Here is a 1057530-nt window from a genome sequence, read left to right as displayed (position 1 = left end):
TGCCAAGAGACTTTGACTGTGTTCTAGATAAAACACACGGCAATGAAAGTAACAGCGCTTTTCACGACGCTTGAGGCTTGAGGGCTAGAGATTACATATATGTATGTGCCTCTTGGCAGCCTTTGAATATGACTTGAATCTGATTCGGGCATTGTGGTGAATCAACCGATTCCGCAACATACCTACATATGAGCCGAGACTTATTGATGGCATAGGGGCTCATCTAACCGCCCGATAGTGTAAATTCCCCTTATGCATATACTGGTTGCCTCGATTTCAGGCTTCTTCTTCTTCTTCTTCTTCTTCCTCTTCTCCTCCTCCTCCATAAGTTGTTCGATCGAGCCGCTATCGACGTGGGCCGCCGACAGCAGGGGAAAGGCTAATTATAACATATGTCGCTCTCTATCCTCATCTTCCCTTGAAACATTCTCGAATATGTTCCCTAGTAGGTGTATGTTCCTTTTCACGGGGCAAACCATGCCCGAGTAACTATCGCACCACGAATCTGCCCCTTAGCACACCGTACGAGTTGCGAGACATATCTTTCTTGGGGCTCGGCTGGGTTTGGAAATCAGGATATCTCCTCTAATGGATGGATACGAATACGAGGGTGGTGGCGATATTATACCTGCTTAGCCCATGCCAGGAGTAATGAACCCTCCGTCATTTCCCAAAGGGGGGGGGGGACGGGGGGGGGCTCTTTTCAAATTTACACACGCACCTCGCCTCCAGATACTTCATAAACATCTGTTATTAGGTTTTATAGACAACTTTCCCATCAATCAGTCAGTCGTTCATGGCGAAGGGCAATGAAACAAATTGCGCCGTAACAAACGAGGAGCGAAGCGGTTGCTTAGGGCCGATGATAGACAGTCACACAGTTACCATCCTGATAGGAGTAGATGGCCATGATACATACAGTCGGCATGTCGTGAAAGTCATACAGCAGCTGGGTTTGATTGTTATCACTACAGTACAGACTGATCCCCTCCTTCCCGCGCTCATCCTTAGGATCTGTTTCTTGATGTCACAGTATCCCTCTTCTTCAGCTAACCTGCCGGAGAGCTAGAATGGGTTAAGCAAGGGAGCCCGTAGTAGCATCAGGAATAATCAAAGGGGTGGGGGTTGAGCCTTCTTTCTCTAAGTGCTTGGGCACAAAAGTAGAGGAACGCTGGAACTCGCCATGCGAGGACAAGCAGGAAGGAGGCTACCCCGTTCATTGCAGTCGTGCTGGGCCGTTTACCGTCTGAGCCTGGGAGGGCCGGTGAAAGGGGTAATGGGGCAATGGTAGTTTTTAACCAAGTTAGCCCAACTCTGGAGGAGCAGGGACGGAACCAGTCGCCGACTCATGGTCCAAAGGCTGTGCATTCTGGTAGGCGTTAATCGCAGTTATTATTGGGCCATAGGGACAGGCTCATATGAAAATATGATACCGTCAGTTTCTATTTCGGTGCTTGGACGCAGTTTTGAACACAGTTTTGATTGGCTAGCAGCTGGGTGAGTTGAAGTTGACGCGCCCTCCCCCTATTGACACCTGATTTAATTACCTTATCCCACTGCTAGACTTGCGTGCTTGGGCAGGCAACTATTTAGGCAGTCAGTTGGGACATAACAATCAGTTGAGACCCATCTGGTTGATTGATTTGTAAGACAATGGCTCCCGCACCATGTGGCCAGGTCTTAGGGTATGGGAAGTTCGCTGGCGAACTCGAGGTCATCACTTCCATTCGCGTTCAGGCCAGGGAGACGACAAACTTGAGCTGCCACACTTTCCATCCCTATCTATTGTTTCTCTCGATAATTTGACGTTCTTCTCCAGATTGGGGTTTTGGGGCACGGGTAGGGGCGGAGTGGTCAGGGGGTTGCTCCTTGACTGTTGCCACTGATGGAATGCGATCTTGTACACGCATCTTTTCGAATTTAATACCTTGTGCGAGTTAGGTAGTGACCCAGCCAGAGAGTGTGGGTTTCAACACTTGGATGCCATTTATATGTAGTCCATCAACACCTTCCGGCCCCCCAACTGGGTTGGCGAACAGAGATCTCAGAAGTAGACTCTCATTACTAGTGACACTTACTTATATGATGGGAGCGTTATTGATGTAAGTAGGTGCTATTGCTATCTGAAATGATACCATATTTTATAACCAGATGTGCGAGTCTAACACCAGAGTCTGAAGCAGGTGATGAGGAGAGGCGAGGGTAGGGGTATCATTGTCCCATCCCGAGAACACCCGCGAGCCTACCGGACGAAAGAACACACCGTCATACTGAATATTCTTTGCGAACAAACGAAGTGGTAGATTTAGATGCCTAGGAGAGACCACCTCTCATTCTGGTGTCTTCTCTCCCCTTTTTGACGGCTTAGATTGGGAAGCCCCTCAGAGACTTCCCATATATTTGACTGTGATTGCCTCTTCCCCCCGTTTTCTTCTCCGTGAACGCCTAACAATCCTCTACAGGCAAGGAAAATTTCTTTCGTCTAACCCGCTTACTCGATATCATGTAATCTGATAAAGACAGCTCGTTCAGTTTGACGCGGACCTTTCTAGGGGAAGAATATGTGGGCACACCCGGTCTCGGGCGCGGAGAACGGCTGCCACATCACACAGGCGCTCGCATCGGCAAGGCCTATAGTAGTGTACTGGCATTATCTTCGTGTATACTCGAGTTACCGAGTAACTCGCCTACTTAATATGCACGGGTTTCGTCATAGATACTACCTCGAACCGTGGTAATTACTCATTGCAATTACTGGCGAAATATGCGGATGAGAGGAGTTATAAGTATTGAAGGCATGTATCATAGGAGCCCACCAGTTGCCAGTAAGCTACAAGAAATGAATGATAATACCCATCTGATCCGGTCTCGGCTGGTTGGTCAGATACTGTTGTGTTTGCCTTCTTTCGGCTTTCGAACCCCTCTCCGGATTCCTTGCTGGATGGTGAGTCCCTATTCGACTCACGTTGAGAGAACATGATCGTACTACCCACCCCAGCTCACAACATGTACTATCAATCGACGCATAAAGAATATGCAACTATGCACATTTCGCCATCTCAGAGTACATGAGCTCAGAGGGACCAGGCAAGCTGACAAGAAAGGCCCACGCCTTTCACACACCGGTTAAATCTAACTACTCTGAACTCGTCCTATCCTCATCTCGGGAGAGAGAAAATCAAGGCGAGCGATCAGCAAGAATAATTTGGCTCTGGCTAAATATCGACCACGATGTATCCGGAGCAGGCAGGGGCCGCCAGTGTTTCCCAAGTATAGTACTTTCGGCGACAGCCGACTTGGCTAAGTAGTCAGCTTCGCGATGGCATTCCTAATTTCCCATCTTCACAAGACAGCAATCCCATTCCTCGTGTCCGCCCGTCTACTGCCTAGCTAGGCCGTCCGTCCACCTTCCCACACAGTCCACAACTGCGGCTCCGTACGGGTCTTTTCTCCAAGCGAGGTCAGTCACGTAGCGGCCGAGCCCGTCCCTTCAGTTCTGTCTGATATATAATACAGCAAGCACGTGGGATCTGTCCTCATCTTACTCGACAATAGCCAGCCCGTCCCACAGCGGCGGACGGGCCTTTTAGTGGTGTGATATCTCCTCTAGAGCCGTTTATTCCTAGGAAGCCCCCTCCAACGGGCGAGGCTCCGTGCGGGTGTTTATCATGCAATGTGCCATGTAGTGGCCGTGTCGAGATCCGAAATCTGTCTGAGATATATTACTGCCAATATGGAAACGGTGGGAACATTCGGGATAAAAGACCCCTTCCCATCTTAAACGTAGGTATGTAGCGCTAATAGCCAACTACTTCCCGCCTTTCGTGTGGCGGCACGGGCTAGAAGCTTTCTTGGCTGTTCTATATATCCTCATAGCCTCACCGCTACGGTCCGGTCGTTCGGAGACCCCTTTCATCACGCGGCTATATCGGTGTTCCAGATGTACGGGCACCAAACACCGGGCTAAAAACCCCAACTAGGAGAGCCGGGCTCAACACATCATGTGGGGGAGAGACCTTTTGCTAGAAAGGAGACCAAGATCGTAGCGCGGACCCAAACCCATGAAATGGGTTATTTCGTAAAGCTCAAAGAATAAGCTAATGGTTAGATTTGCCATGTACTCCGTAGCTAGGGGTCCTTACTGTGTTAGTACCACTGCATCAGGAATGGCTGCAAAGATCTTCCACTTATAGTTATCCCAGTTTGGACAATCCCAATGAACGGAGCAGTAGGAGGACCCAGAGATAATTATGGCGCCCTATGGATTATTGCGCAAGAGCTCTACGGAGTCTGCTAATAGATTAGTACGAGTCAACATCCAAGGCGGGATCTACACAACTCGGAGGATCCTCCGCCCACCATGCGGTCAGCTACATATTTGACCAGCAATTTAAACTCATCGCAATGTCGGGCTTTATCACCGGACCGGGGAGAATGGGGGGCTACACGAGCTGAAGACGAGAGGAAATGTCGCCTGAAGAAGAACACGTGCAGCAGCAGCAGCAGCCGCCCTTAGCTAATATCCGAAGACTTTCCCAAAGGAGCAAGTGGTACATATAAGAAAAAAGGGCGTATCGTCGTCCTGGACCAATCAGGCAATCCGGGGTTGAAAGGCCGGGATAATTAGAACCTGAGTGTAACCCCCTTACCGAGTATGGGAGCTTCACCGCGACCCCCAAGAGCCCCCAATTTGCAGCAGCGTTCGCTAATGAACCCCCCTTAGCGCCAGCGCCCATCATTTTATTTCTCTTTCTACCTGTACATATTTTATCTTTGTTTCGAACTTTTTGACGGCGATGGTGGCGCTACCGAAAGGATTTTGGGTAACAGGCGAACGGCCCCATTGGAGATGAGAGTGTCACAGTAAGGCACATGCGCCATGTCCGTCCTAGCCCTCGTGTCTTGGGGTCCCCCGGCTAGGAACTGGCGGGACATGGTACGATTGCGTGACCCTGGGTGGATGCCATCAAAACGTGTAGCTGCTTAGCAAGTACATGCCTGTCGTTATTTAAGCTGTCGACATTGTCATCGGCGGCTCGCGCTACATGGATGGCATGGCATGCATACACGGTCCCAAGATGCAGCAGTAGTACAGTCAAGTACTTCAACCATGTCGCACTGTGCTGTGACCCTGCAACGATAACGCGGACCCCATTACTCTCCCGTCACTCTGGGAAAAGTCGGTGGGTTGCGGTTTCAATTAAAATCTTCGTTAGCAATCTTTCAATAACCCCCCAGCCTGGCCGCAATTGCAATCAATGTAAGCGAAGTAGGTACTGTAGGTTAGGTAGCAGTCTATGCACTGCAGCGTTCAAGATCTTCAGGAACAGCATGACGCTTTGCATTGATGTGACGGGTCTGACTGACCCAAGGGAAAGGTTCTCTTTGGTGGAGGGATGTGTCAGACTGAGAGCTACAGTACTGTAACTGTAACTCGAAACTGGCCCGGGACGCAGGTTACCTATGTAATCGCAACCTGTTTGACATTGGAAGGCTAGAAGACTTCTAGGGAGAAATGTCTGGCGGATACGAACAGAGCTGGTCCTTGTCTGAAGCACCTACCTCCTGCCTACATACTTACCTACCAGACTCTACGGTTGAGGTACCTGTTGTGACGGCTGGTTTCAGGACGAGGTACAATCAATTGGGTCAATTGATCCAAATGGATATCTCGGGTTGATGAGGGGCTTGGGGCAAACCTCCTGGACCGTGTCGCGTTTCGACGCCATTTGGTCTGAACATTGTTTCGAAAGAACATCGGCCACATATCTTCCCCCATCTCGGCTATATATGATCAGCGCCTATATGCCATGGTAGGGGCTTCATCGGTGATAAGCTTAACCGAAGGCCTTTTGGATTTGTATTTTACAGCTGGTCTTGGTCGTTGTTTGACTAACACATACTCGACGTAATGGCTGACACTTGGCCGACGGCCTCCTGGGAACAATTGCTGATTGATTGAATGATGCAAAAGCCGTTACAACTTTCCCCTTTCCCTTCGCCATGATGTACATGTACGTGTGTGGCTGGCTCGGTCGATGAGTAAGTGAAGCTGTCTTGTAGCGGATTGATGAGGGCACAACGTCAGGCCTCTCCAGTTGGACGGTATCCTCCTTCCCCTTCTTGCCGGGCTATGTTCGTTGTATATAAATTGTTATACGCCACTACGCATGCCCATGTTTGTCGTTCATGCGTTGGGTCAACTTCCTTCATGCGAGCCCCGGACCTTGAGAGCCCAGGCCGGCCGAGTCCGTGAGGTAACGTGGGGGGGCCCCTCGAGCGTACATACCACAGTGGCACAGTCTGCCCTCTGCGCCCAGGTCCCACAACCTTAATAGACGTAGGAAACTTTGAATGCACAGACTGGACTGTCAACGTGAAGTAACCAAGTAACAGGCACAAGTCACAAGTAGTAAGAGTGACGACGTTCAACGGGAATGATGTCCGCCGGTGAAAGCAGCAGTAGGTTAGTAGTAGCTACAAGGCCCAGCTCCGATGCAAGCTGTGAGGCCCGCGGCTCCGGCAATCTGCATATACATTCTGCATCAGGAAAACTGCCGCCGCCGGGGGCCAACGAAAGGCCTCTCTGCAGACCGGCCTGACCATACAGCATGGACCCAACCGACACAAGGCATATCTATCCAGCTTGTCTTCATAGTGAGGCCGCCGCAGTCTCATCTTCAGGCTCTTTCTGCCTGTCATCATCACCAGCAAGCATCGGGCATCACGCGTCGGGGCTATAGCCGAGAGAATTAGGAAAAAAGAAATACCATGTCGTGCCACGCCGGCGCCACCTCCTCTCCTTCTTCTTCTCCCTCCCCTCCTTGCCTCCCCTCTTCCCCCACCACCATCAACCCTGGAGAGAAAAGAAGCTTGGTCGTTGGACCTCCGGTGGGAGTGGGTATAGGTATACCACCTGCGTTCAAAGGAACGGCAGAACAAACCATCAAAGAAGCAAGTATCGCAACGGTTTCTCGACAATTGGTGGATATTTGGGCCTGCACACCTGCACGCAGGGGAGGCAAAGAAAAAGTAAATTGGACGGAGCTTTTAAGAAGGAGCCGTTCTATAGGTTGTTTTCTCACCCCCCTCGCCGTTTGCTAAGACAGGGAGGTATGGGGCAGTTCTCCAATGGAGAAACATTTCCCTGGTTGCCAGTCGTTGAAAAGGGATGAATGGGCCTCGTGTGTGTGTGTGCCTGTAGTCGATGCCGCCACGTTTCTTCTCGTGGCCCGCAGCTCTGCTTGCTACGACTGGCCAGCAGTGAAAGAGGGCTTTGTGATGGAGGTGCCGTCTCTCCGAAGTTTTGCATGTGGGAGCGAGTTTTCGGAGTCCAAGTATACTAGTAGTTACATCCATGTATTCACAGAAGTCGTCCTACAGATGTCCGAGTCAGTTGAGGTTTGCGGACAGGTTTTTGCTATTACGCCATCTATGTCATTGTCGCGATTATAAAAATAGCTACGTCAGGGTATCGGGGCAGACAGATATAAGTATAGACAGAACCTGTTTGAGACATATAGACTCTAATATAATAAGTATAGTTATGACTCGGTGGATGCGAAGTTAGGTAAGCATGCCTTCTCCATGCGGTGGATTATCCTTCCCGTTCGACTGGACTATTTTTATGTAAGAAGCGCTAAGCGGACAAGAACGCAAAAAAAAAAGAAAAGCAAGCTTCCCATGGCGGTGACGAGAGATCCTGTTCCTTGTCCATGCACCACATGCACCATTTGCCTGCCGCTGCAAGCAAGCTCCCAAAGCAACCAGCATAACGTGCCCGCGTTACCGTTGCCGCATGTATGCGCGTTGACGCATCACCGTCCGCACCAAGCACCGGCAAAAAGAAGCACACCCAGGCCAGTAGCTTCACCTGCTACAACGGCCGATTGAGAGACGGTGCCGATCATACCATACCCACGTAGACTTGCGAAAATGAGAAAGAGAGAAATGATGATACTTGCGGTCATAGCATGCAAGCATGATGCGCTATGGTTTGGTTGAAGATGCGATTTTAGCCAACACCTCAGGTTTTCCAAAACTTCCAATGTTCCCGCGAGCCGCCCGCCAGTCTGGTTCACAGGCGGGCGGCCAGGCGACCAGTGGGGTCTTGGATTGGGGCCTCTGGGGAACACACGTTCGGCTTCGTCTGGGCGCGAAACCCGGAGATATGTGTAGACGATCGCTGAAACGCGGGCGTTCGTGAGCCGAAACGTGAACGAACAAGAGAACGCGCCCATCCCATCCGGATGATGAGAACCACAAAGTTGAGCAAGATTATTAGAAAGAGGTAGCGAAAACAACCTACTATGTACCGTAGGGGAAAAACACGCTCGCAATACGCGGCTACAGTATATTGTTGTTGTTCCCCATTCCCCCTCTAATAAATCCCAAGATCAACATATTTTAATCTAACCAATGGAGTAGTAGGTCATCTGGTGCTTGAGATCTTCGACGTACTAAATTGGTGTTATCCATCGTCAATTGCTGACCCACAGATTAAACAATAACAGATCTGGGCAGTCTGGCGAATCAAGAACGCCTTGCAATGAACTATACAGTACGGTTTCAAGCTGTGGTAATAGGTCAGGCAAAGTCACTCAAATTGGTACAAGCGCAAGTGGGGAATATGATATGAAAGTTGTGGAAGAGTCTTCTTTGCTCATTCTTGAGACTACCACTGACTCTACTAGTAATGTAGGCTGTAGGCTGTAGGCTGTAGGCTACTCGCTGCTTGTTCCAGCGCTTTTTGGTTCCTCCTGATCTTATGTCATGCCCTCATTGCCTTTCACACACGTCAACTCTGTCCGTGGTGATTATCCCCCATCCATGGTACATTGCCCCAGAAATCATTTAGGTATCATCAAGTTGCCCTCCCATAAGTAATCCATATAAATCAAACACGAATCACAATAGACAGCGGACAGATCCCCAGATCATGTCCGATGATGTGGTATCGCTAAAACGCCATGCCGTTGAGGCCCCAAGTAACGCCCGCTCTGATGCCACCGTGAGAAGAAGTCTCACAAATCCACACTTAATAACGAAGAAAGACTTTTTTCTTTTCTTTTTCTTATAACCGTAGACTCTTTCGCTTGTTCAGGTGTAATGAACCGAGCAGGGCTTTCTTAGCGGCAGCGGGGCTCAACGGTGACATGGGCTGCGAATTGCCTGATGGCGCAATCTTCTTCCATGCAGTGGAATACCGGCGGGGCGATGTGTTCTGGGGCGACACAATGGCTTCCGACTTGTCAGACACGCTTTGGCGCTCCGGTGACACGTTGGTGTTCAAGCCCAGTGTCGACGACGTTCGCAGGGAAAAGAAACTCTCCCTCGAGCTAGTAGCCTTGCTGTTCGTCTCATGGAGCATGGGCCGGCTGCGCCTGCGGTGCAAGCCAAGGGATTGCTGCACCCGATTGAACATCGCGGTGGGCGTCCTCGGTGTTCGCGGGGCGTTGGTCTCTGAAGTGTCCTTGCGCTCGAGAGAGTAGTCTTTGCTCGCGAAGGGGTCGATGCTGAGAAAAGACAGCGTCCGACGGCTTGCCGAATCTGTCGAGTACAGGCTGCTCCGCCGGGTAAAGGTTGTCGAGCCGGACCTGCTTCGCGGGCCCAGTCCACTGAGTAGAAGCTGCTGTTCCTGGAAGTAGTGAAGGGTGTAGGGCGTCGAGCCGACTCGTCAAAGCGGTCGGCGACCGGGCTTGTTTGCGGCCTGCTGCTTGTATCTGATGCCGGAGATCCTGCCCTCTTGGGACCTGTCAAGTTCACTATGCACGGCTTCCCAGAGAAGACGACCGACACCACGCGTGCCGTGTCTTCGCGGCTTGTCCGCCCCAACAGGAGATACTTGCGATGCCTCGCTCGAGGAGTCGTAGTCGTAGTCTGAAAAATCACCAGCAGAGGAAGATGCGTCCTCCTCGGAAGAAAGGTATACGTCGTGAGGCGTGTTTATCAGAGTCTGGTTGGGGTCGGCTGTGTTGATCTTAAAGTCGCTAAGAAGAAGCCTCGAGGCTCGCCGGGAGCTCTTCCGGGGGAGTTGTGGTATGTTCGCGTCCATAGCCTTCTTCTGCACCATCTTGACGGTTGCTTGTTCGATTAGAGAAGTCTCGTCCATCTCGACGTAGTCGTCCAGTATGGGCTCGTCGTACGCCGATGACTTGGCTGAATAGGTACTGCAGGTTCGTTCTGTCGAGGCAGATTTCTCAATGTTACAAAGAGAAGTGTCATAAGGCATCTCTTTTCCTCGGAGTGTATGAGGTCTCTCGGCCAGAGACATGGCTGAGGGCCGCTGTGGTGTAAGTAGTAGTGTTGGAAGGTGGTGGTGGGTCTTTGTTCAGATTGAGGAATGCTCGCCCTGTGAGACCTGATTCAATGTTTGTGAGTGTTTGCAAAATAGGCAATTTCCATACACGAGACGGGTATGTAGAAATGGGTTTGGGGATAAAGGGAGGCCTGGTGGTCTTTAAGAGAGAGTCCTTCATTCATTAGAACGACAAGAGGAATCGAGGTGGGTGGAGGGCCATACATGTATATCTATGGATGGCCGTGGGACGTACCAACACCAAGGGAACGGTATAAGTCGCCCTGGTCGAGCTAAGTCAGTGGCCAGGGGGCCTGTCAAGAGTCAACCCCTGAACCTTGGCAAGACGGTTACAGGGTGAGTGACGCTGCAGAGCAAAAAGTGGGAGAGGTCACTCTTGCACGGAGTACACGGCCAGGGTGGGAAGGTACCCTCTTTTCGGAGTCTGCTTAATCAGGTGTACGAACGCCTTGGCTTGAGTTGGTGACTTGGGGGGCTGTTTCAAATTGAGCATGAGAATTGCCAAAGTACGCTACGCGACCAGCAGCTAGGCAAGATAGGTACTTGTGGCAGCGCGCTGGGCGTTGAGAGTCAAGTTAAGTCGCAGTCACTCACTCACTTGCTTGCGTCTTGGAAAAAAGCGAGCAAATGATGGATGAGAGACAAGATGTTTCGAGAGAGAAAGCGAGGCGGGAAGAGAGATTGGAATGCATCGACTAATAACTGAACAGGCCATTTCGGCAGTATTGGGCATTGACTGCCATTCGAGCTTGTTGAGAGTACGTTTTCCTATTAGCGATGCTCTGTTTGCTCTCTCTAGTCATTATCTTGCAGCGAGCTTGCGAAGGGATGGGAACTTTCCTGATTTCTCTAGACTTCGCCGCCACTACCTCAAGGGACCACGCTTGCGCTGGCGCTTTGCCTCATCCATCCTGCTCACTCTTTTGTTCGCAGCCAGGCACACTTGCTAAAAGGCTAGTACAGGTACATTCCTCTGGCGAGGGACCAGTGGGGTTTAGTGCTAGCTGTCTCTACCAGCTTAGCGCTGTCTGCCCTTGACGATTCACCCGACCACGGGCCTCGCAGGTGGCCTAGAGGATGCGACCAGGGGTGTCGAGGATGCCCACTTGGCACCCCCCTGTCGACACTCCTGAACAAAGGGTTGCGAGATTCAACTAGGGTCTTGATTGGATCATCTGCCTTTTGCATGCTAGGCTTGGCATCATCGCGTAGCCTTTCGGAGTAAAAACGTTTACTCTACCCATATTACTACAACGCATGAGGATCTACTGTAATAACTCAACAACGTAACGGTAACAGGGCGAACGCCAACGATAGTGCTGATGCCGATACCCCTAGATGATCCAAGCAAGGAGATGATGTCTTTCCAACTGGATCTCGGGCTGCGCCCTCTCCCTCCTGAATCCTCTCGTATGGAGAAATTCATACAGCCGCACCGCAACGAACACTGCTGGATATCTTTATTGTGGTGCCTATCACCAATTTTTCCTTCTTCTTCGACTCACTAGCATACTCAAATCGTACTATGTTTAGACAGGAGTCCCCGCCTCTCTCCCTCTAGCTGCCAAGGTTCGAAGACAGCCGGACCGGGTTTGGCAGTGGAAGCGGGATCCGTATGTGGAAAAGGAAGCAAGCGAGCTCACCTTGGGACCATCGTGAAGTGGACAACGACTATTAATGCTGTCTTACTATCCGTACTACTGCACGCTTTACTGCTGCCTGCATCTCAGCAGCTGCTGTGTTGTTTAAGCGCATGTCTTCGACGGGACCATTCGTGTATTGGTATGGTGTATGAATCGTCGGCAACACTGGCTCGACCTGTCTCACCAGAAAGGGGATCTCGGAGCTATGCTCCTGTCACGGAAGTGGTCGTGGGATATGCTGGACTGGGGGGTCATGACACCCCACGTATCAATTCACAGGTATCAGTTCGCAGGTTCCGGACCAAATCCTCAGCGATCCATCATCTTCTTTGAGATGCTCTAGAACGCACCCGAGCATTGGCCTTTGATGCCCGCTCGTACGCGCAAACGAAAACGCAATTATGGTTCTGACCGCTGAATTCCCCTTTGACGTACATATCGGACGAGAGCGAGTGCTTTTTTAATGGAGCAAAGCGCAGAAGAAAAGGGGAGAAAGGAAAAAAAAGATCGTGGTGTTGTACGCAGGGTGGGGCTTCGAATTCATTCGGTAAGTCGGCCTGAAGATCGACGTGGTGTGGTTTGGTACTGCGGTGGTAGGAGAGGAGAGGAGGGATGCGAGCCTGGGATCCATCGGTCACGGTTAATAAAGTTGCGACAGAGTCTCCCAGGCGACCACCCTCGAATTACCGCGTAACAAAATTGACGGGATGGACGAATCCAGCATCCAGCGGCATCATATGATAGTCTTCGACGTCCTTTACAGCTACAGCTAGAGGACGCATATTTAACTTACTGACAGCCAGCCAGCCACCGCCCACAGACACGTCTAATCGCCATGTCAAATATGTTCGTGCCCAGTAGCTTATTCTTGTTAGGGCGGAGGTGACAAGTTCTGACAACGCTCGAGTCGTCCAAGCCCAGCACACACCAACAGCGCCTAACCAGGAGTCGAAAGACGTGCAAAGTGGAAGCCAATCAAGACTCGTGTTGGGTATATGGTGGCAGGCGAGAGACACAGAGCCTGTCCACTTAGACTCCAGCTTCGTTACCACCTTTTCGACTAGACCACAACCTCCCCACACCCTCTTTCGGACATGCCAATGCATAGCGTCAGAAGCTGTCGACGAATGATGGCCGGAGTTGAAGATCTGAACTCTGTCTCGTTCGACAGATGTCAGACCGACTACTGCGATGTGCGATGGATGTGGATGAATGTACGAATACTTCCTTATTTCCCTTTACATACCCCTCTAACCCACGTGCAAGCAGCTTTGATACAATGCCAACTGTGCCGCTCCCCTTTTTTGCTGTTCTAATCAGAAGGGATCGTCCTTCGTTACCGCTGACGACTGGCTGGCTTCGCTGCTTATTTCCACCGTTCGAGCGTGGCTCCTCTTTCGCTCGCTCTTCATCTCCTCGTGACATGAGGGGGAGGGGGGGATCGCGTCGAACCATTAAGTGTCCGATGGGCTCCGAACCTGATTGCGTGCATGGTGAGGCCGGCATTGGTTGGCTGGTCTCTGTTCCTCTGGATGATGACAGCTTGTCGTTGTGGGCGTTGTGGGCTGGAGATCTACGACGGCGGGCAATACCCAACCACCCTCCCCTGCATCTGCCCTGCTTTTCTTTCGTCCGAACTTCGAACTTTTTGACGTCGCCCGGCAAGTGCCATAGCGGTATGTACTGTAACTTTAAAGTATCATCGTCGTGGGATGCACAATTCATGTACAGTACATGCCATGGAGCTAACTTGCTGGTACTACCGGATCGTAAGTATTGTCATCGTCGGGAACCTTTGGCGCTCTGATCCGGGCGCGCATACTCGTGCCTCCGAACTCCTCTGGTGAATATTTCTAATATGTCCATACCCCCCCCCCCATGTGCAACTCCTCTCGCATTCTTATCTCTTTACCCCCCAAAACCGGGACCCGACCATATTTTCCGTTGCGGCAGAATTTGAGGCGCGTAACCTTAGGCATGTTTTGCTCCATCTGCAACAGCTTGTGCATACATTGAAAGCAGCTAGTCAACTCAATCGACAACCCGTTCCGCCCTGCCTCTCTTCTTCTTCTCACCGAGAAAGAGAGAGAGAGGGAGGTGCGCTATCAGACGAGGTTGGGCAAGACGTTGCTGTATTCATCATACACACGAACATGATATTGCCACTTCCAACTATTACTTCCTTGTGTTAGGGGAGCCATCCCAGCATGCATACACTACACTGTCCTTCTTACGACATCGCGCAGCAGCATCATGGTGGGCGCTGAAATCATATCACAAAACCGGCACGCATACAGTAGTTGCTAGAGAGGGTGTGTTGTTGGGTTTTCCCAGATTTGCTCTCGATTTATCCCAGTGGCGTCATCAGGGTTGCAGTTTGGTAGTAACCTAGTTCCTGGCCTGCATCCATTTGGATCCTGTCGCTGGACAGTATTCTGCCCAATGTGATGCTTGCTTGGCGGTGCGATTTACATCATCTATGCGCTATGCTACTTGGGGATTAGTGTATATCCTACCGATGTTACCAGTTTACGTCTGTCATTTCTAAATATACGCGCTCAGTCGCTGTCGTTTACCCACTTGGCAGGATGTAACGAACATCATAAGCAGGCTTAGTAAACTTATGATGCCACATACCAGCAATTGCCTGTCCTGTAGGATGCAAGACCAGACCCCCATTGCAGAATCCCATTCCAGCTTTGGGCCCTGCTGACCAGCACCAGGACAGCGCATCCTGATTCCTGATATCGGGTACGGGCTGGATCTTCACGATGAGGGGAAGATCTTAGCCGTCCTTCGAAGTTCGGAGAAAGAAGAACGTCAAACCGGTGTCTGAAGTCATCGGAATCCGAAAATCGCCGCCATGCAGTCATGTCGATCTCTCCGGGGTTGGACCTCTGCTCGGCTTTCTTTTTCCTGCAGGTGGCCTCCTTTGGTTTATCCTCGACAACACACACACACACACACACATCCATCAGCAATCTTCAACACCTTTCCTGCGTGCAAAGTAGCACAATACAGTACGTTGACTAGGTACCCGCATCGGAGTATACTTTCCGTGTCGCGCTGTCACTTGAAAGAAGAAGCAAGCGTGAGTAAAACGGTCGGGGCAGCCTGTAACACCCGCACCGAGGACACGGACAACTCGGATGTGGTGGGGGGTTGTGGTTTCCACAGGTTTGATCGACCGGAAACCAGCGAAACAAGAAACACGCAGACACGGTTCTCGCTTCGCCCCCTTGCCCCCTTGGCCGAACCGGGCCTGGATGCGCTGTTACGTGGGTATATCGACGATGGCATCTCCTCTGAAACTCCCTCCGCAATAAATACGTCCACGAACGCAAAGAGCAACCACGATATGAGATCCTGACCACCACATGGCTATTGTGGTCCGCGGAGTTTAACATTGCGGTTAATTACTCAATGTTTCTCCGTCTGTTTGTTTCTCTATTGTGTCCGTCACTGACCATCTCGGGTTACCTCATTCAAGTCTCGTACCCTGGTTCAAACGCAGTTGGGTTCCCGCAATGCGCTTTCAAGCCTCACCGTTCGGGAGGATGATCTGTAATCTATTAAATCTTTGTGGTGACTCGTAATCCCGGTTTTAGGCTACCGCTCGAAAGCCAATGTTGGAACCTGCACAGTGTCTATTCCAAAGTCACTCGTGTCTTGCTCACGCCCACAATACATACCTACACATACAGACAGGCCGGTGGCAGGCATAAGTATGTTCTGGCTCAGCTGACGCTCCAGCCAGGACGAGGCTGAAGCTGGATGTTATGGTCGACCACATGATGGGATTAAGCGCGGCTCAGCAGCAACAACAAGCGCGGGCGGCTGGGGCTGGGGCTGATCCCACGAACAACATTATTATTACTGTAATTACTCGGTGTCAGCCAACACTGATTATGAGGCGAATGAAGATGGGTCGAGTCATGTCATCATCACCATCGACAAAAGAGGAATCAATTGGTAAATGTTTATTTACATCAGCAGCCAGTTGTAAGAACGGTGAAGCAACGAAGAGCCGATTGTGGCAGTGTGCGATCATCATCCCTTTGATCGGAAGGGTCTCCGGCTGTCCAAGAATAGAAATAACAAGATACCCCAGGGCCCGGGGTCCTAACATTGAACCTAGCCCCCTTCAAGTCAATGAACCCACTGCGGTTCACCACCTCCCGACCCAACCCAACGATGAATTGCATGGGAAGGATGCGATGTACGTAACTAACAAACAACCTTATCATGACATGGTTGTGGCATGTCTGCTACCCCACATTATCACCACCACCATATGAATCCTACCGGCATGATCTACGGCGCAGGTCCCTACATACTTACTGCTACATATCTTCCGCATGCATGATGTGAACACGGTGGCAGCTGGTTGTGCTTGTTGCCTCACCTGAGGTGTAATGCTGCTGCTGACGACGACGACCATCACCTTGCATCGGACTCGCGACCGGCCGAGACGCAGCTGTTGGTTGGAAGGATCTCATGGATGCTGGGGGTGGCTGAGTTTCCACATACATACATACATACATACATACATACATACATACGCATATATGTACGCACGTCCAAGTATGTAGGTAGGGTAGGCACGTAGCCGTCCTCGGTAACTGACAGCTGTCGTTTGGTGATTGATGGGCAGGTCGCATACTGCATACGGAAACCGACAGCCATCATCACGACGACATTTGCTTCCTCATGACATCAAATCCAGAAGAAGGATTCTCTCTCTAGTACGGCGTAGCAGTTAGTCGCCGATCATGTAGTGGTTACCTACAACCTGGCTTACTATGTCTATCACTGGGTTTTTCTTCCGCCCCTCTATTTATGTAAACTAAGGTAGATTAAGTCGGTTGACCAAGTAGCAACTGGCCAGTACTTTGCTATTTTGCCATACGAGTATTCATTTTATTGGCGTGCTGTGGTGGTCCCCAAATGCATGTTCTTTGCTCCCACGGGACATCCTTCGGGGCCAGGTAGTCGCAACGCTCGGCAGATCCACGAAAGGAACGGCCGTCCATCGGGCGGCGCGACTACAATAACCTACCTAGCATCTCGACATGGGGTCGCGTAAATGGCAGACTGTGTACTCGACTGTGAAGAGTACGAGAGCTACAAGGATTGGTAAACTCCCGGAAGGATCAAATGGATCGATATAGTCTCTTCTTGTCAAAATAGGTGATGGGTCCCCTCTCCACCCGTCACCGCCCATGCACACCACCACTGACATGCCACTAGAAGTTTACGAAACAATACCCAGAGAAGTTTTGTTGAGTCGGTGACAGTGACGGTGATGGTCGCTGGTGGGGGGTCCAGAAGAATCCTACGGGGAAGCCCATATTACGTTCTTGTCTCTATCTCAGACACGCCGAGGGGCGGAAGGTGGGGGGGGGCGGGGGGGGGGGGTCCGAACTCTCTTTCTTTCCTTCTTTCCAATTATAGAACCCCCAATTCCACTAATACTGACATGTCTCAAAACATGCTGAACCGAGAAGGACTGACTCGGATCGGGAGAGGGCAAGGCAGATAACGATGGCGAACAAGCGAGTCAGTAATCAAGGGCACGCCAGATACCTACACACGCCTGACCAGGCTACCTACGCGGACTGGTGACACCTCATGGTGGTGTTGCGCATGTAAGTGGAGGGGGCCATTTCGCTTTCTTTAATATGATGCTTCGTAATAAGTGACGCTACCTTGACGAATGGGTGGTAAGCAGGCAAGGCAGGAACTCAGATTATCCTTGTTGGTACTAACTAAATGGCCAGTTGCGAGTTGCAATGACCGCTTAACAGCGATGTAATCAAGCCTCGATCATGTGTTCTCAAGGTACCGGTGTTTATTTACTGTATGGACAAGTGTTGAGTGAAATCGTAGTATCAATTCTCAGGTATCGTAAAAACAGACATCTCGGGGATGCTGTAGGAAAGTAAGAATGTACATATTACAAACAGTGCCTGGCCACCAACCGGCTATGCAGATACAAAGCGTCACGACCGCTTCCCACCCCAAAAGAAAACATAGGCTATCCATTCGCCTTGTCTATGCAACAGAATCCTCTCTCCCTGATCATTGACTCCTCGCCCCTTGTACACGAAAGGCCCAAAACCATGCCACAGAAATCCATCCTGGCGCCATGCTCCTGAAGATGCAAATCCAACCATGCGTCCGCAGCCCTGGGTAAAAAGGGCTGTAACTTCCGCTCGTACAGACAAAGGAAACAAAATTAAAAGAACAACGAGAAAGTGTCTAGGAGTCAACCCGTAGAGCAATAGCAAAAAAAGAAAAACGAAAATCCCAAACTGTGCCAACTCCATGCTCTAACTCATTCCCTGGGTATCTTCAATTCAACTTCTCTCTCCCTCCTTTTCCACACATATCACACACATGCCTCCCGCCGTCGCTCGATCGACACGTGCTTCTAGGTGATGACAACCTCCTGCGTCACCAGCCCATAAATCCAGGCGGCCTCGGTCACACTGGCGCACTGGAAGCACCACTTGTTGACCTGGCCGATATTCGTGCCGCCCTTGTCCGCGACTGTGGCCTCCCCCCCTCTTGTTGGTGATTTCTTCCCACACGTTCAATAGAATTCCTCGGCTGCCTAGCCGGCTGAAGCACCTGCTGCCTAGGACCACATCGAGGAGCACGGTGGGTGTTTCATCCTTGGACGATTTCTTCGGGATAGTCGTGACAATGACGCGCTTCTCGAGTCCCTGATATTTCTTGAGATTCTGTCGGGTCCCCTGGTCGGGTCGGGTGACCTCGAGTGTACAGTTTCCATTGTCTTCCCATTTGCTTGCCGACACCATAAGGTGCAAGCGGATTTTGAGGTTATTAGTTGTAAGACTCAGTTTTGTGTTGCCGCTCTGAGCGGCGCTGATGGATGGTGAGCGAGGCGGCGTGCCTGATCCCAATGATGATGTGTACAGGCTTGGATCGGCACTAAGGCGATTGTTGTGCTTGTCGATAGATGACATGCCGATGTCGAAAGACGTGTTGCCAGCGCCCATAAGTCTTTTGAGGAACGATGACGCAGACACGCTTGAATGTAGAGAGGCGCTGCCCCCTGATTGGGATGGGGCGCGGGTCGATACGCGGTAGCTGTTCTTACGACCAAACCAGCTGCGGCGTTTGGATGATCCATCATCACCATCAGCGGCGGTAACTGCTTGGTTCTGTCCAAAGGCTCTGACACGTGCTTCTTCCTCCAGGGCTTTGTACTTAGCATTGTCCATTCGGGCCTTGTGCACGGACATGTAGAGTGCCTCGCAGTCGTTGTAAGAGGCGGTACGGAAACGGAAGAACGTTGACTCGACCTTCATCACCTTCGAGTAGAGCCTGGCATAGCTGAGGACCGGAGACCTTATCTCCAGGTCGACAACTGTGCTGTTCCGCAGCATGACCATAGGGGTAAGGTCGAGCGCAATAAGGGACGCTCTTCCTCCCGTGGCACGGTGTCCCTCCGTATGGGGTACGCTTCAATAAGACCAGGCGTCGTGATGATCGAGCAGATGTCAGGCCACAAATCCTTCCAACATCCCCTCCTATTGTCCCAGTACGATATTGAAGCCGCCGATTGATAGACGTATGTTGGCGTCTTGCCCCCCAGCTGGGTTAACCCGGCTTGAGAAGCCGAAGCAAACGGCGTGAGGCTTGGTAGATTGTCCGAGTCACTTGGTGTCTCGTCTCGTGGCTCGTCATTTGGTTCGTCTCGTGGTTCATCTAGTGGCTCATATTGTGGTCTAATGCTGATGGCGGGAGCCGTGTCCGGCATGTCAGCAGCCTCCAATTCGTCATCGGAAGATTCGCAATCAGTTGAATCTTCGTCCTCCTCGTCATCTTCAGATTCTGACGCAGAAGTTGACCCCTGTGAGGAGATATCAGAGGGGTGGTATTCATGCTTAAGCGGGGACGAACCCCGCCGCTTGACTTTGTTCGATGCAGGCTCAGGGGGAGGAAGTGCCGGTATCTTTTGCGATAGAGGTGTCCGATGAGCTGGCGGAGGTGGCGGGCATTCCTCACGATGAGAGGACCTACTCGAAGCTGGCCTTTCTGTGACGAGATTTTCGGGCCGCATATCCTCGCGCAGAGGATGGGATCGGTCCTCATGTGATTTGGGTGACGAGGATGGTGAACGGCGAGATCTAGAGTATGACTCTTGAGTTGGTGTTTTCTCCAGGGATGGGCTGCGTGGAGATGGAGAGGTGGGAGTCGTTGGTGCACTGCCTGTCCTTGCGTGATAGCGTGGCGGTGTTGTAGTCTCTACATCTGGGCTCGAATCGGACCTGAGTGGTGCTTGCATCGATGATACCCTTCGTTGCTTCGTCTCACCAACTGGTGCGTCCTCTTTGGTGGCTTGCGGTACCAGAATGAGTGACTGGTTATCGGCTGCTTCTGCTTTAAACACTGCAGGCGGTACTGGGTTCGTGCCGAGGATATCCAGCCAATCTTCCACTTGCTCGTCGTTATCTGTTGTAAGTGTGATGACTTGGTACCATGCATCTCTGCTGCCTCTGATCATGACAACAAGTTCACCTGCGGCGTCACCCTTGCGCGCAGAGTAGTTCCCACCTGTTACCGGTGCAAAAAGCAGCCAAGTACGGCCCCGGCTGCCAGTCTCCCTAATCAAGAGATCGCCAGGATCTGATTTGAATAGCTGGTTGTCTCTAGAGATGAGCTCGACCTGGCAGCCAAGTCGTTGCCCGTTGGTATGGCGAAGATCCAAGGAAAATGAATCTTTGGCATATACTTGCCTAAAGCGATCAATCCGGACACTGTCCAGAGCCTCTAGCGTTCTCAGATCGCGCACGCGGGTCACGTCGGTGTTGATGGCATCTTCATCCACAATCCTGGCACTCTCTTCTTTGTGCCTCCGGCGTACCTTCCCCTCCAGCTTCTCCCAGAGCTTCTCGTGCTCCTGATATCTTTCGGTTCCAGTCGTTTGTCGGTAGCCCTGGGTGGCATTAGCAACATTCCTCTCTGTCAAACAACAGACATCATTCAATTTACCTTGATGAACTTCGAGATGTACTTAACGCGAATAAGGGGCTTCTTGAGCAGATGCGCTACGTCCACACGCTCTCCGTCCTCATTAAGGACATCCCCTTGCTCATTACGAGGCAGCGCGTTGATGAGTGAGTCTTCGTCGTCAGGGGAGCGGGGTGCAAGATTCACGATCAAGTCCTTGAAACCAAGTCGCCATGCATCGAGATACTGGTCATAGATCGAGTAGACAGAGTCGAGCCATTGGGGAAGGCGGTGCGCGTCATGCATTGGGCACCTCTTGTGGCTGTTCTTGAGCTTTTCCAGGGCAATGCCCATTTGGACGACGGACTTAGCGCTGCTATCCACTTTCTCCTTGCCGGAAGAAGAAGATGCAAACGAGTCTGTATGCGAATAGTCATTGCCTTGTGCCACTTGTGTCAGAAGGACAGGGATCACTCCATCTACTAGAGTCTTCAGTTCTCGTAGATAGAGATCTTCGTCACGAGCAAATTCTTGTAGCAGCGCATCGACAGTCGCGGAATTGGGATGACTAGTCGGCCGACGCACACTACGTCTCGACTTCAAGCTGCTTCTCCTTCCGGGCCTGGGTTTTTCATCCGGCAGTGACAGGACAGAAACGAGGTCGGAGTGTTTCGTGAGGCGCCGCTTAAGGCCTGACCTGTTGCTCCTATGACGAGAGAGGCTTGACTCGTTTCCTCTTGTAAAAGTAGTGTTTGTTTGAGTTACTGTCGAATCAGACAGCGTGGAGGATAGATCGGATTCAAATGTGCCTCCAGACTCTCCTGATAGAATAGTCGATAGTTCATGAACGCCTTTGGTGGGCGGCCAACGTTTCGGGTGCGTAGCAGGTGGTGCCGACCTGGTTGAATCTGTCAAGTACGACGAGGATGTGAGGTACGAGGACTCATCATCGAGGTATGACAGGTTTGTGCGGGAGCCAGACGACTTGCGCTGGTGCTCACGGTGGTGCTCACTTTCATCGTCATATTGATGATCATCAATCTCGATCTCCTCTGAACAGCTCAGGTAGGTTGTGGGTATCGGCTTAGGCGCAGCCGACTCGCCACGGAATGCCTCCTTGAAAAGGTCTTTGAAGCCTTTCCTGGAAGCGGGCCTGATGGGAGACGAAGGACTCCTAGTAGCTCGGCTTCGCCTGAGCCCGCTATATGAGGGCACTGACGTTGACGCATCCACGGAAGCTGTCTCTTCCGATAAGATTGTCTCCTCAGTGGCAGTAGTTGCAGTTTCTCTTGTGAGTGTGGTGTTTGTATCATCGGCAGCGCTGGATGTTAGCCCTGTGAGTTCCGATTCCGTTTCGACTACTGATTTGTCCACTGATTTGCGTTTAGATTCCGAAGTCGAACGCCTCGTTTTGTTCTCATTGGTGTGCTCCTTTTCGATAGAGTTTCGTTTAGTCTCGGGAACTGAGCTTGGCGCGGTATCTGACGCATTAGCTTCGACAAACGGGTCAACGGTCTTGTTGAGCCATGATTCGATGCTTCGTGGTTGGTTGGCAGCCGGCTTTGGGGGCGGGTCAACCTTCTCTGTGATAATCTTCTTGCCCTGGGTAAGAGCTTGCTTGAGGACGTTAGTAGCGCCCTTGAAGCTGGTGTTTCTCTTCGCCTTAGGTCTCCTTGGCTTCGCGCTCTGCGCGCTCCTGGCAAGTTCAGTTCACTGAATGCAGAATAGCCCACAGGGATCTCTGCTAGTTTTGACGGGAGGCTGGATGGTATATCCGAGTCTACGCCCGAATCCTCGGATCCGCTTGACCAGGACTCCTCGTCCGAGTATTCTTCTGTCACGGTGGTGCCGGTATCTGCGTGGCTTCTGGCTGCTGATTTGCCAGACAGCTTAGTGGACTTTTTGTCGCTGCTGCGCCGCGTCGGAGTATTTGGAACTTCGGACTCGGCATCCTCGATAACCTCAATTCTTTCAGAAGAAGGCTCTCGGCGGGAGCTGGTTGTGCGTATGCTAGGTCCCCGTGACCTATGGCTTGAAGGAGCGCGAACTGTACTGGCACCTTCGGATGTTCCTCTCTCTCTGGAATATGCCCTGATGCCGTCGTCCGGAAGTTTGAGTCTCTGGGGCCGTATCCTAATTCCATCATCCACGCTTGTCTTTTCCTTCACTGGATCCTCGCTTGACTTTTTCTTGGCTGGAGTCACCCGTATTCCGTCGTCGTGTACAGATTTGGACCTGCGCGATTTTCTGTGTTCGACGACAACCTCCGAGTCCTCGGTTCTCTCGCTGTCTCTGTCACCGCCAGATGCCCCACACGTCACAGACCTCACCCTTATACCATCGTCGCCGCTACCCACGGATCGCGAGACACTGTACCGCTTGACCCGCGGCTCGTCCGGGATCTCAACCTTCTCAGCCCAGGCCTTTATCTTGTTTTTGACGGCAGGGTTGGGAGTCGACCGAGCTAAGAAGTCCTTGGGTAGTGGGAACCCTTTGCCCAGGTCCGGTTTTGGTTTTGGTGACGCTTTTCGCGGGGGACTCTTCTTCTTCGTGTTCTTCATCCAGTTGGTATCACTGACAACTCGCTTCTTAGGCGGGCAGCCGACGCTGGAAGTGGCATGGTTCTCCTTTTCCGTCTCATCGCCATCGTGGCTATGTTCCACAACCACCACCGGAGGTCTCGAGGCAGACCTCCTCTTTTCGCCTTTCTTTATTCTCACGCGGTCCTCCTCCGTCACGCTTTGGTCATCAATGTGAAGGGCAATATCACTGGGTTCGCTTGGGGCAGCCAGGGGATCGGCGCCGTCCATAGCTGCGGCGTTCTTCTTCTGCCATAGCTTTACCCGGTCATGCACACCACCAGGAGCTTGTACTTTGCGCACCACTTCTGCGCGCATCTCCTGCTTGACCTGCTCCAGGGTCATGCGACGCTGCCGAGCCGCTTCTCTGTCCGCAGCAACTCGTGCTGGTGATGGCCGGCCCAGAAGGAAGTCGCTTAGCAGGGTTGGTGGTTGTTTCGTAGTGGCAGACCTCGGACGAGCTCCTCCAGCTGGCGCACCCTGGGGGGTGTTGCCAGCGCTGCCGCCGGGCGCCGACCCCTTGCGACGGTGCGAGGCAACATTGGGAGTTGTCGGTGTTTTCGGGTCTGCCGGCTTGTCTTGATCTTTGTCATCGTCGGGCATGATTGTCTACTGTAGTGGCTGTTAGTCGCACATTCCTGAAGTTCTGTCGGAAGTGCGTAACAAGGTGGGCTGGTTTTGCCGATCTGCATGTGGCCGTTGCGTCGGTCCATCAAGTTGGGCATTTAGTGGAAGGAGTTCCATTTCTGCCTGGCCCAAGCAGCACGGCAAACGCGAGTTCAATCGGTGAGATCGGTGCAGAACTGACCTTCTGCAGTACTACCTATGTAGCATACTGTCATTTGGAGCGGTTAACGCAGTGCTGACATGCGCAGTAAGCTGGGTTTGTTGTTCGTCGATTATCGAGATCAGGGGTGACCGAGCTGCCCGGAGCTTGTACATTGGGTAGAAGGAACCGAGATCGCAGTCCCCAGATCGGAATGTAACGATGAGAAGAAGGAAGAATTGGGATTGAGCAATCGGCCACTCCAAGCTGCAGCCTCATGTGTTGTTAGCCGACGAGTTTCACTTGGTGGTGTTGGTAGTCTGCAGCAAGGTCCTCACTCGTCAGCCCTCTTCTCTGTTGGTCTTGGTCCTTTGGCGGGATGGTGGTTTTCGTCAGAACTGGGCGGTGGTTGTCCTCGATACCAAAAACATAAACATTCAATTCAAGGTGGGTCATCCATAGCTTGCTGTCCTGGTTGTCGCAAGCTCGAGGGAGCTGCAGCGGGGCTTAAAAAGAGCCACCAGGGATTGCCGGGCAAATCAGCAGGCCACTGCTCAGTGCTCACCAGTGCTCACCAGATGACCCCCCTGTCAGCACCCTGCATCCTTGTTTAGCAAGTGCACCGGACACGCCTGGGCCTTGCTTAAAACCCGGCCTAATGGGAAAGAACCAATGTAAACACTGGCACGATGTGTGTACGATTGATTGCTTATTTACCTAGGCTCACATGTTGCGTTGCACTACCGTAAATGGATGGATGGTAAATAAAGGCTTTCCAGATGTCGATTCATCCTGATGGGAAATGTAAATGTCTGATGGACAATTATTCCTCCCGTTGTTTATAATATACCTCCTCCACTACCAGGTATTGCTGACACGGAGGGCCAGCTGATGCACCATCGGATTCGTGTCCATGGCTTGCATGACCAGCTTACCTCCGACAATGTGGCTTCTATTGTTGTTGATTTTTACAATGTCTCGGTTGCGGCTGCAGCCACACAAAACAGGAAATGAAAGCCTTCTTCGACTTCCGGCGCATCGGATCATGGAAGACTGAAGGCATTGAACATGCCCGGCAGTAGGGCTATTTTCTGTCCAATTCCTGGGCGCGATGTTACCCAGGGTATCCTTCAATATTTCCTCTGGCCTTGATTCGTGTTGTGATATCCGCCGGGGTCTTAACGTTAAGACATGGCTGACATCATTAACACCCACTATTAAGACAACAAAGGAGCAAGGGTTCAATCATTAGCTGGATTAATACCCTTGTTATACCCCCAAGCCATCACCACGCAAGCAAAGCAAAGGGGTCAAATCCCTGCCAAGTCAAGATGCCTATGGCCAATCATCCTTTTCCCTCAAGATTCTAACTTCGAAGGGTTATTTATGCAACTATATAGTCGCCTCGTCTAATTGAGACCTTGAACTCTAGGAGGTTTGAATTGTAAGTTTTCCATTATTATGACTTGCTACGGAGGCAGTAGCGTATTGATTTGGGGGTGATCTGGGTCAAAGGAAAGACGACCAGGTGAAAAGGAGACCAAACGGTTGATTCTTCCAATTACACATCTAACAAGTCAGTAGCATACATACCTACATGTATGTAATCAATTCCGAGTCTCTTAGGTGAGGTTGAACGCAGCCGCAGCTCAAGCAATGGGAAGTCGTTCTACCTGGGCCCATCCACGATAAAGGGATGAAATGGGATATCTGTTCACAGCTGGACCGAGGTTGTGTTTGCTAGTTGTGCAACAACAACACGCCTGTGTGGTGAGACTCAGTGCGTGTAGCAGACCTTCGGGATCTGACGCTGGAAAACAGATTGCAAGTCTACGCTACGGGTGTAGTACACGGCAAGAGTTAAGCCAAAGTATTTGCTGTAGTTCAAAGAGGCGAGAAAACGACGTGCTTCGGTATGTGTGTTGCAGTTAAGCTTGTTTACTGCCCGATGTTTACTTGCTTGCTTTGGTGAGTTAAGGAAGTAAAGAGGTAACATAGGCAAGGTAAAAGAGAATTATTCACATGAGCCTCTTCTGCTCTGATTTGATGCAGGTCCTCTGTTGACGACCCAACCAACTACCAGCCTGGGCAACTTTTGACCCGCGGAGCACCTCCAGCACTCAAAACACCAAATTTCTTCCCAAGACAAGTCGCCGGTACAGACTGAGCTGCAGAAACCATCATCGGGTGCATGACTGGGCGACTTCTCTTCCTCCTCGCCATGCGGTGATTGCAATTCGCCATTCCCCTTTCTTGTCAATCCTTCTTGGTCGTTATTGATCCATTGTTCTTCTTTTGCCGCCTGTAAAACACGCTCGTTCGCATTCACTTCGCCTCATCACCATGGCAGAGTTCACATTCCTCTCCTCGACACTTTCCGCGGACTTTGGCTTCACGGCTCCGCCGGCTCGTGACACCAACAAGGTCCCGACCTCGCCTCAGCCGGAGCCCCAGTATCATACCCCTATTGCTAAGGATTTCTCTTTCTCTCTTCCCAACATCTGGCGATCCAATAACAATGTCTTGAGATGGGCTTTTGAAATTCCCGAGGTCACTCGTGAGGACCCCATCAAGGAGTCTGATGCTTCCAGAGAGAAGCGTTGTTTAGTACGTACATGAGCCCATTCTATTTGATAAGAGTCATCGGATCACGACTTCCTCACGTAAACGTGACAACATACAGCTTAAATCATCAGACGAATTCTCCATCATTTTCCCTACGTTCTTTCTGTCAAAAGCTAACCTTAGGACAAACAAAAGGCATCCAACTACTCTCAAGCTGGTCACGACGGAGGTCAGCATCGAAACAAAAGAGCCAAGCACCAGCAATCTATCCCCAACCACCAACAACCTGTTAAGCAGCGCCGTCGCGATCGCCTCCTCCAGTCCGCCCGCAACATCGGCGGCAGCATATTGGACGGTATCAACTGCAGCATGGATCCTTTCCGTGATCTCAGCAGCGAGCTGGATGGCTCGACCATCCAGGGTAGCGCAACGCCTCCTGGCACTCCTGTCCACTTCGTGCCCAGCCGCCCTCACCTTCGATTCGTCTTTGTAGGCGATCAGATGTGTGGCAAGTCGAGCATGCTCCAGTAAGTATTATCTTTATTTTTCTCTACTTCTAATTTTTTTTTTCTTTATCTTTTTTCTCCCCCTGGTATCAAGTCATGATTTTCCAGCTAACTGGTACGCCTCCAGCCGCTTCTGTCGTGGCGTCTTCAACGAGACCTGGAGTCCCACAAAGTACGAGATGTATCAGCAGCCCGTCGTGATGGACGACCAGGTCATCGACCTCGAACTCTGGGATACATCGGGCAAGCTCGAGTTACACCAACTCTCCCGCCTCTCCTACCTATCCTGGGATGCCGTCTTCATCTGCTTCAGCGTCAACAACGACAAGAAGTTCACCCATGCCCAAGGCAGAGTAAGTGACCCGCACCAAACCACGCCAGATATTTCCCCAACATTGACTAACTCAACGGCAAATATGGAACAGTGGATGATGGAGGTTCGCAAGTACTGTCGCGGTGCTCCCGTCTTCCTGGTGGGTCTGAAGAAAGACACCCGCGTCGGCTCGGGCCTGTGGGCCCCTCTTTTCCCGGCCTTTGACACCCGCATCGGAGCAACTGAGGTAAGCGTCGTTGTTGTCGTCCCGCGAATCATTGCTACACTACAACAAGATCGAATACTAATGAATACCACTCTAGGGTGCCATGGCTGCCACCGGCATGGGCGCTGTCAAGTACTTGGAATGCTCGGCCAAGACTGGTGACGGCGTCAACCGCGTCTTCGAGGAGAGTCTCCGTCATCTGCAGGCCACCCGCCACGATCTCGGCAATCCGGAGCCCAGCAGAGGGTCTGGCCTGCGACAGCTTCTGTGTTTCCAGTAAGGAAACTTGAGCAATTCTATTTTTGGCATGGGAAAAGGCAACCGACACATATGGCCCCTCTATTCGGGAGGAGTTGATATTTCTTTGACGCGGTGGGGGGCTTTGCCGAGTCGTTGCGGTTTTTTTTCTCTCCCTTTTTCTTCGGTCAGGTTCACTTGTTCTGGGTTGTGTGTATTCTTCTATTCTTTGCGCTGCATTTCTTCACCGCAGCAGCGAGGAAACAACCCCGGAAATTCTCGGGATGCGCAGCCAGAATCTGTACAAAATTGGGGATCATCTAGATGATCGGTTGGACGGCAGCAAAAGTCTGGAATTTTCTTGCCAAATGGGCAATCAATAATCCATTGCATGCGCCGTCCTTACTAAGTACCCAATGAATAAACAACGTTACAACAAAGTTCTCTGTATCATGTCTTCCATTGGTATCCTCTCTTGATTTATCAGCACAAATCACTGTCATGCCATTTTGTATTTGTAATGGCTGTTGGGTATGAGCTATCATGACAGTAACCTCCCAACCCCAACAGACTGAAAGTGGCTAGGTTTCACGATTGAGAACATCATCTCTTTCAGCTATGGCGAAACAGACCGATATCCATCTCTACACTGCGCAGACGCCGAATGGCCTCAAGATCTCGATTCTGCTTGAGGAACTTGGCTTGACGTATCAGGTGTGTACGAATCTAGTCGTTGACAGCCAGATTGATCCATGCTTACCGTTACGGGGAAGACTACCAGCATCGATATCACCAAGAACACCCAGAAGGTATGTGTCTGACCCTGACTCCAGGTTCCCAACCCAACAATATTCGTTACATCACATAGACTCGACAGTAACAAACCACCCACGCTAATACGAGTAACATAGGAACCGTGGTTCCTCGAGATCAATCCCAATGGACGGATCCCTGCTTTGACGGACACACTCGAGAATGGGCAGACCATCAGACTGTTCGAGAGCGGGTCGATCATGCAGTATCTGGTGGACCGATATGACAAAGACCACAGGGTATCATACCCATATGGTTCGCGAGAACACTGGGAAGTCAACAATTGGGTATGCTCTAGCCACTGTTGCCCAAGCTTACGGTCCTGGCCATACTAACTGTATCAATCAACAGCTATTTTGGCAAATGGGAGGTCTTGGCCCCATGCAAGGGTAAGTGGGAGCCGCCCTCTCGAGTATATACTATCGAAATCAGCTAATGATCGTCTGCGTGCAGCCAACTTGCACACTTCTACAGTAAATGCTTACTCCAGATCTGTCATATGGGAACGAGCTTCCACGTTAACCAAATGGCTAGAATACGCACCTGAGAGGATCCAGTACAGCATCGATCGGTACAGGAACGAGACCTGTCGTCTCTTCAGTGTGATGGATACGCAACTGCAGAAGTCGCCTTCTGGCTATCTGGTCGGAGACCGATGTACCGTTGCTGACATCTCCATCTGGGGATGGGTGGCCGCTGCAGGTGAGTTTCACATATAGCTCGTCACTAAACCCTTCTTGAAGTCCTGTTTATTTGAGTATGGAAAGAAATCTGAGTACGGAGCCTGACTGATTTGTAATCTACTGAAGCCTTAACTGGGGCCGATGTTACGGAGTTCCCTGCTCTCCAAGAGTGGCGGGATAAGTTACTGGCTCGGCCGGGCGTAGAAAAGGGCCGCCATGTGCCCAGTCCTCACAAAGCTTTGGAGTTTGAGAAGCTATCGGATAAGAAGTAGAAGAAGGCGTTTGAGGCCAACAAACAATGGGTACAAGCATCGATGAAGGAGGATTCGAAGTAGGTAGTGTTTCCGTACAGATAATACCAGGTATTCATCTCTTCGTGGATTGTAGGAGCCCTATTGGCACAGCTGTCAGCAGCAGCTCAAAGCTTGAGCTCGGGGCAGATGATAATTGATAAAGAGTGCTGCTAGAAGTGAAGCTAGCGGCCATCGCCAATCAAACCGCCCGAATCATTGGTTCTCCATTGTCCGATCTGGCATGGGCTGTGCCAAGCCAAACAAGGGGGAAGGAAAGGGAAAGCGAACGCGCCTTGGATTTTCGTCATGGGCCGGTCGCTTTTGGACGTTCCCGTTTCCGTTTCCTACTCGCAACCACCATTGTTCGCATTCTTGCCCCTTCAACACCCCGATTCCACCTGTTTCATCGCCTTTTACTTTTTTGCTCTCTCTTCTACCCATTCCTTGTCGCGACTCAAGTCATACATACCTACCTACCTCAAAACACATTCACACCCACGCACAGCCCATCACTCTGCGCGCAACTGCCAGTCGCGCATACCGTCACAATGGCAGACTACAACACCTACAAGGTCCCCGAGCTTAAGAAGCTGCTGCAAGAGAAGTCGCTTCCCGTCGCCGGAAACAAGGCCGACCTGGTCGCCCGTTTACAGAAACACGACGAAGAGAACGCGCCCGCCAAGCCTGGTCAGTAATCATCTTCCTCCCCTATGCGCCGCCAACAAAACCATCTCTGGCCCGGTTACCACCCATCAGCCTCAACTAACAGTAACTAGCCGCCGCCGCGCCTGCCGCCACGACCACGTCAACCGCTGAGGACGAGATTGATTGGGACGATGACGAGCCTGCGCCTGCTGCGCCTGCAGCAGCTGCAGTAAAGGCACCTGAGGCTGAACCCAGCAAATCCGCACCTGCCAATGTGTCAGCACCTGCAGCAGAGGAGCCTGCGCCCGCCGCGGAAGAAAAGAAGGAGGAAGCAGCAGCAGCAGCAGTACCAGTTGAGGACAACGCGACTGGAGAAGCAGCACCTGAAGCAGAGGAAAAGAAGGAGGAAGAGCCCAAGCCCGATTTCTCAGCCAACCTTCCCGCGTCGGCGGCCGATGAGGAGGTTAAGAAGCGCGCCGAACGCGCCAAGCGTTTCGGTATCATCGAGGAGACAGCGGAGGAAGAGAAGAAGAGACTGGAGCGCGCAAAGCGGTTCGGCGCCGCTGACACCACGGCCGTCGTCAAGGGTCTGGACGAGGCTCTGCCCGAGCGCCGGCCCAAGCGCCTTCGCGATGAAGGCGCCGAGGCTGGACGTGGACCCAAGAGATCGAACAACGACTCTCGGCGCGGTGGTGGCGGTGGTGGCCGAGGTGGTGATCGTGGCCGTGGCGGACGTCGTGGTGATCGCCGAGGTGGCAACGATCGTGATCGCAAGCCCAACGGCGGTGGCGTGTCCAAGCCGAATCGTGTCCTCGATAACCCCGAGGAGAAGAGGAAGGCAGAGGAAAGGGCCAAGAGATTCGCCAGCAACAACTAGGTGCTCTCACGACGCCTGGAATTCGTGTGCGATTGCGAAACACTCTGGGCTATGCTCTTGAGTGGTTGCGAGAGGCGATGGACGCGACCATTTGTAATATTATGAGACCATGATGGTCAAGAAGCGGATGAATGTGCCATCCGTGGGATTTCAAGGAATATCCACGCGGATAGGAGGCCGTGTCATTTCTCGAGCGTCAACAGAATCAGGAATCGAAAAGTAGTTCCGCTAGAAATGTATATCATATTTTTTCGTAAAGCAAGCATACGCGATAATAAGCACAAGAAGAGCAAGAGCCTTACCTACCTTCATGGCTGTGATGCTCACCCATCGGCGCATTTGCAATCATCTCTTCCCCTGTGACCAACGATCTACTACTGCCTTCGTACCGTTTGATGCCAAACATGGACATACACGGGACGATAACACTATACAAGTGATACTGTTGATATAGTCTTACATACGCTTAGTAGAACATTCCGTTAACACCACGCACAATGCTGACCATAACAAGCAAGGTTATAGGCCTTATAGGTTCCCTCGGCCCCTAAGCCTAATTGACGAAAAGAAAGATCATGATGTTAACAGAATACCTTAGGTACTTTACTGTCTTGCAGACCATGCGCTCACCCGTTTTTCTCTTCTCGGCCGCCTTCATCTCAGAACCCCGCTGCGGATGCATATATCACAATAACTTTACGTACGATGGCTTGGGAGCGCAAACCTTGGCCTCTTGCGGTCAGTTCCAGCAACGCTTGCTTGGATAACTGGCGCAAACCCCCGCCCTCTGCTGTGGCCAAGTTTGTAGGTATAGACTTGCAGATGGTGAGCGAGAGGGATTCGTAATCCAAGAAGACGGTGCATAGGAAGAAGATCTGGGAATCAATATTTGCATGTGTATCTACTAGCTAGAACACGCTGTAACTTAAATCGTTTCCTCAAGAGTACGACACATTTAACTGCATTGACAGGCGAACCTAGGAGCAACCACGTTTAGTGTCTTCGGAGCTCACCAGCACATACTTTCATCTGCTCGCTTCTTCCGGCGTGGTTGCCTTGGTTAAACAGGAAGTTTGATGTATTTATATGTCTGTAAGTCCACGGCGTACACTATGGGTTAGAGAGCCCGGGTCCCGTATCATTCATGGGGAGCGAGTGACAAGTACCAGTACTTACCTGCCGCTTGCCAGACTCGTATCTTCGAGAGTAAGAAGTCTTGAAACGACTCAAGGGCAGTAAGAGGGGTCCTTTCTATCTTGCAGCGAACCTGAGTGAGGTTCGGCTCGGCAGGCGTGTGTGGTAGTATACATCGATATTGCTATGACATGGGGAAATGGTCGGGAGAGAAACGACAATGAGAGGCTAGACAGAGTCACGCGCGACATACAGGGGCCCCGAATCTTTGCAATTCTGCCCCCCTTCTCCAGCTTTGGGCGTGTTTGCTTTCTTCGGTTCTGCGCGGAAGGCGAAAACCACCGTTTGCTAGTTCTAGAAATGCCGTGTGCGACTCTTGATAGGAGCTCCAGACACCGCAGAGCTATGGCACGACCGAGACAAAACAGGGATGCCCAACTTGACATATGACAAGCATGCACAGGGTCGGCTGTCAGAATGTCTTGGATGACAACAGTTGAAACATACAGCATGCTCAGCTGTCAGCGTTCCGTATTCCCCGTCGTGTATACTTAACATACAGTGGAACGAAGAAAAGAGAAGACGCGTTGATTCAAGGCGTGTGTGGCTTATTCTAGACCTGACAGATCTAGAGCCACTCCCTCAAGTTGTGGGCCGACTAAAATAGGTCGTCAGCCTATCCCTGTATAGCTCTCTATCGTCGCCTCCTTGCTTTATGTAAACGCCCCCTCTCTATAAATTAGTAGGTAGCCACACCCATTGCTACCACGCGGAGCCGTTGCCGCTTGTTGCGCAATGGGTTGTATGCAGCCCACCTTACCTCGTGGCATTTCTGATGTGCTCCCCAGCCGGGACATCCTGACTTCGGAAAGCAGCCCGGGTATCCAAGAAGCCAGATCGTTGAGTAACCTAATCAGGACGTGGTAAACCAATCAAATGTCATATGAGGCATGGCTTGTCCATTTCCCTTTTTCAAGTGCCCCGTTCGAGATATGTTTCATTTCCTATCGGCAAGCTTACAAACATCTCAGGTTTGCCTAGTAAGGTCTGCGTTTGCCCTGGAAGCAAGCTCTGAATAATCGGGACCACCTGGCAATCCTCTCTTAATGGGGGAAGAGTATTCAATATAGCCACAATGGCCAAGGGCTCCTTGTCGTCATCGATAGACCCTTGCGGGCTCCGTTAGCTTTCTTGATGGAATGTGTCGCGCACATACTGAACAAGTAATAAGCTGGGAGGGGCAGCGATGAGAAGAAAACGTGGCGAGGTCGAGTTGTACTGAGATTCTCCAGTATCTGCTTTATTATTAATGTCAAGTTCTGATGATGATGAAATGCACTGCACAGTTTTAGCTGATCAGTATTTTAAATGGTAAGAAAAGGGGCGAGACTGCGTCCTGTTGAGCTCTCTCCTCTCCAGTGTCTGCTACTTCTTATTCCATGTCGACTTACGTGGAATGAGCAAACATGGCCATATCTGAGCAACTGAGTGGTTAACAGGAAGAACATCACAGCCAAGGTAAGAATGAGGTCTTAGGAAATAGGAAATTGCCGAGTCCCTATCTCACATCTAGACCTGGCCAGGCTCTATTAAAGCTCACGTCGTCATCGGAACTTCGAAGGATCCTGGCAGTCGCATATACTGTACCAGTCAGAGCTCTCTCTTCGCCAGGAGAGTTCACGGTGGCTTGGGGGCATCATGTGACTGTGTCACTCCGATCAACGAAAGGATTAAATAAACGACTTATAAAAAATTTCCATTCGCGTTCGATTCGGTGACGCATGCGGGAGAGGCTTTCTGGGCTGCTTACATCCGAAGACTGTACGACCAGTGATTGACCATTATCGAGGGTTCCTCGAAGAATCAATAGACCAAGCACATAACGTGACTTCGAGTGAGCCTGTTATTGTTGTTGTTTTGGCAGACCTGCAGCATACGGCTTGCACGTGCTCAAACCCGTATCATGGCTGCAAGCCAGTAGCTGCAATGGATTCCATCATTCGGCAAAATATAAGGGAGAGCCTTCATCGTGCCAGCTTCCCAAACCGGAAAGCCGCGCTAACAGGGTATAACCGTTGGCTAGAGCAGACCATGAAGCATCGGCAATATTGATAGCAAGCCGCAGGTAACGGATTGTGCTCGGAACGAGTGAAGAAAGGTGGACAATGTGGGCTAAAGGCTGGTCATTAGAATTAAGATGTAGTCGGTGGCAGCTAATAAACGGCACAGCGGATGAGGGTCCCAGGAATCTGGCAGGCTATTCGCTAACTCATCGGCCAGTGACAAGCACTAGATTCGGCTCGGCGCCGTCAGTCGCCCTATCATGCACTACTTTGCTAAAGGTTAGCAGGTCGGAGGATTTTGAGAGTAGCCTGTAAAGACGGTCAATGATTCAATGAACATGGATGAAAGCCTTTGCAATCGGTAGTTGGCCACGCGCAACCAGCGGTTGCCGCGAAAAAGAAATGAGAAGATATATTATCCGTAGACGCGACAACGGCCCGTGTCCATGGCTCCCCGTGGGGTGAAAGCCAGTGAGAACAAATCAAAAGCAATGTGTGTTGGTTAGCAAGCTCTCGTTTGATCCTTGTTCAGCTGATATAGCTGAAGTGGGATGTTTGTTAGCAAGGCGACCCGGATGTCTCAGACTGTCTAAGACATGCATGCAGTAGACCAATGCTTGGCAGTCTGGAAAGAATATGACGGTAACGCAAGCGAGCTCGCGTGTTGGGTATCAACCTTCGTCTACGGGAGATACGATACTCCTCGCCCGTCATAGATAGGATCACTTGACCTGCGATGGGATTTTATCAGGAAAACAAGACACCGTATGAGACGTAGAGAGGCCTGTAGCTGGCTGTATAGTAGCCTACTACCTAGCCTTCTTGGAGGACCTCCGGGCCTGGACTTACTCGTAGCAACACCACATGTTATGTTATTTTATTTCAACGATGGCTCATCAGGTCGCTTATTCTGAACATTGCCGCGTGAGTGTGCCTCGATCCGCGCGTCAATCCCACACTGCTCTCGAGACTGCTGAAATTTGCCATCAAGTCTTGAACCACACATCTGCCAGGAAGACATGTTACGTTGGATAGTGAGCGAAAAGAGGTGTGGTGGGCTGTGCCGTCCGAACCAGTCCCTTGGGAATAGTGATAGCGAACCCTGAGATACGGTTGGGCGCCGGCGAAAGCACGATCTGCATTGGCGAGAAGCTGCGATAGATGGACTTTGTTGCCTGTCGAACGCAACTGGATCAGACTGGATCACGTTACTTGGATACTCCTTCGGGGATCAGAGGGATCCTTGGCTAGTGCGAGAATGGCAAGGCCCAATCAGATCTTGGAGAACCCTGCTCACCTGAAAGTGGTCCTCGGCATGCCTGCTCGCGGCTAAACAAGCGACAGCAATTGGGAGACAGGGGTCTCCGGGCGGTCCACGGATCACCAGATCCCTGTAAACTGACGAGAGGGCCACCTGCTAACATCAGTCCGTCCAAATTCCAGACTTCTGTCATAGTCCTCGGACACTGTGAATCGACGAGGTCTGCTGCAAAATTTCATGCACAGCTTGCGTGTATATCGACGATTGTGAGGCCTCAATAGTGACGAGATTCAACGAGAGCGTGCCACGTCAGTGAGAAACAGACAACCCGGAGAGCTAAGCCACGGCCGACCCACTGCCGCGCCGTAGGCCTTGCCGGTTCGCCCAAGATACGGTGTCGCTGTGGCAGTGCTGGGGTCCCTCATCGGGGCGGCACTCGCCACAACGATGCTAACCTACTGCATACTAGCAGGAGACGTTGCATTGCAGGCGACACACGCGAGATGCTAGGCACCTCGGCACTAGGCTTGCACGCATGTGGAAAATGACGGTAGTGCAGGGCAAAATCGGACGCCGTTGTGGAAGCCATCGCCCTTGACAGCTCACTAACCCTTGCCACTATTATGCGCAACTCAGCTTACGCTTACTGCGTTCGCCTAAATCGAGAAGGAAAAGATTTGGTTCTGATTCTGGACAGGTACGACAAGAATAGGACGTGGAACTTTGATGTCGATGTTGGTTAGATCCATAGGGAGGGTATGTCTATCGACCCAGGCCATTTCGGTGACCGATGTATGATGTATTGCGGTCGTCCTGAAGCCCAGCCAGGTGAGCTACCTACTAATGACTTAACCTACAAGGTAAGTGCATACTGTAGGTTATTCTGGGAAACTTGATCTATGATATGTTGAGTGGGAGTTTCGACAACGATAATGGCGGGTCGTTGTTGGCTTGATAGGCCCGTTGAAAGAGCATGGGTACGTCAGTCTCAACGAAACGGATGCGCAAACTGGCTTGCTTCGACGATAGGTGCAAGGGAGCAAGAGCGAAGGAATCGGTGGGCTTGGGGACGAATATGAATCGTCGTCCTGGAATTGCCCGCGGATAAGGAGAGACATGCCATGCAGAGATCAAACCGTAGCCCCTCCGCCCCTCCTTCCACCATGCTAAACAATAGTGACTGTCGCGAAGACGGCTTGACAGACAGATTCTCGAGCTCATGATTGGTCGGAAATTGAAGCAACCGATCCAATCACAAAAATCGAAACTAAATAGCCGGAGTGTAATATCCCAAGTAAGGACTCTCGCAATCAGTTCCCCTGTCGAGCGTATCTACAGACGATGGTACGAGCATTCGTGTATGACTCTCCTTAGGAAGTACAGAAGCGCATGTGTCTCTTCCTTCTGGAGATTCTGCTGGGAAGTCAGAGGCATGATCGCGGTTTGTTGTACAGAGCCTTATAGTAAGTTTGTATTATTAAAAATCCACACGATGCTGGCGCGAGCAAATTGTTCCATGAGCGCCAGCGCTTGCGAAATACCTCCTCTCTCAGGGCAAGTCTGCAGCTTGCAGGGGTTGCCGGGAAAGAGTGGCCCGAATCTTGAGATGGACTACTCAGAGAAGTCCAAAGTGAGACCTGCAGTAAGACATGCAGTAATGTAAGACCTGCAGAGAACGACAGCCCCGCGCAATTCTGATTTGTGCAAATTCGGTGCGCGAAAGTGACTGACCGATGCCTATGTCGTTGGACGACGTGATCTTACATTCTGTAATACCGAACACGTGAGACGGACGAATGCCCGCTCCTGGCAAATCTGTCTCGGGGGTTTCTGCTGATCTTGCTACCGAGGATCCTTCGACAACGATTGGCCGCATTGTCCAAACGGAGCGGTTTCGCAGGCCGACGCCGCGTAACAGAGTCTTTCTGATCTGTACTTCTGTACTACTACCCCTTTGCACGATCTCGTCTTCCACCCTAGAAGTAAGGATCAAGTGCCCTTTGTTGCGATTGAAAGTATATACTTTTGACACGTAACATAGTGCACTTAGTAGTAATGGTAAGATGGGCCAGGCCGCATCCCGTGTTTACCGGTCTGCTACGGTACTTAGCACAGGACTCCACTGATCTAGATGCGTATCATTGATGTACGTGCTAGGTTATGTTGAGCTGTCCAAGGCTGTGGCGGGGGGTTGACAGTGGCAGGAACAGAACAACCCATGGCAGGCTCCCTCCCGAAGGCGAAGACTGCAAACTGGGTAGCAATTGCACTGACGTTGATGCCAACGCATTCTGAGTATGTCGAGAGACCCAATATTGAGTAAACACTTCCAAGTCTCTTTGACACTATGTACACATGGTAGATAACGATGGAACTACACAGAAAAATAGGTAGTGAGTGCATGTGAGATTGATGATGTGCCAGCCGTCTAGGAGCCGTCGAGTGCAAGCGCGCAGTGTACGTAATTGCCCCGTTGGTACCCGCCCCCGCCTACTCCTACTCAGCGACTGCCCTCGTCTGCTCGTATCGAACTCTGAAAACTCTTGTCAACTCCTCTCAGAATCTGGTCCTCATATGATGGATGATGCGATTTTTCGATTGCAACCACCAGTTGCGCTATAAAAAATCTTTCCGTTATTTGGCTGTGATATTAGCAGGGTACTTCGGAAACTATAGTCTGCCAGTCCGCACCGAAGTCTCCTCTCTTTGTCTCTCAGGCCCGCCCCAAGCGGGAATAGTGTCGGCAGAGATGGCGGGGCTTCTCAGCGAATCCAGTCTACCAGAACGCTGCTCAGCCCTCTCATAGGATGTCTGGATATGCACGATCGAACCCAAGGCACTTTGACTCGCAGGCTCGCAAATCATTTCAAACTGATACCCCATGCGCAACAGCCTACCGTTGGGTCGTTGCTGGGCTCGTTTAGGAACATGCTTCCCAAGGTTCCTCGCTCCTCTCCTTATGGCTGCAAGCTCCTGAAAGTCAATGGGTCGCTAGTCGTCCACCATTGATCAGCACTCACCATATTCGCATATACGGCCTCACGTTTGTGGACAGCAAAGCTCCTAGCTCCTAGCTACCCCTTCGTGGACCGACCTCTAGTGACTCAGCGACTTTGACTGGGTTATGGGCTCTTGTAGTATAGAGTCTCCGCAGTGTCTGTGCAGGCCGCCGCCAACCAGACCGCGTTTTCGGCCAGTCCAGCTTTCTACACAGACGCCTGACCCGGCGATGTGATCCAGACGGCCGCTTCTTGGCCGTTGGCAGGGATCTAAACGCCACACCTGTCCAAAATTCATCCATGCTCTGCTGCGATCTCCATGTCACCCTTGGGGTGGAACAATACAGTGTATCTAAGTAGATACCTTGTCCACCCCTCAGGATGCAGGGCTAAAGAGTGGCCTTCCCTTCGGTTCCTAGGTATCTACCTATGTATATGCCATCACTCTTTCTCTCATTTTCTTACCGTCTTGAGGTTGTGTTACTTTCCAAGCTCCTTCACCTTGTCCTCATCTTGCTCTATTCAAATACGCCTCTCTTTTGTCGAGTCGATCCTGCCCGGACTGGCTTCATGAGTCGATTATTTGTATAGAGCGTCAACCCTTCAGAGCCGGCTCTCGAATGTTACACACCTGAGCCGCTCTACCAGTGTGCTGAAATTGGCCGTCATCCACCTCATCACATAGACGCCGACAACTCCCCACCACCACCAAGGGTATAATACGCACTAGTCAGATTTGGATCTCCAGCACACCTTTGGCACTCCTGTCCACCCACCACCACGACCTTGCTAGTTATTCCGGATACTGTTCCCCAGATCAACCCACCCAACCAACTCCCCTGCCGCCATTTCTGCTTCGGGTAGTTCTGGACTTCTCGTCACATTTTCCTTCTTCTTGTTCAGTTTGTATACTTGTCTGTGACATTTCTTTTCATATACCCAAACCAACGTTTTGTTTCGTCTTTCTTTCCCTACGAACGGGCACCCTGGAACATAGATATTGGTCAGGTATCCCCCAAGATCGAGTCGAAGCAGGATCCCCAGACTACCCCTTGACTGCTGTCGAGACCCGGGCTGTAATACAGGGAGGACTGGATAGGGTCATCATCATCCAGCCGGTACATAAGATTGCAAAGTGTGTCGTGGTATACTCCCGGGTAGTCCTTGGCATTGGTCACAAAGTCACGACTTCCACTGGGTACTCGGAAGGGCCCAGCAGCAGGCTACTACGCACAACTACACTGGAAGATGGTGCATTGAGTTGTTGATACTATGATATTTGGCCTGAACCTCGCTACTACAAGTCAAGGGTCATCATGGCAACAGCTAGGGCGCGCTCGAGCTCAAGGGGTAGAGGCAGTGACGATATGCGATCGAAAAGGATGGGAGGTGTCATGGAAACGAGCCGAGAGGATTTTTCCCCAGCCCTAACACGAAATGCTCGCAAGGAAGCAAGCAACGTTGCTTTGGCGTACACACCGAGCGTCCAGCCAAAGACACCGAGCCGGATACCTCAAACATCTTCTAGCCGGAAACCTGCGACGTCCACGAGAAGGCCACCACTGACGCACGAATCCCAAGCTTGGAGCAGCAGATCTAACAGCAGCAGCATACCTTCCACAACATACGTTTCCAACGGGCCAGCATCTTCTGAAGATCACAACAATGAGTCTCAGCAGCCGCGGAGAACACTCCGTCGAAAGCAATCAAGCGTATCGCGGGGCAGACCTAGTCGACCCGACAACCCCAGAAGTGACTCAGGAAGGACCAGTTCATCGTCTTCCATTCCGAGGTTACCTGATTCATCGGCCTCCCATGCGCTTCATCTGGATCGCGGTGTCGCGGCGAGTCCTGCTGGTATGGATGTCGTACAAGCAACTGAGCTACCCAAAGCCGTCGCACAGGACACAGCAGTCTATCCTGAGTTAGACAGGTATCGGGGCATAAAGATTCCCGTGGATGGGCCTGCGGGTGACATTCTATTCAGACTCGCAACGCATGATCTGCCACCGCCTACGCCCCTTTTCTCGGGTACCAGTAGCCACAGCCAATTGAGTTCGTTTAGCGGCAGTCCGTCGACACGATTCTCCGAGTCACCCGGCGCAGGTCCATACAGTCGGGACACGACACCGACATCAATGTCCTCAGCTTCACCAGGGCTCGTGGCACCATATCGCAATGTCACTCCAAGACTGAGACATGCAAGTCCAGCCGAGACAAGACCCCCGGTCTCCCACAGAAGAGCCGGTAGTGTATCAGTTGATAAAACTGCAACTAGTACCGAAGCTCCGGGACTTGCACCAGTTCGGGAAACTTCCTTGACCTCGTCCTCGTCTAACTCGACAGTACGCGGCGCCGATGACAAAGAGGACAACTTGAGGAGGCTGCTTCCTCCCGCTCCTCCTAACCCGCCGCCCAGAAAAGCTTCGCAAAAGCTTAGGAAAGCACTGGAACCCGTGGTATCGCCATCCAGACCGAGTCAGGACAGAAAGCGGCCCGTTATGAGGTCCCCCTCACCAGCGAAGAGTCCCTTCGCTCCACGTGAAGGCCAGAAAAAGCTGGTCGCGTCACCGCCGCCACGGGGTCCACCACCAGCCAGACCAAGTCGAGAGGGAACCCCTGATCTCGCTGCGCAATTTGGTGGACCACTTCCCGTAATTCAAAGCAACCTTTCCGCAACGAACGTCAACGAAAGACGGCAAAGCGCTCAACTGCCCCCAAGTTCTTTGCCTCGGTCTGCTACTCCTTCTGACCGTCTAGGTGGTGCCAAGGCCTCAGTCAGTCGCGAGCCAACGCCAGCACCGCGCTCCGCATCCTCTACTGGATTTCTTCCTACTACGACGGATAACACGAAGGCTTCCAGAACACCTAGTCCTGGCGTTTCAGCATTCAGAAGCCGATTCGGGTTGTTCGGGAGGCGAACAAAGACCGATACGAGCGTCCCCCAAATAGATAAGAAAGACAAGCTTTCCCGAAAAGGCCCTGCAGCTGGTACAGGCCATGAAGGCTACGGCAGAATCGGCACTATGAGAAGACGTAGCAGCAATATGGGGAACCCTCCCCGAGGATTCGGTGGCGGTGTGTCATCTTCGGAAAGCCTGGCTAGCGCCCAGTCCACGGATCCCTTCCTGCTTGAGCGCATGAACCCAGTGGTTATTGCTGGAGGCGAGATCATCGAGAACCGAAACACGAGTTCGGATTTGAGCCGCACGGAGAGCAACCAAAGCCAGCTGTTGCAACGACCAAGCCTCGATTCTCGCAATCCTTCTTCCGCATCCCTGTCGTCCAGAGATGAACCAAGGAACACTCTCTGGCCGTCTGCGTTCCCCCGTCGCTCAGTTCAATCCCGCCGTCCATCGGATAGTAGTGATTCGGAAGCTTTGGCAATGAAATCAACCCTTGCTTATCGACGCTCGGTACAGCGGCTGCGCTCCTCGCCTGACCAAGAGCCTCTGCGATTGCCGAAGCCCATAGTGACCCGGAGTGCTGCACCTCCTTCACTTGGCAGCATCGACACGACAATTTTCACGGATGATTCGCTCGCGGAGCCGCAACCAGAGCCAGTTCGTGGACGTGTGGGAGCCCCAACAGGACCCAAGAAGTTGACGAAGCGCGTCAAGTCCCCGCGCAAATGGAATTTGTTCAGCAGATCCCAGGATAAGACCAGCACGAGTGAGAAGAAGCAGAAGAAAGACGAGGCTGCCAAAGTTTCTGCAACAGTCAAACCTGTTCAAAGCAAACCAGTGCCATTCTATGCCATAATGGACTCATCGGAACAGGAGGATACTAGCCCACAAGACATGACTGCAATCCTCAGAGAAGCAGAGGTACTGCCCCCTCCGCCATCAATGGTACAAAGAAACGAACGGAGGCCATCTACCAGTAGCCAGGTAGCCGAAAGTCTGCCCAGACGTAGAGCCAATTCTCGCGGGCCGCCGGTGCAAGAGAAGACCAGGGCTGTCGTGGAGCCAGAGCAAGTAAAGCCTCTTGCCAAGCCAGTTGTCTCTGCACGAAGACCATCGGAAACAACCACAGCCCGACCAAGTCGGTTGCCGCAAGTTGGTCGCATACCGAAGGTAGTCAACACCCGACCGGAGCAGACGTCCCCGAAGAGTTTCTCCCGTCCGTTTCACAGGGTCAGTTTGCAGCATCCTCCATTTGGGGCTGATGTTGTAGACCAGGACTCGGTTGCCAAAGGACCCAGCCCACCAAGACCAGCAACACCTGAGCTCCTGCCTGATGGATCGACCACAGCCACGGCTGAGAGCGGATCTCCTAACCATCAACCGCCCGCTCAGGCGTCGGAGTTCCTGGAATTCCCGCCTCGCAAGGATTCAGACTTCGCCACGGACACAACCTCTAGCGGCTCCGGCATCCTTGCTTATGCCTACCAGAATACGGTAGCCCCAGAGCCAAGGGAGTCCCTTGCCGAGGATGAGATTTGGGATGAGTACAACGACCTATTGGGGGATGTCCCACCATCTGCCATATCTTCTCGAGGTATCCCATTTCATCTGGAGACCTACGAATCGAAACTGGCGAAGAGGATGACCAAGCCTCTGGAATCACCTACCATCAATGTGCAAGGACCCAGTCAACAAGAGAAGCCCGCCCGAGACTCCGTCGATACTGTCAAGGCGGCGACAAATTCGAGCCATTACAGCGCCGACATGACAGCGAGACTGAATGCAGCGTTCCGATTCCCATCAGATCCTCCAGCTACACCATTTTCAGTCTCTGAATTTGTATCGGGTTATGGTGATAGAAAAAACAGTGTGGAGTCGAGCCAGCCTGCAGCAAATACACCAGAGCGCACCAGTATCTCGTCAGAGAAAGCCGACTTGGCGCGAGCGGTTCGAATGTCAGATAGCAGTTGCTCAAGCGAAGAAACCCCCCTTTTCTCAGGTCAACCTCCGTGTTGGATCCATGACTGTTAGCAAATGGCTCAGTTTCGGCCATGTCCTTTTCAGTCCTGCCCGCGAGGAGCTTATCCCTGAGGTAGGATCACTCAAGCGCCACTCCATCCTGGTGCTTGATGGGCTAGGCAATGATGATTGGTCTTTCTATGCAGCTGAGACGTACCCCGCAGCCACGTTTTTCAACCTCTCTCCCAGAGCACCTATCTCTCCTGAGAATCGGTCACCCACGTCGTTCCCTTGTCTCCGCCAAACCATCACCAGATCCAGTATCTCTCCTACAAGGACAAACTCCCCTTTGGCCCCGACAGTTTCACCACGGTAGTGTTCCGCTTTCCGTCGGCAGCTCCCGAGTCTCACTACCGGAATATCATCTCCGAGGCGCGGCGAGTTCTGAAGCCCGGCGGCTACATCGAATTGTCCATTCTTGATGTCGATATGGTGAACATGGGAAATCGCACCAGACGCGCGGTCAGACGCTTGAAGGAGAGGGTTAACATGCAACATCCGGACTACAACCTGAGCAGCTCAGCTGATCTTATCTTGCGTCTGCTGGCCAAGAAGGGCTTCGGCGAAGCCAAGACCTGCCGTGTCGGCGTGCCAGTCGCCAGCGCCGTCTCCTCCAATATCGCGCCGCCTGCCGAAGGCGGCGGCAAGCGTACGAAGAAGAAGGATGAGCGTAGCCTGGCGGAGATGATGAACGACGAGACGGAGATGGGCGACGAGAACATCACCAAGATGGTGGCCAAGGTCGGGCGATGGTGGTACAACCGGCTCTACGAGTCGGCGGCGCCGTCGAAAAACAGCATCTGGAACGACAAGGCCTTGCTCGCGGAATGCGAGGATTGGGGAACGAGCTTGAAGCTGATGGTCTGCCACGCGAGGATCCCCGAGACGCGAACCCGCGTCTCCAGCATATAATTGTCTTGGCCATTCCACCTATCTACAAAATCTACACCTGGGTTTTACTTGGATGATTCGGATCGATCGTCATTCATTTTTCTTGTTAACACCCCCGAAAGAGAAGCTGCGAAAGGATTTCGCTCTTTGGTTTTATGCATCACCTCTTGTACAAAACAGCCCCCCTATCCTCCCCACCAGGGGCGGCTAACTTATCCCCTTTGGATTTCTTTTCTATGGCATAGCATTGCGCAGGAACCTTACACAAGTGGGCATTTTACAACCAAGATTTTACCAGGGCGCGAGCCCGCATTGGATCATACATCATCATCACACCATACCACCCCTTTTTAGATGGGCAGGTACCGAAAAGATTACAACAGCAATAACAAGCTTCCCAAGAAGCGAAGAGGGGGGACTCAGAGTCCCATCTGGAACAGACCAGGATCCTCGCATGGATCTAGAGAACAAAAGCATCACGGGCTTTACTTGCGATCTTTTGGCTTTCCATCGATCGAGTCCAGCCCTCCTTCACCGGGCGAACAGACATCAACCCACAAACAAACATTTCGATTCAGCACATGCATACTGTTTTTCTACTTTTCTTTTGGCGGTTTCACTGGTTGGCAACGCTCTATTATTAATGGGTATATACACATACGGGAAGATATACCGGCGGGAACGGGCCTTCCGGACCTCGACTTGGTTTTCGCCTTTCTTCTTCGGAAGGAAAAGAGAGGGCAATACTTACTTGTCGATGTCTTTCCTAGGGATCGGTACTTTTGGGAGGCTCGGGGATTTTAATTTTATTGAGGAGAGGCGTGTGGAGGGCTCTGGAAGCGATGGATTAGTTGGGGAGAGAAAGAGAAAAAGAGAAAAAGAGAGAAAGAGAGAAAGAGAGCGTGCTGGATACTAGAGGAGAGGGGAAGGAGAAAAGTGTCTTTCTTCAACCAACCAACCAAACATTCGCTGGACGGACACTTTTATGATGGAATCAATGACTTGCTATGAGGCACGATTGACTTTTTGACGGTCTTTGGAAGAGGGGGTGGTCCTGCTCGGGCGGGACTCTCCCTACTTACTATACTACTACCATTCTGCGAGCGCATTTGCGTTATTAGAGATACCCCCAGTCTTTCCCGCATGATAATGGAAATACTCACATCGCAAGGAATCTGTTTGCTCATACGTTGTTCCGTGACTTGTTTAGTGGAGTCCGTCTCGTACTTCGCTAATGAGGTGGAGAGAGAAAGCATCCAACCAGGGCTGCTGCGTATGAACATAAAATTCGCCCTACACTGAATGCAAACATGCGATTGTTGGGGTTATTTGTTTTGGAATTTATTCTCATTGTGTAGATACGATTTGGAGTTGGCCCGTATCCTAAGCCTCCCTTTCCCCAATCCGTTGCCGAGAACGCCGCCGAGTATGCTATGCTAATTGTATGCTGTGTGTCCAGAACGCCTGAATGTACGTGATGATATGTATGTACATCACCGAACCAAGTCCTATATGCAGAAGGGTATGCCAACCCCCAAAGCCCTCCCAGTAAGGCTCTCTCATCAACTATGATGATTATAGCCGAGAATGATATATGTGCAAGTACTACAACACTCTGCCTGATCCGACTAGTCTTTGGGTTTCCCTCGTAACTTTTCGCCGTTCTCATTGTCTCCGTATCAAGGCATACTGCCGGAAGCTCCAGGCCCCCGAGAGTTGACAATAATAATCGAACGCGTATCCTCTATATTGGTGGGTATCATAGTATTTCCGCTCGCTCGTATCTGTCTGTCCCTTCAAGACTATTTTTTGATGCATTGAAATATCAAGTTATGGCCGTGCTTTTACCACATGTCGCGATGACTTGACGTCTCAATGCGCCTCGATCATCTCGTTTCAGTTCAGTTCAAGTCCGTCGTCGGAACATGATCTCGGCCTTCTGATTCGGGCTCTTGCTCATCATGAACATCATGGGCTCGGGCCGGCCTTCGCCGTCCTTGAGCTTGATGTCGTAGTTGAGGACAAAATTGGCCAGGATGAGCTTGATCTCGTTGCCGGCGAGGAAGCGGCCCGGACAGGCGTGCTTGCCGAGCCCGAAGTCGAGGTTCGACTGCGTGATGCTGGTGTACTGCCACCGGTTGGCCGCGTCGGCCGACCGCTGCCGCAGCTTCCAGAAGCGGAGCCCGTCGAAGACCTCGGGCTCGGGGAAGTAGCGCTCGTCGCGGCTGATGCCGCAGAGCGGCGCCAGCAGGTTCGTGCCCGCCGGCAGGTGGGTGCCGTCCGAGAGGTCGATGGGCTTGACCACCTTGCGGATGAAGGTCGTGACGTTGCCGGCCAGGCGCTGCGACTCTTTCATGAAGCTGTCGAGCTTCTGCAGCTTCGCCAGGCTGTCCTTCTTGTCCCAGCCGCCGTCCTGCACGAGGACCTGGTGCGCCTCCTCGCGCAGGATCTCCTGGTACTCGGGGTGCGCGGCGAGGTCGTAGAAGCAATCCGTCACGGCGTTGCTGGTCGTGTGGATGGACGCGGCGCTGAGGGCGAGCTGCACTTGCACCTGAGCGCGGTAGTCTCGCTTCTGGTCTTCCGGGAGCGAGTCGATCAGCCACTGGGTGAAGTCATCCGGTTGACTGCATCCCGGGTCCAGCTCCTCGTTCTGTAGCCTTTCCTCGATGATAGGCTTCAGCATCGCCTCTCCCCTGGCGAGATCCCGCGAACTTTGGCCTAATTCCGAGACAAGATACCTGGCAACGGGCCGCATCCACGTGGGGAAGAATTGTAGTTTCACCACGGCGATGAACACGTGGATGGCGTAAGTAACGCTCGTCTCCATCCACTCCTCCGTGCGACTGAGCTCCGAACCAACGAAGATGCTGCCGCTGAGCCTTGCAATCACCCTCAGCATAAAAGGCTGTAATTTCATCGGCGTCCAGTCTGCGAACCTTGTAAGTATTACATGCAGAGTTGATGTTGTTTTTAAGGTATGTAAGTAAGTACCTTTGCATTCCGGGAATTCCTGTCCAACGATGAAGTCGAGTTCCGATTTTTGGCGAGGAATGAACCGGGTAAGCTTCTGGCTTAATTTTGTCTTCATCAAGAACAGGAATGTGTTCGTATGATCGCCTGGGCCGAAGTTGGTGTAGTCGAGGAGCATGGCCTGGAATAGTTAGTAACGTGATGGCGATATTTTGGCTGCTCGTTTGTACCTCTTTAATGGCCTCCTGAGCGCTCAGGTGATCCTCAGGAAGTCCCTTCAGTTCGCTGATCAGAGAAACTGGGATCAGGGTCCTCAATCCTTCCGTAGCCTTGATGTTGTAGATGCGATCCCGAAACTGTCGCTTGTTAACATGATGAGAGCCTAGTGAAGCGAATTCCGATTCGCACCTTGCCATAGCTGTCCCGGACCAAAGTGTCTGCACTGAACATCCATTTCATTCGCGAAGCCTTGTAGAACGGTGCCGATACAGCTCGTTGCGTCTTCGGGCGCAAGAGATATGCAACTACTAGCGCCACCAGAAGAGCGAAGTAGTAGCTAAGATGACTGCCCTCCGACTCCGGTGACTGAAGCAGGGCTTCCGGGCCAGTGCCGTTATTGGACATACGCATCTCCTCCATGATTTGCGGCGATGGTCGTAGTGACTGCATTTTGAACGAGAAGTAGGAAGTCGAGCTTAGGAAATAGATATAAATCCAGGAGGTCCAGGATTCAGTCGCCATGAGGCCCGTGCCGGTAATATATAGCAGACAGCAGCAGCAGTAAGTTGTTGACACCGCTAAGCTGTCACTAGGTCACCCAGCTGCTAGCCTGGGGATGTCGATCCGAGAATGAGGAAGCGCACCGCGATACGCGCCGCTCTAATTTCGAATCTAGTTGCCGTATGCCATCTGACGTTTGTCGAACTTTACCCAACGCGGTGGTTCTTGGGTCGCTCCAGCTGAATAAGTTGATTGGGCGATTAGGACAAGCTTGTGGCTGATCTGTGGATGCGACTCTGTCGGGCACTCCACACGGCAAGAAGGCCTTCCGGATCTAGAGGCTTTTCGGGAAATGATTGGTTGTAATAGTCGTAGGTAGTGGTATATGCAGTCGAGTCGGCAAGGCAATAGAGGGAGAGGGAAGAAGAATCGAAAATAACCTAAAAAGACAGTAGTCGGAAACATCCCTCATATGAATGGGCGATGCCCCGTCGATCTTGTTTGAAGACATCGCTGCTTGGGCGTGTCCAAAGCAACACTGCTCGGATTGCACCCGGATTCCAAGGCCGACGTGTGAGCCTGGCAGCTGGATGGATCTTGGAGGAGCCGGAACCCCGTACCCATAGCTTTTGCCCATAGCTTCGGTTTCTGCTGTTGCCGTTGCGGTGTAGGTCTGAAACACGGGCCAGCCAGGGATGCTAAGACCCGGGATGCCTGTTCTCCGAAATCCTAGCTCCTACAGATACATGGCTTCATGGCCCTGGAGCGCATCACACTTCCTCCAATCGCCTAAAACAATTGGCAGGGTCTGCCGCCTGTCACTAACAAGAAAGATCCAGCGACGGCAATGCGAGTTTCCATGCGCTAGTGGACGGCTGGAGGCAGAAAACCCAAGAAGATCGCTGAGCTGGACACCAACACGGCCCGGAGCTGTGGACAGGCCGGCGCTTCACCATTCGACCTTAATAATACCTAAGTTCAGCTGCCATTTGTTGCGTTCTACAGTACTATGGCAATCAGCGAATGCGATGGTGCATCGGCTGGTCAGCTTTCGTGACCTGTATGACCCGTCCACTTTCTTTGCCGGGTCCATAGGTCTGTTGTTGTTTCGTTCGGCAGAGGCTCCTGCGCCAGAAGCTCGTCTTGAATCTCTTGGCATGTCTCTGGACAGGGTTCAGCAGAGATCGTCGCCCAGAATAGTTGCATCGTGAGTTACCGCAACTCACCCATGCTTGGAGCGTCAAGGGCCTGTTCAGTGTCACCCCGATGCTTTTTGCCGTTGTTTTTCCAAGTTGGGTATTCAAGCCCGTAACCCCGTGAGCACGTTCTTGTTGCATGCCACGTCCCACGGCTAGACCGGAATAAGCATTGCAAGCTTTCGAGGCCAAGCTTTGGAAGCTGGAAGCCAAGCTTACGAAGACCCGTGACAGTTCCTCTATTTTGGGCCGAGCAACTTTTGCCGCGCTTGTCTCAGGCTCTCCTCAATTGAAGATGCTTCGACTTGCCTCTTTTCCTCCTTCCCTCTGTCTCGGTAGCATAGCCCAGCACAGCACTCAGCTACACCAAGAAAGGAAACCCTTTCATGGTGGAGTCGAACTGATCTCGGGAGGGAAAACAGTCGGTTTCGTCATGTTCCTCTGTTGTTTCCAGTCACCGTGCTGGGACTTGGGAAGCTCGGCCCCTGCGCAGACGCGAAACCATTGGTCGCAAATCGAGATTCTATGTTGCCATTAAAGTGCCGAATATTATCCAGCCCCATCCAACGGATTTTTCGGCCAGAACAAGCCTCGGGAACCGAATTGGAAAGAAGTCTGGGTTTTACATAGGCCGCGTGGTTCAGGATGAAGTGGCGGGTGTTTCAATTGACGCTACGGAACCGAGATATCGGTAATTCGATCTGAACGTGAGACCGTGACAATATCGAGGAGCATGAGCACTTGACGATCGATGTCGATGTGTCTTCCTTGCTTTGCTTGATATCTTCCCAAGGTCCAGCTCCCTAATGGGGTGTGTGGCTGGTAGGCCCTAATAAATGGATTGCTCTGCTAAGCAGAAGCTTCCGAACTCAGCTCGTCATTGCTTAAGGGTATCGTAGGAGAAAAGGCTGGACCTAATCAACGCTCAAACTAACCATAGATCAACTATACACTGGAATAAACGCTGGACTAGCTATTGGAAATCTGAAGCGTTGAAAGGTCCTTCAATGTTGATTTCGATTTAGACGTGTATTGGACGGTCGAAGAGGCGTTATTCCGTACATCAACGTTGGCAGAATCCTGAAATGCTGTTCGATGGTTTAGTTAAACCAGCCTAGCCCGCTACGGTAGATCTATGAGAAAGAGAATATCTTCAGATCAATGGCGATAGTATTCTCCGATTTTCGAAGTCATCAACGACTCTCAATGGTATGATCTTAAGGTTTGCGCGAAGATGCCGTCAAAGGTTTGGAATGCGACGTCCAGCCCGGCCGAGTCCATTGGCAGTCTTCCCAGAGATGGTAACCAAATATAATAGTGGCCTTGCTTTCCTGTTAGGAGCCTCCACATGGCAGGAATTCGTTGAGGCTAGGTGTTAGCAACTAGACATAACATGATCGGTGATGCGAAATGTCATCGCAGTTCAAGCCATGCCGAAGCATGATGGTGTACATATATTGAGGTGTAAGCACGTCAGATGATTGACAGCTGCGATAGAGGCCCTGTCGTTTCGTCGCATGCCGGAGCGCAACTTCTAGGGTAGCAAATTTTGCGCATGTACTTGCTCCATATAGGATCCAAACAACGGGACTATTCTTGTTGTTGTATTATTTAACGTCGGGAGAGAAATCTGCAGGGCAGATGCCTCTAGCCTCCCAGGGGGCATATGGACATGTCGAGCTAGATATCAACTCGACAACTTCGTGCCACCGGGGACTCACTGGAAGGACAACAACGGGCCTATGGGCAGCAGGCAATTTTTCAGAAACGGCAGTATAGGGGGAAGCCCTTTAGACACTGCAGCGCTGTTCGACGTGGGTATTCGACGTGGCCTCCAACGCCTCCTGCTATCCAAAAGCCCGATGTTGTTTCCGAGCCTGCATGAACTTTTGTCGTTGGCTCTGTGCTTACAGCGCCGCTGGGTACTTCCGATAGATTTGGGTGAAGTCCTTGGCCAAGTGGTGCTTTCCTTGAAGCTTTTATCCCAGCATGGTCCACAGCCAGGACGTGTTGTAATGTGACGGATCACTTGGGAGGCCTGAGAGGACCGCCCAATATCACTAGACATTTATGCAGCATGAAAATCGCTTGTCCGAGGCTTTCTGTATTTTTGCCGACGACATGTGGACACGCGTGGTCTGTTCACCGCTTGAAGCTTGTGTGAGGAGATAGAGACAGCTGATGAGGGAATTCGGTGCGCAGGATGCTGTACGACCACAAACCTGCCGACCCGATCAATGGCCGGCAGTGCGTAGTGCGAGTTGGCTCTTGTTATCAACCATTCGGCGGTGTGTCGAATGCATGATAGCACTGGACTGATTAGTATGCCTGACAACTGATCAGCAAGGGGGTAGTTGACTGCGAACGTCAGTTCGATAAACCCCTGAGTTAATTCTTTCGGGTGACTGCCGCGGAATCAGGCCGGGTCCGGGGAGCTGGGAGCATCAAACCGAACAGGGATATTTTCTCTCAGCTGGCTGAACCACTGGGCGAGTCGAGATATCCGTATGATTATACATAAGAAGACGGGCAGCGGCAATCCCGCTGGTTCAGCAAAAATAGGAACATTTTCCTGCTATCAGCGCGTGGAGCTGAGTTATCTTTGCAACAAGGACATAGCCAAGGCACTTACTTTGATTATCTCCTGTCATGCTGCAAGGACAGCGTGTCGGCGCGTCCAAGACACACCAAGAGCGAAACATCCCATAAGACATGTCTTGTGGAATCAAGAAAGCTAGACAAATCCACATTAGAGTTATCAGATCCGCGAAGACAGGGTCCGACCCCAGTCAATCATCAGCAAGTGGCTGCGTTTGTGGTTTGGTGTGACCAAAGTTAATGTGATGGGCAGCAAAAGGTGTGGGGGCGGCCGGTCTCGGAGATTGATTCCCATCTTATCAATCTAATCAGATGCGCAGTATCGAGACCCTCATGGTCAATGCCCACCTACCGTACAGTACACACTTACTGTACGAGAGTCAAGAAAAGGGGCAATCTGCTTCGTACGAGGGAGGTTGTCATGATTTCTGGTTTCAGCTTGATCAAGAGTTTGTCAATAAACCATCAATTAGAAACCCAGCCACCAGAAGATCAGGTGTGTTACGAAGAATAGAAAAATAAAAGATCGGTGGCCGGCTGGGCGGAAAGCATCCCTAGTCAGATCTTGGGCTATCTCGTGATTACGGGGTGCATCGTTAGCAGTTGCCAAGCTTGGCGGTCGGGGGCATCCTATCTTTTGGGGCCTTGCGGATTTCCGATTGAGAGAATATCACAGGGTATTTCTTCCGTGGGTGAAGGGATCGTGCTTCTAGAAGCCCAACAGAATGAGAGAATGGTGCCATGTCGTGTAATCTTGTGAATGCAATAATTGGATTCCTCTTCAGAGCGATTGGGTTGATTCCGATATCGTCCGATGTTTGGCGCGAAGAACACTGTCAACTTTCGAGAATGTTGCCCTAATCAGGCAACCCATGGTTAGCAGCGCCGACGGCGGCCTTCGGGGACATTGGCGGATTTGGGTAGCCGGTGGCAAGAGCCCGTGCAGGGCAATTCATACATACCTACATAGGGCAGTTATTAACCCCAGAGGTTGTCTCCGCTTGTTTGTCCAGCAAATGGATTACTTTGGCAATCTCGGCATCCGACTGTGCTCACTTTTGCACACTATTGAGGGACCATTCAACACACAGTATGCCGACCCAAGAGCCGAGGACCCTAACCGAAGAATACCAGGCGCGATTGACTGTTTGCTGTGACGCTATGGACGACTTTGTGCAACCTAACCATCCGCAGGAAAGAAATTAATCGGTTCGGTTCGGCTCGGGGAGTGCTGGACAGTATGTAATGTAAGTCGCAGCAGCGTAATACCGACTCTGGTAGATGATATGCGCTTGGTTGGGGCATGTGGAATGTTTGACCAGGTGCAAACACTGAGGCTCCGAGGCCGCCTGTTTGTTGTCCATTCGCGAAAAGTTGCGGGTGTCATGGGATTGGGCATGTTTCGTCGTGAATCAGCCTCCGGGAAGCGAGGGTCATGCTTGCCAGTGCACTGTACAATATCCCTCTACAGTACACGCTATAGGCTCTTGTTGCACATAGTAGATCTGATAACCTGATAACGTTGGTAATGTTCAGGTTGTACCCAGTAAGAAAAAGTAAAGGAGTAATAGCGGGGGTTAGAAATTTCCAGGCCTGTTCAGCCAGCCCCGGTCCAGTACCCGGTCTGTCATCATTGTTCAGCAAAAGCCCACCATTATTATCTGATCGGTCCCGCCATTTCGTGTGCTCAAAGGTCACTCACTCCTCCCGTCTTGCATCACAAATCAACAACACAAATCGACTCGTCCACCTGTTCCGGTATTGAGTATCCCCTCGTCATTCAAGTCAAACCGACCTCAACTTGCACCGTCGACTGCCTAGGCAATCATCAGTCGAGGCCCTCCCATTACAAAGAAACCAACTACTGAAACAACCAACACAACCCCATTGTTCGCATTGAGCTAACTACCAACTGCAGCCGAGAGCGGTCGGTTTGGTTGGTGCTTGCCCGTGAGGGTAAATCTTCAATTTTATAATCTGAATTCCTACCCACCTGCATTCAATTCTCACCCTCGAATACATCCTGGTGGGAAAGCAAAACAAGGGAGCGAAGGATAAGATTAAAAGGCTTTGGCAACTCGGCGACCTTTTGCACTTACCTCATCCAAGCTAAGCCATTGCTTTTCGTGGCATCCGACTCCTTGAATTTGTTCGGTCAATTATCCAAATTCTATCAACACCGAACCTCACAGCCACATAGAATCAAGAAGAGATGGCAGCCCCTATGGACCGGTTGCTGGTTAGCAACGCGCAAGACAGCATTCCATGCGAGCCTCGTGTGCCGTCCATTGCCCCCTCACTCACATACTCAGAGGATTCTGCATCCGAGGATCAAGAGGAGCCTGTACCACAGCCAGAACCCCCACGTCGGCGGCGGGCTTCCACAAGGCTCATTGCCCAGAGCGCAGCGGACATCCAGCGAATCACCGGCGAGACGACTACTGAGCTGATCAGCCGTTGCTGCGGTGGCGGCTGCTGCATGAAATTGAACAAGAAGAAGGACGACGGTCTCGAGTACGAAGACATCACACTCCCAGACAACGATGCCTTTCGGTCCCTAAGCCTGAAGATCGGCGATATACCCAAAGTATTGTCCAACGTTGCCGAGTTACCAGAACAGACGGCGTTTTTGCAACGGATGCGACGGACTTCTACCACCCCTTCACCTACCGATTCAGCCATCTCGCTAGGAAGTGAGGTTAGCAGTGTTGCGCGCCAAGTTACCCAGAAGCTTAGTCTCGACGACCTTGACACTTCAATTCAACCTCCGTCTTTTGTTCAACCCCACCCACCCTACCACGTCTTTCCCGCCAAGATTCACAGCACCCGAGAGCTGACAAGGCCTGGTGCTGAGAAGCGGACCTATCACTTCGACCTCGATATAACCGACTATCCTGATGAGGGCGGTCTGGAGTTCAAGGTTGGAGGTGCAATTGGCGTCTCTGCTCCCAATGATACCGAGATGGTAGAGGAGGTCCTCGACATTTTGTCAATCCCCCGCTTCCTGAGAGACCACCCGGTCCTGCTAAAGACTACCAAGGGACGATGGCCTACCGTTTGGGGTGACGATCAGGCTCGTGAGCTGGTCACTACTCGCCGAGACCTACTCACTTGGTGCTCCGATATCCAGTCGTACGCACCTACCAAGTCTTTGCTGCGAGTATTGGCCGAGTATGCAGATGACCCCAACGAGAAGAAGGTGCTGATGTTCCTCTGTTCTGGTGAAGGTCAGGGTGCCTTCTGCGACCTCCGCACTGGGCCTCATATTTCCGTGTCCCAAATTCTTCATGCATTCCCGTCGGCCAAGCCCCCGCTGGACTCATTGGTGTCCGTGCTTCAACCTTTGATGCCACGTTTTTACTCGCTGTCTAACGATCCCCACGAGAACTTCGAGATCCGTGACGGCAAGCAGCACCGCCTTATCGAGATTGCAGTAACAGTCCACGAAACGACCGACTGGAAAAAGGGCTGCCGCACTGGCGTGGGCTCAGGGTTTTTCGAGCGCCAGTCGCGGAAATTCACCGCACTGCAGCAAAGTGGTGAAGCTGCGCCGCAGCTCTATATCCCCATGTTCAAGGGGCTCATGGCGAATCCCCTAGCCAAGCAATTCATATCGGATGGTCCCATGCTCCTCATAGGAGCCGGCGTCGGCATCGCCCCTTTCCGTGGCTTTGTGCAACGGCGACTGAAGAATGCCAGCTGTGCAAACAAAGTATGGGTCCTTCAAGGTATCCGCGACTCTCTGGTGGATGAAATTTACAGTGGTGAATGGGGCGTCCACGAGAGTGATGTCAAGCGCATTGTAGAGAGCCGTAGTGGCGAGGGACGATACGTCCAGGAGGAGGTCCTTAACCAGGCCGACCTTGTCTGGTATGTTATCAACTCAGTCGACGGGCGCTGTTTCGTTTGCGGAAGCTCCAAAGGTATGGGCGAGGGGGTCGAAGAGGCTCTGGTCCAGGTGACCATGCAGAAAGGGAACCTGGAGAAGGAGGAAGCCCAGCGCTTCTGGGACCTCAAGAAGGAGGCCGGCCAGTACATTGCCGAAACGTGGTAGTCGGAACGGCGCTGCTGATCTCATCTTATCAAGGCCATGGCAGAAGGATGGATACGCAATGGCGCACCTCAGGAGACTGGTGATCTTGGTGATTTAAATAGTAGACATGCACAGCGTTTGCGCAAGCTGGGACGACATTCTGGGAATTTCGAGGCGCTTGGTCCGGGGGCATATTACGGCATTGCATCGAGTGGGTTAAAAAGACGACACGACCTTGCTCTCAGGCTGGCGAATTGATTACACCATCTGTATATAATAGACATGCTATAGTGTATATATAGCAATTCATGGCATTTAAAAAGAAATAATTTGATGGAAGAAAGCGCCTTTGGGGAACGATGAATGAATGTGATGTACGGAGGAGTAATGTATATACCTACTGTATGTAGTATTTGGAATCGGAGGTTGGTCGGGGCTCTATTGAAACTCGGCACTTCCACCCTGACTCGGCCTCGGCCTCGGCTCCGACCTTCTGTGTGTCAGCCTGGCGGATTTGATCCAACTTAGGCCACCACCATAATTACTACAAGGCATGCCTCTCGGGCTCGGAATGGGGATAAGATAGGCTGACAGTCTTTATTGTAGGGGGCTTTTATCTCGGCCGAGCACAGCCAGTTGACTTGCAGATTACACGATCCACCCCAACCACCCAAATCGTCCATACTGCACGTAAGACGGCTCTTAGATCTGAATAAAAATATGCATAGATAATGCTGCGGGTGCGGTGAAAACGCGAGGGCGCTTCAGTCTATACGGCCAACCTTGAATACGATGCGTTGTGTTGAGGGGCAGACGTAACTGCACGCAGTGTATTAGGCTTATGTATGATGGAAGGCCGACATCAAAACATCATCACCTGCAGCAACAGCCGCCCCCGCCTTACACAGTACAGGTAGGATAGGATATACTTGGCATATCTTGAATACATAGCACTCAGCTGTTCCTTTCACGGCAAGCAAGACGGTCCTTTCAGATTTCGCATTTGCGAGACTCCCTCTTTGAAACTTCTTTTTAAATCAACCAAACGACCTTGGCAGTCATTTTATGCGGCAATGCCACAGAGCAAGTGCGCTGTTGCATGTTGCACCGCAGGTGATGTTGCTTTGGGATGGCACACTAGGTCCAACGAAGGTTAACTCCCGCTTGGCGGCTACGATTGGTACCCCGGATCAGCAGTCAGTCAGTCAGTCAGTCGGAGCTGTCTGGCCTGTCTGTCCCGTCCGCGCTGGAGCTGCCAGGGATCCAGGGATCTCTCCAAGAAGTTTCCACATGCTGCATTGTCGAAAGCAATTCTTGTTCGCCCACGCGGCATTCTCCTATTTCCACCACCAAACTACCTTACAATACAAACGATACCAAGTTTATAATTGCTTAACCCTTTTTATTTTGAACGACACCCGACTGGCCCAGGCATTCGAGCTCGACTTCCTTCTAAGTACCCTGCTCCTGGGTTGAAGATGCTGCATAGGACGCCAAATCGGACGACAACTCCGCATTCCGTCACCACGCTCTCGCTAGCTGCCCTGCCCGCAAGGTGCTGATCCCGGATCGCTTTGCGATAGCTCAACGCCCTTGGTCGGTGACTTGATCTCATCGGCCACGCGCTTCCAAGCTACGAAGTAGCCATGACGCGCCGAATAGTGAGTAGCGATGTCCTTTTCTTTCCCCTCTTTAACTGCGACCATTGAAGTTCAAGGCAAAAAAAAAAGTCCCATTACACGACGCTGACCACGAGACCTCATCGCATTAGGTTCGTACCATCAGCCAGCTCTCGGCCGCTGCGCTCTTCACCTTCCTCGTCGTCTTCTTCATCGACCGCAACTTCCGCGTCCTCCCCAATGCGATCCACGAATACATGCCCCAGCACCACCCGGGGCTGGTGGTCACCGACGTCACCATCACCACCTGCTCGTCGGTCAACCTGTTCTCCTCGTGCAAGCTCGACAAGGACCTGTGGCACCGCATCGAGAAGGACCTCTATCTGGGCAAAGGGTGGGTCACGAGCGCCTACGTCCACATCCGGCGCAAGAAGGAGGAGGAGCTGGTGCCCGGCGACCAGGTCGTCATGGACGTGACGGTCGGCCGCCTCGACCCCTCGGGCAGCGCCAAGGGCCAGGCCGACGTGAAGTGGGAGAAGCGGCCGGCCGGCCTGTGGATCCAGAGGTCGTCCAAGGCGCACGCGAGCGACTCTAAGAAAGCCGTCACGGCCGTGGACGTCCTCTTTGGCGACGATGCCGTCGATGCGCGAGAGGGATGGGATATTACGGGCTTGCCCTTGCTGTTAGATTCGGATGCGTCGATTCCGGCGGCGCACATCACCGTGCGAAGGGGCAAACATATCGAGCCGGCGCGACCGCAGCCGCGAGTTAAAGACAGCGGCAGGTTCAAGATCATGCAACTGGCGGACCTGCACCTCAGTACTGGTACTGGCGCATGTCGCGATCCCGTGCCCGACGAGTACAACGGAGGGAAGTGCATGGCAGATCCGAGGACCATGGATTTTGTCATCAAGTTGCTGGACGAGGAGAAGCCCGACCTGGTTGTCTTGAGTGGGGACCAAGTCAATGGAGACACAGCCCCGGATGCGACATCGGTATGACTGCAATACAATCCTCCGTATGAGCTGCTGCTAACTCTCAATAGGCGATTTTCAAGTATGCCCAACCCCTAATCAAACGCAAGATCCCTTACGTCTCTATTTTCGGCAATCACGACGATGAAGGAGCTCTGAATCGAAGAGGCCAGATGGCACTAGTAGAGTCCCTACCATACTCCCTATCCCGGGCAGGACCGGATGATATTGATGGCATAGGGAACTATTATGTCGAAGTCCTTGCTCGGGGAGGCTCGAAGCACTCGGCATTGACCCTGTGGCTTTTGGACTCGCACTCATATTCGCCAGACGAGCGGCAGTGGCAAGGCTATGATTGGATCAAGAAGAACCAGATCGATTGGTTTAAACAGACATCTTCAAGCTTGAAGAAGAAGCATAAGGAGTACAGCGGAATCCATATGAACGCCGCCTTTATCCACATTCCCCTACCGGAGTACCGGGATGTGGAAGCTTACCGGCTTGGCGAGTGGAGGGAAGGCGTGACGGCACCCGTGTACAACTCAGGGTTCCGCGACGCCCTGGTTGAGCAAGGTGTCGTCATGGTGAGCTGCGGGCAGTAAGTATATCCCTTTTCCCGTAACAGGAATCATAATGAAATGGGCGAAAGTCTGTATTATGGGTAGCTGACACAATAATCCAGTGACCACGCAAACGACTATTGTACCCTGTCGGCGGATGAGAACCTCAACCCCAAGTTGTGGATGTGCTACGGCGGCGGTACTGGGTTTGGGGGATACGGTGGCTACGACAACTACATCCGCCGTGTGCGCTTCTTCGACTTTGACATGAACGAAGGGAGCATCGTGACGTATAAACGATTGGAGTATAACGAGACCGAGAAACAAGTCGACCGGCAGGTGATCTTCCAAGGGGGGAACCTGATGGCGCCTAGCACGGAATGGGCAGACACACCTCCAGCATCAAGTTAATATATTTGAGCTCGACTACAGACACGCCATTGGGATATTCGCCGCTCACATGATACTAATACCCAACTTTTATTGGATAACTTCTAGGCTTCAACTGGAGATGCTTTCAAGGAGGACTTTACTATGGGAGGGGGCCAAGGGATTGCTTAAGTGCATCAGCAGAAGTAAAGGGCCTCCTCATACCATGCAGATTAAGGAGTGTCTGCGTGTTTACGATAGCTTCAAAGCTATACACACACAACCGGGGGAAATATCAGAAGAGCCGTCTATTCGGGCTGCACGAATTAAGTGTCAGAGGTAGCATTGCATTGCTCCAGGAGTATCAGCACACGGCACGCGTTCACTGCGTATTAAAATTAACAGCAATTGTGTACATGATGAGAATTAAGCAAGCAAAAAAGGGGGTCTCTGCAACCACCTCTTGGTTGATTGATTATCCAATACCCTCGAATTTCTGAGATTACAGGCTTAAGAACTTAAGTCATAAGTGAACACAGCCAATACTCAAGTTTACCACGTCACGTCCAAATCCGCAGATGCAGCCATTGGTAGTATTGCAAAGCATAACAATGTCGTCCTGCCTCCTCGGCTCCGTTCTACCTAAGACACAACTTTTACTCTCATAAATTGCAGGTTCAGACTGGCTACCTATACTACACGCCTAGGTAATAACACCTACAGTACTAGGTTAGGCGGCTTTCTGTCGCCTTCTTACGTATTGCTCGGCACGCGATGGGAAATGCATACAAAAGGTTGGAGACGGGGGGCATCGTCATCAAGCCGTCACACGAGCTGACTGCCTGTCATGCATTGCTTTTTGGGAACGAACGCAGCGTACCTCATGCAACTAACCTTTTAGAGCCAATCGAACAAACAAGGGCCAGCTTTAAGTTGACGTCCAGTCTCACTTGCCCAAGTCACCTTACACTACCGTGTCTACCTACCTGGCTAGATACTTCAACAGATTTGAAGACGCTCGATGTGTTACGAGTCCGGAGGATACGACACGAGAAGAGAATCTCACATCACGGTAAATACTTGATTTTGTCTTCAGATTCGGATTGATCTAATTGCGGCATCAGATCGAGGGAGTCGTGATTTGTCTATTTCTAGAGGCAACCACCACTCCTCAAGGCCTGTCTGCGCTTAAATTGATCTCTATACGATATATCTTCTTCTAAAACACAGACATCATCATGTCATATCATAAGTTTGAATCGCTATGAACTCCAATATTTTTATAATCCCATGCAATCATCACTTTCCGTCACACAGTCAGATGTGCCCGAAAAACGTTTAAGCACCGAAGACCTTGACGCGCTCCTCGACGGGGATCTGGTCCTTGGGGCCGGCCTCGCCGGTCTTGCCGCCGAAGACGAGCTGGGCGTTGAGCTTCCAGTCCGAGGGGATCTTCCACTCGGCCGCGACCTTCTCGTTGATGAGGGGGTTGTAGTGCTGCAGGTTGGCGCCGACGGCGCCCTCGGCCTCGAGCGCGGTCCAGATGACAAACTGGAGCATCGCGTCCGACTGCGTCGCCCAGCCGGGGAACTTGTCGGCGTACATGGGGTAGTCGGCCTGCTGCTTCTGGACCGTCTTCTCATCCTCGAAGAAGAGGACCTGTTGTTGGGAAGGAATACGTGTTAATAAAGAACAGCCAATTGTTTACAGGAGGGGTGAGCGATGGTGGCATGTAGCGTGGTAGACAGGGGTAACCCAAGATGGAGGGGTAGCATGTAGTGGGGTTTTGCTTGGACCCCCCCTTCCAAACTCCCAAGGCGGGGGAGAGGGGGGTGGGAAAGGCAAGACAGGAGAAGAGAGGAGGGAGATAGAAAAACGTACAGTACCGGCAGCGCCCTTGAACATGTTCATCTTGTCGGCGGTGGCCTGGAAGGCATCGGCGGGGACGATGGCCTTGAGGATCTCGGTGGCGATGTCCCAGAGCTTCTCGTGGTCGGCGCCGAAGAGGACGACGACGCGGTTGGACTGGGCGTTGAAGGAGGACGGGGTGTGCAGGACGGCCTCCTTGACGATCTCGGCGACGCACTCCTTACTGACGGGCAGGTCCTTGGACAGGGGGTAGTAGGTGCGGCGGTTCTTGATCAGGTCCAGGACCGAGTTGGCGCTGATGGGGGTGGCAGACATGTTGGCGGTTTGCGAGGTGTAGAGGACTTGCTGTTGGTATTGCGGTTGGGCTTTTACGGCGAAGGGATGGTGTCCGAGGATGAGACCGGGAAGTACGAGAGAAGATGATGGGGGAAATAGGCGAGCTGCAGTGGATCGGACAAGGGAAGAAGTGACAGCGAGGAGTTGGGGGCGCATCGCGAAGGTATTTATTTTACACGGATAGACTGGACGGCGGAGACGATTCTAGACTACTGGAACGACACGAGCAACAAGCCAGGTAGTGGATAAAGCGAGCTGGTGGTAATGCAGCTGGGGGTGGACAACGACACTGATAGCTTGAACTGGAGGTATGTTTAGGAAGTATGCACGGGGGCTGACACTATGGCACTACTACAGCAACGATTACGGGCCGCGTAAGTATGGCAATGCGAGCGATAGAAGAGGATGGAACGGGAATATAATTGAGGGTTCCTGAATCGCTGGGGGTCTATAGGCTCCACTCGGAGGATTTCAGGCGTCCCGCAATTCGGCTTGCTTACTTTTGGATTATGCAAGCAAGCTGGACGGATTAGCAGCATGACGGTTCTATAGTCTAAAGCTACTGGTGTGTAAGCCATGAGGCCATATCGGTTTATCGGAGCAACCGGATTTACACGTACACAGCAACCTATGTCATGTCCTTTCGGACCACGCTGTCTTCAAGTGTGGTTCTGTTTATGAGGCCATAGCCTATATTACGCTTACCATAATTCCACATGTCCAGAAGGCATGCCCTACTACTATTCGGTTAACTTACCGCTGCAGCACCCGCGTGCAGATTAGGAGATGGACGGTTTGGGTCATGCAGCTTGATTAATAAGTGCTTCCATAATCCCGTTAATGCGATTTGTAAATGCGACAACTGGCCGGCACCCCCACATCCTCTCTCGGAATGAGGGGTCAGTTGTCGGGTCCGAGCTTGCTTGCTTGCTTAAGCTTGCCTGTTGATTTGAGCTGATCTACGATAAACGTCCAGTTCGTTCGTTATGCTGCGTTGTCCGTCTCAACGGGACCAATGCAGCCATAAGTTCGTCTGGCTGAAACGTCCTTGGATACGAGCGATGCGACTTATCCAGTAGCAAAGACCTACGCCCTTGACATTGGATATTGCGGATATCAATAATATACATGCGTTGGCCATTTCTCTCTCAAAAGCTGACACCCCGCGATTGCCCATCCAGAAAATCCAGGGTCTTGCCAGTGCTACGCACGCATGCTTATGTAGGCACAGTCGTGCCGGATTTAGGACCGATCCAACCCCTTCTTCAAAGCTGTCTGACTGTTCGTTCCCACACCCAATCCTGCGGTGAAGTAAGTAGTAGGGGGCTAACATATGTAGCTTGCAGCAGTCATCAATCCAGCTAAAGAAGAGGTGAAGAATGCTGAAGGAACAACACTAGAAGCATTTTGGAATCACTCTGGGCGTTTACGTGCTTCCGGTGTTGCTTTTAGTAAGCCAATGAACCAAGGACGCTGAGCCGAAATCATTTTTGACACATTACGGAATCGAATGGACGGTGGCCTTGAGGGCCCAGTATAGTGCCAGCAAACACCATCTGCGCCGTGGCTTATCCAGAGCTACCATTGCTCAATTCGAGCTGACCCTTAAGAGGCTGCCGGGGAGCCTATTGAGGGCTGTTCTACTGATATAGGTGTACAGTAGTGAGAGCTACAGCTGGACGGCCGCGCTCACGCGTGTCCGTGGGAGGGGGCTTCTCAGAGGTGATCTTGACAATGCAACCCATATACTACATAAATCTCAAGGCCACAAGGGTGATGGCTAGCCTGGCCCGGACTGGTGATCACCTAAGTAGCTATGTTGGCAAGATATTACCCCTGTAGGGCGACGACCTGTTGACTTTCCAAGACTCATACGCATGATGTATAGGCTTTGGTCAAACCGAAGCTCGACGTACTACCCGTAAACACCTGAAGTTGGACTAAAGATTGGCAATTATGCTGCGAGTACATCTAATCGGCAACTATCAAATACGCCAAGCTGCATGACCCCTCTTCTCTCGCTGTATAAACATAGTCCAATTAAGTCGGCTCGCCTGGTAGCGAAATACCGCCATTTCCTATCATATCAGTCCGACCCCGAAAGCCTGTGTGTAGGGTACTGAGGATTGCCCTCCATCTCATCTTGTTTACTGAGTAGTTCCTCAGCCGCCATCCACAACGCTCTACCACGCCAGGTCTGGGGCATGTAGTCTGAGCCCTCGCGGAATTCCAACAGGTCTAGATCCATTATAGGCTCATCAGCCGAAGGAGAGCTCATCGCACCGTCCTCCGCAGGCCTCGTGCCCTGCGCCATACTTCTTCGAAGCCTCTCGTTGAAAGTCTCCTGGCCCTCTGTATGTGTGGTTCCATCCGATTCGCTTCTTAACATGGCTAGCGGAGTGGTCTGTCTCGTGAGCTTCCTGCTACCCAGAGCAGCATCTTCTTGAGTCATGACCTCTTCTTTATCTCTATGATCAGGAGAAGTGACGCCGCCTCTGAGCGCTCGTGCTTTGGCTGCAAACTTCTCGAAGACAGCTATCCTCCTCTCAGCAGCCTCAGCGCGATCACGCCACATCGCACAATCCCGCTTGGCCTCTCGCAGTTTCTCACTCAGTGTACCGACGTCCATGTTGTCTCTTGTTTCGAGCTGGCGTCTAAGTTGTAGGACCTCTTCATTCTTCGACTCCAGCTGTCTCTGCAGGTTGCGTATCTGCGCGTGCAACAGGCCGTTTCCGCTTTTCGGTCGTGGACTCCCCCGGAATTCGGCAGCGGACTACCTTGTGTGATCGCGGCGTCATCTCCAAGTGGCCGAGCACTTAGATGACTACGAGAAGATGCCGCAGAAGGTCGTCGTATGAAGTTCAAGTGCTGGGCCACGGGAGGCTCTTCACGGGGGGGCACCATCGTTCCGAGCGAGGGCGGACGACTCAGTTCTCGGTCTCGAGAAGGAGCTTTGGAAGGCGAAATCTTCGACTCATTCCTTGCAGCAGAAAATACGAAGCCGGTAGGCCTGAGAGAAACTTTAGGGAACGTGGAGGGCGTATCTGGGGTACCCGAGTCCATTGTTGACTGCTTTCTGCGCCCGACGGAGGTACGGTAAACCCTGCCAGAAGCCATGCCAGAACCGCGATTATCATCGTTGTATTTCTTGCTAGGAGTTTGTGGCATGGCATTAGATAGAACAGCGGCGGATTTCGTCGACTTCGTCGGTGACTGCGTCTTGGTGAGTCCAGATGCAAAACTAGCAGAAGTCCTGAGATCACTGCGAGATCTACCAGCCAGTGGGCCGTCTGGTGATTTATCAGAAGCGTTGTCAAACAAAGCTGCCATTGCTTTCACGGCACCTCCAACCGGCCGCGAACTCGATCTCTGGGAGAGTGGACGATTGATCAAATTCGGTGCAGCCTTGATTGGCGAACCAGTATTGCCTTTGGCTGGCGATATTTTTGGTGCTCTCGAACTCGGTTGGGAAGACTTCTCGAACATCAGTTTCTTGTCAGGTGAAAGAATGGCTGGCTTCTTCTGATCTTCCAGCTTCCTGGAGAGAAGTTTTTGTTTCCATCCTGGCGTGGGAGGCTTCTTCCCAACGGTCTCGCTGGATTCGACGCTTCGATGGGGTGATCCTTGGCCAGAGCCGCGAAACAGTCTTTTCTCCCTCAATGCCGCTAAGGGTGATGTAGGACTGTTCCTGACGAGATCCTTCCAACGGGATATAGGGCTCGACTTCGTGGTGGGGGTATCAGTAAGCCGCTCGGCTTTTTGATCAACTTGGCCAGCTGAAGGAGACTTTCTACCCAGGATATGTCGCAAAGACCATGGACTAGACTTATCTGAAGACATGGTCTTGCCCGGGGTTGGCCAGTCACATTCTTCGACGTATGCCCGGGAACTGGCATGTGCTCAGGAGGACTCTTTGCACTCTCTACCACTGACGGATGGAAGCTGGGAAATGTCTCTGCTGGCGAAAACGGTGAAAACTCTTCACTCTCTGACGCTATAGGCTGAAGTGTATAAAGTTCATATGCCGTACGCGTGAGATTTTCGTTGTTCTTGGTCTCTGCCTTTTCCTCATAATGGTGTTGTTCTGATTCGAGCATCTGGCCCTCTGTTGAACTTGATGGGAGATCCGGAAGTTCCTTCTGCACAGATGGAAGACGTTCGTACTTCAGAGGCGTTTTTCCAGCGGAGGGAGCCCGGGATTGAGCTCTCGAGGCGCGGCTCGAGGTGGGTGCCTGCCGGGAATTTGTACTGACCGCTCTCTGGTTTTCAAAAGTTTCATATAGCGTAGCTGGGAAATCGAATTGTTTTTCTCCGTCGAGCTCATTAGGATTCTCATGGAAATATTGACTTTTGGCAGTAGGCTCCGTGCCATTGAGAATCTTTGAATGTTGTAAATTGGAGCCCGGCATGACTGAACCTGAGGCCCATACGCCTGATGCTGAGTCCCTGAGGAAGTCACGAGACAGCATCCTCGATGGTTCATGGCTGCTAGCCAATTCAGCCTTTCCAAAGCCATTTTCGGTTCTGCTTCTGCTTTTATATGATTTAGGGGTGGAAGAGGCAACAGGATCAAAATCCGCGAGGTCGTCGAAATGTTTGTTTGCTATAGGACTTTCCTCGGCGGTGGGCGAGAGTGCATTAAGAGACTGCCACCGCGGCAACCTATGTGATGCAGCAGAACTCGATGTTTGTATGCGCTGTCGTCCGACAGACAATGGATCCATCGAAGCAACTGAATTCATGCGACCTTTCGAGGGCCGACCCCTATTGGGGTCAGTGTCAGTGAGTGAGGGTAACTGGGCAACTTACTCGATGATGGCGTAGGGCTGGCAGCAATGGACGCATTGGACCTTGATCTCGTTTGGTTAGAAGACTTATGAGCACTCCAATCAGGTGGTCTCCGCATAGAAAATGTTTCGGACGCAGAGGAGTTGAGTAAGTTTCTTCTCGCCCTTGAACCAGAGTACAGGGGATCTGTGTTGGGATGTAGCGCACTCATGCTTCTTATGTGACGCACTACTTCTCTCCAATGGACAATGATCATCTCGGTTATATCATTTGCGACATGTATGCGGTCGATAGTCGGCATGGATGGCATTTGATCCTTTGGGGCTTTGGCACGCTTCTGCTTTCGCGATCTGAGAGGCGAGACGGGCAAAAGCACCAAGCCGGCTGTGGGATCTGCAACTTTCATGCTGTAGGAGTTGATCAAATCCCCGATGAGCAAGGGACCAAATATGATGGCCAGCGCGTTATAACCCATCAGATCAAACGTTGGCAGTGGTTTACCTTTGGCGTCTTCTCTTGGGGCAAGTTCGGCAACGCGACCTACGAGGCCAAGAATACCGAACACGGCACATATCAGTTCCCGTCTGTACCTCGATTTGACCGTTCCAATTGCCAGAGCAATAAGTCTTGCTCGTAACTTGCTCTCTTTTGTTTTCATCGATTCAGGATCTGCTTGTAATTGGCTGTGTATGGCGACCAAGGCATCGAAAAGGCTCAGGGATCCCAAGATACCGCCTGGAAGACCGGACAATAAACGTTTGAATGTAGACGCAACATCATGTACGCTACAGTTGAGGTGTGTAGGCAAATTCGGGCACCTGGTAGTCGTGGCAATCTCTTCGTTTCTTTCGTCTGCACAATAGTAGTCGTAAAGGGCATTGATAATTCGCACCGACCCCGGAATTCGAAAAATGCCTTGGCTACCCGCTGCAGGATGCTTATCAGTATACCTCGGGGAGTAAAGGGGGTCTCGAACATCACAAACCGTGCTGGATGAGATAATGTGCCGTCGCGCGGAAGCAGGTCGGGAGGATCAATGACCCAGGCGCGTAATCAGCAGGCAAATAGAGCGTGCTTTTGCCACAAAGTCGAACCAAGCCGCGCAGGTCTTCATGTCTTAATGCAGCTTTCCTCTGATCGTAGACGAAGTTCAAAGCAATATCACTGATATTTCGGCGGTGCTGGAGACGCTCGGCTGGCTTCGCTGTGTCTGGAATTGCCTGGCCGTTCGAAGTTTGTCGCAAAACTCGAGAGATCCAATTGTTCTTCCTTTCTGGGAGAGACTTGGACGGAGGTTCTTGGTGCTCCTAGCTGAGATTCAGTTGATGTTGGCGACATTTAGGCCTATTGACTTACAGGAACTGGGGGGAAGTCTCCAGGCACGATCGATCGTATGCCATGCTAGTCACAGTTCAGTACAAGTTGCAAAGTGTATATGTAGAATTGGCGACATACCTTCCTGGCTAGCTTGTTGTACTCATCTACATAAAAGGTTCGATCTTCAGCCTCTTCGTCTTCAGAGTTGATATCGAAGTCACCACTTGAAGAGGTCCAGGTTGTACTGGTTCGATAAGCCGCTTGATCCCTATTGAGTAATGTACCGAGATTGCCGGCCGCCTGCGATTCTCCCAACGTATTCTGCGGTCGAGAGAAAGTATCCCGAGAAATCCGTGGGCGTGAAGTTACGGCTTGCTTTGGAAATGAAGACAGCTGTGCCGGGGGCGGTTCTTCGCTGGTCGAGACGGCCTTGCCCTTTCCATTATCCCTCAACGAAGATGGATCCGTATCATGTCTGTGAGACTGCATTTGAGCGTTCTTGAGTTGAGCAGCATGGAGTAGAGGGGGGTTGGTTAGGTCGGCATTGGTGTGCTGGAGGCCAAGAAATAAATAGGTACAAGCAGCATGCAAACAGAGCGCATTTGATTAATCTTGTCTCATGCCAGAGTGGAAGATTCATTAAAGAAACTGTGGTTTTGCTCCTTCCGCTGTAGACCGCATCTTGTCGTTCGTCCCAATTTGCCATTTGTGCCTGCCATGACAAGTAGATGCATCAGTCTGGGGACAATAAAAGCTCATCTGCCACATCTTGCCAGTATTTCTGTAGGTACACACCTATGCACCTAATTAGGCAAGAAACTTGAAAGTTGAAAACATCAAATACCTAGAAGCCCATTGCCTCCCTTAGATCTTGGTGCAGTGTAAAGATATGAAAATGGCAACGTATTACACCACAAAAAGGCATATGAATTTAGTTATTATTGACTGTAAAATTCAAGGGCGATCTTCACATTCTATGCTGCTGGAAGAGACCAAGAGTCAGTCGCCCCTGTCTGAAAGGCGACAATAACATCGCAAAAGAAACAAGAAACATACTGATTTTCTATAAGCCAGCAGATGAATTCCCAACTGAGATCCTGGTATTTCCCTTTCTCATCGGAACACGCCTTACGCCATTGCAATGCCTCCTAGCCCACCCATTTCCCTCTCGATAAAACATGACAATCGTGGTATAGCCCGGATATCGGGTCCTATGTTTGTGGGAAATAATCTCCCTCCTCGCCGTGGAACAAGACGTACTTCAGGATATCAGAAAGGGATAAGATGCCTTTCAGATGCCAATTGTCGTCGATGACCACCAGCCTATGCACCCGAGACTGGCGCACCGTTTGGAAGATGGAGTCGAGTCGATCGTCCTCTTGACATGTGTAGATGCCAGGGAAGTCCTCAGGTCGTTGCGAAAGGGCCTCGCCTACTGTCGATTTGAGCTCCTCGTATGCGCCCCCCTTAATACAAGGGATAACATCGACGGCCTCAAAGACGTTCAACACCACATTGTTCTTGTCAATAACAGGCACAGCAGAGATGTTCCGAACCACCATCGAGTTGATTACGTCAAGTACCGAGTCCGTCATTTTGCACGTTGCGAGGTCCGTGTAGGTTCCCAGGTTGATTTCCCGAATCGTCCTCTTCATCATCGAGGTGTGTTGTTCGGTATTGACCGCAATGAACTTGAGGATGCGGTATTGCGTTATCACGCTCACCACCGTTTCGCGTCCAGTTTCATCATCAACGTCGACCAATGGTATGCGTCTTGCTCGACTCCTCAACATGCGACTGCAAGCCTCGTACAGTGGGCGCGACGGGTGAACCGAGACGGTCTCGAGCGTCTGGACGTTTATCGCTTTCTCGATATCTAAACAATGATCTACATGTTAGCTATTCATGACATCTCTTGCGCCTCGCTGTTTGTGCTCGAATCGTACCTCGGAGGCTACTCAGCCGGAACTTCTCGACATTATCGATCTGTTCCGGGAACTGGTTGTAGTATTGGATCACGTTGATGAAGTCCGTGCTGGTGAGCAGCCCAGCAAAACGCCCGTTATGTGAATCCCAAAGGGGCGCGGATACGATGTCTGGCAATGTCTAGTTAGCAATCAAGTTGCTCCCACACCGACCTTGTCTTTTCCATCTGGCGGGACGGCATACTGTTCTGAATCAGGATGTTCAAACTCTTCCGGATCAGCAGATCATTGTCTAAAACGATCAAGCGGAATGAAAGAGGGAGGACATCATAGCTAGTTCGTATCCGAAGGAAGTCGCGCACGCCTTGCTAGACCACGACAGTCAACGTTAGCATCTGCTGACTTCCAGGGTGTTACAAGACAAAGTAACCTCAAGCCATGGCATCGGCTAGTCAGGGTCTTCAAGGCATCTCTAGCCATGCCGAGAACCGCAACGCAATAGCTAGCAAGGGATACATGTAGAGAGAGAAAGAGATAGATGCGAATGCGAGCTTACCAGGCCCTGCAGCTGTTCCTCATCGATGGGACTCATTGGCGTCGGTTCGAACGTGACTGTCTTTTGGGATTTTGGCCTGAGATAACTGCTGGGCTGGACGACACGGAAGGGAAGCTGGAACTCGTGACCAGCTGAAGGGCGCCGTAAACTTTGACTCGGCATGGCGGGGTCATGCTCTTGCCCATCGGCAGCCGCCTTTGTAGCCGTGACCTCATCCATGGCTGGCTGATACCCGACTCTAGCTCTTTGGGTAGTGCCCGGGAATGGTCGAAAGGGGAGGGTTGTGGCTTGGTAAAACGGGTGAAATGGTGTCGAAAGGGCAGTATGCTTATGATTTGCCTGTCGCTCTTGTTTTAACGTCGGCTAGATTACGATTTGGAAAGTTATTGAGACGGGCGATATGTCGCGAAGTGAGGTCGTTTCTTCCCAACGCCGATCTTGGTGGGCTTGCTTGCGCTTGATTTGATAAGACCTGAACCATTGGAGCGCTGGCGGTTTAGGAGGGGCTTATTTGCTGGGGCCCCTACCAATTTCTATGGACAATTACTTGCTCTCCCCTGCTCCCCCCATGCCGCCGCATACTTCCATCTCATAAATGTTATCCTCGTCTCCGCCCGCATCCGATATTTTTAGACCGCGCATCCATCGCAATGCTTTTTATACGACATGTATATCCATTATGTATACATGTGTCCGCTGTCCCGGTTACTGACGAGACATATTAGCCAGCCAGCTGAGAGCCTCTGAGCCTCCAGGCGACAGTGCGCGAACTATACACCGCCCAGCTCATGGTTTATATTATCCCCTCTCATGACCGCTTCATCACAACAAGATGCTTGTGGAAGTGTATATCGGCAGTGAAAATCCTATCGCGGCTACATGGTGACTTATGTACCGTGGTCGAAGTGAAAGCTTTTCACAAGCTTGGGATCCCTCCTTGAGTGACGGGTTTGGGTTGTGCCGATGTCGATCACTACCAAGTATCGCATATACTGCATTGGCTCGTATCGGCTGGTTGCTGCAAAAACAATGCCGGCGAGAGTAGTGGTCTAGATTGATACTTGACCGTGTTGATCTATCATAGAGAGTTATCATAATGAGTACCAGAACTTCATCATAAAGAAGGCGTATCTACAAGCGGCCGTTGTACCGCTCAGTGGAACACGAGCTGATGGGCATCAATCGCCACGGCGCATGCATCATGGTTTATATATTGTTTGTCTTGCGTCGCCGTCGCACTGCGTGTGTAACGAGTCCTTGGTAGTCAGGGGTTCTATTAGATTACCCGTGCCGCACGCACCTTATTATCATTCTCTGCCTTTTGGTGAGAGAATGGTTGTGGAGACTTCTCGATACTAAGAAGTCCTGTCATCTGATAGGGAAAGTGGTGTGAAGGCGCGTTAGCAGTTGTCAATGAAGGAGGGCACGTAGGTAAGGTAGGCAAAGAGAAAGGGTGCCACCAAATCCCATTGGGAATTAGGTAGACGCTGACGAACTCGGCCACGAGAACATGACCGGGGCGTTCCTTAAATAAGGGAGTAGATAGTCCAGGCGTAGGACCAAGACGATGAGCTTATCCCAAGTATACACAGCCATATACTACTTGGCTCTATCTTCCAGACAGAGCTTGCTTCACATACTAAGAAGATGAGGCTCGGGTTTAGACTGATGTTTGCTGTACCGGATAGCGAATGCTCGTAATTAACCCTGCATGTGCACATGCAGACGTATGTCTCAAGCCGAGCTCGAAATCGGTAGTGTCATTCATGTTGGATATCTGCCTACATTGACTAAGTCTGCGTGCAGATGTTGATAGGCACGCTGTGAACCCTGTCTTCACTATTACCTAAGTTTGATCCAAGATCATTACTACAGTACATAATCTACCTTTGCCAGTCTGGTCGAGCTTTAAGGCTTAAGAACCTATGCTGTATGCAGGAAGGGACCGTTGCACGTTGGGTAGGGTATATCTCGACAGACATATCTCTACTACGTACAAGCGTGGCATGGAACCTTCGCTGCGGATCGCATCTTTTTTGGCTGGGCGAGTTGCGTCACTCGCCCCCAGAACGAAGAGTGCGGTCTGCAATCCGATCTTCGTCGCTTGCTGCAGATGGGTATCGGTTCATGTACGGGTACGGAGTAGAAAAAAAGTCTTTGTTATCCATTTATTCCGCCTGGATCTACAGTACCGTAACCACAGCTACATATGCGCACATAAATCTGCTTATTTGCGCCCAACCTGTTGTCCCATTGATGCTTGGATGATGCTAGCCAATGCCAATCTTAGGAAGATAAGCCATACAACCTTGTAGTTGAAAACACACGATTATCCTCGAGCTTGACCCCCAAAATTACAGCACGTATCCAGAGGGTCCCCAGCTATGCTACATCTTACTTAAAGCAGTAATGACCCACTGAGCCAGCTGTTCCGAGTGCCCACCTACCCACTAACTTCCCTATGCGGCCAGTGTTAGTGGTTGAGTTAGCAACGGGACAAACAGCTGGGCAGCTTCCACCTCGATCTGGAATTGGTCGTGGTCCCCGACTGGTCACTGGCGCCCCCCCATCCCATCCCATCCCAGCACTGACAACGCTGGGAAGGCACGCGCGCTTGTTTGTTTTATCAATACCTTAACCGCCAAAGCAACGACGCCAAATCCTGCGTCCCTTGGTCCCTCATTTATCTCGTCCTCATCAACCACACACACACACACAATTTTGGCCGGAGCTTTGGGAGAGGGCAAAACATCCGTCCACCGCCTATCCAAGCCACCTTCGCACTCTCGCCGAGCGACCACAGGCCCTCAACGTCCCTGCCTGCCGTCCTCAGTGACCGCTTGGGCCTTTAGGCGGGCCCCCCAACAGCGGCCAAAACACAGTCATATCCTTCTGCTTCAACCTCCGAACTTCACAACCGGCACTGCTCATCACGATAGCAACAAAATGGGGGCTGCGTGCAGCACTTGCTGCGGAGGTCGCAGAGGCGATCAGCTTTATGTGAGCTCTTTACCCCATCCCGCCATTCCTTTGCTTCCGTGGGGAGAGGGACCAGGCCTCAGAGCCGTCACCGCATCGTCCATACGGCAGCTCAGCTAACAATGTTCTACTTCCAGGAGCCGCTACTTCAGGAAGCCGAACGTGAGGCAGTTGCAGATCTGCTGCAATATCTCGAGAATGTATGTGCATCGCACACTGATACGATGGTTTCATGTTCATACTAAAGCCTCATCTAGCGCGGCGAGACCGACTTCTTCTCAGGCGAACCTCTCCGAGCCTTGAGCACCCTCGTCTTCTCCGACAACATAGACCTACAGCGCAGCGCCAGCTTAACGTTCGCCGAAATCACGGAGCGAGGTAAACCACGCTGCTATACCCCGAAGTATATCTACTGGAGCTAATCATGTGCTTCAGATGTCCGAGAGGTCGACCGGGATACCCTTGAGCCCATCCTCTTCCTCCTGCAGAGCCCCGATATCGAGGTCCAAAGAGCAGCGAGTGCGGCGCTGGGAAACCTAGCCGTCAATAGTATGTCACAAGTTGGAAGTACCGATGATATGGCGTTATCTGACCACCCTTTACAGCCGAGAATAAGGTCCTGATTGTTCAGCTCGGTGGACTGACTCCTCTCATCCGCCAAATGCTATCTCCAAATGTGGAAGTCCAATGCAATGCTGTTGGTTGCATCACCAACCTCGCTACGCACGAGGACAACAAGGCAAAGATTGCGCGATCGGGTGCGCTGGGCCCTCTCACACGCCTGGCCAAGTCCCGAGACATGAGAGTGCAACGGAATGCGACGGGCGCCCTCTTGAACATGACACATTCTGGTCAGATATCCTCTGCATTCACCGCAATCCCCTGTCTCCCCAGAAGTCCTCGTAGCTAACCTTCAGCAGATGAAAATCGGCAGCAGCTCGTAAGCGCCGGTGCCATACCCGTGCTCGTGCAGCTCCTCTCGTCTCCCGATGTTGATGTCCAGTATTACTGCACAACCGCTCTCAGTAACATCGCGGTTGACTCCAACAACCGCCGCAAACTGGCGCAGTCCGAGACGAAACTTGTTCAGTCTCTTGTGAATTTGATGGACTCGTCATCCCCCAAGGTTCAGTGCCAGGCTGCTTTGGCACTGCGGAATCTGGCGTCGGACGAAAAATACCAACTTGATATTGTCCGGGCCCAAGGGTTAAACCCTCTTCTCCGTCTTTTGCAATCATCTTATCTACCGCTTATCCTATCGGCGGTTGCTTGTATACGAAACATATCGATCCACCCGATGAACGAGTCGCCTATCATAGAGGCGGGCTTCTTGAAACCTTTGGTGGATCTTTTGGGATCGACAGACAACGAGGAGATACAGTGCCATGCTATATCAACGCTTCGCAACCTCGCGGCAAGCTCTGACCGCAACAAGGCCCTCGTTCTGGAAGCCGGAGCGGTTCAAAAATGCAAGCAGCTGGTTTTGGATGTTCCCGTTACTGTGCAATCGGAGATGACGGCGGCGATTGCTGTGCTGGCTCTGTCTGATGACCTCAAGACTCATCTCTTGAATCTGGGGGTATTCGATGTGCTCATTCCATTGACGCATTCGCCAAGTATCGAGGTGCAGGGCAACAGTGCTGCTGCTCTAGGAAATCTGTCATCCAAAGGTACGTCCTCTGCTACTTGTTGATCATTGCAAAGCTAACCCGACTAGTTGGCGACTATTCCATCTTTATCCAGGACTGGGCAGAACCCAACGGCGGTATTCATGGTTACCTGAGTCGATTCCTGGCCAGCGGAGACGCCACGTTCCAACACATTGCCATCTGGACGCTCCTCCAATTACTCGAGTCCGAGGATAAGACCTTGATTGGCCAAATTGGAAAATCCGACGAGATCGTCGACATGATCAAGCAGATTGCCGAGCGACAGATCGAATCGGAGGCCGACGCTATTGACGACGATGACGAAGGCGAGGTTGTCAACCTGGCCCAGCGATGCCTGGAATTATTGGGCCAGAGTATGTCGAAGGCGCATATTGAGGGCTGAAAGCCGACTTGAACGGGCTAGTCATTGATTGGCCCCTTTTACCACCGATTTCCAAGCCTCTTGGGCGCCCTTCTGGGCTTCAGCATCCGCGTGGGCATTGGGTTTTGGCCAGGCGTTTGAGGCGTACATTATATACAGCGGCATTCATCAGGGTCTTCTTGTTGTTGATTCTACCTTGTTTCTATATTCGGGTGCATATCCCCACTGGCCGTCGTTCAGGAAGGGGACGGCGTATTTTTGTGCAATCGGTATGCTATTCGGTACTCGCACCGGGCAGCTCCCAGCTCGGTGAGGTTTCTTTTGTACTACCATTCCGGTGGCATAGTCCTATAAAAAAAACTTGTTTCTTTCAGCAGTGTATGTCAATTCACCCTCGAGATTGGGACCCTGCAGGGTTTTTTTGGAAGCTTCGAGAGCGAGAGCCTTTACGTGTAATTATCTAGTTTGCGCCTGAAGAGATATCCATTTTGCACAGCTCAAATCCGCATGTTGCTATTCTGAAGTGAGAGCCAATACTATAAGATTACTTTCGAACATATAAGTACAGTAGCATGTTACAGAGAACGGGTCTAGGTTCAGGATGACTCTTCTGTTATGCCGTTTTGGATGGGCTCAAACCACTTCCAAGGATTCCAACCGGCCATCTGACCCTTAGCAATAGCTTTGCCTTTGATGAGAGCCAAAGGCACAGGTCCAAAATCACGGGAGTCTCTCGACCACGGCATGTTGTCCCCCACAATATAGCAATGGCCTTTTGGTACCTACCATGGGTGATGTCAGTATGTGTAAGGTATATAACACCGTAAACCACAAGGTAGACCAGCACTACTACTGACCTGGAGCATCCGATCACTGGTGGCGCCGGGGCTGTTCATCAGCACGTAGTCGCCCGGCATGCCGACGACCCGCTTTACGCCGTCCTCGCCGGGCGCGACGGGGATTTGGTAGCTGACGCAGTCGCCGACCCGCACGTCGCGGCCGCGGCGGTGGTGCTTGTTGAAGATGATGACGTCGCCGTCGACCATGAAGGTCGGCAGCATCGAGGGGCCGTATCCCCAGCCGAAGCTGTACAGGTGGTTGAAGAAGTAGTGCGCCAGGGCCAGCGTCTGGCCCGAATGCACGACGATGCGCCAGGGGTGGCCGAGGAAGTAGCTTGCCCAGCGTCCCATGGGGTTCTGTTCTGCTCTGTTCGGTGTGTTTGTTGTTTTTGGGAGGAGGGGGAGGGGGGAGGGGGGATGGATTGATTTGGTATTAGGAACTTATGGTTATTGTTCTTTCTTGGACTTTGGGGAGAATATGAGAAAATTGCATGTATGGAGTTTCGAGAAGTGGTTTGAACATTTGTTGATGCTATCCAAATGATTTCAATTCATCAGGTACGGCCGGTACATTGCGACAAGTATCGTAGCTCCCGGTAGCTAAGCTCCATAATGGCCTCTGATTGGCTGTACAAATGAAATGTCAAAACCAGTGACCCAACCTCGTCGTTCAATTGAAGAGTGCCATTCCCACAGCTTCAACTGCCAGCAAACTACTATTTCAAGCCCACGAAAAGCCTGCCCAATATGCAGCACACCCGGTGCGTCTTTTCGCCCGCGAGGGCTCTGCGAAACGTCTTCCTCTCCCATCTCGACCTCTCAGTCCGACGGAGTATGGCGGTGGCAGCCCCGTCTGCAATCAGCAGGCCGGCGACGGCAGTATTCCTGTACCCGCGTCGTCTCTTCAGCACCAATGGCGGCGTCCGCATGAAGAGATTCGTGAGCGCGCCCAACAGCAACAAGCACAATACTGGCTGGCCCCGGACGCCAATAAAATCCCGCTTCCCGACCGACAACGCCATCCCCTACAAGTGGGTCAAGATCGCCGACGAGGCGGGCTTGCTGTCCGAGCCGCAGCGGACGATGGACGTGCTCAGGGATCTGGACCCCAAGAAGTACACGCTGGCGATGGTGGCACCGCCGCCGGAGCCGAAGGAGGAGGAGGGGGGGAAGGCGAGGAGGCCGACGAAGTCCTGTCGTTCCAGGACATGCCCCTCGCGGAGCCCGAGGCGGCCATCTGCAAGGTCATCGACAAGTTCGCGTACGCCAAGTATGAGGAGGAGAAGGAGAAGGAGGCGAAGCGCAAGAAGAAGGACACCAAGGAGCTCGAGATCAACTGGGCCATCGCGCCGCATGATTTCGGCTTCAAGCTCGGGCAGCTCGAGAAGTTCCTGTCCAAGGGCAAGACGGTCGAGGTCATGCTCTCCAAGAAGCGGGGCGGGCGCGTCGCGACCAAGGAGGAGGCGCAGGAGCTTTTGGAGAAGCTCGAGACGGCGGCGACGGGCGCCGAGGCGACCGTCACCAAGAGGGAGGGCCAGTTCCCCGGCTTGAGGACGATTCATTTCAAGCCGCGTAAGGATGGGTAGGTACTTTGATCGTCCCTCCATCAATTACGGGTCTATACATCCTTCACGGCAAGCATGACGGGAAAACTGCATCGAAAAGGAGGCAGCATTTCGGGTGTTCGATTTGGCGCCAAGACCAGATCTAGATGTGTTCAAAATTCGGTGGGCTCTACAAGGGGCCAGGATGTAGAAATACTGCATCACATATAGAAGAGGCTTGCTGAGAATACATTTCATATTATCTTCACTTGAGTTTGTGTTAAGCAATTTGGGACATTACCTACTTACATATATGCTGCACCAGGCTACTTAACAATGGGGAAAAGCAAAAGACGGCCGGTCACCTTCGAATCTCGCGAGATCGGCTGTCCATTAGCAAGAAGTTAGCTCTCTATATCTTCTACAGCGGCAATGCTGCTGTGAAGCTTGGATTCTCGTCTTCGTTCATGAGTGATTGACATTCCTGGCATGGTTCCCATGTATGATCTCATACCTCATGTTTGTCAACTGCGGTGAGACGTCAATCGACATGTCACTGCAATTCACCAACACCTAATAGCTATTTCCTGGCAATGATCCTACGGTAAGGATTATACACTCAGATAAGCTGTCCAATATTTGTAGCAGAGTTACCTGCTTATCTTTTACTGGTGAGGCATATAAAGGCTTTTGGCTACTTGAGGGAGTTCAATCTGAGTTGTCTTGCGATGAGGGCGGTCCCACGTCTACAGTACCATAAACCCCAGATTTAGGTATCTTAGCGGATCCTGCTCAGGTGGCAGTGAGCTCATAGGGGACCTTGCAGAAGCTTAGTGGCCAATTACAGCAGCAGGCCCAGGTCCGAATCCCTGTGAAGAAAAAAAGTTCCAATAGGTCGATCAATGACACCAACCTCTGATATCTTTTCACTGGACGTACTTAAACACACCCTTTGTAGCCACCCTGTCATTGTGGTCCCTCACCAAAAACTTATTTTGACTTCTGAATAAGATTTTTTTATCTAGTCGCATAGTCCAAGGAGATTTTCGTTCATCTAACTTAAAAAGTTACAGAGATCAATTGATAGCGTGCAGCAATGGCGGCCAATATATCAGAAGAGACCTTGAAGGTCAGCTACGAGCAATTGAGCGATCTCGAGAAGGAGTTTGAGGAGAATGAGGTCGAAATCAGTACGCCATCCCGCCCCGATCAATCTTTTTCTTTCTTTCGCCCTTTGAGCCCTCATATTGACTTTGTGTATAGTCCGCCACCAAGTCGCTCTGAACAAGCCACTGTATGAGAAGCGGGAGAAGATCCTGTCCGAGCTGCCCGGCTTCTGGCCCCTCGTGCTCGAGCAGGCCCCGCCGGACGTGGACCAGTACATCCAGCCCAGCGACTCGGCCGTGCTGCTGTCGTCGCTCAAGAACCTGACCGTCTCGCACTTCGAGATCGACAACGGCGGCAAGGGCGACCCGCGCAGTATCGCCATCCGGCTCGAGTTCAACGAGAACGAGTACTTCGAGGACGCCGTCCTGGAGAAGAAGTTATGGCACCGCCGCGCCAAGAGCGGCTGGACGGGCCTCGTGAGCGAGCCCGTGCCCATCCGGTGGAAGAAGCCCGGCAAGGACCTCACCCAGGGCCTGCTGGACCTCGTCGTCAAGGTCTGGGAGGAGGACAAGAAGCGCGGCCCTGGTGCCGCGCCCATCACCAAGGCCAAGGACTACACGCCCGCGCAGAAGGAGCTCAAGAAGAAGATCGAGACGGTCAGCATGGGCGGCGTCAGCTTCTTCGGCTGGTTCGGATTCCGCGGCTTCCCCATCTCCGAGGAGGAGAGCCGGGCCGCGACGGCGAAAGACCGGGAGAACCGCCGCCTCCGCGCCGAGGGCAAGGCCGTGCCCGATGACGAGGACGACGAGGAAGACGAGGATGAGGACGAGGATGATGACCCCTACGGTCTGGAGATCTTCCCGGATGGCGACGAGCTCGCCATTGCCATCAGCGAGGACCTCTGGCCCAGCGCCATCAAGTACTTCAGTGAGTGCGATTCTAATATGTGCTCGAAATCAAGGGCTACCGGCTAACACAGATTGCGCAGCATCGGCCCAAGAGACGGGCGACATGAGTGACATTGACTTCGAGGATGGCATGGATGAGGACGACGAGGACGAAGAGGAAGAGGAGGAGGAAGCCAAAGGCGGCAAGGAGCCTCCCGCTAAGAAGCGAAAGGCTTAAACCAAAGCCGGGAGGCAACACAACTGCCAATATAGCAGTTCTCCGAACAAAGAAAACTTCACGAAATTGTTATGTCATGATACCCTTCTATCTACTCAGCTAGACCCGCGCCACAGAGCTGGCGGGCTTAGTTGTACTTAATTGACAGTGGCTCAAGCCCTATCTTACATTCTACCTTACCTACCCTACAAGCGATGCACATACCACTTGAATCAACTCAAGCCGCCCAGACGTTGAGCCAAGTGTTGGGTTCATTCGGGAAGTCGGCAGATCGGCAGGGTTCCGTTTGTTAGGTAGCGATGGCAGTTTTCTTGTCTTTGCTCGTCCTCGTTCTCGTCCTCGTCCTCGTCCTTGGGCGTTGATCCTTCGTTGAAATACACGTACAATAGAACAAGCTCTGACACGCTAACGACATGGGGTCAGCTCTCGAACCGGCAACGCCAGCTTCCTGCTAACAGCGCCTCATTCGTGGATCGTGACAGGGGCCGCTGGACGGACCGTTGAAGAACGACGTGCTTGGTTGGACCTTTTGTTTCTTTTTGCCAAGGACAGAGAGGGGAACGATGATGATATACTCCGTACATATGTGTGAATACCAAAAGATGCGCAAGTGATTGACCCCATCCCAAACATCCAATGGCTCGAAATAGCAATGATTTGTTATGGGACTTGGTTCATGAGCTTATCTCATTACTGAAAACACTGGAACTGGTTTTTCTTCCCTCCCACAGATCGTCCATCGGTTCCTGAAGTTCCCTGGGGCTAGTTTGTTTGACAGGTGCTCTAGCGGCAGGGGTTCCGTCTCGATGGGGAGCGGATATCCGCATTGATTGAGACGAAACTCCGCCAAGATCCTACTCGAACCGTTTCAGTCCTGGCCAGCTTACACTCGCACACACACACACCTCTTTCCCAACTGCCTCTCACGTTCGCGGCCTCGGTGCTCGTAACGCCACGCCAAATGATCTTATGTACGCAGGCTTGCGCAATGCGTTTGGCCAGCGTAGCACTCGTGGTGGGAAGTCGTGCAAGGCTTTCCCGGGTCAGGACCCAGGCCACACCCAGTTCTGGCTTGTAACGGGCAGCCAGCAGACCAGGCTATGACCGTGTTTGGTCGATCTCATGGTTGCTTACCTGCATCTGATGTGTCGTGGTGTTGCTCCATGTCCCCGGGAAAGGCACCAGCTTGCTCTCCACGTCTGGTGTTCCAGACCCTGTGTATCGGTATCCAACTCTCCAAGTATTCTCTGTCCTTCGTTTATCCATTGTTTCTTCTTCATCTTTCCTCTTCTCCTCTCTCTCACCTTCACTTGGCGGGCGCTTCTAGATCGAAGCTTTTTTCATTTCGTTTCCTATCTTCTATTCTTGGACCGTCAAGCAACACTACATCGTTGCCCTTCCATTCACTTTTGTTAATTTGACTTGCGTGACACTCCAGGCTGAGTCCTCATTTGAATCGTTTTCGTTCCTGTCGTCTTCGGATCCCACGTGTCCCGGCGACCATAGTTTGTTTTTGTCGATACAACAGGATTGTTTGGGGGTTGTGTGGGAATTGCAAGTCAAGAAAGAGCTTATTTGCCGAGAGCCAACAGCGACAAGACCGCCGCAAGACATGCTGGACGTCTAAATCAACGATACATTTCCTTTCTCTCTTTTTCAGTAACGGCCGGCCCTACACCGGTTGACCCGGACGACTTCTTGCGTCATTCACATCTTCATTCGTTATTGTATATTCCAATCTCAGTATGAGATTATCCCTTCCTGTGGCGGGCACCCTGGGCCTGCTAGCGGGTGTATCACATGCTATTCAAGTAGACTTCAACAGTGATGGTACGTTAAAACAATACTGGCTTGGCCTTGTGTTTATAGGTCGGACGAACTGGGGCTAACTAATCGCGAAAAGGCTCGATCAAGTCGGCAGCCAGTACGATAGCGTTTGGTTTATTAAAGTACTACACTGGAAACAACACCGGCGATGTGCCCGGCAACCTGCCGGACCCCTACTTCTGGTGGGAGGCGGGGGCCATGTTCGGCACCATGGTGGACTACTGGTTCTACACGGGGGACACGACGTACAACGAGGTGACGACACAGGCACTGCTGCACCAGGCCGGCGACGACCGGGACTTCATGCCGACCAACCAGACGAGGACCGAGGGAAACGACGACCAGGGTTTCTGGGCTATGGCCGCCATGTCCGCGGCAGAGAACAAGTACCCCGACCCGCCACCCGACCAACCGCAGTGGCTCGGGCTGGCGCAGGCTGTGTTCAACGAGTACGTCGGACGGTGGGATGAGAAAACGTGTGGTGGTGGGCTGCGGTGGCAGATCTTCACCTTCAACAACGGTTTCAACTACAAGGTAAGCCAGCCCAAGGGTTACGGGATTTTCTGGTCCGGTTATGTACGGAACGGGACACTGACATTTTCCTCGCGAAGAACTCCATCTCCAACGGCTGCTTCTTCAACATCGCCGCAAGACTGGCCCGCTTCACCGGCAACCAGACCTACGCCGACTGGGCGGACAAGATCTACGACTGGATGGAGCAGACGGACCTGATCTCGCCCGAGTTCCAGGTGTTCGACGGCGCCAGCACCGACGACGGCTGCAAGCAGATCGACAAGGCCGAGTGGACGTACAACCTCGGCATCTTCGCGCACGGCGCGGCCGTCATGTACAACCACACGGGCGGCGGCGACAACGCCAACAACAAGTGGAAGCCGCGCGTCCAGGGCTTCCTCGACCACACCGAGAAGTTCCACTTCCTCGACGGCATTATTGTGGAGCGCCCCTGCGAGGAGAACAACCTGTGCGACTTCGACCAGCGCTCCTTCAAGGGCTACCTCGCGCGCTACCTCGCGGGCACCATCCAGATGGCCCCCTTCACCTTCGACCAGGTGGCGCCCTTACTCAAGTCTTCCGCGGCGGCGGCGGCGCAGCAGTGCTCCGGGACGCCCCCCGCGGCCGAGTTCAAGGGCGTCGCCGGCACGGCGTGCGGGTTCCAGTGGGCCAAAAAGGCGGCCTTTGACGGCTCTGTGGGCGTGGGCGAGCAGATGAGCGCGCTGCAGGTGATGCAGTACACGCTGGTCAAGAAGACGACCCGGGCCGCCGTCACGGCCGACACGGGCGGCACCTCCAAGGGCGACCCCAACGCGGGCACGCCCGTCAAGGACAAGGTGTTCACGCTCAAGCCCATCACGACGCAGGACCAGGTCGCCGCGGGTTTCATCACGTCGGCGATGGCGCTCAGCGTGCTGGGGGCTTGCATCTTCGTGGTGAAATAAAAGTCGGGCGGGCGTTCCAGGCGCGGGCCAATGTCCCCCAAAAGATTTCGGGGAGTATATTCTTTCAACAAAGTATATAACTATATATATATATATCATTTACTTGGAGAAGCGGCGGCTGGGTTGATTATCCTGGACACCCCGTGGTAGAGGGCTGGCGTTCCGGGAAAGGGGAGAGGGCGGCTTTTGGGTAATTATTTTACTATGCCCTGCATTTTTGCATTATGGCGTTCTACGTGGAAAAAGCAAAGTGGCTTCGAAAGCTGCACCCACGACCTTTAATGGTAGGAAGTTGAGCAGTACATATTTATTGCTCCCAGAAATAATGAGAAATTGTTACAGACACTCAACAGTTCCTGTGTGATCAAGTACGTGCTATTATCAGGACAATACTTGTACAGATTGAGTTATTGATAACGCTAGCTCGGCCATTCTGTTCATCTGGACAGAACTCAGTTCCTTATGTTCGTTCGTCTCGTCTTCAAGCGCGGTATACGTCAAGTCAAGTCATGTCGTCTGGTGTTCGGACCATATGCATTCAGGGGTAAGCATCAAAACGACGAGAAACAAACTGTATGTCCACCATCGTCATAGTGCCAGTATCCCTCTGGAGCCCAACAGCATATGACAAATAAATGGTGACAATGTGCCCTTTCCTATGATCCATGCATCTTTGCAGGAAAGGAAACCAAAAGCTGGCAATGAAGCAAGTACAAGAAATCATGACTCGCCACGTCAGGACGAGATATCGTTCGGCACATTGATTCATACGCTTTCGACGAAACGACCTCTCAGCAAGTCCGACGCCTCTTGCCTCCATGCGCAAACACAAACCCAGAAAAACTAGGTGGTGTCCGTGTCTTCTTTTGACAACCACCATCGTTATCTTTCTCATATCCGGGGCTCTTGCCCTCTTTCTTCTTGTCCTCGGCCTCCTCCTCATCATCCCAGTCGCCGGGGAAGTCGTCTTCGTCGCTGCTTAAGCTCCTTTCGTCAGTTGCCAGAGGCTCAGCTTCCGGCAAAACACCCCGCTTCAGATTCGTGGCCATGACCGGGACATCGGGCCCCGTCAACGCGGACGACACAGTTCCTGTGCAAGAAGTCGTGTCGCGGTTCGAAGTGCAGGTCGTTATTGATCTCCACTTCGCCCTCGTATTCCGACTCCGACGGTGTCATCACGACGGGGCCAGTAGTATCCGAGTCGTAAACATCATCGTTCTTCAGCTGCCTCTTCGTCCCCTGGCAATACTTTTCCTGGGCAGCAGCATATTGCGGTTGCGGTCGAGGGCATATCTTCTCCTCCTTTACATCGACTGCATCGAAACCATAGTAGTCCGGTAGCGGCGGAGTCCGTCCGTTGTGTCTGGCGGACTCGGGGTCCTCGACGGATAGATAATCCTCTTCTTCCCCCTGGCTCTCGGCGTGGAGATCCTCTTCATCATCATCCAGCGCGGCGATCTCCTGTCGCAGTGCGAGGTCGAAATCGTACGCCGCAGCCAGCTTCTCGGCCTTCTCTTTCTCATTCGCGAAGAAGTGCAGCGATCCCGTGCTTTCTTCATCATCCTCAACTGTCTCCCAATAAGAAGACCCATCATCACTCAACAACCCTTCGTCTCCTCTTCCGGCGGTGGGTACGCTTCCCCCCTTCTTCCCCTTGTCCTTTTCGGCGGCTGCTGTTAATGCCAGTGCCGATAGATAGAGCGTGCGCAGGACCCTGAGCTGCTTGCACTCGTCGCAGACGAGGGTGCCGCGATGCCGGGACGTGATGACGTACTCGAGCCCGCCGACGCAGGAGGCCAGGCGACGGGTGCCGTGGCGGACGGCCCGGCAGTACGTGTTGCGGCCCTTCTTCCTGACGATGGAGTCGCAGTCGTGCTCGAGGCAGATACTGAGGTATACGTACTGTTTACACATGACGGCGAAGTGCGGGCCCAGCTGCGGTGATTGATGGAGCAAATAGGTTGATGGGCAGAGGTTAGATCTGAGTGTTCGGGGTGGTAAACTCGACGAATTTGTTTCCTGTAGGAAGAGAGTAAGTCTGTTATGAGAGAGGTGGTACTGGCAACAACAGATCTGTTGACGGGTGAGCTGCGTTGAATATATACTGTTTGCGCGTGAACGCAAGGCTCCTGAAGACTGTTAGCTGTCCCTGAATATTATGACACTGATATTATCCGTCAGTATGGTTTCGTTCCTCTCTGCCTTATCATCACCGCGTCGATGAGCAAGCGGGAAAACCCCAAGATGGCCAGGCAACCGAGATCTGTTTTGCCTTGGAATTATGGTACAGCTCCCTCTTATAATCGTAACCAACAAACCAGACTCAGTTATCTTCAAAACTGGTGTTCAAGACATGCGTCAACATCAAAGAACGGCTGAAAAAAAAGCTGGAAATGACCAGAAGTTGCAACATCAAGCTGTACAGCTTTCGAGCGTTTGACGGCAACAGTACGCCACCATTTGACGTAGAATGTATCCACCATATGAAGAATCGCCATGTTCGTGACAGAAAGACATCGTTGTTGATGTTATTGTTTGTATATGCAGAAAGAAGGCCACCCCATTCAGTTTCACAATGAGATTGTCTTTGGTGTTGAAAGAGAGGAAGAATCAAATCGAACCGTACGCAGGCTTTGTTTAGTTTTCCCGGCGTGTCTCCTTTTGTAAGGTTGAACCACAATTCGAACAATACGTGATTGTTTCTGTTGGTTCTTCTTCCCCATTCTAGAATTCCCTTCGTTGGGGAGGGGAAAGGGGATGGGGGCTCTCGCTGGACGTTCCGACCACCGTTTTCTGTGACTACCTCGACACGAACCGGAATCAAAGGAGATGCAGAATATGGTGGGAGAAATCGAGAGAAACTGGCAGCCGGCAGAGAATCAAGGAACTCAACCTTTGTGCAGAACCCGAGGGTGCCAGTCCTGCAGCCAAGCCTCTTGAAAGAATAACGACATCCACATGCAAATCATATTATTTCGAGGCAATTTCGTTGTACGGTGTTCGGACTCTATGAGCCGCTGAGAAATAAAAGTCTTTTCTTGGTTCTCGTCGAACTCGTGCTATCGTACCTCCAACCAAAAAACAGGCAATAGCGCCGTAGCGCTCTTGTAGTATCGCGAGAATGTATCTACGCTCCGCTGAGTGAAGGCTCCTTCGTTCCTTACAGACGGCCTTCCGTGAAAATGGAAATAAAAATAAACTATGCATGGTGATTTACGCCCACTAGTCTAAGTTGAGCATGAGGAGACGAATCTCTCAATATGCCTCAAGTACGAATCAAATGGCAATCAGCGGCTCTTCAGCAACCCCTGGCCTGTTAGGGTTGCCTGCTTCTTGCTGTTCGGGCCCTGCTTCATTGCCCCGGCCTTCTTCACTGGCTGGAGCATTGTCCCCGTCTTGGCCGGCCTGTGTCTCCGTTGATGCTTGGTTCTCTTCGGCGGCTCGAGCTGCCTCGGCAGCAGCTGCTTCTGCCGCCTCTTGACGCTGCCGTTCTGCCCTGGCTTCGGCTTCTACGTTGGCGATATGTCGCTCAGCAACTCCTGGTGCGATACTAGCGAGGAAAAGTATACCAGCCCGCTCTAGCCTCCGTACCTGGTTCAAGAACCAGTTGGCGTTTGCTTCCCGTCTTTCTTGTACCAGTCGTTCTGCCGTATCAGCCGGGTCTGGTTCTTGCCCACCGTTAGCGTTCTCGGCTCGGCCATTTCTACGTCTTGCGACTGGGTTGGCGACTGGGTTGCGGCCATGATTATCTGCAAGAGGCATCAAATTCTCAAGATGTCTGCGCATGGGGACCCAGGCTTGCTCGGCAAGAGGATTGAGTAGCCCTGCATTGAATAGGAAAAGTGTTACAGCGATTGTGATGACAGTGAACCACCGGGACCAACTAGATGTTGGTGAGGTGAACCACCAGATGAAAAGAATAAGTCTAAGTATCATCCATATATGTGGCCAGATTTGTCCAAGAGCAATGGCTCGGATTTGAACGTTGGCGTGCGGGTGGCCGACACCATGACCCGGGGGCAGCTGGATTTGGGGAGGATTCGGTAAGCCATGCGGGGGCGGTGCCTGCACTGGAGCATGTCCTTGTGGATGGTGCGGTTGGTGGTGATGTTGCTGCTGTTGTTGGTTCCGAAGCTGGAAGGCTGCATTCTCAGCTGGTGTCGGCGCCCAAATACCTCCCATCGGGGCTCGTTGAGGCGCTTGAGCGAATTGTTGAGGCCCCAGGATGGGAAACTGAACTGGTTGCAATGGCAACTGCTGCGCGAAAGCACGATTGACGAAAGGAATCTGCGGCTGCTGTGGTGTCACATACGTCCCGTGGTTTCCATTAAATAAAAGTGCCCCGGGCCCTTCAGGCGAGGATAGGATGAAAACCTCCGGTGAGTTGGAGGTCCCTTGGGGTTGGGCAGGATTATTTAGCACGCTGAAATTACTACGGCCAGCAGCTCTGGCCGGGTCCGGAGTGCCAGCAGCACTTGCAGATCGTGAAGGAATCAAGGGTGTTGTAACTCCAGGGGCGATCGGCTGAGTATGTGACGAGAGACTGGCCAAGGACGAGGTACTAGCGTTTCTTCGCATGGCATCAGCAATGACCCTGGTCGCCGCCTGGCCAGCATCTGCAGCCCGTTGAGTTTCAGGGCCTGGAACACTGCCGAGTTGAGGCCCATATGGGACCGATCGCGGTTGAGGCGCCCCGGACGGTGGTCTCCAGAGGTTTTGCACGTCAGCCATCGAGAACGGAGAGCCGGTTCTTGGGTTCCTCTGGAGATTCGGATTTGTGATAGACTCGTTCACCGTGATGCGCCACTGCTGCCCATTAGGCCCTACGCCTTCACGTACCACAGTCCGGGTGCCGTCTGGCTGGAGAGGTGAAGCGGTTCGCCCTGGCGTGTGTACTCCACTCGAGCTGCGAGGATTTGCGGCAGCATTATTGACATCCTGAGCACCGTTGAGACCGGCAGCAGCGCGCTCCCTCTGGTTCTGGTTGATGAGCTCCTGGATCCGTTGATTCTCCATATGCGCATTAAGCATATGGGTGTTGTACGTAGTCGCCCATTGCCTCTGCTGCATAGTAGCCATCTGTTGTGGGGTGGGCGGTTGTTGAGGATTGTATGCAAAGGGCATATTTGCTGGCTGAGCAGCCATCATGCCAAAGGGAAGATTTGGCCACGGCGCTGCTGGGCGAACCTGGGGCTGAGCGCCAGGGAAAAACTGATGCGTGTGGTGAACGTGTGCATGTTGCGGCTGTGCCTGAGTGTGAATATGATGTTGTGGTGCTGCTCCAGACTGGTTTGTTGGTTGCGACAGAGTAGGTTGAGCACCAGCGACGGGCGGTGTCGGGTTGTTTGTTGGACGGCCATCAGACAGATCGCGTAGTACCAGATGGATCGCTTGAGGATCTCCAGAACGAAGCTAGAAAGGCGGGTGGCATGTCAGCATTCTGGCTCTTTCTAAACCCGTTGGCCTGTGTACCACAGACAGCCCATTGGACCGAACCTACCGTCTCTTCGCCAAATATCTCGAGCAGAGTCTCGTTGTCTCTTGCTAATAGGCGACCTCTGTGGATGAGGCGCTGGGCCGCATCGGGCGGCTTCGCATCTAGAGCATCCCGTACTCTCTGCTTCAGCTGCTGGATGGTGGTGGATGCCGGCAGCTTGGAGAAAGAAAGTCGCCCGCTAGGAACACCAACAGAAGGTGAGACTACTTGTATAGTGCATGTCGGTGCACCGTCTTCGGAAGCCATGGTGGGTATGATTTCGCCTGGGCAGGAATTCGGTCCTGGCGATTTCTTTGGAGAAAGGATTTATCGAATGCGCTAACCAGAGCTGCTGTGGCAGCCACAACCAGCCTCAAGATCCTATGAATCGAAGGAAAGCATGCCAGGCTGAGGAAGGTGGGAGTTGGATATCGATGAAGACGTCCAAGAAAAGTAGGGTGGTGGTATCTATTGATTAGATTAGATGTGTGTAGCTGTCAGATCTCCTGCCATGGAAATGACAGGCCTGCACGCAAGAAAGGAGTGACGAGAAGTGAGGTTGTGGTGATGTTGCAAGAGCAGTGAATTTATCAGCCAGATGGACTGTCTGTTGGACGTAAGCTGTCATCACCAAATGATCCACGTACGGGGATGGGTCAAACCACAATGCGACTAGGCACTGACCAGCAAACACTTTTTTGGGCTCAGGGCAGGCCGCGGGACGCTGAAAGTTCCACGTTGGCCTTATTATTTTAGCGGGCGTCCAACTACTGTAGCACCCCTGTCAGGCTGAGTTCTAGGCTGAACTCCCACGTGCACCCAGCTGCCAGCACCCACCTTCAGGCTTCAGCGACCTAACTGCCTATGCGACAGTTCTGATGTAATTCTACACTTCTAATTAGCATATGTGTCATGCGGAAGGCATAACCGCGTAAGTTGTGAGTATCTACGAAAACCGACAGTTTGGTACAAAGCCCTGCTTCTATAAAGAATCTGCCTTTTTTGACCGCCCAAATATCTATCGTGTGCTTCTAGAAAAGGCATAGCTTTCTGAGGACCGTCTGGTCTGATGCGTCATGGTCTTGGCTTACCCACAGCTCGGATAGATGCAGTACCCTACTGTAGGTAGATCGCCCGGGGGAAAGCAGACCTTGACTTGACATCATCCCACCCCTGTGCAGCTTTTGAGATAGTTGCCAGTCGCAACCACCACTTGCCTGCTTCCACCAGTTTTTGCGACACCATCGACCCTCATCGGCTGTCTGGATATGAAGCTATCATAGCGATTTTTTTCGGTCCATTGGCGCGCAACAACGGCAAGCCTTTTAGCATCCAAAATGCTACCTCGACCTGGCCCTTGTCCCGGCTCCATGCTTCGACATTTATATTCGGCCGGGCCCAGACGATATACGAGGAATTTCTCAACAGGGCCGCAACCCTCTTTCCGCCACACGTCTCCGAAATACCAGCAAAAGGAAAGCTTCAACTCAAGGCTGGGGTCGGCCCTGAAGAACACCAAGGTGCAATGGTACCCCATACCTGTCGGTCTAGGCATTGGATTCCTTGGACTCGTCCAATTCTATAAATCCCAGGCTCGGGAGAAGGAAAGGCTAGACCAGGAGGCTGAAGAGTTTGGAAAGCGCCCGAAGAAAAGACCTAAAATACGACCGGAAGGACCATGGCAGGTTCAAGTTATGTCCACGCTCCCACTGAAGGCCATATCCAGGCTCTGGGGGCAGTTCAATGAGCTCGTGATTCCATACTATCTGCGTGTCCCTGGCTTCAAGCTGTACGCTTTTGTTTTCGGGGTCAACCTGGACGAGGTTTCGGAACCCGATCTCCATGTGTACCCCAATCTGGCTGCCTTTTTCTACCGAACGTTAAAGCCCGGCGCGCGTCCTCTTGACCCTACTCCGAATGCGCTACTGTCCCCCTCCGACGGCCGCGTCTTGCAGTATGGCCGCATCGAAGGCGGAGATATTGAGCAGGTCAAGGGTGTGACCTACAGTGTTGATGCTTTACTGGGAAAGAACAGTCCTGCTCCAAGTATTGCAAGCGGGGATCAGTCGACGGATCCTAATGATTCGCAGGTCGAAATTGAGCGCGACGAGGAGCTCGTGAAGCAGGATGAGGAGTTTGCCCGTGTCAATGGCATCTCCTACACATTACCAAATCTCCTTTCTGGCCAAAGCAAGAAGGGCAACCCCGGTGTCCAGGACCAATCTACGAAGTCCAGCGAGAGCGCTGTGTCTAAGGTTGGCGCAGAGCTTGCGTTGGGGGAGAAGCCATGGTACGACGTCTTGTCGGCTGACAAGAAGACTGCACTTTATTACACTGTCATCTACCTTGCCCCTGGCGACTACCACCGCTTTCACTCCCCGGCCGACTGGGTTGTAGAACGCCGCCGTCATTTCGCTGGCGAGCTCTATTCGGTCTCGCCCTACCTGCAACGAACTCTGCCTGGGCTTTTCACATTGAACGAGAGAGTTGTGCTGCTGGGTAGATGGCGTTACGGCTTCTTCAGTTACGTGCCAGTCGGAGCGACCAACGTAGGATCCATCAAGATCAACTTTGATCGTGAGCTGAGGACCAACTCACTCACAACAGATACTGCGGCGGATCGTGCTGCAGACGAGGCGAGCGCACGAGGTGAGCCGTACAGCGGTTTTGCTGAAGCGACGTATGCAGCAGCTAGTCCTGTTCTCGGCGGCTATGCTCTGAGGTGCGGCGATGAAATGGGAGGCTTTCAACTCGGGAGCACCGTCGTATTGATATTTGAAGCACCGCACCACGAGGGCAACGAGTCAGCGCACGGATTCCACTGGGCCGTCGAAAAGGGACAGAAAGTGAAGATGGGCCAGGCACTGGGCTACGTCAATGAGCAATCGTAGTCATAGCAAGCGATTTCTGAGCATGTACTGTATGTATGTATGTATTATACAACAAACTACCCTACATATTATTATGTGCACATGTCATATACTATACTCCTTGTCGTTTTGGGGAGTTGCCTGTGCAGTGATAAGGTTTCGCGGGGTGCGACGGGGATTTTTGCCAAGCCCCCTGTCTTTCTCAGCTCAATGCCGCTTCAGGATTGCATATGATTGAGTACCTCTATTTTCCATACATGCAGCCGGTACGCCTACGATGGTTATCTTGATTCTGGCCTGCCCAGATGAAGCGATTCAAAGAAATGTATCAAGTGGAGCCCCTTTACCTCTTTCTCCCTAATGAACAAACAGAATTTTATTCTTTTAACGTAATTATAGGGTGGACTCTGGGGAAGCAGGTCCGGCCCCATCCGCTATCGCTCGCACCGGCAAGCCAGCCGCAGGATTATTAACTCAGCACTCCCGAATCTGGGCCTCGAAACCTACAAGGGATTGACTTTACTTATACGCTCTGCTTTGATGTGATTCTGTTGTATAATTACACTCGTTATTTATATACCATAAGCTTTAGATTTCTTTTTTTGATCCCATCCGGAAAGATGGGCGGATTTACTGCCGTGGTCAAAGGCAACGAGACCTACCCAGAGTCCCGGGTCCTTATCATCATCACGGGAGGCACAATATGCATGCAACCCTCAGAAGGCGGCCTAGTGCCTGTCGATGGCTTCTTGGAGAGTGCCATGGCCCCGCGCCCTTCTTTCAACGACAAATCTGAGAGAGGTAAGTCAATGCAACGACTGCGCTCGCTTTACACATCCTTTTGATCATTTGCCAAATGCTTGATACCTACCCGGCTATCATCGCCATGGTTCAATCCTTATCAACCCCTTTTCCTCCTGCGTCGGAACTTGGCAGAGTCTCCTTTTTCCCAACTAACATGCCCCAACAGTCAAACTCACTGCCATCAAGGACGGCGAGAAGATCCTGCTAGACAGTCTGCGGACGCCGCCTAGCTCCTACTCCAAACACATCCGTTATGGCGCGCTCGAGTTCAACCCGCTGCTGGACTCGTCCAGTATCAGCTCGGACGGCTGGACGCAGATCGCGACCACCATCAAGGCCAACTACCACCTGTTCGACGGCTTCGTCGTGCTGCACGGCACCGACTCGCTGTCATACTCGGCCTCGGCGCTGTCCTTCATGATGCAGGACCTGGGCAAGCCCGTGGTGCTGACGGGCTCGCAGGCGTCCATCTTCGCGCTGCAGTCGGACGCCGTCGACAACCTGCTGGGCTCCCTCATCATCGCCGGCACCTTCGTCATCCCCGAGGTCTGCCTCTTCTTCCACCACACGCTCTTCCGCGGCAACCGCACGACCAAGGCCTCGGCCTCGTCCTTCGACGCCTTCGCGAGTCCCAACTGCGAGCCCCTGGCCCGCGTCACCGGCCTCGGCATCGACGTCAACTGGTCCCTCGTGCGCCGGCCCACCACCATCGCCCCCTTCGGCGTGACCCCCTACCTCGACACGGCCCACGTCGCCTGCGTCCGCATCTTCCCCGGCATCAAGCCCGAGATGATCGACTCGATCCTGCGCGTGCCCGACCTGCGCGGCCTCATCCTCGAGACCTTCGGCATGGGCAACGCCCCCGCCGGCGTCGACGGCTCGCTGACTCGCACCATCGGCTCCGCCGTCGAGCGCGGCATCACCGTCGTCAACGTCTCGCAGTGCACCAACGGCTTCGTCTCGCCCCTGTACGCGCCCGGCTACCAGCTGGGCCAGGCCGGCGTCGTCTTCGGGCACGACCTGACGACCGAGGCCGCCCTGACCAAGCTGTCGTACCTGTTGGCCCTCGAGAAGGGCGGCAAGCTGGCGCCCGCCGAAATCGCGCGCCAGATGTCGCGCTCGCTGCGGGGGGAGCTGACCGAGTTCAAGTCGTCGTCGCTCACGCACCCACCGATCCTGGACCTCGAAGCAGAGAGCGACGCGGCGGCGGCGCTGCTGGGCCGCCTGAGCGGGCCCGAGGCGGCCTTCGCGCTGCTGGGCTACGCGATCGAGCGCGGCGACCTCGCAGGCGTGCGCGAGCTGCTTGAGGGCGACGAGATCGGGCACCAGCTGCTGAAGCGCGCCGACTACGCGGGCAACACGGCGCTGCACCTCGCCGCCGTCGGGCCCGACGTCGAGATCCTCAAGCTGCTGCTGCTGCGCGGCGCCGGCGTGCACGCCCGCAACCGCGCTAACAACACGCCGCTCTTCCTCGCCGTCAAGATGGGCCGCACCGAGTTCGCCGACCTGCTCCGGGAGGCGGGCGGGCTGCTGTGGGAGCAGGAGGAGGCGGGTATCGGGAAGGCTGCGCGGGCTTGAAGAGGAATAAGGACATGGCGTTTCCTTAAGAACAAAGATATGAAGATAATGACTTATTGTTTTTGTTGCCGTTGATATTCTATTATTTAACACCTAGGGAGTGGTAGGGTCTTTTTAATCTCTTGAGGGTATGGGACTTGCTTCCTATCTGTTTATAAGCATCCCATTGCCAGTCATCCCATTGCTGGCTAGGGTAGATGCCTCTGGGGTGTTGTAAACACAAATCATAATTAAATCAGCAAGCAAGTTGTGCACGCCATCATCACAGACTTCGGGTATTTCAAACAGAAAATACACGAACATGGAAACCTGTATTCCGGGCGTTACCTGACTACCACGGTCCTGTCCCATATGATCCCAACCCCCAAACGCACACCGAAATGAGGTCACGCGAACGGATTATGAGATCACTTGCAAAATCACATATGGTATTACTGGTCTTGTTAAGTGGTTTGGTATAAGGGCTGTTATCATCCCCTAGGTGTTTGCCTAAAACAGAAATGTCCCAATCCTTGCGTCCATCACGACCTCGTGGTGTTCTAGGTGATTCAGGAGTCCGCACCATCAACCTGGAATTCCAACGTAGTCCCTGCGCAGTCCGTCCGTCCTACCTCCGCGATGGTTGCCTCTCCATCGGCTGCGGCAGTTCCGAAGGCGTCCTTGACTATGTCGATCCATGCCAACACATCTTCGTTCCCGATCCTGTCCTTGAACGTCAGTATACAATAGGAATGGGGACATCTAGGGGGGAAGGGAGAGATTCGCCAGCTTACAAGGCAAAGCTCGTTTCGTTGTCTGGCCGATCCAAGAACACCACGCAAGACTTGTACTGGAACAGGATCTCCCGCTCACCACCGACGTCATCGGCCCAGCCCGTGGTATCCCAATAACCTGTCTCGTTGCGCAATTGATTCTGCAGCTCGCTGCAGTCTTGGTACCAGGCCATCGACAGTCACCCGTCGTCGTGTACGACTGGGTCTTGGCAGAGGCTGCTGGAGTTCTCCGGATGGTGGAACGTAGCGCAATCCGACCCAAGGGCGCTGCTGTTGCTGGCGAGGATCAGTTGGGCTGCCGAGCGGAGGCCAGGCATGGTGGGTAGCTGGCAGGCGGTGAAGGAGCTGCTGCCGCGACCGCTTCCGTGGCTGAGGTGGAAGTCCGAGTGAGACCAAGCGTGAGCGTCTTTCAACGGTAATACCACTGAGAGGGTGATGACCGTGGCGGCAAAGCCCAGGAATAATAAACAAGCGACGGTCCGGCACAAATAATCCATGTAGTTGGCCATTTTGTGATAGGAGAGTCGGGAAATTGAGATATAATCTAGTTATTGTGATGGACGAGACAAAGTGGCTTGAGAGAGAGAGAGAGAGAGAGAGAGAGAGAGAGAGAGAGAGGGTGGGGGATGTTTGGCAGGGGATTCGATTGAAGTCATAGGTGCTTTTCGCGCTTCCGCCTTCCTTCGATATCCATGGCGTAGCTTCTGCCTGCCCTTTTCCACCAGATGTAAGTTACGACCAGTTATTTGCGCAATATTGGTAACCGAGGCCTAGTAACCGTCGAATCAACGGTTATTCGATATGGGTAACAGTTGATTCAACTGGGCCGTTACAGTCAGTCACGGTTATTCAACGTCTGTTGGAAACAGATTCATCAATAGGAGAGATAAGAAGAAACGGCCTCATGGAAAGGGAGTTCTATGTTCTGTCGTTATCCAGACTGCAATATATTGATGTACTGGTGACGAAGCCATGCTCTTGTCAGGTGGTACGATTATTATCAAACCCGTGACTTAGGATACATACACGTGAGCATGCCCAGGTACTGAGTAATCACGGCCATATGTGTACTCGCCAGGGACGCCTATTCGAAGTTACTATATAACATGATTCATACACTCCAAGGCATGAAGCACCTACACTTGCCATGCGCCAAGTCTGGTAACGATCCGCAGCTTCGCTTCTCTGGGTGCTTTTACATGTCCGTCCGTGTTTGGAGAAGGCACCACACCTCGGCGTCGCACGTACCAGCTTTTGACCCAGGCCCGCGTCCGGCCGCGCCGTTTTGAGGTGGTGTCGGCGGTGCACACTCCGGCACCCCGTCCCGCCGCGGGACCGGTCGCGGTACGTATCGGCGGCGCGTTTATCTCGGTGGGGACTTGGGGAATCATGGAAGACATGGCGTTTCTCTCTTGGTGAAGGAAGGACTAGTTGGTTACAGTACATATGTACGTGTCAGTGGATGTGGTATTTAAGGTCAGATTGGCCATAGTCTCCTTCGGATATAGCAGGCGATCACATGTAGCTAGTACTGTAGGTTAATTAGAGACAGAAACGATCTCGAAAAGGGGCTATCGATCACCGTCCGCTATTCCGCAGATAGCCAGTGATCCTATCGATACATACCAGTAGCCCCATCATCACCGATTGTCCCATTTCTATTCTATGTAGTTATGCCGAAATAGCATGTTCCAGATTGGGTGAAGGCTGATATCTGGGGATTACTTTATTAGTACTGTACACAAAGAAAAAGGAAGGGGGAGTGACTGGTACGGGCGGGTAGACGTAGCAGGAGCGGTCCGAAAACCACCTAATGCAGCAGACACCTGTCTTTCCTCTCTTGACCAGAATCAAACCAGTGGCATGGAAAGAGAATTGGAACCTGAGGTTCGGAAATTTTTCTTTCGGTCCACATCATCAGTGAGTGGTGTGTATCGTAGGTGGCTAATAAGAGCGCCAATCAACAGCAGCACCTACCGTGACGGCAGCTTAGGGGGTAAACGCAACATGGGGGTCCCTGCAAGTATGGCAATATTGGCTGTTCCGGCCAGTACAGAAAGTAAATAGCATCTCAGCAGGAGGAGTGCGGAACCTGGTTCCTCCGGCTTATGGGCTTTTGGGCTTCGGAGACCCGTCTTCATGTATGCCATGTGTCATGACCCCTATCCGCTGGAGGTGGAAATCCATCTCTCGTCCAAGGGTGTTCAGAGACGTGGCACTCCAAGATGCAGGTACAGTCGCTCGAGCCATGGTCGAGTTCCAATAGATCCGTTATCGTCTCTATACACACGCCCCAATGGTTGACCATAACCTATGTGGCAATGGGCCGACTAGGGGGCAGGTGTGGCCTTTGTACTGACTGAATAGAGGATCGGCATCACCCTGCAGCAGAGACTCAGCATGGTTCTTCGTCGTTAGTGCCTGGGGACTTCTCGCGATTTGTTGGATTGCTCCGTCCTCAGGGGCCCCAAGGAGGGGTCTCCTTCAGCTTCTGCAATTTCATTGCATAGAAAGGGCTGTCTCCAGCCTGAACAGTATCTTCTCGGAAATCCCCTAGGGCGAACAAGTAACGAACTCCTTTCTTTTGCCCGAGAAAGGACCTCGATCCCCGGCCTCCCCTATATGGCCTGAATGCATCTTGGGTGTTAATTCCATGTCACATCCAAGTCCGCCCATCGATAATTGTACCATCGGCTGGGTTCTTCTGGCTCGAAGGGGTACGAGGGGCATTGGGTGCAAGGGTCCGATAGAGCCTTCGACACCGTACTATTAGATTGCCCCATCATCAAGTCCTCAAATACCGAGTCAGTTCTAGCTTCAACACTCGGCAGACCCACGAGTGTGCTGGTCGAGAGAGGACCCAGCTACGAGGAGGCCCCATAGCAAGCCACTGATGACTGTTCGACGGTTTCCCTATCCCAGACGACGACGCTTCGAGAAAGTAGGCCGAGCATGGGCGTTTGCGGATAGGAGGAAGCAGAATTTTTGCTACTGTGTGTGTGTGTGTAGGCTCGAAGTGGAAAGAGAGCAAGCAACCCTGCCAACCGTGGACGAAAACGAGGTCCATCAGCTCACTCGCATATTCATTCCCTCGTGTTCCCGCGAGGCCGCCAAGTTCGATGAGCACCCTCGCTCGCCTATTCGGGAACCTCACTCGGGTCGTCGGCGAGCATCGGGTATCTGGAGCCCTCACTGCCTCTCCTCCCCTCCCATAACCGGCTTTGGGGGGCCAATAATGTCCAGGGTAAAGCGGCAATGCCAATACGTCTCACAGCATTTGAACTTCGTGTCCTCGGCGGCACCGCAGTTCCCGCCTCGTGTCGTGCAACTTTCTCTTTTCCCCCTGGTGGTGAATCGTCACTGCCTCGTTCTCAGGTACCCGTCGCGATGCCGCAGCCGCAGCAGCATATACCGGTCGTGCCCTATCGGGGTGGCTATGCTATGCGGCGGCGCACGCGACCACACGCGCCGCCCGCGATACGCTATAGCGAAAACCACTGCCGGGCCAACCGTTTCCCCGTATTTCCTGCATTATCTTCGGTAGGGTTTTCCCCTCTTTTGGTTCGCGGGGGGCCCCCCGGGAGGTGGCTCAGTCGGAATCCGTTCATCGGCGAATAGTAAGCAATGCGGACGCATAGGCCGCTTTCACCGCCCTACCTGGCCCTATGGAGGTGCCGCAAAAAAAATAAAATAAAAATAACTATGTATAGATCGAATCTGGAAGCTGAAGGCCGGCTCTGGCTTCTAACTGGCCGTTGCGTGTGGCCTTGCAATGTGCCCCGACAGGGGCCCATGGTGACGGAGTCAAGCGAATACGAGGTTTTCCGTCCTTGCCAACCCGGACTGATCGTCACCACAAGAGCTAGTTTGACTGGCCATACTCCACGCCCGCTTAGCGGTAAGTATGTATGGCCAAAGAAGAATTAGGTTTTCCGCCCTACAACAAATCGACTTTTTCTTTCTTTGATTCTCACGTGTTTGGGCCGCCGGTGGCTTGCTGCTGTGCTTTCTTCTTTCTCCTGTTTCCCGCATTGTGTCCGCCCCCATGTGGGCAGTTTTCTCCTCCATCTTTCTTTTCTTGGCAGTGGGATTACACAGCGTCTGCACAGCCGTACTCAGTAACGAATACTATCCAACCGTTTGGGGTTACACTCACGTTACCAGAGTGCAACATATTGGACCTGCGTCGAGCCCCGTCCCCGGCCAGCTCTTGATTTGGTAAGGTAGTCCAGACCGCTGACCGCACTCAGCTAGGTGGGCAGGTTGAGATACACACATGGCCTACACGTGGCCGTCCCCGTGCAATGGAGTACAGCAGCAGCAGTAGCACTGTACGTGGTGTCCTGTGTTATGCTGTACACCGAGAGAAGCAAAGAGAGGGGAGAGATCCAAACCTGAGATACACAAGGGAACGCCTGATCCATAGTCTGGAAGCTTCGAGACTTATTCTATGCTTCAAAGCAACCAAGCAAGTCCAGCTACGGCGGCAGCGGTCGTTGCTGCAGAATAGTTGCCACAAACTGTTTTGGGAGCTTGAGTACGATGATGCTGGAAGTTATTATTGTTGAGCATCAGAGATATATTCAATATATGCACTTAGTCTTAGAATATTTCTTCTTATTAAGCCCCCTTGGGTGAAAACCATTGCATTCACTCCCCGGGAGATGGGATCGGTCCCATTTGTTAGTTCGATGTGAAGTACAACGGACTGTCAAGCTAGACTGAGGTTGGCAGCTGGTAGATGTGCATCTGCACATCTTATTCACCTAAGGAAGGTGCTAGGTAACTCTCCTCATCCGAATGAAGAGAAGGAGAAGCCACCTACCAAGATACTAACCCTACATAGTCACCCTGCACGAGAACCCCGGAGGAACGTCAGATTCTTGTTCCTTAGTCCGAAGCCAATCGGACTGTCCGCCTTGCCCTTTATTGGCTCTCCTCGTCTCATCTATCACGCACCACCCCCAACAGTACATATGCTCTGCCGTGAGAGCCGGGGGACGGTGCTGGGAGAAAGAGTCAGGTCTAGCAGGGGGGGCGGGTCGGCGGTTACTAATGGCATACACAAGACAAGAAGTGGATGGGCAATGGGCCGATGAGCCCCCTCTCGAATGATGAGACGATAGATGCGTCCGTTCCGTCTCCATAGTCTCTTACCCTTCCACTATTATCGCCATGTGTCCGGGACTGGAAGGGCTGGGTAGAAGCAGGGGGGCCCCTTCCGAACCATTCAGGCATTGTCCGTCGTCGGCGACTCGGCGACTTGCCAGGGAAGGGGAGAAAGGTGGGTATAGGCACTGCCCTATTACACACGTGCCGCACCATATGGTAGCGACTAGCTGAGGATAGGACTCCGAGGGTACCCCGATGAGTATATCGATGTTAGGTATGCGTCTATCCCCTATAGGTTCTCCAGCAGCCAGACAGCCAGGGGCACGATCCGGCATGGGGTTGTTGTTGTATGTATGTATATGCATACTGGATCCCACTATTCATGGCAGGTCGGCCGCACGCAGACCTACTCTACCTCTACATACTCACCCATCCACCTACCTTTCCTAGTAGTCCCTGACCCCTCCCGGCCCCCGGCCGGGGCTAATGCCCAGGAAGGAAATTTGAAACGAGAGTATTCAGAGGATATCCAGTTCCTCCAGCGTGCTAGCAAGGTGATAAATCTCCAACGCTACTGTTTCAGTGAGCATGAAGCATGAGCGGATTTGAAGAAGATGGAGATCTCAGTCCTCCGAGACGCAAGCGAGAGGGCTCCCGAACAGTCCGGGATGATAGCGTCAGTAGCATGACAAAGTGGGGTAGTAGAAAAAGAAGACGGAGAAGAAGCAAAAGAGCTACGGAGGCCGAGGGGTGTTGTGAGAATGGAGCCCCCAATACCACTCCGTACTGCTGCTTTCTATGCAACTCAACTCAACAAAAAAGTCTCTAGTCTCAGAGCCGAGAGGTTACATGGTGAGGCCGGTGATACCGGCAGAGGAGGAGCCATGTCCATGCCGAGGCTGTCTCTGTCTCTTTCTTCTCGGACCGTTTCCTCCTAATACTCCTACTGCTGCTGCTATTACTCGTGGAGTCTTCAAGGGGGTGGTTATAATGCATAGGAGGCTGAGTAGGTGGTGGGGGATCAACAACAAGTGGTGATATCCATACATCAAGTCCGTGCCTGGCAGCAATAACTTATCTAAGCAGATGAAGGAAACCCCATCTCGATGGGTAGATGTATGTATCATGTCATATGTATGGGCCACAGCAATAAATATGCTGGGGGAAAAGAGGGGAGGTGCCTCCTTTGGGAAATTAACCCAATCGCCGGGAAGCCAAGTAATAAATAGCTGTGCCCCAAAATAGCATCATTAATCTGTCATTGCCAATCCATGGTAATCAAGAAGGAGAGTGAGTGCCGAAGGAAAACTGGAGTGAACGTTGCTGGATCAGAGCCAGAGAGAGGTCATAGTGTTTGTTTCCTTGCCGCCCCCCTGTCTGTCCCTTTTTTTCTGTCTCTTTGCACAGCAGAACCTCATACAAAATCATGTACACCATACCGAGCATCGACAGTATTTCCGACGATACCCAGTCTCTTAGCTCGGACGAGTATAGCACCAGGTGCCAAAGTGGGTAAGGCGAGTGTACTGTAGGTATGTTGTATGTAAGTATGTAGCATCATCGCTCGGCCACCGCAGCCGGGTGCGAAGTCTGTCAATCGTCCGTCGTTTGCTGGTCATGGTGGTCGTGGGTGGTCCTGGCTTTGGCTGGCCCCAGTGTCTCTCTGGCCGTCTCTCCCAGCAGCCCAGAGCCCCATCCTCCTGGGTGTTGCTTGCAGCTGGCACCGTTGCATTGGCAGTGGAGTGCGCCGTGAGCAGCAGTAGCAGCAGCGCAACCTCCCCTCCCCCCCAGTCAGCATCTTATTGCAAATTAGTTAGGAGATTATATTCAATAATACGGAGACCCGGAGCAAAGACAGTGCACACCCATACTCCTCCGTACACGATAAGATTATGATCGTTTTCTTAACCTCCGAGAGGCCGTCTAAGAATAGAATTCCGACGTGATTATTTGCAGCGCAACATTCGCGCGCACGCACGTACATTTTGTTCTTATCTTATCCCCTCTTCGGGATGAAGCGCCTTTTCGGCGGGCTATGTAACCCCCAGCCCCATCTCGTATACGAAGAACTGAGACCCCCCGGCTCAACCCGCTAAGACTTGCTGGTCGCATCATGTACCCGAAAATCCGACAGCGCTGTTGAATAGCGCTCACCTTTCTTTCTCCGTCATACAGCTTGGCGGTTGGTCTTAGGTTACTTGCAAAATGCGGCTGCTGACAGCGCTAGGCATGTACGGCAGTAGATAAAGTACATGTGGACAATAGATGCAAGTTGCGTCATCTCAACAGGCGTTCAAATCATCAATCACATTACCGTAAGTCCATAAGCCCCAAGCATACACTATCATGACATGCATGGTGTGAAGTTGAACAGCGATCATCATTCCATTAAAATTAGTATTAGAGATCCTCTGGGGTAGATGGCAGGACTCCCGACTGGCCATGCCAGCCTTGGCAGCCAACCCTTCCCCCATCGTGTCCTGTTCTGCCTTCATCACAAAGCATCGATACATGCTTCCAAGTCGACCGTAGGCTCTATCTCCACTGATTCCGCCATCCATGATGGAATCCTCGCTCGCATGGAACTTCACCAGCGACTCCTAGAACGCCATAATTCCCAATCCCGGGTCTTGCCAAACCAGCTATTCCATCCTTCCGCTTCCGTGGCAAGAGTCAATCTTGCACCCAAATCCCATTATTTGGAACATCCAATGTTCTGTTCTCTCGTCCAGCCAAAAATCAAAAAATCAAATTCCCGCCCGCAAGTAAAACCAAAAAAAAAACGCCGCCCAATGCATCGATAACCGCCAAAAGGGTTATCGTTTTGTTTTCCCCAATCCGAAATGTTAAAACAGTCGCTATGCAATTTGGTGGTCAGGTGGGTATCGCTGAAATCATGAACTGATTCGGTGTCGCTAAAGGAGTGGATGCGTTTCTATGTTGCTGTATATAGAAATCGTCGTGAAATCGTAAAAGGAGTGTGGCTGTCTATAATGCGGATTCTTGTGAAAGGAGTGTCTATACTTTGGGTATCTCGCGATGTCGTAAGGAACGGCGTAGTTCGAGGTAAGCTAATAATAATGCTTTTAACTGGTGCGAAAAAGGAATGTGGTTGTCGTTGTGTCGATGCAGACATGTCGGTATCGTATGATCCTATCAAAGGAGTGTGTTGTACAATTGCGTCTGTTTTGAATTCGAAGTGGTATTAAATGGTGTAAGGTAAAATTCCATCTGGTCCAGATCACATCTGGCCATAGGGAGCTCGATCTTGTCCTCTACCGCAGAAGGGCGCCGGCGCAGAGGAAGTCGAAGAGCTGTGACGGTGGTGTTGGCGGTAAGGTTCGAACGTTTCTGGTGACAAAAAGCGCGGCGACGGAGCGGACAGTGACAATGGCGTGGTGGATCCCTCGGCGTAGCCATGCATGAGTTCGGGCTGCAGAAATGGCGATGGCGCATAGTTGATCGGCCGCGGGGACGCCATGGGATCCTGAAAAGTAGGCGTCTCCACCGAGGTATAGCTGGAGGCTGCGAAGTTGGAGTTGGAGTTGGTCCTGGAGGCCGGTCAATCACGCTGTCCTCAGCCTTTCACACGGGATGCCGTTGTGGTAATCCAGGACTTCTTAGATCCACACGGTCTGATTTGGAGGCACGAACCCGACGCCAAAGTTGTTGGATCCCGCAATCCCGAGGGGCGGATATCCAGTAAAGCCACCATCATACCCGTACTCTTCCGTGTCGCTGTACACAATGGATCCTTCGCCAAATGTCGACGATGCCGGGCTGTATCCGCCATACGATGGAGACGGGATGTTCAGATACTGCTGGCCGACGAATGGCGAGGAAAGCGTCAGAGGGCTCACAGCGTTGGCGGGCTCCTGCTGTTCGGGTGCCAAGGAGGAGAGGTCCTCCGTGCTCCAGCTGAAAGGAGGGTTGTCGTCGTAAGGGAAGATACGAGGATTGCGAAGGCGGCGAGCCTCCCTGCGATAGATCGTCACTCACATAGAAATTCGGCGGGTCGAACTGCGGGAAAGACGGGGTGCGCGCCGGCTGAACCCAGCCCATGCGATGGCGAAACTCCTTGACCGTATCAATGGGGAACTCCATGAGCGACAGTGGCGTTTGCGAGTTGCCTTCGAGGCTGCCGGAAACGTTGAATGACATGAGGCGTCTGGCAATTTCCTCGACTGGGCCAACCGACAGACTTCCAAAATAGGCTGCACCGATCTCGGGGAAGAGTCGCTCCATCAACATAGCTGCCGTGTAGTAGTGTGCGATGACGACCAGTGCGCTGGGCGAAGTTCCGTTCTGCTTCAGGCACATTAAAGGAAGCCAGAAGAGCCAGTGTCGGAGTGGCTGCAACCGGTCAAACTGCTGGGAAACAGATTGAATGGGGCTGACTTTCCTAGCACCCTTCAAGAAGGACGTGAGTTGCTGAACGAGTTTGGTGTCCTCCTTGTTCTGCTTGAGGTGGGCTTCAACCTTGGCCAGCTGATTGATGGTTCGCTGGAAGGCATCCAGGTCTTCCTTGCGAGGCTGATTCGGCTTGTGATCCGGAGTCGGCGAAGGGGGTGCCGTGGGAAACGTGCTGCTTTCGGCAATGAATTCACCAAACTGAGACTCGTGCTTCCAAGGGTCCATGGCGTCGATCACCTGTGGCGCGTACATTAGAATCAGGCAAGCAGGCTATGTGCAGCATGAGTTGTACTTACCGAAGAGGTTCCTTGCATTAACTGGGTCCAGCTCCGCCTATTGTTTTGTTAGCTAACCAGCCCCTGGACGGGAAGCCGCATTGTATTGCTTACCAATCTGTGGCCTGCCACGACAGAACCAGCGAGGCTGCCAAAACAGCGTCCGATGACTCCCGAGAAAAGGTGCCAATACCCTCGTGTAGTCCCTTGAGGGCGATGCCACGGTGTTCATAGGCCATGTTGCCGACGATTGGGCAATCCGTCAAAAAAGCAATGTGCATGGCCGAGAAAGCAAGCAGGGCGTGCATGACATAGCTGTTGGTCGCACCGATCTTCAGGATACTTTTCTTACGAGTTAGTCTCTGTACCATGCCAAACTGGAGGGTGATGCTCACGTCGGGATGTGGCGAGTCCACAAAGTGAAACCGTTGGCGTCGATGGTGCCCAGCTCGTGGCAGATGGCCGCAACGTGGTAAATCAACCTCAGGTCCTCCATTGAGTAGTACTGGGGCGCAGGCGTTGGGTAGATGTTCAGGCTGGGGAACGGGAAGACGCCGGTTTGCTGCCATAGTTCGATAGCGGCCTCAATCTCTGGGGTCCACATGAGATCAGGCTTGTCGGGAGTAGCGGACCTGTCGTCGGGCACAGGAACATCATTGTACGGGCAGCGGACCTTGTGCTTAGTACAGTTTCGGCTAGAGTAGCTATCAGTATTATGCAACCGACCAGAGCTTGCTGTTGTGTTCAGTAGACTTTACCATTGCGGGAAGTTCTCATCACATCGAATGTGACGGCGCTTGCAGTTCTCGCATCCCTTGCGGGACTTGGTGTGACTGCGGCGTGGGGGACCACCACCAGGGCCAGCCATTGCGAAAGCTGTAAATTATAAGTTGAACGATAGAACTAACCCAGCTGCGTCAGTTATACCCAAAGAAAGAAACCATCAAGCTCGTCGGTTCCTTACATGAATCGAGGCACTGTATAAAGTGCCAAGAGTAGCGAGCGTTTGTTGGTGGAGGGGATCTAGATTTAGATCTTCTCAGACACAGATGGGTTGGGCGAGGTAGTGTACTTCTCCTCTGCTTGGTCGAAGACTGCGCAGCTGCTAGCAATAGCTCACAGACTACTACAATTCATGCGTCCTTTTGGCGAGGAGGAGGGTGTAGACACAGAGTAGGCGTGGAGAGGTTGAGGGGTGATATAGAAATGTCTGATGTCTGTTGAGTATTCCCTTCCAGGTGTTTAAGAGACTGTAAATGTTCTTGAGCTCGAGGCACGAGTCAACGAAGGGCAACTTGAGAGTTCCGGATCGACGGGTGGTTGTCAAGTATATATCTAGTGGGAAAGCGACTGTCGGGCAGAAGCTTCTTCTTGTTGGTGTTCTTGCTGGTGAGTTGAGTTGAGCTGAGGCTGAGATAGATATATGACGATGCGGAAGAGAGTCAGTTATACGTTTTTCGAGGGCGAGTATGACGGGACCAAGTCTCTCCAAACACTAAAAAAAGGAACAAGCGAATGACAGGAGTCAACGAGGACTTCCTAAGTGGTGAGCGAATGTGTGGTTGAAAAAGGTGGTTTTGCAGCTGGAGGCTACGATGATTTTCTTATGAGATGCTATAAAGATGGGGAAAGCGCAGATGGAGAGGGGAGCGCCAGTAGTTAAATAACAGGTGTGTCGATGTTGGGTGGGTGGGTGTGCACTAACAAAACAGCCACTAACCTGGGCTTGTGTCCATCTCCATGCCTAAAGAGGAATTGCATGGGACGCTGGAGCCGGAGGGGGGGGGGGGCGTGTGCAGGTGTGTCTTTTGGAGGTACCCGTACGCTGGACGCCGCCAAGTACTTGCTATACCTGATAGCTCAATATCTCCCTAGCTCCAATCCAACTTGTTTCCTGACTGGGGTCCCGACTTTTAGAGGCCGACATTCGTAGTGGGTAAAAAGGGCCCGGCAGGGATCCTCTTGTGAGCTAGTATCAGGGCTGGCAGCAGCGGAGGTTGGATACATGCCATTCCTCTACTAGGTACAAGTGGTCCATCTTCGATCATTCATGTTTTTCTTCTCTCTGGATCTGGAGGGGTTTTACTGTAAATGGCTGGTCCTTCAGACGGCACTGGGCTCTACGGGCCATAGGTAGACCCTCAGAGTGTGCCAGTATATTGATCTGAACCCAGCATCTGCGGAGAGAGAGAGCGAGCATTGGAGCGCATAGTGGTGCAAGTCCATGAGTGATGGGTGGCCGTGCGAGCGACGGGCTGGCAACTTGATTTGATGGACTTGACTGGTGAACGACTGACTGACTGCATGGGATAACAGTAGGGGTCCATAGGCACAGTGAATGATGCTGGTCTGGTCCCTGGGTTATTGTCTACCAGGGCGGGCTCTTTCTTGTGTAAGAGGTATGTCTCTCATGAGATCAAAATACTACCCAACTTAGTCGTCCGAAATGTTTCGGTAAGGCCCCTGCTATGCTTCGGGCGCGATGCTGCTGAACGCAATAGGCCCTAGATGCAGCTTGGGCAAAGAGCAGGTTGGTGCATACATCATCCAATCTTTTCTGGCTGACGACGGAAAATTCAATTATCGGATCAGGGGATGTGGTGTGTGTGTGTGTGTGTGCTTGAAGAATGGGACGGAGGGGACAGGGCCTTGGGGCTTGTGAGATGGGTTTGGATGGGGTCATGGACGGGGTGGAATCGTTCGGTCCTGTGCTTGTTCGTTGTCACCGTTGCTCCCCTGCGTTCCTTAGACCGTACAGGCCCTGGGAGCAACCCAGCTTAAGCCCTGTTGGGTTTCGGCTAGGGAGTATGAGGCGCAGTCCATCTGATCATGCTCATTGGATGCCAATGGAGCAGAGTCAGTCACCCTACTGGCTTGCGTTCCGTGAGGAGTAGGACGAGCCGTGGAGGACTGTGATTGAATGGCCTCAGGCTCTCGTTGCTGCAGAACTTGAATGGTTTTTTTTCTTTCTCGAGACTGGCCGGCGCGGTCGCGTGCGCTATGTGTCAATTTCCAGCGCGAACAGCACAACGAATTTTTGAGTTCCCCATTTCCAATTCCGTTTTTTGGACGGAACGCTAGCAGCTAGTCTGCCCGAGGCTATGCTATTTTTACTGCCATGCCAGATCGTCATCTTTTGGTTGTGTTAAAATTATTTAAATCCGGGCTCCAGTCCGGACTCGTCGGGATGACTTACCACAACGGTACATTTCGTACTGTCCCCCTTTTGGCCTTTTGGGCCCGTACGAGAATGCGATTGTGGCAGTGAAAGCCCATCTTACGAGCGCCATTCTTAACGACGTCAATATCAAATCATCCTCGGGGCTAGCAGCTGTCGCCAATTGGATGTCCTGGAATGCATCTGGACAACAACCGGCGAAACTGTTCAGGCTGGCAATGCAATGCGTATTCGCCTGCCCTGTACGTTGTATTCTCTCGATGGCTCGCAGGCTTGCTTACAGTAAGTAAGTACATACATGCATGTAGGTAGGTGAACAAGAATGCACTCGCCCCCTCCCAGTAGTCATGGTCCCTAAGCCGACTAGAGTCTTCAGACCGTTTATTGGCCGTCCATCACAAAATGGTGTGGTGACATGCATTAGGTAGACTGAAAGGACATTTTCTTCCATGGTTTTCCTCAGTTGCGCACGAGGTGTCTCTATCGAGTCGGTCTGTCTCGGTTGGTCGCACGGCATCGTCAGGCAATGACACTGTTGACGGGCGGCCTTGGAGGCAATAGCAGTGACTTGTTAATGCATCTCTGAAGGACAGGTTCCAGTAGTAGATGATAAAGTTTTCTGGTTCATGGACGCGTTCTACCGTCGAACTCATGTCGAATATGTACCTGAGTAAGTATGTATTGATGTACGTATGCAGGCATGGCATGGCATGACGCATAACCGGGCCTATTCTCCTGATGAATGAACCCCCAAGTGACAAACTGTTTGTTTACTCTGCTGTCTGGGAACTGGCTTACTTTTCTTCCTGCTAGCACCGGAAGGAGGAGCATCCCAGGTTCTATCCTGCATCCCGGATCATGGAAATCTAGGAACAACAACGGTTGTCAGAATGCAGTTGTGTTCATGCCGTTTTACAGTCCTCACGAAGCGTCGCATTTTGGAGCCATGTACTAATGAGAACCCAATTGTCACAAGGCGGTCGTCTTCTCAATTCTGTGGTCTGGAAAAGTTGTGGTAGGGATCCTGAAGGGTCCTCCGCAGAAAAGATTAACTCTAAAGAAATAGATCGGTTAGATCAATGCCGAGACAATGTGTGGCCAATGTCCCCAACCACAAGAAATCGAGAGTTTCAGGTCGGCAGCCAGGTCGAAGGCTTTGTTCGAGTGGTTGAGTTATAGTTGTAGGCCGCCTCTTGCAAGAATATGTTGTATGACTCTCTTTCCAATAACCATCTTGACTCGGCCGTGTTTTGCCCCATAAGGGCTCTTACCATGTCACTTGGAGCCGGATGGCGCTGAAGATGTCTAACGACTGGACGCCTCAGATCTGGTAATGGTGTACCCAAAAATAATTACACCGACCGCCCTTCAGCATTCGGAAAAGCGCATTCTCAGCAAAGCACAGGTTTCTCGCGTGAGTATTGCTGCGTTGTGTCTACAAACGACGTGGCAGTATGCCTTGCATACAGGTAGAGAGAGAGAGAGAAAAAACGAAAGAGGCTGCAAACTCAATTGGGAGAGCAGTCAGGTAGTGTACATGAGGTAGTTTGGCTGGGATTGGTGGGTGCAGGAACAATTTTGGCTTCGTTTCCGCCTGAACCATCCATGACACCAGGAAAGACTTCACGTACTGTACGCTGTACGGTAGTATTGACTGTGGTACCCCGTGGTTGGGCAAAAGTACCTACACTGCAACAACCTTACCTACTTTCTAGATACATAACATTCAGCACCAGTTGAAGGCCAGCATTGAAGAGGTAATGTCTAGTACAGGGCCAGAAGCCTCATAACCCCCAATCTGATCTTACAAGCAGTTGAAGTCAAGTACATGTAGTTATGTTATGTCATAAGGTTAGTATCCTTCGCACTTGAAATCATCCCGGGCCCGTCAGCCTTCTTTCATGCTACGTCCTCCTCGGGCACCACTGAATATGACATGTAGTAGAGGACAGTGAGGAGGAGTACTCCGTAGACGCTAGGCATATAGCGATGCTCAAGGATGCTAGCATCGCTCCCCATTTCTCAGCTGTTCCAAGGTTTAGCCGGCGAGGCCGGGCTCCAAACGCCAGGAAGGAAGCGGTTAAGCGTTGCTGTTATCGTTGCTTTTCATTCGCCGCGACTCAACTGACTATCCGTTTCCCAATCTGGGGCCATACGCAAAAGGGTGAGGTCGAATAGATTAGTAGTTTCGAACGGCAAGCTGGTTAAGGAGAGCTGCGCATAAATTAGTAATAATATAAAGTTTTCCGGCTGATTAACTATAGCCAGGTAGAGCCGGTTTTGACTTCCAGCAGCTGCTGATGAGGCTTGCCTGTCCGTCAGAGGCTTGGATATGGCTTGGAAATCCTTCTCCGGCTTCTTCTCCGCTCACGTGGAGGGGTGTCGCCGTTGAGGCCGGCCAGCCTCCGTGGTCAGCCCCTTCGCCTTAGTGCCAGATATCGCAGGATGTGCGGCACGAAGTAACAGTCTAATGGGTGAACCCTATTCCATCATTCAACTGAGCCGCCTGACGACTACTACTCGAGCTACATAAGCTAAATACACCAGGTATGTTTACTGTAGTTTCACCTTGGTAGTGACATCAGTATTCCTAGCGAGTGCTACGTGGATCCTAGCCTATCTAGTTGCGGTTGTTCTGCTTTGCGGATGTCGGACGTTTTTTTAACACGGTCGTCTGAACAAGCAGCCTCGAGCAGTATGCGTGCTTGAAACCGCGGTTTCTCGTGTCCCATTCTGGCATTGTGATGTTGCCGGCAACAATGCCATGTTGCGGGTCTTCGGAAACACACCTTTGTTGGATAAAAAAGCCATGGCGATCCTCGTCCGACCCCTGGAAAGATTGACAGGTACAGAAGCTATGATATCCCAGACAAGCCAATGGGTGTCAATCAATATGTTTGGTGTCAGTGTTCGCTGCATCATTAGGCTACGTGCACAGAGCTCTTTCTGTGGTGGAACTTGGCCCGACGACATCCATGAGCAGCATGGATTGTGGTGATGTGAGGTCCACAGCCCGCGGAGCACCTTCTTACAAGGGTAAGGGTACATGGGGTATTCTGTAGAGTACATTTCGAGCTGGCTGTCTACCGAGACAAGATACTGCCTCATTGCCTCATTGCCTCGGCATACAAGCTGAGACTTGTCTGAGGTTTATACTATTACATAATGTAGAGAAAGATGCTTCTAACGGCCCACACCGCAGCGTACTTGGCTCTTTGCTAGTGTCGGAATCCCTCCCGACACGCTTCGGATGATACGGTGGTAGACGCCGCTTGACTCTGTGTAGAAGGGCGAGTAGTTTCAATGAGCTTGTGCTGCTGGCTGCCGACGGCCTCCGCAGAATTGCATACCACGTTGCTTGGGCTATGCGTTTATCCCGAACCGTCTCTTCTTGAGCCAAAGAAAAGAAAAAGCTTCAAGAGACGATCACATGGTCGCTCCGCTTTCAGGTTTTCTCCAGATCGACGAGTCGAATGCTGATTTAATTTTGGATGCGTAGAGCCAGAACCAGTGGCAAGGAGGGAGCAGCAGCAGACGGGTTTGGCAGTGGCATGACATGACTTCACGATACTTTCCAATGTTCCAGAGCCACCTGTCTATCACGCTCACTGAAGAGCAAGCAAGTTTCTTCGGGTCCAGCAGACAAGAGTCGGATGATACCTGCATATTGGTGGTAATACTATGGTTCTTCTCCATGATATAATAGCATATCTTGTTGAGTTCAATAATGCCATCGTTAGGTGGTATGGTCATGTGCTAGGGGACCTGCAAAAGGCAAGCCGGCCTTTTTCTTCACGCGGATCTGGCGGGGGCGAGTAAAATCATCAACTTAAATCGCCTGGAGAGATGCCATCCACCTCGTTTCTATTTTGGAGGTTTTACGTTAACTTGCTGCAACATGGTCCCGTTGTATTGGCGAGTTGTTGCAATCTTCTATGCCAGCACCTAGTGTCCACTCCTCCTCCGTGCTACCGAAACCAGACTCTGCACCGCTCCGTCGTTGTGTTGTAGGGCCCCTCGGCCAAATTCGTTGCTGGCTGGCTGGCTGGCTGGCTGGCTTGGCTGATCACTGGCCCATCGCTTGCTTCCATTTTCTTCCCGCGTGCGCTTTCGCACTGCGGCCTATGACCTGAGCGCATCAACCTTTCGGGTGTCTATGCTTGTATCCACCGGCCGATACAACGTTTCATGAGCTTTTCTACCATGGATTCCAACGAATTCACCAGCGGTCGATCCGTTTAGTCCCTACTATGTACCCACGGAGCTAAGTTACTCATGCTGTCTCTCAGCTCAGCTCAGCTCAGCTTTCATCCATCGTTTCCCTCCATGTACAAACTGGGCAATGCTCGAGAACGTCTGATTGCGATGGCATGCTTGACTCCGCAGCACGCTAGGGTCACACAAAAAAAACCTTTGGGCATGGGGGGGGGGAAATATCCAGGGTCTTTCTACAGCTGGACGATTGATTTTTTGCACTGTCCAACAAGTGAAGGCCCAAACGACGAAAAGTAGAGAAGTCTTTGGCCCCCGACAGAATATCGGACGCGGTCGCGGCTCCGAGCTGGCACTGCTGGCACTCATTGCTTTTCATTGATTAATGTGGGCTTGAACTCTACCAGAAGCTGGAGATTGATTTGCCAGCTAGCCCCTGGCTGGGTGGTGGACGCTTCTGGTGGAGGGTTTCAGTCAATCAGAACTCGGATTCACCTCAAGTTGGACAGACTTGCGAATGTGTCGTGCATTTCTCGATATGTACTGAAGAAGGGGTCCCTAGATGGTGCTGCGTTCCGCGACAATGTGGGACAGATGAGGAGCGGTGAGCACCATTACCTGCAGACAATGTACATGTGTGGCTGCTGCTGTACCCCCGTATGGCTTAAGACAGTGCCTCAGCAGAACGAAGCAGCATGACGGGGGCTTGTTAGTAATATCGGTGCATGCTGTCTGACTCTCTCTCTCTACGGAGTATACAGTCATTATATTGCCATGCGCGGGTTGTAGCACGCACCATCCAAACGCAGCATAGCCTAGCACACACAACATGTGACAACCAAATCGAAGAGAACAGAGGGTGGCACTTATAGGTTAGGATGCAGTTTTGCTTCCTATTTAGGAAACGGTGGGAGCTAAGCCAGTGGGGGGAGTGTTGTGCCGATAAGCGGGACTGGCACCACCAAATGTCGAAGACAGTATTTGGTAATGAATGGACAAAGGGAAAAAATACTAGGGAGAATACTACTGCTATCTACTGTACGTAAAAGAATGACGAGCGAGAAAACCCGACAAAGGGCCTGCCCTACTACTTGGGCTTCTAATACATACTTTGTGCAATGTTGGCAGGTTGGGATCAGGCCCGAAAGGTGCGCAGGTGGAAAAGAAGCAGGCGCTCCATAGAAGGCATCGAAGAGGGTTCTAAACGGCTTAGAAGCATGAAAACTGGCCCCCCTTCACTTTTTATGACGACAGAGATGGGAGATGCAGGGAGCCGATCTACCGGACCAGTTTTCTAGGGCGCCTTTTATGCAGCATGCGAACGACCCCTGCCCTGCCTTAGGTACCTAAGGTTGCTAAATATAGATCGTCTGCTCCATCAACCAGCCAGTAACCCCCGAAAGACGCCAGAAACGGTCAAGGGTTCCCCGGTGCCAAGGAGCGACGACAAAGACAAGTCAGATTGAACGTTGCTACGCCGCTACGTATGTATTTGCAACAAACATGCATGCATCTGCGCGCACATGCAATCGCACTTTTCGCTGTAGTTTGCTTTTTTGCGCGCTGCATTCGAGGTAAGCGGTCAGTCAATCCATGTCTCTCAGCAGAAACCCCCTCGAGATTGTCACTCAACAGCCGATCAAGGAGATCAGGCCGGTGTACTGGCTAAATGGACTCGCATATATTACAAACAATTTCCACCTGGGCACTACGTCAAGATGGAGGCTGGAGAATGCAAATGCGCACCTGAGGTACCTACAGTACCTACAAACCTTGAGGGCACGGTCCCTTCGCTTCAAGTTACCAGCCCTCTTGGAATAGTGTTTCAGCTGCATATTTATCTGTTTAAGCGATGCTGGAGCGGAGGCATACCCTGCGAAACTCAACCCGATTCTCCAAACCCAAGACAAGCTAACCTTTAGGAAACACCCGACGCGGCGGCCACCATGTCATGTCATCCGTCTGAAAATCCGAAGAAATGAATTGTTGGACGGCGCGGCTCACATACTCTTGTGGGCTAGCCCGGCCGGCCAAGCGCCTGACTCCAATGCTTGTTAGATGGCGATAGGCGGTGCGTGTAAGCTGAGTGTGGTATCACAACCGACCGACGGCAGACGGGCCTCTTCTAGCTGGTTGCACGGCAAATTCGGATCTCGTTGGCCGATCTGCTCGGTTTGCTGCTGACCACAAATCTCCGATGATTGCATCAATACGATTCTTCTCCCAAGGCCTGGTGCTACGAAACGTGTCGAGATGGCTTACCGCTCCCAACATCCTGCCCCCAATTACGTCGGCGGTTCGCAAATCCCGCCAGAATGAGGAGCAGCCCCTGTCGAAGGCTCGTGTAACTGCATGAACCAGCTCTTTACCACATCCGCTGCTGAAGGAGCGCCTGGCACCACCCCCTTATCGCGGCATATTGGGGAGGCGGTGCATGTCGAAAATGCAGTTGTCGGTGCAAGCCAGGCACTGTGGCTCACGTTCTCTCGCCGGCCAACTGGCCAATAGCCTTCCAGAGAGCATCCTGGCAACACAGCCGATATGCAATCCCAGGAGTGGTGGATGACGTACGTCTTCACTAGAGCGAACACGGCCTGAACCCTTGCCAAGACTCACAATTATTTGAATCTCCAACGAGCAGGCATTATGGCATATTTTTGCCGCGCCGTTTGATTGGTGTCTACTCCGTACATCAATGCAACTCACTGGAGCAGCCGGGACTGTGTTCGCCAGGGTACTGGCAAAGTATCCGGCCATAAAGTGGAAAGACAAGTAAACGCCCCCTAAACTCACTGCTTACATATTCCTCTTCGGCAGTTGATAGATCCATCTATACACCTTGACACTTTTGCGGCTCGTGTTATGACGCTGATCCTTTCCCGTCCCGTCATCAGCAGGCCCACGAACAGCCCAGATTGAGGGTTCGTGTCTGGCAGGTGCCGCTACATATAGAGATATCATCAAAGCAAAGGGCCAATAGCACGACACTTTTGGGCCCTATGTGCCCAACCCCCCGGTCTAAACTATGCTATTTGCGGCACAGCACAGGGTTGATAGAGAACCAGGTAGCTGTAGACAGGGACGTGGGAGGCCCACTTACTCATCACATATCCCGTGGGCTGTCAAAAGGCGTTGGTATCTGCGTTGGGTAAGGCTGTTCTGGGCAACAGGACGCGGGATCCGCCCCGACGGAACTGCCGAGTCACCCGCGGCAGCGAAAGAGATTTCCGGTTGAGTTCCGAAATAGACTCAGCTACTTATTAGAGGAAACTCCATAGCAGCCCGTCTGGAACATGACCCAGGACATATCTTTTCACACACCGTAGGGTAAGGTAGGCTATTGGGGACGAGGCGGCTAATCCTGGCGATAGAAGCCGGGTATACACCGCGAACAAGGCCCACCCTATTCGAAACTCTAATGACTTGGGACTAATCGACACTAGCACGTACGTGACCATATTTGCAGATTGAAGGGGCCAGAGGTATTTGATTGCAAAAGAGCTCAACAGGCGTCTGTTGAGATGAGGGTCTCCAGTTGAATAATGAGTTTTCGAGAACGAATCCCACCGCCCGACTGTGGAATCGTGAATGAACTCGAGATGGCGCGAGAAGAGTGGCTACTCTATTCCATTCATGCGATCCAGGTTGTCGGGCTCACGCCAGACGGGATCCATTAGGTAAGTCCGCCGTTCTCTGACTGGAAGCTCGCGATCTTCTCCTTAACGCCCCGGCCAGCCCGTACGTACCTTGTGGGTATCTTGGTGTAATGAGCAGTGTAGGAACGACGAAAAGTGATTAAAAAATGTCTCATGAGCGCGACCGTTTCCCGACCTTCTCGGGGTTCTAATAGAATACGGTGACACAGTGGATGGTGATGATTCGGTTCTGCGGGCTATACCCAAAAGCTTTGCCATCAGATTCCTGAGCGGCAGAATCCCCGACATACATACTCCGTAGAGGGACTCGACATAGTGGGGGGTTTATAATCGCAAGGGCAGAGCCTGATAGGTCCGCTTTTCTCTCGAATTCCGCAGGACGACACGTTACACTCGTTTTCGCTCGGCTTTCCATCATCATCACTGTTTTGGGTTTTACTCAGCGCCCAAGAAGCGCATTCACATGACTCCAACCTACTACGAGCTTGCATCTGACGTGCAGCATAGGCGGCGTGGTTTTTCTGACAGGTGAGGTTTTTGGGGGGCATAATTCCCCAGCTCTCACCCACTTGAAACAAGGTAACCTAGTCCCTGATAGCAGGATAAGGCACAAACAAAGCAGGCTTCAGGAATCCTGCAACAAGGGAAGTCAGTCGGGGATCGACGGAGCAAGAAGCCAAGACAAAATAAAAGAATGCCAAGACAGACGAGTAAGTCAGAGGCGGGGGATCATCGCTGTCTGGAGTAGATTTGCATAGTTTATAGCAATCTTGTCGGGTTTCGAAACAGGATTCTGACAGAAACGCAGCAAACATTACTATGCACGCATTATTTACTTATGCAAGGTAGGCCCGGAACAGAGACCGGAGTGCGGTGCGAATGCGAGAGAGAGCATGAGATCGACGATTGAGGACCTAATCGAGTAAGACCAAATCGGTGATGCACTCCGAGGAAAAAGCTGATTGGACAGAACAATAAACATGGACGACGCCCGCGCCTCCTTACCGCATCCCTTACCAGCACAGTAATGACTGACGGAACACAGTAGAGCGATCTAGCTGTCAGCTGACCCGGATAACAAAACCCGGGATTCCATCTCAGGCAGGGGCATCATCGAGCTGTTTCTGGATCGTGCGTGTTAGTGAGAGCGAGCGAGCGAATGGGGGAGCCAGGAGGCTTGTCAGCTGCAATCAGCCTGCCTTACGACATAGAACACATCATCATCCCTTGAAACAGAGTCCCGAGATGGTAACTAATAACCCTTAATAAGTCAACAATAAGTCAGACATGACCAGCCCAGCAATTGCAGATGAGTATGTAACCTGTATAGATCAACATATCGGCCCGAAAACCCTTTGAGGAGGAAGGCAAAGTCCACCACCACACGTAACATCTGGCACTGACAGACTGACTGGCTGACTGGGCTGCCCGCTCTTCTGACTGTGGCTTGGCTCACTGACCCCTGTGTCAGTCAGATCCGACGGAGGTCAAGGAAGGACTGAATACGCGTCTAGATCGGTACCGGCGTCCAAATATCATCGGGGCATTCGGGATTGGCCATTGACGGCGGGCGGTGAGCGACACCCGGCTTTCTCCTATATCTTGTGCAGCATGAAAATATCGGTGATTAGGTACATACAGCCAAGCCGGCCAATAGCTGCCTGCCTGTCTGTTCCGTCGGTCGTAATACCAATCATGCACATTCCTCGTGGCATGGCGATATCATCAGGGCTTCGGTAATCTCTGTATATTGACACCCCCGGATGGCGACCAAGTACAGTCAGTCTACATAGCCTCATGCCGATTCTGCTGTCCCTCGATAACTCGATATCGGCATACCTGCAGGGGCATTTCCATGTCTATTCAATAGTGACGGTGACTTGAATCCTCGCGCATACGCAACGGAGGATGTATAGTGTCAATGCTTAGTCATCTGCATAGAGTGTTAAGAATGGTTTGAATCAGTTGCTGCGACTCCAGGGTATTGAGGAGGAGTACATGGAGAATCGTGCCTGGTGGATAACGGTTTCATTGATATCGACTCCATCTGCTAGTGAAATTTTCTTGCCTGCAGGGGCGAAAGAGGCCTCCAATGAGTTGTTTGTTCGATGAGTATACACTGTCTGGTATTCGAGCTTCACACGGCAGTAAGGGCAGCGAGGTAGTACGGTTCCTATTCCAGGGGCCGGAATAACGAGCATTGTCCGGCATGGGATACAGATATGCCCGGAGTTTAGGGTCTACTGTTGAACCATGCTATCCAGTGTGAACGAACCAGTCGCTTCATCACTTCGCGGTGCCGGAGAGCTAGCTGGCTGGCTGAGAAGGAGAGGGTCACCAGCAGAGGTGAGCTCTCCAGTCGGTCATTTCTGTCCTCTGGCACTGATGGATAGTGAGCCTTGCAAGCACACAATCTTCACAGGTCCTAATAGCTTTCGTACGCCCAAATCACTGCTGTCTGGATAGGTTTACAGCCTAGACTCTTTCCGGAAGACGGGATGGCAACAGAAGCTCGGGTCAATTCTACCTGAAGCCCCCATACGGGCGGAACCCCCATGAAATCTAACGGTTGTTCGTTCCTAAGCATGTTCATTGGCTTCAGATCGTTTAACTTCATCAGGACTATTGGCTTGGCTGGGTATACCCACTGCGCCATGCCGACTTCCATGTATTGGGGAATGCACGAAAAAGGGGCTGAGCCCCCTGGTTCTCGTGTTCCTATCCCGCGGCTATACAGTACGTCTTTCACTCCGTTTTGGCAGAACCTCATACGCCTGCTCTCTCTGGGGCGACTACTCACGGTCGTACGACAGCCGCTTCTTACCAGGGGCTCTTTCTCTTTCCTTCTCGGCCAATAGGAGGCCCAAATCGCCTGGTCGCTACAATAACTACCTGCACCCTGGTAGAGGAGAGTGTTCTTCTTGTCGGTTCTGGCATAGCGCGTGGCACAAGCGGCCGGCCCATTCTATAAATGGAGAGAGAGAGAGAGAGATCTCGTGTTACCAGCAGATTTAATCTATGACTCGGTAACTTTCCTCGCCTTGCCTTGCGCCCCTTCTTCTGGTCACCCGTTTCCGTGGCACGGCCAAGGTCGTAGTCGTTCGGAGGGAGATGATGCAACAGCGGCCGAGAGGGGAAGGAGGAACGGTGCGGTATTATGGAGCGAGGTTGCAACGTGCCTTTGCCGCTTCGGGACAACAGATGTTTCCGGGTTAACCGGCCGACTGCGAGGTAACGAGAGCATACACAACATACCGTGCAGATGGTGCAAGACGAGGAGAAGATCCGTATACTACTGCCCGAGACTGTGTTCTGTGGTATCCGGTCACCCAAGCAGGTGCGCGGCGGCGACTTCCGTTGATCAACCAGCTCAGTGAACCAATTGGCTCAGACGAGACAAGAAGGAGGTCAAAATGGCCGCTCCAATTCGTATGGGCTGTCCGCCCGTTTCTATTTGATTACTTGGAAAATCTTGGGTTTACGGGCAGTCAGTCCTGGGTGCCGCCTATTTCCGCCACCCCTTGCTAGTCGGGCAAGGCCAACGCCATCTGTGATCTGTAGTCACCTGGAGAGTGATCTCATGAGTTCGATTGCTCAAACTTGGCAGCTGATTGATGGATCGTATTTGATGTTATAGCTGTTTGGTATTTGGAAAGGGGATATCATTGCGTTGCCTACGACCAGCCGATCCAGGGGTAAGCAACTATGCCGGGACAAGACAGGATGCTGTTTACGGTACAGAGCGTTTCGGGGAGAGGATTACCGGAGGATTGGGTGAAATATCTCGTGCTTTCCCCTTTCTCTTCGCGTAGGTAGGTCTTCACATACATGGCACGCAATGCGTTATTCCCTTCTTCACTCCGGCTCCCAAGCCCGGTCAGTGTGCTCTTGCTGTATAGAAGGGCACGGTCGAGTTTCCGAGAAGAGAAAGTAACGGAAGATAGCCAGTCTCTTGTAATGCTTTAATATTATCCTAAAAGCAAGAGTATCATCTTCAACCCTGCCTGCCCGCCGCACTCCCTCAAGTCTCATTGCCCCTGTGGCTACTGAGCGACACGTTGTCCTCTAACAAGTCATCAGGCTCTAGATCAGGCACATGCGCAATGGAACCCCCTACTATTCCCACGCGCATCTCGCGCGCGGCGCGATCCATCGTGTCCTGCACGTCGGCCTCTTTGAGCAGCGCCAGGAACCACCACCGCACGCCGTAGTGGATGGTCCAGCGCTTCACCGTCCCGACGTGCGGTGGGTTGGGGTTCGTGTCGCTGCCCGTGTCCGAGGCGAGCGTGGAATCGCGCATCCAGATGCTCAGGCTGTCTGCCACTGCCTCGAAGGCTGACGAGACGCCGTCTAGGCTGCCATTTTGTGCTGCTGTTGTACAAGATCTCGGCAACGCCGACGGATGAGTCCTGCGCTATGGCTGGATATATCATCTTGCTGCTGAAGGCGTGCTCAAATCAATCAATCAAGGGGTTTGTATGACTTCGGCACAGGCTGAGACCAGGAGTCGAGCAATTGCTCTATGACTTGTCCGTTTTCATACCCGAGCGAGTATAGCTTTGCGCAAAAAGACGGCTCGCATTCGAAGGCCGTCGGGTGCGAGTCCTGCCACGCCTCCTTGTCCTGATTGTAGGCTTCAGAAGCCCGCAGGCCCTGAAACAAGACAAATGTGGCGGTGGTGGTCGATGTATTGGCCACATTGAAGGACCTGGAGATGGTCTTCATGGATCCAGTTACCAGATATGTGGCCGTGTTTGTCAGGCCACATATGTCATAACTTGCGTCGTTTTGGATGCCGTCATGGTTGGCTATGCTGAGATCTCTTACGCTAAAAGCCGTATAAGTGTAATTGTCACTCGGATAGAGATAATTGGCGCCAGAGCACATATTATCGACGGAAGACACGTTCTCGTTCCCATTTTCGATATACTCGATAGGTTGCCTTTCAATGTGCTTGGAGATGTCAGCGCACTTACTGCAGATGCCCAAGGAAGTGAAATTGTCAAAAGTTCAGTTGCCGGTCGGGCAGCTGACAGACGCGTTGAGCTTCTGCTTCTCTGTTATGCTTTGGAAGCCGCTGTATACGGCGGCCGTCATGCCAAAGTCGGGTTGAGACCTAGGCCAGTCGGGTACACTGCAAGGCCGCGTCTCCGCGCCAACATCAGGGTAAAACACACCACCACCACCTCCCCCACCATCAAAGTTCAACCGCCCAGAGTCCAGTCTCAGGCATCGGCCAGTCGTGGCCTGAATATAAGAGTGGTCGAAGTCGAGAACGCCATACTGCGTGATGATGGTTTGTAGAAACGGCTCGTAGGCGAGGAGGACGAGAATGATGAGGGCGCCCAAGGCGCTCCAGTGGCTGCAAATTCATGTTACTTACTGGTCATGGGGATATTGTAGTGAACAGAAGGCGGGGGGAAAGAAAGAGAGAGGAAAGTGTTTCACATACCGCATCCAAATAGCCCCAAGTAACCTGAAACTACCCCATGGCCCCTTGCTAGCCTGATCAAAGCGCTCGAAGACGAGCAAGTTGTCCTGGCCCCGACGATACCAATTCCACTTGGCCTGGGCGACGCAAGAGCTGACAGCAAAGGCCAGCGACGTCTTGGAGACGGCGGCCAGGATGGAAACGAGGGTGTTGGGCCCCAGGAAAAAGCCGCCCCAGCTTTCGAGGCTGTTGCCGCTGAGATGGTAAAGGGTGACTGCCGTGGCCACGAACGATAGGATGCTCAGCAGCAGGAGGAAGAGCTCCCATTTCCAGTCAGCCCAGAGGCCGGTGGCCCGCCGCTGCTGTCGAGGGTGATGGTCGATGTCTTCTTCTTTCTGGGTCCATGTCGGGTATTGAGAATACGCGGAGGCTGCGTCAAAGCAGGATGCGGGCGCGGAGGGCTCGCTGACGGTCACGGATAGCACCGTGTCGCCGCCACTCGACGAATGGTGAAGGTGGTGGAGGTGGTGGTAGCTTGGTTCTGCTTGCATTTTGGGATCCGTTGGGGAGGAAAATGAAAGGAGAAGGAGGTCTCGAGGGTCACTCAGTCCGGCAACCGACAAAAGCCACTTGGCTACGTTCTTACACAGCGTCGCACATCGGATCACAGCCCCAGGCAGGGCGTTTTCCCTTTTCTAAATGAAGAATGCACACCTCGGGTGCCCGCAGCCTTGTTCATGATTCTCGTTGTATTTGTCCTCTGATATTAGAGGATGTCGCATAAGTGCATCGCAGCTTGGGAAATATGCTATCTAGGTATCTATCTACTATGGGCGAAGCAGTAATCGCTACTTTTCCACTGCCACGCTCGGTTAGGCATTATCATCGTTTTGCCTGCCCAAATATTTTCGTCCATGTTCGTCATCACTATTTCTTTCCTCATAAGCACCAGCTCCATCAGCTTGGTCTTAACCGACACCTCCCTCCCCCCTTTTATTTCACATGGAATTGCTTGGTATTCCTTCTCCAGTGAGCACCACGATACTCAATACGTCCCATTAAGTGAGCAGTGTAGTGGTGAGCCAACAAAACTGCTGGCTTGAAATGTTATGGCCCACCGCTCCTCTGCAGATAAGTTTCGAGGTCCAAGGAACTCCGATAACGCCCCGGAAGAGCATCTTATGAATAAGTCATTCTCCATCTGAAAAGGGAGCTTTAGCCACCGTCAGAATATGCACGGACGGGCAAAAATCGATTCTGGCGCAAGGCGCGTAAAAGAGCCAACGCGCAATAACAGTCGGTTCGATGTCACAGGCTATGACATGCTGTGGCTGTCAAGGGCAAGCCCACAGACTCAGTAAAATTCCATCGTGACTGAGTGCTACCCTATATGGCAAAGTTGGTCCGGAGAGTCTGCTGATCCTCAGGCTGCATCTGGTTTACGAACGTCTCGAATTGAGGGATTAGTTGACGGTAGAGGCCAATTACCTGATGCTGAGTTAGTATATCTGCAATGGCGATCAAAGTTGGAGATGCTGTACACGTACCTTCTGGAAATCGTCGCTCAGCCCGTTCTTCGTGTCACTTCGTAGCTTGATTTCTCTGTAGCGGGCGATGGATGTGAAGAAGTGGAGCAGAGACTTCTCCATTGCCATCGGATTCTGTTCTACAATGACGCAGAAGCCCCTGAAAGCTGTAGCTTTCTCGTCCGAAGGATCAACCTCGTCCATTGAGGTCAAGAACTCCTCTGCAAAGGATCCAAGCTGGGGTGCCAGTTGCGCGCTGTTACCAAGGCCAAGACGTCCCAAGGCAATCGCGGCGTTCTCGATGACGCTCTTAGGGATACCGGGATTTGTCATGGTCTCAAGGCAGCGTTGAAACAACTCAGGCACGTAAGGCGCCATACCTTCTCTGTGTTGGATAGCAATCTCGCCAGCGGACCAACACGCGTTGTTAACAACGCTGAAGCCACTGTCGATCTCTTCATCCAGAATACTGTCAAGGTCCAGCTGCTTCAGCAATATCGGAAAGATGTTGCCAAGAGAGCTCTGAAGCTCTCCGAACACGTACTTGGCGCAGTCTCCCAGCAGAGCGTAAGCAGACTGTCTAACCTCATCCTGGGGATCTTCCAAGCAGAAGGTCAACAGCTCGAAGAATGGCAACTGTGATTCCTTGACCAGCTGAGCGGACTTCTGCTTGTCAAGGGCTTGGATAATCGCGCTGAGAAGATCAAGACTAGTAACCAAGAAGTCCTTGTCGGGAGCATCCAGAGCTGGGTTATTTGCCAGTTGCATGGAAGCCTCAAGATTCTGGTGGATGATGTTGACGCATCTGCCGAAAATCGGCTGGGCATATGGAGTAAACGAGTCATTCAATGCCATGGCCACATACGACAGGCATTCAAGCAGCGGGAAGAGTTCTCTCGAATCGTCTGCAACTTTCTGCCAACGGTCAATCAGGGCCGGCATAAGTTGGTTGACCAGGTCCGGTTGAGCCAATGCGGGTCCTATCGCCTCAGCCAATGTCTGGACACAGTCGTAGAGGATGTAGATGTTTCTGTCCTTATATTTACCAAAACAGGCCACAAATTGCTGAATGATCGGCAAGCTGTAGGGCTCGAGGCTCTTGCCGGCCTTTTCTTCGAGGTTGGCAAAGGCCGATGCGCCGGCTTCCTGAACCTTTTTGTTCTTGTCCAGCATCTTCATAAGAATACCTTCCATCATGGGCTCGAAGAAAGCCTGCTTCTGACTGGGGTCTGATAGTTGAGCAGCCCAGGCTGAATACCGCCCAAGTGTCCAGCAAGTGATTTGCCGAACAACAGGCTCGGGATCATTAAGCAGCGTGATTAGATACGGTACCAATTCAGGCAGATGCGGTGTGACCACATCAATGCATCCATCAGCTACAGCACCGAGGGCGAGTACAGCAGCTTCTCGGTGGGGCCAATCCTCGTGCTTGAGGTGCTTTGTCAGGTAGGGAAGAATTGATTCAAAAACCGGAGCACGGAAGTCCCGTGCAAAGACATCCAGAGCAGCGGCTGAGCACTTTCGTAGTGTCCATCGTTCATCGGGGTTCACGTCATCGCCGTCGTCGATATCCTCTAGTTCGCCCTCCTCGAGGTCGTCGTCCATGCTCGCAAGCTTCTCGTACGCATTTCCGTTCTGAGCAGCATCCACCGACTCGCCATTTGCCAATCTCGCGGCGTTCTTCTTTGCGAATTGCGGCTTGATATCTTCTGCACGATCTTCTTCATCCTCGTCATCTGATGCACCACCAAGCATTGCGATGTCTTCCGGGCTGTACACCATACACTGCAGCAAGACCGGAATGATCTTGGCGATGTAAGGCGTTAGCGACTGCCACAGATGCTCGTGCTCCCCAACGGCCAACCAGAATTCGGCAGCATCGCAAGCCAGGTCTTCGTCGGTGCTTTGCTGTTGAGTGATGATATAGTCGACCAAACCAGAGAGATGAGGCTGCAGCTTGTCCGGCCGAGTCTCAACCAGCTGAACAAAAGCTCGGCACACTTGCCGGCGGACGTCAGTGTTGTTATCACTGGCGAGGGTGAACAGATGTTGCAGTAGATCGTCGATAGAGTTGAGCATAGCTTGCGACTTCCTCGGGGTAAAGACATTGATGGCAGTCAGCGCCTGGACGCGAACCTTAGGGAGGGAGCTCTTGGTTGCTTGAATCAGTTTCGGCAGAATGAAATTCAGCGGGCGCTGGCCGTTGAGTTCTCGCTCCAGCATCTTGGTATTATCTTCACAGATCTTGGCCATGGTTAACATTGCGCCCTCTTGCGCCTCAGTCGAATACTGGCTGGTCTCGTTTCCAATCATCTCGAGCAACTTAGGTAATAGTTCTGGCCAGCTCAGGAGACCACCGCGGCGTATCAATTCGGTTGCTATATTTCCAGCATAGTTGCGCATTTGCGAGTTTGGATCCTCCAGGATCATGGTGATGCCTCGTTTAATGGGGGTCAAGCTGGAATCAGGGATTTGCTTGAAGCCCAGCTTAACGTTGTTCTTCAGCATGATAGCTGCGGAAGAGCGGATCAAGTGCAGATCCTCGACGGTACATTGAAGGCCAGCCGGGGGTGTTGTACTCGAAAACAGGTAGATAAGATAATTATTGATGTCGGGGGAGGCCTTGGCTTGCGACAGCAACTGATTGGGGGGTCCAAATTAGTATGAGAATATATATACAGCCACAAGCCTTTGCCTCTTGATATGCGATTGCGTCCATGGCTGGCGAGGAGGGGACTCACCAATTCAGCCTGCTTCTGCGCGGCCTTATCGAAACCGCTCAGGGAGTCCTTGAGACATGCTGCAAGCTGGCTCAAGGACTCGGGAGAGGGTTGCCAGTCCGAAGCCATATTGTGTGCGGTGATGGCGGGGGCGGGACGAAGCGGGTAGTTGAAGACGATGCGCTCAGCCCGGGATCAGTACGAAAAGGCAGTTTTGCTTGTAATAAGTAGACCGCAGCCCACCGGGGCGTAGTTGCGACTATTCAGTCGATCGTGGAACAACAACTTTCGAGAGGGAACCTTGAAGACGAGTTGAGAGAGTGTGTGTGAGAAGGAGAGGGGCAGAGATGTCAAGCACTGCTAGCCGCAACCTAAAAAGACATGAGTGAGGGTTCCGTTCCAGGATGAGATGAGATCAATTCGCGTTTCTCCACTAGCAGCAGGTTGGCAGAATTGAGGGACCAAACATTAGGTAGGGTGTTGGTTGTGTGCAAGGCAATGTACCTTATTGTATGTATATGGTCCAGACCGGTTTATGGAAGCCGATGACAGCTCGGCCTTAAAGGCGTTGAAGAATCGTAATTAAGTCGAAAATAAGGGGAATCTGCTGGGTGAAGGGAGTACAGGTTTCCTTCACATTTGGTGAGGTGATGGGGGGGGTGTTGCTGGGTGTACTTTCTTAGCCCAGCTTCAACCGAAGCAACTGGCAACGGCCCTCTTCTTTTTTTTCTGGTTGGACGTTACAGGCGGCCCTCTCACAGTGGGGTGATGGGTTTTTACACGGGAAGTGCCAAAAGTGGACAACAGGAGGCCACACAGAAACCTGAGAGAGAGAGAGAGAAAGCTCATGCAGAGAGGAGAGCAGTACTGTAGAGAGAGGAGGGGAGAGAGAGTAGGTGAAGGAGGAAGGCCCACAGCTGGTGGGATGTGGTGCATGTGGGATCTGATAACCTAGTGGATAAGGGATGGTAGGTTGTTAGATAATCCAGTCAGGCCCTCCATTTCAACTCACAATCGGTTCTCAGCAACCAGTTGACCATTGTCAGTGTGTATGTCCCATGCAAATGTATTGGCTATATTGATCTGAATTGGATCAAGGAAAAAGCTTCTCGCTAGATTTGCCTTGTTTTTCTGATTCTTTGCCCCCTTTCCCACCTTGGAGCTGTCTTATGAATCAATCACACGGCCGGTACAGAGAGGCAAAAGGTTTCTTGTTCCAGGACATCCATCCTCTTTTCATCACACCTGATGGGCTGATGGCAAGCATGTAATGGCACATGACAATCTCATAGCACACGCATACTACTTACGTACACGCACATACACACACACACCTTCCTCCCTCCTTGGTGATGGATGGACTTCACAAGTGGGTAGGTTTGAAATGCTTGGTTCCATGGTAGTGTAAGGTAAGGTACCTTCATACATTATCGTCGGTTCATAATTCCACCGCTAAACCCATCAGGGGGTCGCCATTCCTTTTGTGCACCCCAAGCTTGACAGTTGTTGTGTTGTACTGCTTTTCTGCCGTGTGCACTTGCCCGCGGCTTTGAGGCCCAACCCGATTGATAGAAAGCTCACTCCTATCATCACATCCATCACTTTTCTTTTTCTTTTTCTTGCTCAACCTGCTGTACCGAGATATAAAAATAGGTACAGTTTTTTTTCTCTCCATTTCTTTTGGCTGTTGACATTTATGAAACTTTCATACGTCGGATGGCCTTTCTTTTCTTGGTCGTTCAAATCTTGTGAAGATTACGAAAAGATCAAGTGCTGTCTGTGAAGGAAGGTATTGAGTCAGGTTTTGCATACATGGAAACTCGTGGCAGCCCAATCACTTGGGATCATTACCCTGCAGGGGTTATCGGGTCGCGTCAAGGTATGGTACAGTTAAGTGCAGTGAATCAAACCAGGGGTTTCTGGTGACTAGTAGCAAGTAGTAAGTAGGAGGGTGTCATTCATCCTCGGAATCTGGATCACTCATCGCATCTGCGCGTCCATGTCCCAACCAGCAAACAACAATTGCGCCTCACATCCACGATAAGGAAGTGGTATGATGTAGAATAGACTAACCCATTGGCTTCTGTCTGGGTAATTTAGGCTAAGTAGCTTGCGACAGTGCCGGTGCTGGGGTCTGCTGTTTTGATGGTGATAGTATGTTGCTAGTATAACATCGCACAACAACCCCGGAGCACTGGCTGCAGGCTAATACGTCTGGAAGCCTCGTCTCGGAGGCACTCTTCATGTGTATACACTATGGGACCCGTAGCGACATCGCATGCGCCAACAGTAGAGTTGCTTAAGCCACCCTTTGATGTGTGCTGTGCGACTCGGCCATCTGAATAGGAGAATAGTTTCCCCAATTGTTTCCTCGAAACCAGGCTGCATGACGTTCAACTGATGCAGCTTGCCTTCTGCTGAGCCACCCTCCTACACGTGAGCAAGGTCCCTCATGCGAATACCCGGATCTGCTCGGCAGCCCGGGTTGCGACGTTGATATGCCTTTGGGGGGCGCCCTTATATCGGAGCAATTACCAGCCTCAACCAGAGACCAGCTAGCTGAGTGGGAGCAAATCCCTCGCTTAGGTTGTTGATGTTGGAACCAAACTGACCAGCCTGTGGCAACTTCGTGCTGGAACATGACCCCTTGAAAATGTCACAGAAGTGGATGCTGCTACTTCCATTGACTGTTTAGGCGTTGCTTGTGCCGTTTGGAGCATCGCCAACGCCTGATGTGAGATGGCGGAGCTTGGTGTTGGCAACCTCGAGGACTTTCTTAAAAGCCTCCATCTCCTCCTCGAACGTGCCGCCGAGCCCGGTACTGAAGAGACTGACAGAGTTAGACACATATACATGCATCTGGGTCTTTTTGACCAATATCTTCGCCAGACGAGTAGTGAAGTCGATGGTGGGTTCCTCATAATAGATGGGAGTGGACAGGGGTACATCCGGGTTGAATCTCTGGTGAGGTTGTTAGTTTCATATCACGAGATGCTGATCCTGGGTTGACTGACATCCGGCAGAGCATATACAAAGGATCCCATAGGTGCTGGTGCAGCGGGTTCGTCGACAGCTACCGTGGTGAGGTACATGATGATGACCTTGGGCTTGGTGATCAGTCGCATATGGATTCTCGTGTCCATCGACCGAGGAAGGGGGAAAGATAGTTGCTCATCCATGGCTGCACTCTCAGGTTTGTGAACTCTCGAGTCAGAATATGGTTTTCTGTTATGAGCAGGGCCGGTAAGGGAAGTCAAGAGGTATGTAGTAGGCAGATAGGCAACAAACATAAGTAACATGTAAGTTGAAGTTGAGTATCGATATCAGCATGAGTGGACCGTGCACCCATAGAGGAGAGCGCTATTCCAATTGACCCCTCCATTTTCCCACTGATGCGATCTACCCCACTACCCGTAAGTTATTGGCTAATACGGATACCTTGGTAGAGTACAGTTGACCAGTATCACATCTGTTGTAGTCACCGGGATACCAGCAACCTGTCGATTACATCAATGCCGCTTTGTTGCGAAATATGATGGCCGACGGTCAGACCATCAAAGAGGAGGGAGACGAGACCCAATGGAACGGGGTCGAAGACACCGCCGAGGACCCCGAAGAGCTCCGAGTCATCTTCCAGGCCTTGGACTCATTCTCGTAAGTAACGAACACACTGCTTCGAGTCGTTTATCCGTTACCACCTTGGGACAAGGTTAGTCACCATGTTATATGTGGCTTTATATCTTGGGAGTTGCTTGCCCAATCTTTTGCCGCTGGTTTCTGTTTACGGCATCAAACTTTTTATTTTGTATCAGAGCAACCGACGTATTTGTCAAGACTGTCCACGCTCACTCTTTTGTCTATATATTCCACTTGTCCCCGATTTGTCTCATACTGTATCTTACTCACGAGAAAGACCTACAGCAGCCCTATCTCAGTAACTGACAAATCAATAGCCAGTATGCCAAGACAGCCCACCTTAACTGCACCCACTTGCGGCGAAGGGCTTTTTATGCCATGCCGCAAGCTCAATGGCAGATGTTAGCGAGGCCACCCTTCTCTTATCTGGAGACATTGGATCGCACAGATACCGCCATCGACAGCAATGCAGGCCTGGCCCGTGCCATCGTCCAGTATGGCCTGGCCTCTCTGGGGTGTTACAACCCGACCGCAGGTGACGCAGAGGAGAATCAGATGATGATCCCCAAGGAGTGGGTGGGCGTAGCAAAGTCCAGTAAGTGACGACTAGGGTGACGCCTCTCTGGCCTACTTCATGGCCTGATTGGGGCTGCATCATCCCATGAAGCGGCATGTCGTTTCCCAGGATCCAATATTGGTTAGTCAAGCTGATTTCGTCGTACGCTGACCAAGCTGGGTTATTAGATGACACGGACAAGGCCAGGAGCTCCATCCGTCAGTTTTACCGTGACTGGTCCGCCGAGGGGGCTGCGGAACGAAACGTCTGCAACGACCGTGTATTCCGCGCCCTAGATGCTGAGAAGGTGCGACAACCAGACCGCACAGAGCCCTGGAAAGTTCTTGTCCCTGGTGCTGGCCTGGGGCGCTTAGTCTTCGACCTGTGCCACCAGGGCTACCTTAGCGAAGGCAACGAAATATCGTACCACTCACTCCTCGCTTCATCCTATATACTAAACCACGTGGAACACGCTGGTCAGCACACCATCTACCCATGGATACACACATTTTCCAACCACCGCAATCGCGAGCAGCAGTTCCAGAGCTACAAGATCCCAGACATCCAACCCCAGGAGAGTCTGAGTCGGGCCCAGGGTATTGGCGCGATGCAGATGTGCGCTGCTGACTTTCTGTGTTTGTATGGCGATGATGAACACAAGGACGCTTACGACGCCGTGGCCGCCGTATTTTTCCTGGACACGGCACCGAACTTAATCCGGTATCTCGAGGTGATTCGGCATTGCCTGAAGCCCGGAGGCGTTCTGATAAATGTCGGACCCCTTTTATGGCACTGGGAGAACAACGTCGCTTCCAATAGTGGCTACGACGGAGAGGACGATGACAGCAGTGGTCGAGGGATTGCCGAGCCGGGGAGCTTCGAGTTTACCGCTGACGAGGTCGTGGCTTTGGTGAAGGAGATGGGGTTCACTATTGAGAAATACGAGGACGACATCCGAGCTCCCTACGTGCAGGATGAGCACAGCATGCTCCAGACAGTGTACTCCGCGATCCATTTCGTTGCACGGAAGTTATAACTCAGCCCCCCTTGGAATAATCAGGTAGATTTCTCAGGGGCAATGTACAAACAGCAGCCCACGCATCCCTCTTACTTAATTGGGCGATAAAGCCATTGTAATGGCCAAAGACTACCAAATAGATGAGAATGATGACCTAGCATATACATGGAGCTGGATTCAATTTAGCATTGCTCTATGACGGGGATCAGTTCATTCAACAGATGACTGCCAGTACCCCAACACATTTCATTTAGAGCATGTGTTGAGTGTGCGTGTACGTTATACTTGGGAAGTAAATGATGCCTCCGGTTTCCATTTACTTTCATTTCATATATGGCCGTGCTTATGCTACCTGGAAAGCTGCTTACTTTTGTGACCTAGCACCCGGAGATATATAGAACGAATCCAATCCACGCTACAACTTAGCCGAAGGCTCGTCACCCGCCGCATCCATCAACTGGCCCTTGGCCCACAGCGCGCCCCCATCGATCTCGATGGCCGCCCCGTTGACGTGCGCGCCGGCGCGCGAGCTGAGGTAGACGACGACGCCCGCGATGTCCTCGGGCCGCCCGAGCCGCTTCATCGGGTTGCCCTGCGCGTGCTTCTCGACGCCGCCCGACATCTCGAGCAGGCCGTTGGCCATCTTGGTCGGGAAGAACCCGGGCAGATGCTGTTGACCGTGATGTGCCGCGGCCCCAGCTCGACGGCCAGGTTGCGGCCGAGGTGGATGACCGCGGCCTTGGACGCCGAGTACCCGAACGTGGCCTGCTGGCCCAGCGAGCCGATGCCCAGCCCGGCCACCGACGCCGTGATCAGCACGCGGCTCGGGTCGTCGACGGTCGCGCGCTTCTGCAGCAGCGGCGCGAACAGCCGGATCGTGTTGAAGACGGCCTTGACGTTGAGGTCCATGACCTTGGCGAACGCGGCGTCCGGGTGCGTGTCGAACTTCTCGCCCCACGTCGCGCCGGCGTTGGCGAACAGCACGTCGACGTGTGCCGTGTGCTGCCGCACCTGCGACAGCAGCGACTCGATGCCCGCGATGGTCGCGCTGTCGGCGGGGACGCTGATGGCGCGCGCGCCCGGGGTTAGGTTGGGCAGCTTGTTCAACTGCGCGACGGCCTCGTCGCAGGCTTTGGCTTTGCGGGACGTGATGAAGACTTTGGAGGCGCCGGCTTGGAGGAAGCTGTTATTGTTTGTCTCGTCAGCACCTCACTATACACATACATTCACACACAAAGAGTATCTATTCTCGCGGGGAAGCCTCAATTGAGCGCTAGGAAGAGGGAGGTAGGTGTATTGTATGAATGGAACATACGCCGATGCTGCGTTCAGCCCGAGACCTCTGGATCCTCCCGTTACTACCGCCACCTTATCCTTGAGGGAAAAGAGCGAAGGGAAATCGTGGAGAGCGGTTTCGTCGGCCATATTGGGCGGCTTGAATATCTATATCGGTCGGATCGGAGATGCCGGAATTGATGGTGGAAGCCGCGTCGCAGTATTTTTTGGCAGTGGAAGGCCTCAATTCGAAAGTTTCTAAGTTTCCAGAAATGATCCCTGCTGTCTGAAAAGGCTTACGGTGTTATATAGGAACGCGCCCTCGTTCGGGTATGTTGCTGTTTCGATACAGTAATGCCGTCACCGAGCTTCTTGGACGGAGCTAGTTGCGGGGAGCTGCCGAGGTTGAACAGGGGTCGTTAGAGCTACCCCGGATTTCGATCGGCCAGGGGTAAAGGAAACGTAAGGGAGGCTTGAAGCACTAGCAGTAATACATCGCATCACAATTACTCGCCCAGCTAGGTGCCTAGGAAGGTATACAGGTATATATACTACATAATTATAAACGTAGTTTACGGTCTGGGCCGGCCTCTGATCGATGGCCAGGGGCGACGGTCCAAGTCAAGCCTACCACAGGGTGGTATCAAGCACCCCATTGTATAGACTACGGCCAAGATTTCACAGGATCTTGTCTTTGCTCGCTAGGAGTTCGTATTGGTTGCTTTGTGTTTATTCAATCATTCGGGTTTTCGCTGTTGACGAAAACCGGCTCCTTTCATCATCTCCTCATCAAATGGTCATCTACCTTAAGTACATGCCTTATCTATCAACGCTCAACGCTCAGCGCCCTCCCAAGAAAGAGCACCGTATTCTAATAATCCAATTGGTGACACAACGAAGCCCCAACCTCTAGGGCTAGTTGGAGGCGACCCTGGACAGTTTGCGTTCGCCGGACGATACTTGACGGACATCTTCAAAAAAGCCGCCTGCGCTGGCATTGCGTTTCTTCTTCAGATGCAGCGACACCTTTTTCAGTTGGTTGCGCGCCTTGGCACCGCTTGAATCATTGCCCGGTTCTAATGATGGCGGCCCGGACCCTTCTTCTAACGTCTCGTTTTCGGCATTGGTGCTCTATTCCAAGTGCCGGCTAGGACTCCGCGAGAGGGTCCGCTTCGGAGTATCTCGAAGAAAGCTTTTGCTCGTTGCATCATCGTAGCCTAGAACATGCATGAGATAGTATAGCCTGCAAAGATCATTAGTGCCATTGTAAGGGTATGGGGGGAAGCACGACTTACTTCTCCTCTTTTGCCTCCTTCTCCCGCAAGTCTTCGAAGCGCTGCTGGCAGTTTGCCCAAGTCATCGCGCGATGCTTGGGCGATATCTTCTTGATCGTGTAGTTGAAGCGGCCGGTCACAGGTCGATGATCCGAGACCCGAACCTCGTGCCGCCGATAATCAAGTTGTTGGATCCTGCCGCAGCCTCGATGAAGGAGGCGGTCACACCAAGCTGGAGAGCGTTTCTTCTCGCTGGTGTCGTAGTTGTCGGTGCCTACGTCGTACTTGTAGGTGGGGGCGAACTGGATAGGCATTTCATCAAAGGCGCGGAGTCTGAAGCCCGGGTTGCGACGCCGCGCCACAAGCAGTTGATCTCGGTCTAAGAGCTTGGTCAGGTTGTTGCTCTTAACAGCAGCCACAACCGTGTCTCGAGACATGGTGTCAATACGGTAGTTGAGATCGCCGTTTAGCAGGACGAGCTCGTGGTCGAGGACCATGGTTCCATCTCCACCTCCCATGTAGCTGTCGATACGTACACTTGGGTCGCGCTCGGCGGGAAGAGTTGCGCTATCCACAATGGCCGATATATCCGCGTGTCGAGCATTTGCTTGAGATTGTCCAGCTGCGAGATGGCAGTTGATAAAGCACAGGGATGTGTCTTCGACCATGAAGCGCACAATGATAGCACCTTTGTTTCCGTGTAGTCCTCCCATGCCACGCTTGATGTCAGCGCTCTGGAGATTGGTAATACGATCTCGTATGGTCGATCGCACAAAGATACAAGTAAATAGTCCGACTAGGGTCGAGGTGTGTAGTAGATGATAAAGACAATCCGGGGGCATATAGTCGTCTAAACTCCTAATAAGGAAGTCCCGCCAATCCCTGTATTGATGGCTCATGCGTTCTTGATCCGTGACGGCGTCCTTCTTCTTGGACTTAAACAGCCGCTTTGCGGTGGCCGTCTTGTCCTCGAGGTCGACCAACTCTTGAAATCCAAAGACAAGTATATCTGGAGCATCGCTCGACTCTAGCAGGTTCTTGATGAACGTGGAATCTTTCTCTGAATACCGAAGACTGGTGGGTGTCGAAGCCCCAGCATTCCACGTCATACATAACGTTCTGATGTCTTGGAACTCGCAATACTGTCTGTCGAGCGCTTTCATCTCGGTCTCCAGGAAGTCGTCTTGAAGTAAGCCGTCCCAAACCCTGATCATATTGTCTGCGCCTAAGGATAGAACTTGTAGGCGGTCAAGTCGGTAGAAGCTGGCTTGATCTGCGTGAAGCTTAATTATCGGATTGCCATGACCTAGCCATTCCTTCTTGACCACCCACGGTGTTGTTTCAATGTCATATGCGCAGATCTTGCCTGTGTTGTAGCCCGCCCACAAATGGCTGCCTACCCCAGCAAGGGCATTGATTTTCCACGTGCTGATGCTTAGGACTCCGAGGCACGAGAAGTCCTGCTGTGACCAGATGCTGACTTTTCCATCGCTATGGCCAAAATAGGCCTTGCCGGGCTGGGTTTTGATGGTAGCCCCTGAGCTTACTTCACCAGCACCTTCAGCGACCATCGGCCGCACTAGCACCTGAACCTGGCTCCGGCCATCGAGTGTAGGCGCGAAGACGCGAATCTCTCTGCCAGTAGCATGCCATAGCTCGTCGTCTACGATCATGGAAAACGTGTGTCCTTTCGGCAGTCTATAGGTTTGGTGGGGTGGATTGTGAAGATTCGGCGAGCCGTCACCGTCAGGACCCCAAACGTGCAGTGTGCCGGTTTCATCCAGGGTCCACATCTGATTGAAATACCGGTAGATCCTGATAATCTCGCATCGACCATGTGCGGTTGACTTGGTGCCAACGATTGCCGAAGTTGCTACATCAGCCTCCATGAGCTCGCCGATGTTGTTTCCAATCCATACCCTGGAACCCTCGTTGTCCACATGAAGTCCACATTTGAAGGCTACCGCCGTGGCCTTCACTCCTTCTCCGTGAGCAAAGCTCATCAGCAATTCGCCATCCAAGAGACTCCATACTCGTGTGAGTTGTCCACTAGTACAGACATATTGTCCACATACGTCGAACATCCGAGAGTCGTATTTAGTGTAGACCTCGTGGACGCCCTTCTTAGCAAATGGTGGCCGTCGGTTAACATTTGACGAGTCGGGATACGCCGTAGTGATCTGGGTTGAAGGACCTGTAGGTCCAATATTGTGCGTTTCGGCGGCGGGACGACTTTTGTTAGCAACGGTGTTCATCCTCCGAGGCATCTCGCGGAATTCGGCAGGCGTTCTGTCAGATGTCCGATCCACCGTCATCGACCTCCCATGGCTACGCGTTGGCGGCGGTGCATACTGGGTCCCTGGGTTTGATGACACGCGCTTTCCTTGCGAAGAGGGCGTGGCAACCTCGGGAGTCGTTGTCGTCGGTGGGATACCGATGCGAGGCGGGCGCGGGGACGGTTTCATAGAGCTCGTCGCTGGTATGCGAGGATGCTGTGGGTCCACGATTGTTTGGGGTCGTGTTGGAAGAGCGGGTGGAGGAGGCTCTTTCCCTGGCCCGTTGAATTCTTGGACGGCTCGCTTGGTAACGAGTGAGGGATGGACAGGCGGAGGGTCGAACTGCACCGGCAGCGTGTTGGTCCTGGCAAGTGCGCCTGGCTTAAGACCTGATGGTCGAGCTGGTGGCCTTGTCGGAAGCTCTGGTGGTTGGTCACGCTCTGGGCTGCTTGGCGGGCTGTTAAACGGCGACTTTTCCGCAGCTATATTCGGCAATCCCGCTGATCTCTGTCCGTTCTCCAGGTACAGTGACAACCGGTTACTGGGTTTCTCGGCACGGTTGATCGGTGGAGGAATGGGGGGCGTCGGTTTCGGCTCGCGCTCTTTCCTAAGTTCGACAGAGCGCCGCGGTGGAGGAGGCGATGGGGGTTGGGAGGAAGGAGCCATCCGCGGGGAGAGGCGAGGTTCAATAGCAGGAGTATGAGGTCGGCTAGGGATTTTGAAAGATCGGGGACTAGGAACAGTCGGCGTTGCAGGAGACTTAATAGGGTCCAAGGAAAGCTGGTTATTCCCTTCAACGGCCCCCCCGGGGCTGAACATCCTTCCTTTAGGCGGTGACTGTGGAGGATCTATCAAGACAGAGGGCGGCGGCTTGACCGGCCTGGGGCTCAAGGGAGGGGGAGGCCCCAGGCGTCCAGATTCTGCTTCACCACCTGCCTTCGGTAGTTGTAGGCCTGCAGGCTTCGCTGGTGGTTTATTTTCATCTTGCGCAACGGGCGTGCTCCGGGCTGGCCTGGTGTCGGGCACTGGAGGGGGCTTCGGGGAGGGCGATGGATTTCGAGGTGGAGGAGTCGCGGCGGTGGCGGTAGCTGGAGCGGGAGCGGGAGCTGAAGCTGCAGCGTCCTGGGACTTGTTCATGTTCTCCCACTGCGCCCGTAGCGAGGAAACGGGCTTCAAGGACGAGCCATCAGGCCCGTCGCCGGTCTGTGACTCCATGGCAGCCAGAGTGGGATATAGTGCGTTAGGCCTGTATCGATCCGCGGGGCATCTCGTGCCCACGGTTGTTGGACATCAACCCCCTGCTATGGAGGACCTTCAGTTCATCTGGGCAAGGAAGAACGAGCGGCCACACAAATACAATAAACGAGTGTCGGGTATAAGTGAACACGTCTCGAGAATAAGATGTAATGCAATGCTGCTAATGTTTAGTGGGATTTCACGAGGGGTGTCAGCTCTTTTAGGAGGCTGAGCCAGGAAATAGTAGGCTGTCGTAATAAGACCCAACAAGGCGCGAAGGTAGCGGGGCAGCGGCGTTAGTGGTCTCCTTAAGCAGGCACTTGTATTTCGTATCCGCTCGGTGAGGTGGCCAGGCACGGTTTTGGGTGTTAGGTATTAGTGCTGGCCTTGTTCAGGTATTATTAGCTTAGTCGATTCGCTTCTTTGTTGCCCTGAACAATGTAGTCGTCGCTCGTCGGATGGGTCTTTTGCCATGTGTATTACGCGGCCACCGAGCCCCCAGGAGAGAGGATGGCAAAGTCAATTGAGGGTCACCAGGTAGGGTCTGCTCCGGTACAAATAGGCAAATCATTGGTACTCACATCGGATCTGATTGTTCATGTTTTAATATGTGCACGCAGCCAGCACGCAGCCAGTGTCGAGCCCTGGTCTGTGTTGAATGTTGATCATCATGCCTTAGGCGTGCTTGGCATGCCAAACAAGCTGGGCGCGAGTTGCTTTTCTTCTGGAACTAGGTGCAACGTCAGAACCCCCCGTTGAAAGGCTGTTTTACTTCATGCATTATTATGGCGCATTCCGGCCCTCCCCTCGCATTCTCGCATCTTGGCCAAACCCCCATGATTAATAGCCCGTCATGCTGCACACATGTACATACATACTTCATCGTATTCCCTAACAAAGCAGGCATTAAGAATCCGATCCGCATCAAATTGAAAGTCGTAGAGGTTGTTCTAGCCAAATCAATAAACTCTCAGAATAACTACTTAATGTACATACAAAAGGCAACACCAACAATATCATGGACAGACGGGAAGATCTACGCATGTGTGTAACCCCTTAATGGCTGGAAAACAGGTCTGGTCTACGTGCTACCTACTCCGTACATTGATACAACACACCTACTATTCAGCTGCACTCAAGCATGGCATCTGTTTACACAGCAGCATACTTGCGGAGATTCTTAAATGAAATTCACTTGTCCACCCTTGCGTACAAACAGATGTCCAATCCAGTTGCTAGATGAAGAGCTGATGAGCTGTTATCATTATGCCAATTTCAGCTGGCAGACTGGATTATTATATCACTACGGAGTACATGTACCGAGATATAGGGCTGTGACGCAGCCCACACGAACCACACTACCATTGGAATATCTCTCAATCAGCATGGGATACAGCACGTGGCAAGCGGTATCTTGGCAGTGCCTTGGGTAACTTGACGTGAAGGCTGACTTTCGGGGCAGTCTGTGGTTGGGAATTCAAGGCTCCGTGTCGGCCGCCGGCAGTCATGGGGACTCAAAAAGGGCGGGCCGCTACCTAGCGTTCAGACAGTGGAAGTGCAACGCCGTGCAGCGGCGGCTTTCGGGTGCAGGGGTCCAGTTGACATCGTACGACAATTTGATGTAAGTGCATTCGGATTCTGTACCTTAGGTTGAACTTATTAGTACCTTTTGCCGATTCGACAACAGACCCTAGATTTTTAATCACTTATTATTTCTCATTGACTGCGAGCCCAATTAGCAGTCCTCTGTCGCACCCAATTAAAATAGCATCACCATTCTCACCCTATCCCCGCCTACTTCATCATCATGAATAACGTAAGTCAGCCCTTTGAACAATACCAATACCGTCGGGCAGGTTGGAGCTAACCCACTTACAGGTCCGGTCTTTCTGGTTCGTTGCTCCGTCGCACTTTGAATGCGCCCCTCGTTTCCTTGTTCCAATGTCTTAACTATCTATTCTACAGGCTCGGTTGGGGCTCGCTCTGTGTTGGTAAGAAGTCATGTGAGATTATTGCATTGCGTTACCTTGGCTAATTGATCCGCACAGCCGGAGGAGGTGCTTACTACTTTGCGAAGAGAGACATCAACGCCAACAGAGCTGCCAAGGTTGAGGAGCAGCGCCGGAAGAAGCAGATGATCGAGTCTATGGAGTACTCCCAGAACGTCCCCAAGCACCCGATCTCCTCGTCCACAATGGGCGCCGGCGCGTCGACCTCCCCCCGAACCGATCCGGCCGGCTCTCCCAGCCAAGAAGCCAGCGACGATCCTGCTCCGACGAGGCACGCCCCTACTACAGAAGGCCAGCGGGTTCTGGAGAAGAGCAAATACGAGAGTAGCGTACCCTTCAAGAGTCCAAAGGGCGACAGGTTTTCGTAACGAAGTGTAGGGCGTGAGAGCCGGCGACTTTGAGGGATCTCCTCCCAGTCATTTCTACTCCAGGCTTCCGAAGCCGCCTATTAATGCTCGCCATGTCTAGTGGCAATTGTACTCTACCAATACATGGACTCTTTTCAGTATTACGATTATGACTCTGGGCTTTGGAATCAATAAAACATTCATCTTCAAATTCTCGCAATTGAGTGGGTTGATTCCCCGTATTAAAGGTGGTTTGGGATATCCATTATACGCCATCGTAGCATGGGATTCTTACACTGCGCAAAATATGAGAGTGCTGCATAGGTAATCATGAGAATAACTGCTCTTGTCTGCTCAGAGCACAAAACAACGTCATCAATTTCTTTCGCCATTTTGTCACAGCTCGATACGGGCAGCAAATTATAGTGGGTCACGGTCTGGATTCTTCCGACAATTATTTCAGGGATCTGGCCCGGCAGCTGCCTTCAGCCTGTCGCAACAAGGCTGACTATCTCATCAGATTACTGCTTCATCAATATTGACCTTCATTCTATGTCTGATCACACCAATACGTTAACAAAAACGTGACCGATTGCCAGGCCTGGGATCTCCTCACACTCGCCAAAATGGCGTCGCCCCAACTTGCGATTGCCAAGGTCTCCTTCTCGGCTATCCTCCTTCGCCAGGATCCAATCTCCTGCCCTCGCAGCGAAATTGACGGATTCTTCAGCCTCCTCGACGCGACATTGTCGCGGTGCTCTCCAGTCAATGTCCAGGTTTGAGCAACACAATCTTCACATAATTAGCGTTAGGTGCGACTGCTAAACAGTCGTCACAAATTATAGCAAAGCAAGCAGTGGATGCTGGAGTATGTGGTGCCATCTCCTGCTAGGATCGCCGCCTAGGCAAATATCTTACGGCCTTGTCCAAGTCCTTTTGCTGCAGATGTCGCGGCAAGCAGAGCGGCTCGTGAGACTTCGTCTAGGCGCAAACGACTGCATGTGTTATACGTGTTGAATGATATCATCCATCACGTAACCATACGGCAGCGCCAAGATGATTTCGCTTCCAACCTCGAGCCATTCCTCCCCGGCTTGGTGGAAGCTGCGGCCAGCTATCCAAACAGCCCCAAGCAAATGAAAAAGGTCATGGACATGATCTCTTTATGGAGTGAGAGAGACTATTTCATGCCATCCTTCATCAGCCAATTAGAGACCGTGGCTAAGGAGGCGCCCACTTCACGAGCTTCGACGACGGACACCGGTGGCAGCTCATCTGCCACTACTACGAAGCTAGCTAAGGAGGCACCTTTCATATTACCATCAATGCATGGTGATCCGGGAGCGCCTTGGTACGATCTTCCTGCCGCAAACTGGCTGCCCGTCATTGAACCCAACTCGTCGAGACCGATGAACCCTTCCATGATCAAGCCGCTACAACTAGTACCAGGCCCTGCCGACAAAGCTCTGGCTAAGGCAGTGCAAGACCTTCTTGATAGCGTGGACAAAATCTATGGCAAGGATACCCAATCGGGCGAAGATCACCCGGAGGACATTGATCAGTTAGGGCAAAGGATCGTCGTAGACGAGATTACGAGAGATGTCCTGGACGGCGAGACGTACTACGGCTGGTCGCGCAACTTCTGCGATAAAATGAAGAAACGGCGGAAGCAACCAGCAAACGGCTCGAGTGAAGGCAATCGCGGTCGAAGCTACTCTCGTTCACGGTCCAGGAGCTCGAGTCGGAGTTCCTCAAGGCCAGCGTTCAAGAGGCGGCGCACGTCAGACAGTCCTCGCAGTCGAGACGGGAGCCCCGGTCGCCGCCGAAGCTACAGCCGAGAACGACGCGCTCGTCGTCCGTATAGCGGTTCACGGTCGCCTTCGCCACGCCGCTTTTCGCGATCCCCTTCGCCGCAACGACCTAGCGGCCTGCCCTCTCGGCCTCCTTTCTTTGATGTCCCCAACAACGGTACCCAGGCAGCGCAGATGCCGCATCCACTGCCGCCGCAGCCGAACCCGGCCTTTCCCGGTTTCCTGGCCACTTTCCCCGTGCCCCCTCCTCCACCGCCGAACTGGACCGGTCCGTGGCCTCCGCCCCCACCTCCGCCACCGACCATGGGTGGCGGTGGTCCTCCTCAGACCTGGATGCCGCCGGGTCCTCCGGCTTGGGGAAACTCGGCAGTCCCCTCACCTCCGCCACCCCCGATGGGCCACAACCCTTACCCGAATCAAGGCCAAGGTGGCGGCTTTCAGTATGGCCGCGGCGAAGGAGGTTATAGAGGCGGAAGAGGTGGCTGGAGAGGCGGTCGAGGCAACTGGTGAGGGTTTAGGGCTATACCAGTATCAGGTGCAGGAATGTAGGAATATGATTAATAGGCGGATCGGGTTAATATAACCATCTAGTGTATGCATACGATTTGATTTACCTTATGGAAATTTTGGGGACGGCGGTCCGCCGCTAGAAGATACCACAATTGAACAACGAATGGTTCATAACTCGCGTGTCCTGCAATCCTAATGCATGACGATGTCTACATATCTTGCCCACCTCACAGCATACTTCAAAGTATTCTGTTCTTTTCACAGCTTTGGTTGCAATTTCTGCTTGGGGAAATGCAATTTCTCAATAATTTTACCAGCTGTGCGAAGCTGCTAGGCAGCAAACTGATGTGAGCATGTACGTAAATGATTATATTATATCTCACACATCCCCTATAGACGTGATCGATAGCCTATGTAGACGTCCGACACTGTGACAATGCCGTACAATCCGTGCCTTGACACCACTCCGCGAACGCCTTCTAATCCATATCTAGGTCTTGGTCTTGGTAGTACGGCCCATGTCCGAAACCCAGCCTCAATCTGTCGTCCTCCGTCATAACCGGATCATCCATTTCGTCCTCATCTCCATCTCCATCTCCAACCTCGTCCTCGTCCTCGTCTCCGCTGGCACCACTAAGGTCGGTATCGAGTATGTGTGCCCACGGATCGTCTTCTTCGGGGTGCGGCGTCCCGCCTGCACCGCCGACGCTGGGGGCGGGCGACATAGTCTCCGCATCCTCGTCCGCGACGGGATTGCCGAACTGATCTCTCGTCCGGCGCCTCTTCTCGCCCCTCTCGCTGAAGCCGAGGGCGGTGTAGGGGTCGCGGTACTGGCTCAGGGGGCGGTGCCGGTACCGCATACCCTCGAGCCCGCTGATGTCCTCCATGCCGTACAGCAGCGAATGGATGGTGACGCCCGGGCGGACGCCGAGGGGCAGGACGTCTGGGTACTCGCTGAGCTTCTTAAGCAGGTGCGACGTGTACAGGAAGCCCTTCTTCTTGGGGTTGTCGTCCTCGTAGCCGTAGCGGCCGGCCTGGATTGCGATCATGCGGGCCTTCATGTAGGCCTTGACCTTGTACCAGAACGCCATGGGCCAGAACCCGCCCTCGGTGATGTCGCACTGGTCCAGCACGGGCGCCTTCTCGATCAGCTCGAGGAGGGCCGGGTCCGTGACGTCGCAGATCTGCCAGAACTTGCCGTTCGTGCAGAAGCTCTCGCCATCCCACTTATGGCTGACGGCGATATCCTCTTCGGTTAGGCGAGTCGACTGTCCCTGTTGAATCTTGCTCATCTTGGGTAACTGGTGGAGCTTGAAGGCTAGAGTCTGGTACGGGCGGTACTTGGAATCCTCTCGGGGATCGACACCATATTTGACGACAGCGTCGCGCCAAGGGCCGCCTTTGAATTGATAGCCGACTGTGGCGATAGCGATCTTGAGATGAGTATCAACGGCCAAGGGACCGACTCGGTTAGCCAACGCACGACGAGTCCAGATCGGTCGCTCGTCCATCGCCTTTCTGACCTTGTCTATCAATTCCAGAGGCACCTGCTCAAGGTCCTTATCCATGTTTCTGAGGGGCCCATTGGGTACCGGGTAGGCGTTGTGGGCAATATAGTGCCCATAAGTTTTTCTCTTCCTATTGATGTTGAAAACTATAGGCTTGCCTGTCTCATCTTGTCCCTCTGCCCGTACGAAAGGGTTCTGGTCATAGAAGTAGTTGAAGGGAACAACTTTATCCGTAAAGTGAGGCGGTGGGATAATCTCTTGGCCTGGTTCCAGCTGCAGATCAGGGTTGAGCTTGAATTCCTTCAACTTCGGAACTAGCATGATGTAATTAGTTAATGTCATATCGAAGGGTGGAGGGTAATTTACGCTGTAAAGGTATAAGATGTTCGGCTAAGTTCGACATGAATGGGAAGTCCTCAGTTGCGAACTGGAAGTCGGCTAAGCCGCGGTACCGATGAGTTGTCTTGATTGAGCCCACGGCTTCGACATGATACTTGTCCGCGTTGTCTTGCAGTTTACGGAGTAGTACTTTTGGACTGTCCTGGCGGGATACTGAATGCACTTGCTGTGTTGGACCTTTACCACTGTGGGCGTCTTGTGAATCATCCCCGACGAAGGGCTGATCAGTCCCACGCTTCCTCCTGCGGCCTGTCCGTCTTGGGACAGTGATCTTCAGTAAAACGTTGTTGGTTGCCACACCATGGGATACGATGGGCTTGGATGTGATCGATTCTGGACGAAGCCATAGTGGCAAGATTGCACGATCAGGGTCAGGTCTGGTGACAAGCTGAAATTCTCCGAGTTAGGGAATTCACACAGTGAGAGGACAAGGCGACAAGGGTAGCTGGAGTGAGATCCTCGGCGGATATACTTACCTTATGGAACTTTGGATTTGGCCCGAATGAGTTGATACCTCTGTCCAAGTTCTGTATTATACATGGATGCTCGATTGCGACCACCTTTCTTTGGGACACCTCGTAGACCGGGGCGATGTTATCGGCTTCCGTACGAGCTTGATGCGGAAACAAGTCTTCTAGGCCCAACATGTCTGCGGTTGTGACAAGGCAGAGTGCGTTGTTAAGGAGGTCCCTGGAGAGCAGGCTCGCCTTCAATGTATTGAACCTTGACCATCTGAGAAAGCATTCAAACCTTTAGCTCCACTTCTAAGCAGAAATGGGCTTGTCGATGTTCATCTGTCTGGTACAGGTGCAAAATCCGATAGCGAACTCGAGACGCTGGCAGGTATTCCAAACCTAAGTAGTCGAGCTATAGAGTATTCAAATAGGCAGGCGACAGTTGATCCAGCAGATTGAGATGTACTTTTTCAAGGCTCCCAGCAGTACGATTTCAGTGGGCAAAGCGAAAGATCTTTCTCAATTGAATACAGCTGTACCGATAGCCTTATTGGGATTGCTAGAGGATAAAAAAACCCAAGATTGTCCAGTAAATGTATCAGCGAACGATGGGAAGTCGGTAAAGATGTAGTCGTATTATTCAAATTCCGTTGCGCAGTTGATACTGGAGGCGGGTGACAGATGGGTGGCACACAGGTGGAGGCAGCTGCCAGCAGCTGCACAGCCTCGCCAACATGCTCTTGACGTCTTTTACTCCAGTCCAGATCTGCAGCATGAAGATAAGCTCAGCAAACCTTACATGATCTGGTTGTTATCTAGTGTGTAGTATCCAATCAGTAGGTACGCTATCCTGGCTTGTCCGAATGTCTCCCGTTCAGTAAATGAATGCACTTGCGACGCGCCGACTTCACCAAGCCAACGCAACGTGGGTTTGCACCACCTGAGCTCGGACAAGCACGTACTAACCCCCCTGACCGCCATGTGGTCGGAATCCTGCAAAGCCCGACGAATATGTACCCCAAGGACTAAGATATGTAAGTGACAAGCTGTCATAGTGGCCCCTTCTTTCTAATTCCGCCCTCTACCCAAGCCCATGACGATGGCGCAAAGGATTTATGTAGTAGTAACAAGTGAGGCTCCCAGGGACAAACCAATTACGGAGCAGATCATGGGGGCTAACCAATTAGCTCTCACAAGTAGCCCTACCATCAGCCAAATTGGGCATTTCCTCGCGCAGAGACTCGGGCTTCTCAGCGCTAATGACCGCAAGCGATTACGCCCAAAGACATACCTACTGGCAGACTGTGCACATCAAAGTGAGTAACACAGAGGTCGGTGTAGACGATCGTGGCCTATAGGGATATATTATGCCTGAAGTGCCTTGACCTTAGGCAGACTAGCCGGCCCTCCTGAAGAGAGTCGTAGGTTCGAAGCTGTTCTTGGAATTAAAAAGCTTGGCAGTTTGCACTGATACACGATTTCATAATATTGAAGGATTCGCCTGCCCATATCGCTGTCGAAGCAATATGTATTTGGTTGTTAGAAATCCGGTATTGACAACTCCTGACCCTGAGAGTAGGTATACTGTCGTCCACTCAGAGAAGCTCAGCTGTGCATACATAAGGTAATGTTATCAAATGTGCATACCTTCCTGGCATATCTGCCTTGCTTATGCAAAGTACTATGCGTAGCCATCAAGCCATATGCAAGCAAGCACCAGTGGGAAGTGGTAGTGGGGTGTTAAGCACTCGAAGAGACGGCACATGAGCTGGTGCTTGGGCCACTCGCGACGACTCTCCTGCAAATTGACGAGTTTCTGCATCGTTAGTGGACTTTTGATTTCTCGAGGCACACACATAGCCAGAGCCAAGGGACAGACTACAGTGCTTGGGACAGGGCCATGCCCCGCAAAACATCACGAGTGCCCCAGCAGCCCAGTGTGCCTGCTCCTCCTATTACATCGAACCGGACCTCTCTCTCCAATTGATGCACTCCTTGGATCATGTAACATACCCGCCTTGTCTGCAATGTGTAGCTCTCAATCTGTATGACCTGGACCAATGAGCAAGTAAGCATAATGATTGCTTCCGCTAGGTTGTTGCTGTTTGTGACGGGCGATGGAATCCTGAGGACAATCTGAATATCTTTCGATTCTTCTTCTTTTTGGTGCTACATCAATCAATACCTGATATTGATTGTACCTGCCTCGCTGGATGCATGTGCAGTGTCCTATGACCAAATTGATGCTAGGCAATAACCGAACCGATCAGTGCGGTGCGGTCCCTTCAACCAATGCCCAAGTACATTGATATTCACTTGCGCTCCTCTTCCCGTGCCTGTATTACCAGGTAACCTTAAGTCAAAGCGACCAGCGCAGACCGGGGTCTAGAGATAATGGCTGGTTGCCCAACCTACATTCCTAGCAAGCACCATCCTGTCCAGCCTCGTTTCCCACTGCTTGTAGTTGGAGGAGACGGGCGGACGACGGAGAGTGAGTGAGAGAGAGAAGCCCGCGAGCCCGCACAAGCACGGTGTACCCCTTCCACTTTCCCCTTCCCATCAACATCATCCCGCTTGCCAATCCATCACCCATCCCCTGGATCGCCAACTTGAATGCATTGCCCTTCTCCACACCACTTTCCAAACGTAAACCTCTCATCTCCGCAGGCGACACGTCTTGGTCTCGAAACTTTTTGGTCTATTGGCGTGTCGGTCTCATTGTGATGGTTTATTAGGCCTGATCAATCAATTGATCTTTTTCGCAAACAACCACCATCACCCGTCGACACAAGCCGGCTTGCCTTTTTCCCCATCTAATAATTGGAGCTGAGGTACTGTACCGGCACCACCTGGCGACTGATCCTCGACACTGCCGCATTGAACCCCTTGTGCCCATCCCACCTTTACTACCACCACTACACAACCACTACCTGCTGCTGCGCTGCCTCGACTTCCCATCGTCAACACGTCGGCCAGCTCGCCGCAGATAATTTGTACCAAGACACGAAAAGAGAAGGCGATTTGACGACCAATCGAGACGGGTTTCTGCGATACCAGTAATCGAACTGCTGGGTCCGGGCTATTGTTATTGTGCACGACGCACCTCAGCCCCCGCTTCCATTTTACCTTTACCTATCTTGGCGCCTGTCGGCTTTCGCTGTCGAAGCAGCTTCCTCTCAACCACCAAGAGACGACTAGTTGTTTCCTGGGGCTACGAGCGAGTCCTGACAAAAGGGCCGGAGGCCATATATGGAGGCCAAGATGAAGCGATTCAGCCAAAGAGTGGTGAGTACCCGTCTACACGCTTGTTTACCAGCTTGATTGCATCATCGAATCTTGCACACAAAAAAACCCAGCCACGTCCAAAACCGCGTATGCTAACCTCTTACCGCCTTCACATAGTTGTCTCGAGGAAAAAGCGACAGCAAGTCATCCAAGAAGAATAAGGACTCCAAGGATGGCACTGCTTCGCCCTCGGGCAGTTCTAGGGAAACACAGTCGCCAGTACTGACGCCCACTTCTTCAACCTCGACATTGAATGATATTCGCAACAAACCCCTTCCACCCAACAACACCGCTGCCGAGCACGGCAGCCCAGGGCCCCAATCAGCCGGCCAAGGGAATGGTGGTGATAGATTTAACAGCGGACCTTCTCCTAATGGTGCCGGGACCCCTAGTAGACAAGGCGGGCTGCCACCCACCGTGGTAATTAGCCCAAGCGCAAATGTAAGTCGCGTGTTGATCGTGTTCGAGATCGAATTAGAACTGACATCCATTCGCGATACCAGCATGTCCCCCCCGCCGGGTGCCGCAGAGACGATGCCTCATGATCTGGTCCCTCCAAAGGCCGGACAGAAGTCTCTCATGTTCGATCGCCTTCATCAGACACCGAAGGATGTCCCCGAGGGCTTGCGCACACCGAAGAGACAGCATTCGTCCCGGTTCGATATCTCGCCGCAGCGTGAACTGGAGAAGCTCCCTGGCTTCCATGAAGTGCCGCCGAATCGCCGTCAAGAATTGTTCATGCAGAAGATCGACCAGTGCAATGTCATCTTCGACTTTAACGATGCCAGCGGTGATATGAAGTCCAAGGAAATCAAACGTCTCGCACTACACGAGCTGCTGGACTATGTGGCCAACAACCGCCAGGTCATCACGGAACCTATGTATCCCCGGGTCGTCGAAATGTTTGCTAAGAACCTGTTCCGCCCTATTCCTCCGCCCATGAACCCTCAAGGAGAGGCATTCGATCCGGAGGAAGACGAGCCCGTCCTGGAGGTGGCTTGGCCGCATATCCAGGTTGTATACGAGTTCTTCTTGCGATTTATCGAGAGTCAAGACTTCAACACCAACATTGCCAAAGCCTACATTGACCACAGCTTCGTCCTCCAGCTGCTGGAGCTCTTCGATTCAGAAGACCCGCGCGAGCGCGACTTCCTCAAGACTACACTGCATCGCATATACGGCAAATTCCTGAACCTTCGATCCTTCATTCGACGATCCATCAACAACGTCTTCTTCCAGTTCATCTACGAAACCGAGCGTTTCAACGGGATTGCGGAGCTGCTTGAAATCTTGGGTTCCATCATCAACGGATTTGCCCTCCCCCTGAAGGAGGAGCACAAGCTGTTCCTTACCAGGGTGCTTCTTCCGCTACACAAGGTCAAGAGCCTCAGCATGTACCATCCCCAGCTGGCATACTGCATCGTCCAGTTCCTTGAAAAGGATGCTTCCCTGACGGAAGAAGTTGTCCTTGGCCTGTTGCGATACTGGCCCAAGGTTAACAGCACAAAGGAGGTCATGTTCCTAAATGAAGTAGAAGACATCTTCGAGGTTATGGACCCTGCCGAGTTTGCCAAAGTTCAAGAGCCGTTGTTTCACCAATTGGCCAAGTCAGTCGCCAGCCCTCATTTCCAGGTGGCAGAGCGCGCGCTCTACTTCTGGAACAATGAGTACTTCTGCAATCTTGTCAGCGACAATGTCGAGATCATTTTGCCCATCATGTTCGCTCCGCTATACGAGAACTCGAAAGGTCATTGGAACAGGTAAGAAACCCGTCCGCCTCATTTCTGGCCAGACAACTAATGTGATGGACACAGGACGATTCACGGCATGGTGTATAACGCCATGAAGTTATTTATGGAAATCAACCCTCAGCTCTTCGACGACTGTTCTCATGAATACACCGAGAACCAGAACAATGCTGCAGCAAGGGAGGCAATGCGGGATCGGAAGTGGGCTGCGCTTAAGGATCAAGCCAGTAAGAGGAAGCCCTCCAATGGCGTATCGGAGGTTGACCCGCAAAGTGAGGATAACCAGAAACGACTTGACTCATTGAAGCTCGACGGAGATAAAAGAGATCGACGACCAGCTGGCCATGAGCGGCAGACCTCGGTAGGCTCATCCAGAAGCGGAAGATGATTTGGTGTTTTTGGTCACTTTCTTCTTCACATGCCTTCTACTTTCTTCATGATAGACCTTTCTAAGCGATTATGACACTGGCTGCGGCCTTGGTTCGGCTGGACCTGGAGACACTACACATACAATCATGACAACTTGCATTTCTGAAGCACATTTCCTAGCCGACAGTCGCGTGCTGTGCCATCTTCATGAGTCCAACTGTTAACCACCCTCCTCTCTACACAGGACTCTGCCCCGATGGTCACTAGTACAGGCGACAACCCAGAAGACGCTTCTCCCGACGAAGCCCAAGCTACTGCAATAGCAGCGTAAGCCATTCATAGCGATTGATCGCATCTTTGCTTTTTGCTCTTTGTGCTTTCCGGCTCGACAGGTGTTTCATTTCCCGTACATGATGTCCCTCCAACCCCCACCTTCTCCCCCTTCAACCCTCAAAACATGTGGCATTTTCCCCAATTCAAGCCCTGTGCGGCTTTGGCCGATTTGTCACGCGGACACAGATTACAAAATATTGGGCCTCATGCCTGGTTAGGCGTGAAGTCCATCTTAGACACTTAATGACCAAAAAGCTTCTGGGGAGTCATCCCGCGTTTACTCTGAGTAGCATCACGATGTGCACACTACGTCGAGAGCTGGGAACTTCATTATACACGCCGTCCATACACATATTTGATCGGTGGATTCACGATTGAACACAGCAAAGTAGGGGGGAGGGGGGAGGAAACTGTTTGTTGTGCCGCCGTGTCTGTCGGGCGGTAGGGAGGATAAGGAAATATATGGGGAGGTGGTAGGCGTGAAGGTACTTGGAGGATACTGTGTATGTCTGTCTGTCTTCTCGAAAGAGTCTTCGGGATCATGATGATGATTGATAACTGAGAATTCTGGAGAACGGCGTTTCGACTTGTTTTCCACCGGGTTGGTTGGTAGAGAGGTGTTGACCGGAATCCACTTTCATCCTCTATGATCAAAACTGGCGAACATGATAGCTGTCTTGGCTGCGTATTGCTGTCTCTTGCTTGACTGCGTATTGATGTCTTTTGCTTGACTGTCTCTGATGTCGGTGATCTGTTTTCCTTTGACTCGTGTGGGTGAGTGAGTTCAGAGATGTCTTTCTGATCCGGACTACGTATGAACCTAGCTGCCAACAAACATCTCTGTCACTTAAGTTCGTATTCTACGCTCAGCCAACAGACGTCGACCTTCATGTTGGAGTCGCTGCCCAGAGGTCTGATGTCCCCTTTCCTCTCTTGATCCATATTACGGGTAGTATAGAAGCTTCTCTGAGTCGCAATTGTCACTTACCATCCGACTCTCGGGATCGTTCTTGACAAGATGCTCTAGGGGATGACAAGGGCTTCTTCTACAAAAGGTTTTTCTTACTCTGGTTCCTTTCCACTTTTTATCTTTAATCTATTCAGGGGCGGGCAGAAAGGCCAACCAGCCAGACCATCGGCAAACTATGTCCCTTGCAACAGTCAACCTTCTGGGGAGAGGCATTTATGAGTCCCACTGTGCAACGGAGTTGTCGAAGTTGGTCGGATCCGAGCAATTCTGTGCAAACTTCGAAGTGAAATCTTAAATTTTTTCTGACAGTATAGATACCTCCCCAGCCCGCCCCCCTTTCTCAATTCCTTTCCTTCTTTCCCTTCCTTTCCTTCCTATCCTTCCTTCCTTCATTCTTTCCTTCCTCCGCACACGTCGCCGCAGTCGGGAAGTTGGGATCCCCAGCAGCAACACCAGATCCCCCGTGCCCATAGACTTCCTGCCCCGAACCATCCTCGGACGTTGGGATGGAAGCCAGGACTGCGATCCTCGGACGAGTACTGGGGTATGTGGGTGACGGTAACGCTGCTGGGGCTATCTTCTTTTCCCGGCACCCCCAGCCAAGGTCTGTTCATCCCCTCCCCCATTCTCTTGCGCTAAACTGTCACAGGTATCATAGCTGGGGTAATTATACTAGCTTTCCGTCCTCTCTTTCCCCAAGTCATGGCCGCAAGATCGTGGTCCCTGGCAACCCATACTATGCGACTTCGATCTCACTTACCCTTACTACGGACTTACACGCGTATGCATTTGCACAGCCGATCCTGCTGGCAGTCCTCTGTCATCGCTTGATCGGTTGTGCAAATGCAAATGCGTGTAAGTCCGTGTAGTAAGGGTAAAGGTTTTTGAAGGGACATAGTATGGTCTGGGGTCTAGCATAGCGGCAAGAGCGCCTGTGTGTCCTCTTAGGTCTGCAGTGGTTGTTGTGATCCCCGTCTGGCACCAGCAAGCAACACTCTTCGCAGCATCGCTGCTTCACGGAACCTCGATGCCATGGACCTGGATGACCTGGATCTGGATTGGCCGACTCTGAGGACATTCTTGGACCCTGCCCTACTACCTGTTCCCAATCCCAATCCCAATCCCATTCCCTTCCCTCTTGCCCATACCCTCTCCCCTCCACCACCTCTCAGCACACTTCTTCGAGGTAAGTGGACTTTCTAGGTAAGTACCACGCCCTTCCATCGCCTTCATCTCTTTTGGGTAAGTAACATTCCATCCTCTCCATCTCCTCCACTTCCTCCATCTCCCTCCATGGATTTGTCTCTACCTCCGGGGAATCCGGTACACACCACAACTTTCTCGTTCGCCTTCCGCAGAGCCTTACTTTCGGTTAGCCACCCGAAGGCCGAAGGACACGAGACTAACGTTAGGTACTAGTCCAAGCTCCCATGACTATATAAATTGGTGCAGCCGTCCGCAACGACGCGAAACTAATATATCCTGACTCGTCCAGGCTTTCCCTCGGGACCGTTCGGATTCCTCGTGCCTCCCGAGCCGCTGACGCGGGATTGCAGATGCATCTTGGTCTATAACCATCACCTCCAGCAGCCGGTTATCCCATACCACAGGTCATCCGTTGCTATCCACTTGGAGTACTCAAGGATCCGACCAGGGCCAGGTCGTGCATCTAGGAAGTCCAAAACTTTCTGGCTTGCTTTCACGCAATCTTGGGGGTTTGTTTCTTGGGGAACCCGTTCGGACTTCCAACCGCCCCAGGAAGCTGATCACGGGGGATTGGTGATAGCTTCTCATAGTACAGGTAAGTCTTCAATTGCACCAGCACTTTCGCTCCCTTCAGTGATATGGTTCAGATCTACAGCATATGATTTACAAGTTTACCGCCAGTGTTGTGTTGGGGTTGGCCATCAGCCAATGGAAAGCGTAGCTTGACAAAGCCCAATTCCAGACAACTTCCAACGAGACCAACCTTGAGCAACGCCTGATAGGACCTGTGTATATGCTTGGGGTTAACCAATTGGAAGACCTCTTACTCTCATAGATTTAGCGCATATGCGACTGGGAGTCAGTGAGTTTAGTCGCTGCTCTTGTTCAAGGCTTTAGGTGCCATCCCAGGAACGAAAGGGCCGTCTCGTTCCTCACGGTCCCGTGTTCTTTCCATGATCCATGGTAATATATATCTGTATATGTCCCTCTCTTTTCATGATTCGCCATGCTGCATATCTTAGTGAGTGAGTCTCCTAACTTGGAGGTTCACATGAGGACGGCTATCAACCCTGTGTGGTTACACAAATGGCTCTTTGCGGCCGTTCTTAATCGCCACCTCAGCAAGCTCCTCCTTGGGGGCGGCTGAGTGAATACAGGATTGGCATGGCCACCAGCCGATTATGGGCCTTGCCATGATTTTCATCTCAATATCTTCAATCTGTCAAGACTCGTAATTCTCTGATTTCTCATATTCATCCTCAGTTGCCCGATATCGCTATATGGCCGCTATACCCTTCCAGCAGAATGAAAGCCTCACGAGTCGTCAACATACTGATAAGTCTCGCCTCAGGAGGCTGCAGCCTGGTGAAGGCCCTTTCGGACACCCCCGGACCGGAAGATTTTATTCGGCATCCCTTTGTCACTGTTGCTGTGGTTGGAGACTGTCTATTTCGATGGCGGCGAGCTCGCACAGTCTATCAATGGAGTAATGGACGAGAAACACCCTTCTTATGCGTGTAAGTACTGAAACACTTAGTGTTACTTGAAGATTATACAAACGCCCGCCCATCTTGATCGGATCCATCTGCCTCCAGCTGCTGCTAATTCTCAGCACAAGTAAACACAACGCTCTCCCTCCCCCTCTCCTCTTCGTGGACCAAAGCGAGCGCAACTCTACCATCGATTCCCAAGTCGGCGCCCTGTCAGAACCAGCCTATTACCTGGTTCGATGCTTCGATCTCTTCTTTCTACGAGTGGGGCGGCTCTGCTATCAATACAACAGCGGCCAACAACTTGATCTGGAAGTTCACGACGGACGGTAGCGGAGGCGGCGCATGGAGCGAAGTCATACCCACTAATATCGTGGCGTTCAACAATGCAGCTCGGCCCCACCTTTCCGCTTTCACTATGCAACGTGGCGTAGGCTACGCCTTGGCGGAGTCACCGGAAGAGACACCGAAACCTCGGCAGTCTCCCGCATCGCTATCTCAGGGCGGGTGAGTTTCGATACCGGTAGTCTCAAGTGGGAAAACACGTCGAGCCTGAGGTACGGAAGGTACGGCACCAGCGTGAGTGCGCGAAATGGAATCTGTACCGTTCGGCCCAGATGGATTACTGGTGGTCCTCGGGGTGCCGAGACGCCGGTCGCGTCGTCGTCGGTACCATTGAAATGGTCAGCTGGGATACAGTCAGTTTCGTGGACCCAAGTACGGGCAAGTGGTACTCACAAGCCACGACCGGCCCGCGACCGACGAAGAAGCAGAAATTTTGCAGTGTGGGCTTGCAGGGCCCTAACGGCACCTACGAGATGTAAGAACAGCATCGAAACCTATATCCTGAGCCGAACCTTGGCAATCGATGACGGAGTGAAAGCCAGGCGCGGGGGCTAACCGAGTTGCAGTTTCATATACGGCGGTATGTCAGACCCGGTCAAGACCTTGGACGAAATACATGTCCTCAGTTTGCTGGGCTTTGTCTTCAAGTCGCCTAATTCAAGCACCCCTCAAAATGACCATGCCTGTGCACTCGTGGGATCGCTAAACAAGACGGACAATAAGAAAAGGAAGCGCCAAATGCTCAGTGTCGGTGGCTCCCACGGCGACCTCGGCTGGCCAAAATCTGAACTCGATCCTGACCCCGGAAACAGGGTTTGGGGGTTTTTGACCTGACGGATATGGTTTGGAAGAGTCAGTATGATGCCGATGCTAACCCTTACGACACACCCAAGACGGCCAAAGATTGGTACGCACAGGGCGGTCTTGATACTGTGAGCTGGACAAGCGAGGAGGTCAAGACTATGTTTAGGTCTGGCGCAAATATGGCCGCCAACCCCGGCAACGGCCTATCGGATATACCGGGCAGCGGCGGTGGATCCTCTCCGAATAATCCCAGCGAGGCACCTAACAACACCACAAGCCAAGCCGGCGCCATTGCAGGCGGCACGGTCGGAGGCGTGGCTGCTATCGCATTGACCACGGCACTCGCAGTCCTCCTTCGCCGCCGCCGAGCTCGTCGAGCACAAACTCCCCTGCCGCAACCCGAAGCATGGTCTAAGTCCGAGCTGCCCGCTGGAAGTGCGTTGCAACAGCCACGTAGCGAGCCCATGAACCCACGACGGCACCAAGGAATGCATCCGGCGGAGCTATATAGTAACCACGGTCACTCGGAGCTTGGACCCGCGTCTCAGCAAGAGTTGCCTGGATGATGACAAGTGCAGGCAACTCATGGAGGATGCCTTGCTGAAGAGCACAAAACATCGTCCGAATGTCTGCGTGCAACACGGAATCAAGTCAGCCAAACGTCTTTTTTCCCCCCCTGCTACACCGTATCGCGAGAAGTAGTCAAGGGACCAACAATGTGAGCCAGTAATGTGGTACCTTTGAATGGATATAAACTCGGTCTTCCTCAGACCCCAGAACCCTGAATTCAACGTTGTTGACAGAAAGTGGTGGGGGGGGTATGTCTCACAGGTAAGATATATATACGCTTGTATAGGGATATACGTATCCAGAGCAGCAACGTCGCGGAAATTGCTAGTACCAGGAGAAGACAGTTAGGCTTGACAGGCCATATACTACCGGGTGTTTAACGAGGCAACATATGTCCTGTGAATCGTATTATATTGTTACGAATGATAGAGTGGCAGGTTGTGTGATTATCATAGCTTTTCCTATCCTTTCTTAATATATTACCACTACGCATACTCATAGTTTCGCCATCTCTTTGACTCACCCCCTGGCTTTGCTTTCCCCGACGAGCATGTTCTTCAGTTCTTGGGAGTATCCTGGACATCCTACAGCAGTAGTTCATTGTAAGCCTTGCAAGTCGAATGGGACGGAAGAGGGCTTGAGAAGAAGTGACATTTACCTTCCAGGCTTCCTCGAAGCCGGCGCTCCGGACCCAGCGCGGACCGGGCGCCTCGACGGAGTCTACGATCAGGTGGTTGATCTGATCCCAGAGCTTAGTACCCTTGACCCGGAGCCAATCCCTGTCCTCATAGGGCTCGCTGAGCTTGCGGCCGACGCCGACGGCGCGCCACAGCTTGATGACGTGCCCATCGTCCGAAAGACTGTGCAAACGAGGCAGAAATTCTGGTGTAAGGTAGAGCCCGGTCAGTCAGTCAGAGATCGCTGGTCAACAACCAGTTCCTTACTTATATCCGCCTGGTATTTTTAACTAATAAGGAAGGGAGGAGAACAAAGAGAACAACTTACGACCAGCAGACGACGCCTCGTCTTTGGGCACATAGTTGGCGATTTTCTCTACCGAAAGCTTCGGGCTGCCTCGGGCGACATATTGGACAATGTCCATCCGGATCTTCCACTCGAGCATGCGGACCTTGTGCTCCGTGGCGAGCCAGTCCTGCTTGTTCCAGGTGACGAAGATTGGCGCTGAATTGACGTGATGCCTGACAGGGGCACAGTCAGCAAGCAATCCCGACAAAATGTTCACAAGGGCGAATCCTCTTTAAAACCGAATAGAACTCTGTTTTTGCTTACATCAAGAAGAAGTCGTACTTCGGGTCCTTGCCCGGCCGCACCGCCGCCGCCGACGCCGCGTAGATGGCCGCGTCAAACATCTCGGCCGTCCGCTCCGCGAGCTCGTCGGGCGCGACCCGGACGCGGCCGGTGCACGCGACGGCCTCGTCCCAAGCGCGGGCGAGCACGCCGTCGCGGACCTTGTTGCCATCGCTCATGCGCGGGGAGTTTCTCAGTTTCTCGTTCCCCGCTGCCGTGTCGAGGAGGTCCGCGATGCGCGGCATCGGCGTCCTCATAGTAGATTTTTGGGCCTGCTCCTCGGCGCCGAGGAGGAATCGGCCCATGTCGTCGCGGTGCACGCAGGCTTGGGCCAGGGCCATGGCGACCATGGCGGGCTGGTCCCATTCGATGCCGTACATTAGCTGAATGAGGGGGTGCAGGAACCCTTTCCGCATAGTTAGCTAACTATCGACATATAATAGCCAGGCCAGGAGGATTCATTTTCTCTTACCCTGCATACATCCTAATCAACATGTCCTGGCTCCGCTTGTCCCCCCTTGAACATGTACTCGGTAAGGGTCTTCTGCCACCCGCCCAGCCTCTCGATCTCGTGCTCGAAGAAGACGAGCCAGTCGGCATAGTACTGCTCCTTGCCCAGACGTTGCTTGGCCTTGTCCCAGTCCCGCAGCTCCTCAAAAAGGTTCTTGCGTGGCTCTAGGGCCGGACGCTGGTAGCCCTCATTCTCGACGAAGGCCTTGCGGAGATCCTCGACCGAGGCCCCCGTGCCGTACAAGGCCAGGATATGATGGCTGATACTATTAAGGGTATTAGTACGGATAGTAAGACATTATGCTATGAAGGTATCTATGTTTACTGGTCATGAAACCCATCTTTGTTGAAGAAGACATGGTGGTTGTTCATATCCTTCTGGAGTAGAACAGCGGCCGTTTCGGCGGCCTGATCATTTTGTCGGATACCCCAGAGCCCGGTGTTATCGGGGGTGATATGGATTTTGTAAGCAGTAGCCATGTTGTTAAATGCTCTCCTTTGTGCTGGTGTTTTATAACAGGTTGTGAAGCTGCGTAGCAGTCGTGATGATATTATGATGGGCCTGTTCATTGGATTCTCATCAAGTGTCTCGATCGAAGCATTCAATTCAATTGTACGAGACTGACTACATATATATAAACGAACTGTCATGCATTCACTTGAATGTGACACCATTTCGGTTTACGACGGCGTTGCGACTCTTAACTCCCGATGCCGAACCTATGGGATTGGGGAGATGACAAATGCGAAGTGAGATGGTTCTGTAGCAGGCAGTCGCTGTTTCCCAGTAACGTTCAACGGGTTTGCGGGGTGTTCAGCAGAGCAGTGTAAGGCCTATGTCATCCTTGGCGCCGATGATCACTATCCGCGGGTTAGTGGGCGACGATCTCCAAGATCTCTCCAACTTTGGCCCACGATGACTGGCTGAAAATCAATCTGGATTACCAATTAGGGCTTCTTTATTACCTGATCTTCGACGCCTCATCGCGGCTCTCGGACGCGCGAGCCAGGGTGCCAAGAACGCGAGAATCTGCCCTGCTTATGTGTATCAATGGAAGAGAAGAAAAAAGAGAGTATTTGAAAGGACGAAATTAGGTCGCCAACAACCTCGCAAGCAAGCACGCTGTCTTTTACAGATGACTTGGCATTTTCCAATGTTTGTCCGCTAGGCGATTGACAGCAAGGACACTTGCGTACTCTCCCCCGTTTTGATGAGGGATGATCCCTTACTGCAGCTTCGTAATGATGGGTCTAGCGCGAGCTGAATAAAGTATATTAAAAGAATACCTCTACTCCTCGGGATCGGGAGATCAGACGAGGTATCGAGCCTGCATTATGTTGACAACAAGAGCAAGGCCGACCCCGGTCCCAAGCAATCAAGGTGAATCCATCGCCGGGGGGGCATGAGAAGGGGACCCGGTTTACTTGTCCGCATTCTTTCAAGCCCCAAGACTTGCCATGCAGCCTAGGCCGTGGTGGCTTGTCTAGATCCCAATAGAAGCCGCTCGCACCCACACCCATCGGTCAAGCTTGAGGAATACACACTGTAACAAGGTAGGTCCAGAGGTTCCAGCCGTTCCCAACGATAAAACATGGGGGAGACGGATGTATTTTCCGATTGCTGGCTCGAGTAATTACCTAAACAACGGGTGGTCAAGTACTCTGTAATGTTGAGCCGACTTCACGGAAAGACGGCTGGCACTCTAAACCCTACGTCTCCACCAGGGTGAACACGCATAGCATTCATCGCCCGGGATCGCCAACCATGCACCACGCAGTGGCGTACCTGAGATAAACAAGGAGCCATGCGAGCCATCTGAACCATCCCGCTGGCAGAACCCGCTGGTCCAGGAACCAACAGTTTCTTCGCGTGTATTGGACGTTGTTGGCCAACGAATGAATGATTCAGGCTCATCTATGGAGCGACCAATCGAGGCGCCGGAGAGGAGCCTGCTTCAAGGGTCCAGCAAGGTCCGGTAGGGCCCCAGCAGGCCCAGCTCGTATCAGATGCTGGGTCCCTCTGCCACAAATAGGCGACGCCGCGTACTTGTTAGGATCCACCAGCTAAACGCCACTGCCTCCAATGCACCCCCAATGCACCGTCCCCCTGACATCTGGGCGTAACTGCAATGGGCGATATTCTGTTTCGGCCAGGAGCGACACAGGCAGGCACTCAGCACTCGTTAGGTTAGCATTCGATTCATGGCAGGGCCTTTTTTCTTCCCGCTTCTCTTTTCTGGATTTTCCTTTGACCTGTCATAGACGGACACTTTTCGAATATCGTGTATAGGGCAGTCTTTGTTATTGCAGTCGCTCGCTTGTTCTTTGTTCTCTATACCGGATCTTCTTTCTCCAGTCGCTACTACCTTCTTTTCGTGCCTTCGTTTGACCCACAGTCCGTTGGCGCCGGCATAGCCACTTGCGTTGTGAGGAAAGTCAGAAAGCAAGAGACAAGAGAGGCAAAAGAGAGAAGGAAAAACCTCTCTTGCCTGTTGCCAGCGTTACCAGCGTAACTTACTACTACCTACCTAATCCACTAGACTCGTCGTCATTGAGAAGACTCCCAAATCAGATCCGAACTGTGGCCACTCGCAGACGCGCAAAGGGCCGCTTTCATATAATCCCGGGTCGGGAACGTTGCTGCTCTTCGGAAGCTGGCAAGAGCCACCTCGTTCTGCTCTTCCATTTTGTGTTGACTATACACACTTTCCTTTTCCTCTCGACATATACATACCATGGCGGGCTCATCGGTACCTGGGGTACTACCCCGTAACGGCGCCGAAGACGTGCTTCAGTACCTCCAGGATCCTTTTAATACAGAGGTTCGTCATCTATACCTAGTGACCAAGATTCCCTATACAATTCCCACTGACCCTAGCTACAGTTAAATACCAACGCGTTCTGGTCTTCCTTTGGCTATTCAATAGCCGCAGCTGTTGTTCTTGCATTACTATTTTGTCTTCTACGGCCATACAACAAGGCCGTCTATGCCCCTAGACTGAAGCACTCGAAAGGCGAGAAAGCACCACCGCCACTCCAGCCCGGTGTCTTCGGGTGGGTGAGCCCGGTGCTCAAGACGAGGGACCAAGTGCTCGTGGAGAAGATTGGCCAAGATGCCACCATCTTTCTCCGCTTCATCAAGATGTCTCGCAACATCATGCTCGTTCTGTCCGTTATCGGCTGTGGTGTCTATATTCCTCTCAACATCATCGAGAACGGGAAGGTCCAGGATTCCGGCAGCAATGCCTTCACCAAGTTCTCACCCTACCATCTAGATGGTAAGCCAGTCTGGGTACACGTCGTCGTCTCGTATGTTTTCGACATTGTCATCTGCTTCTTCTTGTGGTCGACTTATAGGGCTGTGACTCGTATCCGCCGCGAGTATTTCGAAAGCCCCGAATACCAGAGCAGTCTCCACGCTCGAACACTCATGGTATGCATCCCTCTGGGCTAGGGTCTTCCCACCATCTCTCACATGCGGTGACCCATCTTGACGCAATTCATAGCCGATGCTAATATAAAACAGGTGGTTGATATCCCTAAACCGTACCGCACTGATGAGGGCGTTGCGAGACTGGTGGATGAAGCCGACACATCAGGGGACCCGACCGGTATCATTGCGCGCAGTATCAAGGGACTCCCGGAACTTATTGAAAAGCACGAAGAGGCGGTTCGGGACTTGGAAGCGGTACTTGCCAAGTACCTGAAGAACCCAGACAAGTTGCCGGCTAAGCGACCCAAGTGCAAGGCGCAGAAGGGCGACGAAGCCTATGCCCCTGGTTCCAAGGTTGATGCCATCGACTACCTCACATCCCGGATCAACAAGCTTTCAACCAAGATATACGAAGCTAGAAAGGCGGTTGGAAACCGCGAAGTACTTCCGTACGGCTTTGCCAGCTTCCCGAACATTGACCAGGCTCATGAGCTGGCATACGCCGCCAGGAAGAAGCACCCTCAAGGATCGACCCTCCGACTTGCTCCTTCGCCAAGCGACTTGATATGGAAGAACCTTCCGCTTGACAAGAAAACTCGAGCCTGGAGAAACTTTATGAACAATGTCTGGGTGGGGGTTTTGACGGCTATATGGACCGTCCCCAACGCCCTCATAGCCGTCTTCCTGGCCGATTTGTCCAAGCTCGGTGCGGTGTGGCCCACCTTCCAGAACCAGCTCGCTGCCAATCCTCGGTTTTGGGGTGCCATGCAAGGTATCCTGGCCCCGGTTGTCACTACATTGTTCTATTTGGTCCTGCCCGTCATCTTCCGCCGCCTCTCGATCTACGCCGGAAACTACTCTAAGACAGAACGAGAACGACATGTCGCTCACAAGCTCTACATCTTTTTCATTTTCAACAACCTCATCGTCTTCTCCCTTTTTCTCCGCTGGATGGAAGTACGGCTTGGCCGTCCTTAGGCAACAGCAGAAAGAGAATACGGATGCCTGGACCGCCATAAAGGAGACCAATCCTGGCAATAACCTCATGGCTGCGTTTTGCGACGTATCACTCTTCTGGCTAAACTATTTGTTGCAGCGTAACCTTGGCGCAGCACTGGACATCTCCCAGCTCACTAAACTGGCCATGGGATGGCTGTCGCGTAAGCTTACGAACCCGACTCCGCGGGAATTGATCGAGCTCACTGCGCCGCCTCCTTTCGACTACGCTTCGTACTACAACAACTTCCTCTTCTATATCACCATTGCGCTGATATTCGCACCTTTCCAACCGCTGGTTCTCCCTGTGACCGCATTTTACTTCAGCATGGACGCATATATGAAGAAGTATCTCCTCATGTTAGTTTGGCCCTGCCTGCCCCTTTCCACTACTATCGCAAACAGTTAGCTAACTTTGTGCCTGCAGGTATGTTTTTGTTACAAAACACGAGTCTGGAGGCGAATTCTGGCGTTTGGTTTTCAACCGAGTCCTCAGTGCGACTCTTCTTGCCAATATTATCGCCGCGATTTTCGTTGTTTCTAGAAAGGATAACTGGATCCAGTTCATCCTTATGGCACCGCTGCTGGTACTCCTGACCGGATTCAAGATCTACTGCATGAAGACATTCGACGACGATCATACCTACTACAGCAAGGGCGAGAAGATGAGGATGAGCGACGATAAAGTCCACGAGAGACACAAGGGCGAGAAAGTGGGCGTGCGTTTCGGCCACCCGGCCCTCTACCGGAAGCTCATGGTCCCCATGGTCCATTCCCGAGCCCAGCACATCCTCAAGGACATCTACCGCGGCCGCCTGGATTCGGGTTTCGACGACGACACCGGTTACGGAGACTCGTATAGGATGCAGAACATGGCCAAGCCCGTGCCTGGCCAGATCAGCGGATCCGCCGCGCCGTTCGAGCTCGTCAGCGACTCCCAGATGGACTTTGAGCACTTCCGCAACCGCGCCGACTTCCGCGACGAAGCGGGCGACAACAGCAGCATTTACAGCAGGTCAGTGGCGGACCCTTCGCGCCCGGGCACTCCCGGGGTACTCCCTTTAACGGATCGCGTTCGGGCTCTCCTGCACCATCATACTTCAAACCACATTCTGGCTACGACACGGACAAAACGGCGGCATCAACACCCGACGGTGAATTGGGTGGTATGACCTACCCCACGGGCTACTTCGCCGCCCCCACGGGCCCGACGCCCGGCCGCAGCCCGCTTGCGCGGTCCGCGTCGGAGGAGGAGCTGATGACGGGCACAGGCCACCCGACGCCTTCAGATGCGCCGCAACTGGGACGTACCACATCTAACAGTCCCCTATTATAGACAGATAGACGGGTCGGGATGAGGCATCAGTCAGTGAGTTTGGTTATTAGCGATAAAAACAGTGAAGGGAAAATTCCATCCCCCCTTGGCCGGTGTTTGTTTGACTGGTGGGGTAGATGGATTCATAAAGCATTGGACTCGGAGTTTGTTGTAATCATATCCCTACTAGACGTTGGGGTATTAAATAGCGAGGTATCACCTTTGGATATAGAGATTACGGGCATGAATGATTTACATATGCCAACTAAACTTCTGTCCACGTTCCATTTTTCCTGCCTACTTTGACGTAATAACAACGACCAAGTCTTAACGGCAACACTGCCAGTTTGCCGCCCCCGGATGCTTTTTATATTGGTTTTATATTAACGATGCTTCCTAACACTAAAGATGAGCCCATTCGCGGCTTCAAAGGCATTGCCTCGAGCGGTCACAGAAGCGTCCCACAGCACGACAGGCACAGGTGTCGAGTCCATACTCATCTGCGGCGCAGGAATAGTCGAGATACCAGGAATAAAATGGGGATGTGCCCCACGGTATATTATGTCGTGCCGGGTGCCGTGCCGTATAGTAGTCCATCTATTCCCAGCCGGCTCGGTCTTATTAAGACACATCCAGTACCTCCAGGGTGGGACGGACAACTCGTGTCGTCCGGGCACCGCGTGCCGTACCGCATGCAGAAGTGCTCGGCTAGCTGAAAAGAAGGAAAAGAAAAGGCCAAGTCTCCCACTTTACCCAATGGCTTTCTCCGCTGCCAACCATCTCGAACCTCGGGCTTCCACAATATGGATATCATGGGTTCAGGTATGGTGGCACTGCGACGACCCAACATTGGTCGCTGAGATTCTAGTCAGTCCGATGAGATCTTGGCAGGGGAGTGGGAGGAGATCGCGGCTAATATACCGACTTCAGCTCGTTCACTGTGCACAAGACGGTTTAAATATAAAAATGCAGGAGGATGTATTAAAAACAATTACTCGATTCTCTATTGCTGCGGGTATCGTTGTTGCCACGAAAATAATAACACATGGGACGTACAATGTCCCCCAAAATCAAACGCTAGACCGACTAGACGCTCAGATCCGACTCAACAAGCTAAGCTCATAAGGGGCAGCAAGTGGCAGTTTCATCATGAGTGTCGTAACGAAAGAGTAGCTCCTTTTCCTTTTCCCTTCCCGAAACAACCGACACTCGCTTGCTCATCATCATCATAACAATGTGCTATACACATACACATGATATCGTCCATTTCCCGTGCACCTTCCCCAAGAGGTTGGATGTTGCCGTTCCAACTACATGGCATCTAGATTCTTCCATATGTCACTGTGGTCCTCGCCTAGATGACCACCGAATGAGGTGAGCATGTGCGACATCGTCGGCGGCGAGCTGGGCATAACACCATCGGTGCTGAGGAACGTGCTAAAGTCGAATCGACCACTGCCCAGTAATTGGCCATTGTCTTCGTGTGACAGGTGGCTCAGATCAAGATTGAACTCGCCATCACCCCCAGACGGGCCCATGAAGTCATTAGCCTCGGACAGCAGCTGGTTGATCGACTTGGTGAAGGGCGAGCTGAAGGGTCCCAGCTCTTCCAGCATGAGATGTGCCGGCACGGTTCCCGGGATCTGCGGCTTGGGGGAGCGGAGTTCTGTGGACCGCGGGGTTCTCGTGGGTGTACGCTGCAGCTGCAGAATGGAGTTTGCCGCCTGGCTGGGCGACTGCATCGTCCTGTGCAGCGACCTCGACGAGCGGATAGACTTCGTCACACTTCTAGTGATTGGTCGATGGCTAGGCGTAGCAGCCGTGGGCGTCTTGAACGGACCCTGGCTGGCCGGCTTGGGCGGTGGCGTGGACGGACGAGCGGGAGTGCCGAAGAGGCCGACCATTTCATCGCTGTGGTCGTCTGTAACGTGTGCATTATTCTCCTTTTCGGCCTCCCCTTCCCGATTCTTGGTCATTCCAGCCTCGGAAGGGGTTTGGATGATGTTAATAGAGACTTCACCCAGAACCTTTTGGTGCCCATCTTTCCTAGGTGATGGGAAGAGGAGACGGCGGGTAGCGCCCATTTCACCATCGTCGACAGCTATGGGGCTACCGGGTGTACCACGGCCCTTAGAATGGTTTGATGCTTGTGAATGACTGATACCCAGGGGCCTTTGATTTTGACGTCTGTTGCGTCACCCCGCTTGGCACACCTTTCTCAGCTATCAGGACAACGGTGTCATCAGCATCCTCAACTGGCCCCAACGGATCTGTTGGAAGGCCAGCGTCAGAGGTCAGGTTCATCTGACCATCGCTCTTGGTACGCGATTTCTTGGACCGACTCCCTTGGCCCCCAGTGGGTCTCTTCTTCCGTACTTGGGACAAGCGATCCTGGTCCTTGTCCCACTTCTCTGCTGGCCTTGGTACTTTCCACTTGGAGAACCATATGCCACATGGGTTGCATAGAAGCACCTCTCTCCAGTGAGCCTTGTTCTCACTAGGAGCCAAGGCCTTCTTGACCATCTCGTAACGGATAGGCCGGCCATCCTCGCCTCTCTCCAGGATGTTGATCGCCGTGACACAGCCAGCTTTCTCCGAGTATTCGTGGTATTCGGGCACCCCTTGATGCTCCTGCTTCCAAATTTTACGCCATGTTGGTGTCTGGACAGCCCCACAATTTGTACAAAAAGGTGGCGTTTGGCCCTTAGCAATCGCATCTTCCAGCTTTTGCTTGATGGCCTGTTTCTTCACGTAGTTCTTATTTGAGCGGGAATCCATGGGTCCAACCATGTCGGTTTGTGGGTGCGGTGGTTCAGACGGAGTGACTGTCTGTGTCGATGATAGCGGAAGTACCGGGTCACTTGCTGGTACGGATGGCATAGGGAGTTCGGGCTCGGCCGACTCCTCCACGCTTGATCTGGGAAATGAGGGTGGTTCCATCGAGCAATCGGCACGCTCGATCTTACAGACCGTCTCGCGCTCTTGAGATCCTTCCATGGCCCTGGGGGTGAGATCCTCCAGCGGCCTAGGAGTGAGATCCAAGCTCATTGTCTCCATAATGTTGTGCTCATCGTTCAAGTCGCCCATCAAGACTCGCTCAAGATCACTCATCTCCTCTTGCGGTGTTGCAATTGTAGGCGAAACAGCATCCTCTGGAGCCAGGGTTGCCTGAGTTGTAGGATGCTGGGTAGGTATAGGTAACTCCGTAGCCACAGGAAGCTCCGTAGCCACAGGAAGCTCCGTAGCCACAGGAAGCTCCGTAGTCTCGATGCTCTCGGGAAGCGGCAAGCTTGATTGCTCCCGTGCCTCTAGCCTCGTAGGGTTTTGAGACTGTCCTATGCTCCCTTCTTGCGACATATTGCCTTGCTCAACCTCACCAGGTACGGGAGTGTGTTCAAAGGACTGGATACGATTTGGTTCCGACATAGGCATAGGCGGCTGCTGCGCACGAAGAGCTTTTTGAGCCTCGGCAGCCTTGCGGTTTGATTGATGAGGGGGATTGTATATCGACGTTTTGGGTAGGAGCTCGGGCGGGCCCGGCGTCTCACTGAACATGACAAGGTTGTCGGACTTGGGAGGCTGCTTCTTCTTGGTTCGGCTTCGCTTCGGCTTCGGTTTCGCTACAATGGGGGCTGGTGGTGCTTCAGTAGCCGGTTTAGTGGTTTGCTCCTCATCCAGACGAGGATCCTCGAACCCACCACTCATGAAACCGGAGTCGAGCTGCGGTACTGGCATCGGAGGTAAAATCGGACTCGACGGCGCAGGACTGGATTGGGCGCTGTATAGACGGGCCCGAGGTACGGGAGGAGACGATCCAATGTCGGCGGGGCTGGGTCCATCGCTATAAGTTTGAGCTGGCGAAGGCGCAAGAGAATCGACTGGGGAACGAGCATCTTGCGACTGGGACATGGATCTATTCAGCTCGGCGAACGATCCTGAGAACGAGCCGGGCTGTTCTTGTGCGTTCATGGACTGTTGTCTCAGGTTGCTCTGAGTTACTGATCTCGATAAAGGAAAGTTCTTGGACCGGTGCTCCGGTACTGGCGTTGGCGCCCTCGGAACTTCTTGCAAGTGTGATCCGTTCGCAGCATCTCCGCCTGCCGCAATAGGGCGGAAATTACGGATCGAGCCTGATGTGCTTGCGGCAACCCGGAGAGAATCGGGAGCTGACCCAAAGGTTGCGCTGTTGCTTCGTTCAACCTGTGTGATCTTGGCTCGCTTTCTAGGACCGGGCCCGTCATCTGCATCGGTGCCGTCTTCATAGCCCGAGGTACTACCTTCGACAGCAGCAGGCTTCTTACGGGGACGACCTCGCGGCCTGCCAGTGGGGGCTTTGGAAGATGCTCTCGAAGAGGGGCGGGATGGATTCTTGCTAACGAGAGTCACCGGCTTCGGCGGACCTGTCGTATCAGGGGGCATTTGGTTCTGAGTCGACGGAGCTGACGGAGGCAGCCCATCCATAATCATAGGATTGGCACGCTGATAGTTTGGTTCAACTGAGCCCGGCCGGCTTCCAGGTCGGCTTCCAGGTTGACTGGCTGCGCTGTGGAAGCTCTGGCCTTGTCCTATGTAGTCATTCCTCGCCTCGTACGACGAGTTGAAAGGTCGAGCTGGAGCCAGGGCGGGCGAAGACGCCATTTGATTATTCGTCGGTTGGTTGAAGTTGTTGTTATGTTGCATGTACGAATTCCACTCGCTATTCTCGGACATGGCCGACGCCGATCGATGGAGGTGTGGCATCTGGTGAGGCATCTGGTTTTGGTTTTGGGCGGGCGCTGGAGTGGGAGCTGGGGCTGGTGGCGGAGCTCTAGTGACGGCAGTGAGCCTGAGCTTGACCTCGAGGGTCTCGCTGATTCCGTTGCCGAAGATTGCCAACATGTTCTTCGTGACACGGCCAGTCACGAGCTGAGCATTGCCTTCCGGGTTATTTTGCATAGCCCGGCTAAGTAGGCCTTGACCGACTAAGGGAGTATCCGGCTCCGAAAAGTCGAAGGCGTAAATGGTGTAGTCCTTTTCATTATCGTCGGCCAGCTCCGGGCTGTAGTGGTAGACGGCCTTGAGGCATGTCTGCAGATCGACCAGGCCAATCCTGGTCCTATCGTCGATGGGTATGGTCTGGATGTGCAGGATGGGAGCCCAACGAGCCAGACAGTTTACTGCGTTGTCCTTATCGAAAGTGTAGTTGACTTTCACTGTAAGATAGTCAGCAATAGCCCCATACTCGATGAGAAAAGGATATTCTCGTACAGCCCATTGCCTTCACTTGCATTCCAGAGTCACTGGATTCGCTGGGCATAGGAGCCCAGCCGGCGTTGTTGACGTTGGCCATCTTATATATATGGAGGGAGACTGGGATGAAGTCGCCCTGGACAGGTTCAAGACGGCTCGTATGATGCCGAAGTCAGAAATTCACCAAAGAATTTCCGAAACGGCGTGTGCGAGGTTGTCAGTATGTTCAATGGGTATTTGGATCCCTCGTGGACATGATCGTGAGTCGTGACGCGTGTTGGTTAAGTGTGTCTTTTCCTTCCTTAGGGGTGGACGTGGGACGTGGCACGCGACATGGGCCAAAAGAGGAACGAAAGGATGGAATTGTGTGGGAAGACCAAGAAATAAAAGAGACAGGACCCGACAAGAGAAGCCTTCTAATTGCGGTGCATCTGCCCTCGGGGACAAATGTCGCAGAACGAGCAACTCTGGCCTCGAAGAAAGGGTGGAAAAGGGCGTACGTGGATTTAATGAATTCGAGAAGCAAAAGAAAGAAGGTGAGGAAGTTCCATCAGAGAAGCTGGTGTGGTTGCTGGGTCGGAGGTACAAAGTGGGCAACGCGAATCTTTAGTGAAGTGCAGGTACCGCGTCGGGGGACTAGACGAGAGACGCACACGAGACGCGTTATTGGGCGATGGAACTGAAGAGCCCGCGTTTTTGGTGACGTCCGGCTTAATTGAAAAAAGACCTGGGGGGCGGTCGATTCAATGACATGCCATTGGCCAAACGGGCTGCTTTAGTGGGTACCGGAGTCGTGCGAGAGCGTCAAGCTGGGGGAGCTGCAAGAACTTGGAAACGCGCTTGCTGCAAAGCAGGGTGGCAGGGTGGCAGCGGTGGGCAGGCAAGCAAGGCCCGAAAAGGCGCTAAACCGTAGCTCAGTGGGGCCGAGTATTTTAGGTAATCATGCAATGGGTGGACGAGGTGGACGAGCACGGCCGGACTTTAGCGCGGATTATGCCTGGGAACTCGGGCGCTCCAGCAAATGCCGATGGCCGTAGCAGCAGTAGCAGACCAATTCTCAAAAGCCAACACACACCATCGAAAAGATGCAATGGTCCGGGTCAGGTTTCAGCTGCCATTTCCGTCTTGATGAGGGGTATCATATAGGCTTAAATACTTTTTCGGAGCCCAGGCATACGCCCCACATAGCCAACGACATGCAGCTGCCATGACTCAAAGCTATCTGCTGCACACATTGAACCCCTTACCCCTGTCTCATCATGTAAGTCTATTCGTTCGCCCGCCTACCTATTCATCTACTGCGACCGTCACACCACCCATCAGACAATTCGCCTTCGAGAATATCAATCCACATTTCGTACATACTACATAGATCCAAGGGTTGCAAGATAGATAGATGCATGACGGTTTCGATGATGAGGTTTGCCCTGATATTTTTTATCTTTTATTTGTAGAATGAGGGAAGAACCAGTATATCACACATTCTCCATATACACGAAGCTATCGTGACATCCATATGGTATTCGACATGTGTACCTAGTCTACAAACATGTAAGCCACTCCCCCGTGGCTTTCTCCGATAGTTTACACGTTGGATTAACCCTTATCGTACAAAAGGATAATGCTTTCTCTACAACTTCATCTATACTTCGCTAGCCACCCATGTGAGAACCCCGTCCTCGTTCTTAGTGGTTTTCCGATCGAGGATCTCCTCGACAATGGTACTGATGCCTTGTCGGCCTCTCTTCCTCTGGACAAACTCCTCCACAATCTGCTTTCGGGTCGCCCTGCCGTCCTTCACGAAAAACTCGACCTCCCTCTCCGACGGGAGAGCCGACGTAGGCGTGGGGGTACTCGCTGTAGCTGTCGCGCTCCACCAGCAGCTGCAGCGTCGGAGGTGCGCCCGGGCCGCCAGTCTGGAAGAAAGGCTCCGAGATGGCACCGTCCGCAGGGCACGTCCTCCAGCGTAGCAGGCTCCCAAGCAGGTGTCCTCCGCGGCTTCTTGAGCTGTGCGGTGACGCCCTCGACGAAGTCGTAGTGTTGCATGAAGCGGGCGGCGATCTGGTGCTCTCGCTCGAAAGTCTCGGCGATGCTCCAGTCACGGCCGACCTGCATCTGCCTGAGGGCCACATGTACCGAAGTCGGTGAGCGCTGATGGAGGGTAGCCAATGTCTTCTCTGCCCACTCCTTGGTGGGGCCCTGTTCCCGCTGCAGGGCTTCCATAATCCCTGGTACAGTCGGCCTGCTGAAGCACCGATCGATAGCCTTGCGGATTTCGCCACCCAGCATGATAGGCTCGCGGTCCAGGGGAGGCAGACCAGTGGCGTACTCCTCAATGGTCATCTCGATAATCTTCAGCCTCATTTCCTTACTGTCGTAGTCCTTGAACCGAAGCTCGGCCAGACGCGATTCGAGGATCGGCAAGCTCGTCGAGTGAAGGTAATGAGTTGCGATTCCGGAGTAGAAGACGTTTGCGCCCGTCAACCTCTCGCTCGTCAAGGCAAGATATGTGCCCACAGAGCCAGACATCCTGGGGAGGAAGAAGGAGGCTCCAACATCGGGGAAGAAACCGATGGTCGTCTCGGGCATAGCAAAAACTGTGTTCTCGGTAGCGACCCGGAAAGGAGCATGGATACTGAGGCCAACACCGCCACCCATAGTGATACCATCCATGAAGGAAATGTAGGGTTTCCGGTAGGTAGCGATGTAGTGGTCGAGCTTGTACTCCAAGCCGAAGTATTCCGCGGACTTCTTCTGGCCTTCAGGCCCTTCCTGGCATAGGTCTGCGAGTGCAGCGACATCGCCGCCTGCACAGAAAGCCCGTCCAGCGCCCTTCATGACTACGACGTTGGCCATGTCTGATCGCTCCCACTCTACCAGTCGAGGAATGATCTTGCGAATCATCGATCCATTGAGAGCGTTGAACTTGTCCGGCCGCTTAAGCTCGACGGTCCGCAGACCGTACAGGTTGTTGAACAAGACATCTTCGGGTTCGTCGCCGGGCAGCTCTTTGATGACCTCGTTCACTTTCGTAGACATCTGAAAACCGGGAAGGTATTAGTGGCTGATCCTGCCGCACCAAAGCCTGGTCTATTGCGCCCGCGTACGTACCTGGGCTCGCGATGCAATGCGAGGGTCGAGGATCTTAGCTTTCAAAGGCATTCTGCATCGGAAGGGTGAGGAAGCCGTCGTAGCTGTTGACCCAGCCCGGCTTATGAGGACCCGGAAAGACATTTATGGAGGAATGGAGAGAACTCAGTGCGCATGGGAATGTGGTATAGTATTGCGCTATCGAGCGATGGTTCGGTGGGAGGGGTGGTCGGCAACCGAGGTAAAAGTCCTGTTCAACTCCGCGAATCGAATCCCATGTCCCGAATTGCCTATCGTTTTGCCTGCATACTCCCTTCGGCCTAAAATCTTCCTTGGAGCTCCAGGATTTGACGGACGGAGGTCGGTCGCGAGTGGGCGTCTTGGAGCCCCACACAAAAACCGATTGAAGCGCTGCTCTCGGTGAGCCACCAATCAAACACTGGAAGCTTCAGCGGCCTAGTCCACTGAGCCCAGTCCCTCACCGAGACTTTTCGAGAATTCGGTACTGTTACTGGCAGCAAGTTTAACATTTCAGCCTTGCGAGTTCCCGATAAAGTCCCACGTCCAGCAACTCCCAAACCACCATTTTATTCAAACACCAGCACCACCACTCAAGATGGCGGACGCTAAGATTCAGTGAGCAATAACAAAAAGTACCAATGCAGTTTGCAAAAAAGCTAATACCATTTCCTCTAGGGACCTCCTCACCAAGCCTCGCAATGAGTTAACGTACGCACACCCACCGCCAACCCAACCCCAACAGCTCCCTCCCACGCTCACACGATGGCTTTGCACGATCGCGCCCATTACTAACCAGCCACGGCATGACGATAGTGAATACGAGATCCAGCAGCTCGAAGAGCACGAGTTCAGCGCGGGCCCCCTCTCGATCCTCCAGACGGCGGTGCGCAGCCACACACAGGTCCTGATCTCGATCCGCAACAACCGCAAGCTGCTGGCGCGCGTCAAGGCTTTTGACCGCCACTGCAACATGGTCCTCGAGAACGTCAAGGAGATGTGGACCGAGACGCCGCGCCTCGCCAACGGCAAGAAGGGGCGCCCCGTCAACAAGGACCGGTTTATTAGCAAGATGTACGTGTCACTCTAAAGGGAAATGGAAGGAAGAAAGAAAAGGACGAGGAGGCCGCGGCGGCTCTTTCTGGGTTGCTATACAGGGGACTACTGTGTCGAAATACGGTTCGAGGGTATTGTAAGACAAATGGCTAACACTATAACTACAGGTTCTTGAGAGGCGACTCTGTTATCTTGGTTCTCCTCAGTTAAGGGGGCTGGCTGAACTATGGACCGAGGGAGAATCGCTCAAGAGGAAGGAGCGCTTATGAATGGGATGAAACAAACTCATTGGCACACTCTGCGCGCCAGGCGTTGGTATGTTGGATTTCCAGCGGGAATAAAAATCACAGTTTGCAAAGAGCTCCCGCCAGCAACCAGGAGTATAAAGTGCATGGAAAATCGTACTTGTCACGGCAGGCAGTGCAGGCAGAAGAAGACTATAAAGCAGAAAGCTGCAGTACAGGAGCCGCCGATACGGCGGTTGATTAAACCCAGAAGACTATGGGGGATGAAGACATTGCTGCTGCTAAGATACCAATAACATCATTTGTGCTCATAATAACCTACACTCTGTCGTTCTCCGAATTTTTAATATGCTTGACACTTTCTTCAGATGACGTCCCACCCGTCTTCCGTAGGCTTCAGTCCAGCCAGACCAAGGAAGAAGCACGCCAGGCCCCAAGCACCAGGATCCGGAACCTCCTCGAATCCACTACCTCCGACGTAGACAGTCCGGCCCAAACTAGCTTTCATACCCTTCGTGCCCAAGGCGGCATCCCTCGAAGCCTCAGCCGCCTTCGTCAGGTCGCCCGTCTTGCCTAGGACCTCTGCAAAGGGGTACAGGGCATCGACGAGTGTGCGATCGCCAGGTTTCGCGGGCGTGTACTTGGACAACACCTCGCAGCTCTGGTTGAGAGCGCCAGTCCAGATCTTAACGTCAGATGCATCTCCAGGGGCGAACGTCTTGAGCGCGTGCACGAGCGCGTTCAGGAAGATGGAGTAGATGGCGCCCGAGGTGCCGTCCATGTCCACCTCTACCACCGAGACGATGTTGGCAAGATCCAGGATGACGTCTCCAGTCAGCTCTGTCTTTTGGAGATGGCTGAGGATTCCTTCGCGAGTTCAAATGTCAACAACTAATATCATTTATGTGTGAGTGGTTGATTTGTAGCTTACCTTCAGCGCCTCTCTTGAGTCCTATCCCGCAATCTCCATCACCCACGACCGTGTCATATCTCGTAACGTCAGGCTCAGCGGCAATCACAGCGTTGAGACCAGAAGTCAAGGTGTCTTTCATGAGCTTCGCATCGAGCTTCAGCCCACTCGGTTTGCTTTCTCCTCCGAGAGAAGTATCATCCTCTCTCGTCGCCTCGTTCTTGGCTTCCCACGTCTCCTTTCGAATGGGGGTTGCCCATCCCGTCGCCTCGCAGGGGTAATCCAGCAGCTGGATCATGCTCGGGCCGCCGATATTCGTGTTCACCACGTTCAGAAGCGAGATGCTGAAGCCTAGGCCGTTCAGGCTGGTCATGTACGTGCCGCTGAGGATGCGGACAGGCCGGATGCCGTACTGCTCGCGGAGCTGCCCGACGACCTCGGCCGTGATGCCGCCGAGTTCCAGCACACTGACACCGCCGAGGTTGTTGACCAGCAGTACGATCTCGTTCGAGTTGACGTTGAGGAAGGCGCGGTCGGCGTCGCCCGGCTCCAGCAGCTGCGACAGCATCGTCTTCACCAGCTCCGGGAGCTGCACCTTGGCCCGGCCCGAACCGGGCTCGTTGTGGATGCCCATGCCGACCTCGACCTCGTCGAAGCCCAGGCTCTCCTTGGACTTAGGGTCCACGGGCGCGCGCCCGGGCACGTGGACGTGCTCGAGACTGGCGCCGACACTGACGAGGTTCGCCGCGGTCAGGCGGGCGACGCTGGCGACCTCCTTGAGGCTGCGTCCCTGGGCCGCGAGCGCGCCCGCGATCTTCTGCACGAGTACGGTGCCCGCGATGCCGCGGCGGCCGACCTTGCCGCCCTTGGCGCGGCCCACGCCGACATCGTCCCCGACGACAACCATGTCGACGTCGATCCCCGCAGCCTTGGCCTTCTCGACGGCCATGCCAAAATTCAGAACGTCGCCGGTGTAGTTCATGACGACGACCAGGGCGCCGCGGCCCGTGTCGACACGGCCCATGATGGCCTTGCGCACCTGCTCGGCGCTGGGGCTCGCGAAGATGGTGCCCGCGACGGCGGCGGACAGCAGGCCGTTGCCGACCATGGCCCCGAACGAGGGCTCGTGGCCCGAGCCGCCGCCGCTGATCAGGGATACCTGGTGCTCATCCTTGTTGCTACTGCTGGTGCCGGTGGGCCGACGGTACAGGATCTTGTTCTCGGCGTCCAGCGCCACGGACGGGTTGGTGTAAGTGACCGCCTGCAGCGCCGCGTTCACCAGCGCCGTGGGATCATTGACGAAGTGCTTGGCCGACATTGTATTGTGGTGATGTTGCGGACCGGTGTTGTGCCTATTGCGGGGGAGGTATGCGGGGGAAGTTGGGGTAAGAGGTAGCTAGCAGCAACAACAGACAAAGTGCATGGAGATGGGAACGAGGAGAAAAAGGCAAGATGGGTGTGTGCCTGGATTGGTCTCCGAAGATAAATGGTCTAGTCGTACACTAGAGTAAAACGCGGCCTTGGAAGCCGAAGCCAAGACATCCTATTGCTCAACAGTTTGTTCGAATGACGTTGCTTCTGCCCCGTCATGGGGGTGGTCATCCCGGGGGTGGGGTGGACGGATTCTTGGGTCGCCCGACCATCGCTCCATCGGCAGACTTATTGTGGGCTACAGTTGCCTCCCCGCCGTATCGACTATTGTTCTCGTGCCTTCGTAAAATGGGTCTTCTCGGAGTGGCGATTGCCTCGCTGGTATTATCGTGACTTCAGCGCCCATATTAACTGCATAATGCCCCCGTACCGTGGAAGAAAAGAAACCGGAAGCTGTCCGAGCATGCCGAGCAATCACGACGGTTCAGAATAGCTGATCTCATCATCATCACATCATACCAATAAACCCCAGTACTTGTCACTGTGTTCACCGAGTCTTGATTGAGTAATTCTACCAGTAGAGTAGTGCTAGGTTTACCCCGTTTTGCGGTCACAAGAAGCCAATAACTGGTGGGCCAGATCGTCAATCTCCACGGCGGACAACCGCTTTGCGGGATCGAGCTGGACCATGCCACCGACCAGTTCCAAGGCTTTGGCATTGACTTCCGAATCATAGCCCTCCTCTATCAAACGTTTCTCAAAAATCGACAGATATGCGTTGTCTCCTTTCTGCACGCCATTCAACGTATCCGCCCGCTCCATTACCGTTCCAAAGGGACATAACATCTCCACCAGAACTACACCCAGAGCAAATATGTCTAGATGAACCCCGCTATTACGCAGGTTGTCCCATTTCGGCGGTCGGTACAGTGCAGTGCCAACGTCTCTGGAGGCACCCAGTGACTCGTGATCTGAAGAGTCGCGATGTGCTTCTTTTGAAAGTGGCGGCATCTCTCCGTGTGCAAGTTGGGTCACTAGACCGAAGTCTCCTATCCGCGGATTCAACCATCTGCCACTTTTCTGGTCTTGTCTCGGGCATGAGCAACACGCAATATCGCAATAGCCTCCTATACATTCGGTTTCCAACGCCGAGAGAAAGATGTTGCCCGGCTTGATATCACGATGCACCATGCCCTTGCTGTGAATATATCGAATGCCGGCGAGCACTGAGAGAAGAATGCGTAGTGAAGGTGCTAGGTGGAAGCAGTGTCTTGGACCTCCATTCCGGCTGAACGATCGCGAAATGTACTGCGCCAATGTCATGGGGTACAGCGACATCTGGATACAAAGGGTAGGAACGTTGGCATCTGGTGCTTGGCGTGGATTGCCGTCGTTCATAGACCGGGACCTGTCGTCTGTGAAGATGTCACTGTCGTTCGTGGCCGATCTAGTCTCGGAAAGGTCGTCGGTAGAATGTACAGACCATTCGGGTCCTGGGTTGTGTTGTACCTGACCATCGCCCAGTGATGGGGTATCTTCGCCGAAAACTATACCACAGTCGGCAGATTGGTCATCATCATATGCGCCACGAGCCTCGCCGTCTAGCGAGTCCAGATCGCTCTCCAATTGTGCCGGGCGGTAGTCTAGTAAAAGGGGTCCATCTCGCCTGTCATGGCCTGACAGTATCTGTCCTTGTGAGTCTGCAAAGTGGGCCAATTAGCTTCTTTCAATAACATGTTGAGCAATGATGGACGTTAATTACTGTCTGGATTCGAGGCCACGGAATATTGCTCAGGCTCGTCAAACCATGCTTGATGGTAGCGAACGACGTTCGGATGATCAAGTCTCGCCAACGCTTGGGCTTCTTTCAGGATATGGTTCAACTTCTCATAGTTCCCATCGCAAAACTTCTTCCAAAGCCTATCAGACAACGCGATCTTCTTCACCGCATATGTGGACTGATCTAGCGGACTGTAGCACCGATAGACCTTGCCGAAGCCTCCCTTTCCGAGGAGAGAGATTTCCTGGAACGAGGAGCTATAGTGGCTTCTGCGGGAAGTTTGATGTGACAGCTGGAGATCGTTAGATGGGTTTGGTAGGATGGAGAGCCCCTCAACCGGCTGAACAGTCAAGTCTCGGAATTGACTGATAAGGCCAGTTGGCACGGCATGGGCTCCAGTCAGGCTGTCTAGACCTGCCATGTACTGGGCGCGGGTATTCCGAGAGCTCTCGGAGGCGGCCGGAGAGGACAGAAGCGAATTTGACGATAACCTCCTAGTTGCCTCATTATATAGTCGCTTTGCTAGTGGCTGTATCTCTGGCGAGTGCCGTGTGTAATTGTGACTGCCAGTGGTGGCAGTAGAATTGTATAATTCAGCAGCCAGAGTTCGGAAATGGTCTTCGAGCAAACTGGCAATGATCAGGTCACGATGCTCGCCCCTGGTAATACCAGCAGCAATATCATGGCCATCTGAGAAATGACTCTCAGTCGCTCCAGAGGAGACACTCAAAACTTCCTCTTCATCAGTGGAGTTCGAAGAGATCGAAGTGTCCTTAACACGCCGGCTTTTCGAGTCCAGGTCAGAATCCATCTCCAATACTTATGGGAAAACTATCCCAGTACCGACGGAAGACAGTGTTCCCGTGAAGGAAGAAAATTCCAAACTACTGGTTGCCAAAGTAGAACTGCAAAGTAGTTCAACCCGATCATCGGCGATTTATGTTGCCGCTGAGCGGGCATAGGCGCATGATAAAAATGGCGGGATTCAGAACTGATATATATGAAGCAACGACAAAGAGCACATCTGTCGCCGGTTAGCTTTGGACTCTCGACTTGGATAGACAGGTGCGAAATTACTGGGTCGACAGGGTCACCTCTGTTGCCTTGTTGTCCAGTGCTATCCACGGATAGTAACTAAGGTACAGGCATCCAGGTGTTAAGCTTGTCCAAAATTATCTCCCAAGTCACAAACTTCCATCTCTTTCTATGGCCAGTCGTATAATGCTCATTTGGTCTACACCGCCAATAGACAGGTCTTTGTTGTGATGATGACCTGGCAGTTTTGAGTGTGATCCTTCCCTGGTTTGTGGGATTTCAATAGACCATGTTCTCAAGTGAAGAAAGACATATCTGATAATACTTCTTTAATGAGTCTAAGAGGCGGTTTACATGGCATCAGCTCGACAAATGGCAATCGCTTGATCACTTGTAGTGCCCTAAAATAGCCATTGGATGGTCTGTGCGGGGCTGACTGCTGGCTGGTGAATTGGGTAACAACAGCTTGCCAGATTCATCGTCTTACATGTAGTCTTTGCATCTGGATACATGTAACTGATCGTATGTAACATTTAACACATTAGTTAATTACACTTATTTCGCTCTCAATGGCCACTCTTCAAGAATCGTGGTTGGTATTGCCAGAATATTGATACTATCACTTCTAGGTTGATCATGTAGAAACCTGACGTAATGAGCAAATTGATGGAGGAAAGGCCCTTCACGGAAGGGCATCTCATCAAGTCTAGACGGCATTGTTACCACTAGCTGTATGCTTTTCAGCCTGAAACTTTTCAACAGTCTCCGGGTCCCCGAGTCTAATAGTCTACCTAAGGTTCACCTTAGGTCTGATATCGCCGTGTCGGTTGCTTCCGTCCGTCCCATCGCACAGCTTTTAGGTAGCGGAAGGTAGGGAGGGGCAGGGGGCTAGGCCGGCAACGTATTTTAGGTACAAACAACCCCACCCCCACCTTAAATTCATTGATCGGAAGATTGAGTCACTGGCTCACGTCAATTGGATATTTCCCATTGTTGGAATAAAATCATCGTGGCTCACTCACTACACTACTTATCGGCGATGACTTGCTCGAATTCTTCCTAGACCAGGCCAGAATAACCAGTAATTACTGCGCTTCCGATCCAACGCACCTGAGTCCGGTATGTCAACCGAACAAAACGGGGCGCCAGCTGAGGCTGCCCCCAAGCCTGGAGAGGCCCCCAAAGAGACTCCCAAGGAGACTCCCAAAGAAGCTGCGACCAACCAAAACGAGAAAGCAAGCAAAGACACCAAAGCGGGCGCAGAGGAAAAGACAGGCAAGGCCGAGTCAAAGTCAACAGATGCGGCAGGCGACAAGAAGTTGACCGGCGCAGAGCTGAAGGCTAAGGCCAAGGCCGAGAAGGCAGCTAGACGAGCTCAGCAGAAGACTTCCAAAGAGGTTGCCAAAGGGGAGGCTGCTGTCTCTTCGTCGCCCGGTCAACTGGGGCCGTCGGCAGGCGAAGTCAAGGCCAAGGGGAAGGGGAAAGATGGCGCATTAGCTGCAGCCGCAGGCGCTGGCAGACCTACTCTGCTCAAGGCACCGCCCTCAGCTGTCGTTACGGAGCAGAAAATCCAGATACCAGAGTGCTTTAGCCACCTTTCCATGGCGCGACGGATTCCAATGACACAGGCCGATAAGGACGTTCATCCATCAGTTTTGATGCTGGGCCAGCAAATGGCAACATTTACGATCGACGAGAGCATTACAAGACTAAAAGCTACTCTGCTGGCTTTTAGAAAGGTACCTAATCTGCCAGAAATTATTGCAATATGTTCGCTTGCTGACATCCTCAGGTGATTGAATCATACATAACACCCCCTGGAAATGTCCTGGCGCGCCATTTCACTCCCCATGTGCTCAATATCCAGATCGAGTACCTGACCGCATGCCGACCCATGTGTTTCTCCATGGGTAATGCAATCCGGTGGCTCAAATTACAAGTCAGTAAGATCGACATGGATGCGAGTGAGGAGCAAGCGAAGAAGGAGCTTTGTCAGGCTATAGATGTCTTCATTGCTGAGCGGATCACGGTTGCCGACGAGTACATCACAGAGCAGGGAGCGAAACACATCAAGGATGGCGATGTTGTCCTCACCTACGGCCGTAATACGCTGGTAGAGAAGGCCATTCTATATGCGCACTCAACCGGCACAAAGTTCTCTGTACTGATTATGGATGACCCCTATGAGCGGCTCGGGCAACAGCTGGCCAAGACCCTGACCGACGAAGGCATCAAGGTCACGTACTCGGGAGACTTTGGTGGGCTGCGCAACCACATGAGACAGGCAACAAAGGTGTTCTTTGCCGCCGAGGCCATGTTCAGCAACGGGGCTATGTACGCAAGGGCCGGAACTTGCGATGTTGCGATGCTGGCTCATGAGCTTGGCAAGAAGGTCATCGCTCTCTGTGAAACGATCAACATCACAGAACGAGTGGCCACAGACTCGTTGACTTACAACGAAATCGACCCCGAGAGATCGTCAGCTGCAGCATTCCGACTGATGTTTGACGCGACGCCAGATAAGTACATCAGCCTGCTAGTCACGGAGCTTGGAAGTGTGCAGGCGAGATCCGCACCAGATCTACTGCGGAAACTAGAAGAATTCAACTAGGAGGCGGCTCTTCTATTTCTACTTCAGGCGCAATCAAGGCATTCGGGAAAAGGACGGCGTGTATCGGGGGCGTTCGAGTTTCATTTACGACCCACGTGTAGACGAGTCGAGGTTTTGCCGACTCGGAAACGACCAATGGAGACTTACGAGAGTGGTTAACGTATTTCGCCGGACTAGACGCACAATTTGCATTCTTAGAGAGGCCTGCATCACACCTATGCTTATGACCTAGACAGACACAGTGGCTAGCGGAGAATCCAGCTGATGACTAGGCGCATGCCATTCTATATAAACAAGTTGTCGTAACCAGCTTCAGTACAGATGTGATCACCCAATTGGGTTGAAACGGAGCTCTCGACACTTTGCACATATAGAACCACCATTATCTCCATTTTAACATCTTCATTTGACTATTTCAGTATATTGATGCCCAGCTGCTTCTACGTAAGTATCGACTCCTGGCAGTCTTCGGATGAAATGCATTTAAGTAGCTCGTATCGGAATTTCAATAGGTTTCAAAAGAGGGTTACCAGACTCCTAAAGTAGCAAGGTATTCCGGTATATAACCTCAGCTGATTCCCAGAATCTCTTCGACGTGCAAAACGACATCTCGAAACCGGGCGCCCAGCAACGGGTCGAATATTCAATCTTTGCCAATGCGAAAACATCCACGTTCATGGGAAAAGATCGTGGATGTCGATATACGCCCGAAGACGTAATTTGGCATGAAGGGGAAGGGAAACATCACCTCAGAAATGAATGGAATATACCCAACTGGTCATTGCCGTCGTGCTCGGTGAAGAGAGCCATATCCTCACACACGTTAGTACCGAAGACCTGCTTGCCGTGGATGGTAATTCCACAATCCCATTGATTGCCACACTCTCTCAAATATATACACAGCGCGCGTATTGTCATCACGGCTCATCGTCGAGCATCGCAAAAACTCCGTCTTCTTTGTGACTCTTTCCTTAGTCTCATGTCTGCCGCTCGACCTCCCGCTGAGCCCGGCGCGCCCGCTTCTCGAGGATGATCTGTTTCCGTTCGTCCAGGATGGCCTTCTGCCGCTCGTTGACGCCCTGCAGCCAGTAGCCGAAGCTGGCGCCCACACCGGCGAAGACGGGGTAGGTCCAGAGCGTGCCCCGGTTGAAGAAGGGTCGCATCTCGAGGCCGAGCGACCAGAACCGGACGGCGACACCTGGGAGAGAGCGAGGCGAGGTTAGCAACCAGCAGGTCATATGCAACACCTGTTGAGGATTGGACACGGAGCTGCAGGTTGTAGCAGGGGAGCATCGTACCGAAGCCGGACCAGAAAAGGACTCCCATTGTGAAGGAGTGGAGATGATATGCAAGGCCTCAATGGGCTGGGGATAGGTTCGTTTCAACTCTAGCTGCTGGTTTCCAAGGCCCTCGAATGGCCTAGCAGCGTCGTGCGATTGTTGTTGCTCGTCTAGACTCAATTGGACGTTGCTGGCGGTCGAGCTCGAATTGAAGCTTTACGGGCGTGATGAGGCTCATCTGCGTTCTATCAATTGGAGGTTGAAGCTGTTGCTTGCTGGCATTTTAGCCGGAGTTCTTCCAGCTACCTAGCTCAGCAGCAACTGAACTGGGGGGTACCTACTGGTAAGTACTGTCCCGCGAATCACTGGCAAGAACCCCACTATCCCCAAGATTAGATAGCAGGTCGCGCCTGGAACTTCTGTAGCGTGTTTTAATCCCTGGGGGTTCATTTCATTGCCAAGCGCCTGTGGAATGGGAATTTCCATCTCCAAGACTGCTGTCAATCAGTTCATCGTCTCATCTCACATCACCCCACGAACACTTTACTTTCTGACTACTATTTTTGAATGTTTCTTCTTGTTGCCTGCTAGGTAGTTGGTTCCCTTGCAACATCTACATGGTGCCAACCAACCACTAAATGTTGACGGCTTTTGGCCTACTTTCGCCATCAATATGGCAGCATCAACAGAGCAGACGCCTGCTGCGGCTACTTTGACTGCACCAGTAGCCGCGCGCAAGTTCAAGGCATCGGATCTACCCTTGACTTCTGCTACGCGATCAGCCATCGAGGGTCTTGCCCATAGCTTCAAGAAGAAGGGTGGCTATGATGCCATTCGCAAACAAGTCTGGGAGCAATTTGAGGCTAGTGTAGGTCTCCCATCATGTCGCTCTGCATTCCGATTACGGTGGCATGGTCTAATTCGTGCAATAAACTGCAGGACTACGAGAAACAAGTCACCAAATCCATTCTCGAGGTGGCCGAGAAAGAAGTCGAACGCAATCCTTCCCAGCTACTTTCGCTCGACCGTCGCAAGGCTGCTGCCCTGATCGATGGTGCCCTTGACCGCTCGGGCGTCTACCAGAAGGCCGAAGACGTGATTGACCAATTAATTGATGCCAAAGCCATCGAGGAACGCATCCGCGATCTGCGCAAGACGGAAATCGGCGATGAAGCTGCGCTCGCGGAACAGCAGCGCGGCGCCAAGACCGACCCGGACTACGCCGAGGAGGCCTCTCAGAAGCTGGCCGAACGTGAGAAACTGAGGCGCGAGCTCAAGGAAAAGGAGGAACAGATCCTGGAAGAGAAGCGCAAGATCGAGCGCGAGGAACGGAAAAAGCGCGAGCGTGAGCAAGAGAAGCTTGAAGCCAAGCGCGTCGAAGAGAGAGAAGCCCGGCGGCGGGAGAGAGAAGAGAAGGAGGCGGAACGCGAGAAGCAACGCCAGAAGGAGCGCGATGAGCGACGAGCTGCACGAGAGAAGGAACGCGAGGAACGTGAAAAAGAGCGTGAGAAGGACCGTGAGGCTAGGAGACTAGAGCGAACTCGAGAGAATGCCGACCGCGACAAAGACCGCGATAAATCCAAGGAGCGCGACCGGGAAAGAGAAAGAACCAAGGACAGGCCAAGGGAGAAATCTAAGGATAGATCTCGCCATCGAGATCGAGACCGAGACCGAGACCGTGATCGCCGAGACCGAAGTCGCAGCCCGCGGCGGCGAAACAGTAGAGAGCGACGCAGAAGGGACTCGTCGCGCACGCCCAGAGACACCAAGGAGCGACGCAGGCCTGAGGAATCCAAGAAGCAACTATCAAAGGAAGAGCTCGAAAGGATTGAGCGAGACGCTCTGGCTGATCTCCTACGTGAGAGTAATGGGAACACCGAGAAAGCTCCCGAGGTTGAAATCGATGAAGCTCTCGCGCCCCCGCCACGCAGGGTCAAGCCGGCGTCCGCTATTCAACCACTTCGTCGGGACTCCCCCAAGACAGCGCTGGAAGGAAAGAAGGTACCGGAGTTGACCACATCTGACTCTAAAGACTCGGTGCATCCCATTAAAGAGACCTCCCAGATTCCAATGGAGCCGAAGGAGGCCAAAGAGGTCAAGACAGAAATCAAGATTGACATTAAGGGGTTCAAGGAACCACTGCCCGCAAAGGATACCAGGAGTCACTCGGATTCTAAAGAGGTTAAGACATCGAAGGATGTGAAGGTGTCTAAGTCAACTGATGACCGCCGCGGCAGTATTGCCACCTCCACCCGTGATAAGGATCATACACGCATTCGTGTTGAGGAGGATGACCGAAGACGCGACCGCCCTAGAGAACGGAGTCGGTCACGCACCAGGCCTGAGAGACGAGATAGGGAAAGAAGTAGATCAAGGGGCCACGCCGACAAGGACCGCAGAGATCGCAGAGAACCCAGTCGTACACGAGAACGCTTTCCCTTCGAGAATAACTACCGTCCGGGTGAGATTAGGAATCGCAGTCGGAACCGGAGCCGTTCTCGCTCTCGCCGCCGCACTGAGCGCGAAAGAGATCCAAGCCGCTCTAAACCCCGCCGGGAAAGAAGTCGTTCCGGGATCGAGCCAAGGTCAAGGGCGCGTAGCCGGTCCCGCGCTCGCGAAGATCGCGACAAGCCGCGGGAGCCCAGCCGTTCCAAGACGCGTACCGAGAGGCGCGAGAGATCTCGGTCGCCGCGTCCTCGCACTGAAAGGAAAGACAGAAGCCGCTCGAGAGTGCGCACGGATCGCCGCGAACGCAGCCGAGACAACAAAGATCGCGAAAGATCCCGGACCCGAACTATAGGTGAGCCACGTCGAGACCGTGAACGTGAAGCCCGTCGCAGCCAATCACGATCTCGTCATGGGGCCTCGAACAAAACATATGAAGTGCAACTTACTGACGCTGAGGCATGGAAAGAAAATGAGATCAAGAGACGCGAACAAGAGGCAAAGGCGTATTTGGCAGCCCAGCGTGAAGCCCGAGAAAAAGGATTACCCGTCCCGGCCTGGATGAGAGACGCAGCACCGGTGACCGCTCACCCGACATCAAACGCAGCCGTGCCCCGGAAGAAATTGATCGCTACCGCCCTGCTGATCGCGAGCGTGACCGAGGCGACAGGGATCGCCCAGTGGACCGCGACCGGCGGGAAAAGGACAGTTACCGCGAACGGGACCGCAGTAGGGAGTCTCGCAGAGACGACCGGCGGGATAGAGACCGGGATAGAGACCGAGACCGAGATGCTCGGCCAGAAAGGCGCCGGAGCAGATCTCGGAGCCGCCGCCGCGACCGCGACAGAAGCAGAGACCAACGTGATCGAGATAGGGGAGATCGCGACGACAAAGACACACGCAGTAGTCGCCGGGACCGGAGCACGGAGTCCCGCAGGAGACCCGGCGGGCGAGGAGTCGCGACCCGGTGCGTGACCGCAGACGCAGTCGAAGCCCGCGTTAGGAGACGCGTCCTTCACCAAAGTATGTCGGTGTCGGTAATTTCTTTCGACCCGTTTTGCGCAGACAGGGACCACAAGTTACGGTTCACGGCGTTGAGCCCCGGCGTCTTCGAATCTAGCGGCGGGCACTCATTGTATCAGTACCCTATATGGGCATGCACTGCCGCTGCGGCTGCTAATGACCTGGCATGGTTGTATCCGCAGCAAATATGCCCAACTAATCGAGCACCCTAATACTCTTCTACGTATGCTTCATACAACAGTATTTCATGCCAGCGGGGTGAGAGGAGATGAGGTCAAATCTTCCAATTGCCCCAGAATGTAGGGAAAGGGTCCCGATCATACCCCAGTACTGCTTTTGCAGCTTCAAAATGCATCTTTTGCGTCAAGCGAAGAACCAATAAAAGATACCCCATTATGAATGAGAGTGGTCGACAGGAAGCCGGAGACAAGCGGACGGACGGTCGGTTCTGGGAGGGCGTTATTTCACTGTGGCTGAACTTTTGCTAGCCAAGTACGCAAGTCCGTTCTGGTTTTAAGGCGCAGAGCCCACCAGTGTATTAATGTTGTTTGTAGAGTTATTTGCTGGCTTCTCCCAGCTGTACTGTAATGTAAAATGATTCATTTGCATTTGCCTTGCCTGTCTGCGTCGGTGTAGAATCCTGACTAGGGACAAGCAATATAGATTGACGTATTATCCAACTGTTCACTATACCGCCACTCTTAGTTTCAATACCAGCTAATCGTGGCGGCATTACAATCAATATCTTATACAATCCTGAGTATGTAGCAATCATGCCAGGAAGCAAGATAACGCTGAACCTGAGAGCTAGAATGATAATTGTATTGTCGTTCGTTATGCATGATGGTTTGTTATGTGACATAGAAAGATCCCCATGGCCTGCATTGCGAGACGCAAACCAAGCGAGCCCGGGCATTACGGGCGTTTCGAACAACGTCCGCCTTCCCAACACGGATTCTGCTTCTCTTCGCTCCTAAAGTCTTGAGAGACCTCTTCGCTCTATTACGCCGGAGAGGTACAGCCCATATGAGGTGGTATCATGAGTAATGAGGTACAAGTTCCGCCCAGTAGACCCCCATTACCTGCCGTCTTGCTCTGTCTCTCCCAACCGAGAGGATGAGGACGACTGTAAATCCAAGTTTCATTGTATGCCCAATCCTTGACTCCGGTCCCATGTTTTGGCGCGAAAAAGGCAAATGCTTTACTTTCAATAACTTCAAAATTCGAAATCCGGACTCCTGGCTATCAAAGTCGTCCCGATGGTTAGCGACTTCGACGTCCACCCATATAGCTTTCGCTGCGGCTCCGATCCCGCCCGGCTCCTTGGCGGAGTGCGTCGCTATAACTGGGAATTGGTGGTTGGTTTGGCCTCAATGTAGCTGCCGAAGCGCCACGACTCCGCGTATTTCTTATAAGGGGTCGTCGGTCACTTTCTGAACTGCTCCTAGGGCTCTCATCCTCCGAATGCTCAGGGCTTGTGTACTCCGGAGGAGGATGTGCTTCCTGTCGAAGACCTAATCCGACTACGTCCACGACGTGATCTCCCGTGGTGCCTTGCGCGCTACTTGGCTCTCCCTGCTCATCTGTCGGCACAAGTTGAGCCAACGAAATATCAGTTGGGCTCCGTTGTGGACCTGGGCTTGTAGGAGGTAGTATTCTATAGTTTCCGCTTCTCGTCCTTGCATGGCCCGGGTCTAACACTGGGCGGCTGCCATACTGCGAATATGTAGGGCCACCAGCAGGTGAACCACTATAGCCGTCCTTACGACCAGACTCCAGGAGAATGCTACCTTGCTCACTGCCGTAGGGTGGTGGCGGAGCTAAGCTGCCTGTCATGGGAGCCAAACCCCATTTCTTGACATTTGCTTCGATAAAAACGAACCCTGCCTGACCAAAGTTCACGTGGACAATGCAAGGGCCGTTGGCACCGACAGCCGGGAAGAAGTTGGGCCCCTTGAGGCCATGTACAACATCCTCGAGCTTCTTGCCATTTCGGGTGAAGAATATAGTGCCGGTACGAGGTCGATACCCGATGCCAATAACATCGCCTTGCACAAACGGTGGACCATACGGTGTCCCGTTGAATGGCTGGTTGTATCGGCGATGTCCCGTGGACGTGTATGCAGCCGAGTACTTATGGAATCCTAAACAAATCAGCGTGACGCCCACTTCAATCACTCATGTTCACTCATACCTGGAAGCCTAAACAAGGGGTATGGCTTCGTCGCCATGCCAATGCTCAGTAAAGTGTTGTCGGGCTTGTCGTAGATCTTGGCCTCCCAGTAGTAGACCTCATTTTGTTTGGGAACGGGTAGGTTGCTCATGACGGTACACTCGGAATCGAAGAACTCGATTTCCGTCCTGGCTTCGACAAAACAGTTGGCAATCTCTAGTTCCGGCTCAAACTCCCACGCTGAAACTCCCTTTTCTTGAATAGCAAGATATTGTGACAATGAAATATCCGTTTGGATCGACTCGGGTGGGTTGCCTTGGATGAATGCTGCATCGGTACGTGTCAGTACTCAGGTGCCATGCGACATGGTAGAACGAGTATCCCCTTACCTTTTGCTCTTAGATATTCCGTCCTTTGCATGTCATCCATCGTCTCCAAGGCCTCGGCCTCCTCCCTCGCGAAAGCTTGCTCATCATCATATTCGCCAGGACGGCCGAAGCGATCTAGAAGGATGCGGCCCCGAAGGGGTATATAAAACAAAGTAAACGATGAGGAATACGAGTGCGATCAGTATGGCCGAGCCAAAGGAGGAAAGGAGTCCTATAATGACGCCGTTCATCATGTCAGGTGGCAACATTGACGATACGGCTAGAATGTAGTGTTGGTCTGTGTCGCCGATTGGGGTTTTGTTATCGACGGGTGTATGAGTAACCCAGAGGGTATGGCGAGGGTCGATGCGGTCACCGTCCGGGGTCACTCATTCGGCTGGCGTTTGGATCGAGGACGAAGAACCTCGATGCTTGGAAGCTGTGTATTCGAAAGTTGTTGGGTATGCTCAGAAGCGAAACGTGGGGGGTGTCGGAAATGAAAGACGAGGCTCGCCTCGATAGTAGCTAATCGAAAAGAAAGGAAAGGAAAAGATGATAGACACGTGTGATGTGGTTTGCGAATTGAATTTGGGTAGTCGGAAAGGCCGGTGAGAGATTGAGAAAAGGCGAGACAGAAACGACGTTGGTTGCTTGGTCCTGTGCTCGCTAGAAAGGCGGGTTTAGGATGCTACCTAGGATGGATGGGGTTGGGATCCTGGGCCGGGTTGCTGGAGTGAACGGGGCTTGAATGAGCAGCAGGTAATATTCGAGGTATTGATCGATCGATCATCACCCTCCAAAATGTCTCTTTCTTTCTTTTCCCGATGGGTTTTGCTTTGCTTTGCTTCCCTCCCAGCGCACGAGGTCCTCTTTCTCTTCTTCTTTTGGTCGCTCGGTGATGTTTGTGTGTGTGTGTCGTGCAGCAGCAACCGCGGAATGTAGGTGGTAGTAACCTTAGAGTAGAGCAACGACAGTGCTCGGTTTTGACACAGAGCCTAGGTTCACCTTGAAACGCACAGGAAGCTGGGATAGCTGGGCTTCCGGGCGCTATGGGCGTATTGTCAAGTAAGTATTCGAAAAGAAAGCGTTCAATTGTTGATGTCCAAAAAAAGAAAAAAGGGAACAAGAACGAATCAACGACCACAGTGGTCGCCGAAACAAATCGATTTATCTAGGTAGGGTTTGAAATATGTACTGCTTGACTTGGTTCCAATACTCCTGGGGATAGAGAAAAGAGGAGAGGAAACAAGGAGTCGGGTGTTAGGCAGGTAGGCCCTTGATGAGAAAGATGACGAATGATGGCTTGACGAGACTGGAGCCAAACTGGAATGGACATGGGAACTTGAAGTTGGGGGTCAGGACAGCAGAAACCCAGGTACTTCTATGTGTCAAGGTTCAGATGACTGGAGGAGTTGGAGCAGTGCATGGCAACTCGGCATGGGATCTGCTGTGCAAGTTTAGTATTACAGGCACAGACACAGGCTCAGCATCGTTTCCTTGCTAGATGCCTACCTACCTCACACCCTTTTTCTTCTGGCTCTCTCTTTGACTTCAACGCCCTGAAGAGCCTCTTCTTGCTGCTGCCTTCAGCTGGGGAGCTGCTGGATCGCAGGCTGGATTTAACAGTAAACCAGTCTCGAAGCAGTGAGATTGATCCACCTCGTGCATTTAGGCCTTGTCTCGTTTCCCCGAAATCGTTACGGCGGGACGTCATGTACTCCTTGTTAGCCTTCTCTACGCAGTTTAGCCTACGATCGCTAACGGGTGGCGGGGACTTTAAAGTATGTGCTGACATGCTGTACAGTGTGTGCCATCGTCCAAGCAGTCCACTTGCCTCCTCTTACTCCTCTCCTCCTCACTCAGCCTTGATATCGCACGACCTGGCGCCAGATCCCTGAGAGCGCCCCTTGATCGACCAATTACCACTGACACAGTCAAGCTAGTAGACGCCCTACCGTCCTTTTTCGCGATGCGCATTGTGATGCTATCTCGAAGCGGAATCCATACATACTGGAGGTTGACTATGAAAACTGTTTCTGCCATCTGCCATATCTATGCCTTATGCTTCGGGCAGTGGCTCTCTGGCATTGGGCGCATAAGCACGTAGATATGTGGTGCCTTATACCGGATGGCGGGCAGACGGGCGTCTTCGCGGATGATCCAACAACCGTCAAAACAGTTCCATTTTTGCGCAAAGATGACCATCACTTGTCACCAAATAAGTTTTGCGTTGGCTGAGCCTCTTTCTCGGAATATGAACATGGTGTCGATCGTGGCCCATGTCGTGGACTCGTGGCCGCTCAGATCCCGCTACACTGCTTACTGCAGTCAAGTACGGAAGGTCCGTCATGCGCGCGTACGCAAAAAGACCAATCTTTCTTTTGTTCTTTTTCGTAACTGTCGCATAGCATACGGAGTACTGGCATAATCTTCGCAGCTCCCTTTCACGCAATTGTTCCAACCATTGCATAGCACAGGGCCAAGGGGGTTTGCTGACTTGTTTCATGAGCCGCAAATCATTTGTTTCATGCCTTTTTATTTCCCGTCGTCGTATTCTTGTTCTTCTGGGTTGCAGGCATCTTTACTTCGTACTGCTAGCTTATGTATTAAACCTAGGGGCTTGGCCATGACGAAGCAACTAAGGATATAAGCCGAAGGTAATCTGTTCTACACCGAACTTCCCGTCGCACTCGCAGTACATATTCGTAATGAAGGAAATTGTCAGCTTGATATCTGCTGTTCAAGTTCCTTTTGGCATCTCAATAAACCTGGATTCCTTTTGCCATCGTAAACGGACCGGTACCTATTTGGTTCGCCGAGCCAGCAATCCCCACTTCCTAGGTAAACATTTGGTCTTGAATCAGTAGACCAGCTATCATGGCGCATCAATAGTGAATACGTTCAGGCACGCATAAGCATAAATGCAAGTCATCTCGCGTGAAAACAAGCAATACTCCACCACCACGACAACGATACCCTGAGCATCATCCGCCATCACCATGGTCCGTAACCACCACCCCCCTTCGCTCCTCCTATCCCGGCGGCTATGATTCTGCTCTACAAGGTGATTGCTAGGAAGGAGTAATGCTAACCCGAAGAAAAAAAACCAGAACAAAGACGGCCACTTCACCCAAGTCCACATGACCCGGGCGCGGGACGCCGACCTGTTCGACGACTTCACGCACGACCAGCTGCCGGCCGACGACATCTACGTGCCGCCGCAGCACCAGCCCATCAACCCCGAGGACGAGGACGACGTGGTGCCCGACCAGCACGCGGCCTTCGGCATCGCCAAGGCCACGCAGAAGCAGCGCGAGCCCGCCTGGCGCGACCTCGGCCTGCACGAGCTCATGAAGAAGGGCCCCAGTGCCGCGCGCGTCGGCCGCGGCGGCGCGACCGTCGGGTCGGGCGGTTTCGGTTCCGGGGCGGCTAGCGCGGGGGGGTGGTGGCGGCCGCGGCCTGCCTCGATGAATAAGTTGGACGCTGCGATACACTATACTACGTCGGGCGTTGTTGGTAGGAGAGGGCCGTGGGTTTGCTTTACATGGTGGCCATGCTAGGAACCAGCAGACCAGCACAGGTGTCCACATAATGATGATCTGGAGGAGGCACGATATGATACCCAAAGGTTTTGTACGAGAAAATGACATTCATACGCAGTGTCCCTGGTGTGGCACCACACCTGTAGACAAATCAAATATTGCATTTCTAGCAACAAGATAATCTCGTTGAACACATGTGTATAGCCTTATGACGACGTGATATACACAATGGCCTTGCCTTTCCGTTCTAAATCGGATGTTCCACGCCAAAACTCCAAAGCATTTATTTGCCAATCCGTAACTCCGAGCAATGAACCGCATCATCTTGAAGACCACCGTATCTCTATTCTTTCCTAGCGAAGAAAAGCCCCTCTAGCCCTTGCCCAGGAAGCTCTCCCGCTCCAAGACCTCAGGCGCGAACTTGACCAAGAACACCGTCCGACCGGGCCACATCTCCTTCCCCTCGCCGCCCTCCTCGCCGCCATCCGCCGCCGCCGGCGCCGCCTGCTGCTTGCCGACGCTGTGGGCCGTGACGCGGGCCGGGAAGGCGGAGCCGTCGCAGACGCCCTCGATGATGCCCGCGACGAAGGCGGCGCAGTTGAGCTGCGACATGTCGCGCGGCACGCTAATGTAGCGGTTCACGAGCGGCTCGTTGTCGATGATCATGTACTCGTCGGGCCGCGCCGGGTCGCTGCTCTTCTCGAGCCCGTCGGCCGCCCGCCCGAACAGGTGCGTCCAGAGCTGCTGCTTGATCAGGTGCAGGAGCGAGATGATGTTCAGGGGCCGCATCTGCGTCCGCGCCGGCTCGCGGTGCAGGAGGAGGTCGAGGAGCTTGAGGCCGATGGGGTGGCCTTGTGTGTTGAGCCTGAGTTGCGGGGGAAAGCAGTTCGTTAGTTTCCAGTGATCGAAATGACGAAGGGAGGGGGGTTATGGGTTCTGTCTTTCGTCCTTCGCCGCGAGGCTGGGGTGGTTTTGTGGATATCTCACATACTCACCTCTTTTCTAGGTCTTGTATACTCTCTATGCGCTTCGAAGCATAGCCCACCATCTCGGAGAAGAGGTAGGCGAAGCTGGCCTGGCTCAGCTCCGAGGTCTTGGATCGGTTCAGTGGCCGGTGGTAGATGGTCTTGCCGTTGGACGGATAGCGCAGGCCAGGCTGCTCTTTGCCCTTCGAGGGCGTCATGTTGGACATGGCGACTGAATTCTGCTGGACGACAGACGATAATCGGAGAACGTCCAGTTAGAGGTTGGCCGTAGAAGAGCTGGGCGTTTTCGTTTGCGGGAGGCTTTCAAGTTGCCATTAGGACCGTTGCATTGAGGTCGCAAGTGTGCTATTGAAGGTGGGCCCAACTTTTTGGTTGCACACCTGCACGCAAAGCTAAGCTGCAAAGTACCTGTACCTGTACCTGGAGATCTTCGCATGGGGGATCGTCAATCCAGTCAACTCATTTCGTATCACTCTCGACGCAACCTCAGTCTATACCGTACCATTCTGGTGCTATGGATAATTTGTAAATTAAAGGTATAAATATTAAGTGTGCACATTAGTTTCGTCTTCTTCATCCGGTGTCGGTTCACGGTAACAATCCACCTGTCTATTCAAAGTTGTGTCTCCTCCTCTGTTTATGCCTAGAGTGGTATGTAGTTTGAAATCAGATGGGATCGATGCCTTTACTTTATTTGGCATCCTTCGCAGCATCCTCAACAACAACAGTCGGGGGCTCATCGACCTTCAACTCCTTCAGCTTCTCTGCGACTGCGACCGCATCGACGCCGTCCTGGGCCGACTCGTCCACAGGTGGTGCAGGGCAACCGACACCTTGAGGGATGCCCCCGGCGATGTAATCCTCAAATTCGCCTATTTGCTTGCCACCAAGCTCCCACTTCTCCTTCCGCTCTGCACGCCTCTCGTCGCACAATTTGTTCAGGGCCGGCCAGTAGGTACTGTGCTCGTACTCGAAATCGGCCTCACCGCCAAACTCCTTCCACAGCTGGTCCTTCGGGACATATTGCGACATATCCTCGTTGTACTTGATCTTCTCCCGGGTGATGGGGTCAATGAAGGGGGTGATGAGTTTGAAGAAACCCCAAACCATGAACGGAACTGTCATCGGGGTTAGTCAAGACTTCACGGGAGTTGTAATTGATCTTTGTTGGGGTACTTACCGTTGATAATCAAAGCCCGGCCGAGCCTCTCAGGGTAGTGGGTCTGTAGGATACTCAGAACCTCACGTCCTTGGCTAATACCCGGTGCTGTGTTGGAACGGTTCTTGCTCGCCTTCATGTTGATCAGAAGGGCAATCTTCTCTTGGCCTGGGGGCATCAGCTCAAGAGAGCGCTCCAGCATGTACACCAAATGCTGGGTCTGTCGCGGCGACACATCGGTGTTCTGGCGGCCAGGGCTCAGGTACTGGCAGGTACGGCCTTGCTTATCCCATCCCAGGATGAGCTGCTTGCCAGTCTCATTTTCCGGCGAGATGTGATCAGCGGTGAGCTCTTCGACACCAAATTCTCTTCGCCAGGTCAACGTCTCCAACAGACGCTTCTCAGCGTCTTTCTCGTTCCATTTTACGGCACGTAGGTAGCGTAGTAGGCAATCTCGGGTCAGCCAGTACTTCTCATCATCGGTGAGAGGCCCGGCCTTGCCCTTGGTGGAAGGCACCTCCGTCCAGGTCTTGACTTGTTCCAAAAGACTGTCATATTTCTTTTGTTGGTCCTCGTTCAGCAATATCCTATCGACAGGCTGGTTCTCCCTCGTAGCATGTTGAAAGGGAACCTTAACAGGTCCTACAGAAGCCTTCTCCGCCATCGCCGATGGGGTTGTTTATGGAGCTCTTGTTACCGGTAGTTTGGTAATGATTGAAACGTTTGCAAGGGACGATGATGCGAAGTTTAACCACTGCTGAGATGGATGAAAACAGAAGCAATAACTGACCGCTGAAAGGATTTGAGGTTAAAGGGAGCTGTTTGGGTGGAAAGGGAAAGGATGAACAGACGGCTTTGGAAACAGTCTACTGTTGGGCCGAGAACAGTTCAACGAGATGGACCCTTGTACAACGAATGACCACCGGTGTAATACCTAGATTTGCGTATTATGTCACACGAGGCACGAGGCTAGGCCATAAAATCAATAAGATAGGGGCCCTAGCAGTCTAGGGGTCCTAGGGGCCCAGAGATTCGGAGTTGGCGGGTGAAGGATGTACTGTACGGAGCTCTCTTCAGGCAGGTCAGCCCACCAGTAGTGCCGACTGCCCATCTTGCCATGTGGCTCGTGGCAAGGTGGGCGGTGGCCGATAAAAGCCTGGGCAGACCCCCACCACTTAACGCGGGCTGCCGAGGGGCCCCAGGACAGAAACGCGTTCCGGGCGCGTCTCCCCGAAGTACCATCGCTCAATACTCAATTGCCATGCACTACCATATCGGTCTTTGGAGATAACACAGGCTGGAAACCGCACAACCACAATCCAAATCGCATAGACATTTTTGAAGATCCGCAAGACTGAAGAATATCAAAGAATAAACCTGGTCAGCCACAAGCAATATGGCCGACGCAGACGTTCAGGAACTGAACGAGCGCTTCGCCGTCGGCGACCAGCAGCTTGAGCCAGACATGCTAGCGGAGCTGCAGTCCATCATGCGCATGCACTCCCTGTCCGTCCAGGACCTGTTCTTCAAGTGGGAGTCGTACTGCATCAAAATGGACATGGACGAAATGAGACTGTCTGTCGTGAACCTCCGGTCCTTGAAGCGGGAAATTCAGGATGCACTGGAGAGGGAGAACCGCGACCGCCAAGCCCATGTGGTCAAAACCGAGAGGAAAACTGGCGCCACACCGCGGACGACCATCAAGAACAATGCTGGAGACTATCTCGGCGGCATGTAAGCGGAATATCGAGTATTCAAGGAAGGGATCGTTGGTGCTGACTATTCGACCAGGCTGGATGGACTTGCCACCCCGTCCGCGACCAAACTTAACAGGAGTTCTGGCCCAAAGAGGAAAACCGAGACACCATCAGCTACCAAAGTGAAAAACGAGTTCCCAAACAGCTCCCCGAATGTTAAGATACCGGCAGGTGTGGACAGGCACCTGGACTCTATGAACTCTATCACGTAAGTACTATTTTTGCCGGTGATCATTCTTCAGGGGACCCCTTATTGATGACATACAGAGCGGTGTCTTTTAATGACCGCCAGAACGCTGGAGAGGTGATTGAAATCCTGAATGACAACTTGCCGGCCCCTGAGACTCCAATTGCGCCGTATCCGAGTCTCGGATCAAGCTTACGGCGGCATCGGACCAGAAAAAGTTGGCTTACAAGCCCCTGGCTATGAAACTATCCGAGGCTTCCGAGATCTTGGACGACCGGATAGACGAGTTTATCGGCCTAGTTAAGGACTACCACAAGCTCGAGGATACGGCTTTCGGAAGCGCGGCGACTCAGAGCACCTCGGAAATCTACGCTGTCGGTAGGATAGCGTCAGACTCCCCCGAAGGGAAACTCAATGCGGCCTCGCTTGTCTTGGAAACCTCCCGCAAAATGGGCGGCGGGCGCCGGATACCCCTGAACCTGAAGAAACTGGCCTCCTACCAGTTCTTCCCCGGGCAAATCGTGGCCCTGAAGGGCATTAACACCTCGGGTACCGACTTTACGGTCAACGAGATTATCGACATCCCTCTCCTCCCCAACGCTGCCTCGATACCCACAGCCATCGAGGGGCACCGGGAGCGCCTCCGCGGCGGACCTGACGTCATGGAATCCGACGACGAGCCGGCTCCGCTGAGCATCATCATGGCCTCGGGGCCCTACACGGCCGAGGACAACCTCGACTTCGAGCCGCTGCACGCGCTCTGCTCGCAGGCGGCCGACACGTACGCCGACGCGCTGATCCTCTGCGGGCCCTTCATCGACGTCGACCACCCGCTCATCGCGGCCGGCGACTTCGACCTGCCCGACGACGCGCCCGTGGACCCGGACCAGGCCACCATGTCCACCGTCTTCAAGTACCTGATCGCGCCCGCCCTGAACCGACTCGTGGCCGCCAACCCGTCCGTCACCGTCCTGCTCGTGCCCTCGGTCCGCGACGTCATCAACAAGCACGTCGCCTGGCCCCAAGACCCCTTCCCGCGCAAGGAGCTCGGCCTGCCCAAGACGTGCCGCGTCATCGGCAACCCCATGACGCTGTCCCTTAACGAGGTCGTCCTCGGCGTCTCGTCCCAGGACGCCCTCTTCGAGCTCCGCCACGAGGAGCTCTACAGCAACGCTGGCCGTATTGGCGGTGGTGGTGGGGCGGATCTGCTGAGCCGGCTCCCGCGCCACCTCATTGAGCAGCGGCACTACTGCCCCGTCTTCCCGCCCGTCGACCGCAGCAAGCTGCCCAAGGTCGGGACCGAGGACGGCCGCCCTGTCGGCGCCGTGCTCGACACGAGTTATTTGCGTCTGGGCGATATCGTCAACGTCCGGCCTGATATGATGATGGTCCCCAGCTCTCTGCCGCCTTTTGCCAGGGTAAGCTCTTCTTTCCTTTTACCCCCTACAGTTTCTTGTGTATAGGACTGTGTCAGCTAATGTGTGTATGTCTCTAGGTCGTTGAAAGTGTCCTCGTCGTCAACCCGGGTTACCTGTCGAAACGCAGGGGCGCCGGTACCTATGCGAGGGTGAGTCTTTACCCGCCTAAGGCGGACGAAGTGGAGGTGGGTGCGGCCGGTATGGTCAGTCATAAGGTCTTCAGTCGGGCGAGGGTGGAGATTACGAGGATATAATGTAAATGCTATACGGATGGTTGTGGGAGCAAGGAAGGAAGTCTTCCTACAGAGTAAATGTCACAGTAAAACGTTTATCCCATGAAGTTGCTTCCTGTAAGGGTTGTACATGTGTGAATTGATACAGCAGCCTCATCTAACCAAGTCTGATGAGAATGATACAAGTTCTCAGGTTCAGCTAATGCCATGCCCATGCCGTATGAACCAAATTATCGCGAGTCCACACGTCTTCTCTTGTCACTCTCATAGCGATCGTCTTCCGGCGGCGATCCCCTTTTCTCCGACTGCTGCTACCACCGCCGTAGTCGTCCCTATCCCTATCCCTTCTACCATCCCTGTCTCTCCGCGGCGACCTGGATCGAGATCGCCGACGTTCACGCCGCCGGTCATCATCGCGATCGCGATCATCCCCCCTTGGCCGGTAACTGTCTTTTCGATCTTTATCCCTATTATTATTGTCTCCCCGCGGCCCTGCCGGCGCACCAGCGGGAGCAGCACTCTTGCGGTCGCCCAGGGGTATAGCATTCGCGCCCCCGGGCCCATTATCGTCACCACGACCGCCGCCGCCCATCCGGTCCCGCTCCCGGTCCGACTTGAAGCGGTCGTCCGTGATGCCGAAGTCGCGGTTCTCGCGCCCGGGGCGGTGGTCGCGGAACTCGCCCCAGCGGCCCGTGTCCTCGGCGCGCAGGTCGCGGTACTTGGAGGCGCCCTTCTTGCCGATCTTGGCCAGGTCGCGAACCTGCAGGCTCTTGGGCAGGAGCGAGCGGTCCGTGTCGTCCTGGAAGCGCGCGCCCATGACGTCGCGGCCCGCGAGCTCGGCCGCGTCGGCGTCGTCCTGGAAGAAGGCGCCGCGGTGGAAGTACTTGCCCATGTAGCCCATCTTGCCCTTGGCGTCCTTCTCGGCCTGCTGCTTCGCCAGGTGGGCCTCGTCCTCGGCGCGCCGCTCCTCATCCGTCAGGTTGCGCCGCCGCTCGATCTCGGCGAGCTCCTTTTCACGTTCCTCGACGGCCTCGCGCTCGCGCTTGATGCGCTTGAGCTCCCGCACCTTCCACGCCGCGTACTCGGCCTCGGGGTCGACGTCGTCGTCCGTGTCGACGTCGTCCTCCTCGTCCATGCTGTCGTCCCACGCGTTCTTGCCCGCCGCCTTGGCCGCGAGGTCCTTGCGGATCTGCTCCTCGATTATGGCGTCCGCCTCGGCCTTCTTGCGCCGCTGCTCCTCCTCGTATTGCTTCTGCTCGTCGTCCTCCTCTTTGCTCTTGGCGGCGGCCTCGGGGCCGTTGCGCTGCGATCGCGGGACGTATTTGGGTCGCATCAGGAGGGCGCGGCGGGGCACCTCATCCTCGCTGCTCTCCTCCTCTTCGGAGGATTCCTCTTTATCCTCGTCGTCATCCCCTTCTTCTTCGCTCTCTTCTTCTGTCACGAACCCTTCCTCGGCGGCGGCGCGTGCTGCCTTCTCAGCCGCTCCCCGCTGGTCTTCGGCGGCCTGTGCCTGTTTCCTCCTCGCTTCGAGGTCGACTTTGCTGAGAGAGCCGCTACTAATGACTTTGCCGGCTCTCTGTTGTTTGGGCGGCGGCGCCGGTGCTGCTGTGGCGGCGGTAGCGGACTCTTCTTCGTTGTCTGAGCCTTCGGACTCGGATGACGACGAGTTTCCTGTGGGTTTTCCGGCACGATGGCGCACGATTGCCGGGCGCTTGGTGAGCTTTGTCGGTGGCATTTCGAGAGACGCGAATATAGATGGAAGTTCCCTGCGCGTGTCGGAAATATGAGAAGGTTGTGTTGTTCGGAACCTCAATTATCAAGAGCAGAGACGGGACAGAATAACCATGCCTTATCGATTTACAGGGATCAATCGATTGATTAGAGGCGCCTGCAGCTCAATGTGGGGAAGCCGGCAGCTACTGAAAGCAGGTACCATATTCTGAAGGAGCTGCTTGGATGTGCGGATAAAAGATTAATAGCACAAACATGCACGAATCATCAGGTAGTTCTCGTGATGGATTAAATTTTAATAAGGATGCGAGGGCATACAATATATATACGTATGCGTCTGTTTCCAAAGCCTCAAAGCAAAGTCGCAAATCTGGACTATTCCGCTACCTGACAGCCTGTCTCCTGAACGCCGCTGCTATGCCTTTCTGAAATCAAATGGCCAACCAAGCATGCTATGAGTTGGGTCGCTGAAGCAACGACATTACAAACGTATCTCCTGTCGTCGACTGGGCAGCCTCTTCTTTATGGCTTGGCTCGACCTCGTCCGACAATTCATGATACACTTCAGCAGCCTCGGTAACAATATTCCCTTCCTCAGCATACGAGGCTTGCTGGTTGGTGAGAACGACACTCGAGTCCACGCAATCGTAGAACAGCATGAATACGCCACCTTGGCCCAGGACTTGCTTTTGAGTGACTTCCCAGACACTGTCATCGCTAAGACGCCACCACTTGTCTCCATCGCCATCAGTTTCTTCGCCAAGCATTGTTTTCTCGTCGTCCGACGATTCCGGTCCCTGGCTTGGCGCATCATCAAGCTTAGCGGGTTGCTGCGAATCTTTACGGTAGCAAACGTAGTGGCCGTTATTGTGGTGACCTTGGTGGGTGATGACAGCCCTCAGCTCGTACTTAGGGCCGGCTATCTTAGATGTTTGCTGATCGCCCGCTACCATCGACTTCGTTGGATCCAAGATCCACTGCTCTTCTTCGGATAGAGCCTTAGCGGACATCTCCTTATCATCCGGGATTGCAATATTGGCAGACTCGTCTTCGCTGCCAGCACTTCCTAGACACCACGGACCCAGGTCAAGCGTACTCGGGAACTGAAGACCAGCGAAGTTCTTAAACATGGTGCCAGTGCGCTCGTCGAACACAGATCGATTGACATGAATGGCCAGGCTTCGAGGCGGTCGAGCAATGGCCGCCTGCTTCGTCTTCGTCGTATGAACTCTATTTTGGTCTTGAATTTTGCACTCGTCCCTCAGGGTTTTCTCGTCAAAGTTGTCATCTTCGAGGGCCAAGTTCGCAGCCTCGAGTCGTGACTTCGGTTCCGCTAGTGCTTTATCAGATAGGCCACTTGCTTGACCTCTCTTTATTAATATATCCAGTAACCGTTGTATTTTGAGGAGACTGCATTTCGCGCATTGGACGCCATCGATTGATTCAAGATGCGTGTACGCGTCTAGACTCTCATATAGGTCGTGTCCGTGAGTGCTTGCTCCGAGGTTAAGAGTGAGGCAGTTGAAGGGGATGAGGGATAGACCTTCGGAATAACCGCACTGGGTGCAAGCGACTCGTTGAGCGACCAAGCCTTCCAATGGATTTTTTGACGCGTTCCCCTCTGATCCTGTCTTGGCCAAGGTCGAGGAAGTCTGGTAGCCGCTGTCATCGCTGTGTTGGCTACTTTCTCCGTCGTCTCTCGTTCCCGTCGGCTCAAGTCCCGCAGGCTTGCAAGAAGCCTTGGTCGTTTTGGAAACTTCCTTGTCGATTTCGTCAAGTAATTTTGAGTAATACTCTTGCGCATCTTGTTGTTGCCACGTGTCGAGCGACTTCAATATTTTAGGAGTCCATAACGTATTGCCGTTGTTCTCGGGATCCCGTAACCGGGTCAGCAGGCTCAGCAGTGTGCTAGCCGACCCTTCGGCTTTGGTGGCCGCATCCTCATTTTCGCTTTCCGGGATAGCCGCTTTCAGATAATCCGGGAAGAACTCCAAGGACGCAAGGCCCTGTACAATGCTATTCTGGAAGCATGAGTTGTCACTGTTTCCCAAGCCTGCTGGCGGATATGTATGGCCCTTCCTGAGAGAGCTATTGGTCAGAGTCATAAGCCCTTTTCTGCCCGCATTCGCCACCGAGTGCATGATTCCTCCCGGCTCGTTCATTCCTAACAGCTTCTGGAGAGTTTCACTCTTGGCCCCATGGCTTGTGGGCCGAGGAGCCTGCGCGGCTCGAGCGTATGACAACATTGGCGGATTTAGCCAGTCGTCGACAGCGTATAGAAGCGAAGCAGGAGTGACAGTGACGATGGCGTCCCAGAGAACCATGCCGGGATGACGTCTCGTGGAGAAGGGCGAGGAAGGATGAAGCGATTGGTAGAATAGGGCGAAGGCGATGATGGCAACTGTCACGATTACAGTGGGCTGCTGTAGACGCTCTAGAATGATGTTTGGTATGGATAGTCGAGTTCGGACGTCATCAAGGCGAGTTGCTGTCTTGGACGGATGCAAGGAGCTCATCTTGAAGTTCGTGGGTGGAAATCGACCCCCAAATATAGTGTATCCTGGGTCTGGTTTCGGAGATGCGTGTCATACGGTCGACGGGTCCGTCAAGAGACTATTAGCCATAGCTTTCGCAGCAGCGCGGGAACATCCCAAGTTGGCTCTGGATTGCCTGGTAGTCGGCGAACATAAGTCAAAATTCGCGCCAGATCAAAGATGGGGAGAGAGGGTTAGTTGGAGTGGAGAGCTTTTGTTTGTTGTTGCTAAAAGTACGGTACATGTAGTAAGTTAGTAAATGCATCGGTTGAAATGCAGGCAGTTCCGGCCTCCGTATCATTTCATCAGCATCCTGCGCGCATTGTCACTTATTGTCTCTAATTTTCAAGGGCACACAATCCTTGTCCAGTCTGTCATGGGTCAAGCCAGTTCAGGGCACTAGAGCAGCTTTGAATGAAGACAATCCGAGATCACCAAAATTCCGAGGTCTGAAATGATGACGCTTCTATTCGACGACCAAAGATCTGATCTTTATTCAAGCTAGGTTACATGATTCAAACAATACATTAAGACACAGAATAGGCGAATAATAGGAACTCGAGAGCCCTGGTTTTACAGATGAAGCTAGATTAATGGCCAATGGTGAATGGTTGACAAGGCCCCCCACAGCTGCATTGTGAGTATTCTAGGTGCCAGTTACACCAGTCTAGCAGGGATTCTTATCGCTACTGTTATCAGTTAATGAGGGGCCAAAAAAGTTCCAACTTCTTTAGGCGGGCAATTCTCCCAAGGCGGTGCAGGGCTGAAATCACTGCAGAATCCCTCCGCGACAACACCAACATTACCAAGTGACGCCACTGAATCAAGAAAAATGGCCAAACCTGGAGTGACAAAGAAGAATAAGGGTTCGTAAATTCCCCTTCTTTGCAATCAAAGATCTGCAAATCTGACTAACAATCTCAGCGCCGTCGAAGCGTTCGCGCGAGGCAAGGAGAGCCACTTCCCCCGGCATCGACACCGATAAATCTCTGAAAAACGTCAAGGCACCCGCCAGCTCGGTTGACCACCGCCCCTCGGTGCTCGCGATACACCACGGCGCAGGCGTGTCCAAAAAGGCCCAGAAGGCCAAGCCGCTGAGCTCCAGGGCCGCAAAGCGCCGGGAGGAGGCTCAGGACCGAGCCATGGCCATTCTGGAGCGCACAGAGAAGAAGGTCGCCACCAGCAAAGGGCGAGCCCGCACGATCCAAACCCGGCGCAAGACCTGGGACGAGATCAACAAGGAGGTTCCCAAAGACAACCCCTTCGCTGGTCTAGAAGACGAGGCCGACGAAGACGACGACGAAGCAGATGCGAAAGTGCCGGAATTGGACGATGCGATGGGCGATGTCGCAGCGGCCGAGGCCAAGACTGTTGCTCTTCCTGCCGACGAGACGAATGACATGGTTGACGATGACGGCATATTATAAAAACGCATGGCTCGTATTTTTCATGTGGCATGTACGGCGTTTAGGAGCAGGGTCAGGTTTGCTCAAATAAGCACAGGTTGTGCATTTCCCAACATAGTAAAAATGTGGTTTTGCCCACGATTGATTCCCAATTACAGACAGCTCAGCTTCACGTCCTAATAAAGGACGCAACGATTTCTGCAGTCCTCCTGGGAGCATTATATACATGCACGTATATGTTGACCACCTACAAAGGAGTATTCAACATATGTACGAATTGAATTGTGTAGGCTGTGATATGGAATTGAAAGTTAGCATGCAGATGGATCACATCCGATGGTAAAGATGCGATCCACTGTAGTTAGGCTCAGCGTACAGGGGTCCCCAGGTTATGGTTTACCGTGGGACTGGATCTACGCGCTGGAACACCACTTGCCAAAAATCTGAGTGCTGAATTGGTTTGGAATACGGAATATGTGACTCCATGCTGAATACACTTTGGAAACTAATATTGAACCATTATAAAAATGCATTACTAATTTTTGCTCTAAAGTTTTCATATTGAATCCGGCTGGTTATGGAGATACTTCTAAATGTTCAAGCCGCAGCTCAGCTGCCACCTAAGTATTATCCGGTCTAGCCTGGTACGGTAGCTCCCAGCTTTATCTATTCTGCCGGTCCTTTCGACGCCACCGTCATCCAGCACGGGCAATCGGGCTTGCACTTCGTTGACTTCGACCATCCCCCCACAACATTCGAGACGACTTTGACGCCCGCATCCCATCAGAAGAGTCACCTGAATACCAAAGCCCCGATCCTCAAAATCAAAAAGTCGTCAAGATGGGGAAAGCAGAGTTTGGCTCGGCCAAGCACCTGAGCAATCAGATGCGGCGCAAGGGCCTGCAGCGCCTGCGGTGGTACTGCCAGGTCTGCGAGAAGCAGTGCTTCGACGACAACGGCTTCAAGATGCACACGCAGAGCGAGTCGCACGTGCGGCAGATGCTGGTGGTGGGCGAGGACTCGAAGAAGTTCATCAACGACTACAGCCGGCAGTTCCAGCGCGACTTCCTGCAGCTGCTGCGGACGAGCCACGGCGAGAAGGCCGTCCAGATCAACCAGTTCTACCAGACCTACATCGCCAACAAGGAGCACGTCCACATGAACGCGACCAAATGGCCCAGCCTGACCGAGTTCGCCAAGCACCTCGGCCGCGAGGGCATCTGCCGCGTCGAGGAGAAGGAGGACGGCAAGGGTATCTTCGTCGCCTGGATCGACGACTCGCCCGAGGCCATGCGCCGCCGCGAGGCCGTCAAGAAGAAGGAGATGCAGGACAAGGGCGACGAGGAGCGCGAGCAGCGCATGATCAAGGAGCAGATCAAGCGCGCGAACAAGGAGGCCGCGGCGAGAGGGGGTGCCGATGCCGAGGCGGCCGCGGCCGATGAGCCCGCCGAGGGCCGGGTCCTGAAACGAGATGAAGGCGAAAAAATCAAGCTATCCTTCGGCGCAAAGCCTGCTGCTGCACCTGCGGAGTCCGCAAAGGAACCCAGTCCGGGGAAGGCTTCAGGCTCCTCAGATGAGGTTTCTAAACCTGCGGAAGCAGAATCGGCAGAGCCAAGCTCCGAAACGAAATCTACACCAGAAATTTCCGCACCAGCCACAACAGCAGCGGCCGCCCCGGTCTCGTTGAAGATGACTGCGAAGCCCCAGCCAAAGAACGTGTTTGCGGCTGCCAAGAAGAATGCCCTATCTGGGGGGTCGAAAAAGGCCTCACCTTTTCTGCAGCCCAAAAAGATGAGCGAAGCCGAGCGTATCATGAAGGAAGAGATGGAGAAGAACAAAAAGCGCTCTAGCTCGGGCTCGGGCTTTGGTGGTTTTGCCTTCAACAAAAAGCAAAGGACTGGCTAAATGATGATGCTCTTTCAGATCCGCACGGGATTCATGTTTGGCGTTTTTTACTGCATTGCGAGGCGTTATCAGGAGTAAGATCACTATTGATGATACCAGGGAAAGATAGATATTTATAGATCAACTTGATGTGGCATTTTCTCTCATGTACCCCGACATGCGACTACTCTATGCATTATTCCCTGGGTATCCTCTATGTTCCTCTACTCCGTCTAATTCCATCTAGATTTAGGTTCTAGGCTCTAGGCTCTTAAACAACCTTCTTCACCGTTAACTCCCCTTTGCACCGTCCGCGAGTTGCAGAAAATCGCCAGACTCCAACTTCTTCTTCCACATGTTACTTTGGTATCTCGCCAAAATCAGTGTCATTCGTAGTGTGGTATCATCGCTGGAGGCATGTTCCTGGACCTCGGCCGGAACCGGCGTGAACGTCCAGCGTCCAAAAGCCCAGTTCAGAATGTATCGGGCGGACGGGTGCGGCGGCGTGGGAGCCGACTCGTCTTCCTGTGAGCCCCGTACCGTGGAGGATGCGGTGAGCACCGATTTGATCCGGTACACTTCTTCCTTAGGTGCCGCCTTGAGCAGCGCCATCAACTTGGCCGAGTCCACCGCCGAGTCCTTGCTGGGCCCCTTGAGCGTGACGGACAGGACCTCGACCTCGGTCTGGTGGTCGTGGGTGTGGTCGGCGTGGCTCTCGCCCTCGGCGTGCGCGTGCGGCTTGACATTGGTGAAGTTCTTGTCGTCCAGCGTCTGGGCGAGGGCGCGGTCGACGCCGAAAATAATGTCAATGGGCACGCGGCCCTTGTCGCTCTTGACCCAGGCGATGTCGACCTCCAGGCCGCCGTGGACGGCGCCGCCGATCTCGTCGGCCAGGTCGCGCACGCGGTCGAAGCGGCGCTCGTCGCAGAGCTCCCACTTGTTGTAGACCATCAGGTCCGTGTAGCGGGCCTGCACCTTCGCCGTGTAGCTCGTGTCCTCGTAGCCCTGCCAGTTCTCGACGTCGATGACGTGGATGACGCCGTCGAGGGCGTAGGCGCCGCCCGTCACGCGCGCGAGCCGGTTCACCTCCATGGCCAGGGTCGCGGGGAAGGCCGAGCCGGACGTCTCGATGATGACGCGGTCGGGCGGCGAGTCGCTGTTGCCGCAGAGCTCCTCCAGGGCCTTGGCCAGGTCGCCCACCAGGTTGCAGCAGATGCAGCCGTTGAGCATCTCCTGCACGCCCGAGATGGCCGACGACGAGGCCAGCTGGCTGTCGATGGCGACGTCACCGAACTCGTTCTTCAGCAGGGCCAGGCGGTACGACGGGTTCGCGGCGCGCAGCTGCGGTACCAGGTTCAGGATCAGCGTGGTCTTGCCCGAGCCCAGGAAGCCGGTGACGATGGTGATGGGGATTGGCGCCATGGTTGCGATGTGGGAGGGTGGATCACAGTCTGTACGATTCAATTCGCCGGGAAAGACGACAGCAAAGCACGGAAGAAGAAAAAGAAGTATCAGTCAGATGATGTCTATCGTAGATGAGGCAGTTAAAAAAGTTAATCAAAATATCTCTAGTTCGGATTCGTGGCAGAAAAGATGTCGCATGTTGGATCGAAATCATGCCACTCCGGTCCCGCCTTGCGCTGGCAACTAAACATTGATGGAGGAGCAACTGGACAGTTGAAAATAGTTTATCTTATCGTCTTACATGCATGCCGCATTACTGTATGCACTAGTGTGGGGTAGTAACCTCCTTAGATGGAATACTCCAGAGTCGAGGCCGCGAGTCAACGGTTCCACCGCCAAGTCCCTTATTTCACCGGCCACCGGCATCCCGCAGATCTCGAGCAACTCGGCTTTACGGCAAGGGATATGACGTAACGCCCTCTATACCAGACGCTTGCTGCCGGCCTTGTGGCTTTTTAGGTTCCCTGTGCATCTATCTTGCCTTGGATTTTCAGCTGCGAGTTCCAGTTATATGCCAGTGGAACGGGCAACATCCTCCACGCCAGGTGCCAGGGGTCGCTGTTGCCCGGCTTGGCCTGCCTTGAATATTGAATTGACCTCATACGCTGGACATGCATACGTATCGTGGTACATCGTGGTACAACAAGCTGAAAACAAGCAAGCAAAAAGCCAAGGTCTAGATTTACTTTATACATATATATATGGTGAACTGTTCCCCGACGTTTCCCCTTTCTCTCCTGTGTCTTACAACGTGTTTTATAATCTTCAACAGGCATCTCCCCGTGTGTTGCACCCAGTAGTCCAGCTTCCTTACCATACTACCCTCCTATCCACCAACCGAAACAGCACATTCAGCCGACTAAACTACCTCGTCTCGGATATCCATCATGTCCTCTCGAACGGCCGATGGCCAAGTCAAAGGCTCATCAGACTACAAGGAAATCCTTGACAAAAAAGCATTTGAGGCTCGGCACCCGAATGCAGGGCAGGACGGGCAGCCCACGCTTCTTGAGAAAGGTAAGAACAGAACGAGCTTAGGAAAAATATTTGCTGAACTGAATGGAAGTGACCGAATACGTCCCAGTCGTGGCCAAGGTCTTGGGGACAGAGAAAAAGGAGGCTGAAGAGAAGTCTCCGGAGCCCGAGCAAACCCCGGGTCCTCCCGAACGACCACACCACGATGTCAACATAGAAGAGTTTGTGCGGGAGCAGCACAGGAGTAAGAAAGGCCCTGATGGGCAGATCATTGATAAATGAAAAGGGGCAGCTGGTTTAGTAGATCTCGAGAGGGCTTGGCTGCCGTAGGCAAATGGAGAGGGTGGCAGGCTGACTGTGTGGGCTTTGGTGTCGATGGGATTTGCATTGGCGTAATGGCGTTTCGGGGGCAACAAGGGGATACCACGACTTATAAATTATACGGCACTCCGAATTCCAAATTTGATACATACCTGAGTATTGCGATGCTCCCCTAGACTTGAGCCGGGCATGACTGGGTGGCAATTGGTTAGCATGTCGGTTTTGCCAACCTATGACCCAGGATTCAAGCTATTGATTGATACCAGTACTAAAACAGTTCTCCCACGACACCAGAGGAACAATAACTGCGATATGATTGGGTGAAATAAACCATGTATAGATTCATATATATCTTCGGTATCTAAATAGTGCTCATTTTGCTGTCTGTCTTTGCGTTGATCCATATTGCATCTGTGTACATAGGTAAACTGCCATGGTTTTCGCGTCTTAAAATGAGATAGCAATGACGTAAGGCGAATTTCTCGAACTCTGCTATACGGCCCCCTAAATTCAAATTATCGCTTTCAACAGATCACCATTTTACCTGTCTTCTTACTTGAACGTGACTGCCGTGGAGTGTTATGGTCTTTTGCCAAACCATTCGATTCATCTTCTATCTGCTGACAGTGATCTATGACCGGCTAGCCAAACAGCAAAGGCATTGCTCCTTGTGCACCAGTATGCGCCCCATGGCTAGGTAACCAAAGTCAACATCACTGCCTTGAAGGCGATATACAACCCTTTCTAGGGATCGCCTCTTCTACCTCATGATTCACCTCAAACACTGACAACTCCTTGGCAACATGCTGCCCCTGAAAGGTAGGCTTACGCGAAAATCGACAGGGTATCTATCATTCATCATCTCAATCGTTATAACTACAGGTAAAGTCTACATACTCCCGTGTTCCCTGGGTATAATTCATAAAGCACGAAAAGAAATCCAAATGACCAGTCTCACGCCTGGAAGCATGAGAACCAGCCCCCGGCAAATGTTCTCAATGTCGACAGCCGGAAACCAACGTGGTATCGTCCATCGCCGGAGATGCCTCGTATGTGCTTGGGGTGAAGAGGGTATTGTGGCCTCTTACACTCTCCACCGATGGTACAATATCTTAGGTGATACCATGCGGGAAACCCAGATCATTTTCGTCTTCCGGAGCTACTTCTTGCGTTGATTGGAACGCTCCGAAGGAGAAGTCGGCATCTGTGAAATATTCACCGCCGGCATCGTTTGAGATACTGCTTTGGAGACTTGGAGAGCCAGGGTTGACGGCAATCTGTGCAAGAGGTACACTCGGTTGTTGCGTCAGATGAGTGCCGAAGTCATCATTGGGGTTTGCCAGGTATTCAGAACCAGATGACCCGCTGTTCTGGAAAAATACCGGCGAGTTAGGCATCCCCGTACTCTGTGTTTCCGATAGTCTCGTTCGATATGTTGAAGTATCGATGTGGCTGTTGCTACCGAATGCTTCATACGCTGGGACGGACATACTACCTTGTGCCGGGTCCACGTTTGACGAAGATGGTCCTGGAGCAGCACCCAACATGGTGTCGTATCTTTCGCCAGCACCAAACACAAATCGTTTGGCTTCATTTTCGATCCACTTGTCGATGTTTGCATCATGGCAGCCTGCATGGGTCATGAGCTGAGCCCTGATTTCGCCAACCTCGTTCACTAGGGTTGCGTATTCCATGCGCAGGTGAGAGTTCTGACTTTCTAGCCCAATCTTTGTTTCTTCCAAATCCTTCGTCCAATCCTTCTTCTTTTCTCGACATTTGCTTGCGGCAACGCGATTTCTTTCTAGCGTCTTGTTCTTCTTTGCCCCCTCCTCCTCCAAGGTGAGTTCTGGTTTTGGCTTTGGTTTCCGGGGTCGTCTTTTTCTGGGCGGTAGGATTGGGCCTGATGGCCGAGGCGGTGGAAACACTGCATCTATCCTCGGTTGTATTGACACGTTCCTGGACCCTTGTCTGTTCTCTGATGTGATGGCTTGAGAGGGTCTGGTGTCGGGAGTTGTCGATGAACCACTGGACAGTCCTGGGGATTCGAGTGTGGGCCCATATGTCGGTGGTAGCTGGAGTTGTCTGCCGTGACCCTGATTTGCGGGAGTCCAGGTATGCATATTCACGCCCGACTGCATGTGCGCATGGGTTGGCCCGGGTGATGAGGAATCAGCCGATGACTGAACGAGACTGGCATGCGGACGTATCGGGACCTTAAACCCCTCCACCGGCGAGAAAGTCGTCGACGGGAAGTACTGGTTGTAGTCATGGGTACTGGCTCCTGGATCATCCAGGTGGTACTCTCCGTCACTGCCATCATTGATGTTGTAGCTGAAGAGATGCGGAGAATCCTCCATCTCTGCGATGGCGCGATGCCTGATAGTCGATGGATACCCCAAGAATGCGAGGTTGTGATCTCAAGCGCTCTTGCAGTTGTCAACAAAGAATATGCCACGCCGGCGTTGGGTGACAGCCTAGTTACTCGGGCGACAGATATTGACGAGCCACTTGACTTGAAAACACAGCTCGTGTTGCGGAACACAACAGAAGACTTTCTTTGATTTCCTACTTCGGACGATTTTACATCCTTGAAAGAGAAGGTGCGTTGGCAGCTCGGTGGGGGAAAGGTGAGGTGTGTAAGACGGTACCGAGAAGCGCACACCTTAGGTAGTGGCCTAACCCTAGCTTGTCCTGCCGATTAAGCAATATGCATCGGGCAGGGAGGTGCGGCGTGAATTTGCTGCAACGGTGCGGCTCCAGACAGTGCAACTTCGCTAAATATCCCGAATCCTTGCGACTCCCAGCTTTTCGCCCTTCAGTCGTTACACTGAGGGCGACCTTGATTCGAACTTTTGTCGAGAGGACTGAGAATCTCGCAGTCCCAGAACGGTACGCGCTTCTGCGGTCTAATCGATACTGATCTCAAGTCGGATTTAGCACTTTCAGTGTAGTCCTAGAGACAACCACGTACAGAAGAACGGAACGGCGTAGAGCGGAAACCAACAGCAACCTGGCGACGGGGGAACGACTAGAAGCAGACTCAAGATGCAGAGTGTGAGAAGCTGCGGGCCGAAACCGTGAATGTTTGCAGAACGAGAGCTGGCACATTTACATTCACAGCCAACTAATCTGATGTGTTGGCAAGGAATAGTTATGGGGATCGAGCGATAAGATGCCTACACATATGAGGACCGGGCATCAGCCACATCGGGGGGCGGTACACATGGGCATGATATATCGGGAATATAGGCCTCCCGTATATGAAGACAGCAAGCCGCTTAAAAGATAACTGGTGAAGTTCGACCGCTAGGGGATTGCAACGTTTATTGGTCCCGATCCGGCCTCCGGCTCTACTTGGACTTCAGCCACTTCCTTGTCTGGGGTTACGCGCAGCAAATCCCGGGAGATGCATTAGGAATGTTTCTACTTGGAAGCCCTAGCAACTTACTCCGGAGAAGATTGCGGACCGCCTGCATTAGCTCTAAGGTACGCCGAAACCGAAATCCATATCGGAGGCGCAGACAACCTGGGAGCCCCCTGGGGCATGCAGATAGATGGTGGTGTCTATGCATGGGTTTGACTTTGGCAATGCCTATCCAGGAGCTTAATTGGGCCCTCACTACGACAGTAACGGGCGTTGACGAAGGAAAAACTGACAGGGGTTCTTCAAGACATGAAAGCAGCCTTTTGCAAGCACCATCAGATTAAGTGGCTATCTTCCTCCTCACTGGCTCAGGAACGACCGCAGTCAGGCCCGGGAGGAGTCTCGGTCTGCCGACTCTTGCAGCAAGGTAAAGTGTGTTGTCTATGTTTATTATCGACCATGCCGAGAAATTGCCATCGCAGTCAACATGATCAAGTAAGTTGACTGGTTGTAACATGATATCGTTGTGTGGAAATCACCATGGCCCAGCCAGTCGTCTGACAGGTTGGGGTGTGTTAGTTTCTTCTGTTTTGGGACTTGGGCCAGCATGTTGATTGGCTGCCCTATAACGTGTCTCTACTTTTTCCCTGGAGATCCGGTGGCAGCACCGCCCTTTCGTTCTGGCTGCTAGCGTTGACTCGGTCTTGAGCGAGATCGACAGTCACGGCGTACCTGATCGGCCATCAATCCTTCTCGATATGTCGTCGAGTTTTCGCCTCCCACTCGTTACATCAGCGAATGAGGGACAGAGTTGCCTTATCCCCCTCATGCACCAACTGTGGCTTTAAAACATGGCTGTGCAGCGACAAGCCACACCTACCTGAAATCCAGGGGTCTCATTCTGCCATTTACGGGGGATCGATATCTCATAGTAGATCAGCGTCAGCTGACACACACAAAGTAGATCAGTGTGTTATCCGATCCCGATGGCATAGGGCCCAGATTTTGAGATTCGCATTCGAACATTCGATGCTCGGACTCCCCTTATGCATGGCGGTGATAGTCTGCCTTGCAAAGCCTCAATGCTTGTGGTGGCGACAACGGTACGGTGTAGCCGCTGTGCCGCTCTCCAACAACCCTTCTTTCCTGTATATCATTGCCGCGAGCTCCGGGATGCTTCCGTGCAGCCGCCGATAGGGGTCTCATGCTTCCTGAGCTCTCGGTCTGGTCCCCAGGCACGGCAAATAACACAGCAGCGCTTTGATGATGCTCTTGGCCACTTGGTGCTGGGCTGGCTTTTTGCCCAGAAACCGCCACAGCTTGTAAGTAGGTATGTAGCATCACCGTACGACCTTTGCTACTTCTTAACCTACCCTTCGACTTCTGAGACTGATTGGTCTCGGCCAAAATCAGGGGCTTCGTAACTGTACTTTTTGTACCTAGTCTTCACACACCATCTCACTCCCGCTGTTGCTATTTGTTATCTTCGTGTCAGAATCGATGCGGACGTCATGGGTTGCCTATCCCGACTGTGATTCGACAATGCCCGCGTATAGGATAATCTTCCACGTATAGGATAATCTTAGCCGGATGATTACGATTCACCATGGAAGTCCGTGAGTTGACGAGATTCGTCGGAATGGCAAATCAGAAATGCAACAAGCCAATTTCGATGGGTTTAATAGATGTCGCGTCCCGCGCTATGAAGCCACCGGCTATTCTCGAAGCTGGGAGAAGTCGAGTGTTTAATGTTATAGAGGCTGCAGCACCTCTAGTTTCTTCTCTGGTAGGTAAGTAGCTATGCTATATCATACGTTGTATCTCAAACATACCAAGAATCCGAGCAACGGATATGAAAGAAGTCCAATCTTGCATATCAAGAACCTGCAAGAACTTCCTCGAAATTCAGGGGCTTGACTGGGAGTACATATTTCGGGATGGTACTTGCCGGTCTTCTGAGCGGTAAATGGCTGTCAGGTGACCCCGCGGACGCGTTTTGCGCGCTAATACCTACGATTCCAATGGGAGGAATTAGGGCGGGCGCCTGAAGACGCACCTCCCCCGTTCTCATTCTCCATCTGATAAACCCCACAATCTACGAACGAAACGAAACAGCCAGCAAAGAGGAACGAGAATTTGTCTACTGGAAACTCAAGTCAAAGTTTTATTGGAGTGAAGATCTATCAAGACTCAGAATTTTGATTCACATCGTCTTCAACATGGAGTCTATCTCAACCCCCCGCATCTCCAGCCAGCTCATCGACTCGTACGTCGGCCAAAACGTCATGGTCGTCGGCAAGGTGCAGCAGCTGCGAGGCGACACGGCCGTCATTGATGCCGAGGGGCAAATCACGGCAAACCTCAACCGCGTAAGTTTTACTGAAGTCATGAATGCTGCCCTGCCCCCTGTACTCATCCTAGCGAGAACACACGCCCCTGCCCACTTGTATAAGGTGCAATTGAGCAAGAGAGTGATCACAATATCTTACGTTGGGCTATACCAAGAACCAGGTATACTAGGAATATCCGGCTGACCGCAGTCTTCTCTTTTAGGATGCGCATCTCGTGAATGGCAACGCTGCGCAGATCATCGGCAAGGTGCTTCCTGACCTGTCCATCAAGGTCATGAGCTCAGTCGACCTGGGAAACAATGTTGGTGAGTAGTACCTGATATATACCCCCGCGATATACTAGTAGTCTAATATATGCTGCACCTCGACAGACTTCAAGGTGGCCCAGGCTGTAGTGGACGCTACGCACCAATACAGAGACCTCTTCGTCTTCGACGCCTCCAAGGGCGGCATGATGATGGGTTGACGAGATACGGCGCGTCCTGTATCTCCGCGTCCTGTCCCTGCTGAGGGCATGGCCATGCGCTCCCCCACCAGGTCCGGACCACCAGCCGCGGGCAGTCCACGACGCGCAGTGTCTTCATCATTGACAAACACCCCATCATCTTCACCACACTACAGACCAGAAACTACCTCAACTACAGCCAGGCCACTCAACTCGGGTGGTCGGGCGTATACTACCAGCAATGCATTTCCAGTAGCATCGACATCATCATCAGCTCGGAGGGGAGGAAACGTGGCCAATAGAGGCACACAGGGTCGGCAGGCCTTGTGCGGGGACGAGTCGTTGAATGCCGTGATAGATGGCATGGGCATGCTATCGGTCACTATGCAGATGGACCACGCTGGGCGTTGGAGGGCCTCGAGGAAGAGCCGTGGCTTTCATGCTAGGTAGATGAGATAGGCAGTAATGATGTAACATGAACAAAATGATTTGATTTACTTTAATGCCCCGCTCTGCGAAGTTGCAATATAGCGTAGAGACTACGATGCATTCGTTCATACCAGTCAGTGGCTTTTCCTGCATGATGTGGCACTAGAGAGTCGGCAACTGGGGTACCGTCTCAAGTGCAAACCACTTCAATGTCTGCAATGGGGGAGGGGAAAACAGTAAACTAGCGCGTAACGGGTAGTAAGTAGTTGAGAGTAGAAGAACTAAAAACATGCATTGGATGCAAAAGAGAAATTTCCGACGCCTGCAGGATTCGAACCTGCGCTCCCGAAGGAAATGCCTAACCTATGTATCTCTATGGACCACATAGCAGGGCATCGCGTTAACCACTCCGCCAAAGCGCCTTGAAGAACCATCCAACTATCAGCATACTAGTATACTCCCCGGTGGAGCGACAATGGTGGGTAATGAAACCACTGTAAGAGTATTGCATAGCACCACCACTCAAAGTATCAACTAATAAGAAAACAACTCTGTAGAGCAATAAGTGTAATATTTACTGATCGGATTTCACGGTTCTACTCTATCTAGCGAGACTTTCTTTCTTACATGGGAGAGGTAAATGCATGCCCTTGACATATCACGGTGATTATGCGCCTGACGCGCGCACTATAGGTCAGACAGGCACTTACTAAAGCATCTTGATTGAACGATCCTAGATGAAATAATAGAATAATTCAAAGAGCGTGTTGATAAAATCTCAAGGCTCGATGTAGTCTGCTCTCTTGAGAGGTAATCGGATAGTTAATTAAAGGGCCCATCTCTCGACAATTTAAACAAATCTAGTGGCTACGACGTATCGTTTATACTACATAGATACCCAGAATGGTAACACAAACAATCTGAACTACCCTCTACTTCTTCTTCTTCTTCTTCACGCTGCTTCATCCAGATCCGACCGAGGTTAATAGCCGAACCGCCTCAATCGATCAAGCCTCGAACCCATTGATCCACCCCTGCGACGCGAACTTCAGCTTCGGCAAATCGTCCTCCATGGGCTGCACGCCCTCGCTCTGCATGCGCGCCGCGACGGCCTCGGCATCGGCCCAGACACGCAAGACGTTACCGCCAGCGATCTTGGCGGCGTCTGCGTCGGAGACGCCGCGGTGCAGCAGCACGGCAATGAGATCCGGGTAGGCAGAGACGTCGGGCAGGCCCTCGGGCGTCGACATGATACCGTCGAAGTCGCTGCCCAGGCCGACGTGGTCGTACCCGATCAACTCGCCGATGTAGGTGATGTGGTTGGCGACCTGGGCCAGGGTCGAGTTGGGCGGGTAGTGCGTCGGGATGCCGTTGGGGTTGCCCTCGTCGATGCAAGAGATGAAGTCGGGGGCGAAGTTGACTTCGGGAGGATGTCAGCATTTATAGTAGTAGTTCTCCCTGCCCGTCTCTATAATTGCACAATGGAATATACGAGATTATGCAAACTTACCCATCACGATTGAGTTGGTCTTCTTCACGAGCTCAAGTACTTCATCGGGCACGTTGCGCGGGTGCGGGCATAGCGCATACGCGGACGAGTGGCTGAACATGACGGGCGCGGCACTGCCCTCCCACTTCTCGGGCCGTCCGCCGAGGACGTCGAGCATGGTGTCCTCGCTCACGTGGCTCAGGTCGACCAGCATGCCGATGCGGTTCATCTCCTTGACCAGGTCGCGGCCGAGGGCCGAGACGCCGCCATGGAAGGGCGGCGCCTTGCCGAAATCTGGGTACTCGCGGACGGCGGCGTCGGCGAAGACGTTGTGGCAGTTGTGCGTCAGGGTGGCGTAGCGGACGCCGAGGGCGTGGAAGCGGCGCAGCGTGGCGACGCTGTTGCCGATCTGGTGCAGGCCCTCGACCCCGAGCGGGCTGATGAGCTTGCCCTGCTTGAAGGCCTCGGCCGCCGAGCGCGACGAGATGTCGGGCAGGCCCGAGAAGTCCCGCGGGTACGCCGCCGTGAGCCGCGTCATCATGTCGATCTGCTGCAGCGTGAACTGCACGATGGGCAGGTAGTTGGCCTCGGAGAAGTCGGTGCCGTTGGCCGGGCACGGCGCGTAGACGGACCAGAAGGCGCCGCCGTTCAGGCCGGCGCGCAGGCGCGGCAAGTCCACGTGCATGGGCAGGCCCGTGGTGCTGAAGGGCTTGGTGAAGTTGGGGCTGTAGATGTGGTTGTCATACATGTAGCGGACCAGTAGGGGGAAGTCATCATGACCGTCTGCGAAAGCTCGGGTTAGTCATCTAGATTCGCTTTCTATCATGATGGTATATATGTTCGATATTCATATTTTCGATCACCGGCCTTCAACTGTGCAAGATGGGGAAAAGGAGAGGCAGCAGCACCTATCAATGGCGTCGAGGTCAGGATCTTGCGGACGCGTTCCTCGACGTTCTTGGGCCGGAGGTGGCCGTAAGCCTTGCAGGCCGGATGGTAGGAGCGAGACACGGGATGCAGCAGAGTCCCGAAGCATATCAGGGCTATGAAGAAAGCTGCCAGGACCCGAGAGTGAGGACGAGGCCGGGTGGGCTTCTCGTCCTCCGGCTCGACATCCTTGCCTGGGAGTTTCTCATACATGAGACGCACTACGCAAGCTCTATCGAGAGCCCCTTGCAAATTGTTTAAGTAGGTACTGATGAAAGAAGGAAAATGGTTGTTGTTGTTGCAGGACAGATGATTTGATACATTTGTAAGCCAAGCTCCGAGGTTGCTTATCACGTAGGTCAACCACGGATAGCTGAGGTAGCTTGTGACGAGCCAGGTCCACCTGGCCCGCCCCGCTAGATCCCGAATGACTAGGCGCTGTAGGTTGCCAGGTCAGTGGTAAGCTTGGATACAGCTTGACTCTACTCCGTACAACTGCTCAGCTGACATGTACTATCTCAGCCGAACGACGAACCTGGGGAATTCTGGGTCGCTCTTAACGGCTACTCGGAATCCATAAACAGCCTTTGGTGTTTGGCGGCTGAATCAAATATGGAGAGGGCCGCGACGTGAACTTGTCATGGTCTAGGAGGACTACTCCGCAGCTTGACTGCTCCGTGGAGGCACCACAGTGATCACCAATTTCCGCCATTCAATCCGCTGCCGGTTATCCAGCTACTCCGTCGGTCGCTTCACGAACATAAACCGTTTACATACTTCATAAGATTACACATGAGCTATTTTTGGGGCCTTATTACTCTACTAGTACTCTGGATCTGAGAGATCTCCAGGCATGCCATGCACTATGCACCTCAGCCAAGTAACAAGCCATCGGATCAGGCACATGAGAGTCAATTACACATATCAATGGACTTCTTCATTGCATCTTCATAATCTGGCTGACATTAAACCATACTCCTATATACATAGGCAGGTACCAGCTCAGCAAAATCCCATATAGATAACCAGGCTACAAGTGCCGTCGTATGCCCCATTTACTGTACTAACTCAGAAAGGGGAGAGTACCTGCCAAGCCCCTGAGTCGGCACCCAAAAAGAATACCGGGGGCCGCCTGTTTCCTACCGAACATTCAACAACCCCAAACCCCTGCCCGCGTCCTGTGTGCTACGACTTACTTTTTCCAATGCCAAACTGCATGAACAGTCTGAAATTTCAATGACATATGATAAAAGTGTTGCTTGGAGTCCTGAAGGATTCGCATCTGAATTCGAGCAATAAACAAACAATTCATATACCGATTCGTGATGCCTGTTTGCAAATACCAGATGAACTGGGGTTGCATTGCATCGGCTCGTTCGTCCATTGCAACCCAGATTCATTGGTGACTGGATCACGGGCCGCCGGTATGCCTACGTCATCTCCACAGCATCTCGTCGTCTACATACTTAATTAGCTGGCTGTCAAGTTATTTAACAAGTTTCAGTGTTTAAATGGCAACGAGTCATCTCTTGGGGGGCTTGAGACGCGCCTACGCGGGATGATGGTTGCTGCTCAGTGCTCAGTGCTCATATGCAGGAGCCGCAGGAAAGTAAAACACAGGGATCTGCCAAGTAAATGAGATGAAACGCCGCCCTCTTCTGGGGAAAACTTTTTGAGTTCAGGGCGCTCGGCGCCTAAGCCAATGGAATCGGGCAAGAGGATGGAAAACCCCCCCTATGGACCACCCAGCAATCCTTCTCTATTAAACCTAAGTGCTAAATAAGGAGACTGGACGATCGATCATGTCTTGTCAGTCGGTCTGTCAGGAGTCGGGACTCAAGGAAGAAGACTGGGCCACAGTCGCAAGGGTTCCCGTTCCGCCTTATCCATCTTCGCCGTGAGTGGCCATGTTGCACTTATGTAGAACGAAAGAGCAGAAGCATCATCAATGAAATGGCTTATCAGCATCCCGCAAGTAAAATTGACTTCTGCTAATCGTTCTTTTCATCTGAATTACATGCATGCGTACGGAGTAGTTCCAGAAGATATGTACATCAAGAAAGAAAAAAAACCTGCCTTACTACAGCGAACAAGGATGCGACTTTGGAGCGTCATCCAATAGAATAGGGCAGCTCAGCCAATCACGCACCCTCCCGTTGGCGAGGTACTGTAGCACAGGCCCTTATGCTCAGCCTGCGTTGACCCTGCGCAACATTTGGCGGCGGCCCCGAGCTACTGCAGCACAGAAGGGGTAGAACAGGGCGTTGGTCGAATTGGGGGAGGGAACCTTGGGAAAATTGGTTGCAGAATGGAGTCCCTGACCGGAGGCAGCGCATAACACAGCCTCGTATTCTCAAGATGGTTTAATTTTGGCTGGCCTTCAAGTGGCTTCTCTCCATAGAAACGGCCTAGGTTTACGGGTATTATATCAAAATACCCCCCCCTGCTATCTACGTTGTCACGCCCTTCAATTTTTTTTTTGGCTTTGTACAGCTTCGTTTCTAGAAGTGTCGGTTGTTGTTGTGTCGGCTAATTTTCGTACCACTCTCTCTCATTCTTGGGCACCACCAGACCTCCAACCTGACGTCGCGTGCCGTGCTGCATTCATTGTGTACCACAGTGACTAGTTCGGCCAAAGTCCTTTTCTTGATTCTTTGTGATTTCCACCTAGCGATCCGTGGCACATTACCATTCCGACTTCATTTGGGTGATGCATCGACACCGCCGAAACATAATATCCCTTTGATCTACCTCGTCGTTGGCCCTTGATTCTTTCGATTGTCGCGACGCGCACAACCCAACGCAACCATGCCGAGTTTCACAGATTCCTTCTGGACGCCAGACTATGCTGCAGGTAAGAGCCGATGCATAACCCGAACCCAACCCTCTCTGACCTTGTTACTTACCACCCTTTCCCAACAGGACTGGGCGTCTTGTTCAGCAAGCTGCAGCAGGGCGTGCAGGAGGATCGCCAAGTCCTGACCATTGCCCGCATGCGAGCCGAAGCCGAAGAAGCCTACGGCCAGCGACTAGGCGACATTGCGCCCGCCGCCGACAAGATTGCCGGCGGTTTCTCCAAAGACGATGGCGCCAGCGTACGGAAAGCCTACGATGGCGTGCGGACCGAGATGGAGGATGCCGCCAAGAACCACAAGAAGATCGCCCAGAGCATCCGGGACCTGGTCGTGAACCCCTTCTCGAGGTGGTGCGACGCGCACGAGCAGCGACTCCAGGACTCCCAAGACGAGCTGCAGTCGCGCTTGAAGGCCCACGACCGCCAGGCCGAAGTGGTGAAGAAGCTGCGCAGCAACTATTTTAACAAATGCCGGTTGGTGGAAGACCTTGAAGAAGAGAACAAGATGGCCTTCCAGGACGCCGAGAACAGCCCCAAGCAGAACATTCCCGAGATCAAGGTCCAAAAGGATGAGGAGAAGGAAGACGAAGACGAGATTTTCGAGATCGGCGACGAGACGTACCAGAAAGAGCAGGTCAAGAAGATCATTGAGCACATGCTCAACACGATCAAAATGGGCGAGACGAAGGTGCCCATCTTGGGGACCTACCAAAACACCTCCGCCGGTTCCGATATCGTCGAGTATCTGCAACGACATATGGATTGCACAAGTGTTAGCTACGCCGAGCGCATCGGTCAGGACCTGATTTCTAATGGATTCTTGCGACTGGTGGGCAACGTCGGTAGCACATTCGCCAACAGCTCTAGGCTCTTCTACCAGTGGCGACCCCAGGCCTTCCAGATTTCTGGTGTTCCGGAGAAGAAGACCCCCGTGTCGCGAACCTTCTCGCTGCCCACATCACAAGATGGCACCGACTCCCCCGTGGTTGGTGCGGTGAGCGAATATCTCCAGGGATGGAACGTTCTCGGTAACCAACACCCTAACGAAAACACCGGCCGAGAAGTTGCGCCGCGAGGCCAAGGAAACCGATGACAAGTACAAGGCCAGTGTGCAGAAGCTGGATGAGATGCGCTGTGATCTCGAGGAGTCCATCTTCGTGCACCTCAAATTCCTCGAGCGATGCGAGTTGGACAGGCTCAAGGCTATCAAGACGGTCGTTCTGGACTTTTCGGGAACGATCGGCAACGTTATTCCCAGTCTCCAGTCAACGGTAGACCGCATGGTACTGTACCAGGAAACAGTGCAGCCGATGGGGGATCTGCGATACCTGCTTGAGAACTACCGCACGGGTAGCTTTGCTCCCAAGGTTGTTACGTACGAGAACTACTACAACAGGGTTGACGAGCAAACCTTCGGTGTCGACCTCGAGGCACGCGCACGGGCGGACAAGAAGCGCGTACCCATCATTGTGACAACCCTCTTGACCTACCTGGATCACCACTACCCGGATCTCGAAGGCGACGAGGCAAGGAGGGGCGTATGGCTGATTGACGTGCCACTGGCTCAGACTCACAAGCTACGGAACAAGATCAACAATGGCAAGCCCTTCACCCCAGAAGACATTGCCGAGTTTGATGTCCCCACGGTTGCCAACGTCTTGAAACTCTATCTGCTCGAGCTGCCTGGTAAGTCATTGTATTGGCGCAAACATTTTCGAACTGTATACTAATTGTTGCCCAGATTCCCTGGTCTCATCTCACGTGTACGAGATTGTGCGAACAATCTACACAACGCCTACGGTAGCAGACACTGCGGACGATGCTCGTGTTGGCGTCCTGCAGCAGACTCTATCGCAACTTCGTCTTACCAACATTGCTACCTTGGATGCTTGCATGAACCATTTCACCCGCCTCATTGATCTGACTTCGGCCGACGACCAATATGTCCAGACACTGGCCGCATCGCTTGCGACATGCATCATCCGGCCTCGCACCCAGTCGTCTTTAACTCTGGAGGAGAAGCACTCTCAGCGACTGGTGCGTGACTTGTTCGCGCACAAGACGGCCATCTTTTCGGCACTGAAGCGCATGTCGTCTCTGTCCCACTCGGGATCGGTCACGGCCAACAACAACCGCCCGCGTGCTATCAGCACGGACGAGAGCAACCGTCGTGCCCACATGGAAGAACGGCAACGCGCTCTGCTAGAGAAGGTCGGCACTACCGGTGACCGTGGCCGCAGCCGGGCCACAAGTCCTGCACCAAGCCCGCGCCACCGACGTGACCGCAGTACTGGAGGCCCCGAAACCCGCTTCCCTATTCAAACCAGCCCGACATCCACCAGTGAGCGACACGGCCGGTCGAGCATGGCCAGCCTGAACGGCACCATCAAGAGAGACAGTCTGGAAGTCCCAGACAGTGCGGGCTCGGCACCTTCCACTGAGCCGAATGGAGACGCGCCATCAGAGGAGGGCAGCCAGGGCAGTCCCGTTGATACCAAGCGCAGCAGCCTGAGCAGCCTCGGCCGCAACAGCGTCCGGTTCGAGCGGGGCCGGAGAGTAACGCCGGTGGAGCCAACCGTCGGCGAAGAGAAACTAGAGAAGCAGCAGGGGGTCACGCTGGTCGACGCGCCTATGGACGATTAGGGATACGACCAAGCCGATTCGCCAGTCGTCGAGGAAGCCCAATATGCCTTCCAATACCCCTAGAAAGGAGGTCCCCGCCGGTGGTGGTGTCATTAAGCGAAAACGAGTCACGTTCCGGGAAGCTGGCCTTTTTTTTAATCATTTTTTTCTCTTAAGAAAAAAAAAAGGCCATGCGCAAACGCACGCACGCACGCCACACACATTATGTCATCACACAATGGATGTGTTATACGTATAATAGCTATTGCTAGTAACGATTAGGAGGAAGGGGGAGGGGGGTTAGTGGTCAAACATGGGGCAACGAGCAATGAAATAAACTGCTCTTTTGTACTGAATAAGACGCTTTTACGAATGAATCAAATGGATACACTTAATTTCCAGTTCTCTCTCACAACTACTTGAATGACAACACTGGCGGCTCGATAGAGATAGTAGATTGTTGCCAGTCAGCCATTCGGTCGCTAACAGCTCTGCCACATCTATCTTTGACTCTGCGGGAGGGGAGAGAATGCCCTTCTCGTCATCGGCTGGTACGTTTTGCCTGTTTGCGCACACCCAGAGGCGGCCATTGCTTTCTCGGGGCTGAAGACGACGCACTAATTACTATCATATCACCACCATGTAATGAGAGCAGCCACGGTGCACGCCCATCCGGAAGAATGATAACACGAAAATTAGTTAGAAAGTGCTACCTGCTCCGCTGCTTGCTGCCTACGTATCCCATATTGATCATGTCACTGTTAGCTAAGCCACTGCAAGACTGGGACTTGGAACGAACAGTTATCCCCCAAGCCCACGATGATGAACTGTACGTAATTTCTGATCCCAAAACCTCAACAACACGAAGATAGATACTCGCAACGGATGCAGACAAAAGCACCAACCCCTTATTAGACTACTGCCTGATGTTGTGAAGATCGCACCCGTCTCTATACGCGGAACTGGGAGATAGATACAAGGAGACTTTCCAACGACCACCACCTCCCGAACGCAGCAGATTCGCCATGGAGTCGAGAGGAGAACCCCACGACTGGATATGTGGAGGGATATAAGCATTTAGGCAAACACCGGTGGGCAATCATTGCTATTCAGTCAGGTCCCTTTTGTGTTATATAATCATCAACTCCAACGCCACACAGCACAGTTCATAGAGATACTTATGTCATCAATCAAAGGGCGAAAAGCTTCTCAACGTAGCATAGCAAGTAGACGCTCATATTAGTGAATCGGGTTGGTAGCAGGTAGACGACGACGACTATATCTTGCCTTGTCTACCCCATATACCACCACCCACCCATCCAGTCTATCGGTATCCCCTTTTTGGGGCATATCATATTCGTACAGTAACAAGCTGAAGAAAAAGGGCTAGAAAAAACAAAGCCGCCTAGACGCCCAACGCCGCCCATTCTTTTGGCCCCTGACGAAAACAGCCCCCTTTCCTCTCGCAAAGGTTGCACGTCTCCTAATAAAATGACAATGAAATAACAACACTCATCTGATACAGCGCGAGGTCCGTCTGCGGTCTCGCACTGACTCGCCCTTCATATAATCCCAGACCACATTTGTTGCGAACCCGTACTTCGCCGGAACCGAGCCAATTACACAAGATCACAGACACTATGGATCAAACCCATCACAAAGGTGTCGTCACCTTAAGCTCTAGTAGGGTTTCCAGCTAAGATAGTCTGGCAGACGTTGGCGGAGGGAGCCATACCACCTAACCATCAGAATCCGTGTCATCATCTGCCAGACCCAGCAAAGTCTTATCCACATCGTCAAGCTCTTCATCGTCGTCATCATCCTTGCCGCCGTCGCCCTCCTCGGCACCACTAGCAAGGCCGAGGAGCTCCTTATCCATATCGTCAAGGTCGTCGGCGTCTTCCATGGTGACGTCGCCGTTAGGCGTGCCATTCGTACGAGACTTTCCTTTCTCGCCAAACTCGGCTCTTTCGCTCCCTTCGGCATACTCCCCATTCATGTCTGGCGTGCCGCCAATAGCCGTGCGGTGCATTCTGAAGGGGCGAACCGCACCGCGGTTGAAGTATTCAGGCGCTTCCCATCGCGAAAGGCGCCGGCCTGCGCGTCGGAAAGCCGAAACGTGGGACACAAACTCCTCACCGAAGTCGTCCGGCTCTGATGTGAGCTGACAAAGACCACCAAAGCCCCGGCCGCGGTACGGTAGGGACTTGTCCATGGCATATCTGAATTCTTCCTCGTCGCTATCCACAAACGGATCCGCCATGGTATCGAGGCGTTTGATTGCGCGAATGATGCCGCCTTCTTGTCGGCGAGCCTTCCGAGCTCTATGGTGGGCCTTCCTAAGGCCTCGATCCAGGATGTACTCGACGCGTTGGTTCCGATTGTGCTCCACAGCAAGCTGATGGGCAGTAGGCGGCCGCGGCTTACGTGGCACTACACCGTCGAGCGCTCCAGATCCGGGCGCGGCGGGAGAGGAAGCTTCGTAAATCTGGTACTTAAGAGATCCTGTTCCTCGCCTGCCGCCACCGGCGCCGGCCAGATGACGAGCGAGTGCCCTGGGGGGCGGAGTCGATCTCGTACTATCGAGGTCGGACTCGTGCTTTGAGGGCCTGATCCGTGGCAGTATTGCGGCAGAAGTCCCTTCGTCGCCGAGAAGTTTGCCTCTGGCTACAGCACGTTTGCTTGGCTGGTGGTCTTGGGCATACTGAGCATCGGCGGCAATGATTTTAGCTCGATGGGCTTGCTTCTCGCGACCAAAGTCGATCTCTGTCTGAGGGTCAATGTTCTCCTGGTCTTCCTCTTCGGGTGTCATGGGGGCCAACTTGGGCACCCCTTGATTTGACAGATCCGAGTCGTACACCACGCCAGCACCAAATGGATTCTCGTCACATCCTTCTTCCGTGAAGTCTGATTCTAGGTAGAACCACATGAGCCACAGAAAAGCGTTGGCACGAGAGTGACTAGTGAAGTTGGTCTTCATAATCAAGTCGTGGAACTCGCCATCGCTCGGGAAGTGCAGTTCGGCGATGTGTGGTGCCGAACTGCAGATGAGGAATATCAAGTTGACCGGGTTTGTTCGCGGGACATCGAGATCCTTGAAGTCATTGAGATGGTGAGGCTCGGGTCTGTCTTCGGCAGCGCCCTTGAGGATGGACTTCAGGCGAGGAGCATCCTGCAGTTGTTTGTATGCAGTGGCGTCCTGATAGGCCTGGAGAGAGGGGATGGCATGGTAGGTGCGAAGCTGGGCTCGCATTTCAGGGAAGACTAGCAGTAGACAGAGGTTAGTGTTAAGATTGCAGGTAATAGAGGGCAAGGGGGGCCACGAGGGCGACGTACAGTTCAAGGTGGTATTCATACGACCAACGTTGACTAACAGACAGACCATAGCCATACTCTTCGCGGCCTCCCGATCACTAAGCAGTTTGTCGCGAAGGACCTTGCTCGTCTTGCTGCTCCTAGCCATTGTGTCGATGTACAAGTCGGCAAAGGTCTGCTTCTCCGTCTGGGTCAGGTCGTAGCTGTTGGTGAAGACCTTGCGCTCGTTGTCGAAGACGGCGCGGAGGAAGTCGTATTGGATGTCTTTGCGCCATAGTGGCTCGCCATCCTCCTTCTTGAGATGTCGAATCTTGCCGATGGTCTGCAAGCCGGCATCGCGAGCATCGCGAGCAGCGCCGGCGGCATTGGACTGGGACTTGCGCGACCTGGCCGTCTTGGAGGGACGAGTCGTGGTGTCGACCATGCTCGAATCTGCTACGTTGGTGTTGTCGTTGTCGTTGTCGTTGTCGCTGTCGTACCGGGGTTTGGAGGAACGGTAGCGACCAGGACTGCTCGCCCGAGACGAGGCGGGGCTTTGGTCGCCATTATCGCTGGCGTCCATGGCGAGTGAATATTGGGTTCAGAATTGTTTGCGTGTCGGTTTGGGTAGTTTGCATTCACTGGAATGTTGCGTTGCCAGCGAATGGAGCTAAACTCAGCTCAGTCGACGGAATGGGACGATGAGATCCAATGCGTGCCGATGGGAGCACCTATCGTGGGATGTGTTGTTGGTCATTGATTTAGTGACGTGACATTGCTGGAAGTGAAGGGGAAATACAAATTTTGAGGGAAAAACAAGAATCAAGGAAAGAAAAGGATCGAGATGGATGGGTGCGAAAATTGCGCCCTCTGCCCAATCCGTTGGTGGGAAGTTTGATGCTTATGTATTCAATAATATTAGTCTCAGGCTGGCTCTGCTCGCCCTCAGCGCATCACGACCGACCAGAACGCGCCAGCCAGCAATTGCATTCTCCCGCCGATTAGAACCTTGGGTAGGTACGCTACCTACAGCGAGTACCCAGCTCCAAGGGAACTTTACTGGATGGAGCTTGAGCCACAGTTTACCTTTGTCCAGCCACATGTGGCTTACACTCTAACCTACGATCTTCCTACGCTTGCATGTATTATTACTCTTGCCTCCTTCAACTGCTCCAATATAGCGACAGCAGAGCACATACCACGTAATACATAATAACTCCTGCATTTATTCATTCCTAAGCAAGACGTCATCATTATCATGGTATGACACCGAATAAGGTTGTTATGCGCTGCCACTGCTTTCCCCCCTTTTTTTGGGCAGTTATCACGAGATGGGTCGCAGAAGTTTGCTGGTGTGATGTCCCACCGGTTCTACTCCATCTCCGCCCCAAAAACTTAAATACAATAAAAACTCTCAAAGTTGACGCGTGATTTCCCTCCCCCCTCCTCCGTGGTCAAACCTTGAGAGCCGCCTTGATGATCGCCACGGCCTCGCTCCCGACCCCGTAGCTGAGCCGATACCCGGAGCCCCCGACACCATAGCAGTGCACCACCTTGAGAGTTCGTCTCCCTCCGGCGGCGGCGGCGGCGGCGGCGTCTTCATCCTCGTCGTCTCGCATCTCCTCGAGCTCAACCCTGGTTCCCCCCTCGCGATAGGGGCGGTAGCCGACCGGGTGGCGGAACACCCGCAGGGCCTCAGGTCCCGCGCCCTCAGGCACCAGCTTGGGGCACATCCGCACCGCCCTCTGCATGATCCCTTGGTCAACCTGCATGTCGGGAGCGGAGGACAGCTGTAGCTTCTTGGTATTGTTCTGCGTTTCTTCGGGCGAGAGCCTTTCGTGTGTGCCACCCAAACCCGTGCCTTTGCCTGGAAACCCGATGTTTGTTAGGATTGCCCAATTTTCTTGCTTTTCCCCCCTGGCATGTGTACTGGTAGTAGTCGTAGAAAGAGGAGAGAGAGACAGAGAGAGAGAGAGAGTTCATCGAGTGAGTCTGTCCTTACCTAGGGGCCGTTCAATAATATACGCCGTCTCGGCGACCTGTGGGTTCATACCCAGTCGTTTGTTGTAAGGCATGAAGTACATGCCATCGCTCTGGTTCTCGACCAGAACGAGTTGGCCGCGGACGGGGAACACGCCCGCGTCTTCCACGCCGCCCAGGTCCCGAGCGCCCAGCCCGGCGCAATTGACCACGAAGTCGGCGGGCTCGGGGCTGCTGCTGCTACCGTCCTCGTCGTCCAGTGGCGGAAGGGCGAAGAAGAAGGCATCGCGGATATGGGTCAATTATGCGCGGTGGAAGCGCGCACCTCTGGCTTCGCACTGGTCCCGCAGGTATGTCAAGTAGGTCGTCGGATCCAGGGCGGCGGTGCGGTATTTAATGCCCCAGTCGGCGAACTCGGGCACCTCGGACCTGTCAAGGTGACGGTACTACATTACAGGTACATAAGAGCCCATGAAAAAAAAAAACCAGACAGAGAAAACATGGCCGCAAGGGGGGAGGGGAAGGAAGCTAACACACATCATGTACGACGTGCTCCCACCAGTCGTGGGCCTTGTCTCTAGGCTTATCTTCCTCACAGTAGAAGGAGGATTTGTCTCGGTGTAGGTTAGCAACAAGGTTCCTCTTAGGCGGCAGCCCTGACCGTAGGTGGTATGCTGTTGTTACCTTAAAGCCATACTCCAGTCTCTGTTGTCGCATCAGCCAGCGCGTACAGTTCGGTCCACGTCTCCAACTCCCATTGTTGTTCTCGAGTATTGATTTTTGATATCCTTGATTGCGTTGTGTTTAGTTTGGTCTACTCTTTGACACACGGGCGACACTAATGACGAAAAGGCTTACGGGACGTAGATGGCCCCGGCCCAGGGGCTAGTATATGTCGGATCCTCGTCGGTTGGCATATGTTAGCCACGACGTGGATCTTGCCGAAGCCGACTCGGAGCAGTTGGAGAGCCGTGGTCAAGCCAATGACACCGGCCCTATACGGACTTAAGTGAGTAGTTGACCTGGAACAACGCCATCTGACGAAAAACAAGGAAAACCCAGAAACGGCCCAGAGAGAAAATTACATACCCTATGATAACAATTTTGGGGTCATTCATAGCGAATTGTCGAACTGTTGTAGTGTACGAGACAGAGAATTGTCATGGAATGATCGCTAAAACTGCGTGGGTGCCTCCGCGTCCTCCAAAGTCATATATGCTTACATGTAGAAGTATATGACCGAAATCGGCAACGACGGATGTGCGGCTAGTATTTATGATAAAAATAAAACAGATGCCTGCTAGTAGAATAGCAATCATTGGTGCGCATGTTCTGTTCACGATTCCGGGCCGGGTATACTGTGGATTGGAGTTCAATATGTGCTTGAACTCGGTAGTTTAGGAACTAATTATATCTCAAATAACTAGGTGGTATAGAATTCAACGAAATCCGATGGCATGCTCTAGTGTACAGGGTGGGGGTATCAAATCTTCTTCAGATCAGTCGTACACGTATTCTTCGCCGCCGCCGCCGCCGCCTCGTCCTCCTCCTCCTTGTCCAGCTTCTCGAGCCGTTGCCGCCTCCACCCGGGGCTCCAGTACCAATTAGCCGCACCGAGCAGCACGTACACGACCGAGAAGGCCGCGAGCGCGAGGAACAGGCAGCCGGGCCCCCACGCCTCGAGCAGCGGCTCGACGAACGAGACGCCCGCCGCGTTGAGGAACCGGCTCAGCAGGTTGCTGATGGCGGTGCTGCTGGCGCCCTGCCCGGGGCACAGGCCCGAAATGAGGGTCTGGTTGGCCGCGACGAGGGCGTTGCTTCTGGCGGCGACAAGGAATTGTAGGGTCAGCGGCACCGCGATCCACCCGGGCCGCGATGTCAGGTGCCAGGGGAGGCGCTCGGGATCCATGGCGAAGCCGTACAGCTCCAGCGATGCCACGAAGACGGCCGTGAGCCAGGGCACGTGGCGGAGGCGCGCGCGCTCGAGCGGGAAGTCGGCCGGCAGGTCCTGGGACGACGGCAGCTCGTAGTCCCGCGGCAGGTCGTGCGCCGCGTTTTAGGCAGCCTGGATTGTTTTGTAGTCTTTTGTCATTAACGAGCCGACCAGAACAGACCTGGTGATAGTTCCAAGTCTTATTGCCTTGAAGACGTGTGTTGTTAGTGTTTTGCTTGCCCGGCTGTTAGATTAGGTGTCAGGGCTTCCGGTTTCACGCACCATTTGGAAGAAAGCAGATTCCAATGAGCGTCTCGTCTAGATGGAATGTCTTCGCGAACATGGGGGTCATAGTGGTAGTAATCATTCCCCATGTCGCGAAAGCCAGGCTGCCGAAGAGCAGGTTGGTCAAGATATCCTTTTCGAGCATTAGTTTCAGGGGCGCCAGCATGGTTCTGCTGGTGATTCTGTTGGGACTCTAAGAAAAGCCGGCTCAGTCGTGCACTCGGGCTCCTTGAACTTGCGTATCCAGGGCTGGTAGACGCCGCTGAGCCGGCAGGACCCGTTGCCGGCGATGGTTCGTAGGGTCTCGGGTAGAAAAAAAGACTACGGCAACCAGGAGGATCGCAGTACCTATGAGCAAGAATACGAAGATGGACCGGAATCCAAACCCCTGTGCTAAAGCGCCACCCATTACGGGGCCAACCGCGATGCTGAAGTTGCGGGCTGACGTTCTTCTGTTAGTATCGCCCTTTCCTAGCATGGGGGTGTGGATGGAGATCGGTATTGCTTACTGGCCAAATAGAAGCTGGTGAAGGCCCCGCGCTCAGAAGGCGGTGATAAGTCTTGAATTACCCACTGCCTGACGTCTGTTTTTAGCAAAGAGATCATTGGAGTGTCTTTTTGCCCCTTTCAACTATAGCTCACTTACCTAGGATCAGCGTGGAGGCGCTGCCGCCAGACTGAACGCCGCGGAAGAGCAGCAGCACAGTGAAATTAGGAGAGTAGCTGAGGGCGATATTGGCGACCAAGAATAAGATCATAGCAATCAGATAGATCGGCCTGCGACCTATTGCGTCCGCAAAGGCACCCCAGAGAACGGAGGTCAGCCCTGGACCAGCAGAAAGGAGGTGACGGTTAGTTCCACCATAGCCACTTCTGGCGGCGGCTGAAGACGTGATATGGTTCCTCGGGCTCTGGCTTCCCTGTGTATCCTCCCTTTTCAACAGTCGGCGCCTCCTTCTCCGAACAAGACAGGTCTCTCTTGCCGTGTCTTGACGGGCTCGCCGGCGGCGTCGACAACCAGCTTGTCTCAGCCGGCTTGTGCTTCCTCTCGTGGAAATCCCTCCACGACCGAATATCAGTCGACCAGGACGAAGCCGGCCTAGCCTGGGTCGACCACCGTTCAGTCACGGGCTCTACATGTGACGACGTGGGTGAATCTAGACCATCATTAAACGGGGAAGAAACGGCCAAGACCCACTGGCGCACGCCGGCCGCGCTCCACAAGCCGTCTCTGAACTGTTGCCATCCCGACCCCGGCGGAGCTGGCGTTCATCTGACGTCACCCCAGGATCGGCGCCAGACATTGTCGGTTTGTGGGCGGTAAAGAAAAAGAGGAGACAAAAGAAAAGAACGTATGGCAGACGTAGGGATACTAAACACATCACCTGCGTGCGTGATAGGTGCCGGACTGGGAAGGACCAACACAGTTGTTCCAAGACGGGCAAGTTAGATGCGACAGCCAAGGTATGCGGTCCGCAGCGGTGATGTAGTAGTCTTCCAAGCCCTTGGCCACAAAGTCCTGGTGAAAGGACCAAAGTAGCTCAGGAAGGCAATGACATGCCATGCTGCGTTGGACTAATATACGTACGTCCACTGTCTGTTCAAATGAGCCCGTCCGAAGCCCCGGGGCCTGGGAAACTCGGGGTGGGGGCCCCCACGCTGATTGCCACAATCACCGGTTCGCAGACATAGGGGTGGCCACTTGACACGACTGTCAGATTTGTTGATTTGGAGAACGTGAAGCGAGGGTGTTGTCTGAGCAAGCGACCGATGATAAGTCGGCGGCGGCAGGCCCAGGGCAACTATATGTTCTCTTGGCTGTGTCCCGGAGTTTCAAGAACACTCTTGGCCCCTCAGATTTGCAACCAGGACTATGCCCAGCCGAAGATAACTCAAAATACCCATTGAAATCATCTCTAACGTCTCATGTTGGGAGGAGAGAAAGGAGGGAGACTCGAGGCCACTTCTTTAAGACGAGTCGTGGATCCGGAATGCATGACTGGGCCATCATCACCAAAAGTCCTCCACCGATTTGATTGCATCCCACCGTCCACGATACTTTCGCAACAGCAATTCGGACATAAACTGGGAATCGATGAGTGACCTCTCTGATGAGTCGACACCTCTACTGTCGGCATACGTGCCTGGGAGGCCGTGACCACCACCACCACTCAGTACCTCCCGAGCAATACTACGACCGTGTACATTACCACCACCAAGACAGTCTCGAACGGGAGTATCCCACTTCCAACCGCGCCCTGTACCACTGCTACCACCACCACCATCGCCACTCCCAGCAGCGGAATAGAAAGGGATACAGAAGACAATGTTGCGGACCTAACACCACTTAAACCACCGTTGGCTCACTCGGCGAACCCAGCCGTGGTTGGAGGAATAACGGGAACAGCTGGTAGGCCTCATCATCCATGGTATTATACTACTGTTGGTCCAGCCAGGCTAACAGTGTTGTTCACCTCTAGCGGGTTTGGTAATCATGGGCATCACTATATTCGTCACATTGCGGCGGAGGAAGCGGAGGACCATTATAGACGATGAGAGCCTTCGCGCTCGTATGTACGAAATACCGGCGTATGAGCAGACGTATCCAATCGGCCCCAGATGAGGGTCGATGCATATAAGCCTTAATCATGTACAAACAAGCGAGACTGCAGTTTTCTGTTGTTACGGTTTAGACAGCGAGAACTGTTTACATATTACTACAATCTAGACACATTTAGACTTCAGTTCTGACTTGTCCTGCTTTTCTCAGCAACAGCTTGACATAATGCTATCTGAGATGCCTCTCCAAACGTGACACTCAACATCGGAGGTCTAGTCGACAAGACAACACATAGACAAAACAGCCTGACTCCCGTTCGAGATAGCACGTGCGGACTTGATTCGCCAGCTCTATCCAGAAGACTGGTATCGCATCCAAGAGCTGCCTCGGTCCTCAACCATCAATCATCTCTTTTCATCGCTAGCATCCGTGCAGCAACCTAGAGCCGGTATCGGTCTAGGTCGTGTCTCTTTTCGAGAACTCGTCCCTTGCGGGGAGACCTCCTGACTTGCGACGTGTCAGAGCCCTCCGGAGTAAAAAAAAAAAAGGTAAAAGCTCAGTCTCTGCCCGTACAGTATCCTCTCGGCCGGGTACTTGGCCAGACAAAGAGTTCGGATGGAGGATATTGGAATTGAATAAGCGAGCTGCCTGTCAAGGTTTTTTTTGGTTCAGAAGTCAGAAACCGGCGAAATTGGAATGCTACTAGAGATCTTAGAAGGCGGATCCCTGATACTGAATCCCCTCCTTTGAAACCCTCGGGAATGAGCTGAATCTAACACCTGTCCTGGTTGGTAAAATGCTTCCTTATGAGATCACCATTTCAGAGCTGGCTGGCACTGCACGAGTTGGGAATGAAGAGTATCGAAGTTGGAAACATGTACACGACCAGCAAGAATACGCCAGTCGCAAACAGGGTCTGACTGGGTACGTCAAGAATTATAGTAGCCTGCCTGGAGAGGAATGGATTTAAAAGGCGGCCGGCCTCAACTGGAGACGATTCAAGAAAGTGTTCAGAGATTTCCAAAACCATCCGTTTTGTAGCAGCAAGCCGGGAACGACTCGCAGCCTAAGTAATACATCGTAGACTGCCAGACGCATGACAGCCGTTGGCAATGTTGGCAACGAGCCCATTTGTCAGGACAGTTGGCAACGAATCCATTTGTCAGGACATCTAGTCGAGTGACGAGGAACTTGAACATTCTTACCTTGATTACCTACCTACCTTGTCCGCAACATCCGTTTGTTGCCATCAGCAGCCCATCTGCATACATCACCAACTTCATGCATCACACGTCACACATATAGGCCACGAGACAGTGGAATTATGAATCAACGTTCTTTTTTTTTATTTGGGAGTTCTCAGTTTATTCATGATGAGCCTTTCCTTTGGACCACCACGACGTAAAAACCGAAAGGGTTGAAGAACGTCTCAGACGGCATCTGCAAAGCCACACTGCCATCCATTTGCCAGTATTGTTGCCTGGGCAGGTTGGACTCTAGCCTGTTCCATATGCTGCTGTATCGAAAGAGCAGGATCCCTAAACTTTGACCTGCCTCATCGTCCCGGGATTCTTCACCAATTGACAAAGAATCCAGGAAAGAGGTCCGAGTCCACATGCCCTGCTCACCGAGACGCCGTTTTGTTGTTGTTCATGAATCCATTATTCTCGACCTTGGTCGAAATTACCATTTCTATCATCATGAGCCCTCTAAAGGTCCCCTCGCCGTGGCGTTGCTCGTATTTTCGAGCCTGCCTAGCAGAGAACCGAGAAATCCACTTTTGTCTATGATATGCCATCGCACAAAATCAACTGCCAAGCAGCAGAGCATAAATCCCTTTCTATGTGAGAATGCCAAGGACGATTTCCATTCTCGTAAAGTCCTCCTCTACGAAGGTGAAAGCAGGTCGCAAATGCGTCGATTGGACCGGGTGTCCAGGATCATCTGCCCTCAGATGTCCCCAGACCGACCCAGTCTCGGTGGTGAAGGCACGTGTTTGACCTTCCAAAGTCTTTCTGATGCAGCTGCTCGCAAGTCGCCCGCTGAGGGGACTTCTATGGGTATCATAAATTGCGTATGCAGCCGTAAAAAGACAAATGCCGTATCATGTGCCAGAGTCCGATGTCATTAGACTCTACCCTGCCAGTCCTCAACGGAGGCTGAATATCAAGTCCGCCGGGAGAAGGATTTATGCCTCGCAAAATTTGGTGAAGAAAATGCCAATGGTGAAGCGTCAACGCAAAACAAATGTAAAACATGAGAAAGTGTATTTGTCGCGGGAAAATTAGGGCGCCCAATCCTGTTGCGACAGAAAACCCCCACTGCAGGATGTTGGGATCTGGAAAGGACGTCAGGTAGGTGGATATTTACCACCAGGAAGCCTGACCGGGGCCGCTGGGGTTGCCGTAGCTGCCGCCGCCATAGCCACCACCTCCGTAGCCACCGCCGCCACCGCCGTAGCCACCACCGGGGGGACCACCGAAGCCGCCGCCACCACTGAAGTTGCCTCCCTGAGGTGGGCCGTTGAAGCCGCCGCCAAAGCCGCCGCCACCGCCACCGCTATTGAATTTGCGGAAATCGCTGTTGGCACCACGGCCACGGCCACCGCCGCCTCCACGTCCACGGCCACGACCGCCGCCTCCGAAGGAGCTCTCACGAGCGATGGTCTCGAGGAAGGCAGGGCACTCCTGGTTGGCCTCCTTCAGAAGGTCAATAAGCTCCCGCACGACACCTCGGTTGCCACGGTTGAAGAAAGCAGTGGAGTGACCAGTGTTACCCGCACGACCAGTACGACCGATTCGGTGAACGTAGTCGTCAATGTCGGTAGGAAGATCGTAGTTGACAACGTGGGTGACATTAGGGATATCGAGACCACGAGCGGCAACAGCAGTGGCAACAAGAATGGGGCATCGCGCATTGCGGAACATCTCCAGGGCCCGCTCACGCTCGCGTTGGGTACGGTCACCGTGGATGGATGTAGCGGGGAAGTTTTGGTTGATGAGGAAATCAGACAGCGAGTCGGCCATACGCTTCGTCTCGACGAAGATCAGGGTCAAACCAGCACCGTGGGTGTGGAGAATGTCGAGGAGAACAGAGCGCTTGTCGATATCTTCGACGTACTCAACCTTCTGGGTAATGTTCTCGGAGGTGGAACCAACACGACCAACAGACAGGAAGATGTAGTCCTTCAAGAAGTCGCGAGCGAGCATCTGGATGTCACGGGGGAAGGTGGCCGAAAACATGAGGGTCTGACGGCCATCGACACCGGGCATATCCTCACCCTCAACGATTCGTCGAATCTGAGGCTCGAAACCCATGTCCAACATGCGATCAGCCTCATCGAGGACCAGGTACTTGATGTTAACAAGCGAGATGCGGCCTCGCTCAATGAGATCGACAAGACGACCAGGGGTAGCGACCAAAAGATCGCATCCGCGCTCGATCTGGCGGAGTTGCGAGCCGATATCTGCACCTCCGTATACGACACAGGGGCGTACCCAAGATCGGTAGGCGAACTTGCGAGATTCCTCGTAGATTTGCGAGACCAACTCACGAGTGGGCGCAAGGATCAAAGATGTGGGGTATGCCTTGCGCTGGCGTCCAAAGCCGCCACCAGCAGCGGGAGCAGTCGAGGGACCGGTCTGGAAGGCCTGCGACAGGATGGGGAAAAGGAAACCACCAGTCTTTCCGGAACCAGTCTGGGCGCAAGCCATCAAGTCTCTACCTCCCATCACAATAGGAATAGAGTACTTCTGGACAGGGGTGGGGACGTTGTAGCGGGCAAGCTTGATGTTTTGGATCAAGTGGTCATCCAGAGGGGGGTTTGTGAACTGGGTGACAGCCTCGGGGACATCGTGGCCAGAAGCCTCGACGGGGATGTCATCATACTTCTCGAAGTTGATACCGGTGTGCTGCTTAGAAGGGTCCTCGGGAGTACCGAAGAGCTCACGCTCAACACGAGGGTTGGCGGGGCCAGCAATGTGCTTTCCGTCGCGCCACTGACCATCACCAGAGCCACGAGCGTAGCCGCCGCCGCCGCCGCCACCGCCGCCACCGCCGCCAGAAGCATTGGGGTTGCCATAGCTGTTACGGTCGAAGCCGCCACCTCCGCGGTTGTTGTAGTTGCCTCGCTGTTGGGGAGGTGCTTGCTGAGGGGGAGGGAAGTCATTGGGACCCGGACCGCCGGGGAGAGGGTTGGCGCCAGCCCAACCAGGAGCAGGGCGGGCATCGAAGCTCTGGTTACTGTCGAGACGAGGAATGTTAGCAAAGGCTCAGTTGGAATAATCTTGAGGGTATCTAGGATTGCCATGTAGTGAGAATATCGATGGATTGTGACTTACCCTGCCCAAGCACTGTTGTTCAGGCCGCCGTTCATAGCGGGACCACCACCACCACCGCCCATCTTACCGCGCATATGAGGTGGGATGTAAGAGCGAGGACCATTCTGTTGCTCGCTGAGGCTCAGGCCGCCCATGTTGATTTGATCAGCCATATTGAATGACGAAGGTACGAATGAAATCGTAGAGATTGATGTCGTTGATTGACAAGTGTTTCTCGTGTCCAGCCGATTACGTTATCTCTGATGGAAAGAACGAGAGGGTGGGATGAAAAACAATGTTGAACTTCTCGACCGGTCGGTGATGAGAAGACAAAAAAGATCGTGAATGGGGATGTGATTGAGGAAAAGCCTGGAGGTCGCTCTTCTCAGTCGGAAAAAATGATTATGTAGGATGTGTGAAAAGCCTGTCTACTTGGGAAGGCTGCCGATAATCACACGTCTATTGATGCAAAGTCTTCAAGCTCCTTCGAAAAGAAAACGAAATCTTTTTCAAAGGAAAGAGAAAACAACGATGACCAAACGCAGGCTGCAAGTTTGTATGTGAGAATCTTCTTCTTCTTCTCTCTCTCGTCCTGGTGGGAAGAGGGAAAAAGGAAAGAAAAAAAAGGTTGATAGAGGGTGGTTGTGGGATGGGAAGAATGGGTCAGGCAGGGGAGGTTTTGGGAGGGTTTAGTTGAATGGAGACTGGCTGGGTGGGTGGCCTGGAAAAAATTTAGTCTGAAGATCCAATGGCGGAAGATGTATGTAGCAGCGTTTGTAAGTACACCACCTAACCTAAGTCTGCATGTATGTACACTTGCCAACGAGAAAAGTCAAGCCCAGAGGATCTCTTTGAAAATTGTTTTATTCCTAGTGCTTTGCTATCTCCGTTGCTGCTTGCCATCCGCTACTATCTGACATATCTGACATACATGACATGACTCCCAGCATGGTTTGTCGTAACCCAGGTGCGAGTAACCTCTCTCAGGGTCTGTACTTGAATAAGGTACCTATTCTACCAAGTACAGGGAGGCGACTGTATTGCGTTGTTGGTCACCCCTCTACATACGAGTCTACCCTCCACCTGGCATCCGTTGAAGTGCACCCTTATGATATCAGGATACTACTGCATACCTGTCGTTCTCCCTTCCTACCTTCATCCCTGGCACTGTTACGCATCTCAACTTCAGGGTTCACACTGTTTCCACATCAGATACTTATTTATTTTGATCCTATTGCGATCTTGAAGAGTGAATCGCCCCCTTTGAAAATCTGACCCGCTTATAGCTGATGTTTGTACAGTTGTTCTTGCCTACAGGCAGGTTGCTCGTTTCTAGTGGAGCACCGCATGTGTACATGCAGTTCAACCATCCAAGGCCATCCTCCCGAAAGTCTGGAGTGCCTAGTTGGGTGGCAGAATGGGCAGAATTTTCTTCTCGAGTCGTTTCTAGTCGGGTGGCAACAATAAGGAACCGATGGCCGTATTGCGTATGTAGATACCTACCAGAGGCTGGCAGTCCGTTTAGGATAGGCAGGCAGGCAGGCTCAACTTTATCAACTTTAAGCACTCTTCCCCAGAGTTTCAGGACGAATTCCACTCTCCAGACGCGCTTCCGCAGAGACCTGAGTAATGCCTGGACTCGGATACCTTAGCTACAACTGACATTTGATATCCAACTGCCCGCCTGTCAATGTAAGTGAATGTCGGCCTCGATTCTCCGGCTATTTACAGTGCGATTAGGTGCGATCCATGCCCTCGTAGGTTGTGTACCTAGGCTTGACTTTTGGCCCTAAAATTGCAGCACTCAGGTGTCAGCCATCAATACTGGAGGTTGACACCCCGGTCTGTTTGCTGGGGGAACCGAATGCTAGTCTCAGCTCAGAGACCCTTGACTCCGTCATCTGTTGACGCACAGCGGGCCCTCTATCGCCACTTCGCCAGCTCACCTCAACCCTTTGAGGGGACTCGGCCACATCCTTTCGGACTCTTCCCCGGGCGGGCACACTTTCGATGGGAAGTGGGAAGTGAACTCTGAATTGCTCTAGAACCACTGCTCGAGTTCCAGGTATGTATGGCATCTGATAAAAACGATGCCCTGTATTTGAGACTACCTCTATCTACTGTACTTACCTACCTTCGTAAATCTGAACTTGCACCTGCTTGTCAGCCAAGGACTACGCGGCTCAGTAGGATCTCCCAACCTTACGCTTACTTCCAGCTGCGCTTCTTCACTACATGGAAGAAGGTGACGTTCTGCAATACCATTATTCACCGCCCTGTGAACCACAAACGAAAGTAAGTAGCCATCCGCATTACTACTATATCGCTTCAGAGACTGCTAGTGAAGCCAACAGGGGGCCATGAGGGTACACCGCTCGCTCTGGCCGGTTTGGACCCCCATGCGGCCATGCCACCAACGGATAAGAGCTGGGCCACCACCACCTTGCCGAGTCAGTTAAGTGTTGGTCTCTTAAGGAAACTGGGCCCCTCTAGATCAAACCCAAATATATGTATCTGAATAGTTAAGCAATGGGATTGATGAGGAACGTCTACTGAAAAAGACCAACTGCAGGCAACTTCACCCAGGTGCCAGGTATGCTTGAGCATGATTGTAGAACGCATGCTTAATGTGGCAATTTTCTCTAGCAAAACAATGACGGATTCTCCGTGCAGCACGTTGATGTATGTCACGCTACTACGCTGCTACTGCGGTATGGAATTCCCATATTCGGATGAGCTCAAGATAGAATACCGGGAAAATTGCACAAAGCATTATATGGTCTGGATTGTTCGGTAAACATCGTGGATTATCAGTCATGAGTGCTTTCGTATACGGGTATGAACCCGCCCTAGTACTTCTAGATAGTGTACACAGTCATATGGCCTTGGCCTCCCCTTGCGCTTTATCATTGCCCGGCATAACACCAAAAGGTCTCCTCTCAGGCACTCTTGACAATCTTGTCATCGTTGAACTCGATGTCCACTATGCCATTCTTCGTAATTGCCTTGACCGTCATTCCCTTGAAGTCGATCGGCATGCGTCTCTTCAGCTCGTCTGTGCACTTCTCTAGCAGCTTGATACCTTCTCCCAGGCTGATATCAGGATGGTGGTGCTTGTCGAGGATGGAGAGGCAGTAGTATTGAGCGTAGCCGTGGGCAGCATAGGGAACGGGGGCTAACGAAGCAAGGTAATCGAGCCAGAACAGCTTGGGCTTGTGGGTGATGGGGTCAACGCCTCCCAACAGAAGGTTGACGTTGTAGGGTTTTCGTGAGCGCAGACTCGATGCCAGCTCGCCTCGGACATAGTGTGCCAGCGCTGTTGGTGACAGCTCAGACTCGTTCCGCATCGAGTACAGCTGGGCATTCGCTTGAATGTATTCCGTGAATTGGACTGGAGATTATCCGGTCAGCAAGATGTAATAACAACCATCCAGAAACTCACGTTCCCAAACCATCGCCAGTGTGGGTACATGTCTGTCTGCATCCGCCGGGAACCATTCACGTACTTGTGTCTCCCGCTTCTCCTGAGAATGCTATCAACGTGGACTTGTTCAGCTGTCTCGTCTTGTCGTCGGCGGCCTTGATGATAGTAGGTCCTCGCATCGTAGCTTTAGAAGCTGCAATCAAGGTGAAGTCCTTGCCCGTAATTCCTAGGAGTACCTCCCTGTGAGATAGATGGCTGGTTAGCTTGCTGTTGCATTGCTGGAACTCAAGACAAGTTCGGGATGGAGAAAAGACCTACATGTTGGGCGGGTGTGCAGGGCTGTTACTGATTAGAAGGAGCCTGTAGTACGAGAAGCCTTGTGTTGGTGATGCTTTGCGGTTGGAAGCTCTCGGGTCTAGGACGTCAACTGGATAGGTAGGTCTTCTAGCTGTCGCAAGGCCGATGATGGATGCAATCACACACAGACGCGCAGTCAAGCTACAGCCTGGTTCCAGTTAGCCAAAGGAAGGCCGGCCCACACTTACCTTGCACCTGTGGTTGCTGCTGCTGGGGTAAACCTGAGCCTTCAATTCAGCCGCAATTGGGTTCCAGACAGGCACGGAGGGTCGGGACTTGAGCCACATAGGCGGGGCACCTGATAAGAAGATAACACGGATCTAGCCATACTAGTATACGCCCCACTTTAACTTTTTTTTGCGATATGGTCTACTGGGTTTGAAGGGCGAACTTTTTGGGAGGCAGCATCTCGGTCCTGCTGCGTACTGCTAGAGAATCAGGGACAACAGCCGCGACAATTCGCCAATATGTCCTCCTTCTTCACGATACCAGGCGCCCAGAAGAAGCGGAAGCGAGCTCCCACTACAGAAAATCCTAAAAAGAGACCCCATGGCTCCTCTGCCAAAGGCCACGGAAAGGTGACGAAACCTGCTGCACCCTCCAAGCGACCAGATCGGGACGACGAGTCGATATCCGGAAGTTCTGACAGCGAAGATGGAGGTTTCGACGAAACTCAAGACGTAGAAGAAGGTTCCGACTCGGAAAACGAAGGGGAGACTGCTGCCGAGAAGAGACTGAGGCTCGCATCTCGCTATCTTGAAAACGTCAAGGAGCAAGTCGAAGTGGGTTTCAACGCCGAAGACGTGGACCGAGAAATTCTCCTCGAACGTAGGCTGCGAGAAGATGTCGCCGAAGCCAAAGGCAAAGTCTACCGTACCATCGCCGGCGAACTGGCCCCCGAGAAGGCTTCCCACACCTTGTTCCGAGGCAACACTCTGGCTACGACCTCGGTTGCAACATGCGCCCCTTTCGCATACACAGTACACAAAGACCGAACTCTTGTCAAGTGGAGGCTACAAGACTTACCCGCCAATCAATATCCACAGACGACCAAGAAGAAGCCGAAGAAGCAGGCGCCCCCACGCAGGCAGCCTGACAAGGTGCTCTCACGACAAGGCGACAGGGCCAAAGCCGCAAAAAACAAAAACTATCAAGGACACACTGGCGAGATATTGTGTGTTGCTGCATCGGAAGACGGCCAGTATGTTGTAACGGGAGGTAGCGATCGTCGTTTGATCATACACGATGCAAAGACGCTCAAGCCGCTTAGAGTATTCACACACCACAGAGACGCCGTGACTGGGCTGGCATTCCGACGTGGAACAAATCAGCTTTATACCGCTTCCAAGGACAGAACAGTAAAAGTTTGGAGCTTAGACGATGGGCCCCCTTTTGCTTATGTTGTAAGTAATTCCCGTTTGGTCAGGCATTGCCCTTGAACCGGAATACTGATGCTTGAGTTCTTAGGAAACGTTATATGGACACGCAGATGAAGTCGTGGACATAGCGGCTTTAGCCCAAGAAAGGTGTGTTACCGTCGGCGCCCGCGACCGTACAGCGCGTTTGTGGAAGGTAGTAGAGGAGTCTCAGCTGGTTTTCCGCGGCGGCGGCAGCGAGAAAAAGACTAAAGGCGATCACATAAATCCCAAGTCGTTGGCCCTTGAGAATACCATGGATCGGGTTGCTATGTTGGACGACGAGCTGTTTGTCACAGGCTCTCAAAACGGCTCGATATCACTGTGGAGCATCAGCAAGAAGAAACCCTTATTCATACTGCCCAATGCCCACGGCTTCGAACCGCCTCTCAAACCTGAAGAGGCATCTGCGGAAAAGATACCCGATCTCAAACAAGTATCTCCCGAACAGCCCAGGTGGATCACCGCTCTTCGTACACTTCCCTATTCCGACGTCATTCTTTCCGGCAGCTGGGATGGTTGCGTTCGACTGTGGCGTTTAAGCGAGGACAAGAGGCACATCGAGCCCGTAGGAGTACTTGGACAGCCTTCTGGAGCCGAATATGAAGAAGGAGAAGTGAAGGTCAATGGCACTCATTCGGATGAGGGCGAGCCCTGGTTTGTAAAGGGTGTGGTGAACGACATCTCTCTGTCGAACGGGGCCACCGCGGCGAAGACGGGTTATGCGTGGTGGCGGCCGTGGGCAAAGAGCACCGCTTAGGTCGGTGGAAGACAGTGCAGGGCGGCAAGAATGGGGCCGTCGTGTTCGAGATTCCGAGGCGGGAAAAGGCTGTGCCTAACGGGGAACGACAGCTCCAACAAAGACGTCGACATGGAGGGTTAGATATGCTTCATACACGATAATAGTGGGAGCATAGCGAGTGTGTATGTGTAAAGTGGATGATACCTTATAGCTCACTCATATCAATGTTTATTGCATAGCCAGTGGACCGAGACTGGCTGGGCTCTTCGCTCAAAAGATTTAATCCGTTTTGTCTCTTGCTGCCCAGAACATGCATGCTCCTTCTCGTACCAAGTGCTGATGAGCAACACTTCGCCGCTTCACAACCCCAGATGTTCTTATTGATGTCCGGGCTAATGATTCGTTAACCGCAAAACCTAGGCATTGCTATGTATTTATCTCCCGCAAATGGCTATCCTGGCAGCGGCAGACATATTACCAACTTGGGAACCAGGAAAGAGGTTCCAAGTCACGTAAGGAGGATACAGGGTTTTCTTACTCTACCAGTACTACATATAGATATCCGGCCCTTAAGACAAGGGAGCGTATAATAAGCCGTAATGTCACAGACATGTGTATTACAGAAATTGTTGGGCATGCTGTCTGCTGTATTGATTCCTTCAGAACGAACTTTTTGAAGACTTGTTGTGTCAGCGGTCTTCGTCTATAAACCCCCTAATGCAACGCTCTTTCTACTACTCTCGGCATCGTATTCGATGCATACAATCTTCTTCTTCCTTCTCCTTTTCTCTCCCCAAGTGAAGCGACACGCAACTCCACATACATTGCAGAATCGAAACTTATCATCCCACGCTACCAGACTGCCTACTGAATGGCACAGTGACTTTGATCATATCTATACCAATACAACAGCACGCAACTTTCTAGAATATGAATTACAAAGATGCCGGCTTAACTTTTGGTGGAAGTAAAAGTAATCATTTACATCTGCATTCTCTCCGCAATCACTTTGTACTCCTTCCTCTGCTTGGGCTTCTGCGTGAGCGCTATCTTCGCCTTGCCCAACGCCCTCGCCAGGTGCGGGAAGATGTGGTTCTCCGAGACCCACGCGAGGACGAAGTAGATCAGGCCGAGGGCGATGAGCGTCGTCTTAAAGGAATAGCTCATCTGGGTCAGCTGCATCAGCCTTCGCAGCCAGTGCGCCGGCTCCAGGACCATGTACGTTATAAGCACGAGTGCGGCGGCTATTGTGGCTACAAAAGGCCCTGTGTAGCAAACGGTCAGGTTAGCAGCTGTGGCAAGGAAGCCCGGTAGGGGTGGGAGGGGAAATGAAGAGGCTTACAGTTTTTATGCATGGGCTGTCGGAAAGGGAATCCGGCGCTCATGACCACGCCGATGAAGGTGTACTCGAAGCAAGACACCAGGAAAAGAGCAGTGTTCTCCGAATCTTGATGTTGGACTTCTCGTGGTGGACACGAGGCGGGATGAACCAGGGTTGCTCTCTCACGAGCAAGAAGGCTGCCGCTTGGATGGAAATACAGATGAGAATTTGTCCCAGCAAAGGCGTCAATACTTTTCGAGACACCAAGTCTGCATTTGGTCTTTTCCGGTAAGGACGGGATATGGACCGGCCCAACCCATGAAGATCGCAATCGGTAAGATAAGTAAGACGTCGATGAATAAGAACTGGAAATCTCCAAGGTTCGACGCTGATGCATAAAGAAAGCTGACAGATGTGAACTGGATGGACGAGTAGAGGCTCATAAACTTGAAGCAGCTAAAACTGGTGACAAGAGCAGCCCTGCCCTCTCGTATCACATCAGGTACACATCGAATGTCAAAGACGCGAGATGTGAAAGGCGCCGCAACCGATGCCTCGGCTTCCGAGAGCGAGATGCCCACATCGGCAGCTTTCAAGGCACCACAATCGTTGGCGCCATCGCCACAGAAGCCGCAGCAATAGCCAATACTTTGTAGTTTCTCGACCAACTCGTGCTTCTCGTCGGGCGACATCCGGGCATAGATTTTGCCTCGAAGGAGCATCTAGAAGGAAGTTAGCAAGGCAATCATAGAGAGGATGAGTTTCACTCACTCTTTGAAGCACGTCCGCTGGTGCAAAGTCGACTATCCATCGGAACGCATCGCCGCTGATTGCCAATGAATAGTTCCTCAGATTCGTGATGTCGTACGGCAACGACACATCCTGCTCGGAGGAAACAGGCAGCGGCAACAGTGTACGATTGTCCAACTTGAGGTTACCATCATCGATGCTCTCCCATTGGATGTCGGCATTCGGGTCTTGGAAGTTTCCCTCCACACAGTGAGGAACGAAGCAGTGTGCAGCTCTGTCTACCAATCCACAGTTCCGCGAGACACTGATGGCTGTTAGAATGTTGTCTCCAGTGACCATGATCGAGCCAATGTTTGACTGCGTCAGCTCCTTGAGCACCGCTGCTGTGGTGGGTTTCAGCTTGTTCTCAAAGATGATGAACCCGACGAATTCCAGATCGCTCTCGACCTGCTCTCGCTTCATCTTCTGGGTTTTAACCCAAGACAATTTCTTCAGATGCTTCGTAGCACAAGCAATGACTCTGTAGCCTTTATGGGTGTAGTGCGAGAGGAGCTCCTCATAGTCCGTTGGAAAGGTATCTGCCCGACATATGTCTTTCATACACTCTGGGGCGCCCTTGACGTAGATGTCTACACTTTGTTGCCCAAATGCGCGAACCAGGACACTTGCTCTTCGTAGATGAGAGACAAACTCGAACGATTTCAAGACGCCGAGCTCGATAGGGGCATTTTGCCCTTGAACAGTACCATAGTCGTCTGTATCGTTGAGCGTGACTGGAGGTGGGCGTGCAACTGATGGAGACAAGCCCCCCTAATCCTCGTCTTCATGATCACCTCCACCATGATGACCTTCCTCAAAGGTCCACTTTGTGAACTCGAACATCTTGAGGTCTAAGGGGTCGCCAACGAGTTCGCCATCGACAGATCGGAGCGAATGACAAGTGGCCATGGTGAAGAGAGCTGCATGGTTTGTATCATATCTGTTCTCGTCGTTGACTCCAAAGTTCGCCGAGGCACGAGCGATTCCGCCTTCGATACCACATCTCCGAACGAGTTGGTCGATCTTGATACGAGCCTCACTCCAAGCACGTCTAAACCTTCTTCTGTAAGGGTGCCTGTCTTGTCGAAACACATGACATCGAGTTTTCCACCGACATTGACTCTCTGCGGGCTTATGCAGAAGATCTGTTTCTTTCGCAGACGGCTGAGGGCAAAGTTCGTGCCAATGGTGAGCGTTGCAGGAAGTGCTGGAGGAACCACAATAGTAATCAGGTCCAGCGCCCGTACGACAATGAGATGCCAAGCAACACCGAGGCGAAGAAAGTTGACAAATGATACGATGAATCCAAGGATCGCAATACACCCCATGACAGCTATGTACCGAAAAGAATCGCGGTAGAACTTGAAGCCAGATGGCTTCGGAAAGAGCATAGAACGAACCAATGAGCCCTTCGTAGTATTGAACCCGGTGCGCACGACCATCGCAAGCGCTACCGCTTGGTCGTCCCTCTCATCCTGAGGCCGGCGTACTCGAACAATTTTAGTTCCACAGAACAAGAAGTGACGGGCAACCTCGGACGAGATCGTCGAGGCTCCAAGCTTCATGTCATGTAGTGTCTCATCAGTAGCCGGTATCTTGGAGACAGGTATGGATTCTCCAGTGAGCATGCTCTCGTTAACAATGCAATCTCCGCTTAATAGCAAACTGTCACTGGGAAACTGTGACAAGCTAGGATCGCTGATTTCGTAAACATCGCCAGGCACCAAATCGGAAGAGGGAACGGTCGTCCCTTTTCTCCATTAGCTTACGACTATACGATGATCTCATGGTACAACTTACAGAATCCGCTTCTTATAACTCGAACATCACATTCGAAACGGGAAATGTCCCTCAACCTTTTCATTGTCTGTTCCGCGTTAGCTTTAGGTTCGAGGAGAGGGCCAGTCCCAGAGATACTAACGGAGCGGGTCTCAATGAGGGTGGTCACAATGCTACCAGCCGACATGAGGAAGATACAAATTGCGTAATAGTAATACTCGTCCAAAGACCACAGGATCAGGCTGGCGATTTGGAAAATGTAGAATGGGTGGAACACCTGGAACACAGTTAGTATACGTGGACAACGTAGAAGTAGAATATGTCCCGAGCAATACTCGGATGTCATATCCTCCCAGCTGGGCAGGAGTATATTCTTACCTCGTCCACCAGTAACTGGAAGATAGATTTCTGCTCGATATCAATGATATTAGCGCCGAATACATTCTCCCGTTCCTCTTTCTCGTCCGTGTCTAGCCCTGCGCGGACAGCCCGCACCCGCTTCCAGTTGGGATCTTCCCAACCGGCGGATACAACAAACTTATCCTTCAGGGGGTGGAAGAAGAATCGCACGTATCGATAGATCAAGACGCGGAGCTCAGGAAGAACGGGATCGGCGTCATCTTCGAGATACTGCGCAAACATTTTATCAGGGGCTCCAAAGACTGTCGACATGGACCGATCGTAAAGTCTTGCAGAGACTGGTAGGACTGACATCTCGCCCCACTGGTTTTCCAAGATAACCCATTCGCACTCCCTCAGCGGACATGACTTCCCTATCAGCTTCACCTGCCATCTCGGAAGCCAGCGCAGTAGCAAGTAAGCCAAGCCGAATGTTGCAAAGCAGAGGAGAATATACACGGCGAAACCCACACGGCTGGTGCGGAAACCAGCAATAACGATCGTCAGATCCTCATTCACCATATAGAGCTTCTGGCTGGCTCGTCCGTAATCGCGACCGCCTCCGCTCGCATCTGTACGTCCACTCTCCGTTCGAAGCAGCCTGGAGTGCACCGAGTTTCTGGAATAGGTAGAAGATCGTCTGCGCATTGCATAATGCTCGTGGTCAAGCGCGGTTTCCAGCAGTCCTTCGGAGCTCTCCTCTTCTTCTTCAGGCCCAAGACCGAAAGGTATATCATCGATATCGATAACGACCGAACCATCATCGTATACATGGGATGCTCTGTCGTCATCGTCAATCTCTACGGCGCCGTCTTCGTCCTCGTCGTAGTAGGCGAAACTCGTTGTCGAATCGGCACGACCTCGTCTATGCGCAAAGGCTGAAATGCTAGAAGGCAAGCTCTCAGCAATGGGCCCGGAGAACAGCTGGGAAGACGCGAATTAGCCACCATGAACATTTATAGTAATCCAGGACGCGTTCTATTCTACATGTAGAAGAGTCGAATTTGGGAATTGGATCTAATGCATCTGAAAGTCGTACCTCATCTTGCGCCATTTCGACATCCTCGAAGACACTTGAGCTGCTTTGGTTGGAGGGCAGCCGGTAAAAGGGCGCGCGCCCACCGGACCACTGCCCACCATTGGGTTCTCTGTCGCGTTCGTCGCTCATTTTCGTAAATGTCAGTTGCCCTCGAAGAAATCACAATGCATTTTGCGGGTGTTCCGCTGGTTGTGGGCGGATTAACCGATGATACTCAGTGACCAAGTGTGCCGACCATGTCAAACCCGAGGCGGCTGCGAAAAATGGCCTAACCTTCTCAACTCACAGACGCACTTGGCGATGACGATGCTGGTGGTACCTGCGTTATGGCTCAATCCAGCAGCAAATGGCCCGGCAATCAATGTACGGTTCGGCTCATACAGAATACCCCAGTCCAGGCCGTCGAAAATAAAATGTCAATAAGCTCCAGCCCCCACAGGGACGGGAGATAAGCACTTTGATATCCACGATAAGCAGAAACGGGTCATCTGTATCAACTTCACGTGGTGCATGGGTCCTCGCCCGTGTAAGTGAGGCATTGTGTGAATCAACTGACTCAACTGCTTTATCCTCCAGTCTCTGGCGAGGACATAATGGCATGTGCGTGGTCGCATAAAGATCCGATGTTGCAGTATGACACATGTGATATAAATAGAGACTTCTGGGGCCGGTTTTCCAGGACGGTAAGGTGGGATATCGAGATGCTACCTATGTTATACCTAAATCGTGGATTCTCCAAGTTCCATGAGGGAGTCAAGCGATCCCAAAGATCCAGATGTGGGAGGACCACGGGGAGTTTTGCACTGCCAACTGCGTCAGTAACAGAAGGTCACCGCTGTTCCGCACGCAAAACGAAGCATGTAGGTGGAGCTGTTATATCATATATGTGCATCTGAATCCCCCCATGTGTGGACATTCGCACATATCACTTGCGAACGGCCTAACGGGATGTCAACGCTTGGGCTGATTGGTCCCGAGAATTGCTGAGACATCCACGGATACTGCTTCTATCCGAGGTTGGTACATCCAAGAGATAATGCACTCTCGCTTTCACCGGTCAAACACTGGACATAAGCGATTCGGAGCAGGCTCCTACAGGACCGGGATGCCTACCTGGGTATAGTGTCGACGGCTACGCGTGCAATTTTTGGCTAACATATCATACTTAGGCAAGCGGCCACACTATCGGTGCCTCTAATGCTCAGTCGAGTTCATGAGTCAACGACTTTGTTTATTTTATATATCATCATGAGTGAGGAAAGTGCGAATTACTGAGATGCTCCAAGAAGACAGCGACATTTGATCCCAATATCAGAATATGCATTCCTTTCGATAATCACATCATGATAGCATATAGGTACTTAACATTACAAAACCATTATTCCACAACCGCAGTTAACGGCAGTCTAGACCGTCGCCTGACGACATGAGAGTACTCACATATTTCACATTGGCGGGTATTGATTGAATGTATGCGCGCGTGCGTATCATGTATGGGAGCAGCCTGCCGTCTGTAGCCGATCAACGTCTATTATTTTAAGGTTGACCTGATGACATAGTTAGGCTTTTAAGGCTTTGTACGTCGCACTCGAAAATAAAACATAGCACTGTCATGCTATCAACAGTAGGTGGTACGCTAGATGCCTTTTGAGCAGCGGGGTTGGTTCTTCAGATATGTGAAGTGAAGTATTCCCTAGAACTGTGGGTGGATAAGAATATTTCTTCTCCTTACTTACATCGTCGTACTTGCCCAAGTCTGGATGGTCAGAAAGAGAAATTTTGCGTTCGGCTACCCACTTCTTCACTGAGTAAGAGGGAATAAATAATAGCTGTAGGTACAAGATACGGATATTGAGAGACTGCAGCGCGGTGCAGTGCAGGAGGGATGACTTGGATTGAGTAGAAGGCACTTTGATTGATTGATTGAATGTTCCATTGTACATGTAGGTCCTGTCCTGTCCGTCCTGTCCGTCCTGTCCTCGCTGCTCGCTCGACTCCTACCACTAAAATCTGGAGTGGGCCATGCCTTCTTGTCTCCCCCACCTTCGCCCCAGTAGAATCTTTCATCAACCATTTGTCCCTCCTCAACCCATTCACCAACTTGGCCACTCATCGGGTCCCCAAAGTCCAACAACATCTCCCAGCAACAAGGGCTTGGTTAGGTCTAGCTCATCGCCCTACTTGTCTACATGCTGTGAACATTCTCAGTCCAGCCCAAGGCCATTCACCTTCACACTAAACTCCACCTGCTCTTGGGACTTTGTTCCGCCCTCCAACTTTTTTTTCCCTTCCCTTTCCCAACTCCCAGATTCGACTCCCTCATATTTGATCCCCATTATCGCCTTTGACCTGACAACTTGAATTTTCTGGGGTGTGTCTAAGACCTCGCATTGAACTCGTGCCTGTCTTGCCTTGTTGTTGATCTGCGACCCCCCCGGTCCGGTCTAAAAAATCAACGTCTACTTAGTTAGCGACTGCTGCATGGTCCTGCAGTTACCGCTACCCAACCCAAATCTTCCCCAACCAAAAATCCCATTTTCGGTCCACGACACTGCAAAATCACAATCACAATGGCCGAGCCCATCAAGAATCGCCGGGATGTGACTGCGCCGTGAGTGCCTCCTCGCCGCCTCTACTCCGCGAAAATAGCAATCGCATTTAAGTTGAAAACTGACCTTAATGGAATCTCAGGACCCCGCAGAACACCCCCGCCAACAATGCACCCATCTCTTCCCACGCTCAACAGCCCGGCGTGGCCAGCATCAAGGAGGGTAAGTCATCTTTTGTTGCTCCATGCAACAAACTTGCCTAGTACAGTAGGATGAGGTCGTTAACAACATGTGTGTTTTGCAGATGACCTCGCTGAGCGTGCAGCTGCCGCATCAATCTTCGCTCAGAACCCCGCTCTCGTCCAGATGATCCAGGGCCGCCTAGGTTCTCTGGTTGGCCGTTCGTCCGGCTATATCGAGTCGCTTCCTGCTCCTGTTCGCCGCCGAGTCGCTGGCTTGAAGGGCATCCAGAAGGAGCACTCCAAATTGGAGGCCGAGTTCCAAGAAGAGGTTCTCCAACTGGAGAAGAAGTACTTCGCCAAGTTCACTCCTCTCTACCAGAAGCGTGCCGATATTGTGAACGGTGGTACTGAGCCTTCTGAGGACGAGATCAGGGCTGGTGAGAAGGACGATGATGAGGAAGCCGAGGCCGATGCTGCCGATAAGCCCAAGGAGGAGGAGAAGCCCGCTGAGACCGCCGAGGCTGCCGAGGCTGCCGAGAACGTCTCTGGTATCCCCGAATTCTGGCTGTCTGCCATGAAGAACCAGATCTCGCTTGCTGAGATGATCACGGACCGTGACGAGGGTGCTCTCAAGCACCTGGTCGACATCCGCATGAAAGTACCTCGACAAGCCCGGTTTCCGCCTTATCTTCGAATTCGCCGAGAACAAGTTCTTCACGAACAAGACCATTACCAAGACCTACTTCTACCAGAATGAGAGTGGTTATGGTGGCGACTTCATTTACGATCACGCCGAGGGTGACAAGATCAACTGGAAGGAGGGTGAGGATCTGACTGTCCGGGTGGAGAGCAAGAAGCAGCGCAACAAGAGTAAGCCGCATCATCTCGGATCGTTCCCTATTTGTCGGTGATACTGAACCTAACAAATCCTCCAGACACCAAGCAAACCCGCATTGTCAAGAAGACGGTTCCTACCGAGTCTTTCTTCAACTTCTTCTCGCCTCCCAAGGCTCCCACCGAAGACGACGACTCCGCCGCCTCGGACATTGAGGAGCGCCTGGAGCTCGACTACCAGCTCGGCGAGGATATCAAGGAGAAGTTGATCCCTCGTGCCATCGACTGGTTCACCGGAGAGGCCTTGGCCTTTGAGGAACTGGACGATTTCGAGGAGAACGACTACGATGAGGAAGATGATGAGGATGATGACGATCTTAGTGATGACCGTGACGAGGATGAGGAGGAGTCTGAGGAAGATGTACGCTGTCCCACAATCCCAGCCCCTTTCGACTTTGGCCACAATGCTAACAAATAACAGGACGATGGCGCGAAGCCCAACAAGGAAGCCGCCGAGTGCAAGCAGAGCTAAACAGGTTGCCTTCAACCGACTCATTATTCCGGCGTTTCGTTGCCGATAAGACAGGCCAGATGGTACATTGTTTGTTGACCAAATTTGCTGTTGACATCTGCAACGAATTTCGGTCCTTGGGCCTTTTGGCCACCACCCTCAATAATGCACATGATGCAATAATCGATTTCATGACGCTGCAGTACCAACCCTCCCAAAAATAGACTGGCATTCCCTCATGTTATAGGGCTGTTTCGGAAATCTCATTATGCGTCCACTGGTAGTTTACAGGTTTTTCTTTGCCACTCTACGAGATTTGGCCAGATAGGCGAATGAGGCTGGCGAATCAAAGTGAAAGTAGGGTGACAGTATAACGCTAATAGAGGAATAACTTCTGATATAGGGTCTCGGTTATGAACATGGAAAGGCATCAGCTTAAGGTCCATCAGGGAAAAGCAGCTGGGGAAGATATGCCAATGAAGCCTTCGGTCACCTGTCTCATGAGAGAGCTGTACATGTATCTAGCGCAGGACCTTCTAATTGTTACTCACGTATCGAAAACAAGAGCCGCCATGATTTCGATTTGCCTGTCGGGGTGAGTAGTCGATGCCTTTATGCCATACGAGTCGACACCGTATTGATTTTGGGTAAGAAGTAAGCGTGGGCCATGCCGTGGTAAGACAATAACCGCCTATTTGAAATAAGTGCTTACGCAGGTCTCTACATTATAACCGAGACTCTAACTCTACATACTATATCGTTCGTTTTCGCTTTCGCACTTATCCTTACCCAGAAAGAGCTCTACTCATCCAGGTCAGTGTCGGGCGAAGAAGGCGACGTTGTCAGGATGAGATGGCTGTTTGGCGGCTTTAGGTTCATTGACTAGGTGAAAATATGAGTGATGATGCAATCCGAAAACCGGAGGCCAACATGGCAAAGCCCCAGGATTGCAGCGTCTCTGGATACTAGCGAACCACTAGAAAGTGCCGCCGCACCAATAAAGAGGGATGGCTCATGTAATATTCAGCGTCAAGTTGCGTGTCCAGGTCTGTTGGCTACCACCTGCAATTCCAGCAATTACTCCTGCAGTTAACCTGTTACCTAAGGTAACCACCCCTAACCAGCATCCTCTGACCAAAAACTTTTCCACTGCCAAGGTCCCGCTTAACTCATCACTCTCCAAAGGCCGGCCGGTGTTAGTCGAACGACACTCCCTTTTTTGCTTGATTCTGGATGAGTCAAATACTACCTCCCTACAGCTTACTTTCTTTATAAACCGGATTTCCCTCGCGATAGAAACCCCGAATTCACTTCCAGCTAATCTAAACCTGAATTCTGTTCCTTCTGTAAACTAAGACGCATAGCCTATTTTCTCGAGAACAATGTCGCAACCGCAGAATATCGCGATCCCCACGCGGGAGGATCGTCATAGTGTTTCGACTTCACCAAACGCAACTTTCCACACCCCGTCGCTTGGCGCTGGCAGCCTCGGCGCCATGCATGGTCATAAGAGCGCTCCTAAGCCGCTTAAGCCTTTCAACACACAGGACATCAAGATCCTCTTGTTGGAGAATGTGAACCAGAGCGGCCGTGATATCCTGACCGGCCAGGGCTACCAGGTTGAGGCCCTGAAGACCTCCCTGCCTGAGGACCAGCTCATCGAGAAGATCAAGTAAGTCAATTCACCCCCCGTCGCTGCCTCCATGGCTACCCCTTGGCTTTTCCTCGCTCTTTGATCCCGGGCTTGAAATGTTCAGCTCTGGGACAAGGCCTTCTACATGGGATGGCCCTCTTATCTCGCCTCGAGCCTGCGTACGAGTGCGTTAGAGTCGTTGCCCTTAATCTATGAATTGCACTTCCACTGGTTATCTGAAATGCTTTCAGGATCCGAAGGGGAGGCAAATAATCATGCTAGGTGCTGCGAGACAAAAGCCCCAGCTTTCACTAAGAGCTAGAAGATGATTTTATCTCATGATTATGTTGGTTCGGGGCAGTAATGCTAATCAGATATCTTCAGGGACGTTCACGTTATTGGTATTCGATCCAAGACAAAGCTGACAGCAAAGGTGCTTGAGCACGCCAAGAACCTCCTTGTTGTCGGCTGCTTTTGCATCGGCACTAACCAGGTGAACCTGGAATACGCAGCAGCTCAAGGTATTGCCGTTTTCAACTCCCCTTTTGCCAACTCCCGCAGTGTGGCCGAGCTAGTCATTGCGGAGATCATCACTCTGGCCCGGCAACTGGGTGACCGGTCATTGGAGATGCACCGTGGCACTTGGAACAAAGTCAGCAACAAGTGCTGGGAAATCCGTGGCAAGACCCTGGGTATCGTCGGTTATGGTCATATCGGCTCTCAGCTGTCGGTGTTGGCCGAGGCCATGGGCATGACTGTCATCTACTTCGACGTTCTGAGCTTGATGGGCCTAGGCACCGCCCGTCAAGTACCTACTCTGGACGACCTCTTGGCCGAGGCCGACTTTGTCACACTCCACGTGCCGGAACTGCCCGAGACAAAGAACATGATGTCGACGAAGCAGTTCGCCAACATGAAGGACGGTGCTTACATGATCAACGCCAGCCGCGGAACCGTTGTTGACATTCCCGCGCTCGTCAATGCCATGCGAAGCGGAAAGATTGCTGGTGCTGCGCTTGACGTCTACCCCAACGAGCCTGCTGCCAACGGTGACTACTTCAACAGCGAGCTCAACTCCTGGGGCGAGGATCTCCGCAGCTTGAACAACATCATCCTTACGCCTCATATTGGTGGCAGCACGGAAGAAGCCCAGAGGGCCATCGGTGTTGAAGGTAAGCAAAATCCACGACTATAAGGATAATTCGGTATGGACTAATGTGATGCAATGTAGTTGGTGATGCTTTGGTCCGGTACATCAACCAGGGTGTTACTATCGGCAGCGTCAACATGCCTGAAGTTACTCTCGTTCTCTGACGCTTGACGAGCCCAACCACGCTCGGGTATGTTTGCTGCAACTTGTTTCAACCATGATTTCACTAACCTCAAGTAGATCATCTACATTCACAAGAACATTCCCGGTGTTCTTCGCAAAGGTAAGACGCATGCCAAGTTGTTCAAGTAACAAAATGCTAATCTATGCCAACCAGTCAACGAGGTTCTTGGAAACCACAACGTCCCGAAGCAGACCAGTGATAGCAGAGGCGATGTGAGTAAACCAATACTGATAAGCAGAGTATTCTCTCTTTATGCTAATCCTCGATAGATTGCGTACCTGCTGGCGGACGTCAGCGACGTGAACACAGACGATATCAAGGATATTACAGAATCCCTGGAAGCCTTGGCATCACGCATCACGGTCCGCGTTCTCTATTAGACAACGAGGCATGGCAGTGACTGTCCTTAAAGCACACACATCTTCCGATCTACTTGGTCGGACCCCTCACTTCGGGATCAAGAACAAAATTCATATATGCCTAATGATTGGAAGAACAGATTTCATTTTGTTTTTCAATGAACAAAATTCATTTCGGGGCTCTACATAAAACGATGGACGTTGAGGTCCGTTTATACTCGCTACGGGGTGATACAGTAGAAGCCGAAGTTCAGATGAACTTGAGGCCCGCTGACCTGGGGCTTTGTAACATTCAACACATTCAGAAGGATACGGTGGTATCTACCAAGATGGCCATGGCTGGTGACCCGACTGGCGGACAGTGGGCAGGTTCAACAGAGAAAACGGAGCGAGTTTCACTGGGGAAAGTAAACAAATGCGTCGATAGATTGCAGCATCAAGATGCATATTCAAGCCAAGCTGGAGCCGTCGTGCTGCGTAAAGCTGCCAGCACCACCCCTGTATGGATCTTCGGAACTGCATTGCAGCACTAATAGGCCACCCCTACGAGGTTTCTCTAGAAGATTACCCTAATGATACTAGTCCGAGTGAATGCTTCACTGCTGGGGGTTGAGCATGTCTCCCAAAGCTGCCGAAAAGGCAATCTGCTGCTGTAACCTGGAGGGAGCTTAACTGGTAGATAGAGACCATGCGTATGGTTCTTATGCTTGCCTGTCCAGGATTCTATAGGGACCGGCCCCGAAAACCGTTGGTGACTAGCGACCCTGAAGATGGACGGCGAGCACGGTGCTGTTGGAATAAAGAGCCACTTTGAAACATGGGCCAAAGCGGGCAGTACGGGTACTCCAGCATGAATCGTGTCTTGTTGAAGACGCTCCACCCACACGCGCACACAAAGACATAATCTTGACAACGGTGGGAATAAACGCCTCCAACTATGTCGAGAATCAGCTCAGGCACCCGTCATTAATGCTAATATCTAGCTTATTGCTCCTACTGAGTGACGCATTGCGATGGAAAGTCCTATGGGTTTTGCAAGTTCATATGCAATACATGAAGTAGATATTGGAAAAAGAAGCTGCCACAGAGCAGTTCTCGATCTTGATCTTGGCACGCTGTTTGACATGCTTGTTCGCAATGACTGACCCCTTCCCACGTTAATGGTAGATTTGTCGGTGTGGCGTGCGTACCTGCTTTTAGGAGGTGGTGTGGCAGGCATTGGATCAATCAATGGGATGCATGCACTTTGTACCCTCTCCGGTACACAGGCTAATCCATCCCATCTTGCCCTGAAGACGGCTAAATACGACCCTGACAGCATCCTGGAGAGTTCGTCTGCTTTAGACCTGGGTGTGGCGACGGCGGCAGTAACACAACATCGGATAATGTGCCATCTCAAAACAGCAACATGACTATCCAAGCCACGGCGCTTCTTTCATGTGTTTAGGCGCTGCTGCTGAGAGCTCTACGGCTACATAGGTCATACATACATACCGCCTGTACGGAGTATTGAACCCTGGGTTTTTATGGCAAGCAACAAGCAACCAAAAAAAGATGGGTTCAAGTTTCTACCCCCGCCCGAGACTTAATTAGTGCTGGTTAGAAAAGGCCACCGTCTCTTTGTTGTGCCCCCCTCCCCAGCCACCAACCTGTCTCTCCCGCCTCGGAAACATGCCTGGCTTCCTTCGACCGCCGTGAAGACGACCAGGCGGTCTAGATATCGTCCTCGGCAAATAAACAAGGTCGCTCCTCCAGCAAGGTATACTACACACGGCATGCCCTTTTTCTCCAGATAACCGTCGTCTATGGCAATTCGACGATGTGGGTTGTTGTGGCCCAGGAAGGACGTCGCCAGTGATGCCGTGGGAGCCATAGCAGGAGTATTATTCACCTGCTAGCACCTCAGCTTCATGCGGGCACACGGTGTATCTGCGTACACATAGGTATAGGTATTGGCGGTGTTTGGTGTGTAGAGACTCCCTGTCCCGGTCAGTCCAACCGGCCGGCCGTCGTTCGTAGGTTACAGTGAGAGAGGTTGAAGCCATCATGATGTCCAGAGCCAGCATGTAATCGATCACTTTTCTTCAAATACATAAGCCATGCTGGAGTTTCCGATTTGATTCAGCGGCCAGCCCATAGGCGAAGCTAACAAATAACATGATAACGTACCAGCCTCATACTTAACAACAACACATATGCAGCATACCACCATACATACGGCCCAACGACAGCCCACATAATTGTAGACCTCCTATTCCAACCAGCCAGTTAGGTATTTCCAAGCTTTCGAGACGGGCTCAGCGACATATGCAGGTACTTAGACTTTTGCCGGTTCGTTGCCACACATCAATGATCGTTTTGGAGCTGGGGATGTATGCGGTGTTGCAGGCCGAGAGCTCTTATTACAGCACAGCACAGCTTAACCTTAGGTGCCTATTATTGTATCGTACATCCCTCCATGTCATGTACACACATGTAGGCTGGCTCGGAAAATGACAGCTAACAACTGCGCCAAAGCGGCACTAGAACCCAATGCAGTGGTACTGGGGGGTCGGTGGGCTTTTAGGGGAGGTCGAGTCAAGATGTTTGAAGCATACAGCACTGAAAAACTCCAACAGTAGCAGCTCTTGTCAGTGTACTGTATAGACAAGTACTCATAGTGTACAGAATCCGACCTAGCTTGAGCAAAGGCAATCCATCCACGGGCGGACCCTTTTTCTCTCCCAAGCAGCAAGCCCCTGTCAGGGATTAAGGATCCCTATCCCATCCCAAGTGATTGCTTGCTCCAGCTGCTCCTTATCCCCAATTTGTGGCATAGCGCTTCCTACCTGCAGTATCTACAATAACTCGCTGTGAACGCCCGCATCGACGCAAGTCTATCTCTCCAACTTTTTTTTCTCAAGAGGGTGAAAAGGAGACAGCAACGCGTATTTGTTGTCGAGGCCTCAACATCACCCACTATTCCCAAAGTCGAGAGCATCCCACAAGGACTCTCTCTACTCTCTCTCTCTCTCTCTCTCTCTCTCTCTCCCCCCCACCCCCACTGCCCTGCTCTCTCTTTGACAGCAGCCGTAGACGCAGCTTCGTTTCACCACAGTACATAGTTTGCGTGTTCTTTCTGGGTGTCTCCAACCCGAATCCCTAATCTCTACCCACGCGAATGTCTTCTACTCTGGCTGTTGCTGCTTAACGACTGGCAACGTCCCCTCGGCCTGCTTTCCTCTCTGAACTGACGCGACACGATTTCACGACGACCTTTCAATATTCCACCCACCGGCTTGCCGACCTTTTTCCGTACCTAATCCAGTCAAATAACCGACACAATTCGCCGGCCTAATGTCGTCTAATTTCGATGTCGGCACACGAGCCTGGCAACCCGATGCCACCGAGGGCTGGGTGGCATCCGAGGTGGCCAGCAAGCAAATTGATGGTGGCAAGGTGACATTGGTGTTCAAGCTTGAAAATGGCGAGGTGCGTACGAGTTCGCAGACACGACCACAGAACGGTCTTCCACGAGGAGACGAGAGAAGAGACTGACCCGCATGTGGCCCGGCAGGAGAAAAAAGTCGAGCTCTCGGTTGAGGGCTTAGAGAGCGGCAATGACCCGTTATTACCGCCATTAATGAATCCTACGATGCTTGAAGCCAGTGATGACCTGACGAACTTGTCCCATCTCAACGAACCTGCTGGTATGCTACCCCTCCGAGGCCGGGCATTCTCCAATATTCCGGCAGAGCGCCAGCTGGGGAACGCTGGCGTGGTGGTTCTCTCGCTGACTTTGGTTTCTCTCCAGTTCTGCAAGCAATTCGGCTCCGATATATACAGAAGGAGATTTATACATACAGTGGTATCGTCCTTATAGCAGCGAACCCCTTCGCAAGGGTAGATTCTCTCTATGTTCCGGGCATGGTGCAGGTCTACGCTGGCAAGCAGAGAGCGACCCAGGCGCCGCATCTGTTTGCCATTGCTGAGGAGGCTTTTGCGTGAATATACCCGCTCAATGCTCTTCTAAGCCCGTCCGGTCGACTGACAAAGTTACAGGGACATGTTACGAGACAAGAAGAACCAGACCATTGTCGTCTCCGGAAAATCCGGAGCCGGAAAGACGGTCAGCGCAAAGTACATTATGCGGTATTTCGCTACCAGGGAATCCCCAGACAACCCAGGGGTAAGGAAGAAGGGTGCCGATTCCATGAGTGAGACGGAGGAAGCAAATTCTGGCGACCAACCCTATTATGGAAGCCTTCGGTAACGCCAAAACGACACGAAACGACAACTCGTCCCGGTTCGGAAAGTACATTGAGATTATGTTCGATGAGAACACAAACATCATCGGAGCCAAGATCCGCGTATACCTGCTCGAGCGCTCAAGATTGGTCTTCCAGCCCCTGAAGGAAAGGAACTACCACATCTTCTACCAACTTCTTGCCGGTGCGAGCGATGCTGAGCGAAAGGAGTTCAGTTTGCTGCCTGTTGATCAGTACGACTACATGAACCAGGGCAATGCCCCTGTAATCGACGGTGTAGATGACAAGGCCGAGTTTGAGGACACCAAAAGGTCTCTAACTACCATTGGAGTCGACGCTGCGCAACAGCAGGGCATCTTCAAGCTCTTGGCCGGTCTGTTGCATCTCGGTAACGTGAAGATCACTGCTTCCCGCAATGACAGTGTCCTGGCACCGAATGAGCCTTCGCTGGAAAAAGCCTGTGGGCTTCTCGGAATTGATGCCACCAACTTCGCCAAATGGATTGTGAAGAAACAGCTCATTACTCGAGGAGAAAAGATCACGTCCAACCTCACCCAACAGCAAGCTATTGTGGTCCGAGACTCCGTCGCCAAGTACATCTACTCGAGTATGTTCGACTGGCTGGTTGAGATCATCAACTACAGTCTGGCTACGGAAGAAGTGATGAATAGAGTGGTCTCCTTCATTGGCGTGCTTGATATCTACGGTTTCGAACATTTCGCAAAGAACTCGTTCGAGCAGTTCTGTATCAACTATGCCAACGAAAAACTCCAGCAGGAGTTCAATGCTCACGTGTTCAAGCTTGAGCAGGAGGAGTACGTCAGGAACAGATCGACTGGACTTTCATCGACTTTGCGGACAACCAGCCTTGTATCGATCTGATCGAGAACAAGATGGGTATCCTGTCGCTCTTGGACGAAGAGTCCCGTCTTCCTATGGGTTCAGACGAACAGTTCGTGACCAAGCTGCACAACAACTTCGCCGGTAGCGGCGAGAAGCACAAGTTCTATAAGAAGCCTCGATTCGGAAAATCATCCTTCACTGTGTGCCACTACGCTGTGGATGTCACATATGAATCCGAAGGCTTTATCGAGAAGAACAGAGATACTGTGCCGGATGAACACATGGAAGTTCTGCGGGCCAGTACCAACAAGTTCTTGGGACTTGTCCTCCAAGCTGCTGCTTCGGTTCGCGAGAAGGACTTGGCAGCGTCGACGTCGGTTGCCAAGCCGGCTGCCGGTAGAAAGATCGGAGTTGCTGTTAACCGCAAGCCAACTCTTGGTGGTATTTTCCGGTCGTCGCTCATCGAGCTTATGAACACCATCAGCAATACCGATGTGCACTACATTCGTTGTATCAAGCCGAACGAGGGCAAGGAGGCCTGGAAATTTGAAGGCCCCATGGTCCTCAGTCAGTTGAGGGCTTGTGGTGTCCTCGAGACCGTCCGCATTAGTTGTGCTGGTTACCCAACTCGTTGGACCTACGAAGAGTTTGCCCTGCGTTACTACATGTTGGTCCCATCTACGCAATGGACTGCCGAGATCCGTGAGATGGCGAACTACATCTTGACCAAGGCCTTTGGTGAGAGCACCAAGGGACAGGACAAGTACCAATTGGGTCTGACCAAGATCTTCTTCCGTGCTGGTATGCTTGCGTTCATGGAGAACCTGCGAACTGAGCGCTTGAACTCTTGTGCCATCATGATTCAGAAGAACTTGAAGGCCAAGTACTACCGAACCAAATACCTCGAGGCGCGTAGCGCCATAATTCGTTTTCAGGCCTTCACCAGAGCCTACATCACACGCCGGAAAGCCCAAGAGCTCCGAACAGTCAAAGCTGCCACGTCAATCCAGCGAGTTTGGCGCGGGCAAAAGCAAAGGAAGAAGTACCTTCGCATCCGCAACAACGTCGTCCTCGCTCAAGCAGCGGCCAAGGGCTACCTTCGACGGAAAGAAATCATGGAAACCCGCGTAGGCAACGCGGTTCTCCTGATCCAGCGAGTCTGGCGACGAAGAATGCAGATGCGCGAGTGGAGGGACTACCGCCGAAAGGTGACCCTGATCCAGAGCAGGTGGCGCGGAAGGATGGCCAGAAAGGAGTACAAGCAGGTCCGCGAGGAGGCTCGCGACTTGAAGCAGATCTCCTACAAGCTGGAAAACAAGGTCGTCGAGCTGACGCAGTCTCTCGGAACCATGAAGAAGGAGAACAAGACGCTCATCAGCCAGGTCGAGAACTACGAGAACCAGATCAAGTCCTGGAAGAACCGTCATACCGCCCTGGAGACCCAAACCAAGGAGCTGCAAGCCGAAGCCAATCAGGCCGGTATTGCCGTCGCCAAGCTGCAAGCCATGGAGGAAGACATGAAGAAGCTGCAGGTAAACTACGACGAGTCCAACTCGAACGTCAAGAGAATGCAAGAGGAAGAGCGCGAGCTGAGGGAGTCTCTGAGGAACACCAACACGGAACTGGACCGGATACGCGAGGAGACGCAGGCTCACGAGAACGAGAAGCAAACGCTCCGACAGCAGCTCAACGATCTCCAAGACCAGCTCGAGCTGGCCAGGCGCGCTGGACCCATCAACGCAGAGCTCGTCAACGGCCACGCCCCTCCTCCCCCGCTAACGGCCTCATCAACTTGGTTTCGTCCAACTCCAAGAAGGCGACGAAGCGACGAAGCGTGGGCGAGGAGCCCCGGGGTATGGATCGGTTCAGTGCCGCCTTCAACCCGCGCCCCGTCTCCATGGCGGTCACTGGCGCTGGCCAGCGACAGTACCAGCCTACTGGTTTCGTCCCTGGTGTCGACAGCATCGAGATGGAACTGGAGAGCCTTCTCGCCGACGAGGATGGTCTGAACGAGGAGGTCACCATTGGCCTGATCCGCAACCTCAAGATCCCCTCTCCCAACAACAACCCTCCGCCTTCGGACAAGGAGGTTCTCTTCCCATCCTATCTCATTAACCTCGTTACTTCGGAGATGTGGAACAACGGCTTTGTCAAGGAGTCTGAGCGCTTCCTGGCCAATGTCATGCAGTCGATTCAGCAGGAAGTGATGCAGCACGACGGTGACGAGGCCATCAACCCTGGTGCCTTCTGGCTGTCCAACGTACACGAGATGCTGTCTTTCGTCTTCCTTGCCGAGGACTGGTACGAGGCTCAGAAGACGGACAACTATGAGTACGACCGCTTGCTCGAGATCGTCAAGCACGACCTGGAAAGCTTGGAGTTCAACATCTACCACACCTGGATGAAGGTGCTGAAGAAGAAGCTCAGCAAGATGATCATTCCTGCCATTATCGAGTCCCAGTCCCTGCCCGGCTTTGTCACGAATGAAAGTAATAGATTCCTCGGCAAGCTGCTGCAGACGAACTCGCAGCCGGCCTACAGCATGGACAACCTGCTCAGCCTGCTGAACAACGTCTACCGAGCCATGAAGGCCTACTACCTCGAGGATACCATCATCCTCCAGACCGTGACCGAGCTTCTGCGCCTGGTTGGTGTCACTGCCTTCAACGATCTCCTGATGCGCCGCAACTTCCTGTCGTGGAAGCGTGGTCTCCAGATCAACTACAACATCACCCGTATTGAGGAGTGGTGCAAGAGCCACGACATGCCCGAGGTACTCTTCAGCTCGAGCACTTGATGGTAAGTCTTACATATCACCAACAACTTATCAGCTTAGCAGCATACTAACAACATGTTACAGCAAGCGACCAAGCTTCTGCAGCTTAAAAAGGCTACGCTGAACGATATCGAGATTATCCAAGACATCTGCTGGATGTGAGTAAAACCATTTGGATTATTCCATCAACCCTGTTACTAATCCCATATGCAGGCTGTCACCCAACCAGATCCAGAAGCTCTTGAACCAGTACTTGGTTGCCGACTACGAGCAGCCTATCAACGGCGAGATCATGAAGGCGGTCGCCTCTCGTGTCACGGAGAAGAGCGATGTTCTCTTGCTGCAGGCTGTTGACATGGATGACTCTGGCCCATACGAGATCGCCGAGCCGCGTGTCATCACGGCACTAGAGACCTACACCCCCTCTTGTAAGTACCCTCGCCGAGAAGCACTGGTATGAATAAAGAGTTGACTAACATGAAAACACTAGGGCTCCAAACCCCGAGACTGAAGCGCCTGGCAGAGATTGTGTCTGCACAGGCCATTGCCCAGCAGGAGAAGCTGGATGAGGAGTACGATGGCGACGGTGCGCTGACTGAGGACGTCGAGGGTGAGGCCGTTGAAGCATAGGGGCCCGGCACTCGAATTCCACGTTTCTCAGTCCCGCCAGCTATCTCATTGCTGCTCCCACAGTGACTTTCTAGTCGTTCGTGGGTCCCTAAACTGTTGCATGCGTATATAAGTATTCATACAACTGGCTGCAATAGGTATGGGTTTTTGGGCAGGCATCCCAGTCCGTCTCTCGCAAGAGGCTGATGATGATGTGTTTACGCAAGCGATGAGACGTCATTGAATGGATATCACGGGAATTGAATTAGACCAGAGACTTGCTCGGATTACAACGGATGGCGTTATGTTGTCGCTTGATTACGCTCTCATGGATGGACAACATAGGTGCGGATTGGAAGAGAAAAGCAAAGACGAGATAGGGTCTATCAAAGTAAAGAAAGAGAAAGAAAGAGACGGAAGGAGGGACGGAGAAGAAGGAGAAGAAAGATATACATGTGTATTCATGAGGACATGTAACATGAGGGAGCGGCGGACGTAGACAGACGACTGTACATGAGATTATTGAGTATTGGAGATGATGAAAGCGAACATCTCCGGATATGATGGCATGAAATTGTGCTTTGTTTGGGACTGCATTTGTGATGTACGGAGTAAAGGGGCGAAAATGCTGCAGCGACTATGGCTTTTGGCTCTGGATCTGGATCTGGAGAGGATTGCGAGGTGCCACGTGACCCCACTTATTCGAGGAAAGTGTACGGAGTTTTTGACATCTTCAAAACTCTTCACTTACAGAGGAGCCTAGAACAAAACTTTAACGCCGATTTACAGTCAACCCACCATCTCTATACTCTTCGACCTTCTGGATTGATAGTTACTGTTACACTTACCACCAACTTGTGCTTGTGACCTTTTCCCCGACAAGCTCAACTTACGTTGCCCAGGGTATCTTGCGCAGGCTCTTCTCTCAAATCAAGTCACCCAATCCAAGTGGGGCACATCGTTTGATCGAGGAAAATAGGAAAGGAGAATAGATATCAGGAAACAAACCAGACAAAAAGCAATGGCTCGAACTCAGCCCAACATCATCGTCACGGGTACGCCCGGTGTCGGCAAGACGACGCATTGCGAAATGCTGGCCGAGCGCACGGGACTGCGCCACGTCTCGATCAACCAGATCGTCAAGGACAAGGAGTGCCACGAGGGCTGGGACGACGAGTTTGGGTGCTGGATCGTGGATGAGGATAAGGTAAGGATAGGGAGGTGGTTTCCTATGATCGACTGCTCTTCTATCTCTATCCAGCTGTTTTTGGCCTTGATGAGTCGCGGGAAGGGGGGAGATAGATGGTGTTTCTTGTCCTCCCTCCTTTCCTTCTCATTTATCAGCCGGGCTTGAGATGACGGGAAGAACACGCAGACAGGTTCGGTTCTGGTATATCAATAACTTGAGCTAACCAACTTTTTGACAGCTACTGGATGCCATGGAGGATGAGGCAAAGGTCGGTGGCAGCATCATAGATTGGCATGCGTGCGATCTGTTCCCCGAGAGCTGGATCGATCTCGTCGTGGTGTTGCGGGTGGATTCGACTACCCTCTATGACCGGCTAGCAGCGCGGTAAGTCGCTTTTTCTCACTTTCATTCCCCCCCCTTTCCTTCTTTCTCCTCCAACAAATGATAGGGAGAGAGAGTGGGAGGGGGCAAGGGAGGAGGACTAGTGTGTGTGCAGATTCCCTAACCTTTTCCTTTTAACTTAGGAAATACCCCGAGGCCAAGCTGCAGGAGAACCTGGACTCGGAGATCATGGAGGTCCTGCTCCAGGAGGCGCGCGACTCGTATGCCGAGCAGATGGTCGTGGAGCTCCAGAGCAACACGTCCGACGACATGGACAGCAACGTGGACAGAATCGAGCAGTGGATCATGCAGTGGAGAAAGGACAACGCCGAGGGTGCGAGTGCTTAAGATGGCGAGGAGTCGTATTATTTGCTCTCCTTCTAGGGCTTGCTCTCATTTTTAGATCTTATTGCATGAGGTTTACGGCGTTACGAAATGATCTGTGGGCATATTTGACAGATGGGGGGTTTACTTGATTTTTCCAAAAGAATTTGATCATGGATCTTCCGTGTCCTTAACTTTTATTTTAATGCGATATTCATATTCTCATTACAATCATTGCTTTTTACTGCTTGTCCTCCTTCATGCCCTCCTCGACCCAGGTTCGCACCTTGTCGAGCGCCCTGAACCGATGCGAAATCTTGTTCTTGGCAGCTGGGTCCATCTCCGCGTACCTATATAGTATGTGACGTTAGTAATAAGTAAAGGAGGAAGAAGAGAGAGGAGGAGGAGAATAGTGGTAGAAACCCCCAGAAGTCCCCCAAAAATACTTACGTCTCGCCCTCATACTCGAAAATGGGATCCCAGCCGAAGTGGCCGGGTCCCCGCGCCGGCACGATCTTGCCCGGCGTCCGGCCCTGGAACAGGAGGGGCTCGTGGTCCGGGCCCTTGGAGAAGGCGAAGGTGCAGACGGCCTCGGCCGATTTGTCCCTCGTACGCCGCGAGCAGGTTGTTGAGCCCTTCGTGGCCGATGCTCTTCATGAACCATTTTCTGTTTTTGTGTCAGCTTGCCTTCCTCTATTTATAACCAACATCTCTGTTCCACGTGCATGTGGAGTAAGTGTGTGTGAGAGGGAGAATGGGAGAGTGGTAAAGAGTAATAAAAAAAACTAACATGTAAACGCCCGGCAGACCCCCCAGCGCATTGAAGCAGAGACAGGTGTCTCGACCAGGACGGGGCCCCCGACCTGGCGCGCGGCGACGCGGCACTTCTCCAGCGTGACGTCCTCGATCTCGCCCTGCAGCTCGGGCAGCTCGACGGCCTGCGAGCGGACGACGATGCCGGCCGGCTCCAGGATGGCCTTGACCTCGCGCAGCTTGTTGGCGTTGCCGGTGATGAAGTTGACTTCGGGGGAGGAAGAAGCAGCGGCCATGATGAGTGAGATGATGGTGGGTTACGAGAAAAAAAAAGGTCGCTTTTTTGAGAATCAAATTTAGATCTAAGAACGTGTATGTAACGGTAGGTGTATTTGGCTTCAGCTATTCTCACTTCCCGATACTCATCAATGCAATATCGAAGATCGATCGGATCGGCTTGCCTATTTGAAAGTTCCGGGCGGCTCCGCAGATCTAGACTCAAATTCTGTTGTGGCTACACTTGACTTGCGCGTCCTTCCTTGCTTGATCCTGGCTGTGGCGCAAGTCTATAGAGGCCTGGGCCAAGGCAAGCTACTGCCCCTGCCCTTGCCTGCACGCCTATGAAGCTGGTGTAACAAACACACGCATGACTCTGGTGAGAAAAATCAATTCGGTTCGGTTCGATTCTCAAACTCGAACGAATGCCAATCACGCTATGCTGCAAATAAGAACCACCCATATATCCATCCCATTCGCATGCCACCTTCCCAAACATGCTGGCCCAGACCAAGGCGAGAGGCATCTATATGTAATAAACTGCGCCTTCTATGTTATGCGGATTTCGTCAAGTCGTCATGTACCATGATTCCAATGGCATGTCTTCTCAGGCCACGTCGAGATCTAATCATCAACAGACCGTGTGCGTGGTGGTGGCCGACGGGAATCAGCCTGGAAAAGATTTGAATCAGCATCATCATGCCTGGTTGAGAGGAAAGATCTTAAGTCGCGGGATGGAGAGAAATTAAAAGAAAAAAGAGCTTACTTCAAGAGTTCGAACTCGTGGTACTTCTTCAAATACTTGTTTCCACGTCGATAAAGCGACAATGATTTGTCCGGCGAGGTTTTGTGGCTCAACGCACGCCCGACCAGTTTCGTGATGCTTTGGGGGTCGCGGAACATGGGGTCGAAGACGAGAAGCTCTACTGATTCGTTGGATCGCTTTTCAAGTCCGACTATAGTCAAAGAGTGGCCTTGTAGATAGCAAAGTTAGCAACGCTTTGTTTGATGAGGCGGCGGAAAGGCCAATATGCCGACTTACCGCGATGCTGAAAGTAGATGGGCGGAAGCGATGTCATTCGAACTTTTCGTGCCGGGTCGAAATCTTTCGACTCGATATAGCCCGATTCAAAATAGGCTTGCACATGCTCGAGCAGTTTTCTTTCTGCGACGATTGGCTGTTGATCTTTGAACCCCTGAGCCTCGACACTGCATGGATATCCAATATTAGTTCGTCTGCATCGTAGCCGCCCCAGCTCTTTTGGTTGAACTTACGCCATATCCAGGCTGAGGAACATAGCTTGCGCCTGGCGGGTTGGTGTTAGCGACTGGTCTGAGTGGACACAGCGAGCAACAAGTACATACCTCTGGTGTTCCGATATACTTGCGCGTGCCCTTTACACCACCCGTCTCGATGCGCCCTTGCGCATTGATGCCGAGATCCCACGCACGCTCTATCCAGTCTTGGATTTTGAAGATACTAGGCAACCTGCCTCGGAAGTGTTCCGCTCCTTGGGGTTTGGTGCCGATGATGTAGGACGATAGCATCTGAATGTTGCGGTAGCCGCAGAACCCACCTAGATCGCCATCAGCTTCTCATTCTTTGATAAAGCATATTACGTGAATACATGGGATTTGGGCAGCTTACCTTCCTTCTTCAGCTTAGAGACATGCTGGACGCAAGGGTGGCAGAGGTATGCGTATTTCGTTAATGGGTTGCTCTCACACAGTTGCTCAAGGACGCCAATCACCCCTACAAAACCGGTCAGCTACCACGAATGAGCCAAGCCTGGCCTGCATGCAGCAGTGTAGGACGAACCTGTCTCAACCACCTCGCCTTCTTTCTTCAGCAGAGTCACCAGCCAGTCCGGCATTTTATCTTCATGAGCGTATCTCCCGAGCTCAGCTTTCTATAAGCAGCTTTGTCAGCTCTGGCGTCATGTCACGCTGTAGGCTTGGCTTAGCCAGCACGACCACCACTTACACCTAACCGTTTCCGCGGTCTCTTCCGCCGCCTCGAACTCCGGACTTCGTCGCTTGTGCCCGGTGGCGGCGGGCATCTGCATGATGTGTTTCCACTGCTGGATGGAGTTGCTCTGCTTGCTACTGCCGTCTCCATGATGATGATGACGTCGCGCAGACGGAACGGCGGCGGCCTCTTGGTCTGGATAAGGAGACTGGTGCCCATCCCGGTTCACGTGCCGGAACGGAGACCCGCTGGCGCTCCGGCTGCTGCTGCTCCCGGCGGCCTCCTCGAGGTTGTGCAGCTCGATGTGGTCATCGTACTCGGCCAGTGTGATGACCTCACCACAGCCCTCGATGGGGCATTCGGCAAACTGCTCTTCCTCCACGCTGTGCTCTATGGAAGGTGACGCATCATCACCATCGCCATCATTATCATGGTGCTTGATGGCTTCTGGATGATGGTCTTGATCCACGGCAAACGGAGACTTGCCTTCCGAGTGTTGTGTCTCCATGTGCTATATTGTATATACCGCGTCAGTATAGGGCCTAGAGGTAACCGATCCATGTGTGTAGCGCAAGAGCTTAGTGATTTCTGTGATGTGTTGTGGCTGACTGACCAGGTATATATCATACTCGACGGCAGTGTGAAACCCACACAGGAACGGGCACTTCAACGAGTCTGCCATGGCGGACGTCTCCTGTCAGGGGATACGAAAGAAAATAAAACACCAGCCCCGGGCGAGTGGGAACGAGGCGCAGGAGGATCGACGCGTCGTCGACTCGTCGCTGCCAGGGCAGACTCTAGCAGAACTCAAAAGTTGGGCAGGTGCGCGGCCCTCCCCTCCGTCCAAGTACAGAGCGTGGAAATCGGCGTGGGGGAGGTTACTATTCAATAAACACAGTAACAGTAATGATGGGGCCAGGCAATGATTCCGCCTCCCTTCCTTCCCCTTTCAATCCGCTTCCAGGATACACACGGGTTACTGTGTAATGTAAATGTAGTTATGCGTGGTTAGGCTAGGGGTGACCGGCGTTAGGTTTAGGTAGCGTTTGGGAAGTACGCAATAGGAAGAGCAAAATCCGAGAATCCGAAAAGCCGGAATCAGGGAAACACCTGCAGGGTCCTCCAAAGTTTCGGGAAGTTTTTAGAGTAGGCAACGGTTCAATAGGTAGCGCGGAGGTGTGGTGCTACTGTTACTGCAGGCAATCATCATCAGCCATCATGGGCAACCCATTTGACATGTTTGTGAGAGACAAAGACGATGAGTACGGGGGGTGAGGCTGACAGATAATAGTCCCATAGTCTGCACCCTGAACGGAGTGTCTGGAATGATGGGGGGCCATTGAATTGCCGTCTTCAGCTTGCATTATTAGTGGCTACTGCCATTAAAAGTCGGGTCTGGACCCCTAAACTAGGGGCAGGGTATTGGGCAAGGGTGGAGTTGGCAATTGCTTGAATCGATCCCCCGGTGATCATGTATTGCACAAAGGAGCCTATAACAAAGACCTATCGGCTTTATTATACCATTGCTACCATGGCGCATTCATCTATGCCTCCTCTAACCTAGAGCGCTACCAACACTTTGTCGCTCTAACCATTGTCAGCCAACTAATCAGTTACGACAGTGCCAGCTATACCGGTGTCATTGCTACTGACCCCCGTCAGCACCAAATTACGCGAAAGCTCGTTCTGGGGTTACTCTACTAGTGTATCCCACATGCGATTGGCAAAATCAAGTCATAATCTTTATTTTCGACCTTGGGAGCTCGTCTAATTCATTGTAATAGTCTCTGTGGAATAACCATAACCCATTTTACGTTCCTTCTTCACTGCTTATACGGCTGTCTTGGCCAGTTTCTCCGTAGCCTCCGCAACCGGGCCCGTGGTCGACGCACCGGCCGGTGCAGGTGCCACCTTGGGCTTTGCGCCCTTGTCCGACTTTCCCTTGGCCTTGGTCGAAGTCGAATCCTTCGGCAGCTCCTTGGTGAAGGGCAGGAACTCGGGGTTGGTAGGAATGTACTTGCGCAGCACCTCGGGTACAACGAGACCCTCGGGTGTTTGGTAGTTCTCAAGAATACAGCAGAGAGCACGCTCCGTGGCCGTCAGGGTTGAGTTGAGGCAGTGCACGTACTTCTTCTTCGTCTCGGTCTGGGTCTTGGTACCGAAGCGCATCTCCAGGGCCCTGGACTGGTAATCGGTGCAGTTGGAGCACGAAACCAGCTCCTTGTACTCGCCCTGGAAGGGGAACCAGGCCTCGAGATCGTACTTCTTGGCGGCAGCATTGTTCAAAGCTCCTGAAACAATGGCAACAACCTGGTAAGGAAGTCCAAGGGATTTGTAGAACTCTTCCGAGGTTGTGAACATCTGATCGAACATCTCCCACGACTTCTCCGGGTCGGTAATGACGAACTGCTCGACCTTCTCAAACTGGTGGACACGGAAGATGCCCAGGCATCTCTTCCGTGGGAGCCAGCCTCTCGTCGGTAGCAGGTAGAGAAACCAGCGTACTTGATGGGCAGCTCCTTGGCCTGCAGCCACTCATCGGCGTGGAAGGCAGAGATGGGCTGCTCTGAAGTTGCAATCAGGTACTTGTCGTTCTGAGCCTCTCCGTCCACGACCTTGTACAGCTCCTCGTCAAACTGCTCCAGCTGGGCGGTCTTGGCCATGTAGTCCTTAAGCATGAACTGGGGCGTCTGCAGAGGGGTGTAGCCCTTCTTCATGAGGAACTCGAGGCCGTAGTTGATGAGGGCCTGGTTCAGGAAGACTCCCCACTGCTTGAGGAAGTATCCACGGTGTCCCACCACCTTGACACCACGGTCGGGATCGTAGCCATCCAGGCGCGTCAGCACCTCGTGGTGCGAAAGCACATCCTTTTCTCGACGGTGACGCCCTCGGGGGCCCACGTTCGCAGGATCGGGTTGTTGTCCTCGTTGTCGTGGATGGGTACGGACTCGTGGACGTAGTTGCCGATCGATTTAACCTTCTTCCTCAGCGCGACGTCCTTCTCGGCGGCCGACTCGAGGAGGGCCTTCTTCTCCTTCTCCAGCTCGGCCTTCTGGGCGAGCAGCTCGGCCGCATCCTCCTTGGCCTTCTTCTTGGCGCCGATGGCCTTCTGAGTCTCGTTGATCTTGGTGTTGACTTGCGAGGCCGCGTAGTTGGTCTTGCGATGGTCCTCCCACATGGAGATGACTTCGTCGACGACCTCGACCGGGGCGTAACGGCGGCGCTGCGACTCCCGGATCTTCTCGGGGTCGCCGCCGCGCTCCTTGATGAAATCGGTGACGTCGAGCATGTTGACGGACGATGGAGAGAGAAAGGAGAGACTTGAGGAGCGAAAGATAGATCAGCGCAGCCAATTGAAGACCGCGACAACAGGATTCCAAGGTGACTCAGGAGGTGGTACGTTCTGACTTGAAGTCGGTATTCTTGTACATATATCAACAAGGAAGGTGGGGTTGGATTTTTTGATGAGGGGCAGCATATCAGCTTCAGATGGTGGGGCACCATTGTGCTGGCTTTTTCTTGACTTGGGCACGATGGCGATGGCGGGGTCTATCTCTCCTTCTAGTTCCCTTCTTTGGGGAAGGGGATGAATATACAATCCCCTTACTCGCTAGTATGCCAATTATAGCCACTACATTCACGCACACCGGGTACCGTGGAATGTTTACAAATTGCAGTTGAAATATATGATTACCAGTAAAATAAACCCAACATTCGGAGGTCAGTATGTAGCTAGGTAGACGAAATATGAAGGCCAGCCGTCATATTTTATCAGGGGAAGCATTACAATCCCGCGTGACATAGACTCAAATCTGATGCAAGAAAAGTCAATTCAGTTAAGTAGGTAATTGGTAATATGTTAGTGCAAACCCCCTATTCGTTATCGTGTCCACTATTACTGCCAGGCAGCTCGATGCAAGGATATATCGAAGTACTGATCACTTGATCACTACGTTTCAAATCACATCATCACCCGTCATAGGTATATAGCAAAGCGAGCTATCCGTTCCCACGGCCATGTCTCCTCAGACACTACAAAAAGCTCATCCTCAAAGCAAGTCTTCAGTAAATAGACATTATTATGCAATAAGAAAGTAAAGACGGCCATATCGAAATCCAGTGTGGTGTGGATTCTTCTTATAAAAGATTCCTCTACATGTTGTCGGAAACCCTATATACAGGCCAGCAGCCAGACCAGAACCTCAAAAGTAAACATCCATTCAGCCGGCGGGATTCAAACCTAGAAGTCTTTCAAAAATAGACACATGAAGTCCTCCGCAAAAGACACTACTCCAAACGACTATTTACCGAATCAACACCTACATCCTGAATGGGAAAGCATGCATCCGTACATCATCACCCAACTCCGGAGAAAACCAACTCATGTCTATGGCCACAGACCCTCTCATGACGCCAAGATCCAAAACCGGTGAAGGAATTCATATGCCGGCCGGTCTCTCTAGCAGCTAGGTAGTACCGATCGTCTTGCCATGAATCATCGTAACAGCTGAGACCAGCTCTGCCGCAACCAGACTCTTACATGACCTGACATTTGCCACCATCCGGAGGCTCGTTGGGATTTTGACCCTTCTCGATCTGGGCTATGAGAATTTCGAAAGCCTTGGCGACACACTCGTTGTAGCGAGCGCTGGCCTCAGTGAAGGCGCATTGGTATTTATCCGCGAGTTTCTGACCATCCTCGTTGCTGACCTGGCGCTGCTCGGGGCGGAGATCGCTCTTGTTGCCGACAATGACAATGGGCACCCAGTCTGTACCCAGATGGTTGAGGATCTTGTCGCGGATGACGGTCACCATTTCGAAGGACGCCTTGGAGGAGACGGAGTAGACTAGCATGTAGCCATGGATGCCGATAAAATGCTTCGAGTTCAGAATGCTGTACTCATCCTATTGTTGTGAACGCCAAACGTTAGCTGACCCAATTCCTTCTGCAGGGGCATTGTGAATGGGATAGAAGGCCAGGCCCGGTCGGTCATACCTGTCCAGCTGTATCGACAATCTCGGTCGCGTAATCCTGCCCCTTAAGCCGGATCAGCTTCGAGAAGGTGTTCTCAATGGTTGGGTAGTAGGACTCGACGAAGTGGCCATCGACGAATTGGACTGCGAGCGAGGATTTGCCTAGAGGTTGGGTAATCGACAGGGTCAGTAATGCGACAATGGCTGCGGAACGCGATCGGCGAGGCTATGCAGATATATGTGTAGCTATATAGCACATGCTAAAAGGTAGTAGTCGTGCCAGAGACTTACCGACAGAACGGCTACCCACTATGGCAACCTTTCTTTGCTTAGACGGCGCCGGCATCACACGCGACTGAAGGGGTAAATCTTAGAGTCGGTAGGTGAAAGGAGGTTGAAGGCTCGCCGAGGAGCTTGGTGAAGGTCGAACAAAGTTGTGTGATCTGGCAGACCACCACGACTTGGAGGGGACGTATTACGATTATTATGATTATGACGTAGGAATGTTGCCCAATCCGTTGGAAGATGGAGGTTCGGTGGATTCTATTAGACGAGGGACAAGGCCAAAATATGGAGGGCTGAGAATTTTAGCCGAGAGGGAGGAAATGCAGTGGTAGGTATCCAAAGAGGCGACACGCGTCGGGCAGAGGTATGTAATAAAAAATATCAAGACCCTCTCTGTTTGTGTGACTGATCACAATCGTGTGTTTGCGAGGGCGATGGAACAGGGGACGGAGGCTCAATGCTTTGGTTTGTTTTATCTTGCTTTCCCTGGTGAGACGTCTGGTGATTGCCCCTCCTCGAAAACTGAACACACCACAGCGTTCTCGAAGATTAATACTGCAGGTGGAGAGCTCGCTCAGGGCCTTCTTCCTTCGGTTTTTATTTAGTACCTTCAATGGACCTATCTTACCCTCAGCTGCCCCGCCAGGGAAAAAAAGAGAGAGAGAGCGAGAGTTCTCTTTGTCCCTGTTCACTGCGGGGCATATCAAATCTGGGCACCTGGGCCAAAGAGTGCTGGGTGCTGGGGGTGCTGTAGGTAGCGTAGCAGCACTAACCGCACAGCCGCCGGCCAGATCGTCCCCCTTCCCCGTGATAGCCGTCCGAGGTCCCGTCTCTGAGCTCCAGTCAGTTCCCAAAGCAACGGTTCCGTTAGGTAGACTCTAGACGCTCTAGCTGCTGTGTGAAATAAGCAGGTGATAACAGGATGAACAAGAGGAGCGTTCTCTCGCATTAGAGTGACGTCGACTGGTCACAGATGTAATTCCGGGGTCCATCTTTGCACAACCATATCTCGCTTAAGCTGTCCTACACGATCAACCGTCTTTGCACCACCTTCTATTTGAGGACAGCGAGTATTTCTCTTTTCATCGCCTGCTGCTACATACAGCGTGGGCAGCGCAGGCAATGCAATGCGCTTGCCAATTGAGCAGAACAAAGAAGGGAGGCATGTGATTGGGGAGCCGGCAACGATAAATCGTTCGACTTCACTTGCATGTGTCAGGTTTCCCTCTCCCAAGCATGCAAAGCCCACAATACGCACATATAACTGCTTATCACCGACGGTTAAACTTGACTAATGAGACCGAGCGGCGCATTTATGCTCGTCATTCATATTGGCAATCGGGAGATACCAACCGTAAGATACTCCTAGGAGTCCTGTCGCCCGCTACTAAGAGGTGATAGGTAAGTGGGAATCGTTAGTTCTGGGTCTGGGGTCCGGCCTGTTGTCCGCGTGGCACACTGGCATGACCAACCTCTTACAGCCAATCAGCGGACCCCGGTATTCTATATTCGGTCTATGCCAAGGAGTAAGCCGTCTAATAAGCCCGCTGTCAGATATGTGCATTGGGAGCTCGGAGGCCTGACCAGTTTCAGCACATCCCAAGAATGGAATTGATCTTTTCCCCCCTCTACGATGCGGGCCATTACTATGTAATTACCTAACCGACAGGATGTAGTTAGGCACAGAATGGATTGATATACAGCAATACAGATTGAAAACTATGTAAGTAAAACATGAACCCCATGGGCAACTAGAGGCCCAGACCAGGCCAGTGAACAGGTTAGTGCCCGGCACTAATCATGGGGCCACTGCTTCTCGGTGTGACTCCTCGCCGGAGTCATCATCACATACTACGAGCGCGGTATCAGCCGAGACTTTGGCGACTTCAGCCGACCGCGCTTGAGCCTCCTCGCGCATGGCTGCGCAGGCGTCGAAGCTGCCCTGGCAAAACTCGGCCCGCCTCTGGCTGACGTATGGCGACGGCATCCTCCGTGGTGTTGCTGAGCCGTGACCGTGACAGTCGCCGCTGCCGCCGCCACCACTTTGCCAATCGCATATCTCCAGCACGAGATGCCGGGGCATCCACTGGGGTCTCTGCAACGCGGCGGCAAAGCACCCGTCCAGTAGCTCGAGCTCGTCCTCCCGCTGCTCCCTTGGCGGCGGTGGTAGTGTCGTCCTCGCTGGTGTGCCGTTGCTACTGCTGCTGCTACTACTCCTGGCTTGACGGTTCACACAATGAATCGACACTACGAAAGCGGCGTCTTCCTCTCGGATGCCCACGCCGTCCTTGATCCCGTAGGTGCCCCAGATTACCGTATCGTAGACGAGGTGACTGAGTTGCGTCCCGAACATCTGTCGCGCCTGTTCAAGGCATTGAGCCTTCAGGAAGGCCCAGCGGAGCTCAACGACCTCTTGGTATCGTGCAGCCACCTCCCGATACCTTGTGTAAATCTCTTTCTGCTGTATACTTAATAAGCGGTTCAGCCTCTTGATCTGGTTCACTAGAGTGTTCCGCAATATCAGCGATTTAAAGTCCTTGTGCGATGTGATGGTGACCGGCTTAGGCGGCGGTGCTTTTCTGTCCCTTTTGTCGATTCTCAAGCCCATATTGATAGTGAATGATACCCTTCAGAAGATATACAAGGAATGCGTAAAATATTATTCAGACGCTTTGGTGTAAGCAAGTAATGTGTGTAGGTGTGCATTAGCCCGGGTATGTTCAGGCCCTTATGTATCCCTGATACGCATCGCGATGTCAATGGCTTCCGACCATGGTCATTTCTCGCCGTCACGAGCAGTACGCAAATAAGCCCGTGTAAGATTTAGCGAGGCATACCCCTTTGTCTACAGGACCTCTGAGGTGCTGGAAAGTCAAAGAGTGAACAATAGGTAAACAATGGCATTACAACGCGCACCCCAAGCTGTGGAAGCAAGCAGAGCGACACTCTTCTCAACAATGGACGATCAAGTAGGCGCATTGCAGCTCCAGTCATTCATAGAGAAGCGATTGCTTAATAACTTTGTCTGAATTCAATGCTAAAACAATCAGCGCGAAGAACTTGAGAAACCCTGAAAAATCCCCGGCAGCAGCATCAGCCCTTACATGTATAGCCAACTCCCATGCCAAAACGTCTCTATGATTAAATAAACCGACAAGCTCAGATGATAAAACCCGCATAAGTCATGAACCGTTTTTCGACAAGTATGAACCCTGAATAACTAACCCCTTATCGCATCCAAACATAGTCCCAACCCCCGAAAAGACCAGTAACCTCAGGTGGACATGATTATAGAAGGACGAAAGGAGCGGCGGCAACAGCCAGACCTGTCAAGGCCATTGAAACCTTCAGAGACGGGGCACCGGCTGTGACTGGGACCTGCGGGCTGCTCGTCGTGTCCCGTTGGAGGCAGCAGAGTTACCACTGCCAATGCCAGAGCCAGAGCCAGGTGCTGAGCCGGAGCCGGAACCACTGCCGGAGCCGCTGCCAGACCCAGCACCGGAACCAGCGCCGGAGCCAGAACCTGAACCTGAACCACTGCCGGAGCCAGAGCCAGAGCCAGAGCCAGAGCCAGAGCCAGAGCCAGGAGCAGAGCCAGTGGGGGAGCCAGGGGCAGAGCCAGTGGGGGAGCCAGGGGCAGGGCCGCTACCGCCAGCGACAGCAGTGACAGCAGGAACAGCACCTCCGTTGTTATCACCCATGCCAGGGGCGCCGACGGGGCTGGCCGTGATGGAAGCCGTCACACCGTTACCCTGGACGGTGACGGTGGGCAGGGCGCCGGGGGCCAGGGTCGGCTGCAGGCCGGGGCAGGTGATGACCACGTCGGCGCTCGGCTTGCAGGCGTCGCACTTGACGGTGGTGACGACGAATCCCGGGGGGGATGGCGGCGGGGGTGTAGGCGGCCTGGTTGCCGGTGCAGGTCTCGTAGATGGTGTAGGTGGCTATCCACTGGCTGGTGGGGCAGGCGGCGCGTATCACCGTCTCGTAGACGGTCTTGAAGACGGTCTGGCCGCCGGTGACGGTGGCCATGCCGGCGGGCACGGACGCGGACGGCGTGACGCAGGTCAGGAAGACCGCGGTCGAGGTTCCGTTGACGAGAGACATCTTGTTGGTTGTTTGGTTGATCTTGTGTTATAACAGCAAAAAAGTGTACAGTAAAGTAGTAGTGATTTGTACTGGTTCCTACGAGGAGGGAGGTCGTTGATAAAGAGCGTGGTAGACCGAGAGGCCTGTTAACGAGTGACTGTTTAGATTATTAGGGGGAGGCTGTTGCAAAGGACTGTTGATGCTGCTGAAGACAGAAGAGAGACCATAATGAAAGAGGTCGGTATGGCATCTTTATGCCGAAGACGGAAGCCAACCACGAACACAGCATGTAGATGTCTCAAAGCATCCTCCTCCTATGTCAACAGCAGCGCAATCATATGGCTCGCTGCGGTGATTACTGTGGTGATGAGATTCATCTGGTAGAGAATGGGCCTGGGATTACTGGGCATTCCTCTTGGTGTACACACAAAATACACAAAGCACTCGCAGCGGGCGAGAATGCTTCGGTCTGGATTGTTGTCAGCGAAGGCGTTACCGAAGCGAGATTGACGCCAGCCGGGCGGAATTCTCTTGCAGAGACAAGAAGTGAGACAGCGCATACCCGTTCCGTCGCTGCGGCGCTCGTCAACAACGTGGGAACGCAAGCAAGCAAAATACGTTCATGCCAGTCAAGAAGCCTAGCTCATTAATCATTCCATAGGTATGAATGCCGATATTGTGCACTGGACATGGTGCCTAGCGACTGCGATACACGCGACATGCCGACGCCATTTTGCGCGACTGATGAAGTATGTACATGTACCTAATGTAGCACACAATCAGCATCATTGCAAATGGTTCTGGCTTCGATGAATCTGCGCGTACCTGCCGTAGCAACCGCTAGGCATGTTCGTTCGGCTACATGGTTTTACTACGCCGATCCGAGGCTCATCTCGACCTCTTCATGGATCGCTACAACCTTGTCAAAGAATTGGTATTATTGTATGGAAATGTTTCCCGGTATTTCGACATTCCACGCGCATTGACTAGACGTCGCGCGAGAAACTTCCTATCAGGAGTTTTGGTCTGCAAAGCGCTTCTCATGAAAATGAGAAAGGCAACACATCACTGTAGAAAGATCGAGGTGATGGTCGTGGCGGCTTTGGGTTACTTTTTGATCTAAGGAAGGAAAGAAGAGAAAGGGAAAAGATTTGGGCGTGGGCGAAGGGCTTTTATTCTATCCAGGAGTGGGCCTACGGGCGCGGTCGGTCTCGAGCAATCAGCTGCTGGACTTTCAATGCTGGCCCGCTAATAAGCCGCTTTCTGCCAGGCCTGGAGGCTGGACATATCCATGGATGCTTACCCAAGAGCTTCATACTGGTGGGCGCAGTACTTCCGTACTCTGGCAGCGAATTGGAAACTCATTTCGGATACCTATAGGCTCAAGCTGGACATTCGCATGGACATGGTCTGTTATCTCAAGCCTTTTGACGGTGCCGGTCTCTGATCTGGCGGCTACGAGACATGCAATAGCAACGTACTTACTGTAGAACTTGCAGGATCCTCAGTGCTTTAAACTGCAGTGCCTGCCTAAGTAAAACTTGGGACGTCCTCGGCAACTTGCCTACGTCAAGAGCTTGCATCCTGACGTTTCTGTTTTCAAATCCGCAGGCAGCTATGATATCCCGCAGAAGCTTTACGACTGCTGTGCATGTCTTATGAAAACTATCATCAAACTTGCATCTTGCATGATGGGAACTTCCGGGGGCTTTGACCAATTGATCCACTTTTAGCCGTTGAAGGGGACCGCCCACCACAGCCTCGATCTCCTTCGGCCATTCTGCCAAAAGTTCACTATCATCCTTCTACCCCCTTGGAATCATTAACGTACGTGCATCGTTATTGTCTCTCTCTCCTCTACCAGCATGCCGTCCGACGACTACTCATCCTTCGGCGGAGGGGGCGCCCTGAAGCTCAAGGGCGGCAAGGTGACCAAGCACAAGAAAAAGAATAAGGACCGGGGCGCCGGCAGCGATCTCGAGAAGTCGCTCTCCACGGGCGAGACCAAGGCGAAGCCGGAAGAGAGGAAGAAGGACAAGAACAGCAGGGAACATGGAAGCGACGAGGAGGAAGAGAAGAAGCGCGACGGCGACGATGACAGGCCAGTCGAATACAAGACAGAGGCCGAGAGGCGGCACGAGGAGTTCCAGAGAAAGAAGGTACGTTATCGTCCGCGACAACAAACGAAGAAGAAGAAGAAGAAGAAGAGAGAGGCATTGCTGACATTTCGGTTTCGAATTTACAGTTACTCAAGCTATCCGAATCCTCGAGCTCGCGCCCGGAGCTCCTCAAGACTCACAAGGAGAGAGTCGAGGAGCTGAACACATACCTGTCCAAACTCAGCGAGCACCACGACATGCCCAAGATAGGACCCGGCTAGGTTGTGCGCGTCAGCACAGCTTCTTCTTGGCGCATTTATCGCTGTTGTATATATCCCAATCGTTTAGCGTGGTTTTGTTCGACGAACGGAGTCTCTTGGTATCGGTTTGGTCTATGTATTTGTTTTTATGGTGGGAAATATACCCCTTTCTTGACGTTTTGGGAGGCTGGCAGTAGAAATTAGAGTCGCTAGAAGACAGATTGGCGTAGTCCCTCCACTTTGCACGAAGCCCCTTTAGCGAAATTACAAAATCAACATCCTCATCTTGGCCACGTTCTTGCCGCTAGCCTTCTGCTTTGTTGTGACCTGGACTTCTGAGACAAACTCCGCTGCATGCTTGCCGGGTATTTTATATATTATCAAGGGCTCATAGAGGTACATTAAGGTATATTTATTCACTCTATGTTTACCAAATGCCAACGTCGCAAATGACTGGAGGGCTTCGTGGTCGTATATCTCCATAATATGCCCCTTTGTCTTCTTTTGCCCAGATCCATCAAATCGATCGGGCCCATGAACGCTTTTTATATCCCAACTGATATATAACTCCCAGTTGATACTTAAAGGAATGTGTATGCCATCAAATGCTCCATATGCAATGCAAATGCTGACGCTAGTGTAAATGCTCTCTGGAAGTGTGTATCGCCCTCTATAATTAACGCCGTATTAAAGTGATATTTTTGTTCGCATCTTTGTGGCCGTAAAATCTTCAGTGCGTATGCGTGTGCGTTGTTGGCTCCCTGTGTGTTCTCACTCCTACTATACCAGGAAAACGCCGCCGACAGCGACCACCCCTGCCATGACTTTGTAGATGGGTGCCCCGTGATACGGCGCGGGGTTCCCGGTCTGCAATGCTCCGCCGCTGCCGTCGTTGGTGGGGGTGGCTGCTGCTGCCTCGCCCGTGACCACTTCCACGGTAGTGATGGTGGTCTCCGCGCCACCAGGCATCGTGGACACATATGTGGAAGTGCGGGACGACGTGGGCGTCTTCTCGGGCGTCTGCGTGACCATGGTGGTATCTATCAAATCAAGTTAGTAAAGTTATACGGATACGAAGTAGCGAACTTGTGTCATGAAGGAGTGACATGATAAGGGGCGGGAAAGAAAAGGGCACGCCACAAAAGGACATGAAAAGAAAACCAAAGACAGTACAAGAACGTCCAAGTGCGGTGTGACGTACCCTGAGCAGTAGAAGTTTCTTGCGTGGTTTCTTGAGTGGGAGGCTTTCTGGAGTTGGAGTAGGAGATAGACGTTTTGGGGGTAGAAAGAGACAGGAGGTGCTTCTTGGGTAGTGGTGATTGTGATAGGAGGCGCCGCCGTCGGAGAAATGACAGAAGTGACGACCTTAGTCACCGGCGGAGGTTCCGAAGTAGGCTCAGCGGACGTACCAGGCTTGTCAGCTTTGCTCGTCTTCCGTCGTCTTAGCAATTTCCGTCGTCCCAGCAGTCTCCGTGGTTCCGGCAGTCGTCGTCTCAAACTGGTTAGTGGTGGGCGGGTTGGCTGTCGTGGTTGTCCCGGGGGTGTCCGCGGGCTTGGTAGGCGAAGATTCCGCGGTTGGCGGCTGTGCGGTCGTCGTCGGCTTGTTGTCTGATGGAGACGGCGACGGTGGCTGTGCCGTTGTCGTCTGCTCCGTGGGCTTTGCCGTCGTTCCCGGGGCCTTGGTCGTCGTTGGGGGGGCTGCCGTTGTTGTTTCAGGGGCAGCACTGGTCTGTCGGGCTTTGACGCCGGAGAAGAATCCGGGGTTTGGGTGACCGTGTCCGTCTGAGTCGTCCCTACAGACTCTACGGATGTGACAGTGGCGTCCCCGCTTGCCGTGGCGTTGTCGTTCTGACGCCTCGCCAGCTCAACGATGGAACTTGCAATGGTCGCATCGTGGGACTGGAGAGCTTCAACGGTTTCCTCGTCCGACGAGAAGACGCCATGTTGGAAGGAGCCGGGGAAGCACTTGTGCGAAAGCCTGTGCAACGTATCCGGCGACGCCGAGCCCAAACCTTTCGAAATGCCGGAGTTATGTCCATCAACGATCGCTTGTCCTTGTCCTTCTGTCGGGTTGTTACGGGCTCCCGGGATAGCAGCAGTCACCAACCCCAGTGTCACGGAGAGGACGAGAAGCAGCCCGAGGCAGCATTTGCGAGTAGAAGACATCCTTTGTGTCTTGCAAGAGGCCGGGTTTGTGACTGAATTCGCTCTCGGTTCGGGAGTCAGACATGCCTTCTCGTCCCGATACACTGGCAGATCCATTGGAGCCATTGTAAGTAATATTCGAAAGAGAGGAAGTGGTGTGAGATATATGTCCCCAGTCCGAGATAAGCCGCGGGGGCTAATGCAGAGCTATAGCTGCCGAAAGCGAGGGAAGAACGGAATAAAAAACGAGTGGCTCAGTCGGCTATCCCTATGGCATCAAGGAGTGCTGAACTGCGCGAGGGACTGTGGTCGTAGTGCAGGATGAGGGGGCAGCGCGACTAGTATTAGTACGGAACGGGTGTATAAGCCGGTTCACCAGTTGATTAGGAGCTAATATAAGAGTGTACCGATTTGCCGGAAGTGGCGAGAAAGACAAGAAGCCAGAAGCACTTGCGGGTGAAGAGGACGTTCGGGTCTTTTCAATAATCAACACGACAGTTGTTAGTGGATGCCATCCCCCCAAAGGTAAAATACGACTAGATCGACAGATGGAGAGATAGAGAAGTTCAGCCGTCATCCTGAAAACCCGAAACACAGCATGGCTACGACTACTGATCGTCACAGAAGGACCCCTGCTTCTTAGCAAAGTGGGATTCTGGCAGCCTAGCGATGGGCCGTTGTATCCAGTCCAGTCCAGTCCAATGTGAAAAACTCGTGGCAGCGTGGAGTGTTGGGGTGTACGACCACGGCACGAAAAAAAGAGGTTGGGCCCGGGCATCAGTTCCGTGGAGACTGGCCTCTGCCCAGGACAAGGGTGATATGCAGGATGCTATCCACATCTCACCGTGGCACCGTTAACAACTGCTTCGCCGCTTTCATCCGATACGACCTGCCTAGATTCTGGCGATTCCACAGCTACCCGGGGCTATGTACCACCCCTGACACAGCTTCTTGTTCACCAAGGGTATCAGGTATGTCGACACGTCTTGATGAACCTACATGTTTGTAGTCTTCGCGAACATCTCAGTACAGTAGAGGCGTCTTGTGGCTAGATAACCGTTACATACGAGCAATGTTCGAGACACCCACCCTAAGTTCCTATTGGACGATCGCATAGTGAGTTTGCCAAGTTCTGGCAAAGGTATGATGGCATGTATGCTACTTGACATTGGCGTTGCTCAGCCTCGGTGTCTAATGTGTATGCGGCTCGTACGGCTTGTAAGAGCCGCGGGCTACGCACTACGATTTTTCTAGCTTTGGCCAGATGCTGATCCGCGAGATAGGAGTTCGTGAAATCATCATCGGCTTTCTCGCGCTTGGGACCGAGGTGGAGAGGGGGGGGGGCAACAACACTCCACATCGTGTCTGAGGAAACCAATTGGGGGTGTTGGGGGTGTTGTCTTTTCACAATGATGACGTCGGAATACGAGAATTTCAACTTGCCGTGTACGGCCGGGCTTCACCTCGTCCGAGATAGAACTCCGTCTCGCGAGATTGCAGGGTCTTCTTCTATGGGCGCAATAGCTCGACCACTGTCCTGGGAGAGCCAGATGCAAGCCTTCGTATCTGCTTGCGTACGTCTACGACATGATGACCTCTCTCTGCTGCTCATCTCAGATGACAACGCATGATGGAGTGACTAGACAACCAGAGGAGGTATCTTTTGGCGCCACTCCACCAAGCCATGCACGCGCTGCAAGTGGCTGTTATTCAGCGCGGCGTATCGACACTTGCCACCCCAACTTTTGGTTCAACCCTGCCTGTGCGATTTGATCACACATGCGCCATGCAGCCAAGACTCATTGCTGTCCACTCAGCTGCTGGCAAGCAATCGCGTACAAGTCCATGAAACAGGATATCCAGAAGCCACAAAGTTCAAACGCAAGGTTGCACTTCACAACAATAACCTATCAGACAAGCTTTTCGTACAAAAAGATGCATCCCCCTACTCCTCTACTCTACCTATGGCGAGTATCCTTTGCACCCCGCATTCATCAATTGACCAGCGGTTGACCTGAGACCTTTGCTTCGGTAAGAGGTTGTCGTTCACGATATCGGATGTTTGATGATCGACTGGATGTTTAGACACCTGAAACCAGGAAGAACAGAGTGAACAACCAACTCTGGTATTCGTCTTCAACCCAATCTGTCTCGAATTCACTGTCAACTGTTCATGGCAGATACCTACATAAGTTGCAGGTCAATCCTCGGGTGAAGCTGAGGCTGTCAAGTAGGCTCGGTAGGGCCTCCTGCCAAGTCACCACACAACCTAACCTATTTGAAAGGTAAGGCTGTCTGGCGGCTGGTAAGCTGGCAGTCACAGCGATCAACTCCCGCGCTGAATCATGCGTCTTCTATTTTTAGTGCCTCGAAAACCACACATACATAAGGTTGTGATTGGCCAGGAACGGCTTGGGAGCGCTCTTGCAAGAAAGCTAACTCCGTCGCACTACATAAAAATATCACCAGGAGCTCCCACATCTGCTCATCGTATTTAAAGCATCTTCGGGCTCAATATTTCAGCTATTATAGGTTCTACCTGGATCAACCTCAGGAGCTGCGATTTCCATTGGATATAGTGTCGCCGAGCTTGAATTGGACATATTTGGAGTAGACCTTGGCGGTTGCTTCCAGTTGTTGATGGCTAGATATCAGTCTCTTCAAGGTAGCTGCGACATTTGCATGGTGAATTTGAAGACGAAATGTACCTTAATTCAGTCAATATGATTCTTCCCACTTTCTCCTCTTCCGGTTCTTCTCTAAGTCCACCAAGGGATGCGAACAGGAAATATGTAGAAGTACCTCCTTCCTGTGGTAAGGCGCATTGAGGCTCAGAGATCTGCCCAGGGGCTCCAGCCACAGAAACCGCCTAGCTCATTCCCATTGGATCCTTAGCTACCTTACCAAGTAAGGTTCCTGTACTGACGACAGCTCTGGAAAGTGGCATTTGCATTTGCATGTGAATTCAATTCAAGCTTTCCCAACTTACGAATAACGAACCATACGTGAACTCTCCTAGCCGGGCCTCTCTTAGAAGGAAGACAACAGAAACCAACACCTCCACTTCATCATCGTTGTTCCAGAGGCGCTTTCAGTAATGTACCTGGGCATTCGTGTAATCGATACTCAACAAATCCCAATTTATTCGATTGCGCTGCTGTCGTCTACCCTCTAGCTTCCCCGGGGGTCGATCCCGCCATGCCAGAGCAGCTTGATCCTTCGACAGCCGCCCAGGAACCCCGAGACGATTCGAACGAAGAGCAAGAAATCCTCAGGCTCCAGTCTAGGTCGCCTCACCCATATGCTCGCCAAAACTTCGAGTTGCTCGAGCCCTCTGGCAGCTTCGCCTACCCTCCCCGCGCCAGCCCAGAGGGCAGCCACCCACAATGGGCAACCACCTTTCCGTCCATCGCGCGCGACACGTCGCCTAGTAGCGACAGCGGCACCGAAGCCGACGATGAGCACTTTCTCAAGGGCCTGCCAGCCCCACGGGTACGTCTACATAAAGGCTTACGGGGGCGCAACGAGTTAGCATCAGGCACCTCCACCCCTCTTCCCTCGCCGGGTCCGTTCGACGACGATGGCCGGAGGCACTTGTTCACAACACATACGCTGAAGAAGGAAGTGCCGATAGGGAACACCGTACGGACTTCCTCAGAAATGTCGAGGCGCAACAAGGAGATTGTGCGGCGACTCACCGAAGTCCTGCTACTGGGCTCCCTTGGAGTTGCTCTATATACAAATAAACAGTCACGGCCAGCTCTGTACCAATGGCGGCTAGGTAAAATCCCTTGACAAAGACATGAACGGTGGCTTCTGGCAACTTGCTGACCTCCCTGTAGAGCTAATCGCAAGTCTCGGTATCATGGGCACCCTCGTGCTGCTCTACCCCTTGCGGCTCATAAGTTGGGGTTATAGACATAGATCGACTTTAGGTTCGCCGCCAGCTTGGAAAACCATATCAATACCGACGACGTTCGACCCTGCTCCGCTTCTATACCCGCCTGCCATCACCCTACTCGTATCCTCTTTAATTTCTATGGATAATCAGGCTATCCTACTACCCAACATAATGCTCTCCCCTCTGTTCCCTCCCCTCGCCCCTTTTCTTCGCCTCATCTCAGGACCATACCTGCAACACCTGGCAGTGGCTAGTGACGTGCATCCCACTCTTCTTATCCAGCAATACAACACCGTTAAAGGGGGCAGCAGGTTCTATTGGGGAGCTACCCAATGCCAAACTTGCAAATTTGCTACCTGAGGTTGCGGTTCTTCTCTGTCCATTGCATCAACACTTGTGCAAAACTCTGCATTCTCTGACAACCACGAGTCTCCTGACCGCTGAGCTTCAGCTCCTGTCGGTGGCTCTTATCAACGTACTTTTGTTGTCTTCGTCTCCTCAGGCAGTCATTCTCAAGGGAATGTTATGGATCGGTGGGCTTGATTTGCTCATTCTGGGGACAAACGTCATCACTTGGGGGATTTCGCTGGCGCGTGTGCCTAAGTGGCGTTTCAAGCGAGTTGTGAACACATCGAAGCGATCATCGTCTTTTCTTGCGACTTTAATGCCGTGGAGAAGAGTGCGTCATGACCTATTCCATGCACCCATGGACAGCTCGTCATGTAGTTCTTGTGAGGCATTCGACGAGGCTGAAGACAGTGAAAGCCTCCAAACAAACACAACGAGGCCCCGCCAACGACGCCAAAGTGCTGGGCTGAACGGTCCAAGTACCGTCGGGCTTGATGCGCCTGCTTTTGATCCAACGTCGCGGCAGGAAGTACGCTTTGGTTCCTTGGATGCTAGATGGGGTGTAAGTCATCCCCGACGACATACACTCTCCAGCGTCGAGCATTTGCCCAGGAAGTCTTACACCCACCACCCCATCGGGCAGAAAGAAAAGATCCGCTTCTACATCCGTTCGAGCATTCTTCTCTATGACATATGAACAAGCCACATGGCGAAAGTGGCTATACGCATTATATGTGTACATCCTGATTATAGGTTCCGTCTTTGTGCCCCACAGATGGATAGGAGTCAAGGACTTTGTACAGGCGAACGCACTGCATAGCTATGAGCCGGTAGGATGGGCCTTGGGTTACTTATTTGGCGACTTGCCCAAATTCCGGCTGGAAGTCGTTAGCCGGAATCTGGAGTGGTGGATTTGTCTGCCTAGTCGTCCTGACATCGATGAACTCAGCTCTCTCGACAGCGGATGGGTTCAGCACTTACGACATACAGTTATCGGTGATGCTAATACGCGGCTGTTGCTCAGCGCTTACTGTCTGGCAGTGATTACTATTGGGCTCATTGTCGTGTTGCGACTGTCGCCCGTTTACGAAGTGGACACACGTCGGAAGGTTTTTCACTTCATGATGGTAGCCATGTTTGCGCCATCTATCTACGTGGACCCAACCTTTGTGGGGTTGGCCTTGTCTATTGTGCTCGCCATCTTCCTTTTACTCGACTTGCTGCGGGCCAGTCAACTTCCGCCGCTCTCCAAGCCCCTGGCAACCTTCCTTGCTCCCTATGTGGATGGTCGCGACCTTCGAGGTCCAGTGGTCATCTCCCACATCTTTCTCTTGATTGGTTGTGCCATACCACTTTGGTTATCACTCGGCTCGCTGCCTCGTAGCGGCACGGGCTATCTGGAGGGCTGGGAGGTGCCCACCCGTGAAGTCAGCATGGTAGCAGGTGTTATATGTGTTGGGCTCGGCGACGCGGCCGCCTCTCTAATTGGCCGACGCCACGGTCATCGTAAGTGGCTTTGGGGCGGCGGAAAGAGCCTGGAGGGAAGCGTAGCATTTGCGCTTGCCGTTTTTCTGGGCCTGTTAGCTGCTCATGCCTGGCTTCGCATCGGTGGCTGGCCTTCTTCGACTGAGCTCGACAGTTTAGGAACGACGGCCTCCAAGGCTGGCTTCTGCGCCTCCATGGCTAGCCTTACGGAGGCGGTACTCACGGGTGGCAACGACAATGTGGTTGTTCCCGTCGTGTTGTGGACGTGTGCCAAGAGTATGGCCATCTGAAATCAGCCCATGATGTGTAATAGTTGAGAGAAAATGGGGGTGGTGGCTGTTTTCTCTATTCCATGAGGGAAAGCGTGCTTAGTTCACCATCATTACGACTGAGACGAAGCGGGATAGAGCGACAAGCTCTTGGTTGATTCTCTTCTTGGGCGGAATGTATAACATCGGCAGAGGATGTTAAGCGTCATCAGCGGCCAAAAGAGTACCACTGTGCATATAGACGCGGGACATGTGTTTCGTGAAACGATGGAACGATTATTCAATGAAATGAACATACATACAGCCAGGAGCCTCAAATGATGGCTCAATAATCAAGGGGGCGTTGGTTGCTAGCTGCCAGGCTGGCTCCCTTATGTCACGAAAAACCAATAAATTAGACAAACTTTTAACTAGAGATCTTTGATGAGAACCTCTCTCGTTCGTATCTCAATTGTGCTTATATTCTACATCTCCATGAGTATCGCTCCTCCTGTGCTCTATGCTACTGCCTTCTGTGACGGTTGCAGATCGGTACGCAGTCGTGACACAATTATTTGAACACTGAGCCCTGGGACAGACGCCTTCTAAGGCCCACGTTTACAGTTTACACGCATACGTACCTATAAATAGCGACCGAGATCGCCCAATCTCAGTGGTCCTCACTTTACAAAGGACGCTCAGCCGGATTCGTAGCCGGGGCTCACCGAGGCTGGAGCTGGGCCAGATACAGTCGGCGGGACTCAAGCCGACGGAGTGTTTCGAAGGCCCCCCTCGACTGCTCTACCGTAGTAGTCGACTTGCTGTTTTGCACGTGTGAAGTATATACGGTTTCCGCGGGGAGCTTTGATGGAGACCTGATCGATACCTACTCAATTAGGTAAGTATGTACTTTATGCAGCTGAAGTATGTTCTCCCAGTTTCCGAAGAATATAACCTGTATATGTGCTTATCATATATGATTATATACACCTATGAGACAGGACACGGGGAATAGGAATATACAATGCAGATACAATACACGCAAACCTGACTGGCTACATGTACAACTAGGCGGTATACGGGGCTTCTACTTGCAAAGGCGTCTGATATATGAGCTGGCAGGCTGACAGCCAATGTCTGTCTCCCTAACGTTTGAAGTCAGGATGGGATGAGATACAAAAGCCAGCAAGATCTTGGTTAGAGATGAACTCCGGCAGACTAGATCTACCTACAGTACACAGGCATGATTTGAACTTTTCCCTTGCATAAGTTGCCGGATAGTGGGGAAGAAGCTACCGGGTCGTGTACGGCGGCGTACTATCAGTTAGTGACCTGATGCACGCCATCATTCAACTTCCCTCCTTAGGTTACATGTAATCAATACCGGCTGTCGCATTTGGACTTGGCGGTATACGATTACGGCGAGAAGCGTCGAGAAGATTTCGGGCTTATACCCGAGACTGCAATTCAGCCTCAACGACGGATTTCGGGTACGCGGGGTTTCCCAAGTATTAGGTGCCCAGTACTATGTACGTACACACCTTTTATTACTTACATGATTAGTGGCATTTCCGCAGGCAGTCGCCCTGGGGGGTCAAAGGCTATGCCTACTGCAGTACTTCATATGGATGACATTACGCAAGCGCTAGCCAAGCCAAGCCGCCCTCGCTGTTTTTTATTCTTTCGATATTTCCAGTGAGTTGCACCCGAACTGGCTGGCTTACATTACACGACATTCAGGCAACAGTGGTTTTTTATTCTCCTGCATCGGAAACAAAATATGCCGAAATGTCAAAAGCGAATATTCTGGGGCCACGTTACTACTAGACGTAATAATGGTGGATGGCTTTACTTGTAGGTGGTGGGAATGAGGTACCTCCTAGGCTAGGTAGGTATTATCCAAAGGAGCCAGGCTGGTTAGGCTACCTGGGGGTCAACTTTGCCTACAAGCGACCATCCGGACCAGTTCATCCAGCAAAGCCAAGCCATTTCGGCCGAGCCTTAAGAGGTACTTACAGTAAGTAAGGTTACGGTTATCATTTTGGTTGAACGGCGTTGAATGAAACAAAAGTCGCCGAAGGGCAGGCACAGTTGGACGGGCTGCAATGATGACATTTGGCTTATGAGGTTGATGCTATAGCTGTAGGGTTCTCTCTCTCCCTTCTCACTTTCGCATTTCTCTCCCCGCCCACCGGCTCATCCTCCATCTATCTATTATCTATCTGCCCAAGACTCTTCAGCGCGGCACGGGGGTAAATGACTAAACAAAACCAAGCACGACCACCGACTGACACCCCTTCCTCCGAGGTTTGCTGAGTTGTTCATTTTTACGGTCTACCTACCTCCTATGCCTCACACCCGAACAAATTCACCCCATTCCAATTTTTGGTCCAGGATTTAATCCATTATATCTTACGATCTCACAAGCGACTTCGACTTTTACACGTCGCGCCCTTCTCCCTGTTTGACCGAATCCAACCTTGACATCCGGTCAGAACCTTCTGGCACCTGTTTCAGAAGGAGCGCTTGATCGCAATCCGCCAACCCACATTTGCACAAACACAAACACTCACTACCGACCTACTCCGTACCAGCTAACCTAACCTATTGCTTTGACTTGTGAGGCCGCTCTCACCGCACTCGACACCAACACACACACACACCAGGCAAATCCTCTTTCCAAACGGTATCGCGTGTGTATTCCTTGACATCTGCTGTGCTCGCCTTTACTGTGTATCCTACCGCCCGTTCCGAAGGCGCCGCCGGTGCGACAGTATCCCACCCATATCTCATTAGCTCAGCTGTCACCTTTCTATCGGGTCAAGTGGGGTTGAATCTGCGTGAGCCTCGCCTCAACCCGCACGCACGCGGTCGATGACAAGAAGCGGGGAACGACATGATTTCGATGCCGTCCGGGAAAACCCCCCGGGTACTGTAAGTCGCAAACCGTACCCGACCCGTGATTGAGTGAATAGGTCGTTAATGGGACTCTGGCTGTTACAGAGCATGTGTGCTGTGCCAAGTAAGACATCTTCTTCTCTTTGCAAAACGTGATGCGCCCTTTCCCCTGAAGCATTACCCGCTGACGCGCTGCCTTCTTCGTCTGCATAGCACAGAAAGATCAAGTGCGACCGCCACTCACCATGCTCCAACTGTACTAAGGTCTGTATATCTACTGCGCGCTCCGCCCGTGTCCTCTTGATTTCCAAGCTTGACCCTAATGCTCACAGCAATAAAGGCGGGTGTGACGTGTACACCAAGTACGCCAGCTCCCGCTCGAAAAAGGAGGCGGCCCAACCACGACCTGCAACAGCGATTGGCAAGATGCGAGGAGTTGCTGCAGGAATATGCCACGGCCAAGCCTGCCGGCGCCACCAGCGGCCCAGCCCCGGACGAGACAAGCATGAGGCCTGTAGGAAAGCTCATTCACGGGGATCGTGGCCCGCGATTTATGAATAGCTTCATGTGGGCCGAAGTATACGATGAGGTGAGTCATTGGGATACTTGCACCCCCAGCCCTGACTCCTCTCTCCCTCTTCCCTCTAATCTAAGTCTCTTTGGTCACTGGGGTGCTGTCGGCTTTGGTGTTTGTTCACTAAGTCGGTTCTAGCTACAAGCAATGCGTGAGATTATGGACAATGATGTTGGGGATGACGAAAGCTGTTCAACCCCGGCGGATGCGCAAACTCCCGATCATAACAACGGCTTGCTGTTCTCTGACGGCACAGATGCAAACCTGGAGGACCTGCATCCTGACCCCGCCCACGTGTTTGGCTTGTGGCAGACCTTCCTGGACCGGGTCAATCCGCTTACCAAAGTCATCCATGTGCCTTCAGTTCAGCCCTATTTAGTGGAAGCTGCCACGAAGCGGGATACCTTACCCAAGAAGGTCGAGGCACTGATGTTTTCTATCTACGTGCTGGGAGCGACCGCATTGTCCCCGCATGAGAGTCTTGCGCTTTTGGGCTACAGCAGAGAGGAAGCCATGGCTCGTTTCTCCCGAGGCTGTCGCCTTGCATTTATGCGGATCCAGATCTTCAAGCAGTACGATCTAATAACTTTGCAAGCCCTTGTCTTATACCAGGTAAACCAGTGGTTATATTATGCCTGTTCATAGATACAAATTTGCTGACCGTATCCTCCAGCACTCTCTAAGTGGACACTATGATCGAAATGCGGCATGGATCCTGAATGGCACCATCGTCAGAATCGCTCAGATAATGGGTCTCCACAGAGACGGTGAGGCGCTTGGGTTGTCCGCGTTCGACACCGAAATGCGCCGGCGCATCTGGTGGCAGATCGTGCTGCTAGATGCTTCCTACGCCCTAATGTCAGGCCTGGGCCAGTCGATGGTACCGCGCTCTTGGGACACAAAGAAGCCTGCCAATCTGCCAGATTCAGATCTGTTTCCAACCATGACCAAGGTGGAGAGTCGGCCTGGTCCTACAGACATGGTATACTGCCTGAGCTGCTATGAAGTGGCGCAGCTGCTCGTAGATTTCCCCAGCTTCGACGAGGTCATGTTCCAAAACGAAACGGGAGTGGAGTCCGTACCACCAGCGGTATTCGAACAAGCCAGGAGTCGGGTCGACCAATTGGATGCTAAGCTGGGGGAGATAATGGCCCAATACTGCGATGTTTCCATGGGCCCAGTGCACGTTCTGGCCAAGGAGACGAGGTACGAAATCGTTGGGAAGCTACGAGAAATGATATGCCCTCCTCAACAGCAGCCGGAATGGGGGACCGAGGTCTTCTCCGCCAAGGACAACCTATTCAAAATTTCGGTTAGTTCTGCCGAACACACGATACACTTATACAACATAGTCGAAATGGTGGATGTAGGGGCCAACTTCCAATGGTTCATCAAGGCCCATTTCCAAGTCGAAGTATTCCAGTACATGATCGGTCAGCTGATGAACCGGACAAGTGGCCCGCTTGTCGAGAGGGCATGGGTTGTGGTTGAGAAGTGTTATCATTTCCATGTGGAGTTGATGGACCTGTCGATTAAATCATCTGCCGACGTTGCCATCTTCGTCGTCAGGGCATGGAGGAGAAGAGCGGAGAAGATACATGAGTCGACGGGAATTCCACCGGTGACTCCCTATTACATCTCGGCGTTAGAAAACCTCGTGGGCTCGCATGACGCCAAGAGAGAAGAGCCGAGCGAACACGACGTGGAGCCGGATAGCGTCCATGTGCCATCGAACGGGATAGACATGCGATGGGATCAGCTACTAGGATACGTCGAACCCCAGAGCACGGCGACGTGGGACATGTTTGGGGGTAGCGCCGCTGAAATGTCCGACTACAGGACGGCGGCACCGGGGTTTGGGGTTAATGTAATGAACATCAACGGCTGGTTCTAGGCGGAGCTATAGAGCGGAGTTGTAACTCCTTGCGGTTCAACGGATTAGATTAGATTTGGTTGTATAGTAGACAAAACACATATACAGTTGGGATATGGTGCTGGACAAGCTGGCATCTACCACATGTTTCACGACTCCAACGGCTCGCTAATCTTCAAAGAAGAACAAGAATACTAATTCCAATCACATGTGACTGGCCACTGTAACGCGAAATCGTGACGATGTAATAATCGGGTATAACAAGGTCGCGACGGGATTCGTATAGATGCCGTTATAAGATTGGCTACTTACAAATCTTAGGTAGAGCTATTCTGATAATGACTGCGGTCGTGATATTATCCCGAGCCCCTGGAACCGCTTATCTCCGCCATATAGCTCGGTCTCGAAACCTTGTTCGGTCCCGTAGATGCTATGTAAGATGAGGACGATTTACTGTACTCATCGGCTCGGATAACGGTATACGTCAGTGGCATAATCGAGTAGACAGAGCAAGGCGCCAGTACCCTTGTGTGCATCCCCCCACCTGGGAATTGTTTTATCGCGTGCCAAAAACAGTGTTCTCCCCTTCTATTGATCTTGGGGAAATGAGTAACACAGCAATATGGTCGCACATTGCTAAAATCCGAGCCTTGGGGGAAAGTTGGTCGCACTCGGCTAGATTCCGACCGAGCTTACCTCTCTTGACAACGAACTAACGCGCTACATCCATACCTGAGTCACTGGCGGTTCCTTCCTATCCCTACAAGGCCCACAAGCGTCGCCTATCCGACCGACTAGACAGGAAGAAGCCTTTGACTATGTATGCCCTCTGTGCTCTAGGGGGGTCCAACTACAATGCTATGACAAGACGCCGCCAGCTCGGTTCGGTCAGCCGGCGTGACTATTACTGTTACAGTACGACAATGAATGACCGAAAAGTTCCGTCTCTCTATCATGTCCTTTGGTTATGCGGTCGCGAGAAGTGGGAAGTGGTAACGGACGACCGACGAAAGACATGCAGGCAGGCATCATCAACGTCCCATATTGCAGGATGGCTTTTTTTGTCATTGATGTTTTCCAGGTTTCAAAGAATGTAGCTTGTCAGTCCGAGACGGGAAATGATGTCTACATCAATGTATCCAGCCAATGCAGAAATAGTACATTTATTAGATAGTAGACAGGAGAGGACTACCTACGGTTGGTTAGGTGGTCTGGCCGGAACACTGATGAGCAATGAGCGGTGCTCGGCCTTTACTGATGTCCGGTCCGCCCAAGAATGCCACCAACAACCCCCAGTGATTAGTTAAGGTATTTTCATGATAGTATGAAGCTGAGACATTCAATACTGGTCGGGACAGAGATTTGTGACTAGCCCTTGTCTCTCCGATAAAAGACGGGAAGAGCCCCCCTCCTGCTTTTGACGTACTGAACCTGCGCATCATTGCATCCCTTGGCGAAACCTAGGATTTCCAATACTCAGGCTTCTGCATCATTGATTGATTCTCTACTTCTCTTCTGCCAATAGCAGCACAGCTTGGTCATCCCTTACTGGGTTAGGTTAGGTGCTAGGCCATCTGTCTTGGTAAGGGTCCAAAACAACAAAACACCGGACATAGCGAAACATGCTCTTCCGAAAGAGCAAAGCACCGGCTGCTACCGCTGCTGGTGCCGATGATGCATCAAAGAACGATAACGATCACCGTGTAGGAGCCGTTGACAGCGGCTCGACAACGACGGCAACAGCAGATGAGCACCAGCAAAAAGATGGCGGCCAGGTCGCTAAGGCCGTCTCGCGGGCCTCGACCAGAGCCGAGAGCGACTACCCTACCGGAGTCCGTCTGGCGCTTATCCTCCTTTCCATCTTCGTGTCCATGTTCCTCGTCGCTCTCGATCGACTGATCATCTCGACTGTAAGTGATATCTTTGTTGTTTTGTTCTGCTTTAGGTAGTTCCTTGCGCCTATCGAATCCTTTGGTTCGGGAACTACAACACTATAAGTATACTTATAGCAAACCCACAAGCAAACTTACCGTTGCTGCTTTGTCTCAAACTCTACCGACCTCACGTCAGACATCAACCCTACCTAATATACTTGAAACTGACACACATGCTCCCGAACAGGCTATCCCCCAGATTACTGATGATTTTCACTCGCTTCCGGATGTCGGCTGGTACGGCAGCGCTTATCTCCTGACGACATGTTCGTTCCAGTTGATGTTCGGCAAGCTATACACCTTCTTCTCGGTGAAAACCGTCTTCCTTGCCACCGTCATGCTGTTCGAAGTCGGTTCCGCCGTCTGCGGAGCGGCGCCCAGCTCCGTCGTCTTCATTGTCGGCCGGGCCATCGCCGGTGTTGGTGCTGCCGGTATCTTCTCGGGAGTGGTAAGCGCATCCCTCTTTTCTTTCTGTAAAGGCATTACTGATCGCTAACAAACGGTTCTCTTCCTCTCCAGATTATCATCATCGTATATGCAGTTCCCTTGCACAAGCGACCATTGTATCAGGGTCTCTTTGGCGCCGTCTTTGGCCTGGCCTCGGTCGTCGGGCCTCTCGTCGGTGGTGCTTTCACGTCTAAGGTCTCGTGGCGCTGGTGTTTCTACATCAACTTGCCCTTCGGCGGCGTGGCCCTGGCTGTCGTGGCGTTCCTCCTGAAGATCCCCGACCGCGACACGACCAATGCCCCCCTGAAGGAGAAGCTTTCGCAGCTCGATGCTATTGGAACCAGTGTCCTGATTCCAGGAGTGGTTTGTCTGTTGCTTGCCCTCCAGTGGGGAGGCCTAGTGTACGAAGTAAGTGAACTATATACTTGCGTATCCGCGTTATACAGTAACAATCATACTAATGTTCCCATAGTGGAGTAATGGCCGCATCATCGCTTTGCTCGTTCTTGGTGGCTTGCTGCTTATTGGCTTTGTCCTTACTCAAATCTTCATGCCCAAGACAGCAACCGTGGCGCCGAGGATTTTCAAGCAGCGTAGCATTGTCGCTGGGTTCTGGGCCACCATCTGCATCGGCTCGCAGATGATGATTTTTGGTGAGAATTCTAGGCCCCCGCCTCCCTTTTTGAGATCGTCGAACACTGACCAATCCATACAGTCTACTTCCCTGCCGATCTGGTTCCAGGCTATCAAGGGTGCCTCCGCGGTAGACTCTGGCATCCGTCTCCTGCCTCTGACGCTTTCCATGGTCGTCGCCTCCATGGCCAACGGCCTCTTTGTGAATAAGATTGGATACTATACCCCCTCCATGATAGCTGGCACTTGTCTGCTCGCTATCGGCGCCGGCCTTCTCACGACACTCGAGATCGACACACCCTCGCCCAAGTGGATCGGGTACCAGATCGTGTACGGCTTTGGCATGGGCCTGACCTTCCAAGCGCCCAACCTGGCGGCCCAGACCGTATTGCCCACGAAGGACGTCCCCACCGGCACCTCGTTGATGTTCTTCAGCCAGCTGCTGGGCGGCGCCATCTTCATCTCGGTCGGCCAGAACGTGCTCAACAACCAGCTCCTCACGCGGCTCTCGGGCCTGCCCGGGTTCTCGCCCAAGATGATCTCGGACAACGGCGCGACGACGCTGAGCCAGTCGCTGCCGCCGGAGCTGCTGGGCCCCGTGCTCTCGGCCTACAACGAGTCGCTGCGCGTGGTGTTCCGGGTCGGTTTGATTTTGACGTGCCTCACGGTGTTTGGCACGGCCGCCATGGAGTTCCGGAGCGTCAAGAAGAATTTGCCAAAGAAGGGGGCAGGCGTCGACGCGGACGCGGAGAAGGGCGATGCTACTGGGCAGTCCGCTGCAGTAACTGAGAAGAAAACGGATTCCTCGGAAGTCGGGGAGAAGGCACAGGAGGCTGGGCGTGATGCGGACCAAGCGAAAGCCACAGTGGCGGAGACTGCGGCGGCAGGGGAGCCTGTGCCTACAGGAAAATCATCTTAAGAGATGGTTCCTGTGTTAACATCGTTATATACGCCCATGTCATTTGCTGAAGTTGTTTCGGGTATGCTGCGAGAAGTTACACATGATATCGCAAAGGTCGGCGTCGGGTTCATTGCTTGCATTGCATATAAGGTTAGGAGGAAAAGTCATTTGATGAAAGTACATGATATAGTTGCATAGCCTAGATTCCCCTCAATTAACTCATACATAATATAATACCAGTCAATCTTGAATCACTGCATTTGTAGAATGATGGCGTTCCATTCGAGGTCGATCAGTAATGGGTATCGACGGCATTTGCTTGTGATAACCGCGGCAGGCCGGCTGACCCTTTCCTTTGTCTACTACGGCTTTCAAGCTGCTGCTATTTTGGTCATCAAGAAATAGTGACACAAAGGCATCCTTGGAAGCTTCCGACCTCCCGTATGGACAACGCTTTGTTCCACGGGTTTCTTGGGGGAGTTCATTTGAGACAACGTGCGTCACCCGTATAAGGGTATTCTGTTTCCCCCAGCTCACTGCGCAGCGCTAATGCTGTTTAAATCGACTGCGAAGGGAGTGAGGGCCCTCCTTACGACCATTACTTATCATTATTAAAGAAACGAAACACAACCGGACAAAACAACTATGAAAATCGTCGCAAGCACAGGAGGCTTGTTTGCTCAATAAAAAAGGTGTTTCTGCGGGTAGTAGAGAGGTCACACACACGCTGTAACTGCTTCGGCGCCCATGAATAAAACAAAAAGACAGTGCAGGGAGATAAAGGGGGCAATATATACCTGCGAAAGAAAGAAAGAAAACGGAACACACGAAACCCAATAGCAACAACCACAAGCCAACGCGGCGGGTAATTGGAGGCTGAATTTTGGGGATTACTGGCGAAACATCTTATCACCACGGAGAAGAGTCACGGAAAGGCGGCATCCTTTTGCGAACCAGGAAAGCAACAGGAGCAACCGAAGCAAAAGCAGCCCGAGATGCCGGTAATCGCGGGCATCGTCACGGGCTCACTCGCGCTCGCCGCTGTGATGGCTACGGTGGCTGGGCACAGGTGGAAGAGGAGGAATAGACTGGCGAGGGAGAAGACGAAGATGGATAAGGGGAAACAGAGGGGAGGAGGAAGGACTGCTGCTGCTACTACTACTACTCCTGGCGAAGAAAGTATAACAACAGTAGGGGAGCCAGGCAACGATAGCAATGACGACGGCGACAGAGATGATGAAGATGATGTTGTTGTTGTTAATATCAAGGCCGAGGGCGGGGCGGGGGACGAGGGTTATGTGACCTTCCCCCCTTTCGTGCCCAGTAACCAAAAGGGGGTCGGGGGTTCGGTGCGGCGGTTTTGGCCGCTGGTTCGCAACGTTGCGCGCATGAGAAGTAAAACTACGTAAGTAGATACATTTGATATATTCGCACCGGGCGACTGTTATCGCCGGTACCGGGTCTTACATAAAGAACAAGGGCACTTTTATATTTAGCTGTACCTCGAACCCGCCGTGTTTAAATCGCACCCGCCCCTCCCCGTCCCCCCTTCTTCACTCTGATGGCCACCATGCGCACCGAGAAGCACTGCGTGTAGAGAATTCTGCCTCTCGTAAACCTATATTGAAGTGGACAAACCAGGAGAAAGGAGTCTAGGTAGAAACTTCCTCCGTATAAAACATGCTCGGTAACAACTTGCTCAATCAGATGACTGACCGTATCATATTGGTGCCAAAGGGTAGATATTTAAACGAGGCCACCCAACCTCTCAACTCAACTTACATTCCCTTCTTCTAACGTACTTTCGTCTCAACAAGACTGAATCTCACGAGAGAAACAGCCACAGACAGCCGCCCCGTCGTTCTTCGCTGCCTCCGCCATCAGAATCTCCGCAAAGGCCAACGCGTCACTACAACAACAAACCAACAACTGCAACTCCGATTCAGAATGCAGTTACTCCGATTCAGAATACAGTTCTGGGTCTTTCTGCTTGGTGATCAGTCACTCCCTTTTTCAACTTGTGTATCCGACATGACATGCATCTCATTGCTGACCAACGCATCCGCCCGACAGCCTTTCTGGCGCCCTTGGCTCTGACCATTATTGGCAAACCAGCATGGGACCCATGTTCGTGCCTTAAGGAGGACCCGCGCTGCCCATGCGCAACTGAAGGATGAGGTATTGGTTTATCGTTCGACGAATAGGCCGCAACAGTACGCGCCATAAAGGTCCTATCGAGAGAGATGTTTTGATCCAATTCACACGCAGAACGGGCAATTTATGCGAAGAAAATAGGTTGCATCTCTATTAAATCATTCCATGTTCTTTACTTATCTGGACAGCCTTGACTTGACCCTGATGGCCGATGGTGTCGAGATCGACGAAGCCACATTCCAGCAGTCAAATCAGAGTGATATTAGGAATCGCAATTGTGGAGGATTAGGCGCCTAGGTGATCGCGGTGCCTCGCCATGTAGTATCGAACGCCAGGTACCTTGCAGAAAGAAGAGATCTACATGCGTAGGTATGTGTCTAGTTCACTCACACCAACCACATGAATGCATTGTTCTCCAACCTTACCTCATCTTACAAAGGAAAAGGGTCTTTCCCTTACAGTAGACAAAGAACTAAAGCCTGAATTGTTCGGGAAGCCAAGTAAAAACAAAAACAAAAACCCCTCGAGGCCTTTCTGGCATGGCCTGGAACATCCTCATTGTGGACAGCAATTGGAATAAAAGCCCAGCAGCCTCTCTACCACAACGGCCGCTACTTCGGGGCTTGGCGTTGTTTTTTCCACACAGTAACAAACAACAACTTCACATTCGTTTCATTTCACTAGTCCTGTTCTTGCACAACTCTATTTCTCTTTCATTTCTGGGGCTTGAATCCCTGGACGAGTGTGACCCCCCCCGAGCATATCAAGAGTTGATCTCTGCCGCATTTTTGTTTTCGGGCTCGTCCGTGCGGAGAAAGGTCTCACTTCTATGTCACTTTGGATCTTCGACTCTCGCCATATCATTGATTGATTGGTATTTTCCCAACATTTGCAGGTCAAAAAGTAAAGCAAACAAACCCCAAAAAATAGTCAGGAGAAGAGGAAGGGACGGAAACCGTCACAACACAAGAAGAAGCACACACCATGGCGACTACAGCAGCAGAAGATCCCTTCAAGGGTGACGGAACCAACTGGACCCCCCTCTACGTGATCCTCTTCCTCATCCCCGTCCTCTTCGTCGCCATCGCGGTGTACTCGACGTGGCGGGACCGGCGGGCCGCGGCCGCCAAGGCGAAGGCCGACCTCGAGACCGGGCGGGCCGCCAAGATGGACAGGTATTTTCACTCCAAGTATGCGGCGGAGGCCGGCGATGCAGCAGCAGCTAATCCCAGTAACCCTACAGTCGTAACAATAATAACAACGGCTTCGGCGGCAGCGGCAGGCGCCACTTCGCGTCATAGCCCTTGGGCACTCTCTTCACCCCGAGACGGTAGCAACAACCACAACAACGATGATAATAGCTTGGCGCCCGTGACACCGTGGCTCGAACCGCCGCGGTCGTCGCGGCACTCCATGAATCCGTACCACCCTCCCGAGTACCAGCACCTACGTCAGCAGCAGCAGCAAGAGAGCGAACAGAGTGCTGCCGCTGCGCCTTCCGTACCCCGTCCTTCGGCGAGTACGTCGAGGACAATATGCTAGGGCACTCGCACGAAGAAAAAGGAGCAGAGCGCCTGGGACGACGGCAGTGAGCTTCGGTACGTCCTAATCGATCGGGTTGCAAGGAAGGGGGTGGGACGACACCAAGAAAAAGCGAGAAAAAGGCCAATGGAATAACGTCGTCCGCCCCCGGCCCGTGCGGATCCCAGAGATGCCGGCGGCAACTTTACCCTCCCGATCATTCCAGTGCTTGGCGTTGGCCTTTGCTTGGCATAGGTCAGGTACTTGCTAAGAATAGTAATCCGAGGAACAAATTACATGCGTTCATTCTTCTTTATCTGATTTGACCGTCCCTTGCTCGCGCGCGTCAGGATAACCTTATCTGAACTTTGGCTCGAAATACTTACCACTTTGATGGAGGATCTCAGGTTGCCGTACTCCGCAAAACTCGAGTCAAGTAGCCGGTATCTGTAGATCCCGAATCTACGGCACACTCACGCTCACGGGCACCGGCGAGCTAGCCGCTCCCATGATTATGCCACACGCCGCCTTTACGGACCATGCCGATCTTTTAAGGGACATACATAAACATACCTACGTAATGGCGGTCCTAATTGTTTCGTCTTTTTCCGTGTCGGAATAGGCTGTTCCCAGTCTATGTATTCCTCTGGGTTTTTTCTTCTCCCACTCCCCTTGTCGAATATTGGATCGCATATCTATCTCTGGGACTCCCCGGCCTCTGCGCCGACCGCACGATTCATGAACAGGTAGGAAAGCCGCCAGCCCGCCTGCCCGCCCTATTCTCGAGAAAGCCGGATCAGGCAGGTGGAGCTTCCACGATGGTAACCAACATGGTTAGCCCTGATTGGCCCTGGCGACTAGCCTAGCGACTCCGAATATATGGATGGATGGAGGGGGGGCATGGTCAGTACGGAGTATTGTCCTGTCCAATATTGCTATGCATTCTACACCCATTATTCTTTGGACACAGCCCGCACATGGTCTACGGCACAGTCGAATACGAAGTCTTCAATGCGAAATTCTCTGCATCTGCACACGCATCCAAGCCCTCATCGTATCATTTTCCCCCGTCGTTATACACATTGGGCCACCAAAAGCGAGCTTAGTGCTTGAGTGAACCAGAGACGGTCACCAATGCATGCATGCCATTAGATGGGGGTGAGGCAAGTGCTCGCGAAAAGCAAATGGTTTCAGAGCACACGCCCGCCGCCGTTGCTCAGAAGCAAGTTCGACGATCAATGACGGTTCCCAAATAGTTTAGTGGGGGTGTTTTTCTCGTTTCAGACGATCGTATTCTTGTTGGTCGCACAGTTTGGCTTGGAACTTCTGCCCGTACGGAGTACTGTAAGTTGTAAACCAGGTCGTGAATGTAAAGAAAACAGTTCGGATATAAATAGCACATGATGTTTCAGGTCGGGGCTATATCGGACGCTATATCGGACGAATCACTGATGATTCGTGGACGACGTATGCAGGTTGGAATGACTTATGTGAGTTACTAATAACGGCAATTAAGAGCCGCTCAAGAGAAATGGGCGCGTATCATACACATCACACTGCGATCAGTGGGTTTGCGGGCGAATGATGAAAATGCGTGTGGTGGTGCATCTGTCGACTTGTCTTTCAAAGTCGACCGTCTCGTATTCAAATCATGCTATTGCGCCAAAATGCCTGGCGAACCAATTCGTTGGCTCGTACATGTAATTCCCTATACTCGTTCGCTGTGATTGAAGGACCAATGCTGGCCCGCGTGAATACTCTAAACCATCCCTTGAACTCCACGATGAAGCCAACTCCCAAAACGCCATCCGTAACCCTTATTTCTTTCCATGAATCGGCAAGGCTGATATCTTGCTTTGCCACTATGTCGGCGGTGAAATATATATACACGAAACGTGCCCCGACTGGTGCAGTAATACGTAGTGTCGTGTGTCGACCAAAGGAGGCATTCTGCACACAAGGCGATGATGACCCCCGCAAGAGGGGGTTTTGTCTGATTGATTGATTGAAGTCCGTGAAGTGGTAGAAACGCCTAGCCGCTCTTGGGCTTCCAGATGTCGGCCCCTAGAGGCTTGCTGATGCCGACGCCGACGCCCACGGCAATGCCAATGATGAGCAGGCCGATGAGGAGCTTGGCGATTATCCGATTCCGCCGGCTGAGGTGGGCCATGCAGTTGCAGGACCGGTTCTGTCTCTTGGCCGCCTTGGCCTTGCGCTTCCAGTGGTCCTGGCCGGGCCACACCGAGCAGTTAGGGTTCGGGGGCGTGGCCGATATCGACTTGCGGTTGAGGTTGTCGGACGAGCGGAGCGCCTCGATGTCGGCGTCGAAGGGGTTCAGGTGGTGCGCCGTGCTGGGCGTCGACACGCTCGAGTTCCGCCCGAGCTCCATGCTCGTTTCCACCACCTCCTTCTCGTTGGCGCCCAGCGTGGTCGTCCCGGACGCGTTGCTCGAGTGCGGGAGGTCCGTGGTGTTCACCACCACGGGGGCCTTCTCTGAGGCGTCGTGGGTGATTTGCGACGCCATTGTTTAACAATTTTCGTTTTCGGGCTGTGTTGTGTTGTGTGTCTGTGTTGTATCTGAAGAAGAGCCCCAGATAAGGAAAGAGGTCGTCGAATTTCTTCTTCTACCCCTTCCAGAAGTTTTAAGGATAGAATGGGATTGTCGTTCGTTCAAAGCATTTGTGCACAAAAGGATGCTTTGATGCTCGTGGCGTTTGACTTGAGGACCTAGGATGAAACGGGAGCAATTGAGCGAACAATGTCCAGGCAGGTTTCAAGCAGGGTGAAACAAACAAAGCAAGTAATAAGAAGGAACGACAAGCAACGTGGTTCAATCAATTGATTGTTTGTTTGTTGGGAGGCAGCTTCGTACTCGTGTTGCGTAAGTGGTGTAGAGCAAAGGCAACGAAGCTGGAAGCTAGGGGGGTACAACGGCCTGTTATGGGACGAGAATGGCAAGAAGAGAAGGAGTGGACGCGGGTCGAACGACTGACAAGACAAAGTAAGACAAGAACGATGGTAAGAAGCCAAGGAAGAGCAAGAGCTAGATGCTATGTATTACAGCCGTAGTAGTCAAGAGATACGGAAGGGGTCATGCAATAACGAACGTATGTATGTACGCAAGGGGAGATAGACACCAAAGAGCCGGCTAGAATAGTAGATGGCCTGTCACTCTCACTTTCCTGTCCTTCTAGCTCGTCTCGCACCGTTGCTCCCTCTGCTCCCTCCCAGTAAAACAACCCTGTACCTGAACCCTGCCAAGCTGATCTAGCGTCTACAAGAATGGATGGAAGATCCCGCGTGCTAGTTCATTGGAACCCAGCAATTTCGAGGTGGGGGCAATGCTGGGCCAAGCTGGGATGACAGGGTCAATCAAGATCAAAATCAACCGATGACAGGCGAGATTGGCCTGTGAACGCGCATGCAAAAGGGGTATCAGAAAGTCTTTAGCGGATGCGAAGCAGAACCAGGAGGGCTAGCAGATGCAACTAGGCACTAGGGAACTGCAGCAGGCACGTTGTGCTCGGGGTAGCTGCGCTAAGCTTAAATGACCTAGAAGTAGTGCCAAGCACCAAGGTTTCTGGTTGCTGCAGACCTTGACCACTACAGGGCTTTTGCCCGTTCTCTAGGTTGGTAGCGGGTTACAGACATAGCATTGGTAGCAGCATGGACGGTGCTGCTCATGATGCAAACCACAGTGAGCCACCGCTATGTTGCAATGTTCCTGTTTTCCGGGCTTTCATGCGAACGGGCTGAGACAGTTCCGTCATTGCGTGTGCTCCGTTGATTCATGGTCGATAGGGAGACCAGGGTTGATCCCAATGCTCAATGCTCAGCATCAAGCACTCGGACTCGGATATGGACATGATGATGACACAATTAGCAGCTCACCCCGCATCCGCAACACAATGCCAAAAACTCTAGTACAGGTGTGAGGAGCCACGATAAGTTGCAGTTCGATAGTGAGAGCCCGGAATGCTCCTAAAGACGCAGTTGGCCTTGCTATCGCTGCAAGGGCTAGGAGAGCTAGGTCACGCCTGGCACTACGCGATCATGCACTATCACCTGGATGTGGTCCAATTCCAGGCCACTTGTGGGGTCTATTGGCACGCACCGCGACTCGGTTACTGCGAACCTCGAAGGGGGGACAGTATCATTGACCAGAACGACACAATTCGCACCAGGAAGAGAGCCGTCTAGCCGGCATATTACTGTACGCCTGCTGATTTTCTTTTCTGCAAGAGCGAGTGAGCTAGTCGAGGAAAATCATCCCATGCGAGCATGCGAGGGCCATGTAACGCCATCTCCTTCTCGGCAGTTTATTTTAGCAGGCATTTGTTCAGCTTACGAAAGAGCTCGCTTGAACTCTATCCGTAGAGGAAAGATGCACCGGCCGAGAAAGCGCGGAAAAGCAAGTACTACTAATAAAAGCATCTAGGCCGCGCGCCATATGAGGTTATATCGCCGCGTACATGCATGCAGCTAACGACCTCTTTATCGCTCGTCGCAGGGTTCTCCATACTCGTACTAAACGTACGTTATGTACATGCCTATTCCAGCCCAGTGTCGGGACTGCCTTGCCTTGCTATCAGCAGCAGCAGCAGCAGCAGCAGCAGTGTGTCTCTCAATCGACAACCCCAGAAAGGACAGTGAAGGCTGACGCCTGCCTGAATTATTAGGTAATGTTCATCTTCATCTTCCATGATCAACCCCTCATCGACTGCTACTTCGTTCGCGGCAGTCTGGCAGTGGCATCAATATCCGTTAAAGAGCCTTTTCGTTCCACCTCTGACGTTTCATTGTTCGTACAAAGGCCGGAGCAGATGCTGATGGAAATTAGCTAATAAGCGCGTTCCCATTGATCGACCCTCACTGCCCCAATATATCCGCAAATCTATATACTTTATGTAATGCAGCATGGCATTTTGCTTAATGGCGCTTTTATGCTACAAGGGCTAGGTTCAATAGGGGAAAGCCCCATTCAATGTGGCTGCTTGGCATTTAATGTGGCTTGCCAAATCCCCGAACGATTGAACGTACTTTTAGGTTGACGGGCCTCAACTCAACCTTGAAGCCCTCTGCCCTCTATATTTAGTACAATATGAACCTAAGGCAAACTTACCGACGCTGTCATGGCTGCTTTTGCAGTGTTCATAATTGTTCGTATTTCGTTCATCCTGAAGGATAGGGAGCATAGCCTGAGCTGATGCCGTCATCTACATCTACCTGCATCTGGGATTTGGCCGGCCTGTGGCAACTGGTGAAGCTATGTGACTCAATTACGAATGGAGGGAGGAGCACAGGCTGCAGAGACACTTGTCACTCAACAAATTCCCAATAGAGCAGATTGCTGATCGATCCTTACGAATCTGGCTGTGGAGCAAGACCATCAGAGTATAAAGCCTGGCTATGCCACGAGGCGATCGTCGCTGATTTTCAGGGTGCGGGTAAGATTGCACAAAATATGCCACTGCATCCGCATGTGACACCCTCAGCCCAGCACGTGTTTCGGCTCTCCTCTGGGCTCGCACCGAGTACGCCTATGCCGGCCACCCCGGATTTCTTGAGTTACGGCACGGTTCGGGTCGGGACCCGTCGACTCAACAGGGTGCATATCTTATTATGGCTGGGACGAATGGCTTGATGGACGGATCACATGCGAACCTGTGATTCTACAGTCGCGACAGCCCTGATATCAACCGTTGTGACACTCAACCTAGTCTTTTATTCTCGCCAGCCCAGGTGTCGGCCAGGCGCAATCGGCAACCCCGCGACTCTTCGTGCTTTCTTTGGGAAAATAAGTATGCTCTTAGTGGTTCGGCGCCTTCATCGGCTGGTCAACACCACCACACAAGATGCGACAACTTGGTGTAAGGCTCCGCCAACCTGGTTTCAGGCTCCGCCCCCGTTGAGGCGCATCGCCGGGCAGAATGTGCAAATATTAGGCTACTCACTGGCATATATAAGTCATAATACTAGCTTGGCTCCCTTGACGTACATGGCCGACAGACATCTATAACAAACTGCGGCGCCACCTCTGGAAGACGATGTTCCGCTGCATCATTATGCGTGGGGAGACAGCCCAAAGTTGGCTGACCGTCAAGGACCTTGTGGAACGACAAATACCTCCGTGCCAGCAGTGCGATGCTGCGTTTCTGCCGACACGTGCATGAGCGATGGACTATGCCATTACACACACTCAGAGGACGGAGGAAGTGGATACTATGCGGCGGGCTGTACGAGCGCGGACCTCCCGTCGTCCTTGTGCAGGTACTCTGTCGTGAGTCCAGGCTTTCATGATCGCCTGTGCGGCTCAAACACATGACGAGGTGAACCACGCTAACTAGGGATGGGAACTCAAAGCCAACGACTTTTGGGACGTAACCTACCTCGAGCCGAGATCGTGCCATCTTACACCGTCCCGAAGGATGGCGAAGTTATTGCTACTCGAGTCATAACCGGTACAGCTACATCGGAAAGAGATACAACATCAACGGATACGCCGTTAGCCTCATCACTCATGAGCAGCTACATGTTCCCGAGCCCAAGTTCTTTGACTACGGTATCCCCAGGCTCTGGCATATCCACCGGCGCAACAGCCGGGCTTGGCGTAGGAGCAGGCATCGGTGCGATGGCGGTCATCTCATATGCTGTCTAGGTCATGTTCCGTCGACAACGCAGAGGGAGTTCATCATCGCCTCCGCCTCTCGGTGCAGCTACCGGTGCGAAACCACAAGGTAAGCAACCACTGTCTCGACCAGAATCTGCGTTGGCTGGTGAGGCTCGGGAGCCCACTGAACCCCGACAAGTCCCGCAAGAACTGGAAGCTGTTGTCATTGGTCCAAGGAACTGCCTGCTTGGATAATGAAGTAGTCGCAGCAACTGAACTTGTATGGTATGATTGTAGGATAGGAAGAAAGAGCTTGTGTGAAGAAAAAAGGGTGGATAATGTCGCCGGCGGACATAGACGTGTCATGGGTACGCTTTGGATTAGAATATAGACCTTTGCTATTTGTGGTACAATATCTGGCTACGAGACAGATTCATACAGGTATGTTAGACGAGTTCATTTAATCTTGGACATTAAAACTCTGCTGTAAATATATGATGTCTCAGTTGAGTCTATTTGGGAGACATCATGGTTTCTGCTTTTCTCCAGAAAGGGGTTGGTCGAGTTGTGTTGGGCCTCCAATCATCAAAGCGCATGCCGCCATGGCACTTTTCAATAAGCATGCCAACGACGATGGTTCTTTTGAAGACGGTTCCAACTGCTTGGTGTAAGCTTGGAGAGCGTCACGCCGTAAGCGATTGCTTTATGTGGTCAGCGGGACATTTCCCGTGGTTTCTGGTAGCACTCACTTTGCCTTGTCTGAGGTTAGTGACACCATTCGCAGCTTCAGATGGCATTACCGCCTTTGCAATCATACTAGTTGCCCACAAGGGCACACCCACTCGATGTGTTCAATTCAACGAGAGATGTTGCCTCTTCAGCTTGTGACGAACTACATCATGGACTCCAAGCAAACTTTTCTACTATGTCTTCTGGTCGCCGCCACTTCTGCCTTGGCTACAGCTCCACCGGGGCGACCCGGACGGCTTGACGACGTCTCTGCCTCAAATGACCTAACTTCCAAGTTCATGCGCCGTGCGAGTCGCCTTCTCGAGAAGAGAGATTACTACACCTGTTATCAAATCTCGGTGAGCCTGCTCTTCCTCGTGGCATAAGAGAGTGGGGGCGAGCGAGTCTAACATGATTCTTCTCAGCCCTCCCCAGTCGTCCCCGATGATTGCCAGAAGGTGGTCGAGCGTGTTATAGGCCACGAGGGCGGTTTCAATCTGCTTCCCGGAACCTGTCTGGTCTGGATGGAGGGGACCTGCAAGGCTCGCTTCTGCGCCGCCGACCAAGTCACAGCTCAAGGCCTCGACCAGACGTTCCAGTGGGTCGGGCAGCAGCTCGACCACTTGTTTCGGGATTGCATCGTTGATGGGCAGGACGGCTTGAAGGGCGACTGTGAGGACCTCAATGGTGGCTGTGGGTTCTATCGGGTGCACTTGGAGCACCGAGGGCAGGAGGCGCTGAATATCACTGGTTCTGGTATTTGAAGGTCTATTAGAGAGACTGTTGATGTATTTATTGCCAGGGTTTTGTAAGGCTTCGATGATCTGGTCTATTATAACGACCAAAAGGACAAGCTGCTAGTAAAGGGGTAGTTATACTGGATCACTATGGGCGAGAGTCACGGTGATCAATTTGAATTATTCTAGAAATGGATGCTTGATAAGAATGGAAATCATCCCGCATCATATGGCAGTCAGATAATGCAAGCGGTGACTGATGTTGCCAATGATGTTGAGTCCACCTGCATACTTACCCATCCAACCAACATTTCAACAGCAACCACACCTTCCTTTGGGATAACCAGCAAGTGCCCACCCCTCTCGGCTCGCGGTTCCTTCTGTTAGTAACTTTCCAGACTTGATCCATTTCAACGCACTTAATTCCCAACACCGAGCATAGCCCCCACGGCGGTCTCTTCAACGACTCTCGAAACGACAAAACCATCTGCGACTCCGAAATCATGATGCGCTTTTGGATCATCTTTGTGGCCTTGCTACAGGCTTGCCTTACCATGGGAAGTCCTATTGGCGGAGGAGGACCTGATGTTACCACCTCCATTATACCCAACCCATCTGCCTCCGCAGTGGCGAACAACACCGTCCCCAGTAAAGGGGGCATTGTGGCAGCTGGTCTCGACGACGCGGCCCTGAAGAAACTGTATGCTTCCCTCCCCGAGAGCCAGCACTCGTCTGTCAAGGTTCTTCCTATCGACGACGATAACGGCTACGTGGAGTGTTACCCCGTAAGTGCTCTCTCTCTCTCTCTCTCTCTCTCTCTCTCTTCGACTTAACCCACTCGGGTCTCCTTCCTATCACCTCTCTGTTCCCGCCCGCCCATCTATCAACTAAACCCCTTTCCCGCTTCTAGCTCTGGGGCCCCCCATCCAGCGACGCCCGCACGCTCGCCGCCTACGTCGCCAACCGCTCGACCGTGATCGGCAGCTACGAGGTTGACTCGGGCTACTGCTGGGACGCCCAGACGGGCGACTGCCGCGCCTTCCTGTGCGCCGAGGGCGATGACGGGTGGCTCGTCGCGCCGGGGATCCTCGGGAACATCATGTTGGAGGTCCTGGACGCGTGCGCGCCCGTCGGCGCGGCCGTCACGCAGAGCGGCGCCTATCACTGGAACGCTACCGGGTTTGTGGGTGGGAACGTATACGTTACGCTGTTCTGAATCGAAGGAGGCAGCCCGCCACCCCGAAGCAAGGAGAGGGTTTAGGAGAGGAATTCATGAGCCAATTCACCCCTTACGTGGATCTTTCATGGGCAGATACATGGATACCTCGGCCGTCCGGGGCGGAGAGTCATCTCAAAATCAAGACGAACCCAAAGTGTTTTGATTCCTGGAGGTACACTCCATATAGAACATAATCCGTTAGCCTGGTTCTGTCGTAAGAATACATGAAGGAGCCTACTTCACGCCTCAGCTGTTTCTTGATGATAAGTCTCTGTGCCACAACTACGCGCCCAGATAGGGGCTCCTATCCTTACAAGGACTTTGACAGCATGTGATGCTAAACCCTTCTTTCTCACTTGCCGCCATATTTAAATCCAGGCATATGCCACCCCTTAGGCAGATTATCCGCAGATGAGCGATCGGGCGGTAAAGAAATGGCTCTGTACCCCAGATAACCGCTAGGCGTGTACTTGAGAACCGCCATCAGCATAAAGATGGCCAGGAGCAGCCCCAAGATCCTTCTGACCACAGGGCCAGGGAGCCTCTCGACGAGTCTCGGAGACGCCCGCAGCCTTGCCGACCATGACGAGTAGCCCGCCTTCAAATCCGACCAGCTCGATTTGTAGAACACGAAGCCAGTTAAGGCAGTGCCGTAGCCAAGTATTTGCACTGGCGAAACAGCCGTGCCCCAGATAAAGACGGAAGCGACCACGAGCAGGATATTCTTCAGGATTCCTGTTAGATGGAGTACCAGCCCGGAGGTTTTCCCGATCTGTAGTAGTTCTTAAGATGATTAGTTATTGTGCTGGTACAAGATAGATGGAACCGTAGCCCGACTCGTACGAGTCGCGTCAGTTCAGGGGTGATGGTGGAACTTGACTTACCAGCATGACACTCGAAACATTTAACAAAAAGGCGACGAGACCGTTGAGAACCAGCACCCAAGGGCCGGCGCCGACGAAGTTGCTCCAGGCGAACGTGGGCCACTCCGTCGCCCAGGCGACGAAGAAGTTCGTCACGGCACAGACAGGCGCGTAGTAGTACAGGCTGACCAGCGGATCCATGGTGCTCCGGCCCGCGTCGTCGCCGCCGCCGCCGGACATGAGGTCCTGGATCATGACGACGCGGATCGACTCGAAGACCAGCCCGCCGAGCTGGAAGGAGAAGCCGATCCAGGAGAAGTGGATCTCGCCCGCGCTCGCCACCAGGACGCCCAGGATGATGACCAGGATCTTGAGGATCATCGGCGTGGTCGGGTGTTCCTGTCCCCACAGCCAGGCTATTACCAGGGTTGAGAAGGGCGAGGCTGCCTTCGTAGCTACATATTAGCTACCACTCATTGATAAAGGGGAGAGTTTTGCTTACTTTGAGCATTTGGATGAATGCTACGTTGAGATAGAGATAAACAAGGTTACTACAGACCATGCTGACGCTGTAGAGCAGGCCGATGGGGACTACGGCTTTCAGGTAGAACGGCCTTGTCATCTTGACGCTGTGGCGGTTGTCCAGGAGGGTCGTTGTCCTGGCGAGGAACTGGGTTGCCAGGGTCGCAAATGTCATATGCCACCATGTCAGGATAACCGCTTTGAGTTGTATCAGTATATTGCATCCAAACCAGTCCCTCGTGGGAGCTTACGATATCCTATGGTGGTGGTGTTAGTATAATCGCTGCTTGACTAATGTCACACCTAGTTCGTGGCATATACTTACGAAACCCGGCATCGTCGATTAGCCATTTGTTGAACAATATGGTCAAGTTGGAGAAGAATATCCAGCTACTGTTTGCCGTTCACCCAATCAGTAAGTAACCTGATATCTGAGAGCCACAACTATAAAGGGGACCCTTACGCAACGTAGAATGCAGGATGCAGTGATAAGCCGGCTCGTATGTCCGGCAGAGAAGTCGGAAGTATTGGTTTCGCCATGTTTGGTATTAATCAGTCCATTAGACTGCAGGTGAAAATAAAAGACGCCCTGGTCAAAGAGGGAGAGAACAAGGAATGTATGGTCCGCGATCGGTATCCAGTAAGCGACGAGAAAACCCGATGTATGTTAAGTAGTCAATGTCACAACACTGGGAAGTATTTGAAGAATCCACCGGCGGTGACTGAAAGAAAGAGGTAACTCTGTAGTCCAAAGATGCCTCGTAGATGATTTATCACATAACAACTCGGCGTGAGTGGGAGTTAAGGATATGCAAGGAAGTTGGCCGCTTCTTGCCTTCTTGCGCAGTGCTTCGTAGTAGACGGCAACATGGGCTATTATTCAATGCAACGAACGACCTCCGAGCTGGGGTTGGCGATACAGAAGCTGCAATACGCACGCGACGAGTGTGCTTTTCAAGAAAAAGCCGAGGACTTAGATGGAATGAGGACATTTTCAACGAACGTGCTCTCCGTATGAGAGATGGCGTGATATGGTGCAGCTTGCCTGATCAATATACGGCTGGCTGTGGCTGCAGACAAACACATACAAGGGGGGGCCTACCCATCCCTTGCTACACAGCTGAGCAGGGCCAATGAGACCATCTCCCAACATGGAAGTAGCTCACAGCAAACGTGTGGCTTTAATTGCATTCATCTACATAATTATCAATCGTTCAGCTCTATGCAGTGCAACGTGTCGCATACCTGTGTGTTTCCTCACTGTCTACGACATCTCATGGTATGTTTTGCATGTTACAAACTGCATGTAGAAAGCGTGCAGGTCTTATTATCCCCCACCGGCTTACAGGGAGATTGATGTTGGGGGAGTTGGGAGTGTACCCATAGAACGGTGCAATCTTGCCCGCTTTAATTCGGCAGCCTAGAGGAGGTGAGCAGTTCTGGAATGATGCACATACAGTAAGTACCTGCTCCATAATAACACTAAAGTTCCAATGATAGGAATAATGGAAGGCATATGGGTAGATAGAAGAGGAGCTGGCTGCACTCATACATGTAGGTGTTCAATGTTGTCGTTACAAAGCAAGGATCGGCACGCAGCTGCGGGCAGCTGATGCTGTACCCAAAGATCCTTGCTCCTTTATTCGGCCTTGGAGATGCTAAAGATCCCCCCGGCTCGTTTGTTGTAGCGGTTGAGCTGGCATTCCCCACTGACACCATACCCAAACGACCTGGATAACCTCAAGCCGTCCGAAGGCTATCCCTTAAAGTCTACGTACGGGGCCTCTGCATGCGGATCCTCGATTGTTCTGTGTGCACCAGTACACGCAGAGCTTCCGCCGTTCTTTTGGAATAATTCCCAGGGAAAGCTGTATATTGAGGGGTATTTTCTATTGACCGCCCACCATGTCGAACTACAAAAGAGCTTCGCAGCCTGGCAGGTCCAGTATCTTGAGTACGCTGCAGGCTACGACAATGCTCGATACCAAGCCCGTTCTACCAGCTGGTGAGTACCTCTGCGATTGCAGTGTGCCATGCATCACGGTTGCTTACTCGTCGCAGAAATCCTGGTGTCCATACTCGATTTCCTCCCCGTTTCGGACCAGATCAGCTTTGCCAAGACCTCCCGCCGCATGAAGGAAATGGTATACGATGACACCAGATGGGTATCTCGACTGAGGAGCATGGGATGCTGGGACGAAGCCGAAGCCCGAAGACGGTTCGAAGAGGCCATCAAGCGGAAGCGCGAAGCCGCAGAACGTGCCAATGCCGCCGCAGCCGGTGTCACCCCTTTTAGCCGCCAAGCGGACTACACTATTCGACGCCGGACAGGAGGAGGAGCGACGAAAAAACTGGCCGAGGAAGCAGCCAAGGCTCCTGAAATACGGGTGGACGGATTCGAGACTCTGAGTTTGCACGCTCGACCAAGAACTCGCAAGAAGACCCCTCGACCATCCTAGACATCTATAAAAACGTGCGGAGCATTCGTGGGTATGCGAGGCAGGAGTATGGAAAGATCTACGGCGCACTCGCCCCCTTCTACTATGACCTTGCTCAAGCAAAAAGTCATACCGAACCGGCGGTTTTTAAGGCCTTCCGCGACCCCGAAAAGCAGGCCCAGATGCTACGCAACCTTCAACGATTCTTCCAAAATGACTGGGCCCAAGGTTGGAACGAAAGGGGCGAGACCTTGACGAACATGTGCAACATCTTTGAGAATGCCGTGTTGAGGGAATTTGAACAGGGCTACGAGTCCTGGGACGTTGATGGGAGAATGCAGAGATACGCACACGTCCTTCATGATTTGAATGGTGGCAATGCTGCCATGGACGTGTTTGTTTCCAAGCACCCCATTCTCAACAACCGCGATGCACTCGGGAATCCCATGGATTGTATCAACCAAGCGCCAGAAGGCGGCATAACGCTCGAACCGTCGCGGGCGTTCTTCAAGGCTTTGGCCATAAAGATTAATGAACAATCAGCCGTGATCAGCCAGATTTTCCCAGATGCAGAGACTGTGTTTTGGTCCTTGTTGGATAAGATCAGGGAAGACATTATTGGCGAATATGTCACACCTATACTAGACGAATCACATGACAGGAATCTGGAGGCCTACCTCAAGGCAGCGTCGGGTCTTTTCGAGCAATGCATGGCGTTCGTGGGATCTCTCGATCCACCATCGAAGTCCAAAGAAAGTCTCGAGACTCATGCGAAGGACTTTGGGCTCAAGACATTCGACCCGCATCTAGACTTGTACTTTCGAGAGGAGTTGGACTTCTTCAAAGAGTATGCCGAGCGGGAAGTGCTCAACTGGGAACAGAAGCTTTCAGAACAAGATGCTAGCGTAGAGTCTTTCTACATGGGCAGCTTCAACCGAAGGGCGGATAAGAACGACTTCTTAAGCTCGTTTAAGAAAGTCGTCATGATGCCGGTGACAGTCTTGCCCACTATTCCTATTTCGTCGCCGTTCGGGTCCAGCAAATCGACGGCGGCAGCTGCTAATGGAGGCACTGTGCGTCCAGATAGCATAATGGGCATGCCCGTGGCTTCTTCAGTCCACCACCCCAGGTGTTGGTGGTAGTCTCGAGCCCAAAACTGGCCCGCTCCCGTCCGAGGCACCCACTGATGAGCTGAAGGCCAAGGGCGGCTCTCATGGCGAACCGGCTTGAAGGTATCAAGTCTCTCTTCAGCATCGAAGTTGCCCTTGATCTTGTACATAATGCTAAAGAGGGCCTGGGCCGGGTGGCCGTCTTCATCAGACTTGGCGGACAAGCTGGCGAAGAAGCACGGGAGCAATGCGAAGCAATCTTCATCACCCTACTCAAGGTTCTGGGTCAGAACCACGTCAAGAACGGGTTTGTGAAGGCAGTCGAGCATCTGTCCAAGTACAAAGCCCGTGAAGTGAGCGACCATGATCAAGCCGGTGTGGCCCCGCTCGTAACCTTCATCGAGCTGGTCAACGTAGGAGACCTCATCTCACAAATGATTGATGTGTTCTACGAACAGCAACTGGCTGCCCCCAAGATCTCTGATCGGAACGACTTCCTCGATCCCGCCGGGTTAGCCAAGAAGAAATGGGAACAAATGCTGGATGAAAGCGTAGCGGCAGGCTTGAACAAGGGCATTGACGTCCTGATGGACGAAGTTGAATACATATGCGCAACAACGCAACTACCAACAGACTACAACCCGCCACCGGCCTCTCTAGAGAAGGGCTCTCAACAAGACGGCGATATGGGACCAACCCAAACTGCGATACGGGTCAGGGATCTTGTCGCTTCTCACACAAATATGCTTGTGGGGAGCACAGAGAAGACGATGCTTGATGTCTTCAACGGAGAGGTTGGGCTGCGCTTGTTCACGGCAATATGCAAGCATCTCAAGCGCCAACGTGTCAGCACCGAGGGAGCGATCAAACTCATCGCCGACATGACCCTCTACTTCGAATACATTCGAGGCCTGAAGAACCAAGATTTGCTGGCGTACTTCAAGGCCCTTCGGGAACTCAGTCAAATTTACTTGATAGACGCCAAACATGCGAAAGAAATGGCCACCGTCATCGCGGACGGAGATCGGTTTGGAGGCATCTTCCGCGCCGAAGAAGTTTATGAATATGCGGAGCGGCGGGCAGACTGGTACCAGGTTAAGCGCAATGTCGAACGCGCCATGTACGGGATGGACTGCTCTCTCATGTAGCAGCAGCCCTGTTCATTACCTGAGATCCGTCCCTAGCGAAACGGGTTTCTCCAAAAATGATAGCCCCTCGCATGCGCGACTAGTGGACGGAAATGATACCTTGTGTTGTCCATCTAATCAATCAGTGCCCCTTGGTTTGAGTCATCTGAATCTCTGTCTCTAGATGTGATCGCCGTGATCGTAGATGCTTTGGTTCAGGTAATGATACGTCGGATAATCTCGGGCTAAGCGGCGTATCTTTATCGTGTTCCTTAGATTCTCCGTCCTGGGTCAAGTGGAATTACTAAAATAGCGACAATACGAAGAAAAAGAAGGATCATGACGCCTCAGATTTCAGGGGTAATCCATGTAGCGTCAGTCATAGATCACGCGCGCCGGCAGACCTGCCCCTTTCGGGTTACCGGGTTACACAGCAAGCGGTTCCTGGAGTTGTCCCCGATCCCGAGATAATGGATCAATTGGAGTGGAGTATCCGGGTGCTGCCGAGGGGAGGTCCTAAAGTGTCCGAGTGTGCCACGGACGGGGGTCTCACACAGACCTACCCGCATATTTGGGTCAGTCACCATAAGTAGCTCAACGACAGCATGGTATGCAGCAGCACGTGAGCCACAGCCGTTCTAGAAATAGCTCAGATATGGTTCCTCTTCATGAATTTAGTTGGGTTTCTACTATCATGGAGTTTAGAGGTGTCAAGTACCAATACTTATATTTGCTTCTTCAGGAACAGTACCCGTCGGATTTCTATCGAAACGGCAACATAAACCCGAGACCCGTCAGTACCTAGAGAATGTAACCTACGCGACCAGTGACTCATTGCCTGCCTGAGCATCACAGGACCCCCATCGAAGGCAGCAATAGAGTTAGTATGGCTTGCTGTATGTATTACGAAGTCCTTGACGAAGCGCTCTGCTGGCTAAGAGGTCTTGCTGCATTTCGTTGTCTTGTCTAATCTTGCTGCTTTGCTAAACAAGGTATAATACGCACACCCACGTTGACACTGACGCTAGTATGTTGTGGCCTGGATTACATAGGCATACTCGATGCCTTGAGGGCGCGCCCAGCTCATAAGGTAGTGAGAATAGACACGCGCACCGTTCAGGAAGTACCAAGATGCATGAAGTTCCACCGCAGATGGTCATTATGATTAACATCCACGCGTGCGCGCGTACAGGGCCTGCCTTGCTCACTTTGGCTGTGTAGAGCTGAGGACAGCTCGTAAGGTGCGTGTTTATCTACCAGAGACTACATTCTCCAGGCTATATCTTGGAGTAGCCTGGGGTGGGCTACCTGGGGTAACAGACTGGATCTACTTCGGCGTCATCATCATGTCGTGGCAGCACAATGCCGGCCTACACCGGCGTTCTCGAGACGGTGCCGCCGCTGTCGTCTCGACGGACCATTGGAGGCTGGCTAAAAGCGGCAGCCTACTGAATAGCACAAGTGGGTTGAATATTCTGAGATGACTTTTGGTGATCTATTTCTGGTGTTGAAGCCTAGAGTTAGTTCATGGTAGGGCGTCGCTTAACGAGCCTACCTACCCAGCATATCGGGTTGCGTTACGATCGAAGGAGATCATTGCTCATCCGATAGCCCGGCGATATGTCTTATGTGTGTTCCATACGTCTACTGTATCTACTATCAGATATCGAATTGGGAACTGACCGACCATGAATTTGATATGTCGGCCAAATAGCACAGGGAACGGATCTGATAACTAGTACCCGTGTGATTTCTTCGATATGCAGCCCAGCCAATGACGACATGCCCTGTACAGGTACTCATACATGAGCGTATTACATAGGTAAATTAAAAGCAGACACTATTACAGGTAAATTTAGTAATCCTAGAACTTGATCCACCAATCTTCAACTGTGAAACTGATCATGAGAAGGATGAGTCGTTGGCGGCGCAGCTTCTTTGGCCTGAATGCAAGCCCATTGATGTGCCTGTAGGTCGCTAAAACCGGGCAACGGGGTTTGACAGCACTTACACGCCGTTCAGCTCCCCCTAGGCCATCCGGACTATTCCCGTCTACCCACTCATTTCAACATCAACCACAGGAAATGCCTCAGCTGTGACTTGGCTAGGTAATCAATTGTCACTCTGTGGGTGACGAAAAGTTCCATTACACGGTCCTATTTGCCTTGACCCAAATACCTCAAGCATTAATGTCGGCGCTTACCTAGACAGACACATATCCCCGTTGTGGCCTTTCCCGAAACAGTAGACAGTGCAAAGCATTACTACTAGGTAACATCCACCTTTCAGTCAGTAGCTGGACCACGCCGGACAACAGCCTCATTACCTAGTGCCCTCTAGCATCCTGCTGGAATGGATGCCACCTAACCTTATTCCCGCTGCGGTGGGTTTCTGTTCCTCCCGTCCCTCACCATGGCGCCGCATGCCTGTGCAAGCCCACGGGTACCACTACCACCCGGCCGGGAATGGCTCGCGTGGCTGGGCATCCGCTCAAGGTACCCCCCGGCCGTCCATGTTGCATCCTACCTAGGACACCACCCGTAAGTAACAGTACACATATACACGGTGTCTTGTTCCTTTTTCAAGGGTTACGCTACCGGAACCGCCTCGCCTATACCCATTCTCTAAGCTGCGTCACCGCATGGGGGGCGGGGGGGGCATGGCTGACCATGAATCCTGGGATACAGAGCTGTGCTCCCTGGTCATGTTGACACTGGGAGTCCTTATCCATACATGGCTGCGTCTCATCCTCACCACACTTGGCGCTTGCGTACCTTCATGCAGTCAACAACTATACACCCTTAATGGAGTAAGATCCAATGGGATATATATAGGAAGTTTATAAGACACTGCTAGTAGCACACATTGCTACTCCTACCCGCAGCCCTGTTGTATAACCATCACAAGCCTCATGCTCACCTACCCCTCTGTGCAGTTGTTGAGTTGTATATTATCATTATTTGTTTTACTGTTCCGGTTACGTTTTGACCATTCATAGATTTTTGGTCACCCGAGAAGCTGTCGTCTCTCCGCTCACCCTGACCTCTACTATCCGGGTCTGCTTGTGGGTGGAATATAAGCTAGACCCTTGGGGTATCTACACCGGTCAGGCCTTGTCTGTGTATACAGGGGTTACATGGACGCCCTTGGAGGCAAGGGTGGAACATCCTCATCACAAGAAACTGTGATTTCACCCCCGTCAGAGAGCAAGATATCATCACAGAGACAAGCTGAAACGCCCTTTATCACACTTTATCCGTTCTCCTACGGCAACTACTCCTATCGAGTCACCCCCTTCCTCACCCTGGCTCGTGAACAGATCACGAGCTGCCGCTACCGTCGAATCCGGCTCTGACTCCGAGACCCAAGTGAGGACCGCCATGAGTTCTGGCTCGACGAAACACCGTGACCCAAGTGGCAAGAAGCAGTCGACGTCTAAGTCGAAGACACAGAGGGCGGATGATTGGACAGAAGTCACTGAGCCCGTGGTAAGGAGACGTATCCAAAACAGAAACGTCCCACGCGGAAGTTCCGTAAGTTGTGAACCATTCTGCCATATCCCCTATTTTCATATATAATTAAGGATTGTGTGGCTAACGTATCGATACCCAGGAGAGAAAAGTAAGGAGCAAAAAGAGAAAACCGAGCGTGATGCCCTGAATCGGGAACACGCCGGTGGCAGCTACCAAATCCACGACTCCACAGACCTGGCAGCTAATGAAGAAGTCTCCGGACTACCGTGGGGCGGCATCAGCATGCGACATGTCGTAGCCCGCGGCCACGAGAGCGAGAGTCGCCGCAGCGGCAGTGGACCAGACGATCACCATTACCATCATCACGCGCATGGCGACAGCGGCGACGACGGCAACAGTGAACAGCAGCAGTTCTCCAGCAGCCCCGCAATGGTATACGGAGACGACACTGCTGCCACCCAAAGCTATGGCGGCGGCGGCAGCTTGGACAGCACCGGTGGGGCTGCTGTTGCCGGAGACGGTAGTGACGACTTCTTCGATGACTCGGCGTACTACTACTACTACCCGGATGTCAACAGCGATGCAGCTGGGGACGATCCCTTCTTCCACGCTTAGTGCTTCGGCGTCGCTGACATAAGAAAAGGGGTTGCAGGCTGATGACTGCATAGAAGCTGCCTAGAAGGCAGCACCCTCCATTATCAATCCTCTCTTCTCTCCTTGTTTTATTGTTACAACGCTGAAACGATAACGGTTAATGGCATTAGACTTTGGGCCCTGGCGCATTTCCAATTCTTACCTACCAAATACTGGATTTCCTTTATAGGTACCCACCCCTCTCCTATCTTACACAAACTCCTACTCTTAGGCAGGTATAGATGAACTCGGGTCCTTCGTCCTGGTCCTTCTTTCATTATACCTATACCTGTATCATTATTACCTTTCTGTTTCCTCTTCTCTGTTTGGCTGGATCAGAATATCTACCGACACTTCTCTTTCCCGTTTGTTTGTTCTTATTATTTACGCTTGGATACCCCCTCCTTGTCTGAGAATTTGTTGTACAATACCATTAGATTTGCAGGGCCTGGTGCGGCCTTGACATGTAGGACTACTATGCCCTCCTCTCTACATAGACAGAAGGAGACAATATACATACAATCCCTTGGTGAAGGGATCACTATGATAATGAGTTTGAATTTCATTCACTGCAGCTTCATGATTGTTAAATAATACAATTGGGTGGTTAGGGTGAATAGTGAAATGTCACTTACACCGGAATGGAGTATACACTTGTACCTATGTACCTCATTTAGTTCGTGCCTTCCACGTTTAGTGGAGCAGGTCGACCCCACCTGCCACCCAAGCTACCCTGGATATCGCAAGCGGTCAAATTTTCTGGCAGGAACCGACCGGCAGAATTTGTCTTCTTCGATAATCTTCGATAACTCATTCCGGCTCTCCCCCACGTGAGAACCTCGTTCAGTCCAATCCATCAAGATTGATGCATTCTCCGCCATCATACACACCATCAAAACACCATGGAGAAAGGTGAAGCAGGTTGGGACAAGGGAGAGGACCCCAAGGAGATCCTGGCCCAAGCTGAGAGGAAGGGTAGGTTCTCTCTTATCTACTAGATGCTGGCTGATAGTAGTCAAGTGACCACCAAGTTCCCAATTAACTGACCACTTCTACCTTATTTTGCAGAGAAGCGGGCGAAGCGCAAGGAGGAGCTGCGCCTGCAGCGCGCCGCTGAGCGCAAGGAGAAGCGCCAGCTCAAGTCGGAGGCCAAGCGCGCGCGCAAGGCCAACGTGGGCCGCGCCGGCAAGTGGAACGAGGAGCGCCGCGCCACCGACAAGCTCAAGAAGCAGGCCAACAAGGCCTACAAGGACGAGCGCCGCTTCAACCGCCTCCTCATGCGCGCCGACAAGCTCGAGGCCCAGGCCCGGAAGCTGATGAAGGACGCCCAGATCGCGCGCGCCCGCCACGAGATCATCTCCAAGCAGAGAGCTGTAAGCACACTTACACACCCCCATTATCCATCGTCCATCAGAGGACGGCTCGAGGACGACGACGACTACCGCCCCAGACGATGGTGTGGTCTTTTGGTTGAATGATTACTAATACGATTGTCCCCTTGAACAGGAAGAGGAAGCCAAGAAGAAGGAAGAGCTGAAGGGTGATAACTTCATTCCTCTTGAGGGTGGTGATGATGATTCGTCATCTTCGTCCAGCGATTCTTCCAGCGACTCTTCTAGCGATAGTGAAGCCGAGGACGTTGAGATGAAGGACCCCAAGCCCGAGACCGAGAAGCCTTCCAAGAAATCTAAGAAGTCCAAGAAGGAATCGGCTGCTCCTGCTCCTGCAGAGGCCAAGGTGGCTGCTGAGGAGCCTAGCGTTGCCGAGGACTCCAAGGATAAGAAGAAGACGAAGAAGCTCAAGAAGACCGAGGCTGTGGCCGACGAGGAAGAGGCTACTGAGGAGGTCAAGGTCGAGAAGAAGGATAAGAAAGATAAGAAAGACAAGAAGGAGAAGAAGCGGAAACGGGATACCGAGGGAGACGCCGCTGAGGCCGAGTCGGCTGAGGAGGCTGACGACGCCGACGAGGCTCCTAAGGAGAAGAAGCCCAAGACGAAGTCGAAGAAGTCTGAAGAGTATGTGCAAGAATCCGCACCCAACAACGCCGAGGGAGCCAACGCTGATGGTGCTGAGAAGTGGGACGTCCAAGCTCTAGAAGGTGACGACGCCCGCAAGAACAAGTTTCTGAGACTCCTCGGGGCAAGAAGGCAGGTCTTACCGCTCAGGGGGGTGCCGGTTCGTCGAAGCGCGACATCACCAGCATCCAGAGCAACCTTGAACGGCAATTCGAGGCTGGCATGCGTATGAAGAATGAGAACTCGGGTCACCGAAAGGGGCTTGGTGCTTAGGCGCCTCGTATCAACTGTGTGCGCATTTTATGGAGTTCATTCGGAAATTGAAAAGGGATTATTGTAGTCAAACTATACCATAGGAGCCCGCTTGCTTTCACTATGAATTCTCGACCAGTTCATATCACTCGTGTCTTTGCTCAACTCTCCTTCATTTGGTCCAAGTGGATTTGAAGCAAGCCTCCAGCTGCGCGTGTTCGATTCTGAGTGTATATTAAATATCATGCAAATGATGACACGCTCCGATGAGACTAGGTCTCTGAACCCGATGATAAGAAAAGTTCGGAAGCCAAGTAGATTTAACCCCCAGCCCCTGGTAACATGTTGCGAAGGGTTGGTTTACACCCGCTGCCCAGTGATTGGCATGCTCTTCCCAGGTGGTTTTGTTTCCCCGTTATTTCTCTTCTTCGCACGGCTAGCTGTGGTTATGCCCTTGTGACAAATGACGGGCCGCCGCTTTTTCATGAGAGCTCGAGGTTGCCTCGAGCCAGGAGTCGCAAGCCCCCGAGTGGCTCACCGCGCATCACTGACTTTTCTCTCCACGGTCTTTCGAATTGGTAGGTAAAAGTATATCCCGAGTGGCGGACTCGCTTCTTAGCGGAAGAAGATGCGTTGGATCAGCTCGAAGATCAGACCGCCGAAGACGACGAAGGCGAGGAGGACTAGAAGGAAGCCGTATTGCGTCAGTCGAAATGTCAAAACGACGCCTGAAAGGGGAGGGCGAGGGGCGTGACTTACTCAGCCATATGGGAGAGATGGGGGCCTTGGAGACGGTCTTCTGGTGCTGGTGCTTCTTGATGTCGGTCTCGGACTTGCCCCGGCGAGCTTCCTGCTCCTTTGCGAACTTGGCGTTGCGGCGCCTTTGCTCGGGTGTTTGGGCCTGGAATCGGGGTTAGCCGCCTGCATCGAATCGAGTCTCGGCATTGGACAAGGAGAAGGTGTCTGAGAAGGGCCACTTGTGTGTATGACGACGTACCATTGTGAATATGAAATGTGTGGGTGGCCGGGAAGATCCTCGTGGTGTCGTAAGTAGAAGTTGACGAACTATGTCGCAGTCGAACAAGCCGCTCTTATATAAGTAGTTGTGCAATTGGATCTTCCAGGGGCTTCGGACAGAGTCGCAGGACAGATCGCCTTCAGGAGGATATGACTGTTGTACTTATCAGGCGGCGCTGGCAGTTGGAGGAAGAAGAAAAGAGAAGAAGGGATGTGAGTAAATAAATTATCGGGATTTGGGAAGGGGGGGAGATATCTGGTCTCTATTCCGAAGAATTAGCATTAAGTAAGTAGCAAGCAACCTTCCGTTATTAGCGACATGCTCCGAATGGGCAATGTGTACTCTCCAACCGCGCTGCGCTGTACTTACTAACCTACAGCTAGCAGGCAGGGGATTGGTGGATCTCTTACCCGGCCGCGCCCATTGGGAAATTTTAGCGGGAAAAGGGTCCAGTTCATTATCAGAAGTATGTACATAATACGGGATTTAATTGATCATCTAGCGCCGCTCTCTTCGATTGCTTCTTTTTCCCCACAGTAAGGAAGGAAGGAAACGAACGACCGGGATCGAAGCTCGGTTCAATGTTGGTGGGAAACAGCAAACAAAGTTACTATTCTCGTTCGACCCTCTGACGATACACGACGACATATCCGGAATCGGCATATCAAACAGAAAGGAAGCAGCAGACACTCACTGCCGGACACACACGCGCCAAGTTGCAACAGTCAACATGAACACCCTCAATCCTTTGCGCATTGCCGCCGCCGCTGCGCGCCCTATGCGCAGCTTGTCTCAGAAAGTTCCAGCGACGACGACAACGACGACGCAATCCCGACTCCTCCTCCAACAACAACAACACAGCCGCCGCCTCTACTCCTCCTCAGAACAGCCCTCGAAGCCCCAATCCTTCAACAAAACGTTCTCGCGGCCCATCTTCAAGGTGGCCCTCATGGCCATCTTCACGTACCAGCTGGCGTACTACGGCTGGCTGCGGCTGGAGCAGAACGAGACGAGGGAGGAACTGAACGGTAAGTTGGAGCAAAAAGGCGAAAGAACGTTGTTCTTCTGTTGCTTTCAGGGAGGTAGGGACGGAGGTCGAAAGCTGACATTGGATATCGTCAAACACACAGACACAATCGCGGAATTAGAAGTGAGGATAGCCCAGCTAGAACGGACCAAGGCCAATGCGAAGAAGACATGAAAATAGTATGTAATGTGCAATGGAACGGGTAGTCTACGGAAAGAAAGAAAATACACACCATTCTTGCCACGAACAAACATCAGGGACATGCCGGCTTTGGAGATATATACGTTACTGGACGGCTGTGGCTGGACGTTTGCCGACTTGCTGTCTCGGCCTTGGCGAATTCCCAAGTTCTTGCGGTTCGGTGATTTCGTGGTAAATGGGCTCGCGCGGTGGCTGCATATCCCAGCCCTGCCGTTGATAAAAGTTATCGCGGCGGGGAATTCGAGTATGAGTATATCGGTGGATTCGGCCATGGGATACATGGTCGAGCTACAGCCGTGATGTCACTGACAATGATATCATGCCAAGCAAGTCTCGAAGATGTGGTGTGGCCATGTTATATAGCTAGTAGAAGGTATCTGTTGCGCAGACATGCTTCCCATCCATGGTCGAAATTGTACACTATAAGTTCTGTACATGTATATAGAAGGGCAACACACAATCGCAAAACGCTAATAAACTATCCAGCGATATTGCGAGATTCGCCGGAAGATGGAATCCAAAAGCTTCTCGCCTTCCCTCGTAACGCCGAGTCCAAGGCCCAGTTGGCCATCTATCTAGCTAAAAGGAAAGGGGTCGTTGCAGTAGCAATTCAACTGCCAAACTAGCCCCCAAGACATTCCAAATCATTTCCGTCCCCAAAACACGCCGTTAAACTCCTTGCCGTCGCCGCCCCATCTTTGTCATCATCATACAATGACTGATAGTGTGCCGCCCAGCAGCCCCACCAACAGCATCCACGACAAACGCACCAGAACCGACGCGGCGTTCTTATAATGCGCCGATCCCGGTAATTGCACGTGACGTCCGTGTTGTTCACGGTCTGGTTCTCGTTCATGATGCCGTAGCTGGTATTGAAGCCCAGCTTGCCGGGCAGGGGGCAGGAGAACCCCATCGACGCCGCGCAGCTCTGCACGATGTCGTAGCAGAGGTAGTCGCACGGCAGCACCTCCTTGTAGGGCCCCGGCTGCACGTCCTTATCGATCCGGGCCAGGCGGGAGCTGTTGAAGGCCTTCTGGTTCCCGAACGTCTTGGTGATGTTCGGGTCCATCTTCGTCGTGTTGTCGAGGAAGGGCGCCATGATGTTGCGCATCTGCAGCCAGGGCGCGTTGTTGGTGAACTCCTCGCACCGGGGGATGGAGACGGTGCAGAGCCAGTTCTTGTAGGCTTCCTTGCAGTCGTCGCAGTTGCGCGCTAGAGAATACTTTTGTGTATTCGCCGCATCGCATTGAACTTGCTGTATGGACTTGTTGAAGTTTTTGTACATCTCTTGCGCGTAGCTGTCGTAATATTTCCCCAGCGCAGTGGCATTAGGAAACATCTTCAAGTTGCCTGGTACTCTGTATTGTGTCTGGTCGCAAGAATTCCAGATTTTGAATCAAGAAACAAGAACCCCCAGCTATAGTAGCAACGTTAGTAAAAACAATCCACACGAAGTTGGTTCAATGTGCAATCACTTACATTGTGAGGTCTCAAAGCCCGTCTGGCGGAAAACAAAACCGCCACCTCCTGGGATGTTGTCGTCTTCTCTCTTCCCCTTCGACATGGCGTTGGGATCGCTAGCCAAGATCGCCGTATAGCGGGTGCTGGCATTGAGGCCGCTGAGGAAGAACTCCTGTTTGGTAACGCTCTCCGTGCCTCGCTTAACCAGGCGACTAACCAAGGTGTTCTCGGGCACGTGATTCTGCGTTCCTCCAATCAAAGAGTACTCCTTCAGGCCGCAATACGAGTTCCGAACTCCATTGATGGACATGTCACGCTCTGGGAAGACAAACATGGTGTAGGGAGGTTTGTCGAGCGCGGCATCCTGGTCCACGGGGTCCAATACTCCGCTAGCCATCAACGTTGCGCCCGAGTCGCTGTCGACCCAGAAAACGTTTGGCTCCGACTCGGCGTCGTAGGAGTAATACGACTTGTCGACCGAAGCTGCTATGTTGACATTGTACAGTTTTGTATCAAAATCCTCAGTCGCCACGTTGGGCGGACCGGCTATCGTGAAGTACACGTCCCCGCGGAAAGTGGTGTTATACATGACAGCGCCCTCGTTGAAAACCCTCACGTCTTGCTTCTTCTTGTCGGCCATGGGACCCGGCGAGGTGTTGTCGCTCGTCGTCGAAACGTACAGGGTCAATTGCGGCGGGTCCAAGGTGGTCTGGTCGGCCTTTCGCTCGGGCTGTATGCAGGTGTTTCCCGAGATGTATAGCGTCTTCGTCGGCGATTCACGTCGCTCGATTCCTGATAGGCTGTCGCCGTCGTCGCTGCTTCCTTCTGTGTTGTCGGTGGGTCTTTGCGCTGCCTCGTGCACATTGCCGCGTAGTTCCAGCCGGTTGTTGGTACTGCCTTCTCCGTCTCCCCTGTTGAAGACCGATTTGGCCTCGAAAACAAACGCCGCCAAGGTCCCGGGTCGATGTTGGTGTTCTTGGGGGCATTGTTGGCCAGCGCGATCACGCCGCTCGGCGCCCTGCCCATCATGCTCCTGCCGGAAGAGCCCAAAGTCCGGTTCGTACATGATCGGCTCCCTGGATTCGATCTCCTCGGCGCTTTCTCTTCGTCTCGCCATCGTCATCCTCAACGCCTATTGTGGGCGCTTCCTCCGGGGCCGCAGCCCAGCCATTCTGGAAGGCGTCTAACGGGGTCGTACTAAGCTCGGCCGCAAACGCGAATTGGGGAGAGAACATTAAGAAATAGAGGGCCAGGACGAGGCATGACGCCGCCACGGACGCGGCCAGGCGCGACTGCAACGGGCTGAGCTGCATCGTGCGGACGTAACCCCGAAGGGCAGTATTCGAATGGTTGGCAAAAGCTGGTCTCCTATCGTTGTCGCAAAGGATGATTATGTGCAGCGCGGCTTGCTCTTGTCAAGTATTACTCGTCAGTGTCACTGCGTCGGTCGTTGTCCCGGGTTCGTCTATTCGTCTATATTCGTATACTCGTTGAATATGGTCATGTGCACATTGTGTGTTCAAGAGACTAATTGGGGTGAAGGCATGCGTCCTTGGTGAGAAGGGAGAGACGGCAATGCGATCGTCGTCTTGTTTGGCTAGTTCAATCGTCGTGGGGGAGAGTTTCATAAATCTGGGGACTGCCACCTGGTTTTGGCGCCGCCAGAAGTGCAGCAGTTCAATTGATGGAGGGGTGGGGCGAGCCTGTAGAGAGAGCCTAAGAGCCTAAGCGCCCGTGTTAGCCACCTTGTGTGGCTTGGACGGGCTGTTAATCCAACCCCCCCTTTTCCATCTATCCGCCTTGCCGGCGATGTCGAGCTGTTTTCATGCAGTACTGCAGGTACCCAGCAGCCGATCAACAGAACAAATGGCAGACGCATCCGCATATTTATAGCAGGATACCCAAGAATAGGTTTTCACGTGATTTGGAGCAGTCACTTGCAGAAAAACAGGGGGCAATGGGACAACTGGCTATCGACGGAGTAGGCAGCAGGTAAAGGAGCAGCTGGCGATAGTTTGGCTACGGTGTCAGCGAGGCCGCAAGTCATACGTGGTAGAATACCATGGCAAACAGCTTGAGCTGCTCCTACAAATCACACGCAACCAAGGGTAGGTGTGGCACCTGAAGTTCAGCGTATATCAACTCTATTGGCCAACTGACCGACCAGAGAAACCTTGGTCCTATAATTCACTGTCATGATATAATCTCGACCCTCCTCCTTGTTCGACAAGTGACAGTCATCCTCCAAATTCGTTGCAACCATTTCGTTACTGTGACGCGACTGCCCATCAACGTCATAGGCTAGCGCGGTCTGAGCTTCGTCAATGCCGTACCCTGTACGACCTCATAGTGGAACTGTAGTAAAAGAGCTAACACCCAAGGCATATATAATTGATTTGGCATGTATGTATGCATCAGTGCTGGCAGCTCTAGTGCCTCTTGATTAGGCCATTTACTCGCCCTTGCCGAGAGAGTCAGCCTTGGCGCGGAGGTTAGCGGCAGTCGACCCGGACTCGGAGAAGTATCGGCCGAACATGGGCTGGAGGAAAGAGCGGAAGATGAGGTTGGCGCCGCTATATAAGGTATTAGCCAGATCAGAAACCCTTAGAAAGCGCACGTAGCGGGAGAGGAGAACTTACCCGAAAGTGGGCAGGGCGAGCCACAGGAGGAAGATGAACTTGAAGGTGTAGTAGAAGGGGAACCAGTAGACGACGCTGAGCAAGCTCTCAAGGACGGTGAAGAAAGCAAAGACGACCCAGTACTGCGACACGTTAGCCAGGCGATTACCACAAGCGAAAATGATGCTCGCAACATACTGTAAGCCATTGAGTGTCGTCGGTCCTGTTGGCGGTGAAGAGCGCTTGCATCGAGTAGTAACCGGGAATGATGAAACCAGCCAAGTTGGTAAGCAGCTGGCCGCCCAGGTTGAAGATGATAAAGAAGAAGTAGAGAGTGGCCAGGCCAATAACGGCGTAGACCTTGGGGACCGAGGTCTGCTTCTCCAGGTTGTTGAGAGAAGGGTATTTGGAGAGCTGCAATCATTCGGGTCAGTCGGTCATCGAGGCGGTGGAAGCATGCGACACCCCCAAACCAGGTTGCGCACCAGCGGCGGGGAAGTAGAAGTGCTTTTTCGGGGGGCGCTTTCAAGGGGTGCATGGGATCACGTACCTCACGGTCGAGCTGGCTCACGTATTGCTGGACGCGATCTTGGGCAGACATTGTGAAATCTTTGTTAGAATATCGATTTGTCTATGATTGTCTGTTGAGTCTGAATATGAGTATGAGTGTGATGATGTCTGGCAAGTGGGGGCGTTGTGATGTCAAGTTGGAAAAGGTGTAGAAAGTCAAGAAACAACCCAACCCCGAGAGAGTTGTAGTGTTAGGGTTATTTTGGGCCACTTGTTAATTACGTAGATATGGAGGGAAGGATACAACGATAGCAGCAGCTCAAGCAAGGATACGGAAACATGGAACTAAGAGGGGGCCAACCAGCAGGAACAGATCCGAACGTACATGTATTGATGCAATATGCGTAGGTAAGCAATCGACAGCTCTTTTTTTTCTTCGTGAGGGGGAGGTAATGTAATGGTGAGTGAAAGTCGGAAAGGACGATTGAATCTTGGAAGGGTTGGGCAGATAACAGGGCAATCGTCAGATGTAGATTGTGGAGGGTAGGAAGGAGACGGCATATGCTGGGCGGCTAGTATTGGCCGTTAGTTGACCGAAGTATTGGAACCCGGTTGGAACCTATTAATAATACCTGGTGCCGGGTATTGACTACTACTGCTGAGTCCTACCACCCAGCTACGTAACGCCTACCTGGCCTCCAGCTACATACCCAAGTAGTCACCTAGCCCGGCGAAGGAGCTTGAGCCACAATCACAGAGCTGCTCCTATGACGAACCGTGGGGTCCGCCTTGTGAAAGTCGTGGCCGAGCGCAGACTCTCCCAAGTCATACACTGCCGACGTGGTCATCTATCGTCAACATAGGATCTGAACAACAGTAAACCGCTGGTACAGTACAGCAACTGTATCCTCAACTACAGCATCTCGGTGAGCATCCATGGAACCCCAATTGACTGCCTAATGGATCTCCCAGCAGGTGGAGGTGGTAGGATCCGTAGGCTCGTAGGGGAGATGGGCAGTACCAATACAACGGGTGCGGGCAACGACTCCGCGACCGCAGGATAAGGCATCCAACCAACCTCGCCATATTCCTAGGTTTTACCTCGTTTTGCTCTGCGACAGTGCCCGTGCGGTCATTTGCTGCTGGTCTAGTGAGAATGTTGAGCTTGTGCAGTGCATGGAGCCATTGGATTGAACAGAGAACAATGGACAAGACATGCGGGCCACTACATGAGATGTGCGAGAATGCGGTGCAGCGTGTCCTTGCGTTGCAGTGCATCGCAGCAGCAGCAGGCAGTCGACTCGGGTCGAGTCCATTTCCTGAAGAATAGCATTCATTGCTTTCCAAATGCCATAGCCAAAAAAGCAAAGAAGCAAGTCTCCAGAAGCAAAGCACTTTAGACATGCAGCCTAATCGATGCTTTCCATCAATGCTCAACTTTGTATATACCGAATAGGTAGGTATGCAAATTATTCCCAGTGCCGAGGGAGTGCTGCTGAGCAGTGTAAACAAAGTCGGTCGGATAGGACCTCCGGATCAGCTTATGCTTCTCCTCTGACTACTGGATTGTTGCCCCGCCTTTGGGAGAAGGACACTGGTGACTGGCGTAGAAGCGACCTTCCAATCACGTGAGGCATGGCTGGGAGTTTTGGCCGAGAGTCGCGACCGTTTCTTGGGTGTAGAGGAGCCAATCGCGTTCGCGGCCAGGCACAGAGATTGGCTGGAATTCGGTGAAGAGTGGGTCGGATCTGATCGTCCACTGAGAACCTTGGAAAGTGAGCGAGACTGAGGGAGTACCTCTGGCCAAGTACCTTTTTTTTTTATTCTGCTGTCGACCAGCCAGCTGCCTTCCAATCCAACCAGTGCTGCTGCTTTCGCCGGGACAACCAAAACAAGAGCGAGGAAAACAAACCTGGACAAATTCTCATTGCCAAATTACCAGCCACAACAAACCTACAACACCAACGCCAGCACGGTTTGTCACTTTGACGTCTCTCTCCCAGACGATCATCTGCTCACTGAGCAAGGACCAAACTCTCTCTCTTGCATATCTTATACACAGACTGTTGTCAGTTTTATTAGGCGCGCTTCACTTTGCTGGGCCTAGCTCAGAGCGAGCGTTGTTATCTCATCTCGCCGCATTGCTTGCTTGCTTGCTGGCGCCCCACCAGCAGGAGGGCCAGTGTTTATTCTGGCTTATCCAGTCCACTTGCAAGAATAAACATTGCAGCCAACCATGAACAGAGGTACGCTTCGCATCCGCCTCCCCCTTCCAACCCTGGACTCCGAAGACTGGATTCACGAACTGCATGCATCCATTCGTTCTCCGTCTCTTTTTTAATTCTTCATTGGCCGACAAGTCATGATGGACATCGGACCCAAGCGTCGCTTTCACAGCGCATTCCCTAACTATCCTCACGCAGATTCCCAGCCTCCGGACTCTGTTGCCATGGCACAGAACATGCCGATAAATAGAGCTCCCTCGAGGGCATCGACTGCCTCGATACACAGCACCACCGCCCAACAACAACCGCAACACGGTCTCGACCAGAGCTTTGCAGGCCCTCAGTCCATGCAGGCCGCTTACGGCGAGCAATGGGTCCCGAACGGCCACCCCCAGGGGCGTGAGATGTCCCAGCCTGTTCACCCGATGCAAGCAGGCGAGATGATAATGAGGCCGAACTCCCAATTGCAACAAATGCATCCCGGCCAATCCTTTTCTGTCGACTCGAGCATGCAGTCGGCTGTCGGTCCCCCGATGCAGTATTCCCACCATGGCGTTGTGCATCATCACGGCCTCTCCGGGGATTCGTTTGCAAACACCAGCTTCGGCGATGACAGTCAGTTGAACGAGCGAGACGAGAATGAAGAGGTCGATTCGCAGGGAGGCGCGGCCGTCAACTCCAAGCCGGGCAACAAAACGAGCGCCAACAATGAGCTCGAAATGCGGTCCTTGTTTCAGGCGAATAGGCAACGCTCGCTGCAGGATGTCGCAACCGAGTTACATGGCAACGAGAGGGGGCCGAATTCTGAGCGCACCCGACAAGTTTTCGCTATGCTTTGGTATGTAACATAGCACGGGATTGCCATGCCGGCCATGGATGATCTTGTTCGTGACTGACCATTGTATCTAGGATCAACCAAGTTTGCACCAAGGGAAAGGGATCAGTCCCACGAGGAAGAGTATATGCCAACTATGCATCACGCTGTGCCACGGAGCGTATCACCGTCCTGAACCCAGCAAGTTTCGGCAAGCTCGTCCGCGTGCTCTTCCCGGGTCTTAAGACGCGTAGGCTCGGCGTGCGAGGAGAATCCAAGTACCATTATGTTAACTTCATGCTGGGTGACGACATGCCCGACATCCCTGAACCCATTCAGCCTGCCATTCCTTTGCCAGAGCAACAAAGGAGCTTTGCGCAGAGCTTCAAGTATGACTTACCATGGAAAACCGGCATATCGAAAAGTGCTAACAATCGTATCCTAGCAGCATAAAAGCCCCATCAGTCGAAGCAAGCCAGTCCAAGGCACTGTTGCCTTCGCCCGAACCTCAGCAGCACTCCGAATCCAACGTCCATCCTCAATTCAGTCACAGCAGAACCCACAGCCTCTATAACCAACCCGACGTATCTAGCCTCGATCAGCTCCAGTCGTCTACCGCGAAGACGCCCCTGCGCTTACACTTTGCCGCGGACAACGATGAACTATTCCGCCAGAACAACTCGCTTGTATTCCCCAAGATCGAGCCATTTCTACCGTCCAACACCGATCCAGATGCAGCCATGTCATTATCGGCACTTTACCGTTCCCATTGTACTTCACTAGTTGAGTGTATTCGTTATTGCCGAGAGAAGACCTTTTTTCATCTGTACACGTCCTTTCAAGGGACTCTCACCATGCCTGTACAGAAGCTCTTCTCAAATCCCAGCGTTGCTCCTTGGATCGAGCAATGCGACTTTATCCTCTACCAGAGAATGATAGGAATTGTCTCCGGGTTGACACTTCAGGTAGTACCCAAGCCTGTGTTGGACACGCTACGAAACATATCGGAACGGTTGGTCCCTCACATTCGCGAATCCTTCCAAGGCCAGCCGCGACACGTCGTGCAAGCTAAAGAGGCTCCAGCGACCATCTTTGCTGCTCTGCTGGATCGGGCGTTGCGTGTTAACTTGACTGCCCACGCCGCAGCCAATATGCTCTCCAACCCGGCCAATCGTGACCAAATGTACCTTGACTGGATAACCATGGTCAGAATACGCAAAATCGCCGAATGTGTACCCACCCGAGGAATGGATGATGTCGTCAACCTTCTTCTCGGCGAGTTGCGTGAACTGTTGGACCCGCAGGGAATTCCCTTGGGAGATGGAGGTCATGACACTTTATGGTGATATGACTGCCCGGAACGGCCGTGTTCCTTCGGCGAGCAGTTCGGGCGAGGATAGTGCCCAGAACGTCCTGGAGAGATGGGTTAACTTCCTACAGTCTCTTCAGGGACGGTTCCTTTACGCCACCCCCGAGGATATCGTATGGTGCGTACAGAGACTTGGCACCGAGGTGATGCGGGACCTCACAATCGCCCAGGGTAAGAGTTTTGGCTCTTGGTGGGTCACTAAGTGTTGGGTAGACGAAATGATATCATTTCTAGCTGAGCAAGGAGGATTCATGAGACTCAAATCATCACTCCCGAGAGCGGCTAGCTCAGCAAGCCGTTCGGTGCCAGCCAAGGAGAGCAGCCGGCAGGAGTCACAGGTCAGCAACGCAAGCGAAGATTTCCACAACATGCCCAACATGTCCCAGCAGCAGCCGAACCGTGCGCCATTTCCTTCTCAGTTGGAAACTCAAGGTCGAGACTCGCTCAGCGTGGGCGACAACCCCGATGACAGTGGGATCGGCATGCGGACCCCCGATGAAGAATTTCCGCTGGAAAAGTTCGATCCGCCGAGTCAAGACCAATCCCTACAACTGGATCAAGCCTACTAGCCGTGGGGGTCCCAATCCACTTGGATCATGCATGCAGCATCTTCGATTCTTGTCTATATAATAGCATTCATTAGGGACGCCTGGTGTTTTGAGTACTGGTGTTGGGGAGGTTCGGATTCACTTTCATAATGATGATTTCAGTATGAGAGTACGACGGTATGACCACGAGAAAACGATACGCGGCGCAGCGACTGGGGGGCTTTTTAGACTGGCATGTGTTTTTTCTGTTCTCACTTTCCGATGGAATGTATAAACGATTTATAATCTACGGCAGGGGTGAGAGTGGGTGAGTGAAAGGACAATGGGGCAGGGTTGGGAAGGCCGCTTTCACACCGAGTTGGTCGATATAACGGGGAGAACGACTATGATCTTTCACTTCAGTTGGAGAGAGAAGCAAACCATGGCCAGTAGACGGACCCTGGATTATTTGCGGGCAACATTGGGCAAAGCCTTTGGGTCGTAGGGCTTTACACCAACTATGACCTTTTTGATACCTTAGCGTTTTGGGACCGAGTGCCTATTAGGCCGGTGATGGATACTTGTTGGCAATGAATCAATCAATGTTTATTCTTATGAAATTTTGTGATTTGGCCAACATTGTCGTGTCGTCTCTTGTTGTGCAGACTGAATGGAAGTCATACCGACAGGAGTGTGAGTGTACGTTATCATATTCCGAAAGACAAGGTGGGCTACAAAAGGGGGCCTAAAAAAGGGGGCCCTGATTAATGAGAACCAAAGGCATCATCTATTTACCTTCTCTACAGCACAGCATGTTGGAGAAACACAGATAGGGGTATAAATAGATAGGATATTCTAAACTTCACTTCAAGATAAAAAAAGGAAATAGTAACGTATGCTCGATGTTCATCGATTATGGCTTTCTAGCCTAAGTGCCACAAGCCAAACAGGGCCAACGCGAATAATGTCTAGACCCCCCCAAAATGCTTTGGATCTTTCTTGCTCTTGGTCCCCAAATGAAATATCAACAATGCAACGCCTTGGGTTTCCCTTTTTGTACTTGGTACAGTTACACTTGTGGCACATCGACAGCCAATAAACCTTCCTTCTCCCACCCACCATTATTCTTTCCTCCCTTGTATAGTGTGGCGGATGGGTGTGTGGTCTTGATATACCGATAGACAGACAGCAGCTTCTCCTTGAAAGATAGCCACGTTGTACGTATAAAAAAACACGGGCGAGGCACACCTACTTTTGGGCGCCCCGGCCCGCCTCCCCTTTAATCAATACAATCGGATCAGATATCCATCTCCCCGTCTGCGAGAGCCAGTCTTTGCTTAGCGGTCTTCGCCTTCTTACTGCCAGTGCCACGACGCTTCTTGCTCGCGGGTGCCGGACTTCTTCGCCGGCGTGGCTGTTCCAGTGGCCGTGCCAGATTGCTTATTACCATCATCGAAGTTACCCTCGCCTGGATAAAAGTTAGCAAAATTGAACATTTAAGGGGTACATGTCCCTTCTGTCCCGGCTGTCGAACTCACCTTCATGGTACATCTCATCCAAACTGACAGCTTCCCTCTTCCTCTTTGCTGCAGCTCCGCCACCACGCTTCTTGGTCTGCTTCTCGATCTCGCCGCTTTCCAGCAGCTCCCTCTCTCTGCGTTCGATCAACTCGGCTTGGTCATCGTCGGCGAGCCACATGGCAATATCCTTGTTCCGGTTCTCGGCAGGACGACGGCCACTGAAATCGACACCACGAGCGCCACCACCGGAAATAACCACGCGTTGTACCTCCTCCTTCTGCTGGGCACGTTTCCTGATACGTTCCTCGATGGTGCCACGCGTGATGAGTCGGTACACAGTGACTTGGCGAGTCTGGCCCAGTCGATGGGCACGATCCATGGCCTGCGAATCGATGGTAGGGTTCCAATCACTGTCGTAGAAAATGACAGTATCTGCCGAAGTCAAATTGATACCCAGACCACCAGCGCGCGTGGACAAAAGGAAAATGAAGATCTCGGGTCGGGTCTGGAAGTCGGACACAGTATCGCGACGGTCCTCCAGCTTGGTGGAACCATCCAATCTGCAGTACTTGTAATTGCGGTAGGTCAAGTACTCTTCCATCAAATCGATCATGCGCGTCATCTGGAAGTAAAGCAGTACACGGTGACCCTCCTCCTTGAGCTTGAACAGCAGCTGATCAAGCTTGGCAAGCTTGCCACTGTCAGTGACGAACCGGCGCATGCTGGGCACAGTGATGTTGGTGAACTTCCGCTTTTCGTTGTCTGGGCGCGGAATCAAGGCCGTGGACGGGTACCGTTCTACAGGTATGTTTTGGGTGACCAGGGCCTTCTCTTCGAGGCTGTTAGGACCGTACAGAGCCCGGCGCATCGGTATGTTGAACAGGGTCTCTTCCCGTTCTGTGATAGGAGCTCGGGTGCCCTCGCAAGATACCTCGATCGGTGGCGCAAGTGCACCGGGCAGAGCTGCCTGCTCAACTCGACTCAAGCCGGAATCCCGCCATCTGTAACGAGAAATGTTCATGAGCTTGTCGAGAATACCCTCACTTGTCACCTCCGCAAGAGCCCTACGGTCGGACCGGGCAGAAATCTGGAGGAGCGCGTGGGCCGGCGTGAAGTTCTTTTCCTCAGGCTCGCTGTAGACAACATTGAGATGTCCTAGTCGGTTTTCTTTCCTGACAAGACCAGCAGCACGTGAGAACACATCGGCATGGCTAACCTTGTAAGCCTCCTGTGGACTGACATCAGCAAAGCGAAGGAATGAGAAAGCATCTCGGCCACTTTCGCTGTCGCGAATATGGCCAGGGGTCCAGATGTTCATCATGTGGTTCAGATATTTATTCCTGAACCCGGCTCTCTCATTGTCCTTGCTGGCCTTGTAGAGCCGTCCTCCTTCTGTCCACACTAGGCGCGGCAGGCTGTACTCGACCAGACTGCGTGTCGAGTATCCGACAGTGACATTGGTTCCTTCTCGGACGAACGAAGCCGTCTCGGCAAAGTAAGCGGTAGAGAACGGACTTGATATTTCAGCACGTTCGAACAGGTCCGGGTGGTTGCAGACCTTTCGGAACTGCATGACAAGGTTCATGAGGGTTCCCGAGTCTTGATCGTCACCCAAAGTGGCCTTTTCGATAAGATCCATGATACTGATCTGGTTGCGCAGGTTGCGGTAGTATGCGCGTTGACGGTATGTAAGATTGCAGAAAACGTCGAGCTCGATCTTGTCACCGAGCTCCTTCTGTACGTGTTTCTTCACACGACGCAACATGAACGGTTTGAGGATCATGTGCAGCCGCTTAAGCTGGTCCTCGTTGAGCGTCGTGTTGCTCTGTGCGTGAGACTCGATGTCCTTTGAAAACCACTCGCTGAATTCATCGTGCGAATCAAACAGCGAAGGCATGATGAAATGAAGCAACGCCCACAACTCCTGCATGTTGTTCTGAATCGGAGTGCCGGTCAACAGCAGTCGGTTACGGCAATGGAAGCTGAGCAAGCACTTCCAACGTGAGCTCTGTGAGCTCTTGATGGCTTGCGCCTCGTCCAGAATCATGTACTGCCATTTCATCTTCTGGAAATAAGCAACATCCGACACAACAAGCTGATACGATGTGACGAGCACGTGGAATGGCGAGTCCTTCTTGTATGTGTGGTGCTTGCGGTCCCAGAACTTTCGTAGCACCTTACGGTCTCCTGCGGTTCCCCAGTAAGGGAGAATCTTGAATTCGGGGACGAACCTGGCAATCTCTTGCTGCCAATTGTGCAAGGTCGAAGCCGGGGCCACGACTAAGTAGGGGCCCCAGATATCGTGCACCTTGGCCAGATATGCCATAACAGAAATGGACTGAACAGTCTTGCCAAGACCCATTTCGTCTGCCAGAATTCCGTTGATGCCTTGCTCGTAAAGGTTGGCAAGCCAGTTGAGACCCTTCAACTGGTACTCCTTGAGCTGGCAGTTCAGAAGCTTGGGTTGCTCGATATCGACATCGCCAAGCCCTGTGGGGTTCTGGAAGTTCATCTCGCCATCCTCGTCCATGTCTGTATCCTGCTTGTTGAATGCGCGCGCCTTCTGCTGAGCTTCCGCAATAGCATTTTGCGCGTTGGCCATGGCAGCCTGGCGCAGCGTTTCTTCATCCTCTTCGTCGAAGTTCAGGTTATCAAAGTTGGTGACCTTAGAGCCGACTGGACCCGTGGGCTCATCGACGTTTACCTTGTGCTCGGCCGAACCGTCCGCGGCAGGTGCAATCTCGGGGTTGTCGGTACTCCTTTCAACCTCGTCCGTCTTGATCTTCTTGCCGATGAAATGAGAATACAGCTCAGTCTGCGAGATCAAGAAGTTGAGCTTCCTCTTCTGTCGCGCGGCTTCTCGGTCGGCTTCCTCTTTGCGGGCGTTTTCAATCTCCTGCCTCTCAGCAGCCTTGCGTAGATCTCGTTCCTCACGCTCGTTGCGCTTCCAGAAGCTCATCATATCACGCATACAACGCTTGGCCCTTGCCTGAAGATCTTTGGTCCCCTTGTTGGTTCGTAACTGCCAACGTTTGGCCTCTTTGGAAGCAAGAATGGCCGTCTTCTTGAGGTTCGACGCTTTGGTTGCATAGGAATCGGACGCAAGCTTGAACGTCTTAGGAACATCTTTGCGTGCGAGATCGCGCCAGATCTGATCGTAAATCTGATTGTAACCCTTAGACTGGAATTTGGTCTCCAGGGGGTTAGCGGGATGCTCCTCGACCGCCTTCTCCTTCTCCTTGGGCTCCTTCGTACTGTCTCGTCCTTCCCGGTCCTTGTCTTTAGTATCCTTGGAAGAGCCCTTGTTAAGCTTGATGCGAATCTTGGTCTCTTCCCTAGACGGCAGCTCTTCGCCAGCATCAATGGCGGCCTGTGCAGCTTCCGCAGAATCTTTCTCAGCTTGTTTCTGCTCCTTGGACTTCTTAGGCCGGGTTCCGGAGCGTTTCGACTTCTTGGTGCTGGTTGGCTCGGCATCACTCGTGCCCATGATGAAGCTGGACATGGTTCCTCCCTCCAGGTTTGGCTCGTATGGCGCAAGGTTTCGTGCGGGGCCCTTGATACCCTTTTGAAGGACCATCTTGGTGGCTTCAACTTTCTTGTTGGCCCTTTCAGCCTCACGGAGGAGCTTTTGCCGTTCAGTCTCGTTTGCAGTGGCGAGAGCCTTGGCCAGCGCGGCTTCTCTCTGCTCGATAGTGACTTGCATCGACTTTTCGCGGCGACGCTTGCGCTGCATGTCCTTCTTCCGCTCTTTCTCCGCGAACACCTCGCGCTCCCTGACCTCCTGAAGAGCTTCCTCGTAGTAGATCTCGTCGTACCGTCGCTTGCCTTGGGCAGCATGGCTGTTAAGCCTTCTGCCCATAGACGACACTAGATCGACACGACGGCTCTTGCTATCTCTGGACTCGTCCCTCTCCAGATTGAGCTTGCGCCTCTTGTTACGACCAACATAGAACTCATGCTCCATGTCGAGTTCAGAGAGATCAACGTCGTCTACGTCAGCGTCCAGCCGTTCCAAGAACTTCTCGACCTTCTTCTCCTTGCTCGACCGAGAGCGTCCGGGCTTTCGCCTGGCCGTTAGAATGTCGCTTACTGGCAGATTTGACAGGGGGGTCCTGAGACGCGCTTGATGATCTTCGCGACTTGGACTTGGAGCCACCACCTTCCGAGTCTCGAAGCTGAGCCTCGCGACCCTTACTCTTGCGAGCCGGCTTCTCCCTCTTCTCGGTCATGATCGGCGGCCTTGCAGGTTTCGGCAGAGGGTCAGTGCTTGACAGGATGTTGGAGAAAGACATGAGCTCAGCTGCTCGGCTCGGTGTCTATTGATGAGTTAGCTGGCATGCTTATTGACATTGACGGTCGGCCACGGTGGAAACTTGGAGGTTAATAACAAGAGGTCGGGTCAAACATAAGGTATTGTCATGCACATTGCATAATGGTATAAATGAACTTACACTAGCCGGAGCTGCCGCAGTAATGGAAGACGCAGCAGGTTCGGGATTCAAGATTGATGGCAAAGAGGCGGCAGGTGTAGATGATTGATGGCTGGTGATTGATGCAGCTTCAGGCTGGGTGCGATGACGCGAGGGAGATGCTGCCAGATTTAATGCTTTGTTGGTTGGGCTGGGCGGATCAGCACTGGTACCATTGGTGGTTTTGGAGTGTGAGCGAGGGCTGCGGCCTCGAGGTGGAAAATTTGCATTCACAGGCGATGGCGAACCATAGCCATTGGACTTGGGTCGCTGGGAATAGCCGGTGCTGTAGGGATCGTTGCGTGACGACTGTTGATGGAGGTGAGAAGGTTAGCGGTTGATGCGAAAACACCTTTTGGTCAGAAAAAAGAAATACGGTTGGTGTTGCAATTAGGGAATGTAGAGCCTTCATTATTATCATCGGCCCAAACCCCCCTCCAGACAAGGCCGATGCTTCACTTGGTTCATCTTTTTATCTTACGCAGAGCAAACTCTGGTGGAACGCGAATAAGGTCTGCACCTCCAAGCAGCCACATCCACTTCACACAGAGGGAGCACTTTGCTACAACATAAAAATGGGGGACGTGCAAAGGATGTTCTCGCTTGAGTACAATTATCTCCGACGCATCGCGATGGAGTTTACATAGGTAGAATTCAAGATACAGAATACAATGCCGCGACACTGCCGCGCTGCTCTAAGGGGGGACGCCTGGCTAGGTTCTTGACCAAGACAAAAATTATACGGGAACTCGGTCAGCTCACCTGCTTATTGTTGGACCAGGAGTCGGATGGCCTTCTTTCTTTGGTAGTATCCGTCAAGGGATCGTAGAAGCTGCCCGACTTTTTCTCGCGTGCAATTGTTTGGTGGCGATCGGGCTGTGGTGGTTGTAGTGGCGATGCACCGTTCTTTGCGCCTGGTGAGGCCATGATGATTGACGAGCCAGAGGCCCCTGGCGGAGGAGCCAGAGGAGGCAAGGCCGGGGTATGAGTCGGGTATGGCGACGATGAAGTGGCCGGTATAGTCGACGGGAGATTCGAGGACGCGTAGGGGTCAAATGAGTGTTGTGATGGTGGTGGTGGGTGGCGGTCGTTATGATTAAGAAGAGGTGGCGGGCGTCGCGTCGTGATGGTGGCCGAGGCCGACGATGATGGTGTTGAAATTAATGGGGCGGCATTTGATGGATGAAGGGGGAGTTGGTTGTGGGTGGGAATGGTGAAGGGGTTTGTTGTGGGTGAAGAAGAAGAAGGAGAGGAAGAAGGGTGTGGACGATGCTGTTGTGGATGGAATGGCGCGGGCTGGTGGAAATCTGATTGCAGCAGCAATTGCTGCGTTGACGCTTTTGTCAGAGATCTCACCACGGTTACGTTGGCGTTGGCCGTATTAGTAGTATTCAACTCATTAGCATTGGCGTCCTTGGGTCCAACTGCCTTCCAAGCCAGAGCTTCGACTCCAATTGCTCCAACGTGCCCGTGGAATCCACCTGGACCTCCAGAACCAGCAAAACCAGCAAAACCACCAGAACCACCATCGGCATTAGTGCTGTGTCTCGATGCAGATCCCACTTGCTGTCCTGCTCGTTGGGTTTCAATGGCAACTCCTCCAACTTCGTTTATCACCCCTTCGACAAAGGACGAGTGACGAGGTGGTCCTGGCGCAATGGAAAGTCCCGGCGATGGCGAACCGGCTCCATGTGCGAATGCTCTCTGCCCGGGAGAAGCTTGTTGCGGGTGGAATGGTGCACCATGCGATCTACCCGATCTATCATTGCGCTCGTCTCCTGTCTGTTGCAGCACCGTCGCACGGAAATCCATCTCTCTCGAATTTTCTCGCCTCTTGCATTGGTCTTTGGGAGTATATATATAATTGCTTTTTCCCTCCTCCCCTATTCCAGATACCGGATGCTTTTGTTGTTGGGTGGTCTCGACGTCGTTCCGGGTCCGTACAGCGTCCTTTTTAGCGCATCGCCATCATTCTTCCACCAGCATATGGGTTTGAGACATGCAACCCACGCTACTCGGAGAATGAGTGCTTGGAAAACGAATGAGTCGGGCAAGATCGCGGGATCAGTCGCAGCCACACCGCTCAAATAGACCCAGATGAAGTTTGTCAGTCTGTACTTGGTTTTTGCTACTCCGTGTAGATATATTTGCAGGTAACCGGCTGTGACTGGGGAGCAGGTAACGTATCGGTCGATTACAAGTCTTTCATCGGAGCAACAGTCGATCCAGACTCTGTACGCAACAAGGGCGGCAGTATAGCACGTAAAAAGGTAAGAGGCGATACGAAATACGAAATGCTTTGAAATCTCGATGTCTAGTGCCGCAGTGGATCAACTCGAAAAGGGCCAGATTCTAATCTAGATTGCCATAGATGGTACAGGGAGGCGACAAAGGTGCAACTCCCAGATGTGCGAGAGCTATGAGAGGAAGGGAACCAAATGGGCAAAAGAGAGGGTATTGGCGATGGGCGAGGTAGGTGGTGTCGGAAAGATCAATCAAGATGCTCTTGAGGTTGACCGGCTTCTTCTAATGTTTTCCCTCCACGACCGACTATGGTTACGAAGTCCAGTCCAATAATAGACACATTGCCCTTCCTGCACCAGGACCCAAGGACCCAGAAGCAGCGGAGTTGGTAGGTAGCCAGCAGCATGGTGATGTGATGGCAGCAACCCACGCCGGACCAGCAGCTCTCGCTTCGTGCTCGCCAAATCTCGCCGAAAGGGTCGAACACGGGTGCCAGAGCGGGTGTGTCTGATGGGATGGGATGGGGATGATCGATCCGTCCAGACAAACCCACCTCCACACCTTGGCCATCCCTGCTCAGGCTATCCAATAGGGGGCTAGCATGCACTTACCCTACAATGCCTCCCGAATCCCCCGGCAGGCCAAGCCCCAGCCATTACCCAGTCAATTACATTGACAACCAGAGTGCACCCAGCCGGCTGGCGACTGTACTTTGTACATACATGCCTATATTTATCCTTGGGAATGCCTCTCATCAACCACGATCTACTTCCGAGAGCGGAAAGAAGCATGCAAAGCATAGACTTGAGTGAGGTTTTAAGACGGAAATACAGCTGATAGATACCTCCCTACTTCGCCATGGAAACATTGATGCTGCAGTGTAACCCATCTACAGGCACGTTGCGATACTGTACAATGCCATGCAGAGACACTCACGCGCAAGACCACGCGCGGAGGAGGCGCGCGACTTTCCAAGTATTCGTCCCCTGTCCACCTGCGTGCGTGCCCTGTGGATCTCGATTTAGACAGGCCCCCCAGTTGGTGTTTCCAGACTGGGCTGAGCTGAGGCGTTCCAACGACTCGTGCGTCGTTGGTTGCTCCACTGAAATGGTGGGGCGGATACTGGCACGAGGAAGCATGCAACGCCAAACCCGTGATAGCCTCAATCAATCAGCCAAATATCCCCTGGATGGCGAAAGCGCTGCACTTCGTATACTACCTCCGTGAATAGTGAGCAGGCCAGAATATCCAATGAGATGTTTTATCCAGCGGAATAAACAATTTAAAACGCTGTGACAATAACACTATCGGATACCGTATGGGGAGCGCAGGATGCGTATAACCCCAGGAGCGGCCAGGTCTCTACCAAGAACAACCAATTGCCACATTGGAATGTTGAAATTCAAATCTGACGATGTGGGAGGGGTCCATGTCAGGCAGAGCCATCTCTTACTACAACAGAGCTACAGAAATTGATAAGCTGTTCAAACAAAGAACAAATCGACCCGAACGTTGCCTGGTTTCTCGTGCCGGCAGAGATAGCTCAGCCCGGACCAGTCCGGACACATAGAGTGGAGGTCAAAGATGCTGTTCGGCCCAGCGTCGTAAGTCCGGTTCCAGAGCTCGGCTTTGCGGTTCCTATCAGACCAGTTTCGTATCGTTCTTCTTAGACCGAGTTCAATATCTACAGGAGGCTCGGTCGTCGTTTCTCTTGGACTGTCACTTCTAAAGTCTTCATGGGGCCCGTTATTATGTACTCCACCGTCGGTTTATGGGCTGGCATCACATCCTTTGTAGCCGTCTAGGCATCCAGACGACATGATATGCAACCTACGATGGGTCGAACAAAAACGATCCGACCTATAACCTGCGTACATACCCATCCATCTGCAAGCCTCCGATTCTGACAAGGCTTTGGCTTGCTCATCTCCCAAGGGGAACGAGAGTCCACAGAAGTGTTCCATCGTTAAGGCACTCTGCTGGAAGGCGTCAAGATCACCCGAACTTGCGTATACCTGATGGATGAACAGTGCTTCCCCTCAGGTTACCAACCGTATCTCTAAACTAGTATCCTGGGTTTGTAGAGATAAGTCTCTTACCTTTCTAACGTTGACATCAGGCAGCGCTGCTTGCTTCTAAACTAGCAAGGGCGCTGATCTGATCTGAAAATCCTGCTGCACCATAGGAACTCGGCTAGTACAGGAACACCTATCGTATTCGATATTCTGAGACCTGGGCGACACTGTCTGCCGCTTACCGATTGGATGACGTACAAGATGTCTACACGCAGCCCGCCAAACTTTTGACGGTATCCCACCCATATATTCCTTGAAAATGTTTGTATCGCCTGCTGATTTTTTCCTTGAGGGGTGTTTGGTGTCAGCATGATGTCCCTCAAAACAAGATACTGGAATGACCAGTATCAGTGTTCAAAGACAGTATAGTCCGAATCGGACCGCTTCTCTTGGGAGCAGTAATCCCATGGCCTTTTGAAAAAGTCCTTGCTAAAACAAAATTCACTCCAGAGGCAACGGTGCTATGGCAAAGCCCTAGTCACGATGGGAGAGTCATTGCATGTGTTCATCAACGTCTATTCCCGACCACCTATGGATTTTTGTCATGCCCGGGGCTCTTGCCTGGCAAGCCCCCATGAGTCTTAAGAGTGCGGCTACTCTGCCCAATCTATAATGAGCCACATCCTAAAATGCATGCTAACATGTCTCTATGAATCAATCCCAAATGTAAACGACCGAAAATAATTGCGCCAAAGAGTCGGATCACCTTAAACAGCACCGGCAGCCAACATCTTCTTCCGCAGGTAGTTCTTGTAGTCACCAATGGAACCATCCCACTGTGTGATAGTCTTGTTCTCACAAACCAGAATCTGCTTGGCAATCTTGTCTAGCAATCTGTAAAAAGCGTTAGCATATATGATAATTTGTAGTGGAAGATCAAGAGTTCTCTAAACTTACCGGAAGTCGTGACTGACAACGATCACACCGCCATCGAAGTGGTTGATGGCATCAGCGAGAGCGTCGATGGTAGGGATATCAAGACCGTTCGTAGGCTCGTCGAGCAACAGCATGTTGGGTGCGTCAATGGCCAGAAGCGCGAATACAATTCTGGACTTTCGGCCTTCAGACAGGGTGCCCATCAAGGCGGTCTGGACATTACCCGAAACACCGTAACGGCCGAGCTGCTGTCGCCAGTATTGGTAATCTTGCGTCTTCTCACGGTACTTGTCGCGGACGAAGTCAAGAGCACTCTTTGTCAGGTCAAGCTGCTCAGCACTATGTTGAGAGTACATGCCGAGCTTCAAGTGAGTGTGTCTTCCTACGGTTCCACCAGTAGGGCTGATCTTGTTTGTCATTAACCGCAGCAGAGTGGACTTGCCAACACCGTTGGGACCGACCAGCGCGGCACGGGAATCCATGTCGAAACCAAGATCAACGTTACGGTACAGGTCGTCCTCGGGCTTTCCTGAGTAAGAGAAGGTGACATTGTCGAAAGACAACACTGGCGGGGGGAGCTTCTCGGCTTCAGCGAAGCGGAACTTGAACTCTCTGTCATCGACGACCTTCTCGATAAGGCCGGCCTCAATCATCTTCTGCTTTTGCTTCTCACGAGACTTGGCCTGTCGCACCAAGTTGGCGTAAGTACCAGCACTGGCAATGAACTTATCGATGTGAGCGATTTCAGCCTGTTGCTTTTCGTAGGCCTTCATTTGGTTGACCTCCTGCTCAGCGCGGGTCTTGGTGTACGAGTCGAAGTTACCACCGAAGTACATGAGCTGTTGCTTGCGCATGTCGATCATGTTGTTGCAGACACCATTCAAGAAATCTTGAGAATGGGAAATGAGGACGAGGGTACGATCCCACTTCTTCAGGTACTCTTCCAGCCACACACAGGCCTCGAGATCCAAATGGGCAGTGGGGTCGTCAAGAAGCAGGAGTGTGGGCTTGACGAAGAGAGCCTTGCCGAGGGCGACTCGCATACGCCATCCACCGGACATGTCCTTGGTCTTCTTGTGGATGGTGACCTTGTCGAAACCCAGACCAGTCAAGATCAGAGAGGCTCTGGTGGCGAAGGTAGAGGGGTCCATCTTGTCGATGTGATCGTAGAGATCGAGCAGCATCGGGCTTTCGGGGCCCTCCTCCTCGAGCATCTTCTCGGAGAGATCCTCCAGTCTCTTCATCTCGTTCTCTGCTTCCCGGACGACCCACTCGAGAGCGCCGAGGTCCGAGGGCGGGGCACCTTGGTTGAGAAGGTAGATGTCGACATGCTCGGGGATGGGGTACTCGCGAGCGGCAATAGCCTTGAGCAAAGTACTCTTTCCGCAGCCGTTCTCACCGAGGAGACCATAGCGGCGGCCAAGGGTAAGCTCGAGGGTGGTCTCGTTGAGAAGGACACGACCGTGGAAAGTCAGGGTGGCGGTGATGATCTTGACGTCCTTGCTAGTGGGAGTAGAGGCCAACACACCAGTGGTGATACGATCACTCAGACCTTCCTTGTCTGCTTGGGCAGCAAGTGCCTCAATCTTGGCCTTCGTCTCATCATCGTCGTCTCCGGCAACAGAGCTAGCCTTAGAGGCAGCCTTAGAGTTGGCCTTAGATCGGGAAGCGAGCGTCTTCTTCTCGCCCTTGCCTCGGCGGCGTCGGCGGCCTTCTTGGCGAGTCTCTTCTCCTTGGATGAGGAAACCATGGTGATGGTAGAGGTGGATGGTTAGCGGTCAGACTTGTCGTCGATACACAGAAAGGCAGGCGACGATGACGAAATGTCGGTTGGGTATAAAGAGCGTCGTAAAAAAAGATTACCCCGCTTCGATGGAAAATGCGAAGAGTCGAGAGGCTCAGGAATCAATCACAAGTGAATGTGACTGGTTTTAATGCGATGGAAAATAAAAGAATTTTCCAGTGCCACAGTCTTGTCGAAAGTCGGGATGTAGACTTTTCGAAAAACTAAAGGATGCTGGGTGGCAGAGAGAGAAAAAAAAATAATTGGCTTTCGAGTTTCGGGCTGGCTGACTTTGCCAGTCAAAGAGAACCTGGGACACTCAAGTGTCTAGTTTGCGACTCAGCCCCTCACACACACACTTGGCCTCTGCCAATTATGATGATGGAGGGGCAACATACCCCCACCAAAGCATCCCTGGAAGAACACAAATTTCGCCCGATAACAGATAATAATCACTTTTAACTTGCCTGCCAACCTGTTAAGCCTGCACGCCTGCTTGCTTGCAGACACCAAAGGCAATGGACCTGGCCTGTGCACGCTGACGATGAGGTCAGCTCTAGTAGTAGTTTAGGTACTGGATGCCCGTTTGGAGGATGACATAATGTCACATTAATATTTATTAGGTAAAGTACATACATACATGTTGAGGCAGGCTTGGTTCCAGTCTCCGTCTCCAGTGGTATACTCTGGTCATCCATCGATACACCCAATCTCAAGGCAATCGTGTTTGCACTGACGCTTTCCACTCCCTCTAGCGGATAGTATACATGTCGGATAGTGGCTTTTTTGAACGGTTGAACCAGTGACCGCACCGGTCTGTCAGTATGTCTCATGCCTGTGCGACGACATGAGACCTGGACATGCTTACCTGGCCCTGGAAACCATCATCCCCTCATTTGTGCCATGGCACATCGATGAACACCTGCATTTGGCTAGGTCTGTATTCGTTCCGAGGCAACTCCAGCAGCCGCTCTGGCCTGTTCTGGCTGCACATCAAGCTGATAGTCGCAGCCAGCCTCAAAACCGGGCATACTCGAACAGGCATCAATGTTGTTGGCATCTCGAGGGAGTTCTCGCTCCTGGTATTTGCCCCGTAATGCTTGCCTGCCCAACTAATTGTGTGACACTATATCAAGAGAAACTAGCGGGGTCCCTTCAGCCAGCAGCTCGAGGCAAAGATTGCAGTTGTGACAGTGGGATAGCCTGTGGCTGTAGATCACCCTTGCTCGCCATGTGCTCGTTTAGCTCCTCGCCCGGCTGGGGCCATGATTGAGTACCACATTTTGGACATGTATTTTGCACATAATGAACAACGATTTGAGCCGGCGGCGGCGGCGTTGGATATGCTGGCATAGCCGACTCTGCCCCGCCTGCTTTCTCTGATCGCTGGGTATCTTTGTGTTCAACCCAAGCCCGGCGGAACAATATGGACTGACCAACACTGTTGATCCGGTCTGGTTAGCATGGTATAGGACTACTGAGTCCTCGAAAATGAGACAGGGAGTGGGAGTCGCCTACCCAACAGAGGATATAATGATGAGGAAGATCACTCCACGGTCCTGCAGTGCAGCAGAATGCCATTCGGGACTCCCGCCAAGGGCCCCATCTATTAGCCGCCACATGAGCAAGCCAACGCATATTACGGCTGCTACCAGTAGCAGCCCGTCAATGATCAAGATCAACGGTGTTATGGTCTCGATGCCCTTCTTCTTCTTCAGCTCAATCAGCCTCAACGTGTGCCAGCAAGCATAGATTAAACCCTGGAGCTTATGTTAACTGGGATCCTCAAGTTGCCGGATAGAGCGAGGAGGCATTTTACCCAGATGACACAGATTGCAGTGTCCAATTCTGCGCGTTGAGTGATGGCGACGATAACCTCGCCGATTATAACACCCACACACGCAAACAAAGTCGAGCAACGCAAGAAATACTTGGCCATGAGCCAAGACGATCTTTCTTTACGTGGGTGTAATGCCGGAGTCGGGTTTGTCGCTGCTACCGCAGCCTTAATACCTTGCTCCATCTCAGGTGTCAACTGAAATGTATGCTGCTGCTGCATCGGCACGTGTATGTGAGCCGACGGCGCGGCATGGAAGCCGGCCTGCTGCTGTTGGCCGGCGGCCGGCGGCACCACTGTCACATTAGAGGCCGACGCGGCAACGGGAGAGCCAGATGTAGAAGCCGAAGTGGAGGCCATGGTCAGCAACGTGTATGGAGTGGTTCCAGCTGTAAGTCCAGGCAGCAGCAGCCATGTACAGTCATACAGTAGCCGGGGGGCGACGGGGTGTGGAAAAGGATGAACTGCCAGCGGTGTTCACAGTCCGAGCAAGACGAAAACATTCCACGCAAGGCTGTGCCCCTTTGCTGGCCATTCGCGGTCTAGTCCCCTCGTAATCTCGTACCACCTTTAGGCAGTCGAATTCTTACCCTGTTCAATGATCGACAACCATCTCCACAGTCGCCCGCCCGTGGGGGCGTTTGCCCGGAGCGGTGGACTACACTTTCATACTTGCCAAAGGAATAACAACCTGAAGGCATGATGGAAATCAGCCATTGGCGCAAACCTACGACATTCAGTGGAGGAGTAACCCATGAAGAGCGTAAGCCGTCTGTACAAGGTTATGTCGTCTCGACGCAGGTGGTGATAAGGATGGAGGTAGCCTCGAAGGTGGGCCCCCTGCCTAATTCGATCTAGTCGGGCAGCTGGCTGGGCTACCAACGTCGTTTGCCGCATACCGGGCACTCAGTCGGTCTATCAAACTGAAAGGCCTTCAACATGTTTATCTATACATAATATATTCTAGAGTGCCTCCCATCGGCTTCTTGGCTATCATACAAATTCTTGCATAAGCTGCTGACACATAGTGACGACCGGGACTTTTGAACTGCACGGAGCAATTCACGACGACCTATGCAGCCGCGTCCCCTTGCAGCTGCGCCGCCGCCGCCGTTGCCGTCTTCTTCTGGCGCGTGTCCTTCCACCCGACGCCCCAGGCCGTGACGAACGTGACGACGGCGCAGGCCGTGACGAGGTAGAAGACGCGGTCGACGCTGTTGGCGTACGACGTCAGCACCTCGCCCAGGACCTCGGGCGGGGACCCGGGCGGGACCAGGGCCTGCACGGCGGCGCCGCTCGCGCCGGCCGCCGAGACGGCCGCGGGCGGGATCGAGGGCACGCGCGCCGTGACCTCGGCCTCGAGGCTCGTAGTGAAGATGGTCGCGGCCACGACGGTGAAGACGGCGGCCGAGAAGTTCTGCGCGAAGATCATGGCGCTCATGCCGACGGGGATCTGGGCCGGCTGCAGGGCGCTCTGGATGGCGATGATGCACTGTGTAGGTAGAGAGGGAGAGGGAGCGTTAGTACATTTCACTCGCGGCTTCTTGGTATACGCCATAATATCGGTCGTTGGTTGGAGACGAATGTGGAGGGGGAAAACGGAAGAAGAAGAAAAAAAGATATAACGAACAATTTGCATTGCGGCACCTCTGCCGGCACCGGTTATGATTTGGTACCCAACCCACTTGGCCATCTCTGTAGAGGGCGTGAAAGTAGACAGTAATCCGTTGCCAATGGAATTGAGGGCACCGCCGAAGACAGCGAAGGGGGAGGTAGTATCCGATCTTCGAAACTAGGAAGTTCACATCGCGTTAGCAGCATATCTCGAACTACGTTGTCCGATCTTTTCATTCTCGATCGTGGTAAACAAGAAGGAAGAAGAAGAAGAAGCTTACTCAAGGCCCCGCATACCACGACGAGAAGAAGCTGGCTAAGGATACTGGGTAACATGTACACGCCACTGAGCGTGGGCCCGACCCCCTTGACGCCCTGGAAGTAGATGGGCAGATAGAAGCTGCCGACGGTGGTGGTGATCATGAGGGCGGACCCCTGCACGAGGGCCATGAGCACGACGCGCCGCCGCATCAGGCGGCCCGGCAGCATGGCCCGCTCGCCCATGCGCCACTCCCACGTGACGAAGACGGCGGCCGTCGCAGCGGCGCCGCAAAAGAGCCCGACGATCGGCGCGCTGCCCCACGCGTACGACGCATGGCCCCCGAGCTGCAGCGCCAGCAGGAACATGACGCCCGCCGGCGTGAAGAGCGCGAAGCCCAGCAGGTCCAGCTCCGGGAGCAGCCGGCGCAGCTGCGCGCGCGTGAGCGGCGGCTTCTCCGTGATGTCGGGGACGTGGGTCATGGCCAGGAAGACGGCGGTCACGCCGCCGATGGGCAAGTTGATGTAGAAGCCTTTTTTCCCCTCCTTCTTCGTGAGCAAAAGCGTCCAGGGGCGGGTTAAGAACAATGGACTGGTGGTGGGGTGGGTAAGGACTTACACCACCTCCAAGTCGAATATTCAGTCAAAGCGCCACCAATTAGTGGCCCGCATACGAGGCCCAGTTGCGCAACTATAGAGATGAAAATGCTTGATCAGTACTGGGAGCCTCTTTCTGATGTTGGAGGCTGTTGACTCACTTCCTACCATAAGACCCGTGTATACTAACCAAGCAAATCGAATCAGTAAGCATCACCACAAGGCATGGAGATAAGGTAGACCACGTGGGATTTTAGTTGGGAAAGACAGAAAGAGAAAAAGAAGAAGAAAAGGCTCACAGGGCCGCTTTTCCAAGGGAACAGCACCGGCAATGAGGGTCATGGCTCCGTTCATGATGCCGGATGACCCCAAGCCCGCGATGACCCTACCACCAATGAACATGGGCGACGATGTGGCGACGCCACATACTAACGATCCGACCTCAAACACTAAGAAGAAGATGAGAAACGTCCACTGATGTTCTTCTTATTAGACAAAAAACATCGAAACAACCGTGTACTTGCGAGGCAACCGGGAAAAAACTCACCTTGGCGCTGAACTCGGTGTAAAATTTCCCCGTCAGGGGCTGCAAGCACGAACTAAGATAAGAAGCCACATACCGTCAGCAACACACCCCAAAAAGAGAGTGCAAGCCTATAATCGAGATAGATGGAGGATGATGTGGTGGGTACTCACTTTGCTAGCTGGTAGGCTCCGGCATACCACCCCACATCAGGTAGACTGTGGAAGTCACTCGTTATACGAGGGACGGCCTGTCATCACGCCCGAACTATCAGAAGGGAGTCCGCACACATACGCATAAACACACACGAAACATATTTGGCTTCGGGCCCGAACCTACAGTGCTTATGATGGATATGTCCAGGAGCATGAGAAACGCGGCAAGGACAACCGCGATCATGACGGCCAGCAGCTTAAAACCCGTGATGTACTCGATGGACTCCCCCGTCTTCTCCTGCGTCAGGTCGCCGTTGCCACCGCCACCGCCACCGGAAGTGTCGTCGCCGGCCTCGGCAGTGGGCGCCGGCGAGGTTTGATACCGCTGTGATCCATCGTGGCGGGATGCTTCCCCTTTCTCCTGGGCTGGCACTGGGGGCGGCCCGGCCGCCTCAAGCGAGGAGATGGCGGCAGGGGCAGATGCTGCCGTCATTACCCCGGTGTTTTTGGTCATGTGGGCGGCAGGTTGTTGCTGTTGTTGCAATATACAGGGGTTCAGCAGACACACCTAAGACGAAAGAGAGAAAGAGAGAGAGAGCCTGTTCCGAAGGGGTGGGTGGGCGCGTGGAAAGCCTTTTTCGATCCGTTCCGCTGAGTTTGTCCTCTGTTGGTGTAATCCGACAACTGGATGGATGTTGTTGTGGAATAGAAACATCACACACACAGCAAGCACAATAGGGGAAAAAGAAGAAATGGCAAGCAGAAAGTCAAAAGGGCGACGGCCGGAAAACATGGACAAAGATGAGAGTCCGATGAGCGTGGTGTTATACGAAATCTGAATCAAGACCGGTTCATTGCAGATGCGGTACCCCAGCCAAATGTCTCTGATTCATCCATGTTTTACTTTTTCTTTCTTCTTGAAGCGGCTGATTTATATAGGGGCTGGAGGAGGTAGTTAGGTATTGTTTCTTTTCCTTATTGTAAGTCAAACAAGTGATACCATGCGGGCAACGTTGCGCCCAACCAATCCCGAATGCCGCACCAGTAATTTCCTCATTGGGTTGCTTAAATCGAAATCGCGTCTGCACGTCCGGGGGTTCTGGAACCAACGCCGGCCGCCACTACGGACGGCTCACCGGTTACTATCTATGTTGGCACACTTGGACATCTACAATTCGCTCGTCTTCTTTTAGAATCCTGGAAGGTGGGCTTTCAAGGCTGTCAACGTACGTATAGGAGCAGTAGTCTCCATGCCAAGCTTTTCTCGCTACCGTCCGTAAGAACATGAAATGAGGTTAATCCCTTGTGTAACCCGTGCCCTTTTTTTTAGCAAGAACGAATCAGAATTGATGGAACGATGCCATAAGCGAACACTAAGCTGGAAATTCCAACGAATGAGCATGTTGTGCGCTTTATTCGAGGCGTGTAGGCTCCTTGTCCCGTCGCAAGCTGATTCCCCTGCTCGTTGACTGCGTTGGTAGTCCCACAGCGCCATTTCACGAAGTAAGGCACGGAAGTGGCTCGTCACCTATGTTTCGAGCGGTTTATCTTGCCTGTTACCTGCAGAGCTGTATGGCCACGACGATAGTCGGCGCAGGACGGCTGGATCTCGGGCGTAGGCTTGCGCCTTCCAAAGCACTTTCTCCCTTAGAATCTAGCTACCACAGAGGAGAGTACAGTATGATACAAGTCAAAAGAATACCTAAAATAGCAAGAAATGAAAAACCCTTTCCCATAGAAAACATCCATCTCAGCTACCTTCCCACGTGAGAAACATCTCAGACAACCAATTGTCCTCCATCGACTCCATCAGCATCGCATCGATCGGATGGTGCCCCGCCTGGCGGACCTCCTCCTGCACCTCCTGGGTGTCCGCCACCGTCGACGCCGCCATGCGCTGTGCCACCACCCCCACCACTTCCCGCCTCCACCCCCGCGATCTGGTCCAGCGCGGCGCGCCACGTGGGTATCGTCAACCGCAGCGCGGCCCCGGCCCGCTTGAACAGGTCCCCTTCCGAGTCCGCGTTGTCGATCCCGGCGGCCTGGTGGGCCTGCTCAAACTTGTTCGCTGCCTGTTCGAGGTAGAAGATGATGTCGACCTCCTTCCGCGCGTTCACCCGGTCCCAGCCGGGGTCCTCCAGGAGCAGGAGACGGTAGAGCACCTTCATCGTGCAGGCGAAGTGGAACAGGACCGACGAGCAGCACACGGGGATCGAGGCGGCATCGAGCACGCGGAACTCGTCCAGGTATGATTTCGTCGCCTGCAGGCATGCATGCAGGTACTCGATGCGCCGGTAGTCGAGGCCGGAGTAGACTGACGGAGGCTGATGGGAGACGGCCAGTTCGTAGATCAGGATCCTAGTACTTCGTATATTTGTCATGATCACGTCTGTTGGCTTGAGTCAGCAACATTACATGTCTACTGCGGAAATGGATGTATATTTGCTCACCGTTTTGAAGCACTTCAGGAGAAAAGCCCCGTTTCACCTGCTCGAGCGTGTCTAGTAACGCCTTAACAAAGATAGTTGGCGAAGCAACTTTCTCTCGATCTTCAGGCCCCTTAAAGTGGCGGGCCACGTCTTCCGACACCCTTGCGATCTTGGCAAGAGCTATGAGAATCTCATCGGCAGGAGTCTCGTGGCTTTCTGCCAATTTCGTCATGCAGTCCGACAGGGGTGGCGACCACTGGACGACATCAAACTTCATGAAGGAACATATACTAGAGAAATCAGCAGAGCCCCATGGCTCTGAGCAGACTAGGTGCTTACTTTGTGCAAATGATAAAACATGCAAGGAGCGCTCTACGAGTCTCATTGCTGGGGGGCGGTATATTAAGACCCTTCGGCCCATTGCGCCAGGTGTATGCCGTGAAACAATTCATGTATGGGTGCGCTATCATGTCTTCTCGCGCGGGTCTTGTGATGCGGAGGTCGAAAGCCACTGATATCGCCATGTTGCACATGGCTGCGTGAGAGTACCGGTCAGCCATAGCACCTTAAGGAAGTAAACGTGATCGACAGCGAATCAACTTACTACACAGAAAAGGTTTTCCATATGAGAAGTACGCACACCTGCACGTATGTTTAGCACTATCCTACGCTATCTATGCAGCAGGTATAGCACTCACCATCCAAGAAAAACCAACAGACCTTGGAGCATGTCAAGGTCACGATCACAGTCGACAATCGTTCTCCTAGCAATTGTCTGCCGTATCCTGTCTGCAAGAACATTCTGCTCCTTAACAGACCGAGTACACACGGCTCTGATCACCAGCCACAGAAAGGGGCGCTCGAGCCAAAGGTCCTGGGCAGTCATGTCCAGTGGGAGATAAAGGATCGGGAAGTGACGGAGCCTTTTCGTGCGAAAGGTCTGGAGAACCTCCTCCGCTTCCGCATGCGAAAGACCTCCGGCGTCAGTCGCATCCGTGAGAGATTCAGGGGTGTCGTAGGAGGCGGCATTGTGAGGCGGTAGCCCGGAGCCTCGCAAGCTTGAGACCTCGGGTCTGGGTATAGTACCAGACGGAAGGTTTGTTGCGGGCAATCCGCTGCCAGTGAAGCTGGGTTCTCCTTCTGGTTCCACAGACGCGGACGGCCATGGTTGGGAGGCAGGCGAGCTTACGTTTGTCCGGCCGCTGCCACCCAGATCGGTCAAGGCTTTGGCGGCATTTTGCGACTGCAGCAACGAGACCAGATCGTCTAGCTTCTCTTCAATGCGGGCGCGCTTCGAGTTTGAAGCCGGAGTTTTGGGCTTGCGTTTCCGCAAATTTGGGGCTGGTGTACACTCTTTCTTCAGTCGCTGACATCTAAACGGGTGTTATTGTCAGATCTCGAGATACCAGTGTAGAGAGACAACAGTGAGTATTGCCCACCTTTCGCAGATGCCGCTACTCTGAGGTATACATCGGCATTTTGCATGCGAACAGTTGCTACAGGCTTGTCCGTACGGAACCGAAACTGCTTGTTTGTTGGATTGGGGTTGCACTTGCACGGGGTCCATGGTGTACGACGGTCCGCTCGTCGGGCTGTTCACTGGAAGTAGCCCAAGGCCGTGTCGCCGGGACCCAAGGCCCGTTTACTCAGCAGCACAAGGTAATTGGTACCCAAAGCAACCAAAGGCAGTCTGGATGGAATGAGGATGTCTTGTCCTATAACGCGGAGTTGAGCGGCAAAACTGATGAAACCCGGCCGTACTGGGAGCTGCCTGGACTCTCTGACTACGGGATTCACATCAGCCAAGACTCCGTTCGGTAAGGCTGGGGCTAGCCTCGACTCAACTGGCAGATCCATTCCACATGGTACGTACCTGCCTATCTTGATAATCGCGAAGTGCTTCTCCGTCCGAAGTGAATCACAGAAAGAAAACGCCACACTGATAAACGCAAGAGCAATGTCGAAGCCTATTCAAATCGGATTTCAAATATCTCACATCATGGGCCTGAAGTATGTATTTTTTAATAGCATGGCCGATTGACACATTTACCACGGCTGTATGTCGACGTCAACAGCCCCCAAAGGCATGTCTACGGAACGGAACCAATGCTCTTAACTATATGTAACCTATACTCATTAATAAAACCATCCGGATCAGAGATTGTGTATTGAATTCAACCTCGCTGTGTTACCGGCAGCATGGCAACCCTCCCTCCATGTCCACGGCTGAACGAACGCTAGTTGGTATGACGTCGTCAGGTCCGCTCCGAGCTCGGCACTAGCCGAACCCTCCAAATTTGAAGCTCTGCCAACGGCATTGGCGATGGACCCGCCCCGGGCAAAAACTTCGCGATCGCAATTTACTCTATTAGAGGGGGGCTTCGCATATACTCTACTCGCAAGTTTTATTCAGTCCACTCCCCCTGTAGCAATTGCTTTTGTTGTTGTTGCTACTGCTGCCCTCGGTGTCATTGATCGAGCGCGAAAGCGCCCTGCTGCAGGACCCGGAGCCCCCCTTCCTTTCCACCATGTCTCGCCTCCTCCACACCTCCGCCGCTTTCCGGATAGCAACAAGGCTCTCCTCCCGGCCGACGACCTTCACGATCCGACAACACTCGTCCGGCTCCCGGCTGACCCTGGCCTACGACCACCATGCGCCGCCCAAGGACGGCCGCGATGTGAGCGACTCGCCCATCATCGTCATGCACGGGCTGTTCGGGTCCAAAAAGAACAACCGGGGTATAAGCAAGTGCGTATAGTTCACTAGAATGTCCGCGCCATCCCACGAGCCTGGGGCGGCGGGGCCGAGAAAGAAGAAGGAGGAAAAAGGACAGAGAGGGACGGTGTATTGACATGGAAGCATATTTCTTCTTACAGGGTCCTGGCGCGCGACCTCAACCGCCATGTATTCGCCATCGACCTGCGCAACCACGGCGATTCACCCCACGACCACAAGCACGACTACAAAGTGATGGCGGACGACGTAGCTGGCTTTATCGAGGAACACAAGTTGAACCAACCGACTCTGCTGGGGCATTCCATGTACGTTGCGTCCCCCAAACGACCAGCACTACAGCATAGGATAAAAACCACGAAGAGAGAGAGAGAGAGAGAGAGAGAGAGAGAGAGAGAGAAACTAGGCTCTAACTGTCCGCGCAAATAAATAGGGGAGCCAAGGCCGCCATGGCACTCGCGCTCGCGCAGCCGACCCTGATCCGCGACATCGTGTCCGTGGACAATGCGCCCGTCGACGCCATCCTCGAGAGCAGCTTCGGCAAGTATGTGCAAGGCATGAAGCGGATCGAGGAAGCGGGCGTGACGAAGCAAAGCGAGGCCGACAAGATCCTACAAGACTACGAAAAGGTTCGTCCAGCGCATTGCATCGCATAGCCCTATTCAGAATTGCACACATACACATACGACCGGAAAGGCGAAAGGACAAAAAAGAAAAGAAAAAGAAAACAGCAATACAGAGAGCCCCCAGACTAACACAATAACACCACCCTAATAGGAACTCCCCGTCCGGCAGTTCCTCCTCGGCAACCTGCACCGCCCCGAACCCAGCGATCCGAAGCAGAAGTTCCGGGTGCCCCTCGGCATCCTCGGCCGCCAGCTCGACCAGATGGGCGGCTTCCCCTACACCGACCCCGAGCGCACGCGCTTCGAGCGGCCCGCCCTCTTCGTGCGCGGCACCCAGAGCAAGTACGTGCCGGATGAGGTCATCCCCCTGATCGGCCGCTTCTTCCCGCGCTTCCAGCTTGTCGACGTCGACGCCGGCCACTGGCTCATCTCGGAGAAGCCCGAGGAGTTCCGGAAAGGTACGTTGTGTAACTGATATCCATCCTATATAGTATGATTGCTAATACAGTCTTTGCCATGCTTTAGCTGTTGTCGAGTTCCTTGAGCCGAAGGAATAGATTCTGGTGTAATTCAAGGCGATATATTTTCTGCATAAGATGGGTGCTCTGCACAATGGCTGCAACATACCAATCGCTGAGCTTGCGCTGAGCCGGATGATGGGACCGATAGAGGCATACGATAGAGAAAAGGTGCATTCTTCTTCCTTAGAGGGTGATATACCCAGTTATATAACATAGACGCTCGCGCGAATAAGGAGGGATGTCCTATTGTGTATATACCATAACGCCTAACCCCGAGCCATGACCCATAAACGACCAAAGTGATGCATCCACTGCGAGATAGCTGAACCACTACTAAACCAAAATATAGAGGTCGTAAGTTGACCGGCTAGCAAGGGCAGGCCGAAGAGTAGTCAGAGCCCAGGTTGCCGATGTTCAAGGTTGTGTTATTGGATCTCGGTGATGCGCCTGCGAGCAGGTCGGGCTTCTGCACAATCTGATCCACAACCTCCACGAAGGGCCGCTTGATGTTCTCCTTCGTTTTAGCGCTGACCTCGCAGAATAAAGCTCCGTTTGCTTGAGCAAAGGCTTGGCCCTCCTCGTATGTTACTGCGCGGCCGCCTCCGGCCACTTTGTCAAGCTTGCTTCCGACCTAACGTTCTTGTGTCAGCTCTGCGTGTCGTGACCCCGGTTCACCGGCCACTTACTAGATAGAGAACCGCGTTAGGGGCCGCGTTCTGTTTGGCTTCATCTATCCACTTCTCCATACCGACAAAGCTTGCTCTGCTGGAGATGTCGTATACTAGGATCACGCCATGTGCTCCCCCTGTAGTAACTTGTCGACAGGGTGCGGAATCTCTCTTGCCCAGCCTGGAAGTTCTCATCAGTGCCTTGTTCGTTGCTAGAATCTGGCGGTCACGCAGATTTCGTGTGACAAACTCACCGTATCAAATACGTTTAGTCTATACGCCTTTCCGCGGACAGCCAAGTGTTTTGACTATGTAATCAATCAGGTCAGTAAGGTTTCACCTTGCTTGCTTGGAAGTGTCTCACCTTGAAGTCAATGCCTATTGTAGCAGTGGATGACTCGGGATCAAACTGGTCGTCGCAGTATCTGAGCAGTACTGTAATAGTCTCTTGTTAACTTCCGCAGCCTCGGATATGCTCGAACGAATGTGGGCCCATGAAGAGATGCCGTCGGTTGACATGTCGCAAATGAGAGAAGGCAGAGGGGACAAATGGTGGACATACAAGCACTCTTACCGGCGCCGGAGGGGCCGATGATTAATACCTTGAGCACGGGAATCGTATCCTCGGACGCCATGGTGACGATGTGATTGCGGTGGATATGAACGTGGTGAGAATGGTTTATCCAAGACCCATGCGATGAGAGAGAAAGAGGAGTGACGGGTTTCAACAATAATGACTGACGACCCGGAGAAAGACCCAAGAAACAGGACTGGTATATTAATAATAATAACAACAACAACAACAGCACCAGCACCTAGAACGGAGCAGCTTGCGTGAGCTTGGGCACTGGAGCTATGGAACAGGGCGCTGTTAATAAGGATGCGTTGTTGGCGGTGGGAATGGTTAATGCCAACCGGGAACGTGCGAGATGGCTTTTGGTGGCCTAAATGCAGGCTAGACCGTTGAGTTGGCTGGCTTTTTGCACGTTGCAGGTGAAGATGGAGTTATTCAGGTGTGGAAGTGCGGACTTCTTGCGGGGAGAGTCGAGGTTTCTTTGGTAGAATCGATCGTTCCAAGGAGTCTGTGCTTTCCGGGCTGGGCTGAGCTGGGGGGCCTCAGGTGGTATGTAGGGCCAAGGCTGATCGGTATCAAGGTTTGGAGCTGTTATTAGAAGGGAGGAAGCCTTCTAGATGGAAAAAGCGAGTGGCTGATCAGGTCACCCAAACCTTGATAGAGAGCACGCAAGGTGAGAGGTAGGTAGGTAGTATGGATGGACAGATGTGGGAAAATAAAGGCGTAGGCTTCGTTTTGTTGATTTGGTGCTTTTTTGTAAGTGCAGCTTAGGTCCCAGGCGGTCACTTGCTCGTTTCTTCTCTACACTACAGGGGGCGCTCAACCAAGCTTCAGAGTTTAAGCCAAGTAGCAGCACCTCAAAGACGACAGTAAAACAGATGTGGAGATGAGTAAGGAATAATAAATCAAACGATAGGATCGTGATCAAGTCGACAAAGCAAAGAGCGGCATCTTCTTTGAAGGTGTTGTTTGGGTACTTACCTTATGTAGTCAGGCAACCTGTTGGGGGACATGAATGGGAGGGCATGACGTGGGGGAGCTACACCCGGTATGTTGCGTGCCTTGCTGATAGGCTGGCCGAGCATGAACATGATGATATCTTTGCCCACATGACCAGTGTCCCTGATTTGGTGGCATTTGGCAAGTATTTCACACGTCGCAGCAATAGTATAGCTTCACCATGGCACATTCGGCTCGCTGTTGCAATGTCTGGACAGTCAAGTTGTGAGAGTTTTTTTTTGTCTTTCCGTACTTCGTCAACCATCTCGGCCGTGCGTGCACATTCATTATTTTGGTATCCCAGCAAAGACATGGCCAGCATCGCACACCCATTGGCTCCGCGGGCTTCTTTTGCCCATTGTCATATTGCAGAAAAAGAACCATGAATTCATGAAAAGCTGACCGTCCCATTTTATCGGCTGAGAGGCAGCCTCTCTACATGCGCTGCTATCCGTAGCCGCGCCCGATGCAAATCAGAAGTGAGACCGTAATGCCATTTGCAGAAAACCCTCACGCCGTTCCATGTCCAGAGAGATCGTCACAATCGCTGCGAATGCCTTTATACCTCCTCAAGGACACGCTCCTTGAACTCCCGCTCAACCTTCTGGCCGTCCTCGTTGGTGGTCGACTCGCCGTGCAGCGTCATCAGGGCACCGAGGTCGAACTTGGGCTGCTTGAGCAGCTTGACCTTGCGGATGTGCACCTATTAAACCATGTTAGTAAAGAGCTCCTTATTGCCCAGGACTTATCGTCGGCAAGGAACCTACGTTTTGCAGGGGTAGATGCCCTGGGTAGACTTCTCGATCTCACGACCGATAACCTCGGGGATGAGCTTGGAGACCAGCTGCTGGAGAGTGCAGCTGGCGGCCTCACGCTGGATGATCTCGATCATCTTCTTGCGGATGGCACGGATTTGGGAAGAGGCGGCGTAGGTAGTCTTCTTGATCTGGTTGGGCCGACGCTTGGTGAAAGCGATGGCGAAGAGGCGGAGGAGGTAGTCATCGGTGGTCTTGACGGTGACGTTGGCCTCAATCAGAGACTGCCACTTTCGCACCAGCGAGCGCAGCTTGTCGGAGGTGAAGTCCAGGCCGTGGAAGTTGGTCAGGCAGTTCTTGCCCTGGACCTCGTCGACTCGGAGCTTGACCTTGCGGAAGGAGTGGTCCTCATCCTTCTGGAGATCGGCCAGGGAGACCTCAACAATGCGACCCTTCAGGGCATCGTTGGCGTTCTTCAGACCGGTGGTACGGTTGACCAGAGTCTTACCGACACTAAAAAGTAAGAAGGGTTAGACATGCTTTCAGCTAGCGATTGAGCAGGGAGCGGAAATCGTACTCTCGGATGTTGAAGGGAGCCGGGGCCTAAGAATATCAAGTTAGCAAAATTGCTGGCACAAATTGACAGAAGTCCTTGGCAGGAGTTGCCTCTTTGCTGTACGCACCTTGAGGCCGAACCAGTCCTTGCGGGAGAAGGGGTCCACGGTCTTCTTCTTGAGACCCTTCTTGCCCTTTGACAATCTCTTGTTCCTATTGAATGCCCGTGGTTAGCCCTCTACTATCCCTCAAAATGACTATCGGAACGCGTTCTGCGAGCCATTGGAAAGAAACGGCTAAGGATGAGCGTATGCAAGGGTGTGATGTGCGCCTTCGTCGTAGTCGAGTTTGCTGCTGGTCGAGATGTGCCATGTGTCGGATGGGAACAACATCTCGCGAGGCATTGAACGATGCTTTAATGAAATAATCGGTAGACTCACTTTCCCACAGCCATGATTGCGATCGGATGTGTAGCCGCGCAATTCTATTTGGTGTTGAGGTGAGGACTGTCGTCGTTTGGTGGTGGTTTTTTGTCGTGAACTTCTTGCACCAAGTCTGGGCCCTGGAAAAGAGGAAAATCTGGTGGTGCACTTGATTAATTGTGCGGGAAAAGGATTCCAATGGAGTAGGGCTTGTTGTGGCTAGTGTGGCGTCAAGTTGAAAAATTATGGTGTGTGGCTCTTGCTCTTGCTGGCTCAGCTTATGTGCAGCAGCAGCCTGGCAGGCGGTCGGTGGGGGACGGGACTTTGCGTTTGGGTGGGTACAGACACCCTTCTTTGGGGATGATCTTGACCAGCTTCAGGAAATATTCCAAGAACGAGGCGAATACCCAGTCAAGAGATCAGCAACTGAATGACATGGATCAAGTGGCATATTATAGATACTACTTAAGGACCTCTGTATCTCATTGAATCTGAGGTTTCGATTACTTTCAGTTTCACCTCATTTGCTTCACTCTTGCCCAATCCCCTATAACATTGAAGTCCCTGAGCTAGTCACTATTATTGCTACTATACACTGATATTACTTAGCCAGTCAGTCAGTTCACCTCAACACCTTCAAGAGTCTATCATTCTAGCAAGTCGTTATATGTATTGAAGGCTCAGCAGGCCTGTAATGGTGTACTTGATTCTCCTTGTCCTGAAACGATGAGGTGGTACGCATATGTAAAGCAGGTAGGTCATACCACGAATTCGCTTGACCCAATCCCAAAACCCGTACGCTCGCGCAAAACCTCCCTGGTATTCCGGCCCAATGCAAATGCTCGAGAACTCCCAAAAACTCCCATTGCTTTCGCTTCCAATGCTTTATCCCATTCCCACGATGCCTTCATTACATCTCATTATTCATTACTCGCGGGGCTTATTACTGCAGCAACAACCTTTTGGGGCCGAAGAGACAAACCCCCCAACGCCGGGAGCCGGCTTGCCGGGAGCAAACGAGCAAGTTCGTCACCAACGAAACTCGCACTCATCAGCAAGCGGCCCATGGACATCAGCATCATCATCATGGCCTGATTGCTTTCATGTCGTGCTATCAAAGGATTTGTCTCCGTCCTGCTGCTCCACATCCCAAGTGTCAAAGCTCGGGAAGCTGAAGTAGCCTGCTGATGAGTCTGTGCATTTTCGGGGTCAGCATTCCATTTGGCATTCCAGAACGATTCGAAAGGGGGGGGGGGACCACCTACATCCGTTGCTCTGCATCAATTCGCGGTCCAAGTGGTAGGCGGCCTTGTCGCTCGCATCGATACCAAAACTCCTTGTCGACGTTGGGGAGCAGCTTAGCAAGCTGCTAGCTGCTGCATTGGAGACGGCGACGCGGCTAAGTAGCTCCGTGGCCCTCTGACAAGAGTTGGGGCTTGTCATGACGCCCTTACAGGCGCTGGAAGTGGTGATAGATGGTTCCGTTGCACATGCACGCAAAAGTCTTGGACGTCGTCTGCTGCTGCTTCTCTCTGACGGCCGCGGCGAAGTGTTCCCTACGTTGAAGGCGATGTGCGTCGGAAGGCGGGCTAGCCATTTTGTATGTGGGTTTCTGGCTGGTTGATTGGTAGGCGGGTATTGCTTTTTCGTTGGTGTCTGGCTGGCTGGCTCTCTCTGGCTTGGTACACACGAACGGCTGCACTCAAGTGAGGGGTGGTGAGGAAGTTGATGAAAATGAAGATTCCAAAGTAAACAAATCAACAACCGGAAAAGAATTACACGAGACAGAGATGAAGGTTAGGGAAAGCGCTCTTTAGAGTTGGGAAAGGCAGTAACCGTCCCAAAGTTAAGTCGACACGGCGGCTGCATCCGCAAACACCGCCAGGCCCCGTTTTCCAGAGAGTCACCCAGTCACCCCCCTCTCTCGTCCCTTACCGCAGTTACAAGCCAGGCACCACTGGGGACCAAAAAGGGGATAAGGGCAGCCGGGGGGACCACTAACACACCATCGGCTCCCAGACCCGCGCAAACAGTTATTAGTGGAACGCCCAGTACAGTGCCACATGTCATCCAAACGGGGATTCGAACGATGTGGTGTGCGCTGTATGGTGTTCCGGCGCTTTTGGGCGTACATTGGCCTGCAGCAAACTGGCTGCCCAACCTAGCCAACACCCTGCGAGAACTGCAGGCTGGGGTGGGTTTGATGGAATGCGAAAAGTGGGTACAAGGCTGCATGTTTGGGTGTTGTTGTGCCTCGATTCTGGACTCTTTTTCCAAGCGTTGCTTACGGCCTTTGAAGTTGGAGGTGGTTACATCGGACTGTTCCAATTCTGGCCCTTTTTTGACTGGCAGTCGAAGACGCTGTCGTCGCGTGTTTTTCTTTTTCTCTCTCAACCAACCACCATCCGCCTATTAAGTAAAGTTTTCAACCACTGGCGGAGGGTCCCGAGTGAGCGGGGCCGTCGTCCCCGTATTAAACGGGAAAGTCTTGTTCCCTCATCCCTGTCTTTGCCATTCAATACTTTATCAAACAGATCCTCCTGCACCTACTAGCTGCTGGCTGCACCACCACACCCACTACCCCCTTGGCTAGGTCCAGGTGCGGTCGTATCATATGAATACGCGGTCAGCAATACATAGGAGAAAAACCACCCTCCTACATATGTTACGTCTTCGTGCATCCCATCCCGGTGCGTTCGGCAAAGGCCCAGAGCTACCGGTGAATGGGAAAAACTCGGGGCGTGGCTGGTCTTGGCTCGACCAAGTCTTCCATTTTCTTCCCAGTAAGGGTGGGGGGTGATTATGATGATGGTGATGGAGGGGAAGAAGGGGGGCAATCGCCGACGCCACCCTGGGCTGCTGGGCTTGGAAAGGAGACGACATTGTTTTTCTGGAACGGCCGTTGGCTTCTTCTCTTGCTCCACGCCTCAGCCGCCCATATAATTACGTCCGTTATTCATGCTGGATAAAAAGCCCATTGCTTCCGCCGGCCCCATATGCCCGATCCGAAAGTTTGTCAGCCAAACACCCCGGCGGCAACGAACGCAAACCGAATTACAGTTAATCGGTCCTTTGGTTCTATGGTGACTTGACAGGGTGTGGTGCATATGGGCTTGTATTACTTCCATATTGCTGCCACCACCGACGTCGCTGCTATATGGTATGTATCACAACATCTAGCCCTGCCAAGCCCTGCCTAGGTACTTTCCAATAGTCTCCATCCATCGAATCCCTATACTGGAGATGGGCAAATCGGTCGCGGCAGAAATCAGAAACACGGGGCTGTTTGAGGGATTATGGGGAAACTAACAACTCCATCACTGCAAATCATTTTTTCAACTCCTCAATCAATATGCATGCGCGCCAAGCTCCATTTGCTGCCTCTCATCCTGCACGGCATATCCTGCACTGCACTTCGGGGTAGGACAAGATCACAAGGCTTTGTGCTTTGCAGCGCAGCAAGTTAAGTCGTGGGGAGAGGGCGGCGTTTTTTCTTTCTTCTTTTCCCCTCAAAAGCAGCTCCTGTAGTTCCAGAGCTAGAGCGACTGCCGAGGCGAATCGCCTGGCTGGCTTTCATGGTGGTCGATTATGATTTATTGCTTCGACGACACGATGATTTTGATACGATATGAGCTGAGTTGGCATTTGTCGTGGTGGTTGCTCTGCTTCCTTGATTGACAGAACATATCAAGCTGGCTAATGCATTATTACATTGCATACTTCAAACCCAATCAATTAACGATTTGTGTTTAAAGGTAGCTATGAAGACCCAACCCTACCTATTTTCATTCGCAATATATCTTAGTTTCAAACTGCACGGGTTGTAGCCCAAAGGCTCGTCCCGAGATCATCCCCCTCACTTCTTCCCCTCCTCTCTCCTGACAGGCCGCCCAGGAACTCCTCAGTGGTCGAGACTGCGTTAGTGTTAGTCAGGCCGTTCTCCACACCGGAGAGTAAGTGTAGAGAAAGCTAGGCAGGAAAATGTTCGTGTATTTGGGAGATGGGGGTTGTTGGAGGCCGAACGTACTCTTCCCACATGCGACCCTGCACAGCTTTCAACTCGTCCTCTGTCATTCGGTGGCCACTTGTAAAGTATCCTGTTGATGGAAAATCATTCATTCTTGTTAGCGTCTTTTCTCCTCTTCCCGATGTCTGTCAGGCGAAAACAGAGAGATCGACAGTCCTCCATCCGTCTCCGCCCCCAAACTGGCAAAGATGCCGCGGATGTATATGCGCGGATATCGGCCAACTTGACGCAGGGAGAAGTACAACGTGAGGGATACTTACCGGCAGTAATCTTAGCGTCGATCTCGACGCGCGAATCCTTGGGGATCAGCTCATTAGGCAATTCTACGCGCTCATGGATGGGAATTCTACGTGAGACTTGCATTAGATGGCGTTCTCTTGGTGTTTGTGTACCCAGATAAGCTCCGGGAACTGCGAGCTGGGAGGAGGGACGATTGATCGGTTGACCAGCTGAAAGGGACGCAGCAGCTGCAGCAGCTTGCTGCTACGACTTCTTTTGCTTACCCTTGGCCTACGATGGCGTCGTGTTTCATGCTAGAGAGCGCTGTTAGTTATGTTTGGGCGTGCAGAAAGAAAGAGCATCTGAGACGACTGAGGAGGAGAAGACTCACTTGCTCATGCTGAGCATGCGATCAATCTTCTGAATACCCAACCAGTGGAGGATGTCAGGCATGAGAGCTTGGAACCGCATATCCTTGACACCGGCGATGTTCTCGGTGCGTTTGAAGTAGTCGGAGGCTCGGTCTTCTCCGCGCTTTCGGGCATTGTAGACCACTGATATGCTGTGTGATTAGTCCATGCTGCAAAACCTCAAATCCCCCCCAAAACGTGCATGTTTTGCACAACGCAAAAGCCACAGTGAGTAGACTTTGGATATATGCAAGAATGAATCCGGGGAAACATACGATACTGTATCGTGCGAGTTAGTCTGGCTGTTGCCTTCCTTCTTGGGTATTCCGCCCGGCCACTTATACGGAGCCAGGAACGGCCAAGGACGGCTGGAAGGAGGCAAACTCACCTTGGTCACCTCACCAAGAGCCCGACCCTCTTTTCTGAAGTAGATGACTACTCCGCTCCCGCCGTTCTGGGCTTCCTTGACGGCCTCCTCGATACCGAAGATCAAATACGGCCGACATGTGCAGATGTCGGAGCCGAAGACATCGCTACCGTTACACTAGAGCGGGTGAAACTGGTCTCAGCACAACATACACGCAATGATTCTAGATCGAATCTCAGGTAGTACCAGCTGAAAGCTTCCATCGGAATTCGAAAAGGGCCACACCCAACGGATGGGAATCACTTACTTCATCGTGAACACGCAAGGCCAGTCGAGGCTTCCGTCCGACATTTTAGCGGGGTCGCCGAAGCAGTATACGGTCAGACCACCTGATACCTGGTATTAGTCTACATGATTCTCGGAGCATCAGGAAAACAGGTGTTGCTCACCGATTGGTGGCAAGAATGTCTTGATATCATTGCGTGTGATCAACTGTTATTTTTATTCCTTCGTTAGCCCTCTGATGTCTTTTGTTTAGTACTTCCGATCCTTACCTCTGGGTAGCTGCCACCCGTGTGCTCGAAAAGGGACCGTCGAAGCACGCCCTCGTCTTACACGGTGAGTTAGCATCTCACTCAGTTATATATGGCTTCCAGTGACACGTACCAATGCCAAAACGCTCAGCGACACCCGGAAGGTACCACACCTTTTTCAGGTAAGCCCTCTTGTTCGCAATGCCACTTACAGCAACAACACTTACGGGTTCCACGGCAAACTTCGTTACGGCGAGTTCACCAGATGAGTTTAAGCAGACTTTACCATCGGGTACCCTATCCATGTGTGAGAAGTCTGGATGAGCCGCAAATCGGAACACTTACAGCCTGCCTGCACGAACGCTGTCTTCCAACTCTGGCAGCTGGTATTTCTCAGTTCTGAAGTGTCTTTCCAGGTACAGATGTTGGGGCTACTTACCTTCATATGAGCCTTGGTAATCGCGATCGTCGGTCTTATGTCGACTGAGGCTTGTGTGAGTCTTTTCTCCATTGTCTACCTTTGGATGCCGGGTCATCTCACCATTTTCGTTCTTGATCGTATCTGCGAACAGCCATGGGGCAAGGTGGCCCCATGGATCCATGGCCACAATCTTCTTCTTGTCGCCCCATTGCGGAAAGGGGCCAATGTTCGCGGCTGGCTCAGTGTTGGTGAAGTCCGGCCTGAGCCATATGATCAGCTCCCGATCCTGAAACCCAGGGTGCCCTAAATCGCAAAGGGGCTTTCCTTACATGTGGTTGATGTCAAGCTGCTTGCTTGCCAGGGCAAGGGCAAAGTAAATCGAATAGGAGCCTCCATGCGCTGCACGAAAAGATGAGTCTTGGCATAACCGGAGCTATCAGTTCTTGGGTCTTACCTCCAACGGCTGCACAGTACATGGTCAGTTTCAATGCGTTCGTCCAATGATTGGAGGTTACTCACCGTTACGCTTTCCGATTGTGGACGAGGCTCGGGATACCACCACCGGCCCTCGCTCCTTCGGATCCGCAGCCCCCCATTTGAGCGGGATGGGGTCAATGCCGATCTGCTTGGGGTATGTCCTGTGATAAAAAAGCAATATCTCAGCATTCTCTGCCCCGTCATACACACCGGGACTTCATGAACACAGAAAGAAGGAGAGCCTACGTGAGGATGATCCTTGAGGTGAAGCCCGACTTCTGCGCTTCCAGTGCTGCTTTGGCTGCGGCAGACATAGGGGTCTCGGCACCTTCGGCACGCTCCGTAGCGGGCGGAGGCAACGGACTGGACGTGAGGCCCTTTACGGCGGCTGGGGTTGGCGAAGACTTGCTGTCCATGGGGTCCGGGCTGGGCGGCGCGATCTGGTTCACGCGTTGGGTGAGGGACTCGACGCCCTTCTGCATCTGGCCCTGCACCTGCTGAATCGACCTGAGTGCCTCCAGCACATCACTCATGCTGGCACCGCTCGCTGAGTCCGATGCCATATTCGCGGGATTTCAAGAAAAGAGTCGGTGTGGGTTGGATAACTTGAGGTACAGTGGACAAAACGCAGCACGGCTTGTAATTGGACCGGGTGACCGATGAAGACAGAGTGAGCGGATTATGTGATATCAAACCGCGGTTATAGGTTCAACTGCAAGTCAAGTAACAAGAAGATGAGGAAGGCACAGCAGTTTTATAAAATAGGAGTAGTAGTTTCTCTCTAACCTTAGCAGCCAGTTATGCCAACGAGAATGCTAGACAGGCGAGCAGGAAAATGGAAGTGCAGTCGTAGGTGCAGAGCGAGGGAGTGCTGCTGCGCATTGCCAGCGAATGCCGGAGCTTACAAGTAGATACCCGACTTGGCTCCAGTTGCTGATAGGCAAAGGGAGGGAGCATCCTGCTTCTTGTTACCTGATGGCTTGGGACTACATATGTGTTGGGCCCACACTAAGACAACTAGTTGGCTGGAGTATTGGCCTCCTGATACATTGGATACATTAATGTTATTTGGGATGCATGGATTCAGTTTGGGCCGCGTCCTATGTAGGAGTTAAGATAGTTTGAGGCGTTTCCTCCCAAGGCACGGCTTGCCGTACCTACTGTACCTATGTCAGTATGCTTCTACTGAGGTGATACTGACGCATAGGTTCAGGCACGGGATCGTCGAGCAGTGGAGAAGCCGCCTGAATCCGTCGGCGTGGTGGGAGAGAATCTGGGGTCTAGTTGGACCTATAGATGTCGTAGATGTCTATTTGGATGTCGCATTGGCCTATGAAACCGGGCAGATATCTGTTGATGTGCCAACAACTAACCAATTTGGACACAGAAAGGCATCAATGATGGATGGATAGCAGGTAGGTACCTTGCAGCTCCTCCTATCAACATCTGGGACCGGGCCCGGCGGGGAACTCCGCGCCTGACTATATATATACACTGGCATCGGATAGCTGCCGATGAGGGGGGATGATGTCTTCTCGGCTGCTTGATAGACTAAATAGTCCTCGTAAGGATAGAGAGAAGCAGAAAATTGGGGGTTTGCCAATCTTCTTATCTTCATTACCTACAACACTTCTCTAATAAAAATTACATGCTTACAGCTTCATGCAAAGAGGGATAGGAATGCCGTATAATTGAATATGGCCTAAGTTCATATCAATTACCCCGCTATCCCACCTCGAGCTCGATAAGGGTGAACAGATCCTAGGTTGTGGCTAAGGTTCAGTAGTGGCAATACGTAAAGAAACAAGGGTCAATGACAGTGGGGCTTCAGCTAGCAACGCCTAAGCCTTGAAGCTGCACTGCAGTGCTGCCTCTATCTCCGATACGCGGTGTAGGTACTTTGTTCACCTACCAAGAGGCCCTGAAATGCTTTCATCCTTGTGCTTCCCAACGGAGAAAGGAGGATGAGGGAGATCAGGAATGTTGAAATACAAGAGGCATGGCCGATAAACCGTGATGAAAAGATATAACAGCTTGGATGCTCTGACTGCATTCGATTGTCAACCTATTTGGGTGCACAATCGACGTTGCATGAAGATTTTGTGCACGTACAACATCAGTGGACCGCTGACTTCATCCCGTCCGCAAACGCAATTAAGCGGCTCAGTCGCGTTTTTGTGCAGCGCAGCCTTGCAACGCTTGACAACCACAAACCAAAGCCGCGAATAGTTCACCAACCTTCGTGTACAATCCACCGAGTTGTTCTACACTCGGCGACATCAACATGGTACGAGACACCCCCATTCTGGAGATTCTTTCCGCGGCATGCGACATGCGACCGGACAAGAAAGGCTAATCCGAACCATTTGCGCAGGGTAAACGCAAGAAGGCCGCCCGCAAGCCGACGAGCAAGAAGGTACGCGACCAGAAATCTCCCATCACACAGTCGCAACATCGATCGAGACTATAAAATTGCAGAGGGAGATGGAGAGAGGAATATAGAGAAAGAGCTGACATTTTCGGGTTTTCCCGATACCAGAATGAGCCACTGGCGACCGCGTTCACATGCCTATTCTGCAACCACGAGAAGTCCGTCTCCGTCGTTCTTAACAAGAAGCTTGGAGTGGGCGACCTCGACTGCAAAGTTTGCGGCCAGCGCTTCCAGTGCGGAATCAACTGTAAGTAGCGCTCCTGCGCCGGTGGACGAAGGGCACATGAATTCCGAAAGAGCTTGGGTGGCTAACATGGATGTATCAGACCTGTCCGCGCCGATAGATGTGTACAGCGAGTGGGTAGATGCGGCTGGTAAGTATCTTCTTGGAGCGCCTGCAGAGAGACGCGGAATATTGACAAGTTTACAGATGCGGTGGCCCAAGAGGAGGGCAACTCAAAGTCAACATCGTCACAACGACCGGGCGCCCGACAGAGTACGAGTGGTGGTCGATATGGGGATGACGATGAGGAGCGCCGATACGATGGGGAGGGTATCGTTGACGACGATGAATACTAGCCACATGTGTTTCGTATTTCCTTCCATGCCATCTAGTTTAAGCTAGAGTCCATCCATAATACAGAGAAGGACCAAGCCAATCAATGTATGAATATATGATGTGTTTTCTCGCCGAATCTTGATAGTGTGCGTGTGTGAGGTACGCTAATTTAATAGCCGTAACGAGTTTATATAGGTTGTTCCTGTGATATGATTTCGGTACACACGGTACAGGCTTCAAGCTGCCGCAGTATGTGACCACTGCTTACATGGTGTAGTATCTGTCACCCGAAGTCTCCGAGTCCCGGAATGATATAGCTGCACAATAGTTAGTAAGCGATTGCAAAAAAAGTGATCGACATAATACGTACTTCTTCTCATCCAAGCCCTGTGACATCTGGGTTAGCAAATAGCCGATATAAGAGTGGACAGTATGTTTCAACGTACCCGATCTACGAAGGCCGTCACGACCCTTAGCTTGGGGAATTGGGTAGCAAACTTCTTGATACCCTGCGGGCTAGCGATCAGGTTCAGGAACAGGATACGCTCCTCGGGAACACCTCGCGACTTGAGCACGTCGACAGCCATAATAGCCGATCCTCCTACGTAGCCCGGGTTGTCAGTTTCTCCTACGTTTACACTTCTCCCGGCGTGACTGTGCAAGCCCGACAAAAACAGGCATGGGCCATGGCGACTTACCGGTAGCGAACATAGGGTCAAGCAGCAGGACCCATCGGTCCGCGATGTCCTCGGGCAGCTTGTCGTAGAAGAGCTTGGGCATGGACGTCTCCTCGTCGCGCTGGATGAGGATCTTGCCGATGCGGACGGAGCGGCAGCAGTCGCGCAGCCCCTGCTCCATGGACTCGCCCGCGCGCATGATGGACACGCCGCAGATCTTGCCCTGGAACTGGAGGCCGGCGTAGGTGCGCCCCACGGGCGTCGTCACCGTCTGCTCGACGATGGGCAGGTGGTTCAGGCCCTCCTCGACCAGCAGCCGGATGATGCGGTTCGAGTAGAAGATGAAGTCGGCACGGTCCGTGTTCCTATCGCGGATCATTCTGCAACGGCATGGTTTTGGTGAGTCGGTGTGGACTTGCATTGTGGAATTCATCAAGTTGCCTCGAGAGGGGCCCCAGAAGAGATGGTTACAGAAGACGACCCGCCACGCCGGCATGGTGCATAATAGAGGTGGACGTTCCTACAGAGTTTGAGGTCCGGGTTGGGGAAGTACTCACGTGAGCAACGCTATCAGCTGAGGCGTCTGAGGCAAGGTGATGACATTGTCATATTCGATCTCGGTCGATACGGTAGCAACCGGCTTCTGGCTCTCTGTGCGGTAGTCAGGTCCTACGCATTGGGTAGGACCGACCTCAGGACGCTTCGCGGGCTGATCAGACATGGCGTGTGGTGGCTGATATAGGGCAGCAAGTGGGGAGGTGCAAAATGCAGAAGCTTCAAGTGGCAGCGAAAAGAGATATGGACGAGCGGTCCTTTGCAAGCCTTCACCACTTCTAGCCCGTACGCGGTATCAAGAAGAGTGTCTATCACCTGGGCGACATAAATAGGTTAGTCGATATCACCACCTACTCTCCAGCTGCCCGTTCGACTGGTCTTGAACGGTTGATGGGGAATTTTAGCTGCAGGAGCTTTTGTCAGGGAGGCTCTTACTGAAATGAGGAGTTCTGGTTTTTGTAGGCCGAAGTCTCTGCAGAGCCGAACAGGATGGGAACTGAAGATGCTATAAAGTATTGAGATCTAATATGACCTCTCAAGAAACGAGAATCTAATATATATATAATGCAGCCCTGGGCGACAGGCATGGGTCTAGGACCATGGAGTCCCTCTCAGTCACAAGGGTGCGCTTCGTTACAGAGATGACCTGCATATGCAATAATCGGAGTACATCTGGCTAAGCTAACCCATTGGGGCTTGGGTTTGGTGCGGACGTGAGCCAGTACCGATGCTGCAGTCACCAGTCTGGATCCATGGCCCCCGTCAGTAACAGTTACTGATACAGTGTCACTATAGAGAATTGGCATAATAAACAGGTTGGGAAAAGCCAAAAGAAGTATCGGCTACTATTAGATTAATAAGGGGATACCATACATATATTGTAGTCGCCGATTCCAAGATATACATATACTTGCCTATGTGTGTTAACACCTATACCGTCCCCGGCACCAGATCATGGCATACAGCCGACCGGCAGGCACACTCACAATGTGCCGGACAGGGCGAGACCATGAGTTGCAAAGATTGCCGAAACCGATTGTCACTTTGGACGATTCTCCAATGCACTTCCTCTCAAGCAAGTAGATGACGGGTGGACAAAGGAAGCAGCTACTATTCACTGCTCCATGGTCGACCAATAACAGCAATCAGCCTATTTTGGGTATGAAACTGTTAGTGAGTGAGCCAGCCTATGGATGCTTTCGTAGTATCAATCGTAACAGAACCCTACGTACTTTACATGATTCAACAAAGCCGGCCTGGAGTCTCACAACGTCCGACGTGGCTACAATCTTCCACCACTGCACCTTTTGTTTTCTATTTAGTGCTTCTCAGATCTGTCATTCTGTCTTCACGTTCTGGTTCTTGGAACAAAGTAAAAACTGCTCTCCGTCCTGAAGTTTGCACACCTTCCTCCCTAAAGGCTAAAACACCGTGCTCCCGCCCGCTTCCTTGCGCCCGTCTCATCCTTCCCACAGCCAGTAAGTTAGCGGGCAATGCTACCAGGGGTCCTTTGGAACCCTAGCTTGATTGGCCTGAGATCCCAGTGAGCACCCATTATTTACATGCGACCTGAACTACCGATTGCGCTGGAGCAGCTCTCTTTCTGTCGCATGGCGAGCATCGGTCATCCATTGCTGTCTCAACATCTCTGTCGCTCTTTCTCTATTTGAGAAGGTGCATTTCTCGCCGGAGAACAAGTGCTGCCGACCCTTCACAGGCGGTTGCTTATCGATACATAGATACTCCTTCGTCGACAGAGAGACACAACCACCACGATGGCGACGCGCGACGCCGGAAACAGGCCGAAAAAGCCGATCGCAACCTATGGCAAACGAAAGAGCCAAACAGCACGCGCTTTCTATGCTGGCGCGAAGGGTAGCACACGACCCAGTGACCGTCAAGTCGCGAGTGGCAGCATCACAGGACAAACAACGCGTCCAGGAGAGCGCGACCCTTACGAATTATCTTCCTCGCCAGAACCTTTATCGGTAAATGCACCTGCACGCCAGAAGCCTGCGGCAGCAACAAAAAGTGCCACCGTGGGTCTCCTGAGCAGCGAACGCAAACGGAAGGTGGCCGAGTTATATTCCCCAAAGGCCCTTGGCCAGGACCCTTTGACAGAAGGGGATGACAGCTCGCCTGTTCGACCGACCGCCCGACGCTCCCGCATCTCATCTCCAGAACCATCGCGACCTGCTAAGCAGACAACGACGGCAACTAGGCGCCCGGCGCGTTCCACTTCAGGGGAAGGCATGGACGTGGATACCCCAGACGTGGCACTGTCTAGCCCTCCTCCAACGCCCGCTGTGTCTAAAAGCAAAGTCATCAGAGATGGAAAGGCAGTATCCAAGAGAAAGGAGGCTCTCGAGACGACGTTTCCTCCGCAGACAATGGAAGCCTTTGGTAACCTGGCCGTCACGGACAAGGGCAGATCAAGGCCGCGCATGCAGCAGCAGATTCCTGTGCGTTTAGCCCAGCGAAAGGCGACATTGAAGACTACACAATCCGATATTGGCCCAACCTCGACTTCTACTTTCTCGGCGAGTTTGTCACAGCCAGCGGCAAAGGGGGCGGCTGTGGCAGACAAGCCGCCGAAGAGGCAGAAACCGCGGCTGATCGATAGCCTGAAGGCACAGATTCAGTCATCAGATGAGTCAGAAGATGATGGACGCGAGACGCAAGTAACTTGGAGTCAGCCGCTGGTGTCTGGCCAGAATAACGATTTTGCACAGGAAGACTCCCAAGATTCCATGACTCTGACCCCGAACCCCCGCAAAGCCCCAGGCACCAGACCGCCAGCATTCTCCCGGACATCGAGCCAAGTGAAGCGTACATATGGCCAAACAAATTCCCTGCTGGAAGAGACGGATATGTATGCTGCTTTGGAGCTTCCACACGAGACCCCAGCGCTGAAGGGCCGACGCTTAGAATATGACATTCACAAGAAGTTGATCAAGCCCGACTCCGATGACGAGGACGCCGATCTTGGCTCTGCGTCCAAGACGGCCAAAATGCAGGGCATTCATGAACTTCGGGCCGCAGGCGCAAATACGTTTGTCGCCGATCAGATGCATGATCTAACAGATCAAATAGGAGCACCCAATGGTGCAGGCCAGAAGCCATCATCCTCACGCAGAACTGCCCTGCGTCAGGTTGCGGATAAGGTAAAGGAGAAAGAATATAGACGGTCACTCCGTGATCATGGGGTCGAGGCAACTATTTTTGGGCATGCCGATAGAGAGCATGATACCATAACTGGCTATTTCATTGTGGTCATCCTTCTTCAGCTTTTGGCACACACTGACTCGCCACATATTGTGCGGCTTGTTCGCACTGGAGACATGGGTGCCTTGTTTGCAAGACTGCTTGCTGTGGACGATGACACCCTGAAGCTGGCGAGGGATCGCAAAAGTAACCTAAGCAAGCGTGACCAGACGCTGCTGGCCGGGCTTCAGAATGGGCTCAAAGAGCTGTCGGCCTGGCGAACCAAGCCTGCTCACATATCACCTCGGACTGCCACCCTGAAATGCCTTCAGCTTCTCGTTGCCCAGGATCCGAACATTGGCATGGACCTGTCTCTGTTACCAGCCACGGTCACGGACAAATTGTTCTCGGTGCTGTCTGTGGCGCAAGATCCGGATTTCTGGAAGCACCCGACGCTATTGACCGTATCAATGTCTTCCATGCGTTGTCCGTTTTGGAATATCACACCGTTAAGGCGCTTGAATTCCAAAACGACAGCAACAAGTGGCTGACGGATTATTTGCCTTCAGTGGCCGATGCTTTTGGGGCTGTTTTGCGGGTACCGCACGACACGGAGCTCGAGAGTCTCGTGATGAGAGTTATGGTCAACCTAGTGGAAACGGTGCCTGGAGCGTCTGAAGTCTTCGTTGCCAAAGGCCTGCTCCCCACTCTTGCGAGCTCTGTATGCGCCAGCTTCGCCAAGGCTCTAGCGACAGTCTCTACCAATGAATGGTCGGACGAAGTTCGCGATGGACTCGTCCTGAGACTGGGCATTCTGATCAATTGCGCCGAGCGAAGTGTTGCGGTCAGAGAGGCGGTCTGGAAGTGCTATGGCGACGACGGTTCTCCTACGAATAAACTTATCAAGCTATTCCTAGAGAACCATGCATCCACTGCTGAGGTAAGTAACATGACATCTCCCGGACACTCACTACTGGTCAATTGGACAAAGCTGACTTTGCACAGGCTGATTCGGATGCGAAATCGCAACTGAACGTGGCATTTGGGTACCTGGCCGTGTTGCTCGGTTACCTGTCCCTCCTTAAACCTTTCCGAGTTGCCTTTAGAGCTAGTCATTCCAAGAAGAACATGAGGCCCCTGCTTGACTCGATCCGCGAGTTCGTGGTACATCATAAAGTGATGGAAGCCGCGCTGAAGGACGCGGTAGAAGGTGACGGGCAAGAGGGATACACGGACAAATTGCCAGACAAGTTGCAACTGCTGGTAGAGCAGATTGAGAACGAGTCTGCTTTCGACTGATATCTTACTTACTCTTATTCTTCCAAATCCGGTCTACAGCGCAGTTCTAGCACATATATCACGACCAACCACAAGGGATCAAGGAGTTAGAAAAGGCTATGAGACCAGCAGGCAATGTGTGGTGGGTATCTGGGCTTGGTCGTCGGCGTACAGCAGTAAAGCAGGCCTAGGCTGACTGACCAGCTCATACTTTTGCGGATGCATTGGGAAGATGATACTTGAACACATACAAGCTGGCGAGAGACAGGGCTTATTCTGGGTGGGCCAAGGCTACTATCAGATGCTTGGTTAGGGGTGTCACCTTTGAATATGTGTACGGAATACCCATAGACTACGACTTTGAAACGAATCGAGATGAACGCCACTGGCATTCAGTCTTTTTATTTATAGCATAAGTGATAATCATACGGTCGGACTTGTCATGCCTAAGACAGCTCCGGAGGCCATGATGAGATACCCAACGGACGACTTCAGCATGTCGATAACCCTTTATTGTGCCTGGCTACCCAGGCTCCATTGGTTGTTCAGAACTGACGAGACTTAAATTGGGTGCTACATAGTGAAAACATCTCGGAGCAGAATGGCGCTGTGGAAGTGACAAAACACTTACAGGTAGGTCACGCGTATAGGTCAATCTGACATCTGTTTTATGGGATCGTAGTAACATCTGCAAGAAAACTTGGATTTAATCATTGGAAGACTTCTGTAACTCGGTAAATTTCCTCCTTATGCCAGCTGCTCATCAGACCCTAGGCTTCAATGTCCTCATTGTCGTCTCCCGTTCCCCGTCCGTGACTGCTCCAGGCAGAAGTGGTAGTAGTCCGGGCCCACCCCGGCGTTGAACAGGTCCGAGTGGAAAGGGGCCACGGGGTTGTCGGGCTCCCGTTGGGGACGAGACCCATCGACTCCCAGTACGGGCCTGCCGAAGTCTTGACTTCGTGCGATTTGTCTGGGTGGTCGTGGAGAGGGAAGTACTTAAAAACAGGGTGGTCAGTCGGGGAGTCTTTGTTTATTATGGCGATGCTGCCAAGGAAGAAGAGCACAAAAGCTCCCTTGTCTACGAGGATGGTCCAAGGGGACAAACACGATGGACAACGTAAACATGGTGCCCAGATAGGCATGGAAAGCATACGCGCCTTCTTCTGGAACTCGACAACCGTACGATTGCCCTTGGCCTTGTCTGGCTCATAGGTGAAGCACCAGTCCCGCGCCCTCGACTGCAAGTTCATGTTCCGTACTCCAGCCAGCAGCTTCTGTAGAAGTGTAACAACTACTCAAGCATGTTTAGCCGACTGTGTAAGGGGGAAGGTGAATGACCACACGAGGAATCGTCAAGAACAAGTGACATGCAAAGCGAGATAGGGGGTGTGCGGTGGGGTCGCCTAGCAATCAAAGAAGGAGAGAAGGACGGGTTAAATATTCAAATTAATGCCTTTTCTTCCAACAAACAGGTGGCCGACTGGTGTAGTGGGTGCGGGCGCTTCCCCTCGGTAGGCGATTTGGCTTGAATAACCTGTACAAAAACAAAAGGACCTAGGTGTTTACACCCCCCTCGGCAGGCTTCAAGTTCGAATCTAACCTATACAAAACAAAGGACTTTAGCGATAGCATGTAAACCACTACATCACGACACACCTGCTTGTTTTTTTCTTTCCCTTTTTCCTTTTTCTTACTCTTCTCTTTTTTTTTTCTTTTTTTAATGCATAGCGAATAGGACGAAGAATGTGGTGGTTTCTTTATGGCCAAGCCCTGAGGGAAACAGCGCAAAACCGGAAACTTGGCGATGACCTCCTTTATCCTGCCACTCACTAATGCCTCCCTCATGGTCCGAACAATGGGCAACGGCTTGACCGCGTTGACGTATGGAGTCTAGCATCTACGATAGGCAGAGTCCAAAATAAACCCCGAATAGCTCTCCTCTTACCTCGGTTGGCTAGTATGGAAAGGGGATGCCCAAGAGGAAGCAGACGGTGGTGCAAGAGTGGTCCTGCACACGCACTTGCGATCCAACCTTACAGTTGTTTTCGCTTCTCATAACAGTAAAGACAAGGTAAGTAGGACAAGAAGATGGAGAAAGACATTGTAATCACCAACTGAAACAAGGTTATTGTATCAGGGATAGGCAGTGAACAGCAAGATACCATAATATGATCACCCAAGTCGGGACTTCTTCGGTATAGAAAACCTTCCAACACCACCATAAACATTGCTCTGCTGCACATCCAGTGATTTACCTACCCATTCTACGACCAGTTTTTCGGTAACCACATTTATCAATCATGGAAACACCACGAGCGACCGCGGACGCCAGCCAGGGAGAGATCTCCGGTAGCGAGGTCCCGTGTCGCACGAATGATCCCAGGGACCCCCAAGAGGGCGGCAGCAATCTCCGCACCCCCAGGGACCGGAAGGAGGGCGATGACGTGGACTACCGCCCGCTGTTCCGCCCGGTGTCCCAGCGCCCGCTGTTCTGCCCAGTAGAAGCAGTCGCAGCGGCGGCAGAGCACCACTTCCGAAACCAGCCCTCTCCCCGGAGCAACGACGACGGGGCGATCGAGGCGGCGCGCCGGACGGGGGCCGCCACCACCACGACAAACCCCCCGCGGCCGTACCGGAGCCTGTGGGAGAACCCGATGCGCGGCCCCATCGAGGGCGACTGCCTGCTCCACCACCCCTTCGCCCGGTTGAGCTTCACGGACACCCGGCGGCCCGACCGCGACCCCAGCGGCGGGGACACCTCGCCGTTCCTACCCTTGTTACCGCCGGCGATAGAGTCGGAACAAGTTGACCAGGACGCCTCGCCGCTCCTGCCCCTGTTCCCGCCGACGATGGGGTCGGGATCGGAGGTCGATCAGGACGCGTCGCCGTTCCTGCCCCTGCTCCCGCTGCGATGAGTCGGAAGTCGACCAGGATGCGCGCTTCATCGCGGCGCTTCGGCGTGGGCTCTGAGCCTGATGAAGGCCGATGATACCACTCAGAACTAAATGTTAACAGGTAGGTTCCCAAGGTAAGTTCCCAAGGTAGGTCATACATCACTCTATCTCATAAATAGCGAGAGCGGTAATAGAATAGGCATACACACACAGTACATTAGATAACGATATATTCAAGAAAGGAAAAGCTCCAAAACATTGACCGTATGAAGGGTACCCAGTAATGGCTTACTTTTTTTTCTCTGAAAATAAGAAGTCTCTCAACTGCGATGATGTCTTGTCTTAGGTGCTTGTCAAATGCAATCTGATATCTCTAGAAAAAAACACATGACTACCTTCTTTGCAGCTCCCCATACGCCCCTTTTTTCCGAAACCGGGCCATTCCGGACTGGATTTATAAGTGCAGCCAGCCACAAACGCCGGAGAACAAACACAAATGCGATTTTTAATTCCACCGAATCTATGCAGGTCGATCTATTCCAAAAACGTAAACAGATTTGTATGTAGTATGTTCATAGCTCGGGTAGCCTCCCGCGCGTCGATCACGCAACTGATGTTGATCTCGCTGGCACCTATAATGACAACAGTTAGCAAATCTGCCACTCGCAGTTAGCTGGAGAAAAAAGCAATGACTTACCCTGGGAAATCATTTCGATATTAACATTGTGCTCTCCCAGAGTCGAGAACATACGGCCTGAGATGCCAATCATGTTCTTCATCTCGGCACCAACCAAGCTCAGAATGGCCATGTCATGGAGCATGCTCACATCGCCGCAGCCTTCCAATTCTTTCCTCGCTGCTTCAAGTTGCGAGATTGGTGAGTTGGCGGCATGGATGGCCATGGATACGTGCACCTCACTGGTCGAGATGAGATCCACTGAGATGCGGTGGTTGTTCAGGATAGCGAAAACCTTAGCAAAGAAACCATGTGAGATGGATCGCTTGTTGGAATGCACGTTGATGACAGAGATGTTGTCCTTGATGGTAACGGCCGTGGGACGTCTCGGTGTTTTCCGCGGTGTTGATTCTGAAGGTCTCGACCTCTTGATCTCCTGTGCTGGCGACTGAACGGGGTCGGGCAGCACGATGGTGCCCTCACCCCTCGGGTTCTTGACGTTCTTGATACGAATTTGTATCGGTGGCTCGGCCTTGATGACTTGGTCCATAGTCAGGTGGTGGATGACCTCGGAGCCGTAGAATGTGAGCTCGGCAGCTTCCGACGGAGTGATGGAGCCCAGGAGGCGCGCAGTTGGGACCTTGGTCGGGTCTGCTGTGAAAATACCATCCACCTCCTTCCACACCTGCAGTTCCTCGGCCTTCAGACCTACGGAGGCCAAAGCTGCGCACAGATCTGTGTAACCCCGTCCAATATCGCCGTCCATGAGACTTCCAGGGACAGTACCGAAGAAGCCCGTAACCACAGGCACTCTTTCCCCGCACGCAGTTATCCTCTTCTGGAACGCGGCAGCGGCTTCTCGGTAGAAAGCCGGGCTGAGCCTCTCGGAGCTGTCATAATGGAGAACGTCGGCGAGATCCACGTATTCGGCATCGACTTTCTGTGGGTATTGTCAGCAAAGTGCACCAGCCGTATAAGGGGCGCGCCGTAACCTCCGTACCTTGTCCTTGAGCAGATATGACATGAATCTGCAGCTCAGCTTCTCACCGAAACTGATGACCCTGTCTTTCGACCTCGCGTTGACCTCGAGATTGAAGCGCTTAGCAGCAATGACGTAGTCGACCAACTCCTGGCAGTCGTTTTCAATATCCGCCGTGACCTGCTTTTGTAGGACAGGGTCCTTGATGAAAGACTGAATGGCGAAGACATGGTCGCTGCAGATTTCTTGGACGGCAATCTTGACGGCGTCGAGAATCTCGTTCTGGGTAGCTTCATTGCTAGTGGCAGCGGCAATGGCCTTGAGTTTCTTGTAGACCTTGAGGAGACTGAACAATGGCGTATTGTGTTAGGGGCAGGTCCGATTGCGAATTGCGACTCTCGGAGGTATATGTTGACTAACCGACTTGTGGTACCCGTGATCTTCTTTCCAGTGCTCCGGGCCGAGCAAACAACAACGACTTTATTGGAAGCAAGACTCGCCCTGTTCCAATGTTCAATTAGCAGGCATCATCGTACAAGAAGGGGGGGTTATGGCAGCCAGGAATCGCACGTACCGTATAATGTCTTCTGCGATCTACAAGAACACAAACCAAAGTAGTCAGTCGCAATGCTCTCGATAAGGGTAGTTGACAGGGCGCGGGGCAGCCAAGAGATTCCAACATACCTTGTCTGGGAATTTGCCGACGCTGGTGCCGCCGAATTTTTGTATTATCCAGCCATTGCTAGAAGTGTTGCTGAACTCGAAGGCTGTCATGGTAAAGGCCGTCTCAGCGCAAGCGAGTTTGACTTTTGTCTCTGGCGCAAACCCAATGGTGGCTTCCCTTTGCTCCTGTGCTATTCCGCAAAAGCAACGAATCGCGGGGCAGTCGCTGTCGTCCAGTCTTGTTGGAGACACACAAATTACACTTTTCTCGATAGAAGTAATACACAACACACACAGCCAGAATAACGAGAGGAGCTGGGTTTCAAACGAGAGTATGAGAGGCTATCACAAGGGAGGAATATTGTACGTATGTAAGTATGTGTGGAATAGAGGAGGAAAGTTAGAGTTGAAGGGAAAATCCACCGCGTTATGTCATGTCCTGCTCGCTTTCTTTAACACCGGTCCAGGTACAGCCAGAAATACATTTGACCCGTAAAGTGGAATGGCGACATGAATGCGCTGCTTTGCTACCTGACTTTTAGGTTCCGAATCGGAGGCTAAAAAACCCTTCAGTGACTCCCGCGCCCTCACCATTCCCTGACTGTGACTGACTGTCCCGCCCAGCGTCGTAGCGGGGCTGATCACCCTGGTCTGCGTCTAGGTAGGTAGGTTAACGGTCCAGCTGCAACTTGCTGTTCCTCTACTGCAGTTAGTGGGGGTGTAAGTATACGAATACATAAAGTATGTGCCTGCATCCAGCGCATTGATTGAAATGGTCCGTCTTTTTCAATAGCACCCATGTGATTTGCTACTATCAGGTCAACTATTTCACCATACTAGACCGATGTGGCAGGCGGTGTACAGAAGCTACGTGATACCAGACAACTTAACAACCAACCTTACGATATGTCGTCCGAATCGGAGGTAAAACGGAGTTTGGACGACAGTTAGACAGGACCTCTTTCTCTTCTCATCCGGTATATGCCACGCTTCTGACTCAACCCAACGGTCATACGAGGAATTCAGCCACCGAATTGCATAGCAGAATACACCAATAGAATAGAGTGCCCTCGCTGACCCCCGCCTCGCATAGTATTATTGTATTGCTCACACATGTGCCTCGCTTGAGGACCAACGCTGGCGTACGCCGGCTGGACTTCTTCAGTGATTGCGAGAACGACTATAATCTCGAGTACACATCAAGAGATTTGAGGTCTTCATGCTTTGAAATGGTTTGCATGATTAACATACTTCCCGGGTTCTATAGGTCTAACCGATTGCGCGCTTTTCATCTGAGACATGGTCCTGCAGTCTGCGCATCCTTCTGCCTTTCCAAGAAACAAGGGTTGACTAGCAGGACCGGCGCGGCTCTCATCCGGCCGGGTCTCTTCCGGCCGATATGCACGAGTGAGACTCCCGCCACTTTGAGTACAAGACGAAGCGAAGTCACTGCGGCAGTAGACCTGTAGCCGTGAAAAAGTCAACCTTGATCAGCTAGCTTAATCCTGTATCTCTACTGGTCTGGCCTTCTTCTTTTTCTTTTTCGGCTTCACGGCCGCCGGTTCTCCCACGCTCTCTACTGTTTCCTTAGCGGGGGCAGGCGTTTGTTTATCGTCGTTCGGCCCATCACCGCCATCCGGAACCACCACCTTCTTTTTCTTCTTCTTCGCCTTGACAGCAGCCCCAGAATCACCCCCCTCTCCCTCGGCTGGCGTGGAGGCAGACGCCTTCTTCTTCGACTTCTTCTTGACCACCGTGCCCTCGGCGTCGACGCCCTGGGCCACCTGGATGCGCTCGTTGGCGCGCTGCATCTCGAGCCGGAGCCGCTCCACCTCCTTCATGGCGCGGGCCATCTCGGCCTCCTCGCGCTGCTGGGCCTCGGGGTCGTAGCCGCGGCTGTCGGGTTCCGCCTCGAGGTTGAGCGAGCCGATGTTGGTCGAATCGACACCCAGGAGGACCGACTGCTTCAGCTGCTTGGCCCGCAACTTGGTGAAGCTGTCCGAGTTATTCTCCGAATCGTAGTGGCGAGGCGTGGAGCCGCCGCTCCCCGCGAGGTTCTCGTCCGCGGCGATGACGATCTTCTGCCGCGGCGGCTTCGGCGAGGAGCTATGCGTGACTGGGATGGAACGCTCCCGCTGATACCGGCGTTAAGCTTGTCGAGATCCAACTCCATGATAGGGATCGAATCGACATCCAAGTCGGGACCGTTGGAGTTCTGGAGGATGTTATGTATGGGCGTCGATGTACCGGTAAGACTACTGCCTTCTCCAATGTAGAAAGGATCGTCCTTGTTCCTCTCGCGACGCTCTGCCTTCCTCCTGGCAAGGATATCTGGATCCAAGTACGCGTCTTCTGTTGGCTGTTGTTGATAGGAGCCAACGACATCTTCTCGGCTTTCAACCAGACGATTGATGGCGGGTTCCGAAACTATACTCGTCGGCGGTGGCCGCTTGTTGTAATATATCTCGAATTCATCTGCTTCCTCTGTGGGCATGCTGAGAGGCTGGGCATTGGCTAAAAGAGAGTTGAGGTTTGGGTTGATAGGCTCATCGAATCCAAGCCCTCCGGGAAAGGCACATTCTTCTGGGCTGAAGCTGCAACGGACTTCAGCTCCCAGCCCCCGAATAGCGATGGCATCGCTTGTGTAAGCAGTAAAGGGGCATAATCTGACGCCTCTCCGACAGCATCTTGACCAGACACGGCCTCCGCTGTCAATTTGAGCAATTCGATGAACTCAACAGCCCTCTCTTGTACTTCAAGGTTCGGATGCATAGCCAGAGGCTCGAAAACATGAATGATACGGGCCATGAGCAACGAGATCATCGACTTCCTCTCGGGAGTCCATGGAGCTATGCTGTCACCTGCAATGAGAGAAAAAACCTTAGTGGCAGCTTGCAAACAGGCCGCCAACGACTCCGGAGAGGTGACCCGAGGAATAAGCTGTAGCAACGACCCGAGACTGTCATCTGGGGATGACGTCTCGGTCGCAAACTCCCCTATAACCCAAGCTATAGGTTTCACTGCACCTGATGTCACAGGATGACCGCTTGGCGCGTCTTTATCGAACTGCATCAGGATGGCGTTCGCAGCTTCGACACATGCTGGCCGGATGGCATGTACCTTGACAGTAACATTCCTCAGTTCGTCGCCGATCTGTTCCGACGCATCCCCAATATTCGACTTGTAACTTGCAGATGATTCCAAGTCGTTTGTAGGCCGGGGCAAGGGAACCATACGGACCAACTGTGTGAGGATATCTATATACCACTCGAAGTCTGTTAGGTTGCTGTAGTTATTTCGTGAGCACATATCCAGGATCCTGTTTATTACGTCGGCCCTGTAGTCATCCGGCAGTGGTTGCGATTGCCCGCTATTCTTCTGTCGCGGATTGATGGTCTCCTCCAAAGCTTCTTCGTCCGAATCCAGATCAGCCGGATCGACCGCGGCATTTCTTCCATTCTCTGGTGAGGCACTCTTAAGCTGCCTCATGAGACGACTAACAATGGATATCAGGTTTTCGCTGCTAACCATGCCCTGGACCAGATCCAACGACTTGATGCGAATTGAAATATCTGTACTGTCGATACACTCAAGAATTACATCCTCTTGCTGAGCAACAAGCCAAGGGTGTGTAACCACAATCTTGTTAAAAGCGAGGAGTGCCACGTATTTGACTATCAACAGATGTCAGTAAAAGCCCCCGTCAGTATGCGGAAATGTCTCAAACGTACGGTTAGGGTCGCCGTCGACCATTATCATGCTGCGGAGCTTGCTGACGCAGAGGGATGCAATCTCTTCCCTTCCGTCGTCATCATCGCCGCTGCCTAGAATGCCTCCCTGGATAATGCCATTGATACACTCGTACAATAATGACATTGCAGGAGTACTGCGAATGATTTCGGTTAAGGGAGGTAGTAGCTTCCGCACAAGCCGCGGTTCGAGCGGAGTGAGTGTCGCAAACTAGATAACAATGAGTATAGAAGCCGAGTGTGTCCAATGTCCCGACTGTATAGCTCTTACCAGTTTTATTAGTTTGATAGCCATCCAGTTGTTGCCGCTATCAACAAGCAATTCGAATAGCCTTGGGGCGAGAGGTAGGAAGTCGTTGGGCCGGCGCCAGCCTAATTCGCAGACAACATTCACAATAGCCGCCGTGACACTTGGATCTTCCCTTGTATCCATGAGCTTTTCCTTTATTTTCGGCCATGCCGCGCGCAGGGTTTCCGGGAACACTAGAGCTAGCCTATACAGAGTAACGATGGTTTTCTTGCGAATCGTGGGATTGCTATGGCTGAGTCGAGGGAGCAAATCGGAGAGGGTCGAGAGCGCCAAGGAGGGAGTGATCAGGTGAGGGAGGGCGACGATTGGAAGCGCTATAGTAGTCGTCGAAGCTCCGGTGAGGTCCTTCTTGAGGAGATTCGTCGCGAGCATGAGGACTTCGGTATCGGGGCGGAAACTCTGCACAGCGCCGAGATAGCCCACGCGCTTCTGGTGGTACTTGGGCGATGCCATGACTTCCAAGACGTGGAACGAAGCCCATGACATGTCGTGGCCAAACATCTCCAGGTAGACCAGCTTCAACATGGCAGTGGCCTTGAGGTCCAAGTCCTGGGATCGAATTTCGGCTCGACATTCTTTCAGGCAGTTCTGTATGTACTCGCGCTCGTTGCCCTTGTGGTTTCGCATCCCCCGGATGAGGTCGTAGAGTGATTTTTCGAACCTGAAGTCTGTTAGCAAAAGAACAAACGACAACTTGCATCTAAGTCCTCTAACATACATCTTTGCAGCTTTGGCGCCTTGCACCGGTGCTGGCGACGTATAGCGGTCTTATCGTATGTGGGATGAAGCCAAATAGAGCGGTCGGCAAGCTATCAGTTATCAGTTGCGGTGTGGGTTCGTGTTGGGCCGAAGGCCATCATGACGACAGCTATACATCCAGAAACGAGATGCTGATCAGCTTCGGTCGGAGAGAGATGTTGGTTTCGCAGGGTCGAGTCGTAGGCCAGATTAACTTCAAATGTAGGGACTGCAGGTGGTCTTGTGCCCCTCCAATCAATGAGTCTTGAGAGGTACGCAACGAACCCCCAAATTGCGATTTGGAGGTCGTGCTCCGGTTTATAGACGTAATTGCGCTAAAATACCGCCTGCAACTGGTGAGCTGGTTACCCCAGTCGATCCCAGCTCCCGCCAGTTGGCCCCCAAGGCTCCCTAATCAACGGCGGATTTACCGGGTCACCGAGACTGGCCAGCACCTTACAGTGGCCACATGTGAACCAATGTGCATGCAGTCAAAGTTGAGCTTCAATGCGACACAGCTCCTTGATCATCACCGTGACCGACGAAGACATCTAAAAACTTTTACTCTCGAGACTCGCCAAACTCAACGCCGCAAGTCCATTGGAACGCGTTTCCCCCAGTTCTCGATCGATCTACCATGACGTCCTCGCTCCTCCGTCCGCCGGGACATCTGTCTCCAGCGACTGCTCTGCAGCTATCACAGCAAGCTCCTAACATAATCAAGAGCTCTCCGGGAGCGGTAACGGCGTCGGCCCTTTCATCGCTCTTCAGCGCGCCCGAGACACCCGAGCTGTGGACAATATATGAGAACCTTCTGCTTTCATGCCTTCGCACAGGGACGAAGAATCGGCGCATCTGTGTCTCGGTCGACTGGTGAATCGCTTTGGCGATGACAACGAGCGCGTCATGGCCTTGATAGGCCTGATGAAGGAAGCGGATGCCACAGACGACGCCACACTCGAGGTCGTACTGAAGGAATACGAGGCATTACTGCAGGAGAATCCGACAAACATAGTAGGCTGCCTATTATACATTGCGTGGTCTACTGTGCAACCGTCTGACACAGCTTGTTCTCTTTAGCCTATCGTAAAGCGCCGCGTTGCCCTTTTGCGATCCATCGGCCGCATCCCAGACGCAGTCACGGCCCTGACTGGGCTACTCGACTTCTCCCCCACCGACAGCGAGGCTTGGTCAGAGCTGAGTGATATCTATTTCTCCCAAGGACTGTATTCTCAGGCCATCTTCGCATTGGAGGAGGTGCTCGTACTGCAGCCGAATGCGTGGAATGTAAGCATGGGACGTTTGCTACTTTCAAGCGCCAAGTGACTAACGCATCTGCCTAGATCCACGCCAGAATAGGGGAGCTGCTCCTCATGTCCATCAAATCGGGATCGGGGACCAGAACGATAGCGCCAAGCAATTAGCTGAAGCACTCAAACGGTTCTGCCGAAGCATCGAGCTCTGCGACGACTACCTACGTGGCTACTACGGCTTGAAATTGGTACGTTATTGCGACTCTCCGTATCAACCCAGCAAGCCGGCTGTACTAACTCCTAGCAAGACAACCACACAGCTTCTCAATGACCCACCGAAGCCCTCAAAACAGGCGGAAAGTGATGGTCTCTCGCCACCTAACTTGTCCACCCTCCAGAAGCTGGATGGGCTGGCCACCGAAAAACTCGGGGAGATTACGCGGAGGTTCACGGCCGGGGAAAGGGGCTGGCGGGGATTTGAAGAAGCCGAGATTGTTGCGGCCAGGGAGCTACTAGAGAAGAGTTCTAGTACGACTGTGCGTTAAGGCGGGCAGGCTGGCGGGCCTGCGAGGCGCCAATCTACGATTCGATCCGGTGATCCAGTCACTATGCCTGTGCTATACTGACTCACAGTATGCCATGCAGCAGCCAGCAAGTCGGGAGGTTCTACCCCTGACCGGGCAGGAACCATGATAGCCACCAGCTGCCACTATTGTTGGCAGATCAGGTACGCGCGCTGTATTGCAGAATGTCGACTTAATTGATACCCTACCAAAAGCTAGCAGCACGCAATCAGCCACGGGCGATTGGGCAGAAGCTGGTGGGATGATGTAGATCCGTTAGACGAGTCCACTGCCCCTCTGCGTGGCTCCAGTCGTTTACAATAGACACGGAGGCTGAGGGCGAGGCAGATGAAGACAGCAATTGACCGAGAGAAGAGGCGGCTCTTACATACACTTGGCACCCTCACTGGAAAGCCACCCTTGCTCAAAAGTTGCTGAAGTTCCCCCACCTATGCCTATACTACTGCCTATACCCATTGCCTACACGTCTATGAACCCGAACCGGTCAAAGCTTGGGCAGCAAGACGTTTCATTAGGCTCGCTATTGCCGGGCTGGGAGCAGCCAAGACTCACATCCACCAGCTACTGTAGGTTCCACTTAGGCCAGTCATGGCTGTTCGGCGAGTCAGCAGCGAATACTGTCGTTCAGCGATGCATACATACTCCATATCCACCCCAGCCCTGTAGCTTTTCCTCTTCGGTATATCTGGTATACGCGTTCTCGACCGTTATCTATACTCTTATGAGGTTCCCATACCGTAGGTACAGCTCGGTTAATATATAAACGGTTATCTGCGTATATCGGAGACGACACCTAGAAATAGTAACCCGACCTCTGCGGAAGAACTAGACCTAGCCTGGCCTTTGAAACCTGTTCACTGAGGCTGTCTGACCATAATTTCTTGATTTTTCTACTCGATTCTGGAAGATGAGCTGTGTGGGAGGGCCAGACACACACCCAGACAGATATCAATGACACACACACACACCGGCCTGGACTGTCGTGTACTAAGCCTCGCTGGACTTACAACCGTACCATTTAGCGGGGAGCAAACGTGCGTGCAAATAGAGGCCTATTGGCTAAGATTTAGGGCGAAGTTGTCTGTCTACTTTCATTCTCTTGGAGGAGGGAGTTGCTGCTGTTGACGCAAGCACAGGTAAGCTGTCGGTCTCAGCGGACAATTCATTGGGCATGAGCCTCATGCACCTCAGAATGCACCATGCTGCATATCGGCTATGCCCGCAACAGCAAGCTGCCTAGAACGAGCCGGGCCCTGGACTGGAGTGAGTGAGGGGCAGAGTAGTGTCCAGATAGTGTCCATAGCAACAGCGGTGTACTCTTCCTCCCACCACCCTGGCTGCTCCCTGCCACCTTGGCCTTGCCCCTCCACCGCCCGCGTATTGTATCGCAACCCCGCCAGTCAGAAGCATCGGGTCTTGACTGACATCGGTTGTCGCTTCACAGCAAGTTTCAGATGTCAAGTCAAAAAGATCGGTAGAAAATGACGACATGTGACTGTATTGGATATAGCGATTATGTACATGATAATACCGGCATCCTCGTCAATTGGCGTCTGACATCTACTACTCCAAGTCGTGGTCTGTCGGGGTAGGTAAGCTCAATACAACGGAACATCTGCGACTGGATACACACACGCAGATGCCGGGGATGGGTCCATCGGCCGCAAGCACCGTCAGTCTATCAATGCGCCCCCGGTTTGCCAGTGCTTGATAATTGCATACGCCCCGTGCGCCCTCCACCAATTGCCCCGAACAAGGAGGTCCTCGTGAGCTGGGTGCCCATTTCTGGCTCGAGGTTCCGATCAAATCGCAGTTCCAAAATCTCCTTCTATTCGGTAGCTACGATTGAGTATTATGGTCCTATACTGGCCTCGACTATAGACCATCACCACCACGGAACTTCTGTCTAGACCAGCACCCAGCACCGGCGATCCTTCTACAAAACGCTACTGTAGAATGCAACCAGTTGTGTGCAGTGGCTAATAAGATGAAACAACGACAAAGAGGTATGTAGGTAAACAATCGGAATGGAAGAGGTCAACAAGCATGATGGATGCATACCTCTGCTTCCATCCCTTCTAACGCCTACCTAAGTTGCACTAGATGCTAGGCACAACGTGACCAACCTTGGCTGCCTTGGGCACACTTATTATTAGGTGTGAGAACTAGTAATCAGCAGCAACTTACCGAGAAGCTGGCTAGCTGCCGTCGCTGTTTGAGATACCCCAAGAAAGGAGCTGGCTGGCTGGGCAAGCTGGGCTGGGCTGCAAGACGTTACGTCGCTAGCTACAGCTAGCTGTATTACACACACCGTCATCTTGGATGCTGTTCAAGTCCATAGGCAAGCGGCAATAAGAAGTAGAACTCTCGCCTCTCGGCCTTTTGTCCACAACAGCACAGCAGGACGCAGGACGGACGGAGAGACCTATCGTGGCATACCTACATATTACTTAGTTACTAGTTTCTACATCTCCATCAATGCCTAGGTTGCCATTAGGCAAATACTTTTCATGTAAGTCGGTAAGGTGTGTAGGGATGCCGTAGTACATACATGATGCTTTGCTGACACCTATATAATAAGCGGTGGACTTCAGCCGCCCCCAAACCTGGAAAGTCTTCATTCTTGCCGTCTTGTCTTTCGTTACTGCTTGGGCCCATTTAAGAAGAGGGGCCGCTTGTAGATCTGCCCGGATCTTTCTTTGCAATCCATCGTTCAACCCCTCCATCCGCGAGAGAGGGACAAAGAGACATACAGTGATAGACCGCAAGGGCTTGATCTGTTGCCTCCTCCTGACGATCCCGCGTCACCTATTGTTACTCCCCCATTTGCATCTAATACCCTAATACATACTTCTTTTAAACAAGAATCGGCCTTTTCGGCTTAATCGAATAAAGCTGGCGAGTGGCCATCTGCAGTCGCCCGTTTCCATTTTGTTGCAGCGGATTGCTCACCGCGCAGAGCATACTGGCTTTTGGGACGGGATTGGATTGGACTGGGGGTTATTGGACGGACGGCTTGGGACTACCTAACCCAGCCAGCGCCTTGACTGGAGCGAGATAGAGACAAGAGAGAGGGAAAAAGCCGACGAGGGGGGGCCGGTCAATAAGACCCAATTGCCTCTTTACCTTACCCAAAGATTTTCGTCGGTTTCTGCCCTTTGCGACCCAACTTGTGCAAAGCAACCGGGATCTTCCCTCCAGCACTCATTGAAGCCCGTCCGCCGTCAGTCACCTTGCTACGAATTCGTCTCCCCGCGATTATTATTCCTTCCCATACTCTGTACCAGCGATACAAAACCACCAGCACGCCAGGAAAAACTACTCCTTGCTTCCAGTTGCTTTTTCTTGGTTCCATTTTCCCCACCGCCTGGTCCCTAATCTTTGTGGCCCTTTTTTGAGTTCGATAGCACGACAAGAGCCAATTTCACATATTGTTTCTTCACTTCCGGCCCAATCTCAAATTCTGACCAAATCCTCGGGACACCCACCTACCCTACCCTACCCGCTATCTCTCGGAGAGACAACAACAACAACAATAACACTACAGCAACCACCAATTCTTTCCCTCCCACCAATACTCGCCGCCTCCTCGGACTAGTTATTGAGCAATTCTAGCCAATTGCAATTTAGCAGCGTCGACCTAGTTTCGCGACACCTTGCTTGTTGTGCGCATCCAACCGCAACCAGCAACTCACCCATAAGCGCCGTGTTTCTAACCGCTCACACAGAAAGGGCGGTCCTATCCCTAGAGTTTTGTCTCTTTTTTCCTTGGAGCCAACCATTACCCCGGTTTTCTTGAGAGGAAGGGTCGGCAGTGAAGGACACTCAGCTTTCACTTGGCTCCTCATGTCTTCGTAGGTGCCCACCACGATCCAAAACCCCGCATCCGCACACGGCGACTGACTTGATGGTCCAGAGGCAGAGGATACGCTCGAACCTACCACGCTGATCCTAATTCGGCCACCGATTGGTCTTCAAGTCAAGAAGAGTTCTCGTCGTCGCAAGAACAAGAAGAAGAAGAAGATCACGGATCCTGGACGGATTCCCAAGAAGAAGACGAACTCGATCCCACCGACTCAGCCTCAACGGCCCCGGGTCCTGCAAATAACAACTGGGCACGCGCTAGAAGCACAGTTCGCCAACCGGTTCGTCGTCACGTCGTCCCCGCAAGGGCACACTCCGGTTTTCGGCACGTCGCGCCGAACCCAGCGCCCAGTCTGGATTCTGAAGAACAATATTACGGGCCGCGCCAGCCCTTCGGTGCCCCTAGTGGGGGCCTCGGCGGCGGCGGCGGCCCAGTCGGCTACTACGGTGGGCGTGGTCAGCATCCAGGGGGTATGCACCACCAAGCCATGCGGGCGGCTATGGCCCTCCGGCCCCATATGGAGGCCAGCAGCAAATGGTGCCATACGGAAACCAATACAACCCTTTCGCGGCGAATAACGCTGCCCCTGGCGGAGGTTACTTTGGCAACGATCACAGGGGTGGCTGGGGTGGTGGTGAAATGATGCCTTACCCTGGAGGACAATATTTCAACGGCAATGGCCAATACCCAATTCCTCAAGCCATGCAACAGTATCAGCAATGGGCCTCTCCTCCCCCACCTCCACCAACGGATATTGCACCTCGTACTCCTGCTCGTACGCCGGCCCCGCCACCAGAACACCCCAGGGAGGACCCCGAAAAGGAGGCAATGAAGAAGAAGCTTGCAGAGATCGAAGCTGCGCAAGCCAAGGCGGAACTCGAGGCAAAGCAACGAGAGTTGGAGGCCAAGATACGCCAGGAGGCCGAGGATGCTTTCAAGAGGAAAATGGAAGAGATGGCTCGAGAAGAAAAGGCCAGGGCAGAAGAGAGAGCAATTGCTCTAGAGAAAGCCAAGAAGGAAATTGAGGAGGCCAGGAGAGAAGCTGAGCGAGCCGCTCGGGATGCCATTGAGGCGGAAAAGAAGGCCGAAGCCGAACGCGCAAAAGCTGCAGCGGAGGCTATTGCTCAGGCAGAGCGAAATGCCCGAGATAAGCTTGCAGCGGAACGCAAGGCCGACGAGGAGCGAGCCAAGGCTGCAGCTGAGGCTGTCGCCAAAGCAGAGAGAGAAGCCCGCGACAAGCTCGAGGCAGAACGCAAGGCTGACGAAGAAAGGAAGAAGAGGGAAGCAGAAGCTGCTGCTCTGGCCGAGGCTCAGGCGCAAGCCAAACTTGAAGCTGCCCTCAGGGCAAAGGAGGAGGCCGAGGCTGCTGCTAAGAAGAAGGCTGACGAGGAAGCCGAATGGCGCAAGAATCTCGAGGCTAAAGCTAAACTAAAAGCAGATATTGAGGCACGGGAAAGGGTGGAAAAGGAGAAGAAGGATGCAGAGGAGGCTGCGGCGGCTGAAGCAGCGAAGAAGAAGGAGGAGGATGCTTACAAGGAGAGGCTGTTGGAGGAAGCCAAAGTCAAGGCCGAGGAAGCGAACAAGAAGTCGATGGGCAAAGACAAGGCCCCTATACGATTCAAGGACGCCGTTGGGAGGAAGTTCAGCTTTCCCTTCCATATATGCCAGACTTGGCAGGTAAGAAGACATTCCCTAGTCGTTCTTCGGCATATGACTAATATTTCACCAGGGTATGGAAGAACTCATTAAGCAGGCCTTCTTACATGTCGACGTGATTGGGCCCCATGTTCAAGCTGGGCACTACGATCTCCTTGGTCCCGATGGCGAGATCATTCTCCCCCAGGTGTGGGACAAAGTGATCGAACCCGATTGGGCCATCACGATGCATATGTGGCCGATGGAAAGAGCGCCAAACCCAGCAGCCCACCTAGCAGGTCGGCCCGCCGGTGTGCCTCCCGGGGTTAGAGGCCCCGGGGGGCCTGTAGCCGGCCGTCCTGGTATGCAGGGCATGCCTATGGGTATGGGGGGACCACGCTCGGCTGGTGCACCGATGCCAGGGCATATGCACGGCCACCACAATCAACACGGTCAACCCCCACCGCCTCCACATCCAAATCTACGTCCGGGTCCGCCCCCAGGCATGGATCCTCGCATTGTTCAAGTAGAAAAGAAGTCGTCGTCCAAGAAAAAGCCAGCAAAGACCAGCGGTGGCTTTTTGCAATTCATGGCGGGCAAACCAGCAAAACCGAAGAAGTCCTCGTAAGTCAACAGCTCATCCTTGCCGGCGTTCTCTATCGGCATTACTGACCCTTTTCTTTTAGACGAAAATAGCTTCAAAGCAACCTATAGGTGATGGACGCTTAAGTCACCTTGGAAATTGTCGAATTTTACTGCATATATTTTCTTCTCCTTTTCTTTGCTTACTGATTTATGGCATTATACCCCGGCTAAGACAGTCTGATCATTGTACTGGGACAGGAGTAGCTTGTCTGATTTCTTTCAAAGGCGGTTGCGGACTGGCAATGACCACTAATCTGTCCTGGGTACTACTACGTCGGATTGGTCAACTATTTACCTGCCACTACCGCCCCTAGAGCTTTTGGCCTCAAGAATTACCGATTCAATCATATTTGAATCTTTTGATTATACGGGAGGAGATGAGACGAGACGAGACATGTTGAAGTGGAAGCATTGGCTTATGAGGTTTACGGGGCCATGATACGAGGAACAAGGGGCGTTTTGGCAAGCATGAGTCATGTTAGGGAGTATACGATGATCGAGTGTCTTCGACTGGTGTCTTTTTTTCAATATTATATCTATCTATACAGTGGAGTGGTGCAGCCATGGAGTTTCGAGTCAGACACGAGTCAAATAAATGCGATACAAGTCGATTCAAAAGCCTCTCGCGTCCAAACTCCGTCGCCAATGCGTAGTTCTAAAACTTACCTCCACGATGTCTTTGTTGAAATTTACACTATACAGCCTGGCCATCAGAGGGTTTGGAGGTTGTCGCCTCCTCAAATACTCTTAGCTTCCCCCAGAGGTTCATGACCTCCTAGGGTTACCGAGCACGCGCTCTGCCTCCTTGACAAAGGCATCCACCATGATGGGCGCCAGCTTATCCGCGACGGCCGAGCTGACCGCGGCGTACAGCGGGTTCGAGAACCGGTACCTGAGGCTCAAGTCCACCTCGCTCCACTCGACTTTTGACGCCCCCGTCGTGTCCGTATTCGGTAATGGCCGCACCGTCCAGCGTGTCACCAGGCTCTTGAACACACCCTCGCGACCCCCGCCTATCCCAATTACGGGCCCGGGTCCCGGAGGCCCAGCCGCTCCAGCTCCGCGGCGGGGATCTCCGGGCCCGCCTCGCCTGAGATGGCTTCGACGATCCGCCCCGGGACGCAGAAGACCCGGCTCGTGTACGTCTCCTGGATTCCTCCCCAGCCGGCGGTGAGGTCAGCCTGCGCGGGCCAGCGTCGCTGTGTTGTTGTTTCGGTTTGTGAGCCTTGGGAACTGTTGTTGTTCTCTGGCGATGACGACGAAGAAGATGAAGAAGGAGCAGAGGAGGGTTGGTCCAGTGCGTCACCCGCGCCGAGGCGCAGTAGGGTAGGAAGCGCGGGTAGCTGTCGATGTCGGCTATCAGCTCGTACAGCCGGTCCGAGGCGTAGGGGAGCGTGCGCCGGGCCGTCAGGGTCTGTGGGGGGCTGTTGGCGTCGGGCATGGAGAGGCTGGGGATGTTGAGGAAGCTGCGCCGGGCTTGGGGGGAGGTGGAGGGCGTCCAGGATCGTGCGACAGCTCGGGGCGCATTGCGGGCGAGCCGCTGGGCGCAGGGCCTGAGGCTTGTCGTCGCCATGTTGGCGTTGCGTTGTATTGGGCAGCGGAGGTTGTTAGGGATTGGCGAATGACGAGAGAGTTTGTTTGTTATGTATACATTATTGGCGACTGACTCAATTGTTTCCCCCAGTTCATTGGAAACTGAAGATCGTGACGTCGACTATAATCGTGTTGCTATCGCTGGACTTTCTCGATGCGATCTCGGCTTGGCAATCGATAAAAGTTCCAGCCACATTAAAATCGCATCTCTAGGCCAGCCACGATCTGGTGCCCCCGCGCCCCACTTCTCTTCTTCCTCAAAAAGTTCTTCGAATATTTTTTTCCACTCTGAGAAAACTTCTTCTTCCCAACTCAGCAACGACAAGAAGTCTTTTGCGCGGATTCTCAGTTTGCCAGCATGAAAGCTAGCATGGAAGCTAGAAGTTGGTCGTGAAACACCCACAGCCTCAGTGCCATACTGCGAGTGCATTCTTATTTCATTCGATATGGCTTCCGCCGCTGCATGTGAGCTGCCACCTGCCTCGACCGAGCAAGACCTGGTGGACAAAGCCTCCACACTCGCGCTGGAAGAGAAGGATGCCTCCCCTGCCGTCGAGGCTGTCGAGGCTGTCGAGGCTACCGAGGCTACCTCTCCGCCGCCGCACCGGAGCCATGACCCTCAGCACAACATGAAGCGGACAGATCCCTTCCAGTTCGGGTCCCGCTTCCTGCAAGAAGAAGACAACGTCTTCGAGTTCAATGCATGGGACCACGTGGAGACTGACGACACCTACAAGGAGTACGCTGAGGAGCAATTCCAGAAGCAACGCGAGTCGCCAGTCTCCGACTTTGACAAGAGTAAGTCACGATTCTTCTACTATCACTTACTTACCAAACACTCCCTTAAACACTGGCTTGGGTGATGATTCCCAACAATCGCATAGTTCATCTGATTAAGATGATGACAAACTGTAATAGCAAATGTCTTTCGCTCCCATCTGACTTATCAAGCCAAACACACTTCTCTTGTCACTTGACTATTGCAGAGAAGCCACGTGCTAACCTTCTCATCAGCCAGATTCAATTCGGACCCTGCCAAATGGTGGAACCTTTTCTACAAGAACAACACGGCCAACTTCTTCAAGAACCGCAAGTGGCTACAACAAGAGTTCCCTATCCTGGGTAAGGTCACTGAGGAAGATGCTGGCCCCGTAGTAATCCTGGAAGTCGGTGCTGGCGCCGGTAACACAGCCTTCCCTATTCTGGCAAACAACACAAACCCTAAGCTCAAGGTACACGCGTGCGACTTCTCCAAGAAGGCTGTGGAAGTCATGCGCGGCCATGAACAGTACAACACCGAGCACATGCAAGCTGATGTGTGGGATGTTGCTAGTGATGAGCTTCCCCCTGGACTAGGAGAAGGCTCAGTAGATGTCGTAGTCATGATCTTCATCTTCTCTGCCCTATCCCCGTTGCAGTGGAAGAGGGCTGTTGAAAACATCTACCGTGTCCTCAAGCCCGGCGGCGAAGTCTGCTTCCGCGACTATGGAAGAGGTGATCTCGCGCAGGTCCGGTTCAAGAAGGGCCGATACCTGGATGAGAACTTTTACATTCGTGGTGACGGTACGCGCGTCTACTTCTTTGAAGAAGAGGAGCTCGCCAGGATATGGAAGGGCGAGACGTTGCCCAACATGAGGCCTACGGAGGGTGAAGACCCCTTACCCGCCACCGAGACGTCAAAGCCGAAAGAACTTTTCGATATAGAAAACCTTGGCGTTGACCGAAGACTTTTGATAAATAGAGCCAAGCAGTTGAAGATGTATCGGTGCTGGATGCAAGGTCATTTTAGAAAGAAATAGACATCATTTTCCAGCAATACAAAAGCTCTTTCGTACTTGGTGATTTGTTACCTCATATGAATCCCAGACCGGGTCTAGTCCCCTTTCCCGTACAGCCTTTGTTGCGTTTGACGTGTCTAATCCCGTTGTGCAAGTAAACGATGGTTTAGCACAGGGCTACCCATGCCAACATACACGTAAGCATCATGCGCCTAGTACCTCGACTAACCTACGCCGCTTGTCGCTCCCAAACTCTATGCCATCTAGGTAAGCCTCAACGCCACCGTACCTGCTCACGAGGTGCTCGTGGATTCTGGCGACAAAGTCCGGAGGGCAGTCGCCCCAGTCGGGCGTCAGGCCGATCTCCTCAATCTCGGCTATCCGAGTCTCGCGGTCCGCCTCGAGTGCTCCCTGCGTCAGGAGGTAATCGTGGCTCACGGCCTCGAGCGGCACGCCCAGGATCATGAGAACCAGGGCGACGATGAGGCCCGTCCGATCCTTGCCCTGGGTGCAATGGACCAGAATGGGGAGGGAGGGACCGCCGGGGGTAGCTTCCAGAAACACGTTCAGGGCTTCGAGGATGTCGGCGCCCGAGTGGTCCAGCGTGTCGAGGCCCATGCCCACGAGGCCGCGCAGGAGCATCACCTCTTGGCTCATGACGCGGATGGCGGCGATGCGGTAGCCGAGGGTGTAGAGGAAGATGAGTTTGCTAACATAGGTAGAAAACAAAAAGTTAGCACACCTCGTGTTGAGTAGTACGAATACGGATACTACTACTCACAAGAACCCGGGCCACGATAGCTGGCTGATGAGGAACTTCTCGAACTTGCCTCCGGTGATCTTGATCTCAAGGTACCGCAGGCCGGGGATCTGGACGGGCTCGGCCAGGGCGGCGTTGGACTGGAGCAGGGCCGGGACCTTAAGGTCGGCTTGCCGCTTTTCGGCTTGTTTGGCATGTTCGGTTCTGGGTCGCGGAAGTGCTTGGTTAGTTTACTATAGAAAACCACCGATTCCTAGACAGAGGATACCTACTTGGTTCGCAAGTCTATCACCGTCTTGATCCCATAGTCTTCTTTCAGCTTCCGACGGTCTTCCGGACTAGCATAATCTTAAAGGGTTCCTATTGTCAGCGCCTTGGAAAGCAAGATTCTAGGAACTATAGTCTGGGGAGGGCAGCCACGTGACCGGGGATGTATAAGAAACACTCACCTGGCCGCGCTGATCGGAAGAAGACGCCTTCTCGAACAAGTCTATGTATAGAAGTCACCCATTGATCAGCCCACCATGCCTCAGGAGGAATATACAGCCGCAGGAGCGTTTACTTACCTTTTTCCACATTGGGTATTGACGGTTTGGCCAACGTCTCGGAAGTTCTGGACGTTGTCGAGACTTGTACGGTCCATGTCGCCCATACTGCCGAAATGTTGCAGTAGCTGCAGATATAATAGAACGCAAAATGGATGTTTTCACTGCTGCCGGTGTGGTTTTGGCTGAAGCTTTCCTGTGACGACTATACTGCGATTTCCTTTGAAGTATGTTCTTTGGGTGGCCGGATCTACGCATTTTTCTGCTTACAAGCAGGGGGGCAGTCGTTACACGCACTTTTGTCCCCGCTTTCCTACAGGCATGTTTTACGCAAGACCACAGGGCTGAAGCAATGAATCGATTTTAAAACGACTCGACTTGTATTACTGAACTAAGCTGAACATCGCCATAGGTCAATCAGTTGCAGTACTGGTATTCTGATGTCTTTATTAGATTCGGGTCATGAAACATCAAATACTCAGTTTGAGGAACCTCGGATGTTTTACTGAAGCTGAGGTTGGCAGGTTGCAGCTGACAGCTTTTGGTGCGCAACCTGTAGTAGTACGGACGGAGCTACATACCAAGCCATCCCATCCAATATGTCGATCGTCATGTCAAGGCAAGGGGGTGTGTTGCTTATTTGGATTAAGGAGACCTTGGCATAGTTGTTTCATATGGAAACAAACAAAAATATCGAGTCCCCCTTCACGAAAGCATCGATTTGTAGTATGCAAATGTGTGCCACAGCTGTCAAGTATGAAAGTCCACCAGCAGCTGGGGACGTAAGAATGACATTTTACGTCCAGCAGGGAAGAAGAGAAAGAGAGAGCTCGGCGTAGAGCAAAAGCAACAAACCCCGACCCTAATCTGCCCACCGTCATTCCCGGTCATGTCGATACTACCTATCAACGATGCCATTCTTGCCGGTTGCCATTGGCGAATCACGCTGCCCACCCGCATTCGTACTGTTACCTGAGAGATGCTCATCCGGGAGAATCTCCGAGCGGTTACAAGTACAGTAGCTAATAAATCAAAACAGAGCGGACAAGAGGCGGGAAACGGTGAAGGGGCCCTTGGTTTTTCGCTAAAAAGCCCCCAAGATGGCTGCTAACCACCAAGGACACAAACATCGCCCGTGCCATCCCCCCACCCATGCGTCATTAGCTAACCCGCACTATTCGCCCAGGTGATCAATATCAGAAATCGATAGATACAGTAAAGGTGTTTGTTTGGACAAGAGAGATATGATATGGTCTTCTTGGTATAAACATACTGCTGGGGCCATCGTCTTCAACATGGCAGTATTCATTACTTACTGGTCCGGACAGAGCTCTGTGTGTAACAGCTGCGATCCATATGTGGTATGATTCTCTAGAGAGTCATCAAAATCAGTTGGTGCGTCGCCAACCTTTCTACCGTCAGGCTACGACCCTGCGCCGCTAGGTCTTCGACTACCGGCCTGCCGGCCTTCTTGACTCTGGAGAAGCTGCTAGCTCGTTGAATCGATGTGGTGGCTTTTATGTGATCAGTGTCTTCTATCTTAGGATGCATCCCGAAAGATCCTAGAGGCTCCACTCCGCCTGGATCGGGGGTGGGGACTAAGGCATGTCCAGACCGGAGAACCTGTCGAGTGACGTCAAGGGATCCTGTCCAAGCCAAAGTAAGCTCTAAGCCTCGCTCTCGAACTCACTCAGAGAGACACCAGAGACACCAAGACAGATCTAAGCCAGCGTGCCAAACGCCGTCACCATCAAAAGGACCTAAGGGGCTGTCTAACACAATCATGACGGCACTGTCTAGGACTCTAGGCCACGGCTAGCCCGCGGGTTGGGTGAAGGGCCTCCCGTTGCATCCAGTCTAGTGCAGTCCACTGCACGCATACATCTATCGATGTCTGCGATGGTTGATTACCCGTTTCCATAGTACTTAATTATACGCTGCCGCTGACGAGACCATGTGGGAATTTCCCTTGGCTTTTTCTTTTCGGTAATATATAATAAATGACTGCGGAAAACGCATCTCGTCCGGTGTCACACTCAGCAAGCAAACCTACACGTACAGACACAGATGCGCGCACGCATAAGCGAACCCTGAGACACGAACTCTTCATACCTACATACTGAATAAGATTCACCAGAGAACCATCGCGCACTGCTGACTGGACGTTTCGCGCATTCGGGGAATATCCAATTTCCATCACGGCCTCCACCTGAAAGGAAACATCGGAGGCGGGACCTTTGTGGGCAGTTCGACGGGACAAGACAAGGGACTGACTGCAGATCCGGGTCGCTTACAGATAGCCCAGCCCTTTTATCCTTACACGACTACTCCGTACAGGCAGACAGACAGACAGGCATTCTACTTGTAAGGTTGCTACGTGCAACCCGTGCCCATTGAAATGCAGGTCCAACAACCCCATGACGACACCTCCACTATACCTGCAGGTGAGACTCTACCACTGCCATATTTAGCACCTTCTGCAAGGAACTCTCCATTTTACCTCCACCTATATTACAGTATTAACTTCCATCTTCAAGGTCACCACGGCCGACTGGTGTATGCGCAACCGCGAGACCTACCCAGTTACCCCTCCATAGGACTTGCGCCCAACGGTTCTGCAGCCAGCGCTGCTGCTTCTTTAGGTTGGCAAAGTAAGAAGTCACCCGAGATTTGGACGCCGGATAAGTCGGCCTCGGCTTCCGCTGCTGCCGTGCTTGCCAAAGACCACAAGATGGCTACTGCCTGGGCCCCCAAACCCAGCGACCATGGTGCGCAGGCGGCCATGCTCGCGCATAAGGCTGCTGCCCGAAGCGCTGAGAATGGGAAACCTTCTTCGACCGACCACGGCCATACCGCAGCCACATCAGCGTTCAACGCCGACCGAGCCTCTCGACGCAATCCCCACGCCGCCGTGCCCATTGAGCGACAGCGCTCCCTTGTTGCTGCCAAAGGCGCCATGGCTACCCCGACCTCCAGGCGCTCGCGTGCCAACACCTTGCCTAGCCAGAAGCAGCCAGAGTCGTACCCGGATGAGTCCAACGCCGCGGCTAATGCGCTGAAGGCCGCCACGGCTGCGCACAAGTCGAAAGCATCCACGCTGCCGAAGGACAACGCTGGCGCGTCACCCTTTGTGCACATGAACCGGCAGATGTTTACCTCGAAACCGCCGGTCCAGCCCGTGGTCGACGAGCAGCGACGAGAGGATGTGCTACACGCCTCGGCCCTCGCCATGGCTAAGAAGATGTTCGACCAGCAACAGAAGGTCATTGACCAAACCAAGAAGGCCCAAGCCCAAAGGGGGGCAGTGCCGCATTCGCGGCGGCGCAGATCGAGTAGCCTCAGCGACGACGACCAAGCGCCCCCTATGCAGTTCAACAGCCTCCAGGATGCTGCCTACAAGGCTGCACAGGAGAGGTTGGCTAAGCTGGAGATCGATATGCAAAGTCGAAATTACAAGGAATACTATGGGCAAGGCCAATCGCCACGGAAATCGAGCATGAAAGGAAAGCTTACTAGGAGACGATCGTCCAGCGAGGGTGATATTAACCATGACCGAGAGCGGTCCCAGCAGATTCGCCGTCAGATGTCGATCTTTAACAGCAAGGTATCGCAAGTGGATCAGCGGAAGCGGCAGCATGATCGCGACGCTCTTCTGGCGGCCGCGCAGAGAAACGTTTCAGCCCGCTTGAAGGGCATGGACGACAAAATCGCCAAAGAGACTGGCATGATGCCACCTTCGACAAAGAATTCGTGGGACTCCAAGGCGCATGCTGCAGCCCAGATGAGCAGCGACAACCGTCTGAGCAAGCACGGCAAGATCGACCTCGGCGCTGGCAAGTATATGGAGCAAGAAGACATCGACGCGATCGCTGCGAGCAGGGTCCGGCCGGTCATCGATGAGATCAACGAACGGGCGGAGGCAGAGCACGCCAGGTTGACGGAACAGAAGCTAGAAGAAGAGCGCCAGAAAGAAGAGAGGGAGCTCGAGAGGCAGAGGGAACAGGAGGTCACCGACATCAACAAAAAGCTGAAAGGTACGTATATTCTTCCGGTGTTTGGACAGTGTCGGTCAGTTTCGCTAACATTTGAATAGAGCAAGAAAATTTCGAAGCCAGTGAGCGGAGGAAAGAGGAGAAGGCGGAGGCCAAGGCCAAGAAGGAAGAAGAGAAGGCTGCCAGAGCTGAGCAGAAGCGTCTTGCCAAGGAGGAGAAGCGCAAGTCCGGAGCTGTTGCCGTAGCAGCCCCCGCAGAAGCGGCGGCAGCGGCACACGAGGACGAAATCCTACCGATCGAGAGGGTCGAGCTGAATGATGCTGGTCAACCAGTCAGGGTTCCCGCCTCTGCCCCTGCTGCCGTTACGACCCCCGAGTCCCCAGAGTTCCCAACGGAGGCCGCTGCCACCACAGGTGCGGATCATGACATCGACATGCCGGATGCATCCGCCATCCGGAAACACAGAACCAAGTCGAGCGGAGCCATAGGGGACAAATCTCCCACGATTCGAGTGAGGTCTTGGTTCAAATCGCACTTCCACCGGCCTTCCAAGTCGGACGTTGAGGAGAACAACACTGCTAAGCCCAAGGACAAAGGCAAGAGACAATTCATCGGCGGTGCTGCGTTGACGGGCTTCGGCTCGTCGTCGCAGAACGGGAGCACGGCCAGTGTTAACAATGCGCGCAGTAGCAACAGCGTCCACGCCGTAGCCATGGCCGGTAGACAGTCGTCGCAACAGCAGCAGCAGCAACCGGATGCCTTGTCCTCCTACACGGGCATAACTCGCTCACGCCGTCCGTGAGCCTTCCCAACCCGGAGGCCGTCTCCCCATGAGCAGCTCCAGTGACGACGAGTACTTTCATGACGTGGCGCCGGTTATCAGTTCGTCTTCTGCCCATGGGGCGGGGGGACTGAATCCGCCGCGTCCGCTCGGTGACCCGGCATCGAGGAAAAGTCATAGTCCCAACCGGGACTCGAGGTTCCATGAGATTATATGATTTTCTGTAGTCAGACACGATGTTATCAAACATCGTTTTCTCCTTCGCCTCCTGATTCTCTTCTTCTACCTCTTCTATTTAATCTGAGTCAATCACACTCCTTTCTCATGGATATGATGGCGGATGGCGCCTATGTGTAAGATTGATTGGCATATATGTATGGGTACGAAAAGGGGTTACGCAATCGATATTCCTATGTACATTACACGTTGTTTGTTGATTTTGTACGGCTCGTTGCGTGGGTGTCAGATTGGTCAAGATGGAACACCACTACGGGCACGTCTCTTTTATAGGCGGTATTGAAGATGAATTGAATAAATAAGCATCAAAAGCATGAATCAGGGAAGTTCGCTCAGAAACAATGTTCGCAGTCATGGTTATGATATGAGCCTTGGTATAGGCATCCTACAAGATTGCTGAGTGATTACTATAACATGAATGTATCTTACTATAAGTTACGAATATTGTTACGTCGGCGCAAGCAAGTAATTTTCACATTTTTAAAGGCAAAACCATATTGCACGCACAACTCGAATGTAGTATTTATAGTGGTAAAATTAATTAGTGAAGTTTCAGTCGTTCTATACGATCCTCATCTCGGTTGTGCCTTTTATGCAAACCCATGCTGAACCGGAACGCCATGCTGAAATGTATCATGCTCCATACAGCCCATATATATAAAGTTGGTATCCCGTCCCGCCATCGCTGTTTAATAGTCGTGTTCGTCTCGTCGTATGCTTTTCCCTCATGCAATTTTTCATTCTGTACATGTATGTTGTATAATAATGTGTAGGAAGTTTTATTATCATCTCGCCGATCGCGTCGAGTCGAAATTAGAAGTTGGCGTGGGGCCCCACGCGACCGGTATGTAACGGTCGCTGGCTGTCCTCGGTATACCGCGAGCCGACGCCGTTGGGCGAGTGGTTGGAATGGTCGAGGTTGCTCTGCTCAACCTCCTCCATCTCGCGCTGGCTGGCGTTCATGCCGGTCGTCTTAAAGCCGCGGCCGTTGGCCGTGTAGCGGGCGGGCCAGAGGTCGACGAAGAAGGAGAAGACGTAGAAGGAGAAGACGAAGGCGATGACCCACTCGATGATGGCGGCCTTGTTGTAGAGGCCGAGGAAGTTGGTGGCGGCGAAGGCAACGGCGAGGCAGAACTCGATGATGATGAATGCCAGCTTGATCCAGAAGCTGACGCGCAGGACGCGGTGCTCGCGATATTTGATGCCGAGGCGCTGGTACTCCCAGCAGATGAAGACGGCCGACAGGAGGTAGCCGGCGATGAAGAGCAGCAGGAAGATGTCGTGCAGGGTGTGGTAGTGCGCCGTGTCGAACCCACTCAGACAGGTCAGGCCGACAGTGCCGATGAAGGCGAAGAAGATGGTCAGGCCCGACAGCACCTTCTCGGTGACGCTCACGTTGGGGACGAGGCGGCCGCGGTGCCGGAGCCAGCGGTCGGCGCCGAAGGACAGGTCCAGGAAGATGGTCGTGATGATGCAGCCCGTCACGAAGAGCGGCTTCAGCTCGGCCGCGCCGACGTCCGAGATGTAGGCGATGGTCTGGTCGCCCTGCATCGAGGGGTACTTGACGCGGTGGGTGTTGACGATCCAGTGAATCAGGAGGCCCAGCAGGGTCGCTAACCACATGACGCCGGATATCAGGGGTAATACCTGGGAGGAGGCAATGCGTTAGTCTGGTTATCTATCTATCTTCTTCATGTCGATGTTTCAAGAGTGAATGCAAACTTACCCAGTAGGGGAAATGTGGATGGTATCTCGCCATGATTACTGGTGGTGGTGGTTTGTTGTTGTTAGGAGAAAAAGTGAAAAGCTGAACGAATGTATCTGTCTGTCCAGCGCAATCCAACACAAGAGCGCAAACAGCGATATCAAGCCGATAGACAGCGGAGTGTATCTATCATAAGATCTGTGAAAGGATCTGGGTTCTCTAGTATTGGCAAAATGTAATAAATGAGAAAAGCGAGCCGGCCTTCTGCTTATTAAAACGGATATGGTTGGCCCAGGTATGACCTCATCTGCTGCCAATGACTGAGTTGACAGGCCTGCGAAACTGGTTTCGTCATGTACGGGGGAGATTGCAATGATTACATAGCGCTGGCCTGGCGCGTAGGTAGGCGCTTTTGGATTGAGCGGGCTGTGCGGGCGGCACTTCTTCTGGAGGACCCGAACAAATAAATCTCAGCGGCTTCGTCGGGTCGTACGCGGTATCACCATCCTCTAAGCACTAATAAAGGACTTTCTTATTTCTGTTCGTTCGTGCCGCGCTCTTCCTTTCTAAGATTCTGCGTCTTGTCCTACCGCGAGCGAACACTGTCAGCCGTTCAGCCGTCAGCGTAATGACGTCAGGTTCTTCCAGACAGGATGAAAAATTGGGAAAGTTCTGTCAGCCTAATGGAGCGGCATCTGCAGATCCTGCGGGAACTGGGTACGTGCTTAGCTTTCAGTAGTGCAGGGGTCTTCGGGGCTATTGAGGTGCAACTCCGAAGGCTTGGCCCGTGGGTGAAGTGTTGTTGGCGTTTCACTCGGGGTCCTGTCTCGGGGTTAAACGCCAGTGTTGGTTCCCGTAGGTGCAAGGATGGGTTGAAGCTCAATGGCATCAGAGCATGTAAAGCATGTGACATAATGTTCAGGAACTCGAGAGGGGCTCTCTATAAACATTTACCTCTATTCCACGATGCAAGTAAAATGTGCTTAAGATTCGTTGACAAGAACTATCGATCTAATCTCCCGTGGCTAGTCAGCTACCCAGCTACTGCTAGAAGCGATTATGGGGCACTTGGTCTCGTTGACTTGCAGCCAGCCTCCAGATTACTTGGCAACACAGTGGTGCAATTAGCAAGGTCATACCAAACATAAGGACTGATTTCGATATTAAATAATAGAACAAAAAGGTGTCAGCAATTAATGCCGAATTGCTTTGAACTTTTGGGACTGCGAATGTAAATGTAAAATGCCCCGGGTTTGATGGTTTTTGAGAGGAGGCATGTGCTATCCCTAGCCTGCCCAGCCACAAGGCTGAAAATATGTAGCTGAAAAGGGTCCTTCTGAAGCACGACCTCCCACCATCTTCTACCTCCACATCCAAGATGGCGGTCTCTCCCCTGGTTGATGGGCTGCCGAACCCTGCCGCGAAAGCAGTATCTTCGCCTTTGAAGAATGCTGCTTCGGCGCAGGCCTCGTCGAATGGGACGCCTGTACCTGCAGTGGCCCCAAACGCCACCGCTGCTGTGCAGTCGGCCGCCTTGGATCTCTCCGAGCAGATGAACGAGGATGAGAAGCGCAAGTACATCAAAGGTATGGAGATAGCATGGTCCCTTTCGTTGGCTGGCTTTGCAGTTTCTAATGGTCGTTTTCACTAGGGAAGAAGCTTGGTGAGGGTACATACGCCAACGTCTACCTGGGCCAAGTGCGCAACGACCCCTCGCAGCTCGTCGCTATCAAGAAGATCAAGATCAACAAGGAATACACCGAGGGAATGTCGCCTGATGCCGTCCGCGAAATCAAGCACCTGCAGGAGCTCGACCATCCAAACATTATCAAGCTACACACCGTTTTCTCCTCCAAAGACCAGAACCTGAACCTCGTCCTCGAATTCCTACCGCTTGGTGACCTGGAAATCCTCATCAAAGACACCGCAAACGTACACTATGGTGTGGCCGACACCAAGGCCTGGATGGGCATGTTGACCCGCGCCGTCTGGTTCTGCCACGAGAACTTCGTGCTGCATCGCGATATTAAGCCCAACAACTTGCTGATCGCGGCCGACGGCGAAGTCAAGCTGGCCGATTTCGGTCTGGCCCGGAGCTTCAGCGACCCCTACCGGCCCATGACGTCCAACGTCATCACGCGCTGGTACCGGCCGCCCGAGCTGCTGTTCGGCGCCCGCCACTACTCGGCCGCCGTCGACGTCTGGTCCGTGGGGCTCGTCTTCGCCGAGCTCGTCATGCGCGCCCCGTACCTCGCCGGAAACACCGAGCTCGAGCAGATCGAGCTGATCTGCAAGGGCGTCGGCACCCCGACCGAGGAGAACTGGCCCGGCGTCACCAAGCTGCCCGAGTACACCATCGGCAACCAGATCACGCCTGTTCTGGGTAAAGACCATTACAACGCGCTATTCGGCACCGTCGGCAATGAGGGCGTTGATCTTCTCATGAAGACGCTGATTCTGGACCCGCGAAAGCGGATCACAGCCCGCGATATGTTGAAGCACCCCTGGTGGCACAAGGACCCGAAGCCTACGCGCAAGAAGGAGTTGCCCAGGAAGTCAGGAGGCGAGGGGGGGAGAAAGTAGGGGCTGATCTCAAGCGTCGGCCGGGTGTCGTAGACGAAGATAAAACTAGCAAGGTGGCTCGGAAGCTGGACTTTGGTGGTCCGCTATAGACTTGCATAAGAAGGATAACATCATGGTACAGGCGTTAGAAAAGGTCCAGTTGCATGGCGTCTAGGATTTTTCCATTTATCGAATACAATGCTTAATACAGTATATGCACAATGCCATAATTTACATGCTTGCGACTCTTCCAGGAGGCTCCTTGACGTTTGCCGCCAGAGGAATGAATCCGAGCGGTTTCTATATCGTCTTTTTTTTATCGGATCTCTCCTCGCTCCCGCATCTCCTTACGCTCTTGGATGCGCTTCTTGTATTTGACCTCGGTACGTCTTCTCTCACCACCATCAATCTTGCGGCCGCGCTTGTCCTCCCACATGCCCTCCTTCACAGTCACCCGGGCACCCTCACCGTCCTTGAGCTGCATCGCGTAGGGGCCGACGATAGTGCGGGCGCCCTCGACCTTGTAGCCGATGACGCGCGAGAGGTCCTCGACGGGCGTGTCCTCGACGCTCTGGCCGGGGGGCACGTTGACGACGTAGCGCTTGGGGTGGGCCGGGTCGGCGTCGTGCTCGAGCAAGCGCAGCTCGGCGGCGCCCTCGGGCGACACGTGCCGGAACTCGCCGCCGATGCCGAACTGGCCGCGGCGGAAGCGCTGCCGCCACTGGAGCAGGTACCGCCGCGTGCGGGGCGGCTCGATGCCGAGCTCGCGCAGCTGCTCCGACGTCAGCGAGAAGAGCGCCTCCCACGTCGGGAACTTGGAGGCGTGCCCGCTCAGGCCGCGCCCGATCAGCGTCAGGAAGGTCTGCACGTCCGGGCAGAAGGGCGTCGGGGCCGGGATCTCGGACGCTGCCGTCGCTCCGTCTCCGTCGGGCTTTTGCGCGGAGGTGGATTGAGGCCGCGCGAATTGGCTGGCTATTGTCGTCGTCGGACGGAGGAATGTGCTAGTGGTGGGCATCGCAGTGTTGAGGAGTGGCCGCAGCTGCTGCGGTCGCAGTATGGGCTTAGACGATTAAGTTAGTAAGAGAGCAAACAAACAACAGCATCGAGAGGAGCTGTTTCTTTCTTCGAGCTTCACTTACTTTGAAAGCCCCCATGATGGCGGTATGGTATACTCAAGCCGTATATCTCCCTTCAATTCGCCATAGACTTGTTGGAGTAAAGGAGAGGGCCCGAAGTGCTGCGGCCGGTATTTACTCTTGTCGTTGTGTGCAGCAGCCCACTGAATCCAGCCAAGCCTTTGAATCTCGCGATCTTCAAAAAGTTCAATGGCCCATTCAATTCAATTGCCAGATGGAAAAATCCAAGTTCCGGGTCGGCTAGCTTAGGGAGTGCAGTTAAAACGGGTAGGTGTGGGTGCAATACTTCAGTCAACTCAACTGGACCATTCGAAAGACAGCCCGGGGGCGTCCATTGGTTGATGATTCAACTTCATTACCTCCTAACATGGCAAGTGTCTCGAATATCGACGAGATGCTTCTTCCTTCACGCGTGATGCAGATGTGACAATGACAACAAACGCCTTAGGAGTAAATTTGTATTCATAAATTATACCTTTCTAATACTGCCTCAAAGCAACAGCCCTTACGACTGAGGCACCTGCAGTTCACCGGTGACTTTGGGGGAAGTATGGTGTCGATATAGCGGGGCAGCTTAACTCCGTCGCCGCCACAGTCCCACCCAGTCGTCCAGTAAGTCGCCAAGTCGCATACAAGGTCCCTGTTTGACACCACCTGCATAAAGCATACCGTAGGTACATATGAGTTCCAATATCTAGCGCATAGGTAGATGTACCCTCTGCCGCACCTGCTGCCTGGATAGGTGGGATTTATCTTTCTTCTCATTTCCTAACTCTCATCTGGATCTGATCTTCCATCATCAACTTCATATTCCCATGGACCCCCACTAACAGCCAGGCCAACCTGTGTGTTCATCCATGATGGGCCGCCCAAGAATACAGCCCCGGCCGACCACTGCGAAGGCCATCACTATAGTGGATTATGCGCAGCTCAATGAACCATTCCCCGTTGCATTGTTGGATCTCCTGTCATCTCTTCCGACCTCGGCCACAGATGCAGCAGACGACGATTCCGTGGACTTACAGCCGGAAGCAAGCTCCGAGAGACCATGCAAAAGGCCCCGGCGCTGCCCATCCAGACTGCCAGATGCAGTCGTACTTGCTGAAGAGACATTTCGTCTTAGCAGACCCAGTCGACCGCAGCACTTGAAAGCGCAGCCACACTTGGCCTTTTCACGGCTTGGGGCCAGCCAGCACGTGAACTTGCATTGCTTGCTCGCAAAAGATAGCCCCGGCGACGCTGTTCCTAAAGAACTCACTGTATCTGGCCAAGAAGGGGCCCGGAAACGAATCAAGTCGACGCTTACTCTTCCTCCCGACGTAAGTCAACCAGTAGCTACGATCTTGAAGGTGGTCAGTTCCAGCCGCAATGAGCAAGATGCCGAAGGTGGGCTTTTGGTCGACTTCGACATGGAGTTTCAACGGGCACAAACTTCAGGTTTGGATACGATTTCTTTGCGACTGAGATTAAAATGGAATCCCACCTCGAACTTCTACGCCAGCCTCCCAAATTCCTCGCAGCGAGCGCTATCCAGAGAGGTGCAAATTCAATTCCTTCCTCATGATCTTCTGGGTGACTCCAATGCTGGCGCCCTTTCGGCCCAAGCCTTCTATGATGCTGCATGCATTCCCAGCAAGGACTACACCGATTTACTGTCGACTGATGTACTCGGACTGGAGGCCAAGTTGTACCCTTTCCAGCGTAGAGCGCTACAGTGGCTGCTTCGCAGAGAGGGTGTTGCATGGAATGGGACCGAACTGGAGCCATGTCGGGATCCCACGACATCAGATTTGCCTCTATCATTCAACGAGTTGACAGATCGTAGTGGACGGTGTTACTTCTCCAGCACGCTATATCAAATGGTTACGCGTGACGTTGCTCCATTTCGAGAACTAGAGACAGCTCCAAAAGGAGGTATCCTTAGTGAAGAGATGGGTCTGGGCAAAACGGTTGAGACTATCTCCCTTATCCTAATGCACCGCCGGCCAGTTTGCCCTCCCAGAATCATCGACCCCTACAGTGGTCAGCAAGTTCAACCTACCGGCGCAACTCTCATTGTAACTCCGGCTACCCTGAAGAACCAGTGGTTGTCCGAGGTAAACAAACATGCACCAAACCTCCGTGTCATGTTCTATGACGGGATTAAGCGATACAAGGGAAAGGGCGATGAACTCCTGAAAGAGTTAGCTGAACACGATGTAGTCATCACAACTTACAACGTTTTGCAAGCAGAGATCCACTTCGCCGAGGAGCCTCCTGAACGTTTAATGCGATATGCGAGAACGTATCCCCGACCGAAGTCGCCTTTGGTGCAGCTCTCTTGGTGGCGGGTATGCCTTGACGAAGCCCAGCAGATCGAAAGCGGCGTGAGTGCCGCTGCCAGAGTTGCTCGTGTAATCCCACGCATTAATGCATGGGGTGTCACCGGCACACCGGTCAAGGATAACGTGAAGGATTTATGGGGCTTGCTCCTTTTCCTTCGCTATGAGCCATTCGCATCGTATCCGTGGGCTTGGGATGGACTTACTACAACACATCAACACTTATTCGCGCCCCTCTTTAACCGTATAGCACTTCGCCACACTAAACAAGCCGTCCGAGATGAGCTTGTTCTACCGCACCAGAAGCGCTACGTACTGACGATGCCATTCACTGCTGTTGAAGAGCAACATTATCGATCCGAGTTCCAGGCTTGGGCACGAAATTGCGGCTTAGACATCGAGGGTGCTCCGATCAAGGAGGGCTGGGACCCTGAAGACCCGGCAACCCTCGCGTTACTTAGAAGCGCGCTAGCTTCGTTGCGACAGACTACTCTACACCCTGAGTTAGGCCCGGGAAGGGTTCGAGGTGCTGCTCAAAAGGACAAACCCCTGCGGACTATCGGGGAGGTATTGGATGCAATGATCGAGCAATCAGAGCTATCTATCCGGACGGACCAAAGACAATTACTAAGCTCCAAGCTGAGACGCGGCCAACTTCTTGAAAACTCGCCACGAGTTAAAGAGGCTCTTTCGATCTGGGAGGAGGTTCTCGGAGAGATCCGCGAAATTGTTACTGAATGTCGCGATCAACTCAAGGCTGAGCTGGAGACTGCTCGAGCTGCCGGGTTCGATGACGCGGATGAAGATGAGAGTGGTTCTGAGGAATTAGGCGCAGAAACAGTCCCGCCACGACTTGGACAGGCGCGTCGACGGCTTCAGCTGGCTCTTGGGCTTGAGCACAAGGCAGCTTTCTTCATTGCCAACGCAAACTATCAGATCAAGACCAATGAGGAGCTGACTGTGCCTGACTCGGATGAGTTCAAAGAATACGAGAAACTTGAAGTGCAGTACTACGAAGTCGCCAAGGAGATCAGAAAAGAAATCCTACAGGAGGCACACGACAAAGCTGCAAATCACATGACCAAGCTCTCTGAGGATGCCGCTACTCAGAGCTTTGTCGAAATGCCGGAATTTCAATTCATTACTCACATGGGGCTTGAGAGCAGACGAGTACTAGAAAACCTGGAAGAACTAGGTGGTGTATTGGACGAACAGGCCAACTTAATCGACGAGTGGCGTGAGCAAGTCATTCAAATCCTGCTTAGGCCTCTTGTGGATGAAGATGGCGAGGCTGAGATCACGGGTGAAGAGTACGAGGATTCTACCAAGATCCAAGATGACTTGATGGTTTACACCCACGTCCTGCGAGCCGTAATCGCAGATCGCCAAGATATACTTACTGGGCTAGTCAACGAGCGAGTGAAACATGAGACGACAGTCGCAGAACGCATGGCGAAAGATGGAGACGGTCCCAACCCCGAGATACTGCTGGAACTGCTCAAGTCTCGCATGGAGATCAAACCTCACCCCGGAATGGGTTCTTTCAGAGCCGTTGTGACTAACTTGCGAGAGCTAGCATCCAAATTACGGCACGACGTAGCGAACGGGAGCCAACGTGCCGAAGTCGAACTACAGATCCTTCAAGAGCAACTGAAGCTCGCCCAAAACCAGATCAGTGCGCAAATCAAGGGTGCAAATGGGCTTGAGAAGGAGTTGGATCGGTTCACCGATGCCATGAACGCGCGGGTGGAATACTACAAACAACTACAGCAAATATCTGATACTGTAGCTCCTTGGGAGCGAGAAGAACATGAGGACGACGATGCCCTGTTCAATGGTTTACTCGGTGAAGAGGCTACCATTAAGCACAGAATCGTCGACGCCCAGTCCAAGCACCGTTACTGTAAGTTCTTGCCTGCCCCTTTTGTTTCGATACAACGGACTGCACATGCTGACCGTTGCTCTAGTGTTGCACTTGAAGGAGACAGGACAGAAGTCACAGGGGCCCAGATTCTGTGTCATATGTCAATCTACTTTCACTCTCGGTGTGCTCACTGTTTGCGGCCACGAATTTTGCAAGGAGTGCATGATGTTGTGGTACAGGGCTCATCATAACTGCCCGGTTTGCAAGAAAGCACTCAATGCATCCATGCTCCACGACATATCGCTACGGCCCGAGTCCAAGCTCAAGGTACACTCTGAGCATCACCCGTCTGCTCCCGATGAAAACTCACCCCATAAATCCAGAAAGCCGGGTATCTACTCGAGGTTCAGCGAGGAAAAATTGCAGGAAATTCGCCAGATAGATCTTAGTGGGCCGTCGTTTGCCACGAAGATCGACACACTCATCCGCCACCTGATGTGGTTGCGACAGGAGGACCCCGGGGCCAAGTCGATCATCTTCTCTCAGTTCAAGGGGTTCCTCGAGGTCCTTGGTCGTGCGTTTGACTGCTATCGCATTGGCTATTGTTCGTTTGATACCAAAGATGGCATTGTTCGCTTCAAGGAGGATCCAGGTATAGAGTGCTTTTTTATGGATGCTCGCGCGCATGCGAGTGGCTTGAATCTTGTCAATGCCAGCCATATTTTCCTCTGCGAGCCTCTGCTCAACACCGCTTTGGAGCTTCAGGCCATTGCCCGAGTGGATCGGATTGGCCAGGAACACGAGACGACCGTGTGGCTCTATCTCGTGGAAGGGACCGTGGAAGAGTCCATCTACAACCTCTCGGTACAGCGGCGTATCGAACATATGGGCCAGGCCCAAATCGATCTCAAGGGTAAATCTAAGGAGACCACGCCAGATGTGTCGGATCTGAATCTTGAGGCGGCCAACTCCATGGAGCTCCAGCAGGCGGCACTGTCCAAGTTGATGAACAAAGACAAGCACCTAGGCGAAGTTGTGGACCAGAACGATCTGTGGGAATGCTTGTTCGGACACGTCGCGCAGAAGGCGGCCGAGGCGACTTCGGCGACTCAGGACGAGCGGTTTGAGAACCCTGCCGTCATCAGGTTCCTCGCCGGAGAGGCTGCACAAGCCCGCGACAAGGCTCCCTGCGCTGGTGTCACTGCCACTTGATTCGCAATAACTGTACGATTTCAAATGTTTACAACGAAACTAATGCATTACGGCCTTAAAAGAGACCACACCCCAACATAGTCGAGGGTACATTGTATAAGCTTATTTCTTTACGGTCAGGTTTTCTCGGTTGTACATGTATGGAGGAATGTCACATGGTAGATGACCGGTTCTTTTTAGTTGGCGTTTTTCAAGAGCAGCAAGGGTTGATGTTGGGGATACCAGATGATGGAAAACCTGTCGGTGGCATGCAGTGTGAACTACATGTACCTCGGAGAAGGCTCACACACCACAGATAGTATCCGTGTGTGAACAACCTATCAAATACACATGGAACATGGAATTCACCAAAAGTCCAATGACGATGTGCAACAAGGTTATCTGATCAGCAAACTGCGCGTAATATGACACGTAAAGACCTACATATGCACGCGAGCAGTCATGCTGCGAGTCCAGTTCTTTTATCACACGCCGCACGCCGGCATTTCTTCCCCAATTGATAAGCGGACTGGGCACACCGACTTTGCGGTGCTTTAGTATTATTGCTAAGGGGTTTTTGTTTTCTCCGAGATTCCCTGCTTGGTACTTTTACTATTGCTGGTATACTGAGAGCTGACCGATATTGTCTCGGTAGTTACGAAGAGGAAAGGAGGTGGTAGCCGCAGGAAGCGAAAGCGAAAAGATGCGGTATCGGCTCCGGACAAACCGTCTGACTGTCAAAATGCTCCTTTTTCCCTATTAAGTAGCCTTGACCGGCTCGGCTCGGCTCGGTGTTGGATGAACTGCTTGCAATTTCATTATGCTCCTTACTGATATCTACTGCGAATTTCAACGTTTCATTTTTACGTCCGGAGTGAAGCAAGCCACTGCACGTGGGGAAAAAGAAACGATCTCAGCGTTTTCGCTCTGTGGATAATTCATATTTCTTCATTACCCAGACCCCAGCAGGTTCCAGATTGTCACGGCGGCATCCATCGGCAAGAACCGTTCCCGATATGCACTGCGACCCGGACAATTACACAAAGCGTAGGGTATGCACAGCAGGTAGTGAGTGGTAGTAGTATGCAGTCAGACCGACCGACCATGCGTCCAGTTATATCTTGCCGATCCTTCTCGAGGGTTTCCTTTGACTCACAGCAGCATGTACGTCGATCTTATATGTATGTCAGTACTTTCCTGGGGCAATCTACTCGGCTTCGGGGGAAAAAGCCAAGCAACGGGTACGCTTGTTGAGAGTTTCGATGCCAAGCTCTTTTTTGTGGTTTGCGCCATGTACCTAAGAGCCTTGTTTCGGACCGTGCCTGGAGTTTAGATTCTAAGTCCGGGCAGGGATTCAAAGTCAGAGCGAGCAGGGGGTGCATTGATGGGCTTCTTTAACGAAAGCGATGCGAGTAATCTTTCTGGTGCCGCGCGTTCAGCTTTCAACGAGTGGGTGTGTGCCACCAGTTTTACCTATCTGTTTTTCTTCCTATGTAGCCATGCCGGACAGTTGGCCCGGAAGGAAATAACGGGCAACAATAAGCCCATACGCAGGCATTCGGCCCGCTAGCCAATTGAGGCTGATTATGCTTTGAGGCTGTCCGGTCGGGGCATCTTGGGGAGGAGTTCCGAGTCTTGCTGTCGATCCATGGCGCGCAGTCTGGCGGCGGGTTCCCGGCTTAGAAACCAGGGTGGATTCCATAATATAGTCCACATACATAGCTGTTGACCGACTTTTATTACTAGTCCTCGGCTTATCAATCCAGAAGTGGCATGCACATAGGAATAGGAGTCAGGCAGCCGAAAGCCTCGTCAGAGAAAGTAGCAGGAGTATGTATGTATGCAGAAACTGGTGTCGGTGTTGACTAAATCCCATTCCATAGCCCGAACCCCGTGGATGAGGAACGGCGGTCCAGAACGGTCGTCCCATCATCAGACGGAATAAGCAAAGAGTCAATAGTCTTGGTAAGCAAGGGCTGCACATGGGTAGCTATGTCCTGGCTACTTAGGTTACTGTAGCTCTGAACCTAGCTCCCATCTTATGTTGTAATCCATCACCTCATTGTTGCGATAGGTAGCACACAACCGGGCGTCATCATTGGAGTCTTTGTCTTCTGCTTTTTCTGAGGATGTCTAGATGTCTACACATACTTGCAGTGTGGTAAGCAAGGACCAACGGTTTCGCGGTGGGTAATCCATACCTCTTCTGGTAGTAGTCCGGAATGGAATAAGAAAAAGAAGAAAAGAAAAAAGATCCATGGTCGTCGGCTTCGGCCCCAGCTAATCAATATAGCTACAGGCATCCATCGGGGTTCCGTGTCCGTCTGTATCCTTCGTTTCAACCATCTAGCTTCGTCGTAATAGTCATCCATCCATGGCCAAAGAAAGACCCCTTGTCGCTACGCCGTTTCTGCGGCCTACCACTTGCTAGATCGGGGACTGGCGCCCACTTCCACACCTCCCATTCGTTCCATTCGCTTCATAGCGAAGATCCAATATACGGCCCAGGATGACTATGTGGAGAGTGCGGGGCCCGAGAGTCGAGGCATCATCATGGTATGGAGATGGTACTTTTTCTGATTACATATCGTCTTATCTGGGAAAGCTGCCGCCCGATTTCCTTACTTGAAGTGGCTACCGTCCGTCGCGTCGCATTGTGGCATCCGCTCCAAATTCCCACCGGCTTTCAGGTTGCTTCACATTTTGCTTCCTCTTTCTCTCTCTGTCGCCACCTCCTTTGCTGCTGCATCCCAACGTCGTGTACACGTCATCGGAATAAGCACTTGGCCATACAGTAGTCTGCATCCCGATTCCTTGTCCGTGGAATGCACTTGGGTGCCGCCGAGGAATCACTAGTCTATCTTTATTAACCTTGGGCTGTCTTATCCTCGAAACGACCCTGCGCAAGCTCCGAGCTACATTCTTCGCCGGGCTGTCTCGCTTTTCTTTTTATTCCCGGACCTCTGGGACGAGACATTGAGGAACCGTTATATCTTGTATCTGGTTGGCGACCGTCATTCGTTTCGCGCACGCAAAACGATTACCCCCCGGTTGGATAATATAGCGACATTCGGACCCGAAAAATACTCGACTCTTAGCTGAGTTGAGTGTTGCCCGAAACCAGTCCGCTCTACTAATATGCCCAACGACCCAGTCGACAAGGAGACCAAACCGGCAGACCCCCTGGCCGAAGCCAACGCGCCCACCAACCCAGAGGAAGTCGCCCCGAAGGTCTCCGACAATGATACCGAGGACGAGATCCGCCACCAGCTGGAGCCGATACAGACTCGGCAGGAGCGCGGGGATACGAAGCGGCAGGAGATGACGCGCACCCAGAGCCAGGCGACCGATTTCAGCACTTTAACCCGAACGACCTCCAGAGCTTCAGTCCCGCCAAAGTCGAAACCATGGTATAAGCAGCCCAACCCCTTGCGATGGGGCTCCATACCGCCCGTCCCCACGGAACGCCAGGTCTCGAGGGAATATAATGCCGGTTTTCTAAGTCGCTTGACGTTCCAGTGGATGGCGCCGTTAATGAATGTGAGTTGCGCCTAACCTGACCCGAGCGGAAGGTGGCTGACTGCTAACCCGCAAATAGGTTGGCTATAAGCGGCAGCTAGAGCCCAATGATATCTGGACCGTTAACCCCGACAGGTCTGCCGAGAAGTTGACAGCCAGATTCCAGGAGTCCTTTGATAGGAGAGTTGAGAAGAAGGAGAAGAACCCGTTACTATGGGCGCTCCACGAAACTTTCTTCCTCGAGTTCTGGATAGGCGGGTTCTGCCAATTCTGTTCATCCATCTTCCAGGTCATGTCCCCCTTTACATTGCGGTACCTCATCCAGTTTTCTCAAGATGCCTATGTCGCTTCTCAGCGCGGCGAGCCCGCGCCGCACATTGGTGCGGGCGTGGGGCTCGTCATTGGCGTGACTGTCATGCAACTCTTGCAAAGTATGGGCGTGAACCATTTTATTTACCGTGGCATGATGATTGGTGGCCAAGTCAGGGGTGTTTTGATCGGCACCATCTTCGAAAAGTCCATGATCATCTCCGGGCGCGCGAGAGCCGGCGGAGAAAAGGCGAAAAAGAACCCATCCGAGGAGAGTCTGGGGGAGAAGTGCGAAGACCAGGAGAAGAAGGATGAGAAGAAGGACGAGAAAAAGAACAAGAAGAAGGCCAAGAAGGCCAAGGGTCCTCCTCTCAACGATGGCACTGGGTGGAATAACGGAAAAATTGTCAATCTCATGAGTGTCGATACGTACCGTGTCGACCAAGCCTCGGCATTATTCCACATGATCTGGACTGCCCCTATCACCTGCATCATCACACTCGTGGTGCTTCTCATCAACTTGACATACAGCGCTTTGGCTGGATTCGCCCTATTGGTCATTGGTGTGCCCGTTTTGACGAGAGCCATCCGCAGTCTCTTCCGGCGAAGAGGTGTCATCAATAAGATCACCGATGAACGTGTGGGCCTGACACAGGAAATTCTGTCTTCCGTCCGCTTCGTCAAGTACTTCGGCTGGGAATCGGCATTTTTGGAGAGACTCACGGAGATCCGGAACCGGGAGATCCACGCGATCCAGATTCTCCTGGCCATTCGAAATGCCATCAACGCCGTCAGCATGTCACTTCCCATCTATGCCTCAATGTTGTCGTTCATCGTCTACTCGCGCACGCATCCGAACCTCCCGCCAGCGCAGGTCTTCTCCTCCCTTGCCCTATTCAACGGTCTGCGAATGCCCCTCAACCTGCTACCCCTGGTCATCGGCCAAGTCGTCGACGCGTGGCAGTCTATCCAACGCTGCGAACAGTTCCTCCTGAGCGAAGAGCAGGAAGACGAAGCTGTCATCAAGCCGGACCTCGACATGGCGGTGCAGGTAAACGACGCAAGCTTCACTTGGGAACGGACCACGACTCAGGACCCGGATAAGGCGAAAGCAAACGCAACCAAAAAGGGAAAGACTGCCCCGCCGAGTTCGGACGACACAAGCACCCTGGTGGAGGAACGTGAACCGTTCAAGCTGCACGGCCTCAACTTCGAAGTCGGCCGGAACGAGCTCATTGCTGTCATCGGTGGCGTGGGAAGCGGCAAAACATCCTTGTTGTCGGCGCTGGCTGGCGACATGCGTAAAACCTCCGGAGAGGTTGTCCTTGGAGCTAACAGGGCTTTCTGTCCTCAGTACGCCTGGATTCAGAACGCCACACTCCGCCAAAACATCTTGTTCGGCAAGGATATGGACCGCCGATGGTATAACGAAGTGATCAAAGCGTAAGTATATTGTCGTTGGCCCAGATACCTGCTCCTCAATGACTTCCAAATACTGACTGGCATTTTCAACAGTTGCGCACTACAGCCTGACCTGGACATGCTCCCCAACGGCGATGCTACAGAAATCGGTGAAAGGGGTATCACTATCTCTGGAGGACAAAAACAGCGTCTCAATATTGCGCGAGCCATCTACTACGACGCTGACATCGTCATCATGGACGATCCCCTGAGTGCAGTCGATGCGCATGTCGGTCGTCACATCTTCGATAATGCCATCGCTGGTCTTCTGAAGGACAAATGCCGAATTCTTGCCACGCATCAGCTTTGGGTTCTCAACCGTTGCGATCGCATCATCTGGATGGAAGGAGGCAAGATCCAGGCTGTCGACACTTTTGCCAACCTGATGGCCAACAATCCCGATTTCCAGAAAGTCATGGAGACGACGGCTGTAGAAGAGAAGACGGAGGATGAGGAGGCGGTGATCGAAGAGAAGACAGCCGAGACCAAGGACAAGAAGAAGAAGAAACGCGCCCCTGGGTTGATGCAGGCCGAGGAACGAGCGGTGGCTAGCGTACCTTGGTCCGTCTATGGCGACTACGTACGGGCCGCCGGCTCTATCCTGCTCGCTCCTCTCGTTTTTCTGACTCTCATTACGTCTCAGGGTGCCAACATCGCGACCAGTTTGTGGCTGTCGTACTGGACTTCCGATAAATTCGGGCTCTCCAGTGGCGTGTACATTGGTATCTATGCTGCTCTTGGCACTCTGCAGGCCGTGTTGATGTTCGCTTTCTCGATCGAGTTGACCATATTTGGAACCACCGCCAGTAAGAGCCTGCTTCGAAACGCCGTGTTCCACACACTCAGGGCCCCTATGTCCTTCTTCGACACGACTCCTCTTGGTCGCATTACGAATCGGTTCTCGAGAGATGTCGATGTAATGGACAACAATCTGACGGATGCCATGAGGATGTACTTCTTGACTCTGGCCACCATCATCTCGGTCTTCGCCTTGATCATTGCCTTTTTCTACTACTTTGTTATCGCGCTGGTGCCGCTGGCAATCATCTTTATCCTTGCGGCCTCCTATTACCGATCTTCGGCTCGCGAAGTCAAGCGCTTCGAATCCGTGCTCCGCTCTGTGGTTTTCGCCAAGTTCGGCGAGGGCCTGTCGGGTGTGGCCAGCATTCGTGCATATGGGTTGAAGGATAAGTTCGTGACGGAGCTGCGCCAATCAATAGATGAGATGAACGCGGCCTATTACCTCACCTTCTCGAACCAGCGGTGGCTGTCCATGCGTCTGGATACGATTGGCAACCTGCTGGTGTTTACCACGGGCATCCTTGTCGTCACCGCCCGGTTCTCGGTCAACCCCTCCATCGGTGGCTTGGTCTTGTCCTACATCCTGTCGATCGTGCAGATGCTGCAGTTCACCGTGCGGCAGCTAGCCGAGGTGGAGAACGGCATGAACGCTGTGGAACGTCTCCAATACTACGGCAATCAGCTCGAGCAGGAGGCGCCCGAGCACACCGTCGAGGTGCGCCCGTCCTGGCCCGAAAAGGGCGAAATCGTCTTCGACAACGTCGAGATGCGGTACCGCGCCAACCTGCCCCTGGTCCTGAAGGGCATGAATATGCACGTGATGGGCGGCGAGCGTGTAGGTATCGTAGGACGCACGGGCGCCGGCAAGTCTTCCATCATGTCGACGCTCTTCCGACTGGTGGAGCTCTCGGGCGGCCACATCACCATCGACGGCCTCGACATCTCCACCCTCGGCCTCCACGACCTGCGCTCGCGCCTGGCCATCATCCCCAGGACCCGACGCTGTTCCGCGGAACCGTGCGCGGCAACATCGACCCGTTCAACGAGCACACGGACCTGGAGCTCTGGTCGGCGCTCCGCCAGGCCGACCTGGTCCCCCACGACGCCCAGCTCGAGGACAAGAAGGACTCGTCACGCATCAACCTCGACAGCGTGGTCGAGGAGGACGGCCTGAACTTCTCGCTGGGCCAGCGGCAGCTCATGGCCCTGGCCCGCGCTCTCGTGAGAGGCGCGCGCATTATTGTCTGCGACGAGGCCACGTCGTCGGTCGACATGGAGACGGACGACAAGATCCAGGGCACCATCGCGAACGGGTTCCGCGGCTGCACGTTGCTGTGTATCGCGCATCGCTTGCGCACCATTATTGGTTATGACCGTATCTGTGTGATGGACGCTGGTTGCATCGCCGAGCTCGATACGCCGCTGAACCTCTGGAAGAACGAGGACGGCATCTTCCGCAGCATGTGCGACCGCAGCGGCATCCGGTTCGAGGACATTGCTGGGGCCAAGAATGACTTGCCGACGGCCGTTGCTTTGGAAGACCAGGAGGGGCCGAGGGAAGGGAGCAGTGAGAACAAGGATGACGAGTTGTGAGAGCGGGAAGAGCCCCGCTGATGAGTTGGTCGGAGTTTAATTTTGCTGGTCTGGGCAGACGAAAAGCATGAGATTGGGTTTGCTGGTATACCACGTTGCATGCAGTGATTGGTTTTCATCTCGGCCGGCCAGCAGCCTGGTCTTGTGGCATTTGGATTATCATCATTCATTACCACGGAGTTTGGGAGTACTGCATACTATTATATAAACATCGGTCGGAGGTCTGGGCACAACGACGACGACGGGATATGGTCAAAAAGAAGAAAGAAGTTATCATATCATACAGCTTGGGATGTTCTACAACATTAACATAACACCTGGGGCTTATACCTACAGAGAGAAAAAGACATGTCTGCGTACCGGTCTATCTAGTCTTAATCAAACCAAGATAATACACAACATAAACATTATACATAATGCTGTGCCTGTGCAATACGTCTGCGTAGTAGCGTCAGGAGCAGCCAGCACACACTGGCATATTCGTATGTGCGGCCGTACGACGCGCGTTCTCACGCCCTTCGCTTCGCTGAGTCGATTGAAACCCAAGGAAAATGTTTGTTCACCACATCGGACTCGTGTAAGTGAAAAGAACACCACCCAAACTGCTTACTGGCGGACAGGAGGGCATGGCTCCAGCATTGTTCCAAACTTTTCCGTTGCTTTCTTGCTCATCCCTTTTTAGGAGTCTGAAAAGCCAGACTAGCACCGTCCCAGCTACGCCAAGAAACACTGAGTAAGGAATGTTATTGTGTACTCAACTTATCTTAGTTCTAGATCCCGGTCACACAAGTCGTTGCAAAACCTCACCGTCTCTCTCGTTCTCGTATGTAGGTAGACATGTTGTGTGCCAACGATCCATGGCTACCTCAAAGTGTGACTGCTCACTCACCCACAGCCTCCTTAAACTTTATGACTCCAATAGATCGATCGATCAATCAATATATATATATCTAAACATACCCCTTCTCCCTTGAACGGGCCGGTGTAGCCTAGCGGTAGGTAGTATTGTTATTATATCATACTTAAAAGGCAAGAGGGTTCAACTCTCCTCTGCGGTCACTTTTTTTTTCTTCGCCCCCTTTCTTTTCAACTTATCCTTTTAACCTCACCACATGATTGATTCCTCTTCCGACATGCATAAACACAATGCTAAGTACTATGCTGCCCGCCCGGAGCTTTCGGGTTGGGTGTCTATAACTATTCACTTTCAACCAACAGAAATGGATAACTATCTCGTCATCCAGGGATCTTTTTCTTCATGGCCAGCCACTTAACCCCCTTTTTGTGTGTATAAGCGGGCAAAACCGTCTTATATCCAGCAGATATGTGCCAGTAAAACGTACTTACATGACAACCCCATTTAAGCGACACGGGCTCCCACGAGTGTCCGTCCCTTTCCCATGGAACCATTCCTGGTATGGTGCTGTAGGTAGTCCGCGGTGTATCTTCACCCTGAACTTTGTACCAAAGGGTTGGCTTCCGGAGGTTCAATGATAGCACCCCTAGCTATGAGCTTCGCGGGTGGCCTTTGAGCACTGGCAACTCAAAATAGAATACTAGCTAGATACCTTGCAATGTTGTCATTCCGTACTCGTTGCGTGCTGAGAGGCAAACATGTGCATCGCATCACGAAAACCCGGCGAATTCCTCAACATAACCACCAGCAAGCTGGCTAATTTGTATACTCAGCAGCAAGTGCGGGCGTGTACACTTGGAAAGCTGGTTCAGAATATCAGAAAAAGTGGTATTTACTGTAGTGACGGCTAACGAAATATGCGATGAGCATAATCAACCATCCAGACCGGAAACTCCATTCTTGATGCACCCCTTCTTTTCCCAAGGTTTACCGATGACAACAGCAGTAGTGAGTGATCAGGCCATTACAGAAATCTAGTTCGACCAGGAAGACAAACCCCCTTCTCCTGGGCAAAAGCATGATGAAAACTCCATTTTTCTTGTTGATGCGTTCGGACCCGGACAGGATCGTGGATTTCAATAACCCACAAAGCCATCATCAGATCAGGCCTGATACATTAATTAAATAGTAATAATATAACCAAAACTCCTCTTTGCCCAGACTGCTTAGAACCGATCCCTTGATTGATCCCATGTCCCGTTGTGAGGCGGCGGGAACTGGCCGGGTGTGTCGTCCAACAGGTCGTCAAGGAACATGCTGGGGGCCCTTTGACTAGCAGGGCGCGTCAGGTTGACCGAGGTGGTGCTGACGTTGCGGCGCTGATCAGGGCGCGGTGCAAGGCCAGGCGACTCGGTTGGACGACCCAAGCCCCTGGACTCCGGACGCGCCAGGCCACGAGAGTCGGGACGGCCCACACCGCGGGAATCAGGCCGGAGATCCGTCATGCTGATCGAATTGTGGATAGACTGGCGCGAGCTTTGCTGAGGGGCTCCTTGGCCCGCAGCATAAAAGCCCGAAGGCAAGAATGTGGACGAGCGATTTCCGGCTTGGGTACCGCCGGGAGCAGTCGGAGAAAAAGAACAGGTTCGTCTGGCTCGGCGTAGACGAGGGAACGGGGGCGCGTGTCGTCCTACGCACCCCGCGACCGGCCGAAGCATTGATAGCGCCCAGGGAGCCGGCCGAGTTCTGGTCCGAGTACTTGTAGAACGGAGCATTGTTACCAGCTACGCCGGCCCCAGGAATGCCGGCCTTGTCATTGGCCAAGTGCTGTGCCAGCGCGGCGCGCTTGACGGATCGGTGCAGGAGACAGGCAACTACCGCACGCCATACCAGGACTGCCACACCAATGGCAGCCAAAATCGAGCCCACTATGATGAAGAAGGTGCCCTGAGGGAGTGTCGACTGGCGCATGAAGGGCGCATTGTGAGTGTCCGGGACAGCCGGCGGCGGATAGCTGTAGGAGCCCGGGAGGGTAGGGAGGGTAGGCATGTTCTTGCCAGGAGTCGTGGTGCTAAGTTTTGGTTTATTGTCAGCGGTCGTCGGCGCCGTGGTTGCCGTCGTCTTCTTCTCGGTTGTCAGAGGGGGTAAGTCGGCGGTGGTCTTTGCCTCTGTTGTTTCTTTCGTTGTGGCATCCGTCTTGGCTTCTGTAGGTTTCGCATCGGTGTTGGCGGCGGTTGTTGGGGCAGGAGCGTTGTTGCCGTCAGTTGTAGGCTGTTGTGGTTGAGCGACGACGGTAGCGGCAAAGAGCGCGAGCGTGGACAGGAGCAATGCCCGCTTCAAGGAGGGGCGTGGCCGGGACATGACGGCGAGAGATTACGGCGAGAGAGTACGGCGAGTAATGATTCCGAGACGAAATGGATATCGCGTGTTACAGTCACGGCGTCTGAGACGAGCAGCAGACAGGGACGGCCGTGTAATTGGAATTGGCCAAGGACTATTCGAATACCGTGTGGTTGTTGTGTGAGCGGGAGAGTGAACTCCGGCTCGCGTAGTGGCCTTTTCTTTTTCCTCAGACGCACATTCAAACGGGAGGCGCGACACGGGATGTGACAAACGAATGAGGGAGTCGAGTTGGGTTCGTCGGATCGCAGTGTTTCAGTGGGAAGTATCCGTACCGGCTGGCGAAGCAGTATCAAAGAGAGCGTGGCTGAGGCGTACAGTAACAACAAGTGAATGGGCGGAAATGGAAGAAAGAATGGGATTATTACGGTTGCATGCTAATGGGCTAGTAGTTAGTAGAAGATGGCAGCGATCTCAACGACGTCGCGTGGTGGTTTTGTCCGAGTTGATGTGCTTTTCCTGCCCGCCGTCAGTCTGTGTGTGAATAGTGGTGTTTCCGCTGTAAGTGGGAGAAAGGGAGGTCGTATGGGTATCCGTGTTGTGGACTGGAGGGACTGGAGTGGACTGACTGGGAGTGGGTGGGTGGATGAGATGGGAGGGATACGATGCATTAAGCCCGAATCAGAAGGGGGAAACGAAAAAAAGGAGTCTCAGTTAGTAATAGTGTCTCCCCCGTAGTACCCAGCACTGGGTCACAGGTCCCAGTGAGAAGAAGGGACTTTTTTTTGTGTTGGTGACAGGCTAAAATCGTTCACAACGAACCGCGCCAATACTCAATTGGGCTTGCTCTACCTGCGCTGCGCCTACGCCTACGCCTGCGCTCTGCGCTCTGCACTGCAATCAGCCACCGGTTGGCGACTGCTCTGGCAGGTGCTGGCAGTTTATGCTGTGAAAGGCTACACAGCTTTGCGCCTGGTGACATAAAACGCCCGGCGCAAACATCGGCAGCCGTGGAAAATAAAAACCCTGGGGCAATACTAGCGATACTATTCTTGGGACAGGGCAATTGACCAGCACCGGGCCCGTGTTACTGTTACCCTCATTTTAGACATCAGCCCATATGCGGGTAATATATCGGCGTGTAGAGACGATGCAGGCTGCAGCATTTCTATTCAGACTTCAAATATATCAAGAGTCTCACTCCAGAATCATCTGACTCGCGAGGGGGAAATGAACGGCCTCCTTTTTGATAGACTTTGTCCTGGTTGCTCCCTGCGACCGTCTGCAAAACATTGACTGATAGGATGCATCGAGTTCATGCATGTCCAAAAAGTGACGTCGCAATCTAGAACCCCATATGCATTTTCGGGGGTCCTGCATTCAATGGGGGAGCGCCTATCGCTCCAAGGTTTATGGGTCCTGCAGCAGCGCGTCTTCGGACCCCGGAGCCATTAAGTTCCAGGGCGGTCAAAATTTCCAGCTCGACTTTCAACTTTCAGAGCTGCGAATTCTGCCGGAGGGGCCTGGAATCTGCGGAAGGTCTGCATAGGTACTGAATGCTGCTAAGCGCATTTCGACAGTACTACTACTACGAACAGTAGCCGAATTCTCCCCACGATACCTCTACCTCTCGAATCTCCATTGCTTTGAGACCGGAAATATGGGAGTCGCCAAGAAAACCCGCAAGTTCGTCGCCGTCAAGCGCGTCATCGGCAAGCAAGACGCCCGCCGACGAGAGAACGCCGCCAAGGGCGAGGAGAAGAACCCCCAGAACCCCAAGTCGAAAGCCAAGACCGAGCTCGTCCGCGAGGTGCCCCAGATGCCCTCGTCCATGTTCTTCCAGGCCAATTCCGCCCTCGTGCCGCCCTATAATGTCCTTGTGTAAGCCCTCTTGATTTGAGCCGACGATGCCATGCGCTATCACCGAACCGAAAGAATCTTGCTAACCACACTTCGTCTGAATTAGGGATACAAACGTACGAACCGCCCTCCTCCTGCGCACTATGCCTCCTTCACTCGAGATTGCGCCTATACTGACCTACCAACCTTTCTTCTAGTTTTTGTCCCATACCATCCAGCGCAAGCTTCCTCTCCGTACGTGCCGAATCCCTCCCGATACCATCCTCAACAGAGCAACAAGAAGCGGAACTGACCTTTGTAATAGTTGAATCCATGATGGACGTCCTGCTGGCCAAGGCCAACCCCATCATCAGCGACTGCGTCATGGGCGAGCTCGAGCGCCTCGGCCCCAAGTACCGCCTCGCCCTGCGCATCGCGCGCGACCCCCGCTGGGAGCGCCTGACCTGCGACCACAAGGGCATCTACGCCGATGACTGCATCGTCAACACCGTCATGAAGCACCGCATCTACATCATCGCCACCAACGATAAGGACCTGAAGAACCGCGTACGACGTAAGTTAATTTTCCTTTACCGATAGTCGGTTGGACGGTTATGCGCTGCTGCTGCTGCTCGGCCGGCCGGCTCTCTGTCTCTCCCCCTCTCTCACGCACTCTCTACAAATACATGAGCTAATCCTATGTCATTTGACAGGTATTCCTGGTGTCCCTATCATGTCGGTAGCCAGGGGTAAATATGTGATCGAGAAACTGCCGGAAGTGACTACTTAAGTCCGCCCCATTTCGCAATTAGTACAAAGTCGTCACCATTTACGTGAAGAAAAAAAAATCGTAGGGATTGGTGTTCAAGGCATTTTAAGGGGTTTGTTTTGGGTCGAAGATTTGTCAGTTTCCTCGAAGTGCATTTTAAGCATGGAAGAAGCATTGTAAAGGCGTTCTGGCACGGGGATGAAGACAAAAGCAGCAACTGGCTCTGGAATTCAAGCATTGGCTGATCATTATCTATACCATGACCACGTTGATAATACTATAAAAAGCTTCTCAAGAGTATTATATACCAAATGCCCAATAGTTCGTTGCTGGTAAAAAGCAGAAGCGGTCGGTTATGAGTGTTGCGCGTGCGCATATAGACATCGTGATATTATATCCTAGGCGACTGCTCTCCGCCCCATCTCTTTGGGGGGCATGTGACCAAATCGGATGGAATGTCGCTTCGGACTTTGGCTATGTACAAAGAGTGTTGCCGAAGCTCTTCTCCTTCTCTCTCTCTTTCTCTCTCCCCTTCCCCCTTTCCCATCCCCCACAACACAAGCCGCTTATTTCTGATATACCCAGAAAGTTTCTTCCACGATGCAAAGCGTAGGCCTATCGGCTTGTCTTGTTCTACCTCCCAGTCACCCCATTCGGGGGCGATGGGTATTATCTAATTCGTCATTGCCGAAGACTAGACTTGGCCCAGGCAGTTGACGTAAAAGCATCAGAGGGCGGTGTTGGTGGAGCTGAATAGTAGTCGTCCCCAGCTGAGGTGTGACGCTCCCTCCCATCGCTCGTCTATCAGTTCTCATGGCGTCCTACTTCATTGGCGCCCCCACCCATGCCCATGCATCGGCGCAAACTGTTATTCATTCGCATGTATTCAGCGACGGCAAAGTCAGCGTTTCCGAGCCCCGCGGCATGCTAAGGGCCTAGCATGCGTCCGTCCCCTAAACGCCGTTTCCCTTGTTCTGTTTTCATCAACGCTTTGCTCTTTGGAGACGGCAATACAAAACATCTCAGCTTGAGATCAAGAACCGCAAAATAAAGAAAACGTAGTGTACAAACATACTTTCTTTTGTTTTCCCGCTGATGGACCCTGTACTTGCGATTCTTGCTACAAAGGCAAGCAGGATAGTATTAAAGCAAAACCAGCCCTGTATGCATATATACTAAAATTGGAAAACAATTTGCGCAACCCGTACTCCATGTAAAACGAAATGTCGACGTCGGTAAGACGCTGCCAATGAGGCAAAAAGAACGCAGAGGACGCCTAGAAAGGGGTAAGGTTGGAGGGACAAGGAGCAACCGAGTTGATCTAGCATGGTGTTGGAAGTCAAGGTGGAGGGCGGGCTTAGTTGAGGAACCCCTTGCAAGCTGCAGTACCGCAAAGACAGGGGATACGGTCTAGACTGCCGATTTCTCGCTCGAACTTGTAGTCGTAGGTTAACTCCTCGTCTGTAACTCAATGTCAGTAAACTCTGGGCAACGTATGGACGGATATCCGGGGCCTCTTCTGGACTTACTCTGAGCGATGTCCCGTAGGGCATAGATGACAATTCGCTTGCTTCCTTCCACTTTGATAATCTTGGCCGTACAATTTGGCATGCAGCTATGGTTGATGAATCGAGCAATGCCACCCTTCTTAGTCGCATCGATGACGGTGTTGTCGTCGATGCGGAAGAGGTAGCTGCTGCCAATACCACTCTTGAGGTATCGATTCTCACGAATTTCTGCAATCTGTTGCCGGACCTCCTCGCCAACATACTCGATAATCATATCGTCCTTGTTGATGTTCTCCATGGTATAGAGACCCCAGTTGTGGATGGCAGACCGGGCGAACTTGACTGGCTTCTTCCGCTTCTTAAGCTGGTTGAAGCGTAGAACGTCCGAGTCTTGACCCAGGGACCGCTTCTGGTCATTGAGATCGGCCACGAACCGTCGGTTGTTCACACGATTCGCTCGCGAGTTGCCCTTAGCCAAAAGCTTCTCGGCTGCAAGTCGAGCAGCTTCGGCAGCGGAAGCCACCGGATCTTTGCCGTTCCTTGCAGCACGTGCTTGCCGTTCTTCCCTTTGCTTCTGGATCTTGAGGTGATGCGGGAGATACTTTGACTTCTCGGAGTTAAGAATCTTCTTAACACCTTCAGTGCGGGCACTTCCAGTCGAGTTTGGCACGTAGTAGCCCTCAATGACCAGCGGTTCATCCTGTTTGTGAGCAGGAGCGTTTAATTCCCGTACCCGATTGTGTTTCCATATCCAGAGACGCGGGTCACCAATGTCTTTAACAGTGAATTTCTTCCTGAGCTTAGTAAGATCCGGCCCGTCCTTCGGATCCATAGGCAATTCCATTAAGGACGAAAGGTCCAGCTTGAATTTGGAGGGAAGCACCATTGTCGGAACAATAGCATCAGAGAAACGTTCATCTCTGACAAAAGGCTCGCTATCCTCCTTCTTCAAAGCCGACTTGAGGGCCACCTTCTCTGGAACATCGTCTGGTTCCACGGTCTCCTCCTTCTCGACCTGCTCGAGCGCTTCTTCTACGTACGCTTCTGCCTGTTGCTGCTTCTTCAACGCCTCGCGCTCCTCGAAAAGCTGCTTCTTGGTCTTCTTCTTGGTTCTGGTGGCAGCCGGCTTCTTCTTCCCCTTTGCACCCTTTTCTGTTGGTGGCTGGGCGGAGCTGGGTGTCTGCTCCCTATCGGCGTCGGCATCGGGAATAATAACATCTGCGACATCGTCCGAAGCTGGGAAATCCGTCTCGAGAGTACCGATAGTAACACCGAAGAGTTCCTCGTCCGTCTTCTTCTGCCTCTTGATGGCAGCTTCGACTTGCAGATCCAATTTCCTCTTCTTGGTCCGAACGGGGCCGTCGTTGAGTGCGAAGCTGGCTTCCGTCATCGAATCGTCGAAGCCATCTTCGTCGGTGCTCATGCGGCTGCGAGGGCGTGACTCAGGTTCCTCTGTATCACGAGCCATTGAGTCTCTAGTCTCCGCCTCGTTCTCTGACGCTTCATCGTCACTGTCGGGCGCAAGGCGATGGTGCAGGCCGCGAAAAGCATTGCGTACCGGGGCTGCTCGTTTGCGACCGAATGGATCGGCAAAGCCATCATTCCGCCGCGCCGCAGCCTTGGACTTCCGGATGCGAGGAAGGGCGGTGACGTCCAACCGGGCAGTTCGCCTTTCTATGGGATCTGCTCGAGAGTTGGGCGTGCTCACAGGGGTGGGCTCGTCTTCGTCGACTATCGTAACGGATGGGCCCATAAAGTCAAGGGGGTCCTGGAGGTTGAGTTTGCGACGCTTAGCGGCGTGATTGGCAGGATCCAGAAATGTGTTCAGTGCCGGCGCGGCCACCTTGGTGCGGATGTGCCTGATCAGGTGCTCCCTCATCTCACGGCGCACGATCTGGACAGCTTCAATCACAGGATCGAAGTCCTTGGCTCGTTGTTCTTTCTCTTCCTTTAGAACAGCCTCCTCATCCCGGCGTCGTATGTCTCGCTCGGATCGGATTCGGGGTTCGGGTGCGGGCTTTCGCTCGTGTTCACTTCTTTGGCGCGTATGACTGGCTGTAGAGGTTTGTGCCGCTGGAGCGATGCCGTTGACTAGCTCCATGACCATTGTATAATTGAAGAAGGCGCTTCCATTCGCAGACCGGTAGCACCTATAGGCCTCCTCCCGACCTCGCGTGTTGTTGGGGAAAACAATGTAATAACCACTCCGGTCGGCACGGATGTCATCGATGAGGTACGACTTGAGGCGCTTCTTCATATGTGCAATTGTGGCAGCCATCACCGGGACATTGACTCCAGAGACGAAGATATAGGGGTCGGTCCGCAGCTTCTCGGATATCGGTTGTAATTCGATCAGAGACGACTTGGGCTTGTCGGGCATCGCGAAAGAGGAGTGCGGCTCAGGAGTCGACACAGCAGGCTGTCGAAAGGCAGCTGGTGCTGTTGGTGGGGGTCGCGCAAGTCCTTCGATAGTACCCTTTGGTCGAGGCGCCGCCGGCGCTGCAGATTGAGGAACGGGGTACCACGCTGGGAGCGGATCGCGCTAGAGCGTTGTTGTTCCTCCTCCCTACCTCTCTTCAGGACATTCTCGAGCATGAGGCGGCTCTTCTTGCCGTCGCGATCAAAATCTACTTTGATCTGGTTCGACTCAATCCTACGCCCATTCATGGTCTTGACGGCTCTCCTGGCGGCATCCACGGCAGAAATAGCTACTGGTCGTCGCCCAGGTTTGGAATCTCGGTAGCGGAATGTAGCAAAGCCAAGATAGGCACCAGTCTCTGGATGCATCTTGTTGCTACTTTCGGCTATCTCACCATAGGTACTGAAGCCTTGGGCGATTTTGGAAAAGGCGACCAAGGGGTCGAAGCCACTGACTACGATTTGCGTCGGAGGGCCAGGCCCGATCGATGTGGCAGGGTCATACGGGTATGTCTTGAAGTTGTACGGAGTCTGGCGCAACCTAGCCTTGGCCAGGTGGAAATCGACATTGATATAGTCGAGCCAACTGCCTTTGGCGAGTCTGGGGTCTGTCGGGGGAGCGTCATCTTCCTACTCAGCACAATTCGCATTAGCCAGGATTCTCATTTTTATTTCATTTCACACAAGTCAGATGACGCCCCCGCTCCAGACACTTATAGACATGTATATATATGTAGTGTGGTTTACATACCGAACCGAGATCTTTGTAAACGGGCTTTTTGGATTTCCTGTCGGTCGAAGACAACATTCTATCGGTCAACGGATCGTAGGTGCGTTTGGTTCCCTTGATCTGGCGAGCCGGGTCGAGGGCCGGGATACGGTCAACGATGCCATGTCGGTGCGCCGACGATGACGATGTGGACGTCGAAGTATGAGAGGCGCTCGTGCCATCTTGGGTTCTGGTGACTTCTGAAAGCTGGGAAGCGCCAGATGTGCTTTGCTGCTTATTGCGTTGCAGGTTGAGCTGGCTGGCGGGCGGGATATGTGAAGAGGATGGGGAAGAGCCTGCATTGGTGAGTGGGGTGAGATTGCTGTTGGAAGCACGCGATGAGAAGTTGTTCAATGAGGCGGATTGGTTGTTGGCACTGAAGACCGATGAGGTGGTGCTGGCATGCGAGCTGGCGGAGCCAACGCCGTTGAGGATATCTCCTTGTGTTGACTCGGTATCATCAGTCGAGATGAGCGGATGCGCGGCATCAGATATGGAGAGGTCGGACTTGACAGGGCCATCGCGTGGACCGAGTGTAGAGGATATCGAAAAAGACATTCTAGGATCGCGGTCGGCAGCATCTGAAGAAGCTCTGGACTTTGCTCGCTCCCGTTCTGTGGCTTTTTCTCTGGCAGCGCGAGGGGCGGCAGGGAAAAATTGGGCGAAACCCGCGCCGGTTGCGCTTGGAGCCATATTCTTTGGTTCGCGAAAAGTGGTGTCTGGTTTTCTCTACTTCCTCAATCCACCAACCTTCATCATCACTCACAGGGGGAGGAAGCCTAGATGACGCCCTTCATCGAGAACGTAAGCTGGGAGAGGATCGCGATTGATTTTTTCCTGGGTTGGTCGTGGGGAGGCTGTGGGCAAAAAGAGGTATGAGAAGACGCGAGATTGTCTTCTACGGTCCACGCGACAGAAATGAGATGCAAAGGTGACGTGTGGAGCCCCCCAAAAACCAAGACAACGAAAGTGATACAGTCGGCCCCAAACCGCAACACAAGGCCGAATAAAGGAAGATAAGTGGTAAGTGGTTGTCGCGAGGAAGCAAGCTGACGAAAGCCCCGGTCGAATTGTCCAGTTCCAGAGTGTCCCAAGGGGATTCTTGGGGGGGTGTTCAGACTTCAAAGAGGTCGGAAGTCGAAGATCGAAGATTGAATTGACACAACCTCTCAAAGAAACGGTGATGGAGCCGAAAGCCAAATTAATCTGGACCTGTGGATGCGCTGGAGATCCCTGACACAGACACGGAGGCACCTGGGAACCTTGGGTATTGAGTGCTGACCGGTGTCAGAAACAGGTACTGTCGCTACCTAAAGTGTATGGGAGAGGTACAAGCATGCCAGTTCAAAAGACACATGAAAGAAGCAACGTGAACTTCTTCCAGGGCTGGCCAGTGCGCGCTCTACCCCCAGCCACAAATCTAACTTTGGATTCACTTGGCAACCTCCAGGCATGCAGTTCTGCCACAATCGAGATTGGGTCTTGAACGATTTGATTCGATGGGATTGTCCAAATATCCATTCAGGGTGACAAAAATAGGGGGAGGAATAGTATTAATCTGCATGGTCGCGTCATTCGCTCGCCAAGCTGAGGCCTACAATGCCCAATACCGAGATGCAACGCTCGCTCACTCGTGTCATCCATTGAGAACCCTGCATTCAGCATCTGACCTCTTAGTGGTCAAGTATTGAAAACAAAGAGATTTCCGATTGCAATGGGACATACGTATGAACAATTGCTGCATTCATCCACGAGACATGTATTCAGGCCACATTAGTTACCTGTGGGTTGCCAATGTAGCAAACATGAATGTTTGATTGACTGGCTTCTGTATCATCAATGCATTACGCTCTCTATTGCAGTATTCAACCCCCTAATGGAATTGAGAGGACCAGCCTATTTCTATGTACGAGCTTACTCCATATCGGTTATATATAGCATCCTTGAGCAACACAGTCAAGATATAATACCAAATGCATAGCCGGATCCTGTCTGCAACTTTTCCTTTCCATGATGTGGATACTAGGTATACTAGGGTTGTATCTGCCATTGGAATCAGCATGCATATGTAGATGCAGTTGCTCAGAAAAGTTTGACTGTGATCAGCACATCGGATCATCTGAGCAGGATATTTCAGCATATGCAAGGCTCTTAGAGCGCTGTCGGACAGACAGGTGTAGGAAAAGTATGGCTGCGAATGCTTTAGGTAGGCACCATGATGGGCTGAGGTGCACCTTGGAGACATGAGAAAATGCGTCTATTGAAGACTCAATCTTTTTTAATACGTGTGCCGGCCATCGACTATGTGATCAGCCTCGACTATCTTACGCAACCCGACTACGGAGCAGCAACACCAAAATTCCCGTCACTTCCGCTACCCGTCGTGGATAGTATCAATTTACCTGCCCAGCAGGCGTCGACCCTGGCCCATACTGCCATATCCTCCCTGGATCATTTGCGAGCCTCCATCCGCGCCGTTTTCGACGGCGGAGACCCCGTCATCATCCAGAGAGTCCAGCCCGCAAGAGCAGCCAAGGCACCGCCGCCGAGGATCATGTTCCTATAAACTTTGATTAGCCCAGGTCCGCCCCTACGCATGGTCTGTCTCTAGATTTCCAACTTCGGAACAAGCCAGCACGCTCATCTGCCCGCCTCCAGAACGATCGAAGTGTAGAAGAATTAAGAAAGTAAAGAGTGTTAAGAAGACTCAGGACAGCAACTGCGGTACTAAACCTCTTCTCCTCGAAGTCACGAGAACGTAATGATACCAAACTTACATATTCGTCATGCCCGACGGCCCAGCCCTTCTCTTCATACCTGCTTTCGGTATGGTATCGACAGGCCGAGATCCGTGATACTCTTTATCCGCATAGTATCTCCGGAGAGACGGCACCGGGCGTTGCGCAAAACCCGCACGGCTCCGTATTGCCCGAACACCGGAACGGGTAGCTGTTGTAGTAAAGGGCATTGTTGGTAGTTCTCAAGAGTGTTTTCTTGGACAAGCAATTATGATGGAAAACTTCACGATAACAGCGTATGAATTCAGTGTAAGTAAGTACATAGTTATAATCTCACAGGCTCTCTGTAAGAAACATATATTTCCAATGAGGTGCTCATTACGCCACGAATGTGTGCTCATAAGGGTGTTGGATGAAGTCACTGTGACGGCATGAGTTCTGGAAGTGGAGCTTCAACCATACGCAGTAACTTCACCTAGTAAAAAGCCACAGTTCAACCACGAAGGTAGGCCAAACTTCAATTCGATGTAACCTGACAGTTTATAAATACATAATGAAATACTGTATCTGGCAGTGGTTGGACGGTATTCCGATCCAGATGAACCACTCCTCATATGGCGTGTTTGCCTTGGCCCCCAATCCCATGAGGGCGTAATCGTGTCTTGTCGTTTTGGAAGCGAGCATTGCTTCTGTCAGTCATACAAACAATGACCCAACAATGAACGCCGATTCCGGTTTAGATGAATACAACTATAACGCCTCGTACACTCGTCCAAATCCAATCCCGCATCCCCTTTTACTCAGGCAGCTGCATCTCGAACTCATCATCGTCTTCCAATGCCCCGGGAAGACCACCACCGACTCCGTCGAGCTCGTCCTCGTCCTCTGGACTGAAAATGGACAAGAAAGGAACGCGTTCCTTCCACTGTTCGTCTTCAGCGGCAGCCAGGGCCTCCTTGCCGCGGGCAAACCGGGTCGGGGTGATGGTCCTCTCCGAGTCGTGGGAAGTCATTGTTTCTGAACGAGCAAACTCAGGCGCCTTGGGCTTGTACTGGGGCGGGGGTTGCTTCGTCAGAGGTCTCTTGGTTTGCTGAGCAAGTGCTGATGCAGTTGCGCGGCCCTTGTTGTAGCCAATTGTTGTGCGCGAGTTTGCTTCGATGTGTCGAATCTCCATCGAGGTCTTCTTGGCCACAGTAGGCCGAGTCACGAGAGGATGCCTGGCTGTTCGCAGAGCAGGGATGAACGAGACCGTCGTTTTCTTTGGAGCAGTAACAGGAACTGCGCGGCTTGCCTTCCGCTGCAGCGACTTGGTCGTGTCATCCATGGAGAGGGCTTTAGCAGCATTCTTGGATGCAAGCGACGATAGTGGTCTGCGAACGACCGATGCCTGACTAGCTGGCCTAGACTTGCTAGATGACGAATCTGAAGCGACCGGCTTCTTCTTGAAGTAGTCCTTGGTTTCGGGACATCTCCAACGGACCAGTCCACATCATCCATGGCCTCCATGATCTTTCGTTCGCCCTCCTCCAGGGCTTTGCGGTTCCTCTCCTCCAACTCCTTGTCTGCTTTGGACTTGCCTTCATTGTCAACGGGGTTGTAATAGTATTGGTAGTGGCCCCTGAACAAGTTCTCAGGCTTCAGAGCCTCAAACGTCAATCCGCCATCCGGGAAAACATCTGACTCGTAGGGCAGGTCCTTGGGCTTTGGGGGGCAGTATTCAGACTCCTCGTCGCTCAGATTGTCTTCCACTTCTGCGTGCACCTGAATCTTCTGGATTTCACTCTGGGGCTGCTTCTGTTTAGGTCGAACGGTACCTGGCGCCTTGATTTGTGACTTCTCTAGATCCTGTATCACACTCTTGACATTTGTGGCCTGGGGTCCCTTGGCCTTTGCATTCGTTGTCTTGTTTCCGAGAGCAGGGCGAGCACGCGGTTCTATATCAACGCGAGTTAGCTTCCAGGATAGCAAGATGTTTGGCTCTGGGCCGGGTCAGAAGATGACGTACCACAAGGCGTGACGAAGTTCGATTTATCCATTCCTTTGATGCCTTTGGAAGTGCCCATGACATTCTCATTGCCCTTTGTACGGTTGCCATTTCCCAAGGCGCTCTTAGCACCTCCGAGAACATGGCTGGCGTTCTCGTCGTTCAGCGGGATCTTGACCGGTGTCTTGGGGTAACGGGACCCAGCAGACCGGTTGGCATGTTGCTGCTTGAGTGCTGCCCCATTGTGGTGATGAGCCACCAGGTTCTCTTGGTCGCGTGCAACCAACATGTTCTCGTAATCGACGTGCACGTAAAGACTGCTAGCTTAGGTAGGTATTGTATGATCAAGAAGCTCGGTTTGCCGCGAAAATTAATTTCGATTCCCTCAGTGTGCAAGGTATGTATGTCACATCAGCATCATGGTAGATCTCCAACAACCTGACGTGTGTGGGTTTGTTTGATGGTGAGCGGTGGCAAACGGTAGACGTATCGCGTTACCGTGGGTGAATTTGGTAAGGTCGCTCTGAAGTGGTTCTCGGTTCTCATGTGCGAGAAAATGTTTAGTTGCCGAGCTGTGATGATGAAGTTGGAGATCCGGGACGTGAATATTTGGACTTGGTTCACAGGGCAACGACATGCACGGAATGCCGACGGAGTCTCTTTCTGGCTAGGTCGTGGAAGCAAATGTGCACTAGTGGTTTTCACGAGTATCCTCGTACCTGTTTCTCCAGCCAGCCGTTTCCGGCCAATCAAACCTCAGCAACACCCCTCCTTTTTGGGGGTTCTCGTTGCTCAACTATTGATTGCAGCTCCTTGTGGAGGGGCCAACTGCCAACCTAGGGAGCCTAGGTAGGGGGAGGAAACCACAGTCCAGGTCGAAGTCGACATACTTCAAGTTTAGATGCTCGTACTGTCTGTCCCTAGCCACAAGATCGTAGGAAGCACGCTACAATAATACCAAAGGTCCTTTTTAAATATGGATGTGCATACTCTTTGTTCTAGTGGTAGCTGTATTATATTATTATGCCCCAGTTGAAGGCGCATGTCTGGCTTAATTATCTGGTACTGGCATCATTTCCGGTAGAGTAGAATAAGTTCCATAGCGTACCACGTACTTCTCTCCTGTCCCACGCAGCGGACACCACGCCAACACACAGGCACGCACCAGACCCAAGCAGACCTCTGGAGACTGAGAGATTGCTTGATTGACCCGACCCAAACCAAGCCGGACCTTCCAGCACCAGGCACCTGGCTAAGGGTAGTTACAGGCTACAGGCTAACAAGGGAAAAAGGCACGACTCCTCCCTTTCTTTCAGCAGAGCAAGCAGACAGTGTCAATCAACCCCATTGATTTATCGACCGCTTCTCCCCCTTCTCTCCCCCACAACCAACCTACTACGCATTCAACACATTCATCCCCAAACTCTTCTCTCACTTCTGTCATCCTTTTTTTTTACTTGTAGCATTCGAGCCTCGCTTCTATTTTCCGACTTCACGAATAAACAACACACTCGCCATCATGGATCGCATCAAGGAGGTTAGCAGCAACCCAGACACCTCTCCTTTCACGACTGTTCCCCATTTTACCCCACCATCATCATGGCCGTCAGAAGCCAATGCGCAGGCCACCAGGTTGCAGCCTACACAGGTCCTTGGGACGACGACGCGCACCCGATCAAGCGACTCATCCATCCCCTATAGCATCTACAACCTACCATGCTAGGTTCATTACTAACATATGATGGCGTGATAGAAAATGAACTCGCTCCGCCTGGAGGCCGACGAAGCTGCCGCCAAGGTCGAGGAGTTGCAGAACAAGATCAAGGCTCTAGAGCAAGAAAACCTGGCTAAGGAGCAGGAGATCACCTCCCTCTCCCACAAGAATGGTCTCCTCGAGTCCGAGGTCGAGAAGCTTGACACCTCGGTCAAGGACCTCAAGAAGGCCGCCGACGAGGGCCAGACACATGGTACGCAGAACGAAACCCTGCAGCGCAGACTGCAGTTGCTCGAGGAGGAGGCCGAAGAGGCAGACAAGACCCTGCGTGAGGCAAACGAGAAGTAAGTCGCCCAACCAGCCCCGTGCCCCCGGATCGCTGTTTTTTTATTTAAAAGAGTTACTAATGGAGCTTTCGAAACAGGCTCCGCCAGACTGACGTAAAAGCCGGCCACTTTGAACGCAAGGTGCAGGCTCTCGAGCAGGAGCGGGACCAGTGGGAGTCCAAGTACGAGGAGATGTCCCAGAAGCACGCCAAGCTGAACAAGGACTTCGAGGACTTGCAGAACGAGGTCGCCAACATCTAAGCCCCGGCGCCCCCCGTCATGATTCGGATCTGACGAGTTCTTGGTCGAGTCAAGGTTCCGGCTGGCTGCATTGGAGCATCGCGAGAGGAGAAAGGGGTGAATGCGTGTTGTTGTTGATGTTGGAGGATACATGGGTGTGGAAGGATTTCGTCTGCCCCAAGCAAACATTGCATTATTTCGTCGCTGGCCTACGATGGTTTCTTCGCAAGGCTGTTGGTTCAGCGGCTCGACACGGGTTTCTGTCTTTTGTTCTAGAGGAGAATGTAATTGCCGAGAGGCCACGCATTTCAGGACTGATCACAGGATCACTTATACCAAGAAACACAAACAATGACCCCCTTAACGGCTTATATTTCCTCTAATTCTTGAATGTGCATCGCCGACTGTTACTCTCTCCCTTTCATGCGCTTTCTCGCCTGCTGTTTCCGAGCACCAAGTGCCCGGTCCGCTTTGCTCTCGTACCTGAACTTTGGCTTCTTCGCTTTCTTGGCCTTTTCCACTTTGCCCTGGGCCGCCCGCCTTGATTCATTGGCTTTGCGCTCTTCCTCCTCCAGTGCCGCCTGCTCTTCTTCCGGTCTGTATAGTCCGTCCCTCGAGACACTGACTGACTCCACTGTAACGGACGTGTACTTGTCGTCGTCGATGAACTCATCTTCGTGGTCTACTGCCTCGGCCTCAAAAGCAACTGGAGCGTCAGGCAGACCGTCCCATTCCTCGCCGAGCTTGTTCTCGTCATCCTCTTCCGGCTCCTCGTCTGAATTTGCGCCGCCTGCTCGGTCTGCAGTCCGTAGGAGCTCCTGGACGGTCTTGACATGGTTCGCTACTTCTTGCCTGCGACTTTCGCGGTGCTGTAAAGAGTGTTAGCATTGATTCGTAGTTTCCTAAAGAGCCTATTTGAAAAATCAAATAAAACAAAGTCGTAGCTTACTTTCTCTCCTCGCATCAATCTTCTCCTGCCGCGCTTGCTTCGCCGCTTGTTCTTGGGCGTTCTTCACACGCTGCAGCTTGCGCTTGTGGAAACCGGTCAGGTACTCGGAGCGGGCATCGGGGTCGTAGCTGATTTCCTCGATCGTATGGGTGTTCTTTCGCTTCTTGGATGGTGCGTGGAGGATATTCTTCTTGGGGCGCGGGCGCGCAAACATTTTGGCTAGCTTGGGTTGTCCGGCTTCCAAACAAGTTTGACAGAAGAGTAGGGAAAAGAGTAGAGGCAGCCCTAGTGTATTGACTAGAGCCTGGGGTATTGATTTACTGTACCCAAAGCGAATGCTCGTGAAGTGTTCCTGTAGTTTGTGATATAATCGAGTCTGCCGCTTTCTCGATGCCTTTACTACAGAAATTCTAGACTTTCTTGCCCGCTGAAATCCGCTAAAATCAACTAACTTTACAGGGGACCTGGCCGACCTGATATGCCTAAGTAGCCTTGCAGATTGGCCGTGTTGGGGGCCCAAGCGGAACTTGCCGCACAGACGCAACTGCAGCAGCATGTGGACGTCAACTCTTGGTTGGAGCTCAATCAACGGCCGGAAGTGAAGCTCTCATCGAATCGAATCTAACAACTTGCCCATCAACGCCTTCGAGACGCAACCCCGACCCTCTACAATCACGATGCATTTCTCCTCTACCGCAGCCGTTGCTGCGCTCTGCTGCGCTGAGGCGCAAGCTTTCTCCAACACCTCGCCCTTCCTTCTGTTCTCGACATCGAAGTACGTAATCCCTCATCATCACCATCAACAAACCGCCCCAGTAGTGTATATACGCATCCATCGCATCCATCTAACTAACCCTTCACGCAAACTAGGCTCTCCGACTCAGCCATCCACGACCAAGCCCAGATCCAGAGCAGTGCCTCCGTCACGAAGCTGGCCACCGACATCCTCTCGACCTGCCCGACGGAACGCTACCTGATCGTCACCCAGCCCAACCTGCACGCCTCGCACCTGCGCTCCGCGACGTCGGCCCCGCGCCTGCAGCACACCCTGAAGAGCGCGCAGGTCGCCTCGCGCGTGACCGTCGCCGAGGTCGCGGGCGCGCTGGACACCAAGGCGCTGTCGAAGCTGATCAAGGCGTCGTGCGGCAAGGAGGCTTCCGTGGACGAGGTCGCGCTCGAGGCGATCCCGACGACGTCCAGCGATGACGAAACTCTCAAGGAGAACGACGACGACCTCGCCGTCGTGCTCGCGCAGTACGAGGCCGAGGGCTCCTTCACGGTCGTGTACGCGGGCGTGCCCCAGGCGGCCGACGAGAAGGAGCAGAACAGCCGCTACGAGGCGCAGTTCGTCGATGCGGCGCGGGTCGAGCTCAAGCGGGATCTGGGCAACGGGGTCTACCGGAGGGCCAACGAGACGGACAAGCGGCCGTTGTTTGAGAAGTACCAGTTCTTCACACCCGGTAAGTTATATACTTCCCTTCTTCTCCCCTCAAAGATGATACTACGTTTGGTTGGTGAAGAGCAAAGAACAAGAAACCACTACTAACATTGGCAAAATCAGGTATCTTCATGGGCTTGATTGCTGTAATCGTGCTTATGTCTATCCTCGGGGCTGGCATTTCAGCTCTGTCTAGCTTGGAGGTGTCGTACTCTGCCTTTGACAAGGATATGGGCCCAACCGCCCAGAAGAAGCAGCAGTAGATGGCTGGGAACTAGGCTGTACTAAGAATCATGTCCCTCGAGCGTAGTGGGTGGTTGTGTTGATATTATTATGTCCATGAAGCGACACTGTATGATCAGAGATTCCGGAAGAAGCTCAGGTCTCCATATATAGTAGGGAATGATGGAGCTACGTGTTTAGAGACGGAGGTGGCGGCCTGTGGAATGCATTGCCCTCTACAAAGTCATCGTGTATCATTTTATTTGCGGGCAGCCTCTGGGCGGGATAGTGTATCGAAATTTCAAATTTGCCAAATGCTAGTGAAGTACGGTCTTAGAATTCCTTTCCTTGTGTATCTATATGGACATCCTATCCTGTTCGATCGCTGGCACGGGAGAGGCAACTGAAAGACACCTGAAACGCCTGTTTTCTAAACACGTCTAATACGATGAAGCCATGTCATTCTTCCTCCTCAGTCGTATCCGCCCGATGTACGTTTTCACCCGAGAGAGGCTGAACTCCTTCAGTATTGGGAGAGCACCTTCTGCTCGCCCAGGCCGAGTGCCACGTCCGAGAGATCACTCATTGATGCTTCTCCCTTTCGTCTTGGTTCCCAGCAGACTTTCTCTCGCTTTACCACGATCCATCAACTGAATGAGGCAAGCACGCACCCCGAGGAAGACGACACAATGATTTCCATCATAATTATCATTCATCATAATCGATAGTTGCCGAGTCTGACTGGTCTGAGGTCTGAACAACAAGGGTAGCTAGATACCACTTTTTGCTTAGACCAGATGGGCGGGCAGTAAGAAGTTGGCGATACCCTCGCGGACGGCGTATTCATGGCCGCAGTTGCCACAGACGAGTTTGCCCTCCATCATCTGCGTCTCCATGAGCAGGTGGTGCAGGTCCCGGAGCATCTTCTCGTCGGCCTCCAGCTCCTCCTTGGTTGGGGGCTGGGCAGGCAGCGAGGGGAAGCCCAGCTGTGAGTGAGAGAGTGAGTGTTAGTGATGAGAACAGACAACGAACGTGACATGAGCGTGTGTAATACTAGAGGAAGAGGAATGTGGGAACAGGTGAAGAAGACTGATAGTCGCAGCAGGAGTCGGGGTGAGCAGTATCATATGTTCTAGATATGCACGTCAAAAGAGAGTATGTCGACTAATATGGTGTATCAAGATGGTAGAGTGGAAGCAAATATCTCCAGCATGAACCAACAACACTCATGCATCAGTGCAAGAGCTTTCTTGCCACCATGCTCTGACAGGAACAAAGAAGCCCAACCAAGCATCTTCAAGGGCATTGCAGAATTGTAAGTGAGTATAAAACCTACCTCAGTCGCCGTGGTAGACAGCGCAGGCCAATCAATGCGGGGCATTATGTTGAGAAGCAGTTCCGAGTTGACCTCGAGATTATCCTCGACGAGCTCAGCATCCTTGGGGTGCAACGGGTAGGAACCCGTCGTAGACTTGCAGGCCTTGACGGCGCAAGTCAAGAAGTTCAGACTTAAGACCTTCATTTTGGTGGCTGGGTTGTTTGTATGATTTGATCACTTTGGTCACGAAGGTCCAGCAGTCGCATGGGAATAGAGAGATTCTAGACTTTTTTGAAAATTTTATGGAGCATCCATGCGCCCAATAAGGTGAAGCAGGCAACTTTACTTTCACTTTGCACTTCCAACTTCAGCACATCGGAAAGCCCCACAACTCGCAGTATAATTGATCACCCCTTTTACATTGAACAGTGATAAGTTATGGATAAATCCATTTTATTTGCATTGAAATTTTGCTGCTGATTCGCTGTGTGAACTATTTAAGCCATGGTCTTTTCGTAGCCGACGTCGGTCTTGGGCCTGGTGACGCGCATGTAGATGAAGAAGACAGCCACGAAGACGGCGAAGAAAGCACCCTTCTGGAAAGCCGAGAGTCCGTAAGATGTGGTGGTGTCCTGCTGCAAAGGGTTCGCTTCCTCTTCGTTTGAGTAGCCACCCGCCCACGCAGAGTTACCGTAAGTTTCTTCTCAGAAAAGGGGAGCGGCGGGATCAGCTCAGTAACGAGGGAGAGCGGGCGAGGGCGATGCTGCAACCAAAGGGGGGATGATCTCTCAAAGGGGAAGAAGCGAATCCGTGTCTATCAGGGTAAGACGAGGGGCTACCAAAGGGGGGCTGTTTATAGTTCCATGTGGATACCTTCAGGGGGCACCTCCAGCTCTCCGCTCTTGGCGATCTTGATGGTCTTCTCGGGCTTGTCGCCGGGGAGAGTCTTGAAGTTCTCGATCTTGGTAACGAGGTCCATGCCCTCGAGGATCTCGCCGAAGACAACGTGACGACCATCGAGCCACCTGGTGGTTGCTTGTTAGCACCTAATCTGTTTCTCTGCAGCGTCGTTTCTGTTTGAGGTACTTACGAGGTAACGACGGTGGTGATGAAGAACTGCGAGCCGTTGGTGTCCTTGCCGGCGTTGGCCATGGACAGCATGCCGGGCTTGGTGTGCTTGAGCTTGAAGTTCTCGTCGGGGAACTTCTCGCCGTAGACTATTGCAAGAACAAATTAGCCACCGACATGTTATGGATTGCCAGGTTGGACCAAATTCATGACTTACTGGACTTTCCACCAGTGCCATCACCCTTGGTGAAGTCACCACCCTGGATCATGAACTGCTTGATAACGCGGTGGAAGGTAGAGCCCTCGTAACCGAAGCCCTTCTCGCCAGTGGCAAGAGCGCGGAAGTTCTCAGCGGTCTTGGGGACGGTCTTGCCATAGAGACCCATGACGATGCGGCCGACGGGCTCATCGCCGTGGGTGATGTCGAAGTAGACCTTGTGGGTGATCTTGGGGCCCTTGGCAGCCTCAGCGGTCGACGCGAAGAAGACCATACTGACTCCGACGAGGAGCAGGGCGCTGATAGCGAGTCGGCGCAGGTTGAACATGGTGGGCAATTGACAATGTCCAAGTGATGTTCAGTCGTGTGAAGTGAAAGTCGTCGAGATTGTGTGATCTTTCCAGAGATCAATGGGGAAGAGGAAGTAGGAAAGAAGAAAGAGGAGGGTGGGAATCGGCGACCTGGTATGGCAATTGAAGCTACGTTTCAAGACCCCATCGACCATTGAAGCTGGACCCCTAACAGGCCCTCAATTGGTCCGGGAGGCAAAGCCAAGGGCGGGTGTACAGCGATTGTACACTGCGACAGAGTGCAGCCCCCCTCGTTTGTCTACCTTATCGCTATCGATAAGCTAGACGACGCGTTGGCTGGCTTCTGGAGAGCTTTCTGGATGGAGGAACAGCTGCTGCCGAGCTGCATAAAACCGGATGGCACATGCACTACACTTTTTGAACCTGAAGGGCATAGACAGAGTCCAGCATCGGCATCAAGACCGAGAGGCATCAGCACATTGAATAAATAGACATTGCAATTGCGCCTGTAGCAGGTCGGATATTTATTCAAAATGGTAAATAAATTGCTGTCTTCATTGACTCATATCATATAGGGGACTTTGCTAACATTCCTCCAGGTGTTCGTTCTGGGAAACAACTTCCACCCCCAAAAGCTGGTCAAGGTACGTCCGACACCCCCCGATCGAGATAACCGCCGTCAACTCCCCGGATCCTAAGCCAATGGCGGCCGGCTCGCCTTCTTGCGGAAATGATAAATGCTCACATATCGCTGCGTATAGAGGGCCCTCGAGTCCTTTTACTCCCTCGGGCCCCAGACCTCGGCGCGCATCATGGCCAAGTACACCATCCACCCGCTGGCGCGCCTGGGCAGCCTGCCGACCAAGACGATCGTCTCGCTGACGGCCGAGCTGTCCACCATGACCATCGACAACGACGCGCGCCGCATCGTCCAGGACAACATCAAGCGCCTGCGCGACATGGGCTCCTACCGCGGCCGACGTCACGCCATGGGCTTGCCGGTGCGCGGCCAGAATACCCGCAGCCAGATCATCACGGCGCGCAAGCTGAACGTGCTGGAGCGTGGTGGTGGCGACCGCATCCGTGGCACCTAAGCACATGGCTTTGTGAGGTGGAGCGACAACGGAGTAGACAAACCAAAAGCCGGTGTGAAAATCCCAGAGGATATGTCCCATGGAGGTTACGCCGCAAAGGAAATCATGAAGAAGCGAAACATTGAAGCAATAATGGGAGGGATGTAGGATGGGTGAATACTCGGGGCCTTTTCGGCCAGCAGAGAGCACCCTTGGTGTGGCATTTGGAAGCGGCGTTCCTCATTTGCATAGAAATCGTAGAGACTGCCACCATCTGCGTCAACCAGATGATGGGTCAGCTTTAAGGGGGTCATAAAAAACCTCCTTTTGTATCATAAAAGCCAGTGGACAAATCAGTAAAAGATTGAGAACACCTATGTTACCAGATCATATCTCGTCCGGCATAGTCAGTTGGTATGTCTTGAAAGTCAGATCAAGGAAGTCTTTACCATTAGGGACATCAGTTTGTAAATCTCCCTGGTCCTGTCCATGCATCGTATTCAGCATTCCCTCTTGGCGTGACATGCCATTGGAGGGCACCCGGGATGAACGCAGAGGGAAAATTTGGTACTTATGGTACAAAAACATACGTTTTTATTAAGACTTACCACCCTGGAAGTACAGACTCAAGGCTGAATGAAGCCGAGCCAGCTTTTTCGACAGACTTATTATCACCATGCTGATCAACAACTCAAAGAACTTTCTTTCTCAAAGTAGAGAATATCGCTTGACCGATCAACCAAAATAACACTCAGAAAAGCATCAGTCAAAACGAGAAATCGAGACTGTATGTATTTAGGATGGGGCCTCGACTATGTGTCAAGGTGAATCGTGAACGGTCTGTCATCATTCATTCAGCCTGGAGACTTTGGATGTTGTTTGGTATTGTATATCTTCAAAGGTCCGACAGTGCAACTCGAGATTGTGAAATCGGCACCAGCTGCCACAATATGTCAAGTATTCTCATCCGCGCCCAGTGGTTACAGGAAACGGACATCGACTTGTTCTTGTGGAATTACTTAAGCCACGAATACTGGGCATTCTCGTGATCTACGTACTAGAACACCAACGAGATAGTGTTTTGTACTTCCTTATTGCAAGCCCCTTTTGTATACAGATCTCATTTACAATAGTAGTACATATATTGGCTTGTAAAGTAACCACAGCCACCAAGTCATGCCTATCTATCCTACTCGACAATGATCTTTCCAGTCTCGGGTGGGCTGGGACGAACACCGTTGATGAAGACCTTGCTGCACAGATCGCTCTGATGGCTCCTGATCATCTCGGCCAGGGCTTTGCGCTCGACGACCAAGCGGCCCGTGGTGAGCAGATCCTTGACGTCGACGTCCTCGAGGTCGAGGGCCAGGCCGTACTGGGGCAGGAGGTCCATGGCGCTGAAGAGGTTCTTGCGCCGGTCGGTGGTGATGAAGGTGCTCCGGCCGTGAGCGCGGCCCCACTCGTTGCCGTCGAGGACCTGGCGCGCCCACTTGGCCTTGAAGCCGTCGATGAGGTCCTGGTGCCGAAGCGCGCCGTGCTTGACCATGTCGCCGAACTCGTGCGGCATGGACAGCTCCATGCCGTCCTCGCATACCACCAGCTCGCCCCGGCGGTACCGGTAGCTCAGCGCCGTCCGCCACGCCAGGTCGTAGACCTTGCGGTTCATGCCCGTGCCGAAGTCGCGCGGCTTGGGGCCGAACGTCTTGCCACCGCCGCGGCGCAGGGGCGACTGCTTGTCGCCGACACGGGCATCGCCCGTCTTCTTCTGGGGCCTCAGCTTCTTGTGCGAGCCGCGGACCTCGTACCGCGTCTTGGAGGAGGCAGTACCTTGTCGTGTGTTGTCGCCCTCGAAGATCACGGCCAAGTGGAGGATGTCCCGGCGCATCGGGAGGTGCAGGTGTTTCGAGGACCATTCTTCGAGGCGCTGGGGCTCGTAGGTTTGGAAGTCGTAGACGGTCACTGGGACGGCGGGGGACGGCCGCCACGGTGTGGTCATGAAGGTGGTAGTGAGGTTGCTCGTGGCACTGGGCAGGGTAGCCTCGGTCGCCATGGAGCAACTAAATGTTGAAGGCAACCTCTGTGGTTTGCATGGTCAGTCCTGCAGCTGGAGGAAGTGAAAGATAACGAGCCGAGACGTACCGAAGAGACTTGGCCGCATGACTGTGTAGAGAGGGTCAGAGACCGAAAGGCCTCTGTTAGACCGCGTGCACCTTTCCCCGCCATGATTGACTGCCGGCTCGTATGGTTGCGCAGGCTCAATTGACGTGGGATTGGCGGTATAATCCTCGGTTCGTTGAGCGATGGTCGACTTGAGCTTCACTTCACTTTGGCAAATTTGGATGTTCTCGACCCTTGCAGCTGCTCAGCGGCCCGGGATGGCGGGCTTGAGAAATTAAGTGGGGCCCCTTCCAATTGCTGTCACTGGTGTCGCGCAACTCCGAAAAGTTTCGACAGCGAATCTCAGCTACTGCTAGAGCTCCCGACAATCCTCACAGGCTCCAGTAAAGCGTTCAATAGGCAATCATGTCCACTTGCCAGAGGGTCGCAAGGCCCATTTCCCGGTCTATGCGACAGGACCGGGTAGTTCTCAGCTTCACTCGCACTTTTTCTCAGAGTGCCGCCCGCAAAGAGGAAGCCACTACGACGACGACAAATACGCCTCCCGCCGCCCAGGTGCCGCCGCCGAGCTCAACCGCCGCCGATGTAACGAAGGAAGCGCCTGCATCCCAGCCGAAGCTGACCCCAGACACCGCCACCCAATACTGGGAAGAGATCCGTCTGTTCAAGAAGGGAACACCACCGGTGGGATCACGGCGACGTCGTGTCGCCATGCAGACCTCGGAGAACGTCCCCTTTGAGCAGATGCCATACCAATGCTTTCAGGAGGCCCGGAGGGTTCTGCAAGAAGACCGCAAAGAGAAACTCCAGGCCCTTGCGAGCGAAATTGCCAAGGTCAAGAGGCTAGAGGCGACACCCGCCGCCCAATATCCTGGAGGAGAGGCGAAGAGGAACATGCGGCTTGAGAGCATGAACAAATGGATCGAGGAACTCAAGATCCTCGTGGATATCAACGACCCAATTGTCAAGCGGAAGTTTGAAGATGGACTTGGTACGTTAACCTGCGTCTAGCCGAGTCCTGCTTTATTTGATTAATTTTCTTCTAGGTGACATGGACAAGCCTATTTACCGCCACCTCGCGGAGACCAAATGGAGGGGCTACCCCTTCCGCCTGATCTCCCAGCGTATCGAGCAGCTCAATATTGTGCCCGATGTGCTGCCCAAGTTTGAACCGACTGTCGACGTGCAGATGTTCTTCCGTCAGCGCAAGACTGGTCCGGGTGAGATTATCAACAGCCGCATCAGCGAGAAGCCCCCGAGCTTGAAGGTCCAGGTTTTCAACCCTGGCGAGCGCCTCGTGTCGGTCGTGGTAATGGACTCCGATGTACCCAATGCCGAAACGGACAGTTTCGAGCGTCGCTGCCACTACCTGGCCGCCAATGTGCCCATCTCCCCGAACAACCCGTCTCTTCCCCTGAGCAAGGTCAACAAGGAAACGCAGCTGGTCGTTCCTTGGCTGCCCGCTTTCGCCCAAAAGGGTGCCCGTACCACCGCATGTCGATCTGGATCCTGGAGCAGAAGCCCGGCCAGGCACTGGACTTGGCCAAGCTGAAGGAGCTGTACAGCGGCCGCGATGGCTTCAGTCTGAAGAGTTTCAAGGACAAGTTCACTCTCAGCCCCGTCGGTTTCAACATTTTCCGCTCCGTCTGGGACGAGGGTACTGCCGGCGTCATGGAGCGCTGGGGCATCCCTGGCGCCGATGTCGAGTTCAAGCACGCGAGAGTGTACTCGCTCAAGGGCGAGAAGAAGGCTCGTGGCTGGGAGGCCAAGCGACAGAAGCCTAAGTACAAGAGCTTGTGGAAGTACACCAAGAGAATTCGCGGCATGCCCCGTCGATAAACCGCTGCTTGTCAAGTGTATCTACGGTGTGGCGCGGTGGGCTCTTCAGGGGTTGCTGCGTTCCGTCAGGAGCAAAACCTGGGTTCGGTGCCTGCCGATGTATCCAACCATTGTCGAACGTGTATCATATGTATAAAGCACCAGAGACTATAGAGCTGGCGGAGCTGTGTCAAAACTATTGTAACATACTACACCAGTATCTACCGCACCATCAAAATATGTGAAACTCATCTTGGACCGGTTGCCTCCTATATTTGGTGCCTGTTGAGTCATCTGCTGGTAGCACAGGCGTATTACCCGTCTAGCGACCAGATCAATTTACCTTGCTATAAGCTACGAAACCACCCAACCAGACTTAGTCTTGAACTCCCTGGGCAGATATGCAAACATCATATCATGGTGCTTATAACCGGTAACGAGATGGCTGGCCCTAGTAAGATAGCTGGTCATGGGATAATTGGTATTGGGACAACGAGAATAGCTGATGGTATCTTCTGACTTACGAAACTCGACGACTTAATGCACAAGTGTATCCAGAGTTGCGAAACCGCAAAGCATTTCTGAATACAGCGCTATAGCAACTGCAATTCTTTCTCCCTTTCTGAACTGGCTTCCTGGGGTCTACGATCTAGTTACTCGTGGCATGACTATTGCCTAAGGCCTCACAGAAGATTCTTAGCGTAGGCGAGGCCCCAATGACTAAGATACGTCTTAAGTTTAATAAAAAAAAGCAAGCGGCGATAATAAGAAAAAGAAATATAAAAGCTAGAAACACTTGGTATTAATTTAGCTATTTAAGCTTTTATTTAAAACGAGAGTAAATAATAACTTTATATAATAATTTATTTAAAAAAGAGAGATTTTAATATTATTAAAACTTATTTATTTATTAAAGTTTTTTTTAAAGTTTTTTATAACTTATAATTTTAAGTTTAATAAACGATTTATTTATAATATTATTTTATAACGTAGTTTATTATTAAGTTTAACTTTTTTTAATTTATATAATTAAGTTTTAATACGTAATAGTTTTTTAACTATAATGTCGATTTAATCGAAAAAAGATCGTATTATTTTAATAATCTAAGCGATGCGAGAAGGTTTAAATTAAATTAATTAAAACGCTGCTACAAAAGTATACGACGTCCCCCGAGTTATTTTAAGCGACCGACTCCGCGGTATTAAACCTCGACGCGAAATTCGATATTTATAATATAAATTAAAATTTTTTTTAAAAAAAGAGCTTCATAATTATATAAATAATATTAATGTTATAAAAAATATAGTTGCTTTTTTTTTAAAAGTGGCGCGGCGGCGACCGCGTTAATAAATATTAGATTAAACGCTTTATTAATTATAACTTTAACTTTAAAACTCGAATAAACCGTTAATACGATTATTAAAGGGCTTTTTATAAAGATATAGGTATTATTTCCGGCTAGTTCGCGCTAATCGTGAATATTAAAACTAAATACGGTATTTTAAACGAAAATATATAAAATTTTAATAAAACCGGCTTTATAATAAGTATAACGTATTTTATAAGCGAATATCTTATATAAACGAATGTCTCACTTTTATAAATTTCTTTATAGCTTTAACCTTTTTTTATATTTTTTTACGTCCGAAAATATTATAACTTTAAAAAGAGAGTGATATAGTTTTAACGCTTTAAGCGCTTTAAAAAAACTTAACTTTAAGCTTATAAAAATCTATATTAATTTATTACGTCTTATTAAAAACCTTATAGCGTAGACGAAATAGTTAACCTATACGACGCGAAATATTTACGAATTCTCAAAGGTTTTTTAAATTCTAAAAAAATACGATTATTCGATATATTATTAATTTAAATACGCGATCGTTTTTTCCCCGGCTAAGTAGTATAAAAGATACAGCGAATCGATTATTTAACTTACGCGACGCGGGACGCGTTAATATTAATTAAACCTCTAACTTTATACGACGATAACTAAACCTCCGGACGCGTTTTAACCGAAGAATCGATTATTAAAGAGTTTTTTTACGAAAATCCCGACGCGTATCGCGCGTAGTTTACCCTTGTATAAAATATAATTTATAAATATAAGATTTAAAAAGAGGATATTTATAACTTTAATAAGGCCGGCTTTTTTATAGGTTAAATATCGTTTAAAATAATCGTAACCACCTTTAATTAACGCGGAAAGCTTAGGGTAATATAATAAAAAAACTAGGAATAGGTTATAATTATCTAAGGCGTCGGATTATACGGTTATATTATTCCTTCGTATATTATCTTTACTAGGAAAACGTACCTCTCTTTTTAATATAAAAATAGCTTATTATTAAAAGACTAAATAATCGTAGTTATTAAAAATAACTAAATTATATAAAAAAGGCGAAGATTAAATTCGATATTTTAATAAATATATAAAGTTTTATACGAAAAGTGCTTATCGTTTATTAATCCTTAACAGCTATAAGAGCTATTATTTAATAGTTTTCGAGCTTTATTATTAAAAAAAACTCGATTATTATACTTTATATATTTTCTTATTTATTATATAAGCTTTAACGTTTTAATATTAGCTGTTTTCGTATATTAAAAAAGGCATACGAAAAAGAAATTAAATATTTTATACGGGCGTATATTACTTTTTACTAGCGTTTTTAAATGCGTTTTAAGCGATTTTCACCATTTCGAATAGATAAAGAAGCCTTTAAAAAATAAGACTTATATTATATAATCCGGAATATATTATTTTATAATTAAATATAAAGTTATATATTTTAATATTCTCAAGGATATTTTTTAACTTATTTATTCCTTAAGAATTAAAAACCTTAAATAACTCGATTAAAGCTTAATCTTAAACCGAATACGTTTAAAACCGTATCGTATAGTATTAAAATAATTTTTCGACGTTTATTTTAATTAGTTTTAATTAAATTATAAAAACTATAACGTATATTATATACCGAGTTATTCTTTTAAAAAGTAAGAACGCGATACTTTAAAAGGTAAATAAAATGCTTAGCCGGCGCCGCCGTATAAAAAAAACGGCTATAAAATAGAGAATCAGTTCGTATATAAGTTAAAAAAGACTTATAATTTTAAAAGAACGTTAATAAATAATTATAAAACGAATCGCGTCGGAGTAGTTATACAAGGACGTTTAAGACACGCTTATAGCGTTATAAAATCTACGAAGAGCTCGAGCATAATACGCGTACTTATTAAGATAATATAAAAGTATCTAGAGATAAGAATTCCGATTTATTTTAATATATTAAATACGTTATAATAAAATTAATTTATATTTTATTAAAAGGGGTATAAAAAATTAAGATATTCGCTTATAAGATACGTTAATCGAGTTAATACTCGTTATAATACGCGCCGATCGTTATAAAAAAACGAAATCGGTTTAGCTTAATAATCGAGAATAATTAACGGCTATTAAATATATTAATTCGTAAAACTAATATATTCCGCCGTTTTTAATCGTTTAAAACTAATATTACCTCGTAAACTAATTTCGTAAATACGACTTACCGGGCGATTAAATAATTAAACCGACGTTTAACGGCTAAATTAATAACGAAACGAGCTTAAACTAAATTCGATATTTCGATAAGTATATTAAAACGCGAATAAAAAGCCTTTATCGCCTTTTAAACTTAAACGGTTACGAAAACTATATTTCGGCCGAATTCGAAGAATATTATAAAAATAACGGCATTATTATATTTAATATACTTCCTTATTTCTTTTACTTATTTTAAATTTTATATATAATATTTTATTCGCCGTTAAAACGTATTTATTCGAAATAAATCGAGCTATTTATTAAAACGTTAATAAATTATATTACGAAGCTAGAGTTTTTTATCGCTTTTAAAGCCGCGTATTTTATTATTTTTATAAAAAATAATATTAAATCTAAATTTAGCGTATTTAGTTTAATATTTAATTATTTAAACGAGATAATTAATAAGCTAAGTATTATTATAACTTAGCCCGGCTATATAGCTAGGGCTTATATCTTTTAGTGCGGACCAACAATGACTCGAGACGCTTACGGACCCGTAAAAGTTCAGTTAACGCTTACGCTCTATTAACGATAATAAACCTCATTATATCGTTATAAAACCTCGATAATTAATATCACGATAATACTATATTAAAATTAATTAATTAAGGATAAATAAAAGAAATAAATAAAGATAGCTAATATAAGTTAAATAGTTAAAATAAGATAATAATTATAAGTTATATAAAAATAAAGTAATAAAGGGTTAATAGCTCTCAAGATCTCGACGAGATCTAAAGAACCGGCTCGATAGGATCTCGCGAGATCCTCGAGATCCTTAGGAACTAAAGAATATTAATAAAGGAGGGACTAGATATATAACGATAGACGATTTTTTATATATTAATATAAATATTTTTTGTTTTAATAATTAATTTTAATTTATTAATAAGGTAAATAGCTTTAACGATTTTATTATATAAATACTTTTACTTAACCTTTTATTATTACGTTACGATCCGGCTATTATATATTATATTAATAAAAGCGTTATTTTTATTATACGTTTAAATACTTTTTCGTATTATTAATATAAACCTTAATACGTTTTATTAAGTTTTTTTTAAAACTTAAATAACGTTCGTTATATTTTAATTATTTTTATTTTTACGAGGTATTATTTAAACCTTCGAGTAATAGCTTTATAAGAATTATATTTATACTTAGCCTTCATAATATTATTTAATAAGGAAAGATTCTTATCGTTACTTTTAATACCTCTTAGTAGAACCCCGTTATAAATATCGATAGTAATAATAATAATAATAATTTTAAACCGTAAGCGCTAGTTAAGCGAATTAAGGAACTCAAATAAAAGAACGCTAATTATTAGTACTATTACGTTAAGTTTAAAAAGAAGCGTAACGAACTCTTCGTTAAAAGCACCTAGGGATAAATACTTTATAATATCGATAAACTATGCGAAGAGTTACGTCTCTTTCGAATAATTATTAATATTATTAAAACCTTTATTATATTTAAAAAGGGTATAAAAATTAATATATTAATATTATTAAATAAAAAGAGTAAGAATTTTTAAAGCTTTTTCGTTTAAGTTAAAGTTTATTAATAGTTTTATAAAAAAACGTTTTAAAACGTGACTTAACGAGTTATTTATACTGTTTTATTTTTTAAAAATAAAGCTTTCGTTTAATTCGAACCCTATTTAAACGAACTTATAAAAAACGACTAATAAGTTAAACTATACCATATAGAGGTATAACGAATTTTCGAAAATTACGACGGCTTTAAATATACTTTTAAATTACTCTTTATTACGATCGGCGGGTTAGTCCCTCGTGGGGTAGCACTTAAAGCGTAGAATTAAATAGAAATAATCGTTTAATTATTTCCGAAACTTTTATTTTATAATATAGTAATTAATTTAAACATATTATAATATAATAATTAAATATACCTATTAATTAAAAAACGTGGGTTCGATTCTTATACTTGCCGGACAAGAGCTCTCTTTAACTACTTAAGCAAGATTACTCGTAAATAATTAAGGCCTTATACGGATTAATTCTTTATATAAAAGCCCTAGGGTTTTTTATACCGAGCTTAAATAAATTATACGGTTATTAAGAGTTTATCGCCTTAAGTATAAGGGTATGCCCCTAAAAAGGGGGCATAATATTACGATCGGCGGGTTAGTCCCCCGCGGGGTAGCACTTAAGGTATAGAATTAAATAGAAATGACCGTTTAGTTATTTCCGAAGCTTTTATTTTATGGTGTAATGGTTAGTTTAAACGCATTATAATACTCTTTTAAAACCTTAATAAAAAGCGATAAGTAGAAAGGGAATTCGAAACCTTTAAATAAAAAAGATTAGCCACTTTTTATACCGCCGAGTTTTAATATATTATTAAGAATTAAAAGAGGACGTTAAGAATAAACTTAGCCGGCTTAATACATTTAATAATTTCCTTTTATATATAAAGTTTATTATTAAGATCGATATTTATATATACGAATAACGACGCGAGAAATAAGGCGAATAATAACGATAGATTAATCGGATTTAAATTAATATAAAACGATTATATTATTATATTAATATATCGTTTAAAAATATTACGGCGTATAGCTATTATAATAAATTTATAGATTTCGACGTTATTAAATACGATAAGCGTAATAAAAAGTAATATATTATTTATTATAATTACCGGAAATAAGGATATTACGCCCGAAAATATCGAGCTTTAAAGAAGGATTTCCGGAAAGTCTTAAACGGACGACATATTAACGTTATTAAAATAAAAGACGCTTTTATAATAATTATTAAAAGTAGTAGCGCTATTATAAAATATAGTAACCTACTTTAAATAGCTTATTATAACGACGGGTATACCTTATACTTCGTAAATTAAAAAGGAACCGGATAGTTTTTTAAAGCTTTTAAAATTAAAGGTAGTCATAATTAAAGCGTCGCTATAATACGAAAGGAATAGCCCCTCTTATATAATAAAAATAATAATTTAATAAACGATATTATAAATTAATTAAAGTAATTAATAAAACTTAAGCGTTTAATCGATATATTAATAAACGAGATCGCTAAACTTAGAGATTTAAGAATTAATAGATAACTAGTTATTTTTAATATTTTTTACCTCGATTTAAAATATTTACGTTAAGTACTTATTATAGCCGGTTTTAATTAAAAAATTTATAGTAATTATATTATAAAAAACGATTTCCGAATCTTTTTTATATACGAAAGATACTTTACGTTTTTATAGATTTCTATTATAATCAGCGGGTTGGTCCCCCGCGGGTAGCACTTAAGGCGTAGAATTGGATAGAAATGACCCGAAGAGTCATTTCCGAAGCTTTTGCTTTGTGGCGCAGTGGTTAGTCTACACACACTGTAATAATTTCGTGCGTGTATAACGTTTATATAGAGCACCTCGCGAAAAAACTCGAGTACGAATAGTTTCCTTAAAAGATCGGTAAATAATTAATTATATAATTATATTTTAATTATATTATTAAAAAGATTTAGACGTTAGTTTTTAATAGACGACGCGTATACCTGTTAGTATAAGAAGACCCACGGTGGCCACGATAGGGCCACCTAAAAGAACGGGATTAAAGGGAGTGTTTCGAGGATTAATGCATTAAATACGCTTTAGAAAAATCGCGAGCTTATAAACGTTTAAAGGAGAGCGCTTAACGTTTTTAAGACGTATAAGTATATGCCCGATAAGAGAACCCCTTTATTATATTAAAGAATTTATAAAGCGTTTATAGATTTTAGCGAATTTAATAAACTTTTAAATTATTTAAAAAACTCGAACTTTAAGTATTAAGAATAGTATTTTATATAAGGAGAAGTATAGAAATAATTTCGTTAATATATTAAAAAGTATTTTATAAAAAATAAAAGGAACGATAATAATAATATAATAATTAATTATAAAAGGTTATTAATTATTTATTAAAATATGTTATAATACGTGTGGACTAACCACTGCGCTATAAAATAAAAGCTTCGGAAATAACTCTTCGGGTTATTTTTATCTAATTCTACGCCTTAAATGCTACCCCGCGGGAGACTAACCCGCCGATCGTAATACTATGCCCTCTCTTTAAAAGCATGCCCTTATACTTAAGGTAATAAACCCTTAATATTATATAATTTATTTAAGCTCGGTATAAAAAAACTCTAAAGCTTTTACACGAGTAACCAGTCCGTACAAGGCCTTGCCTACTTACTAACGATCTTGCCTAGGTAGCTAGAGAGAGCTCCTATTCAGCAAGTGTAAGAATCGAACCCACGTTTCCTATTTAGCAGGGGTAAAGAGTTATTATATTACAATACGTATAGATTAATTATTACGCCATAAAGCAAAAGCTTCGGAAATAACTCTTCGGGTCATTTTTATCTAATTCTACGCTTTAAGTGCTACCCCGCGGGGGACTAACCCGCCGATCGTAATAGAGTAGCGTTTAAGAAATAAACGCCGCTTATTATAAAGGGATAATAACGAGCGAATTAAAATAGGTTCTTATATTTAATAACGAATAATTAAAATATTTATAATTATATTATATTAATAGTCGAAATTAAAAGAGTTATTATTTAAGCGTTATTAAATAATAAAGTATAAAGTAATTATATTTTATTACGAATTATTAATAATTTAGTATTAAAATAATAAAAGAAAGACGCTTTATATCGATTTAAAACCATCGATAAAGGATTTATAACGTACGATAATAAAGATGTATAAAGAGAAGTCGCGAACTTTTTAATTAATATTAAAAGACGTTATAAACGAATTACGTATGATATTACGGACGTCGCAGGATACGATATAATTTTAAGGATACCCTGGTTACGAGTAAATAATTTTAAAATTAATTAAAAAACAAGCTAACTTTAGTAAGATATATTAAAAAAAGGTTTAATTAATAAGTAGCGGTTTAAAAAACAACTTTTTAATAAATTTAAGGTATTTAAAATATATATTATTATTAAAAAACTTAAGCCGAACGTTATAATAATTATTTTAAAAGAGTACCGGTAATTCGAAATTTTTCTAATAAAAAACTAGAAATAAGCTTACCGCCTTATATATAATAAAATTATAAAACACTTTTTAAAAATAAGAAAAAACCTTTAATTATATTTATATATAAACTTAATTAAGAATACGAATAAGCTTTAAAGGAATATATTACGGGAAACTTTAAAAAGGGAGTTATATAACTATTTATATTATTAGCCGGCTTCCTTATCTTTTTTATCCTAAAGAAGAGTAAAGACGAGAAGCTTAAGTAGCGTATATATATCGATTATTAAAAGTTTAACGAAATTATTATTAAAAACCGGTACTTTTTACTCTTAATCGGCGACCTATAAAATAAATTATTATATATTAAAATCTTTATAATATTTAGTCTCTTTAATATATATAACTTAATCCGGATTAAAAAAGGAAAAGAATAAAAAACCGCGTTTTAAACTAAGTATAAATATTTCGAATATTAAGTTATGCCGTTTAGTTTAATTAATATACCGGCTAGTTTTAAAATAATAATTAATTACGTTTTATACGAATATCTCGATAACTTTATTATTATATATTTTAATAATATATTAATTTATTTTAAAAATAAGGAGTAGTATAAAAAGTTTATAGAATTAATACTTTAAAAGCTATAAAACGCTAATCTATTAATTAATTTAAAGAAAAACGAATTTTATTAACGATTCGTTATATTTATAAGATATGTAATATCCTTCGGAGAAATTCGGATAAAACCTTTAAAAATTTTAATAGTTAAAGAATAGCTTACACTTATAAGCGCTATAAAAGTTAAATCTTTTTTAAAACTAGTTAATTATTACCGGATTTTTGTTCCCAGATTTAACAGGATAGCGATATTTCTAACGAACTTAATAAAAAAAGACGAGCTATTTTAATAAACGGAAAAAAAAGCCGAAACCTTTTACAATATTAAAGAGCGAATTCTTAACGAACTAATACTTCGTATAATAAACTCTACTAAACCTTTTAAAATTAAGACCGACGTATCGAACTATACGATTAGAGGGTAGCTAAATTAACGAGACGATTATTAAAACTTGCGAAAAATAAAAATATTATTTTAATGGAATAATAAAATTAATAAAGGTTTATAGCGATTATATAAACCTTATAACGTTTATTATTATTAAAGAGTAGAATAAATATAATAGTTTAAATTCTTATTAAGATTTAACTTTATTATTATTTATTATAAGGGTAGCGAAAACGGTTGTATTAATATATTAAACTAATAACTAAATTATAAGGAAAAAGTCTTATTAAAAACGCGGACTATTTTAACTTATAATTAAAACGGTAACCTTACGCCGTTACGATAATTAAACGTTATAAACCACGTTTAATATAATAATAAATAAGTCGCTAAGTTTAAATAATTTAACTCTATTAATTACGTTTAAAATCACTTTAAAAACCGCGAAAATCTTATCTTTTACTAAGGTAAGGTTTATATCTTTAAGTAGTAACGCGAAGGATTCGTTAAAGAATTCCATAAGCACTTTACGCACGGGTGTTAAGGAGTGTTTAACACCTAGAAGCGAATTATTAAATAATTCGATTATAAAAACCTTAAGCTAATTATAACTAAGGTAATTAATAAATACGACCTTTATAATAAAGCTAAGGCCGTTAAGTATTAACTATACGGAGAACTATAACTAATCCTACCGCTAGATAAGGCGTAAAAAATAATTACACTTAATTTTATAATTAAGCTACCCTTATTAAAAAAACCCCTAACTAAGGTTAATTATAATAGTATTTTAATAATTACGAATAAATTTATAAAGTATACTTATTTTCTACTCTATAAAGAGTTTAGTAATATTAACGACCTAGCTTATATATTCTTTCGAATAATTATTAATTAATATAGGCTATTTAAAACGATTATTTTTAACCGAGATAAATTATTTACCGCTAAGTTTTAAAAACCGCTTATAACGTAACTCGACTTTAAATATAAACTATTTACGGCTTATTACTTTTAAACGAATAAATAAATCGAGTAAATAAATTAAATATTAAAGTAATACTTACGTTATTACGTTAATTATAAGTAAAATAATTAAGTATAACTATTACTTATAACGTAGTTCGTTTATAATAACGTGAATAACGAAGTTATACGTATATTATTATTTCGAACGAATTATAAATAGGACTTAAAAATTATTAAAAAACCTTTAAAAGGAGAGCTAATACTAATCGCGACTATATAAATCGAGAAAATAAAGGAATTTTAAGCTATTTTATAATAAGACTTCACTTTTTTTAATAATAAATAAAAATATACGCTAATTAAGTTAAAAGGACTAATTTTTAAAAAAAGAGAAAAAGTATACCTTTTATAATAAAATATTAAAACTAAGCGATTAAATAAGAAACTAACGTATCCTATAAGCGAATATCTTATATAAGCGAATATCTTATTCTTTTATACCTCTTTTAATAAAATATAAGTTAATTTCATTATAACGTATTTAAAATATTAAAATTAATCGAAATCTTTATTTCTAGATATTTCTATATTATTCTAATAAGTACGCGTATTATGCCCGGGTTCTCCGCAGATTTTATAGCGCTATAAGCGTGTCCCAAACGTTTTCGTATAACTACTCCTCCCGACGCAATTCGTCTTGTAATTATTTATTAACGTCCTTTTAAAATTATAAGTCTTTTTTAATTTATATATAAAGTGATCTTCTATTTTATAGCCGTTTTTTTTTTATACGGCGGCGCTGGCTAAATATTTTATTTACTTTTTAAAATATTACGTTCTTATTTTTTAAAAAAGTAACTCGGTATATAATATATATTATAACTTTTATAATTTAATTAATACTAATTAAAATAAATATTAAAAAACTATTTTAATATCGTATAATACGGTTTTAAACGTATTCGGTTTAGGATTAAGCCTTAATCGAGTTATTTAAAGTTTTTAATTTTTAAAAAATAAATAGGCCGGAAGATATCCCCGGAAGTATTAAAATACGTAATTTTATATCTAATTATAAAATAATATATTCCGGATTATACGGGATGAGTTTTATTTTTCGAAAGCCTCCTCGTATATTCGAAACGGTGAAAATCGCTTAAAACGCTTTTAAAAACGTTAATAAAAAGTCCTCCTTTAAGATATACGTAATATACGCCCGTATAAAACATTTAATTTCTTTCCCGTACACCCTTTTTAACGTACGAAAACAGCCGATATCAAGAGGCTAGAACTTATATAATAAATAAGAAGGTATATAAAGTATAATAATCGAGTTCTTTTTATAATAGAGCTTAAAAGTTATTAAGTAATAACTTTCGTAACCGTTCAGGACTAAAAAATAATAATAACCCTTCGTATAAAACCTAATATATTAATTAAAGTATCGAATCTAGTCCTCGCCTCTTTTATTTATAGTTTAGCTATTTTTAGTAATTACGATCACTTAATCCTTCGGTAATAAGCTGTTTTCGTACTAAAAAAAAGGTACGTTTTCTTAATAAAAATAATATACGGAAGGATAGCGTAACCGTATAATCCAACGCCTTAAATAATTATAACCTATTCCCAGTTCTTTTATTATATTACCCTAGGCTTTCCGTATTAATTAAAGGTAGTTATAATTATTTCGAACGAGATTTAACCTATAAAAAAACCGGTCTCGTTAAAGTTATAAATATCCTCCTTTTAAATCCTATACTTATAAATTATATTCCGTATAAGGGTAAACTACGCGTAATACGCGTCGGGATCTTTATAAAGAACTCTTTAATAATCGATTCTTCGGTTAAAACGCGTCCGGAGGTCTAATTATCGTCGTACGAAATTAAAGGCCTAATTAACGCCGACGCGTCCCGCGTTACGTAAACTAAATAATCGATTCGTTATATCTTTTATATTATTTAGCCGAGGAAGAAACGATTATGTATTTAAATTAATAATATATCGAATAATCGTATTTTTTTTAAAATTTAAAAGCTTTTAAGAATTCGTAAATATTTCGCTTCGTGCAGGTTAGCTATTTCGTCTACGCTATAAGGTTTTCGATAAAACGTAATAAATTAATACAGCCTTTCGTACGTTTAAAGTTAAGTCTTCTTAGAGCGCTTAAAACGTTAGAATTATATCACTCTCTTTTTAAAGTTATAGCATTTTCGGACGTAAAAGAATATAAAAAAAGGTTAAGGCTATAAGGAAATTTATAAAAGTAGGACATTCGCTTATATAGGATATTCGCTTGTAGGATACGTTAGACTTTAAAAAGATCGAATTATTTAAAATCGTAAAAGATATTTTAAAAACTAATTATTAATTATTACTACTTAAAACAATGCGGATACACCTTATATTCTATATCTTATTATTTAAGCTAGCGGTTAAGAACATTTTAATCGATACGCAGCTAGAAGTCGAAACGGATTAGCACGAGTACGAGGTCGAAAAGATTACCGATAAAAGGAAAATCGGACGAGGCCTCTAATACCTCGTCTAATAAAAGGGTTATTTATTAAAAGATAATACTTAAAAACTTAAGAAGTATTTAAAAGCTTTAATTATTTAAAGAATAAGTTTAAACTTAACTAATAGCGAAGGTTTTAACGAAATATTTAAGTATACGCCGTTCTAATCGAAGGAAAAGTTAAGGGGCAGTATCGAAACCTTTTTAAAAACCGACTCGGTCGTAGCCGTACGACGGGCCTCCTCTTTAACCTTTTTATATTCTATACGCTTAAGCTCCTCGACGGAGTTAAAGTTACGCTAAACCGCCCGTATTATTTTTTTAAACTATAGCTTTTTCTATTTTCGAAAACGTTATACCTTCGCGTTTATTTCGCGACGACGCTGTTTAACCTCCTCGATTTCCGCCTCTAATTTAAAATATTATACGGTAGTATTTAATAAAACTTTTAATAAAAAATTTATATTATAATTAAATTAATAGTTAATAATATACTCGTTATAGTAAAAAAAATCGTCCGACGAAACTTAATAAATAAAACTACGATGAATATAATAAGAGTAATTATTCGATATAATAACGAGACTTTTAAAAATAATTTAAATAAAAGATTATAAATATAAAATTTCTCGCTTTTAAATTATTTTAACGTATAACGTTTCTTAACACGATGAAATAATATAATAAATATATATTATAAATACTCGATACGGCGAGACCCCTTAAGTACTTATATTAACTAAACCACTTTAAAGATAAAATAAATAAGGGAGGAGAAATATTATTATAACCTAGCCTAGTTATACGGCTAGGGCCCATATTTTTTAATACGGATTAATAATAACTCGAAATGCTTATAAACCTATAAAAGTCCGGTTAGCGCTTACGCTTTATTAACGATAATAAACCTTATTATATCGCTATAAAACCCTAATAATTAATACTACGATAATAGCACGTTAAAGTTAATTAATTAAAGATAAATAAAAATAAATAAATAAAAATAACTAGTATAAGTTAAATAGTTAAAATAGGATAATAACTATAAGTCATATAAAGATAAGGTAATAAAAAGTTAGTAGCTCTCGAGATCTCGACGAGATCTAAAGAACCGGCTCGATAGGATCTTACGAGATCCTCGAGATCCCTAGGAACCGAGGAATATTAATAAAAGAGAGACTAAATATATAACGATAAACGATTTCTAATATAGTTATATAAATACTTTTTATTTTAATAATTAATTTAAATATTAATTTTAATTTATTAATAAAATAAATAACCTTAATAACTTTATTATATAAATACTTTTATTTAACCCTTTATTACTACGTTACGATCCGGCTATTATATATTATACCGGTAGAGGCGTTATCTTTATCGCACGTTTATATACTTTCTCGTATTATTAATATAAACCCTAATACGTCTTACTAGGTTTCTTTTAAAACTTAGATAGTATTCTATTACGACCTGACCTAATCATGCGGCTAAGACCTATAAATCACCGGGCCAGATTTACGATACCCCGCCTAGGCTACGATATTACGGCTACCGACCGCGCTACTAGCTATATTAATATAAACGTACCTATATTATAAAAGCGCACGGCGACCACGACGACGGTATCCCGAATAATAACAGGCTGGATACGACTTAAAAGAGTAATAAAAATAACGTCACGTAAAGGATCACGGGGATCACTAAAAATGACAAAGTGAGCCGGTAATTTAACTAACGAGGGGATTACCCGGATTATTAAAATATAAAAGTAAGCTAAGTAATTTAACGGATTAATAAAAAAAGAAATTAAATATAACGACGGACGTCCCCTATATATTTTATATAAATACTTTTTATTTTAATAATTAATTTAAATATTAATCTTAACTTATTAATAAAATAAATAACTTTAACGAAACTATTACGAATACTTTTAAAACCTACGCCTCTTCGTTATTTTTATTCTTATAAGTTATTACTTATTATATTAATAAAAGCAACTTTTATTACACGTTTAAATACTTTTTCGTATTATTAACATAAACCTTAGTACGTTTTACTAGGTTTTTTTTAAAACCTAGATAGCGTTCGTTACATATTCGTTATAAATATACGTCTTTAAACGCTTATACTTAGCTCGTCGCGTCTAAAGACGGCTAATACCTATAACCTTTAAACGTCGTCTAATCCTTAATAAATGACTAAATATTTTACTTTTATTAAAAATAAAGTTTTTATTTATTAAAAAAAATCGATATTAACTTTAAATATTATAAACTAAATAATAAAAGATATATATATAATAATATATAAAATAACCTTTATAAAGAATTAAGTATATACTTTATAAAAAGCTATTTAATATTTTTTAAACGTTAAAGAATTAAAAAATCGCGCGTTTAGTTTAAAAAAGCCCTTATTGTATAAGAATCTTAAAAGCTATAAAACGAGAAAGTAAAAAAGAAACGTTTAATAATTAATAAATACGGAACGGGGGGTTCGTTAAAGCGGAGGGCGACCGGTAGAAGACGCTATAATATCTACGGCGAAACGAGTTATAATACGCGAATATATAAAAAAGATATAAAATTAAGTAGCGATTTAAATAACGAGTAATTTTAATTAATTAAAAGCGTTAAAATTAAATTAAATTATATAAAAGTAGTAAGATATAGAAAAAATGGCTGATTTAATAATATGGCCGACTTAGTAATAAACTACGTTATACGTTTTTAAACGTTTATATTTAACGCGTCGCGTTTAAAAATAATTAGTACCTATAACTTTTAAATATTACTTAAACCTTAATAAACGATTAAATATTTTATTTTTATTAAAATAACGTTTTTATTTATTAAAAAAGCTTTTCTATATTAATTTTAAATATTATAAACTAAATAATAATAATATATATATAGTATATAAAATAACTTTTATTAAAAATTAAATACGTATTTTATAAAAGGTTTATTTAATACTTTTTAAACACCGGAAAACTAAAAAATCGCGGGTTTAGCTTAAAAAAGCCCCTATTATATAAGAATCTTAAGAGCTATAAAACGAGAAGGTAAAAAAAAAGCGTTTAATAATTAATAAATACGGAACGAGGGGTTCGTTAAAAGAGAAGGCGACCGGTAGAAGGCGCTGTAATATTTACGCCGAAATAGGTTATAATACGCGAACATATAAAAAAGATATGAAATTAAATAACGAATTAGATAAAAAATAATAATTTTTTTAATAAAACTCATAAGTAATAAAACATATATATTAAAGTTTAATATTTAATATTCTCGTAATTATAATAAATTTAATAAATAACTTAACGTAATTTATTATTATATAATTTATATTACTAAATAGTTTACTTTTATTATATTTTAATATTTATAAATAATATAATTTAATTGTAGTGTTTTAAATTAATTAAAATTACTTAATTTTATATCTATTTTATATATTAATATATTATAACTTATTTCGTCGTAAATATTATAACGCCTTTTACCAGTCGCTTTTCGTTTTAATAAACCTTTTTTTCGCCTTTATTAATTACTAAACACTTTCTTTTTACTTTCTCATTTTATAGCTTTTAAGATTCTTATATAATAAGGGCTTTTTTAAGTTAAACGCGCGAGTTTTTAACATTTTAACGTTGAAAAAATATTAAATTAACTTTTTATAAAGTACGTATTTAATGTTTTATAAAAGTTATTTTATATATTATTATATATATATATTATCATTTAGTTTATAAGATTTAAAATTAATATTAAAAAGCTTTTTTAATAAGTAAAAACCTTATTTTAAATTAAAAAATAAAATATTTAATCGTTTATTAAAAGTTAAATAACGCTTAAAGGTTATAAATATTAACGTACCCTATAAACGAGCTACGTATATAAACGAGCTACGCACTTTTAATTAACTTTTTTATAATTAACTTTATATTAACTTTTTTTAACAAGTATAAAATTTAAAAATAAAGAAAAAAGGTTTAATTTAACGCTTTAAGCGTTTTAAGATAACTCGAAATTAAATATACGAAAAGCTACAGCGATATATTATATCCTAAAGTCGACGTTACGCAGCCAACGACGCGGAATTTAACCACGATCCGAAATCTCTATAAACTCTCGAAAGCTTTTTAATTTTAAAAAGAAATTAATTATTCGGTACATTATTAATTTAAATACGCGATCGTTTCTTCCTTAATTAAATAATATAAAAGATATAGCGAATCGATTATTTAACTTACGCGACGCGAGACGCGTCGGCTTTAATTAGGCCTTTAATTTCGTATAATAATAACTAGACCTCCGGACGCGTTTTAATTAAAGAATCGATTATTAAAAAGTCTTTTATAAAAATCTTAACGCGTATTACGCATAGTTTACTTTCGTACGGAATATAATTAATAAGTATAAGATATAAAAGAAGGATATATATAATTTCAACGAGATAAGGTTTCTTATAAATTAAATTTCGTTCGAAATAATTATAACCACCTTTAATTAACGCTAATAGCTTAAAGTAATATAATAAAAGAATTTAAAATAAATTATAATTATTTAAAGCGTCGGATTAAACGGTTACGTTATCCCCCTATACATTATCTTTACCGAGAAAACGTACCTCTCTTTTTAATATAAAAATAGCCTATTACTAAAAGCCTAGGTGATCGTAATTACTAAAAATAGCTAAATTATAAATAAAAAAAAGGCGAGGACTAAATTCGATATTTTAATTAATATACCAGGTCTCGTATAAAAGGTCGTTATCGCCTCCTAGTTCTAAACGGCCACGAAAACCACCACTCGATAACTTTCGAGCTCTATTACGAAAAGAACTCGATTATTATACTCTATATTTTCTTATTTATCGTATAAGTTCTAGCCTTTTAATATCGGCTATTTTTATATATTAAAAAGGGTATATAAAAAAGAAATTAAAGGTTTTATACGAGCGTATATTAGTTATATCTCTAAAAAAAAACTTCTTACCAGCGTTTTTAAAAGCGTTCCAGGCGACTTTTACCGTTTTAAATATATAAAGAAACTTTTAAAAAATAAGACTCGTTTTATATAATCCGGAATATATTATTTTATAATTAGATATAACGCTACGCACTTTAACACCTCTAGGGACGTTTTCCGGCCTACTTATCCTTTAAGAATTAAAAACTTTAAACAACTCGATTAAAGCTTAGTTTTAAACTAAATACGTTCGAAACCGTATCGTTAATATTAAAATACCTCTTTAACGTTTATTTTAATTAGTTTTAATTAAATCTTAAAGGTTATAACGTACGTTATATACCGAATTACTCTTTTAAAAAATAAATAAAATACTTAGCCGGCGCCGCCGTATAAAAAAGGAATAGTTATAAAATAAAAAATCACTTTATATATAAGTTAAAAAAGACCTATAGTTTTAAAAAAACATTAATAAATAATTATAAAACGAATCGCGTCGAAGGAGTAATTATACGAGGACGTTTAAAACACGCCTATAACGCTATAAAATCTACGGAGAGCCCGGGTATAATACGTATATTTATTAAAATAATATATTTAATTAATTTTAAGCGTTATAATTAAATTAATTTATAACTTTTAAAGCTTAATAATAAAAATTGCGTAGCTCGCTTATATATATAACTTATTTATAAAGTATTTTAATTATTTTAAAACGTAATAATTTAAGTATAACGTAACCTATAGTTTAATTAAATATACGGTTTAATTAAATACTTTTTTATAATTCTTTAAAACTTATATTTTATTCTTTATATTTTTATTACTTATAATAATAAGTTAATAAAAAGAAAGCGATATATAATTAACGCTTTAAGCGTTTTAAAGAAACTTTAAATTAAGCGTATAATTCGTAGTAAGAATATATAATATTCGCTATATAATCTTACGTTACCGGTATCGCGATAATATTTTATAACGAGATATATAATTACTAATATAAAAACTTACGAATTTTAAAAAGTAATTAATCGTATAATATATAATCGATTTAAATTCGCGATAGTTTTCGCCTCGAATAAATAATATTAAAAATATAATAAATCGATTATTTTATTAACGCGACGCGGGACGTATCGATATTAATTAGGCTTTTAGTTTCGTACGACGGTAATTAAACCTCCGGACGCGTTTTAATCGAAAAATCGATTTTTAAAAAGTTTTTTATAAAAATCTCGACGCGTATTATGTATAGTTTATTTTTATATAGAATATAATTTATAAATATAAGATTTAAAAAGAGGATATTTATAACTTCGACGAAACCAGCTTTTTTATAAATTAAATCACGTTAAAAATAATTATAACCACTTTTAATTAATACGAGAAACCTAAAGTAATTTAATAAAAGAACTAAGAATAGGTTATAATTATTTAAAGCGTCGGATTATACGGTTACGCTATCCCTCCGTATATTATATTTATCGAGAAAACGTACCTCTTTTTTTAATACGAAAACAGCTTATTATTAAAGGACTAGGTAATCGTAATTATTAAAAACGGCTAAATTACGAATAAAAAAAGCGAGGACTAATTCGATATTTTAATAAATATACGAAGTTTTATACGAAAATTATTTATTATTCATTAATTCTTAACAGCTATAAAAGTTATTATTTTATAATTTCTAAGCTTTATTATAAAAAGAAGCTAATTATTATACTTTATATATTTTCTTATTTATTATATAAGCTTTTATTTTTTAATATCGGCTATTTTTATATATTAAAAAAGTTATATAAAAAAGAAATCGAAGGTTTTATACGAACGTATATTATTTATATCTTAAAGGGGGACTTTTTACTAGCGTTTTTAAAAGCGTTCTAAGCGATTTTTATTATTTTAAATATTTAGAGAGGTTTTTAAAAGGCAGGACTTATACCGTACGATCCGGAATATATTATTTTATAATTAGATATAAAACTATATTCGCCGACGCCTCCGGCGACCTCTTTTCGCCTTATTTATACCTTAAAAATTAAAAACTTTAAATAATTTAATTAAAGCTTAATTTTAAACCGAATACGTAAAAAATCGAATCACGTAGTATTAAAATAACTCCGCGATATTAATTTTTATTTAATTTAATTTAATTATAAAAAATATAAAATAAGTTATATACCGGCTCGCTCTTTTAAAAAGTAAAGTAACCGTATTATAAGAAGTAAATAAAATACTTAGTCGGCGCCGCCGTATAAAAAAGAAACGGCTATAAAATAAAGGATCATTTCCTATATAACCTAAAAAAACCTATAGTTTTAAAAAAATATTAATAAATAATTATAAAATAAATCGCGAAAAAGGAGTAATTATACGAGGACGTTTAAGACGCGTTTATAACGCTATAAAATCTACGGAGAGCCCGGGTATAATACTCGTACCTATTAGAATAATATAAAAGCGTTTAACGAAAACGATACTAAGTAGTTTTAATTAATTTTAAGCGTAGTAATTAAATAAATTTATATTTTATTATACAAGGTTTTAAAAAGTATTTAATTAAACCGTAAATTATATTAAACGTTTTAAAACGTATATTTAATTTATTAAGTATTTCGTTTAAGTAATAAAATATTAAACTAAATACGTTAAATCTAGATTTAATAGTATTTTTTATAAAAATAATAAAATATACCGTTTTAAAAGTATTAAAAACTTTTAATCTTATAATATACTTTATTAACACTTTAATAAATAACTTAATTTTTTCTAATAAGTACGTTTTAACGGCGAATAAAATATTATATTTAAAGGTTCAAATAAATAAAAAAAGTAAAAAAATATATTAAGCGTAATAATGCCGTTATTTTTATAATATTCTTCGAATTTGGTTAAAATATAGTTTCCGTAACCGTTTAGAATTAAGAAGTAATAAAAGCTTTTCGTCCGCGCTTTAATATACTTATCGAAATATTAAATTTAGTTTAAGCTTGTTTCGTTATCGATTTAATTATTAAAAGTCGGTTGAATTACTTAATCGCCCGGTAAATCGTATTTACGAAATTAATATATAAAGTAATATTAGTTTTAAATAATTAAAAACGACGGAATATATTAACTTTTTAAATAAATATATTTAATAATTATTAACTATTTTTAATTATATAACTTTAAAAATAAAAAATAAAAATTTTATAGTATTAACGTTAAAAAATATTTTAAATATTTAAATTAATTATATAATTATAAAGCACCTCTTTTTTAATTAAATTAAATTTATATTATAAATATTAAATTTCGCGTCGAGGTTTAATACCGCGGAGTCGGTCGCTTAAAATAACTCGGGGGTCGTCGTATATTTTTATAGCAGCTCTTTAATTAATTCGATTCGAACCTTCTCGCGTCGCTTAAATTATTAAAACGATACGATCTTTTTTAATTAAATCGGTATTATAATTATAAAGATTTTAATATACTTTATAAGCGAAATAATTATATAAACGAATTAACCACTTTTTAAAACTTAATATAATAAAGTTTAAATTAATATTACTATAATAAATATAATTTATTAAAATTAATCGAAATCCTTATTTTTAAATACCTCTATATTATTCTAATAAGTACGCGTATTATACCCGGGCTCTCCGTAGATTTTATAGCGCTATAAGCGTGGTTTAAACGTCCTTGTATAATTACTCCTTTAACGCGATTCATTTTATAATTATTTATTAATATTATTTTAAAACTATAGGTTTTTTTTATTTTATATACGAAATAATCCTTTACTTTATAGCCGTTTTCTTTTCGTACGGCGGCGCCGGCTAAGTATCTTATTCGCCTCTCGTAATACGCTTACTTTACTTTTTTAAAAAGCGAGCCGGTATATAACTTATATTATATTTTTCGTAATATAATTAAGTTTAATTAAAATTAATATCGAAAAGTTATTTTAATACCGTATAATTCGATTTCTTATATATTCGATTTAAAATTAAGCTTTAATTAAATTATTTAAAATCTTTAATTCTTAAAGTATAAATAAGCTAAAAGAGGTCGTCGGAGGCGTTAACGTATATAGCTTTATATTTAATTACGAAATAATAGATTTCGGAATAACCCTAAGCTTCTCGTATTAATCGGACGTTATAACGACTATTTCAAACGAGATTTAACTTATAAAAAAGCCGGTCTCGTCGAAGTTATAAATATCCTCTTTTTAAATCTTATATTTATAATTTATATTTTATATAAATATAAACTACGCGTAATACGCGTCGAGATCTTTATAAAAGACTCTTTAATAATCGATTTTTTAATTAAAACGCGTCCGGAGGTTTAAGTATCGTCGTACGAAGTTCGAAGCTTAATTAACGCCGACGCGTCCCGCGTCGCGTTAACGGAGTAATCGATTCGCTATATCTTTAATATTACTTATCCGAGAAAGAAATAACCGCGAATTTAAATCGATTATATATCGTACGATTATATCTTCTTTAAAATATATTAATTTTCGAGAATTAGCGGGAATTTCGCGTTTCGTAAAAATATTAAACTATCGGTTATAAAGGGTTATATAAAAGACTTTATATATTTAAGCTACGCGTTAGAGATTTCTTTTCGAGTCGTTTTTAAGCGCTTAAAACGTTAAAACTATTTACCCTTCTTTTTAAATATTACCTATAATAAATAATAAAAGAATTAAGTTATAAAAGTTATTTATACGAAATTTAGCGAAAGTAGTTAATTCGCTTATATAGTTATTTCGCTTATAGGGTACGTTATATATTAAAGTTTAATTAAAAAAATTAAAAAAGTGACTAACTTAATAATAAAGCCGACTTAGTAATAAACCACGTTATAGCTTATAACGAAGCTTTTTATATTAGTTTTTTATTATTTTTTTAATAATAAAAAAGCTTAGCTTTAAACCTTTTAAATTAAATAACTATTTATTTTATATATAAATGATATACTTATTTTTATTAAAAATATAATAATTGTTTATAACATTTAAAACGAATTAAAAAAAGTTAAACGTTTTTTTAAATATTTATATTTAACGTAATAAAATTAATAAAACTATTTTTATAATAAAAAGTATATATAAAGTCTTTAGTTTAATAATTCGAATTTTAAAAGTTTAATAATATTATAACGTTATACCCTTTAAGATTAAAATTATTAAAATATTAAGAAAAAAGTTAATTAAAAACTATAATATAACTTAAATAGTGTTTAAACTTTATAAAATTAATATAAAATTAATAAAAATAATACGTAAATAAAATATATTAATATTTAATATAAATAAATTATTAAAAAATAAACCGAAGGATTATTTAAACTAGTTTATATATTAAAAACTAAAATAAAAATTAATAAATTAACGAAGTTATTAAAGAAAAATACTTATAAAAAATTTATTAAGTTTAACTTAATTAATTAACACCTTACTTTTTATTTTATAATAAACTTAAAAGGTTATACTAAAAGATATCTCTCCGCACTTTTTTATAAGTTTATTAAACTTTAAATATATTTATATCTTTATTATAGTGCGTTTAAATTAACCACTACGCTATAAAATAAAAGCTTCGAAAATAACTAGACGGTTATTTTTATTTAATTCTACGCTTTAAGTGCTACCTCGTGAGGGATTAACCCGTCGATTATAATAATCTTTTTATAAACACGTTATTTACTTTTAATTAAGTTTATAAAAACCTAGCCTTTATTTAAGTTTTAAGAAATAAATAGTTAAAGATATTAAATAATACACTTTTTTAATTTATTTAATACTAGTTTTTCTTTAAATTAAATATTAAAAAACTTAAATACTTAATAAAAGATATTAAAGTTAATATATTTATTAATTAATTAAGTAATATCGATTAATTTTTTATAATTAAAATTTATTAAAATATAATAAAAGTTATATTAAATAATAATAAACATTATTACGGCTTTATAATAACCGGGGCATATATAAAACTCAGTATCAACGATTACGACCCACTAACGATGACGGACCCACCTATCAGGGGCACGATGACAGTTATTAAAGGAAAAACCCGAGGTAAGCAGACGACTTATAGACAGACCTAGACGGACAAGATCTGGGCAGATAAACTAGACTAGACGACCAGCCTTGGTCACGTGATAATACGGATAATAGATGCAGCTCAGCGGGGCACGACTGAGCACGACTGAGCACGACTGAGCACGACTAAGCAATACTAAGCATGACTGAGCAATATAGAGCACGACTGATTAAGACGGAGTAATAAGGGATCGATGAAGGAGAGACGGAATATATAAGCGATAGATATTCCTTATATATTTTATATAAACACTTTTTATTTTAGTAATTAATTTAAGTATTAATTTAACTTATTAATAAAGTAAATAACTTTAATAACTTTATTATATAAATCTCTTCGCTCGATTACTTTTATTACTACTTTATAAACTAAAAGTATTATTACTTATTTTATTAATAAAGCGTTTCTTTTATTACACGTTTAAATATTCTCTTATATTACTAATATAAACTTAAATACGTTTTATTAAGTTTCTTTTAAAACTTAAATAGCGTTTATTATAATAACTTTAATAAAACTATATAAAAATAAAAGATTACGATTTAATTATTAAATATGAAAGCTTTAAAATATATTATAATATATTATTAAAAATTCTATAAATAATTAATTTAATATAATTTAATATAAAATAATAATTTAATAAAGTTTAAAAAGCTTTATATTCTTTATGTAATAAATATATATTTAAAAGAGATAAATTAAAAATAAGCTTAAATATTAAAGACATATATATAATATAAAATAAACTTAATAAATAAATATAAAACTTAAAGCTTTAAACCTTTATTATTTAAAACTTATTATATTAATTAAAACTCACACTTAGTTATAAAAACATTAAACTAAGAATTTAAAGTTTATTAAAGAATTTAAATATTATATAATAATTAACTTATTACTTATAGCCGGGAATAAATATTTAAGTTAATTATTACTAACACAACTCTAGTTTAATTCATATAAGCTGCATTCAGCTCATCCTTTTCACCTTTTTAACAGGCTCACATTGGAATCGGGCACCGAATGTCCTAGGATACGGTGTGATGCTTCTGGGGGTTGAACAGCCACTCACTGGAACTCACCCCAATAGAGCCATGTTCGAAGATGTTTGGGACTGAGAAACATAAGCGCTTAATCCTTCTCCCACGCGGTGATGAACCGACCAGGTTCTTGCAGTTCCAATGGAGAAATGTTTATGGCAGCACTTAAGGGGAATACATGTCTCAGTCAAGCCTTAATGCTGCGGTACTCGCAAAAGTTATACATCAGCACATGACAACCCGAATGCAAAAATTGGCTTCTGGCGTTGTCCAAGAAAGGATTATGAGGCGTCTCGGCAGTTGGGCACATCACGGGGAAGTTCCCGTTGGCGCCGTGTTTGGTTTTCTGGGTGACTAACACCACGTCAGACTCGACAACAGACAAGCACGCCCGCGAGTTCGTAGCGTCATATGCTGCCTTCTGCCATCCACTGCCGAAGGGGGCGCGCAAAACCCGAATGGGTTGTTCTAGCCTTCAAATCGAATTAAAAGGAATGGATTGCCTCTGATCCCACTATCGAATTGCGAGTCTAGACCTTTACGTAGAAATATATCAGCCCTATTTTCCCCCAAGGGTCACGACGAGGGTAAAGGAGCTGTTGTCACCGATGTGGTTCGCAAAGCCATCGTCGTGGATCCGGTCATTATCCAGACTCTCACTCAGATCCGAGAGAGTGAAAGTGATCAATTCCTGAGAGACTTGAATGATCCCATACGCCAACTATACGACTTCGCCAAAGACTATCAAGATTTGTGCGACGGAATTGCAAAAACAGATGGAGTGCCGTGGGATCAACACTACCACAATATCGTGTCGGAGAGGAAGACTTACATGGTAGAGACGCTGATGCTCAACATCGTGCAAAAGGTCCAAGTCATAATGGAAAAGCACAGCTCCTCCGACCAAGAGGAGATACTCAAGAGGCTACGTGCACTTGACACTATGTTGAACCGGTTGGGACCATCGATAAAGGAGGATACCAAGACGTAGGCAGCCACGATGAATTCACACCATGGTTCTGGAGATGTGTACAGTGCCAGCGGCTCTGGGCAGATGTTTACTGCTCGAAATACATCAGGGGGACAACTCTATCAGGGGCAAACCCAGTCGTGGAACAACTCTGCAACGTCTGGTGAGACACAAAGCCCCAAAACATAAAACTCTTGAGAGCTCGTGAGGGAATTAAGTAGACACTAATAAGTTGAGACTTCATATTATAGTTACTATATATTAGTATACATAAACACTAGTATACTCTCCAAAGGTTTATAATGAGTTTATATAATGACTTATAGAGTTAATCTAACAGCCAGTTTTATTTATAAGCCTTCCGGCTTATTACCAGATGCTGATAAAACAACTCCCTCTGATTCTATTAAGAACAACAGCAGCTCGACATTGCACAAGTGTTGGCTAATATCCAGAAGACCAGCCCTTCGTTAGGCGGCACCGCATTTGTCGTCAGAGGATCTGATCAACTGCGGACTGACTACCAAGTTCGCATGATATTGAATGAATGGATCCAGGGATCCCATTGTCCTGTACTTTGGTTGACTGGGAAAGAGGCCACGGCAGCCAGTGCTGTTGTCTTTACTCATGTCAGTAATTCAACCCCATCAGTACGGCGGGTATTGGCTTTTCAGACCCCCCAACCAAGCCGCTCAGAGCAGTCGTCTGTCTAACAATCACCCCTTTGCAGAATGCTGCTTGATCTAATCCATCAGTCACTCAAGATGATTCAATATGAAGGGAAAGAGAATATCGGAGACATTGGCACGATCCCGCCTGAAAACTTTACAGACTCACCTGATGCACTGCATTTGGTCATTGAGGCACTTAACAAATGTCTCAAAAATCTTCCCCGCTGTGTAGTGATAATATCTGGATGGGAAAATCTGATTTCAAGCGCAGAGTCATTAATTTTCAGAAGAAATGAGGATCGAAGAAGTCAACATTTGACCAGAATAAACACATTGCATACTACGTCCCAAGCACTACCTACTCATCTTCTATTGCTTTTGCTTTATAGTCGACATCATGCAGTTCCTTTTCGCTACCGTTTTATACTTCTTCTGCTTTGGCGCCAATGCGGCTGCCAGCTTTAGCGACTTCATGAAGAGTATCCCCGACGGCGGTTACATGACGGACTTGAAGACCAACCCTGATGGAATCTTCAACATCAGGGACTTGGATGGAAACCCTGTCCCAGGATCACCCTTCGTAATCGACCCGATCCCGTTCAACCCACAGGTCCATGCCCCCGAGGCCAACCAGACCAAAGATGCTTGGGAGTAAGTTCTTCTTCGACCCAACATTTTCCCCCATTGGCAATGAAACATTGACTTCGTTCTCCTCTTCTCCCTCCCCCAAATCAACCCCTGCATCCTCATTTGCTTGCCTCGTTCATGATTTGCTGACCAACTCATTTGTCTCTTGGTCCAGTGCGTCGATGGTGAAGTGATGGATGCGGGCTTCTGGGTTGATGCCGGCAAGAAGTTGGCTGCCTGGTGTGCTGGCAACACCCTTCACAGCCACACAATCCAGTTGTTTAAGACGGACGACAACCTGGCATACCTCTGCAACTATGCCGGCCCTCAGCCATGTAAAGGCGACGAGCTCTGGGATTACATGAACAAAATCGCCGATGGCTGCAACCATCTCGGTGCGGGCTGGTTTCTGCAAGGTTCTGGTGATAAGACGTAATTACGGACGAGGCATCCAGGGAGGACGCAGCGACCCGAGCGCCGTCTGCAGTGGCGTTTAGTCTTTTCGCGAGTGCCGTTTGTGCTGGAGAGCTGTCGATAGAATATAGTCAAAGCCGGGGGGAGGGGCTGTATATGGGGGCCGCGATGATTGATTGATTCGTCAACTGCTGTTCACAACAGGCTGGTCCTGCGGAGTCATGGGGGCCATGGTGGATGTTGACTGCTACAGATCGGGATTACTACCATTGAAAATGGCAACATGTCCATGAGCAGTCAACTATACACACAGAACAGTAAGCTTGTTTATACCTGGATGCGCGCAGTTCAGGTGTTACTTAATATATCACTGATGTTATATGATCTCTGCTGTGTTTTATGAGTTGGTGTTTTTCCTCCTCGCAACTTATATTGAACTATAGATTATGCTATTAGACGTGGAATCCCCATATGCTCGAGTTCGCTCGTGTATTCCAACCATCTCCAGGGTATTTCGGATGATGTTGTACCCAGTCATTCCTCTCGGGAGCCTCTCTTTAAAAGCGACGTGAGCGTTGTGAAAATGCGTTGGACAGCTTTAGAACCAGACGCAGCCGCCCAAGGGGTCGGCACAGTACTGCTTCTTGCCGTCGGCCCAGAAGGTCGACGTGGTGGCAAAGGTGTCCTCCATGTACTGGAAGTACTTGATGAGGCCAGCGTCGTTGAACTCGGCGCGACAGGACCAGGGCGAGCTGATGCTCTTGCCGAGGGTGTTGGACGTGACCTCGAAGTTGCCCCAGGCGGTGAAGTTGCCCTGACCGTCGGTGAAGACGGACTGGACGTTGAAGGGCCCGCGCTGCCACCACAGGCCGACGCGCGTGAAGGTGTCGAGGAAGGCCTGGGGCCCGACGCGGTAGCGCGTACCCGTCCACGGCAGGATCTTGTGCAGGTCCGGGTTGTCCTCAGCGAGCGAGACGTAGGTGGCGTCGATGGCGACGTTCTCCTTGATGACGTCGGGGTCCGGGTCCGGCTGCACGTTCAGCACCATGAGGAAGCGCGTCATGCGGTCCATGGTGATGTTGGCGGGTACATGATCGTCGGGCTGGTGTAGCGCCGGGCGAATTGGTGCAGTTTCTCCGGGTCTTCGACCAGCTCATTGATGGGGACGGCAGCGCTGCGCGAAATCAGCGCGCACAGCGTAAGGAGGCCGGACGCAATGGAAAGTCTCATGGTGGGCAACGAAACAGGCGAGATCGAAGACGTAGGAGGCAGAGAAGTGACTGGGCAGTGACTTGACACACTATCTTTCTTCCATCTAGGCTCGCTTTACTTACATTATATATGGCTAGTCCGCATCATTTGTGGCGGTGAACACTCCAAAACCCCGGCTGCGCAAAAGAGACAAACATGAGTGCCGTCGAAAACGGGTGCCAAGCTTTGCACTACACACCCCGGCTCGGACTTGCTCATTGACGATTCGGGAAAGGTTTCCTGGAGTTCCGGACTGGCTACACCGAGTGCGGTTGGTTCCGGGGCTGGCCCTAGGATAAGTGAGTACTCATAAGTGGCCGAACCTTCCGATGATAGTGATTACGTAGTGCTTAGCTGCATACTTAATTACTTACTTTGCTTACGTCGGATCATTTAAATCTCGTGGTATTGAAAGCCAGCACACGGGATTGGAAATTAAGGGCCAACACCGCCGTCGTAATATATTGAAGTCGACGAGTTTGATGGCATTTTTACAGCTACCGAGTGGAAGATAATCAGTCAGAATTTTATTAAATAAGAGAAATAGTCTATGAGTAATGTACATCGTTCTCGGTACGGCGCAGAGAGTAATGTCAATTTGGGCTCTGCAGCACTCATAGCTGTCTATCCCAACACCCATGACGTTTTACCACCACCAGACTTGATAGAATCCGCCAGGCCAGGACTTAGAGTGCCCGTTGTAGCCATAATTTAACTAAGCATCGCGTGTAGCGGTAGCTACTGGCAGATTGGTTTATCCGCCAGCAACAAACTCCATAGTGAGCTTCTCGCGTTTCATGAACAGTGAGGATATGAGAAGGATAGCTCCAGCTACGATGATGAGGACGTAAGTATCATCGATGGCCTCCACAAGAACATCCAGCGCAGCTAGTCTAGTAGCGTCGGGAGCGTTGTGCAAAACGTCGCTTCTGGCTCCAGCGATGGCAGCCGTGACGTCCAGCTCCGAGTACCCGAAGTGGCACGAGAAGCTCGACAAGTTTGCTAAAGGCGACGTTCTGGAATATCGTGTTTGCGATGGTAAGAGCGATCAGGACGCTGCCTTGCTGTCCAACGTTTATGAACAGTATCACCTCGGCGATCTGGTCCTCTCGGACCTTGGTGGGGACCACCGAGTAGGCGGCTTGGTAGGCAGTCAGCCCAACGGCAGCAAGGATGGAATAGCCATAGATGTTGGCACTGGGCAAGTCCCTCGAGCTGGTGTATAACAAGGCACCACCAATGAGCGTAAAAACGCCACTGACAAAGAACCATGGCATGTAGTAGCCCCAGCGCATCATAAACCAGCCGTTTAATACCACGCTCACGACGTAGAAGCAGATAAAAGGTAGCAAACGAACTGCAGCCTGAATCCCGTTATCTCCGCCGACGAATTGGAAGAAAAGGGGCAGGTAGTAAACCGTGATGAACAATGCGCTGCCAAGGCAGCAAGTGGAGATGAACATGATTACGAGGGTGGGATTGCGCAGAAACTCAATGGGGAAGATGCGGTTCTCGATGCTCGTAAGTATGACGAAGGCCTGCTGGAGTGCAAAACCGATGAGGGTCGCGGCGAAGACGACGTACAACCCGATCATCTGACCGTCTGACCAAGGCCAGATAGAGCCGCCAAACGTGAAGATCATGGCAAACGTGGTATACATGCCGCAGCTGAGGACAATACCCACCCAGTCCAGATCGCGCACTTTCTGGAGCCAGGACGTTTCGGTTCGGAGTTGGATAGAAGGCAGTAGAAAGAGGTAGATGGGAGCCATGACCACGAATATGAAGAGGTTCAAGTAGAATGCCTGTGTTTTGAATTGCGTCAGCCAGCTGTGCGTTTTGGGAATCATGTGTGTTCGGTCTTTAAGACATACCCAGCGCCAGCCACCGGATGAGGAATCAGCCAAGGAGCCTCCAATCACGGGGCCCAGGATGGCGCCTGCACCATACACCAAGACGACGATCGACATGTACAGGCTTCGCTCTTTGGGCGTGGTAAGTCGCTGCAGCATATTCAAGTTGCTGAAGTAGCCTGTTAGAAGTTTGTCTGGAAGACACGAAGTCGGCCATGGAACGGAAGGAAACTTGCCCAAGGTACATGCCGGCGCCGCCAGCTCCGGCCCAGACACGTCCAACAATCAGTGAGCCCATTGTAGGGGCTCCACCGCACAGGGCGCTTCCTGCTGCGAACATGGCCAGCGATCCTATGTATAGCCATTTGACATTGAAGATAGCATAGCTCTTGCCGCTGCATCCCAGGTAATGCAAGCGTTAGAAACATGCATCTGATCGACCGGCTGGAACAGGGTCGGCTGGCTACTTACATGGGTAGAATGATGGCGATGGAGCCCAAGGGAAATCCAATTCCTAGCCAACCCAGCTTATTGACGTTGCCGACGGATGCTATGATGGAAGCCTGGATGTCGGCGACGATGGTGTTGTCGAGGCCATAGAGAAAGTTGCTGGAAAACACGGCGAGACAGACCAGAGCCCAGCGAAGACCCGTTATTGACCTCGTCGCTTTCTCGTTCTGTGGCTGCTCGGGCAATGCGGAGTCATTTTCGAGTGTCCGTTCGCTGGAAGCCATGTTGTCGGAGTCGTGTTCGAGAGGGGAGAAAGGATAGAACACGGCAAGAGAACGTTCTACCTAAAGATGGGTGCAAATCAGTTTCCAGAAATTGAGGCTACGGATACTTTTTGAGGATTACTTACTCTTTACTGAGTGACTCATTTCTGATGAGTGGCCAGACACGCCTGGTGTCGAATCGAAGGCATAATGCAGCAGTTCAGTTCAGATCTAACGCCGAAGAAAGCATCGGAGATTATTGTCCATGTTTAGGCGTTGTCTTAACCTACATAGTATACATGTTCACGTTTACTTGGCAGAGTTAAGCAGGATTAGTGCGCGGGTAGGGATGATCTTTTGGGCGATCCATCTGGTCTGGTTGCAGCCCCTGCAACCCCTGCCGCACCCCGGGAGCGGATTGGGACCCGCCAGCCAACCATCTGAGCTAACCGCAAGGAGAATCCGGAGTAGGATACGGAGCAGGGGATGATTGACCCGGAGGAGCAATTGGACTTGGGAATTGAGGCTGGAGGCTGACGGGCTCCAACCCCATCACGACTATTAAAACATGCTATATACACGCTATTCTACGTATAAGCACTAGCATGGGCCCCTGACCTTACTAGATAGAAACCCTATCATTTGAGAGATCCATCAGATCACTAGCCGTCGCCATGCCTACTGCTGAGACTTACGTTACGTACCACCGCCAGACTTACCCCTTTATTGACCCGACCCAGCCAAGGCTGTCCTGCGCCGGCAAGAACGTCCTGGTCACTGGAGGGGGCTATGGTATCGGCAAGGGAATCGCGCGCTCTTTTGCCAAGGCGAAATCTACCAATCTGTTCCTGGTGGGCCGCACAGGGTCCATTCTTGAGCAGACCAAAGCAACCCTTGAAGCAGAATTCCCTGGCGTCAGGGTTCATGTCTTGCCCGCCGACATCACCAACGAGGTGGCCGTCAACGATCTGTTTGCCAAAGCCACTGCCGACTTCGGGCCGATAGACGTGCTTGTCAACAACGCCGCTTTCCTCCCGGCCGTGAGCGGCCTCAAGGACGCGACCCTGACCGACTGGTGGCGGGGTTTCGAGGTCAACGTCCTGGGCACCGCCATCGTCACCCAGGCCTTCTTGAAGACCAAGTCCGCGGGCGCAACGGCGTCGTCATCAACATCAACACTTCGGTGGCCCACTACGGCGTCTTCCCGACCTACTCGTCGTACACGGCCAGCAAGATGGCGGCCCTCCGTATGACCGAGTGCTTCCAGGCCGAGCACCCGGAAGATGTGCGTTTCGTTAGCCTCCAGCCCGGCGGCGTCGACACGGAGATGTACGCCAAGTTCCACATGCCCGACGACTACCCCATGACCGACATCGACCTCCCGAGCGACACCTGTGTCTGGCTGGCCAGCGGTGAGGCCGACTTCCTCGCAGGCAGGTTCGTATGGACCAACTGGGATGCAGAGGAACTCATCAAACGGAAGGAGACCATCATCAAGGAAAAGGAGCTGCAGAGCATGCTCAAACCCATCGAGGGAGATCTATTTTAGTGTTATGTGGTGAATATCATTACCTGTCTATAGGCGCTTGCATACCTAAGATAGAAAGATCTCAGGCACGCAGTGAGCATGGTCCTGGATGAATAGGATAAAACTTCCCGCCAAGTATCCCTTAAATACCACCCGAAGTAGTTAGTGATACTCTAGTGAACTAGTCCCATGCATGCCAAGTAAAAGGTGCAGTTGCCTGCATTAGTAGAAGCTGGTCAGCATGAGAGACCAGCCAAGCAACTTAAACGGAAGAGGAAATCGCAGTCTGAACATTGCGGTATATTCATACAGTACGGACTAGGGATGATTTAATGTGACAGACATAACGCTTCCAGCCGTTTCGCACGGCCTCGTCGACCGTATTCTGGAACTATTGTACGAAAACAGCTCTTTGACGTTCCGTGAGATAATTACCAAAAGAATTTGCGTACCGGAGAAGCCGGAGTTGCCCTACCTTTTCGGCCGATTGAGCTCCGGCAAGTATGATAACTCTTACGCTGAGCCGCGGCTAACAAGGCCGTTCCACCGGCGCAACTCGGATTGGGGCGGTTAATGTCTTTGTATATATGCCAACATTGTTAACTTGTCGAACAACGCCACCCGAAACCTTGGTTGCCCACGGAACCGCCGACCGATTTCCACTTCAGGCCTTCTTTTAGTTATGCTCGCTAAGATGGTTTCCACTTCCGCTCTCACTCTCGCCTTATCTGTGACCACGGTTACAGCAGAACTGCCCATTGTGAATCTGGGCTATGCCCGCCACCGCGCCATTGCATTGAACGTGAGCATGCCACCATCAGGCGATGGAAACCAAGCCGAACTTCAACTGACGAATACCCAAAGGAAACAGGAGATTACTACAACTTTACGAACATCCGGTATGGGCAATCCCCTGTAGGGAATTTGCGTCGGGCAGCGCCGAAGGCACCCGTGAGCAGCCCCAACGACAACATCACTATCTATGACGGCTCTGAGCAGGGGGGCAATTGCCCCCAATCCTTCCCATGCTGGTTTCAGATCCAGACAGCCTTCAGTGAAGCCTGGAATGCCGGTGAGGAGTTCGACTTTAACAGCACCTACGCAAGTGTGTATGCCGATGGCGTGTGTGACAAGCCAACGCCGGAGGCTGCACGGCCTGCTGGGGAGACGGAGGATTGTCTGTTCCTTGACGTCTACACGCCACGCACTGTTTTTGACAGAAAGGCCAACGCGAGCACCAAGGCCCCTGTCTCGTGTATATATTCGGTGGCGGCTTTACCGGCGGTTCCAAATCCAGTTTCGGCTACAACGAAGGCAGCCCCGCTGGTCTAATTGACAGTAGCCGCGTAACAGGCCCAGATGGCCTGATCTATGTCGCACTGAACTACAGGGTATGTTTTATCTGCCTTTGGTACCTCTTATAATCATTTGTACTCACTAAATCTCTCCATAGCTCGGGGCTCTGGGGTGGATGTTTGGCTCTGAGTATACCGCTGAAGGCGGTCTCACCAATGCCGGACTCTACGACCAACGACTCGCGCTGGAATGGGTTCGAGATAACATTCACCTCTTCGGTGGCGATTCAGATCGGGTCACAGTCATGGGCGAATCGGCCGGCGGTGGCTCTATCATCATGCAAATGACTGCGTTCGGCAGCGGCGAGAAGCCACCTTTCCAGCAGGTGGTTACACAATCCGCTGCGTGGGAACCCGCGTCCGCCGGCCCCGAACTCCAAAACCAGATTTACAAGAAGTTCCTGGGTCTGCTGAACGTAGCGAGTCTCGAGGAGGCGAGAAAACTACCGTCGCAACAAATCATCGATGCCAACCATATCCTCCTCGCCAGTTCTAATTATGGAAGTGTGTTCTTGGGACCGGTAAGTATTGTATATTCACCCCCTTACCCCTGCCCGGCCCCCCAAATTCAAGGTTCATGACATGTTTCTGACACGATGCATGGAAAATATAGGTCGTTGACGGGGCCTTTGTCCCGGATGATCCCAAGCGGCTGCTCCGAGACGGCAAGGTGGATACGAGTGTCAAGATTATGACCACGATCGCGGCGGATGAAGGGCTGCGCTTCGCGCCAGCCAACATCACCAGCGAGGCCGACTTCGAGCAGTTCGTGGCCCTGTTCCTAAACCCAGCGAGCGAAAGTGTACGGGCACACGTGCGCGACACCGTGTACCCGCCCGTCTTCGACGGCTCACTGCCCTGGACCAACCAGCGCGAGCGAGCGTCGGTGCTCTGGGCCGAGCTCGTCAGCACTTGCAACGCGCGCTACCTGCACGCGGCGACGGCGAGCCCCGGATACGCGACCCTCTTCGACGTGTGGCCGGCGCTGCACCAGGGCGACGTGCCGTACGTCTTCTGGAACGACAACCCCCTGACCACGAGCCCGGTCAACGGCACGGTGGCGCGCGTCACCCAGGACTACATCACGGCGTTCGCCATGACGGGCGAACCGGGCAACCGCGAGTCGCCAGCCCTGGCGCCGTACGACCGGACTTCACTGCTAGCCCTGTCGGGCACAGGGTTCCCCCGGGTGGACGACCCGACCAACAACACGCGCTGTGAGTACTGGCATGACGCTACGTACCAGTAATCACTATATAATCGTTTCCGATGCATACAGGCGCGGGTTTGGATGGGAGGACGGGTTTTTGGAAGGACTTGCATGAATCCCAATGCGCTATTGTAATCAATAGTCTAAGGACTTACTGGATATAGAGTCATCAGGCATTAGTTCCTAAATATTAGGGCAGCCCATCTAATTCCGTTTGCCTACCACTATCGTCCGATTTGACCAACCCGTGAAGTGCCCTGGGTCTGGCGATGAAGATATTGACGTGGATGTTCAAGTGTTTATTACCCCTGAAATTTACGAGCTACCCTCCTGATAATCCCTGTTTCTGAAGAAGGGCCATGCCATTGAATAACTAGCGTATCATTTCTTCAATTCAATTTTAAGCCTAACACCTAGGCACGATCCATCATTCAGGAGTGATCATTTCGTAGTACAAGACATCAAAGCGAGTCTGCCGACCCAGATTTTCCAACTTGGACAAGTTTATGATAAATGCCATTCAATCCCATCACTGTCATACCATATCCACTTGTGTGCTTAGAAAGCATGTCCCACCAAGATCTCCGCCCAGCTTGACTCATTTGGAAGTCCAGAAACTCCGATCCGTCTTGGGCATAGTCCCCGGGGTTTTGTTAACCCACTCACTTCCACTTGGAGCTGACCCGAGACGGTCAATTTGGACTGGAAAAACACTGATTATTGAAGCAATAATGTTTGTAAGCGTAGCACTGTCCGTGCCTGAGACGTGCAACCGCCTTTTTAAGATGTTTGCCGTGCGCAGGTCCTTTACGATGGAAGCAGCAATGGGCAGAGTTGAGACGCCATGGATGAGCGACGCAACACCATTGGCGAAGACGTCAAGCGATTTCTTGACGGTAACCATGCTGCCTCAAGTAGCCGATCCTCAGTCGTATTCAACGACTTGTCTGTCCAGGGCAGCGGGCAAGGCGTATGTGGAATCCTTGCCGTCTTCCATTCCCAGTCATGTTAGTCGAATTGCACTAACCGCATTCAATCAACCTGCAGGTCCAAATCGCCCCTACTGTTCTCACTGCGCTCAAGTCGTGGGCCAACCTCTTGAATCCAGTCACACATCGGCGACAGGCACCCTCACGAACGCTTCTCGATGGCTTCTCCGGCACCATCGGCGGCGGCGAGATGCTGCTCGTTATCGGCAAGCCGGGGAGTGGCTGCACGACCTTCCTCAAGGCCCTCGCTGACATGGGCGACGAGTACGCCGGCGTGGGTGGACAAGTAACCTATGGCGGTCGTCCCACAAAGGACAGCGACCCCGATCGAGTTCGTTTGACTTTTTGTGGTATGTGAAACATTCAGAGCCATGGACGTTTTGCAGAACGTCGACTAATTGTGCACAGCCGAGGAGGATGACCACCTGCCCACCCTTACGGTCGAGCAGACGCTACGGTAGGATGGACCTCGCGGCGACCCCAAGACACCAGATATACAGGGCGCGCCCATACTGATTCGTGTCAACAGATTTTCCCTTCGTGCATCGTGGGATGCAAGCGTCACCGACGCCAAAATCGATGCCGCAGTCGAAAACCTGGCGTGCTGCGTTGGTCTGTCGCACGTGCTGCGGACCAAAGTTGGCAACGCCGCCATCCGCGGCGTGAGTGGTGGCGAGCGTAGGCGTGTATCTCTCGCCGAGGCCATGGCGACATGTCCAGAGTCAGTTTCAATCTCAGTCTCATCAGTTCCACACTGCAACTCACCATCGCTGACCGTCTTGCCTCCGTAGTGTCCTTTTCATTGATAATCCGACAAACGGATTAGACTCTGCGACGGCTCTCGATTTCATCCAGATGATGCGCGAGTTCACCAACACGCACGGCTGTGCTACAGCTATGAGCGTGTATCAGGGAAGTGATTCGATGGTGCCATTGTTCGACAAAGTTTTGGTCATCAATGGCGGCCGCCAGATCTTCTATGGGAAGGCGACCGAGGCCAAGTCTTACTTCGAGAGCCTTGGGTTTGTCTGTCCGGAACGCACCACCATAACCGACTTCTTAAACTCCATGTCAGCCGAGCCAGGGCTGCGGCACGTATGCGAGGGTTGGAAGGGTGGCATCCCAACAACACCAACACAATTTATGGACGCATTCCGTCGGAGTGAGCAGTACCAGGCCCTTACGCAGTCTGTCACCGACGCAGCGTCCATGACACCTGTCGTGGGTGCAAAGCGCGAGGTGTATTCACTGCCCCTGCATTGCCAGATCTGGCAATGCTCCGTGCGACAAATCAGAGTGCTCATCGGCGACACGAACACCTGGGCCACCGAAGCCGTGACCATCATCGTGCAAAGCCTGGTGCTCGGCACCATCTTTCGCGACCAGACACGCGCAACCAAGTCGTTCTTCGTCCTCAGTGCTTCCCTGTTCAACTCGGTGTTGGTGCCCGCGCTGCAGTCCATGAGCGAATTCAGCAATAGCTTTGCAGAGCGGCCTTTGGTCCTTCGACAGAAGCGCTACCGGCTATACCGGCCAGCGGCGTACGCTCTGGGTCTTGTGATGACCGATGCCTTATGGAAGGTTGTGGCCATTGCCTATAATATCCCTCAATACTTCCTCATTGGCTTTCAACGGTCGGCCGACAAGTTCTTCACATGGTTCTGCATCGTTTACGTCCTGCATATGGCGCTTTCCATGGTATTTCGGGGCATTGCCGTGGCGTCGCCCACCATGGGTCGTGCTATTCTGCCGGTCGGTATCATGTTTAACGTATTCGTTCTGTACACCGGCTTGTATGTCCCTGGACCTCAAATGCAGATTTGGCTCTTCTGGATCAAGTATTGCAACGTAAGTGAACCTAATTGGCCCTCTACCGCCCGCCTGGACTTGAGAAAATGCCACTGACTTGGATTCGTGCAGCCGCTATACTATGCGTATGAATCTGCGATGGGAAACGAGTTTGGAAACCTCGATTATAGTTGCAGCGATGGCGATCTGGCGCCCAGCGGGCAAGATTACGATTCACTCGCGTATCAAGTATGCTCAATTAATGGTGCCGTGCCAGGGCAGGACGTTGTGTCCGGCGCAGCCTACATCTCCGAGCAATACGGCTTCCGCGTGTCGAATTTATGGAGGAATGTCGGCATCAACGCAGGAATATTTGTCTTTTTTGCACTTTGCACTTGGTATGCGTTCTCCATCTCCTGAAACGTGACCCCGGAACCCCCCCCCCCCCGAGCACACACCGATGCTAACCAACTCTCAGTATCGGAATGGAGCTTTACAAGCTGCCCGCTGGGCGTCTGGCCACTGTATTCTACAAGGGTGGTTTGAAGCACCTAACACTGAAGACCGGATCAGATAGCTCTGACAATGAGAAGGGCGACATGGATCCCGATGTACCACCTATCGGGATACAGACTCCCTCGCAATCAGTATCCAGCCACAACGGTCGCACACTCGCTTGGAAGGATATGACCCTCGAGCTGGATATCGATGGCGGAAGAAGACGCATTCTGGATGGCCTGAGTGGTGAGTTAACACCAGGCAGTTGTTTTCTGCACTCCGACTGACAAACTTGGACTGCAGGTGTCGCAGAGCCTGGACAACTAACCGCCCTAATGGGCGCTTCAGGCGCGGGCAAGGTACGTGGCTTATTAGAAACCATGGATGGATGCAGTCGGCTAACCCTGCAACGCCGTAGACGACGCTTCTGAACGCGCTGGCTGGGCGGTTGGAGTTTGGTTCGCTGTCAGGCGAAATCACTCTTGATGGCGGACCGCTCCCTAAGGCCTTCAGCCGCCGCATGGGCTATGTGCAACAACAGGTGAGTACCGGGACGCGTATTTCCGAACAGCTCGAATCTAACGTTTGTGTAGGATGTCCATCTTCCAAGCCAGACGGTACGAGAGGCATTGCAAATGGCAGCTCATCTCCGACGTCCAATGAGTGTCCCGAACGAAGAGAAGGATGCGCATGTTGAATCGGTCATCCGTACCTGGAGATGGAAAACATCGCCGACGCCTTGATTGGTGTACCCGGGGCCGGTCTCAATTTGGAGCAGCGTAAGCGGGTGACGATTGGGCTCGAGCTATCAGCCCGCCCTGATATCCTCCTCCTCGACGAGCCGACTTCCGGGCTCGATGGTCAATCTGCTCTCACCATCGGGCATCTGGTACGGAAGTTGGCCAATTCCGGTCAGACCGTACTGTGCACCATCCACCAACCTGCTGCTGAACTCATCGAGGTCTTCGACCATCTGGTGCTCCTGGTTCCTGGTGGCCGTCTTGCATACGACGGGCCACTGGGCACAAACTGCTCAACAGCTCTGAAATACTTCGCTCGCGCTGACGCTTCTCTACCACCCTGCGCTGAGTATGAGAACCCGGCTGAGTATCTGGTCCAGGTTGTCAGAGGGGATCCGTCGACAGGCACAGCGGATGGTGGAACCAAATTCCCTAGTCACTGGCAATCCAGCAAGGAGCGGACCGCACGGGACTCCGTACGGGAGAGAGTGAAGGAGGGCCAAGGTCAAGGCCATGACAAGACCGACTCTTCCGATCCGCAGCTGGCGCAGCCCGATCACAAGTACGCCGTGCCGCTATATGTTCAGTTTAGCGTGACTATGCGCAGGGTCTGGCTCTACTACTGGCGGGACCCCGACTACTTCGTCTCGAAGTTGCTGATGAACGTGGGGAACGCGTTACTCAACGGGCTGACCTTTTTGAACTCGGGGACCAACGAGCGGGGCGCGTACAATCGCATCTTCTCGGCCTTCATGTCGCTCATCGTGGGCCCGCCGCTGGGCCTGCAGGTAGAGCCGCGCTTCGTGGCGCTGCGCGACATCTTCGTGCAGCGCGAGCAGGCGAGCCAGACGTACAGCTGGCTCTGCTTCGTGGTGCCGAGCATTCTGATCGAGCTGCCGTACGCCTTCGTCACGAGCACGGCGTACTGGCTGCTTTGGTACTTCCCCGTGGGCTACTTCACAGCGCCCGACCGGGCAGGCTACAGCTTCCTCATGTACCAGCTCTTCTCCGTCTTTGCGCACAGCCTGGCGCAGCTGTGCGCGGCGCTGACGCCTAGCCTCAACTCGGCCTTCATGGCCAACGGCTTCTTCTTCATGTTCGTCAACACCTTCGCCGGCACCCTGTCGCCCCGCCCGGCCACGCCCTCCGGCTGGCGCTGGTACTTCAACGTCTCGCCGCTCTACTACCTCAGCGAGGGCATGACGGCGGATATGCTCCAGGGCCTCGAGATCCGCTGCGACCCGGCCGAGACGTCCGTCTTCCAGGTCCCGGCCAACGGGACCACCTGCCAGCGGTACGCGGAGTCTTTCCTGCAGACGGCCACTGGCTACCTGCTGAACCCCGACGCGATGTCGGACTGCCAGTACTGCCGTTATAAAAGTGGCGAATCATACGTAGGTCTCCTTCTCCTTCTTGCGTCTTATTGTTCGTTTGAATCGGAGCTGTTCAGAGTGACTAACTGGGTACACAGTACGCGCAATGGGGATACGATTTCGCCAACCGCTACCGTGACATCGGCGTCTTCATCGGCTTTATCGCCTTCAACTACACGGCCGTCATCTTGCTGACGTACCTCAAGGTCAAGAAGTGGCGAAGGCGTGCGTAGTAGTCACTGATGCGATGTGGTCGGTCTCACGGCTATCGCGATCCAACCTTCTTTTGGGGTGTGCACTAGGCATTAGGCATTTTGGTTGTGAAGTTGGAACGTGTGGAGCAGGATGGGGTCGAAACTGGCTTCGTGATGTTGACTCGCAGGCAGACTCTTTGTCGTATCGCATCATCGTCCGTGGCTGGAATCGGCTTATTATCGCGCTGGGTCTTGGAGTGTAAATCGTAGCAGCAAGGTGTTAATGAAGTATGAAGTTATCAAGTCCCATGGATGGAGACAGGTGCTGAAGTTTGTCTTCTATCGTGCACTGTCCACGGCATCAGGGACCCCTGTGGGAGCGCTGACCAAACGCGCTACAGTGATCTACTTAACTTAGCGGGATAACGGGCCAACGGGCCAACGGGCCAACCCGTGGTTTCAGTGGGGGCCCTAGGCAGTGCAGCTAGAATAGGTAGCCAACTCAATCCACAGATGCCGATTAGTGAAGGCCTATTTTGCCCATCTAAACGTACCTCTCTAACACGGCCTTCGCTTAAGAAAAGCCGTCGAATATATGAAAATAACGATTGTAGTAATGGTACATAATGTTCTATGAATATGTTATCTTAAAAAGTCAAAACGCTATGATATCCTGGGGCCCTGCTCTCCCACGTCGGTCATACCGGCATTTCATCATTCTTGCCGCTGGTCGTGACGCTGATATCCATCATGGCCCATGGGTCCTTGGGCGGCTCCCCGAGCTCCATACCGCCCCAAAGAATATCAAGATAATCCCAGCCGGTGCCCATGTCGGCCACATCGAGTCCGCCGCCCATGTCGAACGCGTTGAAGTCGAACATGGCTTCCGTCATCAGGCCCGGCGACATGATGGTCGGCGTGACGAGGCCCTGCTTGTCCAGCAGGCCCGTCGTCATCGTCGGCAGGGACCCCGCCGCCGACCCGTCCTGGCTCGCGACGACGATGGTGTCGGACGAGATGCTGGTGCCGCTGCCGGACGGCAGCAGCGCGACGGGGGACGTCCCGGACCCGGACGCGGCCGTCAGCCACGAGGACGAGGACCAGCCCCCCGGCTCGTCGTAGAAGCCGCCGTGCATGACGGTGCCGATGTCGTCGGACAGGGCGCGCACCGCGGCCGCCGTGGCGCGCGCGTCGGGCAGGGCGTCCTGGTACCGCTCGACGACGGCGAGCCCCTCGTCGAGGGCGCGGCCGATGGCGTCGCGCTGGGTGAGGGGGAAGGTGTAGGCGAAGCCGATGATGGCGAAGAGGGCGTTTTTCTGCAGGCGCAAGACGCTGTATGCCCCGCTCAGGGCCTCGGAGCCCGTCAGCGCCTGGTAGATCATGCTGGTCAGCGCGACGGCGTAGCCGAGGCCCGTCGCCGCCATGCCGTCGGACAGGGGCGTCGGGGAGGACGACTCGGCCCCGGCCCCGGCCCCGACGCAGATGAAGGGCTGGTACAGGGCCATGCACTGGTTGTAGTATTGCATCTCGAGCAGGAGCCGCTGCCGCTGGCAGTGGATGAGGACGTTGGGCTTGAGGTCCAGGTCGAGCGTGGAGCGCTCCCCCTGCGAGAAGGCGCGCCCTTCCTTGCGCGGCACGACGTAGCCGCTCGGCACGGCCTGGGTCCATTGCTCGAGTTCCTTGATGGGCTCCATGAGCGCCCGGGCGCACTCCTCTCGCGCCTCGCCGTTGTTCACAAACACATCGTAACTGTTTTGGCCGATGACTGCATCGTACGTGGCATTGAACGCTGCTCGCACTGGTCTATTTAACGTAAGAGGGTCGATTAGCTTGCAAGTCGTGTGTGGGGGACGTGATATAGGCTGGTGGGAGTGATGGTGAGGCGCGTCTAGATAGAGCGGCCATTTGTGCAGAGTGGATTGCATACCTGACAGCCCGGAACAGGTGCAGTGTCTGGGTCTGAAAGCCAACCCATGGAGGGCAGGAGTCGTCGTGTCGGTAATGAGGGGCCAGCCACTGGGCCACTTCCAACGAGTCGGTCGGCAACTGGCAGGTCGAGTGCGAGGCGCTAATCATGGGCGGCCGGCCGACTTCCATGGAGAGCAGAGCGTCTAACGAATACAGGCTCCACCATGTGCGCCGGGCGACCTCGCGCTCGGGCTCCGGTATGTCCAAGGGAGGCTCGTGGGACAGACCGAGCAGCAGGGCGACCGTGATGGCCTTGCCGGCGACGACCTGGGCCCGGTTCAGAAAGCCGGCCTCGAGCAGATAGACGATGCTGTAGACGTAGCACTGGACGGTGCGGAGGTTGGGCGTTTCGATGGTCTGGTCAATGGCCTGCTGGCCGCGTCGGTAGTACTGAAACCCCGCCAACGAGGGGCACTTGGTCTGGGCGTCGCCCGCGCGGTTCATGCGCAGGCTCCCCAGCTGGATGCAGAGCGCGAGCACGATGTCGACGAGGGGCGAAGGCTTCCGGGTGGCGGACGGGGCGGTGTCGGCCGTCAGCTCGTGGTACTCGCGGCGGAACTGGGCCTCGCTGACAAAGGGGAAGCTGAAGTAGTGCGTCTGCCAGAAGAGGGAGAGGAAGTGCCGCTCCTGGTAGATGGGCAGGAAGCTGGCGCTGAGGGCGTCGGGACGCAGCCAGGGGGACGCGGGCATGCCGGCGACGCAGGCGAGCAGGTCCACGTCGAGGTGCGGCCGCGCCGCGTGCAAGTACTGGTTCAGGCGCACCAGGAAAAAGGGCCACGACGCCATGCCCCAGAGGATGGACCCGACGCGCACTCCATTTCGCGAAGCCATCTGTCTCTCCGCAAGGGGGCTGTTGGACGGGCTACTCCGCCGCCGCTCCGCCGCGCCTGTGCTTGCGCTCTTGTGTAATTCCTCGAGCTGCCGCTTACTCGTCTCCAGCTCGCGCATCTGCGCCCGCAGGATCTCGACCTCCCTTCAAACTCGAATGTCCATCAGTTCGCATTGCGCAATAGGCGGGGGAGAGGAGCGTGGCCCCAGAGAGGAAGCGACTTACTTGACGGCGGCGGCGAGGGAGCGGAACTGGTTCTTGTTGTTCATGCCACATTCACGGCCTCCTTGTTGGCAGTTGTAGCATGGTCGGTCGTTGTCACACTTGATGCGCATCAGCTTGCACCAATCACAGGCGCGGCGGACCTGGTTGCGCTTGGGACGAGATCCGTGGTCTCGCCCTCGCCCTCTTCGCTTCGGCCGCCCGAGCTTGACTGCTTCGAGTTGGCCGTGTTCAAATCTAGGGTGGTAAACATCACGGGCGCTTGCTTGGTGAAACAATTCACACGCAGATAGATCAATATCAATGTCAGATATGTATGTAATAAAAGAGATAGGGCAATCAATTTCACTGGAGGTGGCATTTGCTTATAATCGCATCATGTTCCAGCCTTTTCTGGGGGCACTAAACCCGTAACAAACGGGCCCCACCCCGCCCCATGGGGCTCTCGGGCTCTCCGGTCGTCCATGTTGCTTATCGCCGTTGCGCTGTGGGGCATTTTCCATCTCACTGCAGCAAGGTATTTTTGATTACTGCACGCTACCCCGTTATCTCATATTCTATCCTGTCCCAAACCTGACCAACCTGTCTGCCTGTCTCTCGTCCGCACCTTCACTAGCTGTCCCCTCCCCTCCCTCCCTCCGCCTCTCCATCATTGACTCGGGCACAGTCGTCCTGCTTGGTCTACCGGAATATCGCTCGCTACCGACGGCCGTCGGCGCATAAAATAAGTGATCGGGATCATACCTGTTTTTGATGGCTAGAAGCCTGTTGTAGTTTTCACCATAAAAGGCCTTCTGCCAGTCTGGCTGGTTCGGATCCGCCTGGATGCGCGGTACCAATCGACCGGGCTGTTAGCAATGTAGTCATGTACAGGAGCAGTCGCAGAAGTGTGCAGTATGCAGTCGAAATCCTTTGCTTACCTCATTCAGGTAGGCGCCCGCGTCGGGAGCGAGACGGGCGAGAGCCGGTACGCAAACGTCGGTCATGATGTGGGCCATCTTCTCCATCGTATGCAAATCGGCCCTCTCTGGCCATGAGCTTATTTAGAGCAGTCAGATTAGCTAGCTCGCTTGGCAGGCCGAAAGGGGCAATGAGTGACGTACGTGGACAGGATCACGCTCAGGGCGGCTTCGCGCCAGGACGGCAGAATAGAGTTCTGGGGTGTCGTACTGATCCGTGACACATTGATTGCCAGTCCCACAAAGACGCAGCCCACATCCGTAACCTCCCGGATGGCCCATTGCAGTGCATCCGCCTGTTTTGCAACAACTTCCTTCGGCAGAAACCAGCCACCGTATTGGGCATTCTGGACAAGCTGGGTGGGGTTGGGCTTGATAAGCTGCCGCCAGTACTGCAGCCAATTGGGATGCTCAGTGATGTTGAGACTGTAGGCGATGCCTTGCTTCCCAAGCTCCCCGATTAGTGGTGCCAGCAGGGCTCGCGGGCTATCGCTGGACGAAGCGGGGAGGGTGAGCGGCGTTAGCAAAAAGGTGTCGTTGGTCACTTGGGCAATGCCCATCCCCTTAGCCGCCGTGATGGCGGGAACGAGCTGATGGTACGTGCGGACGGCCCTGTGGAAGCCTTCCAGCTTGGCTCGGCTTTCGGCACGGAACTTGAGCTGCACGCCGGCTACGGGGACATCGGGTAGCAGCTTGACCACTACCGACGAGACGATGCCATAGGTACCACCTCCGCCTCCCGAGAGAGCCCAGTAGAGATCTGCATTGGATGATGGGGTGGCTTGCAAGATATTACCCGTTCCGTCAACAACCTCCCATTCCAGTACTTGATCAGCAGCCATTCCGTAGAGCGAGCTGAGCGCCGAATGACCCCCGCCTGAGGACCGAGAGATGAGCTATGCATTAGCCCTCTGCGCATCTGTACGAAACGGTAGCAAACACACAAACACACAAACAAACAAACAGTCAGCCGGAAGGCGAGTCATTACCTTGCAGATAGCCTCCCACAACTCCGACCGTGGCACAGTCGCCCCCTACAACGACGCCGTTATAGGCACGCGCAGCCTGATAAGCTTCTTCTACCTGAACACCTGCACCTAGTCGGACTGCAGGGCCGTGGTAGAGGTCGCTGTTATGCTGCTGAATGTATTCGACCTTCTTCATGTGATGGGTCCACACGGACAGGGCCCACTTGCCCGTCGATTTACCAAGGTAACTGCCGGATGAAGGTGTAAGCGATGCTGCGATGCTACTACATACATATGTGCTTACTAGCTCCACGATGCCATCTGGCAGGGGAGGAGGGGAGGAAGTGGGCAGGTGGGGGAAGGGGGGGGGGGAGGGGGTCTACAGACTCATGGCCAGTGTTGCGGATCACCAGGCGAATGTTCCGTCGTCGAGCGAACTGCACCGCTTTGGAAAAGTCCGACGCGTCGGTGGCGTTGACGGAATAGGTGATTGTGTTGCCGAGCTCACAGGGAAGCTCTCGAGAAGTGAAAGGATTGCATGTTGTGTTGGCGACGGCTGCTGCCATGGGCGAAGAGGAGGATGCGTCGCTGCACGGTCCCGCCCGTCAGCAAGATGTCCCCAAACAGGGGGCCAAAGCAGCAAGTGGAATATACGAGGTGCAGTACGAGGGTGGGGAATGGGGAATGAAGAAAAAGAAGAGAAGGAAAGGAAAGAAAAGAGAGGGTCCCGAACTGCAACCAGGGTGAGGTCCATTCCCTCTGGATAACCTCGCAAGCCGCCTCGTCGTAACCGGGGTTATGGCACACAGCAGCAAGCTGAAAAGGCGTGACAAGCTTTCCGCCGATGGTCGCATTGAATTCCGTCCAATCCTGTGCGCTGGGCCAGCATGCATCTCCTGGTATGCATTTGCATTTGCATGTTTCGGTATTGTTGGCGGCTGCTGTCAATGCAACCGAGTGCTGCAGCAAGGCACAACAAAGCACAACGGCGCGTCGTAACGTCGCTAGACAAGTCATGATCACAATTATTAACCTTATGATATCACAGGAAGCAGTTGTCGTTACCTCTCAGATGGACAATTAAGTTTATTATCAGCAGTAGTAGGTTAATATATTCTTAAATATCCATACATGGGACTGGGGACCGTTGCCGGGCTGCGGAGTACCGCGGAAGCAACTTTGGAAGGCCACGGAGTTTTCGTCTTCAGGCTCCGGATCGAAACGCTTGAGGTTGCCAGATTCGCATTCCCTATTCCCTGCACTCCCTTGACGAGCCATGGTTCGATCCCGCCTGCACCTGCAACGGACCGTCGCACACGATCTTGCTTGTTTGGGCTATTTCGGAGATCCGTGGAAAGCTTATTCGTGTCGTCCTTCCTTTCCAGAAGATTAGGCAGACTAGGCTAACCCAGTACTACGTCGTAACATTGAAAGTGGCCCTCTAATATACAAACTCAAAAAAGAAGCCGTCATAACCCTCATATACGATGTCTTTCAAACTCTCAAGAAACCTTCCAACAAAATGGAAAGTTTATTATTCATGCTAGAAAATGATGAGCCCATTCCGGAACGGGTCATCCGACCATTTATTCCCAGCGCCATGAGCGCGTGTTCGTGCCTGCCTCCCAAAAATCTTGAGGCTCCTCCCACTAGGTTCTTTGCTTCTCTACCTACCGCCTGGACCGCCAGAAACAGAAAAGAACCCAGAGAGTGGAGAAGCTGTTCTTAACCAATTAAACAGCACACCTTACCACCTTACCTTTGAAATGTTCGTTCGCCGCCGGCAGGTACCGCATTCTGGTTTACCTAGGTAGTTGACCAATCAAACGATACCGTTTTCGGTTCAGGAGATAATAAAAATGAAGATAGGGCCGACGGGCAGAGGCAAGATCAGGATTTGTAATTTTGTCTGTCTCTGCTACCCACCGCCAATCAGGTTACTCAACTTACACATACAGAGCAACAGTTGAGAAACAGGATAGATCTATGCTAGGAACCGCTGCAAGCTCGTCACTGCATCCGCGACACTTTCACGCAAGGGCCGGTAAGTCATGCCCAGTACCCTCTTGCTCACACTATTGTCGAAACCGTAGGAGCCCTGGCTCGGATAATCCCCGGCTCCAGCGCCTTGCCAGTGGGAAGTCGCGACTGCAGATCTGGGAACTCGGCAGCCATGATCTCGGCGATCTCCTTGTTGGAGAAGCGGCCCCCACCATAAAGAACCGCCGACCTGCCGCATCGGGCCTCTCTGCGGCCAGCGCGTGGCCCATGGCCAAGTCCCGTACGTCTACGAAGAGGTGGTTGCCCGTGGGCGGGCAGGCATCTCTGGCAGCGCCCGTCATGAGGTCGCGGATGCGCTGGTTGGAGGTGTTGAGCTGTGCGAGTGAATCTAGGTGATGCAGCACTGGGCCTAGAACGAGGGGGCGGGTTACACTAGAGCGGGGAGGACTCGTCAGTTGGCCGAGGCATCATCCCGAAAAGCACCTGCGCCACAGGAACACTATTACATACCACGGCCAAAGTGAAATTGGGCTCCTTCGCCCCCACGAACTCCCCATGCGGCCCGTTCCCTATACACCCAAGACTTAGCATGGCGGTACTACTCTTCTGCGTGGCAGTTGGAGTATTAGCTTACGGCAAATGTCTTGCTGGCTCGATAGCCGTTAGCAGGGCCAAGCAGGGCCTGCTCTTTGGTGATTGGACACCAGTCGGCCTCTGAGTAGACTTTGGTGGGCTGGCTGGGATCCAATATGGCAGCCGAAGAAGATGTGATGACGACACGTTTGACACTAGGCGCGTTCTTGACGATGGATTCCAATAGCCCAATGGTGCCATTCACAGCTGTTCAATAGATCTTTGTCAGTATGCCGATTGACTTTTCGCTTGATATTTCTGTCTTTCCCTGTTTTCAGGGGGATTGACTTTAGGAGGTGTATAGTACCTGGACCCAGTAATTCCTTCTGATTGTCCTGCGACTTGAAATGGTACGGGCTTGCGGTGTGGATGACGAAATCGAACGGTGGCTCAGAGATAACGGCCTTGTCGAATGCTATAATCAAGAAATGTTAACCATCTTGTGCACAGTTCAAGTTCGCATAGATGATTGCATTAGTGTTCGTATTAAACTTTTCGGGTATGCAGAATCCCTTACCCCCTGGCTGCTCTATGTCTTCCACATTCACGTAGTCCAGTGTGCTGCCCGCGTTTTCAGGATAAGCATCCAAGATGCGTTGACCCTTGATCCCTGACCTGACGGTAGTGACGACCGAGTGTCCCCGCTGCAAAAGTGTATCCAGTATATGGGCGGCAATAAAGCCGCTGCCACCGGTCAGAAGGATTCGCGGCATGGTGTGTATTGTCGTCTTTGAAATATGAAATTGTATTGGATATGCGGCTGAGATCAATCCGAGTGTCCTAGCTCGTGGTTTGTAAATGATTCCGTGGCTTAAAAAGGACCTTGTTGCGCAGGAGAGAATGAGAGGGAAACAATCTGCACCCAATTCCAAAAGGAGTTCTCGGAGTTCTGGGAACCCCCCTTGATTCGACGGCTTTGGCCCTGTCCCGACCTTGACTCCACTGACTTCGGACTTGTTATTAACGCCGACAAGAGGTGCAAATAATGCAAACCGTACTGTAATCCCTTCTACACTATCAAAGTGATTAAGCATCGGCGTTAGGCATCAGCAACAGGCTAACATTTCTTTGTAAGCTGGTAAGAATAACACAAGTGCAACGCGCGTACTAGCAGAAACGTGACAGGGTGCGGCGGCCGGGGTATCCGAAGCCCGGGGAAGCCAGAGCCCAGTGATACCGGTGAGGGGGGCATCATCTCCTGCGGCTCCTTGCAGCAACCCCACGGTTATGCGTGCCAGACCACTGTGAGAATTATTCTGTGAAATCCGCTAAATTACTTGTTGTGGATGACTCTATTTAGCTGATACTAACTACATCGAAGTCAATATGCATAGGCGCAAGGTAAGCGCATGCTAAAGATCTAAGATCGTGAGCTAGTTACAATCTAAGTCACTGAACACATCCTTCTCAGCCTGTGCGAACTCGCGTAACACCGTCTGTCGCACCTGCTCCGATCGTACTACGGGCAAACAGCCGTAGTCCTTGGCGCAGTATAAGAACCCGTTCTGATAGCCCGTGATCGGATCCGGGTCAATGCGAACTGGCTTCCCGTCCGGACCCAGGGGCGCCTCAAACTTGAAAGCCCAGATCAGCTTAGCGATGGAGAGCAGCATATTCCGCTCCGCCAAGTACATGCCGGGGCAGATCCGCCGCCCGACCCCGTACCCGTAATGGTCTCGCTTCTGCCAGTCTCCGCCAGCAACGTAGTCCGGGGCGAGCAGCGGGTGGTCGCGATAACGGTCGGGGTTGAACGTTTCCGGGTCTTCCCATACATTTGGGTCCATGTGCATACCCCAGCTGTTGATGACCACAATAGTGCCCTTGGGGAGGAACTTGCCGTCAACCCAGTCGTCTGTCCCCCATAGTTGATTAGAACCAGCGCCCGTCGTAGTATATGCATGTACAGGGCTGGTAGAGAGAACTTACCTTGCCCCAAGGCGTGGGGAAAGCAGAGAGGCAGGATCGGCCTCCAACGGTGACCCTCCTTGACGATCATGTTGATGTATGGGAGATTAGGCATGTCGGCCCACACAGGAGACCTCTCTTCCCCGACCACGGCGGCTATTTCCCGATGCGCCTTCTCCTGTATCGCGGGGTTCAGAATTAGTGCCTGTACGATGGCCAGGATAAGCGATGAGGATGTGTCAGAACCCCCTTCCATCAGGACACCGCCAATAAAGCGGAGCTGGTCCCGGGGAAGCTGGATCTTGTCCTGCTGGTCCAAGACAACGTCCATGAAAGAGCCCAATCTCCGCGTCTCGCGCCGCTTGAGAACGGCGCTCAGAGTGTCCTCGTACAGGCTCTCCATCTGCTGCCCCACGCCAAGCGCGCGGCTTTTGTAGTCGCCAAACAACTTTCCAGGGATCATCTTGAGCCACGGGAAGATGTCTACCGGTGGCGTGTTGCCCGTCTCCATGAGCTCGGACCATGATTCCATTAGATGGTATAAGCGCCGCATACACCGTCGACCGAACATGGGGTGTGCGTATACCATAGACTGAATTTACGTGTTAGTTCACCATCTCCTGTCATGACGTTCTACAGAGCCGGGATGGGAATGTGAATGTGAGACGAACTTATCGAGTTGCTGATGCTATTGCTGAACCGCTTGGGATGGAGCATGTGGTTTTCCGGGTGTAGCATATAATCACGAACTAGCTGGACAGCCTCGGCGTTCACTATGGCCAAATGCTCACGCTCCACCATGTTCTCAGTCAGATGTTGGTGAATCAAACGACGGAAGGCCCGCCACTTGTCACCATAGAACATGACCAGCAGATGGTTGCCCTTGGTAATGAGTTCATGCGAGACGTATGATGGTGGTCGGTGGCTATAAATGTTGCTTTTCTTATCAGCCGTGCTCTTGACAATCCGGCGATCTGTGATCACAGCCATGGTGCCAGCTCCGAGCTTCAAAGTATACAGACCGCCGTATTGACGAGCCCATTCCGTAAACCTGCAGATGTGTAAGCGTATAGGGACACACATGTGTGAATTTTCTTTTCGGGCATCTACTCACTTTATATGTGTGTAAGTGCTCGGGATTTGATGGAGGTTGCCGATAAATGGTAATGTTCTTGGTCCTTCATGGTGTCAGATTCTTATCAATGAACAATGAGCTTTCTGCTTACCTGCCGGCATGGACTTCCTCCGATGACCAACCGTGCATGCTGAATATACAAAGTACAGGAGGGCAATGAGCCCGAGAGCAATAAGATGAAGCTCCATGATCGATATTGAGTACGAAGTTGGTATGTCGCCTAGCGTTGAAGGATAGTATAGAACATTTTCAGGGACTACAACCCACCATAAATACCTAGGTTGAAGATGTTGAATGATGTCACAGTTTGATACCACGATAACCATCTCTAGTAAGACATTCGTATGCAGCCTATAACTTGCCTCCAGTTCGGATGCAGAGTAAGCAGTATCTCCGACCCCCCAAGGAGTTGCTGACGACTATCCAAAAAAAACACGGAGCCTTTCGGAGTTCGATTCGGATAGAATCCAATATCTAGTATAGCTACAGATGAAACCGGCTATTCTTGACCTGACTCAGCAACTGCAGAATTCCCCTACAGCCCAAAACCACGGCTACAATGCTTCTTCTGCAACATCTCAAAGGGCGACGTTCATAAAGGGATGGAAGTGTCCCAGTCAGCTTTTATCAGACATATCCCAAGCCCTCAAAGAACCCTTGTCAAAAGTCCCGTAGCCGATCCACATGGCAATGCAGAGAGTTGACGTACACCACCATTATCTGCCACCTTCCTACGTCCAAGGTAAAACCCACAGTGCCTACGTCATCTCTATGGATTCAGTCTGAAACAAGATGCTGACTCTACTAATAGCCCTGGAAGATGGTGGCGGCGATCCCTCGGGATGGGCAACGCCCGACTGGTCACTCGAGAAGGACTTACAGTTTAGTAAAGAGGAGGGGATCGCTTACTCCTTCTTGTCCATCACTGCCCCAGGACCAGAGATCGTCCCCCGCGAGAAACAGGCCAAGTTCTGCCGCCAAGCGAATGAGTATACCGCCGCCTTGCGTTTGGCGTCCCCCACGAGCTACGGTTTCTTCGCCACTATTCCGAACCTCTTGAGCTCGGCCGGCGCTCTAGAAGAAATTAAGTACGCTTTGGACCAGCTGAACGCCGATGGGATCACTTTGTATACTCGGTACGGCAGCAATTACCTCGGGCATCCCGATTTCCAGGGCATTTGGGAGGCTCTGAACTCCCGTGGCGCTGTAGTATTTGTTCATCCAACCCATCCGATCGACACGTCCCTCGTGAGCCCGTCTTTGCCCCAGCCCATGATCGACTATCCACATGAAACCACCCGGACCGCCGTCGACTTGATCATCTCGGGCACCATGCGGCAGTATCCCGATGTCAAGATCATACTTTCGCACGCAGGAGGGACACTGCCTTGGCTCGCGCTGCGGCCGGCCGTGATGCTACCCTACTTGCCCTCCTCGGCCGCAAAAATCAAGGATGGGGGCCCAGCCGCAAAAGAGACCATGGTTGCCAACTTCCTCGAAGACGCCCGGCGCTTCTACTTCGACACTGCACTCTCGGCGGGGCCTCTTACCCTGGGGTTGTTGAAGGAATTTGCGCAGGCTGATCATGTCTTGTTTGGCAGTGATTATCCTTATGCTCCAACCCCCGCCATTGGACAGATGGACAAGTTGCTGGATGATTATAGCGAGAACGGGAATAAGTCATTTGTGCGATCGGTCAATGTAGGCGCGGCGCTGAAGCTGTTTCCTCAGCTGGGCAGCCTTATTGCTGACGCTTAAGCAAATTTATAAGTCTTTGAGGGCTCGCTATTTGTACATTCGTTAGCATAGGATATTGGTGAAATCAGTATTCCACTTCATCGTCATGTATCAACTTACATGTCTTCGGTCTCGTATGTGTGATTGTGTTGAAAAGGAGGATTGTGTTTAAGCTCTGATTACACTCCAGGGCAGTGATATTCAATCATATTTTTGGGTCGGCCTGGTGTGAATGGTGAATGAAAGACTAGTGATATCGCTGCAGTATTGTTAAAGTGTTTGCTCCAGAGGTCAGCACGTTCAACCGCATTCTGCTTTGTGAGAAACCAAGGGTCTGGGGTAGGAATGAAATGGTACTATTGGATACAGTAAGTGATGTGTGAATGGTGCATATACTCTCGAGATAACTACATGTCTAACTATTCGTACCTGGCAAATATCTTGGCTGCCTCCTGAAATTCTCTCCTCACGGTCTCGGCGCGCTTCTCGGAGCGGACGCGGATGTCGCACTCATAGTCGGTGACGCACTGCAGGAACCCAATGCTGGATTCCACCTTGGAGTCGTCGTCGACCTTTTTGCAGAACTCAAAGGCCCAGAGCAGCTTGGCCATGGCCACGAACAGATTGCGCTCGGCCAGGTGGATTCCCGGGCACACGCGGCGGCCGCCTCCGTACCCGAAGTGGTCGCGGTCGGGCCCGTCGCTGGTGTACTGCGAGGCCAGCTTGGGGTGCGTGACGTAGCGGTCCGGATCGAAGTCCTCCACGTGGTCCCAGCGCTGCTCGTTGCGGTGCATACCCCAGACGTTGAGGACCACCGTGGAGCCCTTGGGCAGGTGGTAGCCGCCCACCCAATCATCTGTATTCACCCCACTCATCAGTAAAATTGGCGACAAAGAGAGGATGGGGAAAGACGCTGCTGCTCTTGCTGGGCATACCTTGGGCCAATGCATGTGAAACGCCCAACGGGCTGACGGGTCGCCAGCGGTGGCTTTCTTTGATCATCATGTTGATGTATGGAAGCTCAGAAAAGTCATCCCAAGTAGGAGAACGGTCTTCTCCTATCACTTCATCGATCTGCTGTTGGGCTCTACCGCAAAATGTGAGCAAGATTGATCCCCCAACATCGAAATGAAGATATGAAGATTGGAAACTACTGAACGTACTTCTTCTGGACTTCAGGGAACTCAATCATGGCGCGCACCATGGCAAGTATGAGAGAGGAAGATGTGTCGGAGCCGCCTTCCAGTAGGACCCCCCCAAGAAAATAGATCTGGCTTTCTGTCAGGTTACTCTTCTCGTTCTGGTCTAGCACGCCATCCACTGCGGGTAATGGTATTGGGTCAGCCGGAGATCACTGCGAAAAGGCTATGCTACAAGCGATGCTTTTGGGAGGGCAAGGGTGGACGTACTGAACGAGCCGCGGTTCACGCCGCTTGCGCGCCGCTGACGGACCTGGGCAAGAACATCAGTGTACAAGCCGGTCATCAAATCGCCAACTTCAATTGCACGCGATTTCCATTTGGCGAATAGACTCTCGGGTAGAAGCTTGAGAAGGGGAAAAGAGTCGACAGGGGCGTTGCGCCCAGCTCGAGAATCTCGCTCCATTTGCCCATGAGCGAGAAGAGGCGCGCCATGGGTTCACTATGGACGGACTTGGTTCTGATGCCAAAGACTGCGATATCTGTGTGTAAGCGAAATATCTCTGGCTCGAGAGCTGGGGGGCTGCATACCGAGAGAGCTGGTTATGCTATGGCTATAGCGCTTAGGATGCTCCATGTGGTATTCAGGGGCCATCATGAAGTCATACATTAACTGCGTCGCTTCAGCGTTCTGCAGATGGATATGGTCCTTCTCGCATCTAGGTTCCATGAAGAACTGATGGATCAGCTTCCTAATACGGCGCCAGTCGTCGCCGTACTGCATCAGCAGAAGATGGTCTCCATGTGCAATGAGCTGACCAACGTAAGACACCGGACGGTGACTGTAGAGACTACTCTTCCGATCCAAGAGCTCTTTGATCAGATGCGCATCACTGATGACAAACGTAGTGTTGGCAAACCGCTTGAGAGTGTATATGCCGCCATACTGTTTGGCCCACTCGGTGAACCTGTCTCTTGGTCAGTATCGAGGGTAGCGTCTTTTGCGAGCTCCTTACTTGAAGTGCGCATTTGACTTTGGTATCAGGTGCTCATTTCCAACAATAGGCAGTGTGGGTGGCCCTGCAAACATAATTAATTCATTATTCCGGTCTCCCTCTAGAAATGCTCTTGCAACATACCTGGTGGCATCTTGGGATCTCGCTGTCCCACTTTGAGGACATTTCGAACAGTGTATAGGGTGAAAAGAATTGTCCCAGCCCCCAAGGCCCATAAAGCAATGCTGAAATCCAGGATTGACTTCATAACTGCTGTGTTCAAAAACAAATTTGTCACAGTTTAGGGGTAAACTCAAAAAGAAAAGTAACAAAATAAGTAAGTCTGAGTCTTTTGAGGAACTTGATGATATAAAAAGAATCATATATTGTCTAGAACAGAAGCTTGCCTCACAAAGAAACCTAAGTCAGTGGCAAGATATGACACTGTATTGCATATGGATGCCTAGACTCGGGGGGGGGGGGTTACCCTGTTTGGACGGCCAACTATCGCATATTGAACAACAGCCGAATTGAGATCGCGTAGCATACACATCTCACCTCTCCGATATCTCCTTTGGGAAGTCACTATGTATTATACGCGGATGGGAAGTTTCAGCATGAATAAGCTCGTAATAGCCTTGCTATTGACAACACTAGCAAGTCGTTATCTCTACCGTATCAGCTCTTGTCTTGTCTCGGCTACAAGATGAGTCATGTGCAACACTAAGTGGCCTGAGTCTACAGGCTCCATTTCTAGATCAAGTACCAAGCCCAGTGCAGAATCATCAATATAGTAGCTGTCGCTAGATCTGACCGCAGCCTGCTGAGGTCCTGTCTTCTCAATAGATCGTTGAACGGCAGCAGATGAGGGTAGCATGATAGAAGATGTGCTGGGATTCAATTTGATTGAAAGTACCAATTTCTATGTTCAGCCTCATGATAAGACGAGTAATGGATAATGGGGTGACGTCAGATACAGGGTTATGCAGTGAAAAGTAATAGATGTATATAAGAAACTAGATTCTGCCACACAGAGATACGCGGTCCCATCAGCGTGACTTGATTGCATGTCGTGCTACATAGACGGTGGCTATCTAGGCTCCCTGCCCGTTGACAACCTTAACACCGTTGACCCCATTCACTGATTTCCTGGCCTTGACGGAGCTGCCTGCTACTGCATTGACATTGGTCTGCGTCAAATCAACAGTCCAGGGCTCAAACTCGGCGTTTGTGGCCTTTCCCTTGTCAAGCGCCAGCTGCTCATCCCACGACTTGGCATCTCTATAAGAGTCGTGCACCAAGTGACGCTGGAACCATGAGCCCTTCATCTTGGCCACTGCATAGTCCCAATCCGTGGTGTACTCCTTGAAGAAGGGCTTGTATCCCAAGAGTCCGCCAAGCCATCGCCCGAGGGCCACACTACCCCAGTACCCGATGAACCGGCGGAACGGAACCCACTTGGGCGGGACCGAATAGGCATCCCCTCCATCTTGGATCTGCGAGTCTTAGTTAGTCCACAGCGCCCTTGCCGGTCGCGGGGGTGTGAGCCACTTACTGCGAGATACTGGATGAAGTTAAGCTTGCCCTCATGCAGCAGCGCGTCGTGCCAGTAGCCGTACCAGTTCTCAAAGAAGATGCGGTCCAGCTGGTAGTCCATGCCGCTGTCAGAGGCGCTGAGATAGACCGTCATGTCGTCTGGGGAGTCCGGGTGGATGTAAAAGCGATGGATGCCACCGGCCTTGACGGAGATTTCGCCATCTTCGGGAGTGACGACGCGGTGTTTGCCATTGAGCTCGATGCCCATGATACCAGATTCGACGCGGAAGTACTCCGTTTGAAATTGGTGGAAGTGCAGCAGCGGCCCCATGGGCCGCGAAGGCGAGTCAATCAGCCGTCGAAGATTCTGTGGAATCGGCCCTTGTAGGTCTTGCTTGTAGGTCTGGCGGAAGAGGAAACACCGACCAGGAGGTGGCTCAAGGAACTCGGTAGTCAAAAGGCCACCAAATCTGCCATCAATGGCGTTAGTCATCTGTGTCAGAAGCCCTCCTGGCCATTGTACACGTACTTGATTATCTTGGTCTGCCCGGCAGAATTATGGTACGGAACAAAGGGTCGAAACACAGGCATCTTGAAGCTATCAATTGTTTGCAGTTAAATGTATTCAAATCTAGGAGGCGAGCTTTAGGTTGTAGAAGAACACTAGTATGGAGCAGGACAGGGAAAAAGGGAGCTTATAAAGCACTTCTCGAGGCTATTCGGAATCTGTTTTACAGCTTTATCACAAGGCATACCAAGGCAGAATACCATTTCAACCCTCGAAACCGTACGATATATATCAGCCGATTCACTGATAACATTCCGGGGCCCCAACACTTGACAATAGCGAACTCGCGCCTGTACTGCCGGTTCGGGCTTTCGTCAGGAAATGGCGGTCCTCGGCGGCCGAGTTCAGCGCCGTTAGTCAATCTGCTATGATGCAGATGGACGCATCAGGTGAAGCTGGTTGCAGCGCATTCTGACGAATCAAATGAAGGTTCGGTTCAGCCACCCGTGCCCGTTCTGGGGTGGATGGTTTCAAACTCCGATTTGCACGAGATGACTCCGGTTCCTCCGGGTCCTCCGGCTACTTCACATTCACTGCCCCCCAACCCCCCCCCCAACCCCACCCCAAACAAGGCAACTAAATGCCGTGATTGATCCACACAAACGTCAATTCAACCAATGATTCCACAATAGCCTGACGTGAACGTGAATTCTTTCCAACCTCTGACTGACTCGATATTGAACATCGCCGTTGCCTGCGCATGCGAGTTACTTTTGTGTCGCAGATCGAGATAAGCGAATCTCGCCATGGCGCTTCACAGAACGCGAGTGGCGAACAATCGTCCAGACAACGAAACCTGCTATCAGGTGGAATACAGAGACCGATCATCCGTATCCCATCCACTTCCATTTTCCCACCTAAAATCGCCAAATTTCAACGTTTTCAAATAATTCTAATAAATCAGTCCTAGGCCCTAAAATTTCTTAAAAACTAATCTTTTAAAGAAAATTTTATAAAGTTTATAATGTAAAAGTTTTATAGTTTAAAATTAAGTTTTCGGCGAGTAATATTTAAAAGAGTATAAAAGAATTTATATTTCCGATTTTCCTATATAAAATTTAATAAGTGGAGGACATTTTATATAGGAAAATAATGTTTAAAAAGGATTTTCCTTTACCACTAACGTAACTTTTTTAAAAATAAGTATGTTAAACCGTAAAACGTATATAATATAATTTTATTAAAAATAATATTATATGATTTTCCGTGTAATTTTAAAAGGCGTGGGTGATTTATTAGAATTCTTTGAAAACATAGAAAAATGGGTGTTTTTGCGGGCATTTCAGGGGTGGATGGGGTACGGGTGATCGGTGTCTGTAGCAATACATCCTTTCGTCCAGCAAGGGGCGATTTCCCCATCTGGCCGAACACTCGACCCGGCGCTTTCTGGAGATCGTTATTGATCAGTTGGGGAAATTCTCTCGAAGATGGTACCAGAACTCCGCCGACATGGCTCATCATGGACGAGGATTTGATTTAAGTATGGGCTCGAGACGCCCACCAGCTTGGCATCTCTAGACACGGCGAGTCCTCAAGAGTCGGTTGATCTGTGTATTCTATTCCTCTGATATAAAAAATGTCCTCCGCAGAAGAATCTATCACGTCAGACGACATTAATAAGAGGTCGGGATCAGTTTCCTCATATGCCAATGACACGCCCTCAAGTGAGCTGAGTGAAGCGGTAAGTTCAGAACATTCAGTCTGCTGCGATTGGAAGATACTAACATCCTACTAGCTACTTTCCGACGCCAAAGATGTGGCGGTCATTGGTATGGCCTGCCGAGTGGCAGGTGGAAACCACAGCCCCGAGCAACTCTGGGAATCCATCATGGCCCAGCGTGATGCTTCGTCCGAAATCCCGGCATGGAGATGGGAGCCATACCTGAGCCGAGACCCGCGCAACGCCAAAATGTTGAAGAAGACGACCAACCGCGGGTACTTCCTCGATAACATCGACAATTTCGATCCAGCCTTCTTTGGTATCTCACCTAAGGAGGCTGAGCAGATGGATCCTCAGCAACGCCTCACCCTTGAAGTTACCTGGGAGGCGCTTGAGAATGCAGGCGTGGATCCCAAGTCCTTGAGCGGCTCGGACACGGCCGTATTTATGGGCGTCAATTCGGACGACTATAGCAAGCTACTTCTCGAAGATCTACCCAACGTCGATGCTTGGATGGGTATCGGCACCGCCTATTGCGGAGTTCCGAACCGCGTTTCCTACCATCTCAATCTTATGGGGACCTAGCACGGCAGTTGACGCTGCCTGTGCTAGCTCTCTCGTGGCCATTCACCATGGACGCCAGGCTATTCTCGTGGGAGAGTCAAAGATCGCAATTGTGGGGGGTGTTAATGCTTTAGTCGGGCCTGGGTTGACCAGTGTGCTTGATAAGGCTGGTGCCATTTCCAACGACGGCTCTTGCCTTTCCTTTGACGATAGCGCGCACGGCTATGGTAGAGGCGAAGGAGCTGCTATCGTGATTCTCAAGCATTTGGACAGCGCCATCCGAGACGGCGACAACATTCTGGCCTTACTGAAGGGCTCAGCTGTGGCGCAAGATGGCAAGACTAACGGTATCATGGCCCCGAACGCAAAGGCCCAAGAACTCGTCGCACGTCAGGCTCTGAACCAGGCTAGGCTAGAGCCAAAGACCATCGGGTACGTCGAGGCGCATGCGACTTCGACACCCTTGGGAGATCCGACCGAAGTCAGTGCTATCTCGGCCACGTACGGTACCGCCCGAACCAAAGATGACCCAGTCAGGATTGGTTCGGTCAAGCCCAATGTCGGCCATCTCGAAGCCGGGGCGGGTGCCGTAGGTTTCATCAAGGCCATCATGGCGATGCAGAAGGGGCAGTACCCGCCGCAGGCCAATCTGAAAACGCTGAACAGGAAGATCGACTGGGACAATTCCGGCGTTGCAGTTGTCCAAAAGAGTGCTGCTTGGCCGCAACCCAGTGACCACCCCCGCAGGGCTGCTATTTGCTCCTACGGATATGGTGGAACAGTCTCGCATGCTGTCATCGAGCAGACGGTCTCACCGAATCGTGCCTTGACTGGAACAAATACGACTCCTCAGAACATTGTGTTGAATTTGTCTGCCCCACAAGAGAAGAGACTTGCCCTGGAGGCGAGTAACTTGGCGGCATGGCTGGTCAGCCCCGAGGGTAGAGAAGAGGACCTGCAGTCTATCGCCAATACTCTGGCGCTACGCAGGGCCCGACACGACTACAGGGCAACAATCATTGCCGATAGTCACGACCAGGCTTCCGCTGCGCTCAAGGCTTTCGTTGCCGGCAACACAGATGAGCGAACAGTGCAAGGTGTCGTCTTGGGACCCAAAATCAACAAGGACGTGGTATGGGTCTTCTCGGGTCACGGCGCCCAATGGACTGACATGGGCAAGGAGCTCATCAAATCCTCCGCTGTCTTCTGCCGCGCCCTCCAATCATTGGATGCAATCACGAAGGTGGAGAGCGGATTCTCTGTCCTTGATGCCTTGGCGAACGGCGAGCACTTTGATGAATCCGACCGAGTACAGGTATTGACCTATGTCATCCAGATCGGTCTCGCCGCCGTCCTCAAGAGCAAGGGTTTGCGACCTTCAGCAGTCATCGGCCACTCTGTCGGTGAGATCGCTGCTACTGTGGTCTCGGGCGCACTCACCCCTGAAGAAGGTGCCCTGATTGTCACCAGGAGAGCCAAGCTATATGCTAGTGTCAAAGGTCAAGGGGCTATGTACATGGTCAATCTGCCATATGACCAAGTCAACAGCGAGTTGGGAGAGCTGGGCGATGTGGTTGCTGCAATTGCGTCATCCCCGTCCTCGTCCGTGGTCAGTGGCAAGCTGGAAGAAGTCACGGCCTACGCCGAAATGGTCAAGAGCGCTGGCACCAAGGTCATGAAGGTCGCTACCGATATCGCGTTCCACTCCTACAAGTCGTTGAACCATCTCTCAGACCCCCTCAAGGAGGTACTGGCAGGCGTGCTCAAGCCCCAGACACCCGTGGTACCCGCTTACTCGACATCAAACCTTGATCCTCGTTACGACGGTCCACGAGATATCGAGTACTGGGCACAAAACATGGTCAAGCCCGTTCGCCTCACCTCTGCTGTGAACGCAGCCCTTGACGATGGATACAGGGTCTTCCTCGAGGTTTCTAGTCACCCAATTGTCTCGCACTCGGTGAACGAGACAATCATGGATCGCGGCATTAACGACGACGAGTACTCTGTACTGCCCACTCTCCGCCGCAACAAGTCCGCAGAGACGTGCGTTTTGCAGACTGTTGGCTCCCTGTTCGTGAAAGGGGCGGATGTAGAATTCCGGTTCCAAGCAGGCCCAGGCCATCATTGGTCAACGCGCGTTCCAGGCACGCAATGGGCACATAAGTCCATCTGGCGCAAGGTCGAGAGCGGCGTGCCCTCTGGGTCTTGCAAAGTTGCCACCCACGATCCCGAGGCCCATACCCTTCTAGGTCGGCGAAACCCCATTAGCGGTACCAATACGGTTCTGTATTCGACCAATCTTGACAACGAAACTAGGCCTTTCCCTGGTCACCACCCCCTCCTCGGCACCGAAATCGTTCCGGCCGCAGTGCTGGTTAACACCCTTCACCACGCCACCAAGGCTTCTAGGCTCTCCAACATCACTCTACGCGTTCCTGTAGCCATCAATGCCCCACGTGATGTTCAGGTGGTTGTGGCAGATGATACGGTCAAGATAGCTTCTCGCCTGCAGCAGAGCTCCTCTGAAGATCATTCTTGGGTCACCCACACGACTGGTCGCTGGAGCTCGGCTGACCGAGCCACTAAGCTCCCTTCCATCGACATCGAAGCCGCCAAGAAACGCATCGGAGAAGTCCTTCCGTCCAACTTCTCCATCGACTACCTTGACAAGGTCGGTGTCTCGGCCATGGGGTTCCCCTGGGCCATCACCGAACATTATGGGAACCTAAAGGAGATGGTCGCCCGCGTTGATGTCTCGCCTGACACGAAGGAAGGAGCTGAACTGCCATGGGATGCTTCTTCGTGGGCTCCCATCCTCGATGCTGCCACGTCGGTCGGCTCCACCATCTTCTTTAACGACCCCAAGCTGCGAATGCCGGCGCAGATCGACCAGGTTAACTTCTACACGGAACACGGCACTGCGCCGCCCAAGACGGGCTACCTCTACGTGCAGGAGGCCTCGGAACGCGGTGCTCCGGCATCCCACGTCAGTGTCTGCGATGAAAGCGGACACGTGCTCGCCGAGTTCCGATCAATGCGTTTCTCCGAGATCGAGGGCACACCAGGCGCCAGCGGTAGCGTCGAGAGTCTCGTCCACACACTTGCTTGGGTGCCCGCACCATTCGCCAGCAAGGCCTTGCTCTGGGATAATGCGGTCGTGGTGTCGGATGACGCCGCCGTCCTCTCGCGCACTGCCAGGGGACTCCGGTTGCCGGCGGACGAGATTACCCAACTCAGCACTGCATCGGACATTTCCGGTGTCACCTTGGACGCCACCGCCAGCACTGTGGCCGTATACTGCCCCGGTTCCGTCGCCACGCTCGCCGAGGTGCCCGCCAAGTCCGAGGCATTCATCGCCGAGCTGCTCATGCTGACCAAATATGCTGTACATACTGCTGCGGCTGGCGGCACCAAGTTGAAGGTCTTCGTCATCACCTCGGGCGTGGGAGCGGCCGACACGCCGACAGCGCTCGCGCAGTCGTCGCTGTACGGGCTTGCCCGCATCATCGCGTCGGAGCACTCGGAGCAGTGGGGCGGCCTGATCGACAAGTTCGACGAAGACACGCCGTTCCCCAGCCTGGCTATGAAGTACGTCCAGGAGCAAGACGTCATTCGCATCATGGACGATCTCCCACGGGTAGCGCGTCTTCAGCCACTGCCGCGCGACATGATGTATGCCGGCGACTCCTCAGGGTCCCAAACTCTGCTGCCCAAACCGGAGGGGACGTACGTCATTACTGGCGGGCTGGGGGCCTTGGGCCTCGAAGTCGCTAGCTGGCTGGTTGAAAAGGGTGCACGAAGGCTGGTGATCCTCTCGCGCCGCGCCCTGCCGCCACGCAGTGAGTGGGCTGGACTGAGCGCCGAGGACTCGCTCCGATCTGCCGTTGACCGCTTCCAGGCTCTGGAGCACATGGGTGCCACTGTGTACTCCGTAGCCCTGGACATCGGAGCCCATGATGCCGAAGACCAACTAAGGGCCGAACTGAGCCGGCTGGACCTGCCCCGGGTCTTGGGCGTGGTCCACGCGGCCGGGACGCTGGTGGACCAGCTGGTCCTCGACACGACCCCCGACGCTTTTTCGCGGGTCATGGCCCCCAAGGTCGCAGGCGCCCTCGCTCTGCACAACGTGTTCCCGCCGGGCACCCTGGACTGGATGGTTCTCTTCAGCTCGTGCGGCCAGCTCTTCGGGTTCCCGGGGCAGAGCAGCTACGCCAGCGCCAACGCGTTCCTGGACACGCTGGCGGCGCACCGGCGCCAGCAGGGGGACAACGCCGTCGCCTTCCAGTGGACGAGCTGGCGCGGCCTCGGCATGGCGGCCAGCACCGACTTCATCGACGCCGAGCTCCGCAGCAAGGGCATCACCGACATCACCGTCGAGGAGGGCTTCCGCGCCTGGGAACACCTCTCCAAGTACGACACGGACCACGGTGTCGTGCTGCGCAGCCTGGCCTTCGAGGCCGACGAAGAGCTGCCCGTGCCCGTTCTCGGCGACATTGCAGTGCGTAAGGCCGCTCCCGCCGCCGAAGCCGGAGCCGCCCCCGCCGGCCCTGCGGCTGACAGCATCCCCGCGGGCGGGCCTGAGCTGAAGGAGTGGCTGGACAAGAAGGTCCGCGAAGTCATCAGCAACGTCCTGATGCTGGGCGGCGCCGACGAGGTGGACGGTCGGGCGGCCATTGCTGACCTCGGCGTCGACAGCGTGTTGACGGTCACGCTGCGGCAGAAGCTGCAGAGCTCGCTCAAAGTGAAGGTACCACCCACGCTGACTTGGAGCCATCCCACTTCGAACCATCTTGTTGCTTGGTTTTCGGAGAAGATGGCAAAGGCATAGAGCATGAAACATGATGTAGTGCATTTTGTTATGGATTTATTTGATGTATTTTCTGTTATATCTGGTCTCTGTTGTATTTGGTCTCCGTTGTATTTGGTCTCTGTTGTATTTGGTCTCTCTCCTATCTATGGTCTCGCGTCTTTGTTCGGTTTCTCTTTATTACTTAGTTATAGAATTTATTTGAGTGTTGAATATACGGGACATATTTCGAATCACCGCAACCTGTGCACCATAGACTTCGGCTGTAGACTTAGATGAATTCTTAGGCTTCGAAAAGGTCAGCCTTCGTCCGTATATCTCAAATACACGTTAATGCCCCTATCTCGAAGCCCCCGTCCATATCAAGCGCGATTAGAGGGCAAGTGTCAGAATTTGCTTTCATTACGTGGACTCCTGCCTCTGGCCAATGGTGTTGAGCAGCGCTATTTTAGAATCATCCTGCTTCGCCAAATCTTCATGTTGATCTTTGTGCAGTTGAAGAGAGCGATGGAGCAGGCGACACACGTCAACTATGCAGCACTTAAAGAATCTCCGGTCTGAGGAAGGGACAGGAGGGGATGGAACAGGATGCTTCATTACTCAGGTCCAGTTTGTTTGTTACCCCTCTCCATTTCCTCCTTATGAGGCATTATGGTCTCCGTCTCCACCAACGCAAGCTTATTACTGAAAGGAGTTCCTGGAGGCTGACCAATACATATTCGGGACCCCCTTGAACTTACCTTATTGGCAACATAAAACGAAACCATCTTCGCGAAATTGACAACCCTCCTTCGAAACATAAACCGGCATCAACATCCGCCATATCGTGCGAGTACAACATTCCCAATATGTCTCCTATAGATGAGCCCGCTATCCCCAAAGGCTCTATCGTCCTAATCACGGGCGTCAATGGCTTTATCGCGTCTAACGTGGCCGATCAGTTCCTTAAGTTCGGTTATAGGGTGCGCGGAGCCAGTCGCGACCCGGCGAAACACACCTGGCTCAGCAATCTGTTCGACACCAAGTATGGCCCGGGAAAGTTTGAGTTCGTGACTGTCCTAAACATGGACGCATCTGGCGCGTATAATGACGCGGTTAAAGGTACATGCGACCGGATGATCATCACTATTCTTATGTGCAATGGAGATTGTAACTGACGCGACCCGAACACTTAGGAGTCGCGGCCGTCGTTCACACCGCAACCAACTACAGCATGAACCCGAACCCGTACGAGGTAGTGCCCGGCACGATTGCAGGCACGCTGAATGCGTTGAAAGCCGCCGCGTCGGAGCCTAGCGTGAAGCGATTTGTGCTCACGTCCTCCTCCGCCTCCGCGTTGATTCCTAAGCCCGACACCCCCTTCACCGTGACGACGGAGACCTGGAACGACGAGACCGTGGCCTTCGCCTATCGCGACCCACCCTATGAGCCGGAGCGGGCGTATCCTGTCTATGCCGCCAGCAAGACGCTCTCCGAGAAGGAGGCCTGGAAGTACGTGCGCGAGACCAAGCCCGGCTTCATCCTGAATGCTGTGTTGCCCAATATCAACTTCGGTGCGAGCTTGGATCCGGCAAACCAGGGCCATCCATCTACATCCGGCATGGTGGCCGAGCTTTTCCGCGGCAACTCCAGCCTGTTGGCGGGTCTCCCTGCTCGTAAGTCATATCGGACGCCCTCCCCGAGGAAGCAGCAAAATGGCTCTGAAACTAACTGGAGGGAACCCGCCTTCTCTAGAATACTTCGTGGATGTTCAAGATGATGCACTGCTGCATGTGGCTGCTGCAATCCACCCGGGCGTCGTGTCGGAGCGCGTTTTCGCCTTTGCCGAGCCCGTCAATGGTGACGGTATTCTGGCCATTTTGCGCAATCTTTATCCAGACCGAACCTTTCCTGCCAACTTCCAAAGCGAGAAGGATCTGAGCGACATTGTACCCCGCAAGCGGGCAGAAGAGCTCTTACGTGACATGGGAAAGGAGGATGGGTGGACGAGTCTTGAGGAGAGCATTCGCAGAAACACGGTCGATTTGGCATGAGATTCGAACATGGTTGCTTCACCAGTTGTCGTTATAATACTGACGCGTATGTCTGTCATCTAAGTAGCAAGTTCCAAAAAGGAAAACCACGTCTTCTTGAACCATGGCAGAATCTGCATTGCCATCCACGTAGGCGGGTTTACCCTTTGACGCGCTGACTCCCCGCTATGCGACTGAGGTGAGAGACAACTCGTGCGACACATATTGTTCACATGACAGCCACTATGACAAAGTCACATTTACTAGATGGGAGGTCCGCTCCAGGTTAACTATCAACCCTTAAGGAGACCTCTGGTGCCCGCCATATCCCAGTGAACTTTGGGGATCAGTTCTGTGGGCGATAGGGAGCCCCTGGGGCGCCATAGCAGTGCATTATTGTATGTCACAGCATAGTACCCACGTTTTCATAATGCCCAGGCCTTGGAACGGACGACAAATTGACTATCATCATCATTAATTAAATTGCACTATCACCCACGTGGACGACTCTCAGTAGCCCAATAGTTCTGCCTTCATTTTAGCTGTAAGGGCAGAAAACAAGTCACTCTTGTACCTTACTTCGTGCTCTGGTTGGCATGCTTCTCCAGCTCTCTTTTTCCTGATATCCAGCTTGATAGGTCTCCGACTACAGAGTATCAGTTCGATACTTCATGTTAGCCCACACGTAGGGGTACTTACGAGGCAATTGGACAGGAAAGTCAACTGAAGCAAGTATAATGGAGGCCAAGCACCACCAGCCACAAGCGCATGCTCCAAAGAAACACCCACCTCCTGCAACACCCAGCCTCCCCGCAAGCTCTAGATTTCCATTGGAGGTCTGCCAGTAGGAACCGGTTAAACAAGACAGGGCCGAGATGACACAAGTGAACATCAGCACGAAAGTGATGTTAACTCTTAATGACCCCACAAGGAATATGGCATTCAGGAAGGCCATAGACAAAGTCACAAAACCTTGACAGTAGTGATTAGAAAACAACTCTAGTGCATACGTTGCCCGGGTGAAACGCGACAGTATAGTTACTCACCCCAGCTCGAGTTGTATTGGGTCGATTGGAGCCCAAGAACCGGGACCGCAGGGTCGGGGGAGTAACCGGCGTAGGCATTGAAGAAGGGCATCATGGACGCGCCAAAGTTCAGCCAGAAAGCGCCGAAGGCAAAGAATACGACGGACGCAAACGTGTTCCCCACAAGCCACTCAGCCAGGCCGCCGAACCACAGGAGACCACCGCCGCCAAACATGTACATGGCAGATGCGGCGGCACCATCCTTGCCCGCTCCACGCCAGCCCATGAGCATGCAGCTCAGCGGGGTCAAGGACAGGAGAAACCCGACAAGTGCACTTGCGAACCAATCAGCCACGTGCACCAGAAAGAGCGTTGATGGAATTGAGAATAGCCCTTGTGACTTACACGGCGGTCGCGTTTCCGAACGCTTGTCTCCTCGGCGGGGAAACTTCCATGTCATGGGAGCCACATTCAAGACCCTGTTCAGAAGGAAGTTTCGATTGCATGACTGTGCCCATGGTGGGAATCCACATATCCGTTGGGGCTATGAGATGGTAACGAAAAGCCAGTTCATCATTTCGTATAAGGTGAGACCTGTCCAATTATAGGCAAATTTATAGGCACCGTTAACTATACCGAGGTTGTCTTTAAGAAATAACCGAGTCCCCAAGAATGATATCCCCAAAGGGGGCTCTGAAAACTCCTTCAAGAACTAATTCAGGCCCGTTTATTCAGGTTTCTCCAAGTTTTCCATCTGCAGGTGTCGTCACAACGCATTTGATGTAACCCGTCACGGCATATAGTAGGCAGGCGAAACTCATCGGGCGGTCCCAGGTACTCGCAGGGTAATATGAGCTCACTGCAGCCTGCACCAACTTCTAATCGTCCTACCCGGCGCTAATTCGGCCCTTTTGGCTGTTGATTTCGTATCTCGGTTACTAATAATAATTGACGCTGTCACCTACGCATGGAGTTGTTTGCGAAGGGGACGCTTTCGAGCTAGAATTGCTCCTTTCTAGTTGGTTTAAATCCTCTTGCTTAAGGTATGCGTCCGGGGTTTTACACGACGCTGTCATGTAGGTACTCTACTTGATTCATAGAACTGTAGATGTAGACCTTTCGACTGAGAAACTTACTACTGATAACGTCGTTACTGAAGGAGCATTAGAAGATGGGCATGTTTACTAAACATTTCGCCAAAGGACCCACGATAAAATACGGCCTTTCACTTTCTTTTTTAAGAGTATTATTATTATAATAAACTATTCTACTACGCTAAGAAAAAAAAGTAATTATATTTAAAATAGCTACTAACGTAATATATCTTATAAACGAATGTCTTATTCTTTTACACCCCTTTCGATAAAATATAAGTTAATTTCACTATAATATATTTAATATATTAAAATTAATCGGAATTTTTATCTCTAGATACTTTTATATTATTTTAATAAGTACGCGTATTATACCCGGGCTCTCCGTAGATTCTATAGCGTTATAAGCGTGTTTTAAACGTCCTCGTATAATTACTTCTTTAACGCGATTCGTTTTATAACTATTTATTAATATCCCTTTAAAACTATAAGTTTTCTTTAGCTTATATACGAAATGATCTTTTATTTTATAGCCGTTTCTTTTTCGTACGGCGGCGCCGGCTAAGCATCTTATTTACTTTTCGAAATATCGCGTTCTTACCTTTTAAAAAAATAACTCGGTATATAATATACGTTATAACCTTTACGATTTAATTAAAACTAATTTAAATAAACGTTAAAAAGCTATTTTAATACCGTATAATATAGTTTTAAACGTATTCTGTTTAATATTAAACTTTAATAGAGTTATTTAAAATTTTTAATTCTTAAAGAATAAATAGGCTAAAAAACGTCCCTAAAAATATTAAAGTATGTAGCTTTATATTTAATTATAAAATAATATATTCCGGATTATATAAGACGAGTCCTATTTTTCGAAAGCCTCTTTATATATTTAAAACGGTAAAAATCGCTTAAAACGTTTTTAAAAACGCTAATAGGAAGTCCTCCTTTAAAATATAAATAATATACGCCCGTATAAGATATTTAATTTCTTTTCCGTACATTTTTTTTAATATATAAAAATGGCCGATATTAAAAGTTTAAAACTTATATAATAAATAAGAAAATATATAAAGTATAATAATCGAGTTCTTTTTATAATAAAGTTCGAAAGTTATTAAGTAATAATTTTCGTAGCTGTTTAAAATTAAAAAGTAATAACGACCCTTTATATAAAACCTAATATATTAATTAAAATATTAAATCTAGTTTTCGCCTTTTTTATTTATAATTTAATTATTTTTAATAATTACGATCACTTAATCCTTTAATAATAAACTATTTTCGTATTAAAAAGAGAGGTACGTTTTTTTAATAAAAATAATATACGGAGGGATAGCGTAACCGTGTAATTGGACGCCTTAAGTAATTATAACTTATTCCCGGTTCTTTTACTATATTACCCTAGGCTTTCCGCATTAATTAGAGGTGATTACGATTATTTCGGACAAGATTTAATTTATAAGAAAGCCGGTCTCGTCGAAGTTATAAATATCCTCTTTTTAAATCTCATATTTATAAATTATATTCCGTATAAAGATAAATTACGCGTAATACGTATCGAGATTTTTATAAAAAACTTTTTAATAATCGATTCTTTAATTAAAATACGTCTAGAGGTCTAGTTATTATCGTACGAAATTAAAAGCTTAATTAATAGCGACGCGTCTCGTATCGCGTAAACTAAATAATTAATTCGTTATATCTTTTATATTATTTAACCGGGGAAAAAATAATCGCGTATTTAAATTAATAATATATCGAATAATCATATCTTTTTTAAAATTTAAAAGCTTTTAAAAATTCGTAAATATTTCGCGTTATATAAGTTAATTATTTCGTTTATATTATAAGGTTTTTAATAAGACGTAATAAACTAATATAGCCTTTTATATATTTAAAGTTAAATCTTTTTAAAGCGCTTAAAACGCTAGAATGATATTACTCTTTTTTTAAAGTTATAACATTTTCGGACGTAAAAAAATATAAAAAAAGGTTAAGGCTATAAAGAAATTTATAAAAGTAGAACATTCGCTTATAAGATATATTACTTTATAAGTAAGTTAAATATATAAATAAATGAAACATTTTTTAAAACTTAATATAATTAAGTATAAATTAATTTTATTATAATATATTTAATATTTTAAAATTAATCGGAATTTTTATCTTTAGATACTTTTATATTATTTTAATAAGTACGAGTATTATGCCCGGGCTCTCCGTAGATTCTATAGCGTTATAAGCGCGTTTTAAACGTCCTTATACGATTACTCTTTTAACGCGATTCGTTTTATAATTATTTATTAACGTCCTTTTAAGACTATAAGTTTTTTCTAGCTTATATATAAAGTGATCCTTTATTTTATAGCCGTTTTTTTTCGTACGGCGGCGCCGGTTAAGTATTTTATTCGCCTCTTATAGTGCGGTTACTTTACTTTTTAATAAAGCGAGCGGTATATAATTTACGTTCTACTTTTTATAATCTAGTTAAGCTTAATTAAAATTAATATCGAAAAGCTATTTTAATATTACGCGATTGGATTTTTAATATACTTGGTTTAAAATTAAGCTTTAATTAAATTATTTAAAGTTTTTAATTCTTAAGGTATAAATAAGCCGGAAGAGGTCGCCGGAAGCTTCGGCGTATATAGCTTTATATTTAATTATAAAATAATATATTCCGGGTCGTATAATATAAGTCCTGCCCTTTAAAAACCTCCTTAAATATTTAAAACGATAAAAGTCGCCTATAACGCTTTTAAAAACGCTGGTAAGAAGTTCTCCTTTAAGATATAAGTAAGATACGCCCGTATAGAACGCTCGATTTCTTTTTCGTATAACCTTTTCAATATATAAGAATAGCCGATATTAAGAGGTTAGAGCTTATATAATAAATATAATATACGAAGGGATAGCGTAACCGTATAATTTAACGCCTTAAATAATTATAACTTATTTTTAGTTTTTTTATTAAATTATTTTAAGCTTCTCGTATTAATTAAAGGTTATAACGATTATTTTAAACGAGATTTAATTTATAAAAAAGCCGGTCTCGTCGAAGTTATAAATATCCTCTTTAAATCTTATATTTTATTAAAATAGCAAGAACTAAGGTTTTCTATTTTACTTTAAAAGGGGTGCCACGTGCCTGCGCGCACGAACCCCTTTTTAGTTTTATTAAGAGGGGCATACGATGCCCCTCGCAGCTCGTACTAAAGATAGACATAAATAATAGAATATAGTAATATAACCTCGATTAAACCCGGAACCCACTTATACGTATATATAAAAGCTTATTTAATATATTTATTAATTATATTTTATACGAAGGTAAATTATACGCGATACGCGTCGAGATTTTCGTAGAAAACTTTTTAATAATTAATTCTTTAATTAAAACGCGTTTAAAGGTTTAATTATCGTCGTATAAAGTTCGAAGCTTAATTAATGCCGACGCGTTTCGCGTTACGTTAACTAAATAATCGATTCGTTATATCTTTTATACTATTAAACCGAGGAGGAAACGATCGCGAATTTAAATTAATTATATATCTTATAATCGCCCCTTTTTTTAAATCCGTTAACTTTCGAAATTTCGTAGAGATTTCGCGTTTTATAACGTCGGGGACCCACCTTTCGCGCCCCCCTGCTTTCGCGCCCTTGTTAATTAGTTCGTTTAAATTTACCCCCTTTAATTTAACGTCGCTTATTTAGCTCGACCTTATAATAATAATTATATAAGAGCTAGCCTTATTAATTTTATTATCGCTCTTTTTATTTGAAATAATTTTAGCTTTTTTAATAGCTATTTACGTATGCTATATATTTTCGATTATAACGAACCTCGAATTCGGGCTCAAATCCACCTTCTTCCGTTTCCTCGGCCTTATAGCCTCCAGTTAAGCCTGAAATACCTCAACCTGCCTCTCCAAGATGGCCACCTGTACGTCCTTTTTATTAAATACTTTCCGGATTTTTCGAAACAGTTGCCGTTATATAGCTATATTCTTTTTTAATAGGTTAGTAAGCCGGACTTGCTCTTTAAATTTAACCGACTTCCTTAGGGTTAATTAGATAACATCCGAACTACGAATTATATTCCGGGGCGTATAGAGGACCTTATTGGACCCGTTAGGCTCCGTACGAGCCGGATCGGATATCGTATAGAGGGTATTTCCGACTAGAAGCGGGCTTAGTAATAGTTTTACTATATTTACCGGCTAAAAGCCGGCTGCCTTCTAGCTACTTCGGATATTCTAGCCCGAAAATACTTCCGAACAGGCCTTCTAGTAGTATTAAAGGAAATATCGCTTGCCGATTACCGTTAAGTTCGAGTATTAGTTTATATTTCCGAGTATTTTCCGGTATGCCGTTTTTAGAAAGCTGAAGACGGCTAAATCGAGGGGTTATAAAACGTGGGATATATAAAGGGGTAAAAAAAGAAGATAAATATAATAACTAAAGTATAAGTACATAAAATTAGTTATCGTATAGCTTCCGTGGCCGTCGATAATGAGTAGGCGGTACTCTAAAAGGTCTTCCGGGGCGGTATTCGGGATAAAAACTTTCTCGAGCCATTCGACGGCTGTTTTATCCATTATTTATCCATTTTCCGTCGCGGTGAATTGCCAGCCCCTAAAAGGAGCTAAATTAAAAAGGAACTATTATTATTAAATAGTTTTACTTTTAAAAATAATTAATAGATTAATTATACGCCCTAGAGCTAATATATATTCGATAAAAAAGGTCTAAGCCTTTAAACTAGGTTATTTCTTTTAAATAGACCGGTTTTTAATACTTTTAAGTACTAAACCATTTAATCCGATACCTTCGAGAACCCTTACTTTATCTATATTATAATAATTAACTAGCTTAATCTCCCGGATATCGGGTTATTCGAATCGCTAGAACTAGGACCGAATTACCTCGATAGAAATACTATTAACACGCTTTAAATTAATAACTCGAGCCTTTAAGACCTTAATAATAGGATTCCTTCGTATAAAGGCCTAGAGCTATTTCTTTCCGACTAGGTTAGGGTCTCCTTAAGCTCGAAGGATGCGCTCGGCGAATTCTTATACTTAGGCGTAGGTTAAAAAAAGCCCTAAAGCCTATTAAGTAATAATCCATAATGCCAAGTACTTCTCCTAGTTAGGACTAAGCCTCTAAAGATTTGCCGCACCCTCCGATCTGGACTAGTGGCCCTAAAGTCGGCTCCGGAGCGTTAACTCGGGAATACCGTATTCACGAGCGGCCTATTTAATCGGAGTATTATTTACGATATAATTTAAGGCTTCCTGAAGTTCTTTTTCGGTATACTGCTTTATAATTAATTATCGGCACTATATTTAAAGTTTGAAGGAAAACGATAAAAAATTAGTGGAGGAAATCGAAATAATTAAAGGGGTTGAAAAATCCGGTGGCTGGTTAATAGGGGCGCGAAAGCAGGGGGGGCGCGAAAGGTGGGTCCCTAACGTTAAAGAGACTAAGCCGTCGGTTACGGAGGGTTATATAAGGGACTTTATATATTAGAGCTACACGCTAGAGACTTAATTTTAAGTTATTTTAAAGCGCTTAAAAAGTTAAAAGCATTTACTTCTCTTTTTAAGTACCGATTATATTATATTATAAAAGAAATTAAATATAAAGGTTATTTAAATAAAATATAGCGGAAATATTTAATTCACTTATATATTTAATTTACTTATAAGGTAAGCTAGCTAACGGTGCTACGGTTACCCTATATAATAGCGACCTTTAAATTTAAATAGCTCCTAATAATATTGTATATAAATTAATATATAAATTAGTTAGCTTTTAATTTATAATTAATTAAATAATACTATCTTTTTTCTTTTCTTTTCCTCTTTTTAATAAGCCGTAAACTTAACGAGTTAATATTATAACGCGCGATTTAAGATATTATAAATAGCTCGTTAATAAAATAAGCCGCCGAGAAGTATAATATCCTTAAAATAACTCTAAGGGCTCGGATTTATAGCCGTAAAACTATAAAATAACGGAATAAGTCCTTCTAAGCTTTAATAATAACGGAAGAGTTTTAAATGGTAATTTAATACTTTATGTAATATAATTTAAGCTACTTACCGGCGTACTTTATTTTTTAAATATTCGTTTAACGAATTTTTTAAATTAATAAGATTAATATAATATTCGGTAAATATTAAATTAAAAAATTTATTACTCGTTATTTATTTATTAATAATATTTTTTTTAAAAGTATAATTTTTTTAAAGCTTAACGTAACTTTTATAAAGAAAATTATCGAGTTTTTTAAGCGGCTTAATAATCTTATTTTAAAATCGATCCCTCTAGAGTTTCGGTTTAATATTAACGAGATCGGTAATTAGCTCGGCTATAAAATAAATATAATAATTATTAAACTTATTAAAATAAAAAGAATATTAGTTATAGGCTTCTACGGTCGAATATAATAACGTTTTAAGCTAAGCCTTGCCGCCTCTTATTATATTTAAAGGTTAATAAGTCTAGTAGTAATAATTTCTAGAGAAGGAGGACTCGTTAACGGATGCTATAAAGGATTAAGTTTTTACGGTATTCCTTAAAGGCTAGACTAATAAAAAGCTGGCCCTAGTGTGGCTAAATAAGGTCTTCATCCCTTATATAAAGCCTAAAAACGAGGACTAGTAGCGGCTTATTATTTTAGATAACTACGCTAGCTACGTAAGCGAGGACTTTATTATAACGTGTTTAAAGTATAAAATATAGCTTCTCTTCCTTCCGGCATATTTATCGCACCTATTATAACCCCTAGATCTTAATCTTTTTAATATATTAAAAAATACTTATTATTAAAAAATAACTTATATTATATAAGGCTTAATAATATAAATATAAATAAGAGGGACTTTTATTAATATTATAAGCTAATTAAAAAGTTTATTTTTCGGCCGTATATAATAGCTAGCGGCTAAATTATAACTAATATATTCCCTCGTAATATTAATAAGCCTTTTAATAGCTAGAACCGGAGGATAAAAGACCAGGTAGAAGTAGAACTATCTAAGCCTCCCCTTAACGTTTTTAATAAATAATTCTCCTTTATAACGTTACTAATACCTATAACTAGCCGCTAGATTAAAGAATTAACGGATACGCTTAATAATAATAATATTATTTTTAATAGCGCGACACGCTAGGTTTTATTCCGGAAGCTTTAAAAGAGTTTAAATATTTTAAACGGCTAGATCGGCTAATTAAAACACGAGAAGTCACTTTTAAAAGGTAATTTAAAGAAAAAAAGAGGTAAAAAGAGGAAAAGAGTAATACTTAACCTTAATTAGAAATTTATACGTATACGAGATATTATAGTAGATAAAAGGGAAATAAATAGCGTTATACTAGAACCCTAGGCTATTACTCTTTTATCGTCGGCGTCGGAAGCTGTTATAATTAAATTTAACTTTAAATTTAAGATTAAGGGTGTTATAAAAGCGTTTCAAGACTAAAACGGTATTTTTAGAATTTTATATTAATTTTTAATTAAATTATTCGTATTATTATTATGTAATATTATTATTAGTTTTTGGGGTCGCCGTTGTATGGGGTGACCGTAGCACCGTCAGCTGGCTTACGTTATTGAATTAGCATACTTCTACTATAAGAAGAACGCGGAGCTGGTTAAAGTTGCCGACACTCAACTCATGCCAGTTGGCATTAAAGCCTTCCGAGATGGAGCTGTTAAGCGAGGATTGGCGGGCCAAATCATAAGCGAAGATGGACGAGACGTGACGGCGGATCTCCGCCGACTCTTCCTGCTGGGTACGAGACCCCTTCCCCTTTCGATCATGTGTACACTATTACACCCTATTTTCATTTCCCTTCGAAAAACGGCTTCAAATGCTAGCTCACTCCCCACTATCTAAAGTATACCAATATTTGCATCCACAGGCTGACCTACATGTTCGTTCCATCAGAATGGCCCGCGCCACCGGTGGTTGATAGTTTCTACAAGTCCCATGCCCATTTCGACTTGCAGAATGCTACAGCCCCGTTCATAGAAGCCCCTGCGGATATAAAATTGTATGAGACTGGCGAGGAAGTTTCTGGCCTTTTCAGGGGAGAGACAGAGGCCTCGTGGTCACTCGAGATTACAGAGATCAAGGCGAAAGATGCAAAAATGACCGCAGAGGACGCCAAACACATCTTCCAGAAGGTCGTCGAGTCATCTGGCGGCTCTGACTCGGCTGGTGATGAGGCCTGTGGAATAAGCCTAAACCTCGAGAAGAAAGAGATCGTCCTTATCAGAGCCTTCTCTACTCAGGGGCCGGCAGAAGACGAAGTCCCTTCTGGGTATTACAAAGTACCGGCTGAAATTGCCAAAGTGGCTTTTTGGTGAAACGACTGGAGGAGGACAAGGTCGGTTCCATCATATAGCATTTTGGGACAAGATATAACCACAGCACGCGTAAGAGGTCGGATTGTTGGCCTCGCGGGTTCTTTGAGAATCATGCTCCTCCCTTGCCAATGGGTTGTAGTGATTCGGCTGTCCATAGCTAGACTATCAAAAGATCTCGCCTCTCAGTACGCATCATGCTTGACCAATACAGCCAAGCTGTGTCCTACTACCAGACATATTACGTGATACAATGCCTTCTTTGCTAGGTTCATAACACTGAGACGCAACAACCACCTTGGGAACCTTTCTTCTTCCTGGGTGACCGAGTTCAATGGCATTGAACCAAGTCTAGAAGAGAACAAAGAGCATATGCTGCTTACAAGGACACATAATTACCATACAATCTTTTACACGTACTACCATTATTCAGTAACACATTGACGTTGCTTATTGATAGCCCACCATGGCCATTAAGACCAGAATCCTCGTTGTTTCCGATACCCACGGTCGGGTATTCGATGTGAAGGAAGCACACAAGGCAGATGTCGTCATACACTGCGGTGATCTGACCAAATACTCCAGAACAGACGACTACCACAGGACCATCGACCTGCTGAGCCGGCTGCCCGCGCCTCTGAAGCTGCCATGCGCTGGCAACCACGACCTTGGGATAGACGAGGCCAACTTCGATTGGGATAGACGAGGCCAACTTCGATAAGCATTTAGCGGAATTGATAAAGAGAGAAGGCAAGTGGTCGAACATGGAGCCCGAACAGGCGGCGCAGCAGTTTGGGCCCCCTCGGCGAGCCCAGACGACTGATCGACCAGGCCAAGGGTGCCGGCATCGTCTTCCTCGACGAGGTCAACTACGAGTTCACCCTGCAGAACGGTGCGTGCCTGCGGGTCTACGCGAGCCCCTGGACGCCAGCGGCATTTCTAGGCCGGGCATTCCAGTACCCCGAGGACGAAGGGCACGAATTCGCCATCGCGGACGCCGCCCAGGCCGTCATGACACACGGGCCTCCGGGCGGCATCTTCGACTACACGGATTGGAACACCAGAGCCGGCTGCCCCCTGCTCTTTGGGGCCGTAGCCCGGGCCAGACCGCTGATCCACTGCTTCGGCCACATCCACGAAGCCTGGGGCTGCAAGCTCGTGAAATGGAAAGACGACACCTCCTCCCGCAGGAGGAGCCCGCGTCTCCATCAGTTCAGCAACATTGACACCGAAAAGTCTGTAGTGATCGAGAAGTTGCCGAATCTGCTCCGAGGCGAGGACGACGACGCCGAGTCGGCCAAGGCCAAGACCGAAAAGATAGAGAGGTACTCCCGGCAAGGCTTCTGCAGCACGAGTCACTGCCACGACGATGCTAACACACTTGTCCCTGGCTCGCATACTCTGTTCGTGAATGCCTCTTACGATGGCAGCGATAGCGGGCCGGCTGGCGTCTTGGATTCGCAATGGCCGTGACTGATAGACATTGAGCTACCAAGCGCTGCTGACACTGAACAGACCCCATATGCTGATGAGTCTGATAAAAAGTCAGCTCCATCTATTGGAAAGAAGATTTGACGATATTCGGGAGGCAGGACGAAGAAGGAACTGAGCCAATGCAATATGGAAACTTTATAGACACTAAACAATTAATAACAAGACAAGACACCCACTTGAAATTTATGGTCGTTACCAGGAGTTAATGATCATACTAACCTAATGGAGCTAACTTAAATAAATTCTATTAGGAAGAGTAAGACGAATCAGCCAAAAGAGGAAACCCCGGCCTGGCACCGGTTCTCTTCAGGCCCAACATCAGCACCCAGGCTGTTGGGCCCCCTTCTCCACGAGCTGGTCAAGCTCGCTTCGTAGACCGCCATCTTCAGAGCCACTAGGTCTCTTACTTCGATGCGTCGTCCGGGTATTTAGTTCTTTACCGATTTCCCATCTCGCGCCTGGAGCAGTCCCTGTTTTCTCTTTTGCTTCGGGTCGGATTCGAAGTGGTGGTCTTTTGTGCGGAGTTAGTGGGATTTGGTTGTTATCCAACTGAACCATCTGACCAGGACGGCTATGTTTGTTGCGTCGGATGGTGGGGACTGCTTGCTGATGGGAAATCAAGCTGTAATTAGGCCTTATGTACCTACCCTCGCATCTTTGGTCCCTATGGTGCTTGGACTGGGACAATGGGTGAGCACCTAAGCTTGCCCACCATACACACACCTTTGGGTCACATCAACTACTACACTCTCTCCCATACGCAAGGCATTGATAGCAGTGGCAATCAAACTCGAAGCATTCGTGGCCAATCCTACATCTGACGAAAAGACAGTTGTTCCTCCTCCTCTGGCTTCACACTAATGACAGTAGATTCCATATCATCCTACACAACCCTTGGCTACCATCACTTACACCTTGTGTATGTTACAGCGTAGCGATCCATGCGGAAGCAAATTGTAATACATAACTAGCGACTGGCATCACTAGTACAATTGCCGTGAATGGAATGTACAGCAATGGGTAACTTGCTTAACTACAGACTATCTATGACCTGTGGACCATGCCCATTTGAAGCTTGCTTAACACTACTACCGTTGGATGTACGTGGTCAACCACTTCGTCTCAATTTCGCCCCCTAATGCCCAAAGGATGCAGCACAAGACAAGTTTTTGCGTTAAAAATAGGAAGCACACTACGTCCTCCCATTCATATTTCTGAGACTGGCGTAACACCTCGTATTTCACTGACCCGTACAGGAAACTGGATTGAGGAGGCTCAAATGGCTGATTCGCTGTACGGGCCTGCCTTGTAGAAACAAACTCGACTAAAGACGCCGACAAGTTCAACGTATCATCACCTTATGTAACATAGATTCAGTACATTGACCGCAAATCTCCCTTCACCATTCAGCCCTAGCATGAGCCCCTATCTGGGCTGCTGTCAGCGCAACAACAAACGCTGCACTACCATGCTTTACCCCCACCCAACAAAACACATTATCATGTCGAGAAGCAACCGAAAGAACTGAACTAGACACGAAACGTACGGGATTCTGCCGCAGGTAGCAATTGGGGTCGAGATGATGTCGTCAAGTTAGCCACGTGATACCCCTGAGCTTAATTGAAGGCATCTCCACCGACGGACCATAATGAAGACGCTACCAGCCAGGCCATATCAGATATCAGATACTTACCACTAAATTGATAGGTCTGCCTTTGGACGAGTCTGGTTCCTGATGCCGGTGATTGCTCATCCGAACTCATATCAGCTGAGGACAGAAACAGTGTGCGCTTCAATACTTGGAGTTATCCATCTAGCAGAAATGGGATGGCATGCGTGTGCTAAGGAAGCTGGCAAGATGGCGACGAAAAGTCTAGTATTCATTTTAATACTTGATAGCTAAATAGTCTACTCTAACAGGTCTACTCATACCAGAGAATTCGCAACCCAAGGCAACGCAACCCTGTGCAGTCTGCATGGAATACCTACTTCCTTGCTCGTACTCTCGAGTCAGCCAGGCAGTCTTGAACAATGCCACATGACAGTACTGAGTCATGAACGGTACCAGATAATCGTCATGAGTCTCCTATTACGCGACACAGGCAGGTTGATTTCACATCTGATGACAATCTATTAGTCAACGGTTGCGACTGAGGGAACAACGCTCAATAGTGTGTGCATCATGGGCAATGGGGTGCCGGTTATCAGAAAAGGATAGAACAAATGATAATGTTTAATCATAAGTGATCATAAACAGCCTCTGAAGCTAAATTTTCATCATGTGAAGGGCGTGTGAGGGGGAGAACGAAGAGAATGAGGCTTACATTGAGGGCGAGGTACAGCTCTACACCTGGAGCAGGTGCAACACTTGAATGGTTGATACCTCAAGCTGGTCAGTAAATATGGCCGGGTCAGTTACCACAGCCGGACCATACATAGTCAGCCTAAATACATTGGGCTGCGGCTCGCAGGCTGCTGTCGCATGTTGTAGGCGAGAGCATCGTTGGAGGCTTGTAAACAACATGGAAGGTTGCAAAAAGACAAGAAAATTCTTTGCCCAGCAAAATTTATCTAGCCCACTGTAGAGTGGAGTGACCTTATCCCTTATCAAGGGATGTATCACTGATAAGCGCTGAAGGTCCAGGTGGGGCCAAATCTCATGATGGAATGGAATGCTCGATCAATCAATTGGTACTCTAGCTTCTGTACATGTGATGTGGTCCTGATAAATGTCGCCATATCTCAATTCAATAAGATCTGTACAAATCTGAAATTAAGCCAATCCAACCTGGGGATGCGTGCCGGCTAGATACTCCGGGCTGAACTGGTAGTCCACGTAGCCCGCAGCCCAATTGGTGTAGAAAGTGTTGCGATCGTATGCACTCAGCACCAGGCCCTTCTGGATTCTGTACACCAGATCTGGGTTGGAGATGAAGTACCGCCCAAAGGCGATGACGATGTCTTTGCCAGGATACTCTTCGTCCACCAGTTTCTGTGCATTCGCCGCCTGAAACTCTCCGGCCAACAGGATCGGCCGATCCCAGATCTCGTATGCGAAGTCCAGCCCTTCGGTCCGCTCGACCTCCTGGGTGCCAGATATCCGCGATTCGATCAAGTGAAGGTAGGCCAGTTCCAGACGGTTCGCTTTATGGATGACGTCGCTGTACTGCGGGATCGGATCGGCCATTCCCATGCCCTGGAACGTGCTCCACGGGCTCAACTGCAGTCCGACACGAGCGGCACCGACAGCCTCGACCGCAGCCTTCATGATCTCGTCGACGAACCGAGACCGGTTCTCCACGGAGCCGCCGTACTCGTCCGTGCGCCGGTTGCTGACGTCTTGAATGAAGGAATCCAGGAGGTAGCCATTGGCAGCGTGGACCTCGACGCCGTCAAACCCCGCGTCGATAGCGTTCCTCGCGGCCACCGCGAATTCCTCCACTGTCTGCTTGATGTCTTCCCTGGTCATGGGACGCGGCACCGGGTGGCCTTCCCCAGGCGTCGGGATGGCGCTGGGCCCCAGGACGACAATCCCTTCCCTGTCGGCTATCTCGGTATCGGCCGCGGGCCCGAAAGCAAAGATCTGGCAGAAGATGAAACCGCCTTTGCGGTGCACTTCGTCGGTGATGGTCCGCCAGGCCGCGACCTGGTCTTTTCTCCAGATGCCCGGCGCGTGGGGCCACCCGCCACCGGCTGCCGGCGACACGATGGTGCCCTCGCTGATGATCAAGGTGCCGGGTACACAAGCCCGTTGGCTGTAGTATTCCTTCATTACGGGGAGCGGGACGCGGTCCGCCGTGGCGCGGAGGCGAGTCAATGGCGCCATACCAATCCGATGCTTCAGCTCCATGTTGCCTATCTTCAGCGGCTTGAAAAGGCGTGACTCAGTCATTATGAGAGACTAATAGATGTAGGTCGACTGTGTGGAATCTTACTCGAGTAGGGAGTATCTGCTGCTGGTATTTCGGACTTCAATGAGACTCGGCTCGGAGTCGCTTGAGCACGGGGGTTTTTGTATCCCGGTGATTCGTGGACTGATGACAAATTCATGATGGCCAACTGCTTATCAACTCAAGAGGTCTTTTACTAAACGGTCCCGAGGAGTCATGAAGAAGATTATCTTGTGGATACTCTTAACGTCAAAGGCATGAGGTGATTTCCATAGGGGAACAACACACTTCCAAATCGGGTAAGTAGATGATCCCGAATGAGGAAACGAGCTTCTGCCGAAAAGGGAAAGAAGATGCTTCCAAGAAGGGGTTAGTTAGGGGGCGTGGATCCAATCAGCGCTAGAGCGAGCGGAGAGTTGAGTTGTGTGTATTCGTAAGCAGGCATGGGACAATGGTCCCGCCAGTACGTACGAGAGATCCCTGTCATCCTTGACCATAATCTTACTTCTACGACATCCCACTCTAACCGCGAGAGCTGACTATTATTCGTTGCGGTGAAATTTTGCAAAATGACCCCCGCCGGTCGAGAATCCGAAGGAAGTACTCCAAGCGAGCCTATGACAGGTAGGTGGCATAGGTGAAGTGAAACCCTAACCGAACTAGTCTTTGCTTGCTGACCCTTTCTATACGCATCTAGCTGGGGGGTTTCACTTCGTTCCGGTGCAAGGTGCCGCGAGTAATACAAAACAGCTAGCAACAAGGCGGCAAGCCCGGTCACACGCAGTCAAGTACGCTCTCGAGAACAAGCGGAAGCTCCAGCAAGAGGCCGGCGACAACTTCCGTGTGGCGACATCGAAAGACCTTGTGCCTCGGAAGAAGCCGAGATGCAAGAAGACGCACACGGGCCCGCTAATATGCTCCTCATTGTCTGCGGGTGCGTTGGATCCGTTCCAGACGCTCGCAGTCAACTCTTCGAGACTGCAGGCCTTGCTCAGCACTCGTAAGCCCGAACACCCTTATACATTACCGAAAACTCCGTTCGAACAGGCTGCTCACAGATATACAAACAGGCGAGGCTAGCTGTGCCGCTGAGCCGGTCTTCACGATTGCTGAGGACTGGACATTCCAGCACTTTCGCTGCGTTTTCCGCACTGGTTTCGTCGACCCGGCGCTGCTCAATGCCGTGATGCTTTCGCTTGCAATAGCGACAACCAAAGGCAAAATCGACGGGGAATGCCTCGGGTATCGGGGTCAAGCCATCAGTCACATCCGTGAGAGAGTGAGCCACCGAAACGAAGCTACTACGGAATCTGCCATTGGCGCTATTTTGCTACTGGCAGGAGTTGAGGTTTGTTCATCCATACAACTTGCTACTCCACGGGGGCCTCCGCCCGCTTCTCTAAGATTGCCTGCAGCTGATAATATTTGGTACTTAGGCCCGCTTTGGGAAGACATCTCAGGTGCAACTTCACTTAGGGGCTGTGCGGCAGTTGCTTGAGCTCTGCCGCAAGGAGAGCATCCCCCTCACTGACGGCATCAAACGGGCAATATTCTGGTGGGTAATGCCTGACCCGATATCGTCATGCAACTTACTTACATAAATCCCGAAAGGCAAGATCTGAACGCCTCAATACTATCAGGGTCTAGTCGCATCGTGGACCATACGACCTTTGCCGAACTACAATAGACCAGGGAAGCACTTCCCGCAGACTTCTTCGATATCCCCACAGGATTTCAGCTTCGATCCCATTTGTTTAACAATGAGTTCCTGGAGGTCTTCAAGGACGTTCGGGCCTTGCAATGGATTCGAGACCATCCCATATACTCTAGGAACAACCCCGCTGATATGGCGCTTATAAACGATCAGACTGCCTCCATCCAGTCCCGGCTTGCGGGCTTGAGGCATCTCCAACCTACAATGGGGTGTTTTCGTCTTGCAGCGTATATATGCTCTGTTATGTTATGCTGCTCGGTTTGGTGTGCTGCCGTGTTTCCAGTGAGTGATGCACCTCTCAATATCATACTATTCTCCATGGCCAAGATCGTCATTACTTAGCCAGAGGCTCTACGAGATGCAGAGCTTCTTTGATTCTCCTAATTTGTGTTGATCGTTGCTTACCCTACAATCCACAGTCTGAAATTTCGTCACAACTACTTCGAGTACTGCAACAGACCAACAATGAAAGCCTATGGGATGACGACCCGGACCTCCTTCTTTGGACCATTTATATCGGCGGCACATTTGCTCCCAGGGGCACAGTACGTTCTAGCTACGTCGCTTTACTGCGCTCCAACCACGCGGCCAGGTTCAAAGGCCTGTATACATCGTGGCCAGGAACGCTTGGAGTGCTGAAGCAATTTGTATGGTCAGATGGAGCGTTCTTGGTGCAAGTCAGGGCGTTCTGGGATGAAGTCCAAAGTCTTGATGGGCAGATTAACCAGTCAGGTTTCAAGGGTGTGTCTAGATGAGCTGAGAATGGGAGAGGACATCTCCATTATTACAGAATCTAATCTGTCCAGCCCCCTGCCATGCGCCCTTTCATTGTATTCTTGCATACGTGTAGTTCAGGGCTGCTGACAAAGTATAACTGGTTGATAACGCGCTGGTTCCTCGTAGTACCCGTTCCGCCCTCATCATAGCCTACTCGCCCCTCTGTAAACCACCAAGCCTGGCAGCTGCGGGTGAGTTCTGCATGATTGAGCTGGTGCCGATGGTAACATTGTTCGTCTGCCAAATCTGACTGCCCGGCACCATAGACTAGTCCCCGATACCCTCCACCGAGACGTGATAATGATGCATCTGGGGCTGGAGCCCCTGATCATAACACCGATCCGAGCTCGGTTTGTTGCTGTCGGCTTTGGAACCCGTGGAACTGCCGAGAGACCTTGAGGTGAAGATGAGGACACCACTCGACGTCATGGATTGAAATGCGGGGAGGACCGTCTTGAACCAAGTACGTAGACTCGGTACACAGCCCAGCGTGATGACCAAGCCCTGCTCGACACCGGCCCACACATGAAGTAAGCTGGTACGGACACATGAAGCAAGCTGGTACGGTACTGTATATCCTTGGTGTTGTCGCCGGTCCTGCCGACCGAGACCCTGACCTGGATCGTTTTCATGAGCGAGGCGGTCATGGTCACCAGGGAGAGCATTGTCAGGAGGATCAGACCCAGCTTGCGCTGGAACGGCATGTTGAGCTTATAGACAAACATGACGGGGAACAGGGCGTATTAGCAAGATGCGATGGCTTCACGACCGAGCCCATAAGCACAGGGAGAGTTAGTGACGTACATTGGATTGTATACACTAGGCTTTCCGACACAGACGTCGGGCGGCGTACAGCCGTGACAAAGGGGTTCCAAAGGCGTACAATGGGCGGGAGCCGAAGTAGCGAGTGCTCTCGCGCATAAAGAGGGCCAGCATGCGGGGTTGGTCGAAGCAGTGTGTAGAAAATAGGCTGTAGACGAGGGGAGAGGAGTCCGGTGTCTGATCGAGGGGCTCCTAGTGGTACAGGATCAGGCCGGCTTGGGTAGACTCGTAGGAATAACCGGTAAGTAGTGGCGCCGATGCTAAACAGGGGATCATATTCCTAGAGGTTCTGATCGGGGGTGGTATCGTAAGAGGAAGGGACCCTGTATGTCCGATATAGCTGCTCGAGGACGACCAAGATGCGCACGACGTCGGCCACGGCTGGCTGGTCGGGGTAGAAACGGTTCATAATACTAACTTGAAACCGCTCGAGAGTGGTTTCGTAATTGAGTGATCGATAGATGCGGTAGCCGTAGGTAGTGAAATTCTCGTCTTCGAAGGGACGCATAGACAGGGACCGCTTGACGTCGGTACCAGGTATGCGCACTGCGAGATGCCACTCGGTGGGTCAAGTGGTATCTGGTAGTCTTCACGTCGATTCAGACCGCCCTCGTCATCGTCGAGGCCGTTGTCTTGTGGACGCAGTCGAAGCCGGTCGAGGCGCCGCGCAGGCAAGCAAGATCGGCGTGGAACTCGAGCCTCCCAACTACTACGTTCCGTCGAACGCCGGCTAGGATGGGTCTTCTTTCAGGAAATGCAACGAATTCGGAGAACGTGCCTGCAATACAAACTCTAATGGATGCGCTTGAACCATGCTGACAGGAGAGTGTGTCTGAGAAATCGGCAAAGTCTCGAGTGCCAATTTTTGAGAAGCCACCCGATGCACCTACCGACTCTCGGCGTTAGTATGTGAATCCACCCTCCCTAAGACACTGGGATAACGAGGAACGACGTCTAGAATAGGAAGGAATAATCCCCGATAGTCGCTTACTTCTTGGTCCCGAATATTCGGATCAAGAGGAGAACCGCCGAGATCCTGGCGAGGACGACGCTAGCATGCTCGGGATGATTCCAATGTAGTCCCACTTCTGGATGTTGACGAGCTGCGGAATGACGGTGATCTCGAGATCGTGTTTCCCGAGCCCCCAGAGGTAGGCCCGCGTGACACATCCTTGGGCGCCGATTTCGAACATCTGAGCGCATGGTTTCCACAAGTCAATATAATCCCATCCCAGTAGTGCTGACGGGGAAAGAAAAGGGGGCAAAACAAATTGCGTTCAACGTACTAGAGCTAAAAGTATAGTCCAGTCATCCCACCATAGTAGCCGCGTTTTCCTCTTGACGTAGAACCGCACAGTCACCGCGAGGATGCTGATGGATGTAGAAGTCCACGTCAGTCACATGATGAGCGGTCCGCGCCCGGGGTCCCGAGGTTCCGGGAGGGAGGAGTGGCCCAGCTCCGTTAGCCGACATGATCAGATGAACAACAAACGAATCAACTCGTCGAAGCTCGGCCTGACATTACTTCTTTCAGAACTGGGTACGTGGGAGATAGAACCTGCAATATCAGCTGTCGAATAAACCAACTAAACTAACAGCAGAGAGAAGTTGGACTGCTCGGGACAATTTGCCTGGATGACGGCGTTTCATTGACTATCTTAAAAACTGTGTCAAATGCATTGGAATTTGATGTGCCACGACAGTTGAAGCTGGGATGCAAAGCAAGCTTACTGCATTGTACAACCAAGGAAGCTGTAAGCTCTGGACATGATTACCGGAGGATCGAAAAAGAAAAGGGTAGTATTGCTCCGGATTATGCAGGGAAACAAGGCTTTAGTCGCGCAGGTTGCTCCCAAAGGTCTGGATTGCAGGAAGTAGCATCAGTCGGAATCCAGGTGCTACTACAGTCTTCTTGTAGTCCTAGAACTGGTGCTACGCCAACATCGTCCTTCCACTATCCGAGAGTGCATTGGAGCAGAACTACAGCAATAGAATGGCCGGTGGCTAATCTAGATCTATCGGACCCAGTTACCATAATTGGCTAGCCGAAGCCAAAGCCCAATGTTTTTCGTTATAGCTAAGTAGATGGGCAGGTCAAAATTCTGGATTGGTAACCGCTTAATCAGCAGTAGCCTTCTCACTCTTTCGAACATGTACAGCAGATAACGAAATCGGCTTCCCCTTCGATAGCAACTAAAACGAGTTCTCCGCTCAGACCACTTTCTGCTTTAGGAAGGCACACAGTGCGGGACTTTAGTATACTGACTGTCTCTCGATGTAGTCACTGACGCCTTGGCAGGTACATCACGAAGTACTGTGTTGGTCATCCAATTCTGCACCCAACTTCAAGTAATCCATATCCGACTCTAGAGCATACAATGAACGATAAGCAGAACCGTCATCAGCGATTACAGTACTGCATGCCGGCCTTCAGTATTGAACAAGGGTCCAGCGTGTCATCGATCCTGTTATTCAAGAGATCCTTCAAAACCATGGGACTACGTGTGCAACACCTCTTCTACAAGAGAGAAGCTTTTGGAGAAAGAAGCTCTTGGTCATTGGAGATTCCCTCACGATGCGACCGCCGAATAATGGAGACAAGCGCTGTCGGCCGTCTGCCAAATGGCAGCGCAGGGCCCCAGACTGAATACAGCTTAGCGTCCAGCATCGTCTCTGGCTCTTTTGTTCTCTGAAAACCAAACCAACAATAATACAATCCACATCCAATACTGGATGCAGTTCCTGATTTCCGCCATATCTGGCGGTTCGCTTCTTCTGGAACCCTCTATAACTCACTTCATTCGAATCTGACAATGGATCTCTCTACCCCGCCAAATCTATTTTGCCACCGTCTTCGTCAAGACTGGCGCCGTTTTGCCCAGTGCATGGCCGCGAAAATGGATGATGAATTTGATTCGTATCCATACGATTCGTTCGACGACGATGGCGATGCTCCTTTTGGCTCCGCTAGTCTATCTCCTCAGGCTATAGTCAATACCCAGCAGAGCTGGCGAGCGTCGCTTGCACCTTCGGACGCTTGGGAGGAATCGGTTCAGTGCGCTGGTCGCAGGCAGCTGAGCATCGAGCGAGCGACGCTTCCCTTGCTGCAGCTTGCTAAATGGGAAGAGGACGAAGCCTACGATAACGAGCCACCTCGCTGCATCCACTACTCGATTGAGTTTAAGGTGATGTACAACAACAGAATCCTTCTAAAGGATGCAGAGCCCGACCTTGTGCTGGCGCCGGGCGCCTACTGGCTCAAGTTCTTGTAACCAAAGCTGGAGAGATTGGTTAAGACGAAGCTCCGAAGAGCTAAGAACTTGGTGCAAATTAATAATACTACTATTACAGTCTCTGTGCGAGATCGCTCCGCGCGCGATCTTATCAAATATTTCAGCGGCTTTAATATTAACTGGAGGCTTATCGAGAAGCAGCTTCGAACATAGGCGCGCCTCTTTCAAGAAGGTAAGCCACTACGACTCGTGATCGGCTTTACCTACGTAGACATCGATACTCCGGGCGACGCATTAACCGGGGCCACTACTCGGGGGAGATTATCTACCACCCAGACTATACTTACCAAACGATCAACTCAGATAACTGTTAAAGTAACGACGGGCCAACAGACTACTTAGAACGAGCTCTACGAACGAATGCGATACCCGGGACCCCCTGCTATCTCGGACTATATTACTGGCGTGATAGTGCGAATAGCAAGCACTATAGGCTACGTACCCATCATTTCCGAAGCCTGATTCGGCACATCGAAAAAGGTCACCCCATCAATTATCACGACGATATGCCTGATTTTCTTCGTACCCAGCTCTATGCCGAAGAATAGCAGGATACAAAGCGCAAGCAAAAGCGCAAGCGGGATGCCTCTCCCCGGAATCTTCCATCTATCCAGATTACCAATATCTTACCTAGCCAGTCAAATAAATAAGCTTCAAAAGAGCATCAAGTCGCCTATTCTAGTCCTATTACTATCTACGGTGCAAAAGATCGAGCGGTTAAGAGATATTACGAATAGCAATGTACGTAAGTGGACGATATAGTACTAAAGTTCGAGTTTCGGAAAGCTCGAGATTTAAGTTTAGTTAAAAGTTTAGACCTTAAGCAGTTACACGAGGATCAAGATTACCAGTTCCTATTAAATAAGGGTATAAAACGTAGTATCGCTAAACGTTTCGTTCGCGATATAAAAATCTAGGCTAGTCTTTTAAATAACGAGTAATAAATAATAAGCGACGAAGCATAATTTCTATTTACATCTATTATATTTCTAAGCTTTTACGGTTCTTTAATAAATAGTCCTACGTGCCGAAAATATTCTTCTATACTTAACCGCTTTAATCCTACGACGTCTACGCACCACTTTAGGAAAACGGCAAAATCCTGCTACGTGTTATAGAGGTAACCGTGCCGTTTAATAAAGGCCTTAAGCTCGGCAAAGAACTCTTTAATCGGATTCAAGTCGGGTGAGTACGGCGGCAGGAACAAGAGCTTGACTCCGGCATCATCACATAGCTGTTATATTCTATCGGGCTGATAAAACGGTGCGTTATCTATAATAAGAACGAACTTCGGCTCCGGCCATCTCCCGTATAAAGGTAGAAGCTCTTAAATAAAATCTTTGAACGCCTCACTATCCGTAAACCCCTAGAAGATACGCGAAAACATAATACCGTCTTATATATAGGCCGGCAGGATTTAATATTTACGACTACGGTGAAACCGTGCGGTTTATACGGGCGCTACGCCTTAAGGCGACCACCCGGTTCGTCGAAACCCGCACGCTTGTTACAACCTGATTCGTCAATATATACTAGGTGGTAAAAGCGGAACTCGGATAGGGCGTAGCTATAAAAGTCGCGTAACTCGGCATTTCGTTCTTCGGCGACGCGTCGTATAGTCTTTTTGGACCATCCGATGGACGCGAGGGCTCTGCTTACAATCATTTTCGTCACCTCGACGTCGAACTCGGCTACGATAAATACGACCATCTCGTCCTGGTACATCTCGGGCCTCTCGATCAAACGATCGTATAAAGCGTCAAACATCGGCGGCGTGATGGTTCGAGGTCATCCGACGGCGTTTCGAGGCGCTCTGGTGGTGCCAAAGCATCGCAAGTTCGATCGGATCGTACGGACCGACCGGGGCTGCACAGAGCGGTTGCGGCAATCTCCTTATTCTTGAACCAATGGCTCTCGATCATGCCTTGAACGAGCTCGTGTGTAGCCTCTGCCAGGTTTGGGGCCATTGATGTCACCTTGATAGCAGATGTGTGGATGGCGGTTGGTGTCTTTGTTCTGGGTGTTTTAAGATAAGAAGAATAAAGAAAGGCACGCTTAGGCCACCTGTCGCCTAAAAGCCCCGCCACGGGACGACAACCCCCAATACCTGCCTGAGAAGGATGCTGCATTGCGACTGTTCACTGGACATTACAACAGGCAAATCTCCCTGTGCATCTACCAATTACATCGCCATACGCCAACGTTAGACACAGGAAAGACGACTCGATTGGCAGGACGTGCAGATCCCGTGACTGGCTCACCCTCATCACAATTACCCGACAATGCTCGACAATGTATGCCTTGTGCTGGACTCATGTTCAGCAGGACGGCTCAACCTACTCCCCTACATCCAGGACATCCCTATGGACGAAAGTGATCGCGCCCTTTCTAAACGTCGGTCCTAATCCTCAAAGCCAGCCTTCCGACCACTATGCGACTTCTACAGCGACAAGAAGATGGCAAGTTCAGCCTTACCGAGGTGTCGCAGAACATTCCCTTGTATGCGATACTTTCGCATACTTGGGAAGAAGGCGAGGAGGTCACGTTCGAAGACGTTACGCAAAACCAAGCACTCGAAAAGAAAGGCTACCAGAAGCTCGAGTTCTGTGCAAGGCAGGCTGCCCACGACGATATTCCATACTTTTGGGTAGACAGCTGCTGCATCGACAAATCCAACTCCGTCGAACTCTCGGAGGCTATCAATTCCATGTTCCGATGGTATTAACAATCGACCAAATGCTACGTATACCTTGCCGATGTTTCGAAAGGTACCGATATCGAAACCGACGAACCATCGCGATCGACGTGGAAGCTGTCTTTCCGAAAGAGTAAGTGGTTCACCCGAGGTTGGACACTCCAAGAGCTGATTGCACCTTCGTCAGTGGAGTTCTTCTCACGGGAAGGCCAGCGCCTAGGCGACAAAAGATCACTCGAACAATTGCTCATCGACATTACGAACATCCCCGAACCTGTCCTCCGAGGAAACCCCCTTCTACAATTCAGCGTTAATGAACGTATGTCATGGGCAAAAGGCCGAACGACGACGCGCGAAGAAGATATAGCATATTCTCTCTTTGGGATATTCGGCGTTTTCGTACCTCTTATATACGGCGAAGGGGCGCAGAGTGCGTGGTCACGTTTACGCAGGGAGATATCTACAACTCAGGATTCCCTGGTGAAGGTGCTCGCGAAGTTACCTATTGCAGAAGGCGCTTCCTTCGACTCCCACGCTGAAGAACACAATCCAACCTGCCTCCAAAATACTCGAGTCGAGCTCTTACACGAAATTGATCAATGGTTTCAGGATTCGAACGCCAAAGCGATATTTTGGCTCAATGGTATGGCAGGAACGGGCAAGTCCACCATCTCGCGTACCTTAGCGCAGACTGCCTCTAAAGGCGGGTTCCTCGGTGCTAGCTTCTTCTTTAAACGTGGTGAGGGAGATCGCGGCGGCGTGTCCAAGTTTTTTCCTAGCCTGGCGGCGCAGCTATGCTCACGGGAACCGGTAATTATACCTTATATCCAGGATGCCATCGATTCCGACCCTTTGATCTTCGGGAAAGCGAGGCGAGAATAATTCGAAAAGCTTCTATTTCAACCACTGTCGAAGATTTCAGGAGACGCTTATAAGGGCCGTACCCTTCTGATTGTTGTGGATGCCCTTGACGAGTGCGAACCCGAGGAGGATATTAGACTCCTTATCTACTTGTTCTCGAACTCGAAAACGATATAATCGCCACGACTTAAGATCTTTTTTACCAGTAGGCCCGAGCTTCTTATCCGTCTTGGCTTCGATAAAATCCAAGGTAAATATTATAATTTAATCCTTTATAAAGTCGCTATATCGGTAATTAAACACGATATACAAGCTTTCCTTGAGTATAAACTCAAGCAAGTTAGAGATAACTTCAATCACGACGTACCCGAAGACCTGAAAATACCACCTAATTGGCCAAACTAAGCAGAGATACAAGTGCTAGTCCATATAGCAGTACCGCTATTTATTTTTGCCGCTACTATCTGTTGCTTTATTAGCGATAAGTATATTTCGGATCCGAGGCAACAACTTAATAAGGTTCTAAATTCCCGCTTAAAGACCCACGATTCTTAATTAGATGCAACCTATCTGCCTGTTTTAAAAAGGATCCTCGCCGGTGGTGCTCTGGTTCTCGATCGTTTTCGAGAAGTGGTTGGCACTATCGTCATTCTGGCGAATCCCCTCTCGCTTTCTGCTCTAGCATCGCTGCTAGGCAAATCTAATAACGGGATCCAAGCGATACTACGCCAGCTGCATTCAGTCTTAAGTATTCCCGTGTTAACCAAACAGCCCATCCGACTGCTACATTTGTCATTCCGCGACTTCCTTCTCGATCCAAAGAAGCGAGAGAGCAACCAATTCTGGATTGATGAGAAAGTGGTCCACCGTCGGCTAGCCACGGAATGTCTGCGAGTTATGAATAGCTCGCTACGGACGGATATCTGCCAAGTCCAAGCACCGGGGATAACACTCTCGAGGATTAATCCTGAGCGGATTAAGGTCTACCTGCAACCAGAGATACAGTATGCCTGCTGTTACTGGGTTTACCACCTAGAGCATTCAGGTACAATAATTACCGACGACCGTGAGGTGTATAACTTCTTGAAAAGCCATCTCTTACATTGGTTAGAAGCGCTCAGTCTAATAAACAGAGCTACAGAAAGCTTACGGGTTTTAACTACATTAAGTAGTCTTATAGTAAGCTACCCCCGGATCTATTCCGTTAAGTTACTAATCAACTATTAAGCCCAGTACCAGTAAACCATTAACCGACTTCCTTAACGACGCGAACCGCTTTATTCTAGCTAACGTTTCTACTATTCAAGTTGCCCCTCTTCAAGTCTATTCATCTGGCCTCCTCTTCGCCCCGAAACAGAGCGTAATCCGCGCTACATTTCAAAATCTTATCCCACAATGGATCTTGCGCCAGCCAGTAGTAGACGACAAGTGGAATAATTGCCGCCAGACGCTCGAGGGCCACAGCGCCGACGTCAGCTCGGTGGCGTTCTCGCCCGACAGCAAGCTGGTGGCGTCGGCGTCTTGAACAAGACGGTCAAGGTCTGGGACGCGGCGACGGGCCAAGAGAAGCAGACCACCCACATAGGCACTGCTTCCTCTACATTATCATTTAGTCCGGATTCTTCATCTCTCCTTACTGATATTGGAGCTATTGCTATTGGTACCCAACCTAGTCAATTATCAACTCCACAGCGCGAGGTTTCACGCCTTGGCTATGGTATCAGCGAGGATCACAGCTGGACAACTTGGCATGGGAATCATCTCTTGTGGTTACCGCCTGATTTCCGGCCAATAAGATCCGCTGTTGCCGGCTCTTTGATGGTGGTCGGCTGTGTTTCGGGGAGGGTGTTTTTCATAGAATGCGACATGGAAGGGGTTGGAAAGCAGTGAGTCTTGTGCAATTTCTAGCCTAGAGCTCCTGCTCTTTATCTACTCTTTTCTAATACCTTTGAAAATGGAGGGTTCCAGGGAGCGTCGTCAATTTATAGACCGTTTCGCCTTCGTTAGAGACCAGGAAGATTCTAGACAGGTCCGAAATGAGTAATATTTGTTGCCACCGTAAAGCAGGAGGGGTATATGCCAAGTCTATCTAGTGGCGCCAGCCTTCGATTAATCGATAGAATTGAAAGGGCATGCAGGCTTCTTCGTGGTGCTCTATATGTGATGCTCTATATAGGATGCTAGAACATTCCTCGAAACTGGGTTATGTACGTATGCTTTTACATGTAAGGAAATGCCTTCATGTGGTTATAGAAAGCAGCGTGGAGCTGGTTCGCGACCCCGCGCCATTGGGGTGAACTGTCCTCGTGATTGATTACCTAAGAGCCTAGATGGGATGACAGGGACATGCCAAGCCTTGGTAGAGTACAAAACCAGGCACCTGGTTAGCGAGTAAGCGTTACTGTGCACCTTTCCCAAAACAGAAAGTGGTCCAAGCGGAGACGAATTTCTCGGCCCGCCAGCGAGGAAGCCGATTTCGTTACCTTCTGTACTCAAGCAGGGAGGAAGGGAGAAGCTTTGGGAAGTACACAATGCTTATGAGAACAATCAACCCCCGAATATTAACAACAAAGGAAATAATACGGTCAAGCTTGCAAATTGAATCTTGCTGAATCTGACTCAAAGAAAGATCTATTGGTCGTTGTAAAATGTGATCAAAGCCTTTGTGGCAACGTTTAGTTACTAAAGAGACCGTTTGTTCCTTGAAATCGATGTGTATATAATTAGTCAACACCAAGCAACCAAGCTGACGGTTCTTGAATTCAACTTTCAAGGAAACACACCTGTCAAGATGGAAGCCAACAAGCAGAATTCAGAGACGAAACCTGGCGGCGCAGCAGCAAAACGGCCAAGCTCATCCGTCAATCCGTTCAAGGAGGTCTTCGAGGTGAGCATAAAGACCATCGAGATTTCGGAGAAAGACCTCGAGTCCAAGTCAAAAGCGTGGCGAGAAAACAATGATGCCGACAAAAACGCAGAATTAGATTCAAGAGTAGCTGTTAGCCGGGGGCGCTTGAAGGAGGACGTTGATAATGCTGCACGCGTGGTAGAGAGCGCGCAGGGATATGCCGGCATTCGAGAGGAAGCGGCCGACCTTATGCGTACTGTCCGTAGAGTTCGTCAGGAGCATCTTGGTGAGGGCAGCGACTCATGAGGTTCTGCTGCTGGACAGGTTGACTGACGGGTAGATCGAGGTTCATTATAGAACGTAATACGACTGAATATTGTTGTATACTTTATGCATATTAATCACTCAGTGTGACAGGAATCGGGTATCAAACCGACATATAACGTGAAATATGAATGTTGACTTTTTTTGCGGTGTCAGAAGGGCCACAACAGCATGATTATCAGGATGAAGCTATAAAATCAAGTACAACATCGGCGGCTATAGCTTCACTGTTTTATATAACTTGGATGAGGGCAGTGTGCCCAATAATAGCCAAGCGGAACATTTGAGAACGGGGATGCTGGTCCTGATTGCTGTATTGTATTCCTATACGAAACTTGCATCTACAAGTGCTGGGTGCAACTGACTCTAACCAATTGGAATGTGTGTCATTACCCCTGAGCCGCTTGTTAGTGCTGTTCTAGCGGCCCCCCGAATCACCAGCACAGCCCAGCCCCTAGTGACTCACAACACCACCGCCACTATTGCATAAGTATTGAGAGGAATTCGATAACCCAGTTACTCATGTTTCTCGATTCCATCGAAACAAGACACACATGCACATACAGGCACACGCAACCATGGACGAACCACATCAGCAGCGACCCACACTCCTCGGGCTCCTTCGCGAGATCCGGGACAAGATCTACGAGATCCTATATGTACAACCCCAGGCCATCGACTGCTACCACGTCTGGTTCACGACCCCGAGGCGGCTCCGGCGCCAGCTAGCGCGCGAGGGCGGAGCCGACCCGGACTGCTGCGGCCGGCGCGACTACGGCTGCGCGACGCACCACGAAGCGCGCCTGCGCCCACACGGCACGGCGCTCCTGCGCGCCTGCCGCCGAGTCCACGACGAGGGGGCCGCGGTCCTGTACGCGCGCAACGTGTTCGCGGTCGCGCTCGAGCAGCGCTGCGTCTTCCTGCGCCTCTTCGCCGTCGGCGAGCGCAACCTGCGCCGCATGCGCCGCGTGCGCCACGTTAGGCTGACGGCCTACACCGACTACCACGCGTACTATATCACGCGCGACCCCGAAGTTGGCGGTACGCGTGGGGATGGCCACTGTGGCGCGACGCCGTGGGAGTTCTTCGGCGGCGCGCCGGCCATTGGCGATGACGGGGCCCGCGCCGCGGGCTGGGGTGCTCTCGTGGGCGGGGGGCTGCAGACGCTGCAGGTGGCAGCACTCGTGCCCTACTGGGGCCACCACCGCGGGTGGGCCGTCTGGGTCAGCCAGCTGGAGCACGTCCTCAAAGTCATCGGGGACGCCGCCCCGGAGGACGCCGAAGTGACTGTCGACGACAACTGCTCCCTCTTCTTGTGCGACGCCGTAGACCGCTGCTTCGCTCGACTGGAGAAGGGGTTCCGCCGGGCGCGGCTGCCGGAGGGCGACGCGCACTACGACAAGAAGGGCCGCTTCGATCCCGACGACGTTGGTGGCGCGCCGCTGAATTGCGATGGGGAACTGATGTTCGAGGAGGTACTGAAGCGTCTGCCCAGCCGCCCTACCGAGTCCCTGCCGTTCGCATTATTTGACGAGGATGAGGGTGGTTTGCATAGGTAGAGAAACAAACGCTCTTCCAAATCTTCCTTCCCACACATCCTTTTGTGCTCCCTATCATTACGTCTTACGTCGAATACTGCTTAGATACGCACTCCAGCTAACCTCTTATGCAACGTAGGCACTGGCCAGGTCCGAAATCTCTCCGCCACTATGGGCCGTTCTGTATTATATTTACCGTACATATTATTGGTAATAATGCTCTTGGAATAGCCGGTGGCAGATCAGATCGGCCAAATTGACCTTCCCCCTTCTAGCATCCCAAATGTACTTACTCACACACTCATAGGGGATTGGACCCAAGAGCCTTGGAGATACCATTCCTTGGTTGGCTATGCAGCAGCTTTTTTTGATTGGCTCCAATCACAAAACGTCAAGTCATTGCACATTATCATAGGGACAATTAAGAAGTTCAAGTAGATAATTATATCAATTCACTCGCTATCATATTCATAACCCGTCTCCCACATATCTTCGCCAACTAAGCGGTGAGAATATTAAAAGAAAAGAAAAAGTAGTTTAAGGAGAGACAAGAAGTTTACCACCACAAAGAACCCACCGATCTCTTTCAATCTTCATCATGCATCCAAGCTCCCCGTCCGGGAAAGGGCAACCTCAGGGGGAGACAAGTCGTGGGCATGGTTACAGATGCCCAATTTACTCGAAGCCCCTTTCCTCGAGGTCCCGTGGTCCATATTATGGACGGAGACTTGCCGATTCCTCTAGTCTCCGTCCAATCTACCACCCGAAGAAGCTGTACCAGGGCCTGGGCTGGGGGGACTTCTTCTCCATCTTAGTCCAGTCTTTGAGGGCCTCGTTCCAAGCCGCCTCGGGGTTCCAGGGCTTAGTGGGGTAACCCGACGACGTCGAGGCGGCGGCCGCGCCGCTGGTGGTCGGGTAGACCGTGACCTCGGAGCAGCTGAAGCCGTAGCCGGCACCGTGGCTGCAGGTCGTGATGACATGGGCCGTGGCAGACGACGACGACGCCGGGGTCGGGGTGACTGTGATGGTGGCGGTGCTGGTGTGGGGCGGGTTGGTCACGGCGTCGGTGCCGGACGTGGCCCAGACGGTCGAGGTGGTCCAGGGGGCCGTGTAGGTCGAGGTGGGGTAGGTGGGGTAGGTGGTGGGTAGGAGGAAGCAGGCGGAGCTGGAGGAGTGGCCGTACCCGGCGGAGGCGGTGATACAGGTCATGCTCGGGGTCACGGTGGAGCTAGACCTAGCGCCGGGGCTGGAGCTGGAGCTCTGGGCGGGAAGGGTGGAAGATGTTCCATAGGTACTGCTGCTAGAGGTGACGGGGGGTCACCGTGCTGTAAGTGGAAGCAGTCACGGTAGATGTAGAGACCGACAGGCTGGTGCTGGAGGTAACCGGAGTCACAGTGCTGTAAGTGTAGGTAGTAGTCGCGGTTGACGTAGAGATAATCACACTACTGCTAGTCACTCCAGTGGAAGAAGTGCCGACGGAGCTGGAGCCGGAGCTGGAGCTCGAGTAAGTGTAGACGGAAGAAGAGCTGAGGGCGGTACCGCTGGTCGACTCGGTGCTCTGGGTTGGGATGGAGGAGTATGTGAGCGTAACAGTGCTGGTGGAGAGGGAGAACGGTGTGGAAGAGGTAGGGACACTGTATGCGCTCGAGGTGGTGGAATAGGCCTCAGTGCTCGAGATGCCAGAGGTGTATCCAGAAGAAGAAGTAGAGTAGGAGGAGGTGGAATACTGGTAGCTGGAAGGGGTGGGAGAAGAAGAACTGTAGGGGCCAGTCGACGAGATGGCGCTACTGCTGGAGCTTGGTGCAGTCGGGAACGACTGGGTGGGAACCGTGATGGTGGAGTTCCACTTGTAGGTGGTGGTCCAGATGACGGGTGCAGTGGACGACAAAGTGATGGTAGTGCTCTCAGTCTCAGAAGAGCTGGCAAGTGGGATTAATGTTAGTATCGACAGACTAATGAGTTTGGAATGGGAAAGTGACTTGCCAGCTATCAGTGGTCTCCGTCTCAGGATAAGTGGCAGTGGGGGGAGGAGTAAGGAACGGTCATGGTGCTACCAGGAATGGTGGTCGTGACATTGATCGAGGGGGTGATGATCAGGGTGGAGGTGAGCGTAGACTTGATGGGGGTCGACGACGAACCATAAGGTGCCGAAGAGCTTGTCGCCGGGGTGGGAGAAGAGACCGGCGAAGAAGGAGACACGGAAGGAGTGCTAGAAGAGCTCAAGGGGACAGTGCCAGGGGTGCTACTGAGGGAGGGCGAGCTCAAAGGTGTGCCGGATGTCAGTGAAGACGACCAGGCCATGGTTGAGGAGAGGCCAGAGGTGGGATTGTAGGTGGTCAAAGGCATAGTGCTCTCCGAACAGCCTGCGTAGACGGTTCCGTAGACAGTCACCGTCGAGTACACGGTAGTAGCTCCGCATTCGGGCCCACAGGCAGTCACCGTGTATGGGTCGCCATTCATTGGGGCCAGGGCAGCAACAAGTGCAGTGCTGCACGATAGTTAGCATTGGGAGAGCGAGGCATGTCCATGTTGGAGGCTAGACCAACCTGAAAGCCATTGCACCCAAGTGAGTGATGGAAGGCATCTCGAAGGATTGTCGAGGAACTTGAGCGAGGAGCTGGTTCGAGGAACTGGGTAGAAGCAATGATGGATGCAAAAGAGTGTATTTGCCACGAGTCCCCGTTGAACTGAATTGTGATGGAGCTTCTGAGAGAAAGGAACATCATTCTTCTGGATCATGTTGGACCTCTTATAGACTCCCGTCGTCGGTTTGTGTAGACAGAAAACATATCAATGTAGCCACGACAACATGGCGCGAGCTCTGTTTGCATGCATGCCTGCCCCAAAGGGTCCAGGATCCAGATGGGTAGTAGACCACAGACACTCCGTCACTGATGCAACGTCCCGCCGGTTCGGCCGTGCTTTCGGGGCACGTTCCAAATGAGCCATGAATCAAGTTGAGTGCTGTGCATGGCCCTCCTCCTCTCTGGACAACCCGTAGCCTTCGAGCATGAAAGCCATGCGGCGAACGAAGGGCCACTTCTGCACCTGTCCTGATGAGAAGCCTCTGAGACAGGACGATACGATGTCGGGCTCTGCCAAAGGGCCGGTTGTCGTCCGACGTGGATATAGTACTGATGTCTCACACGGATACCGCCATCATCCTCCTCTGAGCTCGGGAAAAGGATATAGTTCTTTTTCTTTTCTTTCTTTCCTTTCTTGAGAAGTAGCGCGAGATTTGCCCGTCCGGTGCGACTGTTTGTTTGCATCCCATGGTTAATAAGACGACGTTGGATTTCACAGCGTCACGACGATGACGTCCCAGCTGAACCGCAAACAGACCATACTAGAAGGGGACTTGGACGTGTGAACAACACACCAGATGACACGGGCAGAGAGCATGGGCTAATTGCAATGTTTGCGCAGAACCGCCCAGTAAGGCCAAGGCGTGTTAGGGGCTCTAGACTTGGCGATTTGGCGACGCCGTCGACAAACGGACAGAAGTTAATCATCCCTAGGTTTCTACCCGCGCCCAACGGAGATTTCATTTTTCACTTTCAGGGGTCAGCTAGGCTAGCTCCCAGTCCCAATCAGGACGCCACCGGCACGAGGCATGATGCACGCTGCACCATCCCGCCGCTGTTCCCAATCCATGTCAAGATCAACGGGCGCAGTGATCGATTTCAGCGGTTTGATTGGTTCTAAATGTGTTTCAATAGCTCCAGTCCTCGTTGTCGAGGGTAACCTCTGCCACCCACGTACTCAAGGGTGCAGCCGAGTCTATACGGGATCATCATGGCAACCATAGGCTCAAATTAGAGCGTGGCTTAAGCTGCAAATGTTCCGAAGAAAAGAACGTGAGCACTAACTATGTATGTAGGCCAGGCTCTGTCCCCTCCTACTTAGTCAAGCTTGTGGGTGTGTACCTGCAGCGGCTGAACCTGCACGCTGCCGCCAGAGTCGGGCAAACCTGCAAAGTCTCGTGATACGAAGGACACACACACAAATCTAACGCAGAACCTGGGACCTACCGCAAATTTGCATGCTGCTTCCCTCCGCACCTTGCATCGATCTCGCAATCTATCGCACCATATCTGCCACTGGAATCGCGCACAAATCCGAATGTTTGCACCAGCGGAAGCACATCCGCTTACTCGACTCGCCCAGCAAATCCCCTGTTGGTGATCTGTCAAATCTGTCAATCTGGAAATGGAAAGCGTCGGGAAGCAGTCCCGAGGCGGGATGGCGGGCTTCATGTAGATGGAAACACGTCAGAAGTCTTCCAATTTCGCCGATCTGACTAGTACAGTCTTATTTCCGACGGGAAGTGTGCAAAAAGAAGCGTGCTTGTTGATGGGCATTCTTGGTAACCCATGCGTCTGTTCGAGGTTAATGTGCATTTGTGCCGCATCAAGACGATAAAGTCCAAGACACCCAAGTTCGTGAGGGACGCCCCTTTTGCAAGGGTCTGTCTTGACTGTCCTGCTTGTTGGTTCCACGGTCTCGATCACGAGCCCATTGCCCAGGATGTAACCCAGGAACCAGTAGCACCGTGCAACGGGAAGATCGAGAAAAAACTGTTCTGCCAAGTTGCCCTACGCTGCCGCGTTTGCTGATGTTGCCGTCGACAGCAACGATGTGTACATCAAACGGCGAGCTCAGCACGCGCTACGCGAGAAAGAAAACTGGCCCCTGCTCTGTCGCTCCCAGGCTTGTTGATTTCGCCGAATCAGTTTTGCTAGGCTAGACTTTCCTTTCAGGGGAGTGGGTAAGATGGACAAACTTCTGTTGTGCGACTCGAGGCCCCCAGTCGACCCGGCTCTCGTCGAGTCGGCTCTCCTCAAGTACTTTCCCGTTCCCCCAACCAGAGCCGAGTCCTCCACAGGTCTTCAAGTAGGGGCTGTATGATGGACTTTAAAGATGTATAGTGAAAATGAGGGCATCTCGAAAGAGAAGACTTGGTCTCTCATAGTAATGCGTGCAGAAGCCTGCATCCCGAGGGTCGTTTTTCTGCCCATGTTATAAGATAGTGATAATATAGAGGCATAAATCACTGCTAGTTGTCGTGATCGCGGCATGAGAGGAATGGTGGTGGTAGTGTATGAAGGAAGAGGAAAGAGGAGAACTGCGATGAGAGGGATTCAGCATGATCACGAAGATCTCTGAAAAGCAATTTGATGTGAGTGAAAATCCCTTGAGGCCAAGATATTCACGTGCGACACTCATGTGGCGCCGCCTTGCCATCTGTGGGAAGTGTCTTGATGCTGTCATCAACAGAATTTTATGATCGTGAGCCGGAATGCCAGGTAAACCGGCTACTGATCATATGGTCCGAGCATACCATGATGCCATTGCGCGGAATCCGACCCGGCGTCATCTCGGGGACGAGTTCAACCACCTTCATTCCGACCCTTTCCTGGGTCTCTAGTACGTGTGAGGCTTTTTGGCGGTTCCTGGCGTGAGACATTGAATGAACCCCTTAAGTCGCGCCACCCTATTCTGGCAGGTGGTGCGGGATGAGACAGCCCATTCCCAATACACCCTCAATTGCCGATCGTCATCGTAGGCATTCCGCTTCGAGGATGACGCAGGGTATGATGCAAGTCATGTTGTAGAAGCTGCGTATAGCATCAATGGATGACGACGAGGAGAAGGGGGGTCAAAAAACTCAGGAGAAATCGATTATATAAGATGGCATGATCGAACGTCAATATCCCAAACTTCTCTCATCATCAGCAGCATCCAACGCATCAGATCTCCAATCATCACTCACCTTTCCAACCAAACCAAATCTTTCAACTCACTCACTCTTTATCTTCTCCAAAACCAACCAACCCAACCTTAAAAATGCAGTTCACCACCGTCGTCGTCATGGCTTTCGCCACCTTCGCCGCCGCCGCGCCCCAGAAAATCGCCGCTCGCACCACCTCCGGCGACAAAAAGACGACCGTTGAGCAGGCCCAAACCCAGTGCGGTACCTACATGCAGCTCAGCTGCTGCAACAAGGCCGACTACTCGGGCGACTCGGTCAACGCAGCGTCCGGCATCCTCTCCGGCCTCCTTGGCGGCGGCGCCCTCAACGGCCTCGGTCTCTTCGACGGCTGCTCCAAGCTCGAAGTCACTGCCCGTAAGTTCACATGCTAACACACACACACACGCACACATACACATCCCTCTTTTGCAAAACCATAGAAGCATGAACACTAATCGTCAACCTCACAAAATAGTAATCGGTGTCTCCGACCTTCTCAACAGCCAGTGCGAGCAGACCGCTGCCTGCTGCCAGAACTCCGGCTCGGAGCAGGTAAGAAGCCTCACCCCGTTTTCTGTGGGTAACACCCAACATTCTGACACAATCAACACAGAACGGCGCTGTCAACGTCGGCCTCCCTTGCGTCGCCCTCAGTAGCCTGCTGTAAATGCCAGCTCTCTTCTTCGCATCCAGAGCAACAGCATGACGATTCACGGTTGTTTCTACGGAGCTTATACGAGATTTACGGGGTGGAAAATGTAATGCCTGGAGATCAGATTGATGTTTTCAAAATGGAGTATGAGGAGTATGATTCAGTATACGATAATCTAACTTGAGTCACTCGTTTTACAAAAGAACAGAAATGCTTTCATCTTTTATGCATAGTGAACCAAAGGCGCCCAAAAGGGCTGTTGAATAGTTGATGCTCCGCAAACATCGTGGCAGTACGAGACTCAATACCTTCATTTGAGGTCCTCTTAACCTGTCAGGTGCTACAGCATCTCACCATTATGCTCATCTTTGCCAGCCCCATTGGCTTTGGCCTGAGGATCGTGTATCTTGATGCAACGTATGCATAGAACTTGTATGATGCAAGCAGTCGGACTGGAAGCATGGTACAGTTAATAATTAGTAAGTCGTTTATTGAACTAGGACAATAACTCCAAGAATCCGGATTGGAAACCTCTTTAACAATTGGCATACATAACTAATCCACTATTATACTACGATGACGACAGGGAAGAATCCGAATCCGGTGAAGCCGAAGGTGGGTCGGGCAAAACCTCGATCAGCACGATGACCTTGTGGTCCTCAAAGGCGGCGGCGTACCGCTCGACCATGGCGTGGACGCGCTCGCCCCGCTGCATCTGCTCGGGCGTGAGCACCCAGCCCATGCCCGAGAGGACGCACTTGCGGTACTCGGGCCGCACCTCCTCGTCGCCGCGCCAGTCGAGCGCCGGCCCGCCGAGCCGCGTGAGCGACGCGAGGTAGTGCTTCAGCACTTCGTCCTCGTGTTGCCGTCGGTCCGCCACGGCCGGGTTGAAGGAGCCCTTGAGGCAGAGGGGGGCGGGTCTGTCCTTGCCGGCGGCGGCGGCGCCGTCCTCGTACGTGAGATCGATGAATATTTTGCCCGTCGTCTGGTTCAAGATGGTGGACGTGGTGGTGAAGGATACTGACAGGCGTCCCCCTTCCTGTCAGGTTCTGTCATATTCTATTTCTGATATCCCGAAACGAGTTTTAGTTGCTTTTCATGGGTACTCTTCGCAAACATTTCCTTATCTCCATGCTCATCGAGCCATCTAGTCTGTTTATCGAGAATATGCCCGGAGCGACTGCTCGGAGCATCAACGTTTATGGCAACGGATTCCCCAGCCGCATTAGCTTACTACTTGGAAGTCTCCATTTTGAGAAGTGACCTGTCGATCCCCTGTTTATACCTGATACTTGGCAAGGCCTGGCTTCAGAGTCTCCCGCCCCCGGTCCGTTGTGGCAAAAGGCCCCGGTCGGATCCTGCTTGGTCCCTCTGGAGCGGTAACAGCGATCGTTGAAATGTAGCCCAGACGTCCTATAATCAAGTGCGTTGCCGCTCGGGAAGTTCCAGACGGGCACGATCAATCGTTCTTTCAATCGCATTCACCTCTCTTTCCAAGTCTTGTTGCCGTAGTCTATACCATGGCTGTGCCCGATGCCTACTTCCCGGTCGTCATTACCTTCATCGTCATTGACAGCATAGCAGTGGGCTTGAGGTTTATGGTCCGGAGATCTAAAGGGGCCATTGGCTATGATGACTTCGCGATGCTTTTGTCATTTGTATGTTTTCTCAGTGTGACCGAGTCTGGCGGCCGCGAACTGTTTGGAGAATTCCCGCCTGGAAGAAGGATAAGGGAAAAGGGAAGCAGTATATGGAGATTATGTGCTCATCGTTTTGTTTCAATAGGTCGAATTCGTGCTATTTGGAGCCATGGAGCTTACAGCGAGAAGGTATGGTATTGGGGCCACCACCATGGAACCGGAACCGACCTTCGATCCGATGAATGCCGCCAAGTACTTCACCATCGCCGCTGTTGTCTACCTCCTCGCATCCGGCGTGTCCAAGATTGGCGTGGGTCTCGTTTTGTACCGGCTCGCAGGTAGCACGGATATGTACAAAGTGCGGTGGTTCCTGGTGCCGTGCATGGTCCTCACCGCGGTATGGTTCCTCGGCAGTGCCTTGGTATTCGCCTTGCAGTGTCGTCCGCTAGCGAAAGCCTGGGACCTGACAGGAACGGCGCCGGGTAATTGTATGCCGGTCAGTGTCATCGGCACCGCCGGGATTGTCATTTCAGCGGGCGACGTCTTTTTTACCACCATATTTGCGGTACGTGCCCCTTTCATCCGCTATGCGCTGAACTCTTTCGTGTACTAACAATCAGTCGTAGTTATCACCTATCTACATACTACGAAAAGTTCAGGTGCCCTTGAAACTGAAGCTCTCAATTCTGGGTCTTCTTGGACTGGGGCTAGTGTAAGTGAACAATCCATCGATGAAAACACCTGGATTGAGGGATATTGACCTAAGGCGGTTTAGAAGCGCTGTCATGACCATAATACGTCTGAAGTATGTGATTACAGTAGCCAAGATGACAGCGGAAACTGGAATTGCTGGGCCGAATGTCATCAACACGACAGTCGAAGCCACTATCTAGTGAGTAGTCACCTTTCACATGTGATACGAACTCCTTTTCCGATGATATAATGCTAACCGCGCCGGCATCAGCTCCGTCCTCGAGATTGCTACCAGTATCCTCGCCGCTGCGATGACCGCCCTCCGCTCCTTGCTGGCCAAGCTCCCATGCTTCCGGAGCCTGGGATCCAGCGGCGAGGTCTACCCCAAACGCGCCGAGCCATCTCGCGACCTGAGCGCATCATTGGGACCGCGCGGAGCGTCCTATCGGCTCGACGACGTGACCACGGACCAATCTACGAGCAACATCCAGGATCACATGGTGCGCCCCACTAGTGCCAATATCAGAAATCACAACAAGATTGAAGTTGTCGACGAAAGACAGACGAGAACCACAGCCCATAGAACGGATTGGTAGGGGTCAGACATTTGCTGCCCTTGATGGCATACACCGAAATGGGATATGATACTGTATAAACAGATGTGCAATCTAGCCAGTCTGTGTCTTTTGCTGTATGAAACTCTGCTAGGATCTGTTCTGTAGGCACTATTATACCAATATGTTGTAGAACTTCATATATAATTGACGTGGTATAATGGTCTGTTACGACACCACCGGCTGCCCTAAGCCCAAACCTAAGCCTCAGCCCCAGCCGAAGCCGAAGCCAGAGTCCAAGGCGTTCGGTGAAGTCAACAATGGCGACAGCCACTGTGACCAGCAGTAGCTCGACATGAAAGGTTCGTCATCAACCCCCTTCACTACCCGCAACCCACGAACTGACATTTCTCACGTCCCAAGAAAAAGCACAAGGTGTCACACGCACGCCAACAGAGGCATGCATGTCGGCCCAACAGATAACTACATTCCTGAAGGGTACGGCGGCTAAGGGGAAAAAAGGATGCTGAAAGGAGTGTATATAAGCCTGACGAATCACCCTCCTATAAAAGAGGGAGAGAGAGAGATCAGAGCCCCCAGAAGTGCCATAGTCAATTATTAGCTGAATCAGAACCTAGCCCTACTGCCCTTGTCACACAAGGTGACCGCAATGCTACCAGACACCGATATTTGCTCTGGATTGGATACGACACCGCGACACGGATTCTCCGAAGCCATGGCAATGATCTTCTTCATGGGGCGTACCACTCTCAAAAGGAGCAGGTGTGAAATCGGCGGGTATGGCTGCCTGACATAAGCAATTCAGTCGAGGAAGGAGTTATAGGACACAATAGAAACACCCCATCTGGCCTTGTCGTGTTTCCTGTGGTACCTAATGATCGTGACTTGGTAAATATTTGACAGGCATTGTGTCACTCGTGTACCCTTTGTACGTAAACCGTGTAATAGTGGGAAAAGTCTGTCGAGGGGGGGAGGGACAGACTGATCCATCTTTACAGGATCTCAACACGGGATGAAGTTGGAACATTGAATATTAATAACTCACATTCTGCCACCAATCCTTGCCCATATTCAGCTTATAAAAGGCCAGCTCTCGTTCCTCCCCATGAAATGTGTTTCCTCCTGACTCATAATCACTATCTCATGCCAACGTGCAATAAGGTCTTGGTCAAGTCAACCCACCACCGTCATCAGCACCCTTTCGCCTACAACTGAAGTCATCCACCATCGCCCTTGGAACCGAAGCAAACATGATGGTAGGATCACGCCACATACCTGGTGATTATGATGGTTCATCGCTAACATCATCCTTTCAGCTCTGGATTCTTGTGGCCGCCTTATTGGCTCAATTCGGCAGTAGTTTGCCTATTGCATCTTCCGTCGTCGACGTTGCCAACTTGGATAATGCTGCCAACCCTCCCTCCCAAGCCCCCAGCAACTTCACTGACCGGCTTGACTTCATTTCCCACAATTCAACTGTCTCTCCTCGCGGCAGGATTGTGAAGCGTACTACTTGGCCGCTCGACCCAGCAGGCGTGGATCCTAACGATCCTAATACGTTGACCAAGATAATAAATCTCGACAATTACAACTGCAACAAATTCGCTTCGCTGCACAACAGAATCCCGCCCTACCTTATGGCTGGGCTCCCACCCGTTAACGGACAAACCGATCCTAGGCTCGAAACCTACCAGCTGAGGAAACAACTACCCGCGTGCATGAGTATCCATTGATCGAAGGTGGCAACTTTCCCTATTCGTATAATGAACAAGCGGAAAGAGTGATAGTCAACAGTCCTGGATTCGACCGTGTTCTGTTCCAACTCGTGCGCGGCCTCCCCATCTATCTTGGTGTCGTTACTCAGCGAATAAATAATATAGATCACTCCTATATTTGGCGTCGACCGGCGGATGAACGCGACCGGTGAGTTTGATTTTCCTTGTCCCCGTCCCCCACCCCGACTTTTCATGCAACTGCCTCAGGATATTCTGACCGTGCTTCACCTACAGCTATGCCTATCCCATTTACGACTCAACCCTGCGCCCAGACCAAGGAGCGATGAACTCCTTCTACTATCCTGGCCTTGATGTCTCTGCACCAATCGACCCCTCTGTAATTGCATTGGCATCGAAACGAAATTATAGAAAGGCCTCGGTGGAACGTGGGCCTTATAAACCGTTCCCTGTGGCAACGCCAACCCCCGATCCAGACGGCGGTGGCGGCACGTCGGGCGGTGGAAGCGGTCGCGAACCTGTTGGCCCAGGCGGGTACAGTAATTCAGGTGGCGGAACTGCTGGGCCCCAGGGGTCCTTTCATCAGCAGTATGCTCTACCGATGGCTGGCAATTCATTGAAGGCTGGATGGGATCTCTTCATTCCGGGTCCCAGCCATATAGAGCTCTAGCAAGCTTGTGTGAAGAGCCTGGATCTAATCAATCAACGCTTAGGCTAACCGCAGTTCGACTAAGCACTTAATACACTGGAATAAACGTCCGCCAAAGCCTTCAATGTGTACTTACCATGGAATCAACGCTTGAATAGCTAGGTATTAGAAATCTGAAGCGTTGAAAAGTTCTTCAACGTTGATTCCGATTTAGACGTGTATTGGACGGTCCGAGAGGCGTTATTCCGTTATGGTTCGGTCAAAGCGGGCCAAGAATAGCGAATAGCGGGTCTGCCACACAAAACACCCCCGACCCAGCCTGCCAACGGTCACAGCTTCCTCCGGGCTACTCGTCGGTCGGTCATCGTGGCCGGACCGTTCCAGCCGTTCGGGAGGAGTGCGTAGAGTTGGCGCTTCACTAGGTAGCCCGGGATGCTGGATGCTTCGAACCTTTTTGAGATACAGGTTGGTTGTGGAAGCAGGGTCTACCTGTCTAACTACTTACCTAACCAGCTGAGGTTGTGGTGGACTCAGGGCTGACTAAATCAAGAAGATGGCAACTGTTCAGCCCTTTTGGAGGATTGCCGCGTGATCTACTCCGTACGGAGTATGGGAATGCAAATGAGAATGGCGGGGGTGTCAAACGTGTTTATGTCTTGCAAGGAACACGTCAATTCGATTGAAAGCCCGACACGAAGGACCCTTGGAAGGTACCTACTGGAGGTACATGCAGCCATTTGCAGGTCGTGCATAACAGGGGCCAGCTTAAGCCTTTTTTAGGGCGATTTCCTCTGACATCTGAAATCATGCACTCCAAACCAGAACCCGCGCGAGATGGGAACCTCGATCATTTGAGAACGACTTCCCATCTCCCACAACACCCCCAAGAGATGCCTCTAGAGACGCCATGGACTTCGTGAGTCGCCGCCTGCATCCGCACTGCCCTCGTACCGTCCACAAGAACTGACACGCTGCCGCCGCAGTGGACGCGCCTCTTAGCCCATACCCCGTTGGCCTCGGGGAACTCCAGCAAGGATGCCGCCCGAGACCCCATCAAGCGACGACATCGTTTCGAGAAGGAGTACAGCCAGCTCCTGGTAAGCAATCAAGCCTCAACCGCGTGCGACCAGCCTCTAATCCATCCGGCCAATCTCTACAGTCAATATGGCGAAACACCACCAACCTGTCCCACGATATCGACGCCGCCGAGAACCTCGAAATCCGCCTTCAGGAGCTGACCAACCTTCTCGTCGAGGAGTCCCGACGACCTCTTCCCCATCCCTGCATCAGCTTCTGCGCAATCAAGCAGATCTATGTCCCCATCGCCAAGATAGCAACTTCCTCTTACAATGAGTGGATCGTCAAGGAGGCCGTCTTGTTCTTTGCTACCCTGATCGAGAGCGAGGAGGAGGCCTTCGTCGAGAACGACGCCTTCTCCGCCAGCTTGACCAACCTGCTGATCCGCATCACGGGCGCCAATAGCAGGCGCCTGGCCACCGATACCGAAATACGCGTCGTCGAGCTCGCCTTCAACATTACCACCAAGATCCGTCTCGACCCGACCATCCTCTCCGCCTGGTTCAAGACGCATCGACACGACGGTGCCGCGCAAGATGGAGACTTCCAGGACGAGAGGGATAAGTTTGCCGGCAAAACCCAAAAGCAGGACTTTCCGCTCTTCTACCTGTTAATGGACTACATTCACCACGAGGGTAAGGTGGGCGACTTTGCTAGGACGGGCCTACTCTACATAATCGAGTCAGCATCCAGCTCGGTTGAGCTGGAACAATGGATCGTCGAGAGTGACCTCTCGACCCTGATGGCCACTGGCCTAGGGGCACTCTACAGTCAACTCAGCAGGAAGCTGGTAATTGATCATCCGCCCCAGAACCTCCCTCCGGTTCTTGCATTCTCCGACTACCAACATCCGACCTCTACATTCGAGATCGTGAGCTCTTGTTCACCCGACTTTCAACTCCATCTTGACACGTTCTTGTCACATCTCCTGTTCTGGCAGGATGTTCTCAATCACTGTCGCTCAGTCGAAGTCAAATCGACGCTTTTGGAACATTTCCAAGTTATCTTCCTGCAACAGCTCCTATACCCCTCCTTGCTGCAGTCTTCGGACGTGGACGGAGGTTCTTCGGTTGCCGTTCTGACCTACTTAAGAAGGATCTTGGAAGCGCTGGATCATCCCGACATGATCAACCTCATCCTCCACTATCTACTCGCATTGCCAGACCCCGCGAACCGGCCGTCGACGAGCGCCGAACCGGCCGTAAGCGCTGCACGCAAGCGGAAATCCCTGGACCTCGCAACGATGATGAAAGCCCAGACGGCCGTGGCAGACTATACACCTCTGCTCTTCAACCTCGTAGACTTGATGCATTCTTGTCTCAAATCCCAAAACCACCAGACCGTAAGCGTGACTCTCCAGCTCTTGGCAGCGATTCTTAAGAGACATCACCGCTATGCTGTCGTGACGTTGCTTCGCACCGAGGAAATTTTCGGCAACTCTGCGCAGCGAACCCGTGGAGCCCATGATCAAGAAGTCGAGTTCTTGACCACCCTAGCGGGATCGGTAGGCGGGCAGGACAACTTCGACGAAGTGTATGACAGTATCCTGAAGGACACGATGTCCAGACTCGAGAGCCACCCTTGCTCGTTAAAGCTAGTGGCACCAAAGCTATCAACTACCAACCAAAAACTGCCTGGGATCCCGGATAGCTTGCCTGGAGCCCCACGGGATGTGCCACATCACACGTTGAGCCCAGAAGACCGCCTTTGGAACACGTTGCTCGATATCTTGGCTTCTTTCTTCCTCAATCCTGTTGAAACAAACCTGGCCTTAACTGAGACTATCATTGATCTGGCTATATGCGGCTACATCAGCATCGAAGGGTGGCTTCTGCGCCATCCAAGCAAGTATGCTTTCGAGGATGATGAGGAAACTGCGCAATCTCCTGAGCCGGGTCCAGATTCTCCTCAATCTGCAGAACTGGAGAAATTGAAGGCGATGACTCGATGCCGGCGACGACCAATCTGGCAAACCTCATCTCTTCCGCGGATTATGACCGTTCTGGAGACTCTTGCAAACCAAGTCACGTCATACCGCGGGTCGATCCCGAGGTTCGAAGACCTTGTCCAACAGCGCCGCGAAGCCTTCCAAACGGCCGACACGATCGTGCTTAACCGCCCCGTCCGAGCCGGCTCCAAGACGGCCACGCCCATGCCCGAGCTGGCGAATCAGGAAGACCCGCGCTCCGCATCGCCGGCACGACCTTCCGGGTTCGAGGGTTTCGCGCAGCGACTCCTCTCTGAGCTGGGCAGCGGCACCCCGAGCCGTTCGGGCAGCCCCCGGGGCCGGAAGGATATGCATCGAAGCTCCAGCAACGCGTCGGTCACTTCGGCCACGATGAGCACGAAACCGCTGCCGGTCCCACCCAAGGAGTTCCCGCTCAACTACGAGACGCCCAGCCGCAGCGGCGTGGCGGCCCGTTCGTTCTCGCCCGCGAGCCAACAAGAAGGGGCGCCGTCGAGCATGGGCGGGCGCGGCAGCCCCGTCGCGAGCCAGATGGCCGCTTTCGCCGCGGTGGATCAGAGCATCCTGGCCCGCAAGGTCGGCTTGCCGAAGGAGCAGGATGTCGCGCCTATCCCTCTGAACTTCAAGAAGGTGACAACACATTCGACCGCCGCAACCGACGTGACAGAGGATGCTGTCGAAGCGCCGTCTACCCCGCAGAGCAAATCACAGGCCACCGCCGATGCTCAAGGAGAAGGAGAAGAAGCCGATGCTACACCGACTGTCGGTGGTGGTGGTGGACGTGAGACTGTCCACATGCCGCCCGCGCCCGAGGATCCGAATGAAGACGGCCAAGAGGAAGAAGCGGGCAGTGGGACGCCGGGTGCGAAAGCTCGGGCTGAGCAGCCGGAAGAGGAGCAGGCCTCGGTCTCCCATATCATCACTAACGTGATCATCTTCCAAGCCTTCCTGTTGGAGCTGGCGAGTCTGGTACAAGTCCGCGCCGGCACATTCAACGAAGTCCGATTCATCTAAGAAGGACTTGGTTTATGATTCATACAGTGTTGTCATATTATGAGATGGATACCCCCTTTTGTCACCCACTTCACACTTTCTTCCTCTTCTTTTCCTACGTCGCCCCTAAGAGGGTAAACCCACACCTGTACATCTCTTCATTCCTACTTCCCCGATTACACTTCCAGATTAGCACAGCATCGGGTGGCGCAGGAGGCAAAGATTCTATCAAAAGGGTAGATAGACTTTCTTGTTGAGTGAAATGAAGGGGGGCAGTTTTGTTTTGTCTTGCATAGCAGTAGCAGCAGTAGCAGCAATGAGCTTTTTCATAATACCTTACAACACATTGCTGGGCCATAGGAGCAGACAATGGTAGACGAGAGAGATGGAGCAACTTTCGAACAGCAGAAACGGACAGAGAGGAGATTCACACGCGGAGAGCCTTGACGTTTTTTGCGATGCAACTAGTTTTGCGCGAGGATTGCAACTCCAATCCTCTTCTTTTCGTATTAGACTTCAACATAAACTAGACATCCAATTGGTTGTCTACAATAAGAGCAAATCGATTAAAAGAATCTTGAAATGCATTTTTTGAAATCTTCTAACTACTTTGGCATCAAATTGCCTGTTCTTGGTTAATTGTCATAACGTCGTGAGAATGTTATATGGTATCATGTAAAAAAAAAATATAGCCCCTCCCTTTCCTGAAATGAACGCGGCCCCCTCACCAATCACGCCATGATCAAACCAGCCCAACTCGGCCCCTGAGTGAATTGATTACCACGCAAGCAAGCACGTAAGCGCGCATGCACATCATCATCTCGTCCAAATGAACTCTCATCCGGATTGATCAACACGGACCATTGCAACCGCCCTTTCTCCCAGGCTTTATCTCCACCTCACCTCGCCTCACTCGAATGAATGAACTCGATTCATCAAAACCAATGCAATCGATTTTGAAATGTGTTTAATACCCCTTGACGGTAACGGCCCCGACCGCCAGCGTCTCGATACGCCCCGCGTACAGCTTCATAACGTGGCAGACGGGGTCGCCCCAGACGACGCCCCGGAGCTGCTCGTCGGTGACCACCTGCGCGACGACGCCCTCGTCGAGGCGCTCGTGCACCGTCTTGCGGCCCTTGAGCCGGGCCCGGGGGTCGCCCGACCGCAGGACGACCAGGCGGCCCGCGTTGCTGAGGGTGCTGGGCGGGACGTGCCAGGTGGGTTTGGGTGGGGTTGACGACGATGACGATGACTTCGACTTTTTGGATGATGTCTTGGTGCTGCTCACAAGAGAAGCCGAGGAGGCTTTGATGAGAGATGTCTTCGACGCCTTGGGCAGTGCTGATGTGGATTTGGATTTCTTCTCCTTGGGCGGCTTCCCGCTTCCCGGTCTCTTCGGGAGCTCGGGCGTACTGCAATGCGAAGAGGACGAAGACGAAGCCGAACCCTTGCGCCCACTGCTGCTGTTCTTAGCGCCGCTATCATTCGGCACAGGCGCGGCGAAGAGCTCCAGCAGGTTCTTGATGTAGGCCTTATCGGCGCGGGCGACGGGGTCGCCCTCGTTGACGAAGGCGAGGAAGAGCGACTTCTTCAGGTCCGGGCGGCCCTCGGGCTTGGCGAGGGGCAGGAGCGAGACGGGCGGCGCGCCGAACGTGACGCAGTGGACGCGCTTGAAGCAGCCCGTCAGGAAGTTGAGCTCGGACGCGGCCCCGCGCGACGACGCGAGCATGTGCGAGTAGAGCAGGGCGGCGACGGCGCCGCCGGCCGAGTGACCCGTGATGAGCAGCGAGTGCGAGGCGCGATTGGGCTGCTCCTCGAGCAGCTGGCGCAGGCGTGTAGCGACGGGCTTGACCATCTTGCGGGCGGCCGAGAGGAAGCCGGCGTGGCAGAAGTTGCCCGGGTCGTCCAGGAAGCCCAGGGGCGAGGTCGGCGCCGTGTTCAGGTTGACGGCCCAGTCCATGAAGGTGGCGGTCCCCCGGATGGCGAAGACGATGGTGTTCATGTGGTCCATGGGCACCGACTTGAGGCGCATGGCCTTGGTGCCCGTGCGCCAGTCGGCGTCGACATGTGTGTCCCGCTCGAAGCCTTCGGGCTTCTCGTACACCTTCTCTGAGTATTGCGCCGCGAGGCACAGGAGAGGGTACGTGGGCATATATCTAATGATGGGCATCAATATCAACTGACTTACGTGCACGTGATTGTTGTCACCAGACGCCAGGGTAAATAACGTACAGTTTGAGCGGTGGCAAGTTCATGGGCAGCCGCGAATTGGCATACAATTCGACCTTGGCAAAGTAGCCGCCAGACGATAGCAGAGACGAGGCGGCCGCGGCGGTCTGGCCTTTCGATGCGGCATCTTTGCTGCTGCTGTGCTTTTTGGGCACCAACTGCATGCCCCTTGTCGCGACGGCGGGCACGGAAGCTGCTGCTGGGTCACCCGGGGGCGTTGTCGCCGTGGGCTGCTGGTAGGTGAACAGGTCCTTCTCGTTGCCAAAGTACTTGTCCGAGTCGATCATGGTCATGACGTTGTTGAACTTGCTGGAGATCTGGTCGTTCATGGCGGCGCCCTGGTTGAGCAGCTGCGTGGCTTGGCCGTGCCACCTCGGCAGCCCGTCGTCGAAGACCTGGTGGACCAGGGCGCTGGTGCCCGGGATCATGCCGTCGGCCAAGTCCACCACGGGGTCCATTCCGTACTTACTGAGGGTCCCGGAGCCATAGCTGGTGGTGCTGGTGGGACATACCGAGTTTGGCGGCTGGCCAAGGTAGTAATGCTGATTTACGATGATAGGCGGGTAGTTGTTTCTCTGGTCCTGGAACGCTTGATACGGGGGTGGTGGTTGCGAGTTTGCTGCTGATGGAGAAGTATGCCAAGATGGCGGAGGCGGCAGATAACCAGCGGGTTGAAAATGGGCGGCCGGTTGTTGTGGTTGAGGTGGCGACTGGCAGCTCCATTGCGGCTCTGGTGGTGATTGACATGGTAGTGGTGGCGAGGAGGCCGATTGAATGTCCACTCGCGATACTGATGGTGGTGGTGGTGGTGGTGGATGAGGCGTGCTGCTCTTTCTTCTTCTAGTGAACAACCCCATGGTGTTGAACTGCTGATTGACACGGAAGATGCATGAACGACAACGGAAGAAAATGCAAGCAGCGGTTCGTCGTGTTAAGGTGGTAAATACGAATACTGCGTGCGGAAACGAGGCAGTGCAACATCAGAGCTACGTAATAGTCGAGGCTTTCTGATCGATCGCGCTTGCTCTAATACACTCTACACGAAACAACGATGTCAAAGAAAGATGGATATATGGAAGCGGCCAAGATCCGGCTCCTTTTAAGAGAAAACAAACAAAACGAAGTTGATGCATTTGGAGGTTGCTTTTAAGGTAACATCGATAGTTGGTCCTCTCTCTTTTTTGCCGACAGATAGACCCTGTCCGTGTCACGATTCTCATTGATCGAAACCCCCCTTGGGCGACCTCGACTCCAAGACTCACAAGCAATAGCGAGCGGGTTGGTATGTGCCTTGCCCGTTTTCAGAAGCAGCCCCCTGTCCGATGTGGATTTCGGGCCGTTGATTGGCCTGAACTGCACAGGCTTAGCCCCAATCGGTTGCCCCAAGTCTGCCCCAAAAATACAAATTTGACGAATGGCGATGCGTAGTGCATACGACGAACTGCACCTTATGCAGCGCGAGGCTTATTGACGGGCGCTTGGAGACTTTTCCAGTCGACTGATTGAATGAGACAACTGATTTCCTTGTGGAGGCTGGTCACTCAATCTTCGAACCGAGAGTTTCAGAGCACTTGCATGCAGATTGGTTGCATGTCTGTCTGCATGTCTGTCTGCATGTCTGCATGTCTGTCTGCATGTGCTGCTTGCTTTTTTACTGGAGCTCTTCTCCTGGAGACACAGGTTGATTGCCAAAATCGCTGCATGCGGGGTGTTCGGTCACCTGTCTGTATCCAGCAATCTAAGTACGGCAAGATGCCTTTGGAATTCATTTTCCTGTTGGCTGTGGCTGATCGGCTTTTCGCGTTCAACATGCAGACTTCCAACGCGCCGAAGTGGGCTCGTATCTTCATCAGCTCTGGCTGCTGGCATGCTGGCTTTGTGGCTTTTGCGGGGTACCAAGGCAATTAGGGCACCTACCAGCCTACACTTGGCTGCCTACTGGCCTACTTGCCTAGCTCCGCATGCCTCCCGGGCCGGCGCCGTCCCTCCAACTCGACAAACTCCTCCTTTCCTTTTGCTTACTGTTGTCAACCCAACCATAACGCTGCCCGTCTTGCGTCAATCAGTCATAAAGCATTCCTTCCCGATCCGGTTAAATCCCGGATTCAAGAGTGCGGTCTGAAAGATGACCCATGTCTAACTGACAGGCATACATGATTCATCCATCCATCTAATAGCCGCCGTTCTGTGACTCATTACCAGCAAATACAAGAACCCTTGCCATTCCCAGAATTTAGGATGGACGATGAGCCTTCAGGTCATTTCCGCACCTGAACGCCGTCCGCCCGGTTTTGTGGATTTATGCAGCTGGATGGCTAGAGTGCAACAAGAGACACTACCGAAACCCGGCCGCTGCCCTGCAGCAGTTCGGCCGAAACCTCCTTCTAGTGCCCGTAAACCCCCACCACCAGGTAATCGGCGTCCTGGGAAACTAGAGGGGAAAGGTGGGAAGTTCTACCCCAGCAGCTTGGCCCTTTCGGGAGGTTATTCGCGGTATAACACCCTCGAATAGGTATATCTGCGGGTAGTGTCCGCACTCTGGACAAGAATGGTAATGGGTATCTCCCGCAGTCCTGCAGGACAGTCCAGGTCATCCCCTGGCGAAGGATAGCCACTTGACTGATACTGCCAGTGTATACCGAGAAGAAACCCCATGGTGAACATTGTTGGTGCAAGGCTGTTATTTTCATCATCTTACGCCGCTGCAACATTCGCCTCTCTATTCTTGTCGCCAATTAGGACTTATTTGACACGTCACCATCATTGAAACCGACATCGTGAGGGGCACTGGTTGATAGTGCGCAACAAAGCCCCGAGTCGTAAAATGAGATTAGGAGGGGGCTAGTTGGAACAGAAATCCAGGTTTTGTACGAGGAACTACTTCCGAAAAGGGGTTCGCAGATACCCGGCAATGGCGCAGCAATCATGTCTCATGTATTACTACCTGAAGGTGGAATCTATGCAGAAAGACCCAACATTGTCTATGCAGCTCGGGTTCTTCAGATGTTCTTATACGTTTTAGGGGGACCGTCGTCCGGGGTTACTGCGGACTACCGCCAGCTATACCCTCACTAGCCAGTTATCCCGCAGACGCTAAGTTCTTCTAGGCCCGACTGGCTGGTCCGGTTAAGTGCATGCAGTTCATCTGGGCTTACTATACTAGTACTATAGTTATGTCATGACGTCGAGGCCAGAAAACAGACCATGTATATATGTATGTATGCGTATATTAGTATCGTCTTATATCCGGAGGCGCAGTATGCTAAACTCTTTAGACAATCTAGACATGTGGCAGATGTAGTTAAAATTACGTGGTTGTGGACACACTGAGTCCTATCAGGGGTAGCGCCATGCTGGCAGATGAAAGATTGCAGATCGAACATGAAGCCGAAACTGACACGTATCGATGTATATGTGTTTACCTTGTGCATTGCCTGTATACTAGTATCCAGCTACACCCGGAGGCGCAGTATACCAACCGCTAATAGGCCCCCAGGGGCGGACCTGCAACCGACACCGGAGCACGACAATGACGACTCCTCTGAATCGGATCCCGCGGCTAGGATCGCTGTTATCAACTGGCCTGGAACCAAGCCCGAGGCAGTCCAAAGCAGACCATGGCGCCAAGTCCGAGCTGCCACCCCAAAAGCCCAGTTTAAAACTACTCACTTGTGTGAATATAAGAAAGCACTCTTGAACAAAGGTATTACAATATAGAATAAAGTGATCGCCGAGTATCCAAAATCAACGACACGTTCAAGGCTCTGTTAGCTTAATGGTAAAGCACGTTTATTTTGAGTAATAGTAAAGCGGATCCCGGTTCGAATCCGGTGGTGGGCATATTTCTTTTTTTTTCCCCATTATGCTTTTCACTTTTATTAAACCACGACACCCGGATAGACACCTTCATATTGTCAAAGCTGAGTCGCCGGGCTGGACTATGTGAGCATTGTTAAACGAAACCCCAATGTGAAAAGGAAGTTACATACTTGCGGTATGGTTTTACCAAGTCACATCTAGGTCCAGTTAGTATATCCCCATATGTGCCATACCCATGTGCTGGGTCCATGGAGCCACGAAGCCAGTCCGCCAGCAGCCCCTTCAACGCAGGCCTATTGCTTCGGCTCTTGTTGCTGTCTGGAGATGAATATATCACTTCGATATCCACATGCGGCATGCCCAAGTCAGGATTGTGCAACTTCTCTGTGGTATCCTCTGATCCTGGTGTAAGTCGGCCTTCTTCTCATCCCCTGGCCAAAGCGCCGCTTTTGTCATGAGATGGACAACTACTATTTTAAATACTTCCAATCACAGTTCCGTCTCTCGCGACTCTTTGATGGCCCTATGAAGTGTTATGTTGCGGCTGTCTTGAGTGTCAAGCTGCCGCTCCAATCCAACTGATCTGCCATTCGATGACAACGAATCGGTTTTCAAAGGAGTGAATTCAGCAAGTCTTTGATATTTATTATTAATGTTACAACACGTTAATCTCGACACTTTCTATCACATGAACTCTCGGTGTTTGCTCAGGCTGGCCTTGGCATTGCTCACTCCTTTTCAGTTTTCCCATCAAGTTTCCAGGGCAAACAACAGAGCTCTAAGAAACTTTGGTGGAACTCCATGGAGGTAACCGGTTAAGGAGATCCTCTAGGTGGGCGTCTCAAAGCAAACTGTACCATCCTTCTGTCTGCGCCGTCCTCTTCCTGTTGCCTGAAAAGGGGCCTCAGTGGGGAACTTCTCTGGTGGGAAATCTATGGTTCATATCCTTCCACGCCCACCACAGAGTCAATGAAAATGCACTGTGGCAAGTCATACCTACCATTCATGTACGATAGCTAATTCTCCCCCACCAAAACAGGTATGTACATAGTTTGATCCACCAGCCCTTTGCCCACCAGCAGTTTTCTAGGTAGTGCGTTTTGTGCCTATTTTCAACGCAAGCCACTTCACGTCCAACCTCTACTCAACACCAATACGAAATCCCTTCACGAATTGATGATGCCTCATGGCCATTAGGACCCATGACGTCCAACAGCATGGATATCGAAGGTCATAAAGAACAGAATAGGTCAAGTGTCTCGAAAAATGACCTCCAAACTTTACGCGAAGCCCTTGACCTCAATGGACACTTGTCAGATTCAATTGCTTCATCTGACTCTGTGTTGGTAGCTATTGATTTCGAAAACACCGGCAACATTAGACATGGATTTCTCAACAGCATCGACTGCCAAGTTGGTCTGGCGATATTAGATGTCAGAAACTTAGGAAGAAATATCCGACCTGGACGTCTCATTAAAACACACAACTTTGTCTCAGGATCCCCTTCTTACATCAACCGAGCTCAACAAAATTCATTTTTGGGAAGTCGACAGTTCTCAAGCCAACTAAAATTCTAAAGAGGATCAAGTCTGTTATACCGCAAGATCGTCATGTCATTCTCGTTGGTCATTCAGTCCGAAACGAACTCGAGATGTTGCGTATTCTTGGATTCAAGTTTGTACCATCCATTTCGGTTATTGATGCTGTTCGCATTGCGAACGAAGTCTTCGGCTTTTGGGGCGGCTCGCTCGACGACCTACTAGGTCGTCTCGGCTGTCCGTTCAGCAACTTGCACTCTGGGGGAAATGACGCGAGCTTCACGTTGCGAGCTTCTCTACTCCTAGCTTGCATTAAATGCGACGATATCGATCAGACCACTTCAGATACTTTAGAGCAGATCGCAAGAAGCTCTATACCCTACCGGGTAGACCCTGAAGTCAAAGCAGCCATGAAAAAACAGAAGAGACAAGCGAAAAGTCGAAAGTATCAAGCGAAGTTTCGGAGCCTCGAGGAGCAGGATCAGATTCGTGCAGAACGGGCAGCAAGGCGAGCTGAATTAGGCCAGTCACAGCCTTTGGGGTAGGGCTGCCGAATCACCAACCCGTCCTATGGGAAATGACTGGCCGGACACACAAGGGATTGCACACGCCGCTACAGCATTTCGGGACGTTATTTTTTCAACATTCACTATACATATTATGACTTGAATAATTGCATGCGGCACCTGACTGATAGGGTATGGCGCACCCGCCGCTTTTACTCGGGCCAGACTCAGCCAGTCATCAGTCATGTGTACCTAGGCATCTTGACGGGACGCTTTCGAGATGGGGAGACGATGATGTAGGGGAAATTTGGGTTCCGCACCTGGAACGTAGAGCTGGACTGAGACAAATATACTCTCAACAAGGAGGTCATATATAAAGGGTAGCTGACAGATCAATCATAATCGGGTATCAGCTATCCAGCATCGCTGGAATGGTGCTAGATTGAAAATTGGGAACTATAACACCGACTGGTTACCAACGTGTCACAGCTTTATCACTGTTCCTAGTTTTTATATTATTGAATGATTACCTACTATTACGTATCCTGCCTGGACACAATAGTAGAAAGTAGTCTTCTAGGCTGTTCGTTTGGCTAAACCATACGTTTCCTACTAGGGTAAACCAGAGCCAAAGGACACCCGTTTGTAGGTATCGACAAGTTCCATCCTTGTTGTGGATACTCTTATCCTGCTATAACCGATCGCCTCAGTACCTACTACCAGGGCCTAGACTGGTGAAGGATCTGAAACCAGAGAGTATGGTAGACCTGTCAATGAATCGTCCTTTCTTGCCCCTTCTAAACATCCAGACATGGTTCCATGGAGACTACACAGACCCCGAAAGACGGTCCTTCCAAACGCCCTTGTTGACCGGAGGTCCGTCGCTACACCCCACTAAGGAAACAGTTGTGCTTCTGATGCTGGAGTAGGAGGCCAATATAACGACGCTTGGTTCAAATAGGGCTTCCTCTTCCTCCAGAGCGTGGCCACCTTTATTTGCCAACATTGGCCATGGGTATTATGGCATCGCCGGTGGAGGCCTTACCTAGGAGCGGAGCGCCTCAAGTGAGTAGTCAGGTCGTGATTACGGACAATGGGTGTGGACCATCTAGAATCGACAAAAAAGGGGCTAGGCAGCTAGGAAATATCATCAAAACTAGAGAAGAGACAAGGATCCAAAACACGCTGTATGCAAAAGCTTACTCTAAGGCTTACTTTAAGGCCACCACAAAGTTATTATAGCATTGCGATGCTCTACAGAGCCGTGCTGCCGTTGAATGGAAGTTTAAAGAAAAGAATAGTGGCTAGTCTAGGGGAAATGTATCCCGCAATATGTACGGGGAACTCCTGTAATAACATAGGCGCCGAGAGATCATGGAAGCACACTCTAGCTCATTAGGGTGTCTTCCCTGCTGCTCATCCATCATTAGCCGTACCTGATGAAAACCGAGTAAGATAATGCCGATGCTGTCGATATACGCGTTGGTTCTACTGGGTTAGGTAAAAATACTGGTATATTGTAATGGTACCGTGTAGAAACCCATATCAGCCTCCAGTTCCTTTAGGTTAGTGAATGAAACTTTCTTTCTCTCTTCGATGATCTCTCTGGCTCTGCTTATTTTGGGTATCTCACGAAGAGCTTCGTTTACGTACGTACGACTTATACCGTCTCAACGATTTTCTGACCCCCTGAACCGAGCTGAGCTTCAGCCAACACGTCTATGATCACCCATATTGCTGCCCTCGACGTTATGGCAATGTTCGCTGTCGCGAAAGTACGATTACTCTTTGGCTGTTGCGGGACTCTCAAACGACCAGACTCAAGGGCGATGAGTGAGTCTATAGATTGGGGTTAGTTTCTGGGTTATATATCAACCTTTCTTCTTGGAATAGGTTATGGAAAGAGCAATGGGATTGAGACCTTCTCAATTCGCCCTCAGTCAGAGGCATCCCCCCTTCTGGCATTCGATTCATGATCTCTTCGCGACGACTGTAAGCCCACCTGTCGACCGAACGCATGGCGCTAACGATCGCCACGTCCTTCCAGTACGGGGTATATCCCTTCGACCTTGCGATGCGCTGAGTGGTCCAGCTCGGCTCCGGTGAGCTGGAGCCACCGCAGTATCTCGGGCGTTGTCCAGAGTACCGGTCGCCGCCGTGTTCCGGGGCCGTGAACTCCACCGCGTAGCAATTGTCCAGGGCGAGGGGCTTGAGGCGTTTGAAGCCGAAGAGCGCGGGGGTCACCACATCCTCGTCGCGCCAGACCTCGCGGTCGCGGATCGAGGCGACGAAGGCCAGGGTGACGAGCGTCCGGCCGTGCCCGGGCCGGATCAGGAGCTCGACACATTTCCGGGGCATTGACCAAGGTAGTTAACAACATGAACATATTAGTTGTTGAGGACCTCTGGATCCCAAGGCGACGGTATAAACAGATTGCACGAATTGGAGCTCGGTATGCATGGCACGCGAGCGCGCCACTTGAGCTCGATTGCACCTCATTGCCCATCACCCATCATACGGCGCGAAGCTCTGGCATTTCAGCTAGAGCCGGAAGCTTGTGGTGGTCGCAACTCGTCCTTTGGGCAGAAGTTGTTGCTATCCGCTTGACGCGCAGCAAGATCCTTGAACTGTCAAATTAGTCTGCCAGCATTTAGTCACGCCAAAGGGAAATTGTCGTTGCAAGTTGGGAGTCAAAACAGCCTTTGCGGAATTGGGCGGCCTGGGAATAAGCTATCATCTAGATTGACACCGGTAGAGACCCCAGATCTGCCTTCCTTCTCCCCCAGCATCTATCTTTTTTAGGTCCAGTAGGCGCTAAGCTCCGATTGTCCATCCTTCCTACGTTCCCAGCGACCTACCGAAGTAGCATAGATGAAAAGCCAACCGTCAGCCTGTGCCGTTGCTTTAATGAGACAGTGTAACATCTGGCTCAGACGCAATTACCACGTTTCACCAATCAACTTTCTCGCCATGGCCGGGTCGCATAATTTACTTCACACGCTGAGATGCTGACATGGTGGGCAGCCGTGGAAATTGGATGGCCGAGGAAACAGATGCGGAGCCTCTCGCGTCAGCTCCAGGCTGTGCGACGGGAAACACAACACGAGCGCGCCCTACTGCGCATCTCGGCAAGCAGCAGAGTCCTGCTCTGCCCCCAAAAAGCAACTTTTCTGTTCAACTTGGGTGGACTTGGCCATTGCTTGGCACCTCGATTACGGGAACATGGGCTGATGATCCGGCCCCCATCTATGATCTAAGCGTAGGGCTGGGGTCCACTTCACCCGACACGGCGTATCGAGATGCCCTATTGCGATAGGGGCCTAAAGAGGCGGCGCCGTAGACCCACGAGAAATGACGCCAAGTCTCATTGCGGACCTGGATCTGCATTGGCTCTCTTATTGTTGAAGCACGGCAGAACCAATGACATTGTCCCATGTGCCATGTCGAGGGGGCAGGTGCCAGGAGGAACAACAGTAGGAGCAGCGGGACTGCGCCAATGACGCGATCGCCCTTAAGATCAAAAGCAATGACTGCTAGATATCTGCCGGCACTGTCAGCTTTCCCCCTACAGCCTTCAGTTCTCAGCTCGTGTTACTGTTGTTCATTACTTCTACTGGCCAACAGCACCCGTCCTCCGAACCGGTGGATTGATCGAGACCTACTACCCCCTCGACACACTGACTTATCGATCATCGCCTGTGGCTTTCTTCTTTCCGTCCAGAAAGTCAATAACAATTACACTCTCTTCCGAGTACAGGCGGCGGGAAAGGATGTCATCGCCTGACACGACCACAGCCGCACCGTCGCTGCCTGGGAACTGGGTGCCGAGCAAAGCGGGATGTCTCAACAAGGGCGACTGGTGGATCTGGAGCTACAATGGGCCGCAAAGAGATGCGCGGACCGTGCTGGGAGGTCCTTCGCAGACGAACAACTGCTTCCCTTCGACGGGGGATCCCACGGGAACATACGTCGGCTCGCAGTGCCCACCAAACTACACGCGCGCCTGTCCAGATAGCAGCGTCACCAACGCCGCCGTTACGTGTTGTCCTACGTATGTGCCTTGCACACCAGATCTATGCCACGACACTGTTGTTTGCAATTACACGATGCTGACTCGACGATTATTACTACCACAGCGCATATCAATTCTCTTGCGTGCCTGAGCCCTTAGATATGCCACATCTCGACTTTTTCCGATGTATCTCAAAACACGGGACCTCGGGGTCACCCACCATCACCTTGACAGACTTTCAAGCCAACACACAGAGGAACATTCAACCGAAGCAAGCGCCCAATGAGCATCTATTCGCTATAGCCATGGTTTACCAGACCCCAGTATGTCCGACTAATCATATTCGCGTTCGGCCAATTTCCCTGGCCGAATTAGGTTGGGTCAATTGACTGAGAGCTTGGAGTGTGGAGCATGATGCTAATTGAGCTCAGACACCAACATCAGCACCAACGCCAGGACCTACGGCCTCCGCATCTTCAGGAGATGCGCCTCCACCACTGCCGTCCGAAACCGGGTTAAGCCCCCACGGCCTATCAGCAGGAGCGAGCGGCGGAATCGGTGCCGGCGTCGGCGTCGGAGTGCTGCTGCTGGGATTCCTCGCGTTCTTCCTCTACCGACGGAAGCGTAGCGGGAGTCCTCGTGGCAAGTCCGAGCTGCCGATGACATCTGCCCCAGCAGGGCCGGCGCCGGCGTCGGCACCAACCGCCATGATGGCTCAGAACCAGACATCGCCGGGGGTACTGCAGAATGGCACCGGCGGTATAGGTTACGGCGGTCAGCCGGCAAGCGCATACGGGGCAGGCGACGCATCCTACTGGGATGCTAGGATCAAGCACGAGGCGCCCCAGTCGACTCCCTCCCCGGTGCCGACATCGGCTACTGTCGTTCCGGGACGGCATGAGATGGACTCCGGGAATTTCAGGTCGGAGCTACCGAGCTACCGACAATGAAACACTTTCGAGCGGGGTTCCGTTTCCCCTGGGAAAACGAGCCCCAGCTCCCGATGCGCTTGTGGATTTTGATGCGTTGGTAGATACCCTTTGGCGCCGCGTCTTGATTGAGTTACCTTGCACATATCTAATATTCTGCCCTTAGTAATCCATCTGGGTTGTTCGCCTTGGCGGGCTTTATAGCTAATTGATAACAATGATAGATGATAATACAGAAAGCATAGCGCTCGGCGTCCATTCCCATCTCGGCGTGTTCAATTCAATTAGACGGGGATATCCGGCCAGCATCAGCGGGCCCTTGTCCGCCGTAACCACGGATCGAGTTCAGGGGCACGACTTTGTCCAGGTCTGTGTCATGGCCGTGTTTGCTGTGTTGACAAGGTTATTGGCTGTATACGTTACGTATTTCGCGTTCTTCGTGGACGGCTACGGCACCCCGAGTGAACACTGCCATGTTCGCCGTTAACGGATCCGTACGAGTAGCCGGAACCGTCTTCCAATCCAAGATCTGGTTGGACCTAGTCTTACCTGGTTCACTCAAGCGCCATGGTGCCATCCGCTTGTCTCATTACATAGGGTATTCTTGCATATCCCTATGATTCCCAAGGAGATATGATAGTAGCGCTACTCGAATCGTCAACCACCACCAGTTATTACATCGCCAGTCGACTGTTCAGTTGGGTATCAGCTTCAGTTCGGTTCGTCACCATTTGTCTCGTTGCCAGTCATCCAGTCGTCAGGCAGCTTTTTTGCAGCCAGTCAACTAAACAGCGCCATTCGATCTACTGCCGTCCACTGAGCTACTGTCCCACGCCATCCGCTCGCCTGACAGCTATCCAACTCCCTTGCCAATGTTGAGGATGATCTTGAAGGTATTAGCGCAGTTCCTGAAACCCAATGTCTCGTTGAAGCCAAAGTCGCGACTCTTTCAAGGAACTTGTCAACTCTGTGTTCGGTGCAGCACAACCCACACCCTTGGCAGCCTGTCTTTCGGGCACGTTGTCCAGCGTTTTCGCTCCCAGCGACTTTATGTTTCACATGGAAGCCTCGGCAATACACCATTAAGACCCCGTGAACGGACGACCCATCACATGCGAAGAATTATCTTGGGTCATGGATTATAATATTGATTAATTCTATTGACAGTTTACATGGAGATCGCATCACGAGCATGTCAATTAGGTGTGGTAGTCCAGGATGCGCGTGTGTTGCGTAGCGTGGCGAGTGGATGGGTGGGTCTGGGTCTGGCACTGCTGGTATAAAAGGTGGTGGCCCCCAGCCCAGGGAAGAACGAACTTTCCCTTACAACTCTACCTTTCTACGCCGGGCGGGCATGGTTGCCGGAAACAGTCAAATGGCTTGATTTGGTCAAATTCAGCAAGCGCGTTATGATACCCTGTGTTTCTGCCTAATGACCGGATATGGGTCCCTCTTCCCTGTCTCGACGTTGCCATAGACCATACCATTGTGGAAACACCGGATCCCGTCTGATCTCCGTCGGTGTGGGCCCTCGTCAACTTGGCCGTTTGGCGTAGTCGATTGGCCTGTGAGTTTGAATGTGAAGCTTTTGCTGGAAGTTGCGGCAGGTGCACGATTGCCAAACGCGTGCCTGCCCGGGGAAGGTGCGCAGCAGCACACTTGGTCCGCCCAAGATCCTCCAAGATCCAATATACCCACTTGACACGGTCGTGTATGAACTGATGCGGCAAAGATGGTCAATTTAGCGTTGAGAGGAGATCAAAGCGAACAGAAGGGGGTTGGACATACATGTAAACCTCGTCGATAAGATCCAGTGCAGAATTTCGAAGGCATGAAATGCAAAACTAAAGGAGTGACGGACCATCCAGCTTACACCACTGCCCATGAGGCTAACCCATACCTCGTTGATAGATGGCCAACAGTGCAAGCGGGATGGCGATCGCAGTTCAAGGTCTTACTTGAGACCGAGGGGAAAGCCTGAGGGAAGGAATCAAGTCAGACGAGAAGGCGGGCGAGTGGCCTTCTTATACTGCTGGCGGCAGAAATTATTGCTTCTCCACATGGTCTTGACCCATACTTCCATTTTATCTGGACTCTACTTTCTCATTCAGACTTTTCATTCCGAAAAGTTAGTGAAGCCCCTTGAGTGGCTTTCCATTGGCGGTACGGTCGTTATACAAAGGCGAGTTTGACTGCATACTGTCACGGTTTTATACCTCAGTCATCCCATGGCTCTAAACATGTCTCCCTGGCCTCTGCTGAACGCAAACCCCATCCTTGGGCTAGAGCAAACTTTTCAGTCGAAGTCAGTTTTGAAGTCCACCACATCCTGAACCACCTGCTCCCGATATTATATTGGTAACACTAGGTGGCTCGTTGCGGTGATGTCAATGGCCAGTGACGGTATCGTAGGTGGTGATAATAAATTTTCATGGCGATAGTTGCCGATGATGATATTGATTGTAACATCCAGGAGTGGATGCCTAGGGGGCGTTTGGTTGTAAAAGGGGTTATATCTATGGGGAAGTGTAGTTGTCGACAGGCAGGTTACTCGAGGATGCCAATATGAAGATAACGCGCAGTCATGTGAAAGCAGCTGCGATCATAGCAGGCCGTTGTCATGCTTTCCCCAGAGCCGGAGGCCGTGATCCCTATTCCGAAGTGTAGTCCGGCTCTTTGATAGTTTACGTAATAACGAACATACTAGGACGAGCCACGTACCCGCATCGCCAAAATTCCCTCGAGCGCCACCCCGCACGCCATCGACCGCAGCCCCTCGACGCCTGCATCTACTTAGGTTCCGGAGTCCCGCCGCCTGCCGGCCCGGGTTGGCCGGATTGCTCTGCGCGCCATACCGGTGCCGGAACGCCAGGCGGGCTCTAGGTTCGCAGTGCGGACTGGTGAAGTTTTTGAGGCCTAGTGGGTCATGTGTGAATGTGCGCGAGGATTCTGGGGCTTTCTTCCCGTCTCCATGTACCACGAAGGCTTACTGTATTGATTAGGTGGTGAGTCCGGCGGACAGTAAAGGAGCGGTAAAGGGGCCTTCCCTCACGGATGTGCAGAAAGCGGTATGTCAAACTCCCGAAAGAACCGAAAGCTGACATGAAATATACGGACAAGGATCCATAAATGATAGGTAGTTCGTATATAATCCACCCGGCGAGACCTCGATTGAAACACCTTCTCCAGTCCATCCGTCGTTCAATTAGACGATCTCGGCATCAGAAAACCACTTATCACTTCTTTGAGAAATTAGTATACACGTTCTTTTTCAGTCCGCTCTTTCACCTTCAGACATTCATAATTGAGATGGAGACTTTTCGAGAATCAAAGGATCACATCGATTTAGAGTCTCAACAACAATCGGAACCCTGTCAGGAATCGAGGGTTGCCGATACAAGTGAGCGTCTCTGCGAGGAGCATCATCAACAAGCTCTTGAACAGGCCCCGATAGAGCTAGATGGGGGTCGTGGTTCGTGTTCAGTATGTGCCACCCTCAAGGCTGCTGTCACCGAGGCAGACACAGACGGAGAAGTCAAGTTCTATCAAACTGGTCTCGCTATTGATGAGATATTAGCCATGGATTGCGTAGCTCACGACGACGTATTCCAACAACTCCGTCAATACAGAAACAGGAAAATAGACATTCAAAGATCTAGGTCAAACCTGAATTTTATTTGCGAGCCAGTATTGTGGACTGGCTTCGAGTTAGGTATTGTCAAAGGAGTTGATATCGCAGACCATCCAACACATTACTCACTTGTAAGGAACTATTATTTCGAAATGGAAACCATCAATTATTGGAAGCATCGGTGCATCGGTGAACACGGTCATATTTGTGCCAAGCCGTGGAGGATCCGTCAGATAAAGCCTGCTTGGCTGATCGATACACGCCTCAGCTGCCTCCGTACTAGGCGAAGAAAGTGACTCCTACATATGTTTGAGCTATCGGTGGGGTAAGAAACTAAGGTACTAGACACGCAAGGCGGCACTGCCGGATCTGCAGAAACCCGGAAGCCTCGATCAGCCTGATATAAAGGACCGACTTGCTCTCGTGATCTCGGAAGAACGCTACTTATGGGCGGATACACTATGCATTCCTTAGGACGACGAGGAATCTAAGGTCACGGAGATGGACAGGATGGGAGACATATACGGGAGTGCGTTACTGACCATTGTTGCAGCGGACGGTGAACACGGGCTACCCGGTGTGTCAGGTGCTGCGCCTCGGATACCGAATCAACGCCTGTTCACCATCGCTGAGCAAACCCTCATTCAGTTAACCGACCGTTGGGACCAGGACAGAACTTCCAATACTGTATACGCAGGTCGGGCTTGGACCTTTCAGGAATACGAGATGAGCGCCCGAAAGTTGATCTTCGCCGACGATAGGGTGCTGCGGGACATGGGATGAGCAGCACTCTATGGAAGTACAGATAATTAGGAAGGATGGACCACCCCTCACCGTTCACGGCCTACCAGACCTGGAGGTTTATGCGTCAATTGTATTCCACTACAACTCCAGAGACATGACTTACGACTCAGACGCGCTCAGGGCCATATCGGGAATACTCGCAGTCCTCAATCGAGGTTTTGATGGTGGCTTCCTTTTCGGGTTACCGACTATGTTCTTCGACCTGGCACTATGCTGGAGCCCAGCTCGTGTGGAACAGAATAATCTAAGGAGACGAAGCATCCCAGACCAACTATCAGGAAACGCAGTTACTCACCTGCCTTCATGGTCGTGGGTTGGATGGCAAGGTGCTGTTGATTGTTGCGAGGACGAGATAGGGCTCTCACCCTACTTTCGTTCAGATGCGTGTCAAACACACCCAATCACAACATGGTACGCAAGCCATACCCTGTATGGACATAATGGCCGGCTCATATCTTCCTGGTTCCATAATCGGCACATACATTACGATCCCAATCGGCTCCCTGCTGGCTGGAAAAGTGACCTTCTGAGTTCAACTGAAACAAAACCCCGACCACGATCAGTTGACTATGGAGAGCACATTTTTTCGTCACGAAAGTATTCCCGATGAGTATTTTTGGTACCATTTTCAGACATTCGAGAAGGGTTCAAATAGGAATAGCACTATTCCATCGCAAATGCCGTATCTCTTTGGAAGAACGACAAGAGTCTGGCTGCAGGCTTATCGGAGAATGCGCTGGGATTTCCCGGATAATATTGGTGGTGATAAATTCCCCTTACCGAGGCTTTCTTTGGAAGACCAGACTGGCAAGAAGTTGGGTTACATTCCGCTTCACTAATAGAATGATTTCTCACGTTTTTCTACGGAATATGAGGTTGGTACGAGGATTGAGCTGGCCGCAATATGCCGAAGGGTCCTGGACAGAGACAGCCGAGCAGAATATATTTACAGAGACTAAGTAGTAGTCCTGTGGATCGAATGGGAAGACGGAGTGGCGTATAGGCAGGCTCGTGGAGTTGTAGAAAGGAGTGCTTGGGAGAACCATCCTGACCTGGAAGAGATTGATTTGGTCCTGGGTTGAGGCAAGCTGGCGACCCCAAAGTCCAAGTCACAGCGCACGGCGCGCAGTACCATCTACACGCCGCAATAAACGCATGTCAAGACGTGCTCGTAGCGGAAGGCGCGGCAGGCGAGGGAAAATGGATTCCCTGTTCCCGCGGACGAGCCTGGCCCGGAAGGGCCGGGGGTAGCTTCCAGCTACGCCGCGCATCACTCCCGGTCGCCGTTGGTAAGGCGGGGTGTGGTGGTGCGGGCAGATGTAGAGGCATTCGTGCAGCCGAAACCGGTCCGCCAGCTGCAGGGCGATCTCACGCGCGGCGAGGCCGCCGGCGAAGAGGACTGCTTGGGGTATGCAATTAGAGGAGTCGACTCGGCGAATACATCAAATCCTGCTGAGAGAGTAATCCATCCCCCTAATGTGGCTTCTATGGGATCCATGGGTTCCCGATAGCTTTAGGGGATAGTTGATGGATACGATGGTTAGCATATAATTCAAATGTGGTCGCACCATATAGTCTTTTGTTTATCCTGGAATTGGTTGCTGTGATCAAGCCAGATAGATTATTGGAAATGAACCTTTCATATTCCTCCGTCAAGCGGAATCCGGTCTGCCTTCTTATGTCGCGGTCTGTCGTATCACAAATAACACTAAACTTGAGAGGCATGTGGAACAATTCAATTGAGCGAACGGAATTAAGCACGGCGAGTCGTCACATGAACACAGAACGCAAGGTGTTAGGGTGTAGAGGAAGAAAATCCTCAAATATGTCAATTCGATAAACGCCATTACCATGCCATACCATGCGATGTAAAGTATCATGAGCTAGTCGGAACCAGCATCGCCTCCCTTATATATCTAATCTATTTAGTCTGAGTGTATAAAATGATAGCGCCGTATCCGTTTAGCCCCGCGCCTCGTCCCAGTCCGACCAACGGCGCACGACCTCGTCAACCAGCTCGATGCCCTTACGGTTGGCCTCCACCTCGAACCACTCCTTGTGCGCGCGCCCGCAGGACTCGCAGTTGCCCTTGTCGCTGACGCGCATGCCCAGGCCCTCGAGCTCGATGTGGATCAGCCGCTCGACCTTGTGACTGTGCGGCATCTTGCGCGGCTCCGAGTTCGAATCGGACGAGACGTACGGATAGTACCGGATCAGCGAGATGTTGAAGCCGCACTGCCGCTTCCACTCGTTCAGCCGGCGCTGCACGTTGTTCGCGCGCCCGATCTTGAGCAGGATGGTCTTCTTGTCCGAGGGGGAGCGAGAGGAGGACGCCCCGACTGTCGGACTGCGCTTGATGGCGAAGTTCTCCATCGCGTCGCTAGTCCGTCGCTGCCGGCCGCTGGAGGGAGGCGCCAGCAATGAGCGGGCAGCCTCCGCCGGCTCTTCGGCCGGCTCCGACTCCGGCGTCAGCCAGAAGATGTAAATGTAGCCGGCCTCGTCCGTCTGCGAGATGGGCTTGGCCATTTCGGCCATGAGGTGGGACGCCACTTGCGGCGAGGTGTTGGGCGGGATGAGCGACAGGTATTGCGATGTCTGCGACTTGGTCGAAGCGGCCGAAGACATCTTTGCAGGAGCCGAGCTCAAACTGGGCCGCCCGGCTGCGGACGAAGGCGGTCGTAGGTGCTGGTTTGACGATGGTCGGTCGGGCGCGTGGCTTGTGTGCTCAGGTTGTACTGGCATCGCTGACGGTCGCGACGGTCGGTCTTCTTCGACGATGGGTATCCGGAAGCAACACAAGTAGCCAAACAGTAGTCTTGGTCGGGTCGGGCGCCTGTGGGGACACGATTGGGCGGGCGTGCTGTAGGGCTGCTCAATCTTCTCGTTTCCGCTGTGACTGCCAGGCCGCCCTTGCTGGGAGGAGTGCGGCCGGTGGCTCGGTCGAGATTGGTTCTGCTGCTGTTCCACGATGCCGAGGCGGTCCATGAGCGTTTCTACACTCTCGCGAGGATCCTCGAGGATGGGGGTGTTGTTCATCTTCGGGCCAGGACTCGACTTCGCCGAAAGGCTGGCTTGGTCGCGGTGCTGGTGGCAGTACGCATCGGGATTACCTGGGTCGTCAACGCGCAAATGGTTTTGGCGGCCGCCTTTCGCAGGAGAGGCATTGGGCGAGGCCCCGGAAGAGGAGGCCAGCGGGCGACGACATGGACGGCCGCTACCAGTGATGCCTCTGCATGTTGTCTCGGGGTTTTTGGAGTCGGAACGTCCTATCAAGGACTCCGGGGTGTTGGGAATGAATGGCATTGTCTGTATGCCAAAACGAAACTGTAGTCGCGTGTCTTGGCCAAAGTAACGAGTGTTTGGGCAAGCAAATGAAAATAGGAAGGGAGAGAATCCAAGAACAGTCTGGGTCAGGGCCCAGAGGGCAGGGCAAGAAATATTCCACGGAAACCCACCCCCATACGATCACTGCTGCAGGTTGAGTTGTGCGAGGCTCCATTCCCCATTCCCCATTCCTGTGAATAGGCCATCGTCAATCGTCAGCCATCCAGGCTCACCGCGGTACTGGTGGGGCTGGGTGCGCTGTGTCATTGTCATTCGCAGCAGCAGGGCGAGAGAGAGGGCGGGCGCGTACTCGTGGTGGGGATGGCGCGTAAGGCGGGTAGCCGGCAGGGCGGGTCGTCCGGCGGGTCTCCTTTTTCGATTGGGCATGAACACCCTGGAGAGGCTCAGCTCTTGTGGCTGGCGGAGAGTGGCTGACTTCGGGGTCGCACCACTCAAATTGCCAACACAGCCCTGCTCAGTATGCGGGAGGTTACCGACTTTGACATGGAAGTCACAAGAATCCCTCTGGAGTACTGTAGGCAACCGTCTCTACTTAATTATGCAGCTCGGCAACGGGTATCATCCAAGGTTTCTACAAGCTTTGTGCAGTGCAGCATTTGCTTACTGATGGCTTTTGGTGCTACTGTACTCCGTAGATCTGATTAGTCCAGGGTCTTCCAAGTCAAGGACCTTCTTGTCCTGCCCAACCCAACCAGCCAACGCTCAACCCAGCTGCACTGCGACTCTCTCCACTTTAATCAGGAGACCAAGTTCCCCTTCCCAGTTTCAACAACTCGGCACCATCACAACTGTAAATTTTGGCTGGCTTGCTGCGTGCGAGTCTGATAACATTTCTTACGTCAATCTGAATTACCCATGGCCACCAACTTCGACTCGGATCATTGATGTGTCTTTGAATGTTTGCCGCCTTATGTGCTGGTCTCCTTCGAGCTCTGCTAGGTGAGATGCCAGTGTCGAAACAGTCAAAATCGGTCTGACGGTGTACTTGGTCATTGAGCGAGCTACTCAACTCGGTTCAATACAATGCTTGAGCCAGGAACGAAACATGCGATGAGGAGCAAAACGAAGCACTCTGGTTGTCTAGCCTACTTGTGTACCTTCATGTTCTATCGGCGCATTCTTGCTGAGGATACGGATATTGTACATCAATAAAAATCCGGCATCCAACTTCGTTTTCGCCTATATACAGATCTTGGAGTGTGCCATAAGATCTCGAAATCGAGGATTGCAATGACGTCATTGTTATATCAACCGTCATCCCAAGATGGTCTACATATTCGCTGCCATCCCCCGATCCAGGTGCGCGCTGTCAACCAGGACACATCATCTACGCTGAGGCCTGGAGGTAAAGATCCGACAAACCAACGCCGTCCTGATAACACACGCGCATATCAGTAAGCGGCACCATCGACATGTCGGAGGTTCAGCTGAAGGCTGTGGCGAAGGGATGAATATCGATGCTGCTCAAGGTCAACAACGATGGGAGTGGTTGCGCCTTCTCCAGCCTCAAGCCGCCGACTCAACCGTACTGGCCCCAGATCCAACCTTAGGGTTTAGGGCATCTGTCATGTTTCAGCTCGCCCGTTATTGTGCGGCAGCAGAGCCTCAGAGGCTGATAGTGTCGGCCCCGTGGCTGTCGGAACACGATGGTTTCGGGAACTTTGAGCGCACAGCCTTTCAGATGGGATCGGTGACATTCCCGGATAAGCTCACCTTGGGGAAATGCGGATATATCGGAAATCCAAAACCACCTGGTATAGAAGGACGTGCTCGATGGGTCGCGATTCCTCGACGTCCAGCCCTCATCCAGTAATTATGGCTGAGATGTCAAATTGCCATTTGCAAGCTGGAGGAGCATATCCTCCGAGTCACGTTGCGGAAGCCGAGCGATACGATGGCGCACCAGAGGCTCGGTAGTCGGTGGGTGTTGAAGCCAGTTGACTCTTGGCTCGGTGCTTGGAACCCCTTGGGCCTTTTATCATTGCGAGTGCTATACTCCTTTTGTGCTTGCCATGATGAAGCCACCCTTATGCCTCTCAACTTCCCATTTAGTTGACAGGCGAGAAAGACAGTAGAGTAAGTGATGCTGCATGTGGCACACCCATGCCGGGACCTGCATTTGCATGTTTCTATCATGTGCCCTCTGCTCGGATGAGCTAATGCTGAAGGAGATGAGTAAGACCTCTTGAGCTTAGTTTCTGCACTGCAGGAGAGAAAGTCAGAGTCAACTGAATTTCTGCCAAGATGGGCTGCAGCGCAACACGCACAGCTGAGTTGGCCCCTGCATATCTCATTAAAGAAGCCATTATGCTCAGTTATCTTGCAGAAGCGTTTGGTATATCTAGAAGGTTTGCCACTTACCCTTTGCCAAGCAGGAGTTGCTGCCGGGGTCGGTCTCCCCAATCCCCTCGCAACCAATACCACAAGCCTGCAAAAACACCACCGTGTTTAGCTCATCACAATATGTTGGTCTGACGATTGCTCCCTGGGCCGCTTCCTGGGTCACATCGCCATCACTGCCATCATCACGATATACTACCAGCAATCAGCGAATCAATAGCAAGATGGACCCGAACGAGGACCGTGGACCGCAGCTCCTGGCTGTCGTTATTGCCTTCCTCATCACCGCGACGGCGGCCAACGCTATGCGATGCTATACTCGAATCGGCATCGTTAAGGCTTTCGGAATTGATGACTGGACTATGTTGATAGCTTATGTGAGTGACAAGCACTTAGCAAAACCATGGAGCGGCGACCAGTTGTTAGTAGGGGGAGTTGAAGTAGGGGGAGTTGACTATGATGATCATCGCTGACCATGGAACATGGGCCAGGTATTCTTTACTCTGTTCTGCGCCTGCACAATAGCTGGCATCCATTACGGCACTGGGAGGCACGAAGATGCCCTTCTGGCAGTCAACCGGGCACGAGCTAGAAAGGTAAACAGGGACATCTCATCTACTGTTATCTCTTCGTATGTTACCTCGCCCAGAGTATCTCGATACTAACAATGTGGGTCCATCTACGCAGTTCTGGTGGTTCTGCTACACCTGGTACGGCGCGACCATGATGTTTTCCAAGATCTCCATCGGCGTCTTCATACTGCGTGTTACGACCAACCGGTACCACATCTGGACCGTCTGGGCCATCATGGTGCTCACGGCAGGCGTCTGCAGCGGGTTCATTGTCGCCACCATGTTCCACTGCGCGCCCATTAACGACTTCTGGGGGAGCCCCCAGAGCGCCGGCCGGAGCTCCTGTATCGACGGCCGTGTCATGCGGGACCTCGCCTATGCCTATAGCGCCGGCACGCTGCTCATCGACTTGACCCTGGTCGTCCTGCCGCTCATGATTGTGTGGAAGCTCAAGATGAGCCTTAAGACCAAGCTTGGACTCAGCGTTCTAATCTTCTCGGGTCTAGTGTAAGTTTCATGTAGTTTGTTCTCCATGCACCTCCACGTATTGATACGTACGCAAGCCAAGGGCTGACATAATCTCTCCCTCAACAGCGCAAGTGTTGGAGTTGCTGTCCGGTTCGCCTATCTTGATGACTTCACGGCGCCGGATTTCCTATGTAGGCCCTCTATGTTCCATGTGCAAACTCAGATCGTGCCGCTGACTCTTGTACATCAGTTGACACATTGGACGTAGTAATCTGGTCGGCCGTCGAGAGTGGTCTGGCCGTTACGGCGGGCAGCCTCGCTACTCTGAAGCCCCTATTTCGGCTCATGTCCCGGAACTTCGGTATGAGAACGGCGGCTGCCACCGACGGCAGATACGCAGTGGCCGTGCTGCCTTCCCCCGGCCTCATAGCATCATCAACGGTGGCGCCGGAGAAGCACAACCCTGCTGCAGCAGTGTTGCGGCTTAGCTTTTCTTCCTCGCGGAAAACGTCACTTCGCGACAGCTTGTTAACGACCGCCTCGCCGGGTCTGAGGAATCAAGATCGTGGCATCCATCGCAACCGCCCTGGCATCACTGGTGAGATGCTGGGGCATTATGAGTTACCGGCGCGGCCGGCTTGTATCGCTCCCACGCTCCCGCGCTTTGGTACCGGCACTTGGCGTTTCTCTCGTCAGGATATGGATGACTTGGAGAAAGGGACAGCCCAGAATAGACGCGTTGACACATGTCACCCGCAACGAACCTTCATGTTCTAAGCGCAATCAAGAGAACGTGTTCAAACTAACATTACTATCATCATACATAAAAGGATTTCACTCGATCGGGAGTGAATTTTTGACACACACCAACGCCACAAGAATATCCAAGAAGAAAACCGGGTGGGATGCCCCCAACTGGCTCGCTAGCCCTCCTTGACGATCTCATCCGCGATCTTCTCCGCCAGTGCATATATAGTACTCTGCGGATGCCCGGGCGGAAGGAGGGGAAAGCTACTGGCGTCAACGACCCGCAAGCCCTGGACGCCTAATACGCGCGCCTTGCTGTCGATGACGGCCATCTCGTCGCTACTCCGTCCCATCTTGCAGGTCCCCGCCGCGTGCCACACCGTCATGAGGCTGTCGCGGACCACCTCCAGGATCTCCGCGTCCGAGCTCTGGTCCAGCCCCGGCCAGTACTCCTTGTCGGCACCTACTCGGACGGACTTGAGCTCATCGGTGGCCCAGACCTCGCGCATGCGGCGGTACCACGCGACGGCGACCTCCTGGTCGGCCTTGGCCGTGAGCCAGTTGGGGCTTACGCGCGGCAGGTCGATAGTGCTGGCGCTGCGCAGGGTCACGTTGCCGCGCGAGAGGGGCGCCACCATGGCGCCCAAGATGGTGGCGTACTGCTTGCCGTCGAGGGGCTGCTGCAGGGCCGGGAAGGTGAAGTCGCCGATGAAGCCGTTGCCCGAGATGTGCTCGACCTCGGGCCAGTCGTCGGGGAACTGTCGAGCCAAGGCCTCGCGCGTCTCGGGCGAGAACGTATCGCGGTACTTGGCCGGCAGCTTCTCCCAGCCGAGGAACTCGACCACGTTGGATGTCAAGGGCCCCGACTGCGTCGCGACGTACTCGGCCAGCGCCTGCGCCAGCACGACGGGGTCGTGCAGCACGCGGTCCAGGGTGTCGAACGCCACCTCGTACGACGGGCCGAACATGATGTGGTCCCACATGTTCTGGCCGACGCCGGGCAGGTCCGAGACGACGGGGATCTCGAAGTTGTCGAGCGTCGGCTTGGGGCCGATGCCCGACACCATCAGCAGCTGCGGCGACTGGAACGTGCCGGCGCTGATGATGACCTCCTTGCGCGCCTTGATGGTGTACTCAATCCCGAGGGAGCTGACGCGGACGCCTGTGGCCTTCTTCTCCTTACCCGTGCCGTCGTCAAGCAGGATCTTGCGCGCCATTGTCTGTGTATATATCTTCAGGTTCTCGAGTCCTTTGGTAGAAGCCTGATAGATGTACTCGGCCGAGGTGCTGCGGGTCTGGTCCCGGGCCCGGATCGTCGACTGCGAGTAGTGGTAGCCCATCAGCTGGCCGCTGCTGAAGCCTGTCGTCCGCTCCATCCCCATCGCCTGCAGCCCCTTTTCCAGCCACGTCGCCCAGACCGATACCCAGTTCGTGTAGCCGACCTGCACTGGCCCTCCCGGCGTGGCGAAGGCGTCCGAGTCGTACTGCGTCGACGCGTTGGCCCTTCGCTTCTCCGTGTTCGGCGGTGTCAGCGTCACGCTCTTCTCGAAGTACGGCGTCAGGGCCTCGAGCCGGTAGCTGTCGTCGCCGACCTCGTCGGCCCACTTGTCGTACGAGCCCTTGGAGCCGCGGTGGTGGATCATGAAGTTCAGAGCTTTTGTATTCCTTGGTCAGCACATCGTCTTACGTGACGGTATCAGGATCACCATCATCATTCTCACTTACCGGAACTGCCGCCCAGGCATTTGCCCCGGGCATAATGGACGCGGCGACCATTGGCGCCGGCCTGTGGTTCCGTGACGAACTCCCAGTCAACCGTCGGCACCGAGTCGAGAGGACTGGCGCCGATACCAATAATGTCGCCGGCCGGAGTAGTGCCCAAGACGGGCTTGGCGATCTCGTAGAACAGCCCGGCCTCGACGATGGCGACCGAGTGGCCCGCCTCGGCGAGCCGGTAGCCGATGGCGTTGCCCGCGGTGCCGCCGCCGACCACGACGTAGTCGTAGGTCTGATCGACGCCGAGCGCGCCGCCGAGGGCTCCGAGAACGCCTTGGACCAGGCCCTCACCCGACAGCACGGACTTGACGGCCGACGCGAGGGGGTTCAGGATCCCGCCGCCGATGCCGCCTAGGACGTCGTCGAGGATCGGGGCGGCTTGGGCGCCGGGTGGCGAGAGCGCCGCGAGTGTGGAAAGGAGAGAGGTAGCGGAGTGCCGGAAGCGCATCTTGGGGGAAATTGGGAAATGAAACAGCGACTTGATCGGTTGAAACTTGAGTTAACAGCTCACAAAAATGCGAGGATACGAGGTATTCATGCAGGAACCAAAACAGACAGTAATAACACACATACTTAAGCCTGCTCTGATGATCGCGTGAGCTTTACCCTCGTAGCACCTTTCACGTCATGAGCCCATTAGTCAGGGGTACGCACCATGGGGCATCGTTTAGTTGCAAGAAAGACATGAGTGAGATCTGCTCGGGTGGAAATGAGAGATGAGAAACATTCGAGGGACACAACCACGGAAACGGGAACCCGGACACATGAAAACGCCTGAACGCCTGCATGCACCGTAGGAGGGAAAGGTGAAAAATGGCAGCAGTGAGTGCGGATCATCATCCGTTTTCTGCTCACCCTCCGGTGCTCTGGGTTGCATTATCACATTTTAATTTCGGGGGCGAGAGGGGAAACGGGCATGCAGGTCTGCGGCCAAGTTGGACCTGCTGCACCTGAAGTGGGAAGTGGGCGAAGCCGACAGCCCGGTACCACCATCCTGGGTTGTAACACTGCTGCTGGGTCGGCGGCAGCCGCGACAAGGCACAGAACTTGCTCCCCTCGTGAGGTTACTGTACCTGGGGAATAAATAATGAGGGCTATATTTTGATTGCGTAGTGTCACGTATTGCACAGAAAGAAAAAGACCTGTAATTATTATACCATCGCCACCAGATCGCTGGCACATTCTGCTTTTGCGGCTGTTTGTCCGGAGGTGCTTCCTATGCCAAATATAGGCAGGACCCGCTTCCAGGGAAACCTCAAATCCCATCTTGTTGGTTTGCCCAGAGCGTTACATTCGTATTGCGTATGGATCTCTGGAATGACACCGGGGAGCCGGGGCAGGGTGGACCCAACACACAACACGCAATCATGGGAAAGGCCTGATCGCAGAAGTCATCGACGGCTTTCCCATTGCCAACTTCTTTTCCAGAAGTTAACCATGTATTTATTCCATCACCAGCTATCACGTTGTCAGCCTCTTCGCGATCACGACGTTGTGACAATCGATACGACAGGTGTGTCCATCGTCGTCATGTTGGTCACGCGAAGGAATAATCAGTTGCCAAGATTGTATAATTAGAACCAGGCTGCTGGGATAGCCAAAGTTATACGGCTGGTTACTGCGCTAGTTGAAATATTAGGTAAAGTAACTAGTGACCGCAGTAGATGTAGCTCCAGGGTTTCCCTTCCCTCCATTGCGTTGCCTTTGCACCCTTGCCCCTAACCTAGTCTTTTGAATTAGAGTCAATGCCAATGCGCGAGAACCAGCCATGAAGCCATGTGTTGACCGGTAGCATATACTAAACACGGCCATTATTAGCTTCAGGTTCCTATTATTTGCTGCCATGATGGTGTAACAACGTCGACTTTTGGCATCACCAGAAGGAAGAAAGGAAGCGCACACTTACAAGTCCATCCCCGATGACAAAGGTATCGTTGCTGACGCCAATCAGGCTGTCGGCCAGTTTGGGGCACAGCTGGGCCCTCCAGGCATCGACCTTCAGGAAGCGCTGGTTCCGGCCGAAGATGAAGTGCTTGACACTGAAGACGGTCGCGAAGGGCAGCGGCCCGGGCCGCACGCTCCGCACGTGGCTCGCGTTGGCCAGGCTGAACTCGGGCACGTCGAACAGGAAGATGCCGGTGCCCATCTCCCGGTTGCTCGGGTCGAAGTCGTCCGTGAGGAAGACCTCGAGGTCGATGTAGGCCCGCTGCATCGGCGCCGGCAGCCCCCAGCCGCTGAGCACGTCGAGCAGGCGTCGTAGGAGCGCGTTGCAGGCGTCTAGGTGCCGCATCGGGTCCGGCAGGACGAAGACGAGCTCGCGCACGAAGGTGCGGCGGACGCCGCGCATGTAGGACTCGAGCAGGATCAGGTCGTCGCCCGTGACGAACAGGCGGCCGAAGATGCCGCGGCGGTTGCCGCCGCCGCCGTGCGTGCTGCCGTACGGGTGGTTGTACATGTGGTTGCCCTCGTGATACCGGCCGCGGCTGACGTCGCTGACGTCGATGATGAGGCGCCGGAAGTTCTGCTTCTCGACCTCGAAGGCCCAGGCCCGGCTCACGCAGGCGAGGCGGGACGCGCAGCGCAGGTCGTGGGGGTACCGCGCCTTGTACCGCTCGTAGATGTTCGAGATGACATTGGCCGGGAATTGGCGGGGGCCGGTCGTAGCCATGATATGGATTCCGTTTGAAATGATGAAATGAATGACTGGTTTGGACTTGTGTTTGGCAAGAGGTGGGTTGGGGTTGTGAGAGCATTATCTGCTCAAATCCTCTCTAGCCAGGCCATAGTTTGTTTTTGGCTGGAATATGAACGTTCTTTCGTTTGACGCAAGCTCTGGTGCAACTAAATTTGCAAGTGACGAACAAAAACTCCGAATGACGATGCAGGCGGTTGTGGCAGTTGCTTCCATGTTTATTAATTTGAAGCAGGAGCGTCGGAAGTTTGGACTCCTGAAAGTAGTATCCACAAACAAAAAGCAGAGAAAGCCTCATAAGTAGACTTTGGTGAATATTAGCTTCCATTGTGACTTGACAAATAGACTTGCAACCAAATATTTACTTAACAACATCATTCTAGATGGACTGATGTGACAAACCGGAATGTTCTGACGTGGTATGGAGGGCAACTGTTTCAATCCGTTCTGGGTTAGCTAACTTGATGACGATAACTGTCCCCTATTCCAGAGGGTACTTTCAATCGGATGTACAATATTATAATTAGATAGGCAGGTAAGTCATCAATTCCAAAACTCATCAATCATGAAATCTTTATCCATCGTTAAAATGATCAAAACCCAAAAATGAACTCGGGCCGCCCCTGAAACCACCCGTCCCACGTCACGGGCGCGCCCCCCGCCGCGTCGGCGGCCCACTTCTCGCGCAGCTCCTCGGCGGCGGCGATGGGGCCCAGGGTGCCGTAGGTGCGGCCGACGTGCTCGAGCCCGCCCGCGACGAACGCCTGCAGGTCGTGCTCGCGCGGGCCCGTCTCCATGCCGCACACGAACATGGGGAAGAAGATAAGCTTGGCTACGTTGTGCGCCCAGGTCACGTCGGCGAAGATGGGCGTCAGCGTGTCGAGGAGCGTCTGGCGCGTCTCGAGCCGTAGGGCCGCGATGTCGATGCCTGGGAATTCGTGGTGCAGGTAGGTTAAGTCTTCCTCCTCTTCTTTACTACTAACTTTTCCTTCCCCTTTTCCTCGGCGTCTTGCCGTTTCTGCTGTTGCACGTCGACGATCAATGTGCGCAGCGCGTACAGTAGGATGGCGGACTGGTAGATGATGGCCACGTTGAGCCAGAGGTCTGCCTTGGGTACCTCGCTGGGCGATTCCTCATCCGGCATCATCTCTTCCTCGGGGTCGGGGGCCGGGGATTTCCGACGGGTCCGGCCGTCGTCGTCGAAGTCGACTCCGTTGCCCGAGGACTTCCAGCCCCGGAATTTCTTCATTCTAGAAGCCCATGCGGAAGCGGAGAATGCCTTCAACTTCCCTAGCACCATGCAAGTGCCCCTTTGCCTCTTTGCTTTGAGCTCCGGCCGGATGGTCGTGTAGCGGAGGTAGTTGATCAAGATCAGGGCTTGGAACAGCTCCTCTGGGCAGGGACAGCTGATGGCGAGGTTGAATTGGAAGATGGCCGGGTCGGCTTCCCAGTGATGCAGCGCCATAGATGTGGCATTTGCTGCTTGCGGGTGCGTGGAAGGCGTTGTTGTGGCCGCCATGACGTCTATTCTGTTCCATTATCAGCATCTGAAAGCTTTATGGTGTGGTTAAAGGTGACACATACGCGACAAATAGTGCTAACAAGGGTTTGAAGTATGGGTTCGCCGTGATGATGGCTTTGAGCCCACCTCGAAGTTGTATTATCCTCCGAGCGCCGTCAAGGTGGGCCCGCCAGTCAGTATAAGCGGACTGTTGCATCTATTGTCACATGGTAAGCAGGTCGATGAGAGCAACACGCGGGTATGAAGGAGAGAAGGAAGCGCACCGTAGATATGAGAAGACATATCACACACATCAGTGTCGAGTCGCTGGTCTGCTTGTCGGGCTGGCCCAGCCACTCGTTGACTTCCTGCAGAGCCTGGATCTTGAAGTTGTATAGGTCGCGGTTGCGCCGGACCAGTGCCGAGGAGCGGACATAGTACGGTTCCTCCGACAGGACCCTGTGGACGGTAGCAGTGCAGACGACCAGGTTGACGTAGATGCGCTGACGTGGATCATCGGAGGTTAGCCCTGCTCCCCCTCAATCGGCACGGAACCATCCTGCAAGAATGGGCCCATGGCTACGGCGCGGGTTGCATTGTCTGACCAGGCGTGGCACCCAGCAAGGAAGCAACCATGTCGTCCAGACGCGGGTCCGGCTGGGGTAGTACCACGGTACATCTTGAGGAGAATGAAATGAATGGCACTCACTGGCACCTTGTCCAGTCTCTGTATGAGAAGCTGGTAGGGATTGAAGTGCGTCGCTATCGAGATGAGATCAACGCTGACCCGTTCGTTGACTACGCAGCCAAGGCCGCACGAATCAGTCGTTAGTTTCTTAGTCCCAAGGATCCGGGTCTGGCAATACTACCAAGGACTCTCTCTGGAAGTGAGATAGGTAGGAGGAAAGAAAAGTGAAGATCGAAAGGGCGAGTGGGTGTAGACTTACAGTAGTTGACGCCGTCAAATATTAATTGAGTTTCCCTGTATCGCGACGGCACAGGGTCGAGGGCGAATGGCGTAGTAGAGGAGGGAGGCGGTGGTTGTCTCGTCACTGTCGGGTACTGTATCCGTAAAACTGCTCCGCTTCACGAGCGACCGTTGATCCCGCCATTTTTCAGCCGCACCACTACGACGGCCACCGGCAGTAGCAGCAGCAGCGGCGGCACCAGGGGCAGCAGGAACTGTTGCGTTAGTCGCAGTAGCACCACTGCTACGACTACTAGATCCATATTCTTCGGCACATCTTGACGCTGCCACAGCGCCACTTAGCTGGCATGGGGTGCAGGCCGGCTTGTTTCCGTCACAGGGGATGCCGCGGATTGAGCAGTTGCGGCAGCTACTAGCGGACCACATTTCTCCAATGCATGCTGGCTGGAGAAAAGCGTCCTTTTGGATGTAGGGGTGATTAGCGCAGCGAAAACGAATAATCCGTAACGAGCGCTGGTGGTGGTAATAGTATCAGTAGCAGCAGCAGAGAGGGACGGGAGTTTCTGAAGGGGGTGAATCAACACATTGAGTCCGCCCCTCCCACTCTCGCCCCTCCTTCCCAGAGTCCTATCTGTGTGTCGCCAAAAATCAAGTTCAGAGAGAGACAGGAGGAAGGCAGGATCCACTGCATTAGCCCTCATTGGTGAGCGACATGACTACAGCCAGCCAATCATACAACGAGTGGCGTGCCGTACTGTCAGCCATCTATAGTACCAGCAGAATTTCGACGGGGGAAAAGGAGATCACATATTTCAATCTCGGGGACCGGAGCCACAAAGCGGCGAAGTGTTGCTCGTTCTTCATTAACTGGAGGAATGATTCCATGTCCATGATTATAGGTGTACTAATTAGAAAGTCCTATGTTACCTGCCCGTTGTGAGTCTCGTCTCTGGTGACACAAACTAAAAAGCAAAAAAGAAAACAAGAACTCCGAGAGAGGGAAAAGTAAAACTAGCCCAACACAGGAATCAGTCCTGTCCTTATTACCCGCCATCATCTGGCGCGTGAACCACTGCACGGCCCGGTGGCTCAGCACCGTGCCGTCCCCCAGGGCGTGGCCCGCATAGCCCAGGGTCAGGGCCAGACTGGTGGCGGCAGCGTGGCGGCAGCTAGGGACGCTCTCCAACCGCGCCCAGGGTTCAGATGGGGCGCGGGCCCCGTCACCGGGCCTTCCACATTGAGCGCCATGCACAGCGTGGCTATCTTGTCCGCGTCGATGGCGAAGGCCGTATCGCCAATGAACATGGCTGGCGGCGGCTCCCAAGAAGAAGAAGAAGAAGAAGAGGTGGCTTTGGTGGAGCGTCCGCTGTTGCCATTAGGCTGGATCCACGCCCCACGGTCACGCTCGATCCGTGAGCCGGAGCTGTCTCCGCATTTGGGGATCCGGCGCCAAGGCCCGGTCCAACGACCGGCAGAGCGCCGCCGCCAGTTGGTCCTCGCCGGTCTTCCGGAACGGCGGCTTCGTGAGGTCCAGCAACGCGAGGACCATCGCGTGTCCCGGGCCGTAGTAGGTGCTCCAGGTACGGTTGACCGAGCTGCGGATGGTCTCTGGGTTGAACGTCGTTTTTTTAAGCTGCCTCGGAACCTTGGCCTTGGCCTCCTCTTTCGGCTGGTGGAGCCAGGAGTACACGTCGAGTGGTTCCATGAAGGATTTGGAAAGAGAAGAATCGCCCAGGTCGGGAAGCAGGTGGCAGTTCCCGGTAAGTCGTTGGCGGACGCTTTGCAGGGTTGTTGACGGCTTCATCTCCACGCCGGTGCTGAAAACGTATATGGGCGATGGCTCACAGCCGAACATCATTATCGGATTTCCGCTTTCGGGACGTGCACGTCGTTTCAGAGCCTCTTTTCGTAGATGTCCAATGCATGCTTTGAGTTTGGCAATATCGAGGAACCCGGTGGTTACTCGGGTTCTAATAACGCGCGACATTTTATGAAACTATATTCACTGAACATTGAGAGATTGAAGCAAGAAAGTAGAGGAAATTTTTTTATAGAAATCGAGGCCGAAGGCGCGCCTGAATGTGATAGGAGGCGCGAAAAAGCAATTAAGCTAAAGCACCCCTCCACGGACCACCCCTTCGCGGATTAGAAAACCTACTAAACACACCCTTTTAATTCAAAGTCATTTCTATAGCTAAAATTAGTCAGGATATGTTATTTTCTAGTATTCCTAATAATAATATAGTTATTTGTTTTCGTTTTATCGTCTTTTATTTCTTTTATATTATTTTATAGCTTACTTAATACCTTAATATTACGACCTGACCTAATCATGCGGCCAAAACCTATAAAACCACCGGGCCGGATTTATAATACCCCGCTTAGGGTACGACGTCACGGCTATTAACCGCGCCGCTAGCTATATTAATATAAGCGCACTAATATTATAAAAGCGTATGGCGATTACGACGACAGTATTCTAAACCGTAATAGGCTGAACGCGGCCTAAGGGAATAGTAAGGACGACGTCACGTAATGGATCACGGGGATCATTAAAAACGGCGAAGTGAGTCGGTAATTTAATTAATAAGGGGATTACCCGGATTATTAGAATGCGAGGGTAAACTAAGTGATTTAATTAATTAATAAGGGAGGAGGTTAGATATATAATAATAAACGTTTTTTATATATTTTGTATAAATATTTTTTATTTTAATAATTAATTTAAATATTAATTTTAATTTATTAATAAAATAAATAATTTTAACGAAATTATTATAAATATTTTTAAGTTTATATATTTTAATTATTATTTGTTTTTATAAGTTATTATTTATTATATTAATAGAAGCGATTTTTATTATACGTTTAGATATTTTTTCGTATTATTAATATAAACCTTAGTACGTTTTATTAGGTTTTTTTTAAAACCTAGATAGCGTTTATTATATTTTAATTATTTTTATTTTTGTGAATTATTATTTAGACTTTTAAATAATAGTATTATAAGAACTATATTTATACTTAGCCTTAGTAATACTGTTCGATAAGGAAAGATTTTTATCGCTACTTTTAATACCTCTTAATGGGACCTTGTTATGGACATCGATAACGACGAAAGCGACGACGAGCTTATACGATAAGCGCTGGTTAAACGAATTAAGGAATTCGAACAAAAGAGCGTTAATTATTAATATTATTACGTTAAGCTTGAGAAGGAGCGTAACGAGCTCCTAATTAAGGGTATTTTAGGATAAATATTTTATAATATTAATAAGCTATACGAGGAGGTGCGTTTCTTTTATATAACTGTTAATATTATTTAAACCCTTGTTATATTAAAGAAGGGTATAAAGATTAGTATGTTAACCCTTTTTAATAAAATAAGTAAAAACTTCCGAGGCTTTTTTATTTAGGTTAAAACTTATTAACGATTTTATAAAAGGACGTTCTAAAACTTTACTTAATAAGTTATTTACGTTGCCTCGTTTTTTAAAAGTAAGGTATTCGTTTAGTTCGAACCTTATTTAAACGAACTCGTGGAAAATAATTAATAAGTTAAGCTATGCCGCACGGAAGTATAGCGTATTTTTAAGAGTTACGACGGTTTTGAATAAGCTTTTAAATTATTTTTTTAAAACCTTAATAAAAAGCGACAGGCGGAGAAAGAACTTAAAACCTTTAAATAAAAGGGATTAGCCGCTTTTTATATAGCCGAGTTCTAGCGTATTATAGCTTGATTAAATTATATTAAAGCTATGAAAATTATAATATATTATTAAGGATTAAAGGATAATATTAAAAACGAATTTAGCTAGCTTAACGCCTTTAATAATTTTTTTTATATATAAAGTTTATTATTAAGATTGATACTTATATATATAAACGACGCTGCGAGAAATAAGGCGGACTTTAGCGGTGGACTAGTTAAACCTAAATTAATACGGAATGACTACGTTAATATAATTATATACCGCCTAAGAATATTACGGCGTATAGTTATTATAATAGGCCTATAAACTTTGACGTTATTAAATATAATAAATAGGATAGGAAGTTATGTAATATTTATTATAATTATTAAAAATTAAGATATTACGTTTAAAAATATCGAATATTAAGGAAGGATTTTTAACAAGTTTTAAAAAGACGACACGTTAACGTTATTAAAGTAAAGGATACCCCTATAGTAATTATTAAAGATAGTAACGTTATTATTAAATATAATAGTTTATTTTAAATAGCCTATTATAACAATAGGTATACCTCTTACTTAGTAGATAAGGAAGGTACCGGATAGTTCTTTAAGGCCCCGAAAGGCAAGAAGGACCATAGCCGAAGCGTTGCGATAATGTGAAGGGAATAACCTTTTCCTTATAATAAAAATAGTAATTCGATAAATAATATTATAAGCCAATTAGAGTAATTAATAAATTATGAACGCTTAATAAGTATATTAATAAGCGAGCTAATAAACGAGATCGTTAAATTTAGAGATTTTAAAACCGACGGATAGTTAATTATTCTTGGTATTCCTTGTTTTAACTCGAAATATTTATATTAAATATTTATTACGGCCGGTTTTAATTAAAGAATCTATAGTAATTACGTAATAGGGGATAACTTATAAATCTCCCTTATTTATAAAGAATACTTTACGCTTTTATAGATCTCGTATATATATAACGTTTATATAGAATACTTCGCGGAGAAGCTCGAATACGAGTAGTTTTTTTAAAAGATCGGTAAATAACTTATTATATAACTATACCCGGATTATATTATTAAAAAAATCCGAACGTTGATCTTAGACGGATAACGCGTATACCTGTTAGTATAGGAAGATTTACGGTAATTATAATAATATTATTTAAAAGAACGAGATTAGAGGGAGTACTTCGAGGATTAATATTTTAAATACGTTTAAAAAAATCGCGAGCTTATAAACGTTTAAAAAAAACGCTTAATATTTTTAGAACGTATAAGTATATATTTAATAAGAAAATCTCTTTATTATATTAAAAAATTTATAAAACGTTTATAAATTATTGCGAACTTAATAAATTTTCGAATTATTAAAAAAACCTGAACTTTAAGTATTAGGGATAGTATTTTATATAAAGAGGAGTATAGAAATACTTTTATTAATATATTAAAAAGCGCCTTATAAAGAACGGAGAGAATAACGGCGACGATACGAAGATTGATCGTAAGATATTATTAATAATCTATAGACGTAGCGTTCGGGAAATGAACGCCGCTTATTGTAAAAGGATGATAATAAGCGGACTAAAATAGGTCCTTATACTAAATAACAGATAATCGAGCTATTTATAAATATATTATATTAATACTAGGTATAAAAAAAGTTTATATTAAAGCGTTATTTAATAACGGAGCGTAAAGAAACTATATTTTATTACGAATCGTTAATTATTTTAAATTTGAATAATAGGAGAAAAACGCCTTATATCGACTTAAGACCGTTAATAAAGGATTTATAATTTATAATGATAGAGAAGCACGGAAGGAAGTCGCGAACCTTCCGATCGATATTAAAAGACGTTATAAATAAATTACGTATAATATTATAGACGTTATAGGATATAATATAATTTTAAGGATACTTTAATTATAAGTAAATAATTCTAAAATTAATTAAAAAATAGGTTAATTTTAATAAGATATATTAAGAAAAGGTTTAATTAATAAATAGCGGTCTAAAAAACGACCTTTTAATAAATTTAAAGTTTTTAAGGTATATATTATTATTAAAAAGTTTACGCTAAATATTATAACGATTATATTAAAAAAGTATCAATAATTCGAAATATTTTTTAATAAAAAACTAGAAATAGGCTTACCGCTTTATATATAATAAAATTATAAGATACCTTTTAAAAATAAAAAAAAATCCTTATTTATATTTATATATAAACTTAATTAAGAGTATAAATAAGTTTTAAAAAAGTATATTATGGAAAACCTCGAGAAAAAAGTTATTCAACTATTTATATTACTAGTAAGCTTCCTTATCCTTTTCGTTTTAAAAAAGAGTAAAAACGGGAAACCTAAATAGTGTATATATATCGATTATTGGAAGCTTAATGAAATTATTATTAAAAACCGGTACCCTATACTTTTAATCGGCGATTTATAGGATAAACTATTATATATTAAAATCTTTATAATATTCGACCTTTTTAATATATATAACCTAATCCGAATTAAAAAAGGAAAAAAATAAAAGACCGCGTTCCGAACTAAGTACGGCTATTTCGAATATTAAGCTATACCGTTTAGCTTAATTAATATATTAATTAGCTTTTAATTTATAATTAACTATATTTTACGAAAATACCTCGATAAATTTATCGTAATATATTTTAATAATATCTTTATTTATTCTAAAAATAACGAATAGTACCGAGAATATATAAAACGAGTATTTTAAAAGTTGTAAGACATTAATTTATTAGTTAACTTAAAAAAAAAACGAATTCTATTAACGATCCGTCACCTTCGTAGGATACGTGATATCCTTAAGCGAAATCCGAATAGAACCTTCGAAAATCTTAACAGTTAAAAAGTAGCCCACGCCTATAAGCGCTATAGAAGTTAGATCTTTTTTAGAACTAGCTAATTATTACCGGATCTTTATCCCTGGATTTAACAGGATAACGACACCTCTAATAAACCTAATAAAAAAGGACGAACTATTTTAATAAATAAAGAAAGAAAACAAGGCCTTCTATAATATTAAAGAACAAATCTTTAACGAACTAATACTTCGCGTAACAAATCCGTTTAAACCTTTTAAGGTTAAAACCGATATATCGAACTATACGATTAAAGGATAACTAAATTAACGAAATAATAATAAAAAATCGTACCCCGTCGTATTTTTTTTAAAGAAATTTAATGAACTAGAGCTTAATTATTAAATTTATAATAAGGAATTAATAACTATTATTAAAACTTATAAAGAATAGAGGTATTATTTTAACGAAATAATAAAACTAATTAAGGTTTATACCGATTATAAAAACCTTATAATATTTATTATTATTAAAAAACTAAATAAATAATAAATACGATAATTTAAATTCTTTTTAAAATTTAATTTCATTATTATTTACCGGAAAAGTAACGAGAACGGCCGCGTTAACACGCTAAGCCGATAACCGGATTATTAAAAAGAGGTTCCGTTTAAAACGCGAATAATTCTTATTTATAATTAAAACGGTAACTTCGTACTTTTAAAATAATTAAACGCTACGAACCACGTCTAGTATAACGACGACTAGGTTATTAAGTTCCGATAATTTAATTAGACCCCCAACCCCGCGAACTACCTTAGGGATTACTTCGAAGACCGCGACGGCCTCACCTTTTACCGAAATAATATTTATATCTCCGAATAGTATCGCGAAGACTTTATTAAAGAATTCTATAAGTATTCTATACATAGACACTAAGGGATATTTAAAACCTGGAAAAGGATTACTAGGCAATTCGATTATAGGAACCTCAAGCTAATCGTAGCTAAGGTGATCGGTAAATACAACCTCTATAATAAAGCTAAAGTTACCCGATATTAACTATATAAAGAATTATAGCCGATCCTACCGCTAGATAAAGTATAGAAAACTATCGTACTTAATTTCGTTATTAAGCTACCTTTATTAAAAAAACCCCTAATTAAGGTTAATTACGATAGTATCCTAGTTATTACGAATAAACTTATAAAGTATACTTATTTCTTATTATATAAAAAATTTAGCGATATTAATAACCTAGTGTATACGTTCTTCCGAATAATCGTTAATTAATATAAACTACCCGAAATAATTATTTCCGATAAAAATAAACTATTTACCGTTAAATTTTAAAAATTACTTATAATATAATTTAGAATTAAATATAAATTATTTATAATTTACCACCTTTAAACGGATGAATAAATCGAGCAGATAAATTAAACTTTAAAATAATATTTATATTGCTACGTTAATTATAAATAAAATAATTAAGTATAATTATTACTTATAATTTAATTTATTTATAATAATATAAATAACGAAGTTATATATATATTATTATTTTAAATAAATTAAAAATATAACTTAGAAATTATTAAAAAAATAATAAAAGAAGAGCTAGTATTAATCGTAATTATTTAAATTAAGAAATTAAAAAAAATTTAAATTATATTATAATAAAACCTTACCTTTTTTTTAATAACGAATAAAAGGATACGTTAACTAGATAAGATTAAAAGGATTAACCTTTAAAAAAAGAGAAAAGGTTTATTTTTTATAACGAAATATTAAAATAAAACGATTAAACGATAAATTAAATTTTAAAAGGATAAAATTATTTAAAATCGTAAAAATTATTTTAAAAACTAATTACTAATTATTACTATTTAAAATAATATAGATATACTTTATATTTTATATTTTATTATTCGAACTAACGGTTAAAAAAACTTTAATTAATATATACTTAAAAATTAAAACGGATTAATACGAGTATAAAATCGATAAAATTATTAATAAAAAAAAAAAAATAAAGCTTTTAATACCTCGTTTAATAAAAGGGTTACCCGTTAAAAAATAATACCTAAAAACTTAGGAGGTATTTAGTAAACGCCGCGGAAGAATTACGGGCGTTTAAGGCAAAACGAGGTCAAAGTTTATCGCGTTTTAATCTATTACTCTAAACGCTCCGAAAAACTGCGCCTTAATAACCGCCTCGGACTTAACGTGCTCGGCCGCCTCTAGCTCGTCTAAAGAACGAAGACTACGCCTGGCCATCTCTACGCCACGCGTCGCCAGAGAGTTTCGCTACTGCTAAATTCGTTTAAAGCGCTAAAAGGCCCCTTAAGCCTCCCGATAAGCCTTCTTTAGAGCCGCGCTCGCCTCGCGCAAAGAGTCGTTAGCCGCCTGCTTTTTAGAGCGTAGGCGACGGGACTTATCGATAACCCGAGACACTATAAAAACCGGCAGACCGGAATTATCGTAGGACCGACCACGACGAACGCACTCTTTATAGCGAGAAATATTATTTAACATAACGTACTTCTATTTTTTTTTAAATAAAAAAAATATAGCATAATTTCGAAATTAAATTCGTCGAAAAGGGTAACTAAATTATAACGCTATTCGGTTTTTTTAAACTTTATATAAAAAATAGATTTTTTAACTCGATTTAATATAATAAATAAATATTATAATAAAAAATATAACGAAAAAAAAAAAAAGCTTATTAAAGACCGATATAATAAGCGGGTAAGGATATTTAAAGAACCTAGCGCTTCGGAAATAAAGTAATTAAAAAAAAGAAGGTAATATTATAACCTAACTTAATTATACGGTTAAAACTTATAAAATTACCGGGCCGGATTTATAATACCCCGTTTAAAATATAACGTTATAACTATTAACCGCGCCGCTAATTATATTAATATAAACGTATTAATATTATAAAAATATACGGTAATTATAATAATAATATCTTAAACCGTAATAAGCTAAACGCGGCTTAAAAAAGTAATAAAAACGATATTATATAATAGATCACGGGGATTACCGGGAACGGCGAAATGAGTCGGTAATTTAATTAATAAAAGAATTACCCGAATTATTAAAATATAAAAGTAAACTAAGTAATTTAACTAATTAATAAAAAAAGAAGTTAAATATATAATAACGAACGTTTTTTATATATTTTATATAAATACTTTTTATTTTAATAATTAATTTAAATATTAATTTTAATTTATTAATAAAATAAATAACTTTAATAAAATTATTATAAATACCCCTAAACTTATATACCTTAATTATTATTTGTTTTTATAAATTATTACCTATTATATTAATAAAAACGACTTTTATCGCACGTTCGGATACTTTTTTATATTATTAATATAAACCTTAGTACGTTTTACTAGGTTTCTTTTAGAATTTAGATAGCGTTTGTTATATTTAACGTCGGTAAATTCGTTTTTAAATATAACCTTACCCTTTAATCTCTACTTAGCCCGTCGTATATTAGCTATACGAATAAATCGCTATCTCGGTATAATTCTTACTTTTTAACGTATTTTAATAGTCTTTTTATTAAGTTTAATTTAAAAATAATTAATTTAAGCCTCGAGGCTCGCGATCTTATTAATTTATTTATTAAAAGCTTTACTAGCTTTACGAATAAAAAGTTTTTAAAAAGAGAGGTTAAAAATAAGGTTTATAGCGGCTAGCTTTTAATTATTATTTCTTAATACTTAACTATTAAAAGGTGTTTTAATAAGCGTTAAGGTTAATTCGATAATAAAATCGGGCGTTAATTCTTTATTAATTGCCGGGGGTAGCTTTAGACATAGTCGAGCGACACCTTTATTCTTTAAGATAACATATTTCGATAATAAAGGTTTTAATTAATCTCGCGGATAAATCTTAACTATTTTTTAAATATTTTAGATCGTCGAAAGAATTAAAACGTTAATCTTAACCTGGCGGTATATTTTTAATATATTTAATTTAATAAGTTTAAGTTTAAAAACCGCGTTTAAATATATTTTTAAAAGGATTTTTAGCCTTTTTTTTAATAGCTCGAAAACCCTTATATTTAAAACCTATACGATATAATTATAATATAGCTTATAAAAAACGAGCTATATTTTATTAATAAAATAAAGCTATAGAAAATCTTTATTTATATATAAATTATAACCGTTATAAATTAAAATAACTTATTTATTATTATAACGAGATCGAATATAAAGAATAAAAATATTTTAAATTTAATTTAATATTATAAAATTATTAATCCACCTTTTAAGCGATACTTTAAACCGCTAATTATTTTAAAAATAATTATTTTAGTTTAGAAACTATTAGCTTTAAACGTCAGCCCCCTTAAAAATAACTAGTGGCGAGGGGGCTACCCTATTATAACTTACACACTTTAGGTTAATAATTTATTCCCTTTTCTCGACGTCTTTTTTAAAAGCTAGATGGCTAGTAGCTTCGGTAATTATTTAGTAGTTACCGTTAATGCTTTAGCCGATACTTATTTCGTTAATATTATAAAAGCGTTTAAAAAAGATATTAGCTAGCTCTAAGGTATTAAATCTATTAAAAAAAACGTTAATATTAACGAAAATTATTTTATTAATACGGCTATAATTAATTATTTTAAACTTAATAGTTTTAACGGACTCGTTTTTAATTAAAAATCGGGTATACTAACATTACCCTAATGTATAGGACGCCTCGAAAACGTTTAACATTCGTTAAGCTATATATTTAAATTTAACGAGCGCTAGCGCGAAGGCTAGTTTAGCCTAGCCGATAGCTTAATTCGCTAATTAAATTTTAAGAAATAGTAATAATACCTGCCGGTTTTTATTTAGCTCTTATCGCGTCGGTATACCGGCTAGGCGCCGTATAACGTAAGATTAGTCGGCATCCTATTTACGGACGGCTTCGCGAACACCTAGTCCGAGTTTTATATTAAGTATTATAACCTACGCGTATCTTTAAGTATTAAACGACGATATAAAGAAATAATTAAAAGAAAATAAATAAAATAATAATAATATATATAATTAAGAGGTAAAAGTAATAAAAGAAATCTATATTATTATCTAAAGGTCCAACGCGTTTATAGAGCGAAACGCGGTGGTCCGTAAAGGGGTGCTTTAGCTTATAGATCTACATGATAAGCCCTGGGCAAGGAAGTAGATAAGCCCGAAACTCATCACTGGCTTCATTCAGGTGGTACTGAGATGCGACCGGCTGGCTGGTACAAGCCTCAACGAAGAGGTAAGTGACATATGCAACGTGACAGCATCATCTATGATACCCAAGAAGCCGATAGAGACTCATCGTAGTGAATCATAGCATATGTTTCTTCTATTCTTATTCACGACGACTGCAACAGATACAATCTATTCCATCCAGGCCGAACTAGACAGCCTGGAGTTTCCAGCATAGTGACCATTTATGCATACACTTCATTATGACTTTTCAAATATGCCGTCCAGTGTGTCAGCGGCATTCATGGACGAGTATGGAGCTATCACTGCTACAAGACTTCGTTTTTTCTCCTTTTTCTCTCTAATGCTGCCCGGAAACATGATCCTGGCGTCCACGGAAAGAAGTGACAGGAGTAAACCATGGACTTAGCCCCGTATAAATGGCATTTTTGTTGAGATCGGGCCCTGATGCCACCCCTGACCTCGCTGGTGCCTGGGAGTGGGTGATATTCTCTCATAACGGCGATGGAGTGGCTCAAACGGACAAAAGCACTAACGCAGCAGCTGAAAGTGTGATTTATAGAATCTTAATCCTTTCTCGAGATGAAAGACAGAGAAGAGATAGCAACTAGGTGCTCGACAGGACGTAGTATAGGAATACTAATAATCGTTGCCTAGCATACATGTCTTATCTTCTCAGAAGCTATACTTATTACAAGATAACAACCTTAGAGCAGGCTGTTTCTTGAGCATATACAGCAAGTATCGATGTCCAGCAACTAATCGTCTAGACGTCAGGGCTCTGGCTGGAGTATCCGGGATACATGCCAGTGAAGAAGGTCCCTAGTAGCAATGGAATCCTCGATGCTGTCATGTCCTTTGCCCTTGGTTTGGATGGCCCTATCAAGCCGTTCTCGCGCAAGCTTCTTCAGAGACATGCCTCTTCCTCCGCCTCCACCTCGCGCAGACTTGGTCTCTGCATTCTGTTGATCGGGTTTCTTGGCCTTCTGGTTCTCCTTGGCCTCCTGCTCTCCCGACGCCTTCTCTTTGACTATGAAGCTCTGTTCGACCAACTGTGTGTCTACAATGTTGGGATGAATCCAGCGCAGAATATCCAGGTCATTCTTCGCCCCATGGCCAATGACAACCGTTTCAGGGCTGAGCAGACTCCACACTGCCTTCCGAGCCTGTTCTCGTCCGAGGAGGCAGGTCTTGTTCCGATGTGCTTCATTCAAGGCTTTCCACGAGACTCCAGAGAATGCCGTGCTGAGATCCTTCATCTTGGCGTCGGGCCAGACGAGGCTGTCCAGCAGGACATCGGACGAGAAGTAGTCGACGATGGAGACGCGGATGAGCTCCGACTCGCCTTCCTCGCTGACGCCCATCTCACAGTCGAATACAACTGCGACGCGGGCAGGCGTCTGTGACGTAGCTAGCGGCGTGTGGTGGAAGTGCCAGTTTTCCTCCAGTTCGTTGGGTCTGTACTGGCGTGGGTCGTGGTTCTCCGTGGCTTGGCAGGGCTTGGTGAATATGGACATGTTGCAGCAGGTCCACTTCCCCGTCTGGACAGTATGAGTCAGTGTTTGATGTCATCCAAACCAGTTGCATCAACAAACCTTGCGATCCATTTTCCCGGGATGATATTTGCATTGGAGATCGCCTTTGCTGTTGCTTTTCCAATTGACCCGTGGAGGAGGGCCCCAAGATTCCTGGGCTTGATGACTGGCTGTTGCAGCGGAGCTCGAGAAGGGCTTGGCGGTGGAGGTCCTATCACGATAGCCCGGCGTAGCGGCTGGGCCACTGCGGCTGGGGGACGCGCTTGATCGTCGCTGATTTACTATTCTCTTTGACTTGGCGGTGATTAATGCTATTGTGGTCAGCAGCGGAGGCGACAAGGTTAATTGGTAAAATGGGTCACAAACCTCGACAGCACCGTTGGCATCGCTTTCTTCTCTCGAGCTCCGAGGCAGAGAGCTGGTCAATGATGAAACCCTTCTGTTTCAAGGTCTCTGGCGAATGGACTAAGCCTCGCAGACATTGGACATATTCCGGCGACTGTGCAAGGGAGACCCCATAAATCGCGGTCGCTGTCTGCATATTGGCGCTGGAAGCTGCGAGGAGATGACTGACACAATCAAATCATAACACTCCACAACTTGAAGGGAGGAGGCTGGGAGTCGAGGTTGGCAAAAAAGTATGTGATGCTTAAGCTTGGATGTGATTGTTAATTGAGTGTGAGGGTTGGTACAGACAGCACTTGTAGCTGCCACAATTGATGCCTAGTGCTAGTTGTACCTGACGTGCCTGGGTTTTCAGTGAAGCTCGGCTAATTACGGGTCGGCCCGGCGAGGTGGTCGGCCTTTTGGTGGGCCTCTTCCAGTGACCCAAGTGGGGATGTTTGGGATGACAGGACAACTGGACAAACAGGGCATCAGTGTGTCACTCATAACACACGGAGACCACACTTTCTAGAAGTAATCAATATCATGCATAGGCCGCGGCTTGCTCTCTCGAAGACAATTGATTGCCGTCGGAATTAGATTGTGTCACCACTGCAAACTCGGTGTTTTACTAGCAACACTCCTCAGAGGGGACCCAAGCTCGGACGGTGTGTGAGGTTATTTCACGATGCTCTCAGACAGAACTTTGTCAACGTCATCCGCTACTTGCCGAAAGAAGTTAATCTTTTTGGGTATGTAGTCAATGCATCGAGTCTATTGGGATGTTAATCTAACAGCTACTTTTGCGCAGGCTGATAAGCCTAGCTGACAACTCGGGTGTGATCTCTCACCACTGCATCCGCCGCCTCCTCCTTTCCCAGCACGCGCGTCGTACCTGCGGTATCACGGAGGAAAGTCAACTGCAATTAGCCTTGGGATTGGTGCATCTCCCTTGGCAGAGTAAAACTAATGATCGATAGGTGGTGCACCGCCTGCCGTGTCTCTCCTCTTCACACTCGGAGCTGAACTCGAATGGGATGTCGGTCAATGCCCCGACATTGCTATTCTTTGCATTACCTTGGCAATGATTCACGACAGTTCACAGAGGGAGAAGAACGCAGCCTTGACAATTGCTTGCAGTAAGGCCCTACCCACTATTGCAACGTTCCTACTTGACAAAGGGGCGAACCCTCATTGTATGGGCCCTTCCGGCATTGGCGCAATGCACGCCACTTTGATGAGACGACCGTTGTATTATTCCAGTTGGTTAGGAAGAGGGAAAACGATGCTTATTCCACGCTATCCGCACTCCTGTGGCGGGGTGCAAATGCCAATCTTGCGACTTGGACAACAAAGGGGCACACGTGTAATTCTGAGTGCCTGCAGGCCAAGCAATGCGTCCACAGAGGCCAGAGATCTCTACATCTCGCAGCGAGTAACGGCCTTGAGCTCTACATCTCGGACCTACAAAGTCGTGCGAGTACAGCTGAATGTAACGAAGATGGTTACCTACCACTCTACGCAGCACTGTGTCAGGGCCATGACGAAACCACCTATTGGCTATTCCGCAGGATTACTGGGGGTTACGGAGGACCGAACAATCCAATTGTGGACTTCTCCCAGGGACGTACATCCGTTCACGAGGTACTCTGGATAGTTTGCCCCGAGAGCGAGGCCGATATGGTGGAAACGTTGAAACTGCTTGCAAAGTATCGGGCGGATCCGGATATCATCACCTCAGAATCCCTCACTCCGAGACAACAAGCAGCTTTACACCTGTCCCCCGAAGTCCAACAGGTGTTCAACAACTGGATCAAGTACAAAGACGAGTCTGTCTGCACCCTTGATTGGACAACTGCACGGCGCCGGCCTGTATACCGTGGTCATGAATGAAAATGGCACTGCAATCGCCACCGGACCAGGGACAGAGAGCTGTTGTTTCAAGGCCCAAAGGGGATCTTGCTTTGCTTGGTAATGCGTGTAGGCTATAGACCGAAGCTATCCACGAATGGATTTGTAGTGGTGCTGGTTTCTTACCGCCACCAGCACTGGTTATGTAGCTAATATACTAAACATCATCATCATCAGAGTGGGTGTCCCCTCGAGCCCAGGGCGCTTGTTCATCCGACCTTCTACTTACACAGCTCGTAACTTAAAATCGGCAGATTAAAAGAATTGTATTATCAACTATACTACAGCTCACGGTGGCTTTGTAAAGTTAGATGTGTTCGACCTATACACATAGGAAACATAACAGAGAATGAATTGAAATTTATCAGGAACTCGCTAAGAATTCAAATAAAATAGTAACAATCGAGGATACAAAAATACACCTTATGCGAGCGGCTTCTCTGTCGCTAGCTGGACCTCCGTAGTTTAGAGGCCGGTAGGATAGCTCTACGACTTCGGAAAGGAAATTCGAAGTCTAGACGAAAATTCCAGTAATAAGCCAAATTCATTCCGTCCGTTTTGCCTCCTCCAAATCAAAACGGCCGATTTGTACTCCGGATCATACGCAGTGTCCGCTATGGAATCCACCCTCCACGGAACCCCCTGTGGTCTTATTCAAAACCACCTGCGCGACGCTCTGCCATACGTTGCCCAGTAGAGTTGCCCGGGCTCGGAAGAGAAAGATTGCAATGGTTCTGCCCACCAGAATGGAGTGGGTGGCGATAATGCATGCAACTATGAGAAGCCCGAGTTTTTTTTTTTCTTTTTTTTTTCTGCTGGTATAGACACCCCCTGAGAAGAGACGCAAAGAGGTTAGCCGTAAGTCCATTTATAACTCGCGTCGGCGTATTGCGTCTAGTATAATCGATTCAATAAGGTCTGGATTGCGTGTGCTGGGTTGTTCGTGGTATTCAAAACATCTAAAAACAGGTTCCCGTCTTATATGCTTCGTCTTGTGCTTTAAAGTACTTATCATCCATAGTTTTAGTTGGATAGAAACAATTCACGTGGTAGGGCAAGGGTCTTTTGCTTGTCGTATATGTCGTACTACGTGGTACGGCTCAGCCCAATGACTCGTGGGAGTTTGTTTCTCATAAAGGGCGTGTTGAATCCAAGGCTAGGATGCATCGGTCATTCCTATTTTTCCTTTTTCAGACGTGAATCTCAGCTGGTGACCAACCTGCAACGTATCAGACGATCCACTTGATGACATTCAAGCTGAACAACAGCGGTGAAGAACGTGTTTCTTTCCAACGCTAGCTGCAGCTTTTCATCTTTTTTTCGGCTTACAGTCATATAAGCCTAGCTGATTCGCGTCGTGCTCTTACAAAAGGTCATTCTGGATGAAAGTGTAGGTCTAGCAGCTATCACGGAAATGCGACGTCTCTCCTACGCGGCTCCGTATTGTAGCTATTTAGGGACCCGGCAGAGTGCCTAACATCAAACATATTGGAGCAGCCACGGCTCGTACTTGGCCCCTATCTATTATGAATCAGGACCATATCAACTGCACCTACCAGAATTGCCAACTGGGCAATAACAAGGGGTGGTACCCACGCAAAGCCACTTCGTTGCAAGCAATGTTATTCGACTCATGCGGCCGTACGGACGGAGCGATGACCAAGGCGCCGAGAATTTGGGGGAACGCCCAATGACCATCACAGGCCCTGCTTTGTCTTCCGTCGGGTGAAGTCCAATGCACTGTTGCGAGTGTACAAGAGCGCGGGAATAACCAGGATCGTGACTCTCATAATTCAAACTTTGTACACAGGCTGTCAATCTGCCCTTTGCAACCAGGAGGAACCACGATAGGGGGTGTACTCCTTTGCACCCTTCACCGAGGGATACGGAGCTACAACATGATATCTATCCACTATTGCCATGCCATACAACCTCGATGCTCTGTCAGGATTCGTGCGCTATAGTAATGGGCGTAAGCGACTCTCGGTGATTATTCCGTCCTCTTCCAGCCGTTATTCCTCGTTATCCCAGTGTCTGAGGGGGGGGTGGATTCACCGTTTATTCGAGGAGTTGCCTTCATTACCTCCTGAAACATCCCGTTCATTCTAAAAAAGAGTAATACTACCTAACGCGGAGAGTCGGTAGGTGTAGCAGTGGTTGATTTAAGGGATCTTGTTCCCGCACTTTCTGGCGCCGGTGGCCCAGCCGCTTTCGATCTTCAAGGCGTACAAATGCAAAAAGGGTGAGTAAGTTTCCCAGCAAGTACGTATACCATAGTTGTCGTTGGCTGATTACTTGAGTAAGTAGATATCTAAGCCATGCCTACTCACAACAAGGGCAACGAGAAAGACCTGCTACGATTGCCGCCCATATGTTCAGGTTGTACTCTGTTGAGGTCACGATTTCTTGATTGGATCTACGACATTACCCATTGAGATCATTCCATTAATTGGCATTTATTATCATTGGTGTATCCAGAACCCGACGCTGAAGCGTCATCGTACACGTGTCTGCCACTACACGCATCGTAAATGCATTCAAATCTCTATATATATGACCGATCCCAGATCCAAGGGATCATCACCAAGCAAAGGCTCATCAAGACGATGACACCAGCGACGACAAAGGCAATGGTATATCCTCATGTTCGAACGAACGCGAACCAACAGAAAGAAAGCCCAAGAGAGTAATGGAAAACGACAAAAGGGTATTTCAAACAGCCTTCCTTCCATCCAGGGATGGTTCCCGCCAAATCAATGGCATATGAAAATGCATCAGGTATACGAACCAACTCCGCTACATTTGACGATGGTGATGATAGTAGGTAGAAGAGGTTAGGTACCCAAGTAATAAAAAAAAAGAAGCATGAAGACATGCATCCCGTAAGCAAGCAAGCCGACCAGCGAAGAGCGTAAAATGATGAGTTGGCCTGTCCCAAGGAAGAGTCGAAAGCCCATTGCAACAAACCAACCCATTTTGCGAAAGCCCGTAACAGGGTGATATCAGGAGGCTAACTAAATGCGGTATATCCAGGGGGTATAAAGTCTAAGGAAAAATGATAAAAGGAAAAGAAAATTGTACGCCTACTCCTTCTCCTCGTGGACATGGGCGGGGTACTGTGCTCATCCCAAACCCATCATCTCATTCTGGCCCAGGAAGGTCCTGGCCAGTTCATCGCCACCCTGTTCGGCAGCTTCCATCCAGTGGATCGCGACGCACATGAGGGCTGGGTCGCTCCTCACATCGCCGTCCTTGCCGCTGTCGTTCATGCCCATAGAGGGCGCATTTCCACCGAGTCCAGCCCGGGCCCTCTCCCCAAAGTGTCTAGAGCTGCTACCAGACCGTGCGCCAAACTTCTCCATGACAGTCTGTTTGAAGACCTCTCGCGGTTTGGAGAGCGGCAAGGTTGTTCGTTCTACTAGTTCGGGATTGCTCAGGTGGAACAGCCCAAGTTCTCTCTGCGCCGTCGCGTCTCCCTCTTTTGCAGTGATGGTCCACATGCGGGCGGCGTCTCCCAGCGAATACGGCAATACCGAACGGGACGTGTTAGTGGAACCTTCACTGCTCACCGATGTCTTTCTCGGCTGTGTCTGTGTATGCAATTTCACAATCTCGTCCGCAGCTTCTACCATTGTCTGGCACACATCTTGCTTCACCGCCAGCGCTGCAAGGCCCATGTCCCAGAAGGCCTTCCCCTTGTCGGTCTTGTCAAGGGTGTCGGCCGGGACGAGAGCAGCAATGAATTGGAGATCCCTGAAAAGTGTCTTCGGGCGTATGCTGGGATCCCGGAAGAGCGATTGGAGCACATTGGCGATAGCATCAGTGCTTGCGGGATTGACCGAGATGACGGAGCGGGCATCGTCCTTGATGCCAGACCTTGGCTGCATAGGAGAGATAACAGGTGATGTAATGGTTTGCGACCGTCGGTCTCTGACATTGTCAATAGTTTGTTCCATAATCTTGGAGTTGCCGGCGACGTTCCCGTCTTCCTGCGCCATGGCGCTGCTTCGCAGACCCCACTTGGGCCGACGTCCACTAGTCGATAGCGATGCTATGATCAAATGTTTTAGTTTGTTGAGAGCGTCAAGCTTCACGTATGGGTTGGGGTGGACACAGAACATCCCCAGTAGGCGCTTATAGGCCTTACTGAATGGGAAGTCGCCAGTCTCGTTCCTGGTTGTTGAGGTCGACCCTCGACTACGCGTAGTTTCGATCGTTGCCGCGCTGTCATTGCTGAGGACAGTGGCAGTTTCAGAGCCCTCTCCGGCCCCATCGGCGCTACCGTGATCATCTGCGCCACGAAGATTGCCGAAGCTCTTCTTCTTTCCGAGCACTCTGTGCTTTGGAGTACCTCTGCCGGAATTCTCTTTCTTGGCAGCGAGCTGATCGAGGCATTGTGCTTGCCGTCGATCGATGCATTCTTGGCCAAGCCCTCCGAACCAAGAGTCGGTCTCAGAACCATTGGAGAACGCGTAATTTCCAAACTCAGACAGCAGAAGAGTAGTCAATGTCTGCTTGAGCTCTTCCAAGAAACGCTGTTTCTCCTCGGAAAGTCGCTGAAGATGTATGGTTTCATTGGAGGAAGTCGAAGTGCCCGGGCGACCATTGGATTGGTGGGAAGGGAAAGAACGTTGAGGTGGATAGGAGAAGGCACTGGACAAGTTCGTGATACTTGTCGTTGGAGACTGGGCTCGGGAGGTGACGGAGCTGCAAGATGGCATGGTTGACTGGAACGGTGACCAAAACGTGGCATTGGAATCGATGGCATGCACGGGCGAGGCCATTCCGAAGTAATCTTGCGAGTCGAAAACGTCAGATATCGCGACGCTGGCTCTCGAGTAGCTATACCTGGAGTCGATAGACAGTTGGCTGACGTTGTGCGTTGTCATGGCTCGCAGATCTCGAGCAATCGAATTTGGCCGACTTGAGTTTGACGTGTAGCGGCCATCACTGATGACGCTTGCGGAATCATCTCCGCTCCAGTAGCTCTCCTTTTCTCTCGCTGAAGTTTTCGTGCCTTCCAGAGATTTCCGATCGCGCGTGTAAAGCTCACTTGACCACAGTACTGGACCGCTCTCAATGGTATCGCCAACGAGTTTGCTGATGCAGCTGTCAACCTCGCAGCAGAATCTGTGTATGCGCTCCTCACCCGGACAGAAGTTCTCGATGCCATTCACCTCAAGCCACTTAGCCGTCTTCTCGGCCTGATCATCACTCAGCTTGTTGGGACCACCTTGTTCCTCACTGGCCGCCAGAAGATCCACCATTTGGGATTCGTTTCGATACAGGAAGTTGGCTGCAGGACCCCGCGAAAGCTGAGCGCGAGTGCGTTGGAATGCACCCCATCTTCGTGGGACACCCATAATCTTCAATGCACTGCAGATGTTGCGAGTGTGCTCATATGGTGCCGAGTTGTGTACGTCGGTCACGTACCACATCTTATCCCGAAGTGCCCGAAGGCGCTTCATCATGGAGTCAATCAGACCTTCATGACGTTCCTGGCTTTGCTTGAGCCAGACCAGCCAGGCATCATACTCTTCAATGGCAGAGGCGGACCTGCGTATGGAGTCTCTTGGCCCGCGGGAGAAGATGTTGAGCAGCGTAGCGAAACCATTCTTGCGCAGAGAAGGCGATGCCAGGGCATTCAGCTGTTGTAAAGTCTTCCAGTACAGATGCGCTGACACGAAATCGGACTGGATTCTGGATTGAGAGGAAGCAGCCGTGAGCATAGTAACAAGCACTGGTGTCGTTTCCGGTTCATCCACTGCCGCCGGATCCTTACCCTTGTCCGACGGCTGGGTGGGAGAACTAAAGGTACTGCTTGATGATCTTGTTTCAGTATCGCGCCTTCGATAAGGGTTTCGGCTGGCCATCGATGACTCCGGAGTGAGGATCTTGTTCTTGGACTTGTACTTCTTGAGGCCAGACGCACGATTACTGAACGTTGTCTTGGCGCCGCCGTCCTCGAGCCCCTGCGGTATCTCGAACTCTTCCACTAGCTTCAGAACAGAATCCCGCAACTGGTGGTAGTCCTTGTCCAGCTCCGGCCGCTCATCGGGATCCTCATCCTCTGTCTCACTAGTGGTAGATGAGTTCTCTTCCTCTGGCTCATCGTCAGGGTCATAAGTCATCTGCAAAGACAGGCCGAGTCCGTCAGCCGAAATGAACACAACAGCCCATTTCTCTGCGCAAGGGTGGCAAGCTCCAGAGACAACCTCAGGCCCTAGTATTTGGACCATCTCGTGCATGGCAAGCCGTAATCGGTAGCCGTCTTCTTCATAGTTGTTGGGGCGTTTTTGACTGGCAGTATCAGTGATCGGCGGTGAATGACGTGGCGGCCCATGTCCAAGCTGATCTTCCAGAAGTGGCTCCTTGGACGTTGTGGCCTCGCTGAGGACAGAAGACGCACTCATACTCAACACTGAAGCAGTATCAAAATTACTTCGCGAAGTAGCAATGGAAATGGGCTGGGAAATGGCAGAGAAATTGGAAATCGAAGGTGCACCAGACCGTATACTGGAATGGGCGGAATGTGGCCGCCGCTGCTCAGGGAAGAGAGCATTGATAAGGGTAATGATATCAGCTGGGCTGATGACCAAGTATGGATGGACCTCAGCCGTTTCCCTGAGGGAAGTGATGGACCGGGCTGGCAGTAGCCTGGCATGTCTCTGAGCCCTGGATGGCTTGAATCGAGCCATGATGTTTTCCACATGGCCCTTGATCTTTGGTGGAGTAGAGACTGGCTTGTGAGGGGTGTTCCAGGTCATGTCCAAAACCAGCTGTTGGGCACGCTGGGCTACCTGTTTGAGAATCTTCTGTCTTCCATACTCTGTAATATGGTATTCGGACATCATGCCATAGCTCTCCGGGTGGATGACCACGGCGAGTAACCAAGAGGAGAAGAGCCATTTGGATACGATCCATCTGCGAGTGCTCTCAACGAACCTGCTATCGAGCCGGCGCAGGATCTCATTACCTAGTTCAAGGAGGCCCTCAGGGATGCCGGTGGCATCCTCATCGTCAATGATCTCGAACAGCTCATCAATGGCGCGGTCGTAAAACTCGTCAGCGGCAATGTTGTCCTTGTGGGTCCATTCCGATATGTTGAACCTGGTTCCATTGGAATCCTCTGCCCGGTCGAGCAGGAAAGCACCATCCTCGAGGATCTTCATCAGGTACCATTCCAGATTGCTCCGGCCGGACCAGTCCCGCATGGAAGACCAAACGTTGAGAACTGAGGTCAGTATGGTCTCACTAGCAGAGTTCTTAGCTTCTGATATTAGCCGCGCACACGCATTGGCCCAGATCTCGGTTCGTCGCTTGTCCTCGGCACTGTCCGGTCCGGCGGAATTGGCAAAACATGTATGGACGAGAGCAGATAGGGGGTCGTGTCTCTGAAAGGAGAGAAGGCGTTCGACTGCGCTGGGGCTGGATCCAAGGCCCCGGTTAGATGCCTGTCCGTGTACTCGCCCACTGGGACGGCTGTTGAAAGGCAAGACGGACTCTATAGGCTCCAATCCTTGGTGAAACGTAGTTAGAGCCTTGAGCTCGGTACTGGATAGAGAACACAGTCGCGTGGCCAGGTAGTGGGGATTGGTCCGCAGCTGGGTAAAGAAATCCAGGAAGGTCTCCCTGGCAGAGGCCGATATATCCATCAGAAACGGTGTCACCGACATACCAGGATCGGTGTTGCTTGGCGTATTGCTGGGATCCTCTAAGCTCTCGCTGGAAAGACGGGCGGACTGCAGGTTCTCCATGTCGGGCTCCAAAAGCGCGAAGCGACGGATGTCTTCGCAGCTATTCCGGACATCGTGGATGGCGCCATATAGGTTAGCAAACGCTTTCTTGTCTTCGTTCCGGAAGGAGTCGGCTAGGTTCCTTTGGGTAATCTCTCCGCATCGTGTTAACCTCGCGGAAAGGGCAGTCGAGACCAAGCTTCGTTGTAGGCGTATCCGGGTATTTGCGCGCTTGCGCTCCTGGTATTTGGACAGGCGAACCAGATGGGCTAGCTCCTCTAGAGTGGTACTCTCACCATCCAAGTTCAACTGGGGATTCGTATATAGGGATACATCAGGTAGAAGTGGCTGCGAATAGCTGTATGTTGGTGTGGACTTGGTCTTCAAGGCAGGCCGAATGGGGGCCGAGGGTTGAAGGAAGTCGTTCTTCTTGTCCTGTTCTACTGGCGACGGGGAGGACGCCTGGGCTACAACAGGTTTTTTATACGCACTTGCGCCTTCCGACAGATGAGGAGATCCACGCCTGTCGTGTTCGGCGCTTCGTCGCATCGGTAGGGTTAGCACCGTTTCTCGCAGTGGTTCTTCCCGGGCGGGACTCCTCGATCGGTTGCGACGCCGCCGCGACACATTTGGGCGAGCCTCGGGGGATGGTGTAGGCGAGGGCGACCGGTTGGTGGTGGTTGTTGGAGACACGGCTAAATCATGCATCGGGAGGAGTCAGAAACGGGCATTCCCTTGCCAAACCACACGTTGAATGTGATGTGTATCCCTAAGCTCGACTCACGCGGTGATGAATGAATGCAGACTGGCGAAGAGAGGGATCGCTGCATGGAAATCATCATGGAGCATGTGAGGCTGTGTTGGGCCAGCACGCGCACGGAGGAGAGTCAGTCAGTCACCCAGCACGACTACCCAGCGCCGACACAAATGGGGGGCCGCTGGTGGAGCTTAAGGTGGGTGCGATGACGAGGTTATTGGGTTGGGGCTCGTTTAAGATGCTATTGACGCATCGAGAAGTGTAGTGTCTGATATTGGGGGCTCCGAGGCTTCGAGGATCGAGGACCGAGTCGTGGTCGCGTTTCGCCCGTAGCTGCCGGGGTTGGTGTTTGGCTGGACGTTAGCTTGTCGCTGGAGCGCCAGCTACTCTCATCGCAAAGTCATCTGAAATCAGGTTTGGTGAAGGAGGCGACAACTGTGGGGGTATAAGGGCTGTTCGAGACGGACTCTAAGAACGTGACCTGGGAGATGTCCTGGTAAATAAGGGAGTTGACGAGTCGAGAAAATTGCGAAGAAGAAGGAGAGATAGAAGAAGAAAAGCAAAAGCAAAGACAGCTGTTCCTAGACTCGACGAGCTTAGGGGTTCTGTGTTCTTAATGTTGGCGTTACTGGGTTTCGGTTGCGTCAAGTAAATAAGGGCAGGTTAGCTGCTTGGAATCAATGCCCTGTTGAGGTACCCGGCCAGCATCAGTGGCCAGCAGCAGCGGCACCAAGCGGGCACGACAGACAGCATGCGCCCGTCCAAAAAACTGGTGGATCCTTTCCCTCCCAGGGTGTCAGGGTCAGAGGCCAGCAGCCAGCGCCAGCGTTGGTGACCGACGTGGGGTAAATCGCGGTGCAACCGACTTTTGCTGGTTCCGGTTAGGCGGGCAGACGACTGGGAGCGAAACAATTACTGGGCCACGAGTTCGCTGCTTGTCGCTCATGCCGGCCGAAAGTAGAAGGCGAAGGCCAAAAAAAGCCAAGCACAAGCACCGTTCCCTACGATCAATACGAATATCTGCAAGGCCCTATTTTTTCTCTCACACTCTCTCTAATGCGATCTGATCAAATCACCCCAATGTCCCCTCCCAGGCCTGTGCATCAAGATGTATCTATCACGAGAGCGAGCATATCCCGATCCCGTCTATCACAGCTCCATTTTGACTTGAGCTGAAGAACTCCTCCCCTCCTTGTCTCAAACCTTCTCCGTCACTACCCGCCTTTTCGGGTGATCTACAACAACTCCTCCTCCTCCCGTTGCCCAGTCCGCTCCTACTTCGCTCTATTTGCACGTACACGTACACGCACCGAATGCATAAACAGGCGGTAATTGCACCTGGGCCAGTAACATTGGACACAACAACACACAGAAACACATTTGAGTAACACGTAGGCGAACCAGGCAGTTACCGCAACCGGATCTCGACACGAAATGGCACGATCTCGGGACTTTATTATGCTTGCCTTGTCCTGGCCTTGCCCGCCCTGGCCTGTCTTTTGCCCTGCTGGCGCGCCCGCCCGCCGAGGTTATGTACAGTCCCCCTTTTCTTGCTCACCTCGCTCTCTTCCATTTGCTGCTGCGCGAAGTTACAAATCGGGCAGTGGGTTGGAAGGAGGGCTATGCGCATGTACGGTACTTAGTGTAGCCGGAATGGCAATCGCCGTGAGGAGCTCCCCTCGCGTTTCGCAGGTGAGAGAAGAAAGCAATCAGCTTGCACTGGCTGGTCATGAGTGAGTTGGCCATGCATATTACCTCCGTCTTCAATGCTATTCGTTTGCCACGGCACCTGGGACCGGCGTATGCGTGTTTCTTCCCGTCAACCTCCAGCCCTCTTTCGTTTTTCCTTCTTTCTCGGGGCGCTTCTTTTTTGGTGCAGTATGTTCGTCCCATGTCATCCCGCCTTTTTGCCGTATTATGGCTATGGGGTGTGTTGGCAAGTCGGTCAGTACTTCCCAAGCTTGCTGTCAGCAACCCAGACAGAACACGCCATGTTCGTTCGGCACTCGTGGCCCCGGAGAGGGTTGCGGGCAGCGGGCACAGCCAGGGAGGGGGGACTGTTACTGGGACGGTCTAGTAGGGGGGGTTAGAAGAGGAGGAGTCACAGAGGCAGGAGTCACAGAGGCAGGAGGAGCTAAAAGCTTAGCCCCAAAAAGGCCTAAGGCCTGCAGCAGCCTATCCGCTGCATCGCTGGCGCTCTGTCCAATCCGCATTTACCACGCACGCTTTTCTAGAGGGTGCCAACTCATCACATGTCCCAATCGTCCGCCCGCTAGCCCACCATCACAACACTCCATCTTGCTTCCATCCTTGGATGCGCTGCCAGATTGGTACCAATTCTCTTGCTTTTGGCTTGTCTGCAGCACCTGGTTGGCTGGGCATCCCGCTACCAAGATAGAGTCGACCGATGGTCTTGCGCGAAATCTTCCATGCACTTCTTCCTTGGCGGCAAGACTGGTCGATCGAAGCGAAACCAAATCCGACACACCCATAAGGCTGCTTTTGGTTGCTCAACAAGAATCCCCATACCAAACACACTCACCGACGACCACCGACTTCTCACGGAGGAGCACGGTGGAGTCTCCCCTCATCCCCATATATGCCACGCCATCGGTATGTGTGTCCTGGAAGGTGAGCTAAGATTCAGATGAACAGGCGGTAGAGGCTCTCTCTCCCATCTGTCGAGCCTGTCTAACGTTACCGGCTATCGCACCGTTGCATTGCCTCTTTCGGCCTCGTACAGATTAGGCCCCTGCAAGTCAGCTGCAACCTTCAAGTAGCGGTAGACCCCCGTGGTTTTACCTGTATGTATGTACGCCCATGTACGCCCATGGATGCGTGGGCCCACCGACCGCATTGATTCTTTCCTTTTCAGCCTCAAAGGCGAACCACGACATGACTGCTTGCTGCCCGCGCCCATGAGAGGTCCGTCAGACTTCGTATGTTCGTGGGAAAGCAATCAGTTTGTCGCGACAGGTTTGCTGTCTGCTTTCTGACAGCTTGGTAAAGCGGGTCAAGAAGCAGCAACATGCACTACTCCTATGCAAGAACGTCCCGAAACATCTCGAACACGTCGACCCGCCGCGTATGCCTCGCGCAATGGTTTGCGAACCAAATCTTACTGGGGTTTTGCCGTGATCTAGACTCCTGGCGCAGGCACGCAAAGGCGATGGGCGAGATGTAGGAGGTAAAGAGAGTAGCACAATGACGGACCAGCACATACAACATTGCATCAATACGACAGACAGCCTAGCTTGACGCATTCAGTGCCAAGGAGCATCTCAACTGGGCGCCATCACTCTTGCCCAGTGGGTAGGGTTATCGTCGCATTTCACTTTGCTGTGCCTAAGAATGATGGTAGTGGTTTCGCCGACTGTTTTCGAGCAGGCAGAGGGAGGTAGTAACTCAGCATTGTTATGACGTCGGGACTTAAGCCGTACTTCGTGACTAGTATTTTGAGTCTTGAGTGCCTCATCCGAGGGAAACTTCGAGACGGGACGTTGAGAGAGAGAGAACTGACCTTCAGGCACCATCGGGGAACGAGTATTATGAAGCCTGGCCACTTTCTACGGAATATGGCGCCACCTGAAGGGTATGGTGGAAGGCTACCTACAGACCAAGTCGTCAACCCCCGACATAGCATATTCCGGTTCTCGAATGAGTTCAAGCCAAAGGTCGGTCCCCATTACGATTACGGGGCTGCTCCTTCGTCAAGTGCCTGTGAAAACTGTTACTCCAAGCACCCCCATCTATCGCGCCCTCGAGCAGGAAAGACGACGTGCTTTTTTGAATACGTGTCACAGGATCCAGCCACATACCACCATGCCGTGTAACTGTATCTGACGATATGCAACTCCATCACGATGTGTACCAAGTATATCTCCACATACGCCGGCCAGTGGCTACAGAGCCCATTTATTATGCCTCCCTTGGGCCGAAGACTAGGTATAGGTACTTTGACATGCTCTCCACGGTTAACCTTGTGCGGCACACGTACTTTTAGACAGATCTTGGCATCGAGCACCGAGCAGCATGAAAAAGACTGGGCACGGAATCTCGCTCGTGTGGTCCAGATAACGCTGCATATTCTACCCAATGTATGGGGCAATGGTTATCTATACGGCAGCTGGAAAGCCGGGCCACATTACTCAGCATTGCTACCGCGTGCGCGGTTCTCGATGCCACAAGAGGGATACAAGCATAGATTCGGCTGTTATGTGGTGATTTGGGACAGTTACAGAACTGGAAGTACACTATGATAGAATCACATAGATTCCTCGAGACTATAGCTTTCACCGTGCAAGGGGCAGAGAACTGTCGCACTAAACCGGCCCTCTCAGGTCTTGTGTTTGTGACAAAGTTAAGGCATCATTGGCTAAGTACATGATAAGGGTATCTCGTTTCTCGCGCCTAGTGTCTTGCGACACCAGGATAACCACGAATTATTTGAAGTATCTAGACTATTGTGAATTCTACACGGTCTCATCAAGGTTCCCGCCCGAACCTCACATCGAACCCTTTCAATACACTCATGATGCTCGCTGCTTCCACTTCGATGGGATGGTGCCTCGACCTACTATCGGGTAGCCTTCCTTTCGCCTCATAGGGCACAGTCTTGAGTTGCGGCAACCAAGTCCCGATCTCATCTGCCGCCCTGTCAAAGTTTCGGTGGCTAGACAGTGTCTTGTACGCGTCGGCACATGACAGGTTCACTCCAGGGCCCGAGGAGGGCCCGGGATTGGCGGATGAAGATGGCGCTGTTTTGCAGCACCCACCGCCGCTCGCTGAGCCACCACAGCACCCGGAAGGAACGGCGCCCGACCCTGAGTCCTTGTTTAGCTTGGCAGCTAAACTGCGACAGAAGAGTCCCGACTTGGGGTCGGCAACACATTGGGCGCAGGTGCCCGGCCCGTTGGGCCCGCACCCACCACTCTTTGGGGTGGGCGCCGTATCGAAGGGCCGGGGGCGGTTGAGGCTCTGTAGCCTCGGAAGCTTTATGGCTCCAGTAGATGTCACCTCTAGCGGAGGTGAAACTACGTCATCCTCGGACGCCGGTGGGGTTTGGACTTGGGACCCGATAGGGGCAAGCGTTGGCTGAGCAGCGGCAGAAGCAGCTTCGGCGCACATACAGTATGTCCCTTCTGTGCAGAAACCACACGAGTCGCGAGGCGGTATCGTCAGTTGCTGGGGCGGGGGTTGGAAGTCCTCTGTGGAAGGTGGCGCCACGACCGACGTCCTCTTAGAAAACATGGCAGTGAAGTCGATTTCGTTCTCATTAACATCCGACCTCTGACGTTTCCCCCTCGTGCCCATTATTGGAGCTGATAGAATGTTTTCTCTTGAGTTCCTGGTCTGCCGAAGCCGAACCATTGAACATTGCCTCGAGGCATTCGCATTTGGTGCCTAGGCTGCATTTTCCACAGTCAAGTGAAGGGGCTGTGGCGGCGAGGGCTTCCTCGACGCAAGCGCACGAGCCATTGGGATTGCATGACCCGCAGCCTGTATCAACGGCGCTTTGAGCAGCCGAATCCTCCGCATCAGGAGGTGAAATAATCTGAGATATGGAGAAAGAAGTAGTCGAATTCCTGTGGCCCGAATGATCGCTTGCAATACTGCTCCGTGGTGTATGATGCTGTGACGCTGTAGAGAAAAGGCCGTATGGACGGCCCGACAAACCTGGCAGACTACCGGTCCGGGACGAGGCAACACTTGCTGCACGTTCATCCATCCACCTGCGGCGCATGGCGTCAAGATCATTCGTAGCCCTAGTGCGCTCGGCACGCTCCTTTTCCAGCAAGGCTTCCAGGGTGGAGCAGCGAGTCTGCAGTGTTTGGATCTCATCCTGAAGCTCCTGCTGGATCTGGTCGTGTTCCTCACGGATGTCTTCGATCTGTTCCTCCAGCTCGCCTACCCGGGCAGCCCGCCGTTCGCGAAAGGCTCTCTGAGCAGCACGGTTCTGAGCTTTCCGTTTGGTAGGCGGGGTGTCCGTTGCCGGCTTCCTCCCGGGCTTCGGTCGTGGTGGTATAACCCATTCTTTGCTAGTGATGGAGGCTTTGGGCATTTGGGGCAGAATGGTAGCGGATGGCGTGCCCGCCGGGGAATAAGGGCCAGGACCATTTGCCACTGGTTTAATGGCACGCTGGGGGACTTGCGAGGTAGGTGCGATGCTCGATGTCGGCGACGAGGCCGAAGCTGGCGATGTTGCAGCTGAAGTTGAAGCAATGGCAATCTTCCCCGAGCGTATGGACTGCGGCGCCACCGCAGAGGTTGAAGGGGGCGCCATGTCAATAATGAGTATCTGCAGGCAAATTTGCCATGCACGAGGGGTCAGAGTCGACTCCTTGGATACTGCGATGACGTTGTTTTGTAGATCAGATGTCGAATCCGAGACTGTATCCCACAGAAAAGAGGTGACGTCTTCCAGCAATAAAGATTGGTAGTTGGAGTCGTACTGGACTACGCAGCAGGAGTGGAGGATCTTGTCCACAAGGATCCTGAAGCGGGGAGGGCACAGCAAAATTCGAAGGATCTCACGGCCAGAATCTCAGCTCAACAATGCAATTGATGCACTCAACCACACGACAAACGGGAAGTGAGCAAAAACAATTAATCTTAGCAAATGGTACGAGGTGTGCAAATGGGTCTATAAGACAAGGCGAAGCGTATGTGATAGGTGGTGGTTGTGTGGCAGGGGGACGAATGAAGAGGACAGGTTTGACGCGATGTTGGGATCGTGAGGTGAAAAGACAATGCCGTGATCTGATCCGAGGAGCGAGAATAAACTGATCAGATTGATAAGATTAAAAGGCTGGGCCCTATTTCTGCCGTCTGGTCTTTCCCTCGCTTCGGCTTCGGGTCCCTTGGGGTCCATAAGATGATTGGGGATTCCTTGCAGGCCGGCAAGAGCTCGAGACACACAAGCGTAATCGGCCCACTTCTTTCCAAGTCAGCCGAGTTCTTCTCCGAAAAACGCAATTACCAGGGTTTAGCAGCCTTAGATCGTGGAGTGCCTTTCCTCTTTCTGGCGAGCACGAGAGAATTGTTCGTTGGTCGTGCTGTTTATCAGATCCCTAACCATCGCTAGCTCCCCAGACCTTCGGAGAACGTCGGGTCCTGAGCTAAAAGGCCTAAGAGGAACTATTGCGATACCGGCCAGAAGCCAGTCGGAAACTCGGAGCTACGGTAACCGAATGAGCTCACCTAGGTGAGAGGCGGGCTCTCGGTGTGAGGTAGGGGTCTACGTGAAGTGGGGTGCCCACGGAAGGACAGCTCAAACCAAAGCGCAACTGAACCTCCAGCTTGGCACCAGGATTTCATCCTGTCCCGACATCGTGGTCGCGCAAAGATACAGACAGCTTTGTCGTGATTCCCATATATTCACATACTATCTACTTTGGTACATTGCACTCGGGGCCTTCTTCTGCCTTTTCCCCATAGTACCATACCGTCTGGTTGCACTACGTTTTGAGTGCCTACGCACGACGCCAGCAACAATCATCCAACAAGCTCGCCTAGGTAGTACCTACCTACTATCATTCATACCTCAACCGCCAGCAATGTCCCTCCAAACACCAATGTCGCCTTCGCGGCCTATATCGTCACGCACATTCAACCTCCCATCGTCGTCATCTTCCGACACGGACGGGGACGACGACCCAAACAACCTTCCCTTCCCCACCGCCCTGCCGCGAACCGACTTCCTATCGCCATCATTCGACGCCGCGTCCTACCTCTCATCCCTATCAGACCGCCACCAGACCCTCGAAGACTTACGGCAGGACCTACGCGATCGGAGTGCCGCCATATCGACCGAGCTGCTGGAGCTCGTCAATGCGAACTACACGTCCTTCTTGAGCCTGGGCAGCGAACTGAAGGGAGGCGAGGAGCGCGTCGAGGATGTGCGAGTCGGCTTGCTGGGCTTCCAGCGGGTGATCGAAGAGGTGAAAGGCCGGGTAGGCGACCGTGGTCGGGAGATCCAGGGCCTGAACACAAATCTTGGCGGCGTCAGGCGCGAAATCGAAACGGGCCGGCGCATGCTAGAGCTCAGCGACAGGCTTGAACTCCTCGAGATTCGGTTGGCCCTTGATGGTGCCGAGATCGACAGCGACGAGAGCGAGGAAGACGAGGACGAAGATGACAGCCAGATTGTCGGCAGCAGTGCCACCAAGCTGGCAGCACTGGCAAAGAACTACACGACCATACAAGCGTTGGCAGACGACATCGGACGAGATACCCCATATGTCAAGAAGCTGACAGAGAGGATCACGAAGTGTCGCACAACCATACTTCTCGACTTGGGGACAACAACAAAGGCTGCCAAAAAGGCAGGTGCTTCGGGGCAAGAGAAGCTCCTCAAGCTCATGGCCATATATGCGACGCTCGATGCCCAAAAAGAAGCCATCAAGGCCTTGAAGGGTGCCTGAAGCCGCTGCAGAATCCCGCTCAGCGAGCATGCAGAGGGCTACGGTACATATCCTAACCGTGCGACTATCTTAGAGTGAAATGACCCTTATTCCTTGCTTCGTCTCGCCTGGACCCCCAGTACTCGACAGTGGCAGGGACCGCTGGAACAGGCCCTGGATTGCATGTTGGGCTGCCAAGTAGAGCACTTATCCCTGGGACGCTTCGAAGCCTGAGCCCATCTCGTGGAACTTACAATGATACCCTTTGGCATTAAACATGCGATTTTACATTTGCTACTTCTGATCACGCTGGGCAGCACCACTATGCGTTCAATCTCGGGCTTATCATTTGAATTGATCGTGATTGAAATGCTGTATCTACTGGATGCTGTTGTGGATTCTGCGGAGTGAGATGCCTCTATGGCTTTCCCTCCCATACCTTCTTCAAGAACATCTCAGCCGAGGTGAACTTGTAGTCGGGGAACATCTGGTTCATTTCATCCGAAGAGTCCCATGCACCCTTGATGCTACTTAGGAGGAACCCAATGGACACCGCCTTTTGGAAAGCCGATTCTTGGTCTTGAGAGACCGCGCTGTGCACCGCCTCTAGATTCCACGACGACTTGAGCTCCCCAGCCTCCAGATCCTCCAGCTTGACCTCCCCCACGTCGAAAGGTCGGCCTGTAGTAAGGTGCAAACGAGTTAATGGACTGCTTTGGCGATTGACGTTCAAAAAGGGGAAGCGGCTAGACGAACCTCGGACTCGTTCGCCAATCTCGATGATCTCCGAGAACGTGAAACGATTGCCCCTGATACCGCCAGTATTAGGCCACGTGCCCTCGTAGTCGACCGCGCAGGCTACGATGGCCGCGAGGTCGGCCGCCGTCGTCAGGGTCATTATCGCGTCCTCATGGCCCTCGACGGCCATAGCACGGTACCGCTCGAAGTTGAAGCCGATCTGGAGAGGCTCGATATGTTTGGCCGTCTTGTACGGGTAGGCCATGTAGTCCAGGAATAGACCGGGTTGGAACAAGGTGTACTCGAGCACCTAAAATTGTTGGCGATGAAATAGCCAGCCAAGGTGGCGATAGCTAGAGGGGGGAAATGACTCACTTTCTCTATACGGTTGACTTCTTCGAGGTACTCCCTGATCCTCTGTTTTCCATCCCACCAGCCCATGTCAGTCGTTCCCTTGCTTTTCAACAGCTCAGTTAGTGAGTTGTCCTGATCTACCGAGACATTCACAAATGGGGGTTTTCGTACCTTCCGTACTCACTCGGCGCGAATCTCTTCACGCCGGCCAAAATGGCAGCGTCAATCAGGTTCTTCTGGGATTCCTGGTTGGGGTCCGAGAGAAGCTGCACGAAGGACAGGAGGGTATGGATCCCCTGCAGTACCTGCACCAAGCTGTTCTTGTTGGTATAGTCTACCGTCTGCCACTTCGTACTGGAGGGGAGACCGTCCGGTGCCTTGTTCTGGCGAAAGTCTTCAGTCAGCTTGGTGGGTACTGTACCAATCGAGGCATTCATTCTCACCCCTCTGCTGAATATGGTTATCTCATGCTTCCCGGAAGCTACGAGAGCGTCAATGATCTCCCGGGCGACCTCTGAATTTAGTCAGTTATGCAATAGAAGAACAGTGTCCTGTGACGGTAACGTACGTCCAGTGCCTCCAGCGATAGCTATTTTGACCATGATGCAAAGCCGCTGTAGTGCTTCTCTTAGACTATGAAGAAGGGGTGTTGTAGCCACTGCTGAGATTTTCTCGGAAGTCAAGTCGGTACCGGTGCATTTGACTTACAAATTGGTCGCAATAACTCAAGTTTATATACTAACATTCTGGGAGCTGCACTGGTCATTATCAGAGTACAGTTCTCCGTTGTCTCCTATTTCTTAACCGCCGCGGAGGAAGCCAGGCATTTGTTGGCGCCCTGAGCCGACTAGAAGTGCCCGTGCGGGGCACTTTTTGCTCCGCGGCGCCGCGGCGGAACGCAATGCTGACCAAACCGCTTCTTTGCCATTCTGAACAACCGATCCGTTCATATCCTGCCACGGCCCTAGGGGATATGGTCTCGTACGGGAAATTAATGACAATGTTGCAAATTTACATGTTTGCGCGCACTTGACCCCGGAGCAACGGCACAGCTGTGATTTACAATGACGTCGAACACGGGGGATTCACCGACAGTACGAGACTCCGAGGACCCCACAACCCCTCTAGGAGAACTAGAGCCGCCGCAATCTAAGAGGCGGAAGATCCGCAAAGGCACCCAGAGCTGCTGGGAGTGCAAGAGACGCAAGGTCAGATGTACTTTTGTGGCGTCTGCAGATTCGACTTGCGATGGATGCCGGAGTCGTCGCACCAACTGTGTCAGCCAGGAGTTTGATGACAATGGCGGCACAGCCCATGCCGTTGCGCAATCTGCCCGTCAGAGCACAGCCATCAGGAATTCCGACCAACACTGTATCAGTGCTTCTGGAAAATACGAAAGTGCGAACACGAAAAGGGTGAGTTGCCCACTGCTATATTCTATAGACATATGCTCGATTAACCTCCACCGCCGCCTAGAGTCTTGAGGACGAGACAGCGGTCACCAAGGGATATCCGGTCCGTTTAATACAGCTCTCTGCGTCCACTGATGCTCACCATGACGCGATATCTCGCGTTCTCCGCGATATGTGGTCTACTGATCAAGAACTTGGTCTTATCTTGGACATTCCAGTTCATATATCTACCCTGTACCACGGGATTTTCTGCAAGCCTCATTCCCAACTCTTCTGCAACGAAGTGAAGAAAACACCCCAAGAACTACTAAAGCTACCTCCCGTTGGATCCCATCCGGTCCTCGTCGCGAGGGTGCTTTTCTTGCTGGCCTTATTAGAACAGCAGGAACTGAGGTTTTCTATATTACTCTAAAAGGGGTGCCACGTACCTGCGCGCACGAACCCCTTTTCTATTTTAACAAGAGGGGCATACGATACCCCTCGTAACTAATATGAGAGATAGATATAAATAATAAAATATAATAATATAACCTCGATTAAACTTAAAACCCACTTATATGTACGTACGAAAGCTTATTTAATATTAATTAATAGTTACGTGAAATAATTATAAATTAATAAGAGTAAAGAGACGGTTTTACGCCCCTATCGATGTAAAGGCGAGTATATTAAAGAGCCTCGAGAATTTCCGCCCGTTAGAAATTCGGAGGAAAAGCCGAACTAAATTAACCGTACGAGAAGGAACCCCTTTTTCCGAGTATATATTATAAAGAGGAGACTAGGTTTCGAATTATACGCGAAACTAGCTAGGCTATATATAACTATATATTTAAATAACCTTATCGTATAATTTATAAGATAATAACCCTTATTAAAATAGAATTAATTTTGATCGGCGAATCGAGACCGAACCCGGACGTATCGAACCTAGATAAACCGACGATTTTAAACCTCGAACTATTTATATATAAAAAAGTTTTTTAAAATACCGGGATCTTTTTAATAGTTTAAAAAAAACTTTAACCTCGCTTTTTAAAAATTTAAACCTTTAAATATATTTTTTAAAAAAATAATACCCGAACTATTTATAATATACCTCGTATAATACTTTTTAAAATATTATATATTAAAAATAAAAGGGACCTCTTTTTAAAAATTATTTATTAACGAGTTTAACGAATAAATCGAGCACTAATTCGGTTAAGTTAATCGTATATTTTAAAAAAAGCTCTTTAATTATTTTAAAAAATACGAAATCGATATATTAATAAACGAATTCTTTAAAGCTAAACTCTTAAACCTAATATTACCGGCCGCTCTTATATATTAATAAGACTGACCGACAGAACTGACTTCGAAAACTCGAAAAAAGGATATTCTATACTTTTCCCGAGAATAGACAGTCGAATAACCGCCGCCTAAACGAGAGACACCCGGTCTCCGTACGGAGTAATCGTTCGCGACACCACGGGATACTCTAGGCTCGACATCTAACCCTAGATTTATAAGTACCTAAGCGTTATAAGATATCGTCCTTTTTTTTTCTCTAACTCCGGTACCGCTAGACTAGACCGTACGATTATCTAGTTCAGTGTATATTATAAAGTACGATATCTTTTTAAACCGAGCTATTTATAACGGTAAAATCGATTAAAATAAAATTATTACCTTTTTAAAAGTATAGAAAAAGGAAAAAAACTATACCGGCAAGCTGTACGATATTTTTTATAATAAAGTATAGATATTTATTAAAATATACCGATAGTTAAATATATTTATTAAATAGGCTCTCGTACGTACGGTGGTTCCGGTTTTAATCGGGGTTTAATCGTTCTTATTTTATTATTTATATTTATTTTTAATACGAGCTGCGAGGGGTATCGTATACCCCTCTTAATAAAATAGGAAAGGGGTTTATACGCGTAGGTACGTAGCACCTTTTTTAAAGTAATATAGATAGCTTTAATTCTAGTTATTCTAATATTAGTAGTTTTTTATTTTAGTAATAGAATTAACCTGTTCCCCCTTTTAAATACGAATCTTCCCTTTACGAGGTTCTCGTACGGTTGGGTTATTCTAATCCGGTATTAGGTACCTACCTGAACCGTATAAGTAATACTGTACCTTCTTAACGTTATTATAGTCAAGTGGCAGGTTTACTCGACTAGTTATTCTAGTCGTTTGTTTAAAAGTAGTAATAATAGTGGGGGAACCGTCGTATATCTTAATACGTTATACCTCGTAAAGGATTAATAAAAGTAGTTTTATAAGTAAATATTCTTTTATATATAAATAATTCGTATAGTATAAATTCTTTTTTTATATATATATATATATATATTTTAAAACATTATACGAAAATAAATTATATATTTATATATATATTTATAAGTATATATATATATATTTATACGATATTTAATTAATAAGTCGTTAATTCTTTCGGCGTTATTATTACTAGTATAATCGATTATAATTAACGTTAAATAACGTTACCGATTTTTTTAATTTAAAATTAATAAGTTATACTTATACTTTATATTAATATATAATATTTTTTTTTTTTAGTTTTTAATATTTATTAATTTTATATAATAAGATAAGGAAGTTCGCGTTTATAACTTGCCGAGCTGTAATATCGAGATACGCGTACCGGTAAACGACGATATTCGCCGCCTGTTCGCTCGTATTATTTATTACGAAGGTTATTTCTATACGGTTTTCGTTTAGTCGCGTAGTAATATTAATAGCGTTTATAATAATCGGTATATTTAGTCCTATATTTTATTCCGTGAATATGTTCATTTCGACGGATATTAGGACGGCGCTTATACTTTATACGTTTAAGCTTTATATAATAACCGGTATTCGTACTATAGTTTACGATTTATAAACCTTAATCTTAATAGTAACGAGAATAGAAATAGTAGTAGTAGAGTTAAAGTAATAATTATATAATAATAGGTTAGTAATAAATAAAATAAAATAAATAAAATAAATAGTTCTCGTATATATATAAATAGCGTTCTTATACGGTTATTTTCGTCGTATTACCTATTTAAATTATAATATATTACGGTTTTTTTTAACCTTTATACGATATTTAATAAATAAAATATATCGGTAGTAATTATATAAAAAAGGATTAATAAAAGAAATCTCTCTTTTTTTTTATATTTCTTTTTTTTAATTACTTGCCGTGCGAGTTTAGCTTTTTAATATACGCTTTTATACGTACGGTAAGGCTGTTCGTTAAGACTAGCTGCTTAAGGGCCTTGTTCAAGGATACCTTAGTAAAGGTATTTACCGGATTATCTCTACTATTAATATAGCAGACCTTTAATATTTCCCTTTTTTTATATAATTCCCGGAGGGATATAATATTAATTATAAGCTTTTTCTTATTTATCGTACCTAGTTTAACTAGGTAGTTATAGAATAATCTCGAGTTTATATAAAGGGTTATCGGAATATCTTAAAATTTTAATATTCGTATAATTTTTTTAAACGTAATACTTAATATAATACCGCTATTTATATCGGAAGTTATATTATATAGTTCGTTAATTAGTATACTTTTAATAACTCTTTTATATTTAATCGAGCTTTAATAAATAATATTACCTTAAATTTAGAATTTATTTTTTATACGATAAATCTTTTAACTTAATAAGATTAGGTATCCGAATTAAGAGGTTAAGTCCTCGTTATTTACGAATAAGCCGTCGATAAAAATATATATCTTTATATGGTAAAAGTTAAGCGGGATATATTTTAAACCGCGTATTTAATTCTAGATTTATTAGTTAATCCGTATATTTAGGTTTTCGATATCTTTATCCTTTAAGGTTTATATTTAAGCGGCGGTAAATAAGTTGTACGCTACCTCTAGTTAATAGATAGATGCGAGATATGCCCCTCTCGTACGTTAAGAGACGTACTGCTAACCTTTATCGATAGCTTTTAAGTCGATAAACTTTAATTAGTTAGCCTGTCCTTTTTGCTCGAAAAGGATATCGTACGATTTTAATCGAATCTTACCTCTATTAAACTCGATCGGCGTGTTTTTAATTAAGATACTCTTTAGCTTTATACGGAATTATTCCTTTACTAGCTTTTTTTCCTCTTTTTTAAAAAAAGGGGGCTATAACGAAGCTGAACGTATAGTTAGTTTATATTACTATAATACCGAAGGTATTCGGTTTTTTTATAATAAATAATAAATAAGCGCCGTATATTAATACGGTTATTTCTAAATTCTATACGTAATAATTATAATACGTTTTAAATTAATAAAATCCTAACTTTATAAATTTATATAGGGGTAATACGATTTAAAGTAGCGTTCTTTCGAGGTATTAAGTTTTTAACTTTATTAATAAATATACGTAAATTAATTAATTTAATTTATTATATAATTAAGTATACGCCTGTATAATATCGCGTAACTCGCCTTATATATTAAAGTTTCGGATTAAGATCGATTCGAAGCTTAAAAAAAGTCTTTAGCTTATCCGCTAGATTATTAATAATTAAGTTAAAATAGCCTCCTTTTCTATATCTCTATAGCCCTATATTACGAGCTTAAACTTCTCGTATAGCTTCGTATTTTTACCCTTAATCTCTTATACGAGCCGTGTTTTAAAAATTTTCCGGCCGGTATACTTATTCGGGTCGAATCGAATAAATTCGAAAACCTTTTATACAGCGAGATTATTAATCTCTTCTACGTTAGACTTTTAAAATAAGTATTTAAACGAAATAATAACCCCGTTTTATTAGAGCTTAATTACTAAGTCGTAATTCTTTTATTCTTTTTAAATAAGGAATATAGCGGCTCGAATATTCCGGAGTAGATATTTTTTAAGTCGTTCTCGGCCGCGTCGTACGGGAGTTACCGTAATTTCCTCGGCTATCGGTTCAGTATTTGGAGTATTTGCCGGCTATTCCGGATCTGGTTATATATCCGGCTCGTTACGCGGTTCTTCGGCTTCTTTTTAATAATACGGCTTGATTTAGGTTATTCGAAAGGTTTTTAAGCCGTTTAAGGTATTTACCTAAATTGTACGGTTTTCGATAGCTATTATTTTATATAGTCCGGTTTATCCTTCTTTTTTTTTACTAAATTAGGACTTTATTTCGAAGCGGGAGTATTAACATATTATAGATAGCTAGTTTATTCCGAGTATTTAAAACTCGGTAGATATCGATATTTATACGTATTTTCCGAAGTATTTTTATTCCTTTTTATACGGCTTCTCCTCGTGTTTAGATTTCCGGTAACGGTAGTAAGTTCCCGTCGATACGAGGGTATATTCCGAATACGAGCAGGGTAAAAACTAAGCTATCAAGGCTAGCCGTATCGTTTAAAGCTTTAATTATTATTTAAAGTATTATTTCGGTATTTATATAATAACCGAGATTTTTTTATAAAATATCGAAAGCTTTATATAGCGGAATATACGTTTATTCGATTTTATTTATTATTTAATAAGCTTCGATAAGTATTTATTTATAAGTAATTCTTATTATTTATACGTAATTTCGAAATTCTTTTTAAAAATATATACCCAAATTATATAAAATATAATTAAAAGGTTCTTAATATACGTATATTTAGTATTTATAAAGGGTATTTTAAGTGTTTCGTACATTAAGAAAATATAAGAATATAGCCGTTTAAAAAGACGTATTCGAATTAATTACGTAGAGTGCGTTTTATTTATTAATATAAATAACTTTTATAATAATCTCGTAATTAAAGTCGTATTCGTTTTATAACGAGAATTTAAATCTTTATAATACCGGATCGTACGTTTAATATTAAGAGCAGAATTTTTAAATCTCGTCGAGAATAGCAAGGTCGACATTATTGTAGCCGGCGTTTTTTAGGAAAGTATAGAGCTTTTCTATATAAGGGTGTTTAAAACGTCGGTAGAGGTGTCGAAGCTGTTTTTTAGTAAAATATAACGTCGTTTCCGTACGGCCGGTATTAAAGAACGAGTGTTTTTATTTTTTAATTATAAAGAGTATTTTATTATTCTTTTATATAATAAAATTAAAAATATTATTATAATACGTTTTAAACCGGTCGGTGTTATATAACGAAAATAAAAAAAAAGTTATAATATTTAAGATATAATACTTTATTATTTTTAATAAGTTCCGTATATTAATTATTTTAATTAATAAAATAAGCTTTAAGCTTTTAAATTTAATTTCGGCGTTTCTCGGGGTTTAATTAATTTATATATTTAGGTTTTCTCGTATATAAGCTTTTATTTAAAGCTTTCTAATTATTAAAAATAAAGCGGCGCCGGTATTTTAAAGCTTTTTTTAATAAGTTTAGTTATACGGGCTATTAAAATTAAATTAATCGGCTTATACGATAATTTCCGAATAAATATCCTCGTTAATAAACCGGTGGTAGAACGTGGCGTCCGTTAAGTAAGTAATATTTTATTATATATTTTCCGGATTAAGGTACTCGTACTCCTTTTTATTATTTTTTAACTCTTCCTTATCTTTTTCTTAATTTTAAACGAACGTTTCGTACTTATTTTAAGAAAGGAGGCCTTATCTAATATTATTATACGCTTAGAAATATTAGTTCTTTATTCGGAATTATTTTTCGGCTAGGTGGTTTATTGATTAATAGCTTTATTTATAATAGATTCGGCAGGTTCTTCGTTCGAACTTCTGGTTCCCGTATAGTAATCTTGGTTAGAAAGTGCCGGCGGGTTATTAGATCCTTTTTTATCCCAGTAGTCGGCTATTATATGGTAATTTATTGCCGTAGGCTGGTCGGTTTTTTTTCGTACGGTTATTTATAAACCGTTTATTAATTAAGTATATATTTATAGCTAGGTTTCGATATAATTCCTCCATTAAATATTATTTTAATAATATCTAGTCCGCTATTATATTTAATAATACGCGAAAGTTTAAGAATAACGTTTTATATATTAGTTTCTAGTAGATAAAAGCTAGTAAAAGTTCCGGAACTCCTCGATAAGCTTTTACGACGGAGGTATGGAGAGCGATCTTTTTTTCGAATCCCTTTCCGAAGGCTCGTTATATAAGCTGGAGCTTATTTAATAAGATTTCTAAAACTTCGATAAGTTATTTTTTAACGTTCTTACTTTTTATTTATATAAAAAAAGTTATTATTTAATCCGTAAAATATTATATATAATTTATTATTATATTAAAATACGGGATTATTAGATGATATATTTCGTTTTATCTCTTTTTAGGTCTGATATAATTAAGATAAAATACATCCGCACGGCCGGAAAAAATATTTAGGAAGACTGTATAATATTAGTTTTTTAATATATTTAGCCGTCGGTATATTCTAATAAATATCCGTACTCTGTCGTAAAAGATGTTATACGGCTTGCCGGTATAGTTCTTTTTTTTCCTTTATACCTTTAAGAAAGTGACGACCTTATTTTGATCGATTTTACCGTTATAAATAGCTCGGCTTAAAGGGATATCGTATTCCGTAATATACGCTAGACTAGATAATCGTGCCGTCTGGTCTGGCGGTATCGGAATCGGAAAAAGAAAAAGGATAATATCTTACGACGTTTAAATACTTAAGAATCTAATGTTAGACGTCGGGCTTAAAGTATTTAAAACTCCGGGATTAAACGTTAGTTTTAAAGTACCCTGTGGTGTCGCGAACGATTACTCCGTACGGAGACCGGGTGTTTCTTATTTAGGCGGCGGTTTTTTGATTATATATTTTTAAAAAGAGTATAAAATATCCTCTTTTTAGGTTTCTAAAGTCGGTTCTGCCGGTCGGTCTTATTAATATATAAGATCGGCCGGAGTACTAAATTTATAAGCTTAGCTTTAAAGGATCCGTTCGTTAATATATCGATTCCGTATTTTTTAAAGTAATTAAAGAGCTCTTTTTAAAATATACGGTTAATTTAGTCGAACTAGTGTTCGATTTATTCGTTAAACTTTATAATAAACGACTTTTTAAAGGAGGTCCCTTTTATTTTTAATATATAATATTTTAAAAAATATCGTATAAAATACGTTATAAATAGTTCGGGTATTATTTTTTTTAAAAATACGTTTAAAGGTTCGAGTTTTTAAAAAGCGAGGTTAACGTTTCTTTTTTAAATTATTAAAGGGATTTCGGTATTTTAAAATATTTCTTCATACGTAAGTGGTTCGGGGTCTAAAGTTATTAATTTATCTAGGTTTAGTACGTCCAGGCTCGATCTTAATTCGCCGACCGCGATTAATTCTATTTAGTAAAGATTATTATTTTATAAATTATACGATAAGGTTATTTAAATATATAATTATATATAGCTTAATTAATTTCGCATATAATTCGGAACCGGGTCTCCTTTTTATAATATATACTCGGAAAAAGGGGTTACTCCTCGTACGGTTAATTTAGTTCGGCTCTTCCTCCGAATTTCTAACGGGCGGAAATTCTCGAGGCTACTTAGTACGGTCGCCTTTACGTCGGTAAGGGCGTAGAACCGTCTCTTCACTTTTATTAATTTATAATCGCTACGGGTAATTATTAATTAATATTAAATAAGCTCTCGTATATACGGTAATTTCGGTTTTAATCGAGGTTTAATCGTTCTTATTTTATTATTTATATCTATCTTTAATATAAGCTACGAGGGGTATCGTATACCCCTTTTAATAAAATAAAAAAGGGGTTCGTACGCGTAAGCACGTAGTACCCCTTTTAGAGTAATATAAACAGCTTCAGTTCTAGCTGTTTTAATAATATTAAAAGATTAGTATTATATAATCTTTTCGAATATTCTTTTTAACCGTATAGAAATATTTTATTTTAACTATATCGGACTCGAAAAAAAATAAGATTAGATATACTATTTTATAAACTCATATTTTAATATAATAATAAATTACGTATAATATTTTACGAACTAAATAATAATTTTTTTTATATAAATAAAAAGTAAAAACGCCGAGAAGTAATTTATTAAGGTTTTAAAAATCTTATTAAATAAGCTCTACTTCGTATAACGAGCCTTTAAAAAAGGATTCGAAAAAAAGATCGCTCTTTATACCTTAATCGTACAAGCCTGCCGAGGAGTTCCGGAACTTATACCGGCCTTTATTAACTAAAAGCTAATATACGAAGCGTTATTCTCAAACCTTCGCGTATCGCTAAATATAATAGCGGACTAAAAACTATCGGAACGATATTTAATAAAAAAACTATATTAAAACCCGGCTATAAATACGTACTTAATTAATAAACGGTTTATAAATAACCGTACGAAAAGAAACCGACTAGCTTATAATAATAAATTACCGTATAACAGCCGACTATTAAAATAGGAAAGGATCTAGCGACCCGCCGGTACCTTCCGACTAAGATTACCATATAAGAACCGGAAGTTCGAACAAGGAACCTGCCTAATCTACTATAAGCAAGGCTATTAATTAATAAACTACTTAATTAAAAAATAGTTCCGATTAAAGAATTAATATTTCTAAGCGTATAATAATATTAAATAAGGCCCTTTTTTAAAAATAAATATAAAACGTTTATTTAAAATTAAGAAAAAAATAAAAAAGAGTTAAAAAATAATAAAAAAAAGTATAACTGTTTCGATCTAAAAAATATATAATAAAACATTACTTACTTAACGGACGCCGCGTTCTATTACCGGCTTATTAACGAAAATATTTATTTAAAAATTATTATACGAGCCGATTAACTTAACCTTAATAGCCCGTATAATTAAACTCATTAAAAAAAGCTTTAAAATACCGGCGCCGCCTTATTTTTAATAATTTAAAAACTTTAAATAAAGGCTTATATATAAAAAAATTTAAACGTATAAATTAATTAAACCTTAAGAAGCGTCGAAATTAATTTCGGAGGTTTAAAACTTATTTCGTCGATTAAAATAATCGAGATATAAAACTTATTAAAAATAATTAAATATTATATTTTAAATATTATAACCCCTTTCCTATTCTCGTTATATAACGCCGACCGGCTTAAAACGTATTATAATAATATTTTTAATTTTATTATATAAATAAACGGCGAAATACTTTTTATAATTAAGAAATAAAGATACTTATTCTTTAATACCGGCCATATAAAAATAACGTTATATTTTATTAAAAAATAGTTTTAATACCTCTATTAATAATTTAAACAGCCTTGTATAAAAAAGCTCTATACACTTTTAAAAAACGCCGGCTATAATAACGTTAACCTTATTATTTTTAACGAGATCTAAAAGTTTTACTCTTAATATTAATCGTACGATCCGGCGTTATAAAGATTTAAATTCTCGTTATAAAATAAATATAATTTTAATTACGAAATTATTATAAATATTATTTATATTTGTTAGAATAGTAGGAACTAAGGTTTTCTATATTACCTTAAAAGGGGTGCCGCGTACTTGCGCGTACGAACCCCTTTTTATTTTATAAAGAGGGGTATACGATACTTTTCGTAACTAATAAAGAAAATAGATATAAATAATAAAATAAGAACGATTAAACCTCGATTAAAACCGGAATTACCGTATATACGAAAGCTTATTTAATATTAATTATTAGTTACCCGTGGCGATTATAAGTTAATAAGAATAAAGAGACGATTTTACGCCCTTATTAATATAAGGGCGACCGTATTAAGGAGCCCCGAGAATTTCTGCCCGTTAGAAATTCGAAGGAAGAGCCGAACTGAATTAACCGTACGAAAAGGAACCCTTTTTTTTAAGTATATATTATAAGGAGGAGACTAAGTTTCGAATTATACGCGAAACTAGTTAAATTATATATAATTATATATTTAAATAATTTTATTATATAATTTATAAAATAATAACCCTTATTAAAATAGAATTAATTATGGTCGGCGAATCGAGATCGAGCCTAGACGTATCGAACTTAGATAGACCGATAACTTTAAACCTCGAACTATTCACGTACGAAAAGGTATCCCAAAATACCGGGATCTCGTTAATAATTTAAAAAAAGAACGTTAACTTCGTTTTTTAAGAACTTAAACCTTTAAACGTAATTTTTAAAAAAATAATACCCGAATTACTTATAACGTACCTCGTATAATACTTTTTAAAATATTATATATTAAAAATAAAAAAGATTTTTTTTAAAAAGTTATTTATTATAAAGTTCGATAAATAAACCGAATACTAGTTCGATTAAATTAATTATATATTTTAAAAAGAGCTCTTTAATTATTTTAAAAAATACGGAATCGATATATTAACGGACGGATCCTTTAAAACTAAGCTTATAAGTCTAGTACTACCGGCTGATCCTATATATTAATAAGACCGACCGGCAGAACCGACTTCGGAAACCCGAAAAGAGGATATTCCACACTCTTTTCAAAAATAGATAGTTAAAGAACCGCCGCCTAAGCGATAGATACCCGGTCTTCGTACGGAGCAATCGTCCGCGATATTATAGGGCACTCTAAGACCGACGTTTAATCCCGGAGTTTCAAATACCCGAGCGTCGTTAAATATCGTCCTTTTTCCTTCTCCGACTCCGGTACCGCTAGACTAAACCGTACGATTATCTGGTCTAGCGTACGTTACGGAGTACGATATCCCACTAAGCCGAGCTATTTATAATAGTAAAATCGATCAAAATAAGGTCGTTACCTTCTCGAAGGTATAGAGGAAGGAAAAGAACTATACCGGTAAGCCGTACGATATCTTCTGCGATAAAGTATAGATATTTATCGGAACATGCCGACGGCTAGATATACTAAAAGACTAATACTATACAGTCTTTTTAAATATTTTTTTTCGACCGTGCGGAGGTATTTTATCTTAATTATATCGGACTCGAAAAGAGATAAAACGAGATATATTATTTAATAGACTCGTATTTTAATACGATAATAAATTACGCATAATATTTTATAAATTAAATAATAACCTCTTTTATATAAATAAAAAGTAAAAACATTAAAAAGTAACCTATCGAAGTTTTAGAAATCCTGCTAAATAAGCTCTAACTTATATAACGAGCCCTCGAAAAGGGATTTAAATAAGAGATCGCTCTCTATACCTTAATCGTACGAGCCTGCCGAGAAATTCCGGAACTTATACCGGCCCTTATTAACTAAAAGCTAATATACGAAACGTTATTTTTAAACCTTCGCGTATCGCTAAATATAATAATAAACTAAATATTATCGGAATAATATTTAACGAAAAAACTATATCGAAATTTAATTAAAAATATATACTTAATTAATAAACGGTTTATAAATAATTATATAAAAGAAAACCGACTAATTTATAATAATAAATTACTATATAATAGCTAACTATTAAAATAAGAAAGTAGCTAGTAACTTGTTAACACTTTTTAAGTAAGGCTATTATACGAGAACTCGTAGTTTAAATAAAGAACCTATTAAATCTATTATAAGTAAAGCTATTAATTAATAAACCAGCTAGTTAAAAAGCGAACTCGTATAATAATTTAATATTTCTAAGCGTATAATAACGTTAAATAAAATCTCCCTACCTAAAAAGAATACGGTGATTTCGTCCGAAATTAAGAAGGGAAAAAAGAAGAGCTAAAAGATGACAAAGAGGAGTAACGTATCCCACAAGCGAATATCCTACACAAGCGAATGTCCCATTTTTTATACCCTTTTTAATAAAATATAAGTTAATTTTATTATAACGTATTTAATATATTAAAATTAATCGGAATTCTTATTTTTAGATACTTTTATATTATTCTAATAAGTACGCGTATTATACCCGGGCTCTCCGTAGATTCTATAACGTTATAAGCGTGTTTTAAACGTCCTCGTACGATTACTCCTCCGACGCGATTCGTCTTATAACTGTTTATTAACGTCCTTTTAAAATTACAGGTCTTCTCTAGCTTATATATAAAGTGATCCTCTATTTTATAGCCGTTTCTTTTTCGTATAACGTATCTCACAAGCGAATATCCTATATAAGCGAATATCTTATTCTTTTATACCCTTTTTAATAAAATATAAATTAATTTTATTATAACGTATTTAAAATATTAAAATTAATCGGAATTCTTATCTTTAGATATTTCTATATTATTCTAATAAGTACGCGTATTATGCCCGGGCTTTCCGTAGATTCTATAGCGTTATAAGAGTGTCCTAAACGTCCTTGTACGATTACTTCTCCGACGCGATTCGTTTTATAATTATTTATTAATATCTTTTTAAAACTATAGGTCTTTTTTAGTTTATATACGAAGTAATTTTTTATTTTATAGCCGTTTTTTTTTCGTACGGCGGCGCCGGCTAAGTATCTTATTTATTTTTCGAAATATCGCGTTCTTACTTTTTAAAAGAGTAACTCGGTATATAATATACGTTATAGTTTTTATAATTTAATTAAAACTAATTAAAATAAATATCGAAAAGCTATTTTAATATTATACAATACGGTTTCGAAAGTATTCGGTTTAGGATTAAGTTTTAATCGGGTTATTTAGGGTTTTTAATTCTTAAGGAAAAAGTAAGCCGGAAGACGTTCCTAAAGGTGTTAAAATACGTAGTTTTATATCTAATTGTGAAATAATATATTCCGGATTATACGAAACGAGTCCTGTTTTTTAAAAGCCTCCTTATATATTCGAAACGGTGAAAATCGCCTAGAACGCTTTTAAAAACGCTGGTAGGAAGTCCTCCTTTAAGATATAAGTAATATACGCCCGTATAAAATATTTAATTTCTTTTTTGTACGCCTTTTTTAATATATAAAAATAGCCGATATTAAAAGGTTAAAGCTTATACGATAATAAGAAAGTATATAGAGTATAATAATCGAGTTCTTTTTATAATAAAGCTCGAAAGCTATTAAGTAGTAGCTTTCGTAGCCGTCTAGGATTAAAAGGCGATAACGATCCTTCGTACGAGACCTAATATATTAATTAAAATATCGAATTTAGTCCTCGCCTTTTTTATTCGTAATTTAGCTATTTTTAGTAATTACGATCACTTAGTCCTTCGGTAATAAGCTGTTTTCGTATTAGGAAGAGAGGTGCGTTTTCCCGGTAAAGATAATATACAGAGGGATAGCGTAACCGTGTAATCCGACGCCTTAAATAATTATAACTTATTCCCGGTTCTTTTACTATATTATTTTAAACTTTCCGCGTTGATCGGAGGTGGTTATAATTATTTCGGACGAGATTTAGCTTATAAAAAAGCTAGTTTTATTAAAGTTATAAATATTTTCTTTTTAAATTCTATATTTATAAATTATATTCCGTATAAAAGTAAACTACGCGTAATACGCGTCGAGATCTTTATAAAAGATTCTTTAATAATCGATTTTTCGGTTAAAACGCGTTTAGAGGTTTAATTATTATTATATAAAATTAGAGGCTTAATTAATATTAACGCGTCCTACGTTATATAAATTAAATAATCGATTCGTTATATCTTTTATATTATTTAATCGAGAAAAAAACGATCGCGTATTTAAATTAATAATATATCGAATAATTATATTTTCTTCGGAATTTAGAAGCTTTTAAAAATTCGTAGGTATTTTATGTCGTATAGGTTAGTTATTTCGTTTACGTTATAAAGTTTTCGATAAAACGTAATAGATTAATATAGCTTTTTATATATTTAAAGTTAAGTTTTTTTAAAGCGTTTAAAGCGTTAAAATTATATTACTCTCTTTTTAAAGTTGTAATATTTTCGGACGTAAAAGAATATAAAAAAAGGTTGAGGCTATGAGGAAATTTATGAAAGTAGGATATTCGCTTGTGTAGGACATTCGCTTATGGGATACGTTAGCGGCGCCGGCTAAGTATTTTATTTACTTTTCGAAGTGTCGCGTTTTTATTTTTTAAAAAAGTAACTCGGTATATAATATACGTTATAACTTTTACGATCTAGTTAAAGCTAATTAAAATAAATATCGAAGAGTTATTTTAATACTATATAATAAGCCAGCTAACGGTGCTACGGTCACCTTATATAACGGCGACCCCTAAATTTAAATAGCCCTTAATAGTACCACATATAAATTAGTATATAAACCAGTTAGCTTTTAATTTATAATTAATTAAATAATACTATCGTTTTCCTTTTCTTTTCCTCTTTTTAATAAGCCGTAAACTTGACGAGTTAGTATTGTAACGCGCGATTTAAAATATTATAAATAGCTCGTTAATGAAATAAGCCGCCGAAAAGCATAATATCCCTGGAATAACTCTGAGGGCTCGGATTCACGGCCGTAAAACTATAAAATAACGGAATAAATCCTTCTAGGCCTTAATAATAACGGAAGAGTTTTAGATCGTGATTTAGTACTTTATATAATATAATTTAGGCTGCTTACCAGCGTACGTTATTTTCCGAATATTTGCTTAACGGATTTTTTAAGCTAACGGGATTAATATAATCCTCGGTAAACACTAGGTTAAAAGATTTATTACTCGCTATTTATTTATCGGTACTACTCTTTTTAAAAGGATAAATTTTTTAAGGCTTAACGCAACTTCCGTAAAAAAAATTATCGAGTTTTTCGAGCGGCTTAATAATCCTATTCTAAAATCGATCCCTTTAAAGTTTCGGTTTAACGTCGACGAGATCGGTAACTAGCTCGGCTATGAAACGAATATAATAGTTATTAGACCTGCTAGAATAAAGAGAATACTAGTTATAGACTCCCTTAACCGAAAATGGGCTTCTACGGTCAAATATAATAACGCTTTAGGCCGAGCCTTGCCTCCTCTTATCATATTTAAGGGTTAATGGGTCCAGTAGTAATGGTTTCCGGAGGAGGAGTGTAACGAACGCTATCTGGGTTCCAAGAGAAACCTAGTAAGACGTACTGGGGTTTATGTTAATAATACGAGAGAGTATCCGAACGTGCGATAGAAGTCGCTTTTATCGATATAATGGGCAATAGTTAGCAGGAACGAAGGTAATTAAAATGCGTAGGCTTAGGGGTATTTATAATAGTTTCGTTAAGGCTGTTTATTTTATTAATAAGTTAAGATTAATATTTAAATTAATTATTAAAGTAAAGAGTATTTATATAAAATATATAGGGGAAATATTTATTGTTATATATCTAATCCTTCCTTTATTAATCTGTTACTGCTTAGTGATCTCTTCTGAGCGTGCTCGGTATTGCTTAGTGATCGCTCCTAATCACGCTCTATACTGCTTAGTGATCGCTTCTGATCACGCTCTGCGCTGCTTAGTGATCTCGCCTGAGCGTTTGCCGTGCCACGTGGCTTGCTGTCGGTCGCCGTTACTTTGTAGGCGTATTCGCCCCATCGCCGGGCGTGGTGGTGGCGTTGCTCGTTGTTGAGGAAAGTCTGGTTTCGTGTTCATATAGCTGGCGGTGCGGTCCGTGGCTGTGGTATCGTAGCCCGTTCGGGGCATGGTAGTTCCGTGCCGGTGAGTGGGGTCTTTTAGCCGCATGGTTAGGTCGGGTTGTAACAAGGAGGACTCGCTAACGGATGCTATGGAGGATTAGGTCTTTGCGGCATCCCCTAAAGGCTGGACTAATAAGGAGCTGGCCCTGGTGTGGCTAAATAAGGTCTTCATCCCTTATATAAAGCCTGAAAACGAGGACCAGTGGCGGCTTATCATCCTGGATAGTTACGCTAGCCACGTAAGCGAGGACTTTATTATAACGTGCTTAAAGTATAAGATATAGCTTCTCTTCTTTCCGGCATACTCGTCGCACTTATTATAACCCCTAGATCTTAGTTTTTTTAATATGTTAAAGGATACTTATTATTAGAAAGTAACTTTATACTATATAAGGCTTAATAATATAAATATAAATAAAAGGGACTTTTTTCGATATTATGAGCTAATTAAAAGGTTTACTTTTCGGCCGTATATAATAATTAGCGGCTAAGCCGTAATTAATATATTCCCTCGCGATATTAATAAGCCTTTTAATAGCCGGAACCGGAGGATAGAAGACTAGGTAAAGGCAGGACTATTTAAGCCTCCCCCCAACGTTTTCGATAAATAATTCTCCTTTATAACGTTACTAATATTTACGACTAGCCGCTAGATTAAAGAGTTAACGGATACGCTTAATAGTAATAATACTATTTTCGATAACGCGACGCGCCGGGTTTTATTCCGGAAGCTTTAAAAAAGTCTAAATACTTTAAACGGCTAGATCGGTTAATTAGAGCACGAGAAGTTAGTTTTAAAAAGTAATTTAAAAAAAAAGAGGTAAAAAGAGGAAAAAAGTAATATTTAACCTTAACTAAAAGTTTACGCATATACGAGATATTATGGCAGTTAAAAAGGAAATAAATGGCGTTATACCGGAACCCCAGGCTATTACTCCTCCATCGTCGGCGCCGGAAGCCGTTATAATTAAATCTAACTTTAAATCTAAGATTAAGAGTGTTATAAAAGCGTTTCGAGACTGAAATAATATTTTTAAGATTTTATATTAATTTTTAATTAAATTATTCGTATTATTATTATATAGTATTATTGTTAGTTTTTAGAGTCGCCGTTATATGGGGTGACCGTAGCACCGTTAACTAGCTTACGGTTTCGAATATATTCGGTTTAAGATTAGGCCTTAATCGAGTTATTTAAAGTTTTTAATTCTTAAGGAATAAATAGGCCGAAAAACGTCCTCGGAAGTGTTAAAATACGTAGCTTTATATTTAATTATAAAATAATATATTCCGGATTATACGGGACGAGTCCTATTTTTTAAAAGCTTCTTTATATATTCGAAATAATGAAAATCGCTTAGAACGCTTTTAAAAACGTTAATAAGAAGTCCTCCTTTAAAATATAAGTAATATACGCCCGTATAAAATATTTAATTTCTTTTTTATACGTTTTTTTTAATATATAAAAATAGCCGATATTAAGAGGTTAGAGTTTATATAATAAATAAGAAGGTATATAAAATATAATAATCGAGTTCTTTTTATAATAAAGCTCGAAAGCTATTAAGTAGTAATTTTTATAGCCGTTTAGGACTAGGAGGTAATAACGACTTTTCGTACGAGACCTAGTATATTAATTAAAGTATTAAATCTAGTCCTCGCTTTTTTTATTTATAATTTAGTTATTTTTAATAATTACGATTACCTAGTCTTTTAATAATAAGCTATTTTCGTATTAAAAAAAGAGGTATGTTTTCCCGGTAAAAATAATATACGGAGGGATAGCGTAACCGTATAATCCGACGCTTTAAATAATTATAACCTATTCCCGGTTCTTTTACTATATTATTTTAAATTTTCCGTATTAATCGGAGGTGGTTACGATTATTTCGAACGAGATTTAATTTATAAAAAAGCCTGTTTCGTTAAAGTTATAGATATCCTTTTTTTAAATCTCGTATTTATAAATTATATTCCGTATAAGGGTAAACTACGCGTGATACGCGTCGGGATCTTCGTAGAGGATTTTTTAATAATCGATTTTTCGGTTAAAACGCGTCCGGAGGTCTAGTTGTTATCGTACGAAATTAAAGGCCTAATTAACGCCGACGCGTCCCGAGTCGCGTAAACTAAATAGTCGATTCGCTATATCTTTTATATTACTTAGCCGGGGAGGAAAACGATTGCGTATTTAAATTAATAATATATTAAATAATCGTATTTTTTTTAAAATTTAAAAGCTTTCGAGAATTCGTAAATATTTCGTGTTATATAGGTTAATTATTTCGTTTACGTTGTAAAGTTTTCGATAAAACGTAATAGATTAATACAGCCTTTCGTACGTTTAAAATTAAGTCTTTTTAGAGCGCTTAAAGCGTTAAAATTATATTACTTCTCTTTCTAAAGTTGTAGCATTTTTAGATATAAAAGAATATAAAAAAAGGTTAAGGCTATAAGGAAATTTATAAAAGTGGGACATTCGCTTGTGTGAGATATTCGCTTGTAGGATACGTTATAACTATTTCGATCCGGAAAACGCATAATAAAGCATTATTTGTTTAACGAACGCCGCGTTCTATTATTAGCTTATTAACGAGGATATTTACTTAACGAATATTTAATTAAATTAAGAATAACGAACGAGAAAAGACTAATAATCGATATTATATCGCTCCGAAAATCGTATAAAAAAGGAGATCTCGGAAATTTACTAGGTCGACGGCTAAAATAACCTTATAAACGCCTTTATTAAAAAATTTCTAAATAAAGCCTTTAAATAGTTAATATTAATTAATAGGTTAACTATACGCGTAAAAGCGTATGTCGAGAGATTAAACTTATACGGCGAGTAAAAATAGAGGAAAAAGAGAAAGATATTTTCTTCCTTAACGAAATATAACGTATCGCGATATATAATAACACCTTTATTATTATTACTATTTTTATTATTATTATTATTTTTAATTTATAACGGGGAAATAATATATATAAATATATAATAACTTTCTTTATTATTATTATTATAAAGGGACTTATTACTTAATTAATTTAATATTAAAAAGGTATAATATTACCTATATAGCTTAAGTAGGTACCGAATACCGGATTAATATAACCTATTCGTACGAGACCTTTACGGAGGGAAGACTCGTTTTAAAAAGGGGAGCTGCTTAAGTTTATTATTAAAATAAAGACTGCTAGTATTGGAACAGCAGGAACTAAGGTTTTCCATATTACCTTAAAAGGGGTGCCGCGTACTTGCGCGTACGAACCCCTTTCTGTTTTATAAAGAGGGGCATACGATACCCCTCGTAACTAGTAAAGAAAATAGATATAAATAATAGAATAAGAACGATTAAACCTCGATTAAAACCGGAACCACCGTACGTACGAGAGCTTATTTAATAATATTAATAAATAAAACGTACTTTATATAATTAATATGAGTATATCCTTTTAAACGGTTATATTCCTATATTCGTTTAGCGTATAAAACATTTAAAATACTTTTTATAAGTATTAAATATACATATATTAAAAACCTTTTAACTATATTTCGTATAATTTAAATATATATTTTTAAAAAGAGTTTCGAAATTACGTATAAATAATAATAATTACTTATAAATAAATACTTATCGAAACTTATTAAATAATAAATAAAATTAAATAAATATACGTTTCGTCATATAAAACTTTCGATATTTTATAAAAAAATCTCGGTTATTATATAAATACCGAAATAATACTTTAAATAATAATTAAAATATTAAATAATACGGCTAGCCTTAATAACTTAATACTTACCTTGTTTATATTCGAAATATACCCCCGTATTAACGGGAACTTACCACTGTTACCGGAGATCTAAACACGAAGAAAAGCCGTATAAAAAGTAATAAAAATACTCCGGAAAATATATAAGGACATTAAAGTTTACCGAGCTCTAAATACTCGAAACGGACCGGCTATTCACAATATTTTAATACTCCCGCTCCGGAGCGAAGTTTTAATTTAACGAAAAAAAAGAATAAACTAAACTATATAAAATAATAGCTATTAAAAATCGTATAATTCGAATAAATACCTTAAACGGCCCGAAAACCTTTTAAATAACTTAAATTAAGCCGTACTATTAAAAAAAAGCCGGAAAACTATACGACTAACTAGAATTATAAACAGATCCGGAATAGCCGGTAAATACCTTAAATATCGAACCGATAATCGAGGAAATTACGGTAACTCCGGTACGCCGTAGCCGGGAACGATCGAAAAAATACCCACTCCGGAACGTTTAAGCCGCCGCATTCCTTATTTAAAAAAATAAAAGAATTACGACCTAGCGGTAAAGCTCCGACAAAACGGGGTTATTACCTCGTCTAGATACTCGTTTTAAAAGTTTAACGCGGAGGAAATTAATAACCTCGCCGCATAAAGAGTTTTCGAATTTATTTAATTCGATCCGGGTAAATACACCGGCTAAAAGATCTTTAAAACCCGGCTAATACGAGAGATTAAGGGTAAAACTACGAAGCTATATAAGAAATCTAGGGTTATAATATAGGGCTACGGAGATATAAAAAAAGAGACTATTTTAACTTAATTATTAATAATCTAGCGGATAAGCTAAAGACTCCTTTTAGCCCTTAAACCGACCTTAATCTAAAACTTTAATATACGAGGCGAGCTACGCGATATTATATAGGCGTATACTTAGTCGCATAATAAGTTAAACTAACTAATCTACGCACGCTTATTAGTAGAGCTTAAGAATAGGTATCTAGAAGGAACGCTACTTTAGATCGTATTACCCCTATACGGACTAGTAGAATTAGGACTTTACTAGTTTAAAACGTATCATAACCACCACGTACGAAATCTAGGACGGAAAATAAGATATAACGTACGTTAATATAAAACGCGAGTATCGCGGATCGATTCCCTTATAAACTAGTTAATAGAGTTATTTAACGCTAATTCTTATCGATAGTACCCGCGATAAGTATATTAAAAAGATTAGAGATTTATTAATTAAACATCGTGCGAATAATTACTTTTTTTTTATAACTATATTTATAAATTCGTATATACGTATACGTTTTATTTTCGCATAATGCTTCGAAAAAAAGAGAGGGAAGGATAATAGTTATGCGAGTAAATAAGAAAAGGATCTAAACTATACGAGTTATTTACGTACGACGAAATATTTACTTATCGGACTACTTTTACTAATCCTTAATAGGGTGTAACGCAATTCAGTATGCGAGGGCGCGCACCTGCCACTATCATTACTTCTGGACCGTTCCTTTTAATTCATAGCGGGAAGGAATACGCGTTGGCGCACGATAATTTTCCCCCATTCCCGTTACTACTATCGGATAACTGGAATAACCAGTCAAGGGAACCTGCCACTTGATAAAAACAATATTAGGAAGGTACAGCATCACCTGTAATGCTCAGGCAGGTACCGAATACCGGATTGGCGCAACCTATCCGTACGAGACCCTTACGGCGGGAAGACTCGTCCTAACAGGAGGAGCTGGCCAAGTCTATCGTTAAAATAAAAAGTTGCCAGTGTTGGAACAGCAGGAACTGAGGTTTTCCATATTACTCCAAAAGGGGTGCCACGTGCCTACGCGCACGAACCCCTTTTTTGTTTTAATAAGAGGGGCATAAGATGCCACTCGCAGCTAGCATGGGAGATAGACATGAACAACAGAATACAGCAATATAACCCCGATTGAACCCGGAACCCACTTGTACGTACGTACGAAAGCCCATTCAACAGGCCTCTTGGCTACAGGGTATTCCACAGAATCATACCGCGCGAGGCCCGCATCGCAGAGAGGAATACTATGACTTTGCTTCTAGACTTGTCAGTACTGCTTCAAGACTCGTGACGAGCAATGATGAGCTTGTCAGTTCGATTGAGGGGGTTGAATGCCTTATGATCGAGAGTATGTACTCGAACAATGGTGGTCACTTGCGACGGGCGTGGTTCACCAACCGCAAAGCCATGGCAATCGCCCAGATGTTGGGTATACACCAGAGAGCCAGCTCATCGGCGACTGGTGCCTATCTTGATGAGAACGCAAGCCGACAGCGTATTGATCCTGGCTTCATGTGGCTCCGCCTGGTCCTCACTGACCGCTACCTGTCGCTAATGTTGGGCCTACCGCAAGGCAGTCTCGAGAATGTCTTCGCCACGCCCGAGGCTCTGTCGGACTGCGCAGACTTGGAGCGGTTCGAGCGTATGTTGGGAGTTGCTTCTGGCCTAATCCTGCAGCGAAGAGGCGTTGAGCGACTCGATCTAGCGCATACGCAGAAAGTCGACACGTTGCTCCAGGAATCCGCCGCCGGCATGCCGTCCCAATGGTGGGCGGATGATAGCCTCTGCTCTCGCGCGACCGACAACGTCAGCGAGGACTTTCAGGGGTCACTGCGTCTCGTCAATCAGATCACGTATCATCATCTCCTGATACAGCTGCACCTACCCTACCTTCTGCAGCAGCCCTCTGCCACCAATCTGGGTGATTATGACTATAGCAAGATGACTGCTGCCATCGCCGGTCGCGCTATCCTAGTTCAATTTGTTGCCTTCCGCGCCTCCGACGAAAGCACTGCGTACTGCCGCGGAATTGACTTCATCACTCTCACGGCCAGCATGACGCTGTGCCTGGCGCACATTGAGTGCCGACGCCGGCGCGAAGAAGCCGACCATACCAGCGCCAGTGGCTCCAGTGTCTTCCATGTCCTCCGGTACCAGCGGCTGAGTGACCGCGGACTGATCGAGCGTACCCTCGGGATCATGGACGACATGGCTGCACTCAACAAGGACGTAGTGGCGCACAAGATCTCCGAGCTGCTCAGGCCACTCCTTGAGATTGAAAGCGATTCGGACTCGGGCAGGGAATACCATGTCACCGCTTCTTCTCCTTCTTTGTCTTCCTTTATTTCAGATGCCACCGTCGCCACAGCTCCGGAGTCTCAATGTATGGGTGAAAGAGCCCATGGCACCTCTCCTGGCGTGAAGTTGTCCGTAGAGATTCCCTACTTTGGGACCATAAATATTGGGCACTCTCGAGGCTATAAAACCACGGCCGAGTTCGACCACGCTGTACCTAGTCTTGTCGCCCGCTGTGACGCCCCTCCACGGTCGGCCCTTCCAGGGCAGTACAACCTTCAGTTGCAGGGACCCCACGACCGTCCTGGTCACGGAATCCCCGTTACCCAACCTACGAATGCGGACTGGCAAACGGTACCATCCTTTGTTGACCACCTCAGCCCGCCGGAACCGACAGCTCAAACGTCCGACATCACCGGGGAGGATGACCCAACTTTGACGGCGAGTTTGTATACCCGTGAGACGGAGAACTTTCGCCTTCTAGTGCCTGGCTTGGATGCCGAATTGGACGATTGGGTCCTTCAAGGTGTCGATGCCGCCTTCTTCAGTAGCCTCACTCAGGGATAGGGCTGCTCAACAAATGTAGGACAAGGGGAAGACTGATAAATCCCATAATGAATTGACCATGTGTGAATCAAAATTTCCTGTAGAACTTATGCAGGCTCGTGGGCGCTGCATGGTTTGATGTCGCTTGTGATAGCCGCTGGAGTTGAGAGTACCTAATTCGCCACAACTTTCGACTCTGATCCTCCGTGGTGCTTGCAAGTCTGGGGTGAGCCACGATATATATATATGTTATGCCCAACAATGGTGCCACGCTGGGTAGCCTCGTATGTGTACGTTGATACCCACCATGGGAAAGGGGATGCTGAGTGCGTGTCGTCGGGGCTAAGCGACCCATAGTACCAAGCTTCTGGTAATCCCTGTTAGGCTACATGAAGACATATTCCAACGACTAGTTGTCTCACTGGGTTGTTTGTGGGGTGATAGATGTATGCTCTTGCCCCTGAGATGCTTTTGGCTGCTGCAACAGGTCATCACGGCATGGGAAACGGCGTAAACTTGCGTCTATTGACACATATTCCCAAACTACTGCCCTCAGCCTCTTACGGGGGACTATGTTCAATTTGTCTATTGCAGGACACGTGTTTCAATGCTGTATAGTTGGCTACCCACAAACTGCGTGATACGGTATGCTTTCCAAGATGGGACAGCTAGAAGCCTAATGACAAGCAGATGAGTTCATGAACGATTAAGACAATCTTGCTACTCTAATTTCAAGCGTTCTGGTAGTATAGGCAATGGTAGCAAGAGTTAATTCCCATGGACTACTCGATTGAAAAGCAAATGAGTCCGAGCGACGGTGAATCCTCTGCCTAGTAATCTCCCCCTTTCTCTTCGCCTCCTGACCAACTCGCTGATCACGCTCAAACTCTGTACTACACATGAACGAAGCTCGCGCTCTCACTGAACGGCAACGGTCGATTATGGGCTGCGGTAGTCTACATTGTGCATTCCAGTCCCTCCGGTTGAGGGTGCCTCATGTGGACGACACTGCTTGCTCCACTGGTTTCAGTCGACCTGAATCTATATTTGGTATTTCCTTTGAACTGGGATATCACGCGGCGTACGGTGTTGTTGGGATATAGAGGGAAAGAAAAGCCAGCTGCATAGACCTTCGGTTCACGCAAGCTAGATCTCGTGTTCGCCATCATAGCCCTCACAATCTTTGCCTTCATTGGACACGATCTTGATTCATCACGCTGCAGATCAACAGAGTTCAGTATCTAGCCATGGCCTGTAACCCAGGACTGGCACGGCCATAACCCTTGCTGTTTCGCATTGCCAAATCACCCCTTCGATGATGTTTCGTGCTGACGTATGATCACGGCCCGAACCCCAGGAGGACGGCTGGCAGGTGGATCGTAGCCGCTATAACGAGCAAAACGTCACCAATCGGCAGATGCGGCACCGTCCGCTTGGCATCAGCTATAACGAGGTTTTGCGTCAGTTTATCTTATGGGTCAGTTCCGTTCTCCGAAGAGTAATTGATCAACAATGCGTCAAGCTGGTAAATTTATTGAACAATAGTGCACCGGAGAAGGATCCGGAACCCTTGCGGTCGAGGTCGAGGTCGAGGTATGCGGTCGCCGAGCACGTAATAAACCGTCGATGACGGCATATGTGGCTAAAGGGAAGAGACTTTCAATAGCCGCTGCAGGACAGCAGGTTTTCATTGAATGACAGCGTCTGACTCTATGCTGCATGTATTTATTGTATGCAATGGTCATCATCATCATCATCATCAATTCCGCACAACAGCATCGGTATTCCCGATTCGGCTTCCTTCTTTGGTGATCGACATTGAGTGCGGGATCATCGCTTATGGAGATCACTTCGAACAAGTGATCGACAGTCTGCAGGCCTGACGGCTTTGGCGTGCAGGTACTTCATCAGTTCATCTGGGGTTTCTGTCAGCTTATCAATCAATCCAGAGTGCTGGGCGTCGATCACGAACACCCAGAGAGGGGCGTCCGGGATCGGCAGCAATATCGAGTTTGAGATATGGGATTACGGTCTCCAGAAAGACGATCTCAGTCTTCAGGCATGGAGTGTTGGAATCGACACTTGTCCCTTCCTCGGTGTAGCCGAAAGGCCTCAATTACGCAGATTACTTCACGACAATTCAAGCTACTTGCATAGGCTGCGATGGCCGGAGGGTTCCCGGAAGGTCTCCCTTACGTACTTCAACCTTTTGCCCGCGATGGAGTCCTACAATCCTGCATAGCGAAACGTTGATATGACTTAGCCGCTTAGGTTGCTGCGTGACAGCTGATCTTCTCAATGCCGCTTTCGCTCGGGGGCTTTGCAACCAGACAGAGATGAGCCGCCACGCGCAGCTCGAGGAGGAATACATGGATTCCGAGAGAGAGCGGTCAATATATTGACCGTTACTTCGGATACGAAGGAATGGGCTGGGCTTTGACCTTTTTTTGTGCGATCTACGGCCAACGGGCTTGGATTTGGGTGAAGCCACAATCAGCTCACCCGTGTGTGCGCTTGAGCATATTTTCCCCACGCTGGAGATATGCATATCACGGTGGTCATCATACTGGCGTGATGGGGCATATTCATTGCAGTGTCGCGGCTAACGTAGTGTCGAGGAGGAGTTCGGCCTGCCCGTCGTCCCATCGGCGCATACAGATACTACCTAGCCTATGTTTTGAATGCCAGCGTCAAACTTCTTCATGCAGGACAGTAGGATTGATTCTAAGGCTCGCCTGAGGCCAAGATGGGGGTTCGTGTCGGTCTCCATCGTGACTCTGATCCAGCCCCATCTTTAGAGCGTACTTTTGGCCATGAAATGTTCGTTTCAATAGATCAGATGCGTGTCTCGGGAAGCCGCATGGCAACGAACAGGTGTTCGCTGCTCGAAATATCTTCTGGTTTCCGGAGGTATGGATTTGAATTCCCTGTGCCAAGTACCAATGACGAACGAGAGAAGTCCCGATTAGGAACGGCAATGATGGGTTTCATGTGCTCGAATCTAAACACCATTGTTTCCTCGGGTGCCACCCATGTGCATATACCAGAGCGCAAGCTCCACGACAGTTGATACTGTTTCTTTTCCCATGGATACAATAAAGACGGCTTGAGGCTCAATGGCCCACAGTTCCAGACATTCATTGCATTGCGAGGGCAGTGCATTCAGGCTATGTATTGAAGTTGCACCCGAGCGAACGATGTATGTATGACATGATGAATGTGACAGCGCGCGTATGCAGCAATATTATATTTCTACGATGTCTAGGATGGCAACTGAATTAGCCGTGACAGCGACATCGGACTGAGCCAGGTCTTAGGGGCGCCCCCTTTGCAACATGAAAACTCAAGTCATATCATATTGCTGGTATATGTTAGATGTTGTGCCGTCGGAGGTATACCCTAGGAACTAGATGTTGTTCTCGTAACCATCAGGATACGACGCTGGATCTCATCGTGTCGTCAGGCTAATTACCTCGATTCGGTAAAGGCAACACGAAAAAAAAAGCAAAAGCCGGTGAGCATTAGTACTTACCGACAGTTGGGGAACGAAGTGGATGGCTATGGAACTGACTGGGACAGAGTTTGATAGGTGTGAAGTGAAACACCCGCCAGCGTCAACGACAGCTATTACTGGAGGATAGGCCTGGATAATACATCTCATGGTCCTCCAGTTACTTATTAGAATCTTGTCCCGTCCACAGCAGCGGGATGATCCTCTTGGTTCTCACCACCTGCAGTGGCCGGCTGCAGCTAACCAGACAGCCTGCCTGACAAGCACAGAAGTAGGCTTGGTGCAGGCCGAGAATGACTGCATAGCAGCAAATATTCCTTCGAGCTGTCGGCCGCACGGTAGTACGACCACTCACACGGGAACGTACCCACACGAGACTTGTTCCATCACATATGACCAACTTAGAGTTTGGGACGACTACAGATGAGCGTGCTGTCGCCTACATCGAGAAGAATTCCCCGGTCAGGTCACACAGCCTTCGTTCGCCGAACAGTCGCATAGCACGTGTGACCAAGTGGGGTACGGCAATATAGTGCGTGCCGGCGCCTGCTTTCTTCATATAATATTACGTTTGCCTGCCTTTGAATCAGCTGCTTCGCAGCGCGATATTTCACCACAGAAAAACATTGGCTCAACATTTCCTTGTTGGGACCCGAGACACGGGCAACCGAAAAGGCGGGAGAGAAAAGTAAAGAAAATATGGAGACGCGAACTCAATCGACGGCGCATATAGCCGCGCATGAAGCTATACTACCGACCCACTGCCCTGGCGCGGCCATCCCTGGCTTCCACTTTTTCCCACCGTCGACCTATATAGCCAGCCGCGTTGTTACATCCAAAATACTACCACACCACCCCCGCGCCGTCCACACCGGTCCCAACAGCGAAGAATATACACTCCCGGTCGATAAAACACGCTTCATCAGCTTTGCTTCAACCTTTTTAATGGCGGACGTCCAGCTCGAATCAAGTTTTGCAATAACAACCCCCGGTCTATATGATCAACCGGTATAAGTCCGAGCGCAACCGACGATAAGCGTATTCGGGTCGTACTCAGGGGTAAAAGGAGCATACTGGCACATGGATGGTGCGCTCAATCCTCTTTCTCATCACAAGGGTTGCCATGACAATTCCTTTTCTGTCGTGGCTTGCTGTTGATCACAAAAAGCTTATAGGAGGAGATCCTGTTCATTGTGGGTATATTGTTGCTCCTTGGCTGACTTGTGGCGGAAACTGGAAGGGAACGAAACTGCGCATCATTGTGGTTAATATCGACATCACACCAAATATCGTCACTGTCCTATCATGCTATACATGGCATAGTATTGCGTTGTTCCACGCGCCGGCGAATGCCTCCCATAACCAGCTTTCATGGTCGAGGGTAACGGCGCAGCCAGCGCGCTGAAGTACCGGATCACCAACACTCTGAACAAACCATGCGTCTGTTCATGAAAAGGGGTTCTACCCTATGAAGAGCCGGTCAAATACAAGAGGATTGGACCTTTGGATACCCTATTCACCTCCAGCGGCCGTGGCACTATTGTTGCTGCATCGAGGGGTGTACTGACAACCAACCAGATCGAGCAAGGACAGAGCAATCTCCTAGATGTTAAAGAAGCCAAGGGCTATTCGGGATATACACGGGCACCAGGGTTCAATTTCAGAAAGTGATTGGCGGAGCTCATGTCGGCTCCTATGGGGTCCCACCAGATGCTTATTTCTACATCGCCGAGGTTCGAAGGATATACGAGGGGACAAGAGGCACGAAGTAAGAGATCGATGCGAAAGGAAGACACCGGCGGTCACGCTACACACGTTTCGGGCTCTGAGCTTCGAACATGTCACAGCCGTATTCAGCCGTCAGCGGAGCCTGGCCTCACTCACGCTCAAGGGAAACTAATGTTTCATAGGGTCTTTGCATTCCTGGTACGGCACGGAACCATTCAGGATGTGATGGAGAAGTACGGAAAGCATTCAAGGTCGCCAAAGATGCACATCCATATATGTTGTACCAACAGGAATAGGGGCTTCACGCAGAAACGACCGGGAGGCTTGCGCTCTAGTACCTATAAACAGTTCGGACCTCGCGCGCGGCATCATGGGCTGGACAAAAAGACCTGACTTCTCTTCATTTGTCGTGGAAGCTTTGACTATCATTCGAATTCTACAACGGTGGCATACGACATTGGCCCCCTATGTGGGATTATGCCCCTTGACCACTGAACTGTTCACGCGTCTACATAGGCTTACACCCATTTGGCTGAAGAAAGGCCAACAATCCTACGCCAGAAGAAACCATCAGGCAACACCCAAGAGCCAAAGCAGCAGCAGCAGGAGCAGCATCATCGTCATCATAGATGGGAGGCCTCAATTGGAATCTAGGAACTTGAGGGAGTTCTTGGAATAGGGTGGCGGGAACCAGAATACTAATTGAACATGGCTATCTCTCAGAAGGGGGTCTGTCGGGCACAGTCAAAACATGTCACTCGCTTCTATCACTCGCTTCTAAGTTCCTACGCAACCGATGACATGGAGGTACCGTCTTACTTCCTCCTGGCTAGTCCTCCTTCGTGGTTGATACGTCGAACCACTCGACTCTGAGCCCTGCTGCGATGTAGGCATCGCGGAACCCTGAGGAGGGCGGGCCTGGGAAAAGGATGACCTGGCCCACGGCGCGGGTGAGGGTTCGATCATCATCACATGTCGGCTCTGGGCAACCTCAAAGTTGTCTCAAGCTCTGCTGATGGGCAAAGCAAATCACTTCCAAAACAGAAATCCCACTTCCGTTGTTCTCGACCGGTGGCGATGTCTCGTTCTTGTGGTCACACCTCTTAGTGGCCCTCGGGGAATACGAGGTATGTGGAGAAGATGGTCGTGGAGTACCTGTTGCTGAGAGGTCTGTATCGAGTACATCGCTTTGTTTCTCGAGTACATCGACACATCCAGTGTGCAAAGGAAAGGGCTACGCGCAGAGGCATCCAGGCTTAGGTCGCCGACCACCCACCTCGTGCAAGGTCTCAAGATGATCACCCTAGGCTGCTGCTGCTATGTGGATGACGACGGCGATCAGTGGGCGGCAGTTATCGCATCGTGGGCAGCGCCCGTCTCGGGATCGACACTCGATGTAGCTGAAAGCCGGATCTCGCCTTCGATCTCCCCGATTCGTGGAGCCGTTCGAATTGAGTTGTTGGCTAGGCCCACTATCGTCTCTCTCTCTCTCTCTCTCTCTCTCTGTCCCTCTCTTGGCCCCTCATTTTTGCTGCATGAGGCATTGGCAATAGCTATTGCAATTTCTTGTCAGGATCTTACCTGCAGGAGGGAGAAACAAAAAAGAGTCAAGAATGGGGAAAGGATGACTCCAGTGACGTCGATCAAGGAAAGATCGTCGTCATATACATCAGACTACTGGCGGCGGCCATCACAAAAAGAGAGGAGCGCGAGACGGGGCAAACAGACGTGCATGCAGACGGGACCCAGACAACCCCCCGGATGGGTCTAGGCCAAGAAGTGAGTGTCGGGGGGCGGTCCTAGTCCCAGCTGATGCGCAGTTCTTTCACTTGCATGGGAGCCTGGGCGGCGTAGGGCCATGTACGCATGCAAGATATTGCCTCCGTTCCACCGGCCGGGTGGCTCACCCGGATCAGCAGACCAAGAGCGCACGCAGCCGCTGCAAGCAGGATAGCCGAGGAAATACAAAGCGATGCGAGACTGGGGTTCCTCCGCATGGCATGGTGCGTCTATGTCATTCGTCCGTCCGTCTTCCGAGTGGCGGCCGCATAGCGAAGTCTACTCTGGTCTCAGGTGCCCCGTCATACAGGCCAGGGCTGACTCGGATTTCCAGGATCTGAAGATCAAATAGGTGGTCACGATGATCACGGCATCTGCATCAGATGGCTAGCAGTGGACGGGGTCAGCCGCTGTTGCCTCCCATCTATTTGATTTGTCGTGTTCTCTTCACCATCATCGTGCCATTCCCGCTGGCCGGGTGGAATGTTTCGCCAACATTTGCACGAAGGGAGGAGGAAACAGGGATGATATGTCTCGCTCACCTGTTGACGCGATTTATGACTGTATTGCCTATGCTTGTCTTGTGCCCCGAGACAATGGAGAGTCAGCAGTATAGGCCATAGTTTGCGACTTTCGCTGGAGATCCTCGCCTCCGGGAAGAAGCCGTGAAGTCCACAGTCCACGGGAGCGCCATGGTCCGGCATGCAGCAAGTTCCTTACATATCGCTGCATCGCGCGGCAACTCGAACTAACCAAGGGAAAAACCGGAGAAGGGGGCCCGCCGCAGGGAAAAAAGTGTGCTCCATCCGGATCTCCCCACCCCCTCATAGGTTGTGTGCGAGCAGACTTTCGATATTAAACGTCTTTCTCTTCGCAGAAAACGGGCTGAGTGGACACTATATCTCTTCTTTCTATTATTAGTCTCCCCAGTGCACGGTATAACGATCGACATATACGCGGCTTCATCCAGAGATGCTTATTTGCTCGCCTCACCGAGAACCATTAGAGCCAGTTTAACGAACGGGTGGTGTTATGTCCGAGAGCGACTCGACTTTCCTCGAATTCCCATTGGGCTCTCGACGGATAGTGCTTTTGCTTTTTGACCAGCATAGCGCCACAGGGTCGTAAGAATGCGGAGCACTGCAACGTGGCGGCTGATTGCTTATTGGTATGTAAGTGCAGGCAACAGAGAGCGTTAAAGTTTGGTCATACTTGCTTGCTTTTTCCACCCCCCTGTCCCCCCTGTACCCCCTTCTGCGACCGGGCTAATGTAGGACAAGCAGCCATGACACATAACGTTACGCCCTGCCTGTCAGGAGAAGCAGCATCCTGACCAGAGGCGTTTTACACAGACAGAAACTGTCTCTTATGCGCAGACGGGATGCAAGTCGCTATCCGTTGAAGAAGGCGGGAAAAGCAAAGAGAAACCAGACTTTGACACGTTGGGCGGCGTGCTGGAAAGAGAGAGGTTCACTCGGGGATTTGTCTCTTTTGGGCAAGTACAGCCATTAGGTTGGCTGAACCCCCCGGATGAATCGATTCAGCCCCTGGCAGGATCTAGTTGTAGATCCCGACCACCGACCCTCCCCAGTCCGTTTACCTGTTTGGTAAGTAGACTATATTCTGTATTGTCCTTTGATTCGCATGGCATCATGGCTGTCCCAAGGTAGTCCCTGCCTGACACTTGTCGAGCACACACACACTCAGACATACCTACATCCCGCCGTCACATCGTGGCGTCCACAACGGCTGCATATTAACCAAAAGAAAAATCGAATTGTCCAGTCGCAGTGGCCGAAGCACGGTTAACGCAAGACCCTTACTCAATAATGCAATAGCGCTTACCGGTGACCGTTAAGAGGGAGACAGCGAGCAGTGAAGGGCTGAGATCCTGTTGGCCCGATGCAGGCAGCCGTTGCTAATTCCAATCTCGGCCTTGAACGGATGTTGTAGTGGTGTCTCAGAAGACAGGAAACAGAAAACAAGCCACTGTCGTGCAAGATATCACGACGCTGTGTGTATTGTGTGCGTGTGTGTGCGTGTGCCGTTGAGCGGATGCCACGGACGATCCACTTACATGGCGCATATTGACAGTGTCTTGGTTGTGTTACAAGAAGTTCATCCGATTCTTCTCTTTAGGGGTTTCTACGTGGTGTCAACCGTGCCAGTTGCTACCCCATTTCTGCTGCTTGGCCTGTACGACATCCCTGTTGGCGAGACCCGACCCCAAAAGGGGACAGAGGCATGCGACGACTGAGGGTTGTGTTTGCGAAAGAAAACCTGAGGAGAGAGAGAGAGAGAGAGAAAACCCTACAACCAATTTCAGCAACTTGTTTGGGTCCGTCATCTGCAGGTCAATTAAAAAAATGCCCCGCATTGGCAAAAGGGCTGAGCTAGATGGATGCCACAGCCGAAGGGGGAAAAGAGTTCAAGCGTGGCGAGCGAAGGAATTACCCGAGTGCCGTGTTGCTGCTGAGGGTTGCCAAACCCCGTCCCTCACGCTGAGAATTTCAGTCCTGACGTCATCAGCTGAGTCGAGAAAGAGCCACGATCTCGAAAGAGACAATGTTTCTGTCAAGATAGCACGATGGGCGTTGTGAGGCTGAGAGGTCGTCCGCTAGGAGAAGAGGGCACGCGCACGAGGTCGCTTTATTTGGGCAGCTGAACATGTAGGCCTACTACAGTCTCGAACACATAATAACCTACACATACATACACACACACGCGACAGTTAGGAGAAAATCAAGCATGGGCCCTTTTGTGGAGTTCGGGTCAAGCCGCCGGTCCATCGCAGCATTTCCATTGATGCATTGGGCAGGGATCTGCACCATATCTGAGCCCTGGACCATGACAGTTTATGCTACCAGAGACAGCGACAAGGGTTTTGAGTTTCGAGGTAGCAGGCGACAGATGCACTACCACAAGGGCACTAACCGGTAGCATCATGCCAGCCATCTGTCGAATGGGGTCGCGAGTGACCTTCTGGTCCCGCCAATGCCGTCGAGCAATATAGATGCCATGCCGTTTTATCGTGTGACCAGGTTGTTGAAGACCGGATCGAGTCAACACCATTTAAAGGCACCTTTCCTTCGTGGGTGCTACGGCAAGAAGGAGATAGATGGTCCAAACGCTAAGCCCAATTCTCGATGTTGGTGTATGGGATCTTGCTTTTGCTTACCAGTATTGCACACATATCTTATTAGCTATATCTCGAGTTGACTACGCAGCTACGCGACTAGAACGAAGCTACGGGATATTAGAGAGCTGTGACCTTGCCACATATAACAAACACCCTATGCCATGTCCCTCCCCAAGCCGAGCCACGGAAAGATGAAGAGCCGCAAGGCCATCACGAACACGCAGCGCCGGGCCCTGCGCAAGTGGTTCTTCGACCCCGCGACCAAGGACGGGCCCAAGACGCACAACGACGCCTCGCTCTGGTGGCAGGAGGCCTACGGGTACTACCTCAACTCGAGCACCGTAAGCGAGATCCTGAGCTACAAGTACGACCCCCTGGACAACGCCTCGAGCGACCCGGCCTACTGCCAGACGGGCACGCGCAAGCGGCAGCGGCCCCCGAAGTGGGAGACGCTGGAGGAGGAGCTCATCAAATGGGTCTTCATGTACGAGAGCATCGCGGGCGAGGGCTCCGTCTCGGGCGCCATGCTGCGGGAAAGGGGCGCCGAGCTGTGGAACACGCTCGAGTGCCACAGGGGCATGCCCATGCCCAAGTGGAGCGAGGGCTGGCAGTGCCGCTTCAAGTCACGGTACGCGCATCGGAAGCAGAAGATGCTGGAAGAAATGGCACGGAACTGCGGCATGAGCCCGGGCAACAGCAGCAGCAGCAGCAGCAGCACGAGCTGCAGCGAGGAACACAGCGACGTCAGCATCAGCAGTAGCAGCAGCAGCAGCAGCAGCAGCAGCATCGGCGGAGGCTACATCGACTTGATGAACAGCACACCCTATGAGAACGGCGTATATCATTGGTAATTTGTTTGGGCCGAGCCGAGCAATACCTCGAAATAGATACGCGAGGTTCGGAAGGGAAAAGGGCGCATAAATGGTTTGGCAACGTGGCGTTGGTCTGTCTTTCTCAGTGGTGCGTTCTCAGCCGGATATTCAAGCAGCCAGTGCCGGGACGCTGGCGCTTCGATAGTTAGTTATTACATACAGCAGTGAGCACAACGACAATTGAGTCCTTCTAATCAAACCCCCTCATCCCGCTCTTCTTTCTTCCACTCAGCCGGTCTCAAGGTTAGCGAGTTTCTTGCTTACCGGTATATGGACTGGGCCGCTCGCGTAGATCGCTTCGAGGTGTGTGCAAGTTGAGGGGGCGGAGAATACACCGCACTGTAATCTCCGATGAGCTGTGATCAGCGATCATTCATTGTCACCCAAGCTGCCTGCTCGCTCTTGCCAATGATAGGAGCTGGGCGACATAGTGGACCATTGTCTGATTTGATGCCTCCCCTCTGCCTCGGGAGGATACACAACAGACAGAGCTGTGTCTTGTGGCTTCGATGATGGCCTGATTTTCCTCCCACCTTCCAGGCCTCTGGGCTGGTTCTGGTTCTGCAGTTTTCCTTTACGAGGACGTTTCCGACAGACTGCTGATGAAAAGTGACAGGGTATTATATTGCCCTCGGATGATTGGCCGGCGGAACGGTCAGGAAAAACAGGGGCCTGCCCACCGCTAAAGCAAGCAGGGCCTCTGGCTGGTCGAGCCACCCCCCAGGCCTGCAGCTTGGGCAGCTTGGGCCATGGGCCGCTGGCTAAACATGTTAAAAGAGCATCAGCCCTCGCCGCCTTGGCGCATGAGGAGGGTGAGCGCCCAAGGGCATTTTGACGATTGCCAACACGAAGCGTGCATATGTCGCTTGCCAGCTGATGGGGACGCAGAGTCAGCTGTAGGCACGATGATGATGATGATGACTGGATTTGTGAGCGAAGGCGAAATCCCCCATCCGGCTGTCGCGTTCTGGATTTTACTTGATTTGTCTGAAAACCAAACGTCAGTGGTCAGTTGTCGGTTGTCTGTTCTGTCTGTAACGTATTCCCCACGTTGCAGTCCCGTTGTCGTCGTTCGTTTTTTACTTCTGTTGTTGCACGCCTGCATGGCATCGGGCATCGGGCATCGGCATGGGTCAGCCGACTAACCACGCACGCATGTTTCTTCTCCTTGCCATTTGAGTTGTTGTCGAGTCATCGCCTCGCCTCGCCTCGCCTCGCATCGCATCGCACCATTCCATTTCCCACAGACCCATTGAACCTCGGCGATTGATGCTGCGTTGGTTACGGTGTTTTGTGGTTGTGCAGCCCGGATGCGACGGTGATTTGGCAGCAATGCTGGGAGCAGGGGCGTGATTGTCTCTGTCTACAACCCGCACACGCGCGCGTAGACAAATCGAGCCCCGGTCATCACGCATAGGAAAGATGACTCCTCGGGAGCGGCACAATTGTTCTTCACGATCGAATAGTAACAGGCGGCAGTCACGACATGAGGAAACCATGGAGCAATTGTCGTTTACTTTCTCCCCGTTCACTTTTATATTGCATGACGTTAAAGTAAGGCTCGCGCCAGATGTTTTAGCGTTTTCCATCTTCGGCAACACAAACACACACACACACCCAAATACGCCGGCGAAACATTAATCGTTGCTGGCTTATTATTGATCCAAACGCTTAATGATGAGACAAACCCGTCACCCCCGGACTCTTGGGCTGGTGTCCGCACTAGCTTAGGGCCATAAATAATGAACTACCGAAGAGGTGGTCATGGATGAACCTAGTCACGTCATGCATTATCCCGTTGCGCCATGTCTTAGAAGTCCCAACCGTCGAGGCAGACTTGGATAAGGCGACTGGGATGCGCAATGCTTGAATGGACGGGCCACGCTGCCGGCGACGGGCTCGCTTGCTCGCAATCTGTTAACTTTCCGTGTGAGACGCTGCAAGTGCGATGGCCCAAAACCCAACGTTGGGCGTGCGCCGGTACTGCATGCAAGAAAAAGATCCGGCCTGTAAGGTTACCTGGACCAGGCGCAACGGAAATTGAAACACGTCACATCAACCAGATAAATCCGAGAGAAGGATCCGGATGCAATCTAATGTGGTACCTGTAGCGACACAGCTGTCATGTATTTTTGGATGCGACAAGGGGGTGCCCGGGAGTCGTAGGGGGTCGTCATCCTGTCCGCCAAGGATGCGACGCCATACCCCGCAGCCCACTCATCGCACAGAGAACGGCTGTCACTCTGATCTTCCGTTGCGACCGTAGCATTTTCCTGAAATCCTTAAGCTAATTATACTTTAGTGCGACGACGATTCGTACAATGCCCGAAAGACTGAAGACGGCTGCCTAAGCAAATCCCGCGGAACCCCAGTCTCGACGATCCGGCCGCTGTCCAGCACGATGACCTTGTCAAAGTCCGTAATCGTGTCCAGTCGGTGGGCAATCGCTATCACCGTGACATCCCTGAACTTCTCGCGAATCACAGACATCATGTGTGCCTCGGAGTCAGAATCGAGACTAGCCAATCGGAAGATATCAGTACTTATGTAAACAGAACAAAACAAGGGACGAATGAATGACAAAATGACGATTCTTTTACTGACCTGCTCGATGCCTCGTCCATGGCCACAATCTGAGAATGGTCCAGTAAAGCGCGGGCGAGACTGAAGAGCTGCTGCTGCCCCTTGGACAGCGTTGAGTCCGAAAGCTCAGCGTCGAGCCCGCCCTTGGCCTCGATGGCGTCCCAGAGCTGGGCGGCCCGCAGCGCCTCGACAATGTCCTCGTCCGACGAGCGGTTGTGCGGGTCACAGTTCAAGCGCACGTCGCCGGCGAGGAAGACGGTGTCCTGCGGAATGGCCGTCAGCCGCTCCCGCAGGGTCTCGCGTGACATTCGTGCCACGTCCACCCCGTCGATGGTGATGGACCCCTTGTAGTTGATCATGTGGAAGAGCGCCAGTAATGTGGAGCTTTTCCCGCTGTTTCGGGTAATCAGTTCGGTGTGTGCACTAAGAACTGGTTTTTTTTCTTTTTGACAGGCTTTTGAGAGGACGGGAGGGAAACTAGTAGGGGACGGGGATTAGCCATACCTTCCGCTGCGCCCACATATTCCAATCTTCTCCCCATGGTTGACCACAAGGCTCAGGTCGGAGATCGCAGGTTTCTCTGCATCCTCCTTGTACGTCGCCGTGACTTTGTCAAACGTGATTGCCCCGGTCGTAGGCCAGTTGTCGGGGGGCTGTTGGGTCTCGTCCGCTGAGTTCTCGTTGGGCGTTGACTCCTCATATCGCTTAATACGGGCCACAGCACCGATGGAGGTCTCCAGTAGAGTCCAGCTGCTGATGGCGGACTTGAGGGCGGCGCTAAGGGTCATAATGTTGAACAGGGCCACACCCGTGAAACCCACGCTCGTAGTGTTCCGCAGCGACACCGCTATGGCCACCAGTACAACGGCCACCACGGCCACGATGAGATCCAGCACGAGGTTCAGCCATCGCTGGATGCTGTACAACAGGTAGAACGGCTTCTGGGATGCGTCCAGACGCTCGTCGGCTCTGGTGATCAGGTCTTCTTGCCAGCCGAAGGCCCGGATGGTGGCCAGACCACCCAGCGTCTCTAGGAACTGGCCGCTGCAAGGGGTTTGCCACGGTTAGTGGGTACTGTCTTACTTGGGTGCCATGCATGTCTCACGCGGATGTGCGGGTGCACTTACTAGATTGGGCTTTTTGCATCCAGGTCCAGAAACCGAAGCTGGCGGGAAGTCCTGAGGTAGAACTTCTGCAGAACCCACAGCACCCCGAACAGGATGGGATAGCCAATCAGCAGCCACGTCGAGGCTGGGATGATCATCAGAGCTTGGGCGAGACTTGTCAATCCATCTGCCGGGTCGGGGATTATTAGCCTTGGTACGACGGATACACATTACTTTTCCCCTTTTTCTCCGACAACTTACTTGTCACAAAGTTAATCAGCGAGAACGGGAGCTCGGCATCTATGAAGTTGATGTCTTGGCTGAACCTGGTAGAGGATGTTAGTCACCTACGCGGCTCTTGACCGTTCCAGATGTTCGCCTACCTATTGGTGATGGATCCAATATCTGTCACGCTAAAGAATGTGATAGGGGCACTGAAATAGAACCCCCGTTAGCGGAATGGTTGCCGAGCTGTTGTGTGACGATGCAAGCATACCTCAAAGTGGTTCTCAGTAGTGTATAATGAAGTTTGGCCCCGGATATGACTGCCAGGCTCAGCAACACATGGCTGACAAAGTGTATTAGCAAATAAACGAAGGTTGCATCTATTTTTGTTGAGCGGATATCACTACGTACGCGCATGTGAGGACCAAGGCAACTAGTGCCATCATCTCGAGAGCTGTGAATATGCCGAGGTATTTTCCATTGTACTTGTTGGGATCGGCGTCGTTTGCTGAGCCCCACCAGGATAGAATGATCTCTGTAGTGTACCACCATCAGTATTACTCACTAGACCATCATGTATACATGGCCTGCACGATGGTGTGGGCAGCACCTACCTGGAAACTTCAGACAGAAAACAAGAATTGTCTGAAGGGCGAAGAAGACAAATGTCTTGGGCCAGCCAAACGTTCCGAAGTAGAACTTGTAAACAGAACCGTCCCCAAGACGCCGAGTCTCTTCATCCACGGTTCTCTGTAAAGAGTCGGGGACGGCAGCTATTGGCTCAGGCTCAGTCTCTTTGGACTTATTCTGTGTTCCTTGAGCTGTACTGTCGTTCTTTGCCGGGCTAATGCCCAGCTTGGCCAAGTAGTCCTGCTGGTTCGTGACATCTTCACGAGGCCCATTTTCAACGACGGAACCGTTTGCATCAAGCCCGATGATGAAGTCGCCGTGGTCCAGAAGGTGGACTAGTGCAGCTGTCAGTCTGGTTCCCGGATCAGGTCTGCAGGAGGTGTGGGGGGCCCTACCTGCATGTGTCACCAATACGGATGTTGTGCCTCGGGCTTTGAGCAGGCCCTCGGGACCAAAGACTTCGCGAATAATGTGAGACTGAGTATGCATGTCCAGACCACTGAAGACGTCGTCGAAAAGCACTAGATCCCTCTTCGAGTAAACGGCTCGTGCGATTGCCTAGCTTCGTTAGTAGGGGCGGGTACCCCCCCTCGCCGGGTCTGACAAATCCACCACTTACGACTCGTTGTTTCTGTCCGCCACTGAGACTAAGGCCGTTGCTGCCGATGACGATCTGGTCGCCCTCAGGGAACTGCTGGAAGTCCTCCTCGAGGGCGCACGAGCGAATCACCGTGGCGTACCAAGCTGCGTCGAAATGCGAAAAACCTATCACATTGGCGCGCAGCGTCTCATTCGCCAGCCAAGGCGTCTGGTCGCAGAATGCGACGCTGCTGCGCAGGGGTGGAGCAGTATTACTACTATTGCTGCTGGCCAGCTGGACGACGCCGCGGCGCAGCGGGGTCTCGCCCAGGATGCCTTTGAGCAGGGTGGACTTGCCCGACGCGATTGGCCCGATGACCATGGTCAGGCCGTGGGATGGCACGCGCAGGTTCAGCGAGCGTAGTACGGGACCTGCATCCCTCGACCACCCGAATGCGGCATCTTGCAGCCGAATCGCTTCCCCTGCTGGGAGCGGCTTCTCGCTGTTCCACCCATCCGCATTCGAGCCCTCACCCGAGGACTTGTGAGACAGTGTCTCGTGTGATGCCGCCGGGTTCGCCTGATCCGAAGAAGATGGAGCTGAAGAAGGCCTTTGCCTCAAGTAGTTCTCGATTCTCTTGAAACACGCCACGGCGGCTAGAATCTCCGGGACAAAGGCAAAAATGAGGTCAAGTGGCTGGGTGATGAGTGCCAGCAGCGAGAGCGTAGTGAAGATGCGGTTTGATCCCAAGAAGGTATTGCTATCGCCGTGAGACTGCGCCGCCACCACGCCAAAAGTGAGAACTGGAGCCAAAGTCACAGGCAAAAAGGCTAGGACCATCATGTTAGAGCGGGACTGTACCTGCACTCGGATAGTGACTTACAAACAGTGACGACTCCAAGGAGCATCAACCTGAATTTGCGGGCCGACAGGATTTCAGCCAGTCGCAGTTGCTGGATAAGTTCCGTGGAACGTTTCGCCCAACCCAGCATTTTCACTGACTTCACGGAGCCAAGCAAGGAGGATGTAATGGCTTTATCGAGTGTTAGCGATGATCTCAGTTTCGCGGCGGCCTACACTCACCAACTCGTTGTTCCAGCACTTCCATCCACGACGCCTGAAAAGCGCCTGCAAAACTGGAAAGCCCAACTGCTGCAAAGGTACAGACTACACGCCAGGTATTAGTCTCGACTTCGGCCTGGAGATGGACTATAAGCGGTCTTACCCAGAGCAAGCACAATAGGGGCGATGAAAATTGCCCCTACTTCCGTATATAAGATCCACATAGCAATTCCGACCTGCACGATGGTTGACCAACAATCATGGATATGGACCATGCCCATAACGATTCGTTCCACGTCTGTACTCATCAGACTGAGCGCTGTGGCATCTTCGGCGACGGAAAGACTCATAGAGAGCGTCCTTCGATATATGGTGGCCACAAGAACACCTCGCAGCATTACGGTAAATCGATAGGAGAGGTGCTGGCCCCATGCGGTGGCAACCTGTGCGACCTGTTAGGGAAACCGTTCAGTTCCATGTGAAGTCGACTTACTGCTATACAGAGATAGATGAGCCCATAGGCTGCAATAAGCCCGTGACCAATGTTGTTTTGATATTCGGTTCCATCATATGGTGCACTTAGGTAGTCAAGGATGGTACGGATGAGATAGGGTTGTGCAAGCTGAGATGCTACCACCATCAAATAGGGAAAAATTGGCGCGAAAAGCTGCCACTTGAGCGCCCAAAACACTGCCACCAACAGCGATCTTTCATCCCCTGAAATCACTGCGAAAGTCAGTCATGAGGATAACGACATTCTGTGTGGGAATTACTTACATTTCTCCACAGGTTGCCGTACTTTGTTCCACAGCGATGGCGATAGGAGGTTCGGGTCGACGTCTTGGAGTGATAGAACTGACAATGCGCTGGAATAGCCTCTCCACAGCATCCTGTTGACCCAGGAAAACAGGGTCCGTGTGAAGATCCCACCAGTAATCTCATTGCCGCACTGTTTGATTTCCGGACCGAGCCATCGATCTTTCCGAAGCTCCTCGAGAGCAAGAAGACCAATCTTTAACCCCATCGTCACTGTGAAAAGGGCTGAGATGGCCCTTGATGTGTCGGCCATCCACAGAGTCCTGATGCGCACGATATCGAACAGAATCGATATAAGGAGATAGGTATCCATGAGCAGCGGTGGTCCCAAAGACTTTCCATGTTCCATGTACGAAAGGGCCATGAAAGCAAAGCAGTCCACCATGCTCAGCGCAGCGGCTGGGACCGTCGCCCTGGTTCGTTGGGGAGACGATGCATCACCGACAGCCCATAGAGCGAGTAACGCAACGGAAAACGCTAGGAGAACTCCGATGATCAACTGTAAAGTAGTTAGCTCTGGGATCACCCATAGCAGAGTTGTCGTAAGAACATACCAGCTTGATCGTCCGAAGAATCACGCCTCCGACCCAAGATTTCCTGGTAAACAATGTTGCTATGCGAATCGCCCCAAGTATCAGAAACACTGCCGATGGCAGGATAGATAAGACCGTCTCTTCGAATAGTAAAGTGAAGTCGAAGGTTCGAGCACACTCATCAACGGGCGGTCCGAAGACATCGTCAACGGCTGGGGGGCAGCTCATTGCGGATGAGGTACTATCTGCGTTGGAAGCCATGGTTATGGGTCGATCTGGTCACTTCCAACTAATCTGTAAGGCATATATCTTGCAAATTTCGAGCAGATTCAACTTCTTTGAACGCATATGCAAGGGGGGCCCGGCGATGAAGGTAGATCGATCGTCAATGCCAGCTGGCGACAGAAGATCAGCAGTAGAGAGCGAGGTGGCACCATTTACAGAGCCGCAATGCCACTTTCAGCCACCCCAACCTCTGCGGAATACCCGGGGCTCTGGAGTATCACCGCATCGGCGATGCTAGATGACAAGGGAGGGTGTCTCAGGACCCGCAGGACTTGGCAGCATGGGCGGGGCTGGCAGCTGGGCTAGAACCCCGGCGATGGACTTCAGCTATATCGAATCGAGCACTATTGGGATGACCGTCAAAGAAGAGCCGAGACGCCCGCCGCGAAACCGGATTGTTGCATGCTGCAGTCATTAGACAGAACCGTGTGCAAGCCGCGGTGGATAATTCGTGCTTCTTGGATCTGGGTCTTATGAGCAAATGCTTGGTAAGATATTGATGGAACTCCCATCTTTTCATCTCTACTATCCATGTAGATCCAAGGCGGGAACAGTAGTCTTTAGGTCTAGGCGGAACTGTAGGGCGGATGATTGGTTCGCGTATACTTGACCTTTTGTGGTCAGCCCCCGTTAGTACGGCCGACCCACGACACGAGCCTGCATATATCGATCCCCATCTTTTCTTTTTCTTTTTATAGATTTACGTTTCTTTGCAATGCTGACCGCATGCGGCTAAATATCTGGCATCCACCTCTTTTGGCCGGCTATTGACGGTGGCTGCCTACCCACGTCCAGCTACGAGGCGAAACGGTATAGGAGTTAACCCCGATTTGTCGACCAGCACCACCACACCTGCATCATCGTTGAGCTTCTGTGTATGTTCCTTTGGTAAAATCAAGAAATTTGGTCTTGTAGTGGCGTTGTCAGCACGTGTCGAACTATATTGGCTGACCGAGCCACTGGCGTCACTGTACATATACCGACCTGCTTTCATGGTCGCTGAAGATTAGGAAGCCTCATGTGCAAACCGATCGTCCGGGGCGAAACTGTCATGGCGTCCTGCGCGAACACCTATCTCGCCGATCCTTGCCTCCGTTGCTTCAGCTTCCGGCGCTCAGGGGCAAAGGCGGGCCGCTCCAATGTTGTAGTGTCTTGCTCTGGTACACGATACTTCGCTTTCGGAATCATATACATCGGCCCTACCGTCCTGAACAGGAAGGAAAGGCGAGCGTAGGACAAGTATTGTGCGCATCATCATAATATGATCTTGGCCAGGTGAGCTGAAATGTGCCTGGAAAGGTCTCGATCCTCGCTGGTCCCATCCGGCTGGGAACAGGGAAGAGTTTTCTGCGGGTGGATTTCCGCTAAACTACCGAATCTGGGGTTAGCGAAGCGTCTCGATCCGAGGTATCTGCGCCTCCGTCGAACCATGCATACACACAGTACTATAGCTTCCCATGACCGAGTCAGATGGCCGGCTTACGGGTCATAATCAAGGAGGGTGGTATTTTGCTTGTTTGCCCCTTTTAGGTGCTCACTTCGTATACAGTATTGCATATGACCATTCCATTATGTAACCGAGTGCAACCGTGACTTTGTTCGAGAAACCTATTGCATCGTATCTTTCTTGCCCTGCGTTAATCTCCGTCGATCCCCATAACTGCCCCCAGAAGTCTGGAACAAAAGATCATCACCAGACCTTGCTAAGCTGGGCCTTTGATTCCTTATTGAATCCACGAGAAGATCAACTTCAATATCAACCCGACTTAGTCAACACTTTTATTCGAATATCTCCACCGAAGGATTACCTGCTTGTTACACATACATACACTCCACTCGGACATCTCATGTTTAGCAGCATACAGCGTGTCGTCCAATCTGCAGTGTAGCTGCACTGCATCCCGCAGATTACATTCGAATAGCCAAGTAAACTACCTCGTTGTGCGTATTTACGTCTCCAGAAGATCATACACGAACTTGGAGGCAGATCATTCTTATTTCTCCTCACCTTATTGTAACGATATTGTAAGTCAAGATCAACACAGCCACTGTACTTCTCACTAGACTAACGTTTCCTCGTCCCGACACTCTTCTAAGACTAGGAATAATGGGAGCCTCTAGCGACGCAGGCTACAGGCTTGCAGAAAAGACACCCACAGCGGACGCTGGAAAGCCTTTCGAGAAACCAGTGCTCCCAGCCAAGTCCCGAGCAGATGCTCAAGAAGAGTCTGGAGCATCCGCAGCTGCGAACCTGGGGCAGCAAATCCACGAAGTGTGGTCCAAAGCCCTAGGAATACCAATGGATCTAATCAGAAAAACACAGTCGTTTGCCAGTCTCGGGGGAGACTCAGTGGCAGCGATGAAAGTTGTTTCCCTATTGAGCCGCTCCGGCGTGAGGGTGCTCGTGAAAGATGTCATGCGGGGGACGACGATTCAGGGGCTCGCAGCAGCTGCCAAGCAGGTGGCGGCACCAGCCACAACCACCGCCTCACAACAACAGCCACAACCTCAACCAGAACCACATTCAACGAGGGACGCCACGACTGCCGAGACGATCAACAACAAAATCCACAACTTGAAGATTGCTGACGAGCACCATGAGCGTCTCGATCATCTTTCGTTCAAACATGGCGCCGACACTGAAGTTGAAGACATGTACCCCTGCTCGCCAACGCAGCTGGGCATTCTCATTGCTCAAGCGAAGACGCCTGGCGCGTACATGATGCGCATTCTGTTCGAATTCTCCATCTGCAAGCGCAATGACAGGATTGACATGAGACGCCTCCAGGAAGCTTGGCAGTCCGTTGTTGACCGACATGCCGCACTGCGCACCGTCTTTGTCGAAGGCAACACGGCCGAGTCTCCATTCGAGCAAATCGTCCTTCGGCGCGTCAAGGCCGACTTTCGAGTCCTGCGCATCATGACCGATGATGTGAGCGAGGAACGCCTCTTGTTCCTGGGCGACCATGGCCACGCGATGGTCGAGTTTGGCGAGCTGGGTCATCGCTTCACCGTCATCGCTACACCGTCCGGCAGGCATTACGTCCGACTGGACATCAGCCATGCCATCACCGACGGTGGATCGCTCGACATCATGATGCGCGATCTGAAGCTTGCGTACGATGGCAAGCTGGCTCCTGGTTCAGGCCCAGCGTACCGGCCATTTGTTGATGATGTTCTTTGCCAACCCTCTTCCCGTGGCCTCCAATACTGGTCGGAATACCTTCACGGTGTCGAGCCTTGCCACTTTCCCACTCTCCTGGATGGAGACATGTCCCTGTCCCCAGAAAGTGAACTAATGTCTGCACAAGTCAACCTTTTGTCTCTTTCACAGGACATTTCGGATTTTTGCCGCCGCCATGAAATCACTCTTTTCCATATGTTCCAGGTTTCCTGGGCTGTCGTCTTGCGCGCATATCTGAGCAAGGATGATGTGTGTTTTGGATACACAGCTTCAGGTCGCGATGCGCCGATTGACTCGATTGAGTCCATTGCTGGGGCTTTCGTGAGCACAATGATGTGCCGCGTCCAGTTTGACCAGTCAAAATCGGTTATATCACTCCTAAAAGAGGTTGCCGAGCGCACCACAGAGAGTCTCGACTTTCAACATCTTTCCCTTGCCGACATACAAAAGGCCGCTGATCTTCCCAGGGAACTTGTTTTCAATACTGTAATAGGCTTCCAGAACGCATTGTCACTGGATTCAGTTGACTTCCAGGCTGGTCTTGGGGTTCAACAGCTCAGTGTATACTCGCCTACGGAGGTATGCAAGACAATCCGGTGTTTCTTTTACTTCCGATGGCTAATTGTGAGAACAGTATGATATAGCCGTCATAGTGGACACGGCTACCGAGGCTCCCTCAGTTCAGCTGGACTATTGGACTCATAGGATATCACCAGCGCAGGCAGAGATACTTGCCGATACACTTTCCCAAGTGATAACCGCCGTGGTTTTTCATAGCGACTACAAGACCGGGCAATTGGATGTAGTTTCGTCAACTCAGTATCAGAAAATGGTCGACTGGAACATCGATTCAACTTCGAAGCATGGTATATTTTCTCAAGGTAAGTCAACCATACATAGCATCTTCCATGAACGAGCAGCGTTACGCCCCACAGCAAGCGCCGTGGTAGCCCACGATGGGCACCTGACCTATAGCCAACTGGATACATTGTCAACTCAGCTCTCTTATCATCTGGTTTCTCTTGGTGTAAGGGCAGAGACGCTAGTACCCTACTGCTTCTCCAAGTCACTATACACGACTGTGGCCATTCTGGGAATTCTGAAAGCAGGGGGCGCCGCCGTCCCGCTGGACCCCAATCACCCTTCAGACCGCCTCAACACTATCCTTGATGACACAAACGCCAATGTTATCGTCACTTCCCCTGATCACAATCTCCTCTTTCAGCACAGAGAAGTAGTGGTGATTTCCATGGATAGCACATTTCTCCGCGGTCTTCCAGAGTTCCAGGACGTACCGCGCGAAGCGGTGGGGGCCGACTCTGCAGCACTAGTAGTGTACACATCGGGTAGCACTGGTGAGATATACCCTAACAACGCCGAAGGTTATGACTAACTTGCATTAGGTGTCCCCAAAGGGGTTGTATCAGTTCATCGAGCGATTGCGATGAATTGCCAGGCTTATGGGGCTGCATTGCAGATGAATGAGAAATCCCGCGTCCTGCAGTTTGCCGCCCATACTTTCGATGCCAGCATATTTGATATGTTTGCCGCCCTTCTTCTTGGGGGTTGCGTTTGCATTCCATCTGAAGAGGACCGAATGAACGACCTGTCTGGATTCATCCAGCGAACAAGCTGCAATTGGGTTCTTGCTACATCGACGGTCATGAGCATGATCACGCCACAACAGGTGCCGAGCCTCGAGGTCCTTGTCCTGGGAGGAGAGCCACTCTCCCGGACGGTACTTGAGACGTGGGCACCGTTTGTCGCCGTTTTCAACGCCTACGGCCCGGCTGAGAGTGCGATCATGTCGACATGCTCCCCAAAACTCACCGCTAAGTCTCAACCATCTTTGATCGGAAAAGCCATGACGGGGCCTGTTTGGATTACGGACACGTCGGATCATGGCAAGCTGGTGCCCATTGGGTGCGTTGGAGAAATCAGCGTTCAGGGCCCAGGAGTATCGCGGGGCTACCTCAACGCTCCTGAGAAGACATCAGATGTATTCTTCGACAGGCCGCAATGGTCGCATGCTTCGTTCGATCCTTATTCTCGGCTGTACAGAACAGGTGATTTGGGCCGCCTCAATAGTGATGGCTTCGTTGAAATCCTGGGCCGGAAGGACAACCAAGTCAAGTTGCGTGGTCAGCGGCTGGAGTTGGGCGAGGTGGAGTACCAAATCGCCTCGCATGCACAAGTCAAGCAATGCGCTGTCGTGAAGGGTTACAAGGGCCTTTGCAAGGAGCGCCTCGTGGGCCTTGTTTCTCTACATGGAGAGAACAAGTTCACAGGTACTCAAATACGGTTCGCAGAGGATGACAGCGGCAATGCCGCAGCTCAGGTACTCTCCGAGATTCGAGAGAAGCTGGCTGGATCGCTCCCCACTTACATGATCCCTACACTCTGGGCAGTTTTACAAGAGCTGCCAATCACCAGCTCGGGTAAAGTCTATACCAAGGGCCTCCAACAATGGGTCGATAGAATGAGCCGGGAGTCCTTTGTCCGACTGACTCGATCATCTACGGACGATGGGAACGAAAATAATGAAGAGTCGAAGAGGAAGATGTCAGAGACCGAGCAGAAGATCCAGAGGATTTGGGGCCGTGTCCTCAACCTCCCGATCGAAGCAATCGCCCGGTCCAGTACCTTCCTATCAGTTGGCGGAGACTCGGTCACAGCGATGCGCGTCATGTCGCTTTGCAGAGCTGAAAGACTTCTGGTCACTGTCCAAGACGTACTGCGAGACCAATCGCTTGCTAGCCTGGCAGTTTGTGCCGAGGTGATAGGGTCTTCTACGGCATCTAACAACGTCGAAGAGATATACGACACGCCCGTGGAGTTGAGCCCAATTCAAAGTCTCTTCTTCGCTACCCAGCAGGGCGCACCAAACCGATGGAACCAAAGTTTCATGCTGGAATTGCGGAGACCTATTCCACTTGACCGTCTTCGTTCCGCGCTTGATTCCCTCGTTAAACGACACCCTATGCTGCGAGCCCGCTTCCTCAAGTCGTCCACTGGGAAGTGGACGCAACAGATCGCAAGACCAAATGATGATGTGGTTCATCAGTCTTTCACCTTCGACCACGTTGATATATCGGATGATATTCCAATGGAGCAGCATGCGAACCTAGTCCAGTGTCGACTTAATATCGAAGATGGTCCCGTGTTCACAGCCACACTGATGAGCAGGGGCGAGCAACAGTATCTGTACATGGTTGCCCATCACCTGGTCATCGACCTCGTTTCCTGGCGGATCATCATTCAAGACCTAGAGGATACACTTTCAGGCACTGCTCCCAGCATGACCCTAGCGTCACCCTACCTCCAGCTCACCAAAGAACGTGATGCTAAGCCAGATGACGCAGCTGAACGTCAGGATCAGGGTCGAAAAATGCATCCTACCGTGGCATGGAGCTACTGGGATTTCGAGGGAAACTCCAACATCGAGGAAGATAGCCGCCAGCTTGGGTTTTCGTTGGATCAACATGTTTCCGGCCTTATCCTTGGTGCTTGCAACAACGCACTGAGAACGGAACTCACCGACTTGTTCGTTGCGGCCATCCTCAACACGTTCGCAGAGGTCTTCGCAGATCGTGACGTGCCTTCAGTGTTTGTAGAAGGTCATGGCCGAGATCATGACGCGTTTCATGGAATGGATCCAAGCGGCACTGTTGGGTGGTTCACAGCTATCTGGCCTCTATCCGTCCCGATTAAATGGGCGGGACAGCACGTGGATCTCATGCAGACGATCCGAGCAACTAAGGACACAAGAAGAAACCAGGAGGTTCCCAGCAAAACCTTCCTGGATACTGCCATGGCACGAGGCCACCTAGATGGCGGATCAATGGAGGTCATCTTCAACTACGAGGGGCAATATCAACAGCTCGAGAATTCGGATGGGCTATTCCGAATGCTACCTCTTCCAGCCCCGGATTTCTCTACCGACGTTCGACGAATGGCACTGTTTGAGATCACGACGGCTGTTAAGGGCGGCCAAGTGGTGTTTGACTTCTCATTCAACGCGAAATCGGGCCGTCAAGACCAGATTGTCGAGTGGGTCAAAAAGGTTGAGCTCACCTTAACCAACCTCGCAGCCGAGTTGCCAGCCATGACGAAACTCTACAGCCTGTCCGACTTCCCGCTCCTTCAACTTGGTTACGACAGCCTGCCAAAGTTTATCAACAGCTTGGAGGCCCGACTTACACCTCTGCGCCCACGGGATAACCCGTTTGAGATTGAAGAGGCCTACCCCTGTACAGGTATACAAGAAGGCCTGCTCCTATCACAAGGGAAGCACTCGGGCAATTATGCAGTGCATGAGACATTGGAGGTGGTTTCAGCTGCAGGGAGCCCCATCGATGCATCCCGTCTACGTGAAGCTTGGATGCAAGTCGTCAACCGACACCCAGTATTGCGGAGCGTCTTCGTCGATCACCCGACCAATACCGGGTACCATGTGCAAGTGGTTCTGCCTCGAGTGATCCCGGAAATCAACATTTCAACGTCTCAATCGGTTGACGAGGCCCTTTCGCTGTGGAAGACGCTAGGGAATAACGACTACCCCTCGGGGCGGCTAATGCACCGCTTCAACATCTGCAGCACAGCTGGGGGTCGGGCTCTGGTACGATTTGACTTCAGCCACTGCATACTCGATGCACAGTCTTGTCAAGTACTTTTCAGGGACCTGAGTCGGGCGTACGCCGAGGGGCTGGAAATTGACGGAAGCGTGCCACGATTCAGTCAGGTTCTGCAACATATGCAGGGGCAAGACCATGTTTCCGACTTGGCGTTTTGGCAGGCTGAACTTACTGATGCAGAACCATGCTGCCTCCCCAATCTTTCCGAATCACCTGACATGAATAATCTTGAAATACAACCTCTTGATCTTGGAATTTCCGCCGACACAGTACATGCCTTTTGCAAGCAGCATAGCGTAAGCCCGTTTGCTGTCTTGCAGGTGGCCTGGGCCAGGGTCCTCAGCGCCTACACCTCGATGGATCGGGTATCCTTTGGGTATCTCACATCCGGACGCAATGCGCCAATCGATGGAATTGAAGACATAGCGGGGGTTCTCGTCAACATGCTTGTTGCGCATGCTAAGGTCGACTATGGCCTAGCCGCAATAGACGCGGTGAAGGCTATGCACCAAAGCCTGACCGAAAGTTTGGATCATCAATACTGTTCCTTGACAGAGGTGCAACATGCTCTTGAGCTCGGTGGACAGCCACTTTTTAACACTGTTCTCGACTTACAACGAACCCCTGACCAGGACGACTCTGCTTCCGCCATATCTCTTCGGCCACTAGAGTTCCACGATCCCACAGAGTTCGCACTCACGCTGCATTTTGAGCTGAACCAGAAGTCATTCTCTGCCTACATGGCTCACTGGACGTCAGCTTTAAGCCCATCTTATGCCCAGAACATCGGAGAGGCCCTTATACTTGCCTTGCAAACCATCATGGCCCAGCCAGATATCAAGATCGGCAGCGTAGATCTCATTGGCAGCCAGACTCTGCACAAGTACATCGACATCAATACTCCAGCGCCCGTCGCTAAGTCCGAATGTCTTCATGATACTTTCAGGCGACGTGTGCAGATGGTGCCAACTGCCCCAGCCGTTTTCTCGACCGACTTGAGCCTGACATATGCCGAATTGGATCTTCTATCTACCAAGCTAGCAAACGAGCTCTTGAGTATGGACATGGGTCCCGAGACCAATGTCGTATTGTGCTTTGAGAAATCTGCCTGGACGATTGTATCCATGATGGCGGTTTGGAAAGCCGGTGGCTGTGTCGTCGCACTTGACCCGTCACATCCCGAATCCCGCCTAAGAGGCATAGCCGACGATATGGCTGCCCGCATAGTACTGGTATCACCAGCGACCATTGACAAATGCCGCGACAGCCTCGACACCCAAGTCAGATTCATTGTCGTCGATTCAATGAACTTGAGCGCAATGATTGATGAGCGTCCCAATGTCACATCCGTCCAACCGCACAATTCGGCTTATATCAACTTCACCAGCGGCACGACTGGCAAGCCGAAAGGTGTGGTTATCGAGCACCAAGCCATTGCGAGTAACGTGGAGCCCTTGACCAGAGCGGCAGACATCAACAACACGACACGAGTCCTACAGTTCTCTTCCTATGCCTGGGACGCCTTTTACTGCGAGACCATCATGCCTCTCATGTCTGGTGGATGTATCTGCGTCGCCAACGACAGCGAGAGATCCTACGATACAGCCGAGTTCATAAGACGGGCCAATTGCACATGGGCACTGTTCACTCCGTCGTTTGCGAGACTCCTGACGCCTTCTGACGTTCCCAACCTCCGTACACTGCTACTTGGCGGTGAAGCAATGTCCGCTGATGATGTGATGACCTGGTCCGACTCGGTGGTCCTCAAGAATGCGTATGGCCCATGCGAGTGCTCCATTGTCGCCCTCATGCACCCCAGAATCGATACCGCCCGCAGCGGGTTGAACCTGGGACATCGCCTGGGTCAGACTCTGTGGGTCGTGGACCCTAGGAACCCACAGAGACTTGCGCCAGTAGGATCGCCGGGTGAATTGCTCTTGGGCGGACCACCTGTGGCACGAGGTTATATCAACGAGCCTGTGAAGACTGCAGCTGCGTTTATCTCAGATCCCGCATGGTTCACTTCCAATCCCATGCTGAGCCAGCAAGGATTTACCTCTAGGTTCTATTGCACGGGCGATCTGGTACGGCTCAACGCAGACGGGACCCTCAACTTTCTTGGCCGGAAGGATGGCGACCAAGTGAAGCTGCGCGGCCAGCGAATGGAACTCGGCGAGGTTGAGCAGTGCATCTTGACCAGCATGTCGACATTAAAGCAAGTAGCTGCGGCAGTGATCTCTCGCTCCGGCCAAGCTGGGGACAGACAGCTTGTTGCCTTCATCAACGCCTCAGAGTCCACCGATCTGAACAGCAAGCCACGCACTTTGCCCATGTCGGACGACTTGCTCAAGAGACTTCAAGCATTAGCGACAGCTATGGCGACCAAAGTCCCTTCTTTCATGATACCCTCCATGTTCATACCGGTCAATCGCATCCCTCTTAGCGCGTCGACGAAGATCGACCGAAAGGCTTTGATCAACCTGGCCTGCCAGATTCCTGAGGATAGTGTTGCGCGATACGCACTTACTGGCCTTTCCGAGGTCTGTCCCCCGAAATCACCTATGGAACTGAGTCTACATGGTCTCTTTGCTACAGCTTTGGGCGTTCAGCCTGAGTCACTGTCAATTGCCGACAACTTCTTCCACCGTGGAGGCGACTCAATCAAAGCCATCAGGCTAGTGGCAGCGGCGCGGCACGCGAATTTACATATGACTGTCGTGGACGTCTTCAACCACCCCACCGTTCAGGAACTTGCCACTGCGGCTTCCTTCATCAACCTCAAACCGGACGACCCCTCACGCAACGACAGTCATGAAGTCTTCGTCAAAGAAATGAAGACCGCAGTCACCAACGCGGCAATCGAGGAACACAATATGAAGTCTGGCCAGATCCAAGACGTGTATCCCTGCACCGAGCTGCAGGATGCAATGATGTCGATCACTCTGGGCCAGTCAGGTGCATATGTTTTGCAGCTCGTGACTTCGATATCCGAAGAGACTGACCTTGAAGCGTATATCGACGCCTGGAAGGCTGTGAGAAGAAACAACGACATCTTGCGAACCAGGATTGTCAGCGCACTTGGGAAGCGCTACCAGGTTGTGTACAACGACCGGATGGAAATCAAGAGCGGGGAGTCTCTTCAGGAGTATCTTCCTATGGACAAGAAGAAGCCGATTCAATATGGAGATGCACTTGCTCGCTTCGCCTTAATCTCCGAGGAAGAGAGGCAATACTTGGTGTGCACTCTGCATCATTCAATATACGATGGGTGGTCTTTCTCACTCATCATGGATCAACTCTCGCAGGCCTACCAGTGGAAGCCGCTTCAGAAGCCACCCCCATTCTCCGACTATGCTTGGCACGTTTACGACCAGGATCGTATTACCGCGGAAAAGTTCTGGGCCACCGAATTGGCTGGCGCGACGACATGCGACTTTCCTCACCTGCCATCGCCCACTTACCAAGCCGATGCCCGTTTTAACACAGCCCGTACCATGAGCTTTCGACAGAGTCAATCAGATATCCCTTTAGCAGCCACTATCAAGTCTGCTTGGGCTCTTCTGTTGGGACAATACACTGGTACACGGGATGTCGTCTTTGGGACAACGAACGCTGGTCGCAACTTGGCTCTACCAGGCATTGCTGACATGATCGGCCCAACTATCGCCACAGTGCCAGTGCGAGTACGCCATGACTCAGCGGATAGCATCAAAGAGGTGGTCTCCAAAGTTCATAAGGGGTCTATTTCTATGGTTCCGTACGAGTACCTCGGGCTGCAGAACATTCGGCATCTCGAACGCCTCTTGCGAAGCCGCTTGCCAACTACGAAGCCTGCTGGTCATTCAACCAGGCGATCTAGATGATGCTGACATCTTAGGTATCCCAGGCGTTGAGAATGTCCCTGTTGACACAGGCAACTTCTTTACACAGTCCTTGGTGGTGGAGTGTACATTGGGAAGTGATAAGGTGAACCTTTCGGCTACTTATGATCATCATGTTTTGAGTTCCACAGAGGCAGATCGCTTGCTTGCTCAGCTTGAGCACTTCATTCGCCAATTGAGCATGGACATGGAAAGGAACGTCGGCGATATGGACTTGTTATGTCCCGAGGATAAGCTCAATTTGAGGTCATGGAATGCCAATCAACCGCAAAAGGTCAACATGTGCGTTTGGGATGTCGTCGCTAGACAGACGCAAGAATCACCAACTGCCATCGCAATATCATCTTGGGACGGTGAAATGACTTATGCGGAGCTTGACAGGCACTCTACCTGTCTTGCTGCATACCTTTGTCATTCGTTAGGAGTAAGATGCGAGACGCTTGTCCCGTTATCTTTTGAAAAGTCGACATGGGCGATCGTGGCGATGTTAGCGGTAGTGAAAGCCGGGGGCGCGTTCGTCTTTCTCGACGACAAGCTGCCTGCTGCGCGACAGCGATTTGTGGTATCATCAACAAGGTCGCGCTTCGTCCTCAGCTCCTCCAAGAACCTCACCAACTGGAACCACAGTCAATGGCGAAGCGTTGAAGTCAGCAGAGATTCCATAAACCAGTTACCCGATGAAGCAGCGCCAACTCCCAGCTACCAACCCGACAGCATGCTATATGCCATCTATACGTCAGGCAGTACCGGAACACCCAAGGGCTGCGTCGTTGAGCATGCGGCATTCTTGAGTAGCGCGGATAGCTATACCAAGCTCCTGCAGATGGGTCCGGACACCCGCGCCCTTCTATTTTCCTCTTTCGCCTTCGACGTTAGCTTGATGGAGTCCCTTGCGGTTCTCACAGTGGGTGGTTGTATCTGCATTGCCAGCGAGCAAGCATATGAGGCAGGTGTCGCCAGCATGATCCAAGAATCCAAGCCCAATTGGGCATCTCTGACGCCTTCGGTGGCAAGGCTCGTGGACCCTCGAGAGATTCCATCTCTCAAGACCCTTGCTCTCGTTGGTGAACCTTTGAGCCAGGAGGATGTCAGAACATGGGCCTCGAACCTCCAACTGATGAATGGATACGGACCAACAGAGTGCGCAGTTCTGTGCCTCATCAACGCCAATGTGACGACTGAGACCAAGGCCATGAACACCGGTTTCGGTAGTGGTGGACTTACTTGGGTCGTGGATCCCAATAACGCCAATATTCTCATGCCAATTGGCTGTCCTGGTGAGCTCCTCATGCAAGGTCCTATTCTTGCGCGTGGCTACCTTGACATACCTGACGAAACGGCTTCTGCATTTTTTACTGGTCTGAAATGGTCGCCCCAGGGCCGCTTTTACAAGACCGGAGACATTGTGCGATATAGCCCCGATGGATCAATCCAGTGTTTCGGGCGAAAAGATCAGCAGGTTAAGGTTCGTGGACAGAGAGTCGAACTGGGTGAGATCGAAGAGAACATCAACAAACTCGATTCTGTCAGCCAGTCTTGCGTCGTTTTCCCAAAGTCGGGGCCGTTCGAGAAGAGAATCGCTGCCGTCGTCGTACTCGAGGAGTTCGCAATGCAAGATTCTGCGCCTCTGCAACTGATATCAGCCAAGCAGCAAAAGTTCGCAGGCATCATGGTTAACCAAATGCGGGACGCTCTATCGGAGAACTTGCCCAGCTACATGGTCCCAGAAGCCTGGATACTCGTCACGTCTCTGTCGATTTCCCTTTCTGGCAAGAGAGACCGCTCAGCCGTCAGTCGGTGGGTAACGGGGATCGACACAAAGCAACAAGAACAGATCGACAACCTGCTTGCACCCACCACGATTGAATTCGCCAAGACCGACGACGAGAAGAGGTTACATGCTATTGTGACGGAGGTGCTCAATATTGACCCCACGCGGGCAGGCATCAACCAGTCGTTCATGAGCCTGGGCGGTGATTCCATCAGTGCGATGCGCTTGATAGCCAAGTGTAGAAGCCAGGGCATTGCGTTAAGTCTGAAAAAGCTGATGAGCAGGGCCAGTCTCTCGCAATTGGCGACTCTCATGAGCGCAGAATCCGCCAGTCAGAGTGCGACCGCTCCAATTGCCTCTGACGAGATTGGGAAACCATTCGATCTTACCCCCATCCAGCAGCATTACGTGAATCTCCACGCTCAATGTCTACCTTTGGGATCGGAAACCGAGTTTACTGGCCGGCGTCGATTCCACCAAAGCTTCTTCATGAAGCTAACTCGGACAGTCAGCCCTTCAGATGTTACCGTGGCCATTCGAGGTCTTGTTGAACGGCATCCAATGCTGCAAGCGACGTTTGGACAAGACTCGAAAGGGAAATGGCAGCAGACTGTCTGTAGGGCACCCAGCGCTGTCGATTGTATCTGGGTAAGTGATGCCCAAACCTTGAAAGAAGCGTACGCAACACTCGCCTCTGCCAACAGTCTGGACGTGATTAGCGGTCCTGTCTTCCGCGCGGTGTTCTTCTCGAACGACATTGAAGGGCATGGGCAGCTGCTTTTCCTGACGGCACACCATCTGGTGATTGACCTGGTGTCGTGGAGGATCGTGTTGGAGGGATTGGAACAGAGCCTCCAAGGACAACCGTTACCTGAGCTGACTGGACTGGGCTTCCAATCGTGGACGGCACTCCAAGCAGACCACGCACGACACAATCTCGGCCCTCGATCGGCTCTACCATTTGATCTCCATGCCAGTAACCTTGCATATTGGGGCATCTCGACACCTTCAGAGAATAGGTATGGCACGACCAGGACCAAATATTTCAACTTGAGTAAGGATCTGACTGCGCTATTAATTGGCCAATGTCATGAGGTCCTTCGCACAGATGTGGTGGATGTACTATTGGCGTCCGCGTTGCAGGCCTTCAGTAACATCTTCAGAGAGCGGGAAGGCCCCACCATGTTTGTGGAAGGACACGGCCGAGAGCCCTGGGATGAGACCATCGACATTGGCTCGACTGTCGGATGGTTCACTGCCCTTTTGCCCGGTCCATGTATCTGCGAAACCCGAAAGCCCTACGCTTGAAACCCTGCGGGAGGTCAAGGACTTGCGCCGAAGTATCCCTCAAAACGGATGGGCGTACTTCGCTTCGAAGTACTTGAACGCCGAAGGGCAGACTGCTTTCCAAGACGACTTGATGGCAGAGATCATTTTCAACTATGCCGGGCAATTTCAACAATTGGAGGGTGAGAACCAATTACTCATTGAGTTCAATGGTGAGCTCCCAGGGATGCGTCCGAAGTTGGCCCCGATACGCCTCGGTTCGCTTTGATTGAAGTGTCCGCCGTTGTCAGGCATGGACAATTGCATATGTCATTCATCTTGAATGATCGCATGAAGCACCTCGATCGCATCGAAGAATGGGTACACTCAGTGCAACATACACTTGAAGCTCTGATCAATAGCCTGTGCGATCAGCCGCAGGGGTCGGTGCCAACATTGAGCGACTTCCCACTCTTACATACTACCCATGACAGGCTCGACGCGCAGATCTCTGAAGCATGCGCCAGTTTCGGGGCTTCAGATTGGACCGAGATAGAGGATATGTTCCCTTGCTCGCCACTTCAGACCGCAATGCTACTGAACAGCTCCTTGAACGCTGAGCAATACCGCACATGCGTGATCTTCAACCTGATTTCTCCTATACCCATCAACGCTGAAGCTCTGGACGCTGGTTGGACTAAGGTTGTTGCGCGCCACCCTTCGCTGCGGACTGTGTTCGTGGAGACCAAGACATCCAATGGGGCGTTTGATCAGGTCATCTTCAAAAAGCTACGTCCGCAAATCAACATTCTTGAATTCCATGATGAGTCTGCCATCGCTGTTTTGAAGGACCAGGCTCCGGCCAATTGGTCGGGTGGTTCCCCACACGCCTTGACCGTTATTCCAACATCAGCCGGAGTGATATGCAAGCTTGATATTAGCCACGCTCTGATGGATGGCGCGTCGATGGATTTGATCTTTGGCGACCTCATCGCCGCTTTGGAGGACAATCTGGCCGATGAACCGGGTCCATCTTACCACGGCTACATCGCATATCTTCAAGAAAAGGATGCGAAAGATGCTTTAATCCATTGGATGAGCTATCTGAAAGGCGCAAGTCCTTGCCTCGTCTCTTCTATCAACCCTGTCGCGCAGTCTGGCGAGATCAGCGAGGTCCCATCTGTCGACGTACCTGTTGCTGATGGCACCGCACAAGCGCTCGATAGCTTCGTTAACGCTCATGGAATTTCACAAGCTTCGGTTATCCAGGCTGCCTGGGCAATGGTCTTACGTCGCTACACTCAATCCGAGGATGTTTTGTTCGGTTATGCAGTCGCAGGCCGCAATTTACCGCTCGAGGGCATCGAAAAGACAGTCGGCCCGTTCATCAACGTCCTCCCGTGCAGGATTGACATGAGTAACGATACAATGAGTATTCGTAACTTGGCCGACACAGTCCAGCGCGACTTCTTTGAAAGCATCCCTTTCCAACATACCTCGCTCGCAGAGATGCAGCACGAGCTACAACTCCCAGCCCGCGCCTTGTTCGACACAGTGGTGTCAATCCAGCGATTTGACGATTCGACGATGATCTCCCCAAGTGGGCTTCAGATGAACCTCCTGCACAGTCGTGACCCAACGGAGTTCACCCTGACTCTCAATGCTGCGTATTCCGCAGACCGTCTGGGCTTTGTAGTGAGATACTCTCCGCAAAATGGCATTTCGGCCTCCAGGGCAGTGAGCATCTCGCACACATTCGAAGCAGCTCTGAGTGCAATCCTCAACAATCCAGAGCAGACCCTTCCAAAAGTCGACCTGCTCAGCAGCCACGACCGAAGCGTCATTGATCAATGGAATGCTCGTGTGCCGACAACAGTGGATCAATGCGTCCCAGAAAGCATCAAGCTGCGCGCAATCTCTCAACCCTGTGCCCCAGCAGTCTCGGCATGGGATGGCGAAGTCTCTTACCAAGAGCTAGATGAATACACAAGTCGTCTTGCCGGGCACCTCGTGCGCAAGGGTGTCAAGGCCGGTACCATCTTGCCATTTTGTTTCGAAAAATCCCTTTGGTCCACTGTGGCAATTCTGTCCATCCTGAGATCCGGTGCTGCATTCCTCCCGTTGAACATCAATGACCCGGAGGGACGCGTCAAGTCTCTGCTGCTAGAAGCTGATGCGCGCCTGATTCTCACTTCGCCTACCCAAGCTCGAAGATTTGATGGAGTGGCCGAGACGCTCGTCATCTCCGAATCGGTCATCACGGCTCTGCCAGCAGGCAAGGACGATGAGCTACCCGAAGTCAGCTCAAGTAGCATTGCATACATACTGTTTACGTCAGGCTCAACCGGCAAGCCCAAAGGTGTTGTAATTGAGCACCGGTCGCTTGCTAGCAACATTGCTGAACATGCGCCTGGTCTTGGACTCAACTGTTCAACACGTGCTCTCCAATTCGCATCATACTCTTTTGATGCTTCCATCACAGAGTCCTTGGCAACGTTGGTGTCAGGAGGCTGTGTCTGCGTCCCGTCGGAGGAGGAAAAGACGGCCGACATTGAAGGGGCAATGCGACGCATGAGAGTGAACTTCTCCATGCTCACGCCTTCCGTGGTCCAGCTCTTGTCGCCCGAAAACCTCCCGTCTCTGGAAACACTGGCACTTGTGGGAGAAGCTGTTCCAAGAAGCCTGATTGGGAAATGGTCCAAGAGACTCAATCTTTTCGTTGGGTACGGACCGACAGAAACGGCAGTTTTTGCTTCGATTGGAAGCCTGCAGGACCCGAACGATGCTGGGTTGATTGGTAAAGCCATCGGCACTCAAACGTGGGTGGTTGACCCTTCTAACCACGACCTGTTGGCGCCTATCGGCTCACTGGGCGAGCTGGTTCTTAGCGGCCCAACCCTGGCTAGGGAGTACCTAAACAGCCCTGAAAAGACGAAACAGGCCTTCAAGACCACCCCGGCTTGGTCCACGTCCGGTACCATTGATCGCATTTACAAGACCGGCGATCTAGTCTATTACCGCGACGATGGGAACCTCATGTACGCCGGCCGCAAGGATGGCCAAGTCAAAATCCACGGCCAACGTATGGAAGCAGGCGAGGTCGAGCACCAAATCCTGGAGTGCCTGCCGGCGCATTCGGAAACAGCTGTCGCTGTACTCAAATCCGACAAAACATCCGTGCAGCGCCTTGTGGCCTTCGTAAGCATCACGGGCATCACGAGAACTCCAGACTCCTCTCCGCAGCCTGCGACATTCTCCGACAATATGAGAGATACCCTCTCAAAGCTGCAGCGGGATTTGTCTGAAAGGGTCTCAACGTACATGGTCCCCTCTCTATATGTCCCCATGACATCCTTGCCGAAGTCCGCAGCCGGCAAAGCCGACCGTAAAGCCATGTTGCTGGTCGCCGAGTCACTGTCCCAGGAGCAGGTAGATATGTACTCACTACGGGGTTCCGGTGGACAGCAGGTCTCGACAGAGGCCGAGAAGTTCGTGCAGACAATCTGGGCATCTATACTAGGAATCCCGACCGACACGATCTCATCGGACGAACATTTCTTCAAACTCGGAGGTGACTCTCTGTCCGCGATGCGAGTCGCATCGCAAATGCGCAGCGAAGACGTCTACATATCAGTCACTGAGCTCTTCTCGTATCCAATTCTGTCGGCGCTGGCCACTCTTGTGGAGACGAAGACAGGGGCAGCGCAACCCGTACCGGAAAGTGAAGCGTCGCCTTTTGGGCTTCTATCCGACAAGCAATGCGTCTTAGACAAGATCCAGAAGACCACAGGGATGACCGCGCACGATGTCGAGGATGCTTATCCAGCTACGCCTCTCCAGGAAGCGCTGATTGCCATCACACAGACGAGCGATACAGCCTATGTCAATCGCATGGTCTTCCAAATTCCGTCGCATATCGACATAGATCGACTGAAACAATCCTGGGAAGCCATATATGTTATTACGCCAATACTTCGCACAGCGCTCGTCAATACCGAAGAAACAGAACCTGCCAGGTTATGTACAAGCGACCTCTGCATTGGTTTGAAGCCGATTGCACCCTGGCAAGCTACTTGGACACGGACTCTCAAGACGCCCATCTCGGAAGGCGATGTCCTTACGAGATATGCCATTGTTCATGATGGACCCGCGAATTGGTTCGTTTGGACTGCTCACCATGCGGCATACGACGGTTGGTCGGCTGGCACCCTCTTCAATTCAGTGCAAGCGGCCTATGAAACTGGTGTACCTCCCACTCGAGCGCCTCCTTACAGCAACTTCATCCGGTATATTTGCGACTCGAACGTGGATGACAGTGATGAGTACTGGAGAGCCAGTCTGGATGGTTACACTCGAACTGACTTCCCTTCGATTCCACATCCTGACTACCGAGCTAGTAGTGATCAATCGGTTTCTTACTCCATCGAACTAGCTGGGATCAGACAAAATACAGATATCACCCAGGCTACAGTCATTCGAGCCGCTTGGGCATTAGTGGTCGGAAAGCGGAGTGGTACTGGTGATGTCGTCTTTGGTATGACGCAGAACGGAAGGAATACCCCTGTCGCTGGTATTGAACAGATGCAAGGGCCAACTATTGCGACAATCCCAGTGAGGGTTCGAGTTGACGGCTCGAAGAGTATACCACAGTACCTACAGGAGGTGCAGCAGCAAGCAGCAGGCTCGATCCCATACGAGCAAGCTGGGCTCCAGAACATCCGCACTTTGAGCCAAGGGGCAGAAGATGCCTGTGCCTTCAACAACCTGCTCGTTATTCAACCCAAGAGCGAGGCGGAGAACGAACCATGGCTGGTGCCCGTTTCCCGCAGAGCTGAACAAGTTCGACAATTTCCCACTTACTATCGAGTGCGCTGTTGGGATTGAGCGACATGTGGAGCTCCTCGCACATCTCGACTCTCATCTGCTCTCCAAGTTCCAGGTTGAGCGCATCCTCTTCCAATTCAGCCATGTTATCCGTCAGCTTTGCGAGGCTAGCGCCGAGAGTCTACTCTCCGATATGGACTTCATTACCCCAGAGGACCACGATACCATCTGCGATCAGTGGAACTCCGATATCCCAGCCACGGTTGAGGCATCCTTGCACGATGCGTTCGAATCGAATGCTCGTGAATACCCAGACAAGCAAGCAATTCACGCCTGGGATGCTTCAATGACATATTCAGAGTTGGATTCGCTGTCAACACATCTGGCACACCAGCTTATCGATGCCGGTGTGAACACTGGGGATTTCGTTCCGCTGTGCTTCGAGAAGTCGGCATGGGCCGTGGTTTCCATGCTGGCGGTCATGAAGGCTGGGGCAGCTTTTGTGTCAATTGATCCGGAGCACCCGGAAAGCCGGCGGCAAGAAATTGTCGATCAGACCAATGCCAAAGTCATGTTAGCCTCCAGGACCGCCCCGGCTCTATCAATTGAGCAAACCCTGGTCGTCTCGGCCGATACACTGTCTAACTACCAAACAGCTGCGGAAGCATCATTATTGCCTCCCAAAGACCCCGGCAGACTGGCCTATGTCATCTTCACCAGTGGTAGCACTGGTCGCAGCAAGGGAGTCGTGATGTCGCACCGAGCAGTCTGCTCTAGTGCCCAGATGTTGGACCTGGATGGTATCGGCTTTACTCGGAACTCCAGGGTATACCAGTTCCCTTCTTACGTCTTTGATGCATCCATCTACAGCATCTTTGCGACTCTATCGGTGGGAGCAACATTGGTTGTCCCGTCTGATGAAGATAGGCTTGGTGCCAACTTTGCGAAATCCATGCGTGACGCTGAAGTTACACTTACAGTCATGACGCCAACTGTCAGTCGATTGATCCAGCCAGAGGATGTTCCATCATTACGCACTCTCATGCTTGGAGGCGATGCTGTCTTCCAAGAGGATGTCGACAAGTGGGCCTCGAAAGCCCGAATGGTTCAAGGGTACGGCCCAGCAGAAGCTACGGTGTTCGTCACATGGACCGTAATCACACCTCAGAGCACGCCTCAAAATGTTGGGCCTGCCACGAGAGCACGGCTTTGGGTAGTGGATCCTGACAACCACGACAAGTTGACGCCCATTGGCATGGTTGGCGAAATGCTGATCGAGGGGCCTACCCTGGCCAACGGTTACCTGAATGACGAGGAAAAGACTGCTGCGGCATTCATTACCAGCCCAGCATGGTGCCATGGCCAAGAACGAAGATTCTACAAAACGGGAGATTTGGTTCGCTATGCCGATGATGGCTCGTTCTTATTCATTGGTCGCAAAGATGCCCAAGTCAAGATCAACGGTCAAAGAGTTGAGCTCGGTGAGATCGAGAACCACCTCTTTAACATGTTGCCGTCATCCCAATTCGTCACCCTCGTTCCACATGCCGGCCCCTGCAAGAACATGCTCACGGTGCTCGTAGCCGCCACAACGGCAGATTCGGTCAAGAGACTCGAGTTCCTTGAGAATGATTTCACCATAGAGTCTTTGAGTAAGGCTGTCACCGAAGTGCGTGAAGCCATGCCTTCCAGCGTCCCCAAGTATATGGTCCCCCGCATTTGGTTCGGGATCGGCAAACTTCCTCTCACTTCATCTGGGAAAGTCGACCGCAAGACCATCCAACGCTGGGTGGAAGAGCTTGACCCAGAGGTCGCGCGGATTGAGGCACTTTCTCTCAAGCATGACGCTGCCGCTGCGATACCCGCGACAAAGACGGAAAGCCTCCTACAGCAAGCGATCGGTCGAGTCCTTAATCTGACACCCGAGAACATTCCGTTGGACAAGACCTTCATGGCTCTGGGAGGTGACTCAATCACTGGAATGCAGCTGGTCTCCCGACTTCAATCGTCCAGCCATGTGCTGAGCGTGCGACAGCTGCTCCAGAGTAACACAATCAGACATCTCGCCTCGCTTGCGCAGCCCGAAGGCGAACAAGTAGAGCTGGCGGATGAAATCATTGGCGTAGCATTTGACTTGTCGCCAATTCAAACGATGCTTATCGACAGCATATGCTCCCACTCTATCGAACCACGTCGTTTCAATCAAAGCTTCCTCGTCCGCTTGAGCCACGAGGTAGATGCGGGGAGATTGCGAGATGCCTTCTCCTACCTGGTGTCTCGGCATTCCATGTTAAGGGCTCGTTTTGACAAGTCAGGCGGGTGCTGGACCCAAAAGGTCATGCCGCATTCGAACAACGCGTACCGACTGTCCTTCCATGAAAACACTGCTGATCTTGGGAAAGTCATGGCGAATAGCCAGAACGGCCTTGATGTTTTCCACGGGCCAGTGTTTGCAGCTGACATCTATGCCGATCGCGACGGAAAGCAAGTCTTGTTCATGGCCGCGCACCATCTTGCTGTTGATCTGGTGTCATGGCGTATCATCCTCAGCGACCTCGAGGAGTATCTGACAACCGACAAGTTCAAAGAGAAGAGCAAGCCACTGTCGTTCCAGACTTGGCTCTCGTTGCAACAGAAGAAAGCGGAGGAAATCCGGCCAGAAACTGCGCTCTCGTTCACCCCACCACGAGCGCCACTGGAATACTGGGGAACTCTCACTGAAGCCAACACGTTTAGCGCCGTGGAGGAGCACTCGTTTACGCTCAATGCTGAGTTGACATCGCAACTTCTCAAAGACTGCAGCCAAGTGCTAGGCACCGATACTGTTGATATCCTCATCGGAGCCTTGAGTCATGCATTCTCCCAGACATTCCAGGATCGCGACCTGCCAACCATCTTCACTGAGTACCACGGTCGCGAATCTTGGGATGACTCGATTGATGTCTCCTCCACCGTAGGGTGGTTCACCACCCTGGCACCCGTGCATATCGCCGGCCATCACGACAATGATGTCAAGTCTTTCGTCCGGAAAGTGAAGGATTGCCGGCGAAAGACACCAATGAACGGATGGTCTTACTTTGCCTCCCGCTTCTTGAACTCCGAAGGGCGAGAACGATTTGCGCAGAGCGGGCCCATGGAAATTGTACTAAACTTCGTCGGGCAGTACCAGCAACTTGAACGAGCCGAAGGACTCTTCGAAATGGTACCTCGCGATGGTTTCAGTTCAGACACGCTCGATGTCAGCCCCGATCTGGAGCGCTCTTCCATCTTCGAGGTCGCTTCTGGTGTGATGAATGGTCGCTTAAACTTCTCGATGATGTGGCCACGCAGTCTTCGGAACCAAAGCCAGATAAGGCAATGGCTAACCACCGCCGAACATTCTCTAGTCGAAGCTGTCAAAGACCTGCAAGGGCACACTAGAGAGTTGACTGTCAGCGACTTTCCTCTCCTGTCCATGGCAGACGAGGAGTTCGTCAGCTTTGTTGAAGACTCCCTGCCGAAGCACCACATCGCCGTAGGGGATGTTGAAGACATCTACCCTGCCACGCCACTTCAGGAAGCATTGATGATGTCCCGAAGCATCGACTCCGAACTCTACACAGTCCACGCTATTTACCAACTTAGCTGCAATAACAGTGATTCTGTGGACACGGAGAGGGTAAAGGCCGCCTGGAACTCTGTCGTTCACCGTCACCAAAGTTTGCGGACCGTGTTCGTGGGCGTTGTGTCCGATTTTAGCGCCCTCAATCAAGTTGTATTGAAAGCGATGCCCAACACGACGGTAGAGCACACTTGCGACACCGACACCCAAGCCATGGAAATGCTTGAGAATCCAAAGACACTCAATCCCAGTCTTGCATGGGAAGTGGCAACTCCGGCGCAGCTGGTCATTTGCCACGCTACAGCATCGGCCACCACATACTGCAAGATCGCTATAAACCATGCCGTCGCCGATGGTGCATCTAACGGCATTCTCATTCGAGACATGGAGTTGGCCTACGAAGGTCTGCTTTCAGCAGAGCGTGGTCCACTATACAGCCAGTATGTCTCATACCTCCAAAGCCGGCACAGGCAAGCAAGTCTCGAATATTGGGGAAAGTACTTGGGCGGCCTTGAACCTTGCATGGTCAACGGCGGTTTACGCTCGGGGGGTACAAAAGAACTCCGCGATCTTGAACTCGAGATTCCGCACCCTGACAAGCTGCGAGCCCTCTCCGCTGCGAGATCTGTCACGCTCGCCAACATCTTCCAGGCAGCGTGGGCTCTAGTACTTCGCAACTTTTCCGGGACAGATCAAGTCTGCTACGGCTATCTAAACGCCGGTCGCGATTCACCCGTCGACGGGGTCCGCGATGCGGTCGGGCTCTTCGTCAATATGCTCGTAAGCCGTGTCGACTTTACGGACAGCCTTACAGCGGGCGAATTGGTGAAGCAGGTGCACAACGACTACATCGACGCCCTCGACAACCAAAATTGCTCGCTGGCCGACATGCAACGACTCGCTGGCCACCCATTGTTCAACAGCATCATGTCCTACCAGGTTGCCTCATCCGCGCCTGTGGAGTCCACTGGGAGTCTCAATTTCAGCCAAGTCAGCGCTCATGACCCCACTGAGTACCCGCTGAGTCTCAGCGTCGCGGTATCCGACAAGTCAGTCTTCGTCACGCTCAGTTACTACACAGACGTGGTTTCGGACTTAGAAGCGCAGAGCGTTGCCAGCAGTTTCGAGAAGGCGCTCGCCAGTTTCACTGAAGCGACGCTGGATCTGCCTGCACGCAACATACCTATCCTTGGTGATGACGATATTTCCAAGATTCAACGGTGGAATGCAGACGAACCTAAGGCTGTTCAAGGTTGTATTCACAAGATATTTGAGGACCAAGTCCAAGCGCATCCAAATGCCATGGCTGTATGCTCAACCGAGATCAGCTGGACTTACGGCCAACTGGACGAGCTCTCGACTCGTCTGGCGCACCGTCTCGCCATTCTCGGCATTGGCCCTGGCACCAAGGTACCGTACTGCTTCACTGCCTCTCCGTGGACGGTAGTGATCATGATGGCTATCCTCAAAGCCGGAGGAGCCTGTGTGGCTTTGGACCCCAAACACCCCATCGACCGTCTGCATAGTATCATTGAAGACGTGGATGCCGACATTGTCATCACATCGTCTCGCCTCGCATCCAAGTTCCTCCCAATGGCGGCAGTCCTGGCACTTGGTCCGGAGGAGATCACCCGCATTGGCAAGTCCGCATCGAGAAGGCTCAGTGCATTGCCAATCGCTCAACCAAGTGATGTCGCCGTTGTCCAATTCACCAGCGGAAGTACCGGCAAGCCCAAAGGAATCCTACTCGAACACCAGTCGCTGTGCACCAGTGCATCTTACTACGGTGCAGCCATGGGATATGGCCCAGGCTCGCGCGTGATTCAATTCTCATCCTACACCTTCGACGTCAGCATCAGCGACATCTTCTTCTCTCTGATGAGGGGCGGAGCTGTTTGCGTACCCACTGAAGACGAGAAGCTCAACAACGTGGAGGATTTCATTAACAGGCTGGTGGTCAACACTGCTGACTTGACTCCCCTCGGTCCTTGAAGCGACATTATATCCCGAGGCAGTTCCGACACTGAAGACCATATGTCTAGGAGGCGAAGCGGTCAAACAGGACAACCTCACCGTCTGGGCCGACCATGTGGCTCTACACAACTACTACGGTCCCTCCGAATGCTCTGTCGCCTGTGTCGGGCGATCCAATCTCTCCTCCACTGATCTGGCCGCCAATATCGGAGTCGGATGTGGTGCACTGACGTGGATCGTCGAGACCTCCAATGCTCACAAGCTCGTACCAATTGGAACTGTCGGCGAGCTTGTACTCGAAGGGCCACTTCTTGCAAGAGGCTACTTGAAACTACCCGAGAACACCGCCGATGCCTTCTTGGAGAACGTAACATGGCCTGGCTTTAGTGAGCCCAAGCGTCTGTACCGAACGGGCGACCTAGTGAGATACAATCCAGACGGCAGCTTGGACTATCTGGGAAGGAAGGACACGCAAGTGAAGATCCGAGGTCAACGTGTCGAGACTGGTGAGATTGAACACCACGCCGGCCTCTGCTGTCCGCCTTCCATCTCCCAACTCGCTGTGGAGGCAGTGACATTGCCAGGAAGAAGTGGCTTGGCACTAGCCATGTTCGTGGCGGTTGGCTCCGAGCCAGATGCCTGCATGGATACTGGATTCCCTCCCGAGCTACACGCGACACTCCGCTCCATGAGGACCAGCTTGGCCGCATCCATCCCATCGTACATGCTGCCATCCATATTCGTGCCTCTCCGCGAGATTCCACTCAGTCTGGCTGGAAAACGCGACCGGAGAGCGCTCCGAGACCTCGTGTCAGTGCTTCCCGCTGAGCTGATCCGCACCTTTTCTCTCGCCGACGATGTCGCCACCAAGCGAGAGCCATCGACGGCAATTGAACGCAGCCTGCGCGGAGTCTGGTCCAAGGTGCTTCGCGTGAAGGAGGCGGACATTGGTGTGGACGACAGCTTCTTCAAGCTCGGCGGCGACTCCATCTCCGCCATGAGACTTGCCGCCGCTGCCACCAAGAGCGGCCTGCAAGTCTCGGTGCTGGATATCCTAACACACAAAACCATCTCCAAGATTGCCGCACTCGCCGAAATCAAGGTGGATGAAGCCTACGCCACCCAGAGTGTGACTAGCTCCGAGAGAAGTGGTGAGACGCTAAGCAAATCGTTCCTCTTGGACGAGATGTCCGCCCCCTTCGACCCCAACGAGGTAGAGGTCATCCTGCCCACGACTAGCGCACAGAAGGAGATACTTCAAGCTTGCAAAGACAGTCCAGGCTCTGGTTACTACAACATCTCTCAGGTAATTGAGGTTCTTCCACAGCAAGTGGGAGGGCACAGGGTAGATGCCGAGCTACTGCATGGAGCTTGGCAACAGGTGGTTGACCGCCACCCTGCCCTTCGCACCGTGTTCATCAACACTATGGGTCAGGTCATCCTCAAGAGACACGCCGCCAATGTCTCACACATTGAGATTAAAGACCCAGAGGATCTCCAAACCCGCCACGTGCACGAGCCACTGTGGACTGAGTTGAGCCCAATGCATCATGTCACCCTTGCGAGGACACCCTCTGGAAAAGTTCTGTGTCGCATGGATATTCACCATGCCATCACGGATGGATTCTCTCTAATGACCATGTTCGAGGAGCTGGCCAGCGCATACTCTGGTACACTCGATTTCGGGCCGGGTCCGTCGCTTCAGGATTACTTCTCTCAGGTCGAATCATTGGACCGCAAACAGTCCATCTCTTACTGGAAGACCGCGATGGAAGCGATCCAGCCCCCACCCTTCCCACTTACCAAATCAATCATGGGCAGCAACACGGCGCGCAAGAACTTACGAGAGCTCCACTGTCAGATCAACAGCGACAAGCTGCTCAGCTTCTGCCTCGACAACGAGACGACGATACCATCGTCGGTCTACGCTGCCTGGGGTCTCGTCCTCAAAGCCATGTGCCCGGACGATGCTGCCACGGGGGCGCAGGATACCGTGTTCGCCTACCTGTCGAGCGCGCGCGCCATCATCCCCTCGAAGGCGCTGGGCTTCCTCGTCAACATCGTGCCCCAGCGCATCCGCGCAGCCGACCTCGAAGCGGCGTCACTGCCTCGCTTCGTGCGCGCCATCCACTCTTCGGTCCTGGACGCGCTGCCGCACTCGCACGTGGCGCCCTCGGAGCTCGGGCTGAAGTTCAGCACCCTGGTCAACATGCGCAAGTTCGATGACGCCGACATCCTCGCGGCTTTCCATGGCGATGCCGCTGATGAGCAAGAAGATGGCAATGGCAGCAGCAGCGATGCTGAGACGGGTGCCGAGCGCCAGGCATCACAGCAGCGGCAGAAGCGGCAGCACCAAATCGCTTTTGATGCTTTCTCTTCGCCCGACCCCATGGCTGTAAGTATTTCTTTTTCGGTTTTATCTCTCCACCTATCTACCTACTTTATACTAACTGCCTTTCTCTGCAGTACGATGTCGTGGTCGCGGTCTCGGAACTGGGCGGCGGGGCACTGGATGTCACGCTCTCGTTCTGGAGTTCGGTCGTGGACGAACGGGACGCGCGGCGCGCTCTGGATTGTCTGAGGAGCGTGCTGGGCATGATGGGACAAGAGAATGATATGACTTGCGCTGAAGTCGTGAGCCAGTTGGCTGTCTGATGCATACGTATATGCGGTGACGTTTCCTTTGTATAAAAAGAGCGGGCGGTGTTTGGGGCTACTGGGCTATGATATATACGGTTGACTTTTCCTTAAGACTCGTCTTCTATTCGGGAAGAACATGGAAGGCGTTTGGGTTCTAGGTTATGAGGCGTTAGAAATACTTTTGCCTATGACGTTCTATTTCTTTGAGTACTTACCTAGTCATGACAAAATCCATTCATTTACCTTTGCTAGTTGGCGCGCATAGAAAAGCGATCTCGAATAGGGGATGTAAACGTCGCGTGGGGTTGGGTGAGTAGTTGCTATCAGTATTGAACCAGTGTGGACTATGTAGATTCCTCTTCGCACAATATCTCTGGTAACGGCCAATATGTCAGAATACTATTTAGACTAAAGATGTACACACGTACACTCCCAGCTGCAGTGACTAGCAATCTGACCCCACGGATGAATTATAAGGACAGCACTGAGCAATCGATACACCCGCCCTTTTGGCGATATCGTAGCCGGGGACGACTTTGTGGACTTCATCGCAGTTGCCTACCATCCCCGGCTGTATCGACGTGGGCGTTACTACCCCGTTATCGGTTGTCTTGGTTCTTGTCGTAGTGCCTCGTCGCTAGACCGGCCACTTCCCTTCTTGCCTGCCTGACCCTCAGATGACGCCCCGACCCTGGTTCTGGACAAGGAGCGGTCAGCCAGAAGACTTGCGACGAGGGAGCCAAGCGATCTTGGGTCACCGGCGTCGAAGAAGGCATGGAAGGTGGCGGCGTAGGCACATATGAGACCAACGTTTGCTTCGGGGATACTGCAGATAGAGAGGTAAGTCACAAGGTTGAATGGAAGATGCGAAGAGGGAAGGATGTGAAAAGCAGGGGAAGGGTGGCTGGCTGTACATACTTCCAGTGGAGCTCTTTGGCCGCAACATAGGTTTGGTCAGGATCCTGAGTATACTGTAGTGATACCACAAACCGCATAATACTCGCCACACATGTGTTTCAGAGATGTTAGTCGTACGCCAAACATATAGCATCGGGTAACTTCGGGAGCTCACAATAAACCAAGTCCAAAGGTCAAAGCGATTCTGATTTTTCGAGCCAGGGGCATATTCATCCGAAGAACCGGCGGTAGAGGAATCCACAAGATGAAAAAGTCGGGAATGATGTTAAAGACGCCCGTTGCATTCGGAAACGCAGCGTAGCTCATGCACGTACCCTTGACGTTCGGGTCCCACGTTGCTTGAATGGGCCAGCAACGGAACAAATCGACGAAGAATGTGACCGTGTAGAAAACACTGCAAGCTCCTAATCCAACCCAGATGCTCCATTTTCGCCACGCGGTCGATTTTGAAGATGCGAAGGTATCCGAGGAGGATGCATAACTTGATCGACAGCATCAGGGGAAAATAGGACTTTTGCGAGACCACAAGCCATTGTGCACGAAGCGTTAGCAAGCAAGCAGTACTTGAAAGTTGGTAATGGCAGCATGATACCTTGGACGCATTGATGGCTTCTGAGGCTGGGATATCGTACATGTGCATCCCAGAGCCCCAGACCGTTGATAATGACGACGAGTTATTCAGCAATATGACGTAGGAACAGGAAGAGTCATCTCACCATAGGCCATAACAACGGAGAATTCAAGCGCAAGAGCCTGGACTTCACGTTAGACTATGGTCCGTATCATATACTGCATCATATGGGGCTGGGGGCATTTCTCCTTACCCATGACAAAAGCGCAAGCCCTACAGATAATTAGTGAGCAGGGCGACTCGAGTGAGCAGCGTGAAATTACTTGGATCAGACTCACAATCATCGACTCCAATAGACTTCTTGATGAACGTGCGTGTGTAAAGACGGATGAGAACTGCTATGGTAGTCGCGCTAAGAACCACAGAATGAAGAATGATATTCGCGTGCTTGTAGTTGTCCGGGCTTTGGAAGTCGGGTATGACTCCTGGCGGCGGTGGAGCTGCAGGGGCTTGAGTAGAGTCCACGGCCGCTCGTGATGACGCTATCGTAACCATAATGAACGACGACGACGCGCAATATCAACACTTTCCGTCAAGCGAACAGACGTGGGACGTATTCGTGTGGTCGATAAAGTCAAGCAAAATCACCCAGGATATGAGACATCGGCTGGGTGGAAGCGTGAGATAAGCAGAAGCCTCGAAACGGGGTGTTATGCCAACTTGTCAGCCAACAGATTCTAAAAATAGATAATCTTGCAAATAATACTACCCCAAGTCTCGGGGTTCAAAGGGCCAACAATGGGTGTTGGAAACGACCCCAAGCCCCCGATGCACATGTACACCTACCATGTTACATTCGGGTAGCCAACAACGGGAAGGAGGCGACGGAAGCAATCGAATGGGTTACAATACTGCAGCTAGGGTGAGATTGGCTAATTGATAAGGCACAATACGAAGTGTGGCCGCCTACTATTGGTTTTACATACGAGATACAGTATCCGAAGTACCTGAGATACTCCAAATATCCATGTGTTCCATGTGTTCCCAATTGGTTGAGAATCTACCTCATGCTCATCACTACTTGGCCTGTCGTTGCGCGAGATACTCATGCCACACACTCTACCGAGATCGGCAGGCATGATGGGTGCGAACATGTTTCCCAGCCAGCCTTTGTTCCGATGGGATGTAACGCCAATCTCATCCAAGAGCCCATCGACGTACGGAACACTGTCAAAAGCAGCAAAGTTTCCCAGCTCACCATTCGAAAGATAGCGCCGTTTGTTCCAGGCAATCATGCGTGAAACGTCTTCTTCCCTCTCAGGCAGAGGGAGGAACCGGAACGCTTTGTCCCAGTAGGCCACTGCCCAGATAGCCTGGGCCTCGGCCGCGAACAATTTGGCCCCGGCCACTATGTGGTTCATGAAGAGGATGGAATCGTCGTGCAGGGGAGCCATGGTGCGATAAAGCCGGTAAGGTGTTCGTGTTTCGTACCGGTGATAGTGTTCTGGTGGATGACGTAGCATGACGAAGCGCCTGAGCACCTCATTATCTGCCTCGCCGATGAGCTTTTGCCATTTCGCAGTCTCCTGGGGCGGCTCCGCGGACTTGGGAAATGGCAAGCCCAGTTCCATACGCGTTTTTTCGTCGAACATATCCAGTCCGTGTTTCCATCCAGTTCCAAGCAAGATAGCATCGCATGGGAAATGCGTGCCATCGCTGTCGTCGAGGTGCAGTTCTCTTCCGCCCAGAAGATTGACGTTTGCTCGATGGACATAGACTTTCTCCGCAACAAGAGGCCAGAAATCGGCGAAGTGACAGCCACCAGCAGTTCCGTTCAGCCAGATAATACTTGGGAGTGTTAGTGTCTCTGCCATGGATCGACCTTTGGCCTAGATTTGCAGCTGCCACGCATCAAACTTACTCGTTGTCGTATTCCAGCTTTTCAAATCCTTCATCGCTTTTCCTCTCTCTATAACCAGCGTACTTGCGGACTGTCCCGTCTAGAGCGGCAAAGATCTTACCCACGAGATTCGCACCCAAATTGGTGCTGTGGAGAAGCCACGTCCACCATGATCGGTAGGGGATCAAATAGCTTGGCTGTAGCGATGCCATGATCCTCGCTTGTGATGCTTCCACTCCGTTTCTGTACGGCGTGGGCAAGTCAATGGGCGCGAAAGCTGCTGTTCCGAGGGAGCCGTTCCCGGTTTGGCGGATAATCCATGATACAGTTTTGCCCGCTTTGGCTGCCTCATATACCATGTCGGCGGCCGACTTGCCTCCGCCAATAACGGCCACGTGCTCAATGGACTGGTCCTGGATGATTTCCGACTTTCCAAAATCAATGGAGTGAATAATCTTCCCACGGAAATGCTCCTGGCCAGCAAGATTGGGCACATTGGGAATCGAGGCTTGGCCATTTGCCACCATGAGCCTCGAGGAGCACATTGATCGCTGAGATTTGGTGTTCACGTCGAACGGCCTGCTCACCGAAGCACTTGGACCGTGTCCAGCAGGACTACACGAGGAAGTCTACAACATCCCCGCGAGCGACTCGTACACATCCCGCGCCTTGTTGACTCGGCCTGCACCCGGCTCGCGTCCTAGTCCTGGGCCGCTCATCGTATTGTTCCATCCAGGGGGCTTCTTCCTCGGCAGCCCCGCGAAGCTGACCGTGTATGCGCGCCCCCTGGCGAAGCTGTTCCACGCCTCGGTCCTCTGTCCATCGTACCGATTCGCGCCCGAGCACGCATTCCCGACCGGCGTCGAGGACACATGGGCGGCCCTGACGTGGGCGGCCCACCATGCGGCCGAGATCGGCGCGAACCCTTCGCGGGGCTTCCTCGTCGGGGGCATCTCCAGCGGCGCCAACTTTGCCGTCGCGCTCACGCGCCGCGCGGTGGAGGCCGGACTCCGGCCGCCCCTCACGGGCACTTGGGTGTCGATCTTCATGGGCCTGAAGGAGAAGGAAGCGGTGCCCGAAGCTTATAGGCCGCTTTGGGCGAGCCACGAGCAGCATCGCGATGCGCTCGTCATCGATGGGCCGAAGGCGGCCACCATGTGGGAGTACTACAAGCCGGCCATTGCGTCGCCCTTGTTCAACCCGCTCGCTTCGCCCTTCGAGGAAATCTTGGGCGCGATGCCCAAGATGTTCCTGCAGGTGGCGGGCCATGACTTGTTCCGCGATGACGGGCTCATCCTCGCGTACGCGCTGCAGGATCGTGGCGTAGGGGTTAAGTTAGAGGTATACCCCAGGGTCTGTCATTCGTTTTGGGTATTCGCTCCGGGCTTGACGGTCTCGAAGAGGTTCGTCAGCGACGTCGTGGAGGGGTTTGCTTGGCTGTTGGGAGTCAGTGTGGAAGCCTTGGACCCTGGCTGGGAGACGGCAATTGCGATGCCAGCTATGAAGGTGGCGGATGAGTGATGAATCTTGAGCTCGTCAACTCATTGGTATTCTGGTTGATAAGCCGACCAGTCAATTTATCTTTTTTAATATAGATACGCGCAAAAAGTAATAAGGACAGATAAGGCTTGAACAGACAATCAGCAATGTAATGCAGAAGAAATCCGATGTGGTGTAGTGGCTAACATTACACGCTCTCAAAAAGATCCGTGTAGCCCGGGGTTCGATTCCCCGCATCGGAATGAAAATAACTTTTTATCGGCATCTTTTACATGCTCTTTACTCTCCCCTCCTTTTGCTTGCCAATCTTTTGCTTCTTATTTTGCCTGATAGATGTTTAGTCACGATAAGCGTTGCGCTGCCTGCTCCGGTGGTGGAGGGTTTCATGCGCAATCCTTACATGTCCTTTTTTTAAAGGCCTGCCTCTTTTTTCACCGCTGTCTGTAATTGATGCGGCTAGGGGATCATCACCCCATCCATTTGCCCAAGTTCAGCCACTTGAGGCGCTAACTACCCCAAGCAGTCACTGCCGCCAATTGAAGACAGCGGGTAAAATTGGTGTCCAATAAAATACGCACGCACCACCATTGGCCGATTTCCCTCGCCATCACCACCCCTTTCCAGATATTAATAGTACCGCCATTTTAGTAGCTATTTTTATATAATTTACTTTATTCGAACCGTAATTAATTAAATATTAATAGTAATTATACTAGCTTTTTACGCGACGTATAGTAGTAATACGACGTGGGATAGAGCGTAATAGCCGTAATATTAAAGTAGGATTTATTGAAGCCTATATTATTTTAATTATTTTCTTCGCATATCTCTCGTCGGTTATATTCTTTTTTAGATATTAAAAGCGAGGCTCGATTTTATATATTTTTAACTTAAGGGCTTTTTATACGTGTTTAATAAGGTTTAAATTAAGTAAATATGCCGGCTATTAGATAGTTTATATACCCTTCGATTCGAAAAACTCCTTTACGGCGTTACCGCGATGAATACGTGCGTTATCTTATATAAAAAGGTTACTAAGCTCGTAAAAGGGAAAAAAGGGCAGCTTCGAGAACCTTAATATACCGGGTAGAAGTAAAGCCGCCGGCAGGAGAGTCGGGGTTTCCTCGGTAGAAAATAAGGGGGCTAGTCTTAGCTTCTCTTTCTTTTTATTATATTATTACTTATATTATAATACTAATTCGAGGCTTAAAATAATTCTGCGAGCTTATAAAGTCTTTTCGGAAACGTTTTATATTATATTAAAAAACTTATTAGCTTAATATATACGATACGTTTTAAATAATATATTCGTTTAAAAAAAAGTAAAGTAATAGTTATTTTATACGCGTCGGCGAATTAATAACGGTAAAACGCGAGCCGTTTTTTAGCGTCCTTTTTCGTTAAAAAAATACGCTTCGCAGCGCGTTAACGACCGACCTTTTATTTACGAAAGTTACGGCGTGCGGTATTAATAAAGAAGGAGCGCGGTTTCGATCTTAATATAATATTTATATTTAAACAGAGCTCTCTTTAAATAACACGGGGCTTTCGGCGTATTAATTAAATTAAATAACGCTTTTATCGTATTAATAATTTACGACGTCGGTTAAAACCCTACTTTTTTTTAATAATTTTTATTAAATAAAGCGCTTTACGAGGTTATTAATAATTACTAGCCGACGCGTGCCGAACGCGTCTATAATAACCCTTTTTGATATACTAGTAATTAAGAGCGTAATAATAGCCGTAATTACGTAAGAAGAGAAATCGCTATTTAGCTTACGATTTACGGTTAAAATACGACTAAATTCGGTAATATCCATATTAAATTAACGAAGTTATAGTAAAAAGAAGTTGAAAAGAAGGAAAAGATAATGAGATAAGATTTCTGGTATTAGTGGTGCGTGCGTGTTTTTTTGGCACGTTACTTTACCTACAGGCTGATAGGCATCCCATCCCATACATCACTTCAAACCTTGCCTCCTTATAGTTCCATGCATTACTCCCTAAATTGACAACCGGATCCCATCCAATGGGTGGCTCAATTGATCAATTATACATCGATTGGTCCAGCTCTTGACTTGACTCTTTTTTCTCAACTCGCAGAAGACGATTCCCGATCGCATCGCTCAATGGAGACATGGCCAAGTCTGGTAAACGGCACCTCTCGTCCGCGCCATGTCACCTCGTTGGGTAATTAAGCGGCGGGGGATTCGTTCCTGGGGTTTGGCGGGGCCAGTCAGTGGTCAGCTAAACCTCCTCCTCCATTCTCCATCTTCCACATTCCACATCTCTGGACCGCGCGAGACCGCCAGCCATCTCGTTATGGGCTTCCGCTGTCTTATGTCCCCCCCTCTCGAACAACCACTCCATTCCTAGCAGTGGTGGTCCGACAAGACAAAGCTATCGATGTACTCAACGCCCCATTGACCAGGTTGGCAATGCCGGCCGATGGAGCTCTCCCGAACTTCAGGCTCTGTCGTCCACATGTCGTCACGCCAAGCACCGCACCTCGTATTTAGACTTCTAGTATTATCCATTGTTTCTCGGTAGCGGTTGAACTTACTGTAACGCGTCGTGAATTTTGTTTATATATTATTTGGTTCCCACGTCGTACATCGTACTTGTTCTCTTGCTAAACGTCATAGTCTCACAGCTTGCGGACTAAGGAAATCTAATATCTCCCAAGCCGATACTCTAGGAGGCCAATATCCCACAGCCGCAACGTACCAAATTACCATCCAAAGATGCTGCCATCAACCCCCCTCCTCGCCCTCCTCGCCGGCACCGCCGCCGCCGCCGCCGTCAGCAACGACGGCTCCTGCAGCACCAAGACTGTCTGCGCCGACTACGTCAACGCCTGCGGCCAGATGTACGGCGGCTGCTTCTCGGCCTGCACGCCCTGGCCCAGCTTCACGGCCCCGCCCTGCACGCTCGAGACCATCAGCGTCAGCACCACCGGCGACGGTGCCATGGCAGTGGCGGCGGCGACAGCAGCAACCGGCAGCAGCACTGGTGGTGGCCTGCCCTGCGACGGCAGCCGGCTCTGCGTCGACCACGTGCGCACCTGCGGCGCCACCGCCGTGCTCACCTATGGCGGCTGCTACCCGGCCTGCTCGCCGAGCCCTACCTTCTCCGCGCCGCCCTGTCCCACCGCCGCCGCGCCCGGCATCACGCCGCCGCCAGCCGCGAGCCAGCCCTGTGGCGGTACCACCGCCTGTCAGGATTCGCTGAGGACGTGCGGCACCTCTACCGTCTTGACCTATGGAGGGTATGTCGATCGATCCCGTCATTCCCCGTTGTCTTTTGCTAACCCGTGTCATTATAGATGCTGGCCTGCCTGCTCTCCCAGCCCTACCTTCTCTGCGCCGCCGTGCCCTACTTCTACGGCATAAACAGGATATGCGTGAGTGATGATGGCTTTGCAGATCAGATTACAGACGTCCCGCCCGAGTCTGTCCATGCCGTTAGCCATTGAGCTGTGCGTTGTAGCAGACTGCCAGATTGCAGCCAAAACCAAAAGTCCTTCTTGTACATCTAAGCCATAATAATAACATATTATTTAATGACACATCCACCGCGCGTACACCCTCACTTATGGCATAATTAACTCATGTCAATAAGGACGTATCATACAGAAGAAAGCGAAAACAAGTCATCACATTTGTCTCCGAGCACATGGGCAATTGAGATGTTTCAAGTAAAATGTGATATATGTCAAATAGATCGCGATCTAGGATATCATGCTAAAGCTCTCAACAATACAAAAACGCCATGGGCCTCAAAAAGGAGGCCACTGCGGGTATCCCAGCCGCTACGAGCCCAAACAATCCTAGGAAATATGTAGGACCAGATGCCTCTCATGTGTTGCTTTTGTCGTTTTTCATTATTCATTCCATGCACTTGATCATCCCCCTCACGTGGAGGGAGAGGTTGATCCGTGAGTTCAACTTGTGAGAAAATGATCTCATAGCATAAGAGCAAAGAGACCAGCCACGACACCCATGGGCGCCATGGCGTTGGGCACGGCAGCGGCTGTGACGACGGGGACGCCGGTGGATGTGGGCTTGACGCCGCCCGTGCTGCCGGCGACGGTGGTCTTGGGGGGCCCAGTAGGGAAGGGGGGAGGGACGGCGGACGACTTGGTCGTGCCGGGGACGGGGACCGCGGGAGGCGGGGGCGCCGCACTGGAAGAGCAGGCGCAGGGCGCGGTGACGGTGGCAGTGACGGTGACGGGTGCCGCGGCTGGTGGGGGTGCAACGGCTGACTGCTTAGGAGGAGGAGCAGGGACGACGGGCACGGATGCGGAGGCGGCGGCGGAGGAGCTGACTTGGGTGTTGTGCTTGGAACCGCCGTTGGTGGGCGGGGCTTGGCAGTGGAACTCCTTGAAGAGGTCGGCGCCCTTGGTGAGGGTGGTGACGACACCATCGCCGAGGCTCGAGGCGGCCTGCTTGGCCTCCTGTGGGCAGTTGCCGACGACGCCCTCCATGAGCTTCTTGGTCTCCTTGCCATACTCTGGAGGCCGCTCTGGATGATGGTGCAGAGCTCCGATTGCTCGAACTGTGTCTTCTTCTTCTCGAAGTCGCTGGCCAGGCCCTGGCCGATGGTGTTGATGCCCGCCATGAGGGGCTGCAGGCCCGAGATCTCCTGCAGCGTGATCTGCTTGCCCGACTCCTTGAGCGACGAGGCGCACGACTTGATGGTGGAGACGAGTTGCTCCGTGTCGGTCTTGACCTTGGACGCATCGCTGCCGTCGTAGGCCTTGATGGACGTGTCGAGCTGCGACATGGCGCCCGAGACCTGGCTGATGAGGTCCGAGACGGACGAAGCGTCGCCTTGGGGTGTCTTGGTGGGAGGGGCAGCGTCGCCAAAGGTGGCGAGGGTGCCGGTGGCCATTGCCACTACAGAGAGAAGAGTAGATGCCCTCATGATTATGACTTGGGACTTAGATAGGTAAGTAGGTAGGTATAGCGAATGTGAGGTCGATGATATGGTATCGTTGTTGTTTTTCTACCGAACGAGTGGACTTTGTAGCAACTACACGCGCAAGTAGAGAGACTTGGGGTGGACTGGCAAGGTGCTGTAGCGAGAGAAGCTACAGGACAAGCTTTTGGCAGTGGAAAGCGGCTCTGCTTTCTTTATAGACTCGGAGTCGTGGACCGAAGGAGGGAGGGAAGGACAGGGCAGGGCCGCCGAGCCACGCACCCTGTCACCACTCCCTCCGATGCGATGCCCTCTTGGCTTGCACGATGATCTGCCGACCACGATCTTAGCTGGCTGGGCAGTGCATCAAGGATGATTGCACCCTTGACGTCAACCCACCGCCCCTGCCGTCATTGCAGGATGGCCAGGAACCAGTCGACGCCCATTCAGGGTCAGAGGATGCTGTGTCCAGGGTCAGGCCTGTGTTTCCATGGACTTGGCAAACATAATTAAGGGACGGAAACATTGTTTTCGGATCCCTGATATCATAGTAATGCATGATCTTGGCAAAAACTTTGCGGGCGGGCTAGCTCAAGGCGCAAGCAGTCATCTGAGCCGTGTGGGATGTTTGGTTTGCGCAGAGCGGCGCAGACCTGGAAGAGAAGTGGGAAGATGGGGGCAGTGAAAGAGGGGAAAGGGGATGCTTGAACAGAATGGATGCGTGGCAGGCATCACGATGGGAAGATTTTAGGAGAGCCTGGGCTGCCTGGGAGCACTGGAGAAGCCTTGATCGACTTTACTCGGGCGCTTTCTCCTTCACGGGGGAGATGGCTCGGCGGTGACCAGACCAAGAAGCGCTCTGTGGGGTGCGTGATGGTAGTGAAGATCATGAGACGGACTGGATGAACCAAGAACAAGAAAGCAACGGCCGTCTCAAGAGTTGGCAGGTTTCGTCCAGTCGCAAACGTCCAGTGGCATAGCACTGCGAACGTAGCGCACCGTTCAGTCGTTGGCCGGCGGGTACCTGGCAGCGAAGCCTGGTTCTGGAAGGTCAGAGGCGCCATGCGGTACGTGATTCGTTCGCCTAAATTAGCTGGGGTGGGAAGCGGAGGTGGCCGCGCATAACGGACGCTAGGATCGTGAAACTGCACACGTTTGAGGGTTCTCCCTCCATAGCTCTGCATGGGCTGTATCGACCAAGGGGAACCCTACACGACCCCAGACCCATTCTGGCTAACGACGCTTGACGTAAAGTCTGGATGTGAGGCTTGGAAGATGCGCAGCCCCTAAAATTTAACCTGGATGCTGATGACGGTTGATCCATCGAAGATCTACTCGCTGGTGATCTGTATCTGCCGTCGGTAGATCCGGTCTTTAGCTTTCGGATTGACTGGCCAAGAGTGAAGCTGCGCTGCATTTAGCTTTGTTTGACTTTCGCCGACAGACAACCTGATGAAAATGACTAATCCGACAGTGGCTTTGAAATGCTTCGTCTATTTCGACGCGAACAAGGCTTTGCTTTTGCCGACAATCGCCCGAGAAAGACATGCGTGCACACCTGGTTCCATACGACCAGTCCGTGTGGTTGGCTGGGGATGGCATGACGGATATTGGCCCTTTCATTTCGCGCTGGGCACCAAAGGCTTGTACTGAAACAGGACTCTTAGTCGGGCTCAGGTATCGGCTCTTAAACGGAAGCGAGTTGCGATAGCATAGGTTAGATGCGCTTACCGATGCGACCCCCCTCCATATAGCATTGATACTTTGTTTCTCGCCGCAGCTTCTCGTCGCTCGTTTGCATGTAATATCTTGGTTAGATAATGGGGCGATCGCATCCCCGCAGGACGCAGCACGACGGAATGACGGCCAAGGAAGTATCGAGTCAAGGCATCGAACCATACCTATCAATAGAAACGGCAATGGACCTACACAATTGAAGAACAAGTTCCTCCGTACGAAGAAGAAGAATATTGAAGGTAATCCTGCATCCTAGGAGACGGCTGGATTTACTTTCTAGATTGGCCTTTGTGCAACGGTGCAGGTACAGGTGCCGGTGGGGTTCCCGGTTGGGCTGGGCTTGGGCTGGGCAGAGGGCGGTTGCTCTTGCCTGTTTTTGGCTTCCCGCGGCAGTCTTTACCTATCCCGCTTGGACCACTGCTAATTTTGACCACTAACACCTGGCCTACAGCAGCAGCAGGAGCAGGAGCAGCAGTAGGCAGGCAAGCTGGCAATTGCACATCCCTTGAATGTCAGGTCAGCACATGTCTGCGACCAGATCATGACTCCCATCCCACTCAATCTAGTGTTACTCTTTTATCATCAAAACAGGCCAATCGTGCCCGTCTCCATCGGGTGGTAACATCTGTGGCCCTCTGCTCTATCCGTGACTGTGACCCAACACACCTGCGCCGTGGCTTTTCGCCAACAAGCCTCGGCCAAGACGCCGTCAAGCTCGCTTACTTAACCGCCAATCCAATGGAACACGAATGCTCTATTTGACGTACGATGATGCAAACGTGATGAAGAATTTAAACCTACGATAGCCCGGAACATTGTATCCGATTGGCCCCCAAAGTCGCCCTTTTGCTGCCCCTAGGCAAACGATCCCGAGCACAACAGATTCTCTGACGCCCCAAAACGGATTTCTGCAGCCGCAATCTTGACTTACATAATGCCAGTTCCTCTGCTCGAAATTGTTGAGAGTCTGCTTGGGTTTCCCTATAAAGCATGCTGGGCGCAGCTTCACGAGGGGAAGCCCCTTCTGGAGTCCTCCTAGAGTCTCTTCTTCCCTTCCTATATCCATTTATGCATTGGCATGTGGTCAGCTGGATGAGACGACCAACTAGATGACAAGACCATGTCTTGTGTTACACAATATCCCACCCCCTTAGCTAACCGTTCCCATTCCTCTGTTGGCCCGCTTCATACCCGCCATCCGTTGCGGGATCAGCAATGCCGACCCAACCCGAGTTGATAGCGCGCGACCTGACTGGCTGCAGCCTACGTCGACATGATAGGCACCTTTCATCATCTTCGCCTCTATGGCGCTCATTTCTCGCAGCACGGATCTCAACCAGCTTCATCCAGCTTAGACCGCTAGAAAAAACAGACATTGCCGTTGCGTTACACTGGCAAGACTGTCGACCCCATGTTGGCTTTGGGTTCTATCGGTGCAGCGGAGGCAGCCCGGATAGTCTCAACGTAGGCCATAATCGATAGGGTCTGCCCATCGAACCATCGAGCGGCTTCCCCCATTGTTCCAACCGGACAACGTTGCCCCCACTGTCACATACGCTGGGCTTCACCGGCGCCTCTCAGCCTAATACGACAGACGTGGCCGATGCAAGGAGCACGGAGTACGGCAAATCTGCAGCGACTATCTGCGCGGGGGTAGTCTGGCTGCAAGTTCTCATTGATTCCTGCGGTACCAGATGCAACGGTGTCTCCGGCAGCCCCTTGGTTCTTTGTGCGGACCGGTCAGCTATCCAAGATTTGTCCCAGATGGACGGTAAAGAGTAAACGTGTCACCAATGCGCGATGTGTTCCGGCTCAAGGTATGCGCGATGGAGATCTAGAAAACCTGGAAATGGCCATCGTGTTGTCATTGTTGACAGTTTTCATGGAGCGAATTTGCATTCTGGCCATCATTCCGACCACGGCAATATGCCCTGAGGCAACAGAAGCTATACCATTCTTCGTGAGTTACCAACCGCCTCCTCAATGATTTTCAATCAGTCTGGGCCGTTCGAGGAAATTTACAGAGCTTGGCGCTCTATCTATGGGACGAGAATGTCGATTCATTGGGAGAACTGCCAACTTTCTGACCGCCTTTTCCTTCTCAATGCCCAACCGTCTTCAGCCCAAATGTACGGGAAGCGCAAAGTCCGGATGAGAGGAACCGGTCAAGGCTGTGATACACCGGCAAAGTCGAGAAGATGGGGAAGTATAGGTTATGGGCGTCACTGCCAACGCATTGCTTACTACAAGTCATTTCCGACGATTATAAGGCTGGGAGCTAGCTGAATTACGAGCTATTTCGCCCCTCAAGAGTGTTTTGAGTACAAGAAGAATAGCATATCGATCAGACAATGTACTCCGGCGGCTTCTGGTATATACGGCGAGATACCTGAGAGGCGAAGCCATGTCATCACGTATGCAAACCCAATCTCGCCCAAAGCCAAGCACTAACGTTTTCAGTAGCACCGGGCTTCAAAACCCGATAGGCATAGCCACAGGAGTCACGCCCCGAAGAACTCAGGCAGCTCCAAATCATCTGGGAATTTCCCCTGTCGATTTCTATTCACCGTGACCGAACTTACTTACGCCCACAACACCGCACCTTACTTTGACTCCTTGAACAATCAGCTACCACCCCAAAACATACAATGAATTTGGACAAAATATCCCTGGCAAGATCTTTCGCTACAACAACGGCGATATCAGTATAGCCACTGGGCTTGCGGGCAGCCTGGGGAGATCTGCCTACGACACCGATGATGATAACCCATGGCGCCCCAGCACAATTGACTATTACACCGACCGGCGAGTGAACGACGACGGCCAGGTTGTGAGGCTAACCGAAAGGACTTGGGTGCCGCTGCAGTGCTACTCGACGATCACAATGTATAACTGTGGCCCATTTGCCCCGTGCCTCTTTAAGCCCGGAGATGCGAGTGACGGTGGAGACCCCTTGACTTCCGAATATGGCACTTTCCATATGATGCATTTCGCCACCAATAACAGTGGCGTCAGTAGGGTCAGCACCAATGGGGGGACCCGGAAAGTTGCTGGCAACAACTCGACCTGGGTAGGGTCTCTGGTCCCCGAGAATTACAACGACAGGAGGACCAGTCAAGTTTCTACCGGCCTCGGAGGCGAGTTCTGTCTACTCATTGGGCTCATGGCGCTTGCCCAGGACCGAGGCAAATGCGACAAAGCCTTCACTGACCCGAAGTGGGACAGGAAGAGGTGGATCGGGAGATGAAACCCCCTTGGCTGTAAGTACTACAGACAAAACCTTTCAGGCATCCAGCCTCAGAAGGTATCTCAAGTCTATCAGGGCCGTACGAAACCGATGAGCCACGTGGCGTTGTGGTCGAGATTGCCCATGAAATACCTGACGGTGATGGCAATCTCCCTGTAGGAAACAACGATTACGAGATCCATAACTTTGAGTGGTTCGGTATTGCCGTGAGAGAGTTATGAAACTTGGTTGATGGAGTACGACTCAAGTTTCTTCATGTTATCAGGTTCAATGACTGGTTTGGACTTGACAAATTTGTCTGGCAAGGGGTGGTTTGCTGTTGAATTCTACTCCCTTCTCGGTCACCGAAGATAAGGGTTAGCTGAATTATGAGATACGAATATTTGACATTCTATTACGTCCTACCATATTATATGGTCTCTTAAGGATGAGACCAATAGAAAATTCCAGAGATGGTGGTAGCTCGTTTATTCCGGTTTCTAAGGCTCTGGTCATCGATATTGTGGAAATTCTATATCAGAGTCTTCTCAAGATCATTTCGATGGAAAGAGCTGTTTATTTATTTGCTGGAGGCTGTACAAGGTTTCTTATAACTAAAATAATAGTAAATTCGTATTATCAAGTGTTTCATTCCATTGGCACCACAATCCAGCGGGCAAGTAACTAGATGATATTATGTTCCCCTGGATAGATACCCCTTTCTCTTGAAACCAGTTCACGTTCGCTTTCATTCCCCCCAAACATCGTATAATGGCCTGTAAACAAGGCAGATGGCTAAAGCAATAGCCTCTCAACAATTCTCACAGTCCCAAGTCGATTCGCCTATCTCTACACAAAGTCATATTAGTATACCTTTTGCCACCACGTGCCTGTATGTCGATCAAGACGTTCGGTTAGAGATCACCATTATTGACGCCTAAAAGTTTCCATCTTCGAAACCTTGTCTCCCAGAGGTTGAGGGTTTTCCCAACGCCATGACATTATTTCGTTATCACAACTGAGAATTCCACAGCGATGCGCGGCGAAGGCAAGTCTGCCGATTTCATAATAATGGTCTGTGTCCCAGGATTCGACTGGGGCCTCAAATGTGGTTGATCTCGGGACAACTACCGAGTCCCGGCGTTAGTATTACTCTTTATTGAATCTACGAGATATAAATTTAACTTCTCGAATAAACGGTATATCCATCCCCCATGAGACACTGGAATAACGAGGAATAACGACCGGAAATGGAAGGAATAAACCCCGAAAGTCCATGTCCACTCCAGTGCTCCCCAGAAACCATCTCGGGTTGATAATGCTGCTTTCCACCCCAGTGCTCCCAACAGAAAACACCTCTGGTCGACGCCCGCTCCACGAACCAGTCCAACTGATATAATCGATATCGCCCCCTCCCACTTGCCCCAAAACTCTGCAAATAGGGAGTATCTCACTCGCTTGGTTTTCTTAAACCCGTCCATCTCTGCCACTTTGCTACGGACCTTATGCACCCATTCAGGACGGGAAGGCAACGGTATCACGCAGGCGAGACCTAGCCGATGCTAAGCTAGCCACATACGAGCAACTGCGAGTACTGGAATGACGAATGCCACTTCCAATAAGTTCATTATCTTTCGAACAGGCAGAATAGATCAAGGGGGGGTAGGAAGGGGCGAAGCCAGGTTGTACTCGAAGGGCATCGTGACATGCTGCGGACATCATGCGAGAGACTATTGATTGACACGTTCAATTGCATGAGCCATTGTAAAATATATGTTGAGCTAGCTTACTACACAACCACTAGTCTTTGTCCAACACGGCCCGCAGCGCCAAGGACTCGATGCTCTTGACGCCGCCCCCGGCGTCGAGGTGGAACACGAACTGGTCCAGCGGCATGGACGCGTAGACAGCCGTGGTCTGCCCGACCCAGGTGCCGCAGTTAGTCGAGAACATGTCGGCCGCGTGGTCGGTCGCGCCGCGGTCTTGGATCATGGCCTTGAAGGCGACCTTGCGCGACCCGTCGTCGTTGCGCTTCTCCAACCCGGCCGGGTACAGCCGGAGCGAGGGCCCGGTCACGTTGTAGTTCAGCGTGTACCTAATCGCCACGGGCACCATGTCGGTGCCGTTGCTGACCCAGCGGTCGATGCCGAGGCCCGGGCGGCCCGACTCCGTGCTCAGCACGAGGGTGCTATTGACAGACGCGCTGGAGGAGTCCGAGCTGTAGGTCCCCGCGTACGCCGCGTCCGCCTCGGCCCGCGCCGCCTCCTCGAGCGCCGGCACCAGCGTCGCCCCGATGGCGTCGGCCATGTCCCAGTTGGCGTTGCCGGGCCACCCGCCCGCCAGCAGCGCGGCGATGCCGACGTCGTAGTCGGGCAGCAGGATGATGAGCGACTGGTACGTGTTGATGCTGCCCGCCTTGTTGTAGGCGTCCGTGATGCGGCTGCTGCTGCTGCTGGACAGCGGGATCCGCTTCACGCCCCAGGGGTAGCTGACCCCCTCGCGCAGGTCCGACGTCAGGATCGCGGGCTTGAGCCACCGCCGCGTCTGCGCGCTCGGGATCAGCTGGCTGCTCAGGATGGCGCGGCCGAGGGCCGAGAGGTCGTTGGTCGAGGAGTACATGTTACCGGTCCTGTAGGTGATGGAGAGACTGGTGGTTAACTATCTTGTTTTATTGGAGCACCAATTGATGCAAGTGAGGAAATGATGGGAGAGGCAGGTAGGTATGCGGAAGTTGGGATGGTCAAACTTACGGGCTCGCGTCGCCCAGGCTGTAGTTCCAGCCAGGCTGTTGTCCCTCCACGATGATGCCGAGATTGTCGGGCGGCTTCTGGTAATATGTGTGGCCCAAGTTGAGCTTGTCGATGACATCCGACTGGATCATGTCGGCGAACTTCTTCCCCGTCATGGCCTCGAGCGCGTACGCCAGGATCTGGTAGCCGACGTTGGAGTAGCCCACCGTCCACGCTGTGCTGAATGACGGGGGTACATTGCCGAGGCCATCGAAGAACTCTGATGGGAGACGATGAGCTTGTGAATGCACTCAGTCTCGGATGGAGGGCTCTACTCACGGACTCGATTACACGTTATGTATTCTCCGCAGATCGGGGTCTCGTTGACAGGGGCTGGCGGGAAACCCTGGGACTCGAGCACGGTTTGGTTATTCTCTTGAGTCAACTCTCCAAGCAGCGCATCTAGAAGGAGTTACGCGCGTATTGTTAGCTTTGAAACGGCCCCGCGATGTTGGTATCGGTAGACTACTGACAATCTCTGACAATACCCGCCGTATGACTTGCAAGCTCTCCCAGTGTGATACTCGCCCAATCCACATTCATCACAGGGTCGTATTGGTACTTGTCGCCCAAGAGCGCCAGCTCGGGCACAAAATTGGTGATCGCCGTGTTCCAGTAACCGTCGCCGGCCTCGATGAGGAATGTCAGGATGGTAAAGATCTTGGTCAGGCTGCCGAGCCGGTAGATCGTATCGCCGTCGACCTCCTTCACGCCGCCTGTATTGGAGGTCGCGAGCGTCGGCGCGCTGTGGTAGTACTCCCATAGGGGACTGTTCGTGTTGTTGTCGGAGACCGAGAAGACCTGGACCGACCATGACGTGCCGTTGGGGTTGTTGGTCGGATCTTCGTCCCGTGCCTTGAATGTATCGGTCAAATTGGCCAAGACGGACTTGAAAGCCTCGGACGACGCGAGCTTCGTCGGCTTGGGGAACGCTGGCCCTGGGAACGGGCAGTCCGGTATGGCTGCTGTGGTGAGCCGTGCCAGTAGCGACGGCGCCCACGTCGCCGCCCACATAGACGTGGATATCTTCATCTTGGGGGTTGTCTAGGTGTAGGTGCCTCGTGTGCCTTGGGGATGTTGTCATAAGGACATCGTTACATGATCGACCTCAGATCTTATTCAAACCCAAAGATAGGGGCCAGGCCTCTAAGCTCAACAGAAAGCATGATAAGGGATAAATGAGATCAGCACCCTTACCCGGTCAAGTGCAACGTCACGCAGACGAGATTCGTTAGGCGGGACGACATGACCCGAAATGCGATCGTGAACCTGGACTTGCGATGCTGCATCGAGTAAATACATTGCCCACCCACCAAATAGGCTCTGGTACCGAAGCATGCTGCAGCTGGTGTCATCTAAAGCTCTGCATTGTTGGTGCGACGGTACCAGTGATCGACTTCCCGGCTGAATGCGATGGCCCAATCGGCGTTGGGACCGCGGCAGCAACCGGCCGTTAAAACAGCTGTTATAGTCGTATCGGAAACCGATTAGGCATTGAAGGATGGCGGAATCAATCAAAATGAAAACGCGTCAATATCACGGATATGGCGCATGCATTTAGAGCAAAAGCTTGTTTGTCTTGGGGACTGGCCTCGGGGCGCCTTTGAGCAGATAGATGATTATGATCTGATTCGAACTAGATTATAGTGATCACAGCTGACAGGAGCAACAGCCACGGGAAACTGGGCCAGGACGGGAGAGAACAGGAGGGATAACCCATGAAAATATCTCATGTCTCCAGGTTCTATCACGGAGCTGTCCGATGGTTCGTGGCACACGTCCCGAAGTGCATTTGGTTATTCCCTACGCGGTAGATCAGGGGGTCGCCAGGATTTCCAGCTTTAGCCTTGGTCCAGAGACGATATGGACAACATCAAGACAATGGGCGATATTATACAGCTTATATATACAGTCTCGTACAGATCAGCGCCGTTGCCAATTGTAGATTGATCATTACATAGCGGTGGCCAGGTGCGCCGGGTCGAGCTTCTCGTCCGTGGGCAAGAATCCACCGCTCAGGGTGAAACCGGGCCCGTTAGTCGAGCTCAGAACCACCTCAATGATGTCCTTGTCGACTCTGTCCTCCATTCTCGAGATATCGGCCTTGATCGAATCGATAAAGGTCTTGACGTTCTCCGCCAGCTGCTTGGGGAGAACTGGATGTTTCCGATGGGAAGTCGGATGACACCGATCTTCTCTCTGTAGGTCTCGGCACCGACCATTTCGTGCATCATAGTCTTAACGCTCTTGGTGATGGTGTTGGTCTTCAAACTGGGCATCAGACCCTTGGGACCAAGCAAGCGTCCCAGTCCAGCCTTGTTGAGGGCCGGAACCGAGTCGACATGGCAGATCAATCGGTTGAAGGGGAGGTTGTTGGCGTTTGCCTTGATGAGGTCAAACATGGACTTCTCTCCGAAAGCGACGGCGCCACCGGTTCGTGCATCGTGCATGGCGTTGCTGCCTTCGGGGCAGATCACACCAATACGTGTGTCGTTCTTAACGGGGTAAGGGAAGCGTATCCGATTACGGATAACGGGTCCGTTCTTGACGGTGCGGACCTTGAGGGCGACTTCATAGGAGACCGAGGAAGGAGGCCGGCCGACTTCCGCAGCGCGAATGTATCTGTCCAAAACTGCATATCAGTACGATGCACGACTACTTAACCAGTGTTGAGAGCAAACGTCCCGGGGCCTGACTTACCGCATAGCATCACACAACGAGAACTGCTCGCCCTTTCCGGTGGGCACAGCGTACTTGTACTCCTTGAATCGCTGCTGGCGCCTCTTCCTCTTCAGCCTATCCTTCTCCCTTTGTCGCGCCTGCATCTGTGCAGTACCACCGCTGGCGCATCGGATCTGAGTGGTGACGGAGGGCGCGAGAAATCGTGGTATCGAAGAGGCTGCTGGTCGGGAAGCAGATGACAAACTCAGCCTTGCCAATGAGGCAGGGCATTGACTGGTGCTGGCCATCCTGAGGTGTGAGGGCCTTGGTTGCGGATGACGATGCCGCAAATTGGTGGCAGATCTTGAACATCCAAAGCTTCAAAATTTCCCCAGCCGCAGCTACACGCTCGGGCCCTGTCTTCGCCAATCAGCCAGCTGACTAACAGTGGTGCCGGCCAGAATTGTAGCCTGAGGTCTCATTTTAGCACCATCTCAATTAACACATATCGGTTAAGGGACTATCTTATCAAAGCTTCTCTAGCTTACCAGCCGGCGTCTACCCCTCTTCAGCTGCTAACGATTTTCTGTTGTTGCTTTGGGTACCCCGCCACAACAAAGGTGACTCGATTACGGGCCTGGATCGGGTGGTTGATTCCAAAAATCGTCACTTTTTTCGGCATTGACTCACGAGACAGTTCCTTATAACTAGCTCTCGACCTCCCTTCCCGTATCGTTTGTCTCCACCCTACGAGTCTGAGGATATATTCCACAATGAAGGCAGACGAGCTTGTTGCTGTTTCCACCTCCTTGGGAGGGGACTTCAAGTCCATTGAGCCCCATCTGGTTCGTCTCGAGAAGCACCTGGTGCTGCGAACCTACCTCGTCGGCCACCAGCTCAGCGAGCTCGATACCAAGATCTGGCTCGCCATCAAGACCAACCGTGCCGCCGTCTCCTTCGTTAAGAAGGGCACCTACCCTAACCTGGCCCGATGGTTCACCTACATTGAGCAGGTCCACCCCGAGATCCAAGCTGAGGTCAAGGCTGCCGACGATGCTCGCCGCGCCAAGGTTGCCGCCGCTAGCAAGGCTGGCGCAAGCTACAACCTGGCCCTCCAGGATGTCGAGAAGGGTGTTGTCACTCGATTCTTGCCCGAGCCTTCTGGCTACCTCCACATTGGTCACGCAAAGGCCGCCCTTCTCAGCGACTACTTCGCTCACCAAGCCTACGACGGCAAGCTCCGCCTGCGATTGGATGATACCAACCCCAGCAAGGAGAAGGAGGAGTTCCAGGATGCTATTGTCGAGGATTTGGCTCTTATGGGGGTTAAGCCTGACTTCGTGTCTTACACTTCCGACTACTTCGACCACCTCTACGATGTCTGCCTGAAACTGATCAACGAGGGCTATGCTTACGCCGATGATACCGACGTCGAGACCATGCGAGACGAGAGAATGAAGGGTATTGAGTCCAAGAGAAGGCGTCGCACAGTGGAGGAGAACTTGAACATCTTCGAACAGATGAAGAACGCCACCGAAGAGGGTCTGAAGAACTGTATCCGCGTCAAGATCTCCGTCGACAACCCCAACAAGGCCATGAGAGACCCGGTCATCTACCGATGCAACAACGTCGACCCCCACCACCGAACTGGCAGAAAGTGGAACATCTACCCTACCTACGATCTGGCATGCCCCGTCGTCGATAGCTTGGAGGGTGTCACACATGCTCTGAGATCTACCGAGTACACCGACCGTAACCCTCAATTCGAGTGGTTCTTGGATACCCTGAAGCTTCGCAAGGTTCACATGTGGGACTTTGCTCGTATGAACTTCATCCGCACCTTCCTGTCCAAGCGCAAATTGGCAAAGCTTGTCGACACTGGCCGTGTTTGGGGCTGGGACGATCCTCGTATGCCCACCATCCGCGGCATCCGTCGTCGCGGCATGACTATCCCCGCTCTGCGGGATTTCATCCTCAAGCAAGGCCCATCTCGTAACGTCGTCGTTATGGATTGGACCAGCTTTTGGCGGCTAACAAGAAGGAGATCGACCCAGTCGTTCCTGAGACACACTGCTGTTTCCGTCAAGGATGCTGTCAAAGTGGTCGTAATGGGCGATGAGGCACCGGCCGAGCCTTTCACTGCCGACAAGCCGAAGCATCCTAAGAACCCTGATGTAGGCATGAAGAAGATGGCTTTCAGCAAGGAGCTTATCCTCGATCAAGCCGATGTGAAATTGTTTGGCAACGACGAGGAGATCACCTTAATGCAGTGGGGAACGCACACGTGCGCGCCATCCCTGCCGCCGACCCCATCGACCAGATCACCGTTGAGCTGAACCTCAAGGGTGATGTACGATCGACCAGCAAGAAGGTCACGTGGCTGTCGACACAGGGCCAGCAGCTCGTCAAGGCCGAGCTTTGGGAGTTCGATTACCTCCTGACCAAGGACAAGCTCGAGGAGGAGGACGATTTGGAGAAGTTCCTGGACCCCACCACGGCCGTGATGGAGGAGGCCTGGTGCGACGAGGGCGTCAAGGAGCTGAAGAAGGATGACATCATCCAGCTGGAGCGCAGGGGCTACTACCGAGTCGATGCTGGTGTTGACGAGGGCGACAAGAAGGGAACCATCATCCTCTTTGCCATCCCCACGGGCAAGGCGAAATAAATGGAAGGAGTAATATGCGATGCGATAGACCAAGTTACGACAAATGAAGAAAAGTAAAACTGGGTCTCCTATACGGCACTCTCCATGACGAACCATTAGCTCGATACTATCAGTGAGAGGGCGATGCACCACAAGTTCTAGTGGACAAGAGGTTTAAATCGTGGTATTGCTCGACTCGCCTGCGAGAGGTGCAGAAAACATCCCATTTCTTTTAAGCCTATTCAGTTCATTGGCAAGGAACCATTTTGAATGATCCAGTCAATGGTATGGCCGCTACATGTCACCGTGCCATCTGAGTACAACCTGCCTGCGTCCCTATCCTTTCCCCCATCCTCATTTTTGGCCGCCTGAAAGAGGGTTTCCACGTCAGGTGCGCTCAAGGCGAGGAAGGTGTTGCTTGGGGTGCCCTTGCTCGCCTTGAGGCCAAAGGTGCACTGGCCGTGCTGGGCCACGCTGGTGTAATGCTCTCCGCCGGCGTCGTGCATATCGCCGTTGACGAAGAGCCGCTTGGGCGGCGCCCCCCTTGATGCCCTCTAGCAGCGTCTCGCAGTCGCTCCACCGGGCCGGCTGGTCACCCATGTAGATCGGTGCGAACGAGAGGGTCTTGCCGAAGTGAAGTTCGCTGCAGAGCTTCGTGTTGCCGTCTTTGCAGATGGTTCTGGGGCAGTCTTCTACGCCGTAGTCCTTGCCCTGGTGCTTCGGCGCTGCGGGCGTGATTGTGTCCCCGAACAGTGCGGAAGCCAGGCCGAGGCCCATGAAGGTGGCTTGTGTAGTAAAAATGATCAGACGCATCCTTGCGGGCTTGTATCCGTTTGTTTATAATGTATTATGACTATTAGAGAAGAAAGTATCGTACGTAGAAAGCAACGTTGTGATGACGATTGCGGTCCAAGAAAATAGAAGTGAAGGAGATATTGATCGCCTGGTGAGTTACGGCTGGGGAGGCCATCAGATGAAATACATCCACAAAAGTAAATCAAGCAAACTTTCTAACATATTAAATGCATATATGATTCATGTGGGCAGTGCGTGTTTGCTACGGATGCAAATAAAGGAGACTGCATCACGAGAGTTTGCATTACCCCTGAGTCTGGTGAGTTTGGTTGAGCTCCCTAGGCAAAGGACAAAGAATTATCTCAGTGCATCGCCGTACCGAGTTTCCACAATTACACGTGCGAGAATCCTTTATGGCTCTGACCTTTATGGCTCTGACCATGGGGAATGGACATGAGGGTGGCCTTTGTTCTACCACCTTTCTTTGTTCTTAGAGAGTGATTTCGAATTATGCGAGCAGAGTTTGATACCTACATTGAGCAACCACCATTTTCCATTATTCACCCGAGTTATGGGTATTCTCGAGTATTGCCTTGCAAAGTGATTGGTACGCGTCCTCGAGCGTGGGCACTTGCAAACGACCCCGTACGTGTGAGGTCTGCTCTTGTACCAAAAGACGTGCTCGAAAATTATACCTCGCGTAGATTGAACGGGACCTGCTCCTCGCGATCTTGTTGGTTGAACTTCCCTTTCTGCACGTGAGGCCAGAATTAGGACAGCGCGTACCGGGTAAGTGACTGCAACAATAAGAAGCCCAGAAGGAGTTTACCAGTTCCGACCCCAGATGCCAAGTCGCATCACAACCTGCTTCATCAAAGCCACGTTGACAGCAGAGAGCTGCTTGCCCACAATTGCCGTGAGCCCACCGTGCTAGTCGGTTAAATTAAACCAGACCAGCGGCCAAGACTATATCAATACCACTATATCGGTTACCTGATTGGTGGAATTGCTATGGAAACCGCTTGGCGCCAAGACGGAGGACTGGTTCAACGGCTCGGCAAGCCTCCGGATGTCCCTTTTGATCGCCCATTGACAGGTGACACAAGGCCACTTGCGCCCGCTCGCGTCGGCTCTTTCGATCATCAGCTGAGAAACAATGCGGGGACCTGAATAGAGTAGCCTGAGGGTTTGCAGCACGGATCGACGGCATGCATACGACAGGTGGAGTTTTGAATGTTCGGACAACCGGGGCCGGGAAGCTGGCTGTAGATGAACCCCAGCATGACCATGTATAAGAAGGGTAGTCCTTCGTGACACCAAACCAGATCGCTTATCGGCAAGTCCTCTTCAAAAGAGCTAGACCAGGACGGCCATCAGGCAGTTGTCATTTGTGTTCGCAACTTGTAAAGCCGCGAATAGGCACTTGAGCCAGCCGCCACAATGCGTTCTCTACTTACCGCATCACTCGCTCTCCTGGGCGCCGCAGGCCTGACCGAGGCCGCATCGGCCGGCTGCGGAAAGTCCCCGCCGACGTCGGGGACCAAGTCCATGACAGTCAACGGCAAGAACCGGCAGTACATCCTGCAGCTCCCCAGCAGCTACGACAGCAGCAAGCCGCACAAGTTGGTATTCGGGTACCACTGGCGCGACGGCAGCATGAACGACGTGGCCAACGGCCAGTTCTATGGCTTGCGACCCCTGGCCGGTGACTCCACCGTCTTCATCGCCCCTAACGGCCTCAACGCCGGCTGGGCCAACAACGGCGGGGAGGACATCACCTTCACCGATCAGCTCTTGAAGTCTGTCCAGGATACCGTCTGCATTGACGAGGGCAACATCTTCGCCACGGGCTGGAGTTATGGTGGTGCTATGAGCTTCAGTGTGGCGTGTTCTCGACCAGGTAAGTCCTCTTAACTATGTATCCGTTCCTCGTATCATATAATTACTTAGTACTGACTCCAAGACCCCCAGACGTCTTCAAAGCCGTCGCCGTCATCGCCGGCGCCCAGCTCTCCGGCTGCAGCGGCGGCACCACCCCCGTCCCTTACCTGGGAATCCACGGCTCAGCCGACAACGTGCTGCCCATCGCAGCGGGCCGGCAGCTGCGCGACAAGTACCTGGGCCTCAACGGGTGCGCGAGCAAGAACGCGCAGGAGCCGGGCGCCGGGGCCGGCAACCACATCAAAACCGTCTACGAGTGCCGCGCCAACCAGCCCGTCTGGTGGATCGCCCACGGCGGCGGCCACGTGCCCGACCCGTCCGACTCCAACGGCAACAAGTGGGCGCCCGGTGAGACGTGGTCCTTCTTCACCGAGGCTATTGGTGTTGGCGGCGGTGACGGTGGTGGATCGAACCCTGGCACCCCGACGACGACGACGACGACAGCGGGCTCGTCGCCTACGACGAACCCGGCTGGCGGTAACTGCGTGGCTAAGTATGCCCAGTGTGGTGGTCAGGGCTGGAGTGGGGCTATGTGCTGCCAGAGTGGAAGCACTTGCAAGTTCTCCAACGATTGGTATTCGCAGTGTGTTTAGTTCAGGCAACATCTACGGTTGATTACTCAAGGTGGTTGAAGCTAGGAGTTGTTTCTTTCCATAGCCATAGGGCCATGATGAGGTGTCAGCGACAACCGTCAAAACCAGTATGCCCAACACATGTAATCCAAACCTCCCTCATACCCCAGAGTAATTTCAAGTAATATCAGTGGTCTTTGTGGAAAAGGTATCCATGTTTACCCTGAACTACGGAAGGGTTTTGCAACCATGTTTCGTCACAAGCGGTATGCGTTTAAGACAGCATCCGAGACACAGGCGATGCGACACGTATATTGCTATCGTGTTTTCCTTAAACAAAGAGAAGTTGAAGACACCTACATAGGTTTGAGTTGAGTTGAAGCAGAAATGTTCTTTGTCCTTCGTCACTACCTTTGTTCTCTCAAACGGACAGCTTGGGCCGTGCCCGATAGGGGTAAATACAAGCCGACTATAAGGGTTAGGGACAACTAGAATTCCCAAGAACATTAGGAACATACGGCATGACGTGAAAACAATCGACTTGTGTAGTTGAGACACGAAACTCTAGGACTGTTTGCCCAAAATGGAGCAGTATATATACGAACCTTCTTGGCCAAAGTTACGATTTCTTTCTTTTATCTCCCATATCACAATCACACCAAACCAAACCAAGCTCTCGACAATCTCAACTTTTCATTGAATAAATCGAGTTTGATATCACCCGAACCACGGAAAAGATGTCGTCATATCATTCCGTCTGATCCAGAGGCACAGCTTCTGCACCACCAAACAGGAGCATGAGCTACCACACTCACAGTACCAGCGGTTTCCACACCGATGTCCATGAGAGGACTTCTCACCGAAGCTCAGCCGTTCCCGAAAGGCGGCCTGAGCAGGCACATCAGAGACCCTATGTGGCCTATAGGTCACAACCACGGGGGACTCCGACTCCGCAGCCCCATCAGGAGCTGCTAGCCCCACGGCCCCAGCGCCTGGCAGGACCTCCAGACTAGGTTCATAACTACAACCAGTATGAATCCAACCCTGGACTCGGAGAGCAGCCGTCATATTTTACGAATTACGACCATTACCACACAGACTCTGTGTATGACGACCCGGCGTACGACACAACATAGGTCCGCCAGTCGACATACTACGAGTATGAACCCGAGCCTCAGCCCGTCAGGGAATCGACGGTGCAGTACTCTGGAGTATCACGGGAGTCGCCACCTCCGAGGAAGAGACATAACGTCTGGTACCGGATCTTCTGCGGCAGCCCCGACTATGAGCCGAGCCCACGGAGGACCGCCAACGGCGGGTCTCGTGGGCTTGCTGCGGCCAACGGTGGGCAGCTGACTCGTGCGGCGCGGCCGTCCCAGCCTTCGCCCAGCGCGCGACGCGCAGCTCGGTTTGCTGGAGATGACGAGGGACCCTACAGGGTCGTAACCGGGTATGATGCGGACACGGGCCGCACATACTACAATTCCCGTTATGGCGGGTAAGTCATTACTCAGCTGAGCTCTTTGTTTATCCCCCATCCTCCACATCTTCCCCAATCCCTAAAGTGGTTGTCCATTTCGCTAACGTTCTACTACCTAAGAGTCAACAGTGGCATCATTGGTCATACTACAATCATGGGTGGACGCCCCATGCTCGGATCTCGACTCCTTGGGCTCCCTTGGGAGTTGCTCGCCGCTATAAGCGGCACTATTTCTTACGCTTTTATTCCATTCATAATAGAAGACAAGCATTACCTAATAACTAATGAATATTATTCAATTACTGAACCAACTCATAAATTCCCGTCTGAATATCTTGTAACGCGTATTGGTGCCTTATATTGGCAATATTTCTTTATCGGCCCCTTTTACTGGATTTCGTTCCAACATACATCTCGCAGACTTCAAGAACTGCTCTTTGGCGCCCAACTTGAGCCTCTAGTATCTGGCCGGGACAGGAGGTGAGTGTACTTGTAACCTCGAGCTCAGATTTTAGCTCTCCGGACTCTTTTCTTTTATTTCTTGCTTTTCAGCCTTTTCGTTTTATACCTGGTCAGCCCAGCAGAAACACAAGACTCACAAAGAGCACTCTTCCCCAGCCACACGTCTTTATCTTTAACATAGGATCTGCAGTAGTAAGTATGCACACGAACAGAGTAGGGAATGTCGGTTCAGTACCGTAAGGTGACATCGATCCCCCAACCTCCAAGCCGACACCGCAGACGCCACATTCCGAGCTAATTGCGCAGGCAGACTTGTAGGCAGACTCCGAGGCGGACCTTCAACAGTTTCAACGAAAGCCCTGTGGCCAATAGGGAGCCCTGGTCTATTATCTTGGAGCGTAATCACGTGCATTAGCATTGCATATTGGGCTTTGCCCCACGCACAGCCCGACGGCTGAGCTGAACTGCCACAAGGCCGAGCCTTGCTGTTATAACATTCTCTTAGCTGCAGCCACATCATCCTCCCCACCCCGCTCTCCTTATGTGAGCTTTAGAGCTCAAATGTTCCTTTCAAACTCTTGTACTCTGCATATTCCTCGAAGGCCTCTATCCCGATTATTCTCAGCAGCCGACGTTCTTCTACAGCCGATCAATGAGCACGTTTCTCAAAACGGCACTACTGCACCGAACGATACATCATAAAGGATGGCAGCTGAGGCAGTAGGTCTTGCTGCCTCAGTAGCCGGCCTCTTGTCTTTGGGACTTCGGGTTACTAACGGCCTCGTCACGTATCTTGACGCAATCAAAAATCGTGGAGAGGAGCTGTCGTCGGTCAGGCGGCAGAACGACGTTCTCGTGGCCGCTCTGTCTGCGATCAAAGCGGCCTAGTCTCGTTCCCAGAACCGTCAATACGACCCTGCTATCGTGCGCAGCATCCAGTCTTGCGAGACCGAGCTTCAGGCCGTCGAGGAACTGCTGGCGGGGCTGGCAAACTGCGACACTATTACCTGGCGAGAGAGATTGTGCAACAAGAAAAAGAAACTCAGCTACGCGTTTGACCGTGCGAAGGTCCAGCAAGTCACCCAGCGACTACACCACGCCAACAATATATTACAGCTGGCGTTGACTGGACTGGGACTGTGGGTATTATGGCTCCAGTACCGCTGGTGATCACGGAATTAATGATTATATAGGGACACATCAGCTTCCAACAGAGATAGCCTCACTGCGATCGATACAAGCTCCCGCGAACATGCCTCAAACCTACTTCTCTTACGCTCAGAAGTAGCAGCGGCGGCCACTTCGATTACCGATGCTCGCGACCAGGTGCCAGCATTGCAAAGCAGAATTGATTCCGCTGCCGAACTAACGCGGTCACATTCCACGATAGCAGCAAATCAAGTACGCGAGAGTAGACAAGCTATACAGGAGGATGTCAGACTCTCGCACGATGCGTTGGAGCTGAAGTTTCAAGAGCACCTGGAGAAGCTTGAAAGAATCGTGAAGCTTCAGCAGATGACATTCTTGGCACTCAGATCAGCCAAGAAACCAGCAGTGTTGATGGACCTCTGTGACAGTGCGCGGGCGTCAAAGCAAGCCACCAGAGGGACCCTATTGTTCGAAATCCCAGACCAGAAGGAGAACAATGCTCTCGGGTACATTCCAAGACCTTCAATCTGTTTCAACAACCGGAAGGTATTGCATCTGCCCCCAACCTTATCGATTGGCGACAAAGAAAGAAGTGCGATGGGGCGGTCTCAATCTCTCCCGAGAGCTGGAAACCCGGGGACATTGGCCAAGTTGTCCGCTGTCTAGCACGAATACCAAGACCCGACGAGCAATTAACTTCAAGTATAAAGGACTTGCTTCCATTCTCCAGTCAGTTGTCGAAATTTCATTCGCCAAGACATCAGGCGCAGGCGGTTTCAGTAGCAGCCCGAGCTTTACTTATCGTCCAACCGTCAACAAGAGAACGGATCCTGCCTTTCGTATTCTTTATTTGTTACAGCAATTATACGGAAGGGTCGGAGGGCAAACCAGAGGGGAATTTACCATTGCTTGCATGAGGCGTCTGGTCAGGCTGTTCGATAACAGAAAAGCATGCCCGACCGCAGTTACAGAAAGAGGTGTAAGCTTGATGCACGAAGCAGCCCATTCTGTACGTGCCAAAGTCTCCAAATTGAGGCGGCGAACGCTGATAACAAATCAGGTGATGGTCGCAGCATACCATTGCGGTTGGGACATAGGAGAGGAGAGCTTGTTCGTTGACCTGATTAAAACTTTACTCAGATACGGCGTAGTAGCAATTTCCTACGACGATGAAGGTCAGTCATCCATATAGTCGCTCTAATATAATTGCTAATTGGAGACTTTAGGCATAAGCCCATTGCTAGGATTGGGTGCACAGTACGGAGACCAATCTGAAAAGACAAAAGAGGTCTTGAAACTGCTTGTTCAAGCAAACTCGGAAAGTAATCCAGCCCTCCTGAATAGCTCTTTATACCGAGAACAATGACTTCAGCCTTTTTCTATCGGTGGATATCTGGCAGTGTACCGCGTATCATATGGTTTCGCAGAAGGTATGTTACAAGGCGTTCATTAAGCATCCTTCGCTATTCCTTACTAACCGGTAAAAGCATGCGAATGTGGTCCTCTTAGTATGGCAGTGATTCGCAAAGACGCCAATGAGGTAGTCCGTATATTGAACCGTTATCCCGGCTCCATTTCCGAAGTTGACATTCATGGCCAAAGCCCGCTTCATCTGGCAGCGGCAAAACCACGAATCTTAGCCATGTTAGTCAAAGCTGCAGATAGCAGTGTATTGAATCAAGTGGACCACGCGGGTACTACCGCGCTCGAGGCTGCGATGGTCCTCAGCTCTGGCCAATGTATCAACGGTGCAAGCTCGAAACGATGTCAGCGTTGTGGTTGTATCCAGTGCGTCGAACTTCTTCTTGAAGCTGGTTCTAACGTACGGATGAGAAGACAACTTTCGGCAAATAGTAACCCTGGCCTGGATGATATCCTCGCGCCAGCGTCGGAGCTTGCGAGACGCCGCTATGTGTTTCACATGAGACAGCTGCGAACGGATAGGCCGCTACAATGGTCAACATGCAACCGTCTGCCAAGAACCCCCGAGTTTGGTCAAATACCTTCGTCATGCTCGGTTGACAAGCCGACACCAAGCCTTTCCCGGGTTTTCAATGTGCAGACTAATCATTCCAAGGACCCTGGAACGGAAGACTATCACTGGATCTACGAAGAGATTGATGCTCCAGTTTTAGCTGATCTGTTCTATCGCCATGGATTCCAACCCGATGGAAAGTTTTTCATCCGTTCACGAAGTACTCCACTGCTCATGCGATGGGACAAGGCTTATAACTATGTCTCCTGGTTGGCGGAACATGGGCAGACCCTTTCCTTCGATCGTCAATTCGTCCTCCTCACATAGATGAGGTCTCTGACATCGGGATATATGGTGCGCACTACGCTTATTTCAACGTGGGTAAGAGAATGACCGATAAATTACAGAGCGGACCGCTCTCGTTTGACAAGCTCAGCGCCACTGTAATGCGACGGAGCCTCTCAGATGGCCACGAGTGCCATTGTTCACGTGGAGGATGCAGCCCTTTGACATGGATGATGAAAGGGGCGCTTGCAAGTTTTATATTTCCGCCGGAATTTGCACCTAGTGTCTATAAGCGATTGATGGTACGCTATTACGCCAAGTGCAGTCCGGAGTTAGCTCTACTAACGTATGAAACAGCAATCAGGTACATGACATTCCAAGTTTTGGGCCTGGTCCATACGTGTTGCAAACTACGAGACTCGATCTGGTACACAATCCCGGAGGTTATATGGTGTGAAAGAGAAGGCGCAATAATAGTGAATGAGGAGCAAAGCTCCCTCATCAAGTTGCACGAAGAGTTAGTATCAGAGTTCATGACGGTGGCGCCCAGGTTCCTCAAGGATGAGACGGACCGAGGTTTTGGAGCGAATACTGGAAAGTGCGGATTGGCGAAGAGCTGGACAAACTCGAAGGGGACGACCTGACTAGTTCCGAGAGACGAGGGGCGGAAAAAATTGGGGTCCAATGGTGCGAGAAGCAGGAGGGAGATACAAAGAATGGTGGAGAGCGGAACCCGTATGATAGTTACACATTGGAGCACTGGCTCTTTGAGTTGGACTTGGTCTGTCCTGACTATAAGGAGGAACATGACCGAATCCTTTAGAGGAATGGAGTTGCCTTGAGATGCTTTACTTTGGCACCACCCAACTTCAAATTATTACGTTTCTGTCTGAGTATAGCTACTGTAATAGAGACATCGATTATTTCCAAGGCCTAGTTCTGGAGGAATCAGGCCGAAGACATCACCATGAGCTGAGATGAAGGTAGAATAAACCATTGGCACCTAAATATGGAGTGTATTTTTAGTTCGTGGATGGGCCCCTTGTAGACAGCCTGTTGCAGCCGCGGCTGTGTCAAGCTCTCCCGGTACCCATAATCGCATGCCAAACGCTTCTTTGTAAGCTGGTTATACCGAAGCCCGGGGACAGGACACAAGGGAAGAGAGCCGTTGAATCATGGAGAATTTTTCGGTTGCGTGTATCTGACGCCAGCAAGAAATCTGGTGAAGCATCGGCGCTCAACTTGGAGGTCGTGAAGGATTCCTCGAGGTCCTGCAACTATTACCTACGATGGTTTTTATACCACGAAACAAGCAGCAACACTCCGGCTCCGTGATTAGGATCATCTCTAGCATACCGTTCAACACGTACCGGCGCTTCCTGTGCGCGTCCAGATCCCAGAAGGTGTTGGCCATGATGTTGCCGCCGAGCCAGGGGGTGCCGAGCTGCCGTTGCAGTCAACGCCCAAGCAAGATGAGCTTGCGCGGGGGCGCCACCCGCTTCACGTCCCGGGCTACCTTGACGACAGGCGTTCGACGCCCACCGGTAGGAATAATAAGTTTTTGGATCGATCAGTGGCCAGTTCCGGCGGGTGCGCGGCGGCCACAGGGCGGGCACCACACGAACCTCCCGAATTCTACGCGCCACCCCGGTGCAACCAATTCAGTTCTTGGAAAGTGCTGCAGTCCCATTTTCAATTTTTGCGATTTCCTGCCATTGCCATTGACGTCCGTTCGGTTTGACTGAAAACCATATATTCAATACACATTCAGAAGAATGATCAGTCAAAAACACCCCTTCCGATTCATTGAAAAAATTGGTCATTCTCCAATGAGCATCACCCTCCGCCATCCTGTCATCCTACCAACAAAACCCAACAAAATCCAGCATCAACCAGGACACCCATTATTGACTACATTGCGAGCACCTCATGCACCATGTCTGTCCTTCTGACCCTCCCGAGAGAAATCTTACTAGATATTCTCGAAGGCCTTACCCAACCCCGCAAAGTGACGTATTCTTCCCCGAATGCAACGATAGGAAACGCGCATCGAACGGATGCGAGCTCCAAACCACCTGTGACACCCGTCCAATGATCATCCATTATCCGCATAGCGGCGTCACGACCACATATGGCTGGCACACAGAACCCGACGCCCAATGGGAGGCCGCTTGCGACTGGATCGCCCTCAACACAACCTGTCGTCTTCTACGCAGCCTAGGCATGGATGTCTGGTACCGGACGAGACGCTTCGCCATGTCTTCGAGCCTACCCCAGCGACTGCAGCAATTGAATCTCCGTCCAGGTTTGCCTAGCCCATCTTCTTCGCAGCCTAAACTGTCCAAGATGAGCCAGCCTCTTGGTCTTGATCGCATCGAGGGTGTTATCCTCGTCGACTGCACTCCCCGGTCTCCTGCAGGGCTGTTGGGCCTCCCAAAGTGGCTGACGCTCTTCCCCAAACTGCGGCATTGCACCCTAGTATACGGCCATGGCTGCAATGGGTCTTACGGTAAATTGCAAGCAGCTGTCACGGACTCTCCGAGCGAGACGGCGGAGGGACAACACATGGAGGCAGGACCCCCCGACCTTCTGGACCTATTGCATGACATAGGCATGCCTGAAAACATCCAGATCGACATCGTCGTCCTCGTCAGACGCGAGGATCCTTTCACAAATGTTCACAAACTCATGTCTGATCTACGACATAATGTTTACCCAATGCTGCGCCTCAAGGCTCGGGCACTGAAGAGACAAGCAGAGGCTGTCGCATCCGACAAGGGATCGTAATACAAACCAAGGAGGATTGGTGTATTGCTATTGGACGTTGTTTCCCCGTTATGAAACTATTGATGCCTAGATTGATAGTTGGATATGACAATGCGGTAACCGGTAATTTGGCAAGAAACGCTGACCATCTCATAAAACTACCACCATTTTCTCCATCGCAAAACCCCAATTGTGACGTAGATTGATTCATGGAAACGTCTTATGGATCTACAACTACTTGATGTAAAGTAACTTCGATGAATGTGAGCTTGTGTAAGCCTGCTGTTTGGTGGCTGGCTGCAGTGGGACTTTCATAGGCTTGAAATGCAGGCAGTCGCACATACTTAGTAAGAGAACAATGAGGCTTTGGTGAGAGGTTAGTAACGTAATAATGCTGGGCCGGATTGTAGGCCCTTGTGTCTAAGAGTAAACAAGAAATCGGATCACTTTTCATTGCCCGGGCCACGCTCTAATCATATCAGTTAATAACATAATAAAAACTTTGACGTTTCAACTCTACCTGTGCTCCCAGTTCACTTCGCTATTAAGAACTCCCGGATGCGGTCTTCGGCATGACTCGCTCAGAGCCTTTCAAAATCAGCGAAGAACTCGACATCATCAGCACGAATGCGATGCCGGTCAGGGAGCCCTACCTCGTCGTGAAGTGTACTCGTTGTGGTAGATCATCCAACTCGGAAGAGGCCCTGCTTGCAGGACCGGACGCGCCGTGTGCCACCAAAAACACTCGCGTCACCAATATCGCCATTAAAGACCTCCGCTAGATACGGTTGTTATCAGACAAGCCCGCTATTACCAAGGGAAGCCGCTGGGTACACATTCAGACAGCCTCGCGGACCTGTGCAAATTCTAGGCTGGTGAGCCGGACACGGTGGTATTGCAGCACAAGTTTGTCATAGAGTAGCAGGATCGCACTACTCTAATAGAACAGATCGGTAAGGGAGCTCTACTAGCTAGCGACATTAACAGAAAGACCAGAAAACTAATAGATTGTCGCGCAAGATACTATTACACCTACGATGGATCTGATTAGAAAAGCAAATGGGTATTCAGGCATATAAAAGTATATTGGGATTACTTGAGGCATATCTAGCTCTTAGTGGATAGTCACCCAGTCATAGCTACACCTACAGCTCTAGCCCCCTATAACAAGGAGATATGTGGCCGACTACGGGTACAGTTTCAGCACGAAGGGATCCGGTTCGAAGAAAGGATCTTGCCCCGCATGTGGGAAGACCAAGACAGCTTCATTGGGCAACTTATTTGCTCGATGTGGGTATCAGTTCTGTGGCAGCCTGGCAGGAAAGGCTCTTTAAGTAATCAGCAGGCACTTCCATATTAGAGAACCTAAGATAGAGAGCGAGTGACATTATTATGGAAAACCTAGAAAGCCTGCATGATGCACTGCTACAACCGCCCCTTCCTATTTACGCTTCTTGTCCACCCTATAAAACGGAGATAATCCTACACTCCCCACTCAAAACCCCTGTTTGGAACCGAGTTCACGCAAGTAGGTTCGTGAATGGGTCGGAAACTCTCCAAGCAACCTCGACGTCCCCGAATCTCCCATCGGCGCCGTTGCCTCTGCAAAACGTCTTCCCTTGCGCGGAGACCCTGCCGTTTTTCTGAAACTTGGCGATGGCGTCGCGGACGATCTCAAAGACGTCCCCTGTGCCCATGGCGAGGCCATCCGTCCCCTGCAGGGCGCCGCCAGCCTTGAAGGAGACACCGCAGTTCCCCGCCGTCACCTTGATAAGGTTCCACTCGCCCGCGTTGATCGGCTCCATGGGGAACATGTAAAGCAACTGCTGGTCCGTGTTCTTGACCTGGTCCCTCAGCACCTCGCACTCCTTTACGAGGGCGGCCCCGCCGCCCTTGGCCTTCTCGTTCCCTTTCTCGAAGGTGGAGCCGTCGCAGAAGTTCGTCATGCCAACCTTATTGCATTTTTTGCAGACTTGCATGCCTTTGAGCGTGTCTGCCTTATTGAAACGCGCCATAAGACCAGTATCAGCGACCTCGGCAGCCGCCAGCCCGAGGCCTAGGAGGGCGATGGGTACAGTAGTGAATAGACCCATTTTGATTGTATATCAATATAATATAGATGACACGTCTGACTTCAGGAATTTAGGTTGGGTTTGAAATGATGATGACTGTGTTTTGTATCCCTAGTTATGTTTAACTAGCGAAGATGGTGTAAGTGAAACGAACTGAGGCACAGCACGATCCCTTATACCCTTAGAAAAGAAAGAGTAGTATGTTCTTTCAAGTGGCCATTTTATCTGAAGATTTTGGTTGCCTTCGGGCCCATTAGATGTGAATAAAGGAGACTTTGCCACGGGACCTTGGAGGTTGCGTTTCTGTAACATGGGTATCTCTCACCGGGTCACAGGCACAAAGCGTTCTTGGCCATGATTGGCAAAGAGCACTTGGACGTTTGACGTGTCTTTGTTCTTTGAGCATTGTACGGTAAGACTCACGTGATACCATGCTGTTTGGCTTGGTGCTGAGGGCGAACAAAGAAACCCTGCCATATTGTAACATACCAAACCAACAAGATTGAGCACCGGCAAACCACAGATATGGACCGAGATCAAAACAGCCTGTACCCTGTTGAAGTCAGCTGAAGGAGTGCAAACCTAGGGATGCTACCTTTAAGGAATTTAATGTAGCCATGAAAGGGGTTCACTCTTGTGCTCTTGGCAGCTCCCTCGGTTGGATGTTAAGTCTCTGTTCACAGCAAGCCCAAAGACGCCCACTGATATAAAGGTAGGTTGCTTGGCATCTCAATGGCCTTTTTCAATGAATGGGCTCGCTCATATGAATCCTTTGTTGAAATCATCATTCCCGAAATGCATCTGGCATACTCAGGAGCACCCTGGATCCTAATCCTGATCGGATATTACGCAGGACAAGGTCGATGCAAGGGATTGAGTAGAAGCATCGACCTTAAGTTCAAGAATCCAGACTATGATCTGGAAGGAGTCTATTAAGCAACGTGAGACGGGTTTTGCTCGCTTGCAGTACTTCGTATGGTAGTATGGATTGGCGAAAACATCCAATCCGCGATCTCGAATACCCTGTAAGTCTGATTGGGGCGATAACTTCCCCGCATTTAAGCGAACCTCCTTATGCCCACCATGCATGGATACGGCTCGTTCCTGGTTGATACCGTAATCATACCTTCTGTGAGACCCTGGTGCTTTTCTTACCCTCGCTGCTGCTCTCTAGAGTCAACTTTGTTCGCGATACGACCTCCACGTAGTATGTCTTCACACTAAGCCCAAGGGCCGAAGGCAGGGCCACAAAGCATGCCACCTCAGGAATCTTGGCATTCTCATTGGCCACTGAACGATGACCATGCGGGTGGGTTTTCAATCTATATCTGAAGCTAATATACGAACCATGCAGCCTGCATATAGTATATGGCCTAAAGAGGACTTTATAACTCGCCGGATCGTCAGGAGGGGTTGCCTGGTTTTATCCAACTATTATGTCCGAGATTATTTTTGTACTACGTTTATATGAACAAGGCCTTGCGATCAACTGTGCATTCCCACAACTAGCATTGAACTCACAAGATGAGTTCGGATATTGGTTTAAAGTCTGCTTCCGAGGCTGCTGTTCCAACAGAAACTGAGCTGGCCGAGGACCGTCGACCCGATGAACCCCTGAAGCTCGACAAACATGGCTTGCCCCCTCGTTCCACAACCTTCAGATAGCAAAGATGACCCGCTGGTAAGGTACCCTCTCGGAGAAAAGCCATTAACACTAAAAAGCTTCAATTCGTATATATCATCGATCATTTTCTCTCGCTAATACCATGCATACGTGCGCTTTAGAACTGGCCCAACCTGGCGAAGCACGGCATCCTGCTCCAATTCTCCTGCTCACGCTCCTGGGCACCATCGGCGCCGCGACCATCAACCCGGCCTTCGTGCCGCTCGCGGCGGCCTTCGGCATCACGCCCGTCCAGGCCTCGTACGAGCTGACGGTCTGGATCGTCTTCGCCGCCGTCTGCCCCGTGCTCCTGGTGCCGCTCGCCAACGTGCACGGCCGCCTGCCCTTCTACGTGCTGGGCAACCTGCTGGCCGCCGCGACGAACCTCGCCGCGGGCCACTGCACGACCTGGGCCGCCCTCCTGGTCACGCGCGCCTTCAATGGCATCGGGGCTGGATGCGCGGCAGCGCTGGGCCCGGCCACGGTCTGCGACTTGTATTTCTTGCACGAGCGGGGTCTCTTTATGGGCGTCTACACGTTTTGCGTGACGAATGCCCCGCACCTGGCACCCCCGGCGGGGGGTTCATTGCCGAGAACCTGGGTTGGAGAGAATGCTTCAAGATCCCTGTAAGTCCCTGGCCTATCACGTCGCCCTACGTGCCTAAGCGGAATGAGATTCTGAAACACGATACAGTCCTACATCCAATTCGGCCTGGTCGCGATTACCTTCTTCTGCTTCCCGGAGACTATTTACTTCCGCAAAACAGACAGCCCGGCAGAATCCAAAACGCCCGTCGGTACATTCGCCGATCTCCTCTTCTTCCGGAACCGCGGAAATCAGACCAGCCACCGCAAGCTCACCCTCTCATCCTTCGCGGCGCCCTTCGTCATGATGCGCTACCTGAGCGTCCTCCTGCCGGCTATGTACTACATGACCGCCTTCGCCTACGGCAGCCTGCTATTCGGGGCGACGGGCTCGGTCGTGTTCCGCCAGTTCTACGGCTTCACCACGGCGCAGACGGGCATGGTCACCTCCATCCCGCTCGTCATCGGCTGTCTCCTGGCGAGTGCAGTGCCGGGTGGTTCACTGACTGGCTCGTGTATCGCGCGGCGCGGCGGAGTGGCGATGGGGTCCGCAGGCCCGACTCGCGCCTTGACGCCCTGTGGCTCGCGCTGCTCGTGCCCGTAGGCACCGTCATCCAGGGCGTCTGCATCTCGCACGCCGAGCGCACGGGCTGGGTCGCTAACGCGGTCGGCATGGCCATCGCGTCTTTTGGGCTACAGGTGGCGGGCACGGTGACGTATACTTATTGCGTTGATGTAAGCTATCCCTATTCCTTCTCACCCTCTCTTGTATTACAAGAGTATCTCGTCAGACCAGGCTGTAGCTAATCGCGGGGATCATGAGTAAAGTGTTACAAGCCTCAAGCTGCAGAGATCAGCGTAATCATCGCCCTTTTCAGGTCCATATACTGCGGTATTGTCCCATTCTATGCGTAAGTGCCTACATTCACCATCGTCACCCCCGCCTCTACTGTGGCTTGCCCTCTTTTGATGGTTTTGTGTCATTGACCATGTGTCCTAGCGTCCCATTTGCGGAGAAGATAAAGTATCAGTATGCCTGGTTGCTCTTTGCTTGTCTCAATATCGCCTTTCTACTACCCCGGGGTTTCCTACGAATGTACGGAGAACAGATAAGGACGAGCAAGTGGCAACCGAAACCGACGTTCCATCTCGATATCTGAAATAGGTACCACGGGTTTATAAAAAGAAGTACTACACCTACTATATAATTTCCCGGTAAACCTACTATACTCTGCCAATAGTTAAAATGCACGGCCCTCACGCCACACCTATTTTTAACTATGTACTTTAAATTTTTAGTGTATTCACCTTACTAGCCACTAGTAGCGTATAATACATACGATTAATCGTAACGCGTACAACGCGTAAAGCACCTATTTAAGCAGCGCGTTAACACACCGAGCCCCCCTGCCCTCCCCCCCCCTTGCCTTCTATCATCTAATATATATAATTTAGCTCTTTTTAAAGTTAAATAAGTACTGTTTTATATATAATTAATAACTGGCCGCAAGTGCCCTTTTCGTTAGTAGTATAAGTAGTAATGTTTTTTTAATATTACACTTTTTTTAATACTATAGCCCTTTTAATGCTGTACCCTTTTTAATAATAAGGGGGTAATCGATGAGATTATCGACGCTAGCTATATTAATATTTAAATATATAGCTAAAAATAAGTATAGTTTAAAGACCGTGCCTAGTAGTTATTAATATAGTATAATAAGTTTAACTAGAAATTATATAGTAGGTATAGTAAACTAAAGCACCCCCTTATAGGTTATCTCGTTACGAGCTACTACGTTTTACCTCACGAACGCGTCTTTTCACCGTGTATCTTAATTAAAAAACTCTTTAATTTAATTATTACTTTTTATCTTTTAAAGTTATTATTATTTTTATTCTTTTCGCTTATTTCTACTTTTTATAATAATATTTTTATTTAATACTTAAAAGCGTATATAAGTTATCGTGCGCGATATAAAGCTCGGAATAGCTATTCGCGAATCCGCTCGTAAATAATTAACCTCTCAATTATATATTTAACGCCGTCTCGCCGGTATATTTATTAAAAATAAGTTTTATAACTATTTTTAAAAAACGAATTAATATATTAAGTTATTAATTTAGCTAAGTTAAGCTTTATATTAATATTAATTAAGTTTAAATTTATAACTTAATAAGTATTAAACGTTTTAAAAGCCTCTTATATTTTAAAACAATAATAATATACTCGTTTTTTAATTAAAAACGAGTTTATTAAAACCGTAAAGTCGAAAATAATTAATTATAGCCGGGTTAATAAAGTTATAATAATAAATATTAACGTTTTTTTAATAGATTTAATACTTTAAAGTTAATTAATATCTTTTTTAAACGCTTTTATAATATTAACGAAATAAGTATCGGCTAAAGCGTTAGCGGTGACCATTAAGTGATTACCGAAGCTATTAGTTATTTAACCTTTAAAAAAGACGTCGAAAAAAGGGAATAAATTACTACCCTAGACTATTATAACGAACGTTATCCGAGTTTTAAAAGAAACCTAGTAAAACGTAAGCTAAAGCACCCCTTCACGGGCCACCCCGTCACGAGCCACCGCGTTTTATCCCCATAAACGCGTCTTTTCACCGTGTATCTTAACTAAAAAACTTTTTAATTTAATTATTACTTTTTATTTTTTAAAGTTATTATTACTTTTATTCTTTTCGCCTATTTCTACTCTTTATAACGATGTTTTTATTTAATATTTAAAAGCGTGCATAGGCTACCGTGCGCGACGTAAAGCTCGGAATAGCTACTTACGAATCTGTTCGTAAATAGTTAACCCCTCGATTATATATTCAACGCCGTCTCGCCGGTGTACTTATTAAAAATAAGTTTAATAAAAACTAGCAGGTCTTATTACCATTTTTAAAAAGCGAATTAGTATACTAAGCCGTTAATTAAGCTAGGTTAAGCTTCGCGTTAACGCTAATTAAGTTTAAGTTTATAACCTAGCGGATATTAAACGCTTCCGGGGCCTCCTATACTTTAAAATAACGATAGTATACCCGTTTTTTAGCTAAAAACGAGTCCGTTAAAACCGTAAGGTCGAAAATAATTAATTATAACCGGGTTAATAAAGCTATAGTAATAAATATTAACGTCTTTTTTTAATAGACTTAATACTTTAAAGCTAGCTAATATCTTTTTTAAACGCTTTTATAATACTAACGAAATAAGTATCGGCTAAGGCGTTAGCGGTAACCACTAGGTAGTTGCCGAAGCCACCAGCTATCTAGCCTTTAAAAAAGACGTCGAGAAAAGGGAATAGATTACTACCCTAGAGTGTGTAGGCTATAATAGGGTACCCTTCCCGCCGCTAATTATTTTTAAAGGGGCCGACGTCCAAAGCCAGTGGTTTCGAGACTAAAACGGCCATCTTTAGGATAACTAGCGGTTTAAAGCGTCGCTTAGAGGGTAGACTAGTAATATCACAGCTTTAGATTAAATGTAAAATATTTTTATCCCTTATATATAATCTCGTTATAATAATAAATAAGTTATTTTAATTTATAATAATTATAAATCGTATACGAATAATAACTTTTTATAGCTTTATCTTTTAAATAAAATATAGCTAATTTTTTATAAATTATATTATAATTATATAATATAGGTTTTAAATATAGGAGTTTTCGGCTTATTAAAAAAAAAGTTAAGGATTATTTTAAAAAAGTGCCCGAATACGGTTTTTAAATTAAAGCCTATAAAAATAGATATATTAAAGGTATACCGCTAGGCTAGGATTAATATATTAACTTTTTTTATAATTAAAAACGTTTAAAAAACGGCTAAGATTTATTTACGGGATCGATCAAAGCCGTTATCGTTAAAATATATCATCTTAAAAGATATAAAGGTTACCCGGGCACGTTTAAAAGTATTAAAAATAGTTAAAAAAGAATTAATACTCGATTTCTTCGCCGAATTAATTTTAATATTTATTAAAACACCCTTTAATAATTAAGAATTATAAAATAATAATTAGAAATTAGTTATTACAGACCCTACTTTTAAAATACCCTCTTAACGGCTCTTTATTAAAAAGGCTAATAAAGCCCTAAATTAAAGCGTTAATAAAATCGCGTATTTCGAAACTTAGGTTAATTATTTTTAAACTAAACTTAATAAAAAATTACGAGAATATATTAAAAAGTAAGAATCGTACCGAGATAACGATTTATTCGTATAGTTAATATACGCCGGGCTAAGCGGAGGCTAAAGGGTAGGGTTATATACGAGGACGAAACTAACGACGTCGAAATGCTAAGAGGGCTTCGTAACGCTATAAAAGCTATAAAAAATAATAGCACGGAAGCGGAGGATTATATTATTATTAAAAATAACGGAAAATAGTATATTTACGTTAATTCTAGCCGTAGAAATAGCTTTAATTATAGGGGTAACGGTAGCTTAGTAAAGTGGCCCGTGAAGGGGTGGCCCGTGAGGGGGTGCTTTAATTTACTGGGGTTTATATTAGTAATACGAGAGAGTATTTAAACGTGCGATAAAAGTCCGTTTTTATTGATATAATAAGTAATAGCTTATAAATACGAAGGTAATTAAAAGGGTATAGATTTAAAAGTATTTATAATAAGGTTATTAAAGTTATTTACTTTATTAATAAATTAAATTAATACTTAAATTAATTATTAAAATAAAAAATATTTATATAAAATATATAAGGAATATTTTATTATTATATATTTAATTCTTTTTTTATTAATCCTTTAAATTATTTATATACTCGTAGTGATCTCGTTATTAGCTTATTATAATTTATTCTTTAGATCACGGTAATCTAGTTTTAATTAGCTTATTTTAAGCGTTATACCTTTTATTACTCCGGGGCTTGTTACGTAACTTATTATATCTAGTTATTATGCCTATTTATATTTATTTTATCGCTACGCGGGCTAAAGCCGCTTGTTTCATTATACGTTATTAAAGTGTAATTACGTTTATATTATTATAGCTAGCGGTGCGATTACTAGTTATAATATCGTAGCTAGATTAGGTTATCGTATCCCCGTGCCGGTAAATGGGGTTTTTAGCCGTATAGTTAGGTCGGGTTATAATATTATCCTCTTTTTTTTAATTATTTTATTTTTAAAGTATTAATTTTATAAATACCTTTAGTTATCTGTATATCGAGTTGTGATAGGTTTTTCCTTTTTCTTTTTTTTTTCTTTTTATTTAAAATATATACTTATTATAAATAATCGTGTCGAAAAATTTTGGTTAAAAAAAACTATTAAACGTTTAGCTCTTATTATTAATATAGAATCTACGGGTAATTTAATTAGTATGCCTTGTATTCGTTATTTTCGCTAAAACCTAGCTTGTTGTATGAACGAGAAGTTATTTCGTTGCTCGGAGTGTATCCGGGTTGGTCGTTTTTATAATAGTACTTTTATTATGTCGGCTTTAACGAAGCTAGCTATTTAATAAAAAAAGTTAGAAGCGGAGGAATTAAATATAAAGGAGGCCCTATTTTTATTATAAATATAATTATTTATTACCTTAGGTTATCTAGCCCGTTTTTATTATATGAAGAAGGTTATGGTGGAAAAACGTTTGAAAGCGTTCCGTTAAGGGATATAAGAGCTAAATAAAAAGGATAGTATTTTTTCCTCGATTATTAATTAAAAGAATTTTATTTTAGGTAACCTATGTTTTTTTAAACGTTTTTGGGGATATCGATTAGTCGTCCTTTGGTCTAGCCGATTTCCTTAGCCCGTTAATTTTTATAAAAGGAGCTCCTTCTTAAACTTCTAGAGTTCTCCCGCGGTATTCGTTAGGTATTTCTTAGGTTCTTAAGTATTATTTTTTAATAAGTAACCCTTTTATTAAACGAAGTATTAAAAGCTTTATTTTTTTTCTTTTTTATTAATAATTTCGTTAACTTCGTACTCATATTAATTTATTTCGATTTCTAGCCGTATATTAATTAACGTTTCTTCGGCCGCTGGCTCAAATAATAAAATATAAAATATAGGTATATTTATATTATTTTAAATAGCGATAATCGGTAATTAATCTTTAAAATAACTTTTATAATTTTAAATAGTCCGATCTTTTTAAAGTCTAGTTTATTACTTAGTCGTTTAGTTTTAATATTTCGTCGTAAGAGGTATACTTTTTTTCCTTTTTTAAAAATTAGTCCTTTTAATTTTATCTAATCGGCGTGTTTTTTTATTTATTATTAAAAGAAGATAAAGTCTTATTATAATACTGTTTATAATTTTTTTAATTTTTCGATTTATATAGTCGCGATAGGTATTAGCTCTTTTTCTAGGGGCTTCCGGGTGATTTCTAAGTTATATCCGTAGTTTACTCGGAATGGTAATATGCGTATAGTTTTATTATTTACGCTATTATAAATAAATTAAGCTATAAATAATAATTATAACTAATTATTTTATTTATAATTAATATAATAGCGTAGGTATTACTTTAATATCTAATTTATTCTTTTAATTTATTTATTTATTTAAAAGTAGTAAGCTATAGATAATTTATATTTAATACCGAGTTATGTTATAAGTAATTTTTAAAATTCTATTATAAACAATTTATCTTGGTCGGAAATAATCGTTTTTAATAACCCGTATTAATTAATAATAATACAGAGGAAGGTATAAGCTAGATTATTAATATTATTAAATTCTTTATACGGTAGGAAGTAAATATATTTCGTGAATTTATCCGTAATTATTAAAATGTTATCGTAACTAACCTTAATTAGTAATTCTTTTAATAACGGTAGTTTAGTTATAAAATCGAGCGCGATTATTTTTTACGCCTTATTTAACAGTAGAATTAATTATAACTCTTTATATAATTAGTATTAAGCAGACTTAGTTTTATTATATAAGTTATACTTATTAATAATTATAGTTATTATTAGTTTAAGGTTTTCGTAATTAAATTATTTAGTAATTCGCTTTTAAGTTTTAAATATTCCTTAATATCTATATATAAGGTATTTATAGAATTTCTTAATAAAGTTTTTACGATACCGCTTAAAGATATAGATCTTATTTCGATAAAAAGTAAGACCGTTACGGTCTTCGAGATAATCCCCGGGATAATTAACGGAAACGGGGGCCTGGCTAAGTTACCGAAATTTAATAACTTATTTATCGCTATATTAGACGTAGCTCGTAACGTTTAATTATTTTAACGGTATAAAGTTGCCGTCTTAATTATACGTAAAAATGGTATATATTTCAAACGGAACCTCTTTTTAATGGTTTAATTATTAACTTAACGTATTAATGCGGCCGTTCTCGTTACTTTTTTAATAAATAATAATAAGGTTAAATTTTAAAAAGAATTTAAATTATTATATTTATTATTTATTTAGCTCTTTAATAATAATAAACGTTATAAAGTTTTAATAATTAATATAAACTTTAACTAGTTTTATTATTTTATTAAAATAATATTTTTATTCTTTATAAGCTTTAATAATAATTAAGTTTTAATTCGTTAAGTTTTTTTAAAAAAAATATAATAAGGTACGACTTCTTATTATTATCTCATTAATTTAGTTATCTTTTAATCGCATAATTTAATATATCGGTCTCGATTTCGAAAAGTGTAGATAAGTTAGCTACGTAAAGTATTAGTTCGTTTAAAATCTTTTCTTTAATATCGTAAAAGGCCTTACCTTTTTTTCTATTTATTAAAATAATTCGTCCTTTTTTATTAAGTTCATTAAAAGTATTGCTAACTTATTAAATCCGGGGACGAATATCCGATAATAATTAATTAATTTTAAAAAAAATTTAACTTTTATAGCGTTTATAGGCGTAAATTACTCTTTAATTATTAAGATTTTAAAAGGTTTTATCTGGATTTTTCCGAGGATATTATATATTTTATAAATATAACGGATTATTAATAAAATTCGCTCTTTTTTAAATTAATTAATAGGTTAATATCCTATAGTTTCCAAAATAGTAACTTTACGTATTCTCAATATTACTCGTTATTCTTAAAATAAATAAGAATATTATCGAAATATATTATAATAAACTTATTAAGGTATTCTCGTAAGATATAATTAATTATAAATTAAAAACTAGCTAGTATATTAATTAAATTAAATAATATAGCTTAATATTTAAAATATCCGTACTTAGTTTAAAACGCAGTTTTTTATTCCTTTTTTTTAATCCGGATTAGGTTATATATATTAAGGAGGTCGAGTATTATAAAGATTTTTACGTGTAATAATTTATTTTATAGGTCGCCGATTAAAAATAAGGGGTATTAGTTTTTAATAATAATTTCGTTAAGCTTTTAATAATCGATATATATAACGTATCCTATAAGCGAATATCCTATATAAACGAATATCCTATTTTTTTATACCTTTTTTAATAAAATATAAATTAATTTTATTATAACGTATTTAAAATATTAAAATTAATCGGAATCCTTATTTTTAAATACTTCTATATTATTTTAATAAGTACGCGTATTATACCCAGGCTTTCCGCAGATTTTATAACGTTATAAGCGTATCCTAAACGTCTTTATATAACTACTCTTCCGACACGATTCGTTTTATAACTATTTATTAATATCTTTTTAAAATTATAGGTCTTTTTTAATTTATATATAAAATAATTCTTTATTTTATAGCCGTTTTTTTTTCGTACGGCGGCGCCGGCTAAGTATTTTATTTATTTTTTAAAATATCGCGTTCTTATTTTTTAAAAAAATAACTCGGTATATAATATACGTTATAACCTTTACGATCTAATTAAAACTAACTAAAATAAATATCGAAAAGCTATTTTAATACCGTACGATACGGTTTCGAACATATTCGGTTTAAAATTAAGCTTTAATTAAATTATTTAAAGTTTTTAATTTTTAAAAAATAAATAGGCCGGAAGATATCCCTAAAGGTATTAAAATATATAGTTTTATATCTAATTATAAAATAATATATTCCGGATTATATAAAACGAATCCTATTTTTTAAAAGCTTCTTCGTATATTTAAAACGGTAAAAATTATTTAAAACGCTTTTAAAAACGCTAATAAGAAATCTTTTTTTAAAATATAAATAATATACGCCCGTATAAAATATTTAATTTCTTTTTTATATACCTTTTTTAATATATAAAAATAGCCGATATTAAAAGGTTAAAACTTATGTAATAAAAATAAAATATATAAAATATAATAATCGAGTTCTTTTTATAATAAAGCTCGAAAATTATTAAATAATAATTTTTATAACCGTTTAAAACTAAAAAGCGATAATAACTTTTTATATAAAACTTAATATATTAATTAAAGTATTAAATTTAATCCTCGCCTTTTTTATTTATAATTTAATTATTTTTAATAATTACGATCACTTAATCCTTTAATAATAGGTTATTTTCGTATTAAGAAAAGAGGTACGTTTTCCCGGTAAAAATAATATACGGAAAAATAGCGTAACCGTGTAATCCGACGCCCTAAATAATTATAACCTATTCCCGATTCTTTTATTATATTACCCTAGGCCTTTTATATCGATTAAAAGTAGTTATAATTATTTCGAATAAAATTTAATTTATAAAAAAGCCGGTTTTTTTAAAGTTATAAATATCCTTTTTTTAAATCCCGTATTTATAAATTATACGCGATACGCGTCGAGATTTTTATAAAAACTTTTTAATAATTAATTCTTTAATTAAAACACGTCCGGTGGTCTAGTTATCGTTATACGAAGTTAAAGGCCTAATTAACGCCGACGCGTCCCGCGTCGCGTAAATTAAATAATTAATTCGTTATATCTTTTATATTACTTAATTAGGGAAGAAATAATCGCGTATTTAAATTAATAATATATTAAATAATCGCATTTTTTTTAAAAATTTAAAAACTTTTGAAAATTCGTAAATATTTCGCGTCGTATAGATTAATTATTTCGTTTATATTATAAAGTTTTTAATAAGACGTAATAAATTAATACAGCTTTTTATACGTTTAAAATTAAGTTTTTTTAAAGCGTTTAAAACGTTAAAATTATATTACTCTCTTTTTAAAGTTATAACATTTTTAGATATAAAAAAATATAAAAAAAGGTTAAAGCTATAAGGAAATTTATAAAGGTAGGATATTCGTTTATATAGGATATTCGCTTATAGGATACGTTACGTTATTTAAGTTTCCCGTTTTTACTCTTTTTTAAAATAAAAAGGATAGGGAAGCCTGCTAATAATATAGATAGTTATATAATTCCTTTCTCGAGATTTTCCGTTATATACTTTTTTATAGTTTATTTATACTCTTGGTTAAGTTTATATATAAGTATAAATAGGGGTTCTCTCTTATTTTTAAAAGGTATTTTATAATTTTACCGTATATAAAGCGGTAAGCTTATTTTTAATTTCTTATTAAAAAAAGCTTCGAATTATTAATACTTTTTTAATATAATCGTTATAACGTTCAGCTTAGGTTTTTTAATAATAATATATATTTTAAAAACTTTAAGTTTATTAAGAGGTCGTTTTTTAAACCGCTATTTATTAATTAAACCTCTTTTTAATATATTTTATTAAAATTAGTTTATTTTTTAATTAATTTTAAGATTACTTATTTATAATTAAGATATTTTTAAAATTATATTATATCTTACGACGTCCGTAATATTATAACGTATCCTATAAGCGAATATTTTATATAAGCGAATGTTCCATTTTTATAAATTTCTTTATAACCTTAACCTTTTTTTATATTTTTTTACGTCCGAAAATATTATAACTTTAAAAAAAAAGTAATATAATTCTAGCGTTTTAAATATATAAAAAACTATATTAATTTATTACGTCTTATTAAAAACTTTATAACATAAACGAAATAATTAATTTATACGACGCGAAATATTTATAAATTTTTAAAAGTTTTTAAATTTTAAAAAAAATACGATTATTTAATATATTATTAATTTAAATACGTGATCGTTTTTTTCCCGGTTAAATAATATAAAAGATATAACGAATCGATTATTTAGTTTACGCGATACGGGACGCGTCGGCGTTAATTAAGCTTTTAACTTTATACGATAATAATTAAACCTCCGAACGCGTTTTAATTAAAAAATCGATTATTAAAAAGTTTTTTATAAAGATCCCGACGCGTATCGCGTATAATTTATTTTTATATAAAATATAATTTATAAATACGAGATTTAAAAAAAGCATATTTATAACTTCGACGAAACCATCTTTTCTATAAATTAAATTTCGTCCGAAATAATTATAATTACTTCCGATTAATACGGAAAGTTTAAAATAATATAATAAAAAAATTAAAAATAAGTTATAATTATTTAAAACGTTAAATTATACGGTTACGCTTTTCCTTTATATATTATTTTTATTAAGAAAACGTATCTCTTTTCTTAATACTAAAATAGCTTATTATTAAAAAATTAAGTGATCGTAATTATTAAAAATAATTAAATTACGAATAAAAAAAATAAAAACTAAATTTAATATTTTAATTAATATATTAAGTTTTATATAAAAAGTTATTATTATTTTTTAATTTTAAACGGTTATAAAAATTATTATTTAATAATTTTCGAGCTTTATTATAAAAAGAACTTAATTATTATATTTTATATACTTTTTTATTTATTATATAAGCTTTAACCTTTTAATATCGGCTATTTTTATATATTAAAAAAAAACGTACGGAAAAAATAATTAAATAATTTATACGGGCGTATATTATTTATATTTTAAAGGAGGACTTCTTATTAACGTTTTTAAAAGCCTTTTAAACGATTTTTACCGTTTTAAATATATAAAAAAGCTTTTAAAAAATAAGATTTATTCCGTATAATCCGGAATATATTATTTTATAATTAAATATAAAGCTATATATTTTAATACCTCCGGGGATATTTTCGGCCTATTTATTTTTTAAAAATTAAAAACTTTAAATAATTTAATTAAGGCTTGATTTTAAATTAAATATATTCGAAAACGTATTATACGGTATTAAAATAACTTTCCGATATTTATTTTAATTAGTTTTAATTAAATCGTAAAAGTTATAATATATATTATATACCGAGTTACTTTTTTAAAAAGTAAGAACGCGATATTTCGAAAAGTAAATAAGATATTTAGCCGGCGCCGCCGTACGAAGAAGAAACGACTATAAAATAAAGGATTATTTTATATATAAACTAGAAAAGATTTATATTTTTAAAAAAACGTTAATAAATAATTATAAAACGAATCGCGTCGAAGGAGTAATTGTATAAAGACGTTTAGGATATGCTTATAACGCTATAAAATCTACGGAAAGCCCGGGTATAATACGCGTATTTATTAAAATAATATAGAAGTATTTAGAGATATGAATTCCGATTAATTTTAATATTTTAAATACGTTATAATAAAATTAATTTATATTTTATTAAAAAAGGTATAAAAAAATAGAATATTTGTTTATATAGGATATTCGTTTATGGGATACGTTATATAATTCGTTTATAACGTTTTTTAATATTAACCGGAAGGTTTACGATTTCTTTTTATACTTCTTTATCGTTATAAATTATAAATCCTTTATTGACGGTTTTAAATTAATATAAGGCGTTTTTTTCTTATTATTCGTATTTAAAGTAATTAATAATTCGTAATAAAATATAATTTCTTTACGTTTCGCTATCGAGTAACGCTTTAATATAAACTTTTTTTATGTTTATTATTAGTATAATATATTTATAAATAGCTCGATTATCCGTTATTTAATATAAAGACCTGTTTTAATTCGCTTATTATCGTTTTTTTATAATAAGCGGCGTTCATTTCCCGAACGTTACTCTTATAAGTAATTAATAATCCTTTATAATCGATCCTTGTATTATTATTATTGTTCCTTTCGTTTTTTATGGGGCGCTTTTTAATATACCGATAGGGGTGTTTTTATATTTTTCCCCGTACGAAGTGCTATTTTTAATATTTAAAACTCGGGTTTTTCGGGTAATTCGAAGGTTTATTAAGTTCGCGATAATTTATAAACGTTTTATAAGTTTTTTAATATAATAAAGGGGTTTTTTTATCGGGTATATATTTATATATTTTAAAAGCGTTAGGTGTTTTTTTTAAATATTTATAAGCTCGCGATTTTTTTAAGTATATTTAAAGTATTAATTTTCGAAATACTTTTTTTAGTTTTGTTTTTTTAAGTAATATTGTCGTAATTATTATAAGTTTTTTTATAATAATAATTATATACGCTATTTATTAAGGATTAATGTTTAAATTTTTTTAATAATATAATTAAAGTATAGTTATATAATAAATCGTTTATTAATTCTTCGAGGAAACTATTTATTTTCGAGTTTTTTTGCGAGGTGTTTTATATAAGTATTATATACGTATAAGATTTAAAAAAGCGTAAAATATTTTTCGTATATAAAGGAGATTCGGGTATTGTCTTTTATTATATAATTATTATAAATTTTTTAATTAAACTTAGCCGTGATAAGTATTTAGTGTAAGCTAGTTAACGGTGTTACGGTCACTTTATATAACGGCGACCCTTAAATTTAAATAGCTCTTAATAGTACTATATATAAATTAATATATAAACTAGTTAGCTTTAAATTTATAATCAATTAAATAATATTATCGTCTTCTTTTTCTTTTCCTCTTTTTAATAGGCCGTAAACTTAACGAGTTAATACTATAACGCGCGATTTAAAATATTATAAGTAACTCGTTAATAAAATAAGCCGCCGAGAAATATAATATCTTTAAAATAATTCTAAAGGCTCGGATTTACGGCCGTAAAATTATAAAATAACGGAATAAGTCCTTCTAAGCTTTAATAATAGCGGAAAAGTTTTAGATCGTAACTTAGTACTTTATATAATATAATTTAGGCTATTTACTAACGTATGTTATTTTTTAGATATTCGCTTAACAGATTTTTTAAGTTAACGAGATTAATATAATACTCGGTAAACACTAGATTAAAAGATTTATTACTCGTTATCTATTTATTAGTATTATTTTTTTTAAAAGGATAAATTTTTTAAAGCTTAACGTAATTTCCGTAAAAAAGATTATCGAGTTTTTTAAACGGCTTAACAACCCTATTCTAAAATCGATCCTTTTAAAGTTTCGGTTTAATATCGACGAGATTAATAATTAGTTCGGCTATAAAATAAATATAATAATTATTAAACAATTTAAAATATAAAGAATATTAATTATAAACTTTTTTAATTAAGAATAAGTTTTTACGGTTAAATATAATAACGTTTTAAACCGAGCTTTACCTCTTTTTATTATATTTAAGGGTTAATAGGTCTAATAATAATAATTTTTAAAAAAGGAGGACTCGTTAATAGATATTATAAAGGATTAAGTTTTTACGGTATCCCTTAAAAGTTAAACTAATAAGGAACTAGTTTTAGTATAATTAAATAAAGTTTTTATTTTTTATATAAAGCTTAAAAACGAGGATTAATAACGGTTTATTATTTTAAATAATTACGCTAATTACGTAAATAAGAACTTTATTATAACGTATTTAAAATATAAGATATAACTTCTTTTTTTTCCGGTATACTCGTCGCACTTATTATAACCCCTAGATTTTAATCCTTTTAATATATTAAAAAATATTTATTACCGAAAGGTGACTTTATACTATATAGGGTTTAATAATATAAATATAAATAAAAAAGATTTCTTTCGATATTACGAATTAATTAAAAGGTTTACTTTTTGGTTATATATAATAACTAGCCGCTAAGCCGTAACTAATATATTCCCTCGTAATATTAATAAACCTTTTAATAGCTGGAATTGGAAAATAAAAAACTAAGTAGAGGTAAAACTATTTAAGACTCCCTTTAACATTTTTAATAAATAATTCTTTTTTATAGTATTATTAATACTTATAATTAACTATTAAATTAAAAAGTTAACGGATACGTTTAATAATAATAATATTATTTTTAATAACGCGATACGCCGGGTTTTATTCCGGAAGTTTTAAAAAAGTTTAAATATTTTAAACGGCTAAATCGGTTAATAAAAGCACGAGAAGTTAGTTTTAAAAAGTAATTTAAAAAAAAAGAGGTAAAAAAAAAAGTAATATTTAACCCTAATTAGAAGTTTATGTATATACGAGATATTATAGTAATTAAGAGGGAAATAAATAGCGTTATATCGGAACCCTAGGCTATTACTTCTTTATTATTAGCGCCGGAAGCCGTTATAATTAAATCTAATTTTAAATCTAAGATTAAAAGTATTATAAAAGCGTTTTAAGATTAAAACGGTGTTTTTAAAATTTTATATTAATTTTTAATTAAATTATTTATATTATTATTATATAGTATTATTATTAGTTTTTAGGGTTATTGTTATATAAAGTGATCGTAGCACCGTTAGCTGGCTTAAATATTTTAAGTCGAGGTAAGGAATATTAAAAATAATTAAATCTCTATTGGTTCTTAAATTTCTAAATTTTATAATCTTATTTATTAATTTTTTTATTAATATATTAACTAGACGTTTATAGTTTAATAATTACGTTAATTAATTTATAATATTATTTATAAAATCGTTATTATTATCGTATAAAAAGGGTTACTCCTTCCGTATTATCGCGACGCTCCGGTTATGGTTTCTTTTACTTTTAAAGGCTTTTAAAAATTATTTAATACTTTCTTTATCCGTTAAGTATAAGGCGTACCTATTATTATAGTAGGTTATTTAAGATAGGCTGCCGTGTTTAATAGTAGCGTTATTACTTTTAATAGTTATTATAAGGGTGTTTTTTATTTTAATAGCGTTAATATATTGTCCGTTTAATATTTGTCGGAAGTTTTTTTTTAATACTTAATATTTTTAAACGTAATATTCTTATTTTTAATAATTATAGCAGGTAACGTATTATTTTTTATTATATTTATTATATTTAATAGCGTTAAGATTTATAGGTTTATTATAATAGCTATATGTTATAATACTCTTAGGCGGTATGTTATTATATTAATATGGTTATCCGGTATTAGTTTAGATCCGATTAGTTTATTGTTATAGTTCGCCTTATTTTTTACGGCGTTATTTATATATACGAGTATCGATTTTAATAGTAAGCTCTATATACGAAAAGAAATTATTAAGGGTGTTTAACCGGCTAAGTTTGTTCTTAATATTCTTTTTTAACCCTTAATAATATATTATAATTTTAATAATTTTAATATAGTTTAATCGGGTTATAATACGTCGGAATCGGCGGTATATAAAATAGTTAACCCTTTTTATTTAAGAGCCTCTAGTTTTTTCTCCGCCTATTGTTTTTTATCGGGGTTTTAAAAGAGTGATTTAAAAGCTTATTTAAAGCTATCGTAGTTTTTAAAAATTCGTTATACCTTTATACGGCATAGCTTAACTTATTAATCGTTTTTTATAAGTTTATTTAAGTAAAGTTTAAACTAAGCGAGTATTTTATTTTTAAAAAACGAGGCGGTATGAATAACTCGTTAAGTAATGTTTTAAAACGTTCTTTTATAAAATTATTAATAGGCTTTAATTTAAATAAAGAAGCTTTAAAAGTTCCCGCTTATTTCGTTAAATAATATTAATATATTAATCTTTATACCCTTTTTAAGTATAATAAGGGTTTAAATAATATTAATAATTATATAAAAGAGATATACTTTTTTGTATAATTTATTAATATTATAAGATATTTATTTTAATATATTCTTAATTTAGAGCTCGTTATACTTTTTTTTAAGCCGTATGTAATAATATTAGTAATTAGCGCTTTTTTATTCGAGTTCCTTAATTCGTTTAGCTAGCGTTTATCGGGTAGGCTCGTTATTATTATTATCGCTTTCGACCTCTATAGTAGGGTTTTGTTAAGGGGCGCTAGGGGTGGCGATAAGAATTTTTCCTTATCGGATAATATTATTAGGGCTAGGTGTAAATATAATTCTTATAGTATTATTATTTAAGGGTTAAGTAATAATTTATAAAAATAAAAGTAATTAAAATATAATAAACGTGATTTAAGTTTTAAAAAAAACTTAATAAAATATATTAAAGTTTATATTAATAATACGATAAAGTATTTAAACGTGTAATAAAAGTCCGTTTTTATCGATATAATAAGTAATAGCTTATAAAAATAAAGGTAATTAAAAAGGCGTAGACTTAAAAGTATTTATAATAAAGTTATTAAGGTTATTTACTTTATTAATAAATTAAATTAATACTTAAATTAATTATTAAAATAAAAAGTATTTATATAAAATATATAGGGAATATTTTATTATTATATATTTAATCCTTTTTTTATTAATCCTTTAAATTACTTATATACTCGTAATGATCTCATTATTAACTCACTATAATTTATCTTTTAAATCACGGTAATCTAGCCTTAGTTGGCTTACCTCGGGCGTCGTGCCCTTTATTGCTTCGGGGCTCGTTACGTGACTCATCGTACCTTGTTATTATGCCCACTTATATTCGTTTTATCGCCGCGCGGGCTAGGGCCGCTTATTTTATCGCACGCTATTAAAGTATAACTACGTTCATATTAGTATAGCTAGCGATATAATTACTAATTATAATATTGTAACCGGATCAGGTTATCGTATCCCGTGCCGATGAGTGGGGTCTATAGCTACATGGTTAGGTCTAGTTTTAGTAAGTGTATAAACTATAATAAGGTACCCCTCCCGCCGCTAATTATTTTTAAAGGGGCCGATATCTAAAGCTAGTAATTTTTAAATTAAAACGGCTATTTTTAAAATAATTAACGGCTTAAAGCGTCGCTTAAAAAGTAGATTAATAATATTATAGTTTTAAATTAAACTTAAAATATTTATATCCTTTATATATAGTTTTATTATAATAATAAATAAGTTATTTTAATTTATAATAATTATAAATTATATATAAATAAAAACTTTTTATAATTTTATTTTTTAAATAAAATATAACTAATCTTTTATAAATTATATTATAATTATATAATATAAGTTTTAAATATAATAGTTTTCGGTTTATTAAAAAAAAGTTAAAATTATTTTAAAAAACTATTCGAATACGAGTTTTAAATTAAAGCTTATAAAAATAAATATATTAAAGGTATACCGGTAGGCTAAAATTAATATATTAAATCTTTTTATAATTAAAAACGTTTAAAAAACGACTAAAATTTATTCGCGGGATTACTCGAAGCCGTTATTATTAAAATACGTTATTTTATAAGATTTAAAGGTTACCCGGGTACGTTTAAAATTATTAGAAATAATTAAAAAAGAATTAATATATAATTTCTTCGCCGAATTAGTTTTAATATTTATTAAAATATCTTTTAATAATTAAGAATTACGGAATAATAATTAGTTATTACAAACCCTACTTTTAAAATACCTTTTTAACGGCTCTTTATTAAAAAATGCTAATAAAGTTTTAAATTAAAACATTAATAAATTCGCGTATTTCGAAACTTAAATTAATTATTTTTAAATTAAACTCGATAAAAAGATTACGAGAATATATTAAAAAATAAAAATCGCACCGAAATAACGATTTATTTATATAACTAATATACGCCGGGCTAAGCGAAAGTTAAAGGGTAGAGCTATATATAAAAATAAAACTAGCGAAATCGAAATATTAAGAAGGCCTCATAACGCTATAAAACTTATAAAAAATAATAGTATAAAAACGGAGGATTATATTATTATTAAAAATAACGAAAAATAGTGTATTTATATTAATTCTAACCATAGAAATAGCTTTAATTATAAAGGTAAGGGTAGCTTAGTAAAGTAGCCCGTAAAGGGGTGGCTCGTAAAGGGGTGCTTTAGCTTACTTCTCTTTATAAAGCTACCCCACAAAGTCTTTAATGGCAAACATGATATAACTACGGGTTATTATTCCATTTGAATGTCTTAAAATAAATGACCGAGGCGTCTGGCATGTTGTGGAATAGCACTTCGTAGGCCTGTAAGATTCCTTTGTTATGGCAAACGGATTGACTGTATCTGGAATCACCCTGGTGGATATACGCCCAGACCACCGAGACAATAAAAGAAGGTCTCCTACTAACAACAAATTCATAAGGAAAGCGAATCTTTCGAGATGGGCCAACAGGCGCCGTTCGCTTTCATAGATAACCGCGAGACATTCCCCATTCACGATAGACCATCACAATACTCCTGCTTATTAACCATCGCAGCAGACCCCGTACCAAACAATGATAACGTATCAGTATGGAAGGTCTTGAAGGACTGGGAAAGAACGCGTGACCTTGCGCAGAGTCCTGAACCACGCGCCAGGCGCGCACCCAGCTAGCCCCTTTCATACAAAGGCTGTTGAAATTCCCCGGTTAAAGGGGGACGCACATGACGGGAGGTCCCAATCCATTTATAGAGGCAGCGAAAGATTCGCGGAGATACCTCAGCTCAGAACCTAACGCGCAGTACCCTCGACCAATGACGATGTACTACACGCCGTCACAGTGTAAAGCTGGTACTCTCTCAGCCCCTGAGCAGGCCACCAATGAGTCCAAGTTACCCGTGGGCGGCGCTTGCCGACTCACCGACCTCCGAAACGAGCCGAACCCGGGCTTTGGTCTATCCCAAAGCAATCTGTCACCAAACTGGCTACAAGACTAATGCAGGTTTTGCGGGCGGTTGGCGAGGCCTTTTCGGGTCGTCATACTATGATGTCTTCATCTCATACACGAAATCCGAAGAGTTCGCGACGGGCCAAGGGCGCATCCAGGCATCCCCAGCACCGGCATGTGCAGATGCAACGACCAATCCGTCATGGCTACGCATCGTCAAGGCCAAGGGTTCAGGGCACTCTCGGCAGGCATGCCATGACCCAGGTGTATCCGAGGGGTCCAAGAAAAGAATTTCAGGGGTTGAAGCAACAATCTAGTCACACTAAACGATCTGGGAATGGGTCTAAGCGGTCAAAAAGGGAGAGCTCATCAGCACCCGCTGAGTCCCGGGTGAGACCAAGGAAGAGGACCGTGAGGAAAGTAGTACATTGGGGATCAAGAGAAAAAACAGTAATCTCTGTCAATTCCTCGCATATCTTGCCGACAGTCAGAAGCTTGGTAGGAGGCGCAAACCTGAAGCCACAAATAAACAAAAATATTCAGTAATTTATCTTCGATAGCTAGCCGCTCTGTATCAAAGACAAAGAAAGCAAAAGTCGACAAACTCCCATATAATCCTCCCACAAACTACCATTAATGAATTATCTCATTGTTGCCTTAGTGACAGTAACACACATCATTTTCGCCCAGAGGGGAACATCGGCGGGAACGAAGACGGGCTCCGCGCCCGCCCCCTCAGCCGCGTGCGCTCCAGCACGGCGGCCTTCTCGTCCTGGGGCCGCATGCCGAGCCGGACCTTGCGGGCGCGGTAGACGAGGGCCCAGTCCAGCAGGTAGACGAACACGGGGGGCACGACGAGCAGGGCCAGCCCGAACCCCATCAGCACGGTGTACTCGAAGTAGACCGTCTGCGTCAGCCCGACGGTGATGGTGGTCAGCTGCGCGAAGCCCGACAGCGCCGTCGCGACCGACAGCAGCAGCAGCAGCGCGTTGGTGGCGTGCCGGATCGTGCCCAGCGTCGACGGCGGCATCACTTCCTCGGGGGCCCGCATCTTCACGAGGTAGTGCAGCAGGACCGCGAGGAAGCCCACGGCGGTCGTGATTATGCCCAGGACCTGCGGTGGATTCATGTCAGTCGAGATCAGTTGGACAACAGTTGTGACAGGGTGGGCAAAGGCGTGCGGCATTCAAGTATGTAGAGAGCTGGACTTACACCGTGAGCCGATTTGAAATGTGGGGCGGTATTGGTTGCCACGATGGCAAAGACGAATTGCACGATAATGAGCGGGAAGCCGATAACAAGCCACAGCACGTTAGCGTGATAGGGGGCCTTGATCATGACGTGGGGCTTATGGATTCGCAGAACGATGTTCCGGCCACCTTCAAACGCCAAAGCCAAGGGAATGAATCCCAGGAGCCCAGCTATTGCAAAAGTGACTGAGACAAGCGTTAGCCATCAGTTTCACGGAATCTCATGTATATCTATACGGATGGACGACCGGATGGTATGCACTTACTATGCAGCGCGATAAAGACGAACAAGGTAGTGAAGGTCCAGCCATCCACAGAAATGGCGTTGACGACGTTGAGGACGCCGGTGTCAGCTTTCTCGATGCCCGTGCGCGGGTCCAGGTTGTAACTATGGCCGTCGCTGACGAACTTGATGGCGCCCGGGGGAGGAAGGGCTTGACCTCATCGATGTTGAACTTGGCCGGCTGCTTGAAGGTGGACTGTGCGAAGAGCGCAAGACCGCCAAACCCCCGGGCCGTCATCAAGTCAAGGCCCCTCTGCACGAGGCGCGAGACCGTGTCGGCCGTGATGACGTTGCTGACGTTGAACTTCACGACCTCACCCGGCTGCGGTTGCGGAGTGGCTTGCCGTGGGTCCAGCAGCGCGACGCTCCGCGGGACGATCTGAGAAGAAGCGCCGGGGAGGAAGCCGGGGACGATGCGCTTGGTGAGGTTGAGGTTCTGCGAGATGCCGGCGAGGGCGCCGCTCGTGAGCACCTTTTGCACCGCGAGGGCGCCGCCGGTGCCGAGCCCCTGGCCCAGCCCCGTGGCTGCCCCGTTCAGCGAGTCGTTGAAGAGCACCGGCGTGTTAGGGACGGGGCCGGTGGGGACGGTCGAGTTGCCGTTCAGGAGCGAGTTGAACCCGCCCATGGCCGTGATGGCGTCCGACACGCCCTGCGTGAGACCGCGGCCCAGCCCGTTGGCGGCGGAGCCGAGATCGACCTTGGGTAAAAGGCCCGAGCCCGCGGCCATCGCCAATACCTTGGGCAGTGTGCCGTTCGCCAAGAAGCCCGAAGTGAGGCCGGCGCCGAAGTCCTCGGTGATGGCGCCCACGTCGTTCCTGGTGCCATTCGGTCCGACGACTGGACCAGGGTCCGGCTGGATGCCGAGGCCGATGGGAACTCCGGCCCGAGACCCCTACCCAAGCCGGACGCAGCTTGCGGCAGGTTGTCCAGAAGAAGCTTCGGGTTGAGGACGGAGCCGATCTTGCTCAGGTCCAGATTGCTTGTCACGGACTGTGTGAGTCCGTACCCGAGACTTCCTGCGATGTCGCCGGGGCTACTGCCGTTCGGAGGTGCCACGGTGTTGAGCTTAAGGCCCGTGACAGCACCGTTGCTTGCCCTTGGCCGAGACCCAGCGCAATCTGGGGCGCCTGCGCGGCGATGCCACTGGTGATGCCACTCCCGGCCGCTTTGGCAAGTAATCCTTTGACATCCACATTACTGGCCACTGAGTTGCTTAGTCCGTACCCGAATGTTCCGGCTATGGCTGGTATGCTGGCATTCTCCGGCGGCGGCGGCACGTTGGCGATCTTCAAGCCCGTCACGGCCCCATTACCGATCCCGGTAGCCAGGTTCAGGACGGCGCTGGGCAGTTGTTGCGTCAATCCGGCGGCGCCACCTGGGATGACGGCGACGAGGTTCTGGAGTGGGACGCTGCTGGTGACGGAATTAGAAAGCCCGTAGCCGAATACCTTCAACAGTGAAGGGACGTCAGTGTTGTTCTCCGACGGAGGCGGGACCTGACTGATGTTGAGCCCGGATACGGCCCCGGTCCCGACGCCCACCGCTAGCCCCATCACGCCAGCCGGCAGCTGTTGCTTGATCGTGTTGGCGCCCGTACTGTTGAGGAGTTGCTGGACATTGATGCTGCTAGCGACCGTGTTCGAGAGCCCGTAGCCGAGGTTGCCCGCCACATCGACCAGGCTGCTCGTGTTCGGCGGCGCGGGCCGCTGCGCGAGCCCCAGCCCATCCACGGCGCCGTTGCCCAGGCCGACGGCCAGGCCCCGGGCGGCCGGCGCGAGCATCGTGTTGCTGGTGAGGTTGCCCAGATCGACGGAGCGCGTGATGACGGCGGCGGCGTTGCTGCCCACGGCGATGATGACCGGGCTCAGCTTGGAGTAGTCGTCGCCGGTCTCCTTCATGATCTGGCTCGCGATGGCCTTGGCTTCATCCGCCGATTTGAGCTTGAGACCCTGCACCGCGCCCTGGCCAACGCCGACACCCGCGGCCGCGCCAACGCCCGCCAACGACCCACCGGCGGCGTTGATGACGGCTTGGATTCCCTTGTCGGCGATATCTTCCAAGAAGCCTCTGGGGCCGATCTTTCTCCTGGCATTGTTGTTGGCTTCCCCTCTCTTTCCTAGATGCACAATCTCACCAGTGGTGCTACCGAGGGGTTCGCTGGATTGAAATCTTGCGTTTAGAAAAAGCTCATCTCGCATAGTGCGGAGAACCTGGCTAGCCTCTCTGAGAGACTCGGAGCCGGATCGAGTCGCCCATTCGTCTGAGGCGTCGGCACCAAAGTCGACAAAGGCCAGGACATTCCTGCGTATGAGTTCATCGCCCGCGATCGCGTCTGCCGTGGACTGCTTCATCAGGGTGCTCGGTATCCATGACTTAGCTGGTTGCCCCCCCTCAGTCCCCGTAGTTTGCCATCTGCCATTTGGACCTCAGAAGCAACAGGCTCGATAGGCTGAGGCTGAGGATGCAGATCGCAGTGACCAGCGTCCTGCGTACGCTGCGTTCGCTGTCCACAGGCGGGCCATGGCGACCCTGCCGGGAGCTCATGATGATATACCAGATCTACTGCTTTGATTTTGATAAAGTAACGGAAGCAGAGGCACGTTGAATTTGTTATGTGTAAGAAACGGATGCAAAAACAACTGGGGTAGATCGAAGAACATGTTGAAGAATGACAGCTCAGGGAGAACTGGAACCCCTCTTGCCATATTTTGTCATAGACTGCCCAGACACTGCGCTCCTAGCAGAAGGGGTCCTGGGGTCCCAGGTCCATGATGCATTTGAAGAAATGGCATGTTTGCCCCGGAGATCACTCCCGTGCTTCGTCCCATGAGCAAAAGCTGGGGGTTAGGTTTAGCTTTAAATCTCCGACCTGCGCCCGCCCCCCTTTTACCCCAGATTTTCAGACTTAAGCTCAGGGCCGGGCCAAGGGTGGTTCCGTTTGACTATTGACATGACACAAAATCGGGAGGCCAAAGCTGGAGGTCTAAACAATGACATCATGTGAGCTGGGTTGAGAAACAGAGATGTTGGCCGCAAGCCTCGGCTGCTTGATCGGGTAGGTTTTACGCACTGGGTCTGCCAAGAAGATATTTTCGTTCTTTGAAGAGGGAACTTAGCCGCCACACCCGTTGCTTCTTCGTGCCAAGGGCTGGTGAATTTGGATTTATTTTTGGCAGCAGCAGGCTAGAAGCACTTTCCTCAGTTCGTGGGCATTTCGCGAAGGACAAGCTGCCTGGGCGAATCTACTTACGCAAGTAAGCTGCGAATGGGCGTAAAATAGTTCCATGCGGGTTCAAAAATGCTGTTATGTGTCAATAACCGTCTTTGGTTCACGCCCGATACAGCCACCCAAACTCTCGCCACGATAGTTTCGTCGGCCCGCGAAGAGGCTTCCTCTGACTTTCATCTCAGGGGCCAATCGTTCGATGGCACTGGAAACAAGTATGCGACGGCTCTCTCTGCTGCTCATCCGTTGTGTATGAAGGGCGAACAGTTTGGGATCACCATCTTCAGTCTCATCCAAAATAAAGAGTTGTCCTCATCTAACGTGCGATAGACCCTCAGGAGCTGAATCTTCTGATCTCCAGGTCTACCAGTAGACCGTGCCTTACATTTTTAGGCTAGAATAACTGGCAAGGCTGGTTTAGAGCTATCCTGGATTTGAACCCTAATGCGCAGGGTTGGGCAATATGCACAGGTGAACTTTGTCTCTTTCTTCTGCTACCGGGGACTAACAAGACGTTTTTATGTCCACTCTTTGAGTTGGTTTCGCGACTCGTCTCTCTAGGAAGGGGGACTGCCAGAAGGGTATTTAGCACATTGGGGGGCTGGATGCTATGAGCCACCCGTGCCGTAGCTTAAACCCGCACCATCGTCGCGAGCGATATCATCCCAATTGCTCGGCTCGATCTCGACCACGGGCACGGCCTCTTGGCCAGTCCCTTCGATTGAGACGGCGCGCTGGATGTGCAGGCTGAAGTTTCGGTACAAGCCAAAGTGCACCACGAAAGAAGATGAAGCCGCCACCCGCGCCACTGTCGCCGCAATGAACCGGCTTCACTACCGCCGGCTTGAGGACTTCGGGCGTGGCCGAATCGTTGTCGATACAGGCCGCTATTGGATGTCGCACCGGGCTTTATACCTTGTGGCGGCATTCGTGGCGTACACTCTGGCGGGAAGAAAGCAAGAAGGTTGCATCAGCACGCAATCCTGCTTCCTAGATCGACCAGAGAGTTTCCAACCATCATAACTGTACATGATGGATGTAACACGCGACATGCTTAACACACGGCAGGCTCAACACGCCACCCACTAGGTTTGAAGTGAGATACGTAGTGTATCATAAATGTGTTCCGCACCCTGAGCTTCCCCTCTTCCACTGATGTTGGTGCAATAAAAGGGATGGGCCCTAAGGTATGCCGAAGTGAGGATTTCGTCTCTTTTGATGGGCTCAAATTGGGTTATTTGGAATACATAAGATCGAGGCACTCCTGTTCAATCCTTTCTCCTTGATTATCTGGCTGCACCTCGGAATACCTGTTTACGGGGCTTTACAACTACAAGGATACTTAATATCGTAAGTCATCATACCATTTCCAATCGTTGCGCTCTCGTGTCTGAACTTTACCCCTTTTTGCATATTTGGTATCTCTCACCTCCACTTGCCTATCTATCAGCTTTCACCTGGTGGGACACGAAAGGTAGGGAACTCTTATTCATTAATCCTTGTAAACCAAATTTCTCTACTCATTTCATGTCAGGGACCCATACTCGGCATACAAAGACCCAGATGAGTCGTCATTGGAACGATCATCTTCTATGTGACTCTTTGTCTCCGTGTCGAAACTTTGGAGTGTCGAGCCCTTGTATCCCCTGAAAAGAATGCAAGATGAACAACTCTTCCCCTTTTATTTGTCCACCCGTACTCGTGTTGTTCTCAGGTAACAGCAGGCCCTGCATCCTTGCGGTCTTGCTTAGGTCATTAGTAGTATCACGTAGTGCGATTTGATTAGTTGTTGCGGTCTGGCAGATTGTTTGGAGAAGTTCGACGACTCGATGCAGTAGCGTACCGACCCGATTGAGACAACGGTGGCGTGCTGCCGGATCGCCGTCGTCTAGCGCGATCCTCTGCCATGCGGGCCACCAGCCGCCTGCCGAAGTCGCCGAAGAATCGGGGCGATCTGTCATAACGAAGACGATACGTACCACCGCCGTTCTCCGTCTCCTCTTGGCCAACAATAGTGGTGGTGTCATCCGTGGCAGAGCGGCCGCTTCGCGAATCACCCATCATATCCTTACCACCGTCATGGGAGTCGTGGCGGCGATCTTGAGGGCGACTGTGCTGGCGAGAATTGCTGCTGCTGCTGCTCTTGCTGCGCTTCGGGGCAGTGCTGCTGCGGACCGAGCTGTCTTCATGGCTGGTGTTACTCGACGTGGAGCTGAGGTGATGCGCTAGGCCGCTGGCGGCCACCGAAAGCCGGCGCATTACATATCTGCTGCCGGTATCTCTACCCCTTTCCTGCTCCCCGTCCGAGCTGTCTAGGCTCCAGCGGTTGATGGTAGGGGGCAGCAGGGGATTGTTGGTTGCATTAGGTAATATGTACACGGGACCAATGGATGGGCTGCTGGAAGTGGATGGACTGTGGACAGCTACAGTAGGAGATGGAACGGGAGAAGAGCGAGTAGTACGAGTGCTTCCATGGGTATTGCCGTTACTGCTGCCAGGAGGCGTACTAGGGGAAGCATTGCGGTATGCCTGTGGAAGTATTGCTCGCTGCGAGAGCGGAAGAGGTGGAGGCCTATCTTCTAGTCGTACATACTCCCCAATGCCTTTTTGCTGGGAAGTCGACGGTTGGCTTGGGATCGGGGCAGCAGTTTCGGTGGTAGTGTCGGCGGGGCTTGTGGGATTAATACCGAAGTATCGCCCGTGGCGCCGATCGGACCCGTATGCGTGTCTCATGTATAATAGCTCAAGTCTCCTGTCATCATCCTCTGTTGGGCTTGTGGGCTCCGAAACTGCATCGTCAATCTTCAGTTGCGGCTTTGGTGAGTGATTCGACTTCAATTAGAAGCCCGGTAACGGATCTTGTCATTTAAGTAGTTGAAGAACCGTTTGACAAGAAGCTACAAACGATCCGTTTCGTGTTGTTTCCTTTTGTCTCAAACACCAAGTGCCGCCGTGTCCAATAGATCTTCTCGGATACTGACCTTGTTTTCTCTAATGGTCTTACAAATCGTTTGCCTATATAACAGATGTCTCAGTTGTAAGTGCGCATATCCTTTCTACCTTAGCTGGTTGAGTCTCCTGGCCTAGGAACATACCACCTCCAGGATGGGAATGTATGTCTGAGTTTTGCCGTTTGTGCCATGGGACACTGATTCGTTTGTTGAACTGCAGCTCTATTGTCTTAATCTAGTTTTATCGTGCTTATAACTGTTAGGTGTACTTAATAACGCGTTAATAGAAGTCGAGGTTAGTTTAATACTAACACGCATCTGTAAATTATATTTTCTTTAAAGGGTTTAAAATGCTTCACTAGCGCCATTTTCAATGCTTTTTAAAAGGTTTAGACGTGATTTTATCAAGCTGTTTTATTAGCTTTTAAGCTTACGCCTCGGTAGGCTTCAAGATTTCCGAGGGTAGCTCTAAAGATAGACCGATAAAATTGCTCCTTATTTAAATCTACTAAGTTAATAAAATTAATTTAAAAGTAGAGTAATAAGTATAATTCTTTTTTAATTATAAATTAATGTATTTTATAAGTGAATTAAATATATAAATAAATTAAACACTTTCGTTATATTTTATTTTAATAACCTTTATATTTAATTTCCTCTATAATATAATATAGTCGATATTTAAAAAGAGAAGTAAATACTTTCAACTTTTTAAGCGCTTTAAAATAACCTAAAATTAAGTCTCCGACGTATAGCTTTAATATATAAATTCCTTTAAGCTAGCTGACGGTGCTACGGTCACTTTATATAAAGGCGACCCTTAAATTTAAATAGCCTTTAATAGTACTATATATAAATTAGTATATAAACTAGTTAGCTTTTAATTTATAATTAATTAAATAATATTATTTTCTTCCTTTTCTTTTTATTTTTTCGATAGGCCGTAAACTTAACGAGTTAATATTATAACGCGCGATTTAAGATATTATAAATAGTTTATTAATAAAATAAGCCGCTAAGAAATGTAATATCCCTAAAATAATTCTAAGGGCTCGGATTCACGGCCGTAAAGCTATAAAATAACGGAATAAGTCTTTCTAAGCTTTAATAATAGCGGAAGAGTTTTAGATCGTAACTTAGTGCTTTATGTAATATAATTTAAGCTGTTTACCGGCGTACGTTATTTTTCGAATATTCGCTTAATAGATTTTTTAAACTAACGGGATTAATATAATACTCGGTAAGTATTAGATTAAAAGATTTATTACTCGCTATTTATTTATTAGTACTATTTTTTTTAAAAGGATAGATTTTTTAAAGCTTAACGTAACTTCCGTAAAAAAAATTATTAATTTTTTTGAGCGGTTTAATAATTTTATTTTAAAATCGATCCCTTTAGAGTTTCGGTTTAATATCGACGAGATCCGTAATTAGCTCGGTTATAAAATAAATATAATAATTATTAAACTTATTAAAATAAAAAGAATATTAGTTATAAACTCTTTTAACCGAGAATGGGTTTTTATAATCGAATATAATAACGCTTTAAGCTAAGCCTTACCTTCTCTTATTATATTTAAGGATTAATAGGTCTAGTAGTAATGGTTTTCGAAAGAGGAGGACTCGCTAACAAATACTATAAAGGATTAAGGTTTTACGGTATCCCTTAAAGGCTGGATTAATAAGGAGCTAGTTTTAGTATAGTTAAATAAATTCTTGATCCTTTATATAAAGCTTAAAAACGAGGACTAGTGGCGGCTTATTATCTTAGATAACCACGTTAGCCACGTAAATAAAGATTTTATTATAACGTGCTTAAAATATAAAATATAGTTTCTCTTCCTCTTAGTACACTCGTCGTACTTATTATAACCTTTAAATTTTAATTTTTTTAATATATTAAAGGATATTTACTATTAAAAAGTAATCCTATACTATATAAGGTTTAATAATATAAATATTAATAAGAGGAATTTCTTTCGATATTACGAACTAATTAAAAGGTTTACTTTTCTGCCGTATATAATAATTAATAGCTAGGCCGTAATTAATATATCCCTTCGCGATATTAATAAGCCCTTTAATAATTAAAATTAGAGGATAAAAAACTAAATAAAGGCAGGATTATTTAAGCCTCCCCCCGACGTTTTTAATAAATAATTCTCTTTTATAGCGTTATTAATACTTACGATTAGCCGTTAAATTAAAGAGTTAACGGATACGCTTAGTAGTAATACTATTTTCGATAGCGCGACGCGCCGGGTTTTATTCCGGAAGTTTTAAAAGAGTTTAAATATTTTAAACGGCTAAATCAGCTAATTAGAGTACAGAAAAGTTACTTTTAAAAAGTAATTCAAAAAAAGAAAGAGGTTAAAAGAGGAAAAAAGTAATAGTTAGCCTTAATTAGAAGTTTACGCGTATACGAGATACTATAGTAATTAAAAGGGAAATAAATAGCGTTATATCGAAACCCTAAACTATTACTCTTTTATCGTCGGCACCGGAAGCCGTTATAATTAAATCTAATTTTAAATTTAAGATTAAGAATATTATAGAAGCGTTTCGAGATTAAAACGATGTTTTTAAAATTTTATATTAATTTTTAATTAAATTATTCGTATTATTATTATATAATATTATTATTAATTTTTAAGGTCGCCGTTATATGAGGTGACCGTAGTATCGTTAGCTAGCTTATATAACCTTTCGTAACCGACGGCTCGGTTTCTTTATAAAACGCGAAATCTCTACGAAATCTCAGAAATTAACGAATTTAAAAAAAAGGGTAATTATAAGGTATATAATTAATTTAAATCCGCGATCGTTTCTTTTTTAATTTAATAATATAAAAGATATAACGAATCGATTATTTCGTTAACGCGACGCGAGACGCGTCAGTATTAATTAAACTTCGAACTTTATACGATAATAATTAAACCTTAGAATACGTTTTAATTAAAGAATCGATTATTAAAGAGTCCTTTATAAAGATCTCGACGCGTATCGCGCTTAGTTTACCCTCGTACGAAATATAATTAATAAATATAGGATTTAAAAAGAGGATATTTATAACTTTAACGAAACCGGCTTTTTTATAAGCTAAATCTTATTTAAAATAATCTTTATAACCTTTAATTAATATAAGAGGCCTAAAGTAATTTAATAAAAGAATCGAGAATAGGTTATAATTATTTAAAGCGTCGGATTATATAGTTACGTTATCCCTCCGTATATTATATTTACCGGGAAAACGTACCTCTTTTTTTAATATTATTAGAATAGCAGGAACTAAGGTTTTTTATACTACTTTAAAGAAAGTGCCACGTACCTACGCGTACGAACCCCTTTTCTATTTTATAAAGAGGGGTATATAATACCCCTTATAGCTCGTATAAAAAATAGATATAAATAATAAAATATAATGATATAACCTCGATTAAATTCGAAATTAATACGTATATATAAAAGCTGATTTAATATTAATTAATAGTTACCCGTGGCGATTATAGATTAATACGAGTGAAGAGACGGTTTTACGCCCTTATCGATGTAAGGGCGACCGTGCTAAAGAGCCCCGAGAATTTCCGCCCGTTAAAGATTTAGAAAAAGAGCCGAACTAAATTAACCGTATGAAGAGGAACCCCTTTTTTTAAGTATATATTATAAAAAAGAGACTAAGTTTTAAATTATACGCGAAACTAGTTAAATTATATATAATTATATATTTAAAAAACTTTATTATATAATTTATAAAACGATAACCTTTATTAAAATAGAATTAATTACGGTTAACGAATCGAGACCGAGCCCGGACGTACCGAACTTAAATAAACCGACGACCTTAGACCTCGAACTATTTATATACGAAAAGGTTTTTTAAAATATCGGGATTTTTTTAATAATTTAAAAAAAAACGTTAACCTCGTTTTTTAAAAACTCGAACTTTTAAACGTATTTTAAAAAAAAATAATACTTAAACTATTTACGATATACTTTATACGATACTTTTTAAAATATTATATATTAAAAATAAAAATAAATTTTTATTAAAAAACGTTTAATATAAAGTTCGAAAAATAAATCGAATATTATTTCGATTAAGTTAATTATATATTTTAAAAAAAACGGAATTAATATACCGGTAAACGAATCTTTAAAAAATAAGCTCGTAAATTTAATATTACCGGCCGCTCTTACTTATTAACGGAACTAATTAATAAAACCGACTTCGAAAACTCGAAAAAAAGATATTCTATATTCTTTTTAAGAATAGATAGTCGAATAACCGCCGCTTAAGCGAGAGATACCCGGTATCCGTACGGAATAATCGTCCGCGACATTACGGGATACTTTAAGCCCGACGTATAACCCTAGATTTATAAGTACTTAAGCGTTGTAAAATATCGTCCTTTTTTTTTTAATCTCCGGTACCGCTAAACTAAACTATATAATTATTTAATTTAGCGTATATTATAAAATACGATATCTTTCTAAGCCGAGCTATTTATAATAATAAAATCGATTAAAATAAGGTCGTTACTTTTTCGAAAATATATAAAAAAAAAAGAACTATATTAATAAATTATACGATATCTTGTACGATAAAGTATAAATATTTATTAAAATATATCGACGGCTAGATATATTAAAGGATTAATATTATACGATTTTTTTTTAATATTTTATTTTAATTATATCGAACTTAAAAAAAATTAAAATAAGATATACCACTTTATAAACTCGTATTTTAATATAATAATAAACTATATAAAATATTTTATAAATTAAATAATAACTTTTTTTATATAAGTAAAAAATAAAAACGTTAAAAAATAATTTTTCGAAGTTTTAAAAATTTTATTAAATAAGTTCTAACTCGTATAACGAGCCCTCGAAAAAGGATTCGAAAGAGATATCGCTCTCTATACCTTAATCGTACGAGCCTATCGAGGAGTTCCGGAGCTTACACCGGCCCTTTTTAATTAAAAGCTAATATATAAAGCGTTATTTTCGAACCTTCGCGTATTGCTAAATATAGTAGCGGACTAGAGGCTATCGGAATAATATTTAACGAAGGAACTATATCGAGACTCGATTATAAATACGTACTTAATTAAGAAACGGTTTATAAATAATTCTACGAAAAAAAACCGATTAATTTATAATAATAAATTATTATATAATAACGAATTATTAAAATAAAATAAGAATTAGCGACCTATAAATATATTCCGACCTAAGCTATCGTATAAAAATCGGTAATTCGAATAAAAAACCTATCGAATTTATTATAAATAAGGCTATTAATTAATAAATTACTTAATTAAAAAACGAACCCGTATAATAATTTAATACTTTTAAACGTATAATAATATTAGATAAGAACTCTTTACTTAAGACGAATATAAGGATTTCGTCCGAAACTAAGAAAGGAAAAAAAAGAGCTAAAAAACGACGAAGAGGAGTACGATTACCTTAATCTAAAAGACGCACGATAAAGGATTACTTACTTAATAGACGCCGCGTTTTATTACTAGCTTATTAATAAAGATATTTATTCTCCGAAAGTTATCGTATAAGCCGACTAATTTAACCTTAATAACCCGTATAGCTAAACTTATTAAAGCGAGCTTTAAAATACAGGCGCCGCCTTACTTTTAATAATTAAAAAGCTTTAAATAAAGGCCTATATACGAGAAAACCTAGACGTATAAATCGATTAAATCTTAAGGAGCGCCGAAATTAAGTTTAGAAGCTTAAAACTTATCTCGTTAATTAAAATAATTAATATACGAAACCGATTAAAAATAATTAAATATTATATTTTAAATATTATAACCCTTTTTTTATTTTTATTATATAACGTTAACCGGTTTAAAACGTATTATAATAATATTTTTAATTTTATTATATAAAAGGACGGCGAAATACTCTTTATAATTAAGAAATAGGGATATTCGTTCTTTAATACCGGCTATACGGAAATAACGTTATATTTTATTAAAAAATAGTTTTAATACCTTTATCGACGGTTTAAATACCCTCGTAAAGAGAAGCTCTATACGTTTTTAAAGAACACCGGCTATAATAACGTCGACCCTATTATTTTTAAAGAGATTTAAAAGTTTTAATCTTAATATTAATTATATAATCTAGCGTTATAAAACTTTAAATTCTCGTTATACAATAAATACGACTTTAATTACGAAATTATTATAAACCTTATTTATATTAATAAATAAGATATACTTTATATAATCGATTTACATACGTCTTTTTAAGCGGCTAGATTCTTATATTTATTTAATATATAAAATATTTAAAGTACTTTTTATAAATATTAAATATACGTTTATTAAGAACCTTTTAATTATATTTCGTACGATTTAGGCACGTAATTTTAAAAAAAAAATCGAAACTATATATAAATAATAAGAATTATTTATAAATAAATACTTATTAAAATATATTAAATAATAAATAAAATCGAATAAATATACGTTTCGTTACGTAAAACCTTTAATATTTTATAAAAGGATTTTAATTATTAAATAAATATCGAGATAATAATTTAAATAGTTATTAAAGCTTTAAATAATACGGCTAGCCCCGACGGCTTAATACCTACTTTATTTATATTCGGAATATACCTTCGTATCGACGGGGACTTATTACCGTTACCGGAGATCTAAGCACGCGGAGAAGCCGTATAGAAGGTAATAAAGATGCTCTAGAAGATACGTACGGATATCGATATTTACTAAGCTTTAAATACCTAAAACGGACCGGCTATTTATAATACCTTAATATTCCCGCTCTGAAGTAAAGTTTTAATTTAACGAAAAAGAAAAAGATAAACCGGACTATATAAAATAGCAGTTATCGAAAACTGTACGATCCGGGTAAATACCCCGGACGGCCCGAAAGCCTTTCGAGTAACCTAAATCAAGCCGTATTACTAGGAAGAGGCCAGAGAACCGCATAACGAGCCGGATATATAACCAGATCCGGAATAGCCGGTAAATACCTTAAATATTAAACCGATAGCCGAGGAAATTACGGTAGCTCTTATATAACGTGGCCGGGAACGATTTAAAAAATATTTACTCCGGAACGCTTTAACCGCCGTATTTTTTATTTAAAAAAAATAAAAGAATTACGATTTAATAATTAAATTTTAATAAAATAGCGTTATTATTTCGTTTAAATATTTATTTTAAAAGTTTGAAGCGGAAAAAATTAATAATCTCGTTATACGAAAAGTTTTCGAACTTATTTAATTTAACCTGGGTAAATATACCAGTTAAAGAATTTTTAAAACACGGCTCGTACGAAAAATTAAGGGTAAAATTACGAAGCTATATAAGAATTTTAAACTCGTAATATAAAATTACGGAGATATAAAAAAAGAGGCTATTTTAACTTAGTTTTTAATAATTTAAAAAATAAGCTAAAAACTTTTACTAGTTTTTAAACTAATATACCTTATAAGCGAGCTACCTATATAAATAAGCTACGCACTTTTTATTATTAAGCCTCATAAGTTATAAATTAATTCGATTATAACGTTTAAAATTAATTAAATATATTAATAATCATTATTTTTAAAGGTTTTTATATTATTTTAATAAGTATGCGTAATATGCCCGGGCTCTCCGTAAATTCTATAGCGTTATAAACGTGTCTTAAACATCCTCGTATAAGGTAGTTAACGGTGCTACGGTTACCCTATATAACGGCGACCTTAAAAATTAATAACAATATTATATAATAATAATACGAATAATTTAATTAAAAGTTAATATAAAATCTTAAAAATACCGTTTTAGTCTCGAAACGCTTTTATAATACTCTTAATTTTAGATTTAGAGTTAGATTTAATTATAACGGCTTTCGCGCCGATGATAAAGGAGTGATAGCCTAGGGTTCCGATATAACGCTATTTATTTCCTTTTTAATTATTATAATATCTCGTATACGCGTAAACTTTTAATTAAGGTTAGGTATTTTTTTTTTTTTTTTTACTTCTTTCTTTTTTTTAAATTACTTTTTAAAACTAACTTCTCGTGTTCTAATTAGCCGATCTAGCCGTTGAAAATATTTAGACTTTTTTAGAGCTTTTAGAATAAAACCCGGCGCGTCGCGTTATTGAAAATAATATTATTATTATTAAGCGTATCCGTTAATTCTTTAATTTAGCGGCTAATTATAAGTATTAATAACGCTGTAAAGGAGAATTATTTATCGAAAACGTTGGGGGGAGGCTTAAATAGTTCTATTTTTGCTTAGTTTTTTATTTTCCGGTTCCGGCTATTAAAGGGCTTAGTAATATCGCGAGGGAATATATTAGTTACGGCTTAGCCGCTAGTTATTATATATAGTTAAAAGGTAAATTTTTTAATTAGTTCGTAATATTAAAAAAAAGTTTTTTTTATTTATATTTATATTATTAAACCCTATATAATATAGGGTTATTTTTTAATAGTAGGTATTTTTTAATATATTAAAAGGATTAAGATCTAGGGGTTATAATAGGTATAACGAGTATGCCGGAAAAAAGAGAAATTATATCTTATATTTTAAGTACGTTATAATAAAGTCCTTATTTACGTAGTTAGCGTAGCTATTTAAAATAATAAGCTATTATTAGTCCTCGTTTTTAAGCTTTATATAAGGGATAAAGACTTTATTTAATTATATTAAGGCTAGCTCTTTATTAGTTTAGCTTTTAAGAGATACTGTAAAGACTTAATCCTTTATAATATTTATTAACGAGTCCTTTTTTTTAAAAAATTATTATTACTAGACCTATTAACTTTTAAATATAATAAGAGGAGGTAAAGCTTAGCTTAAAACGTTATTATATTTAACCGTAGAAGCTTATTTTCGGTTAAAAGAGTTTATAATTAATATTTTTTTTATTTTAATAAGTTTAATAATTATTATATTTATTTTATAGCCGAGTTAATTACCGATCTCGTTAACGTTAAACCGAAACTCTAAAGGGATCGATTTTAAAATAAAATTATTAAGCCGATCGAAAAACTCGATAATTCTTTTTATAAAAGTTACGTTAAGCCTTAAGAAATTTATCCTCTTAAAAAAAATAATACCGATAAATAAATAATAAGTAATAAATCTTTTAACCTAGTGCTTACCGAGTATTATATTAATCCCGTTAATTTAAAAAATCCGTTAAGCGAATATCCGGAAAATAACATACGCCGGTGAGCAGCCTAAATTATATTACGCAAAGTACTAAGTCACCATCTAAGACTTTTCCGCTGTTATTAAGGCCTGGAAGGACTTATTCCGTTATTTTATAATTTTACGGCCGTAAATCCGAGCTCTTAGAGTTATTTTAGAGATATTATACTTCTCGGCGGCTTATTTTATTAACGAGCTATTTATAACATTTTAAATCGCGCGTTATAATACTAACTCGTTAAGTTTACGGCCTATTAAAAAGAGGGGAAAAAAAGGAAGATAATGGTATTATTTAATTAATTATAAATGAAAAGCTAACTAGTTTATATACTAATTTAAATGTGGTATTATCAAGGGCTATTTAAATTTAAGGGTCGCCGTTACATAGGGTGACCGTAGCACCGTCAGCTGGCTTATATACGAAGTGATCTTTTATCTTGTAGCCGTTTTTTTTATACGGCGGTGCCGGCTAAGTATTTTATTTACTTTTTAAAGTATCGCGTTCTTATTTTTTAAAAAAGTAACTCGGTATATAACTTACGTTATAACCTTTTTAATTTAATTAAAACTAATTAAAATAAACGTTAAAGAGTTATTTTTATATCGTATAATACGGTTTTAAATATATTCGATTCAAGATTAAGCCTTAATTAAGTTATTTAAAGTTTTTAATTCTTAAAGAATAAATAGGCTAAAAAATTTCCCCGGAGGTATTAAAGTATGTAGCTTTATATTTAATTATAAAATAATATATATTAAATTATACGAAACGAGTCCTATTTTTTAAAAACCTTTTTATATATTCGAAATAATAAAAATCGCTTAGAACGCTTTTAAAAACGTTAATAAAAAGTCCTCTTTAAAGATATAAGTAATATACGCCCGTATAAAACCTTTAATTTCTTTTTTATACACTTTTTTTAATATATTAAAACAGCCGATATTAAGAGGCTAGAGCTTATATAATAAATAAGAAATTATATAAAATATAATAATCGAGTTCTTTTCGTAATAAGGCTTAAAAGCTATCGAGTAATAGCTTTCGTAGCCGTTTAAGATTAAGAAGCGATAACGACCTTTCGTATAAGACTTAATATATTAATTAAAATATCGAATCTAGTCCTCGCCTCTTTTATTCGTAATTTAGTTATTTTTAATAACTGCGATTACTTAATCCTTCGGTAATAGGTTATTTTTATATTAAGAAGAGAAGTACGTTTTTTTAATACAGATTATATACGGAGGGATAGCGTCACCGTTTAATTCGACGCCTTGAATAATTATAACTTATTCCAAGTTCTTTTATTATATTACTTTAGGCTTTCCGTGTCGATCGAAAGTAGTTACGATTATTTCGAACGAGATTTAGCCTATAAAAAACCCGCTTTCGTCGAAGTTATATATGTCCTCCTTTTATATCCTATATTTATTAATTATATTTTATATAATAATAAATTACGCGTAATACGCGTTAAAACCTTTAAAAAAAACTTTTTAATAATTAATTCTTCGGTTAAAACGCGTTTAGAGGTCTAGTTATCGTTATATAAAATTAAAAGCTTAATTAACGTCGACGCGTCCCGCGTTACGTAAACTAAATAATCGATTCGCTATATCTTTTATATTACTTAATTAAGGAAAAAACGATCGAATATTTAGATTAATAATATATTAAATAATTAATTCCTCTTTAAAATTAAAAAGCTTTCGAGAATTTATAGAGATTTCGGATCGTGATCGAATCCCGCGTCGTCGGCTACGTAATATCGATTCTAAGATTTAATATTTCGAAAAAACGTTATTTTAAATCGTATTACCTTTATATAAATTAATAAAGTCGAGACTTTATTAATTAAAAACGTATTATAATTACTATATATATTAAATAAGCTTTCGTACGTATATATAAATAAATTCCGAGTTTAATCGAAGTTATATTATTATATTATATTATTTATATCTATTTCTAGTGCTAATTACGAGGGGTATTATATACCCTTTTTAATAAAATAAAAAAGGGTTCGTACGCGCAGGTACGTAATACTTTTTTTAAAGTAATATAAAAAACCTTAATTCTTATTATTTTAATATTAGCAGTTTTTTATGCTACATGCCCAGGCATGGCATGAGGCCACAAGGATGTGCGACGCTTCTAGAGAGAGTGGAACGGTAGGGCCTGGGTTGTTTGCTAATTAATGGCCTGGGCAATGGTGGCAGTGGCGGACCAATTGTCCAATGACGATGGGCTAGAGCACCTTATCGTCAGACACCAAGACCCAGGGTGGGCAACCAGTTCACACATGTTTGCTTGCTGGAGCCAGTGGTCACGCAAGGGATGTCAGTTGTGGAAATAATGCCGGTCCCGAATATTGGCAACCCGGTATTGGAATTCGATTAGCGAGTGTCTAAATAGATTGGGTGCGTAACTAGTTTGGAAGCGTTATGCGAATGAGTGTCCCTTTTGTATGATTTCAAAAGATCGTGAAGTTTCAACACGTAACCACGACGACATCCATCGTGCTGATACCGTCATGTGCAAAACGCCACGGCTCAAGCCGCCGCCTGCGCATGGAGTCGGCAAAACCCGCCCTTGGCCGCGACCTTCCTCTGCAGCTCCGCCATCCTCTTCTGGTCGCCCGTGGGGTCCCGGGAGTCGCCGCCGAGGTCCCAGCCGAGGAAGCCGTTGGTGTAGTTGGGCGCGAAGCCCGGCGCCAGGACGCCGAGGCGCTTCCCGTAGGCCGTGACCTTGGCCCAGTCGCGCGCGACGTTCTGGAGGTCGGCCGAGAAGTAGGCGTAGCTGCGCTCGAAGATCTTGCGGTTGAGGTCCGTGCCCATGACGGGCTTGCAGTCGACGTACTCGGCCCAGGCCGCGGCCGGGTCCGCCAGCACGAAGTCGGTCGCGCGCTTGGCGGCGCGCAGGAAGGCGCGGACCTGGTCCGGGTGTCGCTCGAGGAAGGCATCGTTGCCGATGTACAGGATGGAGCAGAAGCAGCAGCAGCCCAGCTCGGCCAGCTCGTCGATGCGCAGCATCTGCACGTCGGACTTGGTCCGCCCTTGCGCCGCGAGCCATTCCTCGAGCTCCACCATCTGCACGTTCTCGAGGCCGATGCCGGCGTCGATCTTGCCCTGGATGATGGCCCGCGACACGTTCATGCCGCAGCGCACGGCCGTGTAGTCTGTTGGCTGCATGCCGTAGATCGACGTCAGCTCGTCTATCTGGATCTTGCCGAACTCGCCGACGTAGCCGATGCGCTTGCCCTTCAGGGTGCGGAAGTCGGGCGTGATGCCGGACTCCTTGAGGTAGACGACGCCGGTGAAGGGCTCGTCCAGAAGACTTCCGATGGACTGCACCGGGAAGCCACGGGCCTTGGCCTATGATAGAGCCACGTTAGATTGCGTCACACAGAGGATTCATGTCCCAGTGGGGGCAACTAACAGCCAGAGTGTGGATCATGGCCTTGAATCCAAGATCAGCCTTGCCAGAGCCAATGATCTCAGTGACATCCTAGAGCTACTGTCAGCAATTGCATACCCAAGTGAGCATATGAACTGCTTACACTCGGGTCATTGGGCTCGAGGAGGGCGACCTTGATGCCTTCGTCCTTGAAGTAGCCCTTGGCCTGAGCCAAGTACAGCGGGGCATGGTATGGCGTCGCGTGCCTGTCGCAAGTCAGCCACGATTTCTATACACTGCTATCAATTCAGTCCTAACCAGTTGGTCAAGAAGGTGATCTTATCAGTCGACATGATGGAAGATCAAGCAAGATGCTGGACGAGTCAGTGCCATCGTCACCAAATGGACAAAAGGGGGGAGGATGTCAAAGAAGCATGTCCTTTCGCTGGTATTACCCAGATCAAGTTCACCGGTATTTCTCAGATTGACCTAATTTACCATGAAGCCAATGCCCTTCTGTCGGATTTAAAGCATCTCCGACGAAGGACAGGAGCAACATGGAGAAGCAGGTCAAACACCCGGCTGCGTTCTTTTGCATAGTTACCTTGATCAAAGACTCTCCCATCATGACATGACTCCATGGCTCTCCATGTTGTTCATACCGAAAGAGTTGACGGTATTGATGTGTTTGAGTGTAATCGAGTCCGTCGAATGTGATGAGGTATGGGTGAATGAGAATTCAGGAGTCACGTTGAAGAAGAGGGGGATGAGGGGGAGATTTATGCTCAAACCTGTGCCAGCCAATATTTGACGTACTACTCACAGATGAGGGGTAATGAGGTCGCTCGTCGTAAGCGAGGGCTGGACTGCCCTCCTTGAATGGGCCGTTGTCCTTACCCTATGCAGAGCTATGTCATGATAGACAAGCAAATGCAGGCTATTCGGAATTACCTCTGACGATCCCGAAAGTCAAATAACCTGCTGGGCCAGCCCCATTGCTACCCCTTCCTTCTAGGCCAGCTGCGGACCACCTATTCGTATATGGAGCGTTCGCGCGAAGTGTCGTCGCGGGTGGATCCTGAATCCCTCCGCTAGCACAGGCCCGATTTTTAGCTGCATTTCGGATGTCGCTAACGGGCCTACTTACTGTCCATAGCGACGATAGCCGTTACCTTTCAAAGCCATACCGGTGCTGTATGACGGCGTTCTACTACATTGCCGTAGCATACAGAGCACGGCGGAGTTGCGGGGAGATTCGGCCGAAAGAATGGCCCTGGGCCCCTTTTCCCAGGGGTCTGCCCACCATCGCTACGTTTTCCATCTTTTAAAGCGCCGATATTCGGGGGCTAGCCATGATGCTACTGTAACTGAACTTAATATCAGCAGTTTACCCAGTGATGTGCTGTTTACGGACAGACTGCGTGATTGTGGCTTCTAAAAAGGACGACTACATTGAACAATTGTTCATGCAAATGCAGATGGCCTTCAGTTCGAATCGGAAGAGATGAGTTCAATTTGAGCTGCAGGGAAAAGGAACAAGCAAACCAAACTTCATATCCTGGGTTATTAGGTGCAACTTAGAACTTACAGCTTAATATATATTCCAATGAAACAGAAGCCCCAGCATCTCACAGCCTAACCCGACCCCCCCGTAACTCCTCCAGATCCTTCTGCCGAAACGACACATACGACTCAGACCCCGGAGGCAACCAGAACATAGGGTCCGGCTCCTTGTCCTGGGCCTCGGCGTTCTTCGCCATGACCTCCAGGTCCACCCCTCCGTCCGCAGCGCCTCCTTGCGCAGCTTCATGTTGCCCGTGTACTCGAGCTCCTTGACGACGCGGACGAACAGCGGCACCGCGTAGCCGGGCAGCCGCGCGCGACAGTGCGCCGCCAGGGCCTTCCAGTCCACGTCGCCCGCGCCGCCGCCGTCGCGCACCACGACCGCGGCGCACCCGGCGCGCCCGTCCATGCGGGGCACCAGCACGCCGTAGACGTTGGTCTCGGCGATCTGCGGGAACTCGCCGACCATGTCGCTGACCTCGTTGGTCGACACGTTCTCCGAGTGCCAGCGGAAGGTGTCACCGAGCCGGTCGACGAAGTACAGCCGGCCCTCCGAGTCGAGGCGCATCAGGTCGCCCGAGCGGAACCACATGTCGCCCTTCTTAAAGACGTCCTTGACGTACCGCTTCTTCGTCGCCTCCGGGTTGTTGTAGTACGGACTCGCGCTGGAGGGGTTCTTAGGGTTGGCCCAGTAGAGCATCTCGCCGGCCTCGCCGAGCTTGGCCCGAATGGCGAATCCGTCGGGGCCGCGCACGAGGTCCTGGGTCTCCGGGTCGATGAGGGCACGGGTCTCAAACCCGTAGTTCTTGAGGTGCCACACGGGGCCCCGCACCCCGATGGCGTTGCGCGAGAAGTCGCCGCGGTTGGCGTTGGAGGTGAAGGCCGGCCCGTCGCTTGCCGCGTAAAGCTCGTTGATGCACTCGATGCCGAACCGCTCCCGGAACGCCTCCCAGACATCGGGCCGCATGCCATTGCCCCACGCCATGCGCACCTTGTGACCCTTGTCCAGCGGGCCGGGAGGAGCGTTGACCAGATACCGGCACAACTCGCCGACGTACTGTATGTGCGTCGCGTTGGACTCGTGAACCTCGGGCCAGAAGGTGCGGTGCGAGAACTTTCGGGACAAGACGATGGTGGCCCCGCGGGCGATGCAGGTGAGGATGCACAGTCCGTAGCCGGCCGCGTGGTAGAGAGGCAGACAGGTGTACATGCGATCGCCAGGGCCGAGGCTGATGTGGTTCGTAAATGAACCGTTGGAAACGATTACCTGTTGGAATCGTGTAGTGGCCACGGCTTTCGGTAGGCCGGTAGTTCCAGAGGTGTACAGAAGCGCGGCTAGATCGGTGAAGTTGAGCTTCTGCCGCCGCGAGCGAGGAATCGGGCCAGTATCGGGGAGGCTCTCTAACTTGTTGCGGTCGAAACGCACTACTTGACAACTCGATTGGGCCAGTTCCTCCTCGACGGGGTCTACCAGGTGCTGGACGTGGTTCTCGGTCAGGATGTATCGCGCGGACGCGATCTTGGCACAGTGCACAAGGGCCTTCCCAGTGAGATTGCAGTTGAGAAGAGCGGTAGCTGCACCGATGCCATTCAAGGCGAACATGAGTATCAGATACTCGGGGGAGTTGCCGCTGTCAATAGCAACGAACTCGCCGCGCTGTACGCCGAGATCATTGATGAGCCAGTTGCCAACAGGCTGCAGGGCTGCGAAGAATTGGGCATAGGTCCAGGTGCGGCCCTCGAACATCAGGAATAGTTCGTCAGACCTGGACGAATTGGCGTGGTCTTCCAGCGTGTCGAATACGGTCAATCTGTCGGCCCACTGCTTGCGTTTCAAGAGGAGCTGAAGATTCAGCAGCCGCCAGTACGGGTTGGGGTTCCATAGGTCCTGGCGAAGGTGGTATTTGCCATCGAGATAAGCAGCAACAGCAGCTGTGCCTAGGGCGGCGCCTGCTCCGGTCACTGTTGGCAGTATCTCAATCAGTACTTAAGGGAACTGGGACGTCGTAGTTGTCTTAGAGTCCTAGCAAACTTACTTACAGTTCATAGTTGCCACGGTGGCGTCAATGTTTCAGAATGTGCCGAAGAGAGAGACAGGGTCCAACTGCAATTGCAGATATGATGGAAAGGAATGGGAGTTGAGAATGGTAGAAGACATGACACTCTGGTAGAGCTCGTACCACCTCTTCGCGAATTGAGTCTTGGTATGGCCAGTGCAACCCCGATTGCATCGATTTCCTTGACATCCGAGGCACGATGCTACCATGCCCAGCGTCCCTCGGTCGCTTTTATTGGAGGGGCGGTTATGCCCCCCGCATGCCCGCAATCCCAAAGTGGTGAGCATTGCGCCGTAAGAGCTTCGAGTGTGCACCAAGTCTGTACCTGTCGAATAAGCTTTTTGCTAAAGAAATAAGACTTCGTCATCGGTGGCCCCATGTCTGCAACTGCCGCGAAGGGTGTGACTAGTTACTTAGCCACAGTGGCTCATTTCCAACTATCGCTGTCAATTACGCCCGGAGGTCGGGGATCGGAGTCGCCAATCCCTATCCACACCTTTTCTAATGATCGCCATTGCTGTACCTACATAGCTCTAGGATGGCAATATGAGATAGGAGTCTAAGTACTTCTCGGCAGGACAGTAGCTGCATACAGACAGGTAAGTCAGCACACAGCCAGGCCGGGGAGTCGGGGACCTCTTCCGCTGAATGCTTGGTAAACGGTCACGGCGATAGAAGTAAACTCCAGGCGTGCTTGGTCGCCACACCATCGGGCTTTAAGCTATTGTGCGGTATTAAGGCCGATGCGATTGCTTGTTCTCGAAATCCTACGGACCCATCGTCGTGGCCGTAGCCATTACAATGCGAAAGGACTTGCAAGGGTTTAGGTTGACGTGATTACGGTCATGTTCAACCTCTGGGCAAACCGTAAGCACTACAGGGCAGGTAAGCTAAGTACATTGTATTAATAAAGAAATGACATCTTTTACATAAAAATGAATCCGACAGTCAAACCCAGTCCGCTCGCTTTACTGCCAAAGTGAGTACGCCGTATCAAACGGTTCGGGAAAAAGACAAGATGGTCTCGGTCCATCTCCTTGTTCGTTCTTCGCTCACTGCCGTGGCTGTAGCGACGGCGGTGGAGGGGGGAGTTCATTCCACTACCACCCCCTTCGCCACTACCCTTTACCAGTACTTACCCATTAGGAACATCGATCGAGAACATAGCCGTCCGAGCCAGCGGAGAACTCCTCCTGACGCTCCTCAACACGCCGCACGTCGACCAGATCGACCCTTCGCAGCCCCACCCGCAGCCCGCCACTGTTAAGGATTTCTCGACCCTTCCGATTGCAGCTGCTGTACTGGGAATCGCCGAGATCAACCCGGGCGTCTTTGCCGTCGCGGCCGGCAACTACACGCGCGGAGCGGGGCCTGAGCCCGGCAGCTGGAGCGTCTGGCAGATGGGGTTGAATGCAGACGGCAACGGCCACCCCGCCGACACCATCCGCTTGATTGCCGACATACCCGAGGCCCTGTTCCTGAACGGCATGGCTTCTTTACCCAGCTCACCGGGAAATAGGGCCTCTGCCAGTGCCGGGCCGAAAGACATCCTGGTGGGCGATATCCACCAGGGTCTCATCTACCACGTCGACACGGTCACCGGATCGTATCACGTCGTCGTCAACGACAGCCTGACCGCCGCCATGCCGCACCCCGTCTTCGGCCTCTTGGGCGTGAACGGGATCCACGCCGATTCCTCCGCGAGCGCCCCTTCTTCTACGACCCTCTACTTCACGAACACCGGGCAGGGAATCCTGGCCAAAGTGCCCATCGACCCGGCGGCGGGGGCCGTGACGGGGCCTCTGCGGTGGTCGCGTCCATCCTCGACGCGACGGCGATGCAGTACGACGACTTCGCCGTCCGGGGCGACGACGTGTATCTCGTGACGGGCTCGGACAATTCGGTCGAGAAGCGCAGCTTGGCGCATGGGGGGTCGTGGTCGCCGCGGGGCCGCGTCATCGTCGGCGGGAATCTGAACAACTCGACCGAGATGGTCGAGCCCACCGCTTGCGCCTTCGGCCGCACCGAGGCCGATGCCCACGTACTGTATGTCGTCACGGCCGGGACTCTCGCGACCCCCATAAACGGGCCCCGTCACAGTCGGGGCGCAGGTGGTGGCGTTGCACACGAGATCGTAGGAGGAGCATTGCGTATAATGACCAATAGTCGGCATGGTTAACACTAGAACTAGAACTGATAGCTTGCTCAAGAGGCCATGTTGCAACCAACTACCGATGGCGGGGGCGCATTCACTCGAGATACCGGAAGCATATTCTCGAAAATGTGATTGCATCATATGGCGTCAACCCTCTTGTCTTCTTCCAGCACTGGAACGTAACCAACAGGTCGGGTAGATAGCTTGGGTATATTGGGTGACTGCCATTGTAGACTATTCCTCTAGCAATTGCCTATGGTGTATATGTAATTCCGTATCCCTAATTAGAAGCAACAATACTTCTAATATTATGACCAATACCGTAACCTCCCTTGCCACCTTTGTGGATGATGAGATTACGCCTTTGACGTGAAACGTCCGGACTGCATCTCGAGAGAAGGCACATGATGTACACACACGCATGGATGTGGTCAAGGATCGTCCTTGGATTCCTCTGGCCCTCCTCCAGTCTGCCACCAGGCCTACTTCAATTCATGTCTGTTGCGTTCCAGTCGCTGCTGCAGTTAAACACTGACCTGCCGAACCAGTTCACCTCTACGCAGTCATAGTCGATGTCGTTGATGGACTGGCAGGATCCGTGTTGGTTGCCCTGTAGGTCGTAGATGTCATATCCTCTGTCTTTGTAGATCGCTGCAACGATTTAAAGGCTCAATTAGAACAGGCTTCCTAAGTAAGGAAGAGAGAAAATCCCAGATGGGAGAGGTGGAGGGCGTTAGGAAAGTCTTGAGGGGGGCGCACTCACTGTAATGGATGCTGACCAGGTTGGCCTCGAAGACGTCAGGCAATGTCTTGTCGCCGCCAACAACGCGAACACCCCTCTTGCCGCCGCTCACATCACTTTTGATGACCCACGGCTCCGCGACCTCTACATCGTGGCACTACCGTATCAATTTTAGCGGACTGTTCACTCTTGGTTCTGCAGACTAGTGCTTCATTTTCACACCAGAGGGAACAGGAAAGAATGTAGCCTAGACCGAGAAGTAAGGCAACAATTTAGGGGCGACCTACGCTGGGGTAGCTTTCCTGGGCTTGCTGTTAGCAAAGGGCATGTGGTACACACGGCTAGATGCACTATCAAGTTAGGAGACAAAGATTCCTATAAAACTTACTGCGAAGAACTTGTAACGTTGCTGGCCATTACCTTCATCCTCATAGAAGACCCAAAAGTCTGCATGGGCGTAGGACGCAAAGCCCCAGAGTAGGAGTCCGAGTAGGAAATGCATAGTGCCTCATTAGACAAAGTTTTGGCAATTATGTGTTAGGGAAATAGGCTTTTCGTGTGATGGGCGAGTTGGACCTTGATGAACAAGAAAGTTGAAATATGTAGAAACAAAGCCTCTATTTATACCAAGGAGCCGGGAAGGATTTTGTCACGATAAGTGATGAGTTATTTGACCTTCAATACTAGTGACTCAATCCTTGGCATTGATCATCACGCTCTCTGGAGTCAGGTCACACTTCGGTTCTAGCTTTGGGGGATTTGCTTCTTCAGCACACGTCACCGATCCATGCGATCGAGAGAGTGAACAATGACACTTGAAGGTTGAATGATTGGTCACGAAGACCTAACACGGACATAACGTTTCGTACGTGGTGATGGAAGTGATACCGCACCTTGTCCTGCGAGTGTAATATCTTGTTTCTTGCAACCATAATATGGTCCTGGTTTGCTCGGCTCTTATTCAACGGCATCACGATTAACGTACGACAGTGGTATATTCTAGAGCTCTGGCATGAATTTGACTGGCTAATCATTCCTCAAGTGGCTATCTCTCTGGATGTAGAGCGCAGTGTTTGCTGTAGACGAGTTGCTCACAGTGTGCCCATGTGCTCGTGAGGGAATTATAGGCTTGACGACAAATGCTCGACGGGCCCTAAGAAAGGGGACATAATGTATGGTACACGTCCACGTGTGCGGTCAAGACGGTCCGCCTGACTAGCCATTGATGTGTTCCACAGTGTAATCACTGTTGCAGTGAAAGATGGAAATGTCTAGAAATTCATCCTGACCGTGTGCATATACACAATCCCAGGTGACAGATCTAACGAGCTGAAAGAAACCATGCTCGTTGCCGCCTGTATCAAAGATCTTGTAGCCCCTATTCTTGTAGATTGCTGTGGGTAGAGGTTCAGTAAGCCGGTACCGTACTACTATGACGAGGAGAATCCCAAAGGATCCTGAAAGGAACGGCAAAAAACATGTGGATGAACCTACTGAAATGCACAGCGTAGACATTGGCCTCCAGTTCCTGTGGATCGTCGTCCGTTCCCGCAACGCGGACGCCCCTTCTTGTCGCCGCTCACGTCATGTTCTGGCTGCCACCAAGTCGCTTGTGACTCTTCATCGCACTGGGAATTGTAGTTTAGCTGGCATCCTTCCCCTGGATATCTTGTTCCAACGACCCATTCGGGATCAGGAAGGACCTCCCGGCGAGTAACCTACGTTGGGTAGCTTTCCTGTAAGTATTAATTATCAGATTAGTCAGACTGCAATGTTGTTGCGGCACGCAGACGAATGTGCTCCGGGAATGAAGTTGTGATAGAACCATACTTACATTAAAGAACTGGTAGCCGGTCGTGTGGTCATATTCAGTTCCAAAGACCCAGATATTTCCCAAGACAGAAGAGACAAAGCCAAGGAGAAGGAAGCGGATGAGCAAATGCATTGCTAGAGTCGGTTCCGATCGAGCGCAGTGGACAGTTAGCTAAGTTGTCAACATTCGTGTTGTTTCAACCTTTGTTGGAGGAGATAATCGAAGGCTGAGTTAATTTCGAGGTGGCTTTTATAAATATCTTGATGTTTGAGGAATGCTTTGTATTTACTGGTCACCTAGGCTGGAAGGCAGTGAATACAAATTGTATTTAGTAACTTGTTGTGTTATAATACGTATAACGTACCCTATAAGCGAGCTGTGTACTTTTAATTAACTTTCTTATAATTAATTTTATATTAATTTTTTTTAATAAGTATAGAATTAAAAAATAAAGAACAAAGGTTTCATTTAACGCTTTAAGCGCTTTAAAATAACTCGAAATTAAGTATATAAAAAGCTATAGTAATATATTATATCTTAAAGTCGATATTATGTAGCCGACGACGTGGAATTCGATTACGATCTAAAATCTTTATAAATTCTCGAAGCTTTTTAATTTTAAAGAGGAATTAATTATTCGATATATTATTAATTTAAACACGCGATCGTTTTTCCCCGGTTAAATAATATAAAAAATATAGCGAATTAATTATTTAGTTTACGTAACGCGAGACGCGTCGGTATTAATTAAGCCTTTAACTTCGTACGATAATAACTAGACCTCTAGACGCGTTTTACCCGAAAAATTAATTATTAAAAAATCCTTTATAAAAATTTCAACGCGTATCGCGTATAATTTATTTTTATACGAAATATAATTAATAAATATAGGATATAAAAAAAGGATATATATAATTTTAACGAAACCGGGTTTTTTATAAGTTAAATCTCGTTCGAAATAATTGTAACTAACTCCGATCGACGCGGAAAGCCTAGGGTAATATAGTAAGGGAACTAGGAAAAGGTTATAATTATTTAAGGCGTCGGATTAAACGGTTACGCCATCCCTCCGTACATTATTTTTACCGGGAAAACGCACTTCTCTTCTTAATATAAAAATAGCCTATTATCGAAGGACTAGGTAATAGTAATTATTAAAAATAATTAAATTACGAATAAAAGAGGCGAGGACTAGATTTAATACTTTAATTAATATATTAAGTCTTATACGAAAGATCTTTATCGCTTTTTAATTCTAAACGGTTACGAAAGCTATTACGAGAAGAACTCGATTATTATATTTTATACACCTTTTTATTTATTATATAAATTCTAGCCTTTTAATATTAATTATTTTCGTATACTAAAAAAAATTATACGGGAAAGAAATTAAAGGTTTTATACGGGCGTATATTACTTATATCTTTAAGGAAGATTTCCTACTAGCGTCTTTAAAAGCGTTCTAAGCGACTTTTATCGTTTCGAATATATAAAGAGGCTTTTGAAAAATAAGACTCGACCCGTATAATCCGGAATATATTATTTTATAATTAGATATAAAGCTACGTATTTTAATACCTCCGGGGACGTCTTTCGGCCTATTTATCTCTTAAGAATTAAAGATTTTAAATAACTTAATTAAGGTTTAATCTTAAACCGAATATATTCGAAACCGTATCGTATAATATTAAAATAACATTTTAATATTTATTTTAATTAGTTTTAATTAAATCGTAAAGGTTATTGTTGAATGGGCTCTCGTACGTACGGTGGTTCCGGTTTTAATCGGGGTTTAATCATTCTTATTCTGTTATTCATATTTATCTTTAGTACGAGCTGCGAGGGGCATCATATACCCCTCTTAATAAAACAGGAAAGGGGTTCGTGCGCGTAGGTACGTAGCACCCCTTTTAGAGTAATATGGACAGCTTCAGTTCTAGCTGTTCTAACACTGGCAGTTTTCTGTTTTAGCGATAGAATCAGCCTGTTCCCTTTTGCTTGAAAAAGATATTGTACGATTTTAATCGAGTCTTGCCTCCGTTGAACTCGATCGGCGTGTTTTCGGTCAGGATGCTCTTTAGTTTTGTACGGAATTATTCCTCTACTAGCTTTTCTTCCTCTTTTCTAAAAAAAGGGGCTATAGCGAAGCTAAACGTATCGTCGGTCTATATTATTATAATACCGAAGGTATCCGGTCTTTTCCGTAATAAATAATAAATAAGCGTTATATATTAATACGGTTATTTTTAAATTTTATATATAGTAATTATAATATATTTTAAACTAGTAAAGTTTTAATTTTATTAATCCGTATAAAGGTAATACGATTTAAAATAACGTTTTTTTAAAGTATTAAGTTTTTAATTTTATTAATAAACGTGCGTAAATTAATCGGTTTAGCTTATTATATAACTAAGTATACGCCTATATAATATCGCGTAGCTTGCCTTATATATTAAAGTTTCGGATTAAGGTCGGTCTGAAGGCTAAAAGGAATCTTTAGTTTATCCGCTAAATTATTAGTAATTAAGTTAAAATAGCTTCCTTTTTTATATTTCCGTAGTTTTATATTACGAGCTTAGATTTCTCGTACGGCTTCGTAATTTTACCCTTGATCTTTTATACGAGCCGTGTTTTAAAGATTTTCTGGCCGGTATACTTGTTCGGGTCGAATCGAATAAATTCGAAAACTTTTCGTGCGGCGAGATTATTAATCTTTTTTATATCGGACTTTTAGAACGGGTATCTAAACGAGGTAATAACCTTATTTTATTAAAGCTTAATTATTAATTCGTAATTTTCTTATTTTTTTTAAGTAAGAAATATAACGATTTAAATATTTCGGAATAGATATTTTTTAAGTTGTCCTCGGCCGCGTTATATAAGAACTACCGTAATTTCTTCGGCTATCGGTTTAGTATTTAGGGTATTTGCCGGCTATTCCGGATCTGGTTATATATCTGGCTCGTTACGCGGTTTTTCGGCCTTTTCCCGGTAGTACGGCTTGATTTAGGTTATTCGAAAGGCTTTTAGGCCGTTTAGGGTATTTACCCAGATTATACGGTTTTTAATAACTGTTATCTTATATAATCCGGTTTATCCTTCTTTTTTCCGCTAGACCAGGACTTCATTCCGAAGCGGGAATATTAAAATATTTTAAATAATTAATCTATTCCGGGTATTTAGAGCTCGGTAAATATCGATATTTATACATATTTTTCGAAGTATTTTTATTATTTTCCGTATAATTTCTCTTCGTGTTTTAGATTTTTGGTAATAATAATAAGTTCCTATCGATACGAGGGTATATTTTAAATATAAATAAAATAAATATTAAGCCGTTAAGGCTAGCCGTATTATTTCAATATTTATATAATAACCGAGATTTTTTTATAAAATATTAAAAGTTCTATATAACGGAACGTATATTTATTTAACTTTATTTATTATTTAATAAGTTTTAATAAATATTTATTTATAAGTAATTCTTATTATTTATATATAATCGCGAAACTTTTTTTAAAAGTATATACCCGAATTATATAAAATATAATTAAAAGGTTTTTAATATATATATATTTAATATTTATAAAAAATATTTTAAATATTTTATATATTAAGCGAATATAAGAATATAACCGTTTAAAAAGATATATTTAAATCGATTATATAAAGTACGTTTTATTTATTAATATAAATAATATTTATAATAATTTTATAATTAAACTCGTATTCGTTTTATAACGAAAATTTAAATTTTTATAATACCGGATCGTATATTTAATATTAAGAGCAGAACTTTTAAATCTCGTTAAAAATAGTAAGGTTAATATTATTATAGCAGGCGTTTTTTAAAAAAATATAAAGTTTTTTTATATAAAGGTATTTAAAACGTTAATAAAAGTATCGAAACTATTTTTTAATAAAATATAACGTTATTTTTATATAATTAATATTAAAAAACGGGTATCTTTATTTTTTAATTATAAGAAATATTTTGCCGTTTTTTTATATAATAAAATTAAGGATATTATTATAATATATTTTAAACCGGTTAACGTTATATAATAAAAATAAAAAAAAAGTTATAATATTTAAAATATAATATTTTATTATTTTTAATAAGTTTTATATATTAATTATTTTAATTAATAAAATAGGTTTTAAGTTTTTAAACTTAATTTCGACGCTTCCCAAGGTTTAATTAATTTATACGTCTAAGTTTTTTTATACGTAAACTTCTATTTAAGGTTTTTTAATTATTAAAAATAAGGCGGCGCCGATATTTTAAAGCTTTTTTTAATAAGTCTAGCTATACGAGCTATTAAAATTAAATTAGTCGGCCTGTACGGTAGTTTCTGAGTAAATATCCTCGCTAGTAAGCCGGTAGTAAAACGCGGTGTTTATTAAATAAATAATATTTTATTATATATTTTTTAGATTGAGGTATTCGTATTTTTTTCGTTATTTTTTCATTCTTTTTTATTCTTTTCTTAATTTTAAACGAATATTTTATACTTATTTTAAAAAAAGGGGCCTTATCCGATATTATTATACATTTAAAGATATTAATTCCTTATTCGGAACTATTTTTTAATTAAATAGTTTATTAATTAATAGCTTTATTTATAATAGATTCGGTAAGTTTTTTATTCGAACTTCCGGTTTTTATATAATAATTTTAATTAAAAGGTGCCGGCGGGTCGCTAAATCTTTTTTTATTTTAATAATTAGTTATTATATAATAATTTATTATTATAAACTGGTCGGTTTTTTTTTATACGATTATTTATAAACCGTTTATTAATTAGGTTTATATTTATAACTAAGTTTTAATATAATTCTTTCATTAAATATCGTTCTAATAATATTTGGTCCGTTATTATATTTAACGATACGCGAAGGTCCGAAAATAGCGCTTTATATGTTAACTTTTAATAAATAAGGGCTAATAAAAGTTTCAGAACTTCTCGATAAGTTTTTACGACGGAAGTATAAAAAGCGATCTCTTTTTCGAATCCTTTTCCGAGGGCTTATTATACGAGCTAGAGTTTATTTAGTAAGATTTCTAAGATTTCGATAAGTTATTTCTCGGCGTTCTTATTTTTTATTTATATAAAAAAGGTTATTATTTAATCCGTAAAATATTATATATAATTTATTATCATATTAAAATATAAATTTATTAAATAATATATCTCGTTTTATTTTTTTTTAGGTCCGATATAATTAAAATAAAATATTTCTATACGGCCGAAAAAAATATTTAAAAAGATTATATAGTATTAATTTTTTAATATATTTAGCCGTTAATATATTTCGATAAATATCTGTACTTTATTATAAAAAATATTATACGGCTTACCGGTATAGTTTTTTTCTTTCTTTTACACCTTCGAAAAAGTAACGACCTTATTTTGATCAATTTTACCGTTATAAATAGCTCGGTTTAAAAAGATATCGTATTTCGTAATATATACTAAACTAGATAATCGTGCCGTCTAATCCGGCGGTATCGGAATTAGAGAAGGAAAAAGGATAACGTCTTACGACGCTTAAGTACTTAAGAATTTAGGGTTAGACGTCGGGCCTAAAGTATTTAAAACTCCGGGATTAAACGTCGGTTTTAAAGTGCTTTATAGTGTCGCGAATAATTACTCCGTACGGAAACCGGGTGTTTCTCGTTTAGGCGGCGGTTTTTCGATTATTTATTCTCGGGAAGAGTATAGAATATCCTCTTTTCGGGTTTTCGAAGTCGGTTCTGCCGGTCGGTCTTATTAATATATAAAATTAGTTAATAGTATTAAACTTATAAGCTTAGTTTTAAAAAATCCGTTTATTAATATATTAATTTTATATTTTTTAAAATAATTAAAAAGCTTTTTTTAAAATATACGGTTAATTTAACCGAATTAGTATTCGGTTTATTCATTAAATTTTATAATAAATAATTTTTTGAAAGAGGTTTTTTTTATTTTTAATATATAATATTTTAAAAAGTATCGTACAAAGTACGTTATAAATAATTCGGGTATTATTTTTTCGAAAAATATATCTAAAGGTTTAAGTTTTTAAAAAGCGAGGTTAACGTTTCTTTTTTAAATTATTAAAGGAATTCCGGTATTTTAAGATACTTTTTTATACATAAGCGGTTCGGGGTTTAAGATCATCAGTTTATTTAGGTTCGGTACGTTCGGGCTTAATCCCGATTCGCCGACTATAATTAATTCTATTTTAATAAAGGTTATTATTTTATAAATTATATAATAAAGTTATTTAAATATATAATTATATATAACCTAGCTAATCTCGCGTATAATTAAAAACCTGGTCTCTTTTTTATAATATATACTTAGGAAAAAGGGTTCCTCCTCGTACGGTTAATTTAGTTCGGTTCTTCCTCTGAATTTCTAACGGGCGGAAATTCTTAGGGTTATATCGATTATAAGCTTTTTTCGTTTATTATATTAATTTAATTAAATAATTATAAAAAGACTTTAAATTTATATAAAAAATTATTAATATATTTTAAAATTTTAAGATTTATATAATTCTTTTAAACGTAATACTTAATACGATACCGTTATTTATATTAGAAATCGTGCCGTATAGTTCGTTAAGTAATACGCTCCGTGTAACTCTTTTATATTTTATTGAGCTTTAATGAATAATATTATTTTAAATTTTAAACTAGTTTTTTATACGATTTATTATTTAGCTTAATAAGATTAAATATTTAAATTAAAAAATTAAGTTCTTATTATTTATAAACGAACCGTTAATAAAAATATATATTTTTATATAATAAAAATTAAGCGGGATATATTTTAAACTATATATCGAGTTTTAAATTTATTAATTAATACGTTTATTTAAATTCTTAATATCTTTATTTTTTAAAATTTATATTTAAACGGTAGTAAATAAGTTATAAGCTATTTTTTTTATACGTTAAGAAATATATTATTAGTTTTTATTAATAATTTTCGAATTAATAAGTTTTAATTAATTAATTTCTCCTCTTTCTTAAAAAAAGATATTATATAATTTTAATTAAATCTTACTTTTATTAAATTCGATTAACGTGTTTTCGGTTAAAATATTTTTTAATTTTATACGTAATTATTCTTTTATTAATTTTTCTACTTTTTTAAAAAAAAAGGTTATAACGAAACTAAACGTATTATCGATTTATATTATTATAATATTAAAAATATTCGGTTTTTTTATAATAAATAATAAATAAATATTATATATTAAAATTATTATTTTTAAATTTTAAGTATAATAATTATAATACGTTTTAAATTAATAAAATTTTAATTTTATTAATTTATATAGGGGTAATAGAATTTAAAATAACGTTTTTTAATGTATTACGTTTTTAACTTTATTAATAAGCGTATATAAATTAATAGGTTTAATTTATTATATAATTAAGTATATATTTATATAATATCGCGTAGCTCTTTTTATATATTAAAGTTTCGGATTAAGGTTAATTTAAAAGCTAAAAAAGTTTTTAGTTTATCCGTTAAATTATTAATAACTAAGTTAAAATAACCTCATTTTTTATATCTTTATAGCTTTATATTACGAGCTTGAAGTTTTCGCACGCCTTTATGATTTTATACTTAATCTCTTATATAAGCCGTGTTTTAAAAAATTTCTAGCCGGTGTGCTTACCCGGGTTAAATTAAATAAATTCGAAAACTCTTTATACGGCGAGATTATTAATCTTTTTTACGTCGGATTTTTAAAATAAATATTTAAACGAAATATTAACGCTGTTTTATTATAGTTTAATTATTAAATCGTAATTCTTTTATTCTTTTTAAATAAAAAATACGGCGGTTAAAACGTTCCGGGGTAGATATTTTTTAAATCGTTTTTAATTATATTATATAGGAGGTACCGTAATTTCCTCGGCTATTAGTTTAGTATTTAAAGTATTTACCGGCTATTCCGGATCTGGTTATATATCCGGCTCGTCGTACGGTTTTCCGGCCTTTTTTTAGTAGTACGGCTTAATTTAAGTTATTCGAAAAGTTTTCGGGCCGTTCGAAGTATTTACCCGGATTATACGGTTTTTAATAATTATTATTTTATATAGTCCGGTTTATCCTTTTTCTTAATTAAATTAAAACTTTATTTTAAAGCGGGAATATTAAAATATTGTGGATAGCTAGTCTATTCCGGGTATTTAGAGCTCGGTAAATATCGATATTTATACGTATTTTTCGGAGTATATTTATTATTTTTTATACGGTTTTTTTTCGTACCTATATTTCCGGTAATAGTAATGAGTTCCCGTTAATACGAAGGTATATTTTAAATACGAGTAAGGTATATATATTAAGCCGTTAGGGCTAGCCGTATCGTTTAGAGCTTTAATAATTCTTTAAAGTATTATTTCGATATTTATTTAATAACCAAAATCTTTTTATAAAATATCGAAAGCCCTACGTAGCGAAATATATATTCGTTCGATTTTATTTATTATTTAATAAGTTTCGATAAATATTTATTTATAAGTAATTCGTATTATTTATATATAATTTCGATATTTTTAAAAGAAATACTTACTTTAATTATACGAAATATAATTAAAAAGTTTTTAATATATATATATTTGATATTTATAAAGGGTATTTTAAGTATTTTATATATTAAACGAATATAAAAATATAATTATTTAAAAAAATATATTCGAATCGATTATATAAAATACGTTTTATCTATTAATATAAATAACGTTTATAATAATCTCGTAATTAAATTCGTATTCGTTTTATAAGTAAAATTTAAATCTTTCTAACGCCGGATGGTATAATTAATATTAAGAGCAGAATTTTTAAATCTCGTCGAGAATAATAAAGTCAACGTCGTTATAGCCGGCGTTCTTTAAAAACGTATAGAGTTTCTTTATACGAAGGTGTTTAAACCGTTAGTGGAGGTATTAAAATTATTTTTCGATAAAATATAATATCGTTTTTATACGGCCGGTATTAAACAACGGATATCCCTATTTCTTAATTATAAAAAGATTTCGCTATCTTTTTATATAATAAAATTAAAAATATTATTATAATATGTTTTAAACTAATTAATATTATATAATAAGAATAAAAAAAGGTTATAATATTTAAAATATAATATTTAGTTATTTTTAATTAGTTTTATATATTAATTATTTTAATTAACGAAATATATTTTAAGCTTTCGAACTTAATCTTAACGTTCCCTGGGGTCTAATAAATTTATACGTCTAGGTTTCTCTTATATATAGGCTTTTATTTAAGGCTTTTTAATTATTAAAAATAAGGCGGCGCCGGTATTTTAAAGCTTTTTTTAATAAGTTTAATTATACGGGCTATTAAGGTTAAATTAATCGGCTTATATAATAATTTTTAAAGAATAAATATCCTCGTTAATAAATTAGTATTAAAACGCGGCGTCCGTTAAATAAATAATATTTTATCGTGTATTTTTTAAATTAAAATAGTTATACTCTTTTTTATTATTTTTTAGCTCCTCTTTTTTCTTTTCTTAATTTTAAATAAAATCCTTATATTCGTTTTAAATAAAAAGTTTTTATTTAATATTAGTATATATTTAAAAGTATTAGGTTATTATACGGGTTCGCTTTTTAATTAAGTAGTTTATTAATTAATAGCCTTATTTATAATAGATTCGGCAGGTTCTTTATTCGAACTATTAATTCTTATATAATAACCTAAGTTAAAATATATTTATAAATCGCTAGTTCTTATTCTATCTTAATAGTCGGCTATTATATAGTAATTTATTATTATAAGCTAGTCGGTTTCCTTTCGTACGGTTATTTATAAACCGTTTATTAATTAGGTACGTATTTATAGCCGGGTTTCGATATAGTTCCTTTATTAAATATCGTTCCGATAGCCTCTACTCCGCTATTATACTTAACGATACGCGAAGGTTCGAAAATAACGCTTTATATATTAGCTTTTAATTAATAAAGGCCGGTATAATCTCCGGAACTCCTCGATAAGCTCGTACGACTAAGGTATAGAAAGCGATCTCTCTTTCGAATCCCTTTCCGAAGGCTTGTTATACGAGTTAGAACTTATTTAGCAGGATTTTTAAAACTTTAATAAGTTACTTCTTAGCGTTTGTACTTCTTATTTATATAAAAAAGGTTATCGTTTAATTCGTAAAATATTATATATAATTTATTATTATATTAAAATACGAGTTTATAAGGTGGTATACTTTATTTTATTTCTTTTCGAGTTTAATATAATTAACATAAAATACCTCCGCACGGCCGGAAAAAATATCCGAGAAGATCGTATAATATTAATTCTTAAATATATTTAGCCATCGGCATATTTTAATAAATATCCGTACTTTATTATAAAAAATATTATATAGTTTACTAGTATAGTTTTTTTCTTTCTTTTATACTTTCGAAAAAATAACGACCTTATTTTAATCGATTTTACCGTTATAAATAACTCGGCTTAAAAACATATCGTATTTTATAACGTATACTAAACTAGATAATCGTACGGTCTAGTCCGGCGGTACCGGAATTAAAAAAAAAAAGAATAATATCTTACGACGCTTAAGTACTTATAAATCTAGGGTTAGACGTTAAGCTTAAAGTATCTCGTAATATCGCGAATGATTACTCTATACGGAGACCAGGTATTTCTTGTTTAAGCGGCGGTTATTTAATTATTTATTTTAAAGAAAAGTATAGAACATTCTCTTTTTAAGTTTCCGAAGTCGGTTCTATTAATCGGTTTTATTAGTATATAAGAGCGGCCGGTAATACTAGGCTTACGAGCTTAGCTTTAAAGGATCCGTTTATTAATATATCGACTCCGTATTTTTTAAAATAATTAAAAAGCTTTTTTTAAAACGTATAATTAATTTAACCGAACTAGTACTCGTTTTATCCGTCGAACTTAGTAATAAATAATTTTTAAAAGGAAGTCTTTTTTATTTTTAATATATAATATTTTAAAAAGTATTATACGAGGTACGTTATAAGTAGTTCGGGTATTATTTTTTCGAAAAATACGTTTAAAGGTTCGAGTTTTTAAAAAACGAGGTTAACGTTTCTTTTCTAAATTATTAAAAAAATCTTAATATTTTAAAAAACTTCTTTATATATAAATAGTTCGGGGTTTAAAATCGTTAATTTATCTAGGTTCGATACGTCCGGGCTCGGTCTCGATTCGCCGACCGTAATTAATTTTATTTTAATAAGGGTTATTATTTTATAAATCGCATAATAAGGTTATTTAAATATATAATTATATATAACTTAGCTAATTTCGCGTATAATTCGAAACCTAGTCTCCTCTTTATAATATATATTCGAGAAAAAGGGTTCCTCTTTATACGGTTAATTTAGTTCGGCTCTTTTTTAAATATTTAACGGGCGGAAATTCTCGGGGCTCTTTAGCACGCTCGCCTTTAAGTTAATAGAGGCGTAAAATCGTCTCTTTACTTTTATTAATTTATAATTATTTTACGTAATTATTAATTAATATTAAATAAGTTTTCGTATATATATATAAATAAATTCTAAGTTTAATCGAGGTTATATTATTATATTTTATTATTTATATCTATTTTTAATACGAGCTACGAAAGGTATTATATACCCCTTTTAATAAAACTAAAAAAGGGTTCGTGCGTATAAGTACGTGGCACCCCTTTTAAAGTAATATAGAAAACCTTAGTTCCTACTATTCTAATAATAATCGCTTTTTTTTAAATTCGTTAACTTTTAATATTTTATAAAAATTTCGCGTTTTATAAAGAGACCGAGCCGTCGGTTACGGAGGGTTATATGTAATACTTTATATATTAAAGCTATACGTTAAAGATTTAATTTTAAGTTATTTTAAAGCGTTTAAAAAACCAAAAGCATTTATTTATCTTTTTAAGTACCGACTATATTATATTATAGACGAAATTAAGTTTAAAGGTTATTTAAATAAAATATAGCGAAAATATTTAATTAATTTATGTATTTATTTCACTTATAGGGTACGTTAATCAGAACGCCAATTCAATTGATTCGTATACTTAAGGTTGTAATCAACCGTGCTTTGTTTACATGCTAATAGCGGATCGCTGTAGCAAACCATTTGCCTTACGGAGTGCCCATGGAGAACTCATAATCTTGACGCCGAGTGTATATTCACTCTTCCAAAATAAGGGGTTCGATCACGACCCTCCCATAAATCCTCGATCGCATCCCAGTATCATCTCGCAGAACCCAATTCGATACTGGATAAATCGCTTTGGGTTTTGGCCCTCTGGACTATTGACCATTGGAGGAGCAGGGGAGCAAGTGCACTACAGACACCAGTGCAGTCGTCATACACTTCAAAGGGCGACAACCTGTCAGAAACGAAAAGTAAGTCCGAGCCATCTACGCTCGCCTGGAAAGTGCCCCAGGCGCACAAATGGTGCGAGGGTAAGCCCATATGGACTTTTACTTGATGCAGCCATCGTGTAGCTGTTGGCTTGCTTGAGGTGCAACGTGCCGGTAACCGCAACTGGGAGTGCACAATAAGCTTGCTTGTGGGCCTGTTTGTATACTCATTCTTGGTCCAATTCGTGTGGAGTTGGTCTAGTGGCATCTTGGCCGTCCGCCATTCTGGTACGGGTCAGCCCGCATACGATACTGGCAGCTCGACCCAAACATGTCCTTTTCCACCGCTCTGGGGCCAACCAAAGTCGCCAACCAGGATAGTATTCACATCCACTATCGTCATATCCTTGTAACTATACGCTTCAATACGATCATACTTGCCACGGCCTTCTCGATGTTACTCGGCTCTCTGGCCGTCATTTGGTCCCGAAAGCCTCCGTGCATGAAGCATGCTTTAGAGCAGAGAATTCGAGAATGTTCGTTGTGGACACTGTGTGTGAACTTTCTAGATAGGTCTGGCAGAATATTTAGAGGAACCAAGTGTTCTCATCCTATGGCTCGTAGTATCACCACACGGTAGTTTGCACCCTGCAAAGGAACACGCTTGACTGCGTCTAACACCGCGTTGTGTAACGAGGAGCTATGAGACATATGGCCAATTGGCTTTGCCTCGAATAGATAGAGGCTGAAATGCAGAACCTCGTGGGTTACGATGCTCAGATCACTCAACATTGAGGACCCTCATAGGGGGGCAAGACTCTTAAAACATGGCTTTAGTGACAATTTCATTGTGTCATGAAGTGTCAATGTGTCAAAAACTGCAAGCTTGAGGCCAGTCATAAACGTAATCCGTATCATGCAATATAATGTCATCGTCCAATAACCTATTATAGAGAGCGGTAAGGCACCATTCAATAGCTGTGCCCCGAACCGGGACCAGATTCGAAAGCTGCCCCGAGGACGCAATAAGCAGGTCAAATGCGAACATTGGCCAATGATAAGAGCCCAAGGGCGGGGCTTGTTTTCTTTGGCATTAGGGAGCCGATGCAGATAACGTAAGCGGCGATGGGCGGCTACTAGTTAGGAACGTGGTAAGCTAAAGCACCCCTCCACGGACCACCCCTTTCGCGGACCAGAAAACCTACTAAACATACCCTTTTAATTTAAGTTATTTCTATAGCTAAAATTAGTCAGGACATGCTATTTTCTAGTATTTTTAATAATAATATAGTCTTTTATTTTTATTTTATCGTTTTTTATTCTCTTTATATTATTTTATAGCTTACTTAATACTATAATATTAATAGATTTATTTTTAAATACGGCCTTATTTTTTAGCCTCTACTTAGCTCGTCGTATATTAGTCATATAAATAAATTACTATCCCGGTGCGATTCTTACTTTTTAATATATTTTAATAGTTTTTCTTATTAATTTTAATTTAAAAATAATTAATTTAAATTTTAAGGCTCGCGACTTTATTAATTTATTTATTAAGGGCCTTATTAATTTTATAAATAAAAACTTTTTAAAAAAAGAGATTAAAAATAAAGTTTATAGCGGCTAGTTTTCGATTATTATTTTTTAATACTTAATTATTAGAGGATATTTTAATAGGCGTTAAAGTTAATTCGGCGAACGAAATCGAGCGTCGATTCTTTATTAATCACCAGGGGTGGCTTTAGACGTAGTTAAGCGATACTTTTATCTTTTAAGATAATATATTTCGATAATAAAGGTTTCGATTAATCCCGCGGATAAATTTTAATTATTTTCTAAATATTTTAAATCGTTAAAAGAGTTAAAATATTAATCGTAGCCTAGCGGTATATTTTTAATATATTTAATTTAATAAATTTAAGTTTAAAAACCGCGTTTAAGTATATTTTTAAAAGGATTTTTAACCTTTTCTTTAATAATTTAAAAACTTTTATATTTAAAACCTATACGATATAATTAGAATATAATTTATAAAAAACGAGCTATATTTTCTTAATAAATAAAGCTATAAAAAATCTTTATTTATATATAAATTATAGCCGTTATAAATTAAAACGACTTATTTATTATTATAACGAGACTAAATATAAGGAATAAAAAATTTTTAAATTTAATTTAATATTATAGAATTATTAATCCATTTTTTAAGCGATGCTTTAAATCGCTAGTTATTTTAAACATAGCCCTTTTAATTTAGAAACCACTAGCTTTAAACGTCGGCCCCTTTAAAAATAATTAGCGGCGGGAGGGTTACCTTATTATAGCTTATATATTTTAAGGTAGTAATTTATTCCTTTTTCTCGACGTCTTTTTTAAGGGCTAAATATTTAATAGCTTCGGTAATTACTTAATAATTACCGTTAACGCTTTAATCGAAACTTATTTTATTAATATTATAAAAGCGTTTAAAAGAGATATTAACTAGTTTTAAAATATTAAGTCTTTTAAAAAAATTATTAATATTAGCGATAATTATTTTATTAACGCGGTTATAATTAATTATTTTAAACTTAATAGTTTTAATAAACTCGTTTTTAATTAAAAATCGGGTATATTAACGTTACCTTAGCGTATAAGACGCTTTAAAAGCGTTTAATATTCGTTAAGACATATATTTAAACTTAACGAGCGTTAGTGCGAAGCTTAATTTAACTTAGCTAATAATTTAATTCGTTAATTAGTTTTTAAAAATAGTAATAATACTTATTAATCTTTATTTAGCTTTTATTATATCGGTATACTAGTTAAGCGCCGAATAATATATAATCGGTCGGTATTTTATTTATAAACAGCTTTATAAATACTTAGTTTAAGCTTTATATTATATATCGTAGTCTACGCGCGTTTTTAAGTATTAAACGATAATATAAAGAGATAATTAAAAAAGACGAATAAAATAATAATAATATATATAATTAAGAGGTAAAGGTGGTAAGAGAAATCCATATTATTATCTAAGGGTCCAACGCGTTTATAACGCGAAACGCGGTGGTCCGTGAAGGGGTGGTCCGTGGAGGGGTGCCTTAGCTCATTATAATACGCGGGGCTGGAGGCGCCTTCCATACTCAGACAAGGGTTGCTGACCCACATAGCGCAAGCGGATGGCTGTCGGGTAAGCGGAACTGTACTTCCACCCTGGGGATGCGGGAGGGCGGGTATGCCAAGGGCGGGTAAAGGGTAGGCGAGATAAACATGCAAGGTAAGCTTACGTGTGGGTATAGGTTAAGGCGACCATCGTATACTCCTGCTTCATCTATGAACCTGATTCGTCGGTCAGGTTGCCATAGACAGTCTAACCAAGTGCTGGCAAACAAATGCATTGTATCAAAGCCACGGAATTATGGCCATATATATCTGACGTCAGCATGCTTAGTGGCAATTTGCTGTACATGCGGCTCTCGTATAAGGATGGAGCAACCGTCTGTGATGGCTTCCTGGCGCTGGAAAGTTATAGGGGGCGGTCTAGGCCCAAGAGCTCCATTTCTTTTGATATTCATATGACTGCATACTTGTCGGGAACCTCGACATAGTCCCTGGTGTTTACTATCATTGTGTAACGGACTATCCGCTCTAGCCTGACGGCCTCAAGAAATGGCACACGATGGCTTAACTGCAGACACCCAACACGTGTGAAGACTTACGTAGAGGATCTCTCGGACTCAGCAAATACAGTCTGCCATGCGTCAAGGGGGTTTCTCATACCGGCGACGGACATTGGGAAACATTCAAGTGTATATTGACCCTCATGCCGACCACAACACTTGGCATCTACCATGACGATGGCGTGCTTATTATACATCATCGATTCCTAATAGGCGAATAATCACCAGTGCCAAGTCGTTACCCAGTGAAGTCTGGGTAGACGAAAGTAGCAGCTTCACCGAATAATGGGGGCCCAAAGACGGAAAGGATTGAAACTAATGTAGGATATGACAGTTACGGCTGGTGCTCCGATAACAGACATATCGGTTTATTCCAGGTCCAAGAAGTATATAAACAGCATCTCCTCCCTTCTTTCAGAATTCTTTCAACTCGAACACATCGCATTCTACAATCATCCAGACCATCTCACCAACTCCAACCACACATCCCTTCACCGTTATCCAAACACTTCACAAAATGCAGTTCACTTCCACCATCTTCACCGCCGCCCTGGCCTTAGCTGTCGGCTCCTACGGCTGGGCCCAAGCCGCAGATGGCACATGGGTCGCCAACGACACCTGGTACACCATCCGGGGCAGTAAGTAGTAGCAGCCTTGTCTAACGACGTAAGAATGAGGCGGGAATACAGGAACCTAGCTCCTGATACTGACTGACACTCCTTCTATCTAGCCCGCGTCCACGAGGCCTGCACCAGGAGGAACTCCGAGACAGTCCACTACGAAGGCTGTGCTTACTGGACCAACGGCGTCGGCGGCATTTTCCACGGACGTATGCATCTCCCTCCACAAAGCTTATGGTATCCATCCACGTACTAACCAAGTACTCTAGAATGCAAACTTAGCGGGAACACTCTTTCCTGCATTTAAGCCGATGTCTCGGCATCCAGCGTGATGGCGGACAGCTATGGGTTTCATCAACACCTAGGAGCCGCTGCAGCCCACAACTCAGGGGCGGAACAAGCAAATAACCCTGCGTTATTATTTCGTACCTACACACTCCTTTCGATTCGTGCTGCCACTCTTTCAACTATCGGAGTGGTAGTCTATCTATTACAGGCCTAGAGATCTCAATAAAACACTGTTTCCAGTGCACAATATTCTCATCGGACGGGACTCAATTACCTAATTAAATGTGCTGGCACAAGCGAACGACTGAAGACCTGTTTGGCACACCAACATGTCTTTTGTCTCTCTCTCTTTGCTCTCCCGGTGTAGATGTAACGTTCAACATTTCAGCAGTTTGCGCAAGGATGACCGCTAGGTTTGACCAAACGTCAGAAACATTCCCAAACTTAGAGATCTTGGAGATCTTCAGGCGCACAGTAGATACATGCTGAATAGCTCCCTTCTAAGGCCGCTCTCAGCCTTGTGTCGTGTTTTCTCAGTCTACCTTAATCGCCCAACGTGGTCGTTTGCCCATCATCGGCTCGTCATCAGAAGAGATGTGATCAGCTCCGCCTTCCTCCCTTCCCAGCTCTGCATTGTCCATGTTAGGGGGTGAATTCGGAGCAAGGAGCGCGACGTTGCTGTTTTGAGGGGTAGCAGCCATCGCAGGAGGCGCTGCTGTTATGAAGCCCTCCGCAATCCCGTTGGGAGAGGGTTTAGGCCTCTTCGCAGGAGTGTTTCTATCCGTGACGGTGGTCGCGGGGCCAGGCCCCAGCTTTCGCTTCCGTTTTCTGCGGTTATCGGCCTCGTTTTTCTGTTCTGCGCAGTCGTTAATAATAATGCGCGCCAACACTTTACGTCAGGCACCAAGACCTACTGATGCTACTGTTGCGCTGCTGGATCTCCTCCAATGTTTTCCCTTCGACTGTTGCTCGTCAGTATGTGGTGGAGCTGATCGGCAGTGCGCGTTCACCTGCCACGAAAGATAAACACTGTCATGATGGCAGTAAACAAGAGGAAGGAGTCAGCGCCCTTCCATTCGGGGTGGGCTCGGGAATTTCAATGAGTTTGGATAGCGAAAGCGTGGTTGATCCCCAGCGGATTCGTCTTACTTGTGAAGTCAGAACATATGCAATGAACAACACACAGCACGCCACTTCCTGGTGGCCACTCGAAAACGTGGCCTGATTCATCAAGGGGGACCGCCGGCCGATAACTGATCATGCCCAGAATTCTTTGGTAGCCCTGCAGTCAGTTAGTGGAAACTTCCAAGATTGCAGTGAATGGTAAGCCATCTCACGTATTCCTTCAAGAGTCGGGCAGCGTATGAGTTCAATCCTGACCCTTCTTCTGGCAATGCTGCAGCAGAAATAGTTGGTCGGGGTGGCTCAGACCTGGGCGTTGGGTCGCCTTCCTCAGCCATGCTGCTCGCAAGATGGTGTGCTGAACCTCTGGTTGCGGAGGTTGATTGGATGCGTCAACCTGGGAGAGGACGGATGTGCAGAGAGTACAAATTAAATGCGAGAAAGCCGCCATAATTCAATCATTATATGGAATAGTCGTGGATAGCAAACGGAGCGTGCAAACGCCCTCTCCATGTTACACAAGGTATGCAAGTAGCCTACTAGATGACAAACAGAAAAGGCCACTATCCGCGTCCCATGTCTCTAATTTCCGTCCTCTACACACGTGATCATATCAACGCCAACGGCTGTGGAATCCACATTTCCCAGTGAGTGTAGCACGACTTTCGATATGACCTCTTGGACACGCCACCATCTGCCGCCCCCGGCGACAGACAGAAACCCCATGAGCCTCAAATCCCACGGTACCTAGGACGTGCCTTTTTGGATTGGAAACTCAATACCAGATAAATAAAGACATGCATCATAATGCAGTCTATAGACTTGCTGGTAAACTGTGTTCTTCTCAATATCAAACAGCTTTGCAGGCCCAAGGGCCAATATCGAGCCGAAATCTCACTTACTAGCTGCCAAAATGTCCCGGCGGCGCGAGCTTAGCAGACCGAAAGATGTCTTCTCGCCAAGACTGACAGCACGAGGCGCGAGAACGATACCGTGCGCATTCTAAGGCCGAAGGCAACGGTATCATCGAACTGGCCGTGGTCCGACCTAAATCCAGCACAGGCCGTCGAGCTTAGACGATGGCCGAGGCCGTTGAGGCTACTCTACACTGCCCTGCCCGAGTCGGAAGGCCGCGAGTGGCTCTTGACCACCCACCGTATGTATAGTAAGAGCCGGTCAAGCAGGACCACCGCGACTTGAGCCAGGGAAAGCCCATGCACCGATTGGTGCCCGACAGACGAGATGCTCCGCCAGTCCGTGGCACGTTCCGTCTCCACTTCAGGGTGCCTAGATACCGTCTAATAGCCATGCTTTCGTGATCAGAAACGAATTTCGGCTGCTGTAGTCAAACCGCAAGGTCACGTCAATGTCCGGTTCTCAGACCTCCATGTTGGGCGAAAAAGGAGAAAGGAAAAGGAGAGCACGTTTCAAAGACATTCCCCTTCTGGTGTTCCATATTAACAGAAAAACCTGTTACCAGAGCGCTGCGAGTTGCCGGGCTTTGTTGGTCATGTTCTTCCATGGTCGATCCTGGTTCTCTCCACGTTTCGGGGTGGGGGGTAGGAGTGGAAGTGGATACTGAGATTATCGTGTGACTTTTCATGAACTCGTCCTGATATTCCTGCAAAATGGAATTCCGATCGATAGGGCAGGCCAGATCTCGCGAATCGTGATCTGTGACGTTCTTAACATGTCGGCGAATCGTTGAAGTTGGGTAACCGGGTAAGTATTCAGCTCGCCTGTTATCGCCTATATGCCGGCGAATTTTCATCGAGCCCCACGTCTGAGCGTTGGAGGAAATGAAACGTTGAACAACCGGTAATTATGGTACCGTCATCTTGGGTTGCGGGCCTCACGTTACCGGCTAAGTGCCGGGAGACTAACATGTTAATTCGCCAACGGTCGCCCCCACTCAGAAACTATAATAGAACAAGGTATTTGACTCGCAAGGTAAGACCGCCACTTCTCTGCTTTGCACTGCTCAGTTTCGGTTTCGTATGAGCAGTGTCTAGTTGTAGTCACTGCAATGCCCCTAAGTGTACTGAATTCTTTTTATGCATTAAATATTCACAGTATTTGTAATATGGTATCTCGCTAACGAGTTCTCTTCTGACACTATTATAGGAAGACCTGGGGGGATTGCTTGCTTATTAGACGGCCTTGACTCTCTGCAGGGTAATCCCCGGTTATGGCAGGGGTTGCCTGGAAGGCAGTAAACCTAAGTAAGTAAGTTAATCGCTATCGCAGATCTATGAAAACAACTTCCCGTTCGGCCCGCAACCTAAACACAAGACAAGAGCTTAATGGATAAAAGTCGTGGGAACTTGTCAAAAAGCTTGGAACCCACGTGCATGACTGACTAAGTCCTTACCATGCGGACGTGCAAGATACGCGACCCTGTTCAAACCAGGTACTGACTGTGTCAACCGAACAGTGGATAGAAGCAGCCGGGGGGGCGGGCGCTCTATAGGATACAGCGGTTGATCGGTGGCTGAGATTATAACCCGGAAGATTATGTACTGTGTCGCAGACCGACGACACACAGACCATAGTTCCTGTATTTCAGAGGCTGAGTGTGCCTGCACTGTGGATGAAACCCAATGATCTACTCCAGGGGCGAGCAATCGACGTACCAAGATCTATGCAGGTGATCATTAGTGCTTGCTACCGTGCTGGGGGGACAGGCGGAGCGCTAGGTCCGAGTGCTCTGATCAAAGCGCCCTGAACAGGACCTTCCATTCATTAATAATAATACATAAAATCTCTTCCCCAGCTCCAGACTTCCTTACACGCACATACGACTGGCGTTAGTTGTATACATAGATACACTCTTCGCTCCCAGGGCTCTGCTGGGCCGGCCACCCACGACCAGTAACTGCCGCCGAGATGGACATCAATCCCGTCGCCAACCCCGAACTCTTCTCCGACGAATCCGAAGCCGCGCTCCTTTACGTCATGATTACTATCCTGTTGGTCATCGCGTCCGTCGTCGTCGGTCTCCGCATCTACACCCGCGCCGTGGTGCTCGACCTCCTCAGCTACGATGACTGGCTCTGCCTGGTCTCTCTCTCCACGTATTGGGCCCTGGGAGGCACGGCGTTGAATTGTGAGTTCCGACTTTGCGTGTGTGTGTATAGCCTAAGAGAGGATTGGCAGGGCTGACTGGATCTATCTTGCACCCGACCGGTAGTGGTTGGCAAGGGTCTCGGGCGTCATGTCGGAACGCTACCTCAGCCTGATGGATTCCGCGACTACATGAAGGTTCGTTGTCAATCGTCACTGCTTTCTCTCATTGAAACACCCAGCCATCTAACGGTATTCTTCGCAATCACACAGACATTCTTTGTTCTGATCCTCTTCTATAACCTCGCTATCGCGTCGTTCAAATTCTGTTTGCTCGCCCAGTACTACCGCATCATCAGCGCCGGGAGGACGAGATATTTCGTCTTGGCCGCGACCGGGTTCGTCACTGCTTGGACATTGTGAGTGCTAGTCCATTACAATAAGTCTTCTTTCTGTGGCTTCACGTCTCACATTAATCTCCGTGCCACAGGTCACAAATATTTATAATCATATTTCAGTGTAAACCCATCTCGGGGTTCTGGGAGCCAGGCCCAGACGTGAAGTGCCTGCCAATATTCCCTGGCTGTAAGTTTCCCTCTCAATTCTCTCTTTTCAGGAGTCCGCTCTTGGCTAAACGCTGCTACAGGGTACTTCAACGCTGCGGGCAACATCACGGCAGACATCGTAGTACTGTTGCTCCCTTTACCGACTATCAGAGGTTTGAACCTGCCTCGGGCCCAGAAAGTAGTCCTTGGATTCATCTTCTGTCTTGGATTCTTGTAAGTTATCATTCTTGCTGATGTGTGCCGGACACTTGAACTGACAATTCCCCTTCAAACCACCAGAACATGTGCTATAAGCGCGATTCGAATCAAGTATCTACCGACGGGAATCGATATCACGTGGGAAATGCAGATACAACGGTAAGGGGAGAGAACAGACATCCGAAATTCCCCCACCCCTCCTACTCCTATGTCATGACACTGACACGCATCTTTTCTTATATCAGTTTTGGTCCATTGCCGAAGTATGCACCGGCATACTATGCGTGACGCTTCCTACCTTACGGCCACTGGCAATCAAGTGGTTCCCGCGCGTATTCCTATCGTTATCGCCGACGACGGCCAGCAGCCAACGCCAAGGCTCTCGTCGCTGGCAGCCCAAAGACCTCGAGAGCAGCGGCGCGCGGCGGGCGAAGAAGCGTTGGATCAGCCTCGGGCACAGCACCGACCACGACCACGAGGAAACGTTGGTGGCCCGCACGAACCCGGCCGCGTCGAGGAATCGGGACGACAAGGAGGAGGAGGAGGAACAGCAGAAAGGGCAGAACAGCCACAACAATAACAACGAGGGCGGCGGTGCCACCAGGCCTAATTACGGTCGGAGGCACAATTTCCTGGACGAGGTATCGGACGACAGTATAAATATCGAGCTGCACAATGTTGGACCCAAGAGCCGCCGCAGTGCTGGGCGACTCTCGTACCCGGGGGCCGTCTATAGTGGCGACCGGGCTGGGCGACGCGGACTGGCCACGTCGTAGAGATAAGTGCAGGTGATGGGTCGAAGCAGGGGAGGAAGAACTCGTTTAGGCGAGGACAAGAGGAAGAAGCTTTGACAGGGGTTGCGCTGTGAACTCGGCCGCTTATAATTATTATCAGTGTTTTTAGGCTTAGATCCCTTAGAACCTTACGTTTCGAATATCCTTATACCCAATATATAATTACCGCACCATATGTAACGTCCTTAGATAGATTATTACTTACGAATTATTCTGAAACCCTCAGAGCATTAGTTAGAGAAGCACTAATTACAACTCCTATATAATTTCCTATTAAACCTACTATGCCCTGTCAACAGCTGCCAGGCACGGTTAGATATATACCTGAAGTTTTACATTACCGACGCCGACAAGCGCATCGATCGCCCCCACAACACCAAAAAGGGGTGGAGCACCAAAAGGGGTGCAACACTAGCTGTTTGATTGCTTGATATCCTATCGCAAGTCTTCACATTGCCAGTCATCCCGCCCCCAGCCCGTCGTATGGACAGATGTAGTAGCTGAACAACATTTGGTTCAGGCAAAAACGGTGATGCGTGGCGGCCTGGGAGAATGAACGTCACTTCATAGAAAGCGACAACATGTGTTTGTTTATGAGTGCCGATTCACGTTAAAAAGAGATGCCGGGGAGCCCATACCACTGTAGACACATTCACGGTTTTCAAACCCGGTGAGCACACAAAAGAAAAAGGTACAAATGTGTCCGTCACTGGACTCGAACCAGCGTCGTCCGTGAATTACTGATATTAGTATCAACGGGTGCTTTACCATTAAGCTAAATGGACCTCTCATCTCAGCAGGTCTCATGTGTAACGGCGATCACTTTAATAGCCGTCATATGGCTTAGTGGTGTCTGTAACAAAGAGTGAATACAACGGGAAGGGGGGAGTACTTATACGAGCTCACTGCGCCAGTCCTCCTTGTTAAACTTGACACCACCTACCCACCAGGCCTAAGGCAAGAAAGGCAAGAGCCCTGGCTCGTCTCTTATGTATCGTAGCCTTTCAAATTGTATTCCAATCATTTGAATCATATCTCAAGCTTCAGTTCTACCTACTATATAACAATATCATTCCTATTCCTCTTCAATTTCGTTTCAATATCAGGTAAGCCCAACAGGGACAAGACACGTATAAAATACAATCTACCTAAAACGACTGATTGAATTATCCCAATACCCCATCATTACTGCAAGTCCTGAATCTCCAATAGCTCCCCATACCGCCGCCTAGCCCGGACCAGCTCATCATGAGAGCCTGACTCCACCACCCTCCCATGATCCAGCATGCAGATCAGGTCCGCCTTCTTGATGGTGCTGAGCCGGTGAGCCACGGCAATGGTGGTCCGGTGCTGGGACGCGAGCTCGAGCGCCTCCTGGACGACGCGCTCGGACTCGGTGTCCAGAGCCGACGTGGCCTCGTCCAACAACAAGATCTGCGGCTTCCGTAGCAGCGCCCGCGCGATCTCGATCCGCTGCTTCTGGCCGCCGCTCAGCATGCCGCCGCCGGGCCCGACCGTGGTCGCGAGGCCATTCGGGAGCGAGGCGACGAAGTCCGCGATGTTGGCCTGGCGGCACGCAGCCCAGATGGCTTCGTCCGGGACATCCTGACCGGGGAGGCCCATGGCGATGTTCTCCCGGATTGACGTGGAGAACAGCACTGCCTCTTGGCTGACGGGGGAAACCGATTTACGGTGCTCGTCTGAATCAGCCTTAGAGAGGTCCTGACCGTTCACGAGGATGGAGCCTGTGCTCGGGGTGTAGAACCGTTCGATCAGTGACAGAGTCGTGCTTTTCCCACAACCGCTGGGGCCTACCAAGGCGACAAACTGGCCAGTGTTGACATTCAGGCTGAAGTTGTCCAGGGCTGGGCGCGTTCTCCTAGATTGATAAGCAAACGTTACATTCTTGAACTGTATGTGGTAATGGCGCTGCCCCCCATCAACTGCTCCTGCATCTTGGTTTCCATTGGATTGGTTAGTAGGAGAAGGTTGAGTTTTCTTAGTAGGTCTTCGTTGCAAGATGGCGTCAATCTCACGGCCGGCGGTAATGGCCTTGCTCGCATCAGGCACGAATGCGAAGATGGACCCAGCGATCTGCGCGCCCGAGATCAATGCACCATAGCAGATGTAGACTTGGAACAGGGTGTACTCGCCGTCGAGCAGCAAGGTCCCGCCGTACCACAAGCCCAAAGCGCTGACAAAGTAGACGACGGACTGCGACGCGGCGTAGAGGCTGGACGCGCGCAGATGGAGCCCAGAGAATTCTCGGCCTGTTTGGCCAGGAACCCATCGTACCGCTCCAGGATGAAGTCCTCAAGGCCCAGGCTCGCCACGGTGCCGGCCGCTTTGACGATCTCGGTGGCAAACGACGCGGCGTCCACGCCGTTCTGCCGCGTCTGCGAATCGAAGATGGCCAGCATTTGTAGGCGAACCCAGCCACACGCCACGACCAGGGGGATCGTCGCCGAGCAGACCAAAGCCAGTTTCCAGCCTAACACCACGGATAATATGATGCCGCCGAAGATGTTGCAGAGGAAGCTCAACGTGCCACCAAGGATGGGACCGCTCAAGCCGGTCAGTGAGTCGGTACTCGTCGTCAGGATGGACAGCTAAGAGCCGGTCGAATTGGCGTCCTTGTCGAAGAACTCGACGTCTTGCGCGACAAGGAACGGAAACAGGAGTCTCTGGCCACTCGCTCCAATCTCGCTGTTGAGTAAGCAAATGCCAATCCCAAGCCAATGTAGAAAACGAAGATAACGGCCGCAATTGCAAGAAAGATTCCTGCCAGTAAGTTCACACGGCCGCGGAGCTTGTCATATTCCGATGAAGGCATAGAAAGGGCTCCAAGGGACTTCGCGAAGACGACAGATTGTCTATTATCACCAGGTCAGTCTCTTGGTCAGTTTCATTGCAACTTGGCCAGGGAATACCAACCCTGGTAACGACAAGCCAGCAACAATGGAACAGATCAGACCAAATAGCAAGTACCAACACTCGTTGCTGTTCATACGTATGATTAGTGCCAGGGTTCTTCCTAATCCCCATGACTTTGGACCTCCAGGCTTCTCGATGCGTTGTCGTTCACTGTGAAACTCCGCGTCAAGTATAAGGGGAGTATCGTCCTCTTCAGCAGGGACTATTGCTGACTTGATGAAACCCTCATCCGCCTCATCCGGTTCATCGTCCTGGTGGAGGCTTCGTATCTGTTGAGCACGGACTAAACGGGCATAGTGGCCATCCAGTGCCATCAGGTCGGCATGGGTTCCCTGTTCCACCACGGAGCCGTGAGACATGACAAAAATGTTGTCGGCATCTCGTATTGTGCTGAGTCGGTGAGAAATCACAATCGTCGTTCGATGCTGGGATGCTGTGTTCAATGCCGCCTGCACAAGGGATTCCGAAGTCGCGTCTAGAGCCGAGGTTGCCTCGTCGAGCAGAAGGATCTTGGGGTCTCTCATCAGAGCCCGCGCGATCGCGATCCGCTGTTTCTGGCCTCCCGAGATTTGCGTCGAATTCTCGCCTACCCTCGTTTGATAGCCGTCCGGCAGAGTCATGATGAAATCGTGAGCGTTTGCCATCTTGGCCGCCGAAGTGATTTGCTCTGTGAGCGCATCTCCTGAGATCTGTGTATCATCGGGATCGTAGCCAACTTTGCCGTAACGGATGTTCTCGTATATGGTGGTATCGAACAAGACCGGCTGCTGTCGGACCAGGCCCATTTGTTCGCGTAGCCATCGCAGATTGAGCGATTGTATGTCGACCCGATCCATGCCTTCCAGGTGATCAACCACGAATGTATTAGTGCTCCTCAAAGAATTAGTGAACACGAAATCATGGGGTTCTCACATATTTTCCCCGTTAGCAGGCTCGTAGAAGCGCTCCAACAGGTTGATGATGCTACTTTTTCCACTTCCCGAGGATCCCACTATTGCCGTCGTCTTCATGGCCGGGCAACTGAAAGAAATCTCCTTCATGACCTGCACATTCGGGCGCTTTGGGTAGATCATGCTTACCCCACGAAGCTCAATATTTCCCTGGAAGCCTTCGATGACAGCGCCAGTGGGATCAAAGGGGTCCTGCGGAGAGCGGCGAGTCATCTCTTGGAAGATGACGCTGGCGCTCGAGACGGAGAAAATGAGGGACTGAGCAGCAGGCGCAATCCTCACTATGGCAAATGCACCGATAACGACCACAATGGCAAGGGTAGAGACCTGGGCGACTGTCGCGCCGTCTTGCACCAGAAACTGGGAACCGGCCCAGAACGTGAGGGCGTGTACCGAGGACTGGAGGAGCTGACACCAAGCAGTGAAGAAGCCGAGGACACATAGTGCTTTGCGAGATGGTCGGCTCGCGCCCTTCAGGAAAGCGTCATATCTCTCGGCGAGAGTGTGCTGTATCCCGAGCGCGTATACCTGCCGTATGGACGAGAAGGTCTCATGAGCCAGGCCAGAGGCTTTCTCGCTCGCCAACTTTTCCTCTTTGTGGTACTTCACGACGCGGGCGCCGCTTAGCGAACCAAATAAGGCCATGAGAACGTAGATCGGGCTCACAACAAGGGCTATCTTCCAATGCACGACCATGGCAATAAGAAAAGCTGAAGAGAATGTCGCCATTGCCGTCAAAGCGATGGCTAGCTTGCTAGTGATGCCTTCTTGCACGTGTGTCATATCGGACATGATGCGCTTGGCGACCTCGCCGGGCTCGTGCGTGTCAAAGAAGGCCATGTTTTGCCGAATGATGGACTTGAGATAGGCATTTCGTAGGGCACGTGCGACGCGTTCCCCGACATAATAGAAGCCCACGGTGGATATGTAGATCAGGACGAAGATGGCGACGGCTAGATAAATCCAATAGAGCGTGAACCTGACAAGCTCTCGGCGCGGGTCTGCCTTGAGGGTTGATGATGATGCGTCGTGGTTCCCGAGGATACCCACGGTTTGACCGTAAACGACCTGCGCAGTGCTGGAGTTAATGAAAATGCTCCCCTCGTGTTTTCAGAGAAGCGGAACTACCATACGGAAATGAGGGGGTTCAACACGCCTCCGAGGATGGCGCAGATGAAACTGATCAAGATTATGAACTTGTCCCGCGGCGTCGAATAACTCTAGAGACTCTTTCTTGCGGAAGCTTCCGGAGCGTGACCATGGACTTGACGATCCAAAATCTTTTTGACCCTGTCATCTGAAATCCATCCTCCTTGACTGTAATGCTGGCGACACTGGAAGTTGCGCTCAAGTGCTACGGATCCAGGTAGGTTGGAAGGAGTGAGAGACGGAAGAAGGAGCAGAGGGTTCCACACCAACGAACTAGTGTTATCTGAAAGGCATAGACTAGATACTTACGTAAGTAAGCACTAAGTGCGCTTATGGTACTTCTCTCGATATCCAACTTCGGATTGAAACAGTTGCACCATGCCTACAATAAGAGTTCTACACATGCACTAATATCTATTTCGTATAAAAAGGAAACAGTTGATCCCCATATTCATTTCACCGCCCTCCTTGATCAGGTCACTGTGAGCCAGACCGTCGTCCGCTCCCTAGTCGATTGGCTTACTGGTGGTACTTTCGAGTGGCACCTTCCCTATCCGTCTTACCGGGCCTTAGCTCCCTGCTTGATTGGCTGTTAATAGCTACGGCTTGCATATGCCAAGGCGGGTTCTTTCCGTTCATCTGATTCCCGAAGAGAGGCTCACTCTCATTAGAGCATCTTATTGGGTAGCCTTCCTCGTCTGACCTACATGGCTTCACGGCATTAAACCGATTAGTGAACATCATCACAGCCGGTGTAGTTGGTCTCACCACGGTCCAGATCCCTACCGGGGCATCGGGCTCTCCCGACTCGGAGCCAATTCAGAGGTCAACGGGGGGCCCCTCACGACGATTGCTATCGACTCCTTCCAGGACAACAAGTAACAGGACAGATCTAGAACTATCAAAATAAGAGTTGTGTTTCTTGATTACTAGCTACTGCTACAGCTACCGATGGGAGAAGAAGTTGTCCTGTTCATACCTCTGTAGCCTTGAACACATGTGCAATACAGCAACAACCACTGCCTGGGAAAGGAGCGACGGCCACCATGATACTATGGATGGCAACGAAGGCGACTGCCTTCGCTAGCTGGACCGGAAAACGGCAGAAGAAAGTCCACCAGCAGAAGTTGAGATGGGAGAACGGAGGGGTCATGCCAGCTTCAATTGACGACGAACCATAAGCGTATAGAGGAGGGTGGTATCTATTATGATAGTTGGACTGGTTCGCGGAGCGGGTGTTATCGACCTTATATATGTTTGTATGTTTTGCTTTTCTGTGAGGGGAGCACTGAAGTGGCCAAGGGCATTGCATAATATCTAATATAACACAAGTGCAAGAAGGCATTAGTAGCAAGCTGACCATCGCGTCAACAGCCATGGCTATACTGTTATAAGCTTTTGTTACTGTCATAGAAGCCTTGCATTGGAAGATAACCCTTGTCTTGAGTTCGACCTACGTTCTCGTGTTAGGGATTAGGTTGGTACATAGTTGCCTTGGTTGAAGCACTGGTTGTGTGCCGTGGTGCTATTACTTATGTAGGTAGGTATGCTCAATCCCGATCAACTGGCAGACTGCTCCTCCGATAGTCAGTCCTACCATTATGGACAGGTTTTGCTCCCTCCTGCTTCCTGCCATACAGGGACCGGTTCTTCAGCCTACCGCCCAAGCGACGGCCACGATGTGCGGCAAGATGGAACGGCTGGATTTAGATAAATGGAATGCGCCAATGGTTATTCTTGTTCGGGCAACGCAAGGAGCTGAAACTTGACAAGGTTGATATGCTTCTTTTAAGGGTCCGCTCCAAGTGGGCCAGCTGAATGCCGGTTCGCAAGCTAGGCTGTCTTCATCTCGTGGCCGACAAGGGACTGCATCAAAACTCCAACACGTCCCATCGAACCCATGGAAATTCTTAACCTTAGATATGCATACGCGGCTGTGGATTATGGGGAAGCGAGAACCAGGATAAATCTATCATCCCAACTCCTGCCTTTACCTATGATGGTGTACTCCATAGTTCATTCTGTTACTGCATAGGATATGGATGAAGGAAGTAACAATTCTGCTACTACTTTCTTAGCCTCGAAGAAAGTCACGAGGATCTGACTAGCTCCAGGTAAAGTAAGTATAGGCCTGTTCGACTATTCAGGCGCACTAACTCAATGTGGGTGGATCAAGATGGCCGGGATAGCAAGACAGCTCATCGTAACAGTGCCTGCCCCTTCGCACCAGCCGCTGTTAAAAAAAACGAATCTAAGAGATACTTATTCTTTTCTTTAATAACCAAGAGACGTGCACGAAACGTCGCAGTCGGCGCTTGGCGATGTGACCCAGCAGGTTGGGACAAACTCGGTCAAGAGTGGGCCGCCCCTGAAACCCGTCTCATCATCTTAGCTTAGGGGCGGGCTAATCCTACCCAATCTCAACTTCCCAACCTCCATCCGGTCTTTTCGTGGTGCATTGCATCCCTTGGCAACCACTGACAGGAGCAGATCCCGCCAATCAAAGCTCGTGGCTAACAGATCCCCTTACCCATTCCAGGAGCTTCAGGGGTCAGTCCTCGCAACAACCCTGTCGAACAACACCCCAATCTGGAGTCATGTGGTAGCAGCAAGACCGCTCGAGCTACGCCGTGTCACCCGGACGATGCGATGTGCACTTGGCCTCCGTATAAAGGCCTGAGGCCGTCGCCTCCAATGTGCCCAGGAGTCTGAAAGAAGCATTCCATTCTCTCAACCCAGCTTATTTGACATAAGTTTAATACTTTCCAGGGCCGGCCTCTTCCCATTCCCTAGTACGATACCAATTACGCCAACCAGCAACTGTCATAATCAAATACGATACCAAACCAGCCCTCAAGATGCAGTTCACTATTCTCCCCGTCATCGTCGCCCTGGCCGGCCTCGCTAGCGCCGGCTTCGTCGAAGACCAGAGCGCCGGCCTCGCCCGCCGCCAGTCCAACGCCAACCGGCCCGTGCCCTCGGGCTCCTGCTGCGTCGCCAACACCAGCCTGAAGCAAGACTTCTGCAACGTCAACGGCCAGCAAGGCAAATGCGTCCCTTCGGGCAGCGCCAACTGTGAGTATTAAACCCCCGCAGTACCACCCTCTCTCTGGTGGCTCGGAAATTGACGAGGTGTAACTAACCTGTGAGTAGGCGGTGACCGCTTGACCTGTGTCGCCACCCAGAACCTCGTGTGCGACCCCAACCGCACCGAGCGTGGCCGCGAATTCTGCCGCGAGAAATAGGGGCGATTCTCTACTGGGTTAATGATCTGAGCTGGAAAGTTGTAATTAGTGGGCCGTATGATAAACTAATAATGGAATTATGTGCCCCTGGAAACTCTTGCATGTGCTCCTCCACCTGCTTGTATTAGCAGCCGTAAAGCAAACTCATACGAGTAAACATAGCAACTCTGATTTCGCGATGCTCGATTTCAATACGAGTTGCGATTTCGTTTGAGTAATATGGAATTGACTTCGAGTGCTGCAAAAGCATCACGATCAGTTCTGATCCTCGTGTCGGGAACCATGTCGGCCTAGGAATCTGTCTGGATCTTGGCCGCTGAAAGGTTGGCCCATATCAATACTTACATGCCGCGACACTCATACTCTTCCTCTGATCCCTCAAACCAACTTGACCGCTTTCTGACTTTCGATGTCGTCTCACCGACCCGTCTCCCTAATCCGACAGTGCTCCCTAGAGGCGGCTGATCATACCCTCTTAGGGCGGCACAACGTACTCCTCCAGACCTAAATCTCACAGATATGGTGGATGGGATGCATCTTCTGGGCCATTTCGAATGAATATGATAGACACCCTACAGTAGCTATACAAGCTATCGGGTGTGCTCATGTCAACCCTTGTGAAAAGACAAGGGTTGCTACTGTAGCATAGCAGCTTATAGCAAAGACTCACGTCTGCATAAGGCTGAGGCCTTGGGATGGACGACAAATTAAGGCTTACTATCATTATTACTATCCGGCCCGTGCCGAACCTTCTTTCTTGCCGAGCCTTCTTTCCTGCCGAATCCAAGGCTGTCAATGCACCAACCGAAACCACCATGATTGGCAACCAACTAACCATACAGCCTTGGTGAGCCACCAACCAAGAGCCTTTTGGTGTATCACACCAATTAACCAAGAGATTACCTTAGTGAGCCACCACCTGGTGGTGTTTAGGTGTATTAGGTTAATGTAAGGCTTTTTTCGCTTATTAATTATAGCTCGCTACTTTTTTAATATTATAATTATAAAAACCTTGTTAACGCTTTAATTTTAATATAAAGCCGGTATTATTTATAAAATTAACTCGATATTTTTATTAATTATAATAAAAATAATAAATAAAATAAATAATAAAGTAATATATATTAATATATAGTTATAATAATAAAGTTAATAAGTAAAATAAATAACTTAATATTAAATAATATAAATTAGTTAATTAATTAATTAACTATTAATTAATTAAACTATAAGCTTTTAAATAATTAAAAACATTAATTAATTAACTAGTTAATTAATATAGTTAATATATTAATAACTTAAGTCGAATCTTTTTATAAACTAAACCTTTTAATTTAATTAAAACTAACGTATCTTATAAGCGAATATCTTATATAAGCGAATGTCTTATTCTTTTACACCTTTTTTAATAAAATATAAGTTAATTTTACCACAACGTATTTAATATATTATAATTAATCGGAATCCTTATCTCTAAATACGTTTATATTATTCTAATAAGTGCGCGTATTATACCCGAGTTTTCCGTAGATTTTATAGCGTTATAAGCGTGTTTTAAACGTCCTCGTATAATTACTCTTTCGACGCGATTCGTTTTATAACTATTTATTAACGTCCTTTTAAAATTATAAGTTTTTTTTAGCTTATATACGAAGTAATCTTTTATTTTATAGCCGTTTCTTTTTTATACGGCGGCGCTGGCTAAGTATCTTATTTACTTTTCGAAGTGTCGCGTTCTTACCTTTTAAAAGAGTAACTCGGTATATAATATACGTTATAACTTTTACGATTTAATTAAAACTAATTAAAATAAATATCGGAAAGTTATTTTAATACTATACGATACGGTTTTAAACGTATTCGGTTTAAGATTAAACCTTAATCGAGTTGTTTAAGGTTTTTAATTCTTAAAGAATAAGTAGGCCGTAAAACGTCCCCGGAGGTATTAAAATACGTAACTTTATATCTAATTATGAAATAATATATTCTAGATAGTACGGGACGAGTCTTATCTTTCGAAAGCTTCCTTATATATTCGAAACGGTGAAAGTCGCTTAGAACGCTTTTAAAAACGCTAGTAGGAAGCCCTCTTTTAAAATATAAGTAATATACGCCCGTATAAAACATTTAATTTCTTTTTTATACGCCTTTTTTAATATATAAAAACAGCTGATATTAAGAGGTTAAAGCTTATATAATAAATAAGAAAATATATAAAGTATAATAATCGAGTTCTTTTTATAATAAAGTTTAAAAGCTATTAAATAATAACTTTTATAACCGTTTAAGATTAAAAAGCGATAACGACTTTTTATACGAGACTTAATATATTAATTAAAATATCGAATTTAATCCTCGCTTTTTTTATTTATAGTTTAGTTATTTTTAATAATTATAATTATTTAATTCTTCGGTAATGGGCTGTTTTTATATTAAGGAAAGAGGTACGTTTTTTTAATAAAGATAATATATGGAGGGATGGCGTAACCGTGTAATCTAACGCTATAAATAATTATAACTTATTCCCGGTTCTTTTATTATATTACCCTAAGCCTTCCGCGTTAATTGAAGGTGGTTACGATTATTTCGGACGAGATTTAGCTTATAAGAAAGCCGGTTTTATTAAAATTATAAATATTCTCTTTTTAAATCTCGTATTTATAAATTATATTCCGTACGAGGGTAAATTATGCGCGATACGCGTCGGGATTTTTATAAAGGACTTTTTAATAATTAATTCTTTAATTAAAACGCGTTTAGAGGTTTAGTTATTATTATACGAAATTAAAAGTTTAATTAACGCCGACACGTCCCGCGTCGCGTAAACTAAATAATCGATTCGCTATATCTTTTATATTATTTAGCCGAGGAGGAAACGATTACGTATTTAAATTAATAATATATTAAATAATCGCATTTTCTTTAAAATTTAAAAGCTTTCGAAAATTCGTAAATATTTCGCGTCGTATAAGTTAATTATTTCGTTTACGCTATAAAGTTTTTAATAAGACGTAATAAATTAATATAGCCTTTTATATATTTAAAGTTAAGTTTTTTTAAAGCGCTTAAAACGCTAGAATTATATTACTCTCTTTTTAAAGTTATAATATTTTTAAACGTAAAAGAATATAAAAAAAGGTTAAGGCTATAAGGAAATTTATAAAAGTGGGACATTCGCTTGTGTGGGATATTCGCTTATAGGATACGTTACCTTTAAAAGTAAAGCTCGTTTAGTTTAGAGCAGATCTTAAGCTTATAATACATTTCGGCCTTATAATCAACTTAAAGTTAAAGTAAGCACTATTTCCCGAGAAAGCTTTGCATACATTATATATAAGTATGTGAGTCTCTTCACACTCTTCGTCAACTACCTTATCCTCACTTCGAATAAAACGCCATAACATAGCAATCGACACTATCTGACCAAGATTGGCCCTTACTTCCGCTATTTCACTTACTCACATCAGAACGTTCTATCATCATGTCTTACACAGCCACCAAGTGTGCCATTCGGTCCAAGCAATTTGGCACCTTCCTCTCTGTTATTCCCATTGGACTGAATAAAACCTGAGAGTGGTGGAGGAGGCAAGGTCAGCTGCTCCAAGGCCATTGGAGACAGCGAAACCCTGTATCTTGAGAGATACGAGGATGGCAGATACTCTGTAAGAAGCCTCACAAGCACACCTAGTCATGTCACGGTTTACTGTCGGGAAGACACTATTCGTTTTCTCTTGAAATGGGTTCAAGGAGTGTTGCTTTAACTAACTTGAATCTCAGATCCGGGCATCGGGTAGTCCAGGCGTTTACTTGCGGCTTGATGGGAATGCTGTCGCCAAGGAGAAGAAGAAGATCGGTCCAGGCGCTGGCGTCTCGTCAACTGCCAATTTTGGAGCACCGCAGATCCCAAAAGGGACACGTATGAATTATTCCGAATTCGCAGAACCTCTGGCGATGCTTCGAATGCTTTCGAGTCCATCAAATTCCCCGAAGTTTTCCTTCGATCAAACGGCAAGATTGTAAATGGTCAGTGGGGGTCCGAGAGCTATGAGGAGTTCTACATTATCTATTTAGACTAGATGGAAGCCAATGCACATGCCATATAGCGCGGAGCTACGACTATGTGCAGGATCGTACTTGGGCGGGCGTTCTGGGTTATCCGGACAAAGGTTGGAAGATCAGATATAGTCTTGATGGCGGTTTTCCCACCGGGTTTTCCCGACATCTTAATGCAAATGCAAAGATTACGGTAATGTGTACCTGATATTTAGACGAGGAAAAAGAAAGCCATTATGGCGTCATGATGGGCGAAGTTGCTTCAACGGTTAAAAGTTTAGCTACGTGGGGCCCGGGCGTTCTGTTCTGTTCTGCCCGGGCAGGATTCTAATTGCCGGCGGGGCAACAGGAAAACATCTCATCGGGCAACAAGACAGACTCCGCCCTGATCATCCATCCACGGGCAAAGATGTACGTCGGACGTCCCCTCCATCAATCAAATCAATCCACACATCCGGAGGCATTTTCCCGCGAGCAATGATGGCGTCGTCTCCTGCCGACAGCGACAGGAGCCAGCAGGAGGAGATTCTCCGAGAGCACATCAGCCGGTCGCTGGTGGAGCAGCTGAGGAATTCCAATTTCGACTGGACCGCCCTCCAGAGCCTGCAGAACCCCGTGCTACGCATTGAAGCATGTCTCGAGGAACGTCCCGCGCACCTCATCCGCCAATCAACGCCGGGCATGGTGGTTTCGGTAGCACATCCATATCCCCTCCAATTGAACGATTCGTCGTTGAAAGCTTGCATCATCGTACTAATCAACCTTCGCGCCACCGCAGCATTTTGTGGATCTGTCGAGCATCGCGAGCATTCAATCGCCTTCGCCCGTGACTGCTACTGCCACGCCCAACGCGCAGATCATTCCAGACTCGCCCAGCTTGGAGAAGCCCGGCGTCATTATACCCCTCAGCACATGATGCTCATCGATTGGATAACCCAGCTAAAGCGGAGCACGCCGCCACGGTCTCTGACGGCCTGTCGACGGCGGGCAACTCGCGCAACGTCACCCCTGAGCCTTCGCCCGAGAGCAATCAGCGAAAGGACTTGAGTGGGCTTCGACCCGCCAAGGTAAACGCTGCATCTTTCGAGGCCGAGGCGGATAGCCAGCGGCAGATCCATAGCGGCGACAAGTTCCCGAAGCGTCGCAAGGTCAAGCCGGTCGGACACTTCCTGAAGCCTTCGACACTGGACAAACTCATCGGCGGCATATGGGAACAGATCCACGGCGACATCGATTTGAGTCCGCGACATCTGCAGGGTCCTTGGCAGATTGAGGACCAGGATGGGCAAGCTAGCAACCGATTGACGGTCATGCCCAGCCACCAAGAGCAGCAACAACATGGCGACCTCAGCCGGTCCGCCACCCGCCCCCCGGACAGCTCCTTCAGCCAGAGCAACGCGTTCTGCCGCCAAGTGACGCAGGCGAGCCGCGCCTGCCGCTCCCTCGAGGTCATCGTGCAGGCGCGCTGGGTCGAGCACTTCGAGGAGTACGTCGACAGCTGCGCCGCCGCCAGCCCGGCCGTGTCGCGGACCAAGCACAACAAGGCGGCGATCCAGCAGGCGTGCGCCGACTTCGGCTGGACGGAGAAGGAGCTGCGCAACAAGATGTACATATGGCGCGGCTACAAGGAGATCAAGGACGCCGGCGGCTGGACCACGCTCATCTTCAGCGGCATGGGCATCTACCGCTTCTGCAAGTACCGCATCGGCTTCGACCCCGACAGCCTGGGCCGCCTACGCAGCCTGCGGCCCGCGCTCGAGGTCGCCGCCGACACCCTGCACCCGCACTGGCGCCAGCTACCCGCCGTCGTCGGCGAGCCGTGCGACCGCGTCTACACGGGCCACCCCCACGACTGGGTCGTCGCGCTCGACGGCTCGCGGCCCGTACCGCTGCGCAACACGTACCTGCAGTGGAACCCGGACTTCGCCTTCCGCCAGATCGACGATTCCGTCATCGACCACGCCGCCTGGGGAGGGGACGACCCTCGCTGGATGCCGCCGACCGGGGCAGCGATGTTGCGGCAAGGCGGTGGACAAATCGAAGCCCTGCCTACCTGCGAGACCCTGCGGCAAGGAGCAGTCCGACGTCCCCAGCCGGAACGCCTGCTACTGTTTCCCGTCCCTTTTCGGCTGCACCAAGACTAACCCGAGCCCCGTGCTCGTGTTCCGGACCCCGACGGCCGCAACAACGGCCTCCTGGCCCTATGCGCCTTCGAGCGGGGCGCACCCGTGGGGGAGTTCGTCGGGCTCGTGACGCGGGGCTACCAGGACGTCGACGTCTTCGAGAGCAGCCTGACGACTCCGTCTTCCACGTCCCCCTACTCGGCAGCCGGCGGCACATCCTCGTCCGGGTCGGGGGTTGCGGGGAGGACCGAGAAGTACCAGATCTGGCAGGGCAGCCAGGGCAACTTCACGCGCTTCGTGAACCATAGCTGCAACCCCAACGCCCAGTACCACCGCTTCACCTGGATGAACACGCAGCGTGTCATCCTCGTCAGCAAGGGCATCGAGGCCGGCGCCGAGGTCACGGTCGACTACGGGGACAAGTACTGGAAGGGGCTGGACAAGAAGTGCTTGTGCGGCGAGAGCTGCTGTCGGTATCGGAGGACAAATATGTAAATAAAGTGGGAATAGGAATGTTTTGATAGAGGCTGCATCACCGTAGATGGGGAAACAAAAATAGAAATAAAGGAGGACACGAGCAGGATTCAAACCTTTGTTTCCAAAGGAAATCGATATCTGGGATCATGGCTAATTCAAGTCTATCACATTAGATCACTCCGTCATCGTGTGTTAAATCGGACCGGTTCTTATTGCTGATGTGGGCTTTGCTGAAATGAAAAGTAGTATCAATATCCTGGGTATCCCCTTTAATGAAGAAAACGGGAGCTATTGTGCTAAGAGAGAAACGGACATTCAGCGGATAGCCCCCTGTTCCGTTTTTACCAGCTCCGGTATATCAACCAGGGGCTGTCGCCGCTGTGTTAAGCTTAATCATTACTGCCCATCTCCCAAGGCATCCTTGGATGATTGTCCACATCCAAACTCATTCAGGCATGTCCCGGCCAACTGGTTGCTTGCCACGGCATAAATGGGGGAAACATGTCGAACCAACAACAATGGAAACATTCCGCTGTCCCGAGTTATTTGAACCGTCCCGTTCCTCGACTTAAGTTGCTTATCTACCCCTTCAACCAGGTCCCATGTTTTCGAGTCGCGGATAACTAGACTATACGAGCTTCAGAACGATACGAGCACTTTCCCGCCACCATCAACGTCCGCAACCAGAAATGTCCGTCACTTATCGATAACCAGTTAGTCGTCTTCTAATACAGCTAGAAGACGAGAAAAGGGGAGGAATATGAACAGTAACTTTAAACCTTACGATTACGAGAGCGGTAGTAGTTTCTTAGGCGCCTATACGGTTACGAACCAGTACGAGCAACCAAAACGATCCCCGAAAAGGATAAAGACAAAGGGAAACCAACGGTGAAGAAGAAATCCGAGACACCCAGCTCTAAGCGCGACAGTAAGGAGTCGTCTAGAACTCCGAGCCGGTCTGGGTAGAGGCGTCCCAAAAGGTCCAGATAATGGATGGTGGGCAAGAGAACACCAAGCCTTGTCACGGTGGCGACTCTTCACCCGTCTGCTGCGAGCCTGGGTCTCCGTGTGCCTACTGTCGAACTGCCCTGGTTGTGATTGGGATTTGGGAGATACTCAAAACCATACCATCCCTGTACCTCGATTATATCACTCTCTGCTTATAGAGATGGTATCCCTTTCCGACACCAAGCTTAATACAGCATCGAGCCCATTCGACCCCATGATCGAACATTCACTCGACTAAGATGCCAGCCAGTATGGAGGTTGACCTAAAAGAGGAGATGTGTGATGTTGTTAGCAAAGTACCCGGCGTCGTAGCCAGGTAGAATAGTGTCCGGCCATGGCAGCTTCATGTCCCAACCCTTTCATGATGCCAGAACAGGCGATTATACGATGCAAGTATTCAGTCATCGCACGTCTAATCGGGAAAATGAACCGTAAAGCTCAATGCTGATTATATATGTGACCCGCAGAGTTCTCAGCAAACGTAGCATAGGGCTACTGTGCTACGCTCGTGGCTTGGAGCCCCACGCAATAACCCACCGATGTCGTGTATCTATTACACGTATAAACAGAACCAAGACGAGTGTTGCCGAATTCCAATCCCGGACCCCGTTCCAAACAAAACACCGTGATCTATGCAATGCTATCCAAACATATACGCCTTATCCTTTCCCGGAACGACGCACTCTACTACCCCATCCCCATCCCGTCCAACCATTTTTTTCTTATAAGCGCGTGGTCTTCGTTCCTTTCTCTCGTTTCAGGGGTAAGTAGTTTCTCTGGATGTATGGCATGATGCGTTCCGTTGCTAATTCGCAACCCGGTCGCTGTTCTTGCCCACAGTGCTGGGGCTGTCGAGCGGTAGATCCTCGTCGCGCAGTAAGCGGTTGCCTTCTGCGTCCTCGTCGTCGCTCATCAAACCCTGCAGCTCGAATTCCTGGGCGTCGCGGACGGGCACGTGGCCGTTCAAGCTGGGCCCCATGCGGCCGTTGGCGAGATCCTTGGCCGGCACGGCAGGGTTCGCATTCTGGTCGTACAGGTTGATGAGCATCATGGAGAAGAGGAAGATCAGGAAGGCGATCGAATAGAGGACAAGGATGTAGGCAACGTGGTCCATGCTGGAGTTTTCAATCAACTCCATCTGCTCTTCGGTTGCGGACATGAAGAGTACACCGGAGGCGTACAGAAGAAATGTGGAGATGTACTCGAAGTTGGGCGTCGGGCGACCGTCTACCGGCACACCGTCCGGAGACACGAACGAAACGTCGATAATACGAGCAATGCCAGCAGCCATCAGGTTGTACCCGAATATCTTGTGGACCTGAGCGCTGGTCATCATGTGCTGGGATGCGCACTCATGGCCCAGCCGGTGATGAGCAGGACGAAACCGGGGATGAAGTTCCGCTGCGGGCGGCCATTTCGATCCTTGGACAGCCAGATGCCAGCCAGGCCGGCAGCCCACCAAATGACACCCATGGTGGTGTGTTGCCAGTCATTCTGAACCCATGCACCTCCCCAATGGTGTTCGGTGAAGGTGTTGACGCATCCCCACCCAGCAATCATGGCGGAGTCGAAGAACTCCTGGGAGCGGCCGGTGCGGCGGAGCCAACCCTGACCCACCAGAAGCACAATGGCGGATAGTACACCGTAGGCGATGAAAGAGCTGCCCATGATGTGGTGGGCCAGACATTGGGTGAAATGCTCACCGTGGCAGAAGCCCAATGTTGCGATTCCACCGAACACCATCTGGGTCCAGGCAAGAACCGGCATGGCCTTTCCCACGATGCCATGTCCCAGCTTCACAAAACGGCGCACCTTGCCATGGATTCCCTTCTCGAGGTGCAGTTTTAGGTATATTCCCATGACGACCTGGCCGAGCAGCAAGAACATCAAGGGCGTGGCGAATATGGAGTGGATGTTGTAACCGAATTCGCGGCCGCCGTGCATGTGGCCCAGGGCGTATCCGAGCAGCGCGAGGACGCCGCCGACGGATTGTACGGGGACGTGCCATCGACTTTTAACGATCTATACGAATCAATGCGACAGTTAGAAATGTGGACCAGACTCGGACGATCGAATAGCGGGTAGAAGCAGAGATATAGTAGGATGGAGGAAGAGTAAGGTAGGAATAACGTACGCCGAGGACCATGCCCGCAGGAAAGATGACGCCCCAGGCGGCCATCTGAATAAATATGTGCACCCATAGTGTCGTGTCCTGCATAGCCTGTCAGCATTCAAGTGCTAGTAATCACGTTTGCCTGTCCTGTAACCGCTAAGACGCCAATGCTGGGCAGTCTACACGTGATGGATCTACGATATTGAATCGAATCGGATTGAACTGGATTGGATTGAATTGATTTCGAAGGGATTGCACATACAATAGGGTCGTCCGATACTATTTGGCCTTCGGGGATGTTGGAGGAACTGTGGTCATGTCCCAGCGCCATTGGAGCAGTCGCGATGCCCAGCAGTAGCAATAAGCTTAATCTTGGTAATGATGTAGATGGGACGTGAGAAAAGGAAAGTCGGCCCACGAATTGGCAGAGAATGGAAGCCATCGTACGACGACCTTCCCCAGAAGCTGGGGTGGCAACGGCTGCCACGGGTCTGGAGCGTCTGTTGGTCGCGCGCGATGGGACGCTGGCCAACCCCCGGTGTTTCGTCGTTGCAGCGGGCGGGGCGTGCTGGGGTGCTGCAGTAGCCTGTGACTGGTTGGAGGCAATGCCGGCGAAACGCTTCTGGAAACCCTGATCGCTTGTCGCAGGTGGTTTGAGAGATCGTGGAGATGTGAGTTCGGATGCGTCTAAAGTTGCATGCAGCAAAAGAGTAAGAAGTGAGTAAGTAGGTAGGTAAGCAGGTTGAGGAATTGATGATGCGATCAGGAAAACGTGTACGGCTGCTGACAGCGACTCCAAACCGAAATGGCCGCCAACTTGCGGGCATCAACTACGGCATCATTTTGGAGAAATCCAACCAACTGGGAACTCATCCTGCCACTAACGAGGACCCAGTCTGTCCCGCCACGCCCGTAGGATTGATCTGATTGGACACTAATCTCGATTGCAGGCCCCCAAATCAGCGCAAAAGGAAGCCTGACCCCGCGGACATCGGCTTCGGTTACTCTTGTACGCGTACACGTACAGGTACCAGTGCTGCAATCGCGAAAAGCAACAAACCAAACAACCTCGAGCATCTCATTTCCTTTCGTGTGTCTGCTAATATCAAAATTAAAATATTGTTTCATCAGAGAGAGAGAAAATCTGCATATGTTCTGTGGGTTATCTCTCGTCCACAAAGGCCCCCTCACGCCGGAAGCTTCGGGCACCTAAGGTTAAATCTGGGAAGGGCTTGGAAGGGACCCTGATAGTTCGTGGCTGGCTCTGCTTCGCGCCCCCTTTGATGGAAAAGGACGCCGACTGCGCATGTCTGTCTTGTCTGCCTTTTCTACATATCAATTGATGAACATCCGATATCTCTTAATATTTACATTCAGCCAATGCTGAACATTGGCATCCATAAGTGTGCTTGTGAAGTTGGCCCGCATATTCCCACCAGAAAAAACACCCACAATGAGCGAACTATTTCACTCCACCGAGGAAGCCGTCGAGAGCGGCCCGACGATGTACGTGCCCTTTCCCGACCCTAATTACCACCCAGTAGCGTGCAAAAGAGCTTGCCGGACGTCTTGGCATCCAAACACGGCTCCGGTGCCAAACGGACAGATACTCCTTTTCTTGGCGATCAGCTGCTTTAGCATCACCAGTGCCGAACACCACCCGCCGAACACCGGCGTACAGTGCTGCTGCTCTTGGATGGAACACCACGCCTATCGGATGGGCTCCTTCGCCTCATCGTGGATGGAAGTGGGGACTATCTGTGTGACGCCTAGGCCCCTACCTGAGTGTCCCTGTGTAATCAAGGTTTGGGTAGCATGTTTCAAACACCCCTTCAAACAGCATCACCTATCACCTCAAGTGCATGTCGTTTCTCAAGTGAAGTCCATATCAGGCAACAGAATGTCCCAATCCAAATCCAACTCGTAGGCCCCCAGCCCCTGACCCTCCTCCGTGCCCAACGTAGCATCATCCAAACCGACCGCATCTGGCGCCCCGTGAGTCCCTTCTCCTCGTCGTCTCAAACAGAGCAGCCCATAACAGTGCTCCAAACTATCCCGCGCCGCGCCCACGACCCGGGGCTCGACGACCGGCCCACCGTCCTCGACGGCCTCGACCTGCGCGAGGATCATGCACAGGAACATGTGGCCCTTGACGTTGGTCTCGCCGAGGCGGACGCGCTCCTCCGAGAGCGCGATCAGGTCCCGCACGGCCCGCTTGGCCGGCGCCCGGTGCGGCGCGTGGCGCGCCAGCGTGCCGTCGAGACGCTGCTCCTGGACGCGCGTCAGCAGGTCCAGCGTCAGCGCGGTGATGGCGCCGCGGACGCCGGCGCGGAACAGGCCGCCGCCCAGGGCCATGAGCCGGGCGAAGAAGAAGCGGGAGCGGTCGTCGTTTTCGTTGTCAGCGGCGGCGGGCTGCTGCGTCAGAGCGATAGCCGTGTCGGTGCTCAGTTTGAGGGAGTAGTAGTACAGTGGGTTCGTGCGTGCCTGGTTGCTGAAGGAGTAGTGCAGCGGGATCATGAAGCGGCGGATCAGGTAGTCGAGCAAATATCTGTGGAATGCTGTGACACCAAGGATGTCCTTCATTGCGGAGTGGGCGGTGCGGACGGCGTCAATCAGGTGAGCACTAAGGTCCAATGCATGCTGGTAGGTGAGATCGGAGTGCAGACCGTTCAGCTGCTGGACGATGCGGAGGCGTATTGGCAGTGCCTCCAGTAGAGTGATTTGGATAGAGGTCGACGTGAAAACGTCTTTGGAATGGGATCGAATCACCGTAGTGGATTCGTCTAGCTCTTCGTCGTAGATGTTGGCAGGCGGCTCGGCGTCGAAATCATCTGTAGAGATCCGAGGCGGCATTGCCGAGTCAAGGGCAGCTTGGACAGTAAAATCGAGGATGGTCGCCCATAGCCTCCGACGTAGTTCGGCTTCCAGGCATGATATGTCCAGTAGAAGGTGTTTGGGGTCTCGATGCAAGCCCAGCTGCATGGCTGTGTGTATAACCGACCCCATCGTCGCCCATACCGTGTCCCCGCCGATGGAGAAGATCTGTCGCGCCAGTATGGTAAGGCACTGTATCTGAAACCCCGTGATTCCTATGCGATTCTTTTCCAACAGACCGCCGAGCCAGGTCTCGGCATCATAGATGCATTGGTGGGACAGCTCCGTGTTCTTAAGGGTAGCCCCCGTGGACCCATGATCATGGAGACTTGATCCGATGCTCATGACCAAAAGCACCTTCAGCCGTACATCGGGCAGAACACCCTCAGGATCATCACAGAATGTGCGGTAATCATTCCAGAACGAAGGGAAATGAAGGATGCGGTGGGTTGACTCAAATGCTGCAAAGTACAGATTGACCATAATGTCGATCGTCCGTCGGGGAGGGAGTGCGAGTCCAGATCCAGTGGAATGAAACCCTCGAGTAGGTCTACGGGTCTTGAGCTCCTGCGCTATACTCTTGCATTGCTTGAGGAAGCCGGCAGCCTGCGAGACCGATTGCGCCACCTCGGGTTGCCGGAACGAAGCATTCCCACTATCCCGGCCGGTAATCTCGCTGAAGCAGGCGATGATGGCCGCGAATTCCTGCGCCGTGCCTACTTTGCGACTTTTGCCTTGGTCTCTCGACTTGTTCGTGATGACCTGCCATTCCTGCGTCACGCCGTCCGTTGGGGGCGGACGACGCTGATTGCTCGTCGTGCCAGAAGCTGATCTGTCAAACTGCTCGAGGCTATGCAACCGTCGCAGGACGCCGTTCCCATCTGATGCTATCCGCGGGTCATGCGCTGAGCGCGTCGCTTGAGAAGCGCTGGTAACGCGGTCGAGTGAGACAGGGGTCGGGATACCACGAGCTTGCTCCGCGCCCAATACATTAACAGCTGCGGTCGCAAGATGGTCTTGTCCCCGAGGCTGGTTGCCATCCATCGTCGCGTGAGGCGGTGCACTAGCGACATGTTCTTGTAATACAGGCGAAACTGGGTCACGATCGGCCGGCGGTGCAGCTGCTGGCTGGGAGATATGGCGTTGGTAGATACATCTCCGCTGATGGTGTACACAGTGTGTACACGGGCTCAGTTGGTTACACCGGATTTTGCGACGTCGACATTCCCGGCACGACAGTATCGGCCGACGACGTCGGCGTAGCGACTGTCGACCGTGTGGCAAAGAATCGGACTGGGGCGGGCTATTATCCATTATCGCGTATAACTCGGGGGTATGATATGATGGGAAGTGAAGGAAGAGGTTGCAAATCCGCCATCGTGGGACTAGAGTGGCTGCCATTACCCGAAGCCCCACTGTTCTCGGCCGACACCTGAATTGTCCGAAGGGATTTTCCCGTCCTACCCCCTTTCCCGAAACCATTATATTAGGCAATAATGCTGTAAATGTTTGAGCAATCATCCAAATTACATAATATTGGATGCATTATCCCTCTCACCTCACACACAATGGCGACTTTCCCTCTCTTTGGGAACCCGCCCCCAAGTTACGCAACTATATTGGGAGGGACGCAGACGCTGCCTGGCCACCTCGGTCCAGCCCTCTACTTCTACAGACAGCGGGGATGGGGTCCATGCCGAATAACGATGGCCACTCATGGATACCAGCACGCCAACGAGGATTATAACTTGGGTTTCGAGTTCCGGCTAGACCTGTTGGGCCATGATCATCAGTTTGACGTGCCAATCTTCTTCGTCAACCGCGAGGCCCGCATCATCGCTCGAGCTTGACTTAACGACTATGTAGTGTACACACCTGAACAGCGCAAACAACTACAGAAAATGGATGCGGAGAAGTGTGACTGAACGCAATCTTGGGAAAACAGAATATCAACATTATTCGGCCTTAGAGAACCGGACGGATCTTATTTTTTGAGCGACCTTTCGACCCCGGAGCTGACGCGCTTTATATATCCAAAGGTAAATAGGACGACTTCTGCTTCGAAACTGCCGGACGGTTCACCGAGCCCAATCTGATGGGCAAGAATGTTGATCTACATTCCGACCTCAGGAGCGTTGCCGTGTCCGAGGCACTGTTCCAACAAGACGATAGCATCACTTACTTACCGGAAGCCTAGATGTGGTACATCCACATGGGAGTTCTGTATGTAGTGGTAGGCTCACAACCAGACGGCGAGCAGGGACCCTGGCGTTAGCGGTTGGAGGGCCTCGAGGGAGGCTCTTTTCTATGGAACAGAAAAAGGTGAGTCTTCGGGTTTCACGGAGGTGACGCTGCTAGTGACAAAAATTTATATGAGAGGATTAGAAGGGCCGCCCACAAAGGACTTAGTGAGCCGCTTATCGAATATGGCCTGGAAAGTTTTTCAGGGTCCAGCATGTCTTGGCAGTAAAGAGATAGCAGGAGGCAGGGCAAATAGCTGGATATCCGTTTAGTACGCACGTAAGGAGGCATGCTGTAGGAAGCCAGGGTTCTAGTGTAATAACCTGATGAGACCGTCCACGTCCTCGTCAGCCCCTATCAAAGCGCTCTCCAATATTTGGCCCGTCACCGTATCGACGGCGGGCAGGATGTTATCCGACATGGCGGCCCGGGTCCCGGCAATTCACTGGCCGGCGTGCATAGTACCCGGTGTATGTGGAAATAGGGGGGGGGAGCGACCAAGACACGCACACCTGAATGGGGGGTTTCGATACACAGTCGTTTTAGAGAAGAGGAAATTTAACTCGTACATATTGGCTTTAAGGGGCTAATTTCCTAACTAAACCCTGTACGAAATTATCTCATATGTCACAATTTTCGCTCTATTAATTTGAATTGTCCACCTACTAATAATGGCATATTGACGTAGGAAGACTGTCCGTGTACATACATTCACTAGGGCGATTCGGGGATTCTCAGACACACTGGCGTTTCGCTTTCAACAGCACCACTGTCGAAATGGACAACCTGAAAGAGCTGGACAGGAGTAAGGAGGAGTGAGGATTGCCAAACCCAGCCAAGCCTAGCCTGAGAAGGAGCAGCGACAGGTCAGCCCACGCGCAATAAAACTTGTAAGCACCGTGATTTATGGTCATGCAACTGACCGCAATTGACGACGTCCAGGCTGACCGCGCTTTCATTGTAAACTGGGTTGAAGGTGCTGGCACTCCCGGAGCCTATTGGGCTGCGTGCAGAGGACCTTGATGGACGGGTGCGTGTTATAGTCGAGGAAGCAGATAACCATATCTACTGCCCACTTGAGCACGGCAACGTAATAACACAGATCGTAAGGTCTGATGTTGTGTCAGTCGAGACATGCAGTCGGGCCATATTGTGGGCAGTCGCTGCTCGTGATGGGCTCAGAGCGAAGCAACTGCGGCCGCGGTAGCAGTCTTCTCATCATCCACAAGCACCCATGTATATGTTGCTGTTCCCCCATTAGGGGTTGAATCGAGCGCCGCATCACCGGCCTCTCCTGCGACTTCCTCGTGAACAATGCCCTCCGTACGTCATCCACCCTAGGCCTGCTCCCAACACAAACCCATACCCAGTTCAGATGTGGTGAACAATACAACGCTTCTCGAGTAGCTGCGCCCAAGTGGTCTTTGGAAGCCACTGTTCCGGGACAAGCAGCATGTGGAAATCTCGAGTAATTAAGCTCCCCGGCCTCCAGATCTCTTCCTGTCGTCCTTTTCCTTTCTTCTTCAGACCCAAAGTCAACCACCGTACTAGGAAGAACCGGGCTCTGCCTGTCTTCATAGTCGGTATCCCCATCTAATAGTGGGAGATTCAATTGGAAGAGTCTGAGGATTTCCACATCGCACTTTGTGGTTCTCTGACGGCGATTCCAAAAAAAAAAACTTTTTTTTTCCCGGGGCCGAGTCGTTGAGCTTGCTCTCGACTTGGGCATCCCCTGTGTTTCTGGTATTACACCGTCTCCAGATGACGCAAACCCTTTCTTTTCATTGCGCCCTTGAGTTCGCTCAGAGTGTGAAGAAGAGATCGTTCGAGGCCATCTGCAATCAGGTGAGCCGGCATCAAATCCCAAGTTGCAGCACCTTTGACGTCGCCGTCATTGGTGAAGAGAGTTTTCCATTTGCACACAGGAAGACTCAATCGAATATGGTGGTATGTGGTTTGGTGCAAATGGGGCTCCGAGTTCCAAAGATTAATCGTCACTGCCAGTAATTTGTGTGGGAAATGTTGTCAGTCATTTGCCATACCATGCAAATGAATCGGCTCAGTTTCACCGTCATTGCCGACGCCTGTTTGGAGGAGGGAAAGATGTAGGGATGTGTAGATTGGACTGTGGATGCAGAAAAAGAAGACGTGAAATGCAGCGTCTTGGGTCTTGGGCTTTTGTACTTAGGTAGGAGTTAGCAGTGGGTTCCAGTGTCATCAGTTGGGCGCGTGTAAAGTTTGTTAGAAGGGTGCTGGTAGAATCCCCCCACTGAAGAGCACTGAAGAACACTTGTTTTACAGCTGTAGCTTCTAAAACCTTCCTCATTTTTAAGTCTGGCTGCCAGGCTCCTAGCTTCAATTATTTGAAATGTCTTCATTAGGTTGATTGGTTTGCCGCAAATTCATGTGTCAATCGACACCCTTATTTAACAATTCAATCTTTACGTAGAACACTGCGTTCAGTGGTTTTCTGTCCTCAACGGGTGTGATACGCCAGCAAGGAGCATGCAAAAGTTACACGCCTACCTCTTGGTCCTCGAAATCAAAATGGCTACCATTGGGAAGATCGTGCGCTTAGTAACTAATCCTTTGTAATTATATTAAAGAGGAATATCTTTAGCAGAAGATCTCGGACTATATATCCGAATTACAACATGCGCTTTAGGCGCACCGCGCAGGGATTCCAGGTTCGTCATGTTCTTCCATCGTCGAAACGTGATCAACTTACCCTTATCCAGCCATGGTCCACTGAATGCCGTATATGAACTGAGATGTGTTCGAGTACTATCAGCACCATTGGCATTCACTTTTCCACCTTCTGGTCCCAGCTGCGATGCATTTTTGCGGAACAGCAGCCAGCTCGGGCAAGATGTTGTTCCCAGACCATGGCACTGCCCATCAACGAGGTCGTGACGAAAACCGAGGCCGACGCGATGTACACGAAAGGGGACTGCAGCGTCTTCCCGATGAACAGCAACGATGTACTTACAGAGGCCGTCGATGACATGATTCGCGAGGACCGTCCATACTCCCGAGGAACCGGTGACGCCCTGCGCCCTGGGCTCCGGTGCCTATTTTTGGGACGTATACATTGGTAACAATAATGACAGGACCCTCATGGAACACTCGAGATCTGGATAGAGTCCTGAGATTAGGTACCGCGCCGACAAGCTCATCACCATCTGGACTTGTTTCAGCAGCCGCCCAAGCTCCGTTGGCACATCCAAGATCGCTCCCCCCTCCTGCATCCTTATACGTTCCTCAGCAGTTTGCTCTGGGCAAGTCTTCCTAACAGTCAAATCGCCAGGCCAACTCGTAAAATGCACGCCCATCGGTTAAAGATAATGGCGATGACGATGATGGCTAGTAACCTGCGATCTGATATCGCCCGGAGCTTGGTATTGGAAGGCACTGCCAGGTGTGTGAAGTGGCAATCTCCAGACTACCCCTATCATCAATCGTGGTGGAGAAGAGGATAACCTCTTGTAGCCGTCGCGGCTGCTACCTAAGATGTAGTAGTTGATACAGCAGTGACAAACTAGAAACAGCTGCGTAATAGGAACGGATGTGACAAAAGGGGACAACATTCGTCTCTCGTATCCCCTTAATAGGCGAAAGCACTGCTCCCATCAGATGACGCCGTATTGTATGTTTCAGAGATAATTCAGCGTATCGATTACTACGAGAAATATCGTACGAAACGCAGCACTTTCTCCATCAAGGGCATTGTCGGAGCTTCTTGCGCTCGAGGCTAAGTACACTGTACAGTAGGTTACTTACTTGCTGTAAGAAAAATCAGACGAAATGTTGACCATCCTAATTACCGGCTGCCGTAGAAGCGTTTTGTGTTTCGTGTCAAGTCTCAGGCATCCAGCTTTTTCCTTCCCTGGCTGTCCCCGAGGGCACTAAACCCCCACTTACCACATTCATTGATTGTTTTTGAAACAGTCGGGGGCCGACAAGGCGGTACTGGACGTACTCGTATCAATTTCTTTCCGCATTTCACAACGATTGACAACGGACTCTGTGCCGATGTGACGTAGTCGCAGCTGTCACTTTTATCTTATCTCCCACCGCGGGGGAAAGTCTAAGCCTTGACGAGCAGGTAGTAGAAGGAAAAGTCCGAGCCGGACTAGGCCGCATGCGGTCTTTTCCCCGTTGCAGCAATGCCATGTTTCCTTTTCGCCCGATATGCGCATGCGACTTGTCCAGAAAGTGTGGCAAGTTGGCAACACTGTCCGTGTTACTTGTGGTACCGCCCGCTGCTGAGGTAGGTAACCATACTCCAGCGACAGTACAATGTCCGTACCAGGTCCCTTCACCTTTGGCCCAAAGTCCCTGACCTCTCTCTTCTTTCCTAACGACGTACCAAGAAATGGGCAAGCGACGATCATAGCTCGCATGCGGGCTTGACAAGAAGACTTTGGCAATTGGAAAAACGACCCCGAGGTCGATCTCCCCCACACCGAGTCCCACCAATACTCCCAGGCAGCTTGGTGACTCCTCGGATCCCCAACAACGGTTTCCGGGTGGCTGTGCGAGCCCGATTCAAATACGACGCGGAGCCGAGGCACATCCCATCCCGCGATCAGACCCCAGGCCTAGGGGGCCAAGATGTGTCAAAAATATTCCATATCCTTAAAGTTTGTTTATTTCGTTCTCCCTATTTCTGGCTTGCCGACACGGCGACACCACACAGCATGTGGTCTAGCCTGTGTTCCCCCCAAGGTCAATTAGGTTGGACCCTTTCATCTGTGCACGCGACCCATTTCGTTCGCGAAGGGTCGTCCCAAATGCTTCTGTCAAACTGTCAGAGTGTTCAAGTGCTCTGCCATTGCTATTAGTACAGCGAGCCATTAAAACCATGCTACACCCTTCCGCCGCGGCATTCCCCAAACATTTGAAGTATCTTGGTTGGTTTGACAAGAGCCTCTTTACATTATTGTCGGGTTTCTCTCGTGATAGATAACATTCACAGGATGCTTCTCGACCACAATCCATATACCTACGCGGCCGTGGTGGGCATGAAGTACTTCGTCAACTATATCGGCCTGTACTGCTTGGTCTACTTCTTCGCCATCGCCTTCGCCTTCGGGCGGGCGGGGATCGTGCACCCCGTCTCGATCGTGATCGAAGCCTATGGGCTGGTCGAGATCCTGTGGTATCTGCTGTGGTTCCTGCCCTTTAAGGCGCGCCTACAGCGGCCGGGCCTGCCCATGACGCCGATGACACGGGCGCAGCGAAAGAAGCTCATCGCCAACGCCCTGCAGACCGTGCCCGACGTGCGGCTCTTCGTACGCAAGTGGTTCTGCCAGGCCCACATCGACCAGATCTACCGTGACAACATCAAGGACTGGATGGCCTGGGCGCTGTTCGCCAAGGAGGACAAGGACCTGAGCCGCGAGGAGTGGGACGAGCTCGACGAGTACGTCGACGAAGCCCAGGAGCAGGCCGGGCTCGACCTGCCCCGCGGTAGGGCCGATGGGAAGCCGATGCGGCTCAACCTGGACCCGGTCGAGATGTACCACCGCCCGCTGCTCTGGTACTTCTTTATGAGCTTTACCGAGATTGCTTGCTGGGCCTTCCTCGCGGTCAAGGGGTTCACGTTCTACCGGCAGCCGCGCCGGACCTTCTTCTCCATCTTCCCGTTCCGGCCAATGACGCTGCTGGCGCCCCACGCGTCGGCGTCCAAAGACTTCAGCTACTACTACCGGCCCCACCGGTCCAAGACGCACCGGCCCGTGCTCTTCTGCCACGGCATCGGCATCGGCGTAGCGACGTACACGACCTGGCTGCCGTCGATCCCGGCCGACATCGGCATCATCGCCATCGAGGTCATGCCCGCCGCGAACCGCATCTGCCCTGAGGGCAAGCCGCCCCAGGTGTTCGCGCGCGCCGTCGCACAGATCCTGCGCCAGCACAAGATCGACGACTTCGTGCTTGTGGGCCACTCGTACGGCACCTTCATGGCGCGGCCCCTGCTGGACCACCCCGAGGTGGCCCCCAAGATCAACTCCATGATCCTTTGCGACCCCGTCGCCATCCTACTGCACCTGCCCAACGTGGCCTACAACATCACGCGGCGCAAGGGCGTCACCACGCCCGAGATCGAGATCGACTTCGGGGCCGGCAAGGACCCCATGATCGCGCACCTGGTGTGCCGGCGCTTCCACTGGCCGGAGCACATCCTGTTCCGGGAGGACTTCGCGGGGCGGCGGACGACGGCCGTGGTCGCGGGCCGCGACTGCGTGCTGGACGGGCCGGCCGTGGCGAGCTACGTGCACTACGGCCGGGTGGACCAGACGTCGTACTGGGACCAGCAGGAGATGGCCAAGACGTGGAGGTCGTGGACGGGCCGCGGCGACATCGAGCTCATGTACCTGCCGGACCGGGATCACGGGCAGTCGCTGCTGCTGCCCAAGCTGGCGCGGCGCATCTCCGAGGCGATCGCGACGTACGCCGACCTATCCAAAGACCCCTCGACGACGACATCCCTGGAACCCATGACCGAAGTCCCCCAACGGTCCGCGTCGCCGCCCGAGTCGCACCGTGGGCTCAAGGAGACGGTCGGGATACCTCTGGAGGACATTGCGCACCACTCCCAGAAGGTAAGGACACTGGCGGCGATCAAGACCGACTCCAACTCCTCGTCGGACGACGGCCGGACCATGGTGGAGTCGCCCGACGAGTGGAGGAACACCCATTTTATTGAGTCTTACGCTTCGAACAGATACAGTGTCCCCGATCCAACACCGCCGCAGGTGCCGAGAAACATGCTCTAGTAGCGGAATCCTGATGCTAACCACTTCCTGGTCCTCCCTTGTAGTAAAAACGACCGGACGATGGCGGCCTGAAATGAAATATAATCGATTTGGAGTTCTTTCTTGCTTCTTTTACCGAGACGACAGACATTGGGTTGGCATGGAGTTTTTTGACTTTGAAATGGGGGAAAGGATATCAGTCCACAACGTATATACCATACATTTAGAATCTGTATTTGCTAATAGCCGAATAAACAATCATCAATCTTCTGCTTTGAGCGCAATGTCTACCACCGCCCGGTTGGGTCCCTCCCAGCGGTTCCTCCTAAACACCCACAGCGCGACCGTGAGGACCAGCACCACCCCGAGCACGGGCCCGCTATAGTTCATCGTCGAAGCGTTGACGGGCGTGGTCTGCGGGAACGGCAGCCAAATGATAACGTAGACGGTGTAGACGAGGGCCACGACGTTGATAGCGCGGCCCCAGCGGCCCAGGTTCCATGGCCCCAGCTCGATCCCCTTGGGGGCGGAGGACCGCGCGTAGAGCACGACGGCGAACACGACGGCGTAGCTCATGTACATGGCCATGGTCGACAGCGACGTGATGGCGCCGAGCGCGATGTACATCTCGCTGCCGAGGTTGAGCAGCGTCAGCAGCGCGACGAGGAACGCGGTCAGCCAGACATTGGACAGCGAGCCGATCTGGCTGGCCGCGTAGTAGCTCTGCCAACCGGACGAGACACTGGTCTGCGTAAAGATGTCGCCGCTGTTCTTCGGCGCCATGACGAGGAAGATGATCATGAACGCGACGAAGAGCAGGATATTGAGGACGCCACTAAACAGATCGAACCACGGCACGGCGCGGAACGCGTACAAGTTGACCAGCGTGATTGCGGCCAGCGTGCAGAGGCTGATGAGCGTGGTGCGCCACCCTTCGACGACATAGTCCGGGTAGTTGAGCTGGATGAGGCCCTCGAGCACGGGGGTGCCGAAGTTGAGGCTGCTGGCGAAGGTCGCGACGTAGCCCGTCCAGGTGACCCACCCTTGCAGCCAGGCGAGGAAGCGCCGGCTGCGCGCGGGCGCGAAGTGGTACGTCCAGTAGTACTGCGTGCCCGCGATGGGCTGGATCGAGGCCAGCTCGCCGAACGAGGCCGTCTGGCACAGCGCGCCCACGCCGATGATGATGTAGCTGGCGACGTAGGCGGCGGGGCCGCCGTTGTACATGGCGTAGTACATGTTGCTGGGAGAAAGGAACACATATCAATCAGTAATCGCGCCCATCATTGTCACGAGTCTCGCTCGGAAGAGACTGGCTGGTTGGGTGGTGGCTTACCCTGGCACGGCACTCCAGGTGCTCATGTACATGAGCGACAGGGCGAAGAGTTGCCATTTGTTGAAAAGCCTCCGTGTGCGTGTCTGGAGGATGGCGAGGTTTTCCTCGGACGTGTTGACCGATTGCGAAGGGGACGCCCGCATTTCCGCCTCATTGGTGCCGACGCTGGCCTTCTTTTCTGATCGATCCATGTTGTGGGCAAAAATTGTCGAATTCAACCTGCGAAGTGACGGTGACCCTGGCCATGGTGAGTTTTATAGCCCCCAACGAACTATGGATCAAGCATGGAATCTCGCTTGAAGCTGCCTAGGCCTCGGGGATCTGCCAGGATCTAGATTTCCCTTTTGGGTAGCACAAGAGCTCCCAAATGTCATGGAACTCCTGCGGGGTTCGCATGGGAGGGAGATAGATGGATCTGAGCAGTGCCGGCGGGATGCCTTGATAGGGTCTCAGATAGGGTTGCGATCGGCCCCAATGGAACCCCTGTCTCGGTCCCGTATGTGCATGGACTGCCGCTGCATTTGCTTTTCGCCAACGAAGAAAAATAATTGCAGAACGCTTCGGTGTCGCTTCCATCAGCCATCCACTGCCAGCAGAGCAATGTCCAGTCAGTTGTACTTGATTGGAGATAAAGAACCGATGTCCCCCCTGTGGGTGATGCTCCAATGAAGGAAGTGCACCCAAACCACCAAAGTCGCATTAGACACTAGCCTCCTAGGCGGGCATGTGTCGGGTGGCTTGGCTGGTCGCCGACGGCCGGCGAAGCTTGCACGCATATCGAAGTACCGGACTTCACTGTGGCCACTGCCGAGACTGCTTACGCCACGAAATCGGAGGAATACCGTCACTCTCCTAGAATGCTCGCGCGTCAATAGGGAGCACTCGCTCAGTGCCACACGATTCGACCTTACTTGCGATCCCGTCGCGGTAGCAGCGGCAAGACATACGGGCGCTAACCAGTAGGTGGTGGATATATAATCTAAGTGGTGGGATTGACAGCGGCAGCAGGGGGCAAATGCGGCTGGAACTCGATGCCTACTCGACCAAGTACGTCGGACATCCCCCCTTTTTTCGGATAAAGGACGAGTATAACCCCTCGGTTGCATACGGACAGTGCGGTACGGTGGCGATAATGGGAGTCGACGTTCGGCAGGATTAGCATAATTGAAACTGAGATTGAACCATTCGGAGTCGACTTTGCGACCAGAGGGTTCTCATGCAGGAATGCCATTCTTGCCATACAGTAAGCCGACTGCCCCCCTGCTTCTTGGCATTTTGGGGCTGACCATCGTCAGGACTCCGCAAAGTTGGGCGGAGTCATGCTTGCCACAAATCGTAACAGTAAAAGAGTATCAATGCTGCACAAGAAAATAATTCTATGGAAATAGAAGTGACAAGTAAAAAAGCAGAGTACTGATAGCAATGAGATTGAGGCCATGCCTCCCGGGAGGAGGGGCAAAAAGCTGAACCGGACCCGATTTGAACGGATGACCTTCTGGACTGGAATCAGACGCGCTACCGCTGCGCCACCGGTCCTGGTGCTTGTCGCACTGTGTTATACTAATCGTAACTTATTGATAAATATAATACTATAGCAATATGGCATTTCGCACGTATCTATTCCCCTCTTCATACTCCATAAAACGCCGACCTTCTAAAACCAACGATCGCAAATGCACGCATTCTCCAATTCCCTCCAAAGATCATTAACCATGTCTCGTTTCACATGCATCACCGCTTACTACTACTACTACTAGACCCATTCACCATCCGATCAATAACCAACCCCCCAATCGCGCTCTCCATCGCGTGCCGCTTATTCTTGTCATCGTGCCCCCCGCGCCCGAGCGCCAGGTCCACGGCCACGGCCCCCGCCGCCGCCGTAGCCACCCGCTTCATCTTGTCCGGGTCCCCGCGCGACCTCCACGCCTCGACGGCTGCCGCGCCGGCCGCGGCCTCAGCGGCCTGTTTCCAGTTCAGGTCTAGATCCAGAGGATCATGGCTTCTCTTTGTCGTCGTCCTCTTCTCGTGATGGTGCGAATGCGGGCGATGATGAAAGTCCCGCTCGTCGCCGTAGCTACTGGTACTACGGCGGCCACGAGACACGGGTCCCGCGGAGTATGAAGGCCGCCGATGGCCCTGGGCCGGGCGGCGCCGCCGCTCCATTTCGTAGTCTTCGTAGTAGTAGTGTCCGTCTCTGGGCGGAGGGGGTGGTAGTTCGTAGTAGTCTTCACGATAGGTGGGCCGTTCGCCGTTGCTGGCGTGGCGCCTATGCCGCGGAGGACTGTCGTCGTAGCGGTCGGAGCGCCGGCCGTAGTCCATGGTCAACTTCTCTGGGGGGCCAGGGGGGTTCTTTCTTGTTACGACGCCGGAGCGGATCTCTCTATGTCTAGGTGGTAATAGTTATATGTGATTTGGAATTCGAGCCCGACGTGAGAAGTGTGAAAGTGTTACGATAATTTAAGGAAACAGTGGTTGTTGTATTCGATGCAACGGACTTTTTATATGTCTACGGCATGGTCGGAAGCTCGGTTTGAGATCTGCCATTCATTACCTCGATGCTACCATGACCCATTCACCCGGTTGATTCGGAACTTGATTTATGTTATTCATTACCTGCTATGTACTAAACCCGCATGGTTGACTCACTCGCTGAGCAAATCATACTACTACGGATGATCTCATCTTGATCTCGATATGTGGAGCAAACCAGTTTATTGACTGGGCCGACTATTCCTGACTCGTGACTAGGATGTTTTCAGGGTCTTTGGGGAACCCTGCCTGCCGGTGCCCAGCCGTGAAGGCCTTGATAATTATGACAATGTCAAAACATATGTATGGACCTCGGATTCGTGCCTTCAGCCTTGTTTTTGCTTAGCCCATAAAATGCTTGCCGTAGCGTTCTGTTTAGCGCTCCTAGTCAATGCCCTAGGCCCTCATCTTGCGTTGCACACGGCCCGAGTTCTCAGGTTGTTTGATACACGGGAAAATGCAAACTAACCATGCTCTTGCGTTGCTGTTGGAGTGCCTATGACCCACGGCTAGTTGATGGTGTGAAAGTTAGGTTCGAGGTAGACCGCCTTCTCGACCGCGCAATTGCCAACGTTTGACTGAATAACAGGTCATTGATGGCGGTTATGGTTGCTTGGCCACTTCAAGGCGAGGAGGGATCGTATTCCTCGTATTCCTGATGAGCCAATCTGGCACTGAGCGAACCGTTCTCGTTGGCATGCTCGATTTGACTCTCAAGATAGCTGATCCATTCGACTGTGTCGTCGTCAGACAGTTTGCGATCGGGCCCTACGCAGCAGACCTCGATCTCTCGTGCTTCGCGGGCATATCCGAGCGCAAGCTGCAAGTCATCAACCTCCACGCCAAGCTTAGAGGCGCTCCAGTAGCTGCGCTGAGTGTTAGTGACGATGCTTCATGATATATGAACGAACCAACAGCGGAAGGAGTCTGTGTCAACATACGTGTGATATAGGGATTCTCCATAAATGCCTTGGTCCTTTAGGAGCTGGATGAGCTCCTGTGCGACTCCTAGCGCCTCGTCAGGCCCTTTCAAAAAAGGCTCGTGGTCGTCGTCAGTATCCGACGAGAAGTCATCGTGATAAAAGAGATACTCTTCTAGCATATCGTCCAGTTCGACAGCACGTTCACCCAGGGCGTCAAAAGTCTGGTTTGTGCAAGCCGGACACTGGCAGGTGAAGCCCCAGGCTTCCAATGTCTTTTGACGTTTCTTCCGCGGTTGCAGAAGGTCCACGTAGGTGGAATGAATCTGGTCTCCAGCCTTGATGTCGTGGATGGCACGAAGGCTCAGCTCCTTAGTTTTCGTGTCGAAGAACTCGTAGATGTCGGGCCGACAGGAGTGGTTCATTCGACTGAAGAAGGGATAGACACCACGCCCGGAATTACTGCCAGTTTCCAGGTTGTTGGTGAGAAAGATACCGTAGCATCGACAGGTATGATCGACAAGGATGCTGAGTTCGTGGTGGGACTTTCTCTGGCCGCCCTGATTGCTGGCCAGATTGTCCTCGCACCATTGCCAGATCCGCGAGCGAACGCTATCCCCACTGACAGAGTTCCAGGCAAGAGGGTCGAGACTGAGACTTTGCAGCCGAGCCAGGTTGGCCTTGGAAATCTGGTGCAGAGCTTTGCAAAACTCGATAGCAGCCTGCTCGTCGGGCACTGCTGGAATAGAGATTACGGCCGATTCCACAGCTATCAGGGCCCCTTTGGGGATGTCTTGAGTAGCGAAAACACCAAATCCAGATGAAGGAGTCCTGGAAACCTTGGCCAGCGTGGTGGCAAGCTCTTCGTCTGGGTGTATCACGAGAGACGACAGGTCGTCGGCGATAAGGTCCACCTTGTCAGCAGTGCGCTGATCCTGCGAAGCCATTTCTCCTGCTGTCGAGAGTGCTCCTTGTGGATGATGGGAGAAAGTTGGGGGAGATAAGACCTTTGTTCGGGATCACCGGATATTGCGAATGTACGCCATATTGAAGGCGGGTCGTTAATTTCTGGCGGGATTTGGCCAGAACCTGCAGAATAACCAGAAGGATGTTGATTGTACAGGGGGGAAAGCATCACGCGCGAGAGTCATTCATTCGCCATAGATTCGAAGTTTGGGGTTTTTGGTGCGTGGACGGTTGACAGACCCACTTGGTTCGGCAGCCACAGCTGGCCATTTCCTTCTTCAACATGATCGCCATTCATGTTGGATGTTGGTAGCTACAGAAACTTATCTCGGCGAGTATCTTTTCTGTTACGTGCAGCGACTGAGGACCAGCTTACTCGCTCTGAATATTTCAAATTCCAAAGCCATCTACGCCTTGGCCTTGAACTTGGGTAACATGGCCAGTTTTGAGGTGTCTTCACCGGGACAAATTCGGCAATTGTGTCAAGTCCAGTGCTACGCCCTATGACGTATCCTCGGAGTTAACTCCGGCGCAAAGCTTATCAATTCTTGATCGGTTGTCATTCTAGACTTACATTTGAGCCTTCAGGCCTATGAGGGGAACAGGAAGGGACACTCGATTAAGTATGATTAAGACACCAACTTGGGCCGCATTCCTTCACTAAGGTTGCATACTTTACACATCACCGCATTCTGTTCTGACTCCCGGCTCCTTGACAGCCGCCGTCAAGCGACAGGTCGCCCATCGCAGATTCTAGCACGTTAACGAAAGTCGATGACGTCAAAGCCGCCATGAAGCTACCTCATTGCCGGGCTTCGTCAATCTCGAAAACTGCGAGAAGCTCCGGGACATTCAGCATTGCCGTAGATTTGTTGCCTGTATATATACATGCAATATGATCAGAACCGCCAGGCATTAATTGTCCAGTTATATGAGATTTGAAAATAACTCGGAATTCATTTGTAGATTCCTTCCCCCAAACCCTGAAGCAACAGTTCATTATCATGAGTAACACCACTGTAACGGCCCTGCAGGCCCTGAGCATCACGTCGTCGCTCATGGTCGCCGGCGGCATCGCCACCATGTCCCTCTTCGACATCCCCATGCTGCAGGCGCAGCGGGCATCGCGCTCGTTGCCCTCGGTCCGCTGGTTGTTCAGCCGGGGTTCCCACATCATGCCCATGGCGGCGTTCGCGGCGGGGACCGGCTTCGTGTCCCTGGCGTTCCTCGCCCTCCCTCCCGCAGCCACGACGGCGGGCGGTGGCGTGCTAGCCCGGGTGCTCGCGGGGACCAAGACGCGTGGGTATCTGGCGGCCGCGCTCTGCAACTTCGCCATCGGCCCCGTGACGGGTCTCATGCTGCCCACCAACATGGCCTTGATCAAGAAGAACGAGGAGCAGGGGGGCGCGCGGAGCGTCCGAGCTGCCAAGGATGGAGCCCGCCAATACAAGCCGGGTCAGAGATCGGCGGAGGATAGTATCGCGGGCAAGGGTGAGGGGAACCAGTTTACGGACCTCAGTGGGCCACAAGAGAAGACGCCCCTGGGCTCGTCCGAGGCTGAGGATGAAGAGGTGCGAGAGCTATTGGGCAATTTTGCGAAGATGAACGCTGTGAGGGCGGCTTTGTGTATGATTGGTGGTTTCATAGGTCTTTGCACGGTATTGGTATAATATTTAGTAATTATATTCTAGGGTCAGTGGTTCAGTTAAAGTCGTCGTACTTATCCATAATAGACATGCGCATCTCTGCTTGTAGAATATTACTGAGCCATTGTTCGCCTCTCCTAGATGCCGTATTTTCCACATCCTTAATACTCTTCAACCAGATGAAAGTCTTCCAAGATAGAACTACTGAACGTAAACAGAGTTTACCCCTTAATACGCCCCTATGAGAGTCTGGCGTTCTGTAACCCTAAGGGCTCGTATTTACAGCTGATATATATACAAACCTTCCCTTCTTTTTCACTTTCTCTCCCTTTCTCCCTTAAACCCAATTTAATGCCAGGTTAACCTACGAGAAAGTAAATACTCACAAAGAGCAGATCAGGTCATCATTAGGAATACATATAGCGATACCATATAGTCGGGGGATACCCAAAAAAGCATATAGAAAGAGAATCTTTTTATAATAAAAAGGTAATATATAAGCTAAAGCACCCCCTCACGGGCCACCCCGTCACGGGCCATCGCGTTTTACCTCACGAACGCGTCTTTTCACCGTATATTTTAATTAAAAAACTCTTTAATTTAATTATTACTTTTTATCTTTTAAAGTTATTATTACTTTTATTTTTTTCGCTTATTTCTATTCTTTATAACGATATTTTCGTTTAATATTTAAAAGCGTGTATAAGCTACTATGCGCGACGTAAAGCTTAGAGTAATTATTTATAAATCCGCCCGTAAATAATTAACCCCTCGATTATATATCTAACGCCGTCTCGTTAATATACTTATTAAAAATAAGTTTAATAAAAACTAATAAGTTTTATTACTACTTTTAAAAAACGAATTAATATATTAAGCCGTTAATTAAGCTAAGTTAAGCTTTATATTAATATTAAATAAGTTTAAATTTATAGCTTAATAAATATTAAGCGTTTTTAAAGCCTCTTATACTTTAAAATAATAATAGTATACTCGTTTTTTAATTAAAAACGAGTCCGTTAAAACTATAAGGTCGAAAATAATTAATTATAGCCGGGTTAATAAGGTTATAATAGTAAATATTAACGTCTTTTTCGATAAATTTAATACCTCGAAGCTAGCTAATATCCCTTTTAAACGCTTTTATAATACCGACGAAATAGGTATCGGCTAAGGCGTTAGCGGTAACTACTAAGTAATTGCCGAAACTACCAGCTATCTAGCCTTTAAAAAAAACGTCGAGAAAAGGGAATAAATTACTACCTTAAAGTATATAGGCTGTAATAGGGTACCCCTCCCGCCGCTAATTATTTCTAAAGGGGCCGACGTTTAAAGCTAGTGGTTTCTAGACTAAAACGGCCATCTTTAAGATAACTAGCGGTTTAAAGCGTCGCCTAAAAAGTGGACCAGTAATGCTACAACTTTAGATTAGATTTAAAACATCTTTATCTTTTATATACGGTCTCGTTATAATAATAAATAAGTTGTTCTAGTTTATAATAATTATAAATTATATATAAATAATAATTTTTTATAGCTTTATTTTTTAAATAAAATATAGCTAATTTTTTATAAATTATATTATAATTATATAATATAGGTTTTAAATATAAGAGTTTTCGGCTTATTAAAAAGAAAATTAAAAATTATTTTAAAGAAATACCTAAATACGGTTTTTAAATTAAAACTTATAAAAATAAATATATTAAAAATATACCGCTAGGTTAAAATTAATATATTAACTTTTTTTATAATTAAAAACGTTTAAAAAACGGTTAAAATTTATCCGCGAGATCGTTCGAAGCCGTTATTATTAAAATAAGTTATTTTAAAAGATATAAAAGTTACCTAAATACGTTTAAAACTATTAAAAATAATTAAAAAAGAATTAATACTCGATTTCCTCGCTAAATTAGTTTTAATACTTATTAAAACACCCTTTAATAATTAGGAATTACGGAATAATAATTAGAAATTAATTACTATAGACTTTACTTTTAAAATACCCTTTTAACGACTCTTTATTAAGAAGGCTAGTAAAACCTTAAATTAAAGCGTTAATAAAATCGCGTATTTCGAAGCTTAGGTCGATTATTTTTAAATTAAACTTAATAAAAAAACTACGAGAATACGTTAAAAAGTAAGAATTATACCGAGATAATAATTTATTCGTATAACTAATATACGCCGGGCTAAGCGGAGGTTAAGAAGTAGGGTTATATATAAGGACGAAGCTAGCAATATCGAAATGCTAGGAGGGCCTCGTAACGCTATAGAAGCTATAGAAGATGATAGTACGGAGGCGGAGGACTGTATTATTATTAAAAATAACGAAAAATAATATATTTACGTCAATTCTAGCCGTAGAAATGGCTTTAATTACAGGGGTAACGGTAGCTCAGTAAAGTGGCCCGTAAGGAGGTGGCCCGTGAGGGGGTGCTTTAGCTTATAGTCTATGTAATAACGCTTGAGGGTATATAGATAACATAATATAGCAAATGCGCACATCCACATCCTAAGGCATCTCATAGAAATGCGACTGCCTCCCCGGCTGCTGACTACTGTGGAGAATCTGCGGCCCCGCCTTCGCTTGTTGCTGATGCTGCTGGTCTTGAGGAGGAGTCGTAAGAGCCTGTCCATAGCCTTGGGGCTGCAGCTCCATGTTTGACGCTGGTTCTTCGGCTGGTGCCTCGTAGAGCCCCGGCGAGCTGGACGCGTAGGGCTGGTACTTGTAGTTGCTGCTGTCGGCGGCCGCCGGTGTTGACGAAGGGGCGTACTCGGGAGCGGTGCTCGGTTTCTGCTGCTGGGCCGCCTCCCACTTCTTCTGGGAACGGCGGCGCCGCAGCAGTAGGAAGGCCACAGCGGCCAGGGCGACGGCCACGGTGCCGCCCACAGCTCCGCCTATTATGGCGCCGGTGTGAGACCTCGACCCGGACGTGATTGCGTTTGATGTGCCGTTGTCGCTCTTGAACAGGTTCTTCACGTCTTTCGAGATCCACCCAACCATATCTTGGTTTCTGTCAAAGCGAGTTAGTCAGCATAAAGGCGTCCGAACATCAATATGCAAAGCGCTGGGTGCATCGGGCACCATGCATATACATACCCTGCGTTATACCAATCCTTCACCATAGCCGGCGGTTCATATGCTGGCGTTGTGGGATCGTACTGCGATTTCCACTGCAAAGCCGACAGGTCCAGGACGTTGATGCCGTTGCTCCAGGGGTCGGGGTCCCGGAACATGGGGAAGTACTGCAGGTCCTTGTTGGCGCCGCCCACGACGACCATCTGGCGGCTGTCCTGGCCGCCCATCAGGGCGCAGGCCTGGCCGACGCGGGGGGAACCCGTGTCGAGGTCGGCCTTGAACCAGACGAAGCCCGGGACCGAGAGCACGTAGACGTCGGTCATGGACTTGTTGGACGCGGCGTCGTAGCCGCCGTACATGAAGAGCTCGTACGAGCCCCCACCGGGCGCCGCCGCCGCCACGACGCACGCGCGGCTCCGCGGCAATGGGATGTCGCCTGTGGCCAGCTGCGAGTGCCACGTCGCCGTCTCCATGTCCCAGAACGTGATGTTGCTCAGCGACATGAGCCCGTCCTTCTTGGGGTCGTAGTCGTCCGGGCGCGCGATCTCGCCGCCCACGACCATGATCAGCCCCCTGTTGTCGGTGCCGAACGTCGGCAGGCACGAGAGCGTGCCCGACACGATGGTGCCGTACGTGTTGAGGGCGTCGGTCGACTGGTTGGCCCAGCCGCCGCTTGCCATGTCGTAGGTCAGCAGGCCCGGGACCGGGAAGTCGTTGCCGCCCGCCTTGGCCGACGGGTCCGTCCAGACGGACGCGAAACCGCCGAGGTAGAAGCCGGTGCCGCGGCACGTCGTGCGCGCCGCCAGGCTGCTGCGCACGAGGTTCATGAAGACGTCTACATTGGAAGCTACTTTCTTCGACCACTGCTGGCTGCCGGCCTCGAATTCCCACAGCGCTTTGTCCTTGGTGAGGTTTCCCCATGGGCCTTGACCTCCCCACAAGTACATGGCGTTTTGCGACTCGTCCACTCATAGTGCGGCGTCGTCGAATACGGGCGCATCCTTGGGAATGACCTTGATAGGTACTGTCTTGTTGCTCCAACTTTGGTCTAGCGGTATCACGAGGGTATCGTTGACTGTTGGTAGATTCGGTTAGAAGTCCATTTCTTGCGCGATTCTTGGTGTAGGAAGCCTCATCATACACTGTCGAGTAGCTTTTTGCTCGGCCTTTCCGGGCGATATATACTGTGCCACCTCGCCGCCATCGACGTAGAGGTTATTTCCAATCACCGCAACTGTGCCCATAAGAACCGATCAGTACTGCCCAGGTTGTTGTGGGTTCGCTGCCAGACTTACGCGAATGACCCGTTCTCCGTATGAAGTTCTTGGAGCTGTAGGAATCCGTACTCCATGCGCCTCCAACGAGGAGACTTGACGCTATCGCCGCCGAACGCCAAAGATGCACCATCATCACACAGATGGAATGACAAAAACACCACACACGAAAAGAAAGAATCGGAGGGAAGTTTGTCAGCACCAAGAGCGCATCGGTGGCAATTTACGACCCCCCTCGACTCTTTCCCATACAGTCAGTCGCCAGTCGTGCCAGTCGTCTGGTTCCCGCAGGAACGGGACGTTTAGCAGATTTGCTTTTGGTTAAATTTGTGCCTAGGGGTGCCTATTTTAGTGCTGACGGCTATAAAAAGCTGACTGGGGCCCATTAGCTCAGCTATCTCTCGGCTGTGATTTGCGGCGCAGACTGGGAAGCGGATTCTACGCTGGCCTTGGGCGCTGGGCTAGGATGGCGCCAAGCCATCGCCTTTAATTAGATCACAGTAATTTTCCCATTGCGGTCAACCGCTCGCAGCACGCCTCGTGTAGCGGCCGATCTTGATGGGCAATTGAAGACGGGTTGGCGCCACTTGTTTAGGACTTTTGAGAGAATCGCGGTAACCAGATCGATACGTCACCCATGTCCAGCTGGCCGGATCAAAGCCTTCGATTTGTGCGAAATTTTGTAATCTGGTTTTCAGGCTTTCTGTTCACGCTACACCCCTGACGAAATGTCGTTCGATTTGAGAGCTAATCGGAATTGCAATTGAGCTTAGTGCTGACATGATAAAACATGGTCCCATTAGTGACTTGCTACTTTGAAAATCATAGCACTGCGATTCCACGGGTCAAATCGAAACTCATCCTGTCCTTCCATAGAAAGCGTCGTGAAGGGCGTCGCAGAACAGTGTAATTGCGCGGGACCCGGCTTCCAACACAGCATCCATGGCAATGAAGGGGTGAGGCTGTCCTTTCATGATATTGATATCAGCTTTCACCCCGGCATCTGTCAACTTCTTGCCGAACTGTTTGCCCTCGGACCGAAGCACATCTAGCTCGCCCAGCACAAAACACGCCGGCGGCAGCTTCGACCAGTCGCCCGCCCAGAAGAGAGGACTCGCCTCGGCATGCTTCCAGTCCTCCTTGTTGGGGAGATAGTGATATCGGTACCAGAGCATCTTCTTGGCCGGGAGAGCCGGGGTGAACTGGTTCTGCTTCCAGGACTCGTTGTTGGTCTCGTCGGCCGAGTTGTCCATGACCGGTACAGAAAGCAGTTGGATGGAGAACTTGGGACCGCCTCGATCGGCAGCCCTTTGGCACATGATTGCGGCGAGGTTGGCGCCGGCTGAAGACCCGCCTGTGCCCAGTTTTGTGGTGTCCAGGCCGAGAATCTGCTTGCCTTCGCCCAGTGCCCAGAGAACGGCTTCCCAGCAGTCATGCACTGCAGCGGGAAAGGGTTCTTCAGGTGCGAGCCTTTCAAAGGGAAAATCGTTAGATACGTCTCATCTCATCCACGGATAAGTCTAGTCGGTGGTTTCTTACCTATAGTCCACCGAAACGACTACGCACTTGGCACGGGCACAGAGGTGGGTTGCAATGACATTCTCCGTGTCGATGGTGCCTAGGACCCAACCTCCTCCGTGGAAATAGATGCACACGGGCCAGCCAGCTTCCGGCGTCTCTCCCTCCGGAGTGAAACATCGCACTTTAACATCTGGACCTTCGCTCTCCTTCCTCGGAATGGCGTAATCAGCGGTGCTGCCCACCGGATGCAATGGGCCAGCGCCGGGAATGAGGATGCCACTCGCTCGAGATGCCTCTATCGGCTGCAGATGAACCTGCTGCTTGTCGAATATGTGCTTGTTGTAGAAGTCCGCATACTCGGGGTCTATTCGGTCGAGCACCGACTCGTGAATAGCGTAGGGCGGCTGTGTCTTCTCGGCCATGATTGCAACAGGTATTGGATTGAAGTTGAGGTTTGGAGTTGCTTGGCTCTAAGGAGATCTGAGTACGGGTGACATTGCCGCTTTTGCCCAACGCTCAGATCGCCCGTGTTTCGACGACACCTGGTCCATTGCGCGCTAAATTGGCATAGGGACCGACTTAGGAGCTCCGGAAGTCGGCCTCGGACAAGCCAGGGTGGCAGCAGTGCGATAGCCATAACCTGCTACACGCCCCTCTCAATTCTGACCCCATCATCATGAGCGGTGGGCTCACACACAATTCAAGGAGAATAGCATTTGACAGGAACGCATCCACTCGGAGGGCTCCTATGTACGACAGTAGTGACTAGGTGATTGTCAATGTAGATAAGGAATTGGTAGGCGCATCCTTATCAGCCGTACCAGTAAAGCGTCCATTACCCCGCAAAGTTAGCGACTAGCTAGCATCCGCTAATTGTGGGTATTGCGCGGTGGACACCCACTGAGATATACCGGGTTCTGACCGGGGCATGAGAGAAGATGCAGATCACCAACCCCCAAACCCGGTCAATACCGGTGAAGAAACGAGATGCTCACAATCGACTAAAGTGAGATATGGTAAGACGGGTACTACGTAGTATTAGCAGTAAGCTTCCAAAATGCAACAAAGCCGTCATCTGTCGGCAGGGTGTAACATACATGCGGAAGGCGGCACATGACCTTGTCGCTGGCTGCCGCTGTCGTTTGCTCCCTGGACTCGCGACAAGGTTCCCCATACGGATCTTACACATTTGAGGCACCTCTATCCTTTCCACCTGTATTATTATAAACCAAATTGAATGATTGCCATCGAATTTCTTCGTCGACACATTTGGGAACTTGTGCGACAAGATGCCTCGTTCTCTACCCGACAAGCACCTCGAGGAGGATGAAGTCGCCGTGGGGCCTGTCACCAGCAATGAGCCGCCAGCTGAATCGGCACGCGTTGTCGACCACATTGCCGAGCGACAGCTCTGTCGCAAATTCGACGTCCAGCTTATGCCGGTGCTTGCCATCATGTGTTAGTGGTGGTCAACCCCATTGACTCTGGATCTCACTGATCAGTTGTTTTCCCCAGACCTATTCAACGCGCTTGATAAAGGCAACATAGGAAATGCGCAGACCAACGGTTTGAGTAAAGGTTGGAGCATCCCGTCTTGACCCCAAGTCATCAAATCGAGCCGGCAGCTAACTCTCGAGCTTCAGACCTTGGCTTCCCCGAGGAAAGATACAACCTCCTCGTTTCCATCTTCTTCGTGCCATATGTCGTCTTCGCCCCACCGGTTGCCATGATCGGGAAGCGCTTCGGTCCCGCCCGTGTGCTTCCCGTTCTCATGTTCACCTTTGGTACCATGACCCTGTGCTCAGCCGCGGCCACCAACTTTGGCGGCATCTTTGCCCTGCGGTTCTTCCTCGGAATGGCGGAGAGCGGGTTCTTCCCGTTGGTCATCTACTACCTCACGACCTTTTACCGGCGTGGGGAACTGGCGAGGCGACTGGCCCTCTTCTACGCGGCCTCCAACATCGCCAACGCCTTTAGTGGCTTGCTCGCCTTTGGCGTGTTCCACATCAAGTCACACATCGAATCGTGGCGCTACCTTTTCATTATAGAGGGTGCTGCCTCTGTCCTGTTTTCCATGTTTGCGTTTTGGTATCTACCGCGCGATGCAGCTTCCGCCCGATTTCTCGGTGCTGAAGAGAAAGCCTTGGCGTACCATCGAATGGTAGTCGACTCCTCTTCCATCGTCTCGGAGAAGTTCAACTTCAAGGACTCGATCAAGATCTTCAAGTACCCCCACGACCTACTGCTTCCTCATGATCGAGATCTGCCTCGGTGTACCGATCCAATCGGTTGCCTTGTTCATGCCCCAGATCATCCAGCGGCTCGGTTACAGTACAGTGAAAACCAATCTCTACACCGTGGCTCCAAACGTGGGAGGCGCAGTGATGCTGTTGATCTTGGCTTTCAGCTCCGACTTTTTTCGCATTCGGTTCCCGTTCATCATGCTCGGCTTCACTTTGACCTTTATCGGGTTCATCATCTACGCGGCCATCACCGACGTGCAGGCGCAGATCCAGGTCGCCTACTTCGCCACTTTCATGATGGTCTGGGGTACCAGCGCACCGTCTGTCTTGCTATCGACATGGTACAACAACAACATCGCCCACGAAGGCCGACGTGTCGTGCTGACCTCGGTGGGAGTGCCACTGGCCAACGTCATGGGGCTCGCCTCGAGCAACATCTTCCTGGCCAAGGAGAAGCCGAAGTACGAGACGGCACTGATCACGACGGCGGTATTTGGTGCTGCCGGAGCTACGGTTGCTGGGCTACTGGGGACGTATATGGTCTTTGACAATCACAGGCGCAACCGCAAGGCTGGCGTCAAGACCACGGCGCGGGATGTGCCCACGCATAAACTGCGCGACGGGCCCAGTGCTCCAGAATTCAGATGGTTTCTTTGAATCAGACCATACTTGTCAAATCAAATATTCTACATAGTCATGTAATGGAAGTTCCCACCCACCATCGCGGTGTTTAAAACACTGTCAACACTTTTCGATAGGAAAATAGTTAAGGATTGGGAAGACCCAAGCTGCCCTAGCCCATCTAAAAGGATCAATAAATCAGGCCATAACAGTGCGATAGTTACAAATTGCATCAACCAAATTTGCGTTGCTGGGACTGCAGGCACAAAGGCCATATTGGTGGGGTTTCAACATGAACTGTTGCAAAAGGGTACCGCCTTCCTCAGTACTCCCGTTTGCAATAAGCGCCTGCCTTCAAGCTACCTGCTCAACAGACCAAAAATGTTCGAGCTAAAAAAATCAAAACTCACTCATCTTTCTTCAATTTCGACATCACACCAGTTCATTCCAGCAGAGACGCGGACCGATCATCGTTTCCCCAACACCCAATCTAGAAAAGATTACGTTCCTTCATCATGTCCGATTCAGAGGATAACAATATGCCTACCATCTTGATCCTTTGCTTAGGAGACAAGTGGATGAGCGACATATTGGACGACCCAGCGGGTTTTGGTGAGGGCATCGACATGCTTCTAGAAAAGGCCAACCTAAAACGTGCCAAAACTCTCAGCGAAGCCCTCAATTACTTGAACGAGCACAAACCCGATGGCATGCTCGTCGCAGACCCTGGCGTGGTAGCCAAGTGCAATCGTGAGCTTCTCGGAAGACTCGTCGCCTTCGCCCACTACGGCGGCACCGTAGTCTTCAGCTTCTGCTTCGCGACTTGTATCCAGCTAAGGACCTGGACCGTCTCTGGCAGGCGAGCTGGGGCTTTCCCTGGGCGATGGGTGACTGTTATAACACAACCCTCCGGCTGGACACGTGGCGACTCAAAAGCATGCATCCCCCATAGAGCAGCAGCAAAGATAGGAAGGCGGAGACCGTGCTATTGCCCGAGTACAGCCAGAAGGCAGTTCACTTAAAGCATGTTCCTCGAGGAAATCGCTGGTATATCCCTCCCCGAAGGTTCAGAGGAATTAGAGACGCCTGTGGTTTTTAGCCGAGCGGGAGATGGCTACGTGGGATTCACTAGGGATGTGAACCAGGAGAGAGGCACGACCATCTTGCTTCTTCACATATTCAACCTAGTTGACTAACAAAAGGCGGTGGAGGAAGTATAGCTTGTTACACGAGATGTGTAGATGTCATAATAGTTGCGGGGGTTACTCAGGTGGTGGATGCCAAATGGGAGCTTATTTCAGAGACAATCATCGCAAGATTAGAGCTTTGCTATTCGGTCTGATGTGCTCGAGTTAGGGAGGGACTTATGAGACCATCTTACACTTCCAGTATTGATTCGAAGTTGTTGTTGTGATGTGTCGTATGCATGTGGTGCTGTTGTGCGGACCCTGCGAAATCCTAGGGCATACCTTATCGGGCAATCCGATCGTGTCGCAAGAGATCCGACAAGTGTGGGGAAGGATGCGGAGGGGGCATCGGGGTATCATGGCATATGCCGACCTGGGCCTCTAATTGGCATTTTAGCTGGTATCTCCCCCACTTGCACACTTGCGCTTTCGGAGGCCATCGGAGCTGGAATTGAGGCCATTACAACGGCCATTGACTAATTGCTTGACTTACGCACGCGATGCGATGCGGTCTTAGAGGGACTACATGTACCTACCTATTTGCCAATGCGGAGAAGCATGTATGTATGACCTACCTGGCAAAGCTGCAAGCTCATTGAAGTCGCTGCAACACATTTCATCAAGGTTATATCCTACTACCACAGAGCCATACAGTTCCAAGTCAGCTTTTCATCATAGGCGCACCAAATCCGGCAAAGATGTATAACCCCCGAGTCGGTGACAAGGTCTCTGACCTTGACACGCCATCCATGATCGTAGATCTCGATCTGATGGAGGCCAACATCAAGAAGCTCATGGACAAGCTGTTACCAACAGGAATCAACATCCGTCCTCATCTAAAGACCACCAAGAGCGCCATCCTGGCCAAGAAGCTCGCCGCCGCGGGGGCCAAGGGGGGTTGCGTCGCGAAGCTGAGCGAAGCCGAAGTCATCGCCGAGGCTGGCTTCGACGACCTCCTCATCACCTGCGAAATCATCGGGCCCGTCAAGGTGAAAAGGCTGGTGGCCCTGTACCAGAAGCACAGGAAGATTCGGATCGTCATTGACAGCGCGGTCGGCGCCACGGCTATCAACGACGCGCTGGCGGCGTCAGGGATCGAGGAGCCGATCTCCGTGCTGGTCGATCTCGATGTTGGGCTGCACCGCACCGGTGTGGCCCCAGGAGAACCCGCGCTCGCGCTGGCGCAGCACATTGGCGGGCTGAAACATCTGAAGATCATCGGCGTCCAGGGGTACGAGGGCCACCTGCAGCACCTGCACGACCGGGCCGATCGCGAGCAGCAGTGTCTCGCGTCGATGAAGACGCTGACGGCGACGGCCGACGCGCTGCGGCATGCCGGCTTCGACATCCAGGTCGTCACGACGGGCGGGACGGGCACGGCCGAGTTCTGCGTGACGGTGCCGGGCGTGACCGAGGTGCAGCCGGGCTCGTTCATCTTCATGGACACGGACTACCGCAACGCCGTCGGCCGGTTCTACAGCAACAGCCTGACCATCCGGTCGACCGTCGTCAGCCGGCAGGGGCCGCGCGCCGTCACCATCGACAGCGGCCTCAAGACGCTCACGACGGACAGCGGGCTCGCCGAGTGCAAGGACGCGCGGTACGCGTACGGCGTGCTCGGTGACGAGCAGGGGTCGCTGGTCTGGGAAGAGGGCACGCCGGATTTGGATGTCGGCGACGTGGTGGAAATGATTCCCAGTCATATCGATCCTACCATCAATTTGCATGATTTCTATTACGCTTACCGGAACGGGGTCATTGAGGAGATTTGGCCTGTTGACTCACGCGGCAAGGTGCAATAGTTTTTAGCAGCGTCGGGGAGTCATTAGGGGGCTTGGAGGCAAACCAATCTAGCGGTGCAGCCCGTGTTCAGCACCTAGAGCACTTACTGCACTGTCTCGATACGACACCACGTCAATCGGGCCACAAACACCTTGCAGCAATTGTCGACTATAATGATTCCAACTATGCCTTCCAGGAGTTCGTATTCTTTGCCAGTTTGCAATTGAAATTTCAAAAAGCAATCTCGTATTGGTTGAGTCACTCTCACTCTGATCAATCAGCTTTGGGATGCCCAAGATGCACATGGTTGCTTGCACGCACTCCGGCCCCCCCCCCAGTCTTTCAGCTGCTGCGGGGTATGCTAAGCCCTATAAGCCGCCTCTACGCCCATGGCCTGGGGGACACGACCTGCCTGTACCGTGGCATGCCTGGCTGGTATGAATAAACCGTTGAACTGCAGTTCAGGATCCCGTAAATACGGAACAATGCCGCGTGGACGTCTAATACACGCCTAAATCGAGATCAACCTGACGTTTCTGTATTTCTTAACGTTCAAAATACTGAATGCCAATTTGATACTTATCTCGCGTTGATTTTGTGTTATTTCCAGTGTACGGCTGATCGATGGTTAGTCCGTGCATCTATTCGATCGTACGGTAGCGTCTCGTTTAGTCTCGCCGGTCAGTCTGGCCGGCGAACCAGGCAACAGCCCACTCCCCAAACAGATTACCTACTTACTTCGCCAGCATCATGATCGCTTGGTATGGTGCGCGGCACATAAATACTGATTTCGCCCCTCCTCTGAACGGCGTAATTGAGATAGTAACATAATACACAATATTCTTCCACCATCTCCCGCTATGGCAGCGCAATTGACCATGGATCCAGCACGCCTGATGTACGTTGGCAACGACAAGGTTGTCCCCTATCTTAACGAACTTAGGCAACAGGGTCTCTCGGACCTCAGGATAGGCGAGGAGCTTCTGCGTCTTGTGAAATGCGAAACGCTACCGGCACATCTATTCACCATTGTCCTGTCCTGGTCTAGATCACCCGAGCTGCTGGCGCGCTGTCTACTCGGCGAAGAAGCAGCAGCCTCTAGGGTGTGCGCAGGGTAGCGCTTAGGCAGCTGAGCTATCTGCTAGCTAACCCCATCATCTGGTAGAAGATATGGGAGGCCCTAGGGTGGCACGGTCGGCCTCATAGACCTGTTCGCGCGGAGCTCCGTCGAGGACGTCAAAATGCTGGCCAGCGCGATCGGCTATGGTGGCCGCAAGTTAAACAAGCCGGCGGAGCAGGCCTGGGCGGTCACGGGGCTGCTCCGAGCCCTGGTGCCGACACACTACAAGAGCGACCACCCGAGCTCGGACAAGCGACCAATCCAGCACAACTACGCCCGCATGGTCCGCGCCTGCTCCCACGAGTTCAGGGGCAAGCTCCTGCGGTCCCAGGATAAGACGAACCCGCTCTACGCCGGCTGCAACCCCAAGCGGATCGAGGCCCGGCACGGCGCTTGGATGCAGAAGCAGGTGATCGATATGCTGTGCGGTCACATCGGCAAGGACGAGAACCTCCAAAGCTTCTTCGAGATATGCGTTACCAAAGAGCCTTCGATGCCGACCGAAGTTCGTCATGTGTCTGAGTCCATGGCGTTCTCGCTGCGCCTGTTGCGCGGTCGCCTCGATGGAACATTCCTCCACAAGTGGTGGCAGACGGAGCTGGACGAGCTCCAGATCCTCAGGTCTGTTTTCAACCGTATGGGAAAGAAAGGCGCGACAAAGGAGAGGCTCAACGAACTGGCCATCTTCGCCATGGAACTGGCCGATACCGAACCAAAACTCCGAAGCAGTCACGACTTGCGCTTCATGTGGAACCGACTTTTCGCATTGTGGAAGAAGGAGCCTACTCAACAGCACGAGAAGCTGGTTTCCCAGGGGCTACGATGGGGCCTCGACAGCGGGTCCGCTGCAAGCATAGGGCGAGACTCCCGTAACAGAATGATACGTCTTCGAGACGATCTCAAGTGGCCGCTGCTGAGGCTTTATTGTCTGCATGTGCCTGAGAAAGGCATTGACATCGACACCTAGCAGGATCTCAGATTGTTTGCCAAGCAGAAATGGCCTCATGGACTTTTTGAGCAACTGATCCCAGTCGTGCCGCAGAAGGTGATTGGGCTACTGAAGAGGCTGCTGGATGCCCACCCCGATTACAGCTTCCTAAGCCCACCCGACGGCCAACGAGGTTGCAGCGACCCAGTTTACGGCCAATACAACCCTCCTACAGGACCATCGATTCTTTCCCTTACTGACCTGGTGAAGCAGAAGAACTTCAACGTCGAACTTCTGCTTACCATGCTCCAACGTGGAGATTCCGAGTTCCAAAGAAAGATCGCTGTTGATGTTGACAACCTTCGCAAGAAATATGCTACGGCAAGGGACCAACATCACAGGGCACAGTTCGCCAAAGGGGCGGCGGACTTGGCCAACACCACTGGGGACTTGAGCCTATACGCGGATACTATCACATGGCAGCAACGATTCGTACGCGACCCCTTGACCGTCAAAGTGATATTCGCCAACGACGCTGTGGGAACAAGGAGGGAATCGAGTTGCTATCCGGGATCCCAAAGGATCTTCCAGCAGGTTGCAAGCTAGACACCCTAGTGCAAAGAATGGACATCGCCGACGGTATGCTCCTTATGCTCCGCGACTGCTACAAAGAGGCCAAGGCGAGAGCCTTCCTTTAAAGATGCAGATTGGCATGCCGTGCAGAATATGTTCGATGGTGTTTTTACTCATCGATATGGGTGCCTCCAACTCGTCCCGAAACGCCTGGGGGTCTCTGAGGCCGATGTATTCACCGTTGCATGGGACAGGACCATGAAGATGGTCGAGGCGCTAGGTGCCGACTTCCTGAAACATATCAAGCGCTCGATCGAGTATTATATCCGGGGTCTGCCCCCTACCTCGCTGGCCATTGCCGTCAAGACTCTACCTCAAAACCGACATCAAGAGGCGGGAACGAAAAGATCGCCAGAAAGAAGATCGCGACTTGGAATCGCTCTCTTACACCGCCTTATTGAAAGTGGCCGAGTCCGACAAGCCAAGGCTAGCGCACGACCTGATACTGCAGACGATCCTTGAACGGCCCGATGCGAGCTCCTGGCACCGACAGTTCTTATCGGCGGGACACCTGAAACGACTGCCGGCTAAGGACGCGCAAGACATTCTCTTCGGGCTGGCCAGGGGCATTGAAGAGAAGCTCGAGGAGCAATCGGTCGTGAAAGTGGGCGAGCCAGAGCCGACAAAACACGCGCCGCCTCGGTCGCTGGCCAAGGTGACTACCGTGAAGCATCTGGCCCGGCTCTTGGACAACGCCGACTACATTTCGGTTGAGGCGGCCGTGGAGGTGCTCGCGGAGCTCTCCAAAGTGGCCACACATCGTGACATCCGGATCGCGACGCTACAGAGCCTCTGCAACGTGTTGACCAAGCTGGGCCCGGGAGATGACGGGAAGTGGGAGAGCAACCGGGTGACCATGAAAGTATTGACCGCCATCGAAACCGTCGTCCCGGTCGCGGCTAGCGTCAACGAGCGCATCAGTACTGATTGGGAGGCCGTCCTTCAAAACCGGGAGCTACCCGAAATCTCCGAAGACAACGAGGCATTGGTCAAGGAGATCCTTATGCGGGACGGGCTCGGCAGCTACGTTCACGAAGATAGCAAGTTCAACGGGGTGATTTCAACGTATACCAAGCGCATTGTCTGGCCTCTCTGGAAAGCCTCGGTAGCCGAGCATCGGCGGTGGGTTGAGGTCTTTCTGCTTAAGTACGACGCACCTGTCTCGATTGGTGATCTTCCGGAAATCCCTAAGGTAAAGTGACGTGCCAAAAAAACACGCACGCACCACCAACACCAGAAATCTCATCTCATCATCTTTTCCTTCCTTTCAACTTCCTTTTACTATAACTTCGTTAATCCAACATGGATATTACCGAATTTGGTCGCATCTTGACCGCAGATCGCAAGCCAAATGGCGATTTCTCTTCCCACGCAATTACGGCCATTACCGCGCTCTCGATTGCCGGTGTGCCAAGGAGGGTCATCGCAGACGCGTTCGGCACGCGTCGGCCAGCAACCATCAATAACCTCGTAAAGCGCTTCATTCAACGAAAATCACCGAAAAGGAAGCAGGGTTCTGGCCGACGTCGTAGATTATCGACACGGCAAGAGCGCTATCTGGTTCAATTGGTGCGCCGGAAGCCCCGTGCTACTTGGAGAGAGCTCTGCTTAGATATGAATGTCATGCTCAGGATCGAGACCGCGCTCCTTCTCCGTCAACACCGCACGCCGCAACCTTCGCAAATGGAAGGTCGGTCGCTGGCGCGCTGCGAAGCGCATCCTCTTGACGAAAAAGGACGCTAAAGAACGGCTCGCGTTTTGCCGTTATTGGTCCTCGCCGGCGCGTATGAAACAGCTGCTGCTTTGCTTCTTTTCAGACGAATGCACTATTTAGAACGCACCGCACATACCAGGCCAATGGGTCTTTCGGTACAGCACAGAACGTTTCCGAAAGGACCTTATAAGCCCGCAGAATCATTCCAGGCCTCGAATCAGTATCATGGTGTGGGCAATGGTGTGGCAGAGGGAAAGAGAGGCCGGGACCAGCCCCCTTATCTTCTGCCGGGGAGACCCCGACTCTCCTGCCGGCGGCTTCACTTCTGCCCGGTATATTGAGGTTCTCGAGGCTGCCCTCCTTCCCTTTTACGAGCCTGGTGACCCTTTTATGCAGGATAACGCGCGTATTCATCGCGGCAACGCCGTGAAGGAGTTCCTCGAATCGAAGGGTATATGGACTATCCAGTGGCCGGCACATTCACCTGATTTAAACCCCATTGAACACGTGTGGAAAGCCCTTAAGTCGAAGATATACGAAATCGAGCCTCGCTTTCAATATCTGAAAGAGAACATGACCGACGAGAGATATGCGAAAGAAATAATTGAGATGGCGTGGGCTTCGATAGATCCTACTTTAATATTACGGCTACTACGCTCTATCCCGCGTCGCATTGCTGCTATGCGTCGCGTAAAAGGCTGGTATAATCACTATTAATATTTAATTAATTACGGTTCGAATAAAGTAAATTGTATAAAAGTAGCTGCTAAAATGGCGGTACTATTAGTATCTGGAAAGGGGTGGTGATGGCGAGGGAAATCGGCCAATGGTGGTGCGTGCGTATTTTATTGGACACCAATTTTTTACCAGAGGCTTGGAGGGTCCCTTTGCAGAGGTACTGGAAACTCATGCCGTTTGCGGCATTGGAGATCTTTCACAAGTACACCGTGTGGTATTTCAGCCGCCCGGAGCCGCTGCGCAAGTTCAGCACCCCATTGCGTTCCAACACTGAGCTACGAAAGCAGCCGGAAGTGGTCCATTTCCTGCGCACCTACGACTCCAACACCTTTTATGGAGTGCTCGCGACAGTCAAGTTCTTGCGCGACGCGAAGACGACGGATCCCATACTCCCGAGACTTATCGACATGCTGACCGAGCAATGCTCCGCGCTGCTCGGGGACTACGAGAGCAACGTCGACCACTGGCACGAGATCGCAAATACATACCACCCGCCCGCGACTGGCAAAGAGTCCGGATCGCGGGGAGCGCTCAGTGCTGCGGCTTTCTCGGAGTGGAACAGCAAGGGTCGCGTAGTCCTAGAGAGTATGGCTTCGCTGGTCATGGCCGAGAGAGAGGCGCACAGGAAGCAAAGGAGACACTCGCTGCTGCCGTCGACTACGACGCTCTGTCTATGGCTGAATCCCTTCACTGGGATCCCGGACGGTGGAGAGGTTGATGGGGCCTGTCGGGAGTACGCAACCTCGCTGCGGTAGACGCTCTTGTCTTTGCTCGAGGGTGGGAATCACCTTCAGTGGCACAAGATCGCTGAAGAGGCCAAGTCTTCCGATCGCTCCATGATCAACGATGAGGAACAGCTATGGGTGGCGGTGCATCTCGGTCAACTGGCAACAGACACTGCTAGTACTACTGATACTACGGCTACGACCACAACTACTATGGGCGGCGGCGGTGGCGGCAACACGTTGTCTGCACTCAACTTGGTACAGGTTTCGGTCGCGATGCATCTTATCCGGGCCGGCAAGAATTACGTCACCAGGATTGCGGAAGATAAGGACAAGGACAAGGACGAGTCAAACTCTGCAGCCGCAGAGAAGCGGCGCTTAGCTGGTGGCCTGGGAGCAATGGTCGGCACGTGGTTGCGGAGCGAGGACGAGATGGTGCGGGATTTGGCATTGGAGTGGAAGAGAGAGCACAGGGAACTTGTTGCTGTGTTGGAGAAGGAAGCTGCCCTGGGAGGCCTGTTGAGGGCGCGTGAGACTTCCGGTACTCGAAAGGAGTAGGTGGGAAAGTTGGTGCAATGGTACCTCGGCTTGGAGGAGTTCATCATCAGAGGGCAGATGCTCTTGGAAAGAACAGTCGCATTGGAGACCTAGATGGTGCGTGAATTTATTTCTTTTAGCAATCCCAGTGGACGTCGGAGTATATTGATAATCATTGAACACGTGCAAACATTTTGGATAAAGTTGACTTTCCAAGTTGGGGAAGTAACCAAGCGTGTCCAACTACGTGCTTTATGGGAACTGATGCCATCTTCAGCAGAGTATGGAAGTGGTTGGCAGGCCTGTTTCAGTACTGCGCAGACCAAAGGGGTGCCTTCTCTCCCATCACAGCATTTGGTAGGCATCCCGAGGTCATCACATGCACCACAAGCACTTCTTGCAAGTTCAGGAACCATGAGTGACGGTATTGAAGAAGGCAACAGATTCTAGACGGGAAACAGCAGTGCCTGGGAACTTGAGCTTGTGGGTTGCGGAGCAAAGGGCCCTGGAGAAAAGACGTCTCCTTCTTTCCCTCAGTATTGCTAGCCCTCCACATGAACCGACTTTGGTTTCATAGCCTGCATCATATCGGCTACGCAAAGGAAAGAGCGCGCTCTAATTGCACTGGTGCCTGTTTCTACCTCCCAACATGTGGCAATATGTTGGGGAATGCTCACAACTGCGTTGGCCATAAATAGGTACCCGTCCTGGCCACAAGCTCTTCGACACGCACTCTCTTCTTCTTTATACCATCCATCCAAGCAGTTTTTCAACACCACAGCATTATCACCATCATCTTTTTGCTTCACCCCGACCAGAACGACCAAGTCACACTCACTTCTTCTTCTCACTTTCATTTCTTTTGGCTCGAGTACTCCTCGCCGTTCTTCCGTTTGGGTTCTTCCACTTTCCATCACTTGCACATTCCAGTCCATCCAGCCACGATGCACTTCACCCAGACCACCCTCGCCACCGCTGTGGGTCTCGCTGGCTCAGGCCTGGCTTTGCCCACTGACAGCCACGACGATGACATCAACATCTCCATCGGAATTGACCATGGCCATCACGAGGAGCCCAGCGCTGTTGCCGTCCACACCACGGAAGAAACCTATCAAATCACCCGCACTATCTCAACTGATATTCCCACAGCTACCCAAGCACGTTTACTGTCACCAGGTCCGTCCCCCAGGAATGGTTTCCCTCAGTTATCCAGTCCGGGACTCCCACATACACCCCACGCACCACAACACTGAGTGCCGTCGTGGGCGAGCCGACCTTTCACTGGGACTCACCACATAAGACTTTGGGGCCTTTCCCTTTCAGTTACCGCGTTGGTCAATACGGAGCTAGGCTTGATGTCGCACTCGAGATTCCTGCCAGTGCAACCACTGGGCCGGAACCCAACGGCGCTCCACAAGTTGATGCATGGGTCCTTCCAATTAATTTCATCACAAAAATTGGAACAGTTGAAGTCCAAGCCACTGGCTCCTTGCAGGTAGCCTGGTTGGATTCACTCTACACAACGCATCACACTCCTGCACCAGCCACGGACGACAATGTTGAGACCACTCTCGAAGAGCGAGAGGAGGATACCGAAGCTTCGACTGAGGCTTTGGACAAGACGCGGGAGGGTAAGTGTACCGCCGCCGGTGGCCAATGCAGGATCAGAATCAAGGGCTTGCCAAGACACAAGGCCTGTGAGCAGGGCTCCTTCTGCAGCGCCAAGGGTAGTCGGTGTTTCTTGTCGGGTCGCACGTGGATTCGCTCGCATGTCACCTGCACTTAGACAAGATGAATGGATCCGATGTTTTCGAAGGCAAAGGCACATGAAGGATGTGGAATGGCCCAGGAGGATCTTGGCGGAAGAACACGACTGTACTAATAGCTCCTAATGACCCTAATTGACTTGATCATACTTCTATCATAATCATTCCAGTGCCGGTGCTTGCTCATATGCCTTGAGAACACCAATCCAGGGCTGGGAAATGGCACCAAAACAGTTCTGCCTGAGATAAATGACAAGATGGACTTCCTGGTCAGTAGGTGCGAGCTGTAATGTTGTGTATGTACATGTCCTGAAATGTGGTTCAGCCGCATCTGACGGGTGCTTTAGTGGGAATTGAAGGTCCCGCGTCCGCCGCAGCCAGAGGGCCGTTACAAATAGAATGCCGTCCACTGGAAACGAGCCCAGGTCACATTTCTCAAACAGCCAACCAAGACAGTCCACGAAAATCCACGGATTGCATCAAGAGCTGGCCCAACTCCGTTCGACGTCATGAGCTACTGGCTCCTGGGCAATCCACGATGGTGACCCTAAGAGAGCGTGCACACGTTCGGGATGGAGCCCAACCCCCCTTGCGCGCTGATGGTCCATCGTCGCATCATGGGAAGCCCGACTTACTTTAATACTGTACATGTCAGGCCGCCTGATCTGGTCAGTGCGAAGCCCATGATCCCTCCGTCATCCAGCGCGCCTCCGATGGTGTCTACTTCCGCTTCAATACAAGTAGCCGGGTCACCGTCTAGAAGCCCATCGGTTTCGACGGCCGTTGGGAGACCTTAGGGGCTGTACTACCTAAGGGCAGCAACATCAATCTTGCTGGCAATCGCAATCAGGACCTTTAAGTACGTAGCCAGGCAGCTTCGACCATTCACTAGGTAGAGTGACATACTGACTAACGTGCATATCAGACTCCTGACATGCAAAAGGTCGGGGACCAATGCGTCATGTATTAGACTGTCTCGTCTTCTGGCCTGCAGAACTCGACCATAGGATACGCCCACTCGCCCACCATGGAACTCGGCACCAGGATCCACCACGGCGGCACGGGCGTCCAGTCCAAGAACGGCGACACCTTCAACGCCATCTTGGTGCGGGCTGGCAACGGCTGAGTCACGAACTTCGGTTCGGTCCGGGGGCGACATCCGCCAGGTGCCCCTGGCGGCCGACGCCTTCAAGCAGGACCCCATGGTCCTCTACACGCAGATCGCGTTCCAGGCTGCCGTCAGGCCGGCATAGGAGGGCGGCGACGTCTGGGAGCGCCAGAGCATGTAGTACATCTTCTGGAACGAGGGCATCTGCGGCGGCTTCGACAAGTCCAAGCCCGCGCCCGGCGTCGAGCATAAGATCCGCGTCTGCCGCAGCAGGGACGTCGCGGGCCTGTACGTCGACCGCGAGGGCCAGAGCTGCGCCGTCAGCGGCGGTACTACCGTCCTCGAGAGCCAAGAGTTCGTCTACGGGCCCGGCGGCGCCGGGGTGTTTGCGGATCGCACGAATGCTACCGTTTTTTACAACGACTATGGTAAGTTTGCTGCCACTCCCCCCCCCCCACCCCTCCCCCGGCCCTTCTCTGGCCTTCTCTGGCCTTCTCTGGCCTTCTCAAGCTCCCAACACGTTTCGCATAGCCACTACCGGCCTTTCAGGTGGCGTGGCTGATAGCAAGTACCAATTCGGTGGGAATAATAAAGTAAACTGGCTGTGTGGTTGGCAGTCAGTTCAAGATCGGTCAGCATGGCGCGAGTTCAAATTTCGAATCATAATGAATCATGATTGCTTTTGTCCAACATCATTGGGAATTTGAATTGTGCCCAATCAAAAGCTAGGGTGTGATTTGCCGATGATGCAGTACCCTTTTGCTCTGAGTCACCGGCATCGACAGCAATGCACCGTCGAGTGACATGTTCGCTATGCTTATGGCATGTGTAACCCGAGAAACGCCGACCCGACCACTTAGCTGCTGTTCTCCAGATCATATTGTAACTGCACTGCTGCAAACTAAATTTCGGAGGCCCCATTTAAGACGGCTTATAGGGGTAGATGTGACATAATATGATGTTGACTCCGACCCTAGCCCTATTATGCTATACCTATCTCAATGCTACTGCCACCAGCCCCCAGCGTTACTGTCAAATTACTCATTGGCTACAGTGTAGGTACTCATTGGATTATTGCTAATGTGAGTCGCAGGTCTGCGTTGCAGCAGGCTTTAGTGGCATTGGCAGTAGGTTCACTCCTTGGCCAACTTTACTACTTACTACACTTGCCAAGCATCTATAAATACGGCGAAATCAGAAATTAAACAAGTCTGTCTTGGAATTTAATGCTACACTGTCTTCTCTCATACATTTCCAATCAGATAATTCGTCTTGACTGTGTTTCATTTCATCATTTATTTCTATCTATTTGTTTTCGCTTCATGCCAGGTCAGCCCAGCAGGAACGAAACACGCGCAAAGACCAGATTACCCTTCATGTCGACGATGCCTGCTACTGCCCAGCTATCACCCCTCCAGATCACCGGACGGCCTTTTGACCCTTTCCACTCTCCGCGACTGATCTATCGGGCCCCGGAGGACACCCCCGAGGATGAAGCCTTCTTCCTCGCCGTGGAGGGCAACATGTTCGCGCAGTCGGGGCTCTCCTACCGGCTTCCGACGCCCCAGAATAAGACGACGAGCCAGGAGTACAAGAAGGATTTGCTCGAGGCCCTCCTGGGCGTCGTCATCTGTCTGAAGCCCTCTGCTGCTGCTGATGATGATGTAACAACAGCATCTACGGCGACCACAACCGAAAATGAAGCAGCAGCAGAACCCGGAACCACCCCCGCAAACCCGCCAGCGCCAGCGCCCGCGCCGATCCCCGTCGGCGTCGTCATGCTGAACGCCAACGGCGACCCGGCCAAGGCGACAAAGTGGGCCCAGCACCGCGGCTGCTCCCTGACCATCGACATCCTGCAGGCGCACTGGGGTAACGGGTACGGCGGCGAGGCTATCGAGTGGGCGCTGGGGTTCGCGTTCCGGATGGCGGACCTGCACCGCGTGACGCTCAACGCGTTCAGCTACAACGAGCGGGCGCTGCGGCTGTACGGGCGGCTCGGGTTCGTGCGCGAGGCCCGCCTGCGCGAGGACGTCTGGTTTAATGGGGGGTGGCACGACTCCGTCAGCTTTGGGATGCTGGAGGGGGAGTGGAGGGCGCGGCAGGAGGGGTTGGAGCGGAGGTGGGGGGAGTAAAGGTTGAATAAGGAAGAAATGGCACAGTGAGTGGGTAGGAAATTTGTATGTAGGGTAAGGTAAGGCTATGAGAATTCACAAACGCGGAGTATGGTCGAACAATCATCGGTAATTCGTGAAATATCATTACATGTCTGCTAGGTTTAATACAACGCGTGTTTCCAGGTCCCCGTGTTGACCATATTCCAAACATGACGAGAAGGAACAAACTCACTAATTATCCTCATAACAGTCGCCTCTCTGATCCGTGGCTTCAAGTGAGAAGATCGATTGAAGCCCTGTAGTGTGGATACTTGAGATTTCAAAGATGACAAAAGTCATCCCGGTCATGGCATTTTTGGGCCTGTTTCTAAGAGCAGCATCGGCATCTCAAGTGCGCAGATGCGCCGATAGCCTTGCACTCCGAACGCGGTTCTCCCTCGGCCGAGTCGTCGAAATACTCCTGAGTTAATATGTTACCGACCAGTTGGCATTTCAGGTATTCTTCGGGGCCGCCGGGCAGCTTGTTGGCTCCAAGAAAGTCATATAGTGTGCAAAAGAACATCGAGTAACCCCCTAAGCCCAGGTATGTACTTGATAGTACGATGGGCGACACCAAGCAGGAGGAGATTCTGGTTGGCATCATCAATCCTGCATATTTCTTGAGTGTATGGTCGAGGAACACGAGGTCCAATGGGATCGTGTTGTTGCGTGAATCTTCGGTGTGCTTCGGTGAGAATCTGTGAATCCAGCCAAGCAGTGACACCACAGATTGGTCAACGCGAACTTTCGTTATACGACGGGGCTCGTGCCTGCTGAGGTCCGTACGAGCGAGAAAATCAACTGTGGAAGGTCTTGGTAGCCGCGAGACGTCCACGTTTTCAACTCTGAAGCGGCCATAGAGGATAACCGGGACACTCAGTGGACGTTCCGACTCATCTGAAATACGCGGGTATTGGCCGTACCATCTTGAATCCCAGTCGAGCGACTGTATTAGGGGATGAATCGCAATCCACATGTGCCTGTTGACCCATAGCATCTCCATGACACTCCAATAGACCAGATGGCGGCTGATATAATCATCCTTCCCGGGAGATCTGAATGCGCACGATCTTGCTGAAGAACACTGCTCTTCCATACCGTCCTCTTTGTTGATTGCAACCTCCAGAGTGTGCCGGGCATCGAGGTCAGATAGAATGTCCTCTGCAAGCCACGTGGCAAGGGGCTCGAACACGGTCTCTCTGGCCTCTTGCTTCGAGTTGAGAGTGAGAACGACAAAGTTCTCCAGAAACTCGGCGTCCACGTTCACGTACGTCTTGCCCATCTTCTTGGCTTCATGAAAGGGTTCTGTGTAAGCACCTGCCAATGTGGCACCACTGATCAGGACGCGGTATATGGCCTTTCGCCCTCTTGCTCGCACCTTGGGACACCCTGCGAGCTCCCAGGGCTCAGTATGGTATCGTCCTATAGCCGTGTCAATGCACAATGCGGTTTCTAGTGCGTTGACCAGCCGAAGTAATCCAAAGACGCTTTTCAGTTCTTCGAGGCTCGGAATAGTGACAAAGCCGCTCAGCATGCCTGGGTCCATGTCCTTGGGCGGTAGTTCCTTGCGTCCTTCAGACTCCTGGACTATCTTGGTCGCACGAACCTGGGGCGACTTTTAGTTAGTAGCAACACTACTTCGGGAGCTACGGCTTGGGTTGGCCTCGACTTACTGCTGTGAGTGCCAGGTCGAAAGTGACGTCGTTGCGGGACCAGATATGCCAGATGAGTTTCGGCTTCTCAGTGAGCCACACATTGCGGGCCTTGCGACATGTTGCAGCAACTGCTTTGGCGTTAGCTTCTGAGGCGCAGAGGCCCATCATTTGCTCAATGAGCTCTCAACGGGTATCTTGCTGTTGAAGAGGTCGGAAGCCATGTTGTAGTAGGCCTACGTGTGGCCTGGACTGAAGGTCGAATTAGCAACAAACAAAAAGAGTAGATAAGAAAAGTGCCCAAGGTTCAAGAAAGGCTAGACAGAGGCAGCGAGGAAGTACCGTTGCCTGCATGGACCTCTGTTGGGTGGATTGGGTAAGATTTGTTAGTTGTGGTGAGTTGAGAGTGAGTCTGAAGGGTTGATGAAGGAAACCCAATGAAGAAACAACTTACCACAGTGAGTAACTGGATTTTACGCGTAGTGGTTCTGCAAGGGAAAGGCTGCTATTTCAGCTGCGACGTACGACTGTTTATCGAGACCTCAGGCAAAGTAAGAAAACCAGGAACAACAATCAACTTGCAGCCATACGCATTTTCAGTTGAATGTTTCCACTAATTATTTGTTGGCGTCGGATTTCCAGGCTAGAAGCAAGTCACCTGGCATATTGCTCAGGCGACCGCCCTCTCTAATGACATACACCGTAACCTCACCCTGCGAAACTGACTCCCACCTTTCCACATCTGCATCACCCTCATCTGAGACAACACCCCAGTTGTCGTTTTCAAAGTCTTCCAGACTTTCAACGAAGTCCCATTCTGGTTCGCTCAGACTCACAGGACCTTCTTCTTCTGGAAATCCATCCCCACCAGTGATTGCCCAGTGCTCTCTGGGTATGTTGATACGACGTGGTACTAGGTTCTGGCCAGTATCTACGACTACCCACCCGGACAAGGTAGCTAGCTCCGAGAATAACGTCAAAGTCGACTGCGTACCGAGGAGCTCTAGTAATTCTTTCCTCACGCCAATGTTTTCGTAGGATGCCAGATCTCTGTCCAGGACCAAGGCCGAGGCTCGTGGATAAAGCTCGTTGTTTCTGGCCGACGCCGAGACATGGATAAACTTGGGGCCCGAACTCGGTCTTTGCCGCCAAAAGCTTCGCCCAGGACGCCAAAAGCTTTGCCCAGGGGCAGCTAGATACAGCCGATAGCCCTCGAGTAAATAATGGAACACTCGGGTAGCATCATGTCGAGCACGACTTGGGTCAGAGTCGTTCATGCCGGTGCCCAGCTGTTGGACATCTGCCCTGTGTCGTTTCCCGAGCGTCAAGAAATACTCGACGCTTTCAACCAATATTTGTTGTAGATTGGCCAGGCGGTAGGCAACCATCTTGATGGCCGAACATCCGCTGTGATCTACGTCTTCCGAGTCCTGCCAATTATGCAATAGCCTTTCTCTCAATGATTTCCCCCTTTGGACCTTCTTCGATTGGACAAGACGGACTCGAAGCTTCTCCACCGCATCTCTTGCTTTTCTTCTTAGGTTCAGGGAGAATACTGGATCCAGGCTGCACTCAGGTTCATAAATCGACTTCATCGCCTGCCACACATCGGTTGTTGTGGGAACGCCATCTGACTTGGTGGTAGATAGCGTCAACGAGAACTGAGTGCAGAAGATTGCCGCGAAGTAGGGGGCTACGACTTCTTCCACGAGATCAATCTCGATAGATCCACGATTCCGACTGTTTCGGCGCCTACTCACTGTCAACTTGACTTGTGCAAGCACATTCTGAAGCGTGGTATTCGAGGCCTCCAGGGTTCTGGTAAGATCCACCGGGCTTCCATGTGGATATGCGTGCCGGGCGGTAATTGTAAAATTAGAAGTAGTCGGTATTGATGGGCTTCTCGGCGCAACCTCGAAGGAGTAATACGCGTCAGAGCCAAGCCTGGCCAGGATGGTGCGGTTCCCCTCCGGTATTAAAAACGGGAAATGGGCGTAGACACTGTTCGTAGCAAAGTGCTTCGGAAAAGCGCGCATGACCAGCTTGTGCATTACACAGCCACAATCGACCTTTTGATCTGGAGCAGGTTCATGAAATCTGTTAGAGAGGAACGTGCGGTAATACATCTGCCCCATAGTCAGGGGGGAAGGATGTATTAGCCGCTTTCAAATTAGTCTTCTTTGTACTCCCCGAGGAGTGGGTCGTTTGTCTGATCAAGTATTTTTTGGTGTAACCCGGGAGGTTCTCAACCAGACTCGACGGAGAGGCTCAGAAATAGAAGAGTGCTGGTAAGTACTTACCCCCAGTTGGTCACGCTGCTCGGGCTCCACCCTTCTGTGTAGAACGGATCGCCCCCGATCAAAGCCACGATGTCATGCACGACGGCGTACGTCACCGTCGATCCTGTCCAGAGCCATTTTCCTGCGACAGCGGCGGCGAACATGCTCTTGGGCGGCGGCTGCTCGGCGACCATACCCGGATACAAGTCGATCTCGTCCGGGTGTGCGTACAGAGACCCCAACTTCGCAGTGGCAAGTGGACTTGTATTGATATCTTCGAACGTCTTGTACACAGGCAAGCCCATCGTCCGTCGAAATTGGTTGAGTGTGGGCACTCGTTGCTCTCGGGATCGAGTGATCGTCTCGATTTGCGAGCCGCGGAATGCGACGGGCACTCGGTTGGTACTAAAGGCACTTGCGATGTCTTGAACTGAGCGACGGAGGTCATGTTCCATCTCGTCAACCTGTGAACTGACCACCGTGTCAGGCGTTCGGGGTCGATATCGGTGTGTGCTTCTGCTGCAATGGATTGATATATGGTCGTTATCCTCCTCTGACATGGCGCTCTTCCACCAGTGGCCGACTATTAGACTTATAGCAGCTTCAGAGCTATCCTTTGGCCTATTCTTAGACCATTTACTTCCTTGGGAGGGAAGTCCTCGAGAAAGCATCTCCGGTTCCAAGTTCCATTCTGCGCCGGTTCTGTTCATACCCAACAGAGTCCGCAGATAGTCATTCAGAATGATGTTGATGTAGAGCCGGCATGTGACGCGCCGTGCCACTTGATAGACAGCTTCGTCTCTCTCGGCGCGCGGAGTTTGTATAGCAAATCGATTGGATTCATTGAGACTAAGGCAATACTGTTAGACCAGATTTCGACCCTCGGCTGCTGGTAGATGAGTTTCCATACGCTATAAGTCCGTCGGCTATATAGTTATGAAAGCGGTTGAACATTACAAGTAAAATTCGAACGCCCGGAGGCAATAACAGCGCTTCCAGGGAAGCGAACATGTCGTCCTTCAGTAGACCATTCTCGAATTTCCTCACGGTGGCTTCTTCTAGAGGGTTCTTTCCGTAAAGAGGCAATAGGCGCAGTCGCGGTTTACTTGAATAGTTATTCCCACTCCTGTCGCACTGGGGATATCTTAGTACTGCTTTTCCCATGAACACATAGCAGTTATGTCACAACATACCGATTCTGACCTGTCCATGCTTATCAAGGCCGCGAAGTGTAGGAAAAAAACTCGATACCTGGCTTGGGTTGTCTCGTATGGCGATACCTCTTGCGAGCAAGGTCTCGAACACGAGGGCCGCATCAGGCGAGGGAGCACTTACTGGCAAGCCAGGGTGGAAGAGCTGAAGAAGCCCAGAAGGGATCCAGCTTGAGGTCCGGATGAAGTTCAGAGAGGCCAGGGGATTGTTGATTCGCCGGCGACTGTACCATGGACTCGGGTTTCGCAGAAATATTCTGAAAAGGGGGTTGATTATGATATCAACATGATGCTGCGTTGAGGTCCCTTGGAGTCGGTGTAGAATATCGAACAGTTGCTTGACAATAAGATGGTATAAAGCGACCAGCCCAATCACAGACAATGAGCATATCCCTTCCATCAAAGATACTTTGGAGGATCGGAAGGGCAGGAGTAGGGCCAGAGCAACAATTCGACATAGTCCCCACCACAGAGCATGTGCCGAACTCATGATTTGATGTATGCAGGGGAAGTAGATGTGTCTAGACACGACAAGGGTAGTAGTGTTCGGTATAGACGGGGGTGGAGGTCTGAGGCCATATTTCACTATATCTCGTCGGTCTATAAGAGCAGAGAAAACGGAGTCAGCTCTGAGGGGCACGTTCGACAGAAGGATCCGGTAAGATATATACTGTGCACCTTAGTGGCGTGTCGTAACACCCACTTGTTGCCAGTCCGAGATGACGACGATCCGAGATGACAAGAAAACATCGACCACACCCTGGTCGAGCTGAAGTTGACGTGGTGTGCACCCGCCGCTTTCCTACCCCCTTCTCCTGAGACGACACAAACCCAAAAACATGGTTCGGGAGGGACGGCAAAGGATGAAGTCCTTCCTTTCGGCAGTCTAGCCGGTTTCTAAAGAAATGCCGGTCCAGGATATGGGGTTGGGTATTTTTCAGGCCCCTATTCGAGGTAAGGGAGGTATCATCCCCGCTCTTTCCGGGCCGTCCACCAATGTCATGTCCGTTTCCTCATGTCCCCCAGTCCAGTGTAAGATAATTTGCCATACACGTTCACGACCAGGAGTGCACCCAACCAAATGATTCTTGCTCACGGACTCTTAGCTTTCCCCAGGCGACCCAGACTATTGACACATGCACGTGGCACTCGGGCATGACTTAGAGTAGCCACATGACCTTCCCAAGCCAACAATGTCTCCGGGGCGAATCACTATCGCCTTGGGGTGCTTACGCCCCCACAAAGTCCACGTAAGAAAGAAGGGTCTTCCCCATCCAAAGGGCCAGACCTCCTCCGTCGCCAGGCAATCATATTCTCTACCAAAGAATTGACCAAGGCAGACAGAGCCTTGTGCAACCATCGGAACCAAGTATCACGGGTTGGTAAACCTGAAGTGAGGTCAGGTCCCGTGGCTGTCTCGTGAAAATGACTTGATGCGGTGAAGGATCGCCCCTGCGCAAGCCACGATGTAAGGAACAAATGGATTCGTACAACATCCGTCATGGCATTGCCTCAAGTCATCTCAATGAGGCATGGTATAGGGTCCAATGTTAGGCCTCGGGACGGGCTTGTACGAGCAGACGGGAAGGGTCACATGCCACGGGGTCGGTGGATTAGTGGACAACAGAGAGGGAGAGAATTTCTGCCGTCTGCAGAGATCGAAGGAGAATGGCAAACACGAGTTTATCCATGGTCCAAATTTGGCGCGGGCTCGAAAAGGGGGAAAGGATTGGGGTGACATTGAAACGTGTTCGTGAGACCACCCTTTACATATGCTTTTTTTTTTCTTTTACATTAGTTGGCTTACAGTCGCAGATGCCAAGTGGTCTGATCGGGGCCGCAGATTCTCGAAGGAAGGGGGTCGGGAGGTGTACTGATTGGCCGTATGCAGAACGCCACAATATGCACCTTGTCAAATAACTTGGCCCTCCCAACCGCCGCCGTGGGCAGCTGCAGCCAGTCGATCGGAAAAGAATCTTACTCCAGCTATGGTAAGCGAAAGTGCATGCACCAATGTACCCAATAATAAAGTCAGTCATGCATGATGCGCCATGTTGAACGAGATCCAACATCCGGCGAGGGAAAAAGGGGCATGGGGCTCACAGGCTTTCTCCCAAACTGGTTTCCTCGGTGATACGCATAGCTATGTGCAACATCTGCATCTATATATTGCCGGAAACGTTTCTGATGATAGGACAAGATGCCGTCCCATGTAGAATAACGACAAGTGTCATCGCCGACGTCGGCGACCTCGCCAATACGAGTTAGCTCATTCGGTTTGATGTTATCAAATAGTCAAGGTTTCACCATGGGGCTGCGAATGGCCAGGAATCAACTCGCTATTTTGATGTTCCATCCAGTCAATACTTTGACACCAGGCGGCTCGCAATTCCAGGATTGTTGCACCAACGGAGTTGCGAACTGTAAAATTAGAAGTGATGGGCGGGTCGGAACAGGGGCTTGCAATTGGCTGTTCCGACGAAGCCGCGTCTTATCTCACCTTGGCGTTCTATTCCGATCGTCTGCCTAGAGCAAAACCAGCCCGCCAAATCGCCGCCTTTAGTCGAAACCTAAAACCAACAACCATGCACCATGATCACCACCATGAATGGACCGTCGCCGGACCACCAGGTCAAACCGTCGCCCCACCCCTACTAACACAGGACAGCAGCAGCAGCAGCAGCTCTCCCAAGGCCGCCGAGCTAAACGCCGCATCCTCCGACGCGCAGCACCGGGTTCTCCACACGCCCGAGCTCCTGGAGACCATCCTGGCCGGCTGCGGGGACATGCGCGCGGTGCTGCACGCGCAGCGCGTCAGCGTCTTCTGGCGCGATGCGATCCGCGCCTCGCCGCTGCTGCAGTGCATGCTGTACTTCGAGCCGGTGGCGCCCTTCGCGCCCGACGAGAGTCTCTCGCCCGAGGAGCTGCGCGACAGCTTCGCGCTGAACCCGCTGCTTTGCCACTACTTCCCGCAGTGGCTGCGGGCCGACCAGCGGCAGCAGATGGGCGGGACCATGTCGTTCGCGCGGCGGCACTACCGGGAGGATGAAGCCGTAAGCGACATCGACCTTGAGGAGGTGGCGGAGGAAGACGAGGCCGACGGCCACGGAGGCTCCTCCAAGTCGGTCCCGGTGCCCCTCTTTCCGCCCGAGCGTCGTGACGCCTTCACGCGCGCGGGGGCCAGCTGGCGCCGCATGCTGGTCTGCCAGCCAGCCTCGCTGGGCCTCGGCTACACGCTGGTCCGACCGGCCGCGACGATGTCGCCCGATGAGCAGCAGCGACGGTCTTGGCTGACCCCAGTGGGGTGGCGGCAGCCACAAGGAGGGTGGATTCAGCTAGCAGAGGCGCGTTGGGTACACCACGCGATATCGATGGGTAGGGTCTGCGGGTTTCTGGAAACACCAGTACCCAAAGACGATGATGGCGAGGGCGGCGGTCTGCGCATGGGCACGTTGTTCGACATCTGCCTGCAGCAGCACCTGTACTATGGCGATCAGGGGAGGCAGGGCCGGCATTCGTACCTTGATCTGCACTGGGTGCCGCCCGGGTACGACGGCCTCTACCCGTACAACCAAGTGGGGCTTCAATTTCGGCCCTTCACGCCCAATTTGGGGGTCTCGGTGTTCGCCGTGCTTGAAGACGTCGTTCATCACCGGGGTTTTCACCCTGACGGACAACGCACGACGACGGAGCTTTTGTCCACGGAGGAGTTGGAGACGTTCAGATGCGAGGAGCACACGGACAGGCAGTTTACGCAGTTGCGAGATCGCTGAAGTCGGTCTCAGCAATGCACATGGCTCGTATGAAGAGCTAGTTGAAAGTACCCTACTGTTGTACATGATTCTAACCTTGTAGTTCGGTTGTGCTTGTCATGATTAACGCTGCATTACAGACCGTACATGGTTTATGACTGGTTTATCATCTTATGCCCCAATGTCAGTGCATGTTCGTTGCCAAGATTCTAAACCCAGTGACTCTATTGAGATCTATCTATCTTCATCATCATTGCATATCCACGCAGTAAATTCGAATCAGCGGTATGGTCCTCTGTCTATCATAAAATTGATATCTTGGACAGGGCCTCCTCGACCTCGAGCTCGGTGCTGGTGGGCGCGTAGCCGCCGGCCGCCGCAACGTTCTCGCGCTGGTAGAGGTAGGCCTCGTCCGTGTCGACGAACTTGGGGTCGAACTCGAAGATGCGGGCCTCCGCGTTCTTCCACATATAGGTGCTGACGCCGTTGGTGGGCGTGCAGGTGACCTGGCGCAGGATGTCGCCGTGGCAGACGAGCACGATGGTCTTCTCGGGCCGGCCCCGCAGGAAGTGGCGCACCCACTTGGCCCGGTCGGCCAGGGCTTCGGGCGTGGCGCCCCAGAACCCCTGCTTGCTGGTCCAGTCGGGCGTTAGCGACTCGAGGTTAAACTCGGCGAACTCCGGGTCCGCCTCGAGGACCTCGCGGGGGGAGCCCGTGTCGCAGGGCAGCGCGTTGCACTCCTGCGCCTGCGGCAGGCAGACGACGCTCTTGAGGCCGCCCAGGCGCTCGACGGCGGGGCCCCAGCCCAGCTTGGTCGTCTGCAGGGTGCGCCGCAGCGGCGACGAGACGACCAGCTCTGCCTCTTTCTGCAGGTCCGGGATCAGACGCGCCAGAGACTCAGCTTGCTTCTTGCCCAGGGGTGTGAGGGGTGCATCAAGGACTGTAGGGTGTCGAGCGTGTCAGCATTATGGGCGTTTCGTCGAAAACGGGTTCATGGCCACTTACTGCTGTAGTCCAGGTCGACATTATGCTCGGCCTGGGCGTGACGGGTAAGGATGATTCGGGAGTTTGGGGCCATGATGAAGAGGGGGTGACGTCAGCGGGAATTAATTGATGTAGAAAAGCAAAACTGGTTTTAGAACGATGCAGTACACCGTAAGTCAAAGTTGAACAAAATGCAAGTCTATAACGAAGCAATGCTCTCTAGTCGGGATACTTTCTAGAAATTTGCTGGATGCAGAAAGTGTTTGCAAATCACGAAAGAGCGGTCATTGCAAATGACGCACTCTCTCACTCACTCCTCGGCGCCTGCGGGCTGTGCATCGCCCTCGGAGCTGCTTCGGCGACAAAAAGATCCACCAACGGGGGCCCACCGCCTGGAAACATGCATCTACTCAAGTTCCCCAGCTCTTCCTCCGACATCCTACTTCGACTTCATATACTCGTCATATACTCGTGAACTCATTACCTTACCGCTAAACTAAGATATTTATTTTAGTAGCTATTGAGGACGAAGCCTGATCTCACCGAATGACGCGTTGCCGCCACTTCAATACGGGCCTGCATAAAAGACGCCACCTTTGGTTCTAGACTCGCCGTGGCTGATTTGAAGCAACCACAGAGCAAAGCCACCACAGCAGTGGTGTGACACGCTGTGTATCCACGAGAACGGTTCGTATGGATATTATGATCTTATTCGACCGTGTGTGGTCGTCAGTAAAGAAGCAACTTTCAGCTCGCGTAGTGAGTTGCCCACGGCACAAACTAGCTTACCCGCGAGTCTGGCCGAAGCCCATTGCCCATTGAAAGCCCAAGACACTTGACCAGCAACAGCTGAGGTATAAAGGTAGCGAACTGTAGCTCAAACTGAACACGGACGAATAGCCAGCGAGACCAATACTCAAGTCCTGTAGCTCCATAGTTCATATCATGCGAGACCCTCGCCGTCCCTCACGACCCGAGCCCACCGTCCAGCACAATCTACTGCAGGTAGTGCCGCAGAGGACGCGCAGCCACGAGCCCGGGCCACGCCAGGCGATTGATCCCAATGCCTACCCTGCCATCGATGCAGATAGTGTATCGCTGTCGATTCATGACGTAGCATACATCCAGGGGCTCCTCGCGAACGACAAAAACTTCGCCCTGGAATCGGAATGCCAGGTCTTTGAGATCATCGAAAACCCAGCAAGGTTCGTGAAAACTTCATGGGAAATACTTCGTGGTGAGTCAGGCATGGGGGCTTTTATCAAGGTACGACGATGAACAAACCTCTGGCTGTTTGGCATGCCCTGACTGACAGCTGTTGTCAACTGACACAAAATTAACGAATAGCTTCCTATCTCTCCTGGAAGACCCCCAAGCGTCATTTGGGTTTCGACTTTCAGCGAGCAGGGACTATGTTGTCAAGCTTCTATCCCGCCTGAAAGTTTGCCCGCAGTTTTGCAATAATATGCTCGGTGAGCCAGATTACTGGGCGCGCTTGGCAATCAGTACCCGTAGTAATACTGGCGTCGTTACCCGCACAGGTAAGTTGTCTTGACTTCAGCAAGGAATCAATTACTGAGACGAATCTCTTCTAGAATACATGTATCAGCACCCGCGATATAAACGACTCAATGTACGTACCGGGCCGGGGCAGCAACCATGTTCAGTGTGGTTGGCCTACGATTTGGATAGCTTCACCACCACGTACATCATTTCGAGCGGACAGGATGAAAGCGGAAAAGAGAAAGATTGGGTGTCTAGAGCCAAGCAGCGGCTCGCGAAATGTCTTGCCGGCGGGCCGGATGACAAGGCACCGGCCATCCTGGCCGAGATCCGGGACCCATTCTACGTCCAGTCGATCGCCCAGCTCCGCCAGCGGCTGTACGACGTCTTGCGCGTCGTGGGTGAGTACGCCCAGGCGCCGTTTGGCCGCGCCCGCCTGAAGGACATGACGGAGCGGCTGCACCAGGTCTCCCAGGACGCCGACTCCCTCTGGAGCAGCGCCGAGATGGGTTCCGTGACCGCCGCGCACAGCCAGCGCAGCCGCGCGGAGGCGCTCGGACTGTCGGCGTCTCCTGCCTTTTCGGGAAGCAGCCTGGGCGACGCGCTCGCGTACCTGGACTAGTCGCTGGCGTCGCAGCGGCGGTGGCTGGCCAGCTAGAAGGCGCGCAAGGACGTCGCGATGAATCTGCTCTTCAACCTTGTCACGCAGCAGGACAGCGAGGCCAGCACCGACATCGCGCGCGACACCAAGAACGACAGCGCCAGCATGCGCGTCATCGCCGTGCTCACCATGGTCTTCCTGCCCGCCACGGCCGTCTCGGGCTACTTCGGCATGGCGTTCTTCTCTCTCTTGGAAGGCGGCGTCTTCGTTACATCCCGCCTCGTCTGGGTCTACATTGCCATCACGGTGCCCTTAACGCTCGTAACGTTTCTGTTGTGGATCTTTTGGTCTTTGGTTATCAGGCGCTTATATGGGGTAGTGCAGTCATTTTCCTAGCCTGGCATGGATGCTTCCTAGTTGCCGTAGTCTTTGACCTGGTAATGTGTGACTGACCTGTGATTATTAGCTTTAAAGATAATGTATTAAAAGAGTCTGTACCCCAACCCCCTTTTCAGGGGCTGATTTGTATGCCCAACGTGTGTGTACAGCGTCACTGACTGCTTTAGGGAAGCAATAAAGACCCTCCGTTAAGATAGGCGTAATATTCATGTACATTTAGTCATGATACACAATCATAGCCGATGCATGATATCCGTCACACCCTTTACCGCGCCAAAGTCCCCCTTCCCTGCAACCGCCCCCGACTAGCCCCTGTCTTATTCAAATCGGGGATCTGATATTCGCACCGCCTCTCCCGGCGCACCGTCTCCCAAAAGTCGTACTCGACCTCCTTCTTCCTCCTCAAGTCCTTCTCGCACCCTTCCTTGGCCTTGGCGCGTCGCTGCTTAGCCTCCATAGATACATGGGGCAGCAGCATCCGGCCGAACTGGTACTTAGTCTTCTCGACGCCCGAGCGCGCGTGCCGGAAGAGGTACTTGAACGCCGCCTGGACCCGACTACTAAACGCGGCGACGAGGCTGAGCCCCACGACCAGGGCCGACGCCGGCAGCGAGATGGCGCCGATGGTGCGGAGCGAGACGAAGTCGTTGTCGTCGGGGCCGCCCCACTCCTGCGTGTTCATGCCGAACAGGCTGGTGAAGAAGGAGAGCGGCAGGAAGATGACGGTGAAGGTCGTGAAGATCATGACCGACAGGTTCTGCGTGCTTGCCAGCTCCGTCTGCAGCCGGCTCCAGCGCACCTCGTCCACCTGCGCCTGCCGCTGCACCATCTCGAGCAGCTTCTCGTAGTCGTTCCGCGTCGCTTCGATGCGGTGCCGCATTCCGCCCACCTGCTGCCCGTACTCGTCGAGTCTTGTAAGGGCTTCGTCGAGGTAGGCGCGCCCGTGGACGGTTTGCGATCGGAGCTCCGGGCGGTGGTAGATCTCCTGCATGTGTACAAGGGCGGCCTTCTGCTCCTGGAAGAGGCTCTCCATCGTGGTCAGCTCGTCGTCCATGTCGCGCAGCTCAAGCAGAGCGGATGTGTTGTGACGGTTCTCGCGCTCCGACTGCTCGATCTCCCGCTTGTGTCGCTTCTTGATTGACTTGGTTCGGTTGTCTTCGAGCTCCGAGGAGGATCCGGGCTCGTCGGCTATTCTGTCTCGAAACGACTGCATTCGGAATCTCTTCAGCGAAAATGTCATCCTTTCGGTCTATGCACAAGTTAGCTGGAAGGTATATCAAGATTTGTAGTCGTACTTACCAGCACACCAAGAGCTTCCTCAAAGATACGAAAGACTTCGAGGTCGCGATGCGACGTTCGGTCGAGTAAAACCGTAATTGCGTGTAGCGCAGTAAAGGCCGCTAGGTCTAACGCGTTGTCACATCTCCCGGTCAAGTCCCCATTTAACTCATTGTAGACGCTGTTTCTCAGATCTGCCTGTTGAAACATAGGCCCCTCTGACGGATGTGACTCGCGTTTAGGGAAGAACGTGGTCAGTGTCGTCATGTCCACAGCCCACAACCATAGCTGATCGACCATGAGCAGATTCCCATCCAGTATCTCATCTTCATCATCCGACGACTGGGACTCGTCATCCGTGAGCATGGCGTCAGCTTTCTTGATCCGATTGGTGAACATCGCCAGCCGGCCCGCCGGAGAAGTCGCTGTCAGCGCGTCGCCGATCAAGTGGCGTTTCTTATTCTTGGTAAGCGCCGCGCGTTCTTTGGTGAGCTTGTACAACATCTGGTCATCATCCCTTGCATACGTGTCACGAAGTGATGGATAGCCGTACTGATCCAGAGTTCTTCGTGGGTGCAAAGGTGGATCGTGACCAATGTACTCCCAGGTCACCCGCGTCTCTAGGGACTCCTCGTCGGCGATGTCCTTCGGAACCGGCCTGGCCCTACCAATCCCCAAGCGCCGCCTGATGGTCTTACGGCGCTTGATGACGTTCTTGTAGGTGTCAAAATGGAGGTATGGAAGGTACAGGTACAAATGTGATGGTATAGGGCTGCCGGGATTACTACGCCCGCTGATACTTGGCGACGAGGGCCGCGGCGAGTCTAAAACGTTATTAACATGGCCATTTTGTGGCGGAGACAGCAGGATGGACTTACGAGACTCGGAAGTAATGTAGTTACAACCTGGCCTCACATAGGAAGAATGGGCTTGAGCATGCCGGCCTCGAACATGTCTATCAACCCAATTCTCATTGCGGAGAAGCCTCGAGTACGTCTGATGTTGACTTTCAGCTAGCTTGTTGAATATACTCTATTAGTCGTGTTAGCGCTGTGATTAACACTCAAGGCAACGATCACTGCTTTGCTTACCTTGACCCAATAAGGGTTGTTGAAAGGCAGATGGATCCACATGAACTTCCTTTTTTTTGGATTTGGTCTAGAGAAGCCTGCCGTTAGATCGTTGAGAGCTGTGGCGTGGTCAACTTGATGCTCTTGATCACGTCCGTGGACTGAAGAATCCTGGATTTCGACTTCTGATAAATGCACTCGCTCTTCCCCTGACGGTTCTGGCTCCTGTTGAGATAGTATCGTACGTGGCGAAATACCAACAGAAGTAGGGTCGAATGAAGTTCGATGGACCTCGTCACTCCTAGGCCTTTCACGGCGGCTTTGGCTGCTGCTTCGGCTAGATGGGCGGCGATAACCAGGGGTTGATAACGAAGGCACTGTGAGTTCCCTTGCGCGCTTTGGGGCAGCACTTGGCACAGATTGCGCCGATGTGTCGGTGACAGAGGGCGTTCCTGATGCATGGCTGGTCACGACTATCTCTGGTGATGCTCTGCCTTCATGATCCGTCAGATGCAATTGGGAGCTCCTGGGCCTTGGTAGTGTACCGAAGAAACCTTCAACCATATTCCTAATACCTAGTGCACCAGACCGGATGCTGTCATTGGCCGCTGAAGTAAGCGTTTGCGGCCGGTAATGTTGTTTGGCCGCGACGGCGTTTAATCGCTCCTGTAGACAGCGTTCAGGACCCTTATCCAAGAACTCGTCGAGATGGTGTTTGGACACATATAGTCTCATATCGTTGGTGGACACGGGATCCGGGTCCTCGTAAAACCCTATTAGTTCGAGCTTGATGCTCTGGCCTAATCGTAAGGGGTGATGTGCTGTCTGGAAACTGATAGATTGTGCCTTGGCTACAGCCTCTGCAAGATCAAGAAGGTAGGCATGCATGATCCGGAGATGATCGGGCCCGAACGATGCACAGTCAGCATGGGTACAATCGAGGGAATATGGCTGTTCGTGTGTGCTGCTGAGCAAACTAGACTTGATAGAAGCCAAAGGGGCGCTGAAGTGGACCTCGTCAAAGTCTGAGGAGCCTAGGCCAGACAGCTGGGAGTCCTTCGTCTCGTAGAAGGTCCATATACGCATTTCGCTCGCGATATCTCGGAAGACGTCATGGATACGCAGCAACTGTTTGTGGTTGAGTCGCAGCTCCTCAGTGATGGACCTCGGCCAAGGTTGTGAGAGGTGAAGCAGATGTTGAATGCTCTCCCTCAGGTTAGGCATAGATAAGTAGCTCGAGCCAAGATGGGGAGTTGCTGGTTCCAATCATTAGCACACGGGAGTACTGCACTGTTGCGGTCTGTTGAGAGGAGGAAGTACCAAAGAATGTCATTCCATGTGTGTGGAAGATGAGCCAGCGCATATCTTCTCTCTCGCTTGCCTTGGCCAATGCCAACTTCGCCACGAGACCACCTATACTGTGGCAGATGAAGAACAAGGGCCGATTCTTTGACAAGTCACGGGTTTTGTGAAGCTGATCGAGTAAGTCTTCAGCCAAGTCGTCAAGTGTAAGACCTTCCCGAAGTTCTCGGTGCCTGTAGAGCATCACGCGAGCCGTATTAGCCTCCCGTCTAATGCCCTGTCGAATCCAGAGGTGCTTCGCCTTGGGCAACGCCCTATTGATGGCCGGCGACAGGATCGTGCGGCCCGAGAACTCTTTGAGGGCGGGATGGGAGTCGAGCTCTCTGTTGGTCGGGTGCCCAAAGTAGCCGTCTGGCAGAGGCTCGCGCATCCATGTTTCCACGGGCGAGGCACCTGGGCACGGGATGGCGATGATGTCCGTCTTGGTTTCGTTATAGCCTGACCCACCGATCTCGCCGTCCACGTGGGCAAACCCCGGTTCCGGGTCCCAGTGCGAGAGGCTGCTGCGGATTGAAGCTTCCCATGGGGCTTCTGTAGCGTCGAATGTCGCGACCCCATCATCTCTCGCTGTTTCGCTGCCGGGTACTTGCACATTTGGCCCCGTGGCCTCCTTGTCTGTCATGACAATTGAATCGTCAATGGGACCGTCGGATTCATTGGCAGAGGTCGCCATAGCGAGGGCAGATTACGGCCATTTGAGACTCATGCGTAGATACGAGTGACAGAGATGTAGCCTGAAGGCGAATCGTTTGCGATCGGTGCTGCGAAAGGTCACAATCAAAGAGCCTCATGGCTTTAAGACGTCAGGTCGGCGTGCTTGTAAAGGCTACGCTGTACATAAGTCCTACGGCCACGGGGAAGATTACTGCGTGTGTGACTGTGTCTCACCCACCACCATGGCCCCCAACTGTGGGTTCGATTGGCTCGTTTCCCGCCTCCGTATTCCTCCGTATTTCCAGCTGCATGTCAGCTTCACGAGACCACGCCCAAACGGCACTAGAGTATCCCTAAGCGGTGCCAACACTGTCGATCATACTAGAAAACTCGATTGCGTCTGAGAGGGTTGTGGAATTAGGCTGCGCGTTCATAAAATGGGCATTAGTTTCGTGCGACAGGATTGTGAAGCTGCTGCCTTGGTGCTATCGACCAGCAACGAAGATGGCACGTAATATGGGCTTGAGTATGGGCAGTTTGGTATTGACGACAGACTCCTGATGCACAACGAGAACATTTCCAAAGGTAGATGCCAACGAGAAGGCAATGAAGTGAAGTAAGAGGTCGAGCAAGATCATATTCGTTTCATCAAGATGGGATAGGAGTAACATGGAAACACTGAAGTGGTATCCAAAAACTTGTGGTCTAAACTGGTTCATCCTATCAGGTCCACATTTCATATCCACTGAGACCAGTTGAATGGCCTGCAGGACACAAATCAAATATAGCGTTCTCTTTCATTGGATTCATTAGACGACTTCGTTTATCAGTACTAATTTTACGCTTTGTCTAGGACTTCGTGGTCGCTTCGAGTGGGACTAGTGTGCGTGCCTCCCAGGAGGTAACGGTGGAGACCCACTTTCGGGCCCCCAGTTAACCAGGCACCGGATTTTTTACCCCCTTTAAACTTTTATAATTTATTTATTATTTCATTATTGTCTTCTTTTAAATATTTTTTATAAACTAATAGTTATTTAATATAAAGTAGTACTGAAAAAAAGAGCTTTAAAAAGCTTTAAATTATATTATAAATAATACTTTAATTAAATAAATTATTTAAAAATATAGTATTTTTAAGTTAATACTTTTAATTAAAAAGTGTAATAGATTTATAAAAACTTAATTTTAATTAAAAGAAATATTTATTATTATAAACTATTATTTAATAAGTTTTTAAGGCTTTTTTAAAACATATTTTATTAAATAAGCTCTCGTACGTACGGTGGTTCCGGTTTTAATCGAGGTTTAATCGTTCTTATTTTATTATTCATATTTATTTCTAATATTAGCTACGAGGGGTATCGTATACCCCTTTTAATAAAATAAGAAAAGGGTTCGTACGAGTAAGTACGTAGCACCCCTTTTAAAATAATATAAAAAACCTTAGTTCTTGCTATTCTAATATTAACAGTCTTTATTTTAATAATAGACTTAGGCAGCTCCCTTTTTTAAAACGAGTCTTCCCTTCGTAAGGGTTTCGTATGGATAGGTTATACTAATCCGGTATTCGGTGCCTACTTAAACCGTATAAGTAATATTATACCTTCTTAATATTAACTTAGTTAAGTAATAAGTCCCTTAATAATAATAATAATAATAAAAATTATTAAAATAGCTAAAATTAAAGCTGTCTATATTACTTTAAAAAGGGTATTACGTACCTATACGCACGAACCTTTTTCTTATTTTATTAAGAGGGGTATATAATACCCTTTATAGCTCGTATTAAAAATAACAATAAATAATAAAATAAGAACGATTAAACCTCGATTAAAACCGGAATTATTATATATACGAGAGCTTATTTAATATTAATTAATAATTACCCGTAGCGATTATAAATTAATAAGAGTAAAAAAACGGTTTTACGCCTTTATCAACGTAAGGGCGACCGTATTAAAAAGCCCCGAGAATTTCCGCCCGTTAGAAATTCAGAAAAAAAGCCGAACTGAATTAACCGTATAAAGAGGAACCCTTTTTCCCGAGTATATATTATAAAGAGGAAACTAGGTTCCGAATTATATGCGAAATTAATTAAATTATATATAATTATATATTTAAATAACTTTATTATACGATTTATAAAATAATAACCCTTATTAAAATAGAATTAATTACGGTTAGCGAATCGAGATCGAGCCTGGACATATCGAACCTAGATAGACCGATAACTTTAAACCCCGAACTATTTATATATAAAAAAGTTTCCTAAAATACCGGGATCTCTTTAATAATTTAAAAAAAAGAACGTTAATTTCGCTTTTTAAAAAAATAATACCCGAATTATTTATAACGTACTTCGTATAATATTTTTTAAAATATTATATATTAAAAATAAAAAAACGTTCTTTTAAAAAGCGTTTAATATAAAGTTCGAAGAATAGACCGAATACTAATTCGGTTAAATTAACCGTATATTCTAAAAAGAGCTTTATTATTACCTCGAAAGAAACGGAGTTAATATACCGATAAGCGGATCTTTTAAAAGCAAGCTCGCATAACTAATACCACCGGCCGCTCTCGTACACTAATAGGACCGACCGGTAAAAGCGACTTCGGAAACCCGAAAAGAGGATGTTCCATACCCTTCCCCAGAATAAATAGTCGAATAACCGCCGCCTAAGCGAGAAATACCCGGTTTCCGTACGGAGCAATCGTTCGCGATACTACGGGACACTTTAGGCCCGACGTTTAACCCTAGATTCCTAAATATTTAAACGTTGTAAAATATCGTCCCTTTTCTTTTTTTAACTCCGATACCGCCGGATTAAACCGTATAATTATCTAGTTTAACGTATATTACGGAATATAATATCCTTCTAAGCCGAGCTATTTATAATAATAAAATCGATTAAAATAAAATCGTTACCTTTTTAAAGGTATAAAAAAAAAAGAACTATACCGGTAAGCCGTATAATATCTTTTATAATAAAGTACGGATATTTATCGAAATATATCGACGGCTAGATATATTAAAAAACTAATATTATATAATTTTTTTAAATATCTTTTCCGGCCGTACGGAGGTATTTTATTTTAATTATATTAAACCCGAAAAAAAATAAAACGAGATATACTATTTAATAAATTCGTACTTTAATATAATAATAAATTACGTATAATATTTTACGGATTAAATAATAACTTCTTTTATACGAATAAAAAATAAAAACGCCGAAAAATAACCTATTAAAGTTTTAAAAATCTTATTAAATAAGCTCTAGCTCGTATAACGAGCCCTCGAAAAAGGATTCGAAAAAGAGATCGCTCTCTATACTTCCGTTATAAAAGCTTATCGAAAAGTTTTAAAGCTTATACCGGCCCTTATTAATTAAAAGCTAATATATAAAACGTTATTTTTAAACCTTTGCGTATCGCTAAATATAATAGCGGATTAAATATTATCGGAATAATATTTAATAGAGGAATTATATCGAAACCTAGCTATAAATACGTACCTAATTAATAAACGGTTTATAAATAACCGTACAAAAAAAAACCGACCAGCCTACGGTAATAAATTATTATATAATAGCTAACTATTAGGATAAGAAAGCAGCTAGCGACCCGCCGGCACCTTCCGACCAAAATTACTATATAAAAACCGGAAGTTCGAACAAAAAACCTACCGAATCTATGATAAATAAAGCTATTAATTAATAAATTACTTAGCTAAAAAGTAGTTTCGAATAAGGAATTAATATCTCTAAGTATATAATAATATTAAATAAGGCCCCCTTTTTTAAAATAAATACGAAACGTTTATTTAAAACTAAAAAAAAAAATAAAAAAGAGTTAAAAAATAATAAAAAAGAGTACGAGTACCTTAATCCGGAAGATATATAATAAAACATTACTTACTTAATAAACGCCGCGTTCTATTACCGGCTTATTAATAAAGATATTTATTCAGAAACTATTATATAAGCCGACTAGTTTAACCTTAATAACTTATATAGCTAGACTTATTAAAAAAAGCTTTAAAATACCGGCGCCGCCTTATTTTTAATAATCGGAAAGCTTTAAATAAAAGCTTACATATAAAAAAACCCAGATATACGAATTAATTAAACCTCGAAAAGCGTTAAGATCAAGTTCGAAAATTTAAAGCTTATTTTATTAATTAAAATAATCGATATATAAAACTTATTAAAAATAATAAAATATTATATTTTAAATATTATAACTTTTTTTTATTCTTATTATATAATATTAACCGGCTTAAAACGTATTATAATAATATTTTTAATTTTATTATATAAAAAAATAACGAAATATTTTTTATAATTAAAAAATAAGGACACCCGTTTTTTAATACCGGCTATATAAAAACGACGTTATATTTTATTAAAAAACAGTTTCGATACTTTTATTAATATTTTAAATACCCTTATATAAAAAAGCTTTATATTTTTTTAAAAAACGCCGATTATAACGATATTAATTTTATTATTCTCGACGAGATTTAAAAGTTTTATTTTTAATATTAAACGTATAATTTAATATTATAAAGATTTAAATTCTCATTATAAAATAAATATAATTTTAATTACGAAATTATTATAAATATTATTTATATTAATAAATAAAACGTACTTTATATAATCGATTTAAATATATTTTTTTAAACGGCTATATTCTTATATTCGCTTAACGTATAAAATATTTAAAATACTTTTTATAAATATTAAATATATATATATTAAAAACCTTTTAATTATATCTCTAATAATTCGAACACGTATTTTTAAAAAAAATTTCGAAACTATATATAAATAATAAGAATTACTTATAAATAAATATTTATTAAAACTTATTAAATAATAAATAAAATTAAACGAGTATATATTCCGTTATATAAAACTTTCGATATTTTATAAAAAAATCTCGGTTATTATATAAATACCGAAATAATACTTTAAATAATAATTAAAGTTTTAAATAATACGGCTGGCCCCGATAGCCTAGTTCCTACCTTACTCGTATTTAAAATATACTTTCGTATTAACGGGAACTTACTACCGTTATCAAAAATCTAAGCACGAAGAAAAACCGTACGGAAAATAATAAAAATACTTCGGAAAATATACGTAAATATCGATATCTACCGAGCTTTAAATACTCGAAATAAACTAGTTATTTATAATATCTTAATACTCTCGCTTCGGAATAAAGTCTTAATTTAGCGGGAAAAAGAAAAATAAACCGAACTATATAAAATAATAACTATTAAAAACTATACGATCCGGGTAGATACCTTAAACGGTTTAAAAGCCTTTCGAGTAATTTAAATTAAGCCGTATTATTAAGAAGAGGCCGAAAAACCGCGTAACGAGCCGGATACATAACCAGATCTAAAATAGCTGGTAAATATCCTAAATACCGAACCGATAACCGAAGAAATTACGGTAGCTCCCGTATAACGCGGCCGAAAACGACTTAGAAAATATCTACTCTAGAACGCTCAAGCCGCTATATTCCTTACTTAAAAAGAATAAGAAAATTACAATTTAATAGTTAAACTCCGACAAAACAAGGTTATTACCTCGTCCAGATACCTATTCTAAAAGTCTAACGTAGAAAAGATTAATAATCTCGCTATACGAAAGGTTTTCGAATTTATTCAATTCGACCCGAATAAGTATACCGGCGGAGAATCTTAAAAACACGGCTCGTATAAGAGATTAAAAGTAAAATTATAAAGCTATACGAGAAATTTAAGCTTATAATATAAGGCTATAAAAATATAGAAAAAGAGGCTATTTTAATTTAGTTATTAATAATTTAACGGATGAGCTAAAGACTCTTTTTAGTTTTTAAACCGACTTTAATCCGAAACTTTAATATATAAAACGAGCTACGTAATATTATATAGGCGTATATTTAATTGTATAATAAGTTAAACCGATTAATTTATATACGTTTATTAATAAAATTAAAAACTTAATACCTTAAAAAAACATTATTTTAAATTTTATTACCTCTATACGAACTTATAAAATTAAAATTTTATTAATTTAAAACGTATTATAATTATTATATATAAAATTTAAAAATAATTACATTAATATATAACGCTTATTTATTATTTATTATAAAAAAACCGGATATTTTCGGCATTATAATAATATAAACCGACGATACGTTTAACTTCGTTATAGCCCTTTTTTTTAAAAAAAGAGGAAAAAAAGTTAATAAAAACATAATTCAGTATAAAATTAAAAAATATTTTAACCGAAAATAAGCCGATCGAGTTTAACGGAGGCAAGATTCGATTAGAATTATATAATATCTTTTTTAAATAAAAAAGACAGGTTAACTAATTAAAGCTTATTGACCTAAAAACTATCGATAAAAGCTAGCAGTACGTCTCTTAATATACGAGAGGAGTATATTTCGTATTTATTTATTAATTATAAACAGCGTATAACCTATTTATCGCCGCTTAAATATAAACCTTAAAAAATAAGGATATCGAAAACCTAAATATACGGATTAATTAATAGATTTAGAATTAAATACGCGGTTTAAAATACATTCCGCTTAACTTTTACTATACGAAGATATATATCTTTATTAACGGCTTATTCGTAAATAACGAAGACTTAACCTCTTAACTCGGATACTTAATCTTAATAAGCTAAAACATTTATTATATAAAAAATAAATTCTAAATTTTGAAATAATATTATTTATTAAAACTTAATTAAATATAAAAGAGTTATTAAAAGCGTATTAATTAACGAACTATATAATATAACTTCCGGTATAAATAACGGCATTATATTAAATACTATACTTAAAAGAATTATATAAATTTTAAAATTTTAAAATATTTTAATAACCTTTTATATAAACTCGAAATCACTTTATAACTACTTAATTAAGCTAGGTATAAGCTAAAACACCCCTCCACGGACCACCCCTTTACGGACCACCCCGTTTCGCTCTATAAACGCGTTAAACCTTTAAATAATAATATAGATTTCTCTTATTACCTTTACTTCTTAATTATATATACTAACGTATCCTATAAGCGAATATCTTATATAAGCGAATGTTCCACTTTTATAAATTTCTTTATAGCTTTAATCTTTTTTTATATTCTTTTACGTCCGAAAATATTATAACTTTAAAAAAAAAGTAATATAATTCTAACGTTTTAAGCGTTCTAAAAAGACTTAATTTTAAATATATAAAAAGCTGTATTAATTTATTACGTTTTATTAAAAACTTTATAACGTAAACGAAATAGTTAACTTATACGACACGAAATATTTACGAATTTTCGAAAGCTTTTAAATTCCGAAAAAAATACGATTATTTAATATATTATTAATTTAAATACGCGATCGTTTTTTCCCTAACTAAGTAATATAAAAAATATAACGAATTAATTACTTAATTTATATAATACGGAACGCGTCGGCGTTAATTAAGCCTTTAATTTCGTATAATAATAACTAAATCTCCGGACACGTTTTAACCGAAAAATCGATTATTAAAAAATCCTTTACGAAAATCCCGACGCGTATCGCGCGTAATTTACCTTCGTACGGAATATAATTTATAAATATAGGATCTAAAAAGAAGATATCTATAACTTTAACGAGACCGGCTTTTTTATAAATTAAATCTCGTCCGAAATAATTATAACCACTTTTAATTAATATAAAAAGCTTAAGGTAATATAATAAAAGAACCGGGAATAAGTTATAATTATTTAAAATATTAAATTACACGGTTACGCTATCCCTCTATATATTATCTTTACCGGGAAAACGCACCTCTTTTTTTAATACGAAAATAGCCTATTACTAAAAAACTAAGTAATCGTAATTATTAAAAATAATTAAATTATAAATAAAAAAAGCGAAAACTAGATTTAATACTTTAATTAATATATTAGGTCTCGTATAAAAAATCGTTATCGCCTCTTAATCCTAAACGGCCACGAAAGCTACTACTTAATAACTTTCGAACTCTATTATAAAAAGAACTCGATTATTATACTTTATATATTTTCTTATTTATCGTATAAACTCTAACCTCTTAATATCGGCTATTTTCATACATTAAAAAAACATACAAAAAAGAAATTAAATATTTTATACGGGCGTATATAACCTATATCTTAAAGGAGGACTTCCTACCAGCGTTTTTAAAAGCGTTCCAAGCGATTTTCACCGTTTCGAATATACGAGGAGGCTTTCGAAAAACAGGACTCGTCCCGTACAATCCGGAATATATTATTTCACAATTAAATATAAAGCTACGTACTTTAACACCTCCGGGGACGTCTTCCGACCTACCTCTTCCTTAGGAATTAAAAACCTTAAACAACCCGATTAATACTTAATCCTAAACCGAATACGTTCGAAACCGTATCGTACAATAATAAAATAACTCTCCGATATTTATTTTAACTAGCCTTAACCAGATCGTAAAGGCTATAACGCATATTATATACCGAGTTACTCTTTTAAAAAATAAAAACGCGACACTTTAAAAAGTAAATAAAATACTTAGCCGGCGCCGCCGTATAAAAAAGAAACGATTACAAAATAAAAAATCACTTCGTATATAAGCTAAAAAAAACTTATAGTTTTAAAAGGATATTAATAAATAGTTATAAAACGAATCGCGTCGGAGGAGTAGTCGTACAAGGACGTTTAAAACACGCTTATAACGCTATAAAATCTACGGAGAGCCTAGGCATAATACGCGTACTTATTAAAATAATATAGAAGTATCTAAAAATAAGGATTCCGATTAATTTTAATATTTTAAATACGTTATAATAAAATTAACTTATATTTTATTAAAAAGGGTATAAAAGAATAGGATATTCGCTTATATAGAATATTCGCTTATAAGATACGTTATTATTATTTTATTCGTTTTTTTCTAGTTATCTCTTTATATCGTCGTTTAATATTTCAAGACGCGCGTAGGCTGCGATACGTAACATAAAACTCGGACTAGGTATTCGCGAAGCCGTCCGTAGATAGGATACCGACCGATCCTACGTTATACGGCGCCTAGCCGGTATATCGACGCAATAAGAGCTGAATAAGGACCGGCAAGTATTATCACCATTTCTTAAAACTTAATTAGCGAATTAGGCCATCGGCCAGGCTAGACTAGGCTTCGCGCTAACGCTCGTCAAGTTCAGATATATAGCTTAACGGATGCTGAACGCTTCCGGGGCGTCCTATACGCTAGGGTAACGTTGGTATACCCGATTTTTAGCTAGAAACGAGTCCGTCAAAACCACCAGGTTTAAAATAATTAATTATAGCCGCGTTAATAAGGTAATTATCGCTAATATTAACGTCTTTTTCGATAGACTTAATACCTCAGAGTTAGCTAATATCCCTTTTAAACGCTTCTATAATATTAACGAAATAAGCATCGGTTAAAGCGTTAACGGTGACCACTAGGTGGTTGCCGAAACTACTAGCCATCTAGCCTTTAAAAAAGACGTCGAAAAAGGGGAATAGATTACTGCCCTAAAGTGTATAGGTTATAATAGGGTAGCCCTCCCGCCGCTGGTTATTTTCAAAAGGGCCGACGTCTAAAGCCAGTGGTTTCCAGACTAAAATGGCCATCTTTAGGATGACTAGCGGTTTAAAGCATCGCCTAGAGGGTGGACCAATAATCCTATAACATTAAATTAAATTTAAAATATTTTTATTCCTTATATTCGGTCTCGTTACGGTAATAAATAGGTCGTTTTAATTTATAACGGCTATAATTTATATATAAACGAAGATTTTTTATAGCTTTATTTTATTAATAAAATATAGCTCGTCTTTTATAAGCCACACTATAATTATATTATATAGGTTTTAAATATAAGGGTCTTCGGGCTATTAAAAAAAAGGCTAAGAATCTTTTTAAAAGTATACCTAAACGCGGTCCTTAAACTTAAACCTATTAAATTAGATATATTAAAGGTATACCGCCAAGCTAGGATTAACGTTTTAATTCCTTCGACGATCTAAAATACCTAGAAAACAACTAAGATTTATCCGCGGGATTAATCGAAACCTTTATTATCGAAATATATTATCCTAAAGGATAAAGGTGTCGCCTAATTATATCCAAAGCTACCCCTAATAATTAATAAGGAATTAACGCCCGATTTCGTTACCGAATTAACCTTAACGCCTATTAAAATACCCTTTAATAATTAAGCATTAAGAAATAATAATCGAAAACTAGCCGTTATAAATTTTATTTTTAACCTCTCTTTTTTAAAACTCTTTATTTATAAGGTTAACAAGGCCTTTAATAAATAAACTAATAAAATCGCGAGCTTCGAGGCTTAAATTAACTATTTTCAAACTAAACTTAGTAAAAAGACTACTAAGATACGTTAAAAGGTAAGAATCGTACCGGGATAGCGATTTGTTCGTATAGCTGATATACGACGGGCTAAGCGGAGGTTAAGGGGTAGGGTTATATTTGAGGACGAATCTACTAACGTTGAGGTGCTAAGTAGGCCACAGAACGATATAGAGGGAATAGAAGACAATAGAACGGAGATAAAGGACTATATTATTATTAGAAATACTAGAAAATAGTATGTCCTGACTAATTTTAGCTATAGAAATAACTTTTAATTAAAAGGGTGTGTTTAGTAGGTTTTCTAGTCCGCGAAGGGGTGGTCCGTGGAGGGGTGCTTTAGCTTAATAAATAAGAAAAAGCTTATAATTAATATTATATCTTTTTAAAAATCGTATAAAAAAAAAGAGATATTAAAGGTTTATTATATCGATAACAGAGATAATCCGGTAAATACCTTTACTAAGGTATCCCTAAATAAGGCCTTCGAGCAGCTAATCTTAACGAATAGCCTCACCGTACGTATAGAAGCGTATATCGAGAGGCTAAACTCGTACAGCGAATAATTAAAAAAAATATATAAAAAAAGAGAGAGATTTCTTTTATTAATCCTTCTTTATATAATTATTACCGATATATTTTATTTATTAAATATTATATAAAAATTAAAAAAAAACCGTAATATATTATAATTTAAACGGGTAATACGATAAAAATAACCGCACGAGAACGCCACTTATATATATACGAAAACTATTTATTTTATTTATTACTAATTTATTATTATATAATCATTACTTTAGCTCTATTATTACTACGTTTATTCTCGTTATTATTAAGATTAAGGTTTACGAATCGTAAGTTATAATATGAACACCGGTTACTGTGCGAAGCTTAAACGTACGAAGTATAAGCGCCGTCCTAATATCCGTCGAAACGAACGTATTTACGGAACAGAATATAGAATTAGACGTACCGATTATTATAAACGCTATTAATATTACCGCGCGACTAAATAAGAACCGTATAGAAATAATTTTCGTGATAAATAATACGAGCGAATAAGCGGCGAATATCGTCGTTTACCGGTACGCATATCTCGATATCGCGGCTCGGTAAGTTATAAACGCGAACTTTTTTATTTTATTATATAAAGTTAATAAATATTAAAAACTAAAAAAAAAAAATTTATTATATATTAATATAAAATATAAATATAATTTATTAATTTTAAACCGAAAAACTTAATAGCGTTATTTAGTATTAATTATAATTAATTATATTAATAATAATAACGTTAAAAAAATTAATAATTTATTAATTAAATATTACGTAAATATATATATATATATTTATAAATATATATATAAATATATAATTTATTTTCGTATAATATTAAAAAAAAAAGTATATATATATAAAAAAAAAAAGGAATTTACACTATATAAATTATTTACGTACGAAAAAATATTTATTTATAAAACTATTCTTATTAGTCTTTTATAAGGTATAACGTATTAAAATATACGACGGTTTTCTTATTACTATTATTACTTTCGGACGAATGATTAGAATAACTAATCGAGTAAACCTGCCACTTGGCCAAAACGATATTAAGAAGGTATAGCATCACCTGTACGGTTTAAGCAGGTACTTAATACCGGATTAGAGCAACCTAACCATACGAGACCCCCGTAAAAAGAAGACTCGTATTTAAAAGGGGGAACAGGCTAATTTTATTATTAAAATAAAAAACTGCTAATATTAAAATAGCTAAAATTAAAACTATTTATATTATTTTAAAAAAGGTATTATATATTTATATGTATAAACCCTTTTTTTATTTTATTAAGAGGGGTATACGATACCCCTCGTAGCTTGTATTAAAAATAGATATAAATAATAAAATAAGAACGATTAAACCTTGATTAAAACTAGAACTACCGTACGTACGAGAGCTCATTTAATAATTATCGTTTTATAAATCATATAATAAAGTTATTTAAATATATAGTTATATATAGTTTAACTAATTTCGTATATAATTCGAAACCTAGTCTCCTCTTTATAATATATACTTAAAAAAAAGGGTTCCTCCTCGTACGGTTAATTCAGTTCGGCTCTTCCTCCGAATCTTTAATAGGCGGAAATTCTCGGGGCTTTTTAATACGGTCGCCCTTATATCGGTAAAGGCGTAAAACTGTCTCTTTATTTTTATTAATTTATAATCGCTACGGGTAACTATTAATTAATATTAAATAAGTTTTTATACGTATAGTAATTCCGGTTTTAATCGAGGTTTAATCGTTTTTATTTTATTATTTATATTTATTTTTAATATTAATTACGAAAGGTATCGTATACCCCTTTTTATAAAATAGAAAAGGGGTTTGTGCGCGTAGGTACGTAGCACCCCTTTTAAAGTAATATAGACAGCTTTAGTTCTAGCTATTCTAATAATAAATAAGCCGAAAAACGTCCTCGGATGTATTAAAATATATAGCTTTATATTTAATTATAAAATAATATATTCCGGATTATACGAGACGAGTCCTATTTTTTAAAAGCTTTTTTATATATTCGAAACGTTAAAAGTCGCTTAGAACGCTTTAATAAACGCTAGTAAGAAGTCTTTCTTTAAAATATAAATAATATACGCCTGTATAAAATATTTAATTTTTTTCTCGTATATCTTTTTTAATATATAAAAATAGTCGATATTAAAAGGTTAGAGTTTATATAATAAATAAGAAAATATATAAAGTATAATAATCGAGTTCTTTTTATAATAGAACTCGAAAGTTATTAAGTAGTAGCTTTCGTAGCCGTTTAAGACTAGGAGGCGATAACGATTTTTTATATAAAACTTAATATATTAATTAAAGTATTAAATTTAGTGTTTATTTTTTTTATTTATAATTTAACGCTTTAAATAATTATAACTTATTTTTAATTCTTTTATTATATTATTTTAAGCTTTCTATATTAATTAAAAGTAGTTATAATTATTTCGAACGAGATTTAGCCTATAAAAAAGCCGGTTTCGTTAAAATTATAAATATCCTCTTTTTAAATCCCGTATTTATAAATTATATTTCGTACGAAGGTAAACTACGCGCGATACGCGTCGGGATTTTTATAAAAGACTTTTTAATAATTAATTTTTCGGTTAAAACGCGTCCGAAAGTTTAATTATCGTCGTATAAAATTAAAGGTTTAATTAACGCCGATACGTTTTGCGTTATGTAAATTAAATAATCGATTTATTATATCTTTTATATTACTTAGCCGGGGAAAAAACGATCGCGTATTTAAATTAATAATATATCGAATAATTATATTTTCTTTAGAATTTAAAAACTTTTAATAATTTATAAATATTTCGCGTTATATAAGTTATTTATTTCGTTTACGTTATAAAGTTTTTAATAAGACGTAATAAATTAATATAGCTTTTTATACGTTTAAAATTAAGTCTTCTTAGAACGTTTAAAGCGTTAGAATTATATTACTCTTTTTTTAAAATTATAATATTTTCGGACGTAAAAGAATATAAAAAAAGGTTAAGGTTATAAAGAAATTTGTAAAAGTGGGATATTCGCTTGTGTGGGATATTCGCTTATGGGATACGTTATTTAATTATTTTTAATAAGTTCCGTATATTAATTATTTTAATTAATAAAATAAGCTTTAAACTTTCGAACTTAATTTCGACGCTTTCTAGGGTTTAACCGATTTATATTTCTAGGTTTTCTCGTATATAAACTCTTACTTAAAGCTTTTTAATTATTAAAAATAAGGCGACGCCGGTATTTCAAAGCTCTCCTTAATAAGTCTAGCTATATAGGCTGTTAAAATTAAATTAATCAGCCCGTATAATAGCTTCCGAGTAAATATCCTCGCTAATAAGCCGGTAATAAAACGCGGCGTCCGTTAAGTAAGTAATATTTTATTATATATTTTCTAGATCGAGGTAATCGTACTCCTTTTCGTTATTTTTTAACTCTTTCTTATCCTCTTTTTAATCTTAAATAAACGTTTCGTACTTATTTTAAAAAAAAGGGGCCTTATTCGATACTATTGCACATTTAGAGATATTAGTTCTTTACTTGAGACTATTTTTCAACTAGGTGGTTTATTAATTAATAACCTTATTTATAACAGATTCGTGTAACGAACGCTATCTGGGTTCTAAAAGAAACCTAGTAAGACGTACTAGGGTTTATATTAGCAATATGAGAGAGTATCCGAACGTGCGATAAAAGTCGCTTTTATCGATATAATGGGCAATAACTTATAGGAACGAAAGTAATTAAAGTGCGTAGGCTTAGGGGTATTTATAATGGTTTCGTTAAAGCTGTTTACTTTATTAATAATTTAAGATTAATACTTAAATTAATTACTAAAGTAAAGAGTATTTATATAGAATATATTAGGGGAAACATCTATCCTTATATATCTAATCCCTCCTTTATTAATCTGTTACCGCTTAGTGATCTCTTTTGAGCGTGCTCAGTATTACTTAGTGATCGCTCCTGATCACGCTCTGTACTGCTCAGTGATCGCTCCTGATCACGCTCTGTGCTGCTTAGTGATCGCTCCTGATCACGCTCTATGCTGCTCAGTGATCTTGCCTGAGCGTTTGCCGTGCCACGTGACTTGCTATCGGTCGCCGTTACTTTGCAGGCGCGTTCGCCCTATCGCCGGGCGTGGTGGTGGCGTTGCTCGTTGTTGAGGAAAGTCTGGTTTCGTGTTTATATAGCTGGCGGTGCGGTCCGTGGCTGTGGTATCGTAGCCTGTTCGGGGCATGGTAGTCCCGTGCCGGTGAGTGGGGTCTTTTTAGCCGCATGGTTAGGTCGGGTTGTAATAATTCGGTAGGTTTTTTATTCGAACTTCCGGTTCTTATATAATAATTTTAATCGAAAGGTGCCGGCGGGTCGCTAGATCTTTTTTTATCCTAATAATCGGCTATTATATAGTAATTTATTATTATAGGCTAGTCGGTTTTTTCTTATACGGGTATTTATAAACCGTTTATTAATTAAATATATATTTATAACAAGGTTTTAATATAATTCTTTTATTAAATATTATTCTAATAATATCTAGTTCGCTACTATATTTAATAATACGCGAAAGTCCGAAAATAACGCTTCGTATATTAATTTTTAATTAATAAAAGCTAGTATAAGTTTTAAAACTCCTCGGTAAGCTCGTATAACTAAAGTATAAAAAGCGATCTCTCCTTCGAATCCTTTTTTAAAGGCTTGTTATACGAGTTAAAGCTTATTTAATAAGATTTTTAAAACTTTAATAAATTATTTTTCGGCGTTTTTATTTTTTATTTATATAAAAGAAATTATTATTTAATTTATAAAATATTATACGTAATTTATTATTATATTAAAATATAAGTTTATAAAGTGGTATATCTCGTTTTATCTTTTTTTAAGTCCGATATAATTAAAATAAAATACCTTCGTACGGCCGGAAAAAATATCTAAAAAAATTATATAATATTAGTCCTTTAATATATCTAGCCGTTAATATATTTTAATAAATATTTATACTTTATTATAAAATATATCGTACGGTTTACCGGTATAATTCTTTTCTTTTTTTTATATCTTTAAGAAAGTAATAACCTTATTTTAATTAATTTTACCGTTATAAATAGCTCGACTTAAAGGGATATCGTACTTTATAATATACGCTGGACTAGATAATTATACGGTCTAATCCGGCGGTACTAGAGTCGATAAAAAAAATGGACGATGTCTTGCAACGTTTAGGTACTTATAAATCTAGGGTTAGACGTCGGGCCTAAAGTATCCCGTAGTATTATAAATAATTACTTCGTATAGAAACCGGGTATCTCTCGTTTAAGCGGCGGTTATTCGATTATTTATTCTAAGGAAGAGTGTAAAACATCCTCTTTTCGGGTTTTTAAAGTCGGTTCTATCGGTCGGTCCTATTAATATATAAGAGCGGCCGGTAATATTAAGCTTATAAGCTTAGTTTTAAAGGATTTATTCGTTAATATATTAATTCCGTATTTTATAAAATAATTAAAAAGCTCTTTTTAAATATACGGTTAATTTAACCGAATTAGAATTTAGTTTATTCGCTAAACTCGGTAATAAATAACTTTTAAAAAAAAGTCCCTTTTATTTTTAATATATAATATTTTAAAAAGTATTATATAAAATACGTTATAAATAATGTAAGTATTATTTTTTTAAAAAGTACGTTTAAAGGTTCGAATTCTTAAAGAGCGAAATTAACGTTTCTTTTTTAAACTATTAAAAAGATCCCGGTATTTTAAAAAAACTTTTTCATATATAAATAGTTCGAGGTTTAAAATCGTTAATCTATTTAAATTCGATATATCCGGGCTTATATTATAACCCGACCTAATCATACGGCCAAAACCCCACCCGCCGGAACGGAATTACCATACCCCGACCAGGTTACGATATTATAATTACCGACCGCATTACTAACTATATTAATATAAACTCTCCTATATTATAAAAGCGCGTAAATATAACTATAAGGATATCTTAAATAGCGAAAGGATGGACCCGACCCGGGAAAGTAACCAGGAAAGAGCTACGGGACGAGGAGTAACTAAACCACCGCTTTAACAAGTAAGCTAGGAATAACGAGATCACGGCGCCCCTAAGTCAGCAGCTAGAATGGATCACCGTAATCTAAGGGATAGATCATTATAAGCCAATAACGGGATTACTATAAGCTAATAGACGCTTTAATAAATTAGTAAAAGAGGAAATTAAATATATAACGACGGACGTTTTTTATATATTTTATATAAACACTTTTTATTTTAATAATTAATTTAAATATTAATCTTAATTTATTAATAAAATAAATAATTTTAATAAAATTATTATAAATACTTTTAAACCTGCGTACCTTAATTATTTTCGTTCTTACGAGCTATTACTTATTATAATAATAAAAGCGACTTTTATTATACGTTTAAATACTCTCTTATATTATTAATATAAACCCTAGTACGTCCTACTAGGTTTTTTTTAAAACCTAAATAGTATTCGTTATATTTTAATTACTTTTATTTTTATAAGTTATTATTTAAACCTTTAAATAATAACATTATAAGAACTATATTTATACCTAGCCTTAATAACACCGTCCGATAAAGAAAGACTCCTATTGCCACCTTTAATACCTCCTAACGGGACCCTACTATAGATATCGATAATAACGATAATAATAACGAACCTATACAATAAACGCTAGCTAAACGAATTAAAAAACTCGAATAAAAGAACGCTAACTATTAGTATTACTACGTTAAGCTCGAAAAAGAGCGTAACGAGCTCTTAACTAAAAATACCTTAGGATAAACACCTTATAATATTAATAAGCTATACGAGGAGGTACGTCTCTTTTATATAGCTATTAATATTATTTAAACCCTTATTACATTAAAAAAGGGTATAAAGATTAGCACGTTAACCCCTTTTAACGAGATAAGCGGAAACCTCCGAGGCTTCCTTATTCAGGTTAAAGCCTATTAACGGTTTTACGAAAAAACGTTCTAAGACGCTACCCAGCGAGTTATCCACGCCGCCTCGTTCCTTAAAAATAAAGCACTTGCTTAGTTCGAACCTTATTTAAATAAACTCGTAAAAAACGATTAATAAATTAAGCTATGCCGTATAAAAGTATAATATATTTTTAAAAATTATAACGGCTTCGAATAAGCCTTTAAATCACTTTTTCAAAACCCCGATAAAAAGCGACAGGCAGAAAAGGAACTTAAAACCTTTAAATAAAAAGGATTAACCGCCTCCTATATAACCGAGTTCCGGCGTATTATAACCCGACTAAACTATACCGAAGCTACAAAAATTATAATATATTATTAAGAACTAAAAGACAACGTTAAAAACGAACTTAGCCGGCTTAACGCCCCTAATAATTTCCTTTCGTATATAGAATTTATTATTAAGATCAATATCCGTATATACGAGCAACGCCGCGAAAAGTAGGGCGGACCCTAGCGATAAATTAATCGAACTTAAGCTAACACGGGGCGACCACGTTAATATAATTATATACCGCCTAAAAACACTACGGCGTATAACTATTATAATAAACTTATAAACCTCGATACTACTAAACACAATAAGTAAAATAAGAAGCCACGTAACACCTGCTATAACTATTAAAAACTAGGATATTATACTCGAGAATATTAAGCACCGAAAAAAAACTTCTAACGAGTTCTAAAAGAATAACACGTTAATATTACCAAAATAAAGGCTACCTTTAACGCAGCTATTAAAAATAATAGCGTTACTATTAAATATAGCAACCTATCCTAAACAGCTTACTACGACAATAAGTATACCTCTCACTTAACAAATAAAAAAAACACCGGATAATTCTTTAAAACCCCGGAGGGCAAAAAAGACTATAGCCGAAGCGTCGCGATAATACGAAAGGAATAACCCCTCCCTTATAACGAAAATAATAATTTAATAAATAACATTATAAACTAATTAAAACAACTAATAAATCACGAACGTTTAATAAATATATTAATAAACGAGCTAATAAACGAGATTATTAAATTTAAAGACCTTAAGACCGATAAGTGGTTAGCTATCCTTAATATTCCTTACCCCGACTCGAAATATCTACGCTAAATACTTATTACGGCCGGTTTTAATTAAAAAATCCACGGTAATTACGCAATAAAGAATAACTTACAAATCTCCCCTATATATAAAGAACACTTCACGCTCTTATAAATTTTATATATATATAACGCTTATACGGAACACCTCGCGAAAAAATTCGAATACGAATAGTTTCCCCGAAAGATCAGTAAACGACCTATTACGTAACCACACCCGGATTATATTATTAAAAAAATCCGAACATCGATCCCGGACAGATAACGCGCGTACCTATTAATATAAAAAGATTTATAATAACTACGATAATACTACCTAAAAAGACGAAATTAAAAAGAATACTTCGAAAACTAATACCTTAAACACACCTAAAAAAAATCGCGAGCTTATAAACGTTTAAAAAAAAGTACTTAATACCTTTAAGACGTATAGGTATATACCTAATAAAAAAACCCCCTTATTATATTAAAAAACCTATAAAACGCTTATAAATTACCGCGAACTTAATAAACCTTCAAATTATTAAAAAAACCCGAATCTTAAGCACTAAGGACAGCACTTCACGTAAAGAGGAGCATAAAAATACCCCTATTAATATACCAAAAGGTACCCTACAAAGAACGAAAGGAATAACGGCGACGACACGAAGATCGATCGCAAAATATCGTTAGTAACCTATAAACGCAGCGTTCGAGAAATAAACGCCGCCTATTATAAAAAAATAACAATAGGCGGACCAAGATAAGTCCCTATACTAAATAACGGATAATCGAGCTATCTATAAGTATATTATATTAATACTAAGCATAAAAAGAGTCTATATTAGAGCGTTACTTAATAGCGAAGCGTAAAGAAACTATATTTCATTACGAATCGTTAATTGCTTTAAATTCGAATAATAAAAAAAAACGCTTTATACTAATTTAGGACCGTTAATAAAAAACTTATAATTTATAACAATAAAAAAGTATAAAAAGAAATCGCGAACCTTTTAATTAATATTAAAAAACACTATAAACGAATTACGTATAATATTACGGACGTTACAGGATACGATATAATTTTAAAAATACCCTAATTACGAGTAAATAATTTTAAAATTAATTAAAAAACAGGCCAACTTTAATAAAATATATTAAAAAAAGGTTTAATTAATAAATAACGGTTTAAAAAACGCTCCCCTAATAAACCTAAAATCCTTAAAATATATATTATTATTAAAAAGCCTAAGCCGAACATTACAACAAGTATACTAAAAAAGTATCGGTAATTCGAAACATTTTTTAATAAGAAATTAAAAATAAGTTTACCGCTTTACACACAGTAAAATTATAAGATACCCCTTAAGAATAAAAAAGGAACCCTTATTTATACCTATATATAAATTTAACCAGGAATATAAATAAGCTTTAAAAAAATATATTACGGAAAATCTCGAGAAAAGAGTTATCTAACTATTCATATTACTAGCAAGCTTCCCCATCCTCTTCGTCCTAAAAAAAGTAAGAATGGCAAACCTAAATAATATATATATATCGATTACCGGAAATTTAACAAAATTACTATTAAGAATTAATACCTCTTACTTTTAATCGGCGATTTATAAAATAAACTATTACACGTTAAAATCTTTATAACACTTGACCTCTTTAACGCATATAACCTAATCCGAATTAAAAAAAAAAAATAAAAAACCGCGTTTTAAACTAAATACGGCTATTTTAAATATTAAGCTATACCGTTTAACTTAATTAATATATTAACTAACTTTTAATTTATAATTAACCATATTTTATAAAAATACCTTAATAAATTTATTATAATATATCTCGATAATATCCTTATTTATTCTAAAAATAATAAATAATACCGAAAATACGTAAAATTAATACTTTAAAAGTTATAAAACGCCAACCTATTAATTAACCTAAAAAAAAGCGAATTCTATTAACGATCCGTTACTTTTATAAAATACGTAATATTCTTAAACGAAATCCGAATAAAACCTTCGAAAATTTTAATAATTAAGGAATAATTCACGCCTATAAACGTTATAAAAGTCAAATCCTTTTTAAGACTAGCTAATTACTACTAAATTTTCGTCCCCAAATTTAACAGGATAGCGATACCCCTAACGAACCTAACAAAAAAGGACGAACTATTCTAATAAACGGAAAAAAAAAATAAAGCTTTTTATAATATTAAAAAACGAATCCTTAACGAATTAATACTTTACGTAATAAATCCGTCTAAACCCTTTAAAATCGAAACTAACGTATTAAACTACATAATTAGAAAATAATTAAATTAACGAAACGATAACGGAAAGTCGTACCCCGTCGTATTTTTTTTAAAAAAGCTTAATAAATTAGAGTTTAATTATTAAATTTATAATAAAAAATTAATAACTATTATTAAAACTTATAAAAAATAAAGATATTATTTTAACGAAATAATAAAACTAATTAAAATTTATACCGATTATAAAAACCTTACGACGTTTATTACTATTAAAAAATTAAATAAATAATAAATATAATAATTTAAATTCCTTTTAAAATTTAACCTTATTATTATTTATTAAAAAAATAATAAGAACGGTCGCGCCGATATATTAAACCGACAACCGGACTATTAAAAAGAGGTTCTATCCGAAACGCGAACAATTCTCGCCTATAATCAAAATAATAACCTCGCACCCTTAAAATAACTAAACGTTACAAACCACGTCTAATATAATAATAAATAAATTACTAAGTTTCGGCAACTTAACTAAACCCCCGACCCCGCGAACTACCTTAAAGATCACCTCGAAGATCGCGACGGTTTCGCTTTTTACCGAAATAAGATTTATATCCCCGAACAGTATCGCGAAGACTTTATTAAAGAATTCTATAAGTACCCTACACACGAATACTAAAGGATATTCAAAACTTAGAAAAGGATTACTAAGCAATTCGATTATAAGAACCTCAAAACAATCGTGGCCAAAATAATCAGTAAATACAACCTTTATAACAAAGCTAAAGCCGCCTAACACCGACCATACAAAAAATTATAGCCGATCCCACCGCTAAATAAAATATAGAAAACTATCGTATTTAATTTCGTTATTAAGCTACCCCTATTAAAAAAACCTTTAATTAAAATCGATTACGATAACATCCTAATTATTACGAATAAATTTACAAAATATATTTACTTCTTACCGTATAAAAAATTTAATAATACTAATAACCTAGCGTATACGTTCCTCCAAATAATCGTTAATTAATGTAAACTACCCGAAATAATTATTTCCGATAGAAATAAACTATTTACTACTAAATTCTAAAAATTATTTATAATATAATTTAAAATTAAATATAAACTATCTACGGTTTACCACCACTAAACAGATAAATAAACCGAACAAATAAATTAAACCTTAAAATAATACCTACGTTATTATATTAATTATAAATAAAATAATTAAATATAATTATTACTAATAACTTAATTTATTTATAATAACGCGGATAACAAAGCTACATATATATTACCATTTTAAATAAACTACGAATATAATCTAGAAATTACTAGAAAACTAAAAAAAAAAAAAGCTAGCACTAATCGTAACCATTTAAATCGAAAAACTAAAAAAACTCCAAATTACGCTATAATAAAACCTCACCTTCCTCCAACAACGAATAAAGGGATACGCCAACTAAACAAAATTAAAAAGACCAACCTTTAAAAAAAGAAAAAAAGTCTACCTCCTACAACAAAACATTAAAATAAAACGATTAAGCAATAAATTAAATTTTAAAAAAATAGGACTATTTAAAATTATAAAAATTATTTTAAAAACCAATTACCAATTATCACTACCTAAAATAATACGGGTACACCCTATATTTTATATTTCATTACTCGAACTAGCGGTCGAAAAAACCCTAATCGACACACAACTAAAAATCGAAACAGATTAACACGAGTATAAAATCGATAGAATTATTAATAAAAAAAAACAGAACTTTTAATACCTCGTTTAATAAAAAAGCTACCCGCCAAAAAACAATACTTAAAAACTTAAGAAATACTTAGCAAACGCCGCGGAAAAACTTTAAAAGTTTAAAAAAAAGCTTCCCCGCAAGGACCAACGGCTTAAGCTCAAAAAAACCTATTAAACCAAGAAATAACTAATTAATATCTTTAAAAATACCTAAAGAACGTAAGTTATTAAAAACGAAGTTCTCTTAATTAATAATTAAAAAAGAAATATTATCTTCCTTATCCAGTTCCTATATTCCCTAACGAAACGCCTCCGAACGCTTTTCCACCACAACCTTTTTCATACAACGAAAACAAACTAAACAACCTAGGGCGGTAAACAATTACGTTTATAAAAAGAACAAGGTCTCCTTTACATCCAACTCTTCCGCCTCTAGCTTTTTTTATTAAATAACTAGTTTCGTTAAAGCCGACGTAATAAAGGTACTATTACAAAAACGGCTAACCTAAATACACTCTAAATAACGAAATAACTTCTCGCTTATACAACAAGCCAGGTTCTAATAAAAACAACGAGTATAAAATATACTAATTAAGTTACCCGTAGATTCCACGTTAGCGATAAAAGCTAAACGCGCGATAATTTTCTTAAACCGAAATTTTTCAATATAACTAATTATAATAAATAAACATTATAATAAAAAATAATAAAGAAAAAAAACTTACTATAACCTAATAATATAAATAATTAAAATACTTATAAAATCAATACTTTAAAAATAAAGCGGTTAAAAAAAAGAGGATAGTATTACAACCCGACCTAACTATACGGCTAAAACCCTACCCGCCGGAACGGAACTACTATACCCCGACTAAGCTACAACGTTACAACCACCGACCGCACTACTAACTATACCAATATAAACTCTCCTATACTATAAAAGCGCATAAATATAACTACAAAAATATCTCAAACAGCGAAAGGATAGACCCGACCCGGGAAAACAGCTAGGAAAAAGCCACGGAACGAGGAGCAACTAAACCACCGCTCTAATAAATAAACTAGGAGTAACGGGATCACGGCGCCTTTAAGTAAACCGCTAAAATAAATCACCGTAATCTAAAAAATAGATCACCGTAAACTAATAACGGGATCACTATAAGCTAGCGAACGTTCTAATAAATTAATAAGGGAGGAAATTAAATATATAACGACGGACGTTCCCTATATATTTTATATAAATACTTTTTACTTTAATAATTAATTTAAATATTAATCTTAACCTATTAATAAAATAAATAGCTTTAATAAAACTATTATAAACACCCCTAAGCCTACGCACCTTAATTACCTTCGTTTTTACGAGCTATTACTTATTATAATAATAAAAGCGACTTCTATCGCATATTTAAATACTCTCTCGTATTACTAATATAAACCCTAATACATCCTACTAAGTTTCTTTTAGAACCCAGATAGCGTTCGTTACAGCTTAGTCTTAATTCGCCGACTATAATTAACTCTATTTTAATAAGGGTTATTTAAATATATAATTATATATAGCCTAGCTAGTCTCGCGTATAATTCGGAACCTAGTCTCCTCCCTATAATATATACTCGGGAAAAGGGGTTCCTCCTTGTACGGTTAATTTAGTTCGGCTCTTCCTTTGAATCTCTAACGGGCGGAAATTCTCGGGGCTCTTTAGCACGGTCGCCCTTACATCGATAAGGGCGTAAAACCGTCTCTTTACTCTTATTAATTTATAATCTCTACGGGTAATTACTAATTAATATTAAATAAGCTTTCGTACGTATATATAAATTCCGAGTTTAATCGAGGTTATATTATTATATTCTATTATTTATATCTATTTTTAATACGAGCTACGAAGGGTATCGTATACCCCTTTTAATAAAACTAAAAAGGGGTTCGTACGCGCAGGTACGTAGCACCCCTTTTAAAGTAATATAGAAAACCTTAGTTCCTACTATTCTAATATTAACGGTAATTAATAAATAATACTTTCTTTAATATTATTAAAAGGCACGTTTAAAAGTAATCTCGAGTTAAAATATTCGATATAGTTAAAAAATAGCCGGTCTTTAATTAATAAATATAATAAAACTATTATTAAGTTTTTATTTACTTAAAAACACTAGTTATATAACGACTAATCTTATAAAAATAATATTTAATAAGTTTAATAAAACGCTTTATACGCTTTAAAATATTTCTTATAATTTAAATATTATTTAATCGATTTTAAAAAAGTTAATAAAGTTTAAAGAGTAAATATAACTTTTTAATCTATTAAAAAAGTACATAACTACGTAACGCTAACTATTTCGAAAAGTCTAGAAAACATTCGATAAAAAGAAAGTATAAATTACTATTCTAAAGAGGCAAGTTTAAGCACTCCAGGCTTAATTAGAGGCTATAACGCTAAGGAAACGAAAAAAGGTTAATTTAAGCCCGAATTCGAGGCTCGTAACGATTGAAAATATACAGCGCATGTAATTAGCTGTTGGTAAAGCTAAAAATGCTCTTAATGAAGAGAGCGATAATAATAATAGTAAGGCTATTTCCTGTATAGTTGTTGCAGTAAGGACGAGTTAGAAAGGCGACGTTGAATTGAAGTGGTTGATGTGAGCGAACTGGTTGACAGGGGGCCCGAAGCAGGGGAGGGCCCGAAGGCGGGTCTCCACCGTTATTGTTAAGAGTCGCCCAAGCCCAGTAGTCCTGCAAGATGTAGATGTAGTCCGCCGCGACAGCAGCGTACCAGTACTGGAGCATGTAAAAGGGTACTCCCGGAAGAACGCGTCAAAGCTCGAAAAGGACTCGAGGACGTAATACGCGAGCAGCAGCAGCGCGAACCGGGGCCAGCAGAGCATCGTCCCGACCCACCCGCCGATGTGGACGGTCGAGAGGACAGGCCGCAGTACGCGCTCCAGCGTCTTCTGGGCCACGAACCCGTCGCGCCAGACCTGCGGCACCTCGCGCAGCGTCCGCACGAAGTGCTGCACCGTGCTGCACTCCCAGCGCATGATCTGCCGGAAGTAGGCGCGCGTCTCGACCCGCGAGGTCCGCAGCACCGTCGCGGCCGGCGTGTCCTGGACCGCGATGGTCCAGGCGCGCCGCTGCAGCCAGCGCGAGGTGAAGGTGTCGTCGCCCACGTCGAGCCGGTGCCGGCCGCGCCAGAAGTCGTTCAGGAAGGCCGTGATGTACTGCGGGTCCCGGACGATCTCGGCGCGGACCAGGCACGACGTGCCGGCGAGGATGAAGCACCAGCGCGACTTCGCGTAGGGGATCTTCTGGGTCGGGTTGCGCTTGTAGGCCATGCGCATCGCGAGGACGTCCCAGGGCGAGAGCTTGTCGGAGTTGCGCCGGTCTTCGGGGACGTAGACGTTGATCATGGGACCGGCGGCGCCCACGGAGGGGTCCTCGAAGCAGGCGGCCATGTCCCTCAAGTAGTGCAGTGGCCACTGGATATGGTCGTCGGAGGTGGCGATGAGGCGGCCAGTGGCGTGTTATATGCCCGTGACCAGCTGAATCCTTTTCCCAGCATCCGGAGTAGAAGTGACGACTTTGACGACCAAGCCTTTCTCCTCCCTGAGCGTAGCGATGAACTCGTCTTCGGCTATGAGTTTGGTGATAGCTTCGGCTTCTTCGTGGACCGTGCTGATGATGACTTCCCTCGGCTTGTTCAGGGCCCAGAGGCGTAGACAGTCTTTGAAGATGGCGGGCATAGATTTCGTCGTGACCATGATGCTGATATCGGAGGTCTTGTAGATGGGATTTTCCAAAGGCAAGACAGGCCTGTAATCCTCCGGTGCCCGGGCCGAGATCACGTTGTCGATCCGGCCCCATGCCCAAAAGACGGCTAAGACGGTCGGTGCTATAGCGCAAGTCATGGTGATGTTGTGTAAAGGGGATAGTTAAAGATGCTCTTCGTAAATTTGCTTCCCAGTGAAAAAAAAGTTTTACTAAAGAAGGAGAGTTATCAGTCAATGATCTAGCTGAATAGACAGAGTGAACTCCCCCCCAAGCCTCCCTTTTACACCACTACGTGGTGTGGAAGACACGTAAAACGTCATAAACAACCAAAAAACTAAAAAACCAGACAAACAATCAATCAAACCACCCCGGGCCACACTGAATGCAGTTACTTCTAAGCTCGAACTAATGGCATTGTCACTAAGGTGAATAAAAAACAACAGCCATCAAAAAAAGGGCATTGCATTCACTTTAAATCATACAATCTCTTTCCATGCCTTTACTCTATGCATAAAGACTTGGAAGAGGCCAACCAGAATACCCACTCCTCGTATGCATGCTGATAACTGCCCACTGTGGAGAGCAAATCTAGTCAATGCAACCATTATGAGCCTTTGGGCGCATTATGGTACTACTTACCACAACGGAAACTTGGGGAAACTTGCTTCTCATCATGGGATGACCACAAAGCAAGTGACTGCAGTATTATAGGTTGAAAACGCGCAAGTATGTCGGGTCATTTCAGGGGTGGCTGGTGCAGCGTTGTTTACGTGTCTACTTACCATTTCAGATTTAGTCATTTCAATCTCAGTAGCCTCAACGTTTGCTATTTGTGGGATACTTGAGTTTATACGTAAGTACTAGTACCTAGAATATGGAGTTCAGTAAAGTCCCTAGGGTGGTTAAATTGGACACCTTCACCAGTATCTCCGTCACGTTAGCGAAGGCAAGTTTGTTTAATGTTTCCGTGAGTAATTCTTGAACGTGGTAGGGGTCGAGAGAGCGGGGGTCTTCCGAGAAAAGGCCATGTGAAGTCATGGGGTGTTTCATGGTTTGCAGAGCAGACAGCCTTAAGCGGCATCTGAAGAAACAGCTCAAAATCGGGGATAAGCTCCCTAGAGGTTCAGGAAGGGCAAATTGATGCAGGGACTACTGTGATTTATCGGTGGAAATGCCGGTTTATTTCCCCTTCTCTCTAATTTTCCTCTCCGGTTTCTCCATGGCTTTTCCCCGTCAGATTTCAATATGGTTTCACACTTCTGATATTGTTTAATGGGCTTTCGTACGTACGTACAAGTGGGGGTTCAAGTGGTGCTGTATTGCTATAATCTGTTGTTTATGCCTATCTATAGTGCTAGCTGCGAGGGGCATCGTATGCCCCTCTTGATGAAACAGAAAAGGGGTTCGTGCGCGCAGGCACGTGGCACCCCTTTTGGAGCAATATGAACAGCTTTAGTTCCAGCTGTTCCAACAGATATTGTTAGACTTTTGCTTGGCGCTATTGAATTCAGCCGTATTGTTTTATTTATCATATTAGTAAGGTTAAACAAGTAACCTCACTTGCTATTCACTCGCCTACTTCGGTAGTTTGATGAAGAAACTACGTTACTTACAACAAGGACAAGGGAAGATCAAACCTATGCTGGCGGACGTGAGACTCTCAAGTCAACGGCACTGTCTTGCAAGTCCATGAACTCGAAGAGTTCCCAGAGTTTGAACTTACTATCCTCCTCCTCAGACTCGGCGTCGTGGCAGATCTCAACGATCTCTTCCAGGTCCCCGTCCGACATCTCCAGCGCCGCGTAGCGGACGAGGGCGACGCAGAACCGCCCCCAGGCTATGACCCTGGCGACGTCACCGGTCATCGCGTGCTCGCGGAACTCGATCGTCGGATTCAGGGTGCCGTTGTGAAAGGGGCAGAAGTTGTAGTTGGCCCTGGCCTCGCACTGCAGGAGCCAGGCGACCTCTTCGGGCTTCTTGCAGGCCTTGATCTCGTCCAACGCATCTGGAATGGGGACCCATTCCAGATTGCCGCCCGCCTTGTGGCCCATCTGGTAATACAACGGGTCGTACTCGTCATCTTCACCCATGCGGATTCTGTTCAAGTCTTTGACGGCATCTTTGAATGTCCATCCGCGAGCGGCATTACTATATTTCCGGATAGATGGGCAATTGGGGTTGCCTCCGGTCCGATGCTCAGGGTGCAGGGTGGCTATAAAGGGGTCGAGTGTAAACAGGAGGCATGCGATCTTGCGCAATGGCTCCATGGTTATCGTGTGCGGGCCAAAGGCCACGTGGACGTGCAGCCCACAGGACTCGTTGACGTGCAGGAAGTACAGGTTCTTCACCATGTTGAAGACCCGGGCGACCTCCTGGTAGCTCTCGGGCGTGTCCGTCAGCGCGGGCGACACGATCTCGACCCCGGAACAGCCCTTCATCTCGGACTCGAGGTAGGTGTCGCGGGGCTGGTGCCGGCGGGGGTCGAACGTGCCCTTCATGTTCACGGTGTCGTCATCGGTAACGGACCAGCGGTGGAACCTCGCATCGGTGGCGTTGCCTACGAAACGCGTCTGCTGCTGGCGCAACGCCGGGTCCTGAGGCACCCTCGGGATCATCTCCTGGTCGATGTCATTGACGTGCAAGCCTTTCTGCCGGAGGTAATCCACGAGTTGCTGTAATAAGAAGTACTGTTTCTTGAATGGGACATCGGCTCCAACGACCACGCAACCAGGGTACATACCTTTCAGCTCGTCAACGGTCTCTTGGCCTGTTATCTTTGATGAGAAGCCGGATCTTTGGGCCTGCGCCCGGATTTTCTCTACCGTCCATTGCAGGATGGATGTAGCGAAGAATTTGAAATCGAATCCCAGAGTACCCCGAGCGGTAGGATCAGCCATGATCGTTTAGCAATGATCGGTAAGTTTGCTATGGATTTCAATGTGTTGATAATGCCAGGAGGACCTCGGTGAATTTATTCAAGTTGTTTCTTCCAAAATGCAGCAATGCTACAGAATCCTTTGATCATATATATGCATCGTATTGGCCAGAAACAGTTCGCCCCTTTTACCATGTTAATGGCATAAAGGGCTACAAAGCCCCAGCTGCGATCCATTGTTGACAAAATAAGACAATTGTGAGAAGCAATCAATCCTTTAAAACTCTTGCGAATAATAGCTAGGCTAATTTGTAAACAGTAACTTTGTAAGACTTGAATCCTCAAGCCACTACTATGGCTTTCGATAAGGTCCAAGGCACTGTGGTTATACCTCTCTTGCCATGAGTCAATATACCCTACAATCATGACCGCTTTGTATACTCACACATTCAACAGCCTCTAGTGTATTTGTACGTTCAGTATAGAAACCCAGTCCACTTTGAGACCGACGGTAGCAAATTGGGATCCTAACGATTGTTCCAGCTGGCAATCCATGCAATGATCTGAAAATATATGAATAAGGGTTGAAAAAACGTGCGCTGCACTGTCCCGCTAGTGAAACTCTGTTGCAGTATGCTTACTTTCAGGGGTTTGTATGGTTGGCAAAGGTGTATTTTAAACGCAATAAATCCTGACTAATCAATACTTGCAACCTAATTTCAACGTCTCAAAGTTTAAACACCACCTTTTCATTAATACAGTACTGAGTCTCACTGTGTTTTTTTTAATGGCAGTGGGACTCCGAGTCGTTATCGCTAGCATGGATATGTCGCTATGGGCCACCTGTCTAACATGCACCTGTATCAGCTGTCGAGGACTCGTATCGATGCGTGTTAGAGAACCTTGTGGATGCCAGCTTGAGGCTGGCTGTTTTGGTTGTAATCACTGAAGGCAAGGAGTTGAGTTTCCTATCTAGTAAGGCCTCTGACACATAGAATGAATGCCGTTTGTCAGGGTTTTAACTTATATCAGGGCGGGACGGAGTTTGCCATGATAGCAAGCAACCAGTTTCCCAGCGAACTTTAGCAAATCAACCTTCTCTAATCCAGATATAGACCATATTCAGAGCCCTGGGAGAATATTTTCTTGTATTCTTCTGTCTTCTTTTTCCAACCGAGATCCCCTCCTTCTATAGATAGCTGTTCATCACAGCAGCTTCCTGCAATCTGGACAATGGAGTCCCTAAATCCTCCGCAGAACTCCGCACCAAACCATAACAAAGCATTGCCAAGCAACCAGAACGCCATTCCTCCTCTACTCAGAATCCCACCGGAGCTTCGTATCTTAGTGTACGAGTATTTCGTCATTCTCGATCAACACTTCTGGTCCGAAGAATGTCCTATGCCCCTCGAATCCTCTATCCTCCAGATCAATCGGCAAATTCGCGACGAAGCCTGGGATTATCTGGTTAACGGCAACATATGGATTCGCGCGACTGGTGACTTTGGGCCTTATGCTAATTGGGGACATCAGCCGTGCTTAACGTACAGCGGATCTTCAAAGAAGCACTCGAAATGGTTGGATAATCAGGTTGCAGTCCACTTCCACCTCGCTGGCGGAGACTGGAAGGCCATGGAGACATTCACCTTTGCCTACCACCCCGCGGCGTATAATGGCTTCATTTTGGACCTATCCTTTCTCAGCATTGGTTACTCAAGTTTCACGGTGGAATTGAATCCTGCGGTTTCGAAACGGCCGACCGTGTTCTCGAAGGTAATGGGACCACTGTATTCAATCCGAGGTCTCCGGGATGTCTCATTTACAGGATTGGACGATGACGCTACGCAACAAGTCCTGATAGAACAGATGACGGGTGCATCGAATTCCTTCGAATCGTTAGTAAAGATCAAGGCATGTTATTACAAGATGGGACACAGAGCTGAGCTTGAGGGCCGGTATTCAGACGCAATGAACCAATATCATACAGGGCCCGCGTCCACCTATCAGGCAAGAGCACTGTTCCCCGAGGGCACGCCTCGAGGAAACAGCCTGCAGCACATGGATACAGAGATGTACATTGCGTTCAGTCGTGTCGCTCACAAGCACATAAGACGGTTGGAAAGAACAGCTCCTCCCATCACGTCGGCCACAACCGCTACGCTGGATTTCCTTTGTGGCAACATTCAGGCCTGCAATAAGGCATTGGCATTCGTTGGCCTTACAGATAGCCAAAGATGTAGAGCCCACCTCTACCGTGCTTTTGCCTTCTTGCACTATGCAAACTACCGGAGGCCCTCCTTTATTGGGATCTTTAACTATATATACCAAGGCGACGTTCATTTCCAGGCGGCAAGCAGTCTTTCCTATGCACAGAACAGCGACTCATCGAACGATGCACTGGCGGATCTCGAAGAAGATGACCATCAGCTATGCAAGGCTATCCAAGCAAGACCCGGACCTCAAGCGTTCAAGCTGGAAAGACGGCGAATCCCCCTGTTAGGTATCTGGAAAGGAGATCCCGGTCTCTGGATTTGCTGGAACGACGGGCGGCTGAAGAGTAAAGGTATTCTCATGAAGCTGTTCCGCCAACGGCAAAAGCAGGGCCCAGAGGGTGAGGCCAGTGTTCTTGCGGATTTGACAGCAGATTATGGCGCCCTTGGAATCTCATGGACCCATTCAGCGGGTGGAAGGATGATCCCCAACTTCGCGGGCTTTGATGATACTTCTTTGCTACCTCCGGTTTGAAGACAAGTTGGCCCGGCAGAAGGTATATTCTTGCGACGAGTCAATTACGCTGCAACATATTGGCTCAGAAGAAGCGATCTTACCCAATATCATAACCTGACTTCCATGCACCATGTGCAAAACAGGTGCGATGGAATCTATTAGGTGAATCGGTTCCCTCAATGAGTCGTCTAATGCGCCTTCTACACACCCAGATGCCATTGTTTGTGGCGTTTCTTCTCGTTGCAACCCTGACCCGGACGCTCTTTCACACTTTCTTGAGCTCTTTCAAGGAGGAAAGAGGTTGAGTAGAAAATAATTTACCAGTTCAGGACCTAGCCCAGCGATAAATGCTGTGTGAATACAATAGACGCGGTAACAATCGCTTCAAGTTGAGACCCCGCGGCTGGAGATCTCCTCTTCTCGATTATTATAGCACAACACAAGCTATACCGCCTGTATTCACTTAGTTCGCCACCGTGTTATATTTACAGAGGCTGTCACAGCCGCTATTTAATCCAAGTCGAAAACTTCCTACGAGAAATCTCCTCCTCTAGATTCTTCTTAACACATCGCATATCGGCTGTCCAAGATCTCCCACGACCGGATTCCGTCCAACCATTATCATTATTATCATTATTATCATCATGTATGCCGTCCCCCAGGACTGAACTATCTATATCGCTATAATCTTTGTCAATTCGGCGATCTGGACGAAATTGCTAACTTGGGTCTCATTGACAGGGATCTGAACGACAACGAGTTCCATTGCAGCCAGTGCGCCAGCAGCTTCCAGCGCAAGGATGGGTGCGAAGTGCACGAGCTCAAAGCCCACGGTATCAACATCTCGGATCACATCTGCTCCCAACAAAACTTTCTCCGCAAAGGCCTGGGTTTCAAGCGCCAGAGCGCCCTCCGTGTCCACCTGCGAAAGGTGCATCAGAAGGCCCCCGAGCAGAACAAGCCGCCGACCACAGCCCATCGCGGCCCAACCATCGCTCCTGCCTCCGCTCCCACCTCCGCTCCTGCCCCTGGTCGTCCCGGCGCCGCCGACATATTGCCTCCGAGACCCATCGGCCCGCCTGCCGAGCCCACTGCGGAGATGTTCCTGGCCCCTCCTGCCGGCGGCGACGACGGCGACAGCGGCGAAGTTCAAGCCGGTCCCAGCAGGGTCACCATGGGAAAGCAGGTGGCCCACTACGACAACAGCGACGATCATGAAAACGAGGATGCCCACGTCGCAAGCGCAGTCAACGAAATTGCTCGACACACGCGTGGAGTCGTACGAAACATGCAGGAGCGCCACGGGAGGCAAATGGAAGATATGCGCGAGGAGTACGAGCAGGAAAAGGCGGTACTGAGGAACGACACCGTTCGCATGTATGAAGAGCACATCGGTCAGCTCGAGGGTTCCCTTTGAAAGCGCTTGACGATAATGCGACTTCTACTATAGTGCGTTTTCCTTAGGTGCATACGGGGATCAGGCAGGTGTGAGCGAAAATTCATGACATTTGGTGCTACAAGGCAAATAAAGAAAAGCTTGGAGATTATCATTGCGTCTTAATGGGACATTATGGTGGGCGTTCCGTCGAGTGCAGAGCCACGGAGTCGTTATGTTGGTAGTCGGCTAGATTCAGCATCTAGTCCTCACGAATACGAAACACGCTGCCAAACGACCTGATTGATCACGAACTCAGAATATATAAGTGCGGAGTCTACCAGCCATGTCGCGTCCCGCGCCCGAGAGATTCGACATCAAATGAACTAAATAACAGATCCGATAGCGCTGAAGATATTGTCTACTGGGTCTTCACTGCGAAAATGACAGCCATGAGGTGACCGGTGTAGAGAAACGTTGAAGTCATAACCATGCATTGCCTCTAAGGATGAAGATGTGATCTATGTGAAAATCAGGCCCATCTATACGGGTAGCTCTGGGGGTATTAAAATTGATGCTTCCTAAGCACCAGGCTTAGTCTTCTTGATCTCTTCGTCTTCGACATCCTTATCAACCCCGATCTGCCTCTTGTTGCGCACAATGTTGGAGGTAAATCGTTCTGGGGCATACATTTGCTCCAGCCGTTTCCTCGACGTTGTCAGTCTCGGGTCCTCGTCGCTCCGCAGGACGGTGTGAAGAGCCGCCCCGGGCCCAATCCATTTTGGCCAGCTTGCCGTGTCGACCCAGAGGTGTGATGGGCCGACAAGATCCTCCCCAGTCCAGCCAAGTTCTCACAAAAGTTCTATGTCTATAGGACCGGGAGCTGCGAGAGTGGGATCTAGTCGCACACCACATACTTGTAGCTCTCTCCTCTCGACTTCTTGCACAAATTCCACTGCCGCTTCCAGTGTAGTCAGGAACAAATTGGGCTGAGTACCGCAGTCATAATCCGCATTCAAGACTTGTCCTACAGTGTAAAGCGTCTCAAAAGATATGGGCGCGCTGAATTCAGCGTCAGCGCCCGTCAGAATGAGGTAAACCTGCATCTGCGAAAGGTCGTCCTGTACCCCGGTTGGTAACTCTTTGGTGACAATGATCAACGATCCAGAAAGAGGCATGAAGTCGTAATTGTCAAGGTTGTCATAATCTTCCTGATTATAGAGGCCAAGGGTGTCACCACGACCTTGAAACGTTTCACGGATATCATGGATGATTTGTTGATGGAGTCGGATGATGCCTTCCACTACCCCTTGCAATTCTTCCGTTGAAGCTAGCTGCGTAAAGGCTCTGTGGAACTGGCCGAGGTCAATTTCAATCATCTTAGCAATGAATTCTCCAAATTCAATAGGATTCTCGAACGGCCGGAGCCATTTTCGGTACAGGTAGTTGAGTATTGGCAGAGTGTCGTGGCCAATAGTGTACAAGGCAACGGACTTGTTGCAGGTGTCTAGGGCGTGCCGTCCGCTCAGGCCGGCTGGGCCCCCGGTCGGTAGGAATTGCGGTCCGAAGATTGCCCCAGGGAAAAGCCTGGTGTTGCTCCTCTGCAGGCTGCGCAGATGCCTATACTCCTGTGTTCCTCGCTCGTACACAATAAGCTCTTCTTGGGATGGATCTCTGAGGATCTCGTCGGTGTGCGGATCCATCCATGGGCATAAGTCCAATTTGGCGTAGTATAGGAAGTCCTTCGGCCTCCGCCTAAGATATTCAATAGAATCGGCGGGTTGGAGCCTGCTAATAAGGTCTTTGGCAACCATGATTATCGATGATGTGATTGGCGTATTAACGTGAAGACCGAGTTCTGTGGCGAAGGGCGGTGGAAATGCGTTGGCTCGGAAGACAAGGAAGTGTTCTAGGAGGCGATCAAGTCTGGAGGGTCGGTGCTAAAACTTCTGTACCACCAAATTTAAGTAGGTACATGTAGATATGGTCTTTCTCCGATACCTACCTACCTCCCAATAATTGGGGTTTGGGGCCCCTGTACATGTTTACGGTACTAGAGTTCAGTAGCTCTAGGGGACAGGCCGAAGATAGAATTCCATCAATGCGGTTCAAGATCACTTTAGCTGCTAAACATGTTCTTCTAATCAATCAAATTGGTAGAGGGAACTTTCGTGGCCACCCCCATAGGCCACTGGCCCCTTCTCGCACGCACGGCGAAGAATCAGAGGTATGGTGACGGATGAGCCAGCACCGCAGATTAGAAAGGTAATTCAACATCTAGTCCTCACGAATACGGAACGCGCTATTATATGCCCAAATTGGTCATGAACTCAGAATATATAAGTGCAAAGTCTACCTCAGTGTCGCCAGTCGGTGCAGGTTTTAAGTGGACGAGAGCGTCAATTCCCTGCCAGTCGACGACGACGAAACTACGGAAGACAAACGGCAACCCTATCTGACCTGTCTTAAGGCCTGCCGTTTTGCATCCGTTATGCAATACGAAAAGACCCCGACTCGTTCGTCATATTGCCACAACATCAAGGTTTCGTTTCGTTGGTAGAACCACACATGTATGTGTCGTATGATCAAGGCCGCTAAAGAGACGATTTCGCTAACCAGGATGTGCTAACCGGGTGTCATCAAGCATACTGGCTATGAGCTGGATTGTCAGATTCCATGCTCATCATCTGCCACGGGCCCGACTCCGGAAAGGTCCATGTGATTCCCACACCCCGGTACTGAGCTACTAGATCGTCTTGACTCTCAGGTTCAGTGCCCGAGTCCACGCTGTGTCGCTGTCCAAGCAACCTTTTCATCCAGGGAGAGCCCGTAGCATACCACCGTCGCCATACTTCAGGATCGCCTCTCCAGGTACCCACGAGCGGGATCTCGCGCTCCACTATCTCGAAGCCTTCGGGAGGAGTGACTGAATCTTTAGTCACATGGCCCTGTCGTCTTCATCGAGGTCTTCTAGTATATCGTATGATCGATCAACCTGCTTTGCATAGAACAAGTTCTTTGCTGCATCCTGGTAGGAGTAGTAGCCATCATCTAACCAGTCTTGGGGGCTGTACCAGTGCCATTGCCAAGGGTAGTGCTCTGCGGCGTACTCTCGCTCCTCCTCGGGATAGACATGCAGGAAATCAGCCTCGAATTGGAAGGCAAAGGCGCTGAAGAGATGGGCTTCGCGAAGCTGCTAGTCTATGATGCCGGCGAACTTGAATACTTCTCGAGCGTAATTAATACTTTCTCCAATCACCCTCGCCGCATAACGATGCTCATGGAGAGGCCGATTTGGTGTAGATTTCTTGAGCTGCATCATGTATTTGTGCGCGCTGCGGCTGAAACCGATGCACATGTCAGTTCCGATGTGCATTATGCTGTTGTATTCCGGGGTGCCCTCTAGCAACTAAGCATTCGTATGCTGCGGTTTTTTGTAAAGCACATTTTTCCTCAAAAAGCAGTCTTTCCCAAACGAGGCATGGTTCTCAATGCCAAAGTAGTAGTGACACATTGCATCTAGGTAGCATCCTCTGAGCTCAGAGTCGTGGCCGCGCTGCCAATGGTACTTGTGCATCTGGATCAGGCCCACGATCGAGTCCAGGGGGCACTTCATTTGTTGTGACAAGGACTGCAGGGCAGGGCAGGGCAGTCGGCAACACCAGGAAACCAGACATTTTCTAGATCTCGTAGTGTGCAAAGAGGCTCAACAAGCTTAGCGAATCTGGAACTTCCCGGAAGTGTAGCGGAGCTCATTCGTATCTTGAGGCCCTTGAATTTATCCGTATAATCACCGAGTTCCTGCACAAAGGCGTCGTAATGGCGGGGATTATAGGCGAACATGAAAATTTTGGCAACGCTGCCATCGTCAACATTGGCTTTGTTAGTTGAGCCACAAGTCTCGCCCAACCAGAGACTGACCGCTGCCTCACTGGCTATCCGCGCAGAATATTCCGCTGGAGCTATATCGGATGGGAAGTATGGCTGAGCCAGCCAGTACTGAAGGACACCCTTGTATTCGCCCTTCAAGTGAGGAAGGATGAAAGGGATGCCGCAATCATCCACTGCGGCCACAGTAACGTGAACCCAAAGATTCGCTCTAATCAGGTGGCCCCAGGCTTCAGCTCGAATCTGCTGATTGATCTGGAGGATCGAGGGCTCGTACCATGAAGTCATCAGGTTATCCTCCACTGGATGAAAGACCAATCCATGATCTGGAGTGAGGAAATGGCGGTAAAATTTTGTCGCGTATCTCTCTGGGGATTCTCAACAAGGGAGGGGTGCTGATGTTGCCTCCTGGAGTGTTACTGTGGCTTGCATTTTCGTCATTGCGCATATTGCAAGCTTGAAGATCCATTGTCGAGTCTTGGTACTTGCGTACTGGATCAATAGGACCCTTGGCCTGCTCGAGAGTTGTCTCTGTCATATGGTCGAGCATGAGGCCAGTCGGGTGGCAGAAAGGTCTGAAGGGGGCCGTTACGGAAGGTCTAGTAGTACTAAGCAGGCGTCGAAGTCCAAGCAAGACTGGAGAAAGAAAATAGTGTCAGTTCAAGTTGAAACATATATATGAAGATTACCAAAAAGATGATGAGGTTGGGCACTTCGCCGATAGTGTGGGATACGAGGGGAATTGGGGTCTTATTTATGTATGTGCAGGCTGTCATGATGGATTTATTCAGTCCTGCTGATAGGGACACTTACCTTTTTGGTGTCAAAAGCAATCAGTTGTGTGATTGCTTACAGCTGACCAAGTTGCGGTTTGTGAGCTGGTTGATGAAAGAAAGAGGGAATCGCCGAGTTGTGTTTCTGTGCTTCGCATTTATAGAGAAAATTGGCTGGGGTTGGTGTATTTAATGTCTCGTATTGAATACTACGCTTTGGTAAGTAGAACATGGTTGTAATAAAGATACACTCTTTCATCACATGATGTTAACATGCGGCTCACATCAGTTTGAGTAAGGTTATTAGTAACTGCCACGAACAAGTCCATGGTCAAGATGAATAAAGCACTGTATAATATCCCCATGTGCCATTGTCATGTTTGCGTCGATGTAAATAGTCAGATTTACTATGTAGGTGTAGTGATGTAGTAATAATACCGGTGACAAATTGACGGCCCTACTACTTGCCGCGTTATGAAATAAGTATCTAGTTCCTATAGGGTTCCATGTCCTATCGACTCTCGACGTAAGTATTACTCTCTTTGGAATAAACGGGATGTCTCAGGATCAATAAAGGCGGCTGCTCGAATAAACGGTGAATCTATCACCCTTAAGATATTGGGATAACGAGGAATAACGACTGGAATAAGAAGGGAGAATCCCCGAGAGTCGCCTATTTAAGCAAAACAGTTTAGCCTTGAGCGATATTACTATTGCCAGAAACAAATACTGTCGGAACCCGGTAGAGCCGCCCGCCTTGACACTCTCCCAGACCCAAGAAATGGTGCTTGTAAGTAAGAACAATAGATAATGAGAACGGGTATGGACAAGTGGAGGATTATGGAAGGTGAGATTGAAAGTCAGAGCAACGATACGGTGCAGCGACAAGTCTATGATTGACCCGCCAGGCCCTGCATGCTGGGAGGAAGAAAATACCAAAGTCGAGTGGTATGGAAAGGCAGCAAGCCTCCGCCTCTTGTGAGATCTCCGGCCTCTCTTTCCAGGATAGCCCAGAGAGGTCAGTGGTAGGCTTTGAGTGTCTCTGCCCTCCAACACTGCTCTTCGTCCAGTCCAAACCCTAACTAGGTATGATCTTGACGGGGGTGAGGGCAATGGCGCGAAAACAGAGATTGTAGCCCGAATGAGCTGAGGGGATTCAGCACATCCCCTGCTAGAGGCTCGCTCGTACGGTAACGAGAAATGGAGATGCCCAATGGGGTTGGGGCTACGATACAATGCTTTTGCTAATTCTTGAATGCACTTTCCAGTTATGAATGCTGGCTAAATCTTAATGTACTAGAGTTTGAACTGCTTGCAAGTGCTTTAGGGCGTCTCTGGAATCCGCCAGAACCTGACAGCATGCTACATGCTTAAGAGGAAGGTACATTGATAGCACTGGCTCCCACCGTAGCTTGAGCAGATTGCCACCCGGTTGAAAAATTGGAAAGAGCAATAGATGATCATATGTAGGTAGGTAAACATATTAGGTACGCAGATATGCCTAGAATGTGCAAAAATCACAGCAGTTTTGTGGGTGATTCGTATCCGGTCTTCCGATATTTCAAATTGAACAATATAACAATCAAACTCATAATACTCATCATCGTTTTCATGCCACCAATCTTTGGGAGGCTAGAGGCATCTGCCCTACAGATGCCTCCCCGACGTTAATCAATATACACATACGCAGGTGCACACACACACACACGCACACACACACACATACGTCACTAGTCAGCTCCAATCTGCCACAATGTCTTATCGTTCCAAGAACAACAAGTCACTGGGCAACGAGGAGATGCAGAGGCTGCAAGAGACGTATAAGGCCTCACTACCGAAGGGCCATCAGGTCTAGCAAGCCTTACAAGAGGCTCTTTGACAACGTGGTCAGTACAAAACACCTGCTTGACATCAATTGCTCCGCTAACTGAGCTCGGGTTCTCAGCGGTTGACAAGAGACGATCGGACAAGGAGTTCGAAACTGGGCCAAGGCGGAGGTAAGCTATCCCTAGGTAGCTAACCCATATAGACTCCTCCCCAGTCACTAACGTCGAAATAGATCGCCAAGGATCAGAAGGATGTAAGTGCACACGAATATCTGGTATTTTCTTGGAGATATGGACATGCTGACATTATATCTTGCAACAGAAATACGCTGCCATTGACGAGGTTAGTAGAGCGCCTTGCCCTTCTCCTAGTGCTTCGCCAATAATCTGTCGCATTGAGTACTTATACCACTATTGCCGCAAGCATTATCCTTGTCGAACCTCACATCGCGTGTGATTATGACTACTAACCGCTCAATGGCACTGCAGCACCATCCTCGTTCGTATTCGCACCGCAATCCCACCTCGCATACAAACCTCACCGACCCGTCACCAACCTCTCGTGCCCATCGCACCCCAACCTAGCCATGACCAGCGGTAGGTGTCTTCAAGGTTGGTGACAGGGTCCTCCGGCTAACTCGCAGCCTATAGTAATCGACCTCGCAGCGAGCCGGGCGGTTGCGAGTTCAGATCCCACCAAGAGCATTTTCCACACTTGGTCGCATCTGGGGGGTGTATCGCATTGGAGTACATATACCACTATATCGCACGCATATAGTGGATGTCCACTAATGCTTGCGGCAATAATGGTATAAGCACTCAATGCGACATAACCACAATAGGGCCACTTGAGAACAGCTGGCTGTAAGATGACTTCATGTCTGCTTCTTCCTTTCAGCTAATTAACGGATTTGAGAAACTTTCCATCGCCAAGGACGCGGCCAAGGCCCAGCAGAAGACAGTCGAGGTTAGTACCTTGTCCATATCTTGACTCATTTTGACCTTTTCTGGTCCAGTGCTAATTAGAATATAGGAGGTTAACGAGAAGAAGAAGAAGAAGAAGGAGGTGAAGGTAAGAGCCCCTTTCCCTTATTTATAGTCGAAGTAATGCACAAATGCTAACCTGTGAAATAGGAGGACCTGGATGCCGTAATCGTATGTTCGCCTAGATTCAGCAAAAGTACAGAGCTAATACTGTACTACAGGAGCGGATGAAAGGGGAGAAGAGCTCGTGGGCTCCATAATCAAGTCTTGATAAAAAAAGGAGGGAATCACCGAGTTGTGGTACAATGCTTTGCATTCATACTTATGAATTGTATTGTACCAGGGTTTAAACGGCTTGCAAGGTTGTTATGAAGATTACTTGAACCTCGTTTATCAAGATCTTTTGCGACTGCGAGATGACGGGCAGGCACTGTTTCGAGACAAGCCATGTAACCAACTCTAGAGCACTTGCAAGCGTGTTGTGGTCTGAACAGACGTATCTTACAGATCAAGAATTCAATATACAGTTGTATGATACAGGCAGGCCCTTGGCCGAACCTCTTCGCATGCTTCCTCCTCCACTTCTCTGGAAACATACTTTTGTCATATACACCACGAAAGATCTGTTTCGTGACGCTACAGCACAATGCCTCCTTCTCTCCGGATATCCTTTCCCCATTACCCCCCATCCGTTCAAACAGTTTGTGGCGACGGCGTCTCGGGCGGCGGGGGTGCAGCTGCTTCGCCGGCGGCCTTCCGGCGGGCGAGGTATTCGCGGTACTTCTTCTGGCGGGCGGCGCGCTGGGCGTCGAGGGCCTCCTTGCGGCGGGCGATCTTGTCCTCGCGCATCTTGCGCATCTCGCCCAGCAGCTCCTCGGCGCGGCGGCGGCGGTGCTTCATGGCGGTGCGGCGGTTGCCCATCTTGCGCTTCTCGGTGCGCACGAGTGTGCCCAGCCGCCAGTTCTCCTCGCGGTAGCTGTACGAGCTCTCCTGCAGCTTGTAGATGCGCTCGTCCCGCGGGCTCGGCTTGCGGCCCTCGCCGCGGCGGACCACCGTGGTCGGGATGCCCGACGCCGAGATGGCGGGCTCGGGCGCGGGCGGGGTGATGGTGGACGCCGTCATCCCTAACTTGCGCCGCCGCATCGCGTGCAGCGGGTAGGGCAGCTTGTCCTCCTTGTTGAAGACGACACCGATGTAGGAGCGGTCGGGATGCTTGGCCGGGTCCTTGTAGTACTTGACGTAGCCGGTCACCTTGGCGAAGAGGGTGTGGTCACGGCCCATGCCGACATTCTCGCCCGGCCACCATTTCGTGCCGCGCTGCTTGTATATGATGTTACCGGGGATAACGTAGGAGTCTAGATGAGAGCCTAGTCAGCATACACTCCTCCCACTGGAGCCAATTGTAAAGTTGATAGACGGAATGCCGAGAATAGAGATGTGTATGTGGTCGGTCGCATTTCAATTCCCATGAGTAGCTTTGATAGACCAGCAGAGGAGAAGTATGGCAAACGTACCGCCCGACTTCTTAGCACCCATCTTCTTCGGAATCGTGTCCGTGTTCCTTATCTTGTACTGTCCCTGACTCTTGACGGAGGCATATCGACGACCTTCGGTCTTTGCAGAGGGTCCGCCTATACGCAGCTGTGCAAAGACGTCCTGCAATTGCCTCAATGGGCCTGTCGCTGCAGCGGATCGGGCAGCGGAAGAAGCACCACAAGCTGCGGCCACAACCGGACGCCGCAATTGTGTGAGGCTCATGGTTTCGTTAACGTCGATTGCGTCGTAATTGTCGTCGTCGTCGTCGGGTTACTTCCTCTCTCTCAGAGAGGCGTGTCTCCATTCAATTGAAGCTCGGAGCAAACCTGGGAAAATTTCCGCTTACATAAGGCGGCTAGCCTACCACTCAACCCCTGCAAAGACTCCAGTAATAGCTCCGATAACGATAAGTGATCCCTGTACTGGACAGCAAAGCTCCAAGTGGCATGAATTCCACGTTTGGACGTCGATAGAATGCGCATGTAAATATTGCATTTAATCAGGTGTACTTGCTCGCGAAGGAAATCCATGCGCACTCGACTACACGGATTCAAGATCGAGAACTGAAAAAGCAAGAAAGCTACAGCGAATCCAAACCGCCCAAAATGAAGTCTCTCATTTCCATCCTCCTGCTAGCTCTCTTCTCCGCGACCGCATCCGCGCAATTCGGCTTCTTCGACCAGATGTTCGGCGGCGGCGGCGGCGGCAGCGGCGGAGGGGGCAGCCAGCAACAGCAAGCCCGGCAACAGCAGCAGCGCCAACAACAGAACGTGCCAAGCGACTCGAGCCTGTACCAGCAGAACTACGACAACTACCCGTGCGAGAACTACCTGTGCCCCGACACCCTAGGTAAGCCAGCCAGCAACGACGACACCCAATACTGCTATTACAAATGAACCCGCCGCCCGAACAATATCCAAAACCAGAGAAAGGCTAACGCATAACTTCCGTCTTTAGCATGCGTCCACTTCCCGCACCACTGCCCCTGCCCCTTCCCCGCCAACGAGGACAAGTTCGAGACGGGCGACGGCCACCGCCTCTGCGTGTCCAAGGGCGGCTTCAAGGCGGGCGAGGCGGCGCGCAAGGTCGAGCTGGCCCGGAAGGGGCTTCTGTAAACGAGGAGAACGAGAAGGACAATGATAATGACCACCCACCGGCACCCTCCTTATGAGCTAGCTAGCTTTATCCTCGTTACGTACAAACATATTTAGCAAGGGAACGCGAGTTATAGGGGAAATCTATTACGAAACATCCTCCAGTAAAATGACCGGGACAAACGGACACCGACTGAAAACGTGCCTATGGTTTGGAAGAGCTCCGGCATAGGTAGCGAATACGACGAAATTAGAATGCAAAAGTCGGCTAGGCCTTGTGATAGTGTTAGTTCACTTGGATTTGAGGTTATCAAGATGTAGTTGACGTTATTGGGACTATGTACAACCAGTGCGAGCTATTGCGACCAGCACTGCCAGTGGGACAAAAAGACGTATCAGATGTAAGAAAGTTACGAGCTACCCCTATTTGAAGAACCACACTTCAGGCCAAATAGGAGGAGCTCGTATATCGAGAATAACGAAGGCCAAAAAAATGCTTCCATTTCCGCTCGTCACGACAGCCCATGCGAAAATACATATGTATCTTGCTCAAATGTGCTTCCAAGCCGCCCTTGATCCTAATCTGCACCTCTTGGTGTACTGCTGCCAAACGACAGACACGACCACCCTCATTCCCTCTCCGCTCCTTGCTTGCCATAGAAAACGTATCAAATAGCACACGAAGAAGTGTATCAAGAACAAATTTCAATTCATCCCAAGAAGCGACGCCAGTGTCAATGTTCCTTACTCCGGCTTCATCCCTGCGAAAAAGTTGATCGCGCGACATCGCGTGGACAATGCTGCGTTACTGATGAGATGGGTGTACCTATAGAAACTCCAGAACCCCAATGCAGCCCAAATCCGTCTTCTGTTGCTTTCATAAGTCATCCTCCTGTTCTCCTTATCTTACTTCCACTTGTCGAACTCTGTCTTTGGAGACCTGGCCTGTCTGCTCCCATTCCTCCTTTTGAGGGGACCGCCAGACATGGGATCCAGAAACGACTATGAGGAGCCATTAATGCCGGGCGGCAGTTTAGGCATGGGCGGGACAGCCCGCTCGTCGCTGCTGCCGCCGTCGTCCTCGGCGTCCTCGTCGACGATCTCGGGGTGGCCGAGCAGCCCGACGGCCTCGCGCATCTCGTAGTGCTTCTTGCGGAGCTGCTCGAAGCGCTTGTGCTTCTCGCGCTCCTCGGGCGTCATGCCGATCATGTCGTTCTCGGCGTCGTGGATCGGCGTCGCGTCCTCGTCGTTAACGTGGACCTTGCTCGTCTTGCTGCTGCCGCGGCTACCGAACTCGTCCTCGGGCACCTCCTCCTCGGGCTCCCCCAGGCTCAGGCCGGGGATGTCCTCGCCGCGGCCGCCGCTGCCGTCGCCCATCTCGAGGTCCTCGTCGTCGGGGTCCTCGGTTGGGTCGTACTGCTTGGCGTAGGGCGTCTTGGGCTCCGTGATCTTCATCGTGGACGAGCGCTCCTGCTCCGTCAGGTACAGGTTGGCCTCGTCCCACTTGAGGCGCTGCTGGGTCTCGTCGTTCGCATCGTCGCCGGCGGTCGCGGACGGGGTGCGCGAGGATTGACGGCGGGAGCCTGCGGGACGGGAAGCCGCACTGGAAGAGCGACGGTGGCCGGCGTTTGCTTGTGTGTTGACAATCGTGAGCTCCTTCTCGGTGATGTCTTTCTCCTTGATCGGCGATGTCGGCGGGGACTTCCGGTAGGGTTCTTGAGGATGCCTGGTCGTATGTTGTTAGCCTCGCATGCCTAGTGCGTATTGATAGAGATATACATACCCCGCGGTCTCTGGGCCGCAGCAGTTGGCGGAGGGGAGTGGACAGCTTGAGGGCTTGTTTCTACGGTCGCCATGATTGCGGTGTTGATAACTCTTGACTGGTCGTCTGAGCTATGCGGGCTGTCAGTTTGTTGTGTTTATCGTGCAGCTGCTTGCGCTTTGCTGGGTCGTGGTGGCGGGGTAATGTATGAGAGAGTTTGAAAAAGTGTGGCGTGTGAGATGGCGAAGGGGATGATGAAGTAGAGAAAGAAGCTTGTGGTGGCTGATGATATGGTATTATGATGGTTTTCTGGAAAAATGGAATCGGGGGTTTGAGTTACCGGCAAAAGGAAGAGATTCCAAAGCTTAAAATCTTAGGTACGCCTGAATGACGGAGAAGGAGTCAGGGCAGCTTGGAAAGCAAACGAAAGGAAACCCAAAGTGGTGGTTGGGGCCACAATAATCCAGGCAAGTCGCCGGAGGGTTCGCAGCAGTAGTGGTGGGCTGTCGTAGGCTGGGAATGGTGGGGGCTGAACCTCTTTGCGGGGAAGGTCGGTGGTTGGAGAGGAAGAGAGAACAGGATGCTTCAACTTTACCTACAGTACCTGCGAGATGACGGAAGAATAGCTCGGAGTACCAGAATGCAGAATAGATCAGAGACAACCTAATTTCTAGGGTAAAGAGATCTGATGCCACGTGAGCTTGCTGGGTCCAAGGTGATGATGTCGGACAATGGATGCAATTGCTAGGTAGCCGACATGCCTTTGCTGACTGACCATTTGCAAAGAAGTGGTGGTATGTTGTGATGCAGGTTTGCATTATTTACAGCGCTAGCTAGCTGCTTTAGTACATGCAAGTATTACAACAGCGCTTGCAGAATCACCATCCATCAGTCCATCGGGCACCCAGCTTGGCCAGAAATGGACGCCATATGTCGATGGCAGATGGGGCCTTATCAGTCATGATCATCGGCTCCAGGCGCATACCCAACTTCTAACCCTCCCCAGCATGACATGGTGGACGAAGGGAACGTGATGATGGGCGGTCTCGAGGGGGATCAGTCAAGTGGCCACGAGAACCTGGCTGGCTGTCATTCCGACGTTGGGGAAGTTGGAAAGTGGCTGCTTGTCAGAGAAACCACCACCCCTCCTTCTACGTTGCTGCTGCTCCCCTCCCCGACCCCCCCTCCAACGGCGACGTTTCTGGGGGGGCTGTAAATCACTGGATCATTCCCACATTACGGGCTTTCAACAATGGCAGTGATGATGTATGTAGCAATGCATCAATGTCATTGTCACAAACTCGATAAATCAGCTGTACACATACCCATGACTTACGTAAGCAATGCCGCGGTTGATGCTGGCACGCGCTGTCTACTTTAGCTACTGTACTCCAGGCGATCTATCCCAGACGAATCATCATCCCGCACTTTGCGGCTGGCAGTAGTACTAGCGTTTTACCCAAAATAACTGACTCCTTAGGGATTGACATCACCGCCATCCGCCATCATTCAGCACTCAGCCGCGTCCGGTTTCCATTTCCAATCTAGATCAACATTTCACCAACCATCGAACTTAGAGCCTCTAGGGTAGGGCCTCGTTAGCCGTTTGCTGTCGGTATCTGCGGTTCTCATATTTGCCATATTCCCTTCTTGACGCTTACCACACCCCCTCTCGACGGCAAGAACACCAGTGACCTCATTTTACATGTGGAAGGTCAAGAATCTCCCAATCCCATGCCTGCGCGCATCAAGCTGCCACAGCAAGGGTGGAATCTGGGAATCCTGGGAATCTGGACCTTACTATCAACTCTGCATTATTGTCACGAGCAATTAATAAAAAAAATAAAAACGTACGATTTGACGGTATAGCACATATCCTGCAGATCCACCCAGCCACGAGAATTGATGATATACTACTAGATTGTCTTCAATTTGCCTTTTGCTGTTATCAATCAATGTTCTCCACCACGTTGTCTGTGGTCGTGCTGGCTTGCATGTGCAAGAGAGACCATACAACAGGTTAGGGCACCACAGAACGAATGCTTGCCAGACTGCCTCAATCCTCAGTCCGGCCCCATCATGAAGTTCCACGACAGCATCTGCAGAGCGATAGGACAATGCGGCCCCGCGTTTACTCGCAGTACTTAAGTGGCCGCTCTCAGGGTCCTTCCTCCATCATGATTCCACCATGCAGCGAATGGCGATCCGAAGCGAATCTAATCTGGCGCTCCACGCCTGCATACTCGCACATGTGACATGTCTCCATCCGAGCCCAACAACGTGTTGGACTGCCCACTTTGTCCTCTTGCATATACCCCACAAGCCAACTATACCGCATACTTGGTACGAGTAACGTTAACTAACCCTCCGTCATCCCATCCATTACTGGTGTAGGCTATGCATGTAGCAGCCTCAAATGGCAAGATGGCAGCCCGACGACTCAACAACTAGCCTACCCTCCGTCGAATCTTCGTGGCGCGCCAAGTTCTGGGGAACCGGAACTATCACTATCCATCAGGAAATCCGGGGAAGCTTGTACCTCCCTCGACAGCAAGGAACCTTTTCAATTCGGCGGGTAGATAAGTAAGAAACCGCTGCAAGGTACCGTGCTTAGATCAAGACATTGATTCGACGTGTGATGAAGTATGACGATCAACAGCGCCGAGGCCAATGCTGAATCACAATGTTAGGTTTGGATTAATTTAGACATCAACTGGTCCGTCTACCTGCCAGCTCATTGGACTTGTGGCACGGTGCGTAATGGACTCCCTTTTCGGGTCGCTGGTTCGATGTTATTATACAGATCAACTACATTATCTACATATCAAAGCCTAGAGGCCCAATCCGCCATGCCATCTAGGGTTTGGGGCATTTTACAGGTGCGTGGCTCAGGCCACGAGGATGCGCCTAGCTCTCATCTTGCTCCGCATCCTTCTTCTGCGGCGTCTTCTTCTTCACCTCCCGCTTCTTCGGCCGCAACCACTCCTCCATCCCCATGGGCCAGAAGACTCGGTTCTCCGGCCCGCCCATGCCGAGTTCCTCCTCGGGTATGACTCTCCGCGTCGGCTCCTCTTCAACCCCGTCCACCATTTCCGTGTCCTCGTCGTCCTCCTCTTCGGTCTTCTTGCTCTTGCCCTTCTTCTTCTTGGGCGTCTTGGGCTTGGGCACCGGCCGATTGTCGTCGTCTCGCTCGTAGGGGACGACGTCGTTGAAACTGTCCCACCCGGGCAGCCGGTAGGTGCGCATCAGCTCGAACACGGCCTGCTCCTTGTCCTTGGCTTCGATCATGAGGTCCATGTCATTCGCGCAGGGTGGCATGGTCAGGACGCGCGGTCTATGCTTTCGGCGCTGTCGTCCCGTGATGGCTTCCGAGCACGGCTCGCTGTAGTGCATCTTCTGAGTGATGCCCTTTCGATCCCACGTGGCCTTGATCCGAGGGAACAGCTCCATGACCTCTTTGGTCCCTTCTCGAAGCTGCTCCTTGTCGAAGATGATATTGTGGTGGTGGAAGTCGAGAACCATAGGGATGTTGAGCTCTTCGCAGATGGGAAGCAGCTCGTGGACCGAGTAACACACATCGTCGTTCTCTAGGACGAGCCTGTCCTTGATTTCGGGCGACAACTTGGCGTAGTTGGCTCGGAACCGATCCAATGTTGCTTCCTTGTCGCCGAACATACCGCCCATGTGTAAAATCATGACCGCATCCTTATTCTGTTGCTCCGGGAGACGGAGCAAGGTGAGCAGTTCGTTGTGGTATTCCAAGTCTCGAACAGCGTTCCCGACGACCTCGGTACGTGGAGATCCAAGTTGAGTAAACTGCAGCTGTTAATTAGGCACGACAACAACTTGCTTGACTGAATGGGCATTCTTACTTGTCCCGGATGAGTCGTCAATCGGTGGCCGAGTTCTCCGGCGACTCGGCCAGCCTCTGCTAGGACTTCCGACGCGAATGGGGCCAACTTGTAACCATATTCCTCGTGGCTAGCGAAGGGGAACATCTCGGAGCTCAGGCGCATGAACTTGATGGCGTACTTGTCGTTCCAGCGCAGCATCTTGACAATATCTCGGGCATTGGCCAGGCCCAGTTCCTCGACAAACTTTTGGCCTCTGGCCAAGTCGGCGGGTTGATCCTTGTCCGGTCGATTCTTGGTAGCATGTTCTGTCTGCGAGGGATCTGCGAGGGGATGGCGGTGCTCTATGATGGAGGCGATTCTGCAAGTCCGAGAGCTGAAGACAGGCGGGACAGTTTGGCGGAGGTAAGTGTTAAGGCAGGCCTAGAATTTGAGTCAGTGCCGTCGTAATGCAAGTGTTATATACAGCCGTGCCGCGAATAGAAAGAAGAATATGTACATAGCCTAATCTTCCTTTCCAGGGTAGTGGGAGGTAATTACTGTTGACGGGCGGTGGCCTCGCACCTTCAAGTTTGATTTCGTTCACGTCTTCGGCGTCCGGCTCGGCTGGCTCCTCTGGATCATCCCGCGTCATGCCCGATGCCTCTTCTTCATCGACAACATTCTCCTTGGTGATGGAAGAGATCTTAGGTGTTTTGGGTTTAGCGGGAGACTTCGTAATCGGCGCCTTTTTACGATCATTCCAATGTTCGGCGGATTGAAAGGTTTCCGGACCATCCCTGGTAGACTTAGGCGTGAACGCGGCCTTTCCTTCATCGATCGGGTTGCTCATGACCGAGCTCGACTTGACTGCCAGCTTCTGCCGCTTGACGACACCTCGCAGTTGGGCCTCCATATCTAGCAAGTCATGCATGGCGTCCTCGACATTCTCGCGGCGCCGGCGAATCTGGCCGTTATTCTTGGAGCGGGAGTCACTCGAGCCATTCTGCTCGTTTTCTGTCTTGGAGGGTTCGTGCTGGGCCGCCGCCGCATTCTTGGTTCTGGCCGACCTGCGCGGCGTGAAGTCGGCTCGGGGCTCGGCATCCATGTGCTGGCTGGGCAGTGCATCTTGTTGTAGCAACGCCATTTCAGACTTCTTGCGTTTGGAAACCATCGCAGCGGTGGGTGCGGCACCACCTATGCCGGGAGCGGGTATATATTGGGCACACGCCGGAGCAAACACAGCGAACGCCCTCGACGTATCTCGCAACGCTGGCTGACGAAGGCCGACCAGTCGTCGAATGAGAGGGCTCATGCAAATCGAATCAGTGGGGCGCTGGAGAAGTCCAGGGTGTTCAATCAAGTGGTCACGGGTATGCGGTCGACTGAAGGCTGCAGTGAAGGTGCGGGAATCCTGGGCCAGAAACTATGCAGGTATGGCAGAAGGACAGGCGATGGGATTGGGAGGTGGTAGAGATATTGGAGCAGAACCTCCTGTGGTTTCGGCAAGTCCGTTAATACGCGCGCGAGAGAAGTCTCGGAAAAGAACCAAGTAGTGACGAAAGGGGACGTCATGCATGCAGTTAACCACCGAGCAAAAGTTACGGGTATAATGCTCCGCTGTTCCCTGCATTCGGGAACTGGAATAGGTCAGTCAGCCTCTTTTTTTTTGCAGTCGATTGCCAATAGCTTCAATCCGTACAAAGCGCGTGGATCGAATATTGGCAACTGTCATCCATTGTGATGGGAGAATAAGGGCAGATCAAACCCGCCCCTAGCATTGGGATCATCTATGCAATCACTCGATCGCGGCCGAGAAGATCTGGAGGTTAGTACGTTTGGCAATTTGGCTCTTTGTTTGTCCGGGCAGATGAGGTCATAAGCCGAACCATTCAATCCCAGTGTTCAGATCGGTTGATGCAATCATTCAGGATCGCGATTCAGAGCGGTATACTGCCGGGCGGTGTCCCAAGAAGGCAAGGCTGGATCGCCACCACCTTACCCAACAGAGGATGGCTGCCGCATTCTTGGGCACCACAGTTGCATGTACAGTACGCCAGTGCACTTTCTGCTCTGCTCGCGTATCTTCTCTTTCATGCACGTGAATGGGACTTTGTCTTGCCCAACGGCCCAATAGCAGCAAAGTTTAGGTTGTCTACAACCGGGGTAACCTAATCACAAACCTGACAAGGCTGAGAAGCGCAGGACAGTCGGACGGGTACTGGGACGGGATAGTGGACTACATACATACTGCCATAGATCTCCGGGTCTGACGGGTCATAAGAATAAGAGCTAACCTCCATCGATCGCGGGAGGCGGTAGAGGTTCTACTGCCGCCTCAGTCATGAGCCTACGTTCGAAGGCCTCGACACGTGTCATGTGGGAAAAAGTTCAGGTTGGGTGAACGACTACCGCTCATTTCATATCGTATCAATGCTCGAAAAGCTAAGCACCCGATCCATCGGTGTATCTCGTTAAGGCTCTCTCTCTCTCTCTCGTATGTAAGAAGTACTAATCAATGAACCAAGCATGCCTCTTTCTATCCTTCTACTACTACCAGAAGGGTAGAACGGGTATGCCCAAGGAACCTGGCTGGGCAATTTCCCGCCCCGGCAGGGACTCCTCGCTCCCGTTGCTTGTTTGGTAATACGCAGCTCTGCAGACCGGGCAGTCATAGCGCTTCATGAGGAACCAGGTCGCCAAGCACCGGGCGTGGAACATGTGTGGGCATCGCCGCATCTTCAGGATTTCGTCATCCATCGGCTGTGGGCGCCAACTGGTCCTTTCTGGCTTTTGCGGCTTGCTCATCATCTTTTTCTTCGCCGCCTCCGTCATCTCTGCCACGTCGGTACTCGCCAGCGATTTTTCTTTCACGACCGGCTTCTGCTTCAAGGTCCCGGCTTCCAAGTCTCCTCCTCTTACTCCTCTTCCTCCTGCTCCTCCTTCGGCATCGGACTCCGATGCTGCTTCTTCGTTGCGTGGGAGACCATAGAGCGAAGCCAGGCATATGGGACTGGAGGTAGTGAGTGAGTGTGTCAATCATGTGGACTTCTTCCTGATTCTGTGGAGATGAGTGGAGATGAGGTGGAATATGTACGGACCATAAATTTTCACATGATTCCCTGTCTTCGCTCCGGTGCCCCTTGTTTTCGGTAACCTCGGCGAGCCGTGCGACGGCACGCTGAAGCGACTTGGACACAATTGGGTCACTCTTCCGTTTCCCGGTTTGACGCAGACGTTCGCATTGTGCTGCTAGTTTCGCCCTGAACCAGCTGCGCAGTATCGCTTCTTGGTCAGCAAGTGGCAAGCCGTTTTTTTCTTCTCCAGATGACGTCGGCGACCGCGCACGCCACGCACGGGTGGCGATACGGGCGAGAGAGACAACCAATAGAAACGGGAAAAGGGCCCTTACACGCTGACTATTAGGATAATGCCCAGCACGCAAAAGCAAACGGCCGTCACAATATCCCAGGGACGATCCATGGTTGTACAGTAAAAACTGCGCACGCCACGCAGCTGTGGGTCTCGAACTTCCCGTGGACCGGCGTGCTTGTATCCCGGTAAAGCCCCCCTTCTCTTTCCAATTTAACTTGTACCCGATAGTTCGGGTTGAGGGATGGTTCTCGTCGTATGCCTTTCTGTGTCTCAGTCTCCCATGATGTGGACCTGTTGCGTGCTTGGCTTGTCGAGATGGAATTGTAGCGAAGTATACCGGCGCCCAGCGTGCGGGGATGCCGAACGGCCTTGTGTGACCACTTTATTTACAGCGGTCTTAAATCCAGAGAGTCGAAGATGGATGGGAATGAGTTTTATCAGTCCACCTTAAGTGGTAGGAGTCGTCGCACGACGCTCTCCCCCTAAAGAGGTACCTGTAAGTGACAGATGCACTTGATCGAAATGCCGTGTCGAGATGAAAGACAAGTCGTTGCTTTTTCAAGCCTATTGCGCGCCCATCGTGCAGGTACTCTCGTCGTGCACGAGAAGTGAGTTCAATGGTGTCTCATTGCACCGAGTTGTACCCAAAGGCTAAATAATTGGCGGTGGGTAGGCTAGGCAGAAGTCAATTGATTCAATTCACTGCATTAAACCATGCCATCGTACGACGGAAGGTCAAGAGACGCGGGGTTACTCTATGTTGTGGAGGAGAGGAGGAGGGGAAGGCGACCAAGACCCAGTCCAGTTTATCACGAGATATCTCGCAACCGGACCACGGCAATGGAGGCTGGTGTCGCCTGATGAAGTTTTAGTCGTAGTAGTGGTAGTATTTGATGTACTCTAAATGATAAGAAAAAAAAGTTTAGCTAATTGCCTTTCCGCGGCATTTGAACAACCTGAATACAAACACCAGAAACATGAGAAGTGCCGTGAGCTGGGCCTGGCCTTTCCAAATGGACATTATTATTTGGGTAGTCTCAGACCCCCCTGTGCCGACATCCCAGCCCTCTAGAGTAACTCCAAACCCAACACCCATGATTTGCGTTGAAGCCTACATGGACCACGCCTGTCTTTTTCCAATTCAAATTTTGCCAACATCCCCAACACCGTAAAGTAATGTCACACTTCACGCATTGCTTTTGGTGAGGTTGCGAGTGACTGAAATCGCATGCTGCACCACCCGAACAGTGGGCCAAGTCATTGCCGGATATTTGGCGAGAGAGACAAAAAGAGGTTGGCAGCATATCTCTGTACCTCCGCAACACACACACACACCAAATCCTTGCACCACGCTCTAGAACTGATCTGCATGCCACGATGCATGTCGCTGACTCGTGGCATCGATCACTTTTTACCGGGAGGACTTGTGCCTCTTGGCAGAACGTTCGGAGGACGCATCATCGCCGTTTCGTGCCATCGTGTTAATCTTCTCGGCCGCCACCTGGATGGCCTCGCTCAGCAGCTTCTTCTCGCCGAGGCGGACCACGATGGCCATCTTCTGGCGATCGGTAAAGTTGGCGTCCTGGAGCAGGGCCTGGTCCTCGGCCTCCGACGTGGGGTACTCGGCCACCGGGAGCTGCAGCGCCCGGTGGATCACGGCGGCCGAGATCTCGTCGCGCTTGCGCTTGTCGGGGATCGACTCGGGCGAGACCTTGCGGGCCGCCTTCAGGAACGTGGCGATCTGCTCCTCGAGGTCGGCGGGGAGTTGCTTCAGCTTCACTTCGCCGTGCACGTCGCCGCGGGAATCGGGCTCGTCAAGGTCGCGATCTATCACAAAGGTGTCCTCGGTCTCTTCCTCGTCGAGTTGATTGATCTGTGGGCGTTCGTTAACATTTGGTCCATTTGCCATTGTTCCTAGCCAACTTACTGCTTGGCCCCATTTTGCTTCATCAAGTCGGAGATGGTTCTGGAGTACCGACAGTACCATGTTCCACGATAACTCCACCACGTCGTATCGTGCGTGGTTAGAAGTAACGTAGCCGTATCGCCTCAGCAGTTCACTGTTGGATAACGGACCATAGTAGTTGAGGACCTGTTCACCAGCACTTATGGGCTTGAGTGACGTGACGGTCAGAAAGTCATCCTCGTGATTCACGTGGGCCTTTTAGTAAGAGTTAGCGATCTAACGAGATCAGAAAGGCATGTTGGACATGACCGTCCGTGGTGGTTGTCTTACATTGAATACAGCATCCGCATTAAGGATATCGGCCATGGGCACCACTGGCGCGGAAAATGTTAGCTACTGCTGCTCCAAAGTTGGGCAAAGTGCGCCCAGGCAATCAATGTCTGCACTTACTTCCCATCAGGAGCTTTCCTTCCTTGTCTTCTACCCACTCATCACCCTCCTCCTCGGGTTCTTCATCATCAGTTTCGAGATCGAATGCATAAGCCCTGTCGCATGATTGTCAGTACGACCCAACCCGGATTCAATCTCATTTGGAGAAGCGGTTTCATACATAACAGTACTTCCCATGCGGTGGGCCAGATTCAGCAGTTCCTCTTCGTTCATCCGTTTCGATCCTTCGGGGTAGAAGATGTGTGCATGCTCCTCGACGACGGGAAGGACCTTTGCGCGGAACATGTTATCGGCCTCATCTTTACCAATTTTAGCTGAGATGGCACTGGCCTGCAAGCCACCAAGCTCTGTTCGCGGCCAGAACATGAGAGTGTCGAAGCTCTCTGGCATGATGTCGAAATAGGGCTTCCACTTTGACTTATCACCCTGCATGAACTCATAGATCATGACTAGAATGAGCGACACCCAGGAGTCCGGCGCCCCACTGGTGTCGCCCTCCTCGTCGGCTTCATTATTAATACCCTCCAATCCCTCGGTTGAGTCTTCAAACACTTGAGGGATCTTCTTTGGTCAGATCCGATGTCAAGGTGTTGATGATGGCAGCTCTCGGGATTTTGAAGAGCTCGGTATCCTCCGGTATGTCCGATGTCGCGACTGTGCTAACGATATCAGCCCTGTCTTATCTCAAGAACTTTTCTCTCTCTCTCTCTCTCTCTCTCTCTCTTGTATACGCACTCGCGCAACAAAAAGCAATCAGAAGATCATCACCCACCAATTCCTCTGCCCTGGCCACTCTGTCGTAGATCCTGTATTTGGATGTTTGGATGGAACGTAGCGCCTGGCAGACCGGTAAACCAATTGAGAAAGGACTGCGTCCTGTCGTCAAACGAAAGCTGCGCCATTCTGGGTCAAGAGTGCCAAGCAAGGATACGGCGTTGCTTGTCGGTACAGAAAGATTGACAAGACGTGGATCGTTATCCTGGGACCTGGGTCGGTCGAGATCGGCTTCGGCTCTGGTTGCGCTGCTGCAGCTGTCTTTTAAGAAGTACCTGCTAATAAATCTGCTCACCGCGCTCGGAACTTTTCAGCGATGGATGGCAAAAAATAAGACCGGGCGGGCCGCGGGGCCTGAGTGGTAACGGACGCTGCGAGGTACAGTAACAGGGCTCTTTACCGAAGGTCAATTGCCGGCGAGTCTGCGAAACACAGCGGGTATTCCGATAACGTCGACTTTTTCCTTGCCATCTTGCCATCTTGGTTCAGTCAGGAGTCAGTCAGCAGTCTCCGCTACGGTCCAAAAATGAATTTGGAGGATCCCCATTTACCAACTGCACTAACAATGTTTTTTTGTTTTTTTTGTTTTTTCACATTCGCGTTGCCTCTTCAGCTCTGAACCCAACGGTTTGCTGACAATTAATAACGTGCACCCTTCAGCCCTCCTAATCAAAGATGATCTCAGCTTAGCGCATATTCAGCTTCCCTAATTGCGGCTTATTCTGAAACCCACGAATCTCGTCTCACGCTGCGGTTTTGGAGGCACTGCCAGTGCACACTTACACTCAAGCTAATACCTTGAGCTTCTTACAAGGCGATTAGAACTATCAATTTGGCAAGTCTTAGCTGGCTATTGAAATACCAGCAGCTCCTTCAAGATTATGCTTTCAACTATGGCAGAGCCTCTCCCTTCCGTGTTGCTTGCGCAACTTCCGAATTGGTAGTATCCTCAGCATACCGCTTGTAAGCCTGCACGTAATAGTCGTCGTCGCTCCATGTGTCCTTGACGCTCTGCCTGCCCACGATGGCGTTGTACCACGTTCTCCACCGGCCCCATAGCGCCTCGTCCTCCCCGCCCTGGCCCTCGGCTGGGAGGGCGACCCCGCCCGGCTTGTAGTGGTCGAGCAAGAACAGCCGCTTCGCCCACGGCGCGAGCATGACATCGACCATGCTGAACCGGGCGCCCAGGAACCACGGCCCGTCTTTTTCGCTGTTGTCCAGCATCTCCCGGGCCAGCGTCTTGATGTGGCCCAGGAAGTTCGCGCGCGCCTCCTCGAGGCTGTACTCCTTCTCGGCCGTGTGCTGGATGAACTTGTAGAACCCGGGCACGATCTTGCCCGAGATGTGGTCGATCCACAGCCGGCACCGCGCCCGCTCGTACGCCGAGCCCGGCGGGAACAGGTCCGGCCCGTGCTTCGACTCGTCGGCGTACTCGTCGTTGAGGTACTCGCAGATGACGGAGCTCTCGTACAGCGGCTTTTGCTGCTTGCTCTTGGCGTCGTCCTTGGGCACCGCCAGGGTCGGGACGAGGCCGCGCGGGTTGAGGGCGAGGAACTCGGGCGCCTTCTTGTAGGGGTTGATCTCCTGGTACTCGTAGGGTATCTTCTTCTCCTCGAGCACGATCCAGCTGCGCTGCACGAAGGGGCAGAACCAGCCGCCGTACAGCTTCAGCGGGTGCTCCGCCGAATGCGCTTCGGCGAGCTTGGCGGCGGCGCCCGTCGGTCGCGCTGGCAACGAGGTGTCGACTTGGGCCATCTTGGAGGCGTAGGCGTGTAGACTTCTTCTTGCCACTGGCAGTATTGTTGTGCTTCGAACAAATCTCATTTCATTTGGGAGGTTGATTGCCAGGTATTCTGCTCTTTTGTAGAACTGCTGCCCTCTAGTACTCCCGCATTTGGCTATGACATCAAGACGCAGTATGCATGCACGCTTATTCGTCGGGTCCACTGGAATCAATCAATCTGCAAGTCGGCAGTTATCGCAACTTCATTCCCGAATTGATGAAAAGTTATCAACGTATTTCATGCCTGGCTCTACAAGATCACAATTAAAATTCATTTAAGAGTAAATCATTCATGTTAAGCCTTTCAGGATCATACTTATCATGTAGCACTGTAGCTCGGCATAGCGCTAGCAAGTTCGTTCCACCATTAATCACGAGCCCGCGTGTCCCATTCACTGATTATCCCCCTGATCTCCGTCCCCGAGTTTGGAGAGACCAGTGATTGCCATTCCCATGGACGCCTCGAGCAGCTACTCGTCGACCACAACGGGCTCGGCACCAAACACCTCGCAGAGCACACGCACGTATTCGGTCGCGCTTGGGTTGCGCCAGGCGTGGTATTGCCGCGCTGCGCGAACACATCACCGCGACGCAAGAGCCGTGTCTCCTCGCCGCCGATGTTATCGTCGTGTACTGCTTTACGACGGGAAGGCTGTTCTTGGATGAGGAGGCCATTATTATCTTTTTTTCCTGTCCTGCAAGGTAGCTTGATTGAGGTTCCTTTCGATTAATTGCTTCTTGGGGATCTCGGGGAAGAAGGGCGGAGTGAAGGCTCGGGAATGATTTACTACCACCGCCACCACCACCCTCCTACTGGATTTCGTATGACTATTTCCTCAGCACCTGTACTCATCCATGTGTTGGGGCTTGGCCGTTTGGCGCGGGGTTTATCGAGTTGTTTCCGCTTCCTTCTCCTTATGTCTGGGGATTCCGCTTCTGCGCCATGCCACTGTCGCGATCTAGAGCACGGATACCATTTGGTTCGCGGCATGCTTCACACCTGTTCAGCACGGGTCTGCAGCGACCACACCAACACTGGGACTTAACGTGTTCATTCAGGATCTCCTGGGGGTGCTTTCCCTCTGCCCACTCATAGTTGAGTCTTTCCTGAACTTTCGCCACGGCTTCCGGCAGTCCACGGTCATCTTCCGCGGTCAATATAGCGGGGCTCCCCATCCAGGTGTTGTGACCCGTACCCCAGGCGTTGAATATTTTCTCTACCTTGGGTTTGGACTCTTGCCGCATCATGTGGGCGTACCCAATACTTGGTACCTGTAAGCCGAAAGGGGTGTTGGCGTTGTTTCCAGCGCCGCCACATGTCGCTGAGGCCCTGTTTTGCGCCCTCCTCCTCATGGCTTCGGTCGCGAGTACCTCAACGTAGTTATTAGCGACGCCAGATGCTAGGCAGTTGTATGCGAGATTGACGTGGTCCTTCAAGGATGCCCGCCTTGGTCTCTCGTCTGCCATGTTGTCGCCTTTTCAAGTGGCGCTCCTGGGGTTACTGACCGGCTGACGATGAAATTGGATTTGTAGGTTTTGGTAAACGGGTAGTTGAATACTATTGACCGTTCTCAGTCTACTCAAGTTTATAGTATAAGGTGCTGGGTCGGATCTTAGGCGTATCTGGAATTGATGTTCTTCATTGACTGATGCCTTGGGACAGTTCTAGTTGTATCCACAGATAATCTCCTGTTGAAAGAGATGTTCTTGTTTGGTAACGGAGATATGTTGACTGTAGGATTCAAATTTTGGATGCCTTTCTCCGGTTACTCGGTTGTAGAGATATGACCATCCACGGCATAACCGAACTCAACCACTATACAATAGTCCTAATTGATCATATTCTGTCTGTAGTTTTGAAATGAAACGGTCTAAAATTAATTTGATGACGCTAGTAGCCTGCTTCTGCCTATCGCTTATATTTAAAATAGCCTTTGCTAGAGTATCATTACTGGGCATGAACGGTGTCTTCAGACAAGGGAGGAGACTCAACGCCCCCTATACCACTATCCTAACGCAAGGTGCTTGAACCAGCAATGCGTCTAAAATTTCCCATTCATTCGAACCTCGGTAATAGTGGTGAGTCTACCGCACGTCTTGAGTTTTAATGGAAACCATCTGTAGCTGATACTGGTACTCTCTAGTATAACACCTTCCGAAGGCAGGTCATCGATTATCCAAGAGGCGATCGGAGATACTACGTCCTCCGTAAGCAGCCCAGCATAATGATCCCATAGTTCGTAGCTAGTACCTAGGGATAATGCTCTATCGTGAGGTGTTTGCGACATTATATATTGATAAAGGGATAGAAGTATGAAAAAGACACGGGCTGACTGGCGAATCCTGCTGATTAATAGGCAATAAAATGCATAACGACCACCCAAGAGAAGAGGCGTTCGACTCAGCTATTTATACGCGAATGACGCACCCTAGGACACCCCTTTCATGATATGGCTGTCATGCTCTGACCAGGGCGAGAGTTTGGTTGGTTCGATTTGCATATCTGCGTTGCTTTGTCCCTAAATCACCCGACCCCAAAGTGGTAGGAAACATTATTACCCAACCACAAAGACCTCTCGATATCTGATTGCCTAAAATAAAAAAGCGTAGAAAGAATACTAATACTTGGAAATATCGGCCCAAGGCTTGACCTTCTTAGCTTTTCGGGGAGCCAGCAGGACCAGAGCCTGATGCAGTTGCGGTAATCCCCCATAGCTCCGAGCCTCGTATACGAGCTGAATGAACGGCTCGAGCCACTTACCTCCTTCCTCTCCCCCTGACTTTCCGGCGCTGGCCCGGCGTCATGGCCTGCACCGCCCGCGCGAAGTGCTCGTCGTACATGAACCCATGGCGGACATAGGTACCCACCCGCGACGGCTGTGTCACGTAGCAGGAGGTGAGTATGTTGCGCATAACGGTGAGAACGTGTAGGCGGTTGGCGTAAGACCGGTGTCGCTCCATAGCCTTTTCGAGGTTTTCCAGCCTGGCCCCGATGGCGTAACAAGCACTCCGAGCCAGAGTGTTCTCCCCCTCTCCGTGCACTTTTCGTACTTGCCGTACCAGCCCAGGTCGTGCTCCGTTATTTTGAGAAGTCTGTCGTAATTGGCGGGCTTCTCGCGGGGCTCTGGCGGTTCCTCTCCTATAACCTCTTCGTTTTCATCCTCCTCCTCATCTTCCTCGCTATCCGATCCACAAAATAAGGAGTCATCCGAGTCTGTTGGCGGGAACGTGACTTTGTCGGGTCGCGGTTTTCACCAAGGCGAAAAACAAATTAAGCCTCTAAGTCATGTCTGACCGTGCAGACTTCCAAATAAAATAAGCAATAAGGGAAGGAACTATTCAACTGATTACGAACGGCCGGGATTCTGACCCAGCCCCCCCCCCCCCACGCCGGCGACGGAACTGGCCCTTCTGTCCTTACGCGCCGCGGGGGTGGTTGTGACAAGGACGGCTGATTAACAGCCGCACGCTTCTGGCCCGTGCCAAATGGGGCGGGCGGAACTGGGTCCCTGGATGCAGCCAGAGACGGCCCGGCAGTATTGGATCTGTAAGTCCTAAGGGGGTTAAGGGGTGGGTGCACCTGGGTCGCTACCATTGGCAGGCCGCTATCGGGAGCCGGGAGGTACTGGCCCTGAATGGCAATATCCAGATCCAGGGCGATGACGGGATCGCGGACTGCAGCCTTGACCAGTATATGGATGAGGGTAAGAGGACGTCTCTTTTCTGGGTCTAATTGGCCAATCTTGTGGTAGAGGTTGGTCATGCGGCTTGTACTGTCCTGCTCTTGGCGTGCAGGCGCCCCTCCTTCGGGGTAGGAATGCAGCGCTGCTCCAAATCCGGATTGCGCCATGATGCAGGTCGAAGCTTGACGGGCGCCAATGAGCGCGGTCATAACGTTATCTCCCCCTGCGGGAATATAAGCGCGGGATGAAGCGAGCTGTGCTGAGTCGAGTTGGACGTAATTGACGGACGTAGTTTTCGAAGTTGAAGTTGCGACGCGTTTATGGGGCGTGAGACGCGTTAGAACATTTAAGTGGCGCAATCTAGAATTCGGCCACACCTTCCTTGATTACGCACTACGAGGTGGTGTTTGATAAGAAGCACAACCTGCCCGCCCATGGTCATATTCTCTCGGTTACCGCTCATAACATTTCCCCACGACTGAGGTTTCCTTTTCCGTGAGCCATTAAGTAAGCTGAAATTCATGCTATGGTAGCAGAGGCCAAACCCCGGAGTGATGGATGACGAGGGAATGCTGGCGTATGCTGCCGAAAAGGGGGCATGTTCATGAGCGAGTTGTTGGACGCCGAAGAGGTGGGAACACGGGCGTTCCAACCACAAATAATACCTCGTGCCCGAATGCTTGGTGACTTCCCTTTGGTGCCTCGAGGCTGCAGCAAGAGGGACTGGCTTCATACACCATGATTACCTAGTAGACTGCCCGTGAACCAACCTTCTTCACCTTAACATCAGGCATGCGCATCATTCGAATCACACACCACAGCAAAAGCACTTGTCGACATCCAAGTAACTTATTATCCTTATTCCTCTGCTATCTTGAAAGCATATATACTGTATCCCATCCATATATGTTTCTTTGCCTTCCTGTACACCCAGGAAATACGCCGCTCGCTCGCGAGAGAAGAAATATTCGTTTCGTAAAGGGAACGCACACCCGCACCCGCACGCCGTGCTGCCGTACATGAAGATATGACACAACATGTACATCGCGTCTGTCTTTTCATCTCCGCAGCCATCTGCGTATTTTAGAACATCGTCAGCCATCAGTCAAGTCATACATCATTGGCTCGTAACATCGTAACGTAAATCAAACCCCCAATACCCACTCAAACTTTTCCGTTTTCTTTTTTGGGGCAGACCCGAAACGATAACAGAAGGACAAAAGAATATGAAAAAGGGGGGAAAACAGAGAAAATATTTTTTTTTTTGCAAGACAAAGGAAAGATGGGGGTGGGGGTCAGATATACCGCGGCGTGCCCTTGTGCGTCGTAGCCGACTTGAACCCCATGACCTTGGATGCGATCATCCCCCCGATGACGCTCTCGGCCATGCCCTTGATCCCGCCGCCGCCGCCACTCTTCTGGCGCCGCGGGTTCCTGTCGATGAAGGCGTCGATGGCGGCCGCGCCCATCGCCGCCGTCGCGATCTTGGGCAGCTTCTCGCCCCACGTCCCAGGCTGCTTGCGCAGCCGGAACGCCGTGACGCCGCCCGCCTCCAGCGCTGCCCGCGCCGCCATCTGCCATCGGTCCGCGATCTCGGGCTTGGGCGCCCGCATGTGGTCGCGGTACCCCATGGGGGCGGTGCTCTTTTCGCGCCGTCGCGACGTCCCGGCCGTGCTGGACCGGCCGCCTCGCCTTTTCCGACCGTCGTAGTCGCCTTCGGAGCGGCCTCGTCGGTGACCACCTCGCCGGCAGGTGTATCGTGAGTCCACGCTGCTGCTCCTGCTGCTGTCCGAATACGACGGGGAGCGGGCCCGCCGACGGTGGGACCGACCACCACCGCCGCGCCCCCCACGTCCCCGGTCGTGGTCGTACGAATCACGGCTCAGCGGGGTTGGCGACACGCTGTAAGACTTCTTTCGGCCGTTGATGGGCGGTCGGTCACGGCGGCTGTGTCTTGCGGTACCTCGCCGGCGCGGCGGTGAGGGCGAGGGCGACGGGGAGGGCGAGTATCGGCGGCTACGGCGGTGCGATCGTCGGTCGTCGTAGGTGTCTTTGGATCGTGAGCGTTCGCGGTCTGTGGATTTTCCTCTCCCGCCGGACGAGGCCATCTGGGCAGCGGCACAGGTACTCGCAACCCTGCCGAGCTTACTCAGACCCTTGCGGCCGTACGTCTTCATGTTGGCCCATTTGTCGTCCTTTCCCGGTTTGACGTCATCCTCGCTATCATCGTAGGCGGCCGTGTGCCTGTGCGATTTCGAGCGCCGCGGCGGCGGCGATTCGGTCCTCCTCGACATCGTAGGTGAAGAGAGTCTGCTGGAGTACGCGGGAGGTGGTTGCGACGAGGCCCGTCTGGAGCGGTGCCGTGGCCGGGAATTTCGTGGTCGTCTGGAGCGGTGGCGGTCCTCTGCGGAGTCGTACTCGTCCTCGAACGTGGTGCGGGGTGGATCCGGGAAGCTGTCGGGGCCGACGTACTCGAATGCGCCCTCGTCGTTGGCAGCGGCCAACGGGTCGGGATTAGGAGCGAAGAAGGATGGGTTGCTTCGAGGACCGGGGCGGGAGGGCATGATCTGCAGACCTGGGCACGAGAACGGGGTGGGTGGTCGGGTGATATGCGCGAAAGCAGCTGACGCAGGCCAGAAACTTGGTTTGGCGTAGGATTGGCTCGAGAGCTTCTACTTGGCGGGGTGGATAGTACCAAGAAGACGGAAAACGGTGGGCGTTAGGTAGTGCTAACTAGTGAAAAGAAGAGCTGACATCTGTCAAACTAGTAAAGTCTTTGCGGATAATTGGTTTTCTTGGTCGAAAAGGATCAGGGCAAGCTGTAGTTGTCTATTAGTTTACCCAGGGGGATATCCCGTAGCCGGTGTTCCAACCTCGTCCGTATTAATGTTAGGGCCCTGCATTAATTCCCGCGGTCAGACATCCGTAGGGGTTCGTTGTGTGGTGCCACGGGAAAATGGCGCTGTGGTGTATCAGAGTCTGACAACAGCATGGCGCATGGCATCGAACGGGCTTCTAGGCCCTTGCCTGCCGATCAGGATCATGCGGTGTAGCGAATCGTGGGAGGGCGTTGAGGGCGGCGGTGATGTCAACCGGCAGGACATTTGTTTTAGCGCCCTTTTCCGGAGATCGGTTTGCTGGACGGTTGGGACAGTTGGGACCTGGAACCTGTTTTAGGCCTAGAGGAGGCTCCAATCGGCGCATCGACGCTGCACAACGCCATGGGCCCACATGATCTCATCGGGTGATAACGCATCACCCACTGCCAGCTCCGCCTTCGTGGAACCGATAACAGTCGCGATTGATATTCACCGTACTTACACTGTAATCATCCATGAAGGGATTGGCGAACCGACAATACTGCAGATAGCAAGTTGAGTAGGTTGGCTCGATAGGCGCGTAACGATACGCGATGGATGGTTCACACTGCCATCTGCTCCATTCGAGTCCAGCCACATACTCGTCCGAGACGAGAGTTAGTCACATCGCTTAGGATTTAGACGTGTCTGAATACCACGTCAATACCCTTCTTACTCGACTAGAAAAAGAAAGCAAATTGCTTCGCGTTGTCTGAATGATCCCAAGTCGTAGACAGACAGCTCGCAGATGGGCAGAGATGCATTTTCAATTGAGTCACTGAAAGAAAAGTGCTGCCAACAAACAATTGAACTTATTAGTGAGGTGTGGCAGCCAGGTTTTGGTTAGCGTTGTCTGGGCACTCGTCAGTGCCTTGCCGCGCCGCCAAGTTTGCTTAATTCAAGCGTCAACGTTGGAGAAGGAGCCAAAAGGCTTTCTTGAGCAAAATGGAGTTCGCTTCCAGGTTGATTAATAAGTAAGAAATTAAAGACAGTCTATATCTGGCAACAGTCTATCCAAATGGTCGTAACCGGGGTATATATACAACATTAACAACATCCAAGAGATCGCAACCTCGCCCAATTAAAACGGCGAATCGCCTAGAAGTGAGGAGCGTTGAGGAACAGACCCATCAGGCAACCGGCGAAGGTCCCGGCAATGGGGATCGTCATGATCCACGAGAGCAACAGCAAACCAACACGCTGCCAGTTGACAGCCTTGATGGTACCATTGCAGAGACCAACACCGACGGTGGCACCAGTAATGCACATCGACGTCGACACGGGCAGAGAGTATTGCGAGAAGACGAGGACCGTGATGGCGGCACCCATCTCCATGGAGCAGCCTCGGCTGGGGGAGTGGTAGGTGATCTTGTTACCCATGACTATTGAATGCGAGTTAGCACATATTCTTGTTGGGGACTCTCGGGGAGACAGTAAGATGGAATAGCTTACCCTTCATGATGTTGTAACCGTAGGTGCAGAGACCAATCGAGATCCAGAGAGCGAGCACAGCAAGCTGCCAGACGGGGACGTTGGCAGTCTTGTCGGCAGTCTTGCCCGTGGACCAAGTGTGGTAGATGACAGCCCAGGGGCCGACCGAGTTACCGATATCGTTGGCACCGTGAGCGAACGAGGCGGTACAAGCAGTGAGGACCTGGATGAAGGAGTAGGTGTGCTCGACCTCATCAGGGTACTTCTCAGCAGCGTCGTAGACACGCTGCATGCGGAGGCCGTCGGGAGTACCAGCAATACCGGTCTGGGCGGCGTGGATGTCGTAGTGGAACCCGTACAGCAGAGCGGCGGTGATCTGGGCAGGAAGGCGCTTGAGGGCGGTCATGCCGTTCTTCTTCTCGTAGATCTGGCCGGGGCCCATGGGGTTGTCGCGGAGAGTGCGCATCGCCCAGCCAATCGGGCCGCGGTGCTCCAGAAGCTTGGCCCGAAGCTTGACATCACCCTCATCCTGGATCTCCTTGTAGGTCTTGGGCGTCTGCCCCTCAGCGATCACCATGGTTCGCTCGTGGTCGTTGCCCTTCTCCCCATTTTGCTTGATCGAGTTGGATGAGCGCATGGACTCGTCGTCTTCCTGGACAACAGCGTACTTGGGAACAACAGCCCGGTCGGCTTCGGCAACAACGGGGCGCTTGAGCAGGAGAGGGCCCATGAAGATGTGGTACCACTTCACGCTGGAATCGCGCTTCAGGATACGAGCATACAGCCACGGGACGAAGAAGACGAGGGCGACCAGGCAAACACCGGCACCAGTACCCACGACGACCGAAGCGATATAAGACGGGGACTTCTTGCTCAGGCCGAGGCTAGGGGAGCCCTTGTAGACAATCGACAGAGTGCAGATGGTTCCGGCCACAAGGAAGAAGAAGGGAGAGGTCCAGACGGCCCAGGGCGCGGGGTTCTTGCGCACGTGCACGATCAACTTAATCATCATGAAGATGGCAGCACCGAAACCTCCGGCGATGGCAGGCGCCATACCCAGACCGGCGAAAATGGCACCGAGACCCTTGCCGTCGTTCCAGCCCCACTTGACCTTGGATGCGCCGACAGTGGCAACACCAACACCGGCCACGGCGGAGATAAGGAGTAGGTGGACGAGACGTGGGCGGAATGACGGGTGCACCACATCACCCATGTAGAGGCAGCAATCAGGGCGATGGTGAAGGCCATCATCTGGACGGGGGCATTGTCCTTGAAGGTATCCGGGGGAATGATGCCGTTCTTGATGGTCTCGGCGGTTCGGGCACCGACTGTGGTGGCTCCCAGGACCTCAAAGATGGTACCGAGCACCATGGCCATTCGGTACGAGATCGATCGAGACGAGACACTGGTGGCCCACGCGTTGGCAACATCGTCTAAAGATAGCAATGCCAGGGTCAGTAAAGGATGCAGTTGATGATATGGGCTGAAGACACAGTCCAGGGGCAGGGAAAGTACATACTGGCACCGTTATTGTAGGCGTCCAGGAAGGCAAACAGAGTGCCTATGGCGAAGATGTAGTCATATTCGTGAAGGTACGGCATCTTGGCGGATGGGTGAACAGCTGCCTGTTGCAACTCTCTCTGTGTCTCTATTAAGAGGACCCCGTGGAGGAGTGTATGGTTCAGACTGTAAGTTGGAGACACAGAATGAAGATCGAGTGATGAAGGTCAAGAACATATGGTATATGGGACGAGGCGAGGGCCGCACGTTTATATCCTGAACTTTGCCGAACTTTTTGGACAGGCAAGAGGACTACCCGCAGCCGCAAGGGCTTGCATGACGCCTTGGCTGATGGGCGTAGGCGGCGCTGGGGCAGGCCTATCGCGCCGTTGCTGGATAGTAGGATTCATACCACCAGCAGCTCCAAGCTTCTCTTTGCTTGCTTGGGTCACCGAGGGCTTGGCGAGGAGCGCCTTGGCGACATGGAAGACGGCTGGACGGGTAAGTGATTGAGTAAGGGAAAAACAAGCAATAGGCCGAGAATGGGAAGCAGTGTCTTGGATTTGCTTGTTGTTCTCGGCGCAATACGCCACCAGCCCGGAGATGGGCTCTGGATTCGGCCAGAGCCTTGCCTAGTTGCCAATGGGATACCCATAGAGTTTTACGAACGAACTGTCAAGGTATGATATTTCGAGGGTGTGGTAAATGCAATCCCGTATCATGGCGACGTCTGATTGGGTCACCCGTGCAACATGCGGCTCTTGGCATACCCTTGGCAAACCCTTGGCTGATCTTCGCCAGAGGCCATCAGATAAGGTGCGGCTCTTGGCATACCCTTGGCATACCCTTGGCATACCCTTGGCATACCCTTGGCATACCCTTGGCTGATCTTCGCCAGAGGCCTATCAGATGCCGACTGCATCCCACGTGGGTGGATCGAGCCGTCTGTAAGGCTTCTAAAATCTCCCCAGCCAAGTGAGGGTTAGGGTGGCTAGGCGGGCTAGGGGAGTGCTAGGGAGCTGCCCCAAAGGCTAACGGGCCACTTAAACCCCACCGTGCCCACCCCCCATCCAGATTGCTGGGTGATGCCCTGGGCAGACAGTGCAGTGCAGCGTTCGCACTAAGGTGCATCCCACTTCTCCCAGGCGGGGAGCAGCTGGGCCGGTGCAATTATTAACGGGCACCTGCGTCTAGAACCTGGACTTTCTTCCGCTTAAGGGACCGAAGCTTAGAAACCTCGAAGCTACTTTTGCCTTGGCGTTTCTGGGCGTCTTCAACAACCGCACGCACGTGCTGCCTTCTCGACGTCTGAGCCGTTGGATTGATCTTGGTCTAGCCGTACCAAGTGCTGAGAGAAGCTTACTATCCATCAAGCTTGCTTGGAACTCCTGACGCGCAAAACGCCTCGAAAATGTGTCTTACGTGTGGACGATTCCTTCAGATCATGGCCCGGTCTCCAGATCGGGCAAGTGGAGAAAACACCTGCATTCATGGCTCGCATTGCCACCAATATACGGATTTCGAGAGGGGAGTGCTGCGTGAGAGTGGGTAGCTTTTGCATGTCCAGCTGAGAGTAGATGTACAGTAGGTATGCCTCGGTCCCGCCGTCTCATGCAGTCAGTGTCAACACGGAAGCCTTCCCGGGCAAATACATGCAAGACATACCATGCTTCTGGAAGACTGCGACGGCGTGTCCAGTCAGTCGGGTTTTGGTTTTGGTTTTGCGGACTTATCCGACCGAGTCTCTACTTTGATCCGGTCGCTGTAATGGGCAGGGCCTTCGGCCACCGTAGGCTTAACTGGAATGGACGAGAAGCCGCATCAGAAATCCCCATATAGACAGTAGCCAACATCATCATAGTGGAGACAGTGTTGGTAAGCCGAGACTTTTCTTTTCCAGCTCACGGAGGATGACGGGATCCGGATCGATGCATGGCAGGGCTAGGCGAACTCCTCAGATCAAACGGAAGGACTAAAACAAGACAAAAAAAAGAGCTCAATATAAACCGACGCAAGCCCGGCTCGCGCACTAGCCGCCGCCCGTCTGCAATCCCTCCGTAACATTGTCTTGAGGCGACGGGTGACCCGGCCATGGCACCATTTGAAGACGATGAACTGATCAGCTAGCAATGGCCGATCCTATCCACGTCTAGACTACACCTCCCTCAAAGTCGTGGTAACGCAAGAGGATGTGCGTAGCCTCAGCCTCAGTAGACCCAAGCATCACTACTTGATGGGCTCTGTCGCATAGTACAATACTACCCTGTCGATCCCTAAAAGTATTTATTATTAGCACGATGGACGACGGAGATAAAAGTCACTAGCGCCACCCAGTCAACGTTAAGAGTTTCTGAATCGGTGGCGACAGGGGACTGGTGACTTCCTCTTTGGCCGCTCTGCATCCCGATGCGTCCAATGATCCGAGCTTGTTCATCTCTTCTTGCCCTCTTTTGAGGATCATGGTTCTGTCAAATGAACCCAGGACCAAGGGAAGGTTTGATGCTCCGGCCACATCCACTTTACGGATCTTGTAGGCTTCCCTGACACCTGACTCTGCCTCCACAGGGGTATTTCGTACAGAGCCCAGTTACTGCGCACGTGGTCTCCTCGGTACCGAGGAAAAGGTAATGTGAGTTTCCTAGAAAACTGTGCAGAGTTTTTAAACTTGTTCAATGGCATTAGTGAAAATCCTTTGTCTATCATTAATTACCCGGCCGAGTTAGCCAGGGGGGAAGTTTTAATCGCTCTTCCCCCTGAACCCATTTACAGCGAGGTTGCTCAACTTCTCACCTGCGCTCGTCTACTGTCTTACAGCCACCGCAGCTAAAATGAGATCCTGCTAGGTTCGTAATAAGTTTGGTTTTCAATAGTAATGATGGCGTTGTGCCAGTCAGATGGAGATGACACAACATTCAAAAGCACCACCGCCCACAACCGAAAGCGCCCGGCGACTATCACCACCATGAAAATCGGACCATGCGATGTGATGTGTGTCCGAGAATGTTACGAACCGCCACATAATTTTTAACATGGACTACATCTGTCGATTTTGATCACCGAGCGGACGTGCCACTCTCTACAACATGGCTACCGAAGAAAAGCAATCACACACTGAGTCTGGGCCCGGCTGAGGGGATAGGCGGCATCACACTATCCAGTGCGGCCCGCCACATGAGGTCGCCTCGGTATGGTCGTGCTGACTGTGATATCAATTGTTGGATCACAGACCGAGGCGCAAGTGGCGTTCCTTCGGTCAAGTAAGTAGGTAGCCTGGCCGCCATTGGTGCTCAGTCATCCGGAGTCAACGCCTACCGCATTTTTTCATTCTCTCCCAGAGACAGAGGAGACTTCCTCTCAAACATTATGCCTCTTGAGTCTGGTCCAAACATCAACCTCTCCAGGACAGGTAAGTGCCTTTCAAATATGAACTCCTATATCTGCAATAGGGCATATAATCCAGCGATTGTCTCTGCAATACATAGCCGGGGACTGATACAATATATCTCAACGCTTCAGTGCATACCATACCATGCGTGGTAAATCCAGAATCTGACACAAGCATCAAACCTTCGTTAAGTTGCACAAAAGAAGCTGCAGTATGTTTCAAGATCTTGTGCTACGTTAGCGCGGGTACCGCCATTCTTTTGGTTCATAAACCTGGTTGCTTGAACCCAGGGCTGGGGAATATCATGCCGAGGCCTAAATGTAGTGATGAGTGTTTCGAATGAACGACGAAGTTGAAATTTGGCGTTGATTAGCCTGTGTCGGGGCAACTTGCTTCCGAGCAAGATCTTTTGGTAGGACCGTCAACCACTAAACGCCATTGACGTTTCAAGCGCTGACATCCCGACGAAGCAATGTTGCCAACAGCACCGGGTTCATTCTGATTGATGATGCTTGCTTAGCTTGCTTAAAATCAAGCGAAGTACGCTGCCTTAGCGAGTTTTTCGATAACCTTTCTGCCTTCGATAATCCGTGACGAAGAACGGCAAACTTGATGGACAGTGTAGTCGCTGCAACCGCCGACGTGGCCGCTCGAAACCCCTCATTGCCCGGGACCTCACCCAACATAACGCAAGAGCTTACAGGCCAAACGTCTCCACCCTCTAATGCCAGCTGGTATACCCCTGGGACAGATTTCTGGTTAGATGACCCCTGTTTCTTTATCTACCCTCATTGAGGCCATTATGCTTACTTTCGGTTCAAAGTCTCTATGCTATCGCGTTGGATGCATGCCGAACTTCCAAGGCGCGCCTGGCCAAGCTGAAGCTGACGGTCGAGGAGAAACAACTACTCGTTGTGCCACCCACCGACGCAAGTAGCCTGATTTCGAAGCTCAACTTCATCGTGGAAGGCCGGCAGGGCAAGAAAGGTCAGGCCAAATGGCAGAAACGAACCTCTGGGTTCTTTCTGAGTTTCTGTCAGGTTGTGGAAAAGACCTCGGCTCTGGTCGCGACGATGTTGCCACAAAGTCCAGAGTATACTGTCACATTCGGAGTTCTTATGCTGCTTTTCAAGGTATGTGTGGTTTGAGTCTGGCTCATATTATCGAGGCAAGAGAATCTAAGATTTCATATCGTAGGCGGTAGTGACCAAAAGCGACAGAGAGGAAGCTCTCATGACCTATCTAGAGACACTGGCAGCCAAACTGCCCGTCGTCGAGTTCTACAAATCAGCGTTCCCAACAACTGCGATCAAAATAGCCGTGGCCAACATCTTCAGCGAGATGATGAAGCTCCTCGATGAGGCGCTCGTATACTATCGAAGCCCCCGATACGGTTCGTGGCTAATTCGTGCATGGGATGGTCATGAGCTGACTACGTGCTGTTTCTAGGGAAGCTGGTAGATGCCATAATCCAGCCTACCGAGTCCAAGTTTAAGAAGTACATGTCGCAAATCGACATAGAAGTACAGAAACTGGCGGACTTGAAGGACATCGCCCACGAAGCGCAGGCGATTGACATCCACGAGATGGTGACTCAGACTGGAAAAGGCAGGGAACCCCTGAAAAGAACCAGCATCGATGTACTGACTTGTACCAGCGGTGACCACTATGTACGAAGAGTTCCAAAGAGTAAGCGGATCTCTATGCTCTAGTCTGGAGTCCTTGAACCAGTGCTTTCTTCGCCTTGACACCAAGATGGAAAGTGAGTCTCCCAGCACGAGCCATTTGATTGTTATTTGAAACTAACCTTTCCACTAGATATGAGGACCTTCGAAATGATCAGGTACATGCACGATCTGGAGAGGGCACTTTTCTCTTCGCCAGATGCTCTATACTGGGATCCGGATGAGGCCCTTGGGAGACTTGCCAAACGAGGATTCCGACTTTCACTGAAGGATCACTGGGACAACAACGGAATACTCGAAAGACTGGTGGAATGGTCCCGAGCATCTGATCCCTGCCCCCTACTCTGGGTTGGAGGGCAGTCCGGGAACCAGGATCCCTGGGTGACCGAGCTTTCTCTCGACATAGTCCTGGCTCTGTTGCCTCAGCCCATCACAATCCTCTATGTATTCTGCTCAGATATCGCATCCGCTTCGGGAAGCTTCACCCCAGCCGAGCTGGTGCGGCTTCTCATTGCGCAACTCTTGAGACTACACCCTCGACTTGTATACGAAAACCCCCTGTCCTACAGTGCACTTCGTCTCCAGAATGCGTCAGGATTCAACGACCTATGGCAGATCCTGGAGGAATTGGCCTCCAGCTTGACCAGTATCTACGTCATCATCGACAGGATCGAGGAATGTGGAGTCGCCAAGGAATGTACAGTCGACGACGATACTGATTTGAAGACCACCCTGCTCCCAAGTCTTGCACAACTTGTACACGACATAGTCGGATCCAGAGCCATTGTAACTAGCATCTACGAGGTTCCGGCTGAAGCGTTTGAACACGACCTGGAAGAGATGGTTGACGATGTTTACATCGCGACATGAAGAGATAACACGAGAATTATGTAGCATATATAGCGTGCATTTGTTCGAAACCGATGCTACAATGCTACAACGAGAGCTAGGGATTGGGAATGATGTACATAACGATAATGACAGACAATCATGACAAACCACTACGGCGGCACGATCATCTCTGGTTTGTTGAAAGCCCATGGCCTCGAGTCTGCTAAAAGTACCAATGATAAAGAAGAGACCAAAATTCGTTTCGCAAATGCCACCTGGTAAAGACCGCCGCATGTCATCTTCGCGCCAAAGAGCGCTGCTGAAACTTGCGCGTTTCCATCTGTCCCAGCTCCACGCGCGACTCCCTGTACCCCTCCTCGAAGTAGTGCTGGAACCGCAGCGTCTCGTTCACGATCTGCTCGACGTGGGCAAAGCTCATGGCGCCGCGGCGCTTCTCCCGCGCCAGCGCGATGGACTGCGCCATCCGCAGCACGTTCCGGATTTGCCGCCCGTTCAGGTCCCACTCCTGGACGTCGTCCAGCCGGGCCAGCAGCTCCTCGCGGCCCTGGAGCTCCAGGGGGTCGAGGCGGGTGATGAAGTTCAGCCAGATCTGGCGGCGGAGCGCCGCGGTCAGGGGGCTGAAGCGGACAGCGAGCGACACGCGGGACTGGAAGGCGACGTCCATGGACCCCAGCCGGTTTGTTGTGAGGAAGAGGATCCCGCGGTAGTATTCCAGCATCCGCAAAAAGACTGCGTTAAGTCCCGCAGCCGCTTAGAACACATTTGTCCCGAAGCATATATGGAGGCACTCACCAGATACGATTGCGTTCCTTTTCAGATCCTCATAAGATCTCCTCTCGAGCACAACATCTGCCTCGTCGATTAGAAGTACAGCGTCCCATCTTACCGAAAACTCAAATATTATCTCAAGACGGAACACGACTTCCTTTTCTTTTGAGACCTCGCCGATGTTGACGGGGTATAGTGGCCGTTCAGTATATTCGGCAATAGCCTCTGCGTCGCGCAATCTTTAGATCAGTCAACGGTTTCATAATCTGGTGCGACGCTACCTACCCGCTGTAAGGGTTTTGCCAACACCTGGGGGACCATGTAGAACAAGTACAAGAGCCTGTGAACGCACATGGCGATAAGCTGCAGTCCCATACTCGAGTGGGGGCTTGGATATACCATACCTGGCCCTTGTGAGCAATGAAGTCACTAAGACTGCCTGATAACCTCCCTCTCTTGTGCTCTTCCACAAGGTCACATAGCGTCTGCTTTGTGTCGCGTGCTATCACAAGACCTTCAATGGCGTCCTTCTGCCATTCCACGGGCGTTAGGTTGGCTATAGTAACACTATACCACGTCGTTGTGGTAGGCAAACAGCAGTACAAAACGGAAGGGCAGAGTTGAGCTTGGGTGTCGGAGAAGGGCTCCGACGCAGGAGCACTGTCTGGTGCACCCGGAACGTCTTCGAGTCCTGCCACCGAGACTGGAGCTTCCCGGTCTTGACCCACTTCGCTGAAGATATCCATCATGGTTGTCACCCTGCGGAGGACGCTATTCCCCCGGAACTGAGTATATCCTGAATGATCGACAACAACTCTTGCTTTCAACTGATGCGCACAATGGCGAACGTTAGCGGAGGTGCAACCAATGCGAGAGGCGGGGGCTAGCATACGTTTCGATTCTCTATCTTTTCTGACCCCATTTCCATGGCAGAGGTGCTATTTCGGAACTCAATGGCAGGTCCGCTATGATACATGCTCACGGGATTGTCGCTTGCCAGGGTTTTCCACAGCTGCCCACGTTGTCGCAGCTCGGCAAGCAGGTTGTCAATGCTTTTCTGATTCCCTTGCTTATAATACCGCAGAGGATAGAACTCGAGGTTGGCTACGCGCCGCGAGCCATTGAAAGAGGTAATTTTTTTCGTCTCTTTCTGTCTCTTGAATTCCTGAAAGGACGCGTCCCAATCCACGAACCACAGGTCCACAATAAACCTGCGTTTTCGAGAATGATTAAGCCCCGGTAAGAAGGGAAGCTCAAGATCATCTGGAATATGCTCGCGTTCAGTCGTAGCTGCGACAACATAGAGGCGCGGTTGCTTGAAGTTGTCGATGCTGTACACCAACTCCCCAGGTTCGAAAAGACCCAAAGATCTTCGAACGTGACCCAACCAGTCTTGATCGTATTTCTTAGTTCCACGTGTGAGTTCAAAACATCTCTCTCATACCAAAGTTGCATTTTTGTCAAGTCCTTCGACTCGAAGGCGTCTGGGGAACGCTCTAGTTCCGCAGTGGCGCAACTCACGATCTCGTCATACTTGAAGTAGAGCGGGACAAAGGGCTTTCGGATAGAGATGCTGTAATCGTACTTGGTTATGTAGGGATCTCCTGCTTTACTGAGCGCCATATCGAACGCTTTCATAAGAAGTAGGCTCGTTATGGTGACCCTGTCCTTGTCCCGTAGCTTGTCAAGGATGATAGGGAACCCGTCGGGCCCTGACGAAGGACGAGGGTTCCACTCGGCCTCATCGATGACTTCAAACTTGCCATCTTTCCCTTTGACTCGGCGGCCAATTCCAGTGAGCTCACGAGTGTCTGTCTCGTCAGTCTTGTTGTCATTCTCTGTATGTGCGTCTGACGCCTGGTCATTATCATCAGGAAGATCCGGGTTCCCGTCTGTTTGGGTCCCAACCTCATCTATGGGAGTTAGTATGTATCCCAGTTCAGCCGTGTTTGCTTCTCACTCTGTGATCGTTCGTCCCCATTCACGACCATCTTGCCGGCTATTTTCACCTGGCCTAAATCACCTCGTTCGCATTTCCCTGGGTTTGACTTGAGGTCTCCCTGAAGGTTTCGGGCTAGCTCGGGGGAGGCGCTGCTTGCTTGGGACGAAGGAGAATGCAGTCCATTCGTTCTGGCCGACACCGCCATATGAGGCTTCTTCGGAGGCGGAGGCGGAGGCTTTCGCTTCCCTTTAGCTCCTTCGTGAGGAGGCGACATCATCTTGTGAATAGGTTGTATGAGAATGTGTGAGGAAATCCCGAAGAATTTGTGGAAGGAAGAGAATCAGGCAGGTTTTCGCCCCCAACCAGAGGGGGCCACAGACTATTGAGCACCTCACGGTACACATCCGGCTGCAATTTTGACCCCTCTTGCAAGGGCTCGTCACGTCTCAGCGGCCGCATTCCCCGCCACCTACGTAACGTATCTTTAATGTCGCGTGTGATTGGCCCACCGGACAATAATGGCCATGATGATGATCATGATGGGTATAGTTTTCGACGCGCTTGAATTTAGAAAGGCGGCAGGGAGTTGTCACTTGCTATAATAACGATGAAGTGTATATTGTCAATAGCAGCGGCGAAGTCCCCATCATCGTCTTCATTACCTCAAATGGGGAGGGAATGCGAACTTGGGCCTGCCATCGATTTAAGCACAACTGGTCTTTTCATTGGTTAGTAAACGCAGTCATGGCGCAGAACTGTAGTCAGCTCTTACCGAGGCCGGTTGGGAACCTGAGTGGGGAGCGGCAATCAGGGGCTAGTCTTGGAGAGGAAGGTATAAAGGCAATGATCTGTATCGCTGCAGCTGACTGCCACCGTATGGCTGAGGTGAGAATGGCCCCGATTACAGATCCTGAATTCTCACCGAGGCGCTTTCAGGTGTGTGATGGGATAGTTGAGGATGGACTCGGACCGACCAGTCGTCTCTAGAAAACAGATATATCAAACCTCACGTCACAATGCCCCTGTCACACCCAAATATGTTCCCTTGGTCTTACGTTCATCGTAGATACCCATCGAAATTTTGCTGACAGCAACTGCGTCACCTAAGCAGAGGGGCCGAAACGCCCATGCATCCAATCAGAAAATTGCCGTAAAGAGATATTATGTGTGGCCTCGTACTACTGAAGTCCGTTCAGTACTTCACGCTTGATCTCAAAAGTGGAATACCAGTCGTGACAGATGCCACCTCTACGTCCATCTGTTGAGGTTGATGTCAATATTGCTTTCCCCTTCCTGTTTTCATTCACAGCTTACCTTGATAATGGAACTTACTCAAGTCGGGAGGGACAGACTCATCACTAGTATTGTAACTTGCAGTACTGTGCTGTCATCCACGGTCTTGCGCTTGTGGTGCAGGCTAACCACGAAGAGCGGCGTCCATTTGGACGATCGGACCATGTTCTTCTCTGTTCCTATCACCATCACTGCTGTTGCCTCTACTATATGGGGTTAGATATACCTTCTCCACCTCCTGGAAACAAATGTTAATCGATAGTCATAGATTTATATGATGGCAGCAGAGGCAGGCCAGCCAATGAGCTCGTTGAGGCTGTCACACTCGATCCTTTGCCCGAGAATATCGCTATGATGGAAACTTACTTCAAGGTAATAACGCATTCCAAATTTTTCCTTTTCTGGCATAAGTACTCTTACTCACCGTTTCGCGGAGGATCTAGGCGACTTATATTGGAATTTCTACTTCGCCTTTCGTGCTTGCAACCGTTAGGATCTCCCTCTGCCTCTTATACCGACGAATATTTACAACACCATCTTTCCGACGGAAATCGACGATGGTAATGGCAATTTGCATCGCCTGCCTCGTTACGAGTTTCGTCGTGCACCTCTGCCTATGCTTCCCACTCAGCAAGTTCTGGGACCGTCTGCAGCCGGGGCGATGCCTAAACGGGAACCTCTTTTTCCTCGCCATTTGCATCGTCGAGACTGTTCTTGACGTGACGATCATGGTACTGCCTGTCAGAGCCATCGTCTTCGTCCAAATACCTTTGAAGACGAAGCTCGTCGTTGCTGGCATATTTCTACTTGGGGGCTTGTAAGTCACACTCCCCCACGGGTCGAGCTTGGAAGTACACTAAACTCGAATGCAATACATAGTGCGGTCATTACAAATATTCTTCGCATGTATTACACATACCAAGGAAGCGGACTAGAAGGTATGTTGTCCCGTAGCAGATTCGAGTGTCTTTATTTTATCTCCTTTCACTTTCCACCCCTTTGTTTCCCTCTTCGGCCTTTCTGTTATCCGGGAAAGCAAACCCAAAACGAAAAGAAAAACAATAATCTGATGTTTTATCGACTGATATTGACTGCCCCCTTTAGTCCAAACGGATAAGGCCATACTATGGGGCGCGATTCACAATGCAACAGCGGTCCTCTGCGGCAACCTCCCAGTTTACCAGCCCATTATAGCTAAGATAGGCAGAATGGCGAGTAGTATACATACAGCATTTATTTTTTCGGTCCTTTATCTTCGAAGACATTGGAGGCAACGGATCCAGGTTGATGAAAGCGATACGGAGTCGAGTCTTGAGATTACTGGGCACCTCGCAGCGAACAGGAATCAAGGACGAAACGATACATCGGAAGATGCTCTGAACCTGGGGTTCTATCGACCGGAAAGTCAGCATATCGCGTCCTGGCGAGATGATTGAGGCGACGACGATGGTGATGCGGATCCCACCTCGCGCAGAGTTGCCCACACGAGGAACTCTGAGGTGGTTTGAAGGTTGTATAATATGCAGGATGTTCAACTTGGCATTGAGCGGAGTTGAATGAATCCAACCGCAGGCTCCGTTATTAAGTTATTATCTATGCCTAATCGCATATGGCCGTATAGTAAGCAGCTAACAACGGTGTTGGCGCATCGACTTCGCCTTCACCTAGCGGCATGTATTCCTTGCTAGCGCCTGCGGGTTTCGCATATAGTGAGTGCAGGCGGATTTCGCATATATATATTGACATTGGTGCTAACAGCTCTGTCTCATGTCAGCCCTATTTCTCCCTGACGCCACTCCTCTCTAGCGGGCTCTGAGACATATCTTCAAGTCTCCCAAATCCTTTTGCGACAATTTGGCCGGTCAAGAGTTACCCAAGTTACCGCGCCAGATAGCAACCATGTCGGGAAAATCAACCAAACCCTTCCGCGCAATTGTCGTTGGCGGCGGGCTGGTTGGCCTTACGGCCGCCCACATCCTTACCAAAGCTGGCATCGACTTCATTGTGCTGGAGAAACACAAGTCCATATTGACCTCGCGCGGGACGCAATTGGCGATCTGGCCGCAAACGTTCCGCACATTCGATCAACTCGGCCTACTGGAGACGCTGCAGCCGATCTTGGATTGGTGCAAGCGGACGATTGTCCTCTCGGCCGAGAATGCGTGCGTCAGGGGGAGGACAGTCTGCTGGAGCTTATGGAGAAACAGTAAGTACCATAGTAAATGCAATGTGTATAATACAGAAGCTGACAGTTATTCAAGGTTTGGTTACGCTGTCAAATTCACTCAGCGCCACCAGTTGATTAAGTTTCTCTTTGATAGTTTGCCAGAGACTGCCCAAGCCAGCATACTACTCGGGAAGGCCATGGAGAAGATCACGAGTTCCGAAGACGGTGTGACCGTGGCCTGCGACGATGGGACTCGGCACGAGGGCTCCATTGTCATCGGGGCGGACGGCGTCCACAGCAAGGTCCGCTTATTAACGCGGGCTACAAGGTTCGCTGTTGAGCCAGAAGAGTTGTCGCAAGACCAAAAAACCCCGTTCACGACGACATATCGACTATACTTTGCCGATCTGCCCATGCTACCCGGGCTGGCACCGAACACCAAGTACGATGCAAACCACGACGGCATGTGCGCCCAAATTGTCTACGGGAAGGATTCGGGAGCGTTTGGCCTCTACGAGAAACTTGAAAAGCCGACGTGCACGCCAAAAAGGTATTACACGGAGGAGGACAAAGAAGCGATGCTGAAGAGATGGGGCCAGCTTTACATCGCACCTGGACGTACCATTTCCGACGTCGATTCTTTCCGGTTGGGCGACACCGGCATGATCAATCTGGAAGAAGGGTTGATAGACGACTGGTACTGGAAGCGAACTGTATTGGTCGGCGACTCGGTACGCAAACTTGAACCGCACGCGGGCTTGGGCTACAACTGCGGCGTGACCGACCTTGTCGTGCTCGTCAACAAAATGCGGAAGCTCCTGCTCGAAGACAAAAGTCCGGGCAGTCCGTCACTGGAAGACCTCTTTCACTCCTATCAGGCCGATCGGGCAGAAGATACACTTGCCATGTCGGATACCTCTATGAAGGCTATTAGGATGCTGGCATGGCCTGATTGGAAGTACAGGGTGATTGCCAAATACGTCATACCGTATCTTCCTGTGTCCAGCATGGCAGTCAAGAGCATCATTGGTCCCCTGGTGGCCGGGTCACCCGTGCTCGAATGGTTGAAGGAGGGAGCGTTGCCTGCTTCAATGGTGCAATGGAAGCACCATCCTAGCGTTTGAGGACTTGGATGAATGCAAGATATATCCAATATATCCATTCATCAAGTAATACATATACCCAGTACGAAATATCGTTTCCATTTCTCCAGATTGATAGAGCGAACTGTACTCATGAGAACCTCAACTCACCAAACCTCTGGTGTTGCAAGACAGCGGCTCCGGATACCCATGTCCCCTTAAACTGGAGCTCTCCAGAGATATCTACAAACTTTGGATTGAGCCGATGTTCCATGGAACCTAATGGAAGCGGGTTCATGTTATCTCCGGTACAATGCCTGATTTCTATTTAGATAGCTCTGGCCGAGACTCAGGTTGGCCAATTGAAGTTCCTCTGTTAACTCTGTACAACTTGCATGTGCAGAGTGGTTCTTTATACACCAACTCACCCTCCGACGCTCTCCAACATGTACAAGACTGCGGATGTAACCTCAGAGCCGCCACCGCCATACGGCGCTGGCGAGCACGAAACTATTCAGAGTTACAAACTCGTCGAAGATAAAGAGATTGCGAGCGATCCGGAACTCAGGGAACTGAATGCGATATGTTTACCTATATGGGAAACTCGAATCGGTTCTCCGCCAGCTGGTGGTGACCACTTGAACAAGCCAAACGGTCGCCATGTCGCACGCCCAGAAAGACCCGAGTATGCCACCGTCATGGGCCAGCCACCGAATGCCAGGTGGAAGGCGGTCTGGTGCACATCCGAGACGACATGCATCGCCACGGCTTGTCCTTGGGGGACTTCCGGCTGTACAGCCGGGTGCTCTTTCCCATCGTTGCGAGCGTTTTATATAGTCAAGATTGCGAGACACATGTGGATACCCTTACAACACTGGATGCCCCCGCTCCGTACTCAGCCCATGCCGAGGCCTTCGAACGAACGCCAAGCGCATCCTTACTCTCGCGCGCTTGGAAGTACATGCTGTGTGTCGACTATGGCGTCCCCGGCGTGAAACCGGTCAATGCCATAGGCCCCGTTCGAAATTTGGACGGTGACTTGTTCGCCTTCGCAGGGTCTGTGGTCAACGTGGCCACCCATTTCTGTCACTACTGGATCAACATGTCGAAGAGGCAACGCGTCAAGTTCTGGCACTGCATAGCCGGGTCTAAGCGCCAAATAGACTCTTCCGACTATGGCATGATGCTCTATCGTCTCCATATCCACCACGAGAGGCACTACCACAACGCATACCTCGGGTACGGCCTCAACTATACGGGTGCCCTGCCAGCCCTCGTCGACAGCATCCCCTCGAAAGGGCTGGAGGGGCTTATTCGTAAACTGTCGGTCGATTATCACGTCATGGTGCCGGCATTACACTCCGACAGCCCGCGAGAAGCGTGCCAGATGAACAGATCCATCAGGAATCTGGCAGACAAGTATGGCATCTCACTGACTGTGCCGACCGACAAGATGGTGGTACGGGTAGATCATGACTCTGAGCAGAAGAAGAACGGATGTCGCTGGAGCCACATTGCGAAATCAATACGGCTCGCTCTGCTCTTCGGAAAGAGGAAAACTTATGGATGAACAATGGCACTATATTTAATATAGATCGGAATATCAGACTGAATATATCAAAGCACACTTCGAGCAATACTTATAGCCAATACTAGGGCCGAATTCTGCCATGCAAAGTACGCTATAGGTGGGTATATGCAAGCACTCGTTACAGTGAGTGAGAGAACTGGATGTGGTCAACAAAAAGAATGGCAAAACAGAAAGAAATATATCATCTCCGATACGGGGAATCGAACCCCGAGCTCCGCGGGTCTTCTTCGACGTGCTCTAGCGACGCCAAGATGAAAACGCAGTATGTTGACCGTTACACTATATCGGATTGGGATGAGGAAACTGGTCGCTGATACGCTTGATGAATCATGAAGAAAGCGGCAGAAAATCCAAAGAGGGTCTCCCCTAGACTTTGCTATCCACTTATTCTGAAGCTGGGTTAGTCACAAGGCTAATCTCAGATAAGCTTGAAATTAAGGTTGGGTACGGACGGAATAGGGATGAACTTTGTCCATATCTTGGTTCAGGTCGGTGACGTTTAGTCTGTTCACTATTTGGTTTTTATTCAGCAGCTATATATAGAAACGTAGAGTGGAACCTGCCATATTCGGTCAGATATCATGGAGTGGAATAACACTTATCCAAGTTATCGAAGTACCACTTGTCCAAATCATTGTATACGCGACACTGTGGAAGTGTTGCGTCTTCCGTACCTTTTGTGTTGTAGGTGCCGCCAAGGGGGGAAACTTACAGGTAAACCCATGTTTCGTAGGCCACATCAGCCACATCGGCTAGTTCTACGACTACTGTGGTGGAGCTGCTACTGCCAAGGAAGGGTTTTTTTTAGCATAGTTTGACAAAGGAAGAAACCCTTTGAGCAGATACCATAGCATTCCAAAGGGGATGGTGAATGGTCGAGCCTTTCACTACAGGAAAGGATCGCCTGTAATAAACCTAACCAGATGTAGGTACTATGTTAAGTCAGGATTACAAAGTCACCTGGAACGATTACCCTTTGAGCCAAACAAATAATTTGTTTGGCCATAGTTTTCATGTTAAATATACAATACACGACGGATGTGTTTGGTGGCTGCATTATAGTATAAAGAATGGTTGTATAACGAGGAAAGGGGTTGGGTCGCCGCCATGCTATCCGGCGATGGGTCATGAGGCCCGTGGTCCCCAGTATTGTGTAGCAACGATGACCCAGACACAGCTCGTGATGACTTTCCTTTGCAATCGGCCTTGCTTTGCTTGATGACGATGCCAAATGCTTCTTCCTGTACGAGCCCAGTCCTGTCACATTGTTTCCAAGATTCGTGGCATGCTAGCATCTTCAACACTGTGGCAATCTGCTTCAATTAGATGCCCTAGAACGTTATTGAACATCTTGCCAGGGTCAATAGTAGATGAGGCCCATGAAACCAAGGCCTGGTGAACTATTAATCACGCCAGCGGGCGCCATCTACATGCCTATTGTGAACTGTATAAGTGAACGGCTCTGTTGCATTTCTTCATTCCCAACTTTGCTGCATATCAATGGCCGCCAGGAACCGCCGTCCATGAAGTAGGTTCATTGGCAGAAGGTCGTGCAATTAGGTCTGCATGAGAGAAGCAAAGGTAATGCCGCCTGGAGATCACAGTCGGGCGCTGTAGCCTAGCCGCCTAATGGCGCCCTGCTTCCAGACCAAATCGACTGAAGCCCACGCTAGCGTTGATCACCACCGCTACCGGTACGTATCGCTGCCACGCTAGCACGGGCGGCGCGCTCGTACCACGAAGCAGTCCGTGCACCGGCAGAACCTCGGTCCCCATTTCGCCCATTTAGCGGAAACCCCGGCTAAATCGCCGAGGGTCTATATGATGCCTAACAACAAGGAATTCTCTCGCTGAAGCTTCGAGTTAACGGCAAACGAGTTGCGTGCCGCCTCTATCCCAAGAGGGCAGGCACCGGCTTCTGGTCGATCCGGGTTATAAGGCTTCCGACGTCCTCTCTCCCACACTGAGATGTGTAGACGCCTTGTGATTGTCCCTTACCCATGTTCCATGGGTGATACATGATCGGGTGTTCTGAATTCTAAAGAGGGATCAGTAAGGGGGTGCAACTGAATCCTGGTATGGCACCAGAATAAGGTTTTAGTCGTTAATTTTTTTTCTTTTTCTTTTGCCTCTCTCTTCCTTTCTTTGGTAGTGTCATTGTCGTCAATCACTCCGCCTGCCACTACCTACTTCTCACAATAAATGTCTTAGTGATCTTTTCACTTACACTGCTGCGAACGATGTCGAAGCCACTTGCGATGGCAGGCCGTGCAGACAGAGATGACAAGGCTGTACGATCCGCTCCGTCTAAAAGTTGAGCTCTTCGGACAATGACGGCAGTCAAATGTGCGTAGCGGTAGGGGCAGGCAGGTATGCCTTCCAGCGCGCTCTTATACTAGTTGGTTGCCACTGTAGATAGATAACGAAGCTGATCACCAAAGGTATCACAATGCCGTGGGTCGCCGCCACCTCTCACGAGAACCCGGTGACCCCCTAGTTCATTTGACTGGGGGCCTCCAAAGTGTCGCCGCCAGTATTCCACTCATGAAGCTCCCTCTACTTCTACCTCAGGAGAATGTAAAAGAAGAAATGCAGACAGCCTGGGCCCTGGGGTGGAACAACGGGTGCAGATGAATATCGGGATGGCATTACCACCGAAGTGGCAGGGGACTGATTGAGAAACCCTGCAGCTGGTAGTTCTTCTTTTTTTGTTCTGTATGCAAAAAAGGCTGCTCCAGGTCTGATTCGAACCCGGGGGATCCGTCACTATTCCGGCGGTTTAGCTCAGTGGTATGTTGTGTAGGTCTGATACAAATTGAATTGCTACAGGTACCTGATTGTTGCTGTGGTGTTGTCACTAGGTACCCAGATGCTTATGCACTGACCTGTGCGTGCCTGAAGTGCCTGAAGTGCCACTATGGGTTGCCCTATCATTACCTACCTACATGTTTGTACTTACTCACCTAGACCGCCTGCGAGCCCTCGTACTTATTCATCAATGCTGGAAACAACTCGTCGTTGGGGGGATGCGAGGCATCACGAAGGCCCTTGCCTTGACCAACCAATCCATATACACATCTGCTTGTCCGGTTGGCTTCGCGCAGAGATAATCTCAACTGCAATAGAAATGGTAATAGCAACTTTTCGCAACGCGTTAAACGTTATAGGTGTATAGAGTAAAGAGCTTGAGATCTGCAAGTTATTGTTTTACATAGTGTTTGATATGATTATTGCCATTTTGGTTTGCTGTATGACAGGACCAGCTGCTTACCGAATATCTATGCAGCTTCAACCCGAACGACCTTCCTTCCCTACCTACATAAGTCCTAGTAACAGAGAAATCTATCGTCTAGGGTCCCCGGAACACTGTTGATGAGCCACTGCATGTGGATACCGACTTTGAACCGGACCAGGGCCCCAAGGCTGCTCAGCATACGCAGATTAGTACCTGGTTTATCGCTCTCCACGAAAGTTTGTAGCTGTTTAATTTTTTTTAGTTTTTGTCCTTTCCCCTATGTTGTGAAGGATTCAAAAACGCATGCTCCTGGTGGGATTCGAACTGGTCTGCCGTTGTACATCTTACCTGGCCTTTTGGCTCAGTGGTCTGTTGTGCGAAACTGATTGATATGAAGCTGGAGCTTAGGGCTGTTGAGCTGTACCTATTGCCTGGTGTACCTAACACCCGCAGGTACACTTAGTCCCACAGGATGGATGTACACACGTCCAGCCTATCTCTCTGAGCCTTAAGTGGCCTGCCAACATGCAAGGAAGGGCTTGCAGTTATCCCTGCAGTCTAAAAGGTCGTCTTCATGTATGCCGTGGAATATCAATAACAAGAGGAACAATAACCTAACTAACCACCCAAACTGATTATTGATTACTGCTTTCCAAACGAACAGACCACATCTACACATGTACACAGTCTCTTCCCGTTGTCTATTGTTAAACTGTGATACATTATACAGGCCCACGCTACACTCTACGTTCATCCCTCGAACTCAAGAGGCTCTTTCTAGATGGACCCATTCACCCCTCGAACCACCCACAGCGGATCACTGTGGCTCATACCAATGGCATCGAAGAGATTTCTCAGTATTCCTCCCTGCTGGGTGGCCTTCTCCGACTGTCCGTTGCTCAACTCGACGATCTCGATGTTCTTCCAGCCCGCGAAATGCAGGTAGTCGCCGACCATCTGCAGCCTCTCCTCCTCGCTGATCACTAGCCACCGAGCAACAGCTTTCGTCGGGAAGCAGCGATTGCTGATGGTAAGGTGAACGATGCCGCCATCCTTCATCACGTCCCTTAAGCTCCTCATCACCTCAACCGGGCTGGTGAGGTAATCAATAGATACAACCAATGTACTCGCGTCGAATTTCTTCACCTCAGTAGTACCAGCTGATGCTTCTTGTGTAGTATCGTTGTTCAGGAGCGCGTGGGCGACATCCGGCTGCTCATTCAGGTCCACCACGATTCTACCACAGTTCAGGACAGGGTTGGCCGCGAGCTCCTCCCGGTTCATACCCATACCCGTCACCTCAACTACCCCTTTACCCTCCAGACCTGCTGCTGCTTTCTCGATGTCCGGCGGGTAATGGCTGACCCAAGAACTGCACAAGTCAAGAATTCGGGCTTTGCGGGGCAGCACGGCGTCGTAGTAGGATCGTAGGGATGCGATGGCCTCATCGTCGATGTGGGTTACGAACCGCGGCGTGTCATAGAACGACGTGTCCGGGCTGGGATCCTGCCGCGCAAAATCGGCTTCGCTGTAAGGCCAGGACGCATGCCGCGGCTTGTATGACCGAGTTTTCCATGTGGAGCTGGGAGCCGCATCTGTCGTCCTCTGATCTGCCATGCTGGTGTACGGCTTTTGCCTCTGTGTTAGGAACGCGGCGAACAGCAGACTACTGGCGGAGGTGGGTCGGAGGCGTCGGATTGGCTGCAGCATAAGGTGTGACTTTGATAAAAATTGCACTGAGTGTTAGCCCAAGTGTTTCCTGGTATTATGACCTATTTGGAAATGGAAAGAGGCATGTTGTAACGAAGGAGTGCGTGCAAGTGTGTTACCTTCCAATTTCCGTCACGGCCGGGCCGGATCCACTACAAATCGATGACGTCGGAGATAATGCGCCGACTTTTAGCCCGGGGAAGGTGGAGGCGTAAGTTCGGACCTGGGCCCCACCATCTCATGCCCGGGGTGTTCATCAAAGAGAGAAGCAATCCACCATAACCAGGCCCATGATGGGCTGAGACTGGCAAGTAAGCCTGGGGAAGGCCCGTTTATGTGACCTCACACTGGTGTTGGGTTCGAGGTGGAATAATTAGACACGGGATAGCAGGGGGTCTGGCAATGAGATATTGACTGGTCAAATGAGGCTATGTCGGGGATGCGATGGCATGGAACCGAGACGTCATTACTTCTATACGGATCTACGGGGCTAGAGTGGGAGTGCGTAGCTAGCAGCTTCTAATTCTGATGTGGAAGAGAAGGCCGATTCAAACTGAAGAGCAGGTGAAGTTCAAGAAGATAACAGTCCCCCTGAAGTGACATCTGCCATTCTTTCATATCGCGCACGGAAGGTGTCTCCATTCCACTGCTCCTCCCCGTTCGCGCCCTCCACCGACGTTCGGCACGGGAGTCCAATCTGCTCAATGACGAAGCTGGCCACCACGCTCGCCCGAACGATTGCATCCGATATCTGAATAGCGTCACCGTTCGCAGGTACTGCAACCATCATCACCACAGCTTGTTGTTGAGTTGCACGCCCCGGATTCTTCTGCGCGGCGGCCACGAGCGATACGGCCAAGGCGCCCAGGAAGGCGTTGCCGGCTCCCGTCGCATCAACGACGATCTTCTGGTCTTTGTGGTATGGCCGGAAGGAACGCGACAGCCCACTGGCACTCTTGGCGAAGCAGCCCATCTCGGCGGCGCGGACCACGAGCATCCCCTGCCAGCCGTCGGCAGCAACCCCGCCTAATAGCTCCGCCGCGCACCTCTCAATGACTGTCTGTTGCGACTCGACGCGGTCCTCGGGCGATTGGCGGATGGACTCTTCTGTGCTGTTCGTCTTGGCGATCCCGTAGAGGCCGAGCAGTTCGAGGTGGTTGGGCGAGAAGACGGTGACGAGCTTGCACGCTGCTTTGTGGGCTTCCATGTTCTCGGGCGTGCATTTCCAGGGCAGAGGCTCCCAGACGAGCAGAGGGAGCGCTCCGATGCCGGCCTCCTTGCGTCGGCGCAGAAGCTCGGGAACTTGGATCATGACCGCTTCAGGAGGAAGCAGCATGTGGAATGCTTTTGCGGCGAGCAGATTGCGGGGTAGCTGTGCGGGCGTGGGCTGGAGCGGCGTGGTGAGATAGTTGAACGTCTTGTCTGCGCATCAAGTTTTGTAGTTAGCGGAAAGCTCTGCGACTATATGAAGGGTATGGCATGACTTACTGTTGAAGGCCTCGTCGTGGTACACCAGCTTGCCTCGGGTCGACTCCCGCGTCGGGTCGACCACCATCTCGAGCGTGACGCCGAGCTCGCGTATGGCCTGCGCGGCCGACTCGGGAAAGTCGTGGCCGGCAACGATGAAGCTGCCGACCTGCTTGGCGTCGCGGGGACCCGTGGCGATGCGGGCGCCAAGCATGCTCCAGGCGCCGGACCCGCCGATGCCGTCGCGCAGCACCCGACCGCTGGGCAGATGCAGCTCGTCGAGGACCAGCATGCCCAGGGAGACGAACGAAATTGCATCAGAATCCATATTTGGTCAAATATGTGATGAGCGAATGCCGGTGTGGAATAAAGATGCTGTCTCGGGCCTTTTTAATATTTGAAGTAAGCGAATGATTCCCTGTAGTAAGAAAATCGCAGGGGAGAAGGCTGCATTGGCTTGCCGAACGTGCGCACCAACTGCCATTCACTATGGGAAGCTGGGCAATCAGTGTTTTTAACAGGTGGAGAGTCAGCATTGCATTAGCAGGTAAGTGGGCGCTAATAAATATTCCAACGTTGTGTCACAACAAGAGCATGTGTAGGAAGGTAATACCATATCGAGTTTTCCGTTGAGACGATTCCGTGAAAAGAATATCGACAGAAGTGTGAATCATCTCCAGCTCATCAGCTAAGTATTTATTTCTTATACCGTACTGCATGTGTTTCTGCCCCCTAATGTACACAATCCCCTCTCATCCCTGCAAAAGAGATGGATTGATCATCTACCAGAGCCTTCCAGTGGAAGGAGAAGGTGTACAGCTTATACATATATGTGTGTCGGAACTCCGACAAGCATGTCCACAACCAGCTTTACCTCAACACCTTGCTTTCCCATTCCATCCAGCTTCTGGCGTAATTCGCCGACGATCTCCGATGACGAAAGCTGCGCAGCGCACCAGTCATCATACCGTCTGATCCCGTAGTGCATGAAAGTATCCCCCTTTTCCTCTTTGTGAGCTGCTTGGATAGCAGCATAGTCAAGGTAGCCTCCAGGATTATCCGTAACGCGCATAAGAGGTCCTACCAGTTCGCATACTGCGAAACCCTTCATGACCAGCAGAATACGTTTGAGGCTCGCCATAATCTGGAGGACTTGGTCGTCGATACCCATGAAGAGAGGCCGAGAGAACTTCGGTCCTTGACCGTATTCCATCGAGCGCGAAAAAGAATGTCTGCCGTATTCACTAGGGGGCTGGCACTCAGTTTGGAGAGCCAGAGTCTGGATCCGAGAGGCCCAGTGATCAGGAGCAAGTGGCTTAGGAACCTTGGAACCGATGTTGTGCATTAGGAATCTGAAACTGCCACTATGACGGTGATCGATGTTCTGGATAGTGAAGATATCCTTTTCGAAATTGACCCAGACGAACGCGGGCTTGAGATGGCGGAAACCTGGTTCGTGGGAAACCGATGGAGAGCGGTAAGCAATACCCAAGGGATCGTCGTATTTACCCTGCATCGTCTGGACTTGGTTCGTGAAGCGAATCTTGTATTCCATAGGGTCTAATGGATCGTCCTGGTCACTGGCAGCACTGCGTGCGGGAACTCGTACAAACTCTTTGGTTGCAGGGTTAAGGGCTCCGTAGAAACGAGTTTCATCGAACAGACTCATATGGTGGCGAATAACCGGCACATCTTGGCGCCATATCGACCACACCATCAACTGGATCTCGAGCGGCAGCTTGGGAAAGAGGTGAAAGTGGTCGAGAGGCTGCGTTTCTGCTCTGCGTTTGCTCGCCGTGGCACGACGGCCGCGTCCCTTCTCCATGATGTCGGTAATGCCCTGGCAATGTTGAAGTGAAGTCGGCTGTGTAAGAGATGTTAGCTCGGGCGCAGGTAATTAATAGGATGACTTCTTACGAGTGGGTACCTCTAGGCAGGAGAATCTCTTGTGTTCAAGATTAGGCGTATGTGAAAGCGGAAGGAGATGCTTATTTATGCCTGACTGCTCGCATTTCCGTGATGCGGAGAGAGGTGCACACGTACGTGCTGATGTGCAACAGGCCCGAAATGCAAATCGAGTTTGGACAAGAACTTGCCCAGCAGAAGGAGGCCTGTTTTTGTGATGGTGAACTTGATGGGTCAAGTAATGGAAATGTGAAGAGCCTTCGCCAGTAGGTGCCTAAGAACCTGAACTCACAGGTGGTGTGCACTGTGGTTGTCGAGAGGTAGGTTGTTTGTGCCTGGGGCTGCTGTGAAACCCAAGATACAGTGCTCTCAGCACAACTTACGGAGTAGCTAACCGTACTCTGCATCCAGGCCTGGGGGTGCACTATCCCAGAATTTTGACCAATTCTCGCAGTCTCATCCAATTTTCCAATCTATTGACCATAGCATGTTCTACATGAATTGCGAGTAATCTTGCATCTTCATCTTTGAGTAACGAACATGGACAATGGATCAACTGAAGTCTCATGGAATCGATAGGCCCCACTGAATCGACAAGTCCCACTTCCTTGGGTAGCAGCATGTGGGGTCGTTTTCGGATCTCGTAGCATCTCCAAAGGTGGATTCTTGGGCATTTAAGGTTTATTGGACCCTGTTTTTGGAGAGGGGTCGCCCCCTGGAAAAATAGACTGGCAAACATCACTTCCATTTTCCGGGACCTTCTAACTCAATCAACGGAACAAACAACATCAAATACCCAAGGCGACGACCTGAGCAAAAGCCCTGAATATGTCATCTGCTAGGAAGGCCGTTCATGCAGGGCCCGACGATTCCTGGCATGGCGTTGTGAGCCCGGACGGCCCTTTTCAGCCAGAAGCCGGACGCTATCATCTGTACATCGGCTTGTTCTGCCCTTTCGCACATCGAGCTTATCTAGTGAGACACCTGAAGGGCTTGCAAGATGCGATCGGCGTGTCTGTCGTAAAGCCCTACCCGAAAGGCAACGACCAGGGCTGGCCCGGCTGGCAGTTCCCCGGTGCCAACGGGCCCGAGGACGTCTACGAGGGCGCGACGGCCGACAAGCTGTTCGGGTCCAAGTTCATGCATGAGGTGTATTTCAAAGCCGACCCCGGCTACAAGGGCCGGTACTCCGTGCCCGTGCTGTGGGACACCAAGACGGGCACCATCGTGAACAACGAGAGCCACGAGCTTCTCCGATGGATGCCCACCGCCTTCAACAGCCTCCTGCCCGAAGGAAGCCCCGAGCGGCAGCTGGACCTGCTACCCGAGCACCTGAGAGACCAGATCGACGAGATCAGCGAGTGGATGCAGCGCGACTTAAACACCGGCGTGTACAAGGCTGGCTTTGCGCGCAGCCAGGAAGAGTACGAGGAGAATGTGCCCACGGTCTTTGCAGCTCTCAACCATCTTGAGTCCATCATGCATAAGAATGGTGGTCCGTACATTCTCGGGAAAGAGTTGACCGAGCTCGATCTGCGCGCATACGCGACCATCATTAGGTTTGATGCCGTTTACGTGCAGCATTTCAAGTGCAACCTGGGCACCATCCGAGGCAACTATACTGTCATACACAATTGGCTAAAAAATCTATACTGGAATGTTCCTGGTTTTAAAGAAACTACAGACTTCAGGCACATTAAAGAAAAATGTGAGTTCTGATGATCTTTCGTTGGAGACCAACTTTGGCTGCACCGTGCTAACTTGGGAAACAACAGTACACTAAAAGCCATGGTGATATTAACCCACTTGCTATCACGCCCCTGGGTCCCTTCCCTGATATCGAAGCCGGCAGCAATATAGAGCTCAGTAGTATACAGCCAGGCTCTGTTGAGCACCCAGTGGTTTTGGCACGCCAGAAAGACTTGTATCATGCAGGAGTGGCCTCCTCGTTATGAGTCTTTCCTTTTTGCCAGTCTGAGTTCATATTATCTTGAAGTTGAACTAGAATTTACAGGGCAAAGGACGAGTCTCTATTCGTTCATACCACGATCAGTTAGTGAATTGTCGTATTTTACCGATAACCCTTTGCATATGCCAATATCACTACAAATCTGTTAAGGCTGGTCATGTTTTGCTGATGAGTTTGTTAATGTGCTTAAAACCATTACAATGCATAGCACCTCTACCTTGTTCTTCCAAAGGCCGTACGGCCGTACCCCTTTGTTGATGTTTTCGGCATGACGTAGGCTGTATGTGAGTACCTTTGTTATGGGAGCGCCCTGTTTGGGGTCTTTGTTTGGCGAGGCTTCTGATGAATTAGACAGTAGCTCTTGCGAAAATACTCTCTCGGAGCCACTCATCAACGCTTGAGTATACGTAACCCGTCATATTTAAGTTAACGATGGCGGAAAGAGCCAACCACAGGGTGGTTTCCACCTTCAAAGAGGTGACCGACACTGATGGCAAGTTTATAAAAGAGGATGGACTAAAAGCTATCTGTTAGTAACGCTCTCTAAACTCATGGCACTGCTCCTACTATCACTCTTTATCACCCTTTTCGTGGTAGTGAAGCATCAACCGGACGAAAGGCTAGAAAAAGCATATCAAACACACCTGGATATAGTCCAGGTGCTTAACGATACCAGACCAATCAGACGCCTTTCTCGCAATATCGGCCTTCAAGCAAGCAATGCCACATCGATAGGGATACGAATCGATTGCAGCCAAGTACCTGACAAGATTTCTGACCAGATTCGAACTCCGGTCAAGATAATGCACAATGTGGCACGTCAGCTGCAGATTTCTGAACACAACGTTCAAGGAATGGCTCTAAGACTAGAATGGTACCATGAATCACTTCTGTTCAGAGTGAAACGGCCTGCCAAAAGATCGATAAAAGATCGATATTAGCGTGGTACAGCATCGAAAATCTCATCTTACCCCACGAAAAGAGAGCTACGTAAAGAGTGGGTTGCCAAAACCGCCAGGCTACGCAACACACTTGTGCCACTGCTGAAAGAAGCGGAAGTGATAGCTGTTGAACTATCCGATATTGAAGATGCCCTTATCCAAATTGGGGACAAGATAGAGGGAAGCCAGAGGGTTCATCTGGATATAGTCAAGACACTACGTAGTAGCTGGCTACGCTGGTTCAACATTTTCGCGGCTCCTACACCAACCTACGATATCAACGATGACGACATCAAATCAATAGACTCATACCTCCCCGACGTACGAGCAGCGCGGACACACATGACGCGTCTCAAATCGGGCCTGCTGTCTGCATATGATGATCTAGCCAATCTTGAGACGAACACATGGTTTGACAGCGCAAGAGACTTGATACAAGATCTTACCGATGACCAGTTCATTTCTCAACACTCGTTGAAGCAATTAGTGGAAGCGCTACAGTATTAAGTGGATGCGCCCCTTGAGCCGCGGACTGCCACAGTAACAGTGACGGCAATTGTGATACCTAGTGCATAGTTGATGGCATGAAAAGGGAGGGGATATAAAGCCCTGCAGCTAGTACGGTGTGGTATTTAACCTTGTTTCTAGTTTGATGCAGTACTCACCAGGCGTACTAGTATTTATTAGTTTATTATGTTTTAGTTATTTTTCTTCTTTACGAAGCTATTAAACTCGTTACGGATTAGATTGCAAACTCGCGACGGCCGGCTTTCTTCGTGAATAAAAGAACCACGTAGCTGGTGCGGCATGAATCTAATTACTGACGATCAAATACGAAGTGGGAGCAATGAAAGATCTGCTAACTAGTCATGACACACGAGTTCCTCCCCTAATGATTAGGCGTAGTAACTGACCCTAGGAGGATGAGATAGTCTAAATGAAGGTCGAGCAGCGGGTTACAGTGTTGCATCTACTCATCCACGTTCATAAAACATTATAAGCGCTAAGCGCTCTTCGTCGTGGCTCATGTCATGTGGAGGCTGGAGAAACCTCGTCGCAAGCACATCTAGCTTCTGGAGGGCATAGTCAACAACGGCGCGCTGCTGATGGCTGGCGAGATCCAGATGTTCCCGACGCTGGTCACCCCGAGGAACTCCACCGCGTCCTCGACCCGCGACATCGTGAGGGTTCTCGTGAAAGCGAAACAGCTTATAAAAAGCGCGGTGGCTGATTTAAAAGCTTCGACTACTCGAATCCCCCCGAAGATGCATCGTAGAGACTTTCAATGTCTATAGACTCTGTGGTATTAGGCAATGGTGAAAGCTATTCTTCTAGTGTAGACAAGTGATGCACTCGAAGCTGGCTGCGCGAGCTTTAGGAAGGTTGATAGGTGGTAATTCTTAGGAGACGAGTATAATTTGATTCGTTAGTCATTATATAGAACCTCTAGACTAGACAAGCAGCTTGCAGTTCCTCACTCCTTCTCCAGCCCATTTGTCTGGAAGCTGGTCCCGTCCCACCCGTTCTGGATGTTGTACTCATCCTCCTCCGTTGTGCCGTGCAGGACCTCGTACCGCACCATCTCGCCGCACACCCCGTCCCCCTGCGTCGGACCCTGGCACTCGCCCTGGACCAGCCGCGCCAGCCGCCCGCCGACGTCGCGGCCCTCGAACCAGGCGCCCTGCATGTAGCCGAAGTAGGACGCGCTCGTGTGCTCGCCCGCGAACCAGAGCCGGCCCACGTTGGCGCGCAGGTTCTGGTGCTGCTCGAGCGTCGTGCCCGCGGGCCAGCACGAGAAGGAACCGTAGGCCCAGGGGGTCTGGCCCCAGCGCGGGTACTGGAACGCCACGGGCTCGGGCACGTCGACGTCCGGGAACATGGCGCGCAGCACGGACATGGCTTCCCATTTCGTCTCTTCGTCCGTCATGCGCTCGACTCGCGCCGACTCCCGGTCCGTTACCGTCACGAAGAGGGCGTGCGAGCCCGGGAAGAAGCCCTCCTTGTCCAGCGATTGCCAGATCGGGTACCAGCCGCGCTGCACCGGGTCCGCGTACAGGAAGTACTCGGTGTCGGTCGGCCACCAGGTCTCGTTGAACTGCATGAAGATCTTGGTGTACGTGCCCAGCAGGAAGGACTCAATGGCCACCTCCTTCCATTCCGGCAGCGCCGGCTCGAACGCCACGGCGTCCTCGTGCTGCAGCACGCCGAGCGAGAACGTGGTCACGGCGTAGTCGGCCTCGATGCAGGTGCCGTCCTTGTTGACCACGATGACGCCCTCATCCGAATAGCCGATGCGGTACACGATGGTGTTGAGGCGCAGGCGCGGGTCGTTCGCGGTGAGGAACTCGGAGGCCTCGCCCTTGAGCCAGGTGTTGTGGCCGCGCTGGTCGACGATGAAGTTGTTCTCGTCGCTGAACTGGAGGAACGTGAAGTTGGAGACGGCCGCGTTGAACACGAGCGAGGTCTCCTCGGGGGTATAGGCTTGTTCACCGTCTACATGGCATGGTTAGTCAGTTATTCGCACGGGACGGGGGTATTGAAACCGTTTCTCGACATACCGTACAGCCACCACTCCACTGCCTCAGCCGCCTGGGGATAGTCACGCTGGCTCGGCTTCCATACGACATGGGTCAAGCCTTCGCGCATGGTGCGGTCCTGGATGTTGTCAGCCAGCAATTCTCCGGCTTCGGCGGCCATGCGCTCGACGGCCTCCTCGTACCAGTCAATCTCGGCAGTAAAATCCACTTGACCAGTCTCGTTGTAAGTTATAATCTTCGAGAAGTTCGAAGGCGTGTTACTGATGTTCCACTTCTTCTCCTGTAATATCTGGGTCAGCGGTCTTCCGGGATATGTGGTACAACCCTCGATAAAACATGACATACGAGTGTCCAGATAGGGTTCTCTGAAAACGAGTTAGCTAGGTTTCAAATGTGGCAATGAGCTATAGCTTGAGTACATACCTTTACCCCCGGGCTTGCCTAAGCCTTGTGCCCAATTGGCACCATACTCGACTAGTAGAGGTTTGCCATCTGGCCCCATGCCAAAGTTCTCATGGTGAAGTCTTCCGCCGATCTCATCCTTGTACTCAACAATGATGAAATCGGTAACAGAAGCGTTGGCCAAAGTTTGCTGAAGTTGTGTCAGATCGATGGTTAGGTTCCAGGATATGAGAGGGTATAGCATACTGCGATTGTGATACCGGTGATCCCCGCGCCCCTACAGATCGAATCCGTTAGCCGAAGCTGCCTCCGCTCTAAAAATCTCCAGGGTTTCCTTACAGGATGGCCACCTTGGTCTGCTGACATGTGCTACTTAGGCGACGATAATGCTGGTCCACGGGTATAGCGCCAGCTGACACCCCAGAAAAACTAACGAAGAAGGACTGAGGTGCTATCAGGTTCAATAACGACACAACGCCTCCGAGCTTCAAGAGAGTGGAAGGCATGTTGGAGGGCTGCTTGTGTGACCGGCTTATTTCTTGGAAGTTGCATGGAACCAAGAGCAAGTAATTTGTGGTGCTCTCTGTCCTTATATAGGTATGTTTGTACTCATATATATTCGACCTGAGTGACGTGAGAGGGCCAGAGACCTGGATATGTGACGAGCGGCGGGTAACGTCTCACATTTCCCCTTAGTTACCGTCTTGGTGTTCCGTGTTATCTACCGCCCCGCATCATGGCATTATTTTGCGCGATAGCTACAATGACGGGCATGTACGAGTCTTTCGCCGATTCAATCGACCCAACCCCGGCACTGACATATTGGCGCAAGGCGGGTGAGTACGATATGGCAACGCCTCACTAGAGAATGTTCCTTTCCTGGCTATTTTGCGGGAGGTGAGTCAGGCCTAACCATATTAGGGCTGTGGTTGTCTATGGCAACCTAAGAAAGCAAGCTGGATAGCTGAGATAACGAAGAGGGCTGGGCCGTGCCGAGGCCGTGCTCTTTGGAGGAGCTCTAGGTTAGAAGGCGATGAAAGGGACGCCAGCCGTTCGAGGCTAGACACTTATGCAGCCCAGAGTTTTCTATACCGTCCCGTGTCTCCATAATGTACGACACGTACCCGAGTAAGGCGCGCACCCGGTCCGCAGCCGCACGACTGTGGGCCCATCCCGTCTGCTCTGACCATGTGGCCCGAGATAGTTGCAGCTACTCCACTACATCTCATCGACGATCCTAGGATACCATGTTCCTTTAGATATACCAGACCAAAGCAAATCCAAACTCTCTTTGACCCTTCTCAGGTCTTACTCTGACCCTAACTGCACCTAATCCATGATAATGCCAACGATGAAGGCGACGAGAATACTGACTTCGTACCGAATCCAGCGGTTTTGGAATTGAACGTAGACCTCATTTCACACACAGCCTGTGCTGCACGGGCAGAGGGATGGACAGCACAGGCACGCTGCAGTGGCTGGTGGCATAAGTATGTCTCGGAGTTGACAGCCAGCCGCGAGAGATCGGATCCAATCAATTTACCGAGGGGTCAGTGTCTGTCCTCCCAAGCAATCAATCGATTGCATACGACCTGTCACAACCGTGCCGTGTTGTGGCGCAGATGACGGGAAAGCCAGCTTTCTCTCATTCTATCGTAGGTACTTGCTTCTTGCAGGAATCGGAGGGGAAATAAGGGGGAAAGTTTAGCTCAACTGTTACGGGCGGGCGTAGTCTTTTACGGTACAACTGTGTTATGGCCATCAGACTTCAACGCTGGCCAGTAGTTTCATTTGAAGATCGATATTATACAGACGTATTATCGGTGTGCATTCATAGCCGCATGTGACGCAGCTTGATATACGTCCTGCACTGGGGCGTTGTCCAGATGAGGAAGGTCGGTAGATGGAGGTGGCAGTCAAAGTCCAGGCGCCAGACCCCTACAAGGTTAGTGGAGTTGGCGCTGTAGCCAGTGACATTCATCCTCAGCAACACATGTCAACAGCGGGACGCATCCGATCATTAGCCCATCAATTATCATCACCACTTGAGGGTGGCATTCTACACATTAAGCTCGAGTTGGGCTAGTGACCACCGTTCTCTAATGCACTCTTATCACCTTTTCGAGAGGGACGATGATGACGCTGCAGGCGCAGATATAAAGCTGCAAGATGGCCCGCCTGCGAAAGCGCCGGGCGCTGACCCGCGTCGTCGCAATCGCCCCTGAGCACCCCAGTCAATCTGCCGCCTGCTGGCGCTGTTCGCCAGCCATGAAGTTTGCGCTTTTTGCTGTCGCGTTCTTCACCACCCTTTCGCTCCAGCGCAGTCTGAGGTACAGAAACAAAACAGACTTCAGCGCACCGCTCCAGTTTAAGAAAGATGGCACGTTTCAGATATCCATCTTTGAAGATCTACACTTTGGAGAGAGTACGTATCAGACCCAATCCGACGCCGATCTTTGGCGAACCCCCCCGGCCGCCCGTACTGATAAGCCTGCAGATGCGTGGGACCCATGGGGGCCCCAGCAGGACATCAATTCCGTCAAGGTCATAAACAAGATTCTCGACGCCGAGCACCCCGGTCTGGTCGTGCTCAACGGCGATCTCATCACGGGCGAAAACACGTATCTGGAGAACAGCACCGAGTACGTCGATCAGATCGTCGGCCCCCTGGTCCAGCGCGGCCTGTCGTGGGCCTCGACGTACGGCAACCACGACCACAGCTTCAACGTCACCGGCGCCACCATCCTGGACCGCGAGCGTCGCTGGCCCAATGCGCGTACGATGCAGATGGTCTTTGGCGATGACGCGGGCGTCTCCAACTACTACCTGCCCGTGTACGACCCGGCGTGCGCTGGTAGTTCCGTCGGCGACAGCTGCGCGCCCGAGTTGCTCCTATGGTTCTTCGACAGTCGCGGCGGCTGGCGCTACCAGCAGAAGGACGCCAAAGGCGACAAGGTCGGGCAACCGGACTGGGTCGACGTCAGCGTCGTCAACTGGTTCACGCAGACCAACGCCGCGCTGACGAACAAGCATCAGAAAGCGATCCCGTCACTGGCATTCGTCCACATCCCCACCAACGCGTCGCTGGCGCTGCAGGAGGCCGGGGTCGACAAGCACCGGCAGCCCGGCATCGACGACGATGTGCCACTCGCGCAGCAGGCCCAGGGCTGGTGCCCCGACGGCCGGGACGACGGCACCTGCGCCTACGGGGGGCAGGACGTGCCGTTCATGCAGGCCCTCACCACGACGCCCGGGCTGATGGCCATCTTCTCGGGCCACGATCACGGCGACACGTGGTGCTACAAGTGGGACGGCGTGCTGCCGGGCATGACGGTCGCGGGCCACGGGCTCCACGTCTGCTTCGGGCAGCACACGGGCTACGGCGGGTACGGCAGCTGGGAGCGGGGTTCTCGGCAGGTGCTCGTCACGCAGGCCCAGCTGAAAGAAGAGCAGACCGTCGACACGTGGATCCGTCTCGAGTCCGGCGAGGTCGTCGGCCATGTTTCGCTCAACGCTACATATGGCCAGGATAGATACCCCCGAACGCCGAACACTAAAACGTCCTGCCCGACTTGTAACTATACCGTCGTGACGCCCATGCTGGGAACGAAGCGAAAACGCGCTGTGAGTGGCCTTGTTTGACCTATAAAGGAATAACGCACATACCTACTCGACACGGTTGTGGTATTAAGTAAACCCGTTCGTGTGACTGCAACCCCCAAGTCCCCGTGACGAGATTCTGGATGTACATGAAATTTGCTTGGATCCTGCAATATAGAAAATCCATCGAAATGGTATATTTGGGGTATAATATTATATTACATAGAAAGATGATGTGGTCACGACATGAATTGTCGTTTCCTGTCCGTATATAATAATACAGTTAATCAAAAGACCCCTTCGACGGCCTTCTGTCCACGTTTGTCTCCGTCTTCTTCAGCGGCTCGGTGTCCTCGTACTGTATCTTGACGTCCATGGTCCGCATGATGCCGTTGTACGTCATGATGGCCTCGTCGGACCCCGTGGGCGTCGACCCGCGCACCTCGATGAGGCCGGAGTGATTGGGCGAGTCGTATCCCCGCAGCGGCTTCATGGCAATGCTGTTCGATTTCTGGTGGTGGTGGTGGTGGCTGTGGTGGTGGCTATGGTGGTGGAGCGAGCGGGTGTGCGACATGTCGCCGTACGTCTTCTTGCTGAAGTTGCGGCTGCCTTGGCCGTACGGGTTGGTGCCCTTGGTGTTCGCTCCGTGGCCGGTGCCGGTGCCGCCGTTCTTGGGGTCGTAGTCGTCCTCGCTCGGCATCGTGAAGAGGGAGGGGAACATGTGGCGCAGCAGGGGCCGCAGCGCGGGTGCGCAGGCCGTCACGATGGCCGTGTTCACTTCCACGACCGACAACACCATCTTGATGTCGTAGAAGCTGTCGCCGTTGGGGTTGGGGTAGTAGAAGAGCTCGATCAGGCCCCAGATGCGGACAATGCCGATTATCGTGACACTTTTATGGCGGTGTTGGGTTAGCCAAGGTGAAAAGAAAAGGGGGTGGGGGAAGGCGGCACAAAAACTTACACTCCACCCATCGCGAAGATGCAGATGACGGCGATCTTGGTCGCCCGGCGCATCTTCAGCCCCAGGAACACGTAAAACGGCAGCGCGACGACGAGGACGTCGGTCAGGATGGTGATGCTGGAGATGGTGACGTGAAACGCGTTGTTGATGCAGCGGGCGTCGGCCTTGGCCGCCATGTCCCAGTTGGCCTCGATGGGCACGCACTGCAGCAGCACGCCGAAGAAGATGGCCACCGCCTGCAGCGACGTGAAGGTGATGAGGCCGAAGCACGCCCACCGTACGTTCCTTCGGAGACCGCCCACGCGCAGGATAAAGACGAGCACGGAGCACTTGACGAGGGCCAGGATCGGGTTGTAGAAGATTTGCGAGAGGTAGAACCACCACAGGCCCGGGGACGGGTCGAAGTCGGCGGGCACGTCTTCTTTGTGCCAGCCAAAGTAGCCCAGTTTGGCGTCTATGCATTTTCTAGGTTAGATCGGATGGTCCATGACTGCAGTTTACTTGGTAGTCGTATCCGCTGTTGAGATGCTGCACTTACACATGTAGAAAGGAGGGGACATAAGCAGCGAGCATAACTAGTTACATATTAGTCGACGTTCCTGTCTCCCACTCTCAAGGACGGGATATCATACCTCAGCCGGAACCATTAGGGTATCGTCTACGCAGGACACAGATGGGCTCAAGTCAGTATAATGATCCTCCCACGAACAAACACCAACCGAATCGATATTGGGGGAAGCAACGTACCCAGACCCCATTGGCGAGTGACTCGCAGTCGGGTCCAGACCCTCAGCGAGAAAGCGATGAAAGCGAACACCGTAAAGAAGACGATGATGAAAAGCGCGGCGGCCTGCTTCGGCGGCGTTGGCATGGCCGCGATATCTGGCGTCACAGGAACGGCCATGGTGGCGACGTCGTCGACGGGATGGCGCTCCGACGCACGCTCGGGCGAGAGAGATGGATAGAACGAGTGATATCCTCCTCTTACTTTGCTCCTCCCGTTCGTCTAATTGGGTCTTGATTTTTCCTAACTGCAAGTCCAGATGGAAACGGGGCAGACGCCGGAACTTTAAAAAGGAGAGAAGGGGACAGGACGGGAAATGGCGTAGTCGCCAAGAAAGCTTGATTATGGGGCTTCCAGTCTTTTAAGCAGCCTGAGCCGCATATGCGTGTGACCCCTGGCAGGCCCAGGTCTTCTAAAAGGACGAGAGGGCGACGAGGACGGAGCGAGGTTGTATGCCGACTGCCGCGCAGAATATGATTGAGAGGAATACGGTAGCGACGGAGGTGAAGAGTGATAATGACCCTTTCCACATAATATTCACTTCTCATTCTGTTCTCCTGCCTCTCCGTCTTGGGGGGATGGATGTTACATCACTCGCAGGACCAGGCAAGCATGTCGCCGCGCCCAGACCGCCGATCAGGAAAGCACAAGTAAGTCATCAGCCTCCGTTTAAGCTGAACATGTGCCCCGGATCTTGCTCCGTGGCGGAGATGCGATTGGTGAAACCCAGCAGAGCCGATGGCGAGATTGGGTTTTCTCAGTAAGGGGTCACGGACGATGTGACGATGTTACCTTTGGGCAACACTACTGTCATTAGTAGTTTCATCTGGCACGGCTCAGTGTAGGCGATGGATGGTATGCACCACTTGACGTGATGAGTGTGCATCTATCTGTTAGTACTTCGTATATACATTTGTAGTCGTCCGGCTGCGTCGCCAGGGTCGTATTGTAATATGGGGAGGCCCGCGATATCAGAGTCGCATCGCTCGGGCTGTCAAGGGTCTGCTCGGACCCTTCGTGGGCTCGTGGCCCAATCACAACGGCCCATTTGTTTATCGTCACAACGAGGTCGATGTTTCGATTTATGCAGGACTACCCTAATTTGCAGCGAAACTTGCAATACCAGGTATTAATTGAGTCAGTACTACCGGGGATAGGGGATATCGGCGGTCTGTGTACAATGACAAGAGATATAGGCCATCAGGTATACATACAAACTATTCATCGTGAACATGTAAACTGTTTCACTGATCTGGAGTTCGATGGTCAGAGTCCTCCTACCCGTAGACCTTGGCCGAATGGACGTTGCACGGTTTTCGTGACTACCACGTAAGATAATGAGGTCGCAACAAGCGGCTGGATGAGTGCTTCGGCTCAATGCCCTGGATCGGGTTCCTGAACCAAACGATCACTGCCCTTCTCTGTTGCGCAATGCGACCCTGCCAGTGATCCTTCTGCCCAGCCGGCCCTGGACGCGCTGAAGCGGAAACGATCGTCTTCGCGACCGGCCTTGGCGATGCCGGTAGAACAGAATTGCACTTGGTCCAAGTCAGAAGGATCCAATTACTATTGCCAATATGTATAATGCAGTCGCCGGGTAAGGGGCTATACGACGATAATACCCAAAAAGTTACAATTATTCAATTGTTTATTCGCAACTGATATGACTACCAGGCCCGGCCGATTCTTGGATGGTAAGATCCGTGCCTGGCCCAATTGTTTGTTTGTCGGCTCGTCGGCCGGGCTCCTCTTCTCTTACATACATACCCCGTTCCCCTCGTGGGGCCCCTTTTGAACTGACAGGGGTATCGTCAACAACCTGGTCAACTCCAAGGCAGGTGGGCGGGCCTATTGCGCCACCTCGGTTGTTCATCCTAGCGTTCTCTGCGGTCGGTTCGCTTCGGAGCTCCTCTGCGTCGGATTCACTTCCCTTATCGTCTTCTTGGAAGCTATATGTCCTGTATTATACCTGTTTTCTCAATTCGCCGTGTACAACTCCGAAATGAGCTGTTGGTTGTCCGTGCATATGGTAGCTTGGTAATTAATGGTCTGACATCGTGAGTCCCTAGCTTCCGGGACCATCATTCAACAGATACTGTCCGTGCCGATGCCGAACGACACTTCGAAGTTCGGTGTTTCCCATTGTTGGTATGCACGTGTCCCAATCGAGCCCGGCCTCCCATGCGTACAACGCTCGAACCGGGTGGGCTCCCGAGAACACCACATTTCGTGCACCGTTTCCGATCGAGATTAGCCGCTCTCCACCGGGCTGGGAAACGTCGATATCCTCTCGACATCCCTCCCTCGCCAGATATCTCAGCTTTTACCTAACATCTCCAGCCTACTTGAAGCTGTTCGGTCGGTCAAGTCAAGAGACCTAGCTGAGAAAGTGGCTCGTGTCACGAAGGGTAACAACTCCCTATTCATTCGTTTCTTCGCCGATCAGGCGACATTCATTCGTTTATCTCACTAGCCCGACACCGTACGTTCTGTACAATGTCTCGTTCATCAGCCCGTGCTTTCTTGGCGGCCGCTCTGTCGCTGTCGCCACTCGTATCCTCGCAAAGCGTTCTTGTCCGTGGCAAACTCACAGGTATGATGTTCCCCGACAGGGATGGATATTCTCCTGCAGCAGCCCGTACCAGGCAGACTAACACAGAATCAGCTGCCGCCTCTCTCAATATCGGTCCAGCCTTTGAGACCGTCTTGCCAGGCTCTACCAGTCCTGAAGCCTTCCAGCTCACCGACGCCGTGCTTGCCAACCTCACCTCTCTGGGCCTCGACAACGTTACCCTCTTTCAATTCGACGACGGCTCACTGCCTGGCACCCCCAAGTGCAAGGCGTACCCAGGAGAGGATGCGTGGCCGACCACGGAGACGTGGGACACTCTCAACGTACTCACTGGGGGCAACCTGATCACGCCGGTGCCCATCGGTGCTCCATGCTACCAGGGGGAGCACTACGATGCCGCCAAATGCCAGGACGTGCTGGACAAATGGGACGACTCAACCATTCAGTGAGTATCATCAATCACCTCTCTTCCGAGGTACCCTCAAAACAGCATGTTCTAACGACACTGCACAACAGCACATTGAGCCCGACGTCCATGATGTGGCCCCTCTTCCAAGGCAACACCTGCCTTCCCCAAAAGGCCGGCACCGCCGGCGCGACCTGCGAGCTCGGCGGCTCCCCCGTGCACGTGGTCAACGTGAGCAAAGTCGCGGACATCCAGCTGGCCATTAACTTCGCCCGCAACACGGGCGTGCGCCTGGTCGTGCGCAACACCGGCCACGACTACGTCGGCAAATCCACGGGCGCCGGCTCCCTGTCGATCTGGACCCACCACCTCAAGGAGATCGACTTCATCCCGGCGTACAGCTCGCCCGCCACGTCCTACACGGGGCCCGCCATCAAGATGGGCGCCGGTATCGCGGGCTTTGAGTTGTACGAGGCCGCGGACAAGTTCGGCGTGAGCGCCCTGAGTGGCGAAGGCCGAGTAGGTTTGAACCCAACCAAACAAACCCAACCGCCAAGTGTGTGTCGTTATGTAAATAAGTACAGCTAGCTGACTGACACTTGCACCAAAACAGACTGTCGGTACTGCGGGTGGCTACACGGCCGGCGGCGGCCTCTCGCCCCTCACGGGCAAGTACGGCATGGCCGCGGACCAGGTCCTGAGCATCGACGTGGTGACGCCCGACGGCCGCTTCGCGACAGTGGACGAGAAGAACCAGCCGGAGCTCTTCTGGGCCCTGCGCGGCGGCGGCGGCGGCACCTTCGGCGTCGTGACGTCCATGACGGTGCGCGTGCACCCGCGCGAGAGCTTCTCGGGCCTGACCTTCTCTGTGACCTCGGGCACGGGCCCGGACGCTGCCATGAGCAATGAGGTCATGTACGCGGCGTTGGACGCCTACATGCGCCATTTCCCGGAATTCGCCGAGGCCGGCACCTACGCGTACTCAACTTTGCTGCCCTCGCCAGACGGCACTGGTCATACGTGGACCTTGAAGCCGTGGCTGATCCCGGGCATGGAGCTGGACGAGTACCGCGAGCTGGTGGCGCCGCTGCTGGCCGAGTGGAAGCAGCTCAACTTCCCCGTCGAGCCCGACTTCTTCACCACGGACAGCTTCCTCGAGGCCTACGACAACCACTTCCCCTCGGACCAGGTCGGCATGCCGACGGTGCGGACGGCGTCGCGCCTGATCCCCAAGGCGAACTGGGCGAACCCGAGCGTGCTGAACGACACCATCACGACGCTGCTGGACCTCGTCCAGCAGGGCTCGTCGCTGATCTTCTACTGCATCAACGGCGGGCACCCGCCGCCCGGCGCGCACGCGAGCGCGGTGCAGCCGTCGTGGCGGACGGCGTACATGTTCGCCATCGTGGGCACGATCTGGGACGCGGACGCGCCGCCGGCCGAGGTGGAGCGCATCAACGTGCGCATCTCGCAGGACTGGATGGCGCAGCTGCGGTCGCTGACGCCGGGCGGCGGCACCTACCTCAACGAGGCCGACGTCATGGAGCCGCAGTACCAGGAGTCCTTTTATGGGTATGACAACTACCAGCGCCTGCTGCGCGTCAAGCGCGCCCTCGACCCGCACTCCGTCTTCTGGGCGCCCACCGCCGTCGGCAGCGAGGGCTGGTACGTCAAGGACCAGGAGAGCTGGCTGACGCTGCAGACGGGCCAGCTTTGCCCCAGCGAGTCGGGCGCCACGTCGGTGGCGTAGTGTTTGGTTTTGCCTCCCCTCAACTGGCTAATTACAATTAAATTTCTTGTATATGGCCTCGCCCATTAACTTCCCTAATGTCTATTAGTTTGGTATAACCTCTAAGAGTCAATCATCAAATACCAATTCATCAGATGACATGCTTCTTCCAGCGCCCCTGAAAGGGCTAGCAGTGCTTTGTTTCAGTACCACCACCCTTTGACCTTCTCCTTTCGCTTTCTGTCTTTCTTCCATCCGAAGAGGACATCGCTCTTGAAAGTAGCGGTCCCACACACATTTTGAAACCCGGTAACTTTATCCTTTCTTGCTCCATCGAAATACATGTTCAATCCCTCCATTACGATGAGACTTAACACCACCACCGCCGCGATTGTCGCGCTCGCAGCCAAGGTAGCCCTGGCCGAAAACCAGAACGAGACTTGGCCCGACAAGTGCAAAGTCCTCCAGTTCTCGAACGTCGTCTCCGAGTCTGCACTCCTCAAGGTGCACTGTGACGACGGACCGGCTTGCGTCCAACTCGGCCTGAACCAATGTCTGGGAGTCAAGGATAACCAGCTGGTCGGCCTGAAAGAGTAAGCTACTTCGCCTGCTGCTGTTTTCTGATGTGTCTCTGGGTTTGCTGATCATGGATTCGACGCTTAATGGCAAGATCTCGGGTGCTGTCGACGAATGCACTCTGTCGCCCCGAACCGGCGTGCTGAAGTGCAAGAAGGGCGGCAATGTCCTCTCTCTTGAGACGAATAAGTAACGACTGCCGCTCCTCAACTGGCTGTTCTTCATCTCGCTGACATCGTGTACCCAGACTCCCTGATTGAGCTTGATAACGGTGGTATCAAGTGTTTCGGGCAATCCAGCGTGCCGTGTACTTCAGACCTTTGAGATGCAGGCTCAGCATGTCGATCGGTCCCGTATCCTGAATACAGTAGGTGACATTCGTCTAGCATAACACCATCAGTTTTGGGGGAGGTTAGATCCGGATCTAATAACGGCGTATCGTTCTTCCTGGTCTATAGTCTTAATACCATCTCCTCATCTCTATAACCCATTTTATAGCAACCACCCATTGCACCGTGTTTGGACCTTTCCCCTCATGATAAGTTTTGCCAGGCCTCCGAGCCCGAATGATAGAAAAACGCCGCGCTATAGAATGTCGCTTTGCTTTCTACTTGATGATGCACCTTCCGAACATCCGTAAGTCTCCTCATTCCTCGACGAACCCCATGGACTCGGCCGTCTGCCACTCAAGGAAGATCAAATTAAACCAACGCTTGCCGTCCCAGTATATGCACTTCCAATCGCCGCTGGCCTGTATCAGCATCATGGCGCCGCGGACGGGGCCGCGGGGCCGCAGGGTGGCGGCGAAGGCCTCGAAGGCCGGGATGAGGGCCTCGGCGGCGTCGTTGTTCATGCTGCCGTGGGTCGAGACGTAGAAGTCGGGCTCGTCGTCGGCGGCGAAGACGGACTGGCACACGACCAGGGTGCCGCCCGCGACCTCCGGGTCGGGCGCCGTCATGACCCAATTTTCCAGCTGGCCGCCGTCCAGCTGCGACTCGGCCGTCGCCGCGAGCGGCTCGTGCACCTGCACCACCTCCGACCCGCCGCCCGAAAACATGGACAGCAGCGCCGCGCCCGTCTTCATGAACTCGGCCTTCTTCTCGGCGTACGAGGCCGGGCTGGTCACGTCCTGCACCGTCTTGATGCCCAGCTCGCTGCGCTCGTCCCAGCTCAACGACTCGTCGGGGACGAGCAGGGCGATGGAGAGGAAGAGGGTGCCGTAGATATGAGCTCTAAGGATTGTGGGCTTGGGGGTGGCGCCATGGCGTGCGTGGTGATGGCTCTGATGCTGTTTTTCTATGACCCTAGTAGTAGCTCGGATTTGTTGTTGCTGTTGTTGTTGTCGTTGTAGTAGTGCTGAGCTGGAAGAGAATGGCCGGTGTCGGATGAGGCCAGGTCGCATGTGAAGAGACGTAGCAGCATAGCTTCTCCAGCCAGAACATATACGGCGCAGCATGATGCAAATGCGTAAGAGCAATTCCGCAATTAGTGAGAAAGCAAGTTTTGCCCTCGTCATGAAATTGGTATCGCGGTAAAAGCAGTGAGCTGAGATGCGCCGAACATGGCAACCCGGAATGGTGATCTCGGTCGCGTACGGCTGGACGGACAATGACGATGGATTCGATGAGTTTTGCCAGGATTCCCTGATTCACTGGTGATTGGCGATGCCCTGGACGTGGAGCTGAAATTGGGTTGGGCCCGTGCGTTGAGCTGTCCGAAGTCCCCTGTAGCCGGTAGTCCCTGCCAGGATAGAGGGTGCAGCCCACTGTACCATAACAATAGTAACTGCAGTCGAACACTTCAATGGGGATTGACGAGATATAACCTTACCAAGGCTCGGTGTGGGAGGTAGACACGTATGATTATAGGTATATGGCGCTATTGACCGAGTGGTGCTTATTTCAATTAGTATAGTAAGCCTCTAGCTGATGGTGGACGGGTACAGAGATGTGACATTGCCTGCGCCCGGAACACTGGTGAGTCAACCCCAGTAAGCACGCCAGGCTGCCATCTCGACACATGCTTGCTCTGAATACCTACACAAGGACTTCTTCTTTTACATTATACCAGCAAGTCTCGAGATGCACATACTAGACTTACCCAACGAGCTCATACAGAGCATTCTAATATCCTCAATTCATGTCCGAGGCGTGAAACGCGGCCTTCGATTGAATCTCGTATGTAGTAAGTGTCACCAGCACTCCCTTGGGGATGAAAGGTATCCGCGTGTGACTTGAGCCATTCACTCTGACAAAACGCTTACAGAGCGCTTCCATGAGAACGTCGTGCCCGCTCTCTACGTGTCGCGGGCCCTCGACCGCTTCTCCGCGCCGCACGTGGGCGGCTTCTGGTGGATGCGCGACGACCGCTACGGCGCCGGGGAGCTATGGCACGACTACCTCGTGTACCGCGTGATGGGGGAGACGGACCCGGACGTGGGGCGCTATGTCGAGATCCGCGAAGCCGCCGAGGCATTGTGGGCTAGAACCTCCTCCTCCTCCTCCTCCTCCTCATCTTCTGGCAGCTATAGTGTGGGCGGTGGTGATGGCCACAACCATCGCACCCTGCGTGACATCGTGGACGGACTGTGTTGGCTGGCTCTCGAGCGCGGCACCAACTCGCCCGGTGACCGGGAGAACTGGGCGAACCATCCCCAGGGCCTCCGGGCAGGTAACCACACAAACGCTGCCTTCAACCTCTTATGCGCGGCGGCTTATTACAACGAGGTCTCGGTGGCCGCCATCCTGCTAGAGAAGGGGGACAGCACGCCGGTGTACGAAATGAATCTGTTCCCGCAACCGGTCGAGATCGCCGCGTTCCGGGGCCACGCCGAGATGCTGGACCTCTTCCAGAACCACATCTGGGCCGTGGAGAAAGCGGCTGGGTACCACCGAATGCCCGACGACCTCGACGAAGACTGGATCATGTGGTCGGTCAGTAGGTGGCCGGGCGCCATCCAAGGCGCCCTCCTCGCAGACGACTTGCCCATGCTGCAACGCGCCATCTTCCCGCCCACCCTGAGCGACTATCCACCTCCCATGCTGTCCAAGCGCTTCGTGTTCCAGGACACCGCCGGTCCCGTCTGGATGTGCGCCACCGACCTGTCCATGCTGCAGTGGTTTGCCCAGTCGCCCGCCATGTGGGACTACATGACGCAGCTCGGCGCCGAGCCCAACCGGGACCTGGACCGGACGAAGAACTGGTACGCCCAGCACGGCAACCTGGCCATGCTGCGGCACTACTGCGTCCGCTTCGCCGAGCTCGGTGGGCTGCCGCGGGAAGGCAAGACGCCGTGGCTGGACATAAACTACACGATGGCACAGCAGCGCGGCAGCCCGCTGCTGTACGCGTGCCAGAACGGCTACGAGGACGTGGTGGACTACCTGCTCGAGGAGGAGTACGGCGGTGTCGCGGGGTCTTCGCAACCCGGCGGCCAAGGCGGCGTCGCGGCGCGCGCCGGCAGCGTGCGCATCATGGCCAAGCTGCTCGAATACGAGTTCGTCTCGGTATCGCGCGGGGCAAAGTGGCTTTTAAGAGAGGCCGTGCTGGGCGAGAACAGACCCATGGTGGAGCTGCTGGTACGGAAGGGGTTCTTGTTCACCGAGGAACACAGGAGGTCTACGATCGAAAAAGCTTCGGAATTGGGCCTGGATTCGATGGTGGACTACTTAGAGTCTTGGGAAACGACAGTATCTACTGTCTGAGTCTCAATAGGTGCCCGGGGATCCATCATTATCAGCTTGATTGACTATCTTCAGAGGTTTAGGCCATGGATGCCGTATACAGTGCCTCCTATTTACATGTGCTTCAATCGCAGGCTTCGGCGCTTTCCTTCCTCTGGCTCTGCCCTTCGTCGAAGCAGTTCCGTCACGCGTATCGAGGGTAGTCGACGGACCTAGGAGCCTGGCTTCAAGGTGTTCTATGAACTCGGTCAACTCGCCTGGCTTGTCGCCACAGTACCACCGCGCACGGCTTTGACAATAGCTGAGCAGGGATCGCAGTTGCCCCCTTGGCCCCTGCGTCGGCGCCTAGCTCTATGAAGCGACGAGCAGCCTGCAGACGACGATCAATATCCCAGCTTCTCTGGGCGGCACTCAGGTTCCCCCGGATGCAAGCGTCCAGTATCGACTGGCCGGCGCCCATAGTGAGTATCACGTAGTTGACATCGGCGCCCAGTTCCTTTAGCGTCTCCATCATCGGGCCTCCGTCCTCGATTGCGGCGGCTCTTGCCAGCGGGGTGAGGCTGCCGGGATCCGGGGCATCCACGAGTGCATATTTCCGCCGTACGAGCATCTCGACGAACTGGCACGTCTTCTTCGACCGTGGAAGATTGTCCAGAAGGTGTAAGATTGTAGCCCGCAGTAGACGGGTTGGGAGAGACCGGCGTAATTGGACTGAAGCTCCATGTTGTAAAAGCAACTTGGTGGTGTCATACTCACCATAGTGGGTAGCAAGGACCAGGGGTGTCACAGCAATCTGGAGCTCGAACTTTCCAAGTATCACCCTTTCAACGTGGGGAACTGGAATGAGTGTCTTGTAAGCAAGCCCCGGCATGCCAATACGGTTCGAGATGGCATCGACGTTAACTCCGCGGTCCAGAAGGAAGCGCACGGTTTCCAGATGACCGTTAAGAACCGCGAGGTGCAATGGCTTGCAGAACACGTTGTAGTAACCCGTGGGGTTGTCGTTCTCAGCGTACACCCACTTATCCTTTGGTCTCATGGTTTTATCTTCATATCTGAGTGGTGGAATATAGTTAAGCACGCCATAAGCTGTATAACACATATCCTCTCGATACATGTCCCAATTGATAAACCCGGTGACCGGGCATCCTGGGTTGCATGTAGTAGTATGGTGTCTTTTACTGGCGGCGTCGATCGCCTGGAGAATGAAAGTATGGCCGCGCTCGGCGGCCCAGAAGATGACAGACCATTCGCTGTCTGCACAGATGGTCTCGTAGACGATAGTTCTCACGATGACGTTAAGCCATTTGTTCGCCTGGGCCAGTTTCGCCTGGTCTCGAGCATTGTGGCAACAACGGGCGATAAGAAGAACGATTTCCACAGCCAGGGCCTCGAACAGACTGTTCATTGGGTCTGTCAGCTGGTCATCTGCTTGACTAAGCACACCGTCTTCAACTTCGGCTGCCGCTCCTCCTGTGGGCCGAACTGGAGTCTTTCCGGTCTTCCTCTCGGCCATGCTTGATGCTTCCACACAGGTGATTCGAATCGCTGTTGTATGGAAGACTCAACCTCAACCGGGAGCTGGTATTCGAGAAATGAAAAAAAGGGGAAAGAAAAAAGGCTATGGGGTAACTGATCAAGATTTTCTCATACCCAATAAATGGTACTACATTTTCTACTGAAAGTCTGATCAGCTGCGAAAGCCTTGTAACAGAGTTCTGATTCGTTCTGGGTAAGGGGCAACTTACCAGGCGCCATTGGAAGAAGCGGAACTACCGTTCTTCCCTCCATGTCCCTCTTTCAGGACGCCGCTACCGTGCGCAAGCAGCTATGGAAAACTCGGTGAGCTTCGTGGAAAAGAGCGGCAGCTACTGGTCGTTCTCAAGGCTGTCGAAGTTCAACCTAACAAACACTGATGTAAATAGTAGCGCTCCCAGGTGATAGGCACTGACCTTTAAGCTCGCTATTGGGACTCGCATGACCTTTCCACCGCGAAGAAGCCCAACCACCAAAAAGAGTGAAGGTTAACAACTGCAAGCAATAACAGCAGTTGACAGCACCTTGACTTGTTGTTGATATGTTCCTTGATTCATAAATATCTCCTGGCTCGTATATACAAGAAATAAAACAAAACAACAGGTCCTATTCAGAAAGAGGACGAGAAACGCCGCCCCAGGACAGGTATCGAGAGAAGATCCGAGAAAATATGTCGCCATCGTGCCATTAAACATTAATTCCCCAGTAGATCCACCTTGTGTTCGTTTCCCCCTCATACCTGCCTGCCCTGAAAATAAGAAGCCATCGTATATCATGTCCGCTGTGTCATTAGTAGTTCCCGCGCCGCCTCCTCGCCGAACACGTCCCGCACATCCCGTACGTGCTGCGCCGCGAGCCTGCCCGGCCGGAAGTTCTCGAACGCGAGGTTCCAGATCTGCTGAGCCTCGGCCGTCGTCGTGTTGGTCGCGCTGACGATCCCCACGTGCTGGGCCACCATGGGGTACGCACTCAGCCGCGACAGGCCGTGGTCCCAGGCGAAGTCCTTGCTGAGCATGTCGCCGCGGCCGCCGGCCTTGTCGCGCGAGCGCCGCATGAAGAAGGTCGACAGCTGCGACGCGTGCGCGCGGTTGTACACGAGCGCCTGGTTGCAGCAGCCGAACCACTCCTCGCGCACGCCCGGGAACTGCGGCACGAGCGACGCCTTGCCCGACGCGAAGAAGAGCCAGATGCAGAGCGGCACCGCGAGCCCGCACACGATCAGGATCGTCCAGCCGTCGATGTGGCGCGCGATGGAGCGGGGCAGACACCACCGCCGCCCTACGATGAGGATGACGAACAGGGGGATCGCGACCGCAAGGGATATGACGTGGGCGTTGTTCTCCTTGAAACTGGTGCCCCCAGCCCATCCGACGCTGCGGTCCTGGTTGAAGAGGCGCAGGTAGATCCAGTCGTTGACCTCGCCCGGCTGCGGGACGCGCTTGGTGGGCTTCTTGCGCGCGGGATCCTGCATCATCTCGCCGACCTTCTTCAGGTGCTTCAGCGTGCGCGCGGCCCACCCGTCGGCGAGCACGATGTCGTCCTCGAAGACGGCAATGTACGGCGCGTCGGTCGTCTCGACACAGCGGTCGATGGCGTAGCCGTAGTCGTAGAGGCTCTTGCGCTCGAGCGCGTGCTTGTTCGCGCGGTCCGACGCCAGCATTTCGAGGACCTCGAGGCGCTGATCCTTGACGAGGTCGGGCAGCGTGCCGTTGTAGTCGTAGATCTCGTCGGCGACGTCCAGGTCGATGAGCTCGCGGTAGCTCTTGTGGGCGGCGGCGGCGTCGGGCACGTCGGCGAAGAAGACCTTGAGGTGGACGGCGCGCCGCTCGACCGGCGACATGTTGGCGAGGGCGGACCCCACGGCGGCGTCGACGTACTCGCGGCGCCCCGCGGCGGACATGTTGCGGCCGACGGTGATGAAGGTCGCGCAGATGGCGGCGTTAGCGCTCGCCTTGCCAAGGAGCGGGGTGTCGGATCGGGCGGCATCGTGGAGGAAGCTCAGGGCCTCGACCTCGCGGGTCTGGGAGTAGAAGCGATCGTAGCCGTGCTCGGTGGAGAAGAAGACCGAGAGAGGGTCACGGTAGAAGAAAGTGAAGCCATAGAGAGTGTAGAGCGAAACGAGGGCGAATAGGACCAGGGCGGCGCGAATGCCTGGCTTGGTGAGGGCGTGCTCGAGGGCTGACGTCAGTTGGGAGGATTTGGCAAAAGCGCCAAAATGGCGGGAGCGAAGGATCATTACGGCTTTCGTTTGCCTATTAGGATAGGTGCATGGTGTAAGAATAGGAAACCACTCTTCTCGGAATAGAAGAATTAGGGGATAGATACTGGTAAGGTTAGCAAAGTCCAGAAAGTCAAAATAAAATTGAGACAGTCTGGTGAGAGAGAGAGGGGGGATGGATTTCTCGATCTTACGAAGGCCAACACGCGGCCTTCCCCTCGGGCATGGGATTTCGAACCTTAGCGTAGCGATTGGCTGTGGCTGCGCAGGATTGTCATCCTGCGTGGGCGCGTTCGGGAGAAATTTCCCTGATTTCCCACACAGCCTGACAGCCTATCGCATTAGACTAATCTAGACTGTCCTGCACCTGCACCCCCTGCTCCCTTGCATACACGATCTCAGGGGGGAGAAGGCTAGCATCGCATTTCTAGTAGTAAGTAGACTAGGCGGCGACGGGCAGGGCGCTTTATTGACTGGCTCTGACTGGGGGCTTATCAACCAGCATGGAGCACACCACTAGCAGACGGCTGGCAGACTGGCGCACCCAACTGATGAAGTTCAGAAAACTTCTGACTGAACGCAGCTGGGCTTGGCCCCGCCCTTTTTCAAGGAAGGGCTCAGGGGTCCTGTCATGTTCTGTAACTGTAACCTAAAGTCCCCCCACACTGGAGCTCACCGATTGTATTACGGGTATCACCTGCATAGCAGTCTAAACGACATCCCAATTCCATTCCACTCTTTTCATCAATTTTCGAAGCAACTTGTGTGTGTGTTCACTATCTGTCATCTATAAAGGTAACGCATGTGTCCCATGTGTTGTTGTTATCTTGCAAAAAAAGACGATATCCTAGGATATGGGCCATATCTCCTCCTCCGCCCGCAGTGAAATGTGACGTATCAACTCTGTTAGCTCAAATGCAAACTCCACTCAGATCCTCTTCCGAACTCCGTAGCATGAGTCTGCTGGTCATTGGCAATTGGTTCATCAGCAGTAGCGAGCCGCACGCCGCATTTGGCGAGCGAACCACTAGTCGTCGTCTTCATCCGAGTCGTCGTCTTCGGAGCCCTCGTCGTCTTCATCCTCGTCTTCTTCTTCCTCACCCTCCCTTGCTTGGAGGCCGTATGCATCGTAGTAGTCAGAGAGCTGCTTGGTTTGTGTCTTGTAGCCCATGGCGCCGAATTCTGTCTGGAGGTTCTTTACCATGATGGGCGCACAAGTGACAATGACATTGCTGGTGGCCGGGTCAAAAACTGGCAGGATGAATTGCTTGATGGCGTCCCGGATCTGGTCTTCTGTGACGTTGCGGATCTTAGCTAGTAGCTTCTGGTTGAAATCGGGCTCAAGTCCACGGACGACCCCAACCACGAAGTTTTGTGCGGCAGCTGCCCACAGTGTCGCCTGCTCATCAGCCTGAAGCGAGATAATTTGGCTGATAGCACCCTCAATCATGGGCTTCTCGAAAGGCACGGTTCCATCTGCCAGAGTACTAATCGCGTCCTTGGCCGCGGTGATGGCCTTGGCAGCGTTGGGGGAACGATAGGTCTTGAAGTGGATATAGCCACCGTCGACTTCCTTAGCAATGAAAACGCCGTACGCTAGACCGTTGCCTCTGACGGCGTTCCAGAGCGGGCCCTCCACCGTCTCGAGGTATTGTATGGCTACAAGCAAAGCGGGGACCGCGGGGTCTGACCACGACGTCAAGCCTCGAGCCGTGCTGACGGAGAAGGACGAGTCGATCGATGTCATCGGCAGCAGCACTGCACCTACGGATCCCGGCTGGCGGCCCTCCTCGTTAAGAAGGCTGTACGGTTTGACGATCGGGGTGTTGGTGAGTGGTGCTGGCTCAAGCATCTGCGTCAAAGCGTCCCAAGCCTTGACAGGCTGGGAGAGCTTCCCGTGCTCGATGTCGGCAATCACCAGAGCGCGGATGTTTGCGAACTGGAAAAGCGACTTTCGCAAGGCCTCGAACCAAGAAACGACAGTATCAGGCTCATGTTCGAGGAGCTTCTTCAGCCGGCGCAAGTAGACTGCCTTAACGAGTGCTCGCTTAGATACCAGAAGAGACGTTGGCTCGTTATGAATAGCCATCTCTACCTCGCTAGCCATGGCTCTACCATCACGCTTCTCGTAAGGAATGTCGGCTAGTTGTTTGCTGATGGTTGCTCTGAGCCGTGTGACGTCAAACACGCTGTCGAACATCAGTGTTTTCAACCAATCAATCGCCTTGCTGTAGTTCTCCGGCTCTATCTGCATCTTGATGACAACACTTTCCGTATCTCCGTAGCGATGGGCAAACTCAATCGAGTAGTCGATAGTGTCCTTCTCGAGCTCCATGACGACTTCCTCAAAGTCTACACGCTTCCCATCGCGCAGGATAGGCGTGTTGAAGAAGTAATCATTAAACAAGCTCACGAGAGGCTTGTACTTGACTGGGATGTCTGTAGTGCCCACATGCAGAACAACTTGCACGAAGTTGGTTGGCACGCTCTCGAATTGGATAAACAAGGGCTTTCCGGGCTCGGCGTTGTCAATGGCTTTCTGGGCCGCATTGTCGGCCACTCCGACCTTGCGGGCAAGTCCGGACCGTGCCGTCAAGGATTGGATGAAAGGGATGGACTCGGCCGGCGGGATAGGCCATTGTTGCAAGACAGACGCCGGAATGTCGACGTCGTTCTTCTTCTTCGCTTCCTCTACAAGGCGTTTCTTCTCTGCAAGGCCATCGGCCCCGAGTTCCTCTTTGCGTTTCTGAATTCTTGCAGTTTCATCTTCCTTCAGCTTGTCCGCAAGCTTCTGGGATGGCTTGCCCAAGACAGAGATATGAGGTGCATCGACCATCCACTTCTTCATGAACGCTCGCCATTGCTCATCTGTCCAGGCTTCGATCAAATCGTGCTCTTCCAGCGTCTTCATCTCTTGTAATGTCGAGCCATCTCTATTTCCAAAGAGGAAGTCTTGAATGATGTTGTCGGAGTAGAAGTCCTCGCGACTCTCGGCATAATACCTGATTTGCCGCTTTGAGCGCAAGATGCACTCCTTCATATAGGTCATGTCCAGAGGCTTCGAGGCTGTTTCCGCGAGAAGCGAGTGCAGACGCTTCTCCACAAACTCCAACTTCTCAGTTGCGACACCCGTTGGCTGGAACCAGATAATACTCGTCGGTCGGTGGTCTATGTAGTAGCTGATGGAACTGGCCAGTTCTTCCCCTCTCGACCATGATGTTCTCCAGGACTGAAACGGAGGAACCGCATAGGTATGTCAATAGACAGTCGAGTGCAGTGGAAGATATCAAGTCATGGAAAGGTGGACCGAAGAAAGCGATCACACAGTCACCAGAGGACTCATCCTCTTCGGGAAATTCAACGGTCTCGACGACTGTTTCCTTGATAGGAGGGGCTTGCTCGGAATCAACCCAGGGTCGCTTGAACGGCGCGTTGGGGGACGGGAAGTCGTCCTCGATAGTCGTCTCGAAGGTGTCGAGGCTTTTCAGGAGGTCGGCGTGGTCTACCTCGCCAATGATGAGAAGACATAGGTTCTTCGATGTATACATCTGCTTGTGAAACTCCCGGATTCGTTCCGGGGTGAGAACCCGCAAGGGGTCCATCATACCACCAGTCTCATACCGAAAGCCCACACCGGGAGGATATAGCAAAGCACGTGTCTTCTTGTTCATCAGCTCTCCACTGGTGTTCTGAAGGGCCTGCATCTCAGAGTAGACGACACCGGCATCATTTCCCTCACCGTCTATGTGATGAACCTCTGTAAGGCAAGCTTCGTCTTTGAGAGTTGGTCTAAGGAGATGCTCGAGATAGACAGGTAGTGTTTGAGCAAATCCCGCCCAGCCGGCAGTCTCGAGAGTATAAGCTGTATGATCAATTGCGGTCCACGCGTTAGTGTAACCGTAGGCTCTTGATGCTAGCTTATCCAGAAGACCCTTGTAAGCATAGGTCTTTGATCCCGTGAATACAAGGTGTTCCAGGGTATGAGGGGCTCCAGAGTCGTCAAAGATTTCCGTTGCGAGTGTGAAGTAGCCATAGACCTTGGGTCCAATACGGTCCACGACTACGACACGCATTCCGCTCCTCTCCGATTCGTACTGGGTGATGGTAGTTGACTTTGCATAGTCAACCCCGAAGCTTTGCAGCTTCTTGAAGCGCGGTGAGGCCATCTTGGCACGAATGAAGTGGATAGAGAGATCTTGAGATCGCCTATGTTGGAAGTCAGTATGGTATTGAACATAAAAGATGTTTCGGTTTCGAATATTGTGGGAAAGTAAGGATATCTAGATCCTGGAAGCGAGGCCTAGGGGGAGGTATAAAGGCGCAGGGTCTTCAGATAGGAAAATTGAACAATTCCACAAAATGCAAATATGGAAGCTGAGTAAGACACCACAAAGCAGATCTGATTGCGATAATGACGAGCAGTAGCTTTCCTCCTTAGAGCATATGGAAACAGTTGTTGCGATGCCATATGCAGAAAGTCCAAGTTGGCCGTCATGCTCTTGAAGTGAATACACGAAAGGCTTCAACAAAGGCCATGCATACCAGGTGTGAATGGAGTATCGATGCAGGATGACGCCCAGGGCAGCGACAAAAAAGCTGAATAGCAACGTCCTGAAATATAGCAATGGTCTCGTGCTCATGCTGCGATCATCGCTGCCCTAAAGAAAGCACCTTGTGTAGCAAAACTTAGGGGCAGGATTGCACAGAGACAACGCGACCAAAGCCTGCGACACCCAAGAACGATACCCAACTGCGACGGATTTTGTGCGACAGTCTTTGGACCGGTCGAGGAGGAGGAGATGACGTTTGTTTGGCTTGTGATAAGGGACGACTTACCGGCAGTAGCGTGGGCGTACAGCAGAAGGCCAACGAAGCCGTGGTGCTGATGCTAGAGGCCTGATCAAAGAGAAAGAAATCGTCGCAAGTTTAGGCCTGAAGTATGGATGGTTTGCGACGACTACCAGGCCATCCAGAGCAAGTGACCTCTTCGAAGTTGGTCAGAGGAGCTATATGGCTAAGGTGGTAGGTATATTGATCGAACCAGACAGCGAGCGGTGTGATTCGTAGAGAGCGATTGTTCAAGATTCACCGAGGGAACAACAAGAAATGTGAAAGGAATGTTGTGGCTCTGACTCTCCTCACATACCAAGACGGTCAAGCATAAGTCTGGAATGGGTGTTGAAGCTGATGGGGTGGATTGTACTGACACCAACGATATTAACCTTGTCAGCTTGTCGGCTCAATGTGAAGAGCTCTCACGTCCTACCTGTTCACTTCCCCTCCCCCGCACAGCGATCATCAGTGGAAGCGGCAGATAAGCGTCCGATAAGCACTAGTCAGCTCTGCCTGACGCTGATAAGCGCTAAGCGATCGGATAATTGGAGGACTGTTTGGCTGTACAGGGACCTGACACCGCCTGAAGTTATTGGCGCCAAAGCCCGGCAGCACGCTGGTCACTCCGTCATAATCGCTGAGCTGTTTGAGTTGGCACGAGCAGCCACAGTTGCAATTGCGCCCATCGCCACTGATTGCTTCCACGACGGCTACGACCATTTTGCGAATTGCGACTAGACGTTACCCCCAGGATTCTTTCTTTACCTAGCGATTAAGAAGAAAAAGAAGAGGAAGCTATAGCTTTCGCGTCCCTTAGTATACTGCGCAGTATCGCATTCAACAGCCAGCGACTGTCCCGGCTCCAGCGCCTGGCCCGATCGTATGCATCGACATGGCGACAGCTAACCCTGCCCTTGTCGGCCAAGCTCTGGTTGACTTCGCATTGCATGGAAACTTCCCGGAGGACTCCATCTCGTCAAAAAAGGTTGAGAAAGAGGACTTTGGGCCTGCTTTAGAGGCGCTTGCGGCTGCGAAGTCCAAGTTAGAGGTTCGTCATTTGTGCGCCCGGCGGTGCTGTATCGAAACCAGACTGACAAAGAGCCACTGCGATAGGATGAGGTACACACGATCAACGAAGAAACCGCCCCCGACGTGCAATCATGGGTCGCCAATGCCAAGACAGTCGAAGACGACATCAACCGATCCCGAGCGCTAGCGAGCGAGATCGTGCGACGAGCAGAGGCACCGGAGGTATCGGGGCAAACAATTAAGGAAACGGAAGAGAAGACCAAGTTCCTCCAACGTGAAGTCATCTATAACCAACAAGTGCGGGAGGCTTTGACCAGTATCAAGCATGTCAGCGGGGTACTTGACCAGGTCGAGCAAGCTCGGAATGAGCGAAGAGTATTGGACTCGCTGCGTCTTCTTGAGAGTAAGAATTCTGCCCGGCGAGTGCCTCTAGTGATGACTTTGGCTGATCAGTGAGCAGAGTCTTGGACCGCAATGGATGCAGTAAAGGTCGGCAAGTCGTGTCGGGTCATGAAGATCCTGGACATGCGCGCCTTTGAGCTCAAGTCGGCTGTGCACGAAGTCTTCGAACACGTCTGGAATTCACTCGTAACGGTCGATGTAGACGGACATAGGGTTGAAATCCATGAAAGCCGAGAAGGTGAGTACACCGGCGGCTTTCAAATTCCGGGGCAGTGCTAATATGAAACAGATGAGCAGATGACGCTTTCCGAGGCTTTCATTGGGTTACAGGCGTATAAGGAGGTCCAGCAACGAATGGCTTTGTTTTGGCACAAGGTGGATGCAGCTATTATTGCCCCACGGACAGCTACTAACCATGAGAGCCTACCGGGAATTAACGTCCAAGATGTAAGTCCGCCAGTTCATCATGGGAAATCATTGCTGACAGAGTCCAGCATGTTCTATCACTACAAGGAAACTCAGATCAAAGTATATCATCTCTGTTTTCCGATCTAGGCCTTGTGATGGGCTATTTCGCAAAATTGCTACCGGCAGAACTACTGCAAGCTCTGTCAAATGTAATGATGCCTGCTCTGGTACCGAGAATCATCAGCTCATGGCTGAATTCGGCAGTTCCCGCTACGCCGAAGGAGATGGACCAATTCCAGGAGGTAATAGCGTCAGTCAGGTCATTCTGCCAGTCATTGAAAGATTTCAAGTATAATGGGTTTGCCGAATTGCAAGATTGGGTTGACAACGCACCCCGAGTGTGGTTGGCCAAATGCAGGGAGAGCGCTCTAGACTCAGTACGAAACAAGGTGGGTCATGGCTTGGGATCACCGAAACCTGTTGAGCGTGTCGAAACCCAGACTGTGTCGCGCTCAGAGGGAAAGGAACTCGCAGCTAATGGAGCTCCCACAAACAACGAAGACGACTGGGCTGCATGGGACGACGAAGGAAACTCGACTGAAGCACCTGGAGCTGCCACCCATTCAAATACAAATCACGGCGAGCCCGATGTTCCCGAGGATGATGCAGATGCTTGGGGTTGGGGCGAAGAAGAGCCAGTGGAGGAAAAGACTACGGAGCCGGCAGGCGCAGATACCAGCGTGGATGATGACCCCGCGGACGCATGGGGATGGGGAGACGACGAGACGGTCGATCAGCCAGCAGCACCGTCGCAACCCAAAGCCGTGGAATCCACCCCTGCGAAGAACACAGAAACACGCGAGATGACACTTAAGGAGTCATATCACATATCTTCATTGCCCGAGCGCGTCCTTGATCTGATATCGACCATTCTTGAAGACGGCGCCTTATTGGTCGGGTAAGTTCTTCTTGCCAATTCGATTCGATATATCTGCTAACTTGGCAAGATCTCACAGTAGCCCTGTAGCACCTGCAGCGGCAGGCTTATTTGCTTTGCCGACTTTAGTGCTGGCGATGTTTCGTGCCGTCGCCCCATACTATTATTCGCTGGATCCAAGTGGCGGGGGCAACATGTTCCTTTACAATGACGCAACGTATCTTGCGGAGCGTCTTTCGGAGTTTGTTACCGCTTGGAAAGCACGCGATGATATAGAGCCCCGCGCTGTTACTATGCTTCGTCTTGACAATGAGATCAAGAGTCTACGCTCATTCGCTGCTCGGGCTTACGCCTCGGAGATGTCTACCCAGCGCACAATACTCCGGGATCTACTGGGCGGTGCCCAGAACTTGCTCCAGCAAGCTGCAGACACCTCGGACCTGACGGCCCAGATCGAGTCGGCGACGGGCCGTATCCGTGCCATGGCTGCCACGTGGTCTGACATCCTTTCCCGCTCTGCTTGGTGTCAAGCTGTCGGCTCCTTGGTCGATACGATCGCCACAAAGCTTGTAGTCGATGTCATGGACCTCTCCGGCATTGGGCAAGACGAGGCTTACAATATCGCGAGCATGATTGCCAAGATCACGGAGCTGGACGACCTCTTCATAGCGCCAGGCGCTGCCAAAGATGATGTCCCTGCGACTGCGCAGTACGCCGAGAACTGGCTGCGACTAAAATATCTGTCCGAGGTCTTGCAGAGCAACCTGCTGGACGTGAAATTTTTATGGTTTGAGAGCGACTTGAGCTTGTACTTTACCGTCGATGAGGTGGTGGAATTGATCGGCCTTAGCTTCGTGGATAATGCACGGACGAGGGAGGTGGTTCGGGAGATCACGGGCAACCCGCATCCCAGGGCGTAGGGTTGAAGCTGGATATATATACCATGGATAGCAATAAAGAGATAGGATTCAGAACATCTTCGTGTGAAGGACATTGGTGAGCGTCTCTATAGTTAGTAGTGACTCTGAAGAAAAGTATGTAGGATGATAAAGGGTCACCCCACATCTCCAATCCATTGGCCTGATGGTGTAGTGGAATCATGTTTGCTTTACATGCCGCAATTCTTTGTGTGTGGACGCAAAAGGTCGCGAGATCGAAACTCGCTCGGGTCATGAATTATCTTTTTGCTTGCTAACTAAGCACCTACCTAGTATTTCAATATTCTATCAGTTTGTTCACTCACTATATTGCGAGAGTGAAGATAGCTTTTGCAGTTTCTATTTTCCTTCTGCGAAATCTTAAGGCTGCACGTAACCCCGCCTAGGCCGGCGGCGCTTATCAAAAAGGAGGATGAAAAAGACGGTCAACGGGATGCGACACACATATGTCTCAAAACCAAACTACATCCAGCCTACGCGAAGAAGCAAAAAGGTGAGAACTCATATGATGAGTTCTACTATACATGATTCGGCTGGGGCTCGATCCCAGGACCTTCAGTGTGTTAGACTGACGTGATAACCAACTACACCACCAAACCTGTGATTGTTGAGAGTCCACGGCCTAGGGGGGAGTATAGTAGTCAACGTGGACCTCGTGAAGAGTTTTTTCGAGAGGTCGAACGAAGGTGGTGGGTCACGTATTGGACGGCGGCGATAGGGTTATATGGACCGTGGGCTGCTTCTCCTTGGCTTGCAAGGAAGTGGTTGGGTTGGTTACAGCTACCCCGGAGACTATGGGTGGATACATACGGAGACGACACCTTGCTGAAGTGGGAGTATACATGGGCTACTACATTATACTCATCGGTTTCAATATTGCAATCAATGAGACTTTGATGTGGGCGTTTGGGTTGGCCATGAGGAGCCAACTCTGAGTGTCGTACCATGAAAGTGATCCGACTAAGTGAAAAGAGCCTTTTCGACGCCAGCCTAATGAGATGATGCTTATCATCTCGTAATTGTCGCCGAGATCGTGCGATTGATGACCATGAGTCGATGTCGGAGTGTAAATTTGCATTCCCCAGCGAAGTGACTACCAGGTTTGGGACGGGTTTGCTCAAGACAAAATATCATACTAATAGAGTAAGCCTGAAAATTGAGCGGTCGTGTAATCTGGGCGGTGGATTATGGGATGGCAGTAATGGGATAATCGGCAATGGAATAGCTGCAAATTGGTGATAGCTGCGGACCGCGGTGCCTTGAACATAGAAGGATCGGGAGCAGCGAAGCTATAGAGTATCACTAGTGAGAAGAAACAAAAATCTAAAATGACTGGAGAGATTGCATCACAGGGTCTCTAGAATAGGCGGGATATATGTGCGTCTCGTCCTTCCAGAACACAGAGAGAGTAAGGGTACGCGAAAAAAGGGGGCCCGTAGCAGGGTTTGAAAAAGTGACCGCAGAGGGAGTTGAACCCTCTTGCCTTTAAGCATATATATAAGAATACTACCGCTAGGCTACACCGACCCGGTCAAAGGAGTCTTATGTTGTCAGGGTTTATAAAGCTGTGCTGAAAGGAAAGTGCAGGTGTCTATTGTCTTCTTCAGAGATTGGTTGTGGATGAACTCAAATATGTGTCTCCAGGCCTCAGTATGGGTTTGGGTTAGATCTCGGGTATTAATATACAGCCTCAAATTTAAATCTACGCCACCATTGTATGCTATTCTCCCACTAGCTCTTTGATTGTGTCCATCACCACTCCGATAGGGTTCTGGGTTGACATCTCTGCCTTAATCTTCAACGCCCTCAGCTTGTACTTTTGGTCTTGCAGGACATCATCGACGGCTTCCCCTATTTGACGGACAGTAGGATAGCTTGTCCGCAGGTTGAGGCCTACACCGGCCCATTCGCCCCTGGCAGCTGTCTCTGGCTTTTCTTCCGTCGTTCCTGCCATCACCAGAGGAGTTCCTTGGATTAGAGCTCGCTGAAAGCTTCCATAACCAGCAGTGGTAACGAAAACATCGCAGTAGGGTAGTATGTCATCGTACGGGATATACTCTTCCACGATGCAGTTTTCCGGAACACAAACATCGGATGGCAATGCGGCGTACTTCCTCCCTAGGGCAATAATGGTGGAAACGTCGGTCCGGTCCCTGAATGCATCCATGGTAGGGATCACCAGCTGGCTGAAGTCCATGGCCACGGTTCCTTGGCAAACAAATATGATCTTCTTGGTTTTGTGGAGGACCACTCTGTTCCACCACGCAGGCCTCACGGGCTCTTTCAGTTGACGTGTGGTAGGGTAGCCTCCAGCGAAGCGAAGAGTCTTGGGAGCATCACTCCGCTGGTACTCGACACTAGGTGTGCACATCTGCACGAAGCGGTCGGGCAGGGTGTAAAGTGCGTCTAGCAAGAAGGCGTCTGGCCTCCTGGCGCCCGCACTCAAGAGGGCCTCTGTGTATGCGGCTTGTGCTGGGGCAAAACTCCGTTTCTGAGCTTCGTTGGCTACTTTATTCCGCTGCCTGCCCTCTGGCGAGCTGTCCGGTGGCATGCCCGAGCCGAAAGGCGGATGGTCCACGCTGGTAAGGAGAATGGGGTTGAGTCCAATAACCATGAATCCTTGAGGGCGGATTCCTGGAGCTCCTAATAGGGTTGGTAATCCTCCGAAGTTCAACGTTTCTGTCATAAGGATAACAGGTCTGTTAGGATGCTTGTCGTTGAGCGTCCTCAAGACCTTCTGTATAGCTTCGTGCTGTGAAGGAAGCGACTTGCAGAAGATATGTACCAGATCGTGGATGAAACACTCCGGACCTTCAAGACGCCGCTTTCCCTCAGGCCCTGCAAATAGGGGTATATGAGTCAGCCAAATTCAACAGAATCGAATTCTTGGGGAGCGAGAGTCTGGGCTGAACGAGTGTAGACCTCATGAGAGCCGCAAAGTAAGGGATTCTGGAAAACTCACAGTCCTGATCCAAGTCCCACGATGTAAGATCATAGAAATCGCCGTACCCTTCTACTGAGACGAAGGAAGCACCAAGGGCTTCGACTTGCCGCCGATAGCCAGAGCCGGACACGAAGCAAACATCATAGCCGGTGGCGACAAGCTGTTTCGCAATGGCCATCATGGGTATAATGTGTCCCGAGACAGGCGTGCTACATATCAGCACAATCGGCTTCGCCGTGGCTGGTATGATGGCCATGGTCGATATGGGTTGTGGTGGTGTAAGTGGTGGAATGGTCACGTGACTGGCGAGTTGCGAAGTGACGAAGAGACATCCGGCCGCAGAGCAGGAGAACCAGCCCAATATATGGAAAGAAACCGGGGAGAGCTAAGATGGAGCCACTAAAAGACAATCTATATTTAACTACGGAGTAGCATGCATCCAATCTCCCCAGCCGTTTAAGCCGATCTTGCACCGAACGGGGTTTCCGAGGTCCAGCTGCCTTGAAAGTCGTATTGTGCGGGCCCAAGGATTCGTTTGAAAAGCACGAAGGGGGTACCGATTTAATTATTCATCTTTATGCGCCATATCTAATATTTTCGAGATCCTGAAATTTGAGATCTATTCTATAATATTATACGAGTTATATTCTCTAAGTAGAAATAAGTCCGGTGTTCTCAATATGTGGCAGCAATATGTATCTGCACCCACCGCAGACTTTGCAGGACATACTGATTGAATCTCCAACCTGCACGTTTGTTGGGTTCAAATAATTGATTGCAGGGTCCTGTAAGGGTTCTGTAGGGGTCCTCTAGCTTAGGGACTTTTCGGGTGGGGGTCATAACAGGCTAGTGCTTCATGTTGTTACTGATTCAGTGCCCCGACCACGGGAAACCCATCAAAAACATCAACACCAATCAGTTGTATTCAAAGGCACTTTACACTTGCCTTACTCACCAATAGTATATCGTTACAACTCCTTCCCTTCCCACAACGACCATATGAATCCCAGAAGCTTTTAGATAGTCTACTTGGCAGTTGCAGTTGTTTCTCAGCTGGTCTCCACGATGCGGCGCACCATGCTTGCCGCGCGATGAAGGTCACGCACGAAAGCAGCAGTCCGTTCCTGCGAGCCACCGGTAAGAGATACACGGATCCTGTTGTTATGGTCAGCATGGAAATCTACCCAACTCCATCTCGGGGTCTACTCACTGTTTCTTGTCCGGTATAATGAAGGGCCAGAACCCATCTGTATCGCCTAGCAGGTGCACAAAGTCCTCCACGATAATCTCCGACTTGTCGGACTCCAACAGGTTGACCTGGGCAAAGATGGGAGGGTCCGGCCTACCGAAGAACACATGCTCGCCCAAGAAGCGCGGCAACGGTGTGTCGGCCGGCCAGAGGGAGATCAGCGCCTCGAAGACGCGCAGATAGCTACGTCCACTGAGCATGGTTTCCATGCCGGCTTTAATCTGTTTGGTTGCTCCCAACAGAAGCGCTCTCAAGCCTGAAAGATCACTATAATCATCGCAGGCTTTCGTCGCTGTATCGCAAAACGCGTTCACAGCTGGTGAGGCCCTCTGCACAGCATCAGACCGACCCATATGGAAATGAGCGGAGCTTGTCGGCTCCCAAGAATTCATGTTCCGCCCGAAGAATAGGCGCACGGCAAGCTGGAAAGTCAAGTCGATGACACCCTTGGCAGGCGTCCTGGACTGTACGAGGAAGTCGGTGCCGAATTCATCCAGTGGTTCTCGGACATACGTGGACGCAGAGGTCTTCTCGAGGAATTGTTTCCGGAGACCTTCATTGTGATTGTCGATCTCAGGTGTTGTCTGCAACACCAACTCATCCAGCTCTACACCGTCCAGGTTCGCCTTAGGCGTAACGGTGTAAACTGAGTGCTTTCCTAGGGCGGTTCCTACCCATTCCAGAAGCCGAGCCGGGGTGGTGCCGTCGATGGTTCCATGTTCTTGGATCTGACCGGATCGACCATTTGCGCTCACGTAGAATTGAAGGGCTTTATCAAACCAGCGATTCGAGCCGTCGCCGATAAAGCCATCCCTTGCAACTTCATCGGGAGTCTCCGGGCATCCACTGTCCAAGCAGAGAACGAACATGGCCGAGTCAATGACATGGAAGTACTGGGCGTTGCCAGCACTCATATCGACGAGGTTCTCTCTGATCTGTATTAAAACACATTAGTCCAAAGCACCATAAGGTATAGTTGATAGCAACGACTTAACTTGGCCCAAGAATCTCTGTTGTCAGTCGTCAACATACCCGACCAGATATCATCTCCCTCCACCCGGTTGACGATGGCATCGAAAGTCATTTGCAGCTGTTGGAATGTCACGTCTTGTCCATCTCTATCTTGAAGCAAGACCTTGAAGACGTGACATTTCCTCAAAACGGCAATATGATCGTGCACGATCTGGTCATCTTGACTGTAACTCATCATCTTATCGCACTTGACCTGCGGCACACGCGTCGAGTTCAATAGCCATTTCCAGCCCCACGTGCATTCGGGACTGCCGCCAATATCTAGCGGCTCGACTTGAATGATCGAAGTGACGAAGCGATAATGGCGGCACGTTCTGCCTGCGAGTGTCGCACTTTCGTCTCGCGATGTGCACCCATGATGCTTGAACCGAGGGCAATTGATGCTCTGCTGCTGAGGAAGCGGCCGTTCGTGACCACGTCGGTAAACCAGCCATTACTCTTGTCGAGTGCGTTGGCTTCATACAAGTCTTCGAGTACCCGGCGTGCTGTACCCTCAGGGGCTCGCATCGCTTCAATTTCTCCACGGATCGACTCAAGCTGCTCGACGCTGAACATGTGTTCATTTGCTTCAAGCCAGAAGTCCAATGCATCATCCAAGTCCGGCAGTGACTGAGCCGGCAAGATCTTGTGATGCTTGCAGCAGTCCCAGCCATGAAATGATGCAGTAACGTCATTTCCCTGAGACGTCAAATTAGACAATTCTTCCGACTGCGGCTCTGTCTGCCTGCCACCACTCTCGTCTCGCAATTCCTCTAGTCCAGCTGCTACCGCTGCGACATCATCCACCTTGCAACTGAGCGCCATCCTTGACACTATGAGCGTCGCAAGGGCGATGATACTGGGTGCACTGCTTCTGCTTGTCCGACGTGTTGGCCATCGCCGTCTCGCCATGTCGTCTCTTGCTAGGGACATGGTCGAAGATATGGTCGCCTAGTGCCTCGGGACCCATGGCCTCTCCATTGAGTCGCGATTGAATGGCATGAGGCATTGCCTGGCTTCGTCGATGCGGGCTTGGGGTGTCATGGCGTATGTGAGCGTCTCCATGACCTCATCGAACGACACTGACCCGACAATACGCACGAACTCGCTGTTCTGGCTAAGAGCTTCAGAAACCAGTCCAGAACCTTCGACAGCTCCGACATTGACGGTAGTGTAGTGGGTGATACCTCGCGAGTATCGGCCTTGGGCATGAGCGAACGCATCCAGGAATGCATTGCCCGCAGCGTAGTTGCTCTGGGAGCTCGAGCCAAATATGCTGGCCACGGACGAGAGCGAGATGAAGAAGTCTGCCGTTTCTGCAGAACAGAAAGCGCGGTGCATGTTAATCGTCCCCTGGACTTTGGGCTTTATCGCGATCGTCCAATCCTTGTGCTCCATGTACTCCAAGGGATGGTCGGCAAGCACCGTTGCGCTCTGCACAATACCCCGGACGGGAGGCAGCTTGGCTATCTCCTCGGAAGCGGCGCGTGTACTATTCGCATCGTTGATGTCGCATTTCACGATGTGAAGAGTACCGCAAAGCTTGCTGATTGCCTCCTCCAAGGGCGCGCGTTGCTCGGCGTCAAGGTTGCGACGGGTCAATGCTACCACGTGGCCGGCTCCCTTTTCTGCGAATAGACACCCGATCCTCTGGCCCAATCTCCGAGCACACCGCCGACAACATATGTCCCATCCTGCTTCAGCCGCAGCGGGATGGCTCTCGGTTTGGTGGCCTGGACAAGAGTTTCATCATCAGCAGTCAAGACCACTTTCCCGATGTGCTTCCTGGGAGCCACAAGACGGAATGTTTCTTCGATATCAGCCATAGAATAGTTCGTCACGAGCTGGACAGGCTTCAGTAAGCCCTGGTCAATCTTGGCGAGAACCTCTTCCAATCCGCGGGTCACGTATCCAGGGCGTTTTTGGTACATGAGTGACGGATCCACAGAAGCAAATGTCACCTGCTTTCCGAAGTTTGCCATACTGAGCTGGCTGCGCCCGTTGATGTCGGATTTTCCAATCTCTAGGAACGTACCAAACTGGGCGACGCAGTCCCAGCTGTCTACAAGCAGCTGACCTGAGAGCGAATTGAGGACAACATCGATACCCTTGCCTTCAGTCGAAGCGAGAATGCGTCTCTTGAAGTTCCGGTATGGAAAGATATGGGTCTCAGGTATGCCATACTGCTCTGTGAGCAGCTTCTTCTTGTCGGCGCTGCTTACCGTGGCAAAGATCTAAGCTCCGATGAGCTTTGCCAGCTCGATAGCTGCTTGACCCACAGCCCCCGCAGCTGCATGTATCAAAATGCTCTGGCCCTTCTCCATTCGAGCTGCTTGGGTCAGACAGTAATAGGCAGTGTAATACGCCCAGGGGATCGTGGCCGCCTCGGAAAACGAGATGGAATCTGGGATGACCACGGCACCATTGCTGTCAATGCGCACCAGGTTGCCAAAAGGAGCCACCATAAGTCCGATGACCCTGTCGCCAGTCTTCCAGGATTGGACATTGGCTCCCACTGCTGTGGCTACACCAGCCACCTCGCCAAGCATTGCTGTCCCTGGCGCTGATCGACCCAAAGCGACAGAGACGTCCTTCTGGTCCAGACCATGCGCTCGGGCTTGGATCTCGATCTGATCAGGGCCAAGCTCCTCTAACATCTTGTCGTTGTCCACGAAGCTGATCGTGTTCAGCAGACCCGGAACGCGCACGTTTAGCATCAGTGGTCTGTCGTTATTCAAGTAAAGAGTTGGCTCTGATTGGTCCTGCACCGGGCTTAGGCTGTCGAGATACGCGGAAAGACGATCGTCTGGGATGACTCTGGGAATGGCCAACTTGCCGTCTCGAATGACGTACTCAAGATCTTCTGCTCTTGCGGAACCTAGACCAGACCAGAAGGTCGAAGCAGCGATGTCCGTCAGAGTCTTGATGATTTGCTCCTGGCCTTCATTACCAGTAGGCTCAATCTGATCTTGGATATCGACCGTAATCAATCGGAGACTAGGGTTCTCACGTCGCATCACCCTAGCCATGCCATTGACCATGTTGGCCATCGCCGCGCTCTCGCCCGATGGCGGCGAAGTCTGGAAACTGGCCCAGAGGATATCTTTTCCTTGAAGCATAAGCTGTTTGAAACTCTCGTAGATCTCCGGGGTGGGATCCAGCAGCAGGGGATGCTCGGCAGATTCGATGACAATGGTAAGCCCATCAAAGTTGGCTGCGTCGGTGGCGGTCCAAGGCTCCTTGGTACAATTGGCCCCCAAACCGGTGAAGGCATCGTTTATCTTGCCACTGATGGCAGATTGGAAGGCATCGGGATGGCCGGAGTGGATTTTCACAACCAACTTCGTTTCTTGGCCGTCTGCTTCACCCGAAGAACTTGCTACCCGTGCCAAGATCATGCTGCTGAGGTCGTTGCACTGACCCGTTTGTGCTGGAATGGCCAGATCAGCGCCAGTGAAGCCATGCTTCTTCAGACGCGCGTCCCACTCTGAGACAGTGAGAAGGGGACCGTCTTTGCGCCCATCTTCAGATACCCACCAGCTCGCCAATGTACCAAAGACGGCGTTGTGTGCCGCGGCAGGTGCTGTCAGCTCCAGCAGAACCAGTCGACCGCCTGGACTCAGCAGCTTCCTCACGTTCGCCATCGTGTCATCAATACGGGGCGTAGCATGCAGCTCCAATGAGGCAACAATGACATCAAAGCTGTGTGCTGTATAACCCTGGGCGAGAAGATCGCGTGAGACATGCAGTGTCTTGAACTTCATCTGGCTTTCCCACTTGCCAAACTTACTGCGCGTGCGTTCGAATGAGCCAGACGAGGCGCTGGTGTAGGTGTACTCGTCTACGAGTAGACGTCCGCCGCGGTCCACGCTTTCCAACACCGGCATAGTTGCGCCTCCGGTTCCCGCATAGATCTCAAGGAACTTCATGTATGGGCTCTTGTGAATCAGAGTCTGCATGTACTCAGCCATCTGGGCATAATGGCGTCTGAACAGGCTGTGCTCGGAATAAAGACGTCTCAGAAGGTCATCCTGGGCCATGAGCTCTACGGCGCTCACTTTGCCAGCGAAAAGGTCTAGGTACTGTGGCCCAAGGCGATGTAAAGCGACGCCGACGATATCCGATTCGTCGGCTTGCTCTATAAACTTATTCTCATCTTCGAGGGTGACGCCTTCCAGTAACTGCGCCCCTTCAGACTGGTTCCACTTCAACATCCAACTTAATAGTTGAGATAGGTGGGGGCTGCAAGCTGAAGATATGTCCTGTTCTTGAAGGACCCGAACTGTCCGCCGGATGAATATACTAGCGACTATCTCATTCAGACAGAGGTTCGACTCGATCGATGATTCTGGCTTCTCCGCAAGAGCGCCGGCATCTAAGAGATCCTGTCGGGAAAGATTTTCCATAAAGTCGTTCTGCGTCATGGAGTCGACTTCAGGCTTCCACTCTACGCGGTAGGTCATTTTCCTGGGAGCGGTGTCGCCCGAACCTCCGTCACCGACGGCTTGAGGACGGAGCTTGCTGGCCGTCATCACTGGGCGGAAGGTGCCGTCACTGCGCTTTTGGTAGGCGCAGAAATCGGCAGTTCCTTCGCGACGACTCTCCGGGCAGAAGCCGGAAGCTACGATGATGTCGGTGCCAGGTGTTTCGTCCATGTGAACAGCAATGGACAACTCAGCGAGCGAAACCGGCATGATGGGCGCCATGATGCACTCTCGATGGAACATCACAGCCACCAGCTGGATGATGGAGTCAAATTTCGTGGGGTGAATCGTGTGCGGCTGCTGATATTGACCTGGCATCCGTTACACAACATCTTCAATGACAACCTTGGCGAAGGACTGGCACTTGGTGACATGGACCGCTTTTAGACCCTGGAAGCTGGGCCCGTAAGTGTTACCAATTTTGGCCAGGCCGTGATATACTTCTGTCGCATCGAGGGCCACGTCACATTGGGTCTGGTACTGCTCGAGCACCTCGGCGGCAGATGAGTCCGTGAGATGACCGAGGCCGCCGTCCTCAGCATCGAAAATCTCGGCGGCCTCTGGCCGAGCCCCCTCAGCATCGCAATCCCAAGAAGTCATGCCAGTAAAATGTTCTGACCAGGATTCACTCTGGGGGTCGTAAGAGAGAACCCGGAAGTCCTCCCAAAGAGCTTCCAACGTATTGTCACGAAGGGCTGATGATCAACTGCAGCTCCACATCGCGACTGCCTTTCGATTGCTCGTCAGGTACCACCACGGCCTTCGTGAATCTCACGTTGCGGAAGTTGATGTTCTTGAGCTGGCCCGGCGTCTTGCGGGGAACTGTTGACATCGAAGAGCCCCAGCAGGTCGTGGCGCGGGAAAGGACGGAAGCGGTAGTTTTTACTCAAGCGTGACTCATGCCAGTAGGTGTTACTGTGGTCCCAGGAATAGATTGGAAGGTTGCCGACAACGCGCCGGGAAGAGGTCATGTTTGACTCTATCTCACCCATGTTCGTCACCGCATTGAGGCTTAATGAGCCGCCGAATTCGAAGTTTTAACGGGGAGTCGACACTCACGATTTACCAACTATAGGCCATTGCCCGAGCATTGTTTTCTACGCTCTTTTCGTGGTCGCAGCCATCTACTTCATCCTCATCGGATTTACGCTACCGGAGACTGCAAGAAATGTTGTTAAAGATGGCTCGGAGCCTCCACCAAGGATCACAAAGCTCTGGTGGACTAGTGAGAAAGTACGGTGTCGATACACCGGAAGCCTTGGTCCATGCCGAGGAAAAGCCAAGAGCTATGGCCAGATGGAGACCCATCATGTTGCTTCGGTCTCTGCGCATAATATTTTATGCAGATTCAGCGGCCGTGTTGTGGATGATTGCAACTTCTTATTGTGTTTACTATACGTTTCAAGTCGCCATACCGGTCATCTACCACGACGTCTACGGATACAATGATCTTGAGGTCGGTCTGACTTTCCTACCTGGTCTTGTGGGTATGACTATTGGTGGCATCATAGCAGGCAAGTTGCTTGATCGAAACTTCGCGGTAGTTGCTCGAAAGAACAGCTTCCTCATCGATCGCAAAAAGGCCCAGGAAATGAAGGATTTTCCCTTGAGACTGCCAGGTACCGGTGTATATGACCTTTCGCAGCTCTAGAGGTGGCCTTGGTAGCTGGATACGGCTGGGCTGTAGTCCAGCGTGTCCACCCCCGCCGGGTTACTCATCATGCAGTTCTTCATTTGCGCCTCCTCCACCTTGTTAAGTCATACAGCTAGCGCCTTGCTTGTTGATATCTTCCCTACCCAGTCGAGTTCATCCTATGCTGCTGGACAACTCATGCGTTGCGGGCTGAGCGCTGCCTCGGCGGCCATATTGGAGCCCTTAGTTGCGGCCGTTGGCAGGGGTTGGTACTTTACTATATTCGCTGCTTTCACCGCAGGGAGTGCCGTCACTTGCGTACTCTTGACTCAGACGAAGGGAATGGCTTGGAGGCAGCGACGACATGCTACTCAATGATTTATATTGGCCTATGTAGGGTTGGTATCAAATCAGTCAAGCCCTTCGAGTATACCTCTCTATGCCGTGGGTTTGACCTATCTGACCTTGAATGAGCCCATAATTTGCTCCTTGCTGCACGATGGCTTTCATTAGATTTTCCGCCAATGTCAGTTCTCTGTAACTTGTAATATCATTCGAGAAAGAAACGAGTTGAAGATTGCCAGGAACAACGACAGCATTAGTAATGCTGCATTACTGCAGTTTTGCACAAGGATTTATGGGTTATGCATTCACAATCTGACAGACGTTTGGGCAACGACACATGAGTGGTCTTTGTGCAACTATTATGCAACTTATTAGCAAGAAGTAGGTCAAGTACATAAAGACCTAGAGGATTGGGTTAAACCCTTTCCATGACCAAATGCAAAGATACGTCATCAATGTTGTATCGAACATAACGTTTTATCCCCATCGCGCTCAAATTAGTCCATGATCACGCCAGCAATGTCACTTAAGACGGTCTTGATCACGGGGTGTGGACCGCGCGGCATCGGCACGGCGCTAGCCTCCGAGTTCCACCTGCGCGGCCACCGGGTTATTGCCTCCGGCTTGTCCGAGGCCCTGCTGGAACCACTGCGGGAATTGGGGCTAGAGACCGTGGTCATGGATGTAACGTCCGAGTTCTCCATTCGTGACGCGGTTGTCTCCAAAGTTACAGGGGGCAAGCTGGACATCTTGATCAACAACGCGGGGCTCCTGCACATCATGCCCTTCGCCGACACCGACCCCGCCGACGCGCGCCGCGTCTTCGACGTCAACGTCCTCGGCACCATCTCCGTGACGCACGCCTTCCTTTCCGTACTCATCGCTTCCGCGTCCTCCTCTGACGGCGGCGACGACTCGATCGTGGCCAACCTGGGCAGCATCAACACGATCCTTCACCCGCCCTTCGTCTCGGTCTACAGCGCGGCCAAGGCCGCGGTCGAGACCCTTTCGTCGAGCATGCGCACCGAGCTGGCGCCGCTCGGCGTGCGCGTCGTCGTGTTGAAGACGGGCTGCGTGCGGACGGACCTGTTCGCCAACGCGGCGCCCACGCCGCTGCCCGCGGGCAGCTGGTACGCGTCGCTGCGCGAGTTCCTCGAGCAGCGCCAGCTCGCGTGGGCGCCGTTCGCCTACACGGAGCCCAATTTCTACGCGCGCGGGGTCGTGGTGGGGCTGCTGCGGCCGTCGGTGAGGGCGGTGGTGTGGCGCGGGGCCGGGACGTTAGGGGTGTGGTTGTTGAATTGGCTGCCGGAGACTACCATGGTGAGTGTTGTGTTTCCTTCCTTCATTCCTTCACAAAGGAATCACTTGGACCGTGCCAGACACGTATACTCATGATTAAGCAGGACTGGTTATACAGCACGAAGATGACGGGAGTTGCCAAGGCTAGACAAGCCTCGAAGATGGCATGAGACCGCGGATAGGGGAGTGAACTCAATGTAGTCAATATAGTGAACTTTGGAAGTGGGCTGTACGTTAGGAGCACCCTCTCTTCGACGCCGCTCTTGCCAGGGGCAATTTCAGTGTATGAGTGACAATTGATCAGGATTTCAGTCTAGTATTTCCACGTTGGGCTAAGATACTGTCCAAAACTGCTGACCGCGCCCTTAGTCAACCCCTGTTTAAACAAAATTCAGCTTATTCCGACGAAAGTCACCCGCCATTAACTACTCCATTGCCGCTTTATTCTATTGCCTGCCACCAGCTCCATCGATGGGCTACTTCATTCCCGGTTATCCCACCTCCCACCCCGAAATAAGGTCACATGGATAGAAATCTCCGTTTACTATGAGCATTGCAATCAGGCATCATAGGAAGGGGGTAGCGATTTTAAATGCGCCCCTATCAGACTCCTCTAGCTTGGACATCATGTACCTCTTGATACGTTCTGGTCCCGTATGGGTAACACCCAGCAGTAACTCGAGCAGATTGGCCGGAAGTCCGAAGGCCTGAAAGCACATCATATTATTGCAGAAGCTAGTGTCTTTAGGCTGGTCACCCGCCATGCTAGTTTTGGGCTCTTCCTCCGATCAGCAGCTTACGTATGACTATAGTCTCCATGCCACCAACCACCGATCCCCCGCGTACGGTGGGACCAGACGGCGCCAAAGTGGAGGAACAGCTCCGTGCTACTACACGACTAGCGAGATATCATACAGTTGGAGTAGGAAAACGAGTGATAGAAACAAGAACTTGGGCTTTGAACTCGGTTTCTGCCTCCGGGGAGTGGGGATTCTCACCGAGGCGGAGGGGGTTCGACCTAGGGGCGTGTCGAGTTTCCAGTACAGAAGCCGGAGAACTGGAACTGAGAGTAACTAAAAACCAAAGTTGTGGTTACGCCTGTAACAATCACGAGAGTGAGTAGCTCATTGACCGATGTTATGACTGTCACACCAAATACGTGTGGTATTGTAGCATAGAAAACTCGTTCTTGTGGTGAACAACGACCTCCTGCTATATTCTACTACGATGGGGAATACATGGGGGTGAAGTCAGACCTTCAGACTGTAAACTGGTCGTAAAGGGTCTTGCTGGAGGCCGACGGCTGCGTTCAAAGGGTAGCTTCCCGTAAATGTAACATTCCCTGGGGACCTGACCCCCAGATAGAGCAAAAGCGTGCTATGTGGGGGCTCCTTGACTGTGTCCGAGTCTTAGAACTGATAGCAGGTTCTCCAACATAAGCCTACCTTCTGTCCGAGGTGGTTGGTTTACTCGATACGGGATTGGAGCTGGATCAGCGTTTCCTAACAACCTTCTAGTCGGCTATGATCTTGTGAAGCCCCCAAGGTGGTCTCCGTGCCGTGATCCAAGCGAATGTATGAGCTGAAATAGCTCACTTGACTCGCATCTTCCGTCCACTTAAGTATATTAACAAGCACATATTGCGTCGAACCTGTATCATGACTGCGTAGCTGTGCATTGAACAGGAGCTGTAGACTGTTGGACCGAGGGTTACACATCCCCGTGAGGTATGTTACCCCACCGATTGGTCCGAACGGGCCCTGATCTTATCACCTTCCGGAAATAGTAAGAAGGCCGTGGTAGTCACGGTGTCGCTTTGCTGAAGCGACTGAGCATCGCCGTTGGATTGATGGTCGATGGAGTTCCATGTGTCTGTTGTTTGGCTCAGGTGTCCGTTTCATAGAGGCCGGTGTCGGAAATATGACGAAAAGGTTCGGTTCCCCTCATGGTGTGCGTTATGTTATTATCCTCGCGGCTGGCCAAAGGGCGAGGGCCGCGCCTGCCGGAGAGGCATAATTGCGACCTTTCCCTGGAGGACATAGAGTACTTGGCGGAATGGAAATGCCCACACGTGATGCAGCAATGCCCGTATCGGCAGGTATGACGGCGGCACGGGTTCATTAATCATTGAACGCTCTAGCAGGTGGAGTGGTGCACATCATCCACTAACCCATCGCCTAATAATTCGCTGCTTGGCGGCATTTTAATCGCAAGGGCTCTGAAAAGTCCCCCGCATCTTGCAAGCAAACGCCCAACTCAAGTCAAATTGCTTGTGCGGAAGGGAGTTGCTTGATCTGTTATTGGGCCAGCCAGAATGTAATTTCGTCGGCTCCGGATGAGTGGGAGATGCAAGTCATCATGCGTCCCTCGAACTATTGGTCTGTGAAATGGGCCGATGTTTCCCAGCTTTCTGCTATGAATGGAAAGTGGCAGTACCTACCCAACATCCTCTGGATGCGGGATTCAGCCCATCCCCGTTCTATCTCCTGCAATACTGGAACAACAACTTGGAAACCTGAATACCGCCAGCTCCTTTCGTGGGGGTCGAGCCTATCATGAATTCATGTAACCTCATGGTTGGGTAAGAAACTCGATATTGACGAGTTTAGGACACTGCCTACCTAGTCGCGTGACTTTATTCTTACCTGATCCTGCCGGAAGAGTCGAAGACTTCAGCTTGGTTAGTCTGACCCCCACCATGAATGACTACCCCCCACCTTTGTTACAGTACGCTGAAAGCATGCGGAAATGAAAAAACGGGTACATTTTTGGACACACAACTCATAATCCTTGAAGCACATCCATCCTATCTGCCGATGTCAACGGTGTCCTGACCAGCAACACAGTAAGGTTAGGTTATCTGATACATGAGCCTTGCGGAAAAATATGGCCTCATTCTTGCCCGGATGAGTTTCGCCCGAAATGCAAAGCCATATCTAGTGGATCAGAGCATGGTCTCTTTCCCGAGGTACGCAATTGGGCAACGACGCCTTTTGTCAGCCAGTCTGTAGAACCAGAGCCAATGCCAACTTTGAGGCTACGGCTCTACGAAATGACTGGCTCTACCAAACCAGCGGTCAGGAGTTTCTCGGGGACACGTGGTCCGATGAATCCTGCCACGTCCTTCTGCTTCGAGGCCTCAAATCCAACTTCGCATATCATGGCCGATGAGGCTATGATGCTAAATTAGTCACTAGCCAGCGGAAGATGGCCCAGAGCGGATTCGAATTTGGGGGTCAACTCCAACCAGAAAAGCAGCATCATATCATGAGTAAGGGGGAGCATCATGCAGAGGCCTGACAAGCGCCCGAGACGACAGAAAGATCATTCGCATCACGAGGCGGGTCAGCATCATGGTCGGGCAGCTTACATCGCCCAGAATCATCATCCACGAAGAAGCGCCCGACAGTTTACGACCATTGAAAGATCAAGGCTCTCATAGGAGGAGGGGTCTGGAAGGGGTCGATATGCATGACCCCCACGATTTTCCTCCTTACATGCGACCACTTCTCTATGGGGCTGCAAGGTACAGCCTCCGGTACGAGGTACAGAAGTACAGGGGAGGTTCGATACAGGGGCCTCCAGAGGGTACTGGCCGGGATGGATGCTAAATGCTTGGCGTGGGTAGCATCTGTCCTCACCTCTGGGTGGGTTGGGGTTCTAACAACTTCAAGTCACGTAGAACGGCTACGATGCCTAGAACAGGGTTAGGTCTTCAGTCAGACACGACCGACCTCGGGCGAATAACGGCGATTTCAACCCCTCCTGCATGGCTAAGTGCTTACGTCTCACATTTTCCCAGAGGTATATGCGGCTAACATATCGTCGGAAGAGTGTTTTGGCGGGCGAGAGATCAAGTCAATCGCCCACCATGTGGACAAGCTGGAGCCGCACTGGAGCCGCACACGCTTTCACCCCGCTCACCCACCAATTCCATCAGAGATCGCCCTTCGCACCAAATCCAACATAGAAACCTCCCCCGAATTCATGTTAGGTATTGACATTGACTCGACCAATACCTGGCCACCATCATGTTCGTGCCCTCATGACCATGTACCTAGATAGGTGAATCTATGATCTGGAGTACACTTCATGTAGGTGTCATCTAACATGGGCCTTGGCTTAAATGCCGTCTGAAAAGCTAGAGGAAGGTTGCACAGCCTAGGGCCAACGCATCCCGCGTGCGCGCGTGGGACACAGTACCATACCGAAGGAACCGTTCCTTCCACTGCTTCCAGTCCCGGGGCTCTGGCCGCCGCCCTGGCTCCCATTTGATTTGACTGATTGAACTCGTCCCACCTTCGGCACACACCAACTTTTGCTAGTACCCTGTCCCTGTAGCAGCGTCTTCCCTGGTACTGGATGGAAGTCACCAAGTTAGCTACCTCAATTCGCTACCTCGTACAACATGCAACTCCATTCTTCAACACAGCCAATAACATTCCCCTCTATCATGTGAGCCCGGCCCAGGCAGTCGGCTCTGGGACAGAATCCTACCAGCCGTATAAGTATAAAAAGACCCGCACATCATCTGAGATTCCACAAGAGAGTGCAAGGGTTAACCCAGACTCTTACATCTTGACCCCCATTCTCCTCATGATAGCCCGAACTGACTTACGTTGCCGCGGCTCGTCAAACTCTATTCGCGACTAGCCTGCTCTCCTGCCATTTACCTTCACCATGCCCCCCTCAGCAGACTTCGACAACATACATAACGGCAATGGTCGGCCCATCAGCCACTCCAATGGTCACCATCCCGGCAGAATGTCTCACATCACCCGCCCCTTAGTCCCTGGTGTCTACGTGCCCACCGTACTTTTCTTTGACCAAGATGAGGAGATTGACACAGACACTGTCCGCCGTCATGCCGTCCATCTTGCCCGTGAAGGCGTGGCAGGCATTGCCGTGCAAGGCTCTAACGGAGAAGCCGTCCACCTGACTCCCAAGGAGCGAGACACAGTCACTAGAGCCACAAGAGATGCTTTGGACTCCGCAAGCTTCTCCCACATTCCCCTGATCGTCGGATGCGGAGCCCAGGCTACTCGTCAAGCCATCGAGCTCTGCAAGGAGGCCGCAGCCGCCGGTGGAGACTATGCCCTCATCCTGCCACCCTCTTACTACCAGGGCTTGTTCAAATCAGATACCGTCAAGAGTTTCTTCAAGGACATCGCAGACGCCTCCCCCATCCCTATCATCCTCTACAACTACCCACCCGCTGTTGGCGGACTCGATCTGAACAGCGACCTGCTCATCGAGTTAGGACAGCACCCCAACATTGTCGGCTGCAAGTTCACTTGCGCGAACACGGGCAAGCTCGCCCGTGTGGCTGCCGCCTTCAAGGGATCCAGCAATGGCAAACAAGGCGGGCCCAACTCGGCGGCCAGCAAGTTCGTTTGCTTTGGCGGCTCGGGCGACTTCACGCTCCAGACGATGATCAGCGGGGGCCAGGGTATCATCGGCGGCATCGCGAACCTCGCGCCGAAGACCTGTATCCAGACCATGAAGTGCTACGACGAGGGCAAGATCAAGGAGGCGCAGCGCCTGCAGGAGATCCTGGCGCGCGGGGACTGGGCTGCGATCCAAACGGGCCTCGTGGGCACCAAGGTGGCCATGCAGGAGTATATGGGCTACGGCGGGGGTGGGTTCGCAAACCTCTGCCCAAGCCCGAGGGCGAGGAGAGACGCAAGATTGTCGAGGCCTTCGCTGAATTGATGGAGCTCGAGAATAAGCTGTGTGGTCTGACTACGTGAAAAGGAGGTGCGATGTGGACAAATCACGGTACGGTCTGTTTAATGGCTTCCAGCGGTTCTGTTCATCGGATATCCCTAAAAGTTTATCAATTGCTGATTATTTTCCTGCAACTTGAATGTATGTGTTGATAACGCGTCTCCACGGCTAAATGAAATATCATATTACTGTGTCTGGTTTCATACCATCCATGCCACGATAGGCACTGCTTGATTGAACAAGTAACGGCAGCAGTGCTGTTGAGCCACCCTTCTAAGCCCTATCATGATGCTCGCATTTGAGATGCACAGCTGGTGTCTTCTTCTTATCATGGTTGCAGTGTGCTTACACTTACCCCTGTCTGCCGTTGCCGTAGCGGGCTATTTGCAAAGTACCGCAGCCAAGTGCTGCAGCCACCTAGATGAAATCGAACGATGCATATTAATCCCGTGCTTGGTTGTGCGACGGTTCGGTAATCAGAGCAATCCGATTGGTTTGATTCTCAGCCGGGACATGGAATCGCCATGCGGTTGATTGAAGCATCACACAAGGCTTGAAGGATCTAGGTTGACACGAAAAGCATTGAAATTAAGACAGGGGACGGGACTTTCCGGGTTCACACTGCCGCATCGCCCGGGTGTTTATTCCCAGCGCATCGCAGGGTTTTTTTTTTTTTTTTTTTTTTTTAAAAAAAAAAAAAAAAAACAGTGGCTGATCTTCCAATAACTTTAGGCCTTGTAAGCGCTACTCATTCTCTCACCGTATCCTGACAGAAAAAAGACATGTCTTTTCTTCCCGTTCCATGTCATTCGATCCATCCTTCCGTAGCACGCCATTTCCATCGCTCGGAAATGCAGGCAGCCGCCAGCACAGGAAAAGGATTGGCAAGGGAATGCGAGCCTCACAGTAGCATTCGTATGGGGTTTGTCGAACGTGGTGCGAGACAGTCGAGTAAGGCTCGCTCGTGGGGGCCGGCGAGGAGGGAAAGTATGCTCCGTGTGTCGTGTCACCGCCCATCCGATTGCGATTGATTGAGATGCAGATGCGACCTGCATGTGCATTCTCTCGTCATCCAATGTAATATGTAACCGGATAGATTTGATGGCATGCGCTCCGCTCCGTACGTACGTACGTAGGTTAGTACGTCGCAGTGGTTGGGTGGTGTTGGTATTCTTGAAATAGACTGATTGCAGGGCCTTTATTAGGGGGTGCGCGCGCCCGACTACTTGGGCCTCTCACGGAGAGCATCCCAGCCAATCCAGGTGCTTTCCGATCGCATCGTCGCTCATCCGCGAATCCCAGCAGCGCACGATACAAACCGGCAAATCCGCCAAAACGCCCTGGGCGGGAAAAGGAAGCAAACAAACCTCGCACCCATGGCAAACCCCCCACGGCGACCGGCGGAATGTAACTCTTCCATACCTCCTCCTGCATGCGTCCCTCATGGGACTTTGTTGGTTTCGATGGTACTGTACTTGGTATTGGTTACCGTATGAGGTTGGGAAGAGCTGACCACGAGAAACAAGTAATTGCCCAGCAACCAACTCCATTGATGATAGCGACAGCCGCATGAGCTGAATACAGTACCTTACCTAATAGCAACAACATCCACAGCGCTACCGACGATATGGTAATGCCGCGTGCGGCACCTGTGCTTATCAGAACCCGCAGGCAGGGGTTCATGACTCGGAGGACCAAGAGATAACGACGAACCGGCGACCCGCCAATGAGGTGCCAGCGGCAGTGACTGACCGATAACAACCCCGGAAATGATGGTCTCCAGCGATGGGGTCCGATAAAAGAATCTGGGGATTAATCCAGCAGACTAATACATACCACGTCCTTATCAACTGTTTACATCGGGCTAATTGCCGCGTCATCGTATCGTATATATCTCGATGGTATTTCACGTCTTTGTGGCGCGCAGTCCGCGCAAATCGTACTTCCATCCATCTACGGTCAGCGGCATCCAAACCCTTTGCTCGTCGAACTTTATGACTTCAACCCAATCCGATTGGAGGAAATAAGACGGGCAGAAAGAAAAACATGCCCGCTATCACAACCACGGAAGACGGCGCCATGCAGGCCAGTGATGACGCCTCTGTTACCAAGAGCTCCATGGCCGGCGGCGATAAGGTCGCCGATGCCGAGAGCGCTCACGGTGGTGGCGATGTCGACATTGGGGAGACGGCAAAAGTCGTGGACGCACAGGCTGAGAGAGCGCTGTGCCACAAGTTTGATTTTCGATTGCTGCCCGTCTTGGCCGTTATGGTACGTCTACGCCGCGCTATGTCCCGTAACGCACTACGCCCAAAAACCTCTCGGCATCTAGCTCTAGCTGCCGCTGGCGTAACCTCGCTTACAAGACCAAACCGAAACTGACCTCGATCCTCTTCATCAGTACCTCTTCAATGCTCTCGATAAGGGAAATCTGGGAAACGCACAGACCGATGGAATGTCAGAGAGTGAGTTGGCCCCTTTTCGACGCATTATTTACATACAGTGCCTGTGCTGTGCTAATATGTTGTGTACTCAGATCTTGGGTTCGCACCCGGCCAATACAATTTGATCCTTGCCATCTTTTTCGTTCCCTATGTCATTTTTGCACCGCCCCTTGCCATGGTAAGCGACTTTCGGGGATTTTTCCTGTCTATTACAAGCGTTATTCCTTGTTATCCCAGTGTTTCAAGGGGGGTAGATTCGCCGTTTATTCGAGGAGTTGGCTTTCTTCCCTCCTGACATCCCGTTCGTCCCAAAAAGAGTGACACTAACACCGAGAGTTGGTAGGTCGGCAAGAAGTTCGGACCTGCTCGCGTCTTGCCTATCCTGATGTGCAGTTTCGGATGCATGACGCTCCTCACAGCCGCCGCCAAGAACTTCAGCGGTATCTTCGCTCTAAGATGGTTCCTAGGCATGTCCGAGAGCGCCTTCTTCCCACTCGTCATCTACTATTTGACCACCTTCTACCGCCGAGGTGAACTTGCACGACGACTGGCCCTGTTCTATGCCGCCTCCAACTTTGCTAGTGCTTTTAGCGGTCTTTTGGCCTTTGGCGTTTTCCAGATCCACTCCCATCTGATTGACTATCCCTGGCGTTGGCTGTTTATCGTGGAAGGTACGGCCACGGTCCTGTTCTCTCTTTTCGCGCTCTGGTACCTGCCCAAGAGCGCTGCTAGGCCAGCTTCTTGAACGCCGACGAGAAGGCGCTGGCGTATCACCGCATCCTGGTCGACAGTTCGTCGGTGGTGAACGAGAAGTTCAACCTGAAAGAGTCCTGAAGGTGTTCAGGCGTCCCACAACGTACGGCTTCTTGCTCATCGAGATCTGCCTCGGCGTGCCTTTGCAGGCGGTGAATCTCTTCCTGCCCCAGATCGTGCAGAGGTTAAAGTACGACAATGTCAAGACTAACCTTTACACGGTGGCACCCAACATCACAGTAAGTTTTCGATGTTACCTTTCGTAGCCCAAGCTAGACATACTAACGTGGGTATTAGGGGGCGGTCATGCTACTGCTGCTGGCTTTCAGCTCTGATCTGACGAGGATCCGGTTCCCTTTTATTGCCCTCGGTTTTGCTTTCACGTTCATTGGATTCGTGATCTACGCCACCATTCAAGATGTAACGGCTCAGATCCAGGTTGCCTACTTTGCGACGTTCATGATGTGCTGGGGTACTAGCGCACCATCCGTCATACTGAGCACCGTAAGTCTTATGATGTTTACACCATCAAGTTCCCATTTTGCGACTCATGCTAACGAGCGGGTTACCTATAGTGGTACAACAATAACGTCGCTCATGAAGGCGAGAGACTCACTTTGACGTCCGTTTGGCGTGCCCCTGGCCAACCTCATGGGCCTGGTGGCTAGTAACGTCTTCCAGACCAAGGACGCCCCCAAGTATGAGCCCGCGCTGATCACCACGGCCATCTTCGGCGCTGTCGGCTGTCTCGGGGCGGTCTGCCTCGGCGCCTTTATGATGTTCGACAACAAGCGCCGAAACCGCCAGCAGGGCGTCAACCTTACGGCCCGGGACGTCCCTACACTGAAGCTGCGGGACGGGCCACGGGTACCGGAGTTCAGATGGTTCCTGTAGATCATAGACTGTACAGTATACATAGATAGCACCTTCAATCCAATTAACGTTCAGATTATTTTATTCCGTCCTGTCGCGTCTCCCATGGGAGAACTCTCAAGTCAAACGATGAGAAAAGGAAGAAATTGGCCTAAACCTGCTCAAGTTCGGATTTCTGCCCGGGCCACGCCCCTCGATTAAGGACGGGGGATGAAGCCATGAAAAGAATCCCTCGAATAAGATGTGTCACAGTCGAAGACTCAACCCCCTATTCTAGGTGATAAGCTAAAGCGGGGTTTCTATGGCGTGACGATGTCCGAACTTCGGCTCTCCCCCAACACTCGACCCATCAATCTCCCAAATTACCACCATAGGGCATTTCTAGTATCCCACTCGTTCGTTATTATTGAACGCTTATGCATATTCCTCGTCAGTAAAGTACAGCGCTATGCCAGATTCACCAAAACTTCGCGTAGCCATCATTGGCGCCGGGGGGCTCGCCGCGGCCATCGCGCTGAAGGATGAGCCAGGTGTCGACGTGCAGATCTACGAGAAGACATTGGAGCTTCGGGAGGTCGGGGCAACGATCGCTCTGGGTCCGAATGGAATGAGGACGCTGGGAGAGGCTCGGGGTTACCGACGCCTTAGATGGGTCGGTGGCCTTTCGGAACGAGTCACGGCATCCCATGATATACCGGTTAGGCTACCACTAGAATCTTGAGAGGCGAGCCGAAAGGCTAACTGTTCGAGTAATTAGCCACTACAAGACGGACGAAGTAGTATCGTTTGATACCCACAGCGAGTCTGTGGAAAAGCGTCATCACACAGCTCCTTTCTTCCGTCCGCATCTTCAGCAAACCCTAGCAAGACGTATAGACAAATCTACTCTTCACCTTGCTAAGGCTTTTCAATCATACTCATTCGACGAAGAGTTGCAAAAGCTGGCCATCACCTTTACCGATGATCCGATTGAAGCTACCGACATCTTGCTGGGCGCAGACGGCATTCACTCTCCCGTACGCCAGTTCTTCGTCCCCACCTCGAAGACCCGGATCACTGGCTGGACCACGTTCCGGTCCGTGTTCCCGATGTCGCACGTCGAGCAGATCCCCGATCTGCCCCGGAAAGCCGTACACATCTGGGGTTCAGACCGAACCTTGTTCGTAACCCCCCTGGCCTAGGGTCTGTTCTCCGTCGTGGGGAGCCATCAAGAAGACCCTGACGGGCCGCTAGGAACAGCACAGCACCAAGCTGCGGCGTGGGACTCAAACGGCGCGGTGGATGACCTGCGTGATTTCTATCCCCTTGAGCGCTGAGTACACCTTTAAAAGTGGCGTGTTTTTTTTGGCCAATCGAAGAGCGTGCATCCCTTTTGTACGCACCATCTTCTGGCTTATGCACTCCAATGCATCCAATCCGTACGGCAATTATTAGTGCGCGGTAATCGCTCTACTGGCGTTCCGGCATTCTCGACCACGGGCGCGGATATCGAGGCTGCCCTCAGGTTATACGAACAGACGCGGAAGCCGCATACTGATCGGGTGCAGCAGACGGTGCAGAGACGCAATGAAACTATGGTGCAGCGTATAGGGAAGGCGGAGTCCGATGATGAGTTGCGATCAAGGATTGCTAACAGGCCCGATCTAAGATGGATTCATGAGCATGATGTAATACATGCATTCTCGGAAGCTCTGAGCGCATCTTCTTCCCCTGGTTCAACGGACTTCACCGGTCAGCTGTCGTCCTCCTAAAGAGCTAAATAGGGACTAATTATCAGCGAGTAATCGCTGAAATAGTGAAGCACACTTAGATTATCCTAATCCCGGAGCTGGGTTGACCAGTGAGTTGAAAAGCCCATCGATCTACATCAATTGGAATAGCATGATAACCCCTGACACTGCCTGCTTCTAACTGCATGTAGGAAGCGTCAATACGATATCATGAGAGAGACCCATTACCTTACAGCATATTGTCCCTTCCTGTCTATTGTACTCTGCCAAGGCCCGCTACTTTGAACAGCAGGTTACGCCGCCACAACTCTGGTATCTTTCAGTCCAGAGATTATACCCGAGTCGTCGATATCCGGTGGGCATTTCCACGATCCCCCCACCCTGAACCTGAGCGCGGAACACAATGTCGAACAAGGGAAGGAGGACGGCTTCCGCGCCGGACATTTACTTGCCCAGATCCCGGCCACCACGCCCGGAACGAAGAGAATGGCAATGATCTGCAATGTGAGAAACAAAGCAAACATACCCTTATCGACGCGGAGTTTGACGTAGGGCTCGACCAAGGAAGCCTCGGTGTAGAAATCAGGCGGAAGCGTCGAGATGGTCTCGTTCTCCTTGATCTGCGTGTTACCCCAGTTGTTGGCGTTGAACAGCCAGAAGGGGAACACCAGGATGCTCTGGAAGTTCTGCTCCAGGATCCCCCAAGTCGATGGATCTGACAGTTGCTTCTTCGAATTCCAAAAGCTCGGCGTGATGGAAGTAGGAGGTGGTATGTTGGCGTCTGTGTAGTTCAGGAGCCATCGCGGCGCTTCTCGGTAGGCAGGCAACTCGAGGTCGAGTATCGGGGTCTCGTCCTTTTGGTGTGGCCAATCATTAGCAGGTGCGATCTTTGACAAGTCTGGTGCACGTACCTTGATCCCCACAATGCTGGTGATGGTGTAGTTCTTCCGTGAAGAAACAAAGGAAGCATGTAAGCTGCGAAACGACACTTGAGTAGTGATGTTTGGTGCGGGCTTGCCCACAGCGCATGCCCCTTTCGCAATACCCTTTGGGCAGACAAACATTCGTAAACGCGGAATCTTGTTGTCTGGATTGCTGACGAATCCGCCATCAGTATACTCGAATCCGAAGCATCCCTTTTCAGACACAGCCGGATACTGATTGCGATGCCCTTCTGTCCGAAGATGTCACAATCATCGTTATGAAATGATGTTTTCTTAGCTAATGGCCCTGTGAAATCTGCTTGGATGGAAGGAGCATGGTTTACCCTCATCAGAGAGTAATCTGCATGGTCTCTCGGTACCCAAGGTATCACCGTGGTCAGCCCTCCAGAGAGCAAGTATGAGTTGCACGGCTCGGTGGCACATGTCCGAGGCTGTGCCACTGTTGCGATCAGGGAGTTCACAACCAAAGTGTACGCGGATGCGAGGTAGTTGTACGGTACCGTCTCATACTGATACCCTGGTCGTAAGGTGTGCAAGAAGTTTCTAATGGAGCTACGAGCGATCCATTGAATCGACCGACTCCCGCAGTGACTGGGTAGGTAAATGCAGTATCATATACCGTGACCGAAGAGGTATTGACTCAAGCGCCTTAGGTTAGCATTGACGTCTCGGATATACTAGGGCTCGTACGTACAGAATAGCACCAAACCGGAGATCCATACGAAGGCTGAAAGGATTAACCTGTTGATTGTAAGAGGTGCTGGTCACTGTATAATTGAGATCCATGTTCTCACCTCAGCGTAGCCAGACCTTTGGTAGATGGCGACGGAGCACCGGATCTGATGATGCCAAAGACACCCCAAGCACTCGTAGAGGGAGACAATGACAGGATTGTCGGATACGGCAACCCCTGCGCAAGCGTCATCCCAGTCCAGTGAAGGAGGGTAAACGACCCGTCGAGCGCGATAGTGTTGATCATAGACAGTAGCCCTTGAGAAGTCCTGGGGAACGCGATGATGGTGCTGGCCTTGGTTTTGAGGAGGTTGCTGAGCTGTAGCCCTCGCTGAGAACTCCATTGTGCGTCATAGGTAGCTTGCAAATATGTAATCACAAACGCGAGAAGGGCTAAAGATGCAACGATCGTAGCAAGCTGCAGCCGCAGAGTACCGAACTTTGAAACTGTACTCTTCGGATTGCTATCAATGTCACTTAACGAAGCGCTGGGGCTTTTCTCCAGACGTCCCTTGGCCGCAGCTTCTATAGGTGGGGACTGCAAAGGGAAAACTTCATCAACTGTTCTCCCAGGCGGTTGTTTATCTGGTGGAATATCCTCGGATGGAGTTCGTGGTCCGGGGCGTGGACAGTCCATGCCTTGACCTGGGCTTGGGCTGAGAACAGGTCCATCTGCACTCATCGAGCCCTGGACGTGATGGGAAGGATGAATTGATAATTCGGTCCCTAGAGAACAGGTTTTAGTTGAATGAGACATGGGGGTGGTGCTTAGCTGCTCTTGGTATTACGTTCCTATGAATGACTCCTGGCTTTCAAGAGATGTTTGAAATAGATATGTCCTAAATTGAATCCAAGGTAAACGGAAGGTTGCTGCCGTTGCTGTCATCTTCTTATATAACCATGTAGCCCATTCATAGGTGATAGCCCATCGTATGCATTTGTTGATCAGGCTTTTTCAGCCTTGTATTCCGTTTCCTTACCCAGGAACCGTTTCTGGCTGTGGTTACTACCTACAGGCTTGAAGATCGCTTCGCCTAGTTCCACGTCAAGACAAGTCCAGCAAGGAACTGACCTGGTACGAACGCCAAGTCACCGTTGTACCAAGGAATATTCCACAACGATTGAATCTACCCAACTGTTAACTTGAATGTGTCGCTCAGTCTCATTTGGGTTAAATATAGATAGTCCCGAATGCTGCATATCACGATAACTGGACATATGTTGCGTCACATGTTCATATTATTTTAAACCACTAGAAGACCGGCCTGGTGGCTCTACAAGGCAAAATGCTCGGCTGCGGCCTGAAAACACTGCCGCGTTTTCATATCTGCATGAGATTGTTGCACAGCTGCATTGATTACCGAGGCATAGTGATCTGCAGTTGCGTGCTTATTGGCGTCCATCAAGGCATACGCCTGAAATAGAAAAGAGGCCATGACTGAAGTTACCAGAGATATATTTGGAAGTTGAACAGTCACGACGGCTTAGACGTTGTTGTGTATGAATTGGCCATTGGAGTAAGTCCATGGAGATACCTCCTTTCTTATTGCTTGCAGGTCATATATATATATATATTTCCTGTATCCTTTATCGTGGTGATCCCCGTTTGCTGACAGTATCGGCAGAGAACAACCATTGAGAACATTGCTACGAGCTAAGGACAATGATTGAGCTCAAGGCCTTTTGCTTGGGGATGTTGCTTTTACTTTTGGGGTTGCCACAGTTGCTAGTGGGTTGAAATTTGAAGGTTCACAACTCCCCATTCACGTACTTATGTCTGACAACTTACGCTAGCCTCTCCAACACCGACAGTCACTAATCCTCTGGATCTTGGGTCGATATCTAGATACTACGGCTGTATCATTGACGGATTCTCTGGGACAGTATTTGGTTGGTGGGACCCAAGGAGCCAGTTTAACTTTTTGCGCCTTGGAAGCGGCGATATTATAAATAACGCCCCGCTACCTGCTCCCGATGTGACCATCATCAGCGTTGTAAAGATTGTGTCCAACATCACTTCTGTCCGCACCGTGCTGCCAGCTGGGTGGAAGCCACCCCTCACCAACGCTGAAGGAACACAAACACAGGATATAACATACACAAGTGCTGGCATTCAATACACAACAACCATGTGAGAGAGAACATGCCCTGGCTTTGAGAATACAAGCTGGCGTTTATCTTCGAGCATTCCCAACCGTATTCATCAATTGGCCAGAGAGGTACACATCCTGGTTCACTATGGGCAACATGACCACCAGCGTTGTTTCAACCTTTCCAACGCCTACCTCTCAGTTCACTGGAAGAGATGAATACATCTGTGGGAATGTAACATATGGCTCTTCGAAGAGCTGGCTATACCCAAAGGGCCTTCTAACAGTCCCAGAAACAGTGCTGGGTTCTGGCTCTTTTCCGCTGCCATATCTTGCCGCTCTTTTCCCGGACCAGCCAGATCTCCAGTGTTCCTGGTACTGGCCTATGGGTTCGAACTGGGGAGGATTCATATCATCATGGGCCATGTACACTTCTACAGAGTATGTTACTTAGCAAGTGAGAGGCTTGGGGGTCTGGGTAGTTCATAGACCTTTTCATAGGCAACATGTTGGGAGATATCTCTCCGCACTTCTCCGCAAGTCTACCAGACTCCAGATGTATCTAGATCCTTCTATAGACACGCTGTCCACTTCTGACTAGGTCTATAAAGACCCAGCCTTCATCCGGGCTTCAGGAGATGGATAGCCAAGGAGATCAGACAATACACTCCTTCACCCCACCCAACACAACAAATTGAAGTGTGGTATCCCCACTGCACACATTTCTGTCTTCTCTTATAACCAGTACGTCATTAGTGGAGCATAAATTGTTAATAAGGGGCTCTTGGATATTGCCTAGAGTTGTCAACCCAAAAAGAAACTGCGTCTTGACTTTCCAACCAGGAACCATTTCCCATGGAATGATTTTTGTCTTGCAAACTTGACTAATATTACCATTAACGTTGCTTTGTATAAAGCTTCCATTAACTAATCCCCTCGCGATTGTTGAATCATAACAATGGAGGACCATGAGACAAAGCACAGCCCAACACTGCCAGAGCGATGGCCTGTCACCGTCACCCAGATATCCAGCTCGAGGTTGGGTTGTACAAGGCTTGAGAGGAGTTGGACCGAGAATGGGGCGAATACCGATCACAACAAGGCTCCGAGGCGAAATGTTTGAAAATATTTCCAGGAACCAATAGGGAAAGGTCGCATGTGCTTCAACGCCTTGCCCAGCCTCATATGTGTGACATTGCTATTCTATTTAGATGAATGCTTTACACTGCCTGATTGATTATCGATCTGCAATAGAGAAAGGTTTTCCTCGTCTGTGCAGGGGGCAGGCAAAGGGTTGTCTCTTTGCTATTTATAGATTTCAGCTCCAAGACATGGCTTTTGGGTCTCGTATTTAATGGCTGCGTTCCTTATATCTACTTGGGGACACAGCATTAGTCTCTGCTTATGAGGTCAAACAGCATTTGTCCCCTAGTTATTGAGGTTGCTTCTCCCAAGGCAGGCTGTGGTGAATTGTGGGTGCTTCATTTACTACCCATACTGCACCGGTCTGAAAGACCGGTGAAGGTCACGGCACCTGGTGATTGACGCAGGCTTGCCGATCCCTTGCTGGCTGATAAGTGCTTTTTTAATTCGTATTATTTTTAGAACGCTATACGGCAGACCTCCATGATAGACAATAGAGTAAGGCAAAACTATGGTCCATGGCGGCCCAGGCCTGGGCTGTTTTTGAATGGCTTTGGGTCGCATCTCAAGCCGAGGGCCTTTCTTGGATGTTTGGTGTGTGGGCTCCAATGGAACCTGGTGAGATACGGCCCAATGTTGAAAAAGCTGTATTTAATGTACACGCATATATATATCATATAGAATATAACATAGTTTGCGCTATGCTCCCAGTTGGGATGGAATCTTTTTCTCATTAAACCTGGAAATCACCGTTATCCCACTGAGATGGCGCCCTTGGTATATCCTTGGACATTATTCTGCATTTCCGTTTTTCTAATGTCGGTGGCTGCTCGTGAGTTACATTTTCTTTAGTAAGGGATAAGCTACCATAATAGGAGAATTTGACTTTTAAACTTTTGATATTAATCTTATATCATAGTATCTGCAGCTCCAACCATCACACAGCCTCCAACTACTAAAGCATTTTGTGTGGAATAATGCTCAATGACTACAAGAACTGGAGCAACAATATATGGATGGTGGGATGTGGAATCCCAGTTGAATTGGCCCTTTGATCATAAGCAGGCCGGGAAAAATTGGGACGCAAGCGTTGTAACAGCGACAATTGTTACGATAATCAACACTGCCTCCAACACAACCTCAATACAGACCAAGATGCCCATCGATTTGAAACCACCTCTTACCAATTCCAAGGGAACTCAGATCCGGGTCGTGACCTATTTCTTGGACAATACTGCGCATTCGACAACAATGTGAGGCATACTGACCTTTCCACTGGCATCTGAACTGACGCTTGACCCCACAGTGCTTTTCCAACGACCTTCGTCAATTGGGCGGACAGTAATTATACGTACTACGGAACGCCATGCCCAGGCACTACAGTTACTACAGTCTTTCCGATCACATCAACTCCTCAGTTCATAGCCGATGATTTCAATTTTCGCAGAGGCATGTATGGTGGGACAACCAATCTTTTCGACCCCAAAGGTATTTTAGCGAATCCAGCTGGAGTGAACTGTCCCGACGCTTATGGAGTACTACGTCTCAATTTCATGTTTCCGGATATGCCCGAGGCTCATACTACTTGCACCATAAACTCTGATGCTGGAGGTCATGTATGGGGCGGTTTCGTTTCTTCCTGGGAGCTTGTTATTTCAACAGCTTACTCTCAATAGGACCTGGCGATGATTTTATGTTGATTTATTTTACTCAATTCGTCACTCTTTTCTCAGAAGATATTTTGCGAAATGGTTTCTTATTGCGACACTTATGGGGATCTGAAATAGGGGGCTAGAAATTAGACTAGCTATAGGGTTTAGTCTATAAGTTTTTTATTAAATGAATAACGTAATCCACGGTCTAATTAAATATACGGTTTAATTAAATACATGGTTTAATTAAATACTTTCTTATAATTCCTTATAACTTATATTTTATTCTTTATACTTTTAATACTTATAATAATAAGTTAATAAGAAAAGAGCGATATATAATTAACGTTTTAAACGCTTTAAAAAGACCTTAAATTAAGTGTACGATTCGTAATATAAATATATAATATCCTCTATATAATTTTACGTCACTAGTATCGCGGTAATATTTCACGACGAGATATATAATCGCTAATATAAAAACTTGCGAATTTTAAAAAATAATTAATCGTACGATATATAATCGATCTAAATTCGCGATCGTTTTAGCCTCGAATAAATAATATTAAAGATATAACGAATCGATTATTTTATTAACGTAACGCGGGACGCGTCGGCGTTAACTAAGCCTCTAGTTTCGTACGACGATAATTAAACCTCCGGACACGTTTTAATTAAAAAAGTAATTTATTTTCGTACGAAATATAATTTATAAATATAAGATTTAAAAAGAGGATATTTATAACTTTAATAAAACCGGCTTTTTTATAAACTAAATCTCGTTTAAAATAATCGTAACCACTTTCGATTAATACGAGAGGCCTAAGGTAATTTAATAAAAGAACCGAGAATAGGTTATAATTATTTAAAGCGTCGGATTATACGGTTACGCCATCCCTCTATATATTATATTTACCGAGAAAACGTACCTCTTTTTTTAATACGAAAACAGCTTATTATCGAAGGACTAAATAATCGCAGTTATTAAAAACGGCTAAACTATAAACGAGAGAAACGAGGACTAAATTTAATACTTTAATAAGTATACGAAATCTCGTATAAAAAGTGTTTATCGCCTATTAGTCTTTAACGGCTATAAGAGCTACTACTTAATAACTTTTAAGCTTTATTATAAAAAGAACTCGATTATTATACTTTATATACCTTTTTATTTATTATATAAGCTCTAACTTTTTAATATCGGCTGTTTTCGTATATTAAAAAAGTTATACGAGAAAGAAATCAAGGGTTTTATACGAGCGCATATTACTTACATCTTAAAGGAGGACTTTTTACTAACGTTTTTAAAAGCGTTCTAGGCGACTTTCACTGTTTTAAATATTTAAGGAGGTTTTCGAGGGGTAAGTGTTAAATAAGCTTTCGTATATACGTATAGGTTCCGGGTTTAATCGAGGTTTAATCGTTATATTCTATTATTTATATTTATCTCTAGTACTAGTTATAAGGGGTATCGTATACCCTTCTTTATAAAATAAAAAAGGGGTTCGTACGCGTAGGTATATAATACCCCTTTTAAAGTAATATAGATAGCTTTAGTTCTAGCTATTCTAATACTAGCAGTTTTCTATTTTAGCGATAAAATTAGCCTGTTCCCCTTTTTAGATACGAGCCTTCCCTCTACGAGGGTCTCGTACGGTTGGGTTACTCTAATCCGGTATTAGGTACCTGCTTAAACCGTACAGGTAATGCTGTACTTTCTTGATATCGTTTTAGTTAAGTAACAGGTTCACTCGATTAGTTATTTTAATCGTTTATCCGAAAATAGTAAAAGTAATAAGGGGACCGTCGTATATCTTAATACGTTATACCTCGTAAAGGACTAATAAAAATAGTTTTATAAATAAATATTTCTTTATATATATTAAATAGGCTTTCGTACGTACGTATAAGTTCCGGGTTCAATCGGGGTTTAATCGTTATATTCTATTATTTATATCTATCTTTAGTACGACCTACGAGGGGCATCGTATGCCCCTCTTAATGAAATAGGAAAGGGGTTCGTGCGCATAGGTATGTGGCACCCCTTTTAGAGTAATATAGAAAACCTTAGTTCCTGCTGTTCTAATAATATATAAATAATTTATATAGTATAAATTCTTCTTTTATATATATATATATATATTTTTAAAATATTATATAAAAATAAATTATATACTTATATATATATTTATAAATATATATATATATATATTTACGTAATACTTAATTAATAAATCGTTAATTCTTTTAATATTATTATTATTAACGTAATTAATTATAATTAATACTAAGTAATATTATTAACTTTTTCGGTTTAAAATTAATAAGCTATACTTATATTTTATATTAATATATAATATCTTATTTTTTTTCTTAATTTTTAATATTTATTAATTTTATATAATAAAATAAAGAAGTTCGCGTTTATAACTTACCGAGCCGCGATATCGAGATACGCGTACCGGTAAATAATAATATTCGCCGCCTATTCGCTTATATTATTCGTTGCGAAGGTTATTTCCGTGCGGTTTTTATCTAGTCGCGCGGTAATATTAATAACGTTTATAATAATCGGTACGTCTAGTCCTATATTCCGTTTCGTAAATATAAGCCAGCTGACGGTGCTACGGTCACCCCATACAACGGCGACCATAAAAACTAATAATAATATTACATAATAATAATACGAATAATTCAATTAAAAATTAATACAAAATCTTAAAAACACCGTTTCAGTCTCGAAACGCTTTTATAACACTCCTAATCTTAGATTTAAAGTTAGATTTAATTATAACGGCTTCCGGCGCCGACGATAAAGGAGTAACAGCTTAAGGTTCCGGTATAACGCTATTTATCTCCCTCTTAACTACCATGGCATTTCGTATACGCGTAAACTTCTAGTTAAGGTTAGGTATTACTCTTTTCCTCTTTTTACCTCTTTCTTTCTTTAAATTACCTTTTAAAACTAACTTTTCGTACTCTAATTAACCGATCTAGCTATTTAAAATATCTAAACTCTTTTAAAGCTTTCGGAATAAAACCCGGCGCGTCGCGCTATTAAAAATAATATTATTACTACTAAACGTATCCGCTAACTCTTTAATTAGGCGGCTAGTTATAGGTGTTAATAACGTTATAAAAGAGAATTATTTATCGAAAACGTCGAGGGGAGGCTCAAATGGTCCTACCTCTACTTAGTCTTTTATCCTCCAGTTCCGGCTATTAAAGAACTTATTAATATTACGAGGGAATATACTAATTATAACTTAGCCGCCAGCTATTATATATAGTTAAAAAGTAAACCTTTTAACTAGCTCGTAATACCAGAAGAAGTCCCTCTTACTTATATTTATATTATTAAGCCCCATATAATATAAAATTATTTTCTAATAGTAAGTATTTTTTAATATATTAAAAAGATTAAAATCTAAGGGTTATAATAAGTATAACGAGTATACCGGAAGGAAAAAAAGCTATATCTTATACTTTAAGCACGTTATAATAAAGTCCTCGTTTACGTAGCTAACGTGGCCATCCAGGATAATAAGCCGCCACTAGTCCTCGTTTTAAAGCTTTATATAAGGGATAAAAACCTTATTTAACCACACTAAGGCCAGCTCCTTATTAGTCCAGCCTTTAAGGGATGCCGTAAAAACTTAATCCTCTATAGTATCCGTTAGCGAGTCCTCCTCTTTTAAAAACTATTACTACTAGACCTATTAACCTTTAAATATAATAAGAGGAGGCAAGGCTCGGCCTAAAGCGTTATTATATTCGACCGCAGAAGCCTATTCTCGATTAAAGGAATCTATAATTAATATTCTCTTTATTCTAATAGGTTTAATAACTATTATAATCGTTCCACAGCCGAGCTAGTTACTAATCTCGTCGACGTTAAACCGAAACTCCGAAGGGATCGATTTTAAAATAGGATTATTAAGCCGCTCGAAAAACTCGATAATTTTTTTTACGGAAGTTACGTTAAGCCTTAAAAAATTCATCCTTTTAAAAAAAGTAATACTAATAAATAAATAGCGAGTAATAAATTTTTTAACCTAGTACTTACCGAGTATTATATTAATCTCGTTAGCTTAAAAAATCCGTTAAGCGAATATTTAAAAAATAACGTACGTCGGTAAGCAGCTTAGATTATACTATACAAGGCACTAAATCACGATCTAAAACTCTTCCGCTGTTATTAAGGCTTAAAAGGACTCATTCCGTTATTTTATAGTTTTACGGCCGTAAATCCGAGCCCTTAGAATTATTTTAGGAATATTATACTTCTCGGCGGCTTATTTTATTAACGAGCTATTTATAACATTTTAAATCGCGCGTTATAGTACTAACTCGTTAAGTTTACGGCCTATTAGAAAAAGGAAAAGAAAAGAAAGACGATAATATTATTTAATTAATTATAAATCAAAAGCTGACTGGTTTATATACTGATTTATATATGGTGCTGTCAAGGGCTATCTAAATTTAGGGGTTGCCATTACATGGGGTGACCGTAGTGTTACGACCTGACCTAAATAGGCGGCCAAGATACACCATCCGGCACGGAGCTAGGATAACCCGAGGCGCTTACGAAATCTTATATAAAGAGCCAGTCTATAATAACGCCTTATTAATAATAATAGCTTTATTATACCGCCATAGAACGTCGATAAGTAATAATATAATAATAGTATACTATAACTAGTTAATTAAAGATAAACCACGGTAAATAAACGAGAATAGATAGATAAAAATAAATAAATAAGATAAAACAAATAATAAGGGATGGTTTAAAGTTATATATAAATAAGATAAAGGAGCTACACGATTATAACGCTCCTAGCGATCTAGGAGCGATAAGATCACGACGCTCCTAATAATCTAGGAGCGAGGGGGATCACGACGCTCCTAGCGATCCAACTTAGATTAATAAAAAAAGGATTAGATATATAACGATAAACGTTTTTTATATATTTTATATAAATATTCTTTATTTTAATAATTAATTTAAATATTAATTTTAACTTATTAATAAAATAAATAACTTTAATAAAACTATTATAAATACTTTTAAACTTATATACCTTAATTACCTTCGTTTTTATAAACTATTACCTATTATATTAATAAAAGCGACCTTTATCGCACGTTTAAATATTCTCTTATATTATTAATATAAACTTTAATATATTTTACTAGGTTTTTTTTAAAACTTAAATAGCGTTCGTTATATTTTAATTACTTTTATTTTTACAAGTTATTATTTAAACCCTTAAATAATAATATTATAAGAACTATATTTATACCTAGCCTTAATAATACCGTCTAATAAAAAAAAACTCTTATCGCCACTTTTAATACCTCTTAACAAAACCCTGCTATAAACGTTAATAACAATAATAACAATAACGGGCTTATATAATAAGCGCTAGCTAAACGAATTAAAAAATTCGAATAAAAAAACGCTAATTACTAATACTATTATATTAAGCTTAAAAAAAACATAACGAGCTCTTAATTAAGAGCACTTTAAAATAAATACCTTACAATATTAATAAACTACGCAAAAAAATACATCTCTTCTATATAACTACTAATATTATTTAAACCCCTATTATATTAAAAAAAGTATAAAGATTAGCACGCTAACCCCTTTTAACGAAATAAGTAAAAACCTTCGAGGTTTTTTTATTTAAATTAAAACTTATTAACGGTTTTACGAAAAAACGTTCTAAAACGCCACTTAACGAGTTATCCACGCCGCCTCGTTTTTTAAAAACAAGGCACTCGCTTAATTCAAACCTTACTTAAACGAACTCGTAAAAAACAATTAATAAATTAAGCTATATCATACAGAGGTATAATATATTTTTAAAAATTACGATAATTTTAAACAAACCCTTAAATCACTCTTCTAAAACCCCGATAAAAAGCGACAGGCGGAAAAGGAACTTAAAACCTTTAAATAAAAAAGATCAGCCGCTTTTTATATAACCGAGTTCTAACGCATCATAACTCGATTAAATTATATTAAAACTATAAAAATTATAATATATTACCGAAAATTAAAAAATAATATTAAAAACGAATTTAACCGGCTTAACGCCCCTAATAACTTCCTCTTATATATAAAACTTACTATTAAAATTAATACCCGTATATATAAATAACGCCGCGAAAAATAAAGCGGACTTTAATATTATTAAATATAATAAATAAAATAAAAAATTATATAATACTTATTATAATTATTAAAAACTAAAACATTACGTTTAAAAATATTAAACATTAAAAAAAAACTTTTAATAAATCTTAAAAAAATAACACGTTAATACTATTAAAATAAAAAATACCCTTATAATAATTATTAAAAATAATAACGTTACTATTAAATATAATAACTTATTTTAAATAGCTTATTATAATAATAAATATACCTCCTACTTAGTAAATAAAAAAAATACCGGATAATTCTTTAAAGCCCCGGAAAATAAAAAAGACTATAACCGAAGCGTCGCGATAATATAGAAAGGATAACCCCTCCTTTATAACGAAAATAATAATTTAATAAATAATATTATAAATTAATTAAAATAATTAATAAATTATAAATATTTAATAAATATATTAATAAACGAATTAATAAACGAGATTATTAAATTTAAAAACCTTAAAACCGATAGGTAATTAGCTATCCCTAATATTTTTTACCCCGACTCGAAACACCTACGCTAAATACTTATTATGGCCGGTTTTAATTAAAGAATCTATAATAATTATGTAATAAAAGACGATTTATAAACCTCTCCTATATACGAAAAACATTTTATACTCTTATAAATTTCGTATATATATAATATTTATACGAAACACTTCGTAAAAAAGCTTAAATATAAATAGTTCCCCCGAAAAATTAGTAAACAACTTATTACGTAACCATACCCAGATTATACTATTAAAAAAATCCGAACGTCGATCCTAAACGAATAATACGCGTACTTATTAATATAAAAAGACTTACGGTAATTATAATAATACCACCTAAAAAAACGAAATTAAAGGGAGTGTTTCGAAAACTAATACCTTAAGCACGCCTAGGAAAAATCGCGAGCCTATAAACGTTTAAAAAAAAGCGCCTAATACTTTTAAAACATATAAATATATACCCGATAAAAAAAACCCCTTATTATATTAAAAAACTTATAAAATATTTATAAATTACCGCGAACTTAATAAACCTTCGAATTATCGGAAAAACCCGAATCTTAAATACTAAGGACAGCACTTTATATAAAAAAGAGCACGGAAGCACCTTATAAAAAACGAAAGGAATAACGGCAACGATATAAGGATCGATTATAAAATATCGTTAATAACTTATAAACGTAACGTTTAAAAAATAGACGCCGCTTATTATAAAAGGACGATAACAGGCGGACCAAGACAGGTCCCTATGCCAGATAACGGATAATCGAGCCATCTATAAGTATATTATATTAATACTAAACGTAAAAAGAGTTTATATTAGAGCGCTACTCGATAGCGGAGCGTAAAGAAATTATATTTCACTACGAATCGTTAATTACCTTAAATTCGAATAATAGGAAAAAAACGCCCTATACCGACTTAAAACCGTCGATAAAAAACTCATAACTTATAATAATAAAGAAGTATAAAAAGAAGTTGCGAACCTTTTAATCGATATTAAAAAACGTTATAAATAAATTACGTATAATATTACGGACGTTATAAAATATAATATAATTTTAAGGATACCTTAATTATAAGTAAATAATTTTAAAATTAATTAAAAAATAAGTTAATATTAATAAAATATATTAAAAAAAGGTTTAATTAATAAATAACGGTTTAAAAAATAACCCCTTAATAAATTTAAAATCTTTAAAATATATATTATTATTAAAAAGCTTAAACCGAACATTATAACGATTATATTAAAAAAGTATCGATAATTTAAAGCTTTTTTTAATAAGAAATTAAAAATAGGTTTATTACTTTATACATAATAAAATTATAAAATACCCTTTAAAAATAAAAAAGAACTTTTATTTATACTTATATATAAACTTAACCAAAAATATAAATAAACCTTAAAAAAATATATTACGGAAAATCTCGAGAAAAAGAGTTATTTAACTATCTATATTACTAGCAGGCTTCCGCATCCTCTTCGTTCTTAAAAAAAGCAAGGACGGGAAACCTAAGTAGCGTATATATATCGATTACTAGAAGCTTAATAAAATCACTATTAAGAACCGGTACCCCTTACTTTTAATTAGCGATTTACGAAATAAACTACTATACGCTAAGATTTTTATAATATTCGATCTCTTTAATGTATATAACCTAATCCGAATTAAGAAAGGAAAGAAGTAAAAAACCGCGTTCCGAATTAAGTACGGCTATTTCGAATACTAAGCTATACCTTTTAACTTAATTAATATACTAGTTAATTTTTAATCTATAATTAATCATATCTTACGAGAATACCTTAATAAGTTCGTTATAATATACCTCGATAATATCCTTATTTATTTCGAAAATAATAAATAATACCGAAAACACATAAAATTAATACTTTAAAAGCTATAAAACGCTAACCTATTAATTAATCTAAAAAAGAGCGAGTTTTACTAATAATCCGTCACCTTTATAAAATACGTAATATCCCCGGGCGAAATTTAAATAAAACCTTCGAAAATCTTAATAATTAAAGAATAACCCACGCCTATAAACGCTATAAAAATTAAATCCTTCTTAAAACTAATTAATTATTACCGGATTTTTATCCCCGAATTTAATAAAATAGTAACACTCCTAATAAACTTGATAAAAAAGGACGAATTATTTTAATAAAAAAAACAAAAAAACAAAGCCTTTTATAATATTAAAAAACGGATCTTTAACGAACTAATACTTCGCGTAATAAACCCGTTTAAACCTTTTAAAATCGAAACCGACGTATCGAATTATATAATTAAATAATAACTTAATTAACGAGATAATAACGGGAAAATATACCCGGTTATATTCTTTTTAAAAAAGCTTAATAAATTAGAGCTTAATTATTAAATTTATAATAAAAAGTTAATAATTATTATTAAAACTTATAAAGAATAAAAATATTATTTTAACGGAATAATAAAGCTAATTAAACTCTATACCGATTATAAAAACCTTATAACGTTTACTACTATAAAAAAACTAAATAAATAATAAATATAATAGTTTAAATTCCTATTAAAATTTAACCTTATTATTATTTACCGGAAGAGTAACGAGAACGGCCGCGCTGATATACTAAGCCGATAACCGGACCACTAGGAAGAAATCCCGCCCGAAACGCGGACCATCCTCGCTTATAATTAAAATAGTAACTTTATACCGTTAAAATAATTAAACGTTATAAACTACGTTTAATATAATAATAATTAGGTTATTAAGTTTTAATAATTTAATTAAACCCTTAACCCCCGCGAATTATTTTAAGGATTACCTCGAAGACCGCGACGGCCTCGCCTTTTACCGAAATAAGATCCATATTTTTGAACAGTACCGCGAAAACTTCATCCAAGAATTCCACGAGTACCTTGCACACGGACACCAAAGGATATTTAAAACCTGGAAAAGGATTACTAAATAATTCGACTATAGAAACCTCAAACTAATCGTGGCTAAAATAATCGGTAAATATAACCTCTATAATAAAACAAAAGCCACCCGACACCGGCCGTACGGAGAGCTACAGCCGATCTCACCACCGAATAAAGTATAAAAAGCTATTATATTTAACTTTATTATTAAACTACCCTTATTAAAAAAACTCCTAATTAAGGTTAATTATAATAGCATTTTAATAATTACGGATAAACTTATAAAATATACCTATTTCCTACCGTATAAAAAATTTAATAATACTAACGACCTAGTATATATATTCCTCCGAATAATCGTTAATTAGCACGAACTGCCCGAAATAATTATCTCTAATAAAAATAAACTATTTATCGTTAAATTCTAAAAATTACTTATAATATAACTTAAAATTAAATATAAACTATTTACGGCTTACCACCTCTAAACGGATAAATAAATTAAGCGGATAAACTAAACCTTAAAATAGTACCTATATTATTATATTAATTATAAATAAAATAATTAAATATAACTATTACTTATAACTTAATTCGCTTATAATAATATAAATAACGAAGCTATATATATCTTATTATTTCGAACAAACTATAAATACAACTTAAAAGTTATTAAAAAACCTTTAAAAAAAAAGTTAATACTAATTACGACTATATAAATCGAAAAACTAAAAGAACTCTAAATTATACTATAACAAGACTTCACCTTCCTCTAATAGCGAATAAAAGGATACGCCGACTAGATAAAGTTAAAAAAACCAACCTTTAAAAAAGGAGAAAAAGTCTACCTCTTATAACGAAATATTAAAACTAAGCGACTAAGCGATAAACTAAACTTTAAAAGGATCGGATTATTTAAAATCGTAAAAATTATTTTAAAAACTAATTATTAATTATCGCTACCTAAAATAATACGGATATACCCTATATTTTATATCTTATTATTCGAACTAGCGGCCGAAAATACCCTGATCGATATATAACTAAAAGTTATAATAGATTAGTACGAATACGAAATCGAGAAAATTATCGATAAAAAAAAAACTAAACGAAAGTATTAATACCTCGTTTAATAAAAAGATTACTTATTTAAAAATAATACCTAAGAACTTAAAAAACACTTAGCGAACGCCGCGGAGGAGCTTCAAGAGTTCGAACAGCAGGATCAACGGGAGGTACCAGAGGACCCAGACCCCCGAAGTCAGTTAGACCTAGAGAAGCCCAGTCCACGTTAAGAGGAACGCTTATAAACTAGAGGTCCCTTATTAAACAACTTTCGTAGCCCTTTAAAACAGGGAGGATATCGTCCTTTTTATTTAATTCCTTTATATTACGATTAAATAAATCGGCACCCCTTTTCTTTATTTTTTAACGAATCTTTCGAATCCGCGATAACCGACCCGCCGTTTTAATAAGTTAAGATTAAAATTTAACTAATTCTAAATATAGCAATAAAAGTTTTTCGTTTATAGCCTTTTTATCTTTATTTAGCTTATACTATTATATTAAAACCTTTTTTAAAAACGAAGCTATTAAAAAATTATTATATAAACGACCACGATTTACGTATTTTTTATAGCGCGAAAAACAATCCGAAATACGATAATTAAATTTTTTATTCTTAAAATAATATAAATAAAATATATTAATTAAGCGACCATTAAAAGTAATAAAATAATAAAAAAAAGAACGTTTATAAACTTTAATAAAAAGCTTTTTAATACGATTTAATATTATAATAAATATATATTATAATAAAAATAAAAAAAAAAGGAAACTTACGAAAAACCCCGAAGCGACGGGAGAATAATAAGTACTTATAACGACCAACCATTTTAAAAATAAAGTAATAAAGAGAAGAGAAATAATATTACGACCTGACCTAAATAGGCGGCTAAGATCCACCATCCGGCACGGAACTAGAATAACCCGAGGCGCTTACGAAATCCTATACAAAGAGCTAGTTTATAATAACGCCTTATTAATAATAATAGCCCCACTATACCGCTATAGAATATCGATAAGCAATAATATAATAATAATATACTACGATTAGCTAACTAAAGATAGACCACGGTGGATAAACGAGAATAGATAAATAAAAATAGATAAATAAAATAAGGCAGATAATAAAAGATAGCCTAAAATTATATATAGATAAGATAAAGGAGTTACACGATTATAACGCTCTTAACGATCTAGGAGCGACAAGATTACGACGCTCCTAATAATTTAGGAGCGACGGGATCACGACGCTCCTAGCGACCTAACTCGGGTTAATAAAAAAAGGATTAGATATATAATAATAGACGTTTCCTATATATTTTATATAAATACTCTTTACTTTAATAATTAATTTAAATATTAATCTTAATTTATTAATAAAGTAAACAGCTTTAACGAAACTATTATAAATACCCCTAAGCCTACGCACCTTAATTACCTTCGTTTTTACAAGCTATTACTTATTATATCGATAAAAGCGACCTTTATCGCACGTTCGGATACTCTCTCGTATTACTAATATAAACCCCAGTACGTCTTACTAGGTTTCTTTTAGAACCCAGATAGCGTTCGTTACACGTAGCACCGTTAGCTGGCTTATTCGTTTCGGCGGATACTAGGACGGCGTTTATATTTCGTACGTTTAAACTTCGCACAGCAACCGGTACTCGTATTACGGTTTACGATTCGTAAATTTTAATCCCGATAATAACGAAAATAAAAGTAGTAATAAAATTAAAGTAATAATTATATAATAATAAATTAATAATAAATAAAGTAAATAATTTTTATATATATATAAGTAGCGTTTTTATACGGTTATTATTATTATATTAGCCGTTTAAATTATAATATTTTATAGTTTTTTTTTAATTTTTATATAATACTTAATAAATAATATATATCGGTAATAATTATATAAAAAAAGATTAATAAAATAAATTTTTCTTTTCTTTTTTTTTTATATCTCTTTTTTTATTATTATTCGCTATACGAGTTTAGCTTTTCGATATACGTTTTTATACGTACAGTAAAGCTATTTATTAAAACTAGCTACTCGAGGGCCTTATTCGAGGATACTTTAATAAAGGTATTTACCGGATTATTTCTACTATCAATACAGTAGACCTCTAATATCTCCCTTTTTTCGTACGATTCTAAAAGGGATATAATATTAATTATAAGCCTTTTCTTATTTATCGTACTTAGTTTAATTAAGTAGTTATAAAATAATCTCGAATTTATATAAAAGGTTATCGAAATATCTTAAAATTTTAATATTTATACGATTCTTTTAAGCCTGGTACTTAATATAATACTATTATTTATACCGGAAGTTATGCTATATAGTTCGCTAACTAGTACGCTCTTAATGACTCTTTTATATTTAATTAAGCTCTAATAGATAATATTACCCTAAATTTAAAATTTATCCTTTATATAATAAATCTTTTAGCCTAATAAAATTAAGTATCCGAGTTAAGAAGTCAGGTCTTCGTTATTTACGAACGAGCCGTCGGTAAAGATATACATTTTCGTACGGTAAAGGTTAAGCGGGATATATTTCAGGTCGCGTATTTAATTATAGATCTGCTAATTAATCTATATATTTAGGTTTTCGATATCTTTATCCTCTAGGGTCTATACTTAAGCGGCGGTAAATAGGTTATACGCTGCCTTTAATTAATAGATAAATACGAAATATGCTCCTCTTATATATTAAAAGACGTATTATTAACTTCTATTAATAACTTTAAAGTTAATAAGTTTTAATTAATTAGCTTATCCCTTTTACTCGAAAAAGATATCGTATAATTTTAACCGAATCTTACTTCTATTAAACTCGATCGGCGTGTTTTTAATTAAAATGTTTTTTAGCTTTATACGGAATTATTCCTCTACTAGCTTTTTTTCCTCTTTTTTAAAAAAAAAGGGGCTGTAATAAAACTAAACATATCGTCGGTTTATATTACTATAATACCGAAGGTATCGGGTCTTTTTATAATAAATAATAAATAGGCGTTATATATTAATATAATTATTTCTAAATTTCGTATATAATAATTATAATACGTTTTAAATTAATAAAATCTTAACTTTATTAATCCGTATAAAGGTAATATAATTTAAAATAATATTTTTTCGAGGTATTAAATCTTTAACTTTATTAATAAGCGTATATAAATTAATTAGTTTAACTTATCGTACGATTAGGTATAAGCTTATATAATATCGCGTAGCTCGTTTTATACGTTAAAGTCTCGGATTAAGGTCTGTCCGGAGGTTAAAAAAAGTCTTTAGCTTATTTATTAAATTATTAATAACTAGGTTAAAATAACCTCCTTTTCTATATCTCTATAGTTTTATATTACGAGCTTAAACTTCTCGTATAGCTTCGTAGTTTTACCCTTAATCTCTTATACGAGCCGTGTTTTAAAAATTCTCCGGCCGGTATACTTATTCGGATCGAATCGAATAAATTCGAAAACCCTTCGTACGGCGAGATTATTAATCTCTTCTATGTCGGACTTTTAGAATAGGTATTTAAACGAGGTAATAACCCCGTTTTATTAAAGTTTAATTATTAAGTTATAATTCTCTTATTCTTTTTAAGTAAGGAATATAGCGGCTCGAGCGTTCCGGAGTAAATATTTTTTAAATCGTACTCGGCTATATTATACGGGAATTACCGTAATTTCCTCGGTTATCAATTTGGTATTTAAGGTATTTACCGGCTATTTCGGATCTGTTTATAATTCCGGTTAGTTATATAGTTCTCCGGCTTCTTCTTAGTAATACGGCTTA

At 49.1% G+C, this 1057530-nt stretch overlaps 307 protein-coding genes across 307 annotated transcripts; 142 read left to right on the top strand and 165 right to left on the bottom strand.

The window, feature by feature from the left end:
- Positions 1-9073: 9073 nt before the first annotated feature.
- On the bottom strand, positions 9074-10273 carry PG994_014281 (uncharacterized protein; the record flags this gene model as incomplete). Its single annotated transcript, XM_066865690.1, has 2 exons — positions 9074-9672; positions 9694-10273. The coding sequence occupies 2 exons, from the start codon at positions 10271-10273 to the stop codon at positions 9074-9076; spliced, it is 1179 nt and encodes a 392-aa protein (XP_066708819.1).
- An 8121-nt stretch (positions 10274-18394) lies between these two features.
- Positions 18395-24125, bottom strand: PG994_014280 (uncharacterized protein; the record flags this gene model as incomplete). The annotated part of the gene is made up of 5 exons (XM_066865689.1): positions 18395-18530; positions 18595-19357; positions 19411-20929; positions 20986-22629; positions 22677-24125. 5 exons carry the CDS (start codon positions 24123-24125, stop codon positions 18395-18397), a joined length of 5511 nt encoding a protein of 1836 aa, XP_066708818.1.
- Positions 24126-26631: 2506 nt separating this feature from the next.
- PG994_014279 (GTPase Rho1) lies at positions 26632-28178 on the top strand (the record flags this gene model as incomplete). Its single annotated transcript, XM_066865688.1, has 5 exons — positions 26632-26895; positions 27037-27380; positions 27487-27712; positions 27785-27919; positions 27996-28178. 5 exons carry the CDS (start codon positions 26632-26634, stop codon positions 28176-28178), a joined length of 1152 nt encoding a protein of 383 aa, XP_066708817.1.
- Positions 28179-28753: 575 nt separating this feature from the next.
- Positions 28754-29903, top strand: PG994_014278 (glutathione S-transferase-like protein; the record flags this gene model as incomplete). Its single annotated transcript, XM_066865687.1, has 6 exons — positions 28754-28849; positions 28909-28944; positions 29047-29235; positions 29300-29337; positions 29439-29650; positions 29758-29903. 6 exons carry the CDS (start codon positions 28754-28756, stop codon positions 29901-29903), a joined length of 717 nt encoding a protein of 238 aa, XP_066708816.1.
- A 569-nt stretch (positions 29904-30472) lies between these two features.
- Positions 30473-31446, top strand: PG994_014277 (uncharacterized protein; the record flags this gene model as incomplete). Its single annotated transcript, XM_066865686.1, has 2 exons — positions 30473-30611; positions 30701-31446. 2 exons carry the CDS (start codon positions 30473-30475, stop codon positions 31444-31446), a joined length of 885 nt encoding a protein of 294 aa, XP_066708815.1.
- Positions 31447-40219: 8773 nt separating this feature from the next.
- PG994_014276 (uncharacterized protein) lies at positions 40220-44740 on the top strand (the record flags this gene model as incomplete). The annotated part of the gene is made up of 3 exons (XM_066865685.1): positions 40220-43756; positions 43809-44041; positions 44131-44740. The coding sequence occupies 3 exons, from the start codon at positions 40220-40222 to the stop codon at positions 44738-44740; spliced, it is 4380 nt and encodes a 1459-aa protein (XP_066708814.1).
- A 1885-nt stretch (positions 44741-46625) lies between these two features.
- Positions 46626-48358, bottom strand: PG994_014275 (uncharacterized protein; the record flags this gene model as incomplete). Its single annotated transcript, XM_066865684.1, has 4 exons — positions 46626-47647; positions 47711-47870; positions 47920-48045; positions 48098-48358. The coding sequence occupies 4 exons, from the start codon at positions 48356-48358 to the stop codon at positions 46626-46628; spliced, it is 1569 nt and encodes a 522-aa protein (XP_066708813.1).
- A 6057-nt stretch (positions 48359-54415) lies between these two features.
- PG994_014274 (sulfite reductase flavoprotein alpha-component) lies at positions 54416-56257 on the top strand (the record flags this gene model as incomplete). Its single annotated transcript, XM_066865683.1, has 1 exon — positions 54416-56257. One exon carries the CDS (start codon positions 54416-54418, stop codon positions 56255-56257), a length of 1842 nt encoding a protein of 613 aa, XP_066708812.1.
- Positions 56258-57882: 1625 nt separating this feature from the next.
- Positions 57883-59800, top strand: PG994_014273 (Metallo-dependent phosphatase; the record flags this gene model as incomplete). Its single annotated transcript, XM_066865682.1, has 4 exons — positions 57883-57897; positions 58008-58850; positions 58901-59427; positions 59512-59800. 4 exons carry the CDS (start codon positions 57883-57885, stop codon positions 59798-59800), a joined length of 1674 nt encoding a protein of 557 aa, XP_066708811.1.
- A 1296-nt stretch (positions 59801-61096) lies between these two features.
- PG994_014272 (Nitroreductase) lies at positions 61097-61942 on the bottom strand (the record flags this gene model as incomplete). Its single annotated transcript, XM_066865681.1, has 2 exons — positions 61097-61417; positions 61640-61942. The coding sequence occupies 2 exons, from the start codon at positions 61940-61942 to the stop codon at positions 61097-61099; spliced, it is 624 nt and encodes a 207-aa protein (XP_066708810.1).
- Positions 61943-64049: 2107 nt separating this feature from the next.
- Positions 64050-68557, bottom strand: PG994_014271 (Rho-GTPase-activating 6; the record flags this gene model as incomplete). Its single annotated transcript, XM_066865680.1, has 8 exons — positions 64050-64658; positions 64715-65852; positions 65897-66727; positions 66773-66813; positions 66981-67603; positions 67737-68058; positions 68108-68152; positions 68207-68557. The coding sequence occupies 8 exons, from the start codon at positions 68555-68557 to the stop codon at positions 64050-64052; spliced, it is 3960 nt and encodes a 1319-aa protein (XP_066708809.1).
- A 722-nt stretch (positions 68558-69279) lies between these two features.
- PG994_014270 (5'-AMP-activated protein kinase subunit gamma) lies at positions 69280-70768 on the bottom strand (the record flags this gene model as incomplete). Its single annotated transcript, XM_066865679.1, has 4 exons — positions 69280-69944; positions 70015-70164; positions 70238-70361; positions 70550-70768. 4 exons carry the CDS (start codon positions 70766-70768, stop codon positions 69280-69282), a joined length of 1158 nt encoding a protein of 385 aa, XP_066708808.1.
- Positions 70769-73650: 2882 nt separating this feature from the next.
- On the top strand, positions 73651-75580 carry PG994_014269 (armadillo-type protein; the record flags this gene model as incomplete). Its single annotated transcript, XM_066865678.1, has 6 exons — positions 73651-73728; positions 73786-73906; positions 73964-74077; positions 74134-74379; positions 74449-75198; positions 75246-75580. 6 exons carry the CDS (start codon positions 73651-73653, stop codon positions 75578-75580), a joined length of 1644 nt encoding a protein of 547 aa, XP_066708807.1.
- Positions 75581-76155: 575 nt separating this feature from the next.
- Positions 76156-76749, bottom strand: PG994_014268 (uncharacterized protein; the record flags this gene model as incomplete). Its single annotated transcript, XM_066865677.1, has 2 exons — positions 76156-76341; positions 76417-76749. The coding sequence occupies 2 exons, from the start codon at positions 76747-76749 to the stop codon at positions 76156-76158; spliced, it is 519 nt and encodes a 172-aa protein (XP_066708806.1).
- Positions 76750-77145: 396 nt separating this feature from the next.
- PG994_014267 (translation initiation factor) lies at positions 77146-77984 on the top strand (the record flags this gene model as incomplete). The annotated part of the gene is made up of 2 exons (XM_066865676.1): positions 77146-77159; positions 77222-77984. 2 exons carry the CDS (start codon positions 77146-77148, stop codon positions 77982-77984), a joined length of 777 nt encoding a protein of 258 aa, XP_066708805.1.
- Positions 77985-79038: 1054 nt separating this feature from the next.
- On the top strand, positions 79039-80174 carry PG994_014266 (uncharacterized protein; the record flags this gene model as incomplete). The annotated part of the gene is made up of 3 exons (XM_066865675.1): positions 79039-79132; positions 79206-79976; positions 80038-80174. The coding sequence occupies 3 exons, from the start codon at positions 79039-79041 to the stop codon at positions 80172-80174; spliced, it is 1002 nt and encodes a 333-aa protein (XP_066708804.1).
- A 1745-nt stretch (positions 80175-81919) lies between these two features.
- On the top strand, positions 81920-83458 carry PG994_014265 (glycosyl hydrolase family 76; the record flags this gene model as incomplete). The annotated part of the gene is made up of 3 exons (XM_066865674.1): positions 81920-82004; positions 82078-82535; positions 82613-83458. The coding sequence occupies 3 exons, from the start codon at positions 81920-81922 to the stop codon at positions 83456-83458; spliced, it is 1389 nt and encodes a 462-aa protein (XP_066708803.1).
- Positions 83459-84466: 1008 nt separating this feature from the next.
- Positions 84467-85372, bottom strand: PG994_014264 (uncharacterized protein; the record flags this gene model as incomplete). Its single annotated transcript, XM_066865673.1, has 1 exon — positions 84467-85372. The coding sequence occupies one exon, from the start codon at positions 85370-85372 to the stop codon at positions 84467-84469; it is 906 nt and encodes a 301-aa protein (XP_066708802.1).
- Positions 85373-86734: 1362 nt separating this feature from the next.
- PG994_014263 (Ubiquitin family protein) lies at positions 86735-89201 on the bottom strand (the record flags this gene model as incomplete). The annotated part of the gene is made up of 2 exons (XM_066865672.1): positions 86735-88870; positions 88959-89201. The coding sequence occupies 2 exons, from the start codon at positions 89199-89201 to the stop codon at positions 86735-86737; spliced, it is 2379 nt and encodes a 792-aa protein (XP_066708801.1).
- A 1070-nt stretch (positions 89202-90271) lies between these two features.
- On the top strand, positions 90272-91825 carry PG994_014262 (uncharacterized protein; the record flags this gene model as incomplete). The annotated part of the gene is made up of 1 exon (XM_066865671.1): positions 90272-91825. The coding sequence occupies one exon, from the start codon at positions 90272-90274 to the stop codon at positions 91823-91825; it is 1554 nt and encodes a 517-aa protein (XP_066708800.1).
- A 599-nt stretch (positions 91826-92424) lies between these two features.
- On the top strand, positions 92425-94186 carry PG994_014261 (Asparaginase; the record flags this gene model as incomplete). Its single annotated transcript, XM_066865670.1, has 2 exons — positions 92425-92605; positions 92775-94186. The coding sequence occupies 2 exons, from the start codon at positions 92425-92427 to the stop codon at positions 94184-94186; spliced, it is 1593 nt and encodes a 530-aa protein (XP_066708799.1).
- Positions 94187-94734: 548 nt separating this feature from the next.
- On the bottom strand, positions 94735-95132 carry PG994_014260 (uncharacterized protein; the record flags this gene model as incomplete). The annotated part of the gene is made up of 2 exons (XM_066865669.1): positions 94735-94888; positions 94960-95132. The coding sequence occupies 2 exons, from the start codon at positions 95130-95132 to the stop codon at positions 94735-94737; spliced, it is 327 nt and encodes a 108-aa protein (XP_066708798.1).
- A 6-nt stretch (positions 95133-95138) lies between these two features.
- On the bottom strand, positions 95139-95468 carry PG994_014259 (uncharacterized protein; the record flags this gene model as incomplete). Its single annotated transcript, XM_066865668.1, has 1 exon — positions 95139-95468. The coding sequence occupies one exon, from the start codon at positions 95466-95468 to the stop codon at positions 95139-95141; it is 330 nt and encodes a 109-aa protein (XP_066708797.1).
- A 627-nt stretch (positions 95469-96095) lies between these two features.
- Positions 96096-96359, bottom strand: PG994_014258 (uncharacterized protein; the record flags this gene model as incomplete). Its single annotated transcript, XM_066865667.1, has 1 exon — positions 96096-96359. The coding sequence occupies one exon, from the start codon at positions 96357-96359 to the stop codon at positions 96096-96098; it is 264 nt and encodes an 87-aa protein (XP_066708796.1).
- Positions 96360-103346: 6987 nt separating this feature from the next.
- On the bottom strand, positions 103347-105627 carry PG994_014257 (uncharacterized protein; the record flags this gene model as incomplete). The annotated part of the gene is made up of 7 exons (XM_066865666.1): positions 103347-103596; positions 103726-104049; positions 104093-104721; positions 104781-104817; positions 104874-105101; positions 105155-105454; positions 105518-105627. 7 exons carry the CDS (start codon positions 105625-105627, stop codon positions 103347-103349), a joined length of 1878 nt encoding a protein of 625 aa, XP_066708795.1.
- Positions 105628-119826: 14199 nt separating this feature from the next.
- On the bottom strand, positions 119827-121787 carry PG994_014256 (uncharacterized protein; the record flags this gene model as incomplete). The annotated part of the gene is made up of 4 exons (XM_066865665.1): positions 119827-120160; positions 120349-120780; positions 120844-121167; positions 121258-121787. 4 exons carry the CDS (start codon positions 121785-121787, stop codon positions 119827-119829), a joined length of 1620 nt encoding a protein of 539 aa, XP_066708794.1.
- An 835-nt stretch (positions 121788-122622) lies between these two features.
- Positions 122623-125611, bottom strand: PG994_014255 (uncharacterized protein; the record flags this gene model as incomplete). Its single annotated transcript, XM_066865664.1, has 3 exons — positions 122623-122724; positions 122784-125402; positions 125504-125611. The coding sequence occupies 3 exons, from the start codon at positions 125609-125611 to the stop codon at positions 122623-122625; spliced, it is 2829 nt and encodes a 942-aa protein (XP_066708793.1).
- A 2562-nt stretch (positions 125612-128173) lies between these two features.
- On the bottom strand, positions 128174-128661 carry PG994_014254 (uncharacterized protein; the record flags this gene model as incomplete). Its single annotated transcript, XM_066865663.1, has 2 exons — positions 128174-128443; positions 128497-128661. 2 exons carry the CDS (start codon positions 128659-128661, stop codon positions 128174-128176), a joined length of 435 nt encoding a protein of 144 aa, XP_066708792.1.
- Positions 128662-129014: 353 nt separating this feature from the next.
- Positions 129015-130710, top strand: PG994_014253 (uncharacterized protein; the record flags this gene model as incomplete). Its single annotated transcript, XM_066865662.1, has 3 exons — positions 129015-129136; positions 129436-129713; positions 129863-130710. The coding sequence occupies 3 exons, from the start codon at positions 129015-129017 to the stop codon at positions 130708-130710; spliced, it is 1248 nt and encodes a 415-aa protein (XP_066708791.1).
- Positions 130711-131107: 397 nt separating this feature from the next.
- Positions 131108-132117, bottom strand: PG994_014252 (uncharacterized protein; the record flags this gene model as incomplete). Its single annotated transcript, XM_066865661.1, has 3 exons — positions 131108-131314; positions 131371-131875; positions 132008-132117. 3 exons carry the CDS (start codon positions 132115-132117, stop codon positions 131108-131110), a joined length of 822 nt encoding a protein of 273 aa, XP_066708790.1.
- Positions 132118-133098: 981 nt separating this feature from the next.
- PG994_014251 (uncharacterized protein) lies at positions 133099-136732 on the bottom strand (the record flags this gene model as incomplete). Its single annotated transcript, XM_066865660.1, has 2 exons — positions 133099-133210; positions 133263-136732. The coding sequence occupies 2 exons, from the start codon at positions 136730-136732 to the stop codon at positions 133099-133101; spliced, it is 3582 nt and encodes a 1193-aa protein (XP_066708789.1).
- A 1828-nt stretch (positions 136733-138560) lies between these two features.
- PG994_014250 (uncharacterized protein) lies at positions 138561-139130 on the top strand (the record flags this gene model as incomplete). Its single annotated transcript, XM_066865659.1, has 4 exons — positions 138561-138569; positions 138632-138645; positions 138719-138744; positions 138802-139130. The coding sequence occupies 4 exons, from the start codon at positions 138561-138563 to the stop codon at positions 139128-139130; spliced, it is 378 nt and encodes a 125-aa protein (XP_066708788.1).
- Positions 139131-139735: 605 nt separating this feature from the next.
- PG994_014249 (uncharacterized protein) lies at positions 139736-141430 on the top strand (the record flags this gene model as incomplete). Its single annotated transcript, XM_066865658.1, has 3 exons — positions 139736-139885; positions 139939-139977; positions 140159-141430. The coding sequence occupies 3 exons, from the start codon at positions 139736-139738 to the stop codon at positions 141428-141430; spliced, it is 1461 nt and encodes a 486-aa protein (XP_066708787.1).
- Positions 141431-141909: 479 nt separating this feature from the next.
- On the bottom strand, positions 141910-143984 carry PG994_014248 (Transcription factor IIIC- subunit 5; the record flags this gene model as incomplete). Its single annotated transcript, XM_066865657.1, has 3 exons — positions 141910-143252; positions 143305-143725; positions 143814-143984. The coding sequence occupies 3 exons, from the start codon at positions 143982-143984 to the stop codon at positions 141910-141912; spliced, it is 1935 nt and encodes a 644-aa protein (XP_066708786.1).
- Positions 143985-147053: 3069 nt separating this feature from the next.
- PG994_014247 (uncharacterized protein) lies at positions 147054-149213 on the top strand (the record flags this gene model as incomplete). The annotated part of the gene is made up of 3 exons (XM_066865656.1): positions 147054-147077; positions 147195-148837; positions 148892-149213. The coding sequence occupies 3 exons, from the start codon at positions 147054-147056 to the stop codon at positions 149211-149213; spliced, it is 1989 nt and encodes a 662-aa protein (XP_066708785.1).
- A 2316-nt stretch (positions 149214-151529) lies between these two features.
- Positions 151530-152071, top strand: PG994_014246 (uncharacterized protein; the record flags this gene model as incomplete). The annotated part of the gene is made up of 2 exons (XM_066865655.1): positions 151530-151683; positions 151950-152071. The coding sequence occupies 2 exons, from the start codon at positions 151530-151532 to the stop codon at positions 152069-152071; spliced, it is 276 nt and encodes a 91-aa protein (XP_066708784.1).
- A 1121-nt stretch (positions 152072-153192) lies between these two features.
- PG994_014245 (Kelch repeat-containing protein) lies at positions 153193-154908 on the top strand (the record flags this gene model as incomplete). The annotated part of the gene is made up of 6 exons (XM_066865654.1): positions 153193-153220; positions 153316-153700; positions 153760-153772; positions 153811-154013; positions 154105-154351; positions 154390-154908. 6 exons carry the CDS (start codon positions 153193-153195, stop codon positions 154906-154908), a joined length of 1395 nt encoding a protein of 464 aa, XP_066708783.1.
- Positions 154909-155469: 561 nt separating this feature from the next.
- On the bottom strand, positions 155470-157210 carry PG994_014244 (HypA protein; the record flags this gene model as incomplete). Its single annotated transcript, XM_066865653.1, has 6 exons — positions 155470-155496; positions 155571-155794; positions 155918-156111; positions 156203-156642; positions 156714-156996; positions 157056-157210. The coding sequence occupies 6 exons, from the start codon at positions 157208-157210 to the stop codon at positions 155470-155472; spliced, it is 1323 nt and encodes a 440-aa protein (XP_066708782.1).
- Positions 157211-159465: 2255 nt separating this feature from the next.
- On the top strand, positions 159466-162479 carry PG994_014243 (uncharacterized protein; the record flags this gene model as incomplete). Its single annotated transcript, XM_066865652.1, has 6 exons — positions 159466-159552; positions 159615-160163; positions 160257-161120; positions 161260-161519; positions 161587-162174; positions 162431-162479. 6 exons carry the CDS (start codon positions 159466-159468, stop codon positions 162477-162479), a joined length of 2397 nt encoding a protein of 798 aa, XP_066708781.1.
- Positions 162480-163784: 1305 nt separating this feature from the next.
- On the bottom strand, positions 163785-167803 carry PG994_014242 (uncharacterized protein; the record flags this gene model as incomplete). The annotated part of the gene is made up of 3 exons (XM_066865651.1): positions 163785-164620; positions 164688-167666; positions 167755-167803. The coding sequence occupies 3 exons, from the start codon at positions 167801-167803 to the stop codon at positions 163785-163787; spliced, it is 3864 nt and encodes a 1287-aa protein (XP_066708780.1).
- Positions 167804-169345: 1542 nt separating this feature from the next.
- PG994_014241 (mitochondrial 37S ribosomal protein mS47) lies at positions 169346-170865 on the bottom strand (the record flags this gene model as incomplete). The annotated part of the gene is made up of 4 exons (XM_066865650.1): positions 169346-169474; positions 169530-169631; positions 169660-170742; positions 170815-170865. 4 exons carry the CDS (start codon positions 170863-170865, stop codon positions 169346-169348), a joined length of 1365 nt encoding a protein of 454 aa, XP_066708779.1.
- Positions 170866-171409: 544 nt separating this feature from the next.
- Positions 171410-171901, top strand: PG994_014240 (small nuclear ribonucleoprotein Sm D2; the record flags this gene model as incomplete). Its single annotated transcript, XM_066865649.1, has 3 exons — positions 171410-171429; positions 171490-171522; positions 171628-171901. 3 exons carry the CDS (start codon positions 171410-171412, stop codon positions 171899-171901), a joined length of 327 nt encoding a protein of 108 aa, XP_066708778.1.
- A 575-nt stretch (positions 171902-172476) lies between these two features.
- On the bottom strand, positions 172477-174340 carry PG994_014239 (uncharacterized protein; the record flags this gene model as incomplete). Its single annotated transcript, XM_066865648.1, has 2 exons — positions 172477-172979; positions 173044-174340. The coding sequence occupies 2 exons, from the start codon at positions 174338-174340 to the stop codon at positions 172477-172479; spliced, it is 1800 nt and encodes a 599-aa protein (XP_066708777.1).
- Positions 174341-174987: 647 nt separating this feature from the next.
- Positions 174988-176984, bottom strand: PG994_014238 (eukaryotic translation initiation factor 2-alpha kinase; the record flags this gene model as incomplete). The annotated part of the gene is made up of 2 exons (XM_066865647.1): positions 174988-176093; positions 176156-176984. The coding sequence occupies 2 exons, from the start codon at positions 176982-176984 to the stop codon at positions 174988-174990; spliced, it is 1935 nt and encodes a 644-aa protein (XP_066708776.1).
- A 1345-nt stretch (positions 176985-178329) lies between these two features.
- Positions 178330-179819, top strand: PG994_014237 (uncharacterized protein; the record flags this gene model as incomplete). The annotated part of the gene is made up of 2 exons (XM_066865646.1): positions 178330-178947; positions 179076-179819. 2 exons carry the CDS (start codon positions 178330-178332, stop codon positions 179817-179819), a joined length of 1362 nt encoding a protein of 453 aa, XP_066708775.1.
- A 977-nt stretch (positions 179820-180796) lies between these two features.
- PG994_014236 (uncharacterized protein) lies at positions 180797-181145 on the bottom strand (the record flags this gene model as incomplete). Its single annotated transcript, XM_066865645.1, has 2 exons — positions 180797-181017; positions 181118-181145. The coding sequence occupies 2 exons, from the start codon at positions 181143-181145 to the stop codon at positions 180797-180799; spliced, it is 249 nt and encodes an 82-aa protein (XP_066708774.1).
- Positions 181146-181772: 627 nt separating this feature from the next.
- Positions 181773-183899, top strand: PG994_014235 (uncharacterized protein; the record flags this gene model as incomplete). Its single annotated transcript, XM_066865644.1, has 3 exons — positions 181773-181967; positions 182039-183422; positions 183499-183899. The coding sequence occupies 3 exons, from the start codon at positions 181773-181775 to the stop codon at positions 183897-183899; spliced, it is 1980 nt and encodes a 659-aa protein (XP_066708773.1).
- Positions 183900-184105: 206 nt separating this feature from the next.
- Positions 184106-184519, top strand: PG994_014234 (uncharacterized protein; the record flags this gene model as incomplete). The annotated part of the gene is made up of 1 exon (XM_066865643.1): positions 184106-184519. One exon carries the CDS (start codon positions 184106-184108, stop codon positions 184517-184519), a length of 414 nt encoding a protein of 137 aa, XP_066708772.1.
- Positions 184520-185830: 1311 nt separating this feature from the next.
- On the bottom strand, positions 185831-187241 carry PG994_014233 (uncharacterized protein; the record flags this gene model as incomplete). Its single annotated transcript, XM_066865642.1, has 3 exons — positions 185831-186711; positions 186762-187067; positions 187130-187241. Coding segments are annotated over 3 exons (1299 nt in total), but the record flags the coding sequence as incomplete, so codon positions are not given.
- A 2866-nt stretch (positions 187242-190107) lies between these two features.
- PG994_014232 (Apc13 domain protein) lies at positions 190108-190668 on the top strand (the record flags this gene model as incomplete). Its single annotated transcript, XM_066865641.1, has 2 exons — positions 190108-190110; positions 190219-190668. 2 exons carry the CDS (start codon positions 190108-190110, stop codon positions 190666-190668), a joined length of 453 nt encoding a protein of 150 aa, XP_066708770.1.
- Positions 190669-191022: 354 nt separating this feature from the next.
- Positions 191023-191842, bottom strand: PG994_014231 (transporter particle component; the record flags this gene model as incomplete). Its single annotated transcript, XM_066865640.1, has 2 exons — positions 191023-191515; positions 191646-191842. 2 exons carry the CDS (start codon positions 191840-191842, stop codon positions 191023-191025), a joined length of 690 nt encoding a protein of 229 aa, XP_066708769.1.
- A 484-nt stretch (positions 191843-192326) lies between these two features.
- Positions 192327-193459, bottom strand: PG994_014230 (CRAL/TRIO domain-containing protein; the record flags this gene model as incomplete). Its single annotated transcript, XM_066865639.1, has 2 exons — positions 192327-192754; positions 192817-193459. The coding sequence occupies 2 exons, from the start codon at positions 193457-193459 to the stop codon at positions 192327-192329; spliced, it is 1071 nt and encodes a 356-aa protein (XP_066708768.1).
- A 732-nt stretch (positions 193460-194191) lies between these two features.
- On the top strand, positions 194192-196411 carry PG994_014229 (DNA-directed DNA polymerase alpha subunit POL12; the record flags this gene model as incomplete). The annotated part of the gene is made up of 5 exons (XM_066865638.1): positions 194192-194529; positions 194587-194760; positions 194820-194856; positions 194919-196157; positions 196235-196411. The coding sequence occupies 5 exons, from the start codon at positions 194192-194194 to the stop codon at positions 196409-196411; spliced, it is 1965 nt and encodes a 654-aa protein (XP_066708767.1).
- A 178-nt stretch (positions 196412-196589) lies between these two features.
- On the bottom strand, positions 196590-198125 carry PG994_014228 (uncharacterized protein; the record flags this gene model as incomplete). The annotated part of the gene is made up of 1 exon (XM_066865637.1): positions 196590-198125. The coding sequence occupies one exon, from the start codon at positions 198123-198125 to the stop codon at positions 196590-196592; it is 1536 nt and encodes a 511-aa protein (XP_066708766.1).
- Positions 198126-198573: 448 nt separating this feature from the next.
- PG994_014227 (ubiquitin carboxyl-terminal hydrolase protein) lies at positions 198574-200637 on the bottom strand (the record flags this gene model as incomplete). Its single annotated transcript, XM_066865636.1, has 1 exon — positions 198574-200637. One exon carries the CDS (start codon positions 200635-200637, stop codon positions 198574-198576), a length of 2064 nt encoding a protein of 687 aa, XP_066708765.1.
- An 850-nt stretch (positions 200638-201487) lies between these two features.
- On the top strand, positions 201488-202082 carry PG994_014226 (Alb1-domain-containing protein; the record flags this gene model as incomplete). The annotated part of the gene is made up of 2 exons (XM_066865635.1): positions 201488-201521; positions 201580-202082. 2 exons carry the CDS (start codon positions 201488-201490, stop codon positions 202080-202082), a joined length of 537 nt encoding a protein of 178 aa, XP_066708764.1.
- An 819-nt stretch (positions 202083-202901) lies between these two features.
- PG994_014225 (uncharacterized protein) lies at positions 202902-203966 on the top strand (the record flags this gene model as incomplete). The annotated part of the gene is made up of 1 exon (XM_066865634.1): positions 202902-203966. One exon carries the CDS (start codon positions 202902-202904, stop codon positions 203964-203966), a length of 1065 nt encoding a protein of 354 aa, XP_066708763.1.
- A 270-nt stretch (positions 203967-204236) lies between these two features.
- On the bottom strand, positions 204237-205367 carry PG994_014224 (CobW/HypB/UreG; the record flags this gene model as incomplete). Its single annotated transcript, XM_066865633.1, has 1 exon — positions 204237-205367. One exon carries the CDS (start codon positions 205365-205367, stop codon positions 204237-204239), a length of 1131 nt encoding a protein of 376 aa, XP_066708762.1.
- A 929-nt stretch (positions 205368-206296) lies between these two features.
- On the top strand, positions 206297-206666 carry PG994_014223 (uncharacterized protein; the record flags this gene model as incomplete). The annotated part of the gene is made up of 2 exons (XM_066865632.1): positions 206297-206426; positions 206476-206666. The coding sequence occupies 2 exons, from the start codon at positions 206297-206299 to the stop codon at positions 206664-206666; spliced, it is 321 nt and encodes a 106-aa protein (XP_066708761.1).
- Positions 206667-207817: 1151 nt separating this feature from the next.
- Positions 207818-209062, bottom strand: PG994_014222 (uncharacterized protein; the record flags this gene model as incomplete). The annotated part of the gene is made up of 1 exon (XM_066865631.1): positions 207818-209062. The coding sequence occupies one exon, from the start codon at positions 209060-209062 to the stop codon at positions 207818-207820; it is 1245 nt and encodes a 414-aa protein (XP_066708760.1).
- Positions 209063-212288: 3226 nt separating this feature from the next.
- Positions 212289-212886, top strand: PG994_014221 (uncharacterized protein; the record flags this gene model as incomplete). The annotated part of the gene is made up of 3 exons (XM_066865630.1): positions 212289-212438; positions 212623-212725; positions 212792-212886. The coding sequence occupies 3 exons, from the start codon at positions 212289-212291 to the stop codon at positions 212884-212886; spliced, it is 348 nt and encodes a 115-aa protein (XP_066708759.1).
- A 1415-nt stretch (positions 212887-214301) lies between these two features.
- PG994_014220 (renal dipeptidase family) lies at positions 214302-215923 on the bottom strand (the record flags this gene model as incomplete). Its single annotated transcript, XM_066865629.1, has 3 exons — positions 214302-214714; positions 214805-215566; positions 215647-215923. The coding sequence occupies 3 exons, from the start codon at positions 215921-215923 to the stop codon at positions 214302-214304; spliced, it is 1452 nt and encodes a 483-aa protein (XP_066708758.1).
- A 2595-nt stretch (positions 215924-218518) lies between these two features.
- PG994_014219 (uncharacterized protein) lies at positions 218519-221207 on the top strand (the record flags this gene model as incomplete). Its single annotated transcript, XM_066865628.1, has 4 exons — positions 218519-218564; positions 218633-219558; positions 219626-220250; positions 220306-221207. 4 exons carry the CDS (start codon positions 218519-218521, stop codon positions 221205-221207), a joined length of 2499 nt encoding a protein of 832 aa, XP_066708757.1.
- Positions 221208-222924: 1717 nt separating this feature from the next.
- Positions 222925-225063, bottom strand: PG994_014218 (INO80 chromatin remodeling complex Ies1; the record flags this gene model as incomplete). The annotated part of the gene is made up of 2 exons (XM_066865627.1): positions 222925-224450; positions 224523-225063. 2 exons carry the CDS (start codon positions 225061-225063, stop codon positions 222925-222927), a joined length of 2067 nt encoding a protein of 688 aa, XP_066708756.1.
- An 871-nt stretch (positions 225064-225934) lies between these two features.
- Positions 225935-227590, bottom strand: PG994_014217 (FAD dependent oxidoreductase; the record flags this gene model as incomplete). The annotated part of the gene is made up of 6 exons (XM_066865626.1): positions 225935-226347; positions 226483-226700; positions 226800-226906; positions 226998-227116; positions 227319-227455; positions 227550-227590. Coding segments are annotated over 6 exons (1035 nt in total), but the record flags the coding sequence as incomplete, so codon positions are not given.
- A 353-nt stretch (positions 227591-227943) lies between these two features.
- Positions 227944-228678, bottom strand: PG994_014216 (MFS general substrate transporter; the record flags this gene model as incomplete). The annotated part of the gene is made up of 2 exons (XM_066865625.1): positions 227944-228483; positions 228676-228678. The coding sequence occupies 2 exons, from the start codon at positions 228676-228678 to the stop codon at positions 227944-227946; spliced, it is 543 nt and encodes a 180-aa protein (XP_066708754.1).
- Positions 228679-228886: 208 nt separating this feature from the next.
- PG994_014215 (major facilitator superfamily transporter) lies at positions 228887-229504 on the bottom strand (the record flags this gene model as incomplete). The annotated part of the gene is made up of 2 exons (XM_066865624.1): positions 229325-229504; positions 228887-229119 (listed from the first exon to the last, which is right to left on the bottom strand). The coding sequence occupies exons 1-2, from the start codon at positions 229434-229436 to the stop codon at positions 228887-228889; spliced, it is 345 nt and encodes a 114-aa protein (XP_066708753.1). The 5' UTR covers positions 229437-229504.
- Positions 229505-229530: 26 nt separating this feature from the next.
- Positions 229531-229982, bottom strand: PG994_014214 (uncharacterized protein; the record flags this gene model as incomplete). The annotated part of the gene is made up of 2 exons (XM_066865623.1): positions 229531-229811; positions 229877-229982. The coding sequence occupies 2 exons, from the start codon at positions 229980-229982 to the stop codon at positions 229531-229533; spliced, it is 387 nt and encodes a 128-aa protein (XP_066708752.1).
- A 3622-nt stretch (positions 229983-233604) lies between these two features.
- On the bottom strand, positions 233605-235730 carry PG994_014213 (DEAD-domain-containing protein; the record flags this gene model as incomplete). Its single annotated transcript, XM_066865622.1, has 2 exons — positions 233605-235480; positions 235579-235730. 2 exons carry the CDS (start codon positions 235728-235730, stop codon positions 233605-233607), a joined length of 2028 nt encoding a protein of 675 aa, XP_066708751.1.
- Positions 235731-238496: 2766 nt separating this feature from the next.
- Positions 238497-239160, bottom strand: PG994_014212 (uncharacterized protein; the record flags this gene model as incomplete). The annotated part of the gene is made up of 2 exons (XM_066865621.1): positions 238497-238948; positions 239064-239160. The coding sequence occupies 2 exons, from the start codon at positions 239158-239160 to the stop codon at positions 238497-238499; spliced, it is 549 nt and encodes a 182-aa protein (XP_066708750.1).
- Positions 239161-239805: 645 nt separating this feature from the next.
- Positions 239806-241513, top strand: PG994_014211 (uncharacterized protein; the record flags this gene model as incomplete). Its single annotated transcript, XM_066865620.1, has 2 exons — positions 239806-240741; positions 240806-241513. 2 exons carry the CDS (start codon positions 239806-239808, stop codon positions 241511-241513), a joined length of 1644 nt encoding a protein of 547 aa, XP_066708749.1.
- A 963-nt stretch (positions 241514-242476) lies between these two features.
- Positions 242477-246951, bottom strand: PG994_014210 (uncharacterized protein; the record flags this gene model as incomplete). The annotated part of the gene is made up of 9 exons (XM_066865619.1): positions 242477-242787; positions 242838-243013; positions 243069-243538; positions 243588-244339; positions 244400-244656; positions 244698-245355; positions 245406-245661; positions 245763-246707; positions 246823-246951. The coding sequence occupies 9 exons, from the start codon at positions 246949-246951 to the stop codon at positions 242477-242479; spliced, it is 3954 nt and encodes a 1317-aa protein (XP_066708748.1).
- A 2307-nt stretch (positions 246952-249258) lies between these two features.
- PG994_014209 (uncharacterized protein) lies at positions 249259-250919 on the top strand (the record flags this gene model as incomplete). The annotated part of the gene is given in 6 exon segments (XM_066865618.1): positions 249259-249433; positions 249514-249593; positions 249676-250193; positions 250213-250423; positions 250489-250808; positions 250869-250919. The coding sequence occupies 6 exon segments, from the start codon at positions 249393-249395 to the stop codon at positions 250917-250919; spliced, it is 1221 nt and encodes a 406-aa protein (XP_066708747.1). The 5' UTR covers positions 249259-249392.
- Positions 250920-252280: 1361 nt separating this feature from the next.
- PG994_014208 (D-3-phosphoglycerate dehydrogenase 1) lies at positions 252281-254245 on the top strand (the record flags this gene model as incomplete). Its single annotated transcript, XM_066865617.1, has 7 exons — positions 252281-252570; positions 252916-253703; positions 253763-253781; positions 253829-253871; positions 253922-253964; positions 254019-254077; positions 254135-254245. The coding sequence occupies 7 exons, from the start codon at positions 252281-252283 to the stop codon at positions 254243-254245; spliced, it is 1353 nt and encodes a 450-aa protein (XP_066708746.1).
- A 3315-nt stretch (positions 254246-257560) lies between these two features.
- Positions 257561-262720, top strand: PG994_014207 (uncharacterized protein; the record flags this gene model as incomplete). The annotated part of the gene is made up of 10 exons (XM_066865616.1): positions 257561-257695; positions 257781-257913; positions 257961-258207; positions 258266-258392; positions 258436-259290; positions 259338-261167; positions 261242-262087; positions 262175-262248; positions 262304-262518; positions 262581-262720. 10 exons carry the CDS (start codon positions 257561-257563, stop codon positions 262718-262720), a joined length of 4602 nt encoding a protein of 1533 aa, XP_066708745.1.
- Positions 262721-263720: 1000 nt separating this feature from the next.
- On the top strand, positions 263721-264617 carry PG994_014206 (POS9-activating factor FAP7; the record flags this gene model as incomplete). The annotated part of the gene is made up of 3 exons (XM_066865615.1): positions 263721-263906; positions 264127-264272; positions 264413-264617. 3 exons carry the CDS (start codon positions 263721-263723, stop codon positions 264615-264617), a joined length of 537 nt encoding a protein of 178 aa, XP_066708744.1.
- A 217-nt stretch (positions 264618-264834) lies between these two features.
- On the bottom strand, positions 264835-265642 carry PG994_014205 (uncharacterized protein; the record flags this gene model as incomplete). The annotated part of the gene is made up of 3 exons (XM_066865614.1): positions 264835-264943; positions 265044-265242; positions 265384-265642. 3 exons carry the CDS (start codon positions 265640-265642, stop codon positions 264835-264837), a joined length of 567 nt encoding a protein of 188 aa, XP_066708743.1.
- A 742-nt stretch (positions 265643-266384) lies between these two features.
- On the bottom strand, positions 266385-268273 carry PG994_014204 (peptidase family C78-domain-containing protein; the record flags this gene model as incomplete). Its single annotated transcript, XM_066865613.1, has 8 exons — positions 266385-266596; positions 266665-266831; positions 266898-266929; positions 266988-267199; positions 267271-267375; positions 267442-267532; positions 267614-268102; positions 268205-268273. 8 exons carry the CDS (start codon positions 268271-268273, stop codon positions 266385-266387), a joined length of 1377 nt encoding a protein of 458 aa, XP_066708742.1.
- A 1148-nt stretch (positions 268274-269421) lies between these two features.
- On the bottom strand, positions 269422-270880 carry PG994_014203 (seryl-tRNA synthetase; the record flags this gene model as incomplete). Its single annotated transcript, XM_066865612.1, is given in 3 exon segments — positions 269422-270043; positions 270097-270458; positions 270476-270880. 3 exon segments carry the CDS (start codon positions 270878-270880, stop codon positions 269422-269424), a joined length of 1389 nt encoding a protein of 462 aa, XP_066708741.1.
- Positions 270881-272127: 1247 nt separating this feature from the next.
- Positions 272128-272926, bottom strand: PG994_014202 (uncharacterized protein; the record flags this gene model as incomplete). Its single annotated transcript, XM_066865611.1, has 3 exons — positions 272857-272926; positions 272588-272727; positions 272128-272496 (listed from the first exon to the last, which is right to left on the bottom strand). Exons 1-3 carry the CDS (start codon positions 272909-272911, stop codon positions 272128-272130), a joined length of 564 nt encoding a protein of 187 aa, XP_066708740.1. The 5' UTR covers positions 272912-272926.
- A 1722-nt stretch (positions 272927-274648) lies between these two features.
- Positions 274649-275458, bottom strand: PG994_014201 (uncharacterized protein; the record flags this gene model as incomplete). The annotated part of the gene is made up of 1 exon (XM_066865610.1): positions 274649-275458. The coding sequence occupies one exon, from the start codon at positions 275456-275458 to the stop codon at positions 274649-274651; it is 810 nt and encodes a 269-aa protein (XP_066708739.1).
- A 739-nt stretch (positions 275459-276197) lies between these two features.
- Positions 276198-276954, bottom strand: PG994_014200 (uncharacterized protein; the record flags this gene model as incomplete). Its single annotated transcript, XM_066865609.1, has 2 exons — positions 276198-276644; positions 276700-276954. 2 exons carry the CDS (start codon positions 276952-276954, stop codon positions 276198-276200), a joined length of 702 nt encoding a protein of 233 aa, XP_066708738.1.
- Positions 276955-278801: 1847 nt separating this feature from the next.
- PG994_014199 (uncharacterized protein) lies at positions 278802-279316 on the top strand (the record flags this gene model as incomplete). The annotated part of the gene is made up of 2 exons (XM_066865608.1): positions 278802-279095; positions 279182-279316. 2 exons carry the CDS (start codon positions 278802-278804, stop codon positions 279314-279316), a joined length of 429 nt encoding a protein of 142 aa, XP_066708737.1.
- A 759-nt stretch (positions 279317-280075) lies between these two features.
- On the bottom strand, positions 280076-280327 carry PG994_014198 (uncharacterized protein; the record flags this gene model as incomplete). Its single annotated transcript, XM_066865607.1, has 1 exon — positions 280076-280327. One exon carries the CDS (start codon positions 280325-280327, stop codon positions 280076-280078), a length of 252 nt encoding a protein of 83 aa, XP_066708736.1.
- Positions 280328-280797: 470 nt separating this feature from the next.
- PG994_014197 (uncharacterized protein) lies at positions 280798-281461 on the bottom strand (the record flags this gene model as incomplete). Its single annotated transcript, XM_066865606.1, has 2 exons — positions 280798-280993; positions 281097-281461. The coding sequence occupies 2 exons, from the start codon at positions 281459-281461 to the stop codon at positions 280798-280800; spliced, it is 561 nt and encodes a 186-aa protein (XP_066708735.1).
- Positions 281462-284638: 3177 nt separating this feature from the next.
- On the top strand, positions 284639-285235 carry PG994_014196 (dolichol kinase; the record flags this gene model as incomplete). Its single annotated transcript, XM_066865605.1, has 1 exon — positions 284639-285235. The coding sequence occupies one exon, from the start codon at positions 284639-284641 to the stop codon at positions 285233-285235; it is 597 nt and encodes a 198-aa protein (XP_066708734.1).
- Positions 285236-286375: 1140 nt separating this feature from the next.
- Positions 286376-287464, top strand: PG994_014195 (cytidylyltransferase; the record flags this gene model as incomplete). Its single annotated transcript, XM_066865604.1, has 1 exon — positions 286376-287464. One exon carries the CDS (start codon positions 286376-286378, stop codon positions 287462-287464), a length of 1089 nt encoding a protein of 362 aa, XP_066708733.1.
- A 2854-nt stretch (positions 287465-290318) lies between these two features.
- Positions 290319-292788, top strand: PG994_014194 (uncharacterized protein; the record flags this gene model as incomplete). The annotated part of the gene is made up of 5 exons (XM_066865603.1): positions 290319-290356; positions 290426-290584; positions 290633-290909; positions 291033-291506; positions 291568-292788. 5 exons carry the CDS (start codon positions 290319-290321, stop codon positions 292786-292788), a joined length of 2169 nt encoding a protein of 722 aa, XP_066708732.1.
- A 1601-nt stretch (positions 292789-294389) lies between these two features.
- PG994_014193 (major facilitator superfamily domain-containing protein) lies at positions 294390-296700 on the top strand (the record flags this gene model as incomplete). Its single annotated transcript, XM_066865602.1, has 4 exons — positions 294390-294677; positions 294889-295149; positions 295221-295556; positions 295621-296700. 4 exons carry the CDS (start codon positions 294390-294392, stop codon positions 296698-296700), a joined length of 1965 nt encoding a protein of 654 aa, XP_066708731.1.
- A 977-nt stretch (positions 296701-297677) lies between these two features.
- Positions 297678-298091, top strand: PG994_014192 (uncharacterized protein; the record flags this gene model as incomplete). Its single annotated transcript, XM_066865601.1, has 1 exon — positions 297678-298091. The coding sequence occupies one exon, from the start codon at positions 297678-297680 to the stop codon at positions 298089-298091; it is 414 nt and encodes a 137-aa protein (XP_066708730.1).
- Positions 298092-299820: 1729 nt separating this feature from the next.
- PG994_014191 (uncharacterized protein) lies at positions 299821-300137 on the top strand (the record flags this gene model as incomplete). Its single annotated transcript, XM_066865600.1, has 2 exons — positions 299821-300011; positions 300080-300137. The coding sequence occupies 2 exons, from the start codon at positions 299821-299823 to the stop codon at positions 300135-300137; spliced, it is 249 nt and encodes an 82-aa protein (XP_066708729.1).
- Positions 300138-302389: 2252 nt separating this feature from the next.
- PG994_014190 (uncharacterized protein) lies at positions 302390-302881 on the bottom strand (the record flags this gene model as incomplete). The annotated part of the gene is made up of 1 exon (XM_066865599.1): positions 302390-302881. The coding sequence occupies one exon, from the start codon at positions 302879-302881 to the stop codon at positions 302390-302392; it is 492 nt and encodes a 163-aa protein (XP_066708728.1).
- A 4985-nt stretch (positions 302882-307866) lies between these two features.
- Positions 307867-308460, top strand: PG994_014189 (uncharacterized protein; the record flags this gene model as incomplete). Its single annotated transcript, XM_066865598.1, has 2 exons — positions 307867-308055; positions 308122-308460. 2 exons carry the CDS (start codon positions 307867-307869, stop codon positions 308458-308460), a joined length of 528 nt encoding a protein of 175 aa, XP_066708727.1.
- Positions 308461-308987: 527 nt separating this feature from the next.
- PG994_014188 (uncharacterized protein) lies at positions 308988-309649 on the top strand (the record flags this gene model as incomplete). Its single annotated transcript, XM_066865597.1, has 2 exons — positions 308988-309218; positions 309344-309649. The coding sequence occupies 2 exons, from the start codon at positions 308988-308990 to the stop codon at positions 309647-309649; spliced, it is 537 nt and encodes a 178-aa protein (XP_066708726.1).
- A 355-nt stretch (positions 309650-310004) lies between these two features.
- Positions 310005-311577, bottom strand: PG994_014187 (uncharacterized protein; the record flags this gene model as incomplete). The annotated part of the gene is made up of 5 exons (XM_066865596.1): positions 310005-310424; positions 310537-310962; positions 311018-311235; positions 311363-311430; positions 311501-311577. 5 exons carry the CDS (start codon positions 311575-311577, stop codon positions 310005-310007), a joined length of 1209 nt encoding a protein of 402 aa, XP_066708725.1.
- Positions 311578-312942: 1365 nt separating this feature from the next.
- Positions 312943-315732, top strand: PG994_014186 (F-box protein pof6; the record flags this gene model as incomplete). The annotated part of the gene is made up of 4 exons (XM_066865595.1): positions 312943-313042; positions 313099-313424; positions 313466-314604; positions 314679-315732. 4 exons carry the CDS (start codon positions 312943-312945, stop codon positions 315730-315732), a joined length of 2619 nt encoding a protein of 872 aa, XP_066708724.1.
- A 3359-nt stretch (positions 315733-319091) lies between these two features.
- Positions 319092-319799, top strand: PG994_014185 (uncharacterized protein; the record flags this gene model as incomplete). The annotated part of the gene is made up of 2 exons (XM_066865594.1): positions 319092-319244; positions 319350-319799. 2 exons carry the CDS (start codon positions 319092-319094, stop codon positions 319797-319799), a joined length of 603 nt encoding a protein of 200 aa, XP_066708723.1.
- A 920-nt stretch (positions 319800-320719) lies between these two features.
- PG994_014184 (uncharacterized protein) lies at positions 320720-322105 on the top strand (the record flags this gene model as incomplete). The annotated part of the gene is given in 4 exon segments (XM_066865593.1): positions 320720-320792; positions 320886-321286; positions 321324-321968; positions 321983-322105. 4 exon segments carry the CDS (start codon positions 320720-320722, stop codon positions 322103-322105), a joined length of 1242 nt encoding a protein of 413 aa, XP_066708722.1.
- A 594-nt stretch (positions 322106-322699) lies between these two features.
- Positions 322700-323084, bottom strand: PG994_014183 (uncharacterized protein; the record flags this gene model as incomplete). Its single annotated transcript, XM_066865592.1, has 3 exons — positions 322700-322767; positions 322844-322985; positions 323082-323084. The coding sequence occupies 3 exons, from the start codon at positions 323082-323084 to the stop codon at positions 322700-322702; spliced, it is 213 nt and encodes a 70-aa protein (XP_066708721.1).
- Positions 323085-323832: 748 nt separating this feature from the next.
- On the top strand, positions 323833-324303 carry PG994_014182 (uncharacterized protein; the record flags this gene model as incomplete). The annotated part of the gene is made up of 1 exon (XM_066865591.1): positions 323833-324303. One exon carries the CDS (start codon positions 323833-323835, stop codon positions 324301-324303), a length of 471 nt encoding a protein of 156 aa, XP_066708720.1.
- Positions 324304-324952: 649 nt separating this feature from the next.
- On the bottom strand, positions 324953-326908 carry PG994_014181 (uncharacterized protein; the record flags this gene model as incomplete). The annotated part of the gene is made up of 2 exons (XM_066865590.1): positions 324953-325688; positions 325806-326908. 2 exons carry the CDS (start codon positions 326906-326908, stop codon positions 324953-324955), a joined length of 1839 nt encoding a protein of 612 aa, XP_066708719.1.
- Positions 326909-328243: 1335 nt separating this feature from the next.
- On the bottom strand, positions 328244-329010 carry PG994_014180 (uncharacterized protein; the record flags this gene model as incomplete). The annotated part of the gene is made up of 4 exons (XM_066865589.1): positions 328244-328364; positions 328431-328552; positions 328608-328823; positions 328960-329010. The coding sequence occupies 4 exons, from the start codon at positions 329008-329010 to the stop codon at positions 328244-328246; spliced, it is 510 nt and encodes a 169-aa protein (XP_066708718.1).
- A 2274-nt stretch (positions 329011-331284) lies between these two features.
- On the top strand, positions 331285-333896 carry PG994_014179 (cephalosporin C regulator 1; the record flags this gene model as incomplete). Its single annotated transcript, XM_066865588.1, has 4 exons — positions 331285-331982; positions 332054-332347; positions 332404-333141; positions 333263-333896. The coding sequence occupies 4 exons, from the start codon at positions 331285-331287 to the stop codon at positions 333894-333896; spliced, it is 2364 nt and encodes a 787-aa protein (XP_066708717.1).
- A 1313-nt stretch (positions 333897-335209) lies between these two features.
- On the bottom strand, positions 335210-340770 carry PG994_014178 (DNA-binding domain-containing protein; the record flags this gene model as incomplete). Its single annotated transcript, XM_066865587.1, has 5 exons — positions 335210-335322; positions 335393-339441; positions 339515-339690; positions 339826-340152; positions 340606-340770. The coding sequence occupies 5 exons, from the start codon at positions 340768-340770 to the stop codon at positions 335210-335212; spliced, it is 4830 nt and encodes a 1609-aa protein (XP_066708716.1).
- Positions 340771-344869: 4099 nt separating this feature from the next.
- On the bottom strand, positions 344870-346788 carry PG994_014177 (ABC transporter; the record flags this gene model as incomplete). The annotated part of the gene is made up of 3 exons (XM_066865586.1): positions 344870-344996; positions 345060-346669; positions 346786-346788. 3 exons carry the CDS (start codon positions 346786-346788, stop codon positions 344870-344872), a joined length of 1740 nt encoding a protein of 579 aa, XP_066708715.1.
- A 965-nt stretch (positions 346789-347753) lies between these two features.
- PG994_014176 (uncharacterized protein) lies at positions 347754-349018 on the bottom strand (the record flags this gene model as incomplete). The annotated part of the gene is made up of 3 exons (XM_066865585.1): positions 347754-347925; positions 348340-348581; positions 348641-349018. 3 exons carry the CDS (start codon positions 349016-349018, stop codon positions 347754-347756), a joined length of 792 nt encoding a protein of 263 aa, XP_066708714.1.
- Positions 349019-349730: 712 nt separating this feature from the next.
- On the bottom strand, positions 349731-352319 carry PG994_014175 (uncharacterized protein; the record flags this gene model as incomplete). The annotated part of the gene is made up of 4 exons (XM_066865584.1): positions 349731-350450; positions 350492-351122; positions 351396-351601; positions 351990-352319. The coding sequence occupies 4 exons, from the start codon at positions 352317-352319 to the stop codon at positions 349731-349733; spliced, it is 1887 nt and encodes a 628-aa protein (XP_066708713.1).
- Positions 352320-353583: 1264 nt separating this feature from the next.
- PG994_014174 (uncharacterized protein) lies at positions 353584-355801 on the bottom strand (the record flags this gene model as incomplete). Its single annotated transcript, XM_066865583.1, has 6 exons — positions 353584-354194; positions 354256-354524; positions 354574-354799; positions 354839-354876; positions 354933-355607; positions 355749-355801. 6 exons carry the CDS (start codon positions 355799-355801, stop codon positions 353584-353586), a joined length of 1872 nt encoding a protein of 623 aa, XP_066708712.1.
- Positions 355802-356762: 961 nt separating this feature from the next.
- PG994_014173 (uncharacterized protein) lies at positions 356763-358151 on the top strand (the record flags this gene model as incomplete). The annotated part of the gene is made up of 5 exons (XM_066865582.1): positions 356763-356983; positions 357112-357276; positions 357402-357597; positions 357746-358052; positions 358120-358151. 5 exons carry the CDS (start codon positions 356763-356765, stop codon positions 358149-358151), a joined length of 921 nt encoding a protein of 306 aa, XP_066708711.1.
- Positions 358152-358482: 331 nt separating this feature from the next.
- On the bottom strand, positions 358483-359418 carry PG994_014172 (uncharacterized protein; the record flags this gene model as incomplete). The annotated part of the gene is made up of 5 exons (XM_066865581.1): positions 358483-358746; positions 358802-358984; positions 359038-359091; positions 359148-359218; positions 359358-359418. The coding sequence occupies 5 exons, from the start codon at positions 359416-359418 to the stop codon at positions 358483-358485; spliced, it is 633 nt and encodes a 210-aa protein (XP_066708710.1).
- A 1497-nt stretch (positions 359419-360915) lies between these two features.
- Positions 360916-362120, bottom strand: PG994_014171 (40S ribosomal protein eS1; the record flags this gene model as incomplete). The annotated part of the gene is made up of 5 exons (XM_066865580.1): positions 360916-361059; positions 361177-361624; positions 361689-361714; positions 361795-361879; positions 362107-362120. 5 exons carry the CDS (start codon positions 362118-362120, stop codon positions 360916-360918), a joined length of 717 nt encoding a protein of 238 aa, XP_066708709.1.
- Positions 362121-363189: 1069 nt separating this feature from the next.
- On the bottom strand, positions 363190-363685 carry PG994_014170 (uncharacterized protein; the record flags this gene model as incomplete). The annotated part of the gene is made up of 3 exons (XM_066865579.1): positions 363190-363281; positions 363354-363505; positions 363543-363685. The coding sequence occupies 3 exons, from the start codon at positions 363683-363685 to the stop codon at positions 363190-363192; spliced, it is 387 nt and encodes a 128-aa protein (XP_066708708.1).
- A 2304-nt stretch (positions 363686-365989) lies between these two features.
- Positions 365990-369105, bottom strand: PG994_014169 (uncharacterized protein; the record flags this gene model as incomplete). The annotated part of the gene is made up of 16 exons (XM_066865578.1): positions 365990-366002; positions 366116-366185; positions 366376-366461; positions 366726-366896; positions 367020-367277; positions 367419-367500; positions 367561-367603; positions 367666-367721; positions 367778-367817; positions 367872-367941; positions 367990-368020; positions 368084-368325; positions 368395-368464; positions 368520-368528; positions 368585-368703; positions 368789-369105. 16 exons carry the CDS (start codon positions 369103-369105, stop codon positions 365990-365992), a joined length of 1677 nt encoding a protein of 558 aa, XP_066708707.1.
- A 1721-nt stretch (positions 369106-370826) lies between these two features.
- PG994_014168 (uncharacterized protein) lies at positions 370827-371552 on the top strand (the record flags this gene model as incomplete). Its single annotated transcript, XM_066865577.1, has 5 exons — positions 370827-370829; positions 370917-370958; positions 371082-371220; positions 371300-371347; positions 371404-371552. 5 exons carry the CDS (start codon positions 370827-370829, stop codon positions 371550-371552), a joined length of 381 nt encoding a protein of 126 aa, XP_066708706.1.
- Positions 371553-371815: 263 nt separating this feature from the next.
- PG994_014167 (uracil phosphoribosyltransferase) lies at positions 371816-372930 on the bottom strand (the record flags this gene model as incomplete). The annotated part of the gene is made up of 5 exons (XM_066865576.1): positions 371816-371849; positions 371903-371928; positions 371979-372133; positions 372231-372589; positions 372767-372930. The coding sequence occupies 5 exons, from the start codon at positions 372928-372930 to the stop codon at positions 371816-371818; spliced, it is 738 nt and encodes a 245-aa protein (XP_066708705.1).
- A 1609-nt stretch (positions 372931-374539) lies between these two features.
- On the top strand, positions 374540-377267 carry PG994_014166 (uncharacterized protein; the record flags this gene model as incomplete). Its single annotated transcript, XM_066865575.1, is given in 3 exon segments — positions 374540-376383; positions 376398-376908; positions 376974-377267. The coding sequence occupies 3 exon segments, from the start codon at positions 374540-374542 to the stop codon at positions 377265-377267; spliced, it is 2649 nt and encodes an 882-aa protein (XP_066708704.1).
- A 765-nt stretch (positions 377268-378032) lies between these two features.
- On the bottom strand, positions 378033-378496 carry PG994_014165 (uncharacterized protein; the record flags this gene model as incomplete). Its single annotated transcript, XM_066865574.1, has 2 exons — positions 378033-378196; positions 378400-378496. The coding sequence occupies 2 exons, from the start codon at positions 378494-378496 to the stop codon at positions 378033-378035; spliced, it is 261 nt and encodes an 86-aa protein (XP_066708703.1).
- Positions 378497-379546: 1050 nt separating this feature from the next.
- On the top strand, positions 379547-380161 carry PG994_014164 (uncharacterized protein; the record flags this gene model as incomplete). The annotated part of the gene is made up of 1 exon (XM_066865573.1): positions 379547-380161. The coding sequence occupies one exon, from the start codon at positions 379547-379549 to the stop codon at positions 380159-380161; it is 615 nt and encodes a 204-aa protein (XP_066708702.1).
- Positions 380162-380674: 513 nt separating this feature from the next.
- On the bottom strand, positions 380675-382569 carry PG994_014163 (aspartate kinase; the record flags this gene model as incomplete). Its single annotated transcript, XM_066865572.1, has 6 exons — positions 380675-380772; positions 380838-381756; positions 381817-382141; positions 382216-382296; positions 382370-382389; positions 382480-382569. 6 exons carry the CDS (start codon positions 382567-382569, stop codon positions 380675-380677), a joined length of 1533 nt encoding a protein of 510 aa, XP_066708701.1.
- A 1388-nt stretch (positions 382570-383957) lies between these two features.
- Positions 383958-387237, bottom strand: PG994_014162 (AP-3 complex subunit delta; the record flags this gene model as incomplete). The annotated part of the gene is made up of 6 exons (XM_066865571.1): positions 383958-384593; positions 384650-385052; positions 385130-386132; positions 386190-386418; positions 386479-387178; positions 387206-387237. The coding sequence occupies 6 exons, from the start codon at positions 387235-387237 to the stop codon at positions 383958-383960; spliced, it is 3003 nt and encodes a 1000-aa protein (XP_066708700.1).
- Positions 387238-388077: 840 nt separating this feature from the next.
- PG994_014161 (uncharacterized protein) lies at positions 388078-389053 on the top strand (the record flags this gene model as incomplete). Its single annotated transcript, XM_066865570.1, has 4 exons — positions 388078-388269; positions 388336-388542; positions 388610-388756; positions 388817-389053. 4 exons carry the CDS (start codon positions 388078-388080, stop codon positions 389051-389053), a joined length of 783 nt encoding a protein of 260 aa, XP_066708699.1.
- Positions 389054-392938: 3885 nt separating this feature from the next.
- On the top strand, positions 392939-395220 carry PG994_014160 (uncharacterized protein; the record flags this gene model as incomplete). The annotated part of the gene is made up of 4 exons (XM_066865569.1): positions 392939-392946; positions 393009-393427; positions 393481-394634; positions 394687-395220. The coding sequence occupies 4 exons, from the start codon at positions 392939-392941 to the stop codon at positions 395218-395220; spliced, it is 2115 nt and encodes a 704-aa protein (XP_066708698.1).
- Positions 395221-396075: 855 nt separating this feature from the next.
- PG994_014159 (uncharacterized protein) lies at positions 396076-396810 on the bottom strand (the record flags this gene model as incomplete). The annotated part of the gene is made up of 1 exon (XM_066865568.1): positions 396076-396810. One exon carries the CDS (start codon positions 396808-396810, stop codon positions 396076-396078), a length of 735 nt encoding a protein of 244 aa, XP_066708697.1.
- Positions 396811-397276: 466 nt separating this feature from the next.
- Positions 397277-398629, top strand: PG994_014158 (uncharacterized protein; the record flags this gene model as incomplete). The annotated part of the gene is made up of 2 exons (XM_066865567.1): positions 397277-397628; positions 397845-398629. 2 exons carry the CDS (start codon positions 397277-397279, stop codon positions 398627-398629), a joined length of 1137 nt encoding a protein of 378 aa, XP_066708696.1.
- Positions 398630-398812: 183 nt separating this feature from the next.
- Positions 398813-400020, bottom strand: PG994_014157 (uncharacterized protein; the record flags this gene model as incomplete). Its single annotated transcript, XM_066865566.1, has 5 exons — positions 398813-399317; positions 399390-399572; positions 399641-399716; positions 399818-399858; positions 399935-400020. 5 exons carry the CDS (start codon positions 400018-400020, stop codon positions 398813-398815), a joined length of 891 nt encoding a protein of 296 aa, XP_066708695.1.
- A 2291-nt stretch (positions 400021-402311) lies between these two features.
- PG994_014156 (uncharacterized protein) lies at positions 402312-404903 on the top strand (the record flags this gene model as incomplete). Its single annotated transcript, XM_066865565.1, has 4 exons — positions 402312-402357; positions 402451-403947; positions 404007-404703; positions 404744-404903. 4 exons carry the CDS (start codon positions 402312-402314, stop codon positions 404901-404903), a joined length of 2400 nt encoding a protein of 799 aa, XP_066708694.1.
- An 833-nt stretch (positions 404904-405736) lies between these two features.
- Positions 405737-406546, bottom strand: PG994_014155 (Frag1/DRAM/Sfk1 family protein; the record flags this gene model as incomplete). The annotated part of the gene is made up of 1 exon (XM_066865564.1): positions 405737-406546. One exon carries the CDS (start codon positions 406544-406546, stop codon positions 405737-405739), a length of 810 nt encoding a protein of 269 aa, XP_066708693.1.
- Positions 406547-408006: 1460 nt separating this feature from the next.
- PG994_014154 (uncharacterized protein) lies at positions 408007-409211 on the top strand (the record flags this gene model as incomplete). Its single annotated transcript, XM_066865563.1, has 2 exons — positions 408007-408214; positions 408280-409211. The coding sequence occupies 2 exons, from the start codon at positions 408007-408009 to the stop codon at positions 409209-409211; spliced, it is 1140 nt and encodes a 379-aa protein (XP_066708692.1).
- A 295-nt stretch (positions 409212-409506) lies between these two features.
- PG994_014153 (mitochondrial 37S ribosomal protein mS41) lies at positions 409507-410344 on the bottom strand (the record flags this gene model as incomplete). The annotated part of the gene is made up of 2 exons (XM_066865562.1): positions 409507-410250; positions 410330-410344. The coding sequence occupies 2 exons, from the start codon at positions 410342-410344 to the stop codon at positions 409507-409509; spliced, it is 759 nt and encodes a 252-aa protein (XP_066708691.1).
- Positions 410345-411186: 842 nt separating this feature from the next.
- Positions 411187-415723, top strand: PG994_014152 (rad8 and Rdh54p; the record flags this gene model as incomplete). Its single annotated transcript, XM_066865561.1, has 2 exons — positions 411187-414550; positions 414615-415723. The coding sequence occupies 2 exons, from the start codon at positions 411187-411189 to the stop codon at positions 415721-415723; spliced, it is 4473 nt and encodes a 1490-aa protein (XP_066708690.1).
- Positions 415724-418840: 3117 nt separating this feature from the next.
- On the top strand, positions 418841-423385 carry PG994_014151 (P-loop containing nucleoside triphosphate hydrolase protein; the record flags this gene model as incomplete). The annotated part of the gene is made up of 4 exons (XM_066865560.1): positions 418841-419242; positions 419301-420973; positions 421046-422631; positions 422661-423385. 4 exons carry the CDS (start codon positions 418841-418843, stop codon positions 423383-423385), a joined length of 4386 nt encoding a protein of 1461 aa, XP_066708689.1.
- A 2082-nt stretch (positions 423386-425467) lies between these two features.
- Positions 425468-426602, bottom strand: PG994_014150 (uncharacterized protein; the record flags this gene model as incomplete). The annotated part of the gene is made up of 2 exons (XM_066865559.1): positions 425468-425747; positions 425857-426602. 2 exons carry the CDS (start codon positions 426600-426602, stop codon positions 425468-425470), a joined length of 1026 nt encoding a protein of 341 aa, XP_066708688.1.
- A 1639-nt stretch (positions 426603-428241) lies between these two features.
- On the top strand, positions 428242-429210 carry PG994_014149 (uncharacterized protein; the record flags this gene model as incomplete). The annotated part of the gene is made up of 5 exons (XM_066865558.1): positions 428242-428462; positions 428548-428557; positions 428639-428675; positions 428746-428994; positions 429134-429210. 5 exons carry the CDS (start codon positions 428242-428244, stop codon positions 429208-429210), a joined length of 594 nt encoding a protein of 197 aa, XP_066708687.1.
- A 1336-nt stretch (positions 429211-430546) lies between these two features.
- On the bottom strand, positions 430547-434577 carry PG994_014148 (SET domain-containing protein; the record flags this gene model as incomplete). Its single annotated transcript, XM_066865557.1, has 4 exons — positions 430547-430650; positions 430719-433196; positions 433220-433745; positions 433867-434577. The coding sequence occupies 4 exons, from the start codon at positions 434575-434577 to the stop codon at positions 430547-430549; spliced, it is 3819 nt and encodes a 1272-aa protein (XP_066708686.1).
- A 1558-nt stretch (positions 434578-436135) lies between these two features.
- On the top strand, positions 436136-436450 carry PG994_014147 (uncharacterized protein; the record flags this gene model as incomplete). The annotated part of the gene is made up of 1 exon (XM_066865556.1): positions 436136-436450. The coding sequence occupies one exon, from the start codon at positions 436136-436138 to the stop codon at positions 436448-436450; it is 315 nt and encodes a 104-aa protein (XP_066708685.1).
- A 968-nt stretch (positions 436451-437418) lies between these two features.
- PG994_014146 (uncharacterized protein) lies at positions 437419-438895 on the bottom strand (the record flags this gene model as incomplete). Its single annotated transcript, XM_066865555.1, has 3 exons — positions 437419-438075; positions 438099-438556; positions 438628-438895. The coding sequence occupies 3 exons, from the start codon at positions 438893-438895 to the stop codon at positions 437419-437421; spliced, it is 1383 nt and encodes a 460-aa protein (XP_066708684.1).
- Positions 438896-440362: 1467 nt separating this feature from the next.
- Positions 440363-440907, top strand: PG994_014145 (uncharacterized protein; the record flags this gene model as incomplete). The annotated part of the gene is made up of 2 exons (XM_066865554.1): positions 440363-440664; positions 440745-440907. The coding sequence occupies 2 exons, from the start codon at positions 440363-440365 to the stop codon at positions 440905-440907; spliced, it is 465 nt and encodes a 154-aa protein (XP_066708683.1).
- A 386-nt stretch (positions 440908-441293) lies between these two features.
- PG994_014144 (uncharacterized protein) lies at positions 441294-442049 on the bottom strand (the record flags this gene model as incomplete). Its single annotated transcript, XM_066865553.1, has 2 exons — positions 441294-441733; positions 441836-442049. 2 exons carry the CDS (start codon positions 442047-442049, stop codon positions 441294-441296), a joined length of 654 nt encoding a protein of 217 aa, XP_066708682.1.
- Positions 442050-442512: 463 nt separating this feature from the next.
- On the top strand, positions 442513-443536 carry PG994_014143 (ER protein BIG1; the record flags this gene model as incomplete). Its single annotated transcript, XM_066865552.1, has 3 exons — positions 442513-442610; positions 442706-443295; positions 443397-443536. The coding sequence occupies 3 exons, from the start codon at positions 442513-442515 to the stop codon at positions 443534-443536; spliced, it is 828 nt and encodes a 275-aa protein (XP_066708681.1).
- Positions 443537-444283: 747 nt separating this feature from the next.
- PG994_014142 (uncharacterized protein) lies at positions 444284-445017 on the bottom strand (the record flags this gene model as incomplete). The annotated part of the gene is made up of 2 exons (XM_066865551.1): positions 444284-444481; positions 444832-445017. 2 exons carry the CDS (start codon positions 445015-445017, stop codon positions 444284-444286), a joined length of 384 nt encoding a protein of 127 aa, XP_066708680.1.
- A 293-nt stretch (positions 445018-445310) lies between these two features.
- Positions 445311-446426, bottom strand: PG994_014141 (uncharacterized protein; the record flags this gene model as incomplete). Its single annotated transcript, XM_066865550.1, has 4 exons — positions 445311-445516; positions 445687-445838; positions 445904-446030; positions 446099-446426. The coding sequence occupies 4 exons, from the start codon at positions 446424-446426 to the stop codon at positions 445311-445313; spliced, it is 813 nt and encodes a 270-aa protein (XP_066708679.1).
- A 516-nt stretch (positions 446427-446942) lies between these two features.
- On the top strand, positions 446943-447503 carry PG994_014140 (mitochondrial 37S ribosomal protein uS13m; the record flags this gene model as incomplete). Its single annotated transcript, XM_066865549.1, has 3 exons — positions 446943-446945; positions 447009-447053; positions 447171-447503. The coding sequence occupies 3 exons, from the start codon at positions 446943-446945 to the stop codon at positions 447501-447503; spliced, it is 381 nt and encodes a 126-aa protein (XP_066708678.1).
- A 1168-nt stretch (positions 447504-448671) lies between these two features.
- PG994_014139 (mitochondrial 54S ribosomal protein uL4m) lies at positions 448672-449532 on the bottom strand (the record flags this gene model as incomplete). The annotated part of the gene is made up of 1 exon (XM_066865548.1): positions 448672-449532. One exon carries the CDS (start codon positions 449530-449532, stop codon positions 448672-448674), a length of 861 nt encoding a protein of 286 aa, XP_066708677.1.
- A 473-nt stretch (positions 449533-450005) lies between these two features.
- PG994_014138 (PEBP-like protein) lies at positions 450006-451439 on the top strand (the record flags this gene model as incomplete). The annotated part of the gene is made up of 3 exons (XM_066865547.1): positions 450006-450591; positions 450647-450981; positions 451020-451439. 3 exons carry the CDS (start codon positions 450006-450008, stop codon positions 451437-451439), a joined length of 1341 nt encoding a protein of 446 aa, XP_066708676.1.
- A 25289-nt stretch (positions 451440-476728) lies between these two features.
- On the top strand, positions 476729-477655 carry PG994_014137 (uncharacterized protein; the record flags this gene model as incomplete). Its single annotated transcript, XM_066865546.1, has 2 exons — positions 476729-476790; positions 477211-477655. The coding sequence occupies 2 exons, from the start codon at positions 476729-476731 to the stop codon at positions 477653-477655; spliced, it is 507 nt and encodes a 168-aa protein (XP_066708675.1).
- Positions 477656-478702: 1047 nt separating this feature from the next.
- Positions 478703-479368, top strand: PG994_014136 (uncharacterized protein; the record flags this gene model as incomplete). The annotated part of the gene is made up of 2 exons (XM_066865545.1): positions 478703-478915; positions 479108-479368. 2 exons carry the CDS (start codon positions 478703-478705, stop codon positions 479366-479368), a joined length of 474 nt encoding a protein of 157 aa, XP_066708674.1.
- Positions 479369-479944: 576 nt separating this feature from the next.
- PG994_014135 (uncharacterized protein) lies at positions 479945-480418 on the bottom strand (the record flags this gene model as incomplete). Its single annotated transcript, XM_066865544.1, has 1 exon — positions 479945-480418. The coding sequence occupies one exon, from the start codon at positions 480416-480418 to the stop codon at positions 479945-479947; it is 474 nt and encodes a 157-aa protein (XP_066708673.1).
- Positions 480419-481351: 933 nt separating this feature from the next.
- Positions 481352-483184, bottom strand: PG994_014134 (uncharacterized protein; the record flags this gene model as incomplete). The annotated part of the gene is given in 5 exon segments (XM_066865543.1): positions 481352-481558; positions 481569-482402; positions 482472-482600; positions 482656-482845; positions 482922-483184. The coding sequence occupies 5 exon segments, from the start codon at positions 483182-483184 to the stop codon at positions 481352-481354; spliced, it is 1623 nt and encodes a 540-aa protein (XP_066708672.1).
- Positions 483185-483837: 653 nt separating this feature from the next.
- On the top strand, positions 483838-484712 carry PG994_014133 (uncharacterized protein; the record flags this gene model as incomplete). Its single annotated transcript, XM_066865542.1, has 2 exons — positions 483838-484246; positions 484300-484712. The coding sequence occupies 2 exons, from the start codon at positions 483838-483840 to the stop codon at positions 484710-484712; spliced, it is 822 nt and encodes a 273-aa protein (XP_066708671.1).
- A 673-nt stretch (positions 484713-485385) lies between these two features.
- On the top strand, positions 485386-487295 carry PG994_014132 (uncharacterized protein; the record flags this gene model as incomplete). Its single annotated transcript, XM_066865541.1, is given in 5 exon segments — positions 485386-485493; positions 485556-485900; positions 485912-486082; positions 486145-486567; positions 486660-487295. The coding sequence occupies 5 exon segments, from the start codon at positions 485386-485388 to the stop codon at positions 487293-487295; spliced, it is 1683 nt and encodes a 560-aa protein (XP_066708670.1).
- An 805-nt stretch (positions 487296-488100) lies between these two features.
- PG994_014131 (uncharacterized protein) lies at positions 488101-492868 on the top strand (the record flags this gene model as incomplete). Its single annotated transcript, XM_066865540.1, has 12 exons — positions 488101-488226; positions 488304-488595; positions 488654-488702; positions 488775-488966; positions 489037-490093; positions 490166-490431; positions 490512-490777; positions 490835-490890; positions 490950-491072; positions 491125-491148; positions 491250-492665; positions 492743-492868. Coding segments are annotated over 12 exons (3993 nt in total), but the record flags the coding sequence as incomplete, so codon positions are not given.
- A 668-nt stretch (positions 492869-493536) lies between these two features.
- PG994_014130 (uncharacterized protein) lies at positions 493537-496110 on the bottom strand (the record flags this gene model as incomplete). Its single annotated transcript, XM_066865539.1, is given in 4 exon segments — positions 493537-494641; positions 494766-495779; positions 495861-496000; positions 496018-496110. 4 exon segments carry the CDS (start codon positions 496108-496110, stop codon positions 493537-493539), a joined length of 2352 nt encoding a protein of 783 aa, XP_066708668.1.
- A 304-nt stretch (positions 496111-496414) lies between these two features.
- On the bottom strand, positions 496415-498801 carry PG994_014129 (uncharacterized protein; the record flags this gene model as incomplete). The annotated part of the gene is made up of 6 exons (XM_066865538.1): positions 496415-496705; positions 496778-496895; positions 496961-497693; positions 497806-498032; positions 498172-498301; positions 498339-498801. The coding sequence occupies 6 exons, from the start codon at positions 498799-498801 to the stop codon at positions 496415-496417; spliced, it is 1962 nt and encodes a 653-aa protein (XP_066708667.1).
- A 967-nt stretch (positions 498802-499768) lies between these two features.
- PG994_014128 (uncharacterized protein) lies at positions 499769-501131 on the bottom strand (the record flags this gene model as incomplete). Its single annotated transcript, XM_066865537.1, is given in 6 exon segments — positions 499769-499932; positions 499949-500217; positions 500336-500391; positions 500420-500625; positions 500726-500833; positions 500936-501131. 6 exon segments carry the CDS (start codon positions 501129-501131, stop codon positions 499769-499771), a joined length of 999 nt encoding a protein of 332 aa, XP_066708666.1.
- Positions 501132-501791: 660 nt separating this feature from the next.
- PG994_014127 (uncharacterized protein) lies at positions 501792-503587 on the bottom strand (the record flags this gene model as incomplete). The annotated part of the gene is made up of 4 exons (XM_066865536.1): positions 501792-502270; positions 502345-502915; positions 503074-503374; positions 503550-503587. 4 exons carry the CDS (start codon positions 503585-503587, stop codon positions 501792-501794), a joined length of 1389 nt encoding a protein of 462 aa, XP_066708665.1.
- A 663-nt stretch (positions 503588-504250) lies between these two features.
- PG994_014126 (amidohydrolase family protein) lies at positions 504251-505216 on the top strand (the record flags this gene model as incomplete). Its single annotated transcript, XM_066865535.1, has 1 exon — positions 504251-505216. One exon carries the CDS (start codon positions 504251-504253, stop codon positions 505214-505216), a length of 966 nt encoding a protein of 321 aa, XP_066708664.1.
- Positions 505217-505614: 398 nt separating this feature from the next.
- PG994_014125 (uncharacterized protein) lies at positions 505615-506200 on the bottom strand (the record flags this gene model as incomplete). The annotated part of the gene is made up of 2 exons (XM_066865534.1): positions 505615-506051; positions 506131-506200. The coding sequence occupies 2 exons, from the start codon at positions 506198-506200 to the stop codon at positions 505615-505617; spliced, it is 507 nt and encodes a 168-aa protein (XP_066708663.1).
- A 479-nt stretch (positions 506201-506679) lies between these two features.
- PG994_014124 (cytochrome P450) lies at positions 506680-507515 on the bottom strand (the record flags this gene model as incomplete). Its single annotated transcript, XM_066865533.1, has 3 exons — positions 506680-506867; positions 506926-507292; positions 507474-507515. 3 exons carry the CDS (start codon positions 507513-507515, stop codon positions 506680-506682), a joined length of 597 nt encoding a protein of 198 aa, XP_066708662.1.
- Positions 507516-508423: 908 nt separating this feature from the next.
- PG994_014123 (uncharacterized protein) lies at positions 508424-509456 on the bottom strand (the record flags this gene model as incomplete). Its single annotated transcript, XM_066865532.1, has 3 exons — positions 508424-508825; positions 508885-509335; positions 509395-509456. The coding sequence occupies 3 exons, from the start codon at positions 509454-509456 to the stop codon at positions 508424-508426; spliced, it is 915 nt and encodes a 304-aa protein (XP_066708661.1).
- Positions 509457-511009: 1553 nt separating this feature from the next.
- PG994_014122 (Acyl transferase/acyl hydrolase/lysophospholipase) lies at positions 511010-516488 on the top strand (the record flags this gene model as incomplete). The annotated part of the gene is made up of 3 exons (XM_066865531.1): positions 511010-511114; positions 511169-511610; positions 511687-516488. The coding sequence occupies 3 exons, from the start codon at positions 511010-511012 to the stop codon at positions 516486-516488; spliced, it is 5349 nt and encodes a 1782-aa protein (XP_066708660.1).
- An 827-nt stretch (positions 516489-517315) lies between these two features.
- Positions 517316-518500, top strand: PG994_014121 (aldehyde reductase; the record flags this gene model as incomplete). Its single annotated transcript, XM_066865530.1, has 3 exons — positions 517316-517568; positions 517643-518122; positions 518202-518500. 3 exons carry the CDS (start codon positions 517316-517318, stop codon positions 518498-518500), a joined length of 1032 nt encoding a protein of 343 aa, XP_066708659.1.
- Positions 518501-519054: 554 nt separating this feature from the next.
- Positions 519055-520022, bottom strand: PG994_014120 (uncharacterized protein; the record flags this gene model as incomplete). Its single annotated transcript, XM_066865529.1, has 4 exons — positions 519055-519125; positions 519179-519451; positions 519526-519839; positions 519910-520022. The coding sequence occupies 4 exons, from the start codon at positions 520020-520022 to the stop codon at positions 519055-519057; spliced, it is 771 nt and encodes a 256-aa protein (XP_066708658.1).
- An 8524-nt stretch (positions 520023-528546) lies between these two features.
- On the top strand, positions 528547-528984 carry PG994_014119 (uncharacterized protein; the record flags this gene model as incomplete). Its single annotated transcript, XM_066865528.1, has 1 exon — positions 528547-528984. One exon carries the CDS (start codon positions 528547-528549, stop codon positions 528982-528984), a length of 438 nt encoding a protein of 145 aa, XP_066708657.1.
- A 463-nt stretch (positions 528985-529447) lies between these two features.
- PG994_014118 (uncharacterized protein) lies at positions 529448-530454 on the top strand (the record flags this gene model as incomplete). Its single annotated transcript, XM_066865527.1, has 2 exons — positions 529448-529544; positions 529727-530454. 2 exons carry the CDS (start codon positions 529448-529450, stop codon positions 530452-530454), a joined length of 825 nt encoding a protein of 274 aa, XP_066708656.1.
- Positions 530455-533248: 2794 nt separating this feature from the next.
- On the bottom strand, positions 533249-534367 carry PG994_014117 (uncharacterized protein; the record flags this gene model as incomplete). The annotated part of the gene is made up of 1 exon (XM_066865526.1): positions 533249-534367. The coding sequence occupies one exon, from the start codon at positions 534365-534367 to the stop codon at positions 533249-533251; it is 1119 nt and encodes a 372-aa protein (XP_066708655.1).
- Positions 534368-534934: 567 nt separating this feature from the next.
- Positions 534935-536834, top strand: PG994_014116 (uncharacterized protein; the record flags this gene model as incomplete). Its single annotated transcript, XM_066865525.1, has 5 exons — positions 534935-534989; positions 535116-535365; positions 535413-535713; positions 536053-536361; positions 536499-536834. 5 exons carry the CDS (start codon positions 534935-534937, stop codon positions 536832-536834), a joined length of 1251 nt encoding a protein of 416 aa, XP_066708654.1.
- Positions 536835-537123: 289 nt separating this feature from the next.
- On the bottom strand, positions 537124-537560 carry PG994_014115 (uncharacterized protein; the record flags this gene model as incomplete). The annotated part of the gene is given in 2 exon segments (XM_066865524.1): positions 537124-537391; positions 537403-537560. 2 exon segments carry the CDS (start codon positions 537558-537560, stop codon positions 537124-537126), a joined length of 426 nt encoding a protein of 141 aa, XP_066708653.1.
- Positions 537561-538277: 717 nt separating this feature from the next.
- On the bottom strand, positions 538278-538871 carry PG994_014114 (uncharacterized protein; the record flags this gene model as incomplete). The annotated part of the gene is made up of 2 exons (XM_066865523.1): positions 538278-538419; positions 538729-538871. 2 exons carry the CDS (start codon positions 538869-538871, stop codon positions 538278-538280), a joined length of 285 nt encoding a protein of 94 aa, XP_066708652.1.
- An 8447-nt stretch (positions 538872-547318) lies between these two features.
- Positions 547319-547681, top strand: PG994_014113 (uncharacterized protein; the record flags this gene model as incomplete). The annotated part of the gene is made up of 1 exon (XM_066865522.1): positions 547319-547681. One exon carries the CDS (start codon positions 547319-547321, stop codon positions 547679-547681), a length of 363 nt encoding a protein of 120 aa, XP_066708651.1.
- A 596-nt stretch (positions 547682-548277) lies between these two features.
- On the top strand, positions 548278-549258 carry PG994_014112 (uncharacterized protein; the record flags this gene model as incomplete). Its single annotated transcript, XM_066865521.1, has 1 exon — positions 548278-549258. One exon carries the CDS (start codon positions 548278-548280, stop codon positions 549256-549258), a length of 981 nt encoding a protein of 326 aa, XP_066708650.1.
- Positions 549259-549993: 735 nt separating this feature from the next.
- Positions 549994-550446, bottom strand: PG994_014111 (uncharacterized protein; the record flags this gene model as incomplete). Its single annotated transcript, XM_066865520.1, has 1 exon — positions 549994-550446. One exon carries the CDS (start codon positions 550444-550446, stop codon positions 549994-549996), a length of 453 nt encoding a protein of 150 aa, XP_066708649.1.
- A 91-nt stretch (positions 550447-550537) lies between these two features.
- Positions 550538-551697, bottom strand: PG994_014110 (uncharacterized protein; the record flags this gene model as incomplete). Its single annotated transcript, XM_066865519.1, has 2 exons — positions 550538-551146; positions 551278-551697. The coding sequence occupies 2 exons, from the start codon at positions 551695-551697 to the stop codon at positions 550538-550540; spliced, it is 1029 nt and encodes a 342-aa protein (XP_066708648.1).
- Positions 551698-555084: 3387 nt separating this feature from the next.
- Positions 555085-555656, top strand: PG994_014109 (uncharacterized protein; the record flags this gene model as incomplete). The annotated part of the gene is made up of 3 exons (XM_066865518.1): positions 555085-555364; positions 555465-555541; positions 555603-555656. 3 exons carry the CDS (start codon positions 555085-555087, stop codon positions 555654-555656), a joined length of 411 nt encoding a protein of 136 aa, XP_066708647.1.
- Positions 555657-556212: 556 nt separating this feature from the next.
- Positions 556213-556760, bottom strand: PG994_014108 (uncharacterized protein; the record flags this gene model as incomplete). Its single annotated transcript, XM_066865517.1, has 2 exons — positions 556213-556676; positions 556748-556760. The coding sequence occupies 2 exons, from the start codon at positions 556758-556760 to the stop codon at positions 556213-556215; spliced, it is 477 nt and encodes a 158-aa protein (XP_066708646.1).
- A 732-nt stretch (positions 556761-557492) lies between these two features.
- On the top strand, positions 557493-558570 carry PG994_014107 (uncharacterized protein; the record flags this gene model as incomplete). The annotated part of the gene is made up of 4 exons (XM_066865516.1): positions 557493-557846; positions 557908-557993; positions 558057-558173; positions 558246-558570. The coding sequence occupies 4 exons, from the start codon at positions 557493-557495 to the stop codon at positions 558568-558570; spliced, it is 882 nt and encodes a 293-aa protein (XP_066708645.1).
- Positions 558571-559799: 1229 nt separating this feature from the next.
- Positions 559800-560282, top strand: PG994_014106 (uncharacterized protein; the record flags this gene model as incomplete). The annotated part of the gene is made up of 2 exons (XM_066865515.1): positions 559800-559805; positions 559866-560282. The coding sequence occupies 2 exons, from the start codon at positions 559800-559802 to the stop codon at positions 560280-560282; spliced, it is 423 nt and encodes a 140-aa protein (XP_066708644.1).
- A 1556-nt stretch (positions 560283-561838) lies between these two features.
- PG994_014105 (armadillo-like helical protein) lies at positions 561839-564988 on the top strand (the record flags this gene model as incomplete). The annotated part of the gene is made up of 3 exons (XM_066865514.1): positions 561839-561847; positions 561915-562028; positions 562091-564988. The coding sequence occupies 3 exons, from the start codon at positions 561839-561841 to the stop codon at positions 564986-564988; spliced, it is 3021 nt and encodes a 1006-aa protein (XP_066708643.1).
- A 946-nt stretch (positions 564989-565934) lies between these two features.
- PG994_014104 (lipase class 3) lies at positions 565935-568056 on the bottom strand (the record flags this gene model as incomplete). Its single annotated transcript, XM_066865513.1, has 2 exons — positions 565935-567126; positions 567203-568056. The coding sequence occupies 2 exons, from the start codon at positions 568054-568056 to the stop codon at positions 565935-565937; spliced, it is 2046 nt and encodes a 681-aa protein (XP_066708642.1).
- A 6845-nt stretch (positions 568057-574901) lies between these two features.
- Positions 574902-575420, bottom strand: PG994_014103 (uncharacterized protein; the record flags this gene model as incomplete). The annotated part of the gene is made up of 1 exon (XM_066865512.1): positions 574902-575420. One exon carries the CDS (start codon positions 575418-575420, stop codon positions 574902-574904), a length of 519 nt encoding a protein of 172 aa, XP_066708641.1.
- Positions 575421-576832: 1412 nt separating this feature from the next.
- On the top strand, positions 576833-578024 carry PG994_014102 (uncharacterized protein; the record flags this gene model as incomplete). Its single annotated transcript, XM_066865511.1, has 3 exons — positions 576833-577113; positions 577199-577397; positions 577506-578024. 3 exons carry the CDS (start codon positions 576833-576835, stop codon positions 578022-578024), a joined length of 999 nt encoding a protein of 332 aa, XP_066708640.1.
- Positions 578025-581312: 3288 nt separating this feature from the next.
- On the top strand, positions 581313-582417 carry PG994_014101 (uncharacterized protein; the record flags this gene model as incomplete). Its single annotated transcript, XM_066865510.1, has 2 exons — positions 581313-581591; positions 582109-582417. 2 exons carry the CDS (start codon positions 581313-581315, stop codon positions 582415-582417), a joined length of 588 nt encoding a protein of 195 aa, XP_066708639.1.
- Positions 582418-584400: 1983 nt separating this feature from the next.
- Positions 584401-585741, bottom strand: PG994_014100 (uncharacterized protein; the record flags this gene model as incomplete). The annotated part of the gene is made up of 1 exon (XM_066865509.1): positions 584401-585741. The coding sequence occupies one exon, from the start codon at positions 585739-585741 to the stop codon at positions 584401-584403; it is 1341 nt and encodes a 446-aa protein (XP_066708638.1).
- A 1306-nt stretch (positions 585742-587047) lies between these two features.
- PG994_014099 (uncharacterized protein) lies at positions 587048-587596 on the top strand (the record flags this gene model as incomplete). Its single annotated transcript, XM_066865508.1, has 2 exons — positions 587048-587082; positions 587179-587596. 2 exons carry the CDS (start codon positions 587048-587050, stop codon positions 587594-587596), a joined length of 453 nt encoding a protein of 150 aa, XP_066708637.1.
- Positions 587597-588347: 751 nt separating this feature from the next.
- Positions 588348-589940, top strand: PG994_014098 (uncharacterized protein; the record flags this gene model as incomplete). The annotated part of the gene is made up of 5 exons (XM_066865507.1): positions 588348-588500; positions 588615-588719; positions 588811-589202; positions 589290-589354; positions 589414-589940. The coding sequence occupies 5 exons, from the start codon at positions 588348-588350 to the stop codon at positions 589938-589940; spliced, it is 1242 nt and encodes a 413-aa protein (XP_066708636.1).
- Positions 589941-590086: 146 nt separating this feature from the next.
- PG994_014097 (uncharacterized protein) lies at positions 590087-592134 on the bottom strand (the record flags this gene model as incomplete). The annotated part of the gene is made up of 2 exons (XM_066865506.1): positions 590087-591564; positions 591636-592134. The coding sequence occupies 2 exons, from the start codon at positions 592132-592134 to the stop codon at positions 590087-590089; spliced, it is 1977 nt and encodes a 658-aa protein (XP_066708635.1).
- A 1425-nt stretch (positions 592135-593559) lies between these two features.
- On the bottom strand, positions 593560-594354 carry PG994_014096 (uncharacterized protein; the record flags this gene model as incomplete). Its single annotated transcript, XM_066865505.1, has 1 exon — positions 593560-594354. The coding sequence occupies one exon, from the start codon at positions 594352-594354 to the stop codon at positions 593560-593562; it is 795 nt and encodes a 264-aa protein (XP_066708634.1).
- Positions 594355-594971: 617 nt separating this feature from the next.
- Positions 594972-596558, bottom strand: PG994_014095 (uncharacterized protein; the record flags this gene model as incomplete). The annotated part of the gene is made up of 5 exons (XM_066865504.1): positions 594972-595268; positions 595355-595907; positions 595963-596096; positions 596164-596338; positions 596485-596558. 5 exons carry the CDS (start codon positions 596556-596558, stop codon positions 594972-594974), a joined length of 1233 nt encoding a protein of 410 aa, XP_066708633.1.
- Positions 596559-598206: 1648 nt separating this feature from the next.
- PG994_014094 (uncharacterized protein) lies at positions 598207-598794 on the bottom strand (the record flags this gene model as incomplete). Its single annotated transcript, XM_066865503.1, has 1 exon — positions 598207-598794. The coding sequence occupies one exon, from the start codon at positions 598792-598794 to the stop codon at positions 598207-598209; it is 588 nt and encodes a 195-aa protein (XP_066708632.1).
- A 10571-nt stretch (positions 598795-609365) lies between these two features.
- Positions 609366-610668, bottom strand: PG994_014093 (uncharacterized protein; the record flags this gene model as incomplete). The annotated part of the gene is made up of 3 exons (XM_066865502.1): positions 609366-610133; positions 610188-610438; positions 610494-610668. 3 exons carry the CDS (start codon positions 610666-610668, stop codon positions 609366-609368), a joined length of 1194 nt encoding a protein of 397 aa, XP_066708631.1.
- A 531-nt stretch (positions 610669-611199) lies between these two features.
- PG994_014092 (uncharacterized protein) lies at positions 611200-612404 on the top strand (the record flags this gene model as incomplete). Its single annotated transcript, XM_066865501.1, has 3 exons — positions 611200-611263; positions 611492-611650; positions 611944-612404. 3 exons carry the CDS (start codon positions 611200-611202, stop codon positions 612402-612404), a joined length of 684 nt encoding a protein of 227 aa, XP_066708630.1.
- Positions 612405-615544: 3140 nt separating this feature from the next.
- On the bottom strand, positions 615545-620866 carry PG994_014091 (uncharacterized protein; the record flags this gene model as incomplete). Its single annotated transcript, XM_066865500.1, has 1 exon — positions 615545-620866. The coding sequence occupies one exon, from the start codon at positions 620864-620866 to the stop codon at positions 615545-615547; it is 5322 nt and encodes a 1773-aa protein (XP_066708629.1).
- Positions 620867-625400: 4534 nt separating this feature from the next.
- PG994_014090 (uncharacterized protein) lies at positions 625401-627198 on the bottom strand (the record flags this gene model as incomplete). Its single annotated transcript, XM_066865499.1, has 2 exons — positions 625401-626236; positions 626283-627198. 2 exons carry the CDS (start codon positions 627196-627198, stop codon positions 625401-625403), a joined length of 1752 nt encoding a protein of 583 aa, XP_066708628.1.
- A 1273-nt stretch (positions 627199-628471) lies between these two features.
- On the top strand, positions 628472-629338 carry PG994_014089 (uncharacterized protein; the record flags this gene model as incomplete). The annotated part of the gene is made up of 1 exon (XM_066865498.1): positions 628472-629338. One exon carries the CDS (start codon positions 628472-628474, stop codon positions 629336-629338), a length of 867 nt encoding a protein of 288 aa, XP_066708627.1.
- Positions 629339-629735: 397 nt separating this feature from the next.
- Positions 629736-631011, bottom strand: PG994_014088 (NAD(P)-binding protein; the record flags this gene model as incomplete). Its single annotated transcript, XM_066865497.1, has 5 exons — positions 629736-629998; positions 630074-630365; positions 630431-630512; positions 630581-630923; positions 630978-631011. The coding sequence occupies 5 exons, from the start codon at positions 631009-631011 to the stop codon at positions 629736-629738; spliced, it is 1014 nt and encodes a 337-aa protein (XP_066708626.1).
- Positions 631012-631473: 462 nt separating this feature from the next.
- On the top strand, positions 631474-631893 carry PG994_014087 (uncharacterized protein; the record flags this gene model as incomplete). Its single annotated transcript, XM_066865496.1, has 2 exons — positions 631474-631807; positions 631853-631893. The coding sequence occupies 2 exons, from the start codon at positions 631474-631476 to the stop codon at positions 631891-631893; spliced, it is 375 nt and encodes a 124-aa protein (XP_066708625.1).
- Positions 631894-654205: 22312 nt separating this feature from the next.
- PG994_014086 (uncharacterized protein) lies at positions 654206-655717 on the top strand (the record flags this gene model as incomplete). The annotated part of the gene is made up of 1 exon (XM_066865495.1): positions 654206-655717. One exon carries the CDS (start codon positions 654206-654208, stop codon positions 655715-655717), a length of 1512 nt encoding a protein of 503 aa, XP_066708624.1.
- Positions 655718-666014: 10297 nt separating this feature from the next.
- On the top strand, positions 666015-666704 carry PG994_014085 (mariner-Tc1 transposon family protein; the record flags this gene model as incomplete). Its single annotated transcript, XM_066865494.1, has 1 exon — positions 666015-666704. The coding sequence occupies one exon, from the start codon at positions 666015-666017 to the stop codon at positions 666702-666704; it is 690 nt and encodes a 229-aa protein (XP_066708623.1).
- Positions 666705-669023: 2319 nt separating this feature from the next.
- Positions 669024-674521, bottom strand: PG994_014084 (uncharacterized protein; the record flags this gene model as incomplete). Its single annotated transcript, XM_066865493.1, has 15 exons — positions 669024-669243; positions 669330-669701; positions 669813-670352; positions 670436-670601; positions 670676-670740; positions 670827-670982; positions 671051-671174; positions 671254-671827; positions 671889-672679; positions 672733-672882; positions 672933-673016; positions 673075-673354; positions 673405-673637; positions 673689-674226; positions 674282-674521. The coding sequence occupies 15 exons, from the start codon at positions 674519-674521 to the stop codon at positions 669024-669026; spliced, it is 4533 nt and encodes a 1510-aa protein (XP_066708622.1).
- Positions 674522-676652: 2131 nt separating this feature from the next.
- PG994_014083 (uncharacterized protein) lies at positions 676653-702335 on the top strand (the record flags this gene model as incomplete). The annotated part of the gene is made up of 11 exons (XM_066865492.1): positions 676653-678308; positions 678364-678610; positions 678665-679084; positions 679133-686200; positions 686250-689265; positions 689312-689514; positions 689691-689724; positions 689776-694147; positions 694221-699690; positions 699749-702075; positions 702147-702335. 11 exons carry the CDS (start codon positions 676653-676655, stop codon positions 702333-702335), a joined length of 25002 nt encoding a protein of 8333 aa, XP_066708621.1.
- Positions 702336-702911: 576 nt separating this feature from the next.
- Positions 702912-704364, bottom strand: PG994_014082 (Satratoxin biosynthesis SC1 cluster protein 4; the record flags this gene model as incomplete). Its single annotated transcript, XM_066865491.1, has 5 exons — positions 702912-703146; positions 703393-703642; positions 703955-703991; positions 704063-704082; positions 704148-704364. 5 exons carry the CDS (start codon positions 704362-704364, stop codon positions 702912-702914), a joined length of 759 nt encoding a protein of 252 aa, XP_066708620.1.
- A 522-nt stretch (positions 704365-704886) lies between these two features.
- Positions 704887-705461, bottom strand: PG994_014081 (uncharacterized protein; the record flags this gene model as incomplete). Its single annotated transcript, XM_066865490.1, has 2 exons — positions 704887-704926; positions 705031-705461. The coding sequence occupies 2 exons, from the start codon at positions 705459-705461 to the stop codon at positions 704887-704889; spliced, it is 471 nt and encodes a 156-aa protein (XP_066708619.1).
- Positions 705462-705878: 417 nt separating this feature from the next.
- On the top strand, positions 705879-707230 carry PG994_014080 (uncharacterized protein; the record flags this gene model as incomplete). Its single annotated transcript, XM_066865489.1, has 2 exons — positions 705879-705885; positions 706302-707230. 2 exons carry the CDS (start codon positions 705879-705881, stop codon positions 707228-707230), a joined length of 936 nt encoding a protein of 311 aa, XP_066708618.1.
- A 2726-nt stretch (positions 707231-709956) lies between these two features.
- On the top strand, positions 709957-710604 carry PG994_014079 (uncharacterized protein; the record flags this gene model as incomplete). The annotated part of the gene is made up of 2 exons (XM_066865488.1): positions 709957-710480; positions 710538-710604. 2 exons carry the CDS (start codon positions 709957-709959, stop codon positions 710602-710604), a joined length of 591 nt encoding a protein of 196 aa, XP_066708617.1.
- A 572-nt stretch (positions 710605-711176) lies between these two features.
- On the bottom strand, positions 711177-712138 carry PG994_014078 (cell wall mannoprotein 1; the record flags this gene model as incomplete). Its single annotated transcript, XM_066865487.1, has 2 exons — positions 711177-711577; positions 711724-712138. The coding sequence occupies 2 exons, from the start codon at positions 712136-712138 to the stop codon at positions 711177-711179; spliced, it is 816 nt and encodes a 271-aa protein (XP_066708616.1).
- Positions 712139-712863: 725 nt separating this feature from the next.
- Positions 712864-713316, bottom strand: PG994_014077 (uncharacterized protein; the record flags this gene model as incomplete). The annotated part of the gene is made up of 1 exon (XM_066865486.1): positions 712864-713316. One exon carries the CDS (start codon positions 713314-713316, stop codon positions 712864-712866), a length of 453 nt encoding a protein of 150 aa, XP_066708615.1.
- Positions 713317-716220: 2904 nt separating this feature from the next.
- Positions 716221-717337, top strand: PG994_014076 (uncharacterized protein; the record flags this gene model as incomplete). The annotated part of the gene is made up of 3 exons (XM_066865485.1): positions 716221-716240; positions 716498-717100; positions 717157-717337. 3 exons carry the CDS (start codon positions 716221-716223, stop codon positions 717335-717337), a joined length of 804 nt encoding a protein of 267 aa, XP_066708614.1.
- A 1558-nt stretch (positions 717338-718895) lies between these two features.
- On the bottom strand, positions 718896-720916 carry PG994_014075 (beta-lactamase/transpeptidase-like protein; the record flags this gene model as incomplete). Its single annotated transcript, XM_066865484.1, has 4 exons — positions 718896-719742; positions 719846-720104; positions 720164-720286; positions 720358-720916. The coding sequence occupies 4 exons, from the start codon at positions 720914-720916 to the stop codon at positions 718896-718898; spliced, it is 1788 nt and encodes a 595-aa protein (XP_066708613.1).
- Positions 720917-721837: 921 nt separating this feature from the next.
- On the bottom strand, positions 721838-722853 carry PG994_014074 (mitochondrial 54S ribosomal protein uL1m; the record flags this gene model as incomplete). The annotated part of the gene is made up of 3 exons (XM_066865483.1): positions 721838-722026; positions 722071-722506; positions 722585-722853. 3 exons carry the CDS (start codon positions 722851-722853, stop codon positions 721838-721840), a joined length of 894 nt encoding a protein of 297 aa, XP_066708612.1.
- Positions 722854-723318: 465 nt separating this feature from the next.
- On the top strand, positions 723319-725210 carry PG994_014073 (glutamyl-tRNA synthetase; the record flags this gene model as incomplete). Its single annotated transcript, XM_066865482.1, has 2 exons — positions 723319-724829; positions 724910-725210. 2 exons carry the CDS (start codon positions 723319-723321, stop codon positions 725208-725210), a joined length of 1812 nt encoding a protein of 603 aa, XP_066708611.1.
- Positions 725211-725576: 366 nt separating this feature from the next.
- PG994_014072 (uncharacterized protein) lies at positions 725577-726002 on the bottom strand (the record flags this gene model as incomplete). The annotated part of the gene is made up of 1 exon (XM_066865481.1): positions 725577-726002. The coding sequence occupies one exon, from the start codon at positions 726000-726002 to the stop codon at positions 725577-725579; it is 426 nt and encodes a 141-aa protein (XP_066708610.1).
- Positions 726003-727424: 1422 nt separating this feature from the next.
- On the top strand, positions 727425-728518 carry PG994_014071 (uncharacterized protein; the record flags this gene model as incomplete). The annotated part of the gene is made up of 2 exons (XM_066865480.1): positions 727425-727884; positions 727956-728518. 2 exons carry the CDS (start codon positions 727425-727427, stop codon positions 728516-728518), a joined length of 1023 nt encoding a protein of 340 aa, XP_066708609.1.
- A 2626-nt stretch (positions 728519-731144) lies between these two features.
- Positions 731145-734492, top strand: PG994_014070 (uncharacterized protein; the record flags this gene model as incomplete). Its single annotated transcript, XM_066865479.1, is given in 6 exon segments — positions 731145-731294; positions 731328-731578; positions 731654-732241; positions 732255-732763; positions 733076-733867; positions 733891-734492. The coding sequence occupies 6 exon segments, from the start codon at positions 731145-731147 to the stop codon at positions 734490-734492; spliced, it is 2892 nt and encodes a 963-aa protein (XP_066708608.1).
- A 1447-nt stretch (positions 734493-735939) lies between these two features.
- Positions 735940-736635, top strand: PG994_014069 (uncharacterized protein; the record flags this gene model as incomplete). Its single annotated transcript, XM_066865478.1, has 1 exon — positions 735940-736635. One exon carries the CDS (start codon positions 735940-735942, stop codon positions 736633-736635), a length of 696 nt encoding a protein of 231 aa, XP_066708607.1.
- A 551-nt stretch (positions 736636-737186) lies between these two features.
- PG994_014068 (uncharacterized protein) lies at positions 737187-737396 on the top strand (the record flags this gene model as incomplete). Its single annotated transcript, XM_066865477.1, has 1 exon — positions 737187-737396. One exon carries the CDS (start codon positions 737187-737189, stop codon positions 737394-737396), a length of 210 nt encoding a protein of 69 aa, XP_066708606.1.
- Positions 737397-738134: 738 nt separating this feature from the next.
- On the bottom strand, positions 738135-738707 carry PG994_014067 (uncharacterized protein; the record flags this gene model as incomplete). Its single annotated transcript, XM_066865476.1, has 1 exon — positions 738135-738707. One exon carries the CDS (start codon positions 738705-738707, stop codon positions 738135-738137), a length of 573 nt encoding a protein of 190 aa, XP_066708605.1.
- Positions 738708-740452: 1745 nt separating this feature from the next.
- PG994_014066 (uncharacterized protein) lies at positions 740453-741538 on the top strand (the record flags this gene model as incomplete). Its single annotated transcript, XM_066865475.1, has 2 exons — positions 740453-740976; positions 741121-741538. 2 exons carry the CDS (start codon positions 740453-740455, stop codon positions 741536-741538), a joined length of 942 nt encoding a protein of 313 aa, XP_066708604.1.
- Positions 741539-761293: 19755 nt separating this feature from the next.
- Positions 761294-764501, bottom strand: PG994_014065 (uncharacterized protein; the record flags this gene model as incomplete). The annotated part of the gene is given in 6 exon segments (XM_066865474.1): positions 761294-761731; positions 761830-762038; positions 762134-762255; positions 762273-763026; positions 763047-763215; positions 763236-764501. 6 exon segments carry the CDS (start codon positions 764499-764501, stop codon positions 761294-761296), a joined length of 2958 nt encoding a protein of 985 aa, XP_066708603.1.
- Positions 764502-765984: 1483 nt separating this feature from the next.
- PG994_014064 (uncharacterized protein) lies at positions 765985-766304 on the bottom strand (the record flags this gene model as incomplete). The annotated part of the gene is given in 2 exon segments (XM_066865473.1): positions 765985-766184; positions 766202-766304. 2 exon segments carry the CDS (start codon positions 766302-766304, stop codon positions 765985-765987), a joined length of 303 nt encoding a protein of 100 aa, XP_066708602.1.
- A 727-nt stretch (positions 766305-767031) lies between these two features.
- PG994_014063 (uncharacterized protein) lies at positions 767032-767605 on the top strand (the record flags this gene model as incomplete). Its single annotated transcript, XM_066865472.1, has 2 exons — positions 767032-767090; positions 767215-767605. 2 exons carry the CDS (start codon positions 767032-767034, stop codon positions 767603-767605), a joined length of 450 nt encoding a protein of 149 aa, XP_066708601.1.
- A 12479-nt stretch (positions 767606-780084) lies between these two features.
- On the bottom strand, positions 780085-781281 carry PG994_014062 (glycylpeptide N-tetradecanoyltransferase; the record flags this gene model as incomplete). The annotated part of the gene is made up of 4 exons (XM_066865471.1): positions 780085-780906; positions 780971-781039; positions 781092-781194; positions 781247-781281. The coding sequence occupies 4 exons, from the start codon at positions 781279-781281 to the stop codon at positions 780085-780087; spliced, it is 1029 nt and encodes a 342-aa protein (XP_066708600.1).
- Positions 781282-782071: 790 nt separating this feature from the next.
- On the bottom strand, positions 782072-784538 carry PG994_014061 (uncharacterized protein; the record flags this gene model as incomplete). The annotated part of the gene is made up of 3 exons (XM_066865470.1): positions 782072-782138; positions 782692-784453; positions 784532-784538. The coding sequence occupies 3 exons, from the start codon at positions 784536-784538 to the stop codon at positions 782072-782074; spliced, it is 1836 nt and encodes a 611-aa protein (XP_066708599.1).
- Positions 784539-785483: 945 nt separating this feature from the next.
- PG994_014060 (uncharacterized protein) lies at positions 785484-786835 on the top strand (the record flags this gene model as incomplete). The annotated part of the gene is made up of 4 exons (XM_066865469.1): positions 785484-785527; positions 785681-786338; positions 786392-786682; positions 786749-786835. The coding sequence occupies 4 exons, from the start codon at positions 785484-785486 to the stop codon at positions 786833-786835; spliced, it is 1080 nt and encodes a 359-aa protein (XP_066708598.1).
- Positions 786836-787190: 355 nt separating this feature from the next.
- On the bottom strand, positions 787191-787947 carry PG994_014059 (uncharacterized protein; the record flags this gene model as incomplete). The annotated part of the gene is made up of 3 exons (XM_066865468.1): positions 787191-787354; positions 787467-787602; positions 787834-787947. The coding sequence occupies 3 exons, from the start codon at positions 787945-787947 to the stop codon at positions 787191-787193; spliced, it is 414 nt and encodes a 137-aa protein (XP_066708597.1).
- A 713-nt stretch (positions 787948-788660) lies between these two features.
- Positions 788661-789390, bottom strand: PG994_014058 (uncharacterized protein; the record flags this gene model as incomplete). Its single annotated transcript, XM_066865467.1, has 4 exons — positions 788661-788839; positions 788940-788973; positions 789029-789073; positions 789280-789390. 4 exons carry the CDS (start codon positions 789388-789390, stop codon positions 788661-788663), a joined length of 369 nt encoding a protein of 122 aa, XP_066708596.1.
- Positions 789391-805816: 16426 nt separating this feature from the next.
- On the top strand, positions 805817-806485 carry PG994_014057 (uncharacterized protein; the record flags this gene model as incomplete). The annotated part of the gene is made up of 3 exons (XM_066865466.1): positions 805817-805937; positions 806030-806128; positions 806448-806485. 3 exons carry the CDS (start codon positions 805817-805819, stop codon positions 806483-806485), a joined length of 258 nt encoding a protein of 85 aa, XP_066708595.1.
- Positions 806486-806740: 255 nt separating this feature from the next.
- PG994_014056 (uncharacterized protein) lies at positions 806741-807667 on the bottom strand (the record flags this gene model as incomplete). Its single annotated transcript, XM_066865465.1, has 4 exons — positions 806741-807063; positions 807122-807169; positions 807357-807489; positions 807545-807667. 4 exons carry the CDS (start codon positions 807665-807667, stop codon positions 806741-806743), a joined length of 627 nt encoding a protein of 208 aa, XP_066708594.1.
- A 2506-nt stretch (positions 807668-810173) lies between these two features.
- Positions 810174-811932, top strand: PG994_014055 (uncharacterized protein; the record flags this gene model as incomplete). Its single annotated transcript, XM_066865464.1, has 5 exons — positions 810174-810435; positions 810520-810811; positions 810883-810977; positions 811039-811171; positions 811308-811932. Coding segments are annotated over 5 exons (1407 nt in total), but the record flags the coding sequence as incomplete, so codon positions are not given.
- A 1203-nt stretch (positions 811933-813135) lies between these two features.
- PG994_014054 (ABC multidrug transporter) lies at positions 813136-818361 on the bottom strand (the record flags this gene model as incomplete). Its single annotated transcript, XM_066865463.1, has 6 exons — positions 813136-814183; positions 814237-814559; positions 814748-814823; positions 815098-815754; positions 815797-816902; positions 818344-818361. The coding sequence occupies 6 exons, from the start codon at positions 818359-818361 to the stop codon at positions 813136-813138; spliced, it is 3228 nt and encodes a 1075-aa protein (XP_066708592.1).
- A 1480-nt stretch (positions 818362-819841) lies between these two features.
- PG994_014053 (uncharacterized protein) lies at positions 819842-820228 on the top strand (the record flags this gene model as incomplete). Its single annotated transcript, XM_066865462.1, has 2 exons — positions 819842-820058; positions 820137-820228. 2 exons carry the CDS (start codon positions 819842-819844, stop codon positions 820226-820228), a joined length of 309 nt encoding a protein of 102 aa, XP_066708591.1.
- Positions 820229-823709: 3481 nt separating this feature from the next.
- On the top strand, positions 823710-824304 carry PG994_014052 (uncharacterized protein; the record flags this gene model as incomplete). The annotated part of the gene is made up of 4 exons (XM_066865461.1): positions 823710-823729; positions 823803-823890; positions 824006-824100; positions 824169-824304. The coding sequence occupies 4 exons, from the start codon at positions 823710-823712 to the stop codon at positions 824302-824304; spliced, it is 339 nt and encodes a 112-aa protein (XP_066708590.1).
- A 457-nt stretch (positions 824305-824761) lies between these two features.
- Positions 824762-826899, top strand: PG994_014051 (uncharacterized protein; the record flags this gene model as incomplete). Its single annotated transcript, XM_066865460.1, has 4 exons — positions 824762-824965; positions 825060-825173; positions 825232-826359; positions 826432-826899. 4 exons carry the CDS (start codon positions 824762-824764, stop codon positions 826897-826899), a joined length of 1914 nt encoding a protein of 637 aa, XP_066708589.1.
- Positions 826900-828694: 1795 nt separating this feature from the next.
- On the bottom strand, positions 828695-830333 carry PG994_014050 (uncharacterized protein; the record flags this gene model as incomplete). Its single annotated transcript, XM_066865459.1, has 4 exons — positions 828695-829207; positions 829270-829911; positions 830024-830101; positions 830265-830333. The coding sequence occupies 4 exons, from the start codon at positions 830331-830333 to the stop codon at positions 828695-828697; spliced, it is 1302 nt and encodes a 433-aa protein (XP_066708588.1).
- Positions 830334-831874: 1541 nt separating this feature from the next.
- On the bottom strand, positions 831875-833920 carry PG994_014049 (uncharacterized protein; the record flags this gene model as incomplete). The annotated part of the gene is made up of 1 exon (XM_066865458.1): positions 831875-833920. The coding sequence occupies one exon, from the start codon at positions 833918-833920 to the stop codon at positions 831875-831877; it is 2046 nt and encodes a 681-aa protein (XP_066708587.1).
- A 524-nt stretch (positions 833921-834444) lies between these two features.
- On the top strand, positions 834445-834726 carry PG994_014048 (uncharacterized protein; the record flags this gene model as incomplete). The annotated part of the gene is made up of 1 exon (XM_066865457.1): positions 834445-834726. The coding sequence occupies one exon, from the start codon at positions 834445-834447 to the stop codon at positions 834724-834726; it is 282 nt and encodes a 93-aa protein (XP_066708586.1).
- A 3276-nt stretch (positions 834727-838002) lies between these two features.
- PG994_014047 (uncharacterized protein) lies at positions 838003-838215 on the top strand (the record flags this gene model as incomplete). Its single annotated transcript, XM_066865456.1, has 1 exon — positions 838003-838215. One exon carries the CDS (start codon positions 838003-838005, stop codon positions 838213-838215), a length of 213 nt encoding a protein of 70 aa, XP_066708585.1.
- A 1881-nt stretch (positions 838216-840096) lies between these two features.
- Positions 840097-841899, top strand: PG994_014046 (uncharacterized protein; the record flags this gene model as incomplete). The annotated part of the gene is made up of 1 exon (XM_066865455.1): positions 840097-841899. The coding sequence occupies one exon, from the start codon at positions 840097-840099 to the stop codon at positions 841897-841899; it is 1803 nt and encodes a 600-aa protein (XP_066708584.1).
- A 240-nt stretch (positions 841900-842139) lies between these two features.
- PG994_014045 (uncharacterized protein) lies at positions 842140-843402 on the bottom strand (the record flags this gene model as incomplete). The annotated part of the gene is made up of 2 exons (XM_066865454.1): positions 842140-843118; positions 843212-843402. The coding sequence occupies 2 exons, from the start codon at positions 843400-843402 to the stop codon at positions 842140-842142; spliced, it is 1170 nt and encodes a 389-aa protein (XP_066708583.1).
- A 1540-nt stretch (positions 843403-844942) lies between these two features.
- PG994_014044 (uncharacterized protein) lies at positions 844943-845533 on the bottom strand (the record flags this gene model as incomplete). Its single annotated transcript, XM_066865453.1, has 1 exon — positions 844943-845533. One exon carries the CDS (start codon positions 845531-845533, stop codon positions 844943-844945), a length of 591 nt encoding a protein of 196 aa, XP_066708582.1.
- An 832-nt stretch (positions 845534-846365) lies between these two features.
- Positions 846366-847610, bottom strand: PG994_014043 (SET domain-containing protein; the record flags this gene model as incomplete). The annotated part of the gene is made up of 2 exons (XM_066865452.1): positions 846366-846609; positions 846685-847610. The coding sequence occupies 2 exons, from the start codon at positions 847608-847610 to the stop codon at positions 846366-846368; spliced, it is 1170 nt and encodes a 389-aa protein (XP_066708581.1).
- A 1023-nt stretch (positions 847611-848633) lies between these two features.
- PG994_014042 (uncharacterized protein) lies at positions 848634-849299 on the top strand (the record flags this gene model as incomplete). Its single annotated transcript, XM_066865451.1, has 1 exon — positions 848634-849299. The coding sequence occupies one exon, from the start codon at positions 848634-848636 to the stop codon at positions 849297-849299; it is 666 nt and encodes a 221-aa protein (XP_066708580.1).
- A 2491-nt stretch (positions 849300-851790) lies between these two features.
- PG994_014041 (kelch repeat) lies at positions 851791-853304 on the bottom strand (the record flags this gene model as incomplete). The annotated part of the gene is made up of 2 exons (XM_066865450.1): positions 851791-852292; positions 852379-853304. The coding sequence occupies 2 exons, from the start codon at positions 853302-853304 to the stop codon at positions 851791-851793; spliced, it is 1428 nt and encodes a 475-aa protein (XP_066708579.1).
- Positions 853305-854488: 1184 nt separating this feature from the next.
- PG994_014040 (alpha/beta hydrolase fold-domain-containing protein) lies at positions 854489-855574 on the bottom strand (the record flags this gene model as incomplete). Its single annotated transcript, XM_066865449.1, has 2 exons — positions 854489-855101; positions 855171-855574. The coding sequence occupies 2 exons, from the start codon at positions 855572-855574 to the stop codon at positions 854489-854491; spliced, it is 1017 nt and encodes a 338-aa protein (XP_066708578.1).
- Positions 855575-856441: 867 nt separating this feature from the next.
- PG994_014039 (MFS transporter) lies at positions 856442-858052 on the top strand (the record flags this gene model as incomplete). The annotated part of the gene is made up of 4 exons (XM_066865448.1): positions 856442-856610; positions 856668-856730; positions 856796-857345; positions 857380-858052. The coding sequence occupies 4 exons, from the start codon at positions 856442-856444 to the stop codon at positions 858050-858052; spliced, it is 1455 nt and encodes a 484-aa protein (XP_066708577.1).
- Positions 858053-858531: 479 nt separating this feature from the next.
- On the top strand, positions 858532-859038 carry PG994_014038 (uncharacterized protein; the record flags this gene model as incomplete). Its single annotated transcript, XM_066865447.1, has 1 exon — positions 858532-859038. The coding sequence occupies one exon, from the start codon at positions 858532-858534 to the stop codon at positions 859036-859038; it is 507 nt and encodes a 168-aa protein (XP_066708576.1).
- An 863-nt stretch (positions 859039-859901) lies between these two features.
- PG994_014037 (uncharacterized protein) lies at positions 859902-861005 on the top strand (the record flags this gene model as incomplete). The annotated part of the gene is made up of 1 exon (XM_066865446.1): positions 859902-861005. The coding sequence occupies one exon, from the start codon at positions 859902-859904 to the stop codon at positions 861003-861005; it is 1104 nt and encodes a 367-aa protein (XP_066708575.1).
- A 1221-nt stretch (positions 861006-862226) lies between these two features.
- Positions 862227-863072, top strand: PG994_014036 (uncharacterized protein; the record flags this gene model as incomplete). Its single annotated transcript, XM_066865445.1, has 1 exon — positions 862227-863072. The coding sequence occupies one exon, from the start codon at positions 862227-862229 to the stop codon at positions 863070-863072; it is 846 nt and encodes a 281-aa protein (XP_066708574.1).
- Positions 863073-863864: 792 nt separating this feature from the next.
- On the top strand, positions 863865-864867 carry PG994_014035 (uncharacterized protein; the record flags this gene model as incomplete). The annotated part of the gene is made up of 2 exons (XM_066865444.1): positions 863865-863937; positions 864071-864867. The coding sequence occupies 2 exons, from the start codon at positions 863865-863867 to the stop codon at positions 864865-864867; spliced, it is 870 nt and encodes a 289-aa protein (XP_066708573.1).
- Positions 864868-866288: 1421 nt separating this feature from the next.
- On the top strand, positions 866289-866873 carry PG994_014034 (uncharacterized protein; the record flags this gene model as incomplete). The annotated part of the gene is made up of 1 exon (XM_066865443.1): positions 866289-866873. The coding sequence occupies one exon, from the start codon at positions 866289-866291 to the stop codon at positions 866871-866873; it is 585 nt and encodes a 194-aa protein (XP_066708572.1).
- An 81-nt stretch (positions 866874-866954) lies between these two features.
- Positions 866955-867401, top strand: PG994_014033 (uncharacterized protein; the record flags this gene model as incomplete). Its single annotated transcript, XM_066865442.1, has 1 exon — positions 866955-867401. One exon carries the CDS (start codon positions 866955-866957, stop codon positions 867399-867401), a length of 447 nt encoding a protein of 148 aa, XP_066708571.1.
- A 923-nt stretch (positions 867402-868324) lies between these two features.
- PG994_014032 (uncharacterized protein) lies at positions 868325-868633 on the top strand (the record flags this gene model as incomplete). Its single annotated transcript, XM_066865441.1, has 1 exon — positions 868325-868633. The coding sequence occupies one exon, from the start codon at positions 868325-868327 to the stop codon at positions 868631-868633; it is 309 nt and encodes a 102-aa protein (XP_066708570.1).
- Positions 868634-870173: 1540 nt separating this feature from the next.
- Positions 870174-870785, top strand: PG994_014031 (glycoside hydrolase family 43 protein; the record flags this gene model as incomplete). Its single annotated transcript, XM_066865440.1, has 4 exons — positions 870174-870251; positions 870274-870384; positions 870436-870636; positions 870765-870785. 4 exons carry the CDS (start codon positions 870174-870176, stop codon positions 870783-870785), a joined length of 411 nt encoding a protein of 136 aa, XP_066708569.1.
- Positions 870786-871777: 992 nt separating this feature from the next.
- PG994_014030 (uncharacterized protein) lies at positions 871778-872389 on the top strand (the record flags this gene model as incomplete). The annotated part of the gene is made up of 1 exon (XM_066865439.1): positions 871778-872389. The coding sequence occupies one exon, from the start codon at positions 871778-871780 to the stop codon at positions 872387-872389; it is 612 nt and encodes a 203-aa protein (XP_066708568.1).
- A 349-nt stretch (positions 872390-872738) lies between these two features.
- Positions 872739-874230, bottom strand: PG994_014029 (uncharacterized protein; the record flags this gene model as incomplete). Its single annotated transcript, XM_066865438.1, has 2 exons — positions 872739-874016; positions 874084-874230. 2 exons carry the CDS (start codon positions 874228-874230, stop codon positions 872739-872741), a joined length of 1425 nt encoding a protein of 474 aa, XP_066708567.1.
- Positions 874231-874679: 449 nt separating this feature from the next.
- Positions 874680-877785, bottom strand: PG994_014028 (uncharacterized protein; the record flags this gene model as incomplete). The annotated part of the gene is made up of 4 exons (XM_066865437.1): positions 874680-876159; positions 876363-877190; positions 877535-877544; positions 877677-877785. 4 exons carry the CDS (start codon positions 877783-877785, stop codon positions 874680-874682), a joined length of 2427 nt encoding a protein of 808 aa, XP_066708566.1.
- A 2352-nt stretch (positions 877786-880137) lies between these two features.
- Positions 880138-881325, top strand: PG994_014027 (F-box domain protein; the record flags this gene model as incomplete). The annotated part of the gene is made up of 1 exon (XM_066865436.1): positions 880138-881325. One exon carries the CDS (start codon positions 880138-880140, stop codon positions 881323-881325), a length of 1188 nt encoding a protein of 395 aa, XP_066708565.1.
- A 281-nt stretch (positions 881326-881606) lies between these two features.
- Positions 881607-882382, bottom strand: PG994_014026 (uncharacterized protein; the record flags this gene model as incomplete). Its single annotated transcript, XM_066865435.1, has 2 exons — positions 881607-882244; positions 882310-882382. 2 exons carry the CDS (start codon positions 882380-882382, stop codon positions 881607-881609), a joined length of 711 nt encoding a protein of 236 aa, XP_066708564.1.
- Positions 882383-883951: 1569 nt separating this feature from the next.
- On the bottom strand, positions 883952-889174 carry PG994_014025 (uncharacterized protein; the record flags this gene model as incomplete). The annotated part of the gene is made up of 7 exons (XM_066865434.1): positions 883952-884703; positions 884846-884858; positions 885156-886040; positions 886091-886893; positions 886948-887101; positions 887161-888395; positions 888460-889174. The coding sequence occupies 7 exons, from the start codon at positions 889172-889174 to the stop codon at positions 883952-883954; spliced, it is 4557 nt and encodes a 1518-aa protein (XP_066708563.1).
- Positions 889175-914963: 25789 nt separating this feature from the next.
- On the bottom strand, positions 914964-916161 carry PG994_014024 (uncharacterized protein; the record flags this gene model as incomplete). The annotated part of the gene is made up of 3 exons (XM_066865433.1): positions 914964-914989; positions 915030-915732; positions 915793-916161. The coding sequence occupies 3 exons, from the start codon at positions 916159-916161 to the stop codon at positions 914964-914966; spliced, it is 1098 nt and encodes a 365-aa protein (XP_066708562.1).
- Positions 916162-917661: 1500 nt separating this feature from the next.
- On the bottom strand, positions 917662-918921 carry PG994_014023 (uncharacterized protein; the record flags this gene model as incomplete). Its single annotated transcript, XM_066865432.1, has 1 exon — positions 917662-918921. One exon carries the CDS (start codon positions 918919-918921, stop codon positions 917662-917664), a length of 1260 nt encoding a protein of 419 aa, XP_066708561.1.
- Positions 918922-920132: 1211 nt separating this feature from the next.
- Positions 920133-921644, top strand: PG994_014022 (uncharacterized protein; the record flags this gene model as incomplete). The annotated part of the gene is made up of 1 exon (XM_066865431.1): positions 920133-921644. The coding sequence occupies one exon, from the start codon at positions 920133-920135 to the stop codon at positions 921642-921644; it is 1512 nt and encodes a 503-aa protein (XP_066708560.1).
- A 630-nt stretch (positions 921645-922274) lies between these two features.
- PG994_014021 (uncharacterized protein) lies at positions 922275-923043 on the top strand (the record flags this gene model as incomplete). Its single annotated transcript, XM_066865430.1, has 2 exons — positions 922275-922279; positions 922368-923043. The coding sequence occupies 2 exons, from the start codon at positions 922275-922277 to the stop codon at positions 923041-923043; spliced, it is 681 nt and encodes a 226-aa protein (XP_066708559.1).
- An 809-nt stretch (positions 923044-923852) lies between these two features.
- On the bottom strand, positions 923853-924815 carry PG994_014020 (uncharacterized protein; the record flags this gene model as incomplete). The annotated part of the gene is made up of 1 exon (XM_066865429.1): positions 923853-924815. The coding sequence occupies one exon, from the start codon at positions 924813-924815 to the stop codon at positions 923853-923855; it is 963 nt and encodes a 320-aa protein (XP_066708558.1).
- Positions 924816-925939: 1124 nt separating this feature from the next.
- PG994_014019 (uncharacterized protein) lies at positions 925940-926377 on the bottom strand (the record flags this gene model as incomplete). The annotated part of the gene is made up of 2 exons (XM_066865428.1): positions 925940-926194; positions 926261-926377. The coding sequence occupies 2 exons, from the start codon at positions 926375-926377 to the stop codon at positions 925940-925942; spliced, it is 372 nt and encodes a 123-aa protein (XP_066708557.1).
- A 24-nt stretch (positions 926378-926401) lies between these two features.
- PG994_014018 (uncharacterized protein) lies at positions 926402-927427 on the bottom strand (the record flags this gene model as incomplete). The annotated part of the gene is made up of 3 exons (XM_066865427.1): positions 926402-926403; positions 926628-927257; positions 927310-927427. Coding segments are annotated over 3 exons (750 nt in total).
- A 1988-nt stretch (positions 927428-929415) lies between these two features.
- Positions 929416-930732, top strand: PG994_014017 (uncharacterized protein; the record flags this gene model as incomplete). Its single annotated transcript, XM_066865426.1, has 7 exons — positions 929416-929511; positions 929722-929742; positions 929811-929831; positions 930387-930455; positions 930522-930560; positions 930623-930643; positions 930694-930732. 7 exons carry the CDS (start codon positions 929416-929418, stop codon positions 930730-930732), a joined length of 306 nt encoding a protein of 101 aa, XP_066708555.1.
- Positions 930733-931165: 433 nt separating this feature from the next.
- On the bottom strand, positions 931166-932230 carry PG994_014016 (mitochondrial 54S ribosomal protein bL27m; the record flags this gene model as incomplete). Its single annotated transcript, XM_066865425.1, has 2 exons — positions 931166-931827; positions 931987-932230. 2 exons carry the CDS (start codon positions 932228-932230, stop codon positions 931166-931168), a joined length of 906 nt encoding a protein of 301 aa, XP_066708554.1.
- Positions 932231-932613: 383 nt separating this feature from the next.
- PG994_014015 (Long chronological lifespan protein 2) lies at positions 932614-933123 on the top strand (the record flags this gene model as incomplete). Its single annotated transcript, XM_066865424.1, has 2 exons — positions 932614-932857; positions 932966-933123. 2 exons carry the CDS (start codon positions 932614-932616, stop codon positions 933121-933123), a joined length of 402 nt encoding a protein of 133 aa, XP_066708553.1.
- Positions 933124-934104: 981 nt separating this feature from the next.
- PG994_014014 (uncharacterized protein) lies at positions 934105-934958 on the bottom strand (the record flags this gene model as incomplete). The annotated part of the gene is made up of 2 exons (XM_066865423.1): positions 934105-934828; positions 934882-934958. 2 exons carry the CDS (start codon positions 934956-934958, stop codon positions 934105-934107), a joined length of 801 nt encoding a protein of 266 aa, XP_066708552.1.
- Positions 934959-937771: 2813 nt separating this feature from the next.
- On the bottom strand, positions 937772-939868 carry PG994_014013 (uncharacterized protein; the record flags this gene model as incomplete). The annotated part of the gene is made up of 3 exons (XM_066865422.1): positions 937772-938680; positions 938737-939138; positions 939215-939868. The coding sequence occupies 3 exons, from the start codon at positions 939866-939868 to the stop codon at positions 937772-937774; spliced, it is 1965 nt and encodes a 654-aa protein (XP_066708551.1).
- Positions 939869-941446: 1578 nt separating this feature from the next.
- Positions 941447-941737, bottom strand: PG994_014012 (uncharacterized protein; the record flags this gene model as incomplete). Its single annotated transcript, XM_066865421.1, has 1 exon — positions 941447-941737. The coding sequence occupies one exon, from the start codon at positions 941735-941737 to the stop codon at positions 941447-941449; it is 291 nt and encodes a 96-aa protein (XP_066708550.1).
- Positions 941738-943480: 1743 nt separating this feature from the next.
- PG994_014011 (Ribosomal lysine N-methyltransferase 4) lies at positions 943481-945327 on the bottom strand (the record flags this gene model as incomplete). Its single annotated transcript, XM_066865420.1, has 6 exons — positions 943481-943942; positions 943997-944230; positions 944306-944349; positions 944426-944520; positions 944586-944976; positions 945198-945327. 6 exons carry the CDS (start codon positions 945325-945327, stop codon positions 943481-943483), a joined length of 1356 nt encoding a protein of 451 aa, XP_066708549.1.
- Positions 945328-946090: 763 nt separating this feature from the next.
- Positions 946091-946954, bottom strand: PG994_014010 (glutathione S-transferase domain-containing protein; the record flags this gene model as incomplete). The annotated part of the gene is made up of 1 exon (XM_066865419.1): positions 946091-946954. The coding sequence occupies one exon, from the start codon at positions 946952-946954 to the stop codon at positions 946091-946093; it is 864 nt and encodes a 287-aa protein (XP_066708548.1).
- A 498-nt stretch (positions 946955-947452) lies between these two features.
- Positions 947453-947657, bottom strand: PG994_014009 (uncharacterized protein; the record flags this gene model as incomplete). Its single annotated transcript, XM_066865418.1, is given in 2 exon segments — positions 947453-947550; positions 947561-947657. 2 exon segments carry the CDS (start codon positions 947655-947657, stop codon positions 947453-947455), a joined length of 195 nt encoding a protein of 64 aa, XP_066708547.1.
- Positions 947658-947897: 240 nt separating this feature from the next.
- Positions 947898-948449, bottom strand: PG994_014008 (uncharacterized protein; the record flags this gene model as incomplete). The annotated part of the gene is made up of 1 exon (XM_066865417.1): positions 947898-948449. The coding sequence occupies one exon, from the start codon at positions 948447-948449 to the stop codon at positions 947898-947900; it is 552 nt and encodes a 183-aa protein (XP_066708546.1).
- Positions 948450-949739: 1290 nt separating this feature from the next.
- PG994_014007 (uncharacterized protein) lies at positions 949740-950874 on the bottom strand (the record flags this gene model as incomplete). The annotated part of the gene is made up of 3 exons (XM_066865416.1): positions 949740-949965; positions 950043-950104; positions 950404-950874. 3 exons carry the CDS (start codon positions 950872-950874, stop codon positions 949740-949742), a joined length of 759 nt encoding a protein of 252 aa, XP_066708545.1.
- Positions 950875-951960: 1086 nt separating this feature from the next.
- Positions 951961-953229, bottom strand: PG994_014006 (uncharacterized protein; the record flags this gene model as incomplete). The annotated part of the gene is made up of 1 exon (XM_066865415.1): positions 951961-953229. The coding sequence occupies one exon, from the start codon at positions 953227-953229 to the stop codon at positions 951961-951963; it is 1269 nt and encodes a 422-aa protein (XP_066708544.1).
- Positions 953230-954621: 1392 nt separating this feature from the next.
- PG994_014005 (uncharacterized protein) lies at positions 954622-956555 on the bottom strand (the record flags this gene model as incomplete). Its single annotated transcript, XM_066865414.1, has 4 exons — positions 954622-954905; positions 954976-956065; positions 956092-956387; positions 956474-956555. The coding sequence occupies 4 exons, from the start codon at positions 956553-956555 to the stop codon at positions 954622-954624; spliced, it is 1752 nt and encodes a 583-aa protein (XP_066708543.1).
- A 3896-nt stretch (positions 956556-960451) lies between these two features.
- Positions 960452-962394, top strand: PG994_014004 (Vegetative incompatibility protein HET-E-1; the record flags this gene model as incomplete). Its single annotated transcript, XM_066865413.1, has 6 exons — positions 960452-960597; positions 960663-960972; positions 961037-961232; positions 961289-961509; positions 961571-961601; positions 961658-962394. The coding sequence occupies 6 exons, from the start codon at positions 960452-960454 to the stop codon at positions 962392-962394; spliced, it is 1641 nt and encodes a 546-aa protein (XP_066708542.1).
- A 256-nt stretch (positions 962395-962650) lies between these two features.
- Positions 962651-963094, bottom strand: PG994_014003 (AAA family ATPAse; the record flags this gene model as incomplete). Its single annotated transcript, XM_066865412.1, has 1 exon — positions 962651-963094. The coding sequence occupies one exon, from the start codon at positions 963092-963094 to the stop codon at positions 962651-962653; it is 444 nt and encodes a 147-aa protein (XP_066708541.1).
- A 933-nt stretch (positions 963095-964027) lies between these two features.
- PG994_014002 (uncharacterized protein) lies at positions 964028-965363 on the bottom strand (the record flags this gene model as incomplete). The annotated part of the gene is made up of 3 exons (XM_066865411.1): positions 964028-964355; positions 964589-965052; positions 965130-965363. The coding sequence occupies 3 exons, from the start codon at positions 965361-965363 to the stop codon at positions 964028-964030; spliced, it is 1026 nt and encodes a 341-aa protein (XP_066708540.1).
- Positions 965364-968278: 2915 nt separating this feature from the next.
- Positions 968279-969670, top strand: PG994_014001 (monooxygenase; the record flags this gene model as incomplete). Its single annotated transcript, XM_066865410.1, has 1 exon — positions 968279-969670. One exon carries the CDS (start codon positions 968279-968281, stop codon positions 969668-969670), a length of 1392 nt encoding a protein of 463 aa, XP_066708539.1.
- Positions 969671-970382: 712 nt separating this feature from the next.
- Positions 970383-971198, top strand: PG994_014000 (uncharacterized protein; the record flags this gene model as incomplete). The annotated part of the gene is made up of 1 exon (XM_066865409.1): positions 970383-971198. One exon carries the CDS (start codon positions 970383-970385, stop codon positions 971196-971198), a length of 816 nt encoding a protein of 271 aa, XP_066708538.1.
- A 4033-nt stretch (positions 971199-975231) lies between these two features.
- PG994_013999 (uncharacterized protein) lies at positions 975232-976071 on the bottom strand (the record flags this gene model as incomplete). Its single annotated transcript, XM_066865408.1, has 1 exon — positions 975232-976071. One exon carries the CDS (start codon positions 976069-976071, stop codon positions 975232-975234), a length of 840 nt encoding a protein of 279 aa, XP_066708537.1.
- A 664-nt stretch (positions 976072-976735) lies between these two features.
- On the bottom strand, positions 976736-977959 carry PG994_013998 (Ribokinase-like protein; the record flags this gene model as incomplete). The annotated part of the gene is made up of 2 exons (XM_066865407.1): positions 976736-977586; positions 977653-977959. The coding sequence occupies 2 exons, from the start codon at positions 977957-977959 to the stop codon at positions 976736-976738; spliced, it is 1158 nt and encodes a 385-aa protein (XP_066708536.1).
- A 492-nt stretch (positions 977960-978451) lies between these two features.
- On the bottom strand, positions 978452-979456 carry PG994_013997 (uncharacterized protein; the record flags this gene model as incomplete). The annotated part of the gene is made up of 1 exon (XM_066865406.1): positions 978452-979456. The coding sequence occupies one exon, from the start codon at positions 979454-979456 to the stop codon at positions 978452-978454; it is 1005 nt and encodes a 334-aa protein (XP_066708535.1).
- A 908-nt stretch (positions 979457-980364) lies between these two features.
- Positions 980365-981491, top strand: PG994_013996 (uncharacterized protein; the record flags this gene model as incomplete). The annotated part of the gene is made up of 2 exons (XM_066865405.1): positions 980365-981195; positions 981312-981491. The coding sequence occupies 2 exons, from the start codon at positions 980365-980367 to the stop codon at positions 981489-981491; spliced, it is 1011 nt and encodes a 336-aa protein (XP_066708534.1).
- Positions 981492-983920: 2429 nt separating this feature from the next.
- On the bottom strand, positions 983921-985891 carry PG994_013995 (polyamine oxidase (propane-1-3-diamine-forming); the record flags this gene model as incomplete). Its single annotated transcript, XM_066865404.1, has 6 exons — positions 983921-984939; positions 985005-985263; positions 985329-985348; positions 985407-985575; positions 985632-985662; positions 985725-985891. 6 exons carry the CDS (start codon positions 985889-985891, stop codon positions 983921-983923), a joined length of 1665 nt encoding a protein of 554 aa, XP_066708533.1.
- Positions 985892-987554: 1663 nt separating this feature from the next.
- PG994_013994 (Metallophosphoesterase domain protein) lies at positions 987555-989027 on the top strand (the record flags this gene model as incomplete). The annotated part of the gene is made up of 1 exon (XM_066865403.1): positions 987555-989027. One exon carries the CDS (start codon positions 987555-987557, stop codon positions 989025-989027), a length of 1473 nt encoding a protein of 490 aa, XP_066708532.1.
- A 241-nt stretch (positions 989028-989268) lies between these two features.
- PG994_013993 (integral membrane protein PTH11) lies at positions 989269-990850 on the bottom strand (the record flags this gene model as incomplete). Its single annotated transcript, XM_066865402.1, has 5 exons — positions 989269-989875; positions 989947-990400; positions 990485-990521; positions 990579-990604; positions 990694-990850. The coding sequence occupies 5 exons, from the start codon at positions 990848-990850 to the stop codon at positions 989269-989271; spliced, it is 1281 nt and encodes a 426-aa protein (XP_066708531.1).
- A 2376-nt stretch (positions 990851-993226) lies between these two features.
- Positions 993227-995458, top strand: PG994_013992 (uncharacterized protein; the record flags this gene model as incomplete). Its single annotated transcript, XM_066865401.1, has 3 exons — positions 993227-993747; positions 993819-994227; positions 994322-995458. 3 exons carry the CDS (start codon positions 993227-993229, stop codon positions 995456-995458), a joined length of 2067 nt encoding a protein of 688 aa, XP_066708530.1.
- A 342-nt stretch (positions 995459-995800) lies between these two features.
- Positions 995801-996206, top strand: PG994_013991 (uncharacterized protein; the record flags this gene model as incomplete). Its single annotated transcript, XM_066865400.1, has 2 exons — positions 995801-995925; positions 996032-996206. The coding sequence occupies 2 exons, from the start codon at positions 995801-995803 to the stop codon at positions 996204-996206; spliced, it is 300 nt and encodes a 99-aa protein (XP_066708529.1).
- Positions 996207-996659: 453 nt separating this feature from the next.
- PG994_013990 (uncharacterized protein) lies at positions 996660-997415 on the bottom strand (the record flags this gene model as incomplete). The annotated part of the gene is made up of 1 exon (XM_066865399.1): positions 996660-997415. One exon carries the CDS (start codon positions 997413-997415, stop codon positions 996660-996662), a length of 756 nt encoding a protein of 251 aa, XP_066708528.1.
- A 679-nt stretch (positions 997416-998094) lies between these two features.
- On the top strand, positions 998095-999717 carry PG994_013989 (uncharacterized protein; the record flags this gene model as incomplete). Its single annotated transcript, XM_066865398.1, has 2 exons — positions 998095-998197; positions 998279-999717. The coding sequence occupies 2 exons, from the start codon at positions 998095-998097 to the stop codon at positions 999715-999717; spliced, it is 1542 nt and encodes a 513-aa protein (XP_066708527.1).
- A 205-nt stretch (positions 999718-999922) lies between these two features.
- On the bottom strand, positions 999923-1001212 carry PG994_013988 (uncharacterized protein; the record flags this gene model as incomplete). Its single annotated transcript, XM_066865397.1, has 1 exon — positions 999923-1001212. The coding sequence occupies one exon, from the start codon at positions 1001210-1001212 to the stop codon at positions 999923-999925; it is 1290 nt and encodes a 429-aa protein (XP_066708526.1).
- A 792-nt stretch (positions 1001213-1002004) lies between these two features.
- PG994_013987 (uncharacterized protein) lies at positions 1002005-1003468 on the bottom strand (the record flags this gene model as incomplete). Its single annotated transcript, XM_066865396.1, has 1 exon — positions 1002005-1003468. The coding sequence occupies one exon, from the start codon at positions 1003466-1003468 to the stop codon at positions 1002005-1002007; it is 1464 nt and encodes a 487-aa protein (XP_066708525.1).
- A 1009-nt stretch (positions 1003469-1004477) lies between these two features.
- On the bottom strand, positions 1004478-1007616 carry PG994_013986 (zinc metalloprotease- variant; the record flags this gene model as incomplete). Its single annotated transcript, XM_066865395.1, has 2 exons — positions 1004478-1006586; positions 1006681-1007616. The coding sequence occupies 2 exons, from the start codon at positions 1007614-1007616 to the stop codon at positions 1004478-1004480; spliced, it is 3045 nt and encodes a 1014-aa protein (XP_066708524.1).
- Positions 1007617-1009175: 1559 nt separating this feature from the next.
- On the top strand, positions 1009176-1011979 carry PG994_013985 (uncharacterized protein; the record flags this gene model as incomplete). The annotated part of the gene is made up of 6 exons (XM_066865394.1): positions 1009176-1009331; positions 1009397-1009715; positions 1009773-1009952; positions 1010004-1010161; positions 1010209-1011080; positions 1011130-1011979. The coding sequence occupies 6 exons, from the start codon at positions 1009176-1009178 to the stop codon at positions 1011977-1011979; spliced, it is 2535 nt and encodes an 844-aa protein (XP_066708523.1).
- A 1738-nt stretch (positions 1011980-1013717) lies between these two features.
- Positions 1013718-1015197, bottom strand: PG994_013984 (UDP-glucuronosyltransferase 2A3; the record flags this gene model as incomplete). The annotated part of the gene is made up of 2 exons (XM_066865393.1): positions 1013718-1014835; positions 1014960-1015197. 2 exons carry the CDS (start codon positions 1015195-1015197, stop codon positions 1013718-1013720), a joined length of 1356 nt encoding a protein of 451 aa, XP_066708522.1.
- A 793-nt stretch (positions 1015198-1015990) lies between these two features.
- Positions 1015991-1017400, bottom strand: PG994_013983 (uncharacterized protein; the record flags this gene model as incomplete). Its single annotated transcript, XM_066865392.1, has 3 exons — positions 1015991-1016096; positions 1016152-1017125; positions 1017248-1017400. 3 exons carry the CDS (start codon positions 1017398-1017400, stop codon positions 1015991-1015993), a joined length of 1233 nt encoding a protein of 410 aa, XP_066708521.1.
- Positions 1017401-1017483: 83 nt separating this feature from the next.
- On the bottom strand, positions 1017484-1021895 carry PG994_013982 (polyketide synthase; the record flags this gene model as incomplete). The annotated part of the gene is made up of 5 exons (XM_066865391.1): positions 1017484-1018015; positions 1018062-1018232; positions 1018289-1018829; positions 1018874-1019435; positions 1019481-1021895. The coding sequence occupies 5 exons, from the start codon at positions 1021893-1021895 to the stop codon at positions 1017484-1017486; spliced, it is 4221 nt and encodes a 1406-aa protein (XP_066708520.1).
- A 111-nt stretch (positions 1021896-1022006) lies between these two features.
- PG994_013981 (Polyketide synthase) lies at positions 1022007-1022656 on the bottom strand (the record flags this gene model as incomplete). The annotated part of the gene is made up of 2 exons (XM_066865390.1): positions 1022007-1022380; positions 1022437-1022656. The coding sequence occupies 2 exons, from the start codon at positions 1022654-1022656 to the stop codon at positions 1022007-1022009; spliced, it is 594 nt and encodes a 197-aa protein (XP_066708519.1).
- A 209-nt stretch (positions 1022657-1022865) lies between these two features.
- PG994_013980 (uncharacterized protein) lies at positions 1022866-1023336 on the top strand (the record flags this gene model as incomplete). Its single annotated transcript, XM_066865389.1, has 1 exon — positions 1022866-1023336. One exon carries the CDS (start codon positions 1022866-1022868, stop codon positions 1023334-1023336), a length of 471 nt encoding a protein of 156 aa, XP_066708518.1.
- An 846-nt stretch (positions 1023337-1024182) lies between these two features.
- PG994_013979 (short-chain dehydrogenase/reductase) lies at positions 1024183-1025058 on the top strand (the record flags this gene model as incomplete). Its single annotated transcript, XM_066865388.1, has 1 exon — positions 1024183-1025058. One exon carries the CDS (start codon positions 1024183-1024185, stop codon positions 1025056-1025058), a length of 876 nt encoding a protein of 291 aa, XP_066708517.1.
- Positions 1025059-1029642: 4584 nt separating this feature from the next.
- On the top strand, positions 1029643-1030712 carry PG994_013978 (uncharacterized protein; the record flags this gene model as incomplete). The annotated part of the gene is made up of 2 exons (XM_066865387.1): positions 1029643-1030566; positions 1030626-1030712. The coding sequence occupies 2 exons, from the start codon at positions 1029643-1029645 to the stop codon at positions 1030710-1030712; spliced, it is 1011 nt and encodes a 336-aa protein (XP_066708516.1).
- Positions 1030713-1032735: 2023 nt separating this feature from the next.
- Positions 1032736-1034780, top strand: PG994_013977 (MFS general substrate transporter; the record flags this gene model as incomplete). Its single annotated transcript, XM_066865386.1, has 8 exons — positions 1032736-1032960; positions 1033091-1033154; positions 1033226-1033311; positions 1033477-1033804; positions 1033866-1034125; positions 1034184-1034390; positions 1034462-1034508; positions 1034555-1034780. The coding sequence occupies 8 exons, from the start codon at positions 1032736-1032738 to the stop codon at positions 1034778-1034780; spliced, it is 1443 nt and encodes a 480-aa protein (XP_066708515.1).
- A 427-nt stretch (positions 1034781-1035207) lies between these two features.
- PG994_013976 (uncharacterized protein) lies at positions 1035208-1036075 on the top strand (the record flags this gene model as incomplete). The annotated part of the gene is given in 3 exon segments (XM_066865385.1): positions 1035208-1035456; positions 1035662-1035922; positions 1035941-1036075. 3 exon segments carry the CDS (start codon positions 1035208-1035210, stop codon positions 1036073-1036075), a joined length of 645 nt encoding a protein of 214 aa, XP_066708514.1.
- Positions 1036076-1036782: 707 nt separating this feature from the next.
- PG994_013975 (uncharacterized protein) lies at positions 1036783-1038219 on the bottom strand (the record flags this gene model as incomplete). The annotated part of the gene is made up of 3 exons (XM_066865384.1): positions 1036783-1037576; positions 1037609-1038024; positions 1038128-1038219. 3 exons carry the CDS (start codon positions 1038217-1038219, stop codon positions 1036783-1036785), a joined length of 1302 nt encoding a protein of 433 aa, XP_066708513.1.
- Between the last annotated feature and the right edge of the window lie 19311 nt (positions 1038220-1057530).

This window comes from Apiospora phragmitis (genome assembly GCF_038363925.1).
Source record: "Apiospora phragmitis strain CBS 135458 chromosome Unknown utg000013l:1.0-2965645.0:1.0-2969333.0, whole genome shotgun sequence".
Classification (NCBI taxonomy): Eukaryota; Fungi; Ascomycota; class Sordariomycetes; order Amphisphaeriales; family Apiosporaceae; genus Apiospora; species Apiospora phragmitis.
Note: the sequence above shows the minus strand (reverse complement) of the source record. Positions and strands in the feature narration are given on the sequence as shown.